Here is a 1,153,433-nt window from a genome sequence, read left to right on the forward strand (position 1 = left end):
CAGGGTTCTCCCCTCCTACACCACTCCGGTCTTCCACCTTCTCTTACTCCACTTCTAAGGGATCATTGGAACCAGCAATCTGCACGAGTTATCACTGGTTGCAACAGACAGCAACCCCACTGCGAGCACATTTACCGTAGGAAAAATCAATCAGTGTGAACTATTCTCCAACCAAGCCACTACACTGACTAATGCGGGGTGAGCCATTCCAGTACAATGACCAGATTATCTCTCTCTCTCTGGTTTGGTTCTTGCTTCAGTTTTCAAAAGCACCAAGTGCTCAGAAGACCTGATGTTGCTAATAACTGGAGTTTAAAGCTGGAGCATTAATAAGTTATAACTATTGCATTTTGGATGGACAGAGAGCTGGCCTTCTCTAATCAGACTCCTTCATCTGAGCCAGGTTTCTCCACAGGGAAATGTGTAAAGTTGTCATTAAAATATGTCATTTACCTGCTCCGTCAACTTTGTTTTTAACTGGGCATTTATCACTGGACTGACGGTCCTGGAGCCTGAAGGCGTGCTCTCTCCACTCACAGAACAGACATGGCAGAGTCAGCGGCTGTGCAAGTAAGGCCCATCACAGGACAAGGTTTGGTGCCCTCTGCACTTTCACCCAGCTGCACACCAGTCAGGAACCCAGCACTCTAAAGGCAGTCTAAGCAGCAGCAGCAAATGGCCTCCATGTATGGCTGTGCCATGCCCAGCTAGAGCAAACAAGGAGTTAAGCTTTTCCTTAAGTGATGAAGTAAAGATGTTGATCCGATGCAGTGAGCTGTAGCTCACGAAAGCTCATGCTCACATAAATTGGTTAGTCTCTAAGGTGCCACTAGTCCTCCTTTTCTTGATGTTGATCTGTGCACTCACTTTGTGCAGCTCTCATCTTGGACTGCAGCATTCATAGGCCACAGCATTTTGCTGCATATTTTTGAAATTATTTGTCAGAAAAGAATGTCAATGACATAGAAAATGAGTTGCAGATGTAACCTTTTTAAGCACTGATAATGATTTAAGCCATTTGAAAATGAATCTTAGCTCACAAGTGGCCACATAACATGAGGTAGTTTCTGGAATGAAGGCCAGCATAGTGGCTGTGGAATCATAACTGATCCAGATGCCATGGCCCAGTTCAGCAACCCAACACCTCACCACCACCCAACCCATCCCTCAAAGAGCAACTACCTTCCTCTGCAGAAGCGCTCATATTCACCAGTAGCATTGTCCTTTCTGAGCAGTGAAGGTTACAGATAACTCCTCTTCCTCCTCCAGCCCAGACCTCCAAGGCACCCTAGAGCCCTTCCTGTGCAGATTCACGGATTCCAAGGCCAGAAGGGACCATTATGAATATCTAGTCTGAGCCCCTGTATAACACCGAACAGAGAACTGCCCCCAAATCATTCCTAGAGCAGAGCTTTTAGAAAAACATCCAAAATCTTGATTTTAAAATGGTCAGTGATGGAGAATCCACCGCGACCCTTTGTAAATTATTTGAATAGTTAATTACCTTCACTCTTAAAAATGTATGCCTTATTTCCAGTCTGAATTTGTCTCGCTTCAGCTCCCAGCCATTGGATCATGTTACACCTTTCTCATTAGACTGAAGAGCCCATTATTAAATATTTGTTTCCCAGGTAGATACTTATGGACTGTAATAAACTCAGCCCGTAGCCTTCTGTTTGTTAGTCCTAAAATGTTCAATTTATGTAGCCTATCATAAGACTTGTTTGCTAATCCTTTATTCATTCTCGTTGCTCTTTGAACCCTCTCTAATCGTGGACCCCAGAAATGGGCACATTATTGCAGTAGCAATCACACCAGTGCCAAATATACAAATAACATCTCTACTTGAGCCTCCCGTTTATGCATCCCAGGATTGGATTAGAAGCTCATGTTCAGCTGATTATCCAGTAGGACCCCTAAACCTTTTTCAGAGTCACTGCTTTCCAGGACAGAGTCCTCCATCCTCTAAGTATTGCCTACATTCTTTGTTCCTGTATGTATACATTTACACTTAGTCATATTAAAAACACATATTGTTTGCTTGCACCCAGTTTACTAAGAGATCTAGATGGCTCTTAATTAGTGACCTATCCTCTTCATTATTTACCACTCCCCCAGTTTTTGTGTCATCTGCAAGCTTTATCATTAATGATTTTATCTTTTCATCCAGGTCATTGATACATATGTTAAATAGTGTAGGGCCAAGACCGCATTGGAAACACTGTCACTTCATGACAATTCCTTGTTAACAATTACATTTTGAGACCTATCAGTCAGTTAGCCAGTTTTTAATCCATCTGATGTTTGCCATGTTAATTTATGTGTGCAGTGTTGTTGTAGCCAGGTCAGTCCCAGGATATTAGAGAGACAAGGTGGATGAGGTAATATCTTTTATTAAAATTCCTTCTTATTGTCCTTAACGCCACTGACTAGAGAGTTCTCCTTGTGTCCCTTTGCTTCCCTGATCAATTGTCTACACTTCCTAACTTCTGCTTTATATTGCTTACTCCCAACTTCCCCTTTCTTTCAGTTGTTATATATTATTTTTTATAGTTGCCTTCACTGCCCCTCTAAACCAGGTTGGTTTTTTAACCAGCACCGCCTTTTTTCTCATTTCTGGGACTGTGGGTTTTTTGGGCATCTAGTAAGCTGTTCTTAACTAATTCACACTTACTCACATTTTTCTGATTAAATTCTTCCTCCCAGTTGATCTGGCTCAGAGAGAAACACCAAGAGCAAGACTGATAGCTAGGTCTTATCCACTGTCTGGTGGTAGCCCAGCCAAAACCCTCTGTAGCCCAGGTTCAAAGTGGATAGAGACATTTTTGCAAGAAAACCCTGCCTTTTAATCCCTCCCATCCACAGATCTCTGTACCACCTGTCCATCAGTTTGGAATATGCTCTAGTCTATACCCCAAACTCCTTGGGCTATAAGTTTTAATTGGATGCTTGTGGCACACTTTCTCCTGGAGGGTTCCTCAACTCAAGGGATTTCCCTAGAAGTCCTGCTCTGATCTGGGCTGTGCCACAGGAGACAGAGACAGCACCTCCACTGGTAGGTCAATGCTCTATTCCCAGGTCCACGCAGCAGATCTGGATTCTGAAGTTCTGATCTCACCCTGTGTACAGAACTCCCAGGGACAGCAAAACAGTGCAACAAGAAATCTCTACTGTGCCAAAGAGAGAGCAGAAATTTCCTCTTAACCTTAAAAAAAAAAAAAAAGTGGTAGCCCAAAAATAAATATCGAACGTATGATCCTAATATTTGTGCTGAGGTGCTCAAATACAGATGATGAGCACAATACCTAGCTAGACCACACACTCACACTGTCGCTCTATAGTGCGCACTGGACTATTTCTAAAGTTACAATGATTGCCTTTGATCTAGTGTATTACAGTATCAGTGACCTTGATGTATTTGCAGATTAAAGGGATGTATCGGCTATCTCTAAGTCCAGGGGAACCATTAGGGTTATGGAGGCTCCGGAGATGGTCTATCTGGCATTGTTGTGACACTGATATTTCTGTAATAATTATTGCCTCTGCATTCTGGGAGAGGCACATGCATAAGGAATTTAACGAGCTTTAATACAATAGGCTCAAATTGCCAAAGAATGTTTGTGCATCAGTGTGAAATCAGAAATTCGGGAAGGGGGTGCTTTCTCTGTCAAAGGGCAGCACCAGGGGGCCGACAGAGCAGACAGGGGGAAGCTGGATTGCATTTGATACGCATCAGCCAATCAAAGACAAACAGCCTTTAAAGTGCTGAAAGACTGAGCCAGCCCCTGTTATATACTGTGTAATAGGCCCACTGGGGTCTAACTGGGAACATTCCATGTAAGCTGTATTAGACCCTGGATAAGTCTCTTGGCCAGATTTTGAGGCCATAAATCACAGAAAAAGGGATACTTCTTAACAGCTCAAATTAAGATAAAATGCCTTAATTATCAGGCCAACAGCTACCTGTGCTGTCCCTAGGCCGTATATTATTTCTAAAGGGATCAGGCCTCAGCCTTCCATGCTCTGTTGCTCTGTGACAGAGACAAGCTACTCTTTCTAAGCCCTGAACAGGGAGGAAGGTGACTTTCACATGGGCCTGTCAGTCTGGCTGGGGTTGAACAGTAAATGTTAACTGCTGGCCTGGTAAGGTCACCAGACTGGAGTGATTTCCTGCCCCAGTGTCCTGGCCCACTGCTTCAGAGCCAGAGACTAGGCCAATTATCATTAGTTAATGACTTTTCAATACCAGCCCATTCAAGACAGAGAACAAAACAAACCTTGGCCATGCCGCACAGCTGCCAGCTGTATTTGGTCCGTTTTCATTCAGGAGGCCAATCTGAAATTGAAATCTTGGCCTAAACAAGCAAACATTAGCCAAGTACTGACAAAGTGCAGGATGGCTCAGGCAGTTGCTGCCACAGCCAGCCCTCCAGGCTGCTCTTCTCACCTTTAAATTTCCCCTCCCCGCGGGCTGGGCTGCTGGGAGCAGGGCTGCATTTCCCCCCCCCCCTCCCCCATCTGACCAGGCATTTTACAATCCTGCCAGAGAGCGAGTTTAAAAAACAAAAAAAAACAAAAAAACCCTTCCCCCCTTCAACTTAATCCAAGAACCTCCTCTGAAAGGGCCTTTCTCCAGCCCCCCACCCCCCACCGTGACTGGTCTCCGCACCTGGGCCCCATGCCTCCAGCACAAGGCTGGGCTTCAGGGCCCCTGCACGGGGCTCAGCAGCTCTCTGTCAGGCATGCACACAGCCAAGGGGAATAAATAACAGCAGCCTCAACATGTAAAAAACCGCTTTCCTGCACAGCAAAAAGTCGAATAAAGAGGGAGCAGCATATGCCTGACTGACCCTCCTTAACCAAGTCCCGAGCGTCACAGAATTACCCATCAGCAGAGAGTGCGTGGCTCGTAATAACTGAGCTACAGTGACTCTTCCCCTCCCCCCGGGGAAACAAAGTGCCACTGAATACAAGGGGAACAGATGGATTTTCCATGGGCAAGAGCTGTGACTGTTCCTTTCAGTCAAATGTGTCAGCTCCTCAGAGCCATGCTTGTAAAATATTAAATCCACTGCATTTGCTAGGACAGCAACGCGTCAGTGGGGAAGTGATTTTGCATATTTTGGAGAGAAAAATACCCAGTCCAACAGGACAATATAAACATGCAACAATTTACAGGCAGAATGCGTCTTTATTGTTTCTTATTTATCCAAAGGAAACATCGCGTTTGCTCCCTTCAGGTGGCTCCATGTCTGCAAGATGCAGCAATGGTAAAATATTAAATTGCACTAAGACAGCAGCAATCTCTCACCACAATGGATTGCCTTTACCAGTGATTGTAAGAAAGAAAGTTGATAAGAGTGTATCAAGTTTACAGGGCAAATATATCTAGGAGGTTATTCACACAAAGCAGTGCAAGCCTCTGGGGTTATTTAGGGCTGAAATGCACTACGCATGGAAAGAACCGAACACTGAGTATGATGGTAGTTAATTAGGGAGCCTGGCATTTTAATTCCTAATTTCAGTGCATCCAGAACAGAAACCTTGTGGGTTCATCAATTAAAACTATTTGGTTTAATTATAAATACAACACATGGTCCCTTTGCATCTTTAACAACCCTGGAAATTTAAATTGTTTTAAATAGACTGGGAAGGACAACCTCTGCAGCTATTGCCCAAAGGCAGCTCTGCGAGGGAAGCCCACAGAGGACATCATCAGTTGGGAAAAACCTCGAAAGTGTCAGTGGCTGAAGTCTTCCAGTGTGCCCTCTTCAGAGAGTAGGGCAGGCCAGCCAAAAAAGCAGAGCAAATAAGAAATGATGCAAAGCCCAAAGCAACCCCCCCACCACCCTGCCAAAAGGATGATTGTAGAGAAACCCCTCCTAGAGCCCTGCTGTGATCCAGACCCTTGATACTCACAACCCCAACCAGAGGATGTCCCCCAAGCAATCCTATCCCACCAGCACTGTGACTCTGTGGGTGCTAGAGGCCTGGAGCACCTACGGGGAAAAATTAGTGGGTGCTCTGCACCCACTGGAAGCCAAGCTCCCTGCCCCACCTCACCTCACCTGCTCCTCGGCCTCCGGCTCCTCCCCTGAGCGCGCCGCGTCTCCACTCATCCCTTCCTCCCAGCGCTTGCCGTCACCAAACAGCTGTAGCAAGCGCTAGGAGAGAGGGTGGGAGGAGTGGGAGTGTGGCGCGCTCAGGGGAGGAGGCAGGGAGGAGGTGGGACTGGGGCAGGGATTTGGGGAAGGAGTCATATAGGGTCAGGGACTTTGGGGAAGGGGTTGGAATGGGGCAGGAGGGGCGTGGCAGGGGTGGAGTTGGGGCAGTGCGCGGGGGGGGTCGAGCACCCACCGGCGCCAGAAGAAGTTGGCGCCTATGGGACTGGGTTAGCGCCTGTGAAAGAAATAACATTGGTTCTCACAGGGCTGTGCAGCCATGGATGGTTGGGGAGGGAGGGAGGGAGGGTTTGGGGAGAGCAGAGCCTCCTTTACAGCCCCTCCCCTCAGAAGGCTCAACAAGACATGCAGTATTTTCTTACTGCCAGAGTTGGCTGATCAAACACATGTAGGCTGTATGGCCTGACAGGGTCTTCGTACCATTAGTAGGAGTATTGCCAGCCGATCGAGAGAAGTGATTATTCCCCTCTATTCGGCACTGGTGAGGCCATATCTGGAGTACTGCATCCAGTTTTGGGCCCTCCACTACAGAAAGGATGTGGACAAATTGGAGAGAGTCCAGTGGAGGGCAACAGAAATGATCAGGGGACGGGGGCACATGACTTACGAGGAGAGGCTGAGGGAACTGGGCTTGGTTAGTCTGCAGCAGAGAAGAGTGGGGGGGGGGGGGGGGGATTTGATAGCAGCCTTCAACTACCTGAAGGGAGGTTCCAAAGAGGATGGAGCTCGGCTTTTCTCAGTGGTGGCAGATGACAGAAAGAGGAGCAATGGTCTCAAGTTGCAGTGCGGGAGGTCTAGGTTGGATATTAAGAAAAACTATTTCACTAGGAGGGTGGTGAAGCACTGGAATGCGTTACCTAGGGAGGTGGTGGAATCTCCTTCCTTAGAGGTTTTTAAGGCCCGGCTTGACAAAGCCCTGGCTGGGATGATTTAGTTGGGGTTGGTTCTGCCTTGACCAGGGGGTTGGACTAGATGACCTCCTGAGAATCATAGAAGATTAGGGTTGGAAGAGACCTATGATTCTACCTTGAGCATTCATGTATCCTCTTTTGAGTGGGAGTTGGTTTTTTGCCACCCATCAAATAGTTAATAATGGAAATTCGAGGGACAATTAAGAATTATATATATTATATGTAAATTAAATTACATACCAAAAGATTATGTTAACGAATGTTAAGGTTGGAAAGTCAAGCTCTGTAAAGTTAGGAAATACCATAATTAAGATTGCCCAGGCAACCTTAGACCTTCAACACTGCAGCACAGACCTCTACCATGTGAGCTAAAGAATTAATTACAACAGCTGGCAGCAAGAGAAGGCTGTTATCCTCAGTGCATTGCCACTAGGGAAGGACTCATGGTACACTGAAACAGTGGGTATTTGCATGAGTTGCCCCTGTTTACATGTAGTATGGGCAAATACTAGGATTTGGCAGTTTCATTCTGGGGAATAGTGTGGCAAAGGATAGGCTCTTCCCTACTAGAGATCTGGAGTCTATTCCCATTTATGTAAATGCTCAGTGATGTAAGAGATCTTGGACACCAATAAGGGACATGAAGGGGACGGAATTATTAACAGCAGGCAGTAGAAAAAGTGAGACTTGAACTCATGATTCCCAACCCACCACACATCCACTTGGGCCAAAGGGTATTTCGATGCTATTTGATTACTAGCTGTGATGATTACTATTTGTGTTCCACAGCGCCTAGGAGAAGGGGGCATTCAGAGCAGTTTGCAATCTCCAGGGGTCTAGAGCACCGAGCCCAGCGAGAACGCCCAAATGGGAGGGCGACGCCATGTAGATGAAAGCTCTCCTGCAGCACAACACAGCCTTTCTTCTGAGAAGGGGAGAAATGAAACGGCCGCTAGCCACACGAAGAAATAGCAGGAGTTCAGACCCGCACAAGGACGTCTCATCACCAAGTGATGTGATGCACTTTGTACATTCAATTATATTCAGTGCAAGTGTAAATATTTTCACCTCTTCCTCAGATGTATTTCTCACACACACTAGAATCCTGGTGCCTCCTACTTGGGACAAAGGTTACGTTATAAAACAATGGGTTTCAGAGTAGCAGCCGTGTTGGTCTCTATCCGCAAAAAGAAAAGGAGAACAAATTGGTTAGTCTCTAAGGTGCCACAAGTCCTCCTTTTCTTATTACAAAATAATGTAACCCATCTTTGGAACAAAGGATCACACATCTGGGCTCCTCTCCTAATGCCATCCTCGAGTTATCAGCAGAAGCTCCAAACTGTACCACCAGAAACCTTCCCAGTGATCTGCACCGTAACCAATCTGAATATGTCCAGTCTTGGTGCGTTAGCCATACTTCACAGACTTCTATTTACTTGACAGTCATATGTTTTCCGCCCTGGCTCTTACTGTATTCAGAAACAGTTACTTAGCTTCAATAAGCCCCTTGTTAAAGCCTTTTCCCTTTTGTAATCTCATCAAACTAACCAAAAGGAGTTTGTTCTGAAATAGAGTGTCCCATTTTTTAACCTGGCTCCCTATATGAGATCTCTCCATGCACACTCAACCCTCAGCCACAAAAGGGCTGTGCTTGTCCTAGTGAACTAACAAAACACGGCAATGTGTTTGGGTTAGCCAGCAGGGGGTTAATGAAAAGCCCAACCCTGAGGACTCCCACCTTATCTGCAATCATGAATTGATTGAAGAATGTGTTAATGTGCTGGATTTTATTCATCAGGGGTCAGGGCTTTTCAAATTCTTCCCTGCCAGCTCCCCCTCTTTCCATCCCTCCCCAGCAAACTCACAATGCTGTTTAAACAAAGGACTCCGTACACAAAGAGCAAATTTACACAGTAAAGTTTTCTTACAAACCCAGTGCAGGGTCTGGAAGAATTCCAGCTTTATACTGAGAAAAGGGGAGTGTATGGGGGGGCATTTTACAGGGGATAAAAGGAAATTGAGAGAAGTTCCCACCTCCCTGCCAGCTAGCTCCAACGTATGAAAAACCTCCAAGGACTTTTCAGCAGAAGATGGGGTCCCTCTGTCAGCAGAGCTACACTTCAGAACTGATTCTACCCCTGCTCAGAAAAAAAAAAAAAATGCAGGGTTTTGTTTTGTATTTTTATTGTTTGTAAACTTTACATCATGTTTAAATAGAATCTTTGTCTAGGGTTAATAACAATATTTGCCATGTAGAAAGTGCTTTGCAAACATTAACTAAGTTTCACAACATCCCTGCTATCCCATTTTTAAGTTGCACACTCTAAGACACACACAGGTTAAATGACTGGCTACAGGCCATGTAGCAAGTAAGTGTCAAAGGAGGGTTTATAACAAGAAGTCCTGGCTCCCAATCCTACCTTCAGTTCATTAAAACACACTGGCTCCCAAGGCAAGGCTAGGGTCAGGGGATATTTTCCCCCCATTACTTTTTTTCCTGCCCTCAGGAAATGGAGGTGTCCCTTAGAGTTACTGAACAAGACCCCTTCAGATAGACAAACTAACGCTGTCTGAAATACGTATGTCACAATAACAGTTAGGAAAAATGCTGCCTAACACAAGAGGATAATCTACACAGGGTGCCCCAGGAAAGCTGATGAGAATATAAAACCTGCTCACATTCCGTGCATTTAAAGATGGCCCAACTGTACTTTTGTGACAGAACCTCCAGGGAGGGTGCGGGATCCTATTTGCTCAGATCAGTTTTAACTATGCCGGATAGAGTGATGGAGAACTAGACTAAAGGAAAGAATTGTGCACTAGTCACCAGGGGATGAACTAAATGATTTGCTTTAGGTCTTTTCCATCTCTAATTTCTACAACATAATTAGTTAACTCTGGCACCATCTCGTCAACACAAGTAAGGTGCAGAATAGATAGATCAGCCACCTGAGAGCTGCCCTGCACCTGGAGGCCCAGGCAGACACATCATAATGTCTGCACAAATAGTTCTCACATATTTCATTAAAAAAATATACGCAATGTGCATTAGCCATAAAGCAATGATTGTTGGAGAGCATGAACCAAGTTCTCCCAGCAGGGAGCTGACTGCTTCCAAGGCACCCACCTAAAGAATCTGAAACACCTGATTATTTTTTATTAAAACAACAGATTATAACCATGATTCCATCTTCACAAGTTTACAAGTTCTGCTGCCAAAAGGAAGCCTTTGACTCACACGTCCATTGCTGCGTTTATTTTCCTTAGTTTGCTAGTGACATTTGTGTCCTAAGCTGCATCCATGCTAACACAGAGTCGACGCTATTCTCAAATATCCGCCACCACACAGAGGAGCCTGGAAACACAATGGTCTGAAAAGACTTTTTGAGAAGTCATACATGCTGGGGTAATAAATGCAGTATTAGGATCATCTGTTTTCCTTCTGCTGTGCTGGGTAAGATGTGCATGTTTCAAAGGCCAAAGACTCTCAGACATGAGGGTCCCCTAAGAGATCAGACCTAAACGCCTACTACCCCAAAATAACTTGAACAATACTAAAAGTTTGCCACATTCACAATAGCCTCCTCTAAGAAGCACGCATGTTGAGTGTGTGTCCGCACACACACACGCACACACAGAGCTACAAGTTTTACAGGCTATTAGTGTATCATCAGGTGACTGCTGCGGGCCCCGTAGATGCTCTGCAGTGGACCCAACTGGGAAATGGATGGATCTCTGAGTTTTGTGTGTACAACACATGTTTAGAGAGGCCCTTGTGACAAGCATTCCAAAGCGTTGTGAAGAAAACAATTCAAAAAGGACATAATTACAAGAATTACATCCATTAAATGGCTTGGGAAAACAGGCGAGTCTACAGCCAGCTTTCAAACCTCAGCACAGAATCTAAAACAGTGGGAGCAATAAGCAGGAGGTCAGACTGACAAAAGCTCTAGAACCAACTATGGGTTTTTCCTAAATAGGGATACGATTTCTTCATTAAATTCCAGTACAAGCGGGAAACTAGTGCCCATGGACTCCAAATGTCCAGGGAGCTAGCTAAGCACAGCAATGACTGCAGAAATCTTGAATCTATCAAAAGCTGCCTGTAAATCCACCATAAAGCCTAGCCAATCACAGAGATCCCATCAGCTTATTTTCAACTGTTAACTTTGCCACAGGATGAAAAGCAACTCCCAGCTTCTCAGACCAGAAACAGGAAGGAGATGATCACCATTAACAACTAAAGCCAGAGGAGCAGCTGTTGAGAGTTCATAGTTGGTACCAATAAAGAGAAACCTTTGGATACAAGTTTCAGAGTAGCAGCCGTGTTAGTCTGTATTTGCAAAAAGAAAAGGAGTACTTGTGGCACCTTAGAGACTAACAAATTTATTTGAGCATAAGCTTTCGTGAGCTACAGCTCACTTCATCGGATGCATTCAGTGGAAAATACAGTGGGGAGAGTTATATACATAGAGAACATGAAACATTGGGTGTTACCATACACACTGTAACCACATATCTATTCAGGGGACACCATCATGGGGCCTAATCACAACAGCCACACTGTCAGAGGCTCGTTCACCTGCACATCTACCAATGTGATATATGCCATCATGTGCCAGCAATGCCCCTCTGCCATGTACATTGGTCAAACTGGACAGTCTCTACGTAAAAGAATAAATGGACACACATCAGACGTCAAGAATTATAACATTCAAAAACCAATCGGAGAACACTTCAATCTCTCTGGTCACTCGATTACAGACCTAAAAGTTGCAATTCTTCAACAAAAAAACTTCAAAAACAGACTCCAGCGAGAGACTGCTGAATTGGAATTAATTTGCAAACTGGATACAATTAACTTAGGCTTGAATAGAGACTGGGAGTGGACGGGTCATTACACAAAGTAAAACTATTTCCCCATGTTTATTCTCCGCCCCCGCTGTTCCTCAGACATTCTTGTCAACTGCTGGAAATGGCCCATCTTGATTATCACTACAAAAGGTCCCCCCCCCCGCCGGTAATAGCTCACCTTAAGTGATCGCTCTGGTTACAGTGTGTATGGTAACACCCATTGTTTTATGTTCTCTATGTATATAAATCTCCACACTGTATTTTCCACTGAATGCATCCGATGAAGTGAGCTGTAGCTCACGAAAGCTTATGCTCAAATAAATTGGTTAGTCTCTAAGGTGCCACAAGTCCTCCTTTTCTCTTTGCATACAAGCAATTCTAGCTGTCATGCAGCAGCCATTGCATGGGCCTGCTAGAGGAGTTACATGAATCTGGATTACTTACCATGAAACAAAGCTAATAAAGAGCATTTACCAAAAAAAGAGGAAAAAAATAAATGAAACAGGCTGCGATGGAGCCAATGGCACCCTGAATCACGCCTCTTGGCAAAGTCCTCTTTGTATTCATTGCCTAGCCAGACAAACTCACCGAGGGCCATACAGAGACAGTACTAGATGGAGCTGTAAAGACGTCAACTTTCTTCATATGAGCTCCAGGCCCCCAGTAATAAAAGTAGTAAAGAGACTCAGTAAAAATCAAGAGACGCCCCTTTTTGCATGAAAGCCATTGCGAATCCCAAAGACAGAGATGGTAGGGTGCAGACTGAGGTAGCCAATGTTAAAAACCAAACCACTCTCTCTCAAAGAGTCATAGGACTGGCAAAGTAGGAATGAGCCAGGTGGCAATAAGGTGCCATCATGCAGACATCTTTCCCAGAAACAGAGGACTGGAAAGGAGCTTGAAGCTACCAATATGAAATGAGGAAAGCTGGAATCTTTCAGCTACAAAACAAACGGTTTATTTTCAATAGGCCCTTGCCACAGAATCACAGCCAGCCACCAGGCACAAACAGCTGTAGCAACCTAGGAAATAGCAACAAGAGAAACAGTCTGATTCCAATATAGGTACCAATAAAAAAATGAAACTATTACACAGAGACCAGTTAAATCAGCCCACATTAAACAGCCCACAAATGTATGCAACCCTAATCCAGTGACTAAAAAAGGATGTATTAATGCTTACAGAGCTCTGCTATGGGGGATCCATCTTGAATTGTTCTGGAGAGCGCCATGGGCTAGAATTCTGCTGTAACGTACTCACTCAGGGAAACTACATTTAAGCTACAGCCTCTGATTTTAATGAGACTCTGCTTTTCCTCAGCTGACCTGAATGAAACACACAGGGAGTGACCTAGGCTGGTGTTAACTGGGTCGTCTCTCCCTCCATGCAGAACTCGAGCAAATAGCTTTAAAAGCACTAGCTCAGGGACCTTGAAGAAATCAGTGACCATCGCTTGAAGTTATGGATTTTTAGATGCAGTTGAAAAACTAGGGTCTCTCAGAGAGATGCAGAAATGCTGCCACTCTAACAGATCTGATCTGCCCCGTCGAAGACAGAGGGGCCACGCTCCCCAAACCCCACGAGGGTCTTGGCTATTCCTGCTGATTTTACATGGCAGGCGCCCAGATACTGTGGTGATGGGCAGCAGTAGAAAACCCTTGGGGCTGGTCTACATAGCGGGAGGGGGTTAATCTGCAGCTTTTCGCTGTGCATCAGGTAACACCCTCTGCCCACGGGTACCATGGGGCGCCCACAGCAGCAGCTTGCTGCAAACTGAAGGCATGGCGTTCTCTGAGGACACCCCGTGCTCCCTGGCTTTGCTGCTGGGATTTTTCTTCCCGTGCTTTGCAGAAGATGAAGCAAAGCTCGCTCAAAATCCCACAAGTCATCTATCTCCACCTCATGCTTCCTTTCTGGGCAAGCCAGCACCATTTTCTAGCCGCTGTCAGCCAGCCTGGACTCCGTGCCGCTATGCCGGCAGCCTCACAGGCAGGGCAGCTGCTCGGCCTGTATCTCAGCACTCAGAGGTGGAGGAATTCAGCTTGGGGCTTCACCTGCTGCCCCACTACGCAGATGATGTGGCTCCAGCAGCAGCAGGGTCTTCAGCAGCAGCAGCACCAGCAGACGGAAGAAGCAGAAGACCCTGAGCAAGTTAAAGCGTCAGAGCAAGCAGAGGGACTTGTTTCCGGGCCCCGGAAACCAGCACAGATACATGGGAATGGATTGTTCTGCACACTGGGATGACCGGCAGTGGCAAAACCATTTCAGCATGCAGAAAGCAACCTTTTCAGAAATATGTGCTGAACCCCAGAACTACAGAGGCCTGCAGCGCCCTATCCCCATGAGGTGCTGCATACCAGCATGTGGTGCCCTAAACCCGTGGACAAACAGGTTGCAATTGCCACCCCCAAACGCTACAGGTCCATAGCAAATCAAATAAGTGTGGGGAGATTGACCACTAGGGCCATTGGCATGCAGAGGTGTGATGCCACAGGAAAGCTACTGATGCACTGCATTATAAAGCTTGGTAATGTCCAGGTTATTGGTGACACTGCACCCACAGGATTCACAAACAGTGCTGGGGCAATTGATGGGACCGATGGGCCTATTATTTGCCTCCCTCCTCCAATCAGGGCTCAGAATGAGGTATTTCTCCATGGTGCTCCAAGGACTGGTTGACCACTGTGGCAGGATTACAGACCCGCATTTTGGGTGGTCTGGAACAATAGCTGATGCTAGGATCTTTGGACACTCAACTGTATCCAAATTAATGAAGAAAGGGCTGTCTTCCCCCAGGAATACTATGGCCATTAATGGCATGGACATCAGTCCAGTTCTCCTGGGAGACCTGGCTGATCCTCTGCTTCCCTGGCTAATGAAGCCATTCACAGGCTGTTTGGATAGAAGAAAGGAACCACCACCTCAGTAGCTGCGCAGTGACAGCAGAGTGCATTTGCCCATTTGAAAAGGGACAAGGTGCTGTTTATAGGCTAGCTTGGAAGTAATAGGGGGGGGAAAAATCGCAGATTATAGCAGCATGTTGTATTTTGCACGATATTTGTGAGACTAAGGGAGAAAGTCTTAGTGAGGGGTGGGAGGATGTAGTGCGGAGACTTGCTCAGCAGTTTGAGCAGGCAGCAAGGCAATCAACCCAAAATGCAAAGAGTCAGGCTATATTGTCCAGGGTGCCTATTGCTCTTATTTCGAGTCTCAGGCCTGAAACTGTGCAGCTGTCCATCCAGTTGTTAACCTGGGGGTTGCAAGATTTTTGTGTAGTTCAGGCATTCTTGGCGGCGAAAGTGTAATGTTATGGCCACCCCTATTGCAGCAAGTCTTTGCCTACCTGTGTTTGTAAAATCTCATGAATTAGCACAAAATTATTTCTGCGTAAAATGAACTGTTGACTCCTTAAGAATGAAATTTTAAAAGGTTTTTATTAAACACTATTATGTAACAACCAGAAATGGACCTTCAACTGAAACAAAAATGAAGAAATGGCTTTGAATTATGACACAATATATTAAACTATATGGAGCCTCAAATTAAACCAGCCTTGAAACAAAACAGCGAAGTTCAACAGTGCCGTAAATGGCACAAAACCAGGTGAGAATATGTCTTGGCTCCGTCTCTTCTGGTTCATGGGACTACTGGTGTGGAGCGTCGAGGCTCAAAGTTACAAGGGCGGTAGCTGGCTCCAAAGAGCTGGGGTGTCAGCTCTCACTGTTCGCAGTTCCCTGAGTTGGGGTCTGGGAGGGGAGAGTGGTCTCCGAGTGCACCGCTGCAAGGGTACTGCAAGGAGAGGAGTTGTTCCCAGGAGCCTGAGTTGTCCAGAGGCTGCAGAACAAGGCTGGGTGCTGGTTTGCAGTACTGTGCTGCAGCAGGGCATTTTGACTTTACATTGCCTCAGGGAGTTGTCTCCGTAACTCCCGGTCTTTTTCCATATTGTCTTTGACCATGGCAACAGTGAGTCCCTGGCAACCGCCATGCTGTCCTCAGCCCCCACAACAATCTCCCTAGAAAGCTCCTCCTCAGATTTCCCCTGATACTCCCTGCACCTCTCCGTATTATTTTTGGAGGAGTGGGGGAGTTGGCACTCTGTAACAATGGCCATGAACATTTCATCCTCAGTTTTCCATTTTCTCCCCTTCAGGTGTCCCAGACGCTCGGCTGTGGAGAAGGGCCATCTCCTTAAGGGCCTGACCAGTGCAAGTGCCATAACTGCTGGGGTATTTTGAAAAATGACAAGTGGTTGTTGTTTATATTGCAGGGAGGCTCCCATAGCAATTTTTTAACAAGTATTTCTGGCTTTACCTCCCTGAGAAACTTCCCAGTATTGGGGGAACCTTAGAGATGATCACTGGTGTGTGCGCTGGGATTTCTGACCATGTAGTACGTGCCAGATGACACGGCTGTTGTGTGTTGGAGGCTGAGGGGGGGAAACAGTTGGGAATTAAGTTCCTAGTCTGGCATTGCAGGTTTGCTTGGAGGTGCCTATACGGTGTCTGAGGGGTAGCTGAGTGAATCTGGGGTGAGCTGGACGTAATCCTCTCTGCATCCCCTTTAGACTCTCCTGGCTCTAAGGTGCCATTACAGTAAGGCAGGCGACTAGGAGGCTGAGAATGGCCTTACTCAAAAAGGTAAAAGGCAGACCAGCGAGATATGCTGTGAAGTCATCCCCCAAGATGGTCTCCCCAGAAGTGCTGCAAGAGTTGAAGGGAGTTGTGGGCTAAACTGGGGGGATGGCTGCTCACTGGGAAGGACAGCTGAGGGTTGAGGAAAGGAAAATAGGTATACAGGCATGTGCCTTCTGGGTAGGGTGGGCACTGACATCCCCAGAATACAGAACAACAGCCCCTTGGTTGTTCCTGCCCCTGCCTGTGCGGCCCAACTGCCTGCAGGCATGACCCATGCATGTGAGATCATGCTGCATGCAGGACACCGTTCTGCAGAGCATCCGGTCCTGCCCTTGCCAGCCTGGCCTTGAGGTGACAGTGTCCAGGCAGAGCAGAGCACTTGGCAGAATGGTGCCCTCCATGCATTGTACTGACAAAACCACATCCCATTTTGTCAGTATCGGATGGGATAAACTGTACAAAAAACAAACCGTTCGGCTTGAAACCAGAAGGATGGCCCACCTACTTTTGCGGTTTGGGCTTGAAAATAACCAGTGGCCGGGGGCTTTAGAGTGAGATGGAGGCCACTTGCCCAACTGCAGTAGCCGCAATTTGGAAAGATGTCCGGGGAGGAGAGCGGCAAACAGATAGCATGGGCTGATGGATGGAGGCAGGGACCTCAGACTTGGAAATGCTTCCGACTCACATCCGACTGCACTGCCTGTGGCCATACAGCACCCAGAAGAGAAGCTAGCAGTGCAGTGCAATAAGAAGTTAAACTCAACTAGTAAATAAAAACATGCCAAGGTTCATGCTATAGGATCTGCTTCCTCAGTCCTGGTCTGGGTTGCTGCCTGGGAATCAGACTTGCCTTCTGCCTGACTGGCATCAGGATCGTAAGTCCCCAAATAGAACCTGGCTTTCCTGGGAGATCTCTTCACTGGTCTCTTGGTGCTCATCCTGAGGAAACTCTTGCTGCTCCTCCTTAGAGAGAGTGGGAAAAGCAAGAAGCAAGCTCTTCAAGCTCTCTTGGGCAGGAGGGGGTGTTCAGAAGATCTGAACACTCGGATCTAGGAGATCTCCTTAGTGTTCAGCATTGTGAGCATGGCAGACATCTGCCTAGCACTATCCACAAAAAGCCCTTTAACTGATCTCAAGAGCTTCCTACACTGAGACTTCTTCCCAGAGATCCAGGGTGCCAGCAAAGCACCAGCTGGCTGCTTAAGGCATGTTGTAGGGCCTCTGGAATATTATTGCAGGTATTGCTAGAAAGTGGAACCTAGGGGCAACTGAAAAAAACCTGGGCATGCACCAGCTTATAAATGGGGAGAGGCCACCCAGTCAACTTGACCCCAGAGCAGGGGAGGTCAGCCAGATAAACAGACAGGTCTGTAACAGTCACCCGCAAAGCAGCGTGGGATAGCTGTTGGACGACTGCCAACGCAGTGTGCAGCAGCATGGAGTACCCACGAACAATAGACCAAACTAACTCATTTCACAACCAAGTTAGCTCACCTTGAAAAAGGATTCCAGAATTCACAATATACACAGAGTCAGAACTACAAGGAACTGCCTCATGCGTACACAAATTTTTTCAAAGCAGATTAACTTGAAAATCTGCGGATTAAACCCCACACCCAGACGAGCCCAGATGGTCTTAGAACCTACGACTATATGGAGCAAGGACTTCAGAGAAAAAAGGAGCACGAGCAGCTCCGCAGATCCACCTTTTAAATCTGGTTCTGTGGAGAAGATGTAGGTAGTAGAAGATGATGTATTTCATCCTATGTTCATTTCATCTTTAAGGAAAGAACTCCAGAAAATCCAGGAACTTTGCCTAGAGTTCTCTCTCAAGATTGCAGATGAGCCAGAAAATTAAAACCACATTAACGAAAATCTTAATAAAACCATGAAAATAAAAGGTGTGCTTTTCATCTTACCATTTTGCATGTTTTCCCTAGACCTCCAGTCTTGTACTCAACAGTACTTTTCATGGCAAGAAGTATGAGTCCATAGAATCATGAAGACCATTAAAATTCACACCTCAACAGGGTTTCAAAAAATAAAAGCTAACAAAGATTTTTTAAGAGATCAGAGTTACAAACTATTTAAAGCATTATTACCAGTTTAAAACAATGCAGTATTGTAAAGATAGTGAGGTCTTCACAGATCAAGATTAAAATATTCCCCTCCCTGTTGATCCCTGGATCTAAGCAATTCAGTGAGAGATGATCACATATCTTTGCAGGTAAATTACATGTATATATGATCCACTGTTCTTTACCCATTTAGTGACTCAATCAAGATTTCAAAAGGAAGTAAAGCAGTCTCACTACACTGGCTTAAAGAGAGTCTCAAAACAATTTTTGATTTTTCTATTCTACTTGAGCTGAGGCTCTTGCATTTTCAGCAGGACTTTGGTTTAAAGAAAACAACAGAGGGCCTTGAAAAATATACAGGGCCTTCTGTGGGACACACTATGTTGGTAGTTTAGTTATACTGATACTCAGATGCATTATGTCTGAGTTACTAGTTACCTAATGAAGCATAAAGAGATGCTGGTAAGACATAGGCATAGTAGCTCACAATAGCTGGTTCCTCCTGTCAGACTTGCTCACCAAAAAGTGCAATTCTGAGTTTTTAAGCTGTTAATTGGAGAAAATTGCAGAGTTGTCTCCAGCATCATCCAAATGTCACTCTTAAAAGGTTTCAGAGGAACAGCCGTGTTAGTCTGTATTCGCAAAAAGAAAAGGAGTACTTGTGGCACCTTAGAGGCTAACCAATTTATTTGAGCATGAGCTTTCGTGAGCTACAGCTCACTTCATCATCTGATGAAGTGAGCTGTAGCTCACGAAAGCTCATGCTCAAATAAATTGGTTGGCAGTTTCCATGGTAAACATCTGATGAAGTGAGCTGTAGCTCACGAAAGCTCATGCTCAAATAAATTGGTTAGTCTCTAAGGTGCCACAAGTACTCCTTTTCTTTTTACTCTTAAAAGGAACTCCCAAATGAAAAACAATTTGGTTGCACATTTTTTTGGTGTTGCTTTGCTAGGAGTATAAAGATGTAAAAAGTTGTTCCTCACCCAAATATATGTTTATGGGGGTTGCTTGGGTTTTTTCTCATTTTCCACATTAGAAAATACCAGGTATTCACTTCTCCGTTTTTGCTGGAGAACTCTTTGGAAGACTAATAGGAATATGGTAGCATAAAAGTGTTTGAAACCCGAACAACTGATAGGAGAAGAGATTTTGATCATATGTTTAGAATTCTGGTCTGTCTTGCTTTTTGCTCCCACCGATTTCACTCAAAATCCTGACAAACACTTGGGAGAAAAAGCTCAGTTTGTGAAAAATTCAACACGCCTGCTCCTCTGACTCAGAGAACTTCAGTTCTCTGGCCCTCCAAGAAGCCCTTGGAAAACAGGGAAGATAAGACTTGATCACCCCGATATTACTAAAATGTATATTTCTTTCCAGTACCAGTCACCTTTACCGTGGATTTAGTAGTCTATGCCATGCTTGTCAGTGTGCTCCAGCCAAAGAATACTCCCTGAGACATCAGGAAAGATATTATAAAGGTTAAAAACACTTTCCTAAGATATAATCGTCCAATTTAGCCCTAACCTGTGCTAAATTGTATGTCCAATATGACAAAGGTCAGATATAAAAGAATCAAAGATCCTTAGAATTGCAATAGAAGCACAAGATTTGGCTAAGGAACTGTAACAAGAATTTATTTGCACTGACATCTTGCTGAAGAATAAAAGAAGGGAACTTTAGTATGTGAACAGAAGGAAACTTGCTGTGCATTCTGTCAAGTGTAGCAAGACTCACCAAGGAGGAAATTCACCCCTGTGCAGAGAGCAGCACGTGGTCTCAGCACCATCTAGTCCTGCCTCCACATGGGAGCAAGTTTCACCCTAAAAAAACAAAGAGGTACCTGGCAGGCAGGGGGAAATCCTAGCTCCAATGAAGTCAATGGCAAAACTTCAAATGACTTCAACAGGGCAAAGATTTCACTCTCACAATGTCTGAACTGCATCATTTCACTATTCCCAAGAATCTCAGGAAAGACTTTATTCAAATAATTTTAAAACATGGTATAAAATATACAATAGCCACCATTAACATCATATTTATTGTTATTTAGTTGCTCAGTAAAACATATACAGATATATACAATATGCATGAATACAGAAGACTGCACTTTACATATTTAAAAAAAGAAAGAAAAATAACACTCAATTTCATGAGCTATTGTCACAGTCTTCCAACCAAGCATTTAAGAAATGAATTTAACAAGAGAGAAAAAAAAGATTACAGGATTGCCTAACACACAGCAGAGTCAAATTTTCATATTTTACATGTGCAATAACATTTTTCAGAAGAGTTTGCTATGCAGTACGGATTACCAGTGTTATTTTTTTTTCTTATCCATGAACCAAATTTAGTACAAAGAAATAACATCCTTTTGCTTAAGGCTGTTTTAAAGCTGTAATATTCTTGAGTAGTGAATAGTGATAAAGTTATAACTGCCGGAATTCACAGCCTGCAGTTTCATCAGTCAAAATCTATGAATGGATGGACTCAAACCAACAATTTTAATAGAAAAATTCTAAGACAAAATTAGACTACTTCCTCCATTAGCCTTAAGCAATAAAGGAGAAACAATTCTATAACAATGGATTAAGCTCTTATACCCCATCCACTGAACAGCTGTGAATCTAGAATTCAAGAAAAGGATACACTGCAGCTTTAAAAAAAATCAAATTTACCAATTCTATTTCTTCTTAGTATTAGAGCAAACATGACTTGCTCTACAGCAGATAGATTTGTGGTCATATTACACAGCTCTTCATTAAGGAGTTAATGAACATTTAGCCGTAGTGTTGTGCCAGAAAGCCTTCAAACTGATTTCCTGGTTGGAAAGGTTAACTAGCCTTAGAACAGCCATCTCTAAATGCAGCATTAGAAGGAGTTCGCTAAACGAAATAGATGACGAAATTTTCATTTTTATTTCTTTTCCACCCACCATACCACATTAATCCTGGAATCATTACACATTTGCTGAAATTCACCTTAATTAAATGAAAATGAATCTAAACTCCTGTCACTGATGAGCTAACAACTGAACTACAGTGACGGAGAAATATTAACCCTATGAGAACATGCCCTGGGGAAAACTCCCAAAGAGCATTTAATAAATAAGGCCTATTCATTCTTTTTTGACAAAGATGAATTATCATTCCCCATAACTTAAACAAACGATATTTTGCTCAACATGCTGCTATGCTGACACTCGAAGTGTAAGTATGAAATTTCTTTTAACACACACAAAAAAAGTCAGCAAACACTGTGCAGGGAGAAATTTACCCTCGAGGGGTAAGAACTAAAAGATTTAATTTCTAAAATGCTGCTTAGACTGCTGCCTAGACTACATGCCTGTGTACAGCAACTGAAAATGCCAGGCGGGTCAAAGTGGACTCTGCAGTACCAGTATGAAGCCATATTATTTTAAGCTGCTGTTTGCAATACAAAATGAAGCTTGTACACATGTTAAATGCATATTTACCATAAAACTACTGGCTTTTTAGTGCCGTGTTTTCACCACCATGAAGTCTTTTAAAATATGCAGATGCACTTTAAACTTTTTTTTTTGGCTTTATGCAGTCATTTTCGCAGCACTTGCAATTCATTGAATTTCATTACTTATTGGACTAGACTGTCCTCAAAGGCAGTAGTTTTAAAATTATACTGAAGAAGCAGATAGGCCAATGTGTATGCCACTGAACTAGGAGGGAGTCAGGAGACCAGTGTTACAGTCCCAGCTCTGGGACTCATCTCAAGTCACTCCCCCCTTCCCCAGCTCCATTTCCTGACCTGTAAAATGGAGATCTAGTGATACTTTGTAGCTCTCAAAGCATTCCTAAAATGAAGACGAGTATCATTATTCCAGAAACTAAATCTTTTTGATAATCTAGTGCTTTGCTGATATTTTGTATATGTTTAAAAAAATCAGTGCACTTATCAAATCAATGGAGAAGCTGGACAGAAAACTTATCACAGGTAATAAAAGCTTAGTAATAAACATTGACCTGGTTGGTAATTGCATACACCTTATTCCATCAGAATTTTGCAAACAGACGCCCTGAAATCCCATTGCAACGTACTGGTATCACTTCAATAATTACTATTAGACAGCTGGCATTCTGTCCCTCAGTTAAGGTGAGAATAAGCCATTTACAAGTCAGGGAGACGTGGATGGAACAAAGCTACCAAAAAGGCTAAACAGATCCTGTAGCATGTCTAGACAGGTTTGATAAATAAATGGGCAGCTCTAGAGACAGAACCAAGTTTCCTCCCCTCTCCTACTCTTTTTTAAAACTTGGTTTAAATTCCATGAAAGCTAACAAGAGAAACACGTGCCTCAGGGAAAGCACATGCTTAAGTGCTTGGATGACGAGAGATGGAATTACTTCCATTTAAAATTAAGCACATAAGTACTCTGCTGAACTGGGACTTAAGAAACTGTGCTTTCTTGGGTTGGGGCATGTTCTCCAAAGTGAGTCTGGGTAACGATTGTTACACCAGGAGATATATTCCCTCAGACGATGTTATTTAGAGCAGGTGAAGGGCAGAAGATTTGAGCCTTTCACCTGGATCCGGCCAAGTGTCATGCCTTTTTGTTCTAGGCCCGGGAATACAAGTGAGCTCCATATTCCAGTCACCATTCCAGCATCAAAACAATCTTTTTTTAAAAAAAGATTAAAAGCGTCTCAAAATCAGGGATGTTTTTTAAATTCTGAAACAAAGACCAACTAAAACTCAGTGACCCTTATAAATTTCCTAGTTTAAAAAAAACTAACCCAAGTCAAGTCAGTGAGCAGTGACACAGCAGGAAAATAAATCCACATAAGGCCAAGGAGAGCTTGTTCCAAATAAGAGAGCAGGGAGAGTGTGACAAGTTAAATACCATCTGTAACTTCATTTAAAATGTTAGGTTTCAGAGTAACAGCCGTGTTAGTCTGTATTCGCAAAAAGAAAAGGAGTACTTGTGGCACCTTAGAGACTAACCAATTTATTAAGGTGCCACAAGTACTCCTTTTCTTTTTATTTAAAATGCTGTGAGTTTTGAAACAGCACAATTGAAAGATTTCAGGGCCACACTGTACCGTGAGTTTTTAAGCACAATTCCCTCCCCAGTGGTGTCGATACAGAACTCTGCTTTAAAACCAATGGCCCAATGCGACCATCCAAGACAAGTTCAAGACAGTCCTCCAAACACCAGCTCTCAAAAAGGGGCACACTGTCAATCCACGAAACGAGGGATAAATAATCACGGCGTACCAGTCCTGCATTTCACAGCTATGATCTAATCCTCCAGTGCTCTTACTGACCGCAGAGGAGTGGAGGAGACTGAGCGGAGGGTGCTGGAAGTAGAGGTGCTGCCACACCCTGTCTTGAAATAGTAACAACACCCCAAATATATGGTTTTCACCTTCAGCACCCCCACTATAAAAACTGTTCCAGCACCACTGGATTGAGCATGTCTGAACAAGGGTGGGACCGTTTAGTCTTACTGTAAGCAGAGGCTACACAAATGTAAAACCACACCAGTGTGCGATCATTTTTTCATTTTTAGCTCATTTGTTTCCAGCTTTCTGCCCTGATGAGTATTATCTGTGAAGGGCAGGAAAGAATGGTTTCCTTTTATTGTATGTATCTAATAATACTGTCCTTCAAACAGGACACAAATGCGAACAGAAACTGTCTTTACCAACAGGAATTATGGGATCCAAGTTAGGCTGCACCAGCAGCCTGGCAGTTTAGAGAACGCTAATCTCTGACATACAGGTGCACAAATGTGGGAACTGGCTAGAATGAAAAGGATACCCACCAGTATGTACTGATATGTACCAAATTTCCCAGCTTCATGCTTGGTTCCACTCCTGAAAATGCCTGGTCTCACACATTCAATGTTTTCAGTGACATACGTTAAAGGGTGGCACTTCGAGTAATGGCACAAGCAGCTATACTAAAAACGTTACCAGCACTCTGAGGGGCCTTTTTCTTTAACCAGAAAGTGACGCCTTTGCTTCAGGGCCGACTTGTGACTCCCTGGGTAAACTTAAGCGGCTACGTCTACACTAGAGAGCTTACGGTGGAACAGCTGTCCTGATGCAACTGCACTAGGGTTGCCAACCAGCAATCCAGTGATCGACTTCTGTGTCTGTTTGCTAGGTGCCTGGCTTTCACCCGGAAAGTCTGGCTGAAAAGGGACCTGGCAGCATCCAGTAAGATGTAGTGACCAGACACCAAAAGTCCAGTTACCATGGGGAGGTGCCGAGTCATTAACCCATGCAAGCCCCTGCTCAGCCAGGGCCGCCTCCTACCTGCAGGCAGGCTTCTTGTCAGGCTGCAGCAGCTCCCGTTCCAGCCCCAGAGCAGAGGGAGCCTAGCTGGTGGGTGGGGTGGGAGGTGGAGATGATCCAGCGAGCAATGGGGGAAGGTATCTTGGGCAGGGAAGAGGCAGAGAAGGGTCCAGTTACCAGCAATTAGAAAGGTAGCAACCCTTATCTGTGCCACTGTAAGATCTCCCACATAGCTACTCTATGCTGACGGTAGAGAGCTCTCCCGTCAACAGAACTAAACCATCCCCAACGAGCAGCGGTAACGATGTCTGCAAGGGAAGTTCTCCCACCAACATAGCGCTGTGCACACTGTCACTTATGCTGGCAAAACTTATGTCATCCAGGGGTGTGTTCTTTTTCCACACATCTGAGCGACGTAAGTGGTAGTGTACACATGGCCTAAGTAATAGCTGAATGGCTGATTTAAATTTAGCCTAGCACAGGGGAGTTCCTCATGTCAAGGAATCAGAGTTTTCTTACATTCATGTAACCAGGAAGTTGTTCCACAGGAAAAGCACAGTACAACGGGGGTTTGGTATGTGATTTTCCTTAAAAGAAGCCCCTGCTTCAACAGTTACAGAGATAATGTGGTACTTAAACTTCCCTTCTTCTGGAAGGAAAATTGAAGATGTGGGAACTTTAGATATATGCTGTGTCCTGGAGGTGGTCTGTACTCCCCAGTAATAGAAGAAAGGTGTGAGGAATTCCACTCAAACCTTGGTCCTTGGTGGAGAAGGGATTAAAACGCTTTAATTGGCAGTTTCAATTTTTTTTAAACATGTTTGGTCAACCAGACTTCACTGCTACAAGCCCTATTGTTCAGCATATAACTATATCTGGGCTTGAAGTCAGCAAATAAACTGAATAGTTGTTTCCACTTAACAGCAAGAGATGAAGGCTGAATGTATTCTTGGTAACAAAAAAATAAATGATCTCAGGAAAGACAAAAATCACAGGCTGAATACTTAATAGAGCATTAATTGTTTGGTTTGTATGTGACTGACGAAAGCTTGGTGTCAATATATAATATTATGATGACAATTTCACTTCAACCGGCATTTATTCCTGAACTGCTATTCTTCAGGATTTCCATTTTAATAAGCATTGAACAAAGCAAGGGGGAAAAAAAGGAAAAAAGAAAAAACGAAAGAAAAAGGAGAAGAATTTTTGCCTCATTATGACACACACTACTTGGACATACATTGAGATGAAAAAGGAAAAGGCCTCATCTACAAATGTATGCCAAGATTACAGAATAAAGGGGAAAATGATCTAGCAGGAAAATCTTAAGCAAAAGTGTGCTAACTGCAAAAGGGTTAACACTGGTAACATACTGTGGCAGAAGATTAAAAAAATTGAGGTTTACTTTAAATTAACCCTTTCCAGTCCATATGCCACTAAGCAGGTACCAACCTAGAAAAATAGTCCACCTAGCAGTAGCGGCCCTTTAAAATTAAAAAGAGAAAAAAAATAATGTCCTTTTGTTCAAGTCAGGGCAGCCACAAAAGTCCCAAATCTGTTGGAGATGTCTGAGTGCAGGGATCTCCATGTCGGCACCGCAGTCCGGCCCTTCGACTCGCCCATGTCATCCGTGCAGTGGACTGAGAGGCATTGCAAATGGCTGCCAGTCTGCGCCGCAGCTGAGGTCTTGTTCTGGGGAAGGTCGTGGGCTGGAAAGGGTTAATAGAGAGATTATTATAAGGTCTGTGCAACATAACCACTTACAAATTTAAAACAGCAGCAAAGAAAAAGGAACACAGTTCACTGAATACTTTGTGATCAATCAAAGTACAGGACACAGAGAGAACTGGAATCAAAACAAACCAGCTGCAGCACTGACCACGAAGGGAGGGGACATGCCTGGCCTATAGAAGATGAAACTCTTGCTTCTCTCAGTAACTCAACAGAAGTTTCATTACTCAGTAGCGCTCTGTTTGTAGGGGTTTACAGCAGAGGGGACCAGGAGGCAATGCCCTCCTACTTTTTAACAGCCGTAAGGGCAAGCAACAGGGGGGAGGGACGGAGAGGAGCGAGTGGGTGAAGAGGTGGGGGGGGAGCCTCGGGGGAAGGGGCAGCATGGGGGCAGGGCTGTGGCTCAGGTGCTAATGCCTCTCCCCAACTTTTAGGGGCCTTCTGCCACTCCTGGTTTACAGTAGGGCTCTACATACATGAAGGTACATATTGCTAGTTCCATATACTGTCAGCAACAGTGGCCAGTTAGGAAGGAGCTAGAAACCCCATCATGGATACTTATGTAGTAAGCTCCCCATAAAGGAAATTTCTTCCTAACCTTCATCATTAGACTTATGCCCTTCAGTCATGAGAGTTTACAGCCCTTGTATTTTTTTCCTGTCTGACGTAACTGTATGTAATTCAATGTAGTGTATTATCAGGAGCATCCTATGCAAGATACAGGAAGTAACTGTTCTGTTCTGCACAACACTAGTGAGGCCTCACCTGGAGTACTCTGTCCAGTTTTAGGTACCATATTTTAAGAAAGCAGTCAAGAAACTGGAAAGAGTCCCAAGGAGAGCTACAAAAATGATAAAAGATTTAGAAAACCTGACCTTTGAGGAATGGTTGAAAGAATAGGCAAGTTTAGACTAGAGAAAAGAAGAATGAAGGCAGAGATGATAACAGTCTTCAAAGTCGTTACGGACTGTTAGAATGAGGATGGTGATCAGCTCTCCTCTATATGAACAGAAGGTAGGGCAAGCAGTAATCAGCTCAGTTTGCAGTAATGGAGATTTCGGTTAGATGTCAGGAAAACTTTCCAAAGGTAAGTACAGTTAAGCATTGAAACAGGCTACCAACAGTGGAGGTATTTAAGAACAGGTTAGACATACACCTTCAGAGATGGACTAAGTATACTTGATCCTGCCTCAGCATGGGGGAGTTGACTAGATGACCTCTTAAGGTCCCCTCCAGATCAACATTTCTATGATTGTAAACGTTTTCATTATTTATGTATTAAATGACTTTATTGAGTCCAAAAAAAATCACAGGATTTAATATCTTGTGGCAGTGAGTTCCACAATAACTGCACATTGTGCAAAGGAAGCATTTCCTCTTATTGGTTTTAAATATGTTGATTGTCAATTTGAATAACACTTTGCTCTCCTATAAGAATTGGTGATTAGGAGTGCCCGATGCATCTCCTTTGCACTGTGCATTATTTTAATGATACACCTAATAATGAGGTATTTAAAATAATGATAAAAGACCTAAAAACAGTCTATCTTCTCAATATATTTCCTCATACCACAGTCCTTGAATCTTGTTTACTACCTGTCTCTGGGTCCTTTCTTCTCCTGTTACCGCTTTCTTTTAAGCTAGGGTGACCAAAGATGAACACACATTTCAGGCGAGGGCATCCTATAGATTTGTTAATAAATGGGTTTGCACAGAATAGAATGGGATGGGATTATAATGTTTTCTATCACATGCTTTATTCCCTGTAACAGTCTGTTCCCTTTTTAACCACCACCAATACACAAAAAGAGAGGATTTTAAAGAGCTGTCCACAATGCCTGAGATCTTACTGCTAATTTAGCACCCAGTAACATGATAGTACAAATTATTCCTTCCAATGCATGTTAACTTGCATTTGTCACGAGTGAATTTCATCTGTCCTTGTGCACCAATCTGCCTAGCTTTGGTCTTCGACCTTCTCCACTGTTGGCTATTCTAAATAATTTTATGGCCTCTTCAAATTTTGCCACCTCATTGCTCACCTCTCCTGCTTTTTGTAGATCATTGATAACTATATTAAACATGGATATTTGTAGCCCCTCAAACCTTTTTCCATCCTGAAAACTGATCAATTATTTCTACTCTTTGTTCCTTAGTCAATTCACAACAGACCCTTAACTTTGACCCTGTGACTACTTAATTTCCTTAGTAGCCATTTTCCCAGAACTCTGTCAAACACTTTTTGAAAATTTAAACGAACTAGAGACTCATACACTTCACTGCTTCTGTACGCCAAACTCATGGCCCATACCAACAGGTCTCGGCTGGTAGGTTGGATGGATGGAGGGAGGACAGGCAGGATCAGCCAACCTATATAATTTCAAGTGAAGTTCTGTTGAAATCGGCATATACCCACAGAACAGGTTGATTTGGATGAACCAGCATTTTCTGACAGAAAACATTCCATAGGAAAATCTCCAACTAGCTCTACCCCAACCTTGTGTCGCACCTTCCCAGCCCTCCAATGCTGGGCACCCCGCTCCCTCTATTCCAGTGGTTTTCAAACTTTTTTTCTGGAGACCAGTTGAAGAAAATTGTTGATGCCTACGACCCAACAGAGCTGGGGGTGATGGGTAGGGCAGAGGGTTTGGGTGCGGGGGTGAGGGCTCTGGGGTGGGTCCAGGAATAAGGGGCTCAGGGTATGGGAAGGGGCTCTGGGCTGGGGCAGGGGGTTGGAGTGTGAGAGGGGGTCAGGGCTCTGGGTGCAGGCTCTGAGGTGGGCCCTGAGATGAGGGGTTTGGAGCGCAGGAAGAGGCTCCAGTATGGGGGGGCTCAGAGCAGGGTACTGGGTGCGGGGTTACCTCGGGCGGCTCCCAGTCAGTGGTGCAGAGGGGGTGTTAAGGCAGGCTTCCTGCCTGTCCTGGCACCGTGGACCACGCTGCACCCCGGAAGCGGCCAGCAGCTGGTCCAGCTCCTAGGTGGAGGCACGCAAGCGGTTTTGTGCAGCTCTCGCCGCAGGCACTGCCCACCCTAGCTCCCATTGGCCGGAAACCAGCCAATGGGAGAGTGGAGCCAGTGCTCAGGGCAGGGGCAGCATGCGGAGCTCCATTCCCCCCCACTGCCTAGGAGCTGGACCTTCTGCTGGCCGCTTCCGGGGCGCAGCGCAGCATCAGAACAGGTAGGGACTAGCCTGCCTTAGCCGGACAGCACTGCCAATGGGACTTTTAACGGCCCGGTAGGCGGAGCTGACCAGAGCTGCCGCGACCCAGTGCCTTACATTCTGCAACCCAATACTGAGTCGCAACCCGCTGTTTGAAAAACACTCCTCTAGTCTCCCTTTTCTCAGCACCCAGCTCCCCAGTGTGATTGGCTGAGATGCAGCTGAGATCACAACTACACCTGCTTTCAGTGGAATCAGGCTTTTCTGGTTTTCTGATCACCACCAAAAAAGAATAATAGATTCTTTCCACTGATGCCAGGAACACTCCCTGAAGTTCTGGAACAGATTGCATACGGTCTCCAAAAATTATCACCTTCAGACAAACAGGGCAATACCAGAGTTGTGTTAGGTCTCATTTCGCTCAGCCAATAACGTAACTGAAAATGCTTTATTGTGTTGAACACTAACAGATTACAGAGACACAGTTTTCCCTTAGAAAAGCCATGCTGGTTTACCCTCCCACCCCCCATATTATGTTCATCTAGGTGTCTTAGAACTCTTAATTGTTATTTAAATCTATTTGCCACATAGGGAAGTTCAGATCACTAGCCTGTAAAACCCAGAACAGGGCACAATATCAGTTACATTTTAATTTAGAAAAGCCACTGCAGTTAGACTTCCATCCCTCGCAAAACTTTCCCAGGGCTTGTGTGGGCTCTGTAGTATGAAAGCCAAAGATTCTGTTTTCTGAAAGAAATAAAAGATAATGGATTGTAGGATTATCTGTGACTTTTTACATTTTTACTCCCATCCCAAGATACATGCACCCTTTAACTCTCCACTGAAGCCTGTTATGAGACAGCTCCCCAAAAGGACCTGATGAGGGCTGGCTCACAGTAACAAAAGATGCCCAACAGCCAGATTGCACTGCTTCCTATCCCTTATTTGCTGAGCCCTGCCATCAGAGAAACAAAGCACAGACCCTGAGGTTTCAACTACTAGAGCTGGGCTGACCCAGTAGACAGAGTTTATAATGAATGTGGCCTCAGAGGTGCAGAAACAGAAAGGAGTGGCTTATTCATTTGACTTTATCTGAAGATATCCTATCACACCTATTAAATAACAAACTTCCTAAAATTCAACTGACAGTCATTGAAAAGAAAATGAATTACATATTCACACCTGGGTCAAAATTCAATTGCCAGACATGGGGAGGGGGAAGAGGGCAGATTAATTTCTTTCAATTTCACCTTCCATCACAGGCATACCAGGTCCTGAACAGGAGGTGAGTTCTGGCATCACTCCAGCTTTAAATTTACTTGAGACCTGAGAAAGGAAGAATGAACTAGTTGGCCTGGAAGGTCCTTTTCAGCCCCTGCAAGGATGCCTTGCAGAGATCAAGCTCAAAAACCCACCCTGTACTTTATATTATCATTGTAAATGCAGGCTAAAAACCAAATCTAGGCAGGCAGTCTTCATTTTCTCTCACATTTGACTATTTAACCCAAATTTTACACATTCACACAGCAGCATGAATTAACACACATGAACAGAGTGCCAGCAGAGATTGCTGGCCCTTCATATCAACATGGAATTTCACTGCTTCCAATGACCTGTTACATCAGTAACAACAAGAACGCTCTTTGGGTTATTAGTCATAACCACAACCCACACACTCGCTACTCAAATGCCAGTCAATGCTCAGGGTCACCACAGAGCTTGAATCAAATGACCATTCTCCAAAATAAAGCATAAGCATCAACAGCAGACAGGAGAGCCTCTTGCTTTAGGAAGTAGGGATCTGTATAAACCTTTACATATAACTCAGAGCAAAGTCCCATTCAAATCCCATGTGCATGGGTAGTGATGAGAAGGTCAGAAAACTCGCGTGAATGTTGAACCCTATTAAGGCTTTCCCCCACTCTCTCTCTCTCTCTCACTAGTATTAGCTTATTACACATCATGGAGCAAGTTATATTTCCCTCATTTAACCTGCTGCTAAAATAATCAAATATGAAGAGGACCTGAATTGTTACAAAATCATGAGGATATCATTTTTTACATTAATCATAAAAAAATCCCAACACAATCTGACAGTACCTGATTTAAAACTGAAAATGCTTTTAATGCGGATTATTTCAGGATGTTAGAAACGTTCTTACTCTTACAGGATCACTATACAGCATGGAGAAATAGGTCAGAACTGGGGACGGTGACACTATGTGGAGCCTTTATACAAGAAAAGAATGCGAGCTTTGTTTTGGATTAGTGACTTAGATACCTACTTAGCAAGATGCTATATCAGTATGATAATTTGTAAAGGCAACACAAAACTATATTATAGAGCTGCCTGCCTAGCAATTGGTGTTTTCAGTTTGAATTTCTAAGCGAAGATGAGACTTCCTAACTCTGCTGTGATAATAAACAAAAAGTATCATTAGGTCAAAGATGCTGAGGTTTTCCAAACACGGACGTGGGTGAGAGTGCCTTGTAAATTTACAAAACTGTGAAAATTATTTATTCGCTGAGCACCCAGAGCTAGTCCTCCCCTCCCCATCATAAGAGGCATGGTCTGCCCCAGATGTTAAAATCTAAATGACATAAGACTGAAAGAGGCATCAAGCTGGAGGAGTGAAGGTGCAGGAAAAGAGACAGTGGACAAGGCAATAATCCAGGCAATGTGAACATTCAACAAGGTGTGCACAAAGCATGGTTGGTTTTTCCTTTTAAAAAATGCTTGGTTGATTTATTTCTTGTAGGTGTCATGGTACAGACAAGTCCTACGAGGATCTGAATGAAGGATGGATGGCTACAAATAAGGAAAAGCATGGGGAGATAGCAGGAACTGCTGAGAGCAGGAGATAATCAGGGAATAAAGGGCATTAAAAGACAGACACTGTTTTTAGCAGTGGTCACTGGCTGTTGTTTTATGTCACCTCCTATCATTGATATACCCCTGCTTCTCCTCTCCTTCTAGAAATTGAATTTATAACGGAATCACCCTGGAGTCAATTTGGTTAAAAGAAGAGACAAAGCATACCTCCTTTCAAGGCCAGGAAGAGCTGAGTGAAGGTTTTTCCACCAGTTGGTTGGCATTTTGTTTTGGTTAGCTAAATGCAGTTCTGAGTAAAAGTTTGGACCAGCAAAGCCTGAGCACAGAACAGGATTTTCCACATGACCAAATGCACCATTGCAGCTAGCAAAGATTACACGATCACATCCCCTCCTGGTCTGAACACTGCCTCATCACCACGGTTCTGGACTTCTCCCACCCTCTCCCAAAAATATTGCTTCCCTGAACAATTACTACAAGAAGTCTTACCTCACTCTGGGCATTCCAACCCCTGCCATGTGCACAACAGTCACTCATCTGTTGTGGAGTTGGCCCACCTCAGGCATCCCACAGCACGGGCCATGCCAGAGCCACACTCTGTCCAGGCCAAAGAACAGCAAACAGCAGTTTCAGGATTTATTATTAACTACATCAATAGCAAAGCCTATCAGGTGGAACCCAGAATACTAACATGTTGGCACTCCAAGAAAACGACAAGGCAAGGACTCGGGTTTCTTTTAGGGACTTTAAAAAATGAATTTTTATTTAATGATTTGCCCTAATTAAACACTTTTGCAATGCTGGGTTAAAAAATAAACCTGCTTGAGGCAACAGAGGAATAAAAAAGGATCAAATGGAAAAATCTATTTTTCTCAACTATATCTTGTTCATGCCTATTACATAATACACAGGACCTGAATTTTCTTCTATTTTTAGGTCTCCCTTTAAGTACAGTGCACACTGGTATCAGTATAGCAACAACCAGTGCTTTGTGATTGGTTTGACAGCAGAATTCTTCCTCTGCTGGGGGAGAAAAAGAGGAAGAGTCTCCCTGGTGGCACAGGGATATCTGTGGAGGTTCAGAGAGGAGCAATTGGCACAGAAAGATATAAAACACCATTTCAGCAGAGAAAGCCGAGAAACTTGCATAGAAGCAATCTGGCCTTACCATCCTTCAAGGTCTTAAGCCCCAGTACAGAGGTCTGTGTGTGCACAGGACTCTGCCTACAAACAACCAGCTGCCAGTTTGGGGTTTTTGGCTGTGCAAGCCTGGGGCTTTTCGGGCCAGGCCAAGTCTACACTGTAAACTTACACTGGTAAACCATGGTGCATCACTCATGGATGTGAAAAATCCACACCCCTGAGCGACGTCGTTATACCGACCTAACCCCTGGCGTAGACAGCACTATGTCAACGGGACAGCTTCTCCCCTCAACACAGTTATCGCCTCTCGAGGAGGTGGATTAACTACACGGACAGGAGACGCTCCTGTCAGCGTATTAGCATCTTCACTGAAGCACGACAGAAGCACAGGGGTACCGTGCATCAGTTAGATCGTGGCAGGCTGCGGGCAGCACCGTAACACAAATAATAAAGAGAGGCACCACTGATCCAGTGCAAAGCAGGTAATGCAACTGATAATTAGTGGAGAATATTTCTGTACCAGAAGTGTGCTTAAAAATACAAAGTTATGTTTGTTTTCATTTAAATCAATACAGAATTTTTCACTCTCAGTATGTCAAAGTCAGCCCCTGACAAAGCAATAAGGACAAAATTCTGCTCCCCTCCTCACATAAGCTGTCCCAGTGATTTCATTAGAGCTACACCAAAGACTATTATAACTCATTGACTGCAGTGCAGCTACTCAAGTAAGTAAAGCCCTAAACTGGTGAAGTATCATTTACAGGCATCATCTGGATGGGTAGTAAACTCAGCTGCATGAGGAGTTAGCTGGCACTGGCTGCTCTTTTGTTAGACACTGAATATGTTATAGATCTAATACCGGGGGTGGCAGAGAAGACGGTGAGTGCTGCAGATGGGTTTCAGGTGACAAGAGCCAGTTCAACAGCAATTTTAGGGGTGAGAGTTCACATACGGGGTTTTCTGTGTGTTTGGGGTTTTTTTAATATAGATTTTGCCTTAACAAAAGCAGCAATCTTTTAAAGTCAGCAAACAAATATTTTCCTGTGGGAATCCTGTTCTGTGTTTAAAATGGAAGGGAGCCTGTTCCACTTGATGAGTAACATTGCAAACTCTACTATGACACTTGTCCAAACACAATGATGCAGCCTCAGCAAATGTGTCACTAGGCCTGCCTCAGCATTTCATTGCCTCACTGAAAACTAACCACGCCACACCACCTGCTTTATCCAATACATGCTCTGTCCTGAGGGGTATGGTCAGCAGGTTAAAATTAATCCGATACAGCAATATGGTGTTATCAGCCTTTCACTGCCTGAGAGTGGCCAATTTTAGGATAAATGATGGTCAATTACAGTGTGCACCTAACTTTTTGTAAGCAAAGAATTTTAAAGATGCTTTTCACACAGGAGTTACATTTAAAATATAAAACTGATCCTATAAATAACTACGGCAAGAAAGCTGTAAAAGTTCTTCATGAAAGCAATGGGATTGTTACTCTGGCATCAACAGAGCTGTGTTGCCTGCTGGATCCCTGGTAACCGTGTTGAAGACTCCCTGTTCTACAGCAACATTTATCATGAGTTAGAACCTGGGATGGGTGCGAAGGAAAAATATTTGATTTGTAGGACATGCCACTTGAAAATGATCATCTCTTGTTGGTCAATGTTCAACTACAGATAAAAACTTAAATGTTTAAGATATATAACATGTACAGATTAAGGTCGTATACCTCAAGCAAATGAAGCAATTAGCGTCCACAAAGGAGTCTGGATACGTACTGCATCAGCATAACATCATAGCAAAACAAAAGAAACGCAAGATTAGCTCAAGTTGATAGCATACCAACTTCCTTTCTAGAAATTTCCAGCTCTCTTCCATCCAGATCCACAGTGGGCATTCAGCTGGTACCTAAGAGCTATCTGCTTCGTGACCACCTGCTGAGTCCCCAGCTTGCATTTACCCTTTCAAAGGAGCACTTCCAAGCATATTCTCCAGGACTCTAGGACTTGACGTCTGGGAGAGACACTCAACTGTAGGGCTAAGGTGATCATTTTGCCTCTGGCTGCAGCTAGGGTCCTCTGGCTCTCTCACCTGAAGGGGGAATGGGGAAAAGCTCTGATAATTCTAAATCTACCATGCTGGGTTATTGCAAATGCCAAGTTTAACATTGGAAAATGTGTGTTCCTCCTTACTATCCTCTGAACATGTCCCATCAAACCCATTATCCTGCATATAGCAGCATCCAGAATCTGCTGCTTCAGAGAAAGATGAAAAGAATACATATTTACCCAGGCCAATAGTACCACACTGTACACGATGGAGAAAATTCCTGCACCAAACACTAAATGCCCTAGAAGCTAACATGGACAATTATTACCCTCAACCTGCACAGAGGTCTTTCTAAAAGCCAGCCACAACACCTGAAGAGCTGGGTAAACACTACAAAAAATTATCTACAGTCATTTAAATGAATGAAGCCTGACTACGTTCACACCCACACGTGCTTGTTTTCAACAAACATTCTAATTAACTTGTTTATTGACAGGGATATTTGTCCAAAGTGCAAATTTTAAGCAAGTATTTCAGAACATTCACTGAAGACTTGTCTTTTTATGAAGTCGTGAGTATTCACAGACATTCTGAGGGTTTATCTACACGGTCTGAAAGAGGACTACGTTAACGCAAACTAGGTACCTTAACATTTGTGCCAGCAGCGTCTACGCAGAGCAGTCAGAGTGCAACTGTAGCGGGACTGGGATACCGTGGATTCCGCAGGACCTGCTGCCATAACAACGGCAGCAGGTAAAACGTATTTTGTTCTGGCAGGATCGGGTGGGTGGGGGGAAAACAGACTATGGTAATTTGTGGGAAAACACTTTAAAACTTTTAATACTTAAATTTAAGTGAGGGATAGAAAGAGATTAGATGTCTATTGTAACAGGAACTATTTTTTTACACGGTTTAAGCAACATGTGTTTTATTCTTTTAGTGGTAAAAATTATGTCTGAATTTCTTTTTTATATACACAATATATTAACTGACTTTGGTTTTCAGTAGCATAGGGGAATCTGTCTCTCTTGTGACATCTAAGGTTTTTGCAGGTGGGAATGGGATAAAAATGCAAGAAACAATGCGGGAGTGGGTATTGCAGAGCAGAGCAGTCCCACCACCCACGCAGGGCTCTGCCCCACAGTCCACACTGCGGCAGCGTGAGCATGGCCTAAAGATTATGCTCAATCAGTGAGGGAACAGAAATACCACGTTTCTCTTCCATCCTTTCCCATGTTTTCATTCTCCAACTAACAAAATGGCATTCTCAGGACTGACAACCAAATGAAGGCAGAGAAAAATGTATACACATAGCATCAGTAAGCAAAGGGATAAGAGAGAATACATTCTTTAATCAAAACATTTATCAAAAAGACTACACACCAAGCTTCAGCCCAGACTGACTCTTTATGGCCAAGTTATAAAGCCTCAAAAGATCAGGGTTTACAACAGCATATGTCATGCAGCCCTTCTCATACCTCAAATACACACCCATTCGCCAGGATCCTACACATTTAAGAGGCTGCCCTTTCGCTTCTGCTGGGCTGTCTAGCATTGCATCCATACTAAAAGAGAAGGTGAGTATTTTGTAACCGTGTGTTAGTGAACACAGGGTAAAATGCTAGCGTGGACAAGGCAGCGGCTTTCACATGTGTGAGCAGGTCAGATTTATATATATATACATACATACATACACACACACTATGGAGGAGCCCAGGGTTCAACCAGGAAACTGACTACACATGTCCAGTGTGAAAATGACAAACTGCTTCGTCCACACTAGGAAAAGCAGACCTTTTTCCCTAATGAAAATGTAACCTAGTATACCCCATTTCTTTGAAGCAATGAACCACATCCTTTCTTTAAAGCTTCCGTCTTCTCTTTTTCTCTTCAACCCACAACTAACTTCTCCATGAAGCTTCTGCACATGGAGATGCTACATAAAAAGACACTTTAAAAATAAAAACCTATTCTATTCAGTTGGATGGTACCACTCACCCAAAGATGTGCCCTGACTTCATTTCCAGAAATTCTAATTCCATTAAAACACATCTCCATGTGCTCTGGTAGAACGCATATTACATATCCCCACACCAAAAGTGAGGTTAATTAGGGGAGCTCATAGCTAAAGCAGTATGAGATGCTGTATAAAGGCAATAAGAGTTTATGCTCCTCTGGACATGGAGTCCTGCCTGTGTCATTTCTCTATTTTGCCAGTGACAAAAAGGAGGGAGAGAGAGATGCAGACAAGGAGCGAGTGAGAGCGTACGATCATAGTCTGGTAAAGGTCTGGTTTCGAATGGGTTCCACTCGACATTGCAGCATTACTGTAAGATTAAAGTGACAAACAGGAGGTAAAGATCCCTGGAATGGCGACTTGCCTCAGGGCTTGTCCCTTACACTGCTTCAAAGGCTCTGACAAAGCCGCTGCTACTGCTCCTTGGCTGCCCCAGAGTCCCATCTACCCAGCACAGCGTGGGCTCAGTGCACTGCAGCACGCCCTCAATGACTAGCCAAGCATGAAGCTCTCACATTGTTACTGATCTTGTTAAGGCTAAATCAGATGTTTTGGTTCAAAATCCTGTACTCCCGGATCAAAGATCAGTTTCCCCCTACTATTCCAGAACAACTCAAAGGCTGCATTAATAGGCTTTTGTTCATTTGGAACCTAAGTAAGGGCCAAACTACCATAAGAGGGACTAGATTTGAATTATGATCTCTTATGGGCTACAAGCCTACATATAGTGTTTAAAATGATTCCCTTAGGACAAGATGTTTTTCACCAAATCTCCCACATGACAGTTTGACATATTGGTTTGGGCACATGGCTCTGCATCTGTGCACACTATAGAACAATCTTCTTCAGTTTTCAAAAAAAAAAAAAAACATCTGAAAACATTTCATGTTTATCTACACATTGGATTTAGTCTCTCTAGATCAATTTACCCTTAGAATTGAAATGTAGAACAGATTCAGTCTGTTCATGTTTGTAAACAAATGAGCTACTTAACTGCTCACTAACCTATGCTGATAAAGTGTTGGACAAAATATTTTCTTGAGCCTTAAGAGTAGAAGTATATCCCATTTTTTCACTTTCATCTATAAATACAATGAAATATATCATGAGATTTATTTTAAAAAAAACTGTGATAAATCCATTTTTCTCTCCCTCCGCACATTGTGTTCATGCACTGGACTGTCTATTGTGACTGTAAACACCTAGGAACAGGAATTGTGTTTTGCTCTGGACTCTGTACAGCACCAAGCACTCTGCTGCCACCTAATAAGAAGTGCAATCTGTTCCATCACTGACCTATTCTTCCTACTATGGTTTTTTCCTTCCATCCTTTTTTGTAACTTGTGCAATCTATGCTTCTTATTTAAAGCCAATAAAACAAGTATATGTGGAACATTCTTTTTACTTACTGTTTAATCTACATATGAATAAAATTAAAGAAAAAGATGAGGTTTATGTGGTTGCTCAGATGAGTGGATAAAGCCTATGACTCATAATTATATGCACAGTTTAAATATGGATTAGGAGGAGATTTCCCTCTTTCTTGCCCAGGAATGGCATGCACAGAACTCCCCACCTGCAATGTATGGGCCACATCTTCTTCATTAACTGTTCAAGAACTCATTTGGCTTGGCCAGCCCATGGATTTATTAGAGATCAAACCTAATAATTTTTATAACCAGCCAAGTGACACTGTAGAAACCTTTTCTCACAAAGGAAGAAAGGTTCTTTAGTCAAAGTTGTGTGCCTAAAACAGAGAATTGTCCTAGACTACTAATATAACCCACAACAAAAGACTAAAAAGCTTTGCTCATTAAAGCATTAAACTTTGCCTCAGCTAGAAGAGACATCACTCACCTAGGAGAGAGAAAAGTAAGGGCCACCACCACTGCTCCCCAGTGTGGGAACATAGCCAATTTATCCTTAATGCTGTGTCAGTGCCCCACTTCCTCGTCAGCTCGTCAAATCTGGCAAGCATCCTCTAATCTTCACCAACTCCTCTTCTGTGGACAGGATGATTAATTGGAGGTGCCTGTGATTCTAAAGGGAGTAAGTATCAGACCATGTTGCAAAGATGTTTATTTTGCTTTAAGTAGTCAGAGCTGGCAAGGGGCTCTGCTAATCCTCACTGCCTGCCCAGAAGTTAGGTAACAGAACAAAGTAAAACACTTGCTGTATATATGAATTTTTATTTTATTCTTAACTCCTTTTTGTTTGTATTTCCCCAAGGAATGGCAGGAGGAGAAGAGTGCAGAAGAGGAAAGACACCCTGAGTGCGTATGGCAGAGTTAACAGCAAGTCATTACCTCCCTCACCATGGCCTGAAGTCATTTCACTATCTCCCGCTTTAAAAGCCCCAATGTGCAAGTAAGGGTGTATGTCTCTTGGATGCACACTCAGTCACTAATGTTATGCCCAGACACAGTGTGTGCAGTGCCTGGCAGTGAATGCCTGAAGTGGAAAAATGACTTATACTGTTAGTGGAGGCAGCAGTAAGCTTCCAGTGCAGCATGACCTTGAGTTTGCAGAGAGAAGAGTGTGTGGAGGTGGAAGGAGAGATACAGTTTAAACAGATTTGTTCTTTTTATCAAGATCAGGGGAAAAGACATGGAAATCCAGCAGGGAAAGGTGAAAGGCTCCTCCTCTTCCGACCACACTCCCCCACTGCCCAGCGGGGAAGGGTGCCAGCAGGTAAGCCTCCTCCTATTTATTTCCATGGGAGTTACTACTTTATTTCTCTCCCAACTATGTGGCTCCCTGAGAAGCAACACATCCACGGGGTCAGATTTGAAAGGTCTAAAATTCTGGAGAAAATTCAGTTTTCTTCCTTGGGACAGGACGAGCTTCTGCTTCCCCCTAGATGGCAAGAGCAGGGGACAATGGACAGATTTTAACTGATATCCTTCCTCTTTTCTGGCTGCCACCAGTTCCTCTTTTCAACTCAAGACAGACTGTTTACTGCATCATCTGCAACTCACACAGAAAAGCGCTTTCTGCCCTCTCTTTAGGGGCGATTTGGGGGATTTTAGTGCTCATGAAATAAAAGCTATGTGGAAAAGCTAGAGAGAATTCAGACAAACCTGCTCCACAGCTCTAACAATGCATCTCTGCTAACATGCACTGCTTCTAGTCCTGAACCGGCAAATCGTGGCTAACTCTATGATGTTGGTTAAAAACTGAGCAACCGAGAACAAAACTCATTTTACTTGATCTAGTCAGACATCATCTTAGGTCTCCTGAACAAGTGGCCAAGCATTTATCCACTCCCACATGAGAACAGACCCTTGGAGACGTTCCATACTATTCTTGAATACAGGCCTGAATTTTCAAAAGAGCTTCATACTTTTACAATCTTCCTCTGGGCCCAAGTTATGACATCCTGCTCAAAAGAACACCCACAGAGACCAAATCGCTTTTGTACAATTCTAAGAGAAAGCAAGTGACAGTCTAGAAATTAGAATATGCCCCATTACAGTTGATTCAATTGTACACTGCCATTTATGTCATACCAACTGGAAGCCACTAAACCCATAGGGAGCTCTGCATTATTTCCCAACGCCTCCCTTCACCATAGAACTGAAAGTGCCAAAGAACAGGGAATAAAGACTTTTTTTATGACTCACTTTGGGGAGGCATGAAACACATTGTATAAACGTGTTATTGAGGAGAATGGATGCCACTCTCTATGCCAATAACATACCTGCAACTCACAGAAGAAGCTGCCATTCATAAAGAATAGATGGGTGTTTATGAGTTGCAGAGCTCCTCAAGTGAAACACTGCCACCTTCCCTAACTCCTCCAAGTTTGGGAAGCAAGCTTTCACACAAAGCACTATCTCCTCTTTACCGTCTGGGACTCCCTGGAAGAATCTCTGAAATTGCTGCTGTTCTGAAAGGGGACCAAGACTGGACAAAGGCGAAGAAAAAATTCTCTTTAATCTGTTGACTTTTAGTGTCTTGCATTTCAAGTTCTCCAAATATTCTCACTTAGGGACACAGAAAAGGAAATTAAGCCCAGTGTCTTACATCAGCTTGGCAGGAAGTCCATCACTCATGCATGCATGCACATACACGGGTTGTTGGCTGTGCATGCAGATTAGGACAACTATGTTTAAGGGGGGAGGGTCTCAGTCACCTATCCACTCCTGTATTCAAGGCAGAGAGGAGGGGTCAGCTCCCTGGTTGCAGTGAATATTGGCTGACTGAAAAGATGTTTCCCATGCTGTTAGTTTACTTCACTCACTTGCAGTTTAAATATTTTGAGCCTATTTTACACCACAACCGGTGTACCCAGAACAGATGGGATGCTGACTTTTGCATCCAATATTTGTAACTTTGCCTTGTATTCCTAGGTAGCTTCCAAAAAAACCACCACATGGCAACTTCCCACACCAATCCAAACCCAGTGAATACCATCTCATGATATCCCAGAACTCCGAGACAATCTACAGACTTTCATAAGATTCAGGGCAGAATTTTCAGACCCCACCAAAGCCACAAAAGAATGGTTAAATATTGGTTCACTTAACCGAAACCCGTTCCCAGATGCTGTTTAGCATTATTTCAGGACAGACTGAAATTGAGAGAAACTATGCTTAAATGCACTGCTTTAAATTGCCACCTTGACATTTAACAAGAAGCTAAGCCCATTAATGATGACTAATGCCTGCAATTCCCATGCACTTGACTCTACTTCACAGCCCCCTGCCCTCCCCCAGGAGCCACCTACCAACCAACAACCAACAGCTCAACATTTCTGAAAGCAAGTTATTAGTCACTGAAAAGCTTTAAACAACTTCAAGAAGGGCGTCCTGTGAATGAAGCATAGGTCTGAAAACAGATTTTATCAATTCATGTGCTTCTTTTTGGTTATTAAATTACTTTAATACGTGTGAAATTTAAAATGGGCCCAGTGCTGGCTTGTGAATGCTGGCCTGCAGGCTAGAGCACAGCCATAATCATTAGTATCAGCCAGAAAATGGTAACTGAAAGAGCAATATTTACTTTAACAGTCAGTTCATTCTATAACCAGTCGTATCATTTTGGTAAGCTTTGCTGCAGCTCATTTCATCCTGAGGACACACAGGTCAAAAGTGCTAATATTACCTTCAGTCTAATGTGGGCTTCAGTGCACAGAACAAGCTTCCAAAAATAGCATTAAAATGCCCACTCACACTGGCAAGGGAAGTGAGCGTATTAATGGAGCTCGTAACAGCAACAAATAAATGCACAGAGTGAATTTGCACAGAGTGAAATGTAAATTTCAGCTTATTCTCGCCAGATTCATAAAGCAGTGTCTACATAATAGCTGGCAATGCACAGATATGGCAACACTAAGTAGGAGACTGAATCCCGCATATAACTTATTGAAATCTCTACTTTCCTGAAGTGAATTGAAGTGAAAGGTGAGAGACTCCTTTCAAGGGAATTTGTGGCTGCCTAGTTTTAGGACACAAATTAAATTAGCTCATTGAATCACATTACCACCATTCTTCCTTTTCTGTGGTACTGCACATCTCCCTGGCCTGGAGGACCTGGGCACAATGTCTATTCTAAATCACTAGAGCAGGCGTCTCTAGAGTCCACTGGCTACTGAAGAAAAGTTTTCCACATGTTTCTGGGTTTCCTTTCAGTCCCTCCCACACCGCTCAATGTTTTCCATTTCTGCCTGCAGCTCCTGTAGGTGCCTCTGCCATTCCCATAATTCACAATCACAAGAGACTGCAATACACAACTACGACAGGCAAAGGCTATAGCTCCCATGCACCTTGAGCAACTCAGGTCTTCGAATGCCATGAGGTGGTGATAACGCGAGTGAAGAGTCTGGGTTAAGTGGCACAGGCACATTTGTGAAAATATAATTGTAGTTCACAACAGGCTTACAATAAACTAAAGGAAAGTGTCCAGTACCTTTAGCTATTTTAGTCCCATTTATTTTTTAGTATTTCCTTGAAATATCTCCCAATCCGCTTTAGGGGGCCTCCATTGTAATTTATTTTCTCAGAACAGGTTATACAGCGACTCCCTAGCAAACAGTCTGCCCTAAAATCAAAAGGAGTCCAATCAATTTCACCACTCAACACAGCAAGGAAAAATAACTAGACCAGACACACAATACAAAGGCTGGGAATCTACCAAAACACAGACTGCATGGATGTATGCTACTGATATACACCATTCAAGCAGATAGTATGCAATAGGATGACAGGGCATAGAGATGGATTTTTAGGTGTGTTTTTTGTTAGTCATTTTCCAGCTATTTAAGTAGCTAAAAATCCCAAATTTATTATGCACAGCTTGGCTGTAATACAGGAAAGGAGATTGAGACAACATCACCAAGTACTGGTCCATCTAGAAATAGCCAGGGTGGGAAGATCTGGCGGGCAAGGTAGCTGAAGCTCAAACTGATGTGGTTAAGGTTTGTTTGTACTGAACATTTTTATATGAAATCTCTCGGAAGAAGAAATGAAAAATGATCAGACAGAAGTATGCAGTTATGTGAAGGAGGGCCACAGATGACAGAAATTCACTTTTTAAAAAATGGAATTTGTTAACCAGGTCCTGGGTTTTCACTGCAGAGTAAGGGGAAGAAAATAAGCCTGTTTTTTCTCCAAAAGCCATATCTCCCTGGAGTCCACATAGCTAACTCTCAAAATCGCAACAGGGAAGGTGCAGGCAGCTGTTATGGGGAGCAAGCTCAGCGAGCTTTATGATGTTTTTTTTCTCCTCAAGCTCTCACCACTTGAGCCAAAGCCAACTACAAGGTTTCCAAGACCAGCATATCAGGGAAATGTGCCAGTAGATTGTAGCTGGGACACAGTCCCATCTACCTGCAAACCAGAAAGACACTGATCCATCTCTCTTTCCAATTATGAGACCTTTGACTTTCTGTAGAAAAATCCTCCAAAATAATTGCAAGTACTATTCAGGGGGTTTATCAGTGATAATTAAATGCAATTAATTTGGCATTTCCCAGGCAGCACTACATTTCTTCTTTAAAGTAATGAGGTGACGTGGGTCCTCCCCAGAATCGCCACATAGAAATGCTAGGTAGAAGGTGTGGAATCAAGCATAAATGGAACACTGTCGGGCTGAAACATCAAATCACATAGTATTTCTGGCGGCCTCCCATGGGCCATTCATATAGGAGTTAAAGTTATTAAGATTTCCTTTGTCACCCAGGTGCAATTTTGGCTCTCACTAGGTAAGAGTCCCCTTTTTACCATGGATCAGCCAGGGCCTGAATTTGATTAAATTCTGTACTTTTCTTAATCTGGCTATGACCATTCCACACAAGGCTGAGATCGGAGGTGCTCTATAATATGTACAGCCTACTAAGCAAGACAGAAAGGTGTAGAACTGCGTGGGTTAAGTGTAGTTTGAGTATTTAAATCCTGAAAACAACATCAACACCTAACCACACAAAGTCCAAGCTGGATTCTGGAATCACAGACAATCTATGTGGGCATTAAATGTCTACATTTAGGAAGCAGATCTATCTAGCTATTCAGCCCATCCATCAGGAGGGTTGCAGACACGTGCTTTATGGAATTCATAACAGAGGCACAGACTTAGGATTACCATTTGTTCACGTTTTCCTGGATAAAGCCTCTTTTTTGAGCCTACGGCCTCTGTCCATGGGGATTTTTCAAACAACAGGCAACGTCCAGGGTTTTTGCAGAGCAGAGGCTGCAGCTCAGAAAGAGCCCTGATTGCTCCACTTTCCGATTGGTCCCTCCCCTGCATCCACAACTGACTGGCCCATTCCCCTGCAGCCGCAGCTGCCAGATCCCAGCCACCCAGCTCCTGACTCCCAACCCTGGAGAGGGGGCCCCACAGGGAAGCGCTGACTGGTGGCTGTCTCTGCGTCCAGGGCTTGCACCAGCCGCCCTGCCACTGTGACAGGGACCGACACTGCCCCCTGCCTCCAATGAGTGCCCCCACCGCAGGTACCCTCTCCCGCGCACTGCCCAGTGTCCTCTTTTTGGAACCTGAAATATGCTAACCCTACACAGACTAACTACCCCACTGCATTTGAAGGGTTGGGGTTTCTACTATGATCACCCTACTCCTAGTGGTTGAACCCCACCTCATTTCCCACACTGCTGATACATACTCCCCAAGGTTTAGCCAAGTGGCACAACTTTCATTAAACAAACTAACACGAGGGGGAATTTTAAAGCAAATACTATGTGTAAACAACTTTAAAAGTGAGAGACACATCACTTTTTCAACCCACCTCAGCATACTCAGGTCTCCAAATATACACTGGGGAATGGCACCTGCATCACCCCAGGTGTTGCTAAACCCCAGTGTCACAGATTCTAGAGAGAGCTCTCAGCCGGTCACCCATGAGGAGGGTGTATGTTGGACTCTGTGAGCAGAGTCCAAGACTCTGTAATCTGCTTCCCCTGGGGCGTATTAAGCTTCCAGAGCCTCAGCAGGCTGCAGCCCTGGTTCCTCCCTTGGCCTCTCTGGCATATTCCCTGGGCATTGACTCTCAGTCTGTCACCCATTCTCAGAAATGGAGCTCAGCCATCTGCTCTAGGACCCCGGATCAGCACTGAACCCGGACATACTCCAGTTACTTAAGCACACCCACTTCCAGAGCTCCACCCCAAAGGTGTGAAGCGTCTGGTTTACCGTTTAACTCTCTCAGGGGCACGCAGGAGCTGTAATGCAGTCAGTGAACTTGGCACAGAGTCTAACACATTTGCGCTTTTTTATCCTTCATCACAGAAAAGTACAGGAGAGTACAGACCATACAAAACAAAACTCTGAAACCACAATGCCCCTCATTAGCTCACCCTTCTCTTGGGAATGCTTATGGATCACTTGTGTCCCAGCAGTTAGGGTGCCCCCTCCCTCAGGCAGGCTGGCACACGGCAAGTGCCAAGAGAGAAGGCCCCCAAGCAGAGCCTGCAATTTTAAAACCACCCTGTGTCAGGTGATGTTCCCTCTTGCCAGCTTCCCCATTTGAGCACAGACCCCTGCCAGGGGCACTGTTGCCAAGCCAACACCCATCTCCTCCTCCCGCAACCACTTCTTCTGGGCAAGGACCAGACTTTTTGTCTCAAGTGACTAGATTTCAACAACAGGGTACTTAACATCAACTATTCTCTGTCACTCTTTTGCCACCAGCCTTTGGAGTTCCAGCCCAACACAGAGGCAAACAGACCATAGAGAAGGCAACAGGCTGCACATTCAAAATGGAATTTGCAGCCTGACACAGGGACACCAAGTTCATAATTCATAAAATTCATAAATTGTACAGACATATTCCCAATTCATCACACCCAGTCTAGGCATAGCAGGGAGCCATTAGAAGTGGAGCTGTAGCATGACTGTCCTAGCTGTTGTATGAATGATACAATTAACTCTGAAAAGCTACAGTGGAGCGTATTGCTTTGGCATATTCATAATTACTTTCAAAAGTGACTGTGTGTTTTAGAGCAAAGAAAATAGCCTACCCTTGTAAATGCAATTTGTAGTTCTATGCTAACATCTGCCAACTTAACATCCTTTCTGGTCCGCAAAGTATGCACGTGCAAACAAGCGCACTCAAACCACGTGTACACAAAGTTTAAAGTCTGGGGCCAACATCATCAGAATCAGTATAATGAGGTCTCTGCCTATAATCCATTTTAGGAAGAGTATGTGACACCCCACAGTGCCACCATTTGGACTTGCTCCTGTACTGTATTGTTTGTGGCTCCTGACTTTGTCAGAGCAGCGTAAGAAGAAAGATATAGTAGAACTTAATCCAGTCTGTCACCCCAGGACTGCCAATTCTATTACAACCAAGCAACCACAAGACCAACACATGGGTCTGAGTGAAATCATGAAGGCTATTTAATATGGGGGTAAAATCCTGGCCCCACTGATCAATGGCAAAACTCCCATCGACCTCAGTGTAGCTCGGATTTCACTCGAGGGAATTTACAGACAACCTGTGCTGTGTAAAACATGGTGTTGACTCAACATAACAAAAGAGCAGTGGGGCTAAAATATTCCTTTCCCGGCAAATGGGACGGTGCAGAGGTGGGACACTGTGGTTCATCCAATCAGAATGTTTGAAGGACTCCACTGAGTAACCAGTCAGTTGTTTACGCATCACTGTATAACACTGAAGCCAGCACAACTCCTTCTTAGATGCCAGGATCCATGCAGACATATCCTCCAGATACAATGCTGTCAAAGTAGGCAAATTCTTAGGCCTACTGACTGAGGCAAGAGGCCTGAAAAAAAGCTGATATACTCAACATAAATTAGATGGGAAGTCTGTAAAAAAAAAAGTCCGTTTGTACCCTTGTGGACATCAGAGAGAGACATAAAAGCAACTCAAAATCTAATGATAAACTAGTTTGAGTCAGATCATTGCTACTATACGCATTCTTCAGTTCTCCTTGAGCAGAGAGGCAGCAGTGCTGGAAAGAGTTAACCTTTTCTGGAACACATCTCCGATTTCTCAGAAACTCAGACTGCAGCTGAAGCCGCCCTGATTGCTCCCCTGCCTGCCTGCAGTCTGACCCCTGACATTTCCACTCTGCTTCTCACTGGCGTACAAACTTAGGCATACACAAACAAACAGGCTGTGCAGATAGATAGAGGAGCACCGGAGGAGGAGAACAGGGATCTCTCTCAAATTTCCTTTAATGGCTGTGATTAAATAATAAAATAATAATAATCAGCAACTGACTTGGGTGAGGGGCAGACATTTAGTGGTAAAAACCTGAAGCATGCCTGGCTAGATGTTTGTTTAATTAATCCTGAAAGGGCCCCTTTCCCCCGTTCTCCTTCGTAAGGGAGGTTCTGGCGATATAAGAGTATAAAGACACAGTGGGTTCTTTTTAGTGTTTGAAGAACCTTAGGGAACAAAAATCCCTGCTTAAAAACCTTACCAGGATTTAAAGATAAAGAATTTACCAAACGAGATTTAATAGGCAAGCCCTAATTAAAGGATTATTTTCAGATTTAATTGTATTTAAACCTAAGCAGCAAAACTCATATTAAGCAGATGCATTTTTACTCTGACCTAATAAAAATATGCAAATACAGAATTGTCATCAGACACGCTGCGATGCCACAGGCCCCATGCAGGCTCTGGATTCCTGGCCATTTTTATTAGAAAGCCTGTTTCTAAAGAGGTTATAGTTCGGGCACTAGTGGGTCTAGCCCTAATGTACTCAGAGTACCTTCCAGTTTTCACTGCTCTGCCTACCCATACCACCACCCTATTGGCTCCACCCTCATTCATGGAGCCAAAGGACCTGGAACAATCACAGACCCTGGCAATTTTTATTTGCACTGAGCTGAAACTTCATACTCCAGTTCCTGCCTGAAGGCTTAACAGAATATTCTTAAAGAGTTTTCTTATGGCTTCAGATCGTTTGTTGCCCCTACCTTGATTTTAAATAGGCTTGGCAAAATTCGATTTATATTTTATAATTTCAACAGATAATATCAACATTTATTTTTAAGCTTTGTTTTATTTTTAGCAATGTAATTTTTCAGTTCAAAATTATGGGTTTAAAGATTTTTGTCTATTGTTATTTACTTAAAATTTTACATTTGCAGGAAATTATAGGGAATCAGACAATGGGAGGGTCAAAATAAATAGCCTTAAAACAAACTCTGAACTTCTCACACACATTTTTCTTACTTTGCCTATCTGTAAATTTTGATGATCACAGAAATATTTTGTCAGTCTGCGTGTGTACAATTACATTGATATTCATTCACTAATCCTTCCAAGCCTAGTTTTAAAACACTGTTCTGTTTATTTTTAATATAAATTTCACGTTCGTTCAGGAGGCCAGATTTCAAGCCATGAAACAGGGAACATCACACAACAGACAAGCTTCTCAAAACCCTTCCTCACCAGTTTAACTCACCCCTGACCTGGAGGGACAGCTAGTAGAGGGGAGTTCAGACTTCTTGGCCCATTCAGTCTTTGGCCTCTCTGCTGAGACTGCCAACAGGAGTGTCTGTTAATGCCCATCACCGTAGTGGCTTTGTGATGTGCACACTTGTCCATTAAAGAGGAGACAGACCACCAACACATTTCACATAAGTCAACAAACATGATTCAGATGGAAATGACTTTGGTCACTACTGACCTGGGCTGGAGTTGACCTGGTGATCTAAAGGGGAAAGGTCCCGTAGCCCATACCCAATCCTTTGAGCCATGTAGTTACCCTTTAAAAAACAAAAACAAAAAACAAAAAAACCCCAACAAACAAAAAAACATCAAAACCTCATTTGAATGCAGACTACAGTTCCTGGCAGGTGTGTGTGCTTGCATGCATCATTCTCAAAGGGCAAGCAGGTGACTGACAAGACTGCAAAGCACACTAGTTCTAAGTACTAGAGTTAGCCAAAAAGTGGGGGAAAATGCACTAAAATCTAGAAGATAAGGAAACGTAAAATATGACATTTTGCAACAACAAGGTGACTGCACAAATCCTAGAACCACTGTTTTAGGGAATGGAGCAGGGGGAAGAACAGAGCTATGCAATGATATTTACTGCATGTTTAGAGTCTGCATATTCGGGAACTGCATATTTGTGTGTGTTTATATGCTAGCTAGCACAATGGGACCCCCAATATCAATACCTCAGACCACTAAGATAATATAAATATTCACTAATAATAGCATGTTTTGGGATAGTTCAGATATAACATACGCTCTATACTACACTATACTAGAGTTGAGCAAACATCGGGAATAGTTATTCACAAATACGTTTAAATTTAAATTATTTTGATTCAATCATTTTTGTGACCTTTTTATTTTCATTTTCCACAACATTCTAGAGCTCATGCTTCATTATCACAACACTTGCAAAGAGCAAATGTTAAACTAAAAAGCTTAAGTTCTCAAAATTTGCTTTCAGTGAACTACATATTTGATTGCAAAATCCATGATTTGTAATCTGCACTGGACTGGCTACATGAATCACACAAAATGAATGAAACTGGAAATTATACAATTGCACATATAATCTGTACCTCAAGTTGTGCTGGTAAATTATCTAAATTATGTAGTATTTTTCTTTTCATAGATTGCAATATTTACAATTTGCAAATCATGCTTTTGACTAGTTAGATTTTCCACACACACGAATATAATTTGCAACTAGCATGTTGGTTAGGGACATAAATCCTCCAGTCAAAGAACAAACAATGCTAAGTGATTTACATAGCTAACCAAGACTGAACACTAATTGAAAATCACAAATACTTGCAAATTCACAATCTACAAACCAACAATTATTTGCTGAAGAAATTTTGAATATTTAATTGAAGAGTTTTATCTCTTTACTATTAATATGCAAATGGGGGGGGACGACTGTTCAACAAATAGTTTATTCTTTGCAAATTAGGTCTACCAAATAGTAGTCTGTCAAATAGATTAACCCACAGTATTCTGATTTCTACCTTTTTTCAGATGGTAAAGCAAGAGTCTTGGGGGGGAGGAGACTCTTGGAATATACTGTTTATATACAGGGAGGATTTTAAAAAATTATTTATTTTTAGTGAATAGAATTTCTCTCCCCCACGTGTTTGAAGACAAATGTAAGGTTTTGAATAAAGCACTGTTGTCACCTCAAGAAAGAAACATTACATTTTTGTCAAGCTTTGGCAGTTGCTTCTGCTTAGGGTTCTTCAGTTGTCACCAAAACTGCAACATTTATTCTTTTGTCTGTGAGATATGCCCAGTTGCAGACTATGCACATTTTTACTATTAAGAAACTAAAATAAATCAGATAACAAATGCTCAAGTTTCAGAGTAGCAGCTGTGTTAGTCTGTATTCGCAAAAAGAAAAGGAGTACTTGTGGCACCTTAGAGACTAACCAATTTATTCGAGCATAAGCTTTCGTGAGCTACAGCTCACTTCGTCGGATGCATGCTCAAGGCTATTCTGAATATGTTTAAGCAATTGAGGAATAACTGTAAATTAAAATAAAAATTTTAAAAGACTAATAGATTTGAACAAACAGGATCCCACCTCCTCTTCTCTTTGCATCCGATCCTATAATACTAGAGTCAAAGAGAGTTCTGCCATTGACCTAAATGGGAACAGGATCAGACCGTTTGAATATAGATGGAAGAGCAACTGAACTGAAGCCCACCAGTGGGCAAGGCCAGGGAAGTTAATAAAGACCCCAATTGCGGGTCCACTGCAACAGAACTGCTAGTTCTTATAAAATTTGCAGATAGATGTATTTTCTAAGCAGTATTATGGACATTAAGTCTGCTGTTGGTTTATAAGCCTAGTACTGAAATATTTCAGAGGCCTGTGCGCTGCAAAATAAGGAAGTCTCTTTTGCTGTATTTAATGTATCGTAAGAAAAACAATTTGCAGTAAAGAAAGACACCTGAAGACACGCTTCTCCCAACAGATATTCCGAGGCTGTCTAAAAGATATTGCTTATGTAGATTTTTATTTTGTGAGAAGTTGAGGTATATTTACTCCTGTTCTTTTTTTAATCATCATGAATATTTGTTAAATATAGACTGTGTGTTAATAATATTCATCAGAACATTGCCAAACAAGTTTTTAATTAAATGCTTTTTTCTATGTAAGTGTGAGCAGTGAAAATCTGCTTGAAGCAGGGGGCTTTTTCCATTAGTCCCACTCCTAAAATATAATTTTGTTCTCTATTGTGATATTCAACCACCTTTATTAAAAAAAGAAAATGTTAAAAGCATTACTATAAAGGTCTAATTTTCTATTGCCTGAGACTGGTTATTTATGACTATTGCATGGTTGCCGGAAAGCTATTATAACCCAAATGTGCTTGCTTGTCTTATGAATACCTACATCAATGGAAGAATGACCATTACTCACTCATATCAGGGAACTGTTCCTTCTAATCCAAGGAAAAGCTGTCACAGGGAAGAAAAAATATCTTGGCTTTCACATACACTAGCTAATGACCCATGACCGCATGAAGCCAGAGTCAATGACAGCAGCACATCAGGGTCTGGTAGTGACATAAATGCCCTAAAAAGAAAACAGCAAGTGCAAGTAGAGGAAAAGAATTACTGTCACCCAAAATTGGGGGGTGTGGGTATGTGTGCATGCATGCACACCTCCAAACTGCATAAAATCTTCTGTCATCGTGTCCAACTGAGACTAATCCGGCACAGATTTTACTACTCTCAGCCATGCCTCACAGGCTAGTGACCAGAAATACTAGTGGGATGTACTGCACTGATCTACTTGGCACAAAAGCCACTACAACAATCCTTTATGGGGACACTGGCCTTGTGCTACTTTAATAACGAGAAAGCAAGAGCAGCAACAGACCAGCCAAACAGTAAACACTACAAAAGTGAAGACAGACAGGTTCCTCAGAAGCACTCTTTGACAGAGTGATTCTTTCAATGGGGCTTTCCACCAGAGTTTCTCCCATTACTCTAGCCAATGATTTCCTTCTTTTCCATTATTTCTTTATTTCAAGAGAAAACTGTTTGTTAAAATCATTTTGAAGATTCTTAAGACATTTAAAGAAATTGTTCTGGGTATTATTTTCACAAAACAATGCACTCATAGTATAATGCTGCATTTAAGTGAACCTTCAGTGCTCAAGATTTATTAAAATGGATTATTATCCAATACGCACATACAAATAAACTAGGTAGTGACCACAAAGTAAACCATCTAAGCTTTGACTTTCGTATTTCCTCTTTTGTAGTATTCCTTGGAAAAACGAGTAAGTGACAAATTGGTGTCTTCACTGCTTTCTGGCCAGGGGCTGAGTGCGCCTAACAAAGCCGGTAAGAACACAATTGACATTCAGATCAATCAATCAAAAGGCACAAATGAAGATACAAAATTTCATACATACGAAATGCAAAGTAACTTAGTTCCTGAAGAAGCAAGGAAGAATCAAACTGTGCTAATATTTGAATCATACACCTTTGGACCCAACATAAAAAGAGTTTCAACAAAATTCCAGGATACTTTTCAGCAGGATTTAACTAGAGAAAAAAATTGCTGAAAAATCTGGGGCACCAGTTCTGAAGGGATAAAGAGATCAAGTTTTAAATGAAACATTCCTGTTTAGGAAAGAATTTCATTAAAGGCAAAAATATAATATAAAAGTGCCCACTTAAGAAGAATGTACTATTAATTCTTAGCACTGAATGTGGAAGGGAAAATTACATTTTTATCTAAATGGTTTTTCGGCATAACCCATTCTTTTGCAGCTCAGTAATGGGCACTCCTCGCCATTTTTATTTGGGCCAGATCACTATTGAAAGCAAGAGCAGTCGTCAAAAACCATTAAAAAGAAAACCCTTTAAAATCTATTCCATGCGGGGGGGGGGGGGTGGGGGGGGGGCGCCGCGGGAGAGAAGTAAAGTACATTTTGCAAGGTGATAGGGAGGGGAAAGGAGAAACACACCAAACCTGCTTTACAGAATTTTAAAGCAATTCTTTCTGGTTCCTTTTTCAGACCTGAAGTAGGAACAGCTACTGTTTGATTGAATATATGCGCCTAATATGATCAAATACCACAATCAAGTGGCATTACCACTTTGAAATTATACAGGATTTTTTCTTGCTGTGGTAAGTTCGGAATCCAGCGTTACCGCTATGTACAAAGACAAAACGAAATGTAGGACACGGAAAACTATTTTAATTATTATAAACAATTGCTCCTCTCCCATTAAAACTAGGGTTCCTTCAATCTGAAAACGAATATAATCTAAACAATTTCAAGCAAATGATCACTGTCCTAATGTTGTGGCCTTATCCACATACAACAAGCAGCAGAAATACGCTCCATCAAAAAGTAAAAACAGAACCCAGAACTGAACAGGCCTTTTTAATTAGGCTTTGCCTGAACAACAGGATTAGATATTAACATGAAACTGACAAAAGATCCTCAGTTCTAAATTCTATAACTCAGTATCCTAAATTTGACCAACATAAAAACAATCCAGTGTGCACGTATTTAAAAAAAAACAAGAACATTTGATCCTAAACCTTTGAGATAAAGTAATAATCACCAAAAAATAGAGGTAAGACTAAACCATTTTCTGAGCATTATTCATTTGATATTCCTCATCTCTGCGTCTTTTTAACCTACTTATTTTTGACAACCATAGCAATAAATTTTATCTCTGAAAACAGAAGTTCAGAAATACAGTAATTATGGCTGATACAATTGGACAGGTAACAGTTTTTATCCCATTTACCTAGCTGTAGTCCTCCCTGCAATACAGTAATTACAGGAAACTATTTCTGTTTTAAGGGTTTAGATAAAGACCGTTCCAAATTTAGGGCCAGCAACCAACCCTCCATTATGCTTAATAGGTAGACATAAAAATGTCATTGTATCACCATCTCTCCAACTGCATGTTTTTCCAGTTCTTGAAGTTCGTATCTGTCTGATTCAAGGAAGACATTTTCAACCTACTCTTTCTGTGATGGAAAATATCTGAAAGTCATTTGTATAAAGAGGTTTAAAATAAATTATCCAAATGTGAGAGGCTTTGGGTAATTATTTGAACTAGAAAGTAATCGCTCTCTCAAGAAAACACAAACAAATTATAAAAGCAACAGATCTGTCAGCAGCTAGTGCTGTGAATCTTGGCTTCTATTTTGGCAACAAAGCTAGGTCAAATTATATTTCCATTTGCCAATGGCAAAAAATTCAGAACTAGAACTAACGACAAATCTTTCCTCCAATAGTGGATATCTGAGACCCAGTCCAAGTAAGAGCACCAAGCTACACTCTTCATTTCTGAAAACATGCATGTGTCATTTCTTGGATGTCCATCAGTCCAAGAAAGCAAAACCAATGAAGTGTATTAGAATGATGTGTCCACTAAACACCTTTCTTTATCTAGAACATTTGATACAATTATGTGCACAGAGAAGTTAAAACTGTGATTAACTCCAAGGATTTGGGGGGTTCTTTAGGTTTCAGTTTTGTAACTTTTTACATGTTCATTGCCTCCATCTCTCAGCAGTCAGAAATCCAGATAACCGATACCCATTTTTTGACAGCTAGAATTAACTAAAAGTTGATGTTCTGAAACTCTCCCTTGACTGGAACAAAAAATATGAAGGATTTTGCTTCTGCCTGTTCTTCTGTAATCTTTCCTATCTCAAAACAGCCATCCCAGTCTTAATTGTATTTCAAGTGGTCCTGTTTTTCCTCTGCTGCTAAAGCTAAGGAATTATATGAGAAGAGCACAGAAAGATGGTGTGCTGGCTGCTCCAGTGATCATAAAAAGAGCACCATGTGTCTATATTTAGGGGTGGGGAAGGCCATTACAGCACAGAAGTCCTCATACTGATTGGAACTATTTTGCTTTCCAGAACATTGCTTTCATTTTGTTTTCAAAACAGGAGTACAAGGTTGGTCATGTTTCGTCCAAGTTAAAGATGTTTGGCTGCTCTGTACCATGCAATAATTAAATTGGTTCTGTGTGGTCATTTTGTCACATGGCTGCCTGCACACTATGGACTACCCAGTATCTTCTCTTGTGTTGGATTTGACTATCTTCTCTTACTGGGGCTGTAAATCATTCAGGGTGGGGAAGAGCTCTTAAGTTTGAAAAGGGCACTATGAAGTGCCCATGTCAATTTATAGCTCTCTAAAAATTATTTTAAATAATAATAGAGTGGAAACCTTTTTAAAATAGATTCCATTATGATCAAAAGCAATTATAAACTCAAGTCACCACAAGCCAAATGGTAATGAATTGATCAACTGTGCCATCTAGCCAAGAGACTGACTACCCACATACATATTTTCTGTTCACTCTGGCTGGTGTAGCCTAGACAATAAAAGTTGCATCCAGAACAGTGCATAGTAGAACACATGCAGCATAGTCTCTCCAGAAGCAGTTAAGTGGTTACAGTGCATTTTTATTTTACTTTTTAGAATTTCCTTCAATTACTCCCATCCTTCCCTTTCTCTCATTTCTCACACACAACACCAAAAGGCACAAAATGTCACTGAAATGGGAGATGATGTAAAAATGCAAATGAGAGCTTTTCTGGGGGAAAAAAATGCAAATCCCTAAGATTCTAACCAGATAATTATAATCCTTAGGTGAGAGAGAGAGAGAGAGAGAGAGAATGCATCAACTTCCTCATGTTGCACTTTCACCAAAGAACTAATTCTAAGAGAAAATATAAAAGGTATTAAATCTTCACAATTACATTGGGGGGGGGCATTTTGCCTCATTCATTGAATTAAAAGTCTGGATTCTAAACCAAAAAGTTGTTTTATATTTGTTTCATTTTTAATTTAAAAAGCAGCATATTTCTTGGGATCAGCCCTTCTTCACCCTTAGTATAATCTTTTCATTAGCAATACAAACTCTAAAATATTTCATGACTATTGGCCTTAATTTTAAAACATTATTTTACCATATAAAAATGCCATTTCAAAACAACTGAATGATTAAATGCTTTCCTGGGAAAATGACCAAGAAGTAGCCAAACAAAGGGGGGGGGGAATTAGCTTGTAACTCATTTCACATCATCTAATTTTTCAGGTGCTTCAAACACTGTACATAGCAAGATAAAATAAATCAAATGCACAAAAGTTCAAGTAAACTAGCTTACAGGGAAAAGATGGTAAGTGCAATGTCTAATAAAACATTCTGCAGTGAGGCACCAGCAGAATTCTTTAGGGCTTGTACATTTGTTATTTTTGCATTTAATCTCAAATGAACTATATTTACTTTAATGCAAAATCTATCATTGGAGCACTTAAACATGACCAGATTTCTGCATACCGAGCCAGAGTAGGCTTCTTCAGACAAACCTCAAAACCTAATAGAAATCTAGACACTACAACTTCGTGCACTGCATTTTTTGTTAAAATACTATACAGAAATAAAGACAAATTTGCAAAAATTTTATTAGCACACATGAATGATGCTTCCAGTAAAAGTTAAACACACAAAGACAAGAAATGTCTTGTTTTCAGTAACTACTAGTAACCAATGCAGTGTGCACCTTTGGGAATGAAATAGTTTTATAAGATTCGCTTATGCTGACTATATTAAACAGTAACAGATTCAAGAGAAAACTTTCTTTGGAAATGACAGTATTTGGATTAGCACTGCTCCGATCTAAAAGGGCTACACTATACACTTAAACCCTGAAGAGATACAAACTCATTATCCTTCGCTGTTGAACACAACACAAATTCTACGTCTCCTAAACCAAACCCTGCACTGTTACAGATAAATGAAATTAAGTGTGAGAAAAAGACTAATAAAACAAATGGCTCTCTTTTTTTTAAACATATATTTAGTGCAACACTGACCAAGTGCAGTTAAAAAAAACTCAACTGATTACGCCAATTAAGGAACACATTAATGCCTTCCTCGCATAAGTGGGCTTTTGTCATTTGAAAGCAGAAGAGTGAAACAAAGACTGGATGTTTTGCGGAATTTTTTTTTTCGCAATCCAGTATCATCTAAAATGTTCTCTTTGAAGTATTAAGAAAGTCATCTTGTTAAAATTAATGGATTAGACCTCCAGCTGTTAAATTCGCAGCCTTACATTTAAAAGGTATTTAACTTTGCAACTCTTGCATATAATCCTTAAACATACTTCACATTTGCAAGAAACTTCTTTGTGGTGTTCTTCCGCAAAAGGAAAGAAAACAGTTGTTTTTACATTACTAATTATCAACATTTCAACAGAAAAGATGGCTTAAGTGTCTCAGGAAGATAGAACAGCCAACTACAAAATTTTTGTCTAAATTATTAGGATTATCAACATGGGCCAAGTGTGGGATCCAGCTACAAAATATTGAGGAAAATTCTGTTTAACATCCATTTTAAATCAAAACTAAGAATTGGACTATTTAACTATGGCAAGAAGAGTCAGCTTGGATTTCATATTTCTTAGACAAAGTGATAGCATCTTCAATGTTAATTCTGATAAGATATCTACTGCTGTGTCACTGATCTCAAAATTAAAAGCCTCAGTATAAAATACAGACTAAGAAAACGAGAACTACTAAATCATCATGTTCGAAGTACATCCCTAATCAAAAGGTGTATCTTTTAAAAGTCTCCCTGAAGTAAGTGAATCTCAATTAGTCTTACTTTAATAAATAAATAAATAAAAACCCTCAAACATTGTATTTCTTTAAAATACAAGGACTTCCTTTAAAAAGAAAAAAAGCCAAAACAAACTGATGGAATGATTGCTACTGGTTGAATTAGATTCCCACTACAGATTGGTATTCTGAAATTGACATAGATTATCTAAATCATTATCGCACAGAAAGCATTCCAGCCTGAAAATATGGAAAAGGATATACTTTACAGTAGTTACAAGACAGGTGACAATTCCACTGCCCAAGAATTAACCTCTTACTCTAGATATTTTAAATACGTTAGAATCAAGTAACAACTGTTTTGGAGATGTCAGACCCTTTTTTTTAAATGAAAAATGTAAATACTGAACAACATGAAACTTCTCTTTAAAAAGACAATAAAGCCAGCCTGCAGGATATGCAGAAATTCATACTTTGATATAATCAGGTTCTGACTAAGCCAGTATTACACACACACACGCACACACACACTATATACATACATATTTCACACAGAGATGCACATTAACACACACATATATAAATACTAAATAATGCACATTTGTCTAGTACTACAATTTTATATGAATATATAAAAAAGCATTTTGCTGTATCAAAACCCTTCCATTCTCCAGAGGACTGCAGAGCCTGTGATTTAATTGTTACAATCATCGGAAGCCTGTTTATTTTTAATCACTCCTTTGTTCAATGCCTTACAAAAATCAGAATTTGTTGGGTAGAAGTAACAACGGAACAAGATGTCTTAAGAGTCTTACAAAAAATGGAATTACTATTTTATAATAAATGGTTCAAACACTACTAGATCATTTGTTAGAAAGACATGTAGTACACATACAAAATTAAAAAAGGAACATAGTGCAACAGAATCACAGATCAGAATAAATCTCTGCTTGACCTATACCTCTAGTTTCACCCAGTTCCTTTAACACTGTATGTGACAATTTGAAGAGACCATGGGTATTCTAAATATATCGATCTTTCCATCTCTCTCTCACACACACACACACACACACACACACACACACACACACACAGAGTTTAAATAATATTCCTGTTACAGGCAATCCCACAACCAAATAGGTCATTAGAAAATAACAGAATCTGTTACCAAAAAAAATGAGTCTACTAACACTGCAAGCCAAATCTGAATTCATGCCAATCATCTATTACTCTGGACTGAAAAATCTAAAGAAAAAGAAATGCAAGACTAAGAAAAATACAGACAAGTACAACAGTTACTGAAGCCAATAAATCCACATACTTCCTGCATTAAATATTTCAGTATTTTAAAATAGTTATAGAAATTGATACTAAAAATCTTACCCTTATTCCCAGTCTCGTCTGATATTTGGCATATAAAGCTGCAAATATTTTATCTCTAATAGTATATAAAACAGAAGCAAGTGCTTCTGAACAGGAACATTTTTCTATAAAATTATACTGCAAAGCTAATGGTTGGTCAGAGTAAATGAAATAGTGCTATTGTCATTCAAATGAAGCCAAATCAGTCAGGAGCGACCTTGCTAGATTTTTAGAGATCAGAAGAGTTTAAGAGATCATATTAAATCCAAATCTAAATGCACAATGAAATCTTCATTGCAATCTGCAGTGGGAGTAGTCTCTCCCCATAAATCAGCCAGCTAACCCAGATCATTTATTAAAGATGTATATTTCATATCTGCAGAGTATATCGCATAACTTCTTGGCAAAGATAATTGCATTTCTGGTAACTTAAAATTCCTCATGGAAGTTTAAATACCTCTATCAAGCAAACAAAATAGCATCAGGAATCATAGTTTCACTGCTATAAAGTAAGTTTAGTCAGTGTTAACTCATTTCCTATAGTCCTTATTACAGTATAAGTCAATTTCAAATCATATGTTGCTTTTAATGTTATTTCAGCATTTGAAAGGCCGCACAAGAAATTTGACAAATTCCGTCTTAGTAAACAAATCTATTTCCCTTGGTAAAATCTCTTAAATAAGTCAGCAGCTTACTAAAATAAAACTCACCAAAGAATGTATTGGGACCTAAAAGAAAATCTGACAAGGACTAACAGCCGTATCTAGAAAGAACCTAAGTCCTTTTTTAATATGCTGTAGAAATGTACAGTTTTAAATAGTTTGCTTGGTTAGCATTTTATGTCTGTTGGCTTGTTCCAAAGACAAGTTTATTACTGCTATGAAATATTTAAGAACCTAAAGGTTAGAAATTAAACGTACCGAGCTGGACTTGGAAATGAAAATGGGCAACCACCAATGTAAGAGCCACAAAGGGTAACCACATCTATTTTCATTTTCCCTGATTAACACCGGTGTGGTTTTAGGTTACATATTCCTGTGGTGCAAATGTCAAGTGAAGGCATCGATATGGACCTTAGAAATTTCAATGGTGGGGGTGGGGAGGAACAAAAACCAAGAACTTAACTATTGGCCTCCCAGAATGTACTAACCAAAACTCCATTGGAGTAAAAAGTTTTCCTCATTTAGTCAAATTAGGTAAAATGAAACATACTCAATTCATCCTGGGCTTTGCAAGTGATTTTGGTCTGGCTCTTCCTAATTACACTTATCTAGGGTTTTAAGAGTCATCAGTATTTCTACAGACACAATTTTAACATCCCTCAACACTAGATCCCGGGTGGATAGCACAGAGAAGACATAAAATTCTATTAAGCTTTATGGAAAATCCTACTATTCACCTCAAAAAAGGTTATTTTAGTACAAAAAACTTAATACCGGAAATATTCCTAACTGAAGAGGACACTTAATAAAGATAATATCTTAATAGGATGAAACTTCCAAATATATAAACACAAAATGTCAAACAGGCTGTATATATGTGTGTACACATGCATGTGTTATCTATGGTCATCTATCCCTAAATTCACTACTCACACAAACACTCATTCTAGTACCACTATCAAAAAACTACAGAGCATCAGCAAAGAAGAGTCTGTTGTCACTGCAACAATTATTTAGACAAGTTGTTTCTTCCATTAGTGTGGGTATTAACTGAATATTTAAAGAGTTGCCTTCTACAGACAGAAAATACTTGAACAAACAAAGCTCCTGTAGTCACAGTAGAACTAACTAAACTTAAAAACACAAAAACCACACACACTTTGGAGAACGGCCTCAAGAACATGAAATGCTGACTTCAGTGCTCCATGAGTTAGAACTTCTCCATTCACCCTATTTATAACCTTCAAAAGAAGTCCATAGAAGAATCAATGCATGTCACAGTAGTTGTGTGTTATGTACAAAACAGAAGAGGTTCTTTCTGACCCCAGTGAGTATAACTTAAAATAAAAAAATCAAAATATTTGTTAGGGAGGTTACGCTATACTTCAGAAATACAAGTATTTTAATAGTATAAAACAATTAAATGCTTTAATGAACTTATAACCTTTCACACTGTACTAAGTATTACTAATGTGTGGATCCTGAGTAGTGATGTTTGAAACCTACATACATTTTCTGTATATGCACAACTGCAAATACTTAGAAACCTACATTGTTTTAGGCAAATTCCAGTTGACTAAAAATGGGTTTCCTGAACTTCAGTCACATGATTAATAAAACCCCTTTCTTAAACACAACTTCAAGCACGTAAGGATATGATTTAATTAAAAATATAATCATTCTTATTTTGTGACAGAAAAAAAAGAACTCATCTACTTTGCCTCCTATCATTTCAAAGAACAATTAAAGTTAATTCTCTACTTATCTATATCACTTGTCTCATTTGAAGAATTGGTCCACTTAAACCTTCCAAGGGGTAAAAATGGAAATCGAAATGAATGTATCTATGCAGTGTTATAGAGTTAGATCAATATCTTATTTTATGTTAAGAGGTTTAAGTACTAAAACTTATCCTTATACAGGAATACAAGTAACCTAGTTTTCCTTCCAGGAACACCAGCACAAGAGTGATGAGCTGGCTCTTGTAATAATATTTATGATTATCATTATATGAGAAGGAAGAGTTATTTCCTTAAAAGTACTGGTGACTATCAAACAAGTCCATTTCTTAAAACATCAAACTGTGTGTAGGGGAGTTGTCTCAAACAAAAAAAAAAAAACCCACTGCCACAGAGTCACATGTACACAAGAAAAACTTGTAATATTAAGCCAAGCTGTAACAAAAAAAGTCCAAAAATATTTCACTTAGGTTTTTTTAATCCAATAAATTAAAATCTAAAAAACTTAAGTTTCATTTTACCCCAATCTGCTTTTAATTAGAGTGTGCATGAGCGTGTGTATGTCTGACAAGGTAGAAGTGACAGGAACTGTGATTTGTGCTAACTAGCTATTGATCCAGTCAGATCTAGATGTTGTGTACAAGAAACAATAAAAAAGAAGGGGCCAGGAAGGATGCTGTGTGCAACTCCATTTAAAAATGGAAAGAAGGGCCCCAAACAAACCAATTTATGTCCTTGCCTGGGTGAAGCATAGAGAATGCTGATGCGTTTCCTAGAGTCTGCTGTGCATGCTAAGCACTCCGGCTTCAAATGAGAGTCTCTAGTGCTGGGCATTAAACATGAACAAAGAGACAAACAGTGGGGGCCAGCATTCATGCTTCAGAAAACGAAAGCAGGAAAGCCCACCAGAACTGGAAGTATGAAGTTATGGAGTTTTCAAACCACCCAAACTCCATTTTCATTTTAATAACATCTCTCTTTACCTAAATTCCAAAGTCAATCAAGGGTACTACAAAAATGGTTCTTAAGAGGAGATCGTGAAAATAGATCTGAACCAGCCTAACGTTAGCAAAATGAATCACCAACATAAAATACATGATACATGTATGTGTATACATGATATAAAATACACACACGCAGAGGTGCATACATATAGACAATTTTACATATATAGTATGTGGGGAAGGGTGCGCAAACACACACCCCCCTTAAATCAATGAGCTTAGAAAAAATGGCTTTGATAAAATGGAAATGATTAAATCTGAAATCTTTGTTAAGGAGCTTTTATAACTAAAACTGTTTTCCACCCATGTATTTTTTTCATCCTAGCATTATAATGCTCTCTAGATAATAAAGAAAACCAAGAATGAAAACTAAATGTTGATATTAAACATCTGTCAACTAAGCATGGTTTTATATTGACAAACACTGAGTCTGATTTTATTTTCTTTATGTTAACAATGGTAGAAACTTCTTAGCTCAGCACCACATCTTTAAAAGATAAACAGGAAAATACCTAGAAACAGAGACTATGTAACATTGACACCAAACACGTTTTTGCTGGATTCACCAAAACCTTTATAATACAGGGGGGAAATATATATATATATATATATATATATATAAAGTAAACATTCCCACAGCAGGAAGTTCTCTTCTGTCAATATATGTATTTCTGCAAATTAAACTGAGAGCCCCCATCTGAACACTTGCCATGTATATTTAAACTTTCCCTGCTTAATTAATCCAATATGAAAAAAATACTTGAATTCACCCATGTTAACACAGAAATTACATGGCTTAGAATACTGCCTAATTGAAATTAGAATTAAAGTGTTATGGGCACAAACAAGTTACGATTTTAAAGCCATCATCCTAAAAGCTGTAAAGAAACCGATTGTCTGCTTCCTCTACAGTAAGAGTTCTGTTTGTTTTAAGTAGCAAAGAGCCACCATTTATTTAGTCAATGAAGCTCTAAGTGTGTAGGTTTATAGGGGAGGGGCGGTGTTTTGTTCCTAATCTGACCTGTGGAGTCCATTCATCCAAACCAGCAAAGGTTCCCTAAGTCACTGATCACCTACCTAACCTACCGGTAACTCCCCTGTTAAATTCCCGACCAAACATATTTTCCTCTTTCGAGTTCACAGCGGAACAATTGTTCCTTTGTGTATGAAGGGATGCCCAACCTAGTCTTGGAAAGCAACAATCCAAGCAAACTGCTGTTAGCTATGCATTTCCTATTAGCAGGTCCTTACGCAAGAGTCAGGAGTTTATCTAGGGTGTTGCAGACAGAGAGAGGTGACAATCCTAACGCCTCTTTACCAACCCCGATTAGGTCATTACATTTCCATATTCAACAGTGCTTCTAGAAATAGTGGGTGCCGAAAGCCTGTTGTGTTTTAACTAGAAACTGACCTGCTCGGGATGGTGGAAAAACGGCAGAACAGCAGGACAGACGGCCCACCTGACTCAAGTTTAACACACACCGCCTAAGGAGTGCCACGGGCAGGAGGGGAACCCCAAGCAGCCCTGTTCCCCTTATCGGGCCCTAAGCCAAGCGGGAGGAAGGTCCCCACCACGCATTAGGATTAGGCAAACTTTTGAAGAGAGCAACCCGTGCCACCAGCCTAAATTCATGCTCAGAAAGGGACTAGAAATGGATACCTTCTTTGCTGGGATTCTGGGGCTTCGACTTCTCCCATGGTGCCATAGGCTTGTCCTCCTCCTGCCCCTCCATCAAGGACTTCTCGCTAGGCATGTACCAGGTAGAGTTATGCTCTGCCATCAGGGAGTCCAGGTCTATCGTGCTCATGGCACCTTTGACGCTATCCGAGCAACAGCTGTTCAACTCGCCCTCCCCGTTCTGGCTGGGGCACTCGGCCTTTTTGCTCTTCATGCCCAGCGGCTGGTCTTCGGAGATGCTGAACTGCTGCCGCTGGAGCTGGATCTGCGCCTGCAGGATCTCCAGCGGGTGGATCTCGTCCTGCGCCGAGCTGCTGCCCGGGGTGCGCACCTGCTCCAGGCCCGGGGTGCCCGGGTGGCCGCCGCCGCCGCCGCCCAGCCCGTAGCCGTCCGGGGCCGGGCCCGGGCCGCCCAGCAGGCCCAGGGCCAGCGGCTTCTGGCCGCCCAGCAGCGCCTGCGGCGGGGAGCCGCCCAGCAGCGGGCTGCGCGTCGGGGGCTTGGCCGGGCCGCCGTCGGAGCTGGAGGAGACCTCGTCCTCGTGGCCGTAGGCGGGGCTGGGCTCGGCGGGGAAGTCCCCGCGCGGGGAGCCGCCGTCCGACTTGCTGGCGCTCGGGAGGCCGCCGTCCAGCGAGGCCAGGAGGTCGGGCTGCTCGCCCCGCGGCCGCTCGCCGCCCTTGGCCCAGGAGGGCGAGGCCAGCGGCCGGTCGTGCGCGGCGGGCGGGGCGCCGGGGCCGGGGCCGGGGCCGGGGCTGGCCGCGCCGCCGCCCTCGGCCGGCGGGAACTTGTCGAAGAAGCCGCCCGGGCTGACGTGGCCGCTGTCCCGCTTCCGCCGGCCCCGCCCGCGCCCGCCCGCCGCCGCCGCCGCCGCCTTGCCCTCGCCGCCCGGCGCGGCCTCGGGCGGGAAGCCGGGCGAGGGGCTGGCCTCGGGCGCGGCCTTGGCGGGGAAGAAGTCCGGGCCGGGCGCGGGGCCGGGCGCGGCGCCGCCGTCGGGCTCGGGCGGGCCGGGCTTGCGCCGGGCCTCGGGCGGGCCGCGCTTGGCGAAGGTGACGTGCAGGTTGGGCGCGCCCAGGCTGGCGATCATGTTCTGGCAGGCGGTGGAGAGCGCGGCCAGGCAGCTCTGCCCGAACGCGGCCTCCTTGGCCGGCTTGGCGAAGGAGCCCAGCGACAGCGCGCCCAGCTTGCTGGCGGCGGCGGCGCGCGGCGCCGGCGGGAACTCGGGCGGCGGGAAGGCGCCGGGCGAGCCGCTGGCGCTGGGCGGCGGGGCCGGCCGGCCCGAGGCGCCGAAGCCGAAGGCCGCCGGGCCGCCCAGCGGGGGCGCGGCGAAGTCGGCCGGCGGGCGGCGCTCGGCGGGCGCGCTGGGCAGCCCCACGCCGCCGCCGCCGCCCGCGCCCGGGGACGGCAGCGGGGCCAAGCCGGCGCCGAACGGGGCGTGGACGCCCGGGGAGTGCAGGGCCGGCCCGCGGCCTTCCCCCGCCAGCCCCAGCCCGCCCGCGGCCGGCCGGAAGAGCAGGCCGGAGCCGCCGGGCGCCAGGCTGAGCTCGTGCGGGCCGGGCTCGGCGGGCCCGCCCAGGCGCCGCGGCGGGGGCGGGGGCGGCGGCGGCGGCAGCAGCTCCCCCCCCGGCGGGGGCGGCCCCGGGAACCAGCCGCTGTCCTGGGCCAGGTGCGGGGCGGGCGGCTCGAAGCCGGGCCCGCGGCCGCCGCTGTCGCGCTCGAAGCCGGGCTGCGGCATGGTCCCGACGGGGCCCGCGTGCGCCAGGCCGCCCTGGCCGAGGTCCCCGTGGTGCCCCAGCTGCTGCAGGCTGGGCCCGAGTCTCTGCTGCTGGCTGCGGGAGGCCATCTGCTTGATCATGAGCGCGGCGTTCTGGCGCTGCTGCAGGGCCTGCGGGTCGGGGCCCGGGTGCTGGAGCGGCGGGCCCGGGGCGAAGCTCTCGGGCACCGGCGGCGTGAACTCGCCCGCCAGGCCGGGGTAGGCGGACGGCGACAGGTGGTTTTCCATCCCGGCGCCGTGCAGGGGGTTACTCCAGGCCGCGCACCTGTCGACGGCGGGGGAGCTGGGGAAGTCAAACCTCGGCCTCTTGGCCACGCTCATGTACGGGGCGTCGAAATGCTGCAGTCTTTGATTTGGTGGCTGCTGCGGAGGAGGGGGCTGCATATTAAACACGGGGTCGGGATAGGGGTGCATATTCCTGTTCTCCAGCCTGTGAATAGGGTACTCAAACTGTGCGTGCTGGTTCTGCAGGAGGGGCCCATTGTCCTGCAAGCTGGGGTTGGGCGCGCTGGCCTCGGTTTGCTGTTGCCTGGGGATTGCTGGCGGACAGGAGTTTTGTCTGGCCAGTAAACCGGCCTGTGGCTGCTGTTGCATTAGAGGATGCCTGGCGTTAACCCCAGGCTCCATGCCCACAGACATCTTACGAGCACCTCCAAACCTGTCGAAGAATACGCCGTGCTGCTGCTGCTGCTGCGGGTGAACTTTGGACATCCCCACCAGGCCCGGTGCTCTGGGCAAAACGGATGTGCCAGGGAAACTGCCACCCCCAGGAACTTGCCGGCCAGCGCCATAGTGAGGAAGCTGCCCCTCCGACTCGGAAGGAGAAAACACGGGCAAATCGAAGTGTCCTGAAGGGCCGTCGCTGGCGTAATTGTATTCCAAAGAATCGACGCCTCCCGGGTTGGGAAGCCGCCTCTGCTCCAGGCTGTGGGAATCCGAGGAGCTGGAGGCTGGAAGCCCATGGAAGGAGGCAGCCCGGTTGGGAGACTGATCCAGTGGGAGGCAGGGCGCGGGCACGGCGTGGTTAGAGGCGCTGGAGTTATGGTGCTGGAAATCGGGCATGTTACCTGACCTCTGCTGTCCAAAGCCCTCGCCCCCTTGGTTCTCGGCCATATGTTCATATCCCTCTGCAAACGCTTGCTGGCTGCCCACGCTGCTGCTGTAGCTCATCAGCCGCCCTCCGTGCAAGCAGGAGGCGCTGGGGTCGGACCCAAAGTTGCCGCTGAAGTGCGGGTGATGCTGGTGCGGGTGGTGGGTGGTGGGATGGCCGTGGTGAGGCTGCTGGTTGCCGAAAAAGCCATGAACCGGCTGAGCCTGCATCCCCCCTGCGTGCAGCTCGGAGTGTCCCCGGGCATGGAAGCCGTACGCTTCCCCAGCCATGTTCATGTTCATGCCCAGGATGGGAGGCTCGCCCAGGGCGCTGATGGCCGGATCCGCGGGGCCCCCGGCGTGGAAAGCTGGCGATTTGAAGTGAGAGCCCATGGTCAGTCCGGCCTGGCTAAAGTTTCTCTCGCCTTGTCCGGCGTTTCTGCTGCTGATCTGGGGCTCAAACTGCTCCAGCCCAAACATACTTCTGGGGATCAGTAGGGCATGGCGCCCCGCGTGCCCCGGTGCGCGACGCGGACCGGCTCCGCCAGGAGCGCGCTCGGAACCGCAGCGAGCGATAGCCCCAAAGTCTTTTAAAGCCAACTCACAGCGTCCCTGCAGCAGGCAGCGGCGGGCGAGCCGGGGTCCCCAGGGAGCCGTCCCCGCGCTCACATCTTGCAGGGGCAGGTGGCCAGGGCGTGGGGGCGCGTAGCGGGGATGCGCTCGGGCGGGGCGGGCACGGAGAAGCAGCAGGCAGCGTCAGCCCCGGCTTCCAAACAAAGTTCAAGGAAATGAAATCTACCGGCCTGGGTCCGGGCCTCCGCCCCACGCAGCCCGGGGCTCTCCGAGCGGCCGCGGCACTTACGCCTGGGAGCGCCCCGCTCCCTCACACCTCGTGCGGCGGCCGGCTCTCCCCGACATCCGGCGGGGCTCGGCTCCGCGGCTCATCGGCTCCAGTCCCCGGGAGCTCCGCTCCGCATCGCCGGGCTGCAGAGGCGCTGGGAGCGCGGCTCAGCCTCTGCTTCTCCGCTCGCCCCGCAAACCGGCCAGCCCGGCGCGGGGTCCCGGCGGGCTCCGCTCTCCGCGCCTGGCCGCGCTCGGGGCTGGGCGCTCCGAGGGTCTCCCCGCCCGGCGGCCGGACCGAGGCTCTCCTGGCGCTGGCGCTGTCTCTGGGTTCCTGGCGGGTCCCCGCTCCCCTCTGCTGGCGGGTCCCGTCGGCCGCAGGCGGTGCAGGGTGCCCGGCTTGGGGCGCTGCAGGGTCCCCGCTCCCCTCTGCTGGCGGGTCCCGTCGGCCGCAGGCGGTGCAGGGTGCCCGGCTTGGGGCGCTGCAGGGTCCCCGCTCCCCTCTGCTGGCGGGTCCCGTCGGCCGCAGGCGGTGCAGGGTGCCCGGCTTGGGGCGCTGCAGGGTCCCCGCTCCCCTCTGCTGGCGGGTCCCGTCGGCCGCAGGCGGTGCAGGGTGCCCGGCTTGGGGCGCTGCAGGGTCTCCGCTCCCCGCTCTTCCGCTCCCTCTCTCAGCCAGAGCTGGAGAAACAGCAACAAGTTTTGCATTTCAGCAATCAATTTCAGCCATTAGCGCTGCACCAATGAGCGGGACGCATGCTCCGGGCCCGGGGCGGGGCTCTCCGTTAAGGTGGCTCCTTCCCCCTGTAGCCCCGCCGCCCCTGGAAGCCGGGCTCCGCCTGCGCTCCTGTGCCCATCACCTTCCTGCCCGGCCTTGGCTCCGGCCGCGCCTTTCGGCGTTTTAACCCCCGCCCCCTCCCGCCCCCGTTGCAAACTAGGCGGTCAACACATGTCGGCCCGAAAGCGGGTCCTTTGTTAGCGCCTGCAATTCGCTCCGCGGAGCGGGGCCGGCACCGACCGGCCAGCCGGGGGGGCGCGCAGGGCTCCGCGCCGGGCGCAGGCGGGCCGCTGGCGCGGATCTCTGCGCGTCCCGTTTCAGCAGCGCCCGCCCGGCCGGCCACACTCCCCGGGGAAGCGCTGCCGTCCCGGAGGCGCATTGCTGGCAGGGAAAACAAACACCGCCTGCCCCGGGGAGGAGGTTTTGGTGGGAAAGAGTTTTTGACAGGACACGCTCAGTGCGCCGCCTCCGCAGCCCTTTGACAGCGCGGTGCTCCCGCTCCTCGCGGCGGTGCACGGATGTAAATGACATGTTTACCCAGACCTCACACACGTTTGCCTCTGCTCCGTCAGGCGAGCGCTGTCTGTCAGTGTTTTTGTTCAGGGTAAGTTTTCCGGGTGAGACTGAACTCCCCCAACGCGCCTCGAGACTCATTTCCCATCTCAAATTCTCCTCTCTCCAGCCGGCCGCTGCTGAGGGCTTGGGGCTCGGCGCAGCACGGCTGACCAGGATGAAAGGCGCCTGCCTTCCTTCTCCCACGTTTATGTTTCAGGTTGCAAGGAAAGAGGACTGGAAAGTGTGTGTGGGGGGGGGGTCTATTGACAACCCGTTAGGAGCACGAGAGTCGGCCAGTGCAAAGTACAGGCTCGATATTTTATTGCTGGGCTTTATTCCTACACTTGCTTCGAGCGCTACGCGAAGTACCAGCGTGTCTAAGCAAGACTTCTGTTGTAACGTTTATAGTGTTTTTTATTATTATTATCATTCAAAGTAATGGCCAGACAGCCAAGCCTCCTTAAGAGATCAATTAGTCTAGAGGGGCTAAGGAGAGGAATTGGGTTGTGATACCAAAATCAATAAGTGTAATTTAATATCTGCTCTGCTCTTTATGAAATATTTATCCCAATAACCTTAGTTAAAACGTTTGGCTCTTCCGGCTCCCCACTGGGGCTGAAACCCGCCCCGCAAGTGGAAGTTTGTAAAAAGGGTGGACAGCTTTGAAATCAGGTAGTCAAAGGGGATCTTGGCAACAGGGTCACATTAAAAAAACTCAACTACACTTCCGATAACTCATTTAAATAGAAATACAGATCTTACCTAGAACCTGCGTTTAAACACGTGTTTAAGGTCGGTGTAGGTCCGGTTCGTTCTCTGTATTTTCTAAACTGCGCGTTAAATAAATGTGACACCGAAACTATTCCCAACCCAGGCCTCTTTCCAGGGGGGCTTGAACCAAACAGGCCAAGCTAGCCGGGGCGGTAGAAATGACCCGGTTCTCCCCCTCCCCTCCCGCTCGTTACGGCTGGGTTAGGCTGAATCCAAAGGCTTCAAAAACATCTGGAGGAAGGTCTCCCGCACTTGTGGGTATGCGACCGCACTTCCAACCCAAAATACTTGTGTTGTTGTTTTAAAGCCGAGGATCTAGAGAGAAACGACAGCTCTAAGGCCGTTCAGGTGTTCGCCTCTCCTAGATATCAATAGATTTAAAAAAATAAGAATGAAAATTACTCCAGCCAAAAAAATGAGATCTATAAACAAGCGGCCAAGAAGACGTATTTGTATATGGCAGTAGAGTTTTAAAAGGATTTTTCTGCAGGATCAGGATGCCGGGCTGTGATTAAATATTGATTTTGTGTAATTAGTTTTCATGTGAACTATCCTCCTTGCTGATGGCTTAGAGATTTCAGAACTAGAAAAGAAATGGAATTGGACACGGAAATTATTACTTAGCAAAGTGACAGGGGGAAGGAGAGCTGGGGGAGGCCTGGGGTGCCTAGTTTAGACCCGGCGATGGGCAGAAAATGAAATAAGAAAAGTCTGACAGTGCTACAAAGGAATAAAAGACAATCTTACCGATTCCAGGGGAAATAGTGACAAAAGAACATGCCAGCGCCCCAGACCGGCGGCTAATACAATTTAACCCAGTTTTAAATGTTACACGGGGGGGGGGGGACAGCATTTTAAACAACGCATTTCTATTTTAATAAGGACGGAGGTTCGAGTCTTATTCAGCACTGCCGGGTCGGGTATAGGAATGTCCCATTAAACACGTGTTTAATGCAGCTGCCCCCTATTCTACAGCAGCGCGGCCCTGGCGTTGTTTGTCAAAACCACCCTAAGCTGACACAGTCCCGTTTCCACGGGCAGGACGAAGCCCAACAGAACCCAGCTCAGGAATGGGAAGACGTGTGGTGGCTTTTGTAACCTTCCCCAACCCCCCACTCCTAAACCTAATTGCAGGGCACCCAAGTACCAAGTCTTGTATTCGGTCCGTTCAGGCTAAACCGTGTCCTCAGGCGTGTGTGCACAAGAGGGGTTGGGTCTCTCTCTCTCGGTTAGTGCCTGTCCGAGACTCTGAGTTTCTCGGGGAGTGAGGGGGGGGTTTGGTGTCAGCCTGTGTCTGCAAGAGTTGTCGGGCTGGTTTCTTTGAAACAGACACATTGCCCCCTAGTGCCCGCAGGCCTGCAAATCCCAGCCGGCTGGTGGGAGAAAAGAAACAAACCCCGCAGGAGAACGGCTCTGAACGAAAGGCGGCTCTCGCATCCTTTTCAACCCGCTCCTGGGAAGATTTTTCTTCCTAGACGTGGCAAAGCACTTCCACTAAATGCACTGTTTCTGCTTCAGCGATAAACAATTCAATCAGGCGAAAGGATGTTCAAAGCTGCGACTCAAAGATAGTTTCACAATATAAATTCTCAGCCGCCTCATGATTGCCAGTGCTGAAATCGAGATGATTGCTATGGAACAGTTTACCTCTATTTGTGCAGCCTATGAACAGATCGGTGCTATTATCAACCTTTGTGTTGAAACGCGACCATGGGGCCGATCCCTTATCTCCGCCCGGCGTTTCCGAGCAGCAGAACCCGTGGGGAACGGACGGTTCCGTTTAGACGGTGCCTACTTACAATCTGGCAATGCGTTAAGACTGAAATGGGGGGCCGGCGGGGGTCCACGCCCCGTGTGGAGGCGGTTTGCCTGCCCCGAAAGGGAAGGGGGCCGCCTCGCCTCCCGGCACGCCGGGTTCGGGCCCCGCTGAAGCGGTTCCCTGATCCTGGTGCTCGTCTCCTGTGTCTAAGCCCGGCCTCGCAGGCGGCTCTCCCGAGCCGGGGACGCAGCGAGGGCTCGCTCCGTCCGGCCCCGGCCCAGGCGCGCAGGGCGCAGCCGGAACGGGACTGGGGCGCGCCGGGCGCCGGCCGGTCTGCGGAGGGGGCCCTGGGACGAGCCTCGCCCGCACGGCGCAGCACCCCCGGGCCAAGCCTCGGCAGGCGGCTGGGGGAGGCCGGAGCGGGCAGTGCCTGCAGCCCGCCGCAGGCTGCCAGACCCGGCCTGCTCCCGCCGCGGGCAGGGGCGGCTTCGCCACGCAGCCCCCAGGGCGCCGCCGCCCGCGTCCACACGCAGCCCGGCTAGAGCGCAGCGCTGCACCGGACGGGCAGCGGGCGGGACTAAAAAGCGCCTGAAAACAAGCGGCAACTTGGCGTGACAGGGATGGAAGGAGGCCCCAGGAGCTGGGCAGGCGCCCCTAAGGCTCCCTGCAGCGGGGCCCCTGGGAGCAGGAATTCCACTTTGCAGGGCTGGGGAGAGGCCGAGCTGAGGAAGGGGCCTGTTCTGTGGCAGCCTCGCAGTTTGACTGTCCCTTTGTACCAAGGAAAAATGAGGTAGAAACAGGGCCCAGGCCCCCCCCAACCCTCTCCCAAATTGTAGAACCAGGTACTAGGGCAAAGAGGCTGTGTTTGCATATGTAAAGTGCATCTCACCTGATCCAGGTGATAGCTGCCGTTTTAGACTATTCATAGCCAGGGCTGGGGTAGTTGCATGAACAATTGGAAAGGAGTGCAGGGGAACCAGGCAAGAGCTAGAGCTTCAGGGGGCAGTAAAGAGGCAGCCAGTGACCCATTGACCCCAGCACCAGCCAGCCAGATCCCCCACCCTGTCTCTAGCCTGCCTGTGCCAGAGGAGTGAAGCCAGCTGGCTCCAGCCAGTGTTCTCCAGTAATGCTCAAAGCAGGAGTAGTTTCCAATAGGGATAGCCAGGCCCTGATGAAATGGCGCAAGAGTCCCTTCTCTTCCCCTGCCACACACACACACACACACACACACTCTTGAATTTGGATCTCTGGGGTGTTGGTACATAGCAAATACATTTCTACTCCAGTTTCTGAACCAGGCCTCAGTTGGACAGCAGAAGTAATGGTAATAAAAACTGGCCTGAAGAAGAGCTCCACCTAAGCTCTAAAGCTTGCCTCGGTCACAGACACTAGCTGGTCCCATCAAAGATATTACCTGGCGGCTGCCCCCTTGTCTCTCTAATGGAAAGGGAAGCAGCTACATGCCAGATGAAAGGTAGGTTAAGGCTTTTCCTTGAGGATCCAGGTATGGAAAAGCTGGTTCTTTCAGAAGAAAAGTTTCAGTGCTTCCTCATGGGAGTGCTTCCTTTTCATGGCTTGGCTCCCCGGCCAAGTCACGGTATTTTTCCCTCTTCCAAGGCCTCAAAGTTTCACTGGACTGGCTGACTGGGTATCGTTCCCAGCAGTCCTCCAATCCTTGGGACTGCCAGTGTCCAGTGGCTGGTAGGTGAACCCGGGCCTACCCTCTACTCCAGCTTCCAGCTCAGGGATCCTCTAATCAACAGCCAAAGTCTCTCCCAGAATTATTCTCTCTCCATGTGAATGACTTCTGTTGACTTCAGTGGGAATTGGATCATGTCCCAGCTAAGAAACAAGATCTTGAAGCAAGCAAGGTCTCTTGATACATTATTCTTCCAGGAAAGCCAATTGGTACATCCCATCACTCTGGTCTTGTCTGAATTAGTTCTAGAATCAAGTCAGGGAAGGGAACCTCCTAGTTAGAAGTTGCAGCGTACATGGCACCTTGGTGTTCCTGGCCAGGCTTTTGTACTAAGTTCCAAAAGGAAGAAATTTGCATTTGTTGAATACTAAGTATGGTGTGGACATATTTCTGTTTTCCTAGCTCCAGAGGAAGATTCCACTGTAATTAACATAATCCACATAAAACCTTGGCCAGACCTCAGTACTGGTGTCCAAGAGAAAGAAATTTGTCGTCAGTTTCAAACAACTGTTCCAAGAGATGAAGATGAAACTTGCTGTTTTTATTCCCCACAAAGCTCAGGCCCAACATATTTTGTTTTCTGCTCTTCTGAAGACTCTTTCACCTTTACCAACAGTAAGACAGCGGAACTGAGCACGGATATGGTTATTATTGAAGGCAAGGGTGTGAGCCTACACCGATATGGAAGTATTATGCTTTGAGGTTTTAGCTCCAACACTTCATTGACCTATAGAAGTGCCAGGCACTCAATTCTTTATTTTATTCTGTTATGGCATTGGCTCAGTATGGATGTGTTATGTATGTTATTAATTTGATCCTTACTAATATACTTATTTGTGATACTAGGGACATTTTCAGACCAAAAGGCCATCTAGTTATTTATCTGTGTGCCTTTTTAAAAGTGTGCCTATAAAGTAAATACAAAAATCACAAAACAAATCAGACCAATATTAGATTCTCAAGGTCAGTCTTGACAGGGGTCATACAGGGTTGAGGCTGTTGGACTGAGCCCTCCAGCTGGGTGGAGGGGAAGATTATGTGGCCCAGTTTAAGCTAAACCAGACAAGGGTAGGTTCAGATAGTTGGGCTCTTTCCTGCTGGTAAAATGTCAATACTTTTGTTTCTGTTATTAGCTGAAACCCAGTTTCACTTGCATACTGTCCCTTTTTACCACAGTCCCATTCTCTGGTTTGCAGGCTGTTCTGAAAGAGAATGCTGTATCTTCCCTGCACTAGTGCTAGCGATGACCGCCATTTGATAAACGGCGTGAAAAGGCTAGTTACCTTCAGCAAGACGGATATTCAGAAATTCTTCACTGCAGAATACTAATACTTCTGTTGCCTGATGCAATTTCTTCCCTTTCTAAACTGTATAGTGGATTCAAATGTTACTTTAAAAATCGTGTGTGCGCACGCACGCTTGCGTAACGTCATTTCATTAAAGCCCCCCACAAACTCCAAATGACTTCTGGCCCAGTGAAATCACAATCAGCTTATATTTTTAGGTTTCTCTCTTGAAATAAAAAATGCAAGCTAGCATCCAAGGAAGGGTAATTAGGAACCAATTGTTTCAGTGAGACAGACATCTACTCAGAAGGAAGACTCACTCAAATTACTGGGAGGAATCAAAACTCGGACTCATTCTCCAAGTGGCTACAAAAGCCATATTTCCTGAAGTGCAGAACAACACTGAAAGAATAAAATTCAGCAACTGGACATTTCCTTGATTCTTCGGCAGAAAGTCTCAACTGCGATGCTGCAGAATCAATGTTTGTCTTTCCCCCTCCATGCACACATCCTACTCGCATTCCCATAGTAGTCAGCTGCACTTGCATAGTAAGGGTACAACAGCCTCTATCAGCTTCTCATTTCCCTTCAATGTAATCTCTCTTTTCTAGCGGGAAAGGAGTTGTCAGCCTCTGATAACTAGTTAAATAGAAAACTGGACTACATGATATAGGGACAGTTACTTCCCGATGAGAAATGTCTACCAGTGTGACCAGCAGGGGGCTTCCTTTTGGCAAGTTGGAAGAGTTACTCCCAGGAAACAGGACGGTGCCAATACTAGGAAGAGCGGAGAGTCATCCAGGTGTGTGGAAGTGGTGGTAGATGGGCCAGCACACTACACTGTAGCACAGCACACCCTGCTAGCCAGGGTGATCCAACTTCTTAATTTTTTGGACCACAAATGGATCCACCTCTTTCCCCAGCATCCAAAACTCCCACCACCAATCTCAAAGTGTTTAGATCTGCAGAGCATCAGGGAGGGCTCCATGGTTCCAGCCACAGTTTGAGAATCACTGTACTGCAGAACTGACTACGCAAAAAATGGCAACGAGCAAAGTGATACCAGCCTCAATGTCTTGACAGTGAAAAGAGGATTTAGTTGACTGGAATTGCAAGGTAACTTATGATCAAGCAATTGTCCGCCACTGGCCCGTACCAATACGGCTATAATTATTTAATCGAACACCATCACCAGGCTCAGTTCCAGTGCTTGAAAGAGCGTTTTGGCCAAAACACACCCAGAGCATTGAAGTCGGTAACATGTACATCTCAACATGGTGTCAAAACATCATGAGAATGCCACTGCACAAATCATAGAATATCAGGGTTGGAAGGGACCTCAGGAGGTCATCTAGTCCAACCCCCTGCTCAAAGCAGGACCAATTCCCAGTTAAATCATCCCAGCCAGGGCTTTGTCAAGCCTGACCTTAAAAACCTCTAAGGAAGGAGATTCTATCACCTCCCTAGGTAACGCATTCCAGTGTTTCACAACCCTCCTAGTGAAAAAGTTTTTCCTAATATCCAACCTAAACCTCCCCCACAAATGATGGTCCACACTACCGTCCCAGTCAGGAGAAAATCAGAGGGTCATACTGATTGTCCAGCCAAGTAAAGATGAGGCTTCTCTTAAGTTGTCCCAAATACTGAAGAGAATATTGTACCCAAAGATTTAAAGTAGAAATATCGTCTGTTCTATTCATTGGTTTTTTCTTCTCTGAAAGTGACTCTGATTGCTGCTGCCAAATCCAAACTTTGGAGGATTTATTTATTTTTATTCTTAAGACAATATTGTGAGGTAAGGTTTCCTTTTACAAGCTCTAAATCTGGTGATTGAAACCAAGCAAAGGGGTTGCTGGTTTAAAAAGAAGAAAGTGGGACTAGAAAGGGGCCTATTCAGCTTGCACGAAGAAAAGCTGCTGCTCAGCAAAGCCCGCCCCTGTTTAATGAAGTGAGCACGTCACACAGAAGCAGAACGCCTGGCGCAAGCAGTGAGCAAAGGCAGGAGTTCAGCTCAGTTCATAATTATTCAGCAAATCTTTTCATAATGATTTTTCCTCCCTGCAGCAATTAACTATGTGGGCTCGTTACCATTGAGAATTTAACTAAAAGCTACCATAGCCTGTTCAAAACAAGCACATGTGTGGGAGAAACTTCAGCTTGGCCAATCATAAGCAAAAAAACTTTAAAATCACTATCAAACAAAAACAAAAAATCTTACCTTTGCTTGCTTTTTATGCCTCCAATTCTCTGTAAAGGTATCATTTCAGTGAGATGTCTCAGGGCCTCAAGAATATTTTTTTACTGCTTTACCACTACAAAGTTTTGACTGTTTATTCACCTGAAAGCATACCAAAAACCGCATTTAGTTAGTGTTTCCTGTCTTGTACTGGCCAAAGTGATCAGCTTTAAGGTCAGAGCATGGTCCCATAAAAGGTGCCCATTGAAGAACTGATTTTTCCTGGCAATGCTCTATACTTTTCGTAGACTTGCACAGCAAGAGAAACATGAATGCTTCTGGGAAGAGGTGTCTAAGTGTAGTGGCTGACATTAATAGTAGCAGGAAAGTTTTTAACATTTCTGTCTGGAATCTGGACGTATTACAGCTTCTCCATCTCAACCAAAACAGCATTAGCCAGTCCACGTTACATGAAAACCGGTGTGTTGGATGGACGGACCCAAAAGGAACATGCCTCTCAAATCTAATGCAAATGTTCTGAATCAGTAGAGAACACTAACAGGGCAGTGAAATCAGAGCAGGATTAGCAAACACCCCCACCACCCACCCCCCTTTCTGTAGAGGATTGTTTGTCCATCAAGGAACTGCAGCCCCCTGTAGGGCAGGGCATGATAAACACTATGCAACAAAATTTCAGAACAGTTTAAGGGAAAAAGAAAAATAAGTTCACTGGTTAAAACTGTAGAAACATTTCTTGTAAACAGCTGCAAATCCATAAGTTAGGCACATTGAAAGGACACCCTGAATCGTGACGCTTACAAGAAGTGCTCTGGGATGTCTGAAGCAGCACAGGTGTTCGGGATCTTGGCTTTGGTTCTCCCTCAACATATAGCACTCCTTCCTTTCCCCTCAAGTTCCACTGAACCACCATGACTCCCACCCCCGAGAACCCTTTTCAGTTGTCTCTGTGTTTTAGCAGGTGGGAGGAGTGACTGCTTATAGCCCAAATTGAAACTCAAATTTGGTTTTAAACCCATTTTGTACTAATTTTCTGAAAATTTCACCTTAGAGACTGAACTATTCTGTGATTAGTCTTCGTCAATTATGATTTTGAGAGTTTGTGCAAAATCCTTTGTCATTTGAGTTCTCTATGGATAAAAAAATTCTCATTTAAACAAAATAAGTTGCCACATTTACATACACACACGGCTAGTTGACCAGCTGAATTTTGAAACTTGGCTTGTAAATATTCTTCATCACACATGAAAAAAAAAATGGTTGGACAACAAAGTTAAGTGACTGAAAAAGTACTGACCATTCTTAGTAGGGACCTGCAAAGATTTTAAACCCTAATACAAGTCTACTCCTTTTGTGATCACACAATGTACATTTGGTCTGTCCAGGGTCCTTACAGGCACAAGGGAAGTTGCTACTAGAACAGTTTTCACAAGAAAGATTGTAAGTGTCCCATGGAAATCTACATAGCAAAGGCTGATTTTCCCCAGTTAAGTATGAGTTCTGTGCCAATCACCTCAGCCAGAGGTAGACTTCAAAGCCTAATTGGGTTATTTTATGTACATGTGTGTGATGCTCCCTGGGGCTACCAGGGTTGGGAGGCACCTCACCATCACCTACCCTTACTGCAAAGGGGTCTTGTCTGTGCTTGTTGTGGATCAGCTCCCTGAAACCACCAACCCCTGATAGCCCAAGCACGGCCTGCCAGGCCCCTGCAGGCCTCGCTCTCCACACAGGTTAGTGAGAGGCCCACATCAACCCCTGAGCCTTCCAAGCATCCCCTGTAGTGTCCAGCCCCTCATCCACTGAATGCCCACAAAACTACCAGATCTGCTGTTCCCAAAGGAATAGGACACACCAGCTTGTAAGAGTCAGCTCAGGACCAGCACTTTGCTTAACACCACAGACTTGAGATATATTTATGGTGGAAACAAGAAGAAGTTTATAACCAAAAGAGATTCAAGTGATAGTAAGAACCCTGGAAAGAAATGGTTGCATATAAAAAAAATCATAACCAGCTTTCTAGAGACTAAACTTAACGAACAGGTTAACCACCTGTCTAAAGAAGCTTCTCTCACCAAGAGTTTTCTCCAGTGTTTTTAACCAACCTTGGTTGAGATCCCACTTTCATTAAGTGTCTTGCTGTCCATTTACTTCCTATGCTAACCCTAAGCATCTCCTTCTCAAGCACACCTTTGAAGTGCACCTCAAGGTAAGGTTCTCCCGTCCTGCTGTTTTTCTTCCCGTTAGTTTCTTTATGAAGTTCTTGCCTTCATTTGCATTCAGTTTAGATTAGTGAGCAAATACTCAATTTACATGTAAACAGCTGGATAAACAGCTCCTCTTGTCTGACAGAAAACCTGTTTTTCACTTTTGCTGATGGACCAGTGCCTTGATACAGACTCCAAGAACATATTTTCAGTGTATATACATAACTCCTTTCACAACATCCAGACAGGCATTTCTCAACAATATTGATGACCGGTGTGACGCCAGCTTTCATTTAAGACCTCCCATGATATTCTCTAGTGAACTAGAATGTACAGCTCAAAACACAGGAGATTAACACCTGTGCACCCTATTGCCAGCTGGCATTAGGAGGTTCTCGAGTACTCACAATATTGAATGCATACCATTTTCCCTAATCCAGACCATTCTAAAAACAAGAACATTAAATAACTAGATTAATGTATTATTAAGCTTGTAGGGGTGAGAAGGAGGCACAGTGGGGGAGCGGCAGGAGGTGGCATGGGGGGGGGGGCACTGTTCTCTTAGTCTTTGCAGATTTCATTTTTGAAAATTCAAATTTCGTCTTTAGCGTAAGCCTCTGCAGAGCTGCATCGGCCTGTCCCAGTGTCCACGGAACCCCAGTGTAGCCTGCCCCTTTGCAAGGCACTCGCTTTCATTCCGAGCCTATCCCCACACCCCTGGGCCAGGAGCTATTTATTTGTTTTAATTAAATTATCCATTCATACTCCTATTTTATAAGTGATGCTGTGGAGGCTACATGTACTAGAGAAATTATTACAACACTCACCACCCGCTCTGACAAGGACACTTGGCATTCCAGCTTTCCAAAAGCAAACCTGCTTGGCTCCTTGCCATAACTATCAAGGGTTAAAAAATCCCTTACCAGCCATAATCATTACTTTTCCAAGGCTATCCCAGCTTGGTACAAAAGGCCTGCTTTAATCCCAGTTGCAGAGGACTCACATTGTACTCATGGATTTCTAGCAATGTCAGGCTATCAGGTTTCCAGCGAATATCCAAAGCACAGCCCAAGCAGAGACTAGGAACAAAGACTACTTTGTTACAGAAAAAAAAATTCCCTAAAGATATTAACAGTGCAGTAAAGTTCAAACTGTTAAATGATTCAAATATTATTTAATGAATTCATTTGAAATGAGGTCTTACAGCCCAGAACACTTCTAGATCATCATTTACAGAGAATCCACCTCTTCGTTTACTTCTTTATGATGTCTTTGCTTTCAGGTTTTAATTATAACCATTTTCCCTCCAGGCTTTTGTAGGGACTCCCCGGGTTGGTACAGCTCAGAACTACTTTTTTTTTTTTTTTTTTTTTTTTAATAAAGAGAAATTAGTCTGACTACTGGTTTTCCAGAAACCTTTTAATCACATTCACATCACTTGTCTTAGACTATATAATATGTCTGCGTAAGGCACATGTGAGGTTGACAGCCCATTGCTAAAAGTAGCAGTATTAGCTACTTCTCTCTAATGGTACAAAGACCAGAGCTTTTAAAATTACGGGGTTTTTTGTTTTTTTAAATAAAACAAATTCATGTGCCCAGATTCAAATTGGGCCATATGGAGCATTGTGGAGTTCAGATTTAGGGCTTGTCTACAGAGAGCAGCAATGCACACTAAATGGGGCTGGATTTTTAAAGTGCACCCAGTGTGTCACCCACTAACTGGCCTGTACAGACCCTCCGGCATGAGCTAAAAGTTTTCTGGTGCACATTAATGTAACACTCTTTGAAATGGCACTACATTAATGCACACTAGGAAACTTTTTGTTCACACCAGCAGGGTCTGTACAGGCCAGTTAGAGCAAGACACGCTGGTGCACTTTAGAAATCCAACCCCATTAGTGTGCGTTGCTGCTCTCTGTGTAGACAAGCGTTTTGTGGTGTATTCTGAACTCATTGCGCAAGACTTAAAGATTCAGTTCTGAAACAAACTACACCTCTGGTAAGGAAAAATCAAAGAAACACTGAGGACAGCTGTACATAGGAAATCTGAAAGAAGATAGCAATATATAATGCCTATCTTTTAAAAAGGGAAGGAGGAGAATCTGGGGAACTACAGCCTCACCTCAGTCCCTGGAAAAATCATGGAGCAGGTCCTCAGTGAGTCCATTTTGAAGCACTTGGAGGAGAGGAAGGTGATCAGGAACAGTCAACATGGATTCACCAAGGGCAAGTCATGCCTGACCAACCTGATTGCCTTCTTTGATGAGATAACTGGCTCTGTGGATTTGGGGAAAGCAGTGGACATGATATATCTTGACTTTAGCAAAGCTTTTGATACGGTCTCCCACAGTATTCTTGCCAGCAAGTTGAAGTATGGACTGGATAAATGGACGATAAGGTAGATAGAAAGCTGGCTAGATTGTTGGGCTCAATGGGTAGTGATCAATGGCTCGATGTCTAGTTGACAGCTGGTATCAAGCGGAGTGCCCAGGGGTCAGTCCTGGGGCCAGTTTTGTTCAACATCTTCATTAATGATCTGGATGATGGGATGGATTGCACCCTCAGCAAGTTCACAGATGACATTAAACTGGGAGGAGAGGTAGATACTCTGGAGGGTAGGGATAGGGTCCAGAGTGACCTAGACAAATTGGAGGATTGGGCCAAAAGAAATCTGATGAGGTTCAACAAGGACAAGTGCAGAGTCCTGCACTTAGGATGGAAGAATCCCATGCACCGCTACAGGCTGGGGACTGACTGGCTAAGCAGCAGTTCTGCGGAAAAGAACCTGGGGATTACAGTGGATGAGGAGCTGGATGACAGTCAGCAGTGTGCCCTTGTTGCCAAGAAGGCTAATGACATATTGGGCTGCATGAGTAGGAGCATTGCCAGCAGATCGAGGGACGTGATCGTTCCCCTCTATTTGGCACTGGTGAGGCCACATCTGGAGTGCTGTGTCCAGTTTTGGGCCCCCTGCTACAGAAAGGATGTGGACAAATTGGAGAGCGTCCAGCGGAGGGCAATGAAAATGATTAGGGGGCTGGGGCACATGATTTACGAGGAAAGGCTGAGGGAACTGGGGTTATTTAGTCTGCAGACAAGAAGAATGGGGGGGCGGATTTGATAGCAGCCTTCAACTACCTGAAGGGAGGTTCCAAAGAGGATGGAGTGACGCTGTTCTCACTGATGGCAGATGACAGAACAAGGAGGAATGGTCTCAAGTTGCAGTGGGGGAGGGTCTAGGTTGGATATTAGGAAAAACTATTTCACGAGGAGGGTGGTGAAGCACTGGAATGGGTTCCCTAGGGAGGTGGTGGAATCTCCATCCTTAGAGGTTTTTAAGACGCGGCTTGACAAAAGCCCTGGCTGGGATGATTTAGTTGGGGTTGGTCCTGCTTTGAGCAGGGGGCTGGACTAGATGACCTCCTGAGGTCTCTTCCAACCCTAATCTTCTATGATTCTATAAAATGGTTGAGGCCTAAAGATACAATGGTTTAGGTCAAATAAGCACTGCCATTGCAAAGATCCCAGAACAGATTTGAGAATCCTGCCCTCAGATACCATGGTGATGGGCATTATACAGAACTTTTATTCTTTAAAATTATACAAAGAGATTGCCATGGGTGCCCAAGGCTTGAGATGGAAGTCCTTTTAAAAACTTTTTAAGGCATCAGTTTAAATACAGAACTCATACTAATGGGGGAGGAGCTGTATGTGATGCTTGGGTGAGATGGGATGAACCCAGAGTGTGTTTCTAAGCCCTGCTATGCTTCTATGCATAGTGGAATAAAGTCCCAATGGGATATTTGCTTTGCAGTTAGACAGTATGTTTATATTTCAGAAAAGCTGTTAAATCACTTAGCTAGGGGGAAGGTATGCCTAACTCAGAAACATTCAGGTTCAAATCCTGAATGCCAGTACAGAATTTTTACATTCTTGTGTTCGGGGATTTATATAAATATTGCACAGTGCCAGCAGGCCAAAGGCTCAACCAGCACAGACTTTAAAACAGCTAGAATTAAAGAACACCCAGAATCAGAGCTATGGTAGTAAAGTCACAGAGCAGTGTCAGCAAATCTACAGCATTTTTTATTTTCACATTCAACATAATTCAGCTTTGTATTAACAGGAACAGACCATTCTAACAGTGCTGTGTTTATCCACCGAATAGTCTTTCTAGTAAACTGGTATATACTACTTAAGATATAGTTAATTCATTCAAATCTTTTCTCCTCTCATTCACAGATCCTTTTATTAAATGTTTGGAGCCCACATAAGCCACGGTTACTTAAGCAAGGGAAAAGATGGGTTTTCCTTTCTGTGCTTAACTAAACAAATCCCACCACCCTGTTTAGTAGCATTATACTTTCATTCCTAAAGAGAAACTCAGATTTTCTACAAATGTTCAGTATTCAGTGACCCCTGCTGGCCACCAGATTAGTAGCAGCCCAAGTACATCTCTTTGCAGAAAGAATATTAAAGTAGCAGTGGGGAAAAAAAATCATTTTAAAGAAATACCTACGGTACAGAAGATACTTTCACTAAATAAAATACAAGAAATTACTAGCCAGGAAATGTGGTAATTGCAGCTTATTCCCTTGGTGTGTTGGAACCAGACACTTTGCTCCAACTTGGATGAACTTGTCTTGGTACCATTTGGACATTCACTTCTCCTACTTTGCGTGGTGGCTCTGTAAGATGTTTGCGAAGAACACTGTAATTGATTTTAAGAACAAGTCAGCATTTTCAATTGGAACTCACTCTGAATTCCAGTCTCATCTCCTGTTTTATCACTCACCATCAAAAACATTAAAAATAAACCATGACAAGTTTTTTTCTCACCTACTTTTTTAGCATCCCCAAAAGCAATTATCTTTCTGTAACTTGTGTTACTTTGACAACAGGAGCAACAAAAATATTTCCCTTGTCCCCCACTTCCCCGAAATATATTAGACATCAGAACAGTCAGCGGTGGAAACTCACAGATTTCCTGCTCCCCACCCCATGTCACTTTTAATCATGATATTTCTTAAAGATTAAGTGAGACCTACTAGTATGGAACACTTAACAGGCAAGTCTTGTTTCTCAGGTACCTGTGGAGGGCTTCTGCTTTGTCTCTATGCACCACAGCTTTGCTAATGATTTTGTAGCATGCTTATATGTACAGGTTCAAAGGTACATAGGCCCAATATTGCACCTGAATGGCCCAAGCACTCTTAGGCTCATTCTGTCTTCATGTTCTAGTGTGCCTGTGTTATGCTGACAGACCCCAGTTGTTGGCAGACAGGATCAAACCTGGGACCTCTGAAGCTTAGCGCATGAGCTAAAAGCCCTGGGGCTCGTAGCCAAGGCTGTAGCGACTCATCAGTCTCTGGCTGGGCTAGGTCACAGTAGAGGGGGACAGAGTGCCACACCAGCAGGCCTGGGTTCCACCGGCATGTTTCTGCTCACAGTCGGTCTGGCCAGCAATGTGTTTTGGTAATGGGCATTGTATAAAAACGTAAGATTAGATCATTCTTACGGCATTTCAATGGCATCGCCAGTGTGTTTTCAAGATACCAATCCTGATTTTGTGTTTTCATGACTCGCATTTCCATAGTGGACATGAATGGTCATCCAAAGAAAGGATGGTCTTGTGGGACTCCAGATATCTGGGTTCAAGCCCTGACTCTACCATGGGCTCCCATGTGACCTGGGACAAGTCACCTACGCCCAAATCCTCAAAGGTATTTGGGTTCCTAACAGCCATTGATTTCAGTGAGAAGATCTGGGCCTTAATCTCTGGGCTCCAGTCCCCCATGTGTAGAATGGGGCTAATACTCCCATCCTTGCCTTGTCTAGCTAGATTGTTAACTTTTTGGAACAGGGACTACCTCTGACTAAGTGCACGTACAGTCCCAGCACAACAGGGCCGTGACTGGTTGTAGCTAAAGGTGCTGCAGTGATGCAAACAACACAGCCAGCAGCAAAACCGCTGGTGCGAACACGTTACATAAAAAGTTCATATTAAGTCAGGTCTGGTCTAATCCTAGAATCCAGGGAGATTGGGCCACTCTCCCTGAGATACAGAGTTTCAAACACATTCTCCAGCCTCAGGGTTCTTACACAGCTGCAGTTTTTAACATTAGCTGTAGACCTCACCCCTGTCTGCACATCTCTCTCTCATATCAACGTCTCAGGTACTAAAGCATCATTTTAGTTCCCCTAGACAAGATGGTCTGCGAAATAGTTCAGGAACACGGATATTTGAGATCTGAGAAAAATGAAAGTGAACTGTATGCGCATTTATGTAAATCTCTTTAGTGAATGACCGACAAGAAGTAGAGGAGATGAACTGCCAGTTACAAGTATCTAACTTCTTGGCTAACAAAATGCATTTAATCCAAATCAACCGGGCAGGTTTTCCTTTACATCCCCAGTCATATTTCTATTTATTTTATTTTAAACACACAAAGTGAGTTAGGAGACTCATTCCATAGAATGAGGATAGAATTCCATAGTTAGGAGACTCATTCTCATAGATTTCATTCCAATTAGAGTAGGTTACATCTATTCAAGAAGCTGGCAATTTACCAATGATCTAATGAGAAAAGTTATGAAATAATTATGGTGATGAGAACCATATATTTAGCTTTTCCTGTTCAGTGCATTAGTCTAGTGTTAATCTTCTATTATTTTAGAACACATTGGTTTGTGTATTTTATGTGCACCATAGGGCTCAGATGGAAATATAGATAAACTGCATCCTATGGATATTTGGTGCAAGGAATCATTTTCTTACCCTCTTCAAGGGACTGCTTTAGTTCAGAACCAATACTTGATTTAAAATAGTTCTAATATAGTAGAGAATGTTCCAAGTTTCTAAATTTTTATATTTGCAAGACACACAACAAATACAGCACAACTCCCCTTCTCTCTCTCTCTCAACCCCCGCCCAATAACCATGGGTCGTACAAATCCTGCAGTGCTTTTGGTTGACTATAGCAAATTTTGCTAGCTTGCAAGGGGAGCAGAAAATTAACTAACAACATGTTTCCAAGGCTGTCATAATATCATTGATGATGTGGGTGTATAACCAGGAAGCAAACAAAGCTGAACCACAGAGCTTTTGCTTCTCAAGTAAGAGGAAAGGGAAAAAATATTTGCTAACAAGAAAACACAAAAAGTGTTAAGGAAAGGAATGTTTGCTGTGTTATCGTAGCCATGTTGGTCCCAGGATATCAGAGAGACAAAAGGCCATCTTCCTCCAGGATACAGCCAACTTCCCCCAGAAACCCCAAAACATTAACAGCCTTCCTAAGAACACAATCCTTGCCACCAGTGATGTTACCTCCCTATACACCAACATCCCTCACAATGACAGCATCACTGCCAGCCTCAAATATCTATGAGACTACAGACAACCTTCAGATATCCAGCCCAATCACCACCAAACTCATCCATTTCATCCTCACCCAGAACAATTTTACATTCAACAAGCACTTTGTTCAAACCATGGGAACAGCCCTGGGTACTAGGATGACTCCCCAGTATGCCAGCTGCTTCACGGTCCACCTTGAGGAAGAATTTATGGAAAAAAATATACCATGAAACTAATATTATATCTGAGATAAATTGCACAGACGACATATCCTGTCTCATAGATTTCCACCACAACGTCAACAACCACCACCCGTCCATTAAACTCTCTCTAAAATGCTCCTGCATCAACTTCCTATCAGCTTCAGCAACAGAACCCTACAGACAATTATAGACAAGAAATCCACAGAACACTACCCTTACTTTCACAGATCCAGTAACCACCCCAAACATACCAAGAAATCTATTATCTACAGCCAGGCTCTCAGATACCACAGAATATACTCCAAGGAGAAAGTGTGGGATACACACCTTAACCGCCTTCACCAAATAAGGACACTCCATCAGAAAAGTAGATCACATCAGAGAACCTGCTTCAATGCAGAAAAAGAACCACCGCCCCCAATCTGCACACCCCTGCCAGCCCACACTGGAACCCATATGGAGTATCAAACAGTCACAACCCATACTTGATGGAGAGCACATGCTGAAAGAAACCTTTCCTGAACCTCCTCTTCTGGCCGTCACACCACCCCCCACCCTCTCCAAGCTCATGGTCAGAAGCAAATGCCTCATGACCACACCACACCACCTCAAAGCAGCACCAGACCTTACCAGAACAGACGCAAAATCTCTCCACTGCTACGATGAATAAACCCCCTCCCCACAAACAACCTTTTCAAGATCCATAACTCCTAAACATGCCTATCACAGTATGTGGTGTACCTCATCCAGTGGGTAAGAGCCCGAACAACAACTATGTGGACAAAATGAGATTCACTACGCTCTTGAATGAATTCCCATAGAAAAATAAGATAAAAATAATGTATCACCTGTGGGCAAACACTTGTAACGAAGTGATCACTCTATATCTGACCTCAATCCTCATCCTCAAAGGAAACCTTCATGTTATTGGCAGTCAATCGCTGACAATGATGACAGCATGGTCATAATTCTCATCTATCGCTACGCATGGACTCTGAAGTCTGAACCCTGATGCACAGAGTCGGCTGCACTGAGGACATGGGAAGTCCATATCTATGAAGTTGGATGATGCAGCTCTGTGATGCCTTTTATGTGCAGCCTGGAAATGATCCTGCTCAAACCTGTTACATGTTGATCTTGTCAGAGACCTCCAGTGAGTCCTGTTCCGATCCATTTGCTAGAGTTCTTCGAGATTGATGCCAGACTGGAGACTGCTCTTCAGATTATCTTTGAAGTGTTTATATGAATGACCCTTATTTTTTTTTTTACCATGACTCATCTCCCCATACAGAATTGGTTTTGGGAGACGGTGGTCTTCCATTCTGATGACATATCCGGTCTACCTAAATTGTGTTCTCAATGCATTTCCTCAGTTCTGGTTGTGTTTGCTCTCTCAAGGACCTTTATATTGGTCACTCTGTCCTGCCAGTGAATGCTCATTATTGAGCAGAGGGAGCGCATGTGAAATTGCTCAAGCTGTTAAATGTGCCGTCTATAAAGAGTTCACATCTCAGATCCATACAGGAGAGATGTTAGAACCACTGCACTGTGTATCTTCAATTTGGTGGAGAGACTAATGTTGTGTTGGTTAAGGACTTCTGTTCAGAGTTGGCCAAGGGTCTGGATGGCTTTACTAATTCTGGAGGCAATTTCCTTATCAAGAGAACTGTCACTTGAGATGGTGCTGCCCAAATACTGGAACTGATCCATATTTTCAGCTGTATGCTGTATGAAGATGGCTGGTGCTGGGGCTTTGGAATGAGGTGCTGGTTGGAACAAGACCTCTGTCTTCCTGAGTGATGGTGAGGCCAAAGATCTGGGATGCTTCAGAAAAGCTATCAATGATGACCCGAAGGTGGTCATGTCTATAGGCCATCAAGGCACAGACACCTGCAGAAAGTGCCTCAACGAGAAGTCTCTCCAGTGGCTTGGTCTTAGCACTGAATCTTCGAAGATCAAAGAGGGAGTCATTGAGTCGGTGACCCTGATCCAATGCCCCCTGAGGACACAGGCAAAGAACAAGTTGAACAGCACTGGAACAAGTACACAGCCTTGCTTCACTTCTTTCGAGAAAGGAAACCTGCACAACAGAGGTGTCAATTGCCCACTTCATTTTAAGTGGTTTCTTGCAATACGTGTTAACTCCTTACAGTTAACCTGTCCCACCACATATTAAACTGGGACACTCTGGTTCCCTTTCCCAGACCTGAAGAGGAGCTCTGTGAAGTCCAAAAGCTTGCCTTTTCCACCAACAGAAGTTGGTCCAATAAAAGATATTACCTCACCCACCTGTCTTTCAAGGAAAGGAATGTCATTTTCAAGATCTCAGACACTGTAGACTAAATAAATCAAATGCTCTATTTTGGGGGCTTATTCTTAAGTAGTTAGGCCTCGTCTCCACGGGCAAGTTTCTGCGCAGTAAAGCAGCTTTCTGCGCTGTAACTCACGAGGTGCACACTCTACCAAGCCACTTAGTGCACAGAAACTGCACAGTACCATCGCTGTAAAGAAACCACCCTGACGAGAGGCATAGAGCTTTCTGCACCATGGCTATAGTGCTTCAGTAGACACCCTGGTCGATGACAGCGCTGCGATGGCCTCCGGGAGGCGTCCCACAAGGCCTGTTCTCGCCTCTCCGGTCATCGGTTTGACCTCTACTGCCCTGCCCTCGGGTGATCAACCGTCAGCCCCACCCCTTAAATTCCTTGGGAATTTTGAAAGTCCCCTTCCTGTTTGCTCGGTGATGCGTGCAGTGGTCTCGGCGCATCTTTCCAGGTGGCCATTCCTCCTCCACGCACCAGGTGATGCCCCGCTTGGAGCAATGCCGAGCCGCTGGACCTCATCGGCATTCACGGAGAGGAAGCTGTGCAGTCCCAGCTGCGCTCCAGCCGTAGGAATTATGATTCCTATGGACAGATTTCACAGTGCATGACAGAAAGGGGCCGTGACCGGGACACACTGCCGTGCAGGGTCAAAGTGAAGGAGCTGCGGAACGTCCACCACAAGGCGCGGGAGGCAAACCACCGCTCCGGTGCTGCCCCCACGAGCTGCCGGTTCTACAAAGAGCTGGACACAATACTCAGTGGCGACCCCACCTCCACTGCGAAGGTCACTGTGGCTACTTCGGTGGCTCGTGCGCCAATCGAGAGTGGACCGCACCAGGAGGAAATCTTGGATGAGGATGTGGAGGGGGACCCAAAGGCAGAGGACGACTCGGAGATCAGAGATGCATGCAGCCAGCAGCTCTTCTCTACCCCGGAGGAGGCTAGCCAATCACAGCTGTGGGATCTTGGCGAAATGCAAACAGGAGAGGAGGCCCCTGGTAAGTGGCTTTGATTCTGGGAATCGCTGAAGCGAGTTGTTGGGGGCAGGAGGGTTGCAGAAAACAGGCTTGTGTGTGTATGACGCACATACCACCGCATGCCTAGTCCGAGTGGCAGAACAGGGTGTTGACTGACTCCCTCACTTCACGGGAATCTGCCTCAGAGATCTCCAGAAAACTCTCATAGAGATACTGGGCAATCCACTGCCACAGGTTCTTTGGCAGAGCCGCTTTGTTTCTTGCCCCATTAAGAGTAACTTTTCCGCTCCACACTGCTGTCACGGGGGTGGTGGGGGAACCATTGCTGCACACAGGTGAGCCGTGTAAGTGTCAGGGCAGAAGCCACAGTCTTGGAGAAGACCCACCCTTGATTCCCTGCTCACCATCAGCAGCGAGATATCTTCCATAATGAACACAGCCTGTGGAAAATGTGGGGACAGGAATAATAAGTGCCCCCCCCACCAAGTGCTGGCTCTCCCCGAAAGCCACATGCCCAACGTACAGTATGATCCTGGAACACTCATTTCCCCTGCCCCTGTGGTTACTCACCATTTTGGGGGTCTTGTGGCTCATGTGTGCTTGCCTGGGGTCAGCCAGTTAGAGACAGGTATGTGAATAGTGGCTGTGTTTTAAATGAGTGGCCTGTGTGTTGCAAACACTGCTTCTATAAAATATTCTATTTTGGCTTCACAGATCTGACCTTGGAGCCCAGCCTCCCTCTTTGTTATCGCCAGCTGAATGGCTGGGCAGAATTAGAAAGAGACCATGAAGAACAAAAAGGAGGGCTGTCTGCATGATGTCATGATGCACTCCGCCGCCGAGAAGCAGGAACTGAAGGAGTGGCGAGACAGCGAGGAGAGGGACTGAAAGGAGAATGCGGCGCGCCAGAACGAAGCCACAGAGCGGCTCTTGACCGTTATGGAGCGCCAAGCGTACACGCTCTAGGCACTACAAGCAAACAGCAGCTCTGCACCCGCCCTCCCCTGCAGCTGCTGTCTCAAAACTCTTTCCCATGCGCCCTCCAGACACCGCCAACGCACTCTTATCAGCCTCCTTGCTCTAGCCTGTACCCGCTGCATTCCACTCCTCCCCGTCACAGTGGTCAGCACCTCCATGAATGCCACAAGCAATCTTGTGTCGTAGCTACGTGTGGCGAGATCAATGTCACACTCCTCTCGCCTTTGTAGTTTAAGGAATAACTCCACTGCCACTCGTGAGGTGTTGGTCAGAGCGAGCAGCATCCTGGTCAGCAGGTCGGGATCCATTCCTGCAGCCTGGAAGAGGCGGGGCGGGGCGCGCAGTACACAAACCATTGAAAGATGGTGCCTAATGCAGACGGAAGCACAGGGATTGCTGGGATATGAAGCAATGCGTCACGGTGCATTGGAACAGGACCTAGGATGCCCGTGACCCCCTCCGCACAACTCTTAGCGGTAGCAGAGGAAGGGACAGCTGCCCAGAGTGCACTGCTCCGAATACCACTGCAAGTGTGAACACGCCGTTGCGCAGGCAGCTGACAGCATGAACACACAACAGCAGTTTCCCTTCAGCGCTCTCTGAGTGGCGCTGTAACTGCCGGCGCTGTACCTCTGCCAGCGTGGACATGCCCTTATGCAGTAAGACAGGCAGGTTACGCATCAGAACAGTGAGGAACAAACAGTTCTCTACAGTACTTTAGTGCAGACTCACTGCCGAGCAGTGTACCAAAGCCTAAGGAGCAGCAAAGGGCCTGTCCAAAAACTGACTAACAGCATCATCGGTGTTCTTCCCACTCTAGTGTTTCGTTGTGAGACAGACCTTTTTCCCATTCACGACACTGTGGCATCTTAACTAATTATTTTATATAGGAGGCATCCAGGGTTTCCAGATCTTCAACTTCACTGCTAGCCAGTAATATGGATGCAGTTATCTATGCCATTCTTGATAAGGACATCTGCACGGCTTCAGGGAGCTTTACACAGCAGAAGGTAGGAAATAGTTACAACTATTTCCATGCAAGATATTAAAATTCACATACCAAAGACCTAGGACTGGAGATTAAAGACTAGATATTAAATCCTTGAACACCAATAAGCAATTGCCCGAGAAACAACGTTAACATTATCTGACCTTTTAATGTATCCCTGGAACCCAGCATTCATATCACATCCATCTCAGCGGAGGCCATCAGCCATGCAAATAAAGATGTTTATGAAAGTAACCAACATGGCTATTTTATTTTTAATGCTCAATTACTCCTGGCCTAGCAATTATGATTTAGTGATACATGGAAATGTCAACCACTCCAACCACAAATCAGCCACGGGTTCCTCCATTCCATTGGTAACTTTGTAAAGCATCCCACAAATAAAACAAAACCAGCTGTGCTTGTGGGCAGCACAGAGGTGCTGTTACACTGGCAGGTTTGTTTATTTCCTGAACTGGAAGCAGAAGAAAGGACGAGATGACTTTACTGTGGCTACAGGAAACCTTACCTGTAAAATAAGAGCCCTATGCCCCACATTGCGGCGCACACACAGTGCTTAGCCCTCCTTCCGCTGGAAAGTGTCACACAGAATGTGTCAGCAAGGGCCCCACAAACCACAGCTCCACAACTCCTCAGCAGCCCCTGCAACAAGAGAGGGACTGGGCCTAAGGATTTCTGCGGCGTGTAGTCTACCTACCCATATAGCCCCCCTAGCACAGGTATAAATAGCAGTGCCACCAACGAGGCATGCCTGAGGCGAGTAACAACATGCCTGAAGAGGGGTGGGGGTGTGTATTCTCTCTCTCTCTTACACACACACACACACACACACCCCTTGGCAAAACCTGCCTCCCTATCTACACTGCAGTGCTTGGCAGTGCAGGGAAAGACTCTAGCAGCGGGCAAAAGCCTTTCCCAGCTGCTTCCCCTCTTCCAGAGCCTTCCCTTGCGGCAGTGAAAGGCTCCGGCAGAGGGAAGCTTTTCCCCAGCTGCCAGACCCTTTTGCTGACACACAGCTATGGACCGCAGCGTGGGCGCAGCCCGATTTTCATTGCGGCATGTAGCTACACCTACCCGACAGAAGTGGTGTGTCGAGCACCTCCCCCAGGAGTGAGCGAGCTGAGGATGTCTCAGCTGGGCCAGGGCAGGGCCACGTTAGATGGGGGAGAATATTTTTCTTTGACTTGGTTGGGGTTATCACAGCCCTTTTGCAGAGGTGTTTTACCTGCTTGCAGGGAGGTTGGTAGTTACATGGCGATCCCCTTGGCAGCCTGTGCTGGAGGCCCTCACATTGGTGCCCCACTAGAGCCCTGTGATGGCTGAGATGAGGGTAAAGTGGCACGGCTGTGAGCTGCGGATGTGGACCCCTATGACGGTTTGGATCCCTTGGCCGCTGGGGTGATGGCCATGGGCATGGGCGTGGAGAGATAAGGAGGTTATAATATGGTGAAGCACCTTGACTCATGCCTCTGCCTTGCATCTCTAGTTCCCGTTTTCCTCAGCATGTCAGTGAAGGAGGATCCCGGGCGTCAGTTTCTGCTGACTGCCAAGAAGGTATCCAGGATTTGGAAGGAGACAAAGCTCCCACCTCGCATGTCTCACAAGGCCTGGCTAGGCGATACTGCCAGACTTGCTTTGGCATAGTTGGTACCTTGATACGGCATGAACCAGTAGGAGACCGGTGAGGAGGCCGTGCGGCCGTGCCGTTTGCTGGTCACTGTACCAGCTGTAATGTACCAGAAGAGGGTGGTAGGAGAGTCTCTTGTGGTGTTCACTGTGCTCCAGAAGCTGCCAAAAAGGCACCACAGCAGCAGTGTCTGTAGCTGGTCCTTGCAGATTTGCATCTAGCAAGTAAACACGGTTCTGTTTCAGATCCAGCTGTGCCCAGGTGGGGAGTTTCTTCATATCGTTTTGGCTGCAGGGGAGCAGAGAGTGAAGAGGGCTTCAAGGGAGTGTGTCAGGTAGGAAAATGGCATCGGGGTTGTTGCAGTGGGGCTGACTGGGGAGAGGAGAAGCAAAGCCGTTTCTTAGGAAGAGGGCAGAAAGTGGAGAAAGTGAATGGGATACCTGGATTTTTCCCAGAGACATTCAGCAGCACAGCATAGCAGGGAGGAATGGGGGACAGGGTGGCAGCCAGCCCTTGGGGTTTATGGAACAGTAGTGGCTGCAAAGTGGTGGCAAAAGGGGTAAATGAGTTGATGGAGAGCATGGAACTAAGGGTCTTGGCTATTTCACCATTTCTACTGCTCTCATTATGAGGGTCATGTGCACGGTTACTAGGCACGTGTTTGTCTGGCAGCTGTGTACACTCCACTATCAGTCATTTTCCTCAGCATCTTTCATAATATGCAACAGCACATACAAGAACCATGATGCTAAATTCACTGATGACATAGTGATGGAGTCAGATTTTAAAAACTGGAAGAGTGTGGTATTAAAAACAGACTCAAGCAGGATGCGCAAGACCACATGATTGCCAGGGTGACTAACTCAATGCAGAGCAGCAGTGAGTCCTTACAAATGGCCAGCCCAAACTTTGGGCTTTGTAGCACCTGCCATGCAAGGAGCTAGACACGTTTTACAAACTAGTTCTCTCCACATTTCCCAGCTTTCACAATAGCACCAGCTAGGATTCCTAGCTATCTAGAAAGGAAAAATTCCAGGCCTAAACTGGCCACTACAAAGGACAGCTATGAAGCTCTTATGGTTACAAGCTTCTTAAAGGTTACAAAGCTATTTCATCCTTCTTGACATAAACAACCATAATTTTTCAATATTTGAAGTGAAACTCTTATTTACTCCAACTCTTTTAGCAAAGGTCGAGATGTTAAAATGCATCTGTCAAGCATGGTTAAAAATAAAGAAAGAATAGGGCCATAAAGCAGAGCTGTTCAATAGTTCTGGGATTTAAAGGGCTGCAATGCAAAGAGAAGGAAACTCATGTTCATCATCAGGGCCCCCCAAATAACTATCTGACTATCCAGCGCATTATGTGGTTCCTGACATACCTGGTGCCAGGCCAGCCTGCTGGGGGTCACAAGTTCAGCTGCTACAACCACAAAGGTTTCAAGTGACAGGAACAATATTAATTCTTCTCTTCCACTGGTGGATGTAGGCAGTTAACAGAGGTGCCCTGAGATGTTAAAATCTGCAAATCTACCAGGAACCTAGAGAGCACAAACTGCACACAACAAGGTAACATTTTATACTGGTATTAGCCACAGCTTCAGAAGCAGCCGGAGTCAGGAACAAGGTTTGCAAATAATCGATAGCTTATTTGTCGGAAGAATTTCACCTCTGTTTGCAAATCTAACATCATCCCCAATTTGTTGTTCACTGAATAATTTTTATTTTAAGAAGAATTCTTGGTCACGAGCAGTTCATTGCAAGTACTGAACAATTCAATCTTGAGCTCATAGTTTTGATGGGACACACACCTACGATAGGTTTCAGAGGAACAGCCGTGTTAGTCTGTATTCGCAAAAAGAAAAGGAGTACTTGTGGCACCTTAGAGACTAACCAATTTATTTGAGCATGAGCTTTCGTGAGCTACAGCTCACTTCATCAGATGTTCCTACGATGTGACCTGATTGTACAGAACTCAGTGTCTGGTGCAAATCTCACAGTTATGAAACCAATGAAACCACCATTTCCTGTCACCAAACTCACTTGTTGAAATCACTGCGGAAATGGAACATTAATGGGGATGATCACAACTGAAGTTAACTCAATTCAAACAAACCTGTTCATTGTAAAAATTCAGGCCTAGTGGCTAGAATTCTAATTCCAGTAGGATGGAGGAGGAAAAAATCCTTCCCCAACACCTTATGAAGCAAAGATTTTGCTTTGTAGATTTTTACCTTGTTATACAACACTAAAATCTGTCCATTTCCACAGCTTCTACGGAAACCCAACACAAAATCCTTTGCTTCTATCTGATATTGAGGTGAGTGTTTCACATGGGTTGCCGAAAATTTGGTTCTTTCTGGCATAACTGTCTCTCACAGGGTGATTACCAACAGTTAAATTACTGGAGGAGTCTCTTTCAACATATCTAATTTTAACAGATTCTCCACCAGGCTGGGAAGTACAAATGACCCTCTCAATTTACAGAGAATAACCCCATTCATACCTCTCCTAAACTCACTCACTTTCTGTTACAGAACTGGCAGAAAAGAGAAATTCTATACATCAGCCTAAAATAAGCAATTTGTTCCAGAAAATCTGGAATGTATTTAATGGAAAAATTGACATCTTTAAAAAGACAACCTTGTAGTGTGACCTTGAAAACTGTCAACCTTTTGGGCTATGCTGAGAAAGTCTAAGAAGCTAAGAAACCAACTTCACTCACCTCATTTGGCCGGTTTAGAACTCCCTCTCTGGCATTCTAGCATTTTCTCATGGGAAGAGGGACTTTAAGGACTGCCTTGCCTACATCTGCATCCTCTCCAGCTTGCACAAAGAGTAATGTCTGCTGAAGTATGGATGGAGGACCATGCTACTGCTCTGCAGGCATCCATAACAGGGACACGCGTCACAAATGCTGCTAAGGTCAGTTGCACGCTGCTGGAGTGTGTCGTGAGTCTGTCAAGCTGTGTTACCCCTTGGGAAGCGTAAGGCATAGTAATAAGAAAAGGAGTACTTGGGGCACTTTAGAGACTAACATTACTGTGTATGCATCCGATGAAGTGAGCTGTAGCTCACGAAAGCTCATGCTCAAATAAATTGGTTAGTCTCTAAGGTGCCACAAGTACTCCTTTTCTTTTTGCGAATACAGACTAACACGGCTGTTACTCTGAAAGGCATAGTAATGCAGCTCATGATCCATTTTGAGAGGCTGAGTGGTGACTGAACATAAGAACACATGTATGTTGTGTACAGGGTAAACAGCTGGGACGAAACTCAAAAGGCCTTAGTCCTACCAAAGTAAAAAGCTAATGGCTCAACCAATGGCGAGGGGTGGAGTTTTCACTCATCCCTATGTAAAAGCAGTTGCAGGAAGACCACTGGCAGGTAACTTGATTCAGGTGGAAGTTAGAAACCACTTTCGGAAGGAACTTGTAGGTGTGATCTCAGCTGCACCTGAGCCTTGTTGAAAACCACATATAGCGGTGGGAGAAAGGCTGCCTTTGCTGCCAGAGGTAACAGAGTAGGAGTCGAAGGCAGGATCCAGGACTGGCCATGCAGAGCTGCTGCAAAATAAAGCTTTCTACCAAAAAGGTCAAGTCGCTTGGTGTTTTTGTCCTCGGGGTACCCTTAGTTCTGCCCAGTCTACTCTTCTCATTCACTGTAGCTACCACTAGCTACCCAGGTGTCAGGTACGAACAAAACTTCTCAAGCCCTTTAGATGGAACCTGATCGTGATTGTTCCATTCTCTTAGCAACCAGCAGCCTGGAGGAAAGACTTCGCCAGGTTCTTTTGGCTGGCTGCATAACGGTCTCATTCACAGGCAGCCTCACCGCCCCACCATGGTGGGATGGAGAACGTCCAGGAGTTTGGGGAGAGTCTACTCCACTTGCTCCACTCGCACAGTCAGGGAGGCTACTCTTCTTTTGTGGCGCTCCAGGTACTCTGCGCCAGATGACTGTAAGGTGGAGGTGGCGGCAAGCAGGACGACAGCTACAGTGGAGGCAAGGGAGGAATCTCCCCAAGCTGCTCTTGTGGTACGAGGATGTGTTGTGGCTTTGGGACAGGCTGAGTAAGTCCTGGGCTTGAGAGTGCAAAGGTTGATTGGCACCTGCGGAAGAAGTTTCCCTTTCAGAAGATGGACTTGTGTGAGGAAGTGCTGAAGTAGATATGGATGCTGGAGGTATCCCACAAGGCATCCCACAGGTCTCTTGAGGGGAGGTGGGAGTGTCTTGGTAGCAGGCCCCAGGCATGTCTGGCCCCAGCATCCCAGGCTCTAGCAGACATCCTCTTGGAACCACGCCAAGTGTGGGAACAGGAATGGGAGGAAGCGCTAGACTCCTGGTACTGGGCTTTCCGAGAGTCTGAGGAGGAGTCCGTGGTGTGGAAGGAGGAGACTCAGACTGCAATATGGATCTGTGCCAAGGACACTGTGCCAGAGGAGGGATAGAGGGTTTCCTAGCTATTGCCAGAGGCAGGATGGATGAACCAGTACTGGACCAAAGACCAGGCAGGAACGGGTACCAGGGCTGAGGGGGGTACCAGTGGTGCTCTCCAGAGAGGATGGCCTTGACTGCTGTACCAAGCCGCACAAGGGTTCTCCGTCTCCAGCCCAGGAGAGCATGCTACAGACAGGCACAGCAAGTCTCTGGCCCCGCATAGGCCCACAGTGTGATTGGGACTGACATGGGCTGTTGACCTACAGAAATTCAGGACGACTGCTCTGTCGCAGCCAACGAAATAGCTTGTCTTGACTGTTCCTGCGAGGGCATCGATACTGGTAGCTCAGGGCTGTCTGGATGAGCTGGTGCCAGGGAGTAGCGAGCTGAAGGGCATGCTCTGCCATCAGAACCAGACCGGCCTTCTGCGGAGAAGTCCCAGACTCTGGACTTCAAGGAATTGGAGACCAATTTTTTCTTGTGTTTCTGAGGTGGGGATGCTTCAGAAGGCCTAGAGTCCTGGTCCTGGAGATCTCTGATCTGCCAGGAAGGCTGAAGGAGCCCTTCGGGAAGGCATTGCTAAGGAACTGCCCTTCAATGGCCAAGGGGTTTGAACGCCAGCCTCTGGGCTGCCTCCAGGTGCTTTCCTCAGCTCCTTTGTCCTGGTCTCAAAGCAATGACAAATGGAACACTTTCCCTCCAAAGTGACCCTCACCCAGGCACCCAAGACAGCATGGATGAGGATCACGGACTGCTTTCTGCAGCCTGCAAATGGCTTGAACCCTGAGGCCCTGTTAAGTGGAAAAACAAAACAGGTTCAATATAAATTAAAAAAAATTAAAACAATTAAAACAAAAAGTGAAAATAAAAATAAGGTTTTTTAGCACTGGGGATGTATGGTACCATTAGGTGAGCCGTTCACAAGGACACTAAATATTGGACCCTGTACGATGAGAGGGAACTAAAGCGGGGTGGGGGCAACTCCGCCCTTTACATTGTCCCTTCAAAATACAAGGAGCTTGATGCTGGGTAGGGCCGCCCCTAGGGAAAGCTCTGTGGTCCTGGTGCACAAGGAGTGTATCCACCTACAGCATCATGGACAAATGCAAACACTTGAAGATGTTTCTCCTGCAGGCTGAGAAGAAATGTTATTTCTATTTTTAAACACGTTTTCCTTTTTGCATGCCACGGTGCTGGGGCCACACCCAGATGTTAGTGAGCAGCGATACTTAGGGTAAGGTAACCTGTGCCACTAGGTTGTAGATAGGCCAAGCTGGCTTTGTGTTGCAACGTGCACGCATTATAATGGGAAGCGAGCAGCACTGCACCTTGGTTCAGCCCAGTTAGCAAAGCCCTTGGACATGTTTTTAAGTCCCATTTACATCAACGGGGGCCTAAGCACATGCTTAAGTGCTTTGTTGACTCAGGCCCCGAGGGAGGTAGATGGAGGCTGGAGGTCCAGGTCGGGTATTGTGTGGTGGCTGGGAACCGCTGCTGTAAGAACCAGTCTGTTCTCCCAGGGCTTTCCGGAAGTCCCTTGCACAGACACCAAGACACAGTGAGCGCGGCTGCTGCTCTGGAACGTCACGGGAACCTGCTGCCACTCGTAGAAAATGACCCGTTTGTCTTCAGCCTCCTGTTATCGCCGCCGCCAGCTTTAATGACCGGGAGCAGGGTTAAACCGCGCCAGCAATCCTTCCTTAAACTGTAATTAAGAGGCAGCATGGAGGAGAGCTGAGTGGAGCCTTCTGCAGGACTCCTCCACCCAGTGATCAGGTTCATGGTCTGGCTCACCTTGTTGCCACTGAAAAGCCACATTAAACAACCTAAAAATCGACTAACTACTGTGCTAATAAGCCTTTTCCATATAAGCAAGGGTAGGGTTGCCAACTTTCTAATCACACAAAACCGAACACCCTACTCCTGCCCCTTCCCGGTGCCCTGCCCCTTCCCTGAGGCCCTGCCCCCACTCACTACATTACCTCCCCCTCAGTGGCTCGCTCTCCCCCACCCTCACTCACTGGGCTGGGGCAGGGGGTTGACGTGCGGGAGGGGATGAGGGCTCTAACTGGGGGTGTGGGCTCCAGGGTGGGGCCACAAATGAGAGGTTCAGGGTGTGGGAGGGGGCTCAGGGCTGGGGAAGGGAGTGGGGGTGTGGGGTTTGGGGTGCAGAAGGGGGCTTCAGGCTGGGGGGTGTGGCCGAGTGATTTAGAGTGCAGGAGGGGGTACAGGCTCTGGGCCCAGGCTCTGGCGTGGGGCCAGGGGATGAGGGGTTTGGGATGCAAGAAGGGGCTCAGAGCTGGGGCAGGGATCGCAGGCTTTCCTTGAGCAGCTCCTGGTCAGCGGTGCAGAGGGGCTAAGGCAGGCTCCCTGCCTGTCCTGGCTCCGTGCTACACCCCGGAAGCAGCCAGCAAGGGGCCCAAGAGGCTCTGCACGCTGCTCTCGCCTGCGGGTGCTGCTCTCTCCAGCTCCCATTGCCCACAGTTCCCAGCCAATGGGAGTGTGGAGCTGGTGGTCGGGGTGGGGGCAGCGTGCAGAGCCCCGTAACCCCTCCCCACCCAGGAGATGGACCTGCTCGCTGCTTCCGGGGCACACCGCAGTGCCAGGACAGGCAGGGACTAGCCTGCCTTAGCCCTGCAGCACCGCCAACTGGACTTTTAACAGCTTGGTCGGCAGTGCTGACCGGCACCATCAGGGTCCCTTTTCGACCAGATGTTCTGGACCAAAACCAGATGCCTGGTCACCCTAAGCAAGGGCTGTGGTTGCCCAAGGATGATTACTAATGGGAAGGGAAGTGGCAAAGAGTCCTGTGGCACCTTCTAGACTAACAGACATATTGGAGCATAAGATTTCGTAGGTGAATACCCACTTCGTCAGATGCATGTAGTGGAAATTTCCAGAGGCAGGTATAAATACGCAAGCAAGAATCAGGCTAGTGATAACGAGGTTAGTTCAGAGAGGATGAGGCTCTCTTCTAGCAGTTAAGGTGTGAACACCAAGGGGGGAGAAACTGCTTTTGTAGTTGGCGAGCCATTCACAGTCTTTGCTTAATCCTGAGCTGATGGTGTCAAAGGTGGGAAGGGAAGTGACATGGGCTATCATGAAAGAGAGGAGCCTCTGGATCCATGAGACACTCTGCTAAGGTACGGCTGAAAGGCTGGGGGAGCCCTGCCCTAGAAAGCCAGCCTGAAAACATGCTACCACATTGCTATTAACCAGTGGGAGGCCAGGCCTAGAATTGCATGTGCATTTCTGGCTGCCCTATCCCAGAAAGGACAGAGCAGAAACTGGGGGAGCTTCAGAGAATGGCAACAAGACTCTTTAGAGGCCAGAGAGACTGTCGTATGGAAAGAAATTAAAAGATGGGTCCTGTTTAGCTTCAAGTCAAGGTTCTTCAGTGGGGCCATGCTGTCGAGAGGCACAGAGAATGATGGCTGCACGAGTGCAGAGAGGGGACCTGAGAGGCCATTAGCCGAGGCACAACAAGAGCAGTGGCTATGGCATGCTCAGATGTTGGTATAAAACGTTACTGGCCTGATTTGTTGCTACTCCATCTCCTTAGCCTCGGAGACAATCTTCAACTCCAGCATTAAGCCCAGGCCCCTACGCTCCTCATCACCAGGCTGAGACCTTCATAGCAAGTTGCCTGCAAAGTTGGGAGTCTCAGCTTTACAGAGGATTCTTCTGTGAAAAACAGTGACCTAGACCTCCCCCTTGGGGCAGCAACCCCTCTGCTTCCTTTGCTGTTGCTTGGCCAGCCTGGGCAGCTCCTCTCCACCACGAGGACAGATGCAGCGGCTTGTGAAACAGGAAAAGCTTTTCAAAATAGAAAGCTCCAGCTCGGGCAGCACAGAACCTCAGCCCCACCTTTCAGTTCCCTCCTTGCTGCATGCCAGACTGCTGACCCCCATTCCCACAGCCTCACACGCACGCCAGGCCACTCCCTGCAGATACCTTCCCCGGGTGATTCCCTCTGCAGCCAGGCAGGAGAGCAGCATTCCCCTTACCTATGACAAATGGCAGTCATGCTCAGTCTCTCACACACACAAAGCCTCACTGACTTCTGCCACACATGATCATCCCATGGGTCATTGGCTTGCCGTGTGCCATGCACAATGAGACATGAATAGGGTGGAATGTTCTCGCCACTGGTATTGTGCACTGAGTACCATCAGCTCTCTGGTGTCGAAGGACGGCGCAGGGGCACATGCTGCCTACCTTATGGCTAGTTATTCCTTCGATATTGTAACACTCCCTCAGCTGGTTATTTATTCTTATTAATTTTCTTGTTTTGCCCTGCGACTCCAGACAGCGCACGCTCGGGGGGGAGGGGGGGAAGACACCTGAAACCGCAGGAACCTGCTCAGTGCTGCATGGCACCCGAGTGTCGCCTTGTTGCAAAATTCATGCTGCATCCGTTCCTGCTACCATCAGTGGAGCTGCACCAGGGAGGTCAGTGTAGACAGGCCTGGTAGTGCCAGCACTTCTCTGCCTTGGTGCAACAAGGGGCCTGTAGTCCTATGTTTGGCTACATGGGACTAACCCAAACTGTTCTCTGTCATATAATGTCCATTTGAGAGGGCTCTTCAGGACAGCATCCTGCTCTTTGCTTAGCACATTTTATCGGTTGTAAAATGCTAGGTTCACCTATGAATCAGACACAAAAACAAAGGTTACCATAATTGCATGGCAAAAGGCAGCAGCTCACTCGACGTGCAGGAAAGTTCCAGGAAAGGACAGGAGAGAACTTTGCAATCTCACATGCGACTAGCAACTCACTTCCTCCTCTCTGCTCTAGACCTCCCAACACCACCCTTTCCTTTACAAAGCCAAAGACTGCATTGCGGCTGCATTCAGAAGCAGAGAGAGAGATGGCCATGGGGCACCCATGGAGGTAGCTGTTAAGACAAGCATTTCCTGTTAAAAGAAAAGGATTCCTTTTCTTTTTGCGGATACAGACTAACACGGCTGCTACTCTGAAACATTTCCTGTTAAGGCAACTTACTATAAACTCCTGCTCTCTTCATGCAATGAGTTGTAATATAAATCTCACTGATACGGCTAGATAACAGAGTTTTAATTAAAAGCACCACTGCATAAAGGTATTAAATCACCTCTGGGCCACAGATGGGAGGCTGGCTAACATTTCCTACGGCCTTATTTCAAGAGGCTGCAGAACTTTGATGGTGAAGGATAGCAAACAGACCAGTAATAACTTCTGCAATTGCCACAGATGATCTCATTAGCCCCTCGTTCTCCCATGCTAAGCACTAGCTTATTCATTCTGGAACATTACTGACAGCAGCACTAGCTTGCTGGACCTAATGGCTGTTAGCTCTCACAGCTTGTGAACATTATCTTGTTGGGGGTTGTTTTCTCCTGATGGTTTATTAAGTGCTAAGTGGTTTCCTTGCTTGTTTTGAATTTGGCAACCTGTATTTCACACCCCAGTTCCTCCCCATAGATTCCCAGCCTCCAGGGCCCCATGTCCCATGTCAGGGTTGAGAACAGAAAGAGAAAGAAATAGCTTACAGCTGGCTGCTTTGCAAGCTCATGTTAAAAATAAGATCTCAGCCAGTTCCCTCCTGTGCACTTGTTTACACTGAGAGCTGGCCTGGGCGGACTCCGGCTCAGAGGGACAGAGCATGAAGTTCTTTGATCAAGAACCTTAACCCCTTACACACTGAAACAGCTCCCTGGCATGGATTCTGGCTTTCAGTTATTTCATATTCAAACCATCATCCTCAAAAATAAATGCATCCAGTACAATGCTGCATTCTGATCTAGCTGGATCCTGGCAGCTACCTCGGGGGTTCCCAAACACCTGCCAGCATGGGCCACATCTGACTAGAGACATTGTCCCTTGGATAGGATTACCATACGTTCACGTTTTCCCAGACAAAGCCAATTTTTTTTTTTGAGTCTCCATGGGGATTTTTCAATCAGGCAACGTCCAGGGTTTTTGCAGAGCAGAGGCTGCAGCTCAGAAAGAGCCCTGATTGCTCCACTTTCCAATTGGTCCTTCCCCTGCCTCTGCAGCTGCCAGATCCCACCCACCCAGCTCCTGACTCCCAACCCTGGGGAGGGGGCCCCACAGGGAAGCGCTGACTGGTGGCTGTCTCTGCGTCCAGGGCTTGCACCAGCCGCCCTGCCACTGTGACAGGGACCGACACTGCCCCCTGCCTCCAATGAGTGCCCCCACCGCAGGTACCCTCTCCCCCCACCGCCCAGTGTCCTCTTTTTGAGACCCTGTTACTCATGGACACTTTTCTTCCTGCATATTTCCACATGCCTCTGACGAAGTGGGCATTCACCCACGAAAGCTCATGCTCCAGGATGTCTGTTAGTCTAGAAGGTGCCACAGGACTCTCTGCCGCTTTTACAGACCCAGAGTAACACGGGCCCCCCCGATACTTTCCCCCCTTGTGGCCATTGCACACATCCCCGTGGCACCTACAGCAGCTGCCAAGGTGGAAGAGTAACGCTGGGAAAGCACTGACGCATTTTCAGTTTCTTTCAGTGCAGTTTAGCATCTGGAAAAAAGAGGGGTCATGGAAGAAGCGAGCCCCACATGACCTGACAGTGATCTGCAGATCCCAGGAGCGAGCCCATGGGACTCTCTCCCTCAGGAGACTGGGATTCCCCCTCTCCCCTTCAGAGCAGAGAGCAAACCTCTTCTGATCACGTCGCTTTTCCCGCTTTCCTCATATACGCACACCAGCTCCTAAACTAGGTAAGCTACTGAGGAGGGAGGAGAGCAGGGTGTTTCTATTTTTAGACATGTGAAAAGTGCTAATGTAAACCACACACCTGCTGAGGGTGGGGTTCTGTCCCATCCCGTGGCACCGAGAGATAAAGGAGTCTGCTCTGCAGCCTTAGCTAAGAGCCAGCTGGCTTTTAGCTCATGCCGTGGAGGCTCCTGCACTAAGCTCCAGAGGCCCCGGTTCGCTCCTGCTTGCCCAGGACTGGGGATTGTCGGTGTTACACTGTGGTGCTAGGACAGTCTACACACACATCATTAGGAGAGAGGAGTGTTCTGACTGTGGTGACTGGAAAACTGGAGAAACAGTGACACCACGAGAATCAAGAGCCCACCCGTGATGCCACAGAACCTGCTAAGGCTGCTACTGGCCCGAGTGTCTGACAGGCCCAGAGACGACTCTGCACCATAGGTCCCAATGCTGCTCCTCCAGGGGAAGCTAAACTAGTGCCAATAATACTGGGGAATTTGTATCGAGGTTTGCTAGTGTTGCGATGGCTTCAGAGAATGAGCACCCACCAGGGACTACCCCAGAAAAACCAGATGGGGACTCAGACTTTGTTTAAGAAATGCCAAAGTAACCCTGCCCCCCCTGCAAACCTTTTGTGAAAAAACTTTTCAGGGTCTTTATATCAAAGCAGAAAAAATAGGGGAACACGCAATTTAAAAAAATTCTTTGCATTTCCCTTTTAGAAACACATTCGTGCAGCCAAGTAATATACTTAAAATGCTGCTGCTAAACTATCATTCGCAGCAGCCCATTGCAGTGAATAAATAGTAGGGTTCCATATTCATTATAACAAAACTATGTTGCACTCCCATTACTTCCTGTAGGTTTGTTGCCATCTGGAAACTAAACAGGTGGTGTGTAGTAAAAAAAAATCCAATTTTGCATTTACCAAAATGAACCATACAAGTTACAATTTATAGCAGATATTATGCAACTTGAGCAGGCCAAAAGTCTCTCCACAGAGAATAAGATTCACACCAGTGCTGCAAGAGGAACCCGCACGGAATTCTCTACTGCTGTAGATGCATTTATAGAAAAAACTTCAGGTGCTAAAGACTATTCACACATTATAGATCCAACCCTACAAATGCTCATGCATGCGAGGGATCCCATTTACTTTAATGGAACTACTCATAGAAGAACAGGAGTACTTGTGGCACCTTAGAGACTAACCAAGTTATTTAAACATAAGCTTTCGTGAGCTACAGCTCACTTCATCGGATGCATCCACATGCATCCGATAAAGTGAGCTACAGCTCACGAAAGCTTATGCTTTAAAGCTTATGCTTTAGACACTCCTCTATCTGTCGGGTTACATGCAAATTGAGTACTGTATACTGCACAATGGATTCCTAGTTACATACTAGGCTACCAGCTAATCAAGAAATAAACAAGAGATGGCAAAAATCTACAAGAAGGAACACCCAGTCAGAGGGTGTCTGGTTTGTGAATAAAGTTCAGAAAGCCTGACAGGATATATCCAGGATTGCAAAGGGATGCCCTGGTGTCTGTCTCTCTCAGGAAGTGAGTGACACTGGACTAGTTTAGGATTGCCAACTTTCGAATTCCAGAAAACCAAACACTCTAGCCCCGCCCACTGCCCTACCCTTCCCAAGGCCCCGCCCACTTCCCTACCCTTCCCTACCTCCAGCTCACTCCAGCCGCCCCCCACGCATCACTTGCTCTCCCACCCTCGCTCACATGCTCATTTTCACTGCAAGGCCCAAACAGGCATATTTATTGTTTTGACAGATGTATTATGCTGAATTTTATTATAGGACGGTAGAGCTGGCAGCAAAATAGTCAAAAAGGGTCATTTAAAAAAGAAATTTCACAAGTGTTTCCATGATTCTTTCCATCCCATCTTCCGATTTTTCTTAACGAGCTCCATGTTTTTTGTTCACTAAAGTTATTATAATTTTATATGTGGAATTAGGACCACACCTAATCACAGCTGTAATGGGCCCATTAAAGGCCCACTCCTGAAGCCCAAATACAAATCCATAGAGCACAACCACAGAAACGCACCCCTGTCCAGATACCTATAAAAATAAACCTGTAGAAACTGACTCCTACACCTACATGTAGATACACAGGTGTATTCACGTGTACACATCTAGCATGCACTTACACAAATACTTCCACATTATATACTAGTACAATTGTTGTTTAGTGCCTAGAGACCCCAACTAAGATCAGGGTTCCAGGGCGGTAGGTGCTGGACATATACATAAAAAGAGTCTGCAACAAAGAGTTTATAATGTATCTAGACAAAGGTGAGGAGAAACGTATGATACATCTGCTCTTTTGCAATTACTAGTCAACATTCACTGTTTAATAAATACATTTCTTTTAGGGTTCCCTTCTATTTTGAAAACTCGTTATGAGACGAAGACATTTTACGTCATCAATTTTTTTGTGCACAAGCCAGCAAAAGGAATAAAAAAGTCAAAGTTAGTCTGCAAATTTTATTCACACAGTTACACACACATGCGACAATACACGCACCTCCCTACACAAAGGCCCAGTCTCTTACACACATACAATGCATGCATACACTCACCTACACGCACCCCCACCTGGGAAGGGAGGGGAGGGGAAAAGGGGGGTGTGTGTGTAGGAGAGAGGATGGGGAGGGAAAGAGGCCAAGGACAAGAGCAGGGTGGGGGTGAGAGGGAGCAGTGAAAGAGAGGAGGGGCTGTGGGGCGACGCAGAAGGCTACAGATGCGTGAGGATGTGGGGGGCACAGGGGTGTATAGGGACATAACGGGAGTGCAGCAGTATATGGAGGTGAATGGGGTGCAGGGCTGTGGGGGGTGAAGGACATGGGGATGGCGGCTCTGGGAGATGGAGAGGATGAGTGGGAGAGCACTGTAGGGGGTACAGGTCTGGGATGGGACGGTGTGGGGGACAGGGCGGGATGGGACGGATGCAGTGAGGGGGATGGGGCTGCTGTGCCGTTCCCAGCACGCGGAGACAGGGATACATGCCTTGAACTCCTGGGTGCTGGCGATGGGACGACAGACCGCGGTTTGCTGCAGGGCACAAGCCGCAGCTCGAGCCCAACCACTGGAGGAGCGCGAGAAGAGGCGTGTGCTCCACAAGCCCTCAGCCGCCGCCTGCTGGGCACGCTAGTTTGTCCCCGCCCTGCCCCGGCCAAGGGGAGCCGCACCTGTGGGCAGGGGGCAGGACAGCACATGGACCCCCTGGCCACCCAGCCCTAAGCCTAGAAGCCGGCCCTGCTGGCCACTGCCCGGAGCCGTGCAGCGAGCCCGCCAGCCCTGCTGCTTGGCGCTGCCAACTGAATACTCAGCGGTGCTGACCGGAGCTGCCGGGATCCCTTTTCAACCAGTTACTCAACTCCAGCCACGTGAATAATGTGGCCGAGTCGACGTAGCGTGGGTAGACTCACGGCAGCATCTACATCGCGCTGATCAATGGGAGAAACTCTCCTGTCCACTTACCTTACACTTCTCGTTCTGGTGGAGTACCAGAGTCAACGGGAGAGCGATCGGCAGTCGATTTAGCGGGTCTTCACTAGACCCGCTAAATTGACCCCCGGTGGATCTATCGCCGCTCATCAATCCCCCGATAAGCGGAGACAGGCCCTACAGGGGCGCATGCAGAGGGCCGCAGGGCTGGAGTGTGCCTCTTGCTAACCTGCAGAAGGCCAGCGGAGCCCGAGTGGTCTGAGGGGGGAGTCCTTGTGCTGCCTGTGATTAGTCGTGTCAAGGAGCTGAACCCTGGGCAGGCACGGACAAGGATCCCACACGCTAAGGGCAGGGGATAGTGAGGTGCCTTACAGCCCGGGAAAGTGTCCTAGTTTGCATCTAGAGGCACTGAACTCTCAGGCAGAGAGCAGAGGCTACGATTCCAAAGCCAGCATCCGCAGCACCAGGGGAAAGTTAAGAGGCCCTTAACCCTCCTGGGCCTGTGTTCTTCCGCCTTTGGAATAGTGCCTTAGATGGAAGCACTCGTCCCACATGATGGAGGAAGGATTGTCTCCTTTACATGCAGCTTGCACTGTATTCTGCAAGTAGCCATCTGACTTATGTTTTCAGGTGATATAAATTTCATCCCTGCTGATAGACGAACTGCTGCAAGCAGAATAAAATCAGCCAGAGGCTAAACTTTCCTTGCTCCAGCTGGGCTATGACCACACTTAGTTTGGTGCAGTTCCAAACACACCTACTGCCACTGGGATGGGGCTGGGAGACTGGGCAGCCTCTGACATCTAGCCAGTTCCCCTTTGATTTTGTTATCAGTACATGGTTTGTTCTCACTCTGAAAGTCACCTACTATTTTACAGGCAAACACTGTTCTTCTGTCAGCCTCGCTGGAACACCGCTTTGTTTTAATAACATGCTAAATTTCTTATGAGACACATCCACCCTCAGCTTCACCACACAGCCCTGGTCAATATGCAGGTAAACTGAGGTAAGGGCAACTGCTGTTCTGCCTGCACCTGCACTAATCTCTCCATTAGCACCACCAGGGAGCTGCACATGTGACCATAGTCTGGAGAGAAAGGGCACCAACGGTCACTACTGTTATTTGTTCTGTAGTCTAACCTGGCCCAGATAAGGTTGAGATAAACTGGTGGTAAAGCTGGTGACATTATCTACATTATCCCTCCCCCATAGTTAGAAGCACTGGTGATAGCAGCAGTGGGAATGCGTAGAACAGGTAATCGAGTGATCCATCCCTTGAAATTTTATTCTACATATTAGAATATGGGGCACCTGGCATTGGTCACTGTCGGAACACAGGATACTGGGCCAGATGGACCTTTGGTCTGACCCAGTGTGGCCGCTCTTATGGACAGACAAGAGCGAGGTGTGGTGCGAATGCTGGGTGTTCAATGACACCATAAAGTAACAATGGAAAACAGTGACTAGAGAGAAAGCAAACAGAAGGAAAAAATAGGAATGAGTCAATTATTTAGTATTTGAGCGACTGCACCTCAAAAGACATGTTCAAGTAGCCACAGCTTCTAAGCTTCTCTGTATCTTACCAACTTACTGACTGAACAAAATCCTCTTCCTGTAAAGATTCTGCTGCGCTTCCCTTCTGCCTGGACGTCACTCGTGACTTTGTTCCTTTTTCTTGCGTTATTTCTAAACACTGGAAATAATCAAAACCAAGCTAAAGAACACAATTAGTGTTGTGTGCCTCCTAGATAAGCAGAAACCGTCAGTCACACACCAGTCAGAGCAGAAGAACATGCATTTAGACAACTGGCACTCCATGTTTTGAGAAAATAGTTACCAGAACTGCTCTACAGGGAGAGCGCTGAGGTTGTGTGGTCAGTGTGGGAGCGCAGGGAGCTGGCAGGCAATGGGATACCCACAGGCAAAGCTTTTGTTCAGCGAATATATTAATAAACACTAAGTCACTCTTTCTGTTCCCCTTCCGAGTCCTGCCCCAGCTTGCTGCACAGGGCAGTTTTGCTTCTGACTGATTCGCAGGCAGTGTCAGAATGCATTAAAGGCAAACAGGGAAGCCACATGTGTTTGTTTCACTATCACAACACATGAAAACCTTTACAGGTGTGAATTTTCACTGACCTCTGCAATTCAGCAGCTCTCACTTGATCCTATTAGAACTCATTTTACTCATTCATGAGTATTCGCACAAACATTTTTTCTAGGCTTTTTAGCCCTCAAAGTGTTGGGTTCTAACAGACTAAAACCCAACTTCTGCCTTTTCTGGGCAGCTGATATAACAATGAGAGACATTTTGCCTACAGAACAGCAAGGTACTATTGAAATACCAAGTAAGATTAAAGATAGCATCATCGTCCTGGCCTACTAAAACTTCACTAGCATCTCGACTCAGACACTCCTATGGCTTCCTCAAAGACTGTTGTTGTATACACACCCTGCGTACGAGGTAGTTTAAAATGTGCTCAGAGTTTAAAGAATGCTACTGCTCTCACAATATTGGGAGCCTGTACTTCGTGGAAGGCGGAGACTTTCCTCCACCATATTACCCACAAAGTCTCGAACCCATGGATGTGCTCTGCTGCGCCAAGCTGCCTTCATCTTGAAGCAGAGTTGAATATTTCTCACTGCACAGGGTTCTTTGGACACTGACCAGGTGGAGACTGGGCTTGGATCAAAGCAAGATGATTGATGCTTAGTCCAGGCAAGGCTGAGGTGCCCGCGGCAGGCAACATGAAGTATTGAGAAGGAAACAGGTGTAATACCTGCCTGTTTAAAATAGTACATGCTGCCCACATCATGGGTATAGCGGTTCACCCATCCAACAGATTTTCTGGGCATGACTGCTCTTCGTGTCCTATTCCCACCAGCATTTAGAGGATTGTGTCCAACTTGCCAGTGCTACCCATAGTCACTTCCACCACATTTCTACCCCTACTATGTGAGGCTTTGCCTGGAGGTAACTGTCTCCATCTAGCACAGAACACAGCTGACACCTGTTGAACAGCATCACCCACATTTAACCACCACTAGGCCGAAGGCTCGACTGACTTTGTTACTTCCCCAGTGCAAGCTGAAGCTGCTGATTAATCTATACAAGACTAGCTTGGTTTGGGTTTAGTCTACCCAAGACACACTTTCTCCCCCACAATTTTGCAGCAGCAGAGACCCACCAAAGTGCCCAATCCAATAGCCCTATATTTAAAAAACGGGGTCACAGAGTTCATAGGACAAAGCCCTTAGCACTGTAATTGGATTCCCTTTGGGCTAGCAGAGCCCAGTGCTGTGCTTCACGGCATGCTCCAGGCTCATCCACTTACTGAGGCTTCTGTCAGACCAGGGCAGGGAGGTGTGAGCTGAAGAGTCTGTGTTATTTCAATCTTTATGCATACACTTAGAATGCTAGACAAGCATCTTATATCAATAAAAACAGTCATGGTCTTTGTCACCTGGCATATCACCCCACAACAGTACTGCCCACATGGCAGGTGCTGAAACACACATGGGAATATTCTCATGGCTATCCCCGCCTTACAACCCACATGAATTAGCAGCTCCTCTGAGCACACTGCTATTACTGTGACCACAGTGGTCATGGTGTCCTGCCTCCACAATATTTCTGGTGTCTAGCATTAGCACAGAATTCACTAGAACAAGGCTAGCAGCCACAGGTCAAAAGATGTCTTCAGGGGGAAGCAAAAGTGGATGGGAATCTGGGGGGCAGTGACCATGAGTTGGTTGAGTTCAGGATCCTGACACAGGGAAGAAAGGTAAGCAGCACGATACAGACCCTGGACTTCAGGAAAGCAGACTTCGACTCCCTCAGGGAACGGATGGCCAGGATCCCCTGGGGGACTAACTTGAAGGGGAAAGGAGTCCAGGAGAGCTGGCTGTATTTCAAGGAATCCCTGTTGAGGTTACAGGGACAAACCATCCCGATGAGTCGAAAGAATAGTAAATATGGCAGGCGACCAGCTTGGCTTAATGGTGAAATCTTAGCGGATCTTAAACATAAAAAAGAAGCTTACAAGAAGTGGAAGGTTGGACATATGACCAGGGAAGAGTATAAAAATATTGCTAGGGCATGTAGGAATGTTATCAGGAGGGCCAAATCGCACCTGGAGCTGCAGCTAGCCAGAGATGTCAAGAGTAACAAGAAGGGTTTCTTCAGGTATGTTGGCAACAAGAAGAAAGCCAAGGAATGTGTGGGCCCCTTACTGAATGAGGGAGGCAAACTAGTGACAGAGGATGTGGAAAAAGCTAATGTACTCAATGCTTTTTTTGCCTCTGTTTTCACTAACAAGGTCAGCTCCCAGACTGCTACGCTGGGCATCACAAAATGGGGAAGAGATGGCCAGCCCTCTGTGGAGATAGAGGTGGTTAGGGACTTTTTAGAAAAGCTGGACGTGCACAAGTCCATGGGGCCGGACGAGTTGCATCCGAGAGTGCTGAAGGAACTGGCGGCTGTGATTGCAGAGCCATTGGCCATTATCTTTGAAAACTCGTGGCGAACCGGGGAAGTCCCGGATGACTGGAAAAAGGCTAATGTAGTGCCAATCTTTAAAAAAGGGAAGAAGGAGGATCCTGGGAACTACAGGCCAGTCAGCCTCACTTCAGTCCCTGGAAAAATCATGGAGCAGGTCCTCAAAGAATCAATCCTGAAGCACTTACATGAGAGGAAAGTGATCAGGAACAGCCAGCATGGATTCACCAAGGGAAGGTCATGCCTGACTAATCTAATCGCCTTCTATGATGAGATTACTGGTTCTGTGGATGAAGGGAAAGCAGTGGATGTATTGTTTCTTGACTTTAGCAAAGCTTTTGACACGGTCTCCCACAGTATTCTTGTCAGCAAGTTCAGGAAGTATGGGCTGGATGAATGCACTACAAGGTGGGTAGAAAGCTGGCTAGATTGTTGGGCTCAACGGGTAGTGATCAATGGCTCCATGTCTAGTTGGCAGCCGGTATCAAGTGGTGTGCCCCAAGGGTCGGTCCTGGGGCCGGTTTTGTTCAATATCTTCATAAATGATCTGGAGGATGGTGTGGATTGCACTCTCAGCAAATTTGCGGATGATACTAAACTGGGAGGAGTGGTAGATACGCTGGAGGGGAGGGATAGGATACAGAAGGACCTAGACAAATTGGAGGATTGGGCCAAAAGAAATCTGATGAGGTTCAATAAGGATAAGTGCAGGGTCCTGCACTTAGGACGGAAGAACCCAATGCACAGCTACAGACTAGGGACCGAATGTCTAGGCAGCAGTTCTGCGGAAAAGGACCTAGGGGTGACAGTGGACGAGAAGCTGGATATGAGTCAGCAGTGTGCCCTTGTTGCCAAGAAGGCCAATGGCATTTTGGGATGTATAAGTAGGGGCATAGCGAGCAGATCGAGGGACGTGATCGTTCCCCTCTATTCGACATTGGTGAGGCCTCATCTGGAGTACTGTGTCCAGTTTTGGGCCCCACACTTCAAGAAGGATGTGGATAAATTGGAGAGAGTCCAGCGAAGGGCAACAAAAATGATTAGGGGTCTGGAACATATGAGTTATGAGGAGAGGCTGAGGGAGCTGGGATTGTTTAGCCTGCAGAAGAGAAGAATGAGGGGGGATTTGATAGCTGTTTTCAACTACCTGAAAGGGGGTTCCAAAGAGGATGGCTCTAGACTGTTCTCAATGGTATCAGATGACAGAACGAGGAGTAATGGTCTCAAGTTACAGTGGGGGAGGTTTAGATTGGATATTAGGAAAAACTTTTTCACTAAGAGGGTAGTGAAACACTGGAATGCGTTACCTAGGGAGGTGGTAGAATCTCCTTCCTTAGAGGTTTTTAAGGTCAGGCTTGACAAAGCCCTGGCTGGGATGATTTAACTGGGAATTGGTCCTGCTTTGAGCAGGGGGTTGGACTAGATGACCTTCTGGGGTCCCTTCCAACCCTTATATTCTATGATTCTATGATTCTATGTGTGGAGATACAATGCACTGTCCTTAGCATGAACTGGCTACTTTCTACTGCAGGCTTTAGATGGACTTTAAGGATGTGTCTATACAGGGATAAAAACTGTGGCAACGCTGCAGCTGGTCTGGGTCAGCTGACTCAGGCTCGTGGGGCTAAGAATCTCTGTGCAGATGTTTGGGCTTAGGCTAGAGCCCAAGGTCTGGGACGCTCCACCCTTGCAGCCTGAACCTGAATGTCTACACAGTGATTTTTCAACCCCAAGCACCATGAGCCTGAGTCAGCTGACCTGGGCCAGTGACAGGTTTTTTGTCCCTGTGTAGTCATATTCCCATGCCAGTCCTGATGAGGTATCAGCCTTGGAAGAGCTTAATACTGTGTCTGCTGAAGGAGTAGGGCTGTTTCCCCAGCCCCGCATCTCTATAATTTGAGAGTTTGATATGAGAGAGAAACAAAAATTAATGTCAGCCGCTTCTTCCAAAGCATGTTCATTTTCTCCATATCGCTCCTCACATGTGGAACATTCTTCCTGAACTTGGTGAAGTCACTACCCTTTCTCCTTGAAATCCCTCCTGCAGCCACTTCTGCTAGTGTGCCAATAGGAACCTGCCAACTATTGTCCATTAAAATGTAATTTAAAACAAGATGCAACAAAAGCATAAGCTCTTTTGGGCATGGAAAAGGTCTTCCTTTCCATCTGCACAAACACATAGCACTATGGGCTCCTCAGTGGACCTTTGAATGCTACTGCAATAACCTGCAGAAAACACGACTAAATCGTTAGGAGGGGGATGCTGCTGCTTTCTGTATTGAGGCTGAAGAAATTTTGGCCCTGTCCACATCAGTGACTAAACTGTTGTAGCTACTTTGAGGGGTTCCTTGGGGAGATGGAGGAAAGAAGGTTCAACATCAGGATTCAAACACATTGCTCATTTTCTACTGCAGACAGTGCCACTGTTCCCAGACAAATAATTCTGAAGGTGAACAGCAAAAAAGTATCAGTTATCAACAGAACACACAAAATACAGCACGGCAGCAACACACAGTCAGCTGACCAGTGCACTCCACAACAAACAATAACATCCCACCTAAGCAGTTACATTACTCCATTTGGATTCCAAGTAATTCCAGGCTTTACATCACCATTTGATTTTTTTTTCTTTTTCAGCTTAAATGACTGAAGAACATCAGATTTTGAACCGTCTCATACAGAGTTTCCACAGATCGAGAAAATTAAAATGACGGCAATATAAGAAAGCCACAAAGTGACATTAATGATACCTAAGACAAGACACAAAGGATATTTTATGATCAAATTTATTTAATTAAATTCCATTGACTGTTTTACTGTAGTTCACATCAGAGACTGCCAAAGTAAACTAAACATTTACATTCACTACAAAGTTCCCTCAAATTTTCATAGCTAGTCCAAAAAACAATAGAAATGATAGGGGTTCCTTTCCCTCCTCGGAATGTATTCCGGCTCCCATTGGTGAGAGCGGGAGTTACATTCCTGCACTGAAAAGAGAACTGAGCCCTTAGTTTCACAAATTTGCAAAAACCCTCCTTGTAGCAAGTTATATAAACATGGTTTAAAAGTTTTTACAAAACCAATCTTCTGCTGGTACAGAGAATAGACATCCATTTTCATTGCTAGGCGAGGAAGGATTAACTGAAGACTGACCTTGTAGCATGGACAATAGTGAGGCAATAATACAGTACAGACATACAAAAAAAAATATCCATGTCCACTTGTCTGCAGTCATTGCAGTGCCTGACCGTCATTGCAGGAGGATGGACTAGGTGGGCTTGTCATATTCCAAGCCTGATCTGCTCCCCTTGAAATCAATGAGAGTTTTGCCGCTGACTGTAAAGGAAGAGGAATCACTCCCGCTATCAGCTAATTAAATAAGCAATTATTCCCAAATGTCTGGTGTGGGGTTGAAAAACTAGACAGAGATCCTTCAGCAAACCTCGCCCTACAGAGGCTTCTGGGAGGAAACCTTACCTAACTAGTGGTCCTAAAATAAGTTGTTCCTGATTTAACAAGTATTTTGATAATATATCTATGATATGCTCCATTGCAATATTTTTCTTTAAAAAAATCATGAAGACAACTTACTATTTGAGATCTAAAAAAGGCCTTTATTATACCATCTTTCCTTTTATGTCTACTTCTAATAAATCAGAGAAAGTCGTCAGATGCTACAATTTAAACTTTCATCATATCTGAAAGTGAACATCTTTTTTAAAAGTGAATTTTCAACATGAAAAGAGCTAAAAGTCACCGTTATATTCCATTGAGCAATCTGTGTGAAATTGAGACCATTTGCATAGTTTCCAAACTAAAACTTTGAAAAAAATGATTTCAGAAATAAACGTCATTCTAGGGAAGTGCTACACCGTCAATTAAACTACACAGCCTAAAATATACTTTAAAGGCTCAATACCAGTATTGTCAGTTACTTTGTTTGAAAGCCTCCTGGAAAATTGTTCAGTTCAAACTGTTATAAATCACAAGCCATTTTTCCTTAATTTTGCCAATTTTTAATGAAGAAAACATTTGAATGTACAAAACTCCAATAAAACAGGTGATTTCTTTCAGCAAAATGGGTAAAAGTTGGGCCATTATTGTATTCCTCATTCAACAGGAAAAGTCTTCCAATTCTCACTAATAGAAAAAAATCTTCCGATTTGACTTAGATGACAATCCAGAAATAAATAGGTATAAATACATTCATAGTTCCTATTCCAAAATCACATAGGGAAAACACAAAATTGAAAATTAATTTATCTGAATTTGTTGGCTTATAATGAGACACAGGCAAATTATAGCAGAGTGATTCAAGAGGGAAATAAACAAAGGTAGGGAATAAATTGGTCCAGTACTGACATTCAGGAAACATACCAGTTAGCATAATTCTGCAGTCAATTTATCCTTTAAATGACACTACTCAGTCAATCTGTATTTGCTTCAGGTTTATAATGAAAGCAGTTTCCTTTGTATCTTTGCTGAAGATGGGTATAGTACCCTAGAGAAACTGTAACAGCCCCTCAGTATGCGTGTATGTATATATAATTATATACAGATAATCATGCATCCACACACACACATCTGTGTATCAACACTGCAAGTGACAGGTCAGATCCATCATCATTCATCATTGGCAGCACTTGTTCCTCTCACTTGGCCTTGATTACGTAACTGTAGAAAAAACAAAGGTACAATAAGTGCTAACAGTTACTCAAGTAAAATTAAAGTCTAAAAATGCAGATTTTACTAATTCTCTAAGAAAAATAGTTAGTGCAGTGCAGTCAAACCTTCATCAGCATTAAGTTGGATCATAATGTATCAGTTCAAATTTTCTAGGGAATCTTTTAGATTGGATACCAGTCTTGTGACTGGAACAGCAACTCAGACAACAAACAGTGGAAATAAATACAAAGCACTCCCACACGTTGGATCTCTGGGATTTGAAGTTAGCTGCAGATACAGGATCCACCATTAAAAGCATGTGAGAAAATGCTCAGAGTAGGAAATATGAACATTAAGGTACTGGGTGTGAATATAAAGGTTTGGACTTCTGAGGAAATTAGTCCCTAGTGGCAGCATTTTAGGGATTTTTTTTCTTGAACTGGGAAACAGACTGGTGTCCCCTCCACACACCCATTTCGATTGTACAGGTTTCTATATGCAGTTATATTTTCTTTAACCACAGAGAGGGTCTCATAGAGCAGCACAGCGTCACTTTGTCCAGGAAGCCTCTTGCAGGCTTTGGAGTCTAAGTGTCCTGGAGCCAAAGCACACGTCAGGAGACAAACTGTGGAGCCTGCACTGTGAGCCTTTGCACCAGACAAGCGTAAGTATGATGAGACAGCTAGCTTGCACCACAATTACAGCATCCTGCTGACTGAACTGAGCATGTGCCCAGAGCCCATCATGATGCCAAAAGCATGCTGAAGGTCTCAAATGAATCCTCGCCCTGGGGGTGTGGTCCTGCTGTTGATTTTGTCAAAGCAGGGGCAGCAGCAGGGGTTCAGTCCCAAGAAGGAAACTGGCTACACTGCCTTAGAATATTTTTTCCACCAGTAACTCCCATCACCAGAAAGGATTCCTCCTTTTTCTCCCAGGAGTTCACTTACACAGCTTGATTTTGCCTCTGAACCTACAGAGGATTCCTCTAGACGTCAGCAGCCACTGTGCCTCGAACGGAACCCTTCTTACGCATCTAAATGTAAAATAAAACTGTAAGCTATCAAATAAAGACCCTGTCATGAGGTTATTAGGAGAGAGCTAAATGTCTCCGAGCCAGTCTCGGATCCCGCTGCAGGTGTGAGCTGGCAGGATGTAAGGGGCACTCTGTAGGCCAGGAAAGTCGGAGTGAGCAATGTAGAGCTGCCGTAAAGGGAGGCAGCCCCTCAATTCCTAAGAGCCACCTGAAGCCTATACCAAACTGCTTGAAGCACACAGCACCTGCACTGCTGCTCAGGGCTGATAGGGAGCACAGTCTTGGCAGTTTCAAGCCGCTTCCTTCTTATGCTCTGATTAGGATCCACTCTGTCCAGCAGTCAGCCGATGGAGAGCGCGTAATATGACAGAAGCGCTCTGGGTTGTCCACAGAGTCAGACCACATAAGGAGAGCAATCATACAGAAGAGTGAAATAGAGGTAAATGCAGAAAAATTGTGAACAGGATGTGAGGCGAGACTAGAAGCCCACTGAACAGGGATGACAAGAGGCATCCAGGAAGCAGCAAACAATGGATAGTAAAGGAAACAAAGTGACAAAATGAAAACAGATCCAGATGAGGAACTGGAGAACCAAAATACCTGGCAACATAAAGGAGCAGAGAATCTAATGAAGTAAAGAAAAGTAACACCAAAAATGAAAAAGGAGAAAAGATTTTAAAGAAAGCAAATAGTAATAGAAAGCAACACAAGAGAATGCAAAACTGCCAACCCAATTAGACACTGGGCTGTTTCCTGCAATTGTTTCTTTGTAACATAAAACTGCAGACACCCGTGAGCTCCTGGACTATATCACCAGAGAAGCTGAATACTGCTCAAGGCTGGAAGTGCAAGGACATTCCTATCATGCTGAGCATCTCATCACTGAGCCCCCTTCTCTCCGGAGGTCCAAGCCCATAATAGTAAACGTCAGCCTTGAAGTATTTGAGATTTAGTGAAAGTTACCATTTACCACAATATTTCAGCAAGTGGCTAGTTAAATGTGGCATGGGGAAAGCAGAAATACTTTTGGGATAAAATTAAAAGGGATGTTCAACTTTATCGTGGGTGACCCAATGCGTGGTTACACTTTGCCCTTAAGTTATTGTCCCTCATGAGGATACCCCATCACAAAAAATCTTCTTGGAATGTGTGTTTTATAGGTGCCTGCAGATACCTCTATTACGTTAGTAAAGAAAAAGCAGTAAGAGTATTTCTAACAGCAGGAGCCAACCCTCTCTACGTGGCCCACAAGATATTCCAGCTACAAGACCACATGTTTTTTAAACAGTCACCAGAGTACACATTTGAAAAAAAGTGATTTAGTAAGTTATGAGGAGCTTTAAATCTACTAAATCTTGAGAAACAAAAGCATCTGCTTTATTCTGCAAAGAATGAAAGGGGAAGTAAAAGACAGTTTCCAGGACAGACACAATCCTTAAAAAAAGGATGAAGTTAGGAGTTATACCCTGAAAACAAGAAAACCAGGTTTAACTTCAGCATGGCAGATAAGAGCTAAGGCACAGCAAATATTTTAGGGATTAAAGTATTTGCTAGCAGAGTGACAACGTGAAAGTAGTTACATGGCAGTGAACACAAACAGAAAAGTTTCTGGTAATTTCTCATTAGTTCATGTTCTTTTATTCCCAGTTAGAGGAAAATCTTCACAAACTAGCATGTACTTCTGGAAGTAAAAGATCAGAGAGCACATTCTATTTATGTGAAACATTTGTGAATCTGAACATTTGATTTTTGAGATCACTTTTGCAAAGTCAAAAAAGCACTTACTCAGCTGTGAGATATGGATCAACGGGTAACCTCCTCCACAAAGACAAGCATCTACAATCCATGCAGACACAAAAAGGGGAAGGTTTAGGGAAGTTTTCCATGATCTGAGGCTTGTCCTACACATACCTGCAGTGTGCACACCTCATACTATATTTCCTTCTTTCTCAGAGAAACTGGATGATGTCTGGCCCATACCAGATCAGGAACTGAGGTGGTTAAAAAAAAAGAAAAAGAAAAGAACCCTTCTGATGAACTCCTTACAGATAGGAAACCGCTCTTCCTCTTTCACAGATCCCTACTGATGGAACAGTTTCCCAAACTGGTCAGTCTGGGATAAAGCGGGAGTACAAGGGGAACTTTAACTATTTCCAAAAGAAATAATTTCTGATGTAGAGAGGTCCTTCCATAACAAGCATCCACTTTCATATTGGCATCTAGGCAGGAGTGTTCATAAGGGGAGGGAGAGATCCATCTTATTCCAGAAAGTGTTTCTGGGATCTGCCAAAGCAGCCCCTTCCTTTGCCTTACTTGAAGAGGAAGGACATTTTGCACCCAGCTATGTTGATAAAACAGCCAGCAAGTTTATTTTCCCTTGGCTTAAAAGTTAGGAAATATGGGACGGCATTTTGAAACAGAGTAAACCGACGAATACATTTCTTCCACCCACTCCCTCTAGGGGGTCAGTAAATGGGGCATTTTGCCCCTCAAAGGCAAAACAGATGCATCTCACATTGCAAATATACAGTTGAACATTGTCCGAGTAACCATGCATAATGCTTTTGAGCCATCTTGACTGTGGTATTTTGCTTGAAAAAAGCTTATTACTGAGAGCCATTATTGGTCATGTGGCCTTTGGAAACTGCCTCTGGCCTTGGCTGTCTGATAGTCTCTCCATATTTTGTCCTGAAGGTGGTTGGATTTGTTGCTATCTACAGGTCTGTGACTAGGAAATTCCAGTCATCCTGTATTATACTAGTGCTAACTCTTAAAAGCAAAGTCAGGCATCTAAGATGGCTCAGGAATACAGCAGGCGCTTAACTACTAAAAGTAATCAAGGCAATACCCAATTCCGTGATCTGAAAAAAGTCTAGCAAACCCTTGGTCAATTGGGGAAATGGAATTGGCCATTCTGAAACCAATGATCTGTATTTATCCAAAAAAAGTCAAAATATTTTGACAGAGACATTTCTCAGCATTAGGTGGTCACGTACTGTACTTGGCATTCCATATGGCTAAGACATACAAGACTGTGCCCATCCAATGGTCCAAGAATCAAGTGTCTTGTAAGGGCGAGCAGAGTGAAGGATATCTGGCCTTTTCTTAAGAGCTGATCAAAGCCGTTCTCAGGGACTCCTGTGCTAAAAGACTGATTCCTACAACCTCTCCAGTCTCCAGAGCAGAGCCTGTTCAAACTCCCAGGTAAGGAGGGTTTGGTGGGCTCAAGTTCATGGGGATGAGCAGAAACATCTCTATTCCTCCTCAAACATTTCCACACAATGCAAACAGCAATGTACAAGGTTGATCTAGCCACACGTGCCCAGGGTAACACTGTGGATGCGAGAGTCAGAGGTAGCGTTCGGATCAATAGCAAAGCAGGTTTGCTTGACCTGAGCCACGGTTTGTACTGGAGAAGAACTAGTATTAATAGCAGTACGGGTCTGTGGTGAGAAAGCCAGGCTGTTTCAGGGTCTGTGGCAGACCAAATGCGTTGAAGTCTCACAGCTCATTACTCTAAATATTTGAGCAGAACCAGAGTGCTAGGAGGAAGACCGCAAGCCACATGGGTGCTGGGCAGTAAGGCGGTCAGCAAGCACCTTACAAAGTTCAAACTGTAGCTTTGGCAGATGCTAAAAAATCTGAATGAGGCTCAGAATTTACAGAGAAAGGCTCACAGTGGGAGAACCACACCCTGAAAAATGACTTTGCAGCAGAAAGGTCCTTTCCTAGCTTGTTGTGTTCCTCAGCATCTGAAAGAAGAGGAATAAAACTGCTTGAAGGATGAGACTTCTTTCAGACACCTCTGGGACCATACAGACAGGTCAGACTATGAGCATTCATAGCCTCCAAGACACGGAGGGAGGCAACACCCAGTGCTTGTTAATTCTCTGATGACAGATTTTTTTTTAGGGATGGGTTTCTCAAGGTCTATCACGCTCATCAAGACAAGTCAAAGTGTCCTCATGTGACAAACTCACTTCAAGACACGTTTGAAGGGAAAAATAATCAACTCTAATTATAACTTGAAAACTGAACAAAACAAGACGCTTACGATGCAGAAGTGAGGTGACAGCTTCAAGGTCTGACTGACAAGTGGTAAAAAGGGAGCTGTGGGATTGCGTGCACTAGGTATATAATACAAAGATTAAAGAGATGCTCAGTGCAGGCATTCAAGACATGGGATACTTACCAGAAACATTTACATTTCAACAACTCCTGGCTCTTTGCAGCATGGTATGCAGTAGCTCCACGAGTGTGGCTCTGTGGAGGAGATCCAGTGAAGAGCGTAGCATTTATCAGCGTTATCCCATAGCACACAGGGTTGGACAAATGGACACAAGCAATTTATTTAGCCTTCTTTGATTCTTATACAGCCCCAACTACCATAGACTGTACATTTAAAAAACAGCCCTCAAAGCATTCTTACCGCTTCCAGCTCTCGTTGGGTTTCATCCTCCATTCTCCTGATGTCTTCCATAGTCAGATCAATCCACTTGTCAATCCAACAAAACAGCTGGCGATGGAAGTTGGTAAATATCCTCTTTTCTTGCTTTAAGGAAACAAAGCAGCATTAGAAAATATGCTCATGATTTATCAAAAATGTCCAAAGGAGAATTGTGTTAAATTTTAAAGGCTGTTGCAGCTATATAATCACATGCTCTTTATTTCACAATAGCACTATCCAGCCTCCCCAGACTCTTGGGTTTAAGTTAAAAATTTCACATCTCTTCTCTGCCTCTCAACAAGGAAAATGAAATGCACTTTGTAATCACTATTTGTTCTTAGAAAAAAGTTTGGCAATTTTGTTACTTGGAAAGGTTGTGGACGCATCCCCCAAAATACATTTACTTCACTGAATCTGATCCTAGACAGAATATACATACCACACAGGAACTAAAACACTAATGCATGAGCTACACAAGGGACAGAATCCACTTTAAAAAAACCCCAAAGCTCAGTACAAGCTCAGGAATAAAAATATCTGTGGTAAAGTGAGAGGAAGAAGAAAATGGCACTGGGAATTCAGTAGGTGGCACACTTACACTCCCAGCCTCCTCCCTTCCTCTCTTGTATTAGAGCTGAATTATGTCCCAGTATGGTGCAAGGAACAATTGGCAGCTTCAAAGGACATCTTTAAGAGACTTAACCGTGCACACGTAAGTCAAATCAAGGATCCCTTGGCACCTTTTCTTAGGAGTTAGAGGGGTTAGCCTTTATGTCCTGACCAGTTCCAATTTGGGTATTTCCATCTGTCTGCTATATTTAAGGTACCTGGTGATTTCCTTTGGATAGTGCATTCCTGCCAATCCTAAACCATTTGTAGCATTGCTCTGTTAAAGAGCTGTAACTGTCCAACTCAAAAGTGGCTGTAGCAATTCCTGTACAGTTTGTAGGGCTGTGAGATCTTTCAAGTTGCAAAGTAAGATACTGTTCTCATATCAATGACACAAACTTTGCTCACTGTAGAATTGCCGACCCCGCTTCTTAACTTGCTAGAATTACATGGATAGGTATAGTTCTGTGTTGTACCACACACACACACACACACACACACACACACACACAGAGTAGTGAACTACTCAAGGTTGCAACCCAAAGTTCTCTCACAGAATGTTTTGTCACCTCATTGATACTCCCTCCACCCCCCAGACTGTGGATCACTCTGGTCACGACGTTAGGTACATATAACACAAACAGTAGGCTCCTAAGAGCACTGCCTTAGTGTTATCTGTAAACGCCATGCACACATGTGGTACCATGTAAACAGTAATTACTCATGGGATTTTTTCTACTCTTATCCTTTGGGATGCTTCATTCTGGAGAAACTATGCTGATTACGTAAAGCAGGGTTATGGCTACTGCCAATAAATGAAAACAGAGTCAGACTAACTCTCTGTGAAGGAGAGTGGACTGACTTGAGTTAGTGATGGAAAGAACACAATGCGTTAGAATGTAAGCGATGAGGCCATGTATCAGGGAATCAGTTTTGGATCTTCTGCTTGGTTTATCCTCTTGTATTTTTTGGTTTGCAATCTGACATGTGCAGCTCCTCTTTCTGGGAGAGCGAACAACTCAAGTACAAGCCTAAAGCAAGTGTGGTCCCAGCATCTTTTGGTCCTTACTAGGTGTCACTGCTATCATGGGCTACTCCATCTTCCTTGTTTCACTCCAAGTTACTGCTGCGGTCTCCAATCTTCTTGCCATAGTACATATTGCAGTAAATGCAGCTTTAAGGCAGCTAGCTGCAGGTGTATTCTCTGTCAGAGCTAATAACCCCTGTGCACAGAAACTAGCAGCTGGCTCCACTTTGGTCCTTCACAGGCCAACACCCTACCAAAAAGAGTTACAAAACATCTAGTTTTGGATAACCCATCGGTCCAGCACATTCTCCCATGGTACAGAATAACTGACATGAAGGTGCAACACACTACCTGTATGTAGGTTATTATGTGTCATTCAAGCTTCACTCTACTTATCCATTACCTTATAAAGAGAATAAATTACACAGCACAGAGAGTTCTTACACAGGATCTGCCATTTTGTATTTCTTCACAGGAGAGAGCACATCAATTATGGACACTCTCTCTCACCCATTGAATTTGGAATTCCTAAATTGTTCATATCAATCAGAGGGATGAATATTGGATGTGAACATGCTGGTCATACCCTACAGGCAAGAAAGCCACAGATTAGTACTATGATCTCAATGCATGCTGCTTGCCCAGAATTCACCCAGAACAGCTTCAGGTAACAAGAGGAAGTAAACAATGCAAACTGTGACAAAACTAGTTGTCTGTGATCCTCAAGGTCGAGGACGATCTCTTTCACAGGTTTTATTTTTCGTGGGTCCTTTCGTGACTGAGAAGTCCGATTCTTGAGCCACAGGCTCGTTGGCAGACACTGCAGGTAGTGTTGGAAGACAGGGTTGAGCCATGATTGCTGCATGACAGTTGTCTTTCCTTTCTTTTCTGAAGTCTTCCTGCGACCAGGGCAAGGTGATTTTCCTAAAAAATGGATGTTCCCTCTCTGACAAGTCTTCGCCAGTTATCGCTATCCTGGGCTGCTGTCTCCCAATGCGTGGTGTCGATGCAACATCTCGATGTTTATCTTGAGGATGTCTTTAAAGTTTCTCTTTTGGCCTCCCCATTTCCTCTCTCCTTTGGTGAGTTGGGCATACAGTAGTTCTGGTAAGAGTACATTAGGCATGCACACACAGTGCCCACTCCACCTCAGCTGGTGCTGGATAATCAGGTTTCCAACGCTGAAGATGTTGGCCTCTGTGAGGACACTGACATTAGTGCGATGATCCTCCCACTTTATGCTGATGATCTTCCGAAGAAAGCGCTGGTGTTCGAGGTTTTTCAGGTGTTTTCTGTACATCATCCAAGTCTCACAGCCGTAGATGAGAGCTGGGATTACAACCACTTTATAATTAAAGTCTAGTACGTGTTCCGAGACTGTGATTATTGAACACCCGGCGAGGTAGTCTGTGCCAAAGACAAGGCTGGCACAGCAAATTCTGTGCTGAGTCTTTAGGTCTATATCTGTCCTCTGTGAGAGATGGCTGCCAAGATAGGCAATGTATTCTACATTTTCCAGTTCTTCTTTGTCGGCATAGATCTTCCTTGCTGGGTCTGATGATTGACCGGGGACTGGCTGGTGGAGAACTTTTGTTTTGCCAGTGTTCAGAGTTAGCCCATGGCTTTTGTAAGCTTCAGAGAAGCAATTAAGGGCTGTTTAAAGATCCTCCTTAGATGACTGTGCTGCAGCTGCACACTCAGTGTACTGGAGTTGGGTTATTGTTGCTGATATTACTTTAGTTCTGGCACGGAGACGAGAAAGGTTGAAGAGGTTGATGTCAATTCGATATAGGATGCCAATGCCCTGGGGTAGACAGTCTTGGGTTAATGTTTTCATCGCTGCCAAGAAAATGGAGGAAAGGTGGGTGCTAGTTCAGATGACAAAGGGCTCAGAGGTAGAGCCACTGCACAGGAGGGAGGAGTCATCTGGTCATGGAGAAGTCCTAAAATGATAAATTTGCCTGGGCAGCCAAACTTTTACTTTTACAAACTTTTTATGATTTTCCATAGAGCCTCACAGTTGACAGAGTTGAAGGCTTTGGTCAGATCAATAAAGGCCACACACAGCTCCTGGTGTTGTTCTTGACATTTTTCCTGGATCTTCCTGGCTGCGAAAATCATGTCGGTTGTGCCTTGTGATGGTCTAAAGCCACACTGGGACTCTGGAAGTACTTCCTTTGCAAGAGGGAGCAGGCAATTCAGTAAGATTCTAGCAAGAATCTTCCCAGCAATGGAGAGGAGGGCAATGCCTCAATAGCTGCCGAAGTCGGCCCTGTCTCCCTTTTTGAAAACGGTGACTATGTTCACATTACATAAGTGAGCAGGGATTTCTTCGATGCACCAGATTTTGAGGAGCAGCAAGTGAAGCTTGTTAGTCAGTGTTTCTTCCCACACTTTCAGTACTTCAGCTGGTATGCCATCAGGGGCTGGCGCTTTATTGTTCATTTGTTTAATTGCTTTGCAGCCCTACTCAGGTATTAGTGGGTTGGCAAGGGTTTCCCAGATTGGGTGATGAGGGATGGAGTCAATGGTGTCATCAGTCACAGTCGACTCTTGATTTAGAAACTTTTGGTTGTGTTCCTTCCAGCGCTCTTTGATGGATTAGTTATCTTTAAGAAGGGCACTACCATCTTTGGATCTCAGAGGTGTGAGGCCACATGAGCTTGGCTCATAGAGGGGTTTTCTGTCTCTCAAAAAAAGCTCCGCATATCATGTCTGTCAGCAAATGTTTGGATTTCTTTTACTTTGTCCTCCCACCATTTGTTTTTGATTTCTCAGATCCTCCTTTAAACTTCAGCTTTGAATAGATGGAAAGAGCTCTACTTCTGACTGGATAGTGGTTGGCTTTGCCAGTTGCAGAAAGCTTTTCTCTTCTGCTCCAAAAGGGTTGTAATGTCAATGCTGTCGTCAATTCAGTCCTGATCACGGTGGGTGGGAGGGTAGCAAGACCAATGGATTCCTCGCAAACCTCATGGATGGTCTGTTTTAGGGCTTCCCAGTCTTCTTTGACACTTGTGTTGTCACTTCCAAGGGTGCATAGAGCCAGACTTTCACTGAGGAATGTTTGGAAGTTCTCTTAGTGCACTGAGGATTGAAGTCTTTGGATGTTGTGTTGCCGTCTGTGTGATTTGGATTGCTTTCTGCGTTTCGGTGCAATCCTGATGGACATGACAGACCTCACCAGACGGTGGCCAGTCCAGCAATCGTCTGCTTCTCTCATGACAAAGATGATGTGGACATCTGTAGGGAGCCAGGGTGGCTCCCCTCCGAACCAGAGGGTAAAGAGCCACCCTCTCAGCCTGAGTGGGCGGGGCCAGGCCAAGCTTCTGCCAATCCCCGGAAGGGGAGGGGTGGAACAGGAAGTACAAAGGGCGGGGCTCTTTGCCCAGTGAGGAGAGCACCAGCGAGGGAGACAGACGCAGGCTGCTCCCTCGCGATCCTGCTGCTGAACCAGGTGAGGCCCTGGGCAAGGAGGAACCGGACCGGGAGGAAGGCCTGTGGCAACCAGGACTGCCAGCCGCTGAATACCCGGAGGACCTGGAGGGGCCCGGCTGCAGCCCGGGCCGGCGTGAGTCCGACACAGAGGGGGAGCTGGAGCTGCCAGCAGCGGAATACCCGGACGAGCTGGAGGGACCGGAGAGACCCGCCGGAGAGACCGGGTAGGAAGTAGCCCAGGGGCAGAACTGCACCGTGGGGTGGGTGTGTTTGGTCAGCGGACGTGGACGGCCCCGCTGACCCAGCAGCAGGACCTTCGCCTCCCGCCACTGACCGGGCCCAGGGGCTGGAACGCAGTGGAGTCGGGTGGGCCTGAGTTCCCGTACCCTGGCGCTCCCCTGCCTGGGGGGCGCGCTGCAGACTCGTGCCGATGCTCCCCTGCCTGGGGGGCGCGCTGTAGACTCGTGCTGGCACACCTTCCCTGCTAATTCCCCAGCGCCCGAAAGGTGTGACTGAGGCCTGCCAGTGGGATCATAGCTCTCCATCTCCCCTAGGGGCTCGGAGGACCAACTGAAACCTGTCACAACATCTCATAGATCCTGTGTTCTTACAATGACCATCTAGGAGGTGCCACTGTTTTGAGCAGGCGTGTTGCCAAGTTTTGTACTTGTTGCTTTGTCTGAAGACTATGTTTGTGATCACAAAGTCATGCTATGCAAATCTGCCGAGTAGAAGGATGCCATTGGAATTGGTCTTGCCCACTCCTTCCTTCCCAATGGTGCTACTCCATAGGTTAGAATCTCAGCCAACTCTTGCATTAAAGTCCCCTACGAGGATGATCTTATCTGTTTTTGGAATGGATGACAAAAATTTATCAAGGTCAGTGTAGAAAGATTGTTTCTGTTCTTCAGTGTCAAGAATTGGTGCATATGCACCGATGATAGTGGCAAATGACTTCTTGACCAATTGGATGTGGAGGGTCATAAGGTGCTTGTTGATGCCAATGGGGAGCTCAGTCAGGCAGTTGACTAGAAGGTTTTTGATTGCAAAGCCAACACTGTGTATTTACCTGTCGCTTGCTGGTTTTCCTTTCCAGAAGAAAGTATAACTATCACCCCCTTCCCTCCAGTGGCCTTCACCTGCATGTCTTGTTTTGCTGAGAGCAGTGATGTCTATGTTCTACCTTGAGAGTTCTCAGGCAATAATTGCTGTTCTGCATTTGGGTCTTTCACTTTTTGATTAGTCTAGTAGTATATGGACATTCCAAATTGTAAGATACATTTTTGTTTTTTTGACCACATTGGGAGTGATCCCTCTGGATACTTATCCAGCCAGTTATGGTGCAGCTTTCAACTGAGTCATTGGTAGATGTTAAATTTTGCATTATAATCCCTCAATCTCTGTGGCTGTTGTAAAATTTAATGCTACAAAAAAAAGCATGACTACTATAGGATTAGTAGCAACCAAAAATAAGATACTTCACAAGACTTTTGGCGCACATACTGCTGGAAAAGCATCAAACGTTTACGTAAATAGATTTTTTTTTTTGAACTAGAGAGAATAATGGAAGCAAAGGACATTCCTAAGTGCCATATACATTTAGGCCCCAATCCTGGAAATACTTACACATGTGCTTAACTTTACTATCATGAGTACTTCTGATTAAATCAATGCACCTACTCACAGAAGTCAAGTTAAGCCATAAGTGGCTGCAAGTTTGGGACTTTAGAAGTCAATGGTTTGATCTGCTGAAAAACTGAATGGATCAATGTCTTCACTAACATTTCATTTTAATAGAAGAAAAATTTCCCAACTTTTCACTTCTACTTTAAAAAAAGTATGCCACAGAGTATTTAATAAGCAGCTCTTACCTTTTGGATAAAGTTTTCTACTTTGTTCTGTAGTCCCCACCATTTAAATTTGATAGTCACCAACTTGTAGGCACACATTTTAGGGCAGTCTTCATCAGCTGCTAGCTCTTTCTGTTTGTGGAGAATTGGAAAAAAAATTCTTCTCTTCATTTAATGTTAGCGTTTGAATAAAAACTTGTTAGCATGGAAATTTATAAATGTGAATAAACAAGGATTTCAGATGTATGCATTTAGTGTTATTGCAAATCACCATTTTAAGGCTTAGACAATGGCTGTACTGCCATTTGAACACGCAAAGTGCCAAGGATTAAGAAAAGGAATACTTGTGGCACCTTAGAGACTAGGATTAATAAAACTGTCAGGTTAAAAGCCATATTTAAAAAAAATGCTTTACCTCCGTTACAAACATGTCTTATAATTAAATCTGAAATAAAGTAACCTATTGGCATAAATCATGACAAGGAAATGTAATTTTAAATTGAGTATTCAAGCTTGACAATTAAAATAGACTACTGTGGTGGGTTTTGTTTTGGTTTAAGTCAATATCAAATCATTTTCCCTTTCTGGTTCTTCATTAGTAGAACAATTCTGCACTGTTTGGGTAGCTAACACACTACAAGGTAATATTTGTTGAAACTACATCCACTGAACTGAAAAGAGATTAATGTAAAATGTTTTTATTGGTTTTGTAGCAGCTTATTTTTCACAAATTTGACCTGACAATGTCCCATTAAACATTAACCCCCATTTGACAACGTGTGGAACACAACATTTATACTTAAAACCCAAGTTAGTTTCTCCACATTTCATAACACAAATCCATTGAAAACATAAAACCCAAGAACCAAGGCAGTTTAGCAGTAGGCTTGTTAGAATACCAGTACATCACGTATATTGTGCCTACACACTGCAGTGCAGACAGGTAAGTGTCATACCCTTCTTCCTTTCCTGGGAAATGGTACTAGTCAGTGTCCAGTTTCTTAGCATAATCTGCATGTCTGTTTGCACTCAGTTAATTGTAGGTACAAATTTGAATACTCATACTTCTGCCCCAGGAATAAATCAGAAAGGGGCACTCCATTCTCCTTAATGGCCAGCAGTACTGGCAAGTGACTATCAGCCCCATGGAGACTGCATCTCATAGGAACGATGGAAAGAGGCTCAGACTCAGGGACATGGGAAGAGTGGGGCACCCCAGGAAACTGAACTGAGAGGGGAGAGAAAAGCTGCCCACCATCACCTGCCCTCCCTGCAGCAAGAGATGCAGCCGTCAGGAATTACTGGAGTTCTGCCAGCTGTAGCAAGTGAGAGCAGCTGGATGGAAGGAGTACATCTCCTAAAATTCTCCACTACAAACTTAGAAGCCTAGTATTTGGTTAAAATCATTTAACTGAAAAGCTCAGATTAGGTGGAACAGAGTTTGTAGTCTGTTGACCATTTGTGGAGGCTCGCACACCCCTGGAGAACACTGATGACCAAGTACTCTTGCACCTGGCTTACTTGCTCTCATTGAGGATTCTGGACTAGACAAAACTGAAGATTTTACTCTAATTTGTTCCCAAGTTATGAGTGGACAAAAAAGTTACGACATTTCAGAAGGTGCTAAATCACCACTTGTTAAAGTGCCATAACAAACAATTTGGCCAACTAACCCCCACTTTCAAAATGAAATATACTCAGATAAGGGACAATGTCGTAACAAATTCTGTACAGAAGCAGAAAACTTTTCAGAAATTGGGAGTGGGTGGGTTGGCAAAAAACAGACATAACAGAAACTGTCCTACAACCTTCACTGAAAAGCTTCTATTGTGACTTCACAGTATCTGCCTCCTGTAACACTAGTTACATCAAAATATATGTAAGCCGTTTGTGGTAACAAATAGGTCCATTAATTTTTTTTTCCCCCGAACACACACAGGTAATTTTGTATTTATTAAAAATACTAAGGTGGTCGACTAGTTTTGTGACCAGGTGAACACAACAGTTAAATCCTGCTTTCAAGGGTAAGAGTGCAACACTACACTGATTTAGCCAAGATTCAAGTTTTAGCCTGTCAACACTGAGGAAAAGGAGATGCATCTTATTTAAAAAAAAATTAAAGATGAAGAAAGACCTCCCTAGGTCTCAGAGGTATAGTCATCCAAGACAGAAGCAAAGCAATTTGTGATGTTTTACCTTGTAGCAGTTTATTAAGTAGTAACAGTATTTCACTACATCATAAAATATCAGTTACTTAACAAGGCCTGATTAGAAGAGAGAGTTAAAGCATGAGTTGTCTTTCCCATGGGATTAGTCTGCATGCTGTTTTCTTTTACTTGCCTAACAATGGAACTCTGGACTTTGAATTTTCACTTCTGACAGCAATTCTCTGGTGAAACAAAATTAGTTAGCTTAAAAAAAAAATCTAAAGTTACAGGTGACCAGTATTATCTGGGGAGATAAGGTTTGGGATATCAAAATAGAGTCCGATATCTACTGCAATCTTTGAGTCTCAATCAAGCTTGACAAACACTGCTTATGCTTTAATTAAAATATTGAAAAACTGCAGTTTATTTCCAATTAGTGGCCAGTTCCCAGAACCACATGGATACTCCCAGTGGGCCAGACATGCTCCTCACCAACAAAAAAAGCTACAATGGCACTAACTGACTAGCAGCCTTAGAGACAACAGGCTGGAAGGTTGCGGAGATAATTCCTTCTCACACAAGAAATGGCCTCTTCATATTAAGAGCGAGGCACTTTAATGGGGAAGTTTTCTCTGTTGCCCATAGTGCGGACAGAGGATTGTCTTCTCCAGCACTGTCACAGCATAAAAATACAAGAGTGACTAACAAAAAGTAAGGTTTCAGAGTAGCAGCCATGTTAGTCTGTATCCGCAAAAAGAACAGGAGTACTTGTGGCACCTTAGAGTCTAACAAATTTATTTAAGCCCATGAAAGCTTATGCTCAAATAAATGTGTTAGTCTCTAAGGTGCCACAAATACTCCTGTTCTTTTAACAAAAAGTAAATTCATGAGTACTCTTCACATTGCCCTCTTGATCCCAGAAAAACCAGTCGGGCCCCCCAAAAGAAAGCCTGGTAATGTAAATAGACCACTCAGCTCGACATGCCTGTAACTGCACGCCCGAAGTGCTGAGCCTCTTTGAAAGTGAATCAAAGTTTGTGGCCCTGCACTGCGGTCTGCCTCCTCACTCTGGTCATAGAGCCTGCGGGTCACTGGAGCACAACAGAAACACATTCTCTTAACCCACATACCACCTACTGTCAGACAACTCACACGGAGCCCTTTAAGGATTGCAACACCCAGGGATCTGTGACCTCAGAGGCGATTCCAGATCTCTGCAAAATAGTTAAGAAGATGGCTGTTTGCTGACCACTTCTCTGACTATTAGTAATTGGCACTGAAGAAGAGGAAGTTTAACACCCCGTCTCGTGGTCTTTAACTGCACTGAAGCCAGTTTTAAACATAGGACCTAGGTTACAACAGGATTTCTAAATTCACTGTGAAAGGTGAGTTTTAAGATGGCTTAATTAATTTAGAAGTCCAGCGTATCAGGTGCTGAACTCTAGAGAGTTCCAAGAGGAAAGAGCCTTTAGTCTGGGGCACCATTTTAGCTGACTAGTCCTGATCTGAAAAACAGTTTTTACTGCAAAGTAGAAAGGCTATTTTGGCATTTTCAAATAACTCACAAAAGCAGCAAGTCAAAGCACAATTTCAGCTGAACAACAAATGTAATTCACCCAAAATGCCTACAAACAAAAGGAGAGTGCCACAAGGTCAAGAACACACATTGAACTCCAAGGCTTCTGTAATATAAAAAGGCATGATTACACAACTCCAGAGTTTTCATGATCACCAGTTTATAACTGTAACATTGGTAAGCACAGTAATACTTTGGTGCTTCACATGGTGAAATTATGTAACAATTTATAAGCCCTATTTGCATGCCATGGCAGGCTTCACATTAGAAAGGGGCTTCAGAGAGAAAGAACTTAATTTTTTTTAAAATGGGATTTGTATTATTCACTGAAGTTTCCCTACCAATGTCACCCTTGATTAACAGGGACACTGATTTATTCAGCTAGGCTTTTAAACAAACCTCAACATTAATGTGATATTTGGTTACTTCCTTGTTTGTGCACATGCATCACTGATGATTACAAGCCTCACGTTAACCTGATGCTCCCTCTGCCATAACTGCACTAGGAGAACTCAACACCTTGTGGTTATTTGTTAAGCACAGACTAGTGATTTAAATCCAGATTCTAGAACTGGGAAGATATTCATCACCCCATGCCAAGTTTTAAGACAAGTCATATTTTGGCCTAAATGCCTTGGTCCATTCAATAGAACCTGAGTTAGACGTGACTTTTATGAAGTCCATTATTCTTACACACCTGAAGTCACAGCATGCCAAGTTTATTTTGTTAGAGAAGCAACAAGTACTTCAGTTAATATATTTTCAATTGAAATTGTACGTTAGGTTTGAAATTAGTCATCCTAATTAGGACAGATAATACATGTTTAAATCAGTTTATTTGTACTTACATTAGATTTGCTTTGTTTTCTGGACATCAAGAGTATAAGGGCAATTCAACAAGTGACAGCAAAGTGAAGTTCAACTAATTTGCTTGACAATATTTATTCTGCTTCCAAAAATCCCTCCAACTGTACTTGAACCTTGTGAGCATTTGTGATAACTTCATGCTAGAGCACATCTATTTTAGGCAAATTATTAAGAATACTAGCATCCATTTTGTCTGTTCCCTTCCATGTTAAAATTAAAATTGGCTATTAAAAATGAATATAAAAATTCTATTTCTTGAGGAAAAAAAATAAATATTCAAAATTATTTGCAGGGGAAATTAAGCAATTTTAGTTTTGGAAAGTATTTTGCCTAGCTCCTCCTTCGACTATATGCCTGTCCATTCTTAAAAACGACTAATATGTAGGTTGTTTTATAGGAATGTTTTTCCATTTACATATGATTACTGCAACATTTACAAACACCTTAACGTCAAAATAATTTATAGTGTTCTTTACCTACAGTTTATAAGGTTTGGAAGCACTTCTTGCAAACTGTTAAACCCAGCCTATAAATATACTGCACTAAGAAATTACTTTTTAGTTTACATGATCCGAATTAGAGACCCTCTGAAACAATCACATGAAAAACACCATTAGTGGAGGCCTCTTTAATACCAAGGTCTTTGAACATATTTCACTGAAACGCTATTAGCAAGACAGAAGAACTATTAAATTAGAATAATCCTGAAAAATGTGAATATCACAAAACTTATTTTATTGGGATATTCCTCACTACTAAGCAGTTGCGAAGTGACTCCAGAGTATTTAATGTACATTTTATTTTTGTTGGATTCTTTAGATTCTGTATGTCTAGGTTTAAATGTAATCCAAGAGGCTAAACAGTGTTTTTAATTTAACAATGCATATTAACAGGTTTCAGAGGAACAGCCGTGTTAGTCTGTATTCGCAAAAAGAAAAGGAGTACTTGTGGCACCTTAGAGACTAACCAATTTATTTGAGCATGAGCTTTCGTGAGCTACAGCTCACTTCATCAGATGTTTACCGTGGAAACTGCAGCAGACTTTATATACACACAGAGAATATGAAACAATACCTCCTCCCACCCCACTGTCCTGCTGGTAATAGCTTATCTAAAGTGATCAACAGGTGGGCCATTTGTGTGGGGGGTGGAGGGTGAGAAAACCTGGATTTGTGCTGGAAATGGCCCACCTGTTGATCACTTTAGATAAGCTATTACCAGCAGGACAGTGGGGTGGGAGGAGGTATTGTTTCATATTCTCTGTGTGTATATAAAGTCTGCTGCAGTTTCCACGGTAAACATCTGATGAAGTGAGCTGTAGCTCACGAAAGCTCATGCTCAAATAAATTGGTTAGTCTCTAAGGTGCCACAAGTACTCCTTTTCTTAATGCATATTAAGTTACTCTAAGGCCTCTTCTGCATACCAAAGGGAAAGTAATGTATATTTGGGCTATATAACTAAACAAAAAGCTGTGTGTTTGGCTAGAATAGGAAGCAGTCAGTATATGAAGACCACAAGTTCTCATTTCTTATATCTATGGCAAATACATCAGAAGGACTTAAAAGTGGAATGCCAGACAAGAGTAAAATTAATTTTTGAAACTAATTCTTTTTAACATGAGATTTTCTGCTGAACATTTTTTAGGTATTTAAAAATATAGCAAAAAGAAAAGGAGTACTTGTGGCACCTTAGAGACTAACCAAGTTATTTGAGCATGAGCTTTCGTGAGCTACAGCTCACTTCATCGGATGCATACCGTGGAAACTGCAGCAGACATTATATACACACAGAGATCATGAAACAATACCTCCTCCCACCCCACTGTCCTGCTGGTAATAGCTTATCTAAAGTGATCATCAAGTTGGGCCATTTGCAGCTGGAAATGTGCTGGAAATGGCCCAACTTGATGATCACTTTAGATAAGCTATTACCAGCAGGACAGTGGGGTGGGAGGAGGTATTGTTTCATGATCTCTGTGTGTATATAATGTCTGCTGCAGTTTCCACGGTATGCATCCGATGAAGTGAGCTGTAGCTCACGAAAGCTCATGCTCAAATAACTTGGTTAGTCTCTAAGGTGCCACAAGTACTCCTCTTTTTTTTTAAAAATATAGGACACTCTAGAGCTGAATTATGTGCATTTACTACACTAATTTCTCATTACAGAGCTCTGGTTATCAGTAGTAAGTGAAAATAAGTGTATCCAGAATTGATTCTTATGTTCTGTTTACAAACAGAAGATTTAAAATGCAATGTTTCCTTTACGTACTGAAACTGCACAAATCTTCAACCCAGGTACCACTAAAAGAGGGAAAGTGAGAGGACAGTTTCAACAGCCAACCTCCAGGACTCAAAAATCTTGAGTCAGGACCAAAAATCATGAGTTTGGCTTAAAATAATGAAATTAAGAAATAATAAATGTTGAGTTTTTATTTGCCTTTCGATTTTTTAGCCTTTAGGGAATGTTTTCAAGCTTCTATGCATCCACGAGGACTAGAAGGTTACTTTTTAGAAACCGAAGCTTTAAGAAATAAACCAAATATTGTAAGACTCAGAATGAAGTAATGAGATGGAAATACTGGAGCTTTCTGTTACCGAAGGCAGAAGTACAGAGAACACTGGGGATGAGAAGGCAGAGAGAAGGTGAGGTTTATTTCTCCCAATTTGATCAAGGTCAAGTGTTTCCGTTACTTTGATCAGAACAGGAAAAATTCCATCTGAGTAGGTCACTGCTAAACATTAAGGATGTATAAGGGAATGCATGAGATTCTGATTCCACCTGCCCCACATCTAGAGTGTACTAATTCTCAGAAATGACCTGGTCAACTTGCAGCTTTGTATAGAGACCCGCACTTTGACCACCACCAGGAATTTAAATGGCAAACAAGCATCGCTGAGACATTACCAAGCTGTGGATAAGCAAAAGGAAGGGCATGGTCTGTCAGCTCCAGGTGCAAGTCTGCTGTTAAGCATATCGAGGCAATTTGGAAGTCCAGGAGCAGCACGGAGTCTAGAAGGACCCTGAGGCTATGGACCGCTGATGGTTAGTCCGACCCTCTTCCACCCTACCTCACAACCCTTAGATGTAGCAAGCAAGTTGTTCCCCCAACCAAACCCCCACAGGCACCACATGGGGCAGGAAGCCCCCACCTCTTCAACAAGGGAGGAAGAAAGGTCAGCCAGGCCAGGTGCCGTAACCCCAGAGACCAGTATATGTGGTAAAAGTCCAGCCCCACTCTGGGATAACAGCCTTCTCTTGCTGTTTGCTAGTATTGTTAGCCCTGTAGCTCAAGGGGTAGAGGTCTATTACAGAACTAACTATGTGCATGCATTAGGATACAACCTTTAATTACATGATCACATACTACGTTTCCACAGTACCACAGCCTCGATATGCACAGATTGGATGAATAAGGGACAAGAATTAAGGCTGTGTAGGCAACTGTAAATCTGGCATTACTTCACTTCCAAGTGCTTGACTTTGCAACTTAAGTCACATTATTTTAATGTATTTTTGCATGTAATATAAATACTTTGATTATAAGAGATTCCTTAATATTCATTGCAGCTCAGTAAACCAGGCCCCATGTATTAGAAGGGATGGAACCTTTGATGCAAAATATAACACGGGTCACCATTTTGAAGACAGAAAAACATGTGATAATCCCATAACAGAACTGTTGTAACTCTGATGTATACTAGATAACCGTGGTAAGGAACTTATTATTTTAAATCAGGTTCTCTTTTAGAGAGACAAGTGGATGAGGTAATATCTTTTATTGGACCAACTACTGCTGGTGAGAGAGACAAGCTTTTGAGCAACACAGAACTCTTCTTCAGTTCTGGGGAAGGTACTTAGGCTCGGTCTACACTACAGCCTATGTCGGCACAACTCGTATCACTCAGGGGTGTGAAAAAACCATCCCTGAGTGACATAAGTTACACCAATGTAAGTGCTCATGTGCACAGCACAAGTTCGGTGGGGAGCTTCTCCCGCCGACGTAGCTTCTGCCACTCACGAGGTGGTTTTATTATGCTGTTGGGAGAACTCTGTTGGCGTAGAGTGTCTTCACCAGAGGTACTGCAGCAGCAAAGCTGTCTCAGTACAGCTGTGAGGCTGCAGCACTGTACCTATAGACATGGCCTCAAAATGTCACAGCTAAAATATAGGGTGGAATACATTGTTTAGCATAATCAAACAATGGTGTCCTGTGATGTCCAGGAAGTTGAGGTTATTATGGTAACAGGTTTTAGAGCGGTAGCCGTGTTAATCTGTATTAGCAAAAATAACGAAGCTTTTGTGGGTTAGAATCTGATGAAGTGGGTTCTAATCCACGAAAGCCTATGCCCATATAAACTTGTTAGTCTCTAAGGTGCCACAAGTATTCCTTTTCTTTTTGTTAGTCTAAGGTGCCACAAGGACTCCTCCTTATTTTTGCTATTAAGTTAGTGTTCTAGACTAGAGTTTAATGGATGGGTGGTGGTGGAAATCTGTGAGGGAGTTTAGGTCATCTGTCAAGAGGATGAAAACATCACTGATGTATCTCAGATAAACCTCTGGTTTCGTGGTGCATTTGTCTAGAAATTCTTCAAGGTGGCCCATGCAGGCAAGAAGAAACCATGTTATAACATGATTACTGCAAGTGTGTTGTGGCCCAGAGTTCAGTTATTATTGTAGCACAAATGCACCATGACTAGCTGATTAAAATGCTAGGCACTTACTGCGGTAACACTTTACATATAAAAAACATGACACCTCCAAAGAAATAGTTTTAACATTCAAACTAGTGGCTTCCTGATGAGAGCCATTTTTGCTTGATGTTTTAAACAATCTACAGATAAAAAAACTTAAAGCAAAATCTCTAGAGCAAGCACTGAATAAATCCTTATTCCCTTGATGCTCCTGACTTCAAAGGTAGGATTAATCAATCATTTAATGGTTCCACAGGAAGCCAAATATCAATTCACAACATTTCATGTTTTTCACAAGATATTTAAATTAAGTTCATGAAAACATCTGCAAACAGAGAGACCATTACATCAAAATGTATATATTTTTTATTTCAATGAATATTTCATCATTTCTAAGAAGCTTGATAAATCCAAACGGTCTTAGAGTGCAAAGCCAAAGCCTGCTGCAGGAATGATTAATGCAGGAATATGGGCATCAGAACTACTCTGCCTTTGAACATTATGAGTGAAGTGTGGGATTCTTTTTAATGTCATCAGTAATACTGAACACTGTGCACTCTTGTTTGAAGACAGCAGAGACGTAGTTGGACTAGTTAATACAATTAAATCAAATTTCCAGATAATTCTATACTAAAAGATAGGCTATGAGCATTCTTTAAGGAAAGGAGATCTTGCTCCAGACCAATAGCGGTACATCAGAATTATAATGTTTCCACCTCTCGCTGCGTTTTACTGGGACACTGAACACTGCAGAGTACTGGAAGGCGCACACACAGAGGATTGTCTTCACTTGGGTTTTTCTACAGTGCTCATCACTGTAGGATATGAGTGTTGAACAAGATGCCTAGATCGGCATGCTGACCTTCAAGAGGATCCTACTCTTTGACCACTTCCTACAGCCTGGTTAAGCTCGGTTAATACAAACACTTGTTATCACAGGAAACTTTTGCAAAGAGGCCTTGCTGCATGCTCAGAAAAAAAAACAAAATCAGCCAGCCCCTCGGACCCAATCTACTCTTCTCTGGTAGCTGGTTCCACCAGTTTCCTCAATGAATGGAAAATGCATCCACCAACACTGCATCTTAATCCCTTGATTCTACTGAGGCTACAGAGAAATTAAGATGCAAATTCAATTAATTTTGGGTGATGCACCTAATCCTTCTGTGCAAATAAGTCACTAAATTGGCCATGAACACCTATCCACATCCATGATTCATGGTAGTGGAAAGCCCTTGCCGCCAACTTACACGTTTAAACAAGAATGCTAGCTTGATGTTTTGAAGTCACCATATCTTTCCTCCTGGGAACAGCAAGCAGCCAGTGTCAATATTTTATCCCACAAACCAGTACACAGAGCATCAACTGCTGAAATCCCTCTCCCAAGGAGTCCCCTGTACAAGCACTCATTACTAAGCCAATAAGCTGCTGGTACAACATTGAGATAAATACAGCTTTTCAGGGTCTGCACAGCCTGACTGTCAGGGGATCCACTCTTTCACCATGCTGTAAATCAGGATATACAGCCACAGACACTGCCACCAGTTCCCATTAGGTGAGCAATTTAGCCTTACTGTGCCTTTGAGTTCTTTAAGGCCTGGTTTACGCTTAGAACTTGGGGCCGTTCATAACATTCAGAGCTATTACTTTATGCTGTCTGCAGACTCAAGTACACTCATTTCACATTCTGATTCTTTGCAACCAAAGAGAGGAAACTTTTTAAAATGAAATCTGGGGACAATCATGCAATACATTTCTACAAGAAACATTCAGCCAGCTGAGGACAATTCATCATACCAGACCAGACCAGAGCATATAAAATCATATCAGTGTTTCACTTCAAATCTCACCTCATTTAAAGCACCGTCATTTGAACTTACTCCCACACAGGACATGCAACACCGCAGAACACAAGTCTCAACACACCCGAAAACTTAAGATCGCTCTACCATGAAGCCACACCCACACTGGCTCAGCCTCTAGCTGAAGTATATTTTTATCCTTCTATTCGAGGGCTGCTTACGTAAGCTGCCCCCAGATGGCAAATTCTAATCACAGCTTCCGAGATGAGCAACCATTCTGAGAGACAGAAAGCTACCCATGCTAGATCAGACTACTGGTCCATCAAGTCCAGAATACGACTACTAGTAAGGCAGCCACAACCTGATGCTTCGGAAGGCAAAAAAGACAACACTATAAAGCACCTTGCTGACTGTACAATGCAGAAGGAGCTGAATTATGGGTCCCAGCTTCTGTGAGAAGATTTCCAAGGCAGGTCTGTATCTCAAGAATGAAACAAGGGAGCCACTACCGTATCTGGATGACCACCTATCAAGTTATGCACCAAAATAATCCCAATAAATTAAGCCTGTTTACACAGAAAGGTGACACTAATATTAAGAGCTTTCAAAGAATTTAATATTTCTCTTTACAAAACAAACCTTTCCCCACATAAAACTAAGAGAAAAGCTAAAATTCAATCAACCCAGGCACGATTATTTTTTTTTTTACTAAACATGTGAATAAGCAGCATGTTAATGCAATTAAGACCACCACTGTGGTATTTGTAGCCATGACTACTGAGACACAGGCCTGAAGGCTCTGCCTTGAGGAAAAAATGTGAGTCAAGTTACTGTTTAAATCACTCTCATCACTATGTACACAAGCCACATAATAGAAGGTTGATTCCTAAATAATGAAAAATATGAAAGACACGTATTCCAAAGGATAAGTGTGTACATGTATCAGAACCAAGAGTTCAAGAACCCAAATGCACACCTAAACAAGGTGTATGATCTCATCTAAACTCATAAATTAAGCACAAGCATAAGCAGCTCCATTGTTGCAGGGGCCTCAGTGAACTATAGCACTATGAGTTAGAGTACCAGACACACAACAGGGCAAAGAGAGGTTGGGCTTTGCTTTCATTCAACTGTTGCTTTCTTTGTTTTCGTTTACCAGCACCTTACTTTTTCCTTCCCCACTGGCCACTTCCCTCTTATTTTTATAAATTCTTCTTACTCAGCTCCTGTTAGTCCAAGGAATAAGAGTGAACAGAGTTAAGTTTCTTTGGACAAAAAGGGAGTTAAGTGTCTGTTAATGACATAGTATTAGGGCTGTCGATTAATTGCAATTAACTCACGCAATTAACTCAAAATTAATCACAGCTTTAATCACATTGTTACAGAACAGAATACCAATTGAAATTTATAAAATATTTTTGGATGTTTATTTTTTCAAATATATCTATTTCAATTACAACACGGAATACAAAGTGTACACTGCTTACTTTACATTATTTTTATTACAAATATCTGCACTATAAAAATGATTGATAAAAACAGTATTTTTCAATTCACCTTATACAAATACTGTAGTGCAATCTCTATCATGAAAGTGCAACTTACAAATGTAGATTTTTTGTTTTACATAACTGCACTCAAAAACAATGCAAAATTTTCGAGCCTACAAGTCCACTCAGTCCTACTTCTCATTCAGCCAATCACTGAGAAAAACAAGTTGGTTTACATTTACGGGAGATAATGCTGCCCACTTCTTAATTACAATGTCACTAGAAACTGAGAATAAGTGTTTGCAAGGGACTTTTGTAGCAGGTATTTCAAGGTATTTACATGCCAGATATGCTAAACATTCATATGCCCCTTCATGCTTCGGCCGCCATTCCAGAGGATATGCTTCCACACTGATGATGCCCCTTAAAAAAAATAATGCTTTAATTAAATTTGTGACTGAACTCCTTGGGAGAAGAGCTGTATTGTCTCTGGCTCTATTTTACCTGCATTCTGCCATATATTTCATGTTATAACAGTCTTGAATGATGACTCAGCACATATTGTTCATTTTAAGAACACTTACTGCAGATCTGACAAAACGCAAAGAAGGTACCAATGTGACATTTCTAAAATACCCACAACACTCAAGCCAAGGTTTAGGAATCTGAAGTGCCTTCCAAAATCTGAGAAGGATGAGGTGTGGAGCATGCTTTCAGAAGTCTTGAAAGAGCAACACTCCAAAGTGCAAACTTCAGAACCCGAACCACCAAAAAAAGAAAATCAACCTTCTACTGGTGGCATCTGACTTAAGATGATGAAAATGAACATGCGGTCTGCCTGCACTGCTTTGGATCGTTATCAAGCAGAACCCATCATCAGCATGGACGCATGCCCTCTAGAATGGTGGCTGAAGCATGAAAGGACATATAAATCTTTAGTGCATCTGGCATGTAAATATCTTGCGAAGCCAGCTGCACCAGTGCCATGAGAACGCCTGCTCTCACTTTCAGGTGAGATTGTGAACAAGAAGCGGGCAGCGTTATTTCCTGCAAATGTAAACAAACTTGTTTGTCTGAGCAATTGGCTGAATAAGAAATACAACTGAGTGGACTTGTAGGCTCTAAAGTTTTACATTGTTTTGTTTTTGAATGCAGTTATTTTTTTTTACATAATTCTACATCTGTAAGTTCAACTTTCATGATGAAGTGAGCACTGTACCCTCTCTATTCTGTATTATAATTGAAATCAATACATTTGAAAATGTAGAAGACATCCAAAAGTATTTAAATAAATGGTATTCTATTTATTTATTTAAAGTGCACGGTTCATTTTTTAAAAAAGCGTGCAATAGCCCTACATAGTATAATAGGATACATAGGGCTTGGCAATCATAAAAGGTGGCAAGGTCCCAGACTACAGAACCTTGCAATATAAAATGAGATACACAACAACAAAAGGATCAGGAGGACAGACAATGGGTCATACAATGCTAAGAGAAGCTGAGTAACGGAAGGTTTTGTAGCAGTAGGGATGGTCAGATACCAAAACAAAAACTCTGGGAGGCATGTTGGATTCTTTGATCAGCCAGTATAGAAAATTTGCCTCAAGGAATCCACACACAGTCCATAATACACTTCTGATATCATTTTGATGCAGAACCAGGGGAAAAAAAATCAGTGAACCAGCATATTTTTTTTTGTTTACCAACTCGTGTAGTAAATGTTTGTATTTATAAAAGATGCACATCCAGATAAATCAGCCTCCCAATAGCACCCCTCCAAATACAATTAAACAAGGGTCAGAAAAGTTAAGAACTTGTTCTTATGATCTCTTTTGAGAAAGTTAAGTTAGCTAATCATCAGATGTACCCAGGGATTCTTCAAATTTAAAAACACAAAGTTACTCCCAATTATAGCTTCTTGCAGTCTAAAACTACTTCAAATGGCAAACCATGGACAGTGTCTTTAGGACATGGACTCGCATAGAATTCATTGTAGTACGAAATTCAGCTGTGCATTTATAACAAAGATGTTATTACTTTTTTCAATATACTAATTCCGTAATTAACCTTATGATCCCAAAAGATTAAATCACTGTCTATGTTTAACATTAGTACAGTATTTTTGTAATAGTTACAGACTGGGTATATTTTGTTTGCTAACGTAACAGATGCACTGACTTTATTTAACTGGATTTGAAAAGGAAAGAAACTAAAGTATATTCCTGCCATCTCAGTATTAACTTAAGACACCACAAACTCTTCAAGGCCCTCAAGAGCTGTCAAATGTTTACTTTCTGCTGATGAAGTCTTTGTAAGGCAGTAAGGTCAGTTCACAATACCTTCCAGTTAGGCCCCAAAGGTCCTCTCTTGGTCTTCACCGACTGAAACAATACTGGGTCCTCATCAGCTTTATAGTCCTGAAAAGAGAAAAAGCTAGACAGTCAGAGGAAAAGCTAAGACACCACCAGAGCAAAGCAGCAAAATTACTGAACCAAATGGGGATAGAAGGGACCTCGAAAAGTCATCAAGTCCAGCCCCTGCACTGTGGCAGGACCAAGTAAACCTATCCCATCCCCGACAGGTGTTTGTCAAACCTGTTTTTAAAAACCTTCTAATGACAGGGATTCCACAATCTCCCTTGGAAGTCTATTCCAGAGCTTAACTACCCTGAAAGTTTTTTTGTTTGTTTTTTAATACCTAACCTAAACCTCCTTTCCATCAGAAGGAGGATTAAGCTTATTACTTCTTTTACTACCTTCAGTAGACATGGAGAATTGATCAACGTCTTTTTTTTTTTTTAAAACTGCCCTTACCATATAGTAACTCCTCACTTAACGTCCTAGTTATGTTTTTTAAAAATGCAACTTTAAGCGAAACGATGTTAAGCAAATCCAATTTCCCCATAAGAATTAATGTAAATAGGGGGAGTTAGTTATCCAATAGGCCAGTACCCAGTCAAAGAAGAAAATTAGATTGATTTGGCATAATTTGTTCTTGACAAATCCATGCTAGCTGTTCTTTATAACCCTATTATTCTCTAGTTGTTTTCTGATTTAATAATATAAGCCAGTATCCTTCTGACGTTCAGCTGGCTAGTCTATATTTCCGCAGGTCCTCTTTGTTCCCCTTTTTAAAGGCAGATACTATGTTTGCCCTCCTCCAGTCTTCTGGGACCTCACTTGTCCTTCATTACTTCTCAAAGATAATTGCTAACAGTTGTGAGATTGCATCAGGTAGTTCCTTATGGATCCTAGGATGAATTTAATCAGGCTCCGCTTACTTGAATACATCTTATTTATCTAAATGTTTTTTAACCTGTTCTCTCGCTATTTTGGCTTGCATTCCTTTCCCTTTGTTATTAATATTCATTGTATGGAGTATCTGGTTGCCATTAATATTTTAGTGAAGACTGCAGCAAAATAGGCATTGAACACCTCAGCTTTTTTAATGTCTTCAGTAATTAGCTCTCCTTCTCCGATAAGTAGCAGTCCAACACTTTCCTTTGTCACTCTCTTGCTTTCAATGTATTTAAAGAACCTCTTATTGCCTTTTATGTCCCTTAGAAAGGCTACTGCACAAAATACCTATTGATTTTGTTCCTAAATTCTTGGGCTATTCTATTTACTTCTTAGCAATTTGCTCAGTTATACTTTCTGTATTATTCCTGTTTGATTTTCAGGTCACTAGAGCTCCTGATGAAGCCATATTGGCCTCCTACTATTCTTCCTATCTTTCCTTTGCATCCTTTTGGGGCACTCTGGAACAAGGTTTTTTTTTATTTGTATTTGGTCCCCCCCGCCCCCGAGTTGCTTCTCCATTGCCTGTAGACAAAGACCTTGTTACATGTTTACATAACTAGGATTCAGGAGTCCCTTTCTGGACCAATACCCCATGTATTAAATACTGTACAAAATCAAAGGTAGACACTATCCTTGGTCCACAGAGTTTACAAACTGAATTGACAAAGTATACACATCTATACATGAACTGTTTTGAGTTATACTTACGTAACTATCAAAATTTCCGCAACTCCCCCTCAGGCTAGTAATCACACATTGGCTGATTTTTTACATTACGGCGGAAGTAGGTATACAATATTTGAGAGGGAAGGGGCAGATATCCAGTGCTAGGCATTTACACTACCCTCAGATTGTAAACTACTTTGAACAGTTCACTTTAAGCAAGAGCACAGAACATTTTCCCACCAACTTACACACTAAAATGAAGCGAAACAAGACCAAAGGTGCTAAACGTTTACGGCCTATAATTTACTTTAAGCATTTCTATAGGCCTTATGTTTATAGTATCTGAGCACGATATTGATTAAGAAGTTAGGACCTAGGAGTGAAACCAAAGGGATAGAAGCCATCACCAACAAAATGCCAGACAGTGAGAAAGAAAAAAATAACTCCTGGAACATCTTCAGATGTTCATCAAATTGGTTTTAAGAGGTTTTTGGATAGAATGTCCCATGACCAGAAACAAACTTGACTGTACATTTGAATTTATATGAATTTATATTTAGATGCATTTATAAGAGTTACACATCATTTCATGTAGTCAAAATTCCTTATATCCTATATTTTTTCCATAAATTGTGCCTAATTTAAAGTACCATGTAGGAAATGGCTTGCAGGAAATCGGAGTTCCAAAGCAGATGTGTAGTAACACAGTTGGCATTCTCATGTGTCTAGTGTCTGATGGACAGAGCAATATGCGCAATCAACTTGACAGTAAAAACTTCACAACCAGTGTTTTCTCACTTTTGCACTGGAATGCGTAATCACCACACAGCCCAATATATCGCTGACCCGCTTAAAACTATTAACAACTGGATCCAGGGAAAGTTATTTCACTTCTGACCAACAAGGCTAATATGAAAGATGCTTGGCCTTTGTTGATAAACGAGTATCCACATCATCTGTATTCTGGATGTGATGCCCATATGATGCTGCTTTTCATTGGTTATTAAGACAAGACAACTTTCTCATCATGCGTCAAAACTCAAGAGCATTTTCAAGTTTCTCAAAAACCAAAAAATATATACTAGCAGCCATTTTTCAGCATCATTTAGTATTTTACCTACACTGAGGAAGCCTTGACATACTCAATGGGTATCTATTAAATGTCTAAAAGATCTTCAAATATGCAAGAAGTCTCCTCAATCAGCTGCTGCTGAAGAAGGGATGGCTGGGTGTTACCTCCAAATCAGCACTGACATTCTTGAAGATGGTCTTTTGGATGCAAAACTCTAAATTCATTTTATTGCTCGAAACCATAGCTCAGTCCATTCCAAATATGGAAAATTACAGTTCTACGGTGTCTGGTGCCAAGAATGAGTTCCTGAACATTTATGAGAACACCGAACACGGTTCACTTAAAAATGCTGAAGAAAGATAATAAAATAGTATCATGGAAAAAACAAGAGATCACTCCTGGACATAATCTTGATCTAGGCTTCCAGGGCCAAGACCTTTCTGACAATGAATTCGCTTCAGCTTGTGACCTCAAAGTGGCTGTTACAATTTTTAAAGACTATACAAATGAACAAACAATTCTCATGGAAGTAGCAAGTTATAAAGCAAGAAGTATCCCCTTAAGTTGTAAAACAATGTGGCATGCAAGCTCAGCAGTTGAAGCTAAACAGCTTGCTCATTCAGCATAGTGGAAAGGGTTGCATTTTAACTTTGAAAAAAGAAAAGGAGTACTTGTGGCACCTTCGAGACTAACCAATTTATCTGAGCATAAGCTTTCATGAGCTACAGCTCACTTCATCGGATCCGATGAAGTGAGCTGTAGCTCATGAAAGCTTATGCTCAGATAAATTGGTTAGTCTCGAAGGTGCCACAAGTACTCCTTTTCTTTTTGCGAATACAGACTAACATGGCTGCTACTCTGAAACCATTCTAGCTATGGTGACAAAAATTATTTTAACACTTCCATACACTACTGCATGTATGGAATGAAAACGGTCAGTTTGGGGAGTCATCCAGTCAAAAACCAGAAACAGATTGAAAATCTCTACTGCGGGGACACTGGTCACCAGGTATCACAATTTAAGATTAGAGAAGAAAATGGCAGCTGAAGAGTTGACTCAATATTCACCAGATAAGAGGAAGAAGGAGATTATGAATTTGAAGATGACAAGGATATAGATGAAGCAATGGAAGCAGATTCAGAAAAAGATAATAATGGAAAAGCAAGATGGTTGAAAAGGAAGACTGAGCTACTGATGAATTTGAAGGCAATGACCACAAAGATATAGATGAAGTAAATAATGAAAAGCAAGATGCCTGAGGACTTGGCATGCTGCCTATGTTGCATCAATCCACTAATGACTTCCTACCCTTTATATTTGTTGTTTGATTGTTTTGTTTAATTTTCAGTTCTTTTGTAACTATTCAGTCTTGAACAATATTCACATTTAAATGCTAACTTATCATTGCTAAAATAAGTTTTTTAGTAACTTCATTTAATTTTTATCCTACGTTCAAAACAATTAGATACAAAAGTGGCAGACTATTAAAAAACCCCGAGACAAGAAACAGAGAGACACAGGGGATATAACTATGACAATGTAAATGAAGCTTGGTTTATATCATTTTTTTAAAAGATTGAGGGGATAGGACTGATGCCTAATCAGGATAAGATCTGTGGAGTGAGAAGAGAGAACTATCACAAAGAAGTTACAGGTATTTCCTGAAGCCTGCCTCAGAGGCTGTTGCAGGGAATAATGTTTGCAGAGTGTTTTGAAGATGAAAAGTGAAATTAAACTGTCATCTCTTTTACTGCATCCCTTAAGTGCTATCAATCCCTAGGCAGACACAGCAACTGAATCAAACAAGTCACTTAATACTAAACTTAGAACACCTTCCTTTCCTCCTTCCTGGAAAAAAAGTTTAAGACAACCAGATAAGGGCCAATTGCAGAAAGTACATAGTTTAGAATAGTCCATTTTCTCTGTGGCTAGATCAGGTCCCAGTAGTCAAGAGCATGAGCAATTGTATTTGGCACAAACATATAATATAGCACTCAGGATCTTATAATACAAAACACACAGAGTTGTTTATACAAAGTGATCTTACTAACAGGAACTGCCAGAACAGACTAATACAAGAGCCCACCTAGCCCAGTAACCTGTGTCAGAGTGGCCAGCGCTGGATGCTTCAGGAAATGTTACCAAAAATTGTGGACAATTATGGAATAACTCTAAATAGTAGTCAGTGATTGATTTATCCCATAAGGGTTTATATCACTTCAACAACAAAAAACATCCTGACTAATGTAACTGCAAAGGTGCCATATAAAGTATCTAATCCTTTCTTTCAACCATCAATTCTTAACCTCAGTGATCTCTTTTGGCAGATTTTCAATTTCACTGGATTTACCGTTGATCTTGTATTATAAGACAGGGCAAGTAGGAGCTCCCACCAGGTCTTCTCTATACCATTCATTCTTGTTGAATGCAAGGCAAAGTCACAATTCAAGCTGGAAAGAACAAGCAGCATATGATGGTCACAACCCTGGTGAGCATTTCTCAACCCATCAGAACCAGTTCAGTTTCTTCATCCTCTATTTGCAACAAATGCCACAGGAACTCAAGAGACAGAAGTACTAATTTAAGACTGAAAATTCTGTAGCTGGCATATGCATCCATCTTTCACTACACTGAAGTTAGTGTCATACCATCATACAAAGAACTCAACTGCATACTGTATTTTTAAATCTAGAATTCTCCACTACAGGTAGAAGGGAGCTAAAATGAGCTCCAATTTGAAATTTCAGCTTCACAGGACCATGGCAGCCTATTCAGCTGCCAAAGTGCAGCTAATAAGCAAGCTAGTAAGTGTTGTCTGATAAAACAGGATGCAACACAGCTAGTTATTCCTGCAGAAGAATTTTCTGTTAACTACCATTTTATTGGGTGGCACGAGATGAGCATTTGCAAAACGAAAACAGTTTGTCTCCACGTTTTAGTGGGTGGATAGAAATTTAGTTAGGAAGATTTTACAGCAAATCATTCAAAAATATAATTACAAAGTTGGATAAAGAATAGAATGAAGTTTTCAGGAGAAGAAAATCTAGTCAGGTGGGTTTAAAAAACATGTTTGGGCTTGATGAGGATTGTAGGCTGAACATTAAGTTGGTCTGGTGCCCTCAGCAAAGAAAGGGGGACATCAAAATAGATCTGCAACCGAAGGAATCTCTCTCAAATCACTTTGTGCTGCTTATTCGCATAATGAAATTAAAAATAAATACTCTAATTGTGGTATTTTAGGGCTGGTCTACCCTGGGAACTTCCATCAGCATAGCTATGTCTCTGGGGTGTGAAAAATCTACCTCCCCCTGAGAGATGTAATTAAACCAACCTAACCCCTAGTGTAGATAGCGCTGTGTCGATGGAAGAATTCTTCTGTTGACGTAGCTCCCACCTCTGAGGGAGGCAGATTATCTGTGCCAATGAGAAAACCCCTCCCATGAGTGTAGATGCTACCTATGCCAAAGTGCTACAGTGACAGCAGTTTAAGTGTAGACATACCCTCAGTGATGACTAATGTATTAAGCAGAGAAACTGGATGAACTGACAGGATGAAGAGATGAGATGAACTGGGTTTACAAAAATCTTCAACAGCAATTTTAAAATGAAGTTAGAAAAAATAAGTGTTATTTGTTTAACTATTTTGGTTGCACGTTTAAGTCTTTAAGTTAAGCCCTTGTCTGGTTTTAGTCAGTTTTTACTATTCATTTGCTACACAAATTAAAGCCATTTAGGAGGTCAGCATCACTGCTCACAAACTTAATGGGAAATCTGTGCTTTACTACTTAATCAAAATAGGAATAATCAAAATGGAAACTAATTAACTATGTGCACAGATCCACTGGGAGCAGAGGTTATAGCCCATATTATTTCACTGTTAAGTGATGTTGCAATATTCTGAATGACAAACCGGTTTTATATACATAATCAATGCCATATAATAAGGCATTTTAGAATCGTGACAGATTTGAATCATTTGCATTAAGACAACAGTCCACATGGCAATGTAAAGAAAATGCAAAATTCTTACAGAATTGGTACACTTTGGTATTTTTTTGTTTTTTATAACCATCTCAGAAGAGACTGCTTCTCTTACTTCAGTAGTCTACTGCAGTCAAAGCAAGCATTATCCAAAACTAAGTTTTTGAAGACTATGAACTTAGCTATCAAGGTAGCTAGTCAGCAAGTCAGAGTGGGTAACAGATTAGTTTAGAAGAACCTAAAATGTTGGAGTTGGACTTAAACACTGAGGGGTTGCATAGGGTGTTTTGGAGCAGCCCAAAGCCAGACAACGCCACACTGTTCATAAATACAAGGTATTGTTTGTTATTAGTTATCTATCACCACTGCTTTTACTTCCAAATTTCATCCACAAAAGGTGAAGCTCGTGTGGAAAAGAAAGACAATTTGCCAGTGACAATGAGCCACTGCTCATGCCGCTTCATATGAAAGGCAGCAAAGATTCACTGTCAAAGAATGCTGTGCAGTTTAGCATAGAACATGCATAATTGTTACCACCTTAGAAAAGTGGGACTGTCAAATCCACTTCAAAACCTAGCAGCTAAAACAGTCTCTTGTTCAGACACTATTTTTCAAAAATAGTGTGTAAATAAATCACTACCTAGACACCTGTAATGTTAAGCACCACTTACTAATGAGACAAATGACTGGGTTGATTTAAATGACAAAGATGTATCTAATTTTATAGCTACAATGAAGCCTGACTTCAGCAACCAAATCCAAAGGACTAGCGAAAGTCTGAACAAAAAAGAGGTGGGTCTATCAACTGGTCAGCACTAACTAAGGATATTTTTAAAAGTCCTCAAGAGTGGGGTTGCCTGTTGGAGGTCCTGCTTAGAGTAGTTTTCATCCAGGTGTATAATAGGTAAGGTACTTTACCAATACTATTGTTAGTAATTGCCAGTGATACCACCTATAACCCCCATTTTGAGAGCTTTAGAATGGAAGTAGGAATTGACCACAATGGAAATTTGACATATGCCTGAGACTAACTTAGATTCTTCTTCCTCACTGTAAGGATTCATAAGAGGAGACACTGCGAGGTTGTCGTCTTTTTGTAGAAAAAGTTGTTTTAAAAGTTATAAATATGTTTTCATGATTGTATTTTAATATTGCAGTAAGAACAGATGAGGGGGATGAAAGATGACTAAAACCACAAATTACTGAAGTACAGTTGGAAGTAATGACAGGTTTCAGAGGAACAGCCGTGTTAGTCTGTATTCGCAAAAAGAAAAGGAGTACTTGTGGCACCTTAGAGACTAACCAATTTATTTGAGCATGAGCTTTCGTGAGAAAGCTCATGCTCAAATAAATTGGTTAGTCTCTAAGGTGCCACAAGTACTCCTTTTCTAGTTGGAAGTAATGACATTAAGAAAGGAAATGTTAACTTGACATCTTTTAGCAGCCTGGTTAACAAGACTATAGAAGATCATTAGGCTAGAAAAGAGGTCAGACAATGCAGACTTTGCAGTGGTCTATTACTTATTTCTTGCAACAGATGAACTGGAAGACTCAGGAGGTCCTCTTCAATCAACTGATACCCATGGAAAGTCAGCTTTTGCTCATGTGCAGTTTTCACTACTGATACATCTAAACACAGCACATATCAACAAGATAAACTGGAGAAGCTGCTCTGAAGCTATTCTGGGCCACCAAATAAATACACTTAAAAACAAACCATGAACATGTATTCAACAGATTGCAACATTTCCTTGTTCACCGGTGTATTCAATATGCACTTCAAAAACTGCCTAAATACTTCTTTATCCAAAGACTCAGATGGCTCAAAAACTGTTTTCATGTCTAATCATCATGTTTTATAACCTTTCATGAAGGTTTTCCACCTCACCTGTCTCACTTCTGAACAAAAATGATACAAAAAAGTTTGAAAAAACATTAAAAGCCCAAGCAAACCCACTAACCAGACAATTCTACAAAAGTGCTCTCAATGATGTTAAGTTTGGTCAGAGTGCTTTATCCACCACACAGACAAGCTAAGGAAGGAGCATAACCACTGCACGTTTGCACTCAAAAATCAGTGTCTGTTAAATGTATACCCACACATTTAACCCTGAGATTGAGTTACTATGATAATAATCCCAGTATCTGATACAATAGTAAAATATTGACTTTTTAAATATCGAAGTTTACGTTCATTTGTGATTTTGCTGGAATACAGCAGTGAAAGTTGTTGCATGTTTTCTTTCTATAAGCGTATTGCAGTGAGCCAGTATATTCCTTCATATATGACAGTTTCAGCATACAGTATGCAACCTTAACTCCCAATTATAGCTGCAAATGAGCAATAGCATGGAATGAGACAGCCTGCTGGCTTTGTTAATATTCTGTCTTTTAGGATCCCACAGGGGAAAGGGAAGAGCGAACGTAAAGAAGCCCTTGGCTCATGGTTTATGGTGCTTGCCACCAGCTGTAGACTTCTCATCTCATTAGTTATTTTTGAATACTGGGGGTGAAGACAGCTGTAGCCTACTTGAATCTCCAGCTCCTGGGTATTTTGAAGGCTGAATTTGGTATGCACTTTCTGCAATCCTTTGGAAAGAACAAAAGCAAATTTGCTTTGCAACAGAAGCATATTTTAAATGAGTTTCAAGTTACATTAACAGTACAGAAGTGTTCTTATTCTCCAAGTTATTCTGTGTATTTAATGTTTTTAAATACAACTTTGATAAACAGTAATTAAACTGTTCATGTTGACTGCGTGGCATAGGAGAGAGGGGTCTAACTATATAAAATTATATTAAGGATTGAATAGAATTTATTCAAGAAATTCTCTAGACTATTATTAAGCTATGTAAGAACGGTAGCATATTAGGTTTAGGGATATACTAAATGAAGTTTTTCAGAAATTAAAGTTGGTTTATACTGTCATAAAAGCTATTCATTCTCAAAAAAAGCAAATACAATAGGAAGTGAATGAATAAACACAGATGCACAAATCCTAGTTCTTGCAAATAAGAACAGTCTTTGCATTTGGAAACAGTCTGGAATCTCCTAGGATGGTGGTGACCTAAAGTGCTTCAAACGTGGTCTGTACACATTCTGAGTGAACAATGGCACAGGTCACTTCTGGTGCATACAAGCGCCACCAACAGATTCTTCAGCTGCATCAGCATCTACTCTGAAGTGTGCTGCTGACCCACAACCCTGGCTGGAAGAATATCCCCACTGCAGCATTAGACTTTATTTAACTGGAATGTTATAATAATATATTTCGATATTTATTTACTTCTCAGTAGAATTCCTTGGAAAAGGGAGTGCGATCATTTTAAAGGAGCCTAATCCTATGATCTGTATTTCATGGTTAGAGAACAGGCTAGAAAAGCATTTTTAGAGAAGCCAGCAAATGCACAGAATTGAAATGAGCCACTGGAAACCCAAACAAACATGGCTAACACTGGAAATAGCATCCAGAATCTGGGCCAGAAGCAAAAAAAAATAGATATGCTATTCTCCTATTATAGAAGCATATTCTCCTTCTGGATATGTTGGGAAACTACTGACAGAACTGGGGATATTATTTATTTGCATAAATATTATTGCAGTCAGGGCTCCAATGTGCTAGAACTGTACAAGCAGTTATCAAAAGGATAGTTTCTGTACCAAAGATCTTACAGTCTGGATTACAATTCACTCTATTAGGTGACCAAATACAAGCAAATGGAGGAGGTTTATGGAAAACAGATCCTGTCAAACTAACGTGATCCTTTTTTGATGAGATTACATATTTGGTTGATAAAAGTGTTGATGTAATGTACTTAGGCTTCTGTAAGGTTTTTGACTTGCTACTGCACAACACGTTGATTAAAAAACTAGAATATAAAATTAACATGGCACACGTTAAACAGATTAAAAGCTACCTGATAGCTCTCAAAATGTAATTGTAAATAGGGGATTGTCACTGAGTAGGTGTGTTTGCAGTGGGGGTCCTGCAGGGATTGGTTCTTGACCCTATGCTAGTTAACATCAATAAACTGGAAGAAAACAAAACAAAAAACAAAATCACTGAAAGTTGGCAGATGAAAAAATAATTGGGGGAGTGGTAAATAATGAGGACAGGTCACTGATTTAGAGCGAACAATATCACTTGGCAAACAATATGCATTTTTAACATGACTAAATGTAAAAGTACACATCTAGGAACAAAGAATGTAGCCCATACTCACAGGATGGGGGAACTCTATCCTGGGATGCAATGATTGAAAAAGATTTGGGGGTTGTGGTGGATAATCAGCTGAGCATGAGCTTCTACTATGATGCTGTGGCCAAAAGAGCTAATGCAATCCTGGGATGTATAAACAGGGGAATCTCAAGTAGGAGCAGAGAGGTTATTTTACCTCTGTATTGGGCATTGGTGTGACCTCTGCTGGAATACTGCGTTCAGTTCTGGGGCCCACAATTCAAGAAGGATGTTGATAAACTGGAGAGGGTTCAGAGAAGAGCCAGGAGAATGATTAAAAGATTAGAAAACATACCTTAGTGATTTAGCTCCTTGAGTCTATTTAGCTTAATACAGAGAAGGTTAAGGGGTTCCTTGATTACAGTCTATTAGTAGCTACATGGGGAACCAATATTTAATTAGGGGTTCTTCCATCTACCAGAGAAATGGAAAACATGATCTAATGGCTGGAAGTTGAAGCTAGATACAAACTCAGACTGGAAATAAGGCATAAATACTTAACAGTGAGTAATTAACCACTGGAACAGTTTAACAATAGTTGTGGTGGATTCTCCATCACTGACCATTTTTAAATCAAGATTGGATATTTTTCTAGAAGATCTGCTCTAGGAATTATTTGGATGCAAGTTTTGTATAACAGGCCATAGGAGATCAGAATGGATGATAATGATTCCTTCTAATCTTGGAATCTATGAAGGTGGAGGATGAGATAGCAGTAAAACTAGCATGTGGCCACCTGCCTAGTAGAATAATTCAAGTCAGATACACACTAAACTTAGAAGTATAAAATCAGTTACCAATTCAAGTTAAATTTACAGAATCATCAACTATACCAAATTATTAGAAGCTAATTACCAGGAGACCTGTGACAGTCATTCAATAGTCACCTGATCAGAACAGTGAACCCTCTGAGACTTTTAGGGTTTTTTAAATCTTTAAAAAAGTATCAGCTGAGAATTTTAACAATTAAGATTTGTGCACATATAGACTTTAGAAGACAGGCTTTTTTTTGTTGTTGAAGAAATAACTGTTTATTATTGTTTAATTGTCTCAGTTTCAATTATCTGCATAAAATATGCAATTATGCAGAACAATTTGCAATGGCCCTTATCCCATTACACAAATGGATAGACATTGTTATTGTAATACGCTGGTAACACAGCCTTTCATATTCATAGTTAAAAACTCCCCAAGCCCAGTGCTCGTCTGCCTCCTGCAGTAGTCTGATGCTTCTTATTTTAGCCACCCTATCCTCAGTTAGTCTCTAAGGTGCCACAAGTACTCCTTTTCTTTTTGCGAATACAGACTAACATGGCTGTTACTCTGATACTTCTACCTCGTTTCCAGAAAAAGAGCCAGGGAGCTGCATACATGAATATGCGCACACTCTAATACGCATCCATATGGTTAGAATCTTTAAGGACTACTCTAGGACTGGAAGCCTGGAGACATCTAGGAGTCCTCCAGTGTCATAACAAGATACACCCTGCCTAGAGCCCATAGCCAGAGACACAGCTAGAGCAGCACTATGTAAGCACTCACTCTAGCTATCTCTATGCCCATGGGTTGTTTGGGGAGCATGCGGTGTTGAGCATGAAAACTCACTGGGGAAGGGAGGCAGGCAGAAGAAATACAGGTAAGAGGAGAGAAGCCAGAGATAATGAGATGGGAGCCAGAGAGAGGCAGAAGGGAGGGGACCTCAAGGGGACAGAGCTACAGAAAGGGGAGAGAGAGAATCTTTGAGCTCATGCTCAAATAAATTGGTTCGTCTCTAAGGTGCCACAAGTACTCCTTTTCTTTTTGCGAATACAGACTAACACGGCTGCTACTCTGAAATTTGGGAAGAGTGTGAACGTATGTAAATGAGGTAATACATATCAAAATGGAGATTATGGTGTCACCTCATTTACATACGGTCTCCAGATTGCTGGACTGCAGTCTTATCTTGTATGCTGAACCCTCAGCAATCAACCTCTGTGTCAACAACTTGCCCAGATAAGGCCTGTTGGTTGGGGGGGGGGGCGGAGGGTGAGAAAACCTGGATTTGTGCTGGAAATGGCCCAACTTGATTATCATACACATTGTAAGGAGAGTGATCACTTTAGATAAGCTATTACCAGCAGGAGAGTGGGGTGGGAGGAGGTATTGTTTCATGGTCTCTGTGTATATAATGTCTTCTGCAGTTTCCACAGTATGCATCCGATGAAGTGAGCTGTAGCTCACGAAAGCTTATGCTCAAATAAATTGGTTAGTCTCTAAGGTGCCACAAGTACTCCTTTTCTTTTTGGTCTGAACGTTTCACGCAAAGCAGCAACTATTTCAAGAGAAAATCAGCAGTGAGCACTGTAAGGTCCTTTCTGTACTACAACCACACTCAGAGCCCCACTTAATAGCGTGGCTCCCATCTCCCACATACTGTTCTCTCTAGAGTGCAACTAAGACCCCTCTTCGTTTTGCTTCGGAGTTAGCCTTCAGCCAAATGACTCTGCCATTTACCGACCCATTCCAGCAGAGTTTGGCCACAGAGAAGGTCCTTCCTTCCCCAAAATTCTTAAGGGTGCAGTGGCAGTTTTGTACGTCACCTTCCTAGATAGCAAATTAAAAAAATTCCACCAAGCCATTACAGTCTTTAAAAAAATTAGTTTTTTTTTTTTTAATTATCAAAATAAAGTAAATAGAGTGCTACAGGTAGCCATTGGGGAAAGTTTTTCTAGAGGAGAATCTTTTTTAAACCTGTTAAGTAAAAATGGCCATTGTGTGAAGAGTTTTTAGTTCTAAGTTACACATAAGCAATACATGTTTTGGTAAATGCTTTTTTTTTCTTTTGAGCTTTTAAAGTGAGTATTGAGTAACCCTCTTCAATTTGAATCTAAACCAAAAATAAATTTCTTGCAGGCTGCTGTTAGTCTAAATTGGTCTACAAAATTTGTGAATCAAGTTGAGCCTCTGAAAAAATGTCTTGTGAGAGATTATTAAAAATGTTCCTACCAATATATTTAAAAGTAAGCTGCTCACCTTGAAAATAAAAGCTACAGGAAGAGAGTTGGGTGGAGAAAAAAAGTTACGGGATATTGAATGACAACAGTACAGGTTGAACCGCTCTAGTCCGGCACTCTCTCTGATCCAGCAACATCCATGGTCTGGCATGATTTTATTTTATGTTTTTTATGCTTTATCTACTTATTTCCTTGTGCAAATACAGTAAAGTTCTGTAACAACACTAACACTCGGTTATGAAGAGAGCCGGTAAGCCGGGGCTAGGTGGTGCTGCAAGCGTTGTTCCGTTTATTCGTCTCAGCAAGATAAAAATAAAGAGACGCGCTTGCTACATATTGACCTCCCATGGTTCGGCACATTATCTGGCTCGGCACTGGTCAGGTCCTGAGGGTGCTGGACTAGAGAGGTTCAACCTGTATTTCACATTTCATTAAGTAAATGTTTAGCTTTCTAATCAAGCTACAGCATAAGCCAGTCTAACAAATGACATTTCAGTCTGATCTGCAGTAACACTGAATGTACAAATATAATTATTAAAAATATGATTTCTGAACAGTTGTATCCGAGCTCAGACTCCATCTTTGTGTTGGAACATTAAAACTTTTTCATTGGCAATAAAACCAGCCTTTGAAGACTCAAGAAAATAGTACTGGCTTTCTTTTGTCCATTCTTCAACATCAGGCAAGTCCTCCAGGGCTATAACCAAGTCAGAAAGTGGTCAGAATCCAGTCATTAGCAGAAAATGCACCTTCCAGAACAGGGGTGGGCAAACTCAGGGGTGCATCAGGTTTCAGAAATTGTATGGAGGGCCAGTTAGGGGAGGTGCTGACTCCCCACACAGCCAGGCATGGCCCGTCCCCTATCCGACCCCCCCGCTTCTCTCCCCCTGACAGCCCCCCTGGAACTTGTGACCCATCCAACCCCCCCCCGAGCTAATGAATATCTGCCTTCTGACAACACCTGCCTTTTAGGCAAATTCAGAGTTGCATCTTAGGTTGGCAGATAACAAGTCCTTTGTTGGGGGAGACAAGTTCCACACTGTAGGGTATATTGCAACATCCATCTCACCCCACTTCTACAACAGAACTCAGAGTCAGAGTTTAAGGCCAGAAGGGACAACCAGATAATTGAGTCTGACCTTCTATATACTACAGGTCAGACACCCGCACACCAAACCCAACAACTGTAATTAGACCAAGTATTACAGCCCACAGGAGAACAGACTATGTGCTATATGGAGAGGACAGGAGGACCCCCACAAGGGCAGGAAATTGATTAAGTAAGGCATATACAGATAATCCTGGCAAGTTATCTGCACCCCATGCTGTGGAGGAAGGCACAAAAATCCCTAAGGTCACTGACAATCTGACAACCCCCTTATAAATTAAAAACATTTTTTATTTTTAGCAACTATTATAAATGCTGGAGGTGAAGTAGGTTTGGGGTGGAGGCTGACAGTTCGTGACCCCCACATAATGACCTTGCAACCCCCAAAGGGGTCATGACCCCCAGTTTGAGAACCCCTGAGTTAGACCTTGAGTATGTGAACAAGAACCAGCCAGCCCAGCATCTGAGAGAAAGAATGATCAGTGCCATCTCAGAGCACAGGCCCACTCGGCTCAGTGACCAGTCTCTGATGCTTCAGAGACAGGAGACTGACCTTCCACTCTGTACACATTTTGGAGGGAGGATGAGGAGGAGAGAATACTGTCCTGCCCCTGAAGGTGACCCTCTGAAGCCCTGAAGAATGAGCTTTTAGGACCATAAAACATAAGCCAGAATGGACCTGCAGAGCTGCTGTGACTTGATGGTAGAAAGGGTAAAGACATGGGCTCCACCTTAATATTTCCTCTCTCCAGTTTTCCACGTTTGCATTTGAAACCTCCCCTTTCCCAACTCTGAGCTTGTGGTTTTAAACCCACAAACATTTTGTATGTTTCCAATATTTTAAAATTTGTTTTCATAGATTTTTAAGGCCAAAAAGGGACCAACAGATCACCTAGTCTGACCTTCTGTATGGCATAGGCCATTACATTTCACCCACTGACCCCATGTATTGAGACCAATATTTTGTGTTTCACTAAATATATCTTCCAGAAAAGTATTCCGTCTCGATTTGAAGGCATCAAAGGATAGAGAATTCCCTCACCACTTCCTTGGGTAGTTTGCTCCCATGGTTAAATACCCAATAGTTTTCTCTCCATAAAGGCATTTAAACATTTTAATCAGTCAGTCACCTCTCAATCCTTTTCAAAAAGCTAAACAGATTGAGCTCTAAGTCTTACTGTAACATTTTTCTAGCTCTTGAAAAATTTGTAGCTCTTTTCTGCACATTTTCCAATTTTTCCATATAATTTTGATGTTGACACCAAAACTGCATGCAGTGTTCAGTACACTCCCACCAATGTCATATACCCAACTAAAGTCACATCTCCAGTTCATACATCCGAGGACTGCATTAGCCCCTTTTGCCACAGCATCGCACTGGGAGCTCCTGTTGGGTTGATTGTCCATTATGATGCCTACATTCTTTTCAGAATCCCTGCTTTCCAGAATAAAGTCCCTCATTCTGTAAATACTGCCTGCATTCCTTGTTCCTAGATGTATAACTTTGCATTTGGCAATATTAAACACATTTTGTTCGAATGGGATCCGGCTTACCCAGCAATCTAGATTGGTAAATAACAGGGCAGTCTTACAGAGCATTCTGCCAGCCTTTGTGTCATCTGCAAGTTTTATCAGCAGAGACTTGCTATTTACTTCTAGATCATTAAGTAATATTACTCTACACAGTTACCTTTAGCAACCAAATCTGTAATCTCAAAGAATGACATCAGGCTTGACAAGACCTATTTTCTATAAATGACATTGACAGGTATTATATCACTTTCTTTCTATTAACTGAACCTATTAATTAAAAATTGTCAGTGGGCCAAAGATCCCAAGAGCCAACTCTTTTAGAACTCTTGGGTGTAAGTTATCTGGGTCTGCTGATTTTAAAGACGTTTATCCCTAGTAAATGTTTAACATACTCAGTTACTAATGGACTGGAAAGTACTTCATCCTCATAGGATACAAGCATATCATTGTGCTTCTTTCCAAATACAGAACAAATATTTATTGTACACCTCTGCCTTTTCTGAATCAACAATTTTACCACCTCCATATAGTAACTGGACTATCCTATGACAAGGGATTTCTTTTGTTCCTAATATAACTCCTTATTGTCCTTACCCCTGCCAGTGATGGATTTCCCCCCAATGACTTTAGCTTTCCTTCTATATTTCATAACCATTTATACTGATTAATATTTCCCCATTTTTTCCATGTTACATACTGCTTTTTTTAGTTCGAATTGCTGCCTTCAATTTACTGCTAAACTAAGACCAATTAACCAAAGTTGTCCTCTTTTTTGACTGTGAAATTTTGCTAACAATTTCTTCTGTGGGGAATTTGCCCTTTTGAAGCACCAAGAATATACATAGCACTGGTTGAGACTGTCCTCTGTTGCACATATTGAATATAATCTTGTCATCACCACCAGTCCCTAAGTAACCACCAACTTTCAGTCCAATTTAATTCACAATGATCCATCATAAAGAGATTCAAAATAATGTTACCTTGTGTTGGGTGCAATGCCTTTTGTGTTACAAAACCATAGTCTAGAAAGTTTTACTACTGGCTGCACGAGGCACCCAGTATAGATCTCCAAACTGAAGTCCCGTATAATACCACAATTTTTCTTTCCACACACTACAGAAAGTTGCTTAAATAGTAACTCATCCTGTTCCCTAGTTTGATTCTGTGGTCTCCAGCAGACCTCCATCTGGAGCACTTTGGGCTTTGGTAGTTGGCACAGTGATCCATAAACACTCAATATCTTGTGGTTCTGAGTTATCAATAACGCAGAAACAGATAATGTTTAATAGAGGGCCACCACCCAACCTCTTCTACCCATTCTATCATTCCTAAACAGGTTGTAATCTGTGATTTTAACATCCCATCAATGCAATTAATCTCACTAGATTTCAGTAATACCAATTATATCAAATTGCTTCTTAATGAGACTTTCCAATTCCTCGTTACCCAGACTCTTAGAATTGGTGTGTAAGCAGCCCTTAAAATGGCATTTCGATTTAGCCTTTCAGCATCCCAAGCACTCTGTCAGCACTAGGACATAACTTTGAGTTTATTGTGTTCACCACCTCTGCAGTATGACCTCTGCACTCCCCAGCCCAGAGAAGGGCCCAACCATTTAAGCACTAGTCCCAAAAGTCTCTCGTGGACACCCCTTTTTGAAGGGTTGTACACATGGACGCTTGCATGAGGTAGCAACATTTAGTCCCCTATGCCACCATCACATTCACCACAGAAAGTACAGAGAAATTGTGGTTTACCTGGCTCCTCAGTTCATTGCCTGGAACACTGATGCAGAACAAGGAAGATGCAGGTAGGAGGGCTTTTCATGTTGGTTTTTATGGTTACTTAAGACACTTCTGTGCAACAGAGCTTACAAACTGCTAATTTGGGGGCTGGGTAAATCATGTGGTTCTACAGAGACTTTTAGGGAGGTTTATGAAAATTAGGGAGTAATTAGTGAGGTTATTCAGACATCTCCTCTCTGCTCTTTTCCCACAGAGGAACTGGAACCAGCTCCCACCTCCTCTCTTTGTTGGTCAAGGGGCGGCCTGGATCCTCTGGGCCCCTTCCTCATTGCACCCCTGGCTCCCAGCCCCAAACAGAAGGGGAGGATTGACCCTAGGAAAGCTGCCCTCCACTGCTACCTAGGGCTCTTATTTACCTAAGCCAGTCCCAGACTTGAGCCTCCTTCCCAGCATCCCACCCCCCTTGCATTCTCTCTCTCCTCTGGTGCAGTCCCCTCCTTCTGCCCCTCTGGGTTTCTCCTCACCCACTGGTTAGTGAGGGTGTGACAAGAGAAAAGCTGGTTAATGAGGGTGCGACAAGAGGAAAGCTGGAGCAACTACCTGTGGAGTTTGGGGACAGTGAATTCAGTGAAAGCCAGAGGCTGCGTGCTGTACTCTATCCTGTATGGGCCCTGCTGGCATGCTTTAGCTAGCTACGTTAGCTAGAGCATGCTAATGTAGTCCAACAGAGTCCCCACAGAGCAGCTGGAGCACAAGAAACCTGTGACTTGGGCGGTAAAACCAGAGGCACCCCAACCCATTCAAAATTGTCATGGTTTGCCCACCAGACCTCACTGGGTAGTCTGCACAAGTGCCACAGGATCAGTGGGGAAGACTCCAACCCCTGAGACCGCATCACTATTTGCTGTGTTCACTGGACACAAGTGGTGGTGAGTGACATAAGTGTACATGTATGCATGTACATGTATGCACACACTTGCAAAATTACTAGATTTAAACTTGAATTAGAGTAATTTCGCTATTACATTTCAAAATCAGGAGGATTATGGAAAATTAGCATTCTAGCTCAGCGATGAGAAGGCTCAAATTTGGTTTTAGAACTTTCACAGACAGACTATTCACTGAGGAGTAGATGGGCTCCAGTTCCTCACCTTCCTATTAAATGCACAGCATTGCAACAAACATGATGAGACTCCGTTCTGACATCATCACCAGACTGTGCACAGGAAGAGATTTCATTACGAAGAAGTCTTCAGGTATGTGAAAACAGTCCAGAAAACAATTTACCAAAACTGGCCATTCAACAAGCAAAAATCCCACTACAACAATTGAAAAAGAAATGGTGAACCTGAGATCTGCTTGTCGGAAGGAAGGAAAGGTAACTACAGACAAAAAGGTTATGTGATCCCTCTAATGCTATCTAAGTCTTCTGACAGATTGCCAAATGTTCATTAATTCAGACACTGAAAAAGCCACTTACTGAAAACAAGCATCTAATGGAAGGTTTTCGTAATCCAGCAGCATTAACCTTCTTCCACAAAATATTTTTACAAAGAGCACACTTAGCTGAATGTTATTGTAGAACACAGACAGCTAAATAAATGATGAATGCCTGAAGCACAAGTGATATTCTAAGGTTAAAGGGAAAGTTCATTCTTTTAAGATGCTCTACTTAACATTAAGACTCATGGACAGTATTTCTATGAAGATGTCAGTGAACTCCACTGTATTTTCAGCAGTCTAATGTGTTTGCTAACAAGTTCTTTAAAATGTTAAAAAATTGTGAAAACTAAAGTCAATAGCTGTATTTGTGTCAGTAAGAGCTCCATGTCAACACAGAGCACCGCCTTCAGCAAAATTGCTACTTCACAATTATCATAACTTAATTTAACGTATCAAAACTAAAGCAACAAATGTTCAAACAAGAAAAGGCATATTTAAAGGATTAGTGCTATAACAATCCATTCTGGGTAAGGCAGAGGGCAGATTCAGTCAGCATAGTGGTGGGATGATCTATCGACATGCAGATCCGAGGCTACGTCTGCACTTGGATACTTGTGCTAGCTCATCAAGCCAGCACACTAAAAACAGTGCTGGTGCCCTGTGACCTATACGAGTGATGTTAAATAGAAATGAGCTAAATGTAAGTAGAGAACAGGTTTTGGGGCCTAAATATAGGGCTGACAACAATGAGGCCTGGTAAATTGTGGGTGAAGTGAAGTGAGACAGCTCAGAGTCAAGCTAGAGATAAGTTAGGACATAACACCAGGTCATGCTGTAAACAAGTTTGGTTCTAACTGGTTTTAAAAATGTTTTAGACAAAATGCATATGTTTTGGAAGGATACTATCTATGTTGATAGTTACTGGAATGGTGTCTATGCAGATGTTAATTAAGGTAATGTTTAATATTAAATAGCTAATAAAGGAGTAGAAGGTATTTTAATTATGGTAGTGGAAATACAGTTTTGGTAAAAGGCAGGTTAAATCCTAAATAATTAGGGGGTGTTATAAAAAGGGTAGATTAAAGTGCTCACCCACCATCACGGTACCATTAGTGAAAGGATTATATACCCATTCTTCTCACCCCTAGATGCACCATTTCATCTTGGAACAAGAGTTTAAAATAGCATCTATGATTATATTGTAATGCCGGTTTGCTTCAGCTACTTTATTTTAGAGTCTTTAACTGTATCACTCATTGCATCATTCACAGTCCTCCACTAAATTTAAATTAATCTGACTGCCCCAGAGGCTTGAACCTAAAGAATTAAATTTGGTTATTGGTATTTATTTAAAAAGACTGACTGAAAATATTTAAATCAAAGATCACAACCCACATCAGCACATACTAGACACCCCGAGTATGTATCTATGGGGTCCAGGTGGGTTTGTACAACCTGATCTCTGCCCTCTTGTGCATTTACATTACAACAGTATTTATATAACCTCACTGTCCTACCCATAGTTCTCTATGGTCTTAGGAACACGTGTAGCGTCTTCTACTAAGTGCACTGAATGCTAGAGTCCATGCAAGGCACATATAAGATGTCAATAAGGCAAGGGCTTATGCTCAGCTCATCATACAACACCTGCAGTGAATGAGACAGGGCACCTATCCATCTCCTCAGCAAGCCTGCAGGAAAAGTTGTAGGGGACATTACATGATCCCATTCAGTTTCTCAAGTAAACGGACATCATAACAAATACTAAGGTCTTGCCTACAACAGAAGTCATGGGGACGTTTGTGTGAATTTAAAGTGCAACAACTATTCCACACTAACTTCCATGTAGAAGTTCTCATCAGCACTGAGAATGCCTGTTTGTGGATTAGATTAATCAGTTTCCGAAGTGCTTTAACAAACTACACAAGGGCACTCAGTGGAGAATCAATGTTCACATAGGGAGATAGCAAGAAGTAGTTACTCAGAAATAGCTATTCCAGGCTTTTTTGTAAACAAACTCTAAGGGGTAGAGTCACGGTTGCATGTGCAACCTTAGCTTTGGCAATTCATCACTTTTGCATACCTAAATATGCAGCTTTGTTTTTTCCATAGACAAAATTTACATTCTATCTTCTGAAATTTGGCCAGAAACCACTAGAACACCCTATTCTACAAAATATTTGGCCTTCTCCTAGCACTTTGCACAGGGGAAGAGAGCAAAAGAAAAGATCTACCTCCTCTTGTGAAGGATGGGAAAGACCAGCAATATGAGATGAGACAAGAGAAAATATTGCAAATGAAGAGTCACAGAGAAGTAAAATCTGGTATTGAAGCAAAAATTACCATGATTAATCCATTTTAATTTTTTTCTGGAACAAGACAGACTAATTTGTGCAAAGATGCTGAATCATTTAACCCAAGCCTGGTTAAGAGTAGAAGGAAAAAGTGAGACTGTCTGGATTAAAACCTCTTGATGCACAAGACAGAATTGTTGGCACTCTTCTCAGATACAGGCCGTCCTCCCAGGCCTGAAAGAAGGAGCCTGGACTAGAGCCAGATCACAAATAAACAAAGGCTCTTTTCAGAGTTTAAGGAAAATATATATCCAGCCAGAGCATAATTCCCAACAGCAGCAAGTCCTTCTTAGGAAGTGAAACAGGCAACTGTTGAATAAACAGTACAGCTAAAAAAAAAAATGGAAAGCTTTTCTTGAAAGCTGAAGAGAGACAGGAAACAAAATTATAATGCAACAGGGCAACAGCATGTGGGGGATTCAAAGGCTGCTTCAAAGGCGCCTTTGGCATCATTTGCAACAGTGCAATAGAGGACCCTCTAAAGAAACTTCAGCCTTTACTTATATAAATTACAGCAATAAGAACACGAAACCCTGAACCAAGATGCTTCTGTCTTTGCAATTCTTTTCAGAGTGACAGAGACCCATCCCAGGCTCCCTAGAGAAATGGTTCTAAAACCTGGGCCAGTGGCCACGCCAACAGAGACCAAGGTAGTAGACGAAAACAGTACTATTGGGGTGGTACAGGCTTGAGTCACCACAACCGCTAGAAGTTATAATTGAGCCCATACCTCAGTTCAGCCTCCCAGGACTATAGCACCCACAAGGCACGTGTAAAAAGGGAAGTTACAGAAGGAAGAAAATTCTATCCCTGGGTTTACCTTAAGCCAGTTTTACATGGAACCATTCATATTTTAGTTAGGATTCCATATGACTTTCTCAAGAAAACCTCCTGAACATGAACGGACACAGCACTGAGAGCCCAGATGGACAGAATCTCTCAAAGTTCTCACCTCAGCCCTGTGTTAAATTTTACCTTTAAGCTTTAGACTGTTAAGTGTCATCATTGTTGGTTAGCAGACACATCATGCTACATGGCCATTGTTGGCAGAGCTTGAATGCCAGGAATTTCCATCCAATCTGACTGATCCAGCACTGCAAATGCACAGGCCTCACTACACAGTAACAGGTCAGTACCAAGAAGATTTTTTTACAGCTATACTGCCTACCCTCTCACCACGGTGCTTCAGGGAGGTACAACTATATACAACCTTTTACCACTACTCTGCTCATTCTCCAGGAAGAGTGTGCGCATGAGTGTTTTGGTGGAGGTATGTTGGAAAGACTGGTTGAAGCAATGAGCGTTACACTTCAGTGTAAAAATGCTGAGATTTAAGCAATAAATTAGCAAGATTCATCTTTTCATTAAGATCTCTTCTGGAACAGTCCTGCTAGCTCTGTCTCCTGTTCTCTAAATCTCATATTTGCGGTAACAGGCTAACTTACAATGTAAATGCACTAGCAAAAGAAATAATACAAGCAGACCAGAAGAGAAGGGAGCAGCATTCAGAGGTTGATAGATTCATGGAAGAGATGGTCTTTTAGAAGCATTCTAAATGAGCTGACAGAGGGGGAAAGGGAGGTTATTTCAGGCAAGCAGGGCAAGTTGGAAGAAGACATGAGATAGGGATAGATGAAGGGAGATAAAAATAGTATAATGAGAAGTGGGAAGAACAAGTTAGACCCAAGCCCCATGGTTTTTATGAGCCCCATGGAATAACACAAGGACAGGTAGGTTTGTACCATAAGGTGTATAGCCTAGGGTCCATAGGGTGGAACTGAGAAGGGGTGACCAAATCATGGAAGGCATGTTAAAGCTGTTCAGTTTTCAAAGCCAATACCTGATGTCAGCATCGCAGGAGATACAACAATCCTTCCTATAGGCAGGCTAAAGTTTGAGAGAATTACATGGTATAGTACACAGCAGACAAGGTAAATGTGGTGTTTGATATCAGCTCAGCAAACCAATTTAATCCTTTCAACCCTTGCTCCAAGGGAATGAGAAAATCTCTGCAGGTTCTGTAAAATCAAACACGGTTCATAGCCCAGTCTTCTGGAATAGAAGAGAAATGTCAAGCAAAGCAGGGAAGAAACCCTGGGCACGAAGAGTGAGGTTTTCCTCAGTCCTTTCTATTACACCATTACTGGGCACTTGAAGGGACAAGAGAACTTTGGTGACCACAGGCACAACCATCTCAGACAACAGCTCTTCAAGAAAATACAGCAAACTGCAAGGGTGTTTGGAACATTAGTTAACCCACCACTCTGTGCTGAATGCCCAAGTAGCAGAGAGCTGAAACAAAATCAGCATTTTTTCCCAAACTAACCTGTTAATGTTAGATTCCATGACACCCTGCTGCCTGGCTACTGATCACTAACACACCTTAGGATGGATCACCTGGGAACATCACAGCTACCAAAATCTCTTCTGGAGCAATGGAGTCCGAGCACAGGAGCTCAGGCCAGCAGTGGTTAAACAAAACTTTGTTAAAAAGAGCAAGCACTTCAAAACATCTTTAAAATAAGATACTCTTCAAAACCAATGTGTTCTAGAGTGACGGCACTTCAGAGAGGTAGACAGCCGGGCTTCATGGGACTGGTGAAGAAACATCTGCACATTATAGGATTAGCTCGTTTTTTTCCAAGCTTCTGCAATTCACTTCTTGATTAAACACACTGTCTGCACGGGGAAGTCTTGGCACCGAGTGCCTTCACTTAGCCAAGCCTGCTGGAACTGGAGAGATTCACAAGATAAGGTCTGGATCTGGAGCCAGTCTGGAACAACTAGGGCTCTCACTCGCCCCTTCATTCAGGCACAATGTCTATACCCCTTGACAAGCCACTGGGTATGCTATGATCGTTTTTGTAATGTAGACTCAACTTTTGTGAGCCAGACAAGAAGTTCCCAGGCCTCTTCGAACAACAGATGTTGTGTCACCCAAGCTTCTGAGCTCACAAAATGAATTTTTTAGCTCCACAACATGCCATGAATAGAGTACTCAGAGCAGAGCTCCATTCTACCTTCAGAACAAACAAGTATTCATTCTCAAGTGGGAATATTTTAAAAGTCCTCTTAACAACTTTAAGAAAAAGTTATTTCAAATGTTCAAGCTACATTTCTAGTGAGAACTACCTAGTGAAGTGAAGAAACAGATTGACAGACTCAGATGCCACCTACTACAGGACAGGCCCAACGAAGAAAGTAACAGAACGCCACTCGCCGTCACCTACAGCCCCCAACTAAAACCTCTCCAGCACATCATCAAGGATCTACAACCTATCCTGAAGGACGATCCCTCACTGTCAGAGACCTTGGGAGACAGGCCAGTCCTCACTTACAGACAGCCCCCCAACCTGAAGCAAATACTCACTACACAACAAAAACACTAACCCAGGAACCAATCCCTGCAACAAACCCCGTTGCTAACTCTGTCCACATATCTATTCAAGGGACATCATCATAGGACCTAACCACATCAGCCACACCATCAGGGGCTCGTTCACCTGCACACCTATCAATGTGATACATGCCATCATGTGCCAGCAATGCCCGTCTGCCGTGTACACTGGCCAAACCAGACAGTCTCTACGCAAAAGAATAAATGGACACAAGTCAGACGTCAAAAATTGTAACATTCAAAAACTAGAAGAACACCACTTCAACCTCCCTGGACACTCAGACTTAAAAATGGTAATTCAACAAAAAAAACTGCAAAAACAGACTCCAACGAGAAACTGCAAAACTGGAATTAATTTGCAAACTAGACACCATCAAATTAGGCCTGAATACAGACTGGGAGTGGATGGGACACTACAAAAAGTAATTTTCCCTCTGCTGATACTCATACCTTCTCGTCAATTGTTGGAAATGGGCCACCTTGATTGCACTGGCCTCGTTAGCGCTACAAAAGTAATTTTCCCTCCCTTGGTATTCACACCTTCTTGTCAACTGTTGAGACTAGACCACTTCCACCTTATTTGAATTGGCTCGTTAGCACTGAACCCACACTTGGTAAGGCAACTCCCATCTTTTCATGTGCTGGAATATATATATTCTGTTTACTGTTTTTTTTCACTCCATACATCTGATGAAGTGGCTTTTAGGCCACGAAAGCTTACACCCAAATAAATCTGTTAGTCTCTAAGGTGCCACAAGGACTCCTCATTGTTTTTGCCGATACAGACTAACACGGCTGTCACTCTGAGAACAGGGATGGTACCACATGCTCCATAGAAATTCTGTCACCTCAGGTATTTGTGCACCATTGCTAGAAAGTTTACTGATCTGTACTAAATGATATTACTAAAACACAGATGCTGTTCTAGAAACAAAATAGGAATCAAATATGGTCTGGAACAAGGCAGATGTAATCTCCTCAGAAATAGCTACAAACCCGATTTCAATTTCATTGTTTTCACTATGCTCATTTTCCTTCCGATTACTTCCAAAAATGTAACCTCTTCTCATGTTAATTGTATGGACACTTCTGCTTATGCTTCAATGCTTCATCCTCTCTTGGGAAGTGACTTTTGTATACAAATCACAAAAGCTACTCAGACAAAGTGCTGGAGATGATTAAGAGAGGCTAGGTTTAAATGTATACCTTAAGAGAACAGCAGATGTCTGCTGAATCATTTGTATACATTTTTACTTGGGTGTGGGTTAGTATATGTATGCCATTAGAATCTTTAAGGAATTTACTATTTTTATATTTATGTTATACTTTTGATTATAGCTGGAAACTAAAGGAACTGGCACACAGAGTTTGGCTAAAGTTTACTCATTTAGTATGAGGGCAAAAGTTTAAGAAGTTTAGAAAAACTGCTAGAAAATTACAGATGTAATTACCTTATTTTCAGAAAAAATTGTGAACTAATGGGAAAAAAAAAATATATATATATATATATATATATATAAAACTTTCCTCAGACAGGAGAGCAGCAAGCCCTCTCCACAGTGTACCAGTAAGATACCACACAAAAAGACAGGAAAGGCACTTACATTATCCCCACACTCCAACAAAACCAATGTGACTAAAAAAAACAATAGTTCAAGACATAAAGCATTCCACAGACTAGTCAAAGGAACCAGGCAAAGAATGCCTCAGATAGGAAGAGGAGTGCCGAGCAGAGATATTTAGCTACGCTGCCTGGTCAGTCTTCAATACAAAATACATTGATACTGTAGCTAAGCACAGTAGTGCCCATTCTCTAATGGTGCATGAAGGGCATATAGTAAACAGCAGCATTTACACTAAGAGAATCCCTCAGGATGGAAAGATTTACGTACTACTCATTTCCTTGGAGTCTAATAATTAGCATAGCTTCATATATTTATACACAAACCTATACGGTGGTCAGAACTAGCATTCTTACAGATGATAGCACTGGTATTGTCTACCACAATTTCAGGCTTGGAATAGGAAATTCACAACATATTTACCTGCCACTTGATCTTTTCTAAGGTTATATGCATAAGACCATAAGAGCGGCCATACTGGGTCAAACCAAAGGTCCATCTAGTCCAGCATCCTGTCTGCAGACAGTGGCCAATGCCAGGTGCCCCAGAGGGAATGAACAGAACAGGTAATCAAGTGATGCCTTCCCTGTTGCCCATACCCAGCTTCTGGTAAACAGAGGCTAGGGACACCATCCCTGCCCATCCTGGCTAATGAGCATTGATGGACCTATCCTCCATGAACTTATCTAGTTCTTTTTTGAATCTTTATAGTCTTTGCCTTCACAGATCCTGTTTTGTTTTAAACCTGCTGCCTATTAATTTCATTTGGTGACCCCTAGTTCTTGAGAGGAGTGAAACAAGATTTCCTTATTTACTTTCTCCACACCAGTCATGATTTTATAGACTTCAACCACATTCCCACTTTAGTCGTCTCTTTTCCAAGCTGAAAAGTCCCAGTCTTATTAATCGCTCCTCATATGGAAGCCGTTCCATACCCCTAATCATTTTTGTTGCCCTTTTCTGAACCTTTTCCAGTTCCAGTAGATCTCTTTTGAGATGGGGCGACCACATCTGCACACAGTATTCAAGATGTGGGCATACCATGGATTTATAGAGAGGCAACATATTTTCTGTCTTATTATCTCTCCCTTTCTTAAGGATTCCCAACATTGTTTGCTTTTTTAACTGCTGCTGCACACTGAGCGGACATTTAATACGTCTGCAATCATTTCCATTAGTTGGTCACTCACCGCCCCTCACACAAGCACTGCCGTTCCCAAGTTAGCTTGCCAGGCCTATAGCCAGGCTGCAAATTAGAAGATTGTTTCTAACCATCAGAGGAGTGAGGTTCAGGAACAGCCTCCCAATAGGAGTAGCGAGAGCAAAACACCTAACTAGTTTCAAGATGGAGATTGCTAAGTTTATGAACATTATATGACGGGGTTGCCAGCAATAGCAGAAGGCTGGACTCAACAACCCAGAAGGTCCTTTCCAGTTCTGTGCTCCTTGAGCACGTCCAGTATTGCAACATGCAAACGACACACACTTACACTAAATAACTGCCTAACTTTACCAGTGTAGGCGCTGCCATTTTCTTTGTTGCATTATCCCTGAATTGCATCTCATCTGAAACTAGATCGTAAGTTCTCAGGGCAGGGACCATGGGAGGTGCTTGGCAAAATAATACGTGCTTCAAAATAATAAATAGCAGCAACCAAGCAGTAACTGGAGAGGGGAAGCTGAAGAAATGACATCGGTGTTTCTCTAGCTACAGTTGGCCCATCTATCTGCTAGCAGAGATGAAAAGACCAGCCCATCTGGTGATAATTGCTGCACTGAAGGGCAGAAGTGTTCAATAAAGTTGGAAAGGATAGAAGCAATAGCAATTCTCCAACAGAGATTTCTGCAGCAAAGACAGATCTGTTTGAACCTGCCATAACCCAACGGAGGGCTATTTAAGAATATATTCCTAAAATAGCGACAAAAAGGGATGGCCAGGTCAGAGCTCTGTTCCAGGCCATGCAGAAGAGCTGGATTCAATTCCTGTTTCAATTTCAGCCTCACACGCTGAAACCAGCACACTAATGTTGATCAAGTCAGTTTGATCAAGTCAGCTATCTGTTTCCCAAAAATCCATTGCCCTCAATGTGCTGATAAAAATCAAACCTGATAGATTAGCAAGTACCCACAAAATTTAAAAGTACTGAGCATTTAGATTAGACTGCCGTTAATGCAAGTGATTAATGCAAAACTAACTAGATTTAAAAAATTAGTTGCGATTAATCACAGGTTTATGTATTACTGTTAAAGCAAACGACTATAGTATCCATGCAGCATCAATCAGGTGTGTCGTGACTCCAAGATAGCTGTGATCACTCAAGGATGTCCAGTGATCATCAACCAAAGCAAATAGCTAGTGCATTTTTCAGAAGCGCCAAACTTGTAGTCTTTTCATTGTGATATAGGTCATGTGTCCCTGATGCAATGGTTCCTCAGGAGGGCAGGGTGTATGACTGACTGGAAGACGCAATTTGAACACCACCTCTTAGCCCTCTCATTTACAAAATATGAGTGGTCTGCAGTCCATAGCTATCCACTTTGCAATACCATTGGTTAAGCTGTTGTATTTTGTTTGATCCATGAGATTGCAGCAACCCTGAAACTCTTAAGTGTACTCTGTCGCAGCTGGCGGGATTTATTTGCAGTCGGTGGGTTACCTGGAGCACAAGAACTGGAGGTGAAAGCATGTTTAGCGCATAGGTGGTACTGAAGACTCAGAGTACTTCAATGGTATTGGAATTCAGCCTTGCAATGGCTACAGATAACCATCTCTTTATCCAGAGAACCATCTGGAAGTTTTTATAAATAAACTTCCCATTCAAAAGACCTGAACTTTTGCTGATTTGCTCCATTAGCTTTTTCTGATATTTAATCACTCCACATCAGGAGAACACAGTAGAACTGTGCCAGTGTCCGCCAAGTGATGAAGTACTGTAAGTGAAGAGGGTCAAAACAGAGGTGTGTGATTAACACTGGTTTAAAAAAAATAATGCGTTCACTGTGATGATTTAACAGCCCATAAAAAATAATAATTCTGTAAGTTGCGCTTTCACGATAAAGAAATTGCACTACAGTACTTGTATGAGGTGAATTCAAAAATACAACTACTTTTGTTTATCTTTTTACAATGCAAATATTTGTAATCAAAATAAAAACTGAGCATGGTGCATTTTGTATTTGTGTTGTAACTGAAAACCGCATATTTGAAAATGTAGAAAAATCAAAAAATATAAATTTAAATTGGTATTCGGTTTAACAGTGCAAATAGAACTGCATCTAATTTTTTTAATCTCGTGATTAATGACAATTTTTTAAATCATTTGACATCCCCTAATTTAGATTAATAATTCTATTTAAAACAATTTTATATTTACTTGTGGGATGAAACACATTGTTTTCCATTGATTGTAAATAAACTAATATAACCAATGTTAAAGGTGCAAATTTAGGCCAAAGTAATTAGCATGACAGGACAACCATCTCCCAATAAGCACAGTGTCTACTTACTGCTGGTTCTACTTGAGTTCGGTCTGCAATGTCAATATGGACAACTTCAACACTCTTCCACGTGTTTGGATCTAAGTCGTGCACCTACAATGGGGAGAAGAAGGGACTTTACCCTGTGTCGCCTTATTGCGGCACTGCATTAGTTCTGTATTACGCAGATTTTTCTGAGTTCTACAGAGATGGACAGTTTTCTTAGAATCATCTGGGGAATACACTCCGAAGTTACCATTTATTTAATTAAGTGATTCTGAAGCTAGTTGTAGCTTTATTAAAACCTTCAGTTCTGTGCTTTCAGAGGAGCTTGGTTTTAAGACTAAATTGTATTCTTCTGTCACTTTCTTTACAGATAATGACATCAAACACTGTAATTAGAATCATTACACATTCAATAGGCTAGGCAGATGTTTTAGTGAGCAACTTTCACATAAAGCTCTGAAATGCAAGTGATCCAGTTATTAGTAACCTGCCATACGTCAAATGAGTTCATTAGAGACCCCAGCACATTTTGAAGTTTGTTAGCCATATACTGTTTTGAAATGTATCCATTAAAATTTCTCTCAAAAGACGTGACCTATGCAAACCAAAGGGCCCAGATACATACCATGTGTCATATACATATAGCTGTTAGCCATAGATACACTTCAGATTAAGCACAAGCAGAACTGTCTGGGAACACTTTTTACTTTCTATTTTCACTAGCATAAGTCATCCCCTCTGCAGGTTTCTAGCCTGCGTGAAAAACAAGGGTCCAGGCAAGTCATCCAAACACTGAAAATGGACAATTATATTTGTCTAGGGGCCCACCATTAGTATCTGGTTACTCTTTCATTAGAGAAGAGAAAGGGGACAGCCCAAATCACGCACCACCGTACTGGCACTGAACCAGCTACACTGAGAGGGACCAATCCAGGATATTTCCAGACAGAAAATTAGCTGAAAAAAGGAATTTCAATATGAAACATTAATAAAATGCTTGAACAAAGAGGACTGAGTGTATGCCTTCAAAGTGACCAGTACAATTCATTTAAAACCCTTGCTGGAGCCACTGGAATAGGAGACATCCAGGATAAGAAGTTTCTTTGAACAAGTGTTCAGGAGCTATATCTAGGGTAGTTATACAATTCCCATTCACTGAATGATCTGAAGATCTCTTAAGCTTTGAAAATAAATAAAAACATCTCCCTTTCTCTAACCTCTTCCTTCCACGCCTGTAGGAAAAATAGCTTCATTGGTTTAGAGGAGTAGTTTTTATTATTTATTGGAGGGAGGCTGCCTTCCTTTAAGCATCAACTATCGGCCACAGCCAGAAAAGAGATATTGGTCCATCAGGTTCAATGTGTGCAGTAAGTATGGCAAACGCTGGGTTACTACTGGACCCTGACTTACATTTTCTGATGTCCCCAAGTCTGGTTTATGCCAGGTCTCGATTTTTATGAAGAAGTCATCTTTCATATATTCATTCTGTAAAAAAACAAAACCAAGCAGCAGAAGGGTGACTATTTTTTCCCCTTTTAAATCTTACATTTAACAACTTCATTTCTCCACCAGAGGAGGCACTGTAGGCCTTGACTAGCAACTTTGCTTCCGATTTTAACTCTGATAGGAACAGAAATAGAGGCCTCACTACTGCACACGGAAACAGACAAGTTTAGATGTCCTACACCTCAACCTGAAATATTGGTTAGAGCATAAGCAGTAACTTGAACGATGGCCATTTGGTAAATCTAGATACCCAGGACACCTACCCATACAAATATGGAGAATTTGTAAACACTTCAGTTGGACTCTTCCAAGCGGTGTCAGTATCCCCCAACCCATGTCACAGCAAGTTTTCTATTTCTTCTAAAGTCAGGATTTTATTTATTAAGACTGACTATGACAGACGTCTTAACAAAAGGTCCCATGCAAAAATACTATTCTGCTGTGGGGTCTTTCCTGTAGTACTAAAATGTAGGAAATGTCCCAAAAGAATTTTCAATTTTATTTTTTAATATTCCGTGAGTTAATGCTAAAATCCAGGGAACATGAAATTTAACGTAACAAAGCTAATCATGGCAAATAGTCCTGTGGCACCTTATAGACTAACAGACGTATTGGAGCATAGGCTTTCATGTGTGAACGTCCACATCGCCGGATGATGTAGTGGAAATTTCCAGTGGCAGGTAGAAATATGCAAGCAAGAATCAGCCTAATCATGAAACTCCACCTAACAGACAAATTTCCACACCCTCCTCCGCCCCCCTCGAGTAGCAAGGAAAGCAGTTACTGATACAAAGTGAAAGCATGCACTTGCATGCATGTATGCGTATACACATACTGCGATTGGTCAAGCTAAACCTGATTTACAGCCCCATCTGCAACTCCTTGTATAGCTGGTCTCTAGTGAGAGCTGAGCTGTTTTCATAGAATGTCCACAGTGGCGATTCCACAATAAATTCCTATTCAGAAATGAAATCTGCTTGACAGAGAGCAGGTCAAGCAATTTAACATTACTTCCAGCTAATAAAAATATTAGAAAGGAGGCAAGGCACTTTACAAAAACTGAAAAACAGTCTTTGAAGAGACACTTACCATTATGACAAGCACTAGTTTCAAATTTAAGTCATTAAGTGATACCAATCCAGATTCTGGGTTAGCCCATTCACCAATCAGGAATAGGAATTTTTGAACATGAGCCAGTCTTATTACCCAGCTATTCCCACAGTCAAGGAACCCTATAGATTTGACCTGTGATTCTTCATCATACTGCCTCAAAAGAGCTGACTTTTCAGACTAACTGCTTACTGGTAAGACTGAAAAAAGTTTGGCAAATGAAGGAGTTTCATTTGTCAGGGAAAAAACACTTTACATTACAGCTATTACCTTGGATGTCAGTTTCACAAAGAACTATGAACTGTTGTCATGGCATACATAAAAGGACTATAGAAGTGGAGCTTGAGTTAATGTGAGCTTCCCAATGAGAATGTCTGGTCCCTCAAAGCATTCCCAAATTCCCAGCCCTTCTCTGTAACAGAAAGCTTAACTCACTACATGCTGGATTACCCATCATCTGCATGCAAAACGTTTTAGCTCTCCATGTGGAGGAAAGGTTGGGCTGTGAGTTCTGACAGTATCAGTGTTATCTCTGTAGGCAGGATCCATTATATTTGCAGATGCTGGCAGGGTGTATTTCTGCCAAGTATCCCAGGGTCAATTGACTAATTTCAAGCTACAGTGGCTATATACTATAGAAGAGACCAAAAACTGATTTACACATTACAACAGTTTTTAACAATGAGAAGGGCTTTTTTGTTTGATATTAGCTCAATGTTTAAATACCCACTGGTGTCATTCCTACTCTGACTAATCCAGCTTTAACACACTGGTTTATAATGTTGCAGGATGGGCCAAACTAGAGTCACAAAGGAAGTTGCTCATTTATAGAAATCTAACTTTCATTTAAAATTCACTTTACTGCATTGCCAAATTTGGGCCAAATTTGCAAAGTGATGCAGGAGGTTACACAAATTCCCATTAAATTATGATAGCAGTTGTGTGTCCGTTTCATTAAACCATTACCACTTTGGATACTAACTTTGCTCAGTGCAATGACACTGTTTTGAGCATTTCTTGTCTATATCTACAAAAGAGACTTCTGAGTTCTTGGGCACTACACAATAAATCAAATGAGGAAGTGCTAATCTTTTCCCTTTCTACAGCTACACTCAACTTGAATGATTCCAAGCAGGACATTCAGCAGGAAAATTCAGCAGCTGGCTCTGGGGTGGAACCACAGCAAGAACTGCCACTCCAGACTAGACTTGTGCTCCATCTAATTCAGTATTCTGTCTCCTGGAAGTTCAAAGACCCAAGTATTTTCCACCTCTAAATTCAGTGAGTGAATCCAACAGAGATGCAGCATAAATACAGTAGGCTAATTTGGCCTTATGCAGGGAACAGAGTATCATAGCTCAGATAACGCCATATATACACTGATTCAGGCGTTATTGGAGGTTTTACCCTTCTCAAAGACTATGGTGAAAACTAAAGCTTCCTATGAGGGATTGCTGGGGGAGGTTTTAGGCTGGGTGGTTTTTTCACTTCAGCTTCAGGAAGAGGTTATGTACTTGCATTTTTGACACACAATCGGCATTCCTCAGCACCAGCCTTCACAAAAGGACCACTGAACTAGAGAAAGCCTGCATCCCTCTGACTATCCTTGAGAGTACTTACCACTTTCTGGTAGAAAGAAAGCTCCTCCAGAGACATTGGCTATCAATTTCAAACAGGTCACATGCCCAGACCCTGCCATAATTGCCTGGAGAGTGTTTGATGCAATAGGGCAAAGCTAGTCTGCTATGCTAAGCTGAAGGAAAGTAGACCCCAAGGCACTTTCTTCCCTTTCCTGGATAGCTTCCTGTGGAACTCTTGCCATTTTAAACTATACATTCACAGCTATTAAATCATTTGGCTGTGGTGTACTGTTCCAGTATCAGGAATTATGAAGAGCAGCGTGAGTGATGAGAGCAGAACAAGAGAATAAGGAAGAGAAGTAGTGGCAAGTATAGGATCTGAAAATTCTGATTTCTGACTGGTGGAATCTTACCTAATCAGTAAACCAGAGTCTGGATTGGCAGATATGCAGCATCAGAAAGTCAGTTATAACTTTAATAACCAAGAGCCACATTAAAACACATTTCATAAACAAATAATAATCCAGGTACTCACCGTCACAACTGAAAGCCAGAGGGACATGCAACGAAAAGGAAAAGAAGGCATTCAAAATAGTGTTAATATGTGCAACAGGTCTGTCACAAAAGTCTTAACTCTAAAGCAATCTGTAATACAGATTGAGTTATATACAGAAGGTATAACAATTGCTCATTAAAAACGCCTTGTTCAATAAGATAACCCCACAATAAAACCATTCATCAACATACTTCTGTGAAACAATTTGTTAATGTTAAAGATGAAGTATGCTTTAAGGTATTTTAAACACTGAAACAAGACGGGCCAAAAAATAAAAAAGGGACAGGATTCTTGAAATTTAAAGAAATCAAAGCTTCAGAAATGGAATATGGTGAATGCATCTCCTTTACGCAACTTCCTCCTCTAAAGACCAAAGCGTTTTCTGGACAGTAAACATGAATAGTGCATCAGATCAAAGGAACTTTGATTGCTATCTACAATTGTCATTTTTAACCTTTACATTTATCCTTTGCAGAAGCTTTTAGGGACTGTAAATTATGTCTCTTTCCTAACAAGTTTTATCCTGGATTTGGAAAGAGACATTAGTCAGACTCTTTAGTCTGGTACTGGAGACATCATGCACAGCACACAATTATGTCTTGGGACTAGAATCTGCTGGTAACTTTTGTCGTCTTTCATGGCTGCATAGCTCAGCCAGAGTAGGTTTGCCAAAAAGTGACCTGTAAGGTATTTTCCACCCAATTACAAAACTTTGGGGCCTAAACCACTTGATAGCATCTCTAAGCAGTATGGCAAAAAGGTAAGAATCAATTCAGAGCAAGCTTACTTGTTCTACAATATGGATATGCATTCCAAGCCTTTTCATGGAATACCAAGGAGCCTTCTGGAGCAATCATCCTTACAAACCCAGGAACTTTACTGTGAAGAGCAAAATAGTGTATGTTTGTTACAGCTCTGCCAACTGAATGAGATTCCACAATGATTTCTAGCAATCTAATTGAAAAGGCACTTTTTTTACCCAAGCATATTAAAAATTATGATGCACAAGCAATCAGTTTAATTTGTATGAACTGCAATAATGTTCCCATTCCCAAAGTAATGGAGTCAATTAAACATTTTCAGCAGCATGATCTCAATCATAAATTTAGTTTAGCTTTCCTTTCTCTTCAACTACCGTAAACACCATTGTCTAAAGAAACTCTGCTCTAAGGTTCTGGTCTGTTGATCTCTCTAGCGGCATGACATGACATAGATGAAGTCATGTAGCTCAGTTAGCTCTGATCTAGAACCTGGATAGGAATCAATTAAATTATCCCAGTTATGTCTTAAGTAAATTTTGATTCTTAGTATAGGAATTGTCAGGCCTGAATAAACCTAAGGCCCACCTAATCCAGAATTCTCTCCCCAAGAGTGGTCAGACCAGATGCTTTAGAGAAAAGTACAGAAACCCCATAAAGATAAGTTTTTCTGAACCCCAGGCAACTGGTGATTGGTTTATGCCCTGAAACAGGAGAGATTCTATCTACAGTTGTGGTTCTCATTATCCATAATGGATCAGGAATAGCTCCAACACTAAAACGTTTATTTCTTTTTTTGAAGACTGCGAGTTTGTAGCTTATAAAATTGTAATCAGTGGTACAGACTTAAGGTAGTTATAGTACAGACATCTGCACTCAGCTCTGCCCATGCACTTAAAGAATGGCCTGCAACAACCTTCCAGGAATTAGTTGTTCCTTTTCACATCAACTGATCCCACATAGCAGATAATGATTACTCACAAATGCCATGTTATGTGGTTAGATTGCTACCTCTTGCAACTCAAGTTAGGATTTTATCTGATTTCTTGAGGAGAAAGAAATTACTGCTTAAGATGGCACTTGAACCTATGGCCTGCTTTAATTCCTTATCATTTCACTACCTCTAGTGTTTGATGATACCCAGTTCCTGAACAGATTCCCTTTAAAATGGAGAATATTTTCAGTGTCCCATGCCCTGTTAGATCAAGAAAGCAAGCTGAAAAGTCAGTGGGGCTACCTGGAGAAAAGAATGAAGGGGCCAAGAACAAGGCCAGCAACCCATGCTGAAGTCCAACACTCAGGACAATCATTCAAGGTTCTTTCTACCTCAAATGGAATGGAAAAGTCATCTTTTCCCTAAAGAATGGCTGGTAAGTAAAGATCACCTCTTCAACATGATTGTAGAGTTAATGAGCTCACACTTCAATAGGTACGACTGGTGACTGACCAGATGGAGAGATCCAAAACAAATGGCAAAATAATGTATTGTTATTTTCAAATATTCAACCTTAATGCTTGAAACAGATTTAAATGGGCCAGCCAGAGCCAACCCAACAAAAATATTCTAACAACTTCACAGTAGCCACAGCAACCCTGTACATTAAGTTCCAGATATAATTTTCCATATGCTTGTAGTTAGCTCCAACAAATCAGCTCATGTTTTGGCTCATGCTGCCAAGCTGGAACCTCTGTTTGGCAATAAAAAAAAAAAATTATCTGACATGAACAAGTTTAATCTTGAATAGGAAAACACTGATTGATAGCAAACATGAGATTTCAGTATTTAAAGTGAATAGATAAGGTATTACTTACTACACTTTATGACCAAATTATTCTAATTAGCAGAAAAAAGAACGAGGAGTACTTTGTAGCACCTTAGAGACTAACATTTATTTGGGCATAAGCTTTTGTGGGCTAAAACCTACCTGATGAAGTGGGTTTTAGCCCACAAAAGCTTATGCCCAAATAAATGTTAGTCTCTAAGTGCTACAAAGGACTCCTCGTTCTTTTTGCTGATACACACTAACACGGCTACCACTCTGAAATCTAATTAGCAGAGACATGAAGATCTGGCTATCCTAACATTTGGGTAACTTCAGTTGATGTATAATTTACACTGAATAGTGCCAGGTTTCAGAGTAACAGCCGTGTTAGTCTGTATTCGCAAAAAGAAAAGGAGTACTTGTGGCACCTTAGAGACTAACCAATTTATTTGAGCATGAGCTTTCGTAGCTCATGCTCAAATAAATTGGTTAGTCTCTAAGGTGCCACAAGTACTCCTTTTCTTTTTACTGAATAGTGCCTGTACCACACTCTTCCACCCAAGGATCAGACGTGAGCCAGCCGAACAACATTTATTTGATTTATATACAAAAGATACACACATCCCAAGCTCTATGAACCATTGACAAACACAAAAGCCACATAAAAAGACTGGATCAGTAGCTGCTCCTCACTCCACACTAGAAAAATAACAAATCAAAGACTGAATTAAAATTTGACAAATAGTCACCACTCCCCACCTTTACGATAAACATTAGCTCTTCTCATACCCCTCCTTCCCCAAATGCCTAGGTAGCACAAGCTGGAGAACAACAAATCTGGCTATTTAAGAAATGCATTCACCACTTCAGGACCCTGTGAGCAGCTCCCTCTTTTAAACCAAAGGGGTTCCTGCTTTGGCTCTCTGCTGGGAGTGACATCTCATTTTGCTGTCACCTCAGTCTCCCACAGACACTGAATCAGGCATTGGACAGCACCGGCTGGGTCAAATGAGAAAGCACACAACATATTGAAATACCCCTCATTAACACCCCTCCCACACCACTGATTCCATGTAGGTCTTGAACTGTCAGGGAGATAAAATTGAAATCTGTTTGATTCCACATGGGAGCACTCTTGGGGATGATGAACAAGGATTCATCCTCCTCCCTTGGGAATGGTCAGCAACCTGAGAGAAGTCATATCCACTCCCTCTGCACACAAGTCAGCAACACCTCATAATCAATGGTAGTGAAAGCCAATGATAGAAAATATCTCCAATGGACAATGGATCTTCATTCATTGCCAGGAGACCTTCAACAACATCCACCAGTGTAATCTCTGCATTGTGCCCAGGTCTGACAAGGAGATCTGCAGCCTTCCCTGCAGTTATTGCCTCACCCGAGTTTGTCTATTGTTCCTGTGCCTTCAGTTTGCCTTTCCCCTTTCCATTTAGAGTACAATCCTTCAAATATAATATACCTTCCTGTCTAAGGGATATTCCCATCCAGAGATTAATATGCACTAGGACATACCTAACTCTACATTTACTTTAATGAATGTGTGTGCACTTGCAAAAGTGCCTTTGGGTTTTTCACTTTTTAAGGAGTTTGTCAAACAGAAGAAGTTATTCATGAATAATTTCTTCATGAATTGATGGAATAGAGTTAGCTAAATTATTGGAGTTTTGCTCAACCAGCTCTAGTTTTAAGTATGTAAAATACTGAAGTTTAAACATCGGAATTACATCCTCATGTATCACAGAAAGTGGCTATTATATATTATACTCCTGGGGGAATTTTGCAACAAAAAATTAAAAACTCTGCATCAAAAAATTAAAAAAAAAAACAAAAAACCCCCAAAAAACTCTGTACACAATATTTTAAAATTCTTCAAAATTCTGCACATTTTATTTGTCAAAACACCACAATATAATCACTCCAGTTTCAATTATTTTGGTTATTTATTTCAAAATACCTGTCAACAAGTATGTCAACAATACAGACAACAGCAAAAAAGATTCCCCCAGGGGTAGACAGTTAACAACCCAGTCCCAGTTGGGAGTGCTCGATGGGGCTGTGTTGGGCCCACAGAGATCAGCCGCAAGGCACCGCCCCAGACACCAGCACCTCCCTCCCCACAGAGCCCAGCAGCAGGGCAGCCCCCAGGCCCCAGCACACCCAGAGCCTTTACTCCCCGCAGTTTCTTTACTGTCCCACCAGGGGACGTGTTGTGATACAGCCCTGCCCTCCCTCACCCTTTGCCAAAGCTGGTTGGTTCTCCCAGGCCCTCTCCCATCCTGGGAGAATGAGGATCAAGCAGAGCGTGCAGCCTCCAGCCCTCCCAGGCTGGGCGATCTGCTCACTTTGAGCTGGGCTCCGCAGAGTCCAGCGGCCCCTAGTGGCAGCCAGAAATTCTGCAGGGTAAACAGGGAGTTCCGCTAAATTCTGCATTGCACAGCAGTGCAGAATTCCCCAGGAATAATATATTCTGAGAGAACCAGATCAAAAAGTTAAACGTTACTGAGTTCCAGATCTCTCTTAAAAAAGATAATACGTATTCTTAGAACATGTGAGCTCAGTGAACTAACTGGAAAGCTGTAAGAAACCCCACATTAAAAGCAGTCTATAAACAAGTCATACTCTAATGACCCAAGTTAAGACTTCTTATTTAATACACATCTCTAAACCACTTAGTTCCGAAATACTATTGTGACAGGGGCTCTAGAAATAGGACAGGCCAGCTGGGAGGCTCATGTTCATAATTTTTTGCAGGAACAAAAGAAGAAGAGCAGTTTAAACAATTACAAGAGAGCTGAAAATTCTGATTTCTTGTAAAATGGTAAACTAGATATAGTAAGCTATGCAAAACACCACCAGTGATTATCATGCTGAGTAGTCCAACAGAAAATAAGGGAGGAGGGCTTCACTCCTCAAACTTTGGTGAGCAAACTCCGCACAAGTCAATTTCTACTAGCTACACCACAAAATTGTAGCAACACACTTAACTACCAATATCTTAATTTTAAACTGAAGTAGAACACGTACAGCTTCCTGATGAAATGAAGCCCTGGCACATCTCCATTACCAATTTGTACTGCATACACCTACCAAATTAAACACTAGCACAAAGCATGGGCTTAGTTGAATCCCATATCCACTTTAGGTAAGGAAAATGAAAGACAACCAAGGAGGAATTTCTTAGGTCAGAAAGTTATATTCCTAACTTTGAAAACTTTGACATTACCAATCACAGAAAACTAGAAGGAGGTTCTGTTCAACAATCCATTTCTTGTTAGTCAGTTTTTTCTAGGTCTTAACTACAACCTTCTGTTCTATATTATTTAAGCCTTCAAAGAAAACCGTAATAGATACAGAACTATACTCTTTGGTCCACTGGACAGTCTGTTTACAGTACTGACAAGATCAAAATAGATCAGGGGTCCCAGCAGCTGTAGCAAGATTCCAGCAACAACTTTAATAGGCAAATATTAATGAACATTTCCCATTCAAGAGTAGAAGTGGAAGACAATTGTAGCCAAGATATTAAACCACTTTTTACACTAGACACATCACACTGGTGCATGTGTGTCAAAAGAGTAAGCAAGAAAATGACCTCAGAGGAACTCCTCTTCCATAATTGTAAAAAGAAGAGAACATAGCTCACTGGTAGCAAATATGGCCCAATTTCAGGAACAGTCCAGGGACCTGCAGCCTGGCTGAGGTAGTGCTCACATCGCACAGGGAAAGGCATCAAGTAAAGTCTTGTCAAAAATATATGTTAGTGGCGATATCCTGCTGCCATGAATTTCTTCACTAACCAAAGCACAGGCCGAAGTATCACAAGCTTTGGGAAAACTCATGTATTTAACATCAGCAATTTGATGAGCTGTATAAAACAGCAAAAAAGTCTCCTCTGAATTAAGTGCCTAAAACTTTTTTTGGATGTCCAGACCCATTTTATGGTGTGCTCTTCTTCTTCCCCATTACCCTTCATAAAATTCCAAACTGGCTCTAAATATTTCCTGGACAAGACTGCAGTGTATTGTACTTTTACATAATAAAAATAGGAGCTGGGAAATCATGAGTCAGTAATTCCCCCACAGAAAGAACCCAAATAGATCCCTTACCTCTTTAAGTGATAGATTTTGTGGGTATACTGTCCCTTTTCACTATCCTTTTCATAAGGCTCATTCTTTAAGACTTGAATTCCTTCACCACCTCCTGTTTCATTTTTACTAGCTTCTGCCACAGAGTAAAGTTGCCCAACTTGATACTGAAATTAAGAGATACAAAATTTCAACATTAAAATGGGACAGAGGAAAACTGTTTAGTGTGTCAGAATTTAGATATTTCAATTTGACCAGAGAACTTTGTATGGACATAATTACATGCAAGCAAACTGACACTTTAGTATAAGGAAAGTGCACACTAGAGAATGACAAAATATTGGAAAAATATGTCTAATGGATCATGAAAACAGGCTCTGTGATCTATTTGTTTTGTTCCACATTAATACAACAGCATACAATCTTGGGCCTCACTAGACAGATCAAGAATTTTATTCTTTGTGCTATTAATTTTCCATGATACCCAAGAGAACTACGAAACACTATTTCTGTTCTGGCAAAAGACATGCAAGTATGGCTATTTAAGTGTTTTTAGTTTAGTAAAATTGTGAAATGATTAGTTTTATTTCCAGTGTTGCAGCTTTAACATGCACACAGTTACTCAAGAGGTCAGTACACATGTATATAACACAGCTTTCTTTGGAGAAAGCTATTTAGGTGGATGGAACTAGCTACCAGAAGGTAAACGAAAGAGGCTGCATTTCCCCTTAGAACAGGAAGTTTTCTGTTCAACTTGGGGGAGTGAGCTTTACTTAAGTGCATTTCAGTGCCATTTAAATCCTCAGTTTCAGACACTTAAAGAGTGTCCCTATCCCTGTTTTATGGGGGACAGAACTATATTAGCTGGAGTCACACAATGCCTGATCAGCAGGAAGTTTCTGCAGCAATGAAGAGATTTACAATTTCCTTTTCTTGATCATAAGCACTGGATTGGCTTGGAAGCAGCTAAAGTTTCTTGACCTGTAGTCATTTGTCTGCTTTGAAGTTCACTGAGCTGAGACAAGTTTGTTCTGCCTCACTGATGGGACAGTATCTCACATCTGGTAGACTAGTGAACGCACAGCACCGAACCAACATTTGGATCCCGGCTAATCAGTTTTTAAAATAAGACCACAAAGCCCAACTAGAAAGGTAGAGAGTACATACCTCTTGCACTGAGCATGGTAAAACCACTCGGCTGAAAGAGAAAAGGAACAAACTGAATGCATAAAATAAGCATCTAAATAGTCAGCCATCTGTTCCACAGATATTCATAAAAATGGCAGAATCAATTATGTTCATTGACCTTTTATAAAATACTAGGCAGACAGTAAAATTACATAAGTAGAAAGTAATCAACCAAGTACAACCCCATGTTAAACACTTGTTATAAGGCAAAACGTTCGAGTGGTTGAAGCAGGGGAGGAGTAAGGAGACCCAAGAATTATATCCAGCTCTGCTATTGACATGAAGTGACACCTCAGGCAAGTCACTTCAGAGAGTCAGCGTTTAAGGCAATGAAGGACGGTCCAATCATTTAGTCTGACCTCCTGTACGTCTCAGGCCACCACCGCCCCCCAGCACTCATGGACCTCAGTTTCCTCATCTGTAAAACAGGAATGAAGATTTTGTACAGTACCTTGAGATCCCTGAATTACTACTGCTGATGCAAAGCAAGGGCTTGTCTACACTAGCCATTTACAGCACTGCAACTTCCACGCTGAGGGGTGTGAACCCCCCCCTCCGAGTGCAACAAGTTTCAGCACTGTAAAGCGCCAGTGCAGACAGTGCTCAGCATTGGTAGCTGCGCCCCTCACGGAGGTGGCTTTTTAGAGCGCTAGGAGAGCTTTCCCCCAGCACTGCGCCATGACCGCACAGGCACATCAAAGCACTTCAGCGTTGCCAGCGCAGACTAGCCCTACGATAATGAATGAGAGCGACCACAAATCTGAGCGCACTGCATTTCTTTCATTATTGCAACTGTTAAGTACTCATTACAAAAAGTAAATACAGATCGCCCTCCACTGAATTTGGGAGAGCAAAGGGTGCGTACGACTGGGCAGGTACTTTACATACAGTGTTGATACATCTAATATAGCAGACTTAAAAATCACAAATATCAGGAAATGTTAATATTTCAACAGCAACAATCAAGCTTCTGTAATACAGTATTTACTAATTCTGTTTTACACTAAAAGCACATGTGCAATAGGCCAACTTAATATCGCTGTAAAAACCTTAAAAATCACAATTATCGGGAATGTAGAAATTACCTAAGAATTGACCAACTTAATATTGCATTAAGAAATCTGCATTTTTTTAAAAAGGTTTGTTTTTCCCAAGAAAATGGGATGGGAGAATTTTCTGTATTTAAACACTAAACTAACAAAGTGTATATGGAAAGACGACAGGGATTAATGCCCCATTTTTGTTGCTCCTAATTTTGGCCACACTGTCAAATTGGGTTAATAAAACTACATCACATCAGTTGCCGCTGGGAAGAGCTGCATCTCTGCAACAGAATGGCACAATTTTCCTGTAAGTAAAAGCTTGTATTTGTAGAATGCAGGAACGGTTGCACACCCATCAAAGACTCAATTATTATTTTTTTGCCACCCACAACTTTTTCTTGCTCCAAATGTTAAGACACTTTTTGGGCTGAGGAGTTTTCAATTAGACACTTGCAAACGTTTTTAAATACAAAATGCCCCAGCTACAGCTTCTGTGCCTGCATAAGCCTCCAGTAAGGCAGAATTTTGCAGTGATGCCACAAGGGAGGGCAGGGAGGGCTGAGATTCAAAAGTCTTTGCTTCAATTTTAGCTTCACACCATGCATGCTTAGAAATGGTTTATAATTACTTATAAAAATTATTTCTCCTTTGCCTCAACCCCACAACAAGCTAGGATTTTAATCCCCAAGGACTACCCATATATAGTTTTACTTTTTATACTTCAGCTGTATAAGGATCTTGGAAGTTCTCCTTCCCACAGAGAATATTTTATCCTATCCCATAACTGAAAGCACTTTGCTTGAGCTTTCCAAAAATTTACCTTGAAGCAGAAACCAAGAACAGAAGATTTCAGCCCTAAAAGTGAATAATTTGGAAAGCTATATGAATGAAACTGGGTGAGTAATAGAAACCAGTTTCAGAGTAGCAGCCGTGTTAGTCTGTATTCACAAAAAGAAAAGGAGTACTTGAAAGCTTATGCTCAAATAAATTGGTTAGTCTCTAAAGGTGCCACAAGTACTCCTTTTCTTTTTTAGAAAACAGTTTGTGTCCTAAAAAATAATAATTCACCCACCCTAATTCATTTAAGCAATAGTGACTCATTCTCCAGCCTATAACAGTGCAAAACATAAAATGAGGTTCAATTTGGGAAAACACAGCTAATAAATAACACAGGGGGAAATAATCTTAAATACAGATAGTCGGTGGGAAGGAGAAACTTGGGAAGCAGTAGTTGCAAGCAGAGAGCACACCAGGGAAGAGTGTGCAAAGGGAGGGACCAGCAAAAAAGGCCAATGAAGTTTTGGGGCATGCGTAAAACAATCGCATCACCCTCATCTTGTAGCAAGGAGGAAATTGTCTCTCCTACTAGAGCTGTGGCATGCACAAACAGCTAGGATGCTCTGTGCATCCAATTCTGGGCACCTGACTGCTGAAATTACTGGTACTTGTTCAGTTGTCTCATAGGTATACAATACACAGCTCTTTATAAATTCTGGGACTGCTCAGAGCTAAGAATTTTGGCCAAGAACACTGCCTCCACAACTCATCTGTGCCTGAGGAGTGACTGTTTCTATCAGACATAGACCTTGCTACAATTATTCATGCCTTTGACACCCTGAGCTCAGATTATTGCAGCATGCTACACATGATGACAGATCTTGGGATGATTTGGAAGCTAAAGTTAGTGGCAAATGTGGCTGTTTACTTGCTAAATGGGGTTTTCTGCAGGGAGCACATTATACAGCTGATCAGTCCATCTGCTGACTCCCAGGTGGAGTTCAAAGTGCTGCTTTGACCTATAAAGTGCAAAGTGGTTAATAAAAATTAATTATTATGGCTAGTTAAGTGACAGCCCATCTCCCTATGCATACTGCTGTGGTTGCAAGCAACAGAAATGCTCAAACTGGAGCCACTTTGGTCTAAATCGGAGAAGGTGGTGCTCCTTACTCCAGAATGCACTCCTGGCCACTCCTCAGATTCGTTACTTTTCTGGACACTCTCCCGGGGCTCATCTTGTCCCTAAGCATACAGGGAGATGGGTTGATGGGATTAATTTGGAGATGATGATGATGAGGTGGTACTGTTTACTGGATTTTGGAGAGCAATTATTTGGAGAGTCTTGGCTGGCATCTTGTGTTTACTTGTATTTTAATGCTGTATATTTTTAACTCTTTGTTCCACATCTCAAGCACTGCAAAGATGCTTAAAATCAAAAACTGGAGCAAATTCTGATAAAAGCAGCATAAACAGGTTGAAATAATTCCTTATGCCAAAAGAGTAAAAGTTATGTAATACTTTGTATAGTATAACAATGATGCAGTTGTGAAATTTAATCCAAGGGCTTTGGAACACAGTTTGTGCCAAATACAAAATGCAAATAAAGTTGTATTATATTGTACTGCACTGAATGGATATAAACACCAGAAGAAAGGAATTATTTGGAGGGGTCAAAGAGGGCATAAGTAGGTGCAATTATATACAGCTAAGCATCAGAAAAATTTCAGTACATCACTTGGAAAAACAGTCTCCTAATGGAAATGGTGAGAGCCCCATAACTGAACCCTTCAAAACTACACTACAAAAACCATTAGAAAACAACATAGGGAACAAGCCTGCACTGGTCACGGGAGGGAGAGAAATGAAACTGGTCTTTTCAAGCAGTGACGTCTATAAGTCATTGTGCCAACATTGCAGCCTCGAGTCTATGGACTCTTTCCCAACTGCTGTTGTAAGAGGGAGGTTTCTTTAGCTGACTGATTACTCATAACCTGCCAGAAGGAAACTGTTAGATGAGTCCATCCATATCCATCTCTCTCTCAAACAAGTGGGCCATCTAAACAGCAGAGTCTCAGTGCAGTGATGCTCTACACAGTCTGCAATGTTCATTTCTACTGGGATGCAATTCTCCCCTCTCATGTAGACTGTGAGGACAAATGAGAGTGGATAGAACAAAGTAAAGCACAGGACGACAGTGTATATTAACCACAAATCAACAAGATCATCAGTATCTGTGCTATAAAGACAAGAGCTGAAGCATTATTCTGTACATTATGACTGTTGGTGGTGGTCCACATTTGACACTCCAGCACTAACGCATTTGCTTGGCAGAGGAATTTGCTAAATATTGCTTAAGTTGTCACAGCATTAAGTCCTAAAGTCAACACTGGGGCTCCAAACATCATAAACCTGGCCAGAAGTTCAGGTTATATACAAGGAAGAAGTACGTTCCTTTAACAAGTCACCATAGTTGACTTGGAAATGCAACATAAGGGAAGATTTATTCTGGACACAGTGGGAATTTCTTCAACAAAACAAAATTCAGTGCAATGCCCAGCGGAGGAAGAGACATTTCAAGATAATGGGAATGAGGCGATTACATTTGCTACTAGATATTTTAGACATGGCCTCCAAACATCAACTTTGACATTACTTTGGACAGGTGAAAAGAGCTAATTTTAAAACTCAGAACCATCATTTTAAGCCAGCTGCCCACTGCCAATTCCATCCCTCAAGTTTGAGCAAAACCAACACTTTAAGGCATTGCTGTATGAAAGAGCTCTAGGAGAAGCTGAGCACTCAGAGACATTGTCAGATGTATGAAAACTGCTTAATCTAAGAAAGTGCAAAAGTTTGAGTCGGTCTTCGCAATTGACAACTGTTATTTCATCCCAATCTGTTATTGCAGTTTCTAGTGCTTCTACATTTCCTTTATCTAACAGGTAAACAATGCATAACACACCACAAGTTGTAATTCCATACTTAAAACTGGTCTAGTATCTGCACTTGCATATTTCATAGAATCGTAGAATATCAGGGTTGGAAGGGACCCCAGGAGGCCATCTAGTCCAACCCTCTGCTCAAAGCAGGACCAATCCCCAATTAAATCATCATCATTTATAGTACAATCTCAACAATTACACTTTGCTCCGTAAACAACAAAATAGAATAGATAAATCTGGCATATTTGTTAAAACCTGTTGCCAACACACTGCAATGATACCAAGGGAACATTCTTTCCTTTAGAGAAGAAACCTACAGTTGGTTCTCCTGCTACAAAAAATGAAAAAGGAGTAGAGAACATGTGAAGTATAATCATCACCATTGTCTGTTGGCAATTATTACGCCAGGTTCACAGGGTAATTTTAAAACTCAGTTATTCATGTCTAATATAAATACAGTCCAGAGCAAACCAATAGTTCAGATTTATGGAGTCAAAGGCCAAAAGGGCCATTGTGATCATCTAGTGTGACCTGTAAATAAGTCACAGAATTTCCTGAAAATAATTTCTAGATCATCTTTTTTAGAAAAATATCAAACCTTGACTTAAAAATAGTCAATGACAGAGAATCCACCATGACCCTGGGTAAACTGTTCAAGTGGTTAATTACCCTGTCAAAAATGTACACCTTATTTCCAGTTTGAATTTGTCTAGCATCAACTTCCAGCCACTGGACCATGTTAGAGCTTTCTCTGCTAGACCGAAGAGTCCGTTATTAAATATTTGTTCCTCATGTAGACACTCCTAGATTGTAATCAAGTCACACCCTAACCTCTGTTTGTTAAGCTAAATAGATTGAGCTCTGTGAGTCTATCACTATAAGGCAGGTTTTCTAATCCTTTACTCACACTCCTGGCTCTTCTCTGAACCTGTTCCAATTTATCAATTCCCTTCTTGAATTGTGGGCACCAAAACCGCACTACAGTATTCCAGCTGCACTAGAGCAGTGCTAAATACAGCAGTAAAATAACCTCTCTATGCCTACTAGAGGATTCCCTTGTTTATGCACCCTAGGACTGCATTAGGTAGCTCTTTTTGCCTCAGAATCACATTGGGAGCTGACATTCAGGTGATTATCTACCACACCACTCAATTTTTTCTGAGTCACTATTTCCCAGGACACAGTCCCCATCCTATAACTATGGCCTACATTTTTGTTCTTAGATTTATACATTTCTATTTAGCCATATTAAAACATAGTTTGTGCCCCATTTACCAAGCAATCCCAGATCTCTCTGAATCAGTGACCTGTCTCTTTTTATTATTTATCACTCTCCAAATTTGTGTGTCAATTGCAAACACTTCTAGCATACAACTAATCCCTGCAGGACCTCAATGGAAATACACCTGCTTGATGATTATTCCTGTTTACAATTTCTGTTTACAGATTTAAGACCTAACAGTTAGCCAGTTTTTAATACACTTAATGTATACCATGATCATTGTATCCCATTCATCCTTTTAATCAAAAAGTCATGTAGTACCAAGTCAAATGCCTCACAGAAATCTAAGTATGTCAACACTATTATAGTCATTAACAACCTGCAATCTCATGAAGACAGATCTTGAGTTAGTTTGACAAGATCTATTTTCCATAAACCCATGCTGATTTGCAGTAATGACATTACCCTCCTTTAATTCTTTATTAATGGAGTGCAGCATCAGCTGCTCCAATACCTTGCCTACAATTAATGGCAGGCTCACAGGCCTGTAATTACTCAGGTCATTCCATTCACCCTTTTTAAAAATTGCCACAACATTAGCTTTCTTCCAGTTGTATGGATCTCCCCAGTGCTCCAGGACTTACTGAAACTCATACACTTTTGCCCTCTCTGGAATCAGGCTCAGTACTCATCCCTCCAAGACAGTCCAGGCTCAGAATCTCCTCTTTACTTTTCCCTTCCCCCAAGAGGGTTCAGGGGACACCCAGATCACAGTTAAGGCACATCTCATCTGCCTTGGGCGGGGGAAACCCATGGCTTGCGGAGTATTATTTATTACTAATTAAGAACAAACAAGGCACTCAGTCCCATATTAGACACGATTTGACCATTTGTGGGCAGGTCAGTTAGTCGAAGCTGTTACAGACTGGGTTAGCCCCGGTGGCAGAGGGGAGGCAGGCAGCTAATCGGTGACCGGGGCAGTGTCCCTCAAGGGCATGAAGCAGGCAAGAGCCAGGCACAATAGCCAGTGGAGATGCAGGGCAAGATGGAAACATGGTACAGAGAGGGGAAGAGGGAGGAGGATTCAACACCTGTCTGCAGAGGTGAGGGAGAAGCCCCCGAGGCAGGTGCTGCAGGACCCCACAGGGCGATAGCCAGGCCCCACGGGGGCCCGTTCGGAGCGGGGCCGGGCTGGGGGAGTGAGGAGCCCGGGACGGGGCCAAGGCCGGAACAGGGGCGGGCGGCGGCGGCGAGGAGCCCGCGACTGCGAGGGAGAAGAAGAGAAGCCCGCGACGGGGTATGGGGGGGGGGCGCGGCGGCGAGCCCGGGCGGGAGGAGCCCGGAACTGGGGGCGGAGGGGGGGAGAGAAGGCGGGCGGCGGCGAGGAGCCCGGGACTGCGGGAGTGTGGGGGAGGAGAAGAGGAGCCCGGGACGGGGCCGGGGGGGAAGAGGAGCCCGGGACTGGGGGGGGAAGAGGAGCCCGGGACGGGGCCGGGGGGGGGGAGAAGAGGAGGCCGGGACTGGGGGGGAAGAGGAGGCGGGCAACGGGGAGGAGCCCGGGACTGGGGGGAGAGGAGGAGCCCAGGACTGCGGGGGGGGGGGGGAGGAGGAGAAGAGGAGCCCGGGACGGGACTGGGGGGGGAAGAGGAGGCGGGGAGGAGGGGGGAGAAGAAGAGGCGGGCGGCGGAGAAGAGGAGCCCGGGACGGGGTCGGGGGGGGGGGGGAGAGGAGGCGGGCGGTGGCGAGAAGCCCAGAATGGGGTGGGAGGGGGAGAAGAAGAGGAGCCCGGGACGGGGTCGAGGGGGACAGGCGGCGGCCGAGAAGAGCCCGGGACTGGGGAGAGTGGGGGTGGGGGGAGGAGAGGAGCACGGCACTGCGGGGGGGAGGGGGGAAGAGGAGCCCGGGACGGGGTCGAGGGGGGCAGGCGGCGGCCGAGAAGAGCCCGGGACTGGGGAGAGTGGGGGTGGGGGGAGGAGAGGAGCACGGCACTGCGGGGGGGAGGGGGGAAGAGGAGCCCGGGACGGGGTCGGGGGGGCAGGCGGCGGCGGAGAGGAACCCGGGACTGGGGGTGGGGGGAGAAGAGGAGCACGGCACTGCGGGGGGGAGGGGGGAAGAGGAGCCCGGGACGGGGTCGGGGGGGCAGGCGGCGGCCGAGAGGAGCCCGGGACTGGGGAGAGTGGGGGTGGGGGGAGGAGAGGAGCACGGCACTGCGGGGGGGAGGGGGGAAGAGGAGCCCGGGACGGAGGGAGGAGCCCGGCCGGAGCCCAGAGGCAAAGAGGCGCGGGGGGGCAGGGCGCGGGGGCCCCTCCCCTCGGAGACGAGCGATGTGCGGCGCGGTCGATCCCCGGCCCCCGACTCACAATTCCTTGATGAGCACCATCTTCCCACACGCAGAGCCACAGTGCGCAGGTGCGACCGGCACCGCTTACCCAGACTTCACCGCGCGGTTTCCGGGATCGGAACCCCGCCCCTTCGCAGCCGCTCGCCCAATCCCCGAAGCGCCAGCCGGCTCGCGCCAGCCTCCTCCCAAAGTAGCCAATGATCGATGCCAGCAGCATCGCAGGTTACCGCCCCTAATCGAGTCCAATTAGGAACCCCGAGCTCCTTGCTCGACCAATCCCTGCGGCACCACTCCTCGAGAGACTCGCCTCGTTCCTCACCAGCCAATCACCGCGGCCAGGACCCTCCCGGTCCCCTGCGGCCCCGCCCTCGAGAGCCTCGAGGCCGCCCAGGGCCACACCCGGCCTCGTCGGGCGCCTCCGCCGATGGCGCTGCCTGGTGGGGCCGCCTTGGGTACTGCCGGCAGGGCCCGAGGAGTCCCCGGTACCGCCCCCGTAGAGCTCCTGGCCTGGGCCGAGCCACGCCCCATAGAAGCGCCGACCTGGATAACGTCCCTCATAGAGCGCCCCTCCCCCACCTGGATAACGTCCCTCATAGAGCGCCCCTCCCCCACCTGGATAACGTCCCTCATAGAGCGCCCCTCCCCCACCCTACAGCGTTCCCCTCCCCCACCTGGATAACGTCCCTCATAGAGCGCCCCTCCCCCACCTGGAAAACATCCCTAATAGAGCGCCCCTCCCCCACCTGGATAACGTCCCTCATAGAGCGACCCTCCCCCACCCTACAGCGTTCCCCTCCCCCACCTGGATAATGTCCCTCATAGAGCGACTCTCCCCCACCTTACAGCGTTCCCCTCCCCCACCTGGATAACATCCCTCATAGAGCGCCCCACCCTACAGCATTCCCCTCCCCCACCTCGATAACATCCCTCATAGAGTGCCCCTCCCCCACCTGGATAACATCCCTCATAGAGCGCCCCCTCCCCCACCTGGATAAGGTCCCTCATAGAGCGCCCCTCCCCCACCCTACTGCATTCCCCTCCCCCACCTGGATAACGTCCCTCATAGAGCCCCCTGCGCCACACCCTATAGTGTTCCCCTCCCACACCTCAATAACATCCCTCATAGAGCGCCCCGCGCCACACCTATAGAGTTCCCCTCCCCCACCTCAATAACATCCCTTTTGAGCCCTCCCGTGGAGTCCTCCTCCACACTTGGGTAGCATCCCTTAGCGAGCCCCCACCCCCAAAAACACAGATCACACCCTGTAGAGCAGAGGTTCTCAAACTGGGGGTTGGGACCCCTCAGGGGGTCACAAGGTTATTACATAGGAGGTCATAAGCTGTCAGCCTCCACCCCAAGCCCCGCTTTGCTTCCAGCATTTATAATGGTGTCCAATATGTAAAAAAGTGTTTTTAATTTATATGGGGGGGTCACACACGGAGGCTTGCTGTGTGAAAGGGGTCATCAGTACAAAAGTTTGAGAACCATGGCTTGTAGAGTCCCTCAACCTGGTGTCACACAATTTAGGGCCCCCCACAACAGTGCTGTCCTCTATAGGTAGGCTTGGAAGGCATAGATTTTAATCAGTAAATGTAAGTAAACGTTGATTTCTTCATACACACACACACAAACTGCTGAAAAAATATTTCCATTGATAAAAATTTATAGACAAGGCAAAGCAAGAAAAATATTGTTTGAGAGCTGAAGTTTGATTTACGGATACGGAAATTTGTATGTTTTGACATGTAATGTTGACAATTTGTGTTTTTTATTGTTATGAAGCTTTAACTTTCAGAATCTCAGCAGGTACTGTCATTAATCATGTTCTGACGCACACACACACACTCATTATCTCCTGCAATTTTGAAAATTTCAATTGATAAAAATAAAAAAATGCTTTAAAATAAGTATTATGATTGTCTGTCTCAATTCTAAAAATAAATAAATTGAATTCTGCCAAGCCCATCCATAATCAGTTTCTCAACCAAGTGTTACACCCTAAACCAAACCTCTCACTTCCCGTAAGTGTATGGCTCCCGCAGTGCAAGTATCACAGCCAATAGGAATCTCCATCCCACAGCTGGGTGCTAGACTCTGCATCGCCTATGGGTGTGCACGTGTGTGCACGTAGAGGATTATATTCACAGTCTTGTGATATGTGGTGGTGTCCTAAAGCTCCAGCTCCTGGAGTAATGAGATTATGAGAGACTCTTTTTCAGTTCAAAGAAAAAGAGTAAGTTTCTAACTCTGGTGGTTGCAGATAAAAGCTTGAAAATATGAACCGAGTGACTCTGGAGGCTCAGGAACTAGAAGGCAAATAAAAATAATCCAACATTTTTTTTAATCTCATCATTTTTAGGCCCCAAAAAGTCATGAGATTTGTGTGACTCATGAGTTTTGAATGTTTGGAGCTGGCCGTACTGCTGATACAACAAGTTATATATCCTCCTGTCTAGAGCTTTTCGAAAAAGGTAAGTTGATTTTGCGGACAATTTCTTCATTTTGTTTGAAATTTTAGGTACAGTAATTGTTTTGGATTTACAAGAAATTTTCTAAACAAATTTTTTAAAAAATGGTTTTCACTGTGTGTACCCTCCCTCTTTTACTCCCTTCTAGTGGAAAAAAGGAGGCATACTTTTTGTTAAAGTGAAAGAATGATTTCCCATTTTGATGGGATGTACATACCCAACATGGGGCCCAAAAGGGTTAAAGGACAGTACTGGTTCCAGGTAGCCATCCCCCTCCAGACCTGCAGAGCATTCTACAATTGGACAGGAAGCTTAAAAGGGAGTAACCCTGCTCAGTCTTGGGGAGGCTGGGTAGAAGACAGACTTATCTTGAGAGCTCCTGGGCAAGGGTGTTGAAGAAGCCTCCCTGTGGGGAGTAGGACTGCATGCTGAGCCCAGTTGGGGCTAAAGGTTTAGTTGCCTCTTCTTTTTCTTTTGTTACCATATGTTACACTTGAAGTCATGGAGGAGAGATAGATAGTAGGAAGTGACCCAGGGTGGATAACTCCAAGGGTACTCCAGGATGCCTGACCCTGTTGACTCCCATAGAACCCTAGGTTGGAGCCTAGTGGAATGGGAGGGCCCGGGTTCCCCTACCAACTGCCCCTTCAGCAAGCAAGGCATAAGCTCCTCTGATAAGAAGAGGGCAAGGACATTGCAACTCAAGGTGAAGCTAAATGCATCCTCAGGTGAGGAACTGGTCAGAAAGGCCTTCCTGCTGAGAGGTATATGGGCCATGAGACCACCTGGCCTGGTAATGAGACTTTAGCTCTATTACACCTATCCACATTTTTTTTTAAATGTAATGTTAAAAAAAATCAAAATTTTTATTTGAAAGTTTTATTTGAGAAATAAAAAAAATAAATGAAAACAAATTTCTATTCAATCAAAAAACTTGTTCTGTTGAAAAAATTTTCAAAAGAAAAAATTAAACTGGTGTTCCTCCCCTGAATCTCACATCCTGCAGGCTCACTCTGTAATCCCCAGCCAAGTACTAAATGCTGTAGAGTTCCCCCACCCCAGCAACCCCACTCTGTAGGGCCTTCTACGCTCATTACCTGCGGATAGCACCTTTGTAGTGGCTCATACCCATCCCCTTCACCCTGGCAGCATGCTCACACAACATACTACATTAGACCTCATTTCCTCAGTGCCATACCCTATATGTTCCATCATCCCAAGATGCAAGTGCCATGCACCATACACACCTTTCCCCATTTGTGGTACATATTATATGAATCCTCCATGCTGGGCTACAAGATGGCTACATGGTATATAGGCCCCTATACTAACCCCAGAGTGTGAGAATCATACAATGGGGGCACTGGACCAGCTTCTCTCCATTCACTGGGTTTTGGAAGCCATGACCCTTGCCTAGCGAGTGCTGCTTGTTGATGGTGAGTCCCTCCATCATAACAAAAGGTCAAGTACAGTTCCACTGTCCTTGATTCACATAATCAGGATAACAACAGTTTATTCCTGCCCCAATAACAGAGAAACTGGGGCTCCTACAGCAGCCAAAGTGACCATCTAGGCAGGGTGAGTGTGCCTATGCAAATGAGATCAGCCCCTAAGTTCTTTTCCACAACCCACCATGACTCGCCACCAGATGTCAGGGTAGAGCTCATCCTGACTCTGCTTACATCTACACTGGTTTCTGGGCACACGGATTACATACTATAAAGTTTTTTTTCTTTGTCTCATCTGGATGAATGAGGAAGACATGGTAGGGTTTTTCTCTGTTTGCGTTCAGAGACAGGCAATGTAGGGAGTGGGGGAATATTCACAGTTTCTCAGGCCAGAAAACAATACTGTGATCATCTAGTCTCATCTCCTGTATAACACAGGCCATAGAATTTCCCCAAAATACTTCCTAAAGCAGATCTTTTAGAAAAACATCCAATCTTGATTTAAAAATTGTCAGTGATGGAGACTCTATCACAACACTTGGTAAATTGTTCCAATGGTTAATTACTCTCACTGTTAAGAATTTATGCCTTATTTCCAGTCTGAATTTGTCTAGCTTCAACTTTCAGCCATTGGATCATGTTAGACCTTTCTCTGCTAGACTGACAAGCCCATTACTAAATATTTGTTCCCCATGTAAATACTTATAGACTAATCAAGTCACCCCTTAACTTTCCGTTTGTTAAGCTAAATGGATAGACTCAAAGAGCTCATTCACTAAAGGCATGTTTTCTAATCCTTTTATCATTCTTGTGGCTCTTCTTTGTATTCTCTGGTTTATTAACATCCTTCTTGAATTGTGGGCACCAGAACCGGACACAGCATTTCAGCAGTGGTTTCATCAGAGCCAAATACAGAGGTAAAATAACCTCTCCACTCCTATTCAAGATTCCCCTGTTTATGCACACATGCATTGCATTAACTCTTTGGTGCATAAACATCATCACATTGGGAATTCCTGTTCAGCTGATTATCCACCACCACCCCTAAATCTTTTTCAGAGTCATTGCTTCCCAGCATAGAGTCCTTGTCCTGTAAGTATGGCCTAAATCTTTGTTTTTAGACATTAACATTTAGCTGTATCAAAACACATATTGTATGCTTGTGCTCAATTTACCAAGTGTGCAAGATTGCTCTGAATCAGTAACCTGTCCTCTTCATTCTTCACCGCTCTCCCAATTTTTGTGTCATCTGAAAGCTATATTTACTCTTCTGAAAGAGAAAAGGCCTTGGCTGCATTACTCATACCACCCACAAAAGGGCAAATGGCATTAATCGGGCTCTACAACTTCTTCTTCTTCCCCATTTCCCAGCTAGTTGGTCTTGAGTTGCCAGATCAGTGCAGGTACCTTGATTGGGGCAAGGGGTTGGAGTGCAGGGGGTGGGGTCTGGGAGGAAGTTTGGGTGCTGGGTGCGGGCTCTGGGCTGGGGCAGGGGGTTGGGAGAGGGTGAAGGGTGTGGGCTCTGGGAGGAAGTTTGGGTGCGGGGTGCAGACTCTGGGATGGGGCAGGGGGTTGGGGTGCGTGAGGGGAGCAGAGCAGCGGCTCCTAGGTGCGGGAGGCCAAGGGGTCTCCGTGTGCCGCTGCCTGCAGGTGCCACTCCTGCAGCTACCATTGGCCGTAGTTTCTGGCCAATGGGAGCTGCGGAGTCGGCGCTTGGGGCGGAGGCAGCACGTAGAGACCTCTCCCGCCCACCCACTGGCCACAGGGACAGGCTGTCCGCTTCTGGGAGTGGTTTGGGGGAAGGGAAGCAGAGCGGGCAGGGAGCCACCTTAGCACTTGGGGGGCAGCAGGCCTCCATGCGCTGCCACCTCCCCCACCCCACCAGGGGAGTGCAGAGATGTGCTAGCAGCTAGCCACTTCCAGGAGCAGCGTGGGGCCACCAGCCACAGCCTACAGGCAGCCTGCCTTCCTGAGCCCTCCTGCACCGCCGGCAGGTTGTCAGATATTTCTCCTGCATTTTGGGGGCCCTCCTGTCGTTGAGGGTGTGCCACTTCATGGTTTGTTTCATGGTAAATCCGCTCCTGCTTGGGCTTTCTCCTGATGACATCATTCCACATGTGGTCAAGCAAAATCACCCTTCTTACTGCTTTCAAACATCTAATTTCAATGGTTTAAAGTCTTCTTAAGTGCCTCTCTCTGGTTTGTTGTGACAATTAGGCCTATAAATTTACTCGAATAGTGAGCTCAACTGTAAAAAGTATGTAAAAGTTCATAAGATGTTACAACAAACTATAACAACAAATGTTTATGGGAAAAGGTATGTAAGGGAGATAGAATAATTGAATTAGTCTAAACAAAAAGGTTTCAGAGGAACAGCCGTGTTAGTCTGTATTCGCAAAAAGAAAAGGAGTACTTGTGGCACCTTAGAGACTAACCAATTTATTTGAGCATGAGCTTTCGTGAGCTACAGCTCACTTCATCAGATGTTTACCGTGGAAACTGCAGCAGACTTTATATACACACAGAAATCATGAAACAATACCTCCTCCCACCCCACTGTCCTGCGGGTAATAGCTTATCTAAAGTGATCAACAGGTGGGCCATTTCCAGCACAAATCCAGGTTTTCTCACCCTCCACCCCCCCACACAAATTCACTCTCCTGCTGGTGCTAGCCCATCCAAAGTGACAACTCTTTACATAATCAAGTCGGGCTATTTCCTGCATAGATCAAGGTTTTCTCACATCCCCCCCACCCCCATACACACACAAACTCACTCTCCTGCTGGTAATAGCTCATCTAAACTGACCATTCTCCAGGTTTAAATCCAAGTTAAACCAGAACATCTGGGGGGGAGGGGGGGGAAACAAGAGGAAACAGGCTACCTTGCATAATGACTTAGCCACTCCCAGTCTCTATTTAAGCCTAAATTAATAGTATCCAATTTGCAAATGAATTCCAATTCAGCAGTTTCTCGCTGGAGTCTGGATTTGAAGTTTTTTTGTTTTAAGATAGCGACCTTCATGTCTGTGATTGCGTGACCAGAGAGATTGAAGTGTTCTCCGACTGGTTTATGAATGTTATAATTCTTGACATCTGATTTGTGTCCATTTATTCTTTTACGTAGAGACTGTCCAGTTTGACCAATGTACATGGCAGAGGGGCATTGCTGGCACATGATGGCATATATCACATTGGTGGATGTGCAGGTGAACGAGCCTCTGATAGTGTGGCTGATGTTATTAGGCCCTGTGATGGTGTCCCCTGAATAGATATGTGGGCACAATTGGCAACGGGCTTTGTTGCAAGGATAAGTTCCTGGGTTAGTGGTTCTGTTGTGTGGTATGTGGTTGTTGGTGAGTATTTGCTTCAGGTTGCGGGGCTGTCTGTAGGCAAGGACTGGCCTGTCTCCCAAGACTTGTGAGAGTGTTGGGTCATCCTTTAGGATAGGTTGTAGATCCTTAATAATGCGTTGGAGGGGTTTTAGTTGGGGGCTGAAGGTGACCGCTAGTGGCGTTCTGTTATTTTCTTTGTTAGGCCTGTCCTGTAGTAGGTAACTTCTGGGAACTCTTCTGGCTCTATCAATCTGTTTCTTTACTTCTGCAGGTGGGTATTGTAGTTGTAAGAAAGCTTGACAGAGATCTTGTAGGTGTTTGTCTCTGTCTGAGGGGTTGGAGCAAATGCGGTTGTATCGCAGAGCTTGGCTGTAGACGATGGATCGTGTGGTGTGGTCAGGGTGAAAGCTGGAGGCATGCAGGTAGGAATAGCGGTCAGTAGGTTTCCGGTATAGGGTGGTGTTTATGTGGCCATTGTTTATTAGCACTGTAGTGTCCAGGAAGTGGATCTCTTGTGTGGACTGGACCAGGCTGAGGTTGGTGGTGGGATGGAAATTGTTGAAATCATGGTGGAATTCCTCAAGGGCTTCTTTTCCATGGGTCCAGATGATGAAGATGTCATCAATATAGCGCAAGTAGAGTAGGGGCTTTAGGGGACGAGAGCTGAGGAAGCGTTGTTCTAAATCAGCCATAAAAATGTTGGCATACTGTGGGGCCATGCGGGTACCCATAGCAGTGCCGCTGATCTGAAGGTATACATTGTCCCCAAATGTGAAATAGTTATGGGTAAGGACAAAGTCACAAAGTTCAGCCACCAGGTTAGCCGTGACATTATCGGGGATAGTGTTCTTGACGGCTTGTAGTCCATCTTTGTGTGGAATGTTGGTGTAGAGGGCTTCTACATCCATAGTAGCCAGGATGGTGTTATCAGGAAGATCACCGATGGATTGAAGTTTCCTCAGGAAGTCAGTGGTGTCTCGAAGGTAGCTGGGAGTGCTGGTAGCGTAGGACCTGAGGAGGGAGTCTACATAGCCAGACAATCCTGCTGTCAGGGTGCCAATGCCTGAGATGATGGGGCGCCCAGGATTTCCAGGTTTATGGATCTTGGGTAGTAGATAGAATATCCCAAAGGCCAAGTTGATAAGATTAAAAACAGGAGCTGGAAGTTAGGTTGTCAGATATTAGGTTAATTAGTGGACAAACTAATGAGGAAATAGCCTACTCCACCCATCACTCCCTTTTTGGGTTCTTAAAAGAAAGAGATTTTGTGGGAAAGTACGAAAGAACAAAAAAAGGAACAGACCAAAAGAAAGAACAGCTGGAAGAAAAGAACAGCTGGAGGCTACTGAAGCAAACTTCACCATCATGGCTGCCACGCCTGCCATTTCCTGGGACCTCAAGCCTTCATCATCCTGATGCTTACAGGTTTCGTGACCAGAATGAGCCAGAAAGAGAAGGACTCAGATGACAAATTGGTCAAAACTATAGTAGAGAATAGAATGACCAGACACGAAGCTGAACATGATTTGTTGTGGAAGAGTCAATACTCTTTTGTAAAGGAGATGTTGGAGGGGTTGTAACGGGGTGGCACCCACTTCACGCGAGCGCCCCCTGGTCGGGTGTATGCATGCCTGCACTTTTTTCTCTGCTCACAGTGCCCCCTGTTGGCCGCTGTGCTTCTCAGCCCTCTGGCTGAGTCTCACACAGTCCATGTGCAAAACAAACAAACAAACAAACCCCTTCCGTGGTACGCAGTCCAAAATGTCCTGCTGCTCTCCCTGGGCCCAGTCTTCTAACAGTCCAGCAGGGCCCATCATGGTACCCTCGCGTGATCTGGCTAGGTTGCCAGGTTCCTACTGGAATTGAGTAGCACCATATGGGCGTCTTCCCTGGGGACTCCTTATGTCTACTTGAGTCCTCAGTGACCCCAGCCCTCCTGCTGAGCCACCCCTTTTGGACTCAGATCTCTGATCACAACTGCCTGCTGAGGCAGTCCCAGTGCAGCCCCCTTCCCTGGGATACCACAATTCTAATTCTCTTCCTTAGGGCATAGCCGCTTCCCCCAGACCTGGTCCCACCCACAGTATAGCAGCTGTGTGCTGCATCCCTTTACTAATTGCTGATCTACATTTCCCTGGGCCAGTTCCTTCTTTATCTTTAATTAAAGGTTAAAAGGACTTTTTGATGGTGGTTTCCTGTGGTACTAAGTAAGATGAGATCTCTGTATACCAAACCTAGAACTTTGTTTAACATTGTTTAATGTTTAACGGTAACTGGGTTATATTAATATGCTTGGCTCTATTTTCCATCTAAGTTAATACAACAGGTTAATGACTGATCTGTACACAAGAGCTGGGGTTGCCATGTTTTTGTATCGTCCCTTAAGTAGTCTGGGCATCTGTTTATCCTAAATCACTCCACTAATCTTGCGCCAGACTTCCCCTGTGCTCAACAGCCTTGCTTGTAATTCTCTTGATTTCTCCATTTGCTACTAACCAGACCACAAATTACTTAAAATGCAGAAACCCAAGTTAGGTGCTGTCCTGCAATGTTAATACTAATCTGTATTGTTTCTGAACAAGTCTTCAGTCTTTTATTTACTCATTGTTAAGCCAGAGTTTATTAGTTCCCTGTTCCAGGCATCAAAATCTTCCTTAGTATCAGCCATTAGTGCAATATTGTCTGCATAGATAAATTTTGTACCACCTTCCATTTGGATATGCTTACTGATGAAGTCCATCACAATTATGAATAGTAATGGACTAAGCACTGATCCCTGGTGGAGCCCAACCTGCACCTTGAAAACCTGTGTTACACCAAAGGGCATCTCTACTTTTTTCATGGAACCATCACAGAAACCCATCACCATCTGAACAAGATCACAGAATCATAGGCCTGGAATGGACCTTGCGAGGTCATCTAGTCCAGTCCCCTGTACTTGTGGCAGGACTAAGTATTATCTAGTACCATCCCTCACAGGTGTTTGTCTAACCTGCTCTTAATCTCCAGTGATGGAGATTCCACAGCCTCCCTATGCAATTTATTCCAGTGCTTAACCACCCTGACAGGAAGATTTTCCTAATGTCCAATTTAAACCTCCCTTGTTGCAATTTAAGCCCATTGCTTCTTGTCCTTGCCTCAGAGGTTAATGAGACCGATTTTTCTCCCTCCTCTTTGTAACAACCTTTTATGTACTTGAAAACTGTTATGTCCCCTCTCAGTCTTCTCTTTTTCAGACTGAACAAACCCAGTTTTTCAACCTTCCCTCATAGGTCATGTTTTCTAGACGTTTAATCATTTTTGTTGCTCTTCTCTTGAGTTTCTCCACTTTGTCCTGAAATGTGGCGCCCAGAACTGAACACAGTATTCCAGTTGAGGCCTAATCAGCGTGGAGTAGAGAGGAAGAATTACTTCTCGTGTCTTGCTTACAACATTCCTGCTAATACATCCCAGAATGATGTTCGCTTTTTTTGCAACAGTTTTACACTGTTAACTCATATTTAGCTTGTGGTCCACTATGATCCCCGGATTCCTTTCCGCAGTACTCCTTCCTAGGCAGTCATTTCCCATGTGTACAACTGATTGTTCCCTTCCTAAGTACCCCATAGAATAGTAGCAGTTGCTTAGGTACTTTGTCGAATGCATTTTCCAAAGTGAGGGAAGCCCGACCATACTCCATGTTTCCCTCCAGCTTCTTTTCCACCAACCATCTAGCTATGAACATATCCCCAATTGCCTCTTTTTCTTTTTTAAAACCACTGCTTCTTTCCTAAAATAGGCTCTACTTTTTGGCAAATGTGACTGTCTATGATTCTCTCTAACAGTTTCATGCAGTGGGACTGCAATTTAATTCCTTGGTATTTCAAAGTCATTTATATCACATTTTTGTTAGTATATCATTTCCAGTATTGACTTTCTTCATTCTTTTAGGACTTTTGGGATTCACCAAACCTCTCTCAAGGCTTTGATCATTTCTGTCGTGACTTTGTTGGACCTGCTGGTTTTCCAAGTGCCATCTTCAGCGGTGCTGCCTTGATGCCTGCTTCTGACAGGTCATTGACAGCTGTATTATCAGTTGACATGATAGTAGTGTAGCATAAAAAGGTTTCTCCTCATTAAGCAGACTCTCATAGTATTCTCACCATCAGTTACATACCATGTCTCCTGTCACAAGCAGTCTGCCCCCTACATTCCTGACAAATGGTATGTTCATTCTGTCTTCCTTTCTTTCGTTTCTTGTCCACACAATCACACATTTTTTTTTGTCAAGTTGAGGGCAGTTGATCAACTCATTATACAGCTTGTCTAACACTAGGTTTTTCAGAGTAACAGCCGTGTTAGTCTGTATTCGCAAAAAGAAAAGGAGTACTTGTGGCACCTTAGAGACTAACCAGTTTATTTGAGAATGAGCTTTTTTCGCCTTTCTGACTGTTGCTTTGCTGTTTTTCTCTTGGAGGCTCTATAGCTATTTTCCACCACCTTTCTGGCTTCTCTCTTATTTTTTTACTGCTTTCTGCACCTCCGCATTCCACTGCTGTTCTTCATGAGATTGCGGTCTGCTCATCTTAGCATGTGTAGGATCTCAGCTTCTCAGATCAATACATTCTTGAAGATACACCACTCCTCTTTTGCTGTTCCAGTTTGAGTAGCTCTTGGCTCAAACCTTGTGACTGTCTCTCTAAACTTATCTGAAGTTGCCCTGCTCGGTCTCCACAATCTGATGCATGTATTGTTAGAGCAAAGCTTATGCTGGGTCCATTTGCAAGTTGCTACTGTTACCAACAATGGCTTGTATTGGGGTGCGACCGTTTAACTCAGGATGACATTACAATCTGTAACCATCTTCCTTTGGTTCATTCAGGTTAGCAAGAAATCTATTTGTGTGCTTACTCCACCACTTCATTACGTATAGCAATGACTTCCTCATTTCTTAAACCAAGTGTCGGCAGTCACCCACTGATTGTCTAAATGCAAGTCAAGTAGTGCGGCGCCTGCTGCATTCTCTGATCCCAGCTCATACTGTCCCCGTATTTGGTCAGAGCTTGAATGAGTTGAACCCGCACGAGTAGGGACCTACCAATTTCACGGTCATAGGATTTTTAAAATAATAAATTTCATGATTTCAGCTATTTAAATCTGAAATTTCATGGTGTTGTAATTGTAAGGGTCCTGACCCATAAAGGAGTTTGTGGGGTGGTCAGAAGGTTATTGTAGGGCGGGTTGCGGTACGGCGACCCTTACTTCCGCACTGCTGCTGGCAAGGCGCTGCCTTCAGAGCTGGGCAGCTGGAGAGTGGTAGCTCCTGGCCAGGAGCCCAGCTCTGAAGGCAGAGCCGCTGCCAGCAGCAGTGCAGAAGTAAGGATGGCATGGTATGGTATTGGCACCCTTACTTCTGCACTGCTGCTGGCAAGGCGCTGCCTTCAGATCTGGGCCCCTGGCCATCAGCTGCTGCTCTCCAGCCACCCAGCTCTGAAGGCAGTGCAGAAGCAAAGGTGGCCCCCATGACCCCCATAAAATAACCTTGCAACTCCCTTTTGGGTCAGGACCCCCCCAGTTTAAAAACGCTGGTTCCCCCCCGCATGAAATCTGTATAGTGTAGGGTAAAAGCACACAAAAGGCGAGATCTCCCAGGGGGAGACCAGATTTCATGGTCCGTGTTGTGTTTTTCATAGCTATGAATTTGGTAGGGCCCTACGCATGAGCACTGAAATCTCCCAGGATCAGCAGTAATTTCTCTGGTCCAGCCATATCTGCTAGGTTTTGCAGGCTCTGCCTGATCTCTTCCTTCTCTGTTGTGGGGTGTTTACCAATACCACAAATAACCTGCACTCCTTTCCTTGTATTCGGAGACCATTAAACAGTCATTCACACTAATGATGTCCCAAACGCTTTTACAAAGGTCATTGTAAATCACCACTCCTACACCATTTCTCTTTCCACCACCACCTGCAAAGTACAGCTTACAGCCCAGACTGTATTTCCTAACCATCTGGTCTCCTGCACACAGAGTGTATCGATGTTTCTCAGGCTGTATTTTCTAACCATCTGGTCTCCTGCACACAGAGTATATCGATGTTTCTTTGGACCAACACATTCAGAGTAGCAATTTGTAAAGATTTGTTAAAAATTTGTTTCGGAAGACCAGATTTTCATCTGGTGTGTCACCTTTTGGGCTCAGCACAAACTTCTATATTCTTCAGGGAATATAGGATGAAATCCTGGTTTTACTGCAGCCAGTTGGAAAGACCCCTTTTGACTTCAGTGGCACCAGAATTTCACCCATTGCATCCGATGAAGTGAGCTGTACCTCACGAAAGCTTATGCTCAAATAAATTGGTTAGTCTCTAAGGTGCCACAAGTACTCCTTTTCTTTTTGCGAATACAGACTAACACGGCTGTTACTCTGAAACCTGTCATTGTATAGTTGTCATTAGTGCTTGTGAGATGTGGTCTTTGGGGAGGGAGTGTGGTATAGTGGTGAAGCCAGGACCGAAGTAGAGTTCTGTATTCTTGTCACAGCTATACCACTGAATTGCTTTGTAGCCTTGGGAAGGTCAGTTTGTTTCTCTGTAGCTTCTCTGCAACGTGGATAATAGTTACTCCACACAGAGCTGTGAGATTTTCTTCATGAATGTTCATAAAACTATATCCTTGGATGGAAGATACTGCAGAAGCACAAATTATTATTTATTAACATACAAAGGGCAAACATACTGTGTATAGGCTAGTTAAAGATCCTAGGTCAAGTATGGCTGATAAGCCAGAGCCAGATGTGCTACACAATAGGCAGGTGTTGGGCAAATTTAATTCACTCCCTCACATACACACCGCTGCCCTGGATTACATAAAAGCATCTTTTCAACTCATCACTCACAAATGTGGGGCTGCAGTTCTGGAGATCATGGAATAATTTTCTCCAGTTTAGTGACTTTTGCTGCTGAGAGAAACTGCCCTTTGAATGTCACAGAAATCAGATTCCGTCAGTCTCTGTGGCCTGGGAAATAGTAACAGACAGCAGCATTCTAGTAGTAACAGTTTTACACATTCCATCCACACATGTTATGGCAAGGAAATCGTGTTAGCCAGCAGAGTCAAATAAGGCAGTAAGCTTTTCATCATAAAAGTGTCATGGACACCTCCTTCTATTTATAAACCCTGACCAAAAGGAAAAAAAAAAAAAAAGGAAATGAATAATAAGAGAACCCATTCCCCAAGCAGTTTTCTTACCCCAAAAAGGGAAAGGTACCAAAGGCTCTATGAAGTCCATAAGGGACTTTGCTCTTTCTATTTATTTTATGTGGAAGGCACCCAAATACTATGGTGATGGGTGGTAGGACAAAGCCCTGAGACAGAGCAATAGGAATAACATGACATGTGGCAGTTGCCCAACTGCTGGACCTCCAGCCTAAACAAAACGTTTGATAATTTGATATTTTTAGTTTTTTTAATTATTTGATAATACATCCAATAGAAAAGAATCTAACAGCAAATTCACAAGAATCTCTGCATTGCTGCAAAACCTGAAAATCTAAGCTTCAGTTTTACAAATTAAATCAAATTATCTAAACAGAGACTCCTACTGGTCCATCAAAGAATGTACAAGCCTTTTCTTAGGCATCTGCAGCCCTTGCAGCTCATGCACTCAGATACATATGCTGCTAACTCCCCCAACAGATATTTTAGAAGAGAATTCTTATGGGCCACCATATAAGGAAATAGCTTAAAACATTGGGAAACTCAAGCTATGCACCCTCTGTGAATTTTAAGGGTGGTGGTTTTGATTGTTTTTTCCTAAAGATATATGGCAACATTTGTAAAACTAATTTCTTTTTTCATTTTATTTCTTGTTGCCTCAGAAAATGAAGCTAGTAATTAAGATGCAGTTTGAATCATGCTTAATAAACTTTGCTGTCTTTCATTACATTTCACACTGGTGAGTGAAAACCATTATATACAGCCCCAGGTAACACTTTAAAATAGCTAACTTTGTTAAAAAAACCTGTTTTCCAAATTCCTTGTAATAAAATGTAATTGCATTTTCTGTTTTGTCTGTGTGTAGAATCTGGTCACATAAAGTACACTGGAGGAAAGTTCTTTTCAAGCAAAGTTACCTCTTGTCAAGACATCCAGCATATGGACAATCAGAAGTTGAAATATTATTTATTTAGTTCAAAAAATGTTCTAGGTACAGTATAGACAAATATGAAGACAAGCTCCCAATCACGGATTTTATATAATTGTATGTGTGTGTGGAGTGGGAGGGGGGTGGTTGTAGGTGCATTTGCACAGAATATGAGACAAAGAACACAGGTGCAAAAAGAAAGGCAAGTCAGCAGTGATACAGTTTAGCACATTTCAGAGTAGCAGCCGTGTTAGTCTGTATCTGCAAAAAGAAATGGAGTACTTGTGGCACCTTAGAGACTAAAATTTATTTGAGCTCACAAATAAAGCTCACTTCATCTCCATGTTAATTTCAGATCTATTTTAATATAATTGCTGGGACTGTGGACTACCTTTTCAGAGGTGCCGAGCAGCCATTTGACTTCAGCTGTAGTGGCACGTCTGGAAAGGCAACTGTGTACGTCTTGTAGAAGCAGTGTGTCTGAAATGGCAATACTAAGGGTTCAGTAATATATATACTTGAAGTTAAACAGAAAAATGGAATGATAATTGGGAATTGTTTAAGAACATTTTACTAAATGCCCCAAAAAGCCATGGTCAAGAAAGAAGACTGCATTGGTTTGAAAGAAAGAAAGAAAGAAAGAAAGAAAGAAAAAGAATAAAAGGGAAGTTTATCATAATGAACATAAATCAGAAGCTAGGAATTGTTAAAAAAAAATGATAAGGGAAGCTAAAGGACACAGGGAGAAATCAATGGCCAGAATTGTTCAGGAAAATAAGAGGATTTTTTAAAGTATATTTGGAACAAAAAAGAATCCTAACATTAGTATTGCTAGATAAAAATGGTAGAATTATCAATAATAATGCAGGAAAAGCAGAAATGTTCAATAAATATTCTGTATCTGGAAAAAGCCAGATGACGTAGTCATATCATATGATGGTGATGATGATGAAGAAACACTTTCCATTCCACTAGTAACGCAAGAGGATGTTAAACAGCAATTACCAAAGTTTGATATTCTTAAAACAGCAAGTCTGGATAACTTGCATCCAAGAGTTTTCAAAGAGCTGGCCAAGAAGCTAGCTAAGCAGTTAATCTTGATTTTCAGTAAATCTTGGAACATAGGGGAAGCTTCAGAAGACTGGAAGAAAGCTAATGTTATAATAATATTTAAAAAGATTAAATGAGACAACCCAAATAATTATAGTCCTGTCAATCTGACATTGATTCCCAGCAAAATAATGGAATGGCTGATGTGAGACTAAATTAATGAAGAAGTATAGAAAGATAATGTAATAATTCCCAATCAACATGGGTATATGGAAAACAGATCCTGTCAAACAAACTTGATATCTTTTTTTGATGAGATTACAAGTTTGGTTGATAAAGATAAAAGTGTTGCTGCAATATAGTACAACTTCGGTAAGGGTTTTGAATTGGTACCTCACAACATTTTGATTAAAAAACTAGAGCAATACAAAATTAACGGGCACACATTAAATGGATTAAAATCTGGCTAAATGACAGGTCTCAAAATGTAACTGTAAATGGAGAATCATCCGAGCTGGTGTCCCACAGGGAACAGTTCTTGGCTGTATGCTAGTCGATATTTTTATCAATGACCTGAAAGAAAAAATAAAACCATCACTGGTAAACTTTGCAGATGATCCAAAGATTGGGGGAGTGGTAAAAAGCAAGTGGACAGGTCACTAATACAGAGTCATCTGGACAGCTTAGTACACTGGGCACAAGCAAACAATATGCTTTTTAATGTGGCTAAATGTAACTGTACACAGCTAGGCACAAAGAATGAAGGCCATATTTACAGGATAGGGGATTCTCTTCTGGGAAGCAGTGACTCTGAAAAAGACTTGAGTATCATGGTGGCTAATCAGCTCAACATGAGTGCCTAGGGTAACACTGTGGCTGAAAGGGCCGTGATCATTGTATGTACCAACAGGAATATCAAGTAGGACAAGGGAGCTTATGTTACCTCTGTTTTTGGCACTGGTGTGACTGCTGCTGGAATACCGCATCCAGTTCTGACATCCACCATTCAAAAACAACGTTGATAAATTTGAGCGGGTTCAGAGAAGAGCCACAAGAATGATTAAAGGGTGAAAAACATGCCTTATAGCAATAGAAACAAAGAGCGCAATCTGTTCATTTTAACAGAGAGAAGGTTAAGGGGTGATTTGATCACAGTTGGTAAGTATCTATATGGGGAACAGTAATTTGATAATGGTTTCTTCAGTTTAGCAGGCACAGGTATAACCTGATCCAATGGCTGGCAATTAAAACTAGACAAATTCAGACTGGAAATAAGGCACACATTTTCAACAATTAGGGTAAGTAAGTATTGGAATATCTTACCAAGGGCTTTGGTGCAGTCTCAACCACTGACCATGTTTAAAGCAAGATTGGCGCTTTGTCTAAAAGAGATGCTCCAGTTCAGACAGGAGTTAAGGAAAGACCTGTCGCATGTGTTACACAGGAATTCAGACAGGATGAGAGCAATGGCTCCTTCTGGCCGTATGAATCTATTGACTGTAAGATTTTTAAACATGTTTCCCCTTCTCTTACATAGGTGTGGTTCATGCCCTAGAGCTGCCCAGATCACTCCTGCAATAACCAGCAGACCCCTCTTCTTCTCTCTCACTGAAGGCCTGGAGTTAGGTAGGTTCATGAGATGCCTGCGTGAAGTGTGAATAAAGGCCCTTCTTTAGCATGTGTCTGTACAAATAAAGACACAATGAATCATCGGACAGGAAGGTTGACTGTTGTCTGACATGGAAACATATTTGTACTTTATCATTTTAATGTAATGTAAGTAATCAGCAGCAAGTGTGACCAATGCTGCCCCGTTGTGTGAGAATTCTAGGGTTAGCCTGTATAGCCATATAACACCACTCCCTCAAGATGAACTGAACAGTTGATTCAATTTGGACACATGCTGCAAGGGCTGGATCAAAGCGTAGGTACCACAGGCCTCTGTGCCTAAGGCTCCAGCTCCTTGCGCCATATGATTACATCACAGCCTCAGTGTTCAATTGAACAAAAGTACATTTCTAGTTCTCTTGGCTGCAAAGAAAAGCTTGAAAACACAAGCTACAGATACAGTGACATCTGCCTGAATCTACTGCCAGCCTGAACCAGTAGCGCTGATCTGAGTGACCCATGGATCTCTCTGAGGTGTTAACGCCAAGATCCACTGCTTTGGGCGGGGGAAGTAGGGAGGGCATTGACAGCACCAGCCCAGCTGAGGAGACTGGGTGGCAGAAGGTGCTACTGGGAGCCTTGGGGAGGGGGTCTTCATGTTGCCATATATATCTTTCTGGAGGGGAGGGGCCCCTGATGCCACTCCAAAGGGGCTGTGCAGAGACCCATGCCACTTTCCCTCCCTCCCTGGAAGGGGGGCCTCCCTCCCAATGCCACGCCATGTGACACATGCTGTTGGACAAATGGCCATGTAAGTGCAAAGGCTAGAAAGCCAAAGGATAGCAATAGGTTGTGGAAGGCTTGAGGTTGGTGGCAAGAGAGGTGTGCTGTAGAGAAACCTTGCTGTGGTGGGAGAAGAGGGTCTGGGTGAGAGGAGGGAGACCACAGCTGTTGATTTTCCTTTGAGAATGTCAGTAAGCACTTGCAGAAAGGGAGAAGGGCATGTGTGAGGAGGAGCAGCAGGGAGCCAAGCCATGGTTGTGGGAATGCATGCTGGGGAACGTAGGCAGTTTGGCTACCTGAGGCACAGATGTGGCCCCCATCATCCTAGTAGCTGGGACCTCACAATTGGCAGTGTATTCAGCCTTACATCACCTCTGGGAGGTAGGGCAGGGCTATTTACAGTGTTGTACAGATGGGGAACTGAGGCACAGGTAGGCTAAGTGAATTGGCCAAGGTCATGTAAGATGTCTGGGGTAGGGCAGGGACTAGAACCTGGGTCTCTCAGGTTCTAGGCTAATGACCAATCCACTAGCCCGTCTTTTCCCTCCTTACTGGCTCAGAGGTATTGAGAGGCATGGAAATGGGAGTGGAGGAAGCAGCTGTTTGGGGTAACCCAGGGCTAGGAGGTTAGTGAAAACGACTTTGGTGGGCAAGAGCATGCCAGGTCACAATTAGAGGAGTGAGCAAAGAAGGAGGAGACAATACATGAGACAGAGAAGGTGCAGGAAGGACCAGGGAGGAGGGGATGAGTGCAGTAGTGAAGTCATGGAAATTGATGGGCTGAATATGAGGGAAGGGTTGGGTGGAGAGGTGTTTGGGTGTTGCCGACAGATGAGGTTCTCTGGGAGCATGAGAAGAAAGGAGAAGAGTTATATACGGAATTCAGTATAGCAGTGCTGGCCTGATAGGGCCACCTCCTATTGAGACTTGCTACTAGTTGCTATTTTATCACTGTATAGGGGGTAGCCATGTTAGTCTGTATCCACAAAAACAACAAGGAGTCCGGTGGCACCTTAAAGACTAACAGATTTATTTGGGCATAAGCTTTCATGGGCTAGAACCCACTTCATCGGATCCATGGAGTGAAAATTACAGATGCAAGCATTATTATACTGACACATGAAGAGAAGTGGAGAACCAGTGGAGAACCAGTGATGACAGGGTCAATTCGATCAGGGTGGATGTGGTCCACTCCCAATAATAGATGAGGAGGTGTCAATTCCAGGAGAGGCAAAGCTGCTTTTGTAAGAGCCAGCCACTCCCAGTCCCAAATTAATGGTGTTATATTTGCAAATGAATTTTAGTTCCGCTGTTTCTCTTTGAAGTCTGTTTCTGAAGTTTTTTTGTTCAAGCATAGCTACTTTTAAATCTGTTATTGAATGTTCAGGAAGATTGAAGTGTTCTCCTACTGGCTTTTGTATGTTACCATTCCTGATGTCCGATTTGTGTCCATTTATTCTTTTATGTAGGGACTGTCCGATTTGGCCAATGTACATGGCAGAGGGGCATTGCTGGCACATGACGGCATATATAGCATCAGTAGACGTGCAGGTGAATGAGCCTCTGATGGTGTGGCTGATGTGGTTGGGTCCTCTGATGGTGTCGCTAAAGTAGATATAGGGACAGAGTAGGCAATGAGGTTTGCTACAGGGATTGGTTCCTGGATTAGTGTTTCTGTGGCGTGGTGTATAGTTGCTGGTGAGTATTTGCTTCAGGTTGGGGGGCTGTCTGTAAGCGGGGACTGGCCTGTCTCCCAAGGTCTGTGAGAGTGAGGGATCGTTTTTCAGGATAGGTTGTAGATCGTTGACATGTGCAGTCGAGGTTTTAGCTGGGGGCTGTACGAGATGGTCTGTGGTGTTCTGTTATTTTCCTTGTTGGGTCTGTCCTGTAGTAGGTGATTTCTGGGTACTCGTCTCGCTCTGTCAATCTGTTTCCTCACTTCTCCAGGTGGATATTGTAGTTTTAAGAATGCTTGATAAAGATCTTGTAGGTGTTTGTCTCTGTCTGAGGGATTGGAGCAAATTCGGTTGTATCTTAGGGCTTGGCTGTAGACAGTGGATCGTGTGATGTGTCCTGGATGGAAGCTGGAGGCATGTAGGTAACTATAGCGGTCAGTAGGTTTCTGGAATAGGGTGGTGTTTATGTAACCATCATTTACTTGTACTGTAGTGTCCAGGAAGTGGATCTCTTGTGTGGACTGGTCCAGGCTGGTGGGGTGGAAGTTGTTGAAATCCAGGTGGAATTCTTCAAGGGCCTCCTTCCCGTGGGTCCATATGATGAAGATGTCATCAGTGTAGCGCAAGTAGAGGAGGGGCGCTAGGGGACGAGAGCTGAGGAAGCGTTGCTCTAAGTCAGCCATAAAAATATTGGCATACTGTGGGGCCATGCGGGTACCCATAGCAGTGCCACTGACTTGAAAGTATAAGTTGTCTCCAAATCTGAAATGGTTGTGGTTGAGGACAAAGTCACAAAGCTCAGCCACCAGGTGTGCTGTGGCCTCATCAGGGTTATTGTTCCTGACAGCTTGTAGTCCATCCTCATGTGGAATATTGGTGTAAAGAGCTTCTACATCCATGGTGGCCAGGAAGGTGTTTTCAGGAAGATCACCAATGCATTGTAGTTTCCTTAGGAAGTCGGTGGTGTCTCGAAGGTGGCTAGGAGTGCTGGTAGCATAGGGTCTGAGGAGAGAGTTCCTGATAATCCTGCTGTAAGAGTGCCGATGCTTGAGATGATGGGGTGTCCAGGGTTTCCAGGTTTATGGATCTTGGATAGCAGATAGAATACCCCTGGTCGGGGCTCTGGGGGTGTGTCTGTGTAGATTTGTTCCCATGCTATCACAGGGAGTTTATTGAGCAGATGGTGTAGTTTCTTTTGGTACTCCTCAGTGGGGTCAGAGGATAGTGGTCTGTAGAATGTGGTGTTGGAGAGTTGCCTGGCAGCCTCCTGTTCGTAATCCGACCTGTTCATTATGACTACAGCACCTCCTTTGTCAGCCCCTTTGGTTATAATGTCAGAGTTGTTTCTAAGGCTGTGGATGGCGTTGTGTTCTGTATGGCTGAGGTTATGGGGCAAGTGATGCTGTTTGTTCACAATTTCAGCCTGTACACGTCTGCGGAAGCATTCTATGTAGAAGTCCAGTCTGTCATTTCGACAGGAGGAGTCCACGCAGAATTCCTCTTCTTGTAGTGTCGGTAGGAGGGTTCCTGTGGGTCAGTGCGCTGTTCAGTGGTGTGTTGAAAATATTCCTTGAGTCGGAGATGACAGAGTAGGCTTCCAGATCACCGCAGAACGGTATCATGTTCGTGGGGGTGGTGGGGCAGAAAGAGTCCACTTTTGAGGTTCTCCACTTGCGAGGTAACGCCCTTCTTGTCATGTGTCAGTATAATAACGCCTGCATCTGTAATTTTCACTCCATGTATCTGATGAATTGGGTTTTAGCCCTCGAAAGCTTATGCCCAAATAAATCTGTTTGTCTTTAAGGTGCCACCGGACTCCTTGTTGTTTTTATTTTATCACTGAGATTCAGCATTCCCTTCACCACAGAATGTAGACTGAATTGCACAGGAGACACTTGCTGAGTTGCATACGTGGGTGTTTTGTTCGACTTGCTCCCTGGTGCTGTAATCCGCAAGCTATGCGTTGTGATGCCCTGGTAGCTGCACAATGACATTCAGAACCATGTGGGGGAGCAGCATTTCCAGTCCCGAGCACTGAAAATTATGAGTCACCCCCGCATTGTGACTTTTTAAAATAATACATTAGGGTTCTTTTTCTTTGCTTTCTGGTTTCTGAGCTGGTTGGTTACACACTAGGCATATTTCCTAGCTTTTTCTCCACAACCACAAGGGCTAGAAACTTAAAGTAAAAGCTGAGATTCTCACACAATCACAGGACTATGGTAGTTGGGCCTTGGAGAAAAACACCAAGTATTGTGAAAGCTGGCAGCAACGAGGAAGGGAGATGACTCAAGGAAGGGGCTTTCTCTTGCTTACAAAACAGTTCACGGAATGATAAAGTTAACAACGATTTTATGGTGTAGTGCTACTCTGCTCCTGGAGAAGGGCAGTGAGCCAGTTTTACAGGACCAGCCTTGAAGCTCTAGGTATGAAGCAGGACAGCATGCAATTTTTAATGATGTTTTTTCATTTATGGGTAGGACCCTACCAAATTCATGGTCCATTTTGGTCAATTTCACAGTCATAGGGTTTTAAAAATAGTAAATTTCATTATTTCAGCTATTTAAATCTGAAATTTCACGGTGTTGTAATTGTAGGGGTCCTGACCCAAAAAGGAGTTGTGTGGGAGGGAGGGGTTTCAAGGTTATTGTAGAGGGGGTTGGGGTACCACTACCCTTACTTCTGTGCTGCTGCTGGAGGCAGCGCTGGGCAGCTGGAGAGCAGCGGCTGCTGGTCAGGAGCCCAGCTCTGAAGGCAGAACTGCCGCCAGAAGGGATGGCATGGTAGGGCTTTGCCACCCTTGCTTCTGCGCTGCTGCCTGCAGAGCTGGGACCTCAGTCAGCAGCCGCCACTGTCTGGCTGACCAGCTCTGAGGACGGGAGCACAGAAGTAAGAGCGGCACGGTAGGGCGTTGCCACCCTTATTTCTGCACTGCTGCTGGTGGGGCGCCGCCTTCAGAGCCGGGCGCCCGGCCAACAGCCCCCACTCTCTGGCCACCCAGCCCTAAAGACAGTGCAGAAGTAAGGCTGGCAATACCGCGACCCTCCCTCAACTCCCTTTTGGGTCAGGACCCCCAGTTTGAGAAATGCTGGTCTCCCCCATGAAATCTGTACAAGCACACAAAAGACCAGACTTCATGGTCCGTGATGTGTTTTTCATGTCTGTGAATTTGGTAGCGCCCTGTTTATGGGATAATGGTTAGTGCCTGACTTCTCTGGATACTGCAGATCCTTTCACTTTGTTGGGCTGATTTGCATCATGCAAAGATTAGTCCTTGTGTTTGATCCGCAGTCCGTGGCCGTGGCACTGGCAGAATGGTTCTGAGTTACTGCAGGCACATCCACCTTAATCCTCTAAATTAGCTTTGCCAGCTAGCTCTGGTCTCACTTCTTGGTATTCTCAATGAACCAACCAGCACTCATCCTGGTTTCTTTGCTGGCAGTGGGTGGCCTTAGGAACAATTAACACTAGCTTTTACTTGCTAGTCATTTGTCATTCAATAACATTTCATTACTCTTAGTTGACAGCTGCTGGATTCCTGTCTCCTGTGCTGGGGGTGGGAAGGGGCAGCTTATGAATACAACCCCTGAAATTCTGTACTGCGTTAACCATGCAGTAGGTCTGTAAGAGAGCTTGTGGGGAGCAATGCATGAAACTGCTTTCAGTCACATTCCTGTTTTATTTATAAACACTCGGGCCCAACCTGGACTAATTAGTAAATAATTGGGTATAAAGAGAAAATTTCTAGTTTGCAAATGATTCCCTTGTGGTTAGAAAAGAATTCCCAAAAATTGTCAAATTCGAACTTGATTAACACCATCCAGAAAACAGCGCTGTGTGTGTGTGGGGTGTTTACTCTGGCCTCACTTTGCATAGTATCAGCTGACAAATCCTTCCTATAAATTACCTGCAGCCTGGAATATGGACTAGGAAGTGCAGAGAGACTGATTCAGATCCCGGAGTATTGCCTCTGCTCCACTTCGCTGGCCCTGGTTAAGGCAACACCTGGTGGGGCCTTTACCCTGGCAGTAACTTGGAACTAGGGCTGTCAAGCGATTAAAAAAAATCAGTCATGAGTAATTGCACTGTTAACATTAGAATACCATTTATTTTAAATATTTTTGAATGTTTACTACATTTTCAAATATATTGATTTCAGTTACAACACAGAATACAAAGTGTACAGTCCTCACTCTATATTTATTTTTGATTACAAATATTTGCACTGTAAAAACAAAAAAATAGTATTTTTCAGTTCACCTCATACAAGTACTGTAGTGCAATCTCTATCATGAAAGTTGAACTTTCAAATGTAGAATTATGTAAAAAAAAACTGCATTCAAAAATAAAACAATGTAAAACTTTAGAGTCTACAAGTCCACTCAGTCCTACTTCTTGGTCAGCCAGTCACTCAAACAAACAAGGTTGGTTACAATTTGCAGGAGATAATGCTGCCTGCTTCTTGTTTACAATGTCACCTGAAAGTGAGAACAGGTGTTTGCATGGCACTGTTGTAACTGGTGTTGCAAGATATTTACGTGCCAGATGCACTAAAGATTCACATGTCCCTTCATGCTTCAACCACCATTCCAGAGGACATGCTTCCATGCTGATGACAGGTTTTGCTTGATAACAATCCAAAGCAGTGCAGGCTGACACATGTTCATTTTCATCATCTGAGTCAGATGCCACCAGCAGAAGGTTGATTTTCTTTTTTGGTGGTTTGGGTTTTGTAGTTTCCACATCTGAGTGTTGCTCTTTTAAGACTTCTAAAAGCATGCTCCACATCTCATCCCTCTCAGATTTTTGATGGCACTTCAGATTCTTAAACCTTGGGTCGAGTGCTGTACCTATTTTTAGAAATCTCACATTGGTACCTATTTTGCGTTTTGTCAAATCTGCATTGAAAGTGTTCTTAAAATGGACCCATCATCTGGACCCATGGAAAAGAAGCCCTTGAGGAATTCCGCCATGATTTCAACAATTTCCATCCCACCACCAACCTCAGCCTGGTCCAGTCCACACAAGAGATCCACTTCCTGGACACTACAGTGCTAATAAACAATGGCCACATAAACACCACCCTATACCGGAAACCTACTGACCGCTATTCCTACCTGCATGCCTCCAGCTTTCACCCTGACCACACCACACGATCCATCGTCTACAGCCAAGCTCTGCGATACAACCGCATTTGCTCCAACCCCTCAGACAGAGACAAACACCTACAAGATCTCTGTCAAGCTTTCTTACAACTACAATACCCACCTGCAGAAGTAAAGAAACAGATTGATAGAGCCAGAAGAGTTCCCAGAAGTTACCTACTACAGGACAGGCCTAACAAAGAAAATAACAGAACGCCACTAGCGGTCACCTTCAGCCCCCAACTAAAACCCCTCCAACGCATTATTAAGGATCTACAACCTATCCTAAAGGATGACCCAACACTCTCACAAGTCTTGGGAGACAGGCCAGTCCTTGCCTACAGACAGCCCCGCAACCTGAAGCAAATACTCACCAACAACCACATACCACACAACAGAACCACTAACCCAGGAACTTATCCTTGCAACAAAGCCCGTTGCCAATTGTGCCCACATATCTATTCAGGGGACACCATCACAGGGCCTAATAACATCAGCCACACTATCAGAGGCTCGTTCACCTGCACATCCACCAATGTGATATATGCCATCATGTGCCAGCAATGCCCCTCTGCCATGTACATTGGTCAAACTGGACAGTCTCTACGTAAAAGAATAAATGGACACAAATCAGATGTCAAGAATTATAACATTCATAAACCAGTCGGAGAACACTTCAATCTCTCTGGTCACGCAATCACAGACATGAAGGTCGCTATCTTAAAACAAAAAAACTTCAAATCCAGACTCCAGCGAGAAACTGCTGAATTGGAATTCATTTGCAAATTGGATACTATTAATTTAGGCTTAAATAGAGACTGGGAGTGGCTAAGTCACTATGCAAGGTAGCCTGTTTCCTACCCCACCCCCCCGATGTTCTGGTTTAACTTGGATTTAAACTTGGAGAGTGGTCAGTTTAGATGAGCTATTACCAGCAGGAGAGTGAGTTTGTGTGTGTATGGGGGTGGGGGGGATGTGAGAAAACCTGGATCTATGCAGGAAATAGCCCGACTTGATTATGTAAAGAGTTGTCACTTTGGATGGGCTAGCACCAGCAGGAGAGTGAATTTGTGTGGGGGGGTGGAGGGTGAGAAAACCTGGATTTGTGCTGGAAATGGCCCACCTGTTGATCACTTTAGATAAGCTATTACCCGCAGGACAGTGGGGTGGGAGGAGATATTGTTTCATATTCTCTGTGTGTATATAAAGTCTGCTGCAGCTTCCACGGTATACATCTGATGAAGTGAGCTGTAGCTCACGAAAGCTCATGCTCAAATAAATTGGTTAGTCTCTAAGGTGCCACAAGTACTCCTTTTCTTTTTGCGAATACAGACTAACACGGCTGTTCCTCTGAAACCTTAAAATGAACATGTGCTGAGTCATCATCCAAGACTACTAGAACATGAAATATATGCAGAATGCAGGTAAAACAGAGCAGAAGACATACAATTCTCCCCCCAAGGAGGTCAGTCACAAATTTAATGGATGCAGTTTTTTTTTTTTTAACAAGCATCATCTGCATGGAAGCATGTCCTCTGGCAAGATGGCCGAAGCATGAAGGGGCATACGAATGTTTAGCATATCTGGCACATAAATACCTTGCAATGCCGGCTACAAAAGTGTCATGCGAACCCCTGTTCTCACTTTCAGGTGACATTGTAAATAAGAAGCAAGCAGCAGTATTGCCTGTCAATGTAAACAAACTTGTTTGTCTTAGTGATTGGCAGAATAAGAAGTAGGACTGAGTGGACTTGTAGGCTCTAAAGTTGTACAGTTTTGTTTTTGAGAGCAGTTATGTAACTAAAAAAATATGCATTTGTAAGTTACACTTTCACGATGAGATTGCACTTCAATACTTGTATGAGGTGAATTGAAAAATACTATTTCTTTTGTTTATCATTTTTACAGTGCATATTATTTATAATAAAAAAAATAAAGTGAGCACTGTGCACTTTGTATTCTGTGTTGTAACTGAAATCAATATTGAAAATGTAGAAAAACATCCAAAATATTGAATAAATTTCAGTTGGTATTCAATTTTTTATAAGTGCGAGATTCATTGCGATTAATTTTTTAATCGTGATTAATTTTTTTAGAGTTAATCGAATGAATTAACTGCGATTAATTGACAGCCTTACTTGGAATGTTAATTGCCCAAATCAGAATCCTTAGGCCCATTTCTCCTCATATAATCCTGCCAAGCTCCAATTTCTGCACTCACCCAGACACTAGAAAGTGCAGTAGCTTCCTTTAATGCTAACATCACCCATTAACCAGCCCTTTCAGATAGAAAAGAGTGTGTGGTAAAGGGTACCCGAAGGCCTCTTTCCTCTTGCACTGTCAGTCCCCTGTGGTAACCTAGAACCAGCTCCAGCAGCACTGAAGATGGTGCACTGACTGTAATTAGCGAACACATTTTTAAACACCACTGCCTTTGCCTACAAGGTGTGATGTGTATTAAAAACATGTTAATAAACAAGTGTGCTAAACATATCTCATTTTCCTGATCTAGAGAGGCCCATGGTAGAACAGGCTTTAAAGGAAACATATTAGCAGGAGATTTCAGATTTCAAAGCCACAAAGAAGATCCTCCCATCTGAGTGTCTTGGACATGGTTGGGGATATACATCCCACTGATTTTGTCTGGAAGGTAAGAGAATGATAAAGTGCCCAGCAAGGGCCGCACTAAGCTCTCAAGCTTTTAGTATTTTCCTTTATGTGGTTTTCAAAATATAGACTGACTGCCGTCCGCTGTTGCAGCTCTCCCCGCATATGGACATTTGTCTTTTGTTTACCCAGCTAGCTACAGTCTATGCTTTCTCTGAAACCCTCATTCTCTTTGTTTATATCCAAATTATACCACACACAATAATATTGTCTTGAGTGGCCGCATCCTGGAGGCTCCACAACTCAGATGCAGACTCAGTACCTTATCTGCTGTAGTTTCTTATAGAGCTGCTGACTTCCTAGGGATTTCAGTTTCTCAATGAAAATAACATTGGTTGGACTTGCCATTCTTGATTGTGAATCTAACATTTTTAAAGGTATTAGCACCTCAATGGCTCCTGGCTATTTGCAGCAGAATCTGTACCTTCCAAGAGGTGGAAACACATTTCATCTGCAAACTGAGAAGTTAGTAGAAATATCCTACTGCAGATTTACAAAGTGATTACAAGCTTGTGCATATGGGTTATTAATGGTAAAACAAATGGAAAGTTTTTTCATTTTGTGAGCCTTGCAAAAAGATTTGCTTATAGGTATATTAGGCCAGATTTTCACCTACACTAAGAACGGCTGAGAGTGCCATCTAGGAGCAGATTATGGCTCCTTGATTCTGTGAACAGGTCTGTGTCAGCTTAGTGGCTGCTCTAATCTATGACAGTTACATCTATCCCCTAGGGGACCATAGCCCAGCTGAAAATTGGCCGAATGGAGTAGAACACAAGGGGGCAATGGCCAGGATGGTTCACCCAGGAGCCAGCGCTGCATCAGCTTAGAGCACTGGGGAATTCTCAACTGGCCAGATTCCAGCTCCTTTGTCCCACGTAAGCAGTGCAAAAGAATCAGGTCACAGAAGAGGAGCCAAACACATTAGCCTTTGCGAACCCAGACACAAAGGGAGGATAAATTAAATTCTTCTCGCTTGCAATGAAGGAACAAGCATTTCCAAAATTAATAATGTTTCTCCCAACCGGGAGTTGCTACAGACTATCAGGTATCTCTGAAATTCAGGATTTTTCATACACAAAACTGTTAATCTAAAATTACTTTTATAACAACCTCAAAATTAGTGTTTGAAAATAGCTGAGCATTTAAAAGACAGGAAATTCACATTTAAAGTTCAGATACTACATTGGGCTCATAGCCTGGCTCACCATCCACTTAAAAGGTATATTATTCTTACACCTTTTGAACGTGATCATCAGCGTGGAATCTGGGGGCTTTACAAGACTGTAGAGAGATCAGTATTCCACTAAAAGGAAGAATTCTGCTTTCCTGCCTTCACTGATTCTGCTCCTGTGTGTATTCTTTCTTGATGATTGGCTTCCAAGACAAAGGATGGGTTTATTACCAATATAACATCAAAAATGGTCATATAATTGACTGTAAATAATGTAACATTTTCTAAATGTAGCCATTTTCCCTGTTATGTCAAAAGACTAATGTTGTATGTTTCAGCAAATAGGCTACACTGAGGGGTGTGGTTCAAATGCACAGAGTACATCAGGTGAATGTACTGTATGTCTCATTCTGAGAAAGGCTGCACTCGCTTTTGTCTAAATGCCAGTGTCCCTAATCATCTGCTTTTGTCCCATGAAATGTAGTTGGACCAATTTAGATATTAAACTTTTAGCCAGATCCCTGATGTTTGTCCAGTGGTGCAATGAGATCTTGCAATGGTTGGCACTCTAAAAATACATCTCTGAATGGAATAGAGACAGTATTCTTTATGCATCTGTGAGGACGTGCCACCATCTTAGGAACAAGAATGAGGCAAGCCAATAGGAAACAATGGGGCCGATCCCATTAACACCACTCTGCTCATCACCATGGAAATATGGTGCTTGGCTGACAGGGCAGGAGTGCAATCAGGAGCAGGGAGCTACAAAACTCCCATCCGAGGGCTGCAGTACTTGCCACTCCAAATATACGGAACTCGCTCCTGGGAAAGCTCCTTCCAACAGGTGAGGAGTTCAGTGATAACCAAGCAGCCTGTCCAAGCAATGCTACCATGGGTTAAGTTGCTAATTGGAGACCCTGGGGGTGAGGAACCCTGGTGTTTCAGATATTTGGGATAAGCCTCTTACAGTGTGTTATGCTTGTGCAACTAGAGATCACAGATAGCTGAGCAACAGGCCCCATAGATGTTCTGTTCTGTTTGTACAACTAGAGATTGCACAGATAGCTGCCTGATAAGCCCCACAGACACACCTTACATACAATAAAAAGGCAAATACTAGTTATTGCCTGCTGCCCATGTTGTCACAGCATCTAAGCAGTAACTGACCTTACATCTGATGAAGTGAGCTGTAGCTCACGAAAGCTCATGCTCAAATAAATTGGTTAGTCTCTAAGGTGCCACAAGTACTCCTTTTCTTTTTGCGAATACAGACTAACACGGCTGTTCCTCTGTGACCTTACATACATCACTGTGAAAGACTAGCTTAAACCAAACAAGCTTACAGCTCCAGCAGATTCTGGGGGCTATATCACCCCTCCACTTCTCATTGCTGCTGGCAGAAACAAGGAAATTGAGCAAATGTTAGCTCTACCGTCCCATGCTGGTGGAAGAGTAGGCGTCTGTACCGTCACTTCTCTTTCTGATTGGAGTACTGTGTTCTACAACAGGAAGCAAAGGGAGCTCTCACTAACCCTCCCATTGCCACACTGGAAGACATTTGCAGTTACCATAGTGTTGGAACTGGCCGCTAATGTTCCGTAGCCACAGCATGTAAATTATTGCATGACAAATGTCTTATTTGGAGGCTGAGGATGAAGGTAGTTAGCAGTCGTCCATGGCCAGATGTCTGGAGTAGGGAAGTCAGAGGACTAAACAATCCATTAGAAATGTGATCCTAGGACACAACACTGAAGTACTGAGAGAACTCATGCTTTAATAGACACTGAAATCACAAAGAAAGAAGGCCAAATGCCCTAGCAATTTCAATAAAAATATGAAATTCTTTTTACATGGTAAATTTTGTAATATAAAATGTTTAATGCTGTCTGGAAACAGAGCTTTAATTTACAAAAAAGTCCATATAGGCCAAACATGGCTAATACTGCATACAAGGAGAGTGACTGCTAAAAAGCTGCTGCATGGGAGAAGGGTCTTAGCTGACTAATCCTCCTTGAGTTACCATCTTCAAAGTTCTTTTGCAAGATTTCTGCAACATAAGAGCCCAGTTCACAATACACACATACAGCCTTTCTGGACAACATGGCAGAATAGATGCATTACAATATTCCCATATTTACTGAAATCACTCAAATTCATTGTCACCCAGCCTCAAGTGATCAGTGCTTCTTAAATGGGCATGCAGATTTTCTGCAAGCTTGGTACCTACCCTACAACCTAAAACAGATGTTCAGTGAAAAAGTGGTACCAGCTGAAGGGAACTGTCGCTGAGGGGTAGGATCGTGGTTGGAGTGTCCCCTTCGCTACCTTTACCTCAACGGTTTTTCAATATGAACCTTTTTGTTTTCTTGTTTAAATAAGGGTCTGATAAAAAGGAGACTCCGCACCTGGCTCGTTCAGGCCACCTAATGAAATAAGGACAAAATTTGACTTTTGGCTCTTTCCATTTAGCTAAAGACAGTCAACAAAATATTCATAATTAGTATTTCACACAGAAAAACATACTGGGCAAAACTAAACAAAAATATATTCTATTGCCTTGGGGATATTTTTTGCATGTGGGAGATTTATCGTGAAAGTGGATAATACCTAGTTCTTATTGCTCTTATTAAGCAGTGTTATCACTTGTACCATGCACAAATACGACGACAAACGCATGTAACTTCCACAGAAGGGATTCTAATATAAAAAGGAGAACAATGGGTTCCTGAATTTTACCACATAAATGGCAAATCTGATCATTTCTCATCTATGGGGCGGGGAAGTGAGGTTTGAGGGTTTGTGAGGTGTCTCCAGCCCAGGAGCAGGCAGGAAGCGTGTGAAGTTCACAGCTCTCAGTAAAACCAGTAGAAGTGCCATGTGTCCATAGAAATGCAGTCCCCAAATCATCCATATTTATACACCACCAGTTCCCCAAATACTGAACTCCCCTCTTCTCTGCACCCTAATCACTTTCCTCTTTAATACATTTTTACTGATCCACATTTTCTGAAAGTTCAGTTGCTAGTACGAAGCCCTCTGGAGGTGTGAAAATAGGCTGTACCAAAATAACAGCGTTTGAACTGTATCAGTTCTGTATGATTATAGCACCATGTACGGAACATATATGGGGGGATTTCTGGCATATCATGCAGCACAGCAGGGAGTATGTGCTGTTATGTAAATGAAAAGGTGCCCACCTCCAATCTTGATGTTTCTAAGATGTTGTACCAAAATGGTAAAGTTGAGTAGAACTGGAGTGGAACCTATGGGGTCTCTCAGTGGCCTGAACAAATGTGGCTAAATTAATTTACATCATCAACATCTTCGTCGTCATTTACAACATTTCTTAGCTGTTGTACTGACGTATTTCTTCCCCTTATTCTAATGCTTCTGGGCTAATTAAGAAAGGATAACCCCTTGGGCCAAACTGTCACATAGGAAGCTGAAGGCAGTGGTGTTGTAGCCATGTCGGTCCTAGGATATTAGAGAAACAAGGTGGGTGAGGTCATATTGTTTATTGGATCAACTTCGGTTGGTGTGAGAGAGAAGCTTTCAAGCTACACAGAGTTCTTCAGGTCTGGGAAAAGTACTAAGGCTATGTCTACACTGCACTTTAGTCTGTAAAATTTTGTAGCTCGGGTGGAGAAAAAAACATACCCTGACCAATAGAAGTTTTACCAACGAAAAGCGCCGGTGTGCACAGCACTTTGTCTGTGGGACATGCTCTCTCGCCGACAATGCTACCGCCCCTCAATGGCAGGAGAGCTCTCTCCTGCCCACACAGAGTGGGTACACTGCGTGCCTTACAGCGGCAAGGCTTTAGCACCACAACTTTCTGACAGTGTTGACGTAGCCTAAGGGCTTGTCTTCCTGCCAGCGCAGCTGCACTGCTGTACATGAAGACAAGCCCAAAGAGTGTCACAGCAAGATGGAACAGACAGTTTCACATAAGTAGTTAGCACATATTATAAGGGACCATTCAAAGTTGAAGTGACCTGTTAACACCCCTGTAGACATAGGACAAAAACACCCCTGTAGACATAGGACATACTCCTGAGCGACGTAAATTATTTCCAAGTAATTTGTAGTGTAGATGTAGCCTGGTTACAGATAGTTGTAATAAACCACAAATCTAGTGTCTATTTAAGGCCAGTATTTTCAGTGTCTAGGAAGGTCATGAATTTAAGTTCACAGGCGTGTCTTTTTGAATTACCTCATCTAGTGTACTAAATGCCTTAATAACAATTACAACAACTACGTGGGTGAAACCAGACAATCACTATGCTCCTCAATGAACTCACACAGGAAGACGATAAAGGACAAAAAAACCCTGTCTCCTGTGGATGAACACTTTTCAAAGGGATCGCAGTATATCTGACCTATCAGTCCTCATCTTCAAAGGAAACCTGCACAACACTTTCAAAAGACAAGCCTGGAAGCTTAAATTCATAACTTTGCTAGACACTAAAAATCCTGGACTGATCAGAGACACTGGATTCATGGCTTATTACAACCGTCTTTATAACCCACTAACCCCCCTTTTTGTGCTACGACAGCAGGGTTGTTAATGGGCCACTTCACCATGAACAGTCCCTTAAAATATGTGCTAATTGCTTGTACTAAACTATCTAGTCTATCTTGTATTTAGCTATCATACTTTTAGGTCTGCACTTAAAATACTGCAACTGTGCTGCTGTAGTGCTTAAGTGAAGATACTCCTGTGCTGACAGGAGAAGTGTCTGCAGAGCTAATCCACCTCCCTGAGAGGTGGTAGTTCTGTCAATGGGAGAAGCTGTCCCGTCGACACAGTACTGTCTACAAGGGGGCGAGAGGTTAGGTTGGTATAACTATGTCTCTCAGGGGTGTGGATATTTCACACCCAAGTGATGTAGTTATACCAATATAAGTCCGTAGTATAGACCTGGCTTTCCCAGACTTGAGGAAGAGCTCTGTGGAGCTCAAAGCTTCTCTCTCTCACCAACAGAAGTTGGGCCAATAAAATATGTTACTTCACCCACATAGGAAGCTGTAATGCAAGAGCCAAATAATTTTCATCTAGTAAGACATGTACTAGATTTAGCTTACTGTTTTGCCACATTTTCTAATATGTGTAAGTGGAGCATTAAGCTCTTCCTGGTCTTTTGCACTGAAAGTTTCATGATCATCCCTCTCTCTGTTAACTGTCTACATGCACATGCCCTGACATCTGGTATCTGTAGTGCTTGCATTTAGTTTCTTGCAGTTGTGATACGGCAAACATTTCTCTCCAAACCATAGGGTTTTTAAATGCTAATCAGGGCCAGTATTTTATATTATAGCCATGAGAATTTAATGCTTTGTACTGCTGTAGCACCTTTCATCCAGGATTTCAAAGAGCGTCACAAACGTTAAGACCTAGAGCTTCAAAAAGGGTCTGGGTGACACAATTTTATGCATCTACAGCCATGCCCAGCTAGAAGCCGAGCCAGTTGATTGCACCCACAATTCATGTAGATAGGCCTCTACTACAGAGCACAATACCAGGAGCTGAGTTGAAGTCTAACTAAAAATCGAGGCCTAATTAATTAAGCCTCACAACACCCCTGTGAGGTAGGTAGGTAAGTATTACTACCCCCATTTGACAGATGGGGGCGCTCAGGCACAGAGGGGTGAAGTGACTAGTCCAAAGTCTCACAGTGAATTGGGGAAGAGTCTAGAGCAGAAGCCAGGTGCCTTCACTTTGTTCCTTGCTCAAAAACTCACAGCACATTGCCTGTATAATACTTTGCTTTGAGCTAGATGTGCAGTGTGGCTGAGTTTATGTTGTTGTGTATGTCCTGACTTCAGTGCACGTAAATTCTGTCTTTGTTACATTAACTCTGTGGTTTGTATTTAATGGCCTTCTTTAAAAACAACGAGTGTCCCCAGCCTGATTCCCAACTGCCTTAGCTCTGCCTCACTCTGTGTTGGCTGTTGCCCAGCCTGTCCTCCCCTCCTAGCTGCAGGAGTGCTCCTGGCTTTCCCACTTGGCCCAGGGAGAAGGGGTTAACAGGCCCAGATGCATAGATTTTAATGTGCAGTCTGTTTGCACAATGACACAGACCTATTTAATTTGCATATATTGGCCCTGAAAGCAAGATAACAGGGAAAGAGATTGGGAAGACGCTTGGGAAGATCTAGCAGTAATGGAGAGAGCTCCCTGAACATGTGATCACTAGATCACATGTCAGTGTCTGATTTCTGCATGCTGAGGACCTGCACACTGCGTAACCCTCTCTCACATTCACTGTGCATCTCCCTCTCGTTTTCAGAATTAAACAGAAAAGTTTAATGCTGACCAGCTACCTGCCGATATGAAAAACCTACCCTTGTAAAATTATGTGCAACAAAGGTATCACTTTGTAAAACCAGAACTTGTATCTGTCACTCTCCCACTACTCAGATATGGGATTTTGTTCATTACTTACCAAAATGTTCTTTTGGGGTCAGATCACTCAATGGAAATTTCAGCCTAAAAGGTATTTCTTCAGAAAAAGTTAACTGAAAGAGGAATTAAGAATGGAACATCCATTTCTACCTTATCGGCATGTCACCAGCACAGCACCAGAATGATGTGTTGTAATCACCAATACAATGTTGCCAAGGAGTTGTACATTGCTAGCATTTTCTCACATATGCTTGCATTTGGCTAACAGCAATTTCACCAAGTTACATCATCATCTACTCCCCCGCGCAGCCCCTGGAAGCATAAAAGCAATGGCTTGTACTTCTTCTCTGGACAGAATGTTGTGTGCATTATCGTTGTGGCATAAAATGGAAGATTTGCCTCGTCTCGCCTCCTTCCCCAATCCCTGGATATGTATAAATTCTGTATAAAAATCCAACTGTAAACATCCTTTCAGGATAAGAAATACATGTAGGTGGTTTAAAGGCTAACATTTTGCACAGAATTAGCTGTGAACGCTACACAAAACGGTCATCAGGTGCATCTGGCCAAAGTACTGACAAGAGGAACTGAAACCTATTTGCATAAGGCCCTTGTCATATACTGTAATGCACTGTGCCAGGCTAATTTGTCTCATTACTCAGCACTCCTAATCGTGGATGTGACCAGGCTTCTCGGGTAATATTCTGTGGTTTTGTATTGATCAAGGCAAGTGGGTAGAAGCAAATACTGAGAACCTTTACGTGATTGCAAGTTGAATCAACTGGTACAAAAGACATTTCAACATTTGGAGGAAGGGAAAAATCTCCCTGGTGACAAAAATTTATAACCATTTCCAGATGGCAGCCTCAAGGGGCGTACCGTTCCTGGAATGCTATTGGAAGGTGGAGAATGGGATGAAGTCACTGCATTGGTAGTTTCAGGGCGCCTGTGTCCATTTGGAGGATTCTTTTGTGGAGAAGCAAGGTGTTGCTGAATAGATAACTCCTTAAGTTCCAGCTTGTCTGCACTTTCGGCTTTGCTGTGCCGTGGAGATAAGTTCAGCAAGCTGAGAACATCTCTCTTAGCAGTCATTGTTCCAGGAGCTCCTCGGAAAATTTTCATGGGGCCTGTGGAATGTTGGGGAGTACTCTGCCAAAACATTTTCAGGTTGTGGATGGCCTGCACCTTTTCATCGATGGCAGCCATTTTTAATTTGTCTATATCTGGGGCATCAGCGGGGCTGGAGCGAGCAGAACCAGCTGAGGAGTAAGAGAGAGCAGGAGAGGGGGTGCTGCCCACGGGAGACTGATGTCCTGAGCTTGGGGAGATATTTCTGGGAGATTTAGAAATATGAGCGCTATAAGGAGAGCTAGGGTACTTGAGTTTAAAGTGAGACTGTTCAGTTAACGAGCCATGAGAGTCAGAACTTGGAGAAGGCTGCCCACTGTATGGGCCTGTGCCGTCTTTGTTGGACATCTCCGATGTTGTGGGGCTGTTATATCCGGAACTCACCTTCTGAAGGGATGAGCTCCTTGTTGGAGGCTTTGGTTTAATTGTAACTGGCGAAGGATGACTCCTCTGACTGGAGCTCAGTGGCCTACTGAACGCACTGGTCTCTGAGGCTCTGAATACAGAAGCACCAGCTGCTGCTCCATCTTCCGAGTTCTTCTTGCTCATCTGACTGCCGCTTCTTTGAAGACGTTCAACAGCAATAAGGTGACTTTGAGTCTCCTCCAGAATTTTCTGGGCCAACTCTTGTGGATCGAGCTTTGGATTGTTCTCCTCTTGGGATTTGACAGTGCTGTCAGTTTCAGTGCTAGATTGGTCAGATTCTCCAGTATCAGAACTAGCAAGTTTTCCAACTTTTTGGAAAGGTGAGTTTGGACTGGGAATAAGAGTCATTTTAACAGGGGAATTTGGGGTACTTATGCTCCCTTTGGAACTGACAGAAACTTTAATCCCGCTAGACTGACCAGCTTTGGATTGTTTGTGATCAGGGGAAAATCTTGATTTTATATTTTCTTGATAAGTTGCCATAGGCTCATTGCTGATTATAGAAAATCCTTCATACTCCTCATTGTCTTTGCTGGCTGCAGCATTGGTCTGTGGAGACAGCTGGCTCCGTGGCACAGAGGACCTTTGCGGACAGACATTCTTAGGCCTTTCATAGTCCTGTCGCCCTCTGTGCCCTGCACTTTCTGATGTGCTCTCTGGCTTGGAAACAAAACTCATTGAAGAAGCGATAGAGCTCAGGCTGTACACAGAAATGGCGTCTGATGCAATACTGTCTGGACAAGTAGGAGAGAATGGAGGGTTCTGATATCCCAAAGGCATTGGGTTGGAAATGGACTGAGCAGAAGCCAGTGATTCCAGTGATGAGGAACTGTCCAGGCTAAGACGTTTGGGCAACTCTGTAGAATCTAAGTAAATGAAAACAACAGCACTTATTACAATGAAAGCAAATGGCACAGTATATGCCCCCAATCTCACTGCTTCGATCTAGTCTCATTTGTTTAACAACTCCAGTGCTGCTTCCACTCCACAACTGCGAATTATGTGAGAAACATAATGTGTCATCCCAGGAAAGGAGCATGCAGAAACTCAGTGCTTCTACCAGAAAAGAAGTTGGTTGAGTTGATATTTTAGCCCTCCAAATCACCTCTTCATATAAGACTCCAACTGCCAACCGACCTGAGTTCTATTCCTAACTCTGGCATCGACTGGTTGTGTGACCAAGGGCAAGACAAAAGCTCCATGCCTTGATGTCCCTGTCTGTGAAATGAGGCTAGTGTTTCCCCTTTCTTGCAGGAGTGCTGTGAGGTCTAATCCATTAACATTTGAAAAGCATTTTGAGATGCTTGGAAGGAAAGTGCTGACTAATAGAATCATAGGTTTAGAAGAGTATTTCCGCATTGCTGAGCATTCTACAGCTGTGGTCATAGGGCCATGGCTATGGCAGGCTCATTTAGGACAAATACCTAAACATGCTGCTGGTGCAGTCACCTGACTTTAGCTGCCCCAGTCCTATATGGTACCATAAGGGACTGAGAACAAATCGAGCTTGCAGCCATCGTAGGCACACAAGGCAATAGTGTGAGAGCGACAGGACACGGGACTGTTAAGAAATATCAAACCTTGCACTGATGGGACACCAAGTCAAAGCCAGCTCAGGTCAGGAATGAGCTGGTATTTGGTGGAGCTTGATCCCAGTCTACGAGCATCCACAGCACAAAAAGATACTACTACAGTTTGCGCCCCTGTTGGCAGACTCAGCTGAGTGAAAGGCCAGTTGATGGAACCTAAACTCCCCTCTCATCAATCTGATCTCTCCAGAGTGTAGCTGAGGCATGCTGAGAGGTGGAAGTCCATACTGCCCCTATGGTCTCTGTTTTATATAAATAGAGGATTTCAGTGCTGTCCCAGCACTAATTCATACTACAGAGTAATAGAAACTGGGTGATGCCCCTGAACTGTTTAAGGGACACGATCCATATTCGCTTACTGACAGCCGCTCTCTGTTTGTAGAGAACTGAATGCCATTCTGTTTTACTCTAAAAGAGATTTAGCTCCAGGGGAACTAGTGACTATACGAATCATAGAAGTTAGAGATGGAAGTGACCAACCTATCTCCCAAATTTTCCTTGGAGAGACAGAAATCTCTCCAGATTTCCTTTTGCTCATCCACACCCCCTATCCTCTGCCCAATCCTTGTCCATTAAGTGTCCCCTTCCCCCATGTTGTGCCTAGTTCAGTGCACCCCCGTGGGCCTAAGACACCCCACCCATAGTATTTGCCAAATAAACTCCCTCTCCTCCTTATATCTCCACTTCTCAATGTTTGCAGAGAGTCCTATAGTCAGAGCAGTGGTGGAGAGCTAGCTGCCCCAGCTTCAGGCCTGTCTAAACACACAGGGAGCTCTCTGGCAGACAACGCACAGGCTTGGGAAGTGCCACACACCCTTGTTCACTAGATAAGCAACTGTGTGTAACACTTTTCTTTGTGCAAAAGATGGTAATACTCCACCTCAGTAGATACCATCATCCTCCAGCCATCAGATGGAACAAGATCAAATAATGTCACTTCAGGTAGCCTTACCAAAAAGTGCCAGCAGGGACTGGAGAGCAAAGTGCATGGTCCTCCTATTAGCTTGTTTCCCAGTTTTCAGTATCACCTCCTCCTGCCCAACTTCACAAAGGTCAAAACCTGTAGGAGAACATAGAGCAGAAAACCATTTCTCACCCAAAGATTCTGTACCTTGAACTGGTCCCAGTAAGTTACTGATGCTGCATAATGACAGGTTTCAGAGTAGTAGCCGTGTTAGTCTGTATTCACAAAAAGAAAAGGAGTACTTGTGGCACCTTAGAGACTAACAAATTTATTTGAGCATAAGCTTTTGTGAGCTACAGCTCACTTCATCAGATGCTGCATATAATCCCCATAGAGCAAACAGACACGAGGACCTTGCAGTGGCCTTGCTCAGGGCTGTCTCCTCTGTGCCAATGTGCTGCCTGGTTAGTATTTAATATGTCTATTCCAGTAAGTGCCCACGTGTCCCATAATGATAGGGGCCTTATTGTGCTGGGCGCTGTACAAACACATAGGAAGACACAGTCCTTGCCCTGAGGAGCTTACCTGGGTCGGATGGAGGAAAGAAAAATAACCAAATATGTTCTATTTTATAGATATACACACAAGCAAATGTTTTCCTAATATTTATAAATAGAGTCAGTGCTAATTATGCCCCATGTGCCCCCTCCAGCTGTCATTGACTGGTTGATTTCTTAAGGGGATCGTAGCAGCGGTGGGTCTAGGGAGAGGGCAATGGCCTTGGAGTTCAGTGCAGGGAGGGTTCGGGGCAGTCTGGAGAAGGCATGAGATGCTGACGCATGGAAGGATGAGGGTGGAGGGCAGATAGGAAGGCAATGACTTATCTTTGTCTTCTTTCCACTCCATTTCCTTCTAAGTGGTTGTACCCTCTCATTCATTACCTACTTACATACCCTTGCCAGGAAATGGGGCCAAGGCAAAACTGGGCTGCTCTCAAATCAAACGGAAGTTGCCACTTGAAGTCAATATTATCTAGGTCCTGCTGACTGAGGTGGTGTTAGGGTGCAGAAGTCCTGGGGGATTTTTGTGCCACTGCGCGATGCTGAATTTTGCAGAAATTAACGTGCACGCAGAATTTCCCTTCCCCCACAGAAATAGGCTGCAGTGCTGCTAGCTACCACTAGGGACCACGGGACTTGGCAGAGCCCAGCTCGCGCATAGAAGACATTGCCGGGGAAAGGGGGAGGGAGCTAGAGGGTTAGCATACCCTGTGGGAAGGAGAGCGTGGCATGCAGGAAACTCCATGCAAACCTGGAACTGGACATCAGGCTGTTTCTCCCTCTGGATCCCTAGGCTCTGGGGATGAAGGGGTTCGGGTGTATTTGCTGAGGGAGGCCCGCACAGGTGGGCTCTGGGGGGGAGCGATTGTGGGTATCTGGCCCCCGGCTGGGCTCTGGGGGGGAAGAAGCGGGCAGAGAAACAGGAACTGGGTTGTCATACGGGTTTCTTTAACTCTCTACTCCTGGAGGAATTTGTGTGTGTCTGTATTGTTACAGACATATTGCTGACAGGTATTTTGAAATAAATTACCAAAATAATTGAAACTGGCATGATGTCATACTATGATTTTGGCAATTAACTGATCTTTATATATTCATGGTAAATAGGCCCAATAGCTTGTGATGGGATGTTAAATGGGGTGGGATCTGAGTTACGACAGAGAATTCTTTCCTGGGTATCTGGCTGGTGAATCTTGCCCATATGCTCAGGGTTCAGCTGATCGCCATATTTGGAGTCGGGAAGGAATTTTCCTCCAGGGCAGATTGGCAGAGGCCCTGGTGGTTTTTCACCTTCCTCTGTAGCATGGGGCACAGGTCACTTGCTGGAGGATTCTCTGCTCCTTGAAGTCTTTAAACCATGATTTGAGGACTTCAATAGCTCAGACATAGGTGAGAGATTTATCGCAGGAGTGGGTGGTTAAGATTCTGTGGCCTGCATTGTGCAGGAGGTCAGACGAGATGATCATAATGATCATAATCTATGAATCTATCTATGACTCTATGGATTATGTAGTGTTATTTTGACAAATAAAATTAGCAGAATTTTTAATTTTTTGGTGCAGAATTCCCCCAGGAGTAACACATACACACAAAGTTCTCCATGTGGCAATCACACAGGGAGAGCAATCTCTGCTCACAGTGACCAGAGAAGGATTCACTCGGCCAGGTAATGAGCAGCTGGGCCATCGTGCCTACATACCAAAGGATGTAAGCAGTGAAGGTGCTTGTGAAGTGTAAGGTGTTGGATGGCCACAACAGACAGCAGCAATAAAATAAGGAAACATGCTCTTACCCAAGGCTGCCAGAAACTCGTGGCAGCCAGGAAGCCTCCAGAGCTGGACACTGATGGAAACCTGGATCGGTGCAGAGGAGAAATCCTGCTCCTTCTCTCCTGCTTGGAGTTGAACCAAGACCTGATGTAGCTGAGGATGACAGAACAAACATCAGCCCTTCCATACCAGCCCATTCACCTCCTGGCTGACATTCCCAGCCTGTGGGGTCACACCTAATCTGCCTTTGTCCTGGATAGTCACTAGTACGCTGTCTAGTGCAGGAGTCAAGGTGCTGCCCGAGTGGGGTCACACTCTGCACAGAGGGAGTGGCCCTACAACTGGCCAGACATTCTGCACTAGTGCTGGGAAGACTCCAGCAGGGACACGTGAACCCTTGTGAGGTGAGTTAGGCCTTGGCTACACTTGCATGCTATACCGCAGTAAAGCCACCCAGAGTGCTCTAACTCACTCCCCGTCCACACTGGCAAGGCACGTAGAGTGCTCTGACTCCCTGGCTAGAGCGCTGCTGGTACTCCACCTCCCCGAGAGGGATAAGGTTTGCTGCGTATTGGATGAGACGCTACAGTGTCAGTGTGAACGAGGAGTTGGAGTTACCTTACAGCGCTCTGATTGCCCTCCCGAAATGTCCCATAATCCCATTAACTGAAGTGGCCTCTCTTTGTTGTGAACAAACAACAGGAATGCAGAACTGGCCCCACAGCTAATGTTTGCTTTGAGTGAGTGAGAGAGAGCTGGGGGAGGGAGGAGGGTCTGTACTTACAAGACAGTGTGCTGACACACTATCAGCACCCCAAAAACCCACTCCCCACCCCCACATACACACTCCCCATTTGAAAAGCACGTTGCAGCCACTTGAACGCTGGGATAGCTGCCCATAATGCACTGGTCCCAATGCAGCTGCAAATGTGGCCACACCACTGCGCTTTCAGCTGTCAGTGTGCACAGATTGCAGGGCTTTCCCTACTGCACTGTATGAAGGGTGGTTTAACCCAAAGCACTCTATATCTGCAAGTGTAGCCAAGCCCTTAGAGTGCGGCTGTTTTCAGAGAAAGGGCAGGAGGGAAGCACAGTACGAAAACTGCAGGAAGAAAGAAAAGGAGGAGGGTGCTTAGTGGCTGCTCATGGCCACTTAAAGGCCATTCTGTAACTGGGCCATTTGATCAGGTGTGAGGCCAAACCCAGGAACACCCCAGCTGCACTAAACAAGACAAAGTCAGTCATGGGAAACAGCCCAAGATTTCCCTCATGTTTCCAGGACCTCCGGGGAGCAGTTCCCCTTCTTGTACCCACAGGGTACTGCATTCATGCACAAAGGGGAAGGCCTGGGTGGGGAAGAGGGGGAAGGACAAAACCCGACTCCCAGCCTCATCTACACTACGCCTGCGGCACAGGCCCAACACCACAATGTCCTTTCTCCCCATTAGAAGTAATTAAGCAAATCCCAGGCCTAAAAATTTGGTGACTATTAAACTGTAACGCAGGGAAATGGGGCTGAAAAGTTTTCCAGAGCCCAGGGCTTGCCTCTGCAGAGGAGTAATGTTCCCTGGTGTTTGTTGTACTCACCATTCCCACCATATTTTTAACAGCCTTCGGGTAGCAGATAAGAAAAGAGAGAAGGAAAGAAAGAAAGAACATGGGTTATTCTGCATTATGAAGTGAGCATGGCATGAAGCCCTATAGGGCCAAAGTAGATCATCACAAGCCAGCCCCCTCCTGCAAGATGCACAGCACAGAGCAGGAGGAGAAGGGACAATGAGGGCTGGGAGTGAAGGGACCAAACAACCAGGAACAGGCAGCTGGAATCTGTAAGTCCCTAAGCTGTTAAAACCAGAGCTGGCACTTCACAGGCAGCTACAACCCTGCCAATGAGGAGATGAGCCCCAGAATCATCCATCTTTTGACAGGAGGTGGAACATAAACAACCTTCCTCTAGTTTCCTTTCAGGGGCTGTTTACTGGCATTTGATGCAATCTTTACTCCCTAGCAGTCCCACTGCACGTGCAAACAAGGCTTACGGTCCTTATCTCTTCCATAACAAATACACACAAGCAGCCCAGAGAGAAGGGCGCAGGCTCAGTGCTTCACTGTTCCCAGGAACACTTTCTCCTCCTCAGACACTGCAGTGAACACAAGTCAGGGATGAAGGCAGCGCGCATTACAGCAGCCTTGAAATCCACCTCGAGAAGCCTCCCCCACAATGCACCCTAGAACTGTGCAGCACCACCTACCTCCCAATCCAAAGGGTCTTTTCAGTGTGTGTAACTTTTAGCCCCGCGGGGTGCACAGAGAGAACGGATGCTGCAGTGGGGACTGTTTGCGCTGTGTCAAATGCTGGAGCTGCTCTTTTAGAACTAAACAACCTGACTGAGGAGCAGAGCAACTCACACGCAAAGCAGCTTCTCCCAAGGCGCCTGATCTCTGAACGCGTAGGAGATTGGATGGAGCAGTCACTCTGTAGCAGTTTTGCAGGCCAGGTCATACTGGCCTGTGCAAAGTAGAAACCATTGTTTCCTTAATGATAATGAATGCTCAGAATATAGTTGGCTAGCCATTCACAAAGACTGTGACTAGCTAGCCAACTACAAAGCAGTTTCTCCTCCCTTGGTGTTCACACCGCAACTGCTAGAAGAGGGCCTCATCCTCCCTGATTGAACTAACCTTGGTATCCCTAGCCTGATTCTTGCTTGCATATTTATACCTGCCTCTGGAAATTTCCACTACATGCATCTGACGAAGTGCGTATTCACCCACGAAAGCTTATGCTCCAATACATCTGTTAGTCTAGAAGGTGCCACAGGACTCTTTGCTGCTTTTACAGTACTTACATAGTTTACTCTCACAGCCCCCATGGAGGGAGGATCACTATCCCTATTCACAGATTGGGCAGCTAAGACAGAGGTCTCAGCACCACAAGGTCATAGTGAAAATGCCATGATCTTAGCCCTGGTACCAGAGGGTGGTAACTTTGGGATGTGGCTGAAGCAAGATAGCAAGAGATGGGACCCAACATTCCTGACTCAGTTCCTGAGCTTGACAGGGAGGCTGGGGAAGTAGCATTACAAACTGGCTGCCTTCCTCTCAGATTGTGGGGGACAGTATGGTTCTGGGCTTTGCATTTCAAGGAGCCTGGCTTCCATCAACCCGTGTACCTGGGTGCAGTGTCTGCTGTATTTTCCTGGGCAATGCCAGGTGTCCCTAAGGGAAAGGGATGATAGAAGCATTCAGGAGAACAAGCCCTGCTCCATCCATACTACAGAGGCACAAGCTGGAGCTGGGAAGGAAATAGTGTCAATGGACTGTGCCTGTCAATCGTGCCCCTGTGGTTTTCATAGACCTGTAGGACTGGAAGGGACCTCAAGAGAATTTCTGGGGGGAATGGACTGCAGCAGAGGAGAGAGCTGGGCTGAACAACCCAGCACTATTCCTGTGCAAAGAGAAATCTGTCTGGGGTTTGGCCTGCACAAGAACATCTGCAGAAACAATGCAACATCTCTGCAGCAGGCGGCTGGGGAAATGGTGAGTAAATCTTTTGTTAGCTGCATGCAGCCATCTGAAGTCTGCTTTTTCTTGGGTGATTTAATTGTCTGCGGCAAGAACACAAGCAGGAAACAGTCATGTGGAGATTTTTATAGAGAATGTTGGATTGTTGTCCTTTAAACCACCTGTTCCATTTACTCTGGGCTCCCCTCCTAATGGTTGTCTGCACAGACGCAGCACTGGCAGCGAGATTCTTGAACAGGGACTCTTGGCCTGACGATCCAAAGGAAGCCCTCTTAGCTGAAGTGGGAATGCCTAACAGAGAGAGCACAGGTCCCAGCTGCCCACTGATGTATTTCTCCAGAAAACCTGATACTGGTGGTCAGGAAAATATCTGTGCAAGACACAGGGATGGTGAGCTACATCCCTGTTCACAATTCATTGTGCGCCCACTTGCTGGGGCAGACAACTGGCCTGGTCTGAAGAGGAACATGCTGAAGCATGCCAGCCATGCGGGGGCACGCATGGATCAGAGCTGGGTCAGGACGGACAGGGTGGAAGAGTAAGGAAGGCTGGGGTAATGGAGGCCATGGAGCTATAGGCAGCAGTGCATTCCCACACGACAGCGGATCTAACAGAGGCTGGAAACCTGTTTGGCAGAGCTGCGAGCTGCCCACACGTAACAGCACAGGTCTGAGAGGCACTGTCCAAGGGAACTACACTGGATGAAGCATTAGGGAATATCCTGAAGGGAACAGCCCAGTACAAGCTCTTAGGGTGATGGGCTGACTGGGACCTAATCAAGTTTTCCATCCCTCAGTGCTAGGATCCCACCTTCCTCAGCTGTACTGTACAGCACTACTGGTGTGCATGTCACATGCTCTCAGTTCTGTCACTGAGCTGAGAAGTCCACCAGTGTGCCTGCCCCCCACGTGCCAAGGCATTCACTCACTCGAGCAGACAAGAGAGACAGTTCTTGAACTCTGGGCACAAAACCCACTCTGTCTGTTTTGCTCTGCTAGTTACAAAGCAATCCGTGGCTCTGGGACTCCTTTGCCCTAGGCAGGATTTGAGGCATGGTGCTGTAGCGTCACCACCCTACTCACCCGATTGATAAGCTGCTCTCCAGTCTCTGAAGCAGTAATAAGTTTGCAAAGTGCCTGAAGTGCTGGGTTAGGCAAACCTGAAAAAAATCAGAAACCATAAAGTTTGTTCAAAGCTGCCTCTGAACTGCCTGAGAGAAACCATCCCAAAGCAACACCTGGACCCAGCTTCCCATACTAACTAGGGCTCCTGAAAGGGGCTGTGGTTTCTACAAACAGTAAGGATTTTACAAGCTTTGCACCTGATGAGTGAACTCCCGTCTGGGAGCAGGGACAGAGGAAGAATAACACCCTGGCTCCTCGGGTATTGGGACCAGAGGGAAATGAACGGGATCTGTGGCTGAAGCAGCCATGTTCTCACTGCAAAGCCTGCTCTAGGCTATGCTGGGAGCAACTGCTCTTACCCAAGTCCCATTCCATGATTTTACTTAGTCCCTGTAAAAGCACAGAACAACAGCTGAACAGCAAGATTTCCCACTCCTCCCATCCAAGAGGCAGCAAGTGGACAAGAGCCTGCTAACACGGACGATGCCAGAGCCCCCTGTGGCCTGCTCCTTACCTAAGAGGGACTGGATGGTGGTGCTGCATTGCTGTAGCCGTTCACCGGGGTCTGAAGTCGGGAAGAACACTGCAGCTGGAAGACCACTAGCGGGAGGGTCAAGTCGAAACCCCACAGCAGTGAGTAGTGCCTGCCAGCCTGGAATGCCACCAACTTTATTCTCCACACTCTGCTGAGAGGTGTACATGGAATTGTGCTGCCCATTCTGGATTCGCTGCAGTGATTTCTCCACCTCCGGGACAAAAGACTGCATTAGCTTATTCTGCAGTAAGTTTATCATTAACCCTTTCCTCTTTCTGCAGTGTCAGGAGCAGAAAGGCATCTCAGGTCAAGGGGTGGGCTGGGTGACAGAGATATGGCAATCAGCCTCAGACAGGAGGTGGTCAGGGCCCTTTGGAACTAGAGGCTCCACTAATTCATGTATAGCTGTAAAATGAGAAGTCAGGCAGCCTATAGCAGCATCTTGGGCAGATGAGGGCCATGGAAAACTAGGCTACATGTTTGCCTGGGAGGAGGAATCTGCCCATTTTCCAGCCTATCATGAAGAGATGATTTCCCGTAAGCCAGGTGGCCGTATTTGTCCCCACAGAATCGCTGAGTTATGATTTCCAGCCTCTTGGGTCTGCTGCTGACTACCAGGTTATAGTGTTCCATGTGCAGACTTACCAATTGGATGGTAAATAGAACCCTCCTCCCTTTCCAGCCTGATGCAGCTGGGATTATCATCATCAGTCGACTAGTGTTGCCATTACAACATGGACACTGCCCCTAAGGAAACTAGGAGGGTCCTTTAGGAGGAAATGATGTGAGAGGATAGTATTATAACCATCCCAGAGTTTTACCTACAGATCACATCAGTCACAGCATTCACTGCTCCCCAAAGCTGGTTATTGGTACCTATGGGAACACCAGAGTCTCATTAAACTTCCATGTGAGCTGCTGTTTTGGGGTTAAACGCTGTGGATTTCAGTGTGGTATTTTCTGGTGAAAGCTGTCCACTGAACAGAATGTCCTGCATCATGCAGTATCAGGTGACAAGAAGGGAAGGACCCAAAGAGTCAGCTCTTTTGCCTAACAAACCTTGCTGCTTTAGAGCTTGCTCTGTTCTAAACTGCAGTGTTCATTCTTGGCTTGAAGCCATCAGTCCTTAAGATCTGTAGAGAGAGGGTGGTCACTTGGCTAGCAAGGAAGGAGACACACTACACAGTGTCTTCATTCTCACCTCCCTACTTCTTGCCTAGTTCACAGCAATTCTGTCATAAAAACAATTAACCTCAGTGACAATCTCATTTTCAAAGCACAGACCCACTCAGCAGCATATGCAAATCAGCTGGGTCTGATGGAGGGATTTTATTTGTCATGCTAGTAAAGTGAATCTCTGCCTGGTGTCCCATTCTTCTCCTAGGGACAGGGAGTAGTTGCAGGGATTACACAGGCAGAGGGAGGAGAAGGAGGGTTGGGGGTTTACTCCTGAAGTTAAATCGAAATGCTTCCCCACCCATTCAACATTCAGAGACACCTCACCACAGATGACATCACCTTCCAAAAGTTAAGAGGAGGCATCTGCCATACTCCAAGGCAGGGACCCACATTTTGTGTCTGTAAATTTTGATGGCACTTTCCAGGCTGCAGGAAGGAGCCTTGACAGCCTCTCCAAAGCAAGACTGCAAGGGTCTTATTGCTGCCTCTCTCAGGTTGCAGGGGATACTCTTATGGCAGCTCTCTCTTGCTTACCAGATGTAACAAGACTCTCAGGGCATCTCGTGCTCTCTCCGGGTGCTGCAGAATCTCTGTCAGGGCCTGTCCAATTAGTGAGGAAGGGCTGTTAAGCTTCACATCACTCCCAATGAGCATGAAGCCTGCAGGATTCAGACAAAGAGCTTCTTAATCTCCTCTTGTCCCAGAAAAACAAATACTATGCCTTCCTCAAGCTAACAGAAATGAATAGCTCATTGCCCCTTGTTTAGTTATGTGCCTACCCACAGAGAAGGGAGAATCCAGAACAGCTGCCTCCACAACCAGAACAGCTGCCTCCACCCGCCTAGGCCCAGGGACCTAACTTCTAGGATGCTTCTTCAATGCTCTCTGCTCTCCCCCTTTATGAAATCAATACTGTTTTCCTGCTCACATATGTGGAAAAATGTGGCAATGCAGAGACACTTGCCCTAGCATGCTCCTCATCTTCTTTACAGGAGCAGAAATCAATAAAAGCTAAATACTGCCAGCAAACAATAGAACCCTGAAAATGGAGAGCTGTCCCTGTTTGGGGAAAGATGCCTACTTTGCCCAGGCCGCTAGCTTGTGCACCATGCAAATATTCTTCCTCCCTCCCCTGTTTATTGCAGCTGGATGGGCATGTGCTCATCTCTAGTGTGAGGCATTATTTCTGTTTGAAATCTCAATTCCTAACCCTCAAGAGAAGCATGGGGGTTGAGGATTTGCATATGGATTCAGGGGAGGAGCAGGGATCCCTATGTGCCATTCCCTGCCTGCCCCTGCTGGTAGTGGCGTGGAGAGCTCCCATGTCTGTTCTGTTACGCCTCTGATGAGGGGTCTGCTCTGGAAAGCCATTCACATTTCTTCTCTTTCTTGCCAGGCTGACAAACTCCCTTAGAAGGAAAAACAAGGATAAACTGAACTTTGGTCTGTACCCTAAGTCCAACTTCCCTCTGGTTTTCCTTGGATCACCTCCTAATACTAGACTCAGCGAGACAAGACAGTTCTGCGTGGGTTTAATCCCAGGTGCTCACTTTAGTAAACAGCACACGAGCTCTCTCTCCTTCTGGTAACAAACACTTGGCACTAGGGTTCTGCACACAGCAGCTACCCAATCTAAGCACTTCAGCCCAGCTGGGTACACTGGGGACATGCTTGGGACACATGCACAGCTTTCGGAAAGGAGGATTTTTGCTGAGAAAAATACGCTTCATATTTAATGTAATTCCAGTCGCTCTGTTGCTAACCTCAGTGTCTTTCTCTTTCTGACTCTCCTTTGATTAATCAAACCACTCCTGACTGGCACTGAGGGAGCCTGATCCTTCAACTGTTCTGCTTGTAGAACTCCCACTGATGTCAGCGGAAACCTCACATACGAGAGGCGCGCAGAAGCAAGTCTTGTCATGTTTCCTCCTGGAGATTACGCCTGCTGCTGTTGCTGGCACTGCCTCTTAAAGAAATGTTACACTCATGTCCTCAACATAGCTAGGTTACACATCTAACCTAAGTGTGCAGAAGACACGCATTGAACAAGACGGTCAGTTCTAGAGGAAAATGCTGCTGTGATGGGAATACTGCCAGTATTCTTACAAACTCCGGAAAAGCCTCATCTCTCTGGAATTCTGGGACGTTCTTAGGGTGGCCGCTATTCCTCACAGTCTCTAGCTAAGGTACAACAAGGGTGAATAGTCTCAGTTCCTTATTTCTCATCACTGAACTATTTAGCACATTTAATTTTAAAATGTTGAATTAAGTACACATCTTCCTCAGTGGATTACAGCACGGTTGTTACAGTTCTATTCAAGAAACACCCTCACCCCACCATTACACTAATGGGAATCAAATCTTTCTGCTGTACCGTGTTGGACACGTATCAGTAAGAACAACACATCCTGGTCTGTAATCTGTAGGGAGAAAAGGAATCTTATTTGTTATCAGCTGGGGATCCTGGGTAATTTCCTGCCTGCATGGCCCTTAGCATATCAGGTCTTCCTAATGATTAAACCTCCCTGATGAGACAGGTGCATTTCATACGCTGTAAATTATGTCGAACACATGCTCTCCCCATTGTTACATTGAAGAATGACTATTTCCCACTGGCCAGTCATTCAGCAACACTCAGAGCAGAACCAGGTCTGATACACAGCTTCTGGTCGCTGTAATGGCACAGAGTGTTACTCAGGCACCCTGCTGCTAGCACAGCTCCTTGCTCAATACAAACAAATTGGTGTAAGTGTTTCTCCTACAAACGCTTTCCTGTTTATTATGAGAACCGTCCCAAGAAGCAGATTCCTCCTACCTGCCCAGTTGGATGGATGGGAGAACTGCTTGCTGCTCTGCACTGTTTTCATGGCCTCTCCGAGGGCTGCACTGGCTTTCGTTCCATTCAGGAGGGAGGCATAGAAGGCATGCACAAACATTTTCGATGCGGCCACAGGAACAGGCCAGAGTGACACCAAGACACATTGAGCCCCAGCAGCCAGGAATGCCCGTGTCAAGCCGACGACCCCATCAGCAGTGACTTTACTGTTGGACTCTTGGTAGGAGCCGAAAACCACTAATTTGACAGGAAGCCGCAGATCCAGAACGTCGGCTGCTGTGAGCAGGAACTCCTGGAGAGGAGGGCAGTCTGAGATACTCTCCACATCACTGGCATCATCCTGCATCCGGAGGGATTCTGGAATTGTGTAGGGATTCCCAAAGGAGCTCTTGCTACTGGCTGGGTTGCTATCAGCGTTGGGCGTTAGGACCAAGGCAGCCAGCTTCCAGGACACATGGGTTGCAAAATGGACACACTCTGCCTGAGTGAGTGCGCTCATGACCCTCTCTTTCGTTGCCACGTTGCCAACCAGAGGCTGGCAGCCAAGTAATTCAGATACCATATAGGCCTCTTCTTCTGCAGAGGGCATAGGCCCCCAAAGCCATCTGTCCATCACTGCTGCAGGGAGTTTGGGATTTCCTATGACAGCTGCCATTGAGGTAGAACTGGAATAAGCAGGAGCATTCTTCTTCAAAAGGGACTAGAAAAAGAGAGAGAGAAAATAGGGATCAAAGAACTGTCTGTTGTAGCCGTGGCCCTACAAGCGTCCTGCCTCCCCCAGGAATGTCTGGGGTGGCCGGGGCTCTGTAACAGTGAGATGGTTTTATCATTAGAACAATGCCTTGCATTTCTTGAGCCACTTCCATCCAAGCTATACTCCTTTACATACCGGCTCCATTCGGGGGGCAGGGCAGGATTACTACTTCCTTTTCTGGGGAGAGGAAATGGATCCACAGAGAATGGAAGTGACTTATCCAAGGTCACACTGGAGGTTTGTGGCAGAGCCAGCAATATTAACTAAATCTCGACTCCCAGCCTTGTGCTGAACCACAAGCCCATGCTTCCTCCTCAGTCCAGTCGCTCTGTACAGTAGTTTAATTATCCCACTATCTCCCAGTAGTTTAATTATCTAGTCTGGCATTGGTGAGCTCTGGAAATGGGGATTCCACAGGATGAAAAGGTCACTTACCTGGTACAGTAACTGGAGTTCTTAAAGATTTGTGTAATTTGGGTGCTCCATGTCATGATATGCACACACCTGTGTGCTCTTGATTGGAAATTTTCATCAGCAGTGTCTGTGGGTCCATGCCTGTGCCCTAGACACCCTTCTGCCCCAATCTGAGGAGAGATGGGGGAGTGGACCTGCCGCCATTTCCAATCCTTCTCAAGCATGGAAGTAGAAAGAGTCAGACTCCAAGGCAGAGGGGAGCACTCACAGGGACACACATGTCATTGCTACACAAGGTAAGTAACCTCTCCATCTTTGACTAATGTCCCTATGGGTGCTCTATGTCAGGAGACTTCTGAGCAGTACTTCATCCTGGAGAAGGGGGCCAAGGAGGTGGATTCAGTTCAGACTGTAGAACAGCCTCGCCAAAAGCCATGTAACTGCATCCAGAGCTGACAAGAGTGTACTCCTGGGAAAACATGAACCCAGGACCAGGTGGCTGCCCTATCAGGATAGGTATGTTTTTCAGCAAGGCTACTGTGCTAGATTGATCCCTGGTGGAATGAGCAATGACTCTTGGAAGGGGAAGCAAGGGGTAAACATGTCAACACCTTGTCATGACGAAATACTGTATACAGTGAGTCAGCCATCAAAGCTCCAAGCTCTCCTCGCTGAGGTGACAGCTATGAGGAACACAGTCTTAAGGGATAGATGAAGGTGGGAACAATTCAACATACGTTCAAAGGGGGTTTTCTCAGGGCACTGAAGACTAAGCTGAGGTCCCACGGTGGAGTTGGTTCCTTGACAGGAGGGAAGAAGTTGAAGACGACTTCGATAAACCTTGTTGTGGTTGAGTGGGTGAAAACGAATGGCCAGGATCCCCTGGGGGACTAACTTGAAGGGGAAAGGAGTCCAGGAGAGCTGGCTGTATTTCAAGGAATCCCTGTTGAGGTTACAGGGACAAACCATCCCGATGAGTCGAAAGAATAGTAAATATGGCAGGCGACCAGCTTGGCTTAATAGTGAAATCCTAGAGGATCTTAAACATAAAAAAGAAGCTTACAAGAAGTGTAAGGTTGGACATATGACCAGGGAAGAGTATAAAAATATTGCTCGGGCATGTAGGAATGATATCAGGAGGGCCAAATCGCACCTGGAGCTGCAGCTAGCAAGAGATGTCAAGAGTAACAAGAAGGGTTTCTTCAGGTATGTTGGCAACAAGAAGAAAGCCAAGGACAGTGTGGGCCCCCTACTGAATGAGGGAGGCAACCTAGTGACAGAGGATGTGGAAAAAGCTAATGTACTCAATGCTTTTTTTGCCTCTGTCGTCACTAACAAGGTCAGCTCCCAGACTGCTGCGCTGGGCATCACAAAATGGGGAAGAGATGGCCAGCCCTCTGTGGAGATAGAGGTGGTTAGGGACTATTTAGAAAAGCTGGATGTGCACAAGTCCATGGGCCCGGACGAGTTGCATCCGAGAGTGCTGAAGGAATTGGCGGCTGTGATTGCAGAGCCATTGGCCATTATCTTTGAAAACTCGTGGCGAACCGGGGAAGTCCCGGATGACTGGAAAAAGGCTAATGTAGTGCCAATCTTTAAAAAAGGGAAGAAGGAGGATCCTGGGAACTACAGGCCAGTCAGCCTCACCTCAGTCCCTGGAAAAATCATGGAGCAGGTCCTCAAAGAATCAATCCTGAAGCACTTGCATGAGAGGAAAGTGATCAGGAACAGCCAGCATGGATTCACCAAGGGAAGGTCATGCCTGACTAATCTAATCACCTTTTATGATGAGATTACTGGTTCTATGGATGAAGGGAAAGCAGTGGATGTATTGTTTCTTGACTTTAGCAAAGCTTTTAACACGGTCTCCCAAAGTATTTTTGTCAGCAAGTTAAGGAAGTATGGGCTGGATGAATGCACTATAAGGTGGGTAGAAAGCTGGCTAGATTGTCGGGCTCAACGGGTAGTGATCAATGGCTCCATGTCTAGTTGGCAGCCGGTATCAAGTGGAGTGCCCCAAGGGTCGGTCCTGGGGCCGGTTTTGTTCAATATCTTCATAAATGATCTGGAGGATGGTGTGGATTGCACTCTCAGCAAATTTGCGGATGATACTAAATTGGGAGGAGTGGTAGATATGCTGGAGGGGAGGGATAGGATACAGAAGGACCTAGACAAATTGGAGGATTGGGCCAAAAGAAATCTGATGAGGTTCAATAAGGATAAGTGCAGGGTCCTGCACTTAGGATGGAAGAATCCAATGCACCGCTACAGACTAGGGGCCGAATGGCTAGGCAGTAGTTCTGCGGAAAAGGACCTAGGGGTGACAGTGGACGAGAAGCTGGATATGAGTCAGCAGTGTGCCCTTGTTGCCAAGAAGGCCAATGGCATTTTGGGATGTATAAGTAGGGGCATAGCGAGCAGATCGAGGGACGTGATCGTTCCCCTCTATTCGACATTGGTGAGGCCTCATCTGGAGTACTGTGTCCAGTTTTGGGCCCCACACTACAAGAAGGATGTGGATAAATTGGAGAGAGTCCAGCGAAGGGCAACAAAAATGATTAGGGGTCTGGAACACATGACTTATGAGGAGAGGCTGAGGGAGCTGGGATTGTTTAGCCTGCAGAAGAGAAGAATGAGGGGGGATTTGATAGCTGCTTTCAACTACCTGAAAGGGGGTTCCAAAGAGGATGGCTCTAGACTGTTCTCAATGGTAGCAGATGACAGAACGAGGAGTAATGGTCTCAAGTTGCAGTGGGGGAGGTTTAGATTGGATATTAGGAAAAACTTTTTCACTAAGAGGGTGGTGAAACACTGGAATGCGTTACCTAGGGAGGTGGTAGAATCTCCTTCCTTAGAGGTTTTTAAGGTCAGGCTTGACAAAGCCCTGGCTGGGATGATTTAACTGGGAATTGGTCCTGCTTCGAGCAGGGGGTTGGACTAGATGACTTTCAGGGGTCCCTTCCAACCCTGATATTCTATGATTCTATGAAAACTGAAAACTCTTCAATTAGGGGGATGAAGAGCTGTGATTGTAGCTAGGTGAACTTTGATAGAACTCAATGATAATCCAGAGGTTTTTTAACTGAGCAGGTAATCGAGAATGTGTGTCAGACAAGGCTCAAGAGAAGGTATAGCTCGGTGACTGCACCAAATCTGGAAGCCCCAGGAGGGGCATGAGGGTGCCTAGGGCGCAGGTGCAGACCAGTGGACACTGCTGATGAAAATCTCCAATGAAGAGCGCATAGGCGCATGCATGTCTTGATGAGGAGCACCCATAGAGACACTACTTGAAAAAGAATCCTTGTTCCACTGACTAATCGTTTTTACCGTTCGGAAGTTTTTTTTATCCCATTCAGCATAATTTTTTCCTGTTGACCTTGTTTATATTTGTCAGGTTATGAAATTTACGGAATCTATTATGAGCTGTTTCTGAAACAGTCAGTACTGTGAAGGGTGAATGAACCAATTCCTGCTTGTAAATCCCTTTGGGATGTTCAGGATGAACATAAAAGTGCTTTAGAAAGGATGAAATAAAAATAATTCCTTGGTTGGCAACAGTTGCAGATGACACAAAATTATGTAGATTAGTCAAGACTAGAAAAGACTGTGAGGAGCTTCAGAGGGACCTAACCAAATTAGGCAGTTGGGCAGAGTTCAATTAATATTTCTTTTCTGTTTTTGGAAAGAAGCAGTATGATATATCACATGAGGATGAAATATTTTCCATTCCATTAGTAACTAGGGAGGATGTTAAATATCTCTGAGGGATAAATACTTTTAAATCCAAAGGCCCAGATACCTGCACCCAAGAGTCCTAAAAGAGTTGGCTGAGGAAATCTCTAGCCTGCTGATAATAACTTAACAAATCTTGCAATACGGGGGAAATTCAGGAACACTGGATAAGTGCTAATGTTGTGGCAATATTCAAATATGTGTAATTATAGTGTATAAGTATCTTCATGGGGAGAAAATACTAGGTACTGAAGGGATCTTTAATCTAGCAGAGAAAGGCAGAACAAGAATAACGTCCGGAAGCTGAGGCCAGACAAATTAAAATTAGAAATTAGGCTTTTTTTTTTTCTTTTTAAACAGTGAGGGTGATTAACCATTGAAACAAACTACCACGGAAGTAGTGAATTTTCCATTTCTTGATGTCTTCAGACTCAGACTGGATGCCTTTGTGAAGACATGCATTGGTCAAATATAAGTTATTGGGTTCAATGCAGGTGTAACTGTAATGGTCTGTGATATACAGGAAATTAGACTAGATGATTTAATGATCCCTTCTGGCCTTAAACTCTATATCTATATCTAGCGGCTGATGAAGTTCACTGCTGACAAACACTAAGTAATAGACACTGAAAGGAATCATCTTAATGATCCATACACATTGCTGGGCTCTAAATTAACTGTAGCTGGGTGTCACTGCAGTCAGGTCAATGGAAACCTCTGACCAACAAATGTGCTGTGGCAGTTCAAGATCAAGTACTGACCAGAGACAGACTGACTCCTGGGGAATGGGAATCCAGAATGGGAAACTCCAAGTCATACACATCAACAACCATGATAAAATCAGGCCCATCCTCCTATTTAGACAACGATTTCACATGGCAATAATGCAGGATGTACCACAAGACTCTGTTCTGGGCAATCAGACCAAGACCTGTGGCATTCTTTGATGGTATGATGTTGGCCTTGAACTCCTCAGATTTTTTTGGCTTTAAGAAGTGGAAGGTTATTACCATATATCAATGAAAACGGTATTTCCCCAGAATTTGCTTAAAGTATCAGCTTTTACCTATGTCCTCAATGTCATGAGGAATCAGTGGCCAACGCCACAGGGGAACAGGCATGAAGGCAAACATATGAGCAGATTGCTAGGATGTGATTAACTCACCAGGGAAACTCAGTTTAGGTCACTCTGTCTGCATGGGAGCTCAACCCACCCAGAACCTGCAGTCTAGTTCAGAAAGAAATCCCAACCACTGCCTTGACATGATTTGTGATCTCTGTGGGGTAGGGACCGCGCCTGACTCTGCTCTGGAAAGCATCGAAGTACACTGTTGGTGCCCAGCTCATTCAGCACCAGTACCCTGGAAGTTGGTAGGTTTGTGATTTCCATTTTTGTAGTGTTGGATCATATTAAAGAAGTTCTGTATTAAAATCACAAATGAGTTTGATTCCCCATAGTTTAAATTCCAGGGTATTATTAATTAAGAGGTCTCTTGGTTTTTGGTACTGTTTCTCTCCCTCTATGTGTGAAACTTGCAAGCTGCTAATTGTGTTAGTACATTCTAAGACAGAGTCTATTCTCAAAGCAATTCACAGAGAAAGAGACTCAAAGCAATACTCTAACAACAGAAACAGCACCCAGAGACTCCCCACCCTTTTGTTGTATTAACAATTGTGATTAAAATAGAGATAGAGGATGGATGTGGATGGATGCTTGGTGTGGATAATAACTGAATGATCAGGGAGGTGCCAGCCTAAGAATCCAGTGTCCATCGGCTGAAGAAGGCGTCAAGTGGAAATAACCAGAGGACCCCCCCCCGGAGGGCAGACTGGAATCCACCCAACAGCCTCAAGAATGGGAGAACCAAAGAACAAGATAACATCTTGGAGCCGTCAGGAATGTGCTATCTGCTGATTGATTCAGCAACAGCATGATGAAGCAATTCCCATAGACTGGCATAGGAAGAAATTCCTATAAAAATAGACTCTAAAAAGTGAGAACTTTGGGGTCTGATTCTGCAAACCAACTTCCAGGAGCATCAGATGAGCATCTGACAAGGCCCTGCTCCCTCCTCATGTCCAGGCCACCTGGCCAGTGGCTTGGCATGAGCAACTCTAAGGCTGGTAACTATGATAACAACCTTGCAGAACCTGTGTGTGTGTGTGTGTGTGTGTTTGTATGAATGAATGTGTGAATAAATATGAGATTGAATGGAATGTTATAACTAGAACTAACTGCTTACTATGATTCTTTCTGTATTCACAATAAATGTGGTATTTTGCCTTTTTCCCTTTAATAAGATCCTGCTGGTTTTTATTTTATTGGTACAACAGTAGCCGATGCCGCTGGAAGAGACAGCAATCCCTGCAGTTCAGCCTGGGGCCCACACAGGGCCTGTGTGGCATGGAGTAGCTTCAGCTCTCACATGGCACGGATGGGGCCCTGCATGTCTCACCTCACAGCAGGAGCTTTGGGAGCATGGGGCTGGAGAGTACCTTGGAACTGGGGTTCAGTGACTGGATGGATGGTACTGCGATGAGGCTGAAGCGCTCGTAGAGGTACTCATTCGAGGAACTTCCTTTCAGGAGAGCGAAGGGGATAAGGTACAGTTCTCCCTCTAGAACTAGTATCAGCTGGCGATGGCGGCCAACTGGACCACTGGAATGCATCAGACCCTGAAGAGGAAAGACACACAGGCAGCTCAGTCCCCTTGTCTACACAGCCAAAGAAACACTCTATGCTCAGGCCCCGCTGTAAGTGTCAGGCTTTCTAGCTCCCAGAATCAGCAAGCCTGAAACATCTATTTTAAAATTGCTATTCAGCAGACCACATTTGACCTCAGATGCAACACCTATCACCCTGCCATGTTTGCACTGATTAACCATTCATGGACAGAAGATCTCTAGTCAGATACACTGGACTGGGTTCCACTTCTTTGCTGCAAAGATCTCTGTAAGCATCTCCAGCCTTGTTGTATTATAACTACCATTCCCACTTAAATGCAAACCTTCCTATCCACCGAAGGATGCAAAGGCTCATGTTTGGTTTCTGCCTTATCACTAGTCTCCTAAGCCACTTCTGAAGCTATTTGCTGGCTCACTAATCTGGACTTGGTCCAAAAGTTGGTCCAATAAAAAATATTACTTCTCCCACCTCGTCTCGCTAATATCTTGGGACCAATACGGCTACAACAACACTGCATAATCTGGATTTGGTTCTTTGAAAGTTGCTAATCCCCTCTCTTGCTATGCATAAAATGACTAGCCACCCCTCCCACCTCCACATACATGAGCCCCATGTGATCTGTATGAAAGGAACATGACCATTTATATAATTAATATTGCCACTGTTAGAGAATTGCAACAAATCTTGTATAAAATATACCATTGTAAGATGTCAATGGAAAAATTATGATTTGCTGAGTACGATTATCATGTTTGTATTCATATATCATCTTTGTATCTAAAGTTATAAATATTGACTATGTACCAGTATTTCAAATGTGTCTGCCCCTGGGGTAACCCCCACAAGGTAATTTATATCCAGTCTAGCCAGCACATTCTGAACTGACCATTCAAACTGATTGCTCATTAAAGAACACAGTGGGCCATAGAGCTTGTCCCAGCCTGGTGAGCATTCCTGTGGACGCTTTAGCCAAAATATGGGCAATGGCTTCTCCTATGAGTCATCAAAGCATGCAAGGCTATGTGACTTGCTCATGTGACCGTGGACTCCATCCTGTGCCTATCATTTTTAACAAACCAAGACTGAGAGCAGTCCCTCCACATGGGAGAAGGTAAAAAAAACAACTCTGCAAACGTCCATTTTGCCTCTTTCCTGCTCTGATCTCTGGACTTACACTAAAAGGAGCATATTGACTATGGACTGAGGACCTTCCAAATCTTTTGGAAGTTACCAGAGACTTTACAAGCCAGTGTTCTGTAACATCACTGCTTCAAACCGGATACAAGAACTCTGCAATGATTGTATGTATCTGATTTCCTTAACCATTTTAACTCTCTACTTATTCTTTTCTCTTATAAATAAACCTTTAGCTATTAGATATGGCAACAGTGTGATTATTGGGTAAGGCCTGAGTTATATATTGACCTGGGTATGTGGTTGATCTTTTGAGTTCAGAAGAAACCTTTGTTTGATGAAAGTGGTTTTCAATGGCCACTCATCATTAAGTCTAGTGTCTGGGTAGTGGGGATGCCTATGGAGACTGCAGTTTGGACTGCTTTTTAACCAGTGTGGTGAGACAGAAGTTTACTTTAGTTTCTGGGTTGGTATTGAATGTAAGAACATAAGAATGGCCCTACTGGGTCAGACCAAAGTTCCATCTAGCCCACTATCCTGTCTTTCGACAGTGGCCAGTGCCAGGTGCCCCAGAGGGAATGAACAGAACAGGGAATCATCAAATGATCCATCCCCTGTCGCTCATTCCCAGCTTCTGGCAAACAGAGGCGAGGGACACCAAGACACCAGAACAGACCAAGACACAAAGGGCACATACAGTCGCTGCTGCCTCTGGTCCTATTTAAGGATGTAAAAGTGAATTCCATTTTAATCTGTTTCATCATGTTTTATTGAACAAGACCAGAAACAGCACCCTAAAGTGAGCAGCTCTGTAGATCACATACAGCTTGGAACAAGAAGCACTGAAACAGCATCAGCACCAAACAAACCAAAAGCAGCAAAACTAATCTCAACCACAAAACGGAAAACAAATTGCTGAGCAAACAGATGCCTCAATGTCAGAGCAGCAGGCTTAGTGTGGGCCTTTAAATCGACATTTCATTTAAACTTGAGGCCTTTAGCACATGCCCAGAGAGGACTTAGCTTCAACTTGACCTGATTTTGGAATTAACCAGTTCAACATGTGTTGCTGCATTTCCCTTGAGACCTCTTGTTCCCCAAGCGTGAGCCAGGTGTTCCATATTCACTGGCAGGATGGAGACCAGGGCTCAGCACTCAGGGCTATAATTTCTTGAGTGACACCATTTAAGCTGCCATCAGACATGGCAAACATCTGTTTTGACAGGAAAAAGACAGCTACTCATGCTGCTCAGCAAATGAAGATAAAATTGGCCCACTCCATTTGGAGTGGGATTCTGAATTACACTCCAAGCGCTCCGAACATTTCTTCCGAATGAAAATCCTGGCTCCAGCACGGGCAACACTAGACATGGCTCTCTCAAACATTTTGACCGATATTGTGAAGGTAACAACCTAGATAACCTCTCTGGCTCCAGACAGACACATTGTTCTTGGGAGAAGTGACACTCACATTCTGCCTCTCTCTCACATTATTGACCTACATTGCCCCTTTTTAGATTCCTTGATTTAGAGCCAATTTCATTCTCTCATTCCCACTGAACTGGAGGCTGCAAGATCTCCTTTCTGGAAGTGTCTCTTTCCCCTGTCCAAACAGTTCACGGCCTGACTTGTCAAATGACAAAACAAACCCCTTTGAATAAAAAGGACTCAGAAAGCAGCAGCAGTGACTGCGTCTGCATGTGCTGAGTAACCAGGGAACCGGGAGGGAACGGACTGGATGTGTGTACATTAGGACAGAGAGAGACTTGGTGCATTTTATTGCTTCTGCCAAGTTCTCCTCAAACAGCTCGGATGATACATCTCTGTCCTGACCCACAGCTCCCTGATCCCAGGCCTTGACCTCTTCTGAGCAGAGATTTCCAGTCATGACATGCAGCAATTTTTAATGTTGATAGCTGTACCTCAGATTGAGACCCACTGATCTCACTTCACTGATGACTTGAAAAGTAACAGGAATCTTCTGTGGGATTCTCTAAGCTTAGCACACAGACCACAGCAAAAACAGAGCAACATTAATAAGGGTCTTAAATTCCCTCTGGCCGCCACCCACTGATGGAGGCTGAGGCAACACCTAAGGAAGGGTCAGACACAAAAGAGGCAGGCTAGACACACAGGTAGGCGGCTAGAGAGAGAGAGAGAGAGAGAACAAGAAACATTCCCATTTGAAATGGGAATAAAACGGCAGAAGGAAAAGAAAGAGATTTTCTTTTAAGAGGAGTTAAAAATAGTCACTGACCTCTTGCTGTTTTTCCTGCCCTCCTTGCAGCTCTATAGCTCACCCTGCTCTACCGATTGGAGACAAAGATACAGGGTCAGTCACTCTGACATCCAGCTGCCTCAGGAGCCTTCCTGAGAAAAATGTCCTCTCCATTCTGACATATTGTTTACAAGCACCAACAGCTCCTTGAGGGAGGCCTCCCCCTGCACACTGCCTGTGGTGAACCAGACTGCGTGCTCTGCAGCTAAATTTACCAGCCTCTGCTCAATCTTGCCTCTCTCTGCAGAGACCAAGTTGACAAGCAGTAGCTTCCCACCAGGGGGTTGTTGTTTTCCAGAAATGTTTTTTTTATATATTCCGTTTGACTTACTGCTCCGGGAGCTTTAGCTGCAGGCAACATAATGAGACTATCTAAGCCATAGTGACATGTGCCTAGCAGAATTTTCCATTTGTATGGGAAACCCCCAGGGTTTAATATTTTTTCATGTTAGCTGCATGTGTGTTAGGGAAACAGAAATAAAATTATGAGGCACATTTGCATTTCACATACCTCCAAGAGCTATTTTCAGGAGTGAGTTTAAACAAAAAGAAGCTATTCAATGAAAGCAATGGATGTAAGGTTTGAAGTGCAAAGCATGGGATCCCCTGCTCTGCATCAGGCCAAGGACATGGGCACCACTGGCAGTCATGGGGTTCCAGGTCCCAGCACATGATGGTGGCTGTAAAGGCCACATAATTGTTTGCCTTTGTGATCAACAAATTGCTGGGCACCGGCAGTGGGGTCAGCCACTAAAATGCCAACAAGCTGCTGGTCTGGGTGGTCCCTCTTAGCAGTCACTGTGCTATGGACACCAGTGAGGGGACTGGATATCTGGGCAGAGACGGAGCTGCCATTTGCTGAGGTGATCATATATGGTCTGCCACTTCTGTCCATCCCCACATATGATTAGTTATTGTAATGCTGGGCAGCAGGCTCTCCGAGGCTTTATCTACAGCCCCTAACACCAGGGACAGCAGCCACAGGGTACCTTGAGTCAGTCTCACAAAATCACAACACAGGGCCCAGCCGTGTTGCTCCTCAGGCTGGAGGGAGATAGCAGGTGCCAAGAACACTTGGAGATCCACTCCCAGCCTAGCCCTAGTCCTTTGGACAAAGGCTGAAGTACAGCTCCCAGATTTAGCTTATTCCAGGACCTTGCAGAAGCCAGCACAAAAAGCCTGCTCAGCAAATGGCTCCTCTCAGAGCTCTCTGACTGTTAGGAGCCTTGCACTAGAATCATCACCAGTAACGTTACTCCCCTCCCTGAAAGCAGGTGCCGCCTTCCTAATTGTAGCCCACAGGGCTAGCTTGCCTTCATTATATTCACTGCCTTGCCTTCATTATATTCTGTTTGCATTATATTCAGCAGTAATGCAAGGAATCTACAGGCCTGTACCCTGTGAGACATTACCTCCAGCAGTTAGCATAAAGCTTGGGGCCCATGAATTCTGGCACAGACAAATGATCTAATGGTCACCCCTGAGTTTTGGGGAACTGAAAATAAAGTGTGCAAGGGGAATTTTGACCATAATGACACCTGCCAACCACAGAAATATGAGAAAACATCCCGATATGACTAACCACAAGAGAGCTATGGCAACGAATTGATGTATATGAGAATAAGTTGAGATCACTGACATACTAACCTATAGGAGAAGGACACTCCAGCATTAGTAAAGTGAGGAAATACAAATAAGGAAGAGAGGAGAAACCACTAGTGAATATGCATTAGACATGGTGGCATCAGCATAACATATTATAAAAGTTGCATCCCAGCCTACGGGCAGTAGGAGAAAGATGTAGCCCCGGGAGGTGCCAGAACAACGGCCACTGATGATGAGAGGGAAGGTGATGGTGATGTGGAAGATGATGGCTAACATTTCAGGTTGTTCTACACGAGATGGTGTGAGTATATGATGTGCGGATATACATTCTATGGTATCTCTGTTTATCTTCCTGAGTTGGGGTGTTTGTGACTGAGATAAATGTGTTAATAAAGTATCTGTAAATACAGAAGAGCTCCTACAGAGTGTGTGTTGCTGCTGTGCACATAATAATTTGAATAATACTGGGCCTGATCTTGGGACAAATACCTGCCAACCCTCAAAGTCATAACTGGGAATTCTTAAGTAATCAATGTAATTATTACATCATCTATATATCAGGCTACAGAATGCTGGCCATGTTCTCTAGGATTTTCATGCATTGTTACGGAGGTACGGATGAGCTTAAGTTGGCGGACACTGGGTCCAGGCTCATGGCAGTTACATCTCCAGCTGTGAAAGACTTTGTACAGGCAGGACCAATGTGCCAAAAAAAACACTCTCTCTAAAATAATCCTGTATCCCAGAGACTCCCTGGGGTGGCTGGGAATTGTTTCTCTTCTCATACGGCCAGCATTGTGGTCCAGCACAATCACGTGTCTGTTCTCCCTGCTGTCCCAGCTTTAGAAAAGAGCATTAATGTCTGAAAAATTATCCTCATCTTGTCTGCTTAGAAACTCAAGAAGGGAGAGTTAGACTCTGTATTTGTCCTGTTGAGTTATTGTTTTGTGACACTGGAACCTGCTTGAGGATCTCGGACATCAGGTGGTCTGACGTTCTGGGTATGATATAACACTTTGCACCTGGTAAAGCCTGCTATTAATTAATTACGAACTAGCTATATAAAGAATAAACTCCACAGTTCAGACATACCCTCCCTCTCTGTCCTGCTGCCATGGAACCAGATCCACACCTCCCTAAGGAACTTGGAATAACTGGAATCACAGGAAAAGTAAACAACTTTGATAATCAAATACAACTTGATACAGGGACTTCCTGTGGACCACAGATGCCAGTGGACATTTTAAGGTGCCTGAATTGCAAAGGATCGGCAGCTGACCACAATGAACTGATAGTCTGGTCTCTAGATGTCAAACAGCTCACTGGGAGTTAGTAGCTCGAATGAGAAATCTCTGGTGACACCTAAATCCAAACCATTGACACCTTCTCACAAGACCTGATGATGGCAGTGCTGGCTGCTTGGGCAGCTCTCCAGAAATGCTGTTTGGGTGTTGGGAAATCTCATAGGGAGTTCTTATCATTACTGTATATCAGACAGACAGCTTGCCAGAAATCATCTTCCCACCCCTGCCTAATCACTCCTGAGTCTGCGCTCACCTCACCACAAGTATCTCAACCAGGGGCAAACCAGAAGCCTGGAGGCAGCCCCAAGCTCCTGCTCTTCCCCTGCAGGTTGGTTGGAAAGGAGCAGGACATCTGAGCAGCATCCAGATGCCACAGCAACTGAAAAATGTTAGAGAGGCACAGGGTGGGTGTTCCCAAGGCTGTCACCCTCTAGCTGAACAGACTGCAGCAGAGCCAGAGAAGCCACTCCAGAGTTGATATTCAGGTAGGTTAGCAGTGACCACAGCGATCTGGAAACTCAGCAGGTCCCCACTGCTGCTCCTTGTGGCCTATTGTCTGTCATCAGCATTGCAGGTGCAATTGGCTCTCCATCTCCTTTTGCACCCACAGTGGTTCCCTTGCAAGTTTTCTGATGTGGCAGCTTTAGAACCGAAGCCCTTTCTCCTGTGAGGATCAGACTGGAGCTGATATAATGCTTCATGATGGCTGATGTATGCGACTATACTATGCACTTCTTAAAGATAAGTCCAAGTGTGGCTGCCTTCCTGACAGCAAAGGACAGCATGTTTCAAGGAAGCCGCCAAGGCAGCGCTTTCCCCTTAAGCAAAAATTAAATCAAATAGCGGCGTAACGCCTAAGGTAAAGTATTATTCCATTCCGCTTTCCAGATTCTCTGACCCAGGCCCTTAACAACATCACAGCTACTAAACAAAGACAGTTGTTCAAATAATTATGAGCACTGCATAAAGGGGCTAATCTCTTTAGTCTTGAAGTGTCTGTGATTTATAATGTCAGACTTTTATTTTCAATATTTTTATTGAAAGGCTGAAAACACAAGTCTATATTCTGTCTAGGAAACCTGCAGCCACCTTCCCAGGTCAGCTCACTTTGACAGTGCAGCACTTCCCCCTACTGGACAGAATCATGTAGCCGCTGCAGAGGGAAATACGGGTACCAGCTAGCAAAGCTATCTCTCTGGCTTTCATATAAGGTGGGAGAATTAAGACCTGTAGGAAAATGGGGAAGGGGAATTCTGACATTCACAGGCTCCCTGCATCTCTTAGGGAAGAGGTGTCACTACTCTGAGTAACAAAAATACAACAATTAAATCCCTCCCCCAAGAGAAGTCAGGAATGTAGGCGAAATGACAGTGCCCCTCATTAACTCTTCCTGCAGCGAACCCCCAAAACTTGTGCAGTCTGTCACTCTCAGCTACTGCCCCCCCTCCTGTACTATGCAGAATCACTGCAGACTTTCCTGATGCCTCAGCACAATTCCAGCTGGCAGATAAACCCAGACGTCTTGTCTCTGATAATACATTGTTGTAAAATTGTTCTCAGCTCTTTAGGTCACTGTGATTCTGTCACATCTCAACACCCCACAGCAAACATCTCAGCAGGCACCTGAAGTCATTCCCTGTCTACAGCGGTGGTGTGTGAGTGGTAAGTGCAGTCCTCTTCTTGTGCGATTTCTCTCCTATGCGCAGAAGCTCTGCCTTGTCCACACGCCGCATTCCCTGCGGGTCTCTCGCACACGGTGCTGCTCCCATGCACCCCAGATTGTCTGGGCCCTTTAACAGCATGTGGCTGTAGCAATGAGGTCACATGGTCTGGTTCGTCTCCTTGTCAGCTCTCTCCTGTTCTCCCCGCTGCTCACCAGCAGCTCTCCCTGCATTGTACACTCAAGATCAGCCTGACAAGAGTGCCCAGAAACCTCACGCCTCCAGGTGCCCCAAACCACCAGAGCAATATCCTGTCTGAGCTCCAACACAGCCAGCAACCCAACCTGTGCCCAGCAGCCTCCCGTCACAGCCTGCGCCTAGGGCCCTGGGAAGCACTTTCCTACTGACTATGCCAGGCTCTTGTTGTAACACAGCATTGCGGGATGGGTGGGGAAAGGAGAGGAGGACAAGGCTTTCAGGTCTACTCAGACTCACATCATTCAATATACAGAAGCCTAAGGAAACCTGGGGTGAAAACACCCTTCACATGGCCGTGCAGTGGAGAAGCAGGCTCTGGGGATTCACTGACTCCGTCTGCACGTTGTTTAACAGCAGTAAAAGGAACTGAGAACGACCTTGTGGGGATATAACTTACATGGCTTTGCAATAGATGTGGAGTATAAATCAGGACAAGCTAGTATGGACTCAATAAGCCTCTAGTTAGAATGCTCTCTGCAGCTTTGGTCACCTCTTGTTCAGAAGGACAGAGCTGAGATTGAGACGGCAGGGCAGGGGACAGCCAGGTTTGGGCTGGAGTTCGGGGAAAGGAATCAGCCTTGGCCTCTCTCAGCCTTGAGGAAGGGAATTCTGCAGGATCTAATGAGGGTGCAGGAGGAGCATCAGAAAGGCAAGTTGCAGAAAGGCTGTGGAGCCACCTTAGAGTCAGTCCTGGAAAGTACAAGGTCAGCAGGCCGACGGGCAGGAGTTAACAGCTGCAACTGGCTAGGAGTCAGCAATTCCACGCTGGTGTACTCCAGGGCTCTGCAAACAGTAGCTATCCAACTGCACAGCCCAGGAGAGGGGTAAGAGAACATCCTCACTATGCAGGTTATCATTTATGTTTGAGGCAGCGCCTAGACCTACCCATCAGGATGGGTGTGATACAAACACAGAGTAAGGCATGGGCCCTGCTCCAAAGAGCTTATAGGCCAAATATACAAAAAGCAGGCGAAGGGAGAGCAAAGATCCCGCACACGTGCAAAGAGGCCAGGGAGTGACTAGCAAAAGGCTTCTTTATTTCAACCTTGTTTTACCCCTGGCCTGCTTGCTACGCATTCCGCATTTAACCTCGGGTGTCAATTTCATTGATCACTAACTTGAGCATTTTCAGAGTTTGAAAAGGGTTGGAAACCAGAGGCCCAGAGAGGGGACATGACTTGCCCCTGGTCACTCAGCAAGTCGCTGGTAGAGCTGGGATTAGAATCCCAGCCCCCGGACTCCTCACCCAGAGCTCAGGCACTAGCCCAAGTGGTGTCAGAGATCTGGTTAGTCTGGTAGGATTCCCTTCCACACCAATGGGTTGAATTCTCTTCGCATCCGCTCCATGCGATGCGCTCCTGCATATGACCACCGTGCCACTATGCTGCATGTGGCGCCTTTCAGATTCTTTGCATGGGATGAACTGATACCTGGAACACCCCATCACACATACAGCATGCAACCAACCCCTCTGCATGAGACACTCCACACATCCCATACCTGCTGCATGGAACACCCTGCCACAGAGCACCCTGTCTCTGAAAAGATGCAGCAGAAATTCACAGGCTCAGAGATGGGCAGCAAAAATATTAAAAGTCCTGGAGAGGCTCTCTGATAAAAACACAACATGGGGGAAAGCTGAGGAATCTAATAAGATAGTAATAGTCAGCCCCTCTCCCGCCCCCTGCGGAGACAAGCTGCCTGGGAGTGCTCTGCGCAGAACGTTCAGTCAGTCAGAGCTCAGCAGATGTCACACTTATCAGCATCCTTAGAAAGGGATGTGGGGACCCTCCTGGGATCTCACTGAGGGAGCCAGGGCTGAATTCAACCTGCAGCTACTCCATTCTGTGGATCACCCTGTAGCCAGACTGCCCCCTTTTTCAGATCCCATCTCCTTGCCCAGCCCGTCTTCTGGTGGGTCAAGAAAAATGTTTCACTCTGCACCCAGGGGCAGGCCATTCCCATGGCCGAAGACCCACCGGCACAGACCAAGATGAGTCAAACACGTGGGAATCCTACATGGAAACCCACAGGCACAACCCCCCACCCTCAGCATTTCAGACAGCGCCCCAGCCTGGGATAAGTGAACACATTAATGCAGCTACACTAGCAGCCCCAGGTAGTGGAAAGTACAAAGAAGAGGTTGGGCAGAGGGCTCTTTTATCGCTGTATGCGGGAACATATACACTGGCAGGGTTTGGGTTCTGTCTGGTAACAAGTCACAGGAGGAGGTAACAGTGAATGGTCCTGGGCTGAGAGCCTGGGACACTGAGGCAGTCTTTATCCTAAGAATGGATACAGCATAGGCATTACCAGGGCAAGCTTCCTCACCAACATGCCACTCCCTGAGATCCCTGTCCTAGAGGGATCTCCTTGGGAGTGAGAAGAGAGTTCACTCTTTATGAAACAGTCCACCCTTGGCCTCTCTGCTAAGGCTACCAAGTGGTGAAGCTGGACATATGGACATGTCTCCCACTTGGAACTGGACTGAGATCCACCAAACTCATTTCATGTAGGGTCCACTGAACAGCCACCCATTGGAAGTACTTGCAGTCGCTATTCCTCTCCTGGATTCAATCCAGCAATGCTCCGTATTACCAACTCCCTGAGCTATCCAGTCACCCAGCTGGGCCACACTGGAACCAGGCACCCACCAGTGAAAAGTTCTGTGCTTCGTTTCCAAGCCTTGAGTTATCTAGCCTCTTCCTTTCCAAGCCCCAAAAAGTTTTGGTAAGTTGGACTCTGCAACTTTTGCCTGTACCAAGGCACTTACCCCTTCCATGGGCCCTATCAACAGGTCATAGAGCACACGTAACGGGGGTTTGGAGAAGGTGCTCTGCCTCCTGGGAAGAGAGGATGTTCCATCCTTAGCAGGACACATGGTGCTGCTGAACAGACTGGTCATGCTCTGACAGCTCCTGTGGATAGAAGGAAAGCGAGAGGTTAACTGGAAACGTGTGGAGATCTGAAGTGGATTGCCCTGGCATAACCTTAGCTGCCCAGAAGCCAGTCCCCAGGCCTGCCCAGGAAAGGCTGCTATGCCAGGAGCAGCTTTCCTCCCTGGTTTGATTATCCCATTCAGTTGCACACCACACAGAACAATGAGAGAAATCGCAGGGTGAACCAGCTGCAGACAACAGCTTACATTTCTATGGAGTTTCTCTACAGAATCAAAAGTCCCAAAGTGCTGTTCAAAGCACTTAATTACATACTTGTGTGCAGCGATTGTGTGCAGGCGAACGTGAGACCCATTAAGACTTGCCTGCAGCCGCAGGAACATTTACATTGGCGCTAGGCACCAATTAATCTGAGATGGCATCAAAAGGCAAACATGACAAAGGGAGCGCTGGGCAGACACCTGTGCTTGCTGCCCTTAGTCGGCATGGTCCCATACAGAGGAAAGCCTCCCTGAGGGAGCCCAGCTCCCTCCCCTTGGGCTGGGAGCCAGCAAGCTGCTGACTTGGAGCTACAGCCTCTGTTAGACACAGCTGCGTCCTTCAGCTGCAAGAGTGACCCTGAGAATGCCCAACATCCCCCTAAACCCAAGCGGACAACACTGGGCCCAGAGTAAGTCCTGTGCACCTACGGCCACAAGCATCACACAGCATTTCTCCGTCAGGCCCAGTCAGAGCACTGGAATCTGCCGTGAAACAGCCGCAGGACACACACACACACACACACACGCACGCACGCACGCAGGCTAACTAACAGCAGACCATGCATCCGATGAAGTGAGCTGTAGCTCTCGAAAGCTTATCCTCAAATAAATTGGTTAGTCTCTAAGGTGCCACAAGTCCTCCTTTTCTTTTTGTGAATACAGACTAACACGGCTGTTACTCTGAAAGCAGACCAGAGGGAATCAGGTGCTCTGGGACCCAGCCCTAGTGCCGGCAGGAGGGAGCAGACGCCAGACATGGGCGTCCCAGGGATCAGCGAGTGGCCCCTCTCACACCTGTTACCCAAGCACTTTTCAGGGGGGAGTTCAGAGCTCGGCCTCCCAACCCCAGTACTTAAGACTCCAGCCTGCCTCACTGCAGCTTCCTCCTTAAGTGAGTGCAGGACAAAAACTCACCAGAGACAAGGCTGCCGATCAATCCATGGCCCTGCAGATTCGTCTCCCGGCTGGTGTTCCATCTTTGCCACCTCATTTCGTTGCTGGGAGATACTTTGCTCCCTCCTTCCTATTCCCTGGGGGCAGCACTAACTGCTGCTTCTCCCAACCATCGCCTGCACATTTAGAGCCGCTCTCTCTGCACTAGCCGACACAGAGGTTCATTGCTGAGGTCCAGATGTGAGCACTGCTACTCCACTGTACAGTGCCCAAATGCCAGCACCCAAAGCTGTGCCCCCACAATGCCCCAGTGCCACTGCACCGAACCCTTCTCCCCAGACCTGGCCCAAGAGGGGCTGCTGAGTTGGATTCCTGCCAGCCCCTTCTACACTCAGCAAAGGGTCAGTCGCCTCTAGGGCTGTTCTGAGTTGGCTTTCTCTGAGCATGCAGTGACCTCCAGCAGGCTGCAGCCTGACACGATCCTCTGTGCCACTTAGACTCACAATCCGGGGCCATTCTCTGCTTCTCCCCAGCCTGCCAGGCTCTTTCCTGCATAACATGTACTGTAGTATTGAAAGTGAGACCCACCCCACTGTCCAACAGCTCCTGCAGTTATCCAGGCCCTAGCCATCTCCTGCCTTCTGGCCCCCAGAACTCAGCCCACCTCAGCACATCACTGTCCTACTGAGCCCTTCACCATCTTCCCTTTGTACCCTGAATCCAGTTCAAGATCCTCATCTCTGTGGCCCCCCCAACTCCACCTGGATGGCATCTCTCCTCTCCCTGGGCCTCTTCACTCCAGCTGCACTGTTCCCGCAGTGCCCTTCCCCAGCTCCCATCACTGTGGACAGAACAGCCTCCCAGCATCAGCGTGCCAGGCCCCATCCACTCCTCATCACATCCCCCTCTTGGGTGAGGTTCCCTGCCCTGGGCTGCCCTCTCCTCCCCAGTATCAGCAGAAGGAAGGAAGTGGAATTAAAAGTAACTGCCAGGGCTCCTGATGCCCAGCGGCTGGTCTGGGTGCAATAACTGGACTATGAGCTCCTTAGCGGGATGTGAGCTCTGCCTGGGCCCTTACAGCACCCAAGAAAGAACAAGAAGGATGTTTTGAACCATCAGGTCCTGGCCAGGCCAGCTGGAGTCCGAGGAAGGTGTTTAAGCCAAGCGTGCGGCTCTCCCTTCCAGGAACAGCCCAGAGCCACATCTGCCTGCGCTGGCCATCAGCACCTGCACCACCCACCTAGACCAGGGCGCCAAGCCGAGCATGAACCATCCCCTTGATGGAGTTCTGAGTGACCCCGCCCGGCGCGGCAAGTTACGACCCCAGCGAGATGCTCCCTCTCCTGCTGGCGTTCCCATGCTGCTCAGTGCTGAGACCCCGGGGCCAGACTCAACCTCCCCTGCACACGCTGTACGGGCACAGGGCCCCTCCGCCAAACGACCCCTCCCCCCACGTGCTGCTTGGGCACAGGGCCCCTCTGCAGAACAACCCCCTCACATCCCCCACCCACTGTACGGGCACATGGCCCCTCCGCCAACCCCCTCCTCCCACGTGCACACAGCCCCTCTGCCAAACAACCTCCCCACCCCCACATGCTGTACGGGCACATGGCCCCTCTGCCAAACAACCCCCTTCCCCCCCCCATGCTGCATGGGCACACGGCCCTCTGCCAAACAACCCTCCCACCCCCACATGTGCTGCATGGGCACACGGCCCCTCCACCAAACAACCCCCCCGCCCATTCCCAGGGCTGCATGTTTCTATTCCTTGTGCTGAATGTCCCCATTTCTCTGTGCAGGTCACACACACCCACAGTGCTATCAACAGATGACAGAGACAAAAGCCAGAAGTGGGAAGTACTCAGAAACCCAGGAAATCAAAGCCAAAGTAAGTTCCTAATGGACAGGCCAATCAATCCAGTGAAATACATTAACAAAGCCTCTGTTATTAGCATAGATTTTTCTTAGCAGATTATATACCCTGCCAAGGGTAAACCATGCATCCTTGGTGTGTCTTTACACTTACACACTAGGCTAGTATGCCGGTGAAGCCACAGAATCAACACATTACACTCCTTCTGCTCCTGAGAAACACCCTCTCATCTCATTGACTGACTAACCAGAGGTGGATTACTGCATGGGCCCATGGGGCCATGACTGGGGGCCCTGGAAAAATCTCCCCCTGCTGTGGCCCCAGGTCTCTTGCTCCCCGCCGCGATTCCAGGGCCACAGCAGAGGCACAGAGTTTCTCCAGTCTTAGGGCCGCAGTGGAGTGTGGGGGAAAGGAGTGAGTGAAGGGCACGGCTGTGGGGGAAGGGGCAGAATGGGGCAGGGCTGTGGGTGAAATAGGGGTGAGACCACAGGCGGAAGGGGGTGGGGTGGGGCCACAGTTCTGGCACTGGGGGCCCCCCCAATTTGCTCCGGCCCAGGACCCCACGAGACCTTAATCCACTGCTGTGACTAACACCTCTCCCTCCCTAGCCCCCTGACTGCTGTCCTGGGGCTGGCTGCACTCCATTCATGGAAGGAAGGAAGCTGCTCAGCATTAACTGCACTTTACATTCATGGCCTAAAGGGGAGATGTTTCAAATGGCAATTAGGAGCTCTAATTTAGCACCCTAAGGCTCTCTGAGCCATTGAAAACTCCCCCTACATTTTTACGAAGATGAGAGGTCTGCTTGTGCCTGGAACTGCACATGTATGCTCAGGCATCAGGACTGTGCCTGCAAGACGCTTGACTGTGTGCACAGTTCCCCATTGCAACCACATACAACCACATACACAAATACAGATGCAAAACTGTGCACAGAACTGGGTCCTCAGCATTCTACAGAAAGATGATCTAATTCATCCTCGTAGCCCCTGAATGAGGGAGGGAGAAATTATTCCCATTTCTGAAAGGGCCTGAGCCATCTGATGGGACCTAACAGGAGCTATGCGTGTTCAGCACATCTGATAATCTGACTGAAGTGATTTGCACAAGGCTGCACAATAAGTCTGTGACAGAGCTAGGACTGGCCCCAGCCCTGTGCTCGCCCCAGTGGACCAGGTTGCTCCCTGGCTCTATTGTGCTGGCTGAGAGAGCTGATCTCCCTTCATGGAGTTTAACTGTTTTCACGCTTTGCAAAGTGCAGATTTTAAAATCAGTTCAGGAAATCCAAGTGATATTTCCCCAGCTCCACCCAGGCCTCAGCACTCCACTTCTACACCTCCACAGGACTGGGGTGTCCAATTGCTTCTTTGGGGTGGATGGTTGTAGACTAGAGGGCTGGAGTAATGTCCCAGCATTGCAGAAAGCAGCTATGTGCCAGCAGGTGGCACTATTATCCTCTCTCTCACCATTAAATAATTATAACAGACATTTATTACAGGCGGCTTGATTACTCTAATCAGCAAAGTCTCCATCTGAAAGGGTTTTGCAGCCAGGCAGCCTTGGATTTATCAGCTTACCACTCAGATGTTTTTTTATTAGGCCAAATCCAAAGGAGTAACATAAATTGTTCACTTTCTAAACCCTTGGAGCGGGAGGAGAACAAATCCACACAAGGGGAGGAAGGACAAAGCTCCTTTGTGCATGACATGTGAGATCTGGCACCTGCTGCCAACTTCCCCCTCTCTCGTGTGCACACACTCCCCCTCCCAGCAGCTCTCTGTGCCAGTGAGGCGGCCTGGCCAAGTGTCCCATTTACAGGGTCTCGGGGCTGGTTTCCTGCAGATGCTCTTGCTGTTGCCTAACAGCAGGCCTGAGCTGCAGCGTTCCTGGCCTGGCTGTGTGCTGTGTGTTCTCCCCTAATGCATGGAACAACACCTCAACCCTGCACAGTGCTGCTGATCTCACCCTTTGCTGCTGATCTCAAACCAGGCTGTGGAGATGACTGCATATCAGTGTCACTGTGCTTTGACCCTCAAAGAGGCCCAAGAGTGACCTTGCAAGCTCCGCAGAGAAAAGGGGAGAGATCACGTGCTGCACCTCCCACTGATCTGGTCTAAGGCAGGCCCAAGAGGGACAGACTGGGTAGGACACCTGGGTGTAGGAGAGGGTCACACAGGGAGCACCAAAGACAAGGCTGCCGATCCCACCTCCATGCATCAGGGCCTGGCACCACTCAGGACTCCAAGCAAGTCAGACAGTATTCACAGGCATGGACAAAGACCATGAGACAGGAGTCTGGGGGCGGCAGCCGAGCTGGGTGGGAACTGATGGGAGGGAAGCTGGGAATGGGCGACAGGGGTTGGATCACTCGATGATTACCTGTTCTGTTCATTCCCTCTGGGGCACCTGACATTGACCACTGTCGGAAGACAGGATACTGGGCTAGATGGACCTTTGGTCTGACCCAGTATTGCCGTTCTTATGTTAAGTGTAATGTTCTGTCCTTGGAAAGGTTTCTCAGGACCAGGATGGAACTTCAGAGCAGGAGATGTGGCTGACATCTCAGCTAGCTTAGCGCCCCAACCACTGGGCGACTGGCTATTCTGGGCTACAGTTCCCCCGAATCAACGGTCTTGGTTTTGTGATGAAACGCCATGAAAACAAATTTAGAAAGTACCATTTTTCATACACCGAGTTTCTTGTTCTCCAGCCCATGCCCACCAGAAGCACTTTCACAGCCTCAGAACAGCAGACACCCACTGGACATGCCTCCACCAAAACTGGTACCCAGAGAGCCTAATCCCAGAGATGCCACCCCAGATGCACAGCCAGGATCATTCTCACTCTCACATCGAGCTGCACGGAGTGCTAGAAATACCCAGATTTGAGCTCCCCGGGTCTGCTTTCAACTGGTTCCCGAACCCACAGACCACCCAGCCCTCTCTGCCATGTGGCCTGTGTTCAGGCAGCCCCAGTGCTGCTCAGAGCAGGCCAGTACCCTTAGCCGGCACAGGGCCAATTAGATAAGGGGCTTCTCGGCCACTGCTTTCATCTGTCTCCCGAAAACTCACATCAGCCTAGGCGAGCCAGACACCCCTTCACTGCCTGATCAGGCCTGACACTGCTCCAGAAAGACTGACTACATGCTTCTCCTCCACGAGGGTACAGCCACAGCAGGAGAGCCCTGAATTACTAGGGAAACAGCTCTGCTCTCCTCCGGGCTGGAATGCATGTTGTACGGGGGGAGGTGAGCATGATCAGATACCACAGGGATGGGCAGCAGGTAAAACCCTGAATGAGATAAGACCGACTGCGTCTGGGAGACGGTATACAGGGCGTGTACAGCTATGGTAGGGTCATGGGCTGCTTTCGCCCTTCATTAATTTCAGCCCCCGCTTTGCTGTGCTATGTCCTTTGGGGGCATTCACGCTGGCATGTCGCCAGGCAAACACCCTTCTGATGAACTTAAGCATCCAAATGCAAGACCTGAGCATCCTGCTTGGGCCTTGCATCGTTCTTAGAAAGCATGTCCTTCGATTCTCTATTCATAGACAAAAGACTTCACTTTCCTACCCCCGCAGCATAAGTGCCAACGAAGCAGGAGCCTCAGTGCCAGCCTGCTGCTGGGTATCCACAGGTTTTACAGCTTCCTGTTAAAAGGTGTATAGTGCCCCTGACTTCTGTACAACACCCTGCACTTTGCTTCTGCATCTCACAGCACATATGCAACCAGCAGGAGGCATTAACATGCCGATGCTGCCTGGGTAGACCAGTAATCATGCCCTGGGGAACTAGAGGGTGGTTTTAATTCTTGCTCGCTATTTGATTCAGTTGGCTGATTTTTTAATCTGAGAGGCTAAAATGACAATGGACAGTGTTCCCACAGTGATTCTCTGAGAGGCCAGACATCCCTTGTTCATTCTGGGCAACAGCAGAGTGGGAACACTATCCATTCCCATTTTCTCTCCTTCCAGCCTAATTCTTTGTCACATAGAACTTAACCCAGGGATGGGCAAACTTTTTGGCCTAAGGACCACATCTGGGTATGGAAATTGTATGGTGGGCCATGAATGCTCACAAAATTGGGGGTTGGGGTGTGGGAGAGGATGAGGGCTCTGAGGTGGGGCCAGAAATGAGGAGTTCAGGGTATGGGAGGGGGCTCTGGACTGGCGCAGGAGGTTGGGGTGCAGGGGGCTGCGGTGCCGGGGGTGGTGAGAGCTCCAGATGGGGGTGTGGGCTCGGGGGTGAGGCTGGGGATGAAGGGTTGGGGGTGCAGGAGGGTGCTCTGGGCTGGGACCAAGGGGCTCAGAGGGCAGGAGGGGGATCAGGGCGCAGGAGGGGGTCGGGGTGCAGGCTCTGGGTGGCGTTAACCTCAATCAGCTCCTGGAAGCAGCAGCATATCCTGCCTCTGGCTTCTATGTGGAGGCACGGCCAGGCGGCTCTGCGTGCTGCGCTGTCTGCAGGCGCCGCCTCTGCAGCTCCCATTGGCTGCGGTTCCTGGCCAATGGGAGCTGCAGAGCCGGCGCTTGGGGCGAGGGCTGCATACAGAGCCCCCTGGCTGCCCCTATACATAGGAGCTGGAGGAGCGACATGCCACGGCTTCCAGAAGCTGCGCAGAGCCACAGCACACACGGAGCAGGGCAAGCCCTAGATCCCGCTCCCCTACGGGAGCTCGAGGCAGGGCCGGCTCTAGGTTTTTTGCCGCCCCAAGTTCCAAGAGCACAAATGCCCAAGCAAGAAAAAAAAAAAAAAGGTGCTTGCTGGTGCCTAGAGCCGGTCCTGGCTCGAGGGTCGGATTAAAACGTCTGATGGGCCGGATGTGGCCCCTGGGCCATCGTTCGCCCACCCCTGACTTAACCTGACTCCTTGCTGAATCTGGGGTTGTGACGAGCAAGCTCTCCCCATTGTCTCGGGCTGTGTGTGTCACATGGCACCAGCTGCACAGTCCACAACACACAGTACAGTAGAACTGAACACAGAAAAGTATCTCTGGTCTGCAAAGCTCCCTCTGCCCTCCCCGCTGTGCACAGCCCTTCGTTTAATTGTCTGTCAGGAGCTGACCTGAGAGAAGAGGCCTAGCCAGGCCGGCAGAGGGCAGCTGAACTCCAGCATTGGCCCCTACTCTCACTTTGTTTCCAAGCCTGAGCCTGGAATCAAATGGCTGTGGCAGGATTATGGCGGTCACTAAAACTTCCCTAATTTCCAGGGAAAGTGATTCACATAGCAGGTGTGGTCTCATACGGGCCACAGAAGGGTAGTTCGCTATTCTACCGGATCTCAACATATTTAATGAGATCAGCAAGGAGATATGGAGCATTTCCAGTGCTACTCCACATCTCTCTCCAGGAGGAAGTTAGGTCAGCGCCTGGAGTCGCAGTCCCCATGCCTCTCCCAGCATCTGCAAACTGACTTACTGCGCGTGCGACTCCCAGGAGACTTACTTCACACACCTCGGCTTCCACGTGACAGAAAAGACATTCAGGCACCATATGACTGACTTGCAGTGAGCCCAGATATAGAATTGATGCTTATCACCCTCCTGCAATCACAATAGCTAGTGTGGAGAACAAGCAAGCAAAACGTCCCAGCAGCCCCCAGGGAACTCCTTCCTGATCCCCAGCTGGTGCCCGGGTCATCATGGTTGGGGAAGTTTGAATGGGAGCAAACGGAGATTCTGAGAGTGGGAATGGACCAGTGCTGGTGCCAACGTTTCAGCCCCAGGCTCGCACGCGGGGAGCCTCTGTCCCAGCTGACGTGCTCCAGTGGTGATATTAAACACTGCAGCCAGGCCTGACTCCTTTCCAGCTGCTGAGGTGTCGATGTACCTGACCTCAGACTCAGTGTGGAAGCCACAGATCCAGCAGCAGCCAGTGAGTGCTTATTTCAGCTCCACACAGCATCATTATCTGGGGACTGGTGACCCTGGTAAGATTCTGTCTCCAATTTCACTTCAAACGCTGGCTCTAATCAGCGCAGAGATGGGACTGGCTGAGACCTGAGCAAGTTCCAAATACGCAGAAAATGAGCAAAGATTGGGCAGCTGGTGTACAGTGCTATAATTTTCCCAGCTAATTAATGCCATCGTTAAAATTAATGGGAAGCAAACATTTCCAGGAGAAAGTACCGTCGGCAAACAAACAGAAAGCTCTACACTCCAAAGACGTGAGCTCGGTCTGCGCAATCTCCATTTGCCCAGAACAGCACACATCAGAGGGGCTGGCGACACAGGGCAGGGTGAGGTTATCAGAGTGCCTGCCACATGCTCCTTGGGACAGAGCCACACCTTAATCTGATTTACAATTCCCTTCTTGCTCGCTCCACGATCCTGAAAATCTCTGATCCCCTCCTAGAAACATGGTCCACAATGGCCCCAAAACCTAACTGCTCAGATGACAACAAAGCCCCGGCCAGCGCTGTATTTCTGGGTGAGCAAGGCAGCCCCACACCCCATTCACTGCCCCTTCTCCTTACCTAGCTGTGCAGAGCTGTTGGGTTTCATGGGGATATGGGCATGCCACTGCCATAGCCCCTCGAAGACCTAGCAGGGCTTTCCCTCCTCTAACTTCTAGGATCTGAGTTTCTAGTAGCTATGCCAGACACCCACCCCCCCCAAGCTGGATCTAAGATGGAAAGCAAGCCTCGCGTACAATGGCCACCTGCTCACTGACAGGCCACCAAGCGCCCCTCCCTCATGCTCCACGCTGGGCCAGCACCTTGCTGGGCATCCCTTCCCCACACGCTCCATGCAGACTCATCCAGTCTGACCCTTGTCAAGGCGCAGTGCAAGATCCTCCTCTCAGAGCAAGCATTTCCCAGTCTAACTAAATTAACCGGGGAGGGAAAGGAAGGGTAGAAACTCAAAAAAACAATGTGTATCCCAGAGACGGGAGAAGAGCAGATTCCTCATGCGCACCAGGGACCTGCCATGCAGACTTTGCACCTGGGAAGCACCAGGGACTGCAGTGACAGCTGATGGTGAAATGATGGACACACACGCAGATGCACAGGCTGTGGAATGCTTGTAGCATGGACAAGCTCCTCTGCCACCCTTTTTAAGAGGCCTTATAGAGAGCATTCGGGAGGTTCCTGGCAGGGGCAGCACATCATAGAACATGGCTCCTACTCTGAACAGCTCTGTTCTCAGCTGCGCCCCTGGGGAGCGAGTTCACATTGTTCCACAACAGCATTTCTATCACACTGTGTCACAACAGGAGGCAGAATCCTACACACCAAAGAGAAACCCCTCAAGGAATAAAGCATCTCCCTGCTGTGCTGGCTGTACCCGCGTCCTGCTGGGTGAAGGGTCCAGCTCTCACCTGTTGAAGAGGTTATTCCTGCTGACCATTCGCAGGAAGCCGGTTGGATCAGTTACTGAGTTCAACTTATTGTTCATCTCCTCAAACTGTTGGTCCATGATGTCCCCAGCTTCACTCTCTGTCTCGCTGCTGGCACAGGCTCTGAGGAGAGAACAGCAGTGAAAGGTCAGTAAGGCAGAGCACAGCATCAGCTTCATTGTAAATACTGGGGGGGTGAGAGTAGAACCTGGGCTGAGGACAGGAACTCTCTAGCCTAAGGTCTGTTCTGTTCTCCCAAGGAGACCCAGCAACAGGAGGAGAATGACCCACTCCTCTGCCCAGGGGCACTGCTCAGGGCTCTGGCTGCATGACTCCTACAGATGGGAATCCTGGAACCAAAATCCCACAGCTTGTAACAGGCACTGGGGGTTGAAGCCACAGCCTGAAACAGGAGCCTCTGCGAAACCCTGACTCACATCAGAGTGTGACTCACATCCTTGGAGTCTTGCTGAGGCCTTCAGACTTTTAGCACTTCTCGCCAGCAGATCTCAAAGTGCATCATAAAGCAGGCCAGTATCATTAGCCCCACTTTACAGATGGGGAAACTGAGGCAAATAACAGGGATGGGACTTGTCCCAGGTCACCCAGAAGAGCTAGGAATAGAACCCACGTCTTCGGAGTCCCAATCCAATCCTCTATCCACTAGGACACATTGCCTCATCGAAACTACAAGCAGTGGGGTGTTCAGCCGAATACTGGCAGCTTGTCCACCATGTCTGCCCTGTGCGCAGAGCAATTCAGCTATGACAGCTGGGGCAACTCCTCCCATGGACTCTTCCTCATGTTTGGGAGGTCAGAGGGAGATGCTCCAATGGAGGATTATGCACAAGTTACCCCTCCCCTCCCACTCTCTTGCCTTCCTCCCCCTGTTTGTAACCTCTCATGCTCCTCCCCCTCCTGGAGGGCTCCCAATAGCAAGCAGAGTGTGACACACCTATAAGCCCGGCCATGCTCCTGGCCCTCTATCGGTAATTAACAACTCACTACCCTGGGCCAGTGACAAGCTACAACGTGTTCAGCTGGTTCTGTCTGGCGCAGACACCTCTACATGCTCCCCACTGGCCACACAGGCACCGAAGACCTGCCAAGCGTCACACAGCTCTGTGATGTCTGCATGCTGTTGTCAAAATTGGGCCCACCATCACTTCCTTTGGGTTTTTATTCAAAAAGACTTTGGGGTGGAAAATAAGGGCACAGATGGAGGCTGATTCTGGCTGACTGGAAGATGAGAGAAGGGGAAGGAGTAAACTTCACCATCACGGCTGCCATCCTCCACCTCCTTCTTCCTGACCAGACTCAGACGACACGGCCACCTCCACTGGCTAGTAGGATGGGAGACTGTCTCTCTCCTCCACCCCCTGAGTCCTTTTCCTTACCCATCTTATTTCTTCTTTTTCCAATCCCTCTCCTTTTTTCTTCTAATACGAGTCTGGCTTAGCTGGCCAAGACTGTACATTTTGCAACACTGCTGTAAGCCTATGGCTAGAAAGAGGTGGCTAAAAGCAATGCCCTAAACAGCCCTACGCTGGTACAAGTTTGCCAGGTCTCGGAGTGGCTGGTAGTAAACCATGTGCTAGGCCTGTGTTTTTCCAAGCAGTGAGGTTGCAAGTGAAAGTCAACACCAGAGACAGAAGCTGCATGTTCTCTTTCCTTTCCTTTCCCTTCTCTTTTGTGTTTGTTTGTGTTGTTTTGTCTTCTCAGGAAACAGGACTGGACTTTAACAGCAGCAGCAATGATGGCAGCTCCAACCCATCTTAACTAACCTCTTCTCTTTTCTGATAAAAGAAGAGTTCTTATCATCTTTGATACCACCTAAACGACTATCCAACAAGGGGGCTTCCTTTTAAAAACTCACTCTAGCTTAAGGGAAAGGGAACAAGGGATGCTAATAAAATGAAAGCCTGACTTTTTAACACTTTACATTTCAAATGTTCGAACTCTTTTTTCTGTCTTTCCTGTGTCTAAAAGTTTAAAAGAACTTTTACTGGTGTTTTCACCATGGTACCAAACAGACTGAGGTCTCTGGATACCAAACCCCAAACTTTGTTTAGAACTGTTTAATGCTGGACAGTGACTGGGTCACATTAACACCTTTGGCCCATATGTTCTATCTAAATTCATACCACACTACATGCTGAGTAAAGTGTTGAGGAAACAAGAACCACACACAGTCCCCTGAAACAGAGGGCACTGTGCTGGGAGGCAGGAGGGCTGAGTAGTAGCCCAGCTTCTCCAGAGCGTACTGTATTTCTCTGCATTTCACCTGCCTTGTTATTAACCAAGGCCTCAAACCCGATCTCCAGAGAAGGCAACTATCACTCACCTAATTCACAGAGTGGTCACTGTGGCTGCACAAGGACACTTAGTAGAGCTGGCAACAGAGCCCAAATCTCGCTTGACCACACTGCCTTTTAGACTGTGCCAAATTCTTCATACTGGATAAACAATGGAGGCAGCAGTAATGTTCCTTACATCTGGCATTTCTTAACTTTCAAGTGTTTGACTTTGTGACCTAAATAATACTTTTTTAACACACATTTTGGTATTTCCTAGGGTGTGGTGTGTTTGTGTGTGTGTGTGCAGGGCTGTCCCTAGCAATTCTGGGGCCCTACACAGCTCCCCCCGGCCATGCTGCTGGAAAGTGCAGCCCGGCTGCAGAGCCCAGGGGAGTGGGGGCGGGGCTGGGCCTGCACTCACCAGTAGTGGGAGTGCAGCAACCCAGCCTCAGCCACACCACCAGTGAGTGCTGGGGGGGGGCCAGGAGGGGGGCTAGGGCGGGGTCCCAGGGGAAAAGGCGGATGGGGGGGTGGAGCAGGGGTGGGGGCCTGGGGAAGAGCTGGAGCAGAGGCTGGAGCAGCACGCAGCTGCACAGGGCACCAGGAAATTTGGTGCCCCACGCAGCTGCAAGCTTTGTGTATGGGTAAGGACGGCCCGGAGCGGGGTTAAGGTAAAAGCTAAAAACAAGTTATATTATGTGCAATTGTAACACCCCCTGTACGTATTACATAATTTGCATAGATGTCACACACACAGCTGCCCAAATCTTGGTAGCTATGTGCACACCCTCCAGTGTGGGCCTAGTCACTTGGAACACAGACTGTCTGGTCACTGACAGTGGCCAACAGGATGGTGTTTGAATGCATTTGCCAGCTGGGGCTCTCCCCGGAAATGACACTGGCCATGAAAGAAGCCAGGAGGGAGGCTTTGCTAACCCATTTCACACTCATGGTACTTAGCACAGCTCTGCAAGAAGGACAATCCTGGTCTCTATGCTTATGGCAGTCCCTACCCTCTGCCATGTGTGTGTATTTGTGCGGGCACATGTGTTGTGTGTGCAAAGCATAGAAACACCCACATGGAAGGTAATTTAATGGTGCACACACATGCCTATCTGTGCAAATGTGTGCGCATGTCTGTCTGTGGGAATATATGTCTAATCTTGCTTTTCTTCCCCTGCCCCAATTCTCTCTCTCTGTAAAGGTTATATATTAGTGGCTTTAAGGACTAACTACAAACCAAGGAGCAAAGGCACATTGTGAAATCTGCCTGCAGTCACAGACTTAGGGTGCCCTGCTGGGCCCAGTCACAACTGAGCAACACTTAACAGCATCCACATGCCCCAGCACTTAAACAGGAATTAGCTGCAGAATGCCAGCAGGAATGAAAGGTTTCAGAGTAGCAGCCGTGTTAGTCTATATTCGCAAAAAGAAAAGGAGTACTTGTGCATTTTAGAGACTAACAAATTTATTTGAGCATAAGCTTTCGTGAGCTACAGCTCACTGCATCGGATGCATTCAGTGGAAAATACAGTGGGGAGATTTATATACACAGAGAACATGAAACAATGGGTGTTACCATACACACTGTAACGAGAGTGATCACTTAAGATGAGCTATTACCAGCAGGAGAGCAGGGCGGGGGGGGGGGGGGGGGGGGGACGGACGGACGGGGACCGACCTTTTGTAGTGATAATCAAGGTGGGCCATTTCCAGCAGTTGAGAAGAACGTCTGAGGAACAGTGAGGGGTTGGGGTGGGAAAATAAACATGGGGAAATAGTTTTACTTTGTGTAATGACCCATCCACTCCCAGTCTCTATTCAAGCCTAAGTTAATTGTATCCAGTTTGCAAATTAATTCCAATTCAGCAGTCTCTCGCTGGAGTCTGTTTTTGAAGTTTTTTTGGTGAAGAATTGCAACTTTTAGGTCTGTAATCGAGTGACCAAAGAGACTGAAGTGTTCTCCGACTGGTTTTTGAATGTTATAGTTCTTGACGTCTGATTTATGTCCATTTATTCTTTTACGTAGAGACTGTCCAGTTTGCCCAATGTACATGGCAGAGGGGCATTGCTGGCACATGATGGCATATATCACATTGGTAGATGTGCAGGTGAACGAGCCTCTGATAGTGATGTGATTAGTCCCTATAATGGTGTCCCCTGAATAGCTATGTGGACACAGTTGGCAACGGGCTTTGTTGCAAGGATAGGTTCCTGGGTTAGTGGTTCTGTTGTGTGGTATGTGGTTGCTGGTGAGTATTTGCTTCAGGTTGGGGGGCTGTCTGTAAGCAAGGACTGGCCTGTCTCCCAAGATCCGTGAGAGTGATGGGTCGTCCTTCAGGATAGGTTGTAGATCCTTGATGATGCGTTGGAGAGGTTTTAGTTGGGGGCTGAAGGTGAAGGCTAGTGGCGTTCTGTTATTTTCTTTGTTGGGCCTGTCCTGTAGTAGGTGACTTCTGGGTACTCTTCTGGTTCTGTCACTCTGTTTCGAGACACCACTGACTTCCTGAGGAAACTACAATCCATTGGTGATCTTCCTGAAAACACCATCCTGGCCACTATGGATGTAGAAGCCCTCTACACCAACATTCCACACAAAGATGGACTACAAGCCGTCAGGAACAGTATCCCAGATAATGTCACGGCAAACCTGGTGGTTGAACTTTGTGACTTTGTCCTCACCCATAACTATTTCACATTTGGGGACAATGTATACTTCAAATCAGCGGCACTGCTATGGGTACCCGCATGGCCCCACAGTATGCCAACATTTTTATGGCTGACTTAGAACAACGCTTCCTCAGCTCTAGTCCCCTAATACCCCTACTCTACTTGCGCTACATTGATGACATCTTCATCATCTGGACCCATGGAAAAGAAGCCCTTGAGGAATTCCACTATGATTTCAACAATTTCCATCCCACCATCAACCTCAGCCTGGACCAGTCCACACAAGAGATCCACTTCCTGGACACTATGGTGCTAATAAGCGATGGCCACATAAACACCACCCTATACCGGAAACCTACTGACCGCTATTCCTACCTACATGCCTCCAGCTTTCATCCAGACCACACCACACGATCCATCGTCTACAGCCAAGTTCTACGATACAACCGCATTTGCTTCAACCCCTCAGACAGAGACAAACGCCTACAAGGTCTCTATCAAGCATTCTTACAACTACAATACCCACCTGCTGAAGTGAAGAAACAGATTGACAGAGCCAGAAGAGTACCCAGAAGTCACCTACTACAGGACAGGCCCAACAAAGAAAATAACAGAACGCCACTAGCCTTCACCTTCAGCCCCCAACTAAAACCTCTCCAACACATCATCAAGGATCTACAACCTATCCTGAAGGACGACCCATCACTCTCACGGATCTTGGGAGACAGGCCAGTCCTTGCTTACAGACAGCCCCCCAACCTGAAGCAAATACTCACCAGCAACCACATACCACACAACAGAACCACTAACCCAGGAACCTATCCTTGCAACAAAGCCCGTTGCCAACTGTGTCCACATAGCTATTCAGGGGACACCATTATAGGGACTAATCACATCACTATCAGAGGCTCGTTCACCTGCACATCTACCAATGTGATATATGCCATCATGTGCCAGCAATGCCCCTCTGCCATGTACATTGGGCAAACTGGACAGTCTCTACGTAAAAGAATAAATGGACATAAATCAGACGTCAAGAACTATAACATTCAAAAACCAGTCGGAGAACACTTCAGTCTCTTTGGTCACTCGATTACAGACCTAAAAGTTGCAATTCTTCACCAAAAAAACTTCAAAAACAGACTCCAGCGAGAGACTGCTGAATTGGAATTAATTTGCAAACTGGATACAATTAACTTAGGCTTGAATAGAGACTGGGAGTGGATGGGTCATTACACAAAGTAAAACTATTTCCCCATGTTTATTTTCCCACCCCAACCCCTCACTGTTCCTCAGACGTTCTTCTCAACTGCTGGAAATGGCCCACCTTGATTATCACTACAAAAGGTCGGTCCCCGTCCGTCCCCCCCCCCCCCCCCCCCGCCCTGCTCTCCTGCTGGTAATAGCTCATCTTAAGTGATCACTCTCGTTACAGTGTGTATGGTAACACCCATTGTTTCATGTTCTCTGTGTATATAAATCTCCCCACTGTATTTTCCACTGAATGCATCTGATGAAGTGAGCTGTAGCTCACAAAAGTTTATGCTCAAATAAATTTGTTAGTCTCTAAGGTGCCACAAGTCCTCCTTTTCTTTTAGCAGGAATGAAGAGTGCAGGAATCTCTTCTCTCTGCACACATCTCTGCTGCCTGGAGTTGTGTTCTCATCACTGAGCATGACAACTCTGGCTTTTGCTTTCAAGATGGCCATTGCAAAGGGATTTATTTCATACCCATTTTGCTGTGGTTTCTGTGCATTGGCAGCAGAGAATGCATACAAAGTCTCAAAGAGGCTAAATGCTCAATAACTGACTGCTCTGAGGAGACCAGTTATTCATCTATCTGCAGAGCAGCTGGAAGCGGCTCAGAAGGGCTGACATTAGAAAAATATTTACTGTGGCCAATAAACATGTAGAGCCAGGGCTGTAAGCCTCTGTACACTTCTGCATCTCACTCCTGCTTCACTTCCTGTGTCTTCCCCACCAATTAGACTCCTTCATCAAGGAGCTACATGTCCCTGAAGTATTCACTTCAGACACTGTTTTTGCAAAAACAAACCTCCTTATTCCAGAAGTGAGTGGTGTGTTTGCAGCCTAATCCCAGTTGCAGAAATAGGTGACACTGCAGGCTCCCTAATTACTCTCCATAAAGGTTTACTTGTAAGCAAAAGGGTGTGTCACATGCTCTCCACCCCAGCCTGCGAAACGGCACTTGTGCTGTTTCCAGTTCACCATTTCACTTCTGTACATCGCAGCAGTGAAATGATTCCTGCATGTTTGTAGTTTTGGAAAACTGTTTTGGGTTCCACACGAGAGAAGATGCTGCACAAGCACAGGAGAGTCTGATATTATCAGGCTGATATTGCAATGACTGATTTGACATCACAAAATGGGGAAGAGATGGCCAGCCCCCTGTGGAGATAGAGGTGGTTAGGGACTATTTAGAAAAGCTGGACGTGCACAAGTCCATGGGGCCGGACGAGTTGCATCCGAGAGTGCTGAAGGAATTGGCGGCTGTGATTGCAGAGCCATTGGCCATTATCTTTGAAAACTCGTGGCGAACCGGGGAAGTCCCGGATGACTGGAAAAAGGCTAATGTAGTGCCAATCTTTAAAAAAGGGAAGAAGGAGGATCCTGGGAACTACAGGCCAGTCAGCCTCACCTCAGTCCCTGGGAAAATCATGGAGCAGGTCCTCAAAGAATCAATCCTGATGCACTTGCATGAGAGGAAAGTGATCAGGAACAGCCAGCATGGATTCACCAAGGGAAGGTCATGCCTGACTAATCTAATCGCCTTTTATGATGAGATTACTGGTTCTGTGGATGAAGGGAAAGCAGTGGATGTATTGTTTCTTGACTTTAGCAAAGCTTTTGACACGGTCTCCCACAGTATTCTTGTCAGCAAGTTAAGGAAGTATGGGCTGGATGAATGCACTATAAGGTGGGTAGAAAGCTGGCTAGATTGTCGGGCTCAACGGGTAGTGATCAATGGCTCCATGTCTAGTTGGCAGCCGGTATCAAGTGGAGTGCCCCAAGGGTCGGTCCTGGGGCCGGTTTTGTTCAATATCTTCATAAATGATCTGGAGGATGGTGTGGATTCCACTCTCAGCAAATTTGCGGATGATACTAAACTGGGAGGAGTGGTAGATACGCTGGAGGGGAGGGATAGGATACAGAAGGACCTAGACAAATTGGAGGATTGGGCCAGAAGAAATCTGATGAGGTTCAATAAGGATAAGTGCAGGGTCCTGCACTTAGGATGGAAGAATCCAATGCACCGCTACAGACTAGGGGCCGAATGGCTAGGCAGCAGTTCTGCAGAAAAGGACCTAGGGGTGACAGTGGACGAGAAGCTGGATATGAGTCAGCAGTGTGCCCTTGTTGCCAAGAAGGCCAATGGCATTTTGGGATGTATAAGTAGGGGCATAGCGAGCAGATCGAGGGACGTGATCGTTCCCCTCTATTCGACGTTGGTGAGGCCTCATCTGGAGTACTGTGTCCAGTTTTGGGCCCCACACTTCAAGAAGGATGTGGATAAATTGGAGAGAGTCCAGCAAAGGGCAACAAAAATGATTAGGGGTCTGGAACACATGACTTATGAGGAGAGGCTGAGGGAGCTGGGATTGTTTAGCCTGCAGAAGAGAAGAATGAGGGGGGATTTGATAGCTGCTTTCAACTACCTGAAAGGGGGTTCCAAAGAGGATGGCTCTAGACTGTTCTCAATGGTAGCAGATGACAGAACGAGGAGTAATGGTCTCAAGTTGCAGTGGGGGAGGTTTAGATTGGATATTAGGAAAAACTTTTTCACTAAGAGGGTGGTGAAACACTGGAATGCGTTACCTGGGGAGGTGGTAGAATCTCCTTCCTTAGAGGTTTTTAAGGTCAGGCTTGACAAAGCCCTGGCTGGGATGATTTAACTGGGAATTGGTCCTGCTTCGAGCGGGGGGTTGGACTAGATGACCTTCAGGGGTCCCTTCCAACCCTGATATTCTATGATTCTATGACTGTGTGGTCAGATGTGTTCCAAGGAACGAGAAGTGGGAGTCCAGAACCAGGGGGCTCTCAGCCAGTGGACAGGGAAAGACTGGAGGGTGTGAGCCTGGCACAACAGCATCTCAGCAGCTTCACCCCACTCCTTAAATGCAGCCGCAGCTCTGGTTTGCTCCAAAGACCATCCGCCCTGCCACACTTCACTCTTGTGGTCACCATGCTGTCTTTTGTCACTGAAAGTCACTTCATAAAACAACAAAGGGAAATTAATCTCACACCACGGACAGAAAAGGTTTTCGGGCAAATTTTCAAAATAAAGAGCACACAAATCTGGTTAACACACAACAGGATTTACAATGTGTGTGCGCCGCCACTGGCAGCTGGAATCTCTCAGCATCTCTGCACTAGACAGAGGTTGCCTTGTAAATATACTTCCAGGTCAATGTTCTTTCCACCAATGAAATTCTATTCTAAGTCTGGACCGAAGCCAAAGAAACCCCTGAAGAATAGGGTGACCAGATGTCCCGATTTTATAGGGACAGTCCTGATAATCGGGGCTTTGTCTTATATAGGCTCCTATTTCACCCCCGTGCCAATTTTTCACACTTGCTATCTGGTTACCCTACTGAAGAATGAAAAAGAGCTGACTGAACATCAGCACACAACTGATGGAGCTCGTTTCCCAACAGCCTCCCCTTCCTTGGGTTTTATTTCCGAGCTGCAGATAGAGGTGTTCACATCGCACAGTCTCCCAGAAAGGGGGGCAGAGCTCCTGGGAGAAGATAGAAACCTGAATTCATCTGCCCAGCACAGCAGGCCCTGTGCATCCTTGGGAATAATCTGTCCAAACAGAACACAAGCAAATTTCAAAGTCCTTTCAACTGGATTTTTTGCTGTGAGGATCTTATTGAATGCAGAAACGATCCTCTAAGGGAAAGGTGGGCAAATTACGGCCCGTGGGCCACATCTGGCCTGCAGGACTGTCCTGCCTGGCCGGGGGGGCTAGCCCCCAGCCCCTCCCCCACTATTCCCTCTCCCCTGCCACTGCACAGGCATCGCGGCTTGCGCCCGCCCCCCTCCCAGGCTTCCGCATAAGCCTGTTCTGCCGCTTGAGCAGCATGGTGAGGGTGCGGGGGGGCTGGATAAGGGGCAGGAGGTCCCGGGGGGGCAGTCAGGGGATAGGGGGCAGTTGGATGGCGCGGAGGTTCGGGGGGAGGGCAGTCAGGAGACAGGGAGCAGGGGGAGTTGGATAGGGGGTGGGGTCCCGGGAGAGGGCGGTCAGGGGACAAGGAGTGGGGGAGGTTTGTATGGGTTGGGGGTCCCGGGGGGCCTGTCAGGGAGCAAGGGTGTGGATAGGGGTCGGGGCAGTCAGGGGATAGGGAGCAGGGAGGGTTGGATGGAGGGTGGGGTCCCGGGAGAGGGCAGTCAGGGGACAAGGAATGGGGGAGGTTTGTATGGGTCGGGGGTTCTGGGGGGCCTGTCAGGGAGCAGGGGTGTGGATAGGGGTCAGGGCAGTCAGGGGATAGGGAGCGGGGGGGGTTGGATGGGGGGCATCCCGGGGGGGGTGGTTAGGGGCGGGAGGTCCCAGGAGGGGGCGGTCAGGGGACAAGGAGCAGGGGGGGTTGGATGGGTCAGGGGTCCTGAGGGGGGCAGTCAGGGGTGGGTAGTGGGAAGGGGTGGATAGGGGGCGGGGGCCAGGCTGTTTGCAGAGGGACAGCCTTCCCTACACAGCCCTCCATACTGTTTCCAAACCCCGATGAGGCCCTTGGGCCAAAAAGTTTGCCCACCCCTGCTCTAACGCCACAGGATTAAGGCACTTTATTCATAGAAATGCAGCTCCTTGATTAACACACTGTGACGGTGTTTGAAGAATTATAGACACCGACAGAAGGACGTTCGGGAATCCCTTCCCAGAACAGGCCACCAGGCACTGTGCTCTGCCTTTAAACAAAACAAAAGGAAACATGGCCAGGGCATGAACTGGGGAGTCAAAGTCAAATAGCAGTCTTCGGGTTTGTGCTAAACCTGTGCTGTGTTTCACATTTAACCCTCTCTGCTCTTTGCTGGCAGGAAGAGAGTAACTCCCAGAGAGCAGGAGGTCCGGGAGAGCAGTTGCTCTAATCTCTTTTGGGGGCCTGGCACTCTCAGGTCTGGTGACAAGCAAAGGAGAGCCCCACAGGGTACACGCTGGGAAGTGGTTTCAAAGTGGTGTATGAAGTTCCACATAAAGCCACCAAGTGAAAAGAATCTGTCCATGTAATTCCCTGCAGCAAATCACACTAAGCCAGCTCTGAGACCTCAGGGACAGACCAGGAGCTTCAGCCCTAGCCATTTGCTGCCCTCTCAGTCCTGTAAGCCATTTAGCGACAAAGCTGCATGCCACATTAGGAACACACCACGAGCTCACGCCTCCCTCCATGCCCCCAAATCCTGATAACCTTGTTTCCAAAGGACACTCCATCCCAACCAGTGAATCTGTGACTGCAACGCAGGCCCCCAGCAGCTGCCAAGGGAACTTTCTTCTGCCTCTAGCTCCTAGGCAAAGCCATTTTCCTTTTCAGTCATCATCAGATGCTCCCGAACTTGTCATGACCTGAGCCAGGGAGGATTCTTTCCTCAAGCTCATGGCTTAGGTAAACCACTTGCCATTATCGAGTGTGGCCCTGAGAGAGTGCTGAATGACAGCCTGGCTGCAGGAACGGCATAGCATGGGGAGAAGCCCCTCCCTGCCCTCCAATGCACGCAGACCCCATGGGCTCTGATGTTAGGGTGGGTTCTTTAAGCCCAACCTACAAAGAGAAAAATAGCCAGAAAAACAGAAAGAAGCTCTGACAAGTCCAGCGTAAAAGTATAATAAGGGCGGCCAAGAAAGAATTCGAAAAACAATCTAGCGAAGGACACAAATACTAACAGCAAAAAAAATGTTAAGTCAGGTCCTGAAGGGGTCCATCCTGGGACCAGGATTATCCATTTATGACTCGGATAATGGAGTGGAGAGTATGTTTATAAAACTTGCGGGTAACACCACGCTGGGAGGGGTTGCAAGCACTTTGGAAGACAGGATTAGAATTCAAAACAACCTTGACAAATTGGAGAATTGATCTGAATTCAGCAAAATGAAATTCAATAAATGGGGAATAACTGGCTAGGTGGTGGTACTGTTGAAAGGATCTGGGGTTATAGTGGTTCACAAACTGAATATAAGTCAACAATGTGATGTGGCTGTGAAAAAGGCTAATACCATTCTGGGGTGTATTAACAGGACTGTCATACATAAGTCATGGGAGCTAACTGTCCAGCTTTACTTGGCACTGGTGAGGCCTCAGCTGGAGTACTGTGTCCAATTCTGAGTGCACACTTTAGGGAAGACATGGAGAAACTGAAGAGTGTCCAGAAGAGAGCAACAAAAATGATAAAAGGTTTAGAAACCCTGACCTGTGAGGAAAGGTTAAAAAAACTGGGCATGTTTAGTGCTGAGAACAGAACACTCTTCAAATATGTTAAAGGCTGTTATAAAGAGGATGGTGATCAATTGTTCTCCATGTGCACTGAAGGCAGCACAAGAAGTAATGGGCTTTTCTCTGCAGCAAATGAGATTTAGGTTAGATGTTAGGAAAAACTTTCTAACTATAAGGGTAGTTAAGCTCTGGACTAGGTTTCCAAGGGAGGTTGTGGAATCTCCATCACTGATAGTTTTTAAAAACAAGTTGGACAAACACCTGCCTGGGGTGGTCTAGCTTTATTTGGTCCTGCCACAGAGCAGGGAGCTGGACTTCATGATTTATTAAGGTCCCTTCCAGACCTACATTTCTCTGATTCTACTCAAGACAGTTAAGTCCAAAGCAGACTGCAAAGAGTCACAAAGGAATCTCACAAAACTGGATTGACTGGGCAACAAAATGGCAGATAAAATTCAATATTGACAAATGCAAAGTAATCCACATTTGAAAAAAGAATCCCAACTATACATACAAAATTATGGGATCTGAATTAGCTGTTACCACTCAAGAAGGAAAACTTGGAGTCATTGTGGATAGTTCTCTGAAAACATCTGCTCAATGAGCAGTGGAGTCAAAAAAGCTGATAGAAAGTTAGGAAATGTCAGGAAAGGGAAAGATAAAACAAAAATATCCTAATGCCGCTATGTAAATCCATAGTATGCCCACACCTTGAATATTGTGTGCAGTTCTCATTGCCCCATATTTATATTGCTCCAATATATTAAAATTGGAAAAGGTGCAGAGAAAGGCAACAAAAACGATTAGGAGTATAGGACAGCTTCTGTACAAGGAAAGATTAAAAAGACTGGGACTGTTCAGTTTAGAAAAGAGATGACGAAGAGGAGATAAAATAACCTAAATCTGTATGAAATCACGAACATGTGGAGAAAGTGAATAGGGAAGTGTTATTTAACACTTCTGTGACACAGGGTCAGAAAGGCTAATTGACCCATATTCCATCTTTTTAGTAGATAATATTTGTGTTTTTGTATGTGTACATATATATTGTTAGAGGTTAACAATGTAACCAAACCTGTCTATCCCTGTATTCTGTTAATTCAGAGATCAAAAGGAGATATTAACATTTAAATGAACTGTGAATGTAGTAATATCACTGTCGTAATTTCTCTTTGAAGTATAAAGCAAATCACCTGCAAATGGTGGGAGATTTATGTTAATACATGTAGCTAATTACCGGTGATGTTTAGGAAATAGGAGGTTACTTTAAAGACACTATTGTTCAGCCAAGCACTGCATGTGGTCAAGAGGCTGCCCGAACAAAGTATAAAGGGCTTTTGGGACCTGATCCTTTCATCTCAAATCTGCTTATGCTTCATCAGGGGAAGTTTGAGCCACAAGATTGAGATCTCCAGTTTCATTCTAGGTCACCCTGATATTGAACACTGGATTGAACGAACCAGTGGACTAATTCTGAAAGAACTCTATGCAACTCTCAAGCTCATCATCTCCACTATGAAAGTGACCTCATAACTCTATACATGTCTGTACATATAATAATCCTTTAACCAATCATCACTCTCTTTTCTTTTTTTTAATAAATTTTAGTTAATAAGAATTGGTTATAAGCGTGTTTTTGGGTAAGATCTAAAATATTCATTGACCTGGGGAGGTATTGTTTCCTTTGGGATTGGTAGAACTTTTATATGATGAACAAGATTTTCAATAATCCTCATCATATTTGACTTGGCTGTCAGGGTGGGAGCCCAAAGGCTGGGTTGCTTTAAGGGAACTGTGTTTTTGGCTTCTGGGTAATCAATAAGGTATTATAGAAGCTGTTTTGTTGGTAGCTTGATGGAGCTAAGTATTAAAATAATCACCAGTTTTGGGGATTGCCTGCCCCGTTCTTTACAGTTTGCCCTAATTGAGCAATCTCAGCGTGGCCCCCCTGTGACCTCAGTCACAACTTCACATAACACAACAACTAAGGGTCAATCAATAAAATAAATAGGCAGCAGATTTAAAAAAAACGAAAGGAAGTACTTCTACACACAACATATAGTCAGCCTGTGGAACTCATTGCCAATGGGATGCTGAGAAGGCCAAAAGCGTAAGCGAGCTCAAAAAAGAATAAAGTAAGTTCATGGAGGATAGGTCCATCAATGGCTATTCGCCAAGATGGTCAGGGACACAACCCCATGCTCCGAGATGTCCCTGAACCTCCAACTGCCAGAAGCATCTGGCACTGGTCACCATCAGACAGAGGACACTGGGCTAGATGAACCATGAGTCTGATTCAGTATGACCATTCTTATATGTTGTTATGGGAACTGATGGTGGATGGAATTGTGAGTGATCCAGTGAATCTGTTGTGCAAACAGAGGTCAGAGCATAATGGAGATTTGCATCAGAGATGACAGGGTCTCTGCATTCCTAGAGGGTGGGGTTCAGCTGCCTAAATCTTGGTGAATTTGTAACCCCATTGGTAAAAGGAGACATGGGGACAGATTTAAGGAGCTCACTTTCTATTCTGTTTCTCCTGCCCTATTTGTTACTACCCACTGTCCGGAAAGGATGGTTCTAATTCTTATAGAAAAGATCAAGTGCCAACATGTACGTACAGGGCATGTTGGAAGCAGCATCCACATGCAGGATACAATCCCCAAAGCCCAGAAAATGTCAGCTGGGGATGGAGGGAACTGATTTTAGACACTGACTTAAAAAAGGAATCACACAGCCCAGTCTCCAAGCATGGCTTGGACAATGTAACCCTAAGGGTCTGTCTGCAACCAACAGGAGCAAAAGAACTCCAGGCTATATTGTCTATAAAATCTCCACAGCTCCGGAACCCGCCACACCACGGAGGATGAGGACAGAGTTGGTGCCTCCATTTCTTGTAAGGTGCTGGTTGGGTTGGCATTAATCTAGTGATTATTTATTATTATTTGGATATCACTGATACCGTGGTTCAAGCTTGTCTGGGCTTTAGAGGGAAGGATGCCGCCTCCACTCTTACATCTTGTCCCCTAGAGATATTTGAGCTCAGGAATACTCCCATCACTTCTGCCAGGAGCCCTTTTTAAAAAAATTGCTCACATGCCATTTGTTTCTGACAGCTGCAGCCTTCAGTGAAATGAATAACCTAATGGCGCAGCTGTGAAGAGCTCTGGATTCCCTTCAGGGAGCCATCCCTAGGTTCCTGGAAGGTCACACCCCCTCAGCAGAATGAATTCCACTTTTATTCAAATGAGGGATAATTAAGAATTCAATAATTGCGGATTTGGGAATGTCGGGGACAGAGTCAATTGCTAGCTATATAGTTTACCTATTACTCTTCCCCATGGCAGTGCCTGTCGCTCATGTACATACACTTATAGCTACTTAAAAGACACCACATTAGTTTAAAGCACTGAACATTCATAATCCCACAACACCCCAGTAAGGAAGGTGGGTGAATACTATCCTCATTTTAGAGATGGGGAAGCTCAGAAAGAGAAAGGGGAAGTGACTTGCCCAAGGCCACATGGTGAGTTCAGTGGCAGAGACAGGATCAGAACTCAGGACCTCCCTGAATCCCAGTCCTGTGTTCCTTCCTCTATATCATACTGGCTTCCACCATCAGACAACTACGGGGCAAGCATGTGAACATGTGTCTGTGCACACACCACGACATGTTGCATTCACAGCCAGTATCCCAGGAAAGCATACATGATATGTACCCACAAGACACACCTGGATTTCTGCCTCATGTAGACCTGCTTCTCCTAAATGTGAACACTCAAATCTCAATATCTGGGATGCTGCAAAGGAATTTTCCAGGCTATTACTTTAGTTTCATACAAAACATTTCACAGCTGGGAATTTCTGTAACCAGGTTTTTACTCATTTTTCTTTTCTTTATAATTGTCCAGCAATATCCCAGAGCCAAACCTCTAACATTTTCTTGTATTTTGTTCCTTTTCTTCTAACCCAGCTACGTTCTGCGCACGAATGAAGTTACAGGAAGTGGCTGCATAAGTAGCAAGGATGAGAGATTCATGGTGCTGCCGGCGCACCCTACAGGCACACAAACCCTCCACACAGCACTGAGCCTGAGCCCCGAGTTCTTTCTCCTTTTCCCACACGGATCACACTGACATCACCACTCCCCCACCCCCGGAACACTGGGCAGCAAAGCAGAGAGTGGCAAATATCAGTTTTCTCCGAGATACATGCAGTCCATCTCCAGCTAACTGCTCCTGCCGCATGCTCGCTCTTGTTCTCTTTAAAGCCTTTGAAGCCAGTTAACTTTCTTCACACATGGGGGAGGCTACCTTCTTTGATCTGTTTCTCTTCCCCATCACCTTCCCCTATCTCTCACATCCTGGCCAGGTAAATATGGCTCCAGAGTTGTTTGTGTTGTGCCTGTCTGCTCCCCTTTAAAAAATGTCCTGGGCTGTGAACTGCTGTGTTTTTGTGCTACAGAGTCTCAGAGATTGGGCTGGAACCACCACACTCTTCAGACAGGAACATATTCCAGAGCTTGCACAGCATGTTTAGCTTTTTCAGGATTAAGGTAATAATTTTCATGCTAACAAAAATGGCTGGAAAGTCTCAAGGAACCCACAAGTGATTTCTCTAGTAGAAGGGCAGGGTTTTACTTGGCAGATTTCCACTGAAAGGCAGATAGAAAGTGACTTGTTTTCACGAGGGTCCTGATATGGCATCCTGCTCAATAACGGAAAGTTTCTTTTCTGTTTGGTAGTGCTCTGGACAGGCCCCTTCCTCATAATGCAGGTGACAAATATTTCTGCTCACGCTGGACTTGATGCCAGTTATTACAGTCAGGCCAGAAGACTTCGCAAATGCAGAGAGCTGTTGGCAAAAGAATTTCATTCACAAACTGCTCATAAATTTCCAGGCAGCTTCCAAGAATCTTCTGAGCAGCCCATGAATATAAAGAGCCTGAAAGTTCCTGGGCTGTAATTTGTCTCTCTATGTATGAGTGTTCTTGGCTGAAGTACCTGAGCTGAAGTCATCAAGGGCCCAAATCACTGTCTGTCAGGCTGGATTTCTGCAGCCCTGCAGGTTGTTTCTTGCCAGTTTTCAAAGTGTTGCTACTCTCCTGCCTCAGGTATTTCCAACCACAGACAAGAGTCCTGGTGCTTCTCAAGGCTTCAGACACTTGAATGGAGACACATTTTTTGCGTTCAGTTTTTCTCCTGGAAAGGACTGTTTCTTATGTTTGAACCGTCATCTGAGACAGCAAGGGAAACATCCAAAGGTCTCTGGAAATTCAACCCAGTGGTCCCCAAATCACCAGCCACCACTCAAACTCTTGTCTAGAGAACAGTAGGGGAAATACACTTAGCTGATAGTTTAGTGGACTATCAGGACATCCTCTTGTACACCAACACTGGCAGATCCCATCAACACTGTCCCCAACCCTTGGAGCTCACTCATCGAAGGCCCGCAACTGATGGAGCAGTGAGGGAGAAGGCTGAAGCACGAGTGGTGCAGAACTCACTGCGCGTGAGGGTGACCAGATGTCCTGATTTTATAGGGACAGTCCCAATATTTGGGGCTGTTTCTTATATAGGCTCCTATAACCCCCCACCTCCTGTCCCCATTTTTCTTGCTATCTGGTCACCCTACTGCATGTCTGGTCATTTATCACAGAGAGCATTTCTGTCTCTCGCTATCATGGTAGGGACAGTGGCAAGGAAGCTGTTCTCTTTCTCTCTGGCAGAATGCACAACAAAGTCAGGCCCAGTGGAACCATACACCTGTTCTGTGCAGGCGGGAGAACTCCACAGCCCTCTGGCTGAGAGCAACTTCCTAGCAAGTTGGCTAAGAAAACAGATTGGATTTGGGCTCTCTGGAGAGTACCACCAGGCAGTATCAGGGCAGGAGGTTAAAAGTGCACTAATTTATATGGCAAACCTTCACGCTGGTGTGCTCAGCGATATGCTGGAGGAGAAGTTGCGTCCTGCCCTGCAGCAGGTTCATTTTTTCCTCCTTGGTAGATCCCCACCCCGGGCCCCACCTGCAGAGGGTCCCATCCTTTTCAGTGCATAGGCCCGGCTGCCAGGAGACAGTAGTCAGTCTGGCCTGCGCTGTCCCTAGCTGTGAATGCCACACAACGCTGCAGACACTGTGAGTGGGAGTGCCTCTGGGTGTAGTGCAGGGTGCCAGTCACAGCCACTGCATTCCTCGCTGCAGGGAGTTTGCATCAGGAGAGACATTATTTTGCAGGGAACTCCCTCCCTGCATGTGTCTGATTACCATACAGTTGGAAAACCAGCAAAGGGATAAAGGAAAAGGCAATTAAGGAATGTTGCAATGAGATTGTCTTTGTGTAGCCAACACATTTTATTGGAAGCGACTGACTTTTTAAAGCCAATTCCACCTCTCATGGCCAATTAAGAATCATACATTGTATTATTTGTCTGAGCTCATCAAACACTAATAAAAGGCCTTCATTGTCTGTGACAGCCCCAGGAAACCTGAGATTTTGTCACTTCAAACCCATCACCTTCATTATGCTAAATTATAGAAGTGGCTGCTGTTAAGTGTTATTATGCCCATAGAGTTGGCTTGTAGTCCCTGAGTCCTCGCTTCTATACCTGAACACAAAACTGGACACCTGGAGCCCTGTGGATACCTAAGGCCTTTGTAAAAGACGCAAACCCAGTGAGATTGGCAGTGTGGCTAGTCTAGCAGATAAGTGAATGACATTCATCCCCCATATCATCCCCTTTGCCCCATTGCCACATCTGATGTGTGGAGCTGGCTGCCATCCACATAGGTGAAACTTACTCCTCCCATTACTACCTGCATAAGTAGCGCTTTGGGTCTTAGTGGATAGGTCACATCTCAATACTCAGAAGCAGAGAGGCCAGGAGGACTTTAGAATCCATGCCACAGAGAGATGACCAAACTAAATACATTTACTTCTGGCGGATGGAGTTTATGCTCCTGTCATCTGCTAGCAGCTTCCAATCTCAGCAGCTGCGTAAGGCTCCCTGGCAAAGTTTAAAAAGAAGAAGCGAAATCATTAGATTACTTTCCTCTTTCCAGCCACGTCTGGTGCCCTCTGCTTCAGCTTGTGTTTGGAATAGTGGCCTAAACGAGGAAAACCAGAAGCAAAACCACTGACCTATCCCCTGGATATGCCTGATGATAACAAACTGCTTCTAACCACCTCAGCAGTGTCTCACTGTCTCCTTCTGACTATGGAGGAGAGAACTCACTTGCTGAGGAGCCTGGCACACCTGTATGCGGACTGAAGGGGACAGTCCCAGTAAGAAAATGGGAAGTATGAAATCCATGGAAAGGCTGATCCGATGGGGATTACACCTCCAAAATATGGGCAGCTGCAAACCTGACAAGCATGTCCAATGGCCTTAACTCATTCCTCCACCACAAAGGAATTGTCAGCTGCAACCCCCTGCACCCTCCGAGGCCACTGGGTCCAAAAGGATGTTCATCCAGAGGAGGAAAGCAGGGCTCAGGCCCCACCTACGGCTAAAAAGAACAGTTTTTAATCTGAGTTTTGTGTGTCTCCTGCACTGCTTGGAGAAACCTCCTCTGACTCTGTGACGTTGCACCCTCCATGTGTTAGATTGCCATCTCAATCGGCTTTGGGCACAGAACTCCCCTCTTGTGTCTGAGCTGGGGGTTTTGTTTCATGCCTTTGGAAAGCATGACAGCAGCAATGTGGTTCAAGCAGCCTTGGAGGTCACACACAAAATGAGCAATGCTGATCCCTTCCTTGTAATCCACTGCTTGCACTAAGCAGCTTGGCTGTAACTCTGAACTAATTTGTCAAGTCTGGACCGAATCCAAATTCCGGTAATCAAGAGCAAGAGGCCAATCTGCACAGCAGAGTTCATTCATTCCCCCACCACTATGTGGCGCTCCCACGCCCAGAAACACAGCAATGACTTAATCTTGTCTCAGTGTGGGGGAACGGCAATGACCTCAAGGTCCCTTCCAGCTCTATATTTCTTTGGTTCTGTGACATGTTGCCAGAATTCCTGGACAAAGGCACCTTTCCCCACTAGCTCAAAAATTAGGCATTTTCTCTAACAGCTTTTTAGGTTGCGTTTTCTCCCCAGTCATCCGAAGAAAAAAGGTGAGGCTAAGCTAGTATACTACAGTGTCCGAGTCTGAAACTCTCTGCCTTGCAAACCTTTCCAACGTACCCTCATCTCTCTCGGACACTCACCCTTCAGTTTAGTTTGAGATCACACCAGGGTAAGTAGTTTCAGAAATCTTAAGGGCCCAAGCTGAGAATTACCCAGGTCTTCCATCTTCCTTATAGATTCTGACACAGAGGGAAGAACAAGCTCCCTGCCCACACTTGGTAACAGAATTCACAGCCTCCCCAGGGATTCCTTTCTAAGATGCTGACTGCATCTGTTCAGTAACTCAGCATGGCTTGCTAATAGCTGTCCACCGTGTGTCCCCAGGATGTCCCATCCTATCACAGGGCAGGGATGTCAGAGAAATCATAGACGAAGCTGACTGGAAATTTGATCACACTCCACACAGTTAAAACATCTCAGACAGAATTGCAAAAATCACCCTGAATCTCTTAACACAATCAAATGGTGGAAAATCCAACTAAATCAGACTGAGGTGTGAACGCGGGACAGAGCGAGCGCAGGCATTGCTGGGGAGAGGTCTCTGCAGCACCTCTTGGTTTTATTGCTACCTTCTGCACAGGAAGGTCTGACTCACGTTACTGCAGCACCAGGTACACAGATCTGGCTGGTTCCTGTGGCAGGCACCAGTACAGCTATTAATAGAGATTAATTGCGGAGGGGGGGGGAGAGGTGTTTGCAACTTTTTCTGCACTGTCCACAAAATCCTGAGCAAAATTTACTTTTTGGCTCAATTCCACAAAAATGAAATTTCTGTTTCTTTGCCAGAACTATTTGCATGAAAAATCAGTTTTCTGAGTGATGTCCCACTCAGCCATAACTGCCCCCTGCCCCCAGGGGTCCAGGCCCGAGGAAGTTCAGTCAGAGCAGAGCCTTCCATGACCTAGCGCATACTTCTGTGATGAAGGCAGCAACATAAGATTTCAAGATTACAAATGAGATCATTCCCACTGCAAGCAGATCCTGCATGCCCTGCCCCCAGCCAGCAGGGAACTCCCTCCCTGCTAATATGAGAGTCAGACAAACAAATGGATCTTTAACACACAGGACTAATCACTGAAATCAGAAGCAAGACGGGATCTGCAAAAAGTTTCCTATAGTGCAGCATCTGCAGTGCCCTGCGTTAGTGTTAGTGATCCAAACACAGGAAAGTCACCCACAATTCTCAGTGCTGCAGAAACAGTGCTATGGTTACAAGAGAATGTGGATTCAGTTTAAAGAAATTTAAAACACAATAAAACACAACAAACCATTGCCGCCATTCCTACAGGTGTCCAGGGCCTAGGTCACGTCCCAGGCCAGCAAATACACTTGCTCTTCCCCTCACCGGGGGTAAATCAGGCAAAGTGCAAGTTGGTTACTAACCTGATTCTTTTTCTAGCATATGCTTCTGAGGGCACAAACAATGCCTGAGATGAAACCAACCTGCTCAGAACATACAGTCTATGACTGTACAGTGGGTTTCAATTTTAGTTAGAAGATTAAGGCTACGTCTACACTAGAGAGCTCACAGTGGCACAGCTGCACCAATGCAGCTGCACCACTGTAAGATCTCCTGTATACCTGCACTGTGCCAAAGGGAGAGAGCTCTCCCACTGACATAATCAGATCACCCTCAAGGAGCAACGGGAGCAGCTATGTTGGCATAGCATGTCTTCTGCCGACATAGGGCTGTGCACACTGCCTCTTATGCTGGCGAAACGTATGTCACTCGGGGGGGTGTTTTTTCCCGTACCCCTGAGTGACACAAGTTTTGCTGACATAAGTGGTAGTGCAGACATGGCCTAAGTGTCATCATATCCTTTATGGCAGAACCTCCCACCTGTTCAATTCACAGAGCAGGTGCAAGGATGGGGATGTCCCTGGCTCCTTCCTGCAGGCTTAAGTGTTTGCAGAAGACAAAGTGTAATTTGCATGTTCAAGTATCAGTACAGGAAGTGCTTGTGTGCTCATCCAATCAGGGAACCAAATAACACTATGTGACTTATGAGACCAATCACAGCTAAGCACACAGCTTGAATTTAAGATATTCATGTTCAAGCCACAGAGTAAAAATTGTGTAAAAATACTTGTGGCGTATACCTGTACAATGGATAAACTGAAGGAAATCTCTACCTGTTGTCAGATAGCAGCTACGCTGATCAGAGGGACTGTTCATTCCCCGTGAGGTATTTGCTAGCCATAAAGGGACATATTTCAAAAATGTTCTCGCCCAAGTCGCAACTGCAATTTTTTATGAGCAAATCTCTGAGGGAGAATTAATTACATGGGTGCCTCTGAATAGAATCTGCCCATATATAGCAGATAATGAGACATCTAACCATCGAGTCTATGGGTGCAAACCCCATCTGCATGCACATAATCTATTATTTGCAGCACAGATGGCTGTGGATACAAAATAGAGCAGCTTGGCTGAAGCTTATTTAAAATTTGGCCCAGAAAATCAGAGTTCTCAGCCTTCTCAGCCATCAGCTCCTCTCAGGCTGTTTGGATACATGACTTCCAGGTGGGAGCAAGAGAATCAGGATATGAACCCCTAACTCACCGGGTATAGTAGGAGTCCACGCCCAGTGCCTCTCGTACACTTGAGATGTAGAGCTCCAGTGCTGAATTAGTAACCGTTTGGAAGCCCACGCTGCTTGCTTCATGGATGTCCCCGGCATTCTCTGCCATGCTGTCACCCAGATAGTATTCATGAAACTTCAGAATTCCTGCAAGGACACATTCATCACCAGCATTAACAACTGTGTGAAGGGAGTGCACTGCCAGCAACTGACAAAGAAAGCAGTACAACTGTTACAAGTCCTGAGGGTTTGGCATCTCCAGCAGAAATGGAGCGAAGCATGCCGTGCCGTGTCTCCAGAGGGCTTTCCAGGAGTTAGTCCAATATGCTATATTAAGACTTTGCTTTTAAAATCTGGTTTTGTACTTTGCAAATGATGGATCAAGGGAAGAAAACTGAGCAGGGCTTTAATGAGATGTTCAGAAGGCACTTACTATCACAGCAGCCTCATATGAATTATAAAACAGATGTTTCTCGCAAGCATCTACCAGGGAAATTCACATTTCAATAGCAGCATATGAAAAATGTCTATTAATAGTATCTGACCACATAAACTGGACACACAAGGGCTGAAAGGCTGAACAAAAATGTTATTACTACAGCAGAATCTCCTTGTGTCACATGGAGATTTCTCATTTCACCCGTATGCACAAAAACACATGCAAAGAAGTAAAAGGCAGATTAGTGCATATTAAAATACTAAAGCAAGAACATTACACAATGGGGCACACCAGAGAAAGGAAACATTCATATCAGGAGTGCAACATTTTGTCAAGGATTCAGCTATTACTGCAGATAAAACCCTCCTCCACTCAGACCAGCACACCCTTTCTAATATGAGTAACCCTGCCGTGCCACAGCACCTGTGACCACTCTTCAAAGCTTACCCTGGGCACCCTGTTCGCAGTGGCAGCATAAACAACAAACCAAGCTGGTAAGAAGAGACGGTCAAATCAAAAGACTTAAGCAACCTATTCTGTAGCAACAGCCACAAATGGATCCATTGAAATGGTCAAGGGGTGAGTGGGGAGTTCTAAGGGAATATTACCTATGCTAGAATGAGGAACCTGAGATGCCCTCAAAGTTTCTGCGTACGTATTGGAGAAGGCAAGAAGAAAGTAGAGAGCTGGAGTCAGTGCCTGAGAACTCCCACATAAGAGCCCACAGTAAGGCAGCCAAAGGTGAAACAGCAACTAGCTGCAGAATAAGGGTCTGAGAGTGGGAGACAGTCCGAGCAGACAGTGTAACCAGCACCGCCTCGCAAAGCTCAGTTACACAGAACAGCCTCTAAGGGCCGGGCAGTTACATACCCAAGTGCCCCAGGAGGTTGGTTGCGGCTGCTCTTCTACAAGTCCCTAACTTGTGGTGGGGATGGAGATGCCATGACTAAATCTCTATGAATCCCAGTGACAAACTCTGTTCCTCCAACGGATACCATCTTACCAGGCCCAGGTCTGTCTCCAGTGTGGTCAAACCACCACCATTTTATTACGCAAAATGTATGGTTTGAGAGGGCAATTAGTGACCATGTGTGTAACAGGACAGTAACCTCTCTTCACTCAGATCCATAAAGGATTTAAGTCACTCCTAGAGTAAGTAATCAAAGAGATACATCTAGCGAAAAATATGTCATCCAAGCTGAAGAAGTTCATTTGTGTTTGCTTTCCTTGTTGAACCATGTTCAATGCAATCTGAATTAGTGCTCTTTATCTCTTTAGCTTTGTCGTGGTGAAGGGTTACAATTATTAAATTATATACAAGAAGAACTCCTGAAGATTTACAGTCATCACTTTATTAGATAATGAATAACAGCTGCCTGCAAAAAGGGATCCTCTTCCAATTAATCCTTCCTGCTCTGCTCCTCTGTGATAAATGTTTCCACATTCATGTGAAGAAGATTCAGAGGATCAGACAGTTAGATGGCATATCAGGAAGTTGGGCTGCCCTCCTGTTATCTGTAATCCACTGCAATTAATACATGTCAAATGCATTTGGAAGCATAAAACAGAGAAATGTAATTAAAGTGAGGACTTTTTGTTACATAAAAGATTCTCTATTGGAGGCAGTGTGCTTGGAATCTCATTATCATTCTTTGCATTGCCCTGTGGGAAATCCAGACAGATTGGCTATTGAAAAATGGGTAAATTAAGCACCTGAAAACTTTCCCATTTATGGGTGAATGTCAAAGCCCTGAACATGCTTCTCTGACTGAACTTTCCTTTCCTCTATTTCTGTGCATGCCGCATGTGCTGGCCTATTTGGGCCCCATGAGCCAGCCAGATCCCCCAAAGGGAGATCAGTCCTCAAAACCATGAAGTCCTCCCGCTCAACAGAGGGGTATGGACCAAAAGAAACATGGGTATTGAGAAGTTACAGGGGACAAAGAATGAAAAATGCTGGAAGAAGGTGTCAAAACAAGGGTACAAGAAAGGAACACTGAGCTGAGAAGCCCAGGTAGTGCCCACCTCTCCAGAGCGGAAGCCATCCAGAGGAATCTGCCGGGATGCGCGGATAAAAAAAGTGAACAAAAATTGGCTCCTCTCCACAGTCCCAGAGAACATCCCAGTCCAACTCCCTCTTCCTAGCCTGGTAAATAGCCTTCTTGCCCAGCGCCAGAAGGAGGATGACAGGGAGGCTCCGAGATTTTGTGTGGCCACACATGGACAGTACATCAATAAAAATGTGCAGGGAAAGGTGCAGCCAGAGCTTCAACAGGAGTTTCCGGAGGAGGCAGGAAACGGGTTACCAACTCTGACTGAAGCTATTCCAGGAGATTTTTTTCCCAACATGATGTAATGTCATTATTTGTACTGTACCTATTAAAATCTCCTGGATTGCTTTCAATAGTCACCGGGAGATCAATGGCAATTCCAGTAGACTCCCAGCCAACCCAGGAGGGTTGGCAATCCTACTGCAACCTGGTGCACTGAAATAAACAGGCTCTAGGGTCTCTCTCTTGCCACAGAAGGGACAGGTGTCATGGACTGCGTAAACTGCACCAACAACACATCTGTGCTCATGGCTCCATGAAGGAGCTGCCAATTTATGTCCCTAGTGGTCCCTGGAACCAAGGTGGCAAGGTGATAGACAGACAGCTCTGGGGTGATGTCAAGACCTTCCCTCAGGTATGGCACCAGCACAGCAGTGTGAACCTTTCCCCACCCCACCCCACCCCACCGACCCACCAGCATACCTTAATCCTGACCAGGGGAGGCCTCCCTCTCTAGAGTTAAGAGGGGAGTCCAGTCTCCATGGCTGGCTCTCTCCTGGCCTGCCCGCAAGGTGCTATGCAGCACTGGTTTCTGCAGAGAGGATATTTATACACTAGGAACTGGACAAATCCCCATCTCATTTTACCAGGGCCCCCAAAACAGCTGTCAGATGGAGACACCTTTTAGTTACTATTGTCTTCAGGCCAAATTCCTCCCTAGAGTAACACCAGTGACTACAACAGAATTAGAGCAGAGATGAATTTGGCCTGTGAGTGTGCATTCAAACCAGTGCCCTCAGGGTGAAAGGCTTCATCTCCAATTACCAATCCCCTGAGCCAGCCTGCCTCTTGATCCAGCTTACACGGATGATCCTATTTTCCTGCTTTCATGATAATATTAGATAAAGGATGAAAGAAAGTTCCCCCAGCAGCTGCCAATTCCCATGTACAGGTGACAAGGGCTCTATTCCCTCAGCACCTCTGCAGCTGAATTGCCACCAAAGCTACCAAGATTTACCTGAATTCCCAACAAGAGTCGAGTATCAGTTGCAGTAAAATTAGCTGTGATAAGCAACTGCAGAATAAGCACCCTGAAAAGTTGTCATAGCACTATCAGAGAGCAGGGAGCATAAGGATGTGGCAGCAAAGCACACATAATCCAGGGCCTATTTCACATTACAGAGTGAGGCTTTGGGTGACAGGCCCAGCCTCTGGGTGGTGGACAGGACGAGAGCCTAATGAGTATGTCCCAACTCTGATTTCCAGGCTTTGCTAGTTGGCTCTAATCTACAGAAAGGAACCTTACCTGCCCCAGGAGCAAGCAACCAGCTGTACAGGTAGCCGGCAGCCAGCGAGTAGTAGAGAACAAGTCCCCTCTGGCCATTCACAGTCTCCAGAACCTGGTCAATGGTGACGGGCGAATAGGGGTCAGAGTCCTGCTGTCCAGTCTGACGTTCCACCAGCAAGTCAGCGAACGCTCTTGTTCGCCCCCTTTCTGCCACAGCCAGGGCTTCGTCGTGGTGGCCTGTGAAGAAGAGCCACAATTAGGGAACAAAGACGTGTCTCAGGCCTGCACCAGACCCTGCAGAGCACTGTAAAGGGGTAGAGAGCATGGCAGTTATTCCAATCCAGACCAGCACCACTGGGTGGCTGGGCAGCAGCACTCCAGGTCACAGGGCAGCAGACTGTCTTTGTTTCCCCAGCAACCCCAAGCATCTTGGCTGGCTGCTCTGCCATCATATGCAGCCTGCATGTTGCTTCTTCCCGGCTATAACCCAGTGCCCTTTGGGACTCCCTGGCACATCAAACATCCGAGATATCCAGTACCACGGTCACAGATCCACAGGATCTGTGCTACACTCTGACTTGTAAGCTGTCCCTTCAGTGTGCCAGACCCCAAGAGGTCACACTTTTCCACAAGGGTAGGCCACATGGCCTCCACACCTCTGAAACAGAGCCTATGGGATCCAGTGCTCCTGCTTCTCACTGAGAGCTCTGCCCAGAGAGTCTGACTGAAGCAGACTGCTGTTCAGAGACATTTATGCTCTTCAGGGATCAAAGAAGCTCAGCAAGTATCTGAAATGACTTCAGGCAGCCTTTTCAGAACAGAGTAGAGTTCATTAGTCAACTGTAACCCAGCCTCGAGAAGTCTTTTGGTGAGCCAGAGAGGCAAAGGTAAGACAGAGTTCAGACTAGCCAATGCCTGGGCTACGCTGAGCCATGCTGCTGCAGAAACCATCCAGGCTCTCTCTCTCTCTTTCTTGATCTCTTTGCCTGTCAGTCCCAGGTGAGCTTCTGTGTTTCTGTGAGCCCAGTTCTTATCACTGCCTCCTGTCACCTCTCAGTCCAGTGTCCTCCTGCTGCAAAGCCAGGCTGGCTGAGTTCGTGTGTTCACCTTGCCAGAACTTCCTGTTGTAAAGTGTCAATTGCTCAGCATGCCCATTGTCTTTCCGGGATCTGCCACCAATAAAGACTGGCTGAACCCAATCCATAACGACCCATTCCTAACACCCCAAATACATCATGTCTCCTGCTCTGCGCCAGGAGCAGAATCTTAACTCTTCTGCACCCACTGGGTAGTAACGCCAAGGCAGTAAGTACAGAGTCCTACAGATAGTTCTTAAAAACATTACAGACAATTCGTATGTTTGTCACACTCTTCTCTTCTATCTAAGGTTTTAATCCCACCCTCATCCCCATGGGTCCGATCGCCTACCTTCCAGCCGTGCATTAAGCAAGGCGACTCATATCCATTGTGTGTGGTTCACTCTCTCCCCAGGCCTCCAGAGGATTGTATGTGCTGGGAAGTGGTTTGCTTTGGCAGGGTTTTAGCCAGGCTGCTCTGTTTGCATTAGCAAAGGCAGGTTGAAGAAGTGCACCTGGCACTGGGAGCAGAAGATGCTGATTTGTGAAGGGGAATCTCCTACCCAAGCCTGTAAGGGAAGGGTCTACACACAAATGGGAGGGAAATGAGTGCTGCTGTGGGCTCTGTGATGTGACCCAGCACAGCCCCCTGGGGCACAGGAGTGAAGCGTACACAAGCAAGGGGCTGAAGGAAGCGCTGCTGAGAGGGGAAAGCAATGAAATACCAGGGAAAGGACATGCTGAACTATGCCTCATCCCAGGATCTCAGTGCTTTGTGCAAATGTTAAGTGCAGCCCCACAAGGCTCCCGTGAGGAATTATCCTCACATTACATATGGGTAAGGCTAAGATTTTGTCATCATTATTTCTACTAAAAGTCACGGACAGGTAATGGGCAATAAACAAAAATTCACAGAAGCCTTGACCTGTCTGTGACTTTTACTGCTGTAGCTCCCATGGTTTCTCCTGCCACGGTGGTGGCTGGGAGCTGTGGGGTTCTCTCCCCACCCCACCCTCCCGCAGGCTGTTGCCCATCGCTGGAATCCTGCAGGTGGATCCTGAGGAGGCTGTCGCTGTAACCCTGCCGGTGCCCCACTAGCTGCCAGCCCCAGGGGCTGAAGCAGAAAATGTCAGGGAGGTCTCTGGAAGTCACAAATTCCATGACATAAACGTAGCCTTACACATGGGGAAACTGAGGCATGGAGCACAATGGGACTGGCTCAGCTTGCCAGCAGCAGAAGCACAAAAAGGCACAGGAGCCCTGATCCCAATCTCCTGTTCTAACTACTAGACTAGAAACACTTGAGAGGAACTTCACACCTGGAACTTGGGTCAAACCCTGGAGCTAGGGAAGAACTCAGACGCCTAGCTCCCAACAGCCATGGGTACCACAGGTATCTCTTACCAAGGCTGACGAGCACTCGCTGCAGGGCCTGGTAGGATGATGTCTGCAGGTCAAAGAGCGATAGCTTGTAGTCTGTGCTCAGCTGCACCTCGTGGCGGATGGTTTCAAACAGTGCCGACGCCCTATAGAGCTGGGAGGGGAGAACAGCCCATGGTGACACTCAGAACCGTAGCTGGCCCAGCATGCAGCCCTGACACTTCAGTGAGGGGGACTAGGGAGGAGAGGGGAAGAAGCTGGGACCAACATGCTCTCAGCTGGGGTCAGGTCTGCCCCATCCAGTCCTGGTCTGCAAGCAGCTCATCACACCCATTGCTGCAGTGTCCAAGGCAGAGGGGCTGGCCGTTCTGTAGGGGAAGAGACATAGCTGTGTCCAGGGAGAGAAGGCCAGGAGACTGCACCCAGGTGGGCAGTGACAAGTCATCTCTGAACGGGCACCATGCGTAAGAAAGGACCACATAGGGAATGCATTACAGGGGATGAGAGATGCATTACAGGGGACGAGATAGCCTCCTATCGGTGGAGCTGCTGCCTACCTGGTGCTGGGCCTCCTCCAGGTTCCCACTAGCCCAGAGGGAGAGGCCCAGGCCATGGCGGATTTTGGCTTCATCTTCTCTACGCCCCAGCTGTTCTGCAAGTCTCAGTCCTGAAAGAGAAGTGGAGTAAGTGAAGACAAGAGAAAAGATTCCCTGTTGCTGGATGAGGGTAGGGTTGGGATGAAGAGAGTGGTGTGTCCAGGCTGCAGACAGGAGTAGGGTCCCGGCAGTGCTAATAGGGCACTCATCCGTGTGCAGGTGTAACTGATTTGCTGCGGCTGACAGCACCTTGAAGAGAAGTGCTGTACATGCTCCCTGTGCTGTCCAAGTCAGTGGGTCAGCGGGAGGGTGCGTGACAGTAACACAAGGGGTGCGCCAGCACAAGCGGCAGGGAGCAGGCTAGCTGGAGTGCATGGAGAGGACAGGGAGAAGGCACCAGAGCTAGGATCCAGGCCCTTCCTCTGTGCCACTCCAGCCTCTTCCCACCCAAACAGGCAGCCTCTCACCATAGCGGTTTGGCTTTTAACCCTTCAAACACTGCAGACGAACAAAACTGCACTGAGCTGCCAAGTGCTGCTGGAGTCCTTCTTCCTCTCCCTCCTCAGCTGAGAGGCCCCCTCTCTCAGCTGCTAATACATCCAGCTAACCAGGACATGCCTCAGCACCCACCCTTGCCCCAGGTCTCCCAGCACCTTCCTGGCAGACATGAGGGTTCTGTTGCAGCTAGAGGCAGGGCAGGGATTCTGATCTGACCTACCACAGGAACATTCATTTCATTTCCAACAACATCCACAGGCATTTCCTACAATGCCCCAACACGTCACACCTCTATGGGCCGCAGTGTTGTCAGATACATCCAGCAGGTTAGTCTCAAGCATCACAGAGAATGTAAGGGAAAGGCCCAGGCGGGGTAAGGGCTGTTGGGCTCAGCTGCAGAAGAGTGGCCTGCAGGGATTCTCAGCAGCCAGAGCAGCAGGAAGGTCACCTCCCATCAGGAAAGGGGGCCGCACTGATTTCCCCCCCACCAATTTAACTGAAATTCCCTCTACTATACTGAAATCCTGCTCAAGTCAGTTTCCAGGAAATCCAGGCTAACTCGGGTAATTAATCTATCAGTCTGCAGCCCAGCTCCCCTTACACCATTCAACCCACACAGCTTGTCTTCTTCCTCACACTGCTGCCGCCATGCTGAACAGACAATGCTTTTATCCTGGGAGATGGTGCAGCAAGCATCAAGGGTAAGGCGTGCAAGGCTGGATCAATGGGGGCCCTCCAGCTGTCCCCTGCTCCCAGACGCTCAGATCATCCCCCACAACACTGTCATGGTGCACGGTTGAGGGGCCTGTTAACTTTTCCAGCTCTGAGCCCCACCCCCACTTTAATCTGAAGGGGATAAACAAGTAGCTCCCAGCTGAGGCAAGCTCAGCCCAAGTGGGCTGCAGGGCTGTTTGTCCTCAGTACAAACAGGCTTTGTGGACCCAAGTCATTCCCTGGCCTGCTATGTCACCCACTGAGGAGATTTCCCTCTCTCTCTTGACTCAGGGCAGACTGGCTTTACAAAGAGACTTAGGCTGCTTGGAGTGAAGTTTAGTCATTAATCCTCCCCCTGCAAGGCACTCACTGACCTTTAAGAACATAAGAATGGCCATACTGGGTCAGACCAAAGGTCCATCCAGCCCAGTATCCTGTCTACTGACAGCGGCCAATGCCAGGTACCCCAGAGGGAGTGAACCTAACAGGTAATAATCAAGCGATCTCTCTCCTGCCATCCATCTCCACCCTCTGACAAACAGAGGCTAGGGACACCATTTCTTATCCATCCCGGCTAATAGCCATTAACGGACTTAACCTCCATGAATTTATCCAGTTCTCTTTTAAACCCTGTTACAGTCCTAGCCTTCACAACCTCCTCAGGCAAGGAGTTCCACAGGTTGACTATGCGCTGTGTGAAGAACTTCCTTTTATTTGTTTTAAACCTGCTGCCCATTAATTTCATTTGGTGGCCCCTAGTTCTTATATTATGGGAACAAGTAAATAACTTTTCCTTATTCACTTTCTCCACACCGCTCGTGATTGTATAGACCTCTATCATATCCCCCCTTAGTCTCCTCTTTTCCAAGCTGAAAAGCCCTAGCCTCTTTAATCTCTCTTCATATGGGACCTGTTCCAAACCCCTAATCATTTTAATTGCCCTTTTCTGAACCTTTTCTAATGCCAGTATAAGCTTTTAAAGCTTTGCCATTCCCTTGTCTGTCACAATGTGCTGCTACATGAAGGTCTGGGCAGCCTGGCCACTAATGAAGGGCAGAGTGCCCTGGGTGGTAACTGCACAGGTCTGCAGGATACTCTCAGAGCTAGCGAATGTCTTAGACACACATGCTCACATTCCTACACCTCGCTCCCTTTCACACGGATATGCCCTCTCCCCCATCCTCTGCAGACGTAAAGCCACTGGATAATTCATCCACTCACCTTCCTGCAAGTACATCACAGCCTGAGAGTAGTTCTGCAAGGCATGGTGTGTCCTCCCGAGGCTGCTATAGGACACAGTTTTGGCCACCAAGTCGTTCATTTGAGCTGCAATACTGAGATGTTGCTCCTGATAAACCACTGCCCTCTCATAGGTGCCCAGAGACTCATACGTTAATCCCAGGTTCCCATAGGCCCTGCCCTGGCATGTGGGATTGTTGGTCTCTTCTGCAATCTGCAGGTCCAGCTGGTGGTACTGCAGTGCCGTGTCGTACTCGCCCATTTGCTGATAGACTCCCCCCAGGCCGCAGGCAGCGTCGCTCTCCAGAGACCGGTCTTTCATTTCTCGGGCGATGTTTAGCTGCCGTTCCAGGCAGGAGATGGCTTGCTCGTAATTTCCTAATTGGCTGTGCAGACTCCCCAGCTCCCCATAGGCTTGGGCTTTGTTGAACGCCTCCCCGAGCTCATGGGCCACCACTAGCCTCTTTTCAAAGCACACAAGAGCCTGCTGCAAACTTCCCATTGCCCTGTGTGGAGAGAAAAGGAGCATTTATCTTGCCTAGGCAGGTGTGACATGAAAACCATCTTTCACCGTCATGTCCTACAGAGAACCTCTGTTCTGCAGCCAGCTCAAATCTGCCATGTCCCCGCTGCCAGATGTAGGGAATTTCAGAACTACCATCAGTGAACTTGCCAGTGAACCCTGCAGTCAATAGTACAAGAGACCCTGAAGGCCACAATCAGGCCCAAAACATTGTCCAGGCCTCCTCTGCATCTCCTGTAAACTCCTCACTCCAGGGGGTCCGGGGCAGGAAAACTAAGTTTCATTATTCAGGGTAATAGCACAGCCTGAATAACCTTCCCCCTCGCCATCCAGACAGCTCTGTCGTTCCATACCACCCTGTGTGTAGACACTGCCCCGCACAGCCATACACATACAGCTGTACAGCTCCCCTACAGTCGTACACGCACACCCCCACAACCCTCCCGCACCACCCAGACAGGTGTCGTTTCACACCACCCAGTGTACACCCTGCCCCACATATACACCTCCCACAACAATTCATCCCTCCATCTGTACACATACATTCCAACAGACGTACACCCCACACACAAGTGTACACATATACTTCCACAGCCGTACACCCCCCACATCTATACACATACATCCCCACAGCCATACACCCCACACAAAACTGTACGCATATACTTCCAGTCGTACACCCCACATCTGTACACATACACCTCCACAGCAATATATCCTACACACATCTCTACACATGCACCGCCAGTTTCCCATGTATCCTCCACTGCCACCCCCCAAATCTGTACACATATACCCCCACAGCCCTCCACATACCCTTCACAGCCACTAGCCCTCCCACATCCGTACACATACACCCCCACAGCCATACACCCCAGACAGATCTGTACAAATACACTCGCGCAGCTTCCATGTACCCTCCACAGCCATATACCCCTCTGACACACGTGTAGAGACACCTGCACAGCACCCCCATCTACCCTTCACAGCCACACACGTACACCCAACACACATCTGTACACACATCCCCCACAGCTCTATACCCAAACATCCATACATGTAACCCCAACCCACACAAATGCATCTGTAAAGTTCCCCCTCCCCCATGTACCCATACTCCTATCTCTCACAGATGTACACATACCCTGCCCCATACCCACCCCCCTAGCTGCCCATCCACCTCTGTTTACACACACAAACACATACACACACCCCTCTATCTTCCCCCAGCACAAACACAGCTTGCTAGCCAGTGACTGCACAGTGTGAGAGAAATCCAGCATATTGTCTTGGTTGTGTGTTCTCAGGTTGGTTCCCTGTTGGGAGCATATGCACCCATATACTCGCTGTGACACTGCTCACCACTGAATCACGTGAGTAGCGATGGTATAATCATCGGGGGGGTGGGATAGCTCAGTGGTTTGAGCATTGGTCTGCTAAACCCAGGGTTTGTGAGTTCAATCCTTGAGGGGGCCATTTAGGGATCTGGGGCAAAAATTGGGCATTGGTTCTGCTTTAAGCAGGGGGTTGGACTAGATGATCTCCTGAGGTCCCTTCCAACCCTGATATTCTATGATTAATCTATGATTCTATGATCATTCAGGTATTTTCACTCATTCTCTTTCAAGACAGTTCTCAATACTAAAGCCATGCAATACTCCAGTCTTTGGCATTTGTTACCTGTGTCCATTTCCCAGGCCCCGATAGGCCTTCGCCTGGTCTTGCATGCGACTTAAACTCTGAGCTACAGATAAGTACTGTTCATAATACTTTATGGCTTCTTCATAATCTCCTAGAGCCTCATAACAATCCCCCAGGTTTCCGTATGCCCGGCCTCTGTCCAGCACAGCTTCGTTTCCACTCAGCTGCTGTAGCATGGCCAGTTGCTGCTCAAAGTAGCCAATAGCTTCCTCCATGACATTCATGTTCATCTTGGTGATGCCCATGTTACCATAGACTTGGGCCTCTATACTGGGGTCCTTCAGCTTCTGTCCAAGTTCCAGCTGTTCTTCATAACACTTGAATGCCATGGTATACTTCCCAAGGGACATGTACACTGCAGCAAGGTGGCCATGAGCTCTGCATTCACCCGGCATATCCCCTAGTTCCTGGTAAACCTCCAGTTGCTGTGTATGGTACCCCAAGGCCTTGTCATATTTCTGTATCATCTTGTATGCAGAACCCAAGGCTGCATAGGCACTGGCCTCCAATCTCCTGTCTTTGACATGGTGGGCTAAGCTCAGCTGCTGCTCATAGAATTTTATTGCACCATTTACATCTTTTTTACATACAAAAATATCTCCCAGATTCCCAAGAGCCCGGAATTTGGCTTGGGAATTGTTCAGAGACTGGGCCAGAGACAGCAGATACTTCTGGCACTCCTCAGCTTTGCTGAAGTCCATTAAGGCCTTGAACGCCAGGCCCAGGTTGCAGTAGGCCTTGGCTTGGCTCAGCTTGTCGTGTAGATCCTTTGCTAAGGCGAGATCCTGCTCGTAGTACTTTACAGCCTCCTCATAGTTCCCAAGGCAGTAATGGGCATAGCCAAGGTTGTGGCAAACTTTCCCCTCCCCCTCCATGTCCTGCAGCTCAGGGGACAGGCGCAGGTATTGCTCATAGTAAGGGGCTGCCTGTGCGTACTCTCCTCGCGAGCAATGGAAGTTGCCCAGGTTGCTGAGGGCCCGGGCCTCGCTCTGTATGTCCCGCAGCTCCCGGGCGATGTTGAGGTGGTTTTGGTAGTGCTGCAGGGCTCGGTCGTGGGCGCCTAAGGCCTGATATGCCACTGCTAAGTTCCCATGGGTGGATGCCTGCGAGGCCCGATCATTCACTTCCATAGAAATCTGCAGCTCCTGCCGGTGATATTTCACAGCGTGGTCATACATGCCCAGGGCATTGTACGCATTGCCCATGTTGCCGTAGGCCCTGCCCTGCGCGCCATAGTCATTCAGCTCCTGAGCGATGGAGAGGTGAGTCTTGTGGAGTTTCAGGGCAGAGTCATAGTCGCCTTTCATCTGGTGAATGATCCCTGAGGAATAACAGAAACAGAAATTAAATAGATAAAACCCCACAGTGCCTCCCCCAGCACCAGACACTGACCCTCCCCCACAGCATTGCCTCTGCCCCCCACACCGCCCCTCCCCTACAGCCTCACGACAACCTTTCCCACACACCACCCCCAGCCCCATAACACCACCCCCTGCTGCACAGTGCTGCCTCTGGCTCCCACACCTGCACTCTCCCCCAGCCCCACAGCACCGCCCCTTCCCCACAGCACTGCCCTTCCCCACAGCGCCACCCCCCACCGACACACTGACCATTCCTCACAGCACTGCCCCACAGCACCGCCCTTCCCGCACAGCACTGCCCTCAGCTTCTCACACGGACCCTTCCGCACAGCGCCACCCCCCACCGACACACTGACCATTCCTCACAGCACCGCCCCACACACTGCCCCAGCCCCACAGCACCGCCCCCAGCCCCACACACCGCCCCTAACCCCCACAGCGCCACCCCCCACCGACACACTGACCATTCCTCACAGCACTGCCCCACAGCACCGCCCTTCCCGCACAGCACCGCCCCCAGCCCCACACACCGCCCCTAACCCCCACAGCGCCACCCCTCACCGACACACTGACCATTCCTCACAGCACTGCCCCACAGCACCGCCCTTCCCGCACAGCACTGCCCTCAGCTTCTCACACGGACCCTTCCGCACAGCGCCACCCCCCACCGACACACTGACCATTCCTCACAGCACCGCCCCACACACTGCCCCAGCCCCACAGCACCGCCCCCAGCCCCACACACCGCCCCTAACCCCCACAGCGCCACCCCCCACCGACACACTGACCATTCCTCACAGCACCGCCCCACACACTGCCCCTCCCCCACAGCACCGCCCCCAGCCCCACACACCGCCCCTAACCCCCACAGCGCCACCCCCCACCGACACACTGACCATTCCTCACAGCACTGCCCCACACACTGCCCCTCCCCCACAGCACTGCCCCCAGCCCCACACACCAACCCTCCCCCACAGCGCCACCTCCCACCGACACACCCATCCTCCCCCACAGCGCCACCCCCCACCGACACACTGACCATTCCTCACAGCACCGCCCCACACACTGCCCCAGCCCCACAGCACCGCCCCCAGCCCCACACACCGCCCCTAACCCCCACAGCGCCACCCCCCACCGACACACTGACCATTCCTCACAGCACCGCCCCACACACTGCCCCAGCCCCACAGCACCGCCCCCAGCCCCACACACCGCCCCTAACCCCCACAGCGCCACCCCCCACCGACACACTGACCATTCCTCACAGCACCGCCCCACACACTGCCCCTCCCCCACAGCACCGCCCCCAGCCCCACACACCGCCCCTAACCCCCACAGCGCCACCCCCCACCGACACACTGACCATTCCTCACAGCACTGCCCCACACACTGCCCCTCCCCCACAGCACTGCCCCCAGCCCCACACACCAACCCTCCCCCACAGCGCCACCTCCCACCGACACACCCATCCTCCCCCACAGCGCCACCCCCCACCGACACACTGACCATTCCTCACAGCACCGCCCCACACACTGCCCCAGCCCCACAGCACCGCCCCCAGCCCCACACACCGCCCCTAACCCCCACAGCGCCACCCCCCACCGACACACTGACCATTCCTCACAGCACCGCCCCACACACTGCCCCTCCCCCACAGCACCGCCCCCAGCCCCACACACCGCCCCTAACCCCCACAGCGCCACCCCCCACCGACACACTGACCATTCCTCACAGCACTGCCCCACAGCACCGCCCTTCCCGCACAGCACTGCCCCCAGCCCCACACACCGCCCCTAACCCCCACAGCGCCACCCCCCACCGACACACTGACCATTCCTCACAGCACCGCCCCACACACTGCCCCTCCCCCACAGCACTGCCCCCAGCCCCACACACCAACCCTCCCCCACAGCGCCACCCCCCACCGACACACCCATCCTCCCCCACAGCGCCACCCCCCACCAACACACTGACCATTCCTCACAGCACTGCCCCACACACTGCCCCTCCCCCACACACCGCCCCCAGCCCCACACACCGCCCCTAACCCCCACAGCGCCACCCCCCACCGACACACTGACCATTCCTCACGACACCGCCCCACACACTGCCCCCAGCCCCACACACCGCCCCTCCCCCACAGCACCGCTTTAGCCCCACACACCAACCCTCCCCCACAGCGCCACCCCCCACCGACACACCCATCCTCCCCCACAGCGCCACCCCCCACCAACACACTGACCATTCCTCACAGCACTGCCCCACACACTGCCCCAGCCCCACACACCACCCCTCCCCCACAGCACCGCCCCCAGGCCCACACACCAACCCTCCCCCACAGCGCCACCCCCCACTGACACACTGACCATTCCTCACGGCACCGCCCCACACACTGCCCCTCCCCCACAGCACCACCCCCAACCTCACACACCACCCCTCCCCCACAGCACTGCCCCCAATCTCACACACCACCCCTAACCCCCACAGCACTATCCACAACCCCCATAGCACCACCCCCAACCCCACAAAGCATCCTTCCCCACAGCACTGCTCCCAGCCCCACAGCACCACCCTCAGCCTCACACTGCAACCCTCCCCCACAGCACTGGGCATGGCCCCCAGCCCCACACACTGACCCTCCCCCACAGGACTGGGCACGGCCCCCAGCCCCACAACCCCATCCCTTCCACCTGATACTGGAAATAGCCCCAAGCCTCACCCAGCAACCCTTCCCCACAGCATGGGAAACACCCACATTTTTCAGGCGCATTTCATAGGGTTCTTTAGCTACAGATGCTCTTTCCCCTTCTAGTCCCAGTATTCAAGCATTTAAGGGTGTTTCAGTGCTAGGATCCTACCAGACCAGTGCATGGAGCCACAGTGGAGAGGCACCTCACTCAGCCCTCACTCTATGGCACAGAGAAAGGCCTGATCAGCAGAGATGGGAGTCACTGGCAGCTGGGTGCTCAGTACCTCTAAAAGGGACCTGTCCAAAGGGATCTAGCAAGTCCATGGCAGAGTTGGGAGCAGCCCCCAGGACTCCCAGCTTGGTCACAGAGACTTCAGCCAGAATGAGACCATCACGGTGTCCACAAACAGTGAGTGGCTGGGGACATTGCAGCAGATTGTGGGACAGCAGGGTGCTACGGGACAAAGGCACAGAGCCAGCAGCTGGGATCAGGACTGAGGGGGCAGGGGTAAGGGGCAGAGGGCCCAGGTGGGGGTGAGGAGGCCCAGAGGCAGCATGCCATGGACCCCAGCAAAGGTTTGTCTGTGACTGCAAATCATGCATCTATTCAGCAAACAGCACCACACAGGCTACAATCTGGAGCCTGCAACAACTAGCGCAGAAGGACAAAGGATTTTTGCAGCCAAAAAGTGGAGAGGAGATGGCAGGACTCGAATCCTGGGCACGTGCAAAGAATTCTGTGCTCCGGGGCAAAGAACGGCTGGCAAACCCTCCACTAAGAGCTAAGGGAGCTACAGGATCCTCTAGAAAATGGACAGCACATGAAGGTACTGGGAAATCAATAAACCAGAGCCCTGGATTCCTAACCTTTTAAACAAAACTAGAAGGAAAACTAAAAGGCAAAAGCACTGCCATGAGGCCCTCACCGCTGGATGCCTCATCCCCTAGAAGGCGGTCTCCGCTCTCTCCATAGGGCTCTTCCAAAGGATGTGTGTGACTAGAGCAGGGGAGAAAACAGGCTTTCTGCTGGAGCTTGAGTGGTGGCTCAAGTACCCTGAATATCTCAACACTGTCTTAGGTGAGTTCCAGGCTCAAAGTCATCAGATGTTGGGCCTGGTAAAGCAGCCTTCCCAGAAACTCTCTGAGCTGCCTGGGCGCTCAGTGCCCAGGGCTGGATTTATTGTGCTCCAGAGAAGCAGCAGAAATAACTGAGGTGGCTCAATAGAGCAATCACAGTGCTGGATGAAGCACCAGAGAAGCAGTGAGGCCATGCTACAGGGAGGGAGTCTGGCCAGCAGGGACAGCTTGGAAGCAGCAGAGAACCCCAAAAGCACAGAGAGCTTCCTCAGGCTATCACACTAGCTATTATCCTAAGGAGCAGAAACCCACCTGCCAGTTGCCGCTCTGGCTCTGCATGAGACAGTTCCAGGGCACTAAACCCAGAGAGGCTGCCTGGAATTAGCTCTGATTTAAAACACAAATCACTGTGAAATGCCAGTTCAGTTGAGCATTTAGGACAGAGACAGCGGGGGTCTTGGTGGGGAGGGGGACCACATTCCCTGCATCAGCTCTGATGGGCCTGCCTACATCTATACCCCAGCATCTTGTCCCTGAGTTCCTAAAACGCTCACCCAAGGGGATGTTGCTAAGTTTTCAGATGTGGATTGGGAGGTTCAGACAGACACAGGAGTTAACCCTGGCAAATCCTGTACGGTCCATTATAGAATCATAGAATCATAGAATATCAGGGTTGGAAGGGACCCCAGAAGGTCATCTAGTCCAACCCCCTGCTCGAAGCAGGACCAATTCCCAGTTAAATCATCCCAGCCAGGGCTTTGTCAAGCCTGACCTTAAAAACCTCTAAGGAAGGAGATTCTACCACCTCCCTAGGTAACGCATTCCAGTGTTTCACCACCCTCTTAGTGAAAAAGTTTTTCCTAATATCCAATCTAAACCTCCCCCACTGCAACTTGAGACCATTACTCCTCGTTCTGTCATCTGCTACCATTGAGAACAGTCTAGAGCCATCCTCTTTGGAACCCCCTTTCAGGTAGTTGAAAGCAGCTATCAAATCCCCCCTCATTCTTCTCTTCTGCAGGCTAAACAATCCCAGCTCCCTCAGCCTCTCCTCATAAGTCATGTGTTCCAGACCCCTAATCATTTTTGTTGCCCTTCGCTGGACTCTCTCCAATTTATCCACATCCTTCTTGAAGTGTGGGGCCCAAAACTGGACACAGTACTCCAGATGAGGCCTCACCAATGTCGAATAGAGGGGGATGATCACGTCCCTTGATCTGCTGGCAATGCCCCTACTTATACATCCCAAAATGCCATTGGCCTTCTTGGCAACAAGGGCACACTGCTGAATCATATCCAGCTTCTCGTCCACTGTCACCCCTAGGTCCTTTTCCGCAGAACTGCTGCCGAGCCATTCGGTCCCTAGTCTGTAGCGGTGCATTGGATTCTTCCGTCCTAAGTGCAGGACCCCAAACCAGGGGCCAGTGCTGGTTTGTTCCTACAAAAGGCTATCAGCTTTTCAACTGATGCCCCAAACATTTTGAGAATTACACAGAAACGATTTAACAATAAATCTGAATATAAGAACTTTGAAGTGCCAAGGAAGTGTGCCCTACATAGCACAGCCATCCCCAGGAGCAAGTGTGGAGATGCGACTGACAATCACACCTGAGAGGCAGTGGAAGGCCATATGCTCAATCTCCACGGGTCTGTCCTATGCCTGCAGGATAAGTAAGAGTTTGAGTCTCAGGTTTGAGTCTCCTTCCAATAACTGGTGCACTCTGCATTAATGGGACGAATGAGACTCTGCACTTTCTTCTAAGGAGCTCTGGGCCCTTTGCAGACGTTCACGAACAGGACTGTGGCCCCAACACCTGCTGCTGAAGAGGGCACTGCACAACATGATATCCGGGCCAGGAGGACAAATGCAAATAGGTGGCAACTGTCAGCACCTCACCCCAAAGAGAAGTAATGTGTTGACTCCAGAACATATGACAACAAGCATCTTGAGGGTGGAAGAAGAGAGGATGCAGTGAGAGGATGAGAGAGGGATGGGCTTCCACAGGTCCAGTAGACACTGGGAGCTACAATTAGGCAGCGTGTTTGTTCCAGCTCTTGTTTTGTCCTTACAAACACAAATGTGAAGACAGATGGCTTTACAAGCAGGGCTGGAATGTGATAGCTGAAATTTGCTTTCCTGAGGCAATTTGGAGCTTAACAGATTCATTTTTTAAATTCATATTGGATTGAAAACCGCAAGTCCCAATATGTACTCTGGCCAGATTAACCGTATTTCTATCAAAGCAAGTTGTTCTATAAATTCTACTGATTTTCCTACCAACATGAGGCTTCAGGATAAGGCAATTTACAAGACATGGGCAGAGTGAAATAGGATTTAAATAACGAGGCCTGGGCTGCTGCTGACAATTCTCTTTTTTTGCACTGTGTGAACAAATTTAAAGTTTATGAAATTGAGGGACTGATGGGACTAGCCTGAGTGGCCAAGTCCCATGCAAGCTCCCCCCACAATTGTGCCAATGCCCCCCAATCCTGACCTATCATACCCCTTACTGTTCCATTCCTGGGACCCAAAACTGTACCACTGCACCTCAGCTCTTCCCTCTAGCACTGCCTATTATTCCTTCCTGGGGCTCCTGCCCTTCAGTCCTAACCTGTAGTTTCCTGCTATGCCAGTCTTGGGACAGCAGACCGGACAAACATCACGTGACACTAGGATGGGTCTCACCTGTTTCATATGTGCCCTAAGTGGGATCTGAAACCAAGGCTCTAGAGCTCTCCCTCATTACACCCCCAAGCCTCAGAGTCTCCATTCTCACAGCCAAAGCATTGAGGTGGGAAGTCATCTCGGGATTCATGATAACTTGAGACTTTATAAAACAGATTTAGATCTGAGCCTCATATACTTTTAAAGACACTATCTTGCCCTCCTCCATCTGGGAGCTGGGAAGCTTTTACAAATACCAGCTAACACCTTCATAACCCCACTGAGAGGCAAGCAATGAAGACATAAGTATCACTAAACCTACCACTGAAATGTAGCTACCTCTGGGGTGTAAGAAGGCAGCTACTTAACTGCACACAGAAGGATATCACAGGAAGGAAAGAAGAATCATGTATCAGAAAGGGACAGTTAGGTACTGGAGACAGTGTAACTACCAAGGTGGAATTTGACCGGGACACCACATTAATTAAGAGTTAATATTGTGAAAGAACAATCATTGTAAAGATACCACATTGTCCTTAGGAGCTATAGTGAGAGAAATGAATTGGGAGATCTGCACGGGAAGAATAAGGGGTGGCCAGGTTGGGAATAAAGAGAGCCTCTGCTGGCAGCAAAGACGGGCAGACACTTTTCTGTCGAGTTTGTTAATCACTTTTTTTCCTTTCAGCCAGCTTTTCCATGTGCCTTGGCTCAGCAGAGCTTCCATGACATCAGCGTGAGACCCAAGCCCATCCCAAAGTGACATAATGCAGCAGGCCCCATGTATGGAAAAGCTAAAAACACATGGCTCACTGAAAACCACAACTGAGAAAGATTTGGTTTCCAAAATAAAAGGACCAGTAAACATTTCCTAACCTGTTCCTACTGCATGGACAGAGTCCTCTGAGGTGCAAGACAGGTAACCACTCCCGTCATAGGCAGTATAGTCACAGAGAATCCCACCTATCTCCTCCAAGGTAGCAACCATCAGATGGGGAAATCCTTCATATAATAGCGACACGGAAGGCAATGGGAGCTGTGTGTGCAAAGGGTATGGGTGGGGCGGAGGTTGTACTAATGCACTGAGACACATTATTTGAGATGCTTTCAGTGGGGGTTATGAGTTAGGGTAACTAGATTTTGAAATAAAAAACAGAACCTCTGTCCTGGGTCAGGTGGAGAAGGTGGTTGGGTGTTGGCCTCATGAAGGAGAGAGGGAAAGATGCTTATTCCTCCAATGCCCTCAGCCAAGAAATGATGACATCCTGAAGACTTGCTGGGATATGCAGGGGAGGAAACGCTTGGTCAAGGACTTGCATGGGGGGGAGGGGCGCTCACTTGAGGGCACACTCTCAACATGCGACAGGCCTGGTGGGGGAGCTCCTTGGGGTGCATGTCTTCAGCCAGCCTGTGGACATTGCCACTGGCATAGCCCCCCACCAGCTCCCAGAGGGGCCCCGAGTGCAGGGATTTTCAAAACCCAGGACAAAACTCAGTGTCACTGGAAGAGGCCATGAAAACACTCCCAGCTTCCTGGGGGACACAGTCATGAGTAACAAGTGGCTCTGAACACTGCAGACTCAAGGGGAAACGAGCTCATTCTACGGGGAGGTAACATTCCCATGGACACCTTCTCCAGGTCAACACAAATTCACACTTATCCATCTAGGCAAAATCCCTCCTGTGCCTGGATTTACACACAACATCATGGCCATCAAGAGAGGAGAAGGAAGAAACAGAACCAATCACAAGGGAATTGTAGCTATCCACATCTGCCCCAAAGCTGCAAAAAGCAACAAGCTCTCCTTTCTGTGGGATTAAGGTCAGCTGCAGGCTCCCTTGGCAACGCTCAGTAGTCCTGGCTGTTCTGGGAGAGTAATAGCCAGAGACATTCACACACAATGACTCAGTGCAGAATTTCCTAGGAACACTCACTAGAGTGTTCAGGAGACAGATGTGACTCTTTCGGCAGTTTTCTGCTTACACACGCACACCTGCGTATTCACCCCACATGTCCAAGACACCCGAAAACTGCAAGACAATTGGATACACCTACCCACACAAACATTACAAAACCCTGAATACTCACCCACTGACAGCCTGGACCCACTTGTACCCAAACAGCCCACACCGCCCTTCCCCAGCAACACCACATACTCTCAGATTGCCACCTATGCACAGTACACCAGCAACTTACCTGACTGCGGTGTCCCATGACACCCAAGGCCATTCATTATCAGGCACTATACCAACAGCATTAAGTTATCAAACGTAAACCCTGCTCAGAAAGAGCAACCACCAGTCATTGCCCAGACTGGAGTGGCTTCTGCAGGGTGTTAATGATTTCACCAGTGAGACTTGTTGGATGCAAAAGCACATTCGTAAATCGCTTCTTCACACAGCACAAATGCCTCATTAATCCTAAGGGCATCAGGCTTGGAAATAATACAACCCAGCACCAACATTTCCAGGAGCAGAGCAAGAGCCATCAGAAAGGGGATAGGTGCCACATCCCATCACTGTCTCTCTGGGGTTTTCAAAGGCCAGCAGTTTAGCAGCACCAGGGGGCTCGGACTGGAGTTTTCAGGAAGGTAAAAGGAAGAGCAGACAGCCAGAGGGAGGCGTGGTGTGGAATGTGATCCCACTCAGACGAACTGGGAATTACATAAGAATTCCAGCTTCATTTACATTACACAGATGAAAACATTCACAAGAAACTGGACTCCATGACCCAGCACCACAGATCTTTGGAAAGAAGGTGGGGGCCTCAGATGTGCACACCCTACCAAATGTGTGCATGGACCAAGGAAGAGGGACACACTTCAGCAATGGAGATCTTGCAGCCTCAGCAGAGTTCAGTAACAGATCTCGTTTTGGTTCTGAACAGGAGGCCAAACTGTGCCATTTTATGCTCATTTGCTGTGTTGCCATTGGTGATTTGGTCCCCTTCCTCACACCCCTTTCCTACCACTGCAGCTCTTCAGTTGCCCAATCTCACTCCTCATACCCAACATACTTGTCTGCCTCCTCCCTTTACCCCCTCCCCCCGTTCCCCTCATAAATAAACTCCTGCTCTCCCACACTCCAACCTCAAGTATGCCCTAAAATTAAGTTCTTCTAACAAGTGGATACAGCCATGGCCCTAGCCTGCTGCCATCTGGATCACTCCACATGGATGTCATGTCCTGCTTCCCCTGCCCAGGGTTGCTAGATGTATTTTTAGTTTGTGAGCAATCTGGAGCAGGGACTCTCTCACTACCTCTCTCTGTACAGTGCCCAGCACAAGGAGGCCCAACGCTGACTGGCGTCTTTGGATGCTACCACAACAACAATGGAACTACTCCATAAACACCTTGGTGACAGAGGCCCATTGGTGGTTCAGTACTCTGTGTCAGCAACTCACTATACCTAACACACTGTTTTCATAATCTGTAGGTCAAAGGTGTCGTCAAAGGTGTCATGTAAGGAATCATATACAAACGCTGATCCCGAAAATCACTGTTTGGTGTAACAAAAGGTTCTTAATAAGTGCTACGATTATGTTCTTAAAATGTGATTAGCAAGCAATGAGTACGCACAGTCTGCCTTAGACAGAGGAATGTACATTTGCTTTTCTGACCAGCCTGATCATCAGGCAGAGACAATTAAGGTACATTTACATATAAGGTACCAAAGCTATCAAGCTAATAAACAAGGGAGAAGACAGCATGGTGTCCACACCCCAGTAGGAGAAAAACTTTCTCTGGGCATACACTTCAAAGAATACATTTCAAAGATTTACTGGGCTATCAAGGCAGGGGGTCTGAACCTCAAATGGTAAGCAACCGAATCAACTGATTGCGTACAATATTATCATATTATAGAAGTATATTGAGTAAGGTCTTTTATGAAAACCGGTGACACCCTGGTGACAGGTATCATTATGAAATGTCTATTAACACTATATGAGGCATTATGGATACTCACTGATATTATGCTTTAGAGTCTGTGACCAAACACAGGGAGAAACAGGATTTCTCCCAGACAGAAGGGATGGCAGCTATCTGTCTGTCTCCAACGTCAATTGAATATTATGGAATCAAATCAATGGAAGCCCCATTTACATATGAATCAGCAGGAGGATGGGAAGCCCACAGGAAGGGAAGAACGAGAGGAAACCTTCCTGCCTCTTGTAACAGGGTCAATGAACTTTGGGAATTATACACAGAAACAGAAGCCATTTTAGTATCCATCACTTGGGGGGATTAGGGGCCAGAGCTCTTGCAGTCACAGAACATTTGATCCTTCAACCAAAGGGGTTGAAGTCTCTGGGAACTGAGCGTAGATGAGAAACCTGCTTAGGTAAAGACTGTAACTTGCTGAAATTAAGTTTTAGTCTTAGAAGTGTAGTTTTACTTTTGTTTGCTTGTAACCCTTTATATCTTTATTCCTTATACTTGGTATCACTTAATTCTATGTCTTTTTGTTAAATGAACTTGTTTTATTTTTACTATAAACCAAATCAGTGCTATGACTGAAATACAAGTGTTTGTCAAGTTAAATTAATGAGCTGCAGTGTATTGTCTCTTGAAAGGAACAAGGAACTTAATAATATCCGTCAGCATTCCAGGAGAGGGTTGGGCACTGAAGGAAACATCTCTGGGGAATGCAGAAACTGTTTGTTACCTCTAAGGCAAGGTTTGGACTGGCAGAATCCTGAAGATTTTGCTCGCAAAGCAGACAAGCTGGAGTGTCAGGGAGTTGTCACACAGCTCGGCGGTAGCAAAACTCTGATTTGCTGAGGCTGAGTGCAGTAACACAGTAACTCACAAATCTGGGTACCCCAGCAGGTTGTCACTGGGCAGATGTTTTTGGGGACATTTGGGACTGGGAGGGTGTTAGGGTCACTGTACGAAAAGTAACTGGGCAGTGGATGAGTGATCTGCCTGCTTGTATGTTAGCTGTTGGTATCAGGGCTGTGAACAACAGAGGCATAGTATTTATGGTACCCAGAGTTTCAGGGCAGGAGGTGACAATGCCTTAAGTGGTCTGGATTGACCCCAAAGCATTACAGCCTAACAACAAAGCCGAAGCATAACTTTGGGCTTTAGTACATAAATACCAGAGCGGAGAGAAGAGCTCCATGAAAGGTCCAAGCTTCGAGAAACGCTTCATGCATAGAGAAAAGGAGTACTTGTGGCACCTTAGAGACTAACCAATTTATTTGAGCACAAGTACTCCTTTTCTTTTTGCGAATACAGACTAACATGGCTGTTACTCTGAAACCATTCATGCATAGAGGAGCTCCAAGAGAGTGTTCCAGGCACCTCTGAACTAAGTGCGTGGGAGGCCAACGCTGCTGTAGAAAAATGATGGCTGGTCAGAAAGCCACTGCAAGCTGCTCTCCCGCAACTTACCCTCCCCTTGAGTCAAGCCAGCTACTGGCCCCACCACATACTGGGGAAAATGATGTTTTACTGACACATTTCAGATGGAAAGATCAGGTTCAAAATGATGGGGGTTTGCAACTGCAAAGAAATGGGTGTGGGGTTGTAGTGAGCTGTGCAGGAATGAAAGGTGTGCGGCAGCAGTATGACCAAGAGGCCCCTGTCACCTGACTACTGGGCTCCTGGAGCAAAGCCATCATCAGGAAGAAACTTACTCAAATCATACAGATGGCAGGAGATGCCCATTAGGCCTTTGAAGAGCAGGCAGAACTGGACAGCTGCAATCAATTGCTCTCTCCCCTTTGCAATGTTCCTATTTCATACACCACTGTGTGGACCATATAAACTGCTCAGCTCCCCAGCCTTCAGCACCCACTCTGCTGATGAAGGAAGCTGCAATTTCCCTCTGTGAATGGAGTGAGACATCACAGAGAGTTTATCTGTACACGAAAGGCTGACAAATATAAACAACATGAGATTAGGAGAGAGCTGGTTGTTCTGCGAATTCCTCCTGAGTCTGACATGTTTGAAGTTACATCAGTGAGATAAAAGGAATCAAGGAATTTAAAAATAATTAATGCACTGTCCCCTCTCAGGTCCCCCCACCCCAACTCCTTTCCTGATCTGATGCATCCATGAGCACCCCTCAATAACAACCTTGGAAAGAGAGAGAGAGCACATGCATGTGTGCGTGTGCAGGGAATGCTGGACCATTTGGGGCCCCATGGGATGTGCAGTCATCACTTCCTTTAACTTCCATCTCCCCAGAGCCCAGATCAGCTCCTGTTTCCTGACTAAAACATCCCAGCTTCAGAACCAACGTCTGAGAAACTGCGCGGGACTCCAGCAGGTCAGGCCTGTGAGCTAACGTCTCATCCGCCCTTGTAGCACTGAGATGAAAAACTGAAGATTCAGAATAGACTTGCAAAGCTGGGTAACTAAGGACAAGTTCCTAATCCAGAGTGGCCAGACTGTAAGGAGTGCTGAGCACCAGCCGGACACTGATTTTAGTTTCAGGTGTTTGGAAAAGTCCAACTAGAGGCACTGCAGGAGGTTGTGGCCATGCCTCCCTATCGGTGTCAGAGGGAGGCCATGCCGCCTTGCTACAGGCACCCATGTGTGAAAACTCTTGCCTCAGTTTACAGTTCTCAGACAGAGCAGCTGTTCTGTTACCAAAAGCTCACACTTTCTCAGTGAAGACTGCTTGGAGCAGCAGCCAGGTTTCTGGACCATTGCAGTGGGGCATAGACTAGCATTGTGTCTTCTCTGACCAGGTCACTGCTGCACGGTAACCACAAGGTTCTTATTCAGGCTGAGTTTCCTCTGGCTTCTGAAAAGCCCCACAGGCTTGTGATCTGAATCAGATTCATGCTATACAGTTCTCCTCCCTGCTGTCTGTTTCTCCTCATTTCTCTGACCTCGCCCTGCCTTCACTCCAAAACAACACCACACAAAGATCTAGTTTGTTTGCAAGGCTGGTGGAGTGCGGGGGGATCATTCACCATCAAGAATGAGCTCTCATAAGTAAGGCTACGTTTTAGTCATGGGTATTTTTAGTAAAAGTCATGGACAGGTCATGGGCAGTAAACAAAAATTCATGGCCCATGATCTGTCCATGACTTTTACTATATACCCCTAACTAAAACTTGGGCGGGGGCCCCCGGGTGCTCCGGGAGGAGTGGTGGTCCGGGGGTGCTGCAGGTGCTGGGGGAGGTGGCCAAGGACCCTGCTGGGGGGGGGGGGGGTGCAGGCTGCGGCATGCGGGCCGGGCCCTCCACTGGTGCTGGAGGGGGGGTTGGTGGGGGCTCCCTACCCAGCTCCACGCATCCCTGCAGCTCCTAGGCGGCAGAGGGGCCCAGGGGCTCTGCACACTGCTCCCGCCATAAGCTCCAGCTGTGCAGCTCCCATTGGCCGGGAACCGCAGCCAATGGGAGCTGTGGGGGTGGGGCTTGCGGTTGCAGGCAGCGCATGCAGCCCCCTGGCCCCTCTTTCACCTAGGAGCTGCAGGGCCATGCCAGTGGGAGCCAGGGAGCCCCCCACCCTCAGGTAAGTGCCCCCCCCCAGCACTCCCCAACCCTCTGCCCCTAGCCCTGAGTCCCCTCCCACACACCCAAACTGCTGCCGAAGTCACAGAGGTCATGGAAAGTCATGGAATCCGTGACTTCCATGACAGACTCAAAGCCTTACTCATAAACCATTTAAGGAGAGCCTGGTGCACAGTCAGCAGGCCACAGCCCTTTAGCTCCCCAATCTGGAGCTCACGCACCCCCAGAGATGCAGGTTCCTTGGAAGGAAAGGGAGGAAATAATTTATACTGGTTGCCATTAAGAGTCCATGATTAGCCAGTCACCACCCGCACCAGGATCTGACTATTTGCAGACTAGGAGATAACTGGGCTCTCTCAGACTCTACTGGTCAGTGCCTGTGATAGTGGCCGCTGAACTGACCATAGCTATGGGGCCTGCAGAATAATCTGCTCCTCACCCACCCAGTTCCAATGGGCTCATTTGTAACTAGAAGCTGCACTGCCCTGGCGCAGAGAGCCTGTGTCCAGTTTGAAAATAAGACATTAGCATCCTGAATCCCCTCAACAGGCAGCAACATGAGATGTGATGCTGTGTTTCTAGAAGGGAAGTAACTCCTTGATGGCAGAGTTGTTGACGAGGAGCCTGTCCCAGGCACTCTGCCCTGCACAGGAAGGGAGGCAGAGAACAGTTCCTGGGATTGGATTCCTAGAGCAAGGCTCTTCTGTGGGCCAGCAGAACTTGGGAACTCTCCGGGGAGAGCATGCTGTTCTCAGAGAAGGGCTGCTGCCTGCAAAAAGGGGCCCTGGGCAGCAGAGATTCACAGATCACCACCTGGAAAACAGAGGCTGCTCCTGAGGACAAGGGAATCTGGCATACCCCTTCAGAGGCACAGGTGCAGCTCTTCTCCCCCGACAGATGATGATTCCAAGGCAGAGCTCTGGGATTAAAGGCACCAGGGACACTAACAAGTTGCATTGACAGGGAACATCCTGCAACTTCTTGCTCTGCAGGTTCTAGAAAAGTCACACACTCAATGCAATTAGCAGGCCCCACAGCAAGATTAACTAAGATCAGGAAGGGGAAACACTCACATACCAGAACAATTACATCGCTTTGCTTTCCTTAACAGCCAAAATTAAGGCTTGTAGGCAGATGGGAGATGAAGCCAATGCAGCTTCAGATGTTCCAGTCGGTCTCTTTACCACACCACAGGGAAAAAACAAGCAATGAGCAAATGTTTACAAATGGTTACCCAAGACAAAGCTGAGGAAGTGGCATAACAGAGCAGAAAATTGGAGTCTCCAATCTCCTTCTCCGCAGCCCCTATCACTAAGCTAGCCTGGTGGGAGCCTGTCTCACCATCTGTGCCTGTCACACGAGCGTGAAGGATCCAGAAACACTCTGTCACTTCAAAACACAAAGCTACTGACTCATTCACACGGCTATAATTGTATATTTCAAAAGGAAAGAAAGGCTCTCTTCCAGGCAGCTAGGCAGCCGGGCCCCATCCAGGAGTAGTATGCAACAGGGAAAAGGTCCAAACACAGAACCAAACAGAGTCTAGGGAGGAAGAACAAGGAAAGCTAAAGAAGGCTCATACAGCACTTCTGAGATCTGTGAAATTGGAGCAAAATATACACAACCTAGAACCAATGCGGACTTCTCCTTCCTTTGCTTAACAATTACTGCTCAGGGCAGAGACGGATTCTAGGGAAACAGCCATCTGAAGCACCAGCTGCAGTGTCTACAGAACACAAGTATAAATCATTATAAATGCAACCTAAGCTACAAGCAGATATTGAAGGGCACAAGCATGAATGGGAACCATCAACCCTAAAAGAGGTTAAAGAGCTGAAACAGCACAGTGGATCAAGATCCTTCTCCCCTCACTAACCACAAAGCAAAGGCAAGACAACCCTGCACAGGCAGCCTGCATTTCCAGAGAGCTAAGGAAACCTTACAAGTCTTGTCTTCTTGGGCTTTGTCTAGTCTAGGACTGGAGGCCTGATGTTTACACAAATTAGCTAGGCTCCCGCATGTCTTTAACTGCCTCATTTAGCATGTGTTAAAGGCACTGGGTGTTGTCGGCACTAGACTTTTTTAGTGCGTTAGTTAGCACATATTAACATCACATTTTAAATCCTACTCTACCCAAGACCTTAGATTGTGATTGAATCCATCCCTGTCGGCCAGCACCCAGTCTGGTTAGCTGCATTTTAAGAGCATCAGTGGAATCATCTGTGCTATGTTTGTTATCTATTTAATTTCACATCACAGGTCTCAGTAGATTTCCTACTGGGTATTCTGCAAACCTACAAAAATAATCCTGATGACATCAGAATGGTCATAACGAGTGGTTAAACCTCAGATGTTGAACATATAATCATGACATTTTCAGAAGCAAACTAGGGAAATGTGGTCTAGATGAAATTACTATAAGGTGGGTACACAACTGGTTGAAAGACTGTACTCAAAAAATCGTTATCTATGATTTGCTGTCAGACTAGAAGGACATATCTAGTGGGGTCCTGAAGGAGCCTCTCCTGGGTCTACTCAATATTTTCATTAATGACTTGAATAATGGGGTAGAGAGCATGCTTATAAAATTTGCAGAGGACACCAAGGTAGGAGGGGTTGGAAACTCTCTGGAGGGCACGATTAGAATTCAAAACCACCTTGACAAATTCGAGAATAGGTCTGAAATCAACAAGATGAAATTCAATAAACACAAATGAAAAGTACTTCACTTAGGAAGAAAAATCAAATCCACCACTTCAAAAATGGGGAATAAGTAGCTAGGTGGTAGTACTGTTGAAAAGGATCTGCGATTATAGGGATCACAAACTGAATATGAGTCAGCAAGGTGATGCAGCTGTGAAAAAGGCTAATACCGTTCTGGGGTGCACTCACAGGCGTGCTGTACGTGAGACACAGGAGGTAATCGTCCCGCTCGACACAAGCACTGCTGAAGCCTCAACTAAAGTTCTGGGTGCCACACTTTAGGAAAGACGTGGACAAATTGGAGAGAGTCCAGAGGAGAGCAACAGAAGCAATAAAATGTTTAGAAAACCTGATCTGTGAGGAAAGGTTAAAAAAACTGGACATTTAGTCTTGAGAAGAGAAGTCTTGAGAAGAGAAGTCGGGGGGGGGGGGGCGGGACTGGTAACAGTCTTCAAATATGTTAAGGGCTGGTATAAAGAGGACTGTGATCAATTGTTCTCCATATCCACTGAAGGTAGGACAAGAAATCATGGGCAGGAAGCGAGATTTAGGTTAGGTATTAGGGAAAACTTTCTAACTAAAAGGATAGTTAAGCTCTGGAACAGGCTTCCAAGGTAGATTGTGGACTCCCCATCACTGTTGATTTTTAAGAACAGGTTGGACAAAAACCTGGTGCAGGATTACTTGGTCCTACCTCAGCATGGAAGGGATGGACTAGATGACCTCTTGAGATCCCTTCCAGCACAACATTTCTATGATTCTGATCATTTTGATGCATTTCCAGGCCCTTATTATAGAACTAAATGTATTTAATGTGTGTAAATGTATTTAATTCTATTTTTAATTGCTGTATATTACACATTTTCACTATAACTGAAGTTATTCTATTGCTGAGTGTTGATCTGCAATATCAGGAAGGTCAGAAGAGTGAGAAAAATAACAGCTTAAACCACTGACTCTCACTGAGACGTCAGACAGTGTCATACAAAAGAAGCTGTTCTTTAGATATTTAGGTGCTAAAAAGGGGTCTGCGAAATCTCCTTAATCGGAGAGCCTTAACTGGAAAACTGTTTTCATGCTTGTAAATCTCAAAAATGGTTACATGGATTTTTAACTACTTTAAAAATATCACCATGGGTGAGGATAAACCTGAGACATTTTACCTGAGTCTTTTTTTATTTCTCCAAAAAGTTGCAAGATGCTTGAAAAAATCATGGAGCAGGTCCTCAAGGAATCAATCCTGAAGCACTTACATGAGAGGAAAGTGATCAGGAACAGTCAGCATGGATTCACCAAGGGAAGGTCATGCCTGACTAATCTAATCGCCTTCTATGATGAGATTACTGGTTCTGTGGATGAAGGGAAAGCAGTGGATGTATTGTTTCTTGACTTTAGCAAAGCTTTTGACACGGTCTCCCACAGTATTCTTGTCAGCAAGTTAAAGAAGTATGGGCTGGATGAATGCACTATAAGGTGGGTAGATTGTCGGGCTCAATGCGTAGTGATCAATGGCTCCATGTCTAGTTGGCAGCCGGTGTCAAGTGGAGTGCCCCAGGGGTCGGTCCTTGGGCCGGTTTTGTTCAATATCTTCATAAATGGTCTGGAGGATGGTGTGGATTGCACCCTCAGCAAGTTTGCGGATGATACGAAACTGGGAGGAGTGGTAGATTCGCTGGAGGGGAGGGATAGGATATAGAGGGACCTAGACAAATTGGAGGATTGGGCCAAAAGAAATCTGATGAGGTTCAATAAGGATAAGTGCAGGATCCTGCACTTAGGACGGAAGAACCCAATGCACAGCTACAGACTAGGGACCAAATGGCTAGGCAGCAGTTCTGCGGAAAAAGACCTAGGGGTGACAATGGACGAGAAGCTGGATATGAGTCAGCAGTGTGCGCTTGTTGCCAAGAAGGCCAATGGCATTTTGGGATGTATAAGTAGGGGCATAGCGAGCAGATCGAGGGACGTGATCGTTCCCCTCTATTCGACATTGGTGAGGCCTCATCTGGAGTACTGCGTCCAGTTTTGGGCCCCACACTACAAGAAGGATGTGGATAAATTGGAGAGAGTCCAGCGAAGGGCAACAAAAATGATAAGGGGTCTGGAACACATGACTTATGAGGAGAGGCTGAGGGAACTGGGATTGTTTAGTCTGCAGAAGAGAAGAATGAGGGGGGATTTGATAGCTGCTTTCAACTACCTGAGAGGTGGTTCCAGAGAGGTTGGTTCTAGACTATTCTCAGTGGTGGAAGAGGACAGGACAAGGAGAAATGGTCTCAAGTTGCAGTGGGGGAGGTTTAGGTTGGATATTAGGAAAATCTTTTTCACTAGGAGGGTGGTGAAACACTGGAATGCGTTACCTAGGGAGGTGGTGGAATCTCCTTCCTTAGGAGTTTTTAAGGTCAGGCTTGACAAAGCCCTGGCTGGGATGATTTAGTTGGGGATTGGTCCTGCTTTGAGCAGGGGGTTAGACTAGATGACCTCCTGAGGTCCCTTCCAACCCTGATATTCTATGATTCTATGATTGGGGCCTATAATTAAAGTGTCTCTTCAAATAAAACCTCACTACCGCAACTCTGTAGGTACCATGCAACTTTGCCTTTATGATTAAAGGCTGGGTTAGTACAATTAGTTCTTCAGTGCAGAGTTACTTGTACTTACCTGGGGAAAACACCCTGCAACTCCTCAGCCTGAGACTGCACCCTGCATCCCTCTGAGATACATCACTTAAGACACCTGCAGTACATGCACATGGGCAAAGTTCATTGCCTTCATTGGAGTCATGCCTGCTGCATCTGCCAGTGGTATGGGTGGCATACGATGTATTTCCCATACGTAATACACAACACACATGCTACACACCATGTTCTATTGCTGAGTACATTCGATGTACTTTGAGATTTGAAACGATTCTCTCTCAAAATGAGCTAAATCCCTTATAATCTTCCACTCTGTGAAAATAAAGCAGAGCCCTCCAGCCCTAGCTCTGAGAGTGAAGTATAAATTCCTCTCTCTGCTTTTGCATTTCAATACATGCAGCATATACAGGATTTAGTGGGAAGCAGATGCAGAGGGAAATAGAAGCTTAGCATCCATATGCAATTATAGAGACTATAAACAGTCCTTTGCTCATAATACGAAGTGCCTTTTCTACATGGCAGTAAGCAGAGTTAAGAGTTGCAGAGGCTGACACGCCAACTCTCAAGATGGGGCCTTGGAATCTGAAAACACCATCTGCTTTGCAAAGGTTGACATTCAGAGTCCTGGTTAAACTCCACATCTCCTTGTTATGAAGGGCTTGATAACTTGTGACTTGCCCTCAGTCCATTACCTTCTGCTTACTGACTCACAGAGCACAGTCTATCTCCTGCAGAGCACACCAGCAGCTGGGCTATGTTAGATGCTGTCTCTGTCTCACTCGGCATTAGATAATACAGTAAGGAGAGCCTTCCATCTCAATCACTGAAACACAAACAAAAATTTTTGTTGTTTCAGCAAAGAGGCCAGCACTGACATTCTGGCTCAGAAACACACATTCAGATACATTTTTGGCTGGCAGTGTGGTTATTTTGATGAGGTTTTGTTTTACATGTGGCTTAGATGAAAGACAATTAAGACGACATTTAATTGGTACTGGATGCATTTTAAATAACATTGATGGACTTTCTCAACAAGAACTACACATTTTGATTTCTCAAAGTAACAACTCTGACAGAGAGGAGGGCAGAAAGGTACAGCTAAAGTATCAACTGATACGTGAGATCCTACATTTAGAAGCTAGGAAGGCTGTTTCAAAGTCAAGGAGGGGCTGACTCAGCACTACTGACAAAGTTACATTTAGGCTTAAACCCAATTCAAGAAAAATATTTCTGCTGCATTGAAACCCCTCACTGTTCAACAGAAAAATTTCTGGAATCATGTGATGAAAGTATCGCTAAATATAAAGCTGCTATAAGAATAATAATGGTACTGAGAAGAACTTTCTAATCCAAACTTGCCTCATGGGGTTTTGAGCTGGCAAAATGGTGAGAGCATTAAGAACCTAAGTGAGTTTGTGTCAGGTCTGCAGAAGAGAGAGCAAGCACGTGTACACAAGCCAATGGTGCATGGGGTCCTTCAGGGCTGAGGCTAAGCAGCCACAGTTAAAAGTTTTGCTTGCAGAGGATTGCTAATCCCGTCTCTGCAATATTTCTGTGCCAAGAGGGTTGTTTCATGGCTCTGACAAACAGAGCATCAGAATGTATCAAAGGCGCAGGCAAGTAAGAAGAAATGTTGTTCAGTTTCAGACCTAATGTCTCCCCCCCACAAGGCTACAGGGGACTCACTCTGCCCCACTGCGTATGTCACACAGAATGAGAGGGGAGAGAATGACCCAGAAAACACACACCTCTTAACACTCATGCAGGGAATCACAATGCTGAGGAAACCAATTCTAGCTTCTGCTTCCCCACACTACATTTTCAGCAACAGAAATTGAACATGCAGAGATATATGGGGAAGCGCCCCACAAAGGAGTAAGTGCTTTGCAGAGGAGAAAAACAGCAGCAAATCCTCATGCTGAAGGTTTAGCCTCCTTTGAAGACACACACAATCTGTCCTCTGTACCGTACAGAGGCCATTTCAGTGCAGTCCCTCTTGGTAAGAACCCCCATGTGGCTGTGCCCTCTCATTGGCACCCTTCAAAGACCCTTCAGTAAAGGATTCCGGATTCCCGCTTTCTCCAGCCAGTTCTCACTAGTTGTAAGTAGCTTGTTACTGATACATGCTGGACTAAACCCCCTGAGCAGCTCCCTGGCAATATCCTGGAGAAGCACCAGGGTGCTGCGGCCCAACAGCTGTGTTCCGTGGTCAGCGGGATTCTATTTGGCCTAGGATTCCTGAAGTCAAACCAGAGGGATAGCGTCCACTGGCTCGTTCATACAAGGGATGGACAGCGTGGCTGAAGCTAACGCAAAGTTCAGCTAGACTGAGAGACTTAGAAATGGAATCTTCCTTTCCCATCTCCCAGAGATCATCTCTTGCTCACTTTCTTCCCACTCCCATGTCCCCCACGCCCCAGGAAGGCGCTCACGCTACCAGGGTACCCTAATGGAGACCTTCTACCACTATCAAACTAACGCAGTGATACTTAACTTAGACCTGAACACTATTTTTCTGCTCTCATGCAAGGAAAGTGTCCAGGCCACACTGGGCAAAACCAGCTATGGACAGCAACTTGCCTTTAATTCTACACCTGTAAAACTGAGTTTGAACAATGACTACATGAGTGGGAGAGATCCGGGATTCACTTCTGTTCACCTTGGGAAGACACTGGGGGCTTAGTCCAGGCGCAGTCCTAGCTGGGTGATGGTTTAGGGAACTGCTCTGATGAGTTCTGAAGGCAGTGCCATGTTCCTCTTGATAACGGACTCTGGCCTAGAGGCCCGAGGGCTCAGCTGCTTAACGTACAAAACTGGCAGGAATCCAGAGGCCTCCTCCAAGTGACCTGGAGAAAGTCAGTGATGAATGCCCCCAGCCCCCAACTGCCAACAGAGCCCAAGGCATATGCTCCCCCTGCTCATGGCCAGCAGAGCCCACAGCCCCACATCCGCCAGAGCTACAGAAGCACTTCCACCCCTGTAGCTGGCAGAGTCCAGGGTGCATGCCCCAAACCCCAGCAGAGCCCTGGGCGCATGCTCCACACTCCGGTCCAGCAGAACCCAGAACACGCCTCTCCTGCCCTGTTATCTGCCAGCAGAACCCAGAGAGTAGTTCTCATGCGCACCCGCAGAAAAGACATCTCACAGCACCTGCCAGAGACACGGGGAACGTAATTAGCTCTTTGCTAAATGTATTTGCATATGTATTTTGCTAAATTCCTTATACAAACATCCCTTATACAAGGTCAGACTCAAAGCATCATCCTTTCCAACCTCCTGGCCATCAGATCCCCTGTCATACGAACAGAAATGTTATCAGTGCTCAGTACTGGCTCTTTAAAGGTCAATGCCCCAAAGGGGTTCTTGCATCATAAACCCATTTAGCCTTACACATTTGCCATAATTTGAGTAAAGAAAAAGGAAACTCAGCGCACTAATTAGAAAGCTGGGGCTGTTGTGTTTTCTCCAGTTCACCTTATCTTCTTTATTCAGCTCTTGAAGACTCAGCTATTAAAGGAAATTAAGTAATTCATCAAGCCCATTTCAATTACCTGCCGCAGATAACATCAGAGTACAATTAGCATCAACAAATGAACCAAGTGCGAACTGCCAGGCAGAAACAGAAGCTAATTTACAGTGCAGGGCTGCCTGCTAGAACTGCACTTCTGGGGGCTGCCAGCATTTCATCATCCCAACAGCCCTTCTCTGTCATTCCCGCCCCCCCAGCCACACCTGGACTGCTGAAGGGAATTACAGCCAGGATACCGTCGCCTACGACAGGAAAGTCCACAATGTCGAAAGTCACAGCAAAAGCAGCAAGAACCATCTGTGCTCTCTGAATTCCCACCTTGGGACCAGGGAAAGGGAGAAGCAGTAGAGCGGCATTCCCTCTAAATCAGGGGTGGGCAAACTACGGCCCAGGGGCCACAAGCGGTCCTTCAGACATTTTAATCCAGCCCTAGAGCACCTGCCGGGGAATAGGGTCCGGGGCTTGCCCTGCTCTGGTGCTCCAGTCAGGGAGCGGGGGCTTGCATCACTCCGTGCATACTGTGGCTCTGCATGGCTCCTGGAAGCAGCGGCATGTCCCCCCTCCGACTCCGACACGTAGGGGCAGCCAAGGGGCTCCGCATTCTGCCCCCACCCCAAGTGTCACCCCCGCAGCTTCCACTGGCCGGAAACCATGGCCAATGGGATCTGCAGGGACAGCACCTGTGGACGGGGCAGCATGCAGAGCTGCCTGGCCATGCCTCTGCATAGGAGCTGGAGAGGGGATATGCCCCTGCTTCTGGGAGCTGCTTGAGGTAAGTGCCGCCCGGAATCTGCCCCTGACCCTCTCCTGCGCCCCAACACCCTGCCCCAGCCCTGATCCCCCTCCTGCCCTCTGAACCCCTGGGTCCCAGCCCGGAGCACCCTGCTGCACCCCAAACTCTCATCTCCAGAGCCCTCACCCCCCCTTCCGCACCCCAACCCTGTGCCCCAGCCTGGAGCCCCTTCCCACACACTCAACTCCTCATTTCTGGACCCACCACAGAGCCAGCACCTGCAGCCAGAGCCCGCACCCCCTCCCGCACCCCAACCCCCAATTTCGTGAGCATTCATGCCCACTATACAGTTTCCATACCCATATGTGGCCCTCAGGCCAAAAAGTTTGCCCACCCCTGCTCTAAATCCTACTTCTAGTGGTAACTGTAGGACACTAACGTCTCCTCCCCACAGGAACAAACATAATCCAAAACTTGTTGGGTTCTGCGCTTGCTTCGAAAATCAGCTCTGCCGGGATTTGGACAATGCACCCTTTGGGTTAGCGAGAAGGACGTGAGGAGTTGCATTTTGTAAGGTTAACGAGCAGAGCCAACCTTTGGTCCATGAAACGTCCCCACCCTCACACCTCAGTGCTTAGCTGGGCCCGATGTCCTGCATGGGTCCCAAACCTATGACAAGATGGCAGATCATGATGCCCTCATCCCCACTGGACATTATCGTGCTGCCACACCTGCTTTGCCCCTAAAACCTTCTCTTGGCTCACCTTTGCAGCCCCCCAAACTCATCATCTTACCATTTCACTCCCTGCTCTGGAGTCACCTCATGCTTTTCACTCCACCACTTGGATATGTTAAAGGGCTGCCCCAGGAGCATATTGCTTTGGCACTTTGAACCTGGAAAGTGCCCACTTGCTGCTGGGATGAAGGCAGGGCTGCTGGAACAATTTGTACAGTGGGGGTGCTGAGAGCCATTGAACCAAACGGTAAACCCTGTATATGATGGAAACCTCTTCAAGCGAGGGGGTGCTGCAGTGCCCCGCTCCCCTAGTTCCAGCACCTATGAATGAAGGGGACTGAGATGAGCAGCTGGCTTAGGGGAAGCAAGGGATTTGAGAAGGTGACACAGAGCGAAGTTCCCTGCAGTAGACCATGTGGTTAGGCATTGTTACACTATTCCCCACACAGCCTGGGGCACTTACCTAGATTGGAAGAGGCTCTGCCCTCAGCAGCTCGGTCCTGCAGGCTCTCAGCAATGCCCAGCTGTTCTTCATGGTACTGCTTGGCCCTCTCCAGATCTTGCATACATCTGGCAGCATGGCCCAGGCCAGCGTAGGCCCGCATCTCAATGGCTTTCTCGGCCAGTTCCTGAGCCAGCTCCAGCACATAATTGTGGTAGGACATGGCCTTGTCAAAGTTCCTCCGGTAGTGGTAGGCGCTGCCCAGGTTGCTATAGGCTCGCGCCTCCTCCCGCTTGTTCCCCAGCTCCTTGGCAATCTTCAGGTGCTGCTCGTGGCACTGCACCGCATTCTCAAAGTCCCCCATAGCAATGTACACTGCCCCCATGTTACCCAGCTCGCGGGCCTCCGAGAGCTCGTCTTTGGATTGCTTTGCAAGGAGAACACACTGCTTGTGACTAGCCAGTGCATTGGGGTAATCACCAATGGCTGTGTACACATGGCCCAGGCTGCTCAGAGCTGAGGAAGCTGCCTGTAAGACAAGAGAGAGAGGGTGAGAGTGAGAGCCTGTGGAAACAGAGTCAAGTCAAAGGGACACACAACAGTCACCTGTTAGCCTCTAACAAACTCTTCCAGGGAGACTCCAGCTCTGCTTCCTGGAGGGTCCAGTGAAAACCTGTCTATCTGCGCCTGCAACACGATACTCAGGAGAAAAATCCCCAGCTGCCGAACAGGGGAACGTGCTGTTTGTGGCTCTCCAGCAGCTACGGCATTTCTCTGAGGGCAGCTTGTGGCAATGAGGGGCTGCAGGGAGGGCACCTGGAGGGCTGGCAGAGAGAACTGGACTGGGATTCTCTCATTGATGCACTATACCTTCCCATCCCCTGACAGACGTAGTGGGGAAACCCATGGCACTGCAAAGCCTGGGGACTGTGGGGTAATACAGAATGTGGAATCTGCAGGAACTTGGCAATATCAGGAGCCACAAGGTGAGATCAGGCTGTGTGAGCTGCCTCAGAGAGCTGGGTTCCTGCCCTGAAGGCAGCTGCATCTCAGCCCATCTCTCACTACTACACCTACAGTCATTTCAGTTATCACAGCAAAGTCCTGTCCACAGGGCTCTTGGGCAGACAGATATGTAATGGCATTTCTCTGCAGAATAATGACTAATGAATTGCTTGCTTCTGTGCCACTTCCTGCACAATGAGCTCCTTTCCAACAGCAGCAGAGGTCTCAGGCTCTGAATAAGGAGCCTAAGAGGATGATCTGTGGGAAATTGCAGCAGGATGCAGCTCAGACTGACCATGTTCACACTGCAGAGCTTCCCAATCCCTCTGCATACTGAGCCTGCAGAGATTCCTGCGCTAGATTCATGGCATCTGCTTTGTTAGATAGTCCTTAAAACATCTGCTGTGGGAATTCTGACCCATGCACAGGGAGTGATCAGACAGGGATAAGGAATCAGACAAGGATACCTGCACAGTTAAGCCAGCATGCTCAGCGTCACCAACCCAAACTATTCAGGTGGTTGTAGATTAAACCTGCCCCTTGAACTACACTGAGCAGCTGCTGCGTCAGTGAAGGCCCGAAGGACGACAGCATTAGCCCACAAGATGGACTCACCCCAAGCAAGGTTAGGAGGAAAACCCTGCTTTTTACATGTCCAAGTAGTATCATGGTTCTGAGTGTGTGCTTGGGTCTGTCCCCAGCCACCCTGGAAACCTCTCCCACTCACCGCACCAGAAGAGGCCGTTAGAACTGCCATCCTCTCCCCATGGAAGCCACGCCTACCCCAGCAGATACAGGCCTTTGCAAAGGCAGTTCCCTCCCAGCCTGCCTGCCACTTGTCCTTGATATACTGAGATCTTCCCGATTGTTCTCTACAGCTGGGGCCCTACATCCAGCTTGGACACATCCAGCAGGCAAGAGGGTTCCATTTCAGTCCTGTCAGGCCATTAACCCCTTCCTGGGCACCCCATCACATGCACCCAGCTGTGAACAGGCAGCAGATGAGGGTTCCTCTCTAGCAGGAAAGCTGGTTCAAGTCCCCGCGTTGGGAGCTGCACTAGACTGTTACTACTAGCTACAGTCTCACAACTCGTCTTTCAGGGCTTTCAACAACCAAGACCAGAGGAGCCTTCCTAATGATTATTTTTATTAAAATTATATCACAGGAGGAAGAATAATGCAGTGTCAGGAAGATCTATGGGCCAGAGCAAAGGGCAGATAGTGCAGACGATAAATTACTTCCATGCTTAGCAACATTAATGGACTAATGTTTCCAAATCAAGGATTTGTAAACATGCTGTGCTGATGCAAATTAAATAGATTAAAAAGGAAACCAGTTTTTCTGATACAAGAATCTGAGGCAACAGGTTTGCTATTAAACACAATTTATAGGTCATAAGATATGAAAGTTGGCCAGAAAGCACTACCTCGGCCAGCTCCATAAATAGCAAAGCTGCATTTGCTTTCCCTGAGGGATCCTTGTAGGCAGCTTAATTATACCATAAAAACTGCCAGAATTTACAATGACTTCATTTTTTTTCACTTGATGCTATAGATGAATCTCATGCAGCACAATAGGCAGCAAATATCTGAGACCAGCAGAGTTGCAGCTGATGCTAAAAACATTGTGATTTCCCTGGCAAGGCTGATGCACACTCCTGGGATAGGAAGTCAGATGATGAAACCTTCCCCCTTTCCTCGGGGTCTCTAAAGTGCTCCCGTTAGAGTCCTGAGGATTCCCCTTCCACATCTCCTGAGTCTTAGCCTTGGGCCTGATCTGCTAGCCAAGGAGAACAGGATGGATGGGAATTCCTGCAGTCCAACACTAGGGGCACACCTGAGACAGGCTTTGGTGTTTGGTACCGATGCTGCCATCCAGGGTTTAATGCTCTCGATTCATGCTGTAAGGGAGGGAAAGTTACGTTACTTTTGCTGCTGTAACTTGCCCCAGAATGGAAAATGTAGCAGCAAGCAGCAATTCCCCTAACCTGCTCTTACTCACACCTCTGATACTGTGGGGGTGAGGAGACTGAATACGCTGGCCTGGGCTGGAAGTTACACTTGGCTGTGGGACATGTTGCTCCAATCCACCCTCTACAGCTAGTGTGCACCAGAACGAGCCTAAAAGACAGGCTTTGGCAGGGGGGTTGGGGCCTGACTGTACTCCTTCAAAAGGAAGGGTTTACACTGTGTAGCAGGGAAGGCTGTTGAAAAAGGAAGAGACCATTTCTGTTGGGATCAAGAGTCTGGTGGGCTGCACCAATGCCCAGGCAGAACTGCTGGACAGACATGTTTTGAACAACGATAGGGTGGAAAAGGACGACTTCTCTTCAGACATGAAGGCACCTGTCTCACGTGCAGAGGGAGTCCTGACAAAAAGGCAGTTACAATATTTGCTCAGAAAAATATTTTCTATGGGGCACCCCACAGAACATTCCTGGACTGGCTCCTGGCCCCATCTCTAACTTCTCCCCATGCTGGAAAGTTTTAGGCCATTACCAAGAGTTTGTCATCCAGCTAGCTGAACATAAGATGAAAGGTCTCAGCAGAATATTAATGTATCTGGGAATGGACTTGGATTTGTTGGGAATGGAAGCCCCACAACTAAGTGAGAAGGTGCAGTACCTCATTACCCTGGACATGATGGTGGCCTCCCAGACACGCTTGCTGACAGGCTGGCGGAGCGCTGTATGCAGGGTTATCCACCCAAGCAGGGCCAGTTTGTTTCCATACATGTTGCAGCAGCAACAAGCAGAGTTGGGAGGAGGCCTCATTCCATTCATGTTAGTTTCACACCATCTTGAAAGAGATCTGGCTCTTTGGAAAGAGTTCTCAAGCAATTTAATGAAATAACTATTTGGCAAACTCTAACAAGGCACTGCAGTTATTTGAGGGTGGGTCTGACGGAGCCTGTTCTGAGGCTGCTATACAACTAGAGGCAGAAATCAGAATTTTTTTGCTTTGTGAAATTTCATTAAAGTGAAAATGGCTCAATGTTGTGTCTAAATTCCCAGCCCAACGGTAAAACGTATGCACTTAGAAACCGTGTATAGGCTCTAAACACAACACTGTAAGGCCCTGCACAGGCTGTGACTCCATACAATACACCTGGGCTCCCACCAGCTCTGGTGACATGTGAAGTACCCATTACTGACCAGCAGGCACTGGTAGCCTGTTCTTGTCATCGTTAAAGCCCAGTGCAGTACAACCCCCTGCCCGACTAGCACTGGAGCCTCAATTAAGGCCGGGAGCAGGCAACTCTCTCACAGTGCCACTCGGGAAACCTGACCATAAGAACCGGCCTCGCAAGGCTTGTTGGGGACATTCGTTTGCACATTAGTCAGCGAGAAGAGCCATGGCCAGGTAGTATTGATCACAGCTGGGAACAGACTCAGCCTGTCCAAAGTGCAGTAGCTAGGGAGAAGAGGCATGACAGGGCTAGATGAATCTCAGCACTGCTGCACACCTCCAGAGACCTCTCACATTGCACACTGAGAAGCAGCATTTAGAAAGTCCCCAGATCATTACCTTAGAGAGCGATTTGGGCTATTGCAGCAATTTGTTCCCGGGGCTTGTAATCACTTAGTCCAACATCATCCCCAGGCACAGCAAGAAGAGCTAGCCTAAGATCTATGGTTTGGCCAAGGCCCTTGGGGCATGGCAGAAGGGGCCTGACTTGCCCCACTGAATGCCCAGGGTTTAACTCTTCAGATAATGGAGGGGAAGAGTGGAGGAGGAGAGTTGTGAGGTGGGGAGGGGAAAAAGGAGGGAGAAATGGATGGAGGACTGGGAAAGGAAAGGATGGATTATGATCCTGTAACTTCCACAGATGTCTTTATTGCTAACACAGGCGACTCTCTCACGCCCAGGGCAGAAGGGGGCCCCCCCACTCTCACTGCAGTGCTTGCACTGGGATATGCGGTTTATTGTGTTAAATGGAGCGATGTCTGATCCGTGTGCTTTGTGCAGTTTCAGAGGCAATTTTCGCCATCATTTTCATGGCTGCATGAGGAGAGCCCAGGGTGGTTTTGGCTTCTTCTGGGCTGGTTCCCTGCAGCATCTCTCCTGCAGTAAGAGAATTCTCAGTGCTCACACAGTACTCATGGGGGTCATTAGTGGAAGATTGTGGAGCCTGACATAAAACTAGTATTTGGGAACAATTTGGTGATTAAATCTGCTGAGGGACACCAGGGACATGCTGCTGGGGGCTGGTAGTAGGACTGGGGAAGATATATTCGTTGGATACTTAATAAAATCCTCCACACAATAATGTCCTCTGGGAACTCTAGTGGCTCATGCACAGAACTAACAGAGGAAGGGAATTCCATCTGCATTTGAAGGAGCCTCACAACACCACAAAGGGTGCATCAAGGCTGACCCCAGAGGTGTCCGCCTGAAGTGGACTCCAGATGCATATTCAGGAGTGGCTTTGCTTTGCATCAGGGGGATGGGAGACTCTGGCCTGGTACCACTGGGGTTTTGCTTCAGGAGACATGAAGAAAATGAATGCTTTATAAAGCGGACAAAGACATATCTTACAGTGGAGGTTGCTTCCACCTGTAATCATGCAATTTATCCCTTTCAGAGAAAGCAGACACTCCTGCCACCAAGCTGAGGCTTAGAAGTAAGTTCTAAAGAAGAAAATCATTTCTAATTGTTCTGTGTTTCCTCAGAACAGCCAGATCAGCTTTTCTAGCTGAGTAAGGTAAAGAGCCTGATGCTAAACAGATGTATAATAAAGAAGCACAGCTACAGGGGGACTTGATAACAGGGAAACACAGGGGCCTGAGCTGTTTCATCCAAGCCAGAAGGTGGCCATGTCACAGCTATATTGTTAGGAAGAAGTTATCTGAGTTACAGTTCAACACCTATAAGCATGAGAACATCATGCACATCACCCACAAACACTGCTGTGTCTGTAGTGATTGTTAGAAGACTCCTTCCAGCACCAGTGCATAAGCACTTGCCAAAGATGATGGTCTGGACAGCAGAAACACGGCTTCCAGCAGCGCAGACAGAAGAATTGGAAATAGATCAGGCATGCCTGGAAGCGAGTCCCCAAGGGGCAGCGCTGAGTGGGAGCCCAGCCTTTCCCCCCCCCGGGGCGGAACTTGGCAGCAGCTGGGGCTCACCCCATCCCCAGACACCACTCTAGCAGGGAGCCAGTGGTCACAGTGATTGAATTCCCGTGCATGGCTCAAGCAGTGGATGATTGGGGGAGCTGTGTGGGAATGCAGGACTCAAAGAAAGCAAACCTCTCAGGACCCTGAGTTACAGAGTTACCAAGGCTCAACACCTCCCTTTGGATTTATAATATTTTAAATTGGTGGACTGCAGCTGTTTTCTTGGGCTGTAAAGTACACATACACACACACACCAGTGTGCAGCTGCCACTGGCCTACAGGGGCCTGGATCACCTTCCTTCTCTTACTTCCCATTGAGTTCTAATGCTAAACAGAACCAAATACTGGGAGCCCTAACAATTTTGTCATCTCCCCTTCATATCTGCCCTGACCAGGGTGGTGTTGGTTCCCAGTCAGGGTGGTGGGGAAAGGGGTTATAGCTCACTTGCAAAGCCAAGAAGGTGGGAGGGGCCAGCCGAGGGGAAGAGAGTAAAATGAAATTCACCTAACACAGGTGTGAAGTAGGCATCTGAGATGAGCCTTTCCTAGACCCTGGCGAAACAACAAACCAGGACTCTCAGTTACACCTGCAAAGTCATGGTGCTGTCCACTTACCCGTCAGAACTTCCTCACCCGCCACTGTGGGCTGGTATGTAGGGAGGGGGTTGGGATGGGGCCAGGGCCAGAGACCTCTGCTACAGACTTCCTGGGCAGTCGCTCTGTGCCTTGCTTCCTCATCTGTGAAATGGGGACAGCACTTCCCTACCTCACAGGGATGCTGTGAAGATAATACATTAAAGACTGCAAGTAAGATAGGGCTTGTCTACCCAGGAAAGTTTTACCATTTATACCGATAATATATCAATATAGTTAAACTGGTACGACACTCCCTGTGGACACACTAATTTCAGAATGAGAATGGCTTTTTTTTGGTTAAGCTTAATCCCCTTCCAAAGCAGTCTAAGGGTAGGTCTACACTACCCGCCGGGTTGGCAGGTAGCCATCGATATATCAGGGGTTGATTTATTGCATCGAATCTAGATGTGATAAATCGATCCCCGAGCGCTCTCCCGTTGACTCCAGAACTCCAGCACCGCGAGAGGCGCAAGCGGAGTCGGCAGGGGAGCGGCGGCAGTCGACTCACCGCCGTGAAGATGCCACGGTAAGTCGATCTAGGTACGTCGACTTCAGCTACGCTATTCTTGTAGCTGAAGTTGCGTACCTTACATCGACTCCCCCCCAGTGTAGACCAGGGCTAAGGGCTTGTCTACACTGGCACTTTAGCTGAGCGAGAAAGTTGCAGTGCTGTACTCTCCTCATGGAGGTGGGGTTTTTTTTACAGTGCTGGGAGATCTCTCTCCCAGCGCTGGTGCCACAACTACACAGCCACAACAGTGCTTTAACGTTGCTAGTGAAGACATACCCTGAGTGTCTACACAGGGAGTTATACCAGTGTAGCTTCATCAGTTTAAATTCACACCTTAGCTTATACTGGCATACTTTTCCTCTGTAGACAAGCCCCCAGACAATATAGAATGGGGGCCATGAAGAGATATTTGTAAGGTGAATAACTCTCTACCCCCGTACCAAGCAAACCAAGTAGAGGAGGGGTGGGGGAAGGGGACCAGAGATAAATGAAAAGCAGTTTGAAATGGAGGAGGAGAGACAGATAAATGGTGGGGGAAGCTGGGACAGAGAAAACATGGCCATTAAAAACATGACAGAGGAGAAAGGCCAAACCAGAAAAGTAAAACCTCTTGGAGAGAAAGGATTGTAAATAACAAAATTAAAATTCTGAATTTATCCACAACACCCAAGAGTGTTCATCCAATCAGGGTGCAGAAGTAACACCTAAAATGTGTATGTCTGATCAAATGTAAGCAACTGCTCATGAATGACTCTTGGGACATTTCTCAGCCTGGGAGACTCTGAAGATGTGCCAGACTCATTGTGCAAGTTAACGCTGCTGGTCTCCACATTAGCTCTCATCTGTCAAGAGAGCATCAGCTCTTGTTTTGCACTTGTTCTTTGGGGAAGTCTCTGCCCTACTTGATACACATCCTGCCATCTTTGTGCACCCCTTCCTCCAGTCTGTGGGTCTGATTTCGAGAAGGAGGCTAGCATTCATGCCATACTCCTTCCCACGCTCAAGAGCCTTCACGCCTTATTTCACCTCCCCTGAACACCCCCCCACACTCCATTTTTGTAACCCTAATTAGCATTTTTGTAACCCTAATTCTTTTCCCTTGTGTTTCCCCCATCACAAAGGCAGCCTTAGGCTCCTAAGACTGCGGCAGGAGACAGGCAATGATGTGGTGAAGGTTTTATGTTCCGTGTGGAACAGAGAGATACGGGGGGAGGGGGAGGAAGAGAGAGAGTGAGAAATAATATCTTGCAATATAATTTTCCCCCAATGCTAGTCTGTTGGGCAGTCTGATGAGGAGTTGCAAGGCTGCAAACTGTGCGCTGCTGTGAAAATGTGCCCCTCCTGCTAATGAAATGGGTCTTGGAATCTTATCAAGGACAGAACATTGCCTGGGACTCTAGTTGATTGTAAAAAGAAAGGGAGTACTTGTGGCACATTAGAGACTAACCAATTTATTTGAGCATAAGCTTTCGTGAGCTACAGCTCACTTCATCGGATGCATACTGTGGAAAGTACAGAAGATCTTTTTATACACACAAACCATGAAAAAATGGGTGTTTATCACTACAAAAGGTTTTCTCTCCCCCCACCCCACTCTCCTGCTGGTAATAGCTTATCTAAAATGATCACTCTCCTTACAATGTGTATGATAATCAAGGTGGACCATTTCCAGCAGAAATCCAGGGTTTAACAAGAACGTCTGGGGGGTGGTGGGGTAGGAAAAAACAAGAGGAAATAGGCTTGAATAGAGACTGGGAGTGGCTAAGTCATTATGCAAGGTAACCTAAGTTAACTGTATCCAATTTGCAAATGAATTCCAATTCAACAGTCTCTCGCTGGAGTCTGGTTTTGAAGTTTTTCTGCTGTAATATTGCAACTTTCATGTCTGTAATCGAGTGACCAGAGAGATTGACGTGTTCTCCGACTGGTTTATGAATGTTATAATTCTTGACATCTGATTTGTGTCCATTTATTCTTTTACGTAGAGACTGTCCAGTTTGACCAATGTACATGGCAGAGGGACATTGCTGGCACATGATGGCATATATTACATTGGTGGATGTGCAGGTGAACGAGCCTCTGATAGTATGGCTGATGTTATTAGGCCCTGTGATGGTGTCCCCTGAATAGATATGTGGGCACAGTTGGCAACGGGCTTTGTTGCAAGGATAGGTTCCTGGGTTAGTGGTTCTGTTGTGTGGTTGCTGGTGAGTATTTGCTTCAGGTTGGGGGGCTGTCTGTAAGCGAGGACTGGCCTGTCTCCCAAGATTTGTGAGAGTGTTGGGTCATCCTTCAGGATAGGTTGTAGATCCTTAATAATGCGTTGGAGGGGTTTTAGTTGGGGGCTGAAGGTGACAGCTAGTGGCGTTCTGTTATTTTCTTTGTTGGGCCTGTCCTGTAGTAGGTGACTTCTGGGTACTCTTCTGGCTCTGTCAATCTGTTTCATCACTTCTGCAGGTGGGTATTGTAGTTGTAAGAATGCTTGATAGAGATCTTGTAGGCGTTTGTCTCTGTCTGAGGGGTTGGAGCAAATGCGGCTGTATCCCAGAGCTTGGCTGTAGACGATGGATCGTGTGGTGTGGTCAGGGTGAAAGCTGGAGGCATGTAGGTAGGCATAGCGGTCAGTAGGTTTCCGGTATAGGGTGGTGTTTATGTGACCATCGTTTATTAGCACTGTAGTGTCCAAGAAGTGGATCTCTTGTGTGGACTGGACCAGGCTGAGTTTGATGATGGGATGGAAATTGTTGAAATCATGGTGGAATTCCTCAAGGGCTTCTTTTCCATGGGTCCAGATGATGAAGATGTCATCAATATAGCGCAAGTAGAGTAGGGGCGTTAGGGGACGAGAGCTGAGGAAGCGTTGTTCTAAGTCAGCCATAAAAATGTTTGCATACTGTGGGGCCATGCGGGTACCCATAGCAGTGCCGCTGATCTGAAGGTATACATTGTCCCCAAATGTAAAATAGTTATGGGTAAGGACAAAGTCACAAAGTTCAGCCACCAGGTTAGCCATGACATTATTGGGGATAGTGTTCTTGACGGCTTGTAGTCCATCTTTGTGTGGAATGTTGGTGTAGAGGGCTTCTACATCCATAGTGGCCAGGATGGTGTTATCAGGAAGATCACCGATGGATTGTAGTTTCCTCAGGAAGTCAGTGGTGTCTCAAAGGTAGCTGGGAGTGCAAGTTGATTGTAGAGTTTGCTAGTTTGTATTCTTACAGCAGCTCCCAGGAGCAAACATTGAGGGATTATTGTTTTAACTCAATTTTGGGTCATTAAACTGAGGCAATGGGTAGCCACCAGCATGTGATAAGATCAAGTAACTGCCCAATGAGCTCTAGCTGCCTAGCAAGGATATCTGGTAATGGGGAAAGCAGAGTTTAGTTGCCATCAAGACAAGTGAAAAAGTGCCACTAGAAAGTGCCCCAAAATGTCCCCTCTTTAGCACTTCCAGTTAAGCCCTGCCAGAGAGCAGCAAGAGGGAACTGGGACAGTGGCTGCAGAGGAATTCAGTGCTACTTTGTCCCTGCTGAGCCACACTTGCAGGCTGTGGTCACTACAACCTTGACATGATCAACTCAGAGCTTTAGGTAGAGAGACATGGAAGGCTATCAAAGGTGACTGGTATTTAATGCTCACATCCACCCCAAAGCTGCTTCCCGGGGCACAGAAGAGCAGCTCTCCACACCTGTCTGGAGACAGTGTGGCATTCTCGGTGTGTCCATTACCAAACGGAAAAGTCAAATAATGAAGATGCTTAGCAGATACTCAGATCGCTGGTGCTGGCCAGGGACTAAGCCATGGGGATTAGCTAATGATGGATGCTTCCTCAGTTTGCTCTACAGGTCCGGGTGGTAGTAAGAAGGGATGAGTGCTTTCAGGATCTACATGCTCATTCAGAGAGGATTAGCTGTCAGTTCTGCCAAGAGGAGAGGACTCCCAGCAGCTGTCAGCAGCACTTTATTACACACATTTTCCTTCAATTCTGTTAAACCCACTGATCATTTACTCAGAAATTACCAGCATTTCAGAACCAATCTCAAAGACCTGAATGTGCTCTAGGTACAAATGTGAATTTAACAGACAATACACAAAAAGTGTCACCATCTCCAAAACTGCCCCCTGAAAGCCAGGCTGAAGTGCTGGTGCTAGACTTTGCAAGTTGTGTCTCATCTGAAGAAGAGAAAAGAAGCAGCAGGCATGACTCTCCCTCCAGACATTATTTGTATGCAGAAAGGAGGAGCAGCTCTGCTTTAAGGTGATTCTATCTTGTGAAAATACACTGGAATCAATAACCCTGTCAAACCTAATTTATTTCTCTGTAGTAGGGCTTGGCCTTTTATTTCTATAGCATTCCCTAGTTTCAATGATTCTCCTTCTCAGAATCTGTATTTCATCCTTTCAAAACGGCAGGTTGTGCATTGCAGTAAATTGAACATCACTGAGGAGTAGCTGTGCCACTGAACCTAGACTTCCCAGTCTGTGATAGCATTATGCTTCCTGCAGCAGCAAGAAGGGAGCCTTCCTTAGCATCCCAAAGGCATGTTCTATCACAGGCAGTGCGAACTGCAGTCTGGCACCCAGTGTCACTTAGTGAAAGCACCAACAGAGCAGAAAAATGATGCATGTTTGGAGAGTTTGCATCTGTTCAGTGGCAAGTGACCTGCCTAGCCAAACCTGCCTGCATGTAACATCTGTGTACTAGATGGGAGATAAGCATGTTTTGTATTTCTATAGCATCTTCATCTGTTATGGGACAAATCCCACACAGGTCATGCCAGGTTCAGTGCCTCTCCCCTACTCCCAGGGTGAGTCATTCCACTGCTACTGCAGCCTTCTGAAGCTCCAGTATCTCCAGCTGCTCTGAATGCACTGGCCCGAGCCCCGCTCCTCTCCCTGTGTGGAAGCATATGGAGAGCTCTTTGGGACCCAACTTTGCAGGCTTTTCATTCGGGCACAGCACCTCCACTACCATGGAAAAAGGGAAGGGGAAGGACTTACCCCTGTATCCGTACAGCAGCACTGAATTGCAGCTCCCTCTGGGGTGGAGGGTGGCAGCCAAGCAGGTTCACAACATATAGCACAATGGCAAGGGGAGGGGAAATTCTGGCTGAGGACACTTGTGTCAACTGTGATGAAAGGCCCTGGGATGTTTCTGTGCACGCAGACTAAATGTGCTAGTCTCTAAGGTGCCACAAGCACTCCTCTTTCTTTTTGCTGATACAGACTAACACGGCTACCCCTCTGAAACCTGTCTCTCGATACAGGTACTTACATGGCCCCATCACCTCTGGGTACAATGCCTTTATCCTGATAGCATGCCTGTGAGCCATGACCCTGTGTTACTGGTGGGGAACTGAGGCACAGAGAGACTTAGTGACTCGGCCAAGGTCACTCCGGAAGTCTGTGACAGAGCAGGGAACTGAACCCACGTCTATTTTCCTGGGTTACAACAGCACAGAAACAGTTCAGGAAACATCAACATTAAAAGCAAACACAGAACCACCCAGCGTTGTGGAACAGCTGAGCTAGTCTGTGGTAATGATTGCTGATTAAAACAGAGCAGCCCACTCCCAGGAATTGATGACACACTAGAACAATGTACAAACACAGCAAGGAGAGACAACTCCAATTCCCAGTTGATAAATGGATTAAATTCCACAGCCTTGCATGAGTAAAGGACTCTATCCTCATCAGAGGGATGCTACAAGGTGTGTTGACAATACATTTCTAGCCCTCTCTTTGTTTAATTCTACAAAGGAATGACTATGCTTTAAAGCAGCGGTTCTCAAACTGGGGTCCACGAACCCAAGGGGGTCCGCGAGTCATGTGCAGGGCTGCCAGCCCCGCTGATCAACTCTTCCCCCTCCCTCCCAGTGGGGACAGAGTGCACTTTGGGGAGCGGACTGAAAGAGGTGGGGAAGAGGAGAGGCCGTGATGGAGCGGGGGCGGGAAGACATGGGATGGGGGTAGGGCTTTAGGAGAAGGGGTAGAGTCAGGGTAGGGCAGGGCCTGGGGCTGAGTCGGGATTGAGCACCCCCGGGGAAAATTAGAAGTTGGCTTGGGGGTCTGCAAAAAATTTTAAATCAAAGTTTGAGAACCTCTGCTTTAAAGCACTAGTTATCTTTCCTCTTCCATGGCATCAGCTGCTAAGGACAAGTGTGAGTGCTAGGTGCGAGTCCAGGCAAAGCTCAGCACCCAGTGTCTAGACTGCAGAGCAGGGTAATTCAGTTTGTCTTTTCCTGACACTAGGCTGCACAGAGAACTCTGGCTGTCAGCCGTTCATTTGCGGCTCAAGATAATACTGCCCTAGAAGGAGACACTCTCTAATCAGTCGTCTCCATCTCAGTTATTTTGGAGCTGGGGGTTTAGTTTTGCCTGGAGTTGTAAAAACCAGCCTCAGTCACTGTATCAGCAGAAGACTGGGAAGCTTCATAGCCAAAAGTTAGTGATGTGGGAGTGGGGTGTGTGTCAGGCAGCGGTGGGTGAGGGAAAGGAACAGCTGCCCAGCTCACCAGCACCATGACCAGGATAATGTAGCTTGTTCAGCAGCAGTTCAGGAACGTTTGCTCAAAACCAAGTGGGTGCTTGTGGTTCATGGAGACCAATAAGCTTCATTCACTGTGCAGGTAAAGGCAGCACCACACAGGCAGAGGGGGGCTGGCCTCCTCGGGTAGGGCATGCTGCTCCTTCGGGGGTCACTGCGAAGGAAGGAGACCAGCTTGGCTTAACAGTTTTCAGAGTAACAGCCGTGTTAGTCTGTCTTTGCAAAAAGAAAAGGAGTACTTGTGGCACCTTAGAGACTAACCAATTTATTTGAGCATGAGCTTTCGTGAGCTACAGCTCACTTCATCGGATGCATACCGTGGAAACTGCAGTAGACATTATATACACACAGAGACCATGAAACAATACCCCCTCCCACCCTACTGTCCTGCTGGTAATAGCTTATCTAAAGCTTATCTAAAGCCAGCAGGAGAGTGAGTTTATGTGTGTGGGTGTGTTCCCGGGGGGCGGAGGGGAGAAAGCCTGGATCTGTGCTGGAAATGACCCACCTTGATTACCATGCACATTGTAGGGAGAGTGGTCACTTTGGATGAGCTATTACCAGCAGGAGAGTGAGTTTGTGTGTGTATGGGGGTGGGGGAGTGAGAAAACCTGGATCTATGCTGGAAATGGCCCACCTTGATTATCATGCACATTGTAGGGAGAGTGGTCACTTTGGATAAGCTATTACCAGCAGGAGAGTGAGTTTGTGTGCGTGGTTTTTGGAGGGGGGTGAGGGGGTGAGAGAACCTGGATTTGTGCAGGAAATGGCCCACCTTGATTATCATACACATTGTGAAGAGAGTGGTCACTTTGGATGGGCTATTACCAGCAGGAGAGTGAGTTTGTGTGTGTGTGTGTGGGGGGGGAGGCGGAGGGTGAGAAAACCTGGATTTGTGCTGGAAATGGCCCAACTTAATGATCACTTTAGATAAGCTATTACCAGCAGGAGAGTGAGTTTGTGTGTGTATGGGGGTGGGGGGGTGAGAAAACCTGGATTTGTGCTGGAAATGGCCCACCTTGATTATCATGCACATTGTAGGGAGAGTGGTCACTTTTGATAAGCTATTACCAGCAGGAGAGTGAGTTTGTGTGTGTGGTTTTTCGGAGGGGGGTGAGGGAGTGAGAGAACCTGGATTTGTGCTGGAAATGACCCACCTTGATTATCATACACATTGTGAAGAGAAAAGGAGTACTTGTGGCACCTTAGAGACTAACCAATTTATTTGAGCATGAGCTTTCGTGAGCCACAGCTCACTTCATCAGATGTGTACCGTGGAAACTGCAGCAGACTTTATCCAGCAGGACAGTGGGGTGGGAGGAGGTATTGTTTCATATTCTCTGTGTGTATATAAAGTCTGCTGCAGTTTCCACGGTACACATCTGATGAAGTGAGCTGTGGCTCACGAAAGCTCATGCTCAAATAAATTGGTTAGTCTCTAAGGTGCCACAAGTACTCCTTTTCTTTTTGCGAATACAGACTAACACGGCTGTTCCTCTGAAACCTGTCATTGTGAAGAGAGTGGTCACTTTGGATAGGCTATTACCAGCAGGAGAGTGAGTTTGGGGGGGGGGGGGGGCGGAGGGTGAGAAAACCTGGATTTGTGCTGGAAATGGCCCAACTTGATGATCACTTTAGATAAGCTATTACCGGCAGGACAGTGGGGTGGGAGGGGGTATTGTTTCATGGTCTCTGTGTGTATATAATGTCTACTGCAGTTTCCACGGTATGCATCCGATGAAGTGAGCTGTAGCTCACAAAAGCTCATGCTCAAATAAACTGGTTAGTCTCTAAGGTGCCACAAGTACTCCTTTTCTTTTGGCTTAACAGTGAAATCCTTGCTGATCTTAAATACAAAAAAAGAAGCTTACAAGAAGTGGAAGACTGGACAAATGACCAGGGATGAGTACAAAGATATTGCTTGGGCTTGCAGGAGTGAAATCAGGAAGGCCAAATCACACCTGGAGTTGCAGCTAGCAAGAGATTTTAAGAGTAACAAGAAGGGTTTCTTCAGGTATGTTAGCAACAAGAAGAAAGTCAAGGAAAGTGTGGGCCCCTTACTGAATGAGGGAGGCAACCTAGTGACAGAGGATGTGGAAAAAGCTAATGTACTCAATGCTTTTTTTGCCTCTGTCTTCACGAACAAGGTCAGCTTCCACACTACTGCACTGGGCAGCACAGCATGGGGAGGAGGTGACCAGCCCTCTGTGGAGAAAGAAGTGGTTCGGGACTATTTAGAAAAGCTGGACAAGCACAAGTCCATGGGGCCGGATGCGTTGCATCCGAGAATGCTAAAGGAATTGGCGGCTGTGATTGCAGAGCCATTGGCCATTATCTCCTGGGAACTACAGGCCAGTCAGCCTCACCTCAGTCCCTGGAAAAATCATGGAGCAGGTCCTCAAGGAATCAATTCTGAAGCACTTAGAGGAGAGGAAAGTGATCAGGAACAGTCAGCATGGATTCACCAAGGGCAAGTCATGCCTGACTAATCTAATTGCCTTCTATGACGAGATAACTGGCTCTTTGGATGAAGGGAAAGACATGTTGTTCCTCGACTTTAGCAAAGCTTTTGACACGGTCTCCCACAGTATTCTTGCCAGCAAGTTAAAGAAGTATGGGCTGGATGAATGGACTATAAGGTGGATAGAAAGCTGGCTAGATTGTCAGGCTCAATGGGTAGTGATCAATGGCTCCATGTCTAGTTGGCAGCCGGTATCAAGTGGAGTGCCCCAGGGGTTGGTCCTGGGGCCGGTTTTGTTCAATATCTTCATAAATGATCTGGAGGATGGTGTGGATTGCACCCTCAGCAAGTTTGCAGATGACATTAAACTGGGAGGAGTGGTAGATACGCTGGAGGGTAGGGATAGGATACAGAGGGACCTAGACAAATTGGAGGATTGGGCCAAAAGAAATCTGATGAGGTTCAACAAGGACAAGCGCAGAGTCCTGCACTTAGGACGGAAGAATCCCATGCACCGCTACAGACTAGGGACCAAATGACTAAGCAGCAGTTCTGCGGAAAAGGACCTAGGGGTGACAGTGGACGAGAAGCTGGATATGAGTCAGCAATGTGCCCTTGTTGCCAAGAAGGCCAATGGCATTTTGGGATGTATAAGTAGGGGCATTGCAAGCAGATCGAGGGACGTGATCGTTCCCCTCTATTCGACATTGGTGAGGCCCCATCTGGAGTACTGTGTCCAGTTTTGGGCCCCACACTATAAGAAGGATGTGGAAAAATTGGAAAGAGTCCAGTGGAGGGCAACAAAAATGATTAGGGGATTGGAACACATGACTTATGAGGAGAGGCTGAGGGAACTGGGGATGTTTAGCCTGCAGAAGAGAAGAATGAGGGGGGATTTGATAGCTGCTTTCAACTACCTGAAAGGGGGTTCCAAAGAGGATGGCTCTAGACTGTTCTCAGTGGTAGCAGATGACAGAACAAGGAGTTTTGGTCTCAAGTTGCAGTGGGGGAGATTTAGGTTGGATATTAGGAAAAACTTTTTCACTAGGAGGGTGGTGAAACACTGGAATGTGTTACCTAGGGAGGTGGTGGAATCTCCTTCCCTAGAAGTTTTTAAGGTCAGGCTTGACAAAGCCCTGGCTGGGATGATTTAGTCGGGGATCGGTCCTGCTTTGAGCAGGGGGTTGGACTAGATGACCTCTTGAGGTCCCTTCCAACCCTGATATTCTATGATTCTATGAAGAGAACCAGCACCAGAATCATCCAATCAAGGAGCAGGGAAAATAGATCCTAATGCAAAATCCAGGCATCACTCTTAGACTCAAACACCTTCATCCAAAAGAGCCCAAATTTAGTGACTTTCAGGGCATGCTGCAAAAGACATCTGGTTTGAGCAGGTTTTTGGAGAAGGCTGAGGGTTTGCTTCTGAGTGGTCTGGGATCAGGGCTTCTCCTCTCCCTCCATCATCTAACTTTTTAGGGAGAGGGAGGGCCACAGGCAGAGAGACCAGATTTCTAACTATTGTAGGTCACTGCTTTCATGTATTTCCCATCTATTTATGAATGGCCTGATGGGTGGCTTGCTGGTTAAGAGGCCATCTTGTTTTAAAATACTCTTGAGGGTGGTGGTTTTAGAAATGGTGAAATTGAAAGAGGATTCATACTGGGGACAGAGCCAGGCCCAGGGAGGGCAGATCAGAGGTCGCACAGGCCAGGCTGTCTCAGACCCAAGCACAAACATTAAAAGTGGAATCTTTTACATCCCTAGGAGCTTTCCATTCCCTGAAACATACATTTCGTACATGGGCCAACAAATCGCCCATTCTCATGCCAGTCTGCTGGCCCAGCAAGCGCTGGCTCCCCTGCTTTTGCATTGCTGGTTCTGCAGATTGCTATGCTAGGTTGCCTTTCAGCCCCTATACTCTTGGTGCAACCCTGACCTCAAGTACAAACTGGAGAGATTTTGTAGATATTCTGAGAGCTAAATAAAACTTGGTAACGCTGAATGTTTGCTGGCTAAGTCATGTATTATTGGAGCACAGCTGGGGACTTTTTAAAGCAATCCCAAAGGGTTCTTACCATTCCATTACAATTCACAATTTCTGACAATACCAAATCCTCCCCCAGCCCACTGCATTGGGTCTCCAGTGAATTTCTCAGTGCCCTTCCCTGGGTTTGAGTTCCCACCACTCCACTTAATTTCCCCCTTTCACTCCCCTCCTAGCCCCCACACACTGTGTATGAATCTGCATCATTTCATTCAAGCTGGTTTTCCTTTAGAAAGAACTGAATGATGGAAAGTGAAATGCAATTCATTGAAACTTAGTTTATACAAATCTAATTACACAATGCCGCAGCACTACGGACTGTATTTCTCCTTTGGTATACAATGACACTTGCTACCACCTCTTTGCCCATGAATATTGTACCCACAACTGTGTTCTCATCCTTTCAGTAAGGGAGGTTCCCCTTCAGTGAGAGATTTAACAAAATATTAGTGCCCTAACAGAGCCACGAACTGAACTCACCAGAACTCGGAGCACACACCTTCCTGGCAGCTGCTACCCACGTTTCCCAGAACTGCTAAACCAAGGATCCCAGCTCTGACTTGGAAGGGTCTTTCAATTCTTCAGAAAGGTGAAGAGAATTCAGCTGACGGATGAGTTGAGACCTAGACAACTAGCCAACTGAGACCAACAACTATGACAAGGAGTTTAAATCAGCTAGAAAAGGCTAACAGTGTATTTCCTAATGAATATTTCTGATCTAAAATCTACTCCTAAAATTAATGGTTAGTTTCTTGCCCCTGTTCCTAATCACAACCCCCTTGAATATCAGCTGTTCGAAGTGTCTAAGGGAACAATAAGAACTACACAAAATTAAGCTAGTAACCATGTGAACCTCATAGAAGAGCCAACCCCCTGTGCAGGAGCCAGCCTGAAATTTCAGTGATGTGAGTGGTGCTGCAATTGATAGTCAGGAGCGTTCTGCCTTTTAGACTTAGGCCCTGTCTACACTACCATGTTTTGTTACCAAAAACTGCCTTTTGTTGACCAAACAGTGAATGCGTACATACTACAATACAACTTTTGTCAGGAAAAACTCCCGGTTTTGGCGACTAAATACATCCACCCCAACAAGAGACTTATGTCTTTTTCCTCATCATTTTTCTCAACAAAGTGCCAGTGTAGACACCACACTTGATTTCATTGCTTTAACTGGCCTCCAGGAGGTGCCCCACAATGGCCATCCTGACCGCTCTGGCCAGCAGTTTGAACTCCACCTCCCTGCAGCCAGGTAAGCGACCATCCGCCCCTCCACCTTAGAAGCCCAAGGAATTTTTGAAATGCCATTTCCTGCTGGCTCGGCGTGGAAAGGTCTCCTTGCAACTTCCCAGGTGACCATGGCGGGTTATAGCACCAAAGGCTCTCCCATTTGGACCACTGCAGAGCTGCTGGATCTGCTCAGTATATGGAGAGAGTAGGCTGTGCAATCCCAGCTGTGCTTGAGCCGTAGGAATTTTGATACCGATGGGCACATTTCTCGAGGCTTGTGCGAAAAGGGCTGTGATCAGGACACGCTGCAGTGCAGAGCAAAGATAAAGGAGCTGAGGCAGGCGTACTATAAGGTGAGGGCGGCAAACCGTCACTCCGGTCCTGCACCTAAGACCTGCCGGTTCTACAAGGAGCTGTATGCTATCTTTGGTGGCGACCCCACCTCCACTGCCAAGCGCCCCGTGGATACTTGAGAGGGAATGGAGACAGCGGAAAGAGGACCTAACCCAGAGGATGAAGTTATTGATGAAGAGGTGGAGTTAGACGAGAATGTGCAGCTCCCGGCGCAGTCGCCTTGTGGGGCAGGCAGCCAGGAACTGTTCTCCACTCTAGAGGTGTCTAGCCAGTCTCAGCAGTTGCTCTCCGGGGAGCAAAAAGCAGGAGATGAGACACCTTGTAAGTGGCTGTGGCCTGTGTAGTGCGGAGGTGGGTTCAGGGAATAGAAATGTGGGAGGCTGGCTGTGTTTCTGTGAGGTGGATGTTTCCCTGTGTAGCTAATCGGTACAGCGGAACAGGGTGTTGATACATGCCGAGACCTCACGGGAATCCTCCAGAGAGGTCTCCAGGAAAGGTTCCCGGAGGTACTCGGCCATCCTCTGCTGAAGGTTCCATGGCAGAGCAGCTTTGTTCCTTCCCCCATTGTAGGAAACTTTCCCGCACCGTTCGGCAATCACTTGTGTAGGGACCAAAGCGGCACATAGGTGAGCAGCACAGGGAGCAGGGCAGAAGCCACAAGCATGTAGTAGATATACCCTCATTTCCCTGCTTACCTTTAGCAGTGAGATGTCTGATAGAATGACCCGTGCCTGTGGAAAAGTGTGGCAGAATTTTAGAATTTTTTCCATAGAATGCTGCACCACGACCCTTGCAAAGTGTGTGTGCTCCTTTCCCTGAGTGGAGTGGAGCGGGGGCCCCCTCCTGCAAATACTCATGATGCTTTGGCTGTTCACAGAGATGTGTGCCTGGCTAGGGCCAGTGATAAAATGATTGAAATGTTGCAAAAATTATATTTAACTGAAATGTTTCAATGCTGTGCATGAATTTAAGAATCCCGCTTCTGTGCATTGTCCCCTGTGCTTCACCAGATGTAGCCTTCAGAAATGCACCCCGACCGACCGTCTCTGCCAGATAAGAAAGCGTCCAAGATGCAGCAAAGACAACATGTTCCGGGAGGTACTACAGTGCTCCAATGCAGAAAAAAGGGAATGCAAGGAGTGCTGGGAAGCCGAATGGCAGGACAGAAAAGAGAATCATGCATTTGTTAAGGACGCAACTGAGCAGATGATTAAAGTAATGGAGGAGCAAACGCAGATGCCGAAGTCCTTAACAGTGCTGCAGACTAAGCAGATCCACGCCAACCTTCCCCTGCAGCACATTCAGAACTCTTTTCCATGCCTGCCCCCGCAACTCTGTCCACACATTCCTGTCCACTTTCCGAGACTTCTCTTTTCCTTTCACTCCATGTCCTCGGACAACTTTCACAATGATAGCTGGACCTACAGACAGCTGTGAAAGTTCTGCCCTTCACTGGTTCCTTCTTTCCCAGCAGGCATCTGTGTGCTTGTGTGTGCTGTTTCTTGTGCAATAAAAGCAAAGTTTTATAATGGTAAATCATCTTTATTTTTTTTCTATGAGGTGAGATTGCAGCTACTGCCAACACATGCACAGGCATTTTAATCACTTTATCACTGGAATATAAGGCCCCAAATGTCACCACTGCCTCCTAGGAAAACTACATGTCACGTAACACTGAAGCAACTCAGACACAGATACATGTTACTGATGGTCATTGTCAAAGTGCGGCCTCAAAGCCTTTCTGATTCAAATAGCTCCTCTCTGGGCTCCTCTGACAGCCCTGGTATCTGGCTGCTCAAAATCAAGCGGTCTGCCTCAGCACTCCACCCCTGAGCAAACCTTTCACCCTTGGCTTCACAGAGTTTATGCAACGTACAGAACATGGCTATGACCATGGGAATATTATCCTCATTAAGGTCTAACTTGTCATAAAGGCATCGCTAGTGTGCCTTTAATCTGCCAAAGGCGCATTCAACTGTCATCTGGAACCTATTCGGCCTGTTGTTGAACTGCTCCTTACTGCTGTCCAAGTGTCCCATGTAAGGTTTCAGGAGCCAGCAATGTAAGGGGTATGCTGGGTCTCCCAGGATCACTATGGGCATTTCAACATCCCCCACTGTATTCTTCTGGTTTGGAAAGGAAGTCCCCGTTTGCAGCTTTCTGCAAAGGCCCGTGTTCCTGAAAATGCATGCATCATGCACCTTCCCAGACCACTCCACATTGATATCAGTGAAATGCCCACGGTGATCCACAAGCGCCTGCAACACCATGGAGAAATACCCCTTCCTATTGATGTACTCTGTTGCAAGGTGGTCTGGTGCCAAAATTGGAATGTGCATGCCATCTACCACCCCATCACAGTTAGGGAATCCCATTTCTGCAAAGTTGTCCACTATTTCACGCACATTTCCCAGAGTCACGGTCCTTCGTAGTAGGATGCAATTTATTGCCCTGCACACTTGCATTAACGCAGCCCTAGTGGTCGACTTTCCCCACTCCAAATTGATTCGCAACCGACTGATAGCAGTCTGGAGTTGCCAGCTTCCACACAGTAATTGCCACACACTTCTCTACTGAGAGGGCAGCTCTCATTCTGGTATCCTTGTGTCGTGGGTCTGGGGCGAGATCCAACATAGTTCCAGGACGGTGGCTTTCCGCATCTGAAAGTTCTGTAGCCACTGCTCTTCATCCCACACCTGCATGACAATACAATCCCATCATTCAGTGCTTGTTTCCCGAGCCCAAAAGCAATGGCTTACTCTATGCAGCTGCTCTGTGAATGCCAAAAGCAATCTAAAATTGCTCCTACCCATATCATGCACAATGTCGGGTGCCTGCGACTCTTCTTCAGTTAGGAACTTCATGATTAATTGCACTGCCATCTGCGATGTCTTCATGACAGTTAACAGAGCACAAGAGAGCAGTGCAGGATTCATCCCTTCTCATAAAGATGCCAGGGTATATATCAAAGAAGGGCCGTTGCAAAAATGCTGCAAAAAAAAGCCAGAACCCCACGGAGTTCAGAAAGCAATGCATCACGGAACATTTAGCCCGGTCCTAAGATGCAGAGGGATCCACTCCGCCTTCCCACAATACCTAGCGACACAAGGTGTCGAGCTGGACTGTGGGATGGGAACCCACAGTGCATTACTCATACTGTCGATCATGCCCCCACTGTGGACGCAATATGCCAACAGAGGGAGCAAGTGAAAACATAAGAGATTCTGATTTTTATTATGTCGACTTTTGGGTGTCAACATCACTTTTGTCGACAAAAATTGGTAGTGTAGACATAGCCTTAGTCAATTCTCTCTCACAAGCTCTCATTTGGCTTAACCATTCCCAAAGTTACAAACACCTGCAGAACTCTGTACTCCAAGGCCAGCTGGAAATGCGTTGCTGCTTTGGTGTGAAATCTGGAGAACAGATCTGCCCCTTTCTCACATAACTTTATCTTACCTTATTCACAGAGAGGCTCCTCTCAGGGGAGGGGTTCAGTGCCGCTGTAGATGGAGCCCTTGTGTACTTTGCTAAACTGACCTGCCTGGATGGATTCTTGCAAATGGCCATTTCATCATCACTGTGTCTATTACTGTCCCATGAATCAGATCATTCTCCAGAAGGATCAAGCATGCAACCAGCCAAGGTTCTCTGAGGCACCGCTTGTAGTCTTCATCATCTTGGAATCTACTCATCACTTCTCAGTAGCTCTGGGGGCTGATAAAGCATCCTGAATTTAAGAGGAATTTTTCACACTTGTGATACAAGGGAACATCCTGGCTGCAGTCAGTCTCAATACAGGATTAATGGAGTCACAGCTGTTAGGATTCCCCAACAGAGCATTTTTTGATTAATTTTCTCCTACCGCTCAGCTCACTGAGCTGCTCATTGAGATATGTTTACACTGCAGTTAGACACCCATGGCTGGTCTGTGCCAACTGACTCCAGCTCATGGGGCTGCTGTTTAATTGCAGACTTCTGGGCTCAGGCTGGAGCCCAGGCTGTAGGTTCCTGCGAGGTGGGAGGGTCCCAGAGCTCAGGCTGCAGCCAGAGCCCGAAAGTCTACACTGTAATGAAACAGCCCCATGCCCTGAGCCCAAGTCAGCTGGCATGGGCCAGCTGCAGGTTTTTAATTGCAGTGTAGACATACCTGAGGCCCTTCCCTTGCAGTGTGCACCTGTAGGGAGCCTCTCAGTCTGTTCTGTCCTTGCATCAGCTCCATTTCTGATGGCGCACTTCTGGAATGTCCTGGAGCTGTAGGCAGAATGATGAGTGATTCTCAGCAATCTGATCCCTATTCAAGCTGCTACTCAGTAACAATGAAAACATTAATTAAAACCATCTTGAAAACAGCTAGCAGACTGTGAATCCACACTTCACAAGGTTGGGCTCACCCAACAGCTTTTAAAAGAGATGGCGCTTTCCTTTTGAAAACCTTCAGTCCATGGAGGGCTCAGATCCTATTACCTGCCTCTGGCTTTGTGGGTAGTTTTCTGCTGAGTTTCCTAGAGGAGTTTTCTTTCATCCTTTAAGCTAGCAAGGACTGGGAGTGTGGAAGGGAGGAAGAACTTTGTTTTGCTCAACAGCAGTCCCCTTGGCAGATTAAATCAAAAGTGACTGGTTTCAATTCTTGGTCACTGGCTTTGAGAAACAAAGATCTGTTACTGCAGGGATGGACAAAAGAAAACTGAAAACAAATCAGTAGACAATCCAACCCCATGAAAATGTCACAGAACAAAAAGTGCACACCCAGTTCACCGCCTCCGGCTCCTGCTTTGAGATCTCTTTCATGTAATGTTTTATTCCTTGGACACCCGAAGACAATGACTGCTGAGTAGCAAATGTTCTCTCTAGGAGAGGATCATCTCTTCATAATATGTTTAGTGCACTGGGCTGAGGCCTCTAGATGCTACTGCAATACAAATAAGCAACAAAAGACACACCCAAATTTCCTGTTAACTAAAAGAAAAACCACAGACCCTTGGGCACTGGGAGTGGCTGGCTCACTACAAAAGCAATATTACCTCTCTTGGTATTGACACCTCCTCATCAATTATTGGGAGTGGACCACATCCACCCTGGCTGAATTGACCCTGTCATCACTGGTTCTCCACTTGTGAGGTAACTCCCTTCTCTTCATGTGTCAGTATATTTATGCCTGCATCTGTAATTTTCACTCCATGCATCTGAATAAGTGGGTTTTTTACCCACGAAAACTTATGCCCAAATAAATCTGTTAGTCTTTAAGGTGCCACCGGACTCCACGTTGTTTTTGAGGATACAGACTAACATGGCTACCCCTCTGACACAGACCCTTTTGGAATTTTGCAGCCACTTCTTTGCATTTGCTGAGCAAATGAAGAAAGCCAGCTCCAATTTCACCCCACTTGCATGGGTAGCGTGTATCGTAGACTAGGGGAGGCTGTGCCTCTCCAAACAGCCTAGCATGGCCCCACCCACACTGTGCCCCCAGGCCAGGCCCCCTCCTGCAGTTCCCTCCATTCTTCCCTGGCCCAGGTTGGCTGGGGCTGACCGCCCTGCCTCCTGCAGGGACTTGGGGTGGCTGGAGCTGGGATTGAGCTCCTCGCCTGGCGCTCAGTCCGCACCACCCGGGGCACCGGGGCTGGGGGCGCTGCGGCCGCGCCGCCCGGAGCACCGGGGCTGGGGCCAGGGTGGGGATGATCTTGGCTCCTGTGGGGGAGGGGAGTAAAAGGGATGGGGAAGATGGGGGGCAGAAAGTGAAGGGGAGGAGGCTAGCCTCCCCCAACAGCCATGTCACCAGCCGCCCATGCCCACTTTACACAGCAGGGGAGAACAGTCCTCACCACAGCTCAGAATGGTCATTCCCAGACCTAGTGGGTTCAGCATTTCTATAAGTGGGGGTTACACATAGAATCATAGAATATCAGGGTTGGAAGAGACCTCAGGAGGTCATCTAGTCCAACCCCAACTAAATCATCCCAGCCAGGGCTTTGTCAAGCTGGGCCTTAAAAACCTCTAAGGATGGAGATTCTACCACCTCCCTAGGTAACCCATTCCAGTGCTTCACCACCCTCCTAGTGAAATAGTGTTTCCTAATATCCAACCTAGACCTCCACCACTGCAACTTGAGACCACTGCTCCTTGTTCTGTCACCTGTCACCACTGAGAACATGCCTCAGTAAATAATGAAGAACTTTGTCGCCTTGTGATTGCCCCTTGTGAGAGGTGAGAGTGTGCTCTAAGGGTCAAGGCCTGGGATGCAGTGCTCAGTTTGCTCTCCTCACATTCATATCCTCACTTTGAATGCAAGCAACAGGCAAGAGTAAGTCCACATTTCTCCGGCTCCCTGGAGTGGCTGCTGCTGTCTATTAAAGTTTGACAAACTACTGAAAATGTCACATCCTGCACAGAGCAGTTAATCACCCAGACAGACTAGAGAGACAAGGCGGGTGAGGTAATATCTTTTATTGGACCAACTTCAGTTGGTGAGAGACAAGCTTGTCTCTAATATCTGGGACCAACAGGCTACACCGCCACTCCAAATAGATTAGACAGATAAGAGAATGCCTTGCCAAAGGATCAGATTATTACATTGACTTGGTAATACAGTGTGGGGCTAAGAGAGGATTTCCTAAAAGCTGTTCTGCATTCATTGACACATTAACACTTATCCTGATCTCTTTATCACCCACCAGCCGCCAGAGCTGCTGCTGCTTTGTGGGAATCTTTGAGGGGCATGACGCTTTATTGAGAAGCTGTTCCTTGCTTCTTCCTTCGCTTGCTTTTCATTCCCAGGGACGTTTCAGGATCATTGCTGCTTGGGAGATTCCCTAATTGGTGTCTGTTCTATTCAGATTCTTATACCAACCCTATCACCATGTAAACAGAACCCAGATTGCTTGGTTCCACAGCCACCACCTATAACCCATTAGGTCAGAGTTCTTGTCATCATCCTGTGACATCCCAACTAGCTGCTGTGGGGATGACTGTGAAGTCACACAAAGAGGATTCCCACTCCGGGGTGGAGGATGCAGCAGAGAAACCCATGGATTTGATAGGGAACACAGAACCAAGTCCCAGTAGGAGCTGGTGGTTCTTTGAGTAAATGTTTCAGAGATCAAAGGAAGAAGTTACCAGAAAAAATTTGTTTGTTAAGGGTAAAAACCTAGAGTTTCTGGGTCCAAATGAACCTGGGTCGTCTCATCTGTATTGCCCTTCTCTGTACAGCACCTGGATCTGTGCAGCAGAAGCCACATACTCTGAGGTGAGAAAATACCACTCTCTTTTATGCAAAGTCAAATCCATAAGCAGAATCAAGACAATTCCACCTTGTGACCTTGAGCACTGTGTACCAGTTGCCAGAGGCAAAGCAGTACACTGCACCCAGATGTGTTCACGCAGAAGTCTGTCTGTGGGAAATCCACCGCTGCCACTGTGGATAATATGGAAGATCCCAGGGACATGTGTTTTTCAATCCCACACCAGTACCATGACTCCCCACGTTAAACATCTCTCCTCCACGTATGTGTGGTGAAGATGCTAGAGCCAGAATGGTTGAGAAGATCAGGCAAACACGAGCCTAGCACTATATGCAGACCCCTTTGACCATCCAAGAGTGCACTTGTCAATGAGACCCCTGTCATGGGCTGACGTGCCCTGCCCAGATTTCTCTGCGACGTACATGTGATCATGTGAAGAACAATCTGCAGCTGGTATCAGAAAACAGGCTCTTATACCTGACCTGATGGGGCATGTACCTGGCTTTGATTTGCCAGGCTGCTCATGGGCCCTTCTGAACCACTTTTGAACAGGCCAGGGTCAAGGTGCAGCCTGCCTTCACACCTGGGCCCAAGCAGAGGATCCTACTGCGGCTGTGGCCAAATATGGATGTTGTCACACATCACTGACGGCTGCCCTCTGATCAGATCCGATGGTGGTCTGAGGGCTCCGCTCTTCACCAATGAGGCTGTCGCAAACTGGCTTGGCAAGCTCTGCATCTGATAAGAAGAATCATCATCTCACAGCATCTCCTGGCAAGGAGGCAAATCGACAAGAGCCCTAACTACTCAGGTGACAGCCAATTTGCTTAGTGCATTTATGAGGATAGGCAAACACTGCTCAAACGTTCTGCAAGTGTTTCTAAGTGGATTTACTCTGGCTGGGTTTGTGCCATTTGCCTTCGCCTGCGACAAACATTGTAGGGAGCAAGCTGCCAGACGAACATTGTAGGGGGAAAAAACGGTTACTTTCCTGTACAGAAACTGTTGTTCTTCGAGATGTGTGGTGCACATGTACTTTCCACTGTAAGTGACTCACCAGCAATTTCTTTACAGGTGGTGGGAGTTCTGATTATCTGAGCAGAGACTGCAACATTGACTTGCTGAAGCTTGTGTCTTCTTGGGAAGCTTGAGTAATAGAGTGACTGGAGAAGGTATGTTCACATGGCTGCTTTTCAGATATGTACTATAAGGATGTTGCTCAGGAAGGCCGATGATGTGGACTAAGCCTAGTGAAGAGGGCAGTCATCCTTGGTGGAGGAGAGACTTTAGCAAGATTGGAGCAAAGCTTGATGCAGTCAGAAATCCAGCCTGAAATGCACCATGCTGTAAAGGGTTGACCTTTGATTCTCTTAGCATAGGCTTCAAAGAGTCTATGAGGGGACTGAAAGACTGTACAGTCCAGCTAAAATGGCAAAGCCTTGCAAACAGCAAAGGTATGCAGCTTTTCTTTAGGTTTGGAAAAATTCTGTTTCAGGAGGAATACTGGGAGATGAATTGTTTTGATCAAGGTGGAAAGCTGATACTGCCTTAGGCATGAACTTAGGCTGCGGCCTAAGATAAACTTTATCTTTATGAAAGACTGCAAAAAGAAAGGACAGCTAGGCAGCCTGAAGCTCTGAGACTCTCCTAGCATACGTAACGGCAACCAAGAATGGCGTTTTCGTGGATAGTAGCAGCAGAGGTATTATTGCTAGAGGTTCAAAGGGGGGACCCATTAACCAGGATAGCACTGGATTCAAATCCCAGGAAGGTACCAAGTTGGATACAGGAGGGTAGATGTAAACAAGAAATCTGGACACCAACGGGTGTGAAAAGATAGAAAAAACATCCCCTCTAGATAGTGTACTGCAGAGATAGAAGCCAAGTGGACTCTCACTGTACTAACTGAAAGGTCAGAGGAGTTTAGATGCAGTAGATAGTCTGTTACGTGCCTAACTTCTGCATGAATTGGTGATACCTGGTGAGACTCAACACACACCAAAACCTCTTCCATTTCGCTGCACATGTGGCTCTGGTGGAATCCTTTCTGTTGCTCACCAGGATGCCTTGGATATCTCAGGTGCATAATCTCTTCCGAGTACTCAACCATAAATCATCCACTGAATGAGGTGGACATATTTTCAGGTTGGGATGCAGAGATTTTCTTTGCCTCTGATATCCTTGACCAGGGGAAATATATGGGTGACAGCATCCAGCTCTCATCAGAGGGGGTAAGAAGGAACTGAGGGGAGGTGGCAGCCACACCCCTTATGCCCTTGGTTTAGTGCACGAGGAGGGCAGGGTGCACTGTCTGTCTCCAGACAGAAAAGAAGCAAAGGTCATCTAATGCACTATTACTGACTATATATTCACCCAGCTCAAACTCAACTGTCCATGTAGGGAAGCCCTTCTAATCCTGGGAAGCCACGGTATGGACCTGCAACAAACCCACATGCACCATCCAGGGAGATTGTGTTTTCCAGGACAGTCTATGTGAGTGTGAGCAGGGTCGCACTATTTTGCCACATTAAATTTCTCAGTCTTCAAACTGCCTCTCACTCCTTCCCAAAAACGGGACCATTCCACATCAGGTGACCCACTTCCTGCTTTCAAACACCTCCTGCCACATTCTCCAGACTTTTAGGGACTCCCAGATGGAAAGTCAGGAGTTAACTCCACAGGCAGCTCTTTGCCCCTTCCCCCTGTTGGGCTGGAGTGGGTGAGTTTGTGTCTGTCAGGACCACGGGTCTCCCTCCTATTACTCCAGACTCATGTCAACAGGCCAGAGGGAAAGAATAAAAACTATGAGTTATGGGGGGAATAACTTCCCTTGAAAAATAAATTCAGTTCTGAGTGTTTTCACAACACCCCATTGCTCTGCTGGAAAGGGTTCTAATCCGTGTTGGGATCAGGTACTGAGAAAGGGGTTTTGTTGGGTAATTTACTGACTGGATGAGTTCCCTTCGAGGCAGCCTTCAAACAGGGGAAAAGCTGTGGCTGGTGGTCTCGAGGACTTTAGCTACAGGAAGTTTTTCTGGCTACACAGCATCCATTACACTGAGAGCTGGCAGTTCTCCAGGGGTCCAGGTGGAGAGGAACTCTACCCCAGAATGCAGCCTGCAGGGCTGGGTACAGGTATCATGGCAGCAGCAATTACTAACTTTCTGAGGTATCAACATGGAAAACTGTTGGTTTCTTGGCAAAAGAAAAGAGCCCAGAGAGTGAATGAGACTGAAAAGTGACACGAGACTGCTGAGTAAGGCAGCCTTCCGCGCAGCATGGGAACAGAGCACAAAGTGCTCCAAAACAGGACCCTCCAGCCAGCACTCAGGCAGCTTCTTTGCTCTCCCACTAAGCATCTCCCCCCCATCCATTCCACAGACAGAGATCATGCCGATGGTTGTTCTCAGCATTCCTTGTCACACAGCAGCCAGCCCCCCCGCAATGGAGTGAGGTCAATGGTCACCCCTAAAAAATAACATGGTAGAGGCAAAGCAATTCCCAGCTGAGACCAGCAGGCTCCAACCAGCTCAACCTGGAAGGACCCTTCTAATTCCCATGGCAACTCTCCCGTGGTGGTACAGCTCTCTCCCTTTGAATACAGCAGGCAGAATTAGTGACAGAACGACGTATGGAATCCTTGACAAACATGGTCTGGATTATGCCTGGCCATGGGCAGACACCTTGGCTGTATCCCTGGAAGTACAACGCTGAGTGATCCTCCTCTAGCTTCTTTGAAGGTTATTAAATCTAACTCTGGGGATCTAGACACAAGCTGATTAAAAATAACTGGTAGGATTGCAGCTTTAGAAGGTTGACCACTTGAGACAGGATTAGCCCTTTCTATCTTATGCAGTCTAACTGTCCATTCTCTCCCCATCACTGGGACAATGGCCTGTAGTGAGATTATCCCACCATATTGCTTTCATGGGCTAATACTGCTAATCCAGTACTGACACCGTGGGGCCTACCTGTGTCTGATGCACACAGTCACCTGAAAATGGGTCTGGGGGCTGTGCTATTGGGGGGCAGTGAATGTGAACGTTAGTGCTAGCCCGCAGAAGACATAAACAGAGCAAGAGTGAAGGAAGCAACCTTCTCCATACACCATTCAGACCTTTCAGGGGCATAACGGCAGCCCTAGAACTTAGACAACCAAGTTGCTCTGTTGTCTCACACACACATTGTTTGCAATCTCTAAATATGAGGAGTTTATACATTTTCCTTACTCTGCTATAGGATTGGGCCAGAACCCAGGTTGGCTATACCTATCCCAAATTCACTGATTTAGTGAGCACAGAGGTAGGAATTACTCTGGGAGAAGAGAATGAAAATAGTGATGTATGAGAGGTAATGGGACTAAGGAAAGGGAAAACCACTGTCAGCCTCATGCAAACAAATCTACCACAATGTTTCTCCCACTTAACTTACATCAAAACAGCACACTCCTGTCAAGCAAACACAAGCGCAGTACTCATCCATGGACCACAGTCCTCTTGAGAAAACTGTCAAATACCATGAAAATACAGCAACAATCCATGACACGATCATAGATCTGAAAGGGAGATGATGTTTTATAGCTTCAGCATCTAATCACGTATAAAACACAATAGAATAAAACAAACATTTACTGATTGCTGCTACTGCAAGAGGCAATGAACTATAATTATATCACACGTGTTACGTAAGACAAATATGTATTTATGAATCTCTCTTCTGATTAAAAGAATAGGAGGACTTGTGGCACCTTCGAGACTAACAAATTTATTTTAGCATAAACTTTCGCGAGCTACAGCTCACTTCATGTAAGTCTGGATCTCTCCTTTTTCCTCAGCAGTTGATATCAAGTTCCCCTCCCTAATTACAAAGAGCACATGGAATGGAATTAGTGTGCGACTCTTCCAGTCAAGTTCCTCCTCTCAATCAGTCAGTGCAGATGAGACCTTGTCCTGCAGGAACAGCTGTGTGAATGAGCAGGCACTTCTGCTCCCTGTGGGAGCCACAGCATGGGGCTGATGCCGAGCAGTGGCATTTGGGGAGGTTATTTTCCCGAAGGTTAGGTAAATGCACAGCAGATTTATTATCTCACCGCTAGGGCTCAGTCAGTGCAAACCATGAGATGTTTTTCTCTGAGATTTGCTTAGGAATTCTATTTAACATACCACTTTGACAGGTGCCTTGATCTGAATTGACATATCAATTTTTTGTTTTATCCTTCTTGCTCCTACAGGAATGTGACACACATCACAATCTAGAAATATCCCATACTCTCAGCAGTGACATCGCTCCACAACCCCCAGGGAAGGCAGAGAAAGAAACAAGTTATCACCTCTGGTAATTAACATATTGTTCAGTCTGTGAACATCTATCCACTATGAAACTGCTAAAAAAAGTCACAGTGTGATTTCAAAGAATGAAGACATAGCCAATTTATCATTAGTGCATTAGCCACACTCAGCCAGGTGTTATTTACTGCATTACAGATTCAAACAGGATCACAGCTAATGGACATTCTTCAGCCTATTGCTTTGGCTAGGTGACTGGAGACAATTCTGCCAGTTACAGGTGCTGAAAATCTCAGAATGGACAGTGCTAGGAAACAGGAATCAGACAGAGGGTATATCTATGCAGCAATTAAACACTGTGACAGACTGTATCCCTATATTCACCACTTTTATAAGACCATGATAGATTTTGTACAATGTGTGCCTTGTAAGGGATCATTTGAAAACTCATAATTTGCTGATCATTACTGTCATGGTAAAATGTGCGTGGCAACATTGTTTGTAAAGTTATAATATTACAATATGATGTTATTAAGGCATAGTGTGAATCTAGGGAAGCAGCCCAAACCTGTTACTCGCAGACAAAAGGTTAGCCAGCACCTCAGCCAGGTGTCAACATAATCAAATGGACAACCACCTGGTTAAGTGGCCATTCTTTGGCAGGAAGAAGGTGTGAGCGAGTAATTTACATTTTGGCAAAGGAACAGGCTGGCTGTCACCTGACCCTCAACTGGAGATGATTCTCAAAGAGGAGGAAAAGATTTTAAAATGAGGAACAGAGGCTTCAGATCACCTCTCCTCCCTCATCTCTACTCACACTATCAACAAACATTTGAAAGACAAAAAGAGCATCATGGAACTAGAGGATCCAGCCAGATTGCTGTGATCATGTGGTGAGAGAAATCTTCTGCTTTAAATACACTTTGCTTGTTAAGTTAGGTATTAGTTCACATTTTACCTTTTATTTCTTTGTAACCAATTCTGACTTTTATGCCTCATTACTTGTAATCACTTTAAATCTCTCTTTCTGTAGTTAATAAACTTGTTTTATCTAGACCAGTGTGTATTTGGATGAAGTGTTTGGGATAGGGCTGTCAAGCGATTAAAAAATGAATGGCAATTAATCGCACTGTTAAACAATAATAGAATACCATTTATTTAAATATTTTTAGATGTTTTCTACATTTTCAAATATATTGATTTAGCCTAAATTCTCTTTCCTGTTCTCATTTGTGAGATATTTTTATCTTGTCCTTATTTTCCAGGCTCCTTGTAAACCTAACAAGTGTAGTGGGGTCAGTGGACTTTCCAGACACATTCCACAGGGAGTCTAAAGCCTAGGTTCCAAGTGGCTGGGATTTGAATTATTCCATTCTAAAAACTCCATTGCCCTGGGAGAAAACAATCACCTTTATATGGGTCCTGCATACACGCCCTGGGTAGAAAGATCATTAGGGGCTCCCTACAGCTGCAGCTAATGAACAAATGCTATTCCCAGAGTTGTACGTGTGACTGACGGTGCTGAGACACAAACAAGGAAGTAAATGAACAGCCATGATCACTTCAGGCCCCATTAGAAACACTGGGAGATGGTGCCACTTGGCCCAGAGAGAAACTGTACCGTAAAAGATCTGAACAGGCATTCAAGAGCAGAGAGAAAAGCAATAGTCTCATGTTGAATTTTCTGCAAACTGGTGACACAATATATTCTCAAGACCTTTTCACCTGGATAAGACCATGCCAGCTTCCTCAAAAGTGGTCTCATGTATCTAGATTTTAGATATGCTTGAGGGGGTGATAAGACCGTTTTGCCTGGAGCACCCTCCTGCAGCAGGCCACAGCACACCAGGTGTGTCTGTGTTAATTTCTCCTTTCCGACACCCCGAGGACTCCACAAGAGGCTCTTCTGCCTCAATAGTACCCTCCTTAGAACTAGTTTATTACAAAAACACAATGCAAATATTTTGTAAGCAGAAGTCCCAAACATAATCCATTCTGTTACCTACCAGCTCTGTGTTTTTTGGGAACCAGGGAGCAGTATCCAGCCCGTCTGACTCACAAAAGGTCTCCCCCCCCCGGCTCTCCCGCCAGACACACCTAAACCCCTCCAGACAAGGGTGACAGGATTAAGGAAACTCCCCTAGCCTCATTTGCATCAAAGATGGGACAGGAAGGCATCTCCATTAGCATACAGAGCGGAGAACAGAGATTCCAAGGCAAGAACCGCACTGAACTTTGGGACCAGGAAAGCACTGCATGAAGGGGAATCTCTGCTCCAGATGTTAATGACCCCAAGCCTGTACACCCCCAGCTCAGTAGTTATCAGACCAATTCTAGTAATAAATCCTTTTTTTGGTATCCAAAATACTGAAGCTGCGTAACTGCATTGTGAGCTCCCTTGAAGGAACGCCACCCATAGCCAAGAATGACCAGTTCCTATTGTCTAGCCTGAACAAAACAACTTTGGTATCCTCCCTTGAGCCAACAGTTTACCCATAAACAAATCTAGTGTTCTCCCATTAACCATTGTTCTTTCCCTACAAAACCCCCTACCCATCAAGTAAGTGCTCTGATGCCGGGATCCAAAATCTGCATCAGTTCCATTGGGACTTCATTTTCTCCTGACTGATTGTGCTGGGGGCTCTGCCTGTCTCCAACACTCCAGACCCTCAGCTACCACCACCCCCTGGGATCCCCGACCAATTCAAGCTTCATGGAGTGGTGAGAACCTAACTCACTCTCTCTCTAGGTATAGCCTTCGGACCCTGACTTGTGCAATCAGTTATAGTTTTCTAAACGTGACTTTTGTAATCAGATTTAAGTTAGATTTAATATTATAACCGTTTTGTTTGTTTGGCTCCCCTTGTATGGTTATTATTTGGCAATAAATAACTTTCATGGTTAAGCTGGCTGGCTGGTTGCTTCGCTCTGCCCCCCGCCCCGCCGACTTCGTGGGTGTTTTTTGGCTTCCCCATTCGCTTTGCAGCAACGCTTCTTGTACTTAAGCTAAAGATCCCTGCAGCGTCCAAAAATCCTGTGGGGTTTGCTCATCAAGTGGGTTACGACCAGAACAATTGTAATAAGAAAGTGGGGAAAGGAACGTGCTGCACCTGGGACATATAAGGGTGGCAGCTTGGAAGTGCTGCTCGACCCAGGCTTGAGGGAAGTGCTGCTGACCCTAAGGGAGTCAAAGTCTGCTTTTCTGAAGTCCAGGGTCCGTATTCTGCTGCTCTCCTTTCTTCCCTGTGTCAGGATCCTGAACTCGACTATCTCATGGTCACTGCCTCCCAGGTTCCCATCCACTTTTGCTTCTCCTACTAATTCTTCCTGGTTTGTGAGCAGCAGGTCAAGAAGAGCTCTGCCCCTAGTTGGTTCCTCCAGCACTTGCACCAGGAAATTGTCCCCTACGCTTTCCAAAAACTTCCTGGATTGTCTGTGCACCGCTGTGTTGCTCTCCCAGAAGATATCAGGGTGATTGAAGTCTCCCATGAGAACCAGGGCCTGCGATCTAGTAACTTCCGTAAGTTGCCGGAAGAAAGCCTCGTCCACCTCGTCCCCCTGGTCTGGTGGTCTATAGCAGACTCCCACCACAACATCACCCTTGTTGCTCACACTTCTAAACTTAATCCAGAGACTCTCAGGTTTTTCTGCAGTTTCATACTTGAGCTCTGAGCAGTCATACTGCTCCCTTACATACAGTGCAACTCCCCCACCTTTTCTGCCCTGCCTGTCCTTCCTGAACAGTTTATGACAGTACTCCAGTCATGTGAGTTATCCCACCAACTCTCTGTTATTTTGCTTAAGAGCCTTTGGTGAGGGACCTTGTCAAAGGCTTTCTGAAAATCTAAACACTATATCCATTGGATCCCCCTTGTCCATATGCTTGTTGAGCCCCTCAAAAGTAGTACCTTAGTTTTCTTTTATTCTTCTCTTTTGATTTTATTAGTTGTGAGACGTCCCAGAATTTTATATCCTTCAATTTTAAGATGTGAAAGTGTGGCTATGTGCATGGATGTATAGATGAACGCTCAAAGCCCACAAAGAAACTTCCCCAGGTTTAAACAGTCCTAATTATTATCTCATAAAAACTATTCGTTTGAATGTCTTCTGTGTCCTATGGTTAAAAGTCCTGAGAGACTTGAAATCATCATCTGTAATTTCTAATAGACAAGAGCTGTCAAACTTCTGCTGGTCCAGAGTGCTCTGCTAAAGTGTTTCTCTCTCTCTCTGCTGGCAGGTAGGGCTGAGGGTTAGCCACCACACAGGAACAGCATTCTAACAAGGAAGCTTTATACTGTAATAGGCTCTGATGTTGTGGTTCAGATATTAGATAATCATTTGGGTTTCAGAATTAAGATGTGTAATCCAGCTCCAAGTTATAGATGTGACTGACTTTGATAACATTCTTTAGTTGGGATTTATAAGCAAATGGACAGCCACCTTCTTAGAATCCTCTTTAGTATTTATAAAGATTATTTTTACTATGAATTTGATGATGTAACTCATTTTACAGATTTAATTCAAACCCAATACTGAGCCTCATTTGATGATTTGATATTCATTTAATAGTTATGATGCTTTAGTATCTTAGCTTAGGTGATATATTTTCTTGATTTTATTTTTAAGTGTTTTAATAACATTTGTAAAAAGATGCAGTCACATTTCTTTCAAAGAGCAGCCTTGGTCCCAAACTTGCTGGATCCCAGCCAGTCCACCTAACAGCCTGACTAGCACCCCTAATTAGTCTTTGGTTTTCACAAGACCTTGTCATTGGTGCAGATGCAGCACCTCTCTGCCCTCGTGGACACAGGGCTCCCGCATTCTCTGGCTCTACAATAGGATGAAATTCTCCTGGTGCTGCAGAAAGTAGCAGACCTCTCTCCAACAAGCTGCACTATACAGCCTCTCACTGGTTACTGTTCTGTAAACACTCACTGGGTGAGGGACAGGGATTAATGTTTGAGAGGATGTTCCGTGAAAACCAAGAGCATTGTGACTAGAACTAGACACAGCAAAGGCAGACACAAATCCACCAGATGAGCAGGCATCGTTTGTTTCCACTGCTCCTCACTCTCGACCTGCTATACTACCTGCTATTCCAGCCGTGCAGAGCCACACACCTCGCCCAAGCAGCTCAACTGTGATCTGCACATCCACATCTTTTCAGTTCTGAGTAGCTCCTGATAATCAGAGCTGGCTGGGAAATTGTTTTCCAGCACCGCAGGATGTGGCAGATCCAGGTTCAAGTCCCTGTTCTGTTTGATTCAGACCAGGGACTAGAACCTGAGTATACCACACCCTAGGTGAGTGCTCTGACCGCTGGGATATAGACTCAGGCTATGTACATGTTACAGGTTAGTTTGGTACAAGTCATGTTGCTCAAGGGAGTGAACAAGCCACCCCATAAGTGATGAAAGTTACTCCGACCTAAGTGCCAGTGTGGGCACCACCATACGTGCAGGAGAGCTTCTCCCACCAACACAGCTACCACCGTTCATGGGGGCTGGAGTAATGAAGTCAACCAGAAAGCTCTATAATACAGCCATAGCCTTCATCTTTCTCTCTCTCTCCAGAAATTCCATGCTGGACCTGAGAAACCATTTCCCAACAAAAGCTTCACCAAAGCTGGTACAGTCCCACAAAAAGCTTCAGTTTTGACAAATCAGCGTTTTGTTGAAAATTCCCTGACCAGTCCTACTGGAATTAGGTCATTTTTCAGAATGTGACTGGGGGGACTTGGGAGTGGGATGGGAGACCCGAACACTTCTGTAGCATGACCTGAGACAGGAGTGGGGTCTAGGTGCTGAGGGTGGCAGGGCCAAAGAGTATTTACCCCTCCCTTGCCTCAGCCTGCCAGGATATTGAGTTTTAGAAAATTTCCCTCTCTCTTCCTCACAGTAAAGCCATCTGGAACAAAGAGAAATAGGATTGTCTTGTCTTTAAATCTGCAACTTAGCCCTTTCAAACAATTGGATTTCTAGTTATCTGTTTCTAAACACAGCATTGTTAATCTCCCTGATGGTTCCAGAGACCAAACTCGTGCAGCTATGGCCCTAAATGGGGCCTAGAGCATCAACCAGATGACAACATAGTTCAGAGTGCCTGGGAAGATCCTGGGAAGTACAGCGAGTGAAACCTTTCACCTGTTCACTGCGTAAAAGTGGTCTCCAGACCCACCCAGCTCTTGTACTTGATTGGAACAGGGCTCAACCTCCCACCACCCACCTGTGCATGATCTGACAGATGGATCCCACCCCTCCACGTGCTATGGTGGTGGCAGGTATTAAACAAGAGACCCTGGCTGCCTCACCACACAAACCCATCCAAAGATGAACTCTTGTGTCAAATACATCAGGGAAGCAACATCCAAAGCCTGTTCCCAGAGCTGTGCTCACAAGTGAATGACAGCATCTCTAAAGACAACACTCAGAGAAAGCAAACAGGCTGAGATACTGTTCAGCCCTGAAATTCTGCAGAAGCATAACAGACAGCTTCCGAGCACAATTTTTGCTCTACTACAGGTGAGTACTCCCCATGGAGGCGCATTGCAGGGAGAAGATCTGACAGCAGCTAGCACTTTATTAGCACAGCCTGGCTGGCAGTAGGATGCTCCCACTCCCTGGATTCATTTCTCAGATTTGCACAAGGGAAACAGTCCCAGGCTCTCAATGCCTAGTTCAGACCAAACACTTACCAGAATGGAGAGTGAGAAGAGCCCAGGCAGCGTTCACAAGTAATACCAGATGGAGGGGGTGCCAGATGCCACCAATGGAAGCAACATGTGCTCCTGGCATTGTCTTCACTGAACTGCCCCCTTGGGGAGCCTAAACCCACTTGAAAGCACCAGGACACCTCAGAGCCCTCATAGATCTGCTGACAGCTCTCTATTGGCTAACTGCAAAAGAGGGGCCAGCTGGGCTTTCAAACTTGACTCCCCAGAGGCCCTTGCTGAATGCAGTAATTTGTGTGTGAATTTCAGAGGGGCTCTCTCTTTGGGGGAAGGAAGCAGTGGGCAAGGGGAGAGAATTCAGAGCGCAGCCCATGGCGCCACAGACACGCAATGACAGAGGACTCAGGAAAGCAGCAGCACGTTCTGGGCGAAAGAAAGAGATCACTGTGACCCAGCAACTTCTTGATCCAAACACAGGGGTGCACGAGGGGTGCAGGGATCCTCTGGATCTGGTATTTACAGTTTACTTCCCCAAAGAGTATCAGGTCAGGTTTCTGCTGAAAGCCTGTGCCACACTGCCACATCATAACCTTTGCAAAATGTATGTGCAGATAATATATAAGGAGATAGGTATTTATACTGGAAATTATGTTCCTATGCCCTTGTAGCTAAAGGCACGTTCCCCAGAGAGAGTATGCCTTAAGTCATGTTCCTCCAGGTAGGAGCTCAGAGACGCTCTCTCCTTGGCTGATCACTTGTGTTGTGTTTTACAATGGGAGTCTATTTGCATACTGACAGGTTTCAGAGTAACAGCCGTGTTAGTCTGTATTCGCAAAAAGAAAAGGAGTACTTGTGGCACCTTAGAGACTAACCAATTTATTTGAGCATGAGCTTTCGTGAGCTACAGCTCACTTCATCGGATGCATAACGTGGAAACTGCAGAAGACATTATATACACACACAGACCATGAAACAATACCTCCTCCCACCCCACTCTCCTGCTGGTAATAGCTTATCTAAAGTGATCAAGTTGGGCCATTTCCAGCACAAATCCAGGTTTTCTCCGCAAATTCAGAATTAAAATTAACAAGAAGAGGTAAGGGTGGAAGGGAGCTGAAAGAGATGCCCTGTTTTAGAGGTGGGGAACAAAGGACTGGTCTAGTATATCTAGGGTGCAGAAAGATACCCTGGCATCCTTCATCAGGGGAGACAAGCTGCCAGGAGGCTTGATCTCATGAAAGCAGGGTCTCAGCCCTCCCGGTTTAAAAACACTGCGAAAAAGACATTGGGTGACCAGTAACTGATGAGATGAGGCATCTTGTTAGGTGAGTTTAGACTCCAGATTGCATGTAATGGTTTTGTTTGATAGGTACCTTTGTTTCCAAGATCTCTGTCTGCTATCATCTGAATCTGTTCTTTGTTAAATAAACATGTACTTGCTTCCTCTAGGCACAAATCTAAGTGCTGTGCGTTCAGTGGAGCTGGATTTGAAGGTGTAACTAGGAAGCTGTGAGATCAGGTAATTCAGGGGGATGTTCGGAGGCCTTGGGGTTTGAGCATGCCTATTGCCAGGGTCGGCCTTTGGAGTGGGCAGTCTGGGCTGCAGCCCAAGGTGACCCGCCAAAGAGGGTGCCCTGCGCACGGTTTGCCTGACTCCCAGCTGACCTGCGGAGAGGCAAGCAGCAGCATCTGGAGAGGGTGGAGGGACCGGAGCTGCAGTGGGGCAGTTGGAGGACCAGCTAGGTGACTCCTCCAGAGCAAGGGTGCCTCCTCCCGGCTCCACTGCCCTATGCAGCCGCTGCTGCTCCTATCCTGCCCCCCTCCGTTTCTCCCCGGAGCCGCCCCTGGCCACGCTGCTGCTACGGACTGGGAGTATCCTCCTGTGCTGTGAGGTGAGCATCAGGAGCAGCTGCTCTCCCGTCCTCTCCTTATGCAGCCCAGGAGGATGCAGGGAACCCTGACATTGCTCCTTGCTCCCCCACTCACAGCCCCTTAAGGGTGTGCTGGGTGGAGCAGCAGCAGTCCAGTGGGGGAGCGGAGCGAGCAGCAATGCCAGCTGCTTCGTCCATCCAGGTCAGTTATCCCATGTGGGTGCAGAAGGGGGACGCAGGGGTTAGGGTGCGGGAGGGAGGTGCAGAGGGTAGAAGTGAAGGGGGTGCAGGAATTAGGGGCACAGGAGGGGAGTGAAGGGATTGGGACACAGGAGGGAGGTGCAGGCATTAGAAGTGAAGGGGTTGGGGTGCAGGAGGGAGGTGCAGGGATTAGGGGTGCAGGGCGTTCGAGGATTGGGATTCAGGAGGGGAGTGCAGGGATTAGGGGTGCAGGGGGCACAGTGTAGGGATTGGGGCACAGGAGGAGGCAGAGATTAGGGGCACAGGAGGGGGAGCAGGCGTTAGAGGTGAAGGGGGCAAAGTGCAGAGGTTGGGGTAAAGGGAGGGTGGGTAGCTTGGGGAGCCCATGGAGGCTTGGGGTAATGGGGGGGGCACCACGCCAACAGGCACCAAAACGCAAATTCGCCCAGGGTGCCATTTTCTCTAAGGCCAGCCCGGGTATCGGGACCTGCAGGAGGGACAGTGGTGCCTGTGTGGGATGAGAGGGGAGCGCTCTGTTGCCTGGCAGTTACAGACAAGGCTTTCTCATGCTAAGGGCAGGTGGCAGTGAGGTGCCTCACAATCCTGGGTACCACTGGGAAGCACACAGTGCCCAATCTTAATGAGAGTAGGGAGGACGGGCACCTTTCATCTCTCCCCATAAACCCGGCACTATGGATGCAGGAGCCCTGAGTGTCCCGCCCGTTACCCCTGGCAATCCCCTCTCACAGGGAAGCAACAGGAATGCCTTTCTCCTGACAAACACGGGCATTCAAGGCACCACCATGACATGGGACAGCCACACTTTCCATTGTGCCTGTCCAACTGGCCATTCTCCTCTAAGATAACTGGAACCCTGCAAAGCCCAGAAGGGCTGTGGGTGGGGGGATGGTGCATATTTCCACAGAACTGAAGCCAGAGAGTTCAGCTGTAACTGCAGAGTTTAAAGCAATAAAGGCAAAAGGCTTTCCCCTCTCCCCTAGGAGCATTTTATCAGCCTGGAACAGCTGAAGTCAGGAGAACGTCACCTCCCCTTTGGAAAGTGAGGACCTGGCATCTCTGGCTGCTTCACAATGTGCTGGGTATACAGCCCAAGCCCTTCTCCACTGCGCTGCTGGACAGCAGGGAAGAGACGTGAGCCTGCACTGAAAGGACAAAGGACCTGGCACCAGCCTGCCGGCAGCACCTGACAATGGGGAGAGACAAAACACTGGAGCCTAGGCGGTGCATGGAGCTATTGATTACACAGTTCAATGGTTTGGGTTAGAAACACAGCAGGGGAATCACAAGCAACACAGACCCATCAAGTAACATCCTATTGTGGGGAATGACATGCAAATTAATCGAAGCAAACGGGCGCACACAATGAGAAAAGATCCCCGCTCCCTAAAGACAGATGGCAGCATGGGGGCCAGAGCATCCCTACTTACTCTGTAGGACAGACAGGACTGCCATTTTCAGCTGTAAGGGAACTGTTAGCAATATAAAGTCAGGAACTGATCTGAAGAGCCCTGCGTCAAAGCCCAGACAGCTCCTGTGAGAAAGGCACTCTCTGAGCTGAGTGCTGGCGGCAATGCAAACTCAGACTTTACCTACGCACACCAGCAGGACACTAGGTTTGGTTGCCAGGCCTCTGCTGAATGTGCTAGGAATCCCTAGGCAGGGATGGAGCTAGGAGTCTTCATCCATTCATCTAGGAGCACTGGGCAAGGTTAGCCCCCACCCACCCGATAGAGGCCATCTCTCTTACATAGGGAGCCTTGGCATCTTCCCTCCTCCGCGCTCCATTTGACCAGGAAAAAGCCAGGCCTAAGTTCTTAGCAAAATCTTGTATTATACTTTATCTGGACGGTGGTAGCAGGACCCTCTTCTATTGAATACTGCATACACAGCCCACGCCATGAAAAGCTTTTCAGGAGGGATGATCATGAGTGTCTAGTCCACACTAACACCGTGTGGGTAAGTCCCCTCAGCTGATGGGCCACGGATAGAGGCTAATGAGCCTCCTACTGCCTCCCAGCTTAGAAACCTGGTCCTTGAGCTACTGTCTGTGGATCCAGAAGCAGACTCCTAAGCAGGGGCAGTGGAGCCTTCCCAAAAGTGGGAGGGTCAGGGCCCTTTGGCTCCCCCTATTCCAGCACCCCTGCTCATAAGCCTCCCATGTGGTCCGGCCACCAGCAGGGCAGAGAGAACCAGATTAGTTAGTATAGAGCCTCACGCCATTAGGCAGACACCTACCAGCAGAGTCTCATGGGTGCTGGGGGCACATTCATCATTTGAAAACCATTATGGTCTTTGAGGTAGTTAGGGGTCTCCCTTGGCTGCTGGGGCTCCCAGCAGATGCCAACATGCCAGATTCCTGTGTCTGCTGAAAGGGAGCCACAGCGCCAGGCATGGAGAGAACTAGCCCAGCTCTGTTAGCTCACTGCAATACCACACGCCCACTCCCTTCCTCCAAGGAGCGTTTCAGCAAGCTGAGCCCAAGCCATCCAAAGAGCACCATAAAGTGCCTCAGCCTGCTCCAGGGAGAACTGAAGTGACAGACTGGAACTGAGCTGGAGGTCCTGCTTCACACAGGCTCTTCAACAGCACAGTCACATGCTGGAGTTCACTGACAGCTCACACCGCTGCTGGACAGACAAAGGGAGTGAGGCTAGAGTCAGAAAAACAAAGAACCTGCTTTCAGGCCTGAGTCCTGCTCCTGCAGCATTCATGGCCACACCAGGCTGGACTGGTGTAAACCTGGAGTAACTTCTGTGCAGTCAGTGGGCTGCATTTACACTAGCATAACCGAGAGCAGAATCTGGCCCCACAGCTAATCCACTGCACAAGTGCTGATGAGCTCACTCCACATTAACATGCCCGATGTTGGGCTTCCCAAGAGAGGGAGGGCAAAATATATTTTCACATCAAGCCAATTCTGCCAGTGAAGGCAGAGTGCAGGGACCCAGCAGTGGAAGAGCCTCTAGGGCAGCAGGCCTCCCAAGGAAGGCACAAGCTGTGTGCTTTTTAAGAGCTCTGGCTGTCAGCCCCAGGTGGCTGGGGCTCATGCAGAAGGGCCGTGCACACCCGAGAGGTGGGGATAAAGGGGACAGCCAGAACTCTGCTGCTCCGGGGCTGCCAGCCAAATCTTCGCCACACGGGCTCAGACTCTCCTTCTCCCCCACCCCCAATCCCTCACTGGGAGGCAGCCCAGACTCAAGCTCTCCGCCCCGCCCCGCCCAATCCCTCACCTGGAGGTGGCAGCAGCAGTGCAGAAGTAAGGGTGGCACTGGAATGCTAAATCCCCTGGGAAAAGTGATATTGATGAATATCACTTTTCACGTTGCCATCCTTACTTCTGCTCTCCTCAGCCGCTGCTCTCCTCTCAGCCTACAGAGCCAGGGCCCTGACCGGCAGCACTGCTTTCCCCTCGGCCTGCAGAGCCGGGCATCCCGGCACCAGCCGCTGCTCTCCAGTCAGTCTTGAGAGCTGGGTGGTGGTATATGTACTTTTGGGAGAGGGGGTGCATAAAGGACTACAGACACAAAGAAGAGGAGCCCAATCAAATAAGTTTGAGAACCACTGCTCTAGGGAGAATGATTCAGAGGCACAAAACAGCTGCAAGGTTGCCTCTACCAGGAGCCTCCACGCAGCCAGCACAGCCCAAATGTGAGTAGCACTGCAAGGAGGCGGTGTGGCCAGGCAGCCAGGGATGCGTTGATTCAAGACATCACTGCTGAGCTCCATGGGAGCCCCAAGCACAACCACCATCTTCTCTCTCCTAAGGATGAACTTCCTCTGGGGACAGTAGCTCTTGCTGGTGAAGCCTGCACTAACAGGGTGGATCTGGTGCCAGTTCAGCCTGGAGTGCTAAAAGCTACTGGACTAGGGTTTGCTCTGTAACCCAATGTCTGCAGGATCGTCCTTACTAAGAACGGCTCAGAATTCTGCAGTCACAGCTCACAGAGCACGTTTTGGGGAAGGTGCAACGTGAGTCGGTCCTGCAGCACTGGCAGTGGCATCTGTAACTTTGACTCGGTGCTCCAGCCCCTTCCTTATCTAACTCAGCAGAGCAGGTATTTCTGACATGACTGGCAAGGAACATGAATAAAATATAAGCTTCCCCTGAACAGGAAAACACACTGGGGGTTCAGACGAAAGGCCAAATATCTGGAGCCTTGCTATTTGTTAAAGACGTTACCCTGGCAGAGGCAGCCCAGCAGGGAGGACACCTGGAAAGCATTTCTGCTTCTCTTCAGGAAGAGACAGAGACACACTGGTTTTGCAGAATTTACAGATTCTGGTACTAAGGCACTGACCTATCTTTCCTATTGCATCTTTTATTGGAAAGGAGAAGGTTAAACTTGACCTTTGACTTGTACAGCTGGAGCATAAGGACCTACAGTTTGCAAAATGTAGGAAGCTAGAAGCTGAACGCCAAAGCTGGCTCAGATATTGCTTTACAGGGGCTGGGAAAAGTACCAGCATTGCCTTATGGTGATAGTCTCAAGGAGCTCAATCTATTTACCTTCATAAAGGGAAGATTAAGGGGTGACTATTACAGTCTATAAGTATCCACATGTGGCATAAATATTTAATTATGGGCTCTTCAGTTGAGCAGGCAAAGGTCTAACACAATCCAATGGCTGGAAGTTGAAGCTAGACAAAAGAAGACGTACATTTTTAGCAGCAAGGGTTAAAGCATTAAGCACTGAAACAGTTTACCAAGGGTTGTGGTGGATTCTCCATCAGTGGCAATTTTAAAATCAAGACTGGATGTTTTTCTAAAAGATCAGCTCTAGGAATTTCTCTGGCTTGGATTATTCAGGAGGTCAGACTAGAAGATCACAATGGTCCCTTCCGGCCTTGGAATTTATGCATATATTACAAAAATGAATAAGTCCCCATGGCTATACTGTACCCAGAGAATGTTCTTACAGTTGCATAATTCACAGTCTCTGTCTGAATTCAGACACACAGATTATGCGTGTTAGACAGCAGCTGTATTTCACTAATTCTCTTGCCAGCAAGTGTGATCTTTGTCACAGACTATGGACTATTATCCCTGGACAATGTTTGATCTTGACAATACTTTGATGTCAGCACGTGCCCCTGTCATTCCCCAGTGCTAGTGCCCTTTGCAGAGAAAGGTGCTCAGGTGCCCTCTCTCACCTCCTGGGTTGGGAGCCAGGGATCTTTCCTTCAGAACTGAAATTGCTGTATTCTAAGATCCCCCAGCCTGTTGGGCCCTTTCACAGAAACACAGAACTTTCAGGGCCTTTGGTTTTTACTGTTTAAGAAATATCCCAGACTAAATGATTTAGACTCTTCACCTGTGCTATTAATCACTGTCAGTTCTGATCATCTGATTCCACATCCTCCTCCCCATATGACAGGCCACTTGCATCCCCTAATACAGTCAAGGGACTTCCATAAGGGATGAATTTGGTCATGTTTTTAGTTTGACTTGGAGAATGACAAGACCAGTGAGTTTCTAGTCACTTCATGTCTACACTAGGGATACTTTAAAAAAAATGTTTACTATTGCTAACTCTGGTTCAGCTGCTCTGGGGCTGACACGGGCACCGGAACAGGGGGGACCAGGAGGGCATGGCCCCACAACTTTTTACCAGCTGTAAGGGCGAGCGATGAGTGGGAAGGGGTAGGGAGGAGCGAGCAGGGAGAGCAGTCTTTGGGGGAAGAGGCTGCTGGGAACAGGGCCTTCGGGAGAAGGGGCAGTGCAGGGCAGGGACTTGGGGGAAGGGGCGGGGCCACAGTTCGGGCACTGGTGGCCCCCCACTTTTAGGGAGCTTCCACCATTCTTGGGCTGACAGCATTCAGCATGCCAGTGTAAGCAGAGTGCAGGCTGTCACCACCATTTAAGCACTGTGACACCTATGCGTAATCAGAGTAGGTCTACTTGACCTGTACTTAAATAGCAGCGGTAACCACTAGCCCAGCTACACCAAGGCACTGAATAGACCTTTGCAAAGGGGAGAAAATGGGTAAAGAGGGCCTTACCCACTCTTTGTCATGCAAGAACCCAAGGCTGCAAACAATGTGAAGCAAACACTCCTGGGGGAGATGTGAGAACCTCTTCTCTTTACATTCTTCTCATCCATCCCCATCCCAGCCCCGCTTCTCATTCATCCCTGGCCCAGAGCCAGTCTTTTTTAAAAACAAAAACAACTACATTTTGGTCCTAAAATGTGACTTTGCTCCTTTAAACTCATTTCACCCAAAGCTAAAAATAGAGAACTCTAATAATCACTAAGGCTAAGATTTGTCACGGATACTTCTGGTAAAAGTCAGACAGAGGTAACGGCCAATAATGAAAAATTCAGTGACCTGTCCCTGACTTTTACTAAAAATATCCTTGACTAAATGGGGAGCCTGGGCAGCTGTGTGGGGGCCGAGTGCCTCAGGGACCCCCACCACCGAAAGGGGCTCAGAGCTGGGGTCCCCCTCCACTGGTGGCTCTAAGCTGTGGGGGTCCCCCATACCTCCCGTGGAGGCCTGGAGCTGCAGGGGTTCCCCTGCCATCAGAAATCACCTGGAGCTGCAGGGGTTCCCCTGTGCTACCCCGGAGCAGCAGGGGTCTCCCTGACACCCGGGACTGCAAAGGGCTCCCGTAGCTCCCTGCTGCCTGCAGCTCCCAGCCAGCGATGGTTGAAGTCAGAGAGGTCTTTTCAAGTCATGGATTCCGTGACTTCCATGACTAAATCACTGCCTTAATAATCAGTAATGGGCCTGAGTACTGCCCCATGATGACACCAGACTGTTTCCTACAGAAAGGTGGGAAAAGCCTGGATGGAAGAGAATACGCTAAGCCACTAAACAACCATTTTATACTGTAGCTGAGCACCAGAACCCTGACTCTGGCCAGGAGGTTCGATTACATTCAGTCAGTGACTTTGAGCACCAAGTGCTCCACAGAAGATGCTTCGGTGGAGGATGACACCAACTTGGGCTTTAGCAGCCTATGTTTTTTTATAACCCCAAGAAGCAGATGTAGTACAAGGGGAACAGGGAAGGAGAGCAGCAGGTGGGAACATTAGGGTTAAAACTTTCTGCAAAGCATTACAACATTTGGCAAAGCAAAACCAGAGGTCACCAGTTCAAGCAGAGAAGCCCCTGCAACTGCTGTTTATTACTCAATGAGAGTTGTATGGCTTTGACTCTTACAATAGCTAACACTCCCTTGCAGTCATTTATATCTGACACAAATGTTTATTTAGCCCAGCTACTGACTTCGTAAATTAGGAATTTTATGCAAACAATAGTTCTGAGCCACTAAACTAGAAAAAGAGAAATTTCCACACTGCAGCAGGCCTAAATTAATGGATCCTTCAAAATAATATGTTCTTTATCCAGTTTGTTTCTTTGATCTTTTCCCATTCACTTCAAAGTGTCTCTGTACTGGTCTCCTATGCACACAAAGTTCCCAGTCACCCAGACGGAATGACCAGGAGCAGCCCTATGGATGCTGCAAGTTCCCTAAGCACTCTGCTTTGAGCACAGTCTTTCACGGAACTTCTCTACAAACTACTGTGTGTGTGAGAAGATGCCAGATTGACAGCCTTGGAGATCCTGAGCCTCTCTTTACCAACAGAGCAGCACAGACATCAGCAATTTAGCCTTCCTCCCCAGTTATTCATGTCCATGCCTCAACCCCTGAGGCATGGATCTGTGGGACAGGGGAGGTCAGTTTCCATGGCCCATTTAATCTGGAGCACATCTGCTGAGCATGTCAAAAAGGTGGGTTCAACTGTGATGATAGTTTTACGAAACTGAACACTGGTCCATGTAAACAGTGGGAGCATGTTGATTCAACAGGCATGTGTGCAGTTTTGTGAGTGTTCCCATTGCCACTCCATTCTGAAAATCTTGCAAATGATATAAGAATTTTGCTGCCACATGAACTATCTGAGGCAAGTTTTGTTCTCTGGATAAATTATCTCCCACCACTCAGGAGAGGGACTCCTATTTTCAGACATGTGGTTTGCTTTTGAACATCTGTTCCATCAGAGACCAGAAGATACCATGTTTCCTACTTGTGTATAATAGTCACTGACTGTAAATTACACAAATTCTGGCATTTGAAACACATTTTGGGGCTGCTCCCCAAGGAACAACAAGAAAAAGTGTTTGACAATCCAGGATTATTTATTGTACAACAGCATCTTGGACTGTTAAATCTAATGACAACTTGCACAAAATACACAAGAATACCACTTGTAGAGGAAACCTCCTACACTGCACTATGGGTTTGCAAAGACAGAGGCTGCAGCGGGCTTTATTCTCTGTTTCAATTCCACCAAGGCCCGGGGTTTGGAGATAGAACACACAGGGTGATAGGGAAAATCCTTACACTATCATCACTGTCAGCATTGCAAAGGGGCACAGAGAAAACTGCCCTTAAGGAGTGGGCATCGCTCACTCTCTCAGGCCTGAGGGAGTCCAGTGCACTCTGCAGTGGACTATAACAGCATGCAATGACCTCTGCCCTGCTTTTGCACAAATGAACAAGAGCAATAGAGCTGGTGAAAAACAAAGGCTCATTTCATAGAACCATAGAATATCAGGGTTGGAAGAGACCTCAGGAGGTCATCTAGTTCAATCCCTTGCCCAAAGCAGGACCAATCCCCAACTAAATCATCCCAGCCAGGCCTTTGTCAAGCCTGACCTTAAAAACCTCTATGGATGGAGATTCCACCACCTCCCTAGGTAACGCATTCCAGTGTTTCACCACCCTCCTAGTGAAAAACCTTTTCCTAATATCCAACCTAAATCTCCCCCACTGCAACTTGAGACCATTGCTCCTTGTTCTGTCATCTGCTACCACTGAGAACAGCCGAACTCCATCCTCTTTGGAACGCCCTTCAGGTAGTTGAAAGCAGCTATCAAATCCCGCCTCATTCTTCTCTTCCGCAGACTAAATAACCCCAGTTCCCTCAGCCTCTCCTCATAAGTCATGTGTTCCAGACCCCTAATCATTTTTGTTGCCCTTCGCTGGACTCTCTCCAATTTGTCCACATCCCTTCTGTAGTGGGGAGACCAAAACTGGAAGCAATACTCCAGGTGTGGCCTCACCAGTGACGAATAGAGGGGACTAATTTCCCTTGATCTGCTGGCAATGCTCCTACTAATGCAGCCCAATATGCCATTGGCCTTCTTGGCAATGAGGGCATACTGCTGACTCATACCCAGCTTCTCATCCCTTGTAATCCCCAGGTCCTTTTCTGCAGAACTGCTGCTTAGCCAGTCGGTCCCCAGCCTATAGCAGTGCATGGGATTCTTCCTTCCTAAGTGCAAGACTCTGCACTTGTCCTTGCTGAACTTTATCAGATTTCTTTTGGCCCAATCCTCCAATTTTCTAGGTCACTCTGGACCCTATCCTACCCTCCAGAGTATCTACCTCTCCCCCCTCAGCTTAGTGTCATCCGCGAACTTGCTGAGGGTTCAATCAATCCCATCATCCGGATCATTGATAAAGATGTTGAACAAAACTGGCCCCAAGACCAACCCCTGGGACACTCCGCTTGATACCGGCTGCCAACTAGACATCGAGCCGTTGATCACTACCTGTTGAGCCCGACAATCTAGCCAGCTTTCTATCTACCTTATAGTCCATACATCCAATCCACACTTTTTTAACTTGCTGGCAAGAATACTGTGGCAGACTGTATCAAAAGCTTTGCTAAAGTCAAGCTATATCACATCCACAGAGCCAGTTATCTCATCATAGAGGGCAATCAGGTTGGTCAGGCATGACTTGCCCTACGTGAATCCATGTTGACTGTTCCTGATCACCTTCTTCTCCTCCAAGTGCTTCAAAATGGATTCCTTGAGGACCTGCTCAATGATTTTGCCGGGGACTGAAGGGAGGCTGACCGGTCTGTAGTTCCCTGGGTTCTCTTTCTTCCCTTTTTTAAAATATGGGCACTATATTTGCCTTTTTCCAATCCTCCAGGACCTCCCCCGATCGCCTAGAATTTTCAAAGATAATGGCTAATGGCTCTGCAATCACATCAGCTAACTCCCTCAGAACCCTTGCATGCATTAGATCTGGACCCATGGACTTGTGCACATCCAGCTTTTCTAAATGGTCCTTAACCTGTTCTTTCACCACTGAGGACTGCTCACCTCCTCCCCATACTGTGCTGCCCAGTGCAGCAATCTGGGAGCTGACCTTGTCTGTGAAGACCGAGGCAAAAAATGCATTGAGTACTTCAGCTTGTTCCACATCATCTGTCACTAGGTTGCCTCCCACATTCAGTAAGGGTCCCACACTTTTCCTAACCTTCTTCTTGTTGCTAAAATACCTGTAGAAACCCTTCTTGTTACCCTTCACATCCCTTGCTAGCTGCAACTCCAATTGTGCCTTGGCCTTCCTGGTTACACCCCTGCATGCTCGAGCAATATCTTTATACTCCTCCCTAGTCGTCTGTCCAAATTTCAACTTCTTGTAAGCTTCCTTTCTGAGTTTAAGCTCACTGAAGATTTCACTGTTAAGCCAAGTGCACTCCCACCGCCCCAGCTTCTCACCCATGCTTCAGGGGGCATGCTGCTGAGTCACGAAGGTTTGAAAATTCAAACTAGAGCTTAGTTATTGCCCAGCTTAGTTAATGCTTAGTTAATGGCCAGCACCATAGCAGAGGCCCACCAGTGCCAGCACCTTCCTTCACTACTTGCTGACAAACATCCTGTAGCATTTCTGAATTAACCACTTTTGCAGAAGCTGTTCCATCAGAGACCAGTTCTCTGCATCTCTCTGGGAATTCTACACCCTCCCAAAAAATCGTATCAGTCAAAAACAAAGCTAAGCCCTGAGCCAGGGTCACAGGCCAAAGTGCACAGCTTCTCTCTCACACACAGAAGTGATAAGCATGTTTTACAAACTGCTCCAAATGGATAAGAATATTCAGTCAGAGGATGTGCTGATAACAGCTGGACAGAAGGGATTGTTCTGAGGGGTATTAATCAGCGGTCAGCAATGAAAACCCCCTAGAATCCAGCCACATAGCTGTATTCCTGTGTGGTGATGCACATGGATCAGAGAAATGATCCAGTTCTGTGAGCAGCCATTCACCGGTGCAGTGCCCTGTTCTTGGAGACTACTACAAAGCAAACTGCCTCCTGGTATGCGCATCAAAAGTCAGCAGTATTACAGCTAATAGAATCCCTCTCTGTGGAAAGGTAACAACTGGAGTTCCTGCAGGTGAAACTCATCTGGCTTGTTCGGTCCTGCAGCTCCTCACTATCCCCAAGTGGCTCTTCCCTATCAGGCCACATGTGCCTGCTGCCCCACCGCAGTCAGAGAGGGACACTGCAGAGGTTTCTGGCCAGGGGAGTGGTGCTTCTCTGTTAAAACAGTTTCACCACCTACTGGATATTTAGCCTCTTTGCTCCACTGCTAAAACCCAGAGAGCGCTTTATTGCCTAACTTTGCTATTAATGACTATTGATGTAACCTAAGTTGTGGGTGCCAAGAATAAAGCAGCTGAATTTCCCCACCAGCTCCTTGGCAAGTCCACTTCTATTATCCAAGAATCTAATTTTGGCAAATCAAAGTAGAAAAAACTTCACACTACAGAAAATCTGTCCAAAGGGAGTAAAATAAATAACTTGCCCCCGATCCGAATGGAGCCAGTTACCAGGGCAAGTCACGCCGTAGGCACTGAGAAAAGGCCCAAATGGTTCCAGAGAGGGCAAACTCCAGAGCTGCATACAAGGGACTGAATGGAAGCTCCAAAATAAGCAAATCATTAGAGTGCCTCATAATTCCTTCTCAGTTACCCAGGGCATTTGGCGCATGGCACAGAAACTCACTGGGGCACAAGGAAAACACAAGACTATCAAGATTTGCTGTGATTATGCACATGAACTGAATGACTGGAGGCTCTGTTCAGAATGGGGCCTTTATTCCCCAAAACTTTGTAACTCAATGAAATCAATTAGAGGGCTGCCAAATTCCAATTTGTTTGTCTGGTGTGTCATTCATTATACTTGCCATCCTTCCGAAATGATCCATGTCCAACATGATCATGTAACAATGTAGGGGAGAGATCAAACCTCCGGGGGGATGAAGACTGTAATACTGTTTGCTTGACTGCAACAAAACCCTTCCAAAATGATTCTTCTAAATTTGAGATCTTGTATTTCATTCTGCTTGTACCAGAAAAGCTGTGTCTAATCCCAATTCCCCTCCAGAACCCAGAGCAGACTCTGTCAGCTCAACATGTCGAAATCTACTGCATACTTTAGGGCTGTTCAAAAAAGTGTAACAGAATATTTAGCAAAAAGAAAAGGAGTACTTGTGGCACCTTAGAGACTAACCAATTTATAAATTGGTTAGTCTCTAAGGTGCCACAAGTACTCCTTTTCTTTTTGCGAATACAGACTAACACGGCTGTTCCTCTGAAACCTGTCAGAATATTTAGCCAGATTGGTAGTGATGACCTTTTTGTGGTGGTTTATTTCACAGGAAAGCAACGGGGAACCACTTAGTCTAAGATAAGATGCTCTTGCAATATTTTTAGCAATTAAACCCCCAAGCACATTCATTGTCTTCAAAAGACACACACTGCAGATAAACTTGCTTCAGTATCCAGCAGGCTCAGAACAAACAAGCCCACCTCCAGTTGCCACCCTAGGGAGTTCAGGCTCTCTCTGGCTCAGCAACAGTCCAAAGCAAGCAGGCTTGTGACATCAGACTCTACAATGTCAGCCTGGTCATGGAAACATGTCCATCTGGTGCAGAGGTCGCTGAGAATCAAAAATGTAAAGGAAGACATGTTGGCGTGGCAGCCTGTGATCACAGTGATGCATAATTAGCAACAAGAGAACACTTAACTCCAGCTTGTTCTCTAACCTTTTTCCCTTGAAAATAGTTGCTTCTAGGGCAAAACCAGACTGAGAATGACAGGCCTCCTCCAAGGTGCTGCACATTACAAGGCAATACAGGTATGAGGCTATCTATTCCCAGCCCGCAGGCCAGCCTGAAGGGACAGATGCACTATCCTGGCATCTGGATGCTGTGTCTGCCTGGCTTCCCTCTCCTCCTCTTTAATCACGCTCTCTCTGTCGGAAACTCTCTCTCTCAGCCAAACTCGAGCCATGTGAGCTTTTGTTTCCATTTTTCTCCCTGGGGAGAGGTCAGGTAATAAACAATCTTTTCTTCCTACCCCAGTTCCTTTCATTTCTTCACACCCAGAAGAGGGGAATATTATAGCTACAATAAAAGGCCCAATTCAGTTCTAAACGTACTAGCCAGTAAATACACAAATGCTGCCAGCACCCAGTGGCTTTCTGGCAGCATTCTACTGCCCCAAAGCCCTGCACTGGCAACACGCTTTCACACAAGCCCTAATTTTATTATAGCTAGTTTATAATTTTGCCTCATTTCCCTTCTATTTTTAAATGCAGGGCTGTAATAGAAGGCGTCTGAAGGCCTCAGAGACAGAGGAGCGATTACACTGTGGAGCCTCTGTGGTATCAGTGGCCTTTGCAAGACAAGAATTCAAATGCCATGTCAGTCAGCATTTAAATCCTGAATCCCTGAGGGGAACTTGGCTACCCAACAAGAAACATACTGCTCCACATTCTTCCTTTTCCTTTTAATTTCTACTTACAAGTCCCTGTGGCTGTACTGCTCTCGAGCAACAATTCCAGACCAACAGCCGTGTTCGTCTGCATTCGCAAAAAGAAAAGGAGGACTTGTGGCACCTTAGAGACTAACCAATTTATTTGATTCACAGTAACAGCCATGTTAGTCTGTATTCGCAAAAAGAAAAGGAGTACTTGTGGCACCTTAGAGACTAACCAATTTATTTGAGCATGAGCTTTCGTGAGCTACAGCTCACTTCATCAGATGCATACCGTGGAAACTGCAGCAGACTTTATATATACACAGAGAATATGAAACAATACCTCCTCCCACCCCACTGTCCTGCTGGTAATAGCTTATCTAAAGTGATCATCAGGTGGGCCATTTCCAGCACAAATCCAGGTTTGTGGACTGGACAGTCTCTACGTAAAAGAATAAATGGACACAAATCAGATGTCAAGAATTATAACATTCATAAACCAGTCGGAGAACACTTCAATCTCTCTGGTCACGCAATCACAGACATGAAGGTCGCTATCTTAAAACAAAAAAACTTCAAATCCAGACTCCAGCGAGAAACTGCTGAATTGGAATTCATTTGCAAATTGGATACTATTAATTTAGGCTTAAATAGAGACTGGGAGTGGCTAAGTCATTATGCAAGGTAGCCTGTTTCCTTTTGTTTTTTCCTACCCCCCCCCCCCAGATGTTCTGGTTTAACTTGGATTTAAACTTGGAGAGTGGTCAGTTTAGATGAGCTATTACCAGCAGGAGAGTGAGTTTGTGTGTGTATGGGGGTGGGGGGGGATGTGAGAAAACCTGGATTTATGCAGGAAATAGCCCGACTTGATTATGTAAAGAGTTGTCACTTTGGATGGGCTAGCACCAGCAGGAGAGTGAATTTGTGTGGGGGGGTGGAGGGTGAGAAAACCTGGATTTGTGCTGGAAATGGCCCACCTGATGATCACTTTAGATAAGCTATTACCAGCAGGACAGTGGGGTGGGAGGAGGTATTGTTTCATACTCTCTGTGTGTATATAAAGTCTGCTGCAGTTTCCACGGTATGCATCTGATGAAGTGAGCTGTAGCTCACGAAAGCTCATGCTCAAATAAATTGGTTAGTCTCTAAGGTGCCACAAGTACTCCTTTTCTTTTTGCAATTTATTTGAGCATGAGCTTTCGTGAGCTACAGACCAAATAGCTTGGAAGAGACGGGCATCAGAATGGGCCCTTGAATGCAGAGCATGTGGACAGCTAGCACAGCGCCCCAGCTCGGAGCATGAGAGAGCAGCAGCAAATGCTGCCAGCAGGATTAAGTCATGAGCAAAGGGAAACTGCTTCTCTGCTCTGCATCACACCAAGCACCAAGCATCAGAGCCTTAGCAGGGAAAATTCTGGATCCCGATGACAGAGAGGGAAAGCCAGACAAACAGGGACACAGACAGGGGAGGGGCAGTTTCCAGTGATACTTACACACACAAGAGGGAGGGTGGAGCAGCACCAAAACCTTTCGTAAGTGGTTTAGCCTACTGATCCCCAGCCCAGCTGGCCCTGGCACGGCTTCTCACCACAATCAGGTCTATTGCAGGAGTGCTCAGAGTGCACCAGTGCTGCACAAACAGGGACAAACCCAGTCCATGCCCCGAAGGGCTCACAAGCTAAAGAGCAGCAGACAAAAGGAGGGGAGAAAAGGGTGCAACAAACAAACATAATGATCAGGTGATGATGGGCACACGGCTTGCTGGTTCCATGCTTCGATATGGATGGACAGACACAATCAGTGGACATTGTTAACTGTAATAATTATCACTATAATTTTGAATAGGCATCACCAAGCAAACAAGGAGATTTCAATGCGGGGCTGTTAGCGGCCTTGCAAACCCATAAACCCAGCTGACTGTCCCAGAGCTCACCCAGTGTCATGAACATACTCACAGCAGTTGTGTGCAGCTCCTGTTTATTACACCTTCTCCAACTGCAGTATCACAAAACAACAACCCTAGCACTTAGCATTGCAGAGGCCAGTGGAGCAGGGACAGAATTTGCTTTTCTGGTCAAGATGCAGCAGGCTGGGAGCAGGCTTTTGTTCTGTGTTAAAAAATGACGTAACTGAGGCAGTAACAGTTCACTAGGACTAATAATACGGTGAAAAGTTACAACAACACTTAAATATGCCTCCAATCCACTCCACCAACACCCCAGTCCCACCACCCCAGGGAAGGACCCTGATGGCACAAGCTAGTAACAGAGGAGGTCAATTTAATTACTCTGTACCTCCAGGAAACCTGCCCCCTACGTACGATTGGACAAATAAAAAAAAATCAAATGCCAAACTTGGAAACACTTACTCGGAACCCAAGCCCTGTCCATTGCACCAAACATCGCACCCAGTGATACAAGCAAAACACCGTCATGTCAAACACTCTGATAACCACAGGAACCTCTAACCCTAAATCCCAAGATGGGACTGAAACATACGGGAAGAAAGTATTAGCTCAGAGCAGGTTAATATGCGTTAACCATCACCCAACAGCAAATCCTATATGGCATGTAGTCTGAGTCAAGTATGAGAGCGCGGTACAAATGAAATAGACAGATATGGGAAAGCACTAGCAGGACAGGTACCTTCAAGAACAGCACTCCTGTGATACCTCTGAAGGTGGTAAGTGCAGAGGGACCATTCAACCCCACGTAATTCTAAAAGGAGCAGCCGTTGCTGCTGTTTTAAATCTGTGAAGAAACAAATGAACTAGTACACTATAAACAATACATAACCTGTGTGCAACATTTAGAGCCAAGCAAAGGCATATAAGGCATCCAGGCTGCCTTATGATTGAGGAACCAGGCTGAACTTTGGAAAATAACATTTGTAAAACAATTCCTCCTTCTAGGGTTAGAAACTTCAGTTGAAACTAAACTGGGAGGTAAATATGCTGGAGGGTAGGGATAGGATACAGAGGGACCTAGACAAATTAGAGGATTGGGCCAAAAGAAATCTGATGAAGTTCAACAAGGACAAGTGCAGAGTCCTGCACTTAGGACGGAAGAATCCCATGCACCGCTACAGACTAGGGGCTGAATGGCTAGGCAGCAGTTCTGCAGAAAAGGACCTAGGGGTTACAGTGGACGAGAAGCTGGATATGAGTCAACAGTGTGCCCTTGTTGCCAAGAAGGCCAATGGCATTTTGGGATGTATAAGTAGGGACATTGCCAGCAGATCGAGGGACGTGTTCGTTCCCCTCTATTCAACATTGGTGAGGCCTCATCTGGAGTACTGTGTCCAGTTTTTGGCCCCACACTAAGGATGTGGATAAATTGGAGAGAGTCCAGCGAAGGGCAACAAAAATGATTAGGGGTCTGGAACACATGACTTATGAGGAGAGGCTGAGGGAACTGGGATTGTTTAGTCTGCAGAAGAGAAGAGTGAGGGGGGATTTGATAGCTGCTTTCAACTACCTGAGAGGTGGTTCCAGAGAGGATGGTTCTAGACTATTCTCAGTGGTGGAAGAGGACAGGACAAGGAGTAATGGTCTCAAGTTGCAGTGGGGGAGGTTTAGGTTGGATACTAGGAAAAACTTTTTCACTAGGAGGGTGGTGAAACACTGGGATGCGTTACCTAGGGAGGTGGTGGAATCTCCTTCCTTAGAAGCTTTTAAGGTCAGGCTTGACAAAGCCCTGGCTGGGATGATTTAATTGGGTATCGGTCCTGCTTTGAGCAGGGGGTTGGACTAGATGACCTCCTGAGGTCCCTTCCAACCCTGATATTCTATGATTCTATGAAAACCTCTCCAATCAGCTACAGTTTTCTTAGTACAAGGTTGTATGCAGCTTGATTTATAGTCACCTTTCTCAAACCATGTTACCTATCACAGGACATGGGAAATTAACAAACAACCTGACTAAACATGTAGTATTTGGCTATTCTCCTCCATAATGCCAGGCCCTGGACAGATGAGCTAGAGGTAGAAGGAGAAGCTTTGAAAGCTGAATCCATTGTTTCCACCAGCTACACTGGTCTGAGTCTTTATCTTCTTAATCCCAGGACACATATTGGCTAGGCGCTTTCATGACTTTAACTAGACCAATTTAACATGTGACAAACAGTGTGCTTTATCTACCCTAAATTTACATACGTTAGTCCATGTCTTCACTGCCAAAAAAGTGGGGGTGGGAGGCAGGGGGATTACACAAGATAAACAACGTACATTAGCTATCTCACTGTAAAATCGTTACTGGAGACAAAGCTTGGAAGTTTTTAACCACAGTCTATCTAGGCAAGGTCAACACTATACCTCCCACTATACCCTTCTGCCCAAGCACCCCGCTCCCCCACCTGCTTGCTCACCTCCTCATTCCCCCACCAGACGCCCCCCTCCCCCGCCTGCTCGCTCAACTCCTCATTCCCCTGCCAGACATGCCTGCCCCCCGTCCACCTGCCGCTGGCTCACCACATCTTTCCTCACTCCCCCACCCCGAGGAGGAGGGACACGGCGAGCAGCAGGGACCTTCAAAGAGTGGAGGGCTGGAGTGGAGGAAGACTTACCAGGCATGGCAGGCAGCAGCAGCAGTTGGTGGGGCCCTTGGAGAAGGGGCGGGGCAGCACGGCCCAGGTGTCCGGCAGCGGGTTGGTGGCAGCTGAGCTAGGGAAGGCTAAGCCTTCCCTGGCCTATTATACCTGCTGCCCATGCCTGCAGTAAAATCTACAGAGCCCTGCCTGTAGTAGGATTTACAGGGAGATGGTTCTGGCATGTTCAGTATCTCACTCAAAAACACACCTTTTACAGCAGTGAAGATATAGCCCTAATTAGCACACATTAACACAGGCTAACATCACACCTGAAATCCCAACCTAGACAAGGACTTAGAAAGTAGCAACCATTGTTACTTCCCTTTGCCCCTGAAAGCAAACAGCAGGGAGATCTGCACCTTTGCAATGGGCTGTTTGATGAGCACACCTGCTGTTCTCTAAGGAACTACAGTGATCAAGGTCTGGTCTGCTCTACAGACTTATATTGGTGTAACTGCATCGCTCAGGGGTGTGAAAAATCCACAGCCCTGAGCGACAGTTACACCAGCTTAACCCTGGTGTAGACAGCTCTATGTCAGCAAGAGAGCTTCTCACCACAACACAGCTACCGCCTCTCATGGAGGTGGATTAACTATGCTGACAGGAGAAGCTCTCCCACTGGCATAGGAGCGTCTTCACTTGAGCGCTGCAGCTGTGCCAATGCAGTGTTTTAAGTGTAGACCTGTCCCAGGAAACAAACAGCCTAGGAGATTTATCTATCACCTGCCTTTTCCTAAGCAGTGACAGCAGGGAATAAAGGGGATCTGGGGTCAAATTTACCTCACCAGAGGTACACCAAAGATTAATTTAACCTTTTAGTTACAAGACAGCCTTGGCTCAGCTCCTTCCCACATATTATCACTCCCTTAGAAAAACAGGCAGAATCATCTCCATTCAGGCATGGAAATCCATTTCAGTTCTCCCTGGGACACTGCACCAGTCAATGCAGCTGGTCCCAGAAAATAAATTATATTTCCATTAGCTAAATACGTTCAGCTATGACTGTCACAGGTAACCCCATACGTTCAGCTATGACTGTATATTTAACCCTTAATTATTTCTGCCCTGGATTTTTAGGCCAGAAGGGACCATTATGATCATCTAGTCCGACCTCCTTCGGAGCACATGCCACAAATTTCATAAGGTGATTCCTGCAGCTAGTCCACAACTTCCAGTTGGGCTAGAGCAGATCTTTTAGAAAGATGTCTTTAGAATCCACTTCCCTGGTAAGTTGTTCTAGTGGTTAATTACCTCTTATTTCTAGCCTACATTTGTCTAATTTCAACTTCCAGTTATTGGTGTTTCTAGTCCCTTTGTCTGCCAGATGAAACAACCCTCCTACTCTCAGATATCTTCTCCCCAGGTTCTTACAGATTGTAGCCAAGTCACCTCTTAACCTTCTCTTGGATAAACTAGGTAGACTGAGCGGCACTGCTGTGGGTACCCGCATGGCCCCACAGTATGCCAACATTTTTATGGCTGACTTAGAACAACGCTTCCTCAGCTCTCGTCCCCTAATGCCCCAACTCTACTTGCGCTATATTGATGATATCTTCATCATCTGGACCCATAGAAAAGAAGCCCTTAAGGAATGCCACCATCATTTCAACAATTTCCATCCCACCATCAACCTCAGCCTGGACCAGTCCACACAAGAGATCCACTTCCTGGACACTACGGTGCTAATAAGAGATGGTCACATAAACACCGCCCTATACCGGAAACCTGGTGACCGCTATACTTACCTATATGCCTCCAGCTTTCATCCAGACCACACCACACAATCCATTGTCTACAGCCAAGCTCTATGATACAACCGCATTTGCTCCAACCCCTCAGACAGAGATAAACACCTACAAGATCTCTATCAAGCATTCTTACAACTACAGTACCCACCTGCTGAAGTGAAGAAACAGATTGACAGAGCCAGAAGAGTACCCAGAAGTCACCTACTAAAGGACAGGCCCAACAAAGAAAATAACAGAACGCCACTAGCCTTCACCTTCAGCCCCCAACTAAAACCTCTCCAACGCATCATCAAGGATCTACAACCTATCCTGAAGGACGACCCATCACTCTCACAGATCTTGGGAGAGAGGCCAGTCCTTGCCTACAGATAGCCCCCCAACCTGAAGCAAATACTCACCAGCAACCACACACCACACAACAGAGCCACTAACCCAGGAACCTATCCTTCCAACAAAGCCCGTTGCCAACTGTGTCCACATATCTATTCAGGGGACACCATCATGGGGCCTAATCACATCAGCCACACTATCAGAGGCTCGTTCACCTGCACATCTACCAGTGTGATATATGCCATCATGTGCCAGCAATGCCCCTCTGCCATGTACATTGGGCAAACTGGACAGTCTCTATGTAAATGAATAAATGGACACAAATCAGATGTCAAGAATTATAACATTCAAAAACCAGTCGGAGAACACTTCAATCTCTTTGGTCATTCGATTACAGACCTAAAAGTGGCAATTCTTCAACAAAAAAACTTCAAAAACAGACTCCAGAGAGAGACTGCTGAATTGGAATTAATTTGCAAACTGGATACAATTAACTTAGGCTTGAATAAAGACTGGGAGTGGATGTGTCATTACACAAAGCAAAACTATTTCCCCGTGTTTATCCCCCCCCCCCCCACACACACTGTTCCTCAGACGTTCTTGTCAACTGCTGGAAATGGCCCACCTTGATTATCACTACAAAAGGTCCGTTCCGTCCCGTCCTCCCCCCCGCCCTCCTGCTGATAATAGCTCACCTTACCTGATCACTCTCGTTACAGTGTGTATGGTAACACCCTGTGTTTCATGTTCTCTGTGTATATAAATCTCCCCACTGTATTTTCCACTGAATGCATCTGATGAAGTGAGCTGTAGCTCACGAAAGCTGATGCTCAAATAAATTTGTTAGTCTCTAAGGTGCCACAAGTCCTCCTTTTCTTTTTGCGGATACAGACTAACACGGCTGCTACTCTGAAACCTGAGCTACATTAGTGTCTCACAGTACGGCTATCCCCCTCCCCACACACACAACTTCTGTGATGTGTAACAGTCAAATTAAAATATTATTAATTTTAATGTAATAAAATAATAATAATATAGAGACAAGGTGGGTGGGTAAGGGAATATCTTTTACTGGACCAACTTCTTTTATTTAAGCTTAAACTTAAACATTTTTCATATAAGCTTAAATTCATAACTTTGCTAGACACTAAAAATCATGGACTGAATAGAGACGTTGGATTTATGGCAGATGAAAACGATCCCCACCAGATGCTTTTTCCCCCTCTCCCCTTCCCTGCCTTCCTATCACTGGAAGGGTGTTAATGGGCCACATCACCTTGAATAGTCCCTTGAACTATGTGTTAACTAATTATGCTAAACGATCTGTTCCACCTTGTATTTAGCTAAAAGAAAAGGAGTACTTGTGGCACCTTAGAGACTAACCAATTTATTTGAGCATAAGCTTTCGTGAGCTACAGCTCACTTCATCGGATGCATACTGTGGAAACTGCAGAAGACATTGTATTTAGCTGTGTTAGTCTGTATTCGCAAAAAGAAAAGGAGTACTTGTGGCACCTTAGAGACTAACCAATTGAGCTGTAGCTCACGAAAGCTCATGCTCAAATAAATTGGTTAGTCTCTAAGGTGCCACAAGTACTCCTTTTCTTTTTGTATTTAGCTGTAACTCTCATGCACCAAGCCACAGCTCACTTTGAAAAAAGAAAAGGAGGACGTGTGGCACCTTAGTCTCTAAAGTGCCACACGTCCTCCTTTTCTTTTTGCGGATATAGACTAACACGGCTGCTACTCCGAAAGCTCACTTTGAGGAGAGCAAACAGGCTCATGAGACAGAGAAGCAACAAAGGAGGAAAGAAAGGGCACTACACTCCAGCCAACAATTATGTCTCCTTCAAGATTACACCTGTCACTTCTGTGGGAAAATCTACAGGGCAAGAAATGGGCTCCTCAGCAACTTAAAAACTCAGCAATGAACCCCCTTGGCAGACATCATCCTCGCATCGAGGGATAGCCGAAGAAGACCTTTCCCAGATCTGAAGAAGAGCTCTGTGTAAGCTCGAAAGCTTGTCTCTGTTTACGTCTACACTATGCACCTTTAGTGACACAGCTGTGCCTGCCAACAAAAGCTTTCCTGCCAACAAAAGCTTCCACCCCCGAAGAGCAGCAGTAGCTTTGTCGGCAGGAGCACTGTTCACACCAGCACTTTTCATCAGCAAAGCTTTTGTCATTTGGGGGGTTTAGGGGTGTGTGTTTTTTCACACCCCTGAACAACAAAAGTTTTGTCATTCAGGTTCCAGTGTAGACAATGCCTCTCTCACCAACAGAAGTTAGTCCAATAGATAGATATTACCTCACCAACCTTGTCCGTCTAATATCCTGGGATGAACACAGCTACAACAACACTGCCTACAATAATACACACCTACATATATATGCACCGAGCTCCCCGCTCGATCAAAACCAAGCTTTCTCTCCCTCTCATGTACCCTGTCTATCAGCGCCTGGTGCATGGAACTCTTGTTTGTAACCCTCCTAGACCTATGCAAATAAAAACACTGGAGGGCGGCAGGCTGGCGGTGCTTTGTTATTTTCCTTAGCAAGACAGTCTACAGTCAGTGTGTGTATCTCTGCCTTAAGAAGAGAAAATGCAAGAGATGATACAAAAAAGTGAAGCTGTAGCCTAGGATTTGTGTAGCTACTCACCACTGAATGTTCACTCACCAAGGAAACAAATTCACTGCAGGAAGGGTGGCTTAGAGACCAGCTCCTTCCTTCAGCCATTAGTGATCCCAGAAACGTACAGCTTGTCCTATTTTCAAGGCAGAGGCAGTTAAACCCTAACTGCCTCCAGCTGGCTGTGAACTTGCCAGGAAATGCAAAAAAAGTCCAAAATCAACCCCCCACCATCTCAGGATGTCATATTTCATCTCTGTGGTCAATGAAACAGGTCAAGATCTGACAAGTGCTAAAGGTGCTATCCTGAATTTAGCTCACTCATACACACACAATGCTCTGGGGCAGCTGACCTTTAACACACCCAAATGGCTCCCATGGCTGCTTGGTATTCAATGAAGCTGCACAGCATCCTGCACATTGGCTAGCTAAGTGGCCAAGCTATGTGCTTTCTACCCAGAGTGGGATTTAAGCTTGGCTTCAGTAATTCTTCCTTTGCAGTCTCAGTGCTCAGCTCCTGTGTTCATCTTTCCTCTGGAATGCGATGAAGAGAGAAATAACTGCCCTGCCGGATCATCCTGGCTGCTCTAATTTTCCCACCCCAACTTTTCTGTACTGTGCTTCTTTTTGAAGATCCAACTGATGCAGGGTGTATACTGCAGAGGCCTCTAATTCTTTATTCCAGAACCCCAAAAACACAATTCCGAAGCAGGCAAGGCAGGGTCAACAGTGTTTGTCCTGTTTCTGATTTACTGACTTTTATTCTCTCAATAAATCCTACAAAGAGTATTTCATAAGAACATAAGAATGGCCCTACTGGATCAGACCAAAGGTCCATCTAGCCCAGTATCCTGTCTTCTGACAGTGGCCAATGCCAAGTGCCCCAGAGGGAATGAACAGAACAGGTAATCACCAAACAGAGGCTAGGGATGCCACTGATGGACCTATCCTCCATGAATTTCTCTAGTTCTTTTTTGAACCCTGTTACGGTCTTGGTCTTCACAACATCCTCTGACAAGGAGTTCCACAGGTTGACTGTGCGTTGTGTGAAGAAATACTTCCTTTTATGTTTTAAACCTGCTGCCTATTAATTTAATTTGGTGACCTCTAGTTCTTGTGTTATGAAAAGTAGTAAACAACACTTCCTTATCTACTTTCTCTACACCAGTCATGATTTTATAGATCTCAATCATATCTCCCCTTAGCAGTCTCTTTTCCAAGCTGAAAAGTACCAGATTTATTAATCTCTCCTCATATGGCAGCCATTCCATACTCTTAATCGTTTTTGTTGCCCTTAAAATTCTGAACTTTTTCCAATTCAAATATATCTTTTTTGAGATGGGGTGACCACATCTGCGCACACAGTATTCAAGATGTGAGCATACCATGGATTTATATAGAGGCAACATGATATTTTCTGTCCTATTATCTATCCCTTTCTCAATTATTCCCAGTATTCTGTTAACTTTTTTGACTGCCGCTGCACATTGAGCGGATATTTTCAGAGAATTATCCACAATGATTCCAAGATCTCTTTCTTGAGTGGTAACAGCTAATTTAGACCCCACCATTTTATATGTATAGTTGGGATTATGCTTTCCAATGTGCATTACTTCGCATTTATCGACATTAAGTTTCATCTGCCATTTTGTTGCCCAGTCACCCAGTTTTGAGAGATCCTTTTGTAGCTCTTCGCAGTCTGCCTGGGTCTTAACTGATTTCACCTGATCTTGCTGGCCAACTCCAGCAGCGGAATCAGAGCCAGCAATTTTCAGGTTTATCTAACCTCACTTCACCCAGTTAGAGCCAAACCTCCCTGATGAAACTTGCTTCATCTGTGATCTCTAGTCACAGCATGTGTGGCTGGCAGACTGAAGTGGAGGTCAGAAATGAAAGACAGAGGCAAACCTAACCATACTACAGGACCAGGAGAGACTAATTGTTTCTTATGATCTTGATAAATCATGATATAATTATTGAGACTCTTAGATTACAGGGGGAGACAGATTGGTAACATCACATTTCCAAAACCCATGTCCTTTTCATCTGCAGCAGAAATAAGAGACTGATCCTATAATCTGATTGTAATTCAGACAGTTGCATCCTGTGTAAATGTCCAAATATGGGGGGGTATTTCTAGTTGTTAAAAAAAGTCCGTTCATCATGAGTGGGACTCAAGTTCAGATTGAGCACCACAAAGACAAATGTGGCATCTGCTTATTTATTCAACTGGAAGCATGGGAACTCCAGACAACAGTCAGGACCTCCCAGTGTACCTGGGTGGGAAGCCAGTGGGGCAGGCACCTGCCCCCGGGGATGATGCAGTAACACAAGGCCATACAATAATTTCATCTCTTACCTTGGTGTCTACTCAATTGTCATTGCAGGTATAATCCCTCCTCATGAACACTAATGAGGTCAATAAACTGCAGGTAGCCAAATAGATTCTTAACCTACTATAGATACAGTATCATTACTGGCAATGGAAAGTACTGTGTTCTACACACCACATGCACCTCCCTCACACTTTCCATTATGTATTGCATTTACACTGGGAATCTGAATCCTACTAGGACAGAGTTCGTGAAACAGAGACTCCAGTCACCTGCTGCTGCTTCCATCCCAGTCACCTGAACACACAACTTTGCTCACTGCTCTGGTATCTCTTGGGGCAATGCTGGAGGCATGTTAATCCCCAACTGCTCTCTCTCCAGTGTCTGTCTGAGGTTCTACTGTTGTCATGTTCGTTTCTAGTCCATTCTAACTCCTGACGTCTCTTGGGTGCATGCTGGTGAAGACATGTTAATGCCAAGCCTTTAAAAACAAACAAACCAACAAAACAAAACCCCACACACATGCACACTCTTACATTAGTCTGTTTGGGAAAACCACATTAACCCCAGCTTGTCCCTCTCCTATCACACACTGCCACCTCCAAAGGCAGAATCATCTGCTAACACATTCTCTTTGTGGGGAAGAGGCCCTGCACTTTACACGTCGCAATATACACTGCAGTTAACAGGAGCTGCACAAACTCTCTCTCCTTTATAAAGAAGCTACTGTACATTTCCCATCACCAGGGAGAAAAACCTCTCATCCTCCTCACAAGCCCATCTGTCCCTACTCAGCTGATACAAGTTTTCCTGACACCTACGTTACAGGGAGAAGAGAGGCCCTGGGTCTTGCAGATACAAAGCCCCCTGGAACTTTTTTCTGGGCTGATGGGCTATTAGATCTAGCAGAAGCCTGTGGTGCACTCATTGTTACAGAGGCTTCAGAAGTCAATACTCCCTGTGAGGACAGAGGACTCTGGTACAAAGGAGCATTTTTACCTTCTAAGCCAATTCCAGCTGTACAGCTGGAGGTTAAACAATTACCTCATTACAGTCACTCACACACACACACACACACACACACAACTGCCTTCTGGTGGAATTCACAGCAACACCATTGCAACTTTAGAATAATATTCATGTTCTAAAAACGTCTGCAACGGAGGCCAAGAAAAACAGCTTTGTGTTCAGAGGAAGCTCTGTGGTCAACATGATGTCATCAGAAAGCGCCAAATTAATTTCCTGTGGTTACATCCTACAGGAAATCCAAGAGGCTCAGCTTTCTCACAAACCCAAGTAGCCATTTGTTGTCAGTAACGGTTAATTATGTACCCAGATGTGTCATAAATTGAAAACTATTGTGAATAAGCTTCATTCCCCTGAATTCTAGTGCACAGGGTTTCAATACAAAATGCTCTTGGATCCAGGGCATTAGCCTCAGACAAAATAAAACCCACCCAGCTCAGCTTCTGGGAATTATTTCCATTACTGGTCTAATGTTAATGAAACAGAGCACTCAGCACTCGCTACTCAGGGTCACTTCTCAGATGAGCTAATCTGTGTTCTAGCTCTCTCTCTAGGTTCTGACATGGCCTCCCTCAACATGGTGCCTGAGCCCTTTCCCAATATTGCGAAGTGTAGACATCCGATGTAGTTCTCTCCCCCACCAATCAGCAAGGTCTGGGCTTTGCTTCTGTGTTACACCCTTTTCTTTGTTTTCACAGTGCTCCTGGGGTGAGTCTGTCGGGGCTGATCACTGCGTTGCTCTGGAAGTGTTAAGGGTCCATTTCCAGCACTCAGTCAGCTACAAGACCAGCCATTAGCTTGCTCAGATTCACACCATGGTCTCTGAATAGAACATAAAACCCAGTGAAGGAGCTGTAGTAGACCAAGAGTGAGGCGGTCAGACCTAGTGGTCAGAGCAGGAATCAGGCACCAGGACCCAGAGGTCTGAGCCAGAGACAGAGTTGGGAGCCAAGCAAACGCTCAAAGCTGGAGTCGGTAGCTTGGGGTGGGCTGTAGAAGCAGGGATCTGAACAAAGCAGGAGGGCAGGAACAAGGCAGGAGTCAGGCGAGAAGGCAAGGTCCAATGTAGCAGCAAGCCAGGGATCACCTAGTTGCTTGGATAACTTCCTGTGCTTCCTTCTGGCTGAAAGGGTGAGTCTTAGCCAACTGGAGAGGCTGGACATCTCCAATTGGGAGCTTTTTGGGCAACAGCTATGGTGAACTAGGACCCACCAGCCCACACTCCCTGCTTGCTGCTGGGTGGTGGCTGCAGTCTGAGGACTGCCTGGGGGACCCGTGAACCCAGGTTCAAGATTTGCGATCCCTCACATGAGCTCTGCATCAGAGGCCAGGAAATCCAACCTGCCTGGCAGGCTCCCGTGTACCTGCTGAATGCAGTGCATACATTTCTAGATAGCAGCCATTGGCTGTGTAACTCCAGATGACACCGAGCTGACTGTCTTAGCAGCCTACCTAACACCTGGAGCACAGGTAGGCTTTGGGCGCCCAGCACTACTAGGCTGGCAGCCTGAGCTCACTCACCAGAGGAACCTTCAGAGACTTCCATCCCCAACCTCCTCTAGCACCCTGTGGCTCCATTAGCATTTACACTACGCCCTAGACTTCCCCTTGCTATCTAGGTGGCAGCTGCTTCCGGCCTCCAACAATCAGTATCACTATCTGCCCATGGTCCTCCTCATACCTTACATCTTCATCAGCTTCTGGGGTCAGCCCTGCAAAGCCCATGGGGCTGCTGAGAAATACCCCAGGAAGAGTTGCAGCTATGTAGATTGCCACTTACAAAGCACAGGGAGTCCTAATCAGCACAGCTATAAAAAGATGATGGGTAACAGCTTCCCAGCCATGTGTGAACAGAAACAGGGAATCAGAAAGTGATTGGGGAAATTTTCCAGATGGTAAATAATCATGAAATTGTCTGGCAGCTCCCTGCCCCCAATCACAGCTCCTCCACTACCCACTGCAGGGTGCCTTTCCTAACGGCTTACACTTCAGTAAACCTGACAGCCACCTAAAATGGGGCTTCACAACCAAGCACTGGTAAGGTCACTCTTACACCCTCAATTATATCTGGCCCCAAAGACACCCCTTTCCCCCCACTCACACAGACTCAAATCTGACCTCAAACACAATCACTCACACACTCATGTCCCCTCACCTACAATTTGCCTTCAAACATATCCACTCACCCTCAACCTCCCTTCAACTCCCCCCATCCTACCCCCTGTAACCGCTCACTGTAAGTTCCTGAACTATTGGATACAAAATCTTTTGTTCCAGAAAGTACACTAAAATGATGCCTCTGTCCTTACAGTGAACTCACAGAGGTTAGCTCTCGGGACATACACTCCTCAAAGATCCCTTAGCCTGCATACAGTACACTCCTCTGAGCTGGCAAAAGGCCTGGTTTAACACCTGAGAGGCTGTGGGGTAAATACCAAGGAGATTCAAATGAAGTAAATAACAGCCATTAACACCAACACTGCAGCTCACATCTCATTTTATACTTTCCGGATTGCTAAATCAATCATACTTGCTTATTTACATATAACTGTTGAATGCTTTCTCTCCCTCCCTCCTTCTTTGCTTGTTGCTTGTTTTATTAAGTCTGGGAGCTCCTTGGGGTAGGGACTGTCTTGTATTACATGGATGGAAAGCACATAGCACATGGTGCATGCTAATGCACTCCAAATTAATAGTATTAGTAGCAGCTAGAGGCCCCACCCACTGCCAGGGCCCTTTGTGCTACACATAGTAAGAGCAGTCTCTGCCCCACAGAGTCTCCAGTCTAAACTGACAGGACAGACAAAGGGTGGGAGGGGAACAGAGGCAGAGAGAGGTGACATGACTTGCCCAAGGTCAAATAGCACGTTAGAGACAGGCCAAGGTGGGAATAGAACCAAAGTCTCCTGATGCCCAAGCCTATGCACTATCCACTGGACCATGCTGTCTCCATAATAGCATTCATAGACTCGTAGGACTGGCAGGGACTCAAGAGGTCTCTAGTCCCGTCCCCTGCACTCAGGGCAGGACTAAGTGTCTTGTTACATGTTAGGTGGACAAGAAGTTACATAGCTTCAAACTTCCCAGAGGGTCAAAGGGGCAGGCATTCTTGGGATCTCAGGGGGACGCTCGTGCTTCTTCAGAAAGCCACACAGTGCCAATTCCCAATCCAGTCTATTTAGCAAGGTTCCTACCTCTCTGTCCTTGAGTTTCATGGCGAGCACCAGCTGATGTCTGTGGTTAGTAAGGGCCTCCCGGTAATTTCCTTTGGAGAAGAATGCGGAGCCCAGATTCCCATGAGCTCGGCATTCTCCCATCTGGTCACCTGAGTCACATGCAAACAAAACAAAAGTTAGCTAACGAAGGGTCTTTGAAAGAGTCCAGCCAAGAGAGTGGAACACATCATGCAAAGGATGCTCCACTGGGAGAGCCAGGTTCAGAACAAACCTGGCCACAGACTCAGTACACGGCCAGAATTCTCCTCTCTTCCCAGTCCTTGAAGAGGGAAGCAGACAATTCTCCAAATTAACCCCCAGACTCCACTTTGATGTCACCTTAGACCCCTCTTTGGCTTAACACCTTGGTAACAGCCTCTCTTTTTTTCCTGTTTACTTTTTGTTGAAGATGTGAGAAATCTGTGTCCATGAAAATGCTGGGCTGGATTGGACAGGCTTGGTCCAGGCACAATGCTGACAAGCACTGGGCCAGCTTTCTCAGCAAACCACCCCCCCACACACACACTTCTGCTAACGCCCCCAGTCCTGCCCTGCAGCACACCTGCTATTCCATTTTGGAGTCCTCACATAGCTCGCCCAACTTCTCTAACCACTGATCTTCAGCAGTGATACCCCCAACCCCTGTGGTCCCACACCCTGCAGGCAATGCCCTCCAATCCGGACCTACAGCACTCCTAAGTAATGTACATTCCACCTAGCACGGTGACCTTTACCTAGGGATCTTCCCAGTCAGCCCCTCCATCTCCATCTCCGCCAACGTCCCTCCCTCCCAACCTGTTCTGCCGCTCGCTAGACCAGTCCTGAACCACTTTGGAGGAGAGACTAACAGCCATGTCAAACTGTGCAACAGTGCTTGGCGATTTCACAGTCAGACCAGTCTCTTGGCTCTGACAAGGGTCTGTGTCAGATATTTCAGAGAAAGCTTTAAGAAACCACAAAAGAGGGAAATTCTATCCCTGCCAAGATTTGATGTTCAATCCTGTCCAGTGTGACTGTGGATGCTCTCAGCCTTTCCTTTTCTGGGTTCTGCTAAGCTCTGTGCTTGAATGATATCTTGTAGCAGTGAGCTTGGCCAGTTAAGTATACATTGTGCTAAGTAGCATTTCATTCTACCAATATTAAAGTTGTGACTTTTCAATTTCACTGCATGTCTCTTCTTCTAGTATGGGACAGAGTGAATAACAGTGCCCAATCTACCTCCTCTGCACTGGTTATTGCTCTGCACAATTTGCATGCCCCTTCTTATTTGCCTGCGCTCTAACTAAGCAATCCCAGTTTTTTCAATTTCTCTCCATATGGCAGTTGTTTTAGGCCTCTAATCATTTCTGTCACCCACCTCAGAACCCTGTCTATTTCTGCTTTATCCTTTGAGATAGGAAAACCAGGAACGAACATACCATTTCAGGTGAGGGCATGCCATTGATTTACAGAATGGTTTTAATTGTTATTTTCCATCAAATTCCTGTGAACACTAATATCTTGTTTGCTTTTTCGACTGCCACTGCACAGTGAGCAGTGGTTTCATTGAGTAGCCCACAATGATACCTCAGCCTCTCTCCTGAGTTATTACAACTATTTCAAAATCCTGTGAGGTGCCGTAGGCCTAGTCCACATTACAAACTTTTGCCAGCATGTCTGTTGGGTAGGGATGAGGGAGAAAACCACACCCCTAACTGACACAGCGATGCCAGTAAAAATACCAGTGCAGACCAATGTTCCCTCTAATTGTTTCCATCCCTGTGTGGAGTTCATTTTATGTGCACCAATATCGAGGTAATGTGCATGTGCGCCACCAGTAGAAACAAAAACCCTAGATAGAATGTATATTTTTAAAAAGTTACCATAGGGATAATTACTCCAGCCAGGACAGGTTAGGCATTTTAGGGCTCACTACTCAAACAATTAAATTTAAGAGTAAGAGAAATAAAAATATGAAATGCATAGACCAGTCAAAAAACTAAAAAAACACAGCACTTTGAAAGAATAAAATTCCAGAGAATATATGTGCACTGCAGGAAGTACCACCACCACAAGTATCTATTGGGAGGGGAGTGTGAAAAAGACACTGTGCATGTTTGTGTGTCCGTGCAAGAGAGCGGGTGTGTGCATGTGTGTGAGAGAGAGACCGAGACAGTGTGTGTGAGAGAGAGACAGAGAGAGACACCCACACACAGTGTGTGTATGTGCTGGCTTCTGGAGAAGTGTATGAGAGACCACGCATTGTCTCTTTAAGCAGAGTGGCACTCACCAGTCTGTGGGCTCGTTCAGACTGCAGCAGCCACCAGCAGCTCCAACTAAGTCCGAAGCCCTGTCTGCCCCTCCCCTGCTCCTCGGAGATGGGGTACATGGGCAAGGGGATACCCTGACATCAGCACCTCCCTTCCCCTTCCTCCTCCTTCCCTCCCCCCCCCCCCCCCCCACACACACAGCAAGCAGGAGAGTCCTGGGAGCAGCTGGCCATGGGCTCCAAGGCAGAGGGCAGGAGCAGCACAGCCGTGGAGCAGCGGGGGGGGGAGGGGGGGCGGCACCTAAACACAAGTCGCCGCATGTGTGCAGCTCTACTTGAGTGACTCTTGTGCAGCTGCACAGCTTAGAGGGAACACTGGTGCAGACCCAGTTATACCAGCAAGATAGTCCTGCTGCCATGACACATCCTTTGTGGGGATGTGGTTTAATTATGCCAAAGCAGAACTTTTGTCAGTATAAGCCGTGTCTCCACTAGGGCACACTGCCAGCATAGCTAGACTGGTTTAACTATGGCACCAAAGCATTTGTACTGTAGACAAGCCCTTAGTAGTTCAGATTATTTGAGCACACCCCTCACTTGAAAAGCCAGTTCACAGACACACGATGCCACAAAGAAATCCCTTGAATGTCCCTTTAGCACATACCCAGGATCCCCATAACTAGAGCGACCAGATGTCCTGATTTTATAGGGACAGTCCCAATTTTTGGGTCTTTTTCTTATATAGGCTCCTATGACCCCCCACCCCATCCCGATTTTTCACATTTGCTGTCTGGTCACCCGACCCAACTCACACATTCTGTTGCAAATAAGAACGTTGTTTGTGTGGCTCAGCAGCTTCAGCACTAACGATTCATCCCACTGCCATTCCTGTTAATTTGCTCCATTTATATCAATTCAGCACTAAACCAGAGATTGAATGAGTGAAAATGAGATCTCTACCTAATGTCTTGGCTACATCCAAGTCCTGCTGCATGTATCCTGTGCTTTTCTCTGTGTTCCCAAGAGACCAGTAAGCACTGCTCAGAGCAGAGAACACTGATCCCCTCAACTTCAAGCTGCAAGTGCCGATCTTCAGGGCAGCTTCTAACACAACCACAGAAGCACCATGGTGGCCTGCAGTCAGGAGCTCCTGGCCAACCACTGATACCACCACAAAGGGGCTCTTGTCCAGCTTCATCTTCTGAAGTTGCTGATAGGTTGGCTCGAGTGACTCTAAAATAAGGAAGGGAAGGCAGAATTACTCCACATGCCAAAGGTACACAAGCATCCTGAAGTCAGTCCATTAACACCCATGAGAGGTGAAAGACAAAGTGACACATGCAAATTTTGTAACATGCGGCTATTTTGTAACATGTATTCAATGGCACAACAAGAAATATCAGCTATTTGGGTGTCACAGTCCTGCACTTTGTGACACTCAAGAGCAAGATAGAAGGAGAAAATTAACTGGGAGAAACCCACTGAAAAGGGAAAGCAGCCACTCAGCAACAAGGAACCCATTCAGGTTGGCTTAACTGGCCACAAGAACAAGGAGTACCAGGGTTCCCCTGGACTATAGGTGCTATGCTGAGTGACCAAACTGGACCTAGGCTAGCCACTGCAGCTGGAGTGCAGTTATAACAAATTGTTTTATTAGTCACATGAATCCTGCCATAGTATGTCCCTTAAAGGACAATAATAAGGCTGGGGTTTAAAATCTGCAGCTCTCTTCTCTAGGCAACGATACAGTGTTAAAATGTAATTTTTAAAAATTAGGATGGTTGCACTTCTTGACAAGGCTGCTCTCGCCTGAATCAACATAACCATGGCAACCTGAGAAAGCCATTTGTGCCCTACTTTCATTATTTCTGCCTACAATTATTAACTGTATGTACAGCAAGTAGAGAGCATTTTAACAGCCCTCTGAGCAGAGGAACAGGCTGTCTATGTTGTATATTACGAGTGACATTCCGGTCAGGGATGGGATTAAATACAGCCAGAAGATGATGATCTCTGATGAAGTGAGCTGTGGCTCACGAAAGCTCATGCTCAAATAAATTGGTTAGTCTCTAAGGTGCCACAAGTACTCCTTTTCTTTTTGCGAATACAGACTAACACGGCTGTTCCTCTGAAACCTGTCTTCTGGTACTGCAGTTGCTGTTTAATACAGGATCCTGTCTCTGACAGTGGACAGTGGCAGATGATGCAGAGGAAACCATAAGCATATACAGATTAACTGTTGTTTATACGGTGCTGTTGATGTGCAAGGCACTGTACAAACAAGTACAAAGACAGACCCTGCCATCAGGAGTTTACAGTTCGAGGGCTTGTCTTCGCGTGCATGTGAAGATGCTACAATGCCAACAGGAGAATATCTCCTGTCAGCGTAGTGAATCCACCTCCCTACCAATGCAGCGCTGTCTGCCATGGCAGGAGACGCTTCCCCCGTAGACACAGCACTGTCTACACGGGGGGGTTAGATCGGTATAACTGCGTTGCTCAGGGGTGTGGATTTTTCACAACCCTGAGCGACGTAGTTATACCGATATAGGTCTGTAGTGTAGACTTGGCTTTAATTAGAAAATGTAACGCACCATGTGGGGGAGGGGTTCAGGGAGGAAAGACAATAGAAAAGGAAGTGAAGACTGCTCCTGGAAAAAAGAGCTAAGAGTGAGCATGTCACGTGAGCTGTTCCACATGTAATCTAACACTACAATCAGATGGGGGAACAGCATAGCCTGTCCTGGGTCTGTGGTGGAAAGTTGCCATGAAGCACTATGCAGACAGAACCATTACACTGTGAAGGCAGTGCTGGAACCAGGGCTTTCCCAGCAGAGATCACCTGTCCAAGGTGTGCCACCCACTGAGGGAGGAGAATGGTTTTATTGTAGGAGGAGAGGTTTGGCCTCAGTGATCTGTACTGCAAACTTAAGTTCCACATCCCCCGTAGTGAGCCAAGCTAAAGAGATTTAACTTTTAATCTTTCCTCAGAAGTCACTCAATGCTTCCAGCTCCTTTGCTCTTTGTTGCTCTTCTCTGAACTCTGAAGGAAAGAAATCCTAGCAATTACTATCCCTGTAAGTCTGACTGTAACTCCCATTTCTCGTACAATAATGGAATTACCTATGAAAGGAGAAAACTGTAACTCTGTAGGGGTAACAGCACCATGACCAATATACAGTGCTGTGGAGTTACAAGAACACATTATGTCACCCAAACTACATCGCCTTTCGGTGACCAAATTATCAGAGTGGATGAAGGGAGTGAAGTAAATGTTACCTCTGTGGATATCCCAGGTCACAAGATCTTATCTGAAAAACCAGCTCAAAGCAGCTTATATATAAGTCGGTTTACATGGACTGAACAACTGCTGGAGGAATATAACCAATAAATAATAATAAAGGCATTGTACGAGGCATTGAAGTTTGAGGGACATGTCCAGAAGGATACAGAAAGGATCTTAAAGTTAAAGAAGTATGGGCTGGATGAAAAACCTGAGTGTCTCTGGATTAAGTTTAGAAGTGTGTGCAACAAGAGTGATGTAGTGGTGGGAGTCTGCTATAGACCACCGGACCAGGGGGATGAGGTAGATGAGGCTTTCTTCCGGCAGCTCACAGAAGCTACTGGATCGCATGCCCTGATTCTCATGGGTGACTTTAATTTTCCTGATATCTGCTGGGAGAGCAATACAGCGGTGCATAGACAATCCAGGAAGTTTTTGGAAAGCGTAGGGGACAATTTCCTGGCGCAAGTGCTAGAGGAGCCAACTAGGGGGGGCGCTTTTCTTGACCTGCTGCTCACAAACCGGGTAGAATTAGTGGGGGAAGCAAAAGTGGATGGGAATCTGGGAGGCAGTGACCATGAGTTGGTTGAGTTCAGGATCCTGACGCAAGGAAGAAAGGTAAGCAGCACGATACGGACCCTGGACTTCAGGAAAGCAGACTTCGACTCCCTCAGGGAACGGATGGCCAGGATCCCCTGGGGGACTAACTTGAAGGGGAAAGGAGTCCAGGAGAGCTGGCTGTATTTCAAGGAATCCCTGTTGAGGTTACAGGGACAAACCATCCCGATGAGTCGAAAGAATAGTAAATATGGCAGGCGACCAGCTTGGCTTAATGGTGAAATCTTAGCGGATCTTAAACATAAAAAAGAAGCTTACAAGAAGTGGAAGGTTGGACATATGACCAGGGAAGAGTATAAAAATATTGCTCGGGCATGTAGGAATGTTATCAGGAGGGCCAAATCGCACCTGGAGCTGCAGCTAGACAGAGATGTCAAGAGTAACAAGAAGGGTTTCTTCAGGTATGTTGGCAACAAGAAGAAAGCCAAGGAATGTGTGGGCCCCTTACTGAATGAGGAAGGCAAACTAGTGACAGAGGATGTGGAAAAAGCTAATGAACTCAATGCTTTTTTTGCCTCTGTTTTCACTAACAAGGTCAGCTCCCAGACTGCTACGCTGGGCATCACAAAATGGGGAAGAGATGGACAGCCCTCTGTGGAGATAGAGGTGGTGAGGGACTATTTAGAAAAGCTGGACGTGCACAAGTCCATGGGGCCGGACGAGTTGCATCCGAGAGTGCTGAAGGAACTGGCGGCTGTGATTGCAGAGCCATTGGCCATTATCTTTGAAAAGTCGTGGCGAACCGGGGAAGTCCCGGATGACTGGAAAAAGGCTAATGTAGTGCCAATCTTTAAAAAAGGGAAGAAGGAGGATCCTGGGAACTACAGGCCAGTCAGCCTCACTTCACTCCCTGGAAAAATCATGGAGCAGGTCCTCAAAGAATCAATCCTGAAGCACTTGCATGAGAGGAAAGTGATCAGGAACAGCCAGCATGGATTCACCAAGGGAAGGTCATGCCTGACTAATCTAATCGCCTTCTATGATGAGATTACTGGTTCTGTGGATGAAGGGAAAGCAGTGGATGTATTGTTTCTTGACTTTAGCAAAGCTTTTGACACGGTCTCCCACAGTATTCTTGTCAGCAAGTTAAGGAAGTATGGGCTGGATGAATGCACTACAAGGTGGGTAGAAAGCTGGCTAGATGGTCGGGCTCAACGGGTAGTTATCAATGGCTCCATGTCTAGTTGGCAGCCGGTATCAAGTGGAGTGCCCCAAGGGTCGGTCCTGGGGCCGGTTTTGTTCAATATCTTCATAAATGATCTGGAGGATGGTGTGGATTGCACTCTCAGCAAATTTGCGGATGATACTAAACTGGGAGGAGTGGTAGATACGCTGGAGGGGAGGGATAGGATACAGAAGGACCTAGACAAATTGGAGGATTGGGCCAAAAGAAATCTGATGAGGTTCAATAAGGATAAGTGCAGGGTCCTGCACTTAGGACGGAAGAACCCAATGCACAGCTACAGACTAGGGACCGAATGGCTAGGCAGCAGTTCTGCGGAAAAGGACCTAGGGGTGACAGTGGACGAGAAGCTGGATATGAGTCAGCAGTGTGCCCTTGTTGCCAAGAAGGCCAATGGCATTTTGGGATGTATAAGTAGGGGCATAGCGAGCAGATCGAGGGACGTGATCGTCCCCCTCTATTCGACATTGGTGAGGCCTCATCTGGAGTACTGTGTCCAGTTTTGGGCCCCACACTTCAAGAAGGATGTGGATAAATTGGAGAGAGTCCAGCGAAGGGCAACAAAAATGATTAGGGGTCTGGAACACATGACTTATGAGGAGAGGCTGAGGGAGCTGGGATTGTTTAGCCTGCAGAAGAGAAGAATGAGGGGGGATTTGATAGCTGCTTTCAACTACCTCAAAGGGGGTTCCAAAGAGGATGGCTCTAGACTGTTCTCAATGGTAGCAGATGACAGAACGAGGAGTAATGGTCTCAAGCTGCAGTGGGGGAGGTTTAGATTGGATATTAGGAAAAACTTTTTCACTAAGAGGGTGGTGAAACACTGGAATGCGTTACCTAGGGAGGTGGTAGAATCTCCTTCCTTAGAGGTTTTTAAGGTCAGGCTTGACAAAGCCCTGGCTGGGATGATTTAACTGGGAATTGGTCCTGCTTCGAGCAGGGGGTTGGACTAGATGACCTTCTGGGGTCCCTTCCAACCCTTATATTCTATGATTCTATGAATGCACTATAAGGTGGGTAGAAAGTTGGCTAGATTGTCGGGCTCAACAGGTAGTGATCAATGGCTCCATGTCTAGTTGGCAGCCGGTGTCAAGTGGAGTGCCCCAGGGGTCGGTTTTGTTCAATATCTTCATAAATGATCTGGAGGATGGTGTGGATTGTACTCTCAGCAAATTTGCGGATGATACTAAACTGGGAGGAGTGGTAGATACGCTGGAGGGCAGGGATAGGATACAGAGGGACCTGGACAAATTGGAGGATTGGGTCAAAAGAAATCTGATGAGGTTCAATAAGGATAAGTGCAGGGTCCTGCACTTAGGACGGAAGAACCCAATGCACAGCTACAGACTAGGGACCGAATGGCTAGGCAGCAGTTCTGCGGAAAAGGACCTAGGGGTGACAGTGGACGAGAAGCTGGATATGAGTCAGCAGTGTGCCCTTGTTGCCAAGAAGGCCAATGGCATTTTGGGATGTATAAGTAGGGGCATAGCGAGCAGATCGAGGGACGTGATCGTCCCCCTCTATTCGACATTGGTGAGGCCTCATCTGGAGTACTGTGTCCAGTTTTGGGCCCCACACTACAAGAAGGATGTGGATAAATTGGAGAGAGTCCAGCGAAGGGCAACAAAAATGATTAGGGGTCTGGAACACATGACTTATGAGTAGAGGCTGAGGGAACTGGGATTGTTTAGTCTGCAGAAGAGAAGACTAATCTTCTCTAATCTTGGGGTAATCGGCACTTTGGTTATTTATTACCACAGGAACAATGACAAAAATAGAGGTGTGTCTCTGCAGGTCTACCAGTATTTATTTCCCTCTCCACCAACCCACTGCGGTTATTTGTCTCTCTCAAAGGTAAACTCTGTGGGATAGGGACCATACTCTGGTATGTATCTGTACCGTGCCCAGCACAAATGGGGTCACATCCTGAGCGGGGCTTCTGAACATTAGCATAACAATAATTAATACTAATGAGGCAAAAATAGTCAGTGGAAGGGAGACACAGGGAGAGCAGTAATGCTGAGAGACCTAGAGATCAGACTGGACAGCAACAAAGACATGAAATTGCAATACAATAAGACAGCAAGAAAGGCCGTCGCAGCTTTGGGCTGCTGACACAGAAGAATCACGTCCTGGAGCAGGGAGGGGATAGTCTCTCTGCAGTGTGATTGCTCCTAGAATATGGTATGTGCTCCTTTCCAGGCACTTCAACACCACAATGATATTTACAGGTTGGAGGCAGTTCACAAAAGAGCTACCAAATGATGAAGAACTGTAGAGTCTCCTAACTCTGAGGCATGTATAGGCACTGCAGCCTGGTGAGAGAATCATAGAATATCAGAGTTTGAAGGGACCTCAGGTCGTCATCTAGTCCAACCCCCTGCTCAAAGCAGGACCGATCCCCAACTGAATCATCCCAGCCAAGGCTTTGTCAAGCCTGACCTTAAAAATATCTCAGGAAAGAGATTCCACCACCTCCCTAGGTAACGCATTCCAGTGTTTCACCACCCTCCGAGTGAAAAAGTTTTTCCTAATATCCAACCTAAACCTTCCCCACTGCAACTTGAGACCATTACTCCTCATTCTGTCATATGCTACCACTGAGAACAGTCTAGATCCATCCTCTTTGGAACCCCCTTTCAGGTAGTTGAAAGCAGCTATCAAATCCCCCCTCATTTTTCTCTTCTGCAGACTAAACAATCCCAGTTCCCTCAGCCTCTCCTCATAAATCATGTGTTCCAGTCCCCTAATCATTTTTGTTGCCCTCTGCTGGACTCTTTCCAATTTTTCCACATCCTTCTTGTAGTGTGGGGCCCAAAACTGCACACAGTACTCCAGATGAGGCCTCACCAATGTCGAATAGAGGGGAACGATCACATCCCTCGATCTGCTGGCAATGCCCCATCGTATACACCCCAAAATGCCATTGGCCTTCTTGGCAACAAGGGCACACTGCTGACTCATATCCAGCTTCTCGTCCACTGTTACCCCTAGGTCCTTTTCCGCAGAACTGATGCCGAGCCATTCGGTCTCTAGTCTGTAGCGGTACATGGGATTCTTCTGTCCTAAGTGCAGGACTCTGCACTTGTCCTTGTTGAACCTCATCAGATTTCTTTTGGCCCAATCCTCCAATTTGTCTAGGGCCCTCTGTATCCTATCCCTACCCTCCAGCGTATCTACCTCTCCTCCCACTTTAGTGTCATCTGCAAACTTGCTGAGGGTGCAATCCACACCATCCTCCAGATCATTTATGAAGATATTGAACAAAACCGGCCCCAGGACCGACCCTTGGGGGACTCCACTTGATACCGGCTGCCAACTAGACATGGAGCCATTGATCACTACCCGTTGAGCCTGACGATCTAGCCAGCTTTCTATCCACCTTATAGTCCATTCATCCAGCCCATACTATTTTAACTTGCTGGCAAGAATATTGTGAGAGACCGTGTCAAAAGCTTTGCTAAAGTCAAGGAACAACACGTCCACCGCTTTCCCCTCATCCACAGAGCCAGTTATCTCGTCATAGAAGGCAATTAGATTAGTCAGGCATGACTTGCCCTTGGTGAATCCATGCTGACTGTTCCTGATCACTTTCCTCTCATGCAAGTGCTTCAGGATTGATTCTTTGAGGACCTGCTCCATGATTTTTCCAGGGACTGAGGTGAGGCTGACTGGCCTGTAGTTCCCAGGATCCTCCTTCTTCTCTTTTTTAAAGATGGGCACTACATTAGCCTTTTTCCAGTCGTCCGGGACTTCCCACAATCGCCATGCGTTTTCAAAGATAATGTCCAATGGCTCTGCAATCACATCCGCCAACTCCTTTAGCACTCTCAGATGCAGCGCATCCGGCCCCATGGACTTGTGATCGTCCAGCTTTTCTAAATAGTCCTGAACCACTTCTTTCTCCACAGAGGGCTGGTCACCTCCTCCCCATGCTGTGCTGCCCAGTGCAGCAGTCTGGGAGCTGACCTCGTTCGTGAAGATAGAGGCAAAAAAAGCATTGAGTACATTAGCTTTTTCCACATCCTCTGTCACTAGGTTGCCTCCCTCATTCAGTAAGGGGCCCACACTTTCCTTGACTTTCTTCTTGTTGCTAACATACCTGAAGAAACCCTTCTTGTTACTCTTAACATCTCTTGCTAGCTGCAACTCCAGGTGTGATTTGGCCTTCCTGATTTCACTCCTGCATCCCCGAGCAATATTTTTATAGTCTTTCCTGGTCATTTGTCCAATCTTCCACTTCTTGTAAGCTTCTTTTTTGTGTTCAAGATCAGCAAGGATTTCACTATTAAGCCAAGCTGGTCGCCTGCCATAATTACTATTCTTTCTACACATCGGGATGGTTTGTACCTGTAACCTCAGTAGGGATTCTTTAAAATACAGCCAGCTCTCCTGGACTCCTTTTCCCCTCATGTTATTCTCCTAGGGGATCTTGCCCATCAGTTCCCTGAGGGAGTCCAAGTCTGCTTTTCTGAAGTCCAGGGTCCGCATTCTGCTGCTCTCCTTTCTTCCCTGTGTCAGGATCCTGAACTCGACCATCTCATAGTAACTGCCTCCCAGGTTCCCATCCACTTTTGCTTCCCCTGCTAATTCTTCCCGGTTTGTGAGCAGCAGGTCAAGAAGAGCTCTGCCCCTAGTTGGTTCCTCCAGCACTTGCACCAGGAAATTGTCCCCTACATTTTCCAAAAACTTCCTGGATTGTCTGTGCACCACTGTATTGCTCTCCCAGGAGATATCAGGGTGACTGAAGTCTCCCATGAGAACCAGGGCCTGCGATCTAGTAACTTCTGTGAGTTGCCGGAAGAAAGCCTCGTCCACCTCATCCCCCTGGTCCGGTGGTCTATAGCAGACTCCCACCACGACATCACCATACGGACAGAAGGAGCTCATGGCTAATACCGAGGCATGCAGCAGATTGTCTCACCTATCAAAACAAATTACTACAAAGCAAGAAGGATGAACCTGATGTCATATTTTGGCAATATTTTAGGCAGCAGCAACACCACAGGATGGCATAGGTGAAATTATCCTCATAAGGTATTTGCTACATAGAAAAAACTCCAAATTAATTCATTTTGGAAAACTATAAGAAAACACTGTGAAAGGGAAACTGCAATATTCTTTTCATATTTCAGCTCTGGTTGGCCCTAAGTTCCAAAGCTCCCAGTAGCGTCTGCTGAGAGTCAGAGCTGATCCGCTCCATGCTCCCCACTGGGAAATGGCATTAGACCACTCGAGCAAAGTGCTTGCGACAAAACTGATTAGAAACAGTTCAGTGAGGGAGTTCCCCTTCAAGAGATTGAAATCCCCACCCCTGAAAGTGGAGATGTTATATACAGGGGAGGCAAGACACCATGGGCGCTGAAAGCATCACATGCGCCAAGCCATTTCCATACTTGTCAAGGACAAAAGTGAATTAGCAGCCTGGTCATCTGCCTCTTCTGGGGCTTTTTGTTCTGAGAGACGTGAAAAATAAGCAAAAGCTTCTGCGGAGCCCTGCTGGCTACCACAAGCCTTGGATTTCAAAAAGCTGTTTACCTAAGTGCCAGAACTCTTGTCGAGCTCAAGGGGCACACAGGCACCACGGTATTGTGGGATCACACTGGGAGGGTCAACAGAGCCAGTGCTGCGGCAAAGCTTGCGTTTCCAGTCTGCCCTTGCACTGAAACAGTTTCAGGAAGGCTGTGATCTGCTGCAGTTGTACTACGAATACTTGTGAAACATTAGCACGCTTGTCTGTGGAAAAGAAGAATTTCACAAGGTATAAGGTGTTTGACCTCTAGTAGATGGGAATGCATGTGTTCCCCTGACTGGAGAATACCAGTTCTGGGTGGCCAGCTCAGCCTTTTCAGAGATGTTAGCCATGCATTAACTTCCAAGTAGCACAGCTGGACTTCACAGAACACAAGAACTGCTGTTCTCGATCAGGCCACACCTATTCCAGTATCCCTGCCTCATCAGACAAGGCCAAAGCCCCTCTTTCCAACATCCCCACCACCCTGCCCCACTGAATCAGACAAGAGGCTCATCTAGTTTGGTTTCCCCTCTGAGAGCGCGCAGAAGCAGGTGACCCAATGGAAGATGTAAAACGCCTATAATCTGCCCCTCATCACTTACGTAGGTTTCCTCCTGCCTCAAGTGCTGACTCAGCATCAGTTTCCAACTGAAATCAGCTTCCTACCTTTCTCGGAAATGCTGATCCTTTAGCACTGCTGTCCATTCATGCTTGCAGCCAGCATAACTGCAGTGCCTTGGACACCGATCGTTTTGCTTACCTCGCATGGGAGATTTCATGGCGGCTTCCACCATCCCAACAAGAAGCTGCAGACTCTTGGGATCCTGAGCCAGCCCAGATGCAAATGCTGCCAGTGCGTCTGCATGGCGTCCAAGGTACTGAAGGGCAACACCCTGTCGGAAGTACGCCTGCAAGCCCAAAAGAAAGAGGTGAGTTATTGAACTGATGTGATCCCAGAGCCCAAACATACATGATCAGGGAGCTAGTGCTGGGGAATATAGGGGCTGCAAGAACATGCTCAGGTTTCCCTAAAGTATTTTCAGGTCAGGACAATATTGGCAATTCTAAAGCTGTAGTTTGGTTCCCGAATCCCCACAGAGCTGAGGAAAGGCTCACCCAGCCCATACTGACAATTCTCACATGCTGCTCTGGAGTCTAAAGCCAAAGTTACAATAATTTAAAATAAAGGTTTTCCTTCAGAATTGGCTCCCCCTCCTCCCCAAATGGCTGCTTATTTTTTTTTAATCGCCTGGCTCGCAAAGCTTGTGAGTGGAGATCCTCATCTCTCACTCCTGCCAACAAGACCTGAGCTTCACCACCCAACAAGAACTTTGTATTAACAGAAACCAAAAATCTCCAAGACACAATTGCAATAAAATCACTGCCCAGTGCATCCGATCAGAAACCTCACCTTCCCTCTGTATGCATGTACAGCCTACCTCTTCCACCATCCCAGCTCAGTAGAGTTCAGGAGGCATGCCCTGTGTTCACTTCCCTTGCCTCCATCACCACCAGTGACATGTCAGCTCTCATCGTTAATTATATTTTGTAATTTTCATTCATCAATGATCAGAGAATGATTCTGTATTCAGATTCATTGAGTAACTGACTCTGGAATTCACCCTCCTACTCCTCACCCAGCCTGGTAGCACTGGAGTCTGCTGACCTTCTGGGTGAACTACAGTGACTACAAAAACAACAAGGAGTCCGGCGGCACCTTAAAGACTAACAGATTTATTTGGGCATAAGCTTCTGTGGGTAAAAAACCCACTTCCCCATTGTTTTTGTGGACACAGACTAATATGGCTACCCCTCTGATACAGTGACTACTGCATTATGCAGATGTTTGGTAGAAGTGGGTTGAGCAGGCAGCAGAGAGCTGTATCTGACTGCACTTAGAATCCTAACTCTGACAGGCACTTCCCCCCGCTGAATACAGACACTCTTCATTTTTAATATAGACATGTTTATAGACATTTTGCTTTACTTTTTCCATTTCACATTTTCTGCAAGTCTCCCCAGAGGCTACCACAGAAGAGTCGCAGCAAACACACCTCTGTCTCACTGACATCCAAGGGAAGATGCAATGCTTTTAAAATAAATCCAACACCTCGTCACCACTCATTTGCAATCCCAAACCAACAACTGCATCAATGTGCAACTGCAAATAGTTCCCACTGGCAATTCCAGATTCTGAACGTTCCCAGCCAGAGGTGCTAAGATCACAGACACACACAGCAGCAGGAGAAACCTGCCTTAACAAAGGGGTAGCAATGTCAGTGCCTCTCCCAGAGAAAACATGAAGTTCTGTGCTTGGGAGCTGGTGGGTATGGGAACAAAGACTCTACTGTCTAACATTCACTTATAAAATGAAAGCATATTTGTAACATTTATGTCTGCACGCTGATTGCGTTAATAATTCAGGAGCTTCAACTAGTTTTTACAAAAGCTTTGCTGTTCATGGATAACCCTTTATTGTGCTCTCCAGTAAAAATCTCCTTGCTGCAAGCTCTGCCACATTCACTGTACTACCGAGTGTCTGGAGGGAGTTAAGCAAAGCAAGCACAGTTATAGTAAAAGAAAACTCTCTTAAAAAGACTACAATTGCTGTAAGAACAGGATGGTGCCCTGTCAGCTCCATTCTTGTCTTTGGCTCTCGAGGGCCTTCAGCCGCAGGCTCTCCCTGCACTCGTGGGCAGACCCCAGCTGTTTTTCCTTCCCATTTGTAATAGAAACTAATCCTGTTTTCAAGGTACATTAAGTAGACACATGTGGAAGTCTTTTTTACTTAAACTGGATAAATCTGCAATTAATATCCAAAACGGACTTTTCATTAGGGCTTTCATACTCCTTCAGAACCCAGCCAACGGAAGTAAAGATTAAGAAAAATCAAAAATGACATGGGAAATTTATAGACATAAATATTTAATCTCTTTTCCATTAGCAAGCATTGATTGGTTCTATAATTTTAAATGAATTAAATGGAGGCAAAATTCATTTAATTAACCTTTAGTACAAATGTGTTTTTATTGAACCAAACAGGCAACTGTACTGGAAACCCAGTTCCGTGTTAATTAGATTACAGGCATGATGATTTAAATCAAAGAGAAACCCCAGGAACAAGGCGTGTGTGGCGTGCAGTGGCTACCGACTGTGTGGTCTCAGAACACTGTCTTCTGAAGCATGATGCACACTTTGGGGTCTCTGTTTCCCACACTCTCATTTAGGCTTGGTCTACACCTAAAAATTAAGTTGACATGGTTATGTGCCCATCTTTTAAAAAAGGGGAAAAGGAGAATCTGGGGAACTACAGACCGGTGAGTCTCACCTCAGTCCCTGGAAAAATCATGGAGCAGGTCCTCAAGGAATCCATTTTGAAGCACTTGGAGGAGAGGAAAGTGATCAAGAACAGTCAACATGGATTCATCTAGGGCAAGTCATGCCTGACCAACCTGATTGCCCTCTATGATGAGATAATTGGCTCTGTGGACGTGATATATCTTGACATTAGCAAAGCTTTTGATACGGTCTTCCACAGTATTCTTGCCAGCAAGTTAAAGTAGTATGGATTGGATGAATAGACTATAAGGTGGATAGAAAGCTGACTAGATCATTGGGCTCACTGGGTAGTGATCAACAGCTTGATGTCTAGTTGGCAGCCAGTATCAAGCAGAGTGCCCCTGAGGTTGGTCCTGGGGCCGTTTTTTTCCCCAACATCTTCATTAATAATCTGGATGATGGGATGGATTGCACCCTCAGCAAGTTCGCAGATGACACTAAACTGCGGGGAGAGGTAGATATGCTGGAGGGTAGGGATAGGGTCCAGAGTGACCTAGACAAATTGGAGGATTGGGCCAAAAGAAATCTGATGAGGTTCAACAAGGACAAGTGCAGAGTTCTGCACTTAGGAAGGAAGAATCCCATGCACCGCTACAGGCTGGAGACCAACTGGTTAAGCAGCAGTTCTGCAGAAAAGGACCTGGGGATTACAGTGGACGAGAAGCTGGATACGAGTCAGCAGTGTGCTCTTGTTGCCAAGAAGGACAACAGCATATTGGGCTGTATGAGTAGGAGCATTGCCAGCAGATCAAGGGAAGTGATTATTCCCGTCTATTCGGCACTGGTGAGGCCACACCTGGAGTACTGTGTCCAGTAGGGCAACGAAAATGATTAGGAGGCTGGGGAACATGACTTACAAGGAGAGGCTGAGGGAACTAGGCTTATTTAGTCTGCAGAGGAGAAGAGTGAGGGGGGATTTGATAGCCGTCTTCAACTACGTGAAGGGGGGTTCCAATGAGGATGGAGCTCTGGATGGTCTCAAGTTGCAGTGGGGGAAGTCTAGGCTGGATATTAGGAAAAACTATTTCACTAGGAGGGTGGTGAAGCACTGGAATGGAAGCACTTAATTACCTAGGGAGGTGGTGGAATCTCCATCCTTAGAGGTTATTAAGGCCCTGCTTGACAAAGCCCTGGCTGGGATGATTTAGTTGGGGTTGGTCCTGTTTTGAGCAGGGCGTTGGACTAGATGACCTCCGGAGGTCTCTTCCACGATTCTATGTTAGTCAAGGGTGAGGGAAAAAACACACCTCTAACCAACACTGCTATGCTGACCTAATCCGCAGGACAGATGCATTTATGTTGACAGCAGAATGCTTCTGTTGATGTAGCTACTGTTGTTCAGGGAGGTGGTGTTCCTACACCAACGGAAAAACCTGTTATGTCACTGTAGGCTGCATCTACACTATGGCGTTATACCAGCATAGTGTGGACACAGCCTCAGTTTCCCTTCTGTACAGCTTGATGACAGAAAGACCATGCAAGAGTTTACACCTGGGCAGTTTGGCTCTGAAGGGACACAGTAGCCAGACACACCTTGTAATCCAGTGTGGCTGTGTTACACCAGCTGGACTGTGATCTTGCTGCATGAGTGAAGGGAGCAAGAAAATGGCTTCTGTTTACACAGAAACCCTATCAGCAGGGGCGGGAGAGGCCATGCAAGGGAAGGGCAGATTGTTTAACGGAGGTTAGCAGAATAGTATGGTTAGACAGCTGGCCTGGGGACTCTTGTCCACTGAAGTGTTTGTAGTGTGCATGGGCTGAGGAACCCAGTAATAGGTTGGGGAACAGAGTGCTGTGTGTGTTTGATAAAGAACGAGCCTGCCAGCCCAGGTCTGAATAGAATCACTTGACTCATACTGAATTGTGAGTCAGAATCCTATTGCTGTATCCACCCTCAGGACAATGGACTCAGTAAATGCTTGCACATGCCCTAGCAAACACGCTGCCTGCCACAGCACTACAGCTAAATCAGGCCTCATCGACCCCCAGGCATTCCACCTCTGCCCCACTTCTTGTTTACCATGATTTGACACCTGGAAGGGAACCAGATGGTGCAGGATGCATGGGATCTCACACAGAGTCGTCACACAGTTGAATGTAAGTAACCCTGTCTCAGCGAGCCAACTCCTGGCTACTGTCCAACTGCAGGTGTGGCAGCCATTGTTCATGTGTCCCAGGGAGGGAAACAATGGGGAATGCAATGGGATGAACCAGACGGATTAAGTCTCAATAACTCCCAATTCTCACCTAGAAGTCCAACCGAAAACGGGATGGCCAGTGTCAAGGAAGTAAGGAACCGTGGCCTCAAGAGAGAAGGACAAAGCTGCCCAGAGCGTTCCGAGAGCAACTAGAAGAAAGGAGAGCATCCCACACTATGCTTCTCAGTGGCCCCCTCCAAGAGCACTTCCGGAGCTGCTGCAGTAGCAGGAAATTAGGCTGTTAAGAAGCTGCACCTCCATTCTGCTATTTATGTTTACACAGCACTCCAGGAGCACTCAATGAGAGGGCCAGGAGGGCCTCATGGCCCAAATGAGACATAACACAGCAAGTGTGGACAACAGAATAAAGTGGGGTGAGCACAAGTGTTACAAGCAATGGAGTGTGATTCAAACCATCCATTATGAAAGTAATCCCACCTTGTCCTGCCTAGAAAGAGCTTTTTCCTAGAAGTCCTTTTGGAAGCCACTTAATTTTAGTGCCAAAGGCACTCAGAGCCCAGAAACAAAAACCCTATACATCATCATTTCAGAACAGTTTTCTGGCTAGTTACTCACTGTAACCCTCCTCCCCCGGCAGTCCCTAGCTCATACAGCACCCTTTCCACACAGAGCATTTGGCATCTTCTACTTCTTCCCTAAGCAGACACATTCAGAAGTTATTTCAGGGCTGGAATGAAGGCACCACATTGAGGGAAAATCTGCAAACACGACATAGGATGAATCACATTTTGGGAGAAGTAAGGGAAGGGAAAATCAAGGAGCCAGCAGTCATAGCTGAAGAAATGAGACAATGGGCTATTTTCCAGTCCTCAAGCTGGAGAGAAACTTCCCATTTCTTTGTAAATGACACATTTTTGTTAGATTATCATAGAATCATAGAATATCAGGGTTGGGAGGGACCTCAGGAGGTCATCTAGTTCAATCCCTTGCCCAAAGCAGGACCAATCCCCAACTAAATCATCCCAGCCAGGGCTTTGTCAAGCCTGACCTTAAAAACTTCTAAGGAAGGAGATTCCACCACTTTCCTAGGTAACGCATCCCAGTGTTTCACCACCCTCCGAGTGAAAAAGATTTTCCTAATATCCAACCTAAATCTCCCCCACTGCAACTTGAGACCATTACTCCTTGTTCTGTCATCTGCTACCACTGAGAACAGTCTAGATCCATCCCCTTTGGAACCCCCTTTCAGGTAGTTGAAAGCAGCTATCAAATCCCCCCTCATTCTTCTCTTCCGTGGAGTAAACATCCCCAGTGCCCTCAGCCTCTCCTCATAAATCATGTGTTCCAGACCCCTAATTAATTTTGTTGCCCTCCGCTGGACTCTTTCCAATTTTTCCACATCCTTCTTGTAGTGTGGGGCCCAAAACTGCACACAGTACTCCGGATGAGGCCTCAACAATGTCGAATATAGGGGAACGATCACATCCCTCGATCTGCTGGCAATGCCCCTACTTATACACCCCAAAATGCCATTGGCCTTCTTGGCAACAAGGGCACACTGCTGACTCATATCCAGCTTCTCATCCACTGTAACCCCTAGGTCCTTTTCTGCAGAACTGATGCCTAGCCGCTCGGTCCCTAGTCTGTAGCGGTGCATGGGATTCTTCTGTCCTAAGTGCAGGACTCTGCAATTGTCCTTGTTGAACCTCATCAGATTTCTTTTGGCCCAATCCTCCAATTTGTCTAGGGCCCTCTGTATCCTATCCCTACCCTCCAGCGTATCTACCTCTCCTCCCACTTTAGTGTCATCTGCAAACTTGCTGAGGGTGCAATCCACACCATCCTCCAGATCATTTATGAAGATATTGAACAAAGCCGGCCCCAGGACCGACCCTTGGGGCACTCCACTTGATACCGGCTGCTAACTATACATGGAGCCATTGATCACTACCCATTGAGTCGGACAATCTAGCCAGCTTTCTATCCACTTTATAGTCCATTCATCCAGCCCATACTTCTTTAACTTGCTGGCAAGAATACGGTGGGAGACCGTGTCAAAAGCTTTGCTAAAGTCAAGGAACAACACGTCCACTGCTTTCCCTTCATCCACAGAACCAGTTATCTCATCATAGAAGGCAATTAGATTAGTCAGGCATGACTTGCCCTTGGTGAATCTATGCTGACTGTTCCTGATCACTTTCCTCTCCTTTAAGTGCTTCAGAATTGATTCCTTGAGGACCTGCTCCATGATTAAGTGATGAGCACAAGCATGCTCTCTTCATTACTACAAATATGATGCTTTTATTTACCAGTGATCCAGGTGGAAATCCTATTGATTCCTTCCACCTAGCTTAAAATAGCAACAGAATGAAGTACTACAGAAGAATGAGTGGGTGGACAAACTGCAGGTGTTCTCTGAGCTGTGGCCCGGCAGGGCCCAACTGTGGGTGTAATACTGCTCCTGTTGCCAAGCTCCGCACCAGATTTTCTAGGAACATAGAGGCTGTCACACTGGATCAGACGAGAGGTCAATCCAATCCAATATCCCATCCCAAACAGTGGCCAGAACCAGGTGCTTCATATGAAGGTACAAGAACCTACCATAGACAAATGTGGGGTAATCTGTCCCCTGTGAAAGCTTCCTCCTAACCTTCAATAGTCAGAGGATGGCTCATGGCCTGCACCAGGAGGGTTTAAATTCTTTCCAAAACTCATGTGTTGTTACTTTTATCATTAAAATGCTGGTCCTTTTTCTTACCCACATAAATGCCAATTCTTTTTTCAATCCTGCTAAATTCTTGGCCTCAATGATATCCTGTGGCAGTGAGTTCCATAGACTAATTGTGCATTGCATGTTTTTTATCTGCCACCTTTCAATGTCATTGATTGAGTCTTTGATTTTGTGCTGAGAGGCAGGGTGAATACCAGAACCTGGTCTCCCTTCTCTCTTCCATTAACTGGCTCATATGCATTTATCATGTTCCCTTTTATTCATCTCTGTGGTAACCATTCTCAATCTTTTCAACCTCTCTTCACTTGAGGATTTTTTCATGGCCTTAATTAGGACCAGCCGTTGGGGTGGGCAGTCCGGGTGGCAGGGTTTGCCTGATTCCCAGCTGACCTGCCGAGAGCCAGCTGGGCTGACGGAGGCGGCAGGAAGGCAAGCGGAAGTGTCTGGAGAGGGTGGAGGGACTGGAGCTGCAGTGGGGCAGTCGGAGGACCAGCTAGTTGACTCCTGCAGAGCAAGGGTGCATCCCCCCGCTCCACCACCCTGTGTAGCCACTGCTGCTCCTGTCCCGCCCCACTCCGTTTCTCCTCGGAGCCACCCCTGGCCACGCTGCTACGGACTGGGAGCGTCTTCCTGTCTGTTGTGCAGGGGGTGCAGAGGCTGATAAATGGGGTGTCGCCCTCCCCTCTGCCTGTGTGCCTGGTCTCCACTGAGCTGAGGGGATGGGACAGGGGGAATCTGTGTGTGCTGCTGCTCCTCTGGGTCAGGAGCTGTCAGCAACGGCTTGTGTTTGAACACACTTTCAGGCTCCTGACCCAAGGGCTTTCCTACAGAGACAGCGTGCTCTTACACTCACTCAGGCACACACACACTCCCCTCAACACACACTCCCTCTCTCTATCACACACACACTCTGTCACACACTCCCCCCAACACACACACCAGGGCTTCCTGCATCCAGGTCACTTTTCCCACCTGGGCTGGGCTGAGGCCTCCGGAGCTGCTGCTCTCCTGCCCGCTCCTGAGGCAGCCCAGGCAGGGAAAGTGACCTGGATGCAGGGAGCCCTGACATTGCTCCTTGCCCCCCCCCCCCCCCAGAGCTCCATAGGGGTGCACGGGGCAGAGGAGCAGCAGTCCAAGGGGGGAGCGGAGCAAGCAGCAATGCAGCTGCTTCGTGCATGCAGGTCAGTTTTCCCACATGGGTGCAAGAGGGGGATGCAGGGGTTAGGGCAAAGGGGGAACACTGCAGTGGTTGGGGTGCAAGAGGGGGCAGGGATTAGGGGCACAGAAGGGGGCAGGAGTTGGAGTACGGGAGGGAAGTATAGGGGGTAGGAGTGAAGGGGGTGCAGGGATTGGGGTAAAGGGGGCATGCACAGTGCTAGGGTTGGGGCACAGGAGGGGAATAGAGGAGTTAGGGGCAGGGATTGGGGATGAAGGGGACACAGTGTAGGGGTTAGGGACGCAGGAGGAAGGTGCAGAGATTAGGGGTGAAGGGAGTGCAGGGATTAGGGGTGAAGAGGGCACCATGTAGGGGTTCAGGATGCAGGAGGAAGGTACAGAGATTGGGGTGAAGGAATTGGGGTGAAGGGGGCACAGGGATTGAGGTTTGGGATGCAGGAGGAAGAAGATTCAGAGATTGGGGATGAAGGGGGCACAGTGTAGGGGTTAGGGACGCAGGAGGAAGGTACAGGGATTGGGGTGAAGGGGGCACAGTGTACGGGTTAAGGTACAGGAGGGGGCAGAGGTTAGGAGTGAAGGGAGTGTAGGGATTAGGGACACAGGAGGGGGAGCAGGCGTAGGGGTAAAAGGTACAGGGATTAGGGTGAAGGGAAGGTGTGGAGCCCAGGGAGCCCATGGGGCCAGGGGCACCAAAATGCAAGTTTGCCCAGGGTGCCATTTTCCCTAAGGCCAGCCCTGACCCTAATCCTTGTCTTTCATCTCTGAATCCCTCTACTTCCATCATATCTTTTTGGGGTAGGGATGATTCTGCCCCCCAGCCCTGCAGAGATTCCTACAGACAGCACGGTCCTTTAACCGTAACAAACCAATGAAATATTTAATAGTGGAACATTGCCTCTTTCTAGAGCTTCCCCTCAGGCACGGTCTTGAAGTGCTTTAGCAACACTGTGTGCTGAACAAAGTCTCCAAATATCCCTGTGAGGCCGCCCAGGTGGAGGAGCTGAGGCACAGAGACATGACCACAGCTCCAGCTCACCCAAACTGACAGTCCTCACAGACAAAGAGGGAGGTTTTGTTCAAGACAGGATGCTCACTCAGGCCTTACAGGCCAGACACCAGAGGCTCGACTTCCCCGCTGGCTTTGTCACACTATTTACGCAACTGTCACTGTAACTAAATAGGCCAATCAGGGCATAAACCATTAGCCCATTTTCTGCTGTGTTTGGAACAAAGAGGTTTATTTCAGCACTGCACATAATCTCCTCACAACTTGGGGTAACGATTAATTGAACAAGCTCTCTCCTCCTCCTCCTTCCCTGCACAGTTCTTACCCTGGAGTCAACTGATTGTCTCCTGACAATTTGCACATATTTCCCTAATATCGCCTCTTCCTCCAGCGTGATGCTGGAGGTCACCTGCAGCTTGCTCCTTAGTGCCTGCCCAGAGGAGAGAGGAACGCTCATTAATCAGTGAAACAACCGACTGGCAATGCTTTCCTAGAGCACCATGGACATAGTTCTAAAGAAGCAGCAGTGACAGAGGGTAATATGCTGCTTTACTAACAGGCTGAGAAGAGCTCAGTTGCATATATAGACCTGAAACTCCATTAACAAGTCAAATCTCCTTTCAGGAGATGCTGTGCTGGTAATGGAAGCCAGTTTTAGAAGCTCCACACAACTAAAGATACAGACTGGACATCTCATTAGCTGATATACTAACCCCATTTTTATTGGCACATCATGCAAGGAGTACTGATTATTTCCAAAAACATGAGTTCACTGAAGTAAACACAGAAGACACACTAGATATGTTTGCAATTTCTCTGGTAAAAGTCAAATCACTTTCACCAGGTCGCAGCTGAGTCCATTAATATTCAAGACCAACTGGGCTGACTTTTTTCCAAAGTATCCTGAACAACAGATATAATGATGTGTACAACAGCTGCGAGACATCCTACATCTCTACATTCAGATCACAAACTCCAGCAAGTCACACATGCACGCTGCTGGTGCCACAATGAACTGAGATGGAGAAGCAGAATGTATTCTAAAACCCAAAAACAAACTGCATTTTGCATTTTAACATGACTGGCTTTGGTCCTTGATCTGAGGCAAAAACAAGTGCGATGCATTAACCATTTTACTTTTACTTATTTATACTTTTAATTACATACATAGACATTATGTTAAAAGAATGTTATTTAGGTTGCAAAGTCAAGCACTTGAAAGTTCGGAAATGCTAGATTTTAGGGTTGCTTGGGCAATCTTAATTCTTTGTGTAATTAAAGACTGTATTATAAGATATACGCACCAGGGACAGAATTAAGATTGCACAGACAGCTATAAAACTGGCACTTCCTAATTTTCAAGTGCTTGACTTTGCAACCTAAATAGTGTTCTTTTAATGTGCATTTTTAATGAAGCTTCCTAGCAGGTGGGGTTTTTCAGTGGTGGTGGTGTGGGGTGAGTGGATGTTTTTGAAAAGGATAAAGACCAACCCTTATTTTCCTCTGAATGCATCCGATGAAGTGAGCTGTAGCTCACGAAAGCTTATGCTCAAATAAATTGGTTAGTCTCTGAGGTGCCACAAGTACTCCTTTTCTTTTTGCGGATACAGACTAACACGGCTGCTACTCTGAAACCTATTATGTGGAACATCCCATCTCCCTAAATCATGCATCATCATCAGGGGTTGAACCTTGAACTTCCAACACTGAGGCACAGGCTGCTTTCACTTGAGCTAACGGACTAACGACATTGGCTGCAAGCAAGAGAAAAGGGTGGCGATGGGCTGCTGACACCATGCAAATTGGTCCAAATGATGTTTGGGGTGGAAATCCGGCCCAGTTCTCTCTCTCCCACGGAAGGTAGAGGACTGCTGCCCCCGGAGAGAGGGTGGGATGAGCCCAGGTGCTGGGCCTGTGTGCTGGCTCCAGAAGCGGAGGCTGGACCAGCTCTGGTTTTTAACAGCTGATAACTCAGCTAAACCTGAATGGAATTTCATGGGACAAAGAAAAGGAACTTGCCTAGCCAAAGCACTTCTGCGCTACCAGACAGAAAAGGCCTATTGCAAACAATGGGGATATGAGAACTTTTTTTTTTTTTAAAAAGGGAGAGTGATAAAAAAATCTTTTATAATGAAAGGTGTTAAGCAACCTAAATACAGGGATCGCAACCAGCTCCCTTTAGAATGAGTGACTAATTCTAACGGTTTAATTTGATTATGAGCAATTTCCTTTCATGTATTTCTTCTGAGTCTCTTATTTTAAAATATGCTGATTTTGATGGAAATAGCTACCATACAAATGTGGCTAGCAGGACAAGAATATAGAAGAACAAATATTGGTTGCTAAGCAATAAACTAACAGCTAACATCTCCAATTGAAGATAAAAATCAATAGTTCTGACTGCTCCTAATCTGAATGGTAGGTGAATCTTCTAGTTTTCAATGTGAGTCATTCACACAGCAGAACGAGCAATAGGTTACATTATAAAACCAGGGGCCTGAATTTCAGTGCATGCTGTACTGTTTTCATTTGCCAGGACGTCCTTGTAAAAAAGACTCTCTTGATTGGAATGAGATTTACTGGAGAAATAGTTTAAATATAACAAGCAAGAGCCAACATAAAGAAAAACAAATCAATTTTTTAAGCAACATGAACAGTTACAGCAGCGGAACCAGCCCTACTGTTGGAAAACTTTAAGATTTTTGTTTTGCTTAAAGCAAACAACTGGGATGAACGACAAAGCAGCAGACCTGACAACTGTAAAAGTACCTTTAACAATAAGAAAAAAGGAGGCCCAGCAATTTAATCCCTTCCAGTTATTTCTGAGCCATCTGAGAGGATTACAGCACTGTTATGTGCTTCCTTTATATCTGAATATAAACAGGTATCTTAATACCCAAATATTAATGTCCATCAAATCAATCTGGCAATGAGACTCCAGTATACACTTGACACATGACCCTTCATGCTGCTTTGCCTACACACAGTAGCTGCAAGAATTGTAAAAGGTGCTATTTACATTACGAAGTTAACACGTTCCTTTCTTCCTACATTTCTCAGTGGTCGAAAAGGTTTATATGTAAACACACCTCGCAGTTAATGTGGGAAGGCTCTAATATTTGAGGTGTCTTCTTTATCCAGTCTATATTGCTGCTTTGAAATGGCTCATCCCCTGCATTGTAGAAATACAAATGAATGAAACTGAGCCTAGCCAGTTCTCAGTGACTTCTCCATCACCTCCCCACGTGCCCTCTCAAATTCTGGTCAGGGCACCTTTCCTAACGGAACCTGTTACAGTGAATAATACCCATATAATAGACCATAAAAATCCTGCTCTGGGCTGAAACTTGGCCTTGGCTTGGTTATAGCTTTCCCCATACTAATGTGGTTGGGTGCATGTTTGTTCATGTGTATCACTGCTTGCAAACACAATCCAAAAGGCTGTGATAAGGTCTTGAGACCAGGAAGAGTTTGGCATTATTGCCTTCCTATTTGGGCAATAGTTTTTCCATCTATGGACTGGCTACTCACTGGCTGAGAAAGGATCATATGGCTCCTCCAGCCAGAGTCTGTGTTACACATGGTGCCACTCACCCAAAGAAGTAATGTGTGCAGGTGTGGTGTCCCAGGTATGCTGCAGCGGCATTCAAGCTTATGCACCACACTGGGGCAAGACTACCGGAAATCAGTTTTCAGCTTATAGGCAAAACTGTTGGTCCTGAGCGACAGAATTTTCTTCAGTGAAATCCATGGCTTTGGGGAATCAGACAGTATGTTCCAGCCTCGCAGTGTCAGTCATTTTTCAGACCACTGGGCAATTGTTCTCATCTCCAAAGTTCACATCCAGTTAATGCACACATTCTATAGAGTGCAGGGGAGTTGAGCTTTGGAGATGATACAGTAGGCATTTGGTGCAACTAGTTCATAGCTGATGTTCTGTAAACAAAACAAATCAGTTAAATTCTTTCTTTTGGGGAAGCTGCTGTGGCACATGTGCCTTCAGAGAGTGGTCACTCTTTGCACAGCACTGGTCCTACAACAGAGACAACTCTCACAATGAGACACAAAGGCAGTAAGTTGATCCTTGCTTTGTGAGATACCCACCCCACACAGAGTGAGGTAACCATCCTTCCTTCTTCACTAGGGCTTCCTCTGTGCCCTCCTGTTCATCAGACTTGCCTTCCTCACAATAATCTCCACCCCAAACCCATTTTATTTTTCATGTTGGTTTGAAATTCTAAGGGGTTCTTACTATAGTTTGTACATTGCTCTTTTCATCTCCCCCACGTCCCCACCCCGCCCAAAGTGAGTAAAACTGCTTCTTGCGTGACCCACACAACTTTCCAACTATAGGCAAACCTGTATCTGACAAAAACATGAGCCAGAGTCTCTGTTTGCTTAACGTGCTAATTAACTAGTTATTGCCAAATGATAATGTCAGCTAAGTTCCAAACTAGCAAATCCTGTTCTCCAGTGATGCAAACCGACTAAGTGCTAATTAAGGGAAACCAGATCCCAAGTCATAACTCTCTGTTATTTGGCTAATTACTACACAAATTACTGCTAAGTCATGTTGCCATTGGACAAAGAAAACATCAAAACTGATTGATGCATTTATAAATCCCTAAGAAAGAGCTCTGCAATCAAGGGCTTCTCTGAGGTGACTAGCATTAGTAATAGACACACATGTTCCCATTTCAGGGGTTTAAAGCTGCATCAGTATCCCCTTGTTTATTAGCTGGGCTAATCTTTCCCAGTCTAACAGAACCTGAAATGCTGGAGTGGATACTGAGAATGATGGACAGATGAGGTTTCCATAGCATACAATGAGCTTTTTAAAGACAACAAAACACAACTATCCATGATACAATAAAACATGACATCTAATGATAAACACATCATGTCTGTGCCTATTGCCCTGTGCTGAACTGATCGAGTCCAAAGAATGCATGACTCATGGGCAAAGAACATGGCTTTTTACTTTTTTTCTGAGCTGAACTGCTGCAACAGCACACTTTAAAGACAAGTAAGAAAGGATCCTTGTTAATCAGCAACACTAGTTCTGTGGAGAAGCCTGGCAGCTGGGCTAGAGCAGAATCTGGAAGTCTGCCTCATCGGTTTAATGTCTCTTAATGATAATTCTACACACATACATGGCTCCTCTTTGATCTACTCACATTATTGATTACAGTAGTTTCTATATGGGTTAGTATTTTTCAGCTTTTTGTGTTCATTGCAGTCCATTTAACTGCTCGCTGAGAATCTGTATCTTATTCTATTACCTATGTCTAACTGGACAGTCACTACACCACCCAAACAATAAACACATGTACTAGGGGTTTTATACCATTTGTTGAAATGCCCACTGTAACAGGGATTCTGGAATTGTTCTTTACACTGGTTACTCAAATGTCTATCTGCATGGATTGATTTCAGACAGTACCAGACCAGCATTAAGTGGTTATTAACTTACAAATACTTGTAATAAAAGTGCAATTACAGTGCAAGGAACCACAGCATTTATGAACCTGTATAGAATCATAGAATATCAGGGTTGGAAGGGACCTCAGGAGGTCATCTAGTCCAACCCCCTGCTCAAAGCAGGACCAATCCCCAATTAAATCATCCCAGCCAGGGCTTTGTCAAGCCTGACCTTAAAAACCTCTAAGGAAGGAGATTCTACCACCTCCCTAGGTAACCCATTCCAGTGCTTCATCACTCTCCTAGTGAAAAAGTTTTTCCTAATATCCAACTTAAACCTCCCCCACTGCAACTTGAGACCATTACTCCTTGTTCTGTCATCTGCTACCACTGAGAACAGTCTAGATCCATCCCCTTTGGAACCCCCTTTCAGGTAGTTGAAAGCAGCTATCAAATCCCCCCTCATTCTTCTCTTCCGTGGAGTAAACATCCCCAGTGCCCTCAGCCTCTCCTCATAAATCATGTGTTCCAGACCCCTAATTAATTTTGTTGCCCTCCGCTGGACTCTTTCCAATTTTTCCACATCCTTCTTGTAGTGTGGGGCCCAAAACTGCACACAGTACTCCGGATGAGGCCTCAACAATGTCGAATATAGGGGAACGATCACGTCCCTCGATCTGCTGGCAATGCCCCTACTTATACACCCCAAAATGCCATTGGCCTTCTTGGCAACAAGGGCACACTGCTGACTCATATCCAGCTTCTCGTCCACTGTAACCCCTGCAGAACTGCTGCTGAGCCATTCGGTCCCTAGTCTGTAGCGGTGCATTGGATTCTTCCGTCCTAAGTGCAGGACTCTGCGCTTGTCCTTGTTGAACCTCATCAGATTTCTTTTGGCCCAATCCTCCAATTTGTCTAGAGCCCTCTGTATCCTATCCCTACCCTCCAGCGTATCTACCTCTCCTCCCACTTTAGTGTCATCTGTAAACTTGCTGAGGGTGCAATCCACACCATCCTCCAGATCATTTATGAAGGTATTGAACAAAACCGGCCCCAGGACCGACCCTTGGGGCACTCCACTTGATACCGGCTGCCAACTAGACATGGAGCCATTGATCACTACCCATTGAGCCTGATGATCTAGCCAGCTTTCTGTCCACCTTATAGTCCATTCATCCAGCCCATACTATTTTAACTTGCTGGCAAGAATATTATGGGAGACTGTGTCAAAAGCTTTGCTAAAGTCAAATAACAACATGTCCACTGCTTTCCCCTCACCCACAGAGCCAGTTATCTCATCATACAAGGCAATTAGATTAGTTAGGCATGACTTGCCCTTGGTGAATCCATGCTGACTGTTCCTGATCACTTTCCTCTCCCTTATGTTCTTCCTTGTCCTTCTCTTGCATAATTATACTTCCTGAGACTCCTGATGATTAGAAACTGAAAATCCCTAACAAGGGAAACTGGAGTTAATTGGGTGTTTCTCTGTCCAGACAGGTGGCCACATTAAAATTCTTAATCATCAGTTTTTCTCGACCAGTGATCTAAGTGTTTGGAGCAACCACCTTTGTTGTACTGGTCTCTGCAACAGGCCCTCGACTACAGCCACTTGGCCAAGTCTAAAACCTCCTCCTTTTCCACTGAAGCTTTCATGGCATTAGTTAGCACAGGGCCTTTGCATGTACTACATGTGACTCTTGTGAAAGTTATAAGCATGGAGCAGCTGGAAAGGTTACAATTCTTTCCTGACCAAGTTCCCCTGTTTCTTCTGGAGCACAAGCTGATGTCTGACTTGGTCATTCATTCACCAACAGGGATGACAGCCCTTCTCTCATGTGAGGGCATGTTAATTAACATGTATCCCTTGTTGGACAGGATGACTCTTACTAAGGCCTGGTCTACACTAAGAATTTACATTGGTATAGCTACATCTCTCAGGAGAGTTAAAAATCCACATCCCTGAGCGATGTAACTATACCAACCTAACCCTTGGTGTAGACAGCACTAATCCAAGGAAGAATTCTCCTGGCAACCTAGATATCGCCTGTCAGGGAGGCTGAGCACCTGTGCCGATGGGAGAAGGTAGTGTCTACACTGAAACGCTACACGTAGCATCTTAATTTTAGCCATGCCTTTAAGCAGCAGAGCACAAGTTTGGAGGGCTAATTTAAGCAGAGACGGTAGCAAATTTTAAAAAATGCTCAGGAGCCAGAATACTCCTCATAGATTATAACCAGCACTCAGCAAAACAGATGGATTGCTCAGCTATAGTGAGAGCAGTGGAGGCAAACAGGAAACCTTTCTTTCTCTTAGAAGCAGTTTAATCCACTTCAAGAAGATGACCCGATTACTGGATTAATCCAGATGGAAACAGTCGGTTTTAAAATTTGTCTTAAAGCAGAGATTTCTTTTGCTGTTGGTAATCCTACATGATTGTTTGAAGCACTAATATTATATAGCTTATTCCAAAACCAAGCCCTGATTACGATTCATGATGTAATTTTGTATCCAGGGCTGACTCATTTACATAATTTGCTGGCCAGTTTGTAATTGGATAATAGAGACGGAAGTAGTTAACTGGAACAAGATCAGAAGAATTTGGAGCAGAAAATAACTGTCAAACAAATTGGGGAAACTGAAAAAATGCCTCAATCCTAGACAAAGACTTTCCCTGTACTCAAGGGAGGTAAAACACCTTTATATTCATGTCAGCTTCAGACCCTAGATAAACAGCTATTTGCGCAGAAAAGGCAAATGCATCAAAGTCTTTCACAACAGTGCTCTCTTGAGTTGCAGTATCTGGAGGGGATGCCAAAAACAGCGTGAATTATCTGTGATACCCTACAGAATACTATGTAGTTAGATGTATCTGTTCCACAACAGTGTGATGCGGGTTAACATTCATTAACCAACTCCCTTACAGCTTCCCAGGCAGACAAAAAGACACCATCTGTCGAGCACAAGAAAGGGTGACTAAAAGAAAGGGACCAAAAATTTGAGCATCCACTGAGGCTTCTGGGGCCAAACACTAGTCTGAGCCTTTCACTTCCCATCCTATCTAGTCCATAGCGGGTTTTTGGAAAGAACACAGGACAAATCCCTGCTGTGGGACTTCAGGAATGTGGGAGAAGGAGGAATGTACTTTAATATAGAACACATGCAGCATATCTATAAATATCACTTGCAGTCCACGTAGGTTACACTACTGTTTTCACTGAGCTGCAGTTTGCACACTGGGCAACAAGTACACTTCAGAATCCAAACATGCCACTGGCACCTGAGCCACTAACTTCTACCTTCTTTAAAATATAAACAGAGATTTAACAAATCTGCTTTCTCCAATATCAGCTGCTCCTCTACTCCTGTGGGCCATCAAGCTTAACTCCAGTTTCATTGGCTGTAACAATCTCCATCTCCTACAGAGACCATACTAATTAGAGATGGAAATATCCTACTAGGTCCCATTTTGTCCACTGTGTAAGGCAGAATTTCTGGCAAGATTTAAATATTAATACCAAGTGCGCTCTTACTACTTCCAATGGGAGAATATTCCACAGCCCAATTGCTCTTAGTAAGACTTTTGATACTGATTAGGCTTCATCTGGAGTATTGTGTCCAGTTCTGGGCACCACATTTCAGGAAAGACGTGGACAAATTGAGAAAGTCCAGAGAATGGCAATAAATGATTAAAGGTCAAGAAAACATGACCTATGAGGGAAGATTGAAAAAATTGGGTTTGTTTAGTTTGGAGAAGAAAAGACAGAGGGGACATAACAGTTTTCAAGTACATAAAAGGTTGTTACAAGGAGGAGGGAGAAAAATGGTTCTCATTAACCTCTGAGGACAGGACAAGAAGCAATGGACTTAAATTGCAGCCAGGGCCATTTAGGTTGGACATTAGGAAAAACTTCCTAACTGTCAGGGTGGTTAAGCACTGGAACAAATTGCCTTGGGAGGTTGTGGAATCTCCATCATTGGAGGTTTTGAAGAACAGGTTAAACAAACACCTGCCAGGGATGGGCTAATTATTACATAGTCCTGCCTTGAGTGCAGGCAACTGGACTAGATGACCTCTCGAGGTCCCTTTAAGTCCTATGCTTTTACCTCTGTGAGCAGATGACTTTCCCACCTGCTTTAAACATGGTTTCCACAATATATTAAGTCAAATCTCCACCTCACCTTTGGGTTGGTTTGACTAGCACAGAAATTAACAACAACACAGCTATCAGTTCAGCTCACACCTTCTGCCCTAGGCTTGCCTGCTCCTCAGATTCCTCCCTCCAGTTTGTTCAGTCCACACTCCAGACCCTCCCTCTCAATAGAGTAGTGGTCTCCAACCTTTTTAAGCACAAGATCACTTTTTGAATTTAAGTGCAACCTAGGATCTACCTCAAAGAAAATGTAGAAATAACAGTAATCACACAAACCCAAACACCCTTGCCCCGCCCCGTTCCCCGAGGCCACGCACCTGTCCCACCCCTTCTCTGAGGCCCTGCCCCACTCGCTCCCCCACCCTCCCTCACTTTCCCTGGGCTGGGGCAGGAGGTTGGGGTGCAGGAGGGGGTGTGGGATGCTGGCTCCGGGAGGGGACTCAGGCAGCGGGTTGGGTTGGCAGGAGGGGGTGCTGGGTGCAGGTTCTGGGAGGGGGTTGGGGTGTGGGAGGGGAGTGGGGTGCAATGGCTGGGGTGCAGGAGGAGGTGTGGGCTCTGTGAGGGAGCTTGGGTGCAAGGGGGATCAGGGCTGGGGCAGGGGGTTGGGGTGCAGGAGGGATTCAGGCTCTGGCTGGGTGCCGCTTACCTCAGGCGGCTCCCAGGCAGCAGTGCAGCAGGGATAAGGCAGGCTCCCTGCTTGCTCTGACCCCGCGCTGCTCCCGGAAGTGGCCGGCACTTCCGACAGCAGCGCCTGCGGGGGAGGGGCAGGTGGCTCCACGTGCTGCCCTTGTCCACAGGCACCGTCCTCCGCAGCTCCCATGGGACATGGTTCCCTGTTCTCTAACTCACTTCTCTAACCAGCGCCAGGAACTACTTTCTCATAGCTAAAATAATGGCTGAAAAATTTTACATTTTTCTTCCAAGGGGAATTTTCCTGCCAGGCAGAGAAGTATGAGCAATGCCTTGGTGTGAGATTGCTGAAAACGGCTGCAATCTCAAACCCTGGAATTTAGAGTAAACAACAGTAATACTGGCACCAACAATCACATGACCTACACTTATAATATGCTACCTGTTTTAGGTACTAAAATGGCCCCCCTCACTGTTGTAATCCAGCCTCTCACAATCTTTAATGTTATCCTCACAACACGTGTGAAGATAAACATTTTACTAAGGCACAGAGAGGATAAGTGACATGGCCACGGCCACAGAGGACGTTTGTGGTGGAATATGCAGGTTCAATTCCTTGTTCCAAGTCCTTGGCAAGTGCCCAAACCCCGGGACCATCGTTCCTCACTCTCCATTCTGCGGCTTCATCTGTAGAGATCCCACAGCAGAGCACTAAAGGCATTCCACAGTCACCGCTAATGCACACACATATCCCACAGATGCTGGGTTCCTCTGTGGCAGAGAGCACAATCCTTCACTTTCATGAACATAGCCTTCCAGGCAATGAGCTAAAGGAGCAGTTCTACTAACTGTGTCAGGTCAAGCCTCTGGCAAGCAAATGAGACATAAAACCTCCACTAGGCTGCAGAAGTGCAGAGGCACATGACAAACCCGTAGGCGAGAGACAGCTTCTGGACTCTCACAACAGGAGAAGGGAGAAAGTCTTTTTCACCCCGGGAACCAGTCACATGATGTGTGAGTCAGTGACACAGTGATAAGGAAGGCAGTGGAGTCCCATTTCACAACAGTGGCCTAGTTAGGAGTGGAAATTTGGGTGGCCCCGACTTTCGGGTGGGCGGGCAATGACAGACGGTGTTAGCTCAGCTTCTCTGCTGACGCTACGCCCCCTTCCTAGCCCTGGTGCCCCCAGACACAGGGCTTCACTGCCGAGCTGGGCAGGTGCATGGGCGGCTCAGACAATGGTAGAGCAGAGCAGCCAGAGTGTAGCTTTCTGAAGGGAGGGCACAGAGCTCGGTCCTGCACCTCAGGTGCTCGAGTGACGCTCCAGGTTGCTGTGGCAGTACTATACCTCTGCTCAGATGTGGGTGGGCCTGGATGCAAGTGGGTGGGCTGAGGCCCACCCGTGGCTAAGCCCCTGCCTTACAAGTCATCGAAGGTGAGAAGGGCCCAGGGTAACACTGTCAAAAGCAACTAGCGCACTTTGGAGCCCAAGGCCCGGTCTACACTTAGAAAATTGGATGGACCTAGCTATTTCACTCAGGGTTGTTAACAATGTTGCGCCCTGTGTGACGTAGTTAGGTCGACCCAACCCCCAGTGTAGACACAGGTAGGTTGACAGAAAAATTCTTCAGGGAGAGGGATTAACTACACTGATGGAAAAAACCCTGCCATCAATGCAGGAAGCATCTACACTACAGTGGGATGGCTGTCGCGCCATAGTGTGCTGCTGTACTGTAGCCGTGTCCCCGGGCTCTCTTGAAAATTCAATTTTTACCACAAGTGGTTTTTACAGGCAACACCCAGAAACTTCCCCAACACTGCTCACCAACGAACACCTGGCTGTATCTGGGGAATGGAAACAAGGAGGAGAGACTGGGAATATTTGTCCTGTGCACTGGATTGATATAATTGACAACTAAGGGTAGGACCTCATTGGCAGCCTATTAAAAAAGGCCAGACATTTGAGCAATCCAAAGTTGTTCTATGCTATTTCCTTCAAAATTAATATATAGCCTGATCCTGCCATCTTTACCCAGGCAAAACTCTCACTGAAATCAGCTTAGGGACTATCTTTAGGATTGGTTGTAGGGAGAGCCATTGTAGTTAGGTCTGAATATCTGAGATGCACCAGGCCATGTGAAGTGATAGCTCAGTGGTTTGAGCATTGGCCTGCTAAACCCGGGTTTGGGAGTTCAATCCTTGAGGGGGCCATTTGGGATCAGGGCAAAAATTGGGGATTGCTCTTGCTTTAAGCAGGGGGTTGGACTAGATGACCTCCTGAGGTCCCTTCCAACCCTCGTATTCTATGATCAAACCAGGCTTCTAACGATAAGTCCCAAGAAAGTGCCTGTTCTATCCAGCTTGTATTAATATTGCAGGAGCTAAAATTAAGAAGAAAAGCATAAGAGTGGCCACAGACTCTTGGAATACTGCAGGACACAGGACAGTACCTTACAACAGCCAATAAAGTTTGGTTTCATCTGTGCTAAATGACAGAAGTTTCAAATCAGGAACAAAACTGATTTCCACAAAGGGAGGGGCTGCCTTCAAAACACCAATAAGAGCCCTAAAATAATCTCCCTAAGTGGGGGTAGGGGCACTGAGCCCTAAATATGCTACATTTCCTACCGTTCCCTGTGCAGAGCAGAGCCCAGGGCAATTGCTCTGAAGGACCTTAGCTCGCTCTCTGTGCTCTCACTTGAAGTAGCTTGGAGGGTTTGTAAAAGCAGCACATTTGCAGTTCTGATTTTTTTTTTTAAAAGTAAACATAGTCAGAGAGACAGTGACTGCTCGGTTACACAAACATAACCTTTTTCAAAGCCATACACTCAGTCTTAAAGCATAAGCTTTAAAAAAGCCAAAGCAAGAACTCTCTGAACACACTGAGCATCCTCTCCTGTGCACACTTCCTTCCAGTCCCTGTTCCAGTCTAAATAACCCCCTCCTTCCTCATTCAGTTACACAGCACATGATACAACTCGCTTCTCTCTACATGCTCCCTTCCCCTGTGAAGCTGGGTAAATAAAAAGGCTCCCAAGTGTTGTTTTCTATAACATGCCCATTAACTGATTAGCAATGCACACTACTCCCCCCCACCTGCCTCCCCCGCTCATTAATACTACGTGACAGGGAGTAACTACTGCCCTATACCCAGCTGGTGAAACCTAATTAAAGAAAATCAACTTTATAGTTGAAAGTTGACATTTATTTCTGAGGGTAGAACAATTTTAAATGTTCTTTGTGATGTTTTATCACTAGTGAAACATGCCAGAATAAAAGCTCTGGAGCCAAGGTTCTTGTCTCTTCACAATAGGTACCACAAGGCCAGCAGTACGGCAAGCTTCCCTATGCTGTCTCCCCAGTGCACCTCAGCGCTGACTTGGAGGGGCCCCTCTATAGGTGACAGGTTTCAGAGTAGCAGCCGTGTTAGTCTGTATTCACAAAAAGAAAAGGAGTACTTGTGGCACCTTAGAGACTAACAGATGAAGTGAGCTGTAGCTCACGAAAGCTTATGCTCAAATAAATTTGTTAGTCTCTAAGGTGCCACAAGTACTCCTTTTCTTTTCTCTATAGGTGAGGGGAGCAGGGAGTTCAATCTCCTTATCCCAGGCCATCTCTCACCTCTCTACTGAGATTGCTGAGAAGGAGACCAATTACAAAAAGAAAAGGAGTACTTGTGGCACCTTAGAGACTAACCAATTTATTTGAGCATGAGCTTTCGTGAGCCACAGCTCACTTCATCAGATGTTTACCGTGGAAACTGCAGCAGACTTTATATACACACAGAAATCATGAAACAATACCTCCTCCCACCCCACTGTCCTGCTGGTAATAGCTTATCTAAAGTGATCAACAGGTGGGCCATTTCCAGCACAAATCCAGGTTTTCTCACCCTCCACCCCCCCACACAAATTCACTCTCCTGCTGGTGCTAGCCCATCCAAAGTGACAACTCTTTACATAATCAAGTCGGGCTATTTCCTGCATAGATCAAGGGTGGGAGGAGGTATTGTTTCATGATTTCTGTGTGTATATAAAGTCTGCTGCAGTTTCCACGGTAAACATCTGATGAAGTGAGCTGTGGCTCACGAAAGCTCATGCTCAAATAAATTGGTTAGTCTCTAAGGTGCCACAAGTACTCCTTTTCTTTTTGCGAATACAGACTAACACGGCTGTTCCTCTGAGACCAATTACAGTTGTTTTAGTGGTACGTACGCACGCTTGTCCACCAGGTACCGGACTGAGATAAAAAACTGTTCATAAGACACATGGAACTTGAAGATAAGGACTTGAAAACTAGTGACCAGGAGCTGAAAAGCCCCCATCTTCTATTTTCAAAAAAAGAAAAGGAGTACTTGTGGCACCTTAGAGACTAATCAGTTTATTTGAGCATAAGCTTTCAAGAGCTACAGCTCACTTCATCGGATGCATACTGTGGAAAATACAGAAGATGTTTTTATACACACAGACCATGAAAAAAATGGGTGTTCATCACTACAAAAGGTTTTCTCTCCCCCCCCCCCCCACTCTCCTGCTGGTAATAGCTTATCTAAAGTGATCACTCTCCTTACAATGTGTATGATAATCAAGGTGGGCCATTTCCAGCACAAATCCAGGGTTTAACAAGAACGTCTGAGGAACAGTGGGGGCGGAAAGGAATAAACAAGGGGAAATAGGTTACTTTTTATAATGAATCAACCATTCCCAGTCTCTATTCAAGCCTAAGTTAATTGTATCCAATTTGCAAAATTAATTCCAATTCAGCAGTCTCTCATTGGAGTCTGTTTTCGAAGTTTTTTTGTTGAAGGATAGTGACTTGGAGATCAGAAATCGAGTGACCAGAGAGATTGAAGTGTTCTCCGACTGATTTATGAATGTTATAATTCTTGACATCTGATTTGTGACACCGGAAGCGAATACTCACCAGCAACCACACACCACACAACAGAACCACTAACCCAGGAACCTATCCTTGCAACAAAGCCCGTTGCCAACTGTGCCCACATATCTATTCAGGGATCACCATCATGGGGCCTAATCACATCAGCCACACTATCAGAGGCTCGTTCACCTGCACATCTACCAATGTGATATATGCCATCATGTGCCAGCAATGCCCCTCTACCATGTACATTGGTCAAACTGGACAGTCTCTACATAAAAGAATAAATGGACACAAATCAGATGTCAAGAATTATAACATTCATAAACCAGTCGGAGAACACTTCAATCTCTCTGGTCACTCGATTTCTGAAGGGTTTTAGCCCACGAAAGCTTATGCCCAAATAAATTTGTTAGTCTCTAAGATGCCACAAGTACTCCTCTTTCTTTTTGGTGATACAGACTAACACAGCTACCACTCTGAAACCTAAGCTCCTTTAGAAACCAGGCCTGCTCACCTGATCTACATGGAAACAAAAATGGCCAGTAAAAACTATAAGATTTCTTACATATTACAAATGAAATGTGTATGTCTATGCAATTCTAGAGGAGGAACGTGTTATGTCGGTCACAAAGCCGGTGGTGTGGATAGTTTGTTCCTTTTACAGGACTGGATTTCAAAGTCACAGGCAGGGAACAAAGTTGCTGTGTGTTCTCTTATATATCCCAGGAAGGTTTCTGGCTTCTTTCTGATTTGTTCATAAGTAGCGGGCAGGTTCTAGGACCCTATATGAGGATGCAGAGCTGACTTGTTGAGTTATCCTGATAACAGGTGTTTGAACTCTGTACAAAGATGCAGAGTAATTACTGTTGAATGGCAGGTCCATCTTGTTAGCTCTAACTAGGATATGTGAGGGTTGAAATATCTCTCTGGAAAAAAGACAACAAAGAGTGGGACAAAACACACCTGCAGAGAAAATGCAAGGAACAACCAAGTTTTGGGGAAAAGATTAGGCTAAAGTTTCTGTTTTATTCATGGTTCAATTATTAATAAATCCAAGCCCCAGGGAGAAGATAAGCTTGGTCTCTGGGCAGCGTGTGTGCATGCTCTACTCAGAGGGGGCCCTGGGAACCTCGCATGCTGCTGATACTCGCAGTTGTGCTTGAAGTTTGGTCAGAATTATTCAGTAGCTTCAGAAGCAGATGTTTAAAAGAGTCAGAAAACATATATTGGGGGTCACATTCTCTGAGAATGTGCCTTCCTAAGGAAACTGAACCAGTGCCCCTTTTCTTCTTCACTCAGGCAACTGTCCCCCAACCCCAAGCCCAGCTGCTAACCTGGAGTTTGAGAAACTGCTTTTAAAACTAAGCAGCAGCAGCTTCTGGGCCTAGAGAAGCAACACAGCTGGACTGCACAAAGCAAAGGAGCAGCCCTGCAGGGAGGGGCTTGGGATCTTGATACAAGAACAGTGACAGACTGAGGCGCCAAAAGCTTTGACTCTGAGAAAGCTTTCTTCTCCTTTAGTCTGTTAAACACCACTGGCAAAAAATTATTTCTGAACGGACAAGATAATGAGCAACTCAACTAACAACGTCTGATCAAGAAGAGGAGAGGGGTTGGGCAGCATATTTAAGTCTGAAAAGCAGCTCTTAGCTTTTATACCTCATTAGTGCTAGAATTTAATGTTGCCGCTTCTCATTTAGATACTATCTATTGAAAATGCATAACAATGATGATGATGATGTCAGACATTAATATTTCAGACTAACAGCTAAGTCAAAGAGAACGTTAAGACTGCACAGTTAATCGTTCGGAAAATGAAAAAGCTAAGGGTGCACAATGTGCGAATGTGCGAATTCTCTCCAGAACTCCTAACGCACTTCTCCCCAGCGAGGGCTATTTCCGTGGCAAGCTTAGGGTATGTCTACACTACAAGCACTACAGCAGCACAGGTGCAGCTACGCCAGTGCAGTCCTGTAGTGTAGACACTTACTACTGTGACTGTAAAGAGTTTTTCTGTTGCTGAATCCATCCCCTTGAGAGGCAGTAGCTACGCTGAAAGAATTCTTCTGTCGATCTAGCTGCATCTACCATGGGAGATAGGCTGACCTAACTACACTGCAGAGAGCACCAAATTTTCTGCAGCGCTGAGTGATGTAGCTCAGTTAACCTAAGTTTTAGATATAGACCAGGCCTCAGATTTCTATCCCCACCTGCTTTGGCACTAGAGTTGCTGAAGATCACAAAAATATTTTTCATATACGAGAATGGTGAAAATCATATAGCTTTGAAAACACACATTTGGAATAACATCAAATCTTCACTAAATAGTGTGACATCACGCATGTTAAGGACGGGCAGCTAGATGGAGAGAGACAGACAACAAGAAGGGGACTAGAAACTGCAATGTAATGTTCATATTCAATTACACCAAATTGTTACACTACACTAGCAGGACAGTCCTTGAAACCCTCATTAAAAGTCTTTGTGCTTTTATTATTCTCTTTGAAAAGAGCCCTGCTGTTTTTCCTCTTTACAACCCAGCATTGTGACTGCTGAGTGCAAATCCTTCCATTCCCCGGGAGGAGAACACTATTTATAAAATATAAGTTCTGACTGTGTCACAGAAGATGCAACATTTTTGTCTAATTAATATCTTTCTTTGAGATTCCAGGGCTTTCTTGTTTCAAGCAGTGATTAAAGAGTTCTCTTAATACCCTACTGGCTTTTGCTAAGAATAGTTACGTTCTACAATATTCTAGTTACATCAGGAGATTTCTTTATAACCTACAAAGCATTTTCTTCTGAAGTGTCTTCTGTATAAACAACACGCCAAATCTCCATAGCAATGTGGTTTTCTTTTGTCTGCGGCAAAATTATATGCTTTCTATCTGGAATAGTGGAAAGAGTCGTCTCCCCCTACCGTCCACTATCCAATGTGTCAATTTGGGGTGTAGAAGGTTAACCTGAGTCTAACTAGTCAGTTTTTGAACACAGGTGACTGTCTCTCACATGGGTTGTTCCTGTTACTTCCATTCTCTTTGGAATAGCTCTAAGCCTGCTCTGTTCCCAAAAAGTCACTCTGTTTTCCAGATTTGAGCCAAACCAAGTTTCTGCAAACTTCAAACACTGAAACAGCACCAGACATAGAAGAAACCCAGCTTTCTGAGCCTTCAGCAGAGTGACTCCAAGTCTGGCCACTTCACCTGACAAATGTTTACACTTAACGCATCTTGGACACTTAATCCAAACACATAAAAAGGAACATTAAAAGCCTGGCCCCATGACCCAATGAGGCCTACCAGTTATAGATCAAATCAGCCTATGGCCTCCAATTCCACGCCTCCTGGCTCAACTGAGCACTGAGAAATCAAATGTCAGCTTCTGTAAGCATTCCATCTGGAAATCCAAGTCAGATGCTAAAGGGGAAATGACAGCTCAGCATTTCTCTAAAGTGCATATTTGCTGATGTTCCCAAAGCTTTCTTTGCTGACATTTCCTTCCAGAATCAAGCTACAGCATGGTTTCTGAACAATCACTGCAGCGCTGAAGAGGCACCAGGCTACTTCAAGGGGCATGCAAAGTAGCAAACAGGCCAATCATTTATCTCTCATTTCCACTTGGAAGCATTTCCTATAAGTCTGTTGTCAGCACAGAATGATGGGTGGATTGTTAGGTGTGGCATCCACCATAATGGAAAAGTCAAAAGAACGGACAGAAATCCTGAGAGATTTCACTAAAGCAGCCATGGCAACAGATTGAAAAGAAAGGGTCACGGAATCAGAGGTCTCATCTTGCCAGTGTATTCAATTTAAGTGACTCAAAACCTCCATAATAGTATGAAGCCAGATGAACTTTGAGATCTTGACATTTAAAGTGCTTTTTAAATTTGGTTAAAAGTCCTGATTCATTACAGCTTTTTAAATAGGCATTTCACAATTTTACCACAGATTCTCTCCCCAGCAGACAACAAGCATATTCCACAGTGAAATAAAAGCACTGGATAAAATACCACTTCCAGCAGCATACAAAGACTTGAGCATTCTCTGATCCACTCAAAAACATTTATAATTACGCTCCCATTTTGGTCCACGCAAGCTCTGATGACACTACCTCAGCATGCACCTCATATAGTCTCTTTAAAGACTATCAGGAGCTCACTTGATTTATCTTCCCGCCATCATATCAATTATACATTAAGTGCAGAAATGGCACTCCGCGCGGTACAAGACAAACCAGATCAGTCCCAAAGCACCAGGAGCTTACAGTCTAAAAGACAGAAATAAGATGAACAATTCACTGTGCAAAGCATAGGGTGGGTCCAGCCTAGAACACATTTGATATGTAGACGGGAGAGGTGCTCCTTAAGGATATGAGTTGGTATGAACGGCTTGTGGAAACAGTTAATTTTCAGGAAGGATTTAAATGAAGATTGTGGAAGCCTGGGGCACTCGGACAGGGAGGCCCAAAGAGATGCACTGCAAGAGCACATGCTCCTTCCCTCCCCGTCCACAGGTCCCTCCCCGTCCCTATTAGCCAGGATGGGCAGGGATGGCGTCCCTGGCCTCTGCCAGAAGCTAGAAATGGGCGACAGGGGATGGATCACGATGATTACCTGCTCTGTTCATTCCCTCGGAAGCACTGTCACAAGACAGGATACTGGGCTAGATGGACCTTTGGTCTGGCCCAGTATGGCCGTTCTTCTGTTCTTATCTATCTATGCTCAGCATCATTTGCCAAAAGACGATGGGGGCGGGGGGAATAAATTAAACTTGCAAAAGCACTAAATTTACAAATCTCTTTGGCTAAGATGAGCATGGGAATAATTCTGCAAAAGGGGCTTCACACCTAGCAAGTTCTACCAGACGCTCCTGCTCTATAATGCAAAGAGGGAAAAGACCATCTCCATGTGTTTCCTTAAGATGATTTACTTCCTGTATCACAGATCTCTGAAGCACCACGTAATTTGGTAGCTTGCTATGTAACTGCCTGAGGGTTTATTTGTGTGTGTGTGTGTGTGTGTGTGGGCGCACTATTGTAGGGTGGGGGAAGTGAGGGGTTTAATAGCTCCATAGAGTCAAGAAATATTGCCAGGCTGATCTTTCACAGATTCCTTAGTGACTGAAAATGTGCTTCATTTTAGCAGCCCTGTCACCTCTCTGCTTCATGATTAAAGAATATTCAGGCAAACCCCAGCCCTGGTGTCACTTTGCAGGATGCAGCGACAGGGTAAGTCCATCACTAGCAACTCACTGGCTTTAATTAGCCACAAAATACTTCATTGTGAGAAATTCTGCCAGCTTCATTCTCACAGGCACCAAGTCTGAATGGGGGGTGGTCTAGTAACTACATTCTCCAAAGCATCAGTACTGAGCTTGGGTGCTCCCTTGGAAATCAACGTGTAGAGATAGTCACTGCTATGACACATGCTATCAGCAAACTGCTGCGTTCCCATTTATGTTGCATGGAGTGTACAGCAAGGTACCCACCAGGCTGGTCCATCTGCAGTAGGGAATTCGGATCCCATGAGCTGTCATGGAGCTGACCTAGAGATTCCAGCTCCCCACATCAGAGACAATGCCTAACACAGTAAGGCCATGTCTATACCAGGAGCACTCTAGAGGAACACCAGGGATGCTATATCTGCAAAGCGTTCCTACCGCAGATGCTACTATACCAGCAAAGCTGCCCCATGCTCCAGCGTAGTAAAACCGCACACCAAGAGCAAAACAAGCTATGCTAGTAAAAGCACAGCTTTGGTGGCATAGCTGCGTCTACACTAGGGGTTTCTGCCAACACACCTATGTCAGACAGAGATCACAGCTCTTCACACCCGTCCGCTATAGCTAGGCCAGCAGAAGTCTGCAGCATAAAGTGCATCTCCTGTTGTGACTATATATGGACACAGTTTAGTTACAATATTTTACTGCACTCCTCCCGGACAGAGCTGATGAAATCAGTGTTTCATATTATGCAGGTTCTTGGACTTTCCTGAAATATTCATGCCTACCTGCCGCCACCGCCCCCCCTTTCCCCCCCACCTCAGGGTCTGTTTAAAAGGAGGCTTGAATTTTATCAAAAACTTACAAACATTTGAATACTTGTGGCACCTTAGAGACTAACAAATTTAGTCTCTAAGGTGCCACAAGTACTCCTTTTCTTTTTGCAAATACAGATTAACACGGCTGCTACTCTGAAACCAAACATTTGAATGTGACTATGTGATACGGGGAGGCAGCCTGGATACAACACTGGGCTAAACTAGGGCAAGAACAACCCACCCATGGATACAGCACCAGGCTAGCAAGGGAAAACACCCTGCTTGCTCACCCACCCCTCATACAGCACCAGGCTAGCAAGAGTGACTGAAATTGGTCTCATGTATTCACCAATGCAAATTACATGTGCCAGGTAGTGGCACATGCTCCTCTGGGGAAAGAGAACAGCCAGGTTAGTGGCTAAACTTCCAAACTCTGGTAACAAACTCACCACACTTGCCCAGACTCAGGACAGGGCCCTGTTTCCAATCAAACCCTGCATTAATCCACCTCTTTCCATGCAGCTTTCCTGACATTCCATACAGTTTTCCTTCAGAAGCTTCTCACCTGTCTCTGCTGTAAACCTACAAGCACCAGCCAAGAGTAACAGGAGAGTATGTGAAGCAAGGTGGTTTCCTCTCTGGAGGATAGAAGCACTTTTCCAATTCTAGGCCACTTCCTGCTTCCTTTCCAGGGACAGAAAGGCAGCAGCATCTGGAAATCCCCATTCCAACACCTTGCACTTTTAAACTCTAATAGAGAAATAAAAACAATCTATTTGGGTTTGGGTGGAAGGAATGTCTGAACACAGAACACACACAAGCCCAAGAGCTTGTAGGCTCTCCGATGACAACCGTGCCAAGTTCTTTTTTTGGAGCAGAGTAATTAGAAAGGGGTATCTATCCCTTTCCAGTACATACGCACACAGAAAGAGAAAGAGACAGACAGACACACACACACTCTCCTTTCCTCCCTAGCCAGAACCTATCAGAAAAAGTGATGGTGAAGAATTCAAAAGCTGCTCCCCGCTGTATACACATGTTCTGGTCTCTCTCACATATCCTGTGAACTCCATTAGTCCTGATGTCTCAGCTTGAAATTAAATTTCCCGAAGTCTGAGGCGTTTGGCATGTCTGGATATGGAGAGCCCAGCCCTTATTCAGACTTTCCATTCAAAGGGAGCCAGGGGAAAATGAAGACAGCTTTATTTCTCAGCCTGACCCTAGAGTAGCCAACGTGCACAGGAAGGACGTGCCCCTCTCCTTAGGTTAGTGCTGTTAATGTTAGGTTTCAGAGTAACAGCCGTGTTAGTCTGTATTCGCAAAAAGAAAAGGAGTACTTGTGGCACCTTAGAGACTAACCAATTTATTTGAGCATAAGCTTTCGTGAGCTACAGCTCACTTCATCGGATGCATACTGTGGAAACTGCAGAAGACGTTATATACACAGAGACCATAAAACAATACCTCCTCCCACCCCACTCTCCTGCTGGTAATAGCTTATCCAAAGTGATCACTCTCCTTAAAATGTGTATGATAATCAAGTTGGGCCATTTCCAGCACAAATCCAGGTTTATTGATTATCATACACATTGTAAGGAGAGTGATCACTTTAGATAAGCTATTACCAGCAGGAGAGTGGGGTGGGAGGAGGTATTGTTTCATGGTCTCTGTGTATATAACGTCTTCTGCAGTTTCCACAGTATGCATCCGAGGAAGTGAGCTGTAGCTCACGAAAGCTTATGCTCAAATAAATTGGTTAGTCTCTAAGGTGCCACAAGTATTCCTTTTCTTTTTGCTGTTAATGTTGGTTCTCTTTTCTGAAATCCTCTCTGTAAACCAAACCCTTCCCCCACCAAACTGCAGCACAAAGGTTAACACTGCTCTGCTGGGACTCACTTGACAGGAAAGAGTGAGCCTTCTGAGATTATTGCTGCCCATGTCTAATGTGGGGCTGGTGATGGCCAGCGGCTGCTGCTGCTGTCATTGGGTTTTTCTGCTCAGGAAACAGGAGTCAGGATCCTTGAATGCATTAACTCAAGATGATTTCATTTAAGTCAGACCCTAATTCCTGAGCGCGCACACTCAAATTTGTTGGTTTAGGGGTTAAAAGTGCCTTTATCTAGTCCTAATAGCCATAATCTTTCCGCAGAAACAGAGGGGCTCACACAAGACCTCTAGACAGATTCTGGCCTCCCTTATTATGGACATTGCATTTTCCCAGGCTTTAGAATCTCGCACTCCCTTATCTGAGGAAGTTATTTCCCTCCCCACCCACGTTTTAATTGATGGTTTCTTTAGGTAAATTTGCTCAGTACAGGACATTGTACTTGAAGGCCAGTGTCCCAGCTTTAGAGCTCACTAAACTCACAACACTGCAAATGGGAACTGGAGAAAACAACTCCTAGTATTCAGAAAGTCTCACCCACTGCTAAGTACAGATATGATCAAATATGAGTACTACAGCGTACTTCTCATTTCTGCTTCTTATGCTACCTACTCCCAAGATACACAGCCTGTGTATGACAGGCAGTATCGAATTTCAGTTACATACAGAAAAGGGGCTCTGTTTTAGTACCCACCAATGCAACCAGCTTCCAGTGGCCTACCTCACTTAGTGACAGACAACCTGGCCAATAATACAGCAAGTTTCCCATGGAATGCCTGTCATAGGCTATGTCTACACTACAGCCGGGATCGACGATTTGAGATCAATCCACCGGTGGTCAATTTAGCGGGTCTAGTGAAGATCCGCCAAATCGACAGCAGATTGCCCTCCAGTCGACCCCTGTACTCTACCCCGGACAAGAAGACTAAGGTAAGTCGATGGGGATGTAGACCCCGCGGTAACTCGACCTGAGGTATGTCGACACCGGCTACGTTATTCACATAGCTGGAGTTGCATAGCGTAGGTCAACTTACCGCAGTAGTGTAGACATAGCCATAGTCTCTCTTTCCTGGTTCAACACAGTCCATATGATCTGATCCTTTCAGATCTACTTCAATCTGAAAAGCACATAGCTCAAGACATTGCTCCTTTTTTCCCTATCTGCTGTCTTTTATCTTGATGTAAATCTGCTATTGCTAGTCATTTCTGCAGTGCCTCTGTGTCTACTGTGTCACCTTTGCGGAGATCTCCCTGCGTAAATAGACCAACATCTGATTTAGCTATTTACCTGGAAATCACAGCATAGGTAGAAACAGTTCTGTACAATAGCTAAACTGTTGTGAACACACAAGTCCCTGCCCTGGACAATGAACAATACGGAACACACACCGAATTGCACATGGTCAATATAGATGGATCGATCCAGGGGGAAGGTGGGTGTTTTCAAGGCAGAAAGTGAGAGAGAAGGCATAGTGTGGAGCATGTATTTGCTGTAAGGCTATTCCAGGCATAAGGAAGCATGTAGAAGAACGTCAGACCTAGGGAGGAATGCATAGGTGCAGCAAAGGACGTGTGAGGGATGCAGAATGAGACAGAAGAGATTACTTCTCCACAATTGGCCATAGTGTCACCATACTGCAGGGGTAAATCATTCTTTAGGGCAGTGTAACAGGGCCAGCTGTTTACTGAGTACTCTTTCATGACCAGAGGTCACTCTGCAGTGCCCTGCTACCAATTTTTCCCTCTGCAGGGCCCCTAAACTCACAGTCCACAGGATTACAACATTCCCCACATGGGGTCCCTTACCCACTGGCCCTCCACATTCCAACCCCAGTTCTCTCTCTCTCTCTTTCGGTCGGGAGTCCCCAACCCTTCTTCCGGAGCTAGGTCCCAATTCAAAGTCTCTCAGGCTTTACCTGGCTGGAGCGCTGCCTTATTGAAGCCCTCTAGCTTCCTGGCCCCCAAACCCTCCTCCCAGCTCGAGCCCAGTACTCCTGGACTTTACCCGGCTGACACACAGCCTTCCTCAGCTCTCTGGTTCTGGCATCCAGGCCCAAACCCATCTCTGTCAGTCAGACAATATCTCTAGCATGTGCCTCTTGCTCACTGCAGCTCCTTCTGTCACAGCTTCCTTGGTCTCAGGGTCTTCCCTGCAGGAATCTTTCACACTCTCTACAGAGAGAACGAGGAGTACTTGGGGCACTTTAGAGACTAATAAATTTATTTGAGCATAAGCTTTCATGGGCTAAAGCCCACTTCATCAGATGCATGCAGTGGAAAATACAGTAGGAAGATATATAGATATATATACACACACACAGAGAGAACATGAAAAAATGAGGGTTTTCCTAGATGTCCCTCCTTCATTGCAGCCTCCTGCTGTTCTTTATAGGGCAATCACCCTGACCTTCCTAAGGTGTGGCTCATTCTGTAATGGGGGCTGGCTACCCCAGCCCTTAGGAGGCAAACCACCCAATTACAGGCACCATTATAAAAATCAAACCCAAAGAGGAAACCCTTTCCCCAAAGATTAAACAATCTAACATCACAAACAGGAATTCATGATGCGTGAATGCCAATGCAGGTCAGCTTTAGGTGACACCCTCTGCAATTTCACTGTATCAAAGCGAAATAAGCAATGGAAACAAGAACCACACACAGAGCATTTCCAGCAGCCGAGGCCATGGATGCTGTGAGAGAGCGCATCAGAGAGAATCATCCATGTTCCTCTGCCAAAGGTACAACCATCAATCTGTGTCTTTTGAAGATATTCAGCAACAGGGATGATCTAAAATATTACCACTTTCCTATATATTTGGCATTTTAATTGTCCCAGTAAAGTTACAACCCATTCAGTTTTCAGTATGTGAAAATGATTCCAGCTGACATTCAGCACCCATATACCATGTGAGGGAAAAGCTAGCAACGCAGCTGGTCCACACCTCCCTAGTAACAGTTAATAGTGGAAACCTCCCACACTCCAGAGTCCATAGCTATAATCTGCAGCTATACATTAAGCAGAGCTCCCTGGGGTATGTCATTCTTTTGCCTTCTTTTTGTAACTTCCTGTTTGGCTACTGCCCTGGCATGCCCATTAAGATATTTGCTCAAAGAGAGTATTTTGCCTCTTTGTTACTTTTACTGTGCATTTTATATGTTCACTGCAGACAGGGCACATACTGTAAACTGGATGAAGTGAGCTGTGGCTCACGAAAGCTCATGCTCAAATAAATTGGTTAGTCTCTAAGGTGCCACAAGTACTCCTTTTCTTTTTGTAAACTGGAAGGGACCTTTCTCCAGCATATGACTACTGAGGGAATGAACTGCCAATAATTAAAGATTGCTAAAGGCATCCAGTATGTGTAGTCAATAGGGACAGATATAGCCTCATTCATTTTACTCTAACCACAAGGATTCGGGGGCTTTGGAGGAGCGGTATGAAAAGAAAAGCTACCGAAAACAAAAAGCGGAAAGAAAAGGAGTACTTGTGGCACCTTAGAGACTAACTAATTTATTTGAGCATAAGCTTTCGTGAGCTACAGCTCACTTCATCGGATGCATCCAATGAAGTGAGCTGTAGCTCACGAAAGCTTATGCTCAAATAAATTGGCTAGTCTCTAAGGTGCCACAAGTACTCCTTTTCTTTTTGCGAATACAGACTAACAAGGCTGCTACTCTGAAAAAAGCAGAAAGTGGTACTTAATGCAGCCTCTTACCTCTCATCAGCCTGGGGTCACAGGATCGCTTACAACTCCACCAGAGCTTTGAGAGGCTAACAAGCAGACTTTGTGAATAATTGAAGACAAAATAATGAAACCCCAGAATGTCAGAGACATAATATAGTTTTGTAGATTTCATCATGGAGCCTCTGAATTCCCAAATAAGACATGCTGAATAATTTATTCCTGTGTCAATATTGGGTCAGCAACTATTCATTTGGAGGTAGTGTTAATCCAACATGATCTGGGCCACTGAAGGGGGCTGTAAGAAGAAAAGGAGTACTTGTGGCACCTTAGAGACTAACCAATTTATTTGAGCATGAGCTTTCGTGAGCCACAGCTCACTTCATCAGATGTATACCGTGGAAACTGCAGCAGACTTTATATACACACAGAGAATATGAAACAATACCTCCTCCCACCCCACTGTCCTGCGGGTAATAGCTTATCTAAAGTGATCAACAGGTGGGCCATTTCCAGCACAAATCCAGGTTTTCTCACCCTCCACCCCCCCACACAAATTCACTCTCCTGCTGGTGCTAGCCCATCCAAAGTGACAACTCTTTACATAATCAAGTCGGGCTATTTCCTGCATAGATCCAGGTTTTCTCACATCCCCCCCACCCCCATACACACACAAACTCACTCTCCTGCTGGTAATAGCTCATCTAAACTGACCACTCTCCAAGTTTAAATCCAAGTTAAACCAGAACATCTGGGGGGGGGGGGGGGGTAGGAAAAAACAAGAGGAAACAGGCTACCTTGCATAATGACTTAGCCACTCCCAGTCTCTATTTAAGCCTAAATTAATAGTATCCAATTTGAAAATGAATTCCAATTCAGCAGTTTCTCGCTGGAGTCTGGATTTGAAGTTTTTTTGTTTTAAGATAGCGACCTTCATGTCTGTGATTGCGTGACCAGAGAGATTGAAGTGTTCTCCGACTGGTTTATGAATGTTATAATTCTTGACATCTGATTTGTGTCCATTTATTCTTTTACGTAGAGACTGTCCAGTTTGACCAATGTACATGGCAGAGGGGCATTGCTGGCACATGATGGCATATATCACATTGGTGGATGTGCAGGTGAACGAGCCTCTGATAGTGTGGCTGATGTTATTAGGCCCTGTGATGGTGTCCCCTGAATAGATATGTGGGCACAATTGGCAACGGGCTTTGTTGCAAGGATAAGTTCCTGGGTTAGTGGTTCTGTTGTGTGGTATGTGGTTGTTGGTGAGTATTTGCTTCAGGTTGCGGGGCTGTCTGTAGGCAAGGACTGGCCTGTCTCCCAAGACTTGTGAGAGTGTTGGGTCATCCTTTAGGATAGGTTGTAGATCCTTAATAATGCGTTGGAGGGGTTTTAGTTGGGGGCTGAAGGTGACGGCTAGTGGCGTTCTGTTATTTTCTTTGTTAGGCCTGTCCTGTAGTAGGTAACTTCTGGGAACTCTTCTGGCTCTATCAATCTGTTTCTTTACTTCTGCAGGTGGGTATTGTAGTTGTAAGAAAGCTTGACAGAGATCTTGTAGGTGTTTGTCTCTGTCTGAGGGGTTGGAGCAAATGCGGTTGTATCGCAGAGCTTGGCTGTAAACGATGGATCGTGTGGTGTGGTCAGGGTGAAAGCTGGAGGCATGCAGGTAGGAATAGCGGTCAGTAGGTTTCCGGTATAGGGTGGTGTTTATGTGGCCATTGTTTATTAGCACTGTAGTGTCCAGGAAGTGGATCTCTTGTGTGGACTGGACCAGGCTGAGGTTGGTGGTGGGATGGAAATTGTTGAAATCATGGTGGAATTCCTCAAGGGCTTCTTTTCCATGGGTCCAGATGATGAATGCAACTAAAAAGGGGGGAGGGAGGGCTGACTCCATGAGAAGATGGAAAACTCCGATGTTTAAACACCTGAATACCATATTCAGTGACACCACAGAAGACAGACGATGAGGCCGAAAACATGCATGTGATCTCTCTCTCTCTCTCACACACACACTCTGGCAATTTTAGGTAATTCTCATGTTGTTCGTGTAGCACCGCTGAAGCTCCATCAGTGCCAGCAAAGTGGGAAATCAGGGTGTAGACGGGCTGGTATTTTTACCACCCTGACACCCAAACTTGTTCTGACTCACTTTCTGCATAACAATGTCACAGGGTTCCTTCCCCCAAGTGGCCCCCAGGCAGCCCCTGCCCTCACCCAGGCCTCTGCTCTGCGACGGCTGCGTGTTTTCCCATGCTGGTTCCAGACATAAGAGACTCAGGCCTCCAGCTGAGCCCCCAGAGTCTCTCTCTTCCGGGACTGTCCATGAACCAAAAAAAAAAAAAAAGGATAAACACAAATGAATTATCCCACAACAGTAGTAAAGCTCTCTGCCTTCTGAGAGCCCTGATCAAGCTGAGGCCCCAAATTAGATCACAGACAAATATAGAGGAATAGTCCCCTCAAAAGGTGAGTCAGCATCAGGCACTCCCTTCCTTCAGGGAGCGGCAACAGCCAACAGAGGAGCTCCTGCCTTCAGTCAGCACTCTTCCCCAGGTCTCTCACAGGTGCACCTTGGGGCGTGCCCACCTGTGCTCACAATAGCCCTATGTTGCTAAGTATGAGGCCTCTGTATACCCCATCACGAACACGCCCACACTGAGTCCTAGCACCCTGTAAATTGCGTCAGTCGCAGTGTGCTCGCAGAAGACTAGAAAAATCATGCAAGTCTTTGAAAGGGGCAGCAAAGCCTTGCATGAGGCCGCTATATGTGGGGGTCTCCCTGACCTGGGTATAAATGTGGTCTCATATCCTTCTCCATGAGATGATTCTTCAAACCAACCTCCTGTCCCTCACAGGTTCAGGGAGGGAAAGAGAAGCAAGTGCTTCACTTGGCAGCAATGGGACAATCTCCAGGACAGTAAAGGCAGGGCTAATGTTTGTTGCTGATGGAGGAGTGAGAACAGGAGATACAGTTCTTAAACCCCAGGACTCTGGGCACAAAGTCCTCGCCACAAGGAAAACTCCTGGGCACAGGGAGAATTGAACTCACTATAAACTACTAAACCAGTAAACTACTAAAACTATAAAACTATGTACCGTATATACAGTTACAGATCCGGTGAAGAACAAGGAATACTGTTCACACAGAAGATTCTGACTCAGGTCATGCAGCATAAGAAGGAACTTGGGGAGGAGTCAGCCCACATCACCACTTATACCCTCAAATCAGAGCACAAGGAGAACAACTGTACAGGCACAGACCAATGGACACTGCTTGCTACAAATCTCCGATTTCAGGTGCATGGCGGTGCATACCCACCATCACGCTATCTGGAAGGGCTAATGAGTGCAAGCACCAACTTCAGGGCAGACTGTCAGTAAATAGAACACAAACCCCAAACTGGTTATATGTTCTTAGCTTTCACCAACTAAGTAACAAGTGTGAACTCCACAACCACTAGAACAGCCTTACCATGGAGTCACAGATAGACTGGAGTGCCCAAGGGGACTATCTTACCACCCCAGGAAACCCTGCCTCTGTGATAGATAGCCCCTTTTATCAAACATCACAACAATATTCAGGTTACTCCCAGTCCCAAAGGGCCAGTTCACTTACCACAGATTAATCCTACCTAGATCTCTCACCAAAGACAATGCTTGTAGCCAATCCTGTAATAAACTAACTAAAGATTTATTAACTAGGAAAAGGAAATAACTTCTAAGGTTAAAGCAGGTAAGCATACAAACGAGTTATCATCTTAAGTTTCAAGGAAAATGGAAGCTTCTATGTCCTTTAGGGCTAACCTAAGCCAAACAGCTCGGGGATCCCTCACTTATGTTTAGAAGTGTTACCCTCTTTGAATTCCAAGCAGAATACTGAGGACAATTTCTCCTTAACAGGCATTTTTATTCCTTTCTCTCAGCATTCAGGTTGTGATGGGATGTGGGCTTGTGCATGTACCCTCTTCGGGAGGTGTGGAGGAACACATAGGAAGCAACCAACAAAGTATTTTGTCTGCAACGGCTTGTCTGATGTCTGTAGATCTTCTTTTATTTGGGAGGAGATATCACCTCTTGTGGTAAACTAGCATTTCACACTAAGTAATGCTTCTCCCATGCCTGGGGTGGCATGGGGTGTCTACAGTCTTCTTAGCCAACATATCCATAGTTACAGAGCAAAGATTTAAACATTACCTTATGACATGGGATACAGATATTATAAGCAGGATTAATACATGCACCATCCTATAAGTATTCCATAAAGTCTCAACATTAAACACATTATTATAATTTAGGGTTGGATATTAGGAAATACTTTTTCTCTTGGAGGGTGGTGAAGCACTGGAATACGTTACCTAGGGAGGTGGTGGAATCTCCTTCCTTAGAAGTTTTTTAGGTCAGGCTTGACAAAGCCCTGGCTAGGATGATTTAGGTGGGGATTGGTCCTGCTTGAGCTCCTGAGGTCCCTTCCAACCCTGATATTCTATGATTTTATGAACTCTACTAAGTATTTTAACAATACTAACACACTGGCAAGCCAGACTGGCTTCCAGCTATGTATTTGTCAGTGTTCAGTGTGGCCTGGGGCCTTGGCATGAACTGGCACAGGGTCTGCCAGCGTTACACTGACGTGTGGCATATACACAGGAACCAGAAATTGAAGAAGAACTTAGGCTCACCTTACCATGTAAGCAGATTTTATGGAAAAATAAACATGACTGATAATGGCTGATCTGTGAATCTGCCTCTTTTAATTCACAATGGTCCCTGGAGGCTTTTTGCTTCACAAAGCAACATCCGCTGACTTTTGTTTAAGCCCATCTTTCAGCTGTTTATTGATTTAGTCTCTCTCGCAGATGAACAGACAATCCTGCTGTTAGAGTGCCAATGCCTAAGATGATGGGGTGTCCAGAATTTCTAGGTTTATGGATCTTGGGTAGCAAATAAAATATCCCTGGTCGGGGCTCTAGGGGTGTGTCTGTGTAGATTTGTTCCCATGCTACAGCAGGGAGTTTCTTGAGCAGATGGTGTAGTTTCTTTTGGTACTCCTCAGTGGGACCGGAGGCTGTGCGTAGACTCCTCCTGACGGTCGAAATGACAGACTGGACTTCTACATAGAGTGCTTCCGCAGACGTGCACAGGCTGAAATTGTGAACAACCAGCATCACTTGCCCCATAACCTCAGCCGTACAGAACACAACGCCATCCACAGCCTCAGAAACAACTCTGACATTATAACCAAAGGGGCTGACAAAGGAGGTGCTGTAGTCATCATGAACAGGTCGGATTATGAACAGGAGGCTGCCAGGCAACTCTCCAACACCATATTCTACAGGCCACTATCCTCCTACAAGATCTTTATCAAACATTCATAAAACTACAATACCCACCTGGGGAAGTAAGGAAACAGACTGACAGAGCGAGACAGGTACCCAGAAGTCACCTACTACAGGACAGGCCCAACAAGGAAAATAACAGAACACCACTGGCCATCATGTACAGCCCCCAGCTAAAATCTCTCCAACACATCATCAATGATCTACAACCCATCCGGGAAAATGATCCCTCACTCTCTCAGACCTTGGGAGGTAGGCCAGTCCCCGCTTACAGACAGCCCCCCAACCTGAAGCAAATACTAACCAGCAACTACACACCACACCACAGAAACACTAACCCAGGAACCAATCCCTGTAACAAACCCCATTGCCTACTCTCTGTCCCCATATCTACTCTAGCGACAACATCAGAGGACCCAACCACATGAGCCATACCATCAGGGCTCATTCACCTGCACGTCTACCAATGTGATATATGCCATCATGTGCCAGCAATGCCTCTCTGCCATGTACACTGGCCAAACTGGACAGTCTCTACGTAAACGAATAAATGGACACAAATCAGACATCAGGAATGGTAAAATACAAAGCCAGTATAACACTACTTCAATCTCCCTGGACATTCTAAAACAGATTTAAAAGTAGCCATCCTTCAACAAAAAAACTTCAAAAGAGACTTCGAAGAGAAACTGCAGAGCATCTGATGAAGTGAGCTGTAGCTCACGAAAGCTCATGCTCAAATAAATTGGTTAGTCTCTAAGGTGCCACAAGTACTCCTTTTCTTTTTGCAGAGCTACAATTCATTTTCAAATTTAACACCATTAATTTTGGCTTGAATAGGGACTGGGAGTGGCTGGTTCACTACAAAAGCAATTTTACCTCTCTTGGTATTGACACCTCCTCATCAATTATTGGGAGTGGACCACATCCACCCTGGCTGAATTGACCCTGTCATCACTGGTTCTCCACTTGTAAGGTAACTCCCTTCTCTTCATGTGTCAGTATATTTATGCCTGCATCTGTAATTTTCACTCCATGCATCTGTATAAGTGGGTTTTTTACCCACGAAAACTTATGCCCAAATAAATCTGTTAGTCTTTAAGGTGCCACCGGACTCCTCATTGTTTATGTGTCTGTGTAGAGATCCTGGAGAATTTCTGCATTTTTATGAAAAATATGTGCAATTGTTACCACTCAAGAAAGAGATCTTAGAGTCACTGTGGATACTTCTCTGAAAACATCCATTCAATGTGCAGCAGCAGTCAAAAAAGCTAACAAAATGTTGGGAATCATTAAGAAACGTATTGACAATAGGACAGAAAATATCATATTACTTCTATATAAATACATGGAATGCCCACATCTTGAATACTGTGTGCAGATGTGGTCACCCCACATCTCAAAAAAGATATACTGAAATTGGAAAAAGTTCAGAAAAGGGCAACAAAAATGATTAGGGGTATGGAACGTATGAGGAGAGATTAACAAGACTGGGACTTTTCATCTTGGAAAAGAGACGACTAAGGTCGGATATGATAGAGGTCTATAAAATCATGACTGGTGTGGAGAAAGTAAATAAGGAAGCCTTATTACTCCTTCTCATAACACAAGAACTAGGGGTCATCAAATGAAATTAATAGGTGGCAGGTTTAAAACAAACAAAAGGAAGTATTTTTTCACACAACGCACAGTCAACCTGTGGAACTCCTTGCCAGAGGATGTTGTGAAGGCCAAGACTATAACAGGGCTAAAAAAAAAAAAAGCTAGATAAGTTCATGGGGATAGGTCCATCAATTAGCCAGGATGGGCAGGGTATGGTTGTTGTCCCTAGCCTCTGTTTGCCAGAAGCTGGGAATGGGCGACAGGGGATGGATCATTGATGATTCCCTGTTCTGTTCATTCCCTCTAGAGTACCAGGCATTGGCCACTGGCAAAAGACAGAATACTGGGCTAGATGGACCTTTAGTCTGACCCAGTAGGTCCGTTCTTATGTCATTAGTTTCCCCACTCACTTTTGAACAGTAACCTACTAGGTCTCAGGAGGTTATTTTCTTTCCTGGGACAGGGTAATAAGAGAGAGGCGTTGATCTCCTAGCATATGTTTACACAGCAAAAATAAATCCGTGACAGTGAGTCTCAGAGCCTGGGTCAACTTACTAAGGCTCTGAGCCTTTCTGCGGCAGGTTTTTGTTTTTATCTTTTTTGCTGTGTAGATGTCTGGCTAGTCTCCTCTGGGCTGGTGTGAATGAACCATCAAGAACTGTCAACATATGAATGGAGTTACCTTGGAGAGACAACAGAAGACCAAGGACCAGCTTTTAACAATTGCCAGCCAAGGGAGGAACATGTGAAGTACCAGCAGACTGTTTTAAGGACTGCTGCTCAGTGCAGGAGGAATGAGGGATCTGAATCCTGCTCAGTCAGTGCTGGGCGAGAGAGGCTAGTGTGCTGCCAAGCATGCACAAGCACATGTCAGCTGTGCTTTTCCATTCTGTCTTAATGAGCTAAAAGATGGTATTCCAGCAGACTTATAAGAGCTGTTTTGTTTTGGAAAGGCTGTCCTGTGTCTCTGCAAACATCTGCTGATTGCCTAGCTCCCAACGGGGTAAGTCTTGAACAGGATTTCAAGCTCTTTTGGCCTTGCTTAAAGCCAAAGGGCTGAGTCTCAAAGAGTTGTACAGCTTCAGGGCTCACCCTTGTAAAGATATATATAAAGATCATAGGCACAGCATGCCCTGTGGATCCATGAAAGTTAGATATCTCAGAAACAAGCATGAGAAATGGTGGCAATTTGTATAGCTGTCGTGCTTACAGGCCGCATCAGGGCCTTATTGTGAGAGACACTGTACACACAATAAAAAAGGCAGCCCCTGGCCAACAGAGCTTAGAATCTATGTGCATGATAAGAGACAACAAGTGGGTACAGGAAACAGACAGGGAGAAGTCAATGAGGATGAGCGTATCAGTGAAACAATCATGTCTACTAGATCAAGCAGCAGTCATTGCACAGCTCCTAGCTTGCAATTGTCCAGAACTTCCTAGATGTTTATTTGCACTTGGATCGTTTCTAACAGCTAATTTTATATTTTTAATAGTCATTTTCCATGTTTGTAACCTCTAGTGATGATGAGTGACATGCATAAAGACATGTTTAGAAACAGGGACAACTGTTCCCTAACAGTAGCAATGCACAGCAGAATAGCCAAGTCCCAGTGCAGGGGGACAACACAGGTAAATCTCTGCTTCAAAGTGAGAATACACCCCTCCCACAGCCTGGGCTTATCATCCCATCATGCCCAGTGGAAAGCACCACCACAGTGAAATGCTGTATAAATTGCTATAGGACAGGCCTCAGGAGAACAATGTTACAGCCTCTATGTGGTGAGTTACACAGCACAAGCCTTCTCTGCCCAGTGATCTAGTTTTGAGGCCAGCTCTAGGTCTTCCTTAGGATCTGCCTACTGGTCCCTGTGATGGGCAAAATAGAGGAGGAGGGAGAAACTATAATGGAACCATATTCTCTTGGAATAAGCAGTTCCATCAAAATCAAAACACTTTGCAAATTCAAAGCGATTTTGCCAGAATTTCATTTACAAAAAAGTTCCAACAACACTGAAAGGTCCCATTTCCCATTTAAACTTTTCCAAAAGGAAACATTTTGATTTTTTGTTTTGAAATGAGCTTTCCTTCCAATTTTTTAAATGTTGTACTAGAAACTATACTACAATATCATTTATTTTTACAAATGTTTCAAAACAACATGTTTCAATGTTTCAACATGTTTCTTTGGAATTTTCCTTTGGAGAAATTTGATTTTCGCTCTAATTCTATACAAAGCCACATTCCAAAATCTCTACAACTTTGTGAAATGAAAGTGCCATCCTCCACACAGCTTTACTACATGGATCCTTTGTGACAAGTTTTGGGGTGACAGGCTTCAGGATTCTGACAGCTGGGTTTTTCTTTTTGTTGAAACCTAAAAACAATAAAGGCAAAACCTGCTGAGTAAGAAAAGTTTCTCCTTTTGGAGAATAAGACTCTGCTTTGATTTGGGGCTGAAACCAGGGGCCAGCCACAACACCCATGATATTGTGAACAGCATTATTCCTTGTCAAACTGACAATGTACCTGGTATAACTCACTGCTCTTTTCAACCATGTTCCAAGTCCCTGGACCTAACAGAGATGCTAACCCAGCTGTCTGCAAAGAGGAATAATACACTGATGCTGAGACCAGGGAGGGAGAAGCTGCTCAGCACCAGGTGGTACCAATATCAGGGACTGGAGCTCCCTTCCCCATCCCATGCCAAGATGTTGTACCTAACACACCTATAGGATTTGGCCAAGAAGTTGAATGCTTACAGAGGCTTGTGTAACCACAGCCATCTCCTCACAAGAAGCAAATGGCTATTTCATCCTAGTTTTCCAATCAACATTCACAAACAGCAAGAGAATGTTTCTGGCTGAACTAAACTACATTTGTTCAGAAGCTTTGGGACAATGGCCTCTCACCCTGGCCAATCATCCAGAAAACATTGAGAAAATAAAGCTGGCTAGAAGTAAGATCTAAATAGCGCAATCTTTTGGCTCTAGAGCAGGATGTATCCATAATAGCCTGATCACTGGCTGTATTACTAGAGTGACCATATTTTCAAACCGGAAAACGGGACACTGCGCAGGGCTGTCCGAAGCCGGCTGGGGTCACTGCTCACCCGAGCCCCGCCGTGCAGGGTTGGTGTTGCCACTCACCACCCCATCCCACCATATCTCCGTGCCCCACTTTTTTGGCAAAACTGGGCATTTGTCCCATTTGATCGTGCTAGCTGGCAAGAGCAAACGGGACGAATGCCCAGTTTTGCCAGAAAAGATTGGGATGCCTGGGACAGGGTGTAGCAAGGGGAGGTCCCAGCCACAACAGTCACCCGGTGTATTACCAACTCCTAGCTCCTGGTGGGCCACCAATAATTCACACAGACCATGTTCCTTGTCAGGAAAACCGAGGAGGTTTACAATTTCTAAATGTCACTGTGCCAGTGTGAACCCAACTCCTCTTTCCTCTGAGCCACAGAGTTTATTTCTAGGTGAGGCCGCTTGTCAGCTCTGCATATACAAAAGAAGCTAATCAGCAAGCTGGACAGACACAGGAAAGGAATATACTGCTCTACAAACAAACGTCCCCAAAAGGACCCGCAGCCAGATTGGAATGTCTCATCCCCATGCCAGTGTCCTTCTCTCCTTCACAGAAAGGGAACTACTCGAGCAACCTCATCAATTTCCGCACGAAACCTTCGACTGCACCATCCAGTGCACATCCCATCCCATCCCATTCAATAACATGCACTCTAACCCAGGACAGAACTCGGACTATTTCTGACCCTGGTCCTGCACTCACGAAACAGGACGAGCCCCTCTGAGGTTGTGCAGAACCCAGAATGAGGTGGGTTTTCCCATTTCCATTTGTAAGTTCCACTGCTGGGGGAGCCTGGGCTGACTGACCTTCTGGGCCTGGTCACTCATTTTGGTCACAGACCAATTTGCGGCAAGAGAAATGAAATCCCTAGGAGCTATAATGAACTACCACACCAGAGACACAGGAATCAAGAAACGTGCAACCACACATTGGTAAATTATTTTTAGTGAAAAATTCACACAATTGTTATCTGGAATCACAAAGCATCCATCTTATCTTTGGTTCTAGTGTTTCCATTTGTCCTGAAGTTTCACAGCCCGGTTTGAGAGACAGCTCTTGCCAAGGCTCAGAAGAGAGCTGTTTGGTGGCATGCAGCCACCGAATCTCAGAATCCCAGGGTTAGAAGGGACTGCAAAGGTCATCTAGTCCAGTGGTTCTCAACCAGGGGTCTTTCAAGGGGTTCGCAAAGTAGGCCCAGTATTAGACTTGCTGGGGCCCAGGGAAGAAAGATGAAGCCCCACTGTATTGGGCTGAAGCCTGGGGCCCCAAGCCCTACCACCCAGAGCTGACGCCGAAGCCTGAGCAACTAAGCTTTGCGGGGCCACCTGTGGTGGGGGGCCCCGGGCAATTGCCCTGATTGCTACCCCCTAATGCTGGCCCTGGCTTTTATACGCAGAAAACCAGCTGCTGTGGCACAGGGGGGCCGTGGAGTTTTTGCAGCATGTCAGGGGGGCCTCAGAAAGAAAAAGGTTGAGACCCCCTGATCTACTCTAACCCCCTGCCACAATGCAGGATTTGCTGTGTTAAGCCACCCCAGACAGGTGGCTATCCAGGCCTCCTTTTGAAAACCTCCAATGAAGGAGCTTCCATGACCTCCTGAGGCAGCCTGTTCCATTGTCCCACTGTTCTTACAGTTAGGTTTTTCCCTAAGATTTAATCTAAATCTGCCATGTGTAGTTTGAAACCATTGCCTCTTGTCCTTCCCTCTCTGGCAAGAGAGAACAATTTTTCTCCATCTTTTTCATAGCAGCCTTTCAAGTATTTGAAGACTGTCATCATGTCCCCCCTTAATCTCCTCTTTTCCAAACTAAACATACCTAGTTAGAATAATAGAATATCAGGGTTGGAAGAGACTTCAGGATGTCATCTAGTCCAACCCCGTGCTCAAAGCAGTTACTTCAGCCTATGCTCAGATGGCTTACATTCCATCCCTTTGATCATCTTTGTCACTCACCTCTGGATCCTTTCATAGAATCATAGAATATCAGGGTTGGAAGGGACCCCAGAAGGTCACATGTCCAACCCCCTGCTTGAAGCAGGACCAATTCCCAGTTAAATCATCCCAGCCAGGGCTTTGTCAAGCCTGACCTTAAAAACCTCTAAGGAAGGAGATTCTACCACCTCCCTAGGTAACGCATTCCAGTGTTTCACCACCCTCTTAGTGAAAAAGTTTTTCCTAATATCCAATCTAAACCTCTCCCACTGCAACTTGAGACCATTACTCCTCGTTCTGTCATCTGCTACCATTGAGAACAGTCTAGAGCCATCCTCTTTGGAACCCCCTTTCAGGTAGTTGAAAGCAGCTATCAAATCCCCCCTCATTCTTCTCTTCTGCAGGCTAAACAATCCCAGCTCCCTCAGCTTCTCCTCATAAGTCATGTGTTCCAGACCCCTAATCATTTTTGTTGCCCTTCGCTGGACTCTCTCCAATCTATCCACATCCTTCCTGTAGTGTGGGGCCCAAAACTGGACACAGTACTCCAGATGAGGCCTCACCAATGTCGAATAGAGGGGAACGATCACGTCCCTCGATCTGCTCGCTATGCCCCTACTTATACATCCCAAAATGCCATTGGCCTTCTTGGCAACAAGGGCACACTGCTGACTCATATCCAGCTTCTCGTCCACTGTCACCCCTACATCCTTTTCCGCAGAACTGCTGCCTAGCCATTCGGTCCCTAGTCTGTAGCTGTGCATTGGGTTCTTCCGTCCTAAGTGCAGGACCCTGCACTTATCCTTGTTGAACCTCATCAGATTTCTTTTGGCCCAATCCTCCAATTTGTCTAGGTCCTTCTGTATCCTATCCCTCCCCTCCAGCGTATCTACCACTCCTCCCAGTTTAGTATCATCCGCAAATTTGCTGAGAGTGCAATCCACACCATCCTCCAGATCATTTATGAAGATATTGAACAAAACCGGCCCCAGGACCGACCCTTGGGGCACTCCACTTGATACCGGCTGCCAACTAGACATGGAGCCATTGATCACTACCCGTTGAGCCCGATAATCTAGGCAGCTTTCTACCCACCTTATAGTGCATTCATCCAGCCCATACTTCCTTAACTTGCTGACAAGAATACTGTGGGAGACCGTGTCAAAAGCTTTGCTAAAGTCAAGAAACAATACATCCACTGCTTTCCCTTCATCCACAGAACCAGTAATCTCATCATAAAAGGCGATTAGATTAGTCAGGCATGACCTTCCCTTGGTGAATCCATGCTGGCTGTTCCTGATCACTTTCCTCTCATGTAAGTGCTTCAGGATTGATTCTTTGAGGACCTGCTCCATGATTTTTCCGGGGACTGAGGTGAGGCTGACTGGCCTGTAGTTCCCAGGATCCTCCTCCTTCCCTTTTTTAAAGATTGGCACTACATTAGCCTTTTTCCAGTCATCCGGGACTTCCCCGGTTCGCCATGAGTTTTCAAAGATAATGGCCAATAGCTCTGCAATCACAGCCGCCAATTCCTTCAGCACTCTCAGATGCAACTCGTCCGGCCCCATGGACTTGTGCACGTCCAGCTTTTCTAAATAGTCCCTAACCACCTCTATCTCCACAGAGGGCTGGCCATCTCTTCCCCATTTTGTGATGCCCAGCGCAGCAGTCTGGGAGCTGACCTTGTTAGTGAAGACAGAGACAAAAAAAGCATTGAGTACATTAGCTTTTTCCACATCCTCTGTCACTAGGTTGCCTCCCTCATTCAGTTTCTTTACAACCTTTCTATATATTGGTGACCAAAATTGGACACAATACTCCAGCTGAGGCCTAACCAGTGCCGAATAGGGCGGTACTATCCTCTCCCGTGGCTTGCATGCTATGCCTCTGTTAATGCAACCTAAAATAACATTTGCTTTGTTTGCAACAGCATCTCATTGCTTACTCGTGTTGAGGTTGTGGATCCACTACAACTCCCAGATCCTTCTCAGCAGTGCTGCCGCCAAGCCAGTTATCCTCCTTTCTGTATTTGGGCATTTGGGTTTTCTTCCATAAGTGTAGCACCTCACATTTGTCTTCGTTGAATTTCTTTTTGTTGGCTATCGCCCAGTTCTCCAATTTATCAAGGTCCCTCTGAATTTTAGCTCTACCCACCAAAATATTGGAAACCCCCTCTAGCTTTGTGTCATCTGCAAACTAGATCAGTCTGCTCTACATACCTACATGCAGATCATTAATAACGATGTTAAACAACACCAGACCCAGAACAGATTCCTGTGGAATTCCACTTGAGACCTCCCTCTAATCTGACATCATTCCATTAATAGTTACCCTTTGTTTGTGGTTGTTTAACCAATTAAATATCTACTTAATGGTAATTATGTCAAGCCCACATTTCTCCAGCTTCTTTATCAGAAAGTCACGTGGTACTGTGTCAAAAGCCTTGCTGAAGTCCAAGTATATTATGTCCACCACAGTCCCCCTATCCACCAAACCAGTTACCCCCGATGTTTAATCAACCAAGAGAACCAAAGGAATAAAGGGACCCATGGTACTGAGAATGTGTGTACACATGTGCTGCTCCAGCCACTGACAGATCCCACCCCTCCCCTCACTCAGTTTCTTGCATTTAGCATCAACAGTCCATTCACTGCTACTTATTTTACTAACAATAAAATATCAGAAAATTAAATCAAACTCAACCTCTACAAGACAGACAGACACTTTCTGAAATCAGGAAGCAGTCAGGGTGCTTGTGAGGGCTAATCCTGCAACACATCCATGAACACAATGCAACATTTTGTGCAGCATGTAAAGATGCGGAGTGTGTGTCAAACACAGGGCTCATGAAATGGGCTGGGAGTTAGCTCTCATCTCACATTCTTCATTTACTCCTGCGGGCATATCTGGCTAGATAAAAGATTTTTCTATCTACCCATCAGACTCATTTCAGTGGCTGTGTGAGGAGAAGAAGAGGAGCTTTAACAGGTTTTGGATCATCTCCTTTACTAGGAGACTAATAACTATTCTTGCAGTATCAAAAGCACTATCTCAATCTGCTTATAATTCAAAGATAGAAAAGGCAGAGATACATAAAGCAGGAAAGAAATACAATACAATTAATTCTAGAACATAGAAACGAGAGATGGAAAAGACATTAGGCTTAATCCATACTCTTGCCTCTGGGCCAGGGCATAACTAATCCTTCTACAAGATTTTCAAGTATTTTTACCATCTATTTTTAAAGCCTAAAGTGATGGAATTTCCATCATCTTCCTTAAGGGGTTATTCCAGAGCTCAGTTTACTAAATTGTAATGAAGAGTTTCCTGGTTATCAGACAAAAAAAATCTGTTATCATTAAATTAAAGTTGCCAGATAACTGAGAAAGATGTAGCAATTTTCTGCAATATCTTTGGGAGATCTTATTGAATTAAATTTAAGTAGCTTTCGAGACTATTGTATTATAAATGCAAAATTTATGTCTTATTGTGGGATTGTATGTAACTTCTCTAAGGAAGAAGCATTACCAATGTAAACCCTGGGAAGTGTTCCAGTAGAACCTCAGAGTTACGAACACCAGAGCTACGAACTGATCGGTCAACCAGAAACCTCATTTGGAACCAGAAGTACACATCAGGCAGCAGCAGAGCCACACAAAACAGCAAATACAGTTACTGTTCTGTGTTAAATATAAACTACTAAAAAAATAAACGGAAAGTTTAAAAAAAGATTTGACAAGGTAAGGAAACTGTTTCTGTGCCTGTTTCATTTAAATTAAGATGGTTAAAAAAATCTTATGTCTCAGTGATGGGCCTCAGTATAGAATCATAGAATATCAGGGTTGGAAGGGACCTCAGGAGGTCATCTAGTCCAACCCCCTGCTCAAAGCAGGACCAATCCCCAATTAAATCATCCCAGCCAGGGCTCTCTCAAGCCTGACCTTAAAAACTTCTAAGGAAGGAGATTCCACCACCTCCCTAGGCAACACATTCCAATGTTTCACCACCCTCCTAGTGAAAAAGTTTTTCCTAATATCCAACCTAAACCTCCCCCACTGCAACTTGAGACCATTACTCCTTGTCCTGTCCTCTTCCACCACTGAGAATAGTCTAGAACCATCCTCTCTGGAACCACCTCTCAGGTAGTTGAAAGCAGCTATCAAATCCCCCCTCATTCTTCTCTTCCGCAGACTAAACAATCCCAGTTCCCTCAACCTCTCCTCATAAGTCATGTGTTCTAGACCCCTGATCATTTTTGTTGCCCTTCGCTGAACTCTTTCCAATTTATCCACATCCTTCTTGTAGTGTGGGGCCCAAAACTGCACACAGTACTCCAGATGAGGCCTCACCAATGTTGAATAGAGGGGGACGATCATGTCCCTCGATCTGCTCGCTATGCCCCTACTTATACATCCCAAAATGCCATTGGCCTTCTTGGCAACAAGGGCACACTGCTGACTCATATCCAGCTTCTCATCCACTGTCACCCCTAGGTCCTTTTCTGCAGAACTGCTGCCTAGCCATTCGGTCCCTAGTCTGTAGCTGTGCACTGGGTTCTTCCGTCCTAAGTGCAGGACCCTGCACTTATCCTTATTGAACCTCATCAGATTTCTTTTGGCCCAATCCTCCAATTTGTCTAGGTCCCTCTGTATCCTATCCCTCCCCTCCAGCGTATCTACCACTCCTCCCAGTTTAGTATCATCCGCAAATTTGCTGAGAGTGCAATCCACACCATCCTCCAGATCATTTATGAAGATATTGAACAAAACCGGCCCCAGGACCGACCCTTGGGGCACTCCACTTGATACCGGCTGCCAACTAGACATGGGGCCATTGATCACTACCCGTTGAGCCCGACAATCTAGCCAACTTTCTACCCACCTTATAGTGCATTCATCCAGCCCATACTTCCTTAACTTGCTGACAAGAATACTGTGGGAGACCGTGTCAAAAGCTTTGCTAAAGTCAAGAAACAATACATCCACTGCTTTCCCTTCATCCACAGAACCAGTAATCTCATCATAGAAGGCGATTAGATTAGTCAGGCATGACCTTCCCTTGGTGAATCCATGCTGACTGTTCCTGATCACTTTCCTCTCATGTAAGTGCTTCAGGATTGATTCTTTGAGGACCTGCTCCATGATTTTTCCGGGGACTGAGGTGAGGCTGACTGGCCTGTAGTTCCTAGGATCCTCCTTCTTCCCTTTTTTAAAGATTGGCACTACATTAGCCTTTTTCCAGTCATCCGGGACTTCCCCCGTTCGCCACGAGTTTTCAAAGATAATGGCCAATGGCTCTGCAATCACAGCCGTCAGTTCCTTTAGCACTCTCGGATGCAACTCGTCCGGCCCTATGGACTTGTGCACGTCCAGCTTTTCTAAATAGTCCCTAACCACCTCTTTCTCCACAGAGGGCTGGCCATCTATTCCCCATGTTTTGATGCCCAGCGCAGCAGTCTGGGAGCTGACCTTGTTCGTGAAGACAGAGGCAAAAAAAGCATTGAGTACATTAGCTTTTTCCACATCCTCTGTCACTTGGTTGCCTCCCTCATTCATTAAGGGGCCCACACTTTTCTTGGCTTTCTTCTTGTTGCCAACATACCTGAAGAAACCCTTCTTGTTACTCTTGACATCTCTCGCTAACTGCAGCTCCAGGTGCGATTTGGCCCTCCTAATTTCATTCCTACATGCCCGAGCAATATTTTTATACTCTTCCCTGGTCATATGTCCAACCTTCCACTTCTTGTAAGCTTCTTTTTTATGCTTAAGATCCGCTAGGATTTCACCGTTAAGCCAAGCTGGCCGCCTGCCATATTTACTATTCTTTCGACACATCGGGATGGTTTGTCCCTGTAACCTCAACAGGGATTCCTTGAAATACAGCCAGCTCTCCTGGACTCCTTTCCCCTTCTTGTTAGTCCCCCAGGGGATCCGTTCCCTGATGGAGTCTACCCATCCGTTCCCTGAGGGAGTCGAAGTCTGCTTTCCTGAAGTCCAGGGTCCATATCCTGCTGCTTACCTTTCTTCCCTGTGTCAGGATCCTGAACTCAACTAACTCATGGTCACTGCCTCCCAGATTCCTATCCACTTTTGCTTCCCCTACTAATTCTCCCCGGTTTGTGAGCAGCAGGTCAAGAAAAGCTCCCCCCCTAGTTGGCTCCTCTAGCACTTGCACCAGGAAATTGTCCCCTACGCTTTCCAAAAACTTCCTGGATTGTCTATGCACCGCTGTATTGCTCTCCCAGCAGATATCAGGAAAATTAAAGTCACCCATGAGAACCAGGGCATGCGATCTAGTAGCTTCCGCGAGCTGCCGGAAGAAAGCCTCATCCACCTCATCTCCCTGGTCTGGTGGTCTATAGCAGACTCCCACCACTACATCACTCCTGTTGCTCACATTTCTAAACTTAATGCAGAGACACTCAGGTTTTTCTGCAGTTTTGTACCGGAGCTCTGAGCAGTCATACTGCTCCCTTACATACAGTGCTACTCCCCCACCTTTTCTGTCCTGCCTGTCCTTCCTGAACAGTTTATAACCATCCATGACAGTACTCCAGTCATGTGAGTTATCCCACCAAGATAAAAAGAAAGATATAAAACCACAAGATATACAGGTACACCTAAGGCCGTTACAGGTGAAAAAACAAGCATTTTTAAGTATAAAGGGTTGAGGGCAGGCAGATAAATATCCTATAACCTTCATGGATCATACAATCTCAAATACAAGTATAAAACATCACATCGCATACAATCCTAAATCATGAGCCCATTCCTGCCACCTTCCTCACACTCATGCACACTCTAGTACTGTTACAATTGGATACAACTTGCCCGACTTATAACCTAATTTCTTCAAATTCAGACAGCTTACTAAATGAAAGGACGGTTTAATTAAGCAGACAGAAAGGGATGGTAACAAGTAAATTCTGAGATAGAGGGACCCAAAGAAACACCAGTCAGATTTTCAAATCATGGTTATTTTCTTTGTAATGGCCTGTCACTCAGAGTCTGATCTTGCGCACACATTCACTTATTCACTTCAGAATAAATATGGCAATTTTCCAGCATTAAAAGCCGAGCTGCCATGTCTTCACATCTACTTTAACCAGAGTTAGCTAGCCTGAGTTAAGAACGCACCATTTACTGCTGTATAAACAAACCCCTAGGAAGTGTGGAAGCCTGACTACAGCAACAGCAAGCAAGTGGCCAGATTGGGTAGAGGCACCAGCAGTTTGTTTGGCAGTCTTGCTGCTGCTCTGTTTCAGTTTCCCTCACTCTGGGGGTTTCCTTATTACTTACACTCCAGGACAGGATTTTAAATCAGGATTTCAGAGGCCTATAAGAAAACAGTGCACCAAGGCCCTGTGCAGTGAAACCTATAAGCATGTCACCAGGGTGAGAGAACATCTTGCACAGATCGAAATTAAATGAGTTCTGCCTTTCTGATGCTACTCCTGACTTTATTCATATACAGCAGTGACTCCATGATTATGTGATTGCAGAGCCATTGGCCATTATTTTGAAAACTCGTGGCGCACGGGGGAAGTCCCGGATGACTGGAAAAAGGCTAATGTAGTGCCAATCTTTAAAAAAGGGAAGGAGGAGGATCCTGGGAACTACAGGCCAGTCAGCCTCACCTCAGTCCCCGGAAAAATCATGGAGCAGGTCCTCAAAGAATCAATCCTGAAGCACTTACATGAGAGGAAAGTGATCAGGAACAGTCAGCATGGATTCACCAAGGGAAGGTCATGCCTGACTAATCTAATCGCCTTCTATGATGAGATTAATGGTTCTGTGGATGAAGGGAAAGCAGTGGATGTATTGTTTCTTGACTTTAGCAAAGCTTTTGACACGGTCTCCCACAGTATTCTTGTCAGCAAGTTAAAGAAGTATGGGCTGGATGAATGCACTATAAGGTGGGTAGAAAGTTGGCTAGATTGTCGGGCTCAATGGGTAGTGATCAATGGCTCCATGTCTAGTTGGCAGCCAGTGTCAAGTGGAGTGCCCCAGGGGTCGGTTCTGGGGCCAGTTTTGTTCAGTATCTTCATAAATGATCTGGAGGATGGTATGGATTGCACTCTCAGCAAATTTGCGGATGATACGAAACTAGGAGGAGTGGTAGATACGGTGGCAGGTAGGGATAGGATACAGAGGGACCTAGACAAATTGGAGGATTGGGCCAAAAGAAATCTGATGAGGTTCAACAAGGATAAGTGCAGGGTCCTGCACTTAGGACGGAAGAACCCAATGCACAGCTACAGACTAGGGACCGAATGGCTAGGCAGCAGTTCTGCAGAAAAGGACCTAGGGGTTACAGTGGACGAGAAGCTGGATATGAGTCAGCAATGTGCCCTTGTTGCCAAGAAGGCCAATGGCATTTTGGGATGTATAAGTAGGGGCATAGCGAGCAGATCGAGGGACGTGATCGTCCCCCTCTATTCAACATTGGTGAGGCCTCATCTGGAGTACTGTGTCCAGTTTTGGGCCCCACACTACAAGAAGGATGTGGATAAATTGGAGAGAGTCCAGCGAAGGGCAACAAAAATGATTAGGGGTCTGGAACACATGACTTATGAGGAGAGGTTGAGGGAACTGGGATTGTTTAGTCTGCGGAAGAGAAGAATGAGGGGGGATTTGATAGCTGCTTTCAACTACCTGAGAGGTGGTTCCAGAGAGGATGGTTCTAGACTATTCTCAGTGGTGGAAGAGGACAGGACAAGAAGTAATGGTCTCAAGTTGCAGTGGGGGAGGTTTAGGTTGGATACTAGGAAAAACTTTTTCACTAGGAGGGTGGTGAAACACTGGAATGCGTTACCTAGGGAGGTGGTAGAATCTCTTTCCTTAGAAGTTTTTAAGGTCAGGCTTGACAAAGCCCTGGCTGGGATGATTTAATTGGGGATTGGTCCTGCTTTGAGCAGGGGGTTGGACTAGATGACCTCCTGAGGTCCCTTCCAACCCTGATATTCTATGATTCTATGATTATGCCTCACTTTGTCTGTGGTACCAAACTGTCCAAAGCAATGTCTCCCATCACAGGAAGCACTGGAAGATACAGCAGCTCTTTATGGAACCTTGATCTTACATGCACCACCTCAGCAGTCTGCCAGTGTTATCATTGCTAATCACTATACAGCAAGTGTTTTTTGAATTTAGATTTCAAATATGACACCCGCTCAAGTCCAGGCTTTTGGAGGAGTGGGGGAGAGTACTGCCATTCCTGTGTGAAAGGCTACTTTGAACATCATGTTCCAGCAGGTAACACAAGTCTGTAACATCATTTAGTACCGAGGAAAGGCCAAGTATTAATCCCAATTCCAATACGATGCACAAGCAGACCCCAAAGGCATTCAGATAACAGTGGTGGAAATGATAGAAGAACTGTAGAAAGTTAAGATTAGATTGATAGCCTTCTCTTTCACAGATATTTGGTCCTTTATTCAATTTAAAGTTTTGGTCATGAATTGAGTTAAAAGTTTTCCTTTCTAAAACTCCACTTTCACCAAATTTACACCAGTGAGCCAATCCAAAGGGTAAGTACAGTTTAAATTATCTGCATATATTTATACAGCGGTTGTATACTCCCTTGTGAGTAAATGGGATTTATGCCCCAGGTCAGTTTGTTTCTTTTGAAAATCTTGCACAGTCTCTTCAAATGTGATTTTTTTGTAATAATTTAATTTTTATTCAGCATTATGAAACAAACAGTAATTTAAAGCTTACAAAAATATCATTTGGTTTGCTATCCCTCCATTTTAACACTGTTTCACTAGCCAAAGGATTTTAAATGGAGCACTGCAGCACATGAAATCAAATGAGATACATCACTTGATTTCACATTACCCTTAGAGCATTACACATTCTGATTATGAAAAGTAGATTAATTATGGGAAGCAAGCATACTTCGCATCTGATCATTACAGTAGTTGGCTTGCAAAATCTCCACAATCCTAATGATAGCAATAAAGCACGTAGAATGAGAGCAGAGCAGTATCATTGTGTGATGTGTTAAGGAATTTCACGGTGCCCAGAATTTATACTGCTATACAACACGTTCCTCCTAGTCATAAATATTTTCTCCTATATTACATCGTATCATGGACATAGCAAAGTTTATCTGTGTATACACTTGCACATCTACCAGTGCCTGAACCTACAAAACTATATATTTTTTTTCTATTTGTGTAGGTAGACGAAGGTGATTAAATGGATGAGAAGAGAAAAATCAACTAACAAATCTTTCTATACCGCAAACATCCCACAGCTACTAATTTATTTGCTGCAAACCTACAGCTCAAATCTACACCTTCTTCCTAAATATAACGTAGGAAAAATTCATGTTATGCTACTCCCCTATGCAATGTGCATCAAATTAGGTGTCCTGAACAGCGCTACTCGACAGCACTTCAAGTTTGTGTAAATCTCAACAAGAGCAATAAATGAAAAGAGCTTTAAAGGAACAATGAACCTGGATTTATGATGAACTAGAATATTTGCAGGGCATAATCTTCAAGCAGTACTTGTAAAATAATCTGCTCTCCCCCAGCTGGTAAACACTGAGGGAAATCTATACTGGAGGAGAATTTATCTACAACGCCTATAACATATTTAGGTGCAAACAAGCGGTCATTTCAAACACATTCCTAGGAAAATAATGGAGCAAAAATTCAGAAAAAATATTTCTAAACATCAATCTGTATTTTTAGGGTTCTGTAAGGCACCTGTCACTGAAGTATGCAGATGCTAAAGGAAACATGAGTAATGAAGCGTCTTAGGTATGTAAAAAATAAAACACCCCAGACAACCCTGATCATTTTTTTTTAATAGAATACAAAATCTGTGGATCAAAATTGTTATTGGATAAAGGAAACGATGTGATTTATGTGGATTTTCAGCATTTACAGTCTGACATTCTTACCTGTAAAATTAATTCCATTGGCTTCAGCAGGAACCCCGTTACACAGACTGAAATCTGGCTGATGAACCATAACCAAAGCCTAATGATAGAATGGCACTGTTTGAGGGTAAGCGTGTCTCAGATATCACTGTTAAATTCAATCTTACTGAACATCTTCATTAATGAGCTGGTAAAGGTGGCAACAGCCCCTTTATTATATTTGCAGATGAGACTAGATTGGGAGATGTTATGGACGTGAGTGATGAGAGACAAAAATACAAAAGGGCCTGGTACAGAACAGTCCTGCCACCCAGAGGGATGAGACTAGGTGACCAATAAATCTGTTTCAGAGTAACAGCCGTGTTAGTCTGTATTGGCAAAAAGAAAAGGAGTACTTGTGGCACCTTAGAGACTAACCAATTTATTTGAGCATGAGCTTTCATGAGCTACAGCTCACTTCATCGGGTATTATCAACAGCTCACTTCATCGGGTATTATCTCTAATTTCCATGAGTCAGTATCAGACACTGCAAAAATCTCAGTTTCCATTTGCATTATCTTCACCAAAACGTCACCTAAACAGCAAAGAGTTGAAGTGAACAAAGAGCATCTAATACAGATGTATTGGTGATTTCGGCACGTGGCCACATCCAGGATTATTGTTAATCTGTTCTTTTTCTAGGCTCCCTCTCTAAGGCTGCAGAGTGGCATCAAAAGCAGAAGGTGTGAAGGTAACAACTTGGGCCAATGACCCCGCCCTATCAGATCCAATAATTTAACAAGAAGAGACCATTGTGACCACCTATTCTGACCTCCTGCATGATACAAACTGTAGAATTTCTCCCAGCAATTCATGCAGTGAGCCATAAATTCTAGTTGAACTACTCTAACACACTAGTCAGTTTCACTTTTTGGTACCTCTGTCCTCTCCCACATGCCACACCCCTTACATGGGAAAAACTCCACATCAAAATGTGTGAAGCCACCACCCATCTATCCTCTTTTAAATCCCTCCTTAAAACCAATTTTTTTTGTGATGCCTAAAAATTGTTACTCTCTCAGACTGGTTTTGCAACTCGTGCGCTAAGACTTCGATTCTGCTAAACTCTGTTTGTTTTATTATTACTTCGGTGCTAAAGAAGGACTCAAAGAAGACAAGGCTGTTGCAGAGAAGCTAAATTAATTTTTTGCGTTGGTTTTCACTGCAGGGGATGTGAGGGAGATTTCCACACCTGAGCCATTCTTTTCAGCTTGCAAATCTAAGGAACTGTCCTAGATTATGTTATCAGTAGAGGAGGTTTTAGAACAAATCAATAAATTAAACAGTAATAAGTCACCAGGATCAGGTGGTATTCACCCAAGAGTTCTGAAGGAACTCAAATATGAAATTGCAGAACTACTACTTGGTATGTAACCTATCACTTAAATCAGCCTCGGTACCAGACTAGAGGGTAGCTAATGTAATGCCAATTTTTCAAAAAAAGGCTCCCGAGGTGATGCAGCCTATTACAAGTGGGTAAGTCTAACTTCAGTAACAGGCAAATTGGTAGAAACTATAGTAAAGAGCAGAATTATCAGACACATAACTGAACACAATATATAGGGGAAGAATCAGCAAGGCTTTTGTAAAGGGAAATCATGCCTCACCAATCTATTAGAATTCTTTGAAGGAGTCAATAAGCATGTGAACAAGGACGATCCAGTTTATGTAGTGGACTTGGATTTTCAGAAAGCCTTTGAGAAGGTCCCACACCAAAGGCTTTTAAGCAAACTAAGCAGACATGGGATAAGAGGGAAGGTTCTCTCATGGATCAGGAACTGATTAAAAGACAGGAAACAAAGGATTGGAATAAATGGTCAGTTTTCACAATGGAGAGAGGTAAATAGTGAGGTCCCTCAAGGTTCTGTACTGGGACCAGTGCTGTTCACCCACTTTTCCAGATCATATGAATATGTTGAACAGCGAGGCAGCAAAGTTTGAAGATGATACAAAATTTATCAAGATAGTTAAGTCCAAAGCAGACTGCAAAGAGTTAAAAAGGGATCTCACAAAACTGGGTGACTGGGCAACAAAATGGCAAGTGAAGTTCAAAGTTGATAAATGCAAAGTAATGCATATCAGAAAACAATCCCAACTATACATTCAAAATGATGGGGTCTAAATTAGCTGTTACCACTCAAAAAAGATCTTGGAGTTATCATAGATAATTCTCTGAAAATATCTGCTCAACGGGTAGCAGAAGTCAAAAAAGCTAACAAATGTTAGGAACCATTAGGAACGGTATAGATAATAAAACAGAAAATATACTGCCACTGTATAAATAAATGATATGCCCCCACCTTGAATACTCCATACACTTCTGGTTGCCCCATCTCAGAAACAATATACTAGAATTGGAAGAGGTATAGGGAAGGGCAACAAAAATGAGTAGGGGTATGGAACGGCTTCCATATGAGGAGAGATTAAAAAGATTTGGACTGTTCATCTTAAAAAAGAGATGACTAAAGGAGGATATGATAGAGATCTATAAAAAATATGAATGGCATGGAGAAAGGGTATAGGAAAGTGTTTTTTATCTCTTCACATGACACACAAACCAGGGAGTCTCCCAATGAAATTAATAGCCAGCAGGTTTAAAACAAACATAAAGAAGTACTTCTTTATACTATTTATAGTCAACCTGTGGAACTTGTTGTCAGAGGAAGTTGTGAAGGCAAAAACTATAGAGGGGTTCCAAAAAGAATTAGATAAGTTCATGGAGAACAGGTCCATCACTGGCCAAAATGGTCAGGGACGTAACCCCATGGTCTGGATGTCCCCAAATCTCTGACTGCCAGAAACTGGGATTGGATGACAGGGTCTGGATCACTCAATAATGTTCTGTTCATTCCCTCTGAAGCATCTGGCACTGGCCACTGTCAGAGACAGGATACTGGGACAGATGGACCATTGAGCCGACACAACCTGACACCTAAGATTTTCAGCTTTCTGGGGCAGGGACTGTCTTTTTATAGTCTTTCTGTACAGATCCTTGACTGATGTTCCTAGGCTCAATTGTATCAACAACAACAGAGGGCCCCTAAACGGAAACATCAGGCATTTTATTCTAACATGCCCCAGTGTTCTGTGGTCCCTGACCTTCTGTCCCTTCCTTGTTCAATACCTTGTGACCTGCTCCCTGTTTTAAGAAGGGGGCAGCCAACCCCTGCCTAGAAGGAGACCTGAAATGTCCTTTTAAATTCAAAGACTCCTACATCCTCCTCCAGCCTCTGCAGCATTTCGTTCCCAAGGACATAAGACATTTTCTTCCTCATGCAAAGCTAAGATCTGTGAAACAGCGAGAGTTGTTGGAACCAACATCACCATCTATCTAAATAACAAAATTAGTCTATTATGAATAATTCCATTCAGAATTACTGAACTGTTGGGCACTTTTTCCTAGTATCACAGGTTTCTGTTGTAATAAAGAAAAACTTTGAGCCTGAATACACTCCTCTAAGCTAAGATCATGTGTTCTACGTTTCTAATGTCTGAGGCATCTTCTCTAAAAGTTTCTCAAGGGATATATCCTACCTTTGCCCGGGGGACAGACTTGATGATCCTGTAAGTCTTTTCCATTACTAAATTCTAGGATCCTAAACCCCTGAGGTCTCAGAATGAGGACAATTTCTGACAACAGGATGCCAACATGAAAAAAACCAGGTGATTAGCACATTGACAAAGTTCGGAACCTTATAAATCAGCTGCTGAGCTCTGGGTATTTTTTTCCGAATATATGATGAAGTTAACAGAAATTGCTGCTCTAACCACTTCTCAGGAATAATTAGATCTAATGAGGAGACAGCCCAAGACCCAGCATGCAGCAGGAGACAATGAAGATCAAGAATCGTTTTGCATCAAGTTGAAAAAATTATTTTTGATTATTTGATCCCAAGCAACAAAACACAAGGAAACTATATGAGAAACCTTAAAAAAAATTCAATACAGTAACTCCTCACTTAACATTGTAGTTATGTTCCTGAAAAATGTGACTTTAAGCGAAACAATGTTAAGCGAATCCAATTTCCCCATAAGAATTAATGTAAAGAGTGGGGGGGTTAGGTTCCAGGGAAATTTTTTTCACCAGACAAAAGACTATATTTTATACACACCCACACACAGAGTATAAGTTTTAAACAAACAATTTAATACTGGTACACAGCGATGATGATTGTGAAGCTTGGTTGCAGTAGTGAAGTCAGAGAGTGGGGGAATATTTCCCAGGGGATGCCTTACTGTTAAATGATGAACTAGCAATTGGCTGAGCCCTCAAGGGTTAACACACTGTTGCTAATGTAGCCTCACCCTCTACAAGGCAGCACAAATGTAGGGAGGGGAGACAGCATGGCAGACAGAGACAGAGACACACACACCGTGTGAGAGATTGTGCATTGCCCCTTTAAGTACGCTGAACCCACTCTTACGTACACTGCCTTGTAAAGTTAATCAGCAAGCTGAGACAGCTGCTGCCAGGAAGCTCCCTCCGTCCTGAGCCCGTGTGTCCCCCCTGCTCTATGGAAGATGGGGTAAGCGGGGTGCAGGAGGGAGGGGGACACCCTGACATTAGCCACTCTTCCCCCCAGAACAGCAAGCAGGAGGCTCCAGGGAACAGCTCCAAGGCAGAGGGCAGGAGCAACACATGGCAGTGGAGAGAGGGACAGCTGAACTGCCGGCGATTGACAGCCTGCTGGACAGCTGCAGCACAGTGAACTTAGGGGAGCAGGGAGCTGATGAGGGGCTGCCAGCCTACCCTGGTTCGGAGCTCCAAGGGGCTGTTCTTCCTGCAAGCAGTGGACAAAGCAGGCAGCTGCCAAACCACGTTATAAGGGAGCATTGCACAACTTTAAACCAGCATGTTCTCTAATTGATCAGCAACGTGACAAAACGTAACAACGAAACAACCTTAACCGGGACGACTTTAATTGAGGAGTAACAGCCGTGTTAGTCTGTATTCGCAAAAAGAAAAGGAGTACTTGTGGCACCTTAGAGACTAACCAATTTATTTGAGCATGAGCTTTCGTGAGCTACAGCTCACTTCATCGGATGCATACCGTGGAAACTGCAGCAGACTTTATATACACACAGAGAATATGAAACAATACCTCCTCCCACCCCACTGTCCTGCTGGTAATAGCTTATCTAAGTGATCATCAAGTTGGGCCATTTCCAGCACAAATCCAGGTTTTCTCACCCTCCACCCCCCCCCACACACAAATTCACTCTCCTGCTGGTAATAGCCCATCCAAAGTGACAACTCTTTACACAATGTGCATGATAATCAAGTTGGGCCATTTCCTGCACAAATCCAGGTTCTCTCACCCCCTCACCCCCCTCCAAAAAACACACACACAAACTCACTATCCTGCTGGTAATAGCTCATCCAAAGTGACCACTCTCCCTACAATGTGCATGATAATCAAGGTGGGCCATTTCCAGCACAAATCCAGCTTTTCTCACCCCCCCACCCCCATACACACACAAACTCACTCTCCTGCTGGCAATAGCTAATCCAAACTGACCACTCTCCAAGTTTAAATCCAAGTTAAACCAGAACGTCTGGGGGGGGGGGGGGGGAGTGTAGGAAAAAACAAGGGGAAATAGGCTACCTTGCATAATGACTTAGCCACTCCCAGTCTCTATTTAAGCCTAAATTAATAGTATCCAATTTGCAAATGAATTCCAATTCAGCAGTTTCTCGCTGGAGTCTGGATTTGAAGTTTTTTTGTTTTAAGATAGCGACCTTCATGTCTGTGATTGCGTGACCAGAGAGATTGAAGTGTTCTCCGACTGGTTTATGAATGTTATAATTCTTGACATCTGATTTGGCAGGTGGAACGTTCACCTGCACATCCACCAATCTGATATATGCCATCATGTGCCAGCAATGCCCCTCTGCCATGTACACTGGTCAAACTGGACAGTCTCTACGTAAAAGAATAAATGGACACAAATCAGATGTCAAGAATTATAACATTCATAAACCAGTCGGAGAACACTTCAATCTCTCTGGTCACGCAATCACAGACATGAAGGTCGCTATCTTAAAACAAAAAAACTTCAAATCCAGACTCCAACGAGAAACTGCTGAATTGGAATTCATTTGCAAATTGGATACTATTAATTTAGGCTTAAATAGAGACTGGGAGTGGCTAAGTCATTATGCAAGGTAGCCTATTTCCCCTTGTTTTTTCCTACAACCCCCACCCCCCCCAGACGTTCTGGTTTAATTTGGATTTAAACTTGGAGAGTGGTCAGTTTGGATGAGAAAATTGCCAGCAGGAGAGTGAGTTTGTGTGTGTGTGTGTGTGTCCCTGGGAAAAAAAAAGGGGGGGGGGGATGAGAAAGCCTGGATTTGTGCTGGACATGGCCCACCTTGATTACCATGCACATTGTAGGGAGAGTGGTCACTTTGGATGAGCTATTACCAGCAGGAGAGTGAGTTTGTGTGTGTATGAGGGTGGGGAGGTGAGAAAAGCTGGATTTGTGCTGGAAATGGCCCACCTTGATTATCATGCACATTGTGTAGAGAGTTGTCACTTTGGATGGGCTATTACCAGCAGGAGAGTGAATTTGTGTGTGTGGGGGGGTGGAGGGTGAGAAAACCTGGATTTGTGCTGGAAATGGCCCAACTTGATGATCACTTAGATAAGCTATTACCAGCAGGACAGTGGGGTGGGAGGAGGTATTGTTTCATATTCTCTGTGTGTATATAAAGTCTGCTGCAGTTTCCACGGTATGCATCCGATGAAGTGAGCTGTAGCTCACGAAAGCTCATGCTCAAATAAATTGGTTAGTCTCTAAGGTGCCACAAGTACTCCTTTTCTTTTTAAGTGAGGAGTTACTGTACCAAATCTAAAGCCAACCAAAGGAAGAGAATGGAGGAGCCCTCCAACATCCTGAACTGTCTGCCATTCTGCCCTGAGACTGCAGCATTGGGGGTTGGGGAGGGGAAAGAATCTGCTGTTCCCTGGTAAAATAGGCAGTCAGGCCTACTTGAATTGCCCTGGAATTCTGCTACCTGTTTATGAAATGTACCATTACCCTCTTCTGCACAAAAAAGCTTTCAGGATTTAAGTTAGTTCTTAGCTACCAAAGACTTATCCATATATAACACACCTAAAGTTGCCCTCATCAATACTAATTCATCTGACCTGCTGGCATAAGTAATTACCTCCGAGTTCATCCCTTAAATTACAGAAGAATTCCTCCTAGCTGAGCCATTCCCCTGAGCATCTTCTCAAAAAGAAGGGAAAGCCTGACAGGACACAGTAGGCTCACAGTATTCTCTGTGGGGAAGGACAGCACTCACCAATTAATTTTCCTTTTTACCTATGCTCACATTCATTTTGCAAAGTGAGTTTCAATTGATTGTCTGGGGAGAGGAGGATATTTACCATAATTCCCCCATGTATTAGTTCTTCTGGTTTCAGAGAAAGACTCTCTTTCCATTTCTGGATGTTCCAATTTCTCCTTTTATCATTTAAATAAGAATGAAGGGAGAGGCGAAAGGTGAAATGAAAATAAGGCCGGAAGGGCTCTCAGTCCAGATGCTCTCCGCCCTCTAACCATATGATGCAGTTGGGGAACATGCTACTGGAACCTCATTTTCACTTGACTCGAAGCATTACCTCTGTCTCTGTGCACCTTCTGTTTTATTTATAGGTCACACAAACTTTCCTTTTCTTGTGTCATTTGAGTCTTATAATATGACAATTGTCCTGTACAATCAGCTCTGGGACACGTTTCGTAACATTGTAACTTTCATCATAAGGGGTGACTAGAAATTAGGTGATTCGGGGGGAAGCAGGGATGGTAGTTTATGGTTTTTTACTGTGACCTGTGTCAATGGCTAAAATAAGGGTTACAGAGAGATAACACATAACCTGATCGCATCAAATTAGCACAGTTTCTGTATGGGGAAGTGATCCAAATTAACATGGCAAAGTTCTTTGAAAAATATTAATTAAATAGATAGACAAAAGAGATACAGTGGACATAGCTTTCAAAATCATTTTGACAAGGCTCCTCAAAAAACCCTAGTTACATGAATAACCGACGTAAAAGGGCAATAACTGGCAATGGATTAAAAAGTGGTTAAAGAAAACAGAAAGGTGCCAGTGAATGGCTGCTCAGAGCAGGGAAAGGTTAATAACAGAGGAATTTCTGAGGGGTCAGGTAATTGGCCAATGTTCTTTGAATACAGCTGTTGACGATCTGGAGCAAGTGGATACTCCGTTGGTGACATTTGTCAATGACAGAATTTTTTCAGTTTATAAAGCAGAGAGGAGTAGAAGACACTTCGGATGGGTTTAAATACACTGGGACTGGAGCAGAACAAGAGCAGGTGACATTCAATTTAGATATTACAAACTAGCAAATATATTATAGATTTTTCACATAAGCTCTGTACTCATGAGATCCTCTGAGGAAAGAGACTTGGGAGTCACTGTGGGTTTCTCAGTGAGGATATCCTGCATCATGGCAGGGGTTAGATTAGGACTCTTGTGGTCCCTTCTAACCCTATGGTTCTATGATCTGCACAGCTTGCAAAAGAAGTTAAACAACAAAGGGGATTCTTGGGTGCATTGAGAAGGGATAGATAGAAATATACACCCTATTATAGTGATAAAATAGCAAATAATGGCTACACACTCATAGGAACATGGTTCAATTGTTGTTGATTTATCTTTAAAATGACCAGAGTGAAAAGGTCCAGAAAAGTACAAGGATAGATATGGTGGGAAATTGCAAAACTAAGTTTTAAGCCAGGAAAGGACAAAGACTTGATAGGAATTGATTGAGGAATTTAAAATTAGGATGGTTCTAGTAAAAATGTTTCCATCCTTTTTAGCCTGTTTCATAATAAAAGAATAAGGAGCCACTCAACAACAACAAATTAAGTACAGCTGAAAGAAACCCCCCTGCCAAATGACAATCAGCCAGTCTGTTCAGTACACTGCCACAGGCAGCCAGGAGTGAGAACCTGGGGCTGGATCCTAAGGAGACAGAGAGAAGTTATGATCAACAACAACAATTTAACTATTCACTATGACCAGGAAAATCAAATGTAAGCTCCCAGCATAATGTCTGGGACATGCAGGAGTTATGGGGTAATGTACTCCCCCACATGCAGCAAAGTACAATTGACCAGGTGTAAAGAGGAGGGTTTTTTAAAAACTTTCTCTGAAGACCTATGTATAAAGTCACTGTTTTTCAAAGTATTTATAAAGTGCTCATCACCATGGTTATCTAAGCATAGCCTCACATAAGACCAATGAACCAATGGTCTGATCAGCTGATCTTTAGGAAGTATTTGAGGGTGCTAAGTGCTAAACGGACTATTTTCTATTTAGGAAAGTCTGAGTTATTTATGTTCAGACCCCTGCTTTACAATGCCCCCTTTCTGACTAATAAAAAGATAGAAGGTAGCAGTTGACATCAATAATTTAAGCAGGGTCCCTTTCCAAGCAGCCACTTCCCTTGATGAATTCCCAGAGCAGAAGCAGCCAAGGGGTAGTCCAGACTACCAGCCGAACAGCACAGCCTCATCTCCTTGCAAAGTAGTTTTATTATTAAAAGGTGGTGGATGGAATAAATCAGAGTAGAAAGAGTTAAACATGATCATTCACAACTGGAGAATTACAGAGCAGCTGCTCCTGAGAAGGCCTCCTTTCCCTGAACGAATGGTAAAACATGCAGCTCTTCCCAGGATGCACCAGGGCATATGTATCTCAGAAGCTGGGTAAGTGGAGAGGATCTGCATGACAGAATGTTTTCCCTCAGCAGCAGAGTACATAATTACAGAGATTTCAAACACACCAATTACTGGTGCATCTCAGCTCTGACATGCGTCTCTCACACTTGTTAGTTTTTCTCTCCTCTCAGAGACTGATCTGCAGCACAAATGTTCCAGCTGTGACTTCCCCTCTTACCACGGTGACCCTCCATTACCTGTGGGGTGTAAATTCTGAAAGATGTGGCAGCCCCGGGACGATATTTGGGCACACCATACTTGGTTTAGAGTGAGGCAAATATTTTTCCCATATGCCCCATTATCCCTCTCAGTATCATGACTTTGACCATACTGAGACAAGGAAGGAAATTGTTGCACAGCGAGTCTGTTTTAGAGATGGTATTAAAGTCCAGTCTTCCCCAGTCTTAGGCCCATGCACTAATGACTCAACTACACATCCCAAGGGAGTTAAATCTCAACACCCGACACTCCTTTTATCCTATCTTTACAACTGCAATACCATCCTCCTCACTAGGTGCTTTCACCTTTGTATATTCAACCCCCCTGCACGCTATTCAAAATGCAGCTGCTAAGAGCATCTTCCTTGCACATCACATTGGCCAAATCACCTCACTCTTCTCTGGCTCCCTCTCTTCCACAGCATCAAGCTCAAGTTTCTGTTCTCACATTCAGAACTCTCCATAGCTCTGACTACCACTAAATAATCACTTTCTCTCTTATGTTGTCTCCATCCCAACTCCTGCTAGCCTCGACCAATTGGCTGTCCACTTCTCCCAGAAACACATCTCTGTGCTTTCTTCTGTGCTGTTTCTTATGTACTGGACACCCTCCCTCAACACATTCTTCTTTTCCCCATCCCTCTTCACAATCCACTCTACTAGGACAGCCAAAAGAAATCAGCCAATTTATGATGAGTAGGCTCGAGGAAAAAGGGAAGACATATCTGCACATTAAAAATTGTGTAGTAAAAATTCTCCCACTCTCCCCGCCCCCAATGCTTCTATTTTACCTGTCATCTTAAGAGTACAGACTCCTCACACCAGGGACAGTGTCTACACATGTGGCAGTACCCAACTTAATGGGCCATCTGGGTGCTACTGCCCTACAAACAACAACAATAGTAATAATAATATACACAGAACCCAGCTTTCCAACTCTCTCCCAACTGGACAAGTCTTTGACTGACTCCTCCATGCCTCAATCTCCTCTTATACGAAATGTCTCATATCATGAACTGTCTTTGAGGATTCACACCTTGGTTGGGATTGTAATTCTGGCCTCTGTGGTCAAGAAAAAGTAATACGGAACCACACCAATTTACACCATATCATCTCCTATTCACCAGTCTCCAAGGAGAGAAACCTCATTATCTGAGAGGAAAGCTCATATGCCAGAATCTCTTACTGCTATATGCAGTTACTGAGACCTTGGTTTCCTTGTGCTATTATCCAGATGCATTTAGTTGGATCAACATATCTAAAGCAGCCTGTGCATCACTGCAGACTCGCAGCGGCCCAATGGACACATGGGCTTTGCATATTAATCACTTACCTTTGATAAAAAGAAAAGGAGTACTTGTGGCACCTTAGAGACTAACCAATTTATTTGAGCATAAGCTTTCGTGAGCTACAGCTCACTTCATCGGATGCTTATGCTCAAATAAATTGGTTAGTCACTAAGGTGCCATAAGTCCTCCTTTTCTTTTTGCGAATACAGACTAACACGGCTGCTACTCTGAAAACTACACTATCTGTTATTTTGTAGACCTTTATCAAACCGCCTCTAGACTGTCTCCACTTTATTAAACAGCCCTAACTTTTTCACTCTCTTTATGTGTCAATCTTTCAAGGTCTCTAGTCATTCTCGTCACCCTCTCTGAATCTGCTTCTAGTTAGGATAGGGTGATTAGACAAGGAGATCCGTATGTACAAACTATTCCAGATAAGGGCATGCCACTGATTTATATAATAGCATAATATTATTTTCATTATTATTTTCTACCCCATTCTCCTACATCTTCATATTTTGTTTGCTCTTTGGCCACTACTGCCCATATTTACATTTTGCTGAAGCTTCAGGCTCTTGGAGATTAAGTGTAGCTCTCCAAGACCAATGCAGAATGGCAAACTGCTGGAAAAGTGAGAGGCCGACAGTTACAGGCCTGCCATTCAGGGATGTAGCTGAGTGACCCCACATTGGAACAGTCTGATCTAACTCCCCCAACAAGGAAGTCAGAGAGCTTAAGGAACAATGGAGGGATAACTCCCTTTCAAAAGGACCCCTCTAATAGAGGCAGAGGGGAATCATTCCTCAGAAACTGGAGAAGCCCCTCTGTGCGAATGGGACTCTGTTGCATTATGTAGACAGTGGGGATCAGCGATTTATGGCTGAGCATGAATTAATCATGAGAAAAGTCATCTGCTTTGCCTACTCCATGTGAGGGTGCTGGATCTTGCAAGGCGTACAAGACAACTGAGCCATTCACTTGCTGTGTGACCTCTGTGCTTTGGCTGAGTCTATCTGTACTAGGGGAAAATATCAAGACATCTTTGTAAAGCAGTGTAAGGTTGATGTCGGGAAAAGTGCTATACGTGCTACAGACTATTAGTCTGTTAATCGGAGGCAGGGAGGAGCCTGTCCCTATGTGAGAGCGGTCTTGGGAGCCAGATTTCTCTCTTACCCTGACATTAAATATGCAAAGCCTAAATTATTTTATTGAATTGAAAAATAAAGCTGTTAGGAAATGCCCATTTCTGGGAACATGTTTCCTCCACTGCAGCTCTATAGAGGTTATTTTTAACTTATTTTATTGGATTCAGCTGTAAGTAATTAAATTTAGTCACAGAAGCTTGATCTATAAATGGAAACTACAAAAGCAATTACCATAACTTCTATTAACTGGTAAGTAATGGCAGCTCCATTTAATGTAAATTTAAATGAATGCTATTTATACGGTATGAAAAAATAGTAGCACAATCCACTTGCAGAGATATTTACAGTCAAAATCACAGTCTTCACAGAATGGAGTCATGGGATTAGAATTTTAGCTTTATTGTTTCCCATTTTACAGCCTCCTCGATACGAGTTTTATATCTTGAAAGGGTCCCAGTGATTCTCCTCTCATTATAGACCACAGAAAACCCAAGTGAAGGGGAACATTTCATTTAACACACAAGACACTGAATGGCTCAGCATTAAACAGCCTTCCAGCCCTAATGGTTAAAATTTAGTCCAGTTTGGTAGTGATTTTCAGTCACTGGTATCTAATGGCTGCTCGGGGCCTGCACACAAAGAGTTGGTAGTTATCATCAGCCCAGTTCCTAGTAGGCAGGTGTCCACCTCACAAAGTCATCAGTACAAAAGCCACTCTCGTTGGGAGATGACAAGTAAAGAATAGCCCAGGGAAACTCAACTACCTACTGGGGCATCCAGGAGGCAGAGCTCCTTGCTCATATGCCAGGGCATCAGAAAGAAATTTCTGGGTGCCAGCGACATCAGATACTCTCTAAAATAATTTCTCCCATGGTTGCAAGCTCATAACAATAACACAGGTAGAGCAGGTAGCACAGTCTATAGTTCAGGTTGTCTGACACGTCTCATTATAAGAGGCTGATATTTGGTGCTTATAACTCTGCCAAACTTTAACCATTTGGGCTGAAATATTCTAAGCAGGGTGTTGGCCTCAGGTTGGCAATTTTTAGAAAGTTTTAGCTAAAATGATTTAGCTGTTTCTCAAAACAAGGCTAGGGAACACGTTTTGCCCATTGATTGGGACTGGTGCCGCGATGTTTTTGGAGCAGCAGCTTCAAATTTTTTTTAGGAGTTCAGCCCCATGTCAGGAATATACCTCCTGCCATCCATGTGAAAATCTGTCCACATTTGGCCAACCTATGAAACCTCTGAAAATCTTATTTCTCACATACTGATACTTGTTAGAGTTTGGCCAGTAAATTCTCCAAAGATTTTATTTGTACTGAGCAGGTTTCATCCCAGGGATGCAGCCAGTAAGCAGAATTTTCCCTTGCAAATGCTCCTCCTAGCCACCTGACACCACTGTGGTGCCAGGCTCAGGAACTGAAAGCAAGGAAACTGTCTCAATATTCCTTTGCTGTCAGCAAATAGCCATGAAATCCATAGAGGTCTGAGAATCCATGACTTTACTGGACCTCAGTGACTTCTTCAGCTTCAGCTGTCAGCACCTGCAGCTGGAGCTGTGTCCCTTGCCCTCAGTGGCTGCAGCCAGAGCCTGGCTGTGCTCCTCCCGCCTCTCCCCAGCAGCAGCTAGAGCTGGGACTATGGACTTCGTCAGAGCCAGTGCTGTGAGCCCCTGCCCCACAACTTCAGCTGGGACTGTGCATCACCACTCTCTCCCTCCCCCCATCACTGTAACCAGGGCTGGAGCCAGGACTGTGCGCCCCCGCCTCACAGCTTTGGCTGTGCCCCCTTCCCCATGGGGCTCCAGTTGTAATTCCTCCCCACCATGTGACTCCAGCTGTCAATCCCCACCGCCCCAGTTATTTTTAGTAAAGTCACAGACTGGTCACAGCTCCTGTGAATTTTTGTTTATTGCCTGTGACCTGTCCGTGCCTTTTACTAAAAATAACCGTGCCATATTTATAAATTGAGTCATTCCCTACTCTGGAACCCCAGTGCATGTCCTGCACTCTCAGAATCGCTACTACATTAAGCTTTCAGAGGCAGACACTGTTTTACCTTTGCATCTTCTTTAGCATAATAATACTAGTCAGAGCTGAATAAATAAATAAAATAACCATTGCTCACTTAATGCAGTAAATGCAGAATCCCACCTGTCCTCTCTGTATTTTGGAAACATTACATCTATCACTTGGGCCTACCAAATTCACAGCCCATTTTGGTCAATTTCACAGTCATAAATTTCATTTTAAATTTAAATATTTAAATCTGAAATTTCATGGTGTTGTAATTGTAGGGGCCCTGACGCAAAAAGGAGTTGAGGGAGGAGGGGGGAAAGGTTATCGCAGGGGGGTTGCGGTACCGCTACTCTTACTTCTGTGCTGCTACTGATGGTGGTGCTGCCTTCAGAGCTGGGCAGCTGGAGAGCAGAGGCTGCTGCCTGGGAGCCCAGCTCTGAAGGCAGGACTGAAGCCAGCAGCAGCGCAGAAGGGAGGATGGCATGGTATGGTATTGCCCACCCTTATTTCTGCGCTGCTGTCTGCAGAGCTGGGCCCTTAGTCAGCAGCCGCCACTCTCCAACCACCCCGTTCTGAGGACGGGAGCACAGAAGTAAGAGCGGCACGGTAGGGCATTGCCACCCTTATTTCTGCGCTGCTGTCTGCAGAGCTGGGCCCTTAGTCAGCAGCCGCCACTCTTCAACCACCCCGTTCTGAGGATGGGAGCATAGAAATAAGGGCGGCACGGTGGGGCATTGCCACCCTTACTTCTGCGCTGCTGTTGGTGGGGCGCCACCTTCAGACCTGGGTGCCCGGCCAACAGCCCCCGCTCTCCAGCCACTGCTATTCTGAAGGCAGTGCAGACGTAAGGGTGGCAATACCGTGGCCCCCCCCAACATAACCGTGTAACACTACCTCCCCCCCCCCCGCAACTACCTTTTGAGTCAGAACCTCCAATTTGAGAAATGCTGGTCTCCCCCATGAAATCTGTATAGTATAGAGTAAAAGCACTCAAAAGCCCAGATTTCACAGGTCCGTGACACGTTTTTCATGGCCATGAATTTGGTAGGGACCTAAATAAGGAAAGGCTTATTGTGTGTGTCGTGAAAGCAAAAGAATCTGAAATGATAGGCAAATGGTGGCCATTTCCCACTCTCAGTAACAAGTCAGGCCTCCAGCTTTGTGTCCTCATCTACCAAACTCCCATGCACTCAGATATTAATAGCAATATCAGCAAGGAAAGAATTTTCTGTAGTATCTGGTTGGTGAATCTTGCCCATATGCTCAGGGTTTAGCTGATCGCCATATTTGGGATCGGGAAGGAATTGGAAGAGGCCCTGGAGGTTCTTTGACTTCCTTTGTAGCATGGGGCACAGGTCACTTGCTGGAGGATTCTCTGCTCCTTGAAGTCTTTAAACCACGATTTGAGGACTTCAATAGCTCAGACATAGGTGAGGTTTTTTGCAGGAATGGGTGGGTGAGATTCTGTGGCTTGCGTTGTGCAGGAGGTCAGACTAGATGATCATAATGGTCCCTTGGACCTTAGTATCTATGAATCTATGTCAGTGCCATGAAAAGAGAAAAGGAGGACTTTCTTTTTCTTTTTGCAGATACAGACTAACACGGTTGCTACTCTGAAAAGTGCCATGAAAGAGACAGCACTCCAAGAGGTGAACTGCCGCACCCCCTGAATCCTTTTACTGCACATCAAGCTCCCGGATGAAGTGTGAATTTCTGGTTCTCCAGCATTTGATACTATTTTCCCTATTCCTCCATTTCTTCTCTCTCCCAATGAGGCAGTTACATGTGCTCGAGCTGCAATACTTGCTTTCGCTCATGTGGGAGAAACAGCTTAAACATTCTTCTTCCCATCAATAAGATGAAAAGCCCATGTGCTGGTGGAAGTGACATCTGCCATACGCTCATCGTTAATTTGAATCCCCAGCTGGGGATTTCAATTAAAGGATTCAGATAGCAAAAGCCCATTGTACTAAACTCCCATGCACTCAGATATTAGTGCCACTATCAGCATTCCGGTGCCATGAAAGAGACAGCACTCTGAGGGATAAAGGCCCCTTTCCTGCACCCTGGACCCTTTCACCTCGCAGCAGACATCAAATTTAATAGATTATAAGCCAGTAGCAAATATCATAAGAACATAAGAACGGCCCTACTGGGTCAGACCAAAGATCCATCTAGCCCAGTATCCTGTCTTCTGACAGCTGGCCAGTGCCAAGTTACTTGTAAAGTAACAAAGAATCACCAGGTATTTTAAAAATCTTGGCTTGGTTTTAAAGTAGGTATTTAACATGTTGTGCAAGGCAATCACTTGGGCCACAATTGAGTGAGTGGGCAAGAATTTGCTTGCATGACACATATTTGCACCAATACATTTGGGTATGTATAACTGTACTTGCCCTTCAAATATCAGTCTTCTGGGGTTCGGGTTTGTGGGGAGTGAATGCAGACACACACAGATTAAAAAGAATCACTAACTTTTAAATCTTCAAACTAGTTTTATCTGTTGGACTCCAAAAAAGGATTTGATTTTTTATTTGATATAAGGTGCATGCAAAAGACATTCCTCTATAATACTGATGCCAAAAATAAGCATTCAGATTCTATGAGTCAATTATGCCACTGCAAGCAGACATGAACACACACAGCTTATCTACAAAATGTGGCCTATGACAACATGCAGTTCTTCTCACACACACACACACAAAAAGCAGCACACAGGAAGGTCAAAAATACATAGAGAGGTCAAGGAATACCCAGGGAAACCTTTATTGTCCAACCAGTTCTGAAACAGGGGCCCTCTGAAGCCTGACTCCAGTCTAGAAGAACAAGATGATTTTAGGCTAAAGGCTCCTACTTGATCCTTAGTGCTTGGGTTTTGCCGCTTGCATCTAAAACTTTCCTTTGCACAACCAAACTTCCTAAAGGAAACATTGAAAAACCCACTACCTCAGCAGAGCTGTTAACTGTAAGAATACTGCCTGCTTAGTTACTCAACATTTAATCCTCTTCTACATTAACATCACAAGATAAAAATTCAGTCACCAGGCAGAATCTATCTAGAAAAATCCTTGCTTTGGGGAGATGGCGAAGTGATGCATCAAGCAATTATGCTTGTGTTTAATTTTGTGTTGCCATAAACAAGCTGGAGACTTTTCACTCATGCAGCAGAAACACAGCCAATGGCCATACAGTCCCTGAGAAGAACAAGGATTATCTGCTTTATGATGGGCATAGTGCAAGACTCCTCTAGCAGCAGACAGACTTTCACTGATTACAGACACACATTAACCTAGCAGCTAACAATGTAACCTCTCTCTTTGTAACTCCCCAGCTAAGGAGGTGATGAAACCTACAGAACCTCAGAGTATTTCTTCCTTTGTAACTAGCTCCCCTTTAAAAAACCCAGTTCAGTAAGGTTTGGAGGGAAGCTGAAATTCTAATCCCCTCTCTTTTGCCCTTTTACACTAGCATTCCTGGAGGACTCCCTGAGTCAAAGCACCACAATTCCAGTGAGGCCAGGCCTACATTCAAAAGTTAAATTGATCTAGCTACATTGCTCAGTGGCATGGAAATCCCAACTGCTAAGGGCTTGGCTACACTTGAGAGTTAGAGCACATTAAAGGAGCCCCGGGTGCACTAGCTCACTACCTGTCCACACTGGCAAGGCACGTAGAGCACTCTGACTCTGCGGCTACAGCACTGCTGGTACTCCACCTCAGAGATGGAATAACGTTAGCTACGCCCCCGTTGGAGCACCATGGCGCCAGTATGGACGCCCTGGTTTTATAGTGCACTCTGATCGGCCTCCAGAAGTGTCCCACAATGCCTGTTCTAGCCACTCTGGTCTTCACTTTGAACTCTACTGCCTGGCCCTCAGGTGACCAACCACCAGACCTGCCCTGTAAATTCTCTGGGAATTTTGAAAATCCCCTTCCTGTTTGCTCAGCCAGGTGTGCAGTGCTCTCAGCGAATCTTTCCATGTGACCATGCCACCACACGCCAGGCGATCCCCAGTATGGAGCAATGGCAACGTGCTGGACCTTATCAGTGTTTGCAGGGAGGAAGCTGTCCAGTCCCAGCTGCGCTCCAGCCATAGGAATTATGATACCTTCAGGCAGATATCAAGGGACATGATGGAAAGGGGCCATGACCGGGACACACTGCAGTGCAGGATTAAAGTGAAGGAGCTGTGGAATGCCTACCGCAAAGCCCGCGAGGCAAACAGCTGCTCTGGTGCTGCCCCCACGACCTGCCGTTTCTACAAAGAGCTGGACTCAATACTTGGGGCTGACCCCACCTCCACTCCAAGTACCACCATGGCCACTTCAGAGCCCAGTTCAACAAGGCGGGAGGAGGAGGAGGAGGAGCAGCAGCAAAGCAGGAGAGAGGGTGATGAGGTGGAGGAAGACACCCCGGAATCCCTAGATGCATGCAGCCAGGAGCTGTTCTCAAGCCAGGAGGAAGGTAGCCAGCCACGGCGGCCGGTGCTTGGGGAAGGACAAACACTAGAAGACGTTCCCAGTAAGCAGCTTTTATTTTGGGAAGAATGTTATTCGGTGTGGGCTCTTGCGGTGAGGAGGGTTAGGGCTGCATGCATGCCTAGATGCGGAATAGGGTGTTGATGTGCTCTCTCACATCGTGGTAATCAGCCTCAGTGATCTCCTCAAAGGTCTCATCCAGAACTTGGGCAAGGTGCTTGCGCAGGTTTCTCGGGAGAGCAACTGTGTTCCTTGTCCCAGTAAGGCTAACTTGTCCATGCCACTGTGCCGTGAGGGGCGGGGGGACCATTGCTGTACACAGGTAAGTTGCATATAGGCCAGGGCGGAATCCGCATTGCAGTAGAAGACCCTCCCTTGCTTCCCAGGTCACCCTCAGAAGTGAGATATCTTCCAGGATGAATTCCTGTGGAAATGTGGGGACAGTGTTCAGTATAGGGACCCCCTGCCACTGTTGGATCTCCCCAAGGCACAGAAACCCAGAGGACAGTACAGCCGTGAAACAATCAGTCACGCTTGACCCTGTGCTTACTCACCATTTTGGGGCTCCTGTGGATTATGTGCGCTTGCTTTGGGACAGGCAAACTATGCTATTGTGTAGACTGTGCTTGCCCTTAACTACGGGGGAATCATTGCTCTGTCTGGTGTAAATAATGCTGTCTCTGTTAAGTGTTGCATTTTGCCTTTACAGATGCAACCTTGAGAACTCAGCCGTCCGTGTTATCACGGGCCGAAAGACTCCAAAGAATCAGAAAGAGGCCATGTAGAAGCAAGGAAGACATGTTGCATGAAGCAATGCAGCATTTAAGTAATGAAAATCGAAATGTGCAGGAGTGGAGGGACAGCGAAAGGAGGATCCGCCAGCAGAATGAGGCGCACCAGCAAAAAAGCGCGGTGCTCCGGCAGCAAAGCACTGATCGTCTGGTAAGCATAATGGAGAGCCAAGCAAACTCGATTCAGGCGCTCATAGCCATGCAGGCGAAACACTTCAGTGCCGACTCCACCTGCAGCCCTTGTTCCAAGGCACTTTCCCTTGTGCCCCCATGTCACCTCCAACCCACTTTCCCCAACTTCCGGGTTCTTATCGCCACCAGCTGCCTCCAACACCTGTAGCTTCACCACCCAGCCCTGAAAACTACGACCCTTACCCTCTGCACTCAACCCCCATCACCATGCAGTATAGCCATCCTGAAGTGCAGCATTCATTGCACAACACTCCAGACAGAAAGGCTGAGTATAATAACAGGATATACGCAAATCTGTGATTGTACCATTCCCCCTTGCCCCTTTGCCCTTTCTGTTTCCCAAGCAGTTGTGTTTCTTTTCAATAAATGAATTTTCTTTTCAATAAATGGATTTTTTGGCTTTGAAAACATTCTTTATTATTGCATAAAATAAAAGATACCTTAACCCAAGAAAGAAACAGGCACTGCAAGTCAGCATAGCAAACACAGATTCCTACTAACATTGGAACCACTGCACTTCACTCCCGTGCAGGGCCTCAAATTGCTCCCTCAAGGCATCTTAATCCTTGCAGCCCCGCACTGGGCCCCTCTAATAGTCCTGCTCTCTGGCTGTTCAAATTCAGCCTCCAGGTGTTGAACCTCCAAGTTCTATGCTTGAGTGAATCATTCACCCTTCCCTTCACAAATATTATGGAGTGTACAACAGCACGCGGATATAACTACGGGGATGCTGTCATTGGCCAGGTTCAGCTTCCCATACAGAGAGCGCCAGCGGCCCTTTAAATGGCCAAAAGCACACTCCACAGTCATTCTGCACCGGCTCAGCCTGTTGTTGAACCACTCCTTGCTGCTGTCAAGACTCCCTGTGTAGGGTTTCATGAGCCACGGCATTAAAGGGTAAGTGGGATCTCCAAGGATCACACTGGGCATTTCGACTTTCCCTATGGTGTTCTTCTGGTCTGGGAAAAAATGTCCCACCTTGCAGCTTCCTGAACAGGCCAGTGTTCCGAAAGATGCGTGTGTCACGCACCTTTCCGGGCCAGCCTGCGTTAATGTCAATGAAATGTCCATGGTGATCCACAAGTGCCTGGAGAACCATAGAGAAATACCCCTTCTGATTAACGTACTCGGAGGCTAGGTGGGCTGGTGCCACATTTGGAATATGTGTGCCATCTATTGCCCCTCTGCAGTTAGGGAAACCCATTTGTGCAAAGCCATCCATGTTACCCAGAGTCATGGTGGTTCTGAGCAGGATGCGATTAATGGCCCTGCAAACTTGCGTTAACACGATTCCAGCAGTCGACTTCCCCACTCCAAACTGGTTAGCAACTGATCGGTAGCTGTCTGGAGTTGCCAGCTTCCAGACTGCAATAGCCACCTGCTTCTCCACTGTCAGGGCAGCTCTCAATCTCGTGTCCTTGTGCCGCAGGGTGGGGACGAGCTCCTCACACAGTCCCGTGAAAGTGGCTTTTCTCATCTGAAAGTTCTGCAGCCACTGCTTGTCATCCCAGACTTGCATGACGATGTGATCCCACCACTCAATGCTTGTTTCCCGAGCCCAAAAGCGGCGTTCCATGATGGTGAACATGTCTGTGAATGCCACAATTAAACTCGTGTCATATGCATTACTCGAGTCAATATAATCATCGGAGCCCTCACTGTCACTTTGGATCATAAGGAATAACTCGACTGTCAAACTGGCAAGACTCGTCAGCATACTCCTCAGCGGTTCGGGCTCCATTCCTGCACTTTGAAAGGGAAGACAGAGCGTGCAGTACAAAAAACTTTGAAAGATGGTGCCAAATGTGGACGGAAGCACCGGGATTGCTGGGATGCGAACCGATGCATCACGGGGCGTTAGGACAAGATCCAGAATGCCCTGCACCCTTCCCACAAGCCACAGTGCCAGAATGGGAAGATGTGCTCTGTGGGATAGCTGCCCATAATGCACTGCTCCCAATGCCACTGCAAGTGCTGCAAATGTGGCCACGCCAGTGCGCTTGTTCCTGTCGGTGTGGACAGACTGCAGCGCTTTCCCTACTGCGCTCTCCGAAGGCGAGTTTCACTCAAAGCGCTCTACAACTGCAAGTGTAGCCATGCCCTCAGCAATGTAGTTAAGCGGACGTAACGCCGGTGTAGACAGTACTAGGTCAATGCAAGAAGCACAGCTATGCCTCTGTAGAGTTTCACATGTAGACAAGCCCTAAGCCTCTGCTCTGAAATACTCCATTGGAAAGAAAAATGCCCCCCTTTTGATTTAGAGTACACAGACCCTTCCTACGATGCACACAAAGCCTCTTCTCTACACACACATGTGCCTACTCCCTAAGCCCTCCCTGCATACCATACACATGTACATACATACAGGGTAGAAGGCCAAGAGCTGGAGTGGCACAGACTCCACCTTCAGACAGGACTTTGGAGTATGGGAGTTGGTGGGTTTTGGGTTTTTTGTTTGTTTGTTTGTTTTATTTGCCATCAGTGAAGTCCGGCCCATTTCCCATCAGAATTCCTGAGCTCCTTGTGGTTCATGCTGGACTTGTAATGCAATTTCAACGTAGATTTCTGCGTGTGAATAACTGAGTAGAAATAAGTGTAGCTGTCAGTCATCCTGCGAAAGCCAAGTAACTGGGTCAGTGCAGGTGGGGATGAAGATCTGGAAAGCTCAGGAACTGAATATGCTAGGAGAATGTGAGGGATCAGGAAATGAAGATGACCCTTACTGACTTCATTGTCAGACAATGAGGGAATAAGAGGGGAGGAAGAAAAAGGTCTGGACAAACTCATGGGAGGACTAGTGATGTAATATCAATATATACACACTCCTACTGTGCCTGAGAGTACACACCCCCAGCATCACATAAATCTTTCAACCCTTAGTCAAAGGCAGACAGAGGCTGAGCTCAAAGTCAACTCTCAGAAAACCTGGCATTAGGAAAACAGTATCAGAGTAGAGTTGTTCGTAATCATGTATTATAGCTCTTATTTGCTGCTGAGCCATCTGTTACCCAAGGCTAAGTGTGGGCTTCAATCACTGTGTGAGACTTGGCGATAGCTAGTAAGACTTCTACTTTGACTAATAAAGTCAAGAATCACAGGTGGTGGTGGCGGTGTTGCCAGATTTCCACAACACTTTCTAGCAGCCGATCCATTTCTACCCTTTCACACCCGGAATACCAGAAAATTCAGGCAGAAAACGGTCTTAATTCCTGCCTCACTTGGAACTACCCTTTGGTTTGGAGGTCCCTGCAATCTCTCCCAGCAAATATACCACTTCACAGGGAAAGCTAGCAGGCTTGCTGTCTGCGCATGCAGGAGCGTTTTAGGTCTAGACATACGGCTGGATTCAGCCCAGTTCAATGTCTTCGTGTAGAGGAAAGGAAGGTACAGATTATTTCCTGGTTACACTAAATGCCTGACACAGCCATTCCGTCAGATGTGCTATGCTGGATCATATTAAAGAAGTTCTGTATTAAAATCACAAATGAGTTTGATTCCCCATAGTTTAAATTCCAGAGTATTACTAATTAAGAGGTCTCTTGTTTTTACTGTTTCTCTCCCTCTCTGTGTGAAACTTGCAAGCTGCTAATTGTGTTAGTACATCCTAAGACAGAGTCTGTTCTCAAAGCAATTCTTTGTAACTACAACTACTCACACAGAGAGAGACTCAAAGCAATACTTTGTAACAACAGAAACAGCACACAGACTCCCCACCCTTTTGTTTTATTTATCTTGCTTTGTTAACAATTGTGATTAAAATAGAGGATGTATGTGATGGATGCTTGGTGTGGATAATAAATGAATGATCACAGAGGTGCCAGCCTAAGAATCCAGTGTTGATCGGCTAAAGAAGACATCAAGAGGAAACAACTAGAGGACCCCCAGAGGGCAGACAGAATCCACCCAACAGCCTCAAGGATGGAAGAACCAAAGCACAAGATAACATCTGGCAGCACGGAGCCATCAGGAATGTGCCATCTGCTGATTGATTCAGCAACAGCACAATGAAGCAATTCCCATAGACTGGCACAGGAATAAATTCCTATAAAAACGGACTCTAGAAACTGAGAACTTGGGGTCTGATTCTGCAAACCAACTTCCAGGAGTGTCAGCTGTGCATCTGACAAGGCCCTGCTCCCTCCTTGTGTCCAGGCCACCTGGCCAGTGGCTTGGCACGAGCAACTCTAAGGCTGGTAACTATTATAACAACCTTGCAGAACCGTGTGTGTGTGAATAAATATGAAATTGAATGGAATGTTATAGCTATAACTAACTGCTTACTAGGATTCTTTCTGTATTCACAGTAAATGTGGCATTTTGCCTTTTCCCCTTTAATAAGATCCTGCTGGTTTTTATTTTATGGGTATAACAGGTAGATAATATAAAGAGATGATCTGAGGCAAGCAGGTTTACTAAGAAGGTTCTACAGCAGCAGGGTTTAGTAACTATACCCTGTTCTTTCAAATGGTGTTTTCATTAATGGCATTTGGACCAACAGGGCCTTCAGGCTATTCTTAGGTGCTGAGTACTGATACTCAGGGCAGGAAGAGCAATGGTCCCTTACCTTGCCAGTACCTCTCCAGGGTCTTCTCCCACCCTAGCTGCCCCAGTGCAGGGAACATCATGAACCAACTGCATTACGGTTGGCGGTACTCCTGGGGTACCAGTAGCTGAGTTATTAGCCTGAACTGTGGATTCTACTCCATGCAATACAGATGCTCTTTTTCCAGCACGATGTGGGAATACTGTCTCAGGAACTACGCTGAGGGTTCGCTGCTTCCCCATCCACAGACGTCACCTGTTCAAAAATGTGTCTAAGTGTCACGTAATCACGCTGTTCTTGGATGAAAGTCCCCCCTCCATGAGGACTTTGAGATCCATGGCAGGTGCCAGCCATTCATGTGTCTCCCTGGCTGGTCCTGCACCCTAGGATGTCCCCACCTGCGGGGTCTTCAGAGTTCCCCAGACCTACAGGCTGGGGCCTGTCACATGGCTCAGCTACAGCAATTGGTCAGTTCATTACGATTTCCTGAAAGGAATACCAATCTCAGCTAATTATCACAGGGTATGTTAATTCAGTAACTAGCGCTACCGTAACTGAATCAGCGTGGGTTCCCACGGTCAGTTCCAGTCATCTTCATGTCTCCACATACACACTGCAAGCAAACTGTCCCTCTGCAGGCAGCTTGCGTCACTGTTTGGCTACACCCCAAATCTATAAATCCTCGTACCCCCTTCTTTGGACCCATACCAGGACTGTCAACTTGCGGGGAGCCCTTCTACAGGCCCTCCTTTCTGCCATTCTATTCCAGGCATACTCAAAGTCCATCAGTGGGCACTTGTTCTTCATATGCCCCTGTTGTCCATGGGCTCCTTTCTGGCAGGGAGCAGGGTTGACCCCTGAGTAGGACCAGTGTCCAAGCTCAAGAGCTCCAGCCTGGCTGTCTTCATTGCTGTGCGGGTATCCAGAAAATACCTCATGTGAGCTCAACCCTATGTCTTCCCAAGTGTTCCCTCTTCTGTGCGGGTGGCCCAGGTTGCTGGAGTGGGATCCGTACACACTTTCTGTTGCACCCAGGGCTCAGCGTCTGCTGGCAGGCATCACACTCCATTGGTTGCCCTAGGTGGCGAGTGGATGGAGGTTGCACAGATCCCATCTCGAGCAATCGAAAATTCTCCGTCAGCTGCACTGCGTCCAACAACAACTCAGAGCAATGCTGGAGCACCCGCTCCTGGTGCTATGGATACAAATTGCTTAGGACCAACTCTGCAACTTAGGCTCGAAGCCACCACCAGTGATGCTCTTTTAAGGATTGCACCACTACCCAGGGCCGTGCCCCCCGGGGTACGTCTCAGCTTTCAAGTGCTGCTGATGTGTCTCTACACTGATATCTAGGTAATGTAAAACAGCGGCGTTCATCCAATTATTGTTTCTAGTCTGCCCTGGATTATGGTTATGGTAGGCCAGCTGTGCCAGGCCCATCAGGTATGGTGCTAAAACCAACGTCCAATGCTCTGGAATCTATTGAGAGGCCAGCACTACCCTCTCAAACATGGTGAGGAATGCTTCTAGATTGACCTCGGGGCCCATCTTGAATAACTCCGGCTAGGAGGCTTAGCTATTGCAGAAGGCCTCTCTGGAATTCTTGCTGCTAGGAAACAATCTCCTTCAGCAGCCGTGCTGCTTGGTCCTGCTGCTGGGTCATCTACTGCTGCAACATCTGCTGGTTGGCCTGCTTTTGTTTGCACTCCATCTACTTACACCAGTGCTCAAGGTCCCTCTTGGCTGATGCCCTCTTGAGGAACCTGTTTCGGTCTCAATGCCTTTTATTAGGTGTAGCACTTCATGCCTGCAGTCTCCATCAATTGTAGGCAGCGAATCCCCAGCTTGGGCTCAGCCAGTCTCTTTGAAGTCTCTTGCCCCAAGTCTCCTACAGGAGCCCCCACTCCTGGAAATCTTACTGTTCCCAGCACGAATCCAGGTCACCCACAGGGTCTTTTCAGCCCCAATTTACAATCCACTTTCCACCACTGGGGTGAGGGCATGTCCCATCACACTTTGCAGAACAAATTAATAGTAAAACATAAAGAGAGTCCTGCACCCTGAAATGCACCAGTACTCCTGTCACCATAGCGTTCCCAAACATCCTGGACCCAGCCCAGCGCTGCACTAATGGAAAGTAAGGCCTGTGGGCAGGTTTGAGTTGCACTGGGGAAGATTTTAAAATATTTTCTTTTTGAAGTGGGCTGTTATCTAAAGATGTCCTTCTTGCCTTCTAGTCCCAATACTGAACTGCCATCCTCCATCCCTCCTCCCCTTTAGTAACACCATGGATGGGGGGGATTTTGTATTCTATGTCAATATCTTGCTGTGTACTTTTGCACTACAAAACGTTTTCATTTCAGCTGCTATTATGACCACGCCGAGCAAATTTCCTTCTAGCACAGACTATGTCCACGATGCTACTGCCCTAGAAAGAAGATGGCAAAGGCAACGACCACATGATAGAGCAGCTCAGCTCCAGCAATAAATCTAGCTATTGGAATGCTCCATTATTGAACAGGATGCTGAAGTCAAAGTTTTGCTAACATTTGTTCGTGTCACCTCATATTTTTGCTGCGCTCTGTATCAATGCTGTCCTCCACCTCAGCTGTCTCCCAAAGGATGCCAGTTATACTTTTTTCAATCTCCCAGAGAACTGCTTTTGAAGCAGCACTGAGACCACCCCCTACTCTCCTGAGATAAATAGCAATCATTTGACCTGACTCTTGCCTGCAAATTATCCCTAGCCTCACAAGGCAGCCTGTGTCTTCCGCTTCACATATTAACAACAAGGGCTTGGGCGATTCCAAAGCCTCACAGAAGCATGTTATATTAATTTAGATGGACTTCTTTGTTATGGCATTTGAAAAGCAATGAGCTGGATTATAACTCAATTTTAAGATTCTGAAGGCATTCTAATGCTTCTGGGGTAGTTAGCTGGATACCCCTTGTACCATCCTTCTAAACGTGAATGGGGCAATTGTCTGTGATGAATCACGTGGTTTGTACCTCACCACAGTCACCATTTGGTGATGCTTTGATTTTCCATTTGTGGAGGAAATACCCACACCTTTGCGTGTTGTCCAAATGCGGCTGAGTGCAGTCGACTGACTGTGAGGAAGGCAGAATCTTGGGACTTCTTTCATTGAATCTTCATTTAGATGGACAATATGGGCCAAAAGTGTTAACAGAAACCACTTCCTGTCCAACATTAACAGTGTTAAACAAGGTTCGGGGTTTGGTATGCAGGGGCCCCTGCCTGCTTAGTACCATGGCAAACACACCACTAAAAATCCTTCTAAAGTTTTTATTAAAGATACAGAAAAGAAAGAAAAACAGTTAAAAGTATTTGAAATGTAAAATATTAGGTAAGGGTTTCATTTTAACAACATCCCTTGTTCCCTTTAGTTGGAGAGTTTCAGAAGGAAAAAAAACTTTGTTTCACAGTTAGCAAAATCTTGACTTCAGCACTGAGCATCGTGTTCAATAATGGAGCAGTGCAATAGCTAGATCAATGGCTGGAGCTGAGCTGCGCTATTGTCTGGTCGTTGCCTTCGCCATCTGCCTTCTAGGGATATAACATCATGGACACAGACTGTGTTAGAAAGAAATTCTACTCGGCACAGTCTTCATAGCAAACGGGAAAAGAGAAAAAGTAGTTGAGATGAGCTGAAACTGCTATTGTTGCTGAAGTCTAATCTCAATTCATCTTAGGTGGTGTTCTGGATTCAACTGGACCTGGTAGGGGTGGGGATGTCAACTGGGTTCCTCCCTCTGGCTCGATCTGGTGAGGGCATCCCTCAGGATTAGGATGAAGAAAGTTTGCAAGTCCAAGGAGATGGTAAGGGTAGCGGCCACAACAGTGAAGCTTTCTCCAGTAGCTCTTCTTCCATCTTTTCCTCACAAAGTCTCTCTCTTTTAAGGACCCACAAAGGGAATGATGGGCAGAACAGCTCATCCCCTCATGATTTTGTCCACCAATTAGGCCTAATATCTGACATGCCAATTTTGGTTCATGAATTTCCAGTTCCACATCTTGTTGTTTTTACTAAGCATGATTTCAACACAGTCCTTGACGTGTATCAGCAGGCCCTTTTTCTCTGAACTAATCCAGTTTCTCTGTCTAGTTCTAATGCACTTGTTCATAACCTTCATTATTGAACACAACTTGACCTACTTTCCATCAGCATTTGTTATTATAAGTTATTGTAATTTCTTATGAACTTTCACATACTTTTTATAACTGAGTTCACAATTAGGGTAAATTTGTCGGCCCAATTATCCCAACAGGCCATTAGGCACTCTCTAGTCCACCTGGTGCCAGGAGAGGTAAGTGGCTTCATGCAGTTTGTAGTTACCAAGGGGCTTTATTTCCTAACAAAACAATTGCTGCAATGCTTCTCAGAAAGTGTCTGAGGAGACAACCAGCTGATTGCACGGGGGGTTGTGCAGCAGGGGTTGGTGGGAGAGCATTATCAGACAAGCTTGATTTCCATAAAAGCAAAGAACCTCTGACTCCATGGAGCTGCCTTCTCAGTGGCAGGTGTCATTTCTGCTGTCAGTGTGGCTCAGCATGCACTCCCCTCAGCCCCGAGGTTAGTATCACAGAGAAAAAGGACGACATAAATCCACACTGAAATTTGCAGGCTTTATGCAGTTCTTTATGCTAAGTCACTTCTATCGGATACTTGAAACATGGAAATAGATCAGAGATTGAGAGATCAGCTGTGAAACCAGAACAGTCTGAGAAGTGCTTCATTTGTGCCAGGGCTTGCAAAGGCTGAGTCCGTAAACAAATTGCTTCAGCCCCTGCACCTCTTTCATTACATATTAAGCACAGAGTCTGAGTGGCATCCTGACCCAAACACACCCCACCACCTAACACAACCAAGCAGCCTATTTTAGGTTTTTAGTCTGCAAGTATCACTGTGGCATCTAACAGCTGATTTAAACCTACCAATAACCAAGCAGCCCTGCTGTCTTTATCAGTGAATGTAATAGCCTTACTGAAGTTAGAACTGGAAATTACCTATAGATCATCCAGCCCATCTGCTGCAGCCAGTGGAAAATTGTTTTCTAGAACATTTTTTCTTGGGCTTTAGACAGTCTGGCTTTAAAAGTCCCCCCAAAAATGGAACTTCTACCTCTTCCCTAAATTTTCCTTTCCTGGTTTCATATTTAAAATCCTTGTTATGCCCCCATGTATCACACTAATTAATTCCTCTCCTAGTTGTTTACACCCTTCATGTATTTGTAGCTTAAGCTTGCCCTACCGCCCTAGAGTGGTCTCCTGGGGACAACATATTTATCACTTTTAAACTCTCCTCTTAACCCAATGCCTTCAAACCCAAGATCATTTTTGTTGCTCGTCTCTGAACTCCCTCCAGTTTGTTCATTTGAAATTATTTCTGCGTTCATGAGATGAGCTCCTCACATAAGCCCATCTCCTCAACACTTTTGCTGTTTTAAGATCACGTTAGTAATGAGCTGCCAATAATTGCCAGCAGACAAAGCTCCTAGATCACCAACATTTAAAGAAACTCAAACAGCATCCTCAAATGTCTGAGTTTTACTGGGAATGAGCTGCTCAGAAACGTATGCAATATTCCAGCTGTGGTCATAGCAGATCCAGACAGAGTGCCACAGTGAATGGGGAGAACCAGAGTACAGCAAGCAAAGAAGCCAAGCCTCTGACTAGGTTCCCATATCAATCTTTAAAGCATTCTATTTGTAAAGTGCCAAGCATACTAATGGTGTTGTACAAACGATAACTAACAACAGAGAATTTCTTTAGAGGACAGATGATACAGGCTTTAAGGTGGAGTAGGATGGGTATGTGCTGCTGTAGCAGATATTTTTCTCACTGTATTTTGCTATTGTTGAAGTACTTTATGATTGTAAATCACTATTGTAAGGGCAATAAAGCCTTTGTTCTTTTTTGTATTTTAACTGAAATTAATAAACAAGAGAAAGATCTCCAATTTCAAAGACAAGGCCAACCCAAGACACACAATTCCTTCCCAAGCCAAATGGCAATATCCTTACCCCGGGTGAAGACACCTGGATACCTACAAAAATGGGGTTTGCTTTATTACTTCTCATGAATTTAATGATAGAGGCTGAAAATCCTCTGCTAAACCTCCTGTTCTTTAAATCCGATGTCTATAATCCCCAAACAGTGGAAAACAAATATTTATCTTATTAACAAGACTGGAATTATTTTTATTAGTTATGTCCCCATGCACCAAACTGTCCAAAGTCAGATGGGTTTGAATCAGTTGTTAATGATTAACACAGCCACCATGTCCCTGCATTTCAAGCTACATCACTGACTCAGAAAAGATATAGTGGAACTGGAGAAGATTCAGAGAAGGGCAACAAAGATAATCAAGGGTCTGGGAATAGCTTCCATATGAAGAGACTAAAAAAGATTAGGATTGTTCAGCTTAGAAAAGAGATGACTAAGGACAGATACGATAAAGGTTTATAAAATCATGAATAGTATCGAACAAGTGAATAAAGATGCGTTATTTACCTCTTCCCACAATACAAAAATGAGGGGTCAGTCAATGAAATTAACAGGTAGTAGGTTTAATACAAACAAGATGTTGTACTTTTTCACACATTGCACAATTAACCCATGGAACTCATTGCCATGGGATGTTGTGAAGGCCAAAAGTATAACTGGGTTAAAAAAAAAAAAAAAGAACTAGATAAGTTCACTGAGGATTGGTCCATTCAGTGGCTATTAGCCAAGAGGGTCAAGGATGCAAACCACTGACTGCCAGAAGCCAGACACTGGGCTAGATGGACCATTGGTCTGACCCAGTGTGGCATCTCTTATGCTCTTACTCAAGCAGATGTGCAGAAGCACCTGTGTATCAAACCTCACAGTGTGCAGTTTAGGGGCCAGATCCCAAGCATGGGAGGATTGTCCCCAGAAACGCACTTCATCATTTTAAAATCGATTCCTTGGATGAAAACTTGTGTGTCAGAGAACTCCAGACACGTGACCCTGGGCCCTCTGGCCCCAGCAATCTCTGACATCCATATTCCATTACTTAATGAGCTTTCTACTTCTATGCATAATTATAGCAAGAAATGTTTAAATTTATGGACTGTAAAGGGAAACTCCATTTGAGCAAATTTATGTAATTACAAAAAATTGGTTGAAAGAGCCAAGTATAATTCTGAGTTAACTCTGGTGAAATTGGTGCTCACCATCCAGCACTGGTCCCAAGGGACTGATTAGATGACCTCACAGGCCTTTTCCATCACTAATTTCTAGAATTAGGGAGAGCCACATAACTGCCTTTTTCAGTGGGTAGCAGAGTAATGGTCTAAACCTAGCCAGTAACACATACCCCACGTTTCAGGGGCTCTGCACAATGTCAAGTTCTTAGTGGCTGCTTTTTTGTTTTATAAACCACAGTGGCACCTAGGATTCTCTAAGCTGGAAAGCATGCTGCAGCTCTGACAGAAAAGGGAATGTGAGGGATGAGGGGATTGTCTGGTTTATTTTTATGAATATCATATACATCTCAGGTTTCAGAGTAGCAGCCGTGTTAGTCTCTATCCGCAAAAAGAAAAGGAGTACTTGTGGCACCTTAGAGACTAACAAATTTATTTGAGCATAAGCTTTTGTGAGCTACAGCTCACTTCATCAGATGCATGCAGTGGAAAATACAGTGGGGAGATTTTATATACACAGAGAACATGAAACAATGGATGTTACCTGATCACTCTTGTTACAGTGTGTATGGTAAGGAGAGCTATTACCAGCAGGAGAGTGCGCGGGGAAGCAGGGGGGAACCTTTTGTAGTGATAATCAAGGTGGGCCATTTCCAGCAGTTGACAAGAACGTCTGAGGAACAGTGGGCGGGGTGGTGGAGAATAAACATGGGGAAATAGTTTTACTTTGTGTAATGACACATCCACTCCCAGTCTTTATTCAAGCCTAAGTTAATTGTATCCAATTTGCAAATTAATTCCAATTCAGCAGTCTCTCGGTGGAGTCTGTTTTCGAAGTTTTTTTTGTTGAAGAATTGCCACTTTTAGGTCTGTAATCGAGTGATCAAAGAGATTGAAGTGTTCTCCAACTGGTTTTTGAATGTTATAATTCTTGACATCTGATTCGTGTCCATTTATTCTTTTACGTAGAGACTGTCCAGTTTGCCCAATGTACATGGCAGAGGGGCATTGCTGGCACATGATGGCATATATCACATTGGTAGATGTGCAGGTGAACGAGCCTCTGATAGCGTGGCTGATGTGATTAGGCCCCATGATGGTGTCCCCTGAATAGATATGTGGACACTGTTGGCATTGGGCTTTGTTGCAAGGATAGGTTCCTGGGTTAGTGGTTCTGTTGTGTAGTGTGTGGTTGCTGGTGAGTATTTGCTTCAGGTTGGGGGGCTGTCTGTAAGCAAGGACTGGCCTGTCTCCCAAGATCTGTGAGAGTGATGGATCGTCCTTCAGGTGTAGGTTTGGTGTAGATCCTTGATGATGCATTGGAGAGGTTTTAGTTGGGGGCTGAAGGTGACGGCTAGTGGCGTTCTGTTATTTTCTTTGTTGGGCCTGTCCTGTAGTAGGTGACTTCTGGGTACTCTTCTGGCTCTGTCAGTCTGTTTCTTCACTTCAGCAGGTGGGTATTGTAGTTGTAAGAATGCTTGATAGAGATCTTGTAGGTGTTTGTCTCTGTCCGAGGGGTTGGAGCAAATGTGGTTGTATCGTACAGCTTGGCTGTAGACAATGGATAGTGTGGTGTGGTCTGGATGAAAGCTGGAGGCATGTAGGTAAGTATAGCAGTCGGTAGGTTTCCGGTACAGGGTGGTGTTTATGTGACCATTGCTTATTAGCACCGAAGTTTATCTGCTTGATTATTATCTTGCCTGACTGCAAGCAGTTAAATCAAAGGAAGCTTTTAGGAAGAAACAAATAGGAAATGAAACAATGACAGAGATAAGGTACCACCAGAGAGAATACAAAGTTTCCTCTAGGGAACAATGTGGGATTTAACAACCAGGAAACACCCACCTGCTGGGTTCCAGCCAGGCTAGCAGGTTTACTTATCCCGGGCTTGAACCTAAGATCAAAAGAGTACTAAACTGTTAAAGACTCCATTCTAGAGAGGAAGTGGGAGAACAGGGTGGGGTGAGTGCGCAGCAATGACTGGAGGTGAGTCTTTGTCAGACAGATATTGAGGGGATGATGAAAGGGCTGTCTGTCTCTCTCAGGGCAGGAGCAGGGATGTCTGGGCTGAGTGAAACTTACCTAAACTTTATTCTTTTCTTGCAAGTTTTAGGTAAGGTGTACAGGCCTTTTGTTGTTTTATCCCTTTTCTCTGCTTGCTGTGTACCTGTGGTTGAATAAATAATATTTGGTTTTGAAGAAGCTGTTTTTAAGTATCTTTATTAGCCACTGGTCACAGGCTACCAAAGGAAAAGGGCTTATTGGTGTCAAACACAGCTGGACCTATCATGTTCTCACGTAAGTAGGGGTGCTGCAGCCCAGAGACTGAGTCTAAGAGTGGTAGAACTGCATGGTTCCACCCAGAGACGGGTGAAGATAGTAAAACCTGTCACCAGAGGCGTGCAACTCCAGAGGACATAAAGGGATCTAACGAGCAGCTTGTCCTGTAACTGTGACAAGGATTTATAACCTGAATGTAGCACCTTCTCTTTGAGATGCTCTTTTACTCCATAACTGGGAGGTACTAATGAAGCTCGACTCTGATCGTGTTTGAGAGCAGCGTGTGGGAGGAAGACAATGATCAGATGGACAGAAGTGCCACAGACAGAAGTGGTCCTATGGATAGAAGATGCAAACAATGAAACATTTCTCTCTCATATTACTCAGCTGGAAGTGGATTTGGTGCCAAGCAGGTTTCAGGACGACCTTCCATATTGACATTCTACTTCTGCTAATTCCCAGCAGACCCATACACATGGCTTTTCTTCCGACCTATTTTAAGCATTTCCAGCCCATAGCAGCAACAAGCCCTGACAGGCAGTAAATTCCCATGTGATTATTGCAGTCTTAAGCAAACTGAAGTACCTAGAAGTCCCAGTGTGCTCCATGTGGGCTGGAACTACCAGGAATGTGAAATCTGTCTCATCTTATTGCTTGCAGAAAAATGTATCCCCACATCAAATTAAGTGACACCAGCTCCATTAGAATGTTAAATTCATGTCATTGCAACATTATACTCATATGTGACACAATGATTACTTGCAAAAGCTGGTATATAAATTCAAATAAAAGGAGCACAAGAAATTATTATAAAGCAGCATTCCGTTTAGGCAAAGTTATTTGCATAGCATGGGCTAAAGTTTCAAATATGTTGTCTAAGTTGTGCCAGCAAAAACAAGTGTGCACATTGTTTTATGCAATAAGAGGCCTTTGTACACACAGTGTGAGTAACTATGCACCTAATCTCTGTTCGCATCTGTGGTTCCCTAATCTAGATGCACATTTTGTTCAGGTGTAAATTAGGTACCTAAACTCTAAAATACTGTGGATGTGTATTATATATAGAGACCTATATGTGTATATATGGGTGTGAGAGTGCACAGTTTGATAATCCATTTAATTATTTCACTGTTTGATTAAACGCCTCAGAGCTCTAATCTTTTACAAAGCACATAGAAAGATAATTGTCCAGAGCAGCTGTAATCTCCTCAGCCTGGGCAGCTGCTTCTGAGTTGAGGATTTAGAGAGTCCCATTTAGAGAGAAAAATGAGGGTAGTATGGATAGTTTACACTCACAAAAATATGATAAAGTAATATACAAGGTCTGCTTTAAACCAACAGGCCAGAAATGCAGAACTGCTGCTGGAACTCCATGCTCATCCAGCTGCAGTGCCTTTCTATTTCAGCTAATTGGTATAGGAAATTACTGTACCTGCCCAAAGGAGCCCAGAACAGCTGCCTTCCCCAGTCACAATGGGGGGAATTTCAGCCTTAATATAATGCAAAGGCTCCTCATTAGAGTATAAGCCAAGAACTTTTAAAATTCATTTGTTATTTTATTAACAGCTGCAAGATGAAGATCTATATCTAGCACATACATTAAAAAATATTCATCTGCATATTTCCCAGATAGTTTTTCTAGCAGGTCTTTATCAAAGCAACCCAGAAGAACTGGGCTTTCAAAGGAACCCAAATAGCCAGAACCAAAAATTGGCAACAGATACGAGAGCAACAGAGAGCAGCTTTAAAAACCATCATCTTGTTGCCTGATTGGAACCTACTAAGATTGTTTTAAAAGCCGCAATATTGTATTCTGAGCATCAGTCCCGCATGGGGAAGTGAGGAGCATTCCAGAAGCTCAATAAAGGGATCTGGGTGACCTATAAACAAAGCAGAATGAGAACTGAGGCAGGAGATACATACATAACCACCATAAGGAGATGAAAATGAACAAATGCTTTGCAGATCTCATCGTAATGCAGAATGCAGTCACTCTGGCCCTAGGCCTTGCAGACTGGGCACATGAGCATAATCTATTCAGAATGCCTGAAAATCATACAGGGAGAAAGCTAAAACCCCATGTATGTCTGGGTTTCTAGCTCAATATCTTTTAGGAAAGAGTCCAAAACTATGAAAAATCCAGGTCTCCTGAAAAACAGTGTCAGACACTCCCCCAGTGCAGCAGTGTTAGTGGGAAACCGCCAGAATGATGGAACATTACAGACAGAAATAAGCTGATCCTGGAGGGAAGGGTTTCCCACACTGTATTACCCAGTGTTTTGTCTAGATATTTCTACCTATACTAAGAACTATACAATGTAAACATTTGATATTTAACTGTAAACTTAAAGTCACTCTCTAATTTCCCTAAAAGCCAAAGATACTGAATATGTACAACCACAGGAGTAATTTTTCTATGGATTTTGGTATTTGTACTAATATTTACATTTGGAACTTTTAAAAATAAATAAATTTAAAAGTGATGTTGTAAGTGACAAGTCTTGAACCAGGAGGAAATTCCACAGTGAAACACATCTGAATCAAGAAGATTTTCCTGCTATTTAGCACCCATTTCCCCCTCATTAACATAATCCCATTCCCTCCTTGTCAAATCCTGAATAATCTCTCACCCCTTTCACTGTTTACAAACTTCCAATAATTGTGAACTTTTATGTTCCCTTAGGTTTCAGAGTAGCAGCCGTGTTAGTCTGTATTCGCAAAAAGAAAAGGAGTACTTGTGGCACCTTAGAGACTAACCAATTTATTAAGTGAGCTGTAGCTCACGAAAGCTTATGCTCAAATAAATTGGTTAGTCTCTAAGGTGCCACAAGTACTCCTTTTCTTTGTTCCCTTAGTTGTCACTTATCCAAGTGACACAATTTAGCTCTTTTGATCTTTCCTCATAAATCAATCCCTCCAGCCCCTTAATCACCTTTTTACTCTTCTCTGAACTCCCTCCAGTAATGATGTGATCATAATCCTCAAAAAGGAGAGGCTTTGACTTTAGTTCTTCCCCACAAACGCATGCAAATTCTCAGGCATTTCACAAGCTTCATGCATACTGCTGTCACCAGCTGCCAAGTACTAGACCATGACACTGAAACAAAGATAGAATTGTCTCAAACACCAGCAATGCCAGAAGCAGAACGGCAAACAAATGCAACACAATACAAACTAAAACAATAAAGTGATCAACCTTAATCTTGTCAACAGGACACAGTGTAAAGGCTAGATTCAGAACATAGACTAAAAGCTGTTTGCTGGAGTTTTTGCAGAAGCTGGGGTGACAGCCCCCGTATCCTGCACAACTGCAATTCATGTAACAATCAGCATTGTAATATTCATTCTGAAGTTCAAAATGGATCTAGTAAACTATTCCATGTCCTTATCTAACTTCTTGTGCAGTGTTGTTGTGAGCTGTTTAATAGCTACCATGTTCCAACCTGTGGTGGCTGCATTTCAATGGTGAATGGCATGACCCTTGCATATATTGCTAAAGTGCTTGGCAATCCTCCAAAACTGGAGATGGAGATGCTATTAGTATTATTATGCATTTTTTGCATAAGAGTAGCACTTGAAGGCCCCAATCAGGATCAGGGCCACATTGTGCTAGGTATGGCACATAAACACAGGAAGACAGACCCTGCTCTAAAGAAAAGACAGTTACCTTTTCCGTAACTGGTATTCTTCAAGATGTGTTGCTCATGTCTATTCCACATTAGGTGTGTGTGCTCGCCACAGGCACCAGTGCCAGAAGTTTTTCCCTCAGCAGTATCCGTAGAGTGGCTCTGGCGCCCTCTGGAGTGCTGCTGGCTTCCCTCCACCCTCAGTTCCTTCTTGCTGGAAACTCCAACAGTGGGGAAGGAGGGTGGGTTGTGGAATGGACATGAGAAACACATCTCAGACAACACCAGTTACGGAAAAGGTAACTGTCTTTTCTTCTTCCAGTGCTTGCTTATGTCCATTCCATATTAGGTGACACCAAAGCAGTACCCCTGTAGGTGGGTAGGAGTTCACAGCAACACAGCTCTGCCGAACCCAGAGTCATCTCTGGTCTCCTGAGTGATGGCATAATGAGCCGTGAACATGTGGACAGAGGACCACATTACAGCTCTACAGATGTCCTGGATAGGGATGTGCGCCACGAAGGCCGCCGAAGACAGGGAAGAGCACATTTGGATACAGAGGGGCTAACCTAGTGAGGAGAGCTTTAAACTAGGTTCGAAGGGGGCAGGTGACCAAAGCCCACAGGTAAGTCAAAAACATGTGGAATGTGGGGGGGAGCATGGGCTGTTATAGCAGGGGAAAAGGAGAGGCAAGACAGAACTTGGTGGGGAGGGGATCAAATCAGTATCTTAGATGTCTGTATACTAATGCAAGAAGTATGGGGAATAAGCAGGAAAAACTCAAAATGCTAGTAAATAAACACAACTATGACATAGTTGGCATCACAGAGACTTGGTGTGATAATACGCATGACTGGAATATTGGTATTGAAGGGTACAGCTTGCTCAGGAAGGACAGGCAGGGGGAAAAGGGAAAAATGTATACACTAGGACTGGTTTCAGAGTAACAGCCGTGTTATTCTGTATTTGCAAAAAGAAAGAGTACTTGTGGCACCTTAGAGACTAACCAATTTATTTGAGCATAAGCTTTCATGAGCTTATGCTCAAATAAATTGGCTAGTCTCTAAGGTGCCACAAGTACTCCTTTTCTTTTTACACTAGGACTGAGGTTGAGATGGAAATAGGAGACAGACCAGGAAGAAGAGGTGGATGAGGCTTTTTTTAAACAATTAACAAAATCATCAAAAGCACAGGACTTGGTGGTGATGGGGGACTTCAACTACTCAGACATCTGTAGGGAAAATACCACAGCAGGGCACCGATTATCCAAGAAGTTCTTGCAATGTATTGGAGACAATTTTTTATTTCAGAAGGTGGAGAAAGCTACTCGGGGAGTGCTGTTCTATATTTGATTTTGACAAATAGGGAGGAACTGGTTGAGAATTTGAAAGTGGAAGGCAGCTTGGGTGAAAGTGATCATGAAATGATAGAGTTCATGATTCTAAGGAATGGTAGGAAGGAGAACAGCACAATAAAGTGGACAAATTACAAAGGATGCATATAAATAAACAACATAAATATGAAGGGACAAAATTGGAAAGGCCAAGGCACAAAACAAAATCAAACTAGCTAGAGACATAAAGGAAACCATTCTACAAATACACTAGAAGCAAGAGGAAGACCAAGGACAGGGTAGGACCATTACTCAATGAGGGGGGGAAATAATAACAGAAAATGTGGAAATGGCGGAGGTGCTTAATGACTTCTTTGTTTCGGTTTTCACCAAGAAGATTGGTGGTGATTGGACATCTAACATAGTGAATGTGTATGAAAATGAGGTAAGATCAGAGGCTAAAATAGGAAAAGAACAAGTTAAATGACTCAGCTTTATAGGCTCCTATGCATAAATCTTGGTGAGTGCAATTCAGTAAAAGTTTAAAAAGCTGGCAGGATAATTAACTTTAAAAAGCTTACCTGCATTCTGTTGGTTTACATAACTCTCACCTATTATCGTTTAACCTCTGCCTTTTATTAAATTAAAATAAACCTCTACCTATTTTCATTTTTAAAATTAACTTACCCTCTGCCTATTTCAAATGTGTGTGTTTTAAAACCTCCTCCTATTTCCTTTTTTTTAATTTATTTTTGAAAATTATACAAATTTATGCCATTATATTAATTAACCAATGACAGGCTGGGCCACAAGACCAGCAACACATCCATTCTAAAGATCATCCTGTTGAAAATTAAGAACAGCCATAACGTGTCAGACCAATGGTCCGTCCAGCCCAGTATCCTTTCTCTGACAGTGGGCAGTCCCAGATGCTTCACAGGGAAAGAGCACAACAAGGCAATTTCAAGTGATCCATCCCCTGTTGTCCAGTCCCAGCTTCTCACATTTGGAGGTTTAGGGACAATGGGAGCATGAAATACAACTGCAATAATGAATCATGAAACAGATTGTAAAAGGAATTATTTAAAATAAAGGAAGGGATCCTGTAGCATTTAAGCCTTCGGCATGAATAATTTTGTTTTCTCCCCCCTCCATTTTGGGTCTTTATCACACACTGCATTCCATATTTGAGCCTTCGCAGGCTGATTAGTGTGAGCAAAGAATATTGCTGTATTGGCTTAGTGGATGGGGGGGAAGCATGAGAGTTTCTGCTTCTTTATTTTAGCTATGCTTTTGACACAGTCCCACATGACATTCTCATAAACAAACTAGGGAAAACGTGGTCTAGATGAAATTACTGTAAGGTGGGCGCACAATGAGTTGAAAGGACATATTCAAAGAGTAGTTATCAATAGTCTGGTGTCAAACTGGGAGAGTGTATTTCGTGGGGTCAGTCCTGGGTCTCGTACTGTTCAATATTTCCATTAATGATTTTGATAATGGAGTGGAAAGTATGTTTATAAAACTTTCAGATGACACAAGCTGGGAGGGGTTGCAAAAACTTTGGAGAACAGAACTGGAGAATTGGTCTGCATTCAACATTGCATAGCATGAGTTCTCCCTGTTCTTATCTACACTGGAGGAATTCACAACTCTCACTCAAATCATTCTAACCCCCCAGAATGCACCTTAAATCCACATAACCAAAGTGCTCGAACCAGTTTTCATCCTTTCCAAGAGGCACTTGGATTAGATTTTCAGATTGGCTGAGGAAGTACTTTTATTGTAAACCCTCAAATTTCCTTGGCTTTGCAAAGTTTCCACACAGATCATTTTATGCAGTGGGATTACAATGGATCTCATGAATATCAGAAATGACTGTACTCCACTCCAACCAACCATGTCCCATCTGGATCCACTGTCTACATAACCCATTTTCCTCTTGTACAGAGCACGCACAGGTTCTTCCTGGAATTCACGCTTCCTCACACATCATATGATGGTGTGGAGCTGCCCTATGTGACAACGAGATGGTACTAGACACCTCAGAGTGCTGCATTTCAGAAATTAAAAGGTACCCCCTTAAATGCAGGAGAGAGAGGGGGCCTTCTTTTGGGCACAAAGCACCATGCTCAACAGGTCACTGCCTGAAAGAACACACCAAAAACTGTTCTCTGAGCACAGAAGACATGGAGTCCATCAAAGCAGGAGAGAAAACAGAAAATGCTGACAGACACAAAAGGATAGAATCACAGCAGCAGCCTCAGTGCTAGTTTAATGGCCACTAGTGATGCGTCTCCATGGCAGCAAAGATTGCAATGAAACTGCTGCCTAGAAATTATAGGTCTGATCATAGGAGGACTCAACAACTGCTCCAGCTGCAGCAGTCTGGCTCCTTCCATTTTGTATTTCTAAATGATGGTCTTGAAATAAATGGAACTCAACTCCCATTGTTAGAATTCCAGCCCTCGAAAAGCAGGTCTGGCCCCTGAAAGCCTCACAGATTATCACTCCAGAGCAAGGCATACCGCAGAACACCAGCGAGCAGGGCTCCTTGTAGCCCAAAAGTCTCTGTGACAAAAACCTCCGCAGCACACTCAGGATATTCAGGGGGCCAAGAAGTTTAAATGAAAAAAACTTGTGTTTTTTCCCGAGCCTGAGTGCTCAGGTTGTCACAATGCTTCAGGCAGTTCCACTCTAGGAATCCACACTGGCTCAATTCGCATACATCAGAAAATCCTCTGCTTTCAGATGAGAATACCATTTTACTACTGGAATAAGTATCATCATGTAGCTCATTTTGGGCCCACAGGAACGTGCAGATCTCAGATATGTTTATTTGGACAGGATCACTCATTGCAGAAAGAGCAGCTAACATTGTTGTTGCTATGTGACATTTGCTACTCCTACACCCCCGAAGATTCCGCTGAGGGAGGGCTGGGATGCAGCTGTTCTCTCAGGCAAAACATGCATTAGTTAGTTATGTCGCTGATGCAGATGGCCTTAGGTATATTCCAGCTCCAACAAAGCGATAAGGAGCATCACCACTATGGATAGGAAGAAATACACTTGGGGCCTCCCTCATAGAGCTGGGTGACATTTTTTGACAAAAACCTGGTGAAAAATGAAGATGTGGCAACACTAAAACATTTTGTAAATTGTCAGCTTCACTCTTCCCAGCCAGTTGGGATCAGGTTGCTGGATCAATCTTTTCTAGACTTGCCAGTCCAATGCTCGGTGTTAGGATATAGATATTCAGGCCTGTCTGTAAAGGCCTATACTCTAAGAACTTAGGTGTATTCTTATCACTTGGCTAGTTAGAGGTATAAAAGAAAGAATCAAAATCACTGTCTGCCAGTGTAAGGTCCTTCTCTTACTGTGACAGTCTGAGGCCCTGTGCTTAGGCTAAGATCTTTGGCAAGACAGCAGAGGCAGCCATAAGCTTAGATGAGCTATTACCAGCAGGAGAGTGAGTTTGTGTGTGTATGGGGGTGGGGGGGATGTGAGAAAACCTTGATCTATGCAGGAAATAGCCCGACTTGATTATGTAAAGAGTTGTCACTTTGGATGGGCTAGCACCAGCAGGAGAGTGAATTTGTGTGGGGGGGTGGAGGGTGAGAAAACCTGGATTTGTGCTGGAAATGGCCCACCTGTTGATCACTTTAGATAAGCTATTACCAGCAGGACAGTGGGGTGGGAGGAGGTATTGTTTCATGATTTCTGCGTGTATATAAAGTCTGCTGCAGTTTCCACGGTAAGCATCTGATGAAGTGAGCTGTAGCTCACGAAAGCTCATGCTCAAATAAATTGGTTAGTCTCTAAGGTGCCACAAGTACTCCTTTTCTTTTTGCGAATACAGACTAACACGGCTGTTCCTCTGTAAGCTGGGAAGCAGCTGGTCACGTCCTCACATTCCAAACTAGTCACATTGAAAGAAGGTGCTATTGGGCTGTTACGAATACAATCCTGTCCTGATAATGCCTATTGCCTCCAGAGAAAGGGAAGGTGTCTAGAAAATGTAAAAGGAAACTTAGTTTAATAGCATCCTGTCTGGCAAGAACTCACTTACCAATAGCTGGGATGTGAAGTCCTCACTTCTGTATCATTTTGTCATTATAGTTCCCACTTTGCCATTGTTTGTCTGTATAATCTCTGTCTGGTTCTGTGATTGTTTCTGTCTGCTGTATAATTAATTTTGCTGGGTGTAAATTAATTAAGGTGGTGGGATATAATTGGTTACACAATCATGTTACAATATGTTAGGACTGGTTAGTTAAATTTCAGGAAAATGATTGGTTAAGGTATAGCTAAGCAGAACTCAAGTTTTACTATATAGTCTGCAGTCAATCAGGAAGTGGGTGGGGGAAATGGGAACAGGGAATGGGGGTGGGGAAATTGGAATCATGTTTGGCTAAGGGCAGGAATGGGAACAGGGACACAGGTGTAAGCCTCTGTGTTGTCAGAGCTGGGAAGGGGGACACTAAGGAAGGAAACTGGAATCATGCTTGCTGGAAGTTCACTGCAATAAACATCTAACTGTTTGCACCTTTGGACTTCAGGTATTGTTGCTCTCTGTTCATGCGAGAAGGACCAGGGAAGTAAGTGGGTGAAGGAATAAGCCCCCTAACACTTGGTCTGTATCCACTCTGTCTTCCCATACACAGTCTATCCACCTCTTGGTCATCTTCCTGTTCTCTGCCCACAAACGCTAGTCTCAAATGCCTCCTTATCAGGATTCTCTTCATCCATCCTTTGTATGTGCCCATACAAATTACAGCCTCCTCTCTTGCAACTCTTCTCCAATACCACAAATCTTGGTCTCACTCCTGATGACATCGTTCCAGATGTGGTCCAGCAACATCGCCCCTCTGACTGCCCTCAAACATCTCATTTAAATGGCTTCAAGTCTTCTCAAGTGCTTCTCTTTTGTTGTCCTTATCTCTGATCATGATGATTCACGATCTGATCAGCTTCAATGAATTTTCTGGGTTAAAAAGAAAAACCCTAAAAATTCTGGAAAAAAAATTCAAAACACTTTGTTTCAACATTTTTTAAATGAAGTGTTTCGATTTTCCAATTCAAAATTACTTTGTTTCAAAATTAAATTTTATTTTTAAAAACTGAAAAACATTCAAAATGCTTGAAATCCAAACTTAATGTTTCATTTTAGGTGGAATAAAATGCTTTGTTTGATCTGATACAAAATTTTCCTTTACTTTTCAATTTCTCAAATATTTCTAAAATTTTCATTTTCAGTTCAACCCAAAACTGTTTTGTTTTCTTTAATTTTTCAGAATTACTAGTGAAACCGGATGGAGCAGCCATTCGTGGTGAGACAAGAAGGTCCTGCTGAAGCGATCTGCCAAGACATTCTTGGTTCCAGGCAGGTGGGTGGCTACCAGATGAATGGCATGCCACACACAAAAGACCCAGAGGCTGAGCACCTCCCGATAAAGGGCTGGAGACCTGGCGCTGCCCCACCTGAAAGTACAAGGCTGAGATAGGAGAAAAAACTGCTGACCAATTGTAAAGCACTTGTGACCACCACTGGCGGTAAGAAGGAACTGAGAGGGCGTAGGGCCGGTGGAACCTGATATACCGTGGCATGAGTGTAGCACTCCAGAGGGCGCCACAGCTGGCCTTACGGATGCCGCTAAGGCAAAAGTCTCCGATGACCGCCTACATGGGAGCGCACATATCCTACAATGGAATCGACATGAGCAAGCACACAAAGAAGCAGCACAGATTCAGGTATTCACTTTGAGCCATGAAGGAGATTAAACTTTCTAACTGGTGTGAGTGAAACAACAAACAATCCTAAAATCAATTAAGCAGCTGTTCCCCAGGCCTCACCAGGTTGGTTAGCTGGCCCAGCATCACACTCGGAAGAGCACCATAGGAAACACAATGCTTGAGAATGTATTTGGGTCCCATCTTCTTGTGTGTGTTTCTGGAAGGGAGGGACTTACTGCAAAATGCCAGGTCATACAAGGCTACCCGCCCTCTTCTTTTCTGCCCATAAAAAAAACTGGAGAAAACCTAGGCGGAATTCCTGAGGAGTCCACTAATGGGAGCAGCCTTGGGCTGCTTACCACAGACAGGCAGGCCTATCAGCTTCCTCCTTTACTTAAGCACCATTTACAAGATTCTCCTCTTATAAAAATTGTTTATCAGTCACTGGGCTAGTGGAGCACACTGCTGTCCTCCGTGACACGTTTCCTTTCCAAGACCATACCAGCTGGCTCTCCTCCCTGTGTCAGCTTGATGCAACTGCTATCATTAGCTTCCAAGGGATACCTCCTCCACTTGCTGGAGCCTGGACAACCAACAGGTTCAGAGTTGTGTGTGTTCCCTGATTACCAACTGCAGTAATGTTTGTCAGACTATACGGCTGAGTGTTTGCATAGAAAGAACATCTGCAGAATTCTACAGTGAATCCTAGCTCATTGAGTCATCCATTTTATGACCAGAAGGGCCCATTATGGCATTTAGTCTGATCTCCTGTATAACCCAGGCCACGGAATTTCACCAAGTGGTTCCTGCATCAAACCTGCAAGATCTAGTTGAGTTAGAGCAGATATTTTAGAAAAGATGCAATTTTGCTGTAGACTCTAAGTGATGAAGAATGTACCCGCTTACCTTGATAAGCTGCTTCAATGGTTAATTAGCCTCACTGTTACAAATTTGTGCTTTATTTCTAGTCTGAATTTGTCTAACTTCGGCTTCCAATCACTAGATATTGTTGTACTTCTGTTTGCTAAATTAAAAAGCGGTCTATCATCAGAAATCTTCTCACTTGTCAGACCATGATCAAGTAACCTCTTAACCTTCTCTAACTAAAGATATTGAGTTTCTTTAGTTTCTCAGCCTTAGGCAGAGATCAGACAGACCTTGAATCATGCTTGTACACTGGACCCTCGCTAGAACGCAGGATTTGGGATCCATACATGGTTCCGCGTTAACGCGGGGACAGCGTTAAAATGAATTCCAATCAAAGTAATTAAATTTGGGATCCATGGCCACGACTGCGTTATATGCAAATTCTCGCTATATAGACGTGTGTTCTAGCGAGGGTCCAGTGTAGTTTGAGAAGGAATTATGCTAACATAACTTGGCCTTCATTTATCTTATTAATTTGTGATTGTCAGTTTTGGGGTGACTCCTGGATATAATTAGAGTGCTAAATTTTCTCATAAAGAAAAGGATGCATCCAATGAAGTGAGCTGTAGCTTATGCTCAAATAAATGTGTTAGTCTCTAAGGTGCCACAAGTAGTCCTTTTCTTTTTGTGAATACAGACTAACACAGCTGCTACTCTGAAACCTGAAATTTTCTTATGTAAGCGGTTTAGATGAGACAATTACACAGAACAGAGCACACCAAACTGGGAAACTATCAAAAGGATTCTGCTCAGTTGGCAATCCTGCACAGTTACAGACAACTCCCCCACCCTGAAATTGAGAATTAAACCAAACTCTACTACCTTACCCCTGGCTCAGGCATCTCATAATGGGTTGTTGCTTGGAGACCCCCCTCTCTGGAATTTTGCTCAAGAAACAGATATCTTGGTTCCTTAGATCACACTTGCCCATCTGTTTGGAGGGCAGTGCTAGCTTAAACTTGGGCTGATCTTTTTAAAGAAAGAAAGTTGGTTTAAGAAACAGCTACTAGTATCCTACTTTAGCTAATGACTGCTACAGCAACAGCCCCTCCCTGCTTTCTGTGACAACCACCTTCGCTTCTGTTTGATCATGCGCACACTAGGAGAGCATCTTAACAAGGAAGAATGCAAAAGATGCACCATGGTTCTGGCTGCCACCAGGACAGGCTGCATTACAACAGGACTTGAGAAACCTGTGGAAGCTAACTGGACCATCCAAATTCATCTTAAAGAACATTGCTTAGAGGCAGTCCTGATTCATTAGGTATGAACAATATCCCTGTTTATAGGGGCGTAACCCAACCAGGTTGCAATGCCATCCACGGTGTGCACAGATCGAAGACAAAATTGGTTCACTCTGTGTTCATTCCAGACATGAACTCTGGTGACGGTACGAGGCCTGGCATTGCTTAGACTCATTTGGCACATGCACAGATGCTAAATAGCATGAGGGGCTGGTGCTTTAGCACAAGCAGGCTTGAGCAATGAACAGATGCCTTTTCAACAGTGCCGTCAAAGCCTCATGGCCAAGCTCCATTACAGCAGACATTTGGCTCCTGATCCAATTTCTAGCACAGGAAAAGCCATCGAAAGACCAGGGTCTCCTAAGCTAAAATGACAAAAGACCCAAATGAACAGATCACAGCATTGATATGAGGTGTTATTTGGAATGGAAGTCTAGGAATGACTGTGGCTTTGGGAATATTAACTGTCTCTCTTTCACTGCACAGTATATCTTGTGCCTCTGTAAATTGCAAGAGATTTCCTTATACAGCTCCTTACTCACTGAAATATAAGTCCTACTTCACTCCTGTCTGAACCCATGTAGAACTCTTGCGCACGTGCACGCACACACACACACACCGCGCGCACACACACACACACACACACACACACTCCAAAGCAACAGAACTTCTCAAGCTTTGTGGACAGAGAAATAATAAGGGGAAAAGCCTGCACAAGATAGTAATTAGGCCACTGGAGCTCCTTCCCACATAATTATCTCAGAGTACCTATGTAACCAAGGAGGAAAGTGTGTCAGACTTCAGCAAAGCTGTGTCTTCAGCATCTTATGGAATGCATCCCTAAGCCTCTATGCAATTAAGTGCCTAAAAATGCTTAGCAAGTAGAATTAAGTAGCTATAACAAATCAAGTGCATTGACTTACCTGCCCTCACCTAAGCAGTTGAATTGCTTAGAACTCAAAATGCTGTAGTTTGTCTACAATTTTATTTTAGAATCTCAAGACATGTTTGCTTCAATGAAGGGACAAAACAAAGTGTTTGATAATGCCAAAGGGAATGAAAATACAGATTCTCAAAAAAGTCACTCTAGAACTTTCTGACCCAGGCGTTAACACCTGTGGTTGAAACCAACTGTAGTAGGAAGAGAGCCTGAGATATAAGCCCTTGTATCAGAAGACCGGTGTGAGGCCTGAGGCCTGCACTAAAGTAGTGGTCAAGCCTTGCTAATATAAAGCAAATTTAGCAAGAGACAGGCTGTGAGCAGGCTACAGAACCTGACAAGAATAGGGCTGATATTGCAAAAACACACACATTCCTAAGAGGTATTAGGCACAGGACACTCATACAAACACATTCCAGAAGGGTGATACTAGAACACCTTGATACCAAGTATGGTACAAACACACCCCAAAGAGAACAAGAACCCGCTGATCCCTCCTAAACATAAGGTCAGGAGGACGGTGTGATGGATAGAGATGTTTTGATCGAACCAGCATGTACAAGGTAATGGGTGGCAACAAACCAGGGGGCAGTAACTAACCATGTCAGAGGGGCAATATGTAAATTGTTTGTACTGATGTATAAAATGAAGCCTCAAAGGGAGGGTGTCTGGAGGGCCTACAGGATAATGGAAAGTCCTGCCACTAACTGAGCTAGTCCAATGCAATGGCATACATGTGTCAGTGTACCTGTAACCATTGAGCAGCCCAGGGCATTAGGACCGTGCTTGACTGACAATAAATCTGACCAAGTTCCTTCGCTACCAACAGGTCTGTGGTTATTGGGCAGTTTGATCAAGGTCTGCTGTGCCAACTAGCTGTGCAGAGCTGGGATAGCACACAGAGAGAACACACAAAAGCAGCCAACATCTGACCACACTGTCCAACCGCTGATCTGGTAAGCAAGCGAGCTGCCCTCTGTAGGAATAGCGATCTAACATGGCAGAAAACTACATGTTAGGGAATCCCCCTTAACTGCTTCCTGAAAATCCCCACAGAGTTTAATAAGAGTCAAAGTACAGACTGTAAAGGTCAGATAGACAGGCCTTAACCCTTGCTCCCCCCCAGTTGGCTCCTCCAGCACTTGCACCAGGGACAATTTCCTGGTGCAAGTGCTGGAGGAGCCAACTAGGGGGGGAGCTTTTCTTGACCTGCTGCTCACAAACTGGGAAGAATTAGTAGGGGAAGCAAAAGTGGATGGGAATCTCGGAGGCAGTGACCATGAGTTGGTCGAGTTCAGGATCCTGACACAGGGAAGAAAGGTAAGCAGCAGAATACGGACCCTGGACTTCAGGAAAGCAGACTTCGACTCCCTCAAGGAACTGATGGGTAGGATCCCTTGGGGGAATAACATGAGGAGGAAAGGAGTCCAGGAGAGCTGGCTGTCTTTCAAGGAATCCCTATTGAGGTTACAGGGACAAACCATCCCGATGTGTCGAAAGAATAGTAAATATGGCAGGCGACCAGCTTGGCTTAACGGTGAAATCCTTGCGGATCTTAAACATAAAAAAGAAGCTTACAAGAAGTGGAAGGTTGGACATATGACCAGGGAAGAGTATAAAAATATTGCTCGGGCATGTAGGAATGAAATCAGGAGGGCCAAATCGCACCTGGAGCTGCAGCTAGCAAGAGATGTTAAGAGTAACAAGAAGGGTTTCTTCAGGTATGTTGGTAACAAGAAGAAAGTCGAGGAAAGTGTGGGCCCCTTACTGAATGAGGGAGGCAACCTAGTGACAGAGGATGTGGAAAAAGCTAAATGTACTCAATGCTTTCTTTGCCTCTGTCTTCACGAACAAGGTCAGCTCCCAGACTGCTGCACTGGGCAACACGGCATGGGGAGTAGGTGGTCAGCTCTCTGTGGAGAAAGAGGTGGTTAGGGACTATTTAGAAAAGCTGGATGTGCACAAGTCCATGGGGCCGGATGCGTTGCATCCGAGAGTGCTGAAGGAATTGGCGGCTGTGATTGCAGAGCCATTGGCCATTATCTTTGAAAACTCGTGGCGAACGGGAGAAGTCCCGGATGACTGGAAAAAGGCTAATGTAGTGCCAATCTTTAAAAAAGGGAAGAAGGAGGATCCTGGGAATTACAGGCCAGTCAGCCTCACCTCAGTCCCCGGAAAAATCATGGAGCAGGTCCTTAAGGAATCTATCCTGAAGCACTTACACGAGAGGAAAGTGATCAGGAACAGTCAGCATGGATTCACCAAGGGAAGGTCATGCCTGACTAATCTAATCGCCTTCTATGATGAGATTACTGGTTCTGTGGATGAAGGGAAAGCAGTGGATGTATTGTTTCTTGACTTTAGCAAAGCTTTTGACACTGTCTCCCACAGTATTCTTGTCAGCAAGTTAAAGAAGTATGGGCTGGATGAATGCACTATAAGGTGGGTAGAAAGTTGGCTAGATTGTCAGGCTCAACAGGTAGTGATCAATGGCTCCATGTCTAGTTGGCAGCCGGTATCAAGTGGAGTGCCCCAAGGGTCGGTCCTGGGGCCGGTTTTGTTCAATATCTTCATAAATGATCTGGAGGATGGTGTGGATTGCACTCTCAGCAAATTTGCGGATGATACGAAACTAGGAGGAGTGGTAGATACGGTGGCAGGTAGGGATAGGATACAGAGGGACCTAGACAAATTGGAGGATTGGGCCAAAAGAAATCTGATGAGGTTCAATAAGGATAAGTGCAGGGTCCTGCACTTAGGACGGAAGAATCCAATGCACCGCTACAGACTAGGGACCAAATGGCTAGGCAGCAATTCTGCAGAAAAGGACCTAGGGGTGACAGTGGACGAGACGCTAGATATAAGTCAACAGTGTGCCCTTGTTGCCAAGAAGGCCAATGGCATTTTGGGGTGTATAAGTAGGGGCATAGTCAGCAGATCGAGGGACGTGATCATTCCCCTCTATTCGACATTGGTGAGGCTTCATCTGGAGTACTGTGTCCAGTTTTGGGCCCCACACTACAAGAAGGATGTGGATAAACTGGAGAGAGTCCAGCGAAGGGCAACAAAAATGATTAGGGGTCTGGAACACATGACTTATGAGGAGAGGCTGAGGGAACTGGGATTGTTTAGTCTGTAGAAGAGAAGAATGAGGGGGGATTTGATAGCTGCTTTCAACTACCTGAGAGGTGGTTCCAAAGAGGATGGTTCTAGACTATTCTCAGTGGTAGAAGATGACAGGACAAGGAGTAATGGTCTCAAGTTGCAGTGGGGGAGGTTTAGGTTGGATATTAGGAAAAACTTTTTCACTCGGAGGGTGGTGAAACACTCGAATGCGTTACCTAGGGAGGTGGTAGAATCTCCTTCCTTAGAAGTTTTTAAGGTCAGGCTTGACAAAGCCCTGGCTGGGATGATTTAATTGGGGATTGGTCCTGCTTTGAGCAGGGGGTTGGACTAGATGACCTCCTGAGGTCCCTTCCATCCCTGATATTCTATGATTCTATGATTCCACGCAGTCAAGGAAAGACCTAAATCATTTTCCATCCATTTCCACAGTAGCTTTGGTGTATAAACCATACCACCATCATGATTCAGGGGCTGACCCAATGCCCACTGAAGACAATAGGAGTATTTCCATTTACTTCAGGGGACTTTGAATCAGGTACTTGGGCTCCTGTACAGGAAATAATGGCTGCTACTGTCCACTATGAAGAAACAGCTTTTTCCAGTCGGCAACAAAGCCTGCATACAGACACTACAGTGATCAGACTTCTATCAGACATGTGAAACACATAATACATCTTCAAGAAAGAGAACAAGTTATCACTGAAATAAATCTGACACTTGTATAAAAATGAAGTCCAACTTAATATGGCTAGCATGTAATTATGTGTGTCCATAGCATAGGGATAATGCTGCAAGAACTTGCTAATCCAAGTAGTTGATTTCAACAGCACTAGTCACAGAATCACAGAATCAGAGACCTGTAGGACTGGAAGGGACCTCAAGAGGTCATCTAGTCCAGTCCCCTGCACTCACAGCAGGACTATGTATAGTCATGTAAGTAAGGATTGCAGGGTTAGACCCTATTTCACCAAGTAAGTAATATATCATCTCCTCTCTTGGAGACAGTGTAAATATACACATACTATACAGAGCTGCTTTATTTTCAGAGGATATACCCCCTAATTAATGGCTCTTCTCAGTCTCAGCATAAAAGGTCCTGCCCTACTCTTAACAAGAGAGAAACAGTGTGAGTCTCAGTCTATCAGGTGCTCATTTGCAGATTCATCAGGAGTTAAAGAATGTGCTCATACTGTGCTCCCTTCAATTGTTAATTATGGTGGAGCCTAAGGACAAACCAAGAATGAGACCCATTGTGCTGGACACTGTACAGAGTATCAGACAGTCCATGCCCCAAAAAACTTACAGCCTAAATAGACAAGACAGAGTAGACCACACACCCAGTAAGAAGTGTGTGATGGCAGCAATTAGCAGGTTAGAGCCAGTTTGGGGGTGGGGGTTGTTTTAGGGGGGTTTAGTTAGGAAAAGATAAGCTAAAATAAAATAAAAGTGAAAAGAGAGGGGACACTGAAAGGAAAGAGGTCTGGGGGACAGGGCAGAAAAGAAAGGGTAAGAGACCCTGGAAATTCCCCAGCAGATGTGCATGGGCAAGAAAAGTGAAACAGTTTTAAAAGGAGACCACTTTTCCAAGCAAGGAGAGCATTCTACAGCCAGAAGCAAGAAGGGAAAGAGGCACTGCCCAGGCTAATGATTTTGACCAAACCCAGGACTCACAGAGGTGATGAAGTCAGGCCAAGGGGAGAGCACTCAGGAGTTTGTTATTTTCCTATGATCTGTAACTCTGGGGCTGTTTAAAGGGTAAAAATTTGTTTTCTAAGCCTCTGTTCGTTGTCTTATTGCCATGTGGTCTCTGAAGGGTATAACTAGGAAACCAGAGCCCCCACAGGTAGGTCGAGTCTGGGGGGATGAATGTTTCTAAACAACAAGGTGGCTTAGGAGGGCTCTGGCCAAAGGAGCACTGCAGAAAGAGACCTGGGGGTCATAGTGGATTACAAGCTCAATATGAGTCAACAGTGTAACACTGTTGTAAAAAGAGCAAACATCACTCTGGGATGTATTAGCAGGAGTGTTGTAAGCAAGACCTGAGAAGTAATTCTTCTGCTCTACTCCACACTGATTTGGCCTCATCTGGAGTATAGTCCAGTTCTGGGTGACACATTTCAGGAAAGATGTGGACAAACTGGAGAAAGTCAAGAGAATAGGGGGAAAAAATGATTAAAAGGTCTAGAAAACATGACCTGTAAGGGAAGACTGAAAAAAATGGGTTTGTTTAGTCTGGAGAAGAGAAGACCGAGAGGGGACATGATGACAGTTTTCAAGTACATAAAAGGTTGTTATAAGGAGGAGGGAGAAAAATTGTTCTCATTAACCTCTGAGGATAGGACAAGAAGCAACAGGCTTAAATTGCAGTCAGGGCAGTTTAGGTTGGACATTAGAAAAAACTTCCTGTCAGGGTAGTTAAGCACTGGAATAAATTGCCTAGGGAGGTTGTAGAATCTCCATCATCGGAGATTTTTACTAGCAGGTTAGACAAACACCTGTCAGGGATAGTTAGATAACACTTAGTTCTGCCTTGAATGCAGGGTGGATTAGAAGACCTCTTGAGGTCCCTTCCAGTCCTACAATTCTATGATTCTAGATAACCAGACTACAAGGCCCAAGGCTAGAACAGTTATTAGCCATTACCCAGACACGGAGGGTTTAGACACATGTAACTGGATCCAATCACATAGATGGATGCCAGACAACAGGACAGGGCCAGATTTTAACAGTCCCCAGGAGGGACTGGTCTGAGTCAAGATGAACAACAATTCATCCAGCTGGATCCTTTATGAACCAGACATTTTTCCACTTTTTCTTCTCCAGAAATACTGTTAATGTTTTCACTTCAGTGAGGACTTATTCATGTCTGAATAGGTGTAATTCCACATTAGGAGGAACAGGCATAACAATTCTTTGTGCTCACTGAGGTATAGGAATATTCCTTGGTGATTCATATATTCTAAGACCACAAGAGACCACTGTCATCATCTAGTCTGAACTTCCTGTACAGCACAGGCCACAGGACTGCCCCAAAATAATTCCTCCAAAATATCTTTTAGAAAAACATCCGATCTTGATTTAAATATTCTCACCGATAGAGAATCCACTGTGACTCTTGGTAGATTGTTCCATTACACTCACTGTCAAAAATGAAAGCCTTATTTCCCATCTGAATATCTCTAGCTTCAACTTCAGCCATTAGATTGCTAGATCTTTCTCTGCTACACTGAAGAGCCCATTATTAAATGTGTTTCCCTGTATAGGCATTTACAAATTGCAATTAAATCACCCCTAAACCTTCTCTTTGTTAAACTTAATAGACTGAGCTCTTTTAATCACTTTTGTGGCTCTTCCCTGAATCCTCTGCAATTTATCAACATCCTTCTTGAATTGTGGGCATCAGAACTGAACACAGTATTCCAGTAGTGGTCATACCAGTGCCAAACAAAAATGTAAAATAACTTCTCTACTCCTATTTGAGATTCCCCCATTTATGCACCCTGTGATCACATTAGCTCTTTTGGCCACAGCGTCACACTGGGAGCTTATGTTCAACTGATTATCCACCACAACCCCCAAATCTTTTTCAGAGACACTGCTTCTTAAGATAGACTCCCCCATCCATTAAGTATGGCCTACATCTTTGTTCCCAGATGTATAGCATTCCATTTTACTGTATTAAAATGCATGTTGTTTGGTTGCACCCATTTTACCAAGCAATCTAGATTGTTCCAAATCCATTGTGCAGGGTTTGCTGTGAGAAGTTACAAAACAGTATTTTAACAGAGGATATGGAGATGCTTACAGAAGCAGCCATAAAATCAACTAGCCTTTCAATCCAGGGTATTTGTAGCTCCCATTTGAAAATAACTAAGATAATAATTACTACTGAGCTGAGAAAGGTTCTATATCAGAAGCAATTTAATTAATATAAAGTAAAAACGGAGAGGTTAGAGGGAAGGCTAGTGAAAAGTTTACTATGAGTCCCTAGAAAGATGTCCTTTTAGCCTTTGATGGGAGTACATGGCACAGGAAAGAATTCTGTATGTCTCTCAGAAAATACATAGAATCAAAACAAGTTAGAGATGAAAGAAAGATTTTATGTCTTAGATAATTACTTAAGTGGCTCCCATCAGCATAATACATGGGCTTTTCATCAATCCTAAATCCTCTGAGAGCGCTGGTTTTGTCTGTATTTTACAGAAGGTGCAACTGATTTGTACATCAACTGCAAAAAATGCTCTTTCAGAACATCTCCTGCTACAATTACACAAATTATTTGCAACTGAAAACCATAAACTCAATTCTAAGTGCAGGAGTTTAGGTGAGCCAGTTCCAGAAACATTTCTGCTCAGCTGAAGATGTATACCGAACTTCAGCTCCAGTTTTCATGTACTTAAGGCAAGATCGTTTGTATAATGAAAATGAAACATTTAATTTCTAAATCCTGAGGGAAATTACTAAGGTGCTCTGAGAAACAACCTAGTTCATGCCCCCAGCAAAGGGAATGTAAGAGTAGTTTGCAACAAAATGACATTTAGTAGCATCTCACAATCTTCATTTACCTCAATTAAATGTAATAAGCTGTAAACAACAAGAAAGAGAATAAAAGAAACAACTGTGAGCAGCTCCAATAAAAACAGCAACATTTCTTTATAATGGAAACAAGGTATTTCTCACCTGAACACATGACTCAACATACATTGTTAAAAACAAACCACAACAATACCAGGGCTTAATAAGTCTCTGGTTTCCGTCACTATTGTCTAGTTTTGTGAGCTAAAAGGAAATTACTGGAATGGCTTAGGTTGCGCAAACATGCACAATATATGAAGTCCAAAAAAGCTTTAAAAACATTTAAGTAGTCCATTAACATGATGGGGAGAATCAGTTTCATTTTTTATATAATTTTCTTTAAATCAGTCTTTTTGAAGGTGGGTTAAGTTACAGTCTTCTTACTCCCAAGCAAAAGAGCTACAACATTTGAGGCTGTTGAAGTATTTTACACTTTCAAAAGGTGAAGGGATGACTCCTAAATTCCAGCAAGAGCTGGGATGTTCTTTACTCTGTCTCTTGTCATGGACGTTCCCCAGCCTCTCAAACATGAAGCTTCTAGAGAACAGGTTTTATAGTGGAGCTTCATGTCTTAGTTTGGTTTGCTGATGGAAACAAATTTACTCTACAGTTTGTATCTCTAGTTGTCCACAATATAATCAACTTCTCAGTGGCAGTAGCAGCCATGCAGCATCTCCAGCTTCCCTTCCCTAAGCTCATCTGTTAGATCAGTTGTGGAATGGCTCCTGGCAGATGTTCACCATTCAGTCATGCTACCACTAAAAACTGCACACAGTTCAATGTTTAGACATTGCAGAAACTCTCAACAAACATTTACTCAGGGTTTTTGGATTAGAATAACATTATTGTAGCCAAAAGGTAAATAAACCACAATACTATTCAACTAGTGATCTAAAGGCCTTTTTCCATCTGACCCTTTTGTTTACTCAGTCATAGCTAGGATAAACACAGAGACCATGCTCTAGAGTTCTGCTGGTTAAATCTATGCTCCTGAAAGGTAGAGTCTCTTAAATCAGGGGAGATCTAGATGGCATCAATAGCTCAATCCTTATTTCCAAGTTTAATGAGTGTCCCAGTACAAATACCTTTAATAAAATACATCCACCAATCCTGAGATCTACTGGAAAAATTGTTACAAACTGATCCAGGAGTCACTTCAATGAGAGCTCAACAGCCAGAGCGGCAGCTCAGCTCAACACGTAGATAGGCAGAAAGGAATATTACCAATATATCAAAAGCACTTTGATACCATTTAGCCGCTGAAAGTTGCTCCACTTGTTCACATAAAATGGAGAATGCGATTCAAAACAGTTGGATGGATCCAGAATGGGTCAGGGGTCTATTCTGCCATCCATACCAATGCATAATTTACATTAGCATGTACACATTACATTTCTAAATGGCACTGAGTTCTGCCTGCAAATCTTATCTGACCTGGTCTCTCATTGCATCCTGTGCGCAGCCTATGAAGCCCTATTTGTCCACTTCTCCCACAACCATCTCCATACCCTTTTCCTGGCTGGCCCCGTGCACTGAACTTTCTTCCTGAGTTCTCTCCTTATTCGAATCCCTCCTGAAGACCTACTTTGCCACCACATTGACAAACATTGAGTTAAAGACCTAAATTTTGCTACCCAGTATGCACAATTGCCTTCAACGAGTGACAACACAGCCTTCTCTCTTCATCCCACCCTGTTTTCTTTCCCTTGCAAACAGTCACATCTCAGCTGCATGGGGTAAGGACCATACGTCACCTTAGAATCATAGAAGATTAGAGTTGGAAGAGACCTCAGGAGGTCATCTAGTCCAGCCCCCTGCTCAAAGCAGGACCAACCCCAACGAAATCATCCCAGCCAGGGCTTTGTCAATCTAGGCCTTAAAAACCCCTAAGGAGGGAGATTCTACCACCTCTCTAGGTAAAGCATTCCAGTGCTTCACTACCCTCCCAGTGAAATAGTGTTACCTAATCTGACGTCCTCCACTGCAACTTGAGACCATTGCTCTTTGTTCTGTCATCTGCCACAATTGAGAACAGTCTCACTCCATCCTCTTTGGAACTCCCCTTCAGGTAGTTGAACACTGCTATCAAATCCCCCCTTATTCTTCTCTTCTGCAGACTAAATAAGCCCAGTTCCTTCAGCCTCTCCTCATAAGTCATGTGCACCAGCCCCCTGATCATTTTCGTTGCCCTCTGCTGGACTCTCTCCAGTTTGTCCACATCCTTTCTGTAGCGGGGGCCCCAAAACTGGACGCAATACTCCAGATGTGGCCTCACCAGTGCCAAATAGAGGGGAATAATCACTTTCCTTGATCTGCTGGCAATGCTCCTACTTACGTAGCCCAATACGCCGTTAGCCTTCTTGGCAACAAGGGCACACTGCTGACTCATATCCAGCTTCTCATCCACTGTAATCCCCAAGTCCTTTTCTGCAGAACTGCTGCTTAGCCAGTTGGTCCCCAGCCTTTAGCGGTGCATGGGATTCTTCCGTCCTAAGTGCAGGACTCTGAACTTGTCCTTGTTGAACCTCATCAGACTTTTTTTGGCCCAATCCTCCAATCTGTCTAGGTCACTCTGGACCCCATCCCTCCAGCGTATCTACCTCTCCCCACAGCTTAGTGTCATCCATGAACTTGCTGAGGGTGCAATCCATCCCATCATCCAGATCATTAATGAAGACATTGAACAAAACTGGCTCCAGGACTGACCCCTGGGGCACTCCGCTTGATTCCGGCTGCCAACTAGACATCGAGCCATTGATCACCATCCGTTGAGCCCACCAGCTTTCTATCCACCTTATAGTCCATTCATCCAGCCCATACTTCTTTAACTAGCTGACAAGAATACTGTGGGAGACTGTATCAAAAGCTTTCCAAAAGTCAAGGTATATCACGTCCACCGCTTTCCCCATATCCACAGAGCCAGTTATCTCATCATAGACTGCAAGCAGGTTGGTCATGCATGACTTGCCCTTAGTGAATCCATGCTTACTGCTTCTATCACCTTCCTTTCCTCCAAGTGCTTCACAATGGATTCCTTGAGGTGCTCCATGATTTTTCCAGAGGTAAGCCTGACCAGTCTGTAGTTCCCTGGATTCTCCTTTTTCTCTTTTTTAAAGATGGGCACTATATTTGCCTTTTTCCAATTGTCCGGGACCTCCCTTGATCACCACGAGTTTTCAAAGATAATGGCCAATGGCTCTGCAGTCACATCACCCAACTCTCAAACCTCGGATGCATAGATCCAGCCCCATGGACTTGTACATGTCCTGCTTTCTCTGAACAGTCCTTAATCTGTTCTTTCACCACTGAGGGCTGTTCACCTCCTCCCCATACTGTGCTGCCCAGTGCAGCAGTCTGGGAGCTGACCTTGTCTGTGAAGACCGAGGCAAAAAAAGCATTGAGTACTTCAGCTTTTTCCACATCATCTGTCACTAGGTTGCCTCCCCCATTCATTAAGAGTCCCACACTTTTCCAGACCTTTTCTCTTGTTGCTAACATACCTGTACAAACCCTTCTTGTTACCCTTCACATCCCTTGCTAGTGGCAACTCCAATTGTGCTTTGGCTTTCCTGATTACATCCCTGCACGCTCAAGCAATATTTTTATACTCCTCGCTGGTCATCTGTCCAAGTTTCCACTTCTTCTAAGCTTCCTTTTTGTGTTTAGGCTCACCAAAGATTTCTCTGTTAAGCCAAGCTGGTGGCCTGCCATATTTGTTTCTATTTCTTCTATGCACAGATAGGAGCCTAGCACACCTCTGGACACTGGAAAATAATAATGAATCTGAGTAGTTCAGTGAGCAGACTGCACTGCTGTGGTTCACATTTCAGTTTCAGAGTTTGCTTTCACTTCCTTGGCACCTGCAATTCAGGGAAATGAGGCAATAGTCCCTGAAATACATCAGTTTAAGGGAATCACCTGGGCAGAAAACTATTTGACCTGGGGGGTCCCTAAATTCTGCCACCAACCAGTCCAGGTACTATGCAGAATTCCCCTACCAGCACTATTAAGTTGACTTACAGTCAACAGAAATATATCTCACACCTTATGCTGTTCAAATCAGTTTTGCCTAAGCATTAATGCTAAATTTCTATCTTGATTTGCTGGGAATCCCCATGCAGGAACTGAGAACAAACTCATAATGATGTATTGTGATGTATTGTTTCTTGACTTTAGCAAAGCTTTTGACACGGTCTCCCACAGTATTCTTGTCAGCAAGTTAAGGAAGTATGGGCTGGATGAATGCACTATAAGGTGGGTAGAAAGCTGGCTAGATTGTCGGGCTCAACGGGTAGTGATCAATGGCTCCATATCTAGTTGGCAGCCGGTATCAAGTGGAGTACCCCAAGGGTCGGTCCTGGGGCCGGTTTTGTTCAATATCTTCATAAATGATCTGGAGGATGGTGTGGATTGCACTCTCAGCAAATTTGCGGATCATACTAAACTGGGAGGAGTGGTAGATACGCTGGAGGGGAGGGATAGGATACAGAAAGACCTAGACAAATTGGAGGATTGGGCCAAAAGAAATCTGATGAGGTTCAATAAGGATAAGTGCAGGGTCCTGCACTTAGGACGGAAGAACCCAATGCACAGCTACAGACTAGGGACCGAATGGCTAGGCAGCAGTTCTGCGGAAAAGGACCTAGGGGTGACAGTGGACGAGAAGCTGGATATGAGTCAGCAGTGTGCCCTTGTTGCCAAGAAGGCCAATGGCATTTTGGGATGTATAAGTAGGGGCATAGCGAGCAGATCGAGGGACGTGATCGTTCCCCTCTATTCGACATTGGTGAGGCCTCATCTGGAGTACTGTGTCCAGTTTTGGGCCCCACACTTCAAGAAGGATGTGGATAAATTGGAGAGAGTCCAGCGAAGGGCAACAAAAATGATTAGGGGACTGGAACACATGAGTTATGAGGAGAGGCTGAGAGAGCTGGGATTGTTTAGCCTGCAGAAGAGAAGAATGAGGGGGGATTTGATAGCTGCTTTCAACTACCTGAAAGGGGGTTCCAAAGAGGATGGCTCTAGACTGTTCTCAATGGTAGCAGATGACAGAACGAGGAGTAATGGTCTCAAGTTGCAGTGGGGGAGGTTTAGATTGGATATTAGGAAAAACTTTTTCACTAAGAGGGTGGTGAAACACTGGAATGCGTTACCTAGGGAGGTGGTAGAATCTCCTTCCTTAGAGGTTTTTAAGGTCAGGCTTGACAAAGCCCTGGCTGGGATGATTTAACTGGGAATTGGTCCTGCTTTGTGCAGGGGGTTGGACTAGATGACCTTCTGGGGTCCCTTCAAACCCTGATATTCAATGATTCTATGATAGTCAGTCCTCTGTTTGGATGTTCTTTTTCAAATCAACTGGAACAGAAGAAAATCCATATTGAGAACTCAGCTATTCTGAGAAGCTTGGGTCAGGGTTACTGAACCATAAGGTTTCCAAATATCTCTCTGAGGCATTCAGACTTGTGCCATTTGTTTCCATCTCGAGTTTAAGCAGTTTTTCATAGAATCATAGAATTTAAGGGTTGGAAGGGACTGCTGCCTAGCCATTTACTTATGTGCTTGGTGTCCCCTGATTCAGCAGGGATGGACAGCCAATGTGCTATACTGCAGTGAAGGGAAAAGAACCATTTTAAGCAGGGTGATCATTGTGATTATATAAACTTGCTTGTTTAGACAAGCTTTCCTCTTGACACTGGCACTTTGGTTAAGTTGATTGTCTCTTTCCTATTATTAATGTTGTATTCTGAGCAAACTACCAACTGAACTTGAAAGAGTGCCCCCTATTCCTTTGTCTTGCACGAGGACCAAAGGCCCATTCTCTCTTAGGGATAAGCCAGGCAACCCACTAAACAGGGGTGGGCAAACTTTTTTGGTCCAAGGGCCACATCTGGGTATGGCAATTGTATAAATGCTCACAAAATTGGGGGTTGGGATGCGGGAGGGCAGGGAAGGGGCGTGGGAGGAGGTCAGGAGGCAGGCTCTGGGTGGCGCTTACCTCAAGCAGTTCCCAGAAACAGCAGCATGTCCCCCCTCCAGCTTCTGTGCGGCCAGGCATCTCTGCACGCTCCCCTGTCTGCAGGCACTGCCCCTGCAGCTCCCATTGGCTGTGGTTCCCGGCCAATGGGAGCTGCAGGGGAAGCGGGCAGAGCCCCCTGGCTGCCCCTAGACACAGGAGCTGGAGAGGGAACATGCCGCTGCTTCCGGGAGCCATGTGGAGTGGTGCAAGACCCCGACCCCTCTCCCCAGCTGGAGCACCAGAGCAGGACAAGCCCTGGACCCCGCTTCCTGGCAGGAACTCAAGGGCCAGATTAAAATGCCTGGAGGGCCGGATGTGGCCCCCAGGCCATAGTTTGCCCACCCCTGCACTAAAACAATGCCCCCTTGTTTATGAGTTAAAGACAGTGGTATTCAGTTTGCAGAGGTGTTCTCACTTTTGCCTTGTATTCTGCTCATTGCACGAAGTGCACATGAATCCCATACAGCTGCATATTTATTAAAAACTAATGAAAAGTAATAAAGGAATGGATGTTTCTAGACAGTAATAAACTAAATAAAAAATGATACCACTCTGATGGCATTTCAGTGCACGTACAATCTACACCGTAGTCCTATGGGTGATGCTACTGCAGAAATACTGATTCTCAAAAACAGGTCTGGGGATTAAACTTCACATTTATCATTTCATTTGGTATTCTGCATGTTATTTGAGTGACAAAAGGAGCAAGATGAGCTGCTCTTATTCAGTTGAATTCCAGAGCCACGGGATAGCTGCAGTTCAGCTCTGTATTCTAATTCCTCGTAACAGTGCAAGCTAACAAACCATGGAACGAACGGTCTGCTGACAGCATGTGCTTGTATCTGTTTATTTTCTCTAATGTTAATATGCACAGATTCGAAGAGTTTTTTTAGTGGATTTGGCCCTGAAGAGAGGTGCTGAATACACAACTTTGGAGAACAAAGTCTTCTGTCTATCCACAGGGCAGGTACAGCACAGGCAGCAGCAGGGCAAGAGAAGTGAGCTTAGACTCTATTCTCTTCCCAGATGCCAGACAGCGAGCCTATCTAACATGCTGGTTTCAGAGTAGCAGCTGTGTTACCTGTATTCGCAAAAAGAAAAGGAGGACTTGTGGCACCTTAGAGATGAACCAATTTATTTGAGCATAAGCTTTCGTGAGCTACAGCTCACTTCATCGGATGCATAAAGTGGAAAATGCAGTGAGGATGTTTTATACACACAGACCATGAAAAAATGTGTGTATAAAACATCCTCACTGCATCTTCCACTTTATGCATCCGATGAAGTGAGCTGTATCTCACGAAAGCTTATGCTCAAATAAATTGGTTAGTCTCTAAGGTGCCACAAGTACTCCTTTTCTTTTATCTAATGTGCTACACATCCATTCCCCCAACAGCTTCAAGGCAAGAAAACTTCTGAAGCTTTCCTTTCCTAAACTACAGGACTTGTAGATGCTGCAAAGCTCTACCACTGGGTGTGGTACACTACAGCTGAGAGAGGAATCTTAGGACCAGTCTACACTAGAAGCTCGACATCAATGCAGCTGCACCACCATAGCATGACTGGAGAAGACGCTCTATGACGATGGGAGAGAGCTCTCCTGTCAGCATAATTACTCCATCTTTGGGAGAGGCAGTAGCTATGTTGGTGGGAGAGCATCTCTTGCCAACATTACTCTGTCCACACTGGTGCTTAGGTTGGTGTAACTTGTGTCACTCGGGGTGTGGCTTTTTCACAGCCCGGAGCGACGTAAATTATATCAACATAAGTGGTAGTGTAGACCTGTCCTTACTCTACATTATACCTTTTAACATCTGTTCTCTTAGCTATAAGTTTACTATTCAGTATCAGTTATCCTGGAGTGAAGGTAGGAATTCAGTCTCATGGGCTGTCTGCACTTCATTAAGGATTTTTTTTAATTGAAGTCTTCTGTTGGCAAAAATTCAAACTGAAGAGTGGGATTAAAGGGGCAATTTTAGATAAACCAAGAGGTATATCTTACTCCACTTTTTCTTGTTCTCTGTATGTATTGTGGCAAATTGCCGGCACTACACACTTTCTCTTCTTCGGTCGGAGTTCAGGGCACCGTTTCTTGCCCCTGAACTAGGGTATTAACTGCCTCACTTGTGTCCTAGAGGAGTGGAGTGGAGTGGAGAGGGAGGGACCCGGGCCCACCCTCTACTCCGGGTCCCAGCCCAGGGGCCCTAGGGATAGCGGTAAACCATTGGAACTAGCGGTTCCTTCCCCTGGGCTACTTCCCTCTCCTGCCCTTCAGCTTGTGCCCTCCCTCTGCACAAATCAGGTGTCCCTTTACCTAAGGTCGTGGTCGTCTTAGCCCACCACAGCACTTCTCCAAACTCTCCTTTGCTTCCCTCCAAACTGCGCTCTGCTCCAACACCAATCCACTCTGCTTCAACTCCTCCTCTTGTCTGATTAATTAATTTATAGCAAACTTTCTTCCCTCTACAGGGAATAAGGCTCCCTTCTAACACTCTCCTGCTGCCCTCTGGCCATGCTTTATCACAGTATGTATATATATCTTCTTACTACATGTTCCATTCTATGTATCCGATGAAGTGGGCTGTAGCTTATGCTCTAATAAATTGGTTAGTCTCTAAGGTGCCACAAGTACTCCTGTTCTTTTTGCGGATACAGACTAACAAGGCTGCTTCTCTGAAACAAGAGGTTACAGTGTCTATGCACAGTATCAAAGGCATAGGGCATTAATCTCCTAAAAGGATTTATATGTTGCAACTAGGGCAATTCTGTTTCTTAGCAGGAACAAATTAAGATGATTTCCCTTGCAGACATGTCCATAATTACAAATAATTATCTTGTACTCTCAGAAACTCCCCACTATACCACTTACTGGAAAGAGTGTTCCCTTCAAATGCTTTATTTGGAAAATGGAGGAGCAAATGTTTCTTTGTGAATAATATTTTGGCATTGCATTGATTAAATTACAGTTCTGCTATGTGTGTGAATATGCAGCTATCAAAATTAATCCTAACAAGAAACCACGCAACTGTAACTACAATACCCATTCATAAGATCACCACAGCAACAAAAAGCATAAATTAAAGAACGTGAAAAAAATTTAGCTAGTTCCAGAAGTTAAGGCAAAGAAAGAGAAAATTAAGATAAAATTAAAACAAAATACAACATAAGCCCAAGAAGTGTGTTTCTGCTAGGAAAGCTGGAGACATTATTTTGATGTGCACTTTTTCTTAGGGTAATTAGGAGAAACATGGAAACAGCTGTTGCAGTATTTGTAAAAACTGTGCAAAGCCAAACAAAATACCAGAGGTTACAAGCAACTCTGAGCTTTGCATTTGTTTTTTCTTCTTGAGTAGAAGTAAAATGTAAGCAAAACAAGTCACTCATTATTTCTTCACAAGCAAACATATAAAACCCTAAATGCCTCATTGTCAACACCGGAGTTTGAGTCTGTTGGACTTTTGCTGTGTCTGCAGATCTCCATAGCAATCTAATATCTCAGTTTACACATTACAATTTCAGAGTAGCAGCCGTGTTAGTCTGTATTCGCAAAAAGAAAAGGAGTACTTGTGGCACCTTAGAGACGAACCAATTTATCTGAGCATAAGCTTTCGTGAGCTACAGCTCACTTCATCGGATGCATACTGTGGAAAGTGTAGAAGATCTTTTTATATACACACAAAGCATGAAAAAATACCTCCTCCCACCCCACTCTCCTGCTGGTAATAGCTTATCTAAAGTGACCACTCTCCTTACAATGTGTATGATAATCAAGTTGGGCCATTTCCAGCACAAATCCAGGTTTTCTCACCCCCCCCCCGCCCCCACAAACCCACTCTCCTGCTGGTAATAGCTTATCTAAAGTGACCACTCTCCTTACAATGTGTATGATAATCAAGGTGGGCCATTTCCAGCACAAATCCAGGGTTTAATTTGAGGAACAGGAGGCAGGGAAGTGAAAGAGTTATATGAAACGGTTAATTAAAGATTGAGTAAAACATTTGAAGGAAACAAATGTTGAGGAGTAAAAATCCACTAACCCCAAAGCCTCAGAGTTAGCCAAATGCTATGCTGCCTTCCCTATGTGCCAGTCACTTCCGCAGAATCTTTAGAGCTCAGCTCAATTACCATCTATTTCCAGACTTTAACACAGTGAAGTTGCAAAGCCTTGAAAATGAAAAACATCTTTAAAAACGTGAAGGGAACTTCCGCCTAAGAAGATACAACACATTGTCCCGCCTTTACTCTTCTTGTTTAGCACACAAGACTGTTTATTCTGATTACATCTGCTCTTGCTGAACTGAAAAAGAGCAGGTCCTATCCATATCAGCCAACTGTGCAATCAGTCAGAGAAGGTTACTCACCCTGTGCAGATCTTGAACTCCGATCAATTGTATAGTGTTTTGTAAACATATATTTGAAGGCCCAAGTGGCTGCTCTACATATACCCATGATTGGAACATTGTTTAGAAAGGCTACTGAAGTTGAAAAGGATCTGGTAGAGCGAGTTCTGATCTCCAATGGCGGTTGAAGGTTCTTTTGTTGATAATATGGATGGATGCATCTGGAGATCTATTTATATAGTCTTTGTGTAGACTTTAGAGCGGAACCTTTAGAATGTTCCATAGTGGAAATGAATATCCTCGGAGATTTTCTGAAAGACTTAGTTCTATTCAGGTAGAACACTAGTGCATGTCTGAAATCTAGAGTATGTAAATACTGAATCCTGTGTACGCCATGTGGTTTGGGGAAGAATATGGGGAGATGGATTGGCTAATTTACATGGAAGGAAGAAGATACTTTAGGTAGAAATTTTGGATGAGATCTTAGGATGACCTTGTTCTTGAAAAAAAATTGTGCAAGGTGGGTGTGCCAGAAGGGCCCCTAACTTGCCCATGCGATGAGCTGATGTGATAGCCATTAGGAATTCCACCTTCATCAATAGATGTGCAAGAGAACATGTTGCTAAGGGTTCAAATAGGGGTCAAGTGAGACAGTGTAATACTAGGTTCAAATCCCAAGGTGGAGTGGGTGCGCATACTTTGCGGTAAGTGTTCCTGATGCCCATTGTGACACTACGTCCGATATTCTTCATAGAAATAGTTACAATAGGAATACGACCTAACTAAGATATGTTGTATGTAGAGCTGTCAGCTAATTGCAGTTAACTCATGCAATTAACAAAAACATTAATCACAATTTAAATAATTAATCACAATTAATCACACTTTTAATTGCGCTGTTAAACAATTGAATACTAATTGAAATTTATTCAATATTCTGGATGTTTTTCTATATTTTCATATATACTGTATTCTGTATTGTAATTGAAATCAAAGCGTATATTATTTTTTATTACAAATATTTGCACTGTAAAACGATAAAAAAATTATTTTTCAATTCACCTCATACAAGTACTGTAGTGCAATCTCTTTGTTGTGGAAGTGCAACTTAGAAATGTAGATTTTTTTTTTGTTACATAACTGCACTGAAAAACAAAACAATGTAAAACTTCAGAGCCTTGAAGTCCACTCAGTCCTACAGCTTGTTCAGCCAATTGCCAAGACAAACAAGTTTGTTTACATTTACAGGAGATATTGTAAATAAGAAGAAGACAACAGTATCACCATAAAGTGAGAACAGGCATTTGCCTGGCACTTTTGTAGCTGGTATTGCAAGGTGTTTATGTGCCAGATATGCTAAACATTTGTATGCCCCTTCATGCTCCTGCCACCATTCCAGAGGACATGCTTCTATGCTGATGACGCTTGTTAAGAAAATGTGCTCATTAAATTTGTGACTGAACTCCTTGGGGGAGAATTGTATGATCCTGCTCTGTTTTACCTGCATTCTGCCATATATTTCATATTCATCGGATGATGACCCAGCACATGTTGTTCGTTTTAAGAACACTTTTGCTGCAGATTTCACAAAACACAAAGAAGGTACCAATGTGAGATTTCTAAAGATGGCTACAGCACTCGACCCAAAGTTTAAGAATCTGAAGTGCCTTCCAAATCTGAGAGGGACGAGATGTGGAGCATGTTTTCAGAAGTCTTAAAAGAGCAACACTCCAATGCGGAAACTACAGAACCCGAACCACTAAACAAGAAAATCAACCTTCCACTGGTGGCATTTGACGCAGATAATGAAAATGAACATGCGTCGGTCTGCAATGCTTTGGATTGTTATCGAGCAGAACCCATCATCAGTATGGACACATGTCCCCAGGAATGGTGGTTGATGTATGAAGGAACATATGAATCTTTAGCGCATCTGGCACATAAATATCTTGCGATGCCAACTACAACAGTGCCATGAGAATGCCTGTTCTCACTTTCAGATGACACTGTAAACAAGAAGCAGGCAGCATTGTCTCCTGCACATGTAAACAAACTTGTTTGAGCAACTGGCTGAACAAGAAGTAGGACTGAGTGGACGTGCAAGCTCTAAAATTTTAGATTAAAAACAGCCATACTGTGTCAGATCAAAGGTCCATCTAGCCCAGCATCCTGTCTTCTGACAGTGGTCAATGCCAGGTGCCCCAGAGGGAATGAACAGAACAGATAATCATCAAGTGAGTCATCTCCTGTCACCCATTCCCAGCTTCTGGCAAACAGCAGCGAGGGACATCATCCCTGCCCATCCTGGCTAATACCCATTGATGGACCTATCCTCTATGAATGTATCTAGTTCTTTTTTTAACCCTGTTATAGTCTTGGTCTTCACAACATCTTCTGGCAGAGTTTCACAAGTTGACTATGTGTTGTGTGAAGAAATACTTCCTTTTGTTTGTTTTAAACCTTCTGCCTAATAATTTCATTTGGTGTCCCCTAGTTCTTGCGTTATGAGAAAGAGGAAATAACACTTCCTTATTTACTTTCTCCACACCAGTCACGATTTTATCGACCTCAATCATATCCCCCCCCCCCACTTAGTTGTCTCTTTTCCAAGCTGAAAAATCCGTCTTATTAATCTCTCCTCATAAGGAAGCCGTTTCATACCTGTAATCATTTTTGTTGCCCTTTTCTGAACCAATTCCAATATATCTTTTTTGAGATGGGGCAACCACATCTGCATGCAGTATTCAAGATATGGGCGTACGATGGATTTATATGGAGGCAATATGATATTTTCTGTCTTATTATCTATCCCTTTCTTAATGATTCCCAACATTCTCTTCGCTTTTTTGACTGCCTCTGCATATTGAGTGGATGTTTTCAGAGAACTATCCTCAATGACTCCAACATCTCTTTCTTGAGTGGTAACAGCTAATTTAGACCCCATCATTTTATATGTATAGTTGGGATTATGTTTTCCAATGTGCATTACTTTGCATTTATCAACATTGAATTTCACCTGCCATTTTGTTGCCCAGTCACCCAGTTTTGAGAGATCCTTTTGTAGCTCTTCATAGTCTGCCTGGGACTTAACTATCTTGAGCAATTTTGTATCATCTGCAAATTTGGTGACAAATTTTGAATGCAGGTTTTTTTCTCTTTTTACGTAATTCTACATTTGTAAGTTCAACTTTCATGATAAAGACATTGCACTACAGTACTTGTATTAGGTGAATTGAAAAATACAATTTCTTTTGTTTTTTCACAGTGCAAATACTTGCAATCAAAAATAAATATGAAGTGAGCACTGTACACTTTGTATTCTGAGTTGTAACTGAAATCAATATATTTGAAAATGTAGAAAACATCCAAAAATATTTAAATAAATGGTCGTTATTATTGTTTAACAGTGCAATTAATTGTGATTAATTCTTTTAATCGCTTGACAGCCCTAGTTTTATGCAAGATGGGTCATGTTAAGTATCATTGGAAAGGTTATGATTTACTAAATGTGCTTATCCAATTTGTATGCATGTATCATTTCTGTATCGGAAGTTAGGAATACTGACTATGCAACAATTACAACTGTGTGTGTATTTGGGGAACGCCCACCACACAGTATGTAATCAGCCTGGATGGGCCATTAGGAAGGATAATAGGACTTTGAAAATACTAATCTCCCTCCTTCCTGAGAAGTTTCCTGGGATGCTGCTTTGACACTGCAGGGTCACGTGATCAAGTTACCTGATACAGGATACTATCTTGAATACTGGTACTTTTCATGGGAAGGGGGTGGGGGTCAAACTCGGAAACAAAAGATTCCCACCATATGCAAATCCTATTTAAGGCTGGGGACTGAGTTAATCTAGGCTCTTTTCCACTACTTCCCTGCCTAAGAAGGAAGACTGCTGAAAACACCAGAACAAACAAAGGAACTAGGCTGGGTGGGGCAGGGGCTGAGCCCGGGCTGGGAACAGTGTTTGGCCAGGGAAGGATATACCTGGAGTTTTAAACTGCAAGCAGTGCAGTTAAGCCCCAAGAAATTCTGCAACATGCTTAAAACAACGTTTAGGGTGAGAAATTATTATTTGTAGACAGTATTCATTAGTGTATCAAGCTTAGTTTGTGTGTTTTGTTTTATTTGCTCAGTAATCTGCTTTGTCATGTTTACTAACCCTTATAATCGCTTAAAATTTACCTTTTGTAGTTAATGAACTTGTTTTTGGTTTATTCTAAAACCGAGTTTATGCAATTCATAACTGGGGGGAGGGGGGCAAAAAGCTGTGCATATCTTCCTCCACATTCAGGGAGGGGGCAAATTTCATAAGCTTATGCTATATAGGTCTCTATACAACACAAGACAATATAATTTTGGGTTTACACTCCAGAGGGTGTGTGTACTTGAGTGCTGGGAAATCCCCAAGGTGAGTCCTCCCACTCAGATCTGAATGCAGACTCTGTGTGATTCTACACCTGTGTGTGTGCTGGAAGGGGGCTTGAGAGCCTGTCACAGCAGCACAGAGTAAGGGGAACCCACGCTGGTGGGACAGGTGGGCTCAGTGGGTCCCCAGCACATCAGGTGGCACTCCTAATGGGGGGGGGGAGTGGGGGTGTCCAACCCATCACACCCGTAAGGAAACGTTTGGTGAGTGGATGGGCAAATAGCGATGTCCCATTGATATTCTGGTAGAAGGCAGTAATAGCTGTGAGATGTGCTTTGATCTAACTAATGGAGAGGCCAGATTTTTTTAGTTCCAAGATAGAGTCCAATATCAAGGGCATAGGTGCAGAAACAGGTAGAAACGTCCATTTCTCAAGGTAAGTATTGCGCATGGTTGACTGTCTATAATCTGTTCCAAACAGTCTAGTTTGTCATGATGGAACCATGTTAGAGTCATGCTTTCAGGTGAAGTCTCTCCAGGTTCGGGTGATGAACCCATCCCGTGTCCTGTGATAAAAGGTCTGGCAGGAGTGAAAGAGTGTGTGGTGTGCTATCTGCAATAGATAAGGGTACCAAGTCTGTCTGGGCCACACTGGGGTATCAATATGATCTTGGCCTTGTTAGTATGTATTTTGTGCATCACTCTCAACAACAAAGGGATCAAGAGAGCTTCTTCCCATTTGAAGAGGAAGGCATCACCCAAGGATTGAGGCTCCATATCTGGTCTCGAACTGAACCATGGGCATTTGTAGTCCTGGGTTGTCGCAAAAAGGTCGATGGATGGTTGGCCCCATTGTTGGAATACGTTCTGTAGGACCATGTTGTTTAGTTCCCATTCATGATCCTGAAAAAATTCTCTGTTCAGTGTGCCCACTATAGTATTTTGACAGCCTGGAAGTACAACGCTGTGATGCTGATATTGTGCTGGATACTCAAGTTCCATAGTTTCAGGGCTTCAGTGCGTAAGGAATGTGATTGGGCTTCTGTCTGTCAGTTTATATAAAACATGCAGGCAATGTTGTCAGTCATTTATATATTCTCGTTCCTTATCAATGGTAGGAAGTGGAAGCACGTGTTGCGAACTGTGTGGAACTTTAAGAGATTTATGTCTAGCTATGTCCTGAGGGGAGACCACCTGCCCTGAATTGTGTGGTGTTGCAGATGGGCTCTTCAGCCAATCAAGAAGGCATCAGTTTTGAGTATCATTGAGAGTGGGTTCTGAATGGAATGAACTCCCGCGCACATGTTGTTGGGTTATGTCCACCAATGTAGAGAGTCTTTGACTTTGGTCGACATTGTAAGGTGTCTGCTTAAGCTGTGTTTGTGTGGTACATAGATGGTTCTTAGCCAGCCCTGAAGGCAGCGCATATGAAGACATGCATGTCATACCACAAATGTGGTTGCCACCATATAGCCTAACAATTGGAGACAGGTTTGTGCTGATACACATGGACTCTTCAGTACTGAAGAGATGAGGTTAAAACTGTTCATTGGTGGTAATGCTTTGGCTTCCAGGGAGTCAAGATGGGCCCCAATGAAGTCCAACTTCTGTACAGGAAGAGGGCAAGCGTTCTGTGAGTAATGTCAAAGGCGTCTGCCTGAATGGAAGCTTTTAGTAAACAATCGTCTAGATAGGGGAATATTATTATTCCTTGATTGGGGGCTGGAGCACATGATTTATGAGGAGGCACTGAGGGAACTGGGATTATTTAGTCTGCAGAAAAGAGGAATGAGGGGGGATTTTACAGCTGCTTTCAACTACCTAAAAGGGGGTTCCAAAGAGGATGGATCTAGACTGTTCTCAGTGGTAGCTGTTGACAGAACAAGGAGTAATGGTCTCAAGTTGCAGTGGGGGACGTCAGATTAGGTAACACTATCTCACTGGGAGGGTAATGAAGCACTGGAATGCTTTACCTAGAGAGGTGGTGGAATCTCCCTCCTTAGGGGTTTTTAAGGCCCGGCTCGGCAAAGCCCTGGCTGGGATGATTTAGTTGAGGATTAGTCCTGCTTTGAGCAGGGGGTTGGACTAGATGATCTCCTGAGATTTTTATGATTCTATGTTTCTTCCTAGCAGACAACATTGGAGTATGGATGGATAACACTGGATAACTGAGCAGGAAAACTGTTCAGAAAAGAGTCTCTGAAATAACGGAGACTAATTTAAAATGAAAGCTTGTAGTCTCTCTGAAAAGGAATGCAATTACATTATGATATGTCACATTACAATAGGGCTTGCATTATTTGGTAATTTCTTCTTCTAACCTGTTTGCACTACCTCAGACATATAATTATTACCTCATTCTCTACAAGCAATGTAGTGTCCTCCCTTCAAAAAGCACATCTGCTTTCATGTACAGGATTTCTAAGGCAAGAAAATGAATTCCAGAACACTTGAATCTCACAGATGCTTCATGAGGCAAGTACCAGGAGTTTTGAACTAGAGTCTTTTCAAGTCTCCAAGTAACCTACAATTACTACACTAACTGACTTCATGTTCTTTGTCCTTCTCTTCCTGCATTGGACACTATGGAGATCTTAGCACTGATAAAAAGTGCTCTAGTCTATTCCATATATTCCTTTGATGTTAAGCATTGCAAGTTTATCCTCTTTGTCCAAAACCTTCAACAAGAGCAGTAGCATGGATTCCACACAAAACCAGGTGCATATAATTTTCATGTGTTTAATCTAGGTATGTGATACTGAACAACAAAGCTGCTTCACTTAAATCTCAGGGAACTAGGTATCCACAGTTCATCATGAGAGCATCTTCAAAGTAAAGGTTATTAAAACTAAAGTCCCCTAAACCGCTGCATCAGTCAATTGAACCACTCATATTTCTCATCAGATTTGCCATCAGATTTGGGGGAAGCATCTCCATTCCAGGTCTCTGGTGGAGGAACGTAGAAAAAGCAGTGCTGTCCTATCTCATTGGCCAGAAAATATATTAATAGCCTAGGCAGAGCTGGGCTTTCAGGTAGGATGTCATTTTCAAAGCAAAGATTCACAATATCCATAAAAGAAAAACATATACAATATTTAACTATCCAACAACACTGACTCCTTTTAATTAAAGTAGATTAAAAGTCAGACTCAGATTTGTAAATGCTCTTCGGAGACATTGAATACACCCTCTAAATAGTGAATATAGGAATTTCTATACAAATTAATTATTTTGACCTATTTCTGACAAGTACCAGTACTGCTTCGAAATACAGATAAAAGTTCATATCTTAGCCACAACATTAGTTACATGCCTTCTGTCATTACTCAATCTGTCTAGATTTTTTTTTACCTGGTCTGAATAGAATTCTGCCAGAGATGCTCTAGTTTGGCAAATCAAAAGCCCAGACAGTATACTTAACTTTTAATGGAATTGATTCCACCACATCCTTCAATTCACAAAAGTAACTTGTCCTTAAAGTAAGCTAAGGGCCAATTAATCTTCCTGTTCTGGAGAAATGATCGTTTCAATGAGTTCCTGTTCATTCTAATTAGGAATCTCTCAGAAGCTAAGAAACATCTTTCAGTTCTATAAGCAATATGGAGTTAGATTTTTACAAACAAATTTTCTTCTTGCAAGGGAATCAGTCTACCCAGTTTGCTACAGAGAGGGGGAATTCTTCAGCTGGTGACATTTCACAAGTGGTGTAGATAGCATTCAGGATGTTTTCCCTGCAGTGTTTCTAAGCAATACACCACAGAAGCATGATCACTGGTAAGAAAAAAGGTCACTGAAAGATCTCATTGTTTGAATAGACCCAGTAGCGATTTCCTATAGAATGTATTCACTTTTCACCTGGGCTTAATTCATGAACTCAGGGAATAAGCAGGTTTCAGAGTAACAGCCATGTTAGTCTGTATTCGAAAAAAAGAAAAGGAGTACTTGTGGCACCTTAGAGATTAACCAATTTATTTGAGCACAAGCTTTCGTGAGCTACAGCTCACTTTATCGGATGCATACTGTGGAGCATACTGTGGAAAATACAGATGATGTTTTTATACACACAGACCATGAAAAAAATGGGTGTTTATCACTACAAAAGGTTTTCTCTCCCACCATCCCACTCTCCTGCTGGTAATAGCTTATCCAAAGTGATCACTCTCCTTACAATGTGTATGATAATCAAGGTGGGCCATTTCCAGCACAAATCAAGGGTTTAACAAGAACGTCTGAGGAACAGTGGGGGGGGGGGGGTGAGGAATAAACAAGGGGAAATAGGTTACTTTTTATAATGAATCAACCATTCCCAGTCTCTATTCAAGCCTAAGTTAATTGTATCCAATTTGCAAATTAATTCCAATTCAGCAGTCTCTCGTTGGAGTCTGTTTTTGAAGTTTTTTTGTTGAAGGATAGTCACTTTGAGATCAGAAATCGAGTGACTAGAGAGACTGAAGTGTTCTCCGACTAGTTTATGAATGTTATAATTCTTGACATCTGATTTGTGTCCATTTGTTCTTTACGTAGAGACTGTCCAGTGTGACCAATGTACACGGCAGAGGGACATTGCTGGCACATGATGGCATATATCACATTGGTGGATGTGCAGGTGAACGAGCCTCTGATAGCGTGGCTGATGTTATTAGGCCCCGTGATGGTGTCCCCTGAATAGATATGTGGGCACAGTTGGCAACGGGCTTTGTTGCAAGGATAGGTTCCTGGGTTAGTGGTTCTGTTGTGTAGTGTGTGGTTGCTGGTGAGTATTTGCTTCAGATTGGGGGGCTGTCTGTAGGCAAGGACTGGCCTGTCTCCCAAGATTTCTGAGTGTGTTGGGTCGTCCTTCAGGATAGGTTGTAGATCCTTGATAATGCGTTGGAGGGGTTTTAGTTGGGGGCTGAAGGTGAAGGCTAGTGGCATTCTGTTATTTTCTTTGTTAGGTCTGTCCTGTAGTAGGTCACTTCTGGGAACTCTTCTGGCTCTGTCAATCTGTTTCTTCACTTCCGCAGCTGGGTACTGTAGTTGTAAGAATGCTTGATAGAGATCTTGTAGGTGTTTGTCTCTGTCTGAGGGGTTGGAGGGGTTGAATGGTTCCTTGAAATAGGTGTTAATTACTCATGCTATCTATTTCATATTGTATTTACGTATGACACTCAGAGGTGAGGTCTACACTACAGACCTATATTGGTATAACTACTTCACTCAGGGGTGTGAAAAATCCATCCCCCTTAGTGATGTAGTAATACTGATCTAACCCCTGGTGTAGACAATGAGCTTCTCCCACTGACATAGCTACCACCTCTCAGAAAGGGGTATCAACTACGTCAACAGGAGAAGCTCTCCCATCAGCACCGGAACGTCTTCACTAAAGCGTGACAGCAGTGCATCTGTGCCGGTGCAGCTGTAGCTGTATCTGAAGACACGTTTCCCAGACGAGCTCCGTGTAAGCTTGAAGGCTTGTCTCTCTCACCAACAGACGTTGGCGGTCTCACCAATTCCAGTGTCAGTCTGTGAAACTGCTCATCCAATGGCTTCTTCTCTCTTAAGAGCCCATTTTTGTGAACAAGATAGACCATTACAGGAGAAATAACCTCCATTTTCACTTCCAGGTGACAGCTGTAAGTCTATAGGAGGCACTACTGGCCTACCAGGTGGGCTTGGAGAGGAGAGTGCAAGTGCCCAGTGGTGACAATTGCTAGATGGGATCTAACAGTGAGGTCCTCTGGGAAATAGACTGTTTTCTTCATGGGGGAATTCTAAATGAGCCACTCGCCAATACCACTAAGACAACACATGGTGCGAGATTCCCAGGATGCCATGCTTCACATAATCCTTGTGTAAGACCGAATAGATAGGCCACTGGAAGATCTAGTCACCGTCTCCTTCCTTACAGTTCTTAATTGCAGTTCTGTTTACACTATTTACCCTAAGACAGCTAACATTAATTGCTTGATTACACGAAGTTTGAATCTTTCTAACTTTATGAACATACAGATAGTCTATGAGCAGAGGCTTACTTCAATCCCTTTTATATATTTATTTGCCAGGTGCAAAATGCATGGAATCAAAGTTATAGTATCAGAGGGGTAGCCGTGTTGGCGGCTTTTACAGATCCAGACTAAGAGTCCTGTGGCACCTTATAGACTAACAGATGTATTGGAGCATAAGGCTTTCGTGGGTGAATACCCACTTTGTCGGATTCATGTCATGCAGTGCTCCAATACGCTCGTTAGTCTATCAGGTGCCACAGGACTCTTTGCCACTTCAAAAGTTATAGCTACACCTTAGGATCAGAAAAAAGGATGCTTGCTCTCAGTCTATTTACAGGACTATCCATGCACTAATGCAGCTGGTAAGTTGCATGCTCTGTTAAACCACTCCTATGGTACTTAGCCAGGCACCTGAAAGGGCACAGCCTGGGCAAAGAATATACCCCTTCAAAATCTCTAGACAAAACATGGCACAAAGGGGGCAAGTGCAAATCTAATAAATCAAAATAGAGCACTCATTTGGTAAATTTAAGGAAATATGCTGTTTGCTCATTTACAAATGTTTGCAGTTCCTGGTTTTGTAACATAACATTTGTTTAATAAGCAAGAGACAGGCAAGTCATTTCATTATCCGAACTGACCTACACCTAAACGTAGCTGGAGGCTACAGAAATGCTAGCTACTGTATCTTCTCCTTAGCTTGGTTAAAATGATATTGATCTACTGAGTAAGAGTGGTACTCCTGTGCCATCTGTTAGTGTTTTGCCTGATTTATTTTCTTGAAACTGCTCAATAAAGCACATGATCCTAACACTACAAAAGCATTAATGCAAGGCAGCAGAAAGCCTGGCCATGCTCATGTGAGCACTCTGGCAACAGTGACTAAATAAACCAAATCTCTGCTAGGTTTTTTATTGCTACTATACTACAATTGAATTCAATATGAAAAGAGTTTCCATCACATCACAGCAGAAGGAATTATTTTTACTCAGACTACCAGCTCAGCCAGATTAATAAAATATGTGATAGCCCAGGCTGAATTAAAAAATCTCCTACGCATTCTACAGAATCAAATTTGGTTGTCTGAAATATCATAATGTGGGATTATGAACTAGACATTAGTGCAGAGAATAAATATAGCTTCTGGTATTGTGATTTAAGCATCACCAGGGTGAGCCAATACGGTGAATTGAATCCGGACACTTGAAATAGAATCTTCTAGAGTCAAAAAGTCCAGCCAGCTGCCAAGAATAATATTTCAGTGGTTCAGTCAATACTTCTGTATGCATGGCCTAGAGGGCTTTGCACAGCCCTAACCACAGGAGTTACTGTATGTTTGGTGGAAATAGTAAAAACAGACATTTATGAATGTACAGTTTGTACACATCTTAAAAGCAATTTGAGGGAGGAAGATGGAGACGGAAGCTTGATAAATGAACAGACGCCTCCAACAAGCTTACATTCCCTCAGTTGTTTCTACTTAACAGTTTTTAATCTGAGACATCAGTGGTTGTAAATATTAAAAGAACATCTCTGGGCTTCAGAATGGAGAGAAGAGACGAGATATGGTGTCAGGATATGGAAGCCTAACCCATTACCCTGAGCTGCAGTGGGAATACAAACTCCAATCACGCTATTCTGAAGCACTGTTCATTTCAGTGTCTAGTAACACTCAAAGCAGGAGACCCTCTCACGCATTTCACATATGATTTCTATTTCTGCCCTGATGTAAAACACAATATCACACATCATGCTATAAAGAGAGCTTCAAGCAGGTTTTTCCAAAGAAATATAATAGCCCACAGCTGCCAGAAGCAGAGGGTCATTGCTGGAGGGGGGCACAGCACATTCGGTTTGCTAGATTTTCCTTTAAAGAATGTCAATAAAACAAACTGCCAAATGTGTTTTTTAAAAATGTCCTGCTATGCGGCAAACCACTAGGGTCACTGCATAGTTATCACAATCCAGGCATGTTAGCAAAAATGAGCCTCTACAACACAGACAACTTGCTAACTGCATTCACAGCACACAGCTGGAGAGGTCATTCCCTCATCTCACACACTATTTGTGGCCAATGGCAATTTATTTTTACGTAACTACTGAGCGAGCTTTGTAGACTCTGCTTCCAACACAGGAGCCATATTAGGAAATAGCCGGAAAAGAGAGATTTACTATTTACGATCCGTCGCCAAACACAGTCAGACACACACAAAGGCACAATCACTGTTGCACACAGAGGTGGAATCGTGGTGGCAAATGCACACAGAGCGGCACTCCTACAGGCACGCTGGTCAGCAGACACTCATGGCCTTAGAGGAGGAGGAGGCATGCAATGTGTACATGCATTCTAAGCGAGAAGCAGAGCAAATAACAAAGCTGACCTATGCACCCACACAGGCACATGCACATAGGCTGAGGCAGCTCCACCCCTTGTACCCTTGCAACCGTCCCATCCCTGTGTTTGTGTGAATGTTCTGCTCGCCCCCCAGTGGGACCCCAGAGAAGCTGTTGTGGGCCTAAAAGCCTCATTAACCCCTTCAGGGCTAGGCCATTCCAAGTACAATTTCAGCGCTTTTTTCAACATAATGGAACAGTGGCAAGAGGTACGATATGTTCTGCAGGCTTTTACCTTCCTCCAAACCCTGATTACACATCTCCAAAGGTTTGGAGCCAGGAATGAATAAAAAAGGCATTGTTCCCCCCCAACCCCGAGAGGCAAGGAGCTTGTGCTTCCCTCCCCAGGGTTCAGTGCCCACTGCAAATCTACATCAGATTTCTGCTCCCCAGTACACAATCACCTCCAAAGCCCTTTTTGGCACATTCTGTCAGGTTACAGCACAAGGGGGCTGCATCCAGGCCAGAACCTACACTACGAAGCTACTAGTCCACCTTTCTCCTCTTTGTGCCTCCTACCCGTGGGCCAGTGCAGGGAACAGAGTTGAGAAATGACAAAGGAAGCGAAGAAAAATCAGTGCTCACTAATGCTGCCAGTCACAACCTAGGAGGATAACATAGCCCCACACAGCACCCTGCATACTTTGGGTGCTGTAAAACAATGTGATAATGAAAACAGCAATAGAACGTGTATGCTGCCCTCGCAGAAGGCATACTCAACAGCATACTCAATTCCCAGGTCACCTATAAAGGAGAGGAGGGAAGGATCACTCCCACTCCCAGGATTTACCTGTGGGGGATGGGGAAGGGTTTGCTCAACCCTCACCATGGTCACCTGTAGAGGAGAGGGGTGCTGGATGGTCCCAGGATTTATCTGTGGGGGGGAACACTGGGCAGCTTTTCCCACCTCCTCCCATCACTCACCTTCTTCCGGGGCTGCCATTTCATCATATTTGTAAAGCAGAAACGTTGAGCATCAAGATATTGTCTGGATGCTAGTGGCGGATGCAGGGAAGCTGCAGCTGCAAGTCATGCTGCCTCCGTCTTGCCCCTTTAAATCTTTGCCATAGTCACTGGAGAAGGAAATTACAGAGCCAGAAAAAGGGGAAAAGTCTCGAGTCTCTTGGAATTTAACTCAAGAAAAACTGGTGGAAATGCCATAAAAACCCTGCCCATCAGGAAGTCCCAGAAGCAGCAACTCCACTGCCTGGACAAGTCATTCTCCAGGGAGACCTGCAGCCTTATGGATCCCTAGAATAGGGATTCTCCTTCAGGGAAGAGCCTTGGTGAAGCAGGAGCTGCAATTCTCTCTCCTGCAGGAAATCAGCACACACACACACACACTCCCGCTGCCATCCAAGCTACTCTGCTAACAAAGATCAAACCAATGATTCCCTCACACGCAGCCTGGAAGAATTCCCAACTCCAGGATTCATTTCTGCTTCAGTCAAATTTTCACGAAGTAAATTCCAAAGGTGTATCAGGAGAACATGCCCTACAGACCCTGCAGTGTAAGGAGCAGCCTTGGCTGGGTGCCCAATTCTGCCCACAAAAAACTGCCACAAGGACAAAGTTACATACTGGTGGGGAAATCCAGCAAGAGCCCCAAACTCCACGGCTCAGCCTGCACTAATGACTTCCTTCCCTCTGTACATGCACAGCCTGCCCTGCTCCAGCCAACAAGGCAGGAGCCTCCTGGGTCTTAGTGCCTCCGACATCTCCACTGCACAGCCAAACTTCCTCTGAGGGATTACAGTCTAACATAAGCCTTTCATTTCAAAGGCACCCAGTGAAGAAAGCACTGACAAACGAGTTAAAGGCACCCTTTCAAGCATCTGGACTGAAGCCTATGACAAACTCTGGTCTCATGAGACAGAGATGCCCCAGACCATGGTGTGTCTAAAAGTTTCTTTAACAAGGGTTGGCTGAGGCATTACATGGTCGTGGAATAGAGATTTTAAAGAAGTTTTGCACTTAGCCCTTTTCCAAATCTGAAATGCACAAATACCAACAAAAGCTCAAACACTAAATTCTATACAGACATCTCACAATGCTCACAAAAGCACAGTAACAAAACTGCACTAAACCCAGAGCTTCCTGCCTGGCAGCCCTTAGCCCAGACACCAGTCAGAAAAGGAAAACCATCCAGGTAACAACCTGTAGCCCCTATGGTCAGTTCCCTGCAGCTCGAGAAACTGCAGTTCTTTGCTATTTCCTTAGGTGGCTCCTCATTTTGTCTGCTCGCATTTGTGAAGTCTCTCCGTAGGAAGAATATAGATGTATGAAGCAGTATTCTATCATTTAAAGGCAGATTAATTCTACTTTAACAACATTTTTTACAGTGGGAAAAGAAAAGCAGTGCTGTAGGTAACCATCCTGAAGAGGCAGCTGTGGGGAAGGACTGCAGGCAAATAGGTTTCTCTTTCTTCTATTAATCAAATGAACAGCCCCCACACCAACATGCATCCCCCCAAACACAGCGCTGTAATGTAATCATCACATATTACACTGCAAGTATGGAATTCTCCATACCTCCTGCATCTGTAGGGCCCAGGCCCTCAGCTGGGCAGCTCAATTCCCAGAGGATTACTAATTACTGTTGACTACTTCAAAATGCCTTTGAAGTCGATATGTGTTCATACTGTATTAATATTCAGAGACACATAGTTAGAGAGTGTTACTATCATATTAATTACAAGGTCAGACTCCTTCTGACAAGGTATTTGCTCAGGAGTAGACTTGGCTGAAATCCTGTCCTTTGATGACATCATCATACAGACACAGCACTTTGAAATTCCTTTTTCCCATCAGAACAGTTATAGCATTTTCTATTAAATCATATTTTTCTTGGCATATATTTTGCTGATTCAAATCAGAAGAAAAATCAGAGATGGGGAGAAAGAAAGGGAAATGGACAGAAAAGAAATGGGAAAGCAAGAAGAGGTGCAGGGAAAGAGAAGAACAAGAAGAGCAGACAATTCTCCACTGCACTGAACATTATCTTAGTCAATAATATAAGCAAACACATTAAACTAAGCTAAGTTTCTGAGTGGTGCCTGCCTACCTACCTGTCTGATATTCATACCAGTGTCCCTTCCCTGGCTGGGGACCCCCTAACCTCCATAGTGCCCACACCAAATCAGGTAGTTTCAAATTTCACTACAAACATTCAGCACAAAATTTCCAAGGGTTCTGATGCTTTGGGGCATAACTGGGTTAAGTTTGTCATGAGAGAGTCCCCGCCCAAAATACCTCCTGGGTGCTACTGTCAGCCTGCAGTTGCTATACCCATAAGTTCGGCTAGCACATTCTCCAAATGTGCTTTACTAGTTAAACTAGAGGACAGGTGCCAACAACAGGTGGGCTCCTAAATTCAGCAAAATACGTGAGTCATTTCTTCTGAAAGCAGTCCTCTCCTCTGTCACAGCAATGGCATGCTGGAGTTACAGGTTTCTTTAGACCATGAAAAGCTCTGTGAACAGATACATGGCAGAACAGGAGCTGGAAAAAGATTACACAGACTTCACGAACTGGGGTTACCAAAACAACAGGTTGTCTTAAGTTGGGGTTGCCAAAATATATTCTGCATAAGAACCAGCCAGCAGGCACTGTGCCTGCCATAGCAGGCAGCAACAGGACTCAGCTTGAGGACAATAAACTCACAGTAATCACATGCCATGGCGCATTTGGGCCTTCTCAGGAGGGCCAGTGGCACAAAACAGATTCCAGAACCTGGCTCTGCAGGAAAGTCTCACTTTTGCTTCTCTCTTGATTACATGAGAGGGGCTGATGTCTAGCGCATCACTTCAGGTAGGCAGTGAGCAGGTAAGATTACTGAGATGATGTAGAGGCAGATTGGGAGAATTTTCCAGGGCCTTATGCAGAGATCACAGAAATGTACGGCTGGAAGGGACCTCAAGGAGCTATCAAATCCAGACCCCTGTGCTGAGGCAGGACAAATAAACCTAGACCAGCCCTGACAGGTTTTTGTCCAACCTGTTCATAAAAGCCTCCAGTGACAGAGATTCCACAACCTCCCTTGGAAGCCTGTTCCAGAGCTTAACTGTCCTTAGAGTTAGAAAGATTTTTCCTGATCTTTAACCTAAATCTCCCTTGCTGCTGATTAAGCCCATGACTTCTTGTGCCATCCTCAGGGGATATGGAGAATAATTGAGTCCACTTTACAACAGCCCTGAACATAGCTGAAGATTTAACAGGTCCTCAATCCATCTTCTTTTCTCAAGACTAAACATCCCCAGTGTTTTTAACGTTTCCTCACAGGTTTTCTAAACCTTTGGTCATTTTTGTTGCTCTCCTCTGGACTCTCTCCCATTTGTCCACATCTTTTGCAAAGTGAGGCACCCAGAACTGGACCCAGTATGCCAGTGGAGGCCTCACCAGTGTCAAATAGAGCAGCACAATTACCTCCCATATGTCTCATATATGACACGCCTGTTAATACACCCCAGAATATTAACCTTTCACATCAGCAGCAAATTGTTGACTCATTCATTCTGTGATCCACTATAATCCTCAGAGCCTTCCCAGCAGTACTACCTCCTAGCCAATTATTCCCCATTTTGTAGTTGTGCATTAGACTTTTCCTTTTTAAGTGAAGTACTTGGCACTTCCCTTTACTGAATTTCATGTTGCTGAATTCTCCAATATGCCAAAATTGTTCTGAATTCTAATCCTGTCCTCCAAAATCCTTGCAACCCCTCCCAGCCTGGTGTCCTCTGCAAATTTTATAACTATACTCTCCACTCCATTATCAAAGTCATTAATTAAAATATTGAATAATACTGAACTTAGGACTGACCCCTCTAAATATGCCCTCTGAGTTTGACAGCAAACCATTGCTAACTACTCTGAGTACAGTCTTTCAATCAGATGTGTACCCATGTTATAGTAATTTCATCTAGATTACATTTCCCTAGTTTGCTTATGAGACTGTCATGTGGGACTGTATCAAAAACCCTGCTAAAATCAAGATTATATATTCATATTCCCCACATCCACTAAGCCAGTACCCTGTCAAACCAGGAAATTAGATTGATTTAGCATGATTTGTTCTTCACAAATCCATGTTGGTTATTCCTTGTAACCCTATGATCCTCTTGCTGCTTACAAAATGATTGTTTAATAATTTGTTCCAATATCTTTACAGGTATCAAAATTAGGCTGACTAGGGTATAAACTCCTTGGGTTGTCTTTGTTCTCATTTTTAAAGATAGATACTAGTTTTGCTCTTCTCCAGTCCTCTGGGACCTCACCCATTCTTCAGAAGTCCTCAAAGGTAACTGCTAGCAGTTCCAAGTTTGCTTCTGCTAGTTCCTTATGTATTCTAGGATTAATTTAATCAGTCCATGGTCAGATACTGGTAAGAAAGCAGAAGCCAGGGTTATGTATGGTCTATATATTGTTTACTTTTAAGTATTCTTTTTCAAAGGAGTTTTCTAAAGTGTTTGAGACCCTCAAATGCCTCCAGGTTCCCATAATGAGCTATGATAGTAAAGTGGCAGGTTACAGTTAAAATTATGGATGTTCTTAAATTAGAGAAAATTGCCAAAGCAGGAAATATGAAGTAGTGATGAAACATATCAATTACCTGCTCTTTATTAATACAGTCTATAGCCTTATCTGTAATGTTTGAACCTTTTACGAACAACAAGATGCAATGGAAGAAGCTGAGAACAAAGAAAGTAACTACAGATTTGCTAGTCCCAGGGATGGACTGTCCTTGCCATTGCTTTGAAGAAAATCCAAGATGTCCCCCTTAGTTCCATATACACTGAGTTCCTTGTGCCATGTGTGGTACAGAAGGCTTGTCCCCTTCACAGTAAATTCAGAGGGCTAGTTCTACAAAAAAGGAACACTGTCATTGCTTCATGCATTATGTTCAATACAAACAAAAGGCACTGTTACACTGGGCTAAATATGAAATATCTTGGTTTCATTAGTCAGTCTCTATCAAGGCATTTATACCATGCTCATGACCATGGTATGAGTGCCTTCTCTTAGGTGCTCCAGGAAGATATAATTCTCATAATGAAAATATTTCAAATGGAGAACAATGCAAATGTGCTGTGTTCATAAGAAGGTTTTAAATAGAGTCTCCCCACTTTGGAAGAACTTCTGTGCCAAACTCCTCTGAGGGTTCCTGGTCTCCTGTGCCATTAGACACAAAGTGTGTCACAGAGCAATGTCGTTTCCACAGGGTTACCATTTTTTCCTTTTGAAAGCTCTTATAAAGAAGATCAGGCACTTGAATCTGATGAAAGGCAAATAAGCATCTAAGGGCTTGTCTATGCTGAGACTTAGTGTGCAGCAAACTGGGGTGTAAATCTACCGTGCACTAGCTTGCTGCACACTAATTGGCCATGTGGACCATGCTACCACACACAAAGTTTCATCAAAGTGCACTACAGAACTTTTAGTGCACAGTAGCACGATCCACACAGCCAGACAGAACATACCAAGCTAGTGCACTGCAGAGTGACATCCTGGCTTGTCACAAAGTAAAGGTGGGTCTACACTTGGACCTGAAGGTGTAATTTCCAGGTTAAGACAACATACCTGTCCTAGCTCTTATCGAGCAAACACACTAAAAATAGAAACATGGCTGCGATGATGCGAACTGCAGAAGGGGCTAGCCACCCAAGTACATACGTAGCATCCTGGATGGGAACATACTTGATGCAGCAAGCCTTCCATACCATCATAGCTACACTCTATTTTTAGTGGGCCAGCTTGATCAGATCTAGAGTGGGTGTGTCTCCTCAAGGTGGAAATTACACCTTTCACCTCAAAGTGGAGCCATACACTAAATATCTATGTAGACAAGCCATACAATTCAAATCCAAATAACAGATGAGAATACTCACATTAGCATCAGATGAAGAGCACTGTTCACAATTGTTCATCTCTAGAAGGAAGGTTTTCTCCACTCCCCAAACACATACACATCTCATTGATATGGAATTATCTCAGAATCTCCATTAGGAGATTTTGCTGATAATTGTGCTGTCTAAACAATTTCTTACCTTATCTTACTATCGAAGGGCGAGTTGGGCATCCAGACCTGAACAATTCTGAATATACTATTTAAGAAAATAGAAATTATTTTATTCGTTATTGTCTTCAGCATCTTTCATTTCATAATCTTCCTACTGGCAATTTTTTTATTTTTTTAACCCCTAAAATTTAAAGGAAGAGAATGAACTACAGCTAATTTCTAATAATTAAATCTTTCTTCTTTGATTCTTCTAAGAACAAACGAAAAGGCAGATTTTGGGGACTGAGGTATATGTATCAGTGTTTGGGCCAGGATGCCAAAAAGGCAGCTGGATTGTAGCTCTGCCTACAGACATATTAACATGAGAAACAAGCCAAGGAGTTTAATCCTACAGTATCTAATGGTGTAATGGAGACGGTGAGAGGAAAAGATAAAGAAGTTGAAACGCTCATGGAATAAACAGCCTCAGTGTTCAGTAACCAGTGGAATCGGATCACAGTGATTGACAGTAATTTCAGTGATAAATTCAATAAAAGTGCCATATAAAATTGCAAACTGAAAGAATTTGGACTGTACATGGAAAATAGAAAAAGATGGAACAGGAAGGACAGGCTGGTATTAAACTGCTCTGTCCCCGCCAGCTTTAAAGAGAAAGTGAATGTAAATGTGTTCAGTGTTTGTATAGAACTTAGCATAATGGATCCTGGTCCATGACTCTGGCTCTTAGGCACTTCAATAATACATATAAAAAATAAAATAAAATAAAATAAAATAAAGAATAGATTATGAACTGACAGGGCTGAGTAGGGTACAAGTTTTTTAGCACATGCTCACGTAAACCTATTTCCTCTAGACAGGAATAAACGAATACATAGGCTGCTAAGTAGGTCCAAGTGAGGTCAGTGGTTTTCACTTCACATCTATTTGCCAAAACAGGCAAGGGCTTTCACTCACAGAATTCAGGGTGAAACCCATTTCACCCAGGAAGGGAGTACCACTGTAGCTCTCCTTTGTCCCTAAGGATGGTCTTGTGGTCAAGATCTAGGACAGGACTCAGCAGATCTGGCTTCTGTCACAAACTGCCTGTGTGACCTTGAGCAGGTTGCCCAATCTGCGCCACCACTTCCCTCTAGGTTAATTGGGGACAATAGCACTTCCCTACCTTACAGAAGTGTTGAGAAGATAAATCCATTAGTGATGCACAGAAAAGAGAGCCAAACAAACTGCCAGCAGAAGCATTGGTTGAGGTTTATAATCTATTATAAAACTCTCTGGGAGAGGAGCTCCAAGGGGAAAGGGTGCATGACACATTCTGTTCATTTGCTACACTGGAACAAATGTAACTTGTCTCTGATTTAATGGAGGCTTTCGCCTGCCTGAATTCTTGGGCAATCAATTTCTCCAGTTGACCTGAGGTTCCATCAATGGAGGTCAAAGGTGAAACTCAGGGGAAGAAAACTAAGGAGACAAGCAGCATCTTAGTTCTCATTTACTAGTTCAAGTAATTTAACACAGAGATTTATTACTGGAACACCCATATGATTCCAGCTGCAATGTCATGGCTGGAGTATTTGCTCTACAACGTTTTCCCCACTGCTGAGCCACAGCTAGACGCACGACTTTGGAGGGCTTCAGCATCCAGGTTCTTTTCTCCAGTAGACCGAGTTGCCCTGAAGCTTCCAGAGCTTTAGCCAGACCTATTGGCACTGCTCTGAGCCATTTCTCTACAGGTCTTAGAGTCAAAACTCCTGAACGCACATGAAAAGAACAAGGTTTGCCTGAGGTTCATAACCAGGCTTACTGAAATGATTTAGAACCGCAGCTCCTACTGTTGCAGGGAGAATCTAGCAGGGCAACCCTCTATACAGCAGAAAGGAGCTGGGGTCCATCATCCAGTTTGTTCAGAGTGCGGTGTTCCTAACTGCAAAGTGAAAAGTCAGTTACACACAAAATATGTAAATCTGGGCTGTATTATCAAAGCTTATTCTGCCCAACAGCCTCCTCACCTTGCTCTTTCCTCACTTTGAGATGAATTAAGTCAATGTCACAGGTAAGGACAAGTATCCATTTCTGCACTCAGACTGTAAAGGATCCAGAGAACTAAGGAAAATTAAAGATCCACCCAATTGTAAGACTGCATTCATTATACAGATGTGTAACTAGCTTTTCAATATGTGCACGTACATAGTGCCTAATGCAATGAAGTCCTGGCCTGGTACACCACAGCTGTACAGCACTAGGAGTAAAGGCAAGCACCCTGAAATCATACATCACGTCACAGCACTAGATAGTGTTTCAGCTCATTAAGTGAGACACTATCAAGGGAAAAGCTCTCACATGTCCCCTGATGCTCTTGTGCTCCGAGCATTCCCGTGTCACTTTATTCCCTCTCTGTCTCCCCATTGTGCTGAATGGGGATAAGACAGCACTCCATGGAGCCTCCAACCTGACAGCACTTGGTTTGAAGATGAATACTGAAAGTCATTAGATGTTTGGGTGCTACGCAGAGGCTGGTGATGTTTTGGCACCTACTGGTTGGTCCCTTAAAGCTTCACCAGCCAACTTTAGCTACATGCAGTCCTCCTGTCCTTGAGGAGTGCAGGACTCTGGCTGACTCTAGTGGAAGGTGCAGACCATGTGGAAAGGAGAGCAACCCTGCATACAGGGCAGCTCAATTCCATCACACAGGCTCTTAGCCTCTGCTGTTGAATGCTGCTGCATTGGCCCCAAGGTCACAATCCAGTGTCTCTGAAACAAGCTCTAATGCCTCAACATCCCAAGAACAGACCCACAGGCACTTGGAAATGTGTTGCTTCTCATTCTCTGAAAAACTAGTGTGTATCACTCTGTAGTGTCTAACACCAGAGAAATCTGAAAGCGCAGAAAGGAGATGCCCAGACATCAGATCATGTCATCTGCCACAATGCTACCAGAACAGAGCTCGTTTCACAGGCAGAATGCAAAATGTGCTCTTTTGATGTCAACAACAGAAGGCTATTGAAATTCTCCCTGCATAAAGATAATTAATATGAAGCAAAGCAGGAGGTGTGGATGCACACTCCCACTGCACAGGGAAAGTGAGCTGGCTCACTGTTAATCTCTATTCTTAACTCAGTGATTGGCATTTCTGCTATATTTAAACTTAAATCTTTTTTCAACAGCAGATGAAGAATGTCAATACTTATTTTCATAGCCACAGGAAATATCTGAAATAAATGTAATGTGAATGACACTAGTATCTGAAGGAAACAGCAACAATTACTTGCCTTTGCAATGTCTGAGGCTATCTGAACTCTTTATGAAGAAAAATGCAGTTTAATTCAGCCCTCAATTTCACTTCCCTACATTTGGTATGGAGTCATTTCATATCCATGATCGCCCTGCCTGCAATATGCGCAGGCATACAGCTGCCATATTCTTCACCAGGAGAATCTGGTAAAAGTCAAGCAAGTTCAAGTGCTTGTCAGGTCTGTGAAACTTAACTGTATCAGTGGCCAAGTTCGTTTAACAAGTGTAACCACGAAACAGAAAATAATCTCGGTCAACCAAAGGTGAATGTTTCCAGGCCACTAAGAGTATGTCTACACTACAATGTAAGCCCTGCTCAGACTCAGGCTCAAGCCCTAACCCCACTTCCGTCTACATACAAATCTCTTAGACTCAGACCCAGGGTCTAAGGACCCCACAGTGGTGGAGGGCCTGAAGCAGAGTCCAGTCAGACCTAGAGTTCAAGCCCTATTGTTTTGCAGCATGGATCCAGCAGTAGACTTAGCCCTGCAGGGTCTGCCAATGTCATCCCACAATTCCATTGGCTAGTGTCCTTTGTATTCACTACCCCATGAGTCGCCAATCAACTCCTAGGAAACTGAGGCAACCCTCTTTGTTCAAGTACAGCTCAGCGTTTAACCCTTCAATTTTATTCTGACGACCGAGCTGCAAACACAGTGAATCTTCTTCTCAGTCTGCAATGACCACCAACCAAAAATCTTTTGCCAAGCATGAGGCTTCCTGGTCACAGGAGCACAGCCAGATTTTGATGAACCTCTGATTTGAGACCAGGAAAACATTCCATTTTAGTAAGAGTACCAGGAACGACTATGCCTCCCAGCAAACAGCAGAGAAGCTGGCAACATTAGAAATTTACCAGACTTGTGGCCCGCGCAGGGAGAAGATTAAGCCACTCCAGAACAACTACTGAAAAGACAGGAACCAGAACTGCACCTCTGGGAACTTGTTTATGAGGACTTAAACTCGATACTGTATATTTCATCTTGCACTGAGTCATCAGTGATGCACGATGATCTGGTCAGCCAGGAAAGTGATCGGCTGACTCCAGAATCCAGCATGGGAACATATGGGAATCAGCAACAGGCACTGATGACGCCAAAGAAGTAGCTCTGGTGATTAAACTGGTCTCCAAGAAGGCTTTGCTGCAGGAGCAGCTACAGCTCATACTAGGGATGTAAGAGTTTAATCGGTTAACCGGCTAACCGATAAGCTTGATGCTGATCCATTTCTGTTAACAGTTAAACTCCACCCAGGGTCCCGGCTGCTGCCCCATGTGCCTGGGGTCCCTCTGGGCTGCTGGCCCCGCATCTGGGGTCTGTCCCAGCTGCCGGGACCCAGGCCACGGGGCTGGCAGCCAGGCCACAGGGCTGGCACCTGGGAACCCCGGGTGTGGGGAGCAGCAGCGGAGCCCTGCATAAAACGTGGGGGGTCTGCAGCACCCCCTGCACCCCTAGGGAATTGGGACAGGGAGGGATGCAGAGAAGAGGATATGGGTGCAGCCCCATTCCCAGCACTTGGAGACAGGGATACACATACCTCCAACTCCTGGGTGCCGGTGATGGGGCGACAGACTGCGGTTCACAGCAGCACATGTGCTGCAGCTCAAGCCCAGACACACGAGAAGCGCAAAGAGACGAGGGCCAGGTAGCAGTGGGAGAAGTGTGCGCCACATGACTCCATACCAATGGAATTCATTTGCAAATTGGATACTATTAATTTAGGCTTAAATAGAGACTGGGAGTGGCTAAGTCATTATGCAAGGTAGCCTGTTTCCTCTTGTTTTTTCCTACCCCCCCCCCCCCCCCAGATGTTCTGGTTTAACTTGGATTTAAACTTGGAGAGTGGTCAGTTTAGATGAGCTATTACCAGCAGGAGAGTGAGTTTGTGTGTGTATGGGGATGGGGGGGATGTGAGAAAACCTGGATTTATGCAGGAAATAGCCCGACTTGATTATGTAAAGAGTTGTCACTTTGGATGGGCTAGCACCAGCAAGAGAGTGAATCTGTGTGGGGGGGCGGAGGGTGAGAAAACCTGGATTTGTGCTGGAAATGGCCCACCCGATGATCACTTTAGATAAGCTATTACCAGCAGGACAGTGGGGTGGGAGGAGGTATTGTTTCATATTCTCTGTGTATATATAAAGTCTGCTGCAGTTTCCACGGTATACATCTGATGAAGTGAGCTGTAGCTCACGAAAGCTCATGCTCATATAAATTGGTTAGTCTCTAAGGTGCTACAAGTACTCCTTTTCTTTTTGCGAATTCTTAGAGGGTGTTCCTGAGGAAATGGAAAGATACATCCTAGATGGGAAACCCAAAACTGTAATCGAGGCAGGAGAGATTGGAGCCAGATGGGTGGAGGTGGCAGAGAAGAAGAAAACTGGTCGCAGTTGGAGCGGAGACCAGAAAGGACCACCCCAGACCACACCCTATTACCGGGGGCCGCCCAAAGCCCCACCTACCTCCCAAAGAACCCTCCAGACCCCTTATCGTCCCACCACCCCGTTCTCCAGCAACACTCCTCGCCCCAGTGACCCATCAGCTGGACGATGTTTTAAATGGAATGAGCTGGGGCATGTAAAGGCCAACTGCCCCAAGAACCCCAACAGATTACAGTTCATTGCACCGGAATCACACCAGAGGTCCACAGGCCCAGATACCCTTGGAGCGGAGGGAAACTGTGAGTGTGGGCGGGAAGAAGGTCACCGCGTGGAGGGACACCGGAGCACAAGTGTCAGCTATCCATGCTTCCTTAGTGGACCCCAATTTAATCAACGCAGAGATCCAAGTGACGATTCAACCCTTCAAGTCCAACTCTTTCAATTTGCCTACAGCCAAGTTGCCTGTCCAGTACAAGGGCTGGTCAGGAATGTGGACTTTTGCAGTCTATGATGATTATCCCATCCCCATGCTGTTGGGGGAAGACTTGGCCAAGCATGTGAAGCAGGCCAGGAGGGTGGGAACGGTCACCCGCAGCCAGGCTAAACAAGCCGTGAGGCCTAGCTCTGTTCCGGAAACTTCTATCAGGACCCGGTCAGAGGTGATGGACCTGGACCCCAGGCCAATGTCTGCAACAGCAGTAGTGGATCCAGTCCCAGAGACCCAGACGGAACCAGTCCCAGAACCGGAACCAGCCGAACAACCAACACCAGACCCCGTGTCAGCACTGAATCCAGTGCTTGCAACCTCAACACCAGAGGGCCCCACCGAACCTGAACTGGCAGCAGCCGATAACCCTACACAAGAGGCTCAGCCGGAGCCTGAATCCCAACATAGTGCACCAGCGGAGAGCGGTTCACAGTCAACAGAAACAGCTCCATCCCCTATATCGCTTCCAGAGGGACCAAGCCTAGGTCCACAATCCCATGAGGAACTGATGTCTCCAGCATCAAGGGAACAGTTCCAGACCGAACAGGAAGCAGATGAAAGCCTCCAGAGAGCTTGGACGGCGGCACGGAGCAACCCACCGCCTCTCAGCTCTTCTAATCGATCCAGGTTTGTTATAGAAAGAGGACTTCTTTACAAGGAAACTCTTTCTGGTGGACACCAGGAAGACTGGCATCCTCAGAGACAGTTGGTAGTTCCAACTAAATACCGGGCCAAGCTCTTGAGCTTAGCCCACGATCACCCTAGTGGCCATGCTGGGGTGAACAGGACCAAAGACCGTTTGGGGGGGTCATTCCACTGGGAGGGAATGGGCAAGGATGTTTCTACCTATGTCCAGTCTTGTGAGGTGTGCCAAAGAGTGGGAAAACCCCAAGACCAGGTCAAAGCCCCTCTACAACCACTCCCCATCATTGAAGTTCCATTTCAGCGAGTAGCTGTGGATATTCTGGGTCCTTTTCCGAAAAAGACACCCAGAGGAAAGCAGTACATACTGACTTTCATGGATTTTGCCACCCGATGGCCGGAAGCAGTAGCTCTAAGCAACACCAGGGCTAAAAGTGTGTGCCAGGCACTAGCAGACATTTTTGCCAGGGTAGGTTGGCCCTCCGACATCCTCACAGATGCAGGGACTAATTTCCTGGCAGGAACTATGAAAAACCTTTGGGAAGCTCATGGGGTAAATCACTTGGTTGCCACTCCTTACCACCATCAAACAAATGGCATGGTGGAGAAGTTTAATGGAACTTTGGGGGCCATGATACGTAAATTCGTAAATGAGCACTCCAATGATTGGGACCTAGTATTGCAGCAGTTGCTCTTTGCCTACAGAGCTGTACCACATCCCAGTTTAGGGTTTTCCCCATTTGAACTTGTATATGGCCGTGAGGTTAAGGGGCCATTGCAGTTGGTGAAGCAGCAATGGGAGGGATTTACACCTTCTCCAGGAACTAACATTCTGGACTTTGTAACCAACCTACAAAACACCCTCCGAACCTCTTTAGCCCTTGCTAGAGAAAACTTACAGGATGCTCAAAAAGAGCAAAAAGCCTGGTATGATAAACATGCCAGAGAGCGTTCCTTCAAAGTAGGAGACCAGGTCATGGTCTTAAAGGCGCTCCAGGCCCATAAAATGGAAGCATCGTGGGAAGGGCCATTCATGGTCCAGGAGTGCCTGGGAGCTGTTAATTATCTCATAGCATTCCCCGCCTCCAACTGAAAGCCTAAGGTGTATCATATTAATTCTCTAAAGCCCTTTTATTCCAGAGAATTAAAGGTTTGTCAGTTTACAGCCCAGGGAGGAGACGACGCTGAGTGGCCTGAAGGTGTCTACTACGAAGGGAAATGTGCTGGTGGTGTGGAAGAGGTGAACCTCTCCATGACCCTTGGGCGTATGCAGCGACAGCAGATCCAGGAGCTGTGCACTAGCTACGCGCCAACGTTCTCAGCCACCCCAGGACTGACTGAACGGGTATACCACTCCATTGACACAGGTAATGCTCACCCAATTAGGGTCCAACCTTACCGGGTGTCTCCTCAAGCTAAAACTGCTATAGAACGGGAGATCCAGGATATGTTACAGATGGGTGTAATCCGCCCCTCTGAAAGTGCATGGGCATCTCCAGTGGTTCTAGTTCCCAAACCAGATGGGGAAATACGTTTTTGCGTGGACTACCGTAAGCTAAATGCTGTAACTCGCCCAGACAACTATCCAATGCCACGCACAGATGAACTATTAGAGAAACTGGGACGGGCCCAGTTCATCTCTACCTTGGACTTAACCAAGGGGTACTGGCAGGTACCGCTAGATGAATCTGCCAAGGAAAGGTCAGCCTTCATCACACATCTCGGGCTGTATGAATTTAATGTACTCCCTTTCGGGCTGCGAAATGCACCCGCCACTTTCCAAAGACTTGTAGATGGTCTCCTAGCGGGATTAGGAGAATATGCAGTCGCCTACCTTGACGACGTGGCCATATTTTCGGATTCCTGGGCAGACCACCTGGAACACCTACAAAAAGTCCTTGAGCGCATAAGGGAGGCAGGACTAACTGTTAAGGCTAAGAAGTGTCAAATAGGCCTAAACAGAGTGACTTACCTTGGACACCAGGTGGGTCAAGGAACTATCAGCCCCCTACAGGCCAAAGTGGATACTATCCAAAAGTGGCCTGTCCCAAAGTCAAAGAAACAGGTTCAATCCTTCTTAGGCTTGGCCGGTTATTACAGACGATTTGTACCGCACTACAGCCAAATCGCTGCCCCACTGACAGACCTAACCAAAAAGAAACAGCCAAATGCTGTTCAGTGGACCGAAAAGTGTCAGAAGGCCTTTAACAAGCTTAAAGCGACACTCATGTCTGACCCTGTACTAAGGGCCCCAGACTTTGACAAACCGTTCCTAGTAACCACAGATGCGTCCGAGCGTGGTGTGGGAGCAGTTTTAATGCAGAAAGGACCTGATCAAGAATTCCACCCTGTAGTGTTTCTCAGCAAAAAACTGTCTGAGAGGGAAAGCAACTGGTCAGTCACTGAAAAAGAATGTTACGCCATTGTCTATGCTCTGGAAAAGCAACGCCCATATGTTTGGGGACGGCGTTTCCACCTGCAAACCGACAATGCTGCACTGAAGTGGCTTCACACCGTCAAGGAAACTAACAGAAAACTTCTTCGGTGGAGTTTAGCTCTCCAAGATTTTGATTTCGACATCCAACACATCTCAGGAGCTTCTAACGAAGTGGCTGATGCACTCTCCCGTGAAAGTTTCCCAGAATCAACTGGTTAAAATCGTCCTTGAGATGTGGAAAATATTGTTAGTCTTTATGTACTTGGTAGTATATTTAGAGATGCATGTGTCTTATTAACTCTGTTTTTCCTAGAGCTCCAGGAAGAAATCCCAGCCAGTGTTTCACCCTAGCTGAGATTTGGGGGGCGTGTCATAAATATAAAGGGAAGGGTAAACCCCTTTGAAATCCCTCCTGGCCAGGGGAAAGCTCCTCTCACCTGTAAAGGGTTAAGAAGCTAAAGGTAACCTCGCTGGCACCTGACCAAAATGACCAATGAGGAGACAAGATACTTTCAAAAGCTGGGAGGAGGGAGAGAAACAAAGGGTCTGTGTCTGTCTGTATGCTGGGTCTTTGCCGGGGATAGACCAGGAATGGAATCTTAGAACTTTTAGTAAGTAATCTAGCTAGGTATGTGTTAGATTATGATTTCTTTAAATGGCTGAGAAAAGAATTGTGCTGAATAGAATAACTATTTCTGTCTGTGTATCTTTTTTGTAACTTAAGGTTTTGCCTAGAGGGGTTCTCTATGTTTTTGAATCTAATTACCCTGTAAGATATCTACCATCCTGATTTTACAGGGGGGATTTCTTTATTTCTATTTACTTCTATTTTTTATTAAAAGTCTTCTTGTAAAAAACTGAATGCTTTTTCATTGTTCTCAGATCCAAGGGTTCGGGTCTGTGGTCACCTATGCAAATTGGTGAGGCTTTTTATCCAACATTTCCCAGGAAAGGGGGGGGTGCAAGTGTTGGGAGGATTGTTCATTGTTCTTAAGATCCAAGGGTCTGGGTCTGTAGTCACCTAGGCAAATTGGTGAGGCTTTTTACCAAACCTTGTCCAGGAAGTGGGGTGCAAGGTTTTGGGAAGTATTTTGGGGGGAAGGACGCGTCCAAACAGCTCTTCCCCAGTAACCAGTATTAGTTTGGTGGTGGTAGCGGCCAGTCCAAGGACAACGGGTGGAATATTTTGTACCTTGGGGAAGTTTTGACCTAAGCTGGTAAAGATAAGCTTAGGAGGTTTTTCATGCAGGTCCCCACATCTGTACCCTAGAGTTCAGAGTGGGGGAGGAACCTTGACACAGCCAATGGGAGCTGTACCTGCGGACTGGGGATAGGGCAGCACACGGACCCCCCCGGAAGCTCCGAAGGCTAGGAGCCAGACATGCTGGCTGCTTCCAGACCCGGGAGCCATGCAGGCCGCGGTACGGTGCTAGCAGGGAGCCTGCCAGAGCAGTGCTGACCAGAGCCGTCAGGATTCCTTTTCGACCAGCTGTTCCTGTCCAAAACCGGATACCTGGTCATCCTAGTGCAATCATCACAGAGATGATCTCCTTCTATGGGATCTTGCAGTGACTATGGAATTCTGCATGCATAAGTTAGCATTGGAAGGACTTTCATTTTGAATTCCCTGAGGTTCTGGAGGCAATACCGTGCAAGTGAGAAAACATCAAAGTATATAATGCCATACCAGAAAACATCATTCAGAGCACAAATCAAACTGCAGATGCAGTCTAACACTAAGGCCCTAAAAGAGCAGCAGAGTGTGTGATTAAGCCTGGAGGACTACATTTTCAACTCTCATCTGCACATACAAATGCATATAGCCAGATGCATTTAACCTCTGTCTTGCCTTCTTCCCTCACATCCAGGCCCTCTCCAAACCCTATTGCTTCTTTCTCTGCATCCCTGCTGGCAAGACACTTCCTGCCTCAGCTACTATCAACCTCCTCTTTTCCACATGGGGAGCTTCCTGAAAAATGACCAGCTGCCTCCTATGCTCTATATTTTCAGTAAGAGTTGAACACGGATTTAAAACATTAACCCAATTTTTTATACTATACAACACACACACACACACAGATGGACACATATTTTATAGAAGAACTATTCTGGAAGCATTTCAGAGAGTTTTACAAGTTTTATTTGTATTATTTTTATATCCCTCCTCCTGAAAAGCCAGGCTACCTAAGCAGCAGGACTCCAACTGTAAAAGCCTTGGAAGGAGAGGAAAAATCTAACTATTAAATTGTAAGTACCCTAAAAGTTACATAGAATAACGTTTTTACATTAATGTCTGACATCTTGAGACATTCCAGAGCCAGTAGGAAGGGCTGTTCTCCCCAGAGGAAATCTGGGAATCTTCCCTCTCCAGTGATATAAAATTACTGCTTCTTGCCAGGAAGAGTCATGAGATATCAGAATGTGACCCTGATATTGGTCTAGGACTGAATACTGCCTATGCTCAGAACAGAGCACCTCAGACCAATGCAATCTGAGTGTTGAAAAACAAAAACAAAAAAAACACCTCCCAAACCCCCACTTCTCTGGCTGCTGATTTTCTTTAACTATTAATTAATTATTGTTATTATTATTATTATGGCAGCTGTTTGAAGGAGTTTGAAATGTTAAACTAAGTCCTGTTGGAGATAGTTTTATGGGCTGAGTGTCAGTAAGGCTGTCCAAGGTGTATAACAAATTAAATTTATCACATAGCTCTACAATTCATCAGATAGATATCACCACTGCATCCCTGGTGTTAATACACAGTAAAATGTCAACAGCTAATGATATTTGAATATGTATATCCTCTTGCGCATTCATTAGACTAGCAGCCTGAAAAATGACAGCACTTTAAAGATTAATACCACACTACCAGAGCAAGAAGGCTGTAGTTCACACATCTAATAGCAGGGTTCCTTGGCAAATTCAGCAAGTATAACATCAAATGCTTTGATTTCTTAATTTATTAAAGTGACTTTCAATTCATTACAATAACTCTGTGTCTATCAGTCTGTCTGCTTCCCACTAACACATACACAGTACCACGTACATATTTAAAGCTCAGATGCAGCATTCTTAATCTGAGCTGCTGTAGCTGACAAATATGCCTGAGCTACAAAAGAAAAAATTCCTTTCAGAACACTTTCCTGGTCTTTTGGATGGGATGTCTAGTCATTGGCAAGGAAGGAGCTCCCTCGTAAAGCACACACTGTAGATAGAGAACTTAACTGGGGGCTCAGAGGAATCACAGCTCTCTGTAGCATGAGAAATTAGTGAAACACTGGCTCAGTCTTGTATCAGTCTGCTCTAACCTGACACCTACTGTCCATGAAATTAGGCTGCGTCTATACTGCCACTTTCAGCGCTAAAAAACCACACCCCGAGCGACAACAGTTTTAGCACTGAAAAGTGCCAGTATAGACAACACTTTATCTCCAGGAGCTGCACTTCTGGCAATAAAGCTACCACCGCCTGTTTGGTGTGTTTTGTTTTGTTTTTAAATCGCCGTGAGAGCTCTCCTCCGGCAATAAAGCGTGTCTACACTGCCCATGCAGTGCTGTAACGTGGGCATTGGAGATATACCCTTATTTTCCCCTGTGCACTTTGGGTACAATTTACCATTGTTTTGAGGAATAAGAACTTGGGACTAGAAACACAGCTGGGTCTTCCGCAACTAGCCTGTGAAAACTCCAGCTAAGGAACTCACTTGGGTGGCAAAACTGAAACTTGGAAGCTAACTGATGTGGAGGAAGGAAGAACAAACAAACACCATTCTCTGGGTAGTGACACCATCAATGACGCCGGTTCCCAGAGACGTAAACTGAGCTGAACAAAAGAAACCCAAACTAGGAAAATCAGAGCTACAGTGTGGACATTTTTCCCTCTAGGTCATGGGTTTGAACCCAAGCTCACATCAGCAATGAGCCCTAAATTATCAATATTTGAGTGTTGGGTAATCTGCTGTATGTGATATGAGACAGGTATAAGGAGAGGGTCTTAGTCCATCCTCGGAGTCAAATATCAACATCACAAAACCACTAGAGTTAGTGACACTAAGGTCTTGTCAACACTGGGGAAATTCAGAGGAATAGATATTCTCAAACCTTTATTATTCTGGAAGGGGAGGACTTAAATCATGACCTGGCTGGAGGGCCACGTCACAGAAAGAGGTGGATGACCAGTGGACCAGAGCAGCTGTCAGCATGGGGTTTGAGACAGGGAGAGAAACGCTACGCCATACCTGGCCATGAGGAAGTGCTCCAGAGGGGAGTTCACCCCTTTACACTGATACTTACCTATCTCTGCAAAACTGGGCTAGAAGTCAAGAGCAGACACACATATACCCAATGTCAAATCCTAGAAACCTGCTCCGAGATACAGAGTAGCTTCTGCTGACTCACCTTGGAAGCAGCTGATACAGAACTCAATTAATAAAGAATTAAAGGAGGGTAATGTAATTAATGCAAATCAACATGGATATACGGAATTTAGATCCTCTCAAATTAACTAGATATTTTTTGATGCGATTACAAGTTTGGTTGACAAAGGTAATAGTGCTAACGTAATATACTTAAACTTCTGTTAAGAAAGTAGTATCATATGACATTTTGATTAAAAAACAGCTGAACATGATTAAAAAACAGCTGAACTTGAGACATGAGACATTCTGGCTGAAAGGACTAACGTGATCCTGGAACACACAAACGGGAATCTCAAGTAGCAGCAGAGAGGTTATTTTACCTCTATATTTGGCACTAGTGTGACCACTTCTGGAATACTGTGTCCAGTTCTGGTGCCAACAATTCAAGAAGGATGCTGATAAACTGGAGAGGTTTCAGAGAAGAGCCACGAGTGTGATGAAAAGGTTTAGGGATGACTGGATTACAGTCTGTAAATATTTATATGGGGAACATATATTTCATAATGGGCTCTTCAGTGTAGCAAAGAAAGGGATGACACAATCCAATGGCTGGAAGTTGAAGCGAGACAAATTCAGACTGGAAATAAGGCACACATTTTTAACAGTGAAGGTAATTAACCATGCAAACAATTTACCAAAGGTGACAGTGGATTCTCCATTACTGACCATTTTTAAAACAAAATTGGATGTTTTTCCTAAAAGATCTGCTCTAGGAATTATTTTGGGGGAAGAACTGTGGTCTGTGTTATTCAAGAGGTCAGACTATATTATTGTAATAAATGATCCCTTCTGGCCTTGGAATCTATTAATCTATGAATAACTATTCTGCTACAGCTATCATGGAATAACTCCCCACCCCGTGGACACACTATTCCAAACTAAAAGTGACTTTATGCCAGGATAATTTCTCCAGTCAAGGCATAATTGACCCCCTTCCTTGCAATCTGTACTATGAAACACAGAACTGAATGGGCATGGAAGCTACACTCTCCGCCCACCTGCACATGATGGTCCCTCCATGGACAGTGGGTATCAAAGGCCAGGGCAGGCTAAGCCTCCTCTAACCCAGGCCGTGGCCCCACCCATGTTCCACCCTGAAGCCCCATCTCCCTCCCCCAATCCCCTGAAGCCAGTGGGGGCTCAGCTCCAGCAGCAGCTTGGAGCTTGGGCCTTCCAGTGGCCAGGGCTGCCATGGGTGGCTTGGGCCAGCGGCTCAGCCCAGGGGTTGGGTCAGCAGCTCGACCTGGGGGTGGGCCAGCAGCTCGATCCGGGGTTCAGGCCGGCCCGGGGGTCAAGCCAGCGGTTCGATCTGGCACTGGGGCCAGCCAGTGGCCTGGGCTCAAGCCATCTTGTGCAGCTGGGACAGGCCAGCCACTTGCTCAGGGTGTCTGGGGCGGGCGAGCCATGGAGGGTGCAAGCGGAAGGCACAGGGCAGGCAGGTTAGCCTCCCTGAAGGCAGGGGGTCACCCACCACCCCTGGGTCCCTCCCTGGGCTGGCTAAGGTGGGGAGGGGGAAGACTGGGAAAAGTCTTAGTTGTCCCCCTTGATAAACAGAGGGCTTGTCTCCAGACCTATCAAACTAGGACATTTCACCTGTACTTGGTTTTAAAATAATTACAAGGAATGTTGCTAAAGAGAGGTTAGGCTATCCAGTTCACCTGGGGATTTTAAGAAGAGAAAAATAGGAAACTTAAGAATTATTTCAAGACTAGTTACTAATGGCCCTTTCAATTTTTTACAACCCATTTTATTTTGCCTGCCTATTTCCCCTCAATTTTTAAAGAAATAATCAGAAAAACAATCTTTACGTGAGATTATTTTAAAATTAGACTGTCAATGAGGATTCCCAGAGACAAGGAAAATGAATTTGTGGCCTCTGATGAGAAGTAAAAGGGGAGTTTCAAGGTAACTGGCCTGGGGCATTTGCTTGAACACACTAGACAAAAGGATGCACCTCTCAAGAAGTGCTGTCAGAGTTCTCACTGAAGCAAACTAGTAGCACAAGAAAACCTAGCAACATGAGACATAGTGGCTGGACTCCGCTTACACCAGCCAAGAGCTTAACTGCAATTGCATAATGTAAATCACATCATGGGATAATTTACTTAAAGGAAATCAAAGAGAAAGGCAGAGTCAGAGGCTGTTAGTTGGGAAGACAGAGCTACTAAATAGAAAGTACGTTTTCTGGAGTCATTCAGTGTTGTCTTGACGTGTGGATCAGTGCGCGTGTGACCACTTGTAGCATCAGAGCGGGTGAACGCGACAGAAAAAAGGAAGAAGAGGATGGCGATTCAGGCCCTTTTACAAAATTCTCACAAATTATACTTTTTCCTTCCTTTTCTGTTAAATTTAGCCCACCTGCCTTTAGCTCCTGTTGCCTCTTGCTGCTGGCACACATATGACCTGCTCCCTTTCTGATAAAGGTTGACTGTTCTGTACTGGGGTGGATCATGACTATCATTAGGTTACCAGGGGTATGTATTTTAGCAGCAGACTCACTTCAAAAGACTGAAAATTACTTCAAAAATACTTGTACATTGGCCAAACCAGACAGTCTCTACGCAAAACAATAAATGGACAGGTTTCAGAGTAACAGCCGTGTTAGTCTGTATTCGCAAAAAGAAAAGGAGTACTTGTGGCACCTTAGAGACTAACCAATTTATTTGAGCATGAGCTTTCATGAGCTACAGCTCACTTCATCGGATGCATACGCAAATCTGACATCAGGAATCATAACATTCAGAAACTGGTAGGAGAACACTTCAACCTCTCTGGCTACTCAGTAACAGACTTAAAGGTGAAGGAGTACTTGTGGCAATTTTGCAACAGAAAAGCTTCAAAAACAGACTCCAAGGAGAAACTGCTGAGCTTGAATTAATATGCAAACTAGATACCATTAACTTGGGTTTGAAGAGAGACTGGGAGTGGCTGGGTCATTCCACATATTGAATCTATTTCCCCATGTTAAGTATCCTCACACCTTGTCAACGGTCTAAATGGGCCATCTTGATTATCACTACAAAAGTTTTTTCCTCTTGCTGATAATAGCTCATCTTAATTAATTAGCCTCTTATTCCCCATTTTCATATTCTCTGTATGTGTGTGTATATATATCTTTCAGAGGAACAGCCGTGTTAGTCTGTATTCGCAAAAAGAAAAGGAGTACTTGTGGCACTCCTTTTCTTTTTGCGAATACAGACTAACACGGCTGTTCCTCTGAAACCTGTCATTATGCAAGGCACTGCATTTAGCCGTATGGAGTGGAAATCTATCAACTCAAATTGGTTAGTCTCTAAGGTGCCACAAGTACTCCTTTTCTTTATATATATCTTCTTACTCTATGTTCCATTCTATGCATCCGATGAAGTGGGCTGTAGCCCACGAAAGCTTATGCTCAAATAAACGTGTTAGTCTCTAAGGTGCCACAAATACTCCTGTTCTTTTTGTGGATACAGCTGCTACTCTGAAACCAGAAAATACTTTGTTTAGTCAAGCAGAAAAATCTCTTTTCTCAGTGGTCTAATCCAGCCTGAAAAACCAGGGATGGGGCTTTGAAAAATGATGATATGCTTATCTGGAAAATTCCACATCTGACAGGAGGGAAGGGTGAGAAAAAACTGCCCGCTTAACACTAATTAGGGAGTTGTAGTGTCATTGAGTTCAAAGAGATGCAGAGTGCCCTGAACTGGAGATAAGGAAAGTGTTTGCAGCATTTATCACTAGCAAATGGATTGGTGGGCTGGGAGGGACAAGGGAGGTAAGCAGCCACACAAACAGGATTATCTCTGGGCTGCAGGTGCCTGTAGCTAATTACAGATTATTCAGTTGTACTGTGAAATGATCAAATAGGTTAATACAGGACTAGGGTTAATCTTATTGTGATAGAAAATCCCCTCTCAGCCACTAAAGCCCTAGCTAGAACTTGGAATGAACTGGTGCACAGCCATCTCACCTGTGCCTGGTACAGGGCATGGGACACAGAGCTCCATGCTTCTCCCCCACAGTCTCAGGCCAGGATTTGTTCTTCAGGGATATCATCTGGGTATAGTGCCTTGAGTTTTAGCCATTCAAATGTGAATACATTCCCTTTGGAAATCAAATAATTTTAAATAGTTTGATTAGCAAACAGGCCCTGTGAGTGGGAAGAAAAGAAAGCAAAGATTTTTTCTCTATAAAATATATACATCAGTAAATCAAAAATATTATTTTAATATACTGAGTTAGCAGCTAGTGCAAAAAGGGGCTGGAGCCCCACAGAACTCCTGCTGCACCATTCTGCAGGCAACAGGCATACTGCAGAGATGTTATCCTCAGTATGCAGTGGTAAACAACACCCTAGCATCTCCAAGCTACAGGATGCAAAATCATGTTGCTAGAGAGAAAACCTGGGGATCATGGTGGCAACTAAAGAGGTTCTGGATGAAAGTACACATGACCAGCTTGACAAGCCAAAAACCTGACCCAGAGAAGAGGGACACTTGAGACAATTATTAGAGAGCACGGGAGGGAGGTCGGGGAAGAGAGAAATTATTTCTTGTGCAGTGTATCTCAGTTCACTCTTAGGACTTGTCTAACTAACAGCATCCCCATTAAATATTTTTGCTACATTATGGGAACATACAGGAAGAGACTCGGGGCACATCTGCATGGATGGTTAGTGCATGGAAAACTGGGCTGTACATCTAGAGTACTCTAACTTGCCACACACTAATTGGCTGTATCGACCCTGTTACCACTTCCTAAAAGTTCCATAGTGTGTTATGACCTACTGCGGTTTCATTTTTTTGTGAGACTGGACCCACATTATGCTAGACATTGTGCATAAATATACTGAGACCCCCTCGCCAGAGAGTTTTCAGTCTAAGTAGACAAAATAAAAAAAGGATGAGAGAAAGGGAGTATTATTGTACCCATTCTATTGAGTGGGAAACTGAGACATAGAGAGGGGAAGTGGCTTGGTTTTGGTCAAACAGGGAGTTTGTAATGGAGCTGGGAACCTCCTGAGTGCCAGACCAGTGCCTTAAACACAAGGCTATTATTTCTTAATTAATGTGTGCAATATAATTTACAATGTCCTTGGGTTCTCAGCCCAGTCCAGGTGAAGACTTCAGATATGTTTTGGATTCACAAATTGGCAAGGAAAACATTGGTGATATCTCTCAATATTTTAAGTGCTTTTGACAATAATATCTAGAGGCTGTACAAGGATTATAGAGAACAGAACTGTCTAGTCTCTTTTCCGTTCTCCTCATAATTAATCCTGGGTTTCTTCCTCTGCACATGCCCTGCTCTCATTCTGTAGGACTATTCCTGATTTCCTATGAGCTTATCATCAAGAGACTTGGGCCTAATGATGAGAAGGCTCTGCCACCAACACCCTCGAATTTGTACGTTAGCTCCGTCAGCCAAATGTGGATCCAGAAAAAAGTTTCAGTCTCTGAGAAGCATGGACCTACCCATTATGAGGAGTGGTAGGCTTATAACAGTGGTTCTCGAACTTCATTACACTGCGACCCCCTTCTGACAACAAAAATTACCCCAGGGGGGAGACCGAACCTTGAAGCAGTCCAAACCCCACCACCCAGGGCTGATGCCTCAAGTCTAACAAGTCTACCACCAGCCCTGGCGACCCCATTAAAACAGGGTCACTACTCACTTTGGGGTCCCGACCCACAGTTTGAGAACCGTTGGTCTACAGCATTAGTACCTGGTTCCGCTTGGCCTATCAGTGCAGGGAACAAAATAGAAAAGGAAAATCCAATAGGCCAGGACTACCTTTGCAAATATGGAAAACTGTCAATGCAATAGAAGTGGCAAAATACAGGGAGCAGGGATGAATTTTTATACAAGGCAAATAAAATAGCGTGCTGAAATCTCACTCATGATGCTGCTAAAGCCATTATGCTTCAGCAACGGAAAGTGAGAGAGCAGTCTAACATGATGAGGTGAAAAGAAACCCGTGGAAAGAGAGTGATACACAATCTGCTCATTGTGAAGGCTGCAGTGTTACCTCTTGACTGTCAGTCACATTTCAACACGTCCCTTACCAGAAAGCAAGTTCAGATAGCTACATCCTGCCTGCTGAGCTGCTCAGTGTAAGTGTAAGGAGAGTAGGGGTTCTTGTGGCTGGTTCCCAGCAGGGCCCTCAGTTTCAAGAGATCTATCTCCACCTTCCACTCCTATTTTTTCTCCTTTAAAAAGCATCGACTCTCAAGACGACATGTTATTCATTTAATGTCCACTAGGTAAAAAAAAAAAAAAAAGAAGGCATCTACCATGTGGTTATTACACTCCACCCTTTGGCATCCTGAATGGGAGAACTTCCCCAACCCCTTTATCACCAAGGAAGAAAAGGGTGCAGAGCCCCTCCCACCCTTTTGTAGTACAGTGGGGCTCCCACTACCCAGCTGTCATCTCAGTTGCAACTGAAACTTCATTCTAAATATCAGACTCTTCATATTTACAGAATCCCAAAGAGTAGGCAAACTCCATTCTTTACACATAAAAAGGAAGATTAGAAAGAAACAGCAAACTAACCAGGAAGCCCTGTCAATGTGCAGATTCTCCAGCCATACAGATATGGACAATGCCTCATTACCACCATCATATGAACCTCCCCTTTGGTAACCCCAGAACAAGAGCTCTGTGTTTACAAGTTCATCCCTCTCAGGACTTCTGGAGAGGAGCTTTCATACTGGGAAAACTGTCAAATATCCCAGACTTGAAACCAAAATCCCTTCCCTCCTCTCCTGGGTTTCAGGCATTTACTTGCCACACATGCTAATTACTGAAACCTGAGCTTCACTCCAGTTTCTCCTTCTATGGGATCTTGCAGTGACTATGGAATTCTGCATGCATAACATACTAATGCCACAAGAAGCATAAACTCCATCAGAGGAGGAAAGTCTGAGCTAACAGCCCAGAGCCCTGATCCCAACACAAGTATCATTGCTAGGGCCAATAGGGAAGTTTGACGCAGACCGTGATGTCTGTGCCAATGTGTCCCCTTATTTCCAGGGCACTCTTTTCATTTTAGGCACCTTTGTGAACAGAAAACACTTAATAAACTACCATTTTCATGGAGCAAATTCTGGATCTCTAGGAACCTTCCTAAAGGTTTAGCTTTTTTTTCTTAAATTACAAAAGCAGGCCCATTAGGTCCTATTGGGCTCCCTTCCCACACACCTTGGCATCCCTACAGTCAGTTTTAGTGCTTCCTTCAGGCTAGTTTTAAATTTTTCACAGGAAGAAATTTAACTGACAAATTTGTCATTACTTTATTATTATTTTATTTATATAGAAGTACTATGGTAGTACCTACTGCCCATATCTGAAGCGGGGACCACACTGGGCTATGAGCTATACATACAAAGAGTAAGAAGCAGTCATTGCCACAAAAAGCTTTCAGTCTAAGTGGATAAGATAGAAAACATGGGAGAAGTAAGTATTATTACACCCAATTCACAGATAGAGAACTGAGGCATAGAAAGAATGAGTGATTTGTCAAGAATGTGCAAGTACTTCAGACAAAGAGCAGTTTAAAAACACTACATCCAGGATGCACCAGTGAGCCACACTCTGCAGGAGACAGAATGAACACAGGAGAGAGAAAGAATTTACAGGACTCGGGCTGAGTGGCCAGCTAAGCACTCAGCCCACAGAGGAGGGAACCTCACATTGAATGCAAAGGACCCCTTAAGCCTTCATTTGCAGACTCCAAAGGGAGTGCCATCCAGTCCTCTGTGGCCATGGAGTAGGAATATAGATATTGGGGGAGCGGGAAGGGAGAGGGACAGGGAAGGGGGAACAGAACTACCCTGTACAAAATAAGAGACAGCCAAAGTCCTAGCAGGGACAAGCAGCACAGAGCTGGGGAAGAGAGGTGGCAAAAATTAAAAAAAAAATTAAAATAACATACATACAAATAAAATAAAGGGGCATAGCTCCTTTTTATATAGCAAAAGAACTGCTGCATATATACTGAGCCTTAGAACAGGGGTTGTGAGGACTGCATATAAGGCAGCTTAAGGATGGAGGTTTGAGTTGTAAATCAGAATTTCCTGGCTGGTGACTGTTTGCATCCAGAGTGTTACATTATTTAAATATAATGTTGCTGTGAGACGATTACATAAATAATTCACAGGCACAACATGTTCATTCCTGTGGTTCACTGGAAAGAAAATGTATTGTAACTTTTGTTTTCATTTGAGGCCTTAAATAACTGTGTCTTACCAGGGAAAGTGATTGTTTTGTAGATTTAAATTGTGACCCTGTTATTAGTTTAAGAAGTTTCAGCTATTTCGTTGACCTTTTATGATTCTGAAAAGAAAATATATTGTTCTGGAACCTGCCTCTGATTGTGACCGTGCCCTCCCATTCCACAGCAAGCTCTCTCACTGCTGCTATGGAGACACGTTTAATCTAATCAAGATGTGGGTCAAAAGCAATCTCTTTGGAAAAGATTTCCGAACAAGAATCCCCTTGGGGTTTCTGATCTCACTTGGGCAGACTGCTTCTCCAAATTCTCCTTTAGTGATTTCTATCACCCCCTGCTGCTCCAGAAGTCCAGATGACATTTCAGGAGCTGGCAGGCAAACCCTTACCTGCTGCCCTGTTGTCACAGGGTGTCCCTTCACCTACCCTAGTAATGCCAACTTCAAGAGATCAAAAATCACAAGATTGTCCCAGCAATCATCACTTTTTAAAACAGATTATATTGTGATTTTAGGTCAGTCTCTTGATTTTTTTTAGCTCCCCCTGCCCATCCCCAGGTGTGTGCATGTGACAACTGTATTGTACACTTCTCACATGTAGTAGATAAGGGGATTTTGGCCCTGGTGCAGGAGCTCTCAGTCCCACATCTGTCCATCTCCTTTCCAGTAATTAATCTTGTCCCGCAGACCGCCATCAGTTCTGTCCCCATCTAACCCCTCTCAATTCAGCCTCCTCAGTTCAGTACCCCGGAGCGCTATCACCACCCACCAGTTCATTCCCCATCCATCCCTACCGCCCTCAGTTCACCTTCCCACCACCAACCCATCTGCTCAGAACCCATCAATACAGCCCTCCCACCCCTCATCAGCCTCACTTCAGCTCCCCAGCCTCATGCCTGCTCCTTAGAGTTCTTCACCCTCCGCAGGCCTGGGGGGGCTGCAGCGAGGGACCCCCTCTCACTTCCCAGGCAGGCAGGGGAGCAGCCGCCCGGGACTGACAGCTGGAGCCCCATCCATTCCTGGAGCAGCTGACAGGATTTCTAAGTAAAATTAAACCTCACTTTTAGAGCTCTCAAATGTCAGGATTTTTTTTTTCTCCCAGTTGATTCAGTTGCTTATTTGAGGTTTGGCCCTTACTCCCTTCCTTATATCTCAGATAAAGTTTCTCTTCCCCCCCATGTTTTAGCTTGATAGCTTTGTTTATCTGATAGGTAAATCAATTCTCATTGTCTTTCAAAGTACTTTGAAAGTAACTGCCTCCTGGAGAAATCACATTCCTTTGTTTAGGGTGGGGTAACTCCTGTTTGGCTGGAAACCCATTTCAGGAATACACTGCTGCTGAGAAAAAAACCCTGAAATTTGAGAGTTTTATCAGGAGATTGCGAGTGAGGCTTTTTGACTCAGAAGTCGCAACTCTCGCAATCAATTCGCGAGAGTGGCATGTCTGCCTACTCTGTGAGCACTGCTGCCTTGCCTGTTCTTGTGGTCGCAGAGCCAGGGATACACATAAGCTGTTCCTCTTTCACCATGTGTGCTTTTAATCTTCAGTTTTGAAGCATAACAGAAGGAACCGTAAATATACAACCATAGGTAAACTTCCACACAGCTTTCTGTCCTCTTCCTGGCTCACTCATTGAGCCCACCTATTTACTTCCGAGTTCCTCCCAAATATATCCTCCTAATTACTGAATCAATTGCCTCATTAGACCAGCAATTGCCACCCAAATGTCAGTAATCCCCAGTGGAAACTGGTTAATTAACTTCAGTTAAGCCTGCCATCTTCCCAGTGCTGCAACAACTTCAGTGACCAGGGTGCTACATCTAGCACCCTCTCACACCAATCCATCCATTCAAATCCCAACAATTGGGCAGCTGGCACCTCCCCAGCTTTGAAATGAGAACCGAGAGAGGATCCATGCAGATCACCAAGTGATCCTGTCAGTTGTACACAGACAGGCAAGCCCAGCATCTTGCAGGAGAAGAGCTGAGCCAGCCTTCTCCTCTCTCTGTCTGATTGCGCCAGGTCTTCAGCCTGATAGGCCATCTCGCTTGGTGAGACCCTGCCCTGTGCTGCAATGGTTGCTGGGCGAGGTCTGGCTGCCAATGCTACAACTTCTGTATTGTTGTTTATTAGTGCTAGTGCCCACTGTATGTCCAGCCCTTTCCAAACATTCAAGGAGGATGGGCCCTTCTCCAAGGAGCTAACAATCTAAAGATAGACAGACAAGCAGTCAGAGATTAGAGGAAAGAGAACGATAATAAGTAAAGCATACTGCAGAGCATGCAATTGTAACAAGTCTGTTTTGGGATGGCCCTGGCCTGTGTCAATCTCTAAGGCCAATAACTGAAGCAGATTCAGTTCAAGTCACTGCTATAATGCCAACCAAGGACACAATATCATCCAAATAAAATACATGATTGAAACTGTTCAATCTAGACTCTGCTTAAACAGGAAGAAACCCCAGGCAGTCCAGACTTGTGCCTCATTCCCAATCAGCTGTCCTCCTTCAGGATCATCTCACTCAGTCTGATATTTTCCCCCAGAAAAGAAGCTAGTGGGAACGTCTGTCGTAATTCAGTTTAGTAAAAACAACTGGTTATGCCATGCTCTCTTGGGAGGTTCTCTCACCTCATGTCAATATTTATTAGGATGCTATGATACTTGTAATCAGTTGAGGCTCCTCTTCCCACATATTTCCAGGGTGTGCACACTTTTCTGCTGCTAGGGAGACACGTGTAGGCTGATCAAGATGTGTGAGAACAGAGATACCTAGTAGTAAGAGATTTTGCTTTTCAAACAAGTGTAAGCAGAGTCAGGATGAGCTCTACCCTGACATCTGGTGGCGAGTCATGGTGGGTTGTGGAAAAGAACTTCCAGGGCTGATCTCATTTGCATAGGCACACCCACCCTGCCTAGATGGTCACTTTGGTTGCTGTAGGAGTCCCAGTTTCTCTGTTATTGGGGCAGGAATAAACTGTTATTATCCTGATTATGTGAATCAAGGACAGTGGAACTGTACTTGGCCTTTTGTTATGATGGAGGGACTCACCATCAACGAAGCAGCACTCGCTAGGCAAGGGTCATGGCTTCCAAAACCCACTGAATAGAGAGAAGTTGGGGATAGGTATTAATACCTGGTAGTATGGGCCCCCATGGTGAGGGCCTTACATGTTAATTGCACTTCCTCCTCTCTCCACTGTGGAATATCAGAGCTAATTTTGATTCCATTAGGAATCTAGTTACAGGCTGCTGAGCTGAATTCATTTTGGGCCAATGGTGCACCAGCACTAGGGCTCGCCTACTACAAGCTGAAATCACAAAAGAGCTAAACTTACTAAGAGCTGAAATCACTGACTGTTGTGTTAAGTAGTGGGGGAGCCTGAAGATATATTGCGGAGCAGTTTGTGGGACGGCTGGCAGAGCAGAGCAGTTTGTGGGATGCCTGGAGCAGCTCATGGGGGCGGCTGGCAAAGCGGAGCGATTCGTGGGACGGCTGGTGGAGTGGAGCAGAGCGGAGCCCCATGGAGAGGTGCGGCAATCGGCTTTGGACCACGTAAGGTGCCCTTTAATCCTCCCCCCTCCCCCATCTCCACCCAGGTTGGGAGGTAAAACTCTGCAGATAAACTTTTGAACTCTGGGGCTGCACTGACCAGGGAGAGACACTTTTGGGGTGTTGGACTTTTGGGACTTTGGGTTGCTGGACTCAAGAATCAAAGGGAAAGGACATGCCCCAATTTGCTTGGGATGGGTTTTTTGCTCACGGGTTGTGTTAGGAATCCTGTTGGTGGTGTTTCCCCAACATAATGCCACATTGTTTCTCTCTGTTATTAAAATGCTTTGCTACACTCAGACTCTGTGCTTGCAAGAGGGGAAGTATTGCCTCTTGGAGGCGCCCAGTGGGAGTGGTATATATTTGTCCCAGATCACTGGGTGGGGCCTCGAGTCGGTTTGCATTGTGTTATTAGAATGGAACCCCTAGATACTGAACCCAGCCCTTGTTGCTGCCAACTGTGACGGGCAGAAGGGTTACACAAGAATTTGGGTTTTCTGCCCTTAAAATAGAATTAATGTCCACAAATTCTCGTTTGCTGACTTTGATTTCCAACTATTGAAAGGAACTGCTTTAAGGCAATGTCAGAATGCTATTGTGAAGCTCAGTTTTCTATATGATCTTTCCTACCACATAAGTTTAGGTGATTAAGTTAAAAGCCTGAGGAAGAATTAGCTTCAATTCCCATCCCAGTTCTCCTGCTCCCTATGCAGTGAGGAACGTGGGAAAGGGAAAGCATCATGTGACCCGTAACATGCTTCTAGCCCATTAAACACCAACATTGATTGGTTCCAAAAAACTGGCAGCTACGCTGTGGAGCCATCAACAAGGACTGAAAGCAGAGAACAAATGGGGAGCGCTGTCAGGGACGTGGGGGGGGATTCACGAAGGAGAACTCTAGAAATAATTAGTTTTTACTATTGTGGCTAAATCAGAAGAAAATTGTGATCCTGTCACAGTCTCCATCTAATACTCCAGGAATCATCCCTGGCTGCTGCAGGCCTATGGTGGGGTGTGATTCCCCCGACCCACATCACATATCTCCACAGCAGGTGCTTTTGTTAATTCATTCCGAAGCTTCTGGTTCTCCCTTCCTCCCTGCTCTTTTTCTGGTTGCCAAGCAACCCCAGCCATGCTACAAGACTTGTGCTTTAAGGGCTAGAACCATTGCCATTTCTTTAAAAATATACATTTAAGAATGAAAACAGATGTCGTCAAAAACAGAAAAGCATACATTCCTTCAGCCCATGGATCATTTTGTGGGAATCCTGAAGGCTGCAGACACTCTGTAAGCAACAGACACCAACTGCAGATGGATACAGATATTAGACATACAACAACATTCCCTCTAGTCAGTGCCTGCAAGGACACAACTTCTGCTTAGCATCATAAAAATAACAAAGTACTGAGAACCTATGTACTATCCAGTGAATTTACCTGGATAGTTCAGCAAATATATGATCAATCAAAGAGATTCAAAATATACTAGCATTCATACATATTTATCATATGTGGAACACACACACACACACACACACCCTGACATCCATATATAATATTGGAGGGCCATTGAATAAGGCTGTGATTTTCAAAAGAGCCTGTGAAAGTTAGATGCTCAACACCCATTACATGGGAGTTGGGCATCTAACTCCCATAGGGTCTTAAATGATCCAAATCTAAATATAATATCTAGAAAGCTTGGTTATATCCAAGACCAATTGAGTAGATCCCTGGTGGATGCAGAGATGGGAGCAACGGGCAGGAAGAGAGATCAAGTCACATTATGTCAAGTGTTAGAAGAATTGAAATGTCATTTTAACCTGAATAAAAGTAGAGTTTACAGACTGATCCATGACATTCAGATTCAGCAGGTCTCTCCTCCCAAAGCTATGAGTCAGACAATACAGCACAATGATGGAGAGGTTAATGGCTGGACTCTTCTATTATACAACTTGCTGTTTGTCAATCATGGCGCAACCAGTTTGACACCAGCTGCTCTCCCAAGAAAGTAATTACTGTCCTGCATGCCATTCTATTCCCTGCCCTGACACTGTACTGCTAACACATGGTGCTCTCTTCTACTTCCAAATAGTGTTATGCAAATGCCTGCCAGTGCTTAATTTGTAATGAAAGAGGTGCCAAGGCTGAAGGAATTTTTTTTACTTTCACAACTGACACAGCAAGCCCAGAGGTGCCAGTGCCATGAACTGCCAAGCCTAGAGGTATCAGAACTCTGCCCTGGCACAAATTAAGCACTGGTGCCTGCTCTCAAATGCTTCTTTCTACCTTGCTAGAGCTCATTTTTCAATGGTTGACATTATAGATTTTAAATATGTTGTTCTGGCCAATGTAACATGTAAAGTGTATTTAATTTACTGTCAGACCTATTTTCAAGTAATTGCATAACATAATGCAATACAAGACACCAATGAGAAATACATTATTTTCTCTCATGTGGGTAATTACTGCAGAAAACTGGGGTTTTACTGCATTCCTTGAGCCATATCCTAAGGTATTCTGAGCAACTGAGAAGTCAAGGGGAGTTGCAGGTGCTCTACTTCTCAGAATGTAGCCCTATGGGATTACTCTTTACTAAAAAAAACCTTTTTAAAATGATCCTAACATGTTTTACAAAACCTTAGATTTCTCTTCACTCTCCATGTTCCTCTTCTTTCTCTCCACTCTGTTTGTTGGAGTTGAGAATGGTTGGGTAACAAGTAGGGCTGTCAGGCAATTTAAAAAATTAATCGTGATTAATCAGACAATTTTAAAAATTAATCGTGATTAATCGCGCTGTTAAACAATAATAGACTACCATTTATTTAAATATTTTTGGGTGTTTTCTACATTTTCAAATATATTGATTTCAGTTACAACACAGAATACAAATAAATTTGTTAGTCTCTAAGGTGCCACAAGTACTCCTTTTCTTTTTGCGAATACAGACTAACACGGCTGCTACTCTGAAACCTGACAGAATACAAAGTGTACAGTGCTCACATATTTATTTTTATACAAATATTGGCACTGTAAAAAACAAAAGAAATTGTATTTTTCAATTCACCTAATACAAGTACTGTAGTGCAATCTCTATCATGAAAGTTGAATTTACAAATGTCAAATTATGTACAAAAAAACCCTGCATTCAAAAATAAAACAACGTAAAACTACAAGCCTACAAGTCCACTCAGTCCTACTTCTTGTTCAGCCAAATGCTCAGACAAACAAGTTTGGTTACATTTGCAAAAGATAATGCTGCCTGCTTCTTGTTTACAATGTCACCTGAAAGTGAGAACAGGCATTCACATGGCACTGTTGTAACTGGTGTTGAAGATATTTACATGCCAGATGTGCTAAAGATTCATATGTCCTTTGATGCTTCAACCACCATTCCAGAATACATGCATCCATGCTGATGACAGGTTCTGCTTGATAATGATCCAAAGCAGAGTGGAATGATGCATGTTCATTTTCATCATCTGAGTCAGATGCCACCAGCAGAAGGTTGATTTTCTTTTTTGGTGGTTTGGTTCTGTGGTTTCCTCATCAGAGTGTGTTGCTCTTTTACGACTTCTAAAAGCATGCTCCACACCTCATCTCTCTCAGATTTTGGAAAAAGAAAAGGAGTACTTGTGGCAACTTAGAGACTAACCAATTTATTTGAGCATAAGCTTTCGTGAGCTACAGCTCACTTCATCGGATGCATACTGAAACCAGATTTTGGAAGGCATTTCAGATTCTTAAACCCTAGGTTGAGTGCTGTAGCTATTTTTAGAAATTTCACATTGGTATCTTCTTTACATTTTGTCAAATTTGCAGTGAAAGTGTTCTTAAAATGAACAACATGTGCTGGGTCATCATCTGAGACCGCTTTAACATGAAATATATGGTAGAAAGTGGGTAAAATAGGAGACATACAATTCTCCCCCAAGGAGTTCAGTCACAAATGTAAGTAACGCATATTTTTTTTAACGAGCATCATCAGTATGAAGTATGTTCTCTGGAACAACGGCCAAAGCATGAAGAGGCATATGAATCTTTAGTGCATCTGGCATGTAAATATCTTGCTATGGCAGCTACAATAGTGCCATGCGAACGCCTGTTCTTACTTTGAGGTGACACTGTAATTAAGAAGTGGGCAGCATTATCTCCTGTAAATGTAAACAAACTTGTTTCTCTTAGCGATTGGCTGAACAAGAAGTAGGACTGAGTGGACTTGCAGGCTCTAAAGTTTTACATTGTTTTGTTTTTGAGTGCAGTTATGTAACCAAGTAAATACATTTGTAAGTTGCACTTTCATGATAAAGAGATTGCACTATAGTACTTGTATGAGGTTAACTGAAAAATACTATTTCTTTTATTTAACATTTTACAGTGCAAATATCTGTAATAAAAAACAATATAAAGTGAGAACTGTACACTTTATATTCTGTGTTGTAACTGAAGAGATATTTGAAAATGTAGAAAAACATCCAATGTATTTAATAGATTTCAATTTGTATTCTATTGTTTAACAGTGCAATTAATCGTGATTACTTTTTAAAATCGTGATTAATTTTTTTGAGTTAATTGTAGGAATTAACTGTGATTAATCGACAGCCCTGTAACAAAATGTAGCAAAGCAACATGTCAATGTCCTGGAGATGCCATTCTAACCCAAAATTAAGTGTAACCTCAGATGCCAGCTCCCATTCACAGCAGACACGGGTAAAAAGCAAAGAGTGACACATACAATTGCCTTGCAACCCCTTGCACACAGGGCTCCAGAAATTAAGCTTGATACATACACAGCCGGACTTACAGAAGTGGACACTACTTCTGTATAGGTTTCAGAGGAGCAGCCGTGTTAGTCTGTATCCGCAAAAAGAAAAGGAGTACTTGTGGCACCTTAGAGACTAACCAATTTATTTGAGCATAAGCTTTCATGAGCTACAGCTCACTTCATCATGCTTGCATCCAATGAAGTGATCTGTAGCTCACGAAAGCTTATGCTCAAATAAATTGGTTAGTCTCTAAGGTGCCACAAGTACTCCTTTTCCTTTTATTTCTGTATAGAGGAACTACAAACTAAATACTAAACAACATTTTACAGGCAAATAATCGTACAAAGTCATTTTTCTGCCCCTTACAAGGACAACTGGGTGCTAGATAAAGAGAGTTAAGATGCTGAAGGAACAACCTGAAATTTAATTTAAAAATTCTCACGATTGTAGAACACCTATTTTGCCAGAAATGACTGATTATGTCCAGGTTACAATTGAGACTGCCTTAGAAGAAAAGGTTTTCTACTATTAGAAATATACAAAACTAACAAGAATCCCTGGACAAACTATTAAGAACCCAAATCAGGAAGCATACGCAACTTCTTATACTCTCCTGTAACATTTAATCAGTTCTTATTGAAAATTCATCAAAACAAAGAAGAGCAACATATTTAGGACTTAGTGTTCTCACATTCCTGTATTTGGCATAGGAAACTTACCAAAGAAGAAAACAGAGAGTGTTACTGAAAACTTAGTTCTGTTTTGACTGAGGTTGAGGTGGCAGTGTTTTTCTCCAGGAAAAATGTTAAATTGGTTGGGGAAAATATATTTTCTTGGACAATGATGAAGTGAATTTTTTACTGGATACCACATCGGCTGGAATTGTGAGGTGGGGGGTAGGGGTGAAGAGAAGAGGTTGATAGGGATGAAATGAAAATGTTGTTCTACCAGACTACTAATTAGTTTAGTCTGATATCATGGGTTTACAAATACTTTTCTGCAGTCAGGTTTCAGAGGAACAGCCGTGTTAGTCTGTATTCGCAAAAAGAAAAGGAGTACTTGTGGCACCTTAGAGACTAACCAATTTATTTGAGCATGAGCTTTCGTGAGCTCTGATGAAGTGAGCTGTAGCTCACGAAAGCTCATGCTCAAATAAATTGGTTAGTCTCTAAGGTGCCACAAGTACTCCTTTTCTTTTCTGCAGTCATTACTTCGTATAATCCCAATATAAGCCAGGACATTCTTCCTTTTGAATTTCATACTTCTATGAAACACACTTTTAAAAACTGTTTTAGATTATATGCACTGGTTAACATGAGGCTTTCTTTGAAAGATGGTGTTTATTTTCTGGATCATCTGTATCTTGGCCTGAGGGGAAGCAGGAGGTACCTTAATTAAGAGTAAGATTTATCTAATCGTTTGTTTCTCCCAACTCACCCCCTTCCCCTCTCCCCCCAACCTTAACTGAGGACTGAAGTGGAAAATCTGAGCGCTATAGATTATTCCCCTCTGAATATTTGTCTATTGACAAATGTATTGTTTAATAAACAATAAAAACACCATCTAAGGAAAACATCAAGGAGAGTTAAAGGTCCCTAACAGTTCCAGAGCCTGAAAATCCAACAGCCAGCTAAGGAAATCTGTATAATTCTAACGTGAGTGTGTAGCTCAGCCCAGGCGTAATATTAAGTATATTTGATTCTCTCCTTTCTGATTATTATACATTACATTTTTCATTATTTAGGTAAGATTACATAAAAAATAAAGTTGTTTTGTGGCAAATTCAAAACACTCAAAAATTAGTAGATCTCAGATTTAAATCCATGTAACCTTGATTCCATATCCCTTTTGATACAATCTTAAAGACCCATTATGTGCAACTATAATAATCCCTCTCCACCAATCATGCACCAGCATGATTTGGTTTGAACCCTAAGCACAGACCTCTACTACTTGAGCTAACTAGATTAGGACTAACTAGATTAGATGGCAGCACGAGAAAGTTGGGACCAGCTACTAGTGGACATTTAACATATGGTTACAATGCAGGAGTAACTGTACTGTCTGAAAGTAAGGAGGTGTTGGAGCACTTCAAAAAAGGTCAGAAGTATTTTTTATATCGGAAAGAGTTAGGCAACCTAAATGTAGGGAATGCTGCCACTCTCTATAATCAAATGCAGATTTAACAAACAATGCCACTGGGCACATAGAATCATAGAATATCAGGGTTGGAAGGGACCTCAGGAGGTCATCTAGTTCAACCCCCTGCTCAAAGCAGGACCAATCCCCAACTAAATCATCCCAGCCAGGGCTTTGTCAAGCATGACCTTAAAAACTTCTAAGGAAGGAGATTCCACCACCTCCCTAGGTAACGCATTCCAGTGTTTCACCACCCTCATAGTGAAAAAGTTTTTCCTAATATCCAACCTAAACCTCCCCCACTGCAACTTGATACCATTACTCCTTATTCTGTCATCAGCTACCACTGAGAACAGCCTAGATCCATCCTCTTTGGAACCCCCTTTCAGGTAGTTGAAAGCAGCTATCAAATCCCCTCTCATTCTTCTCTTCCGCAGACCAAACAATCCCAGTTCCCTCAGCCTCTCCTCATAAGTCAAATGTATTGTTTAGGGCACACCAGTCTCAGAATACCTGCGACAGAAAGGGACCTTCAAATGGCACTAGGCACTGCTGCAAGTGGACCAACCACCATCTGTGTAATACCAGTTAAAAGAAAGCTGGCCGAGTCCTCTAACAGCAAAAGCAGAGACGGCACAGTGAGCTTCGGTGTGAAACTTTCTGCAACCCAGAAGCTCTTCCAACTGCTAGTTTCATTATTTAATGTCTAGAAAACATAAGAGAATGTATTTATAGATGACATTTGCATTTTGCTACCTGGATAAAACTCAAGTTTTTGAAAACCAAACTTGTCTTCCTTGGATTGGTCTAGGGTCCAACCTTATTTAATACTTTAATTAATGACCTTGGCACAAAAAGTAGGAGGGTGCTAAAGAAATTTGCTAATGACACGAAGTTGGGAGACATCAATACAGAGGAAGATGGATTATTATACAAGACAGGAATAACAGGTATAGGATGAAATTTAATAGTACAAAGTGCAAGGTCATTCACCTAGGTAACTAATAAGACTTTCTGCTATAAGCTGGGGGTTCATAAATTAGAAATGACCAAGGTGGTGAAAGAACTGGGTGTATAAGTCAATCACAGGGTGACTATGAGCCACCAATGTGATTCAACCACAAAAAGGGCACGTGTTTCTAGGCTGCATCAGGAGAAGTATTACCAGTAGATATAGTGAAACATTGTACGAAGCACTGATAAGACCTCATCTGGAATACTTACAATTCTAGTCACCCAGGTTCAAGAAATTCAAATTAGAATAGGTCCAGAGAAGGGCTACTAGGATGTTCAGGGGAATGGAGAACCTATCTTATAAGGGGAGCCCAAAAAGTCTGCTTGCTTAGCCTAGCAAAATGAAGACTGAGAGGGGATGTGACTGCTCTATCAATAGAGCAGGGGGTAAACACTAGGGAGAGAAAAGAACTGTTTAAACTAAAGAACAATGTTGGCATAAGAGCAAATAGGTACAAACTGGCCATGAAAAAATTTAGGCTGAAAATTAGAAGAAGGTTTCTAACCATCCAAGGACTGAGGTTCTTGAACAGCCTTCCAGTGAGGGCCAGAAACCTAACTGGTTTTAAGATGCAGCTTAATAAATTTGTAAAAAGGTATATATGATGTTGTGGCCTGCAACAACAGGGGACTGGACTCAATGACCCAGGAGTTCCCTTTCAGTTTTATGTCTTAATAACATCAGTAAATTGGCAAGCAAGATCCATCTGCTGCACTTTGCACTGGCATCTTTTCCAGGGGGTCACTGGGACCACTAGTGCACTCTGAATTTCTGAAATTCAGTTCAATCTGCTCTGTATGCTTCTGACACGACTCAGAATCTTTCTTCTTTAGACCTTTGTGTTACAAAGTGTTCATGACACAACTGAAGCAGGTGGATAGAAGCACACTCTTAGTGCTTAAATAAAATAAGGACTGGATACCCTGTTGTACACACATCTATCAACACAAGCAAATAAGAGAAGTAAAACTGAATCACAGGTACTTCTAAAGCTCTTACTAAAGTAGTTTCCTTGCATTTTCTAAGGACTTGAAGTAAAGAGAACGGGTTACTTTGACTAAGTATGTAGGATTCAAATTCTATTGAAACAACCAGTTTATCCTCCTCACTGCTGGCTGTAAATGAACAGCAAGTTCATATATGGCACAGATCATACATCTATTGGACACGTGGGCTATTGTAACTTCTACAAGGATAAGCGTATGAGAGAATTTGCCATTTTTACTTGTTTGAACTTGTGAGTTCTATGTTGTGCCTAGAGGTTGCCATGCACTCAAAAACAGGAAAGTTTTACATGATTCTCAAGTCTTGGTTTCCTTACACCCTGCTCTCCTACTGACAGCTCATTCCATGGTACTAGGAGCAAGGTCCCTTCCAAAGTATTTCTCATGACTGCATTAGGATTCTCTAGCAATGCTGAGTTATAGAAATTGCATAACATATAGTTATCCTGTGATCACTGGAGAGAGAAACTGGGTTTATGGCTCGCTGTTAGGGGGCTTATTCCTTCATCCACTTACTTCCCTGGTCCTTCTCGCATGAACAGAGAGCAACAATACCCGAAGTCCAAAGGTGCAAACAATTCGATGTTTATTGGGGTGAACTTCCAGCAAGCATGATTCCAGTTTCCTTCCTTAGTATCCTCCTTCCCAGCTCTGACACCACAGAGCCTTACACCTGTGTCCCTGTTCCCATTCCTACCCTTAGCCAAACATGATTCCAACTTCCTTACTCCCATTCCCTGTTCCCATTTCCCCCTTTAGCAAAACATGATTCCAATTTTCTTACCCCCATTCCCTGTTCCCATCTCACACACCCACATGCCCACCCCCTCCCACACCCAGTCACTTCCTCATTGACTACAGATTATATAGTAAAACTTGAGTTCTGCTTAGCTATACCTTAACCAATCATTTTCCTGAAATTTAACTAACCAATCCTAACATATTGTAACATGATTATGTAACCAATTATATCCCACCACCTCAATTAGTTTACACCCAGCAAAATTAATTATACAGCAGACAGGAACAATCACAGAACCAGACAGAGATTATACAGACAAACAACAGCAAAGTGGGAACTATAATGACAAAACAATACAGAAGTGAGGATTTCACATCCCAGCTATTGATAAGTGAGTTCTTGCCAGACAGGATGCTATCAAACTAAGTTTCCTTTTACATTTTCTAGGCACTTCCCTTTCTCTGGAGGTGATAGGAATACAATCCTGTCCTGATAGTGCCTAACAGCCCAATAGCACCTTATTTCAATGTGACTAGTTTGGAATGTGAGGATGTGACCCTTCGCTTCCCAGCTTATGGCTGCCTCTGCTGCTTAGCCAAAGGCCTGAGCCTAAGCACAGGGCCACAAACTGTCACAGTAAGAGAAGGCCCTTACACTGGCAGACAGTGGTTTTGATTCTTTCTTTCTTTTATACCTCTATCACTAGCCAAGTGATAAGAATACACCTAAATTCTTAGAGTAGAGGCCTTTACAGACAGGCCTGAATATCTATATCCTAACACTCGCTATTAAGTATATGATTCAAATAAATTTAACGGGGTAGCAAAAACTGTGCAAGAATGCTGAATTCTGTGTGACTGCCCAAAAAATCTACATGGGATTTGTCATTCCAAGCAAGGATTTGCATTTGGATATAGTGAGGTATAGTTCCATTCAAATTACATTGATCAAAACAATACTCAAATTGTTGCTAACAAGAACTGCTCTGGCAATAGTCCATTATATGCAGCCCTGCACAGCTCCATTGGTGCGCCACTTACCTGGCAGCAGAGCCTCAAATGAGTCTGCAACAAGACTCACTAAAGCACAGTGATGGCTTCTCAAACATGCACTGCATTTTTAGGAATATGCCCAGAGAACATTAAACAAATACAGATCTAATGCATCTGAGGATGCTGAGGGAATTGGCTGACGTGATTGCAGAGCCATTGGCCATTATCTTCCAAAGACTATTGGAAACTACAGACCTGTCAGCCTCACCTCAGTCCCTGGAAAAATCACGTAACGGGCAGTGATGAGCTGCCAAAATCTTAACAACCAGTTCCCTCCTCACCCCACGAGGGGGTCGTGACCCACCCCCGGCCCCCAGGACTCCTGCCCCATCCAAACCCCTGCATTCCTTGATGCAACCTTGGGACCCCTGTCCCCTGACTACCCCTGGAACCGGGCAGGAGGGTCTCATGGGCCACCACAGTGGGTGCCTGCCCACCTCGCCCCGCCCCTAAGAGGCGGAGGGACCTGCCGGGGGGTGAGGTGGGGAGTGCCGGTAGGACTTACCTGGGACCACTCCTGGGAAGCATCCGGCAGGTCCCTCTGGCTCCTAGGGGCGGGGTAGCGAAGCTAAGGAGGGGAGCGGGGGGAGCAACCGACTCCGTGGAGAAAATTTGGTGGGTGCAGAGCACCCACCGGCAGCTCCCCGCCCCAAGCCCAGCCCCAGCTCACCTCTGCTCCGCCTCCACCCCTGAGTTATGCTCTGCCCTGCTCTGCTTCTCCCCCCACCTTCCCACAAATCAGCTGTTCGCGTGGGAAGCCTGGGAAGGCTGAGAAGCAGGCAGTGGCTTCGTGCTCAGGCCCAGGGAGGTGGAGGCGCACACCTCCTCCCGGGGTTACCTGCTGTGCCCCCCCTCTACCCGCCCCAGCTCCCCTCAGCTCCGCCTCTGCGGGCCTGAGTGCAAAGCCGCCGCCTGCTAAAAGGGCTTCTAAATTTAACAATCGGTTCCAGCGAACTAGTGTGAACCGGCTCCAGCTCACCACTGGTAGCGGGTCCTCAAGGAAACCATTTTGAAGCACTTGGAGGAGAGGAAGGTGACCAGGAACAGTCAACATGGATTCACCAATGTCAAGTCATGCCTGATCAACCTGATTGCCTTCTATGATGCGATAACTAGCTCTGTGGATATTGGGAAAGCGGTGGACATGATACATCTAGACTTTAGCAAAGCTTTTGATACGGTCTCCCACAGTATTCCTGTCAGTAAGTTAAAAAAGTATGGATTAGATGAATGGACTATAAGGTGGACAGAAAGCTAGCTAGATTGTCAGGCTCAACAAGTGGTAATCAACGGCTTGATATCTAGTTGGCAGCCGGTATCAAGCAGAGTGCCCCAGGGGTCGGTCCTGGGGCCGGTTTTGTTCAATATCTTTATTAATGATCTGGATGATGGCATTAATTGCACCCTCAGCAAGTTTGCAGATGACACTATGCAGGGGGGAAAGGCAGATATGCTGGAGGGTAGAGATAGTATCATTGAACCTAGACAAATTGGAGGATTGGGCCAAAAGAAATGTGCTGAGGTTCAAAAAGGGCACATATAGAGTCCGGCGCTTAGGACAGAAGAATCCCATGCACCACTACAGGTTGGGGACCAACTGGCTAAGCAGCAGTTCTGCAGAAAAGGACCTGGGGATTACAGGGGATGAGAAGCTGGGTGAGAGTCAGCAGTGTGCCCTCGTTGCCAAGATGACTAACGGCATACTAGGCTGCATTAGTAGGAGCATTGCCAGCAGATCAAGGCAAGTAATTATTCCCCTCTATTTGGCATTGGTGAGGCCACATCTGGAGTACTGCGTCCAGTTTTGGGCCCGCAACTATAGAAAGGATGTGGACAAATTGGAGAGAATCCAGCAGAGGGCAACGAAAATGATCAGGGCGCTGGGGTTCATGACTTATGAGGAGAGGCTGAGGGAATTGGACTTGTTTAGTCTGCAGAAGAGAAGAGTGAGGGGAGATCTGATAGCAGCCTTCAACTACCTGAAGGGGGGTTCCAAAGAGGATGGAGTGAGGCTGATCTCAGTGGTGGCAGATGACAGAACAAGGAGCAATGGTCTCAAGTTACAGTGGAGGAGGTCTAGATTGGATATTAGGAAACACTATTTCACTAGGAGGGTGGTGAAGCACTGGAATGGGTTACCTAGGAAAGTGGTGGAATCTCCATCCTTAGAGATTTTTAAGGCCCTCACGTTGACAAAGCCCTGGCTGGGATGATTTATTTGGGGTTGGTCCTGCTTTGAGCAGCGCGTTGGACTAGATGACCTCCTGAGGTCTCTGCCAGCCCTAATCTTCTCTGATTCTATGAAATCCATTAAACTGCTGGGACTTCTGCCCAGAGGCAGCACCATGTTCTCTATCACCCCAAAGCACTCAGCACACCTCCCAAGAACATGCACTGCATTTTCCATTACCCCCAAAGTGCTCTGAGTATACTCCAACAGCCAATGCTAAAGTCTCTCACTGACAAGGATATAGGATCACTGCCCAGAACTAGTGCTGAAGGCTCCAGGGGTTTCACAGAAGTGCTTTCTCCTTCATTACCCAATGATGGAATTCCATTAATTTACTAATAAGTGTCATAGCCAGTAAGATTTGTTTAAGTACGCGTACAATGCTATTGCGCCCTTGCCCACTCAAAAAAAAGCAGTTACAACATTAGACAGCATAGGAGATTCTCACGTGAAATGGAAGAGTTGTACTGACAAATTAATGAAGGAAGAGCTCAGAGAAGTAACATAAGAGAGCCCAGTGCAGCATTCATCCCCGACAGGCAAATGGTAGCAATGACAAACCCAAGTATTCAGAATGCAAAACAAATTACACTTATAGATTTATTCCAAACCAGAAACGTACCCTATTGTCTATTATGGAGTTTCTTGCACCTTCCTCTGAAACATCTAATACTGACTACTGTCAAAGACATGGCTATGTCCCCACACTAACCCCCACCAGTGATCATCCCTCCCAAGATTTTTTTTTTTTTTAAAGAAATAAAAAGACTGCAACCCAGCATTACCCTCCCTGTTTCAGTCTTTGGGTCTCTATCTCTTCAGAAGACTGCGGCTATTGTTTTGCATTGTCATGCAAGCGCCACAGGCTTGATTCCTGATCTCTTGCATTATGGTTTAGCAAAAATGAGATGGTTGGTGAGGAAGAGTGTCAATTCATGTGCCTAAGGGTTAATACTGTGTACTACCAGGCTGGAGATATGGCTTTGATTCCCAGTCCAGATGCCCCACGCTGGGGCCAGCAGAAGAACTTTTATGTTTATGATTGAAATAAAATGTTAATTTGACAGATGTAAAGTGCTTATTGTTAAACACTTTCCCATTTTGTATCTATGTCTTAAAGTTCAGTTTCTATTGTCAAGCTGCCTTGTTGTCTCTGCCACTAGGTTTCACCCTCACAGTCCATTGTCACAATTAGGTCTCTTTTAGCAAAAAGGCACTCAAGCAGAAGGCAAAGAAATGCCTGAACTGTAATTCAGAATTTGTTTTTCTAACTACTTATACAGCTGAAGTTCATCTCCCCAAATAAGCTTATTTTTAGATGGGCTATGATCCTTAGTTTCTGTATAGGGATATTCAACTACTCTGTGTCTTACTGAACAAAATTTACTGCACAGTCTTACTATACCATATCCCCAGACCTGTCACACTGGAACCAGAAGCTGCTTTTTCTGCCTTTTATTTTAAATACAGAAGTCATATATCCTAGCAGGAAAAACCATCGGGTTCCAACAAGATGAAGTTCTTTCTGAATTTCTATAGTCAAGCAATGCAGCATTAAATAATTAAAGTATCTATTAGTGTATGCCTTTACACATATTGCATTATATGCATCGTATGATTAGGAGTGGCTTTTGCAGTCACTCTGAACAGAAAGACTCAAAGAAAATCCACCACTGCTGCCTTCTTACCACAAAAAGTCTATGTCTACACGTGAGCTGGAGGCATAGACCAACCCACACGAGTTAAATCAGAGCGAGCGTTTTAAAAATAGCAGTATAGACACAGCTACACAGGTGGCAGGATGAGCTAGCTGGTCTGAGTATGTACGTAGGGTTTCAGAGGGGCTTGCCATCCCGAGTACAATCCTGCCCTGCCATCTGTGCAGCCATGGCTATACCGCTATTTTCAGCAAGCTAGCTCAATCAGAATTAGCATGGATCTCTCTACCCAAGCTGGAAATTACACCTTCCACTCCAGTGTAGACATAGCCTATGTTTCAGAAGGCCAACTTCTCAATGAAACCCAGTGCCACCAAGGCTCACCTACTGAACAAGCTAGAATGAAACATCCATACCACACTTCGAAGAAAAATGGGGGTCTGTATTTACCTAGTAGGTAACACCGACCTATTCTCAATAATTCCATGCCCAAGGCATCAACAAGCTCTCTGAGTAGCACCAGCTGATAACCTCAGCAGGAAAAGGGTCACAAAACTGCACTAATGTATATTCTAGGTTTGATGAACTCAGAATACCTTTTGCACCTTTTGAAAAAGTCTAAATCCAAGAACACTGGAGTCAGGTTAATGATTTCTGCTACTGTTTCTTAACTGATCTTTTGACTGATATAAAAGGTTGTTTATATATCCCTAAAATCCTGATTAATCCCACTGCCATCCCTCTTTTCCCCATTCCCCATACCTGCTCCCATTCAATAAACTTTAAATATAATCGTGTCAATTCTTCCTGCTGTGTCCAGTAGTGAGTCTAAATTTCCCTACACACAAATAGCACAGCGTGTAATCAATAATGATCCTATTCTTCTCAAGTTGATACTTTGCTGGGTCTGTAGGGCTGCAGCAACTGCCTCCTGGAACAAATGGTGATAAAAAAAGGCTTTCTACTGAAATGTGTGCAATCAAGACCAAGAAGCAAAGCAGACAGCTGCTGTACCTTTAAATAGAGCCAATTTTATTGTGGAAATAATAATAATAAAAACATTCAAAGAAACTGTGAACAATAGCCCAGCTCCTAAGCAACTTCCACAGCCTTGAAATGACAATCGTTTCCCAAATAAAATTTGGAAAGAAAAAAAATTATACACACACACACACACTCTCTCTCTCTCACACACACACACTCACTCATAAACAAGATGCACATTCCAGACACATTTAAACTGGCGGGAAGACATTTAGAAACAAATTCACAGATATAATAAATTAAAAGAACTGAGCTATATTACTGGCATGTAATCCTGTTTGAGTGAGAAGAAAAAAAAAACAAAGGAAAAGAAAGAAAACTGAATACATCACAAAAGGACAGGAGAATGCAGCCTGTGGAATTCTTCAGCTAGCTGGAAGAAGACACAGGCAATTGTACAAAAACAAGTGAAACTACAAAATAGAGGAAAATTGCTTTTACTTATCAGCATTTCAGAAACACAGGAAGTTGAAAAAAGGAACCTACTGGGGAAGAAAAGCTAAGTGGGATAGTGAGTGGATAACAAAAGGAGAATAATCAGAGATATCGGGGGAAGACAAACTACATTAATTAATTTCCTGTAAGAAATGCGACTGGATGCACAGTGAGATGAATAGTCTCATTTGCCGAGAGCCCCGAGTGGCGAAGTCAAACAAATAACTCTGTAATTCTTCATTAGTGCTTCTTCAAGTTTAACTATTTACAGGGTGCTTAGAAAAACATCATATCAAATATTAATACATTCAGAATCATAAATCATCTACTTTCCTGGTTTACATTTCAATGTGACCTTCTAAAGAAAAACTATCGGAGAGTAAGCAGGGAGGGGTCCAAATGGAAATTATTCAAAAGTCAGGAGCAAGCAGAGACTCATCAATATGTAAGTCCAGGCATCTCGTGATGCTGTATTCATGAACCACTATGTTGTTATAGTCAGGAATATGACTATATTCTAGACAATACCCTTCGATTAGAACCACAGAAATAAGAGGTCAGAGAGACATGTTATATCATCAAGTCCATTTCCTTGGGGCTAGTCCAGGACTGATCCCGATTGTTCATTCACTATAGTTTTGTCTGGTCAAGTTCAAAAGTCCCAAGGAATGGGGCTCTGTTGTGATAACTGATCCTACAAATTTATTCTAACTGTAAACTTAATTTAACAAATATATGAAAGTTCATAAGATGTTACAAGAACCTGTAACAACAAATGGTGATGGAAAGTAGGTCAGTAATCAATGTTATAAACAAGTGCAAGAGAACAAGACAGAGAGTTAGTCCAAACAAAAAATGCCATGTTGATATAACTCAAGGACTGTGTTGAAATCATGCTTAGTAAAAGCACATGATGTGGAACCGGAAACTAAAAAACCCAAATTGGTGTGCCTGATATTAGGCATAACTGGTGGACAAAATAATGAGGGGATGAGCTATTCCTCCCACCATTCCCTATGTGAAAGAGACTTGGGGGGAGGGGGGGGCCCCGGTGGAGGGTTAGAGAAGAACAGGTGGAGGCAACTGGAGCAAGCTTTGCCATGATGGCAAACACCCTCACCATCTCCTGGGACCCCAGGTCTCCATCATCCTAATCCTGAGAGAGGTCCTGACCAGACAGGGCCAGAGAGAGGGAAACAGATCATATCACTACCGCTACCAGCTCCAGCTGAATCCCAGCACATTCGGGATGAAATAGGATCAGACGAACAGCAGCAGCAGCAGCTCCAGCCCATCTCAACTAATTTCTTTTCTTTTCCCCCAAAAGGACAGTTATTACCATTTTGATAGCATTGAATACTTTATCTGTTTTTCCTTCTTTTCCGTATCGTCAATAAAAGGTCTAAAGAACTTTAATGCTGTGTTTGCCATGATACTAAGCAGGCAGAGGACTCTGTATACCAACCCCTGGACCTTGTTTAACACGGTTTAATATTGGACAGTGACTCAAGTAACACCCTTTGGCTCATATGTTCCATTCCAATAATACAACTCTCAACAGGTCGCTCGTGAGACTGTTACACAGCCCAATAGATCTCACAGCCAGGAAGATTTTCCTAATTCTCAGCATACATGTTCATTTTTCTAATTTCATCCACTTCTTCCTAGTTATACCTCTGTGGCAGAGTTCCTGGGATGCAATCTGGACTTTGGGACCCCTGAAGCCCTTCAAACCCACCAACCTGGGCTGCCTCTCACCCTATGATGCTGATGTCAAGCTACAAACCTCTGATATGCACTACAGTTACACAGACATCCACAGGCAGGGACACACCCAACTGTGTTACATGAATAATTTCCCAGCCACTCATGAACCGTCAACAGGGAAGGTCCAAACAATTCCCCCGAGCTCCCCAACTTTGCACCCCAGAGCTGTACCACCTGGCAATGGTCAGAAGTCTGGCCAGTGTACGTTCATTAAATAGTTCGCCACCCTCACAATCCCAGCTTCACAACACATCTCAGTAACCCATACAGCAATAAGGAGTACTTGTGGCACCTTAGAGACTAACAAATTTATTTGAGCATAAGCTTTCGCGAGCTACAGCTCACTTTCTCGGATGCATTCAGCTTATGCTAAAATAAATATGTTAGTCTCTAAGGTGCACAAGTACTCCTTTTCTTTTTGCGGATACAGACTAACAAGGCTGCTACTCTGAAACCTGACATATACCAATGTTTCATAACTTGACATACAATCATAGCTAAGGCTCCGTGTTTGTCACAGAGGTCATGGAAACCGTGACTTCTGTAGCAGCTGGTGTGCCGAGCTGGGGGACCACCTGAGCAGCTCAGGAAGCCCCTGGGCCAGTCGCACCGGCTGCTGCTGGGGCAGTTTAATGCCCCCCTCCCCTTCCAAGCAGCAAGATTTTGTGGGGAGGGCCTCAGGGCGGATCTTACCTAAAGCGGGCTCCTTGGAATGGAGATAGGAACTCCCCTCCTTCAGCTCCTAGCTCCACATGCTGCCTCGGCCGGCAGGCAACACCCCCACAGCTCCTATTGGCCGCAATTCCCAGCCAATGGGAGCTGCATAACTAGGGCTTGGGGTGGAGCAGAGGCAACACATGGAACTCAGGAGCAGAGTAGGGAGCCTGCCCCATCCCCACCAACGCAACCCCCACCTCAAGCATCCACAGCACCTGTGGCACCCCCCCGTTCCAAGTTTTAGTCAGGGGTATATAGTAAAAGTCATGGAGACGTCATGTACCAAACTAATCCTTGGTGGAAGATATTTCATGGGGACCTTTTAAGTACTTGCAGACTCTTAATCTCCATCCCATCCATTGCTCTCTGAGTCAAGCCATACATTAGTTCTTTCAAGCTTTCCTTGTGAGACAATCCCTTCAGCCGCCTGATAATTTTTGTTGCTCTCCTCTGAACTCCCTATAGTTTGCCAATATATTTCTGGTACATGGTGCCCAGAACTGGACACAGTATTCCAGGTGCAGAACAATTATCTATGTGATCTGTTAAGCAAATTACCTACTTATTTTATCTCTCTAATTTCTATTGTTCTGAATGGCAAGATTCCAACAAGTTTTTCAGGGTGTCTTTTCTTCTTTAATCGTGTCAATAATCAACAAAAACTGCAACAAAAATCACAGGATATCAGAATTTGGAAACTAATTTTAGTGCTAATTGGGATGTTTGTTTGTAGGCCAGAATGTTCAGAATTGCCAGTATGCAGTTCTTACTCAGTCATTGCTAACAGCAGCAATCTACTGAAACCAGACATCAAGTTTACTGCTAGGGGGCAGAAAATGGTCTCTAGGTAGCTAACACAAGTGGCACGCATTGACTTTGGCTACTTCAGTATTGTAGGACTAAAGTTTTAATTCTATTCTTTTACCCCCACACCTTGAAGAATCAAAATAAATCTTCTCTCCACACAAATCCAGCACTTCTGTCAAGTATAGTAAGTGTTTGGCCAAATCATGGCCCTTTCTTGTACTACAGTTGTGCATCTTAGTGAAGAATCCAGCTGGAGAGAAGAGTCTCAGAGAAGCCATGACAAAAACAAATACAAGAAATGGATCCCACAGATCTGGTCCTAGTTTTCATAATCTGGAGAAATCTATGGGATATTCACACTAACACTTGTTGAAGGGTGCCTGGAACAAACAGGGCACCAGCAGAGGAAAAGGTTTTTTTTTAAGCAGTTTCTCTTAAATTGTCATGTTCATGTAATCTTTGAATTGCAATTTTTTCTACTGTTATGCAAAGGTCACAGGTTTGTTTGCTTCTTCACCAATTGCAGGTCATGGGCATGTGGATATAGAGTTTCTATATATCATAAAGCATGCAAAGAAATGCTGTTCTCTCCTTTCTGCTATTACATGTTAATTAATTAGCACAAAATAAGTGTCTCTGAATCCATGGCAGCTTGGCCATAGCTCAATATACCAATAGAAATTTCTAAAAAATAATCATTAGAATCCTCTTCATCAGTCTTTTAAACCCAGCTGTGAAGGTTTACAAAAAGCAACCCAAGTGCAGTAAGGATGGATAAATGACAACTCTCCAGAAAAGAAGGTAATTTCCAGCAAAGCAAAATCATAGTATTGGATGAAAACAAGAATTTTACAGAGAAGCAAATCTTCCTTTCACTTGCATCACTGATGCTCAGCCACAGAGACAGCCATTTCAGTTCTTACCTAGTCTACATTCTCTTTTGCTGATTAGTTATGGAAGTTTCAGCCAACACAAATATATGCCTGTTTTAAAAGGTAGGCACACTTCCCTGAGATAGTCCATCTGAAAAAGGCCTACAAACACAAACTAAAACACAATCCAAACTATTTTAAATAGTGGCTCTTCGGAAGCTCACAAGGGGTCCTCTGCATAACAAAATGGGGGAGGGAGTTGCGCATATTTGCAGCTCAATCTGCATATTAAGCTTCACCTAATGCTTCAGGCCGCAGGTGTACATGTTCTAACTTTGATGAAATCTAAGATTTATTCAGAACACTCTCTCTCACTCTGAAAAGGCTGCACAATAAAACTGTTGTATTGCAAAAGATCTGTTTTCTCTATTCAAAATTTTTCTTCCACACTATGGAAACACAAGCATATTACAACATCTATCCTGTTCCTGAGCCCTTGAGGTATTCAACAAAGGATAATATAACAGTCAGGAACGGCACTTATAATTCTCAAAGGAGTCTTCTCTTACTGATTTACAATGATAGGCAGTACTACTGCTGAACTTTTTATAAGAAAGTGGAGGAGGAATGTGGTTTGTGTCTGTTTGCATATTCAGATGGGAATATATGAATAAGATATGTGACACAATTCATCTGTATTCGGTATCATCTTTTCCCCAAACCACAACATGTTGAAGCTATACAGCAGTCCTGTTTTCTGCTACAGCATTACAGGAAGGCACGGGAGCAAAGAATAAATTGAATCTCTGTACAATGACAAAGCACCTAGGGATGCTCAGCCAATGAGATCCTTTGACAGATTATTTAAACAAATTTTCTCCAGAAAGAGATGTTGCCTCTAGCACAGAACAATTCCCCCATTATTGCATTGTCTGTGGGGAGAACACTGGGATTACTACTGCTGTATCTGAACTAACCTTATTTTAAAATAGGACACATTACTAAGGGTATGTCTACACTACTGTAAAAAAAATAGGTATGTTCTTTAACTTGGGTTAACCTGCATTAGCTATCTCAGGTAAAAAGAACAGTGAAGATATGGCAACCCAGCTTTATCTCAGGTTAGCAGCATAAATTCAACACCAAACTCCCCTATAGGTTTTAATATGTCCTACTAACCCTGAGTTAAAAGCCAAGTTGCCATGTCTTCACTGCTATTTTAATCCAAGTTTGCTAACCTGACACCAGGTCTACACTACACACTTACTTCAGTATAACTATGTTGCTCAGGGGTGTAAAAAATCCACACCCCTGAGCAAAGTAGATATATTGACCTTAACTCCCTGCGTAGATAGTGCTATACTGGTGGGAGAGGCTTTCCCGCCGACATAGCTACCACTTCATGGAGTGGAGTTATTAAGCTGACAGGAGAGCTCTCTCTTGTTGGCTTAGAGCATCTTCACCAGAAGTGCTGCAGCTGTGCCAATCCAAGTTTGTCCTAAATTAAGAACATATCTTTTCTTTGCAGAGTAGACATACCCTAAGGGGCAGGTCTTCAGGTGCTGTTAACTGGCATAGCTCCATTGAAGTCAATGGAGCTATGATAATATACACCAACTGAGGGTCTGCACCTAGAAGTCCAACACGCTGCAGGATTCGCCTAGAGTTGCTGTTCAACTCGTAGTTTCCTGGTCAGGGACTATACTATTAACTAATCCACTTGTCTACATGGTTCACAGGCCAATTCTGTGAGTGCTGACTCCCTTTACCTCTCATAGACTTCATCCTCTCTGGACTCAGTCCTGTATCAAAACCTCATAACAGGTATCATCAGGTGCACCTGGTCACCTCTTTTGGTGACAAATAGGTGTCAGATTTCAGAGTAGCAGCCGTGTTAGTCTGTATTCGCAAAAAGAAAAGGAGTACTTGGGGCACCTTAGAGACTAACAAATTTATTTAAGCATAAGCTTTAGTGAGCTACAGCTCACTTCATCGTATGCTTATGCTCAAATAAATATGTTAGTCTCTAAGGTGCCACAAGAACTCCTTTTCTTTCAGGTGTCAGATGGGTAAGTAACCTCAGAGGGGTGTCAATACAAAATCCTAGATAAACCAAATACTATAATATGTCCTGAATTGGAAATCTGACTCCCTCCTATCCAGCCATCAATGCAAAGGGGTTATTCAGTTTGAAAAATTGTTACTAAATAGTAACAGAATTAGGTAACCTGAAAACTTGAGTCCAAGAGGTTGATGAGGCTTTGTTTAAACAACTAAAAAAATCATCCGAAGTACAGAACATGGTGGTGATGGGGGATTTCAACTACCAAGACATCTGTTGGGAAAATAATACAGCAGGGCACAGATTACCCAAGTTATTGGAATGTATTGGAAACAATTTTTTATTTTATTTTAGGTGGAGAAAACTACTTGGGGAGAGGGTGTTCCAGATTTGATTTTGACAAATAGGGAGGAACTGCTTGAGAATCTGAAAGTGATCACGAAATGATAGAGTTCATGACACCATAACGAATGGATTTCAATCAGGCAGACTTTAGCAAACCCAGGGAGTTGGTAGATAAGATCCCATGGGATGCAAGTCAAAATAGAAAAACTGTTCAAGAGATTTGGCAGTTTTTCAGAGAGACATTATTAAGGGCACAAGAGCAAACTATCCCAATGTGTAGGAAAGACAGGAAGTATGGCAAGAGACCATCCTGGCTTAACCAGGAGATCTTCAATGACCTGAAACTCAAAAAAAAAAAAAAAAAAAAGCTTTCAAAAAGTGGAAACTACATCAAACTACAAAGGATGAATATAAACAAACACCACAAATATGTAGGGACAAAATTAGGAAGTCCAAGGCCCAAAAAGCGATTAAACTAGATACGACATAAAGGGTAACAAGAAAACACTCGAAGCAAGAAGACGACCAGGGACAGGGTAGGCCTGTTACTCAACAAGGGGGGGGAGGGGGGAACAATAATAGAAAACATGGAAATGGCAGAATGCTAAACGACTTTTTTGTTTTAGTTTTCAAAACGTTTAGTAGCAATTGGTCCAAATTTCTTGATCAAGGTGTAGTGAAGGTCCAGACTCCAGAGAAAATGAAGTAGGATCAGAAGCTAAAATAGGGAAAGAACAAGTTAAAAATTACTTAGACAAGTTAGATGTCTTCAAGTCACCAGGGCCTGATGAAATACATCCTAGAATACTCAAAGAGCTGACTGAGGAGATATTAGAGCCATTAGTGGTATTCTCTGAAAAGTCATGGCAGTCAGGAGAGATTCCAGAGGACTGGAAAAGGACAAATATAATACTCATCTGTAAAAAGGGAAATAAGGACAACCCAGGGAATTACAGACCAGTCAGCTTAACTTCTCTACCTGGAAAGATAATCGAGCAAATAATTAAGCAATCAATTTGCAGACATCTAGAAGATAATAAGGTGATAAGTAACAGTCAGCATGGATTTGTCAAGAACAAATCATGTCAAACCAACCTAATAGCTTTCTTTGACAGGGTAACAAGCCTTGTGGATGCGGGGGAAGTGGTAGATGTGGTATATCTTGATTTTAGTACGGCTTTTGATACTCGCATGACTTTCTCATAAACAAGCTAGGGAAATACAACCTAGATGGAGCTACTATAAGGTGGGTGCATAACTGGTTGGAAAACCATTCCCAGAGAGTAGTTATCAGTGGTTCACAGTCATGCTGGAAGGGCATAATTAGTGGGGTCCCGCAGGGATCAGTTTTGGGTCCGGTTCTGTTCAGTATCTTCATCAATGATTTAGATAATAGCCTAGAGACTACACTTATAAAGTTTGCAGGTGATACCAAGCTGAGGGGGTTGCAAGTGCTTTGGGGGATAGGATTATAATTCAAAATGATCTGGAGAAATGGTCTGAAGTAAACAGGATGAAATTCAATACGGACAAATGCAAAGTATTCCATTTGGGAAGGAACAATCAATTACACTCATACAAAATGGGAAATGACTGCTTAGGAAGGAGTACTCGGAAAGGGATCTGGGGATCATAGTGGATCACAAACTAAATATGAGTCAACAGTATAACACTGTTGCAAAAAAACCCAAACATCATTCTGGGTTATATTAGAAGCAGTGTTGCAAGCAAGACACGAGAAGGAATTCTTCCACTCTACTCCACGCTGATTAGGCCTCAACTGGAGTATTGTGTCCAGTTCTGGGTGCTACATTTCAGGAAAGATGTGGACAAACTGGAGAAAGTGCAGAGAATAGCAACAAAAAATATTTAAAGGTCTAGAAAACAGGACCTGTGACGAAAGATTGAAAAAACTGGGTTTGTTTAGTTTAGAGAAGAGAAGATGGAGGGGACATGATAATAGTTTTCAAGTACATAAAAGGTTGTTATAAGGAGGAAGGAGAAAAAATGTTCTCATTAATCTCTAAGGAGAGGACAAGACGCAATGGGCTTAAATTGCAGTCAGGATGGTTTAGGTTGGACATTAGAAAAAACTTCCTGTCAGAGTAGCTAACCACTGGAATAAATTGCCTAGGGAGATTGTGGAATCTCCATCACCAGAGATTTTTCAGAGCAGGTTAGACAAACGCCTATCAGGAATGGTCTAGATCAGGGGTAGTCAATTTTTTGTCAAGGTCCAAATTTCTTGATCAAGGTATAGTGCAGGTCCAGACTCCAGAGAAAATAATAAAAAATAGTAATAATGATAATAAGTAAGGCTCCATGTTTGTCACGGAGGTTATGGATTCCTCTGTGACTTCTGCAGCAGCTGGTGTGCCTGGCTGGGGGGCCACCTGAGCAGCTCAGGCAGCCCCTGGGCCAGTCACACCGGCTACTGCTGGGGCAGTCTTCCCCCCTGCCACAACAACAGGAGTTTGGCGGGGGGGGCCTCAGGGCTGTGCTTACCTAGGGAGGGCTCTCCAGAAGGGAGACAGGAACTCCCCTCCCTCAGCTCCTAGCTGTACGTGTTGCCTTTGTGGCAGACACCTCCCCCGCAGCTCCTATTGGCCACGGTTCCCAGCCAATGGGAGCTGCAGAACCAGGGCCTGGGGTGGAGTGGAGGCAGCATGTGGAGCTCAGAAGCCAGGTAGGGAGCCTGCCCATCCCCAATCACCTACAACCCCTGTGGTGCCCCCTAGCCACCTCCCTCCCTCGAGCACCCAGGCTGCCCCCCCGAGCCATCCCCCCCCCAAGTTTTAGTCAGGGGTATATAGTAAAAGTCATGGACAGATCATGGGCCATGAATTTTTGTTTACTGCCCGTGACATGTCCGTGACTATTACTAAAAATACCCATGACTAAAACGTAGCCTTAATAAATAAGTAAATAAAAAGATTCTGGGGTCCGTTCAAAAGCATATGGCGATCCGGATTTGTCCCACAGACCCTATTGACTACCCTGGTCTAGATAATATTTAGTCCTGCCTTGAGTGCAGAGGACTGAACTAGAAGACCTCGAGGTCCCTTCCAGACCTACGATTCTATGATTCAGTAGTCTCAGAATCATCTTTCACTTAATCTGGCAAAAGACACATACTCATTTCACTTGAACTCAACTGGTTGCATCAAGACCTATAGCAGGTATGAATCAGAGAGGCTGCCCTGCACTACCTAATATCTACACTCCCAGAACTTTCAATAGTAATAATGATTGAGGGTTTCACACATCTTCCACAAGCTTGGCTTTGAGTCAGAAATTTGTTAATCAATACTAAATGCTGCCTTCATTGACCATTCCATCAAATGAAAGTGGTCAGAGAAAAATGGTCTGGAAAACAAGGCATTAGTTCTGTGAACCGCTGCCTGGCATTGGATGGCGGACAAATAGTTTGACTGTTTCATTAGGTTTGGGTTTATACTTTGACACTTACAACCATGCTCAAGGTCTTTGATCAAAGTTAGCCTCAGTTGAATTTGCTTTAAAATGTACAGACCCCTATGTGATTACATCTCAAAACCCACTTTAAAACTGCTGATTAGAATGTTGCCTTGAAACATAAAGCTGTGAAAGAACTTAAAGAAAACTAGGCCAGTGGTAGCAGCTATGTTTGAGCAGCACAAGGGATTTCTATATAAAAATACTGGAGGACACCATATCTGGCATATTTCACATCCTATGTTCAGGTATCTGATGCTGAACAAACATGAAACTTAGGGAGATGTGTAACAAGTTTATGGGTGGTGAATCAGAAAGGGCTGATAATGCGGCTGCTTCCATTCAGAGTAGACAGAAAAAAGGCTATTTTCATATTTACTTGCCTTTAACTGTTACAACTGTTCTCAGAAATGTGAGAAAACATAATTCCCCCCAAATCCCTTTACCTACTCATTGTGAATGCAATAAATATAAATCTAACCCCATTAAGTTTTGACTTTGAACAGACAGCATGTATCGTTCCCTTTAAGTTTTAAGGCTGTCAGTTTTGAAAATGTACTAAAAGGTTTCCCAGGTCTCTGCAATTCTAATGTAATATTAACTCAAATGCTGCTGGCCTATATATATTTTGCAGTGACGAACGGATCCTAGTCTACATTTTCCAAGTGGAATGGAATGGAATATGTATTTTTTTTAAATGTATTTGTTGTTGATGTAATTTACCAAAGGTCCTTGAAAACTTGCCAAATCTCAGTCTTATAAAGCTGTGGGTATGCGATGGAGCAGAAGCCTCTGCTTGTCCTTATTCAGCAGGTCTACAGGTTGTCTGCTAACGCTAAGGGAATCAGCCCTGTGCACATGAACCTGCTGTTGGCTAACAAAAACAAACAAATAAAAAAACCCAAAAGAGAAATCCTTCTCCTGAATGGAGAAATGTATAGAACAAACCATTAAGGGAATGGAATGAAAACAGGAGTGGGATTTATTTTTAATACTCTTTTGTTGCCTCAGGACACAATAGGCAACAATGATCGCGAACATCTACATTGATACTTTAATGCACTAACAACCTCCTTCTTCCAGTGCATCCTAAGTTAGATACAGGTTCTTGGAAGAGTATCAGTTGCATTACGATATTTGCAACTGCTAAGAATTGTTTATTGCAACATCATCTCCTTGGACTGCTGGATTTAAAGAAGAAGTGTCTTAAAAAAAACCTTCCAGAGATTTTTAGCTCTGCTATTACAAATTAAGGCTCTCTTATCCTCTCTCCAATAAACTGCAGGCTCTCCTCTCCAAGTCCTCTACCCTAGTGAATTCTAAACTTGTGGGGTTTCACTAATAGAGATTTTGTTTTTCATTTTCAGCCAAGGCCCAACTGGCTCCATCTTTTTGAACTGAAGTCTTACTACCAACGGCTCACATCGTGTGCTCACTACTTCAGGATGAATAATACTTTTGTATGAAAGGAGTAATTATTTTTTAAATGGTCAATCTAATCTCCAGAGTTTCAGAGCCTGGAGCAAACCTACTTGGGACTCTAATACTGCATTGACAAACAAGTTCCACTTGCGTTGACAAACAAGATCACAACTGGTGAGCGCCCACTTACATAACAGACCATCCCAGGTTCAAAAAACCCCTTTCAATTTCCATATTATAAATTTTTTAAATGATCCAAATTCGCAATAAGCTAGGATATAGGACATCCCTTCACAAACCACGTTGGACAGTCCAGCAACATCCAGAGCTATCCAGGGAACTCAGAAAGGGGAGTGAAATGTCCTGTAAATCCTCACCCCAATGTGCTTGGGTACTGAAGAGTGTCAGCAGAAAGGGGTATTTTATACTGTTTCAATGACCTGCAATCCATAGATTAAGGTGGGGAGAGAGGGATGAAGATTAACCCATAACTTTCCTTTTCTCAATATATGCATTTCAGGTGAGATTGTTTACATTACTTGAAAGTATCTTTTTATAATTTAGTTACCTTACAAATAGGATTAGGTATATCTGAATCACACACAAAGTGCATATCACAACACAGCTAAGAACAGAACGGTATATTGTGACTGAAAGTCACCAATAGGTATTCATAAAACACTACATATCTGTGAAGAAGAGCAACTCTGCATAAAAATAAATACCCGCTTGTTTCAACCATTTCCCAAGGGTTTATTATGAAAGATGGACCCCATGGCAGAGTTGGGTAAGTAGCTTGCTATAGGTGGAAGTGCTCCCAACAAGCTCATAGAGCTACCTGAAAGAAACTTGGTGTAACTTTTCAATAAATACCATCTGACTGATCTGCTCATTTGTGTAGTGATTTAGCCCTAAGATCTGCAGGGGAGACAGATGGAAGTATAACAGAGTCCTATTCCAAAGCAGTGTTACTAATGCTCAAGGATTTTTCTCAAATTATTTGCTTCTCTAACAGAGTCTTGACTGAAAAATAAAGCCATGGAACGCAGTCAGAGGAACACTGGAATCACCAAATCAAATCAGACAAGTTGTTCACTTAGTCCAGTATCGTTCCTCCAACCACACCCTACAAGACCAGTTTAGCCTCTCTGCCACAATGGATTAAGCTAATGGTCCGTGCAGTCTGGTAAACTACCTCCTGTGTTACAGATCAAACAATGGTCTGTAGCCTACTTTACTACCCTGTCTCCAGCAGCTTAGCATATAATGCTTCAAAGGAAGGAGAAAAAACAAATACACATGGCAAATCGTGTAATCCTGCATATGGAAGAAAAAAATCCTTCTTGAGTGCGCTGGTGATTGCTTTATGCCTTAAAATAGGACTGAGCGTTTGTAATTTTTATCCTAGTTAGCACAATTGCAGATGATAACTTAAGTGGCTGCTATTTCTTTATTAAAATCATACTAAGCTACTTGCCTCTTTTGTTATCTGATTTCACAAACCATCATCCCATTTTATGCTCCAGTTGTGGTCTCTTCGGATTTCCAAAAACACCATCAGGCTCTGATTATTATTTATACTGCAGAAGTGCACGGAGGCCCACTGTGCTACCGAGTGTTCAAACACAGAGCAAAAAGATGGCTCTTACCCCAAAGAGATTAAGTATAAAAGACAAGAGACAACAGGTGGATTGTTTTTAAGAATTAACAGAGGGGAAAGCACAAGGTAACAATGATAATTATTAATAGCATGATAAGCAGTAGTCACAGCTCCCCATGTGCCTAACCTCTGTTCGGTTTTTTTCTGCAGGTACTACATCTGAGGAGAGATTTAAAAGGGGGAGAAGGGGTTGAAAGAAGCTAGTGAGGTTGCTTTACAGATTCTTTTAAGTTGCCATTATGAGAGTATGGCCAAATCATACTTCAAAAGACACCAGCACGGGGTTTTAGCTGCGTGACTAGGAGAGGAGAGGGGTGATTCAGCAGGAATAAACAGCATTAATCAGCAAGAATTTTTCAGCAGCAGCAATTCATCAGTGAACATCAAAAACAAATTACAATAAGCAAAAACATATAGAACTAAAAGACCCCCCAGCCTGGAGTTCACCCAACCCTTAGCAGCTGGGTAGGGAAGCCTTGCCTTTCCACAGGCATTCTGCTTCTGCTTCTAGCAGCCCATTCCCCTGAGAGCCTCTACAAGGGGAGGGGGAACGTGAAGTTAGAGTTAACCCCTTGTATAAGAGATATCAGATGGACATGCACACTGCCCAACACTCCTACAGACCTGGAAGACTTTGAAAATTCAGGACAGGAATTCGTAAAAAGAAAAGGAGTACTCGTGGCACCTTAGAGACTAACCAATTTATTTGAGCATAAGCTTTCGTGAGCTACAGCTCACTTCATCAGATGCATTCAGTGGAAAATACACTGAGGAGATTTATACACACACAGAACATGAAAAAATGGGTGTTATCATACACACTGTAAGGAGACATAGAATCATAGAATATCAGGGTTGGAAGGGACCTCAGGAGGTCATCTAGTACAATCCCCTGCTCAAAGCAGGACCAATCCCCAATTTTTGCCCCAGATCCCTAAATGGCCCCCTCAAGGATTGAACTCACAACCCTGGGTTTAGCAGGCCAATGCTCAAACCACTGAGCTATCCCTCCTGTGATCACTTAAGGTGAGCTATTACCAGCAGGAGAGCAGGGCGGGGAGAAAACCTTTTGTAGTGATAATCAAGGTGGGCCATTTCCAGAAGTTAACAGGAACGTCCGAGGAGCAGTGGGGGGTGGGGGAAATAAACATGGGGAAATAGTTTTACTTTGTGTAATGACACATCCACTCCCAGTCTCTATTCAAGCCTAAGTTAATTGTATCCAGTTTGCAAATTAATTCCAATTCAGCAGTCTCTCGTTGGAGTCTGTTTTTGAAGTCTTTTTTCCCTAATATTGCGACCTTTAGGTCTGAGATCGAGTGATCAGAGAGATTGAAGTGTTCTCTGACTGGTTTATGAATGTTATAATTCTTGACATCTGATTTGTGTCCATTTATTCTTTTACGTAGAGACTGTCCAGTTTGACCAACGTACATGGCAGAGGGGCATTGCTGGCACATGATGGCATATATCACATTGGTAGATGTGCAGGTGAATGAGCCTCTGACAGTGTGGCTGATGTGATTAGGCCCCATGATGGTGTTCCCTGAATAGATATGTGGACACAGTTGGTAACAGGCTTTGTTGCAAGGATAGGTTCCTGGGTTAGTGGTTCTGTTGTGTGGTGTGTGGTTGCTGGTGAGTATTTGCTTCAGGTTGGGGGCCTGTCTGTAGGCAAGAACTGGCCTGTCTCCCAAGATTTGTGAGAGTGATGGGCTGTCCTCAGGATAGGTTGTAGATCCTTGATGATGCGTTGGAGAGGTTTTAGTTGGGGGCTGAAGGTGACGGCTAGTGGCGTTCTGTTATTATCTTTGTTGGGCCTGTCCAAAATACAGGAATTGTATTTTCACCCACATGTAAAGAGATTAGTAAACCCACATTTGCTTTTATTCCACATGGAGTACTATGGAATAAGACATTCATACAACCTCTGCAATCAGGCAGTTTTGCAATGGGACCAGACAGTCCACCTCTGTACATTAGTAACTGGAACAATGGCTGGCACCAGAAGCCTCTGCTGTGATAATTTTGTGACACATTTATATTAGGAGAGGAAAAGAGAAAATGTGGCAAACAGACAGAATGGATTCATATGCCTCCCACCTGCTGTAAATCATTCAATAAAAAGCTCCAGTTATGTTTTTATGGACAAAATTAGTTTTTTTTCTCAGATCTCATCTCTCAGCCACAGAAAAAACATGCTGAATAAGGTCTTCTGAATGGACTGCTCCCAGGCGCCAACTAAAGAGCGGAAACCTGAAGGTTTAGGGAGTGAGAAACCTTGCAGAGAATATTCATACTTGGCAGGTACTGTGGATCTGACCAGGCTCTGTACAGGATATTCTTACTTTATTTCTTTGTATCTTCATAAAGATTATTTTTCCATTTCTGAAAGCATGTTCCAACACATACATCTGGCTGTACACTGCAGTGTGAACAGCATTTACTAGCCCTCCGTGCATATGTTATGCATTCAGTGACATCATGCATCTCTGTGTTTGCCAAAGCTCAGACCCTACAGTACAGACCACCAAAAAAGAGCTTCAGAGTCCCCATGGGGAAGAGGGCCAAGTTCCAAACTAAAGGCTTTTGCAGGAAAAAAAGGTTATTTAACGTTTCATCCAGTGTATTTTATTCTCTCCCACTCATACCAAATCTAACTTCCCCATCCACTCCAAGTAACAGTTTGAAAATCTTTCCTAAATTACCTTTACTTTATCCTGTCTGTCAACATTGCCCAGCATACAGATTCACAGAAATTCTCTACATTGGACACACCCTTTCCCCTTTATTCACAGCACGCTTTTAACTCCTCCTTTGCCTTAAAATTGTGAGACCTGCAGACCCCACCAACAATCCAACTTCTTTATTAATTAGCCTATTTTCTCTCTCGAGTTTATCTTCCCCTGCTACTCACATAAAGGCCTTTCTTAACTCCTCTCTCTCATGATGTTACAATTGTCATTTCTTGGAAAGTGCATTCTTTACCAGATTCTGGCTTTTAATATACCCCACTGTACATATATCTTTTTCGTATACCACTCCCTCCTGAAGATCAAGGGAAACAGTAACCCAGGAATTGCAAAGGGCCATATTTTGACATGCTAGGCCCCACATCTGTGCATGAACTCCCACCTCTAGCATGTTAGGGCACGTACACACTGTTGTGTGCCACCAGGTTGCCATCTTCTTTGGGGCATTTATTTTTAATACCAAAGACAGTTCAGAAGCAACAGTGCAGAATCTGCAGACAGACAGACTTTGGGTTTAGGCATCTACCCATAAAAGCATGTGAAAGAGTGTATATGCCCTGTCTCCAACTGAACCAGGAAGAAGTTAAACCCCTTCACTGGGCCAAGGGAAGAAGTTTAGTCTATAAAGACTGCTGGATCTGCCAGGCTTGGAAGAGGAGCTGACAGCTGTGTCTTGCTGGGCTGTTGGGAGATGCACCCCGCAGCTGTGACAGTGAGACAAAATCAATCAGAAGCTTCCAGCAGGAATGGTTAGGCAGGTTCCTACAAAGGGGAAACAACTGCTCCCTTGTTCCTGAACTAAGCCCAGACTGGAAAGCAAGTTAAAACTGGGAAACCACCTGCCTGATTGAGAACTCTTCTAGCTCCCAAGGGCTATAAATGCAGTAAATATGGTTTGTTCTGGACACTTCAGCAAAAGAGGCTACCCTGTGCTTGTCTTGTTTCCCTCTCAGCAATGCCGTGGAAGCTGGGACTGGAATGTATTTCCTTCTATTTTGTACTCCTGGGGGAATTCTGTGCCAAAAAAAATTAAAATTCTGCAACAAAAAATTACAAATTCTTCACACAATATTTTAAAATTCTGTATATTTTATTTGTCAAAACAACACAATATAATCATATCAGTTTCAATTATTTTTGGTCATTTATTTCAAAATACCTGTCAGCAAGTATGTCTGTAAAAATACAGACAACAAAAAAGATTCAGGAAATGTTTTTTGAAAAATAGATTCCTTAGTAGGCATATTAATACAGAAATCTGAGTAATAATTCATTTAAACTACAATACAGAACTGTATTTCCCGCACCCCTCAGAAGCAGTGCAAAGGCTTGGGGGAGTCTGGGGTAATGAAGGAGCTGAGGGAGAGGGAAGTAAATTCCTGGGAAGGAGCCTGGGTGTGAACTTGAAGGATTATTGGGTATGGGTGGGAAAAGTATGGAACAGGTTTCTTTTTTTGGGGGGTGGGGGTGGGGAGGGGAGGGATTGTTAGGGAGATTCCCCCATGCAGATCCTGGCTGACCCCTAGCCTCTCCCATTCAGTCAGGCACATCTGCCCCTGTCCCCATGTTTTCCTGCACCCCCATGTGTCCCTGCACCCCCTGTCCACGTGTCCCTCTACCCCCACTCAGATACCCCTCCACCCATCCCCATGTGGTCCTGCACCCCTCCCCATCCCCATGCAGCTCTGTACCCCCTCCCCCATCCCCATGTGTCTCTGTTTCCCCACCCAGCCACTCCTGCACCTATGTAACTCTGCACCTTCTCCCCCATCACTATGTGGCCCTGCACCTCCCTCTGCCCTGTGCCTCCACTCCCATTCAGCCCCTGCCCCAGTCTGTCCTCCCCAACTAGCCGTTATGAGCCCCTGTATGCCCCCCCGCCAGCACCCCATGCTGCCTGTCTCCCGACCCAGCCTGACAGGCGCTATGAAGAAGGCAGGCTCTTTCTCTTCCCTTGCTGGCAGGGAGCTGCTGCTGTGTTCTATCATCCCAGCACCCTCTGGTGGACAAAAGGTGGAACTGCAGGAGTTATTTTCTGCTGGGAGCTGCTCCTGTTCTTGCACCACAGTACCCTCTGGTGGGCAAAAGGCAGAACTGCAGCAACATTTCAGCAGAAGCTTTTTTCTATGCAAAAAAATAAAAGTATGTGCAGCTCATTAATTATGCACACATGCAGTAGCACAGAATTCCCCCAGGAGTAATTTTGGGAAGGGGAAGAGACCCTGAACTCCAGGAGTGGCAGCGGCCCCATTACAAAGCACCAAGCACTTCACTACCACCATCTCTCACATTACTAAATTATGTAAATTAAAAATTAACTCTATTTATAACAGTTATTTAAAGTTGACTCTCTCAAACACTCTCCCCTATTCCAACACAGATATTCTGAAGCATCTGTTGCTGCAGTGTACCGAAATCAGTTCTCTGTTTCATATTCATTTTATTGGATTCATGAGTTTGGATCGAAAGGAGGAACTAGTCCATAGGAATAAGTATGCAGCAGTTACAAACTGGCAAGTAGCAGAAAGAGAAACTAAGCAGTAACATTTCCCAACAGCCAATCCTCCAGTGCCAACAAACATCATACAGTTTGTAGGTCAGATTCCATTCCAGCAGACTGCATTGTCAACTTTAATGAAATTCATATGGTGAAAATTAATTGCAACAGATTTAAGTTCAAGATGGAAAATTCAGTTTTCCTCTCTCACACAAAAAGGTTTTAAAAGCAACACACAAAGAGCCAACCAACCCGTCAGGATGGGGTCACCCCAAGGTCACTAGCAGGAATATGACCGAGGCTATAAGTTAAATGTATCACAAATTGGCGAGTGTTTTGGCTTAACAGACTGCACACAACTCATAAATGCATTTCTCCCATGATTCCACTTGTATTTCTAGAAATAGTGATCCAATTTAAAACTGCTTTCCTGGCTAATGAAGTGTTTCCAGATATCAGTTTAACTTCCCAGGTGGATCAATCCTCATAGCAGAGAATACAGGAATGAGGATGTTCGAGTGACTAAAGCACATAACTCTGCCAATCTTCCCAGGAAAATACAAACTTCTCCACTTTTCTGCACTGTCCGAAAGACTTGCAATCTTCTTTAGCAAATCTTTCCACAAAAAATGGACTTTCAATTTACATGAATTAATCAAAAAGAAAAGGAGGACTTGTGGCACCTTAGAGACTGACAAGTTTATTTGAGCATAAGCTTTCGTGAGCTACAGCTCACTTCATCGGATGTATACAGTGGAAAATACAGTTGGGAGATTTATATACACACAGAACACGAAACAATGGGTGTTACCATACACACTGTAACAAGAGTGATCAGGTAAGGTGAGCTATTACCAGCAGGAGAGCGGGTGGCGGAAAAACCTTTTGTAGTGATAATCAAGGTGGGCCATTTCCAGCAGTTGACAAGAACGTCTGAGGAACAGTGGGGGGTTGAGGGAGGGGGGTATAAACATGGGTAAATAGTTTTACTTTGTGTAATGACACATCCACTCAGAGTCTTTATTCAAGCCTAAATTAATTGTATCCAGTTTGCAAATTAATTCCAATTCAGCAGTCTCTCATTGGAGTCTGTTTTTGAAGTTTTTTTGTTGAAGAATTGCCACTTTTAGGTCTGTAATTGAGTGACCAAAGAGATTGAAGTGTTCTCCGACTGGTTTTTGAATGTCATAATTCTTGACGTCTGATTTGTGTCCATTTATTCTTTTAGGTAGAGACTGTCCTGTTTGGCCAAACTCGATTACAGGCTTGAATAAAGACTGGGAGTGGATGTGTCATTACACAAAGTAAAACTATTTACCCATGTTTCCCACCTCCGTACTGTTCCTCACACGTTCTTGTCAACTGCTGGAAATGGCCCACCTTGATTATCACTGCAAAAGGTTCTCTTCCCCTCCCCCTCCCCCCCCCCCCCCCGCTCCAACCGCATACCTCTAGTTGTCACCTGCCAACCACCCTGGAGACCATACAGGGTATCATTAAACAATTACAATTCACACATGATGGGGACCACATCCTGAAATAAATTTTTCCTGAAGCCTTTTTCCTGGCCTTCAAACAACCCCAACCTCACCAGCTCGTCACCAGAACCAAGCCATCCCTCAGACCAGGACACATCAATTCAAAGCAGCACCAGGCCCTGCCAGAACAAAAGATGTAAAATCTGCAAACATATCTCCACTGCAGAGATGATCGACACCCCCCACAACACACCTTTCAAGATCCAGGAGTCCTTCATATCCCTACCACAACATGTGGTGTACCTCATCCAGTGTATTAAACGCTCCAACAACAACTATGTATGTAAAAAGAGACAATAACTACGCTCTTGAATGAAGTCACACAGAAAAACAATAAAAAACAAAAAACACCAAATCACCTGTGGGTGAGCTCTTTTCACTAAACAATCACTCCATATCTGACATCTCAGTCCTCAACCTCAAAGAAACCTGCACAACACCTTCAAAAGACAAGCCTGGGAACTCAAATTCATAACTCTGTTAGGTGACAAAAACCATGGACTTAATAAAGACATTGGATTTATGGCTCATTAAAACAATCAGTAGCCCACTAATCCTCCTTTGACCTATGACTGTAGAGGTGTTAATTGTCCACTTCACCTTGAATGGTCTCTTTAAACGCTTGTTAACTCCTTACCTGCTCCATCTTGCATTTAGCTATGACACTCTGAGTACATTTCCCCATTGGCCGCAGGAGCTGCGGGGGTGGTCCCCTGGGCAGAGGCAGTGCGCAGAACGGCCTGGCCACATCTCCACCTAGCAGCTGAGCAAGGGGGATGTTGCCGCTTCTGGGGAGTCCCCCAACATAAGCGCTGCCCAGAGCCCGCCTCACCCCGTCCTGTGCCCCAAACCCCTACCCCCTCCCACACTCCAACTCTGCTGCTGGGGGGAGGGAGCGGGGGCCTGAGACTGCCCCAGAAGCAGATGGTGTGCCTGGCACAGGGGCTGCCTGAACTGCCCCTAAGCCAGGCGCACTGGCTGCTGCAGAAGTCACAGAGGTCACGGAATCCGTGACTTCCATAACAAACTCATAACCTTAATCATAGGCGCTGACTCCATGGGTGCTCCAGGGCTCAAGCACTCAAGGAAAAAAACTAGGGGGTGCTCTGGACTCAGTAGCTACACTGGTTCCGGTCCCAGGGCTGGCCACCCATCAGCAAGTGGCTGGCTGGAAGTGCTGAGAAAGGGAGGGGGCAGAGATGAGGGAGGAGCGAGCGGCAGGCTGGGAGGGTGCCGGGAAGGGGCAGAGCATCCACTGGGAAAAACAAAAGTCAGTGCCTGTGACAGGTATAATCCAGAAATATTACCAGCACGACCCAGCAGCACTACCTGGGCATTGCACAACACACCCACAGGCATTTACTAAGAAGCTAATCAGACAGACATGTCCTGTCCTTAAAACTGGCAAAATGGGGAGAATAAGAAATAACTGCATTTTTTACTGTCAGAGTTTGCCATGACTCCTCTTTAAGGAGGACCTAAAAAAAATGCTGGTGCCCTTCACTAACCTTCCAGAGCCATGTGCCTCACTGTTGCGAAACAGTACTATCGCTGAAACAGTAAACGTAACAATGAGTCTGTGTTAGTCAAAAAATTGTATTTAATACGGAGCAGAATTATGGAATCCTATAAGCTGCATTTATAAATACAGAAACATTTTGCACGGATGCCACTTAGCAGACCAAGAGCTGGCTGTGTGGTCAGGAAAGTAGTATTAGAAAGAAGACTAACTAGCATTTCTAAAGACTTCTCCCCACAATGGACAATCACCTTACGGATAGAAGACTGCAGATGTATATATCTATCCTGCATCTACCTTTCAGGGACTATTTGCGGGGCAGGGGAGGGTAAGGTAGGACACAGAGTGGGAGCTCTCTAATAGAATAATGAACCAGGACATGGGGATAAACACCTTTTGTGAAAAGTACTGGATATGATAATGAACTCAAATCTCCTATGCACATCAAGTGACTGCATATGGGCCTGGTGCTTGAAAAAGAGGTCTACAGGTACTGCCTGAAGACATCTGGGAGACAAGGAAGGGAAATGAACTGCTGATGGATGGCATCTGACAAAACAAAGGGTCAGAAGGTATGTCTAAACTAGGGTAAGAGATGATTTTTAACAAACATGTTAGCTGACACAAATTAACTAAACATGTTTTAAAACCCTAATGTAGAAGGGGCAAGTCATTTTTCAACATGTGCTAGCTGGTTGAGGTGAACCCTGGGTGAGCACATGTTAAAATATAACTTGACCCTTTGACACTAAGGTTTTAAAACCTGTTTAGTTTAGACACGTCAGTTAACATCTCTTATCCCAGTCTAGACATACCCAGAGAGTGGAAACTGCTTTCTAGACATGCTGCATATTACCTTTTATTATTTTATAACTAAGCCAAGGCAGACCTACCTGCTGAGTTTTGCTAAGTATTCAGAAGGTATTCAAAAGGTTTATTATTATTCTCTTTTCAGAATAAATTGTTTTAATAAGAAGAGAAGTTTCAGTATTGTGTTGAAAGAAAAGGAGTACTTTTGTGGCACCTTAGAGACTAACAAATTTATTTGAGCATAAGCTTTCGTGAGCTACAGCTCACTTCATCAGATGCAGTCAGTGGAAAATACAGTGGGGAGATTTATATACACAGAGGACATGAAATAATGGGTGTTATCATACACACTGTAAGGAGAGTGATCACTTAAGATGAGCTCATACCAGCAGGAGAGCGGGCGGGGGGGGGGGGGGGGGGAAGGAGGGGGAAAGAAAACCTTTTGTAGTGATAATCAAGGTGGGCCATTTCCAGCAGTTAACAGGAACGGGGGGGGGGGGGGAGACGAGACATCCTCTCCCAGTCTCTATTCAAGCCTAAGTTAATTGTATCCAATTTGCAAATTAATTCCAATTCAGCAGTCTCTCGTTGGAGTCTGTTTTTGAAGTCTTTTTGTTCTAATATTGCGGCTTTTAGGTCTGTAATTGAGTGACCAGAGAGATTGAAGTGTTCTCCGACTAGTTTATGAATGTTATAATTCTTGACGTCTGATTTGTGTCCATTTATTCTTTTACGTAGAGACTGTCCAGTTTGACCAATGTACATGGCAGAGGGGCATTGCTGGCACATGATGGCATATATCACATTGGTAGATGTGCAGGTGAACGAGCCTCTGACAGTATGGCTGATGTGATTAGGCCCTATGATGGTGTCCCCTGAATAGATATGTGGACACAGTTGGCAACGGGCTTTGTTGCAAGGATAGGTTCCTGGGTTAGTGGTTCTGTTGTGTGGTATGTGGTTGCTGGTGAGTATTTGCTTCAGGTTGGGGGGCTATCTGTAAGCAAGGACTGGCCTGTCTCCCTAGATCTGTGAGAGAGATGGGTCGTCCTTCAGGATAGGTTGTAGATCCTTGATGATGTGTTGGAGAGGTTTTAGTTGGGGGCTGAAGGTGACGGCTAGTGGCGTTCTGTTATTTTCTTTGTTGGGCCTGTCCTGTAGTAGGTGACTTCTGGGTACTCTTCTGGCTCTGTCAATCTGTTTCTTCACTTCAGCAGGTGGGTATTGTAGTTGTAAGAATGCTTGATAGAGATCTTGTAGGTGTTTGTCTCTGCTGAGGGGTTGGAGCAAATGTGGTTGTATCGTAGAGCTTGGCTGTAGACGATGGATTGTGTGGTGTGATCTGGGTGAAAGCTGGAGGCATGTAGGTAGGAATAGTGGTCAGTAGGTTTCCGGTATAGGGTGGTGTTTATGTGACCATCGCTTATTAGCACCGTAGTGTCCAGGAAGTGGATCTCTTGTGTGGACTGATCCACGCTAAAGTTGTGTTGTGTTGGTGATTTCTCACAGGCTACCCCAAATGAGCAGAATCTCATATGTGATTGCTAGGTAAAATACAATTGGCTAACCAACCCGAATAACAATTTATAAATTGTAATGGAAACTACAAGAAAGGGATAAGTAGATAAGATTATAAAAGGAAAAAACCATGAACAGGCAGATATGACGGAATAGGACATTTAAAAATGATTGTTTAACATTGGTTCAAAACAAGTCTTCGAAGTAGTCTTATAGCTGTTTTGATTCCTTGTAGCTGAAAATTTGGAGGGTAATGGAAATATAGCTGTCCACCTGTTAACTGACTGATGCTCAGCTATGTAGTTAAAACTGCAAGTTGTAAAGTGAGATAAATACCTTAGCTATAAATTTCCATTGAAACTGTCGCAACTCAGAACAGGGTGAATGACAAACTGTTACCCCAGAATTGGTGAGTAGCCTGTTCTGTTTGATCTTAGAGGTCTACTCTAATTAACAAACCAAACTTGAACTTAACCAGTTGATGTCCCAATCAATAAATAATCAAAATAACTCATTATTTACAAATCTAAGGAGGATATTGGATCTGAACAGCCTTGTAGCAAGAGATAATGCAAGCAGACACACATCTGAAAAGTCTGAGTTGAAATGGAGGCTCCTTTTTCTCTGCCCAAGACAGAAACAAAGCTAGAAGATGCTCTAAAGCAGTGCTTCTCAAGCCACCTGATGTGGGAGACCGGCAAGTTTTCTTTCCAATGTGCGCGCAGACCGGCAGCTGTGCCGGTCCACGGACCACCACTTTGATTAGCACTGCTCTGAAGGATTCAGTCCTTTCCAAGTAAAAAGCCAATGCTTTCCTGATATCTAGAGTGTGAAAAGAAGCCTCTTCTCTAGTCTGATGAGGTTTAGGGCAGAAAACTGGTAGCTGAATGCCTTGTTTGATATGGAATTCCAAAGACACCTTAGGCAGAAAGCCTAAGTGGCCCAAAAGGTATACTGACCTTATAAAAGATAGTGTAAATAGGATCAGCCATTAAGGCCCCCAACTCGCCAATTCTCTTAGTAGAGTTGATAGCCACAAAAAATGAAGTTTTCATAGACAAGTGCAAGACGACACTCATCAGTTACTCAAAAGGAGGTTTCATCAGCGTTTTGAGGATTAAATTTAAATCCCATAGAGAGGTAGGTTCCCTGACATGATGAAAAAGGTTTGACAAATCCTTGATGAAACAGGAAATAGTGATATGAGCAAACACTGAAAACCTCTCAATTAGGGAGTGGAAGGCTACAATGACCACTAAATGAACTTTAACAGAACTAAAAAAAAAAAGGCCTGAGGTTCTCAAACTCAAGAGGTAATTTATTATCCCAGATTAGGGGCAGTCAACATGGAATAGGTGTCATTAAGAACACCAGCTGTGGAACCTCTTCCACTTCTGCAGGTATTTCTTCCTAGTTTATGCTTTTCTCCTGTTATGCAAGACATCCTGCACTTTCCAAGAGAAGGTAGATGGCTCTGAAGAGTAGAGGCTAAGTGCCAAGTTTTGAGATGCAAGTCACCAACTTGGGGTGAAGAACTTTCCTTTAATCTTGGTTAACAGGTTGGGTATCACCAGAAGATAGACATGTAGGTGAAACAAAAGGCAAATTAGAGAGGGGAAACCATATTTGTTTTGGCCATGTTGGTATAACGAGTATGATTTTGGCTCTGTTCTCTTTGATTTTGTTTAAAACTTTGAGAAGCAATGGTGACGGAAAAGAGGCATCTCTGAGATCTCTCAACCAAGAACAAGGAAAGCATCGCTCAGAGAGTAGTGACCTAGGCCCCCTCTTGAGCAAAATTTTTAGTTCCTGGTGGTCGTTGTGGCAGCATCGGCAAAGAGATGCATTTTCTGAGAACCCCAGTTACACAATACCTCAGAGCAAAACTGTCAATTTCCCATTCATGATCCTGGCAAAAGTATCTGCTCAAATCATCAGTTATCATATTCAGGATGGCCAAGATGAGGAATCAATGCCTCTACACAAGAGAAGGGGGAACTTGCTCCTCCCTGGCAATTTATGTAATATTTGTGGCTCTGTTTGTCATTATTGTGATGGAGTGACCATTGATAATAGGTAGGAAATGTTTGCAGGCATATCTGACCTCTCCAAAAGGTGTACGTGGAGTATAGATCTTGAGCCATCCATTTCCCTTGTGCAGTATGTCTTTGATGGTGCATTCCCCAACCTATGAGAGATGTGTCTGTCACTACAGTGTCAATGGGGGATGATGGGATAAAGGGGAATCCCCTTACACACCGTCTTTGTCCTTCCATCAATCCAGAGAACATAGACCTGGTCAAACGAACACCACTAGCTTGACGAGACTGTTTGTTGGGAATATAAACAGTTTTCAGATATCACTGGAATCAGTGAAGATGTAACCTGATGTGCAGTTAGAAAGGTACAGGCTGTCATATGGCCCAGGAGTTGTAAATATATTCCGGCCATTGTTTGTGGGTTCATTTGAACTTGTGAAATGAGGTTTGTTAGTTTGATAAACCTGTTCCTTAGAAAGTAAGATCTGGAGGTCACGGTATCCAGCATGGCCCCAATACATTCTATTTGTTGAATAGGCACTGAAAGTTGACTTCTCCCTGTTGAGTGTTTTAGCACGTTGAATAGGATTTTGGCCTTCCTGAGTACAGACTGAATTTCAACATTCATGGGGGCCTTCAGAAGCCAACTGTCAAGGTAGGGAAAGACAACCACTCCTCATTGCCATAGTGAGAGGCTACCACTGCGAAAACATTTGTAAGAACTCTGGGGGTGGGGTAAAGAGTCCAAAGGGAAGCACATGGTATTGAATGTGCTCCTGCCTGACTGTGAAGCGTAGAAACCTATTGTGAGTTGGCTGCAACAGGATATGAAACTGAGCATCTTGGAGGACCAGGGCTACAAGCTAGTCCCCCAGATCCAGAGATGGTATTGTATCTGTAAATATCACCATCCTGAACTTCTGAGTTTTGATAAAAGTATTTGGCAGTCTGAGGTCCAAGAACATTCTTCATCCACCTCTCTTTTTGGGAACCAAGAAGTACTCTGAATAGAACCACCTTCCTCTGTATAGGGGAGGGTACTGGTTCTCTGGCTCCTAAGTGAAGAAGGGATAGAACTTTTTGTTTTAGATGTTCATGAGATGGGTTCCAGAAAAGGGATGGGGAATTGTGGGGGAGAGATAGAGGTAAACTGCATGGTGTAGCCCAGTGTTACAAGTTCCAGGACCCATCTGTCCACAGTTACCTGTTCCCAGGATCTTCAGAAATAGGAGAGATGATCCCCAAAAGGTAGGTGAAGGCAGACAGGGGAATGCATCTGTAGTTCTGATTGGTGAAAGTGTTCACAATCCTTGAACGAAGCATCCAAAATAACACTTGCTTGGTGAAGAGGATTGCAAAGTCACCATCGTGGAGGTAAAGGGTCTCTTTTTGTGGAAGCATGGATTCTTTTTGGGATGTTCTGATGGTCTATAAGTCAGAAATTAAATTAGTCAAGAACTCTTGTGACCCGCTGAATTTTCTCTTATTTACAGGTGTGTAAATACTAGGCGACTGAAGAGTATCCCTTGAGGGAATGGAAGGATTCATTGATGGAATCTCTAAACAACTTAGAACTGTTGAAAGAGAGATCTTAGACAATGTTGTGGATCTCTCTCAGTAATCCTGATTGCAGCCAGGATGCACTGTGCACAACAATCTCTGTTGACACAGATCACATAGTTGTGTGGGCTGCATTCAAGGCTGTTTGTAATGAAGTCTTCACCACCAGTTGTCCTTCCAGGATGATAGCTTGAAATTGCTCTCGCTGTTCTGGAGATGATCAATACGAGTTAAGCTTTCCATAATTAGTGTTATCAAAGCAAAGCCCAGATTAGGGGTGGGGCTACCCAGAAAAAAACAGGACATGCACATCCCCTGAACAATGGAGACAACTAGTTGCTAAGTGGAATAGAATGCCAACAGGTTATACGATGTTCAATGTTTAAATCAAGGAGTTTTAGGCATATCCTGAGGGAAAATAAAATTCCTAAAAAGAACCACCCTTCCCCGCTCAGGAATGGGGAGGAGAATCAGGGTCAGTAGAGAGAGAGTCTCAGAAAAAAATCCTTCCCATACTCTGCACAAAAACAAGAAGTACACTTGATAAAATTAAAAAAACACCAACCAACCAACCAAATAAAGGTTCTTTTCTAACTTGAAAGGGTATGAGCAAGCTAGCTAGAACTGGGCACAGCAAGTTGCTCCATTTCAAGCTGAGGCAGTTGAGAAGGAAATGAGAGCAGTTCATCAGTCACCACCCTATATATCCTCAGTATGGAACATGAGGCTAACTGGGGCACATGCGCAGACCAAACAGACACTACTGCCAAAAGTCTCCAATAAAAGGTGCATGGGGCATATGCACATCTGAAGTGGAGCAACCACAGGGACATTACTCAAAAAAGGAACCTGAGAATCAAAAAGCAGATGCAAGTTGGAGGGGTTGTGAGTGACAGTCCCAGCACACTCTACACAGTCTAGTATGCAGAGCAGCATACACATATCCACACCAGTGTAGAGTTCTATCAATCCTGTGCCAACCCCTCCTGCTAATACAGGGAGGCACTGACTAGATCCATGACTCAGTCCATCTCCACTGCAGGGAGGGGTAGCTGAAATGTAGATAATTGGATTATTTGGGGGGGGGGTGGAAAGAAGGGTGACTATCTTCATCCAGGATCTCCATCCCTCCTAACTCTGGTCAAAAAAAGTCTCTTTGGCCCTTAATGTGGTAGGTAAGTTGCAGCCCAGAAAGGAACTCTTCGAAAGCGTCTAAAAATGCTGATGACGTCCATGTTAGAGGCCACTTGTGGTGTGATAAGAGATTTTCTTACCTGTAAATAAGGTTTATGGAATACTATACACAAACCCTAAGTTTGGGCCAAAGGGTAAAAGTTATTCAATTGACTGGCCCATCTGGCTCTGCCAATTATTAAATGGTTACAGTCACCTGACTGGTAGCTTCAGTTGAGACTTTCGGCTGTCTAAAAGTATGGAAGTTTCTTCAGTAGCCAGCAGTGAATGAGCAAGCCCAAGATGTAAACCAGACAACTTCTCATAAGTGCCTTTTATGAAAGTTGCCATGTAATGATTGCCACTACTGAAATCATACTCAGACATACTGACCAAGCAATGTGTTTACAACTCTCAGCTATTGCACCCCATGGCAGAGATAAATGAGATGAAGGTACACTAATTTTCTCCTATTGTGTTGTCACAGGCCACTGGACGAATAGATGTGATCCTAGTTAAGCTGCTGATAGAAGCCAGTAGCAGAGTCATATATATGCTATTTCCAGGCTTTACTATTATGGACCATACTGTCAATTCCTGAACATGAATGCATAGATGGAAAAAAGGAAATTTAAGCTCTCCATGACCTAGCCAAATGCACTTTGCCAGGCATCTTCTGCCAAAGGCTAAAAACAGCCCAAGGGTTAACATTCGGGAGTGGCCTGAACTGTCACACAAGCACACAAATTAGCCATGACCTTCTTTCCCAAACTCAATTTATTTCTAATAATTGGACTTAACGGATGATTCACATTGGTCTTGTGTCTATTAGGGGAAATCTGTAATCAGGTCATTAATAGGAAATATTCACTAACAGTGAAAAATAAATTATTTTTTAAACACGTCTCAAGATATTACACCACGGGATCAATTCTGCACAGCTCAGTGTAGTTGCTACTGGAATATTCTTTTCCTACATAACCACAAGGGATTGCAATCTCAGACCAGCAAAAAATGGGGCTGGCCTCCTGTTTATTCCTATTCCAACTGTAAGGGGGAGGATGACATCAAAGGCAGACAGGCCCAGTTTGCAAGACTGACTGGCTCAGGGTGTACACAGGCTACACATTTAAAGTCTACAGTGAGCAGAGAGGCAGAAGCAGAAATGGTAGTCTTAAAAACTGAATAATTCATTGAAATGCAAAGCACAGTTTTAAAACAGGGCCTTAGAGAAGGAACACAAACGATAACATTGTGATCAAAATTGAGAAAGCTTTTATCTCATCAAGCCTGCTAGGTTTGGATGTTTGTCAACCTTCAGAAATTGCACTTTGCTATAGTACTTCAAATAAACCTATCAGACCCTTACAATGAGTGTGAGCTGCAAGAATCAGCATGTGAGCCAAGCATGTCAGAGGAGGGTGACAGGTGTGAAAAGTTCACTAACTTAGCAAGGCAAATTGCCTTGAAAAGAGGAAACCCATTCAAATGTATCCCAGTGACTATGTTCTCAGTGTGCTTGAGACATGGATATTTCAGGAGAGCCAGACAACATCAACATTTACCAAGTACAAAATTGTAAATAACTTTCGCAAGATAGACAGGCAAAATGGAAATGCATTCCCTCCCCGGTATGCTGTCACCTCCAGTATGCCTAAATACCCTCACTATTTTCACCCCTTCATTCACGCCAATAGCCCCAGCTTCCTCTGACAAGCATTGGAGAGTTTGTGCACGCATTACAAAAATTGGCACAACCAACTGCTATGGACCTTTCAGAGGAACAGTTGGGGATTCTACTTTAAATACATTGAAATGTTACACTTTAACACAAAAAGTATATCCAAAGACTTGAAGTGATATATTATTAGGAACATGGAAATTAGCTACCAGAGCAGACCAGCGGCCCATCTAGTCTGTTATCCTTTTTTTTTTTTTACCAGTGGACAGGAGCAGAAGTTAATGGATGTCTTATGCCCTGAAGCATCAATTTGTCCATTATAATTTTTGTTGTACAAATGCAGCTGCAGAAGCTCTTAGTATCCACATAAGAGTTCAATCCTTTTTGAATCATGATAAACTCAAGGCCTCAGCAGTATCTCATGGAAATGAATTTTACATAGTAATAATGCATTGAGTTTATATTGCAGAGAGCAAGTATATCTTCTATAGCAACATGGCAGAAAAATTTTTAATGATAGGCATCCATATTGAAGACACATTGTCAAGCAGACAGGCATAACTATGATTCAGACTAGGAAAAAAACAAGTAATTCCTTTCCAAATATGTCTAACATCAAAAGGACTAGAAGCGTCAAACTGAGAGTGAAAAGCAAAAGTGTTTAGAACACACCTTAAATCTAGCCCATTCAAGATCCCCTCCAGTAAGTATACCTTTGTGGGCTTTTTTAGGAATGCAGATGATCATGTATAATACAGTTCTAAATTTTTATTCCCAAGGATTAGGGGATCAATTGCCTTCCCCTTTTGGAGCCCTGAGAATCCCCAACTTTACATACTCCACTCATTCCACTAGCAGGGGTACTATCTGCAGTCTGTTCACCTGTCATGTAATTCCTTGTGTCTTAACCCTAAATATCCTTCTCAGTAACTTGTGCAACTTGACAAAAATCATGACTGTCAGACTTGATGTATCTTGGTATATTCTGCATTCCCTTAAACATTGTGTGTGCCCTATTCTTGCTGAAATTCACAGCTCCTTTGCTGGAAATATACTGCTGAGAGCAACCAACAGTAGTATTTTTCCACTGAACGCATCCAATGAAGTGAGCTGTTTGTAGCTCACGAAAGCTTGTGCTCAAATAAATTTGTTAGTCTCTAAGGTGCCACAAGTACTCCTTTTCTTCTTTCAACAGTAGTAGGTAAGTCAATAGCCTGTCACTGACCCACAGACAGCCATTTGGCTGTTGGGGCTGAATCACCTACCTCAATTTTATTTACTCTATCTCCTTTACTAATAAAAACAAGAGCTTGTTTAATGTTTCAATTGACATATAGTTCACAAAACTGGCCACAAAATAGATTCTCCACACAACCCTAGCTTTTTAGAGCTTCTTTTCCATCACTGGCTCTTGTTAATACCCAAACTAAGGCTAACAGCTGCTTTTTGCGAGTCTGCTTCATACTTGTATGGCCTATACTCTTCCCCATTTCCAGGCTGCTCCTCCTCATGCAGCAGATGTTTAGCCAGATGGTGAGAGGTATCCAGAAGTCCAGGTGGCTAGATACCAGGAGTTCAACATGTCCATCCCAACTGAAATAAAGGACAAGTTCTTTTATAGTAAGACCTTTCCAACTATTTCTTCCAGCTAGAGAGATACAAGAGAAAATGCATTTAGATTATAAAATCATGGACTATTTGGGTGTCACTGGTTCTGTTACTTTTTTCCTGATAAGTATGTGCTAATTACATCTTTCTAGGTCAGAAACAATCATCTCTGCCCCTGCCAACACTCCCTTATTACCAAGGAAGCATGCCATATGCAAGCTTTCCAGCCAACAGCTGCACTGCAGAATTGAACATATCTGGTGTCCAAATCATGCTACGTAGTGTACATGTAGCTGGGCCATGGGCCCCTGAGTAAGAAGCTGAGACAGCTTTGTTTATTGGTGCCTTGCTAAGAGTCATATGGCTCTGACCCTTGGAGTTTTGATCAATCTCACGGTTTCAAGTCTCAGAGGTTAATCACTCCCTGGTGGTGAGCGGTGCAGCGGTGCTGAGCTTCATGGGGAGACTGTATAAAAAGTCACTTGCTAGGCAAACTTGAGAGCTGCAAACAGGAGCAACTAACAGAAGAGTTTCTGAGGGAGTCTGGAAAGGAAATGAGAGATGCTTTCCTTCCAGGATCAGCTCTACATGCAATTCCACAATGGCCATCAATGGAACAGTGGTGTTTACCTGTAATGGATGTGCCATGTTTTCTTTCCTGCCTCAAGCCAAAAAAGAACTTCCTGTGTATGAAGTGCAAGCTGGCAGCTGCGCTGGAAGAAAAGTTTCTTGGATTGGAGGGACAAGTAGAGATGCTACTGAGAATCAGAGAAGCTGAGGAGATCCTAGAAAGCCAGGTTCAGGCAACATCAGTAGCTCAGATTCAAGGAAGATTGGAAATGTCCACAAAGGAACCAGTTAGAGAAGAAGTCACAGGAGGGAGCCTGGCAGTTTGTAACCACAAGAAGTCACAGCAGCAGTCTCCATGGCTGGAGACAGATGAGAATGGGCAGATGGTGGCCACAAGGAAGAAGAGGACCGGAATGAACTCTACACCATTAGAAGTTTCCAATCAAGACCAGATCCTCAACACGGAAAATGTGGAAGGTCTCTCTCAAGATCCAAATGGTCTGAGGAAATAGATGTTCGGGACACTGCTGGCGGTGGCAATTTGGGCCCACTTGTAAGAAAATCAAGCTTGCCCACAAAGAGATCTCCAACCATCCACGGAAGACAGATTATCCGGCTGGAGATTCAATACTCAAAAGAATTGAAAGAACATGCTGCCAGGAATAGGCAGACAACAGGATGTGTACCATTTTCCTTGAGCCAAGACATGAGAGGTTTTCTGAAGTCAGCAGGCAAGAATCCACTGATGATGGCGCATATCAGCCCAAATTATTCTGTGTTGCAGGATAGCTCACAGACAATAGATGATTTAGAAGAAGTGCTGAAGAAGAAGAATGATCCATCTTCTCAGAGATCCTTCTTGTCCCACAAGCAAAGGACAACAGAAGGCTGAAAGTTTAGGAAGTGTGCCATCGGCCACATAAGTGATGTAGTGTTTTGGTTTTGTGGAACATTAGCCAACTTTCTTTGGAGATGGAGCTGTATAATTTGGATGGTCGCTGCCTCAGTAGAAGGGGAACCACTCTCAGAGGGATAGGCTAGCTAGAGTAGTCTGGAGACTGTTAAACTAATAACAAAAGGGGAGAGTGAAAAGAGGGAAGTTATGAACACTAAGTACAGAAATCAAGATGCTGAGAACAAAATTAATCAAGAAACCAAAGGGCATGAAGAGAAGAAATTCTTTAATTGCCTATATATCAATGTTATAAGCCTGGACAACAAATATGAGGAGCGAGAATTGCTCATTTATGGGCATAAACTCGATCTCAGTGGTATTACTGAAACCTGGTGGGATGGATCTCATGACTGGAATGTTCGAGTCAATGGTTATAACCCATTTCGGAAGGATCAAGTGGACAAAAGGGGAAGAGGAGCAGTACTCCATCAAAAATGCCATTATCTGTTTCCGAGTCACTGATAAGTCAGATGAAAATGATCTGGAATGTTTATAAATCAATGTCCTAAGAGAAAAATACAAGAGAGGGTACATGCTACAGAACACCAAATCACACTAGGGAACAGAATGGCTGGCTCCTTACACACCTGTAATGTAAGAAAAAAGCCTGTATAATCATGGACGTCTTCAACCTGAGTGAGCTGTGCTGAAGGTCTCAAACTGCTAGTATTAAAAACATCCTTGGAATTTCTAAATATTATATATGGCAATTTCCTAACTCAAAAAGAATTGCAACCAACACTGGGGAATTCTAGATTAGACCGTGTCCTGACAGTTTAATGGGGAACTGATCACAGAACTAAAAATTAATGGTACAAGTGATCATGACTTGATCATATTTATAACGTGCAAACAAAATAAAGTTCAGACCACTAATATACAAATTTCATGCTTTATAGATGCCCAAAAAGTTACAATCTCACAATTGAGGAAGGTCACATACAGGTTAAAAAATTACCTGATTTAGAGAAGAGAAGGCAGCTATACAAAATAAAAAATTTATAACTAATAGAAGAAAGGGGAAGTTGAATGTAATGAATATAAATCAGAAGCTAGGAATCACAGGAAACTGATAAGGGAAAGCCAAGGTACATAAATAAATCTACAGCCAGCAGAGTTAAGGACAATATGAAGCAGTTTTTAAAGTATTTTATGAACTAAAATAATCCTAACAATGGTATTGGTCTATTACTAGAAGTAAATGGTAGAATTATCAATAATAATGCAGAAAAGGAAGAAGTGTTCAATAAATATTTCTCTTCTGTGTTTTGGAAAAACAGATGATGTAGTCGTATAACATGATAACATTCATTCCGTTGCAGTAGTATCACAGGAGGATATTAAACAGCAGCTACTAAAGTTGGGCATTTTTAAATCAGCAGGTCAGAATGACTTCCATTCAAGAGTTTAAAAAGAGCTGGCCGAGGAGCTCACTGGACCTTAAATTTGATTTTCAATGAGTCTTGGAACACTGTGGAAGATCCAGAAGACTGGACAAAAGCTAACGTGCCAATATTTTAAAAAGGGTAAACATCATGACAGTTAATTTTAGGCCTGTCAGTCTGACTTAGGTCTTGGGCAAGAGAATGGAACAGCTGATATGTAACTGGATTAATAAAGAATTAAAGGATGGTAATATAATTAATGCCAAGCAACATCGGTTTATAGAAAACAGATCCTGTCAAATTTTGTGATGAGATTACAAATTTGGTTGATAAAGGTAATAGTGCTGCTGTAATATACTTAAATTTCTACTAAGCATTTGACTGGGTACCATATGAAATGTTAATTAAATAAATTAGAATGATATAGAATTAAAATGGCATACATTACATGGATCAAACACTTGCCAACCGAATCATCATCAAATGGGTTTGTTTCCGGTGTGTGTGTGTGCGCGTGCGCTGCAGTGCTATACTATTTAAAATTTTTGATCAATGACCTGGAAGAATACATGAAAGCATCACTGAAAAAGTTCGCAGATGACACAGAAATTGGGTGAGTGGTAAATAATGAAGACCTAAACCCAGGGTTGTGAGTTCAATCCTTGAGGGGGCCATTTAGGGATCTGGAGCAAAAAATGGGGATTGGTCCTGGTTTGAGCAGGGGGTTGGACTAGATGACCTCCTGAGGTCCCTTCCAACCCTGATATTCTATGATTCTAGGATTTTAAGAGAACAGGTCACTGATACGGAGCAATCTGGATTGCTTAGTAAACTGGACGCAAGGAAACAATATGCATTTTAGTATACATTTATACTTAGCTGTGTGTCTAGGAACAAAGAATGTAGGTCATACTTACAAGAAAGCGGACTGTATCCTTGGAAGCAATGACTCTTCAAAAGATTTGGCGATTGTGGTGGATACTCAGCTGAAGATGATCTCCCAGTATAATGCTGTAGCCAAAAGAGCTAATGCAATCCTTAAATGCATTGACCGAGGAATCTTGAGTACAAACAGAAATTATTTTACCTCTATATTTGACACTGGTGCAACCACTGCTGGAATCCTGTGTACAGTTCTGGTGTCCACAATTCAAGAAGGATGTTGATAAATTGTAGAGGGTTCAGAGAAGACCCACAAGAATAATTAAGGATTAGAAAACATACCTTATAATGAAAGACCAAGGAGCTCAATCTATTTAACTTAACAAAGAGAAGTACCTACACGGGGAACAAATATTTAATAATGGGTTCTTCAATCTAGCAAAGAAAGGTGTAACACGATCCAATGGCTGGAAGTTGAAGATGGACACATTCAGACTCAAAATAAGGCATTAATTACCTTCACTGTTAGAAATGTAACACTGGAACAGTTTACAAAGTGTTGTGGTGGATTCTCCATCACCAAATTTTTAAAACAAGACTGGATGTTCTTCAAAAAAGTTATGCTCTAAGAATTATTTTGGGGACATTCTATCTACCGCCTCTTCTATACTGGAGTTCAGGCTAGGTGATCTTGGAATCTATGAATCCCACAATCACAGTCTCTGTGACTGCATCACCTATCTTTTTTCAGAAACTGATGACAACTTTTTAAGTGAGATAGGCAACATATTTCTAGATTTACACAGAAATGCTGTAACTTCTTTAACCAGGTTCAGTTGCTTCTTATCCCAAATACAGCATTGATTAATAGATAATTAACTTCACACCAAAATGAATCCCCTGATACAGGAGCACATACGATAAAGGCTGCTCACCACCAACTTACAAGACCCAACAGAACTTTCTCTAACATATTGAAGGGCTGACTTGAAGCGTTGCCTGTGATAGAAATAGATTAGCATTCTTTTATTTAAAGAAATTGGAAAATATGTAGATATAATTATGTAGCACTTTTAACCTTTAACATACCAATATTTTGCACTTTCACACCGCCTGCCATCAGAGCATCTCAGAGCACTTCACAAATAATTAACCCTTAAATACACATACCCCAGGATTTATTTTACTGAGCAGGAAAATAAAACACTGCAGATAAATGACTTGGCAGGACACAGAGGAAGTCACTGTTGGAGCCAGGGTAAGTACAGTAACTCCTCGCTTAACGTTGTAGTTATGTACCTGAAAAATGCGACTAAGTGAAACAGTGTTAAGCGAACCAAATTTCCCCATAAGAATTAATGTAAATGGGGGGGGGGGGAGGTTCCAGGGAAATTTTTTAACCAGACAAAAGACTATACACACACACACAGTAAGTTTTAAACAAACAATTTAATATTGGTACACAGCGATGATGATTGTGAAGCTTGGTTGAGGTGGTGAAGTCAGAGGGTGGGATATTTCACAGGGAATGCGTTACTGCTAAATGATGAACTAGCAATCAGCTGAGCCCTCAAGAGTTAACCCATTGTTGTTAATGTAGCCTCACACTCTACAAGGCAGCACAAATGGAGTGAGGGGAGACAGCATGGCAAACCGAGAGACACACACACATTGTGTGAGAGAAAGAGAGAAATACGCATTGCCCCTTTAAGTACGCTGACCCACTCTAAGTACACTGCCTTTTTAAATAGATCAGCAAGTTGAGACAGAAGCTGTTGCTAGGAAGCTCCCTCCATCCTGAGCGGTGTCATCCGTCCGTCCGAGTCCCCCCCTCCCCCGCCCTATGGAAATGGGGTAAGTGGGGTGCAGCAGCATGGGGGAAGGGGACACCCTGACATTAGGCCCCCTCTACCCCGCCCCCTGCACAGCAAGTAGGCTCCAGGGAGCAGCTCCAAGGCAGAGGGCAGGAACAGCACACAGCAGTGGGGGGAGTGACAGCTGAACTGCCGGCAATTGATAGTCTGCTGGGCAGCTGCAGCACATGGAACTTGGGGGAGCGGGGAGAGGGGGGCTGCCAGTCCACCCTGGTTCCAACCCCCCACCAGCTAGCTCCAACGGGCTGCCGGTCCTGCAAGCAGTGGACAAAGCAGGCGGCTACCAAATGACGTTATAAGGGAGCATGGCACAACTTTAAACCAGCATGTTCTCTAATTGATCAGCAACGTAACAATGAAACAACATTAACCTGGACGTTTACTGGGATGACTTTAAATGAGGAGTTACTGTAGTCAATGGTTTCAGAGTAACAGCCGTGTTAGTCTGTATTCGCAAAAAGAAAAGGAGTACTTGTGGCACCTTAGAGACTAACCAATTTATTTGAGCATGAGCTTTCGTGAGCTGTCTCACGAAAGCTCATGCTCAAATAAATTGGTTAGTCTTTAAGGTGCCACAAGTACTCCTTTTCTTTTTGTAGTCAATGGTTCCCTGATTATCAGATTAATGGGCACTGAAATTGGAAGCTACGGGGGAGGGGTGCTGATTAGCCATTATTCCACAGCTCCCAGGATTTAACTCAGGGTGGGGGGCCTCTTGGAGCCTCTTTCAGCTCCATTTCAGCAGGTGAGATCAGCCAGATTGCTTAGGTTAATTGTCCCTAGATTTATAGAGCCACCAGAGGCAGGTTGTTTCTCTCTGTTCTCAGGAATTTTTGTAAAAGATGAGTTTGTAGAGTTTGGAGTGCTTTGATGTCTTTTTTGACAGGTGAAATTCAGATAATTTTCTGTTTTATTGAGCACCAAGAGTGATTTAGAAAAACAATTTTTTATGGCAGCAATAAACTTCATGGCTTCCTATTTTTGCTTGCAAGTCTAACACTGCATTAGAAAATGCAGCAGTTATGTAGGGTCATTTTCTATGTTTGAAATTTTATTATTTTCTAGCTAGTTTGATCATATTGACTTTAGGAGCACATTGGGGAAAATAGCTGTTTCTGAGCCAGAATTCAATTAATGATCCAAATAGCAATACTCCCCTACAGAGGCTTCAGAACCAGTAACCCTATTCTACGCCCCCCCCCCCCCCCGAGCAGGAGGCAGTACAGCGGGGGAGGGGAAGGAATGGGGGATGGTGGGGTTACATGAAACCAACAAGCAGCTACCTTTTTTTTTATTCTTTGGGACTCTTATTGCGGCTCTTTACAAGATCTGCATTTACCACTCACATGCCCTCATTCACATTCCTCTTCTCTTCCATTCTCTACTTTGTTACAGCTTCCTAAAGCCTAAATGAATGTATATTACAGCACCAAACATTTCTCTCCAGAGTAAAGCACAAGCATTTTCTGCTCTCCTGGGTTCAGTGCTGTAGCTAGCTGTCCCCTTTCCAAACAGTCACAGAATCATAGAATCACAGAACATCAGGGTTGGAAGGGACCTCAGGAGGTCATCTAGTCCAACCCCCTGCTCAAAGCAGGACCCAATTTTTGCCCCAAATCCCTAAATGGCCCCCTCAAGGACTGAACTCACAACCCTGGGTTTAGCAAGCCAATGCTCAAACCACTGAGCTATCCCTCCCCCCCCATTATTCCTTTATTCCTAGGCACACTTTTATAGTGCAACCAAATCCCGGAAGTTCTCATTTTTTCTTTAGTATCCATGTGCTAGAGTCATATAACATTTACTCCCTGAAACATGGTTGCATGCATTTTATAGCCATACTATTCATGATAAAATGTAACTTCCTTGAGCACATTCAGAAAGGAAGGTAAGTTAACAAAAACAGATCAGCAGAAAATAAATACAAACATATGGAACATTCAAATTCCCTGGAGTGAAACTAGGGCCATGTCTATATGGACAGTGCTGCAGCTGTACCGGAACACCTGTGCCACTGCAGTGCGTCTGGTGAAGATGCTCTATGCCGAGAGAAGAGAGCTTTCCCATCAGCATAATAAAACCACCTCTGCAAACGGCAGAAGCTATATGTTGACAGGAGAAGCTCTCCCACTGACAGCGCTGTGCACAAGAGCACTTCTGTCAGTGAAACTTACATTGCTCAGGGAGGTGGTTTTTTTCACACCCGAGCGACGTAAGTTATGCTAACATACACTATAGTGTAGACACAGCCTAATACAACATTTTCCTAGCTAAGACTTAGAGGAATTGGGGACCTTGAAGCCCCACATATCTCCAAAGACCTGGGAGAGTACTCAAAAAAACTACTGTTAATCTGAAGTGCTAATGGGCCCTCCAATCCTTCAATCAGGGTAATGCCCATTCCATCAGGAATATCAAGATAAAACTGAGCAACCCAAGCAATGAAAAGGAAAAGAGAATGAAAAGTGAAGCTTGAATGTGGAATTACTTGTTATTTGAGATCTGCAAAAAGCACATGCTGTGAGATATATAAGGGAGTTTGAAGGTTACATTTACAAGAGTCAGGTTTCAGAGTAACAGCCGTGTTAGTCTGTATTCACAAAAAGAAAAGGAGTACTTGTGGCACCTTAGAGACTAACCAATTTATTTGAGCATAAGCTTTCGTGAGCATCGGATGCATTCTGATGAAGTGAGCTGTAGCTCACGAAAGCTTATGCTCAAATAAATTGGTTAGTCTCTAAGGTGCCACAAGTACTCCTTTTCTATTTACAAGAGTATCACCAGGAGCCCTCCTCTGCAATGCGGAATTTGATCAAAGAATACACAGAAACCAGAAAGGACAGTATCATCCCAGACACCCAATAGGAGAGAAAGCACAGCCCTAGCTCACAGGTCTTGGCTCTCGGAAATGGATAAATGCTAGGGAAAAAGGAGGTGCCCTGTAAGAATGAAAAGGGAGATTATGTCAGATCAGATGTGCCACTAGCATTGTTTCTCTTTAGGATGGTGCTTCAAGACAAATGGATTTTGCATACTGATCTGAATTAAGAAGGTATGACCAAAGATGGTAATTTACATACCGTAAGAGTATAGAAACTGCTGTACCAGAACAGATCAATGGTCCTTCCACTTTAGTATGCTGTCTCAGACAGCAAAAAATGTAGGATGCTTCAGAGAAAGGTGTAAACCATCCAGGATGCATCTAATTTTGAAATACTACACCATTGGGGGACTGATAGCTCAGGGGTTTGAGCATTGGCCTGCTAAACCCAGGGTTGTCAGTTCAATCCTTGAGGGGGCCATCTAGGGATCAGGGGCAAAAATTGGGGATTGGTCCTGCTTTGAGCAGGGGGTTGGACTAGATGACCTCCTGAGGTCCCTTCCAACCCTGATATTCTAAGTTTCTAGGGGATGAAGCCAGCTGGTGATAAAATTCATGGCCAGAGGCATGAAGATTGATAGCCCCTGTAATTTTTATACCTAATGCAGATGCTGTTCTGTCTTCTGTTGAATTCTTTTTTGAAGTTTAACTGAACATGAAAATACATTGCAACAGCAAGTTCCACGCGTTAATTATATATGGCTTAAAAGATATATGAGAACATAAGAAAGGCCATTCTGGGTCAGACAAAAGGTCCATCTAGCCCAGTATCCTCTCTTCCGACAGTGGCCAATACCAGATGCCCCAGAGGGAATGAACAGAACAGGGAATCATCAAGTGATCCATCCGGCATCGCCAACTCCCAGCTTCCGGCAAACAGAGGCTAGGGACACCATCCCTGCCCATCCTGGCTAATAGCCATTGATGAACCTATCCTCCATGATGTATCTTGTTTAATAAATTTAAGCATTTCTGTAGAAAGCTATTTACCAGACTTTTCCCAGGAAACAGTTCTCTTGAAAGACCACTGTTACTTCACTGTGATACCAGTCCCAAAGTCTCTTATAAAACTGCAGTACAAATTCCATATGGCATGTTCCAGTTCTCCACAACTCAGGTCACTTCATTTGGCCATGGCGTGGACGGCACTCTCAGCAAGTTTGTAGACGACACTAAACTGGGAAGAGTGGTAGATACCTTAGAGGGTAGGGATAGGATACAGAGGGACCCAGACAAATTAGAGGACTGGGCCAAAAGAAATCTGACGAGGTTCAAAAAGGACAAGTGCAGAGTCCTGCACTTAGGACAGAAGAATCCCACGCACTGCTACAGACTGGGGACCGAGTGGTTAGGCAGCAGTTCTACAGAAAAGGACATAGGGGTTACAGTGGATGAGAAGCTGGATATGAGTCAACAGTGTGCCCTTTTTGCCAAGAAGGCTAACGGCATTTTAGGCTGTATAAGCAGGAGCACTGCCAGCAGATAGAGGGATGTGATCGTTCCCCTCTATTTGGCATTGGTGAGGCCTCATCTGGAGTATGTGTCCAGTTTTGGACCCCACACCGCAAGAAGGACGTGGAAAAATTGGAAAGAGTCCAGCGGAGGGCAACAAAAATGATTAGAGGGCTGGAGCACATGATTTATGAGGAGAGGCTGAGGGAACTGGGATTGTTTAGTCGCAGAAGAGAAGACTGAGGGGGGATTTGATAGCTACTTTCAAGTACCTGAATAGGGGGTTCCAAAGAGGATGGATCTACACTGTTCTCAGTGGTACCAGATTACAGAACAAGGAGTAATGGTCTCAAGTTGCAGTGGGGGAGGTTTAGATTGGATATTAGGAAAAACTTTTTCATTAGGAGAGTGGTGAAACACTGGAATGGGTTACCTAGGGTGGTGGTGGAATCTCCTTCCTTAGAGGTTTTTAAGGTCAGGCTTGACAAAGCCCTGGCTGGGATGATTCAGTTGGGGATTGGTCCTGCTTTGAGCAGGGGGTTGGACTAGATGACCTCCTGAGGTCCCTTCTAACCGTGATATTTTATGATACTGATTGAGAAGAACATGCTCAGAGTCGGTGGGCAATATTTAACAAGCAAGTACAGGCTCCGTTTCCCAACAGATGAACACATCTGCCATAGAAAAAGACCTGGTGCAACACTTTGAAAATATGTTTGGATCTCATATTAGCCTATTGAAGCTAACAGGAGGAAACACATTGCGCAAAAGTTCTTAATCTGCGTGACCAGGCAGTGGAGCAGGCTCAGGATGTGCTCAAAGCACCATCACTGCAGCAATTACAACAGAAGCTTACAACAAATCCATCACTGGACAAGGGTTTGGGGGAAATAGAGGATGAAACAACTCAGCCACAGCGCTAGGTGGAGAAAGCTGATCTAATTGTACTAGGCTCATTTTTTATATTCCCCTACATTATTCAGGGTGGCTTGTTACACAGAGACATCCTATGGTTTACCCTTGTGGCCAGGCCTTTATATAAAAGCAAATTAATTTGTTTCATGGGTTTTAATAGTCACGACTTTAGCATTTCCTTTATCTCATACCGCTAAGGGAGTTGCCTTCACAAACACAGTCACGCACAGTTTGTGTACATAACTGTGACACTAGCTGACCAGGTGCCAGCTCTTGCCAAGGCTTTAAGCCTCTACTGAGCACTGACAAATTCATTGCTGGAAATCAGCCTGTTTCACCTGTGTGTTAGTATGGTTAAAATGGGTATTGGACTTATAATAATGTGATTAGTGTTCAGACTTTATGAAATGCTTGTAAGGTGCTGCATGCATTAATCTCACTTATACCTTTATCAGACGCTATAATATATATAAAAAAGAAAAGGAGTACTTGTGGCACCTTAGAAACTAACCAATTTATTTGAGCATAAGCTTTCGTGAGCTACAGCTCAAACCTATAATATTTAAGTTATTGCTTTCTAACTATAAAAAATGTTTGCTCTGAAACCGTGAACCAGTCAGGAGGGATGGTCTCCTGGCCATTAAGAAGGCCAATCCGAACTAAATGGGCCATTAGAAACATCACAAAACAAAGACTCTGTTAATTGCCCCTTTATATCCATGAAGAGGCTACATGCAAGAGGGCTCATCCCACCAGCTCGAATTCTGGAATAAAGAAATAATAATACCTGACAAGAAAATTTTTCATCTCGTTTACTATTTGGACTCTCACACGGCCAGAGCTATGGAAAAAAAACAGATCCCCAGGGTCAACCTGGCTTAGCCCTAAAAGATATCCAGAGCTGATAGATTACTACAACTCTGTCACCTTTTCGAACTATAAACGAACTAATTTGTGTATATATGCTTGCCTGCTTTAACCTTGCATAATGACAGGTTTCAGAGGAACAGCCGTGTTAGTCTGTATTCGCAAAAAGAAAAGGAGTACTTGTGGCACCTTAGAGACTAACCAATTTATTTGAGCATGAGCTTTCGTGAGCTACAGCTCACTTCATCAGATGTTTACCGTGGAAACTGCTGCAGTTTCCACGGTAAACATCTGATGAAGTGAGCTGTAGCTCACGAAAGCTCATGCTCAAATAAATTGGTTAGTCTCTAAGGTGCCACAAGTACTCCTTTTCTTTTTGCTTTAACCTTGTAACTACTCTCTCATTTATTTTCTTAGTCAATAAATCCTTAGATAGTTTACCATTGGATTGGCTATGTGCATTGTCTTTGGTGTGAGATCAAAGGTCTGAATTGACCTGGGGTGAGTGACTGGTCTCTTGGGACTGGCAGCAACCTGAATATGTTGTGATCTTTGGTGAGTAACAACCAACTATTACTATGTCCAGCTTGCCTAGGTGGCAAGATAGACTGGAATACCCAAAGGCACTGTCTGTGACTCCATGGTAAGACTGTTATAGTGCTTTAGGAGTTCTCACCTCTCACTGAGTTGGAGAAATATATAGTAATTATAGATAAGGAATCCCCCCCTCCCCCCCACACACAGGTAAGCACCACCCAGAGCCCGCCTCACCCCTCCCTGTGCTCCAATCCCCTGCCCCCTCCCAAACCCAAACTCTTCTGCAGGGGTGGGGGGAGACTTCCCCAGAAGCGGCCAGTGCGCCTGACGCAGGGGCTGCCTGAGCTGCCCCTGAGCCAGGCGCACTGGCTGCAGCAAAAGTCACAGAAAATCATGGAATCTGTGACTTCCATGGCAAACTCGCAGCCTTAATTATATTACATACCAGTTTGGGGGTCTCTGCCCTGCTTCCTGACAGTCTGCCATGAGGTTGGCACCCACTGTCGTGAGCCACTGCAGACAGCGTGACAATAATTTGAACCATCTGACTTCATTCAGTTTCCCAATCTCATCTCCATCTGTAATATAACGTTCGTGTTTTGGCCAGTTGCATGTGCCTGTTAATTTTGTATCCAAGCATTCTGCTTCTGATACATTAGTGTTAACAAGTGTGATCAAAGGTGAAGAAGCAAGTTGCGCCAACATGATGACTCTGTCATAGATGGTAGCTGAAACATTAATGCCGACTAACAGCTGACCACACTGAGTGTTATAACAGGCAGGCTTTCTTAACATACGGCACAGCTGAAGGCACCACAGAGTACAACAGGGCATCAGTTATGGTTGGTGAGCGCAGGCTTCTCAAACGGACACACTTAAGATGGATCTGTTCTACATTAGCTAGCACCCCAGAATGAGAAAATAGGGACTGAATCTCCAAAATCTACCAGAAACACTTAGAATAAGAGAAACTTTTACACCAGCTTTGCACTGAAATCTTCCTCCTTTAATTGAAAAGGGTTTGTTCCCTAGGGACAAAGGTCTGTCTCCACAAGCGCATGCGTGGGTTTCTATATATTAGATCACCTCTTGCTCTAATAGTCATGAGGTTTGGGAAAAGAACAGCATATTTTTCTTAAATATTCCCAAGAAAAAGAATCTCTGACTGGCTGCTTCTGAGAAAAATCACAGCTTCTGAAATCTATACTTAACTGAAGCTGAATTAAACTGTCCTGTATTTGGTGATAACGGATGGCTCTTTTCAAGCCTTTGATTTCAATCTTCAAATCACTGATTTTACACAATGTGAAAGCAAAGATCCGACATAGCATCCAAGATGTTCACAGTCATGTACAACATGCCTGGAAATTCAATACTAATCTTTTATACTGAAGCAATTATGGCCTATTCATAAAAATAGAGATTAAATTTTAATTCCTCAACTACAGGGAGGGATTCCTACAACCCAGAACTTGGTAACAACAGATTATTTGGTGAGACTATGGATACTTAGTAGGAACTGTTTTCATGGTTTCTTCATGCAAACATGCGAAATGCATTCCTCAGTAAAGGAGTCCTAAGCCAGATACACCAAAGATGAAAAAGCAGAATAGGGAGGAGCATGTTAGCAGTACCGTGGTGTTCCTTCTACAATACACATCACCCTTAAAAATTCCTCTCCCTCAAAAGAACTGCACTAGAATGGTACTCAGAACAGCAACGCCACGAACAGGCAGTGATCCCTATACCTGTTCCTTTGAACCCTATTATTGTCTATTGCTCATCAATTCCCTTTCTACTGGCACAACCAGGAATTTATGTTGGGTGTGATATTTTGCTCCTGTAACTTATCTCACTTAAAAAAAAATAGTTTTAAGTAAAGAATCAAAGAGAAAGGAAGGAGCACAAAAGATTGTATTTCTATATTATACCTTATACTTAATGGTACAATGAAGTCATTGGAAAGTTTCAATGGATTCATAACAATTTCTTGTGCATGAGACACTACAAACATGACAAATATTAGCCAACATGCCAAGACCTTAAAAGAGGCGGGTACTCACCTGTGCAATAACTGACGTTCTTTGAGATGAGTGTCCCTGTGGGTGCTCCGCTGTAGGGGTCGGTGCACCCCTGCGCCGTTGGTCGGAGATTTTTATAGCAGTACCCGTATCGGCTGCACATGCGCGAAGCCTGCCTCACATACCAGTCTTGTCTTAATAGTGCGCATGCACGGCCGAACTCCTCAGTTCCTTCTGTACAACGGAGGCCGCCCAGCTTCAAAGTAGAGGGGAGGAGGGTGGAGAGTGGAGCACGCACAGGGACACTCATCTCAAAGAAAGTCAGTTACTGCACAGGTGAGTAACCTCCTCTTTTCCTTCAAGAGGTGTCCCTGTGGATGCTCCACTGTAGGTGACTGAAAAGCAGTTTCTATCTACTGCATTCCTTCTAGATCTAAACAGCTCTGCCCACACGCATATTGGTGATGGGTCCCTGTGTAAGAGCATAATGTTTTGCAAACGTATTTTCAAAAGCCCAAATGGCAGCTCTGGAAACGTCCTTAAAGGGGGATGTTATGTAGAAAGGCCACTGAGGCTGTCATGGATCTGGTGGAGAGAGTCCTGATAGAGGTAGGAGGAGTCACGTTCTGTAGTTGATAACAAAGACAAATGCAACTCGAGATCCAGTTGGAAAGTCAGTGGTTAGAGATAAATGAGCCCTTAGAGCGTTCTGCAATGGGGACGAATAGCTTGTCAGAACACCTAAAGGTTTTAGTCCTGTCGAAGTAGAAGGACAAAGCTCTGCGCACGTCCAAAGTGTACATCGCAGATTCAAAGGAATTCGCATGTGGTTTTGGAAAAGGTAGGGAGATGGATAGGCTCATTGACATGGAAAGAGGAGTGCACCTTTGGGGAATTTTGGGGAGTAACCGTAGGGTGACTTTGTTCTTAAAAATATGGTGCATGGCAGATCTGCCATGAGTGCTGCAATTTCTCCTGTGCGTCTCACACAGGCAATCGCTACCAGAAACACAGTTTTCATAGACAGATGTAGGAGGGAACATGTGGCTAATGGTTCAAATCGTTTTGGGTTAGGCATGTTAAGACTAACGGGAGGTCCCAAGATGGATTAGGCTGTTTGATGTGTGGGTATAGGGTTTGGGGTCCCTTAAGAAATCACTTAGTAATGGGATAAGCAAAGATAGTCCTATCATCGATGGCATCATAGAACATCCTAATTGTGGCCAAGTAGAGTTTGATGGGACTCAGGGAGAGTCCAGATAATTTAATCTCTAATAGATAGTCGAGGATTAGCGGGAGAGGCACAGAAAAAACGAGTGGTGTTTGTGACAGCCCATCAGTGTGTAAATCTTGTCCAGTTATAAAGGCAGGTGGTGCATGTAGAATTTGTTGTGCTATAAAGGAGTACATTTTGAACCTGCTCCAAACAAGCTGGCTTGGCATGAGAGAACCATGAAGGAGCCAAACCTTGAGGTGTAACATGATTAAACTGGGGTGCAGTAGTAGACCCTCTTGTTGGGACAAGAGATTCAGGCGGAGGGTAGTGGGATGGGTGCAGAAAGTGACATCTTGGTAAGGAAAGGTTATCATGCCTGTCTGGGTCATGTGGGACTATCATTATGACCCTGGCTTGGTGTGTTCATATTTTTATCAATAATTTGTGTATGAGTGGTATCGAGGAAATGCATACATTAGGTCGGTGTTCCATGGGAACATGAATGCATCCCTCGAGGAGTGTTTGCCTAGTCCCGCTCTGGAACAAAATCTTGGGCATTTCTTGTTGGCTGCAGTTGCAAAAAGGTCTGTGGTTGGGTATCCCCATGTGTGGAATATGTCTAGTACTGTATCCTTGTTCAGTTCCCATTCGTGGTCTATGGGAAATCTTCTGCTGAAGTCATCATGGTGGTATTGAGAAAGCCAGTTAAGTATGCAGCTGATATTCAGACATTGTGTCTGAGACACCAATTCCATAGTTTCATTGCTTCTGTATAAAGGGAGTGGGATCACGCCCCTGCCTGTTTACATAGAAGATGTAAGCAATGTTGTCAGTCATTATCCTGACATATTGGTTTTGTATGAAAGGAGAAATTGGAGGCAGGCATTGCATATTGCTCAGAGTTCTAGACGTTGATGTGAAGGGACGTCTCAGCAGGAGAAAAAAGACCCTGCGTAGTGTATTGGGGCATGTGTACTCCCTATACCGTAAGAGATGTGTCTGTAATTAAGACAACCAATGGGACGTCCTGTAGAAAGGGGACTCAGAGCAAAGATTGTGAGGCAATGTCCACCAGTGGAGAGAGTCCTAGACTCTTGGAGGTATGTATAAAAATTTGTTCAGACCATGGACATTCGGTCTGTAGACAGTGGAATCCAGCTTTGGAAACACCTCATGAAGAAGTGAGCATTCCTGACTACAAAACTGCAAGAGGCCACGTGGCCTCGGAGTTCTAGGCAAGCTCGTGCAGCCACTTGTGGACTGTTGCACAGCTTGGGAATGAAACGGTTGATAGCGTTAAAAAGGTGGAGTGGGAGAGATGCTATTCTTTTGCGTGAGTCGAAATCTGCTGCTATGAACTCCAGTTGTTGGGTGGGAGTGAGTGAAGATTTTCTTTAAAAAGAAAAGGAGTACTTGTGGCACCTTAGAAACTAACCAATTTATTTGAGCATGAGCTTTTGTGAGCTACAGCTCACTTCATCAGATGTGAGCTGTAGATTTTCTTTGTTCATTCGCAGCCCAAGAGCATGGAAACATTGGACTGTCCGTTGTGTGGACTGAATGACTTCTTGGAGGGTCCTGGCTTTGAAAAGGCAGTTGTCGAGGTAAGTAAAAATTATGATTCTCTGCCTTCTGAGATGACTGCAAGGAGTTTGGAAAAGACATGAGGCACAGTTGAGAGGCCGAAAGGTAGGACCCTGTATTGGTAGTCTAGTGAGCCCAGAACGAAGCAAATAAAACATCTGTGGGAAAGATGTATGGTCACAGGAACATAAGCATCCTACAGGTCGAGGGCTGAAAATCCAATCTCCCTGCTCCAGTGCTGGAATTATGGTTGCAAGAGTCACCAATTGTTTTTTTTCATTTTATTTAACGAATTTATTGAGGCATCTGAGGTCGAGAATGGGTTGCCATCCCCCAGTTTTCTTTTGTGTTAAAAAGTAATGGGAGTAGAACCCTTTTCCTCTGTGTTGGTCAGGCGCTGGTTGTACTGCTCCTAATTGGAGGAGGTGATGCACCTCTTGGTGGACCAGTTGTTTGTGAGAGAGGTCCCTGAAAAGGGATGGGGCGGGGGAAAATGTGCATTGAAGTAGGGATGATGTTTTCTATACCATCGGTCACATCTTCAAATTTGCTTATTAGTGGGAGGGGGTTGACATGGAGCCAATGAACTGGTGTGGCGACATTGATATCTTGGTCACAGACGTTGCTGTTCATATGGTCTATGACTTTGTTGAGTATACGTTGGGTAGCATGGAAGTTGATAAGGTTGGTATCTATACTGTCTCTTCTTATTTGCAGGGGTTTGGATACGGAGAGACTATAATGTCATTCTTGAGTCCTTTATGGAGTGAAGCACATCGTTGGTGTTACTGGCAAATAGAAGATCTCCCTTTTGATGGTGAAAATCTATGGCATTCTGAACCTCGCAAGGAAAAGACGACGATTAAAGCCATGAAGCTCGACGCATCACGACTGCTGTAGCAGTGGACCTCGTAACTGTGTTAGCAACATCAAGCGCAGCTTGTAGTGCGATTCGGGAGATGATTTTTCCATCGGAGAAAAATGGCTTTAAATGGATGGGGTTTTTTTTGTTGTTGTTGTTTTTCCCCCCCTCTGGAATGTCATCAATAAAGTCCATGAGTTTCTCATAATTTCTGTGGTCATATTTTGCCAGAACGGCCACATAATTAGATATCCAGAATTGTAATGTGGACAAAGCATATACTTTACAACCAAGCAGGTCCAGCCTTTTACTGTCTTCATCAGTTGGGGTAGACCTGGGAACTGGTGTTTGTTCTTTTGGTTAGCTACCTCTACTACCAATGAGTTTGGCGCTGGATGAGTAAAAAGGAACTCAGACCCTTTGGAAGGAATAAAATATTTCCAGTTAGCTCGCTTACAGGTAGGTCTGCTAGTAGCTGGTGTCTGCCATATGGTTTTGGCAGGATCCATAATGGCTGAATTTATAGGTAAGGCAATCTTGGACGTGGAGGAAGGTTGCAGGATGTTAGTCAACTCATGCTGGTTTTCAGAAAACTTCCTCCAGATTAATCCTCAACTCATTAACGACTCTTTTGAAGAGGTTTTCTTGAAATTTTAAGAAATCATCCAACAGTGTTGGTGGGGAGGCAGTAAAGCCTCATCCTGTGTGGATATGGGTTCCACAAGGGTTGGGGAAGCATATGTAGCGTGTTCATCGACGTGTGGAGTAACAGCTTGTTGTTGTGTCTCGTTCGTAGCCATATGCACTGGTGGTGGTGAGGTGGCATTACTCCTATTTTTGGCATCTTGGCAATCATAGTGGAACCACTTATATGGTACTCATGGACCCCGTATTGCCACGGACCGGGGAAAGGCATCGGTGGTGCCATCTATGGGTTTGTATACCAGGGCGGGAGGTCTTTGATGAACGAAGGCCTACATTTTCTGTGACCAGTGCTGATTTGGCTCTGTGACTGGGAGAACTGGTATGGTGAAAAGTCTCCCTGCACTATGGCTTCCTCATCACTAGAGAAGTGAGATACAGCTGGAGACAAGTATCCGGACTGCATGCAAATGTCTGGAGAAAAATAGGTGTCAAATAGAGGTAACTGTAGCTTAGATGACACCTGTAGGTACAGTGAATGAATGAACTGCGGTGCCAGAGAGCCTGTGTGAGATAAACTCTCTGTTAGGAGTGCCTGTGGTGCTGGAGGGTCATTCAGCACCAACTTTCTCTGCACCACAGTGCTCAATGCATGCGCTGAGATCAGTGGTGCCGGGAAGGTAAGCGTAGCCCGGGTCTGTTCCAGCAAGGTCCTCTGTGCTGGCACCATGTCCATTGCTGTGCCAGACGGTGCTATGAGAGAGGCAGGCAACTTGAAGCCTGAAGCCTCGGCACCAGGAGCCTGTGCGGTCACCGCAGCCAGAGGTGGGATTAGCGCGATGCCAGGGGAACCGGCACATCAAAAGTGCCGAGCTGAGAAAAGGTCTGCATAGAAGAAATAGACCTGCTCAGCAACCTTTTTGCTTGCAATGTTTCCCTTCTGGATGAGGGAGGCAGGCATTTTCTTTTTTTGTCCTTTTTGGAGGCGGGAGGGCTGCGGTTCACTGAGCAGCCCATACCTGGGTCAGAAGCAGGTCCGAGTGACTTCTGCCCAAGAATCATTTTCAGGCGGAGTTCTCTATCTTTACATGCTCTGGATTTTAATTTGGAACAATGGGCACATTTTTGAGGAATGAGGGATTCCCCTAGGCATTTTATACACTGGGAGTGACCATCTGACATAGGGATGGCACCCCTGCCGTAGTCCACCGCTTAAACCTGGGTAGCCAGGCATATTAGCATCGGCTGGAGGAACAAGCAGGAACTAATTTTTATTTATTTTTTTTTTAAAGGGATGAACTTATCTAGTAACTAGAGTGCTAAAGTAAGGGAAAAAAGGATGTAGAATGGGTAAGAGAAAAAGTTTTAATAAGTCTGCTGTAGGTCCGATTCCGGCCAGGGATGGTAGAGAAGGAACTGAGGAGTTCGGCCGCACATGCGCACTATTAAGACAAGACTGGTATGTGAGGTAGGCTCCGTGCATGGGCAGCCAATACAGGTACTGCTGTAAAAATCTCTGACCAACGGCGCAGGGGCACACCAACATCTACAGTGGAGCACTCACCTCGAAGAAGAACTAGGAAGTGTCGTGTCTGATCATCAGGCACAGCCAACTGATAAAGGGGGTTGAGGGGGAAGCAATAGTGTGTTTGTTTTAATGAGTAAAATTAAATTGAGGGTTGACATCTCATTGCTGTGTCAATCCCAGAAATAAGATAAGATCTTCACACTCCAACCTCCTTATTTTCTCTGTTCTTTAACTGACTGGATTTGTACATTGTAAAAAAAACCCAAACAAAATGCATTTTGCACAGTTCATTTAACTGAATCACTTCAGATATGATAAGCAGTAACCATAACATTACTAACACTATCAAATTTTATATTACATTCACAAAACATGGCAGCATTCAGATCAGAATTCCAAATGGGATGGTCACACCGAGCCATTAGAACATCCCAGTATCTCATTTGTAATGGTCACTCACATGGACTGTTCAGCAAGTATAGAGCATGGAGCCAATATAGAAGACAGACTCAATCCCACCCTCCAGAACCCAGGTGCACAGCTCAATAGATCACAAGTGAAGTGAACCAATTTTACAAGACACGTGGCAATAACTGGGGGCCCACACAGAGTCTGTAAAGTGAGTTCAGATTATAGAATCTGGTTTTACACATTTGTGTTTCTAAAAACAATCTTGAAAGCAACATCTCAACAGAAAAAATACTCCAGGGACCCCAAGGCCCCTCAGCTACTATTATTATCCCTGATGTGCCCTTGGCCCTAGAGAACACAAGGGACAGTTCTTTTCATGATCAGGCAGCAGCAGCTTGCACTCCCAATACAGAGAGACCCGATAGAGCAGCTCAGGGATGCTCGAAAGACTCATAAAACAGTACTGCGTGCAAATAATGTACTTTTCTAATGAGAGCTTAAAATGTGCCTTTTAATTAAGGTAATTAGTTCACATCATAAACTAGAGAAGCAATCAAGATGTTGTGAATGATTCCACTGCAGCTCAAGTTTTATTAGTGCTGGCCTCCAGCTTTTCAGTTAGTGCTTCAGGCCTGGGTTGGTGCAAATTCACCCTCCCAACACATGTGCACACACAGATCTGCCTACACTTTAGGCAATCTACATAATTCACATTTATATAATGGGACCGTAACTCATGCTCTTGGTGTTATTCTGGAAAATCAGAACCATTACAGCAATCACCTTGCCAGCACGAGGACCCTCTACTCCTCAACTGTACAACTTCTGGATCCAACACCTGGCTTCTGGAGAAAAATAAATAAATACGTAGGAGACTTTGACCTCTAGAGATTGAAAATGAGAAGATCTCCACCAATATGGGTCATTCAGCTGTCTATCACAATAGTCCATACTGTCCCTTTGCTCCCAAGTCTCATACCTTTCTGCACAGGGAAACCAGGGGGCAGGATTAGCATCCATCCATCAATCTAGTTGCTCCAATAAATCCTTAGACACAGTCTGGACAATGCTCTACAGTAAGGGACCCAAATGACATCATTTAGCATCAACGAGACAGTTAAATAGATGTTTAACATAATACTTTATATTATTTAAAATATAATTGAGATAGCAGCTGGATAATGCAAATTATTTTTCTATTACAGAGCAAAAGGAGGCTTTTAATATTCAGATGACATTTAAGCAGTCTTGAAAACTCAGTCTGAAAAACTAATCTTCTCTTACTTTTGTGGTCTGTCCAGAAGTGAACAGGGTAACTTAGTTTTGCATTTTTGTTCTCTACTCCACCCCCCCACACCCCATCTTCTTCCTTTTTTCAAAGCAGTTTTTGTGTGGGAAAGCAAATATAAACAGATGGGCCTAGTATTTTATTCTATAAGTGGTGAGATCTGGGGTTGTTCTACCATCTCATGGATGGACACTCCAGAATCATGGGAAGGCCCCAACTCCTAAACTTATGAGTTTCACCCTGAATATAGCAAATGATGTGGCAGATCACAGACACAGAGAGAAGTAATTTCTCAGATATTCAAGGCCCAATATATTGAACATATAAGTCAAGATCACTAAATTTGAATCTAGTATTAGACCAAGATCAAATTTAGTTATTGGAGCACTGAGGTGAGCTGTCCTCAATACCTCATATGGGTTAGAAAACAGGCTCCCACACAACATACCATCTGACTTTCTATATGGTACTCACTGATGACTACAGATACAGCTTGTTGCAGTAGTCAAACCAGTCTAGGTGACTGGAGAACTGTAAATTTGCCCTTTGATTCTAGCAAATGGCTAAGTCTGTTGCTTGAGCTCAATTGTTAAACTGCCCAGTTCATCCCCACATTTGGGACCAGTGACGGTGCTGTCCATAGACTATTCAAACAGAAAACAGAGCTGATCATTCTGGAAACGCATCTTGGACCAGAATTCAACCTCACTGAATCAAACTGCCATTCAAAAATGAGTTCTATTATATCCCTTGCCCCCACTCTCCCAGCACCTGATAACGTACCAGGCTTCATACAGACACCACAAGGTGAACGGATTTAAATCACTAATATAAATCAGCAAGCAAAAAACCTTGATTTAAATCATCAGTTTTAATCTTGTTTTGCATTTGTACTTTCGTTATTTTCCTAAAGCAAGGTTGATTGTCAATGGTTGATAAAACATGTTGATTTGTAACTAAATATAGCTTTTACATTGAATTTGGTACTTTGTGCTAACTAGGAGGATATGCTATATCTATACATATTTATTTAAGCAATGATGTAACTTACATATTTATTCAAATTCTTAATTTTTACCTTTTTTATTATGTTAGAAAATATTGAATGATGTGTTTCTTATTTATTAGATTATTAATTTTTTTACTCATGACTTTGGCAAGCTATATTTGGACAGAAATTGAAATTCACTTAAAAATGCACAAAAAAAGCATTTTATTCTAGATAGTGATTTTTATCTACCCTAGACAACACACAAATAAGTGAAAGAGGGGGTTAAAATGCTCATTTTCTTAGACTTTCAAAGCATCGCCTTGAATTGATAGGACTGCTTCTGCTGCTTCTCTATTTTGTTATCACTCACATCAGAAAAAATACATAGACCCTCATTTCTCAGAGCAAATTTCAATTTTCTTTTCTGTCTTAGGGAGTAAGTTCTACTATAAAGTCTCCCAAATACAGTTTTAAATTAAGAGGCTTATGTTTAAAACAGGTTTTTACTTCCATCTGCATGATGTCAAAACCAGAACTTCCTATATATCAAGTCTATCTGAGTAACCCCTTTCGGATGTGGCTTGTACTGGAAAAAACAAAACAAAAAAACACCATTCCCTTTCAATCTGGGATCAAAGTACATGCAAACTTCTATTTAAATAATGATCTTCTCATACTCTCCCTTCCAAATCACTTCTCCTGCAGGGCCAGAATTTCCCCAGAACACCATGCAGCAGCAGAGTGACACCATTATTCAAAAAGTTAATCCTGCTTTCAAGTAGGAGAAAGCATGCCATATCCATTTTACCAATGGCACAGAATTTAGAACATTTGTAGGTCTTATGCAGGGACGGCCTTAGGTAAAATGGCACCCTGGGCAAACTTGTATTTTGGTGGACAAAGCTGGGGACAAAGATCATGGCCTCCGTTCTTCACAAAAAGGCACTTGCTATATATGGCAATTTTTACAAATTTCAGGCAATGTTTGAGTGTTGTAACTCTCAAAGCAAAACAAAACTGAAGCTCTTCCTCATTGTGCAGACTCCTAGCCCATGAAGGGTGTGGACACGAGGGTCATCAATGGCTATTAGCCAGGATGGTCAGGGATGCAACACAGTGCTCTGAATGTCCCTAGCCTGTTTGCCATAAATTGGGAATGGACAACAGGGGATGGATCACTCGATGATTGTCTGTTCTGTTCATTCCCTCTGAAGCAGCGGACATCGGCACTGTCAGAAGACAGGATACTGGGCTAGATGGACCATGGTTATGATCCAGTATGGCCGTTCTTATGTCGGATACGTTGTACATACTCTGAAAGGACCATTTTGCAAGTATAAGAGCAGCTTGCTGCAGCGGGCAGGTGTGCATTCTCTCTAGAGCAGGCCCTCTCCTCTGACCCAATATCATCCTGTGAGCATCTGAATCAAAGGAACTGAAGGAGGAGACCAGTGGTTTCTAATGAATAAATTGCTTTTAAGGAGACACTAAATAAAGAAAGGCATGTTAGCAAGAGATAAATAAATATGTATGTAATGAGACAAGATTTCAGCAGCAAAGAATCATTAGCTATTTCTTGTTCTCCCTTTTAAATTTACTGAGAGATGCTAAACTTAACTGCATGCTGGTATTCCAGAAGTCATCCATCTGCTATCTAGGCTTTTAAGACCCCCATCACATGCACACACCACACCGTCTGTACTGGGTTCCAACAGCCAACAACAGTTACATTGTTCTCCAACTGTTACTGACACATGCAGAACGAGGAGTTAGGACCTGAACCTTTAGACTGAACTGAAAAGGTAGACTACATGTTTGCTAACTTATTATTAGCATGCATCTATCATACAGAAGAATAATTACTCCAAATTAGTTAGCTAGGAATTAATAAAGCACTGACACTACAGTTTCCAGGTATAAGAAATTTTTTCCACAAAGGACTCTACTATCTACTACTAAATTTAGCTGTAACTACTAAGTATTCTCCCTCACCCTCTCTGCAGTCCTCAAAAATTCTGCCTATGCCTTTTGTGAGCTCTGAAAGTGCTTCTCTGTTTGGTATCTTACTTGAGCCAGATTTTCTGGATCAAGTGTAAAAATGGCAAAAAGGGGATTTCATTTGCACCTCATTATGTGCCTGGTTGAATCAGAAAAGGATCTATCACATCAGAAGTCCTGAATGTATCAAATATACTGCTTGCAAGAGACAGTCTCCCAAAATATAGCATCCTCACAAGGAAAGGAGAAGGGAAGCTGGATCTTGAATTATTTTGTTTAACTGATAAGCAATAAATTGTAATATAAGAATTAGAGCAGTACGCAATTAACCTGAACTTCAACCATAAGCCTGTAACAGTGTCTCCAGAGTGACTAACACAGAGAAAAAAGAAAAGGAGTACTTGTGGCACCTTAGAGACGAACCAATTTATCTGAGCATAAGCTTTCGTGAGCTACAGCTCACTTCATCGGATGCATACTGTGGAAAATACAAAAGATGTTTTTATACACACAGACCATGAAAAAATGGGTGTTTATCACTACAAAAGGTTTTCTCTCCCCCACCCCACTCTCCTGCTGGTAATACATCATCTGTATTTTCCACAGTATGCATCCGATGAAGTGAGCTGTAGCTCACGAAAGCTTATGCTCAAATAAATTGGTTCGTCTCTAAGGTGCCACAAGTACTCCTTTTCTTTTTGCGAATACAGACTAACATGGCTGTTACTCTGAAACCTAACACAGAGAATGTAACCACTGGCAAAAAATGTAATATCCTTTATCTTTCTGAATGGAGGGTGGATAGTTATATACGTAGTGTATTTGCTTACTATATGGTTCTCTGCAGTATTACAAGATGGCTTCTTTCTGGTTAACAACTGGAAGCAGCTTCCACTCACATAGGCCATATCAAAGTATGTACCCTCTATGTTCCCATCAGGTGCAGTTCGGGCTCTGTGTATATTTGTAAAGTAGTCCATAAGCAATGTGGGGGGGAAATGCTGTCAGAGTTTCAACAATTATCTGAACAAAGAAACTTCTCCAGCATGAGGAGAGGTGAAGTGAGGAAAGGTCTGTCTACATGTGACTATGCTCCACTCGTTCTACTAGAAGAAAACGGATAACAATTTCAATCCATTGGCATACTAGGCACGTAGAATAAGACTCTTCCTGGTGCCCCAAAAGAATACTAAGGAAGTCCATCACATGCAGTGATTGGTGAGATAATTCTGACATACTGGAATAATATCAAAAAGGAAGCCTTGATTATATGTTTTGACACACTCTAGGCTTGGAAGGATTAGATTTTCATGGGAAGTATTGATCAACATTGATTTCACTTTACACACACAAACCGACAAAAAATATAAGCCTGGTTGATAAAGGTAATAGTGCTGATATAACATACTTAGACTTCTATAAGGCATTTGACTTGGTGCCCCATGACATTTTCGTTAAAAAACTATAAATATATTAAATTAGCATGGCACACATTAAATGATAGGTCTCAAAATGTAAACAGAAAATCATCAATGAAGGGTGTTTTCCTAGTGGGGTCCCGCAGGAATCAGTTCATGGTCCTATGCTATGTAACATTTGTATTAATGTCCAGGAAGAAAAAAAATAATTGAAAATTTGTAGATAACACAAAAACTGGAGGAGTAGTAAATAATGAAGAGGACAGGTCACTGATCAGGAGAGATATGGATCACTTGGCAAGCCTAGCGCAAGCAAACAATATGCACTTTAATGTGGTTAAATGCAACATATACATTTAGGAACGAATAATATTTACGTAATGCGGGACTCCATCCTGAGAAGATGTGACTCTGAAAAAGATCTGGGGTTCATTGTGAATAATCACCTGAACATGAGCTCCCAGTGTGAGGCTGTGGCCAAAACGGCTAAGGCAATCCTTGGATGCATAAACAGGGGATTCTAGAGTAGCAGCAGAGAGGTTAATTTACCTCTATATTTGGCACTGGCACAATTGCTTCTGGAATACTCTGTCCATTTCTGGTGCTCACAATTCAAGAAGGATGCTGATAAATTGGAGAGGGTTCAGAGAAGAGCCACAAGAATTATTAAAGAATTAGAAAACAAGCATTATAGTGATAGACTCAAGGAGATCAATCTATTCAGTTTAACAAAGAGAAGGTTAAGGGGTGATTTGACTACAATCTATGAGTACCTACCTAGGGAACAAATGTTTAACAATGGGCTCTTCAATCTAGCAGAGGAAGATGTTGCATGCTCCAATGGTTGGCAGCTGAAGCTAGACAAATTCAGACAGGATATAAGGCATAAATTTTGACAGTGAGTGTAAATAACCACTAGAATAATTTACCAAGTGTCCTTGTACACCCTCCATCACTGACTATTTTTAATGCAAGAGTGGATGTTTTTCTAAAAGATATACTCTAGGACAGGGTTAGGCAACCTATGGCATGCGTGCCAGAGGCTGCACGGGAGCGGATTTTCAGTGGCACTCACACTGCCTGGATCCTGGCATTTTAATTTAATTTTAAATGAAGCTTCTTAAACATTTTAAAAACCTTATTTACTTTACATACAACAATAGTTTAGTTATATATTATAGATTTATAGAAAGAGACCTAAAAATGTTAAAATGTATTACTGGCACGTGAAACCTTAAAATAGAGTGAATAAATGAAGACTCGGCACACTACTTCTGAAAGGTTGCCGACCCCTGCTCTAGGAATTATTTTGGGGAAGTTGTGTGGCCTGTACTACAGCAGAAGTCAGATTAGATTATCACAATGGTCCCTTCAGGCATTGGAATCTATGAACATGCAGTATAAGAATTTGAGTGCCATAGCTAAACTTCCGGAAGTGCCATGAGAGATTATAAAAATAACTGCACTAAATATCTTACAAATCTTGCATTTCATGTTTTGGATTTTATTATAACCCTTCATTAATTTCTAGAGAGGTTAAGTTATGTAACTTCTCAGAGCAAGTAAAACAAGTAAAAGAGAAAAAAGTACAGAACTAGCTGAAATCCAGAAAAGAAAAGCAACATGAATCTCTGTTTTTCACTGTAGAGCAGAACGCATCATATTGGTCAAAGAGTTTCATAATTTAGGGATTAATCTCACTTAAACACAGTCACTAACAGATGTGTTGGCACATTCTTTCCATCTGTACTGCAGAACAGAGCAGACTACCTAATTTGCCCATCACAGCAAATGAGAGAGCATTGAATAGGAAAGGCCATGATATATGAATGATCTGGTAAAAAGGCATGCACCACAGAAGGCAGCCTCAGTAAGAGTGAAACATTTAGCTCCTAATACTTGATGCCAAAACCATAAGACTCTTTGCTTAAGTCTGCTGTTTTTTTGGCTGAAGCCAAATCTTGAAAAACTTTAATGAACATTACTCCTGGGGGAATTCTGCGCCACTATGCAGGCACAGAATTCATGCCCCCCACAGATTATATTTTCTCTGCAAAAAATAAAATCTACCAGAAAGGTGCTACAGTTATACCTTTTGCCCACCAAGGGCTGCTGTGACACCAAAAGACAGGGCAGACAGGACCAGAGCAGCCAGCTGCAGAAAGGAAGGAGGAGAGGCTACATTTTTCATAGCACCCTTGCCCCTGGGGCCAGATGTGGAGGCTTGGGATGGGCAGGGTGGACAGAGCAAGGCACACACTGGGCTGCTGAGCCTGGGGTTCAGAAGCACTAGTGGGGGGAGACAGACTGGGGCAGGGGCACAGGAGCTGGTGGAGTGACAGCATTGAGCCGGGGCTGAATGGAAGTGGGGGTGCAGAACCACATGGGGACAGGGGCAAGTGTGAATTACTGAATGGGAGATGCTAGGGGTCACAGCCAGGGTCTGCATGGGGGATGCTCCCCAACTCCCTAATAATCGCTCCCCCCAAAAATAAACCTTTTCCATACTTTTCCCACCCACACCCAACAGCTCTCCAACTTCACTCCAAAGATGACTTCCCTCTCCCTCAGGTCCTCTGTTAACCCTGACTCCCCAAAACTTTTGCACGGCTTCTGAGGGGTGCAGGAAATACGTTTCTGCTTTGTAGTTTAAATGAATTATTACTCAAAGTTCTGTATTAATATGCTTAGAAAGGAATCTATTTGTCAAAAAATATTTCCTATGTCGTTTTTGTTGTCTGTATTGTTACAGACATACTTGCTGCCAAGTATTTCAAAATAAATTACCAAAATAATTGAAACTGGAGTGATTATACTGTGTTATTTTGACAAATAAAATATGCAGAATTTTAAAAATATTGTGCACAGAATTTTTAATTTTTTGGTGCAGAATTCCCCCAGGAGTAGAGTATGAAGAATCCACTCCATTACTTTGTGTAACAGTTCTGGTTACAGGCTGAGCATCTGGAGATTAGCTCTGTCTAGAAACTGAAGGTAAACATCCACTTGGAGAGAATAACAGATTTAATTAGTAATGATATTAGACACAAAATTTTTGCTATTCATTTAATGCTAATTTGAAGTGTGATCACATTTTTTGGCTCAGAACAATTTCTGTATTTAATGCAGTAATTATCTGTGTAAAGTGTTGCATTTCCAAGCTTTACTTTATTATCTTCACTGTGGATCCTATATAATTATAGAGAAGTGAGGCGGGGGGGGGGGGAGGGGAAGGGGAGGAATACTGTTCTTTAAATAAACTATTGGAGAGCTCTGAAAGGCCAACAACATGAGAAAATTAAGTCAGGCACATGGCTTCCATGAGGCTGATATGGTGTAGAACTGAGAAAACGACATGGCCATGGCTAAAAAAATTTGAAATACTAATTCAGTGCAATGGGCTGCACAAATTACACACAACTTTCACTATTAAACTCCTAATCACGATCATTTTCCACCGCTTTTTCAGTAAATGTACCCCCCACACACACACACAGTTTGTTTCTCAGTCTCAGGTTGAGTTGATGAAGCACTGGAATGGGTTACCTAGGGAGGTGGTGGAATCTCCTTCCTTTGAGGTTTTTAAGGTCAGGCTTGACAAAGCCCTAGCTGGCATGGTTTAGTTGGGGATTGGTCCTGCTTTGAGCAGGGGGTCGGACTAGATGACCTCCTGAGGTCCCCTCCAACCCTGATATTCTATGATTCTCTATCATTTGACTCTATTTAGAGACCATTTCCATTTCAGCAATTACCCTAGAGACTAGACTGACAAATAGGGTGGGTTCTTAATATTTGACAACACAAAAAGGAGATAAGAATCCCAAGGAGTCCAGAGATACCTTCATGTGTTACTAAACTGTCCACCTGAACAAGAAATTACAAATGTGCCTGCAAGAGCTCAGTGTTCCAGCACACTTACCTATTTATTTATTACACAGGACTCCAAGCCCAACCTCTTGGAAATCTCTCTCGCTCCTAACTGCATTGTAGACACCTGTAAGAAGGTCTCCATACAGCAAATCTCACTGCAGTCCTCTAACCTTGCAATGTCTTAGGGCTTGTCTAAACATACAGTGCTGTGGCATGTCTGGTGAAGACACTGTATGCTGACAGGAGAGAGCGCTCCCATCGGCATAATAAAACCACCTCTGCAACAGGCAGTAGCTACGTCAGCGGGAGAAGCCCTCCCGGTGACATAGCACTGTCCACATCGGCGCCTATGTCAGTGTAATTTATGAGATGCAGGGGGGTGGTTTATTCACACCACTGAGTGACATAAGTTATGCCAACATAAGCTGTAGGATAGACATAGCCTAAGAGTTGGTCTAAACGGTGCTTTAGTCTGCACCAAAATAGTGTACATTTTAGTCTGCACAAGCATGTCAGACAAACTAGCCCAATGTGGACCATGCCGGCAAGCACTATAAGTTGCTAGTGAGTGTTAATGTAGTCCCTTTTCAAACAGTCCTACATTAACACATATTTGATAACTTTCAGTGAGTGCCAGCAGAATCCACACAGGCATCCTTAGTTCACACTAGTGTGTCACACACTAAATTTATACACCTCTAGTGCAGACTAAAGTATCATAGAATCATAGAACTGGAAGGGACCTCAAGAGGTCATCTAGTCCAGTCCCCTGCACTCAAGGCAGGACTAAGTATTATCCAGACCACCCCTGACAGGTGTTTAAAAATCCCCAATCACATAGATAAGCCCTTAGATTATTCCTCATGATGGCAGCAGTGTTCCTTCTGCAGCTTTTCTACTACCCTTAACTGCATTTCTGGTCCACAGAGGATCAGAACACAATATTCCAGGAGAATGTTCTCCCTACAGCTAGGATTATATAATACACCTGTCACCGAACTTATACAGTAGTGGTAGAAAAGAGAATATGGAATAGGATTCTTTGTGGTTCAGTTACTAAAATCAGCAAGCGGTGTAAAAGCAGAAGGAAAGAAACAGTGATACATTGCAATCAGTGGGCATTAGGACTCCAAAGACAGCAAAAGTTCTACTTATAACCACAGCAGATTGCAGAAACACAGCAGCAAAATAATTTTAGCAGACTGAATAAGAATGCAAAACAAAACAAATTTTGAAATAAATAGTTCTAACCCAACAGTATCAGATAGCATGCATAAGGCATATCCTATTTGTAACAAGAAAAGGAGTACTTGTGGCACCTTAGAGACTAACCAATTTATTTGAGCATGAGCTTTCGTGAGCTACAGCTCACTTCATCAGATGTTGTGAGCTGTAGCTCACGAAAGCTCATGCTCAAATAAATTGGTTAGTCTCTAAGGTGCCACAAGTACTCCTTTTCTTTTTGCGAATACAGACTAACACGGCTGTTCCTCTGAAACCTATTTGTAACAACAGACCCCAGCGACACCACTAAGGACTAAAAGGCTCAGAGCCAGCTCAGTTAAGAACTAGCAAACAAAAGTCAGTCTCAGAGTCTCAGCTAAGAACGGGGAGGAAGGTAACTATACAGTAGATACTGGTGCTTTGAAAACCAAGTAATTGCTAGAAACATCCAAATCCATGTCATGCTAAAAGTTGCTACTAAAATTGGCACTTTAAAGATGACTGAGGGCACAGCGCCCTCTCATGTGTGCATTCGCTCATGATAATTCTGAAGAGTGCTTCATTATCAGACTCTCAAGGACCACTGTGATGATGTTAATAAGGAAAATAATCCCCAAGATGAGGGAACTCAATCCTCCTGTGATGAGAAAAAGGATAAATAAATGTCTGGTCTTTAAAAGTCAATAAACTGGAAAACAAATAAAGGAAGAGAAAAGATACTGAAGCTGAGCAGAAATCTTAACTGCCACCCCTCAGAGGGAAAAGAGATAACAGCACATGCTTTGATTTCTGACGATAGGTACAAAACCACGTAGGCAGGGTCCTCAGATAACCGTAAGAGTCTACAGTAGAGTTCTCTTCTGAAAAGTGACAAACATGGCATCCTGGGGCACCAAATTTGATGACACACACAAAGATTTCTTTTTTTCTAACAGCCCTGCAGATTGAACCTGGCTTCCAAGAGCCAAGCAGGGCCTTTTCCTTTTCACACACCACCAACAATGGTGATGAAGGGGGTTCTCCAAGACCACCAGGAATAAAAAGCAATACACATTTTTGTTACTGGAACATAAAAAGATCTAATTCTGAATATACACGGACAAGATTTGTTGAGTAAAGAAGAGTGCATTTCCAGAAGAGAAATGCACTTCAGATTATATCAACTGCAATACAGTTCCACCAGAAACATGTCAAATCTTCCATCTGCCAAGTATCAGCAAGTATTCTCCAGAAGCTGCAGGGAAGACAAACAAAGGTTTGAAGAAAGTGCTGTGATGTTTTGTGTTGATGTTGTATTAAAAAACTTGAGTGTATCAGTGAGGGTTTTCAAGCTCAATTTGGGTGACCTTTTTTCTCAAAATGAAGCAGCTTCTTGCTGAGAACATACATTCTACTCCCTCTGTCTGCTCTAAGGGCTGGATTCTTCCGCAGGGCTTCTTAGAACTCGCATAGTTATTGTGAATTTGTCTTGCAAGGTGCAGGAAATGAAAGGCATTTTATCAGTATTTGAATTTTTAAGACAGCAGTTATACTGTAATATTTAACACAACTGCACTGTACCCTTTCATCACCTTACTCTCAGCCAAACTCTGGAGTCAGCAGGGGCGCTAGAAGAAAAAAAAAAAAGATCATAGATAGCTCTTCACTATAGTTTTCCCATAATGAAAGTACAACCCTCACCTTTTCTGGTCCAGGGAAAGCAGGAGGATGCTACAGAATGCCCATGTTTAGACTGCATGCTGGGACAATATCATTCTGTAAGGCTATCAAGATACTGCAGCAATAATCATTATTTAAACACACATATAGAAAGACGGACAGACAGGAAGGATGATCCAATGCTTAGGCATTAGCCTTGCACTCAGGAGGCCTGGGCTCAATTCCCAACTCTGACCGACTTCCTGTATGACCTTGGAAATGTCCTTTAAGACACACTGTGCCTCAGCTCCCATCTGTAAAATGAGAGTAACAGACCTGCCCTGCCTCACAGGGGTGGTGTTAGGAGGAAAACACAGAAGATTGTGAGGCACTTAGATACTATGGTAAAGAATGCCATGTAATTACCTAAGACAGACAGCAACTCAGTATTAAATTCTAACACTGCTCTAGAAGGTAAGAGTAAGAAAGAAACTAGGACCTGGAAGCAGAAACCACCATTAATCTGGAGCTCCAACCCTAAAAGGGAACCAAGAATACATTAAGCGACATTCACAAAATTGAAGTAAACAGACTAAATGGTCCAAGATGCAGAGAATTCCTCTATTCTATTTTTAGCAGAATATCACATGGATGATGCTCCCATTGGTACAGCTCGCAACTTGCAACCACCAGCTGTAAAAATGGATTACTGGGAGGGAAGGAAGAAAGGTGGAGCCACTGTCTAAAAACATATCTTAAGAAGTAAATTTACATGCAAATGAGAAGATGGAAAGATATAAGAGTGAACATGTTCAGTTTCAGGGTAACCCATCCCAACTGAAGCTCTAGCAAAGCCAAAAAAGTCCATTAAACAGTTTTGCCTCAGAAACTGGAATGCATCTTTCTACAAATTAAATACAGATTGTAAAGAGAAGGACAGAACTGGAAAGTTTGCTGCTGCTCATCAAATTGAAAACAAGAGTCCTATTCTTAAAAAATAGTTATGTGGTCAAGTCACATTCTTTGCTCAAAAGTTTGTGTGTGTAATTAGAGATTATAGTTTCTCTATAGATCTCAAAAACAATCAGTTTAACATGGATTCCCTACAGCATATGGGGGTACATTTCAGGTGAGGTGTCAGTAGAAGTACAAGAGGCAGTGCAAATGCACCCTTCTTGCGCAAAAGACTGGTCACATGATCAGCAGCTGGAGTTGTTTAACAAAATACCAGTGTAAGCAATTCTTTAGCCTTCCCTATAGCTACATGACAACACACACACAAAAAACCTACTCCATTTCAAATACCCAGCTGCCTTATGGCTCAATGCCCGCCCACCCCTCCCTTCTGTGCAGTTCTTTTCAGCAGACTTCTCAACTTTATAAAGTCCCATTTTTAGCAAGAGAAGGTGTAGAAGGAAGCAAGAGAACACTGGAAAGGTGATTACTAGGGAAAAAAATGTATGCGTGTGATGTGAAATGGGAGTCATTTTATTCAGATTCTGGATGAAATATTTTAAAAAACACATATGGGTACAAACACATGGTGAGGTCCCCTCCACATAAAAGAAACCCACTCACTTCATCACCTTCCTTTGGAAAAGGTGCTGTTTAACTGAGAGGTAGGTTGTTACCGAGGAATTGGACAGTTCTGGGAACAAAAGATTTCCACCATCTGCATAATAAACAGTTTCATAAAATCACCACAATCCCTTCTTACATCCTCTTTGTTTCTAAGTTTTTAGTGGATGTATTTTGTTTCTCTTGTAGCTAACTTTACTCTCTCTTTAAAGGCATAATTTGCTAAATTGTATTAAGAAGCTTTGGTCCTCAAACACTCGTATCCAGAGATAAAGAAAATCACAGCATTAATAAATTATGAGGTATTCAAGATCATGGAATCCGCATGCTTATGTATATAGTGAACAAAACCGATAACAGAGAAAGATAATAGGGGGGAGGAGGATTAGAGAAAAGTTTGCATTTTCTCTTAAGGAGAGTGCAAATAGTGTTTTATAGGACAACAATATTATTGTCTTCTCATTTTAATATCTGTATTCCTATTATTCCCTAACATCATCACTGAAATTACACCAATAGTCATCATTAGGGGCAGAGTGGAGATCGTGCAACAAGTCCAGAGCGCTTTGTGCAAAGCTAAGAAAGAGATTACTGCCCTCATAGTCTGAACGAATTTTTGCTCAGTGCAAACAGCAGATTAACACTGCCACTGAGCAGCTTCTAACCCCATAACCGCTGAGTGAAAACATGAGATGGAGGTAACACTCTGGGTGAAAATGGCAGACCCCAAGTTTTGAATATGCCTACAGAAAATTAAATCCGTGAACACAGAACAGATGCCTGGAATTTTCTAATTGGCAGAATATATAATAAGTGCACAAAAAGATCCTTTGTTCCCTATTTCTGTGCCAGGGCCCAGAAAAATTGGCTCAGGTGCCATCATGCTTAGTATTAGTTTAATCTTGCACGTAAAGGGGACATCTTATCTGGAAGGATGTGAAATGCTTTATGTACTATGACAGGGGTGGACAAACTACAGCCTGGGGGCCACAACTGTCCCTTCAGACATTTTAATCTAGCCCTCGAGCTCCCACTGGGGAGGGAGGTCCGGGGCTTGCCCTGCTCCACGTGTGCCGTGGCTCCGCACAGCTCCTGGAAGCAGAGGCATGCCCCTGCTCTGGCTCTTGCGCAAAGGGGCAGCCAGAAGGCTCCGCATGTTGCCCCTGCCCCAAGTGCTGCCCCGACAGCTCCCATTGGCCAATGGGAGCTGCAAGGGCAGCACCTGTGGATGAGGCAGTATGCAGAGCTGCCTGGCTGTGCCTCTGCATAGGAGCCAAAAGACGGACATGCTGCCGCTTCTGGGAGCTGCTTGAGGTAAGCGCCGCCCAGAGCCTGCACCCTGACCCCCCTCCCATGCCCCAACCCTGATCCCCCTCCCACTCTTTGAACCCCTTGGTCCCAGCACAGAGCACCCTCCTGCACCCCCAGCCCCTCATCCCCAGTCCACCCCAGAGCCTGCACCCCCCGCTGGAGCCCCCACCCTCCTATCATACCCCAACCCGCTGACTCAGCCTGGAGCCCCCTCCTGCACCCTGAACTCCTCATTTCTGGCCCCACCCCAGAGCCTGCAGCCCCAGCTGGAGCCCTCATCCCCTCCTGCACCCCAACCCCCAATTTCGTGTGCATTCATGGCCCACCATACAATTTCCATACCAAGATGTGGCCCTTGGGCCAAAAAGTTTGCCCACCCGTACTATACTGTGCATTGTGTGTATCCAAGAATTACTTCACCTACCACAGAAGTGGTGCTGTTTAAGAGCACACAAACATGTCACAAGAGATTAAGCAAACAGCAGGATTTAGAAACGTCTCACTCATTTTCTTTACATCAAACAGCAGAATCAAGCGGTTCTCTTCCACTAGGCTCCTCTGCAAACTATTTGGGTTTAAATTTTTATCTGAGCTTGACTCCTGGAGCCTAAAGGCTGACAAGGAAACTCCCTTCAGATGGATTTAGAAAATAGGTTGGTGAAAATACAACTTCTCCTTTTCATAAACTCAGAACATCCTTTTAAGTGCCTTTTATAAGCACATGTGTTTTGTTACCTCCTCATAGGTTATAGCTGGGTGAAGCAAGGAGTGAGGCATGGGTATAAAACCCAGCAGGTAGGATGAGTTTTATAAGCCCCTCCCCCTTACTTTACATTTTTACCATGCCTGGAATAGTTCCATGCACTGAATTTCCTATGCCAAATACTTCAGAATTCAGACCTACAATGAAACAAATGCTGTGTTGTGCCTGATATCCCTTGGAAACAATTAAGAAAGCAGTTATACAGCGTTAGAAAGGAGGTCATTACGGAGATCAAAAAGAACAACGTTTTGCTTCAGATAAGCAACAGAATTAGGCACCATGTACCAGTATCAGAGTGGTAGCCGTGTTAGTCTGTATCAGCAAAAACAACGAGGAGTACTTGTGGCACCTTATAGACTAACAAATTTATTTGGGCATAAGCTTTCATGGGCTAAAACCCACTTCATCAGATGCATGAAGTGGAAAATACAGTAGGAAGATATATATATAGCAGTACATGAAAAAATGGGAGTTGCCTTACCAAGTGGAGGGTCGAGACAATTCAATTAAAGTGGGCTATTATCGACAGGGTAAAAAAATCACTTTTGTAGTGGTAATCAGGGTGGCTCTTTTCAAAAAGTTAACAAGAAGATGTGAGTAACAGTAGGGGCAAATTAGCATGGGGAAATTAAGTTTTTTTAGTTCTTGTAGTGACCCATCCACTCCCAGTCTTCATTCAAGCCTAATTTGATGGTGTCCAGTTTGCAAATTAATTCCAGTTCTGCAGTTTCTCGTTGGAGTCTATTTTTGAAGGTTTTTGTTGAAGAATTGCCACTTTTAAGCCTGTTATTGAGTGTCCAGGGAGTTTGAAGTGTTTTCCGACTGGTTTTTGAATGTTATAATTCTTGATGTCTGATTTGTGTCCATTTATTCTTTTGCATAGACACTGTCCGTTTGGCCAATGTACATGGCAGAGGGGCATTGCTGGTACATGATGGCATATATCACATTGGTAGATGTGCAGGTGAACGAGCCTCTGATGGTGTGGCTGATGTGGTTAGGTCCTACAATGGTGTCCCTTGAACAGATATTTGGACAGAGTTGGCAACGGGGTTTCTTGCAGGGATAGGTTCCTGGGTTAGTGTTTTTGTTGTGTGGTGTGTAGTTGCTGGTGAGTATTTGCCAGTACGTGCAGGTTCATGCATCTTCCACAAAAAAGACCCTCTGCACCCAAAAGTTAAAACAACTGTTCTTCATTGACTCTACATGAGGCAGAGTTCCAACCCTCTGGCATCCAGGTCATGTCGGAAGCCAGGGAGATTTTGCTTGTTTAGTTAGTGCCTGGTTTTTGTTTTTTTTGTTTTGTTTTGTTTTTTTAAGAGGAAACTGGGCTTCATCTCTCAAGAAGAACAAAAGCTCAGTTCAAATTTGATACAGTCCTTTACACAGCCTCACCCAGTCCACTCCCAGCAGTCTTCTGTAGCTCCCATTGTAACCGACAATTAGAAATTAGAATTCTTGACTTCTGTCATACAAACTACAAACCCTGCCTGCTCACCAAAAGGGTAGGTGTTAAAATCAGTAAATATTGGCAAGCATTTTTGAGACAGATACAATTAGAGAAAGTAAACTAGAACGAACTGTTTCAGGCCAATCCTGTACTGATTAGCATACCTGCTGACAACAATGGCTTAGCAAGTGTCCAGGACCAAGTTTCAACAGAAGCAATTCTTCTTCTCACAGTCAAAGGAATGCTACTTAACTCCCAATACAAGGTAAATGCTTTCATAACAGACACAAAGTTTCATTAGGAAGAAAGAAAAATCACAAAAGTCAATCCTTTGGTCACAATTCTCTATCAATATTAGGATCTGGATTTAACTAGTCATAGTTCCATCCGTCAGATGCTGCATTTTCAAAATGTGTATCCCTTTCAACCCCAAATCTTGTCACTTCTTCCTTTACAATTTCTCTAACCTCTCTCCTTGCCTCTCTGCGCTCCACAGTTTGAAAACCTGTGCACTAAATGGAGGGCAGAAATCGGGGGGGGACCCCCTCACTATCCCATTTTTCTGCCTCCTCAGCTTTGTACCCTGGGTGGCTGGCCCACTCACCTCGCCCTGGTTACGGCCCTGGCAACTGCTACCTGGCTTCTTCACATCTCACTTTGTGCACGCACGCACGCACACACACACCCCATCCCTCCCTGCTACACACACCTGAGGCCTGGTGTGCACCTAAAACTTACATTGACCTAGCTAAGTCACTCAAGGCTGTGAAAAGTTTATTAAAATGGATTAATCACACCTCAGCTACTACAACCACCAGAGCTGTAACAAGTCATTCTAGCCCAGGGTGAACAAGCATATCAGCGCCCCCTAGAGAGGACGTAGGGGGTCACGTGCCCCTTCCTCTCAAATTTCTGCCTTCCATTTAGAACAGAGGTTTTCAAACTGTGGGACATGCCGTTGCCTTGGTACTCTTGGCTCTGCTGCTGCAGAGAGCCTTGGGGAGCATTTCATGGCAGCCGGGCTCTGGGGACATTTCTGACAGATGCCGGGCTCCTTTAGGGAGAAGCAAGAGCCCATCAAGGGCACAGCTCAGAGCTGTGTTGCCCAACTATGCAGAGGTGGCCGCCCGGCTTGGGGAGCAGGGCAAGGAGGTCTGCCAGGCTCCCACAGCACAGAAAGCAAGGTGCCTCAGCAGGCTGGGCGGCTCCCATCAGCTTTTGATTTGCCAGCTCCTGGTAGGACGTGATCATTTTCAAGCTGTGGGGCATGCCCCCGTAGGGCCACAGTTTGAAAACCTGTGAGCTAAATGGAAGGCAGAAATCTGGGTGGGCCCGTGACCCTGCACGCCCCCCATACCAACCCATTTTTCTGCCCTCTTGGCTTTGTACTCTGGGTGGCTGGCCTGCTCACCCTGTCCTGGTTACGGCCCTGGCAAGTGCTATCTCACACCACCCCTACATCCATCCCACACATACCTGAGGTCTGGTCTACCCCTAAAACTTACACTGACCTAGCTATGTCACTCAGGACTGAAAAAAATCACACTTTGAACTCCACAGTTAAATTGACCTAATCCCTGGTATAAACATGGCTAGATTTTCAATAGGAAGATTTTCCCATCAACCTAGCTACTTCCACTCAGAGAGGTGAATGATCCACATCAATGGAAAAACCTCTCTGTCGATAAAGCAAGCACCTACGCTACACTAGCACAGCTTAAGCACCACCACTGTAGTGTAGATACCCTGAGTATTGATACAAAATCCTGGTGAAAAAATTTGAGTTTAATAATGTTTTCTAGGTCCTCTTACAGGTTATTTCCACAATATCTTAACACCTCCTGTGTAAAGGATTTAACAGAATCCAGAGCATCTTCTCAGTTTTGTTTCTAGCAGTGTTTGGGAACTTGGAATCATCTCTAGTGTCCCTAGCCTCTGTTTGCCAGAAGCTGGGATTGGGTAACAGGGCATGGATCACTTGATGATAACCTGTCTGTTCATTCCCTTTGGGGCACCTGCCATTGGGCACTGTCAGAGGACAGGATACTGGGCTTGATGGCCCTTTGGTCTGACCCAGTCTGACCATTCTTATTTTAGAATCAGAGAATATCAGGGTTGGAAGGGACCTCAGGAGGTCATCTAGTCCAACCCCCTGCTCGAGCAGGACCAATCCCCAACTAAAACATCCCAGCCAGGGCTTTGTCAAGCCTGACCTTAAAAACCTCTAAGGAAGGAGATTCCACCACCTCCCTAGGTAACCCATTCCAGTGCTTCACCAACTTCCTAGTGAAAGTTTTTCCTAACATCCAACCTAAACCTCCCCGCACTGCAAGTTGAGACCATTACTCCATGTTCTCTAAGAGCACTGTCAGTTTTAGCTTTTCACATTGCTGGGTAATGTCACTAGGGGCTCATTTTGCAGAGAAGATGGTTCCTTCTTGAATTAATTACACAATGCCAAGGGAAGTGCCCTCATTCCAAACTTTTGTATCTATGGGCTTCTGCACTATTTAAAATATTTCTGTGAAAAGTAACTGACAGATATGACAATATCTTGGATGAACTTCACTGAATTAATTTAAACCTAACTGAATTAAGTATTAGGAGTCCATTGTATTAAATATGCAAATGTTTATGTATTATTGCGGGGACTGTATGGAACTTCTTTAGGAGGAAGACATGATTAATGCATCTCTGGGAAGCATTATGAACTTCAAAGAACTGCTTGGGACAATACATGTGAAGTGGGTTTCCTACAAGATACTTGGAAGACCTTTTGAAGCTATGCCTTGGGGAGAAAAACCCAATGACTACCTGCTCCTGGAAACTCAAGATCAAAGATGGCTAAACTATATAAAGGGCCAGCTAACCATTTCATGTTGTTCTAAGCAAAGGAAGTTATTAACTTAAATCCACAGGACAACCCCTGGGTGGGGCTTGAAGGACTGCTCACCTGCCAGAGCTCATGATGGAACTGGGGTGATCTCTGGTAAGCTTATTAGCATGCATGATTATTTTATTGTTTTTAATTGTTTTAAGAACAAAAGAACGGCCATACTGGGTCAGACCAAAGGTCCATCTAGCCCAGTATCCTGTCTTCCGACAGTGGCCAATGCCAGGTGCCCCAGAGGAAATGAACAGAACAGGTAATCATCAAGTGATCCATCCCCTGTCACCCATTTCCAACTTATGGCAAACAGAGGCTAGAGACACCATTCCTGCCCATCCTGGCTAACTGCCATTGATGGACCTATCCTCCATGAATTTATCTAGTTGTCTGTTTTGTTTTTTAAACCCGGTTATAGTCTTGGCCTTCACAACATCCTCTGGCAAGGGGTTCCACAGGTTGATTGTGCGTTGTGTGAAGAAATACTTCCTTTTGTTTGTTTTAAACCTGCTGCCTATTAATTTCATTTGGTGACCCCTACTTCTTGTTTTATGAGAAGGAGGAAATAACACTTTCTTCAGGTTTTCTTCAGGTATGTTGGCAACAAGAAGAAAGTCAAGGAAAGTGTGGGCCCCTTATTGAATGAGGGAGGCAACCTAGTGACAGAGGATGTGGAAAAAGCTAATGTACTCAATGCTTTTTTTGCCTCTGTCTTCACTAACAAGGTCAGCTCCCAGACTGCTGCGCTGGGCAACACAGCATGGGGAGTAGGTGGCCAGCCCTCTGTGGAGAAAGAGGTGGTTAGGGACTATTTAGAAAAGCTGGATGTGCACAAGTCCATGGGGCCGGACAAGTTGCATCCGAGAGTGCTAAAGGAATTGGCGGCTGTGATTGCAGAGCCATTGGCCATTATCTTTGAAAACTCGTGGCGAACGGGGGAAGTCCCGGATGACTGGAAAAAGGCTAATGTAGTGCCAATCTTTAAAAAAGGGAAGGAGGAGGATCCTGGGAACTACAGGCCAGTCAGCCTCACCTCAGTCCCTGGAAAAATCATGGAGCAGGTCCTCAAGGAATCTATCCTGAAGCACTTACACGAGAGAAAAGTGATCAGGAACAGTCAGCATGGATTCACCAAGGGAAGGTCATGCCTGACTTATCTAATCGTCTTCTATGATGAGATTACTGGTTCTGTGGATGAAGGGAAAGCAGTGGATGTATTGTTTCTTGACTTTAGCAAAGCTTTTGACACGGTCTCCCACAGTATTCTTGTCAGCAAGTTAAAGAAGTATGGGCTGGATGAATGCACTATAAGGTGGGTAGAAAGTTGGCTAGATTGTCGGGCTCAACAGGTAGTGATCAATGGCTCCATGTCTAGTTGGCAGCCGGTGTCAAGTGGAGTGCCCCAAGGGTCGGTCCTGGGGCCGGTTTTGTTCAATATCTTCATAAATGATCTGAAGGATGGTGTGGATTGCACTCTCAGCAAATTTGCAGATGATACGAAACTAGGAGGAGTGGTAGATACGGTGGCAGGTAGGGATAGGATACAGAGGGACCTAGACAAATTGGAGGATTGGGCCAAAAGAAATCTGATGAGGTTCAACAAAGATAAGTGCAGGGTCCTGCACTTAGGATGGAAGAATCCAATGCACCGCTACAGACTAGGGACCGAATGGCTAGGCAGCAGTTCTGCGGAAAAGGACCTAGGGGTGACAGTGGACGAGAAGCTGGATATGGGTCAACAGTGTGCCCTTGTTGCCAAGAAGGCCAATGGCATTTTGGGATGTATAAGTAGGGGCATAGCCAGCAGATCGAGGGACATGATCGTTCCTCTCTATTCGACATTGGTGAGACCTCATCTGGAGTACTGTGTCCAGTTTTGGGCCCCACACTACAAGAAGGATGTGGATAAATTGGAGAGAGTCCAGCGAAGGGCAACAAAAATGATTAGGGGTCTGGAACACATGACTTATGAGGAGAGGCTGAGGGAACTGGGGATGTTTAGTCTGCAGAAGAGAAGAATGAGGGGGGATTTGATAGCTGCTTTCAACTACCTGAGAGGTGGTTCCAAAGAGGATGGTTCTAGACTATTCTCAGTGGTAGAAGATGACAGGACAAGGAGTAATGGTCTCAAGTTGCAGTGGGGAAGGTTTAGGTTGGATATTAGGAAAAACTTTTTCACTAGGAAGGTGGTGAAACACTGGAATGCGTTACCTAGGGAGGTGGTAGAATCTCCTTCCTTAGAAGTTTTTAAGGTCAGGCTTGACAAAGCCCTGACTGGGATGATTTAATTGGGATTGGTCCTGCTTTGAGCAGGGGGTTGGACTAGATGACCTCCTGAGGGTCCCTTCCAACCCTGATATTCTATGATTCTATGATACTTCCATATTTACTTTCTCCATACCAGTCATGATTTTTATAGATGTCAATCATATCCTCCTTCCCCACTTAGTTGTCTCTTTTCCAAGCTGAAAATTCCCAGTCTTATTAATCTCTCCTCATACGGAAGCCGTTCAATACCCCTAATATTTTTTGTTGCCCTTTTCTGAACCTTTTCCAATGCCAATATATCTTTTTTAAGATGGGGTTACCACATCTGCACGCAGTATTCAAGATGTGAGTGTACCATGGATTTATATGGAGGCAATATGATATTTCTGTCTTATTATCTCTCCCTTTCTTAATGATTCCCAACATTCTCTTTGGTTTTTTTTGACTGCCGCTGCACATTGAGTGGATGTGTTCAGAGAACTATCCACAGTGATGCCAAGATCTCTTTCTTGAGTGGTAACAGCTAATTTAGACCCCATTTTATATGTATAGTTGGGATTATGTTTTCCAATGTGCATTACTTTGAATTTATCAACATTGAATTTCATCTGCCGTTTTGTTGCCCAGTCACCCACTTTTAAGTGATCCTTTTGTAGCTCTTCGCAGTCTGCCTGGGACTTAACTATCGTGAGCAATTTTGTGCCATCTGCAAATTTTGCCACCTCACTGTTTACCCCTTTTTCCAGATCATTTATGAATATGTTGAATAGGACTGGTTCCAGGACATACCCCTCAGGGACACCACGATTTACCTCTCCATTCTGAAAACTGACCATTTATTCCTACCCTTTGTTTCCCATCTTTTAACCAGTTACCAATCCATGAGAGAACCTTTCCTCTTATCCCATGACAGCTTACTTTGCTTAAGAGCCTTTAAGGGACCTTGTCAAAGGCTCTTTGAAAATCTAAGTACACTATATCCACTGGATCCCCCTTGTCCCCATGCTCATTGACACCCTCAAAGAATTCTAGTAGATTGGTGAGGCATGATTTCCCTTTACAAAAACCATGGTGACTCTTCCCCAACAAATTATGTTCATCTATGTGTCTGACAATTTCATTCTTGAATATAGTTCCAACCAGTTTGCCCAGTACTAAAGTCAGGTTTAGAGGCCTGTAATTGCCGGGACCACCTCTGGAGGCCTTTTTAAAAATTGGCATTACATTAGCTATCCTCCAGTCATTTGGTACAGAAGCTGATTGAAATGACAAGTTACAGACTACAGGTAGTAGTTCTGCAATTTCACATTTGAGTTCCTTCAGAACTCTTGGATGAATACCATCTGGTCCTGGTGACTTATTAACAGTTTAGTTTATCAATCTGTTCCAAAACCACCTCTAATGACACTTCAATCTGGGACAGTTCCTCAGATTTGTCACCTAAAAAGAATGGCTCAGGTTTGGGAATCTCCCTCACATCCTCAGCTGTGAAGACCAATACAAAGAATTCATTTAGTTTCTCCTCAATGGCCTTATTGTCCTTGAGTGCTCCTTTAGTATCTCCATCATCCAGTAGCCCCACTGGTTGTTTAGCAGACTTCCTGCTTCTGATGTACTTAAAAAAAAATTTTTGCTATTACTTTTTGAGTCTTTGGCTAGCTGTTCCTCAAATTCTTTTTTGGCTTTCCTAATTATATTTTTACACTTGATTTGTCAAAGTTTATGCTCCTTTCTATTTTCCTCACTAGGATTTAACGTCCACTTTTTCAAGGATGCCTTTTTGCCTCTCACTGCTTCTTCTACTTCGTTGTTTAGCCACAGTGGCACTTTTTTTGATTCTCTTACTACGTTTTTTAATTTGGGGTATATATTTAAGTTGAAACTTATGGTGTCTTTAAAAAGTTTCCATCCAGTTTGCAGGGATCTCACCTTTGGTGCTGTACCTTTTAATTTCTGTTTAACTCACCTCATTTTTGTGTCGTTCCCCTTTCTGAAATTAAATGCTACAGTGTTGGGCTGCTGTGGTGTCTTCCCCACCACAGGGATGTTAAATTTAATCATATTATGGTCACTATTACGAAGCGGCTATATTCACCTCTTGGACCAGATCCTGTGCTCAATTTAGGACTAAATCAAGAACTGCCTCTCCTCTAGGTTCCCAGACTAGCTGCTCCAAGAAGCAGTCATTTAAGGTGTCAAGAAACTATCTCTGCATCCCATCCTGAGATGACATGTACGAAGCCAATATGGGGATAGTTGAAATCCCCCACTATTATTGAGTTTTTTATTTTAATAGCCTCTCTAATCTCCCTGAGCTTTTCACAGTCACTATTACCATCCTGGTCAGATGGTCGGTAATATATCCCTACAGCTATATTCTTATTAGACCATGGAATTACTATCCATAGAAATTCTGTGGCACAGTTTGGTTCATTTAAGATTTTTACTTCATTCGATTCTACACTTTCTTTCACATATAGTGCCACTCCCCCACCAACATGACCTGTTCTGTCCTTCCGATATATTTCGTACCCTGGTATTACTGTGTCCCGTTGATTATCCTCATTCCATCAAGTTTCTGTGATGCCTATTATGTCAATATCCTCATTTAATATGAGGCACTCTATTTCACCCATCTTATTATTTGGGCTTCTAGCACTGATATATAAGCACTTCAAAAAATTGTCACTGTTTAGCTGTCTGCCCTTACATGATGTAATTGAATGGGACTTTTTTTCCACTTGACTGTTTCTCATCAGATCCTAGGTGTATTTTATCATCTTCCATCCTATCCTCCTTACTAGGACATAGAGAATCTCCATTAATAGATCCTCCCCTAAGGGATGTCTCTGTCCGAACCACGTGCTCCTCCGCTCCTGTCGGCTTTCCCCCAGCGCTTAGTTTAAAAACTGCTCTACAACCTTTAAAAAAAGAAAAGGAATACTTGTGGCACCTTAGAGACCAACAAAATAGTCTCTAAGGTGCCACAAGTACTCCTTTTCTTTTTGCGGATACAGACTAACACGGCTGCTACTCTGAAACCTCTACAATCTTTGTAATTTTAAATGCAAGCAACCTGGTTCCACTCTGGTTTAGGTGAGGCCCATCCTTCCTGTATAGGCTCCCCCTTTCCCAAAAGTTTCCCCAGTTCCTAATAAATCTAAACCCCTCCTCCCAACACGATCATCTCATCCACATATTGAGACCCTGCAGTTCTGCCTGTCTAACTGGCCCTGCACATGAAACTGGAAGCATTTCAGAGAATTCTACCATAGAGGTCCTGGACTTCAATCTCTTGCCTAGCAGCCTAAATTTGGCCTTCTGGACCTCTCGCCTATCCTTCCGTATGTCATTGGTACCTACATGTACCACAACCGTCGGCTCCTCCCCAGCACTACACATAAGTCTATCAAGTTGTCTCGAGAGATCCGCTACCTTCACATCAGGCAGGCAAGTCACCATCCAGTTCTCCCGGTCATCGCAAACCTAGCTATCTATGTTTCTAATGGTCGACTTGCCCATTGCTAATACCTGTCTCTTCCTAGTAACTGGAGATCCCTCCCCTGGAGAGGTATCCTCAGTGCGAGAGGATACCGCAACATCATCTGGAAGGAAGGTCCCAACTATAGGATCATTCCCCTCTGCTTCAGTTGGATGTTCTCCTTCCCTGAGACTTTCATCCTCCTCAACAGCATAGCGGCTGTCAGACTGGGGATGGGACCATTCTACTGTGTCCCGGAAAGTCTCATCAAAGTTCTCTCTGTACTGTTTTCATCTTAAAAATAAAATTTGCTTCCTCTGAAAGAGAAAGCAAAGGGCAGATGCTGGTGCATTCACACTACAGTCAGGAAGCTGGGCCACCTGGAAATAGTCCAGTCAGGAGAGAGAGAGAGAGAAAAATCTCCACCCAAGAGAGGCAATGGCTGGGGAGCCAGAAGCCTCGAATGGGTGCCCTTGCTGGATCACAGAGGGAGAATACAGGTGCAGTTGCCCTGAACTGTTTTTGTGAGTACATGATGCTTTTCGTTGGGGATGCACACCAATATCAGGAGCTCTCACTTACGAATTGTATCCCCACAGGGTAAGAAGCTACAGGTGCTTAGTATTAGTCCACTCAATTAAGGGAAGACAACCTAGGGCATTCACAATCAGATATTGACCATTTTACAGATGAAGAAACTGATGGGTTAAATTACCTGCCCGAAGACAAACATGTTGACTTAAAACGCTGCCAAGCACAACAGCTGGTTCACTCCAGGGAACGTGATTGTCAGGTGTTGCCAGGTATTGTTAGTAGCAATGAAACAAATGCATTTTTCAGACAGAAAGTTAAGCATTATCTTTCTGCTCTCTCCAATTTATCCAGACACGGCTCTCCCTTTCCTTAAGCATTTTGGATATGGCATATATCAGATGCATGTGTTTGAGATACCTATTACTGTAGGTTTCAGAGGAACAGCCGTGTTAGTCTGTATTCGCAAAAAGAAAAGGAGTACTTGTGGCACCTTAGAGACTAACCAATTTATTTGAGCATGAGCTTTCGTGAGCCACAGCTCACTTCATCAGATGTGTCTGTGTTCATCATCTGATGAAGTGAGCTGTGGCTCACGAAAGCTCATGCTCAAATAAATTGGTTAGTCTCTAAGGTGCCACAAGTACTCCTTTTCTTTTTGCTATTACTGTAGCCACACTTAATTCCTATATCCCATGTAGTTTGAAGTGCTGCCTCTCAGATCAAGAGAGATCACCACCCCATCATCAGCTCAGCATTCTCTGTGTTGTAACAACCTCAGCTGGAGGAGGGAAAAGAGTGAAGGAACTTGGGAGCTTTGATGTTTACATTGGGAGCTTTGATGCTTGCAGGATCAAATTATATTCTCAAAAGATGGGAGCTCAAAGGATGGGTGGACACATTATTGACATTAGAGAACAGAGATCAGTACTAATACTTTCTGCTAGGGCTGTCAATTCATTGCAGTTAATTTTTTTGAGTTAATCGTGTGAGTTAATGGTGATTAAAAAAATTAATTGTGATTAACTGCACTGTTAAACAATAGAATACCAACAGAAACGTATTAAATATTTTGGATGTTTTCCTACATTTTCAAATATATTGATTTCTATTACAACACAGAATACAAAGTTTCTCACTTTATATTATTTTTTTTTTATTTTTTATTACAAATATCTGCACTGTAAAAATAATATAGTATTTTTCAGTTCACCTAATACAAGCACAGTATCGCAATCTCTATTGTGAAAGTGTAACTTACAAATGTAGATTTTTTTTGTTACATAACTGCACTCCAAGACACAACAATGTAAAACTTTAGAGCCTACAAGTCTATTCAGTCCAACTTCTTGTTCAGCCAACTGCTAAGACAAACAAGTTTGTTTACATTTATGGGAGATACGGCTGACTGCTTCTTATTTACAATGTCATCTGCAAGTGAGAACAGGGTTTCACATGGCAATTTTGTAGCCGGTGTTGCAAGGTATTTACATGCCAGATATGCTAAACATTCATATGCCTCTTCATGCTTCGGCCACCATGCCAGTGGACATGCTTCCATGCAGATGATGCTCATTAACACATTTTTTAAATTAAATTTGTGACTAAACTCCTTGGGGGAGAATTGTATGTCTCCTTTCTGTTTTACCCACATTCTGCCATATATTTCATGTTATAGCACTCTCGGATGATGACCCAGCACATGTTCATTTTAAGAACACTTTCACAGCAGATTTGACAAAACGCAAAAAAAAAGTACCAATGTGAGATTTCTAAGGAAAGATACAGCCTGAGTCAAGATGGGACCAAGAGTGCAAGCCCTATTACTTTGTAGTATAGATGTAGCCCTGCTGGAGTTGTGCTCTGGGAGTCCACCTGAAGTATTTCACAATCCCAAGAGCCCCCTTTCTTTGTCCTTTGGACAGTCAAGTTTGGTGGACAGTCAAGTTTTCTCACACTGCACATGAACAAAGGACTAGAGCAGCCGTCTTTTGGGAAAGTGCTAGGAAGTCTGGGATATGGGTGGTTGGACTTGGGCTCGCACAATGCAGTATAGATGTTGGACTCAGGGTTCAACAATTCCTAACCCAGGGTTACAAATGAGTGTAAATGCTCAAGCCCTAGGTTAACAAACCCATGGTCTGCTAACTCAAGTTCTACTTAGCCTGGGCTCACACTGCAGCATGAACATACCCTCTGTGTGTAAGGAAGATCACTGGAAAGAGTGAGAGGCTTCTTCTAAACAGATTATTCAGGAAGACTTTCACACCCTCCTTTCCTCCCTCTCTGAGCAAACAGGGGCCAATCCATTTGCTAGGTTGCTGGCAGGGTTCATACTCACACACAGTAATGAGAAAGCTGCAGAAACTATGAGCCAGACCCTCGGCTGGGGGAAGTTGGTACAGTTCTATGAGTCTATGAGTTCCATTGAAATTAAAGGGTCCAGAGAAGGAAGTGGCCTTCTGTTTTTCACTTTTTCATTTCAGTGTTCTGGCTCTGGATTAAATCTCTCCATTCATTATTATTCTCCCTACTTCAAAATGGGAGATGTAAATACCTTGACTGAAAGACCAAGTAGTTTCCCTTCAACTTCCTTAAGTGCCTCCATATCCTCTGCTGAAATGGTGTTGTGTACTTTCCTACAGCAAATACCCCTCAGTAAATCAACACAGATATCCCTATTTCTCCAGTGCCAGTGGAGGTGAGGGAAATTCTTTTCTTCTACCTAGAACACCAAATGTCACAAAACACTGTGCTAAGGTCAGGAATAATAGGCTCCTCAGCACCAAGACCAATATAAAATACTACCTCTGAAGGCCCTAGTAATCACAGTAGGGTTTATAGTTCTATATGCAAATTTAGCAGGGTGGTTTCACTTGAATATTAAAAGTATTTCAAAAAATCCCAGTGAGGTTTTAAGAATCATTACTGAACATTAATGACAGTTAAGTATCTCCAGAGATAAACTATAAGCACTATAACTTCCCAGGCACTTAGATACTGATTAACTTTTCAGCATCAAGAAACTCACAAATTACCCTTTGAAGGAACAGAACTGGCATTTTAAAATGAACTTCTCTGTAAAATCTGAGTAACTGCATTAAAAACTAAAAGACTCCATATTCTTCAAAAGGATCCATCACACTAAAACACCTCACTTCCCCACACACTTCAGCCCAGCTATAATCCAGCTAAATATCACTCAGACTGAGGCAACAAGAATGGTGGATGATAAAATGATGGTGGAAACCAAAAGACCAAAGGCTACATTTTTCCTCCAGAGATACATGTGCAAGTCTCCCCCAACTGATCTAATTATGTACCATAGTATACATCAGTAGTAGTGTCTATTCTCACTGTGCTGCATGTACTTAATTATATGCTAGTGTCCTTAGAACCATGCAGTGATGGAAACATGCAGTGACCTTTATTTTAAAAAAATCTTTTTAGGAAGAGGCTCACGAAATATCAAAACATACCCTTTACACTAATATTCCCTTATCTCTTGTAGTAGAAAGAGAGAGCCTGAGACATGAAGCCTGGTAAAAGGGGCCTGGTGTAAGGCCTAAGGCCTGAACTAAAGTCACCCCATGCTGAGACAAATCCAAATTAGCAAGAGTCAAGCTATGAGCAAAAAGTCAGGCCCTATTACAAAGCAGATGTCTGCTTGCAGGTTCGCTATCTGATACATGAACTTGACAAGAACAGGGCTGGCACTGCAAAAACACAAGCACTCCTAGGCACTCCTAGTATTACTAGAATCCTAGAATACTCCTAAGTATTCAGGTAAACACATTCCAAAAGGGTGGCACCAGAACACCAGAAGGTTATGGTGTAAACACACACCCTGAAGATGACACATGGACACACTGACTCCTCTTAAAGATAAGGTCAGGATGACAGGGTGATGGGGAGAGATGTTTTGACTGTACCAACAGGTATAAGGTAAAGAGTGGTAACTAACCACGTCAGAAGGGCAATACGTAATTTGTTTGCATCAGAGTATAAAAGAGGAGCCACAGAGTGGGTGTCTTTGTGCAGCCTTGGGAGAGGAACAGGAAGTCCCACTGTTCACTGAGCCAAGTCCATTGTAACGAACACATATAGGATGCTAGGACCTTACTTTGTTGCCAATAAACCTGGCGGAGCAGCTCTGCCACTGAACCAAGTCTGTGGTCTTCTTGGGCCATTCAATATCTGTTGTGTCAGCTATCTGAGCAGAACTGGGAGAGCACACAGAGAGAATACACACACACAGCCAACAACAGACACCTCTAAGCCCCCTGGGCTGTTACCCACAGCTAGAGCCACTTTCTCTATTATCCATATATACCCAGGGCTGTTGCTTCTCCATTAAAAGCTTTTTGAAAAGATTTTTTGCACTGGTACATATCAAGGGTAGAAGACACCTGTGTGGCTGGGAGATTTTGCTTGATCATGGCTGGAATAGCATTTTCTGCTAGCACCTTGTGTATATAACGGTCAATAAAAGTGCAAAATGAATAATATACTACCAGTTCTTTTGGTGCCAGCATCCTCTGCCCCTTGTGTACATTCAGGAACCTGGAAAGCACAGACTATCCAGACAACAGGCTTAGTCTGACCTCTCACTTCTAGATCTCCTGAGGAATTTTAAAATGTATATTAACAAGAAACCATGACAACTACATTTAGGTCAGTCTCCTGTATCATCTTTTTGTAGCTCCTGTACTATGTTTCTTTGTGTGCATTAAAAATATGCTTCCCTGAAATCTTAAGTGTCTTAAAATAATCCCTACACATTAACAAGATTTTTTTTTTTAAAAACTACAATGTTGTCATTTTAAGTGTCTGTCCGACAGTCACCTGCTAGGTGTGGGCTGCTACTTACATCACACGCACCACTCACAATCATCATTTTGAATGTATTCCTCTTACAAACTTAACCCCTTTCATAGGGCCCCCCCTTCAAGCTGGAAATGCCAGACCACCACTACATACACAGAACTATTGGCAGATTCTGCCGCAGCAAATACTCGTTGCTGACATCCAAAAAATCAGGGAAGTTACTGTGACAAATTCTGGAAGTTGTAAGGTACCAGAACAGCTCCCATATGGGCCAGACGACTGCTCAAGTCAGTAATCAGGAGGTTTCTATTTTTATTTCTGCAGAAGGATTCAGAGAATTTAGGTAAGCAGCACATTTGGCAGACCTCTATTTAGGTACAAGCCAGGTACTGTACCTGTGTACAAGATGTGGGACTGGAACCTGCCTTCAAAATGGTATAATCTCAAGAATAATATTGCCACACAAACCAATATGCACAGCCATTAGAATTAGCCATTGGTTACAGCGCAATCACCAATACGAACAGAAGAGGGCGTGCTAATGCCATGAAGATTCTGTGCATCACAACAAGCAAGATACATTTTGGCATGGAGAAAAGGAGTACTTGTGGCACCTTAGAGACTAACCAATTTATTTGAGCATAAGCTTTCGTGAGCTACAGCTCACTTCATCGGATGCATACTGTGTTCCGATGAAGTGAGCTGTAGCTCACGAAAGCTTATGTTCAAATAAATTGGTTAGTCTCTAAGGTGCCACAAGTCCTCCTTTTCTTTTTGCGAATACAGACTAACATGGCTGTTACTCTGAAACCTGTCATTTTGGCATGGGAAGCATAAACTAGTCTGTCCAGTTAAACTTTTTTATAATTAATTTGCAAATTATTCATACGCATTTAGCAGATTTCACAAGAACAGCAACCCAGTCACGTGCCTTCAGCAGCCCTTTGAGGTCAAAGGAAGATTTCTTCCTGAAGAGATAAAATACACCTCCTGCTCAAAAACACACCACCACCACCCAAAAAAAGAGAGCGAGCGAGCTATGAACAATGGTCCCAACACACACTGAAGTGTCTGTATCTGGGTGAATTTCAGCTACTCTGAATTGCAAAGTAATGTTTAAAATAGCAAAAGTATTGTGTCTGATCATCTTACAAATAGTTTATGCCTTCATCCCAATGCATGTTAAAATGTGGTTTCAGAGTAACAGCCGTGTTAGTCTGTATTCGCAAAAAGAAAAGGAGGACTTGTGGCACCTTAGAGACTAACCAATTTATTTGAGCATGAGCTTGTGAGCTGTAGCTCACGAAAGCTCATGCTCAAATAAATTGGTTAGTCTCTAAGGTGCCACAAGTACTCCTTTTCTTTTTGTTAAAATGTGAATGAACATTGGAATTGCCATGCCGGATGAGATTAATGGACAACCAAGATCAGTATGCTGTCTCTAACAGTAGCTTTTATCAGATATTTCAGAGGGAGGTGCAAAATACCTTGCAGTAAGCAGTTATGAATTAAACTGCCCATAGAGAAAATCTCTTTTGGACCTCTATTAGTTAGAGATGGGTTGATGTCCTGAAGCATAACTGTATACTTATTACTATCCAGTTTATTGCACTGAACGCAGCATGTATGATTGCAAAAAAGATTGCGGGCATTTAATTTCTTACCTAGCAGCCTAAGTTTTATTTCCAGGACCTCTCTTCTACCTTTCCCTGCCTCATTGGTACATATATGTACCACAACCATTGTCTTCATCCTAGCACTGCATGCAAGTCTGTCTAGATGTCTTGAGAGGTCTGCAGCCTTCGCACCCAGCAGGCAATTCACCATGCACTTCTCCCAGTCATTACAAACCCAACTACCTATGTTTCTAATAATTGAATCCCCTATAACTACTACCTGGCTCTTCCTAACAACAGGGATCCCACCCCCGGAGAGAGAACCTCAGTGCGAGAGGATACTATGACATCAACTAGAAGAAGGGTCCCAACAATGTGGTCATTTCCCTCCACTCCAACTTCATGTACTCATTCCCCAAAATGTTCATCCTCCTCAACAGTGCAGAAGCTGTCAGCCTGAGGGTGGGACTTCTCTACTGTGTCCTTGAAAGTCTCATCATGTGCCATGCATCCGGAGCTGGAGATTTTGAAAGCAGTAGTGCCCGTTGGTCCGTGCATGCGCCTTTGCTCCTCCTCAGGGTTTTGTCTGAGGCAATAAAGGGCAGACCAACCACATCCTCAGTTCCTTCTCAGCTGCAGCAGAGGGGAAGGAGGGCGGGACTGGAATAGAGATAGGGATCACACATCTCAAAGAACCTCCAGTTACAGGTAAGTAACCTCCGCCTCTTCAAGTGATGGTTCCTACTACTGTATTCCACTGAGGGTGATTAACAAGTAGTACCTAGGTAAGAGGAGGGTGTGAGGAAGATGATGGAACTGTGGAGCAGAGAACAACCACACCGAATGAGGCATCTGTCACAGAGTCTCGCACCAAGGCTCAATAGAAAGAGAAGGTATGTACCGATTGTCACATGTATGTAGCACTGTATGTAAGGGAGCAGTATGACTGCTCAGAGCTCCGGTACGAAACTGCAGAAAAACCTGAGTGTCTCTGGATTAAGTTTAGAAGTGTGTGCAACAAGAGTGATGTAGTGGTGGGAGTCTGCTATAGACCACCGGACCAGGGGGATGAGGTAGATGAGGCTTTCTTCCGGCAGCTCACGGAAGCTACTGGATCGCATGCCCTGATTCTCATGGGTGACTTTAATTTTCCTGATATCTGCTGGGAGAGCAATACAGCGGTGCATAGACAATCCAGGAAGTTTTTGGAAAGCGTAGGGGACAATTTCCTGGCGCAAGTGCTCGAGGAGCCAACTGGGGGGGCGCTTTTCTTGACCTGCTGCTCACAAACCGGGTAGAATTAGTGGGGGAAGCAAAAGTGGATGGGAATCTGGGAGGCAGTGACCATGAGTTGGTTGAGTTCAGGATCCTGACACAGGGAAGAAAGGTAAGCAGCACGATACGGACCCTGGACTTCAGGAAAGCAGACTTCGACTCCCTCAGGGAACGGATGGCCAGGATCCCCTGGGGGACTAACTTGAAGGGGAAAGGAGTCCAGGAGAGCTGGCTGTATTTCAAGGAATCCCTGTTGAGGTTACAGGGACAAACCATCCCGATGAGTCGAAAGAATAGTAAATATGGCAGGCGACCAGCTTGGCTTAATGGTGAAATCTTAGCGGATCTTAAACATAAAAAAGAAGCTTACAAGAAGTGGAAGGTTGGACATATGACCAGGGAAGAGTATAAAAATATTGCTAGGGCATGTAGGAATGTTATCAGGAGGGCCAAATCGCACCTGGAGCTGCAGCTAGCCAGAGATGTCAAGAGTAACAAGAAGGGTTTCTTCAGGTATGTTGGCAACAAGAAGAAAGCCAAGGAATGTGTGGGCCCCTTACTGAATGAGGGAGGCAAACTAGTGACAGAGGATGTGGAAAAAGCTAATGTATTCAATGCTTTTTTTGCCTCTGTTTTCACTAACAAGGTCAGCTCCCAGACTGCTACGCTGGGCATCACAAAATGGGGAAGAGATGGCCAGCCCTCTGTGGAGATAGAGGTGGTTAGGGACTTTTTAGAAAAGCTGGACGTACACAAGTCCATGGGGCCGGACGAGTTGCATCCGAGAGTGCTGAAGGAACTGGCGGCTGTGATTGCAGAGCCATTGGCCATTATCTTTGAAAACTCGTGGCGAACCGGGGAAGTCCCGGATGACTGGAAAAAGGCTAATGTAGTGCCAATCTTTAAAAAAGGGAAGAAGGAGGATCCTGGGAACTACAGGCCAGTCAGCCTCACTTCAGTCCCTGGAAAAATCATGGAGCAGGTCCTCAAAGAATCAATCCTGAAGCACTTGCATGAGAGGAATGTGATCAGGAACAGCCAGCATGGATTCACCAAGGGAAGGTCATGCCTGACTAATCTAATCGCCTTCTATGATGAGATTACTGGTTCTGTGGATGAAGGGAAAGCAGTGGATGTATTGTTTCTTGACTTTAGCAAAGCTTTTGACACGGTCTCCCACAGTATTCTTGTCAGCAAGTTAAGGAAGTATGGGCTGGATGAATGCACTACAAGGTGGGTAGAAGGCTGGCTAGATTGTCGGGCTCAACGGGTAGTGATCAATGGCTCCATGTCTAGTTGGCAGCCGGTATCAAGTGGAGTGCCCCAAGGGTCGGTCCTGGGGCCGGTTTTGTTCAATATCTTCATAAATGATCTGGAGGATGGTGTGGATTGCACTCTCAGCAAATTTGCGGATGATACTAAACTGGGAGGAGTGGTAGATACACTGGAGGGGAGGGATAGGATACAGAAGGACCTAGACAAATTGGAGGATTGGGCCAAAAGAAATCTGATGAGGTTCAATAAGGATAAGTGCAGGGTCCTGCACTTAGGACGGAAGAACCCAATGCACAGCTACAGACTAGGGACCGAATGTCTAGGCAGCAGTTCTGCGGAAAAGGACCTAGGGGTGACAGTGGACGAGAAGCTGGATATGAGTCAGCAGTGTGCCCTTGTTGCCAAGAAGGCCAATGGCATTTTGGGATGTATAAGTAGGGGCATAGCGAGCAGATCGAGGGACATGATCGTTCCCCTCTATTCGACATTGGTGAGGCCTCATCTGGAGTACTGTGTCCAGTTTTGGGCCCCACACTTCAAGAAGGATGTGGATAAATTGGAGAGAGTCCAGCGAAGGGCAACAAAAATGATTAGGGGTCTGGAACACATGAGTTATGAGGAGAGGCTGAGGGAGCTGGGATTGTTTAGCCTGCAGAAGAGAAGAATGAGGGGGGATTTGATAGCTGTTTTCAACTACCTGAAAGGGGGTTCCAAAGAGGATGGCTCTAGACTGTTCTCAATGGTATCAGATGACAGAACGAGGAGTAATGGTCTCAAGCTGCAGTGGGGGAGGTTTAGATTGGATATTAGGAAAAACTTTTTCACTATGAGGGTGGTGAAACACTGGAATGCGTTACCTAGGGAGGTGGTAGAATCTCCTTCCTTAGAGGTTTTTAAGGTCAGGCTTGACAAAGCCCTGGCTGGGATGATTTAACTGGGAATTGGTCCTGCTTTGAGCAGGGGGTTGGACTAGATGACCTTCTGGGGTCCCTTCCAACCCTTATATTCTATGATTCTATGATTCTATGTCCGCCTTACATATGTCCGTAAAAAGCACATCCATATTTGACGCTTAAGCTCTTGTTGAGTGGGCTCATATCCAGTGGTGAGCTGGAGCCAGTTCACACCAGTTAGCTAGAACTGGTTGTTAAATTTAGAAGCCCTTTTAGAACCAGTTGTTCTGCGAGGGACAACCGCTTCCAAAAGGGCTTCTAAATTTAACCAGCCAAAAGTGGTGCCTTAGGTGCCAACTCCATGGGTGCTCCAGGCCTGGAGCACCCAAGGGGAAAATTTGGTGGGTGTAGAGCACCCACTGGCAGCTCCCCACCCCACCCCTGGCCCCAGCTCACCTCCGCTCTGCTCCGCCCCGCTCTGCTTCTCCGCCCCCTCAGCTGGGGCAGGCTGAGAAGCAGGCAGCGGCTTCCCGCCCAGGCCCTGGAGGTGAGCTGGGATAGGGGCACGAGGAGGGCCACCCGTGCTGCAGCAGGTAACCCGGGGGGGCCCCCCCCACAGGAGAACCGCTCCCCGCCCCAGCTCACCTCTGCCACCCTCGGCCTGAGCGGGAAGCCGCCACCTGCTTCTCAGCCTGCCCCAGCTTCCCACCGAACAGCTGATTCGCGGGAAGCTGTGGAGGGGGCGGAGAAGCAGAGCGGGGCAGTGCGTTCAGCGAAGGAGGCGGAGCAGAGGTGAGGTGATCTGGGTCCAGGTGCGGGATGGGGAGCTGCCGGTGGGTGCTCTGCACCCACCAAATTTTCCCTGTGGATGCTCCAGCCCCGAAGCACCCAGGGAGTCGGTGCCTAAGGCGCCACTTTTGATGTGATCAGTGGGGGAGCGGCCATTCCCCCGCCCCTAGGAGCCAGAGGGACCTGCCAGATACTTCTTGGGAGTTGCTCCAGGTAAGCACCTCCAGGACTCCCCACCTCGCCCCCCGGAAGATGCCTCTGGCTCTTAGGGGTGGGATGGGCACCCACTACGGTAGCCCACGAGACCCTCCTGCCCAGTTCTGTGGGCAGTCAGGGAACAGGGGAGGGGGTTGGATGGGGCAGGGATCCTGGGGGGTGGGGGTAGGCAACGACCCCCTCATGGGGTGAGGAGGGAACCGGTTGTTAAGATTTTGGCAGCTCATCACTGCTCATATCCCATGGGGTGGAGACAGCCCAGATAACTGATAAAATGTAATGCATCCTGAAACCCACTTAGAAATCCTCTGAGTGAAAATAGCTTGCCCTTTAATCCTTTCAGCTATAGCAATAAACAGGCTGGGAGACTTCCTGAATGGTCTCATTCTCTGCAGGTAGAAGGCCAAGACCCTGTGGATGCTGAGGGAGTGAAAGCGCTGTTCCTCCGCTGAGGCACAAGGCTTTGGAAAGAAAGCAGCTAAGTTTATGGGTTGCTTGAGATGAAAATGTGATACCATCTTTGCTAGGAACTTGGGGTGCAAGCGCAGGGTAACTTTGTTCTTATGGAATGTGGTAAATGGGGGATCTGCCATCATGGTGCCCACTTCACTTATCCTTCTCATGGAAGTAATAGCTACCAGAAAGGCAACCTGCAAGGAGAGGACAGACAGGGAGTGTAAGGCCAGAGGCTCAAAGGGTGACTTCATCAACATCATGAGGACATGGTGGAGGTCCCATTTGGAAGCAATCGATTGAATGGGAGGATAAATTCGTAGGAGGCCTTTCCATAACCTGGTAGTCAAGGGGTGAGTAAAGACAGAGTGCCCTTCCACTCGAGGGTGGAAGACAGTGATAGCAAATATGTGCACCTTGATGGAGTTGAGAGCGAAGCCTGACATCTTCAGGGAGAGGAGATAGTCCAAAAGAAGAGACTGTCCACATCTTCAAGGTCAAGACCCCTCTCTTGGGCCCCTGAACTGAACCACTTCCACTTGACCCCATAGGATCGCCTTGTGAACTCTTTTCTGCTACTCAAGAAGATGTCTTGTACTGCTGATGAACATTCTTGCTCTAGTGAAGATGCCCATCCAAAAACCAAGCTCTGAGGTGAAGAGTCTGGGGATAAGGATGCTGGATCCATCCACCTTGTTAAGTCACATTCAGCCTGGCTCAGGAGATGAAGTATTTTCACTTTTAGGACCACTGCCATTTCTGATATTTGTTTCTCTCTTCCTTCCCGTTTCTCTTACTGCTTTTCTTCCCTCTGCATTTCCTTCCCTGGAGCAACTCACAATTCTCCTGTACCATGGACCATCACTTACACCCCATTCCCAAGGCCATCTGATAGAATGCTCAGTAATAAAATAGTCAATGACATATGGTGTCATTGTTAGGCTTTGGATTTAACATCTCTATGAGATTAATGAGCCAGAGGAGTCCATACCTTGCCAAAGCCATTGTTACAGGCTGTCTGCAAACTCTGGAAGACAAACCTGCTTTGATTTATGGTGGCTTCACATTTGAAAACTTAATTTTAAAATCAGGGATATAAACTTTTTGTAAACAAAAAAAAGTTTGATTCTGTAGAACGTGAATATGCAATGCTAACTACATAAATACAAAGTTTACCTGTTGTACTTTTATTACCCTCATATTTCTAGAGTCACACTCCAAAAACTTATGGTTAAAAATCTAACCAATAGTTCGCCCATATCTGTAACTAAATTTAGATATGCCTAGATAGTCTTAAGTGCCAAATGCTAGCTTAAAAACACACACAAAAAATGCTCTTTACTAGTTTTCTATATTATCTTCCGAAGTTGCACAATGTGAATCTGCTGAGCAACCAGGGTCCCACTGAGTAATACATTATAATTGTACATGATTACACACAATATTTCTGGAAATGTCCTCTCTCAAATGGGTCAAATTCATAGTTTAACTTCTCTGCTAGACACACTATCAAGTCAATCTTACTGTCACCAAGAGGTTTTATTCCTGCAATATAGATTACTGCGGGAGATCTAGAGAGGCTAAGCTCTAATGCACACACCTCTCAGGGTCACTACACAGTCCTCATGAATAATTTTCCTTTGGATTAGTGAAAAAATAACTTTTTTTCAAGCGTTTATTATATTTATGGTAGTTTTACAGAGTTATGTTAATCTATTATGGCTTGACAATTAGTTCCTGATCTGTGTTTTAGATCCAAATGTCTACACTACAAACACTACAGCTGAAGCTATGCCACTGCAGCGCAGACAACAACAATGGAAGGTGGACCCCCAGAGACACTAGCTAGGTTGACAGAAGAATTCATAAATCAGCCTAGGTGTACCTACTGTGGGGGTTAGGTTGACCTAATTACATTGTACAGGGAGTGAAATTTTTTACTGCCCTAAGTGATATAGCTAGGTCGACCTAAGTTTTGGGTGTAGACCAGGCCTAAGATCAAAATTTAAATTGTGCAAAATTAAGCATGACTGCACTAGAGAGTAACTTCTATTCAATTTGAGAATTAAGAATTACTACCAGGAACTGAGAAAGGAGACTGTTTAGCTGCCAATCACCAGTTGAATACTCCCTTTATTTACATTCAGAGGGTTTAAAGCACCCTGTCTTGGGGTTGAAAGGCAACACAGGACTCAGGAACTAATAGTTTCTAGAGAATTGGACAAACTGTAAATCAAATATAGAGGAAAGGAAATTAAAATCAAACTCTTACTCTTGTTCCAATCTTCCTTAAGGGAATTCCCAAAATACAGCTTAGTTCCCCTAATACTATGCTCTCTGTTGTACTTTTATTGTCCTTGTATTTCTGATTAGCATCCCAACAATAAATATTTAAACAAAAAAATAGCAGGGACTAAAACTCAACCTCGGAGACTCGAATTATAACAAGTACTACGTATTGGTATGATATACTGTGTACTCCCATAATAATTGCTCAAGACCTGGAGTATTTCAAGGTGAATTATACCAATCTGTAACATTAATTGGCCTATATTGACTTTCAACTCTCTTCCAGTTATTGAAGTGCAAGTTTGTGCAGCACTTTATTCCATGTCAGTGAAGAATGAAGAGTCTCTGTTAAAGCAGGAATTTACAAGAAAGTCATGCTGAAAACAGAAAGGGAATTCACGTCTTTGGACCACTCTGCGAAGTCCTCAGCCTCAAATTTCCACCACTAAAGAGGCTGTTGGGTTTTTGTTAATAATCCTAGGAATCAGTGGAGCCTTTTTGTAACTTTCAAAAAACGACTTGGATCGACATGTACACAGCCAAACAAGAACTCATTTGGAGAATATAGTCATCTCCAGTAATCCCAGTAAAGAAAGGAAAGAAAAGTGACAAAATGTTACTCTAATGGAGCTCTGCTCAAATTTTACAAGCTTTGGATAAAGGGCTCATACTAATGCTCTCACAGGAAAACTCTAAAAAATCATTTTAAAATCAACTCAAGATCCCAAACTAGAAACAATCTACAAGAAAACTTTAAAATAGCAAATAATTACATATAAAAAAACAGCTTTACTTACCTCCAAGCTTCATTTTAATCAGTTCCTGAAGGGGATAGGGAGAGATATCAAACACTACTCAGGTCAAAGCATTTTTCTGTATTCTCTGCAACTGTTTTAGATGCTTGTGGTAAAGAATGTATCAGAAAAACTTGGATTTGAACGCTATTTGGATTTGTGCTCCCCAGATACATGGAAACTGAATACTGTGTAGGTAAAAAAACCCCTCAGTTCCTAAAAAACACAATACTACCTCTACAACTCATAAAGCTCCCCGTACTGGCTAATTAATGGAATTGCTTTGACTTTAAAGAAAACCTAAGCTTCTAATTTCCCTAAAGGATGTGTGTGTTCTGCCACTGAACACAAGGAAAAATTCCACTCCTATACACTGGTGAATTGAGCAAAGATTTAAAGAAAAGAATGGTGACATGGGATATAACACTATATTTTATATTGTGCCATATACAACATATATATTAGGTTTTTCATGGTGCCCATCATCTTATTATCAGACTGATACCACATTGAAAATGAATCTCACAACAAAGCAAGATGATTGTAATCAGTACAGTATATGATCAGGGACAGCTTATCAGAATCTTGTTTACACTAACAAGAAAACAGTGAGACATACTGTGCTTTTTCTAGATTATATTAAATTGTAAAATCCATTCTGAAATTTACGGCGTTCTCAGAATACAGAACTAGTTAAGTAGTCCCCAAACTATGGTTTACAAATAATTTCTTTCAGATTCATATCCCTCATAAGCAATCAGATGTAATTGAGAAAGTACGCTAATTCCACCTAGCAGTCCTCCAGTTCCCAACGAAACACACACTGATATCACTCAGACCAACATTTTTGGGGAATATTTTTCTAGAAAAAAATAAGTGAAAGATAAAACAAAGAGAACAAAACCTTGCTGACCTGGTGGGAGTCTCACTTCATCCTTGGCCTGGAGAATAGCTGTCAGCAAGATGGGGTAATGAGAAAATTCACTTGTGTGTTTGCCTTTCAAATAAATAACAAAGGCTCCTCTGTACTTCCTCCATAAAGGAGGAGAAAAAGACCCAAGAGCCCCAGTCACTGCAAACAACAAAATCCCTTTCCTTCAGTGTAGATTTCACCCACCATTTCAGGGAAACTCCAGAGAGGAAATACACAAAGTACAGCTCAGCCCAGAGACTCTCAGAGCACAGCATATTAAATACGCTTAAGTAAGTATTCTACTGTCAGTACTAAAGTCATTACAGATAATTAGTGTTTATTTTATGCCATGACCTATGTTAATGAGGCTAAGACTGCTGCTCTTGCTAGACCACTGAAAATAGCTAGCTTCAGCACTGTAGTATCAGAAGTGAGCAAAACTTGGTCAACATATTTTAGATGTGGACAGACTCACTTTTAAGGGGACACTAGCCCCTATCCTTGCTTACGCTGGTAGTTCACAGATAATAGAATTAATAACCACTAATTTTAAGAAGTGTAACATGAGACAGACTTTTCTGTCTACGAAATGAAAATAACTGGTTTCGTAAAGATTTTACATTTTAAGTTCCATTTTTATTAGACTGTATATTTTTAATTGACATTTTGAATACAGTCATATTGGTGCCTGTTTTTGTCAGACCTGTACAATGATAAACATGCCTTTGTGGGGAATGTTCTACTAAAGAGAAAGGTACGGAGACTTTGTCAGGAATAAAGAACAAAACTTTGGACAAGCTTCTAGATTAAAAATAACGGAAAGTCAGATTTTGTTTCTTTTTGTATTCTAAAACAGACATGAATATGACTATGGTCTTGGACAACTGATAAATTTGCTCCAACCCCAAACACATAGGGGAAGAGCCCCATTACTTAACAAGCCAAATAGAAATGGCAGGAGTTGTGCAAAGAAATAAAATGTTTTGGATGATCAAATTAAAACAGTAATAAACTGGAGAAAACGGAGAAGAAATAAGGACATGAAGTAGGGCATGTACAGAGGAATGATCAAATACAGAATTGAGGAATAACTGCAAAGCAGAAATGTCTAGAGATTACTGTGGTGCTAAAACAAGGTATTTCTGCAGGTAAATACTTCCATAGTCAGATTCAGCATCCATAGTGACTGCTTCACCTCAGCAAAACTGACAAAGATTCAAGACACAGAACAGACACAAACAACAAAGGAAGATGCCTTAGGCAGCTCTTGGACATCACATCAGTTTCGTAGGTACAAATATGTTTTATAAGCCAACACTCAAAACTGTCATTGTCCAGCAGCCAAACATGGACAAAGCAGAGTTTGGCAATACTCGCAAAATCATCTAAAGCCAATCTAATCTGAAACAATTTCTACTGGACCAACAATTTAGGCCAAAGAGATTCCTGTGCAGGAGAATGAGAAAAATACATAGCCAGCAGCAAAACATAATGCAGAGGGTGAAAAAAAAAATTCAACTGGGGATTTTCATTATCTCAATTACTGTGTTACATGACGGCAGCTTTTTTAAAAGACAAGGAAATTGTCCTGCTGAGACATTTTCATCAGATCTCCATCCAGGATAATCATGGCTTAAAACAGCCACTGTGTTTACTTTGTTGATCGAGCTGTCTAGTCAGCAAATAGAATTCCACTGTGAATGTGTTTATTTCATATTCTTTTATGCACTGCGCACTATGTCAAGTGAACACTGAAAATCTTAAATCCTTGCATACAGAAACAGAGGAACAATTGCCATACTGGCTCAGACCCGTTATCCATTTATTCCAATACAGTTTCCAACTGAGGCCAGCACCAGATACTTTAGAGGAAGGCTTAAGAAACGCTGCAGTAGGTTGATACGGGACAATTTGCCCCCCCATATTAGGTCTCATTCTGGTCTCTAATAGTTAGAGGGTGGCTTAGGCCAGGGGCGGGCAAACTTTTTGGCCTGAGGGCTACATCGGGCGTCCAAAATTGTATGGGGGGGCCGGTTAGGGGAGGCTGTGCCTCCCCAAACAGCCAGGCATGGCCCAACCCCCGATCCCTATCGGATTGGCCCCCGACAGCCCCCCCCCCCGGGATTCCTACCCCACACGACCCCCCCGTTCCCTGTCCCCTAACGGCCCCCAGGGGACTTCTGCCCCATCCACCACCCCCTGCTCCCTGTCCACTGACCCCCCACCCGACTGCCCCCCACCTCCCCATCCAACCCCCCCTCTCATTCCTGACTGCCCCCCAGGACCTCTGCCCCATCCAACCACCCCTGCTCCCTGTCCCGACCATCCCAGGAACCCATGCCCCTGACTAACCCCCACCGCCCCATCGAAACCCCCTCTCCTTCCTGACTGCCCTTCCGGGACCCATGCCTCCATTCAACCCCCATTTCCCACCCTCTGACCACCCCGACTCCTATCCACCCCCTCAAACTCACCTGCTCTCTATCCAACACCCCCTGCTCCCTGCCGCGCAGGTGGCTGGCGGTGCTACAGCCACACCACCGTGCAGAACAGAGCAACGGGTCAGGCCGGGCTCTGCAGCCCCCGCCCAGAGCACTGCGCCAGCGGCCCAGTGAGCTGAGGCTGCGGGGGAAGGGGGAACAGTGGGGGAGGGGCCGGGGCTAGCCTCCGAGGCCAGGAGCTCAGGGGCCGGGCAGGAGGATCCCGCGGGCCGGATGTGGCCTGCGGGCTGTAGTTTGCCCACCTCTGGCTTAGGCCCTGAAGCGTAAGCGTAAATTTTATCTCCCTTCCAAAATTTGTTAGCAGTAAACTACAATTCTAAGATATTCCTTTTTTCCAGAGAAATAGCCAATCCTTCTTTGAATCTTCCTCAATTCTTGGCTTCAAAGCCTGCAGTCATTTGCAAAGGGGTTATTCTGTGGCTCTAACATGGGACAGATAATTCCATAGTGCTCCAAAGCAAGAAGGTTCAAATCCACACAAACAGCCAATGAGAAGGTAGTTATTTCAAGGCTTTATAACATGGGACAGGCTGAGTTCAGGATCAGCTGGAGACAGGGGTCATTCATTAGCTCTCTACCATGAGAATGGCTGACTGCACAGGCTCACCCTAGGTAGCGTAGGGATGGAAGGAGGAGGTGGAAGAGTCATTCCGCAAGTTACCTGAGACATGTTGCTTCAGGACTAGCACAGGAGGAGGTTATGACAGAGGCACGTTTGATATGGAAATCTGTGCTAATTGCAAATTAGAGTGGGAGGGAAGCATTAAAGTTGGTCAGAAAATTTCCACTGAAACAATTCACCAAAACAGGAAAAAGTTTGTTTTTTGTTTTTTTGTGAGAAAAAGTGTGCTTTCCTACCAGACCACTAGCATACCAGGATTCTGTCTCTAAAAGAGAAATGCTTCTGATTGAACTATAAACTCTCCAGTATAAACTACAGTTCAGAATGAACAGCTAGGAATGTCTTTAAATTTGGTTTGTATCTTGAGTTGATTGAGACTGTTTACAGGAAAACAGCACAATTAACATGCTGCCAAGGTAGGGCCACAGAAGAATGAGGCCTTTTTCGTATTAGTCTTTATTTATAGCGTGATAGTCATATCCTACAAGCAGTACTGCCAACTCTAAAAGGTTCAAAAATCATGAATGAAGCCCAGAGAAATAATGAAATTAATCCAAAAATCATGAGATTTTTAAAGAATATGTTATACTGTGTTTTTTGGTCTGTTTTGATTTTTAATTCCTCCTACCCATCCACAGTATGTGAGAGAGACAATTAACATTGACCAACCTCCTAAATTTTTTGGGAAGGTGATTTTGGCCCCTGCTGCAGGAGCTCTCATCCCCATATACGTCCATCCCCTGCCCAGCAATTAATTCTGTTCCCCCAACCTCCAAAATCAGTCCTGTCCCCCCCACCCTAGCCTCTCATCAGTTCTAGCCCCAGAGCCTCACATCTGCTCCACCTGGGGTTCTTCATGAGCCTCTACCAACCTGGCCAGGAGCTGCAGCAGTGTCCCGTTCTTCCCCTTCCAGCTTTAAGGGAAGGGGGGCAGCACCAGAGGTTCTTCACTTCCCTTTGCACATTGAGGGTGGGCTGGGGGTAGCACAGAGGAGCTGTCCCTGATCAAAGGGGGTGGGGAGAATAGAGCCATTCTGAGCTGCTGGGATCTTTTTGTTCCCTCTTCCTCTTCTGTGAGAATGATGTTGGGTTGCAGAGGGAATGGGAAGAGAGCTCTGCCTGCTTCTTGGCTGCTCTACACCACGAGGTGGGAAAGTGGTACAACCAACCAGAGGGGATTTTCTTTCTAGGGCTGAAATTTCCTAGAAGGCTGGAGCTTCTCATCACTGCAAAATTGGCTCCAGCCCTGGCCAAAATTCCATCACTCATGAAAAAAATCACGAGAATTGACAAGACGCATAGAAGCAAATTTAATCCACTGTAAAACTGAGTGCTTTGTCAAGAGGAAAGTTAAACCAAATATAGTTCCAAACTAGACCACTGGGGGATGCTGCTCATAGTGGCTACCACTCTGGGAAGAATAAGAGTAAGTGGGGGTTCAGGAAAAGGACCAACTTTGTGCAGGAAAGCCTGGAGAAGTTCCTCTGACTGTTTCATTTCTTATCTCAACAAAGATCTGTTGGGCTTTGCAAGCAAGTGTACATTTTATAATATAAACAAGAGGGTTCTTTTCAAATTTATCCAAAATGGCAGGAACAAACAACATAGTAATAGTACCCACATCTAGCTCTTATATAGTTTTTTTCACATGTAGATCTCAAGTCACTTAACAAAGGAGGTAAGCACCATTTTCCACCTGCAAAAAGGTGATAACTGGAGCCACAGAAAATAGGAATGGCTTGCCCAAGGTCACAGAGTGGGAGAGCTGGGATTAGAACAGAAAAGTCTCCCAAGTTCCAGTCCAATGCCATATCTACTGTGACACATTGCCTCCTGTTACTGCCTACATTTTTTATTTTTGTTTAACTATGCAACTTTAACACTGCATTAATATAGGGATTTCTTTGCATTTAATAGACTCTGATTTGATAACGCAGAAAGATGCCTTCAGGTAACAGAGCTAATCTTTTAAGCTAGTGAATTTCCTATTCCCTTTTAGTTTATTTTCCCTTTGATGCACAGGTCTATTCCTTTACCAGAGACTCATTTCAAAGGTCTCACTGTATTTCTGTCTGTGATTGGCATGTGAAAAATATTCTTTTATGAGGTCCTTCCATAACTATTCATTTAAGTGGGCTCCACTGTAAATCGTTACCAGATTTCTCAGTAACAAAAAACAAAACTATCCAAAAATGTACTGGCTTTTATACTCCGTGCCTCCGAGCATTTATACAATTGAACGAACTGGAAACTTGGAGATCACTTACAACTTTATTTTACATAGTGCCTGAAACTGTCCAAAATGTTTTATAGTATTCATTAATACAAGACAGAAGTTAGTAATGGAAGAGACCTATGAATTTCTAGTCCATCTCCCTGTCAAAGCAGAATTCTCCTTACTAATGCAGGATGTGGTACATGGTATAAATTACAGAACCAAGTGGTGCAAATAATATGGTGAATTATATTCCAGTAAAAATAACAGAGGAAGAGGCAGGGGAGAAAAGGTGTTTTGAGATAAGATCTAGAATGATATTGAAAATTAACAAAGTGGAGTGATTCAGGCAAGCTACTCCAGACAGCAGGACCCCCAGGTTGGAAGGCTGTCATAACTACAATCATAGAATCATAGAAGATTAGGGTTGGAAGAGACCTCAGGAGGTCATGTAGTCCGACCCCCATAGAATCAATTAAATATGCACAGATTCACATCCAAATCATTGTAATGTATATTTTTAGGGGTCTTTGGCAGACTCAATAAAAATAATGCTGTCTCCTCCTTCGGCCCACCCATCCAGAGTTTAGTGGGTCCTGGGACTTGCTGTGAAAAGTGATATTTGTATATTTGTTAATATCACAGCACACTTAATTGCTACCTGGGAGGCTATGAGAAGTGGTAAGTGATATTAACATACAAACAAGTATCACCTTTCACAGATAGCTAGTAAGTCTGCTGTGAAAAGTGATACTTGCATGTTTGTTAATACCACTTTTCGCAGCAAGCCCCAGGACCCAATAAACACTGGATGGGGGGGACAAAAGGGAGAGGCAGCAGGGGCTAGAAGTGATGGTGGGATGGATTCGAGGCCAGGAAGACAGCGGGGGCCGGGGGCGATGGGGGTGGGTGATGAGCCCCACTGTGGCATGGCCAGAGCCAAGGCCTGGTGTCTGCTGCCATGTGGCCAGGGCCGGGGCTCAGTGCCAGTGGCCAGAACCCGGAGCTGGGGACAGGAACTGCATGGCTGGAGCCAGGGATCGGAGTCTCCTGCCACACAGCCGGAGCTGCGGGCAACACCCAGAGCTAGTGCCTACTGCTGCACAGCCAGAGCAAGGAGCTGGATGCCAGAGCAGAGGAGTGTGTGGCTGAAGCCAGCACCCACCACTCCATGGTTGGAGCCAGAAGCCAGGGGTTGGCCATGTGAGTCAGCTCCTGCCACCATATGGCCGGAGCCTGAGAACAGAGCAGTGAGTCAGCACCTGCTGCCATGCAGCTGGGGCAGGGGATCAGCACCATGGGCTAGGGTCGCGTTGCTGGAGCCTGAGGCCAGCGCCCGCCACCACACGGCCAGAACTGGGGGCCAGAGGCCAACTGAAGCTCTATGACCGGAGCTGGGGGTCAGAACTTGCTGCCCTGCGGCCAGAGCCAGGGGTTGGCACCTGGTTTGAGCCTGTTGCCCTGCAGCTGGGGTTTGGTGCCTGTGGCTATTGCCTGACACTGCGTGGCTGGAGCCCGGGACTGCAGACAGGAGCCAGCGCCTGCTGCCACACAGCTGGAACCAGGGAACAGAGGCTGAAGCCCCACAGCTGGAGGCTATGGCTGCATAGCCAGAGCCAGAGGGAGAGGACGAGGGTCAATACCCACAGCCCTGTGGTCGGAGGCCAGGGCTGCACGGCCAGGCTCCTGAAGTCCTGCCCCTGGAGCCTGTTGCACAAACCCCCTCTCCTCAACGTGGGTCAAGAACTCACCTGGCTCCTGCAGTGTTGCACCCCACCTCGCTCCAGAAGTGGTGCAGGGTGGCGCATCCAGGAGCAAAAAGAAGGAAGGGGAAGGGCCAATGCTATGCCCCACCCATCACCACCTAGGAGGCTGTTGTGGCCGCATGAAAACCCCCTGTTGGCCGCATTCGGCCACGGTGGCCACATTTGAGAAACGTTGACCTATACCATCCTCATCATCTTCATCAGGTCTACTGAAAGTGTTCTTTCCTTTTGGCATCATGCGTGGGCAGATCTTAGGAGAATATCTCCACTAATGTTTTACCAAACCTGCCTCTTAGTCTGGCTGTACTAGAAACCTTTCCTCCATGGAGAGGGAGTGCACTGGCCCAGCTGAGGCTTTAGGCATTTGCCCTACAAGGGGTTCAGAGAGGAGGTGAATTAATGACCAAAGTAAAAGGGCAACTTGAGTTGCCCAAGGCAGAAAACAAGGTTATCTTGTCTTAGACACAAGCCTTCAATTTTCAACAGCTGGGGATCCATTCCCAATTATGGGAAACAGATGTGGGGAAGGGGTCCCACAAGAAAGGCAGGCTAACCCACCCCCTCAAAATGATGTTATGGAGTGCACATTGACTGAAGAGTGATGCATGAATGACATTACTATGCAGGCTGCATCTGTGAGAACTGACCTGCTGAGCCCAGTTCCCCCATCCCCGAAGTCACCTAGAAGTTGCAGCCCCTGCCATTCCTCAAGACCTAGGACAAGCAGATGAGTGCATCAGTTAGCAGTAGGATGTCTAAGGAGTTTTCGAAGCAGCAGGAGCTTCACAGCAACTAATCCAGGACCACTTGCAGAAGGCCCATCCTTACCTCTAAGAGCAACATCCTGCTTTCAGCCTGGTGTGAACTCTCATCCCTGGGGTGCGGAAAAGGCAAAGCTCTTGTCAGAGAGGAGCTTTGCTTCCCCTTTTTAGGTATATGTCATGTTTATTTTAAATTGAGCCTGCAGCATGGAGATCAACTCCTGCAAAGGCTCAGAAAACTCAGTTCTGCACCAACACATGGACAGGATTAACTGAAGAAAAGTACTTTAATAGGAGAAATTTCCAGCTTCAGAAAGAATATTTTTGAATGGAAAGGCATTGGAACCGAGTGCTTCAAAGATATCAGGGACAGGAATCTTCCTGTGCAGCTGTGAAGGCAGAACTGGCCACTTAGTGCAGCTTAGCACTCAGCCAAGTCAGCGTCTGCCCCCAATCTCCCTGGAGACTGGAAACCCAACTTGAAGATCCCCGGACCTGAACATGAAGAAAAGCAGCCAAAATATCACACCACACATTGTAAAAACAGAAGGAATGCTGAAGGGTGAGATTCAGGAAAGTCAACACTAGATTGATCTATGAAAAATAGAACATAATGCTTTCTCTCAATGGAACACAACAGAAACCCACTGTCAGGCAACACCATTAAATAAAGGCAGTGCTATCTCTGGGAGTCCCTATTTTATAGAAGGGCATCTATTTACCCTTTCTATGACAGATCAACATGTACAGTCATACCTTTCCATTGCTTGTCAGGTCTTACTGAGGACATTGGGACATATGGAATTTCTTAAAAAATTATAAAGAACATACACCAAACAGAACAGCTCTACAAAAACTAAATTTTAAGAAAGGCAGGAGGTGGTGACTTAAGCTGAAGTCCTTCGTTTTCTACTCTAATACCCTGTTACCAACAATCTCTATGCAGTATGTTCCATTCTGCACACTGTTCTCCTGAGGCTTTCAGAGCAAGATACTTCTGGCTGCTGCTGAATGTTTATTAGTGTAAATGTTAAGAGAGATGTCTGATCTTCACACACCATGAATGACATTTGTTTAAAAGGCTGAATCCAAAATCTTCACAATGATCAGCAAAAAAGAATCCTTGCCAGGCAAGCTGAGGAAAAATAGGCCAACGTCTGTTTACACAGAAAATAGTTTAACTCTTAACAGGAAACTCAAATAAGTCAAGTAGCTTTTAACACAGAAAGATTTCTATTCTCCAGAGCCCCCACCAAAGTGAACTGTAAGTAAAGAATGATTTATGTCCATCTCAATTATAACAAAATAATTACAGCCTTAATAATACTGCAGGAGCTGCAACTCCCATAGAAAGTCTCTCACCAGAAGGGAAATGGGCTTTCCTACCTTTGGCCATTTAGGATTTAGGAGTCGTGCTTTGATTGCATCATCCAGTGCCTTGTCGTACTTCTGGATTTTCATGTACGCTGCAGATCGGTTACTGTACAGGATGCAATTCTGAGGGTCAACTCCCAGGGCTTCATTGTACAGCATAATAGCTGTATGAAAATCACCATCATGACAGGCCTGGTTACTCTGACGAACTTTCTCAACAAACTCAACCTTGCTCAACATGGGGCCGTCGGGGCTTCTTCCTCCAAAAGATTTTGATCCAAAGAGAGGAATCTACAGACAGAAAAAGTTATTAACCAAAAGTACTGATTACTTTCACTTTCATATTGTTTTATTAAAGATTTTAAAAGTAGAAGAAACAGTATAATAGAAGATAAAACCATTAACATTTTAGCAATTTAAAATTTGGGACAGGGAATGAGAACTTCTTCCAATTTTTAAATTTGTTATTTATTGGTCATTTTGTACATTTTTTGTACCAGAGGTAACAAAAAACGTTCCCATGAAGCATGATCAGCAAACAATGTCTTCATGATCTCCTAGAAAGACGACTACCTCCTCCAGATATAAGACTAGTTTAAATACAGCTGTCCTACTTGACTATCATTTCAAGCATATTCCCTGGTTAGAGTGGAAGAGGAGTGGTTTGCAGATTGGGAGAGTTTGGTAAATCAATGGGTTTGGCAGATGGGTCAACAAACACAAGTATGTGTGTGAAGATATGTTGAGATGTCATTAAGCAAGTGTGAATATGTGGGCATACTCGTACAGAGAGGTTAGCGAGCAGATGTACACAAGTTAATGCCTATGAAGGGTCCGCACCATGTCAAGAGAAGTTTGAGAGTGAGGGTGGACCAGGATTTATTGCGGACACACCCTAAAGAATCATCCTGTTGACTTGTTCGCTAGTGCTGTAGACTCCCTGCTCTCACAAAGGTCTGACAGTATCGGAAAGCACAGAAGTAAAAGTCTGCAATTACACTGTTTAGCGTCTTTCAATTATAAGCCTATAAGGATGCAAAGCAAGCAGTAGTTTCTCATTCGAAAGGCTATTTTATGTGTTGATAACTTTGTAACAGACATTATGCACACATGGAATATTCAGAGACTATTGTATCAATTGTATAAATGTTATATGTATCTGTATGGGAGAGGTATTCTAAGGGGGAGTTATAGGAATTGCCTGCAGGAACTGAAGTCACTGGGCGTGAGAGTGGAGGGGGGCGTAACCAATGCAAATCTCAATGGAGAAGCCTCATCCCCACAGGAAAAACTTCATCTGCTCATTTAACCAAGCTCAAGAAACCGACAACCAAAGAAAGGAAAACTGTATAAACTGACCAGGCTGATACAGAAAAGGACATCACTCTCACATGATACAAGATTGTCATGATGCTGTGACCAAGAGGAATAGGCCCAGCAGAAAGGGCCTGAAGGACTTTGAAACTCGCCAAAATCCTTGCCAAAAAGATGGATGACTGCCTGGTAAACTAAGACATTCATGTGAGCTGTTTATTGTTTTTCAAGATATATTTTCTCTGCTTTTGTTCTGAATACTTTATGAATGCTGGCTGGTCACTGGTTAACCCTGTGATGATTCCTGAGAAAGAGCAAAGCTGCAGGTGTTGAACTAAACTCAGACCTGCTCAGATAATCACAGTGAAATGCAGCCTAAATCCCCACTCTACGGAAAGTATTGTGGAATTGAGATGTAAGTGCCTTCAAGAAGGCCACAAAGGGGTCAGAGGTGCCTTGAGAACAGAGACAAACTCAACAACTTTGTTTTTTAACAGACATTTTGAAAGTCATCATCCAGAACATGAACTAACACCACCCATTATTCTGTGAACAGACAAACCTTCCTCATTGTTTTTATTTGCATTATTTTCATATAGTTCTGTCTCAACACTGACTCAAAAGCTGTAAAACAAAGTGTTGAATGACCCTATTTCAAAGCAGTCCACCTAGGGAAAACAGTTACTTACCTGTACAGTAAGCATTGTTCTTAGAGATCTGTTGTGCACTGTGACAAAGTTCCTCCTCTGCCTTGGTGGGTCCTGCGCTTATTGGCAGATTTGCTTGCCTCAGAGATCTCAGTTTGGCCACTTTTGCTAGTGGCTCAAACCTGCTGTTCACTCAGCTAACCTCATCACTGGTCAGCATAGGGAAAAGGAAGGAGAACAATCCCCACAGTCTCTGCCAGTCCACCTAATGGGTCGAGGGGCAGGCCAGGGACCTTCCCCTCTGGTGGGACCCACAGTCCAGGTCAACTCCTCCTGTATCCAATAGGGAGTTGGGGGGATGGGGTGAACCCAGGGCCCACCCTCTACTCCAGGTTCCAGCCCAGGGCCCTGTGGATCACTGATGTCTACAGTGTTTCATGTAACACCTGTGTGACAGCTACAACTCCCTTGACTACTTCCCCATGGCCTCCTCCCAACACCTTCTGTATCCTGACCACAAGACCTTCCTCCTGATGCCAGACAGCGTTTGTACTCCTCAGTCCTCCAGCAGCACACCCTCTCACTCTCAGCTCCTTGCGTGCCCCTCACTGACTGAAGTGAGGTCCTTTTTAAACCAGGTGCCCTGATTAGCCTGCCTTAATTGATTCTAGCAGCTTCTTAATCAGCTCCAGGTGTCCTAATTAGCCTGTCTGCCTTAATTGGTTCCAGCAAGTTCCTGATTGTTCTGGAACTGCCCTTATTACCTTACCCAGGGAAAAGGGCCCTGCTTAACCTGGGGCTAAAATATCTTCCCAACTGAGGACTGTCTTAAAACCTATTTAAAATGGATTAATAAAAAACTCAATGCTTTTTAACACACACACACACACACACACACACACACACACACACAATCACTCTCCTGTAGCTATCTGGCCCAACCCTGTCACAGCACATATACATTCCACAGCAGGTGTATGCACACCCAAGTCAGATATTTACCAGCAGTTCCAGTAGATAGGAGGAGGAGAGCAGGGGCTCATGCACTCTCAGATGATGGCATAAAAGGGATGAGTCTGCTGCCTCCCTCTCCTTTCCTTTGCACCACTGTACATAATGTCTGAAGTAGTAAGGAAGGGGGAGGGTCATGGAACGTTTATGTGCACAACACATCTCTAAGAACAATGTGTGCTGTACAGGGAGTGGAGTCTCCATCACTGACAATTATTAAATCAAGATTGGATGTTTTTTCTAAAAGATCTGCTCTAGGAATTATTTTGGGGCAATTCTATGGCCTGTGGTTATATAGGATGTCAAACTAGATCACAATAGCCCCTTCTGACCTTGGAATCTATGAATCTGGATAAGTAACCACTTTTTTCTCCTTTGAGTAATTGTGCACACATATATTCCACTGCAGGTGATTCATCAGCAGTTCCCTTACAGGTGGAGGGGCTTCTGGTCATCTGAACAGAGACTGTAACACTGACTTGCCAAAGCTGGCATCATCACAAGAGGCATGAGTGATGGCATAATGTGTGGAAAAGATATGTACACGTGACCATGTTACTACTTTGCAGTATCTGCTATCAGAATATTGCTCAGAAAAGCTGATGAAAGTGGACTGAGCCCTGGTGAAGTGAGCCATTTTTCTCAGTAGAGGAGAGACTTTAGCATAGCTTAATGTACTCAAAAAATCCCAATGTGAAATTCTCTGAGCTGACACTGATTGACCTCTAACAGTCTCAGCACAGGCTACAAAAAGCCTGGGAGAGCCTCCAAAGAATCTAGTGCAGTCGAAAAAGGCGGTCAAATCTCCATGAACATCTAAGCTATGAAGTCTTTCTTCAGCTTTGAAAGAATGGGGTTTCAAGAAGACGACTAGAAGATCAATAGTTTGGTTCTGATGGAAAGCTACCTTGCACATAAAACTGGGGGTGTCACAGGCCTGACACACACATCAAAGCTCTATCACATTAATATGGAGTATAACTTCTTGTGGTGACCAAAGAGTTGACCTGCAGTTGAACAAGATGGGGCCCCCAGCCTTTGGTAGGTGCATCCGTTACCAGAGCCACAGTCAATCTGGTGCAGTAACTGCAGCAGTACATATATGCACACAATCACTCGAAGGAAAATCACATTATTTGCCTCTGGGCTAGTGTCAAATCTCAACATTAAAGACTGAAGGGAACTGTTTTTCAGGCTTTGGTGGATGGGATTAACCCTGTATTAACAAATTCCAACATGAATCATAGATAGATTGTTTTTTGTATGGTAACATTAGCTACATTTAATCAATGTACTGGCTGCCTGGGGCTGCTGCCATGGAGACATACCCAAACTGCAAGTTCAAGAAAACATTAATACATTCTCTTCCTTGTTTCCCAATTTATAAGCTGGGGTCTCCCCTTCCCATCAACAATTCACAGTTCAGCATGAAGTGTTGCTCTGCACAGGACAAAATGAAGTGTCGGTATCTGAACTGTTCTCATTGATCATCTTTATATAAACCTTTGGGAAAAATCAGACACTTCTTTAAGTGAGGGTTTGGATATATGGAGGTGTCACTGGACAAGTGACTTCCTCGGTTAGACATAATCAAGAGAAAATTTTTGAACATAATTCAAATAAATTGTATTTTTCTGGAAATATTCCCCATTAACTAAAAACCAATTACAAGGAGAAAAGAGGAACACGCTGCTTAATTTTAAGACAAAAATATGGCCAAGTTGCATGTATTCTGAAGACAAACAATTACCCTTCACCTGTTTAAGAGCAGAGCAAGGATGTCCTCACACCAAACTGAAATCCATCAGAACTTCTGAGTGCTCTCACAATAAACCACATTATCTTGTAGGTCTGATGCACCTAAGGATGCTGTAAGGGGAGGGAGGTTCACAATTCAAAACCAGTGGAACACTACCAACATGTCCATGAAGGTAACCCTTGTCCCAGAGATTGGAATTAAGCAGTTAATAGTCCCCAAACCCAGCAATTACCTCTTTTATCATCCACAGAACATGACACATTCATCTGCCAGATCTGCAACAGCCAGAGAAATGCCTCTTCACTAAGACATTGTTAACCTCAATAAGCACAAGGGAGAGAATCCCCCAGTTCATCTAGCCACTGACTACTGCTTACTATAGCCTCTTTGCCATATCACAAAAACGACCCAGGACCAACATTCATCACTCCAGCAGAGGCTACCATCAACCCCAAAGACAGGTCAAGCATTCCCTTAAAAACACTGATGTCTTAACATGAAAGATTACTTGATACTCCAGAACAACTTCTGTCTAAAATACGCACCGGCAGCTCCTTCCTAAGTGCATTAAGCAATGTTCACTTCCCATAGCCTGCAGTTCCAAACACAAGGAACCCTCCCACTGAAATCCACAGTGAATGCAGAGAACTTTGACTGGGATAATTGCTACCAGCTGAACAGAGGGGCTGCAATTTACCATTAGAAAACATCACATACAGCAGCTCTGGAAAAAGGAAGCAAGTCCAATAGTACTGATGACAACTTTATTAATGTTACTAAATACATGGAATAAGCAGACTAAAAGTCCTGGAGAAATGATTGAAGGCCCAAAAACTGATCTGTATTTTTCAGTTTATACACCTGTTTTCAGATTAATTTAAATTTTTTTATAGGTGGTTTCTTTTCCAAAAACCAAATGAGTCACTGTGGCCTTTCCAGATAGTGGCAAGGTCTGCATTCAAAAGGAAGGGTCATGACTTCCTAGCCAGACAGAGGTGGTAAAAGGCTGACTGGGCCATAGTTGCAATGTGATCATCATACAGCAGCTGGGAGGGGGCCGCTAAAGCCCCCCATGAAAAAAACCTACTAAAAGCGGACATACTCCCTCAAAGGGACTGATGTTACCTCTACCATTTCCTCCAGCTGCTTCCCCAATCCACATCATCACGTCATTTTTGTCTGGGTTGCACTGCAGCCAGCTCACTCTTATCCATGTCCCAATTTCAGCCAGATTCTGGCTGAGGCTCTAAAATGGATTATCCAAGTCGAATGAGACAAAGACACACAGATGGTTGTCAGGATACAGACAACACTGCATTCCATGCCTCCTTTCTATCACTCCTAACAGCCCCATCTACACCTTGAACAGGAGAGGTAACAGAATGTCACCCTGTGGGACTGCACAATTGACAGCCCTTTGCAAAGAAGAGCAATTGCTCATGACTATCTGCTGCTCTACCTCTCTGAAAAAAAAGAGCAAAGTAATAAAACGGAAGCCTTCTCCACACCTACCAGGGTCCACTGGCAAGTCAGCAACACCTCATGATCAGTGGTTTCATAGACAGCTGTCAGATCTAGTATCACCAGCATGGACACCTGACCTTCATCCATCACCCAGAGGAGACTGACTACTGCAGTCTCTCTCTGCCAAAGCCCGGCCTATACCCACTAATAAAGATCAAGGAGATCAAAGGCATTCAGGAGGCTGTGAGCATGGTCTTACCACAGCCTTCTCCAAAATCTTACAATGAATGGACAGTGTGAGACTGGTCAATAATTAACTACATTCTTAAGTGTCAAGTGATGACTGCTTGAACAAAGCATGCACTAATTCTTCTTCCTAAACAAGAGGCAGCCTGCCCTTATTGAGGGGCAAACAAGGGACCCAATATTCCACACTGGCCTCCACCAAGAAGGAAACAGATCCAAAAGCTCTCTCACCATTTGCATTACCTCAGTGAGAATCACTGCCTGAAACTCTAGCATACAAGACGAGGCCCTTATTCCCTCAAGACCATGTTCTGCCACCAGGGAAGCAGAGAGCTTATCCTTAACCTGAAATCCTGTCTGCAAAACAAAAGAAATTTCCTCAGCAGGAAGGAGTCAGACCTGCTAAGACTGTCTGGGTCTACAACCCGAAACAAACCTGCTGTCCAAGATTTTCCACATACTATGCAGAAAAGGGGCTGGTTTTTTTTGGCACCTCCCAGACACCCACTGCATATTTCCCTTCACCTTGACATTTGTTATACTACATTCATTCTCTCTGACCAGAAAAAGATTAGTTTTTTTCTTGTTTGTTCAGATAAAACAGATCTACTGTAGTACAGCAAATGCATACAGCAGGGTTTCTGGTTTTGAAGAACTACAAAACTAGCTTTCTTTAACTAATCCATTGCAACTGTAATATCACAGACAATCTTTTGCACTGACCTTCCCCTCTAAGGAACTGAATCCATTCTATCTTGCTAAATACTGTGGATTCTTATCACATGTGGTGGGGGGTGAGAGAGAGAGAGAGAGAGAGCGAGCGCGCAGTGTAGTTTGAAAGAGAATCCATAACATCTTATCCACTAGTCACAGGCAATAAACAGGGAGACACTCCTTAGAGTAAAAAACACAGGATTTGGGTTTATCAGCAGAAAGCCTGGGTGTATTCTTCAGGCCCGATTCCATCATTAAGCCTACAGCATACATCATCAAGAAAGCAAATCAGCTGCTTGAATGAAGAGGGGAGGAGGGCCCTCACTCTGTTTAACCTGACTAAATGTGAAGCAGTACTGAGACTTAGCCATGGTGGGCCCTGCTTCACTCTAACTCTGGTCATAATACAAACAATCTCAAAGGACACAAGATTTCAGACAAGCTACATCTATTTCTCAATTGTCTCTTTAACAGTGTTCTCTTAAATAAGAAGTGTCATTCTCTGGTTTGTTACAGAAAAAGGTGGGGAGAGAGGTGATGAAACAACGTAGGTCAGTGAAATTCCACATCTGTGATCATTTGACCTTAAGTGGTAACAGATTGGGAGTTCCAGAATTCCTCTTCAACTAAAATAGTGTTCAATTAAAAAAAAATAAAGCCCCACACACCTGCCAAGACATTTATAACAGCTGTATTTTAGCAAGTTCCCAATTATAAGTGTTAAAACTGTTTTCAGCAGAGAACTATGGCCAGCTGTGAAATGACAACTAGATTTCATTCAAAGCTTAATAGGATTACTCTGAAGAAGCCATCTTCAGCTCTGCATAATTCACAGCATATACCACTTTCATTCTCATCACCTCCATCCAACCACAACAAGGAGGACAGATGCATTTAGTATCAGAGGACTATCTGCTTCGGAGCATCCTTGTTAACCTATTACAAAGTTGCTCAGTATTCCTCCAGCACAGGAAATCAGGCACTGCAGACTTCATCAGGCTGAACCTCAGGAAGTTTAAGGCATTCAAAAAGCAAAATACAAATTGTACCTACAGATCAGTAACCATTATTTATCATTAGGTATGCCACAGCAACTCAAATTGAAACCTTGGTTTTGATCACAGATTTCAGCAACCATTTAATTCTGTCCTTCCCTCTAGAGAAAGTAGAGAAATCTCAGACACACCCAAAAGAAATTAATCTTAATTAACAATGTTTTGCATTTACAGAGCAACCTTTCATCCAAAGTACCTCAACAAACTATTAAAACATTATGGACAACAATCATCCTGTTAGCGAGGCAAATATCATTAGACTCATGTAGTAAGATGAGACCCTGAAACATAAACCCTTATTATCAGGTTTCAGAGTAACAGCCGTGTTAGTCTGTATTCGCAAAAAGAAAAGGAGTACTTGTAGCACCTTAGAGACTAACCAATTTATTTGAGCATGAGCTTTCGTGAGCTACAGCTCACTTCATCAGATGTATCCCGTGGAAACTGCAGCAGACTTTATATATACACAGAGAATATGAAACAATACCTCCTCCCACCCCACTGTCCTGCTGGTAATAGCTTATCTAAAGTGATCATCAGGTGGGCCATTTCCAGCACAAATCCAGGTTTTCTCACCCTCCACCCCCCCCCCACAAATTCACTCTCCTGCTGGTGCTAGCCCATCCAAAGTGACAACTCTTTACATAATCAAGTCGGGCTATTTCCTGCATAAATCCAGGTTCTCTCACATCCCCCCCCACCACCATACACACACAAACTCACTCTCCTGCTGGTAATAGCTCATCTAAACTGACCACTCTCCAAGTTTAAATCCAAGTTAAACCAGACCATGGGGGGGGGGGGGGGGTAGGAAAAAACAAGAGGAAACAGGCTACCTTGCATAATGACTTAGCCACTCCCAGTCTCTATTTAAGCCTAAATTAATAGTATCCAATTTGCAAATGAATTCCAATTCAGCAGTTTCTCGCTGGAGTCTGGATTTGAAGTTTTTTTGTTTTAAGATAGCGACCTTCATGTCTGTGATTGTGTGACCAGAGAGATTGAAGTGTTCTCCGACTGGTTTATGAATGTTATAATTCTTGACATCTGATTTGTGTCCATTTATTCTTTTACGTAGAGACTGTCCAGTTTGACCAATGTACATGGCAGAGGGGCATTGCTGGCACATGATGGCATATATCACACTGGTGGATGTGCAGGTGAACGAGCCTCTGATAGTGTGGCTAATAGCCTAATAACACAGGGCCTAATAACATCAGCCACACTATCAGAGGCTCGTTCACCTGCACATCCACCAATGTGATATATGCCATCATGTGCCAGCAATGCCCCTCTGCCATGTACATTGGTCAAACTGGACAGTCTCTACGTAAAAGAATAAATGGACACAAATCAGATGTCAAGAATTATAACATTCATAAACCAGTCGGAGAACACTTCAATCTCTCTGGTCACACAATCACAGACATGAAGGTCGCTATCTTAAAACAAAAAAAACTTCAAATCCAGACTCCAGCGAGAAACTGCTGAATTGGAATTCATTTGCAAATTGGATACTATTGATTTAGGCTTAAATAGAGACTGGGAGTGGCTAAGTCATTATGCAAGGTAGCCTGTTTCCTCTTGTTTTTTCCTACCCCCCCCCCCCATGGTCTGGTTTAACTTGGATTTAAACTTGGAGAGTGGTCAGTTTAGATGAGCTATTACCAGCAGGAGAGTGAGTTTGTGTTTGTATGGGGGTGGGGGGGATGTGAAAAAACCTGGATTTATGCAGGAAATAGCCCGACTTGATTATGTAAAGAGTTGTCACTTTGGATGGGCTAGCACCAGCAGGAGAGTGAATTTGTGGGGGGGGGTGGAGGGTGAGAAAACCTGGATTTGTGCTGGAAATGGCCCACCTGATGATCACTTTAGATAAGCTATTACCAGCAGGACAGTGGGGTGGGAGGAGGTATTGTTTCATATTCTCTGTGTATATATAAAGTCTGCTGCAGTTTCCACGGGATACATCTGATGAAGTGAGCTGTAGCTCACGAAAGCTCATGCTCAAATAAATTGGTTAGTCTCTAAGGTGCTACAAGTACTCCTTTCCTTATTATCAGAGGCTGATATGAGGCCTAAGGCCTGAACTAAAGTAATGGTCAAGACTTTGCTAACATAAAGCAAAGTTAAGCTGTGAGCCAAAAGGTACTGGACACTAGAGATATCAGAACACTCCAATACTTGGACATTCACATACATAACAAGGAACAAGCTGACCCACCCCAAAGACAGGGGCAAAAGGGTAATATGATGGATAAGAGTTGTTTTGTTCGAACCAACATGTTCAAGGTGAGAGGCCGCACCTTACTGTGTAGAGGGGTTGCACATCAATACGTTAGGAGTGATGTGTAACTTGTTTGTACCTGTGGATAAGATGCATCCCTGGAGCGGTGTCTTTGTCTGGCCTAGGGGGCAATAGAGTGTCCCGACACTGACTGAGCTGTGTCCATTGTCAGGGAGCACATATGTATGAGCAGAACTGTAGACATCTGATCAAGGAAGCTACTGTTTCATTTGACAATAAACCTGTCCAGGTGCCTTTGTACTTTACTGGAGTCTGTAGTCATTGGGGGTTCTCTCAGGGTCTGCTGTGTCAACTATCTGCGCAGAGCCAGGGCAGCACACAGAGGGAACACAAGCACAAAGCTGACTGTTATCAGCATTGGATAGAGCAGAGCACCACAGTGGTGGCGTCTGACAACAGAAAAAAGCGAGGCACAGAGATGCCTACTTTTTCCCAAGATCACAAAAGTGAGTCAGTAACACAACAAGAAAGAGAATCCAGGCATCCTGATTTCCAGTCCATATATCATAGGTTCTGTATTTAATATACTGTAAAGCTGAATAATCATAAGAAAAAAAATTAGATTCATGATAAAGGAAACTATTATGATAGACTCTGGTACATGTTAAAATTTAATCCCTGCTGTCAGGTGAACTACGGATGGCAGCAGAATGTCATCAGGTGCATGAGAGAATCACAGAGGAAAGCTGAGTAGTTCTGATACCCAAACCATGAATAAGAGGGCATTATTACAACCATCAGAGGTACTGCAACAACACGCAAGTATTCATTACAAAACCATTCCTTTTTACTATTTGCACATAGCGTTCTTTACAGTCACTATGGGGGAGCTGGTAGCAATCCCTATATTTATGCCACCCAATACTTTCTATTAAAAGGATTCTTGCAACCTTGAGAAATTCTCACTTCTCCATTGTCTACAGAAATGCTTTTCTATTCAAATCTAGCTAAAACAGAAACTGTTAAATTCTATTTCCCTTCTCTCACTTGCATTACTCAGAAAAAGTGTGGCAATAAGGGGAAAAAAAAAAAAATCAATGAGCTTCCAAGGTCAGGCACATGCCAGTGCCAAAGCTTCAGCAACACCACCAGCAGAGTGTATTGGGAACAACTGGGAACTGTCAGAGCAGAGGTTGAGGTAGAGAAAAGAGTCAGAATAAGGCATAGCAAAGAGCTGGAGCTCCCCAAACTCCAGGGCTGTGGGCAGGAGGAGGAGGAGGAGGAGAGAGATGGCCCAGGCTCACCACCACCACCCCGTGAATCCAACACATGGGGCCAGCAGGCAATTCCCCCTCTAGATGGAACACATGGGGCAGGAGCTTCCCCAACTTCCACCGAAACATCGACCCAGCAACCCATTCCCACCTCTGGGAAAACAGCCTTCTCCTGCCACCAGCTAATGTTAGTCCTGAGCTTAAGTAGTAGGAGTCATCTATGCTGAAATGCAGGGTCAAACATTGCTAATGATTCAGGATGGGGGAAGGAATTGTTACTTTTGCACAATTTGCTCATACTTTTTAAAAAAAAAAAAAGAGAAAAAAACCTAGGAATTACAAGCACACAAAACTATGTTAGAAGAATGTTTAGCTTCTAAAGTCAAGTACTCAAAGTAGGATTTTATGTATACAGAATATTTAACAAAGTGGAAGATATACTAAAGTAAGAGTGTGTTTAAAGGCAGAAAGGTTCGACTTTCAGAGGAGAAGGCAGCCTTAGAAAAATTCCTACCAGGGAGCAGGTTCCCCTGGAAATCCAGCAACACAAATGACAAGAGATAATATAGCAAATCCAATTAAACAAAAAGCAGAGGATCACAAGAAACAGACATGATACAGGAATCTGGAAACACTGCATAGACAGAATGTTCAATTTCTCTAAGAACTTTGAATCACATACCTGAGAACTGAACCTTTTGTCCATAAGCCACCTCAAATGCAACTATAATACAGTAGTTTAAACAAATACCCCCTCTATAGATCAAATTTTGCTGGCAAGTCCATAATTATAACTGAAAGACTGTCAAAACCCTTTCTTTAACCTCTTCACTTCCACAAAAAAGATCTTAATACCTTAAGAATGCCATGTAGGGGGGTTGCATATTTTACATCTACTGAAATACTTCCTAAGATACTCATTAAAATATCAGAAAAAACATGACATGAAAGGAAAAAGGCAAAACAGGGAAAACTAGCATTACAGGACACTGAAAAACAGTACAGTGACATTTACTCACTCTAAATATATGTTACCAAAAACAACTCAAATATATAATTGAAAGTTGCACTCTCTGAAGAATAACTCTGCAATATATCATACTGTACAGTTTCCTCTCCAACATTATTACTAGATTTATCTAACGTTTTCATTTCTTCGCCTAAATTGGAAAGGTCTGCTTTTATAAAAAGTCTTGTGTTTTCCTATTCCAAACTCTGGAGGGTAATTGTTTTTTAAAAGAAAGTGCCTGGGACAAAAGTCCAAGAACAAACAAAGAATCTGGAGTCCCTCCCAATAACTTCCATAGGCCTTAGAGCCAATACATTTTCTACAGCCAGTTCTCCACTTCTGAGCAGATATCAAATCTTGCCAAGCCACACACATCCTTCACCCAATCAGAGTATGAGTTTTTACAGGAATAGCGTAGCAAGAGGTGACAAGCCATTGAAACTGTATGTTTAACAATATGAAATCCTAGCTCTATTTCCCAGCCCACTGTGGCATCTGCTCAAATGAAGAACAGCAATTGCTTTAATCTGGATTTCTTCTTAGAAAATTATTATAAAATATTATACAGACAGCATGTCACCATATCTCCAAAACAGGTAGGTTTTCATAAGCGAACAGGACAGCTTTTAATAAAATATATACCAAAATACCCGAAAGTTACCCTTTTTCTGTCTTGAGAATAGGACCCACCAGATCTTAAAGACACCACATACTCACTTCAAGCTCGTTCCCAAAATGCATAAGGTATTGGAAGCAGTGCTTTTTTATACATACAAGTTCAATGAGGGATTTTTTGATGCTCATGAAAATCTATTTCTACACCTAAAAATATAAACTGTGATTTACCTAAAAATAGAAATACCTTAAATCAGAAGAAATACCTAAAACAGAAAGCCCTACCCATAAATTACAGGCCTGTACTGCTTTGAAAGAAAAAAACATTTTGAAACTGGATTTTCAGATTGGGAAGCTCATTTGTAAATGTAACTTCTTCCCTAATGGATTAAAAATCAGAACCAACAAAATTTAGCTTTTATGGGAGGGCACATACTAGAGTAGAGTGGGAATCTTCTGTCACCATATTTTGGAGACAGAAAATCCAGTTTCTGCAAAAATCAAAGTGACATTTTGTTTCATGTCAGGCTGACTTGAAATGTTTTTGGTCTGTTGAACTGAATCTAATGTCTAATTTCAAGTCAGTTTATTATTAATCTTTGTTTGCCTGAGCTGCCAAAGGGCCTCATGCCCCGCAGTATCCTCTTCGGGCCAAACTCTCTGGCTGCATTGTATCTCTTGAGGTGTCTCCTCTGATTGAGCAGCTGTGACGCAACAGGGCAGTCACATGACCACCGTACATCCCGTAAGGTTTAGGCCTGGTCTACACTATAAGTTTAGGTCGAATTTAGCAGTATTATCTTGATTTAACCCTGCACCCATCCACACGACGAAGCCCTTTTTTTCCAGACTTAAAGGGCTCTTAAAATCGATTTCTTTACTCCACCCCCAACAAGGGGATTAGCGCTGAAATCGGCCTTGCCGGGTCAAATTTGGGGTACTGTGGACGCAATTCAACGGTATTGGCCTCCGGGAGCTATCCCAGAGTGCTCAGTTGTGACCGCTCTGGACAGCACTCTCAACTTGGATGCACTGGCCAGGTAGACAGGAAAAGGCCCGCGAACTTTTGAATCTCATTTCCTGTTTGGCCAGTGTGGTGAGCTCACCTGCACAGGTCACCATGCAGAGCTCATCATCATCAGGAGACCATGCAGTCCCAGAATCGCCGAAGAGCTCCAGCATGGACCGAACGGGAGGTACGGGATCTGATCGCTCTATGGGGAGATAAATCCATGCTGGCAGAACTCCGTTCGAAAATACGAAATCCCAAAATATTTGAAAAAAAATCTCCAATGGCATGAAGGACAGAGACCATAACAGGGACCCGAAGCAGTGCCGCGTGAAAATTAAGGAGCTCAGGCAAGCCTACCAAAAAACCAGAGAGGCAAACGGCCACTCCAGTTCACAGTCTCAGACATGCCACTTCTATGATGAGCTGCATGCCATTCTAGGGGATGCAGCCACCACTATCCCAACCCTGTGCTTGACTCCGTCCAAGGAGCGGGATGCAACACAGAAGCGGGTTTTGGGGGCGAGGAAAATGATGATGAGAAGGAGGTTGTAGATAGCTCACACCAAGGAAGCAGAAAAACCAGTTTCCCCAACAGCCAGGATCTGTTTCTCACACTGGACCTGGACCAGGTACCCCCCAAGCCCACCCAAGGCGGGTTCCCGGACCCGCCAGGCGGAGAAGAGACCTCTGGCGAGTGTACCTTTGTAAATATTATACATTGTTTAAAAGCAAGCGTGTTTAATGATTAATTTGCCCTGGCATTCGCGGCCAGTACAGCTACTGGAAAAGTCTGTTAACGTGTCTGGGGATGGAGGGGAAATCCTCCAGGGACATCTCCATAAAGCTCTGCTGGATGTACTCCCAAAGCCTTTGCAAAAGGTTTCTGGGGAGGGCAACCTTATTCCGTCCTCCATGGTAGGACACTTTACCATGCCAGGTCAATAGCATGTAATCGGGAATCACGGCAGAACAAAGCATTGCAGCGTATGGTGCCGGTGTTTGCTGGCATTCAAACATCTGTTCTTTATCTCTCTGTGTTACCCTCCGGAGAGTGATATCATTCATGGTTACCTGGTTCAAATAGGGTGGTTTTAGTAAGTGGACATTCAGAGGTGCCCATTCCTGCTGGGCTGTTTGCCTGTGGCTGAACAGAAATGTTTCCTGCTGTTAGCCACGTGGAGGGGGGAGGGGTGAAGCCATCATCCCAGAGAATTGCGTGGAGGCAGACAATCTCAGAGTGCAGGAAAACACAATATGACCGTGAGGAGAGGTGGTAGGCTGAAGATGGTAGATGGCATCAGCTTGCTGAAAGGAGGCAGGAGCCAATGCTCAGGCTGCTGGAGGATGAAACTCATATGCTCCAGCGTATGGTTGAGCTGCAGGAAAGGCAGCAGGAGCACAGACCGCCTCTACAGTCCCTGTGTAACCAACCACCCTCCTTCCCAAGTTCCATAGCCTCCTCACCCAGACGCCCAAGAACGTGGTGGGGGGGCCTCCAGGCACCCAGCCACTCCACCCCAGAGGATTGCCCAAGCAATAGAAGGCTGGCATTCAATAAGTTTTAAAGTGTTGTGTGGCCTTGTACTTTCCTCCTCCACCACCCCTTCTGGGCTACCTTGGCAGTTATCCCCCTATTTGTGTGATGAATTAATAAAGAATGCATGAATGTGAAGCAACAATGACTTTATTGCCTCTGCAAGTGGTGATCAAAGGGGGAGGGGAAGGTGCTTAGCTTACAGGGAAGTAGAGTGAAATCACTTGGAGGGTTTCCCCATCAAAAAGAAACAAACAGAACTTTCACACCATAGCCTGGCCATTCCTGAAACTGGTTTTCAAAGATCCTCTGATAAGCACGGTGCCCTCCTGTCCTCTTCTAACCGTCCTGGTGTCTGGCTGCCCGTAAGCAGTGGCCAGGCGATTTGCCTCAACCTCCCACCCCACCATAAACATCTCCCCCTTACTCTCACAGATATTGTGGAGCGCACAGCAAGCAGTAATAACAATAGGAATATTGGTTTTGCTGAGGTCTACGCAAGTCAGTAAACTGCGCCAGCACGCTTTTAAACACCCAAATTCACATTCTACCACCATTCTGCACTTGCTCAGCCTATAGTTGAACAGCTCCTGACTACTGTCCAGGGTGCCTGTGTATGGCTTCATGAGCCATAGTATTAAGGGGTAGGCTGAGTCCCCAAGGATAACTACAGGCATTTCAACCTCCCCAACGTTATTTTCTAGTCTGGGAAGTAAGTCCTTGCTGCAGCTGTTGAAACAGACCAGAGTTCCTGAAGATGCGAGCGTCATGTACCTTTCCCGGCCATCCCACGTTGATGATGGTGAAACGTCCCTTATGATCCAGCAATTCTTACAGCACCATTGAAATGTACCCCTTGCAGTTTATGTACTCGCCGCCTTGGTGCTCCGGTGCCAAGATAGGGATATGGGTTCCGTCTATGGCCCCACCACAGTTAGGGAATCCCATTGCAGCAAAACCATCCACTATGACCTGCACATTTCCCAGACTCACTACCCTTGATATCAGCAGGTCTTTGATTGTGTTGGCTACTTGCATCACAGCAGCCCCAACAGTAGATTTGCCCACTCCAAATTAATTTCCGACTGACCAGTAGCTATGTGACATTGCAAGCTTCCACAGGGCTATTGCCACTCGCTTCTTAACTGAGGGCTGCTCTCATCTTGGTATTCTTGTGCCTCAGGGCAGGGGAAAGCAAGTCACAAAGTTCCATGAAAGTGCCCTTACACACGCGAAAGTTTCGAAGCCACTGGGAATCGTCCCAGACCTGCAACACTATGCGGTCCCACCAGTCTGTGCTTGTTTCCTGGGCCCAGAATTGGCGTTCCACACCATGAACCTGCCCAGTTGACACCATGATGTGCACACTGCAGGGGCCTGTACTTTGTGAAAAGTCTATGTCCATGTCCTCATCACTCTCATCACCACACTGCAGTCGCCTCCTTCTCTCCTGGTTTTGCTTTATTAGAGGTTATGATTCTGCATATTCTGCTGGATAATGCATGTGGTGTTTATAGTGCTCATAATTGCCACGGTGATCTGAGCGGGCTCCATGTTCCCAGTGCTATGGCATCTGCGCTGAAAAAAGGTGTGAAACGATTGTCTGCCATTGCTCTGACAGAGGGAGGGGGCGACAGACAACATGGTTTACAGGGTTGGCTTACAGGGAATTAAAATTAACAAAGGGGGTGGCTTTGCATCAAGGAGAAACAGAATGGCCCCCTCAAGGATAGAACTCAAAACCCTGGGTTTAAGCAGGCCGTTGATTTCATGGCGGGAGGGAGGAAGGGAGGAGAAAATGAATACAAAACAAATCTGGTCTATTTCTTGTTTTGATCCACTTCATCTATCTTTATACATCTTTCTGGCAGCAGACGGTGCAGTACGACTGCTGGCCATCATCATCTCCTGGCTGCTCATTAGAAGACAGTGCATTAGGACTGCCGGCAAGACTGAATTGCCATGAGATGAAACTTAAAAGGGAAATGACCTGGCTGAGTCACTCCCATGTTTGCCCAGACGCCCTTGACCGACCTCACCAAGGTTGGATAAAAGAGCACCCTGGAGTACAGCGATGATGGCTACCAGTCATACTGCACTGTCTGCTGCCAAAAGGCAATGAGCTGCTGCTGTGTAGCAATGCAGTACCACATCTGCCAGCAACCAGGAGACATACAGTGACGGTTAGCTGAGCGGGCTCCATGCTTGCCGTGGTATGGCGTCTGCACGGGTAACCCAGGAAAAAAGGCGTGAAACGATTGTCTGCCGTTGCTTTCACAGAGGGAGCGAAGGGGTTGCCTGACGATATGTACCCAGAACCACCCATGACAATATTTTTGCCCCATCAGGCATTAGGATTTCTACCCAGAATTCAAATGGGTGGCGGAGACTGCAGGAACTGTGGGATAGCTACCCACAGTGCAACGCTCCGGAAGTCGACGGTTGCCTCAGTACTGTGGACGCAGTTCGCCAACTAAATGCCGACTAAATGCACTTAGAGCATTTGTGTGGGGGGACACACAATCAACTGTATAAAAATGCTTTCTACAAAACCACTTCTATAAATTCGACCTAATTTCGTAGTGTAGATATAGCCTTAGGGTATGTCTACACTTGAACTGCTGCAGCTGCACCACTGCAGTGGTTCAGCATAGACAGTACCTATGCCAACAGAAGGGGTTCTCCCACTGGAGTAGGTAATCCACCTGCCTGAGAAGTGGTAGCTAGGGTGACAGAAATTTTTTTCCATTGACCTAGCACTATGAACACGAGGAGTTAAGTCAACATAGCTACATCTCTCAGATGTGGATTTTTCATACTCCTGAGAGATATAGCTATGCTGATATAAGTTCCCAGTGTAGATGAGCCTTTGTTCTGGCTCAGGAGCCAACATATCAAAATAGAATGTTTTGATTCAGGGATGTCAAAATGTTTTATTTTAATCAGAAGCATCAAAAGGAAACTCTCAAACATTTCCAAAAAAATGCAGTTTTGGAACATTCTATTATACAAAAAGTGTCAGCCTTTCAGGGCAATCCAGGACAAAAAATTGTTGCAGGATTGGAATATCCTGTGGGATGGAATTTCTGATTTTTGACCGGCTCTAATACAGAGATAATAGAAGCATCTAAGTAGCTACATCAAAATGGTAAGTAGTACTGAACTTCCAGCTCTGGAAATAGAGAATTCAAATTTAATTCCTAAAGAACAGAGTGCAAACATATAAATCACAAGATACAAGTCAAACACATGCAACAAATCAACGCCGCTAAGTCTTTATCTGCATCAGTTCAGTTCCACTTGTGTTAATTATGCTGGGAGTTCTAGTGTAGATGGGCCAAAACCTTAAACCTGTTTCTGTAAGTACCATGTCAATTAGACACACTCTGAATAAGGTTAAATAATATGATGTTTAAAACTCCAGCAACAGCCTGCAAGGCTCAAGTGGAGTTTTTTTCTGGCTGATGCATCATGAAAAATAAAGGTTATGCCGACCAAATTCTACACTTAGTAACATCTGTGCAGTCCCTCTATCTAGTTATTCCTGTGCAACAACAATCATCAGTAAAAAAAAAAACAAAAAACAAAAAACAGTAAAATCCTACTTTTAATACTAAAGTGAGCAACTATAACTCATCACATACAGGGAGCAAGACTTGAGTTCGGAGTCATTTTTACCATCTCTTTTCAGACAATAATCTTCTTTTAATTCAGCTATATTCAAAAACACAACTTAGGCCACATAAGTAATGCCTGATTGTTAATATATTTAGTGTCAAATTTAATTACTGAAAATAATTGATAGGCTTGAGCAATGTGAAGTAAGTTATGGGAAAACCTTTACTCTTAAGGCTTGTCTACACAAATACAGTTTGCAGCAAGTAGGAATGTAAATCTATCTCACACTGGCCTGCCACACACTAAGGATATGTCTACACAGGAAAGAAAAATCCGCAGCTGGTCCATATCATCCAACTCAGGCACCGAGGCAGTTTCACTGCTATGTAGACGTCTGGGCTCAGGCTGCAGTGGGGGCTGGAAGGGTTCTTTTCATTTCATTTTCTACAGAGATTTATTTTTAATAAGATGCAAACACTAGGGTGAGAGAAGAACCTTACTTTAGCTACTAAAAGACAGCTACCTGTTCCCTAACTGGTGTTCTTCAAGATGTGTTGCTCATGTCTATTCCACAATAGGTGTGCGTGCTCGCCACAGGCACCAGTGCCAGAAGTTTTTCCCCTAACAGTACCCATAGCGGGGAGCACCCCCCGTGACCCCTGGAGTGCCTGGCGCGGTATAAGGGGAGCTGCGCGCTCCCCCCACCCTCAGTTCCTTCTTGCCACACAACTCCGACAGAGGGGAAGGAGGGTGGGATGTGGAATAGACATGAGCAACACATCTCGAAGAACACCAGTTATGGAAAAGGTAACTGGCTTTTCTTCTTCGAGTGACTGCTCATGTGTATTCCACAATAGGAAATTCCAAGTTATATCTGTTGGAGGTGGGTAGGAGTTCACAAGTTCCCAGGACGGAGGACAGCCCTGCCGAACCCAGTATAATCCCTGGTTTGGGGGATGACCGCATAGTGCGAGGTGAATGTGTGAACTGAGTGGCTGCCCTACAAATGTCCTGGATGGGGATGTGGGCCACGAAGGCAGCCAATGAGGCCTGCGCCCGAATCAAGTGTGCCCTCACAATGGGTGGCGGTGGGACACCCGCCAGCTCATAACAGGAACGGATGCACAAAGTGATCCGATTGGAAAGCCACTGAGTGGAAATCAGCTGGCTCCTCACGTTCTCAGCCGAGGTGATGAACAGTTGCAAGGATTTTCTGAATGGCTTGGTCCGCTTGAGAAAGAAAGCCAGAGACCACCGCACATCGAGCACGTGGAGACAGCGCTCCTCACTGGACGCGTGAAGCTTGGGGCAGAGCACCAGTAGAAAAATGTCCTGACCCATGTGGTAGGCGGAGACCACCTTTGGGAGGAACGCGGGGTGTGGGCGGAGCTGGACCTTGTCCTTATGAAAGATCATGTACGGCGGCTCAGAGGTCAGAGCCCTGAACTCCAAGATTTGCCTGGCCGATGTGATTGAGGCCACCTTCCACGAGAGGTGAGACCAGGAGCACACGGCCAACAGTTCAAACGGGGGCCCCTTGAGATGGGCCAACACCAGGTTTAGGTCCCACTGTGGGACCGGGGGTCTAGAACAGGGAAAAAGACGGTCCAAACCCTTAAGGAACCGGCCAGTCATAGCATGGGAAAATACCGTGTGTCCTTGCACTGGTGAATGGAAGGCTGATATGGCTGCCAGGTGCACCGTGACTGATTAAGGCGCCAGGCCCTGGGCCCTCAGATGGAGGAGGTAATCAAGGATAAGCTGGATCAGGGCAGCCACCGGGGAGACACCCTGGTTTGCTACCCACCTAGAAAACCAGGACCACTTCGCCAAATAAGCGTGGCGAGTGGAGGGCCATCTACTTTCAAGGAGGACACACTGAACCTGTTCTGAGCATGTCCTTTCCTCTCTGCCTAACCACTGAACAGCCACGCCATGAGGTGAAGCACCGCTAGGTTGGGATGCAGGAGGCGGCCCTGGTCCTGAGAGCGCAGATCTGGGTGGAGCAGCAACGGCCACAGCGGAGCTACCGCCAGGCCCGTGAGGGTCCCATACCAATCCTACCTGGGTCACGCCAGGCCTTTGTCCATCTTTATCTTCTTCAGGACCCTGCTGATTAGAGGGAACCGGGGAAAAGCGTAGAGAAGCCGGCCTGACCAGGACAGGAGAAAGGCATTAGAGATAGCGCCCCTCTCCAGGCCCCCCCCGGAGCAGAACCAGGGGCATCGCCGGTTCTGCCGAGTCGCAAATAGGTCCACCTGGGGAATTCCCCACCTTTGGAAGAGCAGGCGGGCCACTTCCGGGTGGAGGGACCACTCATGTTGCAAGGAAAAGTCCCTGCTCAAGCGATCCGCCCTCTCGTTCCAGGCACCCAGTAGGTGGAAGGCCTTCAGGTGGATGTCATGGGCTATACAGAAGTCCCACAGCCTGAGGGCTTTGTGGCAGAGGACAGAGAATTGGGCCCTGCCTTACCTGTTGATATAGAACATCGAGGCCGTGTTGTCCGTGAGGACCCTGACTACCTTTCCCTCCAGGTGCGAGTGGAAGGCCATACATGCCAGCCGCACCGCCCTGAGCTCCTTGACATGTATATGTAGGGTCAGATCTTGAGGTCTGAAAGTTCCCCACATGGGCCCACCAACCCAGGTCCAACGCATCGGACACCAGCTCCAACGACAGGGCTCTGACCCTGAACGGAACCCCTTGGAGCATGTTGTTTGGGGCAGACCACCACCGTAGGGAGGTGATCACAGAGTCCTGCTTGGTGAGGACCTTGTCCATCCTGTCCGTGGCCTGGAAGAACTTTGAGAACAACCAGAGCTGGAGAGGCCTCATCCTGAGTCTGGCGTGATGGACCACATACATGCACACAGACATGTGACCCAAGAGTTGCAGGCAAACCCTGGCTGTTGTGACCAGGATCCTTGTGACTGAGTCGATGAGACCTTTCAGAGTCTCGAATCTGTCTGGTGGGAGAGAGGCCCTGGCCGACACTGCGTCCAGGAGTGTCCCAATAAACTCTATGCGTTGGACCAGAACTATCGTGGACTTGGTGTTGTTTACCAACAGGCCCAAGGCGGTGCACGTGGACAGGAGGAGGGCCACATGATCCCTCACCTGCGACCGGGAGGTGCCCTTGGCAAGCGAATTGGCCAGATAGGGAAATATCTGGACCCCCCACCGTCTAAGGTAGGCCACTACTACCGACATGCATTTTGTAACCACCCTGGGGGCAGTGGACAGACCAAACAGAAGGACCATGAATTGGTAATTATTCTGTCCCACCACGAAACGGAGGAAGCGCCTGTGCCCCTCGAATATGTACATGTGGAAGTATGCGTCCTGTAGATCGAGGGCAGCGTACCAGTCCCTGGAATCCAGGGAGGGGATGGAGGAGGCCAGGGAGACCATGCGGAACTTGAGTTTCACCATGTACTGGTTCAGAACTTGCAGGTCCAAGATGGGCCTGAGCCCCCCTTTGGCCTTCGAGATAAGGAAATAATGGGAGTAATACCCCTTGCCCACGAACTCCTCGGACACCGCCTCTATCTCCTAGTCCTAGGAGCCACCCCACCTCTTGCTTGAGCAGAGCTTAGTGCGAGGCGTCCCCCAAGAAGGACGGGGAGGAAGTAAACTGGAGGATGTAACCCCAGAAGATGGTGTTGAGGACCCATTTGTCCGAGGTTAGCTGCGACCATTCCGGGAGGAAAGCACACAACCATTGGGAGAAGGGGAGCTTTATTGGGGGTAGATCCTTGGTGAGGACTGGCGGGGTGCCCCCAAGCGTCCCGTCAAAAATGCCTTTTCCCCATCTGCTTGCCCTTGGAGGACCCAGCCTGGGGGCAGGCAGATACTGCCTCTGAGGGCATCTCTTATAGTCCTGCTGCTTCTCGTAGGCGGCCTCATACTTCGGGAAGGTGGCCTGGGCGGGAGTCTGCTATGGCTTGAACTTAGGTTTTGCCGGAGCCAGGACATAGAGGCCCAGAGTCTGGAGGGTCGTGTGGGAGTCTTTCATGCCATGCAGCCTTGTACCTGTTTCCTCTGCAAACAGAGCTTTCCCGTCAAACGGGAGATCCTGCATGGAAGACTGCGCCTTGCTGGACAGCCCAGAGAGCAGGAGCCATGATACCCATCTCTCTGCTGGGACCCCCTAGCAGCCGCTGCCCCTTCCTCCACTAGCGCCTTGAACTCCTTGCCATCGCGCTCCTGGAGAGAGTCCTCAAACTAGGGCAGGGAGTCCAGTCTCAGAGTCTTTGTTCTTTGGGGTTGGGGCTGGCTGACCCAGAGGTTCCCTGCGGTTGACCGACTCGACCACCAAGGAGTTGGGCACCGGGTAGATATACAAGTCCTCATGCCCCTTAGTGGGTGCAAAGTACTTGTGTTCCGCCTTTTTAGAGATGGGGACCAACAAGGCCAGTGTTTGCCACAGTGCATTTGAAATCTTAGCCACCCCTTCATGGAGAGGCAAGGTCACCCTACCCAGTGCCGATGGGGACAACACGTTAAACAGGGAGCCTGAGGGCTCCTCCATCTCCTCTGCTTGGAGATGGAGGCTTGCTGCCATGCTCTTTAAGAGTTCTTGGTGGGCCCTGAAGTCCTCCTGCAGGGCGGAGGGGAGCGGGGCCGCAATCGTCTCCTCCTGGCGGGGAGAGGAGGCCGGTGCAGTGCTCTGGGTGTCGGCAGGCACCGGAGGGTCCACCACCTGGTCGGACTCTGGGCACTGTGCCGAGGACGTACGTCCCACCGACTACTTTCTTGGGGGTCTGGAGAGGGAGGCCAACGGTGCTTCCGAAGTTCCAGCCACCAAGCAAGCTTCCACCAGGGGCTGTGCCGGAGGCCACAGTGCCCACTGGTACCATTGGGCCGGCCACGATGCTTGGTGCCACTGCACCTGCTGTGGCGCCAGCTGTTCGGGTTGGCTGGCCTGGCCCATCGAAGGACGGCTACGAACGGAGACCGGGCTGGCGTAAGAGCTGCTGCTGTCTCTGGACCAGGAGGAGCGGCGGTGCCGCAATCTCGACGTGCAGGACTGGTGCCGACGGTAACCGCTGCTCCGCGAACAGCCTCAACAGGCGGAACTGCAAGGTGCCAGCAATCGATGCCCAGGGCTGCGATGTCTTGGCGGAGACTTGGAGTGGGAGTCTGAGAGGGAACGGCATCGATGACCATGCTGTGACCGACTGCGGTACCCTCTCCGAGACAAGGACTGTTGGCAATGCCCACCACGGTCCCATCAATATTTGCTCCTTGAGGATGAGCGGTGCTGAGAGTCCCGGCCGGACCAAACCCAGCCGGACAGTCTGGTCAGCGTTGAGGGTGATCTACATGGACTCTGCCCCGAGTGGTCGCTGGGTGGTGAACGGTGTCGGGAATGTTCCCTTGACTGAGACCGGTACTGGGCAGGAGGTGACTGCAGAGATCCCAGCGGCAGCTTGCCTCTGGAGCACGGGGTTGACATAAGCGGCGCTCCGGGCACCAGCATGGACATAACGTCCCAGGCCACCTGGAGGGCTTCAGGCGTGGGTAGCATCCAGACAGGCCTGTTCCAAAGGGGCCAGGCTACTCCACTCAATGTGAGTCAGAGGCCTGGTGCCCGGTGGGGATCGAGGAGTGCCCGACATGGGCCTAGCCTCCGTCCCAGACTTCTCTCAGTGCTGCTGTGAAGAGGGAGTCTTCCTGGCCCTCTTGGCGTGCCCAGTGGATGGGGAGTGGTGCCGACTGGTTGATGGCACCAGAGGGTCGCAGCATACCGACACCGCGGTGCCGGTTCGGAGCGGCGTGCCAGAGTCGGGGTGGCCAGGAACTTAATATCCCTTTCTCTTTTGGTCTGAGGCTTAAACGACTTGCAAATCTTGCACCTTTCGCTGATATGGGTTTCTCCCAAACAGCCTGTGTGCGGGTCACTTCTTGGCATAGAACGCCTACAAGAGTCACATGACTTAAAACCCAGGGCGCGGGGCATGTCCCAGCCCGGGCTCACTGACTAACTAAATTAACTAAACAGCTAACTAACTACGGGTACTAACACTGAACGAATGAACAGTTCTGGAGACGAGCTACAGCAAAGCTGGAGCAGAGCAGTTCCAATGCACCTTCACTGGCGGCAAGAAGGAACTGAGGGTGGGAGGAGCGTGCAGCTCCCCTTATACCGCGCCAGGCAGGCGCCACTCCAGGGATCATGGGGGGCGCTCCCCCCCAGGAGTACTACTTGGGGAAAAACTTCCAGCACCAGTGCACATGGCAAGCACGCACACCTATTGTGGAATACACATGAGCAATCACTCGAAGAAGAATATACATTTGGTAACTGCACAGCTTTCAATGCATCAGATTTCTGATTTAGAAATGCATTTTGGTTAGATCCACTGTCTCATGCACAAACTTGTCAAAATAATAGTAATTTATATAAAACTATTTGTTTAGTGCTTAAAACAGAGTTAATGTGTAAACATTTATGAGCCAGAACATAAAAGACAAAACTGCACTGCGTGAAAACAAACTAGGAAATGCTTAGTGAGCACCAGCAGGGTTTACATGGACCAATTAATGTGCAACATGTTAATGAATTTTAGAAATCAGACCCTGAAGAGCCCAAAACCCCAACACATAGCCAAGCCCTAAGATAGATCAACTCTGATATGCCATTGGTAAACAGTTAATCAACTCTAAATCTTTAAATCTCAATTCAGTGTCAGCGTAAGTGTCATCAATTCAGTGTCCTCATTAACTATTCCACAGCTGATCATTTTAGCAGATGGAGCAGGAAAGGGACTGAGACTAAAGCCCTTCAAATGTGGGGACTGAAGGTTACTTCAGAGAAGGAAATACGATGGGAATAAAAAAGGTAGGAATAAACAGAGAAGACTGAGATATGTAGAAAGGAAGACTGGGAAGGATGAGAAACAAAAGGCAGAAAAGGATTTTGTCACTGAACAACAGTGAATGTGACAATAAGGCATGGGATAAATAATTAATAAATACAAGTTTAGTTATTACCAGAAGGCTATATTATCCCCTTTGTATCCATGCAAACCTCTCACGGACATCAGTGGGAGAGTCCATGTGGACTGGAAGGAATATGAAGTCCTGAATTTAATTATGGTACATGGGCTGAGATATAAACATGGCATCTAAACAATGTGCCAAAGACAGGCAGACAAGCATGTCACACATTGGTGGATGACTCAATAATTCAGTCTGAAGATTGGTCTACACTAGAAAGCTGTGCTGACAAAACATTCCTTTTTTCAACATAGCCTGATGCTGCATTTTGCCTCCTACTGACAAAACCCTCCACTTTTCCTGGCATCATCATCTCCATTTTCTGAACAACATAAGCTCTCTGCCAGTATATTTCCATCAAGGCCGAATGTGGGTGAATACATACCTGTATTGGCATAAGTATTCCAACCGTAATTCCACAATACAACACTCCCTTCAGGAATGACCTGCCTGCCAGCACTTTTGAACTCTTCTGCCCAGGGGCCAAAATGACTAGAGGGCCATCTCACTTTTAAATGTCTAGCACAGTGTTCATAGCTACATCTGTCCCATTACCCGCTGCCTTTTCACTGAAAGTGTGGTTCCTTGAGAGGGTTGTCAGTTTGGTTTGGATGTATTCCTGGAGGTTTCAAAACATGACAGTCTTTAATTAAAGATTCATCTTTAACTCCTGGAGACTCCAGGACAATCCTGGAGGATTGGCAACTCTATGGTCCCTGCTCTTGGTCTCATGCTACCAACCTGGTCCAGGAAAAAGGTACTTGGTTTCCATGCACTATGGGAAGAGGAGCAAGTGAAGGAACAGCTGTAGTAGGAAAAAGAATATTTATAGTGACTTTGCCAAGCAGATGGCAAAACTCAGATATTCAAGAAAAGAATCCCAGTGCCATTCCAAGAAAAAGGAGATGAAGCAGGGCTACTGAAAGGTGAAGGAGAAAAACATGACTTGTGGAGCTGCCTGCATGACCTATGTCTTTTATAATATTCATCAGGGACCATCACACCTGTAGCCACCTTGGACATGGTGTCCTGTAAATGGAGGAGAAAGGCCCCCTGGGAGGGCAGACAAGAAGAAGGAGCTCTTCATGGGTCAGGAAGGGGATGACAAGGCAAAATACAGTGAGATGGCTGTAAACAAGGAACAGATAGATATCTTGCAAGACCCCCCAGACACACTCTGAGTGTCTCGCTCTGACATGTTTCATCCTTAGAGAAGGGAGATTGATAGATGCAAGTGATGATTAGAGCTCCAATAATAAATCATAATTAGCGGCCTACCAATTTCACGGCCGTAAAAAACATGTCACAGACTGTGAAATAAGCCCTTCCCCGTGAAATCTGATCTCCCCCAAATCAGCCGGGGCTGGGGGTGGGGGGAAGAGACAGGATTTGTCCTTCTCCTGCAGGGCTGTTATCAGAGGGAGAATAGACCCACCTCCCCAGGCAGCAAAGAAGTGAGGGTTTCTGCACTGCAGCAGCCCCAGAGCTGGGCTCCGGGTTTCCACCCCCTGTGGCTCTTGCCAGGGCTTGGGGGGAGGGAGCGGGGGGGGCCGCCGCCCCCCCATGGCTCCTGCCAGCTGCTGCTCCCTCCCCCCAAGCCCCTGTGGCACCTGCCCAGGCTCTGGGCTACTGCCCCCATCTCCCACCAGTGGTTCTTGCCAGGGCTGGGGGCACCTGGGCTCCAGCCAGGACCCTCCCCCCCACCCTCCCAGCTCCAGCAGCTCTTGCCAGGCTCAGGGATGCCACCTCGTGGTTCCTGCCCGGGCTCGGGGCTCCTGCCCCCACCACTCGGCTCCTGACCCATCTCAGGGACCTGGGCTGGGGACTACCACCCCCTGTGACTCCAGCTGAGACTTGGAGCTTTTGCCTTCCACCGCTCATGCCTGAGCTCCAGGCTTCCGCCTCCTCTTCCCCCCGGGGCTCCTGCCTGGGCTCAGGGCTGTTGCCCCCACCCCCACGGCTCCTGTGTGGGCTCTGGGCCGCCCAGGCTCGGGGCTTCTGCCCCCCTTCCTGGATCCTGTCTGGGCTTGGGGCTTCAGTCCCCGCAGCGCCTGCTGGGGCTCGGGGCTTCCACCCCATGGCTCTTGCCAAGGCTTGAGCACCCATTTTTCAAATTGTCCAGGGCCCCTGGGCACGGGCCCATGTGTTAATCCACAACTGGCCCTGACTAGCAGCTAGGAGCCAGGCTGGGAAGATCGGACCTGTCTCCACCTCCGAGAGCCTCTTCCAGCTGCAGGAAACTCCACAGCGCAGAAGTGAGTATGGCAATCCTGAAACAGTAGCTTTGGGCCCCACTCCCAATCCCCTTTTAGATCAGGACCCCCAGGGTTACACCACCATGAAATTTCAGATGTAAACATCTGAAATCGTGAAATTGACCAATTTTAAGACCCTGTGGCAGTGAAATTGACCAAAGTGAACCATGAATTTGGTAAGGCCCTAATCATAATGTAGGTTGATATGCTCCTGTAACTCTTAGTAAATGCATGCCTGTGTTTTTACATTGGCTAGGAAAAGATGATAGGAGGCATCCATCTATCTATCCTTTCTTCCAATACATATGAAATCATCTGCCATTACTCAACAGCACATCCATGCATTTATCAACAACCTTAATGGGAAGAATCTTGAGGAGAGCCTCACTAAAACTTGAGCACTACTAGGGCCAAATGGAAGTACAAAAAGGACATGTTCTCCAAGAATGTGGAGGACTCCAAGAGAAATGCAAGGGACCGGCATGAACAGCTGCTAGAGGAGTTCAGAAAGGACAGAGAAGTACAGACAGCCACGCTGCAGCTACTGAAGCAGCAGACCCAGCTCTTGAACCAAGTGTTGACTAGGAGACACCAAGGACAACTTCAGCATTCACCCTACACCAAAGTATAACCCTTAGAGGTTATTCACAAGGATCATACATCCCCTATTACATTAGTTCCCTCTGTACCCTACTCCAATGGACAAAAGCTCAGGGAACAAAGGGAACTGCTTTCATTACATGTCCTGTTTGTTAACTGGGATGCATTGGCATCCAGTGTGCACATGGCACTTTGTATAAGTAACTGCATACCATAGCGAGTGTAGTCTAAGTTTTTTATAAGTTACTGCCTCTTTATTGTGATGCTGGACATACTGTGTTCATGAAGTAAATGCTGTGTGAAAGTTGGTGCATTTTTATTGTGCTTTCCAGCATTACAGAACTGTCTGCAATGCTAGAGAGTAATTCATATAGCCAGAAAGACTTTCCCCACCTCAATTTAAAAAACTGAGTATTTATATAGTCAGCAGTCCATGTATACTACAGAAGCAATCGCCTTGCTCAATCTGGAAATACATCAGCAGTTATTTTACTGTTGCTCACATACATACACTATTTTACATATTTCAATACAATATCCCTTAAAATTTATTAATCCAAGCCTATTGAAACACAGGTTACTGTACTAATGATCCCATAGAAATAGTCACATTATTGCCCACTGTCCAAGTAAGTTTACAAAGCTTCTCTCACGCAAACTGTATTGACAGTGACACCGTTAACCAGACTACTTTCAAGCTATTTGAATTCAGCAGACAGCCTCCTGTACTCCTCACATACCCATCCTGGCAACATGATCTCACAGATATTATGCACTGCACAGCACAGAGCACTAACTTTGAGAACATTTTCCTTGCTGAGATTGAGCCTTGTCATGGGACATATGTATCTGCCCTTCAGTCTCTGAAGGCCACCCCATGTTAATTTGGCAACTACTTAGGTGATAGTTAAACCTTTCCATGCTTCTGTCCAGCTTGCCAGGGAAATAAAGGCTAGGTGGGAACACCAAGAATCACGACTGCTACAGAAAACATGTTAAGGACAATTGGACAGTCTGCTTTGAGATCTAGTCATGAAAAGCACGAGGTAAGAAGTAAGGATTATTATTTTACTCCAAGGCTATGTCTACACTACCACAGTAAGTAAACCTATGCTACAAAACTCCAGCTATGTGAATAACGTAGCTGGAGTCGACATCGAGTTACTGCAGGGCCTACACCACAGAAGGTTGACAGGAGAAAATCGACTTACCTTACTCTTCTGGTCAGGGGTAGAGTACAGGGGTTGACTGTAAAGCAATCTGCTGTCAGTTTGGCAGGTCTTTACTAGACCCACTAAATCAACCGCTGGTGGCTCAATCTGAGAGTATGAATCCCAGCTGTAGGTTGATATGCAGACCTGACCCAAGTGCCCACAATTCCCAAAGACAGGTGTGGGTATCCCACAACACTCAGTGACTGCCCCACAATACACAGTGGCACTTTCCCACAAGATCATGTGCCTCAAAGCAGCATGGAGAACACTGAGACATTTTTTGCCAATGCAACTGTACTTGATTCTGTGTGGACACAATACCCCAGCACAAGTGGCTGAGTGTAAACATGCTCTACCCATATGCTCGAACTTCTAGTGTAGACAAGACCTGTCCAAGGTATTTTTCATCATACCTAATACCCTGCTAAGGGCATAAAAACGACATCTGTAGCCAGAGCAGTAACTGTGTATGCCTGCAGAGCTGGAAATGAGCCATTTCCCTGCTACACAACTGTTATGGGGCAAGAACAGTAAACCCCCTATTATCACGCTGCCCACAAGGGGAGACCCACAACTGCACCCATCACTCTGCAACCCCCTCCCCACCTCTGTTCCCCCAAGTTCCACCCTCCCCAGGCCCAGCTCTGGGCTTCAGGGAACCAGGGCTGACCAACCAGGGAGATAAGAAGGGGGGTCGCTCCCGGCCGGTGAGGGGGAAAAGGAGCGCGCGACGCGGGCGGGGACGGGCGGGGGCGGCCGGTGAGGGGGAAAAGGAGCGCGCGACTGGAGGGGGCGGGGGCGGCCGGTAAGAGGGAAAGGAGCGCGCGACGGAGGGGGGGGAGGTCGCTCCCGGCCGGTGAAGGGGAAAAGGAGTGCGCGACTGGAGGGGGCGGGGGCGGCCGGTGAGGGGGAAAAGGAGCGCGCGACCGGGGAGGGGGGGGTCGCTCCCGGCCGGTGAAGGGGAAAAGGAGCGCGCGACTGGAGGGGGCGGGGGCGGCCGGTGAGGAGGAAAAGGAGCGCGCGACTGGAGGGGGAGGGGGCGGGGGCGGCCGGTGAGGGGGAAAAGGAGCGCGCGACCGGGGGGGGGTCGCTCCCGGCCGGTGAGGGGGAAAGGAGCGCGCGACCGGGGGGGGGTCGCTCCCGGCCGGTGAGGGGGAAAGGAGCGCGCGACCGGGGGGGGGTCGCTCCCGGCCGGTGAGGGGGAAAGGAGCGCGCGACCGGGGGGGGGGGTTGCTCCCGGCCGGTGAGGGGGAAAGGAGCGCGCGACCGGGGGGGGGGGGTCGCTCCCGGCCGGTGAGGGGGAAAAGGAGCGCGCGACTGGGAGGGGCGGGGGCGGCCGGTAAGGGGGAAAAGGAGCGCGCGGCTGGGGCAGGGGGATCCGCTCCCGCCTGCTGAGGAGACAGAGAAGTTGCTCTTGGCCGGGGCCCTCCACTTCCCAACACGGGACCCCCGCCACACGGCCCCGGCCCCGGCCCGCCTACAACTTACTCGGGGAGGCTCCAGGTCCCGCCGTTGCTGCCGCTTACGAGTCCAGCCCCCAGTTGCGGCCCCCAGCGGGGCAGGCGGCGGCGCCTGTTGCTCCATGGAGCTCGAGCTCCAGCTCCTCCTCCTCCTCAGGGGGCCGCCGCCGCCCCGCACTCCGGGCCGGGCTGCTCCCACTCCGGCTCCCCAGCCCCCGGCGCCATGATCCGGGCTCCGGCTGCTGTGGGACCCGCGCTGCCCCAGCCCCGCCCCCAGGGCTGGGCTCGCGCCGGACCCCGGCCTCGCTCCGCCCCTTCCACACGCTCGACCGCGACCCCCCGAGGGCATCGCGGCACCAGCGCCATGCTGCGGGGCTCGGCCGCGGGGCAGGCGGCGCCGCGTCCCGAACTCGGGCGCCGGTTGGGCGAACTCCCGCCCGGCGCCGCTGGCCGCGGCCGGTGCCGCTGAGAGACTCGTCAGGCAGCAGGACCGGCCGCGGCCAGCGCCTCTCGCCCCATGTGCGGGTGAACAAGAGCATAGTTTGGGGGCGACTCGGCTCAAAGATGCCAAGCGAGGGGACATTTACTACGGCCCTGGAGCTGGTCCTGGGGTGAATGACACACGGATGCCAGACAAAAATTGTATCCTCGACGCTGAAGTTGACGGATGGTTTCTCAGCCCTTGTAGTTTGTGGGGATAGCGGCTGCTCTTTCAAAGATTTAGGACTTGTCTTCTTTCTTGGACGGTACTTACAGGCACTGCGTCGGTCACCTCTTCCCTAAACCCCCTTAAACTACCTCGCCCAGGAGAGAGAAGGTGGTTGAGGTAATATCCTTTTTGGACGAACTTCTGTTGGTGAGAGAGAGAAGCTTTCCAGCTACAGGGAACTCTTCCTCGGCTCGGAGAAGGGTGCTCTGAGGACCTCAGGCCTCAAGAAGAACTGTGCATAGCTTGAAAGCTTCTCTCTCTCTCTCACCCAGAGACATTACCTCAACCACCGTCTCTCTCATAGCTTCGGACCAACAGGGCTATGCAAGACTTAGGGCTGATCTACCTGTAAACTGCTACAGTTGGCACCGCCGCAGCGAGGCTGCTCCAGCGCCTCAGTAAATTGGCGCCAATTGGCCTGTGCCAAGGGGAGGGGATCTCATGTTGGCCTAGCTACTCCACCTACCCGAGATGCAGGAGCTGAGAATTCTCCCATCAGCCCAGCACTGTCTACAGCAGGGGTTAGGCTGATTTAACCATGTCACTCAGGGGTGTGGATTTTTGAGCAATGTAGTTATAGTGACCTAATTTCCTGGTCTCATCCAGGCGTTAGTCTCTCAGGGGAAGTAGTGTCCAGATGACAAGTCCTTTTTGTAGATTCTCTTTCCACGTTTTTCAATATCATTTGTGAGGCATGAACACAGCAGTGCTTCCTCACCATCATATACACTAGTATCACCTCCATCTTACTAGATATTCCTCTTTGTACATCCAGTTATCAGGTTTGGGTTTTGACTCCCATAACTAACACAACAGAAGTCCTAGTGTGATGCTATCTATCATAATCAAGGCTAAGATTTTAGCACAGGTAGTTTTAGCAAAAGTCACAGCCAGGACCTGGGCAATACATAAACCACAGAGGGCTGATAGCCCACATACACCACGCAGGGCTGATAGTCCGAGCCCTGCCATCTGGGGCTGAAGTTTATGTGCAAGGAAAGCATTCCAACAGGCCCAGCATTCCAAGGTGAGTCCCCCAGCCTAGATCAGGTGCATCTGAAATTTGGGATACTGAAGGCTTGGAGGTGACAAAGGGAACACCTGCAGCCACCACTCAGGAATCCCTCCACCAGTCAAGGGGAGCGAGAACTATGAGCACAGAGTCCATGCATTTTGTGAAAACCCAAGGGGCTGCTGACAGTCCAAGGGCAGGACAGTGAACTGGTAATGAGGCTGGTTTATGATAAATCTGAGGAACCTTCTGTGGCCCTGGAAGATGGAGATGTGGAAATAGGGATTTTTGAAGTCAAGGGTGGTGTACCAGTCTCCTGTATCCAGAGAGAAAATAGCAGAGACCAGGGAAACCATGCAGAACCTCAGTTTCCTGAGATAATTGTTGAGGCAGTGCAGGTCTAGGATGGGTCAGAGAGCCCCTCTGGCTTTCGGGATTAGGAAATAATGAGAGTAAAATCTCTTCTCTTTTCCCATTCTGGGGCATCACCTCCACAGTCCCTACATGAAGGAGGGCTTGTGCCTCGTGGACTAGAAGTTGCTTGTGAGAAAGGTCCCTGACAAGGGACAGGGTGGCAGGTGGGAGGAAGAAACCTGAAGGGTGTAACCTTCCTCTGCTGTACTGAGCATCCAGCAGTCCGAGGTGATGAGGGACCACACTGGGCTGAAGTAGGAGAGATGGTCTGAAAACAAAAACGGGGCAGGATCCAGTGCAGGAATTGATAATGCTCTCGGGCGTACCTTCAAACATTTTGTTTGGGGCCTCCCAGATACCTGTGTGAACCCAGTAGTGAGGTTGAAGTGGAGGGGAGCGGTTGCCTGTGCTTGTAACCCCTGCTCTGTTTTTTAAACAGCTCCTGGCAGGGCAGAGGAGCCAAGAAGTGGGTTGGCTGTTGAGGCCTGATATGCTTCCTCAAAGGTTCCAGGGATGTGAGGGTAGCTCTGAAGTCCTTCAGACCATGGAGCTTCAAGTCCATCTGCTCCAAGGAGGAGGTGGTACCCTCAAAGGAAAAATCATGGATGAACTGCTGGACCTCAGGTGGCAACCCCAAGGATTGGAGCCAGGAGCATTTACTCATAACCATGGCCAAAGCCATTGTTCTGGCTGCCACATCAGCTGCATCCTGGGCCACTTGGAGGGAGGCTCAGGCTATGGTCTTCCCTTCCTCCATTAGGGCAGAAAACTCTTACCTGGAGTCTTATGGCAGTAAGTCTTTAAACTTTGCCATGAAGTCCCAAATGTTGTAATCATACCTCCCAAGCAAAGCTTCTTGGTTGGAAATGCAAAGCTATAACCCAATCTTCCTACAGAACAGGTCTAGCTTCTTTAAGTCCTTTTGCTTCAGGGTCACACCTAGCTCTCCATGCCTGTCCCTCTCATTGGCCACTGTGACTATAAGAGATCTGAGAGGAGGGTGGAAGTACAGGTATTCATACCCCTTGGCAGACACATAGTAGTTTTTCTCTGCCCTTGAGGTGGGAGGGAGGGAGAGAGAATAGGGTCTGCCATAGAGACCTGACTGGACCCATAATGGCCTCATTGAGGGGTAGGGCCACCTTTGACAGGACCACCGTAGCCAAAATGTCAATAAGGCTACGTGAGGACTCTAAGAACCTCCACCTCTAGCCCCAGGTTAGAAGCTACCCTTTTGAATAGCTCCTGATGAGCTCTAAAGTTGTCCTGAGGCACCAAGCTGCTTGGTCCCGAGACAGCTTCATCCGGGTAGGAGGAGGAAGAGGCCTGTACCAGTGCGGGGGGGCCTTCCTCTTCTTCTTCAGCCCCAAAGATATCACCTAGGCCTAAGTCCTGCATGTCAGTACCAGGCTTGCTACTGGTTCAGCCAGACGGTGCAGTGGAGGAGCCCTCCTCTCGGACACCACCTAGTAGAAACAGCTGGGTGGTGGTTCCAGTACCGGAGTAAAACCCCATGGAAATTTGATTGGCCACTGGACCTGCATCGGCCACTTACCTCTGGGCCAGGTGCCAGGGGGAGGGCCCACACCAAGATCTAGTGGAACATAGGGTGGGTATTGGCGATGACCCCTTGGTTGTGTGGTGGGGTCCAACTCCGAGGACTAGTCCTCTTAAGGAGACCCTGGTGAAGAGCTGTGAAGATTTCACTGATGACAGAAGGGCTGTTTTTCCTCTAGTCAGCACCGAAGGGCCCAGTGCTGGGTATCAGCTTGAGGCAATGTGCTCCCTTCTGCTCATGCGAGCCAGTAGTTGTCCCATTGGGTCGGAGGAACCAGGAATGTCATCAGGTCCCTGGCAGCTGCAAAGGCCTCCAGGGTGGAAGGCAATGCGATCCTACTCGTTCCATGATGTCTTCCCAGAGTTGGAGGATGGTCCTGCAGTGGACTTATCAGCACCTGCAAGCAGGGAGGAGTCAAAGGTGGCACTAGCAGAACAGGAATGGAGGAGTGGCCCAACACAGGTTGTACTCTGCTGTATTCCCCTTGTTTGTCCTTCCTTGGTACTGGGGAGTGCCCCCTCTCTGACCCTTATTTCTTGTGTTTCTTTCTTCGTACTGTTCCCCCTCTCCAGTACCAAGAAACACAGTGCCTGAGGGGAGATTCGCACCAAAGCGGAGGTGCTCAGTGCTGAGTCCGACCGGCTTGACTCTGATGCCGACCTAAGAGCAGCTTCCATTAGGACAGCTCTTAGTCTAGCCTCCCTGTCCTTTTTTGTACAAGGGCTTGTAGTTGCCGAAGATTTGGTAACGTTCTTATACATGAGCTTCTCCCGGGCACTTCGGACAGCTGGAGTATGGGTCTCTCAGCAGCATAGGCTTGACACAGGAGGCACAAGGTTTGAAGTCCAGAGACTGGGGTATGTCCTGCCCCAAGGGTGAAAGGAACCCCTCTAAGCTAAGAGAGGGGGTCTAGTTATATAAATTAAAAATATCTACACTACGTACACTACTACTAGAAATTAAAACTGAATGTAACTAAACTAGAGAACAACAGGAAAAACCACTGAATGATCACCTTGCCAAAGCAAGATAAGTTGTTTCATCAACCGTCCTGGGTGGTGAGAAGGAGCCAAGGGGGTGCGGGACCAGCCGGGCCCCTTATACTGGTGCCTGAGCGTACAGCACCAGAGGGTGCGAGAGCCAGCCTCACGGATACCACTGAAGGAAAAAATCTCTGGTGATGGTGCATGCAGCACATGCACATCTAACGTGGAATGGACATGAGCAAGCACTCAAAGAACTTCTCATTACCTACTTCTCTAGATATTAAATATTTTATATACTCTTATAATGTCCCTTCTTATTCATCCCCTTTCTAAGGTAAATAATGTAAACATTTGTTGAGAAGGAGACAGAACTAGATGCCAACCATATATTGATGGCATCATTTGTTTTTACAGCAGCTGAAAGCATACTAGGCAGTTTACAGAAACAGAAAGCCATGGACTCTGTCACCCAGAATTTACCATCTAATTGTTTCTGAAGCCCATACCATCTCAGTCTCTACCAGTAGCTTCATATAAGTGCAAAATAAAGTTTGATACCTGTGGTACATTTCAGGTAATGGCCTGTGGAGGAAGAGGATCAGCTGTTCATCACATGCTCTGGAATCATTTGAATGACTGAATCACCTTGAAGCAAATTCCTGTTATGGGTTCCCATAGGGCATTTCCTTATGATGAAACGGTGTCAATGGTTGAGAAAGTCCAGCAACATTAGCAAGTATATTTCACTTCTGAGCCCTGAGGTAATCCATTAGTGTTGTGAATACCATCTCTGTGCCATTCCAGCACTATGAAACCAGAATGACAGAGGTCCAAACTACCAGGGAGGGTCCCATTGCTTATGGAGTTGGCCTGCCATCACCCTCTTGATAACTTTGCCCCAGAAAGAAGTTTGAGGGCAGGTGGTAGTTTGCTTGGTATTTTACCTTGTATGTATGGGAATCCCCACAAGCTGTTGTCCAATTCAGTGAGTCACTCCATTCTTACAAAGTTATTTTTATTTATCAATTATTAGTACAGAACAATTATTCCACTATTAAGAGAAAAACATTTCTTATAAAAATCTGTATAATCGATAGACAAAAACAGCAATTCAAGTAAGTTTACTTTCCTTCACTTTTTTTCCTGAAATGATGTCGAAGGAACAGCATGCTTAGAAGAGCCAGATTCCTCTTCCTTTTCATGGGGACGTTTTCTGGTTGTGGTTGGCTAAAAGAAAGAGGCAGGAGCATGTCTATGCAAGTCAAACACAAATACCTAACACCTTTAATTTTAATATATGTTCAGAATGGAGGCAGAGCCCAACTATCATGCCTACTGTGAGTTCAAGATGTTTAAGAAAACTCTCTTTGCTGCCTCCCATATGACAACTGAGAGCAAAAACACAATCAACCATGGAAAAAGATTCAGTCATCATCATCTGCACTCTCACCATTACCAATCCTTAAAACCATTTATCAGGTTGCCTGTCACTCCATAAAATTAATATGACTAGTTCTCTCTCTTTCTTGATCATCTGTCATTTAGTAAACTCACATTTGTTGTCAGTTTTATTTGTCCTGGTTACATCAAAGCCCCCTCATGTGTCAATTTTTCCTGGACTGACACCAACCAGATGAACACTCTGAGGGATGATGCACAAAAAATCTGATCAAGGAACCGCAACAAATAATTTCTTTCAGACTTAAACTAAATGTGATAAACAATTTAAGAACATATTAAAAGTTCTGATTACAAACAAGGCATCTGAGCTGGATTTATTTACAGCAATGATGCAGAAATAGCTACCTGTTTTAAGGACGGGATGATCCTTACGTTATCCGCAAGACAGTGGGAACTGGCAATGGCCTCCCCAATCAGCAAGCATATATGATCCTCTAACATCAGACAAAAAGTACTTGTGGCACCTTAGAGACTAACCAATTTATTTGAGCATAAGCTTTCGTGAGCTACAGCTCACTTCATTGGATGCATGTGGACGCATCCGATGAAGTGAGCTGTAGCTCACGAAAGCTTATGCTCAAATAAATTGGTTAGTCTCTAAGGTGCCACAAGTACTCCTTTTCTTTTTGCGGATACAGACTAACACGGCTGCTACTCTGAAACCTAACATCAGACAGCTGCTCTTAATCCCTTCTCTCTCTCCATTCTTTCCCCTCAAAAAAGTAAAATAAAATACAAGGAAGCACCCAGCTCCCCAATCTTACTCTTATCTTTCCTTCTTACTATCTTACAGTGACAACCCTACACACAATCTCCAGCCTTCAGTTAATATCAGTTCTTCCTAGGATATTAAGTATCTGGGTCTTTAAAGCTATGATGATCAAATATACTCAAGCATATGGTTCATTTTAAGCACAAGAATAGTCCTATTGAAGTCTACTGGGACAATTTATGCACTTAGAATTAACCACATACTTAAGTGCTTTGATGATACCTACTGATTCTACTGGTAAAAGGTATAGTAACTGACAGAGCTAACCAGCACAGAGCAGAGGCAGGGGTGTAATCATAGAACATCAGGGTTGGAAGGGACCTCTGGAGATCATCTAGTCCAACCCCCAATTTTTGCCCCAAATCCCTAAATGGCCCCCTCAAGGATTGAACTCACAACCCCGGGTTTAGCAGGCCAATGCTTAAACCACTGAGCTATCCCTCCCTGCCACACTAGCTTGAAATTATAAGTTTCTGCAGGATAAATATTCAAAATCAATTTTTACTACTATAAATGGATTTCTTTCTAATCTCAATTTCTCTGCTTATAAAATTTCATTTTATTCCTACTGTGATGCTGCATGATTGAAATATGACCATTTATATCAATGATATTTATTGCCACTGTTAGACAATTGCAACAGATTTTGTACGAAGTATATCTTGTAAGGAGTCAATGGAAAAGTTATGATTTTCCAAATAAAGTTATCTGTTTAAATCCATGTATTCACTGTATCTGAAGCTATGGACATAGGCTATATATCTGTATCTCAAATGTGTTTGTTCCTGGGGTAACACCCACAAGGTAGTTTACATCCAGTTTAGCCAGCACATTGTGAATGGACTATTCAAGTTTGGTGGCCCATTAAATACACTTAGCTCTCATAATGGGCCACAGAAGAAACTCATTATACCCAGGAAGATCTTCCTGTGGACACCTCAGCACGGATATGAGCAATGGCTGCCCCTGAGAGTCATCAAGCCATGTAACAACAGATGATATGCTCATATGATCCTGGACTCCATTTTGTGCCAGTAACTTTCCACAAACTGAGCTGTGAGCTTTGTTTTAAACAGAAAATTTCCAGGCACATGGCAAAGGGTAGAAAAGATCCCTGAGATGACTCCATTTTGCCTCTTTTCTGCTCTGATTCTCTGGACTGTGGTTTTACAACTAAAAGGAAGATATTGAACGATGGACTGAGGATCTTCCAATTTTTTGGAAGTTACCAGAGAGACTTTTCAAGCCAGCTTGCGAGCCACATGCAGCTCTTTTACAGTTGAAGTGAGGTTCACGGAGCCCCCACACACCCCCATTCTCCACCTACCAGACTAGGGGGAGAGGGAGGGAGACTCGGGGCTTCTACCCTGAGGCAGGGTGGTGGGGCTAGGAGCTTCTGCCAGAGATGACTGGTGCCCGCTGAGAGTGGGGGGGTACAGTTTAAAGATTCTCACTCCCCCTCCCCAACAGCTTGAGTCATGCCCCCCAGACACCCACCCCCTCTTACCCTCAGCGGCCCCTCCCTGTAGCTCCCAGGTGTTAGCTCCACATGGAGAGACAGCAGCAAACAGCTGCAGGGAGCTTCCACTGCTTTAGCTCCTCAGGGAGATGCATCACCAAAACAGTGGCTCTCCCTGTAGCTCCCAGCTGTGGCCACTCCCTCTTCCCATGCCACAGCTCCCAGCTTGCCAGCGCCAGTAGCTGCCATGCAGGAAGGGGACCTGGCAGCACCAGGTGACCTAGCAGGGCCAGCAAACCTTGGCAAAAATCGGTGGGAGGGGAGGAGGTGGCGGGGTGCCTGCCAAGGCTTGGGGCTTCAGCTGGAGCAGGGCTGAAGCCCCGAGTTCCAGCAGGTACCTCCCGCGTGGCTGAAGACCTGAGCCCCAGCAAGCGTGCCCCAGCTCTCCAACTTCTGAAGATTGTCGTATGCGGCTCCGGCATTCAGTAAATTTGGCCGCCCCCGTCTATAACATCACTTCTACAAACCTGATATAAGAACACTGCAATTATTGTATGCATATGATCTATTAACCATTTTAACTCTCGGCTTTTCTTAATAAACCTTTAGATTTTAGTTAAAGGATTAGCAGCGGCGTGATTATTGGGTAAGATCTGAGTTATATATTGACCCAATTTCTTGAGACTGGAAAGACCCTATGTTTGATTAAATTGGTTTTCAGTAACCACTTGTCAGAGTCCAGTGTCTGGGTGGTGAGACAAAGGCCTGAATGCTTAAGGAGACTGCATTTTTGACTTCTTGTTAACCAGTGCAGTGAGACAGAAGTTTATTTTTGCTACTGGCTTGGTATAATCTAATGATATAATAACCACCAGTTTGTGGTGAGTCTGCCCTATTTTTCAGTAGTTTGTCCTGAATCTGGCACTCTCAGCTGTGACCTACTCAGGTAACACCTACTCAGCGTGTTTTAAATGCAAACTAAAAAACAACAAAGCAAAAAACATACCAGTCTTGATGTCTGTGGTGGATGCATAGAGACTCTTGTTTGTGAGAGTAGCTCTTGAAATGTGCTCTTCATATTTTCATCCTGTGAAGAATTATAAACATTTAGTTACATGGAATGTTTGGGGAAAAAAAGTCTAAGATATGGCTGGTTAGGTGAGTCCTGTGGTTAGGGCATTGCACTACCATGTGTTCCTCAAATTAGGTTCCCAGGACCAGTCTCGCTGGGGCTGGGAATGCTGAAGAGGCTGCACACTTAGTAGTAATTCCTACAAAAGTTAGTTAGGAAAGGTATTGAGAGACTCCATTCAACCCTCTTCAGCCTGTGATGGTGGGAGAGGGAATTAAAAGCTTCACTTTGAAGGGCGCTTTCAAAAGTAACATTCTTTATGAAGGGTGCAGGAAAATATACCAAGTCTTACAATTATTTATATAAAAAGAAAAAGAGTATTTGTGGCACCTTAGAGACTAACAAATTTATTTGAGCATAAGCTTTCGTGAGTTACAGCTCACTTCATCAGAATGCATCCGATGAAGTGAACTGTAGCTCAGGAAAGCTTATGCTCAAAAAAATGTGTTAGTCTCTAAGGTGCCACAAGTCCTCCTTTTCTTTTTGCGAATACAGACTAACACAGCTGCTACTCTGAAACCTGTAATTATTTATATGTTTCTGCTATAACATATTTACTGATTCATCATACACCACACAGAAGTGACTGGGGCACCAAAGAACAATAAAATCAGACACTCTGAAAGCTGCCTAAGACTTTAAGAACAAAGGGAATGGAGTAAGCAGAGTCAGTGATGAATGAACAAAGAGAAGGAAGGTTAAAAAAAGGGTGGGGGGTTAACAAGGAGTGACCATGCATTTTTAGGGATTTTTTTTTTAAAGTGTCATTTAGAAGTTGGGAAAGAGGGGTTGAGAGGCAAAGTTCATACCCTAGAGGCCACTACAGCAAAGGCATGTGGTGTTTGGACAGAGATGTCAGTCAGAATGAAGATATGGAAGCTGCTAATGAACCTACACCATTAAAAGCTTTAAAAATCAAGACTGAAAACTCAAGGCCAATGACTTTATAGAGAGCCAATATACAAAAGTCAAGGCACATGCAATATGATCACAGCAGCTCAAATACACTGTTGCATTTTAAACAAGCTGCAAAGGATGAGGAAAACAGCTTGCTAAAAGGGAATTACAGTGAACAAGTCCCATACCTACAAAGGGCACATGATGCCATTGTAAGGTGGTCATAGCATAATGGGAAAATACAGTTTTGTACTATGTCTGACACAGGGGGATGCCATGGAAAGAGTGTTGTCAAGAGCTAAGAAAGTTCTTAACCTGACTCAGTGCTTCCAACAAATCCCCTGAACAAGCAAGCCACAAAGGAAACTTGCTTATGACACTCTGCCTTATATTTAGAAACCATCTAGCCGCGATGCATCATATATATATACACACACATTAAGTAATACGGGGTATAGGATTCTGCCTACCCAATCCCCCACTGGAGACACAATTTGCTCATAGGGTAATTCCCAAACTGTGAACCACGAAGCTTATGGTGGTGGTCTGTGGACAGGCTGATTAGTCACAGGATACTGTTCTCCTGGTTCTCAGCTCCTGCTACAGGTATCCAGGTTCCTCACTGCCTGTAAAAGTGGCTGGAAGCAAGGAGAAGAAGCCAATCTTGCTGCTTCTACTAGGCCAGGGTTTGCTGCATAAGAGGAAGAGGGGAGGAAAGAGGAACCAGTCAACAGACAGAGAAAGGAAGCAAATGGCTGGGAAACACATGCAATGGAAATGGGGAGACTTGCACAAGTGGAAATACAGTACGAGCAGAAGGAGAGAAAGAAACAGAACTGATGGGAGATTATATTTAAAAAAGCAGCACAAATAACATGATTAACTTTTCCCAAAAGAGGACAGGGCACTCCACACATTAAAAAAATAAAAACACATCAAGTAATGTCTAAGTGTTATTTGCCAGGGAAGCTATTGCTGTAGCTGCATAGATATACCTTGCAATGGCAAATGGAAAGAGAGGTGGTCCACAGTCATTAATGTGAGGGGTGGTGTCCAACCAGGCAATCTCTCTAGTAACATATGATCCAGACTACAAATGAATTTGAGAACCCCTGGTTTAATTCCCACCTTGTAGTTATGACTCAAACTACTACAAGACAACTCCACAAGCATCTGAAAAGCAGATCTTCGATAATGAGACGAATTACTCTGTGGATGGTGTTAGGGGGCTTATTCCTTCACCCACTTACTTCCCTGGTCCTTCTCGCATGAACAGAGAGCAACAATACTCGAAGTCCAAAGGCGCAAACAATTCGATGTTTATTGGGGTGAACTTCCAGCAAGCATGATTCCAGTTTCTTTCCTTAGTGTCCCCCTTTCCAGCTCTGACACCACAGAGCCTTACCTGTGTCCCTGTTCCCATTCCCCACCCCTTAGCAAAACATGATTCCAATTTCCCACCCCCATTCCCTGTCCCCATTTCCCCCCCACCCACCCACACACTTCCTGATTGACTGCAGACTATATAGTAAAACTTGAGTTCTGCTTAGCTATACCTTAACCAATCATTTTCCTGAAATTTAACTAACCAATCCTAACATATTGTAACATGATTATTTAACCAATTATATCCCAACTACCTTAATTAGTTTATACCCAGCAAAATTAAATATACAGCAGACAGAAACAATCACAGAACCAGACAGACATTATACAGACAAACAATAGGGAAATGGGGAAGACAGTGACAGAACAAAAAGAAAAGGAGTACTTGTGGCACCTTAGAGACTAACCAATTTATTTGAGCATAAGCTTTCGTGAGCTACAGCTCACTTCACCGGATGCATCACGAAAGCTTATGCTCAAATAAATTGGTTAGTCTCTAAGGTGCCACAAGTACTCCTTTTCTTTTTGCAAATACAGACTAACTTGGCTGTTACTCTGAAACCAGTGATAGAACAAACACAGAAATGAGGATTTCACATCCCAGCTATTGATAAGTGAGTTCTTGCCAGACAGGATGCTATCAAACTAAGTTTCCTTTTACATCTTCTAGGCACTTCCCTTTCTCTGGAGGCAATAGGCATTATCAGGACAGGATTGTATTCCTAACAGCCCAATAGCACCTTCTTTCAATGTGACTAGTTTGGAATGTGAGGATGCGACTGTTCGCTTCCCAGCTTATGGCTGCCTCTCCTGCTTAGCCAAAGGCCTTAGCCTAAGAACAGGGCCTCAGACTGCCACAGTAAGAGAACGACCTTACACCGGCAGACAGTGATTTTGATTCTTTCTTTTATACCTCTATAACTGGCCAAGTGATAAGAATACACCTAAATTCTTAACAGTATAGGCCTTTACAGACAGGCCTGAATATCTATATCCGAACAGATGGAAGTGGGATTAGACACAAATCTCATGACCAGTGGGGGAGGACAGGCACACACTGAGTTCAGCAGTGTCCAGGGCTACAAGAAAAACTACTCCAGTGATAATACAGGTGTGGACTATACCTTGAATGGAACCGTAGGATGTGATGGTGAAACCATGCAACATAAGCTTTGCAAATAACAGACACAGTATACTCAGAGCAGACCCAGATATTAGGTCAAATATGTGGCTAGTCCTTTGGGAGCTCTTTACTCCTTAGGCAACACTTGTGTCCATCACTTCCAAGAAGACGTGGGCTAGTGCACGCACACGCACACACACAAATTTCTAAGGACAACATTCTGTGAGGACTGCAACAGTAACTGTTCAGTGAATTTGTCTGCACAATCCTCCATAGAATCCTGTGGTCTCTGTACCAGCAGAATGGTGAATTTTGGTCAGCTGGTTACTGTGTGCATCACAAGTAAGAACAAAATATTATTGCTATTCTCCCATCTTTTCATTCCTCAATGGATCACAGAATACTCAACTAGTACTAGCTGAGCTAAAACTGGGCCTGCAGCATCATTTAATCAGCTTTGACCATGTAAAATGGTGGAGCATATGGGCCTTATTCATATCAAACCTGGATCACCCACGAAAAACTGATACAGAATAGGTCACCGTGCATTTTAGAGTAAGATTTTCAGAGACACAAATAGTAGCTAACTGCCATTTGAACTTTTGGAAATCTCTTGCTTAATATCCATTTTGTTAATATTAGTTTCTTGAAACTAGAATACAAAGCCTAATAGAGCCCAGGTAAAAACAGTGGACACTATAAAACCTATCTTGAATGCTGCTCTCTCTGCTCCATGTCTTGAGTAGACCACTGGAGTTTAAAAAACAAACAAACAAAAAAAACCGGTTAATTTTAGGTTAAACATCAGGAGAAATATTTCAACCCTAAATTGGCGGTCTTACTGGTTAAAAAATGTAGTGTTCAGAAATGAAAATTTGGACAGAGGGGTTGAATTATTATTAATAGCTGAACATTTCTCTAAGGAGCTAAAAATACTAAGACATTTCAAACTCTTGTGGCCTGATAGACATCATCTGTATATCTGATGCATGCATCCATCGTGCTGCTTCTATGCTAGTTTTTAAAAACAATACTTACAGACAATGGCAGAGAGAGTGGAGGGCCATCAGCTCCTCACTGCACACAGTTACAGGAGCTCAAGTGGCTCCTCTGGTGGTGTTCAAGTGGCCTGACATCTAGAACTGAACATTTGGGATGCTGGCCTTCAGAGCAGCCAGGGGTACATCACCTGCAAACAACTCGTATAAGATGGCAGCCAGCCATGTAAGGAAATATTTCTAAAAATAGGGATTGACTGACATTTGGATTTCGGTGGGTGGAGGGTAGAAACCATAGCAGTCCCATCTTAAAGTAAAGTATTCCTGCCCCCTATATTTTTGTCAGATGAAAGCAGCTTTCCCCTGCTAGTTGTGAAGTGAGCCAAGATTAAAATCCTGCATACAAAACTCTGTTTCCAAGTTAACACCAAAGAAATCTGCTGTGATGCAAATGTGTATGGTCCATTAAATGCTGAATAATTTGTCAGATTTCCTTTTGGCCAAAACATTGCTTTTCCAGGACAACACCCCAGACCACATCTGTCAATTAAAAAATGGCTTGGTATTTGTGTCTTGGCAAAGATAGCGTATGAATTCACTGTCCCATTATGACCATTAACCCAAAGCACCATTTTTCAGCTGTGATATTCTTATAAACTCTTTTCTGACCAGTGTGCCTGTCAGTCTCACTAAAATTACAGTGTGGCAATCAGAACCCTCCCCAGAGGAGGAATACAACCAGAATTTTAAGAGATTCAATTGACTACACTTTGAAACGTCTCAAATTCTCATCTCGTCTATAATGCCACTCCCACTTATTTTTTATCCCTTGTAATTTATTGCCTCCTTTTCCATTATGTCCATCATCACTGGTTTTTAGAACCCACCACGCAGTGTTTAAATAAACTGCACAGAACTAAAACCTAAAATGTAAATCTGTACCCAGTTAATCCACTCCAGGAGATTGACAGGACTGCGAGGTACAGAATAGTGAGTGAACCCAGAAGAATGCAGAGTAGGAATATTCCAATTCCAAGCACCATAGTTGGTCTTATGACAACGAAGTCACAAAAGGAACCCCTTCCACACTGTGTGCTCCATTCAAGCAAGGATCTGACATGTTGCACAGGTCCTCTAATGACCTTAGCAGTTACCCTTCCCCTGCCCCACTCCACGGTCTGAGGGGTCGAGCATACTCTCCTGCTGGGCAACTGCTGGCTCACTCCTCTTCAGACATTGGTAATGTCTTGAAAAGTCAAACCACTGAACAATTGTTGCATTTTCATTAAGAGCGAGCTTTTAAGCCATGAGAGAGACTGTTCTAAGCCACCTTATACAGCTAGTCTAACTAGCCATAATGTTCCTTGTGAATGAAGTCTTATATATGTCACACAATAACAAATAGGCAGTACCCCTCCCAGAATGTCGTTGCTGTACTGTACTTTAAATACATGATTCAACACATACCTGAAGCCAGGGATGTTCTAAGGCTTTTTCCGTTGTAAGACGTTTATTTGGATCCACTACTAACAGCTTCTTCACAAGATCCAAAGCTAAAACAATAAAATAAGGTGATTGGCATAACGCCAATAATCTAATGACTCCATAACTTTAAAATAAATTATCCAATGTGTTTAAGGCAGTACAAAGGATTGTGATGTACATTAATAAAATAAATCCAAATATTTCACTTTAGAGCCTGGAAGTTCAGGGTTAGCAAAAGTGTTTTCTTCCATTAACAAGTAAACACTTCCTGCTTTGTAAGCTATTTCACACATTCACTGTTAAAAGACTGTTCTGAGTACAAAGAACGAGGAGTACTTGTGGCACAATAGGAGTTGAGGTCAAATTTAGCAGCGTTAAATCGATTTAACCCTGCATCTGTCCACACGATGAAGCCCTTTTTTTAACGTAAAGGGCCCTTAAAATCGATTTCTTTACTCCACCCCCAACAAGGGGATTAGCGCTGAAATCGGCCTTGCCGGGTCAAATTTGGGGTACTGTGGACGCAATTTGATGGTATTGGCCTCCAGGAGCTATCCCAGAGTGCTCCATTGTGACCACTCTGGACAGCACTCTCAACTCAGATACACTGGCCAGGTAGACAGGAAAAGGCCCGCGAACTTTTGAATCTCATTTCCTGTTTGGCCAGCATGGTAAGCTGCAGGTGAGTGCACAGCTCATCAGCAGAGGTGGCCATGCGGAGCTCATCAACCGAGGTGACAATGATGGAGTCCCAGAATTGCAAAAGAGCTCCAGCATGGACCGAACAGGAGGTACGGGATCTGATCTCTGTAGGGGGAGACGAATCCGTGCTATCAGAACTCCATTCCAGTTTTCGAAATGCCAAAACATCTGTAAAAATCTCCCAGGGCATGAAGGACAGAGGCCATAACAGTTGCAGAAAGAGAAGCAGTGCCGCATGAAACTTAAGGAGCTGAGGCAAGCCTACCAAAAAACCGGAGAGGCAAACAGCCGCTCCGGGTCAGAGCCTCAAACATGACGCTTCTATGATTACCTACGTGCCATTTTAGGGGGTGCAGCCACCACTACCCCAACCCTGTGCTTTGACTCCGTCAATGGAGTGGGAGGCAACACGGAAGCAGGTTTTGGGGATGAGGAAGATGAGGAGGAGGAGGCTGAAGATAGCTCACAGCAAGCAAGCAGAGAAACCGGTTTTCCCGACAGCCAGGAACTGTTTCTCACCCTGGACCTGGACCCAGTACTCCCCAAACCCACCCAAAGCTGCCTCCCAGACCCGCCAGGCGGAGAAGGGACCTCTGGTGAGTGTACCTTTTTAAATAATATACATGGTTTAAAAGCAAGCGTGTTTAATGATTAATTTGCCCTAACATTCACGGCCAGTACAGCTAGTGGAAAAGTCTGTTAACGTATCTGGGGATGGAGCGGAAATCCTCCACTGACATCTCCATAAAGCTCTCCTGGATGTACTCCCAAAGCCTTTGCAAAAGGTTTCTGGGGAGGGCAGCCTTATTCCGTCCACCATGGTAGGACACTTTACCACACCAGGCAAGTAGCACGTAATCGGGAATCATTGCAGAAAAAAGCATTGCAGAGTATGTTTGCTGGCATTCAAACAACATCCGTTCTTTATCTCTCTGTGTAATCCTCAGGAGAGTGATATCATTCATGGTCACCTGGTTGAAATAGGGTGCTTTTATTAAGGGGACATTCAGAGGTGCTCGTTCCTCTGTTGTTCCCCACTGTTAGCCATGTGGCGGGGGGAGGGGTTAGCCACGCAGTGCGGGGAGGCAAAATGCAACCTTGTAACGAAAGCATATGTGCTATGTATGTAATGTTAACAGCAAGGTTTACCATGAAAGAGTGTACCCATTGTTCTATAAAATGTGTCTTTTTAAATACCACTGTCCCTTTTTTTCCTTCCACCAGCTGCATGTGTTTCAAGGATCACTGTATCTTCTCCTTCCCAGAGGCTAGCGAAGATTAGAAGGCGAAAAAGACGCAGTTGCGATTAAATGTTCTCTGACCTCATGCTGTCCTCCCACACTGACAGAGCACAGCACAATGAGTGGAGGCAGACAATGTCAGAGTGCAGGAAGCACAACATGAACGCGAGGAGAGGTGGCGGGCTGAAGATGATAGGTGGCAGCAGCATGATGAGAGGAGACAGGATTCAATGCTGAGGCTGCTGGAGGATCAAACTAATATACTCCAGCGTACGGTTGAGCTGCAGGAAAGGCAGCAGGAGCACAGACCGCCGCTACAGCCCCTGTGTAACCAACCGCCCTCCTTCCCAAGTTCCATAGCCTCCTCACCCAGATGCCCAAGAATGCAGCGGGGGAGCCTCTGGCCACCCAGCCACTCCACCCCAGAGGATTGCCCAAGCAACAGAAGGCTGGCATTCAATGTTTTAATTTTTTTAAGCTTTTAAGTTTTAAAGTGCAGTGTGGCCTTGTCCTTCCCTCCTCCCCCACCCCTCTCGGGCTACCTTGGCAGTTATCCCCCTATTTGTGTGATGAATTAATAAAGAATGCATGAATGTGAAGCAACAATGACTTTATTGCCTCTGCAAGCGGTGATCGAAGGGGGGAGGGGAGGGTACTTAGCTTACAGGGAAGTAGAGTGAACCAAGGGGTGGGGGGGAGGTGTTTCATCAAGGAGAAACAAACAGAACTTTCACACTGTAGCCTGTCCAGTCATGAAAATAGTTTTCAAAGCTTCTCTGATGAGCACCACGCCCTCCTGTGCTCTTCTAACCGCCCTGGTGTCTGGCTGCGCGTAACCAGCGGCCAGGGAATTTGACTCAACCTCCCACCCCGCCATAAACATCTCCCCCTTGCTCTCACAGATATTGTGGAGCGCACAGCAAGCAGTAATAACAGTGGGAACATTGGTTTCGCTGAGGTCTAAGCGAGTCAGTAAACTGCGCCAGCGCGCTTTTAAACACTCAAATGCACATTCTACCACCATTTTGCACTTGCTCAGCCTATAGTTGAACAGCTCCTGACTACTGTCCAGGCTGCCTGTGTATGACTTCATGAGCCATGGCATTAAGGGGTAGGCTGGGTCCCCAAGGATAGCTATAGGCATTTCAACCTCCCCAACGGTTATTTTCTGGTCTGGGAAGAAACTCCCTTCCTGCAGCTTTTGAAACAGACCAGAATTCCTGAAGATGTGAGCGTCATGTACCTTTCCCGGCCATCCCACGTTGATGTTGGTGAAACGTCCCTTGTGATCCACCAGTGATTGCAGCACCACTGAAAAGTACCCCTTGCGGTTTATGTACTCGCTGCCTTGGTGCTCCGGTGCCAAGATAGGGATATGGGTTCCGTCTATGGCCCCACCACAGTTAGGGAATCCCATTGCAGCAAAGTCATCCACTATGACCTGCACATTTCCCAGACTCACTACCCTTGATATCAGCAGATCTTTGATTGTGTTGGCTACTTGCATCACAGCAGCCTCCACAGTAGATTTGCCCACTCCAAATTGATTCCCAACTGACCAGTAGCTGTCTGGCATTGCAAGCTTCCACAGGGCTATTGCCACTCGCTTCTCAACTGTGAGGGCTGCGCTCATCTTGGTATTCTTGCGCTTCAGGGCAGGGGAAAGCAAGTCACAAAGTTCCATGAAAGTGCCCTTATGCATGCGAAAGTTTCGCAGCCACTGGGAATCGTCCCAGACCTGCAACACTATGCGGTCCCACCAGTCTGTGCTTGTTTCCCAAGCCCAGAATCGGCGTTCCACGGCATGAACCTGCCCCATTAGCACCATGATGCCCACATTGCCAAGGCCCGTTCTTTGACAGAAGTCTGTGTCCATGTCCTCATCACTCTCGTTACTGCGCTGACATCACCTATTCGCCCGGTTTCGCTTTGGCAGGTTCTGGTGCTACAGATACTGCTGAATAATGCACGTGGTGTTTAATGTGCTCATAACTGCCAAAGTGATCTAAGCGGGCTCCATGCTTGCCGTGGTATGGCGTCTGCACGGAAAAAAGGCACAGAACAGTTGTCTGCCATTGCTCTGACGGAGGGAGGGGAAACTGATGACATGGCTTACAGGTTTGGCTTACAGGGAATTAAAATCAATAAAGGGGGTGGCTTTACATCAAGGAGAAACAAAAACAACTGTCACACAGAATGGCCCCCTCAAGGATTGAACTCAAAATGCCAATGCTCAACCCACTGAGCTATCCCTCCCCCTCCAGGCAGGACTGAATCTCCATTAAACTTTTCAAGGTGCCCCGACAGACCTCACTGAAACGACTGTCAGTCGTTGATTTCATGGAGGGAGGGAGGGAGTGAGGGAGGAGCAAATTAATACAAAACAAATCTCGTCTATTTCTTGTTTTGATCCACTCCATCTATTTTTTACATCTTAGGCTGGCAGTAGACGGTGCAGCAGGACTGCTAGCCATCCCCATCTCCTGGCTGCTCAGCAGAAGACGGTATAATAGACTGACAGCAGGACTAAAGAGAATGACCTGGTCGACTCTTTCTATTTAGGTCCCTGTGCCCATGTCTCCCCAGGCGCTCCTGACCGACCTCACCGAGGTGGCCAAGAGCACCTAGGACATGACGACGATGGTTATCAGGCCTATTGCACCGTCTGCTGCCACAAGGCAATGAGCTGCTGTTGCATAGCAATGCAGTACCGCATCTGCCAATACCCAGGAGACGTATGGTGACAGTGAGCTGAGTGGGCTCCACGTTTCCCGTGGTATGGTGTCTGCACAGGTAACCCAGGAAAAAAGGTGCGAAACAATTGTCTGCCATTGCTTTCACAGAGGGCAGGAGGGAGGGTGGGCCTGACGACACGTACCCAGAACCATCCATGACAATGTTTTCGCCCCATTAGGCATTGGGATCTCAACCCAGAATTCCAATGGGCGGCAGAGACTGCGGGAACTGTGGGATAGCTACCCACAGTGCAATGCTCCGGAAGTCGACGCTAGCCTCGGTACTGTGGAAGCACTCTGCCGAGTTAATGCACTTAATGCACTTAGAGCATTTTGTGTGGGGACACACACAATCAACGATATAAAAACGATTTCTAAAAAACCAACTTCTATAAAGTTGACCTAATTTCATAGTGTAGACATACCCTTAGAGACTAACAAATTTATTTGGGCATAAGCTTTCGTGGGCTAAAACCCACTTCATCGGATGCATGCAGTGGAAAATACAGTAGGAAGATAGACAGACAGACAGACAAAGAACAAGAAAAAATGAGTGTTGCCATACCAACTCTTACGAGACTAATCAATTAAGGTGGGCTCTTATCAATTAAGGCTACCCACCTTAATTGATCAGCAAGCGCAGATCCCTGGGTACATACTTGGGCAACAAGCCCAAGCCAATGCTGGTGCTACTTCAGCAATGCTACTATTTTTAGTGCACTAGCTGAAGCAGAGCTAGTGCAGGTGTCTCTGAGAACTGGGATTCACACCTCCTAGCTGAAATGTAGACGCACCCAAAGATACCAATTAAGGCACAGCAGAAACTTTAGAGGGTCAGCAAAATACTTCTACAGCCATTGTAATGTAAACATACCCATATCTGACACATGCTTCCATTCTCTTGGAATAAATGTATATTCTCCACGGGTAATTTGATCTTTCAGACATAGCTGAGTATTTTGTTCATTGAATGGTGGATATCCACACAGGCTAAATAAAAGAGAAACAAATATAATGGATAATGCAGCTTTTGCTACAGCAGCTGAAAGCCTGACTGTTGTAGAATCATAGAATATCCGGGTTGGAAGGGACCTCAGAAGGTCATCTAGTCCAACCCCCTGCTCAAAGCAGGACCAATCCCCAACTAAATCATCCCAGCCAGGACTTTGTCAAGCCAGACCTTAAAAACCTCAAAGGAAGGATTTTCCACCACCTCCCTAGGTAACGCATTCCAGTGCTTCACCACCCTCCGAGTGAAAAACCTCCCCCACTGCAACTCGAGACCATTACTCCTTGTTCTGTCATCTGCTACCGCTGAGAACAGTCTAGAGCCATCCTCTTTGGAACCCTCTTTCAGGTAGTTGAAAGCAGCTGTCAAATCCCCCCTCATTCTTCTCTTCCGCAGACTAAACAATCCCAGTTCCCTCAGCCTCTCCTCATTAAGTCATATGTTCCAGTCCCCTAATCATTTTTGTTGCCCTCCGCTGGACTCTTTCCAATTTTTCCACATCCTTCTTGTAAAGTGGGGCCCAAAACTGGACACAGTACTCCAGATGAGGCCTCAACAATGTCGAATAGAGGGGAACGATCATGTCCCTCGATCTGCTGGCAATGCCCCTACTTATACATCCCAAAATGCCATTGGCCTTCTTGGCAACAAGGGCACACTGTTGACTCATATCCAGCTTCTCATCCACTGTAACCCCTAGGTCCTTTTCTGCAGAACTGCTGCCTAGCCATTCGGTCCCTAGTCTGTAGCGATGCATGGGACTCTTCCGTCCTAAGTGCAGGACTCTGCGCTTGTCCTTGTTGAACCACATCAGATTTCTTTTGGCCCAATCCTTTAATTTGTCTAGGGCCCTCTGTATCCTATCCCTACCCTCCAGTGTATCTACCTCTCCTCCCAGTTTAGTGTCATCTGCAAACTTGCTGAGGGTGCAATCCACACCATCCTCCAGATCATTTATGAAGATATTGAACAAAACCGACCCTTGGGGCACTCCACTTGATACCGGCTGCCAACTAGGCATGGAGCCATTGATCACTACCCGTTGAGCCCGACAATCTAGCCAACTTTCTATCCACCTTAATGCGAATATGCATTTCACAACATCTGTTCCAGGATTGAAAATGGGACACACACACTCATTAGCAAACGTACTTAAATAAAGGCCTAAGACCTCCACCCATGTATGACTGTTCAACTGAACTGCCAGCCATGAAGTTTCTTACCATACAAAAAGAATAACTCCTAAACTCCAGCAGTCCACAGCACGGCTATACCCAGCTGTCCCAAGTGAATTGAGAACTTCAGGGGCGAGATACGTGGGAGTACCACATAATGTTCTCATTAGTGATGATTCTCCAAGAATCTTGGATTGTCCAAAATCTGTAATCTTGTTTATGAGAATAACACTAAGTCAGTTTTTATTTTAACACATACTAGAATACACTATATTAGTTAGCAAGTATCAGGAGAGAGATTTATGGCTCTAATTTCCAAGGTATTTTGCCAGTACACAACTATGTACTAAGCTCTACCCAGCAGAGGACTTCAGCAGAAAACTCAGCAGAACAAGAGACTCATTTTGTGGGGGGGTTGGGACAGAGAGGTTTGAGTTTTAGTGCTAGCAAAGAGTGTTGGATTGAACACCAGTTTGAAGTATTGTATTTATCCCCAGATGGAGGAAAAGCATAAGTAGCAGCACAATGGATTCATGGCTACCCTGGAGAGACTATTTCATGTACAGCAATGGTTCAATCTCCAAACCTACTCAATACTTAAGTCTCTCAGGCAAAAACACAGCAAGACACCAAACAGCATGGATAATTACCGTAATGTTGGTCATGACTCCATGATTAAGACTACTGACATACGCAAGTGAAGCAGAGTGTTATTCCACTGATTACTATGTGAAATATTAAATGCGAAAATTCTTATTCATACTTTTGTGTATATATTGATTGAAATATTCAGGAGAGAGGAAGTGATTTCTAAAGTTTGTGAAAGAACTTTAACTCAAGATTTCCTGTATTTTTAGCCTCTATTATTTAGGAATGTGCATCAGCAATCTTAATGCCATGTTAACTTTTGTGTGTTGGAATTTAATATTTAGAGAAGAATTGCTGAAGAACATTCCAAAGTTTTGAATAAAGAACATCAAAATAAAAGAAAAAAAATGCAGAGATAGAAGTTTCTTCCTCACCTTTATAAGACAAGTTTCTTCAGAAGATGAAAGTAGCACATTCTCTGGCTTTAGATCCCGATGTATAATACCATTTTCATGAAGATACTATGCAAACAAACACACACACAGAACACAGAATGCATGCATTAAAATGTGAACTTCCAAGTCTTTCCAATGATGATGATGCAAGTAACAAACAGATTCATTTGAAAAGTGTGTATTTGAAGCTATATGGTTCACAAAAAGATTTAAAAAGAAAGGAGTACTTATGGCACCTTAGAGACTAACAAATTTATTTGAGCATAGGCTTTCGTGAGCTACAGCTCACTTCATCGGATGCATTCAGTGGAAAATACAGTGGGGAGATTTATATACATAGAGAACATGAAACAATGGGTGTTACCATACACACTGTAACGAGAGAGATCACTTAAGGTGAGCTATTACCAGCAGGAGAGTGGGGGGGAGACACCTTTTGTAGTGATAATCAAGGTAGGCCATTTCCAGCAGCTGACAAGAATGTTGTTGTTGGTCATGACTCCATGATTAAGACTACTGACATACGTAAGAGAAGCAGAGTGTTATTCCACGTTCTTATCAACTGCTGGAAATGGCCCACCTTGATTATCACTACAAAAGGTTTTTTCCCCCCCGCTGCTCTCCTGCTGGTAATAGCTCACCTTAAGTGATCGCTCTGGTTACAGTGCGTATGGTAACACCCATTGTTTCATGTTCTCTATGTATATAAATCTCCCCACTGTATTTTCCACTGAATGCATCCGATGGAAAAGCTTATGCTTATGCTCAAATAAATGTGTTAGTCTCTAAGGTGCCACAAGTACTCCTTTTCTTTTTGCGAATACAGACTAACACGGCTGCTACTCTGAAAAAAGATTTAAAATATTTGTCAGATGCTACACAGCAGCTTCTAATCTCCACAGGTAGACTATGTAGAACAGGAAAGCTGTGCCTTCCCTGCAGTTCATCATCCATATGCCACATTATCAAAACAAAAAGAAAAGGAGTACTTGTGGCACCTTAGAGACTAACCCATTTATTTGAGCATGAGCTTTCGTGAGCTACAGCTCACTTCATCGGATGAAGTGAGCTGTAGCTCACGAAAGCTCATGCTCAAATAAATGGGTTAGTCTCTAAGGTGCCACAAGTACTCCTTTTCTTTTTGCGAATACAGACTAACACGGCTGTTACTCTGAAACCTGTCATTATCAAAACAGATTCTTCATGATAACACGAAGAAATTTTGGTCCTCAATCTCTTTTTTGATATTAAGATCCAATCTCTTTTTCTGTGTTCAAACCCTCTTAAATTAAGTACATTTCCCTGCCTTAGTTTGCCAAGGCAAACACCACTACACAGTGGTGTTGGAACAATTTATATAGTGGGGATGTGACATTATACTCCATATTCTTTATGGAAATATTATTATGATATGGATATGACATAATTGTTTGTACTTTAGGTTATGATATACTGAATGTGATTATCCGATTTGTATGCATGCATCATTTCTGTATCTAAAGTTAGCAATATGGACTGTGTAACAATTACAACTGGGTATATATTGGGAAGACATCCACCAGACGACAGGCCATCAGATTTGATGGTCCACTAGGAAGGAACAACAAGACTATATTTGACTTCTAGTAATTTTCCACTGGCAGGAGGTGGTGGTCAAGTTTAGGAACTGCCTTATGTAAATTCTATTTAAGGCTGGGAGGGAAGGCATTCCAGACTCTCCTAGGGGACAAAGAAACCAACCTGAAGGGAAAGGCAGGGGTGAGTCCAGACTGAGACAGGGGTCCAGTCTGTTACTCCTGAGGGCATTCTGCACCAAAAAATTAAAAATTCTGCACATATTTTAAAAGCCTGCAATATTCTGCAAGCTTTATTTGTCAATAAATAAATGCAGAGGCTCCAGCATGGCAGCGGGGAGCACTGGCCACTGGCTGTATGCAGGTGGGAGATCACCCTGCAGCCTCCTCACCCTCCACCCCGGTACACAGATTGAGTGATGAGGATGTACTCGACCCTGATACAGCACAAGGCCTGGACCTGCCCAAGAAATACCCTGGGGCCCTGCCCCTCTGTGCCAGGAGCACCACATGTGGGGCAGGCAGACTCAACCAGGAAGGATCCAAGTGTGAAGGGGCTCAGTGGGGGGGAAGATCCAGGTGTGGAGTGAGAGGATTCTGTGGGAGACAATCTGGGTGCAGGCAGCTCAGTGTGGGAGTCTCAGGTGTTGGGGGGGCGGGATCTGGATGCACAGAGGCTCATTTGGAGGGTTCCAGGAGCAGGGGCAATGGGACTTTGCAGGGGCTTCCAGGTGAATATGGTTGGGGCTCAGTGGAGGGGTCTGGGTGTTTCAACAGGGGGTTCTGGGTGCTGGGAGAATGGGGCTTGGTGGGAGTCTGGGTTGCAGCTAGTTGGGGGGTCAGTGGTGTGGGGGTCTGGGGATGGGGACTCAGGGTGGTGCAGGGGGTGGGGCTCATCAGGGTGGGGGTTTGAGTGCAGGGAGTTCAGTGTGGGGTGGGGTGGCTGCAGGGGTTGGGGTCTGGAGGCAGGGGAGCTCCAGATGCAGGGGTTGAGGTTCAGTGAGGAGGGGGTTTGGATGGCTAGGGGGGATATCTGGGTGTATAGGGTGAGCCGTGGCCGGGGTGTCTGGGTATGGGAGGTCCAGATGCACAGCGGTTGGGTGGACGGGGGAGCAGTCCCCCCATACAGTGACCCCTCCCTCCGCAGCTGAGGAGTAATGGGGGCCAGAAGCAGGAGAGGATGCTGAGCTTCCTGCAGCTGGGGGAGGTTTCTGGGGGTGGGTCTGACGGTGCTTGGGGTGGGGGCAGCGTGCAGAGCGGAGTCCCCCGGCTACCTCTACGCGAAGGAGCCTGAGGGGGGCCATACCGCTGCTTCCAGGAGCTGCGTGGAACAGCCCCCGTCCCTGCTCACTGGCTGAAGCGCCAGAGTGGGGCAAGCACCAGATCCCGCTCCCCAGTGGGAACTTGAGGGCCAGATTAAAACGCCTGTGGAAGAGAATGGATCCTTTCCAGGTTGGTTAGCGTAGCAGCTAAAGGAACGCTGGCCTAAATCTCTTCTATGAATAAGGAGAAGATTCCATTTACTGCTGTAAAAATACATGCAAGCACAAATGATAGAAGTAAAGAAAAATAGGACTTGTGGCACTTAGAGACTAACAAATTTATTTGAGCATAAGCTTTCATGAGCTGCAACTCACTTCATCGGATGCACTGATTGCACAGTCAGAGAAAAATCATATTTTTCTTTATACACATTCAGAAATATTTACCTTTACAGCCAACAACATCTGATAAAAATAGAGCTTGCAGGTAGCTTCTTTCATCTTCATTGATCTCGACACTCTGTCATATAACTCTCCTCCTTCCATCCTGAAACAGAAATACAGAAAGAGATTCAATATACTGGTTTCAGAAGTTAGACCTCACTGGGAAAGCCTGAGACTGAAAAGCTTCTCTAAAAGAAAAGACCCCAATGAAAAGTAAAGTATATTCATTTGGCACACGTGTATAAATTCTTAAACGTGACCTGCACAGTAAAAATAAATGGTCTTGAGCTAGCTGAAACTAAATCCAGAAAAGATGGAGGTGATGTTAATAGGAAAGCAGAAGCACTATTACAAGGAAGTTCATCTCCTAAAAGACCATCTGGCCATTGCTTGTCAATGTAGCACAAAGCCTTGGAACACCTTCTATCCCCTTTGGGTAGCCAGGAGACTTCACCCTTCTTATCACACAAACCTGCAGCTACAGCAATCCATGCTCTCATCATCTTCAGATTGTACTACCTGGGACTGACAATGAAGGCCATGCAGAAGCTGCAACTGGCTCACCATCTGGCCACCCACTTACCTTCTCTGGCTCCCCAACAAGTTCCAGATCCAGGTTAAGAAGCAGACCTCGAACAATAAAGCTCTCAATAATCCAGGCCTGTGCTCTTTTTGAGACTCTCTCTACTTATGTGATCCACCACATCAGCTGCAACTGATCAGGATGACAGGGCAGAGAATCCTGCCGAAGTGGAGTGCCTCTGCAGCTCCAAAAGAATGACTTTCCTGTCTATCCTAACCCCCAGTTTTACCAAGGGTTTCGACAGCATCTGAGATCATCACAAAGTCAGGTTCAAGTTATTAAAATTATATTATTTTATTTATGGCGGTAAAACATTTACTCTGGAACAAATTGAATGCAAATTACTTACAATTCCAAAACAATATAATAATCTTCTGCATCAAAGAAGTTTTTTATCTTGATTAAGCAGGGCTAGCAAAAGAGGAAGGAAACAATAAAACGACACAATCATTTTATGAAAACTAATATTACAAGAAAATATTACCCAAGAAAATAATTTCAGAATGGTGCACAATCCAAAGTATACGTGGCAGGACACTATGCTGATATAGGTTTCTCTTTTTAAAAAAATGCAAGTGAATTTTATATTAATTGTAGTGAGACTAATGTGACAAGTTGACTGCTTAGTGCAGACATGTGCCATGGAAGTTTTCCCCCAAAACATTTCTCTCGATGAACCTCAATCACAATCTGAAACCCCCTTGTTATTCTTATGATGAGTTCCCACACAGCTATGCCAATGCATTCTGTCTAATCAATTATACTATTCCACTGTACTTGAGTTCCCCTTTTGTGGAGGGTTGACATACAGCAAAAGGGAGAGAGAATATTTAAAAAAAAAAACAGGAAAAAGGGTAAAATTTAGTAAATCCACTAAAATTGCCAAAGGAATTCAGGAGCAGGTATAAGACCTAATTTTTTTCCATTAAATTTACTCAATTTCACATTGATGGTGTGTCTAAGATATTTGGAAGTGTACTACTTTTGTGGGGTTTATTATTTAAGTCAATGGAAAGTTTCAAACAATGTTATCGAATTAACTCAGATCTGAAGATTCCCACACTGGATGTTCTGATTGACTAGACAAGGGTAGTCAGTAGGTGCACCATGGGCCTAATCTGGACCACCAGACGTTTTTGAATAGACCCCAAAATGTTATTTACTTATCAATTTTTTTGGGGGGGGGGTATTATTTCCTCTGGAGTATGGACCTTGACAAGAACAAAAAAAAAAAAAAAAAAGAAAAGAAAAAATTGACTACCATGGATTAGGGTCTCTGAGCCGAAGCAGTTTCAACCACATGGTTCTGTGGAGATTTGGTCAAGGCCAAAGCTAGGTCAGCAAGCTTGGCCATCTAGCAATATTCACAGAAAGATGTATCAAGGAAAGTCTTATTTTCTGATCAGTGGTTCAAACAGAGACCAAGTAAAGAAAATTTCAATCCAAATTTCAATTTCAAAGATGCAAGTTTTGGAATAGTTACAACAAGCATATAAAGATATGGGGTAGAACAGAAAGTGCTTTGTAACGTTATCTACAATAGGCAAAATAAGTGACCATTGCTACCCAATCAGGAAAAGACAAAATTAAAATTAAGAAGCTGTTTCTCCTAACTGTAACTGAAGCATTAGTTACCAGACTATAGAAACCTCAAAAGAAGATGAGCAAGCAAGAAAATCAGAATATACATTAAAAGATAAATCAGATTTTAAGACTATACTCACATGATTTATTTTCTTCAAAATCTCAATTTCTGTATTAACATTAAAAGCTGGATCCTATTTAAAGAGAAATGAAGTGTCAGAGAGAACAAGCAGTAATACTGTTTATAAATGGACTTTTGCAGCAATGTACCTATGAAAACACAACATACATTTGCTCCATCCTAATAATTTTAAGGTGGCTACAATGTAAATAGCAGAGCTCATCAGAAAAAAAAAAATCTCCTGCAGAAAATTTCAACAAAAATGGAAAAAGAATTCCTTAACTTGAAATCTTCCATGGGAAATTTTGATGTATTTGACGAAAAAACAAAAAATGTAACATTTTGGCCCCAAACTAAAACAAATTTATTCTGAAATGCTGCCACAGTACATCTCATGGGAGTTATAGTTCGGGTGCCTAAGGCTCCCATTCTCCTGTGTGGTTGGGCTCCCTGGTTAGACTACATCTTTCACAATGCAACACGGTCTCACCTCTTGGTACATCATGGGAGATATAGTCCACTGAGTTCTTCTTTGTACATACCCCATAATCAAGGAGCCCTTAACAAGTAAACGACCAAGGTTTATATAAAGAAAAATGTAACTATAAATGCAACAGAAACAAAAAAAGAAAAGGAGTACTTGTGGCACCTTAGAGACTAACAAATTTATTTGAGCATAAGCTTTCGTAAGCTCCAGCTCACTTCATCGGATGCATTCAGTGGAAAATACAGTGGGGAGATTTATATACATAGAGAACACGAAACAACGGGTGTTACCATACACACTGTAACAAGAGTGATCAGGTAAGGTGAGCTATTACCAGCAGGAGAGCCGGGGGGGGGGGGGGGGGAGGAGGAGAGAGTGGGGAATAAACATGGTAGCTAACTGGCTATTCTCGTACCAGATAAATGTTTCCAGAATAGCATAGTTGTACAAATCTTATTGTCAAGATGCAAATACAAAAGGTATCTTCTTGGCTAGTAAGATAATAAGCACCTGGAAACATTAACAAAGCGAGGAAGGAAACTGACAGCTGTTGCTGGTCTGAGATGCACCGCGTAAGGGAGAGAGGGATGAAATAATTAGCCTGAAAGGAACTGCAGGCACAGAACTCTGGAAGTGGAATTTTTTTTTCCAATCCCCCTCTTCTGACACTTTCAGGATTTGGGCCTACCAGAGCGAGAGATCCTTAGACCTGTGCATATTTCTTGTAACATTTATCGTGGAGTTAACTGGAGCTTTTCTTGATTGTCTAAATAAGCTTTGATTTAAAATACTTTTGGATCTCGGGCTGCTTCTGGAAAAACTCACTATAGTCTGTCCCAACAAGATGTGAAGGATCCTTCCATCTCAGAGGAGAGGTAACAAAAGGAGTCTGCCTCTAGCCATATTTAACACCAAGACCATTTGCCCTAGACTATTAACTAATCTTAATTGTTTAATACACTTAATTTCTTACAAATGCTGTGGTTTGATTTATTTTTTTAAATATAAATATACACAAAACTTCACACATTACAAAAATACATCTGAATCCAGAAAACCTTAAATTATAGCAATAAACATTTATAATGTTCACAAAGGACTACCAAATACTTCAGAATCACTGCAAGATAGCTGAAAAATAGATACTTACTGTGTCACTCACAGCGCTTGTTATAAATCTCCGTTTATTGATTATCTTTACAGCAACTTTGTTACACGTGGTCCTCTCAAATGCCAATTTAACCTCTCCACAGGCACCACTAATATAAAAATTTAGTTATGTTAAAGCTTGCAAGCACTTTTCAATATGTTGGTGACAAATAAAAATAGATCAAACACAGAACGTGTTTGCTACTTGAGTATTACATGTGATTAGAATGCTGCTGTCTCCTAACCCATTGAATGCAGCTGACTGGGTGTGCAGTATTTAGACACATCGGTAGTAGGCACATTAGATTAGGATAGATGCTGGTAGCCACCAATGTTCTAATATAGAAATCAAATTACAACCAAAACTCCAAACTGAAAGCTATTAAGAGAATACAGAGGACAAGCACTGTTGGCATTTCAGCTGCACAAATGGCTAAAAACACAACAACAAACTCTCAAAATGTATCTCTACGGTTTTGACTTAAGCTCACAAAGCCCACCCAGCCCCCATTAATATAGCCCAGTGGCAAAAGGACATTATAATACATAAAGTCCTGCACCATAAGGTTGCACAACACTGAGCAGTACGTATAGCAACACATTTATTTTTGATTATGAGATTATATGAGGAAATCCGTACAAATCCACTCAGATTTCTGTTTTCACTTTGCTGCTCTTCTATGACCTACAAAGGCTTTGGGGGAAAATTCCACTTTAAAGGCATTTTATATTAAAAGAAATCAGGTCACCATTTCTCTCTTTTTTACTTGAGGACCCAAATAGTGATGTCCCGCAAGGGGTTACACTCTGACCTTCAGTTCTTCCCCCTGCTTGCAACCATGGGGTAGAAGAGGGATACTGATTCAGAAAGTAACTTGACTGCCAGCCAACTATTTCAAACCTGACTTTCTGTTCCTAAAAAAACGGTTATCTACCTTTCGTAACTATGAGAAATGTTGCTCATGTCTCTTCCATTCTAGGTGTGTGCGCACTCATGTGTGCAGTCGTAGGAGATTTTTGCCTTAGCGGCTTCCGTAGGGCCAGCCGTGGCATGCTCTGGAGAGCTGCACTCATGCGTTGGTATAACCAGCGCCGCCAGCCCTATGCCCTTTCAGTTCCTAATTGCCGACAACTCTGCCAGAGAGACAGGAGGTGCCTGCTGGGGATATAGACCGAGACCAGCCACGCTTGCAGAGGCTGAAGATGAAGTCGAGCAGGGATGACCATGTACATGCACGCGGCCATGTGGCCCATCAATCGCAGGCAGGTGGGGGCCATGGTGAGCGGATGGCTCCTTACATGAGATATCAGGTCCAACATGGCCTGAAAACGTGTTTCCAGGAGAAAGGCCCTGGCCCACGTGCAGTCAAGAACCGCTCCAATAAACTCTATGTGTTGAACTGGTGTTAGTGTGTGCCGTTGCACCCCATAATGCTTTATAGAAATATGCTTATGAATGTAAATATGACAAATGGAATGTTTTATGCTACATTCGCCATGTAACGTATCTTTTCAAAGGTTATGTTCTACTGAATGTATTCATCCTATTCGTATACATGTATCATTTTTATATCTGAAGTTATGAGTGTTGGCTCTATGCTTGTATTTAAAGCGTTCGCTGTAGGAAGCACCTAAGGCAAATCTGGTCAACATAGTGGGAAGGGGTTATTCAAGTAATTGGGAGTACTTGGCTAACAATGGACCTTGATAGACGCCAATGCACATCTGAGCTTTCCTGGGAACATTCAAACTAGCATGTGGACAATGGCATTGGTCTGTAAAGAACTGAGTCAAGCATGGACATGTGACTTGCCCATGTGACTCCGAAACTCCATTATGTAGCTGTAATTCTACACAGGGGGATAGAGGGGTTTCTACCCACAAGAGAGAGATTACATAAACCCCTGGGAAACCCCTCCATTTTATCTTCAGCTGGCTCAAAAGACAGCCTCTCCACCCCAAAGGATAACTGAAAGAAACTGGAACAAAGGACAGTAGCTAGGGGGGTATGAGTGATTGCTGGACCCAGACTAGAAGGCAGCCAGTCTGTCAAAGAAGCTTATTGGAACATCTCTGAGGGTGAGATTTATTTTAATTTAGTTTCCTACTGTATTAGGCTTAGATTTGCGTGTTTTATTTTATTTTGTTTGGTAATTTACTTTGTTCTGTCTGTTATTACTTGGAACCAAACCCTGCAGGAGGGATTCCTGAAACTTTTTGAGGCCGTCCCAAAGATTAAAATTATATCTGCCCAACAGTACTTGATTCATCACCCGAAATTGTAAGCTGGTAGTCAAATAAATTTTTCTCCCAAAGAGATCAAGCTTTTTGGCCTCTTTGTTCTTGGGTGTCGAGGAGGTGTGAAGTGAGCTGTAGCTCACGAAAGCTCATGCTCAAATAAATTGGTTAGTCTCTAAGGTGCCACAAGTACTCCTTTTCTTTTTGACCCTGCTTGTGATCCTTTGGCCAGAACAAGATACTTCTTTTCACCCCCTAACAACTACACTTAACAACTACTTAACTAACACTATACAAACTATTTATAAAAGGCCCTAAGGCACAAAGTTTGTAGGAGAAAAAAACACTAGCTCTTGTTAAGCAAGAAAGGCACTCCGACTAACCACCACGGGCAATAAGAAGGAACTGAGAAGGAGTAGGACAGACAACGCCTGATATACCGCTGCATGAATGCGGCATTCCAGAAGGCGTCACAATTGGCCCTACGGATACCGCTAAGGCAAAAATCTCCAATGACCACGCACGTGGTCATGCACATACCTAGAATGGAATCGACATGAGCAAGCACTCGAAGAACTGTGAGTACCCAATCATATATCTGAGTTTCACAATTAAAAGTATGTTTTAAACCCAAGTCAATTAGAAGCATGAGGACCAAACCCAGCTGTTTTAAGGAAAATAGGTCTACCTGTGTGCCATAATTCAGAGTTCCAGTTTTAACTGTTTTCATCATTCAGAGCTGAAACAAGCAAACGGGCAGCTATAATCCCAGCAATCCGAGGAGCCCGTACTCTGATGGCCCAGCAGCAGAATAAGAGATGTCAAAGCCATGTAGATTGGGAATGAATGAACAAATCTGCTAAATTTCAGATTTACCACGAGTGCTGTTAGCTACCTATTTCACCCTTGGACATTCAGAACAGAAGACTTATTTTACAGACAGAGTTGGGAACTTACTTTCAGGGGTACCATATTTCAAATAGGCAGTAACTAACCACTTACAAGACAGGCAACTGAAAAAAGGACTTTGCATTAAGGAGTAAAAACACTTTGCAGTGAAAAATTAATTTGTCCTATTAACACCTCAGAAAAATTCTACGAGGGAGAACACTACAGAATGTAAACTACTGTCCATCACTGATGCTAAAATTTTTCAAATACTCTCCGCAAAACAAACTTCTTCAACAAGGCCTTCAAATCCTACCTCCTCCTTTTAACAGCTTTATTTGCATACACAAGTGCTCCCTGGAAAGCAGAAGGAAACTACAGTGAAGGACAGATTAAAAAAAAAATCAAAATCACCTCAGTAACCACATTATCTTGTCTTCAGTTTCTCCCCACACACATATTTAGCCAGTGCTTGCCCATTTCCTTCATACACTAACCTTAATGTAAACACAGCGGGACACAGGTCCACACCCAGATTCTCTCCTGCACAGAGACACTCCCTGAGCTGAGTGCATTAGGAAGCAAGTTACACCTCCTTGATTCTCACAGTATATTATTAATTTATTAGAAAGTCAGAGGGACCATTGTGATCACATAGTCTGACTCCCCTGTATAATTGTATTAGCATCCAGGTTTATAATATATAGCATAATACCTCCTGCCTAAGCACCAGCATTGATCTACTAATCTAAGTCAGAGCATTTTAGAGGCTATGCTAACCAGCTATGATCTCCTCTAATGGAAAATACACAAGTTGTGAATTGACATAATTCAGGTGTGCTCCACCCAACTCCTGCCCATTTTGCCAGGATATGGTGGGGCTCCTGGCAAAGGAGACACTTACACTGATATATGCCAGGTGAAAACTGCCCTACACTGAGCGAATTCTCAGCTGACCAGTTAAGGCCAGATTTCACCTAAGTGGCAAAAAGTGGCAGGAGGAGGATGAGAGAATCTGGACCTTCGTCTTTTATTAGTCTGTAAAGCACCATGTTTTTGTTTCTATTACCACAGTGCCTAGGATAGCATTATTGAAACAGTACTAAAATAATAGCAAATAGTTAATACTAGTTACAGTTCCAATACCATTCACACAGAACTAAAGGAAAATAAGTCCTAAGTATTTTAGTAAGTATGGTGCTTACCTTCCCAAAGTCTTTGACATGATATATTTCTCTCTGAATTCTCTGGGATACCCCGACTGATCATCCACCATAAGATCAGAAAACACAAACACTGGGAAGATGAGTGGAGATAATTTTTGTTACTAACTCTGAAGATTTTGTTATAAGGAGTGACTACTATTCCTAAATTTTAATATTCAACAATTAAGAGAGTGCTATACGTTAGAAGTAAACATATAACCGAAACAAAAAATTATATTAAAAAACGGGTACCTACCTTTTTGAAACTGTTGTTGTCTAAGATGTGTCACACATGTACATTCCACCGTAGATACATGCATGCCCCATGCACAGATGTTGGAGATTTTTGTCCCTCAGTGGCACCAGTCAGAGTTGCTGGAGCGCCCTCTGTCGCCACATGCTACTGCATGCTGGTATAAAAGGGCAGAGCCACCCCAACCCCTCTCAGTTCCTTCATACTGGACAGACTCCAATGTGGAATGCACATATGCAACCCATCTCAAAGAGCAACAGTGACAGAACAGTAAGTAATATTTTTTTTTCTTCGAGTGATTACACACGTCCATTCCACTATAGGTAACACAATCAAACACACGTGGAGGTGGGTTCGGAGTCTGCCTGAACAGAGATTGTAAGACCATCCATCCAAAAATGGCATAGTCTCTGGACTGACAGGAAATGGCATAATCAGAAGTAAAAGTGTGGACTGAAGACCAAGAGGCTGCTTTACAAATGTCTACAATCTGCACTTGCATCAAGAAAGCTGCAGAAGGTGCCTGCGCTTTGGTAGAATGCGCCAAATACACTAGCTGGAGGGATTGTATTAGCCAGTAGGTAGCATAAACAAATACATGAAGAGATCCAAAATGGGATTTTCTGAGCAGAAACTGGTTAGCCCTTAGCTCTGTTTGCAACTGCTACAAACCACTGCATATAGGATCTAAAAGATTTAGTCCAGTCCAGGTAGAAAGCTAAAGCCCTTCTTGCATCCAAGGAGTGAAGCTTTCCCTCATTCCTATGTGCATGAAGTTTTGGAAGGAACATGGGCAAGCAGATTGCTTGGTTAACATGAAAATTAGAGACTACTTTCGTGAGAAGTTTTGGATGAGGATAGAGATATATCTTCTCCTTATGGAAAACCGTAGGGGGGCTCTGACACCTGAGCTCTCAACCCTCCCACCCTTCTGGCTGAGTTAATTGCCACAAGAAATGCTACCTTCATGGAAAGCTGAAAGAGGGAGCAAGCTGCCAGGGGCTCAAAGTGGGATTCCCAATGAATTTTGCTAGAATTAAGTTCAGATCCCAAGGAAGGATGTGGTCTTGAATGGGGAGGTATAATCTGACCAAGCACCGTAGGAACTGTGTGATGATGGTGTGTGAACAAGGGATCTATCATCCACCAAGACACTGAGGGCTGAATTAGCCACTAGATGCATCTTTACTGAGCTAATAGCAAACTCTGTAGTAGACAGAGTAGTAGACAGTCCAGCATGAGGCCTAAGGGTGCCTGCTAGGGAAATGCGCCTTTCGCACAACACTAGGTGGAGAAGTGCTTCCACTTCACACCAGGAAAGTGCTCTTAGTTGAGGGTTTTATGCTATTCAACAGCACTTTCTGAATATCGTTTGAGAAGGACTTTTTAAAGGGTGTCAGCCATAAAAGCATCCATGCTGCTGAATTGGGATGAAGCAAGCACTCATGGTCCTGGGAAATTACATCTGGATCCAATGGGCAGTCTGACCAAAAATGATATCAGGGTCAAGTACCAGTATTAATAAGGAAACGCTGGTGCTATAAGGAAGAGGTGAGCATGGTCTTGTTTCACTTTAAGAGGTCTCGGAAAGGAAAGGAAAGGAATCAGAGGGAAAGCACACAGGAAAGACTTCTTCCAGGACAGAAGAAAAGCATCTGCCAACAAGCCTGGGCTGAGTCTCCCTTGGGAACAGAGCTGCTGACATTCCCTGTTCACTTGGGAGTCCCCCAGAGTTGGAAGATGGACCTGACACATATGCATGTAGTGACCACTGATGCTGACTGCAGAAGGATCTGCTCAGCTAATCTGCTAACGTGGTCTGTTTCTCTGGAAGGTAATAAGCTCTGAAATGAACTAAGTTGTCTATACAGAAGTCTCCGAGGCAAACTACTTCCTGCCCCTCCTGTTTACATGAACATGACCCATCAAACAGCCAGAATTAATTTTTTTCCCCCACTATGTGGGAGAGGGAGGCCACACAGGCTAAACGTACCACTCATAACACCCTGATGTTTATGAGAGTCTCTAAATCTTGAAATGATCAAAGACCTTAAGTCTGCAGGGACCCCATATGAGCTCCCCAACCCAGAAGAGACACATCTGTGATGAGAATGAGAGTTGGTAGTGGGGGAAGAAAGGGAATCCCCCACGCAAACTTTTAGAGGGTCCACCCACCAATCTAGAGATAACAAAACTAATGCTGGCATTCAAACCATTTTCTCTAAATGGTGGCAACTTGGGGAATGCACTGATGCTAGCCATGCCTGCAGCTTTCTGAGGTGTAATCTGGCATGCTAAACTACATAGGTATATGGTGCCATCTGACCGAGAAGACTGAGGCAGTGGTGTACTGCTATGGAAGGAAAAGGCCTGGGTAGAGACCGTCAAATCGTGGAAGTCAACAAATGGCTACGCAGGTGGTGTTGGAGAGAAGGCTTTGGATTCTTTGACCATGGGATGGTGTTCCAAGGAGGAGGAGTGCTAGGCAGAGACGGGCTCCACCTAACAAAGAGAGGGAAGAGCATCTTCGCAAGCAGACTGGCTAACCTAGTGAGGAGGGCTTTAAACTAAGTTCACCGGGGGAAGGAAACCAAAGCCCTGAGGTAAGTGGGGAAATGGGATACTGAGAGGAAACACGAGCAGAAGCGCGCGAGAGGGGAGGGCTCCTGCCTCATACTGAGAAAGAGGGACAATCAGCGACTTATCTCAAGTCATAGAATCATAGAATGACAGGGTTGGAAGGGACCTAAGGAGGTCATCTAGTCCAACCCCCTGCTCAAAGCAGGACCAATCCCCAATTAAATCATCCCAGCCAGGGCTTTGTCAAGCCTGACCTTAAAAACTTCTAAGGAAGGAGATTCTACCACCTCCCTAGGTAATGCATTCCAGTGTTTCACCACCCTCCTAGTGAAAAAGTTTTTCCTAATATCCAATCTAAACCTCCCCCACTGCAACTTGAGACCATTACTCCTTGTCCTGTCCTCTTCTACCACTGAGAATAGTCTAGAACCATCCTCTCTGGAACCACCTCTCAGGTAGTTGAAAGCAGCTATCAAATCCCCCCTCATTCTTCTCTTCTGCAGACTAAACAATCTCAGTTCCCTCAGCCTCTCTTCATAAGTCATGTGTTCCAGACCCCTAATCATTTTTGTTGCCCTTCCCTGGACTCTTTCCAATTTATCCACATCCTTCTTGTAGTGTGGGGCCCAAAACTGGACACAGTACTCCAGATGAGGCCTCAACAATGTCGAATAGAGGGGAACGATCACGTCCCTCGATCTGCTCGCTATGCCCCTACTTATACATCCCAAAATGCCATTGGCCTTCTTGGCAACAAGGGCACACTGCTGACTCATATCCAGCTTCTCGTCCACTGTCACCCCTAGGTCCTTTTCTGCAGAACTGCTGCCTAGCCATTCGGTCCCAAGTCTGTAGCGGTGCATTGGGTTCTTCCGTCCTAAGTGCAGGACCCTGCACTTATCCTTATTGAACCTCATCAGATTTCTTTTGACCCAATCCTCCAATTTGTCTAGGTCCCTCTGTATCCTATCCCTGCCCTCCAGCGTATCTACCACTCCTCCTAGTTTAGTATCATCCGCAAATTTGCTGAGAGTGCAATCCACACCATCCTCCAGATCATTTATGAAGATATTGAACAAAACTGGCCCCAGGACCGACCCCTGGGGCACTCCACTTGACACCAGCTGCCAGCTAGACATGGAGCCATTGATCACTACCCGTTGAGCCCGACAATCTAGCCAATTTTCTACCCACCTTATAGTGCATTCATCCAGCCCATACTTCTTTAACTTGCTGACAAAAATACTGTGGGAGACCATGTCAAAAGCTTTGCTAAAGTCAAGAAACAATACATCCACTGCTTTCCCTTCATCCACAGAACCAGTAATCTCATCATAGAAGGCGATTAGATTAGTCAGACATGACCTTCCCTTGGTGAATCCATGCTGACTGTTCCTGATCACTTTCCTCTCATGTAAGTGCTTCAGGATTGATTCTTTGAGGACCTGCTCCATGATTTTTCCGGGGACTGAGGAGAGGCTGACTGGCCTGTAGTTCCCAGGATCCTCCTCCTTCCCTTTTTTAAAGATTGGCACCACATTAGCCTTTTTCCAGTCATCCGTGACTTTCCCCGTTCGCCACGAGTTTTCAAAGATAATGGCCAATGGCTCTGCAATCACAGCCGCCAATTCCTTTAGCTCTCTCGGATGCAACTCGTCCGGACCCATGGACTTGTGCACGTCCAGCTTTTCTAAATAGTCCCTAACCACCTCTTTCTCCACAGAGGGCTGTCCATCTATTCCCCATGTTGTGATGCCCAGAGCAGCAGTCTGGGAGCTGACCTTGTTAGTGAAGACAGAGGCAAAAAAAGCATTGAGTACATTAGCTTTTTCCACATCCTCTGTCACTAGGTTGCCTCCCTCATTCATTAAGGGGCCCACACTTTCCTTGGCTTTCTTCTTGTTGCCAACATACCTGAAGAAACCCTTCTTGTTACTCTTGACATCTCTCGCTAGCTGCAGCTCCAGGTGCGATTTGGCCCTCCTGATTTCATTCCTACATGCCCGAGCAATATTTTTATACTCTTCCCTGGTCATATGTCCAACCTTCCACTTCTTGTAAGCTTCTTTTTTATGTTTAAGATCCGCTAGGATTTCACCATTAAGCCAAGCTGGTCGCCTGCCATATTTACTATTCTTTCGACACATCGGGATGGTTTGTCCCTGTAACCTCAACAGGGATTCCTTGAAATACAGCCAGCTCTCCTGGACTCCTTTCTCCTTCATGTTAGTCCCCCAGGGGATCCTACCCATCCTTTCCCTGAGGGAGTCGAAGTCTGCTTTCCTGAAGTCCAGGGTCCGTATCCTGCTGCTTACCTTTCTTCCCTGCATCAGGATCCTGAACTCAACCAACTCATGGTCACTGCCTCCCAGATTCCCATCCACTTTTGCTTCCCCTACTAATTCTTCCCGGTTTGTGAGCAGCAGGTCAAGAAAAGCTCCCCCCCTAGCTGGCTCCTCTAGCACTTGCACCAGGAAATTGTCCCCTACGCTTTCCAAAAACTTCCTGGATTGTCTATGCACCGCTGTATTGCTCTCCCAGCAGATATCAGGAAAATTAAAATCACCCATGAGAACCAGGGCGTGCGATCTAGTAGCTTCTGCGAGCTGCCGGAAGAAAGCCTCATCCACCTCATCCCCCTGGTCCGGTGGTCTATAGCAGACTCCCACCACTACATCACTCTTGTTGCTCACACTTCTAAACTTAATCCAGAGACACTCAGGTTTTTCTGCAGTTTCATACCGGAGCTCTGAGCAGTCAAACTGCTCCCTTACATACAGTGCTATATACAAATGCAAGAAGCCTGGGAAACAAGCACGGAGAACTGGAAGTCCTGGCACAGTCAAGGAATTATGATCTGATTGGACTTGGTGATGTGAACAGAGGATTGGTGGGATAACTCACATGACTGGAGTACTGTCATGGATGGATATAAACTGTTCAGGAAGGACAGGCAGGGCAGAAAAGGTGGGGGAGTTGCATTGTATGTAAGGGAGCAGTATGACTGATCAGAGCTCAAGTATGAAACTGCAGAAAAACCTGAGAGTCTCTGGATTAAGTTTAGAAGTGTGAGCAACAAGGGTGATGTCTTGGTGGGAGTCTACTATAGACCACCAGACCAGGGGGATGAGGTGGACGAGGCGTTCTTCCGGCAACTCACAGAAGTTACTAGATCGCAGGCCCTGGTTCTCATGGGAGACTTCAATCACCCTGATATCTGCTGGGAGAGCAACACAGCGGTGCACAGACAATCCAGGAAGTTTTTGGAAAGGGTAGGGGACAATTTCGTGGTGCAAGTGCTGGAGGAACCAACTAGGGGCAGAGCTCTTCTTGACCTGCTGCTCACAAACCGGGAAGAATTAGTAGGGGAAGCAAAAGTGGATGGGAACCTGGGAGGCAGTGACCATAAGATGGTCGAGTTCAGGATCCTGACACAGGGAAGAAAGGAGAGCAGCAGAATACGGACCCTGGACTTCAGAAAAGCAGACTTGGACTCCCTTAGGGAACTGATGGGCAGCATCCCCTGGAAGAATAACATGAGGGGGAAAGGAGTCCAGGAGAGCTGGCTGTATTTTAAAGAATCCTTATTGAGGTTACACGGACTAACCATCCCGATGTGTAGAAAGAATAGTAAATATGGCAGACGACCAGCTTGGCTTAACAGTGAAATCCCTGCTGATCTTGAACACAAAAAAGAAGCTTACAAGAAGTGGAAGATTGGACAAATGACCAGGGAAGAGTATAAAAATATTGCTCGGGCATGCAGGAGTGAAATCAGGAAGTCCAAATCACACCTGGAGTTGCAGGTAGCAAGAGATGTTAAGAGTAACATGAAGGGTTTCTTCAGGTATGTTAGCAACAAGAAGAAAGTCAAGGAAAGTGTGGGCCGCTTACTGAATGAGGGAGGCAACCTAGTGACAGAGGATGTGCAAAAAGCTAATGTACTCAATGCTTTTTTTGCCTCTGTCTTCACAAACAAGATCAGCTCCCCGACTACTGCACTGGGCAGCACAGCATGGGGAGGAGGTGACCAGCCCTCTGTGGAGAAAGAAGCGGTTTGGGACTATTTAGAAAAACTGGACGAGCACAAGTCCATGGGGCCGGATGCGCTGCATCCGAGAGTGCTAAAGGAGTTGGCGGATGTGACTGCAGAGCCATTGGCCATTATCTTTGAAAACTCATGGCCATCGGGGGAAGTCCCGGACGACTGGAAAAAGGCTAATGTAGTGCCCATCTTTAAAAAAGAGAAGAAGGAGGATCCTGAGAACTACAGGCCAGTCAGCCTCACCTCAGTTCCTGGAAAAATCATGGAGCAGGTCCTCAAGGAATCAATTCTGAAGCACTTAGAAGAGAGGAAAGTGATCAGGAACAGTCAGCATGGATTCACCAAGGGTAAGTCATGCCTGACTAATCTAATTACCTTCTATGAAGAGATAACTAGCTCTGTGGATGAGGGGAAAGCAGTGGACATGTTGTTCCTTGACTTTAGCAAAGCTTTTGACACTGTCTCCCACAGTATTCTTGCCAGCAAGTTAAAGAAATATGGGCTGGATGAATGAACTATAAGGCGGATAGAAAGTTGGTTAGATTGTCGGGCTCAACGGGTAGTGATCAATGGCTCCATGTCTAGTTGGCAGCCGGAATCAAGTGGAGTGCCCCAAGGGTCGGTCCTGGGGCCAGTTTTGTTCAATATCTTCATAAATGATCTGGAGGATGGTGTGGATTGCACCCTCAGCAAGTTTGCAGATGACACTAAAGTGGGAGGAGAGGTAGATATGTTGGAGGGTAGGGGTAGGATACAGAGGGCTCTAGACAAATTGGAGGATTGGGTCAAAAGAAATCTGATGAGGTTCAACAAGAACAAGTGCAGAGTCCTGCACTTAGGACGGAAGAATCCCATGCACCGCTACAGACTAGGCACCGAAGTGCTAGGCAGCAGTTCTGCAGAAAAGGACCTAGGGGTTACAGTGGACAAGAAGCTGGATATGAGTCAACAGTGTGCCTTTGTTGCCAAGAAGGCCAATGGCATTTTGGGATGTATAGGTAGGGGCATTGCCAGCAGATCGAGGGACGTGATCGTTCCCCTCTATTCGACATTGTTGAGGCCTCATCTGGAGTACTGTGTCCAGTTTTGGGCCCCACGCTACAAGAAGGATTTGGAAAATTTGGAAAACGTCCAACAGACGGCAACAAAAATGATTAGGGGGCTGCAGCACATGACTTATGAGGAGAGGCTGAGGGAACTGGGATTGTTTAGTCTGCGGAAGAGAAGAATGAGGGGGGATTTGATAGCTGCTTTCAACTACCTGGAAGGGGGTTCCAAAGAGGGTGGATCTAGACTGTTCTCAGTGGTAGCGCATGACAGAACGAGGAGTAATGGTCTCAAGTTGCAGTGGGGGAGGTTTAGGTTGGATATTAGGAAAAACTTTTTCACTAGAAGGGTGGTGAAACACTGGAATGCATTATCTGGGGAGGTGGTGGAATTTCCTTCCTTAGAAATTTTTAAGGTCAGGCTTGACAAAGGATGATTTAGTTGGGGATTGGTCCTGCTTTGAGCAGAGGGGTGGACTAGATGATCTCCTGAGGTCCCTTCCAACCCTGATATTCTATGATTCTATGACAGTGTATGCTGTCAGATATAGCACTAAGTCCCGTAAAGCTTCAAACCTAGCTTGTGGTAGAAAAACCTTTGCCTTTGTGGAGTCTAAGGGCACGTCTACACTAGCAAAGTTACAGCGCCAGCAGTTACAGAGCCGCTCAGAGAGAGCAGAAGGAAAATCACTGTTGCGCGTTCACACTGACAGCTGCCTCCGCAATAGCGTGTTCACACTTGCAGCACTTGCTGCGCTATTTGGAGTGGTGCACTCTGGGCAGCTATCCCACAGAGCACCTCTTTCTTTTTTGCCACTAAGACTTGTGAGAAGGCCGAGGGGGTCGCCAGGCATCCCAATGTCCCATGATGCATTGCTTTGCATCCCAGCAATCTCTGTGCTTCTGTCTGCATTTAGCACCATCTTTCAATGGTTTGTGTACTGCGCGCCCTGCCCCGCCTCTTTCAGGCTGCAGGAATGGATCCCGAACTGCTGACCAGGATGCTGCTCGCTCTGACCAACACCTCACGAGTGGCAGTGGAGTTATTCCTTAAACTACGAAGGCGAGAGGAGTGCGATGTTGATCTCACCATGCGTAGTAGCAACGACACGAGATTGCTTGTGGCACGGAGGTACTGCCCACAGTGGAACACCACTTTTGGGCTTGGGAAACAAGCACTGAGTGGTGGGATCACATCATGATGCACGTCTGGGATGACGAGCAGTGTGTGCAGAACTTTCACATGAGGAAAGCCACGTTCATGAGACTGTGTGATGAGTTCGCCCCAGCCCTGCAGCGCAAGGACACGAGAATGAGAGCTGCTCTGTTGTTGGAGAAGCACGTGGCGATTGCACTGTGGAAGCTGGCTACTCCCGACTGCTACCGATAGGTCACTAACCAATTCAGAGTGGGAAAGTCGACCACTGGAGTCGTGTTGATGGAAGTGTGCAGGGCCATTAATCGCATCCTGCTCCAAAAGACCATGACTCTGGGCAACGTGCATGACATTGTGGATGGCTTTGCACAAATGGGCTTCCCTAACTGTGGAGAGGCGATAGATGGCAAGCACATTCAAATTCTGGCCCCAGACCACCTAGCCACTGAGTACATTAATCGCAAGGGGTATTTCTCAATGGTTCTCCAGGCGCTTGTGGATCACCGTGGGCATTTCACGGACATTAATGCAGGCTGGTCTGGAAATGTCCAGGAAGCATGCATCTTTCAGAACACTGGCCTGTTTAAGAAGCTGCAAGCAAGGACTTTCTTCCTGGCCCAGAAGATCACTGTAGCAGAAGTCGAAATGCCCATCGTGATCCTGGGAGACCTCACCTACCCCATGAAGCCATACACAGGGAAACTTGACAGCAGCAAGGAGCAGTTCAACAACAAGCTGAGAAAGTGCAGAATGACTGGTGAGTGTGCATTTGGCCGTTTAAAAGCCCACTGGTGCTGCCTGTATGGGAAGCTGAACGTGGCCGATGACAATATTCCTATGCTTATAGCCACTTGCTGTATGGTCCATAATATTTGTGAAGGGAAGGGTGAAAGCTTCACTCAGGACTGCAGAGGCTCAGCGCCTGGAGGCTGAGTTTGAACAGCTGGAGACCAGGGCTATTAGAGGGGCACAGCGCGGGGCCATAAGGATCAGGGATGCCTTGAGGCAGCAATTTGAAGCTGAAAACCACTAATATTTGCTACTATGCTCGGGATTGCAGTGCTTGTAATGCTAGGAGGTGACTGGTGCACATGATGGGGGTTTAACATAATTGTGTGTTGCTTTGCAGTGCTCTTTTTGCTTTCACTTAATTGAATAAAGATTGCTTTCAAACCAACACAATTCTTTTATTAAAAGACAACCACCTGAGGAGAGAGTCAAAGGACAAAAATACATCAGCAGGGAGGGGGATAGGGGAACGGAAGGTTTCCAGAGGAGAGGCCCCGGGACGGCTACAGATTTGCATATGTCCAGGGATCGTACCCAACCTTCTCCTTCACAGTAAAATACAGCACGTGCTGTACTTCAGCAGGGCCAAATTGCAGAGGGATGGGTGTTGAGGGTAGTGAGAATCCAACTGCTGGACTGTGAGGAGGGAGGAGTGGAATGCTGAAGGCAGAGAGTGGAGCCAGGAGGTTGATAACAGTGTGGTGGGGGGGGGGGGGCGCATGGGAAAGAGTTTTGTGACAGTGTCTGCAGGGGAGGGCGAGTGCGGAGCTGCTCAGTTCGAAGAGCAAGCATCGCCTGGAGCGTGTCCACTTGGCACGCCATAACATTTAAGAGCCACTCCGTGGCTTCTTTCTGGTGTGCTGCATTCTCCTTATGGTCCTCTTCTTGCTGTCCCACTACTCCTTCAATTCCTGTTTCTCAGAGGTGGAGTGCATCATAACCTCACAGAGAAAGTCCTCCTTAGTTCTTCATGGTCACTTTCTAATACTGCACAGCCGTTCTGCTGCCACTATGGGGGGCTGGCCTCCCAAGGTAATCTCTGTGAAGTTTAAATGCAACATTTTACAGAAGCAGTATTGTTTGCAACACAGACAACGCTGATTCAGTGCTTTAAAACACAGTCAGTACTCTCACACCTGTCACTAACTGGCTGACCCCAAGCAAGCACACACAAGCCACAAGACCCCCAAAATGCTGAATAGCCGCTGGACCAGGGTGAATCACTCTTCCTGGACCCTGCTGAACACCGGGCACGTGGCTCTTTGAGAGAGAGCTAGCACTGTAGGGGGGACTTGATCATCATTCAGCCCCACACTTTCCACAGTCTGTGTTAATTATGAAAGATATCTCACTGCTGAGGGTGAGCAAGGAATCAAGGGAGGGTCTTCTCCAAGCCTGCGGCTTCCACCCTGGCCCCTATGCGGCTTGCCTGTGTGCAGCTATGGTTCCCCCCCACCAGCGATCGCACAGTGGTGCGGGAAAGTTACTGTTAATGGGGCAAGAAACAAAGCAGCTCTGCTGAGGAACCTGTGGCAGCGGATTGCCCAGTATCTCCATGAGAGTTTCCTGGAAGTATGTGAGGGAGATTTCAGTGAAGTGAGGAAGTCTATCAACAGCCTGTTCCGCCACACAGAACAGGCATGCAGTGGGAGACAAGCCTGCTTTCTGCTACCCTCCTGCCCCCAACCAATCGCTTCAGTAATTCTCAAAATCAGATCCACTTACCAGCAGCCTCCTCTCCTGTTTGTGCTTCGCCAAGATCCGACTGCTGTGACTGGCTAGGCTCCTCCGGGGTAGAAAAGTGCTCCTGACTGCATGCATCTCTGGCATCGGAGCCCTCCCCCTTTGTCCAAGCACTATGGAGCCAGCAGCTCAGGGGCGCAGCCTCCCACGCCTTGTGGTAGGTATTCCACAGCTCCTTCACTTTTACCCTACACTACAGTGTGTCCCGGCCATGGCCCCCTTCTATCATGCATCGTGAAATCTGTCTGTAGGTATCATAATTCCTACGGCTGGAGCGCAGCTGGGACTGCACAGCTTCCTCTCCCTAAATGCCGATGAGGTCCAGCAGCTCAGCATTGCTCCAAGCGGGGGATCACCTGGTGCGTGGAGGAGGAATGGCCACCTGGAAAGATGTGCGGAGACCACTGCACACATCACCAAACAAACAGGAAGGGGACTTTCAAATTTGCAAAGGAATGTACAGAGTGGGGATGACGGTTGGTCACCTGAGGGCAGGGCAGTAGAGTTCAAACAGATAACCAGAGAGGTGAGAACAGGCATTGTGGAACACCTCCCGGAGGCCAATCGCAGCGCTGTAAATTGACCACCGTGTTTACACTGGCATTGCAGCGCTGTAGCCCCAGTGCAGAAAGCTCTACGCCTCTCATTGGGTTTTTTAAGAGCACAACTGCGCAGTTTCTGCGCACTAAATGGCTTGGCAGTGTGTACACCTCGGGAGTTACAGCACAGAAAGCCGCTTTACTGCGCAGAAACTTGCCAGTGTAGACGGGGCCTAAGACTTCTCCAATGAATTTTATTGTCTGTTCCAGTTTTAGGACTGATTTGTCTCGATTTACTAGGAGCCCAGTGCATCGAACATGGACAGGATAGTTGATATGCTGGAAAGGACTTTAGCCTCAGACTGACCTCCGATCAACCAGTTGTCCAACCATGGGTACACATGGACACCTAAGTTTCACAGGTGAGCTGCTATGACTCCCATGTACTTCGTGAACATTCGAGGAGCAGTTGACAGACCTAATGGAAGCACTGTGAACTGATAATAGCAGCCATTCCCCATGAATCTGAGATAATTCTCGTGGTGGTGGCATATTGTGACATGGAAATAAACATCCTTTAAGTAAGTTGAAGGCAGTGCACCAGTCCCGCCGCTCCAGGGAAGGAATAATTTAAGCTAGGGTAACCATGCGGAATTTTATTTTCTTCAGGAATTTGTTCAACTCCCTTAGGTCTAAAATAGGCCTGAGACCCTTTTTGTCTAGTGGATCAGGAAGTAGCAGTAATAGAAACCCTTACCCCTGAAGTACAATGGCACTTCCTCTATGGCCCCTGCCTGAAGAGACTAGACACCCTGTTGAAGGGCAATCTCATGAGAATGGTCCCTGAAGAGGGATAGGAAGAGGGTGGGAAGGGGGTAGAACTGAACTGGATGGCATACCACAGTTCCACCAGACTTTCAGACTGGTAGGTCTTACATATGTGAACCCAAGCACTTAGTGGGATAAGCGATTAGTATCAAACAATGGGCAACAGATGGGGCTATGGTAACAGGTACACTGTCCTTGACAAACCCATCAAAATGACTGGTTGAGACAGCTGGATGAGATAAGCCCACTGATGCTGAAGAAGAGAGTGGTGGAGGGTGTCTCTTATAACTTCTGTCCTTTTTCCTTCGTGGATCTTGGGATTGGGGAGCAAACCCCTGCACTCTGTATAGCTACTGTGGGCGACACTGCTTTCTTTTTGCTGCCTGAGTATAGACTCCAAGAGATTGAATGTTGCCCTGGAATCCTTAAGGTTATGAAGCCTGTTGTCTGTTTTCTCTGAAAAGATAGGAGGGACCTTCAAAGGTACAGTACTGGATAGTCTAGAGATAGCCCAGACAACTGGAACCACAAACACCTTTTTACAGCGACAGCCAACACCATGATTCGAGCAGCTGAGTCTGCGCGATCCCAACTGTCCTGCAGGGCAGTCCTAGCCACCAGTACTCTCTTCAGCCATTATTGCAAACTCTTGTCTGCAGTCCTCAAATAGTTTGTCTTTAAATTTCATCATTTTCTCTAGAGGGCGAAGTCATGTTGACTCAGAGTTTGTTGATTTGCAATCCTGAGTTGCAGGCTTCCTGAAGAATAAAATTTGCGACCAAACAGATCCAGCTTCTTTGAGTCTTTCCTTTATGGCACAAAAGCTTTTTGTCCCTCTCTATCCCACTCATTGGCAGCTGCCACAAGAGAACACTGAGTGGGGATGAGAATAAAAATGTTCATACCCCTTACAGGAGACAAAGCACATCCTCTCAGCTCATTTTGCTGTGAGGTTCCAGGAGGAGGGGGCCTGCCTAAGGGCCTTGACTGGCAACATGATGGTGTCATAGCTGCACCGTGATGCTGTCGCTGATACCAGGATGTCCAACAACTTGTGAGAGCTTTCACGCACCTCTTCTGCCTGAATGTCAAGTACAGAGGTTGCTATTTTTAAAAGATCTTGATGAGCTCTGTGGTCCTTTGGCAGTGTCACTTAACCACTCAACAGCCTCGTCAGGTGACAAGGATGAAACAGACATCTGAGGTGGTGGTTGGTCTGTGACTAGTGGCAGGGGGGTGCCTGAGTGGCTTCTGGCTGCTTGGTACCAGGAAATGGTACCAATTTCTTGTGGTGCACTCTCCATGTCAGTGAGCAAGATGCTTCACGGGAGGTTCTAGCTGGGGGGACACCCCAGGGTGTCCAGAATGACCATCGATACGGGCCCAAGTCCCATCCTTGCCCGGGCCATTGACCCTTAGAAGGATCCCAGTGCATGGCCCATGGTCCCAACGACTCTGATGAGAGGTGTGTTCCCCATCCTGGGTGGGATACAGAGGGCCTCACCTCTGAGTCCAAGGAAAAGAGTCAGATGCTTCTGACAGTGGAGGTGCAAATCCAGAATGGACTAGTAAAACGTAGTCTGAGCCCAAGGACAGCAGTACCAGGGAACTCATGGGAGGCTTTTCTCTAGACAACACGGATTTCTGTGGAGGCTTGGGTAGCAGCACCACACGATCTCAATGAGGCAAGGTATGAACCACAGGCAGTACCAAGAAGCTAAGCAAGTCTCTTGTGGCTGCATACGCCTCCAGGGTTGCTGCGATCGGCACCTTCTGTTGGAGCCATAAATGTCTTTCAGGAGAAATGTCTGGCACAGGCTTCAGAGGCAGCAATCCCCTCTTCAGAAGCATTAAGCATTTCTGGAGGGGATTTATCCCCCAAACACTTCTTCTGGTATCTGGTTCCGTCAGGGTACCGACACAGGCAAGCAAGGCACCAAACCAGAAGAAGGCCTAAGCATTTCCTTTGGTACTCGGGAACAATCCCAAGGAGCCGCAGACATCTCCAGCAAAATGCTCCAGACTGAAGTAAATGTATATGGGGCACTCACCCCATGTGATGACTCTGATAGGGGTCAAAGTGCTGCATCCATAAGCAAGCACTTAAGCCTCATCACTTTATCTTTTTTCAAGCGGAGCTTGAACCCTTTGCAGATGTGACATTGTCACGAGCATGGGATTCCCCCAAACATTTCTAACAAGTCAGGTGTGGGTCACTGACTGACATGGGTTTCACAGAGGTGCAGCATGACTTAAAACCTGGTGAACACCGCATCATTCCAGTAGCTGTATCACAAGATAGAAAGTGTCAAGAGAGACCAAAAGCAGCAACCTAGTACTAAAAATTGTCTTACACTAACTATAATTGACAAATTAGTAAACAGGATCTATATCAGAGGAGGGCAAACTATGGCCCGCGGGACCATCCTGCCCAGCCCTGAGCTCCCAGCTGGCGAGGCTAGTCCCCGGCCCTCCCTCGCTGTTCTCCCTCCCCCAAAGCCTCAGCACGCCTTGCCGCCAGCACTCTGGCCCACCACTGTTACCTGCGGCTCTTGCCGGGCAGCGCGCTGGTGTGGTTGGCTCCAGCATGGTAAGGGGGCAGGGAGCGGGGAGTCCCGGGGCGGCAGTCAGGGGACAGTTGGATGGTTCGGAGGGCCATCAGGGAGCAGGGGGGGCAGTCAGGGGTCGGGGGTGTGGATAGGGGACAGGAAGAAGAGGGGCTTGGATAGAGGGTGGGGTCCCAGGGGGCAGTAGGGGCGGGTGTCCCAGAAGGGGGTAGTCAGGGGACAAGGAGCGGGGGGGTTCGATTGGTCAGGGATTCTGAGGGGGGCATTCAGGTGGCGGGAAGTGGAAGGGGGCAGATAAGGGGTGGGGGCCAGGCTGTTTGAGGAGGCACAGCCTTCCCTACCCAGCCCTCCATATAGTTTTGCAACCCTAAAGTGGCCCTTGGGCCAAAAAGTTTGCCCACCCCGATCTATATACAGAAAAGGCGTGAGGAAAGCACTTAAGTTAACCAGTCTGAATCACCATCACTGGTGGCAAGGAACTGGACGGGAAGTCATGGTGGTTCCACCCTCTTATACCAGCAGGCAGTGGTGTGTGGAGACTGAGGGCACACTAGCCATCCCAACGGGTACTACTGAGGAAAAAATATCACCAACTCCTGTACATGGGGCGCGCACAAACCTACAGTAAAATGGACAAATGCAAACACTCGAAAGAATACTTTTGATTAACAAGGTGATCTCATTATTGAAAGAGAACTTCCGTAATAGTAACATCTTCAATGTCAGCTGCTCCACAACAATTCTCCAGCATGACAAATCCCAACACTTCTTCATAATCTATTACCACTGTACTCAAGAGTAAAAATACAAGGAGAGACCCGTCAGTCTCATGCTACAGATCTAAAACCCAAGAGTGTGAATCATGCATTCATGGTACTGCTACAACAAAAATCCTCACTTTAATTTTTCAGTTTGTTTCCTTCGTACATAAGATGCTGCCATGTGCACAGACATATTCACAACTTCTCCTGTATAGTAAATCAGTTTTCCCTGTTTAACAACTGTGAGAGAAAAGCATTTTTTAAAATGTGATTTTAAAAGCACAAACTTTGGCGGTGGGACCCAGGATCAAATGTAGTACCTGCAAATACTTTTAACTCCCTTTTTAAAATTTACTAATTTCAGGTGTGTAAGACAATCTTCAAGATTTTGTGTATAAAAAGTAGTGGGAAAATAGAAAATATTACCTTTATCCACGGTTTCCATCTATTATTTTCTCTCTAAAGCATTTAGAAGGAGCACAATTTTAAGAAAGATGCTATTTAAAATCAAGTTATCTTTGTACTTTATTTTACCTTTGTTAGTCTGTACAGACAGTGCAATTTCAGAATTGTGAGTCAATGGGAGCCTTTTCCCTTTCCCAATAAGCTCTTTATTTAGAAAAGTCCCATTTGCACTGTGGTCCTCAATGTAGGCAACATAGGAGTTTCTTGGTCCCATTTCCTAAAAAAAAAAAAAAGAAGGTAACAATACAGAAAGATGGCTTTTATCAAGAAGCTGTAATGAACCGTATCGGAGTTTAACACAATTTATTTTCCTTAATTCAGGAAATAATACATCATGAAAATGGTTTTGAACAATGTATTTAGCAACACTGTTAACTGGTGGTGAAGAAAAAAAGAAAGGAAGCCAGTCCCTGCAGAAGAGAGGAAGAGATGATGGAGACAGCCAAGGACTGTAGCCTAAGGAAAAGTGAAGATGATGTACATGGGACTGCGAGAGAGAACATAAAACAGATTCATATCAACACCAGGATTGTCTACATGATCAGGGACTCCATACTCAGAAGAACTGACAGGCCTGTCACCAGACCAGATCGAGAGAACAGAAGAGTGTGCTGTCTGGCAGAAGCAAGGATACAAGAGTGGATGCGAGACTGGAGAGGACCTCAAGGGAGCAGGGAAAAATCCAATGACTGTTCTGCATGTCAGGATGAATGACACTGCTAGATTTCCATCGGACTGGATCAAGGATGACTACACTCAGCTGGCTAAGACATTTACAGACGTGGAAGCTCAGATGATTTTCCGTGGAATACTTTTCGTCCCTAGAGGAGGAAGGAGGGTGATGGCATGACAACATAATGAAGTTCAACTGAGGGCTCAAGGATTGGAGCTACAAGGCAGGTTTTGGGATGATTAACCATTGGGAGGCATCTAGGGAAAGGAGACTTTTCTCAACAGATGATCTCCAGTCAAGTACCTAGGATATTTATCTTCTGGCACCAAGGCTGTCATGACTGATAAGTGGAGAGGCCTGGGGGAAACAACTGAAATGCTTGTACACAAATGAAAAGAGTCTAGGCAATAAAATGGAGGAACTGGAACTAGTGGTGCAGGAGGTCAAACAAGACATTATAGGGATCATAGAAACATGGTGGAATAGCACTCATTACTGGTATATAGTTATTGAAAGGTATCTGCTGTTTAGAAGAGACAGGAATAAAGGTAAAGGTGCAGGGGCAGTGTTGTACATCAACGATGCAGTAAATTGGAAAGAAATACAAAGCTATGCTACAGACAAAACAGAACCTGTTTGTGTCAAAATCACTTTGGGGAAGGATTGTAAAAGAGGTTCTGTGGGGATAGTGTTAGGGACCTGCTATAGATCTGATGTGATTATTGGGCCTAAAAATTTACTTTAAGTTCAACAGTAAAAAGTAAGTGAAAGTTCACCAAATGTTACAACCTATAACAACAAATGTTAAAAGAAAATAGGTCAAGTTGTTTTTAATAATAATTGTTATGAATAAGTGCAAAAAAATATACAAAAACTAAATTCGTCCAAACAAAAAAAAGGCCTACTAATATAGTTTAAAAACTGTTAAAATCATGTTTAGTAAAAAAAAAAAAAAAAAATGTAAAGCCATAAATGAACTAACTAAAATTAGTGTGGCAAATATTAGGCCTAGCTGGTGAACAAAATAATAAGGGGGATGAACTATGAAGCCCACTTTTCCCCCTTTGGGAGTTCTTAAAAGAGACTTTGGGGGAGGGGAGAAATCACTCTCCTGTCCCACCTTGCATTCCCACTCATCTCATCTTCTCTGACCCCAAGACAGAAGGAGCAGACCAGACAGAAAGACTCAGCATGAGAGGAAGGCCATTAGGCCTTGCTCAAGGAACTTTTGTTTTTCACTTGAAAGTCCTAAAAATCATGATATCATCATGACATCCAGCCCTCAGCCTATCTGTGTGGATACCTAATTGCCAAAACCGCAGAGGCATGCAAGATTCTGTTCCGCCTCCTTTCCTTTTGTGTTACTTTGTCCCCTTTCCTTCCTCCTATCCTATCTCTCATTCTCTTGGCTTTTCATCAAATCCTGAAATCAGCTGCACTGCATCAGCACAGGCAGTTGAAATGACCACAATCCTGCCCTAAGGAGAAAAACCCAATCAGATGATGTTCATGACCAGAATGTGAACTAGGATCCAAGAAACAGGTGTCATGGTCAACCTGCCAAACAAAGCATTCATTCATAAGTGTTCCAAAAACATCAACAAAAATGAATTTCCCCCACCTTTTCTATCATCTCTCTCCCCACCACCTTGTGTCTATTTCTTAGAAACAGGAGAAGTAAATACTCTTCACACAACATAACTGAAAGTAAAATTACCCTTTTTTGATGGAAAAGGGTTAAATAAATATAAAAAAATCATATTTTGTAAAAAAATTAAGTTTGTTTTGCATAATCATTCAATTTCAGTTTCAATATAAATGCACATTTTAATTTCTTAGTTTTTTCTGTGTTTAAATCAATAAACTTTCAGTTTTAAAATTAATACTTTTAAGTGTTTGCCAAGAAACCAAGTAACACCAAGGCCTCTGTTAAAAAACAAAAACAACTAAGAGTCACTGTTTTAATGTTAATGTTCCACAATAAAAAAGCTAAACATCTTTAACTCTTTTAGCCCTTAAAATCAAAACAAGAGATCCCCAGGTCAGACTCAGACACAGATAATTATCTCTTTAATATTATTAGAGAGATAAATACTGTTGGGAATTGTGGCATAATGGGAGACTAACCTCCCGGATACAGATAGAGAATAAATGCTATTAATACTGTTGGGGCCCAATTATTCCTGGGTGTGACAGATGCCAGTTTTCTTCACCAAATTGTCATGGAACCAACAATTTAAGACTAGATTTTAGTAAGTAGTAAGGACATAAGGAAGTATGGAAGTATGGGCTGGATGAATGCACTATAAGGTGGGTAGAAAATTGGCTAGATTGTCGGGCTCAACGGGTAGTGATCAATGGCTCCATGTCTAGTTGGCAGCCGGTATCAAGTGGAGTGCCCCAAGGGTCGGTCCTGGGGCCGGTTTTGTTCAATATCTTCATAAATGATCTGGAGGATGGTGTGGATTCCACTCTCAGCAAATTTGCGGATGATACTAAACCGGGAGGAGTGGTAGATACGCTGGAGGGGAGGGATAGGATACAGAAGGACCTAGACAAATTGGAGGATTGGGCCAAAAGAAATCTGATGAGGTTCAACAAGGATAAGTGCAGGGTCCTGCACTTAGGACGGAAGAATCCAATGCACCGCTACAGACTAGGGGCCGAATGGCTAGGCAGCAGTTCTGCGGAAAAGGACCTAGGGGTGACAGTGGACGAGAAGCTGGATATGAGTCAGCAGTGTGCCCTTGTTGCCAAGAAGGCCAATGGCATTTTGGGATGTATAAGTAGGGGCATAGCGAGCAGATCGAGGGACGTGATCGTTCCCCTCTATTCGACGTTGGTGAGGCCTCATCTGGAGTACTGTGTCCAGTTTTGGGCCCCACACTACAAGAAGGATGTGGATAAATTGGAGAGAGTCCAGCGAAGGGCAACAAAAATGATTAGGGGTCTGGAACACATGACTTATGAGGAGAGGCTGAGGGAGCTGGGATTGTTTAGCCTGCAGAAGAGAAGAATGAGGGGGGATTTGATAGCTGCTTTCAACTACCTGAAAGGGGGTTCCAAAGAGGATGGCTCTAGACTGTTCTCAATGGTAGCAGATGACAGAACGAGGAGTAATGGTCTCAAGTTGCAGTGGGGGAGGTTTAGATTGGATATTAGGAAAAACTTTTTCACTAAGAGGGTGGTGAAACACTGGAATGCGTTACCTAGGGAGGTGGTAGAATCTCCTTCCTTAGAGGTTTTTAAGGTCGGGCTTGACAAAGCCCTGGCTGGGATGATTTAACTGGGAATTGGTCCTGCTTCAAGCAGGGGGTTGGACTAGATGACCTTCAGGGGTCCCTTCCAACCCTGATATTCTATGATTCTATGACATCATAGAAGAGCTGATCGTAGGAAATAACCTTGGATCGTGTGATCACAAGCTGATTCAGTTTAAATTAAATAGAAGGATAATCAAAACCAGATCATCAACTATGGTTTTTGATTTCAAAAGGGCAAGGTTTGGGAAATTAAGGGAACTAGTTTAAGAAGTCAGCTGGACCAAAGAGCTCAAAGACTTAAAAATGCAGGAGGCGGCTTGGAATTTCTTCAAATCAACTAGACAAAAACTATTTGAAATTTCCCAAGAAAGGGGAAAATACTTGTAGGGAAAGACTCAGACCCAGCTGGATGAATATCTACCTAAAAAGGTTATTAGGAATAAGCAGAGAGCATATAGAGAATGAAGAATGGAGTTGATTAGTAAAGAAAGCTACATCATGGAGGTCAGAAAATGGAATAAAATGAGAATTGCTAAAAGTCAGGCTGAATTAGCTCTTGCCAAGGAAATTAAAATAAATAATAAAGAGGTTTTTTAGTTATATAACTAAAAAGACATTAAGGATGAATGAAGTTGGGCTGCTATGCAGTGTGGATGGGAAGGAGATTAAAAGATCATTTAGGTATGACCAAAAAACTAAATGAATATTTTACCTCAGCTCTCCATAACAATGATAATATAAAAAGAAAAGGAGTACTTGTGGCACCTTAGAGACTAACCAATTTATTTGAGCATGAGCTTTCGTGAGCATGAGCTTTTCGTAGCTCACGAAAGCTCATGCTCAAACAAATTGGTTAGTCTCTAAGGTGCCACAAGTACTCCTTTTCTTTTTGCGAATACAGACTAACGCGGCTGTTACTCTGAAACCAATGAGAATATAGAATGGGCATGAAGGCAGTATGGCTGATGGAAATGAGTGACTAGAAATGGAAATTACCACATCTGATGTGGAAGAAAAACTTGTGCTCAAATCAGAGGGACTGGATAATTTACATCCCAGAATATTGAAAGACCTGGCATATGAGATGTCAAGTCCAGTAGTAAGGATTTTTAATAAATCTATCTATTCAGGGGGTAGTACCATATGACTGGAGAATAGCTAATGTCAGGCTATATGTGAGAAAAGGCCAAAAAAAAAAATTGTGATTCGGCCAGTTACAGACCAGTTAGTCTGACCTGTGGTTTGCAAGATTTTAGAGCAAATTGTGAAGGAAAGGATCATTAAATTCGTAGAAGTAAATGTAATGGGGATGTAACGCAAAATGGATTAAACAAAGGTAGATCATGCCAGATTAACTAATTTCCTCCTTTGAGAAAATAACTGAATTTTTAGATAAGGTAAATGCAGTAGATTTAACATACGTAGACTTCACTAAAGCATTTGACACAGTACCACATGGGCAATTAATACTTAAATTAGGGAAGATGGGGATCAGTATAAGCATTATACGATGGATAAGGAAGTGGCTAAAGGGGAGAAGACATTGGGTTGTTCTGAAAGGTAAATTATTGGACTGGAAAGAGGTTAATAGCGAAGTTCCTGAAGGACTGATCTTGGGACCAATGTTATTCAATATCTTTAATAAACACCTTGGCACAAAAAGTAAGAGTGTGCTAATTAAATATGATGATAATACAAAATTGGGAGGCATTGTCAATACAGATGAGGATCAGATTATTATACAGGAAGATTTGACTGACCTTGAAGACTGGAGTGACAGGAATGGAATAAAATTCAAATACTACAAAGTGCAAGGTCATGCACTTAGAGTCTAATAATGAGAATTTCTGCAATAAATTGGGAGCTCCTAAATTGGAAGTGAGAGAGGAGAGAAACCTGGGTGTGTGGGTCGATCACAGGATAACTATGAACTGCTACCAGCTGTGAATAAGGCAAATGTGATCCTACAATTTATTAGGTGAGGTATTTCCAGTAGAGAGAGAGAGAAGTATTAGTACCACTGTACAAGACATTGGTAAGACCTCATTTGGTCACCCATGTTCAAGAAAGATTCAACTAGGAAAGGTCCAGAGAAGAGCTACTGGGATGATATCCTGGGAGGGTTTGTTGTTGTTTTTTTATTAATTTCCTTCCTCTGAAGCCTCTGAGATGGATATGGCTGGAGATGGGACACTTAGCGGGGTAGGCCAGGCTCTGAAGTGGAACCAAGCATTCTCTCTCTCTCAGTTGCTTAGCTGGCTGGTTCTTGCTCACATGCTCAGGGTCTAACTTATCGCCACATGTGGGGCCAGGGAAGGAATTTTCCCCCAGGTCAGACTGGGAGTGACCCTGAGGATATTTTGCCTTCCTCTGCAGTATGTGTGAATGGTGGTTATACAGCTCATTTAATCATTGCTGTTGCAACAGCCTCATTACTGTTGCACTACAGTCCCTCTTTGTCAGGGCCCTTAATGTGGGCTCTCTGACCTAGTGGTTGGAGCCAGGAGTAAACTATGGTCACACCAAGGGTCAAGCCAGAGTCAGAGCCAAACGTTATGCCAAGGGTCAAAGCTGGAGTCAGCAACCGGGGTCTGAGTGAGGAAGTAGGAATCAAGAACCAGATCTGGTAACAAGAGCAGGGAGGAGACACGGTAGTAGCAGGGATGAGGCATGGTAGCAGGAATAAGGAGTAGAAACCAGGTAAGGAAGCAGAGACTTGGTCTCAGAGATCTGCGTAGCAACAGGCCTGGAAACTAGTCAGTAGGCATGTTGCTCAGACAAGAGATGGGACAGGAAGAGCAAACTTTATTGCGAGTGGTATCCAATCAGCAATGTTCTGTTAGTCATCTGTCCCTGTGCACTCAGTGGGTGTAACTTTTGGTGGTGGGGTTTTAGCAGCAGTTCCCTCATCTCCCCTTGCAGCTCAGTGATGTAGAGGAAAAAAATCATGCTTTCAGCAGCCCCACGGTCCTGTGTTTGAGACCTGTGGCATCCCTAGTCTCTGCATTTGGCACATAACAGTTTAGTCTCCTGGAGGCTGTAACAGTTTGGTCTAATTTTGGTTGTTGAATTCAATATGTGGATGCTGAGTGCTACCAGTGGTCTCTGATGTACAGGTGGTCGGACTAAATAACCTAGTGGTCCCTTCTAGCCTTAAACTCTATGACTCAAGTCTTTGAAAACAGGGTGGATAAAAATCAGTGATTTTTAAAAAAAGAAAAAAAACAACCAATTTTTATTTAAATTAACTACATTCTTTTTAAAAAATAAACCTATTTAAAACTAAATTTTAAATTATGACAACCGACGTTAAGGCCTACATTTACTATAATCTATTAAAATCATGTAAATTAAATGAAAAAATATTAAGCAGTACATGTTTACTCCCAAAGTTTTATAGAAAGTCAAATCTCTGAACTGCTAAAAGTCACTGGCTAAGCATCTGAAACCAGAATTTTCTGAAGTGCTAAAGTAGCCTCTTCTACATGTGCAGAGAGGATATTTTCTTCATTTCAGTTTTTTCAACTTATTCAGATCAATGACTAGTTCATTCAAAGATAAGAAAGTGACTGGGAGTTGAAAAAGCAGGAAAGCTTGTTTTCCTCTTCCAATCTATGTATAAAAACTAAGTGAGGGGATTTCAGAGGAACAGCCGTGTTAGTCTGTATTCGCAAAAAGAAAAGGAGTACTTGTGGCACCTTTAAATAAATAAATTAAATAAAGTGAGGGGATGAAATCTAATCGTTCTAAAATCTTGAAATACATAGTGACCAGAAACCATCACAGATTCATTAACTATATATACTTCTTTTATTTAATAAATCAGTTGCTTCTAAATGCCAAACATGTTTTGACACCTTTTACATCTTCTTGTGTATCGAGCACATTTAAGGTAGTTTTATTTAACCAATAAAAAACATTCATAGATTCTGTGGCAAGAAGGGACCCTTATAATCATCTAGTCTGACCTCTTGTACAACACAGAGCATAGAGCTTCTCTAAAATAATGTATCTTTCAGGAAATCATCCAATCTTGATATAAAATTCTCAGTGATGAAGAATCAGCCCCAATCCTGGGTAAATTGTTCCAATCATTAATTATTCTCACTGTTAAAAATTTACACCTTATTTCTAGTCTGAATTTGAGTCGCTTTAGCTTCCAGCCACTGGATCATGTTACACCTTTCTCTGCTAGATTGAAGAACCCATCAGGTACTTATATATTTTTCAAGTCATCCCTTAATCTTCTCTTTGTTAAGCTTAAGAGATTGCACTCTTTTCATCCGTCTCATGGCTCTTCCTTGAACCCTCTGCAATTTATCAGCATCCTTCTTGAATTGTGGGCACCCGAACTGGACACAGTATTTCAGCAGCAGTAACACCAATGCCAAATACAGAGGTAAAATAACCTCTCTACTCCTACTCAAGATACCCCTGTTTATGCATCCTAGGACACCGTTAGTTCTTTTGGCCGCAGTATTCATATTGGGAGCTCACATACAGCTAATTATCCATCACATCGCTCAAATCTTTTTCAGAGTCACTGATTCTCAGGATAAAGGCCCACACACTGTAAGTATGGCCTACATTCTTTGTTTCTAGATGTTTTCTTGCTCCCAGTTTACCAAGAGATCTCGGTCACTCTGAATCAGTGACCTGTCTGTCTGCTTCACTACCTCTCCCAACTTTTGTCTCATCTGCAAACTTTACCAGTGACTATTTTATGTTTGCTTCTAGGTTATTACACAGCGTAGGACCAATAACTGATCCATGTGGGACCCCACTGGAAACACCCCACTCAATTACTATTCTCCATTTACAGTTACAGTTTAAGACCTGTAAATTAGTTATGCTGGTTTTGCTCATTTTTAACTGAATTCCAGTTTCCATCCAAATAGAGCTTGACACGAATCACAAATAAAAATTAAAATCACCTACTAATAAGAAATGTGCCATTCACCATTTCTAACAGAATAAAAAAATGTAAAAATTAAGAACACAAATAAATGTATGTTACACTATATAACTGTCTAAATAAATGTGGATAAATATAGTACCTCCTCCTGGTACTACATTTAGTATAAAAGCTATATTTAATTGCTAATCAGTATGTTTTAATGGTTACCAACCAATGAGAACCAACTTGTCTTTAAGAAAATAACTAAAAACTGTATATGCAAAGTAAGATCCTAATTTATTATTTAAATCAAGGCTTCCTGGTTGCTGATTTAAATCAATCCACCTTGTCTGAAAAGCAGTGAAGCTTTGATTTAGAATTTTTCAGTTAATCCAGTTTCCTTCTTTACAGGACAGGGGGAAAGGGGTAAACGGCCTTTTTAGCACCTACCCTGAAGATTCGGAAGTGCTTCTTGCTGTAGTTTTGGTATAAGCCTGTCTCGGTCAACCCTAGCTTAGCAAAGCTATAATCACAGCTTCTGTCTCTGCCAAACCAACACTCGTCATTCACGCAGTCTGGGATTGGGGGGACAAGGAGGGAGGGAGGAAGAGGGAGAGAGAGAGAACACAAAATTCCAGTAAATTAGACCTACCACTGCAAAATGGTACCAAATTATAGCACTTGGAAAAGGAGACAAAGCAAGATTCATCAGACACTGCCTGAACCCTATGCTACTTCTTTATTTCTAAATAAAGATAAAAGACAGTTGTTTCCCGCCCCCACTTCTGTCCCTTTTAACATGACTCACATTAACATTTCATGTATAAGAATGAAAATGTGAAGCAAAATAAAAACTGTCTCACTCCAAAAACTACAAATTCTGGTTGAGCAACACCAGAATTCACATGCATACGCATAAAGAACCAGACCCCTTTAAAATAAACTATGTGTAATCATAGTTAATTTTTAAATGGTGAAAAGCTAATTTAAGAACCAAAACACTACTATCTAGAGCAATGATTAGTAATAAACAAAACTGCAGCAACAAGAAAAAATGTCTAGATGTAGCAGTTAAAAGGTTCTCAAAAATCTAGGGATGAGACAGTCCCAAATAATGCTTCAATCCTTACAAACATACTTAGTTTTACTTATGTAAGTAACTACATTGGGATCACTCATGTGCATAATTGTTTGCAGGATCAGGGCTTAAAGTTTAGTAATTTCGGTGAGTCTTTCACACAACCTACAGGGAAGATGCAAAGGTTTTTTTTAAAAAATAGAAAAAACAAATGGTCGGGGAGGCTCAGGGTCAGTTGTAATGCTTGAAACTATTTAGTTTTTTTTTTTAAAAAGATTTACTACATTTTACGTTGAGGGTGTCCCTTTAAGTTTCTAGCCCTTATAACTGTAATAATAGTTTTTCAAACATGAATCTAGTTTTATATGATGTCCCCATTTCTGCAGATAGCTCCAAGGCTTCTGCGGTTGCTCACAACTTTGTCAGGCAACAGCAATGTAAGATAAACACAGCTCTGGTCAGTTGCACTGATGGACAGCTGTGAAATTGTCTAGAATAAGATTAATTTTAGATTGCTGGTGCTTGGGAGAACTTTGAGCAATAGTAGAGGTACTCAAATTTAGTATTGTAATGGAATGATCAATCCACTAGAGAAGTTTCAAAAATCGAAGGCTGGGGAAGAGTGACAGTAAGAGACCCATTCCCCTGCCCCCTACAGCATCCAGGAAGCTGAACAATGTGTAAAATAATGGAAACCCTTCTCCTTAACAACAGCTAGGAGATTTTGGGAAGGAGACTAGAAGCAGAATGCACCTTTTCCCTTCCAGCAGCTAGAAGGGAGGTAGAATTTCAAATTCATTAGACAACTCCTAGCTAGATTCTGATATAAAAGAAAATATTTTTGTATCGACTCTGAGCTAATAGACATGGTAATTTTTCATATCCCTTTTTAAGAGGAATCACAGTTACCATAAGAAAAATGCAGACACTGCCTGATAGAACTGTGACAGAACGGTTATAAATTTATTCTCCTATTTATCTATTTTAAAAATAAGATAATTGTGCATTATTAACGAAGAAAAACCTAATGGCAGATCGCTAACAAGCAAGTGAAGCCTGCTGTGGCTTTAAGGACTATCTGCTCCACATCAATACAGCAGACTGGCATGAGATCATGGTAAAAGCACTGCTCTCACAGTATGTCTGCTAGCTAAGTATGTTGATCTGCACTTGACTTGCTCTGCCTAAGACCAGGAAGAGCATACAAACTGCTACTGAGTCACACAGATTAAAACATCTTTTTTTAGTTCTAGCAGATAAATGGCATGCACCTAGGCATCAAATTATTCTTCGAAATGTCATTATTCTTTTTCCCACCCTGGGTTCAGTAATGAGACAAGTTAAAAGAGTTTGTCTCATTCTGCTCTGGGGTCAAATTCTACAAATATATGGCTATACTAACATTCAATAGTACAAAATCTTAGCCAGGCAAATAGGGAGGCAGTAAAGGAGAATTCTTGAAAGAATTCTTCCTCCAGATTGATAGATGCTGTATATCTTTGTTCCCTATGGCAGCAACATTACTTACCAAATATACACTCCCTACAAAAATCCAAACAAAAGCTGCAATCACACCATCAATTATACTTTACCATTAATTCAAAAGCGAAATATTCCATTTTATTAAATTTCCTCAGGATTTTTGTCCTATTACACACATTGGCTTGAGAGAACCCACTATGGTATATACATACCATAATTGCAGAAACCCTTTCCAAGTGCAAAGAGTCGACCCCATGGCTGAGGAACAATTTCTTCAGGTTCCTGATCCTCAGGAATTGAAGGAAGTTCCTGAGTAGGAACTGTGTCTAAAGAACTGAGGGTCCCAGAACTGGAAGAAGACTGACTGGCACTCTGTGATCCACTGGAGGAAGAACTTGTACCACTCTGAGACTGCTGGGCACCTTGAGATTGCTGGGATTCATTTCCAGTCTCCCGAGACATCTTGGCTTCAGAACCAAAGTTTAAAACAGAGATTACTTTATATTGTATAGGATTTCTCATCACCAAAACTAATTCAGCTGACAAATATTTAAATACAATTAAAACAGACATTGTAGTAGTTTTCAAGGTGAAATTTCTGGCCTAAAGAACTCAGCAGACTTGTGGATAATGTTTAGTTTGCTCTATTTTTTTTTTTTTTTGCAATCCACTTCAATTGAACAAGAATTTACCAAACAAAACAAAAAAGCGTGTAACACTCCCTCTGCTGGTTGTACAGCAGTAGTTAAACCACAATCCCTGACTTTTGGATAAGCCCTTCAGGGCACGGATTTCATATGCATTTGTGTAACACACAGCAATTATCCAGTCCTACAGTAACAATAGCTCTCCAAACAGAAAGAGACAATTAGAAAATGATTCAACTTGGCAAAAAGAATGCTACAAGTAGAAAATCCTGAGCAAACAAACATTCAATATTATAGAAAACTTCTGATGCCATCCCTTCCCATTATTGGTACCATTCTTGAAAAAGGGGACAGTCTGTGGTGACAGTTTATTTTATAAAAACAAACTTCATTTTATACTACTTACTACTCTGATAAAATGCTGGACAGCCCAAGAGAGGTTGTTTGTTTTGTTTTTGCCTTAGCTTTGGATACAAACCTAAAGTCTCAACCTTGATTGCAGATACTCTACACAGGTACACAATGACATGAAGCTTATAAAATCAGCTGCTACACATGTGCAAGAAATAGGCATCAGAGCACAAAATAACCTGCAAAGTAGTTAATGAAGATGATAATGATCATGTATGTCCATAGTACATTTCAGCTAAAGAGATCCCAAAGCACTTCTCCACATTACTGATCATTCCAGCAGCAATTGCTTAGCCCTCATCTAAGATGCAGCTGAGCGTTTTCACAATGTACTGTAAACACTAGACTAGAGCATAGGATGGAAAGTAAAAGATGCTGTATACATTTAACCCAACAGAGACAGAGAGCATTTTGGGGACTGTTGTAATAGGTGCTGTAGAAACCACTAAAACAGATAGTTATGGGGCAGGGGTGGGCAAACATTTTGGCCCGAGGGCCACATCGGGGTGCAATACATCGGGGATGTTGGATGGGGTGCGATCCCAGTTACTACAGAGAATTCTTTCCTGGGTATCTGGCTGGTGAATCTTGCCCATATGCTCAGGGTTCAGCTAATAGCGATATTTGGGGTCGGGAAGGAATTTTCCTCCAGGGCAGATTGGAAGAGGCCCTGAAGGTTTTTTGCCTTCCTCTGCAGCATGGGGCATGGGTCATTTGCTGGAGGATTCTCTGCTCCTTGAAGTCTTTAAACCATGATTTGAGGACTTCAATAGCTCAGACATAGGTGAGAGGTTTTTCACAGGAGTGGGTGTGTGAGATTCTGTGGCCTGCGTTGTGCAGGTCACACTAGATGATCATAATGGTCCCTTCTGACCTTAATATCTATGAATTTATGAAAACTGTATGGAAGGCTGGGTAAGGAAGGCTGTGCCTCCCGAAACAGCCTGGCCCCGCCCCCTATCCGCCCTCTCCCACTTCCCCCCCATGCCTGACCCCCTCAAAACCCCCAACCCATCCAACCCCCCTCCCACTCCTTATCCCCTGACTGCCCCCTCCCAGGACCCCTGCCCCTAACCCTCTCCCGGGACCTCACCCCCTATCTAACCCCTCCCGCTGCCCTGACTGCCCCCCCCAGAACTACTGCCCTATTCAACTGCCCCTGTTCCGTGTCCCCAGACTGTCCTCCAGGGCCCCCCTGCCACTTATCCAAACCCCCGGCCCCAACCCCCTTACCATGCCGCCACGCCGCCTGGCCGGAGCCAGACACGCTGCCTCGCTGCCCTGCATGAGTGGGCAGTCCTGCCGCCCTGAGTGCTGCCCACGCAGCGGTGTGGCTGCAGGCGGGGGGGGGGGGGGGGAGCTGGGGGGGAGGGGCCAGAGGCTAGCCTCCCCGGCCAGGAGCTTGGGGGCCGGGCAGGACGGTCCCCTGGGCTGGATGTGGCCTGCAGGCCGTAGTTTGCCCACCTCTGTTATGGGGAGACAAGAGGCTATTACCTAAATGGAAACACAACAAGGACACTAGTGCAAAGGCCCCAACTCTGGCAGAGAAACGCAAGGCTGCGGGTGCCACGAGAGGGCAGTTCAGGTCACCTGCCGAAAGCCCTGCTGGGCGCAGACTCCCCGTCACAGGCAGACTCCCCGGCCTCCCCGCAGAGAAATGACTTTCGGGCGGGAGAGGTAACGTGCCCCGCCCCCACAGCGCGGGCAGCTTGGGCCAGGCACCTGCAGCCGCTGGCAGAGAGGTACGTCACTGCGGGGGGGTGACACAGACCCCCCCCCCGCCCATCGCCCCCCCCCGTCTCCTCGCGCCTTGCTGCGCGGGACCCGCTGGAGCGCGGCCTTGGCAGGGAGCGCTCCGAGGGCCGGGCCTGCGGCCGCCACGGAACAGAGACCGGCGCAGCCGGCGCCAGTCAGCCGCGCGGAGGAGGCGGCGTCGGCGCCGGGGGGTCCCCCGCTCAGACGGCCCGGCCCGGCCCCGACGCTCGGGCGCGCGGCGCGGCGGGCGCAGGCCGAGGCCGAGGCCGGGGCCGGGGCCGGGGCCGGACCTACCGGCGCGCGCAGACTCCGCGGGGCGGGCTCGCGCAGGGGGGCTGAGCCCCACGCGAACCTGAGACCCGGACTCACCCGCGCGCGAGGACTGAATGAACGCGGACCCAACTCCGAGCCCGAGCGCGCCGCTCACTGCGCATGCGCCCCGCGCGAGTCTTCTTATAAACTCAGCCAATCCGGCTTTAGTGGGTCTCGCGGGGGCTGCTGGGAGTTGTAGTTCCGGCCCGATGTGGGTTGTGTGGAGGGGTCAGCTCTGCAGGGCGCTGTGGGGCTCTCGGGCTCCAGCCGCCTCTTCTCGGCCGCGTAGTGCGGAAGCCGGCTCGCTCCCCGCCCCACGCTGCTGGAGTTGTGGTATCGCTCTCCCCGCTCCCGGGGGGCTCCCTCGCTTCTGTCCGGCCTGCCAGGCCCTGCAGCCGCCGGAGTCCCAGCCTGACCTCTTCCGCCTGATGGACTGGTGAGGGGGTGGGAGGCCGGAGCGGGGCTGAGAACCAGGGGAGGGCCTTGGAGGTTAGGGCTTGAAGGGAGTGTGAGGGTGGGGGAAGGGCTGGGAGGCCGGAGTGGGGCTGAGAACCAGGGGAGGGCCTTGGAGGTTAGGGCTTGAGGGGAGTGTGAGGGTGGGGGAAGGGCTGAGAGGCCGGAGCGGGGCTGAGAACCAGGGGAGGGCCTTGGAGGTTAGGGCTTGAGGGGAGTGTGAGGGTGGGGGAAGGGCTGGGAGGCTGGAGCAGGTATGAGAACCAGGGGAGGGCCTTGGAGGTTAGGGCTTGAGGGGAGTGTGAGGGTGGGGGAAGGGCTGGGAGGTTGGAGCGGGGCTGAGAACCAGGGGAGGGCCTTGGAGGCTGCAGCTGCGGGTGCGGGAGGTTAGGGCTTGAGGGAGTTCGGGGGTTGGGGACAGTAGTTGGTTAGCTGTCGCTCTCATGCTTTCCCTCTTCTTTCTCCCCAGCGATCGCTCATTCAACATCAATGTGCAGCAGCTGCAGCAGCGATTCCGGAGCTTGCAACGCTCCCTGCACCCTGATTACTTCACCCAGAGACCCCAGGTTAGGAGTTCGGGGTGATGAAGACTTGCTCTTGGGCCTCCAGGCACAGGCCTTGGTGTAGGAGAGTTGTCACCTTTTCCAGTGAAAGTCACCCCAGTGAAAGGCATGGTGACAACTCATTGGCAGCTCAACAAGTGCATTTATTTGGGAACCAGCTCCCAAATCTGTGCATCTGTATGGACTGAGTACAGGGGTGGGAGGTGGAGCCCAGGGTTCTCTAATCACTGCCCCGACTTGCTCAGAAGCTTCATATACATTCCTAGTTTGCACTGCAAGTTCTCTGCCTATGAAATGGAATGATTTTCACTTGAGGTAGAGAGAGACCTTTTTTATTTGGAGGGATGCGAGTTTTTTTTAAAAGTCGCTGTTGAATGTCACTTTAAAAAGTACTTTGGTCCCTAACTGAGTTTGTCCACTTCTAATAAAGTGAGATAAACAAGCTTCTATTCCAAACTCAATTTCCTTTATTAATACAATCCCTAAAATTTGGGGAAGAGGAGGAAGCCCTTCACACCCCCAGGCTATCTGCACCCATTCTCTCACTTTCCCAGCGCTTGAGGCTTATATCAGTGATGTTTGGAGGATGTAAAGTGTACTTATTACGGTTAATCAATGTCATTATGTAGTCTTCCCCTGTTCCTCTGACGTGGTGTTTCTTTTGGGTCCACCCAACCACCAGAACCTAAGGTTTTCAAATTTTCAAAACACTTCCATTAATTGATTCTCTCCATTTTTGGATGTCTGACCTCCTTGAGATTCCAGGGGCCAGATTTTCAACTGTGGTGAGAATACATACTTCCCTCTGAAAATTGGGCCCCAGGAGTATGTTTACACAGCCCACAGCAGCAAGCCTCCCAGCCTGGGTTTATTGACTCGGGTTAGCACTCTAAAAATGTCTGTATAGACAGCACTTTGATGGTGTGGTTTAGGCTCTGGAGTTCAGGCTCTGAAGCCCACCCCGCTCCCTAGCTTCAGAACTTGAACCACAACTTCAAAGCATTGTCCAGAGCTATTTTTAAAACACCAGTTCAAGCCCTGCTGATCCAAGTATCAACCAGGGCTGGGAAGCTCACTGCCATGGAGTACGTAGACATACCCTCGGAGTCCCAAGTTACAGTTTTTGAGTTTGGATCCCTTTTTTGGAAAACTTTGGTTTGGTTGTTTGGAAGCATTTTCTGCAAAGACAGACTATGCACAGACATGCTTAGTGTGAGATTTAAGAGGTCAAATTACAAGTTAGTCTAGCTCAGAGGTTCTCAACCTTTTTTTTTTTTTTTTCCTGAGGCCACCCCAACATGTTATAAAAACACACCAGCCTTCCTGTGCCACAGCAACTGCTTTTTTTGCATATAAAAGCCAGGGCCAGTGCTAGAGGGTAGCAAGCAGGGAATTGCCTATGGCCCCACATCACAGGGGCCCCTGTGAGTCTAATGCCTCTGTTTTCTGCCCTGGGCCCCAGTGAGTCTAATGCTGGCCCTGCTTGGCAGACCCCCTAAAACCTGCTCACAGCCCTCCAGAGGGCCCCAGACACCTGGTTGAGAACTGCTAGTCTAGCTGAAGAAAAGCAATTGATGTCCTGCATTTTAAAATAACGAAAAAATTTAAACTTTGATCACAGAGGTAACAGATTTTGAACCAGTAAAGTGCTGGTATTCACTGGGTATTTCTAATGTACGCAGCATTCTTATCTAGATCCATAACAGTTTAATTCTTTTGGCTTCCTTAAATGTTTTGGTAGAGATTTTATTGCAATTAAAGATTGCACTGATGTGTACTGTTTGTATAGTAATTTTATTTCTTTACTGCTGACTAAATGGCATGATTTGGCTTTTATTGTAAATATGGTAATTCTGTGTAATAAAGATATTTCTGGATCTTCTGTTGACAGAAAGAGCGGGACTTTTCTGAACAACACTCTTCCTTGGTTAACAGAGCCTACCAAACCCTTCTAAGTCCCTTGAGACGTGGATTGTACCTAGTAAGGTGTCTAATATATACTGTAGAATCGCACCATAAACATGCAGAGATGACTGTAGTTTGTTACAGTATAAAGAACCAAATCCTGTGTACCTCCTCTACTGTTTTTCCACCATTCATATACTTTCACAAGAGAAAACGGGAATATTTGAGACTGAAGAAGGCCAAAGAGTTCCTCTGTCCCACCTAGTTAGCATCTTTACTATGGAATAACTTTTTTCTTTTATTATTTTTATCACTGTAATCTCACTAAGGCTATGTCTATACTAGAGACCTTATACCAGCATAGCTGTACCAATTCTGCTGTGCCATTGTAAGATCTCTCGTGTAGCCGCTCTAAGCTGACAGAAGAGAGCTCTCCTGTCAACATGTTAAACAACCCCCAGCAAGCGGCAGTAACTACATTGGCGGGAGAAGCTCTCCCACTGACCTATTGCTGTGCACACTACCACTTATGTCGGCAAAACTTATGTCACGCAGAGGGGTGGGGTTTTTTTATACCCCTGAGCCACATACACTTTGCCAGCATAAGTGGCAGTGTAGACATGGACTATAGTCTGTCACCCATCCAACAGATTACTTATCTCTGAGCAAAGATGTACCTTCTATACTTACTTTAAGCCTTGCCCCTAACCACTCCCAGTGCCCCTTTGTGCATTAGCCAACTGCTAATTTTGGAGCATGTCTACACAGGGAGTTTTTCCTGATGAACTCCACGTGTAGATAAACTCTTAGTGACTTGATAGTTTGGAAAGTGGTTGGGATTGAAATACAGGCCTGGCAGCAGCAGATATTGTGAGCCCATTGTTTTCTTCTTCACCAGCTGGAGCTGAATGGAGTGGAACTGGCAAAAGGGACAGACAGTGACATAGATGTGGAGTTCCTCAAGGAAATCATGGAAATCAATGAGACGCTGGCAGAACCTAATAATGAGGCTAAAATAGAAGAGATTGAAAGTTTCATTGAAGGTGAAGTCTAGACTTGTCTAATGTACAGGAATAAGTTACAATGCTATATTTTCTATAATGTGACAGAAGGCTAGTCTCTCTAATTAAGGTGATGTAATGTGGGGAGGACTGCCCCATAACACCTCCTGCTGCCTGAGCATGGCACTGTAAGTGCTCCCTGTCCAGGGCCCCCTAAGAACACCACACAGTTCAAAAGGGTCTAAAGCAAAATTCCCATGTTAAGGTTCTACTTTATTAAATTTAAATATACTTGAAATAAGTCTCTCCTTTTGAGTGCAGGGTTTGCACAGCCCTCCCCTTGGGGACTGTATTTCTTAGTCCAGCCTGCGATCTCTCCACTTGGGCCCAAGGGTGCACAGCCCTTCTTTGGCCCTGTGGTTCTCTGGGTCCAATTCAGTCTCTACCTTAATCTTCTGCAGCACTTATCTGCAGCCACTTTTTTCCAGCCACCTGCAGCCCCTGGGCTTCTGTCCTGCTGCTTCTGTCTCTAGAAGCACACCATCCAGGCTCCTTGTTCTAGAGAGCTCTCCTGGGAGATACTGTGTCTAGGAACCCTTTATCAAGCTTATTAATAAATGGCCAGTCAGTCACCCAGGGATTTAGTTGGTTCCAGAATGGTTTGAGTTGGCTTATTCTCTCTATCACAGGTAGGCTGGTCCGTAACGCCCCTTAAAGGGCCAGCTCTGTGACAGGAGGAAGTTAAGAAAATAGCTTTTCCACATTTTCCTATGTTTTTCATCATTATGTTGAATAGGACAAACTTTAGTCCATGTCCTTGTTTTTATTCTGATTGCTTTAGATCCTCTATCATTCTGTCCTTCTATTTTGCATCCCCTGCACATATACACACCTCTGTGTTCTTAATCTAACACTTACCACTATAGTTGTTCACTTGTCCCCTTACCTGATCAGTATTTATCTTTTTATGTTCAGCTATGGTGTGCAAACCCACTGAGGCCTGCAAAAGCTATAAACATAAGAGGGCATCAAACAAGTTTAAAACCCAGCAAAACAGAGAATCAACTCAAGCTTGCTTTTAGAAGTGTGTTCCTTCCTCCTCAACCTTCATTTCCACTGAAGGTTTCTATTGTCATGTATGTGGACTTCATACTTTATCTGCCTTAGGAATTCTGCTTATATACTTTCAGCATTGTGTGACTGCTCCCCTGGTATCTATGAAATAGGACTCCTTTCGGGTTCCTCTTTTTTTTAAAAAAAGGAAGAGGAGCAGTATATCGGTTTGACCAACGTAGTGTCTAGTGCCTAATCTCCAATTTCTCTTTTCTCCTTTCATTGTGCCAATTTTCTCTTAACTAGTGGATAATTTTTTTTTAATTTAGCAATTTTCCTGTTTGTCTACAGAGAACGTAAATATCATTACCACTTCTCTTTTTTTAATTGACCTCTCACTTCTCCTGTCCCAGATGAATATGTATACATAGCGTACTAGCGATTGTCATGGGGGTCTGGATACCAGTTTGTGCTGGTAGATTGAGCTGCAAAACCACTTGCATTTTCTCCACCCAAACTGCAAACTAGATAACTTACACTGCTTGCCAAGGTGCCCCTGAAAAATAGAGTTCCTTTTTATAAGCAATCTAAAAAGGACTTTATTAGTTCAGCTTTATTAGTCCGATGCAGGTGTGGCCACAGCTTGTTATAAAGGCTACCTTTTCAAAGCAAATATTTTTTCTGTTAATGTTGTTAACAGAATTTTGCTTTTTACAGCAAAATTCCATACGGGCAATATCATTAACAAAATCTTACTAACAGGAAATGTATCTAGTGCCTGTTATAATCTATATAGCAAGCTTCTAACTAGTTTGGCAATAAGAAAATGTGGATGTAGCTTTTGAATAATGGTTTAAACATGTTTGAGGTCATGTTGCCTATAAAGAGAAATATATTATTCAGTGTTTGAAGTTGTCAGGATAAAGAGTAATGGGTTAGTGTGAAGGAAGTATTCAGCGTGGAGATTGAGAAAGTGTTAAGACTGATGGGGGAAGTAATTCTTGGCTCCAAAGAGATAGTGGAGCAACGCAGAAGCCCAAAGATCAATTAATTGATCTTTAAATATTCATGGTAAATAGGCCCAATGGCCTGTGATGGGATGTTGGATGGGGTGGAATCTGAGTTACTACAGAGAATTCTTTCCTGGGTATCTGGCTGGTGAGTCTTGCCCATATGCTCAGGGTTCAGCTGATCGCCATATTTGGCGTCGGGAAGGAATTTTCCTCCAGGGCAGATTGGAAGAGGCCCTGGAGGTTTTTCGCCTTCCTCTGTAGCATGGGGCACCGGTCATTTGCTGGAGGATTCTCTGCTCCTTGAAGTCTTTAAACCATGATTTGAGGATTCAATAAGCTCAGACATAGGTGAGAGGTTTATCGCAGGAGTGGGTGAGTGAGATTCTGTGGCCTGCATTGTGCAGGAGGTCAGACTAGATGATCATAATGGTCCCTTCTGACCTTAATATCTATGTAAGGAGAGCTTAGAGAAGACATTTAGGAAAATGGTGTGGGGAGCAGTGCTGTGTGATGCAAGAGCTCAAACTGGAAAATCTTGGGAGTCTTTTCTGGCTTGACAATCTATCACTCTGTGACAGAGAAACTTTCACTGAACTCCAGCAAGCACTGAAAGTTTGAGGGCTTGTCAACTGTGGAGAAGTACTAGGTGGATGATGGTTCAGAAGGATAGTTAATAAATTGGAAGGTTACATAGTGATGAACAGTCTGAACTTCAGCTGTCCACAGGGGACACCAGTGCAATCTGATGAAATGAAGATATAGAGTTTGAATACAGCAAGTCTCATCTACTAAACAAAGGAGAGGATAGTCGAGCATGATATGGAACATAGTAGGGAGCTGTGAAAAGTCCTCTGCTCAGAGGGACCAGAGTCACTCAGTAAACTTTTCTCTAAATATTAATGCTAGTCACCATGACAAGAGAACATATATACTATAACAACACGGTCACCAGTTTCAAAGAAGGTTTTAAATCACTTTACGGTAGAGCATGTTAATATGGAGAAAATGTAGCAAAGTATTTGGTTTGAAGAGCCTTACACTTTCACCCACAAAGTTTAAAGTATGGTAACCGTGTATTTGGGAGAGTGCTGTAAGAGTGTGTTCTCATCCTGCCTACTTTGTCCATTAATGTGTTCTAGGTAGTGGCCAACTATCAATTCAATGGTGAAGTATTTTCACACTTTCATTCTGCAGGGTTAATAATTCTGGCTGCAAGAAATAATAGCAATAGTCAGTATTGTGAAAGGGTAAAATAAAATTCAGAGTGTAAGCTGAACTTTTAACCAAGCTACTAGCCCTTAAAGTTCGTGATGACATTAGTCTCTGTATTTACACTAAAATTCACTTCTTTGATTTGGTGCTAAACTGTTTGTTTAATAGCTAGTGACAGAACAAAACAGTTAGCAAAAACGTTATTGCAAAGGTGCTGGCAGCATATCTGTTTCCCAGCATGAAGTCATAAGGCAATGTTATTGAAAGTGCTCAGTGAGCGTATATACAGCTTTGAATAAGACTATGTATTTTTTGTTTTTTACAGTTAAACGAGAAGAATTGACCAAGGATGTGAGCAAAGCTTTTGAAAGAGGTAGTGATCTCAGTTACTTCTTGAATTTTTACTGGTATAATGTCAGAGTAATGAGTGCTAAAAACAGCATGCTTTGGTATAAAGTATTTAGTGAACTACAGAATTAAAGTATCATTCACTGCCGTTAAAAATAAAAAACTTCCAGAAATTGATGGGCAAGCCAGTACAGATCCCAGAGTTCTGGTATCAAGCTTCTAGCAAGATGACCTGCTCAGTGAGCAGGCTGCTGTGTTTTGCACCAGCTTGTCTCTGAATAGTTTTATGATGTAGCTCCATGTGAGATGAAACCCTAATGGCAGTTGTACACCTTCCGTGAAAAGGACTGAAATTACCTCCACTGTCATCGCCACCTCTTTTCCTTCAACTCACTGTTGGCATGTCATTATTGTCTGGGTTAAGTCTCGGCCATCTTACTCTCATCCATACCCCAATTTTAGACACTGGCTGTGGCAGTGAACTACATTCTATGAGTCAAATGAGAGAATACTGACAATGCTGCGTCCCATGCCTCCTGGCTAACTCTCCTAACAGCCCCATATATGTCTTGAATGCAGGCAGGGTGACAAAATGGTACCCTTTGGGACCCCACAATTAACAGCACTTCGGGAAGAGAAGCAATTGCCAACTACACAGTGAGATCTTTCCAAGAAAAAAGAACAAAGCCACTGAAGAGCAGCCTTCTCCACTCCTGCTAGGGTCTGCTGGTGAGACATCTTATGATTAATGGTATCATAGGCAGCTGACAGATCGAATACCAGCAGCATGAACATCTGATGTTCGTTCATCTCCTGGAGAAGATAATCAACCACTGCAGTCTCTGCAATGCGAGTACAGACCTGGCCTTGGCAAAGTGTTGAAGAGAGCAAAAGCATTCTAGATCGTGTGAGCCATGTCTCACCACAGCCTTCTTCATAATCTTACCCAACATGGGATACAGGTCAATAATTAACTAGATTGTCAGTGTCAATTGATGACTTTTTGAGCAGTGTGTACTAATGCTTCCTTCTAAGCAGGATGCGCCCTGCCCTCACAGAGAGGCAAACAAAGGACCCACTATTCCCCACTGGTCTCCACCTGTCAGGCTTTGCTTCCCGGTAGTCAGGCCTACTGGTTGGAGCAGACGACAAAGCTGGACGTAGGGTTGGCACTAGGCCAAGGGTAGTGCTGGAACTGAGATCTGGGGACAGCCAGGGTCAGAACAGGAATCAGTGTCTATAGATAAGTCAAACAGGTCTGTAGCTGGAGTCCAGGTATATGACAGAGGTCAAAGCCAGTTGGTTCAGAATCAGGTAGGAGGGGGCCAGGAGACAGTGTAAGAAGTGGTCAGGAACAGGCTGGGAATCTAGAGAGTCTGATACACTGTGAAGCAGTAGCAGTGTTCCTAACTGGATAATGCTGTTGCACAGAGTGATTTGCAGCTCTAGGGGGGATGGAGAAATACCTGAGCCTGGGGGTCAGCTGACCCAGGCTCTGCTCAGGGATGGCTGAGTAACTGCAGGCTCTGTGGGAAAGGTAATTCACTGCAATATTGCCACGTGCCTGAGTGATGACTCAGTGCAGCTCTGTGGGAGGGACAGCTGAGTGAGTAGCCCTGGTTTGGCTGCAGGTTTGCCTCACATCACCTGCCAGGAAGTATGTGGAGCCAAAACACTGCCTGCAAGAAAAATCTCTCACCATCTTCAAAAAGAAAAGGAGTACTTGTGGCACCTTAGAGACTAACCAATTTATTTGAGCATGAGCTTTCGTGAGCTACAGCTCACTTGTAGCTCACGAAAGCTCATGCTCAAATAAATTGGTTAGTCTCTAAGGTGCCACAAGTACTCCTTTTCTTTTTGCGAATACAGACTAACACGGCTGTTACTCTGAAACTCACCATCTTCAGTACCTCAGTCAGAATCACTGCCTGAAACTACCAGCCAAGATGAGGCCCTTGTTCTGTCACCAGGAAATCAGACACCCCATCCGTAATCTGATCAATTTGGTCTGTAAAACAACAAATTTCCTCAACAGGAGGGAGTCAGACCAGCCACTGAACTCAGACTGTCCTGATTTAACAGACTATCTATAACCTAGAATAAACCTGCTGTCCAAGATTTTGCAGATGCTCTGGTAGAAGAAAATAACTCTTTCTTTACTTCCCAAACCTTCATGAAACAGCTGTTGAGCCTCTGCATGAGATTTCCACCACTGGCACTCTAGCTGTCTTCCTCTTGCTTAATTTGTTTCAGGTCCCCAGTAAATCAGGGTAACTGTGAGAATGAAACTAGCAAAGAGGGCACCTAGAAGTATTGTCTTCCCTAACCATCACAATTGTGGCCTAACAATGGAACAAGAATCTCTGGAACTCTTCTAGTTCCATTAATCAGTCAAGGCAGACCATTCAAAGAAGTCTCTCACCCTGACAGGAGAAATGAGCCCCAACCTCAAACCATAGGCAGTAACTGTTGGTCCATGATGCTAGTTTAAGATTCAGTTGCATAACTTGCAGTCCCAATCCAAAAAACAGGTCCAAAGAGTGGCCACTTCTGAGATTTGATCCAGTAACTACCTTTGATAGGCCCATGGCTTTCATGATGTTCAGGATCTCCTGACCACCTCAGAAGATTCATCATCCACATGAAGAGTGCTCTCCGTGACTTGAATCCTTCCCTGTATTTCCATTGCCACCAGGCTGAGGCATGTAGTCCCCTTACAAAGGAACTTGACAGTGCAGCAGATCCGGTGGTACACTAAAATCAGTCCTACCTTAATCCCATCTAGGGCTTGCATGCTAAATGGACACTTACTCTGTCAGATCCAGTTTGGCGAAGACTTCCTATAGTTCAGGTGGAATGCAATCAGCACTGCTACGCTTTCTCCCTACTGACCATCCTTGGTTCATGATATACCAAACATCTAACTGGTAAAAGCTGTGCCAGAACTCAGTCATCTACTCCTGTGGTCTCTACATCCCTACTCTGCCAGTGTCACTGCTATGGAATCAGTGGAAAGAGGAATTTAAGATCCTCCTTATCTCAGGGCCCTCACTCACCCCAGGGTACAAACCCTTTTATCTACCCTGTCTCAATTTTAAGATTCCCTCAACATTACAATCTTTCTTGGTCTCTTAGAGGCTGCCCACATTTCTAATTCCACAATCCCCCATAACCAGCCTCCCTCCCACAAACATAGGTACCTTACTAAGGGTTTCCTGATTATCTGCCCTGCTGGCCTCACATCTGTGGATGAAATTGCTTTAACTACAACATATTAGTGGATCCTTTATATTGAAGGATTTAATATTAACACCACTTAAAAAGAAATACGGAGCCTGAAGGCATGCTCCAGTGCTGTCTGAAAGAGCTCCTTTTACAGGCAGAGCCCTTCTGGCAGTGGTGATGGGATGGAGCCAGTCTTTGTTGTAGCAGTGGTTGCTAGCTAGGCTGCTGGGTCTTACTCCTGTTATGTCTGTGTCATATAGTTGTAATGGAAATAGTCCAAGCACGCCTCTGATGCCAGTCTTACAGTTTGATGCCTAATGGTCCACTGGGGTTTTTTTCTGTTGGTGCTTCTCAGAGAAGTAATTGGAGGGCACTGTTGTTGCATGTCTTTTCCCCATTCTTTGTACACCTTGTCTTTTTAGATTGTAAGCTTTTGGGGCAAGCCTATTTCTTATATTTGTTTTATAGAGTGCCTATTGCAAGGGGCGCCCGATCTTGACTGAGGCCTCCACTGTTACAACATTAGCTTTACTGTAGTACTCATGGTATTTGAGTTTTTTAAATTCATGTTTAGTTCTGTTATTGATATGGCCATTTTACAACAACAAAATGTTTTAAATTAAATTTCTAAGATGAAACAGACTCCATCCTAATATAAACTTCAGTTCTTTATTTCAGATGATCTTCAAGAAGCCAAGAAACTTCTAGCCAAAATGAAATACTTTGAAAACTTGGAGGACAAGGTGAAGAGCAAGAAGAATCCTTCCTGATATCACATTCTTTGCCATTAAGACCCGATCCACTTTTGATTAAAATAGTGATTTTGTAGTTTCTGATTCAGGAACTAAAAGCAGCACAACCATTGTGTGCCTCTTGATTTTTTCGGTCCTTACTTACCTACGGAAACAGAAGAGCTGTGTAAAAGACATCCATGTACCACCCAGTGTCATTAGTTTGCAGTCTTGAAAGTGGAATGTTGCTGTCATTATTGCTACCAACTGCTGAATTCCAACTGCTACCTTTGTGGCCACACTCCTTACTGTCAATACTTATAGATTCTGTATCCCAAAGTGTATAGCTACCTATCCCTAGTGGACAATAAATGAGTATGCAGATCACTGTTGCTATTGGGATTTAGTCAGGGCCCGATGCTGCACTGACATCAAAAAGTGTTGCCTAAGTAAGGCCTGAATGCCCACTTTGGTGGATTTTCCCGACTCCTTACCAAACGCTTACAGCCATGGGGAAAATGGTGCTTGTTTATAGGAAAAGTTTTAGCAAACATTGCTCACTGGAGAGTTTCTTGCAGGACCTGGAGACAGGTGGTAACAACATTCTCAGTTGTACTGAGGGCAGAGATTATTCAGGGTGGGAACGCATTTGCCTCCTTCAACCAGTGTGATAGTCGCTCTTACCTTGTTTACTTTCACTTTGATCAGGATGTGTTTAATATCCTACTTTTGCATGAACCTAGCAAGAAGAACCTTATCAAACTCTCCTGCTCAAAGCTGCCCTTATTTCCTTTCACATCACTGTGTGTTGGTGAGGCAGTTGAAAGGAGTAAGCAAAACTGGAGACTTGAGTGTACTTTGTATGTTGCCTTGTAAGGCTTAAACTAAATTCTTGGCCAGCTCTAGCTGTGCACTGAACAAACAGGGAGAGAGATATTTAGCCTTTTTTTGAGAATCTAAACCAGATAGGACCTTATTTCACACAAGAGATGAGTTCATGACTGTGCAGCAGGAGATATCTAGAGTAGAAATTAATTTATCTGTATATTGTAAAAACAAATGATTAAATTATTAGAATAACTTCATGGCAAGCAGTAAGAACACAGTGGCTTTGTTTGTTAGCCTTTTTCCCTAAAACTTCCCATTGATTTTACTCTTTAGGTCTATGTAGAGAAGAACCCCGGTGCCTATGCTGTTTTAATCATCATGTCATCTAAGCATGTTCTGAGTAGATCTAGACAAGAATGGTTAAAATGCTGACATCTCTACAGCAGTGCTCCTGCTATTATATCACTTGTGGAACTGCACCAGTGGTAGCATCAGTCGGAAACCACCAGAGAGCACATAAGTTACAGCTTCTGTAATAGATCCTTATAAGGTGAGGAAACAAAACAATCAAAGGGGAATGTAAATACTGTAATAAATTAAGACCTTTGGTGCTTCAGTTTTAAGGGAAATTTAAAATGTGAGTTCACTTTTGATTCAAAGTGCTGGCTGGACAGCCCTAGTGATTAAACAGAGGACTCTTCCACACTACAGGTACAGTATTGATAATTGAAGCTATACATCAGGGGTAGTCAATAGGCAGACTGCAGGCCAAATCTGGACCACCAGCTGCTTTTGAATGGACCCCAAAATCTTTTTATTTACTTATTATTGTTTCTATTATTATTTTCTTTCCTGGAGTCTGTACCTTGACCAAGAAATTTGGATCTTGATAAAAATAATTAACTACCCCTGCTATACATGGTCTTCCTGTGGTGTCAGTGTTCCCCAGTCCTGTCTTGGAATGACCCATCTCTAGGGAATGAGAGAAGTGTTCAGTTTCTGTCACAAATTGAATTTAGGCATCTCTGCTGCAGATACCATTTATTGTCTTTTTGTGACCAGGTATTTTCATCTACCAGGAGCCAGACTCAATGAGACTCAAATTATTTTCACACAGGTCACCAAATAACTGTTATGGTAGTTTCTGATTTTTTTTCTAATAGAGGCTGGATTTCAACCACTAATTTCAGGAAGGCCAGTTATATCCTGATCCCCAGTGCCATTCGGTCCTTGTAATACATTTTATCATGAATCATATATATAGTTTCTTACCTACTGCCTTCATTCCAATGGGATTCATTGCTTGTGTCCATTTTGTGCTGTCACAGAAATAGGACTGTGTAGGAGAAGCCTCAGGTAGGCTGAGGCCTGTCAGAGGAATTAGTCTTGATGACAGGAGGAGGAGTGTTTTTATGTAGTAACTAGAACAGGGGTTCTCAAATTGCGGCGCAACCCCAAAGTGGGTCGTGACCCCATTTTAATGGGTTCACCAAGGCTGGTGTTGGCCCTGAGCTCCAGCAAGTCTCAAGCCCAAGCCCCACTGCCCAGGGCTAAAATTACATGTCCCCTGCCCAAGGGCAGAAGCCCTTGAGCTTCAGCTTTGCCCCCCACCCCCACCCCGGACGGTGGGGCTTGGGCAGGTTCAGTCTTCGGTCCCCGCTCCTGGAGTCATGTAGTAATTTTTGTTCTCAGAAGGGGGTCATACTTTAATGAAGTTTGAGAACTGCTGAACTTAGCAGTAGGTTTTGCATTCAATGTGGCCATTCTTAAATGTTCAGCATTCTAATATCACATTAAAGTAATAGCTACATTTTATTTCAAGAAGTGATGCTCGAACCCCATTGCTGTCTCCTAAATTCTTCATATTGACACCTGATATGGTGAGAGTATGAGGCATGCCATGGATTCACATTGAATGTTTGGAGCAATCCCCCAATGAAGTCTGTACTCCCATGAGACCAGGTAATCAGCACTGTTTCTGCATGTGTACATTAGCCAAATGTCTCAACATTTTTATTGAATTGAGTCTTTTTCGTAGGCAGTACTGTATGTGTACATAAAATACAGTACTTTGACATTCCAGCAAGATTAGTCTACCTTTTAAATAAGTTTCACCTAATGATATAACAAGCTGCCTTTGAATACAGTCCTTAACATTTTTATATACTATATGGGATCATATGTGTATAATTTCCATTAATGTGGCTGCCTTACACCTGTGAGATGTGAAGTGCACTCTGAAATTAATTGCAGAGCTGCCTTCTTTCACATTATAGTTCTGTTTCCTTCTCTTTGATTCTTCCTCTGAAATTAAGGTGTTGAAATTCTTGTTTGATTTCCAGAAAAGATTTGTTTTTTGTCTCAGGAATGACAAAGAAGATGAAACTGGCAACCAATAAGCTTTCCAGTAAAAACACCACAAAGCAATACTGCTTCAGTCCATTCTAAAAACAAAATACAGGATGTTGGAGATTAATAAAAAAATCATAGTATTTTCTAAACTTAACTAGGTATTATTTACTAATTCAGATTCTATTGTCAGTCACTAACCGTGCCAAATCTAGGTTTTAAGTAAAAGGGAACAGATGGAGCTTCAGTTTACCCTATCTCTTTGTTGTATCATTAGCTGAAATGATCAATAGTAAAGTTGGTGATTTTTTTATTTTAGAACACTTCAAATCTGCAGGGAGATGCTTAGCTCTACTAGCAGTCCACAACAGGAACCCCTCTCCTGGCTTAAGAGCCTACATAGTTACGTAGGGAATGAATTGGGTGCCTGCCTTGCTCCACACAAAATGAGGAGTAGGAAGTGGTGCCCATGTTATAACATTTAGCGCACTGGTTAGAGAACTTAGCTGGGATGGGGAGAACTTAGATTCAACTTACCCTTTCCTTGATGGGGGAAGAGAGGATTTGAACAGGAGTTTCCTACATTTCAGGAGAGTGCACTAACCACTGAGCTACAGGATATTTTGAAAAAGGCATGCATCCGATGAAGTGAGCTGTAGCTCATGAAAGCTTATGCTCAAATAAATTGGTTAGTCTCTAAGGTGCCACAAGTACTCCTTTTCTTTTTGCGGATACAGACTAACACAGCTGCTACTCTGAAACCAGGATATTTTGAGGTAAGGGTCTCTTGGTCCCTTCTGTTGAAACTGTTCCACTGTGGATTAAATAATGAAACAGTGACTGGGCGAGAATGTGAAAGAATGACTCTCTAGTCCAGTGGGTTCAGGCACCCACCTAGAAGGTAGGAGACCCTATGTCATGTCCCCCTGCTGCAATGACTCCTTATATATCCACAGTGGAACAGCTTCAACAGGAGTGTCTGAGGACCCACCCACCCCCCATTAGACTTTTTGGTAGCTCAATGGTTAGCATACTCTCCTTAGAGGTGGTGTGAAAGACCTTCCCTCCCCCACTGCTACAGAAGGGGGAACTCAACCTGGCTCTCCCAAATTCCAGGTGAGTACTCTAACCAGTGGGCTAAAAGCTATAATGTGGATACCACCATCACTCCCTCCTATAAACAAGACTTAGGCACCTAGGTAACTTCATAGAGTCCACCCTATGTAAATACTTATTCTGAGAACACGTCAATTATTTGATATTTTTAGGGTTGCACGCAAAAGAGTTTCTCAGTTCAGTAGGCAGTATCTCTTTTCAGTAGTGTCTCTATATATTGAATTTCTTTGCAAGACCAAGTAGAGTAACTGAAATGATTAGACTAGAAATGGAATTTGGCAACATGTATTTTCTTCACTAAAATAATATCTCTCTTGACCAAAGATATTTTCCATTGTAAGTGATTGTCCTCAACTGAGTTTGGACAAATGTGGTATGGCCTCAAATAAGAAGTAAACCATTTGTTACAGAGTTATTACCTCTTTCTGATCTAACAAGCTAAGCAATAACAAGAGATGCTGACAGGAGATGTGACCTATGAATCTCTGAACTTGGTGAGAATTCTTTATACTTTTTCTTCAATTTTTTCTCATCATAAACCTAACCTGGAGATTAGTCCTCCATATGCAGTCTGACTTTATTGTCTTCTATTGTGTGTTTTTGTATTATTTGTAGATATCTAAAATAAACTTGCCTACTAAGAGTGACTGACTCTAATAATACCTTTGTTGAAGGAGAGTTTTCACTTATCTTAATCTAAGCACTAAGTTCTTTATTGTATAAAGAAGAGCAATTTCTGTGTCTAGGAAAATTTCTCTGCAAGAAGTCAAGTGAACATGAGGCAACTGAGAGAAGATAGTATATGTAACGGATACGTACCACTATAAAGGGGAAGAGCATTCCTATTGTGAAGAAACTCAGCCAACTAACAGATCCTCCTATCATGTAAGCAGCAGGACGTGAAGACTGGGTAAATAATTCAGCAGTCAATGTATTTGTTATACCACCTGGGGATCGATTTCAGAAACAGAACAGATTCTTAGGGTAAGTGTGCATTTTCAGGGAAAGTTTCAAGCAAAAACAAAAGAAAATAGTTGCTTTTGAATGTGCCATTAGCTGACCTGGATGTAAAAGATATAGATAGATCTATATATAAATCCTTTTTGTTAACCAAATTTTTTTTTTTTGGACACTTTTTTTGGTCCAGATTCTGATAACCCCTATTCAGAGTAAGGTGTACCCTTTTACAGAAGTAGTCTTATTAATTTCAGTGGAACTGCTCAGAGAGTAAGGTACAACTTAGCATGAGTAAGGGCCCATTAAAAGTACAATGACAACAAGCCTCATAGAATGATAAGACTGGAGGGGACTTTGAGAGGTCATCTAGTCCAGACCCCTGCACTCAAGGCAGGGCTAAGTATTATCTAGACCATCCCTGACAGGTATTTGTCTAACCTGCTCTTAAAAATCTCCAGTGATGTAGATTCTACAACCTCCCTAGTCCATTTATTCCAGTGCTTAACTACCCTGACAGTTAGGAATTTTTTCCTAATATCCAACCTAAACCTCCCTTGCTGCAATTTTAAGCCCATTGCTTTTTAACCTCTGAGGCGAGGACAACAAAAACAAATTTTCTCCCTTCTCCTTGTAATAACTTTTTATGTACTTGAAAACTGTTATCATGTCCCCCTCAGTCTTTTCTTCACCAGACTAAACAAATCCAATTTTTTAATCTTCCCTCATAGGTCATGTTTTCTAGACCTTCAATCATTTTTGTTGCTCTTCTCTGGACTTTCTCCAATTTAGCCACGTCTTTCTTGAAATGGGGCATTCAGAACTGGATACGCTACTGCAGTTGAGGCCTAATCAGTGTGGAATAGAGCATAAGAATTACTTCTCGTGTCTTGCTTACAACATGCCTGCTGCTATATCCCAGAATATTTTCTTTTTAGTTTTTGTTTTTTCAGGTGTTACACTGTTGACTCATATGTAGCTTGTGATCCTCTATGACTTTCTGATCCCTTTCCACAGTACTGTATACTTGCTTCCTATGTGGTTTGGGTGCATCAAAGATACCAGAATGAAGGCCACTTCATGGCCTTGAAGAGAGCATACAGTGAAGGAATGCACTGTATTGGTCATATCATCCTATGCCATTCTGTGCATTTGGGTTGTCTTAGCCGGAGCATCAGCATCCCTATGGGAAGTATTAGCTGTCTTGCTTACACTACGGACAATATTGGCACTATTTTAGAGATGATACATTTTAGGCAATTTTATAAACAAGAGTTCATGAATGTGCAATACCTGGACCTAACCCAAAGCTCAGGATGAAAGCAAATATAGATGCCATGCTCAAATGAGGCACCCAGGGGTACAGCTCCTGAAAAAAGAGCATGAAAAGTATTTAGTTCAGATTTCAGTCATCAGGTCTTAACATTTGGTTTAAAGTCAAGTGTTTAGCCTTTGAACCCATAAATGACTTTCTGAATAAATAACACAAAATTGGTTACTGACTCAGATAATAATTAGCTTTCAATAAATCAAACAAGTGTCTTCGAAGAATGAGAAAGTCATGTGTATTTAAATTAATCCCTGCTTCTTAGTATACTACAGTGTATAAATGAAATAATGTTTCAAATCCCACAGCTTGCCATATTTTGTTGTAAACTGATCAAATTCCATTTAGTCACTATCAGCCATTAATTGCTAGTAATAGCCAATTTCTTCTTGTTATTGCTTTTAAAGCAATAAAATACACTAGTCAATCAATTTCACAAATACTTAGTAGTGCTTGAGTCCCCATTGTTAGTAATATTTATAATTAGTAGATGCAAAACTTTCCTTTAAGTCTGTAAAATCAAAGTAAAATTCTGTATTATTACTAGGTTTCAGAGTAGCAGCCGTGTTAGTCTGTATCCACAAAAAGAACAGGAGTATTTGTAGCGCCTTAGAGACTAACAAATTTATTAGAGGATAAGCTTTCATGTACATTGGCCAAACTGGACAGTCTCTACACAAAAGAATAAAGGGACACAAATCTGACATCAGGAATCATAACATTCAAAAACTGGTAGCAGAACACTTCAGCCTCTCTGGCCACTCAGTAACAGATTTAAAGGTGGCAATTTTGCAACAGAAAAGCTTCAAAAACAGACTCCACCCAGAAACTGCTGAGCTTGAATTAATATGCAAACTAGATACCATTAACTTGGGTTTGAATAGAGACTGGGAGTGTCTGGGTCGTTACACATGTTGAATCTATTTTCCCATGTTAAGTATCCTCACACCTTCTTGTCAACTGTCTAAATGGGCCATCTTGACTATCACTACAGAAGTGTTTTTTCTCCTGCTGATAATAGCTCATCTTAACTAATTAGCCTCTCACAGTTTGTATGGCAACTTCCAACTGATCTGTGTGTGTGTGTGCGTAATATATATTTACAATATGTTCCATTCTATGTATCCGATGAAGTGGGCTGTAGCCTATGAAAACTTATGCTTTAATAAATTTGTTAGTCTCTAAGGTGCCACGAGTACTCCTGTTCTTTTTGTATTATTACTAGTTTAACTTTAATATAGTTTTATCACTGTTTAGCCTCCCACGGTGGAGCCCTATAATCCCATGGGCAGTCTATTATCTAAGTGTCATTAAACACATAAGTAATGTGTACAAACTTTCTAGGCCCGAATAATGAAATAACATTTATTTACATTAAAAACACAAAGGTTAGTATGATGGTGAAGCAGCACACTTATCAGAGGCATATGAATGAATTTAGCTGTATAAAACCAATTTTGTGTTGCATGTATTTTTGATAGCCTCCAATCTTCCCTTCCTTGCTAGTGTTCTATCTTTATAGGGGCAGAATTAAGGCAGTATAAGTACCTTAGCTGTGAACTTCCATACTTACAAGTATCTTAGTTTCTTGTAAATTTAAACATAAATCTGATTTGGTTGGCTTTTTAGTATTTCTTTCTATAACTACAATATTTGTACAGGACATTTACAGTTAAGTGACTGAAATGGAGTCTCAAACTTAACTTTTTCTTTAGGTAGTATTTTATGTGGGGATTATTATTAATTTAAAGTTAGAAAGTATATTTTGTCATTATTTAATCCTACCAGCATTAGACACAGAGCTCCAGAATTTATACTCAGGACCAAATCTTGAATGATAGCATTGTGATGTTGTTTGCAAATACGCTATTAGGTGCCAGAAACAAATTCAGAACTCTTGGGAATCCTGCAGTCAGTGCAATCAGAGGTTATTGGCTGTTAATCAATGTAATTCAGAACAAGGATAATCTGTATGAAATAGCAACTTCACAGCTGTAAATTTAATGTTTTCTGAAGGACTGCTATAGAGTAATAAGATGTCAGGACCCCATGAGCTTTTGGCCAATATTTCAAAAGTGACTAGTGATTTTGCATTCCTCGGTTTTTGAGTGCCCAATTTGAAACACCTAAGAAAGGCCTGATCTTCAAAGAGGAGGAACAGAGTTCTTTCTGAAAATGGGGCACCTTTAGCGATTTTTCAGTGCTCAAGCTGAGACACAACAATTTTTTTAAAAGTTTGGTCATGACCTACATTGTTGTTTAAACTGTGCAACTCTTGTTCCTTCTCTGACTGCCAAGAGAGGATGTTCTCCAACGTTAAAAGCTCTGCTGCTCTATAATCTCACAAATTTTCAAACAAACAGTATTGCATTTCATGGTCCACATGAGTGCTTCTTAATACCTGATACGTCAGGGAGAATGTTAACACTATGCACCAAAAGCTCATCAGGGTGTATCCTCCAATGATGAGCAGTCTTCTGCCCATGTAGTCAATCAGCAAACCCTGTGGACGGAATATCACTTTCTCAGTTAACACTGATGCCACATTCCCCCATCTCTCTTTTTCTATAATAAAAATAACAGGTATGGTAGAAGTAGAATTTATCACTTACGCAAGTGAGGGCTGTAAGGCATTCACAAGCTCCTGTGCCCAGAGTAACGTATGGAATTTTTTCTGCAGGGATCCCAGCTTGTTTAAAAATGTAACTTGCATAGAAGTAAATCTACAAGAAAATATCAACAGAGCTGTGCCAATGTGCTTGAGCAGTGAAATCATCAGCAACAGGAAGAATTGGGCTCATACACTAAGCAGCCTTTGAGTAAATTGCATCCTATAACTTACTAAAACCATGAAAACAAAAAGGGAAATCTATAATTCAATCTCTAGGTAAATTTACTGCTAACAAAAACAAATCTGATAGTCTGAACATTATCTTGTGAACAATATAAGAAAGAGTTTGCCTGAGCTATGATACATTCTAGTGTGTGTGAAAGATCACACAAAGTGTGCAGCCTGCACTTCCACACACAGTTGGAGCGAGACCAGGGCTAAGGCACATTAGTTCAGAGACCTAGTGGGAGCCCTGCTTATTCTGCAATCTGAACTCCAACCCTGCTTCAAGAGGCAAATGGGTTCCCCTTACTGTGTTAACCTAGAACTAGAAGTACTTTAAAAAAAAACAAAAACATCCAAAACATAAAACCAAACCCAAAAGTAATTTGTCCAAGGGAAAAAAGAAACAGGAGAGATTCAGTCATGAGAAGTGAAGCAAGATGTAGTAACTTAAGTTTTGCTGTTTATGCAACATGAGAGGGGATGATGGAGCTTTAATCATTTTGTCAAATGCCAATGACATAAAGACAAGCAGTAGTAGGGCTCTTGCTCCAGGAAACCTACGTATTATGCTGACTTTGGATAGAGAGAGTTAAAAAACAAAGCAAAACAAACTTCCACTCTATCATCCAAATTTGGCATTAATATTTCCTGATATTTTCAGTTGAATGAGGCTTTTCCCTATCGCCATCAGTAAAATAAAGATCCTCTCTCTTCTCCTATACCCCGTGCTCTCCATAGCTCCTATATCAGAGTTCCCTATTTTTAACGAAGATCAAAGCCAGATGGAAATTAGACAGGCAAAACTTTAAAACAAATTGTTTGGCTTCTGAATAGTGAGGAATTCACTTACAGCATTTATCCCACTGAGCTGCTGGCCCATAGTCATCACAATCACCGTAATGAGCTGCCACTTTACATTGCGATCACCAAATAGTTGCCACGGTTTCTTGGGTTTCTCCCCGTTTAAGGCAAAACGTTCTCTCTTTATATCTTCCATCTCCTCGTGGTAGTGCAAGGGCCCATGAAAACGCTTCAAAGCTAATAAGAAAAAATGACACGATATCTCCGTATGCCTCACCATACTTCCAAAACGACCTTAGACTCTGAAAATCCATCTATTCTCCTCTGTGAGCTGACCTTTGCAGGGATCTGAGCAGAAACTGTGATTTTCAAGGGAAGCGGGGAGACAAGCCATTATTTTATTTTGGCGGGGGGGGGGGCTGTTTGGTGGAGGTTGGTGTTCATTTTTCTTTTTGAATTTTTTTTTTGGGGGGGGGGAGATGGAGAGAGACTTAATTGAACTAGTTTCAGAGGAACAGCCGTGTTAGTCTGTATTCGCAAAAAGAAAAGGAGTACTTGTGGCACCTTAGAGACTAACCAATTTATCTGAGCATGAGCTTTCGTGAGCTACAGCTCACTTCATCAGATGTTTAGGAGCATAACCCATATTTTAAAGTGTTTTCCTAATAGAAACATTAGGCTCCCACATCAACCTGTGAATGAAAAAAAAGGGGGGGAGGGGGAGGTTCTAAACAGCTGAAAGGGAAGTACTGAGTACGTCACATCTCTTGTTATGCCAATTGTTATGTTGTGCCAATGGAATATGTTTAATGGACTAAAATAAAGAGACAGAGACATTTTCCTGTGTGAGCTCTTTTGAGAATGTAGTGCTTGTCTGGTTTCACCCACACAGTTGTTATTGAGGCATTTAGTGCACTGGAGGAGGTTGTGATAGGCATGTGTAGGATCCATGGATCTTGAAAGGTGTGTTGTATGCAGTGTTGATCATGGCAGCAGTGGAGGTATGTCTGTGCATTTTGCATCTGTTGTTCTGGCAAAGTCTGGTGATGCTTTGAGTTGGTGTGTCCTGGTCTGTGGGAAGCTTGCTTCTGATGTTGAGCTGGAGAGGTTGGGGGCTTGTTTGAAGGCCAGAAATGGGGGTTCAGGAAAGGCTTCTTTCATGATGAGGTCCCCATCAAGTATGGGTCGTAGTTGTTTGACGATTCCCTGTATGGGTTCCAGCAAGAGGTGGTAGGTGACTACTGGGGTGTGTGGTCAGAGGGGGTTTTATTTCTATATTGAAGCAGGTTCTCTCGGGATATTCAGGTGGCCTGTTCCATAATGTGATCTACTTCTTTGGTGGAGTGTCTTTGTTTAGTGAAGGTAGTTTTAAGTGTGTTCAGGTGTATATCCCAGACTTTCTCCACAGAGCATATTCTCAAATCCAGAGGTCTTCATTTGATCCCAGAACAGGAACAAAAGGCTGTTTGTTCCTTGCTGTTCTTTTATCAGTTTAAACTGAAGATCCAGATCCAGATCAGGCTATGTCTACACTACACAGCTTTTAGCAACATAGCTGTATCACTAGAGCTGTGCCACTAAAAGTCACGCAGTGTAGCCGCTGTTTGTCGGCTCTCCTGGTGACAAAAAATCTTCCACCCTCAACGAGCGGCATTTGCTTTTTGCCTTCAACATTGGTTCTCCACTTGTAAGGTTACTCCCTTCTCTTCATGTGCCAATATATATTTATGCCTGTATCTGTAATTTTCACTCCTTCCATCTAAAGAAGTGGGTTTTTTACCCATGAAAGCTTATGCCCAAATAAATTTGTTAGTCTTTAAGGTGCCACCACTATCCTCATTGTTTTTGTGTCAAGTTTGTGTTATGATGCGTGGACTTCACCTGCACTTTCATGGGACACTTGGCACCTGTTGCATTAGGACTCCTTCATTACTTTTTGGAATTTGAACAACAAGGAGAATAGGTTTCAGAGTAGCAACCGTGTTAGTCTGTATCCGCAAAAAGAACAGGAGTACTTGTAGCACCTTAGAGACTAACAAATTTATTTGAGCATAAGCTTTCGTGGGCTACAGCCCACTTCATCAGATGCATAGAATGGAACATATAGTAAGAAGATATATATATATATATATATATATATATAGTGTGACAGGGTTGTGCCAGATGGCTATAGGAGAGTAATAGAAGGCAGATATATTAGCCCCAGGCTAAGTAGGCCCCTTTTCCCTGGGTAAGGTAACAGGGAAGGGTCCAGAACAATCAGGAACCTTCTGGAGACAATTAAGACAGACTGATTAGAACACCTGCAGCCAATCAAGAAGCTGCTAGAATCAATTAAGGAAGGCTAATCAGGGCTCCTGGGTTTTAAAAAGGAGCTCACTTCAGTTTGTGGTGTGCATGTGAGGAGCTGGGAGCAAGAGGCACTAGGAGCTGAGAGTGAGACCACGGACTGTTGGAGGACTGAGGTATACAAGCATTGTCAGACACCAGGAGGAAGGTCCTGTGCTGAGGATAAAGAAGGTGTTGGGAGGAGGCCATGGGGAAGTAGCCCAGGGAGTTGTAGCTGTCGCACAGCTGTTCCAGGAGGCACTCTAGACAGCTGCATTCCACAGGGCCCTGGGCTGGAACCCGGAGTAGAGGGAGGGCCTGGGTTCCCCCCAAATCCTCCCAACTCCTGGTCAGACACAGGAGGAGTGGACCTGGGCTGTGGGTTCAGAAAAAACGGCCAAGCTGAGGGCTGCCGTGAAGCTCCAAGGCGAGCAAATCCACCAATAAGCGCAAGACCCACCAAGGTAGAGCAGGAATTTAGTCATGATAGATAGATAGATAGATAAGATAGATACACTTACATACACAGAACATGAAAAGGTAGAGTAAGAGGCTAATTAATTAAGGTGAGCTGCTATTAGCAGGAGAAAAAACACTTTTGTGGTGATAATCAAGATGGTCCATTTAGACAGTTGACAAGAAGGTGTGAGGATACTTAACATGGGGAAATAGATTCAATATGTGTAATGACCCAGCCACTCCCAGTCTCTATTCAAACCCAAGTTAATGGTATCTAGTTTGCATATTAATTCAAGCTCAGCAGTTTCAAAGCCCAATGCCAACTCTGTCCACATATTTATTCAAGTTTCAGAGGAACAGCCGTGTTAGTCTGTATTCGCAAAAAGAAAAAGAGTACTTGTGGCACCTTAGAGACTAACCAATTTATTTGAGCATGAGCTTTCGTGAGCTACAGCTCACTTCATCAGATGTAGCTCACGAAAGCTCATGCTCAAATAAATTGGTTAGTCTCTAAGGTGCCACAAGTACTCCTTTTCTTTTTGCGATATTTATTCAAGTGACACCATCATAGGACCTAATCAGATTAGCCACTCCATCAGGGGCTTGTTCACCTGCACATCTACCAATGTGATATGTGTCAGGAATGCCCCTCTGCCATGTACATTGGCCAAACTGGATAGTCTCTACGCAAAAGAATAAAGGGACACAAATCTGACATCAGGAATCATAACATTCAAAAACCGGTAGGAGAACACTTCAGCCTCTCTGGCCACTCAGTAACAGATTTAAAGGTGGCAATTTTGCAACAGAAAAGCTTCAAAAACAGACTCCAACGAGAAACTGCTGAGCTTAAATTAATATGCAAACTAGATACCATTAACTTGGGTTTGAATAGAGACTGGGAGTGTCTTGGTCATTACACATATTGAATCTATTTCCCCATGTCAAGTATCCTCACACCTTCTTGTCAACTGTCTAAATGGGCCATCTTGATTATCACTACAAAAGTTTTTTTCTCCTGCTGATAATAGCTCATCTTAATTAGCCTCTTATTCTACCTTTTCATGTTCTCTGTATATATGTGTGTGTGTGTGTGTATATATATATATATATAATATATATATATATATACACCTTCTTACTATATGTTTCATTCTATGCATCCGATGAAGTGAGCTGTAGCCCACGAAAGCTTATGCTCTAATAAATTTGTTTGTCTCTAAGGTGCCACACGTACTCCTGTTCTTTTTAAGGAGAATAGGGTACTTCCTACTTGAAAAGAGCTATGGCTAATAATTCTGAGACCCCATATTTCTCTCACACATGAGATGTCAACAGAAAAAAAGGTATTTAAAAGGTAACCAAGACTGGAGGTGTAATGGAATGCCAAAATGGATCATACCGTTCAGCCACTAGGTGACACAGTGTGTAAAATATCTTATTTAAGCTAACCTCAGCCATACCTGGCAGAGCATTAAAGGATCTTATAATGAATACATCTGGTGTGTATCTTGCTCAGAAGAAAGCTCTGTGACCAGTCCATATCTGGGCCAGGAGCACCACATGGTTTTCCAGATGATAAACATCCAAACAGTTTAAAACTGGAGGCTTTGCTTCAACCCGCTATCACATTCCTTTTCTTTTCTTGGGATGGCCAAAAGAAGCAACCAGCTCTCAAGAATTAATTTCCCCCATATTAACTCTTATAGCAATAGACAAGCCCCCCCATGGTTTTTTTTTGGTTTGTGGAATGACCATTTCTTAAAGTTTATAAAGATCCACATTTGGCTGAATAGGAAGTAACAGGCCATATTGGCGATCATGCTTGCAGTAAATCCTGAGTGTTCTTGAAGTACTACCAACCCCAAAAATTTAAAAACCATTAGACTAGCCCAAAATCATAAGACTTTGAAGTATATATTGTGGGTTGTGGTCTGTCTTTTGAATTTCTAATTCCCCATGCTCACCCCCATTATGTGGGTGTGCCAACTCCCCAAATAATTGAATATGGTGATTTTGTCACCTGCTGCAAGAGCTCTCACTGGCAGCCTGATGGCACAGAGATCCAAATTCTTCCTAAACCCAAACATTCAAATTAATTAATTCTGTGATCTATACATCTGCCCACTTACCCCAGCCTGCAATTATTCACCCTCCCACCTCTTCTCCTCCTGCAGCTCTTGCAGTTCTTCACTCCCGTCTCTCAGGAGAGGGGTTGGCAGCTGGGGTATGGTCCTCTTCTCCCCCTATCCAGGCCTAACGGGGCAGCTCGAGAGGTCCTTTACCCTCTCTCCAGGATGGGAGGGAGAGGAACAGGGAGCAGAGTGACTCATTATTCACAGTGGGAGAGAGAGGAGGAGAAAGCGGAGCTGTTGTGAACTGCTTAGCTCTTTCTGCTCCTCCCTCCCCTCAAGTGGTAATGGCATAAGTTGCTCCCTCCCCTAACCCAAAATGTCTTCTGGGCTCCTGAGGCAAGGGGAGAGCTCTGCCTGCTTCCTGCAGCAGCTCTGATTGGCTGCTCCTCCCCAGGAGGCAGGCAGGCGGGGAAGACAGACAGACAGACAATCAAACGGATTTTCCCCCAGGCCAGGTGAAATGCAAAGGATTGCTTCTCAGATCATCACAGACAGGCTCCAGCCAATTCCCACCTGGAAGAGTTGGCAACACCGGTCCTGCCATGAACCCATTTCTTTTGATGGCCTGTCCGACAGACACCTCCTGCCTCTCCTTCCTGCCAGTTCCTTCCTGCCAGTTCCTTGCCACGGCAATGCTCAACCCCTCGCCCAGGCAGTGCCCAACCCCTCCTGCAAGGGACAGTGGTCAGGATATAGGCCCAAAGAAACTAGCACGGAGCTCAGAGGGAAATGACCTATAGCCAGGGGGATTTGAGCAGGTAGATGAGGTCAGGTGAGCCAGCAGTGTCAAGGCTGTGAGCCTGCTGGGAAAGGAACATGAGCTATCGGGTTTTAGGATTCTCTTGAGAGAAGGAAGGGAGATGGGACTTGTACAGGGGAGATGAAGAGAAGAGAGAGGCGCGATCTATGTTAATCTTGTGGTTTCCTAGGGACAGGAGGAGAGAATAAGTGCTGTAACTTACCCTTGGTGCATTTTGTCTCATCCCCTCTGTCAATAAGAAGATACCTGGGACTTTCAGGAAACCAAGGGAGAAAGAATAGTTGGGCTAATGCTGGGAAACAGCTGCTGGAGAGCAAGAAAGGCCAATATTTTTCTCCACCAAGTAATTCCCTGAGTGAAAAACAAAAAGAAAAGTAAGTATCTGCTAGTGGCCTTTCAGTGCTCTGCTAGAAATGAGATGCTGATCCTATCAAAAATAGTCTAGTTCCTAGGTGAAAGGTCTCCCTGTTTCAAAAGTCACCCATTTCTTGTCAGTGTCAACAGAGAGGCAAGAGAATTAATGGCATAGGGAGAATTAACTACCTCTTCACCCCTAAACTAGGTACTACCCACTAAGCGTTGGGACACATCAACAGGGGAAACTTGCCCTGCTGTTGTCTATGTTGCACTGTTTCTAAGGACCTCAGCCTCCAGGACCTGCCAAGCCAGGACCTGCCAATAATGTGAAATTAAATTTAGAACAAGTAAAAACATGAGGAATTCATTCAGCTTATGCCTGGGACCTGCATCATGATGTATTTTGGGCAATGTAAACTTGTTAAAAATGCAATGGGATTTAAAATATTAATAGCTGCTTTAAAAATGTTAACAGACTAAGCTAGAAGGACAAATTCTTAAAAGTGGCCCCCTTACCCTTGTGATTCTTTTAACTGTGTAGTATTGGTATAGGAAAGCACTGATGGCACTTCATACCTACAGTGGTCAGTGGGGGAAGAGGAGGTCAAGAGTTGGGGATAAGGTAAAGGAAAGGAGACTTCAGAAGGTTCTGGGTACTAGAAGGGAGAAGCAGCAGACATTGTGCTATTATGCAGAGTACCGGATCCAGCAGAGGCTGATATGACTGCTGGAAGCCTTTGGTAAACTTAATGAAATAAATTTTTAATTTTATTATCCTCAGATCAGGTTCTGTGTCCCTACGCTCTGTTTGTCAGAAGTTGGGAATGGGTGACAAGGGATAGATCACTTGATGATTACCTGTTCTGTTCATTCCCTTTGGGGCATCTGGCATTGGCCACTGTAGGAAGACAGGATACCGGGCTAGATGGACCTTTGGTCTGACCCAGTATGGCCGCTCTTATGTTCTAACATGCAGGTCCTGCTGGTTCTATCAGGATGTCATATAAACAAATATTCCTTTACTATCAGTCCCACCCTTTTAAATTGCATGTTTCAGCTCACTTGTATTGTTTTGCGCTAAAGCTCCAGCTAGACACTTGCAGAAATATCATCTCAGCATATAAATGTATCTAATTTACAGCTGTCGCTATGGCTGACTCAGATAAAGAGAGAATGATTCCACATGGATACTCTACAGCTGGATGGATACATGATGTAAGTCACCTAGCAGTTAGCTGATCAATGTGAGTATGGGAGGGATTTTATCCCTTTCCCCCTACAGAGACAGCCACTGGAAGAAGCTGGGTGACTAATGCAGGTGACTACTGAGTTTGGTTACCTTTTAGAAGTTGGTAATTTCAAGGCACTAAAGGACTATATTTCTAACCTTAGACCAATTATTTGTCCTGTCAGAATTCCTCCAGTCAAAAATATGGAACTGCCCATGGCCATAGCACCTCGGAGATGTTTTGGGGCAACCTCCCCTATATAGAGAGGTTGCACACAGATGCCAATACCTATAGATAGAAGAGGAAACATTTTCCTGTTATAAATTAAACCTTATTAGCTTTTGACTTGGTAAATGACATTCTGTATGGACCTGTGTCCAAGGCACTTTGTCCTGTTATCATGTTCTACTAGGCAGTGAGTATCAGGGGAATGTGTTCAGCTTTGACACCCCCTTAGCAGAACATTAGCTTGTGCTGGCTTCTTGACACTTTGTAATTGCCCATTTTAGTTATCCCTAAAACTTTGAAGGGCCTGTGAATCACTTAAAGCATTCTGACCTATTTTACTGTTGAATATGTGGGACCAAATTCTTTGCTGCCAAGACAGTGAGTCATGGAACACACATTAGCGGGAGTGTCCCATGATCCCTAGGATGACTTAGTGAGCTGTAGCTCACAAAAGCTTATGCTCAAATAAATTGGTTAGTCTCTAAGGTGCCACAAGTACTCCTTTTCTTTGTGCTACCATGACATGTCTTCCGCAGTAGACTGCAACATATGATGAGGTATTTTGCCTGTCACACTGTTTCCTGTTTGTAGTGTTGTTGTAACTGTGTCGGTTCCAGGATATGAGAGAGACAAGGTGGGTGAATCTTTTATTAGATATCACCTCACCTTGGGCTTGTCTACACTACAACTTAGGTTTCAGAGTAGCAGCCGTGTTAGTCTGTATTTGCAAAAAGAAAAGGAGGACTTGTGGCACCTTAGAGACTAACAAATTTGTTTGAGCATAAGCTTTCATGAGCTACAGCTCTCTTCATCAGATGCATACTACATCTTAGGTTGATGTAAGTTACATCGCTCAGGGGTGTGAAAATGACACACACACCCCCCCAAGCACTGTAACTGACATCAATTTAAGCGCTGTCCACACCGCACTATGTTGGCAGGAAACGCTCTCCCATCCACATAGCTTCCGCCTCTCGTTGAGGTGGCGTAATTATGCCAACAGGAGAGCACTCCCCCATCAGCATAGCATGTCTTTACCTGACGTGCTACAGAGGCACAGCTGCATTGGTGCAGCTGCACTGATGTTGCACAGTAGTGTAGATTAGCCCCTTAACTCTCACACTATTTCCTGACACAAGTGTCTTGCCCTGATCTTGTCTGAGTTTTTCTTCTCCTTGTTCTTCTGCCTCTATGCTACTGCTGCGAGAATCTACCCAGCCTGTTCTATTCCTTTCTCAGCCACCCTTACATCTTCCCTTTCTCCTCACAATCTGTTGCTGATTTTTTTTTTTTTTTTTTTTTTTGAGCTAGGGATCCCATTGCCAATACTATTGTTTAAATCATCACTCCCTGTACGTCAGAACAGAAGTGTTTCTTGTCACAGTCCAGGGCAACTGCACCCATATTTCCCCTCTGTGGTTCAGCAATGGCTCCCACTCTCTGGCTACTGGCTCACCTGGCTGCCACCTCTCTTGGGTGGAAACAGCCTCTCTCCTTTCTAACTGGGATGTCTCCAGGCTGACCAGTTCCTTGCCTGCACTGTGTTATTCCCAGCAGAGACAGACTGCTCCACCAGGCCTGCTTGCTTTCTCTTCAGAGATGGAGAATAGTGTGACTGCCCAGTTAGAGTTATCACACAGCTCTTCGATACACAAGCCTTTTTTATTCTTAAGGTAAAAGGACTACAGAGAAAACTTTTTAAAAACTATAAACGAACCTACATGCATGCTAATAAGCTTACTTGAGATCACCCCAACCCTAACATGGGCTCTGGCAGAAGAAGTTCTTCAACACCCTAGCCAAGGGGTTTCCTTGTGATTCCAGGTTTATCCCAACTTCGGTTCAAAACAAGCACTGAGTTTTACAGGGTCTCAGTAGACCAGTCCTTCCAACTCTTCTGTAAGTATTGGGGCCATCCAGGGACCAGGAGTCCTATGCATTTGCTAGATCAGGAAGAAAGCCCTGAGCCTGTTTAAAACCAGGATATTTATCCAAAAACCGTTTCTTTCTTTGTTGGTCCCTGGAGAATCCAGTTTGAAGTAGTACGTGCAAACCTCTCCAGGAAGTGGCTTCAAAGAGGCCAAAGGAATTACACTGGCACCCCCTCCACCTAGAGGAGTTACATACAGTTCCATACACAACATGCATTTTTAATACAGTGGACCCCAAAGGTGTTAAGTTAAACCTTACTGAATTAGATTTAATTTAGTAAGGTTTAACTTATCTTAAATCCACAAGGTTTGTCCAGGATATTGTCCATCTGACACAGTTCTCTTTGCCATTATTTCCAGTATAATGAGTTCATATTACACCCAGGCCAATTCCATAGCAGTAGGGTTGTGCTAGGCACTGGATTTTAATAGAAAAGGGATTACTGGGCAAAAAGTCTAGAAGACTAGAAACAAGATTGTAGTAGTGATATTCTATATTGTTTTAATTTAGTAGCATTTACATTACAATTGTAGGGGAACATCCCTGTCTCCAAGTCTGTAAAGCAACATGTAAATTTACAACAGTATCTAAAGGATTATCATTAATAATAATTATAATTATATGTTCTAATACCATTCACCATAATTTATTAAAGGCAAGAAGAAGAGAAATGCATTTACCTGTGTTTACGCCAATCAAAAACCTGCCAACCATCAATAACTCAAACAATCCTGTTGGAAAACTGATCCCCATTAAAATGCAGGCCAGTATCGCTATGAAATTGTTCACCAGAAGAGCTCCTTTTCTAAAAGTAAAAATAACAAAGGTCACAGAAACATACTGTTATAAGAAAAATGCCTTACAATAGTACCGAGAAAAGGCTTTGCATTTCAACAATACAGTACTCACTGGAAATTGGGAGACCTGTTGCCTGCCTACTTTATATTTAACAACAGACATGCCTAATAATGTGTGTGTATGTGATCTCACTCATGCACATGGAGTATGTTTCTTTATTTGCATGCAAGGTGCTTATGGAATACCTGTAAAGTATATGAATTCTTTGCAGCATGCAGGACTGGCTCAAAGGACAGGTGATCAGCGTGGCCGCCCTGGGCAGTGTTGTGATAACTGGGGCTATACATTTACTCTCTAATTGTGAGCTCAACTACAAAAATATGTAAAAGTTCATAAGATGTCAAAATACCCTATAATAACAAACGGTGGGAAAAGGTACAAAAAGCAGACAGAAAAACTCAATTAGTCTAAACAGAAAGGCCTACTGATATGGTTTAAGGACTATGCTGAAATCATGCTTGGCAAAAACTGAAGACATGGAACTGAAAATCAATTAACCAAAACTGGTATGTTGGATTTTAGGCCTAATTGGTGTAAAAAAGATAAGGGAAGGGGCTGTTGCACCCATCAGTCCTTTTTGGGTCCTTAAAGAGAGAGACTTTGTGGGGAAAATAAGGAAGAACAGATGGAGGCTACTGGATAGAGTTTCCCATCATTGCTGCCACCCCCACCATCTCCTGGCAGCAGACCTTCTTCATGCTAATCTTGAGGGATGCCCTGACCAGAGAGAGGGACCCAGTTCACATCGCCACTGCTACCAGCTCCAGCTGAATCCCAGCACCCACTGAGATGAGACAGAATCACACTTTAACAGCAGCTCCAGCCCATATCAACTAACCTCTTCTCTTTCCCCAAAGGACAGGTATCACTGTCTTTGATACCATCTAAGACACTGTTAGACAAGGGTTTTTCCCTTCTAAAACTGTCTCCAGCTAAATGGAAAGGGACAAGAGATGTTGTTAAAATGAAACCCTTACTTAATACTTTACATTTCAAATGTTTTAACTGTTTTTCCTTTTTTTCTGTATCTTTAATAAAAGATTAAAGGGATTTTTAATGGTACGTTTGCCATAGTACTAAGCAGACTGAGGTCTCTCTATACCACTCCTGGACCTTGTTTAACACTGTTTAGTGTTGGACAGTGACTGGGTTATGTTAGCACCTTTGGTTAATACAACATTCAGGGAGCACCAACATTCAGGGAGCACCAAATCCCTGGGGATGGGAGAGAAGGGAGCAGATGATGCAGAACCTCCAAACTGGGCCTGGTTCCAGCCCCTGCCTAGCCCTGGGAGAGAGGTATCTGAAAGTCAACTCCAGCTGCTCTCATTTAGTGGGTCTGGCTCCCACCAGCAACTCCTTTGAGTTGACCACACTGGGAAATCAGAGTTCCTGCATTCCCTTCCACACACTGTTCTGCCCCTATTCCCCAGCTCTCCCTGTGCAAAGTGAGCTCATCAGGAGTGTGGCGCAAAATGCCCCTGTGAGTTAGGGTCTGGGCGGAAAGCACGGCTCTGGGACTGCAGTGGACTGGGAGGGAATGGAGTGGGGATGCCAGTGGGGTGGGGCTGGGCCATGTGCTGTTGTGGGGCAGGAGGGATTGTGGCAGCCTGTGTTCCACTGTTATTTATTAAGAGGCTGGACTCTAGGTCCTGGTCCCAGTCCTCCACCAGCCTTCGCCCAGTCATGTTCACAGAAGACTCCTTTCTCAGAACATGGGGCACTGTTCCTTGCTCTGGTGCGTGCTGCGTCAGCTGCTGCTTTGAAAAACCCAACACAAATAAAGCTTGCCAGCCATCCTGGGCACCACATCCCTGTTGTCCTACTCCTTTTTTCCCTCCTCAGACAGGCAGGACAAGAGTGATGTAGTGGTGGGAGTCTGCTATAGACCACCAGACCAGGGGGATGAGGTAGATGAGGCTTTCTTCCAGCAGCTCGCAGAAGCTACTAGATCGCACGCCCTGGTTCTCATGGGTGACTTTAATTTTCCTGATATCTGCTGGGAGAGCAATACAGCGGTGCATAGACAATCCAGGAAGTTTTTGGAAAGTGTAGGGGACAATTTCCTGGGGCAAGTGCTAGAGGAGCCAACTAGGGGGGGAGCTTTTCTTGACCTGCTGCTCACAAACCGGGAAGAATTAGTGGGGGAAGCAAAAGTGGATGGGAATCTGGGAGGCAGTGACCATGAGTTGGTTGAGTTCAGGATCCTGATGCAGGGAAGAAAGGTAAGCAGCAGGATACGGACCCTGGACTTCAGGAAAGCAGACTTCGACTCCCTCAGGGAAAGGATGGGTAGGATCCCCTGGGGGACTAACATGAAGGGGAAAGGAGTCCAGGAGAGCTGGCTGTATTTCAAGGAATCCCTGTTGAGGTTACAGGGACAAACCATCCCGATGTGTTGAAAGAATAGTAAATATGGCAGGCGACCAGCTTGGCTTAACGGTGAAATCCTAGCGGATCTTAAACATAAAAAAGAAGCTTACAAGAAGTGGAAGGTTGGACATATGACCAGGGAAGAGTATAAAAATATTGCTCGGGCATGTAGGAATGAAATCAGGAGGGCCAAATCGCACCTGGAGCTGCAGCTAGCGAGAGATGTCAAGAGTAACAAGAAGGGTTTCTTCAGGTATGTTAGCAACAAGAAGAAAGCCAAGGAAAGTGTGGGCCCCTTAATGAATGAGGGAGGCAACCTAGTGACAGAGGATGTGGAAAAAGCTAATGTACTCAATGCTTTTTTTGCCTCTGTCTTCATGAACAAGGTCAGCTCCCAGACTGCTGCGCTGGGCATCACAACATGGGGAATAGATGGCCAGCCCTCTGTGGAGAAAGAGGTGGTTAGGGACTATTTAGAAAAGCTGGACGTGCACAAGTCCATGGGGCCGGACAAGTTGCATCCAAGAGTGCTAAAGGAATTGGCGGCTGTGATTGCAGAGCCATTGGCCATTATCTTTGAAAACTCATGGCGAACGGGGGAAGTCCTGGATGACTGGAAAAAGGCTAATGTGGTGCCAATCTTTAAAAAAGGGAAGATGGAGGATCCTGGGAACTACAGGCCAGTCAGCCTCACCTCAGTCCCCGGAAAAATTATGGAGCAGGTCCTCAAAGAATCAATCCTGAAGCACTTACATGAGAGGAAAGTGATCAGGAACAGTCAGCATGGATTCACCAAGGGAAGGTCATGCCTGACTAATCTAATCGCCTTCTGTGATGAGATTACTGGTTCTGTGGATGAAGGGAAAGCAGTGGATGTATTGTTTCTTGACTTTAGCAAAGCTTTTGACACCGTCTCCCACAGTATTTTTGTCAGCAAGTTAAAGAAGTATGGGCTGGATGAATGCACTATAAGGTGGGTAGAAAATTGGCTAGATAGTCGGGCTCAACGGGTAGTGATCAATGGCTCCATGTCTAGTTGGCAGCCGGTGTCAAGTGGAGTGCCCCAGGGGTCGGTCCTGGGGCCGGTTTTGTTCAATATCTTCATAAATGATCTGGAGGATGGTGTGGATTGCACTCTCAGCAAATTTGCGGATGATACTAAACTGGGAGGAGTGGTAGATACGCTGGAGGGGAGGGATAGGATACAGAAGGACCTAGACAAATTGGAGGATTGGGCCAAAAGAAATCTGATGAGGTTCAATAAGGATAAGTGCAGGGTCCTGCACTTAGGATGGAAGAACCCAATGCACAGCTACAGACTAGGGACCGAATGGCTAGGCAGCAGTTCTGTGGAAAAGGACCTAGGGGTGACAGTGGACGAGAAGCTGGATATGAGTCAGCAGTGTGCCCTTGTTGCCAAGAAGGCCAATGGCATTTTGAGATGTATAAGTAGGGGCACAGCGAGCAGATCGAGGGACGTGATCGTCCCCCTCTATTCGATATTGGTGAGGCCTCATCTGGAGTACTGTGTCCAGTTTTGGGCCCCACACTACAAGAAGGATGTGGATAAATTGGAAAGAGTCCAGCGAAGGGCAACAAAAATGATTAGGGGACTGGAACACATGACTTATGAGGAGAGGCTGAGGGAACTGGGATTGTTTAGTCTGCAGAAGAGAAGAATGAGGGGGGATTTGATAGCTGCTTTCAACTACCTGAGAGGTGGTTCCAGAGAGGATGGTTCTAGACTATTCTCAGTGGTAGAAGAGGACAGGACAAGGAGTAATGGTCTCAAGTTGCAGTGGGGGAGGTTTAGGTTGGATATTAGGAAAAACTTTTTCACTAGGAGGATGGTGAAACACTGGAATGCGTTACCTAGGGAGGTGGTAGAATCTCCTTCCTTAGAAGTTTTTAAGGTCAGGCTTGACAAAGCCCTGGCTGGGATGATTTAATTGGGGATTGGTCCTGCTTTGAGCAGGGGGTTGGACTAGATGACCTCTTGAGGTCCCTTCCAACCCTGATATTCTATGATTCTATGTATGTGGGGGGCGGGAGGGGGAGAGGGTGTTTTCCACCCTGGCCATCAGGACACCTAGGGCCAACCCTGGCAGCATGTGTATACTAGTGTGCAGGTTGTATATCTATACAGGGTGCGTATACGCACACCTACAATGTCTATCTTCTCTATGACTGTATGTGTTTTATGCTGCATGGAGTGCACATATGCTTAAATATAAAGGGACCTGATTTGATATTGACAAAGAAGGGTTTGATCAGAAGAACTGGACTGGCGGGTTGTAATTCAGGGCTCTTCTTCCAAGTTCATGTGACTGGAGGCCAGCCTGGAGATCATGTCCCAGGGATACTGTAGAAGTTCCCATTCCTTATTAGCTAATACTGATTTCTGTTTCTAGTTAAATAACTGGAAGAGTCTTCTGGATAAAGCATGTTTCCTTCTGAGCTCTTTCTCTATTTGATTTTATCACTTTCCAGGTGCAAAAAGGAAAAGAAAACAGGATTTGCTGCCAAACCTTCCATTGATGTGCTTAACTCACCTGCCTAGTCTAATCGCCACGCTGCCTCCAATGTGAGCTCCACACAGACCTCCAAGGGAAAATATGGAAGCAATGACAGACCAGAGGAGAGTCAGCAAGCTTGGATTCAGTTCTGTCTGATAGCGACTGCTCCAAGTTTCATTTAGGAATTTGTGGATGTGCTGAAAATACAGAGTGGTGAATCAACTTGCATCTCAATAAACAATTGATCACTTAGCCCAAATGCTTGAGATCCCATCCTCAGAGCCAACATGTGTAAGGGGAAACATCTTACTGAATATCAGCCATTCCCGGAAGAGCTGTGTTACACAAAAATGCTACTAACTAGTTGCAAATTAGCAGAATCCTGACTCACTCATACAGCCAAAACATAGTTTCCCTACTTCAAAAAGACTGTTGTGTGCAGTGTTGCTGTCATGCTTTATCTCAGGGGCGACTGCCTTTAAGTAATGGATGAATGATCCTTCCATGTAAAGTTAATAAAGAGCTTTCACGTCTTTCTGAATGAAGGGGTGTGGCTGGGTGGGTGTGACTCTTAATGGGATTCATGCTCCTAAATCACTTGTGCTCTTTTCAAAATCCCCCCCTTAATGTAGATCTCAGAGTAAGAAAGGATTTCTGCGCTACTCAGACAAGAGATGTTATATTAGTCTTGGAAAGTTACTCGTGGGTTTTTATTAACTGAGTCTGTCAAGAAGCTCCAGACTAGTTGGACTGACGGTAGCTAAGGTGGAAAAGACCTATTAGGTCACATACAGTTCATCTCCCAAGAAGCCAATGCAGGCTTGTTCCCTTTTTAGTCTTTTAGCCAGTTTAGTTTTGAAAGTCCCTTCCCAGGGGTGACTCTTCCACAACTCAATAATCTCACTGTTAGGAAATTGATCCTGATAATCAGCCTAAATTTTCTTTTTCTTAATTTGATCCCAGGACTCATAGTAATGCTGTCTTAAGCCACCCTAAGTATTCTTCCTCCTTCCTTGGGACATACACCTTTCATTTATTTGTAAACTGTTAACCTACACACCCACTGAGTGAATCCAATGGAAATTTCATTCTAAGTCCCTGTTTTTAGTGGCTTATAGCATTTTACCACTATCCATGTCTCAGTCCAAATAAAAATCCTAGATGCCCCAAATCATAGGCATCGACTCTGTGGGTGCTGCAGGGCTGGAGCACATACAGAAAAAAATTAGCGGGTGCTTCCCACCTCCCAGTAGCCAGCACCTCCCCCCTGCCGGCAGCCCTGCTGATCAAGTTTCCCCCCTCTCTTCCACCCCGCCTGCTGTAGATCAGCTGTTCTGTGGCGTGCAGGAGGCGCTGGGAAGGAGGGGGAAGAGTGGGGACAGGGTGTGCTCTGGGGGGAGGGGGCGGGAAGAGGCAGATGGGGGTGTGGCCTTGGGGGAAAGGGTGGAGTGGGGGCAGAGCAAGGGTGGGAAGAGGGGGGTGGGGTCAGGGTCTGGGATGGAGGGAGGGAGGGGGTCCAAGCACCCCCCAGGTAGAGGGGAAGTCAGCACCTAACACTGTGAAATGACTGCAGATTTCACTTTCAGAGTCTCTGGAATCAGCGTGCATCATACTTTCTGGTCAGCAAAAAATCCAAAGAGCAGACAAACAGCACTATTTTCTCACCCCCTGCTCTCTTTCCAGCATACAACTTATCTGTTCATGGTTAGTATATTTTAACCATACTAAGAGCATTAAATGTTGTAACAAAGGAAAGCTGCAAGTTTAATTGGCAAATCAGTCTGCTGTTAGCAGAAATGCACACCCATCTTTTTCACAGGGCCATTCTACCCCAATTCTCTCTGGGTCCTCTACTGTAAATATGCAGGACACTCAAGACCACTAAGAGCAGGCGCAGAAGCTAAAAGTTGGGTGACAGCTTTTGAGGGACATTTTCAGGTAGAAAGAAACGCAAAATTTCTTGACCCCCCCTAAAAATGTCTTTTTCTATCAGCTGCCATGATCCTGCCCGTAACACTTTGTGCTAAGCCAGCCACAGAAGTTAAAGGGTGAAAAGATTTATTTTATCATCTAGGTCCTTCCCTTGAGTCCTCCAAGGAGGATTATGTCCCTCTGATAACTTGTCAGTTGGCACTCTCTGCTGAATTGAACAGACATGGACCAAATCAATGTTATATGTAACTGAAACACAAACTCACTGGAAACTCGCTTGGAAACTCAGAGAGTCATCCAGAATCCTACAGATGAAAGGTCTCCTGCTCCCACTGAAGTCAATGTGAGTTTTGCCATTGACATCAGTGGAACAGAACGGGGCCCAAAATGCACAAGAATGGGAACAATAAAGGTGGTGCCTTACCACAGTGGGTGCATTGATAATGGAAACATTATATCCATATTGAAATGTCCCTCCAATTCCGACAGCACAAACAGCCAGAAACAGTGTCCAGCTGGGCAGCTGTAGAAAGAAACAAAGAGTAACCAGGGCATGAGACATGATGGAGCCTAGACTATTAGGAAACAGAAAAGGAGGACTTATGGCACCTTAGAGACTAAGCTTTTGTGACCTGTAGCTGTAGCTCACGAAAGCTTATGCTCAAATAAATTGGTTAGTCTCTAAGGTGCCACAAGTCCTCCTTTTCTTTTTGCGAATACAGACTAACATGGCTGCTACTCTGATCTCCGTGTGATGTTAAGGACAATGCAGGAACAGCTTCAGTGAAACTGGAGCAGAGATGGTAACACACGCTGCCTTTCAGTAACACCAAACAGTTGCACACATCTCCTAAGTTGCAAGCTGGAGTCCAGGAAACAGAACAGCAGCTTTGCTTGGTACTTTGAGGGCATGTGACTGCCTAAGCTGATACAACGCCTGGGTTCTCACAAAGGCATGTCTAGCGACATAGGTTCTAACATATCTAATGGAGATGAATGGCTTTTAAACTATTAACGGATTAACATTAACTATATATACTAAAAACCAACAAGGGGGCATAGAGCCATGAAAGATCAACCCATGGTCCAGAGGATTTTCTCTTGCACTGAAATGCAGAGGCAGAAATAAGGCCCCTGTTCTGTCACTGTGAACCAGGAGGCAGTTCTGTGCAAACAGATTCTCACCAGGCATTGCAGGGTGTTTCTATACTTTTATTGTTAATGAGAAGCAGTGGTTTTAGAACTGTGCCTTCCTTTGACCATATGCAGAATTGTTCTGTTGCCTCTTGCTCTTCTCTTTTCACAGCTGGAAAAAAGGTCATTACTAATAGCAAGTAAGAGTGCTGAAGACAGGGTGGTTGCCCACTATGGCCCATATCCAGACGTGATGTGTGGGGGTGGACACACAGGGCCACATGCCACCCCCCAGATTTCTGCCAGGGTTTATATTTTTATTTCTTTTTTTGCAGGGAGGGGATTAAAAACATGAGTGCACAGTAGTTTATTTCAAAGCAGAGATGCCAGCAATCGCAAGCTGCTCCCCTTTTGTCCTCCCCCTTTGCAGCCTCAGCTCATGCTGGTGCTGACCCACGAGCGACAATGGGGCCCATGCGTGTGGGGCAAATTCCGCACTTGCCCAAGGCTTGCAGGGTTGGGCCCACCATGGGATCACTGCCAACCCATGGGGCCAGGCACCTGCCCTGGTGTTTGTTCAGGACTCACAAAGGGGATATAAACAGGGCCATGGGGTGGCTAATGCACAGGAGCCCCAGCCAGGGGGACTTTGGAAGCCAGGCTGGAAATCACCCAGCCTCCAGGGGCTCCCGGGTTTTCTGTTGACTCAGAGCTGGTCACATGGTGCCACCGGGCCCACATGGCAGCTGGTGGAGCTGAGCCAATAAAGTAATCTCGGAGGCCGGGTGAGAGGCAGGAGCAACAGCTGGGTGCTGCAGGGAAGGACTGCTGCTTTCAGGGAGGGAAAATTGAGGGGAAGGGGAAGGGCCTGCCCATGGGGGCGGTGAGGTGAGCTTTTCAGGAGGGTGGCCAAACCTTCAAATTGTGCCCCTTCCCCCACTTTCAACAGTTACGTGTTACCTCCGTGTGACTCGCACAGTGCTGCAGGCAAATCAGACAACAACCACCAACTGTTGCTCTTGTCTCATGATTTCTTACTTGTAATTGTACAGAATTATTATTTTTATAATTAATCACTTGATGGAATTAACTCATTATTGGCTTCTACTCTTAGAAATGTCCCCACATTCTTCTTATGAGCACAACAAGTCTTTACAATGCTAACAACGCTGTATTCACTCTAAGGCAAAAAGGTTTCTGTTAGCACCTACCACAGCCATAGGGTCACTGTTCTGGACCTACAGCATATGGACACAAAGAAATTAAGTACTGAATAGTTGATGCTGAATAAACAACAAATAATAATAGTTATGCAGACCAAGCTATCCACAAATGCAGCATCATTGAGGAACAGTGCAGTTCAACAGGTCTGGTATGGAAATAGGAGACAGAACTCATAGGTTCTATTCCCAACTCTGGTACTGACTCCTTGTGTGACCTGAGTAAGCCATTTAAACCTCCCCGTGCCTCAGTTTACCATATGTAAAACAGGGATTTTAACCTTTTGTGTACTTTAAACTCTACAGACAAACTGATAAGAATTATTATTTTATTGTTATGGAAGCATATTCATTGCCTTATTTAATTTGAACTAAAACTGTTACATTTTGGGTTGAATCCTTCTTATGATCTGCACTGAGACTCCTATTTCAGTTCTGATTTTTCTTTCTGAAAAGATCCCTCAGGGAACATCTGGTATTGGAGGCAAGGTTAAACACCACATGAGTGCAGGGCTCCATACTTTAAAAAAAAGTAACAAAATCATTAAGATACACACATGTCATACTAAGTAACTGTGTGATCTGATTATTGTCCTTCCTTTCCCACTTCTGCCCATCTCTGTCTGTTTGTCATTCTCACTTGCTATGTCATGTTGTTTAGAACTATGTTCTTCAAAGTTGGAACCATATCTGTACTTGCTGGGTGAGCTGCCCAGCCATGACATTTTGTGACATTATTACATCCATTTAGAAACATGACACTAATCAAAAGGCTGTTCCATTTAACTTCATGGTGGGGCTAAGGAAAGGTTCTGGAAAAGTTCCATGGCAACCTCCCTTTATGTGCGAGAAAAGTCTCAAATCCATTTCCTTATAAACCTAATTATTTCCTTTGAGAGATTCTGATTTAAAGGTACAGCACAAAATAACTGGAGAAAGTTTCATTTGAAAATCATTGGTAAAGTTACAAAACTCCATACCCCGCAGGCATCTTTACTGGTAAGGATAATTCTGCTTACCTTGCTGGGGCTTCTAGGACCTTTCAGCAGAAGCTGGCACTCCATTCTTACTATTAGGCTGGATTAGATTTCCCTTGCAAACTTTAACAAGCTACAGTACAAGAATGAGAGATGCCATATACATTGAAGTTATTATTAATTATTATTATTATTATTTGCTATTAGTACTAATGTAAGAAAATTGAGATTCTTTATTCCAGCTCTGGCACTCCAGCTTCTTCCCTTTGGAAGAGTTTTTTTGTGACAGAAATATTCAACTCTCTCATAAAGTCACAGTTTGAAGAGCTCTCTCAATAAACCTTTTGACATTAAACTGTGAAAAATCCCTTCATTTCAGTCACTCAGGGAAACATGCACATTAGCTGTCTTTTAGTTATGGGCAATATTTTGGCCAGTAAAGAAAGCAAAAGGACAATTACCTTGTGATTTGCTGTCAAGTTTCCCACTGTCCATGATCCTGTAATAGTTTGCTTACTGCATTCCATTGATTATAGATTGAAGAGTGGAGTTAATAAAATTAAACAGTGTGTGAAACCAGAAGACCTTGTCCCTAAACACAACTCTTTAATCTGCTGGCCCTTCAGGCACAAGTAGGAAGCACTGAGCTTCTCATCTGACTAGGATTTAACACACTGCCCAGAACAACTGACCCAGATCTGAACTAATGCATGGCACCAGCTCTGAGGGAGGAGAATTAATTACTGTCAGCTTCTGTAAATACTGGAAGCTTACAAAGTATGGGATAAAAGCTCAAAATAATAAGGAATATATTTAGCTATTTATTTTATTGTCCCCAAGCAACTTTGCTGAGAGGTTTCTTAGCCATGCTGGAGAATGGTGAGATTCATCACTCAACAGACCAGTATTTCCTTTACCATTTTGTCATGTATATAGGAAGGTCACTGGAGACTGAACATTTTGAGTGAATGTACAAACTTCAGGGTACATAAAAAAACCTGTGACTGACATTTTTTATTCCCAAGTTTAGTGCTTTTAATTAGGTACCCTCTGCATGTCCAGTCTTCACCTTCTGGCATGCAGTGGGGAGCATGCTCCATTTTCTTTAGAAAGAAATTGCAGACGAGTGTTTTTTTCAAATGTCATTTGCTTCATTTGGATTCAAGGATTTGGCTGGAAGGGGGTGATCAGGGATGGAGAGGGAAGAAAGGAAGGAGACAGTGGGAAGAAGGCGGGGTCTGGGCAGATTGGGGGCGGGGCCTGAGGCACAGCAGGGGTGGAGTAGGGGCGGGGCCACAGGCAGAAGAGGTGGGCTGGGGACTAGTCTCGCCAAGTGGCAGCGTCACCAACCACCTATGACAGCAGGTAAGAACGTCGGCTCCCGCACACCCAGCGCGCTGCAGTCTCCTTAGGCAGGGGCCGTATTCACAGAGCTGAATGCACCGGCGTAGTGTATTCTGCGTGAGGGAGAGGGTACGGGGAACTGTGACTCTCCACCACCGTGAGGTGGGCCGGGCGGCTTGGTATCCTTTGCTGCCTCATCCCTCCCCTTCCCCCAGGCTGTGGGCCCAGGCTACCATTGGGCATGGGGGCACCAGTTTAATAACACTGCGTAGCGCCCATAAATCCTCCTGCCCCCCTGACTCCCAGCATGCCCCAGTGTGCACATGTGTGTGCATACACACCCTGGAGCTATAAGTCCCAGCATGCCCCAGCTTCGGTCTTACCCCTCCCACTGGAACTACAACTCCCAGCATGCCCCAGTATGCACATGTGTGTGCATACACACCCTGGAGCTATCAGTCCCAGCATGCCCCAGCTTCGGCCTTACCCCTCCCACCGGAACTACAACTCCCAGCATGCCCCAGCTTCGGCCTTACCCCTCCCACCAGAACTACAACGCCCAGCATGCCCCAGTATGCACATGTGCGCATACACACCCTGGAGCTATCAGTCCCAGCATGCCCCAGCTTCGGCCTTACCCCTCCCACCGGAACTATGACTCCCAGCATGCCCCAGCTTCGGCCTTACCCCTCCCACCAGAACTACAACTCCCAGCATGCCCCAGTATGCACATGCGCGCGCATTCAGACCCTGGAACTACAACTCCCAGCATGCCCCAGCTTCGGCCTTACCCCTCCCACCGGAACTACGACTCCCAGCGTCCCGCGGCCGCTGCGCGTCGTCTCCGGCGCGGAGAAAGGCCTGGAAGGAAGCGCGGCTGAGGGGCCCGGTCCGCCCCAGGGCCGGCCTGCAGGTTGGTGCGCGGCCCGGGGAGCGGCCTCCCTCAAGGGCTGTTTTAGTCCCGCGGGTGCTTCTGAGGGGGCGCGGGGCCCTGGAGCGGCGGCGGCGGCCTGCCGCGCTCCAGGGCGCCCGGTCTGTCCCCGCGGCGCGGGGGTCGGCCCGGGGGCGCCGGCGTGTGCCTGGGGTCCGTTACCGGTGGAACCCGCGGCTGGCTTGACGCCTCCTGCGGGGTCCCTGCGGTCCGCTCCGTTATGCCGGCGGAAGATGCCCCCACCGGCGCCGCGCCGCGTGGACGGTTACCTCGCGGGGCTGCGTCTCTCCGGGCAGGGGCAGTCCCCGCGCCTGAGAGAATTCGGCCTGGTCTGCGCTGCCGCGTGATAGGGCTGAAAATTTCGCGCTCGGGGGTGAGAGCGCTCCCCCGAGCGCTGTAAAGCGGCGTGCGGAGAGTGCGCTGGCGGCTGCTCCCCGCGCCGGGAGGCAGGGCGGGCTGAGGGCTGGGAGCGCTTCTCCCAACGCCGGGGCCGCGGCTACACGGCACCTTGAAGCGCCGGGGTGGCCGCGCTTTAACGCTGAGTAGCGAAGACGTGCTAGGCAGCTTTCAGCCACGCCGCTGTGCCCCTCAGCGCCCTGCAGCGCAGCTGCTGTTGGTTGGCAGGAGAGAGTTTTCCTGCCGACAGAAAACTTCCACCCCCCACGAGTGGCAGCAGTTCTGTTGGCAGGAGAGTGCTCCTGCTGACAAAGCACTGTTCAGACACGCGCTTTTCATTGGTAAAACTTTTGTCATTCGGGGGGGGGGGGTATTTTTTTTAACACCCCTGAACTACAAAAGTTTTGCCGATGAAGTGCCCATGTAGACATACCCTTAGGCTTTGCCTACGCTGGCAATTGAAAGACAAAACTTTTGTCCTTCAGAGGTGTTTTAAAAAACAAACAAACAAACACAACAACCCTTGCCCAAAAGACAAAAGTTTTGTCTAGGACAAGCACTGGTGTGAACAGTGCTTTGTTGCTCCTGCTGACAATGCGAACACCGCTCATTGCGGGTGGAAGATTTTTGTCGGCAGGAGAGCTGTCTCCTGCTGACAAACAGTGGCTACACTGTGCCTCTTTTAGTGGCATGGCTGCAGCGGCACAGCTGCGTGGTGTAGACGTAACCATAGTTAAGTAGACTTAAACCTCTGTTGTAGGCACCACTAGGTCAACAGAAGAATTCTTCCCTTGATCTAGCTTCCATCTCTGAGGATGGATCACAGCGATTGGCGAACCCCTCCTATTTCTGTAGCAAGTATCTGCACTGAAGTGATAAAGTGGCACAACTGCAGCTGTGCAATTGTCACATTTTAAGTGTAGACATAACCTTAGTTTGTTGGAGAAACTAGTGAATGATACCAGCAAAAGAACTGTTTTGCCTGTATAACTGCATCCGCACTAGGGTTCTTACTGACATAATTTTATTATTAAGACAAAAGCACACCCTAACCAACAAGACCATGCCAGCAAAACCTCTAATATAGACCTGGCCTTTTCCTCGCTGATGCTTATGCGGCATGTTTGCTTATAGTCACTCTGTTCTGGATTGGTTTGTCTTTTCCCCCAGGTACAGATGAAAATGACAACCCTGGGCAGATCCTTTCAAGGAGTTCCTCCTGTTCCTTCTGTGGAGTTTCCTCAGGCTCCAGCAACTCTTCCTGACGGTACCTTCCAACCTGGAATCATACAGACTCAATCTCAGCCTGGAGCTGTTGGTTATGAATATCCCCAACAAACCATGGTGGTTACAGCAGGGAACAGAAATAATATAGTAGAAGGCTCTGACTTCAGCAGCTCATACTTGCAAAGTAACCTGGACCTTTCTTCCCTAGCTGCAACTGGAAGCTATAATGAGGGCTTGACTATTGCAACAGTTTCTTTCACAAACACTGAAAACCCACCAGTCTTATTGCAACAGCAGAGTTGCACCCAGTAAGTACAAAAATAAACAAGGGGAAGGTGGGGGATAGCATCTCTTATCTATAGTGTATTTTTCTGAATGTCATAATTGGATGCTGAAATGTGGGCTTGATTTAAAAGCTATAATGTTTTTACTAAAAAGAAAAGTTATGTCCATCTGTTTGCATTTGGAAAGGAAGATGTCTGTCTGTATCAGTACGAGTTTTTTCATGAAGTTGATAGATTTCCACTCCATACGGCTAAATGCAGTGCCTTGCGTAATGACACGTTTCAGAGTAGCAGCTGTGTTAGTCTGTACACCCATTTTTTCATGTCCTGCGTGTATATAAATCTCACTGTGTTTTCCACTGAATGCATCTGATGAAGTGAGCTGTAGCTCACGAAAGCTTATGCTCAAATAAATTGGTTAGTCTCTAAGGTGCCACTAGTACTCCTTTTCTTTTTGCGAATACAGACTAACACGGCTGCTACTCTGAAACCTGTCATTATGCAAGGCCCTGCATTTAGCCGTATGGAGTGGAAATATATCGACTTCATGAAAAACTCACACAGATACAGACAGACATCATCTTCCTTTCCAAATGCAAACAGACGGACATAACACCCATTTTTTCATGTCCTGTGTGTATATAAATCGCCTCACTGTATTTTCCACTGAATGCAGCTGATGAAGTGAGCTGTAGCTCACGACTGCTACTCTGAAACCTGTCAACGTTTTTACTGCTTTTTCTGTTTGATTGGTGGTCTTCGCTCTCCAGGTGTGTTTCTTGTAGCACAAGGACATTGGTGTTTTGAATCTGAAGGATCACTGTGGTGTAATCGCACTTTGTGATGGATAAGCTCTCAATGTTGAGCTGCGTAATTTGCAGTGATGGGCCTATTTGAAGTAAGGTGTGAGCCGTTATTGCCATTGTTTTATGACCAGGAAGTCCTTAAAGTCCCAGGATTTTGCCTTCCCTGTAGGCAGTGGACTGCACTCACCCACATGTTGAGCTACAAACCCTGCGATGCATCACAGAACAATTCCCCATTCATGCTTACAGTGGTGGTACAGAGAGATCCACCCAGATACTCTAAAAGCATTAGAATGGCTTTAGAATCTTAACATTGAATTATAATCCCAGCCCATTGCTTCTCAAATGCCATACAAAAGGAGACGGCTGCATTCTTTTTAATGTGGATGAAAAGTGTGTGTATCCAGATCAGTATTACACTGCAGATTTTTGATTATTCTGTTTCTGTGGTTAGTTTGATTAATGTGCCATTAAACCATGTTAAGAGACTAAAGCTTCACAATTGGAAAAAGGCAAATACAGTGCCCATCTTTAAAAAAGGGAAGAAGGAGAGTCTGGGGAACTACAGACCCGTCAGCTTCACCTCAGTCGTGGAAAAATCATGGAGCAGGTCATCAGTGAGTCCATTTTGAAGCACTTGGAGAGGAAGGTGATCAGAAACAGTCAACATGGATTCACCAAGGGCAAGTCATGCCTGACCAACCTGATTGCCTTCTATGATGAGATAACTGGCTCTGTGGATATGGGGAAAGCGGTGGACATGATATATCTTGACTTTAGCAAAGCTTTAGATACGGCCTCCCACAGTATTCTTGCCATCAAGTTAAAGTAGTATGGATTGGATGAATGGACGATAAAGTGGATAGAAAGCTGGCTAGGTTGTTGGGCTCAACGGGTAGTGATCAATGGCTTGATGTCTGGTTGGCAGCCGGTATCAAGTGGAGTGCCTGAGGGGTCAGTCCTGGGGCTATTTTTTTTCCCATCATCTTCATTTATGATCTGGATGATGGGATGGATTGCACGCTCAGCAAGTTCTCGGATCACACTAAGGTGGGGGGGGAGAGGTAGATGCGCTGGAGGGGTCTAGAGTGACCTAGACAAATTGGAGGATTGGGCCAAAAGAAATCTGATGAGATTCAGCAAGGACAAGTGCAGAGTCCTGCACTTAGTATGGAAGAATCCCATGCACCGCTACAGGCTGGGGACTGGCTGGCTAAGCGGCAGTTCTGCAGAAAAGGACCTGGGGATTACAGGGGATGAGAAGCTGGATATGAATCAACAGTGTGCCCTTGTTGCCAAGCAGGCTAACGGCATATTGGGCTGCATTATTAGGAGCATTGCCAGCAGATCGAGGGAAGTGATTATTCCCGTCTATTTGGCACTGGTGAGGCCATGTCTGGAGTATTGCTTCCAGTTTTGGTCCCCCCACTACAGAAAGGATGTGGACAAACTGGAGAGAGTCCAGCGGAGGGCAAGGAAAATGATCAGGGGGCTGGGGCACATGATTTTATGAGGAGAGTCTGAGGGAACTAGGCTTATTTAGTCTGCAGAAGAGAAGAGTGAGGGGGGATTTGATAGCTGCTTTCAACGACCTGAAAGGGGGTTCCAAAGAGGATGGAGCTTGGTTGTTCTCAGTGGTGGCAGATGACAGAACAAGGAGCAATGGTCTCAAGTTGCAGTGTGGGAGGTCTAGGTTGGATATTAAGAAACACTATTTCACTAGGAGGGTGGTGAAGCATTGGAATGGGTTACCTAGGAGGTGGTGGAACCTCCATCCTTAGAGGTTTTTAAGGCCCTGCTTGACAAAGCCCTGGCTGGGATGATTTAGTTGGGGTTGGTCCCTGTTTGAGCAGCGGGTTGGACTAGATGACCTCCTGAGGTCTCTTCCAACCCTAATTTATGATTCTATGATAATTAAGCACTCACTTCAAGAAACAGCAATGCTTCAGGAAAAATAAATCTATTTCTTTCCCACCTTCCCCTACAAACATAGTACAGGAAAGAAACTTCATGGAAATCAGCAAAAGGCAACTGAGCAAACCCTGTGTTAGAGTGTTCTGTCTTTATTTTTGGGAGCAAAAATACATGTGTAATGTTTAGAATGTCATGCTTCACACTTATCTGAACTTGCCTTCTACTTTGGCCATCATGGTTGAGACTAGTTACCAGATGATCCAAATGTTGCCCTATTTCAATTGTATTCAGGTAACTAATTTCAAGGAGAGATTGAGCGAAGGTAAACTGCTTCCCTTTATACTCCAACTGCTTTCTTTTTAGTTAACAGATATGTTTCTAGATTAATGCATCTTTGGCTCTCTTTTTCCCCTCATCTGATTATATCAAGGTGACCTGCACACTGAAAGCCATGGAACATCGCCCGCCAGAAACATATGCTTTAATTTTCTTGATCACGCTCAATTCTATCCAAAGGTGTAAAACACTGTTACTAGTCAAATAACTGTTCATTCTCCCTTTCCAGAGTTTCTCTTCGCTGTGGAAAGAAGCATAAACTAGAGGAAGAGGTGGATGGGTAAGTTTAACTTGTCTTCAGTGAACTGCTTTTAGCCTGATTCGCTCTCTGTCCTGTGTGGTGGAGGGAAGTGAATGATGCATGATCCAGGGTAGAGCTCAAAAGATTGCACTGTGCTTGGGTGAGGGAATCTTTCCCAATACTACTGCTGTTTGGAACCTTTCTCAATTTGTTCTTTCCTGAACATAAACAGAAACCTTGAATCCACTCCAGTGTGTATAATACAAATCTAACTGAATGTGTGATTCTGATTTTCTTGAAAAGGCATTTTTGTATTTATGAGGAGCTAAAATTTCTTCTTGTACATTGGAAGTGAAGTCTTTCTTAACAGACAAAGTATGCAGCTCTGTAGAAAGAGGTTTGACAGACAAAGATCTTAATAGTTTTTTACAATGTCGGAGATTTCTCTGTTGCCAACTATAAATTTGCTTTGTTTCCTAGTTGCCCTGTGAAGAAGAAGAGACTGATTGAAACTGTGCACTACTCTCCGAATCCCAGCACTGAAGAGATTCTCTGTGCAGGTCAGCAGGCAGCTGGGGAGGTAGCAAGGCAGTGCATTGGTAGTCTTCATGAAGCTGGCTTGTTAGAAATTCCCTGTGAAGATATGGATCAGACAATGGGGGAACATCAGTGCGAGGTTGCCCGCAGGAAGCTTCAGGAAATTGAGGACAGGTAAACGCAGGGATTGAGTAGAGTGGGTTTTTTACTAGCTTTCCCTTTATTCATAGGCATCATCTAAGGGATAACTGAGTTTATTGTAGTGGGGTGACAGCACCACTGTAAGTAGGGTTGAGACTAGCTTACTGTTTAACAACTGATTTTTTTTGAAGTGCTCTAAAATCCACATGATGACTTGGATTGTCATAACCTCATGAGAATCTGAGATACAGTGATTGGTCCAAATTTGAGGTAATTGTGAGCAAGGCATTCTCAAGATAAAGTCCCCCCAAAAACAAAAAATATCAACATTTTTCAGTTCTTAACTTTATTTTGACACACAGGGAGCTCAAACTATGCCTCTTATCCTCCCTGAATTGGTGTTATGGAGTCAGGATTGATTTCAGCTAGTGTCCGGCACCCACTGCCCATTTGGGGATACAGTATTACAGTTATTCAGGGTTAAAGATAAATTTACGATGTTGCACAAGCTAGAGAAAGTTGCAAGCCAGAATTTTTGCAGGCAGCCTGACATGGTCACTGGGAAACTCAGGGTGACCTCCTGTAGCCATTGCATCTGAGCAACACCTATGTACTACAAGTTAAAGTCCTGCCCTTGGCAGCTTGCTGAGAACGTGTTATGCATTCCTTCTGCCTGCATTACCTAGGGGCTCCTTCTGGAAGATTTGCCCTTAGAGCAAAGCTTCTGGTTTGAGATCTAGTATTTCAGTGTGCTAAAATTCATATGCATACTCAGATTTTACTTAAGTATTGTCAAGGAAAATAGCATAAATTAAGAGAGGAAAGATTGGATGAATGATACTAGTAAGTAGCATAAAGGTAATTATGCCACATGTTCAGGAAATAGTCCCACTGTTTCTCACCATCTGTCTTACATCCGTGGCCCCTGTTGTAGTATTTGAACATCTGTCTTTAATGTATTTATTCTCATGACACAGGGAGGGAGGTGATATTGTCTCCATTTTACAGATGTGGAACTGAGGCACAGAGAGACGTAAGTGATTTGCCCCAGAGCTGAGAGTTGAACCTGGGGTCTCCCAAGTCCTAGGCTAGTATGCTAGCCAGTGGACCATCCATCCTTTCTGGCTGGGACTCTTGTGAAAGGAGCTGTTGAGCATCAGGAAACACATTCATAATAGAAGGCCTTATTTTAAGGACTGGTATAAGGTCAACTATTGCAGCACCAGGATACTGTTGTCAGTCAAAAGAGTAACAAACTTTATGATAATCTTGGAAAAATAAATACAGAAAACAAAATTGAAATTTCTGTAATTCATCCAGTCTACACAAACCAAGGATTCACACTTATCAGTTTCATCCTTCAAAGTGCTGTAGCTCCTGTGAAAAAGGGTCTAAAGAAAATGTAGTCATAGGCTTTTTTTTAAATCAGTCACAGTAAACTTCAAAGTTGGTATCCCCCCCACTTCATACAGAAAAATAAGCATTGCAGAAACTACAGTGAACACTTTAAAATGATACTTCAGCCCACAAGACAGTATTTTTTGGATTTCAGTAGCTTAAATATAGATGCACTCAGTGTTCTGAAAGGGTACACAGTGCTGCAGGTCAACCTTAAATCAGTGTTAACAAAGTTTTGTAGCAGTGAGTTACATCTTTAGATCGATTAGTCTGTGATGTGAGATCTGACTTTTGTAACAGCTGTCTGGATCTGCACTGTGAGGTCCATAGTGGAATACATATAGGATTTTTCTGTTTGCCCTTTTCTAGGATTTCAGTTGCTCTGCTGGGGTATATTTGTGGATATTCTTAGAAATTTATATACAAGAGCTTTACCAAAAATGCAATTTTTGCAGTGCATCCTAAGTGGTAAAGCTTTGGGTCATTCTAATCCGTACTCTGAGCAGCTGTAGCATGGGGTCACCAAAATTCAGGACCTTTCAGAGAGGCTGAAAATAATTTTTGACGCTGAACTACAGGGAGCTGGGAAGATGAAATTGCGGCTTAACTCTATATTGTGTGGTTGAACTGCATACTCTCCCCTGAATGGGATTTCAATTAGCAGTAGGTATACATATTTGTCAGTGATATGGTCAATAATAAGATGTATTATTTCCCCCTTTCCTGCCTCCACTCTTAGGATAATTGATGAAGATGAAGATGTTCATGCCGATGGGAATACTAGCAATCTGCCCACCCTTGTCCTGTCTGATACTCTTCAAAAGGGACTGAGGAGGGATTTTGATCAAGTCCTGACAAAAAAAATAATAGAATCCATGTAAGTTCTTGAGGAAATGTTGGAGCAACACAGATAACATACCCAAATGGGGAATGTCCATCTCTCCTCTGTTGAGCAAGAGTTGATTTCACTGTGATTCTTTATAGCATTACTGTTGGAAGACTCTTTGATAATGTGTTTGTGATGTACAGTACTATATTGTGTAGCAGGGCATTATATGTAATTGCTAAACATAGAGTACTTGCAATTTACAGAAGAATGCTGAATTCATATAGACTAAAAACTCTGTTTTATGGTCCCTATAATACATAATGTTATATACTCTCTCAATTTCACGAACCTTATAGCCTGCTGTTCATATATGTAAGTTTCCATATCAAGGGAAAGGTCTCATAGTGTCCTGAACAATAGTGAGCTTCATGGCTGGTGCAGTGGGAGAGAAGAATTATTTCATGTTGTACATTGGGTTAGAATTGAGAGTAATGGAATGAACTTAAGAAAGGGGAAACTTATGATGAAAATAAGGAAAAACTTCCTGTTAGCTGTGAAATAATCTCCCAAGGGGAGGAATTGAACTTTCTCCAGAAGTTCGGAGAAAACACTAGTGCATGTGCTTTGGGGGGATGCTTCTGCACAGACAGTGACTTAAGTGGATGATGAAATTAGGTGGTTTTCATTTGTCACAGCTGTGATTGAGAGTTTTGATTAAACTAAGACTCCATCCCTTCTAGGAGCCGTCCCTCCATGGAGCTGGTGCTCTGGAAACCTCTCCCTGAATTCCTCACAGACAAACTGAAATCTGTTTCTGTTGCTAAAAACTACAAGCAGCAGGGGACAGAAGGGAGCCAGGCTAAGCAATCAACTCTTGGAGCTGCCTTCCAGCCACAAACTGAAACGTTCTCTGAAGCACAACAAACTGTGATGTCTCCAGGTCTATATAGTAGCTTGGGAACATCTGGATGTGTAGAAGAGGAGATGGAATTATAGAAGCCAGATTTCAGGCTGAAATGGTGAATTTCTGAAGGTTTCTGTGGCTGATTTTTACTCCCTCTACCTTCCAGGTATGAGGTGTGGACCTGAAGTTGTTTGTTTGTTTTTTTTGTTTTCTGGGTAACAACCAGAAGAATCTGGAGTTGGGCAGTCGCAACTTTAGGATGTTGAAGAGAAGCTTTATAGACGGTTAAAAGCAGCATCTTTTACAAGAAGTTCAGTGGCCTTTTGAGCAAGGTAGAGGTTCTCCAAATGGCTTATTGGGCCTGTCCTCTTAGTTGCCTTTGTAAAGAGTAAAATGCAGAGATTGAATGTAACAGTGGTTCAGACCCCCCACTTATACTTGGTGAGCCATTAAGACTTTGGGGCATATGCTTGGCTCAGTCTGTTAGCTTCATGAGAGGCTACTCAAATGTACTGAAAGGAGAAGATATCTCTGATTAGTCACAGGAAGAAAAACAATCACTCGATCTACTTGGCTTGACCTTAAAATGTAAATATAGAAATTATCTGTGCTGCAGTGTGATGGGGGTGAGAAGTTATAACTCAACACTAGACTCATATGGTCTAGTTTTGGTAGAAAGTTAAATCAGTGACTCAATTGGAAGCTGGTTACTAAATTTCGCCTAAGGGCCAGTTAAAAATGTTCAGTTTTCTCTGAACTCGTAAAGCAGAAGCCTAGAGGATGTTTTCAGCTGATTGGTTTGGCATTTTATCTTTTGTGGCCGTTCTCCCTTGGTATGCATCAGATTGGAAAGCCAGACGTTGCCCTTGGTAATATTTGTGACATGGCTGGTGCTGAATTCACTGACACCTTTTGATTTTAATCTCGATAAATGATAATTTGTGAATCAGATATAGAGGCACTGCTTTAACTGAGCTTTGGGTAAATGTCTCAGTAAGGGCCAAATCCTGCATGACTAATCTCAAACTTTGATGCATTAGTAAAGTGAGCAGAATTTGTGTCTAAGTAAACCTGGACTTAGTGGTTTATGTAAACCAGAAACACTTATGTCATTAAAACTATTCTCTGTTTTTCTGGAGTTTCAGATTGCATCTGGATTATTAATTTATACTGCAGGAATTTATTCCAGCTAATGATACTGCAGGAAAGGAATCCAGTTAGCTACTTATTAGAAAATAGTACAAAAATTTATCAGTATTCAGTAAACCATGTAATCTTCTCAGTCAACGAAGAGTCAGTCTCAAGGTTTCCTTGAAGACATCTGAACTGAGGTTCCTCTTGTGAAAATACTCTTCTGGGTAAAGGTGGTATTAGGATGGTAATTCCCAATCTGTTTTCCTTGACTTCCCCCATACTAGAAGGAAGCCCATGCAATAGCTCCTCAGCAAAGCAGCTTTAGATTTATTGGAAAAGCAACTATCTACACTTCTTTGCTTTGCACAATACCTTAATAGTTTATGTGGTGAGACATTCTTCTAGTTAAAAACCCATCATATGGATTTTAAAATCAAAACTTTAATTTGCAGTCAGCATTTGTGCTCCTTTGGCTGGCAGTGGCATTTTATAAGAGAGGAGACAGTCTTTCTGACATGGGCCTTTGGGGGTAGGTAGAGAAGTTCCATTTCTGTCAGCTGTTAACTCAGTTTTCTATCCTGCTCTTCTTGCCCAAGATTCTGGAAGAGCTTTAATGTTTAATATTTAAACAATGTTTAAGAAGTACATGTTAAAAATTATTCTGAATTTTGAACCAGCATTGAAGTAGGCTGGAAACCGTTGTATAACTTGACATCTGAAACCTTGATTTCTCTACTGGGCAAATGTGTGTAGCTTTCTTCTGCTCTTGTATCTAACTTTTTATGTGAGGTTGGTGAAAACCTCTTATATTAGTATGTAAAACATCTCATGTGAATGTCATTAACCTACTAAACAGACTTAAATTCTACAGCATCTAAGAGGCTGCAATGTTACTGTGTGTAAAAATAATGAAAACAGTGGGATGCTGGAGGGAAGACGACGACCTCCATTTTGTGAGGTTAGAAGGTGTTGCAGTGCTTCCAAACAGATACCTGCTCCAAGCTTGTATGACTTTGGAAAAGGTTCAAAGTTCAGATTGCGCTTATTTGATGGCTCTGGTCCTAAATTAACTGAATGAGAAGAAGGAAATATTCATATGTTTAATGGAACCATCTTGTCAATACTTAAAATTATGGTACAGAGGAACATGGAGTATGTTAGAAAGCTGATAAGTGTGAAATCCAAGTAGGGCTCTTTTTTTCCTCTTAAAAATATTACTTGATTTTTAAAAACTTGTTTTTTCATCTGAACTTCTAAAGGAAAAAATGTGTAGATACTGTGTCTGTCTATAGTCTTAACTCCTTTGCATATCACATGTGTGCCAAAGGTTGCTATTCAGATGTATATTTACTCCTTACGTTCTTTGCTGATGCAATTTCCACTGAGCCCTAATCCTACTCTACCACTTGAATTGAGATTTCTCAGTGGATTATTGGCCATGTGTTCATTGGCCTAAGCAGGGGGATGACTTTATCTCTAAAGCAGTTCAGCTTTTATTAGCAAACATCTAATTTGGTTTTCAGACATCTTTTCTGTTTTATATTAAGGGGAAACAGTTCAAAGCTCTTTCTGTATTGATGCGGGAAAGGGAAAACTGCTTCCTGTCCGGAAACTAAATGGAATGCTAATTGAACTGAAACTTGCTTTAAGAAAACGTGTGGGCGGCTGCAGGTGTGGGTGGCTGCAGTTGTTACAGTTCAGTCTATTGTTAGCTTTCTTAAAAGGTTTTTTGGTTAGTTCTGCATGTTAAGTGAGATGGCACAAATGGTGCAGTTCTGGGAAAATTCTTGCTGGATGTTTTATTTTGAAATATGAAAAATCTCATTCTGGTCTGTTTTCTGTTGGGACCAAATCACCATTTGTATGTCATCGTTTTTCAATAAAATTTTTAATGTTTTTTAGATTGCTGTGCGATGTTCTTGCTGTAAAACACACCGGAAATTAAGATGAAAGCTAGACTGGTGGAGTTCAGTTGGTTTTAAAAGAGGCCTTTCTGTGCAGAAATTAGGGTAAAGTAGCCTCATGCCTCTGTAGCTCATTGTGCAGCCTAAATAGGAGTTCCACTTGAGACACTGAAATCCTCCCTTCTGCCCCTTTGCTGTGTTCAAGGTATAGGGAAAAAGAGTTGGAAATGGGATTAATAACACAAGTGTCATAGTTAATCTATAATTTCTCACTGGGGATGTGAGAGGAAATAATACTTTACCCTTTTCTAGCACCGTCCATCTATAGGCCTTCAATCACTTCAGCAAACATTAAGCAGGCATCCCCATGAGCATGGTCAATATTATTTCCATTTTACAGATGAGGAAACATGAAGTATAGTGATTAAGTGGTTTGTCCATGTTTTGCACCGACTAGACCCATCTACATTGAACAATATTAATGTTCCTCCAAACTAGGTCAAACATGTGGATCACTTGCAATACGCTTCATGTCCATATACAAGTGCTTCTAATGTCTGTCAGCCATTCCCAGTATCAGAACAATTGCACCAGATCCAGGTAAGTTTGAAGACCTTCCCCATAGACTGGATCAGTTTAGACTGCTTCCATGTTAACGTAGACTGAAGGTGCAGGTATTGTAGAGTTGCACCAGCTCTGTTCGTCCCACTATAATTCTACAAGGTTTCTGCCTGCCATTTTGACAAGTCATAGTGTTGATTCTGTTTCCTGTCTGCCTTTTCATTTTCACCCATCGTGTTTCTGTGAAAGCCTAGGGGCAGCCATCTTTGCCTGGTATCCTTTTGAGCAGGGCTTGCAGCAGCCAAGGTGATTCTTTTGGTTTCAGTAGTAACCGGTTTCAGTGTTGATTTGCAATACTTTAATTTAGAATTAGTAGTGCTGTCCATCTTAAACTTCATAAGCATGCACAGGTGGCTAGGTGTGACAATGACAAAATTAAAATATAGTACACACTATATTGCATTTAAATATTATATTAAAAAAGCAGTACTACAAAGCCAGTATCTCATCCTATTCAGCTTCATGCGTAGCTTGCAAGCCTCCCTTTGCTGTGTTGATGGTTCCAGTGTTCTAATGGAGCATAGCTGTCATAAGAGGTCATGGGTATGGAGGGAGAGGCGATCTCTCATGTACCTGGAGCCAATCCCATGGAGAGGGCAGATTGTTTCCTGAACTGGACTCTGTGGTCAGTAGGGAGCCAGCACAAAGAGCTGAGCACTGAGGTGATGTGTTACTAAGTATGTGGACAACTGTTTTGTATCAGATGGAGCTTGTAGGCATGTGGCCTTACTCCTAGATGGGAATTGCACTAATAAAGCCTGAAGGTGTCACATGTGGTTTGCTGTGTGGCTAGATTTGTGCCCAGTAGGATGGGGCATAGTCTTCTGATCAGAGGCAGATGGAATTGGACTTCCTGCTATGTGGTCTTGCAGTAGCACTGAGGAGTCCAAATGTCCTCCAAGGCTGCAGACTGATCTACCCGTCATAATAGTTGTTGCAATGGAGGATGTTACAGAGGAGGTATATTCTTCAGTTTCCTTCTTCCCACCAATGCTGCCTGGGTTCAGCTTTATCCAGCTGCTTTCATCCAGATGCAGATGTTGGGCACTCAGAATGCTGGGTGATGGTGCCATTTACATTTGGTGTAAGGGAGATCTGGGGCTGGTTCTCATTTATGTATGGCTGGCTTATCCATCTTGCTTCACCAGCTCCCCTAATGGCTGAGGCCAAGAGAGGAAATACCAGCACAGAAGGTAAAGTTAAGTGGATCCCCAGAAGGACGTCATCCAATATCCAATGCTTTGGAAGAACCAAACACACTTTTCATGAATAAGGCCCCAGTGGGTGGTGGTAGCCTCCAGTTCAACTTTGTCTTAGATTCCAGGGCAACTCTGATAGAACCCGTGACATTTGAAAAAATATAGCATAAAATGTTTGTGGTAGCAAAACTGCGGGGTGCAACGACATGGGGAATGCTTCTCACTATGAACTTTTAGCCTGCTGTGCTAAATAAAATGAGGCCTTTCTTTTGAAAGCTCACAGCCCAAGGGTGCAACCCAATGGAAATCTTCCTCTAGAGATATCCTCTTAGTCCCATAGATCTGTTTTTAAAATGTTCACTATTTTTTCAGTAAGAAACCAACATGAAACGGCCGTCTTGCTTGTCTCACAAACAACGCAGTGCTACTTGAACACACGCTGCTGGAAGCTGAACACTGGATAGCGCTGTTGCTGGCACATGTGTTGATGGTAAATAATGCCTTCAGGAGAGTTACTCAGCAGTTATGCTACCTGCTGTGAAGGTCAAATATAACAGCGTAAACATAAATTTCTGATTAGAAGATGTGAAGGGTGATGTGCTCCATTGGGTCTTGTATGGCCTCTGTAAAGTCCATTCAATACCATGTTTGTACATGGTTCTCTATAGGAGCATAGTAAAGATCTAACATCAGTCTCTTTCCTTGTTAATTCAGGATTGTTGCTATATGTATTAACATAGGGTCTACAAGCCCTAGTCATGGACCAGAACCCTACTGTGCTAGGCTGTCCCTTAAGCAAAAGACAAGAGACAGCAGATGGACACAGACAGATGGGAGCATACAAGGAAATGTGTGACAATATTGGTCAGCATGATATGCAGTGGTGTCTGCACATCAGCAGCCTAACCGTTGTCAAATTCTGCACAACATTCCTGAAGGCTCTCTAATGCAAGATTAAATTTGCCAGTGTCAGGGTTTCAGTTGCTTCCCTTGCAAAACTGTTTCCTAAAGCAGGGGGCATTATTGTTAAGAAACTCATTCCTGATGTCCAGCCCAAATGTTCACTTCCTTCCTTTACCCTTATTTAGTAGCCCAGATATAAAATGGCTGTATTTTCTTGTGATTAATTGGGCTGTTACAACAGGAGGGCTGTTACAGTTGAAAACAGTCCACTTTCTGTTATAATTTCAGGTTTCAGAGGAACAGCCGTGTTAGTCTGTATTCGCAAAAAGAAAAGGAGTACTTGTGGCACCTTAGAGACTAACCAATTTATTTGAGCATAAGCTTTCGTGAGCTACAGCTCACTTCATCGGATCCGATGAAGTGAGCTGTAGCTCACGAAAGTTTATGCTCAAATTGGTTAGTCTCTAAGGTGCCACAAGTACTCCTTTTCTTGTTATAATTTCCTATCTCTAGCACCATATCGTATATTGAATATTATGATAGACTGCAGAGGCCTCGGTCAGAATCAGGGCTCCGTTGCACTATGCGTGATACAGAAGTAGATATGGTCTCAGCACGGAAGAGCTGACATACATAGATTTCACAGTGCTTTGTTCAAAGTGCTGTAGAAACAACTAGTTGTAAATAGTTTAACTGACTAAAGCAGCTTAAAGTTGCAGGACTGCTCTTTAATTAAAAGACCACTGTGCATTTGTTAGCCAGTGGCTCAGGATAGTTGCAGTGACAAAAGGCCTTGCATGGGAGAAAGAAAATGGAGAAAACTGGGGGGATCCTTGTCTGGAGGAAGAAACCAACTTGAAATAGATTGTAGAATAGTAAATATTTCTGTTGAGTTTTGTCTATAGGAATTGATTGAAATACTGGATTTTGCCGCTGTGCTTTTGCCTGATGCTGGAGTCCAAACAGGGCTGAAAATTTGTATATGAAGTCTTTAGCCTATGATGACCTGACCCATCTCTTGAGACACAGGTGTGTTTATGCTTCTCTAAACATGCTGTTCACGAAGATTCAAGCCCTGCTCATTGCCATGGATGTGAGAGATACCAGGTACTTGCTTTGTGTTTTTTGTCTCAGCAAATGTAACTCTTTAATATAGTGGACAGAGACTATTTTCTGTGCATGGAAGTTGGACCAATTCTCATCAGGCCAACTGCATTTCTCGGTCTCCCCTCTGGAATCCAGTGGCAGAAACAGAGGCTCCCTGTTTTGTTTGTGTTGTCTTTCTCTCTCTTATTGAATCCTTGGATCTGCTGTAAATCTCTTCTCTGCTGGTGTAGTGCAGTGTTTCTATGGCTGCGTGTTATGGGTATGTCACTGAACAGTAGCATCCTGATATCGCAGAAAGAGGAGAAGATAGAGTTAGGATGTTTGTTGATGATCGAAAGACTGAGCGAGTGGTGAATTAGACAGGGTGATAGCCATTTGGATTGCTTTGTAAGCTGGGCATAAACAATAAGCATTTTAATATGGCTAAATGTATGTATCTAGGAACAAAGTAGGTAGGCTATATTTTCAGGATCAGGGACCCATCCTGGGAAGCAGTAACTCTAAAAAGACTTTGAGGATCATGGTGGATAACCTGTTGAACATCACCTCCCAGTGTGGTGCCAGGCCCACTGATTATAAAATGGTTTTAAAAGTCAACTGATCCATGTCACTGGTCACTCGAATCGTTCCCCTCTATTCGACATTGGTGAGGCCTCATCTGGAGTACTGTGTCCAGTTTTGGGCCCCACACTACAAGAAGGATGTGGAAAAATTGGAAAGAGTCCAGCCGAGGGCAACAAAAATGATTAGGGGACTGGAACACATGACTTATGAGGAGAGGCTGAGGGAACTGGGGATGTTTAGTCTGCAGAAGAGAAGAATGAGGGGGGATTTGATAGCTGCTTTCAACTACCTGAAAGGGGGTTCCAAAGAGGATGGCTCTAGACTGTTCTCAGTGGTAGCGGATGACAGAACAAGGAGTAATGGTCTCAAGTTGCAGTGGGGGAGATTTAGGTTGGACATTAGGAAAAACTTTTTCACTAGGAGGGTGGTGAAACACTGGAATGCGTTACCTAGGGAGGTGGTGGAATCTTCTTCCCTAGAAGTTTTTAAGGTCAGGCTTGACAAAGCCCTGGCTGGGATGATTTAGTTGGGGATTGGTCCTGCTTTGAGCAGGGAGTTGGACTAGATGACCTCCTGAGGTCCCTTCCAACCCTGATATTCTATGATTCTTGCTGGCACTGGTGAAGTTGTACCAGTGCTAGATAAACTGTGGGAGAACTGCTTGAAATTCTCGAAGTAGACTGCCTCCGTGTGCACTGTGAGAAAGTTACTGCGTTAACTGAATGGAGCTGAGTGGAAGCAGGTTTCCCTCTAATTTTTAGCTGCTTTGCAGAGAACCTGGCTTAACCTTCCCTAACATGGCTAATTAGTGTAGATCCAGTCTCTGGAGAAGAAAGAACTTAGCCCTTTAGATGAGTGCATGTTGTTCAGACATGTGTATGCTTAAGCTACTGCTTTCTATATGGGCTTTAAGACGCACCTGTTTCATGCCTTCCTGTAACTGCCTCTTGCCATCTTATTACAGTAGCTGCTCAGATTTCATAGGGAAACACCAGGATTTCCATGTCCCCTACAGCAGCCCTGTCATAAACACTTGTAAGAGACTGGAGAGGAGAAGTCTGGGGAAAGTTGGCCTAATAACTTAGAAAATAATACTGAACACTACTGTAATGTCTTTCATCTTGAAGGCTTCCAGGTAGCATCACAAATGATATGTAATGCAGCTAAATCTGGCTGCTGGAGCTAATCTGACCACAAGGAGAGGGTAGTAAGTAAACAGGAGCCAAGGCAGACCACCCTGGACTCTCCCTTATGAGAGGCTCTGTAGCAGAGGTTGGTAACTATACTAAATTGTGTCTGGGAGTAGGGTGAACAGGTTTCTACAGGTAGGGGCATCAGTTTTCTGAGGGAGGATGGACAGGCTTTCTTTGTAGGAGGTATGTTAGAGACTATGGCAGCTGTTCAGATAGCTAAAGGGCTCAGCTTAAAACTTTTTTCTCATTTTTGGCAGTTCACTGTGCTGTGGTGATTTGTTTAAAAAATAAATGCCTTGCTTTCTAGTAAGGTGTTTAAGACAATTAAGACTTTTCCATTGTGTCCTCTGCTTTTATCTAGTGTCTCATCTGGTCATGAGCCACTGCAGATGCATAGGAAATGCAACCTCTCAGCTAAATCACGTGAGTGAAACTTAAGTATTTTAGCTCACTCAAGATGCTATTGTAAGTAAAGGGGAGTATTGTTTACCACAAAAAGCTCTACCTAAAATGAGAGCTGTCACTAGAGTGAAATGGTGAGAGCTCCAGATGGTAACAGCAACTAACAGCTCTAGTCCTTGCTGGAAATCCTTTGCTTCAACTCTGTAGGGGAGGGGCATTTTCACCCAACTTTTCTATACCTCGTGTTATAAGGATGTTCAGGATATAATGAGACTGTCACAATTGTATAATACTTTCCCAGAAGTGAATGCTACTCTCCCTATCAAATGTGCAAAATGCATGTGACTAATCCAGCAACTGAGCAGCAAGCAGCATAGTGACATCAGTTATATGGTCTAGTATTTCAGTTCAAACAGCCCTTTGAAGGCCAGGTGTTTTTCATATACACATCTGTGCAGGAAAGGGACCATGGCCACAAGAGCAGTGGGTTGGGCTGCATGGCCTCAGTGAGCTATTCTTGATCTTACTGTACTTTTCTGGACAACGTACAGAATTCTGGGGACTTCACATGTGCAACTTTCAGGTAGTGGATATTTCTGCATATACATGATCTTTTGGCCTCAAGCCTAGGATCTGTGGGAGTACATTTTGAAAGGACAGAGTCTGAGGGAGGAAGGGGTTGTCTGTTGAGAAGATCTGAAGGTCCATTTTGTTGGGGGGAATTCTGCCCTTCTGACATACTCACAAAATTATCTGTTCTGTGGGGTGTCTTGTTTTTGTTTGGGTTTTTTTTAAACCTACAGATCTTAAAACTTACCTTGAATGTGAAAACCTGCCCATAGCAACCCTTCTGTTTTATTGCTGGGGCCCCCATGTCCCTCATGTAATGATTCTCTATCTACAGTCACATTTTAAGATCTGATTTTTTTCTCTCCCCATCCCCTAATCTGAAGGATTTGAGTGTTTAATGTGTTCTTTTTGACATATGTGAAATAACATTTAAAATAGCTGCAACTGTTAACCCTATGGTGTGACTGATGTTGTATATGCCACATCTACTAGCTTAGGGAACTCCTACAGCAGTGGGGATAAGGGGATCTGTGATTTCTAATGGCTGTGGAGAGAAGCAGGTGCAAGCTCTCATCTTGATGACTACAGCATCCTTCTCTCTCGCCTTCACAAATGTAACCTTCCCCTGCTCATATCCATTCAGGATGCAGCACAGCTCAGTGTCTGAACTGTCACGCCTCTTTTTGCATCTCTCCTCTATCATATCAAACATAAGCTACTTGTCCATTTATCTTTCAGTATCAAGATGTTGACTCCTGTCTCTGATTGGCCTGTGATAGCAACCTCTGCCTACTTGTTAAAATTTCAAACAAGCACACCTTTTGTGCTTTCTCCCTTGCTGCCCCTCATGGTTGGGAGGAGCTCCCTGTAAACATTTGCAAAACTAAAGCTTTATTCTCCTCCAAGCTCTTCTTTTCAGTGTTTACAATTTTTTTTGTAAGCACTCCTGCAGCCACTGCTCATCATGCTCATCAATATTCCTCTTTGTGTGTGTGTGTGTGTGTGTGTGTGGTTTCCCTATTATGTTGGGTGCTCCTGGTCTTCTCCTACACCTCATCTTCTTGCATGGATTCAGCTATCAACTCTCACTCACAAATTTGACTTGTCTCCCTTTATCCAAGCTTGGAAAGCTTCCACCAGCAGGATAGTGAGTTTGTGTGTGTGGTTTTTGTGAGGGGGTGAGAGAACCTGGATTTGTGCAGGAAATGGCCCAACTTGATTATCATGCACATTGTGTAAAGAGTTGTCACTTTGGATGGGCTATCACCAGCAGGAGAGTGAATCTGTGTGGGGGGGTGGAGGGTGAGAAAACCTGGATTTGTGCTGGAAATGGCCCAACCTGATAATCACTTTAGATAAGCTATTACCAGCAGGACAGTGGGGTGGGAGGAGGTATTGTTTCATATTCTTTGTGTGTATATAAAGTCTGCTGCAGTTTCCACGGTATGCATCCGATGAAGTGAGCTGTAGCTCACGAAAGCTCATGCTCAAATAAATTGGTTAGTCTCTAAGGTGCCACAAGTACTCCTTTTCTTTTTGCGAATACAGACTAACACGGCTGTTACTCTGAAACTTGTCCCTCTAATGAATGTCAAGCCTACTCCTCCCTGCTTTTCTTCATGGCTGCGGATTATAGGGTTGCCCTCCCACCTATTCATGCTCACCATGTAACAGAAGCTACATGAGGGTTGATTAGCTCAATTTCCCACTCATCTCTTAAGACACATCTTCGTATTAGAATAGGAGTTTATGTATAGTACTGCACCCACACTTATTCCTGCAGAAATAGCTCAGAACAAAAAAAATTGAACTTTGGTAAATATGTGCCCATAAAATTAATAAGCATGGACTCATTCTTTACAGTGTTTAACACTGTATTGTCTACACCTGATTTGAGTTTGAAACAGAAGTGCTTGAATGTGGTATGAAGTTTTCTCCCTTAAACTGGAGAAATTGTTTGAATGTACTTATTGGTTTATTTAAGATTAGTGACTTTCTCCTTGCTAGAGGAGGAAAGAAATCAGAGAAGACCAAATCTCTCTCAAATACAGGAGGCTCCTAGCAAGAGCACTCTAGTGCAAGGGTTCTCACAAATTTTTTGGTAGCCTCAGAGTATGGCCACCAACTCTTGCTAGTGGCCATTCTGACAATTTTTCCTAAAATACAGAATAAACCTCCCAGAACCCCCACAGGAGCTCTTGCACTCATTATGCAAAAATAGAAGTCACAAGAAACCCTTCCTCAGGTGGAATGGCAAGCTGAAGGAATTGTTTTGTAATGATTTGTTACTTAGGGCTGGTCTACCCTGAAAACTTACATTAGCACAGCTGTGTTTCAGTGGTGTGAAAAATCCACACCCTTGGAGAGAGATGGCTATGCTGTAGACAGCACTAGTTTGACAGAAGCATTCTTCCATTGACCTAGTTACTACTACTTAAGGAGGTGGACTACCTTCAGCCACCCCCTCCCATTCGCATACACTCCTGCAGCTGTGCCATTATTAGGAGTTAAGTGTAGACATAACCTAGAGGCTTTAGATCAGATTAATCTAAACTGCTTCACTCTCCAGTAGTTTTTCTAGAATAAAGCAGCTTTGACTATTGTTAGCCTTACCTACTCTACCCTATAGTAGTTTGCATGTGGAATTTACAATGACCTGGTCTCTACCCAAAGGCTAAGTTAGCCCAGCTACATGGCTCGGGGTGTGAAAAATCCACAGCCCTGAGCAGCATAATTAAACCAACCTAATCTCTAGGAATTCTTCCATCAACCAACCTACCTACCATCTCTCAGGGAGGTGGATTACCTACACCAACAGGAGAATGGCTCCTGAGGGCAGCAGTAGGGTCTACACTGAAGCATTAACAAGACTAGCCATCCTGGATCAGACCAAAGATCTATCTAGCCCAGTATCCCGTCTTCTGACAAAAAGAAAAGGAGTACTTGTGGCACCTTATAGACTAACCAATTTATTTGAGCATAAGCTTTTGTGAGCTACAGCTCACTTCATCGGATGCATTCAGTGATTTGTGCTTATGCTCAAATCGGTTAGTCTCTAAGGTGCCACTAGTACTCCTTTTCTTTTTGTAAACACAGACTAACACAGCTGCTACTCTGAAACCTGTCTTCTGACAGTGGCCAATGCCAGGTGCTTCAGAGAGAATGACCAAAACAGGCAATTAGCAAGTGATCCATCCTCTGTCACCCATTCCCAGCTTCTGGGAAACAGAGGCTATGGACACTATCCCTGCTTATCCTGGCTAAGAGCTGTTGATGGACCTATCCTCCATGAACTTATCTTTTTAGAACCTTGTTATAGTCTTGGCCTTCACAACATCCTCTGGTGAAGAGTTTCAGATGGTGACTGCATTGTGTGAAGAAATACTTCCTTTGGTTTGTTTTAAACCTATTAATTTCATTTGGTGATCTCTAGTTCTTGTGTTATGAAGAGTAACTAACACTTATTTACTTTTTCTGCACCTATCATGATTTTATAGACCTCTATCATATCCCCTCCTTAGTTGTCTCTTTTCCAAGCTGAAAAGTCCCAGTCTACTTAATCTCTCCTCAGATAGAAGCTGTTCCATACCCCTCATAATTTTTCCCTTTTCGGTACCTTTTCCAAATCCCATATCTTTTTTGAGATGGGGCAACTAGCTCTCCACAAGTGTTCAAGATGTAAGTGTACCATGGATTTATATAAAGGCACTGTAATATGCTATGTTCTTTTCCACTGATTCTGACTAGTGTTAACTTTTTTGACTGCAACTGCACATTGAGTGGATGTTTTCAAATATCCATAGTGACTACGATTTCTTTGAGTGGTAATAGCTCATTTATACCCCTTTATTTTATATGTACACTTGTTTTAAATGTAGACAAACCCTTTGAAGTCTCTGCTCTCAACAGCAGCATGGGTACTCTAGCACATGTAGCATGCTCCTACCCATGTAAGGCTTTGATCGCTGATCAGACCAGCGATGGCCCTGTAACCAGTTTTGTTCCACAGCTGCAGTGAGCTGTTGCGAAGATAAGCACTGAAACAAGCCATTTCATGTCTGTACAATACAGGAACCATTACAACACCCATCCTTTTACCATGTAAGCAGTATGAGGTTGACACAGAAGCAGAGACCTTCTCCCCCCAGCTGTTATTTTAAAATGGAAGTATAGAGAACATCTGCATTGCACTTTTTTAATTGCACAGGTATTTTTAAATATTAAATGGAGAAAGCAAATCACAAACTAAGTAGCAATAGAAAACTTTCATAAGCATTTACATAGTAAGTTATGTAAAATTTACAAGAGATTTTTAATCTTATATTGAGCCAACTGTCTGTACATGGAGGGAAGCATAGCCCCACTGCCTAAGCAGGCTATTGCTGTGACAAGGACTTAAACTCCTCCTCCCACCCCCCCTTCACTGCCCCAAAGTAAATTTCTCCTAGGTACTGAGGGTTTGCCTAACTGGGGCAAGGTACAGTTCAGGTACAAGAGCACCCGTTTCTTTCGGAGGATATTACTTTTAGTCTCTGAGAAGGGAGATTAGCCATTTCCTTTCCAAGAGAAAGTTCTGGTACAAAGGGCACTATTATACCCAGTTGTATTCTGAGTTTGAGATGGGCACAAATTAGCAAAATACTGGCTTTGGTGAAAACACTTTAAAGAGTAATGTTCTTTAAGAAACAGCCATCTACTTTACTTCTGGCTTAAGAAAAAGGGGAGATGGTTCTTACTACCCTGCATAGATTGTAAAGTGTTGCTCCACAGAAGAGAGATGCAACACTAATGAATAAATCAGACACTGATCAACTGGGGAAAAAGTTCATTGGCAAAAGTATCTTCCCAAGAATGGTCTGTGCTCAGTGGAGAGGGCAGATCACTGAAGGGAGAAGGGGATCCTTCATATCCAGAGTCACTACGTGCATCCAACAGACAGCAAGAGGTCTCAAGGCTGTGATCATATGAGAGCAGGTTTGAGATACCCAGCTCAGGCAAAAAGTTATCTATAGGTTCCTCTTTCACTGAGACTGGGGACTCAGGGAGGTCCTTGTCTTCTGAGGGAGAGAGAGATGCTTCCTCTATTTTCATTAACATATCACCTTGGCTGCCCATTTTAGCAGGGATCTCAAAGATTAGGGGCTTGGTGTACACATGGTCAAACCGGATCAGTTCATTAATGGCCTCCAGCTTGGCTGATGAGGACCCCACAGAGGGAGTGGGGGAGGCTGGTAAGGAATCTGATTCTTTTCCACAGATTTCTTCCTCCAGCTTTTCCAAGCACGATGACTCTGAATTACCATACCGGAGGAACATGTCTGGGTCCAGGCTGTCCAGAATGCCCAACAGGAGATCAGACTGCAGAATACAAAACCCACCATTTTAAAAGGAACATGCAGACTACTGTACACAAACCAAACCTACCCTTGAAACCAACCTCAAGTAGGTTAAGTTCAATAGGACCTGAAGACCTGATCAGTACTGAAAGGCAGCACAAGTGGGAATGGCATATGTACTTTGATATGCTCGTTTACTTAACCCTGAGCTTTCTAGTCCATTAACCCTTCCAGGAGCTTGACTGGCACTATTAGACTGTTCTCTACATTACTGATTTGCATTACAGTACCCCGCATAGTGGTGGGTACTATTCGAACAAAAAGCTCTTTGCCTACAATCTCTGTAGAGCCAGCAAACAAAGGCAAAATCTGGAAATAAAGCGTCAGCACCAGGTACTAGCCTGAGCAGTAGTTTCCATTACCACAAGGTTATCTGTTTCAACCTGTTTGTTCCTTGGCTTTTAGCTGTCTCATGTCCTTGTATCTGACTCTGGGATACAGACAGCAGTTGAACAGTAACTAGTAGACTTCACAATATTAGGCTATTTAAAACCTGTCCAAAGCTACAGTAGAAATACAGCATGTGCTTTGAAGAATTGCATGTTTTCAGGGTTTTCAAATGCACACAAAACTGAAAATGAGCCAACATGTGATGCAGCTGTCAACAAGGCTCATATTTGGGGGTGTATTAACAGGAGTATACTATGCAAGATATGAAGCAAGTGTCCTGCTCTCTTAAGCACAGGTGAGACCTTGGCTGGAGAACCGAGTCCAGGTCTGGGTGCCACACTTTAGCTGCAATCTGGACAAACTGAAGAATGTTCAAAAGAGCAACAGAAGTGATAAAACCTCACCTATGAGGCAAGGTTAAAAAACTGCGCATATTTAGTCTCCAGAAAAGACTGAGTAGGGAGAAGGTAAGTAATTACGTTAAGGGTTATAGAGGACAAGATAGTTGTTCTCCATATCCATTGAAGGTAGAACAAGTAGTAACAGTCTAATCTCCTGGGCTGCAGATTAGACTGTCTGCACCACGGACCTTACAGCAGCAGCACTGCAAGGTCTCCTGTGTAGCTGCTCTATCCCAGTGTAAAAGAGCTTTCCTGCTGGCATAATGAAGCCACCCTCAACCAGCTGCAATAGCTGTATCAGTGGAGAGCATCTCTTGCCAACATCGTGCTGTCCACACCAGCACTTTTGTTGGTGACACTTAGGTCAGTCAGATGTGTTTTTTCACATCCTTGACCACCAAAATTTCTAGTGTAGACAAAGCCTTAGGTTAGCTATCTAACTATAAAGATAATTAAGCACTGGACTAGGCTTCCAAGGGAGGTCACAGAATCCCTATTAAGAGATTTTTAAGAACAGATTAGACAAGCCTGTCAGGGATGTTCTAGATATCCTTAAATCCTGCCTCAGTGCAGGGGACTAGATAATTTATCAAGGTCCTACATTTCTAGGGGTCTATGCTTCATGTTGCAAAAAGTTGAATGATAATGTTTATGGGAACAATAACTAATGTACACTATTTAACTGCCTTCAAAATAATGAACTTAACTTCCGCTTAATTTATAGTCCTGTTTTTGTCCTATGACCGCAGGAGCATTAATAGGCCACTTCCTGTTGAGTGGTCTCTTAGAATACCTAATATGCAGTGTTGGTCCCAGAATATTGGGACACAAGGTGGGGGAGGCGATATCTTTTAATGGACCAACTTCTGTTGGCAAGAGACAAGCTTTCAAATTTACACAGACCTCTTCTTCAGAATTTGAAAGCTTGTCTCTCTCACCAACAGAAGTTGGTCCACTAAAAGATATTACCTCACCCACCTGTCTTTGACCTATTGGACACAGCTTGTAGGTCAGCAGTTTTGCCCAAGATTCACAAGCACAAATGTATCTGAGAGCATCTGGACCTTTGAAATATGCCAGCCTATCTGAACTACATTGCTGGTGTGTTACAGCTCAAATTCTAATGCCCCTAGTACCATAGCTGATGAATTGGAGACACTGGGCTGTAATTCTTTCGAAAACTCATGATCTGTAAACATGGAATGGCTGCTCACCTCAGAGTCTGAAGAGTCAATGCCATCAGCATCCATGTGGAGACTGTCAGGAGGGGTGACTGCTGGGCCTGCACCTGCTGCAGAGGAACACATAGTCTGAGTGCTGCGGACTCAGCGGACCCGGTCACCATCCTGATTTCATCCACCTGTGATTCCATCACCACCTGTATAAGAAGAGAAGCCTAATTATCCAATATTATTTTGACTCCCAAACCGCCTGTTTGATGTTCTTCCCCTTATTGTAAGGGTACAATACTGAGTGTCATCATGCAACCATCCTTTGGCAGTCTGTTGCCTGAATCTCAACCTCACTTGGCTAGCAGCCAAAACAAGGAACAGCGCTGCAGAGACTGGAAGCGAGATGACTGTTGAAGACTCATGTTCAAAATACACCACTCTGGTTGAGCTTTAACTTCAGTCTGAGACACCCATTAATAGTACACTGGATCCACCACCATCTTCTGAAGGAGGCTGACCTTGTCAGCCCATTGTTTTCCTTTTGGGCCACATACTGGTTATTCACCACCAGCTCTTGTGGCCACATTTAATGGTACTTTGCATGCAAGGATAAAAAGCAGGTTACACCAAGACCAGCATGAGATGTAGATTTGAAAGGGTTCTGAATTAACTCTTTGAATGCTGCTGAGTTTTCTTCCAAGGTGCCAGCCAGCAGCCCCTGAAAGCCCTCAGTGGAGATAAGAGAAGCCCCCCCATCCCTATGCAGCAATCAATATTAACGACTTTGGAAGGATACTAAGCCTCACAGGCTTCAGGACGTGAAGCCCATCTGTTACCTCTTGATGAGACCTAGTACAAGGGCAGATCATCCCACCTCACCCGCTCCGAGTTTCTTACACCTTCCACTGGAGTAGCGGGTGCTGGCCGGTCGCAGGCACCCAGGAACCGCCAGCAGACTCATCTGCCCCAATCCCCCCCAGGGAGCGGGCAGACGCTCACCTCGGGCGCGCTCTTCCCCTCCTCCGCCTCCAGCGCATCGAGCCCCAGCCGGTAGCGCAGCTCTTGGTTCTGCACGGCGAGCCCCTGGCTCTTCTCCCGCAGCAGCTGGTTTTCTAGCAGCAGGTTCTGGTTCTGGAAGAAGCCCACAGGCGACCTCAGCGGAGCAGGCCGCAGCAGCCAGCTCCGTCCCCGCCGCCTGCAATGTGCGGCGCAGGGCTCCCGCCCCTCCGCAGCCGGCCGGCCCGAGCGCCCCGAGCCCTACCTCCTGCTCCAGCTCCAGCACCTGCTGCTCCAGCTCGCTCATCCGCGCCTTCTTCCTGTCCCGGGCGCTCTGCGCCGCCACGCGGTTCTTCAGCTTCCTGCGGGGGGACAGCGCAGCCCTGAGCCCCGAGCCCCACCGGCCCCGGCCCCGGCCCGGCCCCACCGGCCCCGAGCCCCGGCCCCGCCCCACGGCGCCCCACCGGCCCCGGCCCCAGCGGCCCCACCGGCCCCGGCCCCACGGCGCCCCACCGGCCCCGAGCCCCGGCCCCGCCCCACCGGCCCCGGCCCCACCGGCCCCGCTCACCTGCGCAGCGCCTTCTCCTCCGGACTCAGGTGAGTGAGCCGCTGCCGCTTGCGGGCCGGCGGCTGCGGCTCCGGGCTGGGCGAGCGCGGGCCCCCCGCCGGGAGCGCCACGGAGAGGGGCCGGCTGGGCGCGGCGCCCAGGGCCTCGGCTGCCTGGCCGGGGATGAGGAGCAGCCGCGGGGCCGCGGAACCGGGCAGCGCCACCATGGCGGGCGGGCGGGCGGGCGGCTGCGGAGAACCCTGGCGCCGCCGGTGTTCCACGGCCGAACGCTGGGCGCCCCGCGTTCCACCCGCCCCGCCCCGCTCGCTCCTGCCACCGTGGCTCGGCCGCATTGGCCAGCGCCGTCCGACGGGTAGCCTGCGATTGGCCCGTGGCAAGGGGCAGAGTGCAAATGAATTGCGTCAGACCGAGGGCGGGGCAGCGCAGCCGCCGAGTGCCGCGCCCGAGCGGCCGGCCGGCGAGAGTCGTCCCCGCGCACGCGCTGCTGAGCCGCCCGCCTCGTGCGGCTGCCTGCGCCTTGCTGCATCAGCGCCACATGCTGCCTGCGCTCGCGGGGCGCAACCTGCGCGGGGCGCAACGGCCCCCCCAGGGCGGCGCGCGCCTGCACGCTGCGGGGTCCTGGCCCCGCGCCCCCGGCGCCCCCCGCGGCCCCCCGCGCCCCGGTAAAGGGGCAGTCCCGTGTCTTTAAATTACACAGCGTCCTGCTTGGCCACAAGCCCCGCCGGAGCGCATCGCACTGAGCAGGGCCATCGCAGAGACGTGGGAAAGCGGGACTGTTTGATGGGGGAGGGCGAGAGCTGGGGTGACAGGAGCAGGGGGCTGTTCTAGATGGTGAAAGGGCTGGGGGGTGGAGGCTCCTGTGATGGCAGGTCCCGAAAGCAGGCTTTGCTGCAGCCAGCTGAACAGAGTGGTAAGGTCAGAAGAAAGATCGGTCTGAGAGACAGGCAACGTTATTAACAGCAAGTCTTGTCATTCGGGATGGTTGAGGCTTTGGCAATCCTGCTGGAAACTTTACTAAATACTCTTCATACAATTAATAGTTTTGCTGTGTCATAGAGCCGCAGGGTATGGTCTGTTGCAATCACACTCCTGGGAGTGACCCCTTTAGTGTGCCAGGCCCAAGAGACCCACACAGGGGCGGGTCCATGGCCTCCAGGACTCTGAGACTGCGCCTTCGGGATCTGCTATCCCCATCTCTCTTTGGCTGCTTGCAGAGAATCCCGCCAAGCCAGACTCCTGCAGGAAGCTTGTACTGTGCCCTGTCACGGTGCAACCCTCTCAAGGAGTATTTACAGCGATACAGGCAGCCTTTTCAAAACAGGTAACTGTTTATTAGTCACCTGACATACAGAATCTGAAAGTCCTTGGGTTAGTCCATCCTGGTCAAACCAGTGTCATGATGAGCCAGCCAAGCTGTGTTGAGCTCTGGCTCTCTGTTGTCCCCCACTTGTTTCCCTAGTCCTGGCTCCTGAGTCTCTCCAAGACTTCAGCTTTATTCCAGTCACCTGCCACCTTGTTCCCCAACTCAGTTCACAAGTCTTGCTTGCTGGGGTTTCCTGCTGTTGGATGTTGATTGCTCAGTCATTGGGACATCTCTTTGTCTTGCTGGACCTCTGCTGAGTTAGGCCTGTTTCAGCCACTTTTTTTAATGACTGTTAATTCAACCAGACAGTGAGGGTGGACACACACACACACACACACACACACACACTTTTGCACCCATTGGGTAGCAATGCAACATACAGAGGGAAACTGAGGCATGCCTAAGATTCCTAAAATACATTCCAAAAAAATCCTGTTTCATCACACCATGCTATTTTCAAATAAAAGTCCAGACTAATGTTAGTGGCTGTCTTGTAGGTGACTTCTGCAATTAAGTCAAATCCTGAAGTCATGACTTAATCAAAACTCCTATAGAGTCAACTGGCCAGATCCTGACCTATTCCCTACCAGTGCTCTGGCTGCTTTGTGATGTGGCTGGAAAACTAGGATACCCATCTATGACAGGAGAATTCCCAGACAAAGGGAATCCCAAGGAGATGTACAGCAAGCAGTTAATCCTCTCAGCCCTGTCACCATACAGGGTATGACCAGGAAAAACGGAGCATAGCCAGAGCACATTTGCATTCCAGTTATAGCCAGCAGCCAGAATAGTTCTTTGGTGCCTCAGGCAGCTGGGCGTAAACTAGAGCAGCCTTGAGGCTGTACTGATTTTCTCTGGCCTCGGAATCCTGGGGCCACAGATGTGTGTAGTACAACCAGCCATCTTTGCCACACTCACCTGATGAGCTGCATTACATACAAATTGGATGCAGTTCAGAATCTGAGCCAATGGGCTTTTTGCCTGCATAAAACCAGAGTAATTAACTAAGGTTTTGGACCACAAGCTTGTTTAATCTTCCTGAGTGGCTTTTATTTTCAAAGATTTTCTGTTCTCCTACATTTGTAGCTAGTGAGGGCGAGAACAGAAATGCAAAACTTTTGAAGTGGTATACAAACTAAAGCAAACCAAGTTGTATGGGGCTTTTCTGACTCTGGCATTTATTTTTCATTGACTTTGACACCCATTAGTGAATAATGATGCAAAATATGCCACCTGTCACAACTGCAGTTGAGTACCCTCTCCTGACCTCTCACCAGACTGTTGTGAGGCAACCCAGCTGCTGGATCTCCTGTATTTTAAGCCTCTACACTCAGAACAGAGTCCCTACACTGTCCCTATCTTAGGGCCTCTGAGTACACTCTGTCACCTGCTCTTGAGTGTTTCAACCACAAAGCCCACAGCCCAGTCCAGGGAACCAGTGCTAGGCCCTCAGGTTCCCTCCCTGTAGCTTAAAACACACCCTGTCCCAGAACTTTACCCACAAGTGAGCCTTCTGGTTTACTTCAAGAGGGCACGTGGTAGATGTAAATGCTGAACACAAACAGACAGACTGGCACCAGATTCTGAATCACCATTCTTTAATAGCACAAAAAATACACAGATCTATCCAACAATAAACAACCCTACATGCAGTTCCCTGTATCAGTTTTTTCACCACTCCAGAAGCATTCTTTGGGTTGGGGTCAGAGTAATCTGGGGCTATCCAGGATCCTTCCTTTGCAGTGCCTAGCAAAGTTCTGGCACAGAGCCTTCTCCCCAAGCACGCTTCCTCTGACCACGGCTAGTTCATTCCCTTCCCCTTCGCTGCCCAAACTTCCAGTGTGTTTCTCTGAGTCTTCCCCCGTGAGCACTTTTATAACCTTCTGCTTTTGTCATTTCCTCACTTTACTTTGTCCTTCTTGGTAACTTCCTACTCTCTCAATCCCCAGAAAAAGTGGAGGGAACAGGTTTCCCCAGCATGCTCTTTTGTTCTCCTCAGGTAAGACCTGTTCAGGTGCTGATAGTCTTTAACAATGGGTGATACTATGCTTAAAGCTTAGAAGAGGAGGATACACAGAAAGGCCTTTCATCATACAGAAGTTTCATAACAACTTTGTAATATCAACCAGAATTCATAAGTTTGTACAGACTCCCCCGAATGCTTACACCCTGTGACCCTGAATAAACCCCTTACACAGTAAATGATATATTTGGTTCTTGTTGATTGCTTGTAATCTTACCACTGAGACCAGCCAGAATGTGGAGAAGCCTGACCTAGGAAATATGCACTCAATTTTTTTAAATACTCTAGTAGCTCCCACTGCGTGTACAGTCTCTAATAATTATATGGCTATGTTGCAGGACCAGAGTGAAAGAGTGAGAAACAAAAGTTCACCAGAAGCTCAGTCTTGAACTGATGAATCACAGCATCTCCAGGTAGGTTTTATTGCAGGAGTTCAGGTTTAATTCAGATTTGCACCACCCCTTGTCTTTTTCCTCTCTGGCTGTCTCTTCACTGGTTTTTTATTTGGCAAAATTTTCTCACCGTTGCAAACACCAGTACAGCACCCCTCCCCGTAGCACTCGCAGGGTTGCTAGTGCAGACAAGGTTCCAGGTGGCAAATGCCGTTTATTCCACTGCCCTGCTTAGAGCAGGTTTTACACAACGTGACGTGTAGAAAGTTGGCAGCTGCCAGCACCTTATCTACACAAGTTTTCTCCCACCATTGCTCTTGCCTGTTATCACTAGTTCAGCTCCACAACATAGGCTATCTTAGCAAAAATTTCCTAGCCTCAACAAGGCGATAGAATCTTTGCCATGGATTAAGCCATTTTTTCCTAATGATATGTCCCTTATTTGCTGTGTTCCAGGTGGCCACTGTATCAAAAGGAAACAACCGTTTGTTTAAGGAAGGTGGGGAGAGTGAAGGTTTGTTTACTATAAGGGGTGGCCGTGGGAGGAAATAGACAAGTAGAATGTGGCATGAGAAGAGGAGAGAGCAGTGGAAGGGGAAGAGAGAAGAGAAAAGCGGGCAGTGAGAAAGAAGTGGAAGAGAGGGTGTGGAAGATGCATAACTTTTAATAATCCATCTGAATTTAAGGGCATTGTCTGAGAAAAGAGCCTGTTTGCTCAACCTGTATCCAGGATGATATGGACAGTGGCTTCGGGCCTCAGTCCAGCTGAACAGCTTGTGCATTCCCACGTCTGTTTGAGCTGGTCAGAGGGATAGTAAGAATGTCTGATATTCCGAGACTTGGTTGGGTTTCAGGCCTAAACACTTAGTTATTTTGTTTTTTATTTTAATTGCCTTTTTTATCTCCCATAATTTTAAAATTGTAGGTTTCAGAGGAACAGCCGTGTTAGTCTGTATTCGCAAAAAGAAAAGGAGTTCTTGTGGCACCTTAGAGAATAAATTGGTTAGTCTCTAAGGTGCCACAAGAACTCCTTTTTTTTTTTTTTTTTTAAATTGTAGTATCATGGCCCAAACATTCCATATCAGAGCTGGGAGGTCAATAAAATGACAGTAATTGTGTTCTTATCAGAGTTAGGGACTGATAGCACTGGCAAGAGAACAGCATGGTATTGGAAGACAGTAGGTAAGCTTCAGCCATTCTTGATTTACAGCACTTCTTGGTGTTCTTGACCTGAGGCCCACCCACTGCTCTGCCAAAATGCATCTAACTCTTGATTTGCAGAATTCCATGTGTGTCTAGTTTTGAGGTACTCACACAGCTCTGTCAATTCATCTCAAGACACAGTGAATTCATCTTGGACAGCAAAGACCCACCACTAGGAGACACAGTTCTCCAAGCACCTCTCTTCAAACACACATTGAAAGAGGAGACAGAAACATGCATTGCCAGATCAGACCAATGGTCCATCCCGTCCAGCATCCTGTCTTTGACAATGGCCAGTACCTGAGGGCTCACGGGAAGATTCAAGAAACCTCCCAGTGGACAGTTGTGGAATAACCTGCCCATAGAGAAGTTTCTTTCTTACCCCTGTCTGTTAACGATTATTTTATGCCTGAAATGAGAGGGCATATTCCGTCTACGTTTTGTAAAATTCTGTTGTGATGAAAGCAGGGCTGCCCGGGGGGGGGGGGCGGTGAAGGGGGAGCAATTTGCCCCAAGCCCTGGGCCCCACAGGGGCCCCCACGAGAATTTTCCGCCGCACTTCAGCAGCGGGTCCTTCAGTGCCACCGAACACGTCTGGAGCAGAAGGACCCCCGTCGCCAAAGACCCCAGGCCCCCTGAATCCTCTGGGCGGCTCTGGATGAAAGAGGAGCTGCCCTGTAATAATGTATGAAAACTGTATGTTGACCTGTTTATTGGGATGTTTACTGAATGAGTATACTGGTTTAGTTTAATAGGGGGGACTGTAAAGAAAACAAGCAGGAAGGGGAGAAGAATAGCTCAAGATAAGCCATTTTTCAGCAAACACTTGAGAGACAATGCCAGGACTAGAAAAGGCCTGGGAACCAGAAGATCAAAAGGACTCTAGCCATGTAAAAGGGAATTCTCTTTCAAAAGGGGGGAGGGGGTGTACTCTTGGAGGGAGGTTTTTGCAGGGACCAGACTGACACAGGGTGCTGCTTGGGGGGGGGGGGGGTGTCTGAAGAAATTAGACTTGCCTAGTCACCCTCACAGGATGGTAACTGATTATCCTCTTTCAAAACCCTCCTCAAAACTTCCCTTTTCCATGATGCCTACAAAAAACTTGATTATGGTTAAGTTGCTGTTATGCTGAGGCCATTGCCTATCATGCTGACCAAACTGTCTCATTGTTTCTTTGTACTCCCTTATCTGTCTATATCCACCTATTCTCTGTTGTCTTAGATAGTAAGCTCTTTGGACAGACACTGCCTTTCTGGACAGTGTTGGTATCACGTCTAGGACAATGGGGTCCTGATCCAGGACTAGGGATTCTATGCACTACTGTAATACAAATAATTATTACAGATCTTTAGGTAAGAAAAACATGCATCTGGTCACCATAGACACCACTGGTCATATGCTCCTGAAGGAAAAAAACCGCACATTCTGAACCCAGTCAGACCTGCTGGGTCAGCAGAGTTGATATGCAGGCTACTCAAGCCCAGGGCCCGAAGAGAAGGAGAATTTTTTAATTCCTCCCCAGTAGAGGTAAAGCCTTAAGGCCTGACACTGAGGGGTGCACTCAGAGACCAGAAGGGGGACAAAGATGCAGCTAGCCCTGAACCATGGCAGCTGTCTAATGGAACTGTGGATGTTCACTTTAAGTTCTTGGCCTCAGTGTCACCCACTGACAGTAAGTTCCAAAGGTGAAGTATATTTTATGTAAAAAATCATTTCCTTTGATCAGTTTTAAATTTGTTGCATTTCAGTTTCTTTTAGTGTCCCCTTTTTTCCTGTGTTATGAGCAGGGATCCTATTTTTCTGTGATAAAAATCCCAAAATTCTCTGATAAAAAAACATAAAAATCCACGTTTTTCCATGATTAAAATGAAATCTGACAGCGGGAGCCCCACTATGTGGGGCTGTCAGCTGGACCCCTGCCACCCGGGGCTGAAGCGTCCATATCCCATGTTCTGTGTGTATGTTGGTGGCAAGGGGTTCTACTGTATATGTTTTTATTTTTTCCACAAAATGTAAAAACTACAGATTCTCGTAAAAACACAAATTTTGCTTTTTTCTATGGCAAACAGATTTCTAGGATCCCTGGTTATGAGAAGGGTAAATAGGAGTACCTTATTTATCTTCTCTGTACCAGTCATTGTTTTATATATTTGTCATGTCTCCTCGTATTCATCTTTCACTAAACCAAACTGTCCCAATCTTGTCATACTATCTCCAGGTATAATTTTTTCCAGGTCCCTTATAATTTTTATCCTCCATCTCTGAACCTTTGCTAAGATTTCTCTGGTTCTGCTCTATCTGATTCAAAACAGAGTGGCCCAAAGCAAACACAGTATTCCAGGCACTGTACTCTTCAAGGTGCTGAGTGCTCTGGCTCCAATCTGGCAAAGCACTCAATTTATGCATAGCTTTAACCACTGACTTCAGTGGGACTCCTCACACATTTACAGGTAAGCAGGTGCTTGAGTGCTTTGCTGCATTGTGGCCAGGGTGCTCAACGCATTACTGGCCTGAGCTCCAGGTGAGGATGTTCCATTGATTTATATAATGGTGTAATATTTCACTATTTCCAGTCCCATTCATTAAAGCACTCTAACATTTTGTTTGTTTGCTTTTTTGACTGCTACTACATATTGAACAGCAGACTTCCTTGCACTGTCCACAGTCATGCCCGTCTCCTTTTGTGATTGTAATTGTGTGGCAATTTAGAACCACGTAATGTATATTAAGAGTTCAAAATATTCCTCCCAATGTACATTACCTTGCATTTTTCTCCTTTGATTTTTATTTGCCATTGTGTGGCCCATTCACCTTGCTTTGTTAGGTCCCTCTGAAGTTTTTCAGTCTTCTTATCCCTGGTCTACTCTGGGGGATCGATCTAAGTTACGCAACTTCAGCTACGTGAATAACGTAGCTGAAGTCAACATACTTAGATCAACTTACTGGGGTGTCTTCACCACAATGAGTCGACTGCTGCCGCTCCCCCCCGTTGACTCCGCCTGCGCCTCTCGAGGTGCTGGAGTACAGGAGTCAACGGGAGAGGGCTCAGGGGTCGATTTATTGTGTCTAGACTAGATATGATAAATGGATCCCTGCTGGATCGATTGCTGCCTGCCGATCCGGTGGGTAGTGAAGACATACCCTAAGTCTTGACTAACCTAAGTAATTTTGTGTCATCTTCAAAATTTGCCACCTCACAGCTTACCTATTTTCCCAGATAACATGAATATAGTAAACAACCACCAGTCCAAGTATGGAACTTTGTGGCACCCTGCTGAAAATAAACCCCTCTATCCATGGAATGCATATTATAAAGGCAAAGCCTATCCCTTTTATGCTGAAATTTAAGTATTTCATTGTAAAGAAACTGACAAATATTCTCTTGCTCTGGTAGTCTCTTCCCAGAAGAGGCCTTGTGTTCTTTTAGGTGGGAGGCTGAACTCCCACACACAGAGTAAAATGCTCTATTCACTCTCTATAGCCACAGCACATCAAGGGACATGGCTCCCACCATCCCCATTTCACAAGTTTGGAAAGATAGCTGTATGAACGAATTAATAGGTGTGGTCCAGCTGTTGTGCTGCTTCAGTATGATCCAAGAGCTTACTGGAAAGTTCTGCAAACTTGTTCATGTAACTTCTGCAAACTCTGTTCATGTAAACAGATTTGTATGCCAAATGGTTGTGCTTCCCTGGCAGGATTTCCATTACACCACAATGCAGAGCAAAGGTGGCTCAGGCAAAAGTGCTGCATACACAAGATTTAGGGCTCGCCTGGGCTAGCTTTTGGACTGTCCAAAGCTTTAGCATGACTCAGGAACATGGTAAAAGTCCCATCTAAACTACAAAATGGAGTTGTGTTATAATCAGGTTTCCAGATGTGCTATTATATGTGGTATAGAGCAACCTCTGGAGAGAGCAGAAAGATCTTCTTAGACATAGTTTATCCACCTCCATACAAACAATGGAGACTAGCGACATCTGAATGTGAACAGGCAAAAATGACAGTGGAGAGGTGCCACTTGGAGCTAGTTTACAGCAACTGGTAAAGATCACACAGTGTTGGGTGCCAAATAGGGCTGGCAAAGCTCCCCTTTCCTACCTGAAGGGCCCCCCACTGCATATGGAACACATTGAGGTGACACTGGACAGGCCAAACCCGATGCTTTCGGTCACAGGGAGTTGTCAGTGTGTAGGCTGGCTTCTGTCCAAATATTCAGCAGGTTGAACCAGCTCTCTTGGGAAAACAGCCAGTTGTTGAAATCCCAGGGGCCCAGCAGTCTCATTCCAGTAAGTTTCCTTGTTTGCATATCCTGGTTGAGAACAGGAACCTCTCTTCTTTATGTGGGAGGTAAATGTTTGTACTTATGAAGGCTTGGTGACCCACCTCCTGTTGGTAACAGCCAGCTTTTTCCTGGAACAATGCCAGGTTGTGAGCATAAATTCCTCCTCTCACTTCCAAACCACTTTCCACATTTGGAAAATCTCTTTCACTGGTTGGAAGCCCATGGGAGTCCTAGTTTCACTGTTTGAAACAGCTCAATTATATTCCCCATTTGGATGCTCTCTCCTGCATCTCTTAGCTAGAATCCTGCTCTGTTGAGAGATTAACAGTGAAAGCAAAGGGGAAAAAAAGGCAAAGTATTAGGAAAAAGCAAAGGAGATTTTGCCTCAGACTAGCACATGCAACTTGCAAAACAATGGTTCAGAGATGAGAGATCTTTAAAACTCAGTCAGTGTCAGTAATGTCTTCCTCGCCCCCTCCCCCCAACTGGATTTTGTTGTGCTGAAAACTCACTATGAGGTTTACGGACAACAGATATAGTGGTCTGTGTGCTCAGGAAGGTACAAAACTACTCTGCATATTTTGTGATGGCTTCATTCCAGTCACTTTGTTAGCTTTTAGCTGCACCAGGTCTTCGTGACATTGCTTGTGTGAATAGTCAGGCAGAACTGGAGCTCTGCCTATACTAATTAAACAAACTGTGCGTCCTGCCAGTGCTTAGGAAGAGAGAGGAAACATGCAAGTTATTCAGACTGGAGCTCCTGCTGAGTGAGGAGTGCCTGCTAGAGATGGGCACTTCACAAAAAGTTTCAATTTTTATTGGAGTTCTGGGAAGAGGAAATCCAGAAACTCTGGTTTTAAAGATGTTAAGCCCTGCCCTGTGTTGGACAGTTTTATCCCCTCTTGCCATTGCTTTGGCAGGTGGCTTGGTGTTTAACTGGCATTTGCCTCTTTTCTTCCAAGAATTAAATAGTTCAGACTCTACTGATGTAATTTAGTTACTAACTTTTTATTACAAATTAACAGACTTATAGTCAGTAAAATAATTTTCTGTTGTAAGTATTAAAAGAGGGGATGTCAAATACAATGAATAAAGGAAGACAGCAGTGTTGAGACAGTACAGATTATAAATCACAGTAAATGTACTAGGTATATATTTTTTTAGAAAAGTTACATCATTTTTTTTTAATCCATTAATTCCATTTGGCCAATCTTGCTTGAACACTTCAGTAGTTAATTGAAGGCAGGCAGTAAGTCATTCCATCTCTTTTAATTATTTTATTTTGGTCAGCCACGTTTCCATAGATATTTGTTTAAAATACCTCAGGCAGAAGGTGAGGGGCAAGGGGTTAGCCTCCCCCAACAGCTGGTTCACCAGCCACCTATACATCTAGCCCAGTATCCTGTCTTCCGACAGTGGCCAATGCCAGGTACCCCAGAGGGAATGAACAGAACAGATAATCATAGAATATCAGAGTTGGAAGGGACCTCAGGAGGTCATCTAGTCCAACCCCCTGCTCAAAGCAGGACCAATCCCCAACTAAATCATCTCAGCCAGGGCTTTGTCAAGCCTGACCTTAAAAACCTCTAAGGAAGGAGATTCTACCACCTCCCTAGGTAACGCGTTCCAATGCTTCACTACCCTCCTAGTGAAAAAGTTTTTCCTAATATCCAACCTAAACCTCCCCCACTGCAACTTGAGACCATTACTCCTCGTTCTGTCATCTGCTACTAGATCCATCCTCTTTGGAACCCCCTTTCAGGTAGCTATCAAATCCCCCCTCATTCTTCCCTTCTGCAGACTAAACAATCCCAGTTCCCTCAGCCTCTCCTCATAAATCATGTGCTGCAGCCCCCTAATCATTTTTGGTGCCCTCTGCTGGACGCTTTCCAATTTTTCCACATCCTTCTTGTCGTGTGGGGCCCAAAACTGAACACAGTACTCCAGATGAGACCTCACCAATGCCGAATAGAGGGGAACGATCACTTCCCTCGATCTGCTGGCAACACTCCTGCTTATACAGCCTAAAATGCCATTGGCCTTCTTGGCAACAAGGGCACACTGTTGACTCATATCCAGCTTCTCGTCCACTGTAACCCCTAGGTCCTTTTCTGCAGAACTGCTGCCTAGCCATTCGGTCCCTAGTCTGTAGCGGTACATGGAATTCTTCCATCCTAAGTGCAGGACTCTGCACTTGTCCTTGTTGAACCTCATCAGATTTCTTTTGGCCCAATCGTCTAATTTGTCTAGGTCTCTCTGTATCCTATCCCTACCCTCCAGCGTATCTACCTCTCCTCCCACTTTAGTGTCATCTGCAAACTTGCTGAGGGTGCAATCCACACCATCCTCCCGATCATTAACGAAGATATTGAACAAAACTGGCCCCAGGACCGACCCTTGGGGCACTCTGCTTGATACTGGCTGCCAACTAGACATGGAGCCATTGATCACTACCCGTTGAGCCCGATGATCTAGCCAGCTTTCTATCCACCTTATAGTCCATTCATCCAGCCCATACTTCTTTAACTTGCTGGCAAGAATACTGTGGGAGACCATATCAAAAGCTTTCCTGAAGTGAAGGAGTAACATGTCCACTGCTTTCTCCTCATCCACAGAGCCAGTTATCTCGTCATACAAGGCAATTAGGTTAGTTAGGCATGACTTGCCCTTGGTGAATCTATGCTGACGGTTCCTGATCACTTTCCTCTCCTCTAAGTGCTTCAGAATTGATTCCTTGAGGACCTTGCTCCATGATTTTTCCAGGGACCGAGGTGAGGCTGACTGGCCTGTAGTTCCCTGGATCCTCCTCCTTCCCTTTTTTAAAGATGGATCAAGTGATCCATCTCCTATCGCCCATTCCTAGCACAAACAGAGGTTAGGGACACCATCCCTGCCCATCCTGGCTAATAGCCATTGATGAACCTATCCTCCATGAACGTATCTAGTTCTTTTTTGAACCCTGTTATTGTCTTGGGCTTCACAACATCCTCTGGCAAAGCGTTCCACAGACTGACTGCGGTGTGTGAAAGAATACTTCACTTTTGTTTATTTTAAACCTGCTGCCTATTAACTTCATTTGGTGACTCCTAGTTCTTGTGTTATGAGAAGGAGTAAATAACACTTCCTTATTTACTTTCTCTACACCAGTCATGATTTTATAGACCTCTTTGCTATCCCCCATTAGTCATCTCTTTTCCAAGATGAAAAGTCCCAATTTTATTAATCTCTCCTCATACGGAAGCCATTCCATACCCCTAATAATTTTTGTTGCCCTTTTCCAATTCCAGTATATTTTTTGAGATGAGGTGACCACATCTGCATGGAGTATTCAAGATGTGGGAGTACCATGGATTTATATAGTGGTAATATGATATTTTCTGTCTTATCATCTATCCCTTTCTTAATGGTTCCCAACATTCTGTTCGCTTTTTTTTGACTGCTGCTGCACATCAAGTGGATGTTTTCAGATAACTATCCGCAATGACTCCAAGATCCCTTTCTTGAGTGGTAACAGCTAATTTGGACCCCATCATTCTATATATATAGTTGGGATTATGTTTTCCAATGTGCATTACTTTGCAGAAAAGAGAAGTAAAGAAGCAAAGGTTAACAATGGACGAAGCATGAATTCATAAGCGGCCTTGTAAATAATATGTAGCTGGTAGATAAAAAAACAGTAAGAAGCTACTAGCACATTGTCATCAGATGTTCGGCTGCGTGTGTGTTCTCCTTGTGTGCGCAGACAGCTGGCACAGGAGATCTACAGCGAACTGCCAAATGACCACAAAATCTGTGAAGATGCGAAGGCACTTGGTCAGGTTTATTGTCAGCAAAGCATGGTCCTCGCTCCCCAGATCAATGTCTACAGTTACACTAGCACATGTATGCCCGTGACAATGGACGCAGCTCAGTCAGTGGCAGGACTTTCCACTGTCCCCTCAGCTGGGCACAGACGCTCTCTCTAAGGTACATTAAGGTACACAATGCAAACAAATTACGTATCGCCCCTGACGTATAAGGGTGCCACCCTCTGATGTATTAGGGTGCCATCCATTGCCTTGTACCTGTAGGTTCGATCAACACATCTTTATTCATCATGCTGTCATCCTGACCTTATCCTTAAGATGGGGCAGCATGTTTCTGTTATCTTTGGGGAATGTGTTTGGTATCGGGGTGTTCTGGTACCACCTTTCTGGAATGTGTTTGCATTTATATTCTTATGCCTAGCACTACTTAGGAATGTGTGTTTCTGCAGTATCAGTCCTGTTCTTGCCAGATTCTGTGAGCAGGGCCTGCCTCTTGCTCACAACTTAACTTTGCTTTATATCACAAAGTTTTGACTACTTTAGCCCAGGTCTCAGGCCTCATACCAGGCCTCTGATATATGGGCTTATGTTTCAGGCCCACTTCCTACTACACACATTACTCTTCTTACTATTTTTTTTATTTACTAGCTACATATTATTTACAAGGCCACTTGTGAATTCATGCTTTGTCTGTTGTTAATCTCTGCTTCCTTACTTCCCTTTTCTTCCATTGTTCATGCAAGGCCTACAAAATGTAGTTACTTCAAGGCCTCCGAGTTTCCTATATAAACACCTCCTTTCATTGGTACAGTTATTACAGTCTGAAAGGATATGATCTGTTATTTCCTGGACCTTATATGTTATGGATAATCCATTTTTATGTTTGCTAATTAGAAATAAATTTTCTGTTAATTCACAATGCTGTGTTAGAATTCTAAATAGAGCCACTTGGCTCTCTCTGTCAGGGCCTTATATTATATCAACATTATCAGCTGTTGGGCATACTTCTTGGAATTTTTTCCCCTTCCTTTAATTTGCCCACAGTTCAGGTCATTCCTTTTTTAGTTCATTTTTTATCAGTTGATTAAATATCTGTTTGCTTAAGAGGATCCCTAAGTCAATTTGTTCATGATTAATAGCACTTTTTGCCTGTTTGTCTGACAATGTGTTCCCTGCTATCCCTACGTGCACCTGGATCCATGCTCTTACTATCGTTTGTCTACACAGCAGCTAGACACCCATGGCTGGCCCATGCCAGCCGACTTGGGCTCACAGGGCTACGGCTGCGGGGCTGTTTTATTGCCATGTAGACTTATGGGCTCAGGCAGGCTGGACCCTGGGCTCTAGGACCCTGCGAGGCTGGAGGGTCCCAGAGCTTGGGCTACAGCCCGAGTGTCTACACAGCAATGAAACAGCCTCGCAGCCCAAGCCCTGCGAGCCCGACTTGGCTGGCACGGGCCAGCTGCAGGTTTTTCTTTGCTGTGTAGATGGAATTTAACAAGACTCAAACCAGAGCTGGACATTTATATTGATAACAAGTATATTCAGAATTATAGTTATTCTTATATCCAATTGAGCCAGTTTGGTTGTTAGCAGTAGTATTTCATTAAGAAAATCATTTCTGCTGTCAGACTTACCAGGACTGTAAATTGCCTGCAGTCCTGATAAGGAGTCAGACAGAATGGCCACTGCAACTGACCGCACATCTAAAACCCAGTTTATTGCTAGTATAATCCCTGTTAGCTCAGCTGTAAAGACGGATACAAAGTTAGTAGCCTTCTGGCTTTCTTGAGTCCAAGTGAGGGCCTGCAGAAAGCTGTTCCCACTCTTCCTGTTCCTTCCTCTTTGGGGCTGTTTGTAGATATTTGGCAATAGTGTCCCCACTTATCACAAATATATTTATTTGCTACATCTTGTAGATTTATCAGTCTTCTCTTATTTATTTCACTATATAATTCCATGTCTATCACAGGGGGATGGTTTTCCAGTAACAGAATATTTTCCCATAGCTATAGATTTGGGTCTTTTTCAGTCCTTTCTTTGCATTAAGAGCCTTCATCCACTTCTGTACTCTACTTATATAGGGAATTTTGAGTTTTTGTTCTACCGTCTCCACTTAATTTCTAGCAGTCATTATATATTAGCTTTGTGTTGTCATCTTTGCTGTTACCTAATACTTTGGCCCAAAAGGTTAAGTCTGAGAGCTTTCTTATAAGAGTGATAGGCATTTCACTGGCTGCTATGTATAATACACACCGAGGTGTAGTAATGAAGGCCCCACATGTGGTATACAATGCTTATGCTTGGACATAGTCTAGTTTTCTCAGATCTGTGTTCCTTGCTGGACGAAATGCCTAGCATCCATACACAATAATAGGCCTAATTAGCACTCGGGGAGCATTACCACTGTTTTCTTATCCACTGCCCAGGATGTTCAAGAGATACTTTAATGTAAGTTAATTCTACCTTTGCACTCATCTTTAATATTTTCAATATGGTGCCTCCAAGTGAGCTTATTATCAAATATCACACCTAAAAATTCAAAAATGTTCATTGTATTTATCTGCTGGTCATATCGATATAACTTCACAGCATTTTGGATTTTCCTTGTTGTGAAGAACATTCCCTTAGAATCTGAAGACTGTGGAGAATTTGAAATCCCACCTGTTTCCTCATTCTGCATTTCTCTTAAGTGCATCATTGATTCTTTTGGCAGCGCTTTCAAAATTTTTGCTTTGGGCCCATTTGGCAAGTTGTCAGCAAAAAATGTGATCCATATTCCTGTACTCCTCTCCTTAGAGAGGTCATTTATCACGATATTAAAGAGGGTTGGGCTAATTACACTTCCCTGTGGCGTTCCATTTGCAATTGAATATATGTTCGAAAAAGCTTTTTCTATTTGGACTTGTATAGTTATTTTGCTTTAGAAGGCCCTTACCGTCCGAACATTCTTCCTATATTACCCATTGAGGCCACTTTATGAAGTAGTCCTTCTCTCCATACCACACCAAAGGCTTTTTCTATGTCCAGGAAGGTTACTATCATGAATCTTTTGGTTCTCGTGCTTTTTTGTAGTTCTGTCTCTATCCTAACAATGTGGTCAATCATACTCCCACCCCTTCTGAATCCGCTTTGCGTTCCATCTATGCACATAGGTCTTTCCAGGTGTGCTACTCATCTCTCTGCTACCATTCTTTCCATGGTTTTACCTAACGTGCTGTGAGGGCAATTGGTATGTATGCCTCAGGGCTTGAGTTCAACTTACTCGGTTTCTTCACTGGGAAACTAACGGCATGTGTCCAGTCCTTAGGTATTTCACCTTTTCTCCATACACTATTATATAATTTTAGCATCACCCTCAAGCTTCCTTCACTTAGGTGTTTAAGCATTTCAGAGCTTTTTTCATAGAATTATAGGCCTAGAAGAGACCTCGAGAGGTCATCTAGTCCAGTCCCCTGCACTCATGGCAGGACTAACTATTTTCTAGATCATCCCTGATGGGGGTTTGTCTAACCTGCTCTTAAAAATCTCCAGTGATGGAGATTCCACAACCTCCCTAGGCAATTTATTCCAGTGCTTAACCACCCTGACAGTTAGGAAGTTTTTCCTAATGTCCAACCTAAATGGCCCTGGCTGCAATTTAAGTCCATTGCTTCTTGTCCTATCCTCAGAGGTTAAGAAGAACAATTTTTCTCCCTCCTCCTTATAACAACCTTTTATGTACTTGAAAACTGTTATCATATCCCCTCTCAGTCTGCTCTTCTCCAGACTAAACAAACCCAATTTTTTTCAATCTTCCTTCATAGACCATGTTTTCTAGACCTTTAATCATTTTTGTTGCTTTTCTCTGGATTTTCTCTAATTTGTCCCCATCTTTCCTGAAATGTGGCGCCCAGAACTAGACACAATACTCCAGTTGAGGCCTAATCAGAGCGGAATAGAGCAGAAGAATTACTTCTCGTGTCTTGCTTACAGCACTCCTATTAACACATCCCAGAATGATGTTCACTTTTTTTGCAGAAGTGTTACAATGTTGACTCACATTTAGTTTGTGGTCCACTATGACCCCCAGATCCCTTTCTGTAGTCCTCCTTCCTAGGCAGTCATTTCCCATTTTGTATGCATGCAACTGATTGTTCCTTCCTAAATGGAGTGCTTTGCATTTGTCCTTATTTAATTTAATCCTCTTTACTTCAGACCATTTCTCCAGTTTGTCCAATTCATTTTGAATTTTAATCTTATCCTCCAAAGCACTTGCAACCCCTCCCAGCTTGGTGTCGTCTGCAAACTTAATAAGTGTACTGTCTATACCATTATCTATATCATTGATGAAGATATTGAACAGAACCGATCCCTGCGTGGCCCCACTCATTATGCCCTTCAAGCATGACTGTGAACTACTGAAAACTACTCTCTGCAGTCGGTTTTCCAACTAGTTTTGCACCCACCTTATAGTAGCTCCATCTAGGTTGCATTTCCCTAGTTTGTTTATGAGAAGGTCATGTGAAACAGTATGAAAAGCTTTACTAAAGTCAAGATATACCATGTCTACCATTTCCCCCCTATCAACAAGGCTTCCTCCTGAGAAGGAACACTTCTCACAATGTTGTTTAATTCGGGCAACCAGGCCTTGCATTTATTTGTAGCACTGTCTGCATTTTGCACGCATACCTGTCTTACCCAGAGATAGAGGAACTTCATTAAAATATTCCCAAACTGGGTCTCTTTTACGGCCTGCGGCCATTATAGGTTTTTCCCTCTAGTGAGAGAATGGTATGGTAGATCTCGAATCAATGAAGGCTACACTCAGAAAGACCTCAAGACTACTGGAGTATGCTGTGCAAACAGTTTCACTTTTGTTTCTACTGCCTGTCCCTCCCTTCTCACATTTATCTCCAGACTTCTCCTTGTCCAGATCTGTTCCGCCCCGAACAATCTTCTATTCATTGAACTTTTTGAAACTTTGCACTTTTAGAGAGAGGTAAGGGATTGACTCTGTGTACACAAATTTGCAGAGGGACAATAGAGTTGAGGTCTGTTTTTTCTCACCTTTATATATTATTTATTCATTTATTTTAAAACATACTCTCATACTAAAGTTTTCATTTAAAATCTTATCTACATCCTCCTCCCATCTCTTCATCATCTCATAATTCTCCATAATTAATGTTCTTTTCCTATCCCAAATTTCTGTCCTCTATCCTCATCATTACAGATTTTTTAAAACATGGTGGCCAGAATTTCTACTTTTTCTTTGCTGGTGCTTATTATATCATGACTTGTAAATGCATGGCTTGGTATCATGTAGGTCTTACTCTATATTCCATTTATTTTCCTAAGTTGTTTATATACCTGTACAGCAAATGCAGCTGGGAAAATTACAGATTTTGAGGTCAGCAACCTTTCAGAAGTGGTGTGCCGAGTCTTCATTTATTCACTCTAATTTAAGGTTTCACGTGCCAGTAATACATTTTAACGTTTTTAGAAGGTCTCTTTCTATAAGTCTTTAATATATAACTAAACTATTGTTGTATGTAAAGTAAATAAGGTTTTTAAAATGTTTAAGAAGCTTCATTTAAAATTAAATTAAAATGCAGAGCCCCCTGGATGGTTGGCCACGACCCGGGCAGTGTGAGTGCCACTGAAAATCAGCTCATGTTGCCTACCCCTGCTCTACAGTATTGGCATCTTTATTGACTTTCCTGCAATATGTTCTCCAGATGTCTCTTTTTGCCCTTTTTATAGTCCTTTGTGCAACTGTCTTTTTTTCATTTTTTAAAAATATTTCATTAAATCCTTGCTAGGTAAGGAATTTTTTGCTGTCTTATATGCCTTATTCCTTTCCCTGATTACCACTTCACATTCCTTATTCCACCATGGTACCCTTTGCCTATCTCTGAGTGATGTTGGTATCCTAGGAATAGCTAGGCTGGCTGCATTTATGATTCCCTTAGTAGCATTATGACAGAATTCCTCAATATCGTCATTTACACGTTGCTCATTCACATATTCCACACTTTCATTTCTAACGAGCTTCCAATTGCTTTTCTTAGATTCCAAGTAGAGATATTATCCTCATCTTTGATATTTCCTTTTCCTTGATATGTAATTAACGTCAGGATGTGGTCACTACCCATTCCCTCTTCTCTGTAATTTTCCCAGCTGCATTTACTTGCTATGGTACTAGAAGCTATTCCCAGAGCCAAGCATGTGACACTTCTGTCAGCTATATTGAACCTGGCCAGGGTTCTATCATTTAATATTACTAACTTATTCTCTTCAAAGAATTGCTCTAAACCAGTGGTAGTCAATGGGCCGAATCCGAACCACCAGACGTTTTGAACGGACCCCAAAATCTTTTTATTTACTTATGATGATGATGATTGTTATGTTTGTATTTATTTTCTCTGGAGTCTGGACCTTGACTAGACCTTGACCAAGAAATTTGGACCTTGACAAAAAATAATTGACTACCCCTACTCTAAACATTTTCCATTTTTATCATTTTTCTTACTTTCCCACAATCTGTTGTAACTATTCAGATCAGCACAGATAATGAATGGGCATGTGACATCTGTAATTAATTCTTTCAGGTCCATCCCCTCTAGTTTCTTGCATGGGTTATAAATATTATAAAGTCTTAAAGATGCAAGAATTGTTTTGCATCAGTATCTCAGTAACATTATATTTGATATTTAGCTTTTTAATCTCTACTTCAAGATAGTTCAGGGTTCTCCTTCATGAAGATGCAGACACCTCATCCTTTCCTGTTTCTTTACACCACATGGTGGGATTTTATAATCTAGTTTTCCTGTTAGCCAAGTCTCTTGTACGCATATTATCTCATGCTTTGTTTTCATATCAATAATATTTTTCATTTAATAATTTCATTTAATAATTCCTGTCCATACGCTATTAGGCTATGGGCATTCTAACTGAAAATAGTCACCACCATTCTTTAACCTTCAACAGAGCCAGTTATCTCATCATAGAAGGCAATCCATTTGGTCAGGTGTGACTTGCCCTTGGTGAATCCATGTTGACTGTTCCCCATCACCTTGTGTAGTCAAATAAATCTGTGCAAAGTGGCTGTGAAATGCTCCCAAAACACAATTGTAGCACTTGGGCACCGAGTTAAATGACTGCACACGGTACAGTGCAGGGAGGCCCTGAAACTATAGATCCAAAATCATTCACATACTGTTTTTCTTACACAAATAGCTTGTGAACAATTCATCCTGAATATTCAGTATTCAGTGTTTGTTAGTTAGCCTAGTTTTGGCTTTAAGAAGGGCTAGGTGAGAGGGACAGGGCATAGTTTGGGATATTGTGGGGTAATTACTGTTTGTATTTGAAGATAGGTAGGAATGAGACCATGTCTACACTACCACTTATGTTGGCAAAACTTATGTTGCTCAGAGGTGTGAAAAAACCTCCCTCCTAGCAACATAAGTTTTGCTGGCTTAAGCAGTTGAGGGAGGGTTGTGGGTCTGTCACTAGGGGTGCACAGCACTATATTGGTGGGAGGTGATTTAATCATGTCAGCGGGAGAGCTCTCTACCACCAGCATAGAGCAGCTACCCAAGAGATCTTATAGCAGCGCATCTGCATCGGTACAGCCATGCCATTGTAAGCTCTCTAGTGTAGACATAGCCTAATGTATTTATTTCTGATTCGTGATTTTATGTAATGGCAAGGCACATTAAGCCATCTTGGAGGATGCTTAGTGTTATATCTAAATCTAAATTAATTGTTTTTAACAGTGACTGATCAATGCAGTATGAATTTCAAATTTAGAACATTACAATTGACTATAGAACTGAAAAATTGCTTTTAGCAAACACTGAAGGATACTTGTCATAACATTTGGTTTGCAGTGAGTATTTGCACTACTAAAGCTTGAATGCTTTAAAATGAAAGGCTCATGGGAAGAGATAATTGTTTTAATCCAAATGAATATTTGTGGAAGATTTTTCCACTATTTGGTCAGTTCTAGTTTTTATTGTGAAATGTGGAACATTAATGCACAGAAATACTGCAGAGTTTTTGAAGAGGTATGAGGACATCTAGTGGTTGATGTCCCTAAGTACATGCTGAGATCTCCCTGTGGGATCTATCTCTCCAGAAAGAGGAAATATGCAGAAATGATGACACTATTTGAGTTTTTAAAGCAAATATATCTGAAGATGCCAAAAGCTAAAATTGTTCATGCTATTTCAAAATCTGAAACTCATTAAACACTCATTGATTCTCAGAATGGGCTTCTTGATCAGTGCTCAGTGACATGGCCCATTCCTATTGTGAAACATGTCTGAAAAGATGAAGGCTATCAGTTTTACACCTAGCACATCGGTGATTAAAAAATGGGTGTGTGCATGGGCCTGACTGTATTCAGAAAAGTATCTTTTCTACCAATACGGGTTGTTAGGAGGAGGAATAACATTTTCTTTTACCTTTGAAATAGCTAGGCCTTGAGCACTTGTGCCCCAGAATGCGCTCTTCCTACAGACTATGTGAGATTTGAATTTGTAAATACCAGGGCCCATCTGAAAGTGAACCAGGGCTGTTGGTTCCCTTCTAATGTCATCTGAAAGGTAGAGGGGGAAGGTTCTTCTCTCTCTGCTCAACTTTGAGGTGGTATCAGAGGAGACCACTGCGCAAGTTTGGCAGATTTTCTGTGCAGCTCCTTGGTATTTCCAGATGTTCTGTGATCTGGATGGAGCACAAATTTGATTGATTGATTCAAATATTTTTTGAATATATGCTACAAAGATAAACTCACAGGCACCCACCCCTGGTGACAGACCCACTACCTTCCCTCAACTATCAAATCCTTACAGTAATCTGTCTATGTCTGCTCAGGAACTCCTACAACCCTAACCAGCACAGCATCTAGTAACTGTAGGGAGTGGATACTTTTGGATACACTACCTGATTTTTCAAATTGGAAAATAACAGCAGTATGAAGTCTCAGAATGACCTCCAAATCATCATGAATAACAGGGCAGAGGGATGGCAATGTTATGTACAATGCTCGTACACTCTCCTTTCTTCTGCACCTCAGCTTAAGTCTTTGCTGAAGCTCAATGTTTTCCCTTTTCAGATTTTTCAGAAAGTATGACACAGAATTACCCTCTGGGCTATGTACATAAAATGCTGATTCGTAGGTGTTAGTACTTCCCAGTCAACTCCAAAGAGAGACTAAAATACAGTTTCTTAGTAAAACAAATATGTAACACACAGAAAACATATAGTTGAGATACTGCGAATAACTTTTAAACAAAAGCTTCTAAGCAATATATCTCCTGGTATTCCTTATGCAGACTTTGCCCACGTTGTTTCTGTTACATATATTTAACTATAAGGCTCCAATTTAACACTTACAGCCCTACATTGCTATGATTCTCTGTGGATTACAAGTACAAGCTTCATTGTGTGGCATGAGAGCACTATATCCCAATATCAGACAAGGAAGTCACTGAATTCTCTCTGTGGTAATGAAGAAGCAAAGGTAAGATCCTGAACACCACTCCCCCCAGCACCCTCCAATCACAAGCTCCTTTGTGCTGGGTAAAAGTGCTGGGGTGGTGTACACGGGCACGAAAAGCCCTGTAACTGTCTGGGGGAAGATTCCTCCAGCTCAGTCCTGGTAGACGACATTGTAAAGTTGTCTTCTGGGAATCTCTCACAAGCCCTAGGAGATGGGGTGTGGCTATGGGCAAAATAGGCTTGTCAGGAATGGGGCCAGAGCACACAGTGCTCCAGAGATCCAGGCAGTGCTATGGCCCACAGTGGAATCTGATGCCCCTGTTGAAACTTAGGACATCCTCAGCTTCCCCTTGGGGTGGTAGAAACAGAACATGTGACAGTGTGTATTTTATTCCACCACTCGGTACTATGGTGGCCCTCACACAGGAGAGCGTGTGCGGTGCAGCCCACTGCACATATTTCTATGCCTTGTCCATAATGTGAATCTCATCTCTGTAGACACTGCTGCTACTTGACTCATTTGGATTCAAATCAATGTCCATAAAAGCTTTGGGGCAGGGAACCATCTTTTCTTTCACGTTCGTACAGTGGCCAACACAACCATAGCACAGATCTTGATCAGTATGTCCGTGTGCCATTGCAGTGCTGATAATAATCAGGAATAATAATAATAACAAACAAGCATAAAACACAACACAGGCAAGTCACCCAATTTCCTCTTGGACTAAGGCACTTCCACTTCCATAACGTGTAGCAGTAACGCTATTAGAAAGACTATAGACAGAACAATAACAGGAGTGTGGCAGTACAAAAAGGCGTTAGCTCATATAGGTGAATGGTGATCCCTGCTGTTCCTCACCAGGAAGGAGTTGCAAAGAGACACCAGAACTGAATGGAAATCTGTGGTTTAATGTGGGATGCAGTATTTTAATGGCATATTCCATCCTTGCAAAATTAGAGTTGCTCACTCACTTAGGAAAGTACTTCCTTTTTCAACATGAGCTCAGTAACGCCCCCAGCCATGGAATGGCTTTCCCCCTTCTCTGTATATTTTTTCTGGCGTTTGCATGACCATTTCTGAATATGTTGAGGCACACTGTTCAGCTGGGTGTGCAGTCCTGTGGCATGCCCTCTTCCCCCTAGAAATGTCATTTGATGGAGTGGGTGTATAAACACCACACTGGTTAATCAGGGTTAACAGGAGCCTGAGCCCAGTTAGGCTATAGTGTGGCACCTGGAGGGGTGTTAGGCATTACTGGTGATCAAACCCAACTGGGTCTTCATGAAAGAAGAAGCACAAGGCAGTGGAAAAAGGGGCAGGGAAGAAACCTGTGTGAGAGAGGCTTGATTTCAGAGCTAGTGGGTCCTGAGCTCGAAAGAAGTCTGGGAGGCTAGGGGCTGCAAAGTCTAGGATGATAGGCATGTTTTCTTTAGTTGTGAGGAGCTAGAGGCAATGAAGCACAAAAGGCAGTAATAGTAAAGCTTAAGGGGTGCTTGGATTGAAGTTTGGGGGACTGTGGAGAGGCGCTGTAGGAAGGGTAGGCTCCTGTGGCAGCCCCTGAGGAGGGAGTTTCCAGGGAGGAAGCTCTGTGAGGCAGATCTCTGAAATAAAAGCAAGAAGGAATTTTGCAGGCATCAGGCTGAGTCCCAGTAGGAAACCCTGCAGAAGGAGGCTGTGGGCCCTTGAGAGTTCTTTGAATGGTCTACACTGAAGATCCTGGCTGAGGATCTATGGGTCCTAATAACCCCTAGCCAGAGAAGCGGAAGACACTGGAACTTCAAGCACTGTTTTATGTAAACTTGGGAGTGGAGTACCCTGAAAGGTGTGTGGAACTCGAACATGACCTGGCTGGACTCTGGAGGGCTGAGTCATGAGAAGAAGTGACTCATCACAGAACTAGCACAACTGTTGGCAAGGGGTGCTGGAGACGAAGGTGCTGCTACACCCTACCCAACCATGAGGGCATGCATCTGCAGTAAGCCCAGTCTTCTACACATCACAAATCAAACACTGGTGGTAACTAGAGAACATCTGAAATTCGGGGGTTAAAATGCAGTTGCTGACACACTGAGCTCCAACATTGTTAGTGGCTGCAGCTATAATCTCTTAATGTGGATTTAATTTGTCAAGTGATAAGGCGATTCAGCCATCCCAATGATAAACCACCAAAATAATCACAGTCGCATCAGCAGTATTTCTGTTTTAAATTAGAGAAGCTAGTCTCCAAGTCTTGCCAAGAAAACAAAGAGCTTCTGGGGGTAGGTGCTGACCACTGACCTTGCTATGCTTAATCTGTTGACATTTGGCTTCCCCATTGAAGAGATTTCTAGGATGCTGTATGTAGGGATTACATTATAGGTCCCGCATCATTTAAAATGAAGACTGGAGACCTTAGTGTGGAGGACTGGGTTGCTCAGAAAAGTTAGTGGAACACAGAGACTTTAATCTCTCACCTGTTGGTCTGAGGCCAGGCCAGGCCAGTGGTGGTGAAAAGCCATCCCACGTGGTGGTGAAAAGCCATCCCTCATGATGGCCATTTGCTGCCCCTTACTGTATGTGACCTGAATTTCCAGGCTGGAAGGATTACTTCTTAGTGGACAGATGTCCGCACCGTAGTTGGTACAAATTGGTCCTCCTTGCTGTCATCCTGAGATTAAAGGACACGGGCTGTGAGATACAGAGACTGAAACCTCCTTTTAGACACTATTACTGCATTGAATTACCTATTTGGGGGGCAAGAGTGGTTGTCTCACTTTTTCTTGTGTAAGCAGTGTCAGGATGAGCTCCGCCCTGACATCTGGTGGTGAGGTGTGGTAAGTTGTGGAAAAGAACTTCAGGGGCTGATCTCATTTGCATAGGCACACCCACCTCACCTAGAATGAGGCCATAGCTGCCCAAATGGTCACTTTGGCTGCTGTGGGATCCCCAGTGTCTCTGTTATTGGGGCAGGAAGAATAAATTGTTATTACCCTGATTATGGGAACTGTGCTTGGAACTGTACTTGGCCTTTTGTTATGATGGAGGGACTCACTGTCAACTAAGTAGCACTCACTAGGCAAGGGTCATGGGTTCCAAAACTGTGTGAATTGGAAGAGGCTGGGGGCAAGTATTAATACTTGGTGGTATGGGCCTGTTGGTGAGGGCCTTATGTGTTAATTGCACTTCCTCCTCTCTCTACTGTGGAATATCAGGGCTAATTTTGATTTCATTAGAAGTCTAGTTACAGGCTGCTGAGCTCACTTTAGGCTAATAGTGCACAAGCACTGAGGTTCCCCTACTACAAGCTGAATTCACCAAAGAGCTGAACTGACTAAGAGCTGAAATCACTGAGTGTTGTGTTAAGTAGTGGGGGAGCCTGAAGATATATTGTGGAGCAGTTTGCGGGACGGCTGGAGTGCCTTGTGGACGGGCTGGTGGAGCAGTTCATAGGATGGCGGGAGCTGCTGGTGGGACACGGAGCAGTTTGTGGGACGGCAGGAGCTGCTTGTGGGCCGCAGAGGGGAGCTGAGCAAAGCAGTTCGTGGGGCGGCTGGCGGAGCGGAGCCCTATGGAGCTGTGGGGCAGTCAGCTTCAGATCGTGTAAGGTGCCTCTTACCCCCGCCCCCATCTCCACCCAGGTTGGGAGGTAAAGCTTTGCAGATAAACTTTCGAACTCTGGGGCTGCCCTGACCAGGGACAGAGACTTTTGGGTCATTAGACTTTTGTGCTTTGGTGTATCAGAGGATGGAGATAGCTATGAAACTCATCAGCAATATGTATCCCGACTAAGAGAAAAGCTGCGGGATGCTTATCGCTTAGCTACCGCTGCGGCTCGGAAGAACGCAGACCGCAACAAACATCGATATGATGCTAGAGTGCGTTTGCAGGAGCTGCAGCCGGGGGACAGAGTCCTGCTGCGAAATTTGGGTATTGCTGGCAAACACAAGATAGCTGACAGATGGAAGGCAATACCTTACCTGGTGACTGAAAAGCTGGGAGATCTGCCGGTCTACAAGATCAAACCTGAAGACGGTCCAGGGCAAATAAAGACAGTGCATAGAAACCTCTTGCTCCCTGTGGGGGAATTGGTAAGCACCCCTTATGAGATGGGCCACAACAGGGCAGCCGAGCAGAACAGAGGTGCTAGACCAAAGCTGCCATCCAACACAGACAGCGGGCCCCATGCAGCTAACTTACCCCTATTCTGCACATCTGAGAGTGAGTTTGAGGAGGAAGACACAACCCTGGTGTATCCTGGGATGGAGACAAGATTTCAGTCTCGATCAGCTGAACCAAACGAGAGTTTTCCCTCTTCCACCCTAAACCCCATGGCGGAATTATTTAGGCCCATTTCTGACACCCCTGTGCCACTGATGGGACCCCCGTGTGATGACACACACAGGTTATTGGACAGTGGAGACACACAGGCAGAGGATGTCCTAGGCACCTTGGACCCTCCAGTGTTAGAATTAGGAGTGCAGGGGCCTAAGCCAGTAGCCAAGGGACCCTCAAAGGAAGCCTCTTCATCCGTCACTCAAGAGGATGTTCCCCCTACCTCGGCAACAGAGATTCTCAATAGATGAGACAGGGTGATAAGACCAGTGAAACGGTTAACTTATGATGCACCTGGGGTGACTAGTGAGGAGCCAATACATTTAGCACACAGGCTTGTGGAAGCTAAAGTGGGCTTCCTGAGGCCCTTTGGAGGAAACCAATGAGTTGGTATAAAGGGAGTGTGATTTGTCGGGACGACAAATTCTCGTCTGGGGGGAGGATGTAAGCAGTGTCAGGATGAGCTCCGCCCTGACATCTGGTGGTGAGGTGTGGTAAGCTGTGGAAAAGAACTTCAGGGGCCGATCTCATTTGCATAGGCACACCCACCCCGCCTAGAATGAGGCCATAGCTGCCCAAATGGTCACTTTGGCTGCTGTGGGATCCCCAGTGTCTCTGTTATTGGGGCAAGAAGAATAAATTGTTATTACCCTGATTATGGGAACTGTGCTTGGAACTGTACTTGGCCTTTTGTTATGATGGAGGGACTCACCATCAACTAAGTAGCACTTGCTAGGCAAGGGTCATGGGTTCCAAAACTGTGTGAATTGGAAGAGGCTGGGGGCAAGTATTAATACTTGGTGGTATGGGCCTGTTGATGAGGGCCTTATGTGTTAATTGCACTTCCTCCCCTCTCTACTGTAGAATATCAGGGCTAATTTTGATTTCATTAGAAGTCTAGTTACAGGCTGCTGAACTCCCTTTGGGCTAATCGTGCACAAGCACTGAGGCTCCCCTACTACAAGCTGAATTCGCCAGAGAGCTGAACTGACTAAGAGCTGAAATCACTGAGTGTTGTGTTAAGTAGTGGGGGAGCCTGAAGATATATTGTGGAGCAGTTTGCGGGACGGCTGGAGTGCCTTGTGGACGGGCTGGTGGAGCAGTTCATAGGATGGTGGGAGCTGCTGGTGGGATGCGGAGCAGTTTGTGGGACGGCAGGAGCTGCTTGTGGGTTGCAGAGCGGAGCTGAGCGAAGCAGTTCGTGGGGCGGCTGGTGGAGCGGAGCCCTATGGAGCTGTGGGGCGGTCAGCTTCAGATCGTGTAAGGTGCCTCTTACCCCCGCCCCCATCTCCACCCAGGTTGGGAGGTAAAGCTTTGCAGATAAACTTTCGAACTCTGGGGCTGCCCTGACCAGGGACAGAGACTTTTGGGTCATTGGACTTTTGGGACTTTGGGTGATTTGGGGTTGCTGGACTCAAGAACCAAAGGGGAAGGGCATGCCTCCATTTGCTTGGGGTGGGTTTTTTTTTGCTCATGGGTTGTGTTATGAATCCTGTTGGTGGTGTTTCCCCAACATAATGCCACATTGTTTCTCTCTGTTATTAAAAGGCTTTTTGCTACACTCAGACTAAGTGCTTGCGAGAGGAGAAGTATTGCCTCTTGGAGGCGCCCAGCAGGGGTGGTATATATTTGTCCCAGGTCACTGGGTGGGGGCTCGAGCCGGTTTGCAGTGTGTTATTGGAATGGATCCCCTAGATATTGAACCCGGCCCTTGTTGCTGCCAACTCTGATGGGCAGAAGGGTTACACTTGTACCCTGGCATCTTAATCTGCTGTCTTTCCAGCTGAGAATTGAGCTAGGAAGTAGAATTCCCAGAACTGGTGGGCTAATGACATAGAAGTAAGTAACACTGATCATTCTCTTTCACACACGTAATTATCTTTTTCCTGGGAAACTACAGCAGTTTGGCTTGTTTTTGCTAGAGGAATCGGATTAAACTTAGACTGTAAACTTTCTCTCTAATAGAGAATTGAAAGTAGTTGAGTTCTCACTCTCCATGTCTCCCATTGTTCATTGTTGTTCAGACCCACTCTTGTCTATTACAGAGTAGGTGATTAATTGCATTCATTTCTGCTTCACAGAAGCCCAAGTTCGTCACTACTCCTGAATTTCACAGAAAGCTCAGTGGAAACAGCAGCACTGAAACCTTTGTCTGTCTAGCAGCAAGAGGGTTAACTCAATGATTCAGCAATCTGAGGTTCGCATGGCAACAATAATTAGGGAGGCTATTAAACAGTAACTACTAAAGTTAGCTTTGAATCTCCAGGACCAGATAACTGCATCTCACAGTTCTTTGGCCAGTTCTTTAAAAACGTTTAGCTATTGAGGGTGAAATTTAACACATCTCAAATACTGAGGAGGTTCCAGAAGACTGGAAAAAAGCTAATGTATCAATATTTAAAAAGAAGAATAACTGGAATGACCCAAGTATTTATAACCAGTTGGCTTGACATTGATTCTGGGGAAAATCGTTGAATGGCTGATATGGGAATGCCACCAATAAAGAATGTAAGGATTGTAACATAATTATTGCCAGTCAGTAGGATTTTATGGAGAATAGGTCTTATCAGACAATCTTTATTATTTTTGGAGGATATTGCTGGTTTGGCTGACTTAACATTAGATTTCTCTAAGGCATTTGTCTCCCCAGTTCCTCACCTAGAATGGGGCACCACTGCTCACAAGTGCCCTGGAGACTTGTCCTCAGTCTGTTTAATCAGTTCCTCTGGCTCAGCTCCCTGAATTGCTGCAGAAAGAAGATGGCTAGGCTAGATTCATAGCCTTCAGAAGGTACATCATCCTGCAGCCAGGGTGTGATTAACAGGTCACAGAGACGTACTCTCAATGGCTGTGGTCCATCTAGCTCACTAAAAACAGAAGTGAGGACATGGCAGCATGGACTGCATGAGTGTAGCCCTTCCTCCAGGTGGTGCCAGCAGCAACCAGGGCTGGGTTCAATATCTAGGGGTTCCTTTCCATCCATACAGCATAGAACCGACTCGAGCCCCCACCCAGTAACCTGGGAAAATTACACACCACCCCGGGCACCTCTGAGAGGCAATACTTCCCCACTCGCAAGCACAGTCTGAGTGTAGAAAAGAAACTTTTAATAAAAGGAGGGAAGTGATTAAAAGTGTTAATTTGGGAAAACACAGCAAACAGGATTCATAAACATAAACCATGAGCAAAAGACCTACCCCCACGTAAGTTGGGCATTGTCCTTTTCCCCTCAGATTCTTAAGTCCAGCAACGTAAAAGTCCCTTTAACGTGCCCATCCCTTCACTGCAACCCATTCTCAGTTGCTATCCTTGGTCAGTGCAGATTCAGAGTTCACCTCCCACCCTGGGTAAAAGTACTGAGGCACCTTACTCGCTCCATGGCCTCTCTCTGCCAGCCACCCTACTGGTCGTTCACTGCGCCTCTCCGCCAGCCGCTCGCTGAGCCACCTGGCCACCCCACCAGTTGCTCACTGTGCCACCTGGCCGCCCTGCCAGCCACTTACTCTGCTTGCTGCCTCACCATCTGCTCATTCACCAGCCAACTGTCAGTCACCTGCCTCGACCTCTGCACATCAGTCTCTTAGTGATTTTCAGCTCTTTCCAGGCTGGGCAGAAACACTGCCCCATCACAACTGACTTTTAGCTCTGATTGAACATTTTAAAATAACAAAAAGGCTCCTAATGAAGCCCATTTAGTTCTTTCTTTAAAGAGTGGGAAGGAACAGGTTAAACCAGCCCAGGAAGAACCCTTGGTGAAGTTGTGCTACCTCCTAGCTGTGCTACACCTGTCCCCTCTCCTTCCAATCTTAATGCTTCATAGAGGGTCTGGGTTTTTGGAAATCTTTCCTTGGTATCTGAAGCTACTTTGAGCTCAGATACTATGGTGATGACAGGTTTCAGAGCAGCAGCCGTGTTAGTCTGTATTCGCAAAAAGAAAAGGAGGACTTGTGGCACCTTAGAGACTAACCAATTTATTTGAGCATAAGCTTTCGTGAGCTACAGCTCACTTCATCGGATGCATACTGTGGAAACTGGATTTGTGGAAACTGGATTTGTGCTGGAAATGGCCCACCTTGATTATCATACACATTGTAAAGAGAGTGGTCACTTTAGATAAGATATTACCAGCAGGAGAGTGGGGTGGGAGGAGGTATTGTTTCATGGTCTCTGTGTATATAAATCTCTCCACTGTATTTTCCACGGTATGCATCCGATGAAGTGAGCTGTAGCTCACGAAAGCTCATGCTCAAATAACTTGGTTAGTCTCTAAGGTGCCACAAGTACTCCTTTTCTTTTTATGGTGATGAGTGCATAATAAATACATAGATTAAGATGTAAAGCTGTCCAGAGTGCATAGCTGCTTGCCCAACATCTTACAGTGAGCTGACCACATTCCAACTGCTCTGTACCCTGACCCCAGCCACAAATTCTCACTTTTCACAATCTGCACCAACTGGGAAGCAACTCTGCCTGTTCTGTGTGACAAAGTTGTGTTTAATTTAAAGGTTCATCTCTACTGCACGCTGCTTTCAGCAGTAGGTCTAGGTAGCAGTGTAGCTGGTGAGGCTTGGCTTAGAGAAGTAAAGGAAGTGTTGGGGGGGGTATATGAGCATGTACCCTGCATGTCTCTATTTGCCCAAGCTGTGCCTCACCAACTACTCTGCTAATTTTAACGGTGTAGTGTCTTGCTGACTGTCCACCTGCTGGAGCCTTTCCCTGCAAAGGGGGAAGGCAGCTGGGAAAGGCTGAGCAGTGAAAAGCAGGCTGTGCCCATTCTGATTCGTAGCTGTACCTGACAGTGACTGGCTCTGGCAGAGAGGGGGCAGTGGGAAAGGTTCAGCTCCCTTGCTGCCTCCCTTGTGCAGCATGTCAGTGAAAGGCTCTGGCAGTGTGGAAGCAGCCTGCTTTTCATCGTGACATGTAGCTACATGGACGCTACGCACTGCTGCCAATGGTGTAGAGTGCAGATGTAGCCTAATACCTAACAAAAAGAAAAGGAGGACTTGTGGCACCTTAGAGACGAACCAATTTATTTGAGCATGAGCTTTCGTGAGCTGTAGCTCACAAAAGCTCATGCTCAAATAAATTGGTTAGTCTCTAAGGTGCCACAAGTCCTCCTTTTCTTTTTGCGAATACAGACTAACACGGCTGTTCCTCTGAAACCTAATATCTAACATGATTCTAGTACTACCCATTGCAAAGGCTCTTTCAGTACTGTAGAAACTACAGGGATTTCTTTACTAATACTTTAATATGGCTGAGTGGCTGCTGCAAGCCATCCCAGATTCCGTGTAAGTAATCCCACACACCAGGGGAATGAAGGGGAAATGAAGAATTCTGCCTGGTGTCTTCGGCCCTCCTGGGTTGGGTACAACTCTTTTTAGGAGGCCAACAGGTGTTGCAATGGTAGTGTGCAAAAGTGTGGTCCTATGCTGCAGGTCTGGCATGAGAGAGAGAGAGGTGAGTATTTCTATCTGAATCTCTGTGAATGGCTTCGGGCTCAAGGTCTCCACAGTATAGTAAGAAATACTACTTTTTTTTCTTAAAGATGGAGAGACTGGGAGCATGCACAGGATGCACAAGCAGAGTTGACCTTAAGATTTATCGCACCACAAACAGGATCTTGGACTTGGTATATGGAGTCTGCAGTTCCAGGCATATGGTAGATGTTTAATGCCGGTTTGACACTATAAATGCTTGTGCTAAAATTTACATTTGTCTATTGACCACCTTCACTTGTTTATTGAAGACCACTTCAATTTAATTTGTCCAAATGACTAAGTTCTTGACTGCTGAGCCTCAAGCTGTTCCTTTTTGTGCTTCTTAGGACTCTTCCTATGCACCAGAACATGAGGGGATGCTATTAGATACATGTAAGTGTAGATTCACTCAATGATCCACTTCTAGGATTTCATTTTCTATGGGTTTCCAATGTGATTATTCCCTGTGGGGCAGAAAATGCACTTACTAGAGAGGAACCACTGCCTGCTTGTCTAACTGGGGGTGCTGGAATAAAGGTTGCTGTAACATAAAATCACTCAAGGATGTTGCAGAACTTCTCTCAAGTGTACTGTAATTCTGGTCAACACCTTAAAATGGATCCCAAGGGCCCAGATAATGGTGTCTTTTGATAGTGTGATGAATGTTCAAATATCTCCTAAAATTGAGAGCCTGGCCAATAGATCTTATGGTATTTTTCACAGGAAACTGGGTGTTAGCCTAATTAACCTGCTGAAATTCCAGTTTGAGGAATTGCATTTTGCCAACCTAAATTCCCTCTTCCAGATTAAACTGTGCTATGCAGTGCTGATATGTGGCAGTTAAACTACCATGTTCTTCCCCAAGGGTGGCTACATTTCACTCGTGGGGATAAGGATTCCTATGTACGCACACTGTGCAGAATGAGTAAAGTCTGTACTGTTCTTTTGGCTCCACATCTGTGGAATAACTTTTATAAAAAAATGGCTATTAAAGGGAGATATGATAGTGTATAAAATCATGAATGGTGTAGAGAAAGTGCATAAGGAAGTGTTGTTTACTCCTTTACGCAAGAACTAGAAGTCACCCAATGAAACGTTAGGCAGCAGGCTTAAAACTAAAGGAAGTGCTTCATCATACAACACAAAATCAACATGTGAAACTTGTTGCCAAGGGATGTTGTGAAGGCCAAAAGTATAACTGGGTTCAAAATAGCTATTGGCCAAGATCGTCAGGGACACAACAACATGCTCTGAGTGTCCCTAACCTCTGACGGCCAGGGATAGATGGATCACTCAGTAATTGTCTTGTTCTGTTTATTCCCTCTGAAGCACCTGGCACTGGCCGCTGCTGGAAGACAGGGTGCTGGGCGAGATGGACCATTAGTCTGACCCAGTACAGCTATTCTTATGTTCTTATCAAGGCTGGTAACTAACCCTCTGTCCTTGCAATACCACCAGGAAGAGCTTATTTCTAAAATCATAGACTGTCTGCATGTCTAAACAAAGAGACAGAGACATTCTCCCCTTTGGAAGGCTTACTTCAGAACTGTAGAGGCCAGAAATTTAGCTTAATTTTAGCTTAATACTAAAAAATGAAGGTTCTTCAGAAGCTGATAGAATCAGCCACTAGACCGGGGCGGGCAGACTACGGCCCAGGCGGGCAAACTACGGCCCTCGAGCTTTCACCGGGGAGTGGGGTCGGGGGCTTGCTATGCTCCACACGGCTCCCAGAAGCAGTGGCATGTCCCCACTCCGGCTCCTACATGTAGGGACAACCAAGGGGCTCTGCATGCTGCCCCCCCACAGCTCCCATTGGCCGGGAACTGTGGCCCATGGGAGCTGCAGGGGTGGCACCTGTGGACAGGGCGGTGCACAGAACGACCTGGTCGTGCCTCCCTGTAGGAGCTGGAGGGGGGACATGCTGCTGCTTCTGGGAGACGCTTGAGGTAAGCACTGCCCGGAGCCTGCACCCTGATCCCCTCCTGCACCTCTACCCCCTACCCCAGCCCTGATCCCCATCCCTCCCTCCAAACCCCTCAATCCCAGCTGAGCACGCTCCGGTACCCCCAACCTCTAGCCCCAGCCTTCACACCATCCTGCACCCCAACCCCCAATTTTGTGAGCATTCATGGCCCACCATACAATTTCCATACCCAGATGTGGCCCTCAGGACAAAGGTTTGCCCACCCCTACTCTAGACTCACCAGGGGAAGTTCACCTCACCAGTGGCAAGTGGGACTTTTCAAGGCCTGCTTGAATAGCTGATTAAGTTCTCAATCTTGTCACTTCCAATGCCCTTGATCACTTTGTTTCTGAATTCCTCTGCTGCTTCAGGACTAAGATAGCAACACAGCGGGGAGCTCGCGTCTTAATGCCAGGTGATAGAAGGAGAAACAATCTCAACACCACTTATGCCACACAACCTACGAGTGCACTTGAGCCTTTGTGAGCAGCATATACAAACGTACTGCTGACCAGCAGGGGGAGCTGGTTGCCATATTCTGAAGTACCAAACCTCCTTGCGATCAGTAGCGCTGGTCTAACTGATGCTCACTGGGCAAGCTAATGGTTTGGCAACATGTCATGTTATAGACCAGAATAATAACTGCTTTTCCTTGTTATCTGAGCAGCCTCTAGTACCAGATTTTCTTCTTTCTGCAAAGAGATGAACTAGCCCTGCAAGGTTTGACTGAGTCGATAGTTAAGCACGAGCAAATGGAAATTCCAGATTCCCTTGAATCTAGAAGAATTTTTAACCTGGTTCATAGTCAAGTTTGGCGACAACTTTCCTTATTTCCTTTATCATGGTCAATTTTAGGGTGATATGCTGCAAAAGTCTATTACATTTAAATTAAAACTGCAATCAGAGTGAAAGTCTTACTCCTCCTCTGGAGTCTTGATAAAATATAATGTTCTAATTATTGTAAAATTGAGAATTTAAAATAACATCATATCAGTATAAGAATAGTAGATTGTCAGGAAGCACAGAAAGGCTTGTGTGTTCTTTTAACAATTTTTTTTTGTTAGAAATCATTTGAGTAAAAATGTGCTACACCTTTAGAAATAAGTTTGTTTGCCACAATATCAGCTACTAGACTTCATCTTTATGTAGTATACATTTTCATATTTCCATGTACTGGAGAAATATAGGGTAATGAATGTAGTCTGTCAATATAAAGGCAACTTTCTGGAAAGGCTAAAGAAATTTGAACTGCATTTACATTATGTAAGATAGGGGAAACAAAAGAAGTCTTGAGTTTTTGTGCTTGGAATAACAAAGTGACTTGAAGAAGAGCTCTGTGTAAGCTAGAAAGTTTGTCTTTTTCACCAACAGAATTTGGTCCAACAAAAGATATTACTTCACCCACCTTGTGTCTCTCATATCCTGGGACCAATATGGTTATACTACATTGCAAGCAAATTATTTTGTTTTTAAAAATGCTAACTAGACATTTCCATAGTCCTCAATGTGGAATGTGATTTGCTAATTTTGAACCGTGGAACTCTTTGCCAGAGGATGTTATGGAGGCCAAGACTATAACAGGGTTCAAAAAAGAACTAGATAAGTTCATGGAGGATAGGTCCATCTATGCTATTAGCTAGGATGGGCAGGGATGTTGTCCCTAGCCTCTGTTTGCCAAAAGCTAGGAATGGACAACAGGGAATGGAAGCCATGTCCCCCACACCAGTGCTGTTTTGTGGCGGCAAGCACTGGGAGCTAGGGGGAGAAGTGGGATGCGGTGCACTCAGGGGAGGAGGCAGAGTGAAGGTGAGCTGGGGCGGGGAGACGGAGCGGGGAGCTGCCGGTGGGTGCAGAGCACCCACCAATTTTTCCCCATGGGTACTCCAGCCCTGGAGCACCCATGGAGTCGGCACCTATGGCTATGTCAGGACCCAGTGTCCAACTTGGTGACCAGATACTAAGAACACCTCAGATATATCCTTACAGAGATTGCCCTTTCCCTGGTATTGGGACCATTGCAGTCAGCTGGAGGGAGTTCATTCCTGGCCAGAAGTACTCTCTGGCCTTCCCAGAAAGCCAGGAAAGGAGATCCCCTTCACTAGGGCACTACAGTCCTTGAGGAGACGTAAGTGCTTAGAGCTGCTTGGGCCTGTGAAGCCAAAGAAAGGGAAAGCTTCCACATCATCACAGTCCTCCATGCAAGCCTCTTCATCTGCAGAGGCTAGCCCTTCTGGTACTGAAGGCAAAGCATGCCTTTCAGCTCCTTGATACCACTTCTGAAGCCAGGGAAAAAAAACAGTTGTATTTGGACTTCTGCTAGCTATCAGTCAAGGAACCTCTTCCTCTGTCTCCGGGCAAGGACCTGAGATTGCAAGATCACAGATGGGTGTTGCATCTGAACCTCATAGCCTGGTTCCTTGGTCACTAGATCCTGAGGAAATACATCATTCAGAAGCAGCCCTCTACAAGGGCTACTTAACTTAGTAAGTAAAAATGGCTATCTGGGGAACTAGCCATGGTGTCACCTATGCAGGTCGTAAATCAAAAGATCTTGGACTTGTTACATCTAAAAAATCAGGTCTGGTGGTCGGCCCCATCACAGTACACTTGGGCACAATCTCAGCAATCCACTCTCCGATCACAGGGATCTCGTTTTCCCTAATCCAATGACTTCCAGATTCCACTTATTAGGGACCTTGCCCCACAATGGGATTTGCATTTTGTGTTATCAGCTGCTTTGGATCCAACTTCTACTCATGGTCACATCTTTCAGCAAAAGTGGTATCTGTAGTAGCCATCCCATCCATGAAGGGCACAGAAGAACTGCATGCCCTAGTAATGGACTCTATACATTGTTTTTTTCTGAAAGGTAGAGTTTGGAAGCATTCTGAGTTCCTCTCCAAGCAGTATCTGATTTTGCATCTCAGCCAGTCTGTACATTCACCAGTTCTGACTAAGCCACACGCTCATAAAGACAAACAAAAAAGTATTACTCTGGCTGTATTACTCTGGTTATTAGCTGAACCCTACCTCTTTATCTAGACAGAACAAACCCCGTTTGGGTCTCTTCCTAACTATTTGTCTCATAGGCAGATTGAATGAGGGGGCATTCCGTACCAGCACAACAGCTGCCCAAATGGATCATCAGCTGCATCGTGTTGCAATGACAAGAGTGTTACCCTCCCTCTGGAAAAGTTGTGGTCTGCACATTCAACCAGAGCTCACTCAGCATCCATGGTGTTTGTTGCAAAGCAGCAATATGTTCCAATGGTCACATCTTTGCTAGATGTTATATGGTTACTAACACACTGGGGAAGATGCTAATATGAGGAAAGAATTCTGCAGTCTCTCTTCAGACGAGATTCCTAGCCCCTCCTCCACTGGAAACCGCTTGGGTTGGGTGTCACCTAGTGTAACAGGTGTCCCTAGCCTCTGTTTGCCAGAAACTGGGAATGGGCAAGAGAGGATGGATCACCTGATGATTACCTGTTCATTCCCTCTGGGGCACATGGCATTGGCCACTGTCGGATGACAGGATACTGGGCTAGATGGACCTTTGGTCTGACCCAGCATGGCCATTCTTATGTATGTAATCACTTAAAGCCGAGAGAATGGTTACTCACCTTTTGTAACTGTTCATTGCGATGTCCATATCCATTACATGGGCCAACGGTCCATGTGCAGGAACTGAAGGGGTTTGGGGCAGCCCCACCCTAGGTAACCTTGGTGAGGAGCACCAGGGCACATTGCCCCTTTGGTATTGCTAAGGAAAACTCTCCAGCACAGGTGCATGAGACATGTGCCCAGGGTAATGGACACATGCAACACATCTCAAAGAACAGTTATGAAAGGTGAGTAACTGTTTTCTCTCTGTCTAGCGCTACTTACTAAGGGTTGGTCTACATTAACGCTGTAAGTCGACCTAAGTTACATAACTGAAGTCGAGGTAACTTAGATCAACTTGCAGCATTGTCTACACAGCGCTGTGTCAACGGAAACACTCTCCTGCTGACTTAACTTCCGCCTTGCGGGGAACTGGAGTACAGACGTCAATGGGAGAGCGCTCTACCATCAACTTTGCAGGTCTTCACCAGACCCGCTAAATCAGCACTGCTGCATCAATCGGAGCAGTGCCAATCTAGCCGTTAGACAAGCTCCAAGTGTTCTTACATGTTGCCCCCTTTTCTCTTAACAAGGCGGCCTTCTTCTTCTTTTTAGCATATGCGCAACATGCCTCAGGTGGCATTCGACCAGAATTCATCACCGAATTTGTTCCACTGGTTGGATCATTTGCTTCCCTGGCAAGGGCTAGGTCCTGACAGGGAGTGTAATATGAATGTTGATCCATGCCCCCACAAGAAGGCATTTGTATTTATTTTATCTAAGGTGGGGTCGCCAACCTGTGGCTCTGGAGCTGCATGCGGCTCTTCAGAGGTTAACATGCGGCTCCTTACCTAGGCACTAATTCTGGGGCTGGAGCTACGGATGCTAACTTTCCAATGTGCTGGGGGGTGTTCACTGCTCAACCCCCTGCTCTGCCCCAAGCCCTGTCCTCACTCCACCCGTTCCCTCAAGGCCCCTGCCCCTTAGCCTGCCGTGCCCTTGCTCCTCCTCCCTCCCCCCAGCCTCCTGCACAGGTGAAACAGCTGACTGCGGTGGGCAGGGGGAGTAGGTGCTGATTGTTGGGGGCTGCTGGCAGAAGGGAGGCACTAGGGACTGGGGAGTGCATGGGGAGCTGCTGACATATTACTGTGGCTCTTTGGCAATGTACATTGGTAAATTCTGGCTCCTTCTCAGGCTCAGGTTGTCCACCCCTGATCTAAGGTTTACTGCAGCTTTCCACAGAACTTAAACTTATTCACATTATCAGTATTGATATGAAATGATACTAATCATCTTAGTTTCCTGTTTAATTTTGAGCTGAGACTCGAACTCTTCTAACATTATTGTTGGATACTGCAGCACAAATATGCCAGGATGTACATAAACTCCTGGGCACCATGTCACAGACAGTGTTTATTCTTAACTATAAACGTTGCTGCCTGTGTGTCTACTTGGAACATTATGGGTAAATTTCTAAAGGGGGGTGTGGGATCTTAACCCCTTAAAATCAATGGTAGCTGGTACTGGTTGGCTCTTAAGTGATGCAAACTGAAGTGCTTCTTAACTGTGCAACTTGCATTAGATAGGACTGTTCCCTGCCCTGACGATCTTACAGTTAAAGTAGGCAACATAGACTAAAGGCATGAGGGGTGGCAGAAGGATGCAATCCAATCTAAAAAAGTCATCTAATTATACACATGCAAATTAAGGTTACACTATCAACTACTCAAAAGTTAGGAAATATCAGAATCAAGGTTGCCCATGCAACCTTAATTTGGCTCCCTTGTGAATGTGGATTATTACATTGCTCTCCCAGCAAATGTCAGGGTGATTGAAGTCCCCCATTAGAACCAGGGCATGAGTTCTGGAAACTTCAGTTAATTGTCCGAAGAAAGCCTTGTCTACCTCTTCCTTTTGGTCTGGTGGCCTATAGCTCATGCCCACTGTGACATCACCCTTGTTGCTCTCGCTTCTAAACTTAACCCAAAGACTCTCAACAGGCTTTTCTCCAGTTTCATATTGGAGCTCTGCGCAATCATGCTGCTCTCTTACACACAGTGCAACTCCCCCAACTTTCCTCCCTTTACCCATCCATGACAGTGCTCCAGTCATGTGAGCTACCCCACCAAGTCTCTGTTATTCCTATCACATCATAGTTCTTTGACTGTGCCAGGACTTCCAATTCTTCCTGCTTGTTTCCCAGGCTTCTGGCGTTCATGTAGTGCCAATCTTTAAAAAAGGGAAGAAGGAGGATCCTGGGAACTACAGGCCAGTCAGCCTCACCTCAGTCCCTGGAAAAATCATGGAGCAGGTCCTCAAAGAATCAATCCTGAAGCACTTGCATGAGAGGAAAGTGATCAGGAACAGCCAGCATGGATTCACCAAGGGAAGGTCATGCCTGACTAATCTAATCGCCTTTTATGATGAGATTACTGGTTCTGTGGATGAAGGGAAAGCAGTGGATGTATTGTTTCTTGACTTTAGCAAAGCTTTTGACACGGTCTCCCACAGTATTCTTGCCAGCAAGTTAAAGAAGTATGGGCTGGATGAATGCACTATAAGGTGGGTAGAAAGCTGGCTAGATTGTCGGGCTTAACGGGTAGTTATCAATGGTTCCATGTCTAGTTGGCAGCCGGTATCAAGTGGAGTGCCCCAAGGGTCGGTCCTGGGGCCAGTTTTGTTCAATATCTTCATAAATGATCTGGAGGATGGTGTGGATTGCACTCTCAGCAAATTTGCGGATGATACTAAACTGGGAGGAGTGGTAGATACGCTGGAGGGGAGGGATAGGATACAGAAGGACCTAGACAAATTGGAGGATTGGGCCAAAAGAAATCTGATGAGGTTCAATAAGGATAAGTGCAGGGTCCTGCACTTAGGACGGAAGAACCCAATGCACAGCTACAGACTAGGGACCGAATGGCTAGGCAGCAGTTCTGCGGAAAAGGACCTAGGGGTGACAGTGGACGAGAAGCTGGATATGAGTCAGCAGTGTGCCCTTGTTGCCAAGAAGGCCAATGGCATTTTGGGATGTATAAGTAGGGGCATAACGAGCAGATCGAGGGACGTGATCGTTCCCCTCTATTCGACATTGGTGAGGCCTCATCTGGAGTACTGTGTCCAGTTTTGGGCCCCACACTTCAAGAAGGATGTGGATAAATTGGAGAGAGTCCAGCGAAGGGCAACAAAAATGATTAGGGGTCTGGAACACATGAGTTATGAGGAGAGGCTGAGGGAGCTGGGATTGTTTAGCCTGCAGAAGAGAAGAATGAGGGGGGATTTGATAGCTGCTTTCAACTACCTGAAAGGGGGTTCCAAAGAGGATGGCTCTAGACTGTTCTCAGTGGTAGCAGATGACAGAACGAGGAGTAATGGTCTCAAGTTGCAGTGGGGGAGGTTTAGATTGGATATTAGGAAAAACTTTTTCACTAGGAGGGTGGTGAAACACTGGAATGCGTTACCTAGGGAGGTGGTAGAATCTCCTTCCTTAGAGGTTTTTAAGGTCAGGCTTGACAAAGCCCTGGCTGGGATGATTTAACTGGGAATTGGTCCTGCTTTGAGCAGGGGGTTGGACTAGATGACCTTCTGGGGTCCCTTCCAACCGTTATATTCTATGATTCTATGTACATGCACCTAAGATAACTAGCTGAGTGCCCTGCTTTCTCAGTATGAATCAGGTGCCCCCCCCTTGCACCCTCCTCCTTGTGTTTCCTCCCGGTATCCCACTTCCCCACTTACCTCAGGGCTTAGATCACCATCTTGGCAATTGCTTCCTTGGTTAAGAGCTTCTAAGTAGGTAGTGGCATAATTGGTTCTAAATGTGGCTTGTGTTCCACATTCAACATGTTTGATATAGTTAATAACCATAGCAGGTCATGATGTACCATGAGTGTCAGTGGTCTAGGCTGTCACATGGTGATCTTGTAATCAGCTAACATTCATTATTTTGCTTTATAGAAAAGACTTCCCAATTGGGTTGCCTGTTACCTAACTCTTTTCTCAGGGTGGTGTCCCAGAAAGTATCCCCACATTTGCTGCTGTCTGGGCCTTCTCTCCCCTGCTAAGGCAGAGTGCAGATAGCTCATCTTTTTGGAGAATGCACTGATCATAAACGAGGCTAGGTTGCAAGGTTAGCACTCTTCCTGTCCCCAAAAAACATAGCTGCTTTTTCACAACACAGACACATGGACTTAACTGGGTCACATGAATATCATGAACTGGTTACAAAACATGCAGTAGTGTAGACTGGATCTTCGAACATGACGAGGTGTGGATTTAATAAAGTAAGCTGCTCACAATCACTTTAATTAGCAATCATATTGCAACTAAAAAGGGCTTTCACATCACTGCCTTTCATATGCAAATTAGTAAACATTCCATGCATTAACAACTTATTTCTGGGAGGCTCTCTAGGGTGGAAGTCTCTACTGGGAAGGGATATCCCTAGAGTTCTCAAACCCCCTGTAGTTTGGGGTGCATTCTGCACTGCTACTGATTCAGGCTTTATCCCCCAATTAAGGTTGTCTTCTGCAGACAAGAATTAGTTGCTTGGTGGGGGTGAGGAAGGGAGGAGGAGAGACTCTTCCCTTACTCCTCTCTTCCTCTTCCCTCCTTAAAAGCAGGAGAGAGAGACTTTGGAGGAAGGAAGCTGAGCTGCTCAGAAGCAGATGCCTCTTGGGGATGGGAGAGTAGCTAAGACCATCACATTTGTCACAGGGCAGAGGAAGGAGGAGAGCAGGCCTTGAGCAGCCTCACTCCTCATAGGCTGGCACACTTTGCACCCTTCAAACAATGGCTTATTGGAGGGAAAGAGAAGAGAAGCTGCTGCTGCTCCTACTGAAAGCCTTTTAGGTTTCAGAAGAGCAGGTAAGGCAGCGGAGTCCTGTTAGAGTTGGCCTACACTAGTTAAACCTGGGGAAGAGGGAAGAAGCAGCAGGATTAATTGAATTTGGCAGATTGCATGAGTATGGATTATTTCCCACCTCCCCACACCATGCCCCGGGGAAGCTAGTTACAGATGGCAAAACCGGTTTAGTTGACTCAGGGAGAAACATCGTCTTATAAGTAGGTTTTACAGTTAGAAACCATTATGCTCTGTCAATTAGAGTGCAACAGAACTCAGGTGTTCCACCCGCTGGTCATTTGTCATGTATTGGTAAATTTGAAGATTGAGAAGTAGGGATGTCCCTTTCCATTATTTATTGGACGGACGTGAAGGGATCCTATATGTGTCTGAGTTGATCATATAATCAGAATATATCAACCTAGAGATCAAATATCTAATCACCCTTCAGGTAACAACTGCACACACCAAGAAATCTCTAGATGCCAAGCGCACTTTTTGGCATTGTATAAATAAAAATAGTGCAGTACATGTACCAAGAAGGGGTAAAATGCCATCAAAAGAAATTAGTCTTTCATTTGAATTTCTAAGTGTGAAAATTACATATAAGTCAATCGTTCAAGGTGTATCAAATTAGAATGGTATTTACTTAACTTGTGGCTATGGTCTGAAAAGTGGCCATAAATGTAGCTTCATGGGATTCCATGATTCTGTCATGCCTACCTAGCTAGCCTCTTATAAGGCACGTACTATCTGAGCATATATCTATAAACAATGAGCCTGAAAAATGAAATCCAGCTTGTAAACTAAGCAGATGCTAGCACTACAGACTGCAGTGGGATGTGGAAGTCAGCTGAGTTCTTGTTAGGGTGACCAGATGTCCTGATTTTATAGGGACAGTCCCGATTTTTGGGTCTTTTTCTTATGTAGGCTCCAATTACCCCCCGCCCCCTGTCCCGATTTTTCACATTTGCTGTCTGGTCATCCTAGTTCTTGTTGGCTTGTGCATCATCAACCATAATCAAGTTCCAGTTGCAGTATTTTTAACTATTGTGTTGATGACTCTTCACCTCAATAAGAATTCAGCTCACTCAAGAGTCAGATATCTATGACAATGTTTTTAGAGGCATCTTATAAATGCCTAATCACCATATAAAGCTTGGATACTATGGTGATGGGCACAGTACAAGAATCTAGATGGATGGGCACTGAACAGTGACTTACCAGTGCTAACATGAGTAAATCCCATTAAAATCTTTGTTTAGTTAAGCAACCTTGTGCCACTCTGAATACAACGAAGGGGTTCTTTGAGTGACTGCACATGTCCATTCACTGTATGTGACTGTGCGCCTCATGCAGTTATCAGAGAACTTTTTCCCTCAATTGTACCTGTTGGGGCAGCTCTAGTGCCTACAACATCTGTGCACCACCGTGTGCCCGTATAAGAGGGTGGAGCCGCCCCGACCCCCCTCAGTTCCTTCTTATCGCCAGTGATGGTTGTTGGAACGCTTCCATCCAGTATTGTGATGGCAAGTTTATTTTCCTCTCTCTTTGTATATAGCTTGTTTTCTCATTTAGTACTTAGTAGTTAATTAGATATAGCGTAGCATTAATATTAGGTTTTAGTTGTTTGGGTCCCTTTTGGACCAAGTTTGATTACTTGATACTGGGACTGGAGCCATTTCTGGCTCGCTGGGGTTCAAGTCCTGCTGGTCGTGTGCCAGAACGATGCTGGTCCATGACCCACATCCCAGCTGCCTGAGACGTCTGGGGGAGTCCCACACCAAGTGACAAAGGTCACATTTGCAGATGATTTAAGCCTTGCTCAAAAAGAGGCAGAACAGTGAGATCTGTCTCCTTACGGAGGTGGCACTTTGCCCTCCCTGGGAGCCGTTGGGTTCAGGGTGCACTCCAAGTGCAGCACTACTGATGCAGCATGTGCCTCCTGAGATGTCTTTAGCACCACATTCTCTGTCTCCGATGCTGAAGAGGAGACAGATCTGCCAAGGACACGGTACCTTATCTAGCAAGATCTTCATAACCGAGGCAGGACAAAAGCAAGATGTCTGGGAGGGATTCCGAGGGGGAGCGTTCCCCACAGTATGCCTCTGCCACAATAGGGGATGCATCTACTGCAGAACCTGTGCCGTGTCTGCCAAAGCTAGCCCCTGAAGTTTCTATTGGTCAGACCCAAGACCCAATCCTGACACCAGCAATGCCAGAAGCATATGCTGTGGCCAGAGAATTACTTAACCTCTCAACACCAATGTCCCTGGTGATGGAGGAAGGGTTCCAGCCAGTGCAGTGTCTAGTGGCTATGCCAGCTCCGCAAGAGCATGCGTTACCGATGCTGCTCCTGGAGCCTCGGAGGTCAGTCCACCCCAGGGGCAAGCTGCTGTTTATATCCCTGGCACTGCTGCCTCTGGGTTCACTTATCTGTCTCCTGTCCACCTGGGTTCTGCTCCTCCGTTACCATAGGATTCAGTCATCTTTGTCGGATTTGGAAGTGGAGTCTTTTGTGTCTCATACCAGAAAAGAACCTTACACCTTCCATCAGAGCCCCAGATGTCCCAGCAGTGGACATGTCACAAGGGAAAGGGCATGCATAACCCTGGGACCACAGTCACCAGGTCTGTCCACCGAGGGGTGTCCCTGCCTGTGCTAGGACTTTTCCTCACCTGTCTGAGTCTATTTCCCCAAGGATGCATCAAGATCATTGGCAACGTTCTCTGATGCCTGGTACTGAGCAACTTGAAATTGCTCAGACAGTTCCTACACTGCAAGTGGCAAACCAGCCATTGCCTCAGCATCCTGGTGTGTCGTTTTCCTTATCACCAGATGAGGCTGTAGAGATGGCGAGCAATTCTCCATCACCAGAGGATAACAGTGCTCACCAAGAACTGCTTAAAAAGGTGGCCTCAGTTTTAGACGTTCACGTGGAATCGGTCCATAAGAAATCTCCCAAGCTAGTGGATACTTTAGCTTCTGTGAGACCCACCAGAGTGGTACTTCCAAGGTAATGAAGCAATTCTAGAACCGGTTAAAACACTTTGACAGACCCCTTCTTCCCTCCTGCCTACAGCGAAACAGGCACAGAGGAGCTACTGTGTCCCTTCTAAGGGCTTCAAACCCCTCTACTCTCACGCACCCCCAGGCCCTTTGGTGGTGACATCAGCTCATGAGCAGGAGAATGAGGGTCACCAAGCATTGACGCTGAAGAGTAAGGAATCAGAGAGGCTGGACCTGTTTGGTCATAAACTTATTCAACAGACACTCCGCAGCCAAGAATTGTTAACTGGCAAGCCCTCTTAAATTGCTATGATTTTACCCTATGAGAAAACATCCTGAAGTTTAAAGACACGCTACCAGAGGATTCCAGGCAGGCGCTGGCTCAGGATAGAGGAGGGTAAGCAGGGGTGCAAGGATAGCTCTTCAAGACAGTTAGGATGTGGCAGACTGAGTAGCTTGTTCCATGACATCTGCTATTTCTATGAGGAGAAGTTCATGGCTGCAATCTTCTGGTCTCCCTCCTGAAGTACAGCAGACCATCTAGGATTTGCCATTTGAGGGTCCATCCCTCTTTTCAGAAAAGATGGACAATAGGTGGCAAAGCAACCAGGGCAACACTGAAGTCCCTTGGAATTTACACACTGGCAATGAAGAGGAAGCAATTCTGGCCCCAGAAGGCTCACAGATATCAGAGCTTTATACCTCAGGCCCAAGACCTGCCAAAAAAAGAGGGACAAGAATTATAGAAAGTGTCCACCACCTCTCTGTCTGCAACAGCAGGTTCCTCTCAATCAATGGTCCAGTCTAAACATGCATTTCTGACAGGTTTGTCAATACTTTAGACGAATCTGTTCCTACCCTTACCTTTGCCTATTGTCTTTCCTGCTTCCTCTGTGCTTCGACTCATGTCACATCGGTTCGGTGAATCCTAAGCATGGTGGATGTGGGATATTGACTTCAGTTTGTTTCTATCCCCTTCCTTCTCCATCCTTCTTCAAGGACCACTCTCACAACACCGTTTTACAGCAGGTTTAATCTCTCCTTCCAGTGGGTGCAATAGAGGAAGTTCCTCAATTTCTCAGTGGGAACCATTTTTAATCCTGCTATTTCCTTATTCCCAAAACAAAAGGGGGTCTCAGAGCTATTTTAGATCTAAGGGAGTTAAAAAAGTACCTGAAGAAAATGAAGATCCCCAGGGTTATCCTAGCTGCCATCATTCCTTCCCTGAACAGGGCTACTGGTATGCTGCCCTCGACTTAAAGGATGGTTACTTCCATATAGTGATCCCTCTAGACCACCGCAAGTTCATCATGTTCCTAGCAAATGAAACACATTACCAATTTACACTACTTCCATTTGGTCTGTCAGCAGCAGCCCCTTGCGTTTTCACAATGTGCAAGGTAAGGCAGTTGTGTATCTAAGAGGATTGGGAATCCATGCATTCCCCTTCTGGATGATTGGTTGGTGACAGGCTGGATGCACTCTCAAGTGCTGTCCAGTGTGGGTATAATTCAGTCCACCCTCAATGCACTGAGTCTCTTACTCAGTCAAGTCAGATCAATTCTAAAAACCTGTGCAAGAACAGTTTATCAGAGCACTCCTGGATGCCATACAAACCAGAGCATTTCTGCCCCAGTCAAAGTTCCAAATGCTCTGAGACCTGGTACTGGATCTAAAAGCACATCCCATGACTACAGTGCATGCTTGCCTCAGACTTCTGGGGCACATGGCAGCAGGTAGCTACATGACGTAACTCACCTGATTATGCCGCAGGAAACTTCAAGGATGCCCCCTTTTGTCATTGTCCAGACAGAGAAATTTGTGTTCCAGAGGTAATTTTGTCCTCTCTGGACCAGTGGACACACCCTCAGACCCTTTATGCAGGAGTTCCCTTAGTTTCTCTGCAACCAATGCTTACGTAGGTTATGGATACCTCGTCCCTGGGTTGGGGGGCACATATCGGAACCCTGCAAACTCAAGGGTAGTAGTCCTTGCAGGAGCTGAGGACTCATATTAAGGTCAGGGAACTACGTGCTATCGGTCTAGTTTGCTCTGCCTTCCAGCCACATATTCTGGGGAAAAAATCTATCAGTGTTAAAGCACAATATAGCAACTATGATTTATGTAAACAGACAGGGAGGGGCACGTTCCTCCCAGCTGTGCCAGAAGGATACCTCCCAGGAGAGCAGAACACACCAGTAGATCACCTGAGCAGGTCTTTGTCCCCTCGCCATGAATGGTCACTAGGTCCAGATGTCGCTAGGCTCATCTTCCAGCTCTGGGGAAACTTCCCACATGGACCTGTTTGCAACAAATGCCTCCTGTTCTGCTGCTGAGGGAGTTCCAGCCCTGGGTCTTTGACAGATGCTTTCCAGCTATCACGGATGAACTCCCTGCTGAACGCCTTTCCTCCGATTCCATTACTACCTAGAGTCCTATTCAAGATCAAGCACAAACATGCTTGCTTCATTCTAAGAGCAGCAGCATGGCCTCGACAACGCTGGTTCTTGAACCTATTAGTGAGGCCTTCTACCTCCCCCATTAGATTCAGATGTAATTTTTCAGACCATTGCAGTCTACTCAACCCCAACCTACAGGCCCTCCATTTAATAGTGTGGAAACTTCCCAGCTAACACCACTAGAAAGGAGTTGCTCAAAAGACGTTCAGAAGGTGCTTCAGAACAGGAGAAAGCCTTCAACAAGGTGTACTTACCTGGCCAAATGGAAACATTTTTCTACCTGGTCTCAGCAGAGAAATGTCTCTTCAGTGCAGGCTTCCATTAACCAGACTGGATTATCTGTTGCACCTAAAACAGCAAGGCCTGACTGTTAGCTCTACTGAAGTATACGATTTCAGTGCCACTACCCACTGGAGGGTAGTAGATCACTTTTTCTCCCAACCCCACAACTATCAGATTTCTAAAAGGGTTGGACAGATGATACCCTCTAGTACAAGAGCCTGTTCCCCATGGGATTTAAATCGTGTACTAACAAAATTAATGGGGACTTCCTTTGAACCTCTTGCACCATGCTTCCTCCTCCACCTCTCTATGGCATTCTGGTTGGTTGCAGTAACCTCAGTAAGGAGAGTGGGTGAACTGAGACCCTTGGTTTCAGAATCTCCTTTTACAGTTTTCCATAAGGATAAAGTCTACCTTTGTCCTCACCCAAAATTCTTGACAAAGGTAGTTTCCAATTTCCATGTTAATCTGGCAATTTATTTATCAACATTTTTCCTGAAACATGCATCCAACGAAGTGGGCATTCACCCACGAAAGCTCATGCTCCAATTCGTCTGTTAGTCTATAAGGTGCCACAGGACTCTCTGCCGTTTTCCCTGAAGCCTCACATGCATATGGATGAACAGAAGCTTCATTTGGTGGATGTGAGGAGAGCATTGGTCTTCTACATGGATTGCACCAGCCCTTTTTAGATCCTCAAAAAGTTATTTGTTGTGATGCTGGACAAGGTGACAGGCAAACAGGTTTCCATTCAGAGGATTTCCTCTTGCATTTATTTGTGCTACCAGTTAGCGAATAGCATGTCACCCCCAGACTATTGGCTCATTTGATTAGAGCACAGGCAGCTTTTCTAGCACAAGCACCTGCTGAAAACCTTTCCAAAGCACCAACCAGGTCACCGGTACACACTTCTGCTGCTCAGTATACCACTTCCCATCAGTCCAGGAACTATGCTCGTTTTGGGTGGGTTGTTCTACAATCACTGTTCAGATAGACTCTGAGCCTGCCTCCATGTTAATCTGCTTGTGAGTCACCTACAGTGGAACGGACATGTGCAATCACTTGAAGGGAAAACAGTTACCCGTTAGGATGGAAGAATCCAATGCACCGCTACAGTCTAGGGACCGAAGGGCTAGGCAGCAGTTCTGCAGAGAAGGACCTAGGGGTGACAGTGGACGAGAAGCTGGATATGAGTCAACAGTGTGCCCTTGTTGGCAAGAAGGCCAATGGCATTTTGGGGCATTGCCAGCAGATCGAGGGACGTGATCGTCCCCCTCTATTCGACATTGGTGAGGCCTCATCTGGAGTATTGTGTCCAGTTTTGGGCCCCACACTACAAGAAGGATGTGGATAAACTGGAGAGAGTCCAGCGAAGGGCAACAAAAATGATTAGGGGTCTGGAACACATGACTTATGAGGAGAGGCTGAGGGAACTGGGATTGTTTAGTCTGCGGAAGAGAAGAGTGAGGGGGGATTTGATAGCTGCTTTTAACTACCTGAAAGGGGGTTCCAAAGAGGATGGATCTAGACTATTCTCAGTGATAGCACATGACAGGACAAGGAGTAATAGTCTCAAGTTGCAGACGGGGAGATTTAGGTTGGATATTAGGAAAAACTTTTTCACTAGGAGGGTGGTGAAACACTGGAATGTGTTACCTAGGGAGGTGGTGGAATCCCCTTCCTTATAAGTTTTTAAGGTCAGGCTTGACAAAGTCCTGGCTGGGATGATTTAGTTGGGATTGGTCCTGCTTTGAGCAGGGGGTTGGACTAGATGACCTCCTGAGGTCCCTCCCAACCCTGATATTCTATGACCTACCTTTCCAAAGTGTTGTTCTTTGAAATGTCCATTCCACAAGCTACCTTCCTTCCTCTCTCTAGTGGAGTCTTAGACTGCTGGCAGTGGCAGGCAGTGCCCCTCCGGCCCAGACAGGTACGGCTTGGGGAAAGGTTCTCTCTCGACTGCCCGAAACAGGTACATGCCTACAGTGTGGACATGTGCAACCCCTCCCAAAGAACAGCTGCTAGGGGAAGGTAGGTAACAGTCTTTTTGGTAAGAAGCAGCCCATTTGAGCAGTCAGTTTTCAGACTAAAACCTACAAGAACTATTACTTTGCTTTCCCTTATGGGCCCTCTCCTGCTCCCCGAGTGCCCTGGGAGTAGCTCTCTGCCGCACTGCACTACTTCACACTTCTCAGAAAAACTCGGGCTCTGACCGGGAAGCCGGGCAAGGCCAAGCGTCCAGGCCTGACCCTGCACGTGGTCGAGACAATCAGGAGCCTCCCGTGCCCGGAGCGGAGCCGGGCTGGGGCCACCGGGAGGGCCCCTCTCCGCGCCCCTCCCCGGAGAGCCCGGCTCGGCAGCAGCGGTGACCTTTTAACGAGTCCGGGCTCCTGCCGCAGGCCCCGGCTGAGGCACCGTAAAGTAATGGGCTTTCCACCCGCTGCGGGGTCTGCGAGCCCGGCGCTCTGCGCCCCGGGGGCCCCGCCAGTGCTGCCCGGCCCGGCCCGGCCAGGCCCAGCCCGCCCGGGCGCTGCCCGGCCCGGCCTGGCCCGGCCCAGCCCAGCCCGCCTGGGTGCTGCACGGCCCGGCCCGGCCCAACCCGCCTGGGTGCTGCATGGCCCGGCCCAGCCCAGCCCAGCCCGCCTGGGTGCTGCACGGCCCGGCCCGGCCCGGCCCGGCCCAACCCGCCTGGGTGCTGCACGGCCCGGCCCGGCCCGGCCCAACCCAACCCGCCTGGGTGCTGCACGGCCCGGCCCAACCCGCCTGGGTGCTGCACGGCCCGGCCCGGCCCAACCCAGGCGCCCTGGTGCTGCCCGGCCCGTGACCGCCCAGCTGCTGCTTAGCCCGGCCCGGCCCGGCCCGGCCCGTGACCGGCCGGCGGCGCGGAGGGCGGGCGCGGGTCAGCGCGCGGGGCGGGGATAACCCCGCGGTAGCTGTCACGTGGAGCAGATGAAAGCGACGCGGCTTGGCAGGCAGGCCGGGAGCCGGAGCGAGGGAAGGGGAGCGAGGGGCAGGCGGAGGCGCGGGGCTGGGCGCCGCGGGGCAGAGGAGCCGCCGCCGCCGCCGCCATGGGGCGCTGACCCGCCCGGATCCCGCCGGGCGCCCGGAGCTGGAGCCGCTGGCGAGCGATGCGCGGCGGCTGGGCGCTGCCCCGTCCCGCCGCGCGATGAGGGGCTGCGGGGCCGGCGCCGGGCCGGCCGTGCCGCCGCCGCTGCTGCTCGGGCTGCTGCTGGCCGCGGCCCCGGGCGCCGCGCTGGCCAAGGAGACGGCGTTCGTGGAGGTGGTGCTCTTCGAGTCCAGCCCCAGCGGCGACTACACCACCTACACCACGGGGCTGCAGGGGCGCTTCTCGCGGGCCGGGGCCACGCTCAGCGCCGAGGGCGAGATCGTGCAGGTGAGCGGCGCGGTGCGCCGGGCCGGGCCGGGCGGCCGGCGGCTCCCTGCGCCCAAGATGGCTCCGCTGGGCCGGGAGCGGCGGCTGCCCCGTGCGCGCTGCGGGCTGGGGGCGGGCAGGGCCCGCGGAGCCCGGGCTGGGGGCTGCTCTCGGCTCGCCGGGGGGGGCGGCCGCCCGGGGCGGGGGGGGCTGGAAGGGCACCGGGGCGGAGCGGGAGGCGCTGCCCCCGCGGCTCCCCGTGCGGCCCGGGCTGGAGCGACTCTCCGCTGCCCCGGCTGCATCCCGGCCGGGGGGTCAGCGCCTCGCACCTGGTGTCCCCGGGGCTGCGGGGAGGCGGGTCCGGCCGCTGGAGAGGGCTGAGCCGCGCAGCCCCCGGGGCGGCTCGGCCTGCTCGCTGCGCCAAGGCTGCGGGGGACCCGGCGGCGACAGGGGGCCCGAAGCGCCGGCCGTGTGCGGTGCAGAACGTGCCCTGCATGGGGCTCCAGCCCCCGCCCTGCTGTCTGCGCTGGGCCTGGCCCTGCAAGCCCCCGGCTCCGGGGCACCGAGCTCTGGCGTCCCACGTGGGCAGGGCACTGGCCCGAGCAGAGAGCTGCGGGAGTTGCCCGTTTAGAAAGTCCGTAGGATCCCCTTGGGTGCTGGGCTGCCCTGTCTCATTGAGTGCCCCTCGGGGGAGGGAGGTGACTGGTCATGCCACAAAGGGCCAAGTTTGTTGTCCTGTAATGTTGATTTTAACAGCCCCCTGACTGGTCTCGCTGCTTCTGCAGCTTGACTCCTGACTGGGAACCGGCGGATAGTTTCCCTCTCACTTGTTTTAAGTACTTAAATAGGAATGGGAGAACCAGGAACTCTGAAGCTGCAGTAACCTGGAGATTTCACCCTTTCTGACAGGGCCTCCACCTTGTTACTAAATGAAAGAAGTCTGCATTCCAGAGGAAGCTGGATATGGAGGGATTAAAAAAATACTCTGTTTGCAGGGCTTACTTTGTCTGAGATGCGAAGGAAGGCAGTGGTGCTGACCTACTGCTTCTGATTGTAGTAACTGGATGCTGTTTCTTTTTTGTCTCTCTTTGCAAAGGCTTTGGAGAAACTCTAGTAGGTCTGTGGGCATAAATTACATTGCCAAGGCTGCTGCTTGTGGGAAGAGCTTTAAAAGGGTTTGGTATCTCTTTGAACCTATTAAAGCGTTGTACACATCCGGGTATTGCTAGCCTAACGATTTTTAGGGCCTCTCACTCGCCCTTCCCCTAAGAATAACGGTGATTTGAGTTGGTTTGGAGTTTTGATTTTATATACTAGAGAATGTTTCTGCAAAGAAAATGCACTGAAATTTCCTTTCTTCAGGTTCTGAGTGAACCTTGCTTGCTAGTATTAATTACTGCATCGAGTCAACAGTTGAAACTTCCCTGCATTCTTGAAACATGCTATGGAGTTTCTACTCTAGCAGATTTTGGGAAATGGCCTTTGCACTTCCACCAGCGACAGCAATGATGAGAGTGCACAGGGCACAAGCGACTTTACTGCAGTGCTGTGTCTAGCTGTGCTGAGGCAAGTAAGATACGGAGGTAAAAGTGCCTGTGCCCAGTTTACATTAATGCTGCTCCTGGGGAACTGCATTAACGGTAGTGCAATGGTGAGAGTCTTTTTTCAAAACATGTCACAGTAGGCAAAGCTTGCATGGAACGGATTTATAAGTGATCTTTGTACCACGCTGTAAAGTACTGCGACTTTGTCTGGCTAGGTGGTTTTTGCATGGGTAGAAATGGTTGACCATTCCAGGCTGCAAAACAGAGCACTGAAACTTCAGTGTGCTGTGTGATAGCCGCTGTCGGGGTTCTCAACGTTTTTCTTTCTGAGGCCTCCGCTCAACATGCTATAAAAATTCCAGGGCCAGGCGGAGGAGATGGGACTTGGGTCTCTGGGCCAAGGGTGGGACCTTTCGGCCTAGGTGTAGTTTGACTTCTATTTTGGCCGGGGGAGGGGGAATGTCTGGCAGGGCTCGGGCAGGCTCTGCACAGCAGGGCCCAGGGAGGGACTGCTACCTCCACCCCTGACTCACTCAGCAGGCCACCCACCTGTGTGGGGCTGTGTGCCGGTGGCTGCTCCCTGCGGGCTCTGCCGGGCGCCGAGCTGGATCCCCACCTGGGCAGCTTTGATGGGTTGCGTGAGCAGTTAAAGGGGGCTGGTTGCTGAGGAGCACCTGCAACCCCGGGCACCAGCAGCAGATGGGGGAATACCATGGCTGCCTGCTCCATGGCACCACTAGCCAGAGGAGCAGCAGCCCCACACTGCCTGGCTCTGGCTTCCAGCCTAGGATCTGGCCAGAGGGTGGGGCTTGAGGGGGGCTGAGGGAGAGGAGGAGGTGGGGTGCGTGTGGAGCTGCCTGCAGGACTGCCCCACTCTGGGTAAGGCACTGCAGTTTTGGGGGGGGGAAGCACCATTGTGCCCCCTGAACTCTGCCCATGGGCTCAGGGCTTCAGCAGGGGTGTGTGTGTGTCGGGGGGAAAGCTCGGGGTTTCAGCCTTGCTCCACCCCTGGCTTCAACCCTGCAGGGGGGGGTGTGCGTGTGTGTGTATGCGCGTGCAAGGGATGGGGTGTCAGCCCTATGTTGCCCCCGGTGTCTGACCTGTGGGTGGGTGCCGGGTCTTGGGGTTTCGGTGGTGGCCCCCTGAAAGGCTCGATTGAGAACCGCTGTCCCATGTGATTCATGTACACAACTCTTGTAGAAAATGAAGGAGGAAATATTAAAGTGTAACATGTTCAGTTTGTTGGAGAAAACAATCAAGAAGCTATGGTTTTGGATTTTGCCTCTTTATCAGTTCTTGTGGTGATTACCTATACTGGTAGTAAAGGTTCTTTCCAAAATTACTTAGCTTTCTCTAAAGCTTGAATTTTTGCTGAGTGTTCCTGCTCACCCTGGTTGAAATGTTTGCAATTTTTGATTTGAGGCTCATCACAGAGAATCGTGTAACTTGCTGTTTTGATACTTAGAAAACATAGTATTAAAATATCTCTAGCAATTTATGCAGTTTCTGATGCTAAAATGTTTGTTTTTTAGCTACCTTGTTCTTTCTATGTATTTGGCTTTCTGTGGGTCACTTTGTTCAGTGTATTCACTAGTCCTTCACTCGGAGCTAATCTCCAGTTAGCTATTTAATACAAAATTAAGTTTAAACACATCACTTAAAACTATCTTTATTCTTCTAAGCAGGTAGATAATGTCGGAGTTTAGCAGAACCAGGCTATTCCCTATTCTGTCTAGAACTTTTGACGTGCTTATCCAATTCCTTTGTAGTCATTAGCAATTGTTGACTTAATTTTTTTTTTTGGCTAGGCTAAGTAAAGAAAATTGACTTAAATGGTATTTTAATAAGTTTACTTGTTAAGTAATCACTAATAGCTGTCCTTATTTCACTTACAAGGTCTGCAGAATTGGTTTGTCTGAGCATGAGCTCTGTATAAAAATACTGAATAGTAAGTTTTCTTTTGTAGTTCAGAGACACAGAATATCAGGGTTGGAAGGGACCTCAGAAGGTCATCTAGTCCAACCCCCTGCTCAAAGCAGGACCAATCCCCAACTAAATCAGGGAAGAGACTATTCTTCCCTGTTCCCTTCTTGGCTTTGTTATGAAATTTACTGTGAAACTTTAAATTTTCTAAATGACAAAACTTTGTCACAAGAAGAGTTGTGAAATCAGATTGCTGATGGAGAGAAAAACCCAGTGGAGGAATGAAGCAATTCAGTTTATTTTAAACTTTTTAAAAAAATTGCTTGTAGTGACTGAAATATATACATTACTGGAAAAATCAGGTTTGTTAATTTTAGCATCGTAAAACATTTGAAAAACGGGGGATTTTATTCTTCCCATGAAAATTTGCCATGAGATGAAACTTTGAATATGTGTTGTCCAGAGGAGGCGCAATACTGAGAGAACTTTAGAGGCTGTCTTTTTAAATATAAATGTAAAGGAAAAATACATTTAAGACTTGAACTGGCATAACTAGAAGCAAATGTGTTAAGTGAATATTTCGTGGCCTTTTATTATAATATGGACCAGCTGCTTTGCCTGATACTAAAAAAACAAAAAACAAAAAACCCACGAACAAGGGGTGGGAGTTGGGAATTAATTAAGCAAAGTTTTGCTTTTTTTACCACTCATAATTTTTTTGGCTAGTAGTTTTGTGCACATATGTACGCAGCCGCTACTTACCTCCCAACCTATACTGTGTTTTAGATTTCAAATGAGATTTTAATTTATGCTTGTAAATAACTCTTATTTAGGTATTTCAGCCACCAGAGGGTGAAGTATGCTAGATGTCACTCCAAAGCAGGTAAAACTAGCACCATCAAATTCACTTCGTGTGTGCACTCAGGCACTAGAGCACGTATAGCATGTCTTACCTCTAGTGTGGATTCCTTGCTCTTTTTCCTGGCCTTCTGATGAATAAGTTGTATGGTGTCTAAACTTGTTTGTACACCTTCATAATTTTCTAAATTGCTTGCATTTTTGACAAGCTTCATAGATATGTATTCCAACTTTGGATCATTATCTGAAATTCTGCGAAACTTGGAAATGCAAATCACCTGGCTAGTGATGTTAAAGATCTATTTAACTGCAGTAAGTGGTGTATTCTTTGTTTAAACAAATGAAGAAAAATCATTGAAGAGATTTTTAGAGTGGAAATATATTTCTTTTAAATTAAATATTTAGAAATGTTTGAGAAATGAGTGAATAAAAGGAAATGTGGGTGTTTGTGCAACCTCATAACCATGTTTGTTTCTAATTGTTTCAGTTGCTCACTGGTCTTGAAAGCATTAGAACAAAACCATCAGAAATAAAAGCTAAACATGCATTAGCTTTTAAATGTATGACTTATCAAATGGTTACGGATTAGTTTTCTGTCTAAAAGTGATACAATAATGATGTTTCTCCTGTTACTGGGACTGAGTCTGGCTGGGGTCAAGTGTGTCTAGGGTAGCTTTTAAGAGGTGAATTCTTAACGCTTCAGTATGGCTGGAGTTAAGAGTTTGGTAAAGCATGTCCTTTAGGTCTTTGTGCATCTGGTAGCCCTTAAACTGATTGACGGTCTGATCCAGCAGTTGTGTATTGGCAACAAATGATCGGAATATTCTATATGCCTCAGAACAAAATCCTGTGGTTTTTTTGGGAGGAGTGGGGTGGGGATGGATGCTAAGAATGTTGATTGGAGAGAGAGGAGGTCATAGAGGAGGCTTCTCAGTAGATAACCACCAGAGTCAAGTGATCACATCTCCACTGTGTTGGAATGGAGGCAGACAAGGATGGGCAGGCTGTGGCCAGCAGAGAGAAGAGGAATTGGAGGAGTTCCATGTGGCTAGGAGTTTCCAGTTGATACCAGGTCCCCTCAAGTGTTTGTTTCTAAAAGATGCTTAAGATCCAGCTAGTCCAGGGGAACTAAGAGATGTATGAGACAGCTGTGAATGGCACTCCTGCCCTACCTGTAAGAAAATAAACTTTGTCCGTAAAGAGTTCTTCAGCCCCTCCAAGGAAGACCGATGATCCTTGCTGGGGATTTAATACTCAAAGAATACAAAGAACATTCTGCAAGGGACAGGTGGATAACAGAACAGTATGCTACTTTCCTGGAGCCAAGACACAAGATGGCACTCCAAAAGGCTAACTAATCTTAAAGTTCATGAGGAAAAGATCCTTTGGTAGTGGTACATATTGGCACTAATGATGCTGTGTTGTGGGATATCTCACAGGTAATCGATGACTCAGAAGTGTGTTCAAGAAAATCACTCGGACATTCTTCGAGATCCTTCTTGTTCCATGAGCAAAGGAAGATGGAAGGTGATAGATTCCTTAAGTGAACCACTGCCTAAGTAAGTGGTGTAGGATTTTGTTTTTTGCAGAACACTGGCCTGTCTTCTGGTGGGGTTGTACAGTTTGGATGGACTGCACATCAGAAGGGGGACCAGTTTTCTCAGGGACAGGCTAGCTAGAATAGTCAAGAAAGGATTAAACTAATAACAAAAGGGGAGTATCAAAAGAAGGAAGATAAGAGCCCTCAGCACAAAATAGAGATATTTAGAAGAAAATCAAGGAACCAAAGGACATGAAAACCAGCAATTATTTAATTGCCTATACACCAATGCTAGGAGCCTTGGTAACAAATAAGGAGTTGGAATTACTCATTTATAAACTTTAAATTTAGTCTAGTTTGTATTACCGAAACCTGGTGGGGTGATTCCCATTATTGGAACATTACAAATCAATGATTATAACCTATTTAGGAAGGATAAAATGGACAAAAGGGGAAAGATGTCCAAAAAAAAAAAGTGTTTTCAGGTCACTGATAAATTTGAAAGGAAATGATTGTGAGTGGTAATGGATGAATGTCCTAACAGATAAAGTACAAGATGGGGTCTTATTTGTTGTCTACTACAGACCACCAAATCATAGCTGGGAACAGGCTGCTAGGTGTGGAAGGTGCCAATCTATAATGTATGGGAAAAGAAGCTGTGTGACTAGGGGATACTTCAATCTGAGTGAGGTATGCTGGAGATCTCAGGCTGCCAGTATTTAAAACAGACTTGGAAATTCTAAATCTAGTTGACCGCTTCTCACTCAAAACGTGTTGCATCCAAAACGAAGGAATTGTATACTAAACTTCATCTTCACAGATGAAGAGTAACTTAGGGCATGTCTACACTTACCTCCGGAGCGATCGATCCAGCAAGAATTTATTTATTGCATCTAGTGAAGACGCAATAAATTGACCCCTCTCCAGTCAACTCTGGTACTCCACCGGAGCAAGAAGCATAGGCGGTGTCAACAGGAGAGCATCAGCATGTCAACTTACCGCAGTGAAGACACCGCAGTAAGTAGATCTAAGTATGTCGACTTCAGCTATGCTATTCACATCACTGAAGTTGCGTAACTTAGATTGATTTTTTTTCTGCCCCCCCCCCCCCCCCCCGTGTAGACCAAGCCTTAGGTACAAGTGATCATAATTTGATCCCATTTATAATGTTCAAACAGAATAAAGAGCAGACCGATGGTACATGTAGTAGGTACTTTAAAAAGGCCAGTTCCACAAAGGCCCTTATGACAATTATGAGCCAAATCAGTTGTAAGAAGAAATTTAATTAGAAAAATGTGAATTGGTAGTTGTTTACAAACACTTTTCTAGATACCCCAAAAGCCACAATCCAGGAAGAATGCTGTATTGGTTAAAAACCAGCCTGATTTATACAGGAAGTGAAGACCGCTATAAAATATATAAAAAACAAATGGAAGAAAGGGGAAGCTGAAAGTAATAAATAGAAATCAGAAGTTATCAATTTTCTACAGTTTCTAAGGGAAGCCCAGGGACACAAGTAGAAATCCATTACCAGCAGTTAAAAACAGTAAGAAGCTGTTTAAGCATATTAGGAAGAAAAAATCCTAACAGTGGAATTGTCCATTATATGGAAGTGATAGAATTATCAATAATAAAGCAGAAAAGGCAGAAGTGTTCAATAAATTTTTCTGTTCTGTATTGGGGAAAAAATAGATGAGTCACATCATATGAATGCACTCATTCCATTCCAATAGTATCTCAGTAGGGTGTTAAACAGCAGCTACTAAAGTTGGACATTCTTAAATCAGGTGGCCCAGATAATTTACATCCAAGAACTTTAAAAGACCTGGCGTAGGAGCCTGCTGGACTCTTAATGTGGATTTTTCAGTAGGCCTTGGACCACTAAGGAAGTTCCAGAAGTCTGGAAGAAAGCTAATGTGCCAATATTTAAAAAAGGGAAATGGGATGACCTGGGTAATTATAGGCCTGTCAGTCTGACATTGATCCCAGATAATAGAGCGGCTGAGAATTAAGGGAGAATTAATATAATGAATGCCAATCAACATGCGTTTATGGATCATAGATCGTTGTACCGAGATCTGTTTTTGATGGATTACAAGTTTGATAAAGATAATAGTGTTGATTTGTAATATACTTAGACTTTTGTAAGGTATTTGCCTTGGTACCACACAGCATTTTGATTTAAAAAAAATAAATAAATGGATTAAAAACTGGCTGATAGATTTCAAAATGGAATTATAAACAGGGAATGATGGTCGAGTGGGTGTGTTTCTAGTGGGGTCCTGTGGGGATAGGTTCCAGGCCATACACTGTTTAACACTTTTATTAATGACCTGGAAGAAAAGATGAAAGCATCACTCATACAACTTTCAGGTGATCCAAAAAATGGAAATGGTCAATAATGAAGAGGACTAGTCCACTCATACAGAGCGATCTAGATTGCTTGGTAATTTGGGTGCGAATGAACAGTATGCATTTTAATATGGCTAAATGTATACATCTAGGAACAAAGAGCGTAGGCCGTATTTACAGGATGAAGGACTCAATCTGGGAAGCAGCGACTCTGGAAAAATATTTGGAGGTCATGGTGGATAATCGGCATCATGCAGGGAACTCATGTTCAGCTATGGCCAAAAGGGCGAATACAATTCTTGGGTGCATAAAGAGGAGGATCTTGAGGTAGGAGTAGAGAGATTATTTTACCTCTGTATTGGTCACTGGTGTGACCAGTGCTGGAACACTGTGTCCAGTTCTGGTGTCCACCATTGAAAAAGGAAGTTGATAGATTGGAGAGGGTTCAGTGAAGAGTCATGAGAATGAGTAAAGGATTAGAAAACAGTCTTTATAGTGAAAGACTCAAGGAGCTCAGTTTATTTAGTTTAACAAACAGAAGGTTAAGGGGCAACTTGATCAAAGTCTAGGAGGACCTGTGTGAGGAAAAATTTATTTAATAATGGGATCTTCAGTCTAGCTGAGCCAGTGGTGGGAAGTTGAAGCTAGACACTCAAACTGGAAATAACCTCACTGTTAAAAATGTATGCCTTATTAATCATTGGGCTGATTCACCAAAGGCCATAGTTAATTCTCCATCACTGACCATTTTAAAATCAAGATGAGATGTTTTTCCAACAGCTCTGCTCAAGGAATTATTTTAGGGAAGTTCTCTGGCCTTTGTTATATAGGAGGTCAGACTAGGAGATCCGTGGTCCATTCCAGCCTTGAAATATGTGACTCTGTAAAATCCAGACTATCTCTGTCTTAAAACAAAGCAGTAAATAAATTCTGTTGCTGGTGTGCTTGATTCTCCTTGCTGGCACAGGCATAAATAACGCCTCTCTGAGTCAGCTGTACCCCTGTGGGGGAGTCACTCTTGAAGGGAATGCAAATGTGTTTGCACTGGTGCCATTCCTCATCTATTGGTCACACCAATCATGTTGTCCCTGATCAGTGCTGCCTGTTTCTGAGGCTTTGGTTGACACTTCTGATTTGGCTTCCCTGGTGGACGTGAAGTATTGCATGTGTGCTGTTGCAAGTTTCATCTTTGAAACCCATTGCTCAGGAGCCGCTTCTTGGGTTGTGCTGGCAAAGGCTGGCATAGGTCAGCATTGAATCTGGCCTGATGTCTTGTCCATCTGTGTTTGAACTATTTTTTGTGGGCTTTGTTGTAGTTATGTCAAACCACTCTTTTCACAGATTTATTTTTTTCCTTTTGATAGAGCACTCACTTATGGTGCTCCAGTAATAAGCATCTTGGATATGATCAAAAATGTCCTCTGGAGGTTGTAGGAGAGTTGTGTGGTTTATTTCTGCCAGTGTTTGACGCAACTTTGTGTTGTGTTCGGCTCTTTGTGCTGCCTGATGACCAGAATTTGATGCGTCATGGTGCTGCATTTGCTGTAATGGATGTTAGCTGTACATTGTAATCATGTGGTCTCCTGGCTGGCTAAGGTGGGGGGAAAGGGAGAACAGAATTCTCTTTATTTTTTGTTTGCTTGTTCATTTATTTTGTATTAAAATCCGGCAAGGTTTTAAAAAAAATTCCTACTTGTTTAACCAAAGCAGGGCATCATCACTAACCCTTTTCCTAAACCTTTGCTCCATTCATAGTATCATAGAATATCCGGGTTGGAAGGGACCTCGGAGGTCATCTATCAAACCCCCTGCTCAAAGCAGGACCAATCCCCAACTAAATCATCCCAGCCAGGGCTTTGTCAAGCCTGACCTTAAAAATATCTCAGGAAGGAGATTCCACCACCTCCCTAGGTAACGCATTCCAGTGTTTCACCACCCTCCTAGTGAAAAAGTTTTTCCTAATATCCAACCTAAACCTCCCCCACTGCAACTTGAGACCATCACTCCTTGTTCTGTCATCTGCTACCAGTCTAGAACAGTCTAGATCCATCCTCTTTGGAACCCCCTTTCAGGTAGTTGAAAGCAGCTATCAAATCCCCCCTCATTCTTCTCTTCCGCAGACTAAACAATCCCAGTTCTCTCAGCCTCTCCTCATAAGTCGTGTGTTCCAGTCCCCTAATCATTTGTGTTGCCCTCCGCTGGACATTTTCCAATTTTTCCACATCCTTCTTGTCATGTGGGGTCCAAAACTGGACACAGTACTCCAAATGAGGCCTCACCAATGTTGAATAGAGGGGAACGATCACGTTGCTACCCTTCGTGCAGCTCTGCTGGTGGAAGAAGTACTGTAGACTGGCTGCCAGCATGGAAAACTCTAGGAAAAGAAGCCTAGTGTAGACAAGGGCCAGGTATGTTGAGTCTAGTATTCCCTGTTTTTTGCTCCTTGTCTCACTGGAGGAGCAGAGAATGGGTTTTACCCAGCCCTCAAATGAAAGTGGAAGCATATAAAGTCTAACAAATACTTGGTATTAGAGTATAATTTGTTTAAATAGTGTGAATAAAAACTTCTCAGTTGCTTGTGTGTCTCTTCTTGGGTCGTGTCATGTTAGTCTACTTACTTGTTGAGTTGCCTTTTAGTCTTTCAGGAAAAATGATTAAGAAAATTTAAAATGTTTAGATGTCCCTCCTTTTTCCTGTACTGCTTTTTCCTCTGGATAATCCTGGTAGTGGGTGGCTACCCCACTCCTAAAATAGAAGGGGTTAAAAGCAGCCCTGGGGATGGCTGATTGGGGAAGCAGCTGCAGCTGGGTCACACCCCAGTCAGGCCCCAGCTGGCCTGTATAAAGAGTCTGGGAGCCAGAGGCCCAAGGAGAGTCTCTCCAGGCTAGGAGAGAGCAGGGCCTGGCTGCCTGCCTGACAGGGTACAGAGTGGTGCCATGCTGGGAAAGGAGCAGGCTGAGTGGGGTGCTCCAGGCTGGCAACTCCCCAGGCTGTAGGGCCTGGTCCAAGGCCCATAGAGGTACTGGGAGGCAGAGGAAGGAAGCAGGTCTGAACCCCCTTGTCTATGTTGAGAGCCCTTTCCACTGCAGTCTGCCCCAGGGAGCGGGGGCTTGGTGATGACCGGCAGTAGCCCAGACTGAGGCAAAGTGGGGATAGTGGGTTGTGTAACGATACTGGCAGGGGGCAGAACCCCAGAGGAAGGGGCACCGGGGTCTGTGAGGTACATGGGGGCCAGAGCTGTGCGGATCACTGGCCTGCAGAGGGCGCTCCATGCTGGAAAAGAGCTAATTCCCATGAACCAGCAAGAGGCGCAGCAGGGGTGAGTCCTGCACTTTTACAATCCTTTTCAGGCCTTCTCTGTGCATCCTAAAGAAGTGGAAAAAAAGTCCATGGTATTCTTTCGCAGGTCACCTTTAAATACTGAAACATAATGGGGTTAGGGTTCTGACTCTTGTCAAGAAGGTAGCTGGAATAAGAGCTGCAGCTAGGAGAGAAGAGTGGCAATGATTGGAGGAGACCAGCTTAAGCAAAAGTTTGTTAAGGCAAAGTTTCATTTCTTGTCTCTTCTTTCATCCATAGCTAAAAGGGTAGGTGAATTTTTTTTTGTCTTGCTCAAACGGAGAGCCTATAGGCTCATCAGAATCAGGAAGTGTGGAATTATTCGTGGCTGTGGGTTACAAACATGTTGGGTTTTGTGAAGAGAGCTGTTTCGTTCCATATCCCTGCCAGATGCCTTAATTGTAAGGCATTGCTGTAGTGCCGCTGCGACCCACTGCTCCAGGCGTCAGCTGAAGCCTGGTCGTCTGGTAAACGGCTTGAGGCCCTAGGCCCAAAGATTAGCCTATTCAGCAGCAGTGAGCTGTACGAAGAAAAACAAAGCAATTCCGTCTTTGGAATTTGAGTTCTTGGAGATGAATACAGAAGTTTCAAATTACTACTTATTTTAGTAGCGATAGGATAGAACCTCTAAACTTATGGCCTTTGAATAGCAAAGTGAGGCGCTGGAGAAGAATGTTTGATCTGCTCGCCTCCATGTTGGATCCAAAGTCAGAAGCATACCTTGACTAATCTTGCATTTAAACTTCCATTTTCAGCCACTGTATCTGAAAACTGCTCCTGCCTCGGCCTCAAACCTGAACTCTGCCCAAACCAGATTATGGATTCTCTCGCCAGTCTTTTTCCCTATTTAACGTTCTGTCCGTTAGGGTGGTTGTGATTAATCAAAGATGTTTGATTTTTCATGGCTGCTCTCTGAAGAAAATCAGAGCAGAGCAATCAAGGCTCACATGTTTTTCATCAGCAGGGGAACCCAATAGTACCAAATGCCTTATTAGTTTCTTAGTACCTTGTGAGCCAAAATTCAAGTGTGGTGTTCTAGACAGTGTCATCAGGGCAACCAGGAATTGTTTCACACTTTGACTAGTTAGTCATATCTCTCCTCTACTAAACCAAGCTTGGTGCAATATTTTTTATTTCAGCCTCCAATTTCTCCTTGTTTCTACCCTGTCCTAGATATTGTGGCATTGAGACTTGCCTGTGGGTATCTGCTCTGGCTTAAGCAAATGAAATCCCCACAGTACTGCACCCCTCACACAGTTGTACGTGCTATGCTATTACATGTAAGTTCCAACCAGAGACTCTTATGAATTATTTCTTTATTTAGGCTACATGCCAAGCACTGAGACATGAACCAGTGGTTTTAAGGTGTCCTGTGAGCTGGCAGGACCTGTTAGTGTTGTCTGATGTAAGTAGGAGGTTGGATACGTCTGCATTATGTTAGCACTTTGCCAGTCCTCACCCCAGACGGCTGGGATTTCTTACCAAGGTGCTGTGCCTGTAGCTTGTTCAGGGGCTCTGGCTTTATTATCGGTCTTTTCTGGAAGAATGCAGACATTCCTGCCCACAACCTCCTTAGTGCTTTAGTAGAAGCCCAATACTCTATCCATCTCCACTGCCTCTTGCCTGGCCTGAAGTGAATAGTACCCATGGCTGTCTCTTCTGATGCTGAGAGCTGAGCAGTTTGAAATTGACTGGATTCACAAGTTTTGCTGGTGACCAGAGTTCTGAGCAGCAGTTGTGGAACTGAGCAGAGTCCTGTTAGTTTCATTTTGCTGGGGCTTGGGAACAAGGTGCTAAGGGTACAGCTACACTGCAATTTGGTATCCGCAGCTAGCCCTGCCTTGCAGGGCTTGGGCTAAGGGGCTGTTTAATTGCAATGTAGACGTTCAGTTTGAGCCTGAGCCCAAACATTTACACCACAGTTAAACAGCCCCTTAGCCAAAGCCCTGTGAGTTTGAGTTATCTGACATGGACCAGCTCCGGGTGTTTAATTGCAGTGTAAATGTACTTATAGGGCTCAGACACCACTGTAATGAGTGCAGAGTAAAAAAAAAACAACTCAACAGCTGTCGTCAGACTCAGGAAGATAGCACTAAAATGGAGCATGTTGGGAAAGATATTTTTGCTAACCTAAGGGCCCAAAATAATTTTTTTAATACCAAGACAGAAACTACTTAATACTGAGAGAACATAATAGTAATGTAAGGGTAAAAGAAGTTACAGGGGTATTATAACTATCCTAAAATCAAGCATTACAAACCAAGGAAATCCAGAGTTACAGTTGAGATCCAAACATCTTAAGGTATGAAATGTGCAGTAAAGGCACCTGAACAGCCTAGGCTGTTCAATGTCAGGAAGTTGATGCTGGTGTGGGAGTGCTGTAGATCCTTGGCTTTCAAACTGCAGGTTGTGACCCAGTACTGGATCGCAGAATGTAAGGCAACTTGGACCCTGCACCCTGGAAGTGGCCAGCAGCATCGCTGCGCCTGCCCCAATCTCTGGCTCTGCACTCCCATTGGCTGGGAGCCAGTGCAGTGATGTCTGCAGATGGCCCCTGGAGCCTCAGAGCTTTGCCAAACAGTAGTGAAGTGCCCTTTCCAAAATCTTGATACAGAGCCCAACTTCTGTTCCTTTAAAAGGGTTGGGCAAAGAGTGGCTTTCTGGGGGTACAAGTAGCTATCAGTGTGGTTCATGGACATAGTCATTAAGCTAGTAGTTGACAGGTAAACATTTCAGTCTCTGTGAATGTTCGGCGCCTGTACTGAAGACCTTACTCTGCCAGTACATTGGCAGAACTGTGACCATTTCCTCCTTTTCGTGCTGAAAATGAGGAGAGCACAACTGGCTCTGAGGGATGGAATTATTTAAAAAGGCCAAAGATTTAGAGGCATGCTACAACACAAATTTCTCTAACTGGTTGCATGTTCAATTTTCTCACTTGTGTATATTGAGGCTGGATCTGTACAAGTAGAATGGATTAAATGCAATTACAGCCTGCACCTAGTATTGCCAGCAGTTGTGGCCAGTAGTGCCAAAAAAACCAGAATTGGCACATGTCCTCAGTGTGCCAAGCCCTGGCAGATGTGGTTATGGGACAGGGTGACTCCACTATAGCAATGAAAGTAAAGGGCTCTTAAAATGGTACCGGGTGAAGCATGAAGAAGAGAACATGATTTGGTGTTGCACTTCTTGCTGGAAAAGAGACACAAACAGCTTCACTGCAAGACAATGTTAAAGAAAATCCTCAAGCAGTTTTATAAAACCACTGATTAGCATACATAGTAATTTTCCTCCTGTTTAGACCATTTTACTGGGTAATGTATACTTAAAAATGCTCCCTTTTTAGTACAGTCTTCTAGACTTTTTGTTCTGAGATTTCAAAGTGAGGCCCTTTTAGACCAAAATAATCTTCATAAGTACAAACTACTAAAAGTGTGAAGTCTGGGAGACCTACATCTTGTAGATAAGGAAAGTAGAAGGTGGAGGCAGTGTGTGACCCATGGTATGTTTGTTTTTTTTTTGTTTGGGGGGGGGGGGGTTACATCTGTGTACACAGTTCTGTGAGAGCTGTATGTATTCTGCATTTAAGGTATATTAAAAGACAATAAAAAATGTAAGTGCTGAATTCAGGAAACATGGAGGTTTAATGTGTGATATTAATTATAACCTGGTATATATGCGTTGTCTTAACAGTAGTCCGGGTTTGACCATATTAATGCTTGCAGATCAAAAAAGTCCACTCACTTTTAATCAGATAGGAAGAATCTTCTTCCTAGTAAAAAGATTGCATGGTTGCATCCGACGAAGTGAGCTGTAGCTCACGAAAGCTTATGCTCAAATAAATTGGTTAGTCTCTAAGGTGCCACAAGTCCTCCTTTTCTTTTTGCGAATACAGACTAACACAGTTGTTACTCTGAAACCTTCCTAGTAAAGATGACTTGTAAAGGGAAAAAAGAAAATTTAGCTTGAGTCTTCTGCTGTTTTATGATGTACAAAGACCTGAAAGGTGGCTTTATTTAAAAACAAAAAAAAATGTTTTAAGAAATTCAGGCCCTGTTTAACTTGGGAGTCTCTGGCCTTGTCCGCACTGAGGAATTTTATCAAAAAAATTCTTTCCCCCAGTGGTCCTATTGCCTGAAATGCACCTGTGTGGTCATTGGTAGAGCTCTAGTGTAGGATAAGGCTCTGGTGGTAGCATGGACCATGAAATCTGCTTGCTTTCAGTTAACGTCCCCTCTGTGCTTTTTCCTGTTGTCTTGAAAAGATTAAACTGACTGTAGCTCTAGATCTGGGTTTTACAGTGCTTAAGCTACAGTATAGCCTCGCATCATTCTGAGTAGCAAAACAAGTTGTAGGGTCAATAAGGAGGCTGCAGGGGAGTGCTGGGGCATATTTCAAATGGAGCAGTCACGCTTTGAGTACTGCTGTTTATTAGCTGCACAGGCACGCACATTACACGTACACGCCTCCTACTGTGAATTTATTGCGTGTGCTGGGTAAGCAACTTTTAAATGCTTTGACTTTACAGTGTTTGAAAAAATTACTCCTAATTTAGCAAGGGCACTAGTCCCTACTGATCGCATTCAGTGCCAGATTCAGCTTCCAAACTTGAGCCTTTTAGTGTGGGCCTGTTCAAAAATATGGCTAAAATGAATTTTGAAGAGGAGGGAAGAGTATTTTCTCTTCTCTCCCAAAACTCAAATGTTTGAGAAAAATCCCCCCTCCCCCCCAAATCTTCCTATAAATTGACCTTTGGAAAAACAATAAGGCTGGAAACTTTTTCAGTTCCAAAATGAAATGTTTTGGAAAGCTACGGGTATGTGGACATGCAGGATTATAATTATGTGACTGCTTTAGTGTTCTGAAAACTGCTACATTCTTGTTTGTGCATTAGGGCAGTACTTGAAAAATCTGTGCAGTGGTCCAGGGGAATTTGCCTTCCAGGCTGTGAATTCATCTTAAGGAAAGTGGCATTGAAGGTTTAGTGGATTCTCTCCTGTTATTGTTTGGGCCTATTTGAATGTATGGCACAAATGGCTGAAATCTGGTAGGTTTTATCTAAAACAAAACATTTCAACACCTCACAGATAGTATGTGCAACAGCTGGTTCGGGCTTTTTAAATACTAACTTTGGTGACTTGTTCCTCCTACCCTAAAGTGTTGCCCCCTCCTAGCTAGAATGTGGGTGCGGAGGTGGGAATGGAGGCCAGCCTCCCTAATGGAGTAATTACTGCCTTTCCTCTGAACCAGACGTGAGTTTCTCCCCTCTGATATTTATTGCCATTGGTGTATTAGTCAACTTCATCTCCAGCCTTCTGTGAGTGCAGCTCTTCAGCTACCCAATCTCGCTCCCACTCTTATTGATGCTCTACCTCCCTCTTCCTTTACCACTCCTCATTCTCCAGCAATCCTTTCCTCTCCCTTGCTTCATCCCTGTGCAGTCCCTCAACCTCGGTCAGTGCTACACTTCACAGAATTTCTTGAATCCATAATTCTTAAGTAATACTTCTTAAGGAATTTGTGAGGCAAGGAAATTACATTAATGAAACAGTTGCAAACAAAATCTGGCAGTGCAAAAGATTACCATTACTGCAAGAACCTTGCATACATTTTGAAGTTGTTAAATGTGAGAGTTAATGTTGCTTTGAGAAACTTTAACTTTTGCATTACCTTACTTGACTTGGTTTGTTGCATTTAAGATAATAGCATATCAGACTTTTTCCTACATTTCTAACTTTCAGTATTCTTGCAGTTATCTTTAATTAGATAGCTAAGCACTTCTTTTAGTATCTCATAATTACAGGAATGTACTGACAGATTACAATCGTTTCCCCAATAGGCTTCTCTTCAATGTGTCCAGTTGGGAAGATTCAGCTGCCAGTGACCAATAATGATGAGATCAAAAGTATTTCCTACTGCTTTAGTCTGTTAAGAAAGGGGAAATTCAGAGCACAAATCACACTAAGTATTTGATCAGACAGCCTCGGTAATGTTCAATATTGAATCAGATAGGGAACATACTCAGTGCTTTCCTGAAATATCTGTTCTGTGTGATCAGATTTAAATCAAATTTATACCAAGGCTAACCTAAGAGTAGATTGCCAACATTTGTTTTTGGGGCTTGGATGCCAGTGGTCCTGGAACCTAGAAAAATTCCAACTGAAAATAATATGTGGGAAAAAATTAAGGTATCCTTGTGTATATCTACACTACGAAATTAGGTCGAATTTATAGAAGTCAGTTTTGTAGAAAGCGTTTTTATACAGTCGATTGTTTCGGTCCCCACACAAATGCTCTAAGTGCATGTAGTCGGCGGAGTGTGTCCACAGTACCGAGGCAACCGTCGACTTCCGGAGCGTTGCACTGTGGTTAGCTATCCCACAGTTCCCACAGTCTCCACCGCCCATTTGAATTCTGGGTAGAAATCCCAGTGTCTGATGGGGCTCAAACATTGTCACGGGTGGTTCTGGCTACGCATCGTCAGGCCCCCCTTCCCTCCCTCCGTGAAAGGAAGGGCAGACAATCATTTTGCGCCTGAGTTACCCGTGCAGACGCCATACCATGGCAAGCATGGAGCCCGCTCAGCTAACCATCACCGTACGTCTCCTGGGTGCTGGCAGATGCGGTACTGCATTGCTACACAGCAGCAGTTTATTGCCTTTTGGCAGCAGACAGTGCAGTATGACTGGTAGCCATCGTCAACGTAGTCCTGGGTGCTCTTTTAACCGACCTCGATGAGGTCAGGGGCGCCTTGGCAAACATGGGAGTGACTCAGCCAGGTCATTTCCCTTTTAAGTTTCGTCTCATGGCAATTGAGTCCTACCGGCAGTGCACTGTCTTTTAATCAGCAGCCAGCAGAAGATGATGGCCAGCAGTCATACTGCACCGTCTTCTGCCGAGCACCCAGGAGATGACAATGGCTAGCGGTCGTACTGCACGGTCTGCTGCCAGCAAGATGTATAAAGATAGATGAAGTGGCTCAAAACAAGAAATAGCCCAGATTTGTTTTGTATTCATTTTCTCCTCCCCTCCCTCCATGAAATCAACGGCCTGCTAAACCCAGTTTTGGGTTCTATCCTTGAACGGGCCATTCTGTTTCTCGCAAAGCCACCCCCTTCGTTGATTTTAATTCCCTGTAAGCCAACCCTGTAAGCCATGTCGTCAGTCGCCCCTTCCTCCATCAGGGCAACGGCAGACAATCGTTCTGTGTAGACGCCATACCACGGCAAGCATGGAGCCCGCTCAGATCGCTTCGGCAATTAAGAGCACGTTAAACACCACATGCATTATCCAGCAGTATATGCATCACCAGAACATGGCAAAGCGAAACTGGGCAAGTAGGAGACGTCAGTGCGGTGACAAGAGTGATGAGGACATGGACACAGACTTCTCTCAAAGCACAGGCTCTGGCAAAGTAGGCATCATGGTGCTAATGGGGCAGGTTCATGCGGTGGAACGCCGATTCTGGGCTCGGGAAACAAGCACAGACTGGTGGGACCACATAGTGTTGCAGGTCTGGGACGATTCCCAGTGGCTGCGAAACTTTCGCATACGTAAGGGCACTTGTAAGTCACAAAGTTCCATGATTTCCCCTGCCCTGAGGTGCAAGAATACCAAGATGAGAGCAGCCCTCACAGTTGAGAAGTGAGTGGCAATAGCCCTGTGGAAGCTTGCAACGTCACACAGCTACCGGTCAGCCAGGAATCAATTTGGAGTGGGCAAATCTACTGTGGGGGCTGCTGTGATGCGAGTAGCCAACGCAATCAAAGATCTGCTGATATCAAGGGTAGTGACCTGGGAAATGTGCAGGTCATGGTGGATGGCTTTGCTGCAATGGGATTCCCTAACTGTGTTGGGGCCATAGATGGAACCATATCCCTATCTTGGCACCGGAGCACCAAGCTGGCGAGTACAGAAACAACAATGGGTACTTTTCAATAGTGCTGCAATCACTGGTGGATCACAAGGGACATTTCCCCAACATCAACATGGGATGGCCGGGAAAGGTACATGATGCTCGCATCTTCAGGAACTCTGGTCTGTTTCAAAAGCTGCAGGAAGGGAGTTTCTTCCCAGACCAGAAAATAACCGTTGGGGAGGTTGAAATGCCTATAGCTATCCTTGGGGACCCAGCCTACCCCTTAATGTCATGGCTCATGAAGCCATACACAGGCACCCTGGACAGTGGTCAGGAGCTGTTCAACTACAGGCTGAGCAAGCGCAGAATGGTGGTAGAATGTGCATTTGGACATTTAGAAGCACGCTGGCGCAGTTTATTGACTCGGTTAGACCTCAGCGAAACCAATGTTCCCACTGTTATTACTGCTTGCTGTGCGCTCCACAATATCTGTGAGAGTAAGGGGGAGACGTTTATGGCTGGGTGGGAGGTTGAGGCAAATCGCCTGGCTGCTGGTTACGCACAGCGAGACATCAGGGCGGTTAGAAGAGCACAGGAGGGCACAGTGCGCATCAGAGGATCTTTGAAAACCAGTTTCATGACTGGACAAGCTACGGTGTGAAAGTTCTGTTTGTTTCTCCTTGATGAAACCCCCCACCCCTTGGTTCACTCTACTTTCCTGTAAGCTAACCATCCTTCCCTCTTCCCTTTGATCACTGCTTGCAGAGGCAATAAAGTCATTGTTGCTTCTCATTCATGCTTTCTTTATTACTTCATCACACAAATAGGGGGATAACTACCAAGGTAGCCCAGGAGGGGTGGTGGAGGAGAGAAGCATCAGGAGGTGTGGTGGAGGAGGGAAGGACAAGGCCACACAGCACTTTAAAAGTTTAAAACTTTAAAACTTATTGAATGCCAGCCTTCTGTTGCTTGGGCAATCCTCTGGGGTGGAGTGGCTGGGTGGCTGGAGGCCCGCCCACCGCATTCTTGGGCGTCTGGGTGAGGAGGCTATAGAACTTGGGGAGAAGGGCGGTTGGTTACACAGGGACTGTAGCGGTGGTCGGTGCTCCTGCTGCCTTTCCTGCAGCTCAACCATATGCTGGAGCATATTAGTTTGATCCTCCAGCTGCCTCAGCATTGAATCCTGCCTCCTCTCATCACACTGCTGCCACCTTTCAGCTTCAGCCCGCCACCTCTCCTCCCGGTCACTTTGTGTTTTCCTGCACTCTGACATTGTCTGCCTCCACTCATTGTGCTGTGCTCTGTCAGTGTGGGAGGACAACATGAGCTCAGAGAACATTTCATTGGAAGTGCATTTTTTTCGCCTTCTAATCTCCGCTAGCCTCTGGGAAGGAGAAGATCCTGTGATCCTTGAAACACATGCAGCTAGTGGAGGGAAAAAAGGGACATTGGTATTTAAAGAGACACATTTTATAGAACAATGGGTACACTCTTTCCGGGTAAACCTTGCTGTTAACATTACATGCATAGCACGTGCTTTCATTCCAAGCTCGCATTTTGCCTCCCCCCAGCGTATGGCTAGCCCCTCCACCGTCCCCCTCCCTGTGGCTAACAGTGGGGAGCATTTCTGTTCAGCCACAGGCAAACAGCCCAGCAGGAACGGGCACCTCTGAATGTCCCCTTAAGAAAAGCACCCTATTTCAACCAGGTGACGATGAATGATATCGCTCTCCTGAGGATAACCGAGAGATAAGGAATGGATGTTTGAATGCCAGCAAACATACACTGCAATGCTTTGTTCTACAATGATTCCCGAGTACATGCTACTGGCCTGGAGTGGTAAAATATCCTACCATGGTGGACGGAATAAGGCTGCCCTCCCCAGAAACCTTTTGCAAAGGCTTTGGAAGTACATCTAGGAGAGCCGCAAATGCCAGGGCAAATTAATCATTAAACATGCTTGCTTTTAACCCATGTATAGTATTTTAAAAAGTACACTCACCAGAGGTCCCTTCTCCGCCTGGCGGGTCCGGGAGGCAGCCTTGGGTGGGTTTGGGGGGTACTGGCTCCAGGTCCAGGGTGAGAAACAGTTCCTGACTGTCGGAAAAACCGGTTTCTCCGCTTGCTTGCTGTGATCTATCTACAACCTCCTTATCTTCCTCGTCCCCAAAACCTGCTTCCATGTTACCTCCATCTCCATTGAAGGAGTCAAACAACATGGCTGGGGTAGCGGTGGCTGAACCCCCTAAAATGGCATGCAGCTCATCATAGAAGCGGCATGTTTTGGGCTCTGACCCAGAGTGGCCATTCTCATCTCTGGTTTTCTGGTCGGCTTGCCTCAGCTCCTTAAGTTTCACGCGGCATTGCTTCGGATCCCTGTTATGGCCTCCATCCTTCACACCCTGGGAGATTTTGACAAATGTTTTGGCATTTGGAAAACTGGAACGTAGTTCTGATAGCACGGATTCCTCTCTCCCCATACAGCGATCAGATCCCCTACCTCCCATTCGGTCCATGCTGGAGCTCTTTTGCGATTCTGGGACTCTATCATGGTCACCTCTACTGATGAGCTTTGCATGGTCACCTGGAGCTTGCCATGCTGGCCAAACAGGAAATCGAAATTCAAAAGTTCGCAGGCCTATTCCTGTCTACCTGGCCAGTGCATCTGAGTTGAGAGTGCTGTCCAGAGTGGTCACAATGGAGTACTCTGGGATAGCTCCCGGAGGCCAATACCATCTAATTGTGTCCACAGTACCCCAAATTCGACCCAGCAAGGCCGATTTCAGCGCTAATCCCCTTGTCGGGGGTGGAGTAAGGAAATCGATTTTAAGAACCCTTTAAGTCAAAAAAAAAAAAAAAAAAAGGGCTTCGTCGTGTGGACAGTTGCAGGGTTAAATCGATTTTAATGCTGCTAAATTTGACCTCAACTCCAAGTGTAGACCAGGGCCTTGTCAGTTAAAGCTCTGAAGGGTTCTGACAATATCTTGAAAGAGTTAAGCTTTAATTAGCTCACTCACAAGGTATTTAATATCCTTATTAAATCTCAACTGCTGGTAAATTTTTTTTCTTATAGTGAATAAAATTTCTTGAGGACCTGAGCTTCTGCCTCTCAGATCAGAGGCTCACATGTTGAAGCTGGCAGTGCTAGAGGCTAGTTCCTATCTGTGTGACAGCATTTTTAATTTAACAGGACCGGCTTTGATGTTCTCAAATATTTATAGGCAGCTACAATCACTTCAGTGTGCACATTTTTAACTGGAGCAAAAGTTCCTCCTCATGCAAAATTTTTTTTCCCTTTTGTCCATTGTGGATTTGCAGAATATATGATTGCAGTAGAAAGTGCAAAACAAAAAATACTATGAAAAAACACTTGCTCTCTTCAAGGTCCTGCAGTGTGGTAGAGTCTCCAAATGAAATTAATAGGCAGCAGGTTTAAAACAAACAAAAGGAAGTATTTCTTCACACAACACACCGTCAACCTGTGTAACTCTTTGCCAGAGGATATTGTGAAGGCCAAGACTAAAACAGGGTTCAAAAAAGAGCTAGGTAAGTTCATGGAGGACAGGTCCATCAATGGCTTTTAGCCAGGATGGGCAGGGATGGTGTCCCTAACCTCTGTTTGCCAGAAGCTGGGAATGGGCAACAGAGGATGGATCACTTGATTACCTGTTCTGTTCATTTCTTCTGGAGCACCTGGCATTGGCCACTGTCAGACAGGATACTGGGCTAGATGGTCCTTTGGTCTGACCAAGTATGGCAGTTCTTATGTAATGCCTTGTCTCTGACAGTGGCCAGCATCAGACACTTCAGAGGAAGGTATAAGAGCCCCGCAGGAGGCAGACTTGGGGTAATCTGCCCCCTTCATTAAGTCTCATCCTGATCTCTAGTAGCTACAGATGGGCGTAAATCCTGAGCATGCGTTTCACTTAGAAAAATTCTCACCATTTTTCATTGGAATTTTCTGATTCCAATCTTGATGAATGTTCCACAGAGATGGTTTTGATTTCCTTGAAATTCTGACAGAACCCAGGTAGGAACGTGGTTTCCTGCTGCGGCAGCGTGGCTCCTCGGTAGACCTCCTGCTAGACTACCTCAGAGTCAGAGCTTCTAGGTCTGGGGCAGCCCACTGGTGCACTGCCCCACCACCCCAGGCTCCAGTCCCTTTTGTGGGACTTTAAAAAATTTGTGTTCTGATTTAGAACAAAGTCAAATTGAAATATTAAAGTCCTCTGTAGAACTGAATTGGCTCTCTTAACACAGCTCTGGTTTCAATATGTCTTTCACAAAAAGTTCATGAATTATAATTCTGAATATACTTGATATCCATATAAATGTTCAGCTCTGTTTTGAGTCTTGTTAAATTCTGTATACACAGCAAAGAAAAACGCACAGCTGGCCCATGTAGACCTTTGAGCTGGAACCCAGCCTCTGTGACCCTTCCTCCCTGAAAGGCTGGGGCTCTAGCCTGAGCCTGGAAGTTTACACAACAGTGAAAGAGCCCTGCAGCCTGTAAGCCTTGCTCAGCTAGCATGGGCCAGCTGTGGGTGTTTAGTCACTTTGTAGACATAGCCAATGACTTCCTCTGGCAGTGAGTTCCACAGATTAAGATTGACTGTCAATATTGAAAGTAACATGTATCGCCTGCAGTAGTTTGTGACTTCACGAAGTTATTCGCTTCCTCCCATCTGCAAATCTCAAAGTGGCAATATCTCAGGTGGTGATAGTTTTGTGCAAGGTTGTTTGCTCACTACTTCCGTGTAGACTAGGCCTTATGTTTGCAGGTATTGCTATATCGCCAGATCCTCCCTAGTATAAGTGTACTTTTTTCCTGTATAAGATGGGTTTTGTCAGCATAGTTTGTAGTGTTTTGGCAAGTGAAATAATCTATACTGGCAAAAGCACTATAGCTGAGTCTACACTAGGGCTTTTGTTGGTGTTGAAATTTACAAAAAATCACATCCCTAACTGACATTATACTGGCAAGTTTCTAAATATTCTCAGCTCTAGTTCTACATGTACAAACAGGTCAAGCTGAAGCCTTGGCAGCCTTTTAGGTTTCAACTCTGCCAACTCGCACTTGTTAAAGTGATGCTTCCTTGTCTATACTAGAGTTTTAGAACATTAACTAAAGTGAGCTAATGCCATATCTTTGAATGGAAGGCCTTGCTCTCACTACAAAAGAGTTCTTAACTTGAGTTAGGAAACTGAACGTCAATACTAGTGAAGACCAGGCACTGTGTATTTCTCATATAAGTTAGTAGTGCATTAATTCAACTTGCTGATTTGTATGAAAACTACAGTCTGCCTTGTCTTCACTAGGATTTTTTACCTTGAGAGCTAACTTGAGTTAACGCTTTTTTTTTTTAAGTTATACACAACTCTTGTCAAGACAAATTCTCAGTTAGTTGGCAGTTCAGCCATCCCATTCTGAGGTGTGGGGAAGTGGCGGGAGTCCTACATGGCATTTTATGCTTGTAGTTGTGTGTTCAGTCTTTGGGACCTTGTTTTGCACAGCGAAGTATAAACTTTAGTTTTAAGCTTAAAAAAAACAGAAGAACAAGGATGTTTTAAGTGACACGTGTGACACCCTGGGATCCCAATATTCACTGCTGGTCATGTAATTAAGATGTTTTTTGTTTTTTTAACCAAGTATGCCTTGTGAGGTATCATTCTAAAAGTCTTGATCTGCTACACATTAATATCTTGGATTGTATGTGCTATTGTCATATGTGAAATTATCAAGTTTGGCTATGTATGTATGGGGAAAGACAATAACAGGAAATGTGGAAATGGCAGAGGTGCTTAATGACTTCTTTGTTTTGGTTTTCACCAAGAAGGTTGTTGGTGATTAGACGTTTAGCATAGTGAATGCCAGTGAAAATGAGGTAGGATCAGAGGCAAAAACAGGGAAAGAACAAGTCAAAAATAACTGGATAGACGTCTTCAAATCACCAGGGACTGATGAAATGCATACTAGAATACTCAAGGAGCTGACTGAGGAGATATCTGAGCCATTAGCAATTATCTCTGAAAAGTCATGGAAGACAGGCAAGATTCCGGAAGACTGGAAAAGGACAAATATTGTGCCCATCTATAAAAAGGGAAATTAGGACAACATAGAGAATTACAGACCAGTCAGCTTAGCTTCTGTACCCAGGAAGATAATGGAGCAAATAATTAAGCAATCAATTTGTAAACACCTAGAAGAGAAGGCCATAAATAACAGCATAGATTTGTCAAGAATAAATCATGTCAAACCAACCTGATAGCTTTCTTTGACAGGGTAGCAAGCCTTGTGGATAAGGGGGAAGCAGTAGATGTGGTATATCTTGACTTAGTAAGGCTTTTGATACTGTCTTGTGTGACCTTCTCATAAACAAACTAGGGAAATACAACCTAGATGGAGCTACTATAAGGTGGGTGCATAACTGGTTGGAAAATCATTCCCAAAGAGTAGTTATCAGTGGTTCACAATCATGCCGAAAGTCCATAACAAGTGGGGTCCTACAGGGATTGATTCTGAGTCTGGTTCTGTTCAATATCTTCATCAATGATTTAGATAATGACATAGAGAATACACTTATAAGCTGGGAGGGGTTGCAAGTGCTTTGGAGGATAGGATTAAAATTCAAAATGATCTGGACAAACTGGAGAAATGGTCTGAAGTAAATAGGATGAAATTCAATAAGAACAAATGCAAAGTACTCCACTTAGGAAGGAACAATTAGTTGCACACATACAAAATGGAAAATGATTGCTGAGGAAGGAGTATTGCGGAAAGGGATCTGGGGGTCACAGTGGATCACAAGCTAAATATGAGTCAACCTGTAACGCTGGTGCAAAAAAAGCAAACATCATTCTGGGATGTATTAGCAGGAGTACTGTAAGCAAGTAAGAAGTAATTCTTTTGCTCTACTTCATGCTGATTAGGCCTCAGCTGGAGTATTGTGTCCAGTTCTGGGTGCCATGTTGCAGGAAAGATGTGGACAAATAAGAGTCCAGAGAAGAGCAGCAAAAATGATTAAAGCTCGAGAAAACATGAGCTGTGAGGGAAGATTGAAAAAGAGAAGACTGAAAAGGGATATGGTAACAGTTTTCAAGTACATAAAAGGTTGTTACAAGGAGGAGGGAGAAAAATTGTTCTCCTTAACCTCTGAGGATAGGACAAGAAGCAATGGGCTTAAATTGCAGCCAGGGCAGTTCAGGTTGGACATTTAGAAAAAACTTCCTAACTGTCAGGGTGGTTAAGCACTGGAATAAATTGCCTTGGGAGGTTGTGGAATCTCCATCATGGGGGATTTTTTAGAGCAGGTTGGACAAACCCCTGTCAGAGATGGTCTAGAGAATACTTAGTCCTGCCTTGAGTGCAAGGGACTGGACTAGATGACCTCTTGAGGTCCCTTCCAGTTCTGTGATTGTGTGTGTGTCACTGAAACATGTGAGGCTGAAAATAGCGACAGTGGAAGCTCAACTTAGCCACATCAAGTATGTACCCACCAGTTTCAGGGACGTTTGTACTCAGCCTGGCTGAGCCATGCCTCTGCTACTTGTACTCGGGCTAGCTCAGGGAGAGCTAGAGCGGGTATGTTTTCATGTGAGCAGGTGAATCAGACCCCTAGTTCATAGTGTGGATGTGCCTACTCTGCAAACGAAGGGGTGGCTGTATGATGGGTAACAATAGTAGCGTAAGCCTGGTGGCACAGGCTTCAGCACTGTCTATCCTCCAGAGAGTATACCCAGGCTCCCTGGCAAGCATGTACTTGGATGGCTGGTCTATGGCATTACGTCTACATGCCTATTGTTACCTGTGCTACAGTCATACCTTTACTTGCACTTGCCCAAAGAGGCCATTGTAGGCTGTATCAGTTCAGCTAGCCCTGAAGTGAAGTCCTAGTCCAAATATGGATGGAAGGCAAGTTCAAGGTTTCATGTCAAGCTCTTTTTAATGTCCTTTTCTCTAATGTAAATGGCCTTTGCTTCACAAAATCTGTGAGGTAGGGAAATTTCCATGCAGTGGAAATATGAGGGAACACAGGCTCTAGGAAGGATTTGCCACAGGCTACATGGGGAGTCTTTGGCAGGGCTGAAACAAGATCCTGGTCCCTTCACACCTAGTGTGGTGCTTTGAGCATAATCCCATTCTTCCATATTGTACACCATAAAACCACTAGCCCAGAAGAATAAGGTACTGCCTGAGTACTCCTCCTTTGCCTTATTCAGAGGAAGACTTTAACCTTCAAATGTCCTTCAGCGCTCTGATTGTTGGACCATCTTTCCAGACATCTATGCACAGCAGGAAGTACTTACCCTTGCCAAGGCCACCAGCTTGTACCTTTGGTACTACTGGACTACATTATTTCTTTTTCAGTCTTCAGTGTGCACCTGATACCCCACTGGAGGCGCTGGCCTTGGACAGGTGTCATATGAAATGCAGGAGCAAAACTAGAGGAAGCAACTAGAGCAGGCCAGCATTTCACACCTGCGAAGTGACTTGCTCACAAAAACAGCCATATGTACATCAAAAACTAAACCTAAGAGGCAAGGAAGGTTTGTCTTCTGACTAGGCCAAGAGTCAGGATTCCTGACTCTCTGCCATTGCTTCTTGTATGGCCTTGGGTAAGTCACTCTTTTTTCTCTGAGCCTCGCTTTCTGAGGATTTATAATACTTCCAAACTTCATGTATGCTGTAAGGCTAAATTTAATAACATGCTTTAAAACATTCTAAGCCTCAAAGATGTGAACAGAAAATATAATTATATGTGCAAAGAGACTTACCAGCATCAAAGATCTGCCTGCATTAGCTCTATATCTCTGCTGTTATGAGAATTATGATGGAGCACTAACACCATAGTTTAAATAGAAACTCTTTGTAATCTTAAATCTAACTTACAAACCGCTCCAAAGCTAACATATGTAGTTAGGTCAATTTGAAAACTGGCATGCCAATTCAGTGCCCCCAGTAGAACATGTAAAAATCTGGGGTTTCTTGAGATACAAGCCCCTGCAATGACCTGTTTGTAAAATTTCAACTCAAACACTACTTTGTACAAAGATGGAGGGTAAAAGGGGGGAGGAGGAGGAAGGATGGATCCATGTTACTTCTCACCATAGGCATTGAGTGTCCGGCATGAAGATCAAGCTAACAAGTTCAGAAGTTATGAATTTGTGTTTAACTCTGCTGAGTGAGCTGTCCAACTGCTGCAAGCTCTTTTTAGTTCACTGTTGCCGGAGACTAAGGTTGTTTAGGGGCAGGCAACTAACATTCCCCTTCTTTCTCAGGAAAGATAAGGGGGAGGTTGCAGGATGTCATTTTAAATTTTTACTCCTGAGGACATGCTGTGCCAAAAATAAAAAAAATTCTGTGCACAGTATTTTAAAATTGTAAAATGTGGAGACTCCAGCATGACATTACAGCCAGTGGCCTGTGCTCCCCACAGAGGTGGGAGATCACTGTGCAGCTTCCCCCTGGGACATGGACTCAGTGGTAAGGCTGCACCAACCCTGACACAACACAAAGACCAGTCCTGCACCAGAAACATCCCAGGGCACTACCCTGCCATACCAGGTGTGGGCAGGCAGGCTCAGCAATGCAGGATCCAAGTGTGGAGGGGTTTAATGTGGGGAGATCGAGGTATGGATTGAGAGGGCTCTGTGTGGGGCAGTCTGGGTGTAGATGGCTCAGTGGGGGATCTGTGTGTGTGCATGTAGATCTGGATGCACAGGGACTTATGGGGTTTTGGGTGCAATGGTAATGGGACTCTGCAGGGGGGTTCAGGTGAAGGTGGTTGGGGTTCAGCAGGTGGGGTCTGGGTGTGGGGGCCACAGTGAGAGGTTCCAGATGCTAGGGGAGTGGGGCTCAGTGGGGTGGGGATCCATGTGCAGCTGATTGGTGCTTGGTAGAGTGGGGATCTGGGTGTGGGTGGCTTGTTGGTGTGGTCCAGCTGCAGGGGTGGGGTGGGGTGAGGCTTGGCGGGATGGCCTGGATATGAGGGGGTCTGGATGCATGGGGTTTGGGTGGATGGAGGAGCAGCTCCCTGTACAGTGATCCCTCCCCCTGTAGCTGAGGGGCAATGGTGCAGGAAGCGCAGGGTGGGGGGAGAGTTTTGCAGAGTTTACAGCCGGGGAGAAATCTGAGGGTATCTGACATGGCCCCGGAGGCTGTGCAGGGGAAGAGGAAGTACGGTTCTCCCCAGCCCAGCCAGGACTAGCAGCTGAACCCAGTGCAGGATAGGAGCCACCAACTGGGTCTTCTCCAGTCCTGCCCCCTGCCACACAGTGATTTACCTGTCTGCCGGCTGCCCTGGACACCTGGAACATACTGCTGGGGAGGGTTGTATGACTGCTCCTCTGGCTTCCCTTTGCTTCCCCATCAAAGTCATTTTTCTGCAGGGAAGCGAAGAATTCTGCACATGTGCAGTTGCACAAAATTCCACCAGGAGTAATTAAATAAAGCTGAGAATAGAGACTTGGGTGTGCTGTATTACAGATGCAGGCTCAACTACTAACTTTGCCTTTTTGAATGATTGTGCTGTACCAGTGTTGGCTCAAATAGTAGAAATGTTATGTGAAATTTGAAAGTCACCTGGTCAAGCCCTACTACTGGCCCATTTGGGAGAAGGAACAATTGGGTGGCACTCTAGCTTTGTTATTGGTTTAAAGTTGCAGCTGAACTTCTGCTTAAAGCCAAATTCTGCATCCCCTCTAAAATCTATCGAAAAAGTCAGTTTGGTCTGAAAATTAATAGTATGGGCCTGACAGAAGTTCCACAGGGTGACTTCTAGCAGAACTAGGAATAGAATCTGTGTCCCTAGTGTAGTAGAGCCAATTCATACTCACTTAACCATACTGACTGTTAGAAGGAGCATGCTAAATCTATATACACAACTATACTGTTTATACAATAGAATTACTCCTGCATACCCACCTCTACACAGCACTTGAGAAACAGATTAACTTCCATAGCAAATACTTGCATGTGATGAAATTTCCATGTAGTGAATGAGGAAGCCAGCTACTCGAACAAAATGGACTGTCCTGTGGCTATGGCAGTGGACTGGAACCAACCCTGATATTCTATGATTTTATGATCACTGGGTTCCGTTTCTGGCTCTGAAACAGACTTCCGGTGACATTTTTTGAGGGGGGGGGGCAAGTCCATTAAAAATAGATGTTTTGGAGGTGTCCCCTAATTTTGGCCTTTATTTTTCTGTGCTTTTTAGAAAGTGGGGTCAACAAGACCTCCCTGTCTCATAGGGATAGATAAATTCGGTAATATTTGTGGGGTGAAATAAAGTTAGCCGTTATGCAGGGAGAAATGTGGGGGACTGGAGTGGGTTTTGTTTTTTTATATGGAGAAGATTTTTTTTATGTGGTAGGGATGTTGGACTTGAGCCTGGGGTAGGGATAATTGTGGGAGGCCCTTGCATTTCTGCTATGCAGGGGAAGAAAGGCAAGGAGTAAAGAGGTGTGGAACTGATGGTCTGGAGAGCTAGGGGATGAGACTGTGTCTGTCCTTCTGAGGTCTGTGAGGTTACCCTGAGTGAACTTTAGGAAGAAGCATGGTGTTGTGGTTAAGGCACTAGACTGGAATTCTGCAAACCAAGGATTCAGTTCTTTGCTCTGTCATATTTTGTCGTCTTGGCCAAGTCCATTAATTTCTGTGCCTCCGTTCTCTTGTCTATAAAATGGAATAATGTGTCCATGTAAACATGCTAAATACATTAATGTGTGAGCGGCTTGGATACTGTGATAGTGAAGCCGTGTAAATAGATAGATCGGTACCCCACTTGTGAATGGCTGTTGCTTTTCCAGCATTAGAAGGATTGGTAAGCCCACAATGAGTCTGAGCTTAAGGAGATTCATAAGGACCACCCATAAGCTTTATCAGACTACTTTTTGCTCTTCAGGGACCTGGCTTTTATTTAGGGTTCAGAAGACAATTCTGACTGGGTGCTGAGGAGACTTCTAAGGCTTTGTAGGGGCAAGTTGTGGGCCTGGGGGGCAGTGTCATGCTTAGATTTTTAAAATTTCACTTTCTTAAATTGTCTATAGTCATAAAATCATAGAAACGATGTAGGTCTGTAAGGGACCTCGAGGTATGAAGTCCAATACCTTGCGTTGAGGCAAGACCAAATAAACCCTGACAGATGTTTGTCCAACAACGGGGATTCCTCAACCTCCCTATTCCAGAATTTAACTACCTGTGTAGTTATAAAGTTTTTCCTAATACCTAACCTATATCTCCCTTCCAGCAGATTAAGCCCATTACTTCTTGTCCAACCTTCAGTGGACATAGAGAACAATTGATTGCTTTTCTCTTTGTAACAGCCCTTAACATATTTGAAGGTGCTTATCCGATCCCTTCTCCCCCTTTTTCCCCTTAAAACTAAACATGCCAGGATTTTTTATTTATTTATTTTTTAAACCTTTCCTCATAGGTCAGATTTTCTAAATGTGGGTTTTCTTGTTCTTTTTGGTGCTCTCCTTTTGGGGGCTCACCGGTTTATCCACATCGTTCCTGAAGTATGGCACCTCCCAGAGTTGATCACAATATTCCAGCTGAGGACTCACCAGTACTGAGTAGAGCAGGACAATTACCTGCATGTCTTCTATAAGATGCTCCCATTAATACACACCAGAATATTAGCCTTTTTTTGCAGCTGCATCACCTAGTTGACCCATTCAAAACTTGTGATCCATTATAACTCCCAGATTCTTTTCAGCAGTACTACCCCCTAGCCAATTGTTCCCTGTTTTGTGGTTGTATGTTTGATATTTTTTCCTTCCTAAGTGAAATACTATGCTCTTGTCTTTCAGACCAATTCTCCAATTTGTCAAGGTTATTTTGATTTCTAACCCTCTCTTCCAAAATGTTGGCAGGTTAGTGCCATCTAAAAATTTTGTAAGCATACTCTCTCCATTCCATTACCCAAGTCATTAATGAAAATATTTAGTATCACTGAATCCAGGACAGACACCTGTGGGACTCCACTAGATGCACTTTTCCATTAATAACTACTCTGAGTATCGTCTTCCAATCAGTTGTGCACTGACTTTGTAGTAATTTAATCTAGAACACATTTCTTTAGTTTGTTTATGAGACTGTCATGTGGAACTGTGTCAAAAGCCTATCTACTTCTTTCCTCCATCCACTAGGCCAATAACCCTGTGGAAGAGGATTAGGCTGGTTTGGTATGATTTGATTTTGACAAATCCATGCTGGGTATTTCTTATAATCCTGTTTATCCTCTAGGTCAGGGGTTCTCAAACTGGGGGTCAGGACCCCTCAGGGGGTCATGGGATTATTACCTCAGCCTCCACCCCAAACCCTGCTTTGCCTCCAGCATTTATAATGGTGTCTAAATGTATTAAAAAGGTTTTGGTTTTTTTAATTTATAAGAGGGGGTTGCACTCAGAGGCTTGCTGTGTGAAAGGGGTCACCAATACAAAAGTTTGACAACTGCTGCTCTAGGTGTTTACAAACTGATTGTTTAATAATTTGTTCTGGTATCTTTACAGGTATTGAAGTTAGACTGAATGATCTATAATTCCCTAGGTCCCCTTTGTTCTATCTTTTAAGGATAGGTAATATGTTTGCCCTTCTTTGTTCCTCTGGGACTTCATCCATCTTCCATGAGTTCTTGAAGTTAATCACTAACGGTTTTGAGATTTCTTCAGCTAGTTCCTTAAGTACCGTAGGATGAATTTCATCAGGCCCTGACAACTTAAATACATCTAATTTATGTAAATATTCTTTAAACTGTTCTTCCACTATTTTGACTTGTGTTCCTTTCCCCTTGTTTAATATTAAATGTGTTGAGTTTAGTGAAGGCTGAAGGAAAACAGGTATAAAACATCTCCGCTTTCCTCACATCATCAGTTATAAACTCTCCTTCCCCACTAAGTGGAGGACCTACACTTTGCTTCATCTTTCTGTTGCTCCTAATGTATTTAGAGAACCTCTTCCTATTGCCTTTTATGTTCCTTGCTAGATGCAACTAATTTTGTGCTTTAGCCTGCCAGATTTTGTACTTGCATGCTTGTGCCATTGCTTTGTACTCCTCTTTAACAATTTGTCTATGTTTTCCACTTCTTGTAGGATTCTTTTTTATTTTCAAGTCATAACAGAAAATAAATAAATAAAAAAATGACAAGTACATAAGAAGCCTGCCGAACAATCAGTTGGGGCGAGTGGATCATGGTGAAAATGGAGCACTAAAAGAAGACCAGGCAGTTGTGGAGGAGCTAAATGAATTCTTGGCATCTGTCGTCACTCCCGAGGATATGAGGGAGATTCTTGCACCTGAATTAGTCTTTTTAGGTGACAAATATGAGGAACTTTCCCAGATTGATGTGTCAGTAGAGGAGGTTTTGGAACAAATCCATAAATTAAACCATAATAAGTCACCAGGAACAAATGGATTCACCCAAGAATTTTGAAGGAAGTGAAATATGAAATTGCAGAACTACTAACTATGGTATGTAACCTATCACATAAATCAGCCTCTGTACCAGATGCCTGGAGGACAGTTCATGTAACACCGATCTTTAAAAAAGCCTCCAGAGGCAATCCTGGCAATTACAGGCCAGTAAGCCTAACTTTGGTACCAAGCAAACTGACTGAAACTATAGTAAAGAACAGAATTATCAGACATGATCTGTTAGGGAAGTCAACATGGCTTTTGTAGAGGGAAGTCATGCCTTGTTAATCTATTAGAATTCTTTGAGGAAGTCAGTAAAAACATGGGCAAGGATGATCCACTCGATATAGTGCACTTGGACACTAAGAGCCTTTGACAAGCTTCTACACCAAAGCATCTTAAGCAAAGTAAGCAGTTGGGGGATAAGGTGAAGATCACCTCACGGAATAGTAACTGGTTAAAAGATAGGAAACAAAGGGTAGGAATAAATGCTCATTTTTCACAGTGGAAAGAGGTAAATAGCAGCATCCCCCCAAGGAACTGTACTGGGGTACCTGTGCTGTTCAGCATATTCTTTTTCCAGATCATTTATGGAGATGAATCGTGAGGTGGCAAAATTTGTAGACTATACAAAATTACTCAAGACCATTAAGTCCAAAGCTGACTACAAAGGGATTTCACTAAATTGGATGACTGGGTGACAAAATGACAGATGAAATGCAGTGTTGATAAATGTAAAGTAATGAATATTGGAAAACATAATCCAAACTATACATAAAAATGATGGGGTCTAAATTAGCTGTTACCATGCAAAGAGATCTTGGAGTAATTGTGGATAGTTCTTTGAAAACATCCACTCAATATGCAACTGTCTAACCTGATGTTAGGAACGATTAGGAAAAGGATAGAAAATATCATAATGTCACTATATAAATCCATGGTATGCCCGCATCTTTAACACTGCCTACAGTTCTGGTTGCCCCATCTCAAAAAAGATAGAATTGGGAAGTAGTACAGAGAGAGGCAATAAAAATGATTAGGGGTATGGAACAGCTTCTGTATAAGGAGAGATTAAAATGACTGGGACTCTTCATTTTCAGAAAGAAACGACTAAGAGGTCTATAAAATCATGCATGGTGTGGAGAAAATAAATAAGGAAGTGTTATTTACTCCTCCCCATAATAAAAAACCAGGGGTCACCTGGTGAAATGAATAGGCAGATTTATAACAAACAAACAAAAAGAATAATAGAATATAAGGGTTGGAAGGTACCTGAGGGGGTAATCTAGTCCAACCCTCTGCTCAGGGAAGTACTTCTTCACACAACGCACAGTCAACCTGTGGAACTCCTTGCCAGAGGAAGTTGTGAAGGCCAAGACTATAACAGGATTCAAAAAATAATTCAATAATTTCATGGAGGATAGGTCCATCAATGGCTATTAGCCAGGATGGGCAAGGATGGTGTCCCTAGCCTCTGTTTGCCACAAGCTGGGGGTGGATCACTTGATGATCATCTGTTCTGTTCATTCCCTCTGAAGCATCTGGTACGGGTCACTGTTGGAAGACAGGATGCTGGGCTAGATGGACACTTTATGGACACTCTATGTTCTTAAATTCTATTTGTCTATAAATTATGTAAGAACTCCCACCATCCACTTTGTCTGAGTCAGAATTCCAACTATTCTTCAACATAATCAAACTAAGGCATATCTTAACAAGCCAAGCCAAAACCAAACCCTTTCATCAGGAGATTTGGCTCATTTTCCTCCACCATGGAAACAGTATGGAGACTGGGATAACTCCAGCAATTTCTGCTGGAAATGTGCTAAATGGGGATATACAAGGGAGGAGAACCCAGGCCAGATGTTTCACTTGGGCAGGTCAATGGATGAGTTCTGCATCTTAATTTAAGCAGGGCTTTTAATCTTTTAATATTTATCATGCAACATGTTAGTAGATACCATAGTGGGTAAGGAAGAAAGATATTCTGATGTGATAGGCCAAGAGAACTATGATGCCAGGTGCTTGGTTTTGCAAAGAAGCATCAGTCCTGCAAAGCAAACTTGCATAAGAACCATATTGGGTTAGACCAAACGTCCATCTAGCCTGGAATAGACACCCAAGGAAAGGTGATTGGCACACTTATTAGTGTTTTGTCTGTAGAGAACAATCCTGCATTGGACCAAGGAGATAATAGAGATGAAAGCCTCATTTCCATGGTTCTCTAGCAGAATGGGAGCAAACTTTTTCTCTTGGGGGACAATGGAGTAGAAAACAGAAAAATAGATTTCTAGCTATTTCTGAACTCACCTTTGCATAATCAAGCTCTTTTGCTTGTGGTCAGAGGGAATGTCCATTTTGTATTGAACCATAATAACTTTGGTCTTGTGTTCACATGGTGGCAGGAAGTACTTTTTGTCATGAACTGGTACTATTCAATTCTACTCCATTATGCTGTCTTTCTGTGGAAGCTGTCTTAATGCAGAAGTTTCATACAAGACTGACTTTAAACAATATTTTTAGTGAAATGTCACATTATAGGTTGGTTCACACCCCTCCCCCCCCAATGTACAATTCTATAATGTTTCCCTTCAGCACCACAGCAGGGATATGAGCTCATGGCACTCCTAGTCCAATCATTTTGTTCCTAGGCATTGTTGCTTATAGAACCCTTTTTGTGGCTGGCTTGTAGTATATATTCTGTTATGATGGCTTTATAGACTATAAAAAATTGACACAATAATACGTATCTGCATGTTTGGTGCATGTAATTTATAGTGAGAGAGGTAATGACTCCTACATTGTGGTTGCATGATCTTTTCCATTATAAACAACTTTTGACTTTTTATGGGAAAGAGCTTGTAACGCTTTCCTGGTGCATAGAGAGCTCTGAAATTTTTGACAAGGGGATGTGGGGACAGGGATGCCTTTTTACTGACTCCATGAAAAATCCATTCAGATTTGGCTGACTTGAAAATCCCACCATTTGTGGTTTGCATAGTACAAGTTGTCCTTGGTATGCACTCAAACTTCTATAGCAGTGTACATCATCCAAGTGTCCTGCTTTTAGCATTTCACACAGAGGTCACCCGGGGGGGAAGGGGCTTTGGCCATTGTTGCCCACATCAAAATACTTTTTGGCCTAAGGAATGTACACTGGATTGGGAACTGAAAGACCATCAGTTCTAGACCGCCCCTTCCCCCCGAAAAAAAAAATTCTGTGAAGTACAGAGTTAACTCACTGAAGGGTTTCAGAGTAGCAGCTGAGTTAGTCTGTATCCGCAAAAATAAAAGGAGTACTTGTGGCACCTTAGAGACAAACAAATCACTGAAGGGGTTACACATGTGGGACTAGAACTAAAATCTCAAATAGAGCAGACAGTCTCAGCTTTTTAGACACATAGTCTCATAAAGAACTTGCCGTATGTTTTTGTTGTCTGTAGAATGGGCTACTCATATGCATGTAAACCACTTTTATTTCTTTTTTTAATATTACAGTAAAAGCCATGTTTTCCAGCATGTTGCGGAATGGGGTTGCCAGTTAGGCAAAAAATCCGGATAGCTCAGGGCTGGGGGTTTGGGTGTGGGAGGCGTTTTGGGGTCCTGGATCTGGGTGGCGCTCCTCTAAGGCAAGCAGCGACATATCTCTGCTGCTCCTAGGTGGAGGCGTGGCCAGGTCGCTTGGTGCACTGCCCCTACCCAACCCTGAGCACTGGCTCCACAGCTCCCATTGGCCAGGGCCGCGACTGCAGGTGGGGGCAGCGCGCAGAGCCGCCTGGCCGCACGTCCACCTAGGAGTAGCAGGGATGAGCTGCTGAGGTGAACACAGCCCTTATACAGCACCCCAAAATGCCGGTTTCTAGAGTTTTCCAGTTTATAAAGTGCTGGAAAACACAGCTTTTACTGTACATTGACTTCTCTGTTTCTTCCTATAGGAGAGCAGCCTTTTACTTCTTCAGGGAAATGGTCCTGTAGCTCGAGAGAGCAGTGTTGCCAGTTCTTGCTATTTTTCTTGCTTGTTTTTTGTGATATTTGGTGGGTGTCTTTATATTTAAAAAAAAAAAAAAAAAGCCCATGAGAACCTCAGCTTTCATTTAAATAAAAAGTGAAGTTTGTGGTTGTGAGGGAAACACTTACAATATGAACCCTAAAGCTTCCAAAACCAAAAGAGGAAATAAAAAGAACAACCAAACTTAGATTTTTAAAATCTGTGTGTGTGTGTGGTTTTTTTTGTTTGCTTTAAAAAAAAACAACAACAACAAAAAACCCAACCCCCCATCTCATGATGTTTTGGGGCCTGGCTCATGACCTTGGGGTTGGCAGTACTGTTGAAGGTTCAGGGTTCAAGTCTTGCTGATGTTTGAAGGCTGAGTGTGTGGTTAAGTAGCATGTAGCAGATTTTTTTTAACCTTTTCTTCTTTGTCTACAGGAACTCCTCACGTAATATTGTTCCATTGTTACCTCGCTGGTCTATTAGGGAATACACTCATTTTAAAGGTTTCAGAGTTTTTAAAGGTTTTAAAGTTGTGCAATGTTGTTCAGCTGTGGGGGCTTGGAACCACATTGGGCTGGCAGCCCCACATCAGCTCCCCTCCACCTGGCCCAGGGCCTTCCGCCTACCAGTAGCCTGCAGATCAGCAACTCCCTGCTCTCTCTCCCTCTCCTGGCCTCCTGCCTGCAGCAATCTTCAGTTTTGCAGTGCTCAGAAGGCTGAGAGGAGTGGGGAGGAGTGAGGATGCAGTGCGCTGGGGGGGGGGGAAGGGGGGACGTGGGTGGGGCCTGGGGGGAAGGGGTGGAGTGGGGGTGGGCCTGGGGCAGAGCCAGGGGTTGAACACACTCCCGCACTTGGGAAAGAACCGCAAGAGAAGCAGCTGGACGATCCTCCCTCTTTCACCCTCTGACTCCTCCACCTCAACCAGGTTTCACATTAATCACTGAGTACAGTATTTGAATTAAGACTGTTTGTTTACAACTTATACCTGTATATGTATATAAACTTTTGTCTGGCGAAGAAAATGTCCCTGGTACCTTCCCCCGCCATTTTACATTAATTCTTATGGGGAAATTAGATTTGCTTAATATCATTTTGCTTAAAGTCACATTTTTCAAGAAAATAACTCCAATGTTAAGCTACGAGTTACTGTACAATTATATATGGAAAGCTGTGAAAACCTATTAAAAAGTGGATAAAAGAAAGAGTGCTTGACTTGTCCTTTAATTTTAAGAAATGCCAGAACTAAGGTATCCTGTGCAATCTTAAGTCTACCCCTGTGCTTGTGTTATGATCAAATAGTAGAAAAAAATTAGTGTCTGACATAGGTATTCAACATGTAACCCCAGTTCTTATTTACAGCACACCTGCAAGGAGTGTGGAATTACTAATTTCTGCATGGTCTTTTCTAGTCTGCTCATTATTACAGTATCTGAATGACTCTCGGACAATAACAAATGCATTTTCACAACTCCTGTAGCAAGAGTGAATAGTATCCCCATTTTACTTATGGGGAGGCTGGGACAGAAAGACCTTGATTTGCCTAAGGTCACACAGTGAAAGAGAGTGGTGGAACCAGTATTAGAATGTAGTGCATCCTGACTCCAACCAAGCCCTGTATTCATTCCTTCAGACCACACTACTGTGCAAAAGGTACTGGGTATCTACAGTCCTGTTTACTTCAGTTATGGTCATGAGTGCTTGACATTTCAGGAACTCGGGCCCTACTCTGTGTCTCAAGTTGAGTGCCCAGAAAATGAAAAACACGCAATTAGTAGTCACCTGCCAAAATTTTGGTTTAAGTGACTCACCTGGCATTACATGAGAAGTCTGATAGACTTTAAGGCCAGAAGGGGCCATCCTGATCATCTAGTCTGATGACCTGCATGTTGCTGGCCATAGAACGTTGCCCACCCACTCCTGTAATAGACCCCAACCTCAGGCTGAGTTACTGAAGTCCTCAAATCATGATTTAAAGATTTCAGGTTACAGAGAGTCCACCATTTGCACTAGTTTAAACCTGCAGGTGACCCGTGCCTTATGCTGAAGAGTAAGGTTTAAAAAAAACAAACAAACAAAAAACACCCAGGGTCCCTGCCAATGTGACCTAAAGGGCAATTCCTTCCTGGCCCCAAATATGATGTTCAGTTGGGCCTTAAGCATTTTGGCAAGACCCAGCAGCCAGACAGCTGGGAAAGAATTCTCTGTAGTAACTCGGAGCCCTCCCCATCAAGTGTCCCATCACTAGCCGCTGGGGATATTTTCTACTAGCAGTCACAGCTTGGTTACATGCAGTGGTAGTCAGTTTAATCATACCATCCCCTCCATAAACTGAGCAAGTTCTGTCTTGAAACCAGTTAGGTTTTTGCCCCCACTGCTCTCATTGGAAGGCTTTTCCAGAACTTCACTCCTCTGAGGGTTAGAAACCTTTGTCTAATTTCAAGCCTAAACTCGATGGCCAGTTTATATCCATTTGTTCTTGTCCACATTGGTGCTTTAAATATAAATAACTCTTCCCCCTCCCTTGTATTTATACCTCTGATGTATTTAGAGAGCAATCCTATCTCCCCTCAGCCTTCATTTAGTTAAGCTAAACAAGCCACACTCTGAGTTTCCTCTCAACAGTAAGGATGATCAGAAGAATGGAAAACTAGTAGCCCTTTTCTGCACCTGTTCCAGCTTGAGTTAATCTTTCTTAAACATGGGAAACCAGAATTGCACACGGTATTCCAGATGAGATCTCAGTAGTGACTTATGTATAAGTATCAAATGAAATTTCATGTCCTGGGTTTAACTTGTTAAATGTATAAATGCATTGGTTCTGGCCTGTCTCTGCAATTAGGTCCTCACCACGGAAATAGGCTCTATCACAGTCCTCAAACAGAATTGTCAACAAGGGTGAAACTAGTAGGACCCTGTGACAAACATGTTGGTAGCTGGACTGCAGCTCTTGGTCTTCATTCCTTCCACAAGAGATTAGAATGGCTCTCTATCTTGTTGCCTTCATGACAAATGGAAAACCCATTTCTTTGCCAGGTCCTACAATACCAACCACTTCCCAACATGAGTAACTGAATCAGTAGATTATTATTAGTGTATGGTTGCTTTCTTGATATTCAGGAAAGGTTGGTCCCTGCCCCAGGAAGCTCCCAATCTAAGGACTGGTGGAGATTAAAGGAAAGGGAGAGAGAAACATTAGTTTATCACAAATCAATTAAACTCACTGTAGGTAGCAAGGCAAAAGTGGGTCTTTAAGAAAACTTAAAAGTAGATAGTGCAGTGGTTATATCCTCCACTGGGGTCCATGCTGAAGATGGGTAAATGATACTGTGAGGAAATAGGAAGGGAGAGAAAAATCTCTGCATGTGCAAGGAAAGAGAGAAAGCTAAATGTCAGCTGATGTTAGACACTTTCTGACATGATGTAATTTGTTGCAAGGTCCTCAGGTATTGCTGTGGTGAGTGCAGTATAAATGCCTCGATAGCTTAAATCATACAGGAAAAATAAGTAACTCTGAATACAAGTATAACTTCAGGCCCAAAGCCTTTTCTCTTTGACATTTTTTAATTCCATACTTAGAGAACTATGTTGAATATGAAGAAAGTATTTGACTACAATTAGAACCATAGAAGTGTAGGACTCAGTAGGTCATGTTGTCCTGTCTCCTGCACTCAAGGCAGGATTATGTAATAACCAGTGGTGAGCTGGAGCCGGTTGTTAAATTTAGAAGCCGAGAGGGAACTGGTTCTAAAAGGGCTTCTAAATTTAAAAACCAGACAAAAGTGATGCCTTAGGAGCCTGCTCCGTGGGTGCACCGGGGCTGGAGCACCCACAGGGAAAATTTGGTGGGTGCAGAGCACCCACCGGAACCTCCTCACCCGGTACCAGCTCACCTCACCTCTGCTCCGCCTCCAACTCCTCCCCTGAACGCGACGCCCCACTCTGCTTCTCCGCCCCTTCCTGCAAATCAGCTGTTTGCGCAGGAAGCCTGGGAGGGCTGAGAAGCAGGCCGTGGCTTTGCACTCAGGTCCAGGGAGGTGGATGGAGGTGAGCTGGGGCGGGGTGCGGGGTGCGAGGAGGGCTGCCCATGCTGCAGCAGGTAACCCGGGGGGCGCAGGGGAACTGCTCACCGCAGAGTGGAGGTGAGCTTAGGCTGAGCGGGGAGGGGAGGTGCCGGTGGGTGCTCTGCACCTACCAAATTTTCCCTGTGGGTGCTCCAGCCCCGGAGCACCCAGGGAGTCGGTGCCTAAGGTGCCACTTTTGACGTGATCGGTGGGGGGAGCAGCCGCTCCCCCACCCCTAGGAGCCAGAGGGAGCTGCTGGATGTTTCCCGGGAGCAGCCCCAGGTAAGCACCGCCGGGACTCCCCACCTCGGACTCCGGCAGGTCCCTCTGGCTTTTAGGGGCGGGGCGTGGTGGGCACCTACTACGGTGGCCCATGAGATCCTCCTGCCCAGTTCTGGGGGCAGACAGTGGAGGGGGGTGGATGGGACAGGAGTCCTGGGGGCTGGGGCCAGGGCCAGGCCACGACCCCCTCGTGGGGTGAGGAGGGAACTGGTTGTTAAGATTTTGGCAGCTCATGGCTGGTAATAACTAGACCGTTAACTAATATCAGACTATTTGTATCTATTTGTTGTTGTACATTTGTAACCGTGCCTCAGTGGGTCACAACTGAGGATGCCAAATTCAGGACAAACTGCTGAAAAATAGGGCAGATACACCCCAAGACTGGTGGCTAATCCCCCATAGGATATACCAACCCAGCAAAAATAGTAAGATTCCATTTCACCACACTGGCTAACAAGAAGTAATCAAAGCACTTTCCTTAGGCAGTCCAGTTCTTATATCACCACCAAAAACACTGGATTTAGAGATGAGTGGTTCTTTACAACCGTTCTCTTCAAATAAAAGGTTCTTCTGATCCCAAAGGACCAGCCACACACCCAGGTCAATACAGAACTTAAATCTTACCCCAAAATTACGCTGAGTATCCTTTAGTATCTAAAGGTTTATTTATAGAAAGAAAAAAAGGTTAAAGTTAAAATTGGTTAACGGAATCAAATAGATACAATAATTGTCAAGTTCTTGGTTCAGGCTTGAAGCAGTGATGGAATAAACTGCTGGCTTAAGTCAAGTCTCTGGCTACTTCAAAATCATTAGCAGGTCCTCGGTCCGTTGATTAGAATGCTCCTAGTGGTATAAATTCATAGTCCAGAGGTTGAAGCAGGATAGAGGCAAAATGGAGGGGTTTCCAGGGCCTTTTATATCTTTTGCCATGTGGAGGGAAGCCCATTGTTTCAAACAAAAACCTCAGCACAGCTAGTGGAAAATTACAGGTGACAAGATAGGGTTTGGAGTCGCACGGGCAAGTCAGATGTCCGAGGATGAAGTTGTGCACCCAGTAGAAGCCATTACCTATACTATCTCAAACAGCATGTTTGTAGGACAGCCCATTCAGTGTAGATGGGTGTCTCCCATGGTCATTGTCAAGTGTTTCTTGATGAGCCACTTAATTTGAATAAAAGAAAAGGAGGACTTGTGGCACCTTAGAGACGAACAAATTTGAGCATAAGCTTTCATGAGCTCCAGTTCACTTCATCGGATGCACTTAGTGGAAAATACAGTGGGGAGATTTATATTCACAGAGAACGTGAAACTATGGGTGTTACCATACACACTGTAACAAGAGTGATCAGGTAAGGTGAGCTATGACCAGCAGGAGAGTGGGGGGGAAAAATCCTTTTGTAGTGATAATCAAGGTGGGCCATTTCCAGGACTATGGATGTAGAAGCCCTCTACACCAACATTCCACACAAAGATAGACTGCAAGCCATCAGGAACAGTATCCCCGATAATGTCACTGCAAACCTGGTGGCTGAACTTTGTGACTTGTCCTCACCCATAACTATTTCACATTTGGGAACAATGTATACCTTCAAATCAGCGGCACTGCTATGGGTACCCACATGGCCCCACAGTATGCCAACAGTTTTATGGCTGACTTAGAACAACACTTCCTCAGCTCTCGTCCCCTAATGCCCCAACTCTACTTGCGCTACATTGATGACATCTTCATCATCTGGACCCATGGAAAAGAAGCCCTTGAGGAATTCCACCATGATTTCAACAATTTCCATTCCACCATCAACCGCAGCCTAGTCCAGTCCACACAAGAGATCCACTTCTTGGACACTATGGTGCTAATAAGCGATGGTCACATAAACACCACCTTATACCGGAAACCTACTGACCGCTATTCCTACCTACATGCCTCCAGCTTTCATCCAGACCACACCACACGATCCACTGTCTACAGCCAAGCTCTACGATACAACCGCATTTGCTCCAATACCTCAGATAGAGACAAACACCTACAAGATCTTTATCAAACATTCTTAAAACTACAGTACCCACCTGCTAAAGTGAAGAAACAGATTGACAGAGCCAGAAGAGTACCCATATGTCACCAACTACAGGATAGGCCCAACGAAGAAAATAACAGAACGCCAATATTTGTCACCTTCAGCCCCCAACTAAAACCTCTCCAACACATCATCAAGGATCTACAACCTATCCTGAAGGATGACCCATCACTCTCTCGGATCTTGGGAGACAGGCCAGTCCTTGCTTACAGACAGCCCCCCAGCCTGAAGCAAATACTCACCAGCAACCACATACCACACAACAGAACCACTAACCCAGGAACCTATCCTTGCAACAAAGCCCGTTGCCAACTGTGTCCACATATCTATTCAGGGAACACCATCATGGGGCCTAATCACATCAGCCACACTATGTTCACCTGCACATCTACCAATGTGATATATGCCATCATGTGCCAGCAATGCCCCTCTGCCATGTACATTGGGCAAACTGGACAGTCCCTATGTAAAAGAATAAATGGACACAAATCAGATGTCAAGAATTATAACATTCATAAACCAGTCGGAGAACACTTCAGTCTCTCTGGTCACTCGATTACAGACCTAAAAGTGGCAATTCTTCTACAAAAAAAAGTTCAAAAACAGATTCCAACCAGAGACTGCTGAATGGGAATTAATTTGCAAACTGGATACAATTAACTTAGGCTTGAATAAAGACTGGGAGTGGATGGGTCATTACACAAAGTAAAATGATTTCCCCATGTTTATTCCTCCCATCCACCCTGCTGTTCCTCAGACGTTCTTGTCAACTGCTGGAAATGGCCCACCTTGATTATCAGTACAAAAGGTTTTCCTCCCCGCTCTCCTGCTGATAATAGCTCACCTTATCTGATCGTTCTTGTTACAGTGTGTATGGTAACACCTATTGTTTCATGTTCTCTATGTATATAAATCTCTCCACTGTATTTTCCACTGAATGCATCCAATGAAGTGAGCTGTAGCTCACGAAAGCTTATGCTCAAATAAATTTGTTAGTCTCTAAGGTGCCACAAGTCCTCCTTTTCTTTTTGCGGATACAGACCAACACGGCTGCTGCTCTGAAACCTGTCATTAATTTGAATAGTCCCTCCAAGATGTGCTGGCTAAATACCTTGTGGGCGTTACCCCAGGAGCAAACATTTGAAATCCAGGTATAGAATGAACATTCATAACTTTAAATACCAAAAATTATGTATGCATACAGATAGCATAATCAAACCAGCAAATCATAAATTCTTCATAGACCTCTTACATGCCACATTTTGTACAAGATTTGTTGCAGTATGAGTCGTTGCAACAATGATCTATATTGTCAGATTTTAATCAGATAACATCACAACATTGTGTTCAAGTATGCCTGTAGAGTATACACAGTGACCCTTCAGTTGCAATAATGCTTGCAGATTAAGGATAGACCAATGGTTTTGTTTACTATGTTGAAGTTGCTGATACTGTATTTCTGTCATGTAAAAATGCTTTTGTTGTAATATTTATTTTTTGTCGTCTTGTGATTCTGGTTTGGTTAGATCTTTAAACACCACTTTCTCTAGTTAGCACATCGGTGTGCATGATTCTCAAAACAAGGGCTGGTTTGGAGGACATTGGCTACAAAACTTCTAAGGGCTAGAATGGACTTCAAGATTGGATATTGCCCCTGCGTCTTTCAGCCTGGGATGTTTTATCACAGCTGGACTCGTAGACTTTAAGGTCAGAAGGGACCATCATGATATAGTTTGGCATCCTGCACATTGCAGGTCACAGAGCCTCACCCAGCCACCTAACCTCTGGCTGAGTTACTGAAGTTCTCAAATCATGGTTTAAAGACTTCAAGTTACAGAGAATTCACCATTTACACTAGTGTAAACCTCCAAGTGACCCGTACCTGATGCTGCAGAGGAAGGCGAAGCTAGAGTAATTCTTGCTGTTGCATGTTTGTGTAATACTTCAAGCAATAGATATCAAGTTCTTATTTTATCATTTTAAATTATGGTGCTGAGTGTCCAAATTGTTTTGCTATTTTTTAGCTGTGTTTGATTATAAGTAGGCTTGACAGAATTAAATTTTTATTTTTATATATTTTTGATTGGATATTGATGATTAAAAATGCTTTAAAATATTCATGGTTGCTCATTTATGGGCTTTAATCATTTGTAATATTTAATTAATTTATCTTTTCATAATTCTGGAAATTTGCGAATTAATGACAGTAGATTTATACACCAGTGGCAAAAAGGAAACCATGCCTTCCACAACAGTGCCAGCAGTTTCAGCCCCTTTTTTGCTGTGTACCCAGGACCTGTGCATAAAAGGAGGAGAAGTTACAAAAAACCGCCTCTGCCCTGCACCTCTTCTGCAGCTGCCAGTTCTCCTAGGCAAACTGGGTCTTCTAAAGAATCATTTTGACCTGTTGGTCAAGAGCAGACTACCAGTTACCAGAGTACCATTTTTGCCAACCAGATATCCCACTTTCGAAGTGCTTGGACCTGTATCACTGTGGATCAGTAGGTCTTAAGCATGGTGGAACTGGTATATACCCTTAAATTTATTTGTCCTCCCTCTCCTCTCCCCCCCCTTCCCTGTCCTCCTTCAGGGACCATTCTTATGAGAGTGTGCTACTTCGGGAGATCCAGACGTATCCTTCCATGGAAGTTCCTGTCTCATTCAGAGGGAAGGGACTTTATTCCCATTACTTCCTAATCCTTAAGGCAAAGAGAGATCAAAGGCCTATTTTAGATATAAGGCAGCTGAACAAGTTCCTAAAGAAAACAAAATTCCAGGTGGTTATTCAAGCACCTGTTATCCCTTCCCTAGATCCTGAGGACTGGTCTGCTGCCCTTGACTTAAAGCTCGTGTTTTATGTGGTAATTTTGCCAGCGTCGCAAACACTTTCTCTCAGATACATGATTAACCACTCCCGCTACCAATTTTCAGTACTGCTTTTCAGCCTGTCAGCAACCATTGCGTATTCATGAAATGCATGGCTGTAGTAACAGCATTCCTGGGAAGACTGGGAGTCCATGTATTCCTCTACCTGGACAACTAGCTAGTGAGAGGCCAGTCAGGTCTCAGGTACTCTCCAGCATAACCACCATTCAGTTCCCTTTTGATGCACTAATGCTCCTGATCAATACAGCAAAATCTATCCTGATGCCTGTTCAAAGAATAGAATTCATTGGGGCAGTCCTGGACACTCTAAAGGCCAGGGTTTTCTTGCTGGAACAGATGTTTCAGACAATGGGGGTCACTGCTCTAGATTTAGAATAGTATTCTGTCACTACAGTTCGGAACTGCCTTACACTTCTAGGACACATGGAGGTGTGCACTTATATGGTGTAGCATGCCAGGCTACATACACCTCAGAACTGCAGCGTTGGCTAACTTTAGTATATTCACTAGCCCATCATCATGTGGGCATGGTGATTCATGTACCTCCTTAGGTCTTGTCCTTCCCGGACTGGTGGGAGAACCTGCAAATATTTTTGTGAGGGACTCCCTTTGCCCCTCTGCAACAATCACTCATTCTAGTCAGAGATGTGTCAGATCTAGGTTGGGGAGCTCACTTAGTTCCCCTTCGGTCTCAGGGCCTTTTGGTCTCCTCCGGATCTAAGTCTCCGTATAAATTTCACGGAGCTTGTGCGGCTTTCCTTCTGCATGTCAAGGGGTGGAATTTGTTGGTAGACTCAGACAACACAGTAGCCATGTTCTGTGTAAATGAACAAGGCAGGGGGGCATTCGACAAAGTTGTGCAAGGAGGCAATCCTCCTTTTGGAATTTCTGTATTGCCAGCTCCATCAACTGGAGAACGGTTCACTTTTTGGAGATTCAAAACTCTCTAGCAGACCACTGGAGTAGGTCATTTGTAGGTGATCAGGAGTGGTCTCTTCACCCAGATGTGTCCAGGCCCATTTTCAAGCAGTGGGGAATTCCCCAAGTGGACCTGTTTGCAACAAGAGCAAACAAAATATTTAACCTTTTTGTTCCCGAGGGGGGCACAGCCCAGGTTCAGTGACAGATACTTTCCTTCTACCCTGGTCAAGAGGCCTGCTGTATGCCTTCCCACCAGTTCCGCTCCTGCCCAAAGTCTTATCCAAAGTCAAGCTAGATTTTGCTCACCGTATTCGCTTCCCAGTGTGGCCATGTCAACGTTGGTTTTCAATTCTACTAACCTTTTTGGTCAGTGGGGGCTGCCACTCCCAAGAGATGTGGGTATGATCTCTCAGGACCTCATTTTCTCCTTTATTCCAACCTTCAGGCCCTCCACCTGAGAGCATGGATGCTTCATGGCTGACAACCTTGGAATGGGTTTGCTCTAATAGGGTGTGGAAAGTTCTGCTAAATAGTAGGAATCCTTCAACTAGGTCTACTTACCTGGGTAAGTGGAAGAGATTCTATGTTTTGGTCCATACAAAAAGCTGTCCCCCCATCTCAAGCTGTGACTTTTGCCATATCTTGGACTATCTTTTGTTTCTGAAACAGCAAGGGTTAGCACTTAGTTCCATCAGAGTCCATTTGGCAGCTGCCTCGGCTTTCCACCCTCCTGTGGATAAATGATCCATTTTTTAAAACCCTATGCCCATCTGATTCTAAAGGGTTTGCTCAGAGTATATTCACAGTGAAGTTGATGCATTTGTCTCCCCCCACCCCCCCCATAAGCTGCTAGCGACTTGTTCTCTGTTACGCTTGTCTGTCCAGGTGAGTTTCTTGGTTGCTTTAATCTCAACTGGGAGAGTAGGGGAGTTGCAACCTTTAGTTATTAGAGTGTCCTTGTACAGTTTTCTTTAGGGACAAGGTTTTTGTTTTAGCCTCACCCAAAATTCCGATCTAAAGTGGTTTCCAATTTTCACATTAATCAATCAATTTATTCACAAATTTCTTTCCAAAGCCTCATTCTAGGAAAGGGGAAGAAAAGCTCCATACTCTAAACGTGAGAAGAGTTTTGGCTTTTTACCTGGATTGGATTAGGTCTTTCAGGTCTTCATCTGAGCTCTTTTGTTTGCATTTTCAGACAGAGTAAAGGGCCACCCAGAGGAACTTTTCCTGGATTTCTCCCTGTATTTATTTATGCCACCAGTTGGCTGATATTGCATCTCCAAGTAAAGGGATGGCTCACTCAATTAGGTCACAGAATACTTTGGTGGCCTTTCAGGCTCGTATATCTATACTGGACGTTTGCAGGGAGGCAACCTGGCTGTCGGTCTGCATGTTTAACTCTCACAGTGTCGCTTCTCATCAGTCTAGAGGTGATCCAAGATTTGGATGGGTGGTCCTGCAATCCCTGTTCAGAGTGGCTCTGAGCTGCCTCCCGTTCAAACTGCTTGTTCCTCACCTGCAGTGGAATGGACATAGGCAGTCGCTTGAAGAAAAAACGGTTACCTACCTTTCTGTAACTGTTCTTTGAGATGTTGCACATGTCCATTACGTGACCTTCCCTCCTTCCCCTCTCTGTTGTAGTCTTTTCAGCAAGAAGGAACTAAGGGAGGGTCAGGTCAGTGTGGCCCTTCATACCGGCATGCGGCACGAGAAGGTGCTCACACTGCCCTGATCGGTAGTGCCAACAACTGTGTCTGAGGCACGCGCACATCTATGGGGGGATGGACGTGTGCAATACATATTAAAGAACAACAGTTATGGAAAGGTGCATAACCGTTTTATTCATGTTCATAATGTACAGTGACTCTGCGCATACAGGGTCCAGGTGTGAGAACAACAAAGGATTATAGTTCCAATGTCTCTCATGCTGCCGTTCCTATGCATTACATGTGACCTTGCATTTCATAGACCATTCTAGCTGGAGGAAATAATGTTTCTACCCTAGCCAGCTGGTGTTCAAGTCCCCAAAACTTTGTTAGCAAAGGTTGATATTTGGCTGGTGAGGAAGTCCGTGAGTATATGTGCGTGAAAGCATAAGCAATAAAACACCACTGTGCGCGCGTGTGCGTGCGTGCTAAGGAATGAGGTGTAGCAAAGTGCCTCAGCATCAGATATGCATCTGTTGACTGACATGAGTAGACTGGAATGTGCTGAATCCTAAAAATTAGCTATTTTTAATCATCCTTACTTCCAGTTTTAACTTCATACTAAATTTATCTTTTTATATATATATATATATATATATATATATATAAAATATAATATATATATAATGAATTGTTTCGTATATTGCTCTTCCTGCAGCCAGTGCTTGAACTGCTTTTGTGTGTGCAGCTGTCTCTGATGTCTCTCATTGTCATTGGGGGTTTAATTCTAAATTCTTTTCCCCTACCACTGGTTGTCGTCCTCCTTCCTGTAACTCAGAGCCACAGGAAACTAGACATTCATCTATTAGACTTGGCAGAATTAATTTTTAATTATTTTTATAATTTTAGCAGATATTTGCTATTAAGCATTTTCTTCTATTTTTATCAGTTTTCACAGTTGCAGTAAACTATGGGGGAGGGGTCAGACAGCAATTATCAAATAACAGTAGATGCTGAGAATCAAAAAGTTAAAGCTTCATAACTCTGAAAAAAACCCTAAAAACCCTATGTTGTCCACATCACATGTCAAAATATACAACATAAACATCCTTAAATGAAGCTGTAAATTCTCAAGTAGAGTTTTTCTTTCTTTACTTATCTGTACATTATTGGTGGAGATGCGTTTTCCTCAGGTTGTGTGTTTATGGTGAAATAGACGGCTTCCGACATTTAGTGATAAAAATCTCACGTTTCTAAGCCTAGCTATGAGGTGCTCCCTCGCTAAAATAGCAAGTGGCACCTCATTATCTTCGTTGCCACGGAAGAAGCATGTTGAGGGGTGAATGGCTTGATTTGGCCTAGGGCTGATAAAGCTGGGTAACTCGTCCGGAATGGGGCTGCTTACCTAAAGCTGAGTATACAGGTAGGGTTAGTAAGGGCAAAGAAACCAGAGGGCAGGCAACCTTGGCTGAAGACAGCTCCTCAGGCTTCATTAGCAGGATGTGTCAAATGGCCTTCTTCCCTACTCTTCTGTTTCCCAAAGTAGCACTGTCAGCGGCTCTGGGATCTAAGATAAATGGCTGTGTCAAGTATTTTATACGCGAACATAATTTAACCACTCTCAATATAAAATAGCTCTTTAGCAATGCTGTAGTTTTTATGGAGTGGTGCCACGAGTCCTCCCCTCCATGGGTTTGTGGTGTTGCTGCTAGTGGCATCCCTTTCCCCAGTAAGAGGCTTTCTACTCCAGACCTGTGTTAATTGGCTGTACATTAAATGGTTTATGATCTCACTTAAGTCAAATTGCACTTCTCCTCTCTCCCCCCCCCCACACCCTTTGTTAAATACAATCCAGTTAGTTGAGGTTGGGCTTGAACCACACAAATAGCTTGAGCTCTGGCTGGTCAATAGATGTGGGTGCCAGAAGTTGCTTGGCAAGTTCATGGGACTGTTTTTTTTTTCTTTTTTTTTCTTTTATTTTCCCCAGACTGTTTAGTAGAAGGCAATTGAAACCTCTTGCTTCATGCAGCTTCAGACTTCATATTTGACCCTACCTCTTTCTCCAGTCCTGAGCTAAAATTACCCAGTCAGTATACAACTTTACATGTGTGTAAATTTTCTAAAAGGATAAAGCTGCCATGAGTGCTGGCTAATGTATTAAGGGCCCTCTGAAAGGCGATGAGTTTGGTTACAACCATGGCTGCTGTGCTAGGATCACATAGGACTGGGCTGGGCTCGGCTCATGTAGTTACTTTTTTGTTTTATTGAACTGGTCTCTGAGTGTCTGTTAGATGGGTCTAGACCCATCTGCCGTAGGGTTTTGTATGTGCTATATAATGGTTCGGGGGAGTTCAGTCCTTGCAGTTAGTTAAGGTCAGCTTTACTATTTTGGATTCATACACTCCTTCCTCAGGGGTTAGCCTCATGAAACTCTTTGGACTGTCATGGAGAACTGTCTGCTTTTTGGACCCTGACAAAACTTTCATATGCTAGACTCTCAGTTGAAGGGCCCCCCTGTATTTACAAGGAAATAGTTTTGGTTTCAGTAAACGAGAGGCTGGCAGTGAAATGTCTCTAGCTGAAGCACTCTCCGGGGCTTCTCCGGCATGCCTTTCTTAGGGTGGCTGTTCAGCATAGTTCATGCTAAAGGGCCCCACAGCTTCCTGAGTGTGTTTCTAACACCATAGGAAATAGTGTCCACTCTCTGAGAATATAGTCTGTCCAACAACACCCTCCAGCATGCCTGAATGGGAAGTAGGAACTAGATGGCTCTAGGGCTCCTTTATATGGATGACAGCTCAGTTACTTGTGCTGCTGTGAAAAGTAGTCCAGCTCTCTCTTTCCCAGAATTTTGTTTGTTTATATACAGCCATCTCTATAGTCTCAGCCTGAAACAAAAAGGGAGCTAACAGCAATGCCAGTCTTGTCCACCACAAACCTCCACAGCCTTCTCTTTGGAGGGCGTGACAGAAGCTCTGTAGGTGTGGAGAACGCACCTCCACTTGCTCCATATGGGGTAGAGAGACGAGACCTCTGCAGCATTCACTTTGAGGAATCCCCAGCAGAGAACTCCCTAGTAATAAAACCAAGTGACCTGGGCAAAGAATGCAGAGCCCATAAGCTCCAGAAGTTTTTGTTTCAGAGTAGAAGCTGTGTTAGTCTGTATTCGCAAAAAGAAAAGGAGTACTTGTGGCACCTTAGAGACTAACCAGTTTATTTGAGCATCAAAGAGTTTTTGTAAATCTTGGGAAAACCAGAACCCCAGATAGAGTCGGAAGGGTGAGGGGGAATGTGCTTAGTTGGGGGACAAGGCTGGCAAGTGGGAGATATTTTGCCTTCCATTGCTTCTTCCTCTCCCGGCAGTAGGGGCGGGGGTGTTGGTGCAAGGATGCTTTTATCTATATGTATGTTTGAAGGATCTCAGTAGAGACACCGTTTTGTAATGGGCACAGCCCCTGCCTGTTAGCAGGGGGACAGAACTTCTCTGCAGGGGTGGTCCATCTAGAATGGTTGCTGTCCCACTCTGGAAAGAACAAAACTGTGTGGAAGGTTGGGATGTGTTCACTGTCTAACTTCCTGGTTGTCTCAGGGTATGAAGACACGTAGGGAAGTTTAACACTTCACTGTAGTGACATGGTGAGACTGGAATTATTTGAATTGCTTTTTGTGCTGAAGCCAGATCTCCTGCTACTACGTGTGTTTTAGAGCAAAGGAGGGGAATGGGAGGTAGAGGGGCATTCTGTTAGCTGGAGTTTCCACTGAAGTGCTTAATTGCTACCATCCTTTTGAACCTCCAGCCTGGGAGAATATTTATAGTCGACTGTTTGCATTACTGGAGGAACTGAGGATTTGCCTCTTAGTCATTTTAAATGAAATTCTGAAGCGCTGCCTAAAGCATCCTTCCTAAATTGGGTAGGGTTTTTGTTTGGTTTTTAGTAGAACTCAAAGCCCCCCCCCCCAAAAAAAAAAAGTGGGGGGGAGACTGTTCCAGATGGTCTCCTGGAGCAGCCAGCGTGGCACAACAGGTTCGTGCTATCTTCTATTTCTCCTCTCTTTGCCATCTCTCCTGCTGTAGGAGGAGCTTGCTGGTTGCTCAGGGGTTAACTGATCTTGCTTTGGAAGCAGCTGGCCAGTTTACACTCCTTGCTGGGCTGTACGAAAATACTTTTCCTTTGAAGTGCTAGGAGGAGCGGCTAAGGGTAAAACCTGGAGCCAGGCTGCGGTGGAGCTGTTTCCAGTGAGGTTGCCTAGCAGTCAGCCTGCTGCCTGCAGTCACGCTGTGAGGTGGCAGAGTGGGACCAGGGACCAGCGTCTGTTATCGCCTCTTCTGTTTTTTTTGGTTTGGGGTCTTTTTTGTTTTGAGACTCTTAAAATGATGCTTAATTTCTGACCAACACTTGATTTGGGGCTGGTCCCATTGTTTATAAGTTTAAGTAAATAAGTGCTCAAAAAGATACTTGGGTACAATACACAAAACATCCACTCTGCTAAAAATAATTACTTGCTCTGCAGACTCCTGACAACAACCCCTCCCCACTTTTGTGTAGAAGAGACAGGGCTGAATAAAATAACCTAAATGGAGAAGGAGTTTAGAATTCTGAAAATAGCCATGTGGGGCTGGTCCTTGAAAAGCAAATTACCCATCAAAAGTCTATCTCCTCAGCCCAATCCTGCTGAACCTTGGGGCAGTGATTAGCCATAACCCAAGGGCCATAGGAGGAGGAGTTATGGGAAGGAAAATTTCTAATTTTTTAATAGGGGAGGACCTGTCCCTGTCCCAGAGTATTAAATGGGAGGAAGATGTGGCCCTCTTAGAGGGGATTTCTAGTATGTTTTCTAAGGCTTAAAAACTCTAGGGAGCTTGTTGCAGGCAGTAAAATGGGATGAAACTGCATCCTGCTCATTACCTCATGGGGTCTTGAGTAGTACTGGGGAGGAAGGGGTAGCGGAGAAAAAGCAGTCTCCTCTCAGCTCCAGAGAAGGATCCAATATTGTGCTGGCTAATAGGGAGAAATTGGCAACCCTGCTGAAACCTATGATAAAGAGGTGCTGCCTGCCCTCCAAAGTTCAACACCGGAGTGAACTTCTGCGGAGCGTAAACAGAGGAGCAGGGACTGGTTTGTTACATGCAAGTACAGGGCCGAGCAAAACTGAGTTGGGCTTGTAGGCATTAATACAATACAGATTAATAACAACAAAAAAAAGAAGTGGGAGCTTTCTGTCCTTCCTTCCCACACCACACTACAGTGTTAGAACACAGGTACTTCTCTCTGCTCCCTATCTATAGCTTGGAAAGACATTAATGCACAGAGAACCTAACTGAAATACAACCAGCCACTTATGATACTTAATGGGCACGTTGAGTCTAATCTTCACTGTTCATATGTTTATAACCCTCATGAAAAATACCTATAGGCCTCAAAAGTGGATGACAGTATTTCTGTAGACATTTTAAATAATGGTATAGAGTGTGATGGAGAAATTGTAGAATTTGTAGAATTGTAGACCTTATTGTAGAATTCTGTAGGCTGATCTAAACATTCTATAGCATTTCATTCTCTGTTATATTTTAAAGGTATTTACTTTTCTATAGGTTTCAGAGTAGCAGCTGTGTTAGTCTGTATTCGCAAAAAGAAAGGGAGTACTTGTGGCACATTAGAGACTAACCAATTTATTTGAGCATAAGCTTTCGTGAGCTACAGATCACTTCATCGGATGCTTATGCTCAAATAAATTTCTCTAAGGTACCACAAGTACTCCTTTTCTTTTTACTTTTCTATAGAATTTCATAGGCTTCATTCCTATTTAAATTGTACAGGATTTCCCCAAAAGTGAATAATTCTTGAAGAGAAGTGTTGGGTAGTTGGTATGGAGTTACTTTTAAATAAGTCGGGGGGGGACGGGGACAGCACTATGGTATTTGTAAAGGAAAAGGTTGTTGTATGTGTGTTTTGGGGAACCTTTCATAGATTTCTCCAAATGCTAACGGGGGGTGGGTGGGGTGGCATAAAGAGTGTGCCAAATTTAGGGCTGTCAACTCTGAGGATAAATTTGACCGGATCTGGTCTGTGTGCTGGTGAAGGATGCATGCTTCATCTTTCAATGTCTAGAACAGGTAAGATTTCTCCACAATGAGCTATGGGAAGAAGGTGTAATCCCAGGCTGCAAACCCACTCCTAATGGGCAACATACATTTTCAGAGCTTTAAAACAAGGTTGATAGAACCTGGAGAAGCTGGGGAAATTGCATGCCCTGAAGTCAGCCAACAGTCAGACCAGCAGCAAATGAGTTCCAAAGTAGATGTTCCTTCAGTGACAGGCCATCAGCGCTCTAGCTGTTTAAACCTGGGGCTTTCAATGGGACAGCTTCAATTGTTCTAGAGCAGAGGTCCCCATACTGTGGGGCGTGCCCCCCCTTGGGGGGGTGGGGAGAGAGCACCACCCAACTCTGCTCCAGGCCCCCGGCTCCCATGTGTCACCCTCCCCCCCCCCCCCGGCTCAGGGTGGACAGAGGTAAGGGGGGCATGAGGTAAAAAGTTTGGGGACCACTGCTCAAGGGAACCAACTTAGATGTGCTGTTGAGTGCAGGGAGTCTTTCCAAGTGTGATGTACAGTGCTATGCACAACTGATGGAAGTCTCCTGTTGAGTTTGACGGATGAGCTACAGTCACTTATTTTGCATCCTGAGATGAGACCACAGACCAGTTTTGGACCTGCAGTCCTGTCTGCAAGTGCCACAGGTAAAGACAATGATAGATGAATGTGTATTGCTTTTAGCTTTATGCCTCATATGTCTGTCCCTGATTGCAGCAGTCTGTGAGCTCTCAAAATCTTTCCGTCTGAGGTGGCAGAGCTGCTGCCATGAGATCTTGTCATACTCTAAGAGCTCCCAGGTGTTTAGGTCAACAATGCAAGCTTGGAGGTTGGCCTCCAATGTCTTCGTAACGTTTTCTTGGCCTTGCCCCTAAAACGAGTTTGTCTGCAATTCTCCATAAAAGATGGGGTTCAGCGTTCTACTGTCAGACATACAGGCCACATGACCATACCATCCCAGCTGTGCTCTAACAATAAAAGGTTCAGTGTCTGTGATGTTGCAGCACTCAAGGGTCTTGTTGTTTGGAACCAAATCTTGCCATTTAGTGCCCGTTATCCAGCCTAGCTATTGCAGGTGGAATCGATCCAAACATTTTACATGTAATTGATGAGAAGTGCACGTAGAGGACCATGCAGTCACAGAGGGATGTGGTGGTGACGGTGGCTGAGAAAACATCAATTTTTGTTTGAAGTCTGACAACGTGGTCATTCCAGAGACAACACTGAAATTTTCCAAAGGCATTGCTGGACACACCAATGCATTTCATAATGTAATAGTCAATCATTGCATCTTGTGAAATGACACACGCCGGGTAGCAAAATTTGTCAGCAATCTTGAGTGGTACATCTTTGATGGATACAAGTGGAGTCGCTGCAGTACTTTCCAACTGAGGCTGGACCATGACTTATGTCTTCTTTAGGCTGATTATTAAACCAAAACATTTTGGTGCACATGCATTGTGGTGAGCAACTGAATGTCCAGGAGGTTGTGGGCAAATAAAGCATCATCATCATCATCTGCGAACAGTAATTCGTGAATAATTGTGTTAACTTTTAGTAGTCAGGCAGATGATGCAGATTCAAGACACTTCTGTCCATATGGCAATTCATATAAGTGCCACAATCAATGTCTCTGAATGCGTCTATTGGAACAGATGCAAACATGATGCTAAATAATGTTGGAGCAAAAACACAGCATTGTTTTACTCCATTGGTGATGAAAAAGGGAGCTGAGAAGGACGCAAAACTACATTCCTGCTTGTAAAGATTTAATAAAGTTGATAAACTTATGGGAGCCACTGAATTTGCGGAGGACTATCCTCGGGCCATCTTGATTTAGAGTCAAAGGCCTTACTTAGATTGACAAAAACTACATGTAAGGCTTGATTCTGCTCATGACACTTCTCCTGAATTTGACAGAGTGCAAAGATCAAGTCAAAAGTATCGTGCCCAGAATGGAAGACATATTGGCTTTTAAGCAGTATCTTTTTTACAAGTTGATCACTTAGCTGGTTTAGCATGGCTTGGACAAGTACCTTTCCTGCAGTGGCAAGGAGTGTGATGCCTCCCTGGTTATCGCAAGAAGCATGATTGTCTTTCCTTTTGTAAAGGCGAATAATGTCAGCATCTTTAAGCACAGCATCCTGTTCCCAAAACCTTAAGTATAGGCCAGTGAGCTTCTTGATTGGCTCCTGGCCCCCACCTTTCAAGATCTCTGCAGGAATAACATCTGGACCCGCTGCTTTCCCATTTGACATTTCTTTGACAGCTTTCCATACTTCAGTTACGTTGGTGGAATTGAGAGTTGGTCTTGAATAGGAAGTTGTTCGGGATCATCAAGCGCTGACACTGACATGGTGAACAGGCAGTTCAGAATCTTATTAAGTGTACAGCCTATCTTTTCAGAATTTGTCCATGGTCGGTCAGCAGCAGTGACTCATCTGCATTTGATATAGGAATGATACTATTCGATTTCAGGTGTAAATGGTCTTCAGCTCATCAAAAATCCAACTGGAGTCTTTTTGGTCTGCCACGGATGGAAGCTGCTCAGCTTTCATTTTCTACCAGCTACCCTTCATGTGCTCAAGCTTAGCTTACCCATTACACTTTATACATGACTGTGCCACCATGTAAATAGAGGAGTTTTTATCATTTGTCCACAATGTGTAAAGAGCATGCATGGATGTCAGAAGTTGCTTTATCTTAGTGTCTTTGTCAAACCCGTCCTGATGTTCTTTACAGACCGGAGGCTTCTTTAGAAGCACTGAACACACTGTTTCCTTAAAACAGGGATTCTCAACCTTTTTCTTTCTGAGACACCCCCCGCAAAGTGCGATAAAAACTCCATGGCCCAGCTGTGCCACAGCTGTTTTTCTGCATCTGAAAGCCAGGGTTGGCGTTAAGGAGCAGCATAGCAAGGAGGACAGTTGCCTGGGACCCACGCCACAGGGGCACAGCGAAGCTAAGTTGCTCAGGCTTCAGCTTGAGCCCCAGGTGGTCAGGCTCAGGGTGCAGTCCTGTACAGTGGGGCTTTGGGTTTTTGCACTGGGGACTAGTTAGTCTAATGCCGGTCATGCTTGGTGGACTCCCTGAAACCTGCTTGCAGCTCCCCAGGGAGACCCGTATCCCTGGTTGAGAACCCCACTGCCTTTAAAATATGACCAGGCAGGGTCAGTGTTTGTTATGTCTGACTTGAGAGTGTAAAGAACTTCATCAAGCTTTTTAACATAAGTGAGCTCAGGTTCAATGCATACACATTCAGCTTGGGTATTGGAGATTGATGACATCTGCACTGTTCTAAGTGGAAAATTGTTGTCCCCTTACATCTCACAAGCCAGTGATCAGACCACATGCATGCTCCCTGCGCTGCATGGGTGATTCAGATCTCCTGATGGTCATGTCCATTAAATGCCAGTGACCAGAGCAGAAATTCATCTTTGTTGTTTTGCACGTTGTTGCTTGTTGAAATACTGTGTCTGTGATGACTAGCTAATTCTCCATACGCTTTGTAAGAAGTAGTGTGCCATTTGAGTTCTTGTCTCCACACCATGTTTACAAATTACTTTTTAGGTCAAGCTTTGTGGTTATGGCCAGCTCTGGCAGTAAAGTTGCCTAGGATGATTGATTTATTGTGCTGATGAGATGACTGTATGGCATTGTAGAAGTCTTTGTGGAATTTTTCTTTGCATTAGCAGAAGATGTCGATAATGACTGTTATGTGATGGGCAGATGTCAAGTTGAGGCAAAGGACCATCAGGTGATCATTTATTCCTTTTTGGTACACAATCAGATATGTGTGCAATAGATGTCCCAACAGCATCTGTGGTGCATAGTGCCATATACGACTGTGTTGCTTATAAATAGGCATATAAAGCCGTATTGTTGAAACACCTTGAATTCCACGTGCATAAGTGAAATAGGGATCTCGTGCAGTTGCTGCTTCCTGCCACTAACAGCAGCTGCACTGGACTAGCTGAAAATTCAGAGTGGTCTTCAAGTGTAGCCTTGTGCATTTCGTTAATCATGTCTAGAAGTTACACACACATGAGTGATTATTGAGGCAAGGCCCAGATCTCTGTTTCTGCCTCCTGGAAAGGTGTTAGAGAGGCACTCTTGGCAGCCAATACCACTGAAGATTCCAGTAGCAAACGTAGATCCAAAAGCAATCTGATGGTGAGCCTATTCAACAAATGGTGGACAATTTTCCTCACTAGTAGGTAAAATTGAGTGTATCAATACTCAAAATTGAGTGTATCCTCAAAACTTCCTCCCCACTCACAGCATTTCTTTAGTCTTTCTTGGATTAAGTTCCAACCAGATCACTCTCCATCAAGTCCCTACCTGCTCAGGCACTTGGGGGACAGCATTTAATCTGATGCATTTGACGGAGTTGTATTACAACTATTTACACTTCTCAAACAACCCTTAATTCTTTCCTCTTTCATGTTATTTACAGCCTTTATTTGTAGGTAGTTATTGGAGCTTTCCAGTGGCCAAACTCCAAGTATCTAGTTATTGGAGTATTTTCTCACAAATGGAACCTCCAGCCTCTTGATCCTCTTTGTTGCTCCTCTTGGGTCCCAGTTGTCAAACTTTCAGGTGCTGAAGTGACCAGAACAGACTCCTGTGTTCTAGAAGCAGTCACACCAGCGGTTAGAGAGAGAGAGGAACATATCCTTTTTCTTCCTCCTTTCAAGCCTTCTGTTGGATTCTCTCCTGTGTATGAACTGATCACCTAGCAATATGTGAACCTCTTTGCTTTCCCATTTAACACTTTCAGTGCACATGAACATGTGTAACACTGTAGTGAGAGCTTCATAACCGAGATCATCTGGCCCCATCGCAGCACCACTGATCTCCCGTCACAATACCACATCTTCAACCTGCACCTGGTAGATGCATCATTTTGTATTGAAGCGGGGAGAGTAGGCAGGAGAGATACTAAAAGGGCTCTAAATTACATAAACTACAGGTGCTTGTTCATGCTCCTGGTCAAAGAAACTGCTAAAAGTTTTAGAACTCTGGTGGAAAGAGGAGTTGCCTGGCTCCTCACGATCATTATGGTCCTTTGATCCTGTTGTGCAGCTTTCCAGGGTTTAGGAATTCTGAAAAGTTCTGCTGGATTTGGTATTTAGGTGGTGTTATGGTAGCTGAAGCATTATAACTTCATGTAGATGATGTTCCTTAGGCCTGGTTTTGAAAAACCCAACTGAGTAAACAGTGCATTTTTTTTTAGAAAGCCCTCAACTAAGTGGGTTCAGAACAATGAGCTGGGAACCCAGAAGCTCTAAGGTTTCTGGATGCTATGTGCTGGTGCACAATGCATTTGCCTTTTGTATCTTAAACAGTTGAATAAGTGTGGCAGCTCACTAGCAATCTAACAGAAGGACAAATGCGTCCTGTCTAAATGTTATGGTAGTGTGCACACTTGTGGCACATGTTCATGAGCCTCCTTGCATGGGGGTGTATGTGCCATATTAGTGTATTTAGCAAAGATTCACTCGGGCAGGAATGGGTGCTGCTGCATTACCTACACTGTGCAGGCAAAGCCGATATTATCAGCTTTGGCCCTGGGGTGATGAAATGGAAAGATCAAAGAGCACAGCAGCAGCACAAGAGGCTCTTCAAAGCCTGAGTAAGGCAGGATTGATACAGAAGACGAGAAGGCTCTTGCTGATGTAATCATAGCCTGTGAGACAGGTTTTTTTTTAAAAAAAACTTAAACAAAGACACAAAGACCATCCTTTGTTTGTTTAGCGAGGTGAAGCGTGTGCCACAGAGGCAGGGAGGGATACCTGGATGTTTGGAGGGCTTCAGCAGTTGTGCCAGAATGTTGAGCCCCAGAACTTTGAAATCATAGAATCATAGAAGATTAGGGTTGGAAGGGACCTCAGGAGGTCATCTAGTCTGACCCCCTGCTCAAAGCAGGGCCAATCCCAACTAAATTGGGATTGTTCAATATCTTCATAAATGATCTGGAGGATGGTGTGGATTGCACCCTCAGCAAGTTTGCCACTGACACTAAACTGGGAGGAGAGGTAGATACGCTGGAGGGTAGGGATAGGATACAGGGGGACCTAGACAAATTGGAGGATTGGCCCAAAAGAAATCTGATGAGGTTCAACAAGGACAAGTGCAGAGTCCTGCACTTAGGATGGAAGAATCCCATGCACCACTACAGACTAGGGACCGAATGGCTCGGCAGCAGTTCTGCAGAAAAGGACCTAGGGGTTACAGTGGATGAGAAGCTGGATATGAGTCAACAGTGTGCCCTTGTTGCCAAGAAGGCCAATGGCATTTTGGGGTGTATACGTAGGGGCATTGCCAGCAGATCGAGGGATGTGATCGTTCCCCTCTATTCGACATTGGTGAGGCCTCATCTGGAGTATTGTGTCCAGTTTTGGGCCCCACACTACAAGAAGGATGTGGAAAAATTGGAAAGAGTCCAGCGGAGGGCAACAAAAATGATTAGGGGACTGGAACACATGACTTATGAGGAGAGGCTGAGGGAACTGGGGATGTTTAGTCTGCAGAAGAGAAGAATGAGGGGGGATTTGATAGCTGCTTTCAACTACCTGAAAGAGGGTTCCAAAGAGGATGGCTCTAGACTGTTCTCAGTGGTAGCAGATGACAGAACAAGGAATAATGGTCTCAAGTTGCAGTGGGGGAGATTTAGGTTGGATATTAGGAAAAGCTTTTTCACTCGGAAGGTGGTGAAACACTGGAATGCGTTACCTAGGGAGGTGGTGGAATCTCCTTCCTTAGATATTTTTAAGGTCAGGCTTGACAAAGCCCTGGCTGGGATGATTTAGTTGGGGATTGGTCCTGCTTTGAGCAGGAGGTTGGACTAGATGACCTCCTGAGGTCCCTTCCAACCCTGATATTCTATGATTAAATCATCCCAGCCAGGGCTTTGTCAATGTTGCAGGCTTGTTAGTTTCCTTACCTTAGGCCTGGTCTACACAGCGGTTGATCTAAGTTACACAACTTCAGCTACATGAATAACGTAGCCGAAGTTGATGTACTTAGATCTATTTACCGCGGTGTCTTCACTGCGGTAAGTTGACTGCTGACGTTCCCCCGTCAACTCCTCCTGCACCTCTTGCTCCAGTGGAGTACCGGAGTCGATGGGAGAGCACTCGGTGGTCAATTTATCGCATCTAGAAGACTTGATAAATCGACCCCTGCTGGATCGATCGCTCCAGAGGTAAGTGTAGACATGCCCATAAACTGCAAAATTGCTGTGGATGGAAGTAATTTCTTTTTTATTTAAATGTTTGAGGGGTTTGTGTGGGAGGGAATAGATAAAGATGGGAGCAAGAACATCTGGTCTCTCAGCCCTCCTCCCACTGTTCTTTCCTAACTGAATCTTTCCCTCCCCCCGACCCTGCACCTCAGCTAAGGATTTCTGGGGCTTGTGTGGAGCAACTTGAGGATACACAAGGTCTAGGGGAAGGAGAATGGAGTCAGCCCATTTCTTTTGAGGAAGCCGCTACCTCTGCTCAGCATGTAGCCGCTACGTCTGCTCAATCCAGAGCCCAGGGTGTGTAGTGATTTCCCCCTCCGTTCAAAGAGCAGGGGAGAAACAGTTAAATTGTTTCAGACTTAATTCCCATATTCATGAAGGGGGAAAGGAAAGTGTGGAGGAGGAGTGACTTTTCTGGGAGATGAAGATTGGGGGCCCTTCAGTTGACTAAATCAGGCCTCTGTGTTCTGCAGCTGCAGAATTTGAGGTTGGGGTGGAGACTGCATCAGAATTATGCTCCAGATTTTTGGTTTTCATTTAAAAATAAAATTAATTTCTAGCCTTCTCTATTACAAAGAACTTTAAAAAATGTGAACTGAATACAAACAATATAGAGTTGTCTGCCTGAGTGTGCAGACAACCTGAAACAGTTGTGAACAGGGTGAGCTGCTCCCATTAACTTACAGTGGGTTGTTAACTCCAAAGCATAAAGCTGATAGTTAATATGCAAAAAGAAAAGGAGTACTTGTGGCACCTTAGAGACTAACCAATTTATTTGAGCATAAGCTTTCGTGAGCTACAGCTCACTTCATCGGATGCTCAAATAAATTGGTTAGTCTCTAAGGTGCCACAAGTACTCCTTTTCTTTTTGTGAATACAGACTAACACGACTGTTACTCTGAAACCTGATAGTTAATATGTTAGCATTGTTTCACTGCTGATCATTTTAGCAGAAGGATACAACTAATGGGTTTATCTCCACAATCCAATCTGCTTTCCAGGGTGCCAAAAACCAGGACTGTCCCTATCCAGCTGGCAAAACCTTGGGGGTTTCTCTTCTCTGTCCTCCCTGACCTCTTTTTATAGTTGTGTTGTCAATACAAACAAGTAGTTGCAGTTTGAAAACTGAAATTGTAGTGACAAGCTGTACAAGGGAATGGAGGCTGCACTGACTGCTATTCATTTTCATGTTTAATTCAGTTAAAAAAAATAAAATGTCGAATTCAGGCAGAGCTGCCATAAAATTTCCTGTCTGCTGCTTCAGTAGTGTTGACTAACTAGGTGGTCTTGGCCTGGAATTTGAGGACCACTTTTTTCCAGACTATACTGGGGTTTGGGTGGGATTTTCGAATTGCGTGTTCTTTTTGGAGACTCTCTAATCCATTCACTGACCCCACAACTACTTCTTTTTCCTTCTTTTGAGTCTCTCTTGCCTTCCTGACCCCCCACTCCCAATATATCCTGATTCGAATACAACTGGAATATGTTGATTAGGTTTCTAGTTACTCAACCTGCAGGCATTAGGGAATTTGCACATCTTACAAAGCTCTGAGATGGGCCATGACATGTATTTTGCTACTGCTACAGGCATTTTCCCCCTTATTCTGTAAATTACTACAAAGTAAACAGACTGGATTTCTGATATGTGAAACCAGGAGAGGAGAGCTGAGGGGGGAAGGGCAGTTATAACCATTTTCTGGGAGTTGGATCCCCTTCCAAATATCTCCTTTTGGAACATGCATCTGGATTCTTATAGAACAGGGTGTCCCAAACTGTCATAGTGCACCTCCCATAAACATTGTCCCTATAGAACCAGTGCTGGAAGGGAAGGGGAGAGGTGGCAAAGCATTTGGGGTTTCATTTGCGCTGGAGAAAGGTGCATTTTTGACATGTAAATAAAAGCTTTTTGTCAGTAGTACATCAGTGCTCGGTTTGTAGGTGTTTTTTATGGTAGTCTCATGTGAAGCAGACACTTTTCCACATTTTCCCTGGACTTGTTTGACCTTCTATAGCAGAGGGAAAACTGTGTGTCCAGGAGTGCCGCTGCTACGAGCATCACCTCACTGGGGTAGCACGGAGTGTGGGAGATAGCTCACTCCCCTCTCTTGCAGCTGTGTTAGGGCAGGGACATTGTGTTTGTGGAGAACACAGTGAAGAAGCCGCTCGCTGGGTTTCCTGTGAGCCGTTCCTGTTGTTTGTAAGGTCTTCTGGGCTTATGATAGAGGGGAGACATGAATTGAATAAAGGAATAATTCACCTCAGCATCTTGCCTGAATCTGGAAGGGCTGCAGTGTAAGCTGCTCTGTTCTTAGAAAGGCCTTTTACTGGCCTTGAGTAAAGGGCCACATGATTAACCCTTTTTTTGGCTCCAGAGATCAGGTGGGGTAGGGGGAGAGTGGTGGTCAGTTTGGTGTGTGTTGGCATGATCAGCAACAAACTAGCTAATGCTGAGGTAGGTAAGAGCCCATTGAAACAAATGGGGACGTGCATTCTTAGGCTATGTCTACACTGGCAATTGAGCAACAAAACTTTTGTCGTTCAGAGGTGTAACCCTTCTCCCCCAAGACAAAAATTTTAGTGTGGCAAGTATCAATGTAAACAGCCGTTGTCGGCAGGAGCACTCTCCTGTCGACAAACATGAACGCTGCTCATTGGGGGTGGAAGTCTTTTGTTGGCAAAAGTGCCAACAAACAGTGGCTACAGTGCCCGACTTTTAGCAACATGTCCGTGTGGCTAAAAGCTGTGTAGTGTAGACAAAGCCCTAGTCTGTGGAGATCTCTGATCTTCCTGCATAGTGGGATTAGGATGATGGAGCTGCATAAAATGGCGGTATTGGCCGCTGAATTGTAGCATGTCCACCACCAAACCCTTCCTGTGTAAGGAGTTCCTCCTGTGGGAGGACGTCTGTCCTGTTTAGGGCCTTTTAAGCTTGTGAATGAAGGAGCAGTATTTGGTCCTGAGAGTTGTTTGGTCTAGCTATGGGCTCAGCTCTGCAGTAAGGTCACAGTCAGAGGGTTTTCTTCAACTCCTAGTGGCTCCCAGAGAATAGCCAAGGTGCCTCACCAGAGTAAAATAGTTCCATTCCATTGGCTCAGGCTGACTTGTATTAAAATTGGAAGAGATGCTAGTGTCTACTTATTTGTGGTACAGCCACATCATAGAGGGACATGATTCCTGGATTTCTGTGGTGCTGTCTCTGTTCACATACAATGCTTTTATCTAAATAGCAATTTTCATTTTTCTATTTTGTGAATGTTTGGTTTAGGAAGGTAGAAATTGCCATGTCAGATCAGACCATGTACTCATATAATTCAGTTCTGGCTCTGATGGGCCAGAGCCAAATACTTCAAAGGAAAATGCAAGAAGATTTATTATGAACAACTGGGCACCACTCTGAGTTGGTTAAAAGTTAGATTATTTCCTGCAGCAAGAGTGTGGGTGCCCTTTCTAAGCACTCATACCCTGTCAAACATAACTGCATGTATTTATTATCGATATAAATGTCTAACTCTTCATGAATCCTGCTATACATTCAACCTCACTCTCTAGTGACATAGAGTTTCACAGGTTAATGTCTATGACCAGAGTATTTCCTTTTATCAGGTTTCAGAGTGTAGCTGTGTTAGTCTGTATCAGCAAAAACAACAAGGAGTCCTTGTAGAACCTTAGAGACTAACAATGAGTCCTTATGGCACCTTAGAGACGAACAATTTATTTGGGCATATTTATTTACTACTATGTTGCCCATTCACACAGTGTTGCCAGGTCTCTTTGAAATTCCTGTCTTGTATGGTTCTGACTGTGGCTCGAGGCAGCACATGCATGTGCTCTGCAAATTTCGTTTGCTCTCACTCCCACACGTTGCTCTGCTAAACCATCTTAGCCCTGGCATTGCTGTCCTGGGCACCTACCCAGCTCTTGATGCATCTGTGCTGCCCTGCAGCACTCCCTGCTGTTCAATCCAGATCCCTAACAACTCTGCCAAGGCACCTCATTCTTGATGCTATTCCTATTGCGTGCTTTCCTGCCAGGGACTGACTTAGTTTTAAGTTGGATTTCGCTTTTGTTGAGTTTGTTTTTTTTCCTGGTGCTGTTGGTGTTATGAGCTGCTTTGCAACTGAGAAATGAAAGTTTTTGGGCTACCAAGCTGGGGGCATATAAGGGTGTGTGAGGGAAAATTAGTGCTTGTCCTTCGGTAGCTGGGTATTGTGCTCCTGGACTAGACAGATCTGAGTCTTACGAAAGCAATTCATGTCTCACCTGGTGAGGAGTATAATTACTCTGTGAGTGCCCCTCCTGCTGCTCTGGCCTCTGTTGGGAATTGCATCCAGCTCTCTGGCAAGAAGGATGCAACACCTTGAAGGGATCTCGTGTGTGTGTGTGTGTGTGTGTGTGTGTGTGTGTGGTGGAGGGTGGGCAGCATACAACTCTGAGCTGCTGGGAGAAGACAGTCTGGCATGAGTAAACAGTATTAGCAACTGACTTTTCACTGCCATTTTATCTGTTGAGGGAGGTGCAAGAGACTGTGAGGGAGTGAAAAGTTCATGGGGACTGGGTCCTCCGCATCAGTCAAGCTCCCAACCTTGGTTTATCTTTGGCTTCTCACTTCCTGTCTCTTGCTGAACCTTACCTCTTTTCCCACCATCCCATTTAAAATCTGCCATTCCTCTCTGTCCCCACTGCAAAAGCCCTGGTTCACAGCATGGTTTTCTTATGTGGACTCCTGGAAACTCCTAATCTCTTCTCTCTCCACCCTCTCTAGCATGCTACAGCTAATGTCTTCTTCATTCCTCACTCCTCAGCTCCCTTCACTGGCTTTCTGTATGAAGACTTAACTCCTGGCATGTGTTGCCAAGACTCTGCCTCTGTGGACATTTCACTGCTCATCTGCCCCCGAGCTCTGCCCTATCTTTGTCCCTTCATCTCCACATCTCATGCCTTTTGTTCGCCTTTTTCCTCCTCCTGTGAGCTATGAATACTCCTGTCTTCCTTCAAATCCTTCCTCAGTGCTTTGCACCATCAGTGGCCTCCGCTCCTGGCATGACTTCTCCTGCCCAACCCTCTATCTGTGTGCTGCCTTGTCTACACTGTGCTGCAGTATGGGCCACGAGGATGTGAATTGCAGACGTCACCAAAGTGTTGTACTCTAACTGTCCCGTATGGATGCTGCTGGTGCAAACTAAAATGTACCTAGTTTTACGTTAAGAGTCTTGTTTGAAAGAGGACTGTATTAACACAAACTAGATACCTTTAGTTTGTGTCAGCAGTATCCACGTATGGCAGTTAGAGCACAACACTTTGGTGCTGTCTGCAATTCATAACCCCCCATTGTCCAGACTGTGGCAGAGTGTAGACGTAGCCTCTGTGTAAAAGTATTAGAATTTACAAGATTTGTTCACAACACAACTCACTTTTGTTTTAACTCTCATCCCTCCTTTTTATATTCCCATCCTTTGGTTATCTTCATGTTCTATATTTAAAAGCTGTTTGGGAGAGAGAGAATCTCTTATTTCCTCTACCTGTAAAAACTGTGCAAATATGGTGCTAAAGAGAAATGCTTAATTATAATAATAATAATAATAAGGCGGCTCTGATAGGAATCCAGGCCAGGTTGAGAGTCAAACTGTTGTCTGAATGCTTAATGGCCTGTGTGAAATGAAATTGGAGGTGTGTATCTCAGCCACAACTCACAGGCCACCCTAGTCTGCCTTACTGGGAGTCTTCAGAGAGGCTGAATACTGAATGGGTTATGGGGACTGCACTCCTTTCTTGGACATAGAACAGAAAGGACTGTTTGCGGCAAGTCACGTTCATGGGGAATACAAGCATTTTGGTGAGTAAAGAGCTTATATTGATATTGACTACATTGTGCAGGTTCTGGGAATAGCAGAACTGTCTCCAGGACTGTAAGTGCCATTCATTTTCTATACAAAAAAGTAATTAAAAAAAACAAAACCTGAGCCATGTTGGTGTTAAGAGGACTCCCACCATGCAAAGCAACTGGGCCTGGCCTGTTCCTACCTCCTTCTCTGAGAGGAGGGGGGTAGATTTGAGGTCAGTCACATTTTATTGCATTATATGATAGTAACTGTAAAAGCACTAAGTTACCTTTAGACTGGGAGATTGCTCTGAGCAAGAGGGAATGCTCCCTTGTGACTTCAGACCATACTAGAAAGCTGATGACATGTTAAATGGAATGGTTTTGAGCTGTTTGTTAGCAAAGCACTACATCTACACATGAATTTTTTTAAACACCTCTACTAGACATCTTTCAACTTCTGCAACAAATGAGACCGGGGTCCTACAGACAGCTGTCTCCTTCACTACACAGCTCTGATTCACCAGCACGGTTTGGATAATTAGAGCTACAGCAGTTCTTTGTCACTGAGGTAATGGAGTAACTGGTATCAGGACAAGGCTGTTATTCTCTATATAGACCTGCCACTAGAAACCCTTGGCCAGTGGGTTTCACAGCAGAGGAACTCTGAGGGCTTGTCTACACTACCATGTGGGGTCGATCTAAGATATGCAGCTTCAGCTATGTGAATAGCATAGCTGAAGTCAACGTACTTAGATTTACTTACTGTGGTGTCTTCACTGAGGTAAGTCGACAACTGACGCTCTCCCATCGACTCTGCTTGTGTACGTCTCGTTCTGGTGGAGTTCCGGAGTTGATGGGAGAGCACTCAGCAGTTGATTTATCACGTCTAGTTGACCCCTGCTGGATCGATCGCTGCCCGCTGATCTGGCGGGTAGTGTAGACAAGCCCTGAGAGTCAGGAATAAGGGTTTCAATTCCAGGTTCTGGAGGGGAATATGCTGTAGTGGTTATACAGACCTTTCTGCCCCTGTCCAGTTCAGTTTCTCCCGGCCTATGCTTCCTGCCTGGCTCTTGCCCCTCTCCCATCTGCATTTGAGTCAGGCCACTTCCTCCTTCCCCTCCATGTTGCCTGGGTGCTAGCAAGAGCATTGAGAGCACAGGAGAAACAATATCCCTGCTCTTAATATAGTATTTCTGCTGCAGTGGCACCCTTGCAGACAGGTGGAGCAACAGCCATTGCGAGGAAAGTCCTACTCATCTCGTGCATCCTTGGGAATGGAGCGTGTCCAGCTGCTGCGTAGAGACGCTACATGCCCAGTCCGGTGTTATATAGGAGCTATGAAGGGAAGGAACCTGCTCAGTATGGACTGAATATTTGGAGAAATTAGACACCAAACAAGTCTCTACTGAGCATGTTTAAACTGAGAATTCTCAAAGGCTTCCAACTTGTCCAAACTTGTCACTCCACTTCCACCCACCCAGAACAGCAAAAGGCACATCCTTCACACCAGGGCACATTTGAAGTTCCTGTTCCAAAGTATGGAGGCACTAGACCTTCTTAATGAAACATTTGTGAGAATTTTTTTAAGGTGGGCAAAACAATTTATTTCCCCTTAATTTTGTTCTCAGTAGTGGCTGAACCATTTTTTGCTAAAACTTTCTCAACAAATCAGCCTGAAGCAGACACCTGACATGGAAAATTTCAGCCTGCCTGGCTAACTTGGGCAAGGTTACAAACAACTGACAACTGGGTCTTCTAATGGAAGTGTCATGCAACCTTAGGTTTAGGCAGTGCTGCTAGTTTCACCTATAATTTAGCATCTGTGGCACCTGGCAACATCCCTTTCAAATTGAGTACAGGAATTCTCTGATTCTGAATTATTCCTATTCCCAGGTTTTAGTGTGTCTTGCAAAAACCTGTCAAATACAGAGCACTGCTTGTTCTAAGAGTTTCATTATTAAAAGTCTCTCTGTTTTTGGATTGAGTGCATGTTGTCTTACGTAGCATTGCAAATAAGCAGCTACCATTAACTAATCAGTGACCAGAATCTTTAATAAAGGTTTCTTATTATCTCCTACATGTTTAAACATTAACTAAAAAGCATTCACTGGTATCATGTTATTAACATTCACTTGAAAGGTTTTAGAGACTATTGGAACATTGTTTTTCCTTATGTTAAGATGCTGGAATATGACAAGAATGCACCTTGGTATGGTGCCAGGGAAAGACCTCGATGAGAGGAGCTTTATTATTATGGAGGCACCAGCTGCAGCTCCATAGTTAAGATTGAGTTGAATTTTACTTTTTCAAGCTGGGATTCAGTTGCTTTGTTATATTAGAAATACAGCAAATTACCCTCAAGCTTACGCAGTAACTCTTCGAGTACAGAATTGATTTTGAGAATTTACAAGTAAATCTGTTATAGTTCAGGATTTAAAATGTATTTTAAAATGGGTCCCCTCCTCTAAGAAGCTTAGCATCTCGTGTCAGATGTGTTTTTTGTTTTTTTTTTTGTTTTTAAGAGAAAATTAACTTAATAGAATAACACCTGTGCTCAAATTCTGCGAGTTTAAACTATATGGGAAGTGAGTGAAATCTTGTGCATTGGCCACGTTTGAAAAATTTAGGAATAATGCATATTTTTTTTTTTGTTATACGCCAACAGGGACTGAAGAATGTTTGACTATTGATAACATTGCATAGAAGTGACCTCTTTCAAAATGGCTGCTGATTTCCATTTGGAACAATGGGATTGAAGTCAGACTGTCAGGTGGCCATTTTGAGAAGGGCATCTCTCTTCTCTCGCTCTCAGTGGGTCTGAGTGTTCCTCTCCCTCTCTTTGCAGCCTGGGGAGCCACCATCTTCTCTTGCTTCATTCTCATTGGGTGCAATGGAAGATAGGAAGCTATTCTGACTGAAGGTGCCGGTAGCAATAGCAGCAGCCAGAGCAGGGAACTTTTTCACTTTTAGACATTCCAGTCAAAACGGTACACAGTTCTGACTTTCTCTGTCTTGTGCTGTTTGGCTGTTTTGCTTCAACTCTCCTCCTCCCTCAGTCTCTTCACCTCTGCTTCACTTCACACCTGCCCCTCCTGAGCTTCTACTCCCTGGCCTGACCCTTCACCCCCCAACCTTGCCAACTTCTTTTAAGTTAGCTGATCCCCTCCTCAGTAAATGCACTCATATCTATATTGTGGTGCTAACATGACGTTTGACACCATCATATAGTTCACTCTGCTTGAGTGTTTTACTCCCTCCCCCACCCTGTTTGTGACTTGTCTATTTAGATTGTAAGCTCTTTGGGGCAGGGGTGTCTACTTTTAACCACAGAGGAAACCGAGCTGTGGGTTTTGAATGATTGACACTTACCAAACCCCAAAGTTGGGGTGACCTCTGGTAAGGCTTTTGGCATGCTTATAGGTTCTTTCGTTGTTTTTAGTACATCTTCTGTGTAATGCTTTCACCTCAAAAATAAATGTGCTTCCATATAAAGAGCTGTGTGGTAACTTATAACTGCCGGCCATTACGCTAATTATAGCCTCCAGAGAGAAACCGAAGTGCAAATGCTGGCCTGTTTAGACAGTCTGGCTTGCTAGTGCAGCCTGGAAAACACCCAGTTAGGAAGGAGAGAGGTGTGGGTCTCTACCCAAGAGATGTGATGGCTGAGGAGCTGGGAGCCTAGAGGGGGGTGCCCTGGATGGACTATAAGGGAGAAATACAGGTGTGGTTGCCTGAACTGTGACAGCATTCTCTTGAATTTCTTGTTTAATGTTCATGTATGAAATTTTTAGTTGAGAATTTCCTTTTTTAGACACAACTACATCAAGTTGGAGAAAAAGTTGAGTACTTATCACTAAGGTAGGTAATTGTAAGATGTTGTAATTATCCCAAAGCCAACCATTATTAACCAAGAAAATTCAAAGTTAACATGCTTGGATTTTGTTAACCTTAACTGTCAAGTAAGAAATGTGCAGTCAGGGCACCCAAACAACCTTAACTCAGCCCTATAGCAGTACTGTGATGGGGATGGAAATTTTATATATATTTAAAAATTAATTTTAATGATGTGGGATTTTTTCTTTTCTGCACATGGTGTCACTACTGAGGATTTGGGGGAAGAATGAAGAGTTCAGTTTCTGACATGCTGAGACAGGTGGAAATATCTCATGATAGAGGGGCGAGGTCAAGGATGGAGATGGAGGTCCAGGGCGAGTCTGCATAGAGCTGTTAGTTAAAGCCATGAGAATGGATGAGATTGTCTAAAAAAACTGTGCAGAAGGAAAAGAAATAAGAGTGAAAGCGTAGATCCCCAGACTTTCTGATTCTAAGAGGCTAGCTAGTGAGAAGGGCACATTTTGGAAACCAAAACACTCCTGAAGTCTCTCAGGGACATGTTATAGGGGATGGGAGTGAGAGATACTTGCCACCTCACCATCTCCATTTAAGATTTCCTCACAAGGGAGTAATCTTCCAGACCGCAAGAGTGGGGTAATGCCTGCTCATCTTCCATGCCATCTAATGTTCAAGTAGAAACACCAAGCTGGACAAAACATGGTGTTGAATTCTCAAAGATAATCCTCCCCCAGGGGAAATACCAGCTATGAGTATGCTGTAGACTTAATATAAAATATCATAGTAAAAGGTCTGCACTCAGATCTCCAAAACCAGGTTGTGTGGGCAAGGTGAAGGGGCCTGAGCTGTGTGCATGAAGACAACTCCTGCCTACCCACCTAATGGCATCTTGCAGGTACCTTGCATGTACATCTCCTGGAAATTAACAAATGTCTTTACAAATATTTCTTATCATGTGGAGATTTAAGACACATTTAGATGTATGCGGATCTGTTTTGCCTTAGTCAAGGCATCTGTACTTCATCTTATTCAAAGAATCAGTAAAAATACTTTCAAAAAGAAAAGGAGTACTTGTGGCAACCTGCTCACGAAAGCTTATGCTCAAATAAATTTGTTAGTCTCTAAGGTGCCACAAGTACTCCTTTTCTTTTTGCGAATACAGACTACCATGGCTGCTACTCTGAAACCTAAAAATACTTTGTGGCTCTAATGGTACCTATTAGCAGACAAATGAAGGGAAAATCAGAACCCTTTTTAATATCTGCTCCTTCTCTGGCTCTGACACACCTTATTGGACCCCATGTTTAAGTACTCAAAGGTTCATCCTGGCTTCTTCTGTATGCTGGTCTATGAAATAGTATTCATCTTCTGGTGCTGGCAAATTATGCATGTCTAGCCACAGTAAGTCATTCAGAGCCTTACAGAGAATATCTTGATCCCAAGACCTTCACCTCATGGAAAATTTTTCTCTTAGATACAACAGGTATAGCTTTAGTAAAATCTTATTGGTGCCGCAATGAGAAACTGTGCTACTTACTCTCCTGGTAGGCCTTAAGATTTTCTTTGAGTCAGACTTGGGGCAATAAATTTAGTACTAAAAAAAAAAAAAAAAGTCTTTTCTTCCTCCTGGGTAGGGTGACCAGATGGCAAGTGTGAAAAATCAGGACAGGGGGTGTGGGGGTAAAAGGCACTTAGATAAGAAAGAACCCCGAATATCAGGACTGTTCCTATAAAATCATGACATCTGGTCACCCTACTCCTGGGCCCTCTACTGCAGGTTTTTCTGTGTGAGAGAATGGGAGAAGTGTATGGTACAGCTGGCTCATAGTTTTCTATCCAGACCAAATAGTTGTAAGGACTGTTAGTGTTTGTACTCCAAGGTACCATCATACTCTTCAGTGTGAACTGAAACTTTATGCTTCCCTGGATTTTTCCTAAAATCAGACCAGAGGAGAAAAAATAGGGGCATCTCCTGTGTGTCAGCTAGACCATAACATTTGAAAGTCTTTAGGCCTATGGGAAGGATTTTTGTGCTTTGGGAGGGGAATAAATTGAGGCAAATAACTTCTGTTCTATTCTTGCATGGTAATTTAAGAGCTGCATTTCAGAGTTTTGTGAACTGCTTGGGTGGATTGCTTTGCCATGTGGAAGGGTCATGCCTAAAAGGTACAAAGTGAGGTTTGAGAAGCTACGTAAGGCAGGTGCTTTGGTTTTCTCCCCCCAAAATAAACGTACAGTTCTCCAGTGGTTGGTTTATCTGCTCCAGTGATCAGGACTTGTAGGTTTAGAGTTCTGAGAGTAAATTTCCTCTCTCCAGCTCCTGGTTTCAGTGTTGACAACCCAAAATGTTCATAAATAGAGATTTTTTTTTTTACATGTAAATTTGAGGCTTTTTACTTCAGGGTGCACTTGGGTCACATTTTTCTCTGCAATCACTGGGGCTAGAAACTTACTGTTTTTTAAATAAAAGCTGAAATTCTCATTCATGTATTCACATCTTTTCAAGAGCGGGAGCTTAAAAATGCAATATTTAGAAGCACACAGTAAAATCATGTGAGCTGGCAACACACTGGTTTTGAAGTTAATGAGAATTGCGAATAAGATCCCATTTATGCTGCCTTTAGTGACACCACATCTTTCAGTACAGGACGTGTCCAATTTAATGTAATCTCAGCACAGTTGCTTATTTATAACTATCTTGATTTGTTACATACAGAATCATGTAAACAAAATATAGAGCTTCTGACTTCTCATCTGTCAATTTTCATAGCAAGCTCACAAATAAATAAGGTTGCAGAGAAACCAATAATCAAACAGTTTGAAATGGGTAGTGCGAGCAGATGAGATTGAGTCTGGTTTTAAGGTGTCTGACTGACCTTTTGTGTTTGCTACAAAAGGTGTAAGCATTATTCCAGGATTTTGTGGATGATTCAGTTTGTTTTGTCTGTATCTTGTCAGATAAAAATCCCATAGCCCTTCCTATTGTGGGACTAATCTCTGCAGCTCTGATTTCTGAGGGGGGGGAGGAAGAGTGTTTGACTTTGCTCAGGAATGTTCCTAATGTAAATACCTAATAGTCACTCCTTCACCATCCCTCTTTGCCCACTTAAACTGGGTTGTGAGTTGTAATTTGAAAATCTGCTATTTAAATGAAGAAAAGGGCCATCCTTGGGCCTCTTCTAGTTGTTGTTGGACTGGCTCAGTGGGGCACTTTCTTTCTGATGTATCTAGATAATGGTTTACGTATTCAGTAGCCAAAAGTTGGTTGGGGGAGGGAAATTATATTTTAGACCTTTTCCGTCTTGCCCTCTCCCTGCTGAGAAGCACAAAATCACCAATTTTTACATTCCAGGAGCCAGCTGCTCCCTAGCACTGTGTTCTCCATGTCTAAATTTCCCTCCAACCCCCAGGGAAGCTGTACCTTTGTGGTTCTTTGGCAGCTGCTGTACTTTGATGGGGACATGCCTTCTGCCTTTTCACTCGCTTCCCTTGGCAACCAGCCCTTTGAAGATGACCTCTTGCTGTTTGCCTGTTGTCTCTTTCGTGTTGGATTATAGATGAGGGGTGGGGGTGGGGTGGAGTGTTGATTTTTAGCTCATTTCCTTTGAGATTCCCAGCTCCCCTCCTCTCTGGCTTTCACCTCTCTGTATGTAGCTGAAACATTATCATGCAGAAATGGGCATATGAAAAATGTTTTTCTTGGTGGGAGCGCTCAGAGTTTCTGCTTCTACTTGACGTTTGCTCCAAAGGCCTGAGAGCCAGTTTGGTTTGCAGTGAAGGTGTTGCCGTTCGCCCTGTAGCAATCCACTTAATTTATTCCTCTTTCATAATACGTTTAGTGCCACAAGTACTCCTTTTCTTTTTGCGAATACAGACTAACACGGCTGTTACTCTGAAACCTGTCATAATACATTTGTAACCCCCCTTTCCTTCCAGGGTTACTCAGAAGCAGGCAACACTCACCTGTGTGCCTGAGTGTCAGATGTTGTTGACATTAAAGAAGATCCTGAGTATCCCAGTGGTGCTGTTGGATAGGTGGGGATCCTCTGTTCACCCCTCTGCTGCAGTCCCTTTACTCCTAAAGGAATTTAAGATTGGCAGTGCCTCCACCTGGCTGACCCCCGTACACACTCAGTGGTGTGCCTTGGGAACCTCCAGGAATAAAGCTATTCTGATAATTAATAATATATAATCTGTGGCATGGGGGAACACAAAAATACCAATTATAAATAATATACACCTGATATACTTAAATTTGAGGTAACAAACCTTTACTTAACAACTAAAAAAATCAGGGTATAACAGTTTTAAGATATGTCACTATTAATTTAAATCTACAGGGGGCAGTTGAATAAAATCAGTTAACAAATATAGTATACAGTAATAAATGAAATGTGTATGCTACCATTTACCCCACCCCGCAGTGAACACTCCTCTGGATCTGGGAGTCCTAGACGCTTGCATGGGTGCGCTTGGAGATCTGCAGTTGGAGACAGCACACTGTTGGTTCTGTTTATCAGTCCAGCCAAGGCAACAACCCCACTGATGATTGGAGCTGGCCCCACCAAATGTCAGCAGCTCTGGGTCCTGGTTTGGTGGGAAGATCACTCTGCCTCTCCTCAGACTCAGTCTCTCTGCTGTGCCCCTTCCGTTGCAAGCACTGTCCCAAACTAGAGTGGGGGTTACTCACAGTTCCTTCCTGCGGGACCACCTCAGTCAGTTCTAGGCACAGCAATAGTCTCTGCCCTGGCCCCAGTCAAACCACCAACATCCTCTGAGGCTCCCTGCTCGATCAAAGCCCCTGCAGACTCCCAGCAACTGCTTCTGGCTTCCTAGCAGCAGCTCCTGGTATGGACAGAGCTCCACAGCAGCAATCTCACTCCTTTTCCGAAAATGGAGTCTACCACTGGCTCCACTGGCATGAGAAAGTCTCCCCCTCTTTCCCCAAGGCATCATGGGAGTTGTAGTCTCTAAGGCTAGATTGCAGCACACAGGCTTTTCCCTTGGACCACTCCCCCAAAAAGTTCAGAGGCTTCTCTCGTAAAGGGTGCCCACACATTGTTCTTAGCTGTCATGGGGCAACCACTGTAGCGCCATCCCCTCCCCCCCATACTCTTCTCTCTCCCCTGCCCCTACCCTGGCCTCTCTGGGGCAACACAACTGCTCTAGATGATTAGCAAAGGCACTGATGTGAAGAGCCAGGGGAGGAGACGGAGCCCTGCATCTAGACTTTATTTTCATAGATATCAAGGCCTGAAGATACCATTGTGATCACCTAGTCTTAGGGTGACCATCTGTCCCATTTTTAAGCCCTCTTGCAAGTGTCCCGCCTTTTTTTAAAAAACGAGCAAATTGTCCCATATTTTCTGCTCCCCCTGCTGGTTAGTCAGCAGACCGTGGAGCCCTAGCCACCTCCTGTTTGCGGTTGGCTGGCGGTTGAGTGTGGGCATGCGGTGAGCATGTGGTGTCTTCAGGCCGGGTGCAGAGGTGGGAAGACGCGACGCCAGGTAGGAGGAGAGGTATCCCTGTGTGATAGAGGGGCAAGGGTGTGTGTGTGTGATAGAGGGGTAAGGGTGTGTGTGTGGGGGGGGGGGTTGGGGTGTGTATCACCCCTCCCTGTGTGAAACCTAAAGAAGGGTTTCTAACAGGGGTCCGCCAGCCCTTTCAAGCTGTGAGTCTGAAGCCTCACCCCCGGAGCCCATTCCCCCTTGTGGGGCTGAAGCCCTGAGCAGTAATGCCCCCCAGGAGAGGAGAGACCACCACAGCTGCCTGCTCCATGGCACCAGCCAGAGAAGCAGCTGCCCTGCACGCACAGCCCGGATACGGCTTCCTGCCCCTTCCCAGGCGCCACCCCCTGCTGAAGCCCCGCCCCCCGGCTGAAGCCCTAATTCCCAGCACATCCTGTGGGACAGAAGCCGGGAGCCCTGCCTCCTTCACCCTCCCCCCACCCTGGCTGAAACCCTTTCCCCGGTTCTACCCCCCCATGCTGAAACCCTGGCACTCCCCTCCCCAGGCTGAAGCCTCCATCCCTGGCACCCGCCGTGGGGCTGAAGGCAGGAGCCACAGGGCTGAAACACCGATCCCTGGCATGTGCCCCCCCCCCCCCCCCAAGCCATGAGTGGTGGGACTGAAGCCGAGAGCCAGGGCTGAATCCTGGATCCCCGGTGTTCCCCCTATGGGAGAAGCCTCCTGAGCCCCTGGGCAGAGTTGGGTGGGTACCGGGGGTGTTGTCCCCCCAAACTGCAGTGCAAGTGTAGGGCAGTCCAGGGGGCAGCTCCATTCCCCCCGCCCCATAGCTTCTTCTTTTCCCTATGCCATGTCAGAGGCAGGAAGCCATATCCGGGCTGTGCGTGTAGGGCAGCTGCTTCTCTGGCTGGTGCCATGGAGCAGGCAGCTGTGATGGTCTCTCCTCTCCTGATGGTGAAGGGTCTTGAAGCCGCTCCTCAGCTCCCAGCCTGCTTTGCTTACGCAGCTGGTAAGAGCTGCAGGGTGTGGGACCCGGCTCCATGGCTGGCAGAGCCCTGTGGGAACAGGAAATGCAGGGGAGCCCTCCTGGCACACAGCCCCTGGGTACCCCTCTCCCTGCACCCTGAGCTGTTTTCAAACTTTTTCAGCTGACCCCTCCACCTTTGAGTTGTAATTTTTGGTTGTGTCTCCCCCCCGCAAACAAGACAGGCTGGGTGGCCTGCTGAGGTGAATCAGGGGGTGGAGGTGGCTTAAGCCCTGCAAGCCCCTGCCCCCCAAATAAGTCAGAGCAGTAACCACTTAATTGTAAGTCTATACTTATAACTTTTACCTATTATTAATGTTATAATAATGCAGTATTTCTTTTTAATGGGTGCTCAGTCAACTTAATGTTATTTTAAACATTTGTACTGCATAATTCTGATTAATTGCCATTGAACTCGCTTGAATACGAACAATTTTACCAGGTGTCCCGTATTTGGCATAGGGAAACATGGTCACCCTACCTAGTCTGACCTGTATAACACAGGCCATAGAACTTGACCAAAATAACTCTGAGAGCAGATCTTATAGGCAAAACATCCAATCTTGATTTAAAGTTTCAGTGATGGAGACTCCACCACAAACCTTGGTAAATTGTTCAAATGATTAGTTACTCTCACTGTCAAAAATTTATGCCTTATTTCCATTCTATTTGTATAGCTTCAACTTCCAGCCATTGGATCATGTTATACCTCTCTCTGCTAGATTGAAGAGTTCATTATTAAATATTTGTTCCCTGTGTAGGTACTTAGAGACTGTAATCAAGTCACCCCTTAGCCTTCTCTTTGTTAAGCTAAATAGATAGACTCAAAGAGGGTATATTTTCTAATTTTAATTGGTCTTGTAGCTCTTCTCTGAACCCTCTCCAATTTATGAACATCCGTCTTGAATTGTGGGCACCAGAAATGGGCACACAATTCCAGCAGTGGTTGCACCTGTGCCAAATACAGAGGTAAGAGAACCAATCTGTTCCTACTTCAGATTCCCTTATTTATGCATACCTGGATTGCATTAGCTCGTTTGGCCATAGCATCATATTGGGAGCTTTTGTTAGCTGGTTATCCCTAACAGCCCTTAAGTCTTTTTCAAAGTCATTACTTCCCAGATAGTCCCCCATCCTGTAACTATTCTTTATTCCTAGATGTGTTTAACATGTAGTTGTTTTAAAAATGCATATTGTTTGTTTGTATCCAGTTTACCATGCGATCGAGATTGCCCTTAATCAGTGACCCTTAATCAGTTCATTATTTACCACTCCCTCAATTTTTGTATCATTTGCAAACTCGATCAGTGATGATTCTGTTTTCTTCCAGGTCATTGATAAAAATGTTAAATAGCATAGGGCCAAGAACCAATCCCTGTAGGACCCTCCTAGAAAAACCCATTTGACAATTCCCTGTTTACAGTTACGTTTGAGACCTATTAGTTAGCCATTTTTAAGTCCATTTAATGTGTGCCATGTTAATTTTATACCATTCTAGGTTTTTTAACTCAAAATGTTCTGCGGTACCAAGTCAAATGCCTTGCAGAATTCTAAATATATTACTGTACATAAACACTGTTACCTTTATCAACCAAACTTATAACCTCATTTTGTGTAGCCATGGACTCTGTTAGTTGAAGCCTGCCTACCTGGACTTCTTAAAAAAAAACAACACCTCTGACAAAACACCTTTCAAGAGGCTACTAAGGAAACCAAGTAGCCATGGGATTAGAGGTAAACTTCTGTCATGGATCAGAAACTAGCAGAGAGACAGGAAAACAGTAGGAATAAATGGCCAATTTTTCAACATGGCCAACAGGGGGTGTGAGGTTCTGTATTAGGGCCAGTGGTGCTTAACATAACAATCAGTGATCTGGAAAAGGGAGTGAGCAGTGAGGTGGCAAAATTTGCAAATAACAAAATTATTTAGGTGAGTAAAGACTAGACAAATCTGTGAGGAACTTCAGAGGGACCTAAAACACTTAAGTGAATGGATAGCACAATGGCAGATTAAACTAATTGTTAACAAATGCAGGGAAGTGTGCATTGGCAGGTATAATTGTACACTTCGGTTGGTACTATATTAATTGTAACCACTGAAAAAGAAAACATGAGCATCCTTATGGACAGCTCAGTGAAAACTTCTCAATATGCAGCAATGGTCAAAATCCCTAAAACGTTAGGATCTATCAGCTACAACGCAATTATTTTCCATATCGCTCATTAAATAACTTCCAGAATAGGAATTTGTAGGAGATGTGATGTTGAATGGTATCTGCGGGTTGCACAGGGATATTTCTTTTAGAGCCAGTTGGTTTAGCACCTTTAGTAAGCCTGTAGATGCTGCTGTTGAGTGATATGCAGTTTATGCCGTGTCTACGCTAAAATTTTGTCGACCTAAGTTATATCGGCATACAGCCGCTGCAGTTATTACATCCCTTTTGCGTGTCTACACTTTGCTCCTTGTGTCGGCAGTGCACGTCCTCAAAAGGAGCATTTGTATCAATGCAGAATGCAGGGTACCATGGGTAGCTATCGCACTGTGCAACTCACCACAATCCAGGACAGGCTATTTTGGAAAGTGTTTGCAATGCCTGGTGGGGCTGAAACAGGTCATCCAGGGCTGACTGGGAGTATGGGGTCAACTTCCCATAATGCAGTGTTCTCCATCCCCTAAGTTCACTTGCATCCCATAATATTCCACACCTTCTGTTCAAAATCTGCATATCCCATCTCGCTGGCCACTATCTCTGATAGCAGGTTTAAAACAAAAGGAAGTATTTTTTCACACAACACACATTCAACCTGTGGAACTCCTTGCTGGAGGATGTTGTGAAGGCCAAGAAGGGGATGGATCACTTGATGATTACCTGTTCTGTTCATTCCCTCTGGGGCACCTGGCACTGGCCACTGCCAGAAGACAGGATACTGGGCTAGATGGACCTTTGGTCTGACCCAGTATGGCCGTTCTTATGTTCTTATGACAGAAGCATGGAGCCTGCATGGCTCTGCACTGTTGTCATGAGTGTTGCAAGCACAGGATGCATGATCTACCAGTATTTGCAGAAGCACAAAAGGAGCCTTGGGGAACATGATGATTCTTTGGAGGCTAGATTGCTGTGGGGCATAGAAAGAAACAATTCAAGGCTGTTGGAGGCATTCATGGAGCAGCTGGTGATAGTGGAGCACAGATGCTGGGCCTGAGAAGCAAACACTGACTGGTGGGATCGCATTGTCATGCAGGTTTGGGATGATAAGCTGCGGCTGCAGAACTTTCCATTATGCAAGGCCACATTCCTGGATCTTTGTGCCAAACTCACCCCAGCCCTTTAGCCAGGGACACCAAAATGAGAGCTGTGCTGACAGCTGAGAATGGAGTGGCGACATGCATTGTGGAAATGTGCAATGCCAGATTGCTACTGATCAGTTGGGAATCAATTTGGAGTTGGGAAATTCACTGCAGGGGCCATTGTGATGCAAGTGTGCAAGTCCATTAATTGCATCCTGCTATGCAGGACTCTGACTCTAGGTAATGTGCAGGACATAGTGAATGGTTTTGCAGCAATGGGATTCTCTAACAGTGGGGTAACAGATGGCATGCATATCCCTATTTTAGCACCAGACCACCTTACCACGTACATCAACCGAAAGGGCAGTGCAAGCACTGGTGGATCACCAGGGACGCTGTACCGACATTCATGTGGGTTAGTCAGGAAAGATGCATGACGTTAGGGTGACCAGATGTCCCGATATTGAGCAGTTTGTCCCGCGTCCCGACCGAAGTACGGTCGGGACGCCATTTGTCCCGATATTTTGTTTCGGGTGCAGCAGCCCTGTTTTTTTTTTGTTGTTGCTTAGGTGGCAGTGACAGGCAGGGGGAGCAGCTTTTCAGTTGTTCGACTCACCCGGCACGTCCGGGTCTTCAGTGGCACTTCGTTGGCAGGTACTTCTTTCTTCGTCGGCAAGATTTATTTCCTGCTGCCGAATGTGCCGGGTGAGTGTAACAATTGAAAAGGTGCTCCCCCTGTAGCGATCCCGATATTTTGGATTTAGCATCTGGTCACCCTACATGCATGCACATCTTTAACAACACAGGAATGTTCAGAAAACTGCAAGCAGGGGACTGATGGATTACCATTGGGAATATTGAAATGCCAGTAGTGATTCGAGGAGACCCAGCCTACCTCTTGCTCTCATGGCTTATGAAGCTGTACACCGGTCACCTCAATAGCGTGAAGGAGCGCTTCAGCTACATTATTAGCAGCTGCAGAAAGACAATTGAATGTATCTTTGGTCATTTGAAGGATCGCTGGCATTGTTTACTTATAAGCTTGACCTCGGTGAGAAAAATATCCCATGGTTATAGCTGCGTGCTGTGTCCTGCCTAATAGCTGTGAAGCAAAGGAGAAAAATTTTCTTCCGGGTTGCAGGACAGAGGTGGAGCGGCTGTTGAATTTGAACATCCAGATATCAGAGCAATTAGAGTTCAATGCAGAGCTATGTGGCTAAAGGAGGCTTTGAAAAGACCATTGTAATAGTGAACTAGAGTAGTGTGCATTGCTGTAGTGTGCTCTACCTGGTCTTGCTCTTATGGAGCCTGGTATGAATGCTGTAATGTGTGCCGTGTGTGTAGGAACATAAGATTGCCAATGCACCAATTGATATAGTCTGTGAATGATACGTGTTCTGTGACAAAGTGAAGTAACAGGAAATTGGTTGCTGTCAGACCTGCTCAGCACTACACAACATATGTTGTAATCTAATAAATATGAATTTTGTTCCAAAAAACGTATACTTTTATTCTGTAACATGAACCCCGCAATTAAAACTCAATATCAGCGGTCGCGATATTGAGTTCTCTATGGGCTGCAGAGGGAAATGATCACAGGGTTGTTGAACCTGCAGCTCTGCTACAGTCTGCAGCATTTCCATTTGCTGTTTGAGAAGTGCAAACACTTTCTGCTGCACTTTCTGTTCCTTTTCCAGCAGCTTTCTCCTCTTCATTCTATCCTTCTCCATGCTGTCTGCAACGGTGATCCTCCAGGCCCTGGTCTCGTTCTCTGATGCAGCACTGGCTTGCAGGATCTCCTGGAACATGTCATCCCGAGTCGTCCTCTTTCTCCTCTGTGTCTGGTTCAGGCGTTCTGTGGGTGTGGAGAGGGAGACTCTGAAGGCCACAGTGGCAGCAGCTGCACATACAACACATGGGTACCATTGTCAGTGTATTCACGATGAAATTCAAAACTTAAGATACTGCCCTCACTCCCCTTGCACCCCAAAACCCCTTGCACTACATTCTCACCTCTCCTTGGGATTGATAGAACACGGCACCTATCACAGTACCAGCCATGGTGTGTATGGCCCTAGGGGTGGGGAAATGAGGGAGGAATAGCTCGCTGGCATGATTATAGCTATATAGGGCAATGGAACTGAATACTGGCACTGTTTTTGACAGGCAGTCGTGCTCCTCATGGCTCTGAAGGGGAATGAAAAGCAGCTAGCAACTCTGCCTCTCTTGCTTGTTCCACTATTACTTCTAGCACAAATAAGAGTTAATTAACAGATGTGTCCTGTTACACTGGGGGTTCCAACCCTATAATTTCAAAGCAAACTGCATACTTAACTGAGGTTCCTTCCCCTGCATCAGGCTCACCTGTCCTTGACTTTCGGGATTGGCTGGATTGTGGTGGAGTCAAAAACAGTTCCTGGCTCACTGTGCAGCTGGACCCCCGGTTGCCTTTCCCCCTTGTCTATCTCTTCCTCCTTGCTGTTCATGGCAGGGGCCTGTGACTTCGGCTCCTCTGAAGCATCCACGGTGCTTGTGGGGTTTGCCGAAGGTGGCATGCAACTCTTTGTAAAAGCGGCAGGTTTGCAGCTCTCCACCAGATCAACTGTTGGCCTTTCTGACCTTCTGGTACACCTGGTACACACTGCTGCTTGTGCTTGTTGTAATCTTTCTTCTGCATCTCCTGAGCAATTTGCTCATTGCTGTCCTTGAGCTGTACTTGCATAGCCTCTTCTCCACATAAGCCCAGGTGATCCACCCCCTCCTGTGTACTCCAGGCAAGAGCATGTCTGCAGTGTGTAGTCTTTTGGGCAGTTACACTCAACAATGGAGAGCTGCTAGGTTTGCTTGCCAAGCTGAGCAACCAAGAAGAGGAACTTCAAAAATTTGCAGGGCTTTGAAGGGAAGGGGCGGCTTCCTGTCCACCTGACCCCTGGGCAGCGGAGTTCACACTGGTGACCAGAGTGGTCAGCGTGGGGCAACAGGGGACAGCTTTTGGTAGCCAGAAACAGTTGATGTAAGTAACGTAGTGTCCACGCTATCACTGTGTCAATCTAACTACACTGACCATGACTCTACACCACTCGGGGAGATGGTGTCATTACAGCAATGTAGCAGGGCACTTACGTCAGCGGGAGCCAAATTTAAGTGAAGACACATCCACAGCTAGCTCGACATAAGCTGCTTTATATCTACCTAACCATGTAGTATAGGCCAGGCCTTATTCTTTCCAGCCCTAAAAGTTCCCTGTGGCTAAATGAGTAACTTCCATTATAAATAAATTTGGTAGTCTCTAAGGTGCCACAAGGACTCCTCTTTATTTTTGCTGATACAGACTAACATGGCTACCACTCTGAAACCTGTCATCTAGAAAGCTTGGATTAGGGCCCTCCTCCACACTCCCTCCTTCGTCTTCCAGTGGAAAACTTGCTCACAAAGCACTTGTAAGTCTGTTTGGTGCATCTTGCTTTAAGTGCAGGCTGTTTGGCATTGATCTGATACTTGCAGGGTAAATCCTCCACTGAGTAGTAGAGGACAAATTTAGTAGTTTATGAAGTGTAAGGTAATCCTGTTTTCCCAGCTAGTTCTGACTCTATCTAAAGCCCTCGCAAGGCCATTAGTGTATTTTGGGACATTCTCCTTTTATATAGTGCCAGAACTCTTAGATTTTACTGTATAGCTACTGGCAACACTCTTCTGCCAAGAGAGGCTACGAATGTATAATTTTTACACGTAATTTTCCCTCCCCTCTGTCAGTGACATTATGCTTACATCTCTCACCAGCTTCTTTCTACCCAGTAAATACCACCTCCCCACAAAAAAAACTAACTATGACTCTGTTCCTTCTTTGTTCTATTGATATTGTGGAAGGAGCACTTGTATGTTGTTGGTGTAATTAAAACACATTTTGCAGAAACCTCAAGAAATTAATTTTAGATATTCACATCTTTGTGGGGCTGTGTTTTAACGAGACCATTTGAGAGAATTAAAAGGCTGAAAACTGATGCAGAGCTTCCCCTGCAGAGTGCAGAGACTCTCTTTAAAGGAATATCTGAGATTGGAAGACAAGCAGCTTGCCTCAGTGGACTGCACACTGAGTCTGTGTGGCACGCTCTGCTTTATAGTGAGTGAGAGACAAGGTGAGTGAGGTAATATCTCTCATTGGACCAACTTCTGTTGGTGAGAGAGAAGAGCTTTCGAGTTACGCAGAGCTCTTCCTCAGGCCTGGGAAAGGTGTGCCGAGTGTCAGTTAAATGTATGGTGGAAAAGACTGTTTAGTATAAATGGTTAACACATATCCGAAGAGACCATTCAAGGTGAAGTGGCCTGTTAACACCTCTGCAGTCATAGGAAAAAATTAATGTCTTACTACAAGAACATGATTTTTAGTGTTTTGAAAAGTTATGAATTGCAGTGAATGATCAGTTTGGAGAAGCCTATCTGTGTCAGTTCACTGATAGTAGTGCCAAGTCCTGGATGCTTTTTAACAAAATTTAGCTTTGGCTGAAATGCAACCTAATGGTCAAAGATGACCATTGGTGTTCACAGGACCTCCTGAGTAGTTTGTAGTTCCATCCTATCTGTAAGCCTCCATGCTGGGTTTTTCTGCATAGTGGGTGTGCTCAGCTGCCCTGCCCTAGTTTCACATGAAATCAGAACTCCAGCCTATGCTATAATCCTGTCCCTCAGGCCATTCCCTTTCTTGGGGAATGAGGAATGGGAGCACACTTCTAGAGTGCTTGAAGTTTCTGGTTCTGAGGGTAATTTTCAGTGGGACCCTCTTGTAGGTTCACTGCTAGTTTGAACCGCATAGTCACAACTGATGGCCAAGAAAAGCAAACTTTCTGGATTATTCAAGTCCTGTAACGTTACAGTTCATGGTGGTTTGGTTCCTAGCAGGATACCCTTGTAAAAAAGCTCTCTAATGGGGCTGTTGTTGTACTTGCATTTGAGGCCGTATGTTGCTCTTAATCTTGCTGAGTTCCATGTCGGAGGTGTGAAGAATGTTGAGGAAAAGCTTCTGGCTTTCACCTTTAGAAGAGCTGCTCTACTCCAGCAGCTGCTAGCATGGAAAGTTCATCCACTTTGTTGGACTGAAGGGACACAGGCAATAGTACCTTAATGTTTTTGTTAGTCTACCTCATAGATCGTGAAAGATTTTCTCCAGTTTGTTTCCCGTTCATAAAACACTGTTTTCCTATTTTTAATGGCACCTTCAGGTAAACAAATAAAGCAGTGTTACTGTTTTGGCCCCTTTCTCTCCAGTGGGTTATGGCAATGATTTGTTGCTAACAATATCTACACTTAGGTAAAGCCTTGCATCTAAGGCCTCTCATCTGCAAAAGAGCTTTGAGTGCCATTCCTATTTTAAGGTAATGCACTGTGAGTAAATACTTACATTTTATAAATAATTGGGGAGGTACTCAAGTGCCATGGTGATGCAGCCATATAAATACCTAGACTGACTTGTCCAAGATCTCATAGTGAGCCAGTGGCAAAATTGGGAATAGAAGTCAGCTGTAACCACCAAGACTGACTTCTGTTTGTTGTCCTGCAGCTCTAGTAGGATACACAAGAGCAAAGTATTGTTTCTGTAGGCCCTATAAAAATAGTGGGTGCTTTAGTGAATGAGAATTTAAAAACAAAATAGTTAAAATCACAGGAAATACAAACTGAAGATATTGCAATATTAAACTTTGCTGCATTGCTTGCCTTGTATATCTGATAGTGAATAGTAAGATACAAACAAATAGAATACATTACATGGTTCACTAGGAAATCAAGACAAGATTACTGGGGATGTGCATTTCAGTGCAGCAGTTAATGACAGTGGAGATTTAGCTTTGCATTTCATGACTGATATTTTTTAACTGAATTTAAAGTTGCATTAAAATTTTTTCTATTTCATTTGTTAGAGACAGGAGGAGCTGTTCATGTTTAATAATGGCAGCTTAGAAATTGGAGCCAGTCAGGCTTTGAAATTGTCATATCATTGAAGTGGATGGACTGGGAAGTGGGGTATTTTCACTAATGCTATTTAGCTCTTCTTATGCCCTCCTTATTAGCATTTGAACACAGTGACCCTTTCTGCACTGGGTAAATTACCAAAAAAAATATCCCCCTGATTTCAGCTGACTCAGTATTAGCATTGGTGGGAGGTGCAGTGGCTGATTCTAGTTTTACAGCAGTTTAGATTAGACTTGCCTAGCTTTACCTAAGAGAGTGGCTGAAAACTGTTCTAAGTGCTGGAGCAGTGTTTATGTGCCAGCTTCCACTAGTACTGATGGTGCGGGTCAGCTAATGAGGCTTTGAATTTTTTGGTAAATTTACCCAGTGCAGACAGGGATGTTGGCTGTGTCCGTGCTAGTAAAGTTAGCAAACTTAATTTGCCTCGAGAGGAAGCTGTAGATGGAGGGCCAAGGTGGTGGATTAAGACTATGTGACATAGCTGTTGTCACATCTAAAATTAGGTCTCAAACCTTTTCTGGTTAGGGCCCTGTCTTCTAGCGCATTTTTGGGTACTATAAAGTAACAACAAATGGATATTATGAAGATTTAGTCACCATTATGGAAAGAGAGGAACATAAGAATGGCCATACAGGGTCAGACCAATGGTCCATCTAGCCGAGTTTCCTGTTTTCCCACAGTGGCCACTGTCAGATGCTTCAGAGGGAATAAACAGAACAGGGCTATGACTGAGGCCTGGTCTACACTACAGTTAGGTCGACTCAAGGCTGCTTACATCAACCTAACTATGGTAGTGTCTACATTAAAATTTCACTCCTGGTGACGTAACTGCCCTGCTACATTGACTTAACTGCACTTCCACAAGAGGCATAGAGTCAAAGTCGATGTAGTTAGATTGGTGCAGTGTCAGTGTACACTGCATTGCTTACATCGACTGTTACTGACTTTGAGAAGCCATTCCACAGTGTTTCACACTGACAGCGCAATCGGTACAAGAGCTCCTGGTAAGGACGTGCACTGCTGACACAAGGAGCAAAGTGTAGACACGCACAAGCAATGTAATTACTGTGGTGGCTGTATGCCGAAATAAATTAGGTTGACTTAATTTTGTAGCGTAGACATGCCGTGAGTTATCAATCCCCTGTCATCCAGCCCCAGCTTTTGGCAGAGGGTTAGGAACATCCAGAGCATGAGGTTGTCTCTCTAACCATCTTGGCTAATCGCCATTGATGGACCTATCATCAATGAACTTGTCTAATTCTTTTTTGAACCCAGTTGTAGTTTTGGCCTTCCCAGCATCCCCTGGCAACAAGTTCCTCAGGTTGACTCTGTGTTGTGTGATGCAGTACTTCCTTTTGTTTGTTTTTTAAACCTGTTGCCTATTCATTTTGTTGGGTGACCCCTGGTTCTTGTGTTCTATGGAGGGGCAACTAACACTTATGCACTTTCTCCACACCATTCATGATTTTATAGACCTTTATCATATTTCCCCGTAGTTGTTTCTTTTCCAAGCTGAATGGTCCCAGTTTTTTTAATCTCTCCCCATATGGAAGCTCTTCCATAACCTTAATAATTTTTGTTGCCCTTTTCTGCACCTTTTCCAATTCCAATATATATTTTTTGAGAGGGAGCAACCAGATCTGCATGCATTATTCAAGCCGTTGGTATACCGTGGATTTATATAGTGGCATTTATTTTTATATATGTATAAAATACAGAGAGAGAGAGAGAGATCTTTATATATCTTTCCTAATCGTTTCTAACTTCAATTAGCTTTTTTGACTGCAACACCACTTTGAATGGATTATCCACAATGACTCCAAGATCTTCCTTGAGTGGTAACAGCTGATATAAACCCCATCATTGTGTATGTATAGTTGGGATTATGTTTTCAAATGTGCATTACTTTGCACTTATCAGCACTGAATTTCATCTTCCATTTTGTCACCCAGTTTTGTGAAATCTCGTTTGTCGCTCTTCCTAGTCAGCTATGGACTCTACTATCCTGAGTTATTTTGTATCATCTGCAAATTTTGCCACCTCACTGTTCACTCCCTTTTCCTGATAATTTATGAATATATTGAACAGTACAGGTCCCAAGACTGATCTTTGGGGGACCCTACTATTTACCTCTCTCCAGTGTGAAAACTAGCCACTTATTTCTACCCTTGTTTTCCTACCTTTTAACCAGTTATTGATCCATGAGAGGACCTTCCCTCTTATCCCCCAATTGCTTACTTTGCCTGAGACCTTTTGGTATAGGACCTTGTCAAAGGCTAGCTGAAAGTCCAAGAACACTATATCCACTGGGTCACCCTTGCCCACTTGTTTGTTTGACCTCCTTAAAGAATGCTAAGAGATTGGTGAGGCATGATTTCCCTTTACAAAAACTGTGTTGATTCTTCCCCAAAATATCATACTATTGTAGGATTGGAAGGGACCAAGAGAGGTCATCTAGTCCAGTCCCTCGCACTCATGGCAGGACTAAGTATCATCTCTAGACCATCCTTGATATGTTTGTCTAACCTGCTCCTAAAAATCTCCAATGATGGAGATTCCACAACTTCCCTGGGCAATTTATTCCAGGGTTTAGCCACCCTGGCAGTTAGAAAGTTTTTCTTAATGTCCAACCTAAATCGCCCTTGTTGCAATTTAAGTCCATTGTTTCTTGTCCTATCCTCAGAGGTTAATGAGAATGCTTTTTCTCCCTCCTCTTTGTAATAACCTTTTATGTACTTGAAAACTGTTATTGTGTCCCCTTTCAGTTTTTTCTTCTCCAAACTAAACAAACCCAATTTTGTTTTCCCTCACAGCTTATGTTTTCTAGCCTCTTAATCATTTTTGTTGCTCTTCTGTGGACTTTCTCCAGTTTGTCCACATCTTTCCCGAAATGTGGTGCCCAGAGCTGGGGACAATACTGCAGTTGAGGCCTAATCAGCACAGAGTAGAGTGCAAGAATTATTTCTTGTCTTGCTTACAACACTCCTGTCAATACATCCCAGAATGACATTTGCTCTTTTGCAACAGTATTACCCTCTTGACTCATGTTGAGCTTGTGATCCACTATGACCCCCAGATCCCTTTCTCCAGTACTCCTCCCTATGCAGTCATTTTCCATTTTGTATGTGTGCAACTGATTGTTCCTTCCTAAGTGGAGTACTTTGCATTTGTCCCTATTGAATTTCATCCTGTTTACTTCAGACCATTTCTCCTGTTTGTCCAGATCATTTTGAATTATAATTCTGTCCTCCAAAGTACTTGCAACCCCTCCCAGCTTGGTATCGTCTGCAAACTTTATAAGCGTACTCTCTCTGCCATTATCTAAATCATTGATGAAGCTGTTGATCAGAACCTGATCCCTGCGTGACCCCACTCAATATGTTGTTCCAGCTAGACTGTGAACCACTGATAACTATTCTCTGGAAATGGTTTTCCAACCAGTTATGCACCCACCTTATGGTAGCTCCAACTAGGTTGTATTTCCCTAATTTGTTTATGAGAAAGTCATGTGAGATCGTATCAAAAGCCGTACTAAAGTCAAGATATACCACGTCTACCGCTTTCCTCTTCCCCCTCCCCTCCCAATAGACAAGGCTTATTACCCTGTCAAAGAAAACTATTAGCTATTATCATGTTCTTCTGTGTCTGATAATTCTGTTATTTACTATAGTTTCAAACAATTGTCTTAGTACTAAAGTTAGGCTTAATGGCTTGTAATTGCCAGGATTGCCTCTGGAGTCTTTTTTAAAAATAGCGTTTTTAGCTATCCTTCAGTCATCTGGTATAGACTGATTTATGCGATAGGTTACATACCACAGTTAGTAGTTCTGCATTTTCATATTTGAGTTCCTTCAAAGCTCCTGAGTGAATACCATCTAGTCCTGGTGACTTATTACTGTTTAATTTATCAATTTGTTCCAAAACCTCTTCTATTGACACCTCAATCTGGGACAGTTCCTCAGATTTGTTAACTAAAAAGAGGTACTCAGGTGCCGGAATCTCCTGCACATCCTCTGCAGCGAATAATTCATACAGCTTCTCCACAATGGCCTAGTTTCCTAGAGTGCTCCTTTAGCACCTTGATTGTCCAACGGCCTCACTGATAGTTTGGCAGACTTCCTGCTTCTGATGTACTTATTTTTAGTTTTTTTTCTTTTGCTAGTTGTTCTTCAGATTCTTTTTTGGCCTGCCTGATTATACATTTGCACTTGGCTTGCCAGAGTTTGTTCCTTTCTACTTTTCTCAGTAGGATTTTACTTCCAATTTTTAAAGGGTGCCTTTGCCTCTGTCTCTTTTACTCTGTTTAGTCCAGGGTGGCATTTTTGGTCCTCTAACTGTTTTTTATTTTGGGTATTTATTTAATTTGTGTCTCTATTAGTGTTTTTAAACAGTTTACATGCAGCTTGCAGGAATTTCACTCTTGTGACTTTTTTCCTTTTAATTTCCGTTTATCTAGCTTCCTCATTTTTGTGTAGTTCCCCTTTTTGAAGTTAAATGCTACTGTGGTGGGCTTCTTTAGAATCTCCACGGATGTTAAATTGAATTACATTATGGTAACTATTACTGCACTGTTCAGCTATATTCACTTTTTATACCAGTTCCTGTGCACCATTTAGGACTACATCAAGAATTGTCTCTCCTCTTGTTAGTTACAGGACTAGTTGCTCCAAGCAGCAGTCATTAATGGTGTCTAGAAATTTTATCTCTGCATCCTGTCCTGAGGTGACATGTTCCCAGTCATTTTGGGGCTAGTTGAAATCCCCCATTATTATTGAGTTTTCTGTTTTTATAGCCTCTCTAATCTCCCTGAGCATTTCACAATCACCATCACTATCCTGGACAGGTGGTTAATATATTCCTACTGCTATATTCTTACCGTTCAAGCATGGAATTTCTGTCCATAGAGATTCTATGGCACAGTTAGATTAATTTAAATATTTTACTATATTTTACTCTGCTTTCTCCCCCTCCAGTATGACTTGCTCTGTCATACCCATATATTTTATACCCTGGTATTACTGTGTCTCATTGATTATCATCGTTCCACCAAGTTTCTGTGATGCCTATTTTATCTATATCCTCATTTAATAACAGGCACTCAGGTTCATTCATCTTAGTATTTGGATTTCTAGCAACATAACTCTTTAAAAAACAAAACAACCCCCCCCCCTTAGAATTAGCAGAATATTATAGAATAAACCAAAAATTACAGAGGCTCGAAGCCAGCACAACTTGCGACTTCCTGCAACCTGTGCTCATTATCTCTTTCCTGTACCGGATGTTGAGGCTCGTCGCTTTCTTTTGTGCGGTACAGTGTTGCAATGCACCACTTGAAGTTTCCCTCGTGAAAACTGTTGCTGTGGCAGCTGCTGGGCTGGTGAATCCAGGCCAGGAGAATGCGCAGTAGTGTTTCCAAGGGGGTGATGCTTCATTGTGCTATGCTTTCAAACTTTTGATGCGCACTCAGCATGCCTGGAAGTTGGTGGGTTTGTGTTCAGTTGCTTCCCACTTTATTTTTTAGTTCCCTTCCCAAAGCTTGCTTCCCCCATCATGACTGGGCTATGTCCCTGCTGTATTTCAAACTTAAGCCATCTTTCCTTTAACCCTTTTTATTTTTCTAAAGGTGGCTAATATTATTTACAATGGTATAATGTATTTTTATTGTCCCATAACTCAACTGGTGAGACCAACTTATTCAAACTTTGTTAAAAGCTTTCTGTTCCATTCAAATGTCAGAATTCTTTTTAAGTAGATTCCTCGTTTAGCACTTGTCAAGGAATCCGGTCCGTCAGGGCTTTCAGTCTGGCCCGTGGGATTGCCAGCTCTGTGGTGCAGCCGGGTTAAGGAAGGCTCCCTGCCTGCCCTGGCCCTGCGCTGCTCCTGGAAGCGGCCAGCACCATGTCCCTGTGGCCAGCTCCCTCCCACACCCCATCCCCTTTCCCCAGCCCTACATTCATGGCCCTGCATATAATTTCCCCATGCAGATGTGGCCCTTGGGCCGAAAAGTTTGCTCGCTTCTGATATAAATAGTAAAGACTGAGTCGTCCACCCTTAGAGGCATGAAACTTATTTTGAATGCTGTGTGGAAAATACCCGGAGGCAGATTTGCACAACTTCCATCTACATGATATGCCAGGTATTACACAACTGGGATGTTCAGAGCCACCTTCTTTTCTGTTGTGCAGCCTCTCTCCTCATTCTTTATTCATGCACTAATGCCACTCACCTGTGGAAGTGGGAGGTTGTCCAGTGTTGTTGCTGGAGGCTCCAGGACTAGACTCTGCCTTTGAGCTCAGGCCACAAGATCTGCTTCTGGCAGTGGAACAAGTTGCCTGATAAATATCTCCTGACCACGTTAAGGTTTTAAACCTTAGTTTCTAATCTTTCTCCTTCTCCTTTCCCTTGATCAGGAAAATAGCAGGGTGGTGGTTTCAACCTCTAGATTTGCTTCTGTGGCACCTCCCTGCCAGGCTTCTCTGCCCCCTCTCAGCATGGCAAAACTGTCCCGCAAATCCCAGGTTTAGATCTAGCCAGACTGTGGGTCACAACTGAGAATACCAAATTCAGGACAAACTGCTGAGAAGTAGGGTGGACATGCCCCAAAACTGGAGGTTATTCTCCCATGAGATATACCAAACCAGCAACAAAAGTAAACTTTTTTGTTTCACTTTTTGGTTAACAAGAAGTCATAAAAGCTGTTTCCTTAGGCATTCCAGTCCTTGTATCACCACCAAAAACACTGGATTTAGAGATGAGTGGTTCTTTACAACCAGTCTCATCGAATAAAAGGTTCTTCTGATCCCAAAGGACCAGCCACGCAGCCAGGTCAATACACAACTCAGATCCTACCCAAACACCCCACGCTGTTTCCAATCTTTTAGTATCTAAAATCTAAAGGTTTTATTCATAGAAGGAAAAAATGGTGAGAGGAATCAAATACATTCCGTAATTGTCAAGTTCTTGGTTCAGGCTTGTAGCAGTGATGGAATGAACTGATGGTTTAAGTCAAGTCTCTGGTTGTTTCTAAATCATTGGAAGGACCTCAGTCCCTTGGTTAGAATGCTCCCATTAGTATAAGTCCATAGTCCAGAGGCTTGAGCAGGAGAGAGCAAAATGGAGGGGTTCCGAGAGCTTTGTATAGCTTTTGCCTTATGGAGGGAAACCCATTGTTTCAAACCAAGCTCTAAGCACAGCTACTGGAAAATTATAGGTACAAGATGACAAGGAGTCCAGAGGCACCTTAAAGTCTAACAGATTTATTTGGGCATAAGCTTTCGTGGGTAAAAAACCACGCATGAAGAAGTGGTTTTTTACCCACAAAAGCTTATGCCCAAATAAATCTGTTAGTCTTTAAGGTGCCACCGGACTCTTTGCTGTTTTTGTGGATGCAGACGAACACGGCTCCCCCTGATACCTGTGGTAAGAATTGGAAGTTTGGAGTCGAATGGACAAGTCACCTGTCCATGCCCGATTTTGCTTAGTCATAGCAGGAAGCCAATACCTACACTTGAGATGGAAAGTCCACCGGAAAGTCCGTTCAGTTTAGATGGGCGTCTGCCATGGTTCGTTGTGAGTTAAGTGTCCTTTTGGGCCACTCAATTTGAATAGTCCCTCCAAGATGTGGTGGCTAACTACCCTGTGGGCATTACCACAGGAGCAAACATTTGAAATCCAGGTGTCGAGCCAATACTCATAATTTCAAATACGAAAATGATACATATATACAGATAGCATAATCGTCACCAGAAAATCATAACCTTTCCATAGACATCTTACATGCCACATTTTGTACAAGATTTGTTGCAAATATATAACAGTGGTTGCAACAATGATCTATATGATCATATTTTAATCCGATAATGTCACACCAGTTCTCCCTGCGTGAGGCAGCACTGATAGGCTCTAAGGAGGGTGAATTATGTCTTGCCTGTCACGAGGCAGCCGACCCTCGCACTGCCAGCATAGAATCATAGAATATCAGGGTTGTAAGAGACCTCAGGAGGTCATCTAGTCCAACCCCCTGCTCAAAGCAGGACCAATCCCCAACTGAATCACCCAGCCAGGGCTTTGTCAAGCCTGACCTTAAAAACCCCAAAGGAAGGAGATTCCACCACCTCCCTAGGTAACCCATTCGAGTGCTTCACCACCCTTCTAGTGAAAAAGTTTTTCCTAATATCCAACTTAAATCTCCCCCTCTGTAACTTGAGACCATTACTCCTCGTTCTGTCATCTGGTACCAGTGAGAACAGTGTAGATCCATCCTCTTTGGAACCCCCTTTCAGGTAGTTGAAAGCAGCTATCAAATCCCCCCTCATTCTTCTCTTCTGCAGACTAAACAATCCCAGTTCCCTCCGCCTCTCCTTATAAGTCATGTGTTCCAATCCCCTTGTCATTTTGTTGCCCTCCGCTGGACGCTTTCCAATTTTTCCACTTCCTTCTTGTAGTGTGGGGCCCAAAACTGGACACAGTACTCCAGATGAGGCCTCACCAATGTCGAATAGAGGGGAATGATCACGTCCCTTGATCTGCTGGCAATGCTCCTACTTATACAGCCCAAAATGCCGTTCGCCTTCTTGGCAACAAGGGCACACTGTTGACTCATATCCAGTTTCTCATCCACTGTAACCCCTAGGTCCTTTTCTGCAGAACTGCTGCCGAGCCTTTAGGTCCCTAGTCTGTAGAGGTGCATGGGATTCTTCCATCCTAAGTGCAGGACTCTGCACTTGTCCTTGTTTAACCTCATAAGATTTCTTTTGGCCCAATCCTCTAATTTGTCTAGGTCCCTCTGTATCCTATCCCTACCCTCCAGCATATCTACCACTCCTCCCAGTTAAGTGTCATCTGCAAACTTGCTGAGGGTGCAGTCCACGCCATCCTCCAGATCATTAATGAAGATATTGAACAAAACCAGCCCCAGGACTGACCCTTGGGGCACTTCGCTTGATACCGGCTGCCAACTAGACATGGAGCCATTGATCACTACCCGTTGAGCCCGACAATCTAGCCAGCTTTCTATCCACCTTATAGACCATTCATCCAGCCCATACTTCTTTAACTTGCTGGCAAGAATACTGTGGGAGACCGTGTCAAAAGCTTTGCTAAAGTGAAGGAATAATATGTCCACTGCTTTCCCCTCATCCACAGAGAGAAGGCAGTTAGATTAGTCAGGCATGACTTGCCCTTGGTGAATCCATGCTGACTGTTCCTGATCACTTTCCTTTCTTCTAAGTGCTTCAGAATTGATTCCTTGAGGACCTGCTCCGTGATTTTTCCAGGAACTGAGGTGAGGCTGACTGGCCTGTAGTTCCCCGGATCTTCCTCCTTCCCTTTTTTAAAGATGGGCACTACATTAGCCTTTTTCCAGTCGTCTGGGACCGCCCCCAATCATCATGAGTTTTCAAAGATAGTGGCCAATGGCTTTGCAATCACATCTGCCAACTCCTTTAGCACTCTCAGATGCAGCGCATCTGGCCCCATGGACTTGTGTTCATCTAGCTTTTCTAAATAGTCCCGAACCACTTCTTTCTCCACAGAGGGCTGGTCACCTCTTCCCCATGCTGTGCTGCCAAGTGTAGTAGTCTGGGAGCTGACCTTGTTCGTGAAGCATACAGGGCTCAGAATCAGACTGGCATGTCAGGTCCCCACCTTTCCCTGAGGAGCTGTGAGGTGAACTGAGTAACGCCCAATCAGGAGCTTCTGAGCTTTGGAGGCAGAGTCTAAGGACCAAGGAGGAAGCCATCTGTCTAGCTCAGGGAGGTAGATCCTGCAACAGACCTGGAATCGAGGGGCAAAACAACTGAAAGGATCCTGAGTCCCAAACCGTCTAATGATACTGTATGGCACCTCAGCTCCTTGGGGAAAGAAGTAGGGATCCTGCACAGCTCTCCTTCCTCCCACTTTGAATCAGGGATTCTTATGATGCTCAGGAGCAGGTTTGCACACCCCAGAGACTCCAGGTCCTAAAAGGCAAAAGCAAGTGTTGCCTTCCGAAGGCAGTAATTTAATATTGTCAATGAACAAGAGGGGTGAAGATCAGGGGTTAAACCCCTTCTGCCCACAGGAGAATGTCTGCTGGGGTGTTTTTCCTGTACAGAGGCTTTTGCAGTGCTCTGCATCATGGTTCCTACTCCTCCCCTACCCTGCAGCATCTGGGCATGCAGAGAAGCCTGTTCTTCCTGGGCAGCCCTGCCTCAAGCTGCAGCCTGATGGAAATTGTGCCTGTCTGGGTTTCAGGCTGTAGCCCAAGGTCCTTTGTTCTGCCAGGAAAATGTGCTCAGGGGCTACAAGCCAGGAAAGGGTCTCTCTTCCCATCCCCCCTGTCTCCACAGGCCTGAGGAGCACTTCTGGCAGTCTGTGACCAGAGCAGAGGCACATGAGGATTCAGTTTCCCACCCCCACACTCCCTACATAGCTGCACCATCGTGGGGTTACAGAGGGCTAATGAGAAAACCCTTCCCATGTTCAGAATGATCCTGATTTCCTGAATAAGCCCCTAGGTTGCTCCTACAGTACTTACTTGGATGCTGACTAGCCTCGGGGAGCTGGCAGGCAGACTTTCAGGCTCCCAGGACATCTAGCAAGATACTTCCATAACCTCAGACTCCATTCACATTTGGTATTTCAGGAGACCAATGCTAGGGATCTGGTTCTTCATACCTGGTATTCTGGTTGACCATATTTCAGAGGAACAGCCGTGTTAGTCTGTATTCGCAAAAAGAAAAGGAGTACTTGTGGCACCTTAGAGACTAACCAATTTATTTGAGCATGAACTTTCGTGAGCTACAGCTCACTTCATCAGATGTTGTGAGCTGTAGCTCACGAAAGTTCATGCTCAAATAAATTGGTTAGTCTCTAAGGTGCCACAAGTACTCCTTTTCTTTTTGGTTGACCATAATTACATTTCCGACAGTTAACTATTTGAATGAGTCCCTTCCCAATAGTTTTGATAGGGCAGTGCAATTAGCTCATATTGCAAAAAGCCTCAAGAGGTTACCCTCTGTTTGTTTGTGGTTTATTTGTTTATCACCAAATGCAATGCATTGTTAAACTATCACAAATTTTATAATCTTAGATGAAGCTTGTATTGTTGCATAACCTTTGGTCAGATGCATAATACTCATCCTATCTTATACCAACTGCTACAAGGCGTCACTCTAAGCCCTTAATATTTTAATGCTTAAGATCTATAGCTGATCCTATTTTGAATACAGATATTTTGGTGGTTCTGCTTGCCATTACAGCTTCAATAACTTCCATTATTATTTCTGTAAACATGCTTGCAGATAGATGTTATTTTATCCAGAACTATAGAGCCTCCAATATCAGGTCTGGGGTCAACAATCAGCAGTTTTGTAGACAGGTGTATCAGATTCTTCATTTGAGTTTAATCAGATAAACCTGTGGCTGGCCTAGTCACCATTACCCCGGAAAGGAAAATTTTGCAACTAGTTCCCATGTCCACACAAGACTCACACCTGCCTTTTTGGCATCCGATCAAGTGAGCTGTAGCTCACAAAAGCTCATGCTGAAATAAATTGGTTAGTCTCTAAGGTGCCACAAGTACTCCTTTTCTTTTTACACCTGCCTTTGTCATGGAGAAATGGTTATTCTTATAGCTCCAGAAACCTTTCTTTTCAAGATAAGTTCTTTCCACAATTCCTGGGAAACCATTGTCCCATCATTTTGTTCTAACCCTTGGAAGGTTGTGGCATGAATGAGCATTCCTAGAGCTCTAAAGATATATCTCAAGCACATGGATTGTATAAACCATTTGTACCCTGCTGATCTCATTCTATCCAAAATGCCAAGGCTGTCAGACCTCAAGGTTACTGCAGGCAAGATGTAAGAATCTGTACCAGTTGGCATGCTAGGCATCTGGGACACTGTTCACAGAAGTCCCTACAGGCACTTGGGGGAGAAAGTATATGAGTTACTTCACCATTCTTCCTTAAATGAAAGTTTCCATTCCTTTGCAAAGGCATCCTTTGCTGGAAGGTGCTACTAGGGTTGTTTCCATGTAACTCCTTGTTTTATAAAGCACTTGCTTTATATGGGGAAACTTCATTTCTGCCTATATTTCTTACTATAATTTTGAACTCTGCTTATCCTTTCCTTCTCTAATTCTTGCTACTTCCCATAAGTAATTAATGAGGAGAGAAGCTGTGAAATACAATGAGAAACTTCTTACCTGATAATTTTCTTTCTGTTCACCGTTTCTCTCTGAATTCAAACCACGATGGTAGCGTACTAAAGAACCATGATAAAAATGGATGATTTTCTTTCAAGGAAGACTGTTGGCATGTCTATACTACAATGTTAAGTCAACATAAGGCAGTTTACTGAAAACTTCCACCATATGACCTACAAGCAATGATCCAGTAATTCTTTAAAAGCGCTGAATGGTTAGGGTTCAGGTTAGCCCCCAAATGGCAGCAGGCTCCCCTGAGAAATACTTGCCCCTGGGTTTGGGCAGCTGAGCCAGTATCCACAGCATTTTCTCCAGTCAGGACTTGTCAGAGTCTGTGGTAGAGGAAGACTCTTCTCTGCCTCCAGCGCTGGCATGTTGTGTATGTATCTGTGATCCTGGTTATCCTTAAATCCTGGAAACTAATGAGTCACTTGAGACCAAAAGGTGTGTCTGGTATTTCCGTGGACGCTAATGTTAGTATTGTAGGCTTTAGTGGGTGCCATTTTCTTAGATTGTGTGCTGTCTTAAAAGTTAAACAGTGTTCTTTATGGCCATGTGTTTGGCAAGACAAACAATTATGTTTGGGCTCTTTCCAGGTTCATTGGCTAAATATGATATGGGGATAATATCCAAACTTACTCCAGACTGGCATTCAGAGTTTCATTGCTCAAGATTTTTTTCTTTGCTGTGTGTCAGAATCCCAAAGTTTTTCAGAGGATTAGTTTAATAGATCATATGCCATTTGGGCCTTAGATGGTGTGAACATGCTGTGACCAAGAGAGGACTGGACATTTACGTCTCATACTTAATGGTTTATTGTTCGGTGTATTGAAGCTTCTGCCTTGAAATACTGATACTTTTGGCCAGAAAAATGCCAATTTTATTGGCCTTCAGTTGAATCCTTAATAGAGGTCTCTGTACATCTGTGTATATCAATGAGTTCCAATATGGATTCAGATTGTAGTTTATAAATTGGACATTTTGGTATTTAGACACTTGATTGGAAGTCTTCCTTATTGTTATGCTAGAGTTTTTTGTAATGTACCTTGTTTATAGCTGGGAAAGAATAGACTGTTTTGGTGGTATTTGTCACATTCTAGGCCAAGATACACAGCAGAAAATTGTGACCCCCAACTCAAAAATAGACTTTCTAACTTTCTTCCCTCATTTATGAATCCACTTAAATTTTGAAGTGTCTGTAGTCACTTGTGTATTAATTTGGGTTAAGTCTCTTTAGAATTAAAGTTTTCACAGATTAAATTTTAAACAGAATCTTTTGGGGTTGCATTTATTATTTCTGTGGAATGGATGGCTTTGGTGTCTCCTCCATCTAGGGTGACCAGGTGTCCCGATTTTATAGCGACAGTCCTGATATTCGGGGCTTTGTCTTAAATAGATGCCTATTGCCCCCACCCCCGTCCCGATTTTTCACACTTGCTATTTGGTCACCCTACCTCCATCGGGCATTGAGGCATCACCCTATTCATCCTTGGAAGTTGCAGAGAACTAGCAGGCAGCCAGTTTTCTCCTTTATAGCATCCTTCTACTCTCCATAACATTGGGTTTGTTTGGTGAATAAAGCAGGATCTCGTATCTTGGTTTTTCTGTTTTTTTAATGTTGGGCTATGAAGTGTTGATCATAGGAGTCTCAGGTCTCCCTTCTTGCTTTCTAGCATTGCAAAATTGACTGGGAATGCAGAGCCAGGCTAGATTGTAGTCTACAACTACAGAATTTATTATGCTAATGTAAATTTTAGAAATTTAGTCTAGCTCTGATTTGCTCTTTTTATTCATCCAAACAGGACTTTTCATTTGGTTTTAAAACACAGCTTTAATTTGGTCTTTTTGTGAGCAGGCCTTGCAATAAATTTCATGATTTCAACTATTTAAATCTAAAATTTCACTGTGTTGTAATTGTAGGGTTCCTGACCCAAAAAGGAGTTTGGAGGGGGTTGCAAAGTTATTGGAGGCGGGTTTGGGGTCCTGCTACCCTTACTTTTGCATTGCTGCAGAGATAAGGAGTTTGCAGTAAGCAAGTTGGGAGATGGTAAGGGCATGAATGAGAGTTTTTTGATAGCGTGAGCAAAAAAGAGGTCAGATCTTGGATTATGGGGACAGTGGAAGGATTTGCACACTACCTGTGTGGTGAAGGAGAGGGAGGAGTCAGATGTCTCTGTTACTGGTCCAGGTGACAGGAAGAATGGTGGTATGCTCAGGAGTGACAGAGAATTGGACTGAGAGTGAGTGTGTTTGAGAGGAAAGATGTGCTCAGTTTTAATAAATTTATTGTTGGTGACCTCTCCAGGGGAGGTGTTAAGAGAATTAGGCCAAAATGTTAGATTGAGGGAAGTGGTTCAGGTGGACCTGTGAGTCACAGCATAGGGACAGCAGTTGAAACTCAGTGTGCAGAGAAGAACACCTAGTGAGAAGGTGTAAAGGGAAAGGAAGGAGGGACCAAGATCAGAGTCCTGCGAAAAGCAGGGGAGAGAGGGCAGGAAGTAGGCCCACCAGAGGAAATACTGAAGAAGTGGTCAGAGAGAGTGGGGGAAACCAGGAGAGCACGTTGTCATGGAAGCCCCAAGGATACCAAGGAGAAAGGTCACATTGGTGTCCAGGAGGATGAGGATGGAGTATAGGCCCCAAGATGTGGCTAGAAAGAGATCATTAGGACCTTGGTGAAGGAGGAAGACATTATGGCAGACGTTGTTATTTTATGATCTTTATGGCTTTACAAAGCAATAGTGTGTGGTTGTGAGCTTGATTCCCCCATGTTCACTTTGTAATGTTGGGTAACAATATGACTAGGTGTTTAAGTTCTGTCTCCTGGTTGAGTTTTACAGTTTCTCCTATCATCCTCACCTATGTTCGTTGTTGGATTTTTATTTCAGTTGTTTGGTTTCATAATGCACACGTTTTTAATTGGACACTGGAATGTTTTTGTCATTTGTCCTTCCCTGAAGCACATGGACTATGAGAGAACATCACCAGGATTATCTAATTTGTTTGGAATCTCACCAGGGCAGTTAACCTATGTGATGCAACAAAATCCTTGTGAATTTGTAGCCTGCAGGTATAGCTAATGAGTCCTCTACATCTGCCAGCACAGAGCCTGGGGCATCCTTTTTACTGTTCACTTGCTGCTTATAGAGAGTTTCATGTTTGGGTTTAGGTTTTTTCTGCGTACAGGATTATTTTGCCTGTGGATGGTGACTTACTAAAGTTCATAACTTCTAAGGCCAGTAAGGACCATTGTTATCTGACCTCATGTATAACACCGGCCAGAGAATGTCGCTAAAATGATTCTTAGAGCAGAGCTGTTAGGAAAGTATCCAATCTTGTTTTAAAAGTTGTTACTGATGGAGAATCCACCACAACCCTTGGTACATTTTTCCAGTGATGATATTCTTCCCGTTAAAAATTATGCCATATTTCCAGTCTGAATTTATCTAGCTTCAATTTCCAGCCATTGGATTGTGTTAGACATTTTTCTGCTAGATTGAAGAGCCCATTACTAAGTATTTGTTCCCCATGTAGGTACTTATAGACTGCAATCAAGTCACCCCTTAACCTTCTCCTTGTTAAGCTAAATATATTGAGTTCTTCGAGTCTGTCACCGTAAGGCATGTTTTCTCATTATAATGACTCTTCTATGAACCCTACTCCTGTCGTTTTTGCCCCCTGTAGGAGTTTATAAGGTGTTTGACCTCACCTGTCCTATTGGACTACAACGTGAAGCTTTCATTTACCATTTGTGACCTTCTTGCTCTAGCAGCATTACTGGTCAGTAGGGAGCCGTGCCGTGTCAGGGAGAAGCTTCCCTTTCTGCCAACTTCTTAATTTTGTAGTTGCCCCAACCTCAGCTTTGTCCGAAGCAAGGAGTTATAATAAAATATTTGTAGAACCCTGCAGTTACCTGTCTGTAATGCTGGGTTTTCTATTCAGATGGAGTTCCTGGGTTTGATCTGGAATATATGAACATCTGTCCTTCAGGGTGAGTCGGAGATGTGTGCAGTGTTATTGGTCTGAACCTTGTACTTAGGAGGTGGGTTCTTTACTTCAGTGTTCCAAATTCCAGCAGACTTTGCTAATCAAATTTCTTTGAGAAGCTGCTCTGTCAGAGCACATTTCTGAATCTCAGGAGATTCCCTTGCATTCTGCCAGGTGGCCTCTTGCATTAGAGTGGGTGTATGCTTCTCAGGAAGCCTGGTACTGATGACTGTCATTTCCAGGAGTAATGGATTCTCTTCTGACAAAAACAAGTTGTGAAATGTAATGCAATGTTCAGTCAGTGCACAGCCCAAGTCTCTCTGGTGGAGTGAGCCTGTTGTTTCCCAGATCCCAGCTTCTTTCATTCATCCATTCTCCATCCATGCTTCATAATACTGTTTACATGTACATAGTGCATTTTTCTTTATAGCTAGGTGAGTTGTCTCTTTGCACAATAGTGTGTTTTGCTATTGGATTCACATCTTGCAGATGTAGTTGATGGATCCCTGCTGCAGGCTCCCCATGCTTCAGATAGTGTTAGGAGGTATGGTGATGCACACTGTATCAGAGACAGCTGTAAGGTCTGTATTGTGAAGGAGTGAACAGCCCATACCACTTTCCTAGTCTTGCTCCTCGACATGTTTGTTCTCCATTCATCTCACCGGTGAGATGCCTTTCTTGTTGAAGCTGGTAGGAGCTAGTTAGAGGATGCTGCATGAGTGCTTTCTGTCAGGCTATGTCTACACTGGCAATTGAGCAACAAAACTTTTGTTGTTCAGAGGTGCTAATCCTCTCTCGCCCCCAAAAACCAAAAATTTTGCTGTGTCAGTGTGAACAGCTAACGCCGCTCATTGAGGCCTCCCTGTTAGCCCAGGTAAGTGTTCTACTTGCTGCTGGCAAATGAATTTCGTAAGTTCAGCAATGGAGAGAGGTTGTCTGGAATCATGAAGATTCTGCCTTCTTATCTAACAGGGGCTTTTAGCTGTTTGTCCTCTAAATTACATGCAGCTGCTTTTCCTAACCCTGTTGGTTTTCTGAGGGCTGTAGAGAGATGGGTCTACTGGAGAAATCTGTTCCTGTTCTTTGTTCAGTTATGTATGCTCCTCTTGCTAAAGTTTATAGTTCAGCACTGCTCAAAACATAATCTTGAGAGCGGAGAGGTGCGCGTGCTGGCGTGCTCTGGCAACTTTTGAGTGACACTGAGTGGACTTGTGTAGATAGTAACGAACCCCAAAAGGGTCACTGACACACTCAATACTTCCTTCCTTGAAATTTTATGTAGTTTATAATCGAATACTTCTCTTTTCCAATTTTCTGTTCCTGAATGGGAGCATGGTACCAGACATCTAGTGCTGGCCAGTGTTGGAGATATGATGATGAACTAGACGGATCACATGTCCAATCCAAAATGACAGTGGAAAGTACAGTTCAGTCAAAAGAAGAGGCGATTTTATAATTCGTTTAAGCTCATCAACCAGTCTGTCTAGTGATGTTTTTGGAACGTGTTTCTCTGAAGTTTTAGTTCTTTCCTGAATATGCTCTTAAGGCTTATCTACACATGGAAATTTACTGAAATAGCTATTCAGGAATGATTATTTCAGTATAAGGGGATATTTTGAAATCGTTATCAGTAAATTTCCATGAGTAGATAAGGCATCTGCCCCATACTTTTATGTCCTAACTGCTGTAACTGTTGTTGGTTGTTTATATTATTGGTGCCTAGGAGACCTAGTCATGGACCAGACCCTGTTGTGCTAGGTGCTGTACAAATATGGAACAACGACTGTTTCTGCCCCAAGGTGCTTACAGTCAGACAAGAGATAACAGACGGGTATAGACAGAGTACAAGTAAGCAGTAAGACTGGTCAGGTTGTTAAGTAGTGGGCACTGCATCCTTGGAAGTTTTAACCATTAAGGTTTTGTAGGTATTGCAGCAAAAAAGAATTCAGAGGAGGGATTTGAATGTGGATGTGGGTAATGAGGCAGCTTTGCAGATGTTTATGGGGAGCATGGTCAATGAAGGCTGGCCTGGTGAGCTGACTTGATGTGAGCATCAACAGGTCAGTAGTGAATGAGAGATATGATAGGCTGGGTGGGGACTGACTGTGAAGGGCCTTGAAACTGTACACAAGTAGCTTGTGTTTGATGCGATAGACAAGGTGGCACCAGTGGATGGGGTGACATAGTTTTCTTAACCTGCTGCTTTGGCAATCTTTACAGCAGCATTTTGAATGGATATGGGTGGGGCAGGGATGCATTTGTCAAGGACAGAGAGAAGGATGTTGCAGTAATTGATGTGAGATGAGAGCTTGGATGAGAATTTTAGCTGTGTGGATGGCTGGGAAAGGCCATATCCTAGAGAAGTTTTGTAGGAAAAACCAGCAAGATTTACATTGAGGCTGGATGTGAGAACCTAGAGAGAGGTCCAAGACAAAGATGACAGTCGGTTTATGGGCCTGAACGACAGGCAGGATGCTGATGGGGGCGGTGGTTGCAATGATGGAGAAATGAGGTAGTGGGGAGGGCTCTAGCCACTTCTTACTTACCAGAGCATAGATTCTTTACAGAACCTTAGGAAAAGTTTTGCACAAAATGGGCAAGAGGGGAAATAGGTTATATGAGAATTTGAAGTGAGTGGCAAGTGTGGAATTTCAAAGAATAAATTTCAGGTGGTGCTGCCCTCACCCTAACAGTCTGGTGACCACCTGGAGAGTGCAGCAAAGTGTTCTGCAGTGAACTTCTCTGCTCTGATTGCTAAAGACAGGCCTAGAGCCTCTAAGAAAATGAAATGGTTGGTTGGTTAAGCACTTTGATTCCAGTGGTCTGTCACCTGCCAGGGACTATTAGCGCTGAAGGATCTCAGTTTGGCAGCTTGTGGCTGTGGCCTCTTGGGAAAGTTTTAAGTCTGGTTGAGAGGAAGAAACACCGTGCTAAAGGAGCATAATGGTATTTAGCACAAAGTGACTCAGTATATAAATGGGAAGAATTTTCTATTCTTCGCAGCACCACTCCAAGAATCTTTTTCTGGTCTATAAAAAGTAGGTGGAGACAGTTTGGGTGGAGACAGTTCTCTATGGATGGATAGAAAATACAACCCTTTAATCTAGTAACAATGTCTTTAAGAGAAGATCCTGAGCTGTTCATTTGGAGGCTAGTAATACCATGACATCCTACCCTAGCAGACAGGGGAAAAGGACAAAAGGACGGAAGTTTTCCCTTTTAATCTCCAGGACTTTTCTGAGGAGATAAAGTTACAGAGTAAAATGTCCCTCCCTCCTTCCTAGTTCACTGTTTGTCTGCTGTGTAACAGCAACCCACTTAAAACTGCACGGCTCCTTTGAAGTTAATTTAAACCCTCAACAGTGTATACTGATATTGTAACCTTGGATAAAAGCACCACCCAGCTGTGGTTTCAGTTTTGCCCTTTTAGATGTGTGGAACGTGCCCCAGTATATTTCAAGGATTTTGTGCTGGATACTTCTTAAAGAGATGGGCTATGGTTTCAAAGCTCGATTGATAAAGTGTATACCAGGGGACTGTTTCTCTATTTCTCTAGATATTTAACATTGTCTAATAGTTTCTATTGGCTTAGACGTTCCCATAGATTCTTTTCCACTAACCAGAGAAAGCCGCTATTATAGCCAAGCTTGGTGGATTTGGAGCAGTTTGCAAACTCCATTTTTATACATATTGGAAAGACAAAACTCTGTAAGCTGAACCCTTTGGTGTTGGTGAGCTTTGAGTATGTCGAGGTAGCTGAGTTTGTTTTTAAGGTTTTTTGACCAGACAGGGTGTGTTTCCTCTATCTTTTCCCCCAGCTCCTTTTCCTTGCTTTTTATCTGAGCTGAGTGACTTTCTGTGTGTCAAATGCTGAGTTTAAGGCTTGTTTTTTCCTGTCGAAATAGATATCCCAGCCCCTTAAAGGGAGTAATTTGACCTGCTTATCCACATGAACTAGGCATCGTTGTGGACAGCTCAGTGAAAATCTCTGACTGTGCCGTGGTAAGCCAACAAGTAAATGATGTTAAAATGAACAAAATGGAATAGGGTTCAGTGCTGGCTAACCCATATCTAGAAGGATGTCTCAAAAATAGATGTGATTTAGAGATGGGCTTTTGAAAATAAAGACCTGGGAAAACTTCTGTGTTGGAGATTGCTATTGTTTAACACTTATACTGCAAAAGTGAGTCCTCCAGTAAGTCAGGGCCCCACTGTGTAGGGCACTGTAAACAATTGTCCCTGCCATAAAATGTTTATAAACTGAACGACAAGACAGAACACATGTCTGAGACAAACAAGGGGATGAGCAGGAGGGATGGGATAACAAAAATAATAGGATATTACTTTTAGCACAGACAAGTGCTGTGTGCAATTCTTAACTTACCGTGTAATTCTTTAACTGTAAACACAACTTGCCACCTGTCCTGCTGTTATCAGATTGCAGTGTTCTGGCAGAGATGAGTTTTGAGGAACGGTTTGAAGGAGGATAAAGTAGTGGCCTTCTGGATTTTGACTGGGAGTCTTTCCTGTGCATAAGGGCAGCAAGGGAAAGGGAATGTTTCCCATATAAACACCTTCATACTATCTGAAGACCAGGATGTTTAGTTGAGAAAGAAGACAAATAGAAGGGGACGTAAATGTGTACAATATAGCAAATAGTGTACAGAAAGTAAGTTGGACATTCTGACTTCCTATGTCATAATACTAGAAAGAGACATTAAATGGAAAGGCAGCAAATTTAAAACTGATCGAAGGAAAGGAAATACTCTTAAAATCAGTGCCTGAATTAACCTGTGGAACTCATTGCCACAACAAAGGTAATAAATGTAGGATTGGAAAAAGGATTAGATACTTTATATGAATAACAAGAACATTGATGCTTACTCTGAGTAGGGTATCAAAATTCAGAAGGAATTTAAACTGCTCTGCTTCAAGATTTAACCCAAAGATTGTTATTTTCTAATTTGTCCACTGTGGGTGAGGGGAAGGACAAACACAGGGATGTAGTCACTGCATGCAGCAGTAGTGATCCTGCTTGTGTGGAAGGGGAGGCTATCCTGGTGATGTCTGGCCAACTCAGCACATCCTCCAAGGCAGCTGGCAGCAGGCTATGAAGGTGGAGACTACAACCTCACACCTCACTGGCATGTGCGGATGATTCCTATGTTGGAACAGCTTCTTGCTCCAGCAACAGAGATCCTTCTACTACAGTCCCGACCAGCACCAGCCTGAGACAACACTACCGCCGCATGGAGTGAGTGACTGAATTCCCCATCCATCAGTGGAACTGCAAGGGTGCCTCCCGAAGTAATGCGGTAGCTGGATGCCTCCATGGGGAAACAGGCAATCTGTGTTCTCCACCTCCCTCCACCTAGTCAGAAGAGATTGTTAAAGGGGTGTGATACACTCTCAGGGTCCTTAGAAAACAGGAGCTTTGGCCTGTCTCAAGGAAGCAGACAAAGAAACTTCATGCACAGGAGTCCCACTTCTTTCCATCGCACTGAACCCATCCTTCCCTGACATTAAAGCCTAACCAGTGATGCCAAGGGACCCTAAAGGGGAAATATGACCCTAGGCCTGATCCTCACTTCAAATGGGCATATCCCTTTAGTGATGGGAAATGCCTGACTCTCAAGTCTTGGATCTTCACAAAAGACCAAAGACACCACTGATGGTGCCCAGGTGTGTGTTGGTTTTTAGTCTGAACACCCAGAGTGGCCAAAGGTGGTGAAAAGAGTGGGAGGGGGGGTTTTCTCTCAGTTTAAGAAGGAGCATTTCTGGCTAGCATTTGTTTTACATCTTCTACTCATTGCTAAAAGACGAGAAGGACTGACCTTCTGCCTAAGGTGGAGGCAAAGGATGGGAGGTATAATGAAGAAACAGCATCGCCCTTATTCTGCTTATATCTGCTTTTCAGAACCTGTCCTGTCTTGGATGATGAGCCGGCTGGTTTGGTCTCCCTCAAAGACCAGATAAACCCGTTATTCCTAAAGAGATCTTGGCAGCAGCTTCTGCAGCAGATGTATCTCTCGATTTCCCACTTGTTCTTAATATGCTTGTTGACCTCCAGCTCAGTAGCCCAAAGGCATCTGTGGCTCATTGCACAGAAATTGGGTATGCAGGTGAAACAGCTCATAATGCCTTCCAAGTACAGGTATTTGGCAATGGATGGGGAAATTGGAGAGTTTCATGGACAAGGCTATAGCTGACATAACAGATAAAAGAAGAAATCTCTCCCCTCTATGAAGCAGTATAGAAGGGGCTACAAGCAGTCCTTTGGGAACAGGCATTCATCTTGTGCCCACCAGCCTTCTAGATTGCAGAAGTGAGATTATTTGTTAGGAAGACAGCTCTGGAATAAATTTGATAGGGAAGGAAAATCCAAATCAGATTGCAATTCCAAAGACCCTGAATTTTCTCGTCCAGTTCAATGGACAACTCAAAATGGATATTTAATAGAAACTGATCCAGCTCCCTCTAAAAGAAATGAGATCCCAGAAACCAGAGTCCAGAAAAGGTCTTCAAACTGTAGTAGATGTGGGTCATAGAACGCATCAAAAGTGCAGTAGTATGGAATACAAAGAAGGTGGTCATGCAGTCCTCCTGGTTCTGAAAGCGAAATTCTATTCCTTCATGATGACCTGTAATACACCGTTCCATATACCTGTCAGATGTCTTTCTCTGCATTCCTGCTAGCACAGGAGGCACCTCCAGTGCATAGAGAGAGCTATCTAGCACAAGGCATAGAGACTGCAGTCTTTCTACAGGAACGTGCATTTATAAAAGTCTCCTGATTCCAGTCCCAGACAAGGTCAGAATCATCACCTGAGAAGTTAAAATAATATCAGTAATGTTTTTGACTTGTGCTAGACAACTCATGCTGGTGATATTGTGAAAAAACAACAGAGATCCTGCTCCCACAGGAGGACTGCAAAGATTCCTATTCCCCTTTCAACCCTTTCTTCCACAGCTTCAAACTGAGGGTACCAGACTTAATAATTCAATCCACAGAGCTGTGGACTTGCCCCAGCAAGTTTGAACTGGGATATCCCATGTTAGAACTGGAAAGGATCCTCATCACCAGCAGTACTAGAAAACCAGTTGACACAGGATGTGCTGTCCAAATAGGAACAAGGGAAAAGTAACTCAACTGTTTGGAGCTCAGGGTGAGATGGCTTGCTCCACTGCACTTCCAACTAGTAGTGCAGCATAAGCATTATTTTAGTCCTTATGACAGCAGCATGGTGATTGCATACTTGAATAAGGGGAGGAAAGGCTTACTGCTCTCGAAAAGGAGTCCCACAAGCTACTTAACTGGGTGGAAATCACATTGTTCTATCTGTGCCCCCATGTCCAGGAAAGATAAAGGCTCTGTACTATAGGAAAAGTAATCCTTTTGAAGGACTTCCGTGTTGAGACCTAATAGGGAGACTGAGAAATTTTTGTAAGACAAACATTCAGAAGTGAAGGCAATAGATACTACCCCACAAATGACCTTTTTTAAACCTTTCTATGTATTCAATTCTTGGCAAAGACTAATAGGAATCTTATTGGCAAAGGCCATGGAGATCAGATGCAGATTGGTGCACCCCAGTCGTATTGATAGATTCCTGACCGCGTAACTCAGTGACCAGTTGTGCATCAAGAGCCTGGTCACAGAATGTACTGGGCCCTTTAGGAGGGAATTGCTCCAGCACACCTGTGATTTGTTAACAGCCTTGATGGAGTCTGACAAAGGATAGGTGTCCTCAATAAAGAGCCAAGAGGAACAGGAAACAGGGAGAGGTAGCATAGGAAAGAGTAGAGAGTGAGGATGCAGGAATGATGCTGGCACCGGGAGAGTTTGGATGTCAGAGCCAGAAGGTTGAGCCCCATCCAGGCGAACCCTGGGAGTGGCAGTTGAATCAGAGAGGAAAGACAGATGCCCCAGGAAGGAGGGGGTGGGCCAGGCCCAGTATAAAATGGTGTGTAAATCAGAAAGGACCAGGGAGAAGAGCAGCCCAAGCCCCAGAAAGAGGGCTGTGGAGTTCCCTTAGTCAAGATGGAAGAGGGTTGGGCCTAGAAGATCACTGAAGCCTGCATGTAATATTCAGTAACTAGACCCCACCCAGAAGGGTTAATTTTGTTTGAAATACTGTGGACTGTGCAGTTCTTAAGGGGCCCTAAGGAAGGGGAAAGGGAGGCAGGGTGCTGCAGAGTGACCGCCGCCCACCACGGGGCGCTCAGGAGGTGCCTGACTACTTAACAGCTTGGAAATTCCAAGGAAGGGACATACACTCCTTGGGGTAATCAAAGGTAAACATTCTACTCTCATTCAGTAAACAGCCCACCAATATTGCCTGTGGGGTGGTATAGACAAAAATTAGTTAGAGTTGTGAATGATGCATCTAAGCATCCCCAGCCAAAGTTACGCTTGTGACAGGACAGCAGTAGAGCTCAAGGCCACCACTCAAGAATTGTGTTCTAGAAATCGTCAGTGTTATCTACTGCAGAAGGCCAGGTTGATAATGAAACTCCATTACGTTACCAGATTCTTCAGAGCCGTACAGTCGTTATGCCTACCAGTGATTCAGATTTCCTGCAAGATGCTAGACCCGGGTGCAACACAGGGCAGTAACCAGGGTGGTTGAGCGGGGCAGCTGCCCAAGGTGCAAAGCCACAGGGGCGGAAAAATGACAGGAAAAAAAACAGTAGGGTGTGTAAATATGCTTTCTAGTCCAGGCACTAAAATACCTCATTACAGCTCAAGTTTTGTAAGGGTGTGGGGCCCCAATCTTTTGTAACTCTTTGCTCAGTCTCTTCACTTTCTCACTTCTAAGGTGCTTTGCTCTAATGCCAGCTCAGAGAGTATTGTCAATAGGAACACTGTTAATAGAGCCAGAAGACTATTTTCCATTAGGATAGAAAGTAGTTCTGAGGCCAGACCCACACCTTCATGCCAAAGATCAACTAAGTCATCAGAAGTAATTAGTATATCTTTCTGTTAGAATCTGAAGTATCCTTAGTGATGGAGTGGTACACTTGGCATGTCAGGAGAACAACTTACCTAAAGAGGACTGAACACTACAGAAAAGTTAATTGCACTCATAGTGCTTTACCAGCCAGCAGTCAAGCAAGCAAGCCTCCAAGGCCCTCACAGCAAGATGGTTCAACACATGCATAGTGGAAACCTGTGCAGTGACTGAGCCTCAGCTAGGCTTGCCTACTGTGCGGAGGGTCAGAGGCAAACAAACTCAACCTTCAACCTTAAATTTTAAACTTTATAAAGGAAAAACCCGGACATTTGGCAGGTACAATAGAATAAAGTAACATCAAATACTTGATTAGGAAAATAATAAACTGTAAATTATTATCACAATGAAAAGTGTTTCAACATTGATGCGTCACCTCAAGAGGGAATCCTGTCCTCCTCTCCCTGGCTCCAAAGTCCAGCTTCACCCCTGCTGTCCTGCTTTTGTCTCTTGGCTTGTGATGCTCCTTTGCTTCAACACTTCAGTGACTGCACCTCTTTCCAACAGGTCTACTGGCAAACAATTCCTCTCCTGGAGGGCCACACCCATTTCCCAGGTGCCCAAAATATATTCTCCGTCCATGTCCCAGTGGTCAATCTCACCAGTCATAAGTGCCCCTCACCACCAGGCTTCTTGCACACAGCCCTTCTCAGACCAGGTTCCTCTAACACAGCTTTCTCTGGCCAGGTCCCCTTTCACCACCTTCTTCTCTAATAGTCTTCCAACTGGCCCTTTGGGCAGATTCCGAGCTCCTGCCCCAGCTTGAGCTGCCCTCATTGGCTATCTCTCTCCCCAGAACAGCATTCTGTGTCACTGCACCACAACTCCAGCAGCTGCTAGGGCCAGGACCACAGTTTCGAAATCTTCAAGGCCAGATGAGCCACTTCACCTAATAACATTACCGCTCACTCCACCAAGTGGACAAAGAGAATCAGATACTTCATATGAAGAAATGTGCAAGGAAGTCACTTGATCATCCACGAGTTCGACACGCTACAAAGTATTCATTCTGCCACATTGGGATGTAGCGTGTCTGGTAGGAGAGTCTTCTAGAATGTGGTGTATCAGAAATCCAATAGCCTGCTTTTATTGACATGTGATGTTCTCAGAACCAGTAGTTCCCATTGACTTTTGTTAGTGTTTTGAGTGTTCTGCCCTTCTGAAAATCAGGCTACTGTATATTGTGTATTAGTATCACTATCTTCTCCCCAGAAGGCCTTGACAGCTGTGAACCATCCCACTGTGAAGATTATGGAATATCAATGGAACTTTTTGATTTTTGCCTAAACTTCCTTTCATGCCCCCAAACATGTCCCTCCTTAGAGAATTTACTGAGTCCAGAGCTAAGATGTATTTCTTCAGGCCTATTGTCAGTAGTTGAGAGCTCTTTTAAAGATGGGTATTAGATATTACCTCTTTCTAGTTACTGACATCTCAGAAAAAGATGATCTTGAATTCTTATGGATCAGGGTTCTAACGGATAAAGCACAAGATGGGGTTCTAGTTGGTGTCTGCTACTGACCCTAAATCACACCTAGGGAACAGGATCACCATCTCCTTATGCACCTATTTATAATGTTGGGGGGGGAAGGGGGAGGAAGCTGAGTTATCATGGGAGGACTTCAATCTGAGTGACACATGCTCAGAATTTCTAAATTCTCAACTCAAAAAGTGCTACAGCCAACCAGCAGGAATTCTGTATCTTTGGCTTGACAAAGGGCTTGTCTACATGGAGCAGTAATGCGTACTAGAGAAATGTGATTTCTTAAAGCGCACCTGTTTGTTGCACTGGCCGACGTAGATACCCCAGCAGCTGTGAACTAATTGGTCCCTAGTGTGCATTAATGTAGTGCTGTTAATGTGTACTAGGGACCTTTTAACTTGCACTAGCAGAGTCTCTATACGGGCCAGTTAGCATGCAGCACATTGGTGTGCTTTAGAAATCACATTCCTCTAGTGCTGCTCTGTGTAGACAAGCCCAAATAGGAATTGTCCACGAAACTAAACATTTGTACTAGCTTAGATGCAAGTGATCATAACTTGATTACATTTGTTACATGCAAACAGAATAAAGTCTAAGCATGCATGCATATACATAGCCAATTTCATAAAGCTGAAAGCAAACTGAAACTCAGTCAATTGGGAGAAATAATTTAAACAGAAATGTGGAAATAATTGGGAGCTATTTTAGAATATATTAATATATTAGCCCCAAAAGTCACAATTGAGGGAAAGCCACACTTTGAAATGAAGGCGACTTAAAAAAATTATATATAACAAATGGAAGAAAGAGGATGTTGACAATTCATATAAATCAGAAGTTCAGAATCTTAGAAAATTTATGTTGGAAGAAAAGGACATAAGCTGTGCTGCCCATTTATCTTTCCCTTAAGTATATTGGGAACTAAAGGAATCCTAACAATGGTATTATTGGATGGAAATGGTAGAATTTCCAATAATGCAGAAAAAAATAGAAGCATTCAGAAATATTTCTGTTCTGTATTTTGGGGAGTGGGCCAGGGGATGCAGTTACAGCATATGATAATAAGGAAACATTCCAATAGTAACCTGGGAGGAGGGATGTTACCCTGCAGCTATTAAAGTTAAACACTTTTAAATCACCAGGTCCATATAACTTCCATCCAAAAATTTCAAAAGAGCTGGTCAAGGAGCTCTCTAAACTGTTAATGTTGACTTTTCAATAACTCTTAGAACACTGGGGAGGTTGCTGAAGACTGGAAGAAAGCTAATGGTGTGCCAATATTTTAAAGGGTAAACAGGACAACCCGAATATAATTATAGGCCTGTCAGCCTGACCTCGATCCCAGGCAAAATAATGAAGTGGCTGATACCACACTAGTTTAATAAAGAAAGATAATAAAATGAATGCCAATCAACATGGGTGTATGGATAATAGATCCTGTCCATTTAACTTTCACTTTCTTTGAGGTTACAGGTTTGGTCAATATACGTTGATGTAATATATTAAGACTTCTGTAAGGCATTTGACTGATACCACACAATATTTTGATTTAAAAATAGAATGATATAAAATTAACATGGCAAATGTTTAATGGATTAAAAACTGGCTAACTGACAGGTCTCAAAATGTAACTGTAAACAGGGACTCATCGTTCATGCATCTTCGCAGGTAGGCTTGCTAACCTAGTGAGGAGGGCTTTAAACTAGGTTCGCTGGGGGATGTTTATCTAAGCCCAGAGGTAGGTGGGGGAGTGAGATACTGGGAAGAAATGCAAGGAGGAGGGTACAAGAGGGGAAGCCTCCTGATTCATACTGAGAAAGTAGGGCAATTGGCTAGTTTTCTTAGGTGCATGTACATGAACGCAAGAAGCCTGGGAAACAAGCAGGAAAAATTGGAAGTCCTGTCACAGTCAAGGAGCTATGATGTGAATGGAATTACAGAAACTTGGTGGGGCAGTTCATATGACTGGAGCACTGTCATGGATGGGTATAAACTGTTCAGGAAGGACCAGTACAGGAGGAAAGGTGGAGGAGTTGCATTGCATGTAAGAGCAGTATGATTGCTCAGAGCTCCAGTTTGAAATTGGAGAAAAGCCTGTTGAGAGTCTTTGGGTTAAGTTTAGAGGCGAGAGCAACAAGGGTGATGTCGTGGTGCGTGTGACCACCGGATCAGAAGGATGAGGTAGACGAAGCTTTCTTCGGACAACTAACTGAAGTCTCCAGATCACAGGCCCTGGTTCTAATGGGGGACTTCAATCACCCTGACATCTGTTGGGAGAGCAATACAGCAGTGCACACACAATCCAGGAAGTTTTTGGAGAGTGTTGGGGACAACTTCCTGGAACAAGTGATGGAGGAACCAACTAGGGGCGTGATCCTCTTGACATGCAGCTTACAAACAGGGAATAATTGGTAGGGGAAGTAGAAGTGGGTGGCACTTGGGCAGCACTTACCATGAGATGGTTGAGTTCAGGATTCTGAAGAAAGGAGAGTAGCAAATACAGACCTCAGAAAAGCAGATTTAGACTCCCTTAGGGAACTGATGGGCAGGATCCCCTGGGAAGCTAATATGAGGGGGCAACGAATCCAGGAGAGCTGGCTTTATTTTAAAGAAGCCTTATTGAGGGTGCGGGAACAAACATCCCGAAGTGCAGAAAGAATAACAAATATGGCAAGCGACCAGCTTGGCTTAACCGTGAAATCTTCGGTGAGCTTAAACTCGAAAAGGAAGCTTACAAGAAGTTGAAATTTGGACAGATGACTAGGGAGGAGTATAAAAATATTGCTCGAGCATGCAGGGATGTAACCAGGAAGGCCAAGGCACAGCTGGAGTTGCAGCTAGCAAGGGATGTGAAGGGTAACAAGAAGGGTTTCTACAGGTATGTTAGCAACAAGAAGAAGGTCAGGAAAAGTGTGGGACCCTTACTGAATGGGGGAGGCAACTTTGTGACAGATGATGCGGAAAAAGCTGAAGTACTCAATGATTTTTTTACCTCGGCCTTCACAGTCAAGGGCAGCTCCCAGACTGCTGCACTGGGCAACACAGCATGGGGAGTAGGTGAGCAACCCTCAGTGGTGAAAGAACAGGTTAAGGACTATTTTAGAAAAGCTGGACATGCACAAGTCGATGGGTCCAGATCTAATGCATCAAAGCGTGCTGAGGGAGTTGATTGATGTGATTTGCAGAGCTATTGGCCATTATCTCTGAAAATTAGTGGCGATCGGGGGAGGTCCTGGAGGATTGGAAAAAGGCAAATATAGTGCCCATATTTAAAAAAGGGAAAAAAAAGATCTCGGGGAACTACAGACCGGTCAGCCTCACTTCAGTCCCCAGCAAAATCGTGGAGCAGGTCCTCAAAGAATCCATTTTGAAGCACTTGGAGGGGAGGAAGGTGATCAGAAACAGTCAACATGGATTCACCAAGGGCAAGTCATGCGTGACCAACCTGATTGCCTTCTATGATGAGATAACTGGCTCTGTGGATATGGGGAAAGCAGTGGACGTGATATATCTTGACTTTAGCAAAGCTTTTGATATGGTCTCCCACAGTATTTTTGCCAGCAAGTTAAAAAAGTATGGATTGGATGAATGGACTATAAGGTGGATAGAAAACTGGCTAGATTGTCGGGCTCAACAGGTAGTGATCAAAGGCTCGATGAGTAGTTGGCAGCCGGTATCAAGCGGAGTGCCCCAGGGGTTGGACCTGGGGCCAGTTTTGTTCAACATCTTTATCAGTGATCTGGATGATGGGATTAATTGCACCCTCAGCAAGTTCGTGGGTGACACTAACCTGAGGAGAGAGGTAGATATGCTGGAGGGAGGGATAGGGTCCAGAGTGACCTAGACAAATTGGAGGATTGGGCCAAAAGAAATCTGATAAGGTTCAACAAGGACAAGCGCAGAGTTCTGCACTTAGGAAGGAAGAAAGCCATGCACCGCGATAGGATGGGGACCGACTGGCTAAGCAGCAGTTCTGCAGAAAAGGACCTGAGGATTACAGTGGACGAGAAGCTGGATATGAATCAACAGTGTGCCCTTGTTGCCAAGAAGGCCAATGGCATATTGGGCTGTATGAGTAGGAGCATTGCCAGCAGATCAAGGGAAGTGATTATTCCCCTCTATTCGGTACTGGTTAGGCTGCACCTGGAGTATTGCGTCCAGTTTTGGTCCCCCCACTGCCTTTCATAGTGAGATTCAAGGAGCTCAATCAGTTTAGTTTAACAAAGGGAGGTTAGGGGATGACTTGATTACAGTCTATAAGTACCTACATAGGGAACAAATATTTAATAATGAGCTCTTCAATGTAGCAGAGAAAGGCATAACATGATCCAATGGCTGGAAGTTGAAGCTAAACAAATTCAGACTGGAATTAGGTGTAAATTTTTAACAGAGTGAGTAATCATTGGAACAATTTACCAAGGATCGTGGTGGATTCTCATTACTGACTATTTTTAAATTGAGATTGGACTTTTTTCTAAAAGATCTAGTTCAAACAGGACTTAATTCAGGAAGTCTAATGGCCTGTGTCACACAGGAGGTCAGGCATGATGATGGGCATTCCCATCTGTCTGTATAATCTAGTTTCTTTGTAGCACAATTAAATATTTTGGCTAACAACATTTAATGTTTTATAGCTCAAGAAGCTCATGGTCTGTGGAGAGCTCAGAGTATGTTGGTCTGCTTCTAATCACCTGGGAGATCAGGGGTGGGAAACACTTAAAATTGTGGGACATGAAGGATCCAAGAAGGAAAATTTCCAGTTTAAGATCAAACTTCCCTTCTTGATCAATAAATAAAGGTGGAACAGAGTCAAGTCTGCACATATGCTCTATGATTGGGGCTATTTCCTGATGTTAAATGGCTTTTGTAAAAACAGAAAAATCCCTCTGAATATCTTTAAGAGTGAGATCTGCCTGCAGCCAGGGAGTTGAGTACCTTTAAACATTCGTCTCGGGCAGGTTAGATTTGATGTTCATCAGCAGTCAGTCTTAAAGTGGTGGTAAGCCTCTTTAAACTTTGCTGGGTCACTGTCCCTTGGTGGGATAATGGCCCATAGCCAGTGAGGGCTTTTAAAATGTTTATACAAGCTAGCAATGTGTTGTGATTAAGCCAGAGCAATTTTTGTGCCTTGGGGAGCTCTTCTCTCATGCTGTTAAAGGACACTGCTCATAACAAAAAACAAATAAGCAGAAGGCAACCAGATAAATTACCAAGGGTCTAGAAGAGACTCTGGAGCCTTGTGGGCAGTGGGTTTCTTTATCACTGCTGGAGGTAGATCAGAAACATTCCGGAATCGGAGGCATGATGTGGTTTCTCTGGAATGTATGTTCATTGTGTGTGTATGATCCACATACAGCTCAAACTAAAGCAGATGGATGGCCAATGTCAAGAATTTTTACCATTTCAGTGATCAAATACATTTGTCAGTTGTCAAATATAACCCATTTTCGGAGAAGTTGGAGAGAAATAGGTTCTATTTTTCATTTGTCCTAAGCTATTTTGGAGGTGAAGGAGCTTCAAAGAAGTAATATCATGAGCGGATACCAGAAGAGAGGTTCAGATTATTATCCTTGTAAAGCAAATGGCTGGCTAACATTTTGCACATCAGTAGCATCTTCCATCTGAGGCTCTCAGTGCTTTACTACTAACCTTAATCTGTCTGCTTCATAGCCCCCTTGGCAGGTATGCCAGTGCTATTCCCATTCTACCGGTAAGTAAACTGACACAGAGAAGGGAAATAATTTGCCCAAGTTAATTCTGTGCTAGAGCCAAGAGCTGACCCCAGATCTCTGCCAATGATTTTGAAGGCTTCTATCACCTTAGCAGCTCCTATGTCTTGGCCTTGCACCTTGTTCTTCTTTGCACTAGGTGGGAATGATTTTTTTTAATCCAAACCATGTTGCTGGAGGGATGTTTAATTGGCTGTAGGGCAAGGAGCAATTACACTGGCAGGAAATGACCTTCAGACTTGTGGAAATGAGCAAAGCAGCTTGATTATGAAACAATGCAAACATAATCTGTGAAGCTGGCAAATTAAACACAAAACACGCCATAGAATGTTGGGATCTTGGCATGTCAGGCCATAAGTGAGCTGCTTTGGCAGAGCTGTCTGGTGGCCCTATGACTGATTTAGCAGTGGGTGCTTCAAACTAGGGGTAGTTTTTAATGAGTGAAGGGCTAAGTTTGCTGTATAGCAGGCATGGGCAAACCACATCTGGGTATGGAAATTGTATGGCGGGCCATGAATGCTCACAAAATTGGGGGTTGGGGTGTGGGAGGGGTGAGGGCTCTGGCTGGGGGTGCAGGCTCTGGAGTGGGGTCAGCAATAAGGAGTTCAGGGTATGGATGGGTGTTGGGGTGCAGGGGCATGAGGGTTCTGGTTGGGGGTATGGGCTTTGGTGTAGGGCTGGAGATGAGGGGTTGGGGGTTCAGGAAGGTGTTCCGGTCTGGGACCAAGGGGTTTGGAGGGTGGGAGGGGAATCAGGGTTGAGGCAGGGGGTTGGGGCATGGGAGAGGGTCAGGTGTGCAGGCTCCAGGCAGCGCTTACCTCAAGCAGCTCCCAGAAGCAGTGGCATGTCCCCCCTCCAGCTCCTACACGGAGGCACAGCCAAGTGGCTCAGCACACTGCCCCACCCGCAGGCGCTGCCTCTGCAGCTCCCATTGGACATGGTTCCCTCGGGTTGCCCCTGCACAGGAAGTGGAGGGGAGACATGCCGCTGATTCCGAGAGCCATGCGGAGCCACGGCATGCATGGAGCAGGGCAAGCTCCCAGCTGGAGCGCCGGAGCAGGGCAAGCCCTAGATCCCGCTCCTTGGCGGGAACTTGAGGGCCAGATTAAAACATCTGAAGGGCCGGCTGTGGCCCCCAGGCCGTAGTTTTCTCACCCCTTCTGTAAAGGTTTCATTGTACAAGTGTGTCACCTTTCTGTGGATCCCTTTCACAAAAAATCTGATACCCTGTGCTCTATTATATATACTGCTCCTTCATGTAGCAATTACTATAATCTCAGTTATGTGTAGATATCTGTTATAGAGTGTTTTTAGAAAAACAAATGCAAAGACAAATCTGCTACCACATTTAGAAGTGATGATGTTATGGTGAGAGAGAGAAAGAAACTTCTGCACTAAATACCTGTATAGGCCAGGGGAAATGTGACAGAGCTGGCAGCCAGAGGACCATGAGTTCAGATCTTACTTCTACCAACTACTGTTTATCTTTCCACCCCAATCACTACCCTTATTATTGATGAAGACCTTGAGCCCCAACCGACTGCTGGCAGTCAAGGATGAGCTACAGCCCCCATTTTTTTTTTTTTTGCAAAGTTACACAAAATCATTGTATGCACAGTGAGGAATAGAGCCCAGGTCTCTAACAAGGCAGACTTAAAACTTATCCAGCCAGCCACATTGCTTTTCAGAGTCATTGTTCCAGTTCTGACTATGCTGTCTCTAGCCACTGAACCACACTCCCCTCTTAGGAACAAAATCTAGGATTTCTCATCTCATCTGACCTATTGAGAAAATGTGTGCCAAATCCTCCTCATGGTGGCTAGTTTAAGTGGGTAGGGGTCTGAGCTGGAGAATCTGAAGATCCAGCTTAAAATCCTGCGGCTGATGGACGTGGGAGATGCTATGGCTGTATATCTTTCAAACACTGAGAGAACTTCTTTTTTAAAACAGGTTTAAAACCCCCCTAATGTTCTGTCCTGCGTGACAGGATGCTTGTGAGGGACAGGAATGTGATGGTGTCCAGCCATTATTATTTTAGACTAGGAGGTCTTTTCCCGGTTACATACTCTAAGGTGAATTTCATCAGGCCCTGCCAACTTCAATACATCTAACTTAACTGGTTAAAGAATATTTAGATATTTCCCTGTTCTTTTCCTTCCCCCTTGTTGTTAATGTTTTGTTAAGCATCTGGTCAAAATTTTTTTAGCATGAAGACTAAAGCAAAATAGGGATTAAACACTTACGCCTTATTGGTGTAGTCTGTTATTAGCGCTCCTTCCCTGTTAAGAAGTCCAGTTTCTTGCCACAGTCTCATCCGGGCAGAGTTGGGGGTGGGAGGAGAGACCTCTATGAGAGAAGGCAGCTGCAGAAGCCTCATCAGATGGAGGGATCCAGGTCTTTGTGAGCACCAGGAGCTTGCAGGAGCAAGATATGAACAGGTTATAGAAGGCTGTGGCCCTTTTAGAGATGAAGTGAGCATTCCAGAGGCAGCAAGACAAAGGGAGGGTGTCGTAGGGTAAATACACCCCGTCATGCAATGTCAGGTCAGGGTCAAGGTCGCTACTCTCCTGTGCAGGGCAGCATGGCCAGAGTCAATAGGGCTGCCCATCTGTGCAGGGCAGTGTGACCTAGTGATCCAGAGTGTTTAATAACTGGCACAGCTCCGTCATTAATTTCTATGAGACATTGGTCCCCTGAACAGTTAGTATCTTCCGGGGTATTCCGACCCAGGTGAAGATTTTTAGAAGTTTGGCAGCTATTGTGGGGGCCATGGCCATCTGCAACAGCACGGCCTCAGGGTACCGGGTCAATAATCCGCCACTATGAGGGTATACTGGCACCCAACCCACTCTTCTCCAGAGGCCCTATCAGGTCCATACCAATCCACTCAAATGGGACCCCCAACTACAGGGAGCAGTATCAGGGGTGCCCTAGGCGCCCTCTTGGGATTGGCACATCGGGGCAGGAGGTGCAAAAGTCCCAAACTTCGCAGTAGATACCTGGCCAGAAATCCTCCCTGCCACCTGTTGCAGGGTCTTCTCACTCCCCAAGTGTCCTGCCCAGGGCGCTGAGTGCATTAGGCATAGTAAGCTGTGCTGGAACCTCTGCAGGACCAACAATTGCCGGAATTCTTCCTGTGTTTGAGGTTCCTTAGCCAGCTGGTAGAGGCAGTCGTCATGTACCTCAAATTGGAGTCCTTGAGGTGGTCGTTGGCTAGCACCGTCCTCCTGCTTGGGGTCCGCCACGTGTTCCCAGGCTCGGCTCAGACTCTGGTCCTCCTCCCTCTGCTTCCTTAGGAAGTCTCTGTCAATGTCCAGTCAGCCTCCACCAGCACCTCTGACTTGGGGGGTGCATATCCGTGTCTCTGGCCGGATGGAGGGGCCTTTGCCCGAGCAGTCCGGACCCTTGTTGCCCGCTAGTTCCCTCTTCGCTGGCCTCACCTTGTCTTCCTTGGGTGGGGGATTGCTCCACTTTTGCACAATTTTGCAGAACAATCGCCGGTCATGCCCCAAGATCACTGGGTAGGTCAGCATCAGGGCCAGGCCAACTTGGCACACCTCCTCACATCAGCTGCCCGCCGTCCTCAGCCAGGTGGTCGGGTACAGTCTTACATCCCCACGGATGGACAAGCGTTTGGCTGCACCTTGAGTTGACCAGGGCCATCACTGGGGAGCCATTCACCCACAGGCATACCAGGAGCTTAGCTGGGCCCCTTTTCCTCGCCAGAGGCTGGCCACCTACACTTGGCCATAGCTACAATGGCCAGAGCCCTCCGGCAGGTGGTTCCAATCTCAAGACTGCAGGTCCCTCCCTGCAGATCTTCTTCCCCTTTTCTCCCCCAGGGGGAGGCTGGTTGATGGGACACCTTCTTGCTGGTGTTAATACGGTTGCAGATGACCTGGGTTGGTGCCGAGGGCTTCCTATCTCGGGACTGCGTGCCCCCTGATTCACCAGCTGACCCCAGGCTCTCCAGATTATGGCCCCACGTCTCAGACCCTTCAGCCATCAGGTATTCCTCCATTAAGGAATTGGCCTCTGCGAGGGTAGTTGGGCAATGTCCCCGAACCCACTCCTTCCCCCCACTAGAGAGGATCTGGGTGAACTGATCCGGAGTGACAGTTTCCTCCACTTGGGCCCCGGTCAGCTCATTGCCCCGGGGCAGGTGAGGTGGCTGGTTGCAGCAGCGTCACCATCTTCTGTACCAGGCATTCCTGCTGCTGGGCAGCCGTCTCCCATACCAGCTGCTGCTGCTCTTGTTGCTGCATGGCCAGCTGTTGTAGCAGCTGCGCTGCCTGTTGTTGCTGACTTTCCAATAGCCATTTCAAAATCTTTTCTGTCTCTGTCTTTATCAAACCAGAACGGGGGGTGGGAGGTTTTGACTCTGGCCCTCCCTGGTGCAGAACTTTCAGCAGGTTCTGTTTGTTGCCTGTGTTCTCCGCCAGTTGTCATGGGGTGAGTACATCCTGTCATGAGGTGTTGTGTCGGGGTCAAGGTGGCTGCCCTTCAGCTCGGGGCAGTGTTGCCTAGTGGTCAGAGTCAGTAGGGCAGGGCAGGCAGCCCTCACTGTCTAGGGTCCCACAGCCCTCACTGTCTAGGGTCCCGCAGCCTCCTGGCTGGGGCAAGTCAGCAACAAGCTCGGGCTTTGTGGCCAAATGGGAGCACGCCACTACCCAGTGGTGGGGCTGGCGGCCAGGGGTAGGGGGGCCAGGGCCCACCCTACTCCACCATGTCCCAGCCAAGGGCTCTATCAGTGGTGAGTGGTCCTGCCACTACCCCCTGGGATCAATATCTGGTTCCCCTGGATTATTTCCTACCCTGTCTTCTCGCTCTGTAGCGTGCAGGTTCTCAGTCTCCTTGGGGTGGTAGGCAGGCGAGGTTTCCAGTGACTCCTTTCCCCTGTGGGCCTCAACAGACAGCTAGGTACTCGCCAGGGTCTTGGCGTGGCTGGTCTCTGCAGCATGGGGCTCTGATAGCTTCTGGGCGGGAGCCTGCAACACATGTCTGCTCTCCTTCCCAGTCAGCCCAGTCTGAGTTGGGCCACCCTCTTTTATGGTCTGCCTCCAGTTGGAGCATGCTCAGTAAGGGCAAGAGGGCATGGCCTCCTCAGCCCACAGGGTATGGTTAACCCCCCAGGGCCAGTGCGGGGTAAGTACAGCCCATCACAGAAGGAGATGGGCATGGGGTTAGGAATCTTGGCACACGAGGGGTGACAGAGGCCGATCTGGGAGGTGTAGAGAATGCAGATGGAGGGAAGGCCAGGGTTGGGCCAGTTGTCACCTAGATGCAAGGAGAAGGCAGAGGGAGATGAAGATATGGGATCTGGATTTGTGCTTGTGTTGAGGGGAGGGCGATTGGGGTGGAGAAGGGAAAAGCACTAGGTAGAGCTGGTGGAAATTGCTGATAAACAAGTGGAACTGGAGCCGAGGGAGGAGGAGAGTACACACTACAATGCAGAAGAGGGGTTTGGGGAGACCCAGGAATGAGTGGCAGATGGGACAAGATTTAGACAAAGTAAATGGGAACTGATCAAATCAATGGAAATTAGCTGAGCTGTCAAGTGAGAGGTGAGTTACCATGGTGAGGGATAGTTATGAGATGCTCAAGTGAAAGCAGGAGCTGAATGATGTGACAAAGGGGTGCTGGATGCACCTGAGGACTCAGCAGCAGGAGGCAAAGAGGATGGTGGAGAAGTGAGGGAAAGTTAGAGGTTTCCAATCATGAAGTACGTTGAAATTTAAAAAAAAAAAAAAATCATTAAGGTTAAAATGTACAATAAGATACTAGGGTGATCACCATATAAAACCCTATAAATAAAAATATTCTCAGTTTGTTTCTATAGATATTATCACTGGTATAGCAGTAGCTAACTCTTCTTTAGGTTTTCAGGTGCCTTAGTACTCACAATTCACACTGTGGTTTATGGATCTCTGTAAGATGCCGCCAGTGGTGCAAACACATTAAAAACTCTGTGCTGCAGGGAGGCAGCCAGGAGTTAAGAATGCATTAGCTCTGCTGCATAGGAGAGTAAAAGTTGGGGAAACTCTTCCTTTCATCCCTCCAGTGTCTGCAGTTTTGGCTGATGGAACATCAATAGTCTGCCATGCAGGTTCCTCTGGATTCCTGCTACAGGAAAGCATTGATTGTTGTATTCACCTTTTGGTAAACTGTTTTCTTTCTTCTGTGTAGTCCCTTTCTCCCCCCAAAGCTGTGTTGGAACTTTGTCATTCCCAGACATATCCTAGTTCTGGGATTCAGAAGTTCTCAAGTCTTCTACTGAAAATATCTCCTAGCTGTATAAACATGTTTACTCCGAGTCCATATCCCATGCCTTATTCAGAGTAAATGCAACATGCTGCTGTTCGCGTGTGTGTGTGTAGCATTTGGGATGTTATGGTTCTTGATCTCAGTTCAGAGTCAGAATCTGCCCCCTCCAATACCCATGATTTTTGTACAGTATGGTAACAGTTTCTTCTTGGAATTGTAGTTAAGTTGTCAGTGTGCTTCCCTTTTACATAAAAGAACTGAGAATCTTTCATTACAGCTTATACCTTGCTGATACCAAATTCTCTTTCATATAGAAAAATATCCTGAGACTCCTGTCTAGACCCAGGTAGTCAGGTAATGGGCAGGACAGCTCTTCTTACACTAGTTCGGCATAAGATTCAAAATTTTTCCATTCCCTGATACTCATCAAGTACCATGTTGTGACAAAGTGGGAATTTTCTGTAATATTTTTATGAATCCTGTGTGTGCCTCGGTTTCCCCCGTGTTTTGCATGGCTACCCTGTGGCGGCAAAAAGGTCTATGTTCGGTCTCAGGGCTGGCTAAGAGACATGGGGGAGGGAGAGGTCTGAGCCTGAACAGGTCATCATAAAGGACTGGCTGAGAGCGACTCCGTATCAGTGGAAAATCTGAGAAGACACTGGAAAACCCAGTCACCAGGACATTAACACCTAGCAACCAACAACCCAGAGGGAGATGGATTTCCCCACCCCTCATCAGGGAATCTGAGGAAAGACCCCAGCTCAAGAACAAAGAACTGGAATGTATGAGGTGGGGGGGATAAAGTGTTGGCCTCTCACCTGGGAACTGACTAAGGAGGTCAGATAAAAGACGGAGAGCCAGAGACTGAAAATGCAGTTGCATTACAGCTTGGCTGGGGCTATGGGCTGACCAAAATGAACTATGCTTTAACTTTCATTTCTCTATGCTAACCTGTGGGCTTCCTGAGCTGTGTTCTAGTGGATTAGTAAACCCAACTGTTTTGATATCACTGCCAGAGTCTCACTGTAAATATTTGGGAAGGTGCATTAAAGAGTGTACAAGTCTGTACCAGGAAACTCTCTGTTGGACATGCTGAACAGAGCTCACTGTGTGAAGCAGAAGTGCTGAAGCCCAGAGGTTCAGTCTGAGATGGTGGTGAGGCTGTGTGGCCTACCCTGTAGGAAGAGTGAGGTGTCTTGGGGGCCTAGCACAGCAAAAAGGTTCCTCTAACAGACTGCTCCAAAGCTGGATGTGTAGCACCGATCTTGTAGCTCTGTGACACATGCCCACCTGCACCACTACATACAGGACTTTATTAATAACCATGGTCCTTTGTTTGATAAGGGATTTGCCTCTCTTTCTTCTCCTCCTCCCATTGTAAATGTATGTTTGTTAGGGAGACCCTCTTTGAATATTTTACTCTTCAGAAAATGAGAATCTTCACTATTCCACTAAAAATCTATTCTGTGCTGAAAACTTTGGTGCTTGAGCCTCTGGGTGGTCACTCTGTCACCCCTGTAATACACCTCATGCACTAGGGCTCACTGCTCCCAGCAGTGCACAGATATTCCAGCTACTGTTTGGGGTAGACTTGCTTTGAACTGGCTGACAGGTCTCAAAATGTAACTTGTTAGCTGGGGATCATCACTGAATGGGTGCATTTCTAGTGGGGTCCAGCAAGGATCAGATCATGGCCCTACACTATTCTTCCAAGTCATTGGTAGTGTCAAATAGCTATCGTGTTTGTTTTGCTGTACAGGAAGAGGGTTTAACTATAGAACCATATTCACTCACAAAAAACTTTCTTAATGCAGAGTTAGGGTAGTCCAGTGATATTTTGTGCCCTTCCAGAACATTAAGTTCTGCAAAACACAGACTTCTAAAAACTAGGAAATACAAAGTTAAGGTACAAACCCATGCAAACATAACTCTGCCCTGTTGGAGTTGTCTGGAGCCTCTAGGGATTATCTGCATGCACTCCCAACTACAATTACTATATTATGTGTAGGTTTCAGAGTAGCAGCCGTGTTAGTCTGTATCCGCAAAAAGAAAAGGAGTACTTGTGACACCTTAGAGACTAATCAATTTATTTGAGCATAAGCTTTCGTGAGCTACATGGTGAAAGCTTATGCTCAAATAAATTGGTTAGTCTCTAAGGTGCCACAAGTCCTCCTTTTCTTTATATTATGTGTAGCTTTATTAATAGTGGAGGGATTAGTTGGAGCAGCTTGTCAGAGTTGTGATTGTGGTACGAGGTGATCTTGGGCTGTGGCCCTCCAGGAGTGTGTGTGAGCCCCTGTCCCTGACTCCCATGTATGTCATCAAAGGAAAGAGCTGCATAGAGTAATTGGGCTGGAAGGGGCCTTGAGAAGTCATTAAGTCCAGTCCCCTGCACTCAAGCAGGACCAGATAAACCTAGACCATTCCTGACATGTGTTTGTCCAACTTGTTCTTAAAAACTTCCAGTGATGGGGATTCCACAACCTCCCTTGTAAGCCTGTTCCAGAGCTTAACTTTCTTTGTAGTTAGTTAAGATATTAGGAAAAACTTTCTAAATCTCCCTTGCTGCAGATGAAGCCTATTACTACTTGTCCTATCCTGGTGGACGTGGAGAATAATAGGTTACCATCTTCTTTATAACAGCCCTTAACATATGTGAGGTACATAGCCAAGACTTTCAGGGACGTGGTAGAATGGTCCCACGCCCAGTCTGACAGCCTCTGTGCTGTTAAGGAGGACGAAAGTCTTGGGGAAGAAGAATATCAAGCTGGAGTGGAGGGAAACAATCCTATAGTTGGGACTTGCCTTCCAGATGATGTCATGATATCCTCTCACACTGAGGATACCCCTCCTGGTATGGGAACCCCTGTTAGGAAGAGCCAGATAATAGTGATGGGGATTTGATTATTAGAATATAGATAGTTGGGTTTGTGGTGACTGGGAGAACCATGTGGTAAATTGCGTGCAGGGGGCGAAGATTGCAGATCTCACAAGACATCTAGACAGGCGTATGTGCAGTGCTGAGGAGGAGTTCAGGTACATGCCATGCAACCTTAACCTGCCCTCTTTGGGTGACTCCCCAATACACACATTTGCACCTGCCTTTGCATTACAGGAGCTACCTCTTTCAGATGATCTGGAACCATCAGATCGTTTGTTATCTGACCTGTGGTAACTGCAGGGATTTTATTTTTTATGATCCTGGTTCACACTGTCTATCTGGGTCTCTTTTCAAATTAGATAATTAATTGTTTGGGGGCAGAGACAATATCTCGGTACCATAGCTAGTACAATGGGTCCCGATCCTAGCTGAGGCCTTTGGGCACTGTTGCAATGTTAGTTGTGTGTTTGTTTGTTTTTTTGTTTTGGTCTGGGAGTATTCTTCTGTAAGTTTGTCAGTGCAAATGCTCTAGGTTACTGTTGCAGTGGCCCCTGGGTATATTTATTCACTGCCCTTACTCAAGGAGAGGACTGTGCTGGGCTGCTCCCTGTTTGAGGAAAACTCTAGACTGGAATAACATTTTAAGATCAAAGTAATTGCTGATTTGTCTGACACTATCAATCTTCATTTGGAGTGCTTTGCTGCTTTTGGCTTCCTAACTGTTTTGCACCACTGGTTTCCCATCCATCTGTTACTGGCAAATCTGAGTTCTGGCAAATCACAATTGAGATCAGAAGTGTAAGGACTACAGTAAAAATATTTAGCACTAAAACAGCATTTTCATTTTCCAAAGTGCTTCATAAGCATTAATCCACCACCACCCACCGTATCACGTGGGAAGAAGAGTATTGTTTTCTTTTGCAGAGGTAGAAAGTGAGCCAGATTGGTTGGGTGACTGACCCAGGCTGCAGAGGGATCCAGATGGGAACTTCTAGCACATCACACAATGGGTTCATGATTCTGATGCAGGTCTCTGGAGGCTACTGTACTGCAAATATTAAATCCTAGTCAGAGCTCAGCACCAGGTTATGATGTTGCCCCTCACGAAACCATACTCTTATGTTCTCTGTTATAGTTATGCAGAGGCCACTGCATCCAAATGGAGAGGATTTTCCACTAGTGTACCAAAACACTCAAGTGATTGGCTGCCTCCTCCCTTCAGTCTAGTTGGTGGTATCTGTTCCAGTCTCAAGATCAGGAACCTAACTCTAGGTGCCTTTAAAAGATGCTTTAGTCACCTTTACCTTCTATCTTTAAAGGAAGAGACTGGTCCCTTTATTTATAATAAGACTTACATCAGCAATCTGAAGTGATGGGACATCAGTGAATTATGGAACTTCTCTCACTTTCTGACGTGCCACTGTCTGAACAGCAAGCAGATATTTCTCTGTTTAGTGTGTATTTGACTGATAAATATACTGCTCTGTATTAAGGCCACCAGTAGAATATTTTGTTACTTCCATCATAATGAACACTGTCTTGTTTTCGTGTTAATGTTTTGGTTAACGCCTTTACCAATTTCTCCTCATCTCCCCTTGTTCTGTTTCAGATGCATCCACTGGGACTGTGTAATAGCAATGATGAAGAGGACTTGTATGAATATGGTTGGGTAGGAGTGGTGAAACTGGAACAGCCTGAGTTGGAGCCTAAACCATGCCTCACTGTCCTGGGCAAGGTAAGGGGAAAAAATGACCACCAATATTTTGTATAAATGGAGCTTGCAACTCTGTTTCTAGAAGGGGATAGTCCCTTCTTGTGACAAATGAGAAAAACTGGAGGAAACTTTTTTTCCCAAACAAATCCTTTCTAAGGTCTCCCATGGGATATGCCACTAGTGCCAGGCTTGAAAAAGGGCATCTCAGATATGGAAAATGGCTGGGGGAGAGGAAAGACTTGGGCAAAATAGGGCATTTAGGTCAAGGAGGAGTTTCAGCAAAGTATTGTGCTCTGCTGGTGGTAGTCTCTGCAGTTATGCAGGGGGTGCATAAAACGGGGCAGAATGGGGAGTTTCATGGACTCTAAGGCCAGAAGGGACTATTGTGATCACTTAGTCTGACCTGCTGTATAACATAGGTCAGAACATTCCCAAAATAATTCCTGGAGCAGATTTTTTAGAAAAATATCCAATCTTATTTCAAAAATTGTCAGTTTTGGAGAATCCACCAAGACCCTTGGTAAATTGTTCCAATGGTTAATTACTCTCACTGTCAAAAATGTGCACCTTATTTCCAGTCTGAATTTGTCTAGCTTCAACTTCCAGCCATTGGATCAAGTTAGAGCTTTCTCTGCTAGACTGAAGAGCTTATTATTAAATATTTCTTCCTCATGTAGGATTTTACCCTTCTCTTTGTTAAACTAAATATATTGAGCTCTTTTCTGGGAGTTTTGTGATGACATAAGGCATGAAAAATTTAGCAGATATGTACTAGCTGGGGGTTAATATGAAAGATGTAGGGAGGAGTGAGGGATCAGAAAAGACCTGAGGCAATGTCCTGGTGAAAAGCCCAGCACTCTACTGCTGGGCAATGGGTAGGGTACTGGGAGGTGTATGTCCCTGGGCCCTGTTCAGGGACTCAGTCTCTTGTACCAGTCTTTGGCTACTAGTTCCTTTCCCAGCCTTCTCTGGCAGATGGAAAATGGGAGAACCCTTCCTGCCACGCCTCTCTCCTCCTTCCTGCCCCCCCACCCCCACCCCGGCAATACCAGGGCCTCTGGGTTATTTGGGTTGTGGTGGGAGTATATCTTTCTGACTTTCACCAGAGTAGGGAGTTTCTTTGCTTCTTCTCCACCGTCCTGTCTACTAGGAGAGCAGGAGAGTCTTTTGCTATTTTATCCATCCCCAATCTCCCTGTTGCCTTGAAGGTGTCTGAGCTATTGTACCCTACCCTGTTTCCTTTTTGTGAGTTCTCCTCTCCAGAGGATAGCTCCAGTGACTTAGCTATAGCTCAGGGCTATAGCAATCCAGCAGCAGCAGTACTATAGAACTGACTTGATTCTTGGGAGTTTCACTACAGACCACAGGATTCTGAATAGGAGCCATAAAACTTACCAGTCATGTTAACTTCATGTTGCCACTGGACAAGGCTCTGAGCAGCAGCTGGGGCACTAGAATTACTCTGACGGTAACTTTAGACTAGAAGACTCCAAACTCTGTGTCCTCAGTTCTACTATCCTGGTTCAGTGTCCAGCTCTCTTGATCTTCCACCCAAAGTCCTGCTTGACCATTTATATTCTAGGATTAGTGTTTTTGAAAGACTAATGTTTAAACAAGAGATGACATTATAGATGCAGTTGGAAGTAACACCTCGCTGAGGTTGTTTGATGCTTTCTATTATAAGACCTTGTTTTACAGCCCTGGCTGTCTTGAGACTAAATGTTTTTAAAAGCTTCAGCAAAAACTGTTTAGCATTTTCAAGAACAAGGTTAGGGGAAATAAGCTTAGCCCATTTTAAAAAAGGTCTTGCAACCTTTTCATTGAGAACTTCTAGTGCCTCCATACATTGGATCAAGGACTTGAAATGTCATGTGTGGAGGGTGCCATGGTGTCAGAGAGATGCCTTTGTCATCCCTGTGAAAATACAACCAAATTTAGCTGTTATATGCTTCTGAAAATCACCATTTCTCCATGATCTGTAGAGATTTGCTAGAGGTTGGGAGCAAAGTTCCCTGAACATTGTCTGCACTGAGCATGCTCCAGTCCATGATTGTAGTAGCTGAGCAGGACTTTCCTTGTATTGGTTCTGCCCGGCAGCGCTGGGATCATGTGGTGCAAGGCACCAGAAGTAAGAGCAGAGAGACTAACTTTTTTGTGCTCTCAGTGCTCTCTCTGCAGGTGCCCAGGCAGCAGGGAGGAGAAAGGGAAAGCATCCTGACTCAAATGCCGAGTTTTTGAGGAGTAGGTTTTGTTGGGGTCAGACTGTGAGGGCTGTAACCCCTAGAGAACACTCTTCTCCAGAACTTGCAACTAAAACCAGGATATCAAGCCCCCACATTCCTCTGCTGTCGAGCAAAGAGCTGTGAAAATTTCTGTCAGAGTGTGAATTTCATCCCCCTCTGGTGTCAGGGCCTCATAGAGGATAACAGCCTTCTACTGCTACCACTCATCATTGGCTCAAGTGGTAGAAGTCCGTGCTATGGATTAAAAGATTCCTACCCTGCTGATGACCTATGTGGAGGTCTGTATTGCTCCATGTAATGGAATTTTTATTTTTGTTTGATTTTTATAAAAATTTAGGAAGTTACATACAATTAAACTATATGAAAGTTGAAAAGTCAAGCACTCAAACTTTTAAAAATGCCAATGTTAAGGTTGCCTGTGCAACCTTAATTCAGCTCCTTGTGTATATAAATTGTGATTGTATGTGATCATATGATTAAAAACAATTTTTGCCACAGCACCCCTCCCTCACTCAGTTTATAGGATAGATCAGGGGTGGGCAAACTTTTTGGCCCGAAGGCCACATCTGGGTGGGGAAATTGTATGCAGGGCCATGAATGTAGGGCTGGGGTGGGAGGTTGGGGTGCGGGAGGGAGTGCGGGTGTGGGAGGTGGTGCGGTGTGTAGAAGAGGGCTCAAGGCAAGGGGTTGGGGTACAGGAGCAGTGCGGGGTGCAGGAGAGGGCTCAGGGCAGGGGGTGGAGGTGCAGGAGGGGTACAGCAGAGGGCTCAGGGCAGGGGGTTGTGGTGCAGGAGGAGGCTCAGGACAGGTGGTTGAGGTGCAGGAGAGGTTCGGGGTGTGGGCTCTGGTCTGGCACTGCTTACCTGGAGTGGCTCCAGGGTGGCAGCAGTGCACTGCGGGGCTAAGGCAGGTTCCCTGCCTGCCCTGGCCCCGTGCCGCTCCCGGAAGTGGCCGGCACCACATCCCTGCATCCCGTGGCACGGCGGGGGGGCAAATCCACGGGCCGTAGTTTGCCCACCCCTGGGATAGATGGTGCTCTGGAAATGAATCTGTGTTGTGTAGTGGATGAGGCTATAGGTTATAGAACCCCCGCCTCATTTGCTGAAGTATTGAAAAGTGTATCAGGAAGGAGATGGTATTGTAGAAAGAGGAAAAGATGAGTTAATTTTGCGGTTGAGTTAATTTGATGCCACCTTAGAACACTGAATTCTATCCCTGTTGGTGCCGCAGAGTTTCTATGTGATGCGTAGCAAGTTATTTAAACCAAACTTTTCACAGCTGGCCTCAATTTCTGGGTGTCTGACTCAAGATAGCTGAGGTCTGATTTTTGGAAGTGCTGAGTGCTCAGAACAACAATTGTGCTTTGACTATATAAAGTACAATACACATGCTCTAAAAACGAAGAATCAACTAAAAAATCTGGCCCCCTAGGCATCTTAAGTTGGGAACCCAAATAATGGACATTTTAGGCAATTTTGGCTTTAATCTCTGTGCCTCCATTCCTTGTCTGCAAATTGGGAATAATATCACCTTACCTTACAGGAATGTTGTGCAGATAAATTCATTGTTGTGGCGACACTGTGGTGATGGGCATTATAGAAAAGGTTGTGAGGATATTAATAATTCTGTATTCAGTTCAGGGTTTGACTTGTGTGCAATAAATAAGGCCTGAAGCCACATAACGAATAAGGATTAAAAAATTTTGAATGAGTCAACACCATCCAGACTGTGCACTGAATGAAGCAGGAGTCCTCTTGTGCAGGAGGGGGGAAACATATAACTGAAGATATCATAATGCGTACACACAAGGAGGCTGAATTAAGATGTTCATGGAAAACCTTAATTCTGGCATTTTCTAACTTTTGAGTCCTTGAGTATGCGACCTTAATACTCTTTCAGTGTGCATTTATGTATGTATTAAAGTATAGAATGACATGTGACTCACAATGACATGGTTTTCAGAGTCAGTTATTTCTCCATTCTACATCTCTGACATTTATAGCCCATTACATTTTTATGATTTGTGGTGAATTGTTATTTCTCATTATGCTGAAGGCTGATCATGGAATTGGGCAGATGCAGTGATGGAGCATGCTTAACATTCCTGTGACAGAAATAATTTCAGGAGCATTGCTCCAATCTGCTATCATGGCCTTTCCCCTGACTACTAGGGCTATCTCCCACACTAAAACAATTAAAGCCACCCATCTTTCAGGGAGTGAGAGAAAGTGTGGGGGCCTGAATATGCCTTCCAAGCTTCAGATACCTTTGATTTCAGCTGTGCCAAGCAACTTGTTCACTGTATTTTATTAAGCCATTTGAGGATCCTCCCCGTCCTCATTTCTCACAATTGATGTCACACCTTCCCCCAAACATCTTGCAGATGGCATCCACTAAAGGTAATTGTCTCATTGCCCTGCTGTCCAAGCTTGGTTTTCACTGAATCCTGAGACACCAAGGAAGAAGTGTTCAAAGGCTTTGTTTTTTGGCTATGGAGTCACAGACATTTCCGCAGCATATTGGTATCTGAAATGCAGTGGATCTCCCATAAACCAGGATTTAAAGGACTCCTGCCTTTTTTATTAAGTGCTGGCAGATTTAGGCTCTTTACTCCTCATCTTAGACACAATTCTCATAATACAATTTCCAGTATAGATTCAAAGGTTAGAAGTGTGGAAAGGGCAGACACAAGCCTGAGAGTCTTGTTGCAAACTCAGTTGGGGGTTCTGCATTGCAAGGATTTGGAACAAGGCTTGTGCTGTCTAATAATTTGTATAGCACCTCTCATGAATTCTAAGGTTCTGTACAGGGCATAAAAGATAGTACAAACCAGAATACAGCAGACTAAAAGAAACAAAGTTTAGATTTTAAACAAAACTAGGTCATAGTGATCAGTTTCCTGGGAAGAATAAATGGCTTAGGTTCTGTAAGCATGTGCATGGAACAGTAAGAACAGCAGTAAGTGTCAAAAAGATAATTTTGCAACTTTACAGGTATGCATTTGCTGATATCTGAATAAAGGAGCAGGAGATGAAAAAAGGAACAGTGAAAAATCAAATGATCTATGGAATTTGGACACAATGTAAGCCAAAAAGGGATGAGGCAAGAAGACGAACAACGTGAGAGAGACAAGCTCTTGAGCCGCACAGACTTTAGTGTCCAGACCTGAAGAATAGCCCTGTGTGGCTCAAAAGCTTGTCTCTGTCACCAACAAAAGTTGGTCCAATAAAAGATATTCCCTTACCTGCCTTGTCTCTCTAATACTTGTATATAGGAAGAGGTGATGGGGCCTAAAATCATAAACTTCTGGTTTTTCATTTATGTTAAATGCTAAAAAATTCTCGAATACCTAACTAATGATCTCAGCCAGAGAGCATGAAATTAGGAGAGAGACATCCTCAGGATAAACCAAAAAGAACCTGTCTCTACATCTTCTGCATGCAGAAAGTAATTAGAACCCTCACAATTAAAGCATCAAGTGTCTGCAGATATAGAGGAAAAAAGCAGTAGCTTAAGAAGAGAGGTCTGTGGAACATTCTGTAAGAAGATCAAAAGATTAATGTGAGTTTTTGCCATCAGCTACACAAAAGAATAATCTTTGAGCAATTGTAGGCCTCAAGTCATGAGTGGGAAACTCAGATGCAACGTAGCTGGCAACTCTTGCGTAACTAACTAGTGGCCAGGATTGGGACTGGCAGACAGCATTTCGCCTGCATGTACCAGTGACCACCGTGAATCCTGAGCAGGTTGGTTGTGACGGACAATTACCATCTGATAGCTCTTTGGCCTGTATGGAACGACTGTGGGCTCAGTCCAGTTCCCAGTAGAAAGGTGAACCCACCACAGACCTACCACCATAATTGTCATTAATTGCTTCCTGCTGTTGGTAGTCTTAAACAGGACACTAAAGAGGCATGGAAACTCTTTTTTTCATTCTTATTGCTAATCCCGCCACATCAGGGCTGAGACATGTTGGCAGATGGTGCATGGTGGAAGCTTGCATTATCACTGCCTTGGCTGTTCTGGTTCTGTGTATAAACAGAGAATTCTAGCCTCCAAGGGTTTCAAACCAGTAATTTTCATTAGCACTGAACACATGGACAGATGTGGGGACACACTATGAGCCTCAAAAGCCAATCTGTGGGAATAATGTGTTTTAAGCATCTAATCAACCTAACTGTAGAAACCAGTGTGACTACAGTATCTGTCAAGGCTAAGAAAAATGAATATAATGTAGCAGGAGGTGACAGGGGAGACTGGCTGCATTTGACTTCTAGCTGCTATTGGTAAGAGTCCTCCTAGCAATTTGGACACCAGGATTCCAGGCAAACAAGGATAGAAAAAATTGATAGGGTGTAAATTCAGTACAAGAAGTGCTGCCCTCAAACAAAAATGTATCTGCAAGGTCTAGTTGTAAACAATGGCAATAAACTTTGTATTATCTCTGTTGTGTCCCTTTTTAAGAAAATGCCCAATGTAGAAAGATTCCTAGAAGATTGTTGCAGCCTTTGCGGGAGAAGGGAAAGCCCTGTTGGGAATTGGAGTTCATAGCAACACAAGAATTTCAAGTGAAATACATGTTGGTGTTGCCAAAAGTTTCTTTAAAGAAAAAAGACTAAGGGTATGTCTACACTACGAAATTAGGTCGATATTATAGAAGTTGATTTTTAGAAATCTGTTTTATACAGTCAATTGCACATGTCCACACTAAGCGCATTAAGTCGGCAGAGTGAGTCCTCACTACCATGGCTAGCATTGACTTAAAGAGCGGTGCACTGTGGGTAGCTATCCCACAATTCCCGCAGTCTCTGCGCCCATTGGAATTCTGGGCTAAGCTCCCAATGCCTAATGGGGCAAAAACATTGTTGCGGGTGGTTTGGGGTACATGTCGTCAGTCGCCACTCCCTCCGTGAAAGCAATGGCAGACAATCGTTTTGCACCTTTTTTCCGTGCAGACGCCATACCACGGCAAGCATGGAGCCCGCTCAGCTCACCATCACCGCTGCTGTTGTGTCCTGGGTGCTGCTGTCAGCAGACGGTGCAGTACGATTGCTAACTGTCATCATCCACCGATTCCACTGCAGCTCTGCTCTCCTGCTCTTGTAAATGAGCTGAGTCTCAATAGCAAATTTTTCCCATGTTGTCGTCATCCACCGCTTCCACTGCAACTCTGATCTCCTGCAGATGCCATACCACGGCAAGCATGGAGCCCGCTCAGCTCACCGCTGCTGTTGTGAACATTGTAAACACCTCTCGCATTATCCTGGAGTGTCTGAAGAACCAGGCTATGAGACGCCAACACGAGGATGATTTTGATGAGGACATGGACACAGACATTCCTGAAAGCACAGGCTGTGGCAATTGGGACACCATGGTGGCAGTGGAGCTGGTTGATACAGTAGAACGCCGATTCTCGGCCCAGCAAACAAGCACAGACTAGTGGGACCGCATAGTGTTGCGGGTCTGGGACGATTCATAGTGGTTGCAAAACTTTCGCATGTGTAAGGCCACTTTCCTGGAACTCTGTGAGTTGCTTTCCCCCACCCTGAAGCGCAGGAATACCAAGATGAGAGCTGCCCTGACAGTTGAGAAGCGAGTGGCAATAGCCCTGTGGAAGCTTGCAATGCCTGACTGCTACCGGTCAGTCGGGAATCAATTTGGAGTGGGCAAATCTACTGTGGGGGCTGCTGTGATCCAAGTAGCCAATGCAATCATTAACAAATTTATTTGAGCTGTAGCTCACGAAAGCTTATGCTCAAATAAATTTGTTAGTCTCGAAGGTGCCACAAGTACTCCTTTTCTTTTTGCGAATACAGACTAACATGGCTGCTACTCTGAAACAATGCAATCATTGACGTTCTGTTATCAAGGGTAGTGACTCTGAGAAATGTGCAGGTCATAGTGGATGGCTTTGCTGCAATGGGTTTCCCTAACTGTAGTGGGGTGATAGACGGAACCCATATCCCTATCTTGGGACTGGACCACCTTGGCAGCCGGTATGTAAACAGCAAGGGGTACTTTTCAGTGGTATTGTAAGCACTGATGGATCACAAGGGACGTTTCACCAACATCAGTGTGGGATGGCCGGGAAAGGTGCATGACGCGCGCATCTTTAGGAACTCCGGGCTGTTCGAGCAGCTGCAAGAAGGGACTTACTTCACAGACCAGAAAATTACCATTGTGGATGTTGAAATGCCAATAGTTATCCTTGGGGACCCAGCCTACCCCTTGCTCCCAATGGCTCATGAAGCCCTACACAGGCAGCCTGGACAGTAGTAATAAGCAGTTCAACTATAGGCTGAGCAAGTGCAGAATGGTGGTAGAATGTGCCTTTGGATGTTTAAAAGCTCGCTGGCGCTGTTTGCTGACTAGGTCAGACCTCAGCGCAACTAGCATTCCCATTGTTATTGCTGCTTGCTGTGTGCTCCATAATATCTGTGAGAGTAAGGGGGAGACATTTATGGCGGGATGGGACGTTGAGGCAAATCAGCTGGCATCCGATTTTGAGCAGCCAGACACCAGAGTGATTAGAAGAGCACAGCAAGGCATGCTGTGCATTAGAGAGGCTTTGATGACTGGCCAGGCTTCCGTGTGACAGTTGTGTGTATTTCTCCTTGATGCAAACCCGCCCCCTTTGTTGATTTTAGTTCCCTGTAAACCAACCACCCTCCCACCCCTTCGAAATAAAGTAACTATTGTTTTGAAACCATGCGTTCTTTCTTTATTAATTTTTTAAAAAAGGGAGATAACTGACAAGGTAGCCCCGGGTGGGGTAGGGGAGGAGGGAAGGACAAGGCCACATTGCTTATTGTAGCCACACTACAAATCAAACTTGTTGAATGACAGCCTTCTGTTGCATGGGCCATCCTCTGGAGTGCAGTGGCTGTTTGCCCGGAGCCTCCCCCACCACATTCTTGGGCATCTGGGTGAGGAGGATATGTAACTTGGGGAGGAGGTCAGGTGGTTGTACAATGGATGCAGCAGGGGTCTGTGCTCTTGTTGTCTTTCCTGCAGCGGCACCAGATGCATCATCATGTCTGTTTGCTCCCCCATTAGCCTTAGCATCGCCTCCTGCCTCTGCTCTTCACACTCACTTAATGCTTTCCTAGCCTCTAACACTGAATGCCTTCATGCATTCAGCTGTGCCCTATCAGTGCGGGAGGACTGCATGAGCTCGGAAAACATGTCATCGTGAGTGCGGTTTTTTTCACCTTCTAATCTGCAATAACCTCAGGGATGGAGATGATAGGGGGAGCCTAGAAACATTTGCACCTGGGGGGAGATAAAAAGGGAGAGTAAAATTTAAGATGATACATTTCTGAGAACAAAAGAGAGACTTTTTCACAGTGAATCAAGCAATTCACAGCAGACAGCACATGTGCTTTAGGTACAAGGTCGCATTTTGCATTTTATATTGAGCGTCTGCCAGTTTGGTGACACATCACACATGGCTGGGCAACAGAATTTGGTTTCCATGCAGCCATGGTAAGGCAAAGGGTCCGCGGGGTTGGCTTCTTACGCATAACGTGGGAATGGTTTCAAACTGCAGCACCATCCTTTCCCAGAGTAAGAAATGGGTTGGGTTTCACATTTAAAAGGAGGGGCTGCGGTGTTCGGGTGGATGCGCAGCACACACTTTCCCCCCACCCCACCGCATGGCTATTCTCTGGGATGATCCCTTTTAGCCAAGTGCAAACAGCCCAGCATGAACGGGGTCCTTTTACTGTTCCCTTACAAAAATTCCCCTATTTCAACCAGGTGACCATGAATGATATCACTCTCCTGAGGCTAACACAGAAAGATATAGACCGAATGTTGTTTGAATGCGACCAAAACCAAGGATCATTTGCTGCCATGGTTTGTGCTGAAATGATTCCAGAATACTTTAAGAGTACCTCCAGGAGAGCTTCATGGAGATGTCCCTGGAGGATTCCCGCTCCATCCCCAGACATGTGAATGGACTTTTCCAGTAGCTGTACTGGCCGCAAATGCATCCCAATTCTTCAGGGCAAATCAAACATGCAACACTATTGCTTTTAAACCCTGTACTGTAGTTACAAATGTGCACTCACCAGAGGTGCCTTCTCCAGCTTCAGGGTTGGGGATCCTGCCTTCGGAGGGTATTGGCTCCAGGGTGATGAAAGGGTCCTTGCTGCAGGGGAGAACGGATTCACTGCTTGCCTGCTGCGCATTCTCCTCCTCCTCATCCACAAAATCCTCCTCCCTGTTCCATGAGACTCCCCTGTTGCAGGACAGTGGTGGGGTTGCGGTAGGGTCCCCACCTAGAATGGCATGCAGCTGACCATAGAAGCAGCATGTATGGGGCTCTGACCCGGAGCGACCATTTGCCTCCTTTGTCTTTTGATAGGCTTGCCTCAGCTCCTTAACTTTCACGTGGCACTGCTGTGTGTCCCTGTTGTAGCCTCTCTCCAACATGCCCTGTGAGATTTTGGCAAATATATTTGCATTTCTTCTTTTTGATCGGAGTTCTGCCTGCACAGATGCTTCTCCCCATACAGCAATCAGATCCAGTGTCTCCCTTTCAGTCCATGCTGGAGCTCATTTGCGATTCTGGGGGGAATGCATGGTCACCTGTGCTGCTGAGTTCGCCACGCTGACCAAACAGGAAATGAAATTCAAAAGTTCCCGGGGCTTTTCCTGTGCACCTGGCTAGTACATCAGAGTTCAAAGTGCTGTCTAGAGCGGTCACATTGGAGCACTCTGGGATAGCTCCCGGAGGCCAATACCGTCTATTTGTGTCCGCACTACCCCAAATTCGACCCAGCAAGGTCGATTTTAGCACTACTCCCCTCACCGGGGAGGAGTACAGAAGTCGATTTTAAGAGCCCTTTAAGTCGATGGAATGGGGTTGGTTGTGTGGACACAATCATTTTTAAATTGACCGAATTTGGCTAAATTCGATCTAACCCCGTAGTGTAGACCAGGTCTTAGTTATTTTTCACTTTCTCTGCTATTGCCATCTCCTTTAGAGAAGCCTGAACATCTCTCATATTTGTCCTTCACCTTTCCCCCTAAAAAGTGTCAAATAATGGTTTTAACATGTGACTTAGATACTTGGGATATAGTCCACTCGGACAGTCTGGCTGAGTATCTCCACTAGTGTGTTCATTGCTGAGATTGTAAACTTTCCTTTGTGATCATCTTCTTTGTCTGGGATGTTTCCATAGAATGGAGGAAAATAGCAAACCTGCCTATTTTTCTAGTAGACCCAGGTATAATAGAAATAATTTGAGTTAACAAGTCAAGTAAATATTTTGAAACCTCAACAAAGATATGAAAGTTAAGATCTTTCTACTGAAATTTTTTTACTTGCATATGCAAATAGTTCCTCTTTCAGAAGGCATTTTTGCACGATATATGGGCTAGTCTGTGTAAAAAACCCAGATTTAGGGCTGCTGAACTTTAATTCCATAGGTTTCAGAGGAACAGCCGTGTTAGTCTGTATTCGCAAAAAGAAAAGGAGTACTTGTGGCACCTTAGAGACTAACCAATTTATTTGAGCATGAGCTCATGCTCAAATAAATTGGTTAGTCTCTAAGGTGCCACAAGTACTCCTTTTCTTTTTTTAATTCCATAACGAGCCATAGGCCACTGGGAGAGATTCTGCTTTGTCTTTGCCTTCTGATGAAAGCAGCAACATAATTGCAGCTGGAGTTTCTACTCCTTTCCAGATCCCATGGATTTCCTGACTCTGAAGTCAGGTTGGAATCTGCTAGTATCTGTCCTTCATCCCATTGGAAGCCATTCTATTAACTGTGAGAACTACGGTTTTTATGTGGAACGTGGTGTATAAAGAGTTGGATTATTTAATCTGGCAATTTGATGGTAAGAAGAAAATTGGTACTGTGGAAATAAAGAAAAGGGTTTGTTTGCACAGAAGTTTAACTTAAATTAAAGTTAAGTTTAATGACTTTAAAATTTAAATAATTTAAAATTAATTTAAAAAACAATTAACATCCATACAGAATGTTGCACATATTAGTTTAAACCCAGTTTATATCTGTTTACCTTGCATCTGTAAATTACAGACTGCAAATTGGACCAGTATAAACTAGATTTAAACAGATATAAGTGCCCATATGCAGGGCTGCCACAGTTTAGCTGAACTGGTTTAAAATCACACCTTCAGTTATACTGATGCAGCTTTGTGTGGATCAGGTTTGAAGATGACTCGGAAGATCAAGGAACATCAAGAACTGTGTAGAAAGATGCCATTAGGAATAACAGGGAAAGTGTCAGAATGAGAGTGTGTCAGGTGGGTGAGGGGAGCTACGTTTTCTCACATTGGAAAGCAAGAGGGAGAGAACTGAGGGTGAATTTAAGTAAAGGGAAAAAGCCACGATCTGAAATATAACAGTGTTGTCCATCCATAACACAGTAATCTGCCTGTTTGGTACAAGGATTCTGCTCAGGGCAGAACATTAGTCTGTGTTTTCAGTAGCTTTACACCACTTCTCTGTCCGCTCATTAAATAGGCCCAGTATTTAGGAACAAAAATATTTAATTCTAGAGAGATCTTTGCATCACAAGAAATCTGTCCAGCAAGAATGAGCATTATATGATATAATGGAAGGACAGTCACAAGAGTGTCATCCTTTTTGCTCCCCCTCTAAAAACAGCTCCCATTTGAACACCAGTGAAAACTGGATCCTGGTTGGGCAAGGGATGTGTGTGGCAGCCTTGATTTAGCATCTCCTTTGATCACAGTGCAGCCCTGTTTAAGGCACTGCTGCATGCAGGCGAAGCAAAGGCCTGGGCTTTACTGATCTGATGAGCTCCTGAATAGGGCTGGAAGGGGGATGAAGAAGGAAGAAGAAAGCTTTGAAAATGAAAAGGAAACCCCATGAACCCAACAAGCATTATTGGCTGGATTTGCCTACCAGGGAGCCGCTCAGTTTCTGCCAGGCTAATTCTGCTTCATTCCCCCTGCCCCTCCTCCCTCCTCTTCTTTCAGACTGTTTTTTTGTTTTGTTTTGTTTTTGAATCATGGCTGTTGCTCCTTGGTTCTCAGGCTGGGAACCCACTGAGCCTGTTGCCATGGTCACTGGGAAGCTCTTAGTGCCATGTGCTTCAAAGGGAACCTTTTCCCCTTCTAGAATTCCTGCCTTCTCAATGCAGCACAATGAGACTCGTTCTCCTTCGCCGGCCAGGCCTCTCCCCCACATGCTGCAGCTGCCCAACCTTGCCTTTCTCTGTTTCCAGAGTAAAGTTGTCTAAAGTTGCAATGAAAGTGCCTGCACATGCTGCAGGCAGGGAGTACCTGCCTGTGTGCTGCATGCAAACTTGTGTGGTGTTCTTTCACTGGTGAATTTCCAGTGCTGACTGGCTTTTTGATTTTAAAGAAGTTCAACTGGTGGAACCTAGAATTACTAGTGCCCTGCCTTTTTCCCTATGATCCCGGGGCAGGACCAGAGTAAGAATGGCTAGCAAGAGACTGTACTGAAGACCAGCTTTAAACCACCAAACCTGCCCCCTCATACAAGCCTCAAAACCTTAGGAAGGGATTTATTTTTCTGTCTCCTTCCTAAGGTCCACCAAAGAGGGATTTACCTTCTGTGGCTCTCAGGAGATGAGCAATAGCATGGCTTCACTCCCATGAGTCTCAGCAAGAGGGAGAATGCATCCACCTCTAAACTGGCTGGCTTTCCTCGGTCCAGTGCTAGGATTCCTTAAAAAGCATACTGCCACCATCTCTTCCCCTCTCCTCCCTCCATGAACCCATTTATTGCCCTTGAACTTTAATCAGAGCATATCTACATTAAGACTGACTAGAAGAACCTCTTGTGTTATGTCATAATGATATTTTATTGTAGTTTCCATGGGTCAGAGTTAAGGTTGTGGTTGCTGTCTGAGTGAGAGTCAGTATCTTGTTTGAGAAGTGTAGCTATGGCTTCTAATTGTTTGGCTTTCTAATTCTTTTTTTAACTCAAACATTCTTACCAGGTACAGTTAAACTGTAGATCTACAGGTGCAGCCCTAAGGGCAATTTATGGAGTGGGCTGTTCTAACAGGAGGGGGTTTTAGTTCTGATTTATTGGAATATTTAAGTATCTGGAAATAAAACTGAACAATAATTATAAATCTGGCTTACCTTTCATTTGTGCAGTCCTTGTATTGGAGTTATGTCCCAGAATGTTATGTGACCCTGACCTGAGTTCTTTGACTTTGTGAGGTTGGCTGCTTTTCTTGTCCAGTTCTAGGTCTTATTCAGAGTCTTTGTTTTTGAATGGTACCTACGGAAGGTTTACCCGTAAGTCTTTGTAGGCGGAGCTGTTCTACTTCTTAACCAAGCATTTAGGAACGATAACATTTTTAGGCCAGAACTGCAAGTGTGTATTTAATATTAGAGTGTCAACAATGTGTTTTGGCACTGTGCAGAAAACAGAGGATAAAGTTCTGCCCCAAGGAGTTTGTTTTAAAGTAGACACTAGGAACTGAACACACCAGTTAATCAACAGAAGAGTCCATAAAGCACTTTAAGAAACTACCATCTACAAAATGCCTCTCAAGAAGCTAGCTCCTGGAAACTCAATTGAAATGTTGATGCTCCCTCAGTTCTGCTTGCAGAAGCTTCTGGTACACCTGAGGTAGGGCACATGCCTCAGAGAAGACAGTCTGATAAGTACCTCCCCATCTCAGATTTTATTACCAATTCATTTGTCAGTTAAGGGACCCAATTTTGCAGGACTCATACCTAATAGGGCCCTTTTTAGGGAGAGGTCCTGGGACATTGTACAGTTACAATTCTATTACCATATACTGGTTACTACTTGTACAGTACTTGAAGACAGAATTTTAAGTACTCAGTTGTTTCTCTCCTACTTGTCACTTTTCCTGTGTGAGCCTCTGACTTCCTACAAATCTGTGGCTCCACCCAGCTTGCTGCAACAAAATACAGAATATCAGACACTCTTCTCCCCAGCAGTAAATTCATTTGCATTTGAAAATAGTTTTACGTTACGTTTCATATTTCATATTGAACTGATCCAGTTCAAATCCCTTAGGCTTAAAAAAAAACTCAACTCAGGCCCCTAGTATTTAAACACTATTTAACATTCTCTTTGAGAGAAGTAATTCAGATGTTGAAAGCTTGTAGAAGCCCTTTCAAAGCCTATCACTTTCTGTGAAAAGAAGGGAAACCATTCTGAACCCAAAATGGAAGAGCTCTTTCGAATGAGATTAGGCTGGCTTGGCATACATTTCCAATGCTAGTTCATAGATCTAAAAGGCAAGAGCAACCACTGTGCCCATAGAACTTCACCCAGTAATTCTTGCATTGGAAGGAATTTTTTCCCTACTGTGTAAGTGAACACTTTCAATCTCAGTTGCTTACAGCTAAACTAGCACATGTAATTTAGAAAAAAACACCCAATCTTGATTTAAAGACTCCAAGGGATGATGAATCCATCACATTCCTTGGTAAGATGCTCCAATAGTTTATTACCATATGGATTTAAAACAAAATTGCTTCTTGCTTCCAGTTTGAATTTTTCTAATTTCAACTTCCAGTCAATGGGACTTGTTATGGATTTGTCTGGTATCTTTAAGTAGCCCTTAAACTCAGAAACTACAATCCATCGGTGATCTTCCTGAAAACACCATCCTGGCCACTATGGATGTAGAAGCCCTCTACACCAACATTCCACACAAAGATGGACTACAAGCCGTCAGGAACAGTATCCCCGATAATGTCACGGCAAACCTGGTGGCTGAACTTTGTGACTTTGTCCTCACCCATAACTATTTCACATTTGGGAACAATGTATACCTTCAAATCAGCGGCACTGCTATGGGTACCCGCATGGCCCCACAGTATGCCAACATTTTTATGGCTGACTTGGAACAACGCTTCCTCATTTCTCATCCCCTAATGCCCCTACTCTACTTGCGCTACATTGATGACATCTTCATCATCTGGACCCATGGAAAAGAAGCCCTTGAGGAATTCCACCATGATTTCAACAATTTCCATCCCACCATCAACCTCAGCCTAGTCCAGTCCACACAAGAGATCCACGTCCTGGACACTATGGTGCTCATAAGCGATGGTCACATAAACACCACCTTATACCGGAAACCTACTGACCGCTATTCCTACCTACATGCCTTCAGCTTTCATCCAGACCACACCACACAATCCATTGTCTACAGCCAAGCTCTACGTTACAACCACATTTGCTCCAACCCCTCAGACAGAGACAAACACCTACAAGATCTCTATCAAGCATTCTTACAACTACAGTACCCACCTGCTAAAGTGAAGAAACAGATTGACAGAGCCAGAAGAGTACCCAGAAGTCACCTACTACAGGACAGGCCCAACAAAGAAAATAACAGAACGCCACTAGCCGTCACCTTCAGCCCCCAACTAAAACCCCTCCAACGCATTATTAAGGATCTACAACCTATCCTGAAGGACGACCCATCTCTCTCACAGATCTAGGGAGACAGGCCAGTCCTTGCCTACAGACAGCCCCCCAACCTGAAGCAAATACTCACCAGCAACCACATACCACACAACAGAACCAATAACCCAGGAACCTATCCTTGCAACAAAGCTTGTTGCCAACTGTGCCCACATATCTATTCAGGGGACACCATCACAGGGCCTAATAACATCAGCCACACTATCAGAGGCTTGTTCACCTGCACATCCACCAATGTAATATATGCCATCATGTGCCAGCAATGCCCCTCTGCCATGTACATTGGTTAAACTGGACAGTCTCTACGTAAAAGAATAAATGGACACAAATCAGACGTCAAGAATTATAACATTCAAAAACCAGTCGGAGAACACTTCAATCTCTTTGGTCACTCGATTACAGACCTAAAAGTGGCAATTCTTCAAAAAAACAAAAACAAAAACCTTCAAAAACAGACTCCAATAAGAGACTACTGAATTGGAATTAATTTGCAAACTGGATACAATTAACTTAGGCTTGAATAGAGACTGGGAGTGGATGGGTCATTACACAAAGTAAAATTATTTCCCCTTGTTTATTCCCCTCTCCCCCCACTGTTCCTCAGACGTTCTTGTCAACTGCTAGAAATGGCCCACCTTGATTATCACTACAAAAGGTTTCTCTTCCCCTTCCCCAACCCCCCGCTCTCCTGCTGGTAATAGCTCACCTTAAGTGATCACTGTCGTTACAGTGTGTATAGTAACAGCCATTGTTTCATGTTCTCTATGGATATAAATCTCCCCACTGTATTTTCCACTGAATGCATCTGAAGAAGTGAGCTGTAGCTCACGAAAGCTTGTGCTCAAATAAATTGGTTAGTCTCTAAGGTGCCTCAAGTCCCCCTTTTCTTTTTGCGAATACAGACTAACACGGCTGCTACTCTGAAACCTTAAACTCAGTGTTACTTACTAGAGGATTATACACTATTCTCAAGTCTAGAGCATATGTGCTTTGTATTCTTTTTAAAATATTATATATATCAGGGGACAAATGCTTCATTTAACCAAGGCTATACACAGATAACTGAGGAAGAGCAGGGGCTCTGCAATGCCTTAGTGGGAGCCAAGGGAACAGACAGCTTTGTTCTGTTATATCGTTTGTAAAACATACAGTTGAGAGGGGCTGCCACGTCAAGACTAGTTGCTAAAAATGTAGGGTAACAAAAACAATTCAACAGTACAGGGCGTGAAGATGGAAGAAAAAGAGTGTAAGTGTCTGGAGGAAAGATGAGCTCTAAGGTGTAGAATAAAGTAGCAGCAGGGCATTAGATACAAATCTGTCCACTGTGGGTCCTATGACAGGAGCAGCTTCTTTAAGACTCATGTCTCAGAAAGGATCCTGGTAAGTGTGCTGGTATTTTCACATTGTATTTTTACGTCCATCTGTCTCAGGCATCCATATTCTTATTTTCTTAGTGGCAATAGTATGCAGCTTGATGCGGTACAAAGCCCAAAAACAAGACAATCACTATCAGAGAATATCGGGGTTGGAAGGGACCTCAGAAGTTCAAGCCCCTGCTCAAAGCAGGACCAATCCCCAGTTTTTGCCCCGATCCCTAAATGGCCCCTCAAGGATTGAACTCACAACCCTGGGTTTAGCAGGCCAGTGCTCAAACCACTGAGCTATCCCTCCTGAGATGCTAACAGAGATGCACAGGGAGATCCAGAGACAGGATAACACTTGTTCTGTTTTTAAATTCTGTTTGCATCTAGGAAGATGTGAGGTTTCCATAATAGCATTTATGTCGTGCTTGACGAGTTCAAAGTACATTGACTAGCTAATGTCTAATAGTCATCGTGTCCCTGTGGGGTAAGCAGGTATTATGGGATGGGTATAAATGGAAGCAAAGAGAGGAAATGATTTGCCCACAGCCACCAAGTGATTCCTCAGCAAAGGCATGATGAGAACGATGTACCACCTGCTTCCCAGCTCCCTGCTCAATCCTCCAGATCATGCTACCTTCCAACTGCAAGCCTGTTTAACAGATTTACGAGGAACTTGAATGGGGAGAAGGAACTAACTTGGCAAACTGCTTCAGATGGGCACTGCATGCATACAAACAGGAATGGGAGATAATTATCATTGGTGGAGTGCAGGGGATGTGTGGGGAAACATAAAACAAGGTCTGAGATGTAGGTTAAGCTAGTATTGTGAAGTACCGTGAAGGTGAGGACAAGGTTTTAAACTTGAGATACACCTTTTCTCTTGTCTTTCCTTCTAACCCTCTTTTGGCTCCATGATTATTTCCTGTCTTGATTTCAACAGTCTCTTTAAGGAAGAGCAAATGGAAGGAAGTGAGAAGGGGAAAGACAATGTTCAATTGACAGGTGAGAAAGCTAATTTGGGGATGGCAATCCAGGAGTGCATCAAGAGGAGAGAGTGTAAGATAAGGAATTTTATCTCAGCCATGTTAAGTGCCATACAGAAAGAAATATCAGAAAGAGGCTTACATGGGGCTGGACAGAGACACCTACTTATGGAGAAGTAGATGTGTGTGTTGTCAGTGTAGCGATATCAACCAGGTATAAGAGGTGAGGAGAACAGCAGAGACTACAGAACAACAGCCAATGTCAAAAGTCAGAGTTACTAGGCTTTCACTATTACATTAACATTCTCAGACTTTCACCGTGCATTTTTATAACATGGAAAGAGCAGCAGCAGCATGCAAATAAAGACACGTCTTATTCTTTTCCCTTTGGCCTCTCCACAGATTTGCTAACAGTGGATCAGCTCTGCATAAATGTTCCTTTTAGGACTGAGTCCTCCACAATCCCCCCAAAGAAATGTGGAGCTAAAGAAACCACTGTTATTTTCTGACACTTGTTACTGGTGTCTTTACTCAGGCAGAACTCCCACTGAAATCACTGGAAGTTTTGGCTGAGTTAGGACTGAGGAGGACTTCAGGACTTGGCCTGTTTTCCAGTTGGGTAAGATTTTAGAACTCCATAATTGTACATGGTTTGTGACTCATTTACAAGTCCATGATGGGGATTTCATGCTACAAAGAGCTTACAGACCAAATTGATACATGTGATAACTGAAACCGCTATAGTTAGAAGGCTACATGAAAGAATGGATTTGGAGGTGACAAGAAGTGGTTGGGCAAGAAATAAGGTTGCATGAAGCACAGGAATTATAACAAAGGAAAGTTGGCAAGCAGAGTGCGATAAAGGAGCAGTAAGATGAAGAGAGCAGAGAGCAGATGTGAAGGCAGGGAATGGGACTGTTTAGGACTTTGCAGAGGAGAACGAAGAGCCTGAATTCAGTGCACTAAAAATGAGAAGGGGGTGATATCATCAGAAGTGCAGTGGAGTTTTGGTTAGATTGGCAGGGAGATTAGAGGTTTTTAGAGATGTTGCAAAGAAATTCGTTAGGAGCATTTGCAAGAAGGGGCATAGGGCTTGGTGGAAGAGGAGTTGAATACAACTCAAAACTTACGAGGTTGAACCGCCCTTTCCACTCCCAAAAATAGGACTTTCTAGAAGCTATTGCTCCCCTCTGAACTTCATCTCTGAATGTCTTCACAATGGCTATTGTCAAAGTCAGATTCAGGACTCACATAATTTGTCAGACCACTCTGTTTATTAGCAAAGCGCTTTGCCAATGCACCCAGATATGTGAGCCCCTCTCTGAGGCTCATGCTAACTTATTTATACAATTAAGCCAAAGCCAATTTAACATAAGAGACAAAAGGAAGCAGAAACTGACAAATATACATACATATCTTATTTGCATACTAATGTTTACCAATCTCCTAGCTCAGTAGGAGCTCTAAGTTAATTAGTTTGAGGACCCATTGTCTCACACTCCTTAATGTTTCTCCTCCTGACAACTATATTTCAACAAACCCTTCAAGCAGCATTTCTTTAATGAATTATAATTTCAATATAATTCATTCTACTTTCACAATCCCTCCTTTTGGTCAAGCTACGCAATGACCAACAATTACTGGATTCTGCATATCAATCGTTCTTTATCTCTTTACACCGGCTGCCAACTAGACATGGAGCCATTGATCACTACCCGTTGAGCCCGACAATCTAGCCAACTTTCTACCCACCTTACAGTGCATTCATCCAGCCCATACTTCTTTAACTTGCTGACAAGAATACTGTGGGAGACTGTATTGGATATTAGGAAAAACTGTTTCACTAGGAGGGTGGTGAAACACTGGAATGCGTTACCTAGGGAGGTGGTAGAATCTCCTTCCTTAGAAGTTTTTAAGGTCAGGCTTGACAAAGCCCTGGCTGGGATGATTTAATTGGGGATTGGTCCTGCTTTTGAGCAGGGGGTTGGACTAGATGACCTCCTTAGGTCCCTTCCAACCCTGATATTCTATGATTCTTTGTTCATCAGTGATATTTAAAATCGTCAAATTAGCACTCTGGTTTGGGGCAGCTATCTGTGTAGCATGCCTGACACAATTTTGGATACAACAGGAAAGTAACTGAAAACATATAAAAATTATTAGGATTCCAAACAGGAGAGTTAGGGCTCCCTGAAACAACCAGTTTCCTATGCCAGAGAAATTGAAAAGGTTACTTAGCCACTTCCATAAAGAGCTTGGCTCTTCGTGGGGAAGATATGCGATTTGTTCTAAGTGGCTAGCACGATCTGTAACCTCATTGGTGTTGTCTGGTATATACACACAACAGTCTTTTCCAATGAGAGCACAAGTCCCTCCTTTTGCCGCCAGCACTATGTCCAGTGCCTGACGGTTTTGGAGGGCCATCTGTCAGATTGCCCCTGTTTCTTTGGCCAGGGCTCTTAAACTTTCTCCAGTTTCATTTGCCATTATTTCAACTACTGCTTGTAACCTTAGGAGCCTTTTTGCATGGTGTATTACTCCCCCTAATGGTATGAAGGAACCGCCAATGGCCTCTTCCCAGGTTAAGGGGCTTATGTTATTTACATACCATTGAGCATCTGTTAAGTCCCTTCTTTTTCGCCTGAAATTGCGGAGGCGTTCTCGAGGGAAGGTTCCTAGCACTCGGAATTGTGGGAAGAGTCGGGCGGGATAACAGATTCCTGACCAATTAGCTGTTACTGCGGTATAAGCTCTGGTCCCACACACCCAGTGATGGCCTATTAAGGCCAGGAAGGGTCGGTTGCACCCATTTGTCATATAGGTGTTTGCAAAGGAGGAGGAGTATCCCCCAAAGGGTACAGGAGTGGTGTTATTTGCATGACTATAGGGGGAACATGAGATTGATTTCTCTGTTTGAATTCATATCTCCATACCCGGCCCGCCACTTTTTAGTTTTGTTTAAATAATCCCATACACCATTGGCCACTATATGCTGAAGGCAACGGCTTTTCCCCAGATCCAGCTCTGTCCCATTACACACCCAACACCAATGACCTTTTCCCTCCACCACACGTATCCATTTAGGTGCATTTATTCCCACCGCTTCCCAAGTGTCATTGCTGTTCCGTATTTGTTAAACGGACGAGGCCTTCCAGTGAGGTCTGGGGACTTGAGCGGGATAGCCAGGACAGGAACACCAGTTTGAGAGTGGGCTGGGATGTGGCTGCAGACCCAGCAATTAGAAATATTAAGGATCTGAGCTATCCACACCTGCTGCCGGATAAAAGAATTGTCATCGTGGTCTCCCCAGACCGTAAGATACCAGCAGCCGAGGAACAGTGTCTGCTTCTGGCAACCCTTACGAGAGCGTAGATTGTAAGGTATTGCAGACTGTTCCTCTACGTATTCTTCTGGAGTCAAAATTGACTCTGCGTTGTCCTGAGGTGATGATTGGTTCTCTGGAGATGGTGCCTTCTTACACTGTGAAGCATGTATCCATGCTGCGATGCCAGATAGTTTAACAGCCGTCTGTGTAGTAAGCAGTACCTGATGAGGACCCCTTCCACCGGGGCTCCAAGGCGTGCTTTCGATGATGGCGCCATACGTAGACCCAATCACCTGGCTCGAGGTTGTGGCAAGTGTCGGAAGTGGGTTCCGTGGGCCAGGCGGCTCGAACCTGTGAATGGAAGTGACTTACAGCTTGCATTAGTCCCTTGCAATACTGAAGGAGCGCACTGTGAGTCAAGTTCAAATCTGGAACAGGAGTAATGGTAGTCATAGCTCGCATAGGGCGTCCCATAACAATTTCAAAGGGACTTAATTTATGCCTTTGGGATGGAGTGGATCTCATGTCCATAAGGGCTAATGGTAAGGCTACTGGCCAGCTTAATCCTGTAGAGTCACAAATGTTAGCAAGCTTATTCTTAAGTACACCATTTCGTCTTTCAACTGCACCTGCATTCTGTGGGTGGTAGGGACAGTGCAACAGGTGTTTGATATGCAATATACGGTCCAGGTGTTGAACAAGTTGTCCAGTAAAATGTGTACCCCGATCACTGGACAGAGTAGCAGGAATTCCCTTGGCAGGCATAATATGATTTAACAAACATTTGGCAACAGATAGCGAGTCAGCCTTGCAACAAGGAAGGGCTTCAATCCAACCAGAGAATAAACATACCATAACCAATATAAATTCATATTGTTGACACTTAGGCATTTGTACAAAGTCAAGTTGCCAATGCAAGAACGGTGCTTGAGGCAGGCCCCGGAACCCCTGGGCCACTTTTACAGGTTTACCAATATTATGGCTTTGGCAAATGGTACAGGCTGCACAGTGGTGGGCTGCAAAAGAGCTAAAATGGAGGGGCCCACCATCCTGTCTTAGGTACAGCAGAGACCATCCCCTCCTTTCCGACATGCGAAACACTGTGTAGCAGGGTGGCCAGAAACGGGTAGAGTGAAAAGGGGGCTACAAAGGCGCCAGTAGGCGAGTGCCAAAAAGAATCGGGATGTAGAGAGCAACCTTGGGCAACCCAGGATTCTTTCTCGGTTTCTGGGGCAGAGTCTTGGAGCAGGGCGAGGTCAGTGAGGGACCAGGAGGGTAAGAGGAGAGCGGAGAACAAGGGAATCAGACATTTCGACTAGGCGCGCTGCGGCAGCCACAGCACTCAGGCAGGGGGGTAAGCCTTGGGCAACAGGGTCTAAATTGGCAGAGAAATAAGCCACTGGGCGGTTCTTTTCTCCGTGCATCTGAGTGAGAACTCCAAGTGCACGCCCAGATTGTTCGTGGCAGAAAAGGGTAAAAGGCTTAGAATAGTCAGGCAGCCCTAAGGCAGGGGCAGAAGCCAAACCCTGTTTGAGGGAAACAAAGGCAGAAGTGGCCTCAGGGGGCCACGGCATGCAGTCAGGCACAGAGAATCGAGTGAGTTCCCGGAGAGGTTTTGCAAGGGAGGCATATTGGGGAATCCATTGTCTTCAAAATCCAGCCATGCCTAAAAACTTCCAGACCTGGCATGGGGAGCAGGGTCGGGGAAAGCTAAGGATAGCTTGGACGCGGGTGGGAGAAAGTGCACAGGAACCCTGGGAGAGGAGAAAGCCAAGGTATGTGACAGAAGTTTGACAGAGTTGTAGTTTAGAGCGAGAAGCTTTGTGACCCTTATTTGCTAGGGTAGTAACGATAAAGAATCAGTTTCAGAGGCAGACAATGAAGGGGAACAGAGGAGTAGATCATCTACATACTGGACTAGTGTGGACCTGGATGGGAAAACAAGGTCAGCAAGGTCTCGGGCTAATGCTTGGGAAAAATATGACAGGCTTTCAGTATACCCCTGGGGCAGTGTGGTCCATGTGTACTGTTGCCCCTTGTAAGAAAAGGCAAACAGGAACTGGGAGTTAGGGTGAACCAGGACAGAAAAGAAAGCAGAGCACAAATCAACAACAGTAAAATGAGTTGCATCTGGTGGGATAGAAGCCAGAATCTTTGAGAGGGGCAAGTTTTGATTCTGTCCACCTATGATTTGCCTCTTCCCACCACTGTATGAAACAATCAACCTCTCCTTTTGCCAATTTAGGTTTAGGTTGGCCGAGTTTGTCTTTTAAGACGTCTACTCGGTCTTTGTCCCAAGATCCTAACAGTGGCCGCTGAATTTTGGGATTCTCCTAAGTTAGCCTAGACCATTTTTCCAGAAATTTACAGGAGTCCGGACTCTTCCTAAAATACATAAAATGAGGCAGTGTTCCTTTAGGGAACTGTCCCGACTTAGACGTCTGGTTACCCATACAGGAGGACTTTACACAGCAATCACACAAGAAGGAAAGTCGGGTTCGTCAGAGCGATGCCCGGTGCAACACACAAAAGGAGCCCACAGGCTACTGCCTCAATCGCCCTTGCTTTCACACCAAGGGTTTTACCCAAGGCGCGGTGCGGCTGTGATTGTGCAGATTTCACTCACTCAGACCGTGGGGACAGGAACCCTTTGGTCAGCCGATCCCCGGACGGAGACGGCACCCAGACTCAAACACACCACAGGGAGGACGGATAGACACAGAGACAAGACAGTCCTCAGTCCAGACAAAACACAGAAATAATTACCTGACCAGATTCCTGATGTCAGATCCTGGGATCTCTACCAGAACAGAATGGGACCCAACAGGTTCGATGGCGTAGACTTCACTGTGGTCATGCACCCTTCCGTTCTGGCGGAGGACCGCTTGGGCCAAATGCCCAGGTGCCAGCTTGCCACAGCCGTCCTAAGAACAGTCAGGAGTCACACGGCCCCAGTGAAGACGGTTGCCATCTTGGTGGGACCTCCAAATTGTCAAAGTCAGATTCAGGACTCACATAATTTGTCAGACCACTCTGTTTATTAGCAAAGCGCTTTCCCACTGCACCCAGATATGTGAGCCCCTCTCTGAGGCTCATGCTAACTTATTTATACAATTAAGCCAAAGCCAATTTAACGTAAGAGACAAAAGGAAGCAGAAACTGACAAATATACATACATATCTTATTTGCATACTAATGTTTACCAATCTCCTAGCTCAGTAGGAGCTCTAAGTTAATTAGTTTGAGGACCCATTGTCTCACACTCCTTAATGTTTCTCTTCCTGACAACTATATTTCAACAAACCCTTCAAGTAGCATTTCTTTAATGAATTATAATTTCAATATAATTCATTCTACTTTCACACTATGCAGATATACTTAAGGGTATCTGCATTTGTAGCATGTGACAATTTTGTGTTTTGTTTAGTTCAGAGGTCTAATTCCAAGTGGGATAGGTGTCCATTTCACAAATTAAGAAAAATTAGCGCTAAGATGTCCCCTTTGTCAGCAGAGAGCATGGACTGAACTTCCCTTTTTATCCTATAGGATGGTCCCTCTAGCTCAGGGCTGAGGCGCGTTTGTGAGCGGTGAGCTGTGCTAAGTTACCAGCATGAGATTCACACTGAGACATTTAATGAAAGTAAAAAGAATGTGTGTGCATGTTCTGGTGCGTCAGCCAGTGTCTGGACATGGGTACACAGGTTTTCTGGTGAATAGGTCTGTATCTGGAAGTTTGATTCCCAACAAATCTTTAAAAATACTCCAGAGATTTTCTAGCTTCCCAGCCCTGGATAGCTTGAGGAGAGTGCCAAAAAGCTTGGAGAGAACTGACCTTAGTGTCCAGGCATCTGAACAGGGAGACATGCTTGGCTGATGGGACAGATAGTTATCTTTCTTTTCTTACTGTTTTTGGGGAAGACAAGTTGGTTCCTCAGAGCTCCAAAGACATAGACTCTTAAGCCCATGAACAGTGTTGAAACAACCAAAAGCTCCTTTGGGCTTACTCTAAGAGACTAATGAGCCAGCCCGGCTGTTTATGGGCTGTGGTTAACCTCTTGCAAGTTAGGATTTCCTGTCACCAGCAACGGACGGTGACCGCCAGCACCACAGTGTTAATGATGAGGTAGGGGCTGATTGAATCACTGGACTCCAGACAGCAGCCTTCACTGGCAGAGAATCAAGTGGCTAAGGGGGAAAACACTGATGTCTACAAGAGAAATAACACAAACTCCAAACCTATAATTCCCAAGTTTAAAAAAAGAAAGGGAGAAAGAAAGTGGGGAGAATTTCAAACCAAACCAAGCTTTTATCTCTGCATTCGGAACATAAAACTGTTCCTCAGCAATACCGGCTGCAAAAACCAGGCCAGTTAAAACAGTATATAGGCAGCTTGCCTCCAAGTAACCAGAAATTGTTGGCTCAGAGGAGCCTGCTCTGAGGAGCCAACCTGCTGGGAGACGTTATCCAAGCAACAGCCTGAATGTAATTCCTCCCGCTGTGGAATGGCTCTTTGGCAAATGAAGACCCTAATTAGAGAAGGAAGGGTTTCTATTTTGTTTTTCTTTAATCCTTACCCTGAGGCCTTTGCAATACAGCCATGTCTCTGCTTGTGTGGAAAGAAGTTTCCAGTTTCCCTTTGTAACAAGAACCCTTTTTCTGGGGAAAAAAGCAACAAACTAACAACATGGGCCCACCACAGTTTGGGTCCCTGAAACTAACCTAATCCAAAACAAAGCACCATTATGTTTTGAAAAGGTGATCATGTCACTTTCATTAGTCACTAATGCAAAGTTGCTGACCAAATCAGAGTACTTCCTTGAGCCAGTGTGGGCAGTGCATCTTTATCCTTAGCATGCCCACGGAACTTGTCAGCCAAACACGTGCTGCCTGGTAGATAGTTTGCCAAATCCAAAAGAAAAATGGGAGAGAACAAAGCATAAGTTAGAAGCAAACTGAGTCTGAATTCTGGCACTGCTCGTGTACCCCATGGAAATTATCAGTCTTTTCTTCCTATGAAGAAATCCATCTCATCTGACATATATTCTCATCCTCCTGGATCGCTCTGCTGCATTTAGTGCTGTCGACCATGAGATACTGCTGTCCTCTGCTGTCCCAGAGTACCAAGAGAATGCACTAAAATAGATAAACCCAAAGATTAATCTTGGAGAAATTACACTTCTACATTCAGCCATTAGAACTGGTGAAATGAGAGGGGCTCGAGTGCCAGCAATATGCAGACGACGTACCGTTCTCTCTGTCCTTCATCTGCTATGACCATACCAATACCACAAAGATGACCCAGTGCTTGAACAGGATAAGCTCATGAATGAAGATCAGCTGATTGAACCTAAATCCAAGTAAGGTGGAGCTGTGGTGGTACTCAGAGAAGCACTCTGAGGAGTTTGCAGCAATGGATGAGCCTCCTTGTGTTGAAGGTACACATCCAAAATTAGTCAAATCAGTCCGCAGTTTCTTGTGTTCCTCACTGATGCTAGCTCTGCCATACTCATGGCTGCTGCTTTTGCTTCCTCCCCCCAGAACCCTTAGACTAAGAGACTCCATCCCATCCTGTGAGGTATTGACCTGGCCTCAGTTGAACATGATTGATTAACTTCCAGCTTGACTACAGTACTGTTGGTCATACTGGTCATGAACCCATCAGCCCTTGGGATACTTCAGCTAGTACAGAATGCAGCAGCATGCCTTCTCAACAACCTGGGCTACCATGAACATGTCAGACCTGTCCTCTGCTCTCTGCACTGGTTTCCCATAGAATATTGAGTCCAGTTAAAGCTCTCTCTCTTTTATATTTAAGTCCCCTGGGCCCATTATATCTAAAAGATCACCTAAAGCTCTGGGATGGGGACCCATGGCTCACGACTGTGCTTCTGGGACTCTGTGGAACTCTCTATCACAAAAGGGTAAAGCTCATCTATTCAGGAGACAGTTTTTTTCTAAGGGGACCGGTCTCAGTCTGTGGAATGAATTCTGTCTCAGGAATTAAGGACCATAATAAACTTTACCACCGTCCAGTTCCAGTGGAAAGCATACTTCCTTTTCTCTTGCTTTTCTCTACAAGAAAAACACAGATCAGCTTGTATATATTAAAGAAACAAAAACCCTACAAAACACTGCACTGCACATACCAAATTCCCCCGTGTGCAAGAATGAGCCACATAAGACAGATGTTAATCATATAGCTGCAGGTACTTGTACTTAAAAACAGGACTGCAATACTGCTGCTAAGTCAGTGCGTGTATACAGAGTGGTGACACGCCTTCACCATAGCATCATAGAAATCATGTAGGGCTGGAAGGGACCTCAAGAGGTCATCTAATGTAGCTGCCTGGGCTGAGGCAGAACCAAGAATACCTAGATCATCTCTGACAAGTGTTTATCTAATTTGTTCTTAAAAACCTTCAGTGCCAGGGATTCTACAACCTTCGTATCCCAGACAAAGGTGATCCAGTTGATATAGTGTACTTGGACTTTCAGAAAGCCTTTGATAAGGTCCGTCACCAAAGGCTCTTAAGGAAGCTATGTGGTCATGTGATAAGAGGGAAGCTCCACTCTTGGATCAGTAAAGGAAACAAAGGGTAGGAATAAAGGATCAGTTTTCATAATGGAGAGAGGTAAACAACAGAGTCTGGAGCGCATATGCACTGGAGTGTCTTGTTTTGGTAGGGTTTTTTGAAATATGCATATTTCTATGTATTTGTTAGAGATGGCAAGGTCAAGGAAATGCATCTTTCGCTTGCAGCAGAAGGTGGTGAGCTTTGTGGTGACCCTTAATTCCTTGGGGAATTCATACCACAGTCTCCAACTGGCCCCTCAGAAATTTCTCTTACACAAGTGAACTTTACTTATTGTAGAGAGTTCTTCTGTGCCAGATAAGTGTAGTTTTTACCATGGACTTCATCCTGAATCTTTAGGGGGTCTTTTAGGTATCCCAGGAATGGGGCACAGAGACCATAAAGATATAGGGCTAGACCGTAAACTTAACTTAAAATATAGTGTAGGGAGAAGATGATTTGTTTGCTTGCAGTAGCCTGTGTAGTTGAAGAGGTGCACTGCAGCGTTCTGTACTAGTTGAAGTTCCTAAGGGCTGAAGGCTTTAGGCCAAGTTATTCACATTGCTGTAGTCCAGCTAAGAAGTGATGATGGTGTGAATAACTGAGGCCAGGTCATTGTCTGCCAGGATAGGACAAGGTCTCCTAGCTGGCCAGAGATGACAGGAAACATTACGTATGGCTTCTGCTACATGAGAGCTTGCCATCATCAAGGAATCCATGAGTACTCCTAAACTACAGACTGAATTGACTAATTGTGGTTGTGAACCTTCCACCAAAGGAGACTGCACCGTCACAGCAAACTCTTCAAAATGCTTTCTTGTGCCCAACTGTATCACCTCTGTCTTGCTCAGGTTCAGCTTCAACCAGCTATTCTTCATCCATGAGCCCATCTCATCCAAGCACTGGGCTGTCCTGCTGGTAGTGGTGTGGTTGTGTGCGATAAAGGGTAGGTAGAGCTGTGCTTCCCTGCATATTGCTGATGCTTAAGTCGTGTTGTCTGACCAGTTTGCCTAGGGGCTTCTTCTAAATGTTGGAAAGGACTGGAGAGAGAATTGATCCTTGTGGAGCCCCACAAGTGCGAGATCTAGTAGTGGAGGTGCTGTGTCCCGTTAATGCTCATTGGGTGAGTCCATCTAGGAAAGACTCGCATCATTTTAGCACCTTGGACCCCTGTCCCCCTTCTCAGGCAAGATACTGTATTTCATGGTAAGCAGTATTGATGGCTGCACAGAAGTCCAGGAGGACGAGAATGGGTGTCTGCCTGCTGTCCACTGAGAGCAGGATATCATCCATCAGTGCCACTGAAGTGGTTTCAGTTCTATGCTGTGGGCTGAATTCAGATTGTGCTGGTCTTAGAATGTTGCCCTCAATTTAAATGAGCTTGCAGTTGGCCTTTGGCTACTTTCTTTGAGTGTGCTCAGGAAGGGGGAGAGGTTAACACCAGGTGATAGATGGCTAGAACAGATGTATCCAAGGTGGGTTTCATATGTGTTTTGAAGGAAGAAGAGAGAGTTTTTTCTTTGAAAGAGGTGCTGGCTGTTTCAGTCAGGAGTGGCACCAGTTGCTTATGACTCTTTCACAGGCTAGGAATGGCATAGGTCAAATTTACAAGTTTTGGACCAAGACTCCCTCTGGTTGTCCAGAACTACTTCATGTGTGAATGTATTGATCTCTGGGAATGCAGGTGGGCTGTTGGTTGGTGGATGCGCAGAAGGTGCATCCATGCTGTTGGAGAAGGCTTCCAGAATGTATATACAAAGTAGGATGATAGTTCTTCACAGTAGTTGGTGCTCAATGATGATGCAAGTTGTTGACATACAGGATTGATGAAGCACTTTACCACTCTGGATAGCTCCTGAGGGTCAGTTTTGGTAGGTTCATTGAAGGCTGATGATACAGGCTTTAAGGAATTCATTAGGTTTTGTATTTGTCTGTATCAGCCTTTCTTATCCACCATCAGTACTTGAGGTTCCACTCCTTTCCCATCAGCCAGTACAGGGCATCAGAAACCTAAGGCACTGTGTGGGCAATAAGAAGGAAGGAGCCATTTGGGAGGCAGTGTGTTGATGATCAAGACTCATTCATAATGACAATGATTCACCAGGTTCTTGACTCATCATTCAGTGGATGGAGTGCTGTTGACCTCTAGCAAGTTTCAGAATGTATTAGGAGTCACGGAGTCTTCATGGTTGAATCAAGATCATTGGTCTGTCTTGTTTGGGAGCTGGAAGGTCTCACAATTGACTGTGTTGTGATGTCACTGATCTTGACTTATAGACTGAAGATCAGGTCCAGAGTGTGACCAGCTGCATGGGTATATTATACAACTTTCAGACAAAGAGGGTATGGACAAACTAACCACACTGAAAACCCATGGGCAGGGCTCGGCCTTAGTATAATGGAGCCCTAAGAAAGAAGGGATCTAGTGCCCTCCACAACTATAGAAAACACTGAAGGGGGAGCACTGGCTTTATCATATTGCCCTATGCCTCTGACATAGTTAGAAGGTACCTAAACTCTTCCTCTGTTCACAGTTTAGATACTGTGGGAACATGTGCTATAGAAGACTGAAATTAGATTAGGTTAACTCAGAAAACCTTCCTCCCAGCCATATCTTTATGTCCATATCTTTTCTTTCTTCCTCTCTGCACCAGAGCATGTTCACCAGAGCACGTGTACGCATACGCTCCTTTTACTTGTCCTGGTGCCAGTTTGCCGTTTGTAGTTCATTCTGAAAGAAAATAATCCCTTCAGTTCCAAGATAAGAATGAAATAGACTCCTTCGAGTTGGCTGCTGCTATACGTCAGAGCAGGTGATTTTGGAGAATATACTAGATGCTATAGCACTTGTGTGGATTTGATTATTGCAACTTTTATCTAAGAATGAAGTGTCACACCCTGCAAAAACTCCAAATGATAAAAAAAAATGCAGCAGCCCTTCTGTTTAGTAGCCTGGGTCACCATGAACCCATCACCCCTGTGCGCTACTTGCTGTACGGGCTCCTCACTAAGTAGAATCTAGTTCCAGGACCTTCTCCTGATATTCAGACTCCGCCATGGGATTGACTTTACCTTCCTGAGATCATGTCTCCCTTTGTGACTCTGATCCCTCACAACAACTGTATCATATTGGAACAACAAAACTAGCAACCAACAGGGAAAGGTTTGTGAGCTTAGGAGCTAGACCCTATGCCTATGGAACCCATTGCCATGAGAGAGAAGTGACCATGGGTGTCTCCATATTCAGAACTAAATACATGTAAAACTGTTTCTTCACTTTCACTTTACTTTATTAAGTTTTTCTTTCTTTCCCTCAACTGTAAACCAAGTAAGCTATTTCTTCTATAGGCTGGGAAGGAAAAGAGAGAGAGATGGTTTCTTCAGATTTTGGGTATTTGGGAGGCACTTAGTTTTGTAGTCCTTATTAGTATACACCATAGTAAACATGATTACATATCTAGACAGAACTACAAACAAACATCCTTTTTAGACTACTTATGTCTTAAGTGCCTCTGTTTCAAGATTGGTTTTGGAGATTGTGAATCTGATAAATGGTCCATGATTTCATATTTTTTTATAGAAAACTGCTGTGCACTCTGCATTTACCCAGTACTGGCTATCATCACCCCATATGCAATATCTATAGCATATGTATAGAAGATGAATCTTTAGTGCTCAGGATAGCAGAGCTGAGTGTTCAGGTCAGCAGGTTAATTTGTAACTTCAGCCTTTAGCAGTTTAGATATCATCCCTTTCCATTCCCCACTTTCAGATGAAAAACTGACTTGTGGTCTGGCTTTCAAATCCTGCCAGAGAATTGTTGGATAGAGAAATCTCGGTGATACGGAGACTGATTTCAACACAGGATTAGTACGTATGACTATATTGTCCAAATATCTCACACATTCTTGTACCCTTGGTAGCTTTGAGGGACCAAGAAAAGCTTTCAGGGTTTATCCACCCTAATGATGTAGTATATTTGACATAACATTGTGGGTTTCATGCAGGATTCTCAGGTAAACAGTATGCCGCAGGTTACTATACTGGAATGTCTTGGCCTGTGGCTGACACACCACCCTTTTTGCAGGTTTAACTGTAAATCTGTTGGAATTGGGAGCGGGATTTTTTCTATTAATTAAACAAATCTTTGTGCAGTTTTTTCCCTAATAGTAGCAGCTGCTAATGTTATTTATTATGGATAATGAAAGGGATGTAGAGTTAATAAATTTTTGCCTACTTAAACAGTTAGCTTGCAGGATGTATTTTAAAGGTTTTGCTTTGCTTTAAACCAAAAGCAGTATCAAACAATCCAGTCATGCCTTTTTAAACAAATAAATGGATTTTGCTGGGCTGCTTCTGTTTTTTTCCAAATAGGAGGTGCCTATTACATGTACCAACCATCAAGTTAATGGAAAGGTGCTGGTAACTGTCTCAGAGAAGAGCATTTTTCTTTCTTTTCCCAGATGTAGATACAGCACTCTATAACTCGCTGGTGCCAAGCTGTAGAATAAAAACAAAAGACTAATTTGTGGAAAATGGTTTAAAGTCATCATGTGCACCCTAGGTCCTAAAGGGAACATATTACTTGGAAATAAGAGAGACTCCTGTTCCAAGCAAAAGTCAGAAGCATGGATCTGTCTTTCTTCTTCTGTTCCGGTGCATTCTCACTTGTGGGATATGGTAACTTTTGGTGTTAATCATGGAACCTCTGCCAAACCAAACCTCTATCATTGGAGCTGCCCCATATGATGTTTATGGCCAACATCTGAGTGTATAATCGGTATGCTTCCCCTGCTCACCTCCGTTTCTCTTCTTTCACTGTGAAAAGTTTAAGGACTCTCACTACCACTCTACTTAGCAGATCTTCATACTGTACTTAACTAAAAGTTTAATCTAGTTTTGTTTTCCAACCCCTTCTTCTGAAGACAGAAGAGAGCTCTTTCCCATTCACAGTTTCAGGGTGCTGAGGCCACACAGGTGGCATGGCCAGCCTAGTCTAAGAAGGCCTGTAAGTGATGTGGGATCTTCTTTTCCATCTTTGCAGAACTGGACACTTGTGTGGTGGTTCATGTGTTTGGGCAAGGCCCAAATCTATCTGACTGGATTTTCATGCCAAAGCCTGCCAGTATTAGCCACTTAAATTTTACTTTGCCAGGGAGGCAGTAAAACCTCCAGCCTCAGCATCAGTCAACCAAGCTGATAACATAGGCTCTTGGAATAGTGTGCATTAGATCTTGCCTGTCATTCAGATGCCAGATTTAGGTAAGCAGTGCTTCGGTCCGTAACTGAAGAACTACTTTGCTCACCATCCTCTATTGATGGTACTTGCTACTCTCTCACCAGAGGGAAGGCACAAAGAAGAAAGAGAAAGTCTGCATGGATCCCACTCTAGGCACGCATGCATATGAGATTGGATTCTTTTGGTCAACAGTGTTCACTGGAGCAAGACACATGCTCCCTGCATATTCTCAAGCCCTTCACTCAAGGGTGTAAAGGGTGGAGCAGCCACATCCATCACTCACTGCCTTCTTACCACTTGTGGCAGCAAGACAGAATTTCCTTGGCTACCCTATAGCTATAGCTTTTTCGTTCTCCCTGTTAGTGCTAGCTCCTATAGTTATTTAATACCCTGACTTTAAAACAAAGGAAACATTTTTGTTCCCTTTTACCTCAGTACCATGGCACTGTCCCTATGGCGCAAGCTAAGCACCTACATGGTTTAAAACCTGTCCAGCTATGTGAGGTAGCTATGTCCTTAAATGATAGGTATGTTAAATGTTCAGGGGGGGGGGAGGTTGGTTTTATTTTGCCTTGGAGAGCAGTATGTGCTTGAAAAATGCTTAATTTGTAGATCCTTTTCAAAGAGCGCCCCGAAGTGGTGCTCATCTGAAATTATTTTTGCTAGAAGAAAGGAGGATGGCATCCTATACTGGACTTCAGATGGCTGAACAGGTTCATTAATCAGTTTTGGTTCAGAACAGTCCCCTTGTTTCTATAATCCCCTCCCTAGATCTTGTAAATTAGTTTGTGACTCTTGACTAGCAAGATGTGAACTTTCACAATTCCACCCTTGCATCTCACAGGAAATACCTGCATTTCATAATGAAGGACATACATTACAAATTCAGAGGGCTGTTCTTTAGCCTTTTGATAGCAAGAAAGATGTTCACCAAATGTGACTCATTTGTGGCTCACCTGTGGAGACAAAACTTGCACAATGTATCCTCCTTACCTGTGGTGACTTCCCTCATTCTAGCCAACCAGATCATGGAGGCAGTTCAGCTGGTCCTCCAAATTTCTCAGTAGGATTCAAGATAAATTGAGACAAATCAGTCCTCAGTCAATAGAGTTTATTGAGACACTTCTCATTTAGAAGCTAGCAAGGGTTTATCTCCCTCAAGGCAGGTTCAGCACCATGAGTTATCTTATATCAGATTTTCAGACTCAACCAAGGACAGAGAGAGCCTCTGTCTTCTGGGTCATGTGGCCTCTTGCGCTTATGTGATGCCACGTCAGGTTGCATCTCATCCACTTCAGGGATGCCTGAAGTCAGTCTCTATCAGCCAAACAGACACAGCAAAATTAGGAAGTAGTTGTTCCCCAAAAATGCCATGTCAACCCTACTCTGGTTGGCCAAGTGTCAGCCAGGGTGTGATGACCATGTCTCCAGTTCCAACAAACATTCTTGTGACAGACTCCTCCAAACAGGATTGGGGGCACGTTTGGCTCATCTGCTGACAGGGTCTGAAGTCCTTCTGGCAGGATTTCAACTAGAACTCAGAGCCATTCTTCTATCTTGTAGGTCCTCTCGACCACTAATTCATGGCACAACCACCCATATTTTAACAGAAAAATACTATAGTGATGCCCCTTCTCGTCTGTGTACTTAGCACAAGATCATCTCGTCTGGGTCAAGAGACCATTCTCCTATGGTAATGGAGTGTACAGCATTGCATCATTCTGGTAGCCATGCACTTGCCTGAGACTCAAAATAACTTAGCAGATCCACCCATCAAAAAATGCTCTTCTCTCCATGAAAGATCTCTCATGGGTTCAGTTCTTTAGAAATTTTTCAGAAGTGGATGCTCCCATCATGGACCTATTCACAACCAATCTCAACAACAAAAGTCATACTTTGTTCCAGGAGAGGAATGAGCCCAGGCTCCCTCCGAGGCATTTCTCATTCAGTGGCACACTAACATGCAAGTCCAGCGAAGGGCAACAAAAATGATTAGGGGTCTGGAACACATGACTTATGAGGAGAGGCTGAGGGAACTGGGATTGTTTAGTCTGCAGAAGAGAAGAATGAGGGGGGATTTGATAGCTACTTTCAACTACCTGAGAGATGGTTCCAGAGAGGATGGTTCTAGACTATTCTCAGTGGTAGAAGAGGACAGGACAAGGAGTAATGGTCTCAAGTTGCAGTGGGGGAGGTTTAGGTTGGATATTAGGAAAAACTTTTTCACTAGGAGGGTGGTGAAACACTGGAATGCGTTGCCTAGGGAGGTGGTGGAATCTCCTTCCTTAGAAATTTTTAAGGTCAGGCTTGACAAAGCCCTGGCTGGGATGATTTATTTGGGGATTGGTCCTGCTTTTGAGCAGGGGGTTGGACTAGATGACCTCCTGAGGTCCCTTCCAACCCTGATATTCTATGATTCTATGCTCTGTGCATTTCCGCTGATCCCTCTAATCACCAGAGTTCTGTGAAAGATAAAACCGAACACGTCCCAGGTCAGCTTAATAGCTCTGGAATGGGTATGCCAATTTTGGTACATGGAACTGAAGGTACCTATCAATTCAACCCCCATTCAAGCTACCAGTCATTTCAGACATATCACAGAACCAAGATCTGATTCTATATCCAGACCTGTTGTCTCTGTACCTGATGGCGTGGATGTTAGTTGGCTGAGTTTGTGCTGTGGGTAGTGTCCTCAAGGGAATAGAGCATCACACTCTTCTCTGAATTGTCTTCTGAACCAGATATGCTGCAATAGCATCAAAGATAAGTGTATTAAACTGCTATTCCACCTATCTTCATGTTGGCATACCCTCTGGCTCCCCAAAACTTTTGGTAATTGATTGTCAGAGTTGTATCGGGCCCAACATATGCAAAGAGAACAGTATGTGGAGGTAGACTGAAGGGTGGCAGATGAGTTTTTCTTCATTTAAAAAACACAGTCTGTTTTTTAAAATGCAGTCACATTGCATCATGTGCAAACTCTTGTACTTCAGTCCTCTTCCCCTTCCGCTGGCTATGTCACCCTGTAACCAAATAGCCACTTCTAATAACTAAGTCTTCCTATTGCCCTCTTATTAATTTGAAATTTGTTGCTATTTCTATATGAATGTAAGACTAAACAAAGAGAGCTATTAACTGTCTGCCTTGCTTACCCTACCTCCTGTTCCCAGGGCTCAGTCCCTCTCTCAATTTGTAACATGCTCATTTCCCTACAGCTCTCCAGATCAGGGTGTCCTGAGCTGTGATACAAATATGACCTGCATAATGTGAGGAAGTTTTGACTATCAAAGTTTGTCTGACTGGGGACTTAAATCAAATGAATGAAGGTTAGTGGGGTTGGTATAATTTCTAATGGAGACTCCATAAGGCAACTTTTCTTCTTAACTTGGTTTCACCAGTGTTGCATAATTAAAGACATACTTGGTAGGGTGGAAGCCGTGCCAGAAGGTGGAACGCCGAGATTGCCTCTTACATAATCAACTATTTATATCCTTCATACAGAGTGCTGTGCTGATGTTGGTCAGTCACAGGCTTTTTGTTGCTTTCTTATGTCCTATCACATTGGAGTTAATGGAACTTGATTGAGTCCTAAAAAGAAGCCAGTGGACTCTCTGGCAGGTCCTCTTGCTGCTGAGATTGAGACTGTCTTCTCACTAAAGGCATCACACCCCTCCTGCGCTCTCCCCCTCCCCCCTCCTTAAGGCTAGCAACTTAGGGCTGGTCTACACTACCGCTTAAGTTGGAGTAATTTACATTGCTCAGGGGTGTGAAAAAGACACCCTCCTGAGTGATGTAAGTTACACTGATTTAAGCTGTGTTCACACTGGTGTTATGTCGGCACGAGACGGTCTCCCACTGACACAGCTTCCACCCCTCGTGGAGGTGGAGTTATTATGCTGACAGGAGAGCAGTCTCCCAGTGGCATAACGCTTCTTCACCAGAGACGCTACGGTGGCGCAGCTGCATCAGGGTGTGCAGCACTTTCCCTGTTTCCCTTCCCATCCCAAAAATATTCCTGGAAGTTTCCCAAGCATTTGAGATTTGGGGAGGAGATTCAGTCACACTGAAGATCTAATTTCTGGGACCCTCCCCACACTTCTGTCTTGTGCTTTTTTTCTCAACTTCTTCCTTTCCTCTAAATTAAGCTGTCTGGCAATGCCTCTCCATCTTAACCTGACAAGATTATTTCCTCTGTATCCTTCTGAGTGATGATCACCAATGGGGGATTCAGAGCAAATAGGCCTCTCTGACCCAGAACTCTAAAATGCCTTCATTATTTCAGTCCCCTCCGGGTTCTATGGTGTGATATCTTCTAAGGGAATGAAAATATTTTAAAACCTTAACTGGACCAGGATGACTTTCATTTGCAGCTAAGGTTTAAGACCACTGTAAAGGTTTATGCAACACATGCGCTTCACCCTCTGCATACATTCATCTTTGAATCTGGGACTTCCAATTTTAATCCTTCAGCTAAACATAGAATATTAACTGTTTAGCTTAGAAGCTTCTATCTAATTCCGCTTCTTGTTCCATTGGCCCTTGGCATCTTTCTCTTATTTCTGTTCCTTCTAAAAACAGTTACTGATCAACTCTAACAAAACTAATGTCACGCTGCCTTGGGCAGCTGTTACATTTACCAACTTCTTTAAGGATCAGCTTAAAATCTTTCTACACATTATGCTGAACTGATTATCAGGTCTTTTTAGTCTGGTCTTCACACTACCAGCATTTCTGTTCACCAGGACCTGGACTGAGACCCATTAACTCTCTTCACATGGCGCACTGAACCACCATCAGATGGTAATAACTTTCACTCACTACCAAATTGGGCTGGATTTAAACCAGCCATCTAGAGGTGAACCGTTCTGTATCGAGATATTGAAACAACGTGTGGCTCGCTCCCCTTGCCCTCCTTCTGGGATCAACAAAATCACCAGTCCAAACAAAACAGTCTCACTCTGCTCTCTCTGGTCCTTCAACCCTGGTTGGACTCCTGTCGGGCTCCTCACTAGGCACTCAGATACAGTATCTCTTTCTCCTTCTATTGGGGGCATCTGCTTGTCCCTCTTGTTGGTGCTGCTGCAGCTTAGGGGATTCTGACCCATCGCTCATCTCTGGGTTCCAGGTGTGAATGGTGGAGCAACATGCCCCCTTCACTCCAAACCACTTTTCTTCCTTTTCTGGTCCGCTTCCTGTGGGGTCAGTCAGTCCTAGACCAGGGCTGTATGACTGGAGAGCTTCCCAGCCCCTCCCATTCCTTGCAGGTTTCTCTCAGTTAGTCCTCCGGTTCTTCTCAGCTGGTCTTCCTGTCAGTTCCTCCCTATTATTGAGTCCAAGCAGAATGATACCTCTGTAGTATGACCCATCTAGGAGTACACCTGCCATCAGTCCCTGCCTGGAGACTGAATCACCTACAATTCCCTTTCCTTAAAGGGCAGAGTGACTTGACAGCAGTGAGTGTCCTTAAAGGGGCTGCCATGTTCAGTTACAATGGAAAACAGGAATAGAAAATTATAGAGCTGTGTAAAGTGGCTTAGGTAATGTTGTTAGCAATTAGTTTACTTGCTGACAATGTGTTCTTCCCAACACAAAGGAATAAAGAGGTTTGTCCCAGGGATCTTACAGTTTTAAGGGATGGAGTCTGTTGAGATACAGTTGTGTAAATCCACAGTAGTTCCACTTAAATCAAAGGAGTTACTCTGCATTTACACCAATGTAACTGAAAACAGAATCTGACCCTAAATATACAGCAATAATCAGGAAGAATGTACTAGATAACCTAGAGCAATGATACTCAGACTGCAGCTTGGAAGCCGCAAGTGGCTCTTTAATGTGTCTCTTTGCAGCACAAGATATTAAAACACCGTGTGATTTAATTATTAACCAATTGGGATGCTTTTGCTATGTTGTTAAGCAATTAAGTTATCAACTTGCACTAAGTTAAACTTATTTGCTGGGGGAATTAAAATATATAAAGTACTATAATAAATGAAACAATTAATTCACACTACCATGGCTCTTCTGGGTAATGGAGATTGCTAATTTGGCTCCTGAACCGCTGAGGTCTGAGTATCACTGATCTAAAGGATGGTTTTATTTTGGAGTATATTTGGCTTTGTTAAGTTAATTGATACATGGCCACATTTTTACTGGTCTGGGTTTCATATGAGATGAGTTCTAATGGGTTGCAGTAGAACCTTTAGCTTTTACGATTTGACATTTGAGTGCTTGATTTCTCACCCGTAACTTTCCAGCATTGCCAGCTATAATTGTGTTTTATATAGTACCATTAACAAACAAGACACTGTGGATTTTTACATTTAATTTTCTTCTGTGCTTTTTCAGGAGAAAAGTACTGCTAAATTGCAGTGCACAGTTGCCAGGCTCATGCTAAACTAGAGTGGCATTATCTGAGGCATCTTTAACCATTGAGCTGTTGATGGCCTTCAACAAAGGCAAAAAAACAAGTAGAAGAATCTACTGTACAGATGTGAAAATGCCACTTTAAATGGTCCTAATATTGAAAGTACTAAACTAGTTAATTTTTACTTTTTTTTTAATTCATGAGGAATACAAATATTTTCTCAGAAAAGGAGGAAGTATGGGGGGTAGGGGAAGAGGGGCTTACACACTGTCACAGTGAAGAATAGCTGCACTGATTTTGCTCATACTTTCAGAAAAACTCTTGGGGGTTTCAACCAAGCATAGAGAAAATTTCAGTCCAAATGGAATTTGTTGAATCTGTTTATAAGCAGCTGAAAAAAGAAGGGTTAGGATGGATGTTGGAATGCAACCTATATCACTCACTGCTGGCAGAAGCTTCATGACATTGCTACAAAATCATCATTAAACTCTTGTGAACAATGTCGTCTGCATTTCCCTTGCAATTATTGCTAATTAACAGGATAGGTTTTTTTTCTTCCTTAGCAGGCTGTTCACCCTGCCTGAATCACTCTGTAATATTACAGTGCTGTGAATGGCCACAAACTTGCACTCTACCTTCTCTACTCCCAAAGATCATGCTTTTCCCAGTCAGATTGTGCAAAGTTAGGCCACGGGAAGTCAATTATTTTTGTCAAGGTCCAAATTTCTTGGTCAAGAAAATAAAAAACAACAATAATGATGGTAAGTAAATAAAAAGATTTCAGGGTCCATTCAGCAGCGTCTGGCGATATGGATTTGGCCCATGGTCTGCCTATTGACTACCCCTGGTGTAAGCTATTTCTTCATGGCAGATTGATGTCACCTGTGACTATCAGAGATGCTGTCTGCTATCTCTGCCCTATTCATTGTGTGAACTTGTGATCAATAAACAGAGTTATACTCTGCTGAAACCAACTGGGCAGAGAGTGGCCATAAGTACTTGGCATCTCTGAATATCAGACCTAAAGGTTTTTCCTCTATACCTGGGTTCTGACTTTCTCCTCCTCACTGGGGCTGCGTTAGTACAATTAATTGAGGTGTCAACAAGAGGGGAAAATTAGAGTCCAGTGAATTCAGTACAGTCAACTTAATTTATACAGGTATAGGACAAGCACAGGACCGCTATGTAAATGGTCCCAGCTTCTGGATCCCATCTTGAGGTATGACTGTGCCCTACTCAACTAAGATGGTGTATAGAAATGCACTTGCTGTATGTGAATGTAACAAGAAAATTATCACATGCCACATTACACCCCTCTTAATACATGTGCAGGCTTCAGCTCCTTTTGCAGCAGCATTCCAGCCTGGACCTTATAGAGGCCTCCTCCTCAATGTGGACTAGGGTCAGTGCTGGGGAGGGGTAGAGATAGGGGTGACAGGATTGGAGAGCAGGCATATTACCCCCATTCAAGCTCTGTGGAAGTTCCTGGGAAAAGTAATGCCAGCTTGCAGGCTATATCTACTGTTCTTCAGACTCCCCTTTTTGGGACCCAAGTCAGCCGGCATCAGGGACTTGAGTGTGACTAGTGGTCAGAGCCAGTGGCAGGAGTACAGGGCCTCTGTACAGATGGCCCTGCCCTTCCACAGATTCCAGGGTCTGCCAACTTTGATCCAAGGGCCTACAGAGATTTTCTGGAGATGACTCTCTGCCAAAGAACTGAAGGTAGGAACTGTGATGAAGAGGAGACTTCTGCCTCACTTCCTCATCCTCTCTATCCCAGACGTTTGCTGGGTTAAGCCTCTGCTCTTGTCAGCTTTCTTGGGTTTGCTGGAAATGGCTCCTGTCCAGTGGGCCTTGGTGGGTTTTTTTAATGATGCTAAGGCAATTTCCACACCCACAATTAAGTTTTATGGTGGAGTTAGGGTTGCAAGCCCAAACCAGTTGTGTGAATGTATATTATCTTACAAGAATATTGGAGTTAAAAAAAAAATTAAAAAAAAAAGACCCAAATAATGTCCCCTTCCCCTTCCCCTCCCAAAAAATGTTTGAATCCCAGGAAATGGTGGAATTAAGGTTCAGTTTGTCAAGCAAGACACCAAGTGACCTGACTTTGCCAGGTAGAGAATTCCTAAATCTTATTCATATGATGACTCTGATGTTTATGGTTTTATTTATTAGAGTGAGATGTAGAACTTTACAGATTCCTGGTTAGACACACAGCATGCTAAAGGCAGTCATTCCGTAGTCTTCATTAAATGCCTATTCCTACCAGGAGCAGAGAGTAGTCAGCATCTCAGGTGCCTAGGGCTTAAGCCTGAAAGGAGCTATGATTCCATGTGGCTGCTAAGTACCCAAATATTATACACAGAGCTAGCATATCTCTATATGCAACCACACAAATGCTCAAATAATTAAATCAGAGCACTTTTTTAAAAAGGGCAAAAGTTAGAATGGTGCCAGATATCACACTTCTTATGTGATAACCAGATCTTAGTCCAGTTTCTGTGGTATATATTTTTCATACTCCACATGCAGATAAAGGAACATGGGAGGCTGCCGGCTCTACAAGGCAGAGTTAAGGTAGTTTGGTACCTTGTGTGACAACTACAACAATAATTCTGTTTCTGAGGGTTCTGACTTTTGGGAAGAGGAAAGGGGGGGCCATTTCTTTCTTGTTTTTAACTCTAATGCTCTTGAAAAGTAGTATAGGTTGATATGTATCTACAGCGTAGCTTTACTCTGCCAAAGTCATTTGGGTGTGAACTGAGACTTAAGGAAATGTGTTGCTGTTTGACTCTGCGTGTTATAACTTCTGTGCAGTAACCTCCTACCTTTTGAGCTTGTACCTTTCTTGTTGGTTTACATTTTGGCTGCTACATTTTTTTTTAAGTGTAGCAAGTACTCTTCAAACATTAACTGATATTTTATTTATTTTTAATGCTGAAAGGCACTTTATGAAGTAGTATCTTCTTAAGTGAGGCTTAAATTGCATCTTCAGTAAGCAGGAGGGCTCTGAGTAAGCAGCAGATAGGAAACTTTCAAAGGTTTAATGACTTTAATTATCCATCAAGATGTTTTTAGGAGGGGGGAAGAGAGGCCTTTGTGGAAGCAATGAGGCTTTGCCCCACAACTTTAAAGAGTTCTCTTTATTATTGTGGGGTGGAAGACATGCAGCTGCCTGCTCCTCCCTCTCCTGCAGTGCAGGTGCGAAGGTTTCTCTTGCTTAGTTACCTTCACAGAGCTAAGGGAAAGAGCTGAAAATCAGATGAAGAATATGCCTGTGTTCAGGCCCCAGCCTGCTCACACTCGCTTGCTTCTCAACAAAGTGCTGTGGTTTTAAAAACTAGGGACGGGGGAAGGAAAGGAACCAGAAGGGGAGAGGCTGCGGTGGAGGCAGGGGAAGAGAGAGAGAGACTGCATTCTGTGGTGTGTTTGTGGCTTCCACTCTTTGATCTCTTGCCAGGGAAACCTGGAAGGTCAGGCCAAGCTACAACTAAATTATGGAGAGTGGAGTTGAGCAGAATGCTGGAATGGGATCCATAGTGTATGCATGTGTATTGTATGTGTAAAAGCACTCTGCCCGCATCCAAGTCCGCTCTAACACCCACTTATATCTCCACATCTGAAGCTTTCATATCTCACTGTTGAACTGAATTACACTTCCTTTATATTTACTGTGAGGAGAGCCCCTTTTTCTAATCTGCTTCTTGTGGTTCTATTAAGTTGGTAACTTGGTCAGAGACTTGATTTTAGTGTCTGTGTAGATGGAATGAGTCAGACTCTGTAATAGCTTAGTTCACACATTGGGTCTGTTTTCACCCTTAGGATCAGAATCTAAACGCAGGCAAAGAAAACAATCCCCAGTCTTTGAAGTGACTGTGCTGCCCCTCACCTTTTCAGCCTTTAGTGTGTGTGTGTGTGAGGTTGTGTGTGAGAGAGAGAGCAGGGGTGGCAGGTTTGTAGAAATTTTGGTGGTGCCCAGAACACCCCCCCCCTCTCCTCCCCCCCGCAAGCTCCCCACACACACCTGCCCAAGGCTCTGGGAGGGAGTTTGGTGGGGGACGGGGTCTGGGATGCAGACTCTGGGATGGAGTTTGGGTGCAGGAGGGGGTGAGGGGTGCAGGCTCTGGGAGGGAGTTTGGTGGGGGACGGGGTCTGGGATGCAGACTCTGGGATGGAGTTTGGGTGCAGGCTCTGGGCTGGGGCAGGGGATTGGGGTGCAGGAGGGGTGCAGGCTCTGAAAGGGAATTTGGGTGTAGAAAGGGTCAGAGGTCAGGCTCTGGGAGCGAGTATGGGTGGGGGAGGGGGTCTGGAGTGCAGGCTCTGGGAATGAGTTTGGGTGCTGGGTGCAGGCTCTGGGCAGGGGGCGGGGTGCAGGAGGGGGTGAGGGGTGCAGGCTCTGGGAGGGAGTTTGGGGGTGAGAGGGGATGCAGGGGTGGGGGTGTAGGAGGAAGTCTGGGGGCTGAAAGGTGTGTTTGCAGAGGGGGTGTGGGTGCAGGCTCTGGAAGTGGATGGGGGGTTCGATGCTTACCTGGGGCACCCTCTCCGGCAGCGGCTCCTAGGCGGGGCAGGCCGGGGGGGTCTCCTCATGCTGCTGTCTCCAGGCACCGCCCCTGCAGCTTCCCATTGGCCACAGGGGCGTTTGGGGTGGGGGCAGCGCCCAGCGGCACAACCCCCTCACACGGGCTGCAAGGACCTGCTGGCAGCCACGTGGAATGAGCGCGCAGGAAGCCGCTCAGCCCCTCTGCGCTGCTGGGTGGCGGTGGGAGCCCCCGGGCTGTTTTAAATCGCCTGGGGGCGGCAGGTGGGGCCGAGGGGAAGCGTGGGGGGAGTGTGTGTGTGGGGGGGGGGAGTGTGTGTGGGCGGGGGAGGTGGGAATCTTTGCTGGAGCCAGGCCCCTGGGACAGGAATATTCCTGGTGCCTGGGCACCACGGGCCCATAGAACTCACCGCCCATGAGAGAGAGAGATGTAATTTCCTTTGGAATGAAAAGTTTCAGTTTGAAAACAGGGCACTTTTTGAGACAGGGCTTCCAGTCCCCAGTCCGTAGACTGATGGAGGGTTACTTGTGTCATACTTTTGACTCATGCTTCGGGAACAGTAGCTGACCAGCATGCTTGTTAGCCTTGTGCTTGGGTGGCCAGCTTTATGGAAATAGGAATAACAAGGGTGGAGAAAGGGAAAAAGCGACAAGTGAGAATTAAAAGTAAAGTTGACTTTTCTGCCTTTGCCTGGGGCCTAGCAAAATCCTGCCTTTGCCTGGGTGCCTTGCCTGCGAACCCCTGTGGCACTTCGCTTGATACCGGCTGCCAACTAGACATCAAGCCATTGATCATTACCCATTGAGCCTGACAATCTAGCCAACTTTCTATCCACCTTATAGTCCATCCATCCAATCCATACTTTTTTAACTTGCTGGCAAGAATTCTGTGGGAGACTGTATCAAAAGCTTTGCTATATTTCCTGGACCAGGGCCGTGGTCCTATGTTACTTATGCCCCTGATACTACTATTAAGGTTAGGAATTAAAGCTGGTATTGTAATATGTTCCTGGGACTCACCTTCTGTAATGAGCTGAGTGCTTTAAAGTTTATGCAGAGAAGTTGGATGTGGGGTGGGGGCACTCAAGTCAGGATGTCAGCTGTTCTAATCTTGTTCCTGGCAAAGTGGTTGGATTTATGGTACCATTGCTCAGCAGCTCTATAAGTAGGTGCTGCTTTGTGGACTAATACAGCAGCATTTCTCAGCTTTTACTCTTCACGTAGCTGTAACATCCCTTGGTTCCCCCAAGTCTCATGCCAGCCAGCCTAGAAAATACCACTTGTGCTGTGCTGAGCCTCTCATTTGTCTGTGGAAGAGGAGCTTGCTATTGCAGTGGTGCGCTAATGCTGCAACATGCAGTAGATATTGTAACATGCTATCTGGAAATATGCCACAAGGGTGTGTGGTGCCCCACAGGTACTCAGATGCTAGTAGCTGGAGGCATTGTGGTTCTTTGTCATCTTCAGCTTACAGAAAATATAGGCGTAAGAGTTTGACATTCAAGAGCTACTGGGCCTTTTTGTTCTTTAGCATGTACCGGGGGAGAAAAAGTCAAGATGCAGCAACCCAAAATTGTACCTAATGAGTCTCAGGATCAAATAATTATAAATTTCTCAAGTCTGCAGAGTACTCCTTATAACTAAAAGAAGAACCTATGAATAAGATCTTGTCTACACAGGGACCTCGGGAAATTTAATTCAAATGAGCTAAAGCAGTGAATTTAAAGTGGATTAATTAAACTGCATGAAACCTCTGGGTGGATGCTCTCTTTCAGAGTCAAAGTGGCTTCTAACTTCTATGATTCTGTGCTACAAGACTGTGATAAGTGACCAAACTTTGTTTTTGGTAATTTATTGGGTTACCTACTGTAAATCTGCTTGTTCACCATTCTATGCAAAATGAACCAAACCCAGACACACTTCAAAAGTATAATAATCTCCAGAGATCAAAAGCTCTTCACATGTGACCCGTGCACACTGAGAAAGAACTGCTTTCTAATAGGCTCTAAAGTCTACATCCCTAAAACACTTGAGCAAGTGCTGGGCATCTGTGAGAGAACCCTTCTGGGCAATCCTGGGTGAATTGCCACTTCACTGGCACATCTCCATGGCAAAGAAGAAGAGCGTTACTAGATCAGATTCCTTTTTGCTCTTCATTCCCAACAGCTATTAGCGATTAGCCAGGTGTTCCGACTTCAAAGGAGATAAATATTTGCTGGGCTGAGGCAGAGACCCTTTCTTGGGAGCTGGTTTCCCTCAGGTGCTGTCTGATGTGTTTTATTAGGTTTTAAATGAAAACACAATAAAGAGAGAATGGAGCAGAGAAAATGACCAGTTAGACCTTCATGCTTGCAGCCAATTCTTTTCATGTAGTAAAACCTCAGTATTACTCCATAAAAGGCATGTTTGTACCATCTGTTTATTTCCTGTTGGATTTAAACACCTGCTGCGTTGGTCTCTCTACAAAGGGTCAGGGCCCTGTGATTTCTCTCTGTTACCGTGACAGTTGTTGTTTTCTGGAGGAAGCGGGGGAAACCTAGTCCTTCATGGATGCCTGAATGGGAGGTGTAGCGCTGATGACTGTTTGTTGTAGGAAGTTACAGGACAGCATTTCAGTCGAGGTTGCAGAGACACTTACAGAAGCTGCAGTGAAAGGTGACTGCAGCTCCCATTTCACTATCCCAGAGGATTTTAATACATACAGTGTCCCCGGCTGGCTCTTGGTCACTCCAATTCTGAATTATGGTCCCTTGGTATAAACCCTTCACAAATCAAATAGAATCGATCTTCTGTGGGTGGAGATGCTGCATGCAGTAAGACTGACCTCTAGTGGACAGACATAGCACTGTCCTTTCAAAACATCTGAGGAATACACACTCACTGGGAAGAATTTGTCACAACTGCAGAGAGAGAATGAATTGAGGAGACTTTAAAGGTGACATGTGTAATGGCCCTGTCTCCTTATAGACCTGCCAAAGGTGAAGCCTTTTCCCTCTTCCTCACTGCAGAAAAGGTTTTCTCCTGGAGCCCCACAGCACTCCCTCCCTCCTATGTGGTCTGTGGAGGGGGCTTCTCTCCAGGTTACTTAATTTTTTCAGTTCTAAGAAATATTTTTTAAAAAGTTTAAATTTCATCTGAGACTATTAACTTGCTCAAAAGGAGCAAGAGTGGGGCTGGGAAGGGCACCATGGATGCCCTGGAGTGGTTGGCTCCTCCCTGCACTAGAGATTCAGTTATCCCTGCATTTGCAGTTGCCTTCTGAATTGATTATATGGAAATAAAAACAACATTTAAATCATGTTTACGTCCTTCCCAGCATGTGAAAGTGGGAAAGAGTAGGCTGCTGTTGGCAGAGGCAGTACTAGCCCCTTGGGGGCCCAAAGCAGGAATAACCCCCCCCACCCACCCATACATACACACTAGGAAAGCAAATAGAGAGCCCCCTGAGCTGCTCAGGGCCCTAAGCATGCCTAGTCTGCTTATGCCTAGCAGTGGCACTGGTTGCTGGGATGGGAAGAGTTAGGGGGCAGAGGGGACATTTCCCTTTTGGGAGGTGTTAAAGGGGCATTATCTTTTTCTCATTGCAGGCAAAGCGGGCAGTGCAGCGAGGAGCCACAGCTGTCATCTTTGATGTGTCTGAAAACCCAGATGCCATTGACCAGGTACAAATCAGGGAGCCCAGGTTTATCCCAGTCTCTATGAGCTTTACCCTCACTGTTAGGGCTGCTGTACACCAAACTCTCTGAATCGTGAGCTGTGTTCTTTGCTCTCATAATAGAGCTGTCCTACAATAGACACACCTGCTCTTCTCTCTGGGGATGTGGTGTTTGGGTTTTTCCCTCCCACTCTTCAAGCAAGTACCCTGACAGAGGGTGATGGAGAATGGTAAAGCCAGAGAGGTCTGTCTTGTTTCCTACTTTTTAATCTGCTGCATTTCTATTTACTCTTTTTCCGGTGGAGGGGGTGAGGTCCCAGGAAAGCGGGGAGGTGAGTACTCCCTTTTGCCCAGCATACACACGCACTAAGTACCACCTCAGCCTTTTCACTCCTTTTTTTGCGACACTGTTGTAATCCATTGCTGTGTTGTCTAGGATGCTCCCTTCATCCCCCTCATCTCAAAGGGAGAGCTTTTGATGTACAGGGTGGAAGGGATGCTTCAGTGTAGTGCCCGTTAGCAGCAGCCACTGCAGTTCAGGTTGCAAAATGTTTTCTGTTTTATGCCCCTGTTTTCTCACTTTTTGGACTGACATTTTTCAGGCTTTGCCTCTTGCTAGAGGAGTTGGTTTTGAGTGTGTCACTTTTATTCACTTTGGGAGGGTGGGGTTGTGTTTTTGTCGGAAGTTTGAGCAAAATCTCTTCAGCCAGTTCTGAGTTATGGGAGCAGGAAAATACTTTTACAAGTGTGGAAAAAAATTCTAACTATGCTTTTTTTGAACAGGGCTACGACAAAAATAGCTCAAGTATGAAAGTTTAAGTTGGGCTTGTGTATAGTCCTCATGGATAAAAGCTTGCATGATTAGGTTTGAAAGAACTTGCTTCAACTCTGGAAGAAACGTGTTTGAAAATTGAGTACAGAGCATGTATATTAGAGACTATCTGCAAGTGGAGGTGTAAAATCTTAAAACAGATCACTTACATGTAACTTAGGTCCTAATTCTGCAACATTTACTTGCATGAGTAAATCTTGATTTTCACACATGGAAGGAATCCTCTACTGTGGAAACTCACTGGCCACAGGAGCAAGTGAAACCCTCAGAATGTTGGTGCCTAAACTGCTCTCCCTATATAAACCTTCCAACTGCCTCCTCATAGGCCCAGTCTGCTGCTTCCATGCCACAGCATACAGCTTCTCACTAGCTCTGCTCTGATCTTGAGGATTTAGCCCCGCACCCAGAGGTTCTGTTGACAGCCTTCCTTTCTCTATTCTCCTGATATTCTTGTTTTTCCCCATCGTTAGTCTGTTTCTGGGCCAGCAGGGGTTGTGGTGTCACCTGGATGCAGACATGGTAGTACAAAAATAGCGAGCAACAGCCCTGTGGGAGGTCACTGCTGACCAGGAGGGGTCCTGCAGGGGTGGATGACGGACTGAAGTCAGTGCTTCACTGCATGCTGCTCCCCTCACTTCAGGCAAGGGAGCAGTCAGGTTCCAGGAGAAAGTGGAACGATATCCAGTACAGACATGGACAGAGCTAGGGCCCGTTGGACGTGTGGTCAGAATCTGCTCAGTGGGAATCTGCCCTATGCTTGCATGATGGCTGGGCCATCAAATCCAATGCCCCAAATGCCCATCACCAGATTCAGTACTACCACCCTTGACAACCACCAGTGCCTTGGAATCGTTCCTTTCAGGGATATTACTCCACCTGAAGACACTGGTTTCCTTAATGTGGTGCTTCATGTGTGGTCACGTTACAGCCCCTGGTCAGTGCTTTAAAGATATTATAGGATGAGTCTGCACCTGCCACTTCTTTGTTGAGCCACCAATTTTCTTATCAAGCTACTCTGGTGATCTCTGGGAATACGTCCTGAGCATGGATCCAAGTGACCCCCACAAATTTTTCCCTGTCCTCCTTGAGCTATTCTCCTAGGAAAAAGGTGGCTTCCAAGATGTCCTGATAAATTTTATAGGAAAGCTTCTGAGAGCCTCCAGATAAGTAAAAAGAAAAGGAGTACTTGTGGCACCTTAGAGACTAACCAATTTATTTGAGCATGAGCTTTCGTGAGCTACAGCTCTGATGAAGTGAGCTGTAGCTCACGAAAGCTCATGCTCAAATAAATTGGTTAGTCTCTAAGGTGCCACAAGTACTCCTTTTCTTTTTGCGAATACAGACTAACACGGCTGTTCCTCTGAAACCTGTCCAGATAAGTAGTCGTCTTTGTAGAAAAATGAATCCCCTTCTTCCTCTGACTATTCTCCGCAGGCTTGGGATCAGAATCTGGAGCGCTTGGCATAAGGGATATTTAATTAACTTGTCCTGAAAGTAGATAAGGTGTTGGCATTAAGAGAGAACTCAGTGCCCTGACTTCCCTGCTAGTATTCCTCTCTTACGAAAAAGGAAAGCAAGGACGATATATCCTTTTCAGTTCTAACCCCTTTGGAAGAGGTAGTGAGTACAAAATGCTTAGTGGAAACATACCAGCATATATGCTACACTACTTGTTGTTTTTTAAATCAACGAAAAGTGGGATAATTTTGGCTTTGCCCATACGGTGGTCTCAGAGATCCTTAGTGAAAAAATGCATGTACAATGGTTACTTAAAAGGGACTTTGACACCCTCAGCTGCTGCATCCAGTGCCTTCACATCTAAAGCCTCCTTGTCCTGACTAAAAGCCATGACCCAGGTTTGCAAGAGTAATCTAAGGACGAGAACTCCCTCTTCCATCCCCCCCACCAGAAAAGAAAAAGGAGGGCTTCCTGCAAGCCTTTTTTCCTACCCTAAGGCTTCCTTTGATCATATCCTGCAAGCCTAGATTTAATGGATAAGCTCTCAATTTCAGAGCCTGCAAACTCTAAACAAAGAATCCTGCTATGCAGACAAACACCTGCAAAGTTGATCAGTCATTTTATTCTGCCACAGCCTGCACATTATGTATAGAAGAGAATGGCCCCATTTTTTTCTGTCCCATGATTTGTTACAAGCTTACGTCCTGCTCCCAGACGTCACTTAAAGGGAACTACGATTTGGCCTGTGCAGCTCCGCATGTAGCCATTTCTGTGTCACCTCCTGACAGAGGTTAAGACCCTGAACTAAAATCCTGTAAGTGGAGATTTTGGGATGGTTATCACTCTGAGTTTGCCTATCCTTTCATGAGGATACCCTTCATGTATATGAGACTCCTTTTGTTCTAGAACATGGTTTTTGTTCTCCTTGGTATTACTATAGCTAGAAAACATATATGATTGCTGTCATGGGAGGTGGTGATCACCTCCAGGGCTTTCCTGTCCCAGGCATTGTTGGATGGCTAGAAGCAGTTTGGTGAAGTCCTTGAAGACATTAGCAAGCTTTTTATGCCTGAGGACCACGTTGATTTTGTACCAATGAGCAAAAGTCACAGGTTCTGAGACCAAACTGCTTGTCATCCCTCAAGGCAAAGCAAGTGTTCTCCTTGACGTATGATTTGTCACATGAGTGCTTCTCCCTGGCACTAGGCTACATGACCGTGGAATAGGCTGGGAACACCTGACCTATCTGGACTGTGACCCCTTGTTATAACAGAAAAAAGTGTGGGACCCTCTCCCATCTAGTCATAAAAAAATGGAGGATGGCTATAACCTCTTGATCTGTTTGAGGCTTTCTGAGGGTCATGACCCTCCGGCTGAGAATCAGTGTTATAGATTTTGTTCCCTCATCTTTAAATTTCAACAGAGTACTTGAAGTCCTAGGGGACAATTTCCAGGGTGAATCAGGCCCAGAAAATTTCCTTTGAGGGGAAAATAAATGTGTAAGGGTATAGCAGTTACAAGGATAGCTGCATCTCTCTCCGCTTCTAGTCAGGCCTTGTGCCTTTACCTATCCCATGGTGGTTCTGTGTCAAATTAGACCGTTTGAATGTACTGCATGTATGTTATCTTGTAACAGGAATCCTTTAGTCTGGATTTTTTCCCCACTCTGTTACATAATATATGCTTAGAGGTTGCTAAGGTTGGGTACTTTAGTACTCAAGTAGGTCTGTGCAGTGGTCCTAGGACACTTATAGGGGAAGCAGTTTGTATGCCAAAATTCTGAGTTTCAGCTATGCTTGTGGCTATGGTTGACGCTTCAAGTTAGTCTCCTCATTACAGAGGATTCCTCCATTACATGAAGACATATATGGTAAATTCAAACTGTCAAATTGAATACACACGTGCATAATTCTTTGCAGATTAAGACCCAAGTGTGTACCTGTTGGTTCAAATAAGCATTAGAAGCCAAATAACTGTATCAGTGAGTTTACAAGCTCTGCTGCTGAAGACAGAAGAACTTATTAGCTCATAAATCAAAGGGCTCACAAGCTAGGAACTTGAATTTTGCTGATGAAATGCTTGCTGCATAAATGTTCTACAGCAGAGGTGGGCAAACGTTTTGGCCCGAGGGCCACATCTGGGTGGGGAAATTGCATGCAGGGCCATGAATGTAGGGCGAGGGCAGGAGGTTGGGGTGCAGGAGGGAGTGTGGGGTGTGGGAGGGTGTGCAGTGTGCAGGAAGGGGCTCAGGGCAAGGGGTTGGGGTGCAGGAGGGGTGCGGGGTGCAGGAGGGGGCTCAGGGCAGGGGGTTGCGGTGCAGGAGGGATGCGGCAGGGGGTTCAAGGCAGGGGGTTAGGGGGCTCAGGGCAGGAGGTTGGGGTGCAGGAGAGGTTCGGGGTGTGGGCTTCGGCCCAGTGCCGCTTACCTGGAGCAGCTTTAGAGTGGCAGCAATGCATCGTGGGGCTAAGGCAGGCTCCCTGCCTGCCCTGGCCCCACACCGCTCCCGGAAGCGGCTGGCACCAAGCCCCTGCGTCCCCTGGTGGGAGGAGGCAGGCAGGCAGAGGGCTCCATGTGCTACCCTCGCCTGCGGCTCCTTCCCCCGAAGCTCCCATTGGCCGTGGTTCCCCATTCCCAGCCAATGGCAATCCCGCGGGCTGTAGTTTGCCCACCCCTGTTCTACAAGCTCAAAAGTCCTCAATTGTTGTAGAAAGCCAAGGAAATGTAAATACAAAAATTGTTAGTATAACATTAAAACTATATAGTTTAAAAACCACAAAAGGTTTGAAAACGTACACTGCAGCCAAGTTAATATTTTTGGAACATACAAAGTATTTCTATTCTTGTTCTTAAGCATGAAGTTTAATGTATTATTATGCTAAAATATGCACAATTAAAACATACATATTGCAGCTGAGTAAAAATTGCTGTTAAGAGATTAACTTTTACCTTTCCTCACTTCGTGATTTTTAACTGAAAAATTAAATCAGTTTTAAAGAGGGCTGTCAAGTGATTAAAAAAAAATTAACTGCACGATTAAAATAATGAATAGCGCAATTAATCACATTGTTAAACAATAATAGAATACCATTTATTTAAATATTTTTGGATGTTTTCTATAATTTCAATTAGTGTACAGTATATATGTATTGTTGATCACAAATATTTGCGCTGTAATAAACAAAAGAAATAGTATTTTTCAGTTCCCCCATTACAAGTACTGTAGTGCAATCTCTTTATCATGAAAGTTGAACTTACAAATGTAGAATTTTGTATATAAAAAAACTATTAAAAAGCAAAACAATGTAAAACTTTAGAGCCTACAAGTCCACTCAGTCCTACTTCTTGTTCACTCAGACAGACAAGTTTGTTTACGTTTACAGGAGATAATGCTGCCCACTTCTAATTTACAGTGTCACCTGAAAGCAAGAACAGGCGTTCGCATGGCACTTCTGTAGTCGGCATTGCAAGGTATTTACATGCCAGATATGCTAAACATTCGTGTTCCCCTTCATGCTTCACCACCATGACGCTTGTTTAAAAAAAAAATGCATTAATTAAATTTGTGACTGAACTCTTCGGGGAGAATTGTATGTCTCCTGCTCTGTTTTACCCGCATTCTACCATATATTTTATGTTATAGCAGTCTCAGATGGTGACCCATCACATGTTGTTCATTTCAAGAACACTTTCATTGCAGATTTGACAAAACGCAGAGATACCAATGTGAGATTTCTAAAGATAGTAACAGCACTCAATGCAAGGTTAAAGTGCCTTCCAAAATCTGAGAGGGATTAGGTGTGGAGCATGTTTCAGTAGGCTTAAAAGAGCAACACTCTGATGTGGAAACTACAGAACAAGACCCACTAAAAAAGAAAATCAACCTTTTGCTGGTGGCATCTGACTCAGATGATGAAAATGAACATGCATCAGTCTGCACTACTTTGGATCATTATCGAGCAGAACCTGTCATCAGCCTGGACGCATGTCCCCTGGAATGGTGGATGAAGCATGAAGAGACATACGAATCTTTAGCGCATCTGTCATGTAAATACCTTACAATGCCGGTTACAAAAGTGCCAGGCGAATGCCTGTTCTCACTTTCAGGTGACATTGTAAATAAGAAGCAAGCAGCAGTATCTCCTGTCAATGTAAACAAACTTGTTTGTCTTAACAATTGGCTGAACAAGAAGTAGGACTGCGTGGACTTGTAGGCGCTAAAGTTTTACATTGTTTTGTTTTTGAGTGCAATCATGCAACAAAAAAAAATCTACATTTGTAAGTTGCACACTTTCACGATAAAGAGATTGCACTTACAGTACTTGTATGAGGTGAACTGAAAAATACTATTTCTTTTATCATTTTTACAGTGCAAATATTTATAATAATATAAAGTGAGCACTGTAGACTTTGTATTCTGTGTTGTAATTGATATCATTATATTTGAAAATGTAGAAAAACATCCAAAAATATTTAATAAATTTCAATTGGTATTCTATTGTTTAACAGCACAACTAAAACTGTGATTAATCACAATAAATTTTTTAAATGGTGATTAATTGTTTGAGTTAATTGCATGAGTTAACTACGATTAATCGACAGCCCTAATTTTAACTCAAGTTTTTAACTTAATTTTATGTTTGTAAAGTGTTTTGAAATTCTCGGATGAAAGGATGCATACAAATGCTATCTTCATTTACCATGGTCTCCTCTCCTTCTCTTGAAAAGAGAATTGCTGGTCTGAAATAAATCTATTTAATGGAATTTTACTGTGTTCTCTTCTAGCTGAACCAGGGCTCAGAAGACCCTTTGAAGAGGCCAGTGGTGTATGTGAAGGGGGCTGATGCTGTCAAACTGATGAACATAGTTAACAAGCAGAAAGTGGCACGAGCAAGGATTCAGCACCGGCCCCCACGGGTGAGACTTAGTGTGCAGTGGGGATTGTGTTGCTATTGCTTCATGTAGCATCTGTTAACAGCATTGATTGATAACATGTAATGTGATGCTTTCCATGAGTGCTGACTGGAGAACAGTTAGTTACTCACTCAAAAAGTATCACTGACTTCCATGGGATTTCTCAAGTGAGTAACATCTCACCAGTGTTAAGGAGGAGGTTCACAGTCTGGGACCTATATTTATTACACAGGGATTGTGGGGGGGAGAATTGTATTATAATTGTCCATTAATAAAGAAAACAAAACATTTACATTTAAAAAAAAACAAAACTAATTATTGTATTCTACAGGGATGAACTCCCAGGAAAGCAGTCTGTCTGATGTTAGTGAACATTTCTTGATTACATTTTTCACACATGGATTAACAAAGAAATCTGAGACTTTATTCATTTTCCAATCTAGAATGGATATTCCCAAGACATCTTGAACACTTCCTACATGTAGTTTATATGAGAAAAGCGAACATAAAAATCAGTGCCAAGTATCAGAGGGATAGTGTGTTAGTCTGTATCCACCAAAACAACAAGGAGTCCGGTGGCACCTTAACGACTAACAGATTTATTTGGGCATAAGCTTTTGTGGGTAAAAACCCACTTCTTCAGATGCATCATCAGGCTGTCAGATGCATTTCGTTTTTTACCCAAGAAAGCTTATGCCCAAATAAATCTGTTAGTCTTTAAGGTGCCACCGGACTCCTCCTTGTTTTTATAAAAATCAGTGTAGACCAAGTTTCTAGTTCATTTTTACTGTATTCCTAAAGCACCAGCTGTATTAGGAAGCATGACTCATTTGAGCCATCGGTACTTTGCTGAGGACTCAGACATGTTGATTTTACTTGCTTCAGAAACTGAATTATACCAAAAACCCACTGGAGCTGTTGGTAACTGTGATTCACTCTGGTGAAACCTGTTGTTTGTAGAATCAGCATTGAGTTCAGAGCTGCTGTAAACCTTATACTCTAAGGCTGGTCATAACTGTGGCCCATCACACGCTTACATTCCCGTGATAAATGCAACTTCCTCCCATTTTTTTCCTGATTGTTCGCTATATCCCTGCATGTAGAGTACGCCCCTGACTATTCACTGTTAAGTTTATGGCATCTTATAAAATAATATTAGTTGACCTCACTCAAAGATATTGACTTAAGATTTTGGCTCATGCATCAGGGCTCATGAGCAACAGGTCAAGAGAGAGGCTAACGTATCCAGTGGTTTTTTCCAACAATGTAGTTCATGCCCACAGTGCATTCATGGAAATCATAATCATCAAGAAATTAGAGAAGGGGGAAATGGATTTGAAGGGCCTAGGAATGGATTTGAATGTGATCTGCCTGGGGAGGTAAGTTAAACTTCTTCTGTCTTCTTCACTTCTAAGCAACCCACAGAGTACTTTGACATGGGGATTTTCCTCGCCTTTTTTGTGGTGGTCTCTCTCGTTTGCCTCATTCTTCTCGTCAAGATCAAACTGAAGCAGCGACGTAGTCAGGTAAGAGCTGCCTGAGCTCAGGATCAATAATGATACTTTCCTTGCACTCTGACTGCTGTCTCTGCCTCTTCTAGAGAGTTGGGTCAGTGCTGTTGAAGAGAGAGAAGGGTTCAGTGTCTGGAAAAACAATCTTTGTGAAAAGGGTATTATCCAAAGATGCACGGCATTGGAAAAGGTGTGGAACTTTACTAAGAGACCTGCTATACTCTGCTGTGCTTGATAAGTTGTTCCCTTGGGCTGGGAGTGCTACTGAAACTCTGTAGTTATTCCCAGGTGGAGGAGGGAGAGAAATTGATCGGAGTGGTGTTGATGAATTCTAACAAAGGATAGGTTTCAGAATAGCAGCCGTGTTAGTCTGTATCCTCAAAAAGAACAGGAGTCCTTGTGGCACCTTAGAGACTAACAAATTTATTTGAGTATAAGCTTTCGTGGGCTACAGCTCACTTCATCAGATGCATACAGTGGAACATATAGTAAGAAGTTATATATATACATACAGAGATTATGAAAAGGTGGAGTAAGAGGCTAATTAATTAAGATAAGCTATTATCAGCAGGAGAAAAAAACTTTTTAGTGATAATCAAGATGGCCCATTTAGACAGTTGACAAGAAGGTGTGAGGATACTTAACATGGGGAAATAGATTCAATATGTGTATTGACCCACACACTCCCAATCTCTCTTCAAACCCAAGTTAATGGTATCTAGTTTGCATATTAATTCAGGCTCAGCAGTTTCTCGTTGGAGTCCTTTTTTGAAGCTTTTCTGTTTCAAAATTTCCACCTTTAAATCTGTTACTGAGTGGCCAGAGAGGCTGAAGTGTTCTCCTACTGATTTTTGAATGTTATGATTCCTGATGTCAGATTTGTGTCCATTTATTTCTTTTGCGTAGAGGCTGTCCTGTTTGGCCAATGTACATGGCAGAGGGGCATTGCTGGCACATGATGGCATATATCACATTGGTAGGTGTGCAGGTGAACGAGCCCATGATGGCGTGGCTAATGTGGTTAGGTCCTATGATGGTGTTACTTGAATAAATATGTGGACAGAGTTGGCATCGGGCTTAGTTGCAAGGATAGGTTCCTGGGTTAGTGGTTCTGTTGTGTGGGGTGTGGTTGCTGGAGAGTATTTGCTTCTAGTTCGGGGGCTGTCTGTAAGCGAGGACTGGTCTGTCTCCCAAGATCTGAGAGAGTGAGGGATCATTTTTCAGGATAAGTTGTAGATCTTTGATGATGCACTGGAGAGGTTTTAGTTGGGGGCTGAAGGCGACAACTATTCGCGTTCTGTTATTTTCTTGGTTGGGCCTATCCTGTAGTTGGTGACGTCTGGGTACTCTTCTGGCTCTGTCAATCTGTTTTTTCATTTCAGCAGGTGGGTATTATAGTTTTAAGAATGTTTGATAGAGATCTTGTAGGTGTTTGTCTCTATCTGAGGTATTGGAGCAAATGTGGTTGTATCGTAGAGCTTGGCTGTAGACAATGGATCGTGTGGTGTGTCCTTGATGGAAGCTGGAGACATGCAAGTAAGAATAGCGGTCAGTAGGTTTCTGGTATAGGGTGGTTTTTATGTGACCATCGCTTATTAGCACAGCAGTGTCCAGGAAATGGACTGCTTGTGTGGATTGGTCTAGGCTGAGGTTGATGGTGGGATGGAAATTGTTGAACTTATGATGGAATTCCTCAAGGGCTTCTTTTCCATGGGTCCAGATGATGAAGATGTCATCAATGTAGCGCAAGTAGAGTAGGGGCGTTAGGGGACGAGAGCTAAGGAAGCGTTGTTCTAAGTCAGCCATAAAAATGTTGGCATACTGTGGGGTCATGTGGGTACCCATAGCAGTGCCGCTGACTTGAAGGTATATATTGTCCCCAAATGTGAAATAGTTGTGGGTAAGGACAAAGTCACAAAGTTCAGCCACCAGGTTTGCCGTGACATTATCGGGGATACAGTTCCTGATAGCTTGTAGTCTATCTTTGTGTGGAATGTTGGTGTAGAGGGCTTCTACATACATATTGGCCAGAAGGGGTTTGGGGTGCAGGCTGCCCTGGGGCTGCAACATGGAGAGAGGCCCCCCCCCCAGCCCTTTCTTGCCGCGGCTGCTCCAGAGCTGGGGGAGAGGTGCCAGTCCCCCCGCCTGCGTGGCCCTTGATAGCCTGCTGTGCAGCTTAAAGGGAACTTAGGTCTGCACTGACCTATAAAAGAGTAGTCAAGTGTCAGGGGGTAGCCGTGTTAGTCTGTATAGACAAAAACAACAAGGAGTCCAGTGGCACCTTAAAGACTAACAGATTTATTTGAGCATAAGCTTTCGTGGGTAAACACCTCACTTCTTCAGATGCATGGAGTGAAAGTTACAGATGCAGACATAAATATACTGACACATGAAGAGAAGGGAGTTACCTCACAAGTGGAGAACCAGTGCTGACAGGGCCAGTTCGATCAGGGTGGATGTAGTCCACTCCCAACAGAAGATGAGACGGTGTCAATTCCAGGAGAGGCAAAGCTGCTTCTGTATGAGCCAGCCACTACCAGTCCCTATTCAAGCCCAAATTAATGGTGTTAAATTTGCAAATGAATTTTAGTTCTGCTGTTTCTCTTTGAAGTCTGTTTCTGAAGTTTTTTTGTTCAAGTACAGCTATTTTCAAATCTGTTATAGAATGTCCAGGACAATTGAAGTGTTCTCCCACTGGCTTTTGTGTGTTACCATTCCCGATGTCAGATTTGTGTCCATTTATTCTTTTACATAGGGACTGTCCGGTTTGGCCAATGTACAAGGCAGAGGGTCATTGCTGGCACATGATGGCATATATAACGTTAGTAGACATGCAGTTGAATGAGCCTCTGATGGTGTGGCTGATGTGGTGGGGTCCTCTGATGGTGTCACTAGAGTAGATATGGGAACAGAGTAGGCAACGAGGTTTGCTACAGGGATTGGTTCCTGGGTTAGTGTTTCTGTGGTGTGGTGTGTAGTTGCTGATGAGTATTTGCTTCAGGTTGGGGGGCTGTCTGTAAGCGGGGACTGGCCTGTCTCCCAAAGTCTGTGAGAGTGAGGGATCGTTTTCCAGGATAGGTTGTAGATCGTTGACATGTGCAGTCGAGGTTTTAGCTGGGGGCTGTACGTGATGGCCAGTGGTGTTGTTTTCCTTATTTTCTGTTATTTTCCTTGTGGGGCCTGTCCTGTAGTAGGTGATTTCTGGGTACCTGTCTCGCTCTGTCAATCTGTTTCCTCACTTCCCCAGGTGGGTATTGAAGTTTTAAGAATGCTTGATAAAGATCTTGTAGGTGTTTGTCTCTGTCTGAGGGATTGGAGCAAATTCGGTTGTATCTTAGGGCTTGGCTGTAGACAATGGATCGTGTGATGTGTCCTGGATGGAAGCTGGAGGCATGTAGGTAAGTATAGCAGTCAGTAGGTTTCCAGTATAGGGTGGTGTTTGTGACCATCACTTATTTGCACTGTAGTGTCCAGGAAGTGGATCTCTTGTGTGGACTGGTCCAGGCAGAGGTTGATGGTGGGATGGAAATTGTTGAAATCCAGGTGGAATTCTTCAAGGGCCTCCTTCCCGTGGGTACATATGATGAAGATGTCATCAATATAGCGCAAGTAGAGGAGGGGCGCTAGGGGACGAGAGCTGAGGAAGCGTTGCTCTAAGTCAGCCATAAAAATATTGGCATACTGTGGGGCCATGCGGGTACCCATAGCAGTGCCAGTGACTTGAAGGTATAAGTTGTCTCCAAATCTGAAATGGTTGTGGGTGAGGACAAAGTCACAAAGGTCAGCCACCAGCTGTGCCGTGGCCTCATCAGGGATACTGTTCTTGACAGCTTGTAGTCCATCCTCATGTGGAATATTGATATAAAGAGCTTCTGCATCCATGGTGGCCAGGATGGTGTTTTCAGGAAGATCACCAATGCATTGTAGTTTCCTCAGAAAGTCAGTGGAGTCTCGAAGATAGCTAGGAGTGCTGGTAGTGTAGGGTCTGAGGAGAGAGTCCAAATAGCCAGATAATCCTGCTGTAAGAGTGCCGATGCCTGAGATGATGGGGCATCCAGGTTTCCAGGTTTATGGATCTTGGGTAGCAGTTAGGCCAATGTATATGGCAGAGGGGCATTGCTGGAACATGATGGCATATATCACATTAGTAGACATGCAGGTGAATGAGCATCTGAAGAAGTGAGGTTTTTACCCACAAAAGCTTGTGCTCAAATAAATCTATTAGTCTTTAAGGTGCCATCGGAGTCCTTGTTGTTCCTATAAAAGAGTATATCCCATATTGGGTCATAGATTCAGAGATTTAAAAGCCATAAGGAACCATATGATCATCTAGTACAACTTCCTGCACAACACAGACCATTGAATTTTACCCATTAATTCCTGTGTCAAGGCTGTATCATCTGGCTGAGCTAAAGCAAGAAAGACATTTAGAAAGACATTCAGTCTTGATTTAAATATTTCACATGATGGAGAATCCACCACATCCCTTAAGTTGTTCTAATGGTAATTACCCTCACAGTTAAATTCAGACTGGAAATAAGGTACAAATTTGTTTTCTAGCTTCAGCTTCCAGCCATTGGATCCTGTTATGCCTTTGAATGTGAGATTAAAAAGTCCTGTACTATCTAAAATTTTCTCCCCATGTAAGTGCTTATAAATCGCAATCATGTCACCTCTTATCTTCTCTTGGGTCAACCAAACAGACTGATCTTCTTACCTTCTCACTGTCTAAGGCAGATTTTCCAGACCTCAGATCATTCTTGAAACTCTTTTCTGACCACTTTCCAGTTTTTCAACATCCTTTTTGAAAGGTGGATCCAGATCCGGGCGCAGTTTTCAGTAATGGTTTCACCAATTCCATATACTCAGGTGGTACCACCTACCTGCTCCTAGTCATCATTCCTCTGCTTTTATACATGCAGAGATCATCTTCGCTCTCTTAGCCACTGCATCACACGAATGCAGTTCAATTGGTTGTCCATTTGACCCCTAAGTTCTTCTCAGAACCCGTGCTTTCCAAAATACATTCTTCCATCCTGTGTGTGTAACCTACATTATTTCTTCTTAGATGTGTGAGCTTGTATTTGCTGAATTACAGCACACGTACTTTGAATAAAGCTATGTTTTAGTCACAGATAATTTTTAGTAAAAGTCATGGACAGGTCATGGGCAGTAAACAAAAATTCATGGCCCATGACTTGTACTATATACCCCTAATTAAAACTTGGACTGGGGGGCCACAGGTGCTTTGGGGTGGGGTGTGCAGTCTGAAACCCCTGCTGGTGGTGGGGTAGGAGGGTTGGCAGGGCTGGCAGGCCTCCCTACTCGGCTCCGCGGAAGTGGCCGGCATGTCCCTGCCAGCTCCTAGAGGGAGTGAAGGCTAAGGGGCTCCATGCGCTGCCCCTGCCATGAGCGATGGCTTCGCAGCTCCCATTGGCCAGGAACTGCAGCCAGTGGGAGTTGTGGAGGTTGGGTGCCTACAGGCAGGGGCAGCATGCAGAGCTGCTCCACCTAGGAGCTGCAGACACATACCGGTCACTTCCGGGAAGCCCTCCTGAGGTAAGCGCCGCCATGCACCCCAGCCCCGTACCCCCTCCCACACCCAAACTACCGCTGCTGGGGGTGGGAGGGGGTGGTAGCATGAGACTGCCCCAGCTCTGGAGCCAGCTGCACCGGCCGCTGCAGAGGTCACAGAAACTCATGGAATCTGTGACTTTCATGACAGACACACAGCCTTAACTTTGAATTGAGCCCAGCTTACCAAAGAATTGAGACCGCTGGGTCTAAATGGCCTGTGTCTGTCTGTCTTTTAATAGATGCTGTATAACATCTTACCTAGTTACTGTCGAACTAGAAAATATTTTGTCATTGGTCTTTTTCTCCAAATAGAGAACAAAAGTATGTCTTGAATACTTGCCTTTTCTGATTGATTGACAATTTTACCATTTCTAGTAACAGGCTTATTACTGGGATTTTTTCCCCGTTTCATTATTCCTTTTTATTGTCCTTAACCCTACTATCGAAAGACTTTTCCTTGGCACTTTTGACTTCTTTATCAATTTCTATTTTATAGTTTTTGCTATCAATTTCCTCATTTGCTAAATATATTTTTTTGTTTTGTAGTGGTGCTTCCATTCCTCTTTTTAGTCAGAATGGCTTTTTAATTGAGGAAGTCTTCTTTTGTGATTGTAGAACTGTAGGTGTTTTGGGGATCTAGCAAAATAAAATATTCTTAAACAATTCCAATTATCACTCACATTTTTCTGTTTAAATTTTTCCTCTCAATCAGTTTTACTCATTTTCTTTTCAGGTTTGGAAAACTACTTCTCGTCAAGTGTTGTGTGTGGAGCGTGCTCGCACACGCATGGGTGTTGTTTGGTTGGTTTTTTGTTTTTGTGTTTTAACTGGTTAGGACTGTGTTCTGTTTGCACAGAGAATGTTTAGCTCAGTGATAAGTTGATCACCCACACTCCTCCCTGTAGTGCATTTCATTTCCAAGGTGTCTTCCACATAGAGAGAAGCCTAATCAGGATCTGCTTAGCTTATGAGACTTGACACCCATCTCAGCCTGAGGGGATATCGTTACAGATGTTAATGGTTAGGAACAGCATTATTTTTCTGCTATTCCAATTGCCTCAATCCCTCAAGCAGCAACGTTGTGTTTTATATTGTAGAATTCCATGAACAGGCTTGCAGTGCAGGCACTGGAAAAGATGGAAACCAGGAAGTTCAAGTCCAAAAGTAAGGGTCACCGTGAGGGAAGCTGTGGAGCTCTGGACACACTAAGCAGCAGTTCAACATCTGACTGTGCCATCTGCCTGGAGAAATACATTGATGGGGAGGTAAAAGAAAGCAGTTTCTCTAATCTGGTTGGTTGATGATGCTGGGCCAGTTTTGGCACAATTGTCACCAGATGTGTATTTGGTGGCACATGAACCAAGGGTGGGGATCAGTGGGTAGAAGGTGTGGCAGTGTTGATTGCATCCTGTTGAAAGTGTAGGGAGGGCTTCCTCTCCAAAACTGGATCTGATAGACCAGGGATAGTTAATAGGTGCACCATGGGCCAAATGCAGACTGCCAGATGCTTTTGAGTGGACCCCGAAATCTCTTTATTTACTTATCATTATTGTTATTTTTTATTATTATTTTCTCTGGTGTCTGGACTGTGACTATACCTTGACCAAGAAATTTGGACCTCAACAATAAATAAGTACTGGATCACCCTGATTTCAAGAACTATGTCAGCAATTACACTTTGTATGAGTGGATCATCTCATGGCTCCGTAGACCGATTCAGGAAGAACAACACTGACCGCACTGACCAGAGTCATTTGTCTATTTGTGTTGATTGAGCTTCATGTTTCCGTACATGACGCTGTGCTCCCAGCTATGCAATGCAGTTCTTATCAAAGTCATGGACAGCCACCCTGACAGCCTGGCACCATGTAATGCTCAAAGATAGAGTCAGAAATATTTCTTGGGTGCAGATTTTGTTTGAGTATCTTTAGAAGTGTTTCATCTGCACTCCGTGCCTGTAGTTGCTCGATCTTAATTCATATGTAGAATTTGTTTTGATAAATGGGTCTCAGGCATACAAATTACATAACCAGTCCATCTCAGCTGGTAACAAATCAAAATCAAATGACCTTCAATATCAGCCGAACCAGCTTGCACTAAGACTTCTGTGTGGGACACCTGGTCCTGCTATTTGGTGCCCAGCAGTCATTGTAGGTGTCACAAGTGGAAACTTCCAAGCTTTTTAATGTGCCATTGATAACAGATCCATGTTTCATACCCATAGAGCAATATCATGAAGACAACAGCGTTATAGATTTAGATTTGCATCTAAATAGATTTCATGTTGCTTCCAGATTCAATGATGGAAGGCAACCATATGCTGCACTGGCTTTCTTAATTCACACATCCACTCTGTGATTGATTTGCACTTGATTGTTTAACATGCTGCCAAGATAAGTAAACTGTTTGGCAGCTTAGAGTGTGGTATCTTCCAAGCTTACTGATGGCTCTTGGGAAAGTTGTTGAGGAGCTGGCTGGTACATAGCTTCAGTTTCTGTTCGGCTGATGGTAAGGCCAATGTACAAGCAGCCTCAGCAAAGCAGTTTGTACAATCTTGCAGTGCTGCGTCAGAATGTTCTGTCAAAGGCAAAGTCATTGCCAGAGAGCAGTAAATTGTTGCTCTAGGAACTGCACTCTTGATGTGTGGGCTGCTTTTAAAGAGTGAGATATGAAATAAGATCAGGATGTAAGGATGTTTTCAGATCCATAGGTTACTTTACAAATCTAGCAAAGCGGAAACCACTGCTAATTTCAGAGTTCCCATCCAAGGAACAGGGTTATTTCAGAATAGGTACAAAGTGCCACGCCCCAGTAATCAGTTGACGATGGCCAGCCAATGAACTGACTGAGTATATACAGAGATGGCTGTACACAAACAAAGGCGAAGACTTAAGTCTGAGTACATTCTTTTATACCCAAGATGAGACCTTGTATCAAACGCCCCTCTCCTCTGATCTGATGTTTTATGACCAAATACAAGATTATGCCTTACACTCTAAATTGTATAATGTATCTATTTATTAGCAGTAACAAAACTATCAATGTTTGACAGAGACTTTGGGGACTTCCTGTGTTTACCTTGATTATATTTGGCTGGGTCATCATAATCTCTCATTCTTACTTCATCCTTGGAACCTCATACCCAAATCAGAGGCATTCTAAGGAGTGAAATAACAGGATACTTACTAAGCCAAAAACCTTGTTTTGCATTTTTTCCCAAAAAAGGATCATTTAAAGATCTGATGAACCACACTAAACTAGGCCTACATTTATATTGATTATGCATTTGCTTATATATATTACTAGCTAATATGTGATACATGTGTATGTGTGATCCATTAAGGTCACTTAGGCCTTTACCATTTACTATGGCCTTTACCATTTTACATGAAGTAGGTTCACCGAATCATCGTCTCACCTCCTTACAGAGGAAATACCTTGGAAGAAGCTCAAAGTTGCAGAAAATGACTTCTAACTTCTCAGCCTCCATCCATGTTAGTGCCATAGTGAAAAGTGCCTGGCTGCCGTCTCCTCTATGACAACACTCAGGAACTAAGGAAGGGAATGAATCAAAGAGCGTGGCCCAAAGGAAAGGGGCAATCTAAAATCTCAGCGTGAAGTTTGAAGACACTGGATAAATAAAAAGGAGACACTGCCTTTTTTAAAATTTCCTCCCCTCAAATAAAAAATACAACCTTTGTCAGACATAAAAAAATAAAATAACTGCTACAGTAATTCAACACTGCACGTGAACAACAGTGAATGTGGCCATAGGGAACCCTGCCAGAAAGAGCACAAAACTAGCTAGAACTGTTGGGTGCTGCTGGAGGTAGATTAGAGGTTTTAGAGGAAAGAGTAGCTTGAGAGGAGGACAGGATGCAACAGGGAAAGAAGCTTAACAGCGTTGCTGAGCATGGAGATGCTCACCATGTGAATCAGCATGAACTCTCTCGAGCAACTATGCTCTTAGTTATTTGTTAACGCAGGTTGGTGGCTTTTCCTCCCCTCTTCCAGTAAGAGGCTGGGAATTGACCTGATCTGTACCTAAGCCAGAAGAACTAGGTGTGGAGTGTGAGTATTCATGCCTTTTAGGAGGAATCAATTAATTTTCTTCTTTCTCCCCAACAGGAGTTGCGGGTGATTCCCTGCACTCACAGATTCCACAAAAAATGTGTGGATCCCTGGCTGCTGCAGCATCATACCTGCCCTCACTGCCGCCATAACATTATAGGTAAGTCTTGCCCCTCAAATGCACACACCCAGGTAGGGCCATTTCTGGACTTCTCAGCTCTCTGGATGGAGGGGAAATTGTGTGTATTTCTGTACACTCCTAGGAAAATCCCTTTGGTGATTGGTCTGTATTGTAATACAATCCTGGGACTTCCTTCAAGGATGCCAGCCGATAACAGAGGTCAATTAAAGAAGTTTCTTTGAGAGTGACCCCATGTCCTAAAACAGCCAGGACACTATCCTACCATATCTCTTATCCTGGGTACATCCACCAGAGGGCAGCATCTATCAGTCTGTAGAAAAGAAGCTCAAATAAAATTCACCCAAGTTCACTGTATTTATATGGGTAAATATCAAGAAAAGCAAATAAATTAAAAGCAGCTGGTATGTGGGAGGGAGTTGTAAAATTCCTAGATTTCTCTGTGCAGCAACATAGAATGTGGTTCTTTCATTGACTTTAAAACATTTTCCATTTAAATAATTTGTAAGAAGAATGGAAAAAGGTGGGCAGAGATCAGTGTTCCTAACCCAGAGGGCTGGGAATGCTGAATAGGCAGCATATTGGCTTATGCAGAGGAAGGAGCTGAAGTCACTGCTCTTCCTTCCCTGGCCAATAGACCCAGGTGTTTCTGGGTAAGTGTGCTTGTGTTGATTGTGTCACTTCTCTGGAGCAGGCTGGCACTTTTACTCACTGTTGCAGTCTGCCAGGTAACAAACCCTCAGCAGAGTGGCTGCATTTCCAGGACACACTGTTTGCTTTTCTCCCCATCCAGAACAAAAGAAGGGAAACCCAGGTCCGGTATGTTTGGAATCCACGAACCCAGTGCGCAGCCGGCAGCAGAGGGTGATCCTGCCCGTTCATTATCCTGGCCGAGTGCACAGGACCAGCCAGATAACTGCATATCCCACCCGGACTAGCATGGACCCCCATGGAAATCCCATCACGGTGCTTACAGTGGACCGGCATGGTGAGCAGAGCCTGTACCCAGCACAGTCCCCTACTTACATCCAAAGTTACCAGCCTGTTCACTTGGATCATGCCTTGAACACACATCGCTGTGGCCTGGAGCACAGAGCTTATTCTCCAGCTCATACCTTCCGCAGGCCCAAGTTCAATGGACGTAACTTCTCCAGAGCAGCTTGTTTTCCCCAGTATGAGACCATGTACCAGCACTACTACTTCCAAGGCCTTAGCTACCCTGAGCAAGATGGACAGCCTCCAGCTGGCATTGCCTCAAAGGGTCCCTCCCGTGCCTTCCAGCCTGGTGGCAGCATGCTGTTCCCTCCTGTGGTACATGTGATGCCCTCCTCCCGCTTGGAGAGTGGCAGCAGCTCCAGTTTCAGCTGCTATCATGGTCACCGCTCAGTGTGCAGTGGTTACCTAGCTGACTGCCCGGGCAGTGACAGCAGCAGCAGCAGTTCTGGCCAGTGCCACTGCTCCTCCAGTGATTCCATGGTTGACTGTACAGAGGTCAGCAACCAGGGGGTCTATGGGAGCTGCTCCACCTTCCGTAGTTCTCTGAGCAGTGACTATGACCCTTATATTTACCGCAGCAAGAGCCCCTGCCGAGTGGGGGATGCTGGTGGCACAAACCGAGGGGCGATTGTTCTCCTAGAGGGCCCCCATCAGGACGAGATTCTGGCACGTGGGCACGCTCTGCTGGGTGCTGACTGTCGGCCTGTGCCAGCTTCTTCCTCAGGGGACCAGCTTTCCAGCTGCAGCATGGAGATGAACTACAGCAGTAATTCCTCGCTAGAGCACAGGGATTCAAATGGCACTACCTCAGAGGGAGGCCTCGAGGCTACTCCCAGTGCTGCCTTGGATGTTCAAAGGAACTGGCATGGTCCAGAAGTAGCAGGACCTCTGATGGAACAAGCATGTGCTTGCTGCTTTGAGCTCCAGCACGCTGCCCTGGAGCCCAGCAGTGGGGCAACAGACTGCGGCGCACTCTTCTTGGGCTCCCCACTTTGGGGAGGGTGTGGCCCGGGGCTGGAACAGCAGCCAGGTAGTTCCCAAGGCTTGTATAGTGTTAACTCAGACCACTTGCATAGGACAGATGGGGTGAAATATGAGGGCTTGCCCTGCTGCTTCTATGAAGAGAAGCAGGTTGGCTGTGGTGGCACCGGTAGCAGTGGGGGTGGTGGCTGCTACACAGAGGACTGTGCAGTGAGTGTACAGTACACACTTCATGATGAGGCCTTGCCAAGCTGCTATAGGGGGGTGCGTGACATAGGTCAGCGCATCCCTATCATTCCTGAGGACAGAGACTGTGAGCTAGTCCTGCCGTTAGAGTGTCGGGGGACCCATGGAGGCTGTAGTTCCTGGGATGGGACGCCTGAAATGGATGCTCATCTACACCACCAAGGTCTAGGAGAGCTGCAGGAGGAGAGGGAGGTGTGCTACCGGGCAATGTCCTTTCTGCAGCAGAACTGCTCTCGGGACGAAGAAACAAGGATGCTCTTTCACAACCCCACTCCGAGCTCCCAGGAGGCAGCGGCAACCACAAAGGCTGCAGGTAAGAGTCAGACTTGGTTTTTCTCCAGCACCTTTCAGTCTCAGAGTATGGTGAAGAGAGCACCAGGTCAGCTGCACTAGTGTTCACAGAGATGGTCCACACATCATGGAAGTTACAGCTCACTCTCTGGAGAAGGGAAACTGCTCATCGTTACTGCCTATATTAGCCTCTTCTCCTCAGGAAATGTCCTCCATTGCTCCCCTGCTGCAGTTTCATTGTTGGGAGTGCTATGCGCCATCTAGCCGTGCTCATAGCAGCTCTAGACACCAATGGTGAAAACACAAGTGGCTGCTGGCACCTAATCTAAACTAGGGCTACAACCATTGCCACAGCCAGTGGAGCTGAAGCAGTGGGAAACTCAGGAAAAATGGTCAGTGCAGAAAAGGCCAAAGTGCCATGCGTGGGGTAGGTGAGGAGACTGGTGACCTTGAGGAGGATGAAAAGGAATAATGGAAAGTCTGGAATAGCCTCAGAGGAGAGTGCATGAAATGGGAGGGAGGTGCAGGCCCCCCCGATGCCTCGAAGTGTTTGTGGGAGCGAGTCTGGACTGGTGACAAAGTAATTAGTGGCAGAGGAAGAATCACCACTTGGGCTTCTCCTTCCCCAGGCCTTTTTCTTGGATGTGCCTGCGTTATGTCTAATAATTCTTTTATTCCTTCAGGCTCTGGATCTCATCCCCTGGAAAGAAGCCAAATGGGCGACTAGACCTGGCCAGACTGCCACAGATAGACAAGGAGAGCTTTTTATGGAGATTCCAAATGATGCTGGACTTTCTTTCAAACTTTTTTAGCTTTGACAAACACACAAAAGTGGTAATGTAGAGAAGCCCCTCCCGCACCCCAGCTGGACTGAGCCTCCCCTCCATTCCTTGCCAGCTTGATGCATCCTTCAGTCCTGGGTTTGTGTAAGTGAACAAAGCCCACGTGGAGCAGCTCTGAGCTCTAGTGCCATTTTTATACTAGTGACAAAAAGTGTTCTGTAAATATATATTTTTTTAAAACCATTGTGCCAGCTCTTACTGGCAGGTAACACTGCTGCATTAAACAAGACACCGCATGTATAGATATTAGGGCTGTCAATTAATCATAGTTAACTCATGCGATTAACTCAAAAAAAAAATTAATCGTGATTAAAAAAATTAATCGTGATTAATAGCAGTTTTAATCACACTATTAAACAATAGAATACCAATTGAAATTTATTAAATATTTTTGGATGTTTTTCTACATTTTCAAATATATTGATTTCAAAGTGTACGGTCTTCACTTTATATTTATTTTTATTACAAATATTTTCACTGTAAAAAACACAAGAAATACCTCATACAAATATTGTAATGCAAGCTCTTTATTTTGAAAGTGCAACTTACAAATGTAGATTTTTGTTGTTGTTACATAACTGCACTCAAAAACAGTTGTGTTGCAAAACTTTAGAGCCTACAAGTCCACTCATTCCTACTTCTTGTTCAGCCAGTTGCTCAGACAAACAAGTTTGTTTACATTTACAGGAGATAATGCTGCCCACTTCTTATTTACAATGTCACCAGAAAGTGAGAAAAGGAGTTCGCATGGGACTTTTGTAGCCGGCATTGCAAGGTATTTATGTGCCAGATATGCTAAACATTCGTATGCCCCTTCGTGCTTCGGCCACAATTCTAGAGGACATGCTTCCATGCTCATGATGATGCTCATTTAAAAAAGGAAAAAAGTGTTAATTAAATTTGTGCCTGAACTCTTTGAGGGAGAATTGTATGTCTCCAGCTCTGTTTTACCCTTATTCTGCCATATTTTTCATGTTCTAGTAGTCTTGGATGATGACTCAGCACATGTTCATTTTAAGAACACTTTCACTGCAGATTTGACAAAATGCAAAGAAGGTAGCAATGTGAGATTTCTAAAGATAGCTACAGCACTCGACCCAAGGTTTAAGAATCTGAAGTGTCTTCCAAAATCTGAGAGGGATGAGCATATGGAACACGTTTTCAGAAGGCTTAAAAGAGCAACACTCCAATGAGGAAACTACAGAACCCAAAGCACCAAAAAAGAAAATCAACCTTCTGCTGGTGGCATCTGACTCGGATTATGAAAATGAAAATGCGTCAGTCCGCACTGCTTTGTGTTGTTATGAAGCAGAATCCATCATCAGCGTGGAGGCATGCCCCCTGGAATGGTGGTTGAAGCATGAATGAACATATGAATCTTTAGCGCATCTGGCATGTAAATATCTTGTGACGCCGGCTACAACAGTGCCATGCAAACACCGGTTCTCACTTTCCAGTGATACTGTAAACAAGAAGTGTTAGACCCGCAATAGAGGTCTCCCTATGGGATGAGGAGCAGGCAGATACTGGACACTGTGTTGGTGTATAATACTCTAAATGCTCTTTATTGATTACAAAACAAACCTTACTCACTCCACATTCACACCCCAAACATACTCTACCAGAGTCCAAAGGTCAGAAAGGTCCCAATAGCTAGTCAAGTTTCCTTCCAACCATAAGATCATAAAATGCGGGGAGCCAGTGAAAACCACATCTATATCCACACAGGGCTCTGGATCAATAACGACTCCAATTTGCAGAAATCATAGGCAACCATTTATAGTCCATTCCATCGCATCATCAGTTCTTTGCCTTTGTTTACTAGGCCTTCTACCCACACAATTCCAAAGAGACAATCCTGGATGGGCAGCCATGATCTAAGGCGTGCCCTTTCCTCCAATTCTTATGCAATTGTATATCAGTCCAGCTGGTGGTGTTTCCTTTTCTGCTGATTCTCCATATTTTTCTTGGAACATAACAAGATTGTTTTTGCACAAATAGTTCTAATAGTTCTTGACCTTAAGTTCTTGCTTCAGTTGCCAGCTTGCAACACATGTATTCATGTCAAGCACACGTCATTCATACCAGGTCTCAATGACCAATAACATATTACATTGATATATGAATCATAATATATATAGATAACAGAACAGAAGCAGGCAGCATTATCTCCTGTAAATATAAACAAACTTGTTTGTCTGAGTGATTGGATGAACAAGAACTAGGACTGTGCAGACTTGGAGGGTTTTAAAGTTTTACATTGTTTTATTTTTGAATGCAGGATTTTTTGTTTTGGAGGCTCTAAAGTTTTACATTGTTTTATTTTTGAATGCAGGATTTTTTGTACATAATTCTACATTTGTAAGTTCAACTTTCATGATAGAGATTGCACTACAGTACTTGTATTAGGTGAATTGAAAAATATTATTGTTTTTTACTGTGAAAATATTTGTAATCAAAAATAAATATAAAGTGAGGACTGTACACTTTGTATTCTGTGTTGTAATTGAAATCAATATATTTGAAAATGTAAAAAACATCCAAAAATATTTAAATTATATTGTATTCTATTACTGTTTAACAGTGCGATTAATCATGATTAATTTTTTTAATCGCTTACAGCCCTAATAGATACTGATCTCTCCCTAAGCAAGTGCAGGCCTTTGATGAGCTCAGGGCTATACCTGCCTTAGAAAACAGGTCAGCACCTTGAGTCAAAACTAGTCTAGGTGGATATAAATGATGAATCAATTCTTGGGTGCTGCCCTGTCCTCCTTGTGGCAAATCTCAGTGGCAAGCAGGTTTAAGAATCTTTAAGGGGTGTGTGGAAGATTGGGATACGGAAGTATTTTTGCCCCCTTCTGACATTTCTCTAACAGCTTGGCTGCTAGGGGGTCTGCAGACAAGGTCTGCTTTCCTGAAGGAGTGTAGATGGGAGCTCATGTGGAATGCTTCAGCTACCACCTGCTGAAAAAGAAGTTAGGTCCTTTTGCGCCTTGAGGCCTGTGGAGCAATAGGGAACAAGTGACTTTCTACCACATCGAAAGGCTGAGGGGATAACTGCTTCCCACAGAGAACCCCAGCAATCCTACAGCAGTTCTTCAGGAGAAACTGCAGCAAGAGAAACTGGCACATGTAGTGATGCATTGCTTGTATGATGTCTGTGGCTTGTTTTAGTTCAACTGGGGAAACACTTGGATGGGGGTTACTGTATTGTTTCCTTGGAGACTGCACATGGGTAATAATAGAATTAGTGCTTTCCATCAACTAGCACACCTTACATGCATGTACATGCATGGGGTTTTGGTGCCCAGAGTAAGGACTGGGTAAACTTGCTTTAGCCATTGTCTCTTTCTTTGCTGGAAGAGATATGGTTGATGTAGCTTCCATAGTGCAGTCTATGTTACAGGATTCTTTGGCCAGTCCAGCCTTGCCTGTGTTCATGCCTTTGCGTACAGAGAGCACTGCATACCCCTTAAGTTTGGGCACATAGATCTGTTCCTGTTTTTCTTGTAGTGGGGAATTTTTGTTATCATGAGATAATGTGCGCCATCCCTTCCAATAGCAATCGTTTCCTGTGGAAACTGTGGCTTCTGGATAAGAGGCCATGGCTGTCATGCTGTGTGACTGAGAACACAGTATGCACTTTTCTGTCTGGTGTACTCACACAGCAGGGATTCTCTTAAAGAGATCCTTACTAGTTTGTACCCACAATGTAGGTCTTGTAAGATATGATTGGAAATCTATTCATTACATTAAAAATAAAAAAGTAGTGTGAAGTTTATTTTTACTGAAACATTACCTGTGTGGGACAGCGTTGGGCTATTCATGGGAACCAGGAAAAGGATTCCAGTCAGTCTTGATGGATGTCCTGGATGAATGAATGAAAAAACCAACAGAGCTTAAATAATAAAAAATAATTTGGATTTTTACATTTCTTTTCACTTCTAATACTCTACAGTTTTTGAAAAAAAAAACACTAGGAAGGATAAATATATTTAAAGGAACCCTGCGTCTCTCTCTAAATGAGTAACCATGAGTGTAGCTTTTCAGAGATTTGGTGTATCTTACAGCAAGATACAGGAGCTGTACTATAAAATTGAAAACCATTACAATAAACATATTTCCTGTGTATAAAGATGCAGAAACCAAGCAATATCTTCTCTGAGTACCAGTGACATATAGTGTGTTTGTGGGAAGCTGTGGGATTTTATCAAATTTTCCACTTTGAATACACTCACCGTCCCCAACCCTCAAAGAAATGCACTAGAGGAGGTATGGTTATGATCTTGTATTTACACATCTTGGGCATGCTGAGAACTACCAAAAATTTTGGCCACTCAAGATACTTGTAACACTGTAACTAGCATAGGCTGAGGTATGGTAAAAAGGGTGTAAAATGTCTGTCTGAATGTTTTGGCTGTGTTCCCATCTACATGGGTATGGTCTTACTCAGAATGCCTAGAAATGCCACTCCCTCCCTGCAAGCCATTTTGTAGAGATACATTCTCTTTAGTTCCCATTTCTGACCTTGTTACCTTCTGCATTTGCTCATTTTCCCTGCTGAAAGCCCATTGGGACTAATGTGTCTGCAATGACACACAGGCTGATTAGCCACAATAGATACTATTTTAAAACAAAAATGCCTTTCTATTGCTTAAATAAACTGTTGCCGTTGTGTTGGGCTCAGGAGGCACTATTTAAAATGTTTAATTAAAATTTATTCTGTAGCACTTAAAAATGGTTTTGTATAAACTTTGGTGTAAAGATTTGTAATAATATAGTCAAAGGGCTCTTTCTCCATTACCATTTTTTTACTGTTTTAAAGGCTAGGAAACAACTTGTATATATTCTGTATATGTATAGCAGCACATTTCATTTATGGAAATATGTTCTCAGAATATTTATTTACTAATATATTTATCTTAAGCCATGTCTTATGTTGAAAGTGTGTGACATTATTGGAGTAATCATTGAAAATCACTAACATGAGGCCCTGTAAATACATGATAATTGCACACAAAGATTTTACAATATTTGCCGACCAAAAAATGATTTAAAGCAAGTCGTAGTTCTCTACAGTTTTGTAACAAAGTGTACAAATGTCTGTTAAAAAAAACAAAACAAAATACAGTTTTATCAAGTATATTTTGAAAGTTGTCGTGTTTTGTGGGGAAAGAAGCTGATCAGTATTGTGCCGCTAAAGAAAATCCTGGGGGCCTGCAGGTGAAATACTTGAAAATAAACTAAGCTTGCACAGGCCTCTTGTGAAAGTTCTACTTGACCCATGTGAAGACTGGTTTAGTAGTACAACATTTAGAAGTATATCTCTCAGTAGAAGTGTGTGTAAATGCCTCTTTCCAAGCTGCCCATCCACCATTAAACTCGCCTAACCAAAATTCTTTCTTAGACTCACTTTTCATGATGTCCATGTGAAGTGACCTGATCATAACGACTATGACCTATTGTAAGTGAATAAAAACTATTTTAATTGGACCACCAGGATGTACATATGACTAGAGAGCAAAAGTGATCTTTTCAACCTTCCTTCCTCTAGCCCTTCCTCACTATTTGGTGCCCCTATTCATGTGCCTTGAGGCAAGAACTGTCAGTCTACCTTTACTGTAAAGTGCCTAGCGTATTTTTGCGTACTCTAAAATAGTAGTTAATGTTTAGCCCTGGCACACACTTACCCACAGTATAAAGCCAACTTACAATATGTCAATACACTGAAAACAGAGCAGCTATTCCAAAATTAAACTAAAAATAAAAGCTAAAATGTGTTTTCAGTGTATCTGTCCTGGAAACATTCACTGACTTCTGATATTTTCCAGCTCCTTTTTGTTGATTTTTCCTCCTTGTCTCACTATCTACATAAAAATTAGGTTAAAACAGTCTTAAATTAGCTATACTGGACCATGATCAAAGGACAATGATAATCTTGGCGATAAAGGGAGAGAGACATGTTAGGCCTGATCTTTGCCAGACTTTAACTGTTTGGGCTGAAGTTTTCAATGCAAAGTGTTTGCCTCAACCTAAATTTATTTTGGAAAACTTCAGCCAGAACAGTTCCAACATTTTCAAGAAAAAGTCCAGTGAAAAATACATTTTTCCCATGTTAAAAAAAAATTCTTGCGATTCCCCAGACAACTGAAGGAAAGGGCGAGACATATGCCTTTGGAGGTAAACTCCTAATACCATCCTCTCCAAAAACTTAAGCTCAGTCTTGAAACAAGTTAGGGTTTTTTGCCTCCACAACTCCCTTTGGAAGGCTGTTCCAGAATCTTCATCTAATTTCAAGGCTAAACTTGCTGATGGCCAATTTATATCCATTTGTTCTGGTGCCAGGGAGACTTTGGAGAAATTGGCCTACAGTCATAGTCTATGCTCTCCCTCAGAGTCTGGGTTTCTGCCCTTAACCAACAAGCGGCCCAGTCTGTTAATTTCTGTACAAATGCAGAGGGCTATAATCCCCCAGTCCATCTTCCTGCTCTAAATTTCTGGTCGTATTTTTCTATGTACAGGCCCATCCCATCCAAAATGGCTGCCTTAATCACATCATAGTCTTTGCAGGCATATTATTGAGAGTCACATATGCTCAATGTGCTTCCCCAGTTAAGCAGGGTGCCAGCCCAAGGGCCCACATTGTTCTGTCCCAACCAGCCACCCTTTTGAAAGTACTAAAAACACATCAGGGTCATCCACAGGTCCCATTCTGCAGAGTCCTGTCCCCTGTGCCCAGTTTCTGTTTGCAACTGCAGGACTCTCAAAGCTTTGCTGGAGTTGTTGCTGAACCTGGGCTTGCTCCTTAATAAATTCCTGCAGGCTCTTTGCTGCTCTGCCTGCCAGGCAAGCAAAGACTGTTTCTTTACATGGTGGGATTGTTGGAAGGCTACAGGGTCTTCTGCAGCTCTTTGCTGCTCCACCAGCCATTGCAGTGTTCCCTTCAGCATCCAGACTGCCAAACCTCTCTGTCAGGTTCTCCATTCACAAGGACACAGGCAACTTCCAGACAAGACCCTAAGTTGTGACAGAGTGACATGCCACATGGATGGCTCTTCCACAAACTCAGACCATGCTAAGACCTTGCTTGTAAATACCCCTCTGTAATTTATGTACAGTGTTTTAATCCTTCACCAACGCATAGCAATGTCTCTACGCTGTTACACTGTCTCTCAGGTTCTCGACCCATTCCCCAAAAGGGGAGGACAAGTTGGCTCTGCCCAGAGGACTCTTCTAGCCACCTTTCCCCCAAACACCCTTCCTGTGCCCTTTTATACAAGGTCACTGTTAATGCTTAATTGACACACCAGCCCCAATCTGGCTTGTAATCGGGTAGAGATCTGTCCAGTTAGACCTCCTCTAGGGAGAACCTAATGAGTACTAAAAGTGACTAGAGTGCTGGCCCTCTAGTCACAAATGGTAATAAAACTCTCTCTGCTGGAAATACCTTCCCTAATGCATTCTAGGATTGCATTAACTTTTTTTCTGGTTGCATCACATTGGTGACTCATAGTCATCCTGTGTTTGACCAGTACACCCAGGTTTTCCTCATACTGTGTCACTTCTAATTGGTAAGCTCCAAATTTATAGGAAAAATTCTTGTTCTTAGTCCCTAAGTGCATGACCTTACATTTTGCACTATTACATTTCATCCTGTTTCTATTACCCCAGTTTTCAAGGTTGGCCAAATGTATGATATTCCAGTCCTCCTTTGATTGGCAATACCTCCCGATTTTGTATCATCATAAATTTTATTAGTGCACTCCCACTTTTTGTGCCAAGGTCAGTAATTAAAATGTTAAGACAGACCGATCCCTGAGGAACTCGACTTGTAACTTCCCACCAGCCTGACGGTTCACCTTTCAGTATGACTGGCAGTTGTCTCTCTGTTAATCAGTACGTTAACAACCTTTTGATTCCCATCTACTTTAATTTCCTATGTGGAACTGTATCAAATGCTTTACTGAAATCCAGCCAGATTAGGTCTACTGCATTTCCTTTGTCTAGAAAATCAGGTATCTCAAAGAAAGAGTTGGTCAAGTTGGACTGGCACAACCATTTTGTAAAACCATTTTGTATTTTATCTCAGTTACCGTTTACCTCTGTCTTTATTTACTCTTTTTCAAAATTTGTTCTAAAACCTGGCATACAGCTGAGGTCAAACTAACAGATCTGTAGTTTCCCAGATCTCCCCGCCTCTCCCCCCCCCCCTTTTTTTTTTTTACACTTTCTGAAATATAGGTCCTGTATTTGCAATTCTGCAGTCATAAGGTATGATCTCCAAGTTTATGGATTCATTAAGAATCCTGCCTATTAGGCTAGCAATTTAATGTGCCAGTTCCTTTAATATGCTTGGCTGGTGATTATCTGAGCCCCTTCCTCCCCCTGCATTTGGTCCCATTAAGCTGCTTGAGTTTGCCACATCTAAGGTATAAGTCAATTTCTGTTGCTATAGCTACTGCCACCCAGCTCCTCATTAAAAATTGAGGCAAAGCATGTGTGTAAATTTTGAGCCATACCCAGATTATCTTTAATCTCCACCATGTCCTCAGCAATGTTCCTGCTAATTTTTTCCATCCATGTGTGGAGTTCATTTTATGTGCACCAAGGTAGTGTGGTTGTGCACTACCAGTAGAAACAAAAAAACCTAGCTATAATATACATTTTTAAAAAGTTACCATAGGGATAATTACTCCAGCCAGGACAGGTTAGGCATTTTAGAACTCACTACTCAAAGAATTAAATTTGTGTAAGAAAAATAAAAATTATGAAATGCATAGACCAGTCAAAACACTAAAATAACACACTTTGAAAGACTAAAATTACAGAGAATATATGTGCATTGCAGAAAGTACCAAGCAGTAACAACAACAATAATACAAGTAGGTGTTGGGAGGCAAGTGTGAAAGAGACGGTGTGTGTGACAAACAAACTGTGTGTGTGTGTGTGCTGGCTATTGGGGAAGTTTGAGAGAGGCCATGCACTGTCTCTGTCTCTTTCCCACAGTATTCTTGCCAGCAAGTTAAAGAAGTATGGGCTGGATGAATGCACTATAAGGTGGGTAGAAAGTTGGCTAGATTATCGGGCTCAACGGGTAGTGATCAATGGCTCCATGTCTAGTTGGCAGCCGGTATCAAGTGGAGTGCCCCAGGGGTCGGTTCTGGGGCCGGTTTTGTTCAATATCTTCATAAATGATCTGGAGGATGGTGTGGATTGCACTCTCAGCAAATTTGCGGATGATACTAAACTGGGAGGAGTGGTAGATATGCTGGAGGGCAGGGATAGGATACAGAGGAACCTAGACAAATCGGAGGATTGGGCCAAAAGAAATCTGATGAGGTTCAATAAGGATAAGTGCAGGGTCCTGCACTTAGGACGGAAGAACCCAATGCACAGCTACAGACTAGGGACCAAATGGCTAGGCAGCAGTTCTGCGGAAAAGGACCTAGGGGTGACAGTGGACGAGAAGCTGGATATGAGTCAGCAGTGTGCCCTTGTTGCCAAGAAGGCCAATGGCATTTTGGGATGTATAAGTAGGGGCATAGCGAGCAGATCAAGGGACGTGATCGTCCCCCTCTATTCGACATTGGTGAGGCCTCATCTGGAGTACTGTGTCCAGTTTTGGGCCCCACACTACAAGAAGGATGTGGATAAATTGGAGAGAGTCCAGCGAAGGGCAACAAAAATGATTAGGGGTCTGGAACACATGACTTATGAGGAGAGGCTGAGGGAACTGGGATTGTTTAGTCTGCGGAAGAGAAGAATGAGGGGGGATTTGATAGCTGCTTTCAACTACCTGAGAGATGGTTCCAGAGAGGATGGTTCTAGACTATTCTCAGTGGTGGAAGAGGACAGGACAAGGAGTAATGGTCTCAAGTTTAATTGGGTATAGGTCCTGCTTTTGAGCAGGGGGTTGGACTAGATGACCTCCTGAGGTCCCTTCCAACCCTGATATTCTATGATTCTAAGTTGCAGTGGGGGAGTTTTAGGTTGGATATTAGGAAAAACTTTTTCACTAGGAGGGTGGTGAAACACTGGAATGCGTTGCCTAGGGAGGTGGTGGAATCTCCTTCCTTAGAAGTTTTTAAGGTCAGGCTTGACAAAGCCCTGGCTGGGATGATTTAATTGGGGATGGGTCCTGCTTTTGAGCAGGGGGTTGGACTAGATGACCTCCTGAGGTCCCTTCCAACCCTGATATTCTATGATTCTATGATTTAAGGCACTCACTGAAAGCTCTCCTGCTATGTCCTGAGCCCTGTCTCCCCTCCCCTGCTCTGTGGAGATGGGATACATGGGGAAGGAGGAGAGAGAGATTGTGTGAGCTGGCTGCTGGGGAAGTCTGAGACCATGTGCTCTCTTTAAGAAAGGCACTCACTTCCCGAGGCTCCTTCAGACCGCAGCAGCTCTCTCCTGCTCGAGTCCTGAGCCAGTCTGTCCCCTCTCCCCTGCTGTGCAGAAATGGAGTACAGGGGTCGGGGGAGGGGGACACCCTGACATCAGCACACACAAACACCAGTGCTGCACAGCCAGCCAAGAGGGTCCTGGGAGCAGCTGCAGGAGCAATGCGGCTGCAAAGCAGTGGGAGGGGCACCTGAACACACACTGCCAGATGTGCTCAGCTCTGCTAATCAAGTGGGCGGCACTTGAATCTATCCTGGGCAGCAGCCCAACGGCGCAGCTTACATGGAACACAGGTCCTCAGTGCTTAGTGGGCTCACTTCTTGTTTCCTTGTTTTCTTTTGATTTATATGGCTAAAGAACCTTATACTATTGGTTTTACTTTCCTTTGCAATGTCCAGCTCTGCCTGGCTTTTGAAAGTTTTCACTTTATCCCTGTACTTTCTGACCTACCAGCGGTAGGTAGCTTTCTTTGCAGAGCCGTTCCTTCCATTCCTTATGGACTGTCTGATTTTTCTTTACAACCTGTTTGAGATGCTTGTTCAGCTGGTTTGGGCTGCAATGCTTCTCTGTGATTTTCCACCAGCCCCAGTATGGAGCTTTGACTTAAAGTAATTCCAAGCCTCTTCCACATTCAGATCCTTGAGTTTTTCAGACCAGTCAACTTCCCTAACTAATTCCTGTAATTTTTTAAAGTTTGCCCTTTTGAAATCAAGGATCCTAGTTGCAGACCTATTTTTGTTTAGCCTTCAGTTTAGGTTAAACTGAATTAATTTATGATCACGTGAACCAAGGTTCTCCTGTACAATAAGGTAATAGATTAGGTCCTCACTACTTACTAATACTAAATCTAAAAGGGCATCAGTACTTAGAATATCAGGGTTGGAAGGGACCTCAGGAGGTCATCTAGTCCAACCCCCTGCTCAAAAGCAGGACCAATCCCCAATTAAATCATCCCAGCCAGGGCTTTGTCAAGCCTGACCTTAAAAACTTCTAAGGAAGGAGATTCCACCACCTCCCTAGGCAACACATTCCAGTATTTCACCACCCTCCTAGTGAAAAAGTTTTTCCTAATATCCAACCTAAACCTCCCCCACTGCAACTTGAGACCATTACTCCTTGTCCTGTCCTCTTCTACCACTGAGAATAGTCTAGAACCATCCTCTCTGGAACTACCTCTCAGGTAGTTGAAAGCAGCTATCAAATCCCCCCTCATTCTTCTCTTCTGCAGACTAAACAATCCCAGTTCCCTCAGCCTCTCCTCATAAGACTTGTTGGGTCAACTGACTATTTGGTGAGGAAATCTGTCAGCTATCACATCCAGAATTCAGAGTAACAGCCGTGTTAGTCTGTATTCGCAAAAAGAAAAGGAGTACTTGTGGCACCTTAGAGACTAACCAATTGATTTGAGCATGAGTTGTAGCTCACGAAAGCTTATGCTCAAATAAATTGGTTAGTCTCTAAGGTGCCACAAGTACTCCTTTTCTTTTTGCACATCCAGAATGTTGACCTACCAATCTATTGCTGGAAAATTAATCTCCCATAATCATACAATTCCCAGTAGCATTAATTTTATTATAAATATTAATGAGGTTTCTTGCCATATCCAAATTGGATCCTGGGGAATATATTGTAAACCTGATGCACTGTTCCAGAGGAGCCTCTGGGTCAAAATCACTTTGGGGAAGAACGCTAACAAACAGAAATCTCCCCTGGCTTCAGGAAGCTCCACACCCCCTCTCACCCCCATCACTCCTCAGGGGAAGGGGGTCACTGTATGGGTGACTGCTCCCCTGTCTGCCCAACCCCCATACATCTGGACACACCATACCCTGACCCCCCCTCACTGAGCCCCATTCCCCTGCACACAGAACCCCCTCCACTGAGCCCTCTGCACCCAAACCCCACCCTGCTGAGCCCAACTGCCTGCATCCTACCTCCACTGAGCTCATCCCTGCACAACCAAACCAAACCCCCTCCCAGTTTCACCCCCCTGCAGTTGGCCCCTCCCTGATGAGCCCCCCCTGCACTTAAACCCCCACCCCAATGAATCTTAACCAGCTGCAAACAGACCCCCCCCGCTGAGCCACCCAGACCCCCCCCATCTGAGTCCCATTCTCCCACACCCAGACCCCCCCCCTTGCTGAGCCCCAACCACCTTTACCTGGACTCCCCTGCAGCGTCCCTGCACCTAGAACCCCCCCAACAAACCCCTATGCATCCAGATACCCCCCACACCTGGCCACCCCCACTGAGCCACCTGCACCCAGCTTGCCCCACACAGAACCCTCTCACCCCACACCTGGCTCCCCCCCACACTCAGCCCTGTGCAGTCAGTGGCTTGTGTGCCCCACTGCCATGCTGGAGCCTCCACATTTATTAATTGACAAATAATTAGCACAATTTTAAAATACTGTATGCATAATATTTATATTTTGGTGCAGAATCCCCTCAGGAGTAAATGCTACTCCACCACCTTTACCTTTATTTAGGTCTTTCCTGCACAGCACATAGCCGCCACTACTTGTACGCCAGTCATGTCCACCATGTTTCTGTCATCCCTTTAATATTAGGTTTCATGTCCTGCACCTTTAATATTAGGTTTCATGTCCTGCACAGTAGTTCTAGTGCTCCATTTTGTTACCCAGGCTTCTTGAATTAGTTACTTTTGGGGGAATTCTGCGACAAAAAATAAAAAATTCTGCACACAATATTTTCAAAGTCTGCAAAACTCTACATATTTTAGTTGTCAAAATAACATAATATAATCACACCAGTTTCAATTATTTTGGTTTTATTTTGATTACATTATTTATTTCAAAATACTTGTCAGCAAGTATGTCTGTAACAATACAGACAACAGAAAAGATTCAGAAAATGTTTTTTGATCAATAGATTCCTTACGAGGCATATTAATACAGAACTCTGAGTAATAATTCATTTAAACTACAATACAGAACCATATTTTCCACACGCTCCAGAAGCAGTGCAAAGGCTGTGGGGGGAGGGGGAGTCAGGAGTAACGGAGGAGCTGGGGGGAGAGAAATAATTGCTGGGAAGGCACCTGGGTGTGAACTTGGAGGTTTGTGGTGTATGGGTGGGAAAAATATGGAACAGGTTTTGGGGGGAGGGACTATTAGGGAGCTTCCTCCATGCAGACCTTGGCTGACCCCCTAGCCTCTACCATTCAGGCAGGCACATGTGTCCCTCCACCCCCAATTCAGACACCCACTCCCCATGTGTTCTTGCACGCCCTGTCCACATGTGTCCCTCCATCTCCATTCAGACACCCACTCGCCATGTGGCCCTGCACCCTTTCCCCCTGTGTCTCTGTGCCCTCACTCAGCCATCTCCCTTCCCTATGTGGCCCTGCATCCCTCCCCCTGTCCCCATGAGTCTCTGTGGCCCCACTCAGCCACTCACCCATCCCTATGTGGCTCTGCATCCCCCTCCCACATCACCATCTGGCCCTGCACCTCCCTCCCCCCTGTGGCCATGAACCTCCACTCCCATGCATCCCCTGCCCCAGTCTGTCCTCCCCCACTAGCCTTTATGAGCCCTGTCTGACTCCCACCGTACTCCCATGTTGGCTGTCTCCCCATAGTCCCTGTCTCCTGACCTGGCCCAACCGGCGCTGTGGAGAAGGCAGGCTCTTTCTTTTCCCTTGCTGGTCAGGAGCTGCTGTTGTGTGTTAGTGCCACACAGCCCTCTCCTGGGGAAAAAGGTAGAACTGCAGAAGTTATTTTCTGCTGGGAGCTGCTGCTGTGTTCTATTGCCACTGCGCCCTCTGGTGGGCAAAAAGAGGAACTGAAGCAACTTTTCAGCAGAAGTTTTTTCTGTGCAAAAAATTAAAAATATGCATCACTCATTAATTATGCATTCACAGAGTGGCGCAGAATTCCCCCAGGAATAATGAGTGTGCAGACTTTTTAGTTGTTTCTGCTTGACATCACCCAGCTTCCTTGCTCTATTAGGCACAGGCATTTTACTGACAATAGTACCTACCTGACTGTTACTGTCATTTTATGGGCACTGTCTTTCTGCTTGTTGTCCATTCTCCTGTCCTCTGTTGTTGCTTTCTCTACTGCTGTGTCCACTTTTACTTGATTTTAGTCCTGCTCAATATTAGAATCAAGCATGGTGGTTACATGAGCATCTCCCAACCGTCTCCCCCAGAGTCCTAGGTTCAAGCTCTTTTAATAAGTTGTGCCAGCCTCCATCCCAGAAGTCAATCACCCACCCTACTCAGGTGAAGTTCATCCTATGAGGACAGGCCTCTGCCCATGAATGGCTCTCAACGGTCAGACAGCCCAATGCCCTCCTTCTAGTGCCATTTCAGGAGCCACCTGATAATCATCATGCCTGGCCTTTGCCCTCCTTCTCTGGAGACACCTGAGTGGCCTTTCTTTAAGCATCTTCCCCAGCCTGGCTTAGTCGTCTTTGATGTGTCCAGCAAGAATTGAATAGTATAATTTGTTCCCACGTGCAGGACAATCATGGATTTTTTCCCATACCTTGTATCTCAGCTCCTCACAGACAAGATATCCATCTGTTCTTCAGATCCACTCTGGAGACAGATTGGTTCTTCTTCGTAGGGAGGCCCCACTAATCTTCCTCTTCCTGGTGCTGGTGCAAATCACAGGCCTTCACCCTTCCATTCTTTGTGGCTGCAAGTCTTCTGGTCTCACTTGCAATCTTCTGTGAGTCAGCCTCTATCCCCTTGGGGCTCCCAACTCTGGCTATTTACGTTGGCTCTTCCCCTCTTCTTGTACGATTAGCCACTCATTTCTGCCCATCTCCTTTAACTACTTGCCTCTCCCCATCACTTCCCAAGTCACTGAACCTGTTCCTCAGTTCTAGTTCTCTTGCAGTAGCCAGGCTTTTCCTCTGCCTTGTGCTCAGTCACATGCTTCCACAGCCCATTTGCTTCATCCAGCGAGCAACCCTCACAGTTCTTCCCCCTTCTGAATTCAACCACAGCTTCAAGCTGCTGCTCCAAACTGCAGATCTTCTCTGCCATCAGTTCTATCTGGCAGCACTACATACAAACAAAGCACTTTTCAGGTACCCACTCCAGAAAAACACATATCTCACAGCATCCACAGGCAGTCATCTTCACTGGCTCTTCCTGTCTTTGGCTCACTACCACTTGTGCCACTGTCATAGCCTTCCCTTCTGTGCTTGGGAAGTCATGGTTATGGAGAAAAAGAGAGAGAGAGATGGTCTGTCAAATTGCTGAGAGCAACTTTATGCAGTGCTTTGAAAATCAGGACAGGAACCTTAGGGAAGTGGTGGTGAGGGGGGGAGTATACGAAGCATCTTAATAATGAGAAACTAGACTGATGGGGGGGAGAAAAATATGTAACCCAAGGTTTAAAAAAACCACTTGAAATTGGTACACTTGTTCAGAATGAAAGAAAAGAAAAAGCTTGCCTCTGAAGCACTTTCCATGTGGAAGGAAATATTGATTATCATAGATCAGTATTTTTAACTGCTCAAGAGTATTTGCTAAAACAAGAAAATGGAGCTTCTGCATGACCTACTTACACCTGTAACATCTGGCTCACTAGCTTTACCTTCTACTTCTTTACTCTCCAGTATTGTTCTATACTAAGATGTGATAGGAAACAAATTATCTTGGCTGGAATTAGGGATGAGGAGAAACTCCATTGTTTTGCTGTGAATCTGTTCAAGAGGAACC

At 44.9% G+C, this 1,153,433-nt stretch overlaps 9 protein-coding genes and 2 long non-coding RNA genes across 44 annotated transcripts; 4 read left to right on the forward strand and 7 right to left on the reverse strand.

The window, feature by feature from the left end:
- Positions 1-25,696: 25,696 nt before the first annotated feature.
- On the reverse strand, positions 25,697-69,942 carry MN1 (MN1 proto-oncogene, transcriptional regulator). Its single transcript, XM_048821887.2, has 2 exons — positions 65,346-69,942; positions 25,697-26,643 (listed from the first exon to the last, which is right to left on the reverse strand). The coding sequence occupies exons 1-2, from the start codon at positions 68,698-68,700 to the stop codon at positions 26,459-26,461; spliced, it is 3,540 nt and encodes a 1,179-aa protein (XP_048677844.2). The 5' UTR covers positions 68,701-69,942; the 3' UTR covers positions 25,697-26,458.
- A 46,747-nt stretch (positions 69,943-116,689) lies between these two features.
- On the reverse strand, positions 116,690-197,520 carry PITPNB (phosphatidylinositol transfer protein beta). The gene is made up of 11 exons (XM_048821556.2): positions 197,407-197,520; positions 189,042-189,072; positions 187,896-188,041; positions 182,035-182,126; positions 181,227-181,234; positions 177,906-177,980; positions 176,520-176,603; positions 145,898-145,975; positions 131,007-131,117; positions 124,047-124,169; positions 116,690-118,593 (listed from the first exon to the last, which is right to left on the reverse strand). Exons 1-11 carry the CDS (start codon positions 197,424-197,426, stop codon positions 118,543-118,545), a joined length of 819 nt encoding a protein of 272 aa, XP_048677513.1. The 5' UTR covers positions 197,427-197,520; the 3' UTR covers positions 116,690-118,542.
- Positions 197,521-198,153: 633 nt separating this feature from the next.
- LOC142069332 (uncharacterized) lies at positions 198,154-270,593 on the forward strand. 2 transcript variants are annotated; one of them, XR_012665116.1, is made up of 6 exons: positions 198,154-198,980; positions 199,748-199,859; positions 215,348-215,436; positions 225,534-225,671; positions 264,311-264,412; positions 270,520-270,593. It is a non-coding gene; the product is annotated as an uncharacterized LOC142069332 (long non-coding RNA). The 2 variants fall into 2 exon arrangements; XR_012665115.1 differs by lacking the exons at positions 264,311-264,412; positions 270,520-270,593 and adding an exon at positions 256,078-256,245 and having other exon boundaries at positions 198,163-198,980.
- TTC28 (tetratricopeptide repeat domain 28) lies at positions 228,617-745,315 on the reverse strand. Of its 7 annotated transcripts, none has more exons than XM_048821539.2 (23): positions 745,093-745,315; positions 713,026-713,304; positions 423,062-423,209; positions 412,663-412,935; positions 409,434-409,564; positions 338,838-339,345; positions 312,754-314,095; positions 310,533-311,056; positions 308,061-308,170; positions 307,528-307,657; positions 305,066-305,284; positions 301,032-301,197; positions 277,910-278,050; positions 267,443-267,587; positions 256,240-256,419; positions 248,823-249,543; positions 246,542-246,666; positions 244,808-245,039; positions 244,252-244,328; positions 241,232-241,255; positions 239,668-239,797; positions 237,364-237,471; positions 228,617-235,688 (listed from the first exon to the last, which is right to left on the reverse strand). In XM_048821539.2, exons 1-23 carry the CDS (start codon positions 745,186-745,188, stop codon positions 234,067-234,069), a joined length of 7,431 nt encoding a protein of 2,476 aa, XP_048677496.1. In that variant the 5' UTR covers positions 745,189-745,315; the 3' UTR covers positions 228,617-234,066. The 7 variants fall into 7 exon arrangements, with proteins under 7 accessions (XP_048677496.1, XP_074976229.1, XP_074976230.1 ...); XM_075120128.1 differs by lacking the exon at positions 745,093-745,315 and adding an exon at positions 717,743-717,819; XM_075120129.1 differs by lacking the exon at positions 745,093-745,315 and adding an exon at positions 662,718-662,809 and having other exon boundaries at positions 713,026-713,109.
- A 5,426-nt stretch (positions 745,316-750,741) lies between these two features.
- Positions 750,742-811,333, reverse strand: CHEK2 (checkpoint kinase 2). 12 transcript variants are annotated; one of them, XR_007352851.2, is made up of 18 exons: positions 811,244-811,313; positions 809,187-809,298; positions 808,274-808,528; positions 805,952-806,076; positions 796,738-796,885; positions 779,897-779,987; positions 775,567-775,675; positions 773,949-774,002; positions 772,574-772,635; positions 771,645-771,744; positions 768,341-768,427; positions 767,367-767,530; positions 766,009-766,124; positions 760,439-760,524; positions 759,012-759,162; positions 755,935-756,155; positions 754,442-754,522; positions 750,944-750,970 (listed from the first exon to the last, which is right to left on the reverse strand). XR_007352851.2 is itself a non-coding variant. In XM_048821543.2 (16 exons), exons 3-16 carry the CDS (start codon positions 808,521-808,523, stop codon positions 750,875-750,877), a joined length of 1,569 nt encoding a protein of 522 aa, XP_048677500.1. In that variant the 5' UTR covers positions 808,524-808,528; positions 809,187-809,298; positions 811,244-811,313; the 3' UTR covers positions 750,742-750,874. The 12 variants fall into 12 exon arrangements, 9 of the variants coding, with proteins under 9 accessions (XP_048677500.1, XP_048677504.1, XP_048677503.1 ...); XR_007352852.1 differs by lacking the exon at positions 755,935-756,155 and having other exon boundaries at positions 750,942-750,970; XR_007352853.2 differs by lacking the exon at positions 759,012-759,162.
- On the forward strand, positions 811,261-822,818 carry HSCB (HscB mitochondrial iron-sulfur cluster cochaperone). Of its 5 annotated transcripts, XR_007352855.1 has the most exons (7): positions 811,396-811,622; positions 812,109-812,205; positions 814,094-814,183; positions 815,006-815,150; positions 818,712-818,759; positions 819,314-819,463; positions 822,638-822,818. XR_007352855.1 is itself a non-coding variant. In XM_048821553.1 (6 exons), exons 1-6 carry the CDS (start codon positions 811,396-811,398, stop codon positions 822,639-822,641), a joined length of 624 nt encoding a protein of 207 aa, XP_048677510.1. In that variant the 3' UTR covers positions 822,642-822,818. The 5 variants fall into 5 exon arrangements, 4 of the variants coding, with proteins under 4 accessions (XP_074976235.1, XP_048677510.1, XP_048677509.1 ...); XM_048821553.1 differs by lacking the exon at positions 819,314-819,463 and having other exon boundaries at positions 822,625-822,818; XM_048821552.1 differs by lacking the exon at positions 819,314-819,463.
- A 2,838-nt stretch (positions 822,819-825,656) lies between these two features.
- LOC125623047 (solute carrier family 2, facilitated glucose transporter member 11) lies at positions 825,657-856,198 on the reverse strand. 2 transcript variants are annotated; one of them, XM_075120133.1, is made up of 13 exons: positions 855,475-856,198; positions 853,382-853,472; positions 850,433-850,531; positions 848,113-848,273; positions 843,010-843,134; positions 840,328-840,457; positions 838,786-838,934; positions 832,951-833,138; positions 831,877-831,987; positions 831,666-831,767; positions 829,231-829,306; positions 827,803-827,930; positions 825,657-825,962 (listed from the first exon to the last, which is right to left on the reverse strand). In XM_075120133.1, exons 2-13 carry the CDS (start codon positions 853,424-853,426, stop codon positions 825,789-825,791), a joined length of 1,488 nt encoding a protein of 495 aa, XP_074976234.1. In that variant the 5' UTR covers positions 853,427-853,472; positions 855,475-856,198; the 3' UTR covers positions 825,657-825,788. The 2 variants fall into 2 exon arrangements, with proteins under 2 accessions (XP_074976234.1, XP_074976233.1); XM_075120132.1 differs by lacking the exon at positions 855,475-856,198 and adding an exon at positions 853,801-854,064.
- On the forward strand, positions 855,384-867,662 carry CCDC117 (coiled-coil domain containing 117). Its single transcript, XM_048821854.2, has 6 exons — positions 855,384-855,596; positions 857,181-857,545; positions 860,807-860,857; positions 861,299-861,529; positions 863,634-863,771; positions 864,464-867,662. Exons 1-6 carry the CDS (start codon positions 855,399-855,401, stop codon positions 864,717-864,719), a joined length of 1,239 nt encoding a protein of 412 aa, XP_048677811.2. The 5' UTR covers positions 855,384-855,398; the 3' UTR covers positions 864,720-867,662.
- Positions 867,663-878,405: 10,743 nt separating this feature from the next.
- On the reverse strand, positions 878,406-883,448 carry XBP1 (X-box binding protein 1). The gene is given in 6 exon segments (XM_048821853.2): positions 878,406-879,582; positions 881,626-881,709; positions 881,712-881,789; positions 882,583-882,714; positions 882,845-882,941; positions 883,148-883,448. Coding segments are annotated over 6 exon segments (1,158 nt in total). The 5' UTR covers positions 883,354-883,448; the 3' UTR covers positions 878,406-879,021.
- A 5,666-nt stretch (positions 883,449-889,114) lies between these two features.
- On the reverse strand, positions 889,115-934,211 carry LOC125623034 (uncharacterized). 9 transcript variants are annotated; one of them, XR_012665119.1, is made up of 7 exons: positions 933,476-934,210; positions 932,741-932,818; positions 931,632-931,725; positions 931,126-931,353; positions 930,092-930,234; positions 908,163-908,356; positions 889,115-892,723 (listed from the first exon to the last, which is right to left on the reverse strand). It is a non-coding gene; the product is annotated as an uncharacterized LOC125623034 (long non-coding RNA). The 9 variants fall into 9 exon arrangements; XR_012665120.1 differs by lacking the exon at positions 889,115-892,723 and adding an exon at positions 893,424-906,353; XR_007352890.2 differs by lacking the exon at positions 889,115-892,723 and adding an exon at positions 893,424-907,310.
- A 440-nt stretch (positions 934,212-934,651) lies between these two features.
- Positions 934,652-1,139,797, forward strand: ZNRF3 (zinc and ring finger 3). Of its 3 annotated transcripts, XM_075120135.1 has the most exons (10): positions 934,652-935,053; positions 1,066,640-1,066,765; positions 1,086,317-1,086,400; positions 1,115,409-1,115,483; positions 1,122,549-1,122,680; positions 1,124,093-1,124,203; positions 1,130,863-1,131,030; positions 1,133,894-1,133,996; positions 1,134,769-1,136,511; positions 1,137,173-1,139,797. In XM_075120135.1, the coding sequence occupies exons 1-10, from the start codon at positions 934,826-934,828 to the stop codon at positions 1,137,214-1,137,216; spliced, it is 2,814 nt and encodes a 937-aa protein (XP_074976236.1). In that variant the 5' UTR covers positions 934,652-934,825; the 3' UTR covers positions 1,137,217-1,139,797. The 3 variants fall into 3 exon arrangements, with proteins under 3 accessions (XP_074976236.1, XP_048677809.2, XP_048677808.2); XM_048821851.2 differs by lacking the exon at positions 1,086,317-1,086,400 and having other exon boundaries at positions 934,654-935,053; XM_048821852.2 differs by lacking the exons at positions 1,086,317-1,086,400; positions 1,115,409-1,115,483 and having other exon boundaries at positions 934,653-935,053.
- The last annotated feature ends 13,636 nt before the right edge of the window (positions 1,139,798-1,153,433 follow it).

Source organism: Caretta caretta, chromosome 15, assembly GCF_965140235.1.
Source record: "Caretta caretta isolate rCarCar2 chromosome 15, rCarCar1.hap1, whole genome shotgun sequence".
Classification (NCBI taxonomy): domain Eukaryota; kingdom Metazoa; phylum Chordata; order Testudines; family Cheloniidae; genus Caretta; species Caretta caretta.

What these genes read in the sequence shown, in the direction of transcription:
- MN1 (XM_048821887.2), bottom strand. Translation starts at nt 68,700, where the DNA reads ATGTTTGGGCTGGAGCAGTTTGAGCCCCAGATCAGCAGCAGAAACGCC. An exon ending in CCAGAATCCCAGCAAAGAAG is followed by an intron (nt 26,644 to 65,345) that starts GTATCCATTTCT and finishes AACCCTTTCCAG; the next exon opens with CCCACGACCTTCCCCAGAAC.
- CHEK2 (XM_048821544.2), bottom strand. Translation starts at nt 808,523, where the DNA reads ATGTCTCGGGAGACTGGAAATGAATCCCAGCAATCTCAAGGTGCCCAG. An exon ending in AAAGGGTTTCTGCAATTATG is followed by an intron (nt 806,077 to 808,273) that starts GTATGTATATAC and finishes CCCCAATCCCAG; the next exon opens with ACTGCGTGAATGACGAGTGT. An exon ending in TTTTGAAGAAAATAAATCAT is followed by an intron (nt 772,636 to 773,948) that starts GTGAGTATAGTC and finishes CTCTTTTGCTAG; the next exon opens with CCCTGCTTAATCAAGATAAA.
- LOC125623047 (XM_075120133.1), bottom strand. Translation starts at nt 853,426, where the DNA reads ATGGAGTGCCAGCTTCTGCTGAAAGGTCCTAGAAGCCCCAGCAAG. An exon ending in GTGGCGATTAGACTAGGCAG is followed by an intron (nt 843,135 to 848,112) that starts GTGAGTTAAGCA and finishes TTTTACTTTTAG; the next exon opens with AAAAGGAGCTCTTCTGGTGA. An exon ending in TGCTCTTCCCCTTTATAGTG is followed by an intron (nt 825,963 to 827,802) that starts GTACGTATCCGT and finishes TTTTGTTTTTAG; the next exon opens with AATGGACTGAAGCAGTATTG.
- TTC28 (XM_048821539.2), bottom strand. Translation starts at nt 745,188, where the DNA reads ATGGAGCAACAGGCGCCGCCGCCTGCCCCGCTGGGGGCCGCAACTGGG. An exon ending in TGAAACTCAAGGACAGAGAG is followed by an intron (nt 339,346 to 409,433) that starts GTAGGAACCTTG and finishes CTTGTCTTACAG; the next exon opens with GCAGCTTCCTCAGCTCTGAG. An exon ending in CCATCCATCCAACTGGGCAG is followed by an intron (nt 246,667 to 248,822) that starts GTAGGAGGAATC and finishes TGAATCCTGCAG; the next exon opens with GCTTCATGCTCATTGGGAGT.
- CCDC117 (XM_048821854.2), top strand. Translation starts at nt 855,399, where the DNA reads ATGCCCCAGTATGCACATGCGCGCGCATTCAGACCCTGGAACTACAAC. An exon ending in CAACAGCAGAGTTGCACCCA is followed by an intron (nt 857,546 to 860,806) that starts GTAAGTACAAAA and finishes CTCCCTTTCCAG; the next exon opens with AGTTTCTCTTCGCTGTGGAA. An exon ending in CTTCAGGAAATTGAGGACAG is followed by an intron (nt 861,530 to 863,633) that starts GTAAACGCAGGG and finishes CTCCACTCTTAG; the next exon opens with GATAATTGATGAAGATGAAG.
- PITPNB (XM_048821556.2), bottom strand. Translation starts at nt 197,426, where the DNA reads ATGGTGCTCATCAAGGAATT. An exon ending in TAGAAAACTTTATCCAAAAG is followed by an intron (nt 124,170 to 131,006) that starts GTAAGAGCTGCT and finishes GTTTCCTTAAAG; the next exon opens with CAAGAAAAGAGGATATTTAC. An exon ending in CCCAACGAGAGCTGGAAGCG is followed by an intron (nt 118,594 to 124,046) that starts GTAAGAATGCTT and finishes TTTTTTCTACAG; the next exon opens with TTACGTAATCAAGGCCAAGT.
- HSCB (XM_048821552.1), top strand. Translation starts at nt 811,396, where the DNA reads ATGTGGGTTGTGTGGAGGGGTCAGCTCTGCAGGGCGCTGTGGGGCTCT. An exon ending in ACTTCACCCAGAGACCCCAG is followed by an intron (nt 812,206 to 814,093) that starts GTTAGGAGTTCG and finishes TTCTGTTGACAG; the next exon opens with AAAGAGCGGGACTTTTCTGA. An exon ending in GAGCAAAGCTTTTGAAAGAG is followed by an intron (nt 818,760 to 822,637) that starts GTAGTGATCTCA and finishes TCTTTATTTCAG; the next exon opens with ATGATCTTCAAGAAGCCAAG.
- ZNRF3 (XM_075120135.1), top strand. Translation starts at nt 934,826, where the DNA reads ATGAGGGGCTGCGGGGCCGGCGCCGGGCCGGCCGTGCCGCCGCCGCTG. An exon ending in GCCTCACTGTCCTGGGCAAG is followed by an intron (nt 1,066,766 to 1,086,316) that starts GTAAGGGGAAAA and finishes GTCTTTACTCAG; the next exon opens with GCAGAACTCCCACTGAAATC. An exon ending in TGAAGCAGCGACGTAGTCAG is followed by an intron (nt 1,124,204 to 1,130,862) that starts GTAAGAGCTGCC and finishes TTTATATTGTAG; the next exon opens with AATTCCATGAACAGGCTTGC.